This window comes from Acartia tonsa, chromosome 11 (assembly GCF_053477335.1).
Source record: "Acartia tonsa isolate MP-2025a chromosome 11, ASM5347733v1, whole genome shotgun sequence".
NCBI lineage: Eukaryota > Metazoa > Arthropoda > Copepoda > Calanoida > Acartiidae > Acartia > Acartia tonsa.
In genome coordinates, this window is record NC_137270.1 from 34,164,174 (window position 1) to 35,240,192 (window position 1,076,019).

General features: G+C 32.2%; 25 protein-coding genes, 2 long non-coding RNA genes and 1 other non-coding gene across 69 annotated transcripts; 16 read left to right on the forward strand and 12 right to left on the reverse strand.

Annotated features, from left to right (window-relative positions):
- The first annotated feature begins 1,406 nt into the window (after positions 1–1,406).
- On the forward strand, positions 1,407–3,749 carry LOC145331257 (uncharacterized). The gene is made up of 4 exons (XM_080175874.1): positions 1,407–1,509; positions 1,829–2,856; positions 3,127–3,443; positions 3,695–3,749. Exons 1-4 carry the CDS (start codon positions 1,407–1,409, stop codon positions 3,747–3,749), a joined length of 1,503 nt encoding a protein of 500 aa, XP_080032000.1.
- A 411-nt stretch (positions 3,750–4,160) lies between these two features.
- LOC145332874 (uncharacterized) lies at positions 4,161–6,622 on the forward strand. The gene is made up of 2 exons (XM_080177962.1): positions 4,161–4,575; positions 5,541–6,622. The coding sequence occupies exons 1-2, from the start codon at positions 4,179–4,181 to the stop codon at positions 5,624–5,626; spliced, it is 483 nt and encodes a 160-aa protein (XP_080034088.1). The 5' UTR covers positions 4,161–4,178; the 3' UTR covers positions 5,627–6,622.
- Positions 6,623–12,361: 5,739 nt separating this feature from the next.
- LOC145332875 (aminoacylase-1-like) lies at positions 12,362–59,956 on the forward strand. 3 transcript variants are annotated; one of them, XM_080177964.1, is made up of 17 exons: positions 12,362–12,559; positions 13,513–13,606; positions 15,010–15,074; positions 15,422–15,499; positions 15,945–16,043; positions 16,515–16,554; positions 30,262–30,348; positions 30,613–30,651; positions 30,978–31,014; positions 31,115–31,197; positions 52,220–52,316; positions 54,632–54,698; positions 55,107–55,158; positions 55,800–55,860; positions 56,552–56,658; positions 57,123–57,181; positions 59,886–59,956. In XM_080177964.1, exons 1-16 carry the CDS (start codon positions 12,419–12,421, stop codon positions 57,170–57,172), a joined length of 1,197 nt encoding a protein of 398 aa, XP_080034090.1. In that variant the 5' UTR covers positions 12,362–12,418; the 3' UTR covers positions 57,173–57,181; positions 59,886–59,956. The 3 variants fall into 3 exon arrangements, with proteins under 3 accessions (XP_080034090.1, XP_080034089.1, XP_080034091.1); XM_080177963.1 differs by lacking the exon at positions 59,886–59,956 and having other exon boundaries at positions 52,220–52,317; positions 54,633–54,698; positions 57,123–57,229; XM_080177965.1 differs by lacking the exons at positions 55,800–55,860; positions 56,552–56,658; positions 57,123–57,181; positions 59,886–59,956 and adding an exon at positions 55,311–55,396 and having other exon boundaries at positions 52,220–52,317; positions 54,633–54,698.
- Positions 19,812–20,664, reverse strand: LOC145332878 (uncharacterized). Its single transcript, XR_013884365.1, has 2 exons — positions 20,129–20,664; positions 19,812–19,905 (listed from the first exon to the last, which is right to left on the reverse strand). It is a non-coding gene; the product is annotated as an uncharacterized LOC145332878 (long non-coding RNA).
- A 327-nt stretch (positions 59,957–60,283) lies between the features above and the next one.
- LOC145331258 (mitogen-activated protein kinase kinase kinase kinase 5-like) lies at positions 60,284–106,850 on the forward strand. Its single transcript, XM_080175875.1, has 27 exons — positions 60,284–60,336; positions 74,164–74,232; positions 74,876–74,969; positions 75,290–75,385; positions 81,476–81,538; positions 82,055–82,172; positions 82,689–82,889; positions 83,452–83,548; positions 84,308–84,375; positions 84,960–85,045; positions 85,849–85,947; positions 86,738–86,879; positions 89,659–89,751; positions 90,099–90,169; positions 90,671–90,738; positions 91,449–92,012; positions 98,643–98,669; positions 99,284–99,410; positions 99,543–99,623; positions 100,032–100,169; positions 100,706–100,810; positions 102,404–102,478; positions 102,966–103,017; positions 103,883–103,980; positions 105,450–105,557; positions 106,050–106,219; positions 106,706–106,850. The coding sequence occupies exons 3-27, from the start codon at positions 74,904–74,906 to the stop codon at positions 106,848–106,850; spliced, it is 2,958 nt and encodes a 985-aa protein (XP_080032001.1). The 5' UTR covers positions 60,284–60,336; positions 74,164–74,232; positions 74,876–74,903.
- Positions 106,851–106,909: 59 nt separating this feature from the next.
- On the forward strand, positions 106,910–112,463 carry LOC145332876 (mitogen-activated protein kinase kinase kinase kinase 5-like). 6 transcript variants are annotated; one of them, XM_080177966.1, is made up of 6 exons: positions 106,910–107,137; positions 107,716–107,808; positions 108,282–108,408; positions 110,061–110,666; positions 111,544–111,950; positions 112,341–112,463. In XM_080177966.1, exons 1-4 carry the CDS (start codon positions 107,080–107,082, stop codon positions 110,263–110,265), a joined length of 483 nt encoding a protein of 160 aa, XP_080034092.1. In that variant the 5' UTR covers positions 106,910–107,079; the 3' UTR covers positions 110,266–110,666; positions 111,544–111,950; positions 112,341–112,463. The 6 variants fall into 6 exon arrangements, with proteins under 6 accessions (XP_080034092.1, XP_080034093.1, XP_080034097.1 ...); XM_080177967.1 differs by having other exon boundaries at positions 112,377–112,463; XM_080177971.1 differs by having other exon boundaries at positions 111,669–111,950.
- Positions 112,464–127,067: 14,604 nt separating this feature from the next.
- On the forward strand, positions 127,068–166,118 carry LOC145332879 (uncharacterized). The gene is made up of 12 exons (XM_080177972.1): positions 127,068–127,526; positions 130,030–130,204; positions 130,621–130,829; positions 131,338–131,399; positions 151,700–151,796; positions 152,029–152,116; positions 152,577–152,625; positions 153,465–153,546; positions 155,985–156,074; positions 156,308–156,363; positions 164,708–164,801; positions 165,089–166,118. Exons 2-12 carry the CDS (start codon positions 130,150–130,152, stop codon positions 165,638–165,640), a joined length of 1,434 nt encoding a protein of 477 aa, XP_080034098.1. The 5' UTR covers positions 127,068–127,526; positions 130,030–130,149; the 3' UTR covers positions 165,641–166,118.
- On the forward strand, positions 148,572–609,659 carry Ubc7 (ubiquitin conjugating enzyme 7). 2 transcript variants are annotated; one of them, XM_080177976.1, is made up of 7 exons: positions 148,572–148,613; positions 587,486–587,528; positions 587,946–588,008; positions 607,339–607,406; positions 607,636–607,711; positions 608,650–608,714; positions 609,476–609,659. In XM_080177976.1, exons 2-7 carry the CDS (start codon positions 587,496–587,498, stop codon positions 609,543–609,545), a joined length of 375 nt encoding a protein of 124 aa, XP_080034102.1. In that variant the 5' UTR covers positions 148,572–148,613; positions 587,486–587,495; the 3' UTR covers positions 609,546–609,659. The 2 variants fall into 2 exon arrangements, with proteins under 2 accessions (XP_080034102.1, XP_080034101.1); XM_080177975.1 differs by lacking the exons at positions 587,946–588,008; positions 607,339–607,406; positions 607,636–607,711; positions 608,650–608,714; positions 609,476–609,659 and adding exons at positions 584,593–584,693; positions 584,986–585,092; positions 585,947–586,114 and having other exon boundaries at positions 148,578–148,613; positions 586,551–587,488.
- Positions 270,388–284,165, reverse strand: LOC145332767 (uridylate-specific endoribonuclease-like). Its single transcript, XM_080177824.1, has 17 exons — positions 284,075–284,165; positions 283,062–283,101; positions 281,689–281,729; positions 281,272–281,348; positions 280,825–280,868; positions 278,578–278,678; positions 278,207–278,258; positions 277,210–277,282; positions 276,489–276,553; positions 276,057–276,153; positions 275,810–275,864; positions 275,124–275,240; positions 274,484–274,529; positions 273,634–273,709; positions 273,470–273,536; positions 272,691–272,812; positions 270,388–270,500 (listed from the first exon to the last, which is right to left on the reverse strand). The coding sequence occupies exons 1-17, from the start codon at positions 284,106–284,108 to the stop codon at positions 270,450–270,452; spliced, it is 1,158 nt and encodes a 385-aa protein (XP_080033950.1). The 5' UTR covers positions 284,109–284,165; the 3' UTR covers positions 270,388–270,449.
- On the forward strand, positions 343,250–496,443 carry exp (expansion). Of its 13 annotated transcripts, none has more exons than XR_013884355.1 (23): positions 343,277–343,666; positions 350,723–350,767; positions 357,259–357,331; positions 358,581–358,614; positions 373,784–373,839; positions 459,444–459,511; positions 465,781–465,837; positions 466,229–466,330; positions 466,737–466,820; positions 467,209–467,268; positions 471,037–471,091; positions 471,664–471,762; positions 481,275–481,334; positions 481,837–481,940; positions 488,057–488,144; positions 488,794–488,872; positions 489,519–489,583; positions 489,993–490,041; positions 490,513–490,574; positions 491,291–491,380; positions 494,418–494,469; positions 494,802–494,849; positions 495,346–496,443. XR_013884355.1 is itself a non-coding variant. In XM_080177943.1 (22 exons), the coding sequence occupies exons 1-22, from the start codon at positions 343,589–343,591 to the stop codon at positions 495,350–495,352; spliced, it is 1,425 nt and encodes a 474-aa protein (XP_080034069.1). In that variant the 5' UTR covers positions 343,277–343,588; the 3' UTR covers positions 495,353–496,443. The 13 variants fall into 13 exon arrangements, 8 of the variants coding, with proteins under 8 accessions (XP_080034069.1, XP_080034071.1, XP_080034073.1 ...); XR_013884356.1 differs by having other exon boundaries at positions 471,682–471,762; XR_013884359.1 differs by lacking the exon at positions 481,275–481,334 and having other exon boundaries at positions 343,250–343,666; positions 471,682–471,762.
- On the reverse strand, positions 497,677–513,457 carry LOC145331259 (pancreatic triacylglycerol lipase-like). Its single transcript, XM_080175876.1, has 14 exons — positions 513,371–513,457; positions 512,308–512,421; positions 509,104–509,183; positions 506,414–506,514; positions 504,261–504,346; positions 503,688–503,747; positions 503,106–503,195; positions 502,251–502,282; positions 501,509–501,630; positions 501,021–501,107; positions 500,349–500,390; positions 499,849–499,904; positions 497,980–498,088; positions 497,677–497,730 (listed from the first exon to the last, which is right to left on the reverse strand). Exons 1-14 carry the CDS (start codon positions 513,409–513,411, stop codon positions 497,677–497,679), a joined length of 1,074 nt encoding a protein of 357 aa, XP_080032002.1. The 5' UTR covers positions 513,412–513,457.
- Positions 551,006–562,450, forward strand: LOC145332864 (uncharacterized). 2 transcript variants are annotated; one of them, XM_080177954.1, is made up of 6 exons: positions 551,006–551,142; positions 558,836–558,894; positions 559,783–559,961; positions 560,367–560,461; positions 561,249–561,331; positions 561,738–562,450. In XM_080177954.1, exons 2-6 carry the CDS (start codon positions 558,837–558,839, stop codon positions 561,884–561,886), a joined length of 564 nt encoding a protein of 187 aa, XP_080034080.1. In that variant the 5' UTR covers positions 551,006–551,142; position 558,836; the 3' UTR covers positions 561,887–562,450. The 2 variants fall into 2 exon arrangements, with proteins under 2 accessions (XP_080034080.1, XP_080034079.1); XM_080177953.1 differs by lacking the exon at positions 551,006–551,142 and adding an exon at positions 558,032–558,139.
- Positions 562,384–578,983, reverse strand: LOC145332863 (putative acyl-CoA dehydrogenase 6). 2 transcript variants are annotated; one of them, XM_080177951.1, is made up of 18 exons: positions 578,911–578,983; positions 578,390–578,450; positions 577,924–578,028; positions 572,741–572,849; positions 572,453–572,525; positions 571,827–571,918; positions 570,993–571,087; positions 570,608–570,650; positions 570,118–570,181; positions 569,510–569,601; positions 568,381–568,415; positions 567,806–567,853; positions 567,214–567,252; positions 566,931–567,052; positions 566,359–566,412; positions 565,665–565,742; positions 565,072–565,188; positions 562,384–562,832 (listed from the first exon to the last, which is right to left on the reverse strand). In XM_080177951.1, the coding sequence occupies exons 1-17, from the start codon at positions 578,979–578,981 to the stop codon at positions 565,086–565,088; spliced, it is 1,284 nt and encodes a 427-aa protein (XP_080034077.1). In that variant the 5' UTR covers positions 578,982–578,983; the 3' UTR covers positions 562,384–562,832; positions 565,072–565,085. The 2 variants fall into 2 exon arrangements, with proteins under 2 accessions (XP_080034077.1, XP_080034078.1); XM_080177952.1 differs by lacking the exon at positions 565,072–565,188 and having other exon boundaries at positions 562,504–562,832.
- Positions 578,956–582,770, reverse strand: LOC145332865 (uncharacterized). 2 transcript variants are annotated; one of them, XR_013884360.1, is made up of 7 exons: positions 582,645–582,770; positions 581,968–582,029; positions 581,473–581,552; positions 581,004–581,068; positions 580,660–580,705; positions 579,901–580,321; positions 578,956–579,084 (listed from the first exon to the last, which is right to left on the reverse strand). XR_013884360.1 is itself a non-coding variant. In XM_080177955.1 (6 exons), exons 1-6 carry the CDS (start codon positions 582,667–582,669, stop codon positions 580,288–580,290), a joined length of 312 nt encoding a protein of 103 aa, XP_080034081.1. In that variant the 5' UTR covers positions 582,670–582,770; the 3' UTR covers positions 578,956–580,287. The 2 variants fall into 2 exon arrangements, 1 of the variants encoding a protein (XP_080034081.1); XM_080177955.1 differs by having other exon boundaries at positions 578,956–580,321.
- LOC145332880 (23S rRNA (guanosine-2'-O-)-methyltransferase RlmB-like) lies at positions 583,317–584,595 on the forward strand. The gene has a single exon (XM_080177974.1). It carries the CDS (start codon positions 583,583–583,585, stop codon positions 584,582–584,584), a length of 1,002 nt encoding a protein of 333 aa, XP_080034100.1. The 5' UTR covers positions 583,317–583,582; the 3' UTR covers positions 584,585–584,595.
- A 79,449-nt stretch (positions 609,660–689,108) lies between the features above and the next one.
- On the forward strand, positions 689,109–696,582 carry LOC145331055 (uncharacterized). The gene is made up of 2 exons (XM_080175671.1): positions 689,109–689,574; positions 695,938–696,582. Exon 2 carries the CDS (start codon positions 695,939–695,941, stop codon positions 696,293–696,295), a length of 357 nt encoding a protein of 118 aa, XP_080031797.1. The 5' UTR covers positions 689,109–689,574; position 695,938; the 3' UTR covers positions 696,296–696,582.
- A 5,320-nt stretch (positions 696,583–701,902) lies between these two features.
- Positions 701,903–797,421, reverse strand: LOC145331016 (COX assembly mitochondrial protein 2 homolog). Of its 12 annotated transcripts, none has more exons than XR_013883620.1 (8): positions 797,380–797,421; positions 754,179–754,257; positions 723,303–723,396; positions 710,326–710,397; positions 709,897–709,938; positions 702,940–703,008; positions 702,724–702,780; positions 701,903–702,530 (listed from the first exon to the last, which is right to left on the reverse strand). XR_013883620.1 is itself a non-coding variant. In XM_080175609.1 (7 exons), the coding sequence occupies exons 2-6, from the start codon at positions 754,232–754,234 to the stop codon at positions 702,967–702,969; spliced, it is 306 nt and encodes a 101-aa protein (XP_080031735.1). In that variant the 5' UTR covers positions 754,235–754,257; positions 797,380–797,421; the 3' UTR covers positions 701,903–702,268; positions 702,940–702,966. The 12 variants fall into 12 exon arrangements, 2 of the variants coding, with proteins under 2 accessions (XP_080031735.1, XP_080031734.1); XR_013883618.1 differs by lacking the exon at positions 702,724–702,780 and having other exon boundaries at positions 701,903–702,268; positions 702,451–702,523; positions 702,894–703,008; XR_013883617.1 differs by lacking the exon at positions 702,724–702,780 and having other exon boundaries at positions 701,903–702,314; positions 702,429–702,523; positions 702,894–703,008.
- LOC145332386 (uncharacterized) lies at positions 731,171–732,905 on the forward strand. Its single transcript, XM_080177386.1, has 3 exons — positions 731,171–731,704; positions 732,043–732,114; positions 732,876–732,905. Exons 1-3 carry the CDS (start codon positions 731,402–731,404, stop codon positions 732,903–732,905), a joined length of 405 nt encoding a protein of 134 aa, XP_080033512.1. The 5' UTR covers positions 731,171–731,401.
- LOC145332859 (uncharacterized) lies at positions 749,920–750,572 on the forward strand. The gene is made up of 2 exons (XR_013884354.1): positions 749,920–749,974; positions 750,247–750,572. It is a non-coding gene; the product is annotated as an uncharacterized LOC145332859 (long non-coding RNA).
- Cul4 (cullin 4) lies at positions 754,258–797,417 on the reverse strand. Its single transcript, XM_080175610.1, has 27 exons — positions 797,379–797,417; positions 774,861–774,930; positions 774,487–774,669; positions 774,141–774,266; positions 773,626–773,771; positions 773,083–773,169; positions 772,595–772,664; positions 772,032–772,109; positions 771,472–771,591; positions 769,467–769,578; positions 769,287–769,353; positions 768,675–768,780; positions 766,973–767,056; positions 765,396–765,470; positions 762,863–762,936; positions 761,094–761,211; positions 760,657–760,767; positions 760,223–760,290; positions 759,668–759,728; positions 758,905–759,013; positions 757,967–758,067; positions 757,065–757,190; positions 756,685–756,741; positions 756,382–756,502; positions 755,868–756,025; positions 755,594–755,742; positions 754,258–754,384 (listed from the first exon to the last, which is right to left on the reverse strand). The coding sequence occupies exons 2-25, from the start codon at positions 774,903–774,905 to the stop codon at positions 755,937–755,939; spliced, it is 2,334 nt and encodes a 777-aa protein (XP_080031736.1). The 5' UTR covers positions 774,906–774,930; positions 797,379–797,417; the 3' UTR covers positions 754,258–754,384; positions 755,594–755,742; positions 755,868–755,936.
- On the forward strand, positions 770,932–771,018 carry TRNASTOP-UCA (transfer RNA opal suppressor (anticodon UCA)). The gene has a single exon. It is a non-coding gene; the product is annotated as a tRNA-Sec (tRNA).
- On the forward strand, positions 775,966–780,216 carry LOC145331014 (uncharacterized). 4 transcript variants are annotated; one of them, XR_013883610.1, is made up of 5 exons: positions 775,966–776,411; positions 777,171–777,361; positions 778,417–778,857; positions 779,429–779,562; positions 780,051–780,216. XR_013883610.1 is itself a non-coding variant. In XM_080175605.1 (4 exons), the coding sequence occupies exons 1-4, from the start codon at positions 776,400–776,402 to the stop codon at positions 779,472–779,474; spliced, it is 690 nt and encodes a 229-aa protein (XP_080031731.1). In that variant the 5' UTR covers positions 775,966–776,399; the 3' UTR covers positions 779,475–780,209. The 4 variants fall into 4 exon arrangements, 2 of the variants coding, with proteins under 2 accessions (XP_080031731.1, XP_080031732.1); XR_013883609.1 differs by having other exon boundaries at positions 780,035–780,209; XM_080175605.1 differs by having other exon boundaries at positions 779,429–780,209.
- On the reverse strand, positions 782,133–819,691 carry LOC145331013 (BBSome complex member BBS2-like). 2 transcript variants are annotated; one of them, XM_080175603.1, is made up of 28 exons: positions 819,610–819,691; positions 817,944–817,995; positions 816,879–816,941; positions 816,193–816,312; positions 815,337–815,468; positions 814,734–814,817; positions 799,089–799,148; positions 798,217–798,284; positions 797,855–797,924; positions 797,157–797,238; positions 796,992–797,038; positions 796,525–796,618; positions 795,861–795,951; positions 795,355–795,445; positions 794,720–794,791; positions 791,280–791,360; positions 790,735–790,830; positions 790,067–790,164; positions 789,586–789,642; positions 788,161–788,287; positions 787,295–787,412; positions 786,428–786,499; positions 785,850–785,904; positions 785,364–785,432; positions 784,025–784,069; positions 783,617–783,688; positions 783,015–783,105; positions 782,203–782,372 (listed from the first exon to the last, which is right to left on the reverse strand). In XM_080175603.1, the coding sequence occupies exons 1-28, from the start codon at positions 819,672–819,674 to the stop codon at positions 782,286–782,288; spliced, it is 2,259 nt and encodes a 752-aa protein (XP_080031729.1). In that variant the 5' UTR covers positions 819,675–819,691; the 3' UTR covers positions 782,203–782,285. The 2 variants fall into 2 exon arrangements, with proteins under 2 accessions (XP_080031730.1, XP_080031729.1); XM_080175604.1 differs by lacking the exon at positions 789,586–789,642 and having other exon boundaries at positions 782,133–782,372.
- A 773-nt stretch (positions 819,692–820,464) lies between these two features.
- Positions 820,465–855,082, reverse strand: LOC145330998 (uncharacterized). Its single transcript, XM_080175585.1, has 46 exons — positions 855,020–855,082; positions 854,391–854,555; positions 853,933–853,986; positions 853,510–853,609; positions 852,904–852,976; positions 851,516–851,624; positions 851,006–851,143; positions 850,159–850,239; positions 849,693–849,755; positions 849,204–849,321; positions 848,683–848,804; positions 848,048–848,152; positions 846,312–846,367; positions 845,775–845,960; positions 845,428–845,500; positions 844,314–844,621; positions 841,234–841,489; positions 840,890–841,047; positions 840,297–840,580; positions 839,883–839,960; positions 839,214–839,289; positions 838,569–838,638; positions 837,966–838,094; positions 837,668–837,783; positions 837,321–837,402; positions 836,326–836,667; positions 835,759–835,923; positions 834,612–834,732; positions 834,158–834,229; positions 833,573–833,749; positions 832,655–833,164; positions 831,941–832,210; positions 831,005–831,076; positions 830,654–830,747; positions 829,591–829,691; positions 829,097–829,276; positions 828,293–828,397; positions 827,485–827,555; positions 827,257–827,347; positions 826,670–826,738; positions 826,261–826,320; positions 825,860–825,967; positions 824,336–824,412; positions 823,627–823,711; positions 823,082–823,153; positions 820,465–821,329 (listed from the first exon to the last, which is right to left on the reverse strand). The coding sequence occupies exons 1-46, from the start codon at positions 855,037–855,039 to the stop codon at positions 820,673–820,675; spliced, it is 6,519 nt and encodes a 2,172-aa protein (XP_080031711.1). The 5' UTR covers positions 855,040–855,082; the 3' UTR covers positions 820,465–820,672.
- Positions 855,083–855,319: 237 nt separating this feature from the next.
- Positions 855,320–857,460, reverse strand: Sld5 (DNA replication complex GINS protein Sld5). The gene is made up of 7 exons (XM_080175586.1): positions 857,370–857,460; positions 856,801–856,899; positions 856,584–856,657; positions 856,380–856,485; positions 856,100–856,243; positions 855,668–855,738; positions 855,320–855,461 (listed from the first exon to the last, which is right to left on the reverse strand). Exons 1-7 carry the CDS (start codon positions 857,418–857,420, stop codon positions 855,344–855,346), a joined length of 663 nt encoding a protein of 220 aa, XP_080031712.1. The 5' UTR covers positions 857,421–857,460; the 3' UTR covers positions 855,320–855,343.
- A 4,933-nt stretch (positions 857,461–862,393) lies between these two features.
- LOC145331018 (SET and MYND domain-containing protein DDB_G0273589-like) lies at positions 862,394–888,934 on the forward strand. Its single transcript, XM_080175611.1, has 22 exons — positions 862,394–862,467; positions 863,409–863,455; positions 864,663–864,758; positions 865,311–865,344; positions 865,845–865,930; positions 866,554–866,649; positions 867,914–868,036; positions 869,248–869,321; positions 869,506–869,621; positions 870,039–870,085; positions 870,481–870,573; positions 871,002–871,070; positions 879,096–879,180; positions 884,332–884,427; positions 884,841–884,880; positions 885,235–885,295; positions 885,636–885,687; positions 886,306–886,382; positions 886,975–887,035; positions 887,422–887,499; positions 888,199–888,303; positions 888,804–888,934. The coding sequence occupies exons 1-22, from the start codon at positions 862,426–862,428 to the stop codon at positions 888,843–888,845; spliced, it is 1,620 nt and encodes a 539-aa protein (XP_080031737.1). The 5' UTR covers positions 862,394–862,425; the 3' UTR covers positions 888,846–888,934.
- Positions 879,446–881,105, reverse strand: LOC145331019 (actin-5C-like). Its single transcript, XM_080175612.1, has one exon. The coding sequence runs from the start codon at positions 880,876–880,878 to the stop codon at positions 879,748–879,750; it is 1,131 nt and encodes a 376-aa protein (XP_080031738.1). The 5' UTR covers positions 880,879–881,105; the 3' UTR covers positions 879,446–879,747.
- A 470-nt stretch (positions 888,935–889,404) lies between the features above and the next one.
- LOC145331020 (voltage-dependent calcium channel type A subunit alpha-1-like) lies at positions 889,405–1,061,877 on the reverse strand. Of its 4 annotated transcripts, XM_080175613.1 has the most exons (66): positions 1,061,363–1,061,877; positions 1,047,585–1,047,669; positions 1,047,029–1,047,102; positions 1,046,495–1,046,553; positions 1,037,109–1,037,173; positions 1,028,898–1,028,968; positions 1,023,815–1,023,881; positions 1,020,738–1,020,810; positions 1,016,599–1,016,723; positions 1,015,116–1,015,271; positions 1,011,514–1,011,635; positions 1,011,009–1,011,171; positions 1,010,684–1,010,726; positions 1,010,189–1,010,304; positions 1,004,361–1,004,406; positions 998,757–998,866; positions 997,216–997,343; positions 992,975–993,086; positions 980,812–980,911; positions 977,775–977,838; positions 977,240–977,304; positions 976,551–976,668; positions 967,074–967,160; positions 964,291–964,402; positions 953,316–953,424; positions 953,051–953,123; positions 951,168–951,176; positions 945,265–945,374; positions 939,429–939,534; positions 938,712–938,804; positions 930,643–930,755; positions 928,580–928,679; positions 928,007–928,167; positions 927,207–927,353; positions 926,684–926,743; positions 926,144–926,285; positions 925,793–925,849; positions 924,690–924,728; positions 922,651–922,758; positions 917,510–917,620; positions 916,277–916,360; positions 915,760–915,774; positions 913,705–913,821; positions 913,178–913,243; positions 912,273–912,364; positions 909,935–910,029; positions 909,351–909,489; positions 907,809–907,883; positions 906,933–907,040; positions 906,206–906,275; positions 905,812–905,886; positions 905,025–905,079; positions 903,863–903,969; positions 899,312–899,533; positions 898,998–899,068; positions 898,124–898,188; positions 897,628–897,782; positions 896,753–896,984; positions 895,840–895,958; positions 895,408–895,528; positions 894,697–895,067; positions 894,306–894,389; positions 893,974–894,040; positions 892,943–893,055; positions 892,489–892,577; positions 889,405–892,153 (listed from the first exon to the last, which is right to left on the reverse strand). In XM_080175613.1, the coding sequence occupies exons 3-66, from the start codon at positions 1,047,071–1,047,073 to the stop codon at positions 892,057–892,059; spliced, it is 6,489 nt and encodes a 2,162-aa protein (XP_080031739.1). In that variant the 5' UTR covers positions 1,047,074–1,047,102; positions 1,047,585–1,047,669; positions 1,061,363–1,061,877; the 3' UTR covers positions 889,405–892,056. The 4 variants fall into 4 exon arrangements, with proteins under 4 accessions (XP_080031739.1, XP_080031740.1, XP_080031741.1 ...); XM_080175614.1 differs by lacking the exon at positions 951,168–951,176; XM_080175615.1 differs by lacking the exons at positions 915,760–915,774; positions 924,690–924,728.
- Between the last annotated feature and the right edge of the window lie 14,142 nt (positions 1,061,878–1,076,019).

Consider the following 1,076,019-nt stretch of genomic DNA (forward strand, 5'->3'; position numbering starts at 1 on the left):
AATGAAGCACATAAGACAAAGAACTTATTCTGTTCCTATAAATCCTTTAAATTTACCATTCTCGAAACTTCTGGGTTACTTTAGATGGAACAGATTTACTCGTTCCGAGTCTTTCCGCGTTTTATTTCGATCGAGCTTCGGACAATATGACAAAATTGAGTAGGTACACGTTCCAAACGGATTTTCTGGAATTCAAGCTATGAAATAATAATGTGAGGTTTTCATTGAAGTGTTTAAAACGAAAAAGAAAATTGGTATTTGTTGTGCAATATGGTGGAATTTCAAAAAATACATTAAACGTGTCTCTAGGAGCATTTTGGCAAGCGGCCCAGGTCGTTCGGAATAAAACGTGGAAAGACAAGGATAAAAAGTTAATATGAGAAGTCTAAAGTAACACAGTTTGAGAGATCTTAAGCGAATTATGTGAAAAAAATTCGCTCGTAGTATTGAATTAAAAGTAAAAGGGCTGATATAGAAAGCCTGGAGAGTTAGCAGACAGAAAAAATTAAATTAACCTTAGTTGTCAGCTACGGCCGTTAGATGGCGGTAGAGAGACATAGTATAGAGGGAGTACCTCTTGCGGCGTATTCGTGCATTATAAATGATATACAGGCTATATGAAGCGGCAGGGGCCGACAATGATGTATAGGCACGTTTATATACTCTTAACTGAGTGGTAGTAGAGGAGGACTCTACGTATGGCGGTACAGGCCAGATAAGTTTCTCAATTGCGGTAGGCAGATTGTGAGACGGTACGGTACAAGTTTAGATTAAAACCACGAGGGGTGGTTGTTGTCAAGCTGAGCGCGAAAGCAAGTAGTCATACACACACACACGCACACACACACTTACACTCGGACTACAGGGGCCGAGAGAAAGCTCGCTGTTTTACTTCATTCTTTATCTGACCATTGAACGAACAACATCTAAATACAAAAGTGAAAGAATAAAGAATAAAGGATAGTTGAAACATAGATTTATGCTACAAAGTCGCTTGTGATATTAATCGTTTAAGTTTTTTCTAAAAATTTATTTTTCCCTCCCTCCCACTCCCTTAAATTTTTTCATCAGTATGTTTTAATTTTATAGCATTTTCTTTATATATTTTTTCCTTTTCATAATTCGTCGGTTTTTTATGCACGTGGTTTTTGATAGGGCAATAATAGATAGTTTTATGATTCAAATTTCAAATTTTATGTTATAAGACTTAACCTAAAAATTTTTATAGGGGTTATTTTTAATGTCGATTCGATTTAATTCCTTTAAATAATAGTTTTTCATTCATAATGCGTTGTTTATTTTATATGAGTTCATTCTAGATTTTTGACTTATATTATATAAAATTTTTCAGATTTTTTATCATAAGCCTTTGTTTCTATCTCGTACGGCGCATATTCACACATAAGATGGCCGACGGTGAGGATGAGATGCAGCTACCACATTTGGGTGACATAGCCCAAGAATTGCCGGCATTTGAGGATGAAAACGGTTTCGAACCTGTATCTCCAGGTATTATTTTAATTAACAGATTATTGGCTATTAAGTATAGAGTTTTTCTTGTAATCACGTATCTTGATATAGAACTATGGTTATATACGTTACATCAATGCTTGTTTTTAAAAAAAAAAAAAAATTTTTTATTCGACTCGTGCATACACTTGTTTAAGGCACAGTAATATATAAATTTACGTTAGCTGAATTGCAAATCTGTCGACTACATTCATAGTTTTCTCATTTTGGACATGTTTTGTTTATTTTTAACCATTCAAAATAGCATTTGCAATGTATAAATGAAAATCGATAATGGAAATAGTTTTTTAATTTTTAGCAGCGGACGTAGATGATGATCCTGCCGTCGATAGTGACGAAAGTGTCCATGATCAAGAGGATCAGATTGACGCCGCTCATGCGCAGTTCCATGAATCACAACCAGCTCCTATGATGGATGAAATTGCGGAGGCGGATCGAATGAATGATGGAAACGGAAGAGATCCAGCGGAATTGTTGGCCATGCTAGGTGATGATGCACCAATGGGAGCCAGACCGTTTCGTGCTTCCACACCTCTCATTCCAGCACCTCAATCGTACATTCAACAAGAAAGGGCCAGATATGGTCAACATGATCATGTTAATAGAGTAGCACAGCATCACCCTCAGCATCTACCACAGTGTCGGCCTGGCCCAGTTCATTATCCATCTCAGAATCAGGCAATGAATTTTAGTAATGTTAACATAAATGCGGCACCATATATGGCAGGAGGCGCGGCAGCTAGGCCACAACCGCAGCAAAACGGCGAACGCATACGCCATAGGTCGGAGGAACTACCCAGAGTGCCGACAAAATCAGCTCAGTCTGTCATGCCTCCACGCGGTACATGTCATGACCGAGGATCAGCGGCTGACAGGCCCTTGTCTGTCGATAATTCGGGTCAGGTACCAAACAGTGCTCTTATCGACGTGATTCGCATGCTAGTCAGCGACAGAAATCAGAAAAACCAGCAGAGCACCAGTACTTCCCAACCATCGACCAGCAATGGTGTTGGCGGTGTTCAGCAACAGCAAGTTCAACAGCAGCAGAGGGCTGGCATGCAAGCGCCTCAAGCAGCCAATTTTCAACAGGCTACGCCGTTTCCCCAAGGTTGGCAGATGGTCGCGTTACCAAGCAGAAGACTTGTCGCAGGCGTACCTACAAAAACGAAGCCGCCCGGTTTCTGCCTAGTACATTATGCTGTTACGCAACAAACCAGACTGGGAAAAATAACTGAGGTCAATGCGCAGAATTGCCGTGACTCCAGTTATTTGAGGTTGATGCAGAAGACTGGCCTCGATCTATTGTCTGTTCAGAATTATATCGAGGTAACATTATTACAACTATTCGACAAAGAGTATCGTTCACAGTTCTAGTCTTCTCTCCTTTTTTACAGTTTTTTCGAATAATTTTTTGATTTCACAAGTTATATGGCAGTGGGACTTGTGGTTATCTTTAATACTATAGATCTTAATAAGCACTAGAGCGGTTTATCTAAACAATGTAATATTTGAGGTTGTTGTGGTATACCACCATATTTGATTTAAGTACCGTTTAAGTGTTATAAGAATTTGTTACGATTTTAAACTATAATTTAGGATGCAGTTCGCGAGCTTTACAATTTGTATTTGCCCCCTGAGGCCCACGCCACCGTCCATCGCAGTATGGAGTTCTCGCTTATGGCCATCGAGCTGCTCAAGTTCATGAGTCTCTACATGAGCTTGACGTTTACAAACAGCCCCTCGGTGGTTGTCAAGTTTGCCTGCAACGATAATCGTGAAGTTCTGCAGGGTGAGAGGCTCACCAGATTAAATACTTTGCGCAAGGAGCATGAAGAAAGTGAGAAGCGCAGACGGGACAGAGAGCGAGAGGCCAGGCCATCTGCGAAACGTTTTACTGGCACGTGTCACAATTGGTAAGCGTTTAAATTTTTTAACATACCTTTTTTGCTGCCAGTCTGAATGTGTTGTAATGATAATTGGATCTCGATTTTGCGCGAGCAATCAATGGATATGCCAATAGATAATCAAAGAAGTTTTTCTTTTCGAAAAATACATAGTTTAGTTTTTTAAAAAAATATATATATATTCGCAATTTAACTTACTATTTAGCACAGAGTTTTTTAGTTTTTAAACTCAGCCGGTTTAATGATAATTATATTTTCAGCCAGAAACAAGGCCATAGAGCCTCCCAGTGCACAGCTCCTAAGAAGAAGGATTGAAGCGAGGCTTCGAGTTCCCCGGCCATAGCGATACTTCCATCTACCAAAGCCGAGGAACTCCTCATTGACGATGTTATCGCTCCACTCGATAACGATAATTTACCTGACACAAAAACTATTGACTTTAACTCCAACGGTAACATTGAAATCGACGACAATACTTCTGTTAAAATTGTTACCAGTGACTTAGTCGTAAGTTCTTTAAGTGACATATCTGACCAAGAATTTGCGGCTTTTATTGACAAAGAAATTGACCGGTTGCAAGACCTGGGTTTCGGTCCAGTTGCAGGAGGGATCCATGATCCAAAGGCCCAGTTATTTTATAAACAGATTTTAAACGCCAGTGATTCCGTTTTAGAATTATTAAGAGACGGTTATAAACCGGACATAGTTACTCCTCTTCCTGAGGCGACAGACCTTAGGAACAACATGAGCGCGTTGCAAAACATTCAATTCGTTCAGGCAAAGACAGACAAATGGGTTAAGGAGAACATTGTTAGGAAAGTCGATTATAAACCATATTTTGTCAACCCTTTGACGGTGGCGTCAAAGCTGGATAGTGAGGGTAACGTGAAATTACGTCAGTGTTTAGATTTGTCACGTACACTGAACGACTGTTTAAGACAAGTTTCTATGAAAATGGAGGATATTTCCATGGTTCTTCCCAGAGTCACGCCCGGCTGCTGGATGTCCGTGTTGGACATCTCAGCGATGTATTGCCATTTGGCATTACATCCAGAGTTCCGTGGTTTATTCGGCTTCGCGGTTGTCAACGCCTCTGGCACGCGGGAGTTCTATGAGTTTTTAACACTGCCATTCGGCACAGGTTAGTTTTTGTTTTATTTCCTAATTCAATCAATGGCATTATTTCGATGCGCAAGCGTTAAAACGCCTAAGGAAAGCGATGCCTATTGTCTTAATGAGTACAATACGAACTGTATTTGACAACCTTATGCATACCAAAAACCAAAAAACGAGTGTATAGTTTTTGTTTTTTACGTTTTGGTAGTGTTTTTCTTAAGAAATGATCGAGCGTCGAATTTAAATTGTACATATTTTTTAAAAATTTGATCCATAAGAATGCAATATTTTTTGTCAGGACCAGCCACATACATAATGAATTCTCTGATAGTCCCCATACGAAGATTCTGCCACGCTCGAGGCATAGACTTGTCAACATTTGTTGATGACTCGTTCAATTCAGCCTTGTCTAAAATTAAAGGATTGGCCAGCCTTAAGTTCATAAAATTTGTGTTCGAAAGCACAGGCTGGACATTAAACTTATCGAAATGTGTCGGGCCTACTACTTCTTTGTGTTACCTGGGCTTTAATTTAGACTCAATTTCTATGAGAATCAGTGCTCCCCTAATGAAGATAATAATTCTCACAAATGACATTAACGCTGCCATTTCAAAGGCTGACAAGGTTGGCGTAATATACGCCAAAGAATTAGCGCATATCCTTGGCGTATGTTGTCACCTTCTCCATTCTCATGGGAGTATAATGAGAGTGGTGACTAGAGCATGCCAGCAGACACTCGGATTGACTGTTCAGGAGCATGGATGGTCCGGGTCTTTAGCTATAAACGATAGAATGTTACAAGAATTCGAAATGTTGAAGGTTTATCTAATAAGGTGTGTACATTCGAGTTTTTAGTTTTCGAAACATTTTTAAGGTTTTTATGCTTATTTTTCCCCTGGCATTTTACGAATGTTTTGTTTAATTTCGGTTGCATTTTGACGTTTAGTTAAATATGAATATACACTTGAATATTCTTTGTTTTTATTTCAGTTTCAACGGACAACCTGTCAACAAGTGTAATGTTGTCATCAACATTATCCAACCTGCGAAGCAGGCAGTTTTGCTGGAAGCTGTAGATCCTTTAGACATCACACAGATAGAGTCCATCATGGTCTCTGATTCAAGCGAATCCAGAGCTTATGTATTTGAAGCGGAGCAACTTCGTTTCATTAAAGAGTTTCCATTTGAATACGACGAAATGCAGCAGTCTAGCACGCTGCGAGAGTTGTTGGCAGTTGTGAAAATGTTTGAACAGGAGTCCTTTCTCCAGCAAAATAGACACAAAACAGTGGTTTGGTGTACGGACAATCGCGGTTTAGTTAGTATTTTGAACCGTGGCTCTAGAGTGGAAATTCTGCAGCGCCATGTGATAAATATAAAGTTAGTTCAGCTACAATTTAACATTATTCTTCTGCCAGTATGGCAAAGGAGGAGCACGCTGCTGCTAAAAATCGCTGACGAGGGATCCAAAGTAAGTAACACCGACGAGTGGTCGGTAGCCCTCGAGGATTATAATTTAATATGTGAAAAATTTGTAGTTATGCCGGAAATCGATCTCATGGCCAGCGCGGCCAATACAAAATGTTCGGCGTTTTATTCAAAGTTGCCGGATAAAACGGCATTAGGCACTGACTTTTTTATACAAGAATTGGATAATAAGCGTGTCATGTACTTATGTCCTCCGGTTAAAGTTATAGTTCCAGCATTACATAAGATTTTGAGTATACCGTCCGCCACTATCGTTTTTGTTATTCCCTTTTGGCAGTCTGCTTGTTTTTGGTCGCAGTTTATTGAAGCTGGAAAATTTAAGTCTTTCATAAAAAGAATTTTTGTGTTTAAGACCTTTTTTACATCAGAAGCAGCAGATTGTATGTTTAAAGGAAATTGTAATTTTTCTATGATAGCTTTATTAATTAAGACCTGAGTTGTGTATTTTCAGCTAATAGAAATGTTTCATTTATTGGGCCACGATATTTCCTTGAAAAAATTTGAGTAAATATACAGATAAGACTGTATTAGATCATAAGGGGAGGTTAATTTCTATTTTCGCCATGACGGATAGATGTAGTAGGACTCAAAGATATTTTTCATTCGTACCCAATAAAATGATATCATTTCCTTGCAGATATAATTATTTTAATTTATGTATTAATATGACTTGTAAATCTAGAATTCTGTAATAACCATACAAGTCCAAAAAGCGTAGGAACATGAAAAGCATTTTTTATTTTATTTTAGACACATTATTCTAAATTCAGCTAGTTTGTTTGAGCAGATTAGATTATGTATACCTATTAGAGAAATCCTGCTTGTTTTGGACTTTTTGGTTTGTTATAAATATTTTTATATTCATCCCTATCTTGTTAACGTTCGGTCTTTCCATGAAAGTGCAATCTGAAAATTATTCTAGTCTGTGATACGCTTTGAAAATTTAATATATATTTGTGGCTGTTTCAAGAAATGGGTTTACAATTTTAATATTTGGCCTTTTTTAGTAATGGATTCCGAATGGATTCATATTTGTGTATATTGATTTTTTACAAATTAAACTAGTCTTTCGGAGATTTGTTATTTGATTTCTCATATTTGTATACCCATTTCAGACTTTTTATTAGAGGAATCCGCGGCAATCAGTTTAAAATGGGTCGCGCCGGATTTGATCCAGCTTATCGGGCCAGAGGGCAACAGAGACCTATGAGAGGCAAGTATATTTGTTCATATGATACAAAATCGGGTAGCAAGACAGGAATCAAATGTTTTTTCGGCTTTAGGATTGATAGCTTTTAATCTCAGATCTATGATACAACAAACAAGAAATTTTTGTTAACGTACAATGATCGGTTTCGACGCAGGTTTTTCTTTGCATTCAATTGGATGAATAACTTTTTCCATAAGAGGCGTTTAACGTGTAGGAAGTCCGTTTTCTACTTAGATCTATAGTTAATTTTAATCTATATTTTTAGTCGGAGAGGGTCTTCCTGCTCGGATTTCACAAAGGCCAGCTCTGAGAATCATGAGGGCAGCGCGAGGCCTGAACTTATCGCCGACAAAGAGTCGAGATGCCAAACTATACACGTCGTCCCGCGCCCAGTCTACCACGAGTGTACATTCACAGGTAGTGGAGGTGTTCCTCGCCTACCTGCGCAAGAGGAATCTACCGGCAACCACGTTCCAGGAAAGGGTGTTGCAGGACTTCATCCATTATCTTGAGGATATAAGGAAGCCTTACTCTTTTCTCAAACAAGTTTGTGGAAGCTTGAAGGCATGGTCATATATAATAGATCAGCCTGTTTCGGAGTTTTCACAACGTGTGTCGCGGCTGTTGGAAGGAGCAGTGAGAAGAGCAGCAACGGAACGCGCCCCCGTCAGAAAAGCCACGCCCATTCCTAAGGGTGTTCTCACAGCAATCATGCGCAAGATAGTTTACGACTATGACTCCATCTGGGACATTCCTCTGCCTTTTTTCCGAGCAACGGTGGCAATAATTTTGCAGTTCCACACATTTACTCGCCTCGCCGATCTTGATCAAGTGAGGGCTTGTCATATAAGCCAAGATCAAATAGGCGGGGTGGAAGTTCTGCGAGTGATCTACCCAAAGAGGAAGAATGATCAAGAGCATGAAGGATGTACAAACCTGTTGGCTTCAGAGGGCGGAGATTTGTGTCCCGTGGTACTGATTAAGAAGTATTACCGCAGATGTGGATTCCAGTTTATGGGAGAAGGGATCCTGGATGAAAATTTCTTGTTCTGTAGAACTTCTACCATGTGGCTGCCAGGTGGTAGACAAATTGTGGCTGACGGCAGGTATCAACTTTCGCCACAGACTCTTTTGAACGATATTACGCAATTGTGCCGTCAAGTAGGATATTTCGGCCCAGTGGGCAGAAAATCCTGCAAAATGTCTGGGGTTTCCGCAGCGTGCGAAGCCGGCTTGTCGGACGAGGCGTTGAGGGATAAGGGGAAGTGGCGGTCGATTGAAATGTCCCGTATGTACCGACAGATGACGGAGCCATATCAAATGGCTTTGTCGCGGTGCATTACAATGCAGGACGACCCACAAATAACGGATTTTGCGCGGAACTCCGGTCAACCAATTTATCGCGGGGCGCAAAACTCTAGGTCGGCTTCCCATCCCCAAGTCTCGCGGCGCCCGTCCCCAAGCAGGCACGAGGACATTATAACACAGCGGCCCCAAGACATGCCTACGTCGGCAGCACAAAGATTATTCCCATGCCAGCCGGTGATAAACGGCCACACAAATAGAGCTGGGCTTTTTCACAATATTGTGATAAATTCTCCGTTCACAGGAGGACAGCGAACGGCGAGATTCGTCGACGACGGAATCGTCAACACACGTTTCACAAGAAACACCGACGCTTTTCGTTCTTGGTTTTAGCCAAATCAATGATTTTTCCGTTGAGTTTTAATTATTATTTTATGTAAATATTCGACCTTATAGGTTAAGTCCTTTGTGTTTTATCATGACTTTTCAAGGGTAGAATAGTAAGTTTGTTTTTTAAAAAAAAAAAAAAAAATTTTCGACGGCAAATAATGATATAATTCTGTTTTGAATGACATATTTCGACCCATTCGGATCACGACATATATCGACGGATATTTTCGTCGACAAGTTGTCGGTTTTTTCTATTTTAAATTAATGACATTACCATGAAAGAAACAAAGGACCTTAGCCATTGAAAATTCATACTGTGTTAAATCTAGTACCTGTTTTATCAGTTATGTCAGAAATCTGGAAACTTATTATATTCAAATCATGTACATTTTGGATCCTTGTTAATAACCTATATCTTAATGATAATAGGCTTTTTACGAAAATTTCTTGTGATATAACGTACAATCCAGTATAAAAGCATTATTTTCAATCAGTAAGCGTTTTTTAAACAAGTTTTTATACCAGTGCAAAAACAATACAGTCATCACAGCCTTTTTATATATGTCATAGTCATCCCAATACTTGTAATAACTTATTATGTTCAAGAAAATTAATATAAGTGAAACAACAAGAATGAGTTAGTCATTTATTTTATAAAATTTTTTCATAGTAAAATTTATAGATTTTCTCGAAAAATAATTCGATGTTTTTTCATGACCAGTTTTCCGCGGGTTTCGGTATCATTTTCAGCAATACTTGGAAAGTACATTCTGGAAGTGAAGTGTTGTCTTAGACTAGCTACTTCAGCAGCAACCTTGATATGTTTCTCGTTCGTAAACGACTGTGGGGTGATCCGATCACGCATCCAATGACACATCCTAAAAACTCATGTTATAACGGCAGTTTTTTAAATCATTACATTTATATTTCATCAGACTAATTAAGATATTACTTCCTTCCCGGCCGTTATAGTTTCTGTTCAGATAATTTATTTATCTCTTTTTCCCTGTAACTAAACGCGGTCTTTAGAAGATAGTTATATGGTTGAATAGTTAAGCCGTGTTTGCCCGTGTGGCTTGACTGTTTGTTCGCCACACCTAGTTGAGGAAACTAGTTTTACCTGCCAAGTAGGGAGTTAGATATATACGGCTCACTAGTACACAGTTAAAATGTCATTCACCGCCAACGAGGAGTTATACAATGCCTTGCAAAGTCGTTTGGATCTTATAAAGGAGGAAATGATCAGTAGGGCTACAAATACTGACAATATCGAGTTAAAGAGGGCACTGACCAGGTGCTTATACCACCATGGTTGGGTGGAGGGTAACCTGCGTCACTGTCGCCCTGTTGCTGAAAGGCCAGCTGCCGCACAGGCTGCCGAGCTGTCCACCATGCTTCAAGATATCAATCGACATGAGGAGGATTATCGTGCCATCTAGACGTGGCACTACGCGAATTATTAACTAGTATCAAAAAATATTTGATTACATTCCTAGTTTAATAAAGTTGTGAACCAGCCTACCTAAATAAATTGTTTATTTCTGTATTCAGAGTAGTTGAATGTGTGTCCGTAGATCTTAAAATTATAATGTTTGTAGCCGTGTGTCATTTTCTAGAGAGTATTTTTTCATTTCATTTCGGAGATTTGTTCACATAGGCAAATAAAATATATTAGTTTTTGTCAATTGGTTTTACACCAAGCAAGGTGATGATGTTTGGTTATTCAAGATCATAATAATTCGACGTCCGCATATAAGTTGCGTTTTTTCGTATGATTGTTAAAATCCATGAAAAACAAGACATCTTGAAGGTTGGTGGTCTCGTTTGAACACTCTGTTGTGAAGGTTGCGATACGATTCAGCCATTTTTTCCGAAGTTTAAAGTTAGCAAATTTTGCGAATTTCTAGAATCAGAATGGAAAAGACAATATAGAATATAAGAATTCGTCCGGTATGTAAATCAGAATTACCTAAGATTCAAAATTAAGCACGTTTTCGTAAAAAATCGACAAACGAACGTTTCAATTGTACGAATAAGCGTTCAACTGTGAATTTTTATCGAAAATTTTCTATCGAAAATGTGCTTATTTAAGATTGATGAACGAAAATTTGTTAAACGATTCGAATGAAGCACATAAGACAAAGAACTTATTCTGTTCCTATAAATCCTTTAAATTTACCATTCTCGAAACTTCTGGGTTACTTTAGATGGAACAGATTTACTCGTTCCGAGTCTTTCCGCGTTTTATTTCGATCGAGCTTCGGACAATATGACAAAATTGAGTAGGTACACGTTCCAAACGGATTTTCTGGAATTCAAGCTATGAAATAATAATGTGAGGTTTTCATTGAAGTGTTTAAAACGAAAAAGAAAATTTAAAAGTAGTTGACAACTCAATTCTCTTTTAGATTTGGTGTGGCAGCTTTTTATGGTCTAAATATACTATCACAAACTTTTCCTAAAGAAAAAAATTTATTTACTTTTCTAGAATAAAAATAATATGTTATTACTTTGGGTAATTTTCCTATCATATAAAATGGTATATTTGTTTCCTTGTCAGTTAAGATCTCACTACCCAATGAATCGACCGAGTTTAACATTTTAAAGGAGCTATTTATGGGTTTAGGGATAGTTTTAGGCCATCTTTTTTGAAAATCAAGTTAGTTGGGGTTAGTTTTAGGCAAATATCTTCACTGGTAGAAAACAAAGTCCCTAATTATAAAGGTAGCCGTTTTTATAGCAGATCATACATTATAATTTTACCATAAATGTTTTTTTTTTTGGGGGGGGGGGGAATGTAGGGGGGTAAAATGTCTAGAGAAGAAAAGTCTCCATTTATTTAGTGCAGTAGTGGTTTGTCTTAAGTCAGCTGAAAAACAGCTCAAGGGCTGAATGAAAACAAGTCAGACTCACTGAATGAGAAAAATATAATCAAGTGATAAAATTTTCAAAGTTTTTAGTTGCTAAGCTACCATATATAATTCGAAATGTTTGTCCGTCTGTCTGTAAGAAACTGAATGGGGAAACGTGAATTTCTCAGCTGCTGTGTAAGATAGAATTAAAACTGAAATTTTTGGTGAAGATTCCTTAATTGTACCAATATGAACATATATAGCATATAATTTACTTGGCCCGTCGTTCTTCAAATCTCCAAAGCTTCAAGAGACAAAATTTATAAAAAGTTTCATGATTTCTGTTACATCTAGTTCTCACTTTTTTATGACTGCTGAACATCTGGCGCCCGTTTTTCTGAAATCACTTTGTCCGTTTGTCCATCCATGTTTCCTCATGCTTTGGTACTTGTGGATATTGTCAACCTTGTTTTATTTCACTTTAAAATATGATTATAGAAAAATAAAGGCTTTTGTGTTAAAAGTTTTAAGAATTTTTAATATTAACAATTACTTTTATTTAGAAGCACGTACTAGGATAGATCCATTAAAGATAACTCATTTCAGACTCAAACTTCAATAAAATGACCGAAAAGCCCGAAGATCCGTCTGTGAGTTTATTCCGTGAATATATAAAAGTGGAATCAGTGCAACCAAATCCTGATTATGATGGATGTGTCAGGTTTCTGAGTGCACAGGCTGAGATTATGGATTTACCTTATCAGGTCTGCTTTTATTTTCTTATTTGATTTTTCTACCACTCTGTTTTCTAGGTTAGACTACATTAAATATTTTAATGAAAAATGATATGTTGGTGACGTTGGCTATTCTCGAATCAGAAGCGAAATTTAAACTGCTGGAAATAACCAATTTTAAATAATTTTAGGCATAGATTAATTCTTATTAGAGCTTTTAAGTACATTGTGAAATAGGATATTTTATGTAGGGATGGGAATCCGTCGAATTTTTGGGCCGGATTCGGATTCCGGATTCTGAAGGAATCCGTCAAAAAAAGTGACGGATTCTTGCGGATTCCGGATTCTTATTTTTGGCGGATTCCGGATTCGGATTCCGGATTCTAGCAGTATTTTAAAAGGCCGTCCGTCACAGAGGGATAGCTTTTTTCGTTAATTTATCACTATGTTACTTGGTTGAAGCCTTGATTTGTTTAAAGTGTTGACTTCCAGCATAACTAAAACATTTACATCACATTAGTAAATTTAAATGCTACGTATGTCCTAAAAATGTGCTTGGTATTTTCTAACCTATTTAAATTAAATTTAGCCTACCAATTTAGAATCCGGAATCCGCTATAAAAAACGGATTCCGGATTCGGATTCCAAAATTGGCCGAAAATTTGGCGGATTCAGGATTCGGATTCCGGATCCGGATTCCCATCACTAATTTTATGATTATTAATTTATACTTTTCTAAAATCACTTGTTTAATTATCCAAACCTAGTATCTGAGTTATCAAGTTTAGGTGCATTTTATTTACCTAAGAAGGACGATTTTCAATTATAAAGAGTAGAAAAAGCATTTTAACCATATTACTCAAGTAAAAAATGACATTAAGATTCCAGACACGATCAAAATGTTTTGGTAGGTTTATACCTACCTTAGTTTCACTAAGCTTTCATTTCTAACTGCCTTGTAGACTAATAACTCATTGCCTAAGGTGGTAGAATGTGTAGCTGGAAAGCCAATATTTGTGATGACCTGGGTTGGAACTGAACCTGACCTTCCGTCCGTCCTTCTCAACTCTCACACAGGTAAGTGGTACTTAGCAATACCTCTGTTGTTAATGCTGCGCTCTTAGCATCTAGTGGCTATTTATATGAAAGGTTAGGGAAAGACATAAAAAATGCATGGAGTAAGAGAGGGGACAATGGGCAATTAATTCAATTTAAGAGTTTTCAAGGAAAGGCCATGAAATCCAGAAAATTTGGAGGAAATTGTTATGGGGATGATAATGAAATTTAGTAGGTACCTAAACTATAAAGTAAGAAAAAAGTTCTAAGAAAAAAAAAACAATCATTTGAAAATTAGATTGCCAGTATATCAGACTGACGTAACCATTCTGTGATTTATTACTAGAAAAATCTCCCTGAAACTCATTTTAAATGCCACTATACACAAGAATTAAATTTTGGTTGTTAGATAAGGGTTCTTATATTGTTTATTACACAAATATCACAATAAAGTTTTTATCTATGAAATAATATTTTTTGGAGAAAAGGGGGGGGGGGCGAAAGTAACACTTTTTGAAACCAAAACTAAAAGTCAACAAAGGAACTCAACTAAAAAAAGAGTTACAGGTCTGAGATTTTGCATGGCAGTTGCTTTATAGGGGTACAATATGGAACTGTGAGAAACGACGGCGCAACCGCCGAAAACCGCCGTTTCCCGCCGAATTTTTTTTTGCCTTTTCTCGGCGGTTTTCGGCGGTTGCGCCGCCGTTTCTTCACAGTTCCATATTGTACCCCTATAAAGCAACTGCCATGCAAAATCTCAGACCTGTAACTCTTTTTTTAGTTGAGTTCCTTTGACTTTTAGTTTCAAAAAGTGTCACTTTCGCCCCCCCCCCCCTTTGTTTTTTAAACCAGCCATATCAAAACAAATTCAACCGTCTTCTATATTTAAAACTATCACAGCGAGTAGCCAAACTCAGTCAGAAACTGCTAAATTCTTGCACATTCCCTCTAAGCCAGTACCCAAAGTCTGAGACTCCTGTAAATTGAATATTCGATCCATTGTCCCCTCCCTTACTCCCTATAAAAAATGTCCTTGAAACCATCCTGAAAAAAATACTTAAATCTAAAATTAAATATCCTTAAACCATCCCGGGACACATGGATAACTTAACATGAATGAATCCCTTAAAGCCTCTGTTCTTTTAAAAAGAGAGTTTGTAGCTTGAAAAGTTTGGGATGTCACATTTTTGGAAAATACTAGATTTGGCTCTTTATACTTTGTTTATTTATTATTGCCACCAGTGGCGTGCACAGGGAGTCACCAGGGGATGTTAAGTCTTTTGGGGGTGAAAAAATGGAAGGCAGTCCTATCAATTTTATTGTTTTAGAAGAATATTGCCATATATATTGCACGCCTATGATTTCTCTTTTTCTTAATGGAATATTATTATCCCTGTTTATTTGATTTTAAAATTATTTAGATGTTGTACCTGTCTTCCCAGAACACTGGACCCATCCGCCATTCTCCGCATTTAAAGATAAACAGGTGCGTAGTTTACCTTTTTTTTGAGTAGGTACCGCAGCTTCTCTATAAATATATGTGTAAGTAAAGTATTTTGTGAACATATTATACAAAATATTATTGCTACCTATCATTATCAACTTGTTTAATTGCGGTATATCATTCCTACATAGAATACTTGATGGCCCAAAGTTGGTTTGGGGATGTACCTATTGGAATTTTACGCAGGAATACGGGCCCACAGGGCTAGAGCCACCCTCAATAGACTTTTCTTGTTAAAAAATGAAAAAAATAGGGACGGGGTATGTCCAATTTCAGGCATGAAGAAAGAAATGATATACATTGATCTCTTAATAGAATGATTATTTAAGGGAAACATTTATGGACGAGGCACACAGGATATGAAATGTGTTGGAATACAGCATATGGAGGCTATCAGAAGATTGAAAGTAAGATTTCATAGTTTTTAAAGACACTATCAGCTAGAATTTTGTAGAGGTTTCTGTTGGATTTTTGTAAAAAGGCAATTTAATAAAATCCGCAACTGTATCGTAACACGTTGCGCATCTGCTTGATATCGGGAATGCGATAGGGTCCTGCCCAACACCGAGTCAGGTGCGATACATAAATAGGTAGGGGAATGCCTTGGCCCAAATAAAGTCTTTTTTCATGCACAGTTAGGACTTTCAGACACAGGTTGTACAATCAAAGGGTTGGTTGTCTGAATGACAATGTAAATATGATCTAGTGGTGTATCCTGTCCTATAAATGTAAGCTACCAATAATTTCATTGTACTTTCATCATTTTCAAGATGCTGAAAATCTCCACATTATATGTTAATAATCTAATGAATCATATTTGCATAAAGTCTTCATATCTTAAAATAATTTTAGAACGCTGGAAAACGATTGAAACGTACCATCCACTTGAGTTATGTACCTGACGAAGAGATTGGAGGACACGATGGTATGCAGAAATTTGTACACACACAGGCAATTTTAGCATACATTTCTAAGTTCTAACTCAGGTATTTCATGGGATAAGACAATGGCCGACAGATTGATGTACATCCCCAATGATAATGCACAAAATTGGGGTAGAATAATAGGATTTCTTATTTTTCGAATTGGAATTTTTAAAATAAATTCATTATCTACTAATTTCTAAAAGATAAGAAATTAAGAATGTATTTGGCCTGTAACAGTTAGATTTAAGTGGGAAATCTGTCATAGAAAATATACTAAACAAGAATGACAACATCTATAAGAGGCTAAGCATAAAAAATTCATGGCGGCACAAGGGGATAAATTGAGTTACAGAGAAGTTATTTAGGTTGTTCTAAAAAGGGAGAAAAATAGAGAACACATTTTGCTTAGAATAACGGACCGTTTTAATTATATCAGAGAAGATCTAAAAAATTACTTACCCCCACATGTATGCTAAACATTCCTTTGTTGGTGCAGGATTTCAAGAAACTGAACATCGGCTTTGGTCTTGATGAGGGTAAGAAAGGTTTTCTTATGTTTTACGGAGCATCTTAAAGTCATTTAGATACCTAGTGGAAAATTGATTAGGTAAGGAGATAACTAAGAATTAGATATTTTTTGTACAAATTGAATTAGTACCTAAATATGAAGACTGAGCTATTCCTAAATTAGCCAATTTTGGAATCCGAATCCGAAATCCGTTTTTTAATAGGGGATTCGGATTCTTAATTGGTAGGCTAAAATTAACGTCTTCAGTTTTTTTCTTTCAACTCCGCCTTTTTGAAGGCAAAGATTATCATCATTATATATAATATCTTTTAAAATCTGGTTCGATTCTCGGAAGTGAATTATCGAGAACACCAAGAAAAATAATTTTTAGGACATTGATATGTAGCACTTTAATTTTATATTTAAAAAAAAAGCCTTTAAAAATATTGCTAGAATCCGGAATCAGAATCCGGAATCCGCGGGAATCCGCCTTTTTTTGGACGGATTCTTGTAAGAATCCGAATCCGGTCCCAAAATTTGAAGGATCCCTAACCTAAATACCATAAAATGTTTAAATAAAAACATTCTAAATACACATTGACTTAAAGAATAAAGAAATTGTTTTGTAAATAAATGGTCAGTGAAAGTTAATTAAATTACTTATAATACACTAGCAGCTGTGCTCCTAACATCTAGGGCTATGGTTTTTGTACATGATAAACAGCATAAAACCAGCTTAGACTTAAATTTAAAACTAAGATAGCTTAAACCTATGTGAACTTTCTTGCATTGCAGAACTTCATCGGTTTAGTGGCAAGGAAGATGTTAACGGACGAACAAAAAAAACCTCAGTGCCATATATATGTATTACTTAGGATATATATTTTTGTATTAGCGCAGCTACTCTATTCTAAAAAAAACAGTTACTTTCAATAAATGTACTTCCTGTTCATATACATGATAATAATATAGATTAGGTAGGTACCAAAAAAATACCTAAGTTATTTATGAAAATGTTGATTTCAGTAGGTTACGTATGTCTTAAATCTTTAAAAAATCTGAAGTTGACCAATGCTAATACCACAGTTTGTATTCTTATATCCCTATACCTAAATACTCCATACTCTGAGATAGAAATAGACCAAAGAGAGAGAGAGGGGATAATGGCCATGGACAGTTTATTACACTAGTCCTCGAAAGTTTTATGATAATGTTTTCTTATTCGTTGGCTTTACAACTTTGGGAACATTGAATTTTGATCGGTAAGCTAAGTGTTCAAATGTTTCGACCACTAATTTTAATCTACAGAAGGAGTAATTTTGTGAATCATCATTAGGTTGTAAATTGATTTATCGGCCATTGTCTTATCCCTTTAGATCCCTGGACAGCAATAGACACATTTGTTTTACTTAATACCATCAAGTCTTAGGATAGAGACGAATATTATCTAAACAAGGATGACATTGACAACATCCATAAATTGCGAAGCACAAAAAATGTATGAATAAATAAATAAAGTGAGGTATAGAGTATATATTCAGTTGTTAAATAAAACCTTAAGAAAATGACAAAACCTTTATAATTAAATAAGTTTTTAAAGTCTTTGTAAGCATAAACAATAGACGTACGAACATACCTATAATTGAAATTATATCTTCAAACAGTAACCTGTATGTAGGCACTTTTGCACTTTGTACCTATACAATTTAGTTTATACTTATAAATTATTATTCTGATTAGGTATTAAGTTTTTACACTTGACTTTCACAAGTGTTCATATTCGTTTTTATACTTATTCCCGAGCCTCGCTTTTGTGGATGTTGTCATCTATGTTTGTCTATATTTTATGTTTTTTTTAAGAAAATTTATTCCTTTTCAATGTTAAGAACTTTCTTTTTTTTCTCCAATGTTATTCTATCTCAGACAGAAAAAGAAATTGGCTAATTAAATTAACAAAACAAAACCAACTAAAAGTTAAGAAAAATAAACATTTTTATCTTATTTGGTTATTTGATTAGAAATAGTTATTTATCGCATCGTATTATAGACAGCTTACCACGGATATTAAAATGAAAAATTTCAAGGTGAAAACCAGTTTTGTTAGCCTGAAGGGCGGAAGGCCAGGTCTAACAATACTGGTATCAATCTTATGATTTTTATTTTAATATCCATGGAAAATTGTCTGCAATGCAAAACTATACATCATTTTTCAGTATGGCTGAGAAACTGTTGTAATCCAGCGGATATCAATCGGTTTCGAGGCCATACTGGAAAATAACTTATTCTTAATTTTAGATTACTCTTATTGCCGATATCTCTAGTAGCGCAGCTTCTCTATAACTACGAACTCTGTCCTTATTTGCATTTCTACAAGCGATGCCCTGTAATTTTTTAAAAACTCAAGGAAACCGTTTTAAAACACCACATATTTGTTCAGTTTCCAATTATTCATGCCACGAAAGCTTTTAATCTGTTTTAACGTTTAATTTGTTTAGCTTCGCTTTTTTTGAATGTTTTAAATACTCGTTAAAAGATTATTTAAATGTAGGTATTATGATATTCATTAGAAATAACGAACTACTACTGGACATGATTGTTCTTGTATTAAAATGAATTGTCTACTATTTTAAATCTATGTTTTTTGAAGATATTTTTATTTGTCATGTCTGACTTTATTCATGTCCAATTTGGCATAAACGTTTATGTAATGCTGTAAAATGAAGCTTGAAACAATAGCAACATGAGAGATTATTAACATTGACAAAAAAATCTACCAAAAAACTTAAGGCTTTGTATCTTTTTTTGGAAGGGGGGGGGGGGAGAGCATTATTAAGGAATTTGTCTTAGAAAAGTTTTGTTATTTTTTTGGCATACTTTTGACTTAGACTTTACATTTGATATGTAAATATGTACTATTTTTACTGCACACACACACACACACACACTAGATGTACAAAGTCCAGTATATATATTATATATGCATTTAATGTTAAAACAATATACAAGAAAATAGGATAACTTCATTCCTATTTATCTAACATTTATTCATTGATTTCATAGAATTGATTATTTAAATTTTTTAGCACAGTTAATTTCTTTTCAAATCAGATATTGTTAGCCGAAATTTTTCACAACGAATGAGATATAGTAATTATAAAACTTTGGGTACTAGTATAATTTACAGTGTACGGGAAATATTTTATTTCTCACCTTTAGGATTCAATTCACTGTAAAAAATCATTTTTGGGTTTTGGCCAAACTAACCCGTATTTAGTCACTTTACACTCTGAAAAATTTAACACAGTTTCAGACTGTTCACATATAGCTCATGTACAATACTTTTATAAAGCTTTGGTTATACTTTGAACGGTTTAAAAACCTGAAAAAGAAAGAAAGAATTAATTGTCTTTTACTTTACTTTTGTTTGAATCTATTAATAATTTCTTAAAAGCTTTATAAGGACAAAATTATCAGACCAATTCACATAAAAAGTTGTGGACATTAATTTTTTACAGTGTCCAATTATTACAAGATTAGTTACCATAAAACAAAGGCATTGTAAAAATGGAAAAATATAATAAAATAAAATATTAAAATCTTACATTGTGCAAGAGTTGGTAAAGCACGGGCCAATCCCAAGCAGCTTAATCTTTGAGTAATCCATGGCATTCTTCTCGGTTTGGTTTTGCTTGTGTCAGTGAATCCAGCGTGCACAGCATTCCCCATAGGCCTAGAGAATACAGTATAAGCTAAAGCCATGAAACTTTCATTCTTCAAACGTATTTCTATATCATTAGGAGCGTGTCTTTCTTATATAATGAATAGAATAATCGTAGTTATGAGCGTATTAGGAGCGTATCACTTTATCTTTGGTTGCTTTGACTCGTCAATACTATTAATATACATAAATATTTACCTTTAATACATCACAGATTAGCATAAGATGTACATACATTTTTTACAGTGAAATTGGTCTGAAAATAGAATTAGATATAAATATAAAATAAAACCTTGGAAACCTAATCAAATTACATTGATAGGCCCTATCATTAAAAACATGATAAAACTATACATACAAAGAAGGCTTGGTTGGTACAACTCCAACATTATAAAACCATCTAAGGACGTACATAATACAATAGAGATAAAAACTATAGATTCTTTCTCTAGGCTTCTTAATTTCCTTTGCACGTGATCCACTTGCTTGTTTGGGGGAAATCACAGAAGTCCTTAAATAATAACATTCATTACATACAGTCCAATATCACTTATTTGGTATAATAGAATCTTTATTCCTTCCCAGAGAGAGAGGGGACAATGGGCTATTTATTACACTAGTTCCTAAAGTTTATAATAACGTTTTCTTATTAGTTGGCTTAACAACTTTGGGGACTTGAGTCAGTTTTTATTGGCCGGTTCAAAAGTTAAGTGTTCAAACATTTCAACCACTAATTAAATTGTAATAATTTTGTTTATCATCATTCGGGATGTACATTAATTTATCGACCATAGTCTTATCCCTTTAGATCCCTGATTCCTTCCTTTATCAGAGGATAGAACAAAGAACTTGAGATAAATAATGTAAATGTTGAAGATATGTAGATGTATACCATCACTTCTACCACAATTTTCTTTCATCCATAAAACGAAATATCTGAAAAAAGTGAGATGCCTTAGTTATAGTGTACCTTGTTGCACTAGGAATCAATAATAAAAAACCTGATGTTGTTAAAAAAGATAAAAAATAACAATGTAGGTATGGACGTTATGGTAAGGATTATTTACTACGCTTTCTAAATCAAACCAACAAAATTTGAAATCGATAGGACAATTATAACATGCCTAAACTAACGATAAAGGCTGAGCGTTACGCTCTGACTGATGGACGGGTAGACCCTAAATACAGAATATGCTTCGCTTTTGAAAATCATCTGAAAGCAAAATACTACTACAACATTAACTGCTTCATTTGCGAATTTATGGGGAATTGATTATACACCCCTGCAAAGATAGATATTATATATTAGAGCAAAAAGAATTCAGCCAATATTACACACACAAAATTGAGGTAAAACACTTTTACGTCTTATGAAGAATTTTTTGCCCGTGTATCTGAGTTATGTAAAGAGCAATGCAATTACTTTGGAATTTTTATTATTCATTATTTAATCCTTGGCGGATTTAAAAAGTTGCCAATATCAACTGGCTAAAAAATCACATAATGTGGGAATATCATTATGTTATTTTCATTAAAATACTAATATTGAATATTATAAATTCATTAGGGATATTATCCGGCTTTTTAAAAATTCTTTAAGTTTTTTATGTGACGTTTTGAAAAAACACTAACTAGTGAATTTGTCTGATTGTTCTTAGTTACACTTTATTAAAGTCTATCGGCATCGTTTACAGCCTAAAGTGATTTAGCAAAACCGATTTAGCTTTTAATAAATAAATGTTATTAAAATTACAAACTTAAAAACATTGAGTCTAGATAAAATATATCTGGTGGTTGCGCCCCATGCCTCTAGGGAAAAAGGGTTAGTCAAACCCTATGTTGCACCCCAAGATCACTGATATTGTTCTCTTAGAATTAAAATTGGTCCAGTCGTTTGAGAGATCTCTTGTTTTAGAGACATAAAAGCAGATTTTATTAATATGTTTGAATGTTAAAAAGCTTAAATAATGCTAACAATGATCGTAAGATTTAGTTCAGACAAATATTGAAGTAACTTGCGCATATAGTAGTAGAATAGTCCAACTTCTATATTCCCCAGCGAATAGAGTATTCTAATTCATGGAGCTAAAGGGATAAGACAATGACTGAGAAATTTATGTATATCAGCAATGACGATACATAAAATTACTCCATATGTAGATTAAAATTAATGTTTAGAATATTAAAAGTCTCCCTAAGTTATTAAGCCAACGACTAAGAAAACGTTGTTGAAAAACTTATGGGAAATCGAAAATTACACTTTTTCGTCTTCATTGTTGCATGTTTTTTTTAGGATCATGTCTCCAATTTCTTGAATAAAATCAGGGATCTAAAGGGATAAGACAATGACCGATAAATTGATGCACACCCCAAAAAATATTCTTTGTCCTATTACAAATATTGAAGTAAGAAATGAGTAAGAAATCTTCTTAATGTGCTTCCTTAAAAATAAATCAGTTATCTTTTTCTTTAAAGTATCTTTATTTTGGCTGCGGCTTAGCCCCTAGAGGTCATGTATTGGAATGATAAGGGTCATCTTAGAACCTATATGAAGCCTTTCTAAAATGGAGAACTCAATCGGTTCAGTGATTAGCGAGACCTTAATGAACAAACAAAAAGACTTACTAATTTAAATCCTTATACTAAAGTAACAGGATGTTTGTGTGTCTGTGTGTGTGTTTGTGTGTTTGTTTGTACCGAAGGATCTCACTAACCGCTGAACCGATCAGGTTCTCCTTAACAGGGTAGCTTCTCATAGGTCCCGGGAAGGTTTATAACTATTTGGATGGATCACCCCCGATTCCCCCCAAAAATGAAAAATTCTCCCCCCCCCCCAAAAAAAAGTGTTTACATTTTTTTTGACTAAAATTAAAAATTAGGGGGGGCACCCACCCCCCAAAAATTTATTTCTTTACTTTTTCTTTTAAAATCTAAAATAAGAAATTGGGTTATCAAATTCGACTCTCCCCTTCTCAAGTGCCTCTAGAGGCCTCTAGGGGCATAGCCGCTAGTAATAGTATACAGTTTCAGACAAACATACATCGCAATACACCTCTGTTATATAATTGTTGTAAAAATGTTTCATATTGCGGTAGTGGTTTTATCTTACACCACTCTTTTTGCACAATATTGGAATATGTAATATACATCATGTGTATGTATTGTATGTAAGTAAATTCAGTAACATAGGGAATGGTAAATGGGAAAGGTAATCGATATATTATTACTTGGATGTTGCACCAGATTTTCATGTACTCTGCTAAAGTGATGCTCGCAGCTGGCTAAAATAACTTTACCCCTCATCCTTCCTCTTAACCCAATCCCCTCCACTCCTTCTGGATGAACGAACATACCAATAAATGAGGTACATACTAGCAAGCCAGAATTACCGATCATTAAACAATTTTTTAGGGAAGCATAGTATCGGTCCAGGGCAGGATTTAGGTTATTTAGATTTTATCTACAGAATAAAAGTAATATTTTTGACAGTGACAAAATATTTTTCCAAGTGTAATTTTTCTTTATTCTGAATAAGTTGAATATATACGTTGGGGAGTTAGGGGACATTGGGCTGTTTATTACCCTAGTCCCCAAGTTTTATTATAACAAACTTTCTTATTCGTTGGCTCAACAACTTTGGGGACTTCTATTAAATATTTATATGGTTGGTTCATTAAGTTGACTGTCCAATGGTTTCGTTAACCACTAATTGTAATCTTCAGAAAGGGTATATCATATCCTCATTGGTGATTTAAATAAATTTATCGGGTATTGTCTTATCCCTCTATATCCCTGTTATATGTAGTTTACAAAGCTTCTTTGTGTGCTCTCAAGAGATGGAAAATGAGGGAAAAGATTTTATTTATATTCTCAAATATTGGTTAAAACTAGCCCTGGGCAGATTTTATCGTGTCACAATATTAAAATGTCATTTTGTAAAACTTTATTTATGAATAAAGTTGAGGAGTGACAAGTGACATAGAGAAGAAACATATTGTCAAAATTGATATTAATATTAGCAATTGTATTTTCTTGTCAAGTATTATTTAATTGCTTGTATATATCTCTGATGGTGCTTTCACACTAAGTGCCTGTTGGCCATAACCATGTGGGACATAAAGCAATAAACAAAAGAAAAACTAACCCTGTCCCCCTTCCTTAGTTTCCTTATTTTTTAATAAGGGGTTGCAGTGTTCAAATGGGTAATATGCATGAAAGCGCCGCTTGTCTAACTTAATGTATCTAAAGCTAAAGCACTCATAGATGTCTGGGATTATCAGGGAAGCTTCGTAATTCACCGAGGCATGTTTTAGTCTATTATATAATAACATATTGTGTATTTGTCAAAGTTTCTTTGAAAGACAACTCGACTCGGTGCATATATACACTCAAACTTCCTGTTACTTAAGATTTTTGTGCATCTCTCAATAATAAAGAGACTTACGGAGACAAGTTTAGACAATTTATACAATAAAAATGTTTTCATATAATGTCACTAATTTTCTACCAATAATTTCCTTTAACGTCAAATGTCCGTTTTTCTACTTTGTTTTTAAGATTTTTTGCATTAAAGGGTAAGGGAGATGGATTAAATTTTCAACCATTTTTTGTCACATACCTAGATACTTTACTTTTGATGCATATTTCTAATTTTTCTTTGGTTTTCTTATAATTTTAGTTATTTAATGTATGAACACTAAAACATATCTAATATTTCCTCTCTAAGTTGAGAACTTTAAAGGAATAAAAGAAAGGAATTATTCTGTTTGCCCAAGTTTATTGTGTAAAACATTTATTATATTCTGCTGAAAGAAAAAAGGAATATTGGTAAATTGCAGATAATATGTAACTACAAGCGAAGTAAATAAATACCTATTATTTTAAATATCATTACCAGTCAAATAGCATTATATTTCTAATAAGAGTCAAGCAAATCAACTATCCCCTGCAGATATTCCATATTATTATTACAGACTGACTAAGTGAGTTATGATTTGTTGCTTAAAGCTTTTGGTCAACGGAATCATTTGATAAAAATGTGCCCTCTGCCTCCAATAACAGCCAATTAAATAACATTTCCCTTAGAACTGACAAACGGACAGACAATTAGAGTTATAGAGTAGCTTTTTCTAGATTGAATGTTTTTTTGCTTATACAGTACTTTGAAGACTGATGTACTTGTTATGTGTATGTGTATAATGTTGTTAGTTGTCTGCATAATCTAGCAATAAAATCTGTGAGAGAGCTAATATCATTCCCATGTTAAAAGGGGCACTCCATAACTTACATTTTTTGGCATCACGTAAGCATAATATACAACTGTTAATATAAAGAAGCTTCATCAAGTGCGTTGAAAAATTTCCATCTTATTATTATTAGATGTATGTACCAGCTAACTTAAATTTTCTGCTATGCAATTTTGAAAAAATATATAACTAGCGGCTACGCCCCCAAGAGGCATCTAGCGACACTTGAGCTGATAAAGGATAGGGTAGTTGATCCCCTATTTTCTATTATTTTTTTTAAAATATTTTTTTGGGGTGATGGCATTTTTTTAGGGACAATTTCTCTTGAGAGGGCGGTGGTAGCCTTTCCCAAAAAAAGTTATTAATCATTTTCTCACTCTTGTTAAAAGTGAAGCTTAACAGCAAATTTTTATGTGATATAATTATCCGTTTGAACTGATATTTGGTATATAATATATTCCTGGGGCAACAAAGTACAATATTATAAGCAAAGCAACTTTATAATCAAGTACTAAAAATGTATGTATGTCCATAGGGTAAGGGGGGGGAAATTTCGGTATTTTTTCGGGGTTTTTTTGAAAAAAATGGGGTAAATATTAATATTTTCAAATGAAACCAAGACCGGTAGAAAGCTTTTGGAAACGACTATCAGGTCCTAAAAGGACGTTATCCTAGGACTTTTAGAAGTTTGCTGAAATTGACCGCAAAAAAGTTACCGAAAATTCCCCACCAGCGGGGGAATTTTCGGTATTTTTTTTCAACCTAAAAAAAATCGATGAAAAACGGCCAAACGGCCAGTCAAACATAAATAATCATAATTAGTATAGGTTATAGGGATTATCCACAAAAAATTTCATAATGATCGGACTATTCCTTCTATGTTAAAAATGAATTTTTTTGAAAGACGCGAATTTTCGATTTTTTTTTCGAAAATTGTTTTTTTTTAAACTTAAAATTAATATAAGAAAAAAACGTATTTTATTACTTTTTAGGCCTGATCCTTAAAAAGCTCATATTGAACTATAGATTTAGACCAAAAAACATGAAAATTGATTAAAAATTGACCTCAATAATCGAATTTGAAGCAAAAGTGTCATCTTTGCAAAAAATCTTGACTACATTTTAACCTTTAAAAAATCGATGAAAAAAGGCCAAACGACCAAACAAGCGTAAAAAATCATAATTAGTATAGGTTATTGGGATTAACCACAAAAAAAATCATAAAGATCAGACTATTCCTCCCATATCAAAAATATTTTTTTTCAAAGGACCAGAAATTTTGATTTTTTCCTCGCAAAAATTTGCTTCTAAAAATAAAATTAATTTTTTTGTTTTGTTTTTATCTGTTCTATTCATTTTTAGGCCTAATTCTAAAAAAGTCCATATGGAATAATAGATTTGACAAAAGAAAACATGAAAACATGACATTAAAAGTTGAATTTTAATTTCTTTTGAAATTACCGAAATTTCCCCCGGCGCCAACTTTGGTCATTTTTGAAAAAATATTACCCCGATTTTAAAGCTCTCAACAGATTTGGAATTAGCGGGCAATTCTTAGTTCAAAAGGTTTTTACGGATCAGCTCTAGGTCTTACCAATTTTTGTGTACGTCGGTCTTTACACACCTACTAAAAAATTTTGGAAAAAAAAATTTTCCGTCCGACTTTGAGACCCAAAAAGTACCCTTAATATTCATCTCACAAAAAATTCATTTTATACTTTTTTGTAGGCAATTTAATAAGGAACAAATTTGCTTTTATGTTTTTTTCTGTCATTTGAAAGGAACATGGAGAAAAAGGTCATTTAATGAAGGTAGGTCGAAATTACCGAAAATAGCCCCTTACCGAAACTTCCCCCACCTTACCCTAAACATTATCCTGTATCAAGCAGTTTTTCAACAAATTTACTTACAATTTTACTTCGACTCATATACTTTTATATTCTGATTATTCAGTTCGGACACTATACAAGTGTTAATGTTCGTTTGTCCTACCGTTTCAGTGCTTCGTTTTTATGTATGTTGTCATCCTTGTTCTGATTATCACTATTCTATGCAACTAATGTTGTAAAAGAGCTTTTCAGAGTTATTTCTGTGGTAAAAAGATTTAGCTACTGGATTAGGCTTCAGCCCTAACCTCATTTAATTAATATTTCAAATCATGATTAAACCGTTTTTCAATGATTAAGTACAATTCCAGTTTCTAACTGTCATAGTGATCTTGAAAGACAAACGAATAGATAATAATCCAATTTTTATCATAAATAAAAAAATAATTTTATGTCTTATGAGTTTCCCTTTAAGAACCATAGTGTATTTGCAGAAAAGACAATACTGCAAAAAAAGATTATTTAAACATTGAGCAAAGCCTATTTAATCTTTTCAATGTTTATCTAACATTTAATTGAAAGTTAAACTAAAATATTTCCGTTATGGCTTTAAAACCGATTAATTTCCGATGTATTAGAACCGGTTTTTACTGAAAAACTATGTATCGAATCGTATTAACAATTTCCAATTAAAAAAAAAATTATCATGCCATTACTACTAGTTTTGTTATCCAGGGCCTTCGGCCCCTTAGGGCAACTAAAACTGGTTTTAAAATACTTTTTTATTTACTATCCACGAAAAGCTGTCTATAATACGGTGCGATATATAACTATTATTGTAAGGTTTATTTTGCTACTTTATATGAAACACAAAAACGACCCTTACCCTTTTTATCATCTCCTTCTCACCACTTAGAGTGTCCACACATCGAAGCATATTTCAATAGAAAATTTAGTTTTCTATTTTAGTAAAAATTTAAACTTTAATCTATGCACACCCAAACAATAATAAAATCTAACAGTTAAGATTGCAAAAATATTGAGAAAAAATCATTTTTTTGCGATTGTGGTTGAATACCTTTCTTCAATTCTTTTTATTCTTTTTCATTTACAGCATCTCATTCTAAATGGACAGATTTTAGTAGCTGCACAACTTGTTTTTACTTTTTTTTTTTGCAGATTTTTAAAATTTGATTCGAATATTTTTTAAAAGCAAATTCTATTCATAAAGAAAATATAACTTATAGTTGCGTTTGGTCTCTAGAGTCTTAAACTTCTAAACTTTAATTTTTAAAAGCGAAGCTTTTCTATAGTTAGGGTCGGTCCGTACGTCCGTCCGTCCGTCAGTACGTCCATCACAAACGGATAGCTTTTTTAGTTAATTTAGGCATGTTAGAATTGTCCTATCGATTTCAAACTTTGCATGGTGATTCCTTTAGTAGTTAGGTACGATTTACTCTATAATACTCTATAATCATTACAAGAATGTCCGTACGTCCATTTTAAACATGTTGATTTTTTTACTTTTTAACAACAAAGTTTTTTTTTGATCTAATCATCTGGTTGATCTGATTTTTGTATGTTTATTCCTGGGACAACAAAGTATAATGTTTCAAGCGAAGCAACTCTATAATCAAGTCATAAAAATGTAAGTATATCTGTCCATAAACATTGTCCTGTATCAAGCAGTTTTTCAACAAATTTACACTTACAATTTTGCTTCAACTCTTAAACATTTATATTCTGATTATTCAGTTCTGACACTATACAAGTGTTAATGTCCGTTTGTCCTACAGTTTCAGTGCTTCGCCTTTATGGATGTTGTCATCCTTGTTTTCATATAATAAGGAAAAGGAAAGATGTGTGTGTATCTCTATATGTATTGTGTGTGTGTGTGTGTGTGGAGTGTGTGTGTGTGAGTCTTTCTGTGTGTGTGTTTGTGTGTGAGTACATGTATATGAATATAAAACATATGTTACAGTTTCGCAAGCCTTATATCTCTTTGTGTAAAGGGTAGATGGAAGTTTTTTGATAAAAAAAAATATGGATGCTAAAAAAAAGTTTACTTATCTGTATATCATTGACCAAGTGGCGGATTCGGTTATAAAAAACGGCTGTAACTGAACCACTCTCTAGAAGTTTGAGGCGACTGAAGTATAATTGGGTTGTTTATTACATTAGTCCCCAAAGTTTTATAAAAATATTTTTCTTATTAATTGGCTTAACAATTTTGGGGACTTTTAATGAATTTTGATTGATTGGTTCATTAAGTTAGGGTTCAAACTTTTCAATGTAATCTACAGAAGAGTTAATTTAGTGCTTTATTATTTGGGATTAAGATTAATTTATCGGTCTCTGTCTTATCCCTTTAGATTCTTTACTAGGATGACTAAATATATAAAAAGTCAGCTGATTACGGTTAAGATTGCAACGATTTTTGTTTTCACCGTCCAAACGCTTATTTTGGAACATGAAATGCTCCAATTATCCCTAATAAATGTCACACGTTAGCGAGAAAATTAACACAAGTTATATGTATGTCTATATATTGCAAGCAGAGTTGCAAAAATTAAATTAGGATTTTTATAGTAAATTGGGAGGCATCTTTTTAGACATTAAACTGTGATTTTTAAGCGAGGAAAGCAACTTTTCTTCTTCTGTGGATTATTGCAATTTTGTCAGCCCGGAGGTTCGGCCCCTTGTGTCTAATAAAACTGGTTTTAATATCAATAAGTTTTCATTTTTATATTCACAGAAAGCATTGTCTGTAGTACGATGCGATTAATAACAATACTTGCGAGAATCAGGTTTACTACATCAATAATGACGTAACACTTTCCTCATCAGTTTTTACCAGCTACCTAAGGGAGAATAAGAGGGAAATTGAAATATTATATTATCAATTGTCGTATCATTGCTATTCTTATGAGTGTATATATTTTCAGGTATTGCAGTACCTGGCGACACTATACCTGTCTTCTATGGAGAGAGAAATGTTTTCTGGATCAGGATCATGTGTCCTGGCAGTCCAGGTATATGTAGATCATGGAGGGAGGGGACATTGGGCTGTTTGTTATAGTAGTTCCAAAGTTTTATTATGTCATTTTTCATTCGTTAGCTTAACAACTTTGGGAACTCGAAATGAATTTTGATTGGTCGCTTTTTTATGTTGAGTGTCCAATCGTTTCAACTGGGGGCGAACGTGTATGATTTCTTTAAAAACAGTAATTAAAAATAACGTTTAATAGATCTTTAGTAATGAATATATTGTCATCGTTTACCTTTATTTACTTTAGGACATGGATCAAGATTTTTGGAAAACAACGCTGCTATTAAGGAATAATAGACATTCATTTTTGACAATTTATTGCAATGGGAAAATTTAGTTTATTTCAAAAAGTGTACAAATTGGCAAAGACGTCCAAGGGTGGGGGTAAAGGGGTGTTTACTCCTCTCAAATTTTACTCCCCTCTATTTTAAAAAAAATACATTAGTTTACCCCACTCAAACCTTTGAAACCCCTCATTTTATCCCCATTAAAATAAAAATAAACTTGGACGTCCCTGCAACTTGGTCAATAAATTCAAATGGGTAATTTTTTCCTTTAAAGAGAATCAATTCCTAGATTATAATATGAATGTCTAAAAATAACCCTTGCCCCAGGCCCAATATATGATCAACAAACTTTTAGAATACAGGTTGATTTTCATTTACTTATTAACAATTAAAACAAAAATATAAAATACGTTTAAAAATGTATTTTAAACACCATTGTTTAAAAATATTATATTTTTACAGGGCCAAAGAAAAGGCAAGGCTTGAGTCAGATCCTAACCTAACCCTTGGAGATGTTACCACTGTAAATCTTAACATCATGAGTGGTAAGTAGATAGTTTAGTAGAGTTACAAATGAACAAGGATGAAAGCATCCATGCAAGCGAAGCTCTGAAATGGTAGGACAAATGAGCATTAACACTTATAGAGTGTCAGAACTGAATAATCAGAATATAAAAGTCGAAACAAATTTGAAAATTGTAAGAAAGTTACTGTTTAAATGCAGGATAATGTTTAAGGGCGTACATACATTTTTTATAACTTTATTATAGAGATTTTTCTCATTTAACCTTGTATATTGTTGTTCTAGGAATCAGTATTATAATAATCCGTTTAAAAGAATAAGGGGGGGGGGGAAGTTCTGACACATTTGCGTAAACAGTGAGTATAGGCTTTATCTTTGGACTAAAAGGATAGGTTATTAGGAATAAAATCATTCTTATATGATGAATTTCCCCCAGATTTAAGATATTTTGGATAGGCCTCCAGGTTCCGGAGCTCCAGGCCTCCAGGTGGTCTCTGTACAGGTAAAAATTAAAAATAAGATTTTTTTTTGAAGAGTTAGAGATTAACTTATAAAACAAAATATGCTTCTCTTTGATTGTTATTCACATATTTGAAGAAAAGTTTGAAATCGATAGGACAATACTAACATGCCCAAATTAACGGTAAAGCTATTAGAAGAAAAAATACCAGTTTTATTTTACATTTTAATATCCGCGGAAAGTTCTCTATATTACGATACGATAAATATTATGTTCTATCTATATTTTATATATTGTTAAAGTTAATATGCTTTTGCTCTGATGTTTTGTTGATATTTCATTATTCGCCCTAGTAATCCCATTCCGTGTAAGTAAGCAATTAACATTTTTTTTGGCTTACTTAAATGTGCCATTGTGCCATTTTTGTGGTAAATTACTGATAAGCCATATAAATACTAATTGCTTACTTATGTCAGCATTCAACAACAATTTGGTCTGACTTGTGAGTTAAAAGAGGGTGGAGTAAATAAATACTCAGTAATTTATAGTAAAAGTTGCTTATATCAGTTGAAATGAAGAAAAAGGAGGAGGAGTAATAATTAATCCCTTCCTTCCTGTAAGCAGTTTATGAACAAAATGGAAGATTTGGCTGATATAAGCCAAATAAGCATAAATTTTGATTGATTGCTTATAAGTAATTTATCAAAAAATTGTTTGATTTGGTATATAAGCCAAATAAGCAGAAATTTTGATTGATTACTTATAAGTAATTTATGAAAAAATTGTATGATTTGGCTTATAAGCCAAATAAGCAAAAATTTTCATTGATTACTTATAAGTAATTTATCAAAAAATTGTATGATTTGGCATATAAGCCAAATAAGCAAAATTTTTGATTAGTTGCTTATAAGTAATTTATGAAAAAATTGTATGATTTGGGATATAAGCCAAATAAGCTAAAAAAATTATTAATTACTTATAAGTAATTTATCAAAAAAATGTATGATTTAATATATAAGCCAAATAAGCAAAAATTTTCATTGATTACTTATGAGTAATTTATCAAAAAAAAGCTTGATTTGGTAAATAAGCCCATTAAGCAAAAATTTCATTCATTACTTATAAGTAATTTATCAAAAAATAGCATGATTTGGTATATAAGCCAAATAAGCAAACATTTTGATTGATTGCTTATAAGTAATTTATCAAAAAATTGTATTATTTGGTATATAAGCAAAATAAGCCAAACTTTTGATTGATTACTAATATGTAATTTATCAAAAAATTGTATGATTTGGTATATAAGCCAAATAAGCCAAACTTTACATTGATTGCTTATAAATAATTTATGAAAAAATTGTATGATTTAATATAAAAGCCAAATAAGCAAAAATTTTCATTGATTACTTATGAGTAATTTATCAAAAAAAAGCTTGATTTGGTAAATAAGCCCATTAAGCAAAAATTTCATTCATTACTTATAAGTAATTTATCAAAAAATAGCATGATTTGGTATATAAGCCAAATTAGCATTTATTGTGATTAATTGCTTATAAGTAATTTATCAAAAAATAGCATGATTTGGTATATAAGCCAAATAAGCATTTATTGTGATTGATTGCTTATAAGTAATTTATCAAAAACTTGCATAATTTAGTATATAAGCCAAATAAGCCAAAACTTTCATTGATTGCTTATAAGTAATTTATCAAAAAATTGTTTGATTTGGTATATAAGCCAAATAAGCAGAAATTTTGATTGATTACTTATAAGTAATTTATGAAAAAATTGTATGATTTGGCTTATAAGCCAAATAAGCAAAAATTTTCATTGATTACTTATAAGTAATTTATCAAAAAATTGTATGATTTGGTATATAAGCCAAATAAGCAAAAATTTTCATTGATTACTTGTAAGTAATTTATCAAAAAATTGTATGATTTTGCATATAAGCCAAATAAGCAAAATTTTTGATTAGTTGCTTATAAGTAATTTATGAAAAAATTGTATGATTTGGGATATAAGCCAAATAAACAAAAATTTTGATTGATTACTTATAAGTAATTTATCAAAAAATTGTTTGAATTGATATATAAGCCAAATAAGCAAGAATTTAGATTGATTGCTAATAAGTAATTTATCAAAAAATTGTATGAATTAATATATAAGCCAAATAAGCAAAAATTTTCATTGATTACTTATGAGTAATTTATCCAAAAAAAGCTTGATTTGGTAAATAAGCTCATTAAGCAAAAATTTTCATTCATTACTTATAAGTAATTTATCAAAAAATAGCATGATTTGGTATATAAGCCAAATAAGCAAACATTTTGATTGATTGCTTATAAGTAATTTATCAAAAAATTGTATTATTTGGTATATAAGCCAAATAAGCCAAAATTTTGATTAATTACTTATATGTAATTTAACAAAAAAATTTATGATTTGGTATATAAGCCAAATAAGCCAAACTTTAAATTGATTGCTTATAAATAATTTATGAAAAAATTGTATGATTTTGCATATAAGCCAAATAAGCAAAAATTTTCATGGATTACTTATAAGTAATTTATGAAAAAATTGTATGATTTGGTATATAAGCCAAATAAACAAAAATTTTGATTGATTACTTATAAGTAATTTATCCAAAAATTGTTTGAATTGATATATAAGCCAAATAAGCAAGAATTTAGATTGATTGCTAATAAGTAATTTATCAAAAAATAGTATGATTTGGTATACAAGCAGGGGTGTATATTCTGCACAAGACTCATTTTTTTCTCCTGCTTCAAATTACCCCCCCTAGTTTTTTCCACCAAGTTGGGGGGAGGGGGTGAAATGAAAAAAATATTTAGAGAACTCTATATTTTATTCATTTTTTCCAAAGTATATATAAAGTAATTTATCAAAAAATAGCATGATTTGGTATATAAGCCAAATAAGCAAAATATTTCATTGATTTCTTATAAGTAATTTATGAAAAAATAGCATGATATGGTATGTAAGAAAATAATCAAAAATTTTGATGGATTGCATTTCTAAAACATACCATGATTTGTTAAATAAGCCAATAAAATTTAGGTTTCTAGCTGTAATAGAAGCCCAATATTCAAGATATATGTCTATATTAAAAACCAGACAAAAAATCAGTCATAAAATTGGTCATGGAGCAGCAAATGGTCATAACACCACTTTACTAAGATGTTCATTGATATCTCAGTATTCACAAACTAAAACTAATAAAAAACACCATATTTCATTGTCAACATCTCTTTTAAAAATTTGATTTAATTTGCACTTTTAAGCAGAAAATCATAGTTGAAACAAATTAAAATTATACAAGTTCAGCTGTGATTGGTACAATGCAAGTTAAACTGAATTTTTTTTAATGATTTTGACTATAAAATTGGGTATTTTATTGTAAAAATATCATTATTTACTGGCAACCTAAATTTATGATGTAAATAATCTTAAATTTTGTTTCTAGGCTAGGTAGTTTAATTTCAAAATTTCTAGCAGAAGCAATAAAAATCTTTCAAAATTTTCATTATATGTAAAATGCCATTTTAAAATACCTACAGCTTTTTTATATTACAGTTAAAGGGTTCAAATTTGGGGTATTGGATTTACTGGTGGCAGTCTTTTAGCAGTTAGATTGATGTATTTTTACTTCCTTTAAACAATATCCTGTATTTAAACATTTTTACAACAAATTTACTTAAAATTAGGGTTAGAGAGGATACTTTTTTGGCCAGATACCGGATATCTGGCTGATTTCAAATGCTGGATATCTGGCCGAATATCCGGCAAATTACTAAATATCCAGCCAAATTATCCAATATACGGCAGGATAACCTGATATTAAAGTAGCAAAAAAAATTTTTTTCATAGATTGGTGTTTAAAATTAAGTAACTATTAACTCTTAATGGTCAGGTGGGGGGGCATTGAACGCCCCCCCATCCGGTTTTTTTCTATCTCATTTTCTGTGTGTGAAAGATAAAGAGCCCAAACTGCGTGACTTTTTAAGTATACGTATAACACATAACTGAGAGTTAGAATTTTTTGAATATCTCCATCCTGGCGGGCACAGGATGTCAGCAAACCTGGCAGGGTGATCCAGGTAAAGACCAAAAATATTTTTTTGACTTAAACAAAGAATTTTTTGAATAAAATACTAAATTATCCTCTAGTAGTAAATCCTTATATGAAATACAGGTGTTCAAGTTAATTTCAGATTCCAGGTAGAATCCTGCAGGTCCTGATCCTCAAGGTTTCCAGAAATCTTTAAAATGCTCCTGTGACCGCAATTTTTGACTTCAAATTTAAAACTTAAGCTTTTCAAACATGTCTACATAACGTATCAAAATTTCATAAAGATCCGCTGCAGTTTTCCTGCCGACCGCCGACTGCGGCGGCTGCCGCTAAAATTTATGTATTGATATTTCTAATATAAAATTTACATAAAGATAAACATTTTCTGTAAAAAAATTGTTCTTCTATCTTCAAAAATAAGAAAATCACAGCTGTTTGAAATTTTTAAGTGAAAAAGGACCAAAGGTTGTTAAATAAAAGGGTGAAGGAAGCAAAAATTGACTTCGTTTCACTTAAGGTCGGAAATTTATTATCAAACAGGGGAGTTGCACAATTTTTAGCCCTGTAGCTCTAATAGGAACTGAGATAATAGGGGGGGCGTTGAACGCCCTCCCAACCGATTAAGGTGCGGCAAGGGGCCCGACTGTAAGGGGTTAAATGATCTTTCTTCTAAGCAATTAATCTAATGAACTCTTACTACCCTTAATCTGTAATATTAACCCTTAACAGTTGGAGGATGGGCTGGGAGGTTGGATTGAAACCGCCCCCCACCTCTGTTTTTTTTCTATGTCATTTTCTCTGTATGCAAGGTAGAGGGCTATAACTGAGTGACTTTTTAAATATGGGTTGACACTTAACTGAGAGTTGGAATTTTTTGAAGACTTCCTTCCTGGCGAGCACAGGATGCCAGCAAACCTGGCAAGGTCATTTAGGTAAAAAGTAAAAGTATTTTTTTTACTTCAATAAAGCATTTCATTTTATTAATTACTAAAATATCCTATAGTCGTACATCCTAATATGAAATATAGGTGTTCAGGTCAATTTCAGGTTCCAGGTATAATCTTGCAAGTCCTGAACCTCCAGGTCTCCAGAAATCTTTTAAAATTTCTGTGTGCAATCTTTTACTTAGATACTTTAAATTTTAAACTTAAGCTTTTTATATGTCTTCATGATATATTACAATTTTATAAAATCCATTGCCGTTTACCTGCTGACTGACAGTTTGTGGATGGCAGCTGACAAGAACTGGGTTGCAGCCAAAATTTATGTTTTGAGATTTCTATTATGAAATTTACTTAAAGATAAACATTTTCATAAAAATTGTTCTTCTAGCTTTAATAATAAGAAAATTAAAGCGATTTAAAATTTTAAAAAACAAGAAATTTTTGTTGTAAAATATAAAAGATTATATTGCTGGATAACTTTAATTTCTGGTATCCAGCACCTACATTTATATTCTAAAGGGTGTAGAAAAAAAAACAATTGCTTCTCTACTCTATAATTCACTTTGTCTATCCGTCCGTCCATCAGTCAGTCAGTCAGTAATGCTATGAGGGAAACATGATTTTCTTGGCTCCTATTAGAGATAGACAGCTGAAATGTTTGTGAAGATTACCATGACATTTGCGCATAAAATCTATACATTGTTTTGTCTGTCTGTCTATAAATTGGAGTGCTAGATCAATTTCTACATTTTTACGTTTTTGCAATTTTCTCAATTCCTGTTCAAGATGAATAGCTGGAATGTTCAGGGTTTAATAAATTCAAATTCTACATAGTTCCATCAAGATGCCTTTATTGGTTGGGGTGCTAGACCGATTCCTAGATTTTTAGGTTTTCATGATTTTTTTGATCCCTATATAAGATAGACAGATGAAATGTTTAGGGATTGAATAAGTTTAAAATCTACATATTTCCATTAGTTTTATTAAGATACCCTTATTAGTTAGGGTGCTAGATCGATTCCTAGTTTTTAAAGTTTTTGTGATTTTCTTAACTCCAGTTCAAGATAAACGGGTGGAAATTTTAGTGATTAAAATAGTCATTATTCTACATATTTTGACCAAGTTTTATAAAGACTTACTATTGGTTGGGGTGCTAAAATGAATTTTGATTTAACGTTTTTCTTATTAGCTTAATGCTTCAAAAGACCTTAATACATTTTTAAAAGGTTTCGGGATTTTTATTATTGAAGTTTTTTTTTATAACATACTCTATAGATAATTTTTCCTAGATGTCTGTTCATAATTTTTTAGCTTTGCTACTTATGGACGTTGTCATATGGACGTTTTGGTCTAAAACTAATAAAAAATGACTCAATTTATGCTCAAGCAATGACAATGAGAAAACAATATTGAATTTTGAAACTTTTCACCACTCCAGAGTGCTATTGCTAAGACCGAGCCCTTTCAGAAAAATTTGCCCCTCACCAAATGTACATATCTTATTATAAGTTAAGAAACATTTGTCTATTTTGAAAAGTATTAACTGTCTTAAGTAATTTAAATCTTGTAGATAAACCCGATACTGTTTAAAGTTTTTGATGGTGCATGTAAAGACCTTTCTATAGACACCTTAACCAGGTTTCTAACACAATCCTAGCCAATTTGGCTAAAAAAAAAAAAAAAAAAGACATGGCAAAATCAAGAATTGAAATTAGACAGAGCCGTCATGTCTCAATGTTTGACAGGTCTCTCTTTTGTTGATATTTGTTTTTACTAATGTTTCAGAGCTTGGCTTTTATGTATGTTGTCATATTTGTTTTATATAAAATTAGTAACTTCTCTTGGAGAAATAAGTTCAGCTCTTAATAAGATATTACTGCACATTCAAACAAACAGATACCCATCCTGATACTTTAAATTGTAAATTATATTGGTGCAGTACCCAAAATATTGAAACTTGGTCTTTTATATTGAAAAAAAATTTTAAGAGCCATTAATTACATCTTGATTGGTTTTTACAAACTAGCAGTGTCCAAACATTTCCACCACTTTTTTTATTTATACTCAGGAGAAGTGTAAAATTTATCTTCTATTTTCAAAGATCACCTAGTAATATCCAGGATTAATTACAGAAAAGCTTTGCAATATATGACAAAAAGGTCAAAAATTGGTTAAATTAAGTTCACATAGAAATTGGGCAGACAACAATTATACTTTTGGGGGGAAGTAGTTACCATTTGGGAGACCACTCACCCACCCTCCTTTTACTGATTGTTAACTTTTTGACATTTGATTAAATAATGTAAATTAAGTCAGAGAGAGAGGGGATGATGGGTTATTTATCACACTAGTCCCAAAAGTTTTAAAATTTTTCTTTTTTAAAAACTTTAGTGAATTTTATTGGTTGAATTATTAAGTTGAGTGTTTCAACGTTTCAACCACTAATTATACTCTACAGAAGGGGGAATTTTGTGTATCATCATAGGGGATGTACATAAATTTTACGGCCATTGTCTTATCCCTATAGATTCCTGATCAAAAGTCATTTCAAGAATGTTTCAATAGAAGCGCAACTTCTCTATAAATAGGTAGGAGGGTACCTTGAACTGTAAATTTTACTGGTACTCAAAATAATAAAATTGTTTTCTTATTTATTGGCTTAAAACTTTGGGGCCCCAGGCTAACAAAACTGGTAGGTACTAATTTTATGATTCTTATAAAATTCGCAAAAATTGACTATACATGATTTTTCAGTGATGTTGAGAACTGGTTCCAATCCAGGGGATCTTAATCGGTTCTGAAGCCATACTGCAAATTTTTAATAAGATAAAAGTTATGCTTGAAAATTGTTTTAATAGCTATTATTATATGTTGCATATTAAAAAAACGCAAAAATCGAGATCTGAAATTTGCGTAATTTTGCGTCATTTTCAATTTTCGGATTGTTTATAGTGACGACCATGAAATAACCACATAGGCGGTGCGGTACAAAAAGGTCAGTGCGTGTGGCGCGGTCAGTCAGTGAGTTTAGTGTTATTTTGTTTGTGCAAGGAGAAAGAATATGTTTATTTTTTACGTGATTTTAAATACAAGTACAGTTTAAATATTTATGTGAGATAAAAAGTTATAATTAATATATATATATTTAACTGTAAACTGTGCTATTCTGAAAAGATAGATAATCAAATATGAAATAAATATTTTTTATTTATCTTTTTTTAGCAAAGTTTATAAATGCACATATACTTCAAAACAAAGCAAATTCAAAGTGAAGAACAAAATAGAAGCCAGAAATTTCGCCCCTCTCTGTTCCTTGTCTTTCATCATGATGCATAATTGGACCTAATTTTTGTGAAGGTAATTCTTATATTATTAAAAACCTGTTAAATACATGTTTATCTAAAGGAAAAATTGTCTGTAATGCGATTATATACATAATCCAGTATGACTAAAAACCGGATATAATCCAGCGGACATTAATCGGTTTGGAAGCGTCTCTATAAGCTAGTCCTTGAAATATAATTATGTCTTTAAACAGTATCATGCTTAGTTAGTTCTGACACTCTACAATTGTTCAGTACAGAGCTTTGATTTTTATGAATGTTTTCATCATTGTTTTTCTGATATTTATCAGGGATCTAAAGGGACAAGACAATGACCGATAAATTGATGTACATCTCCATTGATAATACCTAAAATTAAAACTAACAACTAGATTACAATTAAAGGTTAAAAAACGTTTGGACACTTAACTTAATCAACCAACTAATTAAAATTCACTAAAGTCCCCAAAGTTGTTAAGCCAACGAATATTATAAAACTTTGGGGACTAGTGAAATTATAATAAACAGCCCAATGACCCCTCCCTCCTTGGATATTTCTACTCTCATTTTCTTTCTGTCCAATTTTATTATTGGCAGAATTAAGTTCATAACATTTTTCGTCAATTGTTCCATCCCTGTTTGTTTATATACCAAGGGAGGGAGGGGACATTGCAATGTGTATAAATAAGGTAGGGGTATAGTATAGATTGGATTAGTTATTTATTGAATCGTATTAAAGACAGCTATCCGCGGAAGTTAAAATGAAAAAATATAAGAATAAAAATAATACTGATAGTAAATACATAGTATTTAATAATTGAGGTCGTTCCGTCCGTTCGTGGAAAATTGTCTCTAAAACGATGCTTTACATAATATTTCAGAATGGCAGAAACTGGTTCTAATCCAGCGGATTGTCTGTAATACAATTCTTTAATATTTTTTTTCAGTATGGCGGAGAACCGGTTCTAATCCAGCGGATATTAAACGGTTTCAAAGCCATACTGAAAAATGGATTATCAATTGATAAAAGCATAGCATTTATAATTGAGGTTGGTCCGTCTGATCGTGGAAAATTGTCTGTAATACGATGCCTTACATAATTTTTCAGTATGGCGGGTAACCGGTTCTAATCCAGCGGATATTAATCGGTTTCAATGCCATACTGAAAAATGGATTATCAATTGATAAAAGCATATCATTGAGGTCGGTCCGTCCGTTCATGGAAAATTGTCTGTAATACGATGCTTTACATAATTTTTCATTATGGTGGAGAACCGGTTCTAATCCAGCAGATAATAAACGGTTTCAAAGCCATACTGAAAAGTGGATGATCAATTGATAAAAGCATATCATTGATCAGTCCATCCGTTTGTGGAAAATTGTCTGTAATACGATGCCTTACATATTTTTTCAGTATGGCGGAGAACCAGTTCTAATCCAGCGGATATTAAACGGTTTCAAAGCCATACTGAAAAATGAATTATCAATTGATAAAAGCATATCATTGATCAGTCCGTCCGTTCGTGGAAAATTGTCTGTAATACGATGCTTTACATAATTTTTTTTGGGGGGGGGGTAATTTAAATTTTATTAAATATATAGTATTAAAAATTTTTTTTATTAGAGATTTTTTATTTTGGGGGGAGTATTTACCCCCCCAAAATTGTTTGGGGGGGTAAATACCCCCTCCTAAATGGTTGGGGGTGCCTACGGCACCCCCAGGGTAGGGGTAAATTTTAAATGGGGGGGGGGGTAATTGCCCCATTACCCCCCCCCCCCCCCTTGGACGTCTATGGGTTGTATAAGGAGAAGGGGGGTAGCATTTTTCTTAAAACTTTTTTAATTTGAGGCACATCTTTAAGCAAATAAAATGAAGTTTTCAACACATTATTCTAAAAATATTTTTACTCTTACAATTATACATTTTAAAATCCACGGAAAGCTGTTTAGTGTATATAAAATGATGCTATAAACAACTATTTTAGTGTGGCTACGAATCTACGAAGTTTTCCCTCTTGATTTGATAGGTTTTGAGTCAAAATGAAAAAAAAATATTATATGGTAGAAAAGCAGAAATTTACTTGCGTGATAACTGTTTACAATATGCGCAATTGCAATTGTAAAACGGGACCACTTTTGTAGATTAAAATAATTGGTGCAAAAGTTTGGACACTGCCTTTTGTAGACACACCAAACCGGAATTAATTTACTATCCGCGGAATGCAGTCTATTAGTAATTTAACGCTATACACACACACACACACATACAAAGAAAACTGGTTTTAATTTTATGATTTTAATTTAATTTCTCGTATTCATTCGAATCCGGTGGATAGGAACCGGTTCTCATCCATACGAAAAAACTATGTCTAGCATTGTATTATATCTAGTTTTCTACGAATATAAAAATGTACAATCATAAGATTAAACTAGTTTTTTTAGCCGGTGCCTTCGGCACCTCGGGGCTAAAAAAACTAGTTTTAACCTTATAATTGTACTTTCTATATCCGCGGAAAGCCGTTTATAATACGATACGAGAAATAACTATTTCGTATGATATTATTGTAAACGATTTGGTTGTAAGGAAGGAAATAGGCGGAGTCAAAATATATGGCTGGGGTTTGGTTAAAAGAAATAAAGGAAATGGGATGGGGATAAAAATCTACTCATTTGTGTACTATTTGAATTTTCAAACATTGGAAAGAAATTATACCTAACATATTTTATCATAAAATTACAAAAAAAACTTTAGCATTTAGAATACCACCTCCCTTTAAAAAAATACTTTTAAAAGCTATTGATCCATCTCAACCAAAGACTACTTTATCAAACTAACATCTTTGTACAGGCCAAATATATATTTTAAAGCATTCTCAATTTTTCATTCTCAATTGTTCTATAAACTTTTTTGACATTTTAAACATATTTACACTCCCGCTAAATATCTATTTTGAAAAAAATAGTAGAAAGGTTAGGTTTATCTTTAAATCTGTCTACTCGTATTCACAAACTTTAAGTTTGAATGTAATGAAGTTAAAATGACAACCATTTAAAACAAGTTTTGGTTTTAAACCTTAGGTTAGGTTTTGGTTTTGCTTATGACCATTTGACTTGTGGATTGTTTATATTTATATTTCCACAGATGAAGACAAATATTTTAAAAACTAAAATGTTTACTTTCAATGTTATAATCTAGTTTGTAAATGTTCGAGCCTTTGCACAACTGCGCATTATATCTAGATATTTTTAAAATGGTTATGCTGCTGCTATGTCAGGTGCGCGACTTAAAGCTATTCTAGGCTGTCCTACTGTATAAAGCAGTAAGGTTTTTTGTCTTTACGATTTTAAAAGCTACCGAACCGATTGAGTTCTTTATTACATGGAAATTTCACATTTTATTTTTCTGAGGATGGTTTTATGCTATTTTGTTCCCTTCCCTACCACTTTGAATTCCGAGATACCAAGCTTCCAAATGTTAGGTGCAGCCGCTAGTTAAGTAATTAATAGAGAAATAGAAATTTGAATTTTTACACTTTACTGCAATATTTTTTTCATTAATCTGTCTCTACTCAATTTAGATTTTGTTGTGAAAATAAACCACACTGAGATTTACGCATTTAAAATAAGGAATAGTTATTTATCGCATTGTATTATAGACAGCTTTCTGCGGATATTAGAATGAAAAATTATTAGATTAAAACCAGTTTTGTTAGACCCAAGGGGTCGAGGTCCCAGCTAACAAAACTGGTAATAATTTAATGATTTTTATTTTATTAACCGTGAAAAATTGTTTGTAATACGAGGCTATAAATAATTTTTCAGTATGACTGAGAACCGGTTCTAATCCAGCGGATATTAATCGGTTTCGAAGCCATACTGGAAAATGAATTATCAATTTTTAAAAGTAAAGCTTCTCTATAATTGGGGTCGTTCTTTCCGTTGGTACGTCAATATTGGTTCTTTTTGTTTAAACTTATTAGAGTTTTCCTATCGATCTAAAACTATGTACTATAACACTAAAATCAAGTCCCAAAAATGTAACTATGTCCTTAAACAGTATCATGCTCATTTCAGAGGGATAAGACAATGGCCGATAAATTTATGAACATCTCTATTGTTAATTAACAAAATTATGACTTCTTTAGATTACAATTAGTGTTTAAAATGTTTGGACTTTCAACTCAATAAACCAACCAATCAAAATTCAATAAACGTTTCAAAGTTGTTAAGACAACGAATAAGAAAATTTAATTTAGGTTGCACTTTCCCCTCCATTTTATTGAGCGGGCCGTTTATCCAGTAGGAGGGGTGGGGATAGGGTAAATTACAGGGATGGGGGAGATCGTTATTTTAGCCCGCTTGAGATTTCACTTTATTATAGAATTGAAAATCTCGTGTAAGATCCAAGTAATATAAATCCATTGTTGGTTTCGATCTTGTAGTGGCCAAACTTCATTCAATTCAATTAATAATTTTTATCCACAACAGACTAATTTTATTTATCATCATTGTCTAATCCCTCAAGATCCCTCAATTATTTTGAATAAGAAAACGTAATTATGAAACTATAGGGACTAATAAACAGCCCATTATCCCATTCCTCTTTGAAAATACTCGCTCATTGGCTAGTTCAATAACTTTGGGTACCTAATTGAATTTTGATTGCTTGGTTCCCAAAAAGTGCCCAAACTTTTGACTGATAATCTATTTCTTATTGTAAATGAATAATTTTCATCAATTTATCGTCCATTATTCCTCAAGATTGCTGGTAAAAACAAAAATTTAGGTTGTAGTAAAAACGAAAAAAATGTATCTATAAAAGCATTGAAAGAACAAAAAAATTGGCGCTTTCACTCGAAGTATCTTGATGAGCACTGGAGCTTTGAATTTTGGGTCAGGTTGGGTTAGGTTGTATACGGAGCGGAGTGGGGAGAGGTGTTTGCCATTATTACTTAGAACGAATATAAAAACCTGTTCGTGAACGGTCAATTATCTTTTCGGATTTTTTTCTTTGCAATAGCAGTTTAAAATTGATGCTTATATATGCGTGGCTGAGGTACGTGCCGAGCCATGCTTAAAATATCTTTTTTTTTGGAAACAAGATGTTTCCAGTATGGCTTCGAAACCGATTAATATCCGTTAATTAATCCCGGTTCCCAGCAATACTGAAAAATTATGTAAAGCATCTTATTACAGACAATTTTCCACGAATATTAAAATACAAAAATATAAAATCAATATCGTTTTTGTTAGCCCGGGACTTTGGATTCTAGGCGCTAACAAAACTGGGTTTAATCTTAAAATTTTTCATTTTGTTATTTGCGGAAAGGTGTTGATGATATGATGCGATAAAAAACTATTCTAAAATTTGTAAATCAAGGTAATAGGACAATGGATTATAAAGTATTCTCCTTTTCAGTAATTATGCGTGAAATTTTGATTAAGGGTTGTCTATTATTTTGCCTCTCAGTGTCCCTTCTTGTAACATGTAGTATGCTTAATTAAATTATCGTGGTTGATTATACATTTAAACTATAACACAGCATAATTTATCTGCTATTGACCTCTCCCTTCATATTATATTTTATTGTTATCCAATACTATCAGGGATCTAAAGGGATATGGCAATTGATAAAAAAAATTAATATAAATCTTAAAATGGTATACAAAATTAACCCCTCTACAGGTAAAATTATTGGTTTAAAAGTTCGCTAAAAGTACCAACCAATCAATGTTCTCTCCCTCCATGAACATTACTATGGATGAAATGGTTTCTACAGATTTGTGACATTAATGGTTTGAGTATTGGGGAATGTCTATGTTTAAAACAGATGCAACTCATTACCATGCAGTTAGGACCTCTAGACAAAATTCGTGCAATTAAAGATTTGGCTATCTATTTGGTGTTACCTTACTCAATTCCCTGGGCGATTGAGCGCGTTACATTGCAATTTAAAACACAGAGTAGGTTTAAGGTGGGGTGGAGAGGACTTTTACCCAAAGCGGCCGAAAGCGACACTGAGCCCCTAGAGTTAATACTGGTATAAGGACAAGTATGTTCATAAGAAGCTAGCATTATTTTACTATACTGAATTTAACATGGACAAGTATAAGTATAAGAAGAGCTGCAATATTATACAATAGTGATATTTAAGTAATATTGAAGTATATTCATAAATAGCGCGGCAAAATTATATTATGCTGTCCCTAGTAATCTCTCCTCGTGGAGTAGGCATGAAAAAAATTAAATTGCCTACTTAATTGTGTTATTTTTGTGGTAAATTACTGATTTTAACAAGTGCATTTATATCCACAAGTTTATCAGCAACATTATGATAATCTAAATTTAACAAGGACATTAGTAATGCAACAACATTATTCCTTCTAACGTTAACAATTACAGTTATATACATATGTAGCACAACAACATTATACTATACTAATTTAAAACAAGGATAAGTATATCCATAAGTAGGGCAGCAGCATTAAACTATTTAACATAGTATCCTCATTCCTCTCCCCCTCTGTTTTTTTTAAAAACTTTCTGAATATAATTGGTTCTTTTTATTACTCCTTTATCATTTCTATGGCATTGGGGTACCCAAAAATATAGGTACCCAAAAGTTTTTCTGTGTGTGTGTTTTTGTTATGCAGCAAATGATACAATAATATTTATAATTCAGTACCAAATTTTGCCCTGGATTGTTGGGCTTATTTTTTAGCTTGTAAGCTCATTTATTTGATTGGATCCACCTGTAAAACTGTAAAAATTGAATTTTGGGACTTTTCTTCTTGGGGCTAGTGGAACAAAAGATCCCCCAAAACACTAAAAATGTAAGTTCTGAGCTTGTTTTTAAAGATATCAATCTGATTTTTTAAAGAAAACTTTTTAACATTACTCAACTAAGTAACCATTACTAACTAAAACTATAAATATGAGTTCTAAGCTTATTTTTAGTAGCAAAGCTATTCTATAATTAGTAGTGAAGCTACTCTATTATTTGAAATGTCTATCTGTCTGTTCGTCCATCTGTCCATCTGTCAGAGACAGAAAGGGTGAAACATGATTTTTTCAACTCCTATAAAAGATAGAGAGCTGAAATTTTTAGGGATAATTATGGTAATAATCTTCATATTTTCACCAAGTTTCATTAAGTTTCGCCAATTGTTTGGGGTGCTAGATCGATTCTTACATTTTTAAGGACTTTCAAGGACTTCCAAGCTTTTTTTTGAAAAGGATGGTAATTTCCATTTCAGGTTGTAAATCTTTTTTGTTCCCAAAACTTTAAACCTTGGAACTAAGATTTGAGGGTATAATTAACCCCAATAATAGAAAAATGCTTTTAACTTAAAAATCTTAATTTTTTCATCACAATGTGTATAATAAAGGATGAATTCCGACATTTATTTGGCCCCCTTTATGACATATCTCTTTAGATCTCTGGTAAATTATGCTTTTGAAAAACAAAACTCATTTTGATGAAATTTTATTTTGTTGATATCTTTTTTGATAATAAAGTTAGGATCATGAGAATATCATTAACCTTACAAGACTCAAAAAAATGCTTTCAACTTAAAACTTAGTTTTTTTATTACACTTTTATGTAAGTTTTCTGCTAGTAACAAAAATAAGTTACTTTTTCAAAATTTAGACTCTTTTTTAAACTGTTTTTAACCTATTTTTAACACATATATAAAAAATATACTATGACAACAGTAGAATTGGACTGCAGAGCCTAAATTTGAATTAAGTCCCCAATAAACTTTTTTTTGTAGGATTTAAAAATTAATTTTTACTGATGCTCTGGTCATTTTTGACCAGAGCAAAAGGTCTTTTTTTATTTGGGTAAAATTTGTAGCTTTTAGAGTGTTTTGCTTCATAAATCTTGTATTCTGGTATATAGTAAAATTAGGCCTTTTGATTTCATCTAAATTAATTCATTAAAAAATTAATTCTTTGTAATATATCAATGAATTAACATTAACATGTTTGTGTTCTATCACTTATTTCAAAAACATAAAAAATGGCTGTAAAGGGTTAAATGACAATAAATGTTTATGCAATACAACAAATTTATTTTTGTCACATATACAAATGTGATATAAAATAAGATTATTCAAACTTATTTTTTAAAAATAATTTTTAAAAGTATGTATCTTTTATGTGTATGGTTTTCATTCTTTTCATTTTAATTAAATAAAAATTATTTAACTACATTGGAAATAAGTCACTTTGTGAAAACACTCTTTTTTTGAATTGTAAAGAATTTAAATAAAACAAGACTTCTTATTGGTTAGACTTCAGAATTATTTGTTTTATTGTAAATGTTAGATTTTTCAATGAAATTAATTGTTTAGGAAAAAAAAATTATTTTCAATGAACAGAGTAATGTTTTTTTATTGTATCAATATAAAGTGAATTATATAAAAATGTTCTGTAAGCCACAATATTAACCGAAGTAAAAAAAAAGCTTTTGCTCCGGTCAAAATGACTACAGCAACTCTAAAAATTAATTTTTAAATCCCCCCAAAAAAGTTTATTGGGGACTTAATTCAAATTTGGGCTCTGCAGTCTGATTCTATAGGTGTCCTAGTATATTTTTGACCCCCCATTCAAAAATAGGTTAAAAACAGTTTAAAATTTTTTTCTTGTGTGGAAATGTTAAGAGATCAAAAACATATGCTACTTTTTTTGATACACTAAGTAATATGGTCTGTAAACCCTAAAAAATACTTTTTGTGTGTCATGCTGTATTACATAGAAGCTTCACAATGATGTCATAGTTCCTAAATGCCATTTTTTGAATAATAGTCTAATCCCAAATGAGAAATACTATATTAGATATTTTTCAGTTTATATTTTCTTTATTTTACTAATATTTATTTATTCTAAATGTTAATAATAATTCATGAATATTTATTGTAAATATTAAAGAAACATATGTTAGAAAGAGTAGTTTTGTGTATTTCATATCAATATTAAAAAATATTTTGTTATTAGTAAATTTTTCTCAGGAGTTTACTTCATTGGAGAACAGAGTTGATCAATCAATCAAAATATCATTAGAGTACATTAGAATCACTTTAAAGACAGATTGTCTCAGTCTGTGGTTAGAGTGGTTTTGCTGGAACTTTATAACACAACTTTAAATCAGAAACAGAAGATTGATTTATGCAGAAAACTAGTGAATATGATTTAAACATCTAATTTGTATAAATTTAAAACAAACTTTCATCAGTCATTTTTTAAACATGAAAAGAATATAAAATTTTTGAATGTATTGTAATACTGTATAATATCATGTAGTTTAATATAATTTAACTTATAAAGTTTTTTTTTTACATTAATTATAGGTTCAATTTTGCCAATTTTCATCATGAAAGTAGGAAATAAATCACAAAAAATGGCTTGTTTAAGTAAGGATTTTGTAGCAAAAATGGAAGATTTAAGTAAGAAATTAATCTCAAAAATGGCTTGTTTAAGTAAGAATTTTGTAACAAAAATGGAATATATAAGTGGGAGATTAATCACAAAAATGGCTTGTTTGAGTAAGAATTTTGTAGCCAAAATGGAAGATATAAGTAGGAATTTAATCACAAAAATGGCTTGTTTAAGTAAGGATTTTGTATCAAAAATGGAAGATATAAGTAGGAAGTTAATCATAAAAATGGCTTATTTAAGTAAGGATTTTGCAACCAAAATGGATGATTTAAGTAAGTAATCAACCCCAAAAATGGCTTATTTAAGTAAGGGTTTTGCAACAAAAATGAATGATTTAAGTAAGCAATCAACCCCAAAAATGGCTTAATTTAGTAAGGATTTTGCAACAAAAATGGATGATTTAAGTAAGTACTCAACCCCAAAAATGGCTTATTTAAGTAAGGATTTTGTAGCAAAAATGGATGATTTAAGTAAGCAATCAACCCCAAAAATGGCTTATTTAAGTAAGGATTTTGCAACAAAAATGGATGATTTAAGTAAGTAATCAACTCCAAAAATGGCTTATTTAAGTAAGGGTTTTGCAACAAAAATGGATGATTTAAGTAAGCAATCAACCCCAAAAATGGCTTAATTAAGTAAGGATTTTGCAACAAAAATGGATGATTTAAGTAAGTACTCAACCCCAAAAATGGCTTATTTAAGTAAGGATTTTGTAGCAAAAATGGATGATTTAAATAAGCAATCAACTCCAAAAAGGGCTTATTTAAGTAAGGATTTTGCAACAAAAATGGATGATTTAAGTAAGTAATCAACCCCAAAAATGGCTTATTTAAGTAAGGATTTTGTAGCAAAAATGGATGATTTCAGTAAGCAATCAACCCCAAAAATAGCTTATTTAAGTAAGGATTTTGCAACAAAAATGGATGATTTAAGTAAGTAATCAACCTCAAAAATGGCTTATTTAAGTAAGGGTTTTGCAACAAAAATGGATGATTTAAGTAAGTAATCAACCCCAAAAATAGCTTATTTAAGTAAGGATTTTGTAGCAAAAATGGATGATTTAAGTAAGCAATCAGCCCCAAAAATGGCTTATTTAAGTAAGGATTTTGCAACAAAAATGGATGATTTAAGTAAGTAATCAACCCCAAAAATGGCTTATTTAAGTAAGGGTTTTGCAGCAAAAATGGAGGATTTAAGTAAGCAATCAACCCCAAAAATGGCTTGTTTAAGTAAGGATTTTATAGCAAAAATGGAAGATATAAGTAGGACATTAATCACAAATATAGCCTAAATGGCTGAGAAGGGATTAAATTTTGAGGAAAAATAATCCGGATTAAAATTTTAATCTGTAAGACATTTACGTCAAAGGCGTCCGATTTGGCTGATTCTTATCAGCCACCCTTATTTTTGGGGATTTTTAGGGGTTTATAGGGCAATAATAGTTCTTCAAGTAAGCAATTAACCTACGAAAATGGCTCGTTAGTCCGACATTTCCGATTTAAGTAAGCCACTTTTGTTGTAAAGTGCGGACTTTCCCGATGTGAGCACATCCTACTTAAATCTGACAAAAATGCTTATATAAGCACAAAAAAAGGTAAATTGCTGAGACAGAGATTACTAGGGTCGTAGTTTCAAACAAAAACATTGAGGGAAATTTATAAAAAGATTAACTTGATATATTTTTAGACTTTTAGTTCAATTTCTTAAGTTTTAGAATTTTATTTACTTATTAAAAGCGAAGATTTTCTCTAATTTAGTTCGGTCCGTACATACGGATAGCTTTTTTCATTAAATGTTAGAATTGTCCTATAGATTACAAACTTTGTATGGTAATTCCTGTAGTAGTTAAGTACGATTTAGAAAGCGTAGTAACTCCAAAATCTTATAATGATTCCTAGAACAACAAAGTAAAATGTTATAAGCGAAGCATCTCTATAATAAAGTCCTAAAAATGTTTGATTTTGGTGCGGCTCCGGTTCCGCGGAGCCGTCTGTGAAAACAGAGGCTCCGGCTCCAACCTAAAATCAAGAAAAATTGCAACATTTTTTCATACCAAGTCTATTTTAGACTTTTGAAGGTTTTAAAAGTTCAATTGTTGATAAAAATGGACTTGAAAAACTTAAAAGGGGCGTTTGCACACGACATAAGAGAGGTATCAAATTAATAAAAAAATCTCTGTTTTTAGCTAACCCGGAGCCGGAGCCGTTTTTTACCGAAAATCACGGCGCCAGCTCCAGCAAATTATGGCGGCTCCGGTTCCACATCGTTGTTTTAAGTTTTAGCCAAGACTATGTATGGTAGGAAATGTTTTTATGCATTTTGAAAATAGATGAGAAGGTTAGATTCAATTTAGATATCTTTTTTCTACTTTACATATACCCTTACACATTTACTTCTTTTAAACTTGTGTTTTTCTTCTCTCGGTAATTTAGTTTTAAAACAACTCTTAATGGTTCATTTCAGTAAAATTTAACAATAAAAGTTTGATAGCTAAAAAGGAATTATTGAAGACGGTCGGACAGGTTTAGTAAAATCTACATACTCATGTTATCAGGGATCCGAAGGGATAAGACAATTGCAGATAAATTAATGTAAATCCCCAAAGATTACCCCTTCTCTAGATTACAAGTAGTGGTTAAACGTTTAGACACTCATTTTTATGAACCAACCAATTCAAGATTTAATAACAGTCCCAATAGTTGTTCAGTCAGCGAATAAGAAAACACTATTAGGTCCCCTGGCTGTGCTTCTAAAATATTTCTAAATAAAACTAAAATTTCAGGTGGCGTACAAACCAACGTTGTTCCAGACAAGTTTGAGCTAACATTTGATATTAGAATCACACCAACAACAAACATTGCAGAGTTCGAGAAAATGATTAGGAATCAATTTCATTCATTACCGAAAAAGTAACAAGGATGACAACATTTATAAAAGCAAAGCTTTGAAATCAGAAAAGGACAAACTAATAACTCTTGTAGAGTGGCAGAACTTAATAATTCTTAAGTCGAAACGAAATTGTACATAAATTGGTTGCAAATTGAGTAAATATAGGAAACAGTAAAAACCAATACTTACATTTTTAGGAAAAAGAATTTTAAAATTGAAAAAAATATTTCTAAGAGGATAACGCCAGTGAACCTTGTTTCGGGCTAAAATAACGATCCTATCCATCCCCTCATTTTACCCTACCACCTGCCCTCCTACTGGAAAAACGGATTGACTAATAAATGACAGGGGAATAGCAACCTAATTTTACGACAATTTTCCACTGACATAATATCCATATATAATTATATTCTACATTCATTTCCTAAGTCGAATTAAGAACGTAATTTATAAATCTTTTTATATTTTATTTTTTACTTTTAACAAGTTTTGTATAATTTTGCGTCTCACTGCAGTGCATAATTCTCTGTCATCGTGTCTATAACCCCCCCCCCCCCGTTTGATTTTTTACATTTGTCAATGCAATCTGCTCCCCATTTTAATTCATCTCTTAACATAAGTTCTAATGTATCAAATAATGTAATATAACATCACGATTCAAGGCTCTATATTTCAAGTATTAAAGTATTGCCGTGATTTTAATAAAAGAAACCAGCTTCAGTCGCCTCTTTTGCTTACCGCTTCCCTTTTTAGTGGTGTTTATTTAAATCAGTGTTCATATAATATAACATAGCAATTTGATACCTAGGTATGTATAAGTTTTTATAGATTTAAGATACCCATAAAAGATTAGAATTATGTTAGGCTTAACTTCTTTGCTTGAATCCTATAATATTATATATAGTAGTAATGTTTTTTTGTCGGCTTAATTTGCTTTTTCTGTGTATACTTTTAAATTATCCTTTTTTGCTTTTATGTCAGACTTTGAAGAAACACTTCATATGATACATAAGCCAGGGAGGGAGGGGGCATTGGGCTGTTTATTACACATGTCCCCAAAGTTTTATTAAAACGTTTGTCATTCATAGGATTAACAAAAGTGGGGACTCTTATTGAATTCTTATTGGATAGTTTATGAAGGCTAGTCTCCAAATGTTTCAACAAATTATTGTAATCTGCTGAATGGATAACTCTCTGTATGATATTTGGGTACTTTGATTTATCGACATTTATCCTTTATATCCCAGTATAGATGTGAAGAGAAATTGTAAATAATTCACAAATTCAAAATTTAATTTAACAAAATTTTGGCAGAGGTAGAAATATAAATATTTTCGGATATACATATTACAACACACAACGTTGTAACACAAAGGAATAGTAAAAAAGTTGGAAGAGTATTTTTTCCTTTCAATGTAATAATAATAGTTATTTCTCGCATCGTATTATAAACGGCTTTCCGCGGATATAGAATGTACAATTAAAAGATTAAAACTAGTTTTTTTAGCCCCAAAGTGCCGAACTGGTTTTAATCTTTTGATTGTATATTTTTTATTCGTAGAAAGCTGGATATAATACGATGCTAGACATAGTTTTTTTCGTATGGATTAGAACCGGTTCCTATCCACCGGATTCGAATGAAAACGAGAAATGTTTTTTAAACCTTTTTCTATGACATTTAGTAACCGTTCCTTTCTTAACTTAGAACTTTTTTTAGCCTCTTAACGTTTTTTTTTCATTAAACGGTGCTTTGTTTATTTCCATGTGTGGAGAGGAGGGGAGGGGATCTTTAATCGATAAGGCACTTTGAAGGAAATCCCCAATAATAATCATATGACTAGGTAATGTATTTAAAAATCAACAAATTATCAGACTATTTATTTTACATTGCATTAAAAATTAGTTTTAACTTAGAGAGAAAGATCATCTACAAATAAATTCACTTATTCCCTATTATTTACTTATTGCTGAATTTAATATTTTAATAAAATTTCTGTACATTTATGCAGGGAATGAAAAAGATATGATAATAGCCGAAAAATTGATGTATGCCCTCAATGATGATACACAAACTTACCATTAGTGCTTACAATTCAGTGGTTGAGACGTTTGGACACTGAGCCTAATCAACCAACCAATCAACATTTAATAAGTCTCCAAAGTTTTTAAACCAACCAATAACAAAATGTTATTATAAAACTTTGGGGACTAGTTTAATGAACAGCCCAGTGGCCCCTTCCTCCCTGACATTTATGGCCTTTTCCTTGTTCTTGGCCCGAATAAAATTGATTGTACCTGTGACTGCCAGGGATTGGATGGCAGAGGCCGGAGAAGGACTGGAGCTCACTTTCATTCAGAAATTTGTTGACCAGGTGTTTATGCAATACAGTCTAATGTTAATAATAATTTTAGCGTAACACCTTGAGTAAAATTTCCATAATTAGTGTCGGCGATCCTTATGTTACGGTTAGCTCTTTAAATTTAGACATGTAGGAACTTTCTTATTGATTTGAAAAGTATAGCAGCTCTAAAATCTTTATCAGAATCCGCACAATTATGTTAAAACGTTAACATTTCTATTCTTCTTATTCAGTTCTGACAGTCTACAAGAGATAAGGATCGTTTGTCCAACTGTTTCAGAGCTTTATTTTTATGGATTTTGTCATCCCTGTTTAAAGAAAATTTAAGTTAGGTACTCGTCTGCTTTACCACTTAACTATTTATTTTATTTTGGTGGTCAGAAAAGACAAAGGCTGTATTGTATAAATTTTGTTTAACAGACCCTGACACCAACAAACCCTGATGATCCTTGGTTCTCTGCTTTGTCTGCAGGTAAGAATATGAACAGTACAGTACAGACAAACACTACCTATTTACACATATTTGAAGTCTTTAATCAAATTAATTCATTTTAAAATTACATATATTATTTTGTCTTATTGAGTTTTTGAATTAACATTTAACAACAAAACTCAAAATTTTAGCTAATGATGAAGCTGTAAAGAGGACTATCCACGAACCAGAGCAAGTGATTCTAAGCATCTTCCAGCATTGACCCATAGTATTTTTTTAGTGAATATACTAAGTTTATGTTTAAAATTTGCTTTATCGACTAAAAAGTTAGGTTTCACCATGGTTTTATATGAAAAAACTTTGAAATGTAAATAAATTTTTAAAGCAATATCATCAAATGCTTTGTTGAGTTCAAAGGACAAAATAAAATAACACTGAAGAAAAGCATCAAATGTTGTAAATTGCAAAAGTCTTCTTCATCTTCTTTACAAGTTACCAACCCTTTTTCTAAATATACATTTTTAATCATAATAATAGGTTTACTATTGTATCAACTTTATGAATTAGTTTTTAATGTCCCCTCCCTCCTCTATAATAGAAAACAAGACTGACATACAGAGCGAGGGAAGCTAAGCAGGTTGCGTTTCTAAAAAATTTTAAAATGATGATTTCTATTTCAGGAATCAATAAGCATAATTTGAAGACAAAGAATGAAATATTTCCAGCTGGGACGGATTCAAGGTAAAGGGTGGAACAAAATAGTTATTTATCGCATCGTATTATAAACAGTTTTCCGCGGATATAAAAAGATAAAAAATCAGTTATTTTAGCCCGTGCCTTCGGTATCTCGGGTCTAATAAAATTGGTTTTAATCTTAAAATTGTACACTTTTATATTCGTAGAAAACTGGATATAATACGATATGAAACATGATTTTTCGGTATGGCTTTGTACCGGTTCTAATCCAGCGGAAATTAATCGATTTTGAAGCCATACTGGAAAATTATCACTCTATCATGATAATTAGGTAGTTGTTGCACCTTTTACTTTTGTTTTTAACTAGCTCTTGAGGAATAAGGGACTTTTTCCTATAGTAACAAAGGTTTTTATAAAAGAAATATTGATTCAAGTCAAATTTCTATTCCTTTTGTCCTTAATTGCAATAAGCTAGGTACACTGTGATTAGTTTCTGTCTGTTTGTCTGATAAAGTCATTTACCAAAAACAAGACTTTTTATCTGCAAAGATGCACCCAAATCAAGATTTTAAAAATAGTCCCTAAAGTTTTTAAGTCAACGAATAAAAAATGGTGTTTAAAAAACTTTTTAGACTAGAATACAATATAATTTACAGACCTAATCTTCCTCCTTACTTTTCTTTGTTCTTTTCATTCATCGGTAATTATTCGCGGATTTATTTAATAATACTTTTAGATATCTAAGAGAAGTGGGTATTCCAGCCATTGGTTTCTCCCCCATGCCAAACACACCAACCCTACTTCACGATCATGATGAGTTTCTTAATGAAAACATTTTCTTAAAGGAAATCATTGATAAATTAAAATCGTTTATTTAAGTGCTCTTTAAAATACTAGCGGCTACGCTTACGTTGGGGTGGGAAGTTGGCCTGCCCTCCATCTATTTTAGTTTAAAGTAAAAACTTAATTTGGGAGGGGGGGGGGAGGTAATTTTCTATGGTCGATATACCTTAGGAAGGTGGAGATACCCTCCCCCAAAATAGTTATAAACCTTCCCTAGACCTATTAGAAGTTTTAGTAAAGAAGAACTATATCAGTTTGCGAGATCCTTCGCTAGAGACAAAAAAATTACTACTTTATGTAAAAGGATTGATACAATGGATATAGAAATACGTGGATATATTGACAGGGGAATATTTTTCGTCAATTTAGGTTGCTAATATTATAAGGATCTCATTTATTGGTCAGCTCGTTCATCCAGTAGGAGGGGAGAGAAGCAAAAGCAAATATTAATGATTTTTGACAACAGGGAATTGATGTGTTTACAGATATTATCCAAAACTTGGGCAATGTTTGAACATTTTTCAGGAATATTAATAAACTTTCGATGATTTTTTCTTTTTCTCTCGCAAAGTGTATAGGTATAAATTAAGGAATATTCAGACTGATTGTAAACCCTGGGAGGGAGTAGTCAGTAGACGATAAATTAATGATATTAAAAATTGTGAACCACGTTACCTTATTTATTGGTTTTGGGTACAGTGCAGTAATAAAATTTCTGTTTGTTCAAAATCAGTGTTGTTTAAACTTATCAACCAATGCTTTTAATCTACAGAAAGGGTAATTTTGTTTCTTCTGATTTGAAATGATCCATTGTCTTATCCCTTATGATTCCTGCTGTAAACCACAATCAGCTTAGTGGCTAGATTTCGTGAATATTTTACTTTACTACTTTATGCTTTTTCTCATAAAAATCGTTACCACTTATGGACTAAATATTCTAAGTTTCTTATGTACTTTGCTGCAATGTATAATATTTTCTTAATTGACTTAATTATGATAAATATCTACTTTATGTATAAAAGCTTTATTTATATTTTCTGTTAGGTTAATGATGTTTCAGGGATCTAAGGGCAGTGGCGTGCAAAGCACTTTGTCTAGGGGAGGGCATTTTGAAGATTTTGTAAAATTTTGCCCCCCCCTAAATCAAAGTGCCCCGGGGGGGCACTTTGCTTTAGGGGGGGGGCATTTTGATTATGGGCCTTCTAGTCCTTATCCCTTCTTCCCCATCCCTTCCCCCATCCCTATTTCCCATTTATATCCCCCATCTCTTCCCCCCCCATCTCTTCTCCCCCATCCCTTCTCCCAACCCTGCAATGACCGAAGGGAAGGGAGCTAGAAAACATCTTCGAAAAAAAAGTACAGAAGATAATTTAACCTTCCCCCCCCCCCCCCCCACCACAATACATTTTTTATGGGTGGAAGGGGATGTTATAAAATCTCAGCAGGAAGGATGAATAACCCCATTAAAAAAAATGGGGGGGGGAGATAAAAACACTCATTTTGGAAATAATTTACCAAAAATTTACCTAATATGTAAAACTGATTTTAAATATTTCTTTATTGTATGACAACAAGGATGACAACATCTTTAAGTAGCAAAGCACAAAAAATCATCCGACCTCCATGAATTTTTGATAGTTAATTATACTCCATAATGAGAATGTTAACATTAAGTTTTAGCCTTCTATCTTTAATTGCAGTTGAAAAAATCACATTTCCCCTTTAGAATTACGTACTGACAGCCATAGTGGATTATAGAGAAGCTAAAAAGTTATATCAACATATCCTACCCTCTTTAAATGGCACTTTAAAACTCTGTTAATTTTTGATTAAGTGGTGTTTCCAATTATATATAAGGGTGGTGTGTGAAGCGCACCTAAAAATATTTACTCCCCCTTTGAACTAAAATCAATTAAAGACAACAAGAGTGGCGTATTTTATCAAGTTAGGAATATAGAGTGTAGTTAGTTTTAAGGGTTTTTAATGAAAATTCAAAATTTAATAAAATAAACATGTTTTTTTGTAAGGGTATGTACACATAAAAAAATAAAAAACTTATCCTGAAAATAATATAACATCATATATAGTTATTCATTTAGACAGACATACAGTGTTGAGAAAAAGGCTTAGATAAATATCAACACTATTTCTTTTTTATATAAAATAACTTTTTGATGAAATATTTGTTTTTACACATGTTTTTTATAGAAATAAAAACAAAATATACAATGTGATAAAAAGCAGAAACCATTTGGAAGGGCGCGAAGCGCAATTTTTTTCTTCAAATATGCAGGGATGGAGGGGTTTTTGGGCTATTTATTACACTAGTCCCCAATATTTCATATAAAATTTTCTTATTCGTTGGCTCAACAACTTTGGGGACTTGTGTACATACCCTTACAAAAAAAACAGGTTTTTTTATGGAATTTTGATTGGTTGGTTAATTAAGTCGAGTTTCCATACATTTCATCCACTAATTGTAATCTATATAAGGGGTAATTTTGTGTATCATTATTGGGGATGAACAAAATTTCTTTGGTAAAAAGTTTATATTATACAAAATAAAATACTTCCTATTACCTGGTTTGTTATGTTCAGTGAAAAAAGATTATAACCTAATTTCTACACTAATTAGAAAATTTGGTAAGGTTAAATGAATAGTAACTGTCTGTTTGGCGCGGAGCGCCAAAATTTTTTGTTGTTGAGTATTTCTTGATCTTTTTTTTTGGAAACTGGGATAGTTTTGCTATTTGTAGGGTATGGGGCAAAAAGGGGCATTTTTGTTGACCAGGGGGGGGCAAAATGGGGCATTTTTCAACATTTAGGGGGGGCAGGGGGGGCGGTGGCTAGGGGGGGGGGGCAGGGGGGGGCGTTTTGGTCGCTAGGGGGGGGCGATTGCCCCAAATGCCCCCTTCGGTTCGCACGCCACTGTCTAAGGGATAAGACAATGAAAGATAAATTTTATGTACATCCAACTGATGACACACAAAATTTTCCTACTTGTAGATTAAAATTAGTGGTTGTAACGTTTGAACACTCAACTTAATAAACCAAGCAATCAAAATTCAGTAAAAGTCCCCAAAGATAAGCCAATGAATAAGAAAACGTTATTGTAAAACTTTGGGGGCTAGTTTCATTAGCAGCCCATTGTCCCCTCTCCCTCTCTGATTATGTTTACAATATTATTATTATTATTATTGCAGAAAGTTTATTAGATATTGATTTATAGGAAAATCTGTGCTATTAATACCCAGATTTATGTAGTTATTATCAACATAGAAAAAAAATATTATAATGTATAACATATCTAATAAGGTATACTTGTGCATCATAGACGTCTTAGGGGGGGGGCGGTAAGCAGAGTTTACCCCCTTATTTTACCCCCCCCCCCCCCTTTTTATTCAGAAAAAAGCTTGGATGTCGTTTTCAATGCAAACTTATAAAAAAAACAAATAATATTCAATAACAAACTGATTGAAAAATAAAATGTGATATTTTACTCGTTTATGAGCTTTAATTTTATGCTTTATAAATTTTATACCTATTAGTGATTTGTTTGACATATTGTTATTTTTACACTTTTATACGTATAAACTTATTGTTGACATATTTAATCTCTAATTTCAGATTAATAAACAAAAAAAATGTGAGTTGTACTGTTGCAGAAAAAGATTTTATGTGAGAATACGTATAAAGAATAATATATTTGCAGTAAAATATTAATTTTCACTTACAATGAAATACACTTATTAAAAGATATTTTAAAACAACTTTCGGATGTAGTTCAGAGCTTGATCTTTAAATCGTTTTTATGCCGCGCTGAATCGGGGCGATTCAGAGGTAAACCGTAGGTGCGCTGGTGGTAAGCCACAGCGCACCTGATTTTTAAAAGATTTTCGGTGCGGTGTTGTTAAATCGCTTGCGCACTCGCTAAAATATCGATCCGCGCCAGTACAACTTTATTACTTAAGCAGTGTCAGTAAGGTATTTTATATAAAATACCGTGTCAGTATAGTATTTTATATAAAACATTAATATATAATTTATTTTAAAAATAACTATAAAAATGTTTTCACGATAGTTTTGCAATAAAATATTAAAGTAATTAAAAAAAAATATTTATTTATTAAATAAATCACCCCGATTTAAACTGCCAATGCCACTCGGTGAGTGGCATTGGCGCGCCGGGCCCGCGCCACTGCCCGATTCAAATCACCCATGCAAATTCGATTTAAAGATTGATATTAATAATTTGATGGTGCGCCCAATGAATCGCCCCGGTTTAAATCACCTATAAACGATTTAAAGATCGAGCTCAGTTCACGGTAACGAGTATCTCCAAAAATCTATGAATAATAAGGGCTGTTAGCTGCCAAACGACTGAACGTACAGATCATACCGGCACACTGTTTTAAGCGGCATAAGAAAGTCTACAAATACACAGTGGGATCTTTTGCCAAAAAACGGGACATTTAGAGTAGACAAAAGTAAACTTCAATAAATAAGCTTGTATTTGAAGAAATGATGTAATTTCTTTTGCTTTAACTCGGAAATAACTTAAATTTTGCCTCTGTTAACTTCTAATGTGCATTTGGTAAGTACGTCTTGCTGTTTTGGAGGAGCGAAGCTACCCTATTTTTAAAAAATCTATAAAACTTCATAACTTTAGTTAGGATAGGAATATTTTAACAAAATCAACGTCTATGTGAATATTTCTTCAATGCAAACAATGTTTGTGAACAAGAATATAGCGTCAGGTGCACCCATTTCGAGTCCCGGCATTTTTAGGTAGGTCCAGTATAAGTAAAATAGGACACTTATAAGGCATGTTTTCAAATATTTTTTTTTACAGATATAAACAACAATAACATAATTTTCAAAACACTTTTGATTTTGTGTTAATACCTTTATTCTAGGTCTAGCTATCTTCATTTAAAGTTTGTATAAGAATATAAGCATAATTACTTAAATTATATTCTCTCTCAAACATATATTTCTCTCTCTCTCTCTGATGCGTATATAATGTTTTTGCAATATTGTGGTAATACGACACCCAGACGGACAGGCAGTTTACAGAGTTGCTTCGCTGTGACTTATGATAACAAACCCCCTGCACTAATCTTATTATATCACCATCTATCTCATGACCGCTGTTGACCCCGCAACCCAGCGGTCAAACTGGCCTGCCTAAATGTGGGGAGGGGACTCAAACATGCAACTATCACGCGTCCCTCACGCGCTTATATAACCGGGAGGCGCTGCCTCCCCTTTTACCACCGCTGCCCCCACAGCCTGTCTACCGCCGGGAGCTAAGCCCTAGCGTCCCACACCCCCTTCAAACCTAACCATTGTTATAATCTGTTGTATATATATAGTAAACATTGCTTGTAAATATTATTCAGTTTAAATATATAATTTCTGTATGATTGAATCCTGCTTGTTTGTTTTGGTAGAATAATTAAAGGCTAGGGCTCGTTGAATCCGAACTCGTTACCCTGTGGGCCGAGAACGCTCGGCTTACCAGAACTTGGTGTCAGCGTGTTTCAATCGAGCCTTACAGAAACTAGCCTATTCTACCTCTGATTGGACCCTTTGGCAAGTAAGGGGACAATCAGCCGCCAACTGAGAAGCCAACTGACCCGTGAGACGGCCTTTTTAGGTCAAATTTCCATCATTTTGAACGCAATATGTGGGCCTCTGGCCTACGGCAAGCAGATTTAGCCTGCTAAAAGCGCCAGTTAAGACGCTTTTTCCGTGCTGTGTAGGAGTAGCGCTAGGTGCGCAGCCACGGAAATCGGATAATTTAGCTCAGACGGCTACAGAACTGAGTCTAAATTGGCAAGTGTAGCTGGGACAAGCCCCAGGACACCCAGGCCAAACCTACGAGACAGACAGCTGGGTGCTGGTCTCCTTAAGAAGGCAATGTGTGGCTGCGAAGCTTCAGCACACAAGTAAGCCCTACCACTGCGACGGATAGCAGATTTTGAGCCACAGGCACGGCAGGACGGGACATTCCCTGCCGCTGCCTCCCAGGATTCGAACCCGAGGCGCTGCAGGACGGGCCATTCCCTGCCGCCATTTTCGGGATTCGAACCAGCGGCGCTGTAGGACGGGTCATTCCCTACCGCCGTCACCCCTCTGAACCTTGCAGGACGGACATTCCCTGCTGCCAGTGCTTCCAGAATCACACCTAGAGCTCCTAGTGATAACAACACATAAGTGTGTATAAATGTCAACCAAGTGATAAAAATAAATATAAAATTGTTGACCCAGTGATAATTAATAAGCTCTAGTGATTCGAAGCTACAGTCTAAGCAACCATGGTAAGCGATACCACCATAGCTGCGGTTCGGCCACCACCGAAGTTTCTGCCAACCCCAGCCGAACGAGAGGCCCCCTTGTCTCAAGGGCAGGACCTCCACTTCCCCTGCCATGTCAGGGTGAGGTTTCCTACTCCTGACCCTGCCCAGCATGTACAGGTTGATGCCATGATCGATTCTGGCAACCGTGTACCAGGGTCTGCTGTAATTTCTGAACACCTCATGCACGCAATGGGCGTGCAACGCATGTTGATTCCGGACAACACCCAAATCCTGACTGCTAACGAGGAAGGCCAGCCCCTCCAGGTAATAGGAAAATTAAAAGAGTTATATATGGCAGTCTCACACACCCTTATACTCCATCTATACCACGTGACTGTGGTCCGGAACCTCTCACACCCTCTGAACCTAGGAGGGTATTTTCTCAAGGAGTTCGGAACTAGGCTCTGTTTCGACATGCAACCACCTTGCTTGTGGGTGCGTGGGGAGTTTATCCCACTCCGTGGCGTCCCCATTGACCGGGAGACAGCCGAGAGAGAGCTAAGTTATGAGGGGCCTCTGCCAGGCCCCCTGCCAGAGCAGCCGCGTGTGGTTGAGAAAGGCACACACTGGGTGGACGCTGAGCTCAACGCACACAAGGGGGCTAACCTGCTAGCCATGGGGTTGCCCCCAGTGCCCAAGGTGCCGAGGGAGAGCCTGCCAACAACGTTTCCTGAGATTGCCAGCCCTCCAGAACCAATCTTCTCCACCGACACCTTTATCAACGGCCAGCCGTGCCCACCTGGCCCCCTCTACCTGGGACCTCCAGCCAGTCCACCAGCCAAGCCCGAGTCCAGACCCGTCAAGTCGCGGTCTGATGTACCCGGAGCCACACTCAACTCCCAGGCCTCAGCCTCTCCCGGCGCCGTGCCCGTCAAGTCGTGGCCGGCTGCCTCCGGAACCATGCATGGCTCCGCTACCTCAGCCTCTCCGAGCGCCGAGCCCGTCAAGTCGCGGCCGGACGCCCACGGAGCCAAGGCTGGACCCAGCACTTTGGCCTCTCCCAGCGCCGAGCCCGTCAAATCGTGGCCGGACGCCCTCGGAGCCACACCTGGCTCCGACACGTCAGCCCCTCCAGAAGCCGAGCCCGTCAAGTCGCGGCCGGTGGGTCCCGGAGCCAAAGCTGACCCCGCACCAGCCACGTATAGGCTAAGCGCTGTCACTCCAACTGATGGCCAGCCACCCCAGCTCCGCACAGCCAAGCGGGTGGTCCTGCCTGGCCGCGGGGTCATGGCGGTTTCTGTTGAGCTAGTAGGCCATCGCACCAAGGATGCCATCCAACTAGCTGCCCCAGAACAGAGGTTTGGGGAGGATCTTGTCATCCCAGAGGGCCTGTATGCCCACAGGCCTGGCTCCGCCACTGTGTTTAGAGTACTGGTGGTAAATGAAGGGGAGATGCCCCTCTTGCTGGATGCTGGCCTCCCAGTGGCTGGGGAGCTGGTCAAGCCTGACATTCTAGAGGTCTCTGATACGCCTCCCCCGCGTCTCCACTCGTTCCAAGAGCCTGCTGAGCCCCCAGAAATGCAGGAGTTGTGGGAGGCCCTGGAGATGGAAGACAATGAGTTCCTACGCAAGGACCCCTTGCTCAAGAAGGAGGTCTGGACTATGTTGTCAGAATACAGAGACGTCTTCTCCAATTCTACCCCCGGCTGCACAGATGTGGTTGAGTTGCAGCTGCGCCTCAAGCCAGGGACCCAGCCGATCCGCCAGAGATTTAGGGATCTGAACCCGCGGCAAGAGGCTGAACTGGAGAAACAACTGGACACCTGGCTACAGGAGGGAGTTATAGAGCCGTCAGACTCCGCCTGGAGCAGCCCCCTGGTGCCCATCAAGAAGAAGGACGGGAGCACCCGCTGGGCCGTCGACTACAGAGCCCTCAACAAGTGCCTGGAACTGGACAGCTACCCCCTGCCTAGGATCCAGCAGTTGGTAGAACGAGCTGGAGGGCACCGTGTCTACAGTGCCTTAGACGCGGTGGCCGCATACTACACCATCCGTGTGTCCGAGGACAGCCGGCCCTGCACCGCCTTCACCACCCCCAGGGGCTTGTATCAATGGAAAAGGATGCCCTTTGGCCTGGCTACGGCACCGTCTGTCTATTCCAGGTTTATTGCAGGGGTCCTAAACCCACTAGGCACAGCCAACCTCCAGTCATACCTTGACGACGTCCTGACCTTCCACCAGGATACCTGGGCCCACCTGGCCAGGCTCCGAGAGGTCTTGGAAGCCCACCGCAGGGGAGGAATCCGCCTCAAGCCAGCCAAGACCAAGCTGTTCCGATCCAAGGTGGATTATCTGGGCCACACCCTCAGCCGTGAGGGGATAGCCATGCAGGAGGACTATATTGACCGTATCCTGGACTGGCCGGCCCCCAGCACCCCCAAGGATTTGCTGGCGCTGCTGGGGTTCTTTGGATACTACCGCCTGTTCATCCCAGGAGTATGCAGACCTCACCTACGAGATGAATCGGCAGAAGACGGCCAAGACCCTAACCTGGACGCCTGAGATGGAAGCCCAGCTGCTGCAACTCAAGGACAAGTTCCGCAAGGCCCCCATCCGAGCGCCGCCCAGGTTTGATTTGCCAGCGGTGTTCCAGCTCACCACAGACTTCAGCAGCTGCGCCATCTCTGCCATACTGAGTCAATGCCAGGATGGCAAGGAGAGGCTGATTGCCGCCGTGGGGCGCAAGACAACCGACCCTGAGACGCGCTACCCGTCCTGGAAGGGAGAGATGGCCGCCATCATGTATGGGATCCGAAAGTTCCACGGCATCTTGTCCTACCGCAGCTTCCAGATCAACACTGATTCCTCAGCCTTGCTACAGATGAAATCACTGAACACCTCCACAGGGATGGTGGCCCGCTGGCAGGAGGAGCTAGCGGCCTTAGACTTTACCGTCTGCCACCGGCCTGGCACCCAGAATACCAACGCCGACGCCCTCAGCCGCCGGGAAGACGCCAACATGCCATCGGCTAGCGCCGAAGAATTAGCAGAGCAGGCTGAGTATATCCACAACCTTTGCCAGCTAGGGGAGTCCGCAGCTAGCCGGCCCCCTGCCGCCCGACTGGATCCAGCTAGAGTATTGGAGGCCCAGACACAGGACCCCCTCCTGCTCCGTGTCCGCCAATGGGTGGCTGATGGCAAAGCCCCAACTAAGGCTGAGCTGCGTGGCAAGGAACGAGACGAGCAGCAGTACGCCAGCCGCTTCCCAGCCTTGGGGCTTGACGAGCATGGCTGCCTCACCACCACTGACCAGACCCTGACAGGGGAGAGGACAAGATACCTGCTGCCTTCGGCCCTCCAGCAGGACGCGTTCTTTCTAGCCCATGGGACCCCCATGGCTGGGCACTTTGGGATGGACGCGACTATCGCCCGCGTTGCCATGCACTTCTGGTGGCCCAACCTGGCCCGTGACATCCGTCTGATGGTTCAGACTTGCCCTGAGTGTGTCCAGAAGGTTACCAAGGAGAGACTGAAGCAAGGGATCCACGTGCCCTCCCATCAGGGGTATCCACAGCAAGTCCTATTTATCGACCTGGTGGGGCCACTGCCAGAGACCCCAGCTGGGAACCGCTATATCCTCACCTGCCAAGATGGGTTCAGCCGGTTTGTCAGCCTCTACGCCATCCCCAACAAGCGCACCCTCACGGTGGCTGAGACCCTGCTGCACCGCCACCTGGCCACGTTCGGATGCCCCCTGAAGATCCATTCCGACAATGGAATGGAGTTTACCGGCCTGGTATTCCAGGAACTGGCCTCCAGGCTTGAGATTGGCCTAACACATCCACCACCCTACAACCCGCAGTCCAACCGAGTGGAGAGGTTTCATAGGACGCTCAACACAGGCATGCGCCTGTTCCTAGACAGAGACGATAACAACTGGGAGCCCCACCTGCCTGCCATCGCCTTCGCCTACAACACCAAGGCCTGCAGATCCACTGGCGTGACCCCGTTCCTGGCCTTCTTTGGGAGAGAGGCCAAACTTCCGGTGGACATGGTACTACGGCTGCCAGAGACCGAATATGCTTCAGTTCCAGCCAACGTCCAAGCTCTCTTGCAGCGCTACTATGCAGTGTATGATGCCATCCAGCAGAAGGAGGAGGGAGCCATCCGGAGGAGCGCGGCAGCGTACGAAGGCACGGCCAAGTATGAGGTTGGAGACTTGGTCTGGTACCTGGCCCCCCGCCTGGTGCCAGGGAAGGCAGCCAAGATTACCAAGAGATGGACTGGCCCCTGGAAAGTAGTGAGGCAAGCTACAGAAGTACATTATGTCATCAAACCTGCCTCTCCAGTAGCCAGGATCTCAGAAGTTACCGCGCATGTAGGCCGACTGCGCAAATACACTGGAGACGTGACTGCCCACCAGATCCCAGCAGACATCCAAGTTGATATGGACGGCGACGAGGATGCCACCGAGCTGCCAGTTGGAGTGGCGGCGCCCGCAGCTAGCGACCCAGGACAGCTCCCAGTGCACCAGCCAGCCGCAGCCGCCCCACAGCCTAGCGGCCAGGATCGTGACCCAGTAGAGGAGAACCTGCAGGAGCCGCCCAACGAACCACCGCCGCCGCCGCCCGCTCCAGAGCCACCCAGAGATGCCATCTGGAATCCTGACGCGGACATGGAGAACCTTCCAGCCAGCAGCGAGCCTGTAGGAGAAGAACCAGCCACTGCGATGGAAGAGGCCGCCCCAGAAGACGAAGCTGAAGCCATGTGCCCCCTGTTGATGACAGCCATCCCCATCCGGGTAGGAGCTAGGAGACCAAGCAACCTGAATCAAGCAGGCGTCCCCATGGAGTTCTATGCGCCCTCTGCCATCGTCATTCCCCCCTTAGGAACCACCAGAGTCAGCCTAGGCCTCCGTGTCCAGTTACCAGCTGAGGCAGAGCTAATCCTGCAGACGAGGCAAAATTTCCAGCGGCGGGGCTTGGCCGTCGCCAACCCACGCCTAGAAGCCAACCAGGAGCTGACAATGCTGATATCCAACCACAGTCAGACCGAGCAACGAGTGTCCCGGGGAGCCTGTGTAGCCCGAGCTGTCCTCCATCGAGCGGTGCCTCAAGAAGAGCCTGTCCTGCGCAGGCATAGGCTGTCGTATCCCCAGGTTCAAGGCCTGGTGGCTCGGGAGCCACGCAACCCTTGAAGGGGAGGTTGTGGTAATACGACACCCAGACGGACAGGCAGTTTACAGAGTTGCTTCGCTGTGACTTATGATAACAAACCCCCTGCACTAATCTTATTATATCACCATCTATCTCATGACCGCTGTTGACCCCGCAACCCAGCGGTCAAACTGGCCTGCCTAAATGTGGGGAGGGGACTCAAACATGCAACTATCACGCGTCCCTCACGCGCTTATATAACCGGGAGGCGCTGCCTCCCCTTTTACCACCGCTGCCCCCACAGCCTGTCTACCGCCGGGAGCTAAGCCCTAGCGTCCCACACCCCCTTCAAACCTAACCATTGTTATAATCTGTTGTATATATATAGTAAACATTGCTTGTAAATATTATTCAGTTTAAATATATAATTTCTGTATGATTGAATCCTGCTTGTTTGTTTTGGTAGAATAATTAAAGGCTAGGGCTCGTTGAATCCGAACTCGTTACCCTGTGGGCCGAGAACGCTCGGCTTACCAGAATATTATAATTAATCTCCAAATTTGAATTTCTGCTGGACCAATACCAGTTGGAACTACAAATTTTTTTAGAACACATGAAATTTAGCAAATTTAATTGCTAAAATAAAAGTATTTTTAAGTCATCTTTATTTAACGATTCTTTTATCCCTTAAATGTCCATTAAAACCGCGAGAACGGCAAAAATCGTTAAAAATCACGCCAACGGCGGCAAATAACGGCGAAACGGTTCGCCAGAGGCAAATGATGCATAAGTCAAGAAAGATCCGCCTTAATAAGTTTGAAAATATTGCAGAGATGACTTAGGGCTCTAAAATGACTCCTTCCCCCTCTAACGGGGGAAAATTTGAAATTAACAAGAACGAAATTGTTCAAACCATGCAATGTAAAATGCTCAATTACTCAAAAACGGACAAGAGGCCCCAGGTTGTGAAAACTGTTTTATACACAATACATGTTGTATATTAATATTATTATTGCAAAACCCGGGGCCTCCTGTCCGTTTTTGGGTAAAATGGAGAAAACTGATTTTTAGGGGTTAAAAATCTTAATATTTTTGGTGAAATTTTCTCACAAAATGTCAATTTACACCACCAAAAAAATATTTTTTTAAATTTTTTCTTTAATTAGACATTGGTACAGGTATCTGAAAAGTAGCTCAATAATTTTTTTTTTTCATAAGATGAACATAAATGTATTTTTTGTTGCCTTGAAAAAATTGTGTAAAAAAATCTGGAAAATCATCAAAACTGAAAAGAATTTTTTCACTACCTTTTTTAAAAATGGCATAAACCCGCCAAAAATTAATATTTTTAAAAAAATTATTTTCTAGCTGTCTACTTACAGCCATTATTAGGTCCTAGGATAGATAAAAGTCGATTTTAGATTTTTTGGATGTCCCGATTTTTTTCAAAAGATCCCACTGTGAAATAATTTGGAATAGCCAAAATTGATTGTTTCACAGGGAAAGCTTCACTGAAGAAAAAACGCGTAAATTAAGTCATTTTTGCGCATTTATATAACTGTGAATTATTGATCAATGACTATTCCAGATTATCAGTAGGCCTTCTTTTGTCGGTTAAAATTTTGTGCGAGTATAATCAACGTTCCACCGTTAGAAGCCTGTAGAGTTCATAGATTTTTGGAGATAATCGTTACCAAGAACATTTTAATGTGAACTGCACTTGACCCCAACTATCTAATCTTTAATGAATATAACTATTATCTTAGATATTTGATGTAATTTAATACTTCAAATATGTCTTTAAATTAAAATTTATATTTTAGTATAAAACGTCATTCTTAAAACTAGGGTCAGGAATAATAACAAGGATTTTTATTCAAAATTGTCTTGCAATGTTTTTTTACTTTTCCGCCAATGAAAATATTATAAAAGTGAAATCACCTACTACCTAAAGTATCACTGATTATCAAGGTTATAATGTAGCACAGTTGTTACCTATCGATAAAGAATTTGACTAGATAAATACAATGTTTTTTTTTATTAAATAAAACTATTTAAACTTTTCTTCTAGAAAATATAATCAGAAATTTAAGATAAAGACAGTTTAATATTCAGCATGTTGGGTAGTTTTTTATTTAAAGGGGAGTTTGCATGAACGAGAGCAAGTGATTAAAAGCACCTTCCAGCAGTGAATCTAAATATTTTTAAAAGCGAAGCTTTTCTATAATTAGGGTCGGTCCGTACGTCCGTCCGTCCGTCCGAAATAGATAGCTTTTATTCGTTAATTTAGGCATGTTAGAATTGTCCTATCGATTTCAAACTTTGCATGATGATTCCTGTAGTAGTTGGGTACGATTTAGAAAGCGTATCAACTCTATAATCAGTACCAGAATGTCCGTACGTCCATTTTAAACATGTTGATTTTTCTACTTTTTTAACAACAAATTTTCAAGTGTTTTAATTATCCGTTTGATCTGATTTTTGGTATATTGATTCCTGGGACAACAAAGAACAATATTATAAGCGAAGCAACTCTATAATCAAGTCCAAAAATGTAAGTATGTCCATAAACATTATCCTGTTTTTATGCAGTTTTTCAACAAATTTACCTACAATTTTGATTCGACATTTATACATTTATGTTCCGATTTTTCAGTTCAGATACTATACAAGTGTTAATGTCCGTTTGTCCTACCGTTTCAGTGCTTCGCTTTTATGGATGTTGTCATCCTTGTTTTTAATATATATTATGTTATGTTTGATATAGTTCTATCAACAAAAGAATGAGGTTTCACCATGATTTTCTATGAATAAAACTTTGAAATGTTAAGTATTTTTTCATGAAATGTCATCAAATGTTTTGTTGAATTTAAAGGTTCAAATAAAATAACGCCAAAACATTATCAAATGCTGCAAATTACGAAAGTACAGTGTACACTAATAAAACTGTTTACAATATTACAAGTTACCATCCCTTTTTCTAAATTAACATTTTTCATTGAAAAAGTTTTCTTTTGTTTTACAGCAGTTTGAACTCAATAAAATTTTTGATAATATATAGTCAAATAATAACTAACATTTCAAGTTTTTTTCATGTGAAACCATGGTAAAACTTATTTTATTTTAAATTGAGATTAACCATATTGAACATAACTCTGGTATATTCACCCCAGAAAAAAATTAGAATCACTGCTGGAATGTGCTTAGAATCACTTGCTCTCGTAAGTGCATACTTCTCTTTTAAAAAGCATAAGTGCACTAAAAAATTAATTTGTTTGTGTTAGGTAGGTTGGCATATACTTTTTTTTTTTAAAGTAAAAACACTGTATACCTATTAGAAATAAATAGTTATTTATTTGTTACCAACGACTAAAAATTTTTTTAAATGAAGTGCACTTTATTTTTTAACTGTCACTGAGTTAATCTAAGGGGGGGGGAAGTTTGTACAGTTATAGGAAATGAAATTCAGTACCAAATTTTGCCCTGGCCGTTTGGGCTTGTTTTTATAGTTATCAACCTAATTCTTTTTGTAAGCGCTCTTATATGATTGGATCTACCTGTAAAACTTTAAAAATTGAATTTTGTGACTTTCCCTTAAAGGGGCTAGTGGAGCAAAAGATCCCCTAACACTAAAATTTTAAGTTCTGAGACTATTTTCAGAGATATTGAGATGATTTTTTTAATGAAAACACTTTTTAACAAAACAGAACTAAGTAGCCAATACAAATTTCATTTTGGGACTTTCCTTCTAGGGGCTAGTGGAGCAAAAGGCCCCCAAACACTAAAATTTTAAGTTCTGAGCCTATTTTCGGAGATATTGAGATGATTTTTTTTTTATGAAAACTTTTTTCACAAAACCGAACTAAGTAGCAATTACAAATTTCATTTTGGGACTTTCCCTTAAAGGGGCTCGTGGAGCAAAAGACCCCCAAACACTAAGATTTTAAGTTCTGGGCCTATTTTCAGAGATATTGAGATGATTTTTTTTTATGAAAACTTTTTTCACAAAACCGAACTAACTAGCCATTACAAATTTCATTTTGGGACTTTCCCTTAAAGGGGCTAGTGGAGCAAAAGACCCCCAAACACTAAAATTTTAAATTCTGAGCCTATTTTCAGAGATTTTGAGACGATTTTTTTAATGAAAACACTTTTTAACAAAACCGAACTAAGTAGCCAATACAAATTTTATTTTGGGACTTTCCTTCTAGGGGCTAGTGGAGCAAAAGGCCCCCCAAACACTAAAATTTTAAGTTCTGAGCTTATTTTTAGAGATATTGAGATGATTTTTTCAAATGAAAATTTTTTTAACAAAACCGAACTAAGTCGCCATTACAAATTTCATTTTGGGACTTTCCTTCTAGGGGCTAGTTGAGCAAAAGACCCCCCAAACACTAAAATTTTCAGTTCTGAGCCTATTTTTGAGATATGAGATGATTTTTTTAATGAAAACATTTTTAACAAAACCGAATGAAGGAACCATTACAGATTTTATTTTGGGACTTTCCTTCTAGGGACTAGTGGAGCAAAAGGCCCCCCAAACACTGAAATTTTAACTTCTGAGCCTATTTTTAGAGATATTGAGACGATTTTTTTTAATAAAAATATTTTTAAAGAAATTAAACTAAGTAGCCATTACAAATTTCATTTTGGGACTTTCCTTCTAGGGACTAGTGGAGCAAAAGACCCCTAAACACTAAAATTTTAAGTTCTGAGCCTATTTTTAGAGATATTGAGATGATTTTTTTAAATGAAAATATTTTTAACAAAACCGAACTAAGTAGCCATTGCAAATTTCATTTTGGGACTTTCCTTCTAGGGACTAGTGGAGCAAAAGACCCCCAAACACTAAAATTTTAAGTTCTGAGCTTATTTTTAAAGATATTATGGCTGATTTTTTTTAATGAAAATTTTTTTCAAATAACTGAAATAAATAATCAGAAGATAAAATTCTTTTGTGAAAAATGTTTAAAAAAAAATCCTCTCAATATCTCTGAAAATAGGCTCAGAACTTAAAATTTTAGTGTTTGGGGGGCCTTTTGCTCCACTAGCCCCTTTAAGGGAAAGTCCAAAAATGAAATTTGTAATGGCTACTTAGTTCGGTTTTGTGAAAAAAGTTTTCAGAAAAAAAAATCATCTCAATATCTCTGAAAATAGGCTCAGAACTTAAAATTTTAGTGTTTGGGGGGCCTTTGCTCCACTAGCCCATAGAAGGAAAGTCCCAAAATGAAATTTGTATTGGCTACTTAGTTCGGTTTTGTTAAAAATGTTTTCATTAAAAAAATCGTCTCAATATCTCTGAAAATAGGCTCAGAACTTAAAATTTTAGTGTTTGGGGGTCTTTTGCTCAACTATCCCCTGGAAGGAAAGTCCCAAAATGAAATTTGTAATGGCTACTTAGTTCGGTTTTGTTAAAAATATTTTCATTTTAAAAAATCATCTCAATATCTCTAAAAATAAGCTCAGAACTTAAAATTTTAGTGTTTGGGGGGCCTTTTGCTCCACTAGCCCCTAGAAGGAAAGTCCTAAAATGAAATTTGTATTGGCTACTTAGTTCGGTTTTGTTAAAAAGTGTTTTCATTAAAAAAATCGTCTCAATATCTCTGAAATAGGCTCAGAACTTAAAATTTTAGTGTTTGGGGGGTCTTTTGCTCCACTAGCCCCTTTAAGGGAAAGTCCCAAAATGAAATTTGTAATGGCTATTTAGTTCGGTTTTGTGAAAAAAAGTTTTCATAAAAAAAATCATCTCAATATCTCTGAAAATAGGCTCAGAACTTAAAATTTTAGTGTTTGGGGGTCTTTTGCTCCCCTAGCCCCTTTATGGGAAAGTCCCAAAATTCAATTTTTAATGTTTTACAGGTAGATCCAATCATATAAGAGCGCTTACAAAAAGAATTAGGTTGATAACTATAAAAACAAGCCCAAACGGCCAGGGCAAAATTTGGTACCGAATTTCATTTCCTATAACTGTACAAACTTCCCCCCCCCCCCCCCCCCTTATTATACAAATAAACAAATCTTTATACGTCAACTCTTATGTAAGTTAGTGATGAAATAAAAGAAGAAAAGTAAATGAAGAATAAGACAATGTAGTTGTTATTTGGATGCTAACACAGGTATTTAACTAGTATGCACACCTTACATACAGTTATTAGGATGTTTGGGAGTCTGTCTTACTGTGCCAAAAGATCTCACTGCCGCTGAACTGAAATGGTTTTTCTCTACACACGCTTTTCATAAGTCCTTGGAAGTTTTAAAACTATTAATGGGGAGGCTACCACCATTCTATCAAAAGAAATCGACCTTAGAAAGGATTCTATTTTAATGTTCCATTTGGGGGGTCGACTTTCTCCCTCAACAAGTAGTGTCGTTGCCGCTAGTTGATTATATAAATACATCTACGAATATTCAAAGATAGCGTAGGCTTGAGGTAGTTCATTTTTAAAAATTAAAATATTGCTTTGATTTCGTTCCCTTTTAAATTATTATAACCTTTAATTACGAAGAGAATCTGTTCGTTAATGGGGAGGTAATAGGTTCGAATCTTTTTCCGACTTTAGTCCTTAAAGCTGCTACTATATCAGATGCCAAAACATACCTAGCCCAATTTTAACTTCAAAGTTTGTGCAGCAAATAGCAGAATTTAAAGAAACATAGATATATTTATTTTTAGTTTTTTTTCATGGAAGTATTTGATATTGGGCAAGCAATGCTAATTTAGTAACATTTTCTCGTAATAAGCAAATTCATTTAATTTAGGTGATGTATTCGCAGCCGTGGGGTTGTAATGATGAATAGCAAAGCAACGGCTGCGGCTTGTGTGTCCGCAGATATCAGCCGCAGAAATCCACAAGTAAGAATTTTGTCCGTTGAAATCACTTTGAGTATCTATATATTGTCATTTATGAACGATTAATGGCAAGGTATTGATTAGATGACCCTTTTACAAAAGAGCCAAATACCTGCCCTAGACCAATACTTAAAGATAAGTCAAACCTTTTACGAGATTTTTCTGGACAGACATTTAGACAGGCAGACTGAAATTTGTTACCTACTCTTCATGTGTCTTCATAACTTAAACAGATATCTAAAGAAATTAAATAGAACATTAAACCTATTTTTACACATGCCTATTTTTCCCACACAATACCCACCTATATTTTTCATTTCCAGGATGATTATGAGTTGATCCAGCGCATTGGAAGCGGGACCTATGGAGATGTTTACAAAGCTAAACGTCTTTCCAGCGGTGAACATGCCGCTACTAAGGTAAAGTTAGTTATTTATCGCATCGTATCATAAACATTAGGTATATACGTATTAAATCCGCGGATATAAAAATGAACAAATATAAGGTGAAAACTAGTTTTGTTAGCCCATAGATGCAAAATCAGATTAAAAACACCAAAGTTATGGGGAAATAAATATCAGCTAAAAGCTACTTGTCCCCTTATTTTCAGGCACAAAAATTCCTTAGAATGATTGGAAATCTAATTTTAACTAGGATGCGAGGGGGATAGTTTTCAGCAGTGGAAAAAAATTAATCTTTGTGCAAAAATATATTCAAACTTATAAACTTAAATTCTACTGTGGTATTCGGCAACCGTGAGCCATGTCTATGGCACCCCTGATCTGGGGTTCGGTGGAGGGTCAATGGCCCTCCCCCGAGTCCTGGGGAAGGGGTCTAGTGACCCCCTCCCTACGCTTAGAATTAATGATTTGAATCTGTCATGTTTATTATGGTTAACTGTATTCTTAATTCTCCCCCACCCTTTCCAGGGATGGGGGAATCATTATTGCCCAAACTGACCATTGTATATGTATTATTTATGCTTTTATGTTATGATTATTTATTCCTATCCATGTAATTATTGTTTGTTGTATATAACTCCAGTATCTCTTAACCCTTCAATAAAGTGACAACTGAAAGTAGATGTTGATCATTATCTAGTGAAAGCTAGAGAAGCGTAGCTTCTCTATAGTAAGGTGTCCACGTCTGTCACACTGCCGTAATCTAATTGAACTCCGGTGTCTGCCATTGATCCTCGGCGGATACCACAACTTTGGTGACAGCTGTGTGAGATTACGGCGAACCACAAGTGTAGAGCAGACGCGCATCTGAGGCTAAGGTACTCCCAGCAGTGAATCTGGCAAAACTGACGCAAGCAACCTGAATTACCCACCCTGGACAGCAAAGTTTAACTCTGCATCCGGCAGTTGTGGAAGCAAAACAGCGAAATCTGACGAATAACCGCGAGCAGCGCTGATATCTAACGGAGAATTGAGCGCCAAAAGGGCTGAAACAGGCCTGCGGACCGGCTGAAACAAGCCAAATACGTGTAGACGGCTGAAAATAGGCCAACTTTACTGCAAGAAATAGCAGGATCCGAACCAGTGGCGCTAGCAGGACGGGACATTCCCTGCCGCCGATAGGCTGAAACATGCCACATAGCTGCAAGCTGCGAGCTAACATACGGGTGTAGTGCACCAGAACAGAGAAAAACTACGTCAACCCCGAGTATCCTGAGAAGCTACAACGCAGCCACCCATCTAGAAGACAGATATTATATCACATTTGCAGGGATTACCACCCTAATGTGATGGCCAAACAATAGATTTATGAGCAAAGCTTGGCAAACAAATTGTTGTGTTGTGATAAATCTAAGAATAGAACAGGCTTGGATTACTGTGTATTGTGATAACAGCTAAAAATAGAACAGAGTTGGTCAACAAATCTGTTATGCAATTGTGATAAGGACAGCAATAAAAGCTAGATGTAATATAATCAAAACAATCTCAAGCCCACAGCACAATAACAATACACCCCTTATTCCAAGGGAAGGGGAGGGGGCCCCTCTCCATTTGAAGACAAATACAATCAGGGTTATATAACAGATAAGCCTAAGATTAAGAAGCAGAGGCCCCATTACACCAGCACACAGTTACCCCCTCCCTCACAGTGGGAACGGACGGAGTTACCCCCGTCCCCTTACGCGCTTCCCCCTTCCTACCCACACTAGACTAAGTCCGTCTGTAGTGTGGAGCTAGCGATCGGATATACAGAGCGCCATTCACGGGTAGCGCAACAAAGTGCGGAAAACATCATAAATCCAACGGACGAAGCGGACCAATGAGGGAGCGAGCTGAGGGGTGAGAGCGCGTTTTTCCCGTGTGCGCGGATTTGACGGCGCGAACGCGCGTTACAAGGACAGAAGATTCCACGCACACACACACACACACTTTCACACCAGAGCAGAGCTACTCCATAGCATCTAACAGGGGTATTTTTAGCAAATAAAGAATTGCAAGTTTCTTTCCTCTTAGCTCTAGTGTGATAAGGGAAAACCCAATCAGTTCCTGACAGCAGTTCAGACCCTCAACATCTATCTACCTCAACACCTAACTATTGATAAGTACAGCTAAGTTATATCTTTGCAACTAAAACTCCCAACCTAGTGATACAAACAGTGTTGGCTGTTAGGCTAGGAAGCCTCAAGTGACAACCCATTCATTGTAGTCCTGTATAACTTTGTGCCCGCCGTTTCACCGTTGACCCAATGGACCAGCATCAAGTCCCAGGAGGTGACCAAGCCCCAGGATGGCTCCAGGATGACCCTCAGCCGGCCCCAGCCGAGTACCGCAAGCTGATGCTGAGCAATCTGCCGGAGTATAGAGGGCCGCCCAAGCAGTCCTGGTCGGCACATATCCGCCGACTGGAGATGTCATGGGCGGCTTACCGCGTGCCACCTCATGATTCCCTCAACCGCCGCAACGCCCTACTACTGTCATTGGTAGGGCAAGCGGCGGAAATGGCGTCCCATCTGTTTGGCGAGGCAGGCCAAGCCTTGACCTACGAACAGGTCAAGACCGAGTGTGAATTGTTATTTCGCCCTGCTTTTGAGTCCCAAACGCTTAAACAAGCGTTTAGGGACTACAAGCAACACTCGACAGAACCTATACAGGCGTACATATCAACAAAGTGCGCCTTGTATAGGGACGCCTTCAATCATGAGGATCTTGAATTGTTGGTGGACGAATTAAACCATGGAATTCGTAACGCCAATGTAAAACGCCTCATGATGAACCATGAAATTGCGAGTGTACCTGAGTACACTCGCAAGGCCATGTTCACCGTGACCATGGTTACTAAGCAGCTGAAGGAAGGTGTGTGCTTAGTGGACTCGACCGACGGGCTGACTGGATCTGCCTGCATCCAGTTGCCCCAATATGACGAGTCGGAGCCAATGGAGATTGGCTCCTTGGCTCCGGGTCTCCACCAGATGGGGAAGGTCGCTCCAGATGACAAGGTCCCAGGCCGCTGCTACCGCTGCCAGGGGAGAGGCCACCGAGCTCGAGACTGTCCAACGCCTGTGGAAGTTAGCCTAGAGGAGAGGCGCACCCAGCCACGCCGTGACCGTTCTGCCAAGTGTGAGCGTTGCCACTATGACGGCCACACGGCGGCCGAGTGTAGAGCTGACTGGGCCCAGGTAGCCAGCCGCAGGCGCACCGCCGACAAAGGTGCCCCTCCAGGGAAGCCCAGCAGAGTGGCCCATATGGAAGGGAGCGCGCCCCCAGCACCACCACCGCAAGCAGCCGCCCCCAGAGCTGCGGACCGAGCCGATGGGATGCCGCAGTTCGGGACTGTCCCAGCTAGGATCAACGTACTGGGCGGCGCGGCTGAGCCCAACCGGGTTGGCCTAGGCTTCAGTCTTAACCATCTGGGGCCAGAGCTGATACAGCCCAACAACATAGCCGAGCCAGAGGTGCTGAGGCCCCAGCCTTTCAGCCTCAACATGATGGAACCTGCCCGACTGAGCCTACCCAGCAAGAGTGGAGGGGAGCTGCCCAGCGTCCCTGAGACGGTGTATGGGGAGGCCCTGGCAGCCGCGGAACGAGAGAGGCAGGAGGTGCTAGCCAGCACCTCTGCATCGATGTATGGGACGCCACTGACGTTCCAGCTGAACCACCCCCTGTTCTTCACCATTGATATGGTGGGCGCCCTCGTCAACAGCCCCGAGGGGGTGGGTTGCGAGGGGGAGGACGTCCACTTTGAGGGCCAGCTCTACCGCAATGAATTAGTACTCCAGGAGCGGCGGCTGCTGGTCAAGGAGGAGACCTATGTGGTGGAGGATGGACGGGTGGAGTCCCAGTCTGACCACCTGACCCTCGATTGTCCCCATTCTGAGCTGTCCTGTATCACTGGGGAAGCAACCTACGTGTGGGACCACCTGGGAAGAGATTGCCCCTTGAGGCTGATCCGCAGCCTCCAGCCCAGCCTGGTGAGGGATGCATATCTGGTTGACCATCAGGCCCAGTTTTTCATCAACATGACCAGCCCCACCTCAATTGTGAACTGCGACTTCGAGGCCCATGCCACCAACCATCCAGCGTTGTTTGTGGCAGCTGACCCAGCCGCGGCTGCGCTGCCCCGAGTGTCGGCCAGGGATGTTGACGTTCCCCTTCAAGCACAGATCCATGCAGGTTATATTGGATTTACCCTGGAAACACGCATGAGAAGCACTGCAGCAGAAGAAGTAGCGGCCAACTGCTGGAAGCTCCAGCAACTAGACCCGGCCCACCCGGTGCGTGTCCAGGGGAGCACGTTCTCGGTACTGAGGGGAGACATCCTGCTGCAGCTGACCTGCCAAAGGCACAAGTATGTTGTCCGCGAACACAAGGAGTGTTGGGACAAAGTGCCAGTGGAGCCCACAGGTTTTGTAGACGCTGTGACGCGGGTATACAGTGAGCACGCCACCAAGATTCCCTGTTCCTCCACCTACCCCCTGACTGTGCACGCGGAGGAAGGCTGGATAGAGTTAACCCCTGCTCCCAAGAAGAGGCCACCCCCGCTGGATACGCCTAAGCAGTTGTTGACAGACCCCTTAGATGACTTCAGTTCAGGTGGTTTGTATTCACAGGCTGAGTTGAACGACTGGCAACAACTGCTGGCGTTCCCAGCATACAAGAGTGCCATGCTGACCGGCCTATCCTATGGCTCCTGCGTTCAGCAAGGCAGCTGTTCGGCCACAGGAGACCATGGGATAGTGTCCTACAACATTGACCGACTGGCGGAGGAAGGAGAGGCAGCCCTGGATGTCTGGGCAGGATTCAGACAAGCCATCCACGAGTGGGGAGATGGCGCCGCCATCCTGTGCTTGCTGCTGCTGATCCTCAAACTGCTGGGGGACCTAACCATCATTTCTCTGGCAGCAGCACAAGGAGGAGTCCGGGCAGCCCTGAATGCGATATCACAAGTGTTCCTGTACCACCCAGCCTTGTATAAGAAGGCGATGGCTAGAGCCAGGCTCAACCATGCCAAGTCCCGGGACTTTTCAGTGGACTGGGATGCCATCCCCATCGGCAGGGAAGCAGCCGAGGAAATGGTGTCTATGAAATCAACTGACAGCGGGCATGACCGCCCAGGTAGGCCAGGACCGCCCTCTGGCAGACCCCGCGGCCCCTCAGGAGGACAGGCCGCTGCTCAGACAATCAACCTGGCAGCCAGTGCCCCAGCCGCTGCCAACCACAACCCGCAGGTCCCACTGCTGACCGTTCCAGCAACAAATGTGCCACCACCAAACCTGATACCTGCCGGTGCTGACCAACGTATCCAACCCAAGTCAGCCTCTGCCTTCTATCCCACGTTGGGAGCCCATCAACCCTAAGAAGATACTCACCACTAGGATTCCATTGAATCATTATCGTTTGTATATATTTTAGCCCTAAGGAGCGGGCCGAAGGCCTCAACCACTGTCGGAAGTCTGGCAGGGAAACCATCTCCCAGCCTTCCGAGGGGAGAGTTGTGGTATTCGGCAACCGTGAGCCATGTCTATGGCACCCCTGATCTGGGGTTCGGTGGAGGGTCAATGGCCCTCCCCCGAGTCCTGGGGAAGGGGTCTAGTGACCCCCTCCCTACGCTTAGAATTAATGATTTGAATCTGTCATGTTTATTATGGTTAACTGTATTCTTAATTCTCCCCCACCCTTTCCAGGGATGGGGGAATCATTATTGCCCAAACTGACCATTGTATATGTATTATTTATGCTTTTATGTTATGATTATTTATTCCTATCCATGTAATTATTGTTTGTTGTATATAACTCCAGTATCTCTTAACCCTTCAATAAAGTGACAACTGAAAGTAGATGTTGATCATTATCTAGTGAAAGCTAGAGAAGCGTAGCTTCTCTATAGTAAGGTGTCCACGTCTGTCACACTGCCGTAATCTAATTGAACTCCGGTGTCTGCCATTGATCCTCGGCGGATACCACACTACAACTTAAAACTATGCAAAATTCGGCATTTTCCAGCGATTGAATTTCCCCTGATCTACCTTCTACCATTATGTTTATTTTCAGGTTATTAAACTGGAGCAGGGGGATGATTTTAGCATCATCCAACAGGAGATTCTTATGATGAAGGTTAGACTTGATTTTTGTCAGGGTTACCAATGACCAATATAATAGGGAATTTAAGGGGATTTTTTTCTTAGAGGGGGTTGGGGGCGGACTTTTTTTCTTTTGGGGGGGGGGGGAGTCATCCATTTCCCCAAGAAAATAACCGGCGAAACAGTATCTATAATCCCTTAATAGTAGAGCCAAATTGGTTCAGCGAATACCGAGATCTTTAGCTTCAGACGGACAGACATCGTTCTACTTTCTATAAATAACGCACCATAGAAGTTTACAAGAGTAATTTGATGATATTGAGACAATTAAAAATAAAATAGATTCAATATGTTTGACTTTAAACTACAGTTTCTTGTCTCAAAGTTTAATGTTAATGTAAGACAATAGCCTGAAAATACCTTAGGCAAATCATTAAGCTTTCTAAATAAAAAAAAGACTTTTTGATCGAATAAGCCATTCTAGATGCATCATATTTTTTATCATGTAATTTCATATTTTGTCCTTCACTTAATAATAATGTTTTTTTAGGATTGTCGACATCCAAACATAGTAGCATATTTTGGATCCTATCTCCGCAGGGATAAACTATGGATTTGTATGGAGTACTGTGGAGGAGGCTCCCTACAGGACATTTATCATATCACAGGTATGATACTGAGGGATCTAAAAGATAAGACAATGGCCTATTTTATGTACATCCCCAAAATAATACATAAAATTACTCCTTTCTGTAGATTAGTAGTTCAAACGTTTGGACACTTAAAAAATCAACCAATAAAAATTCAATGAAAGTCTCCAAAGTTGTTGATCCAGCAAATACGAAACTGTTATTATAAAACTTTGGGGACTAGTTTCATAAACAGCCCATTGTTCATTCTCTCTCTCTGTATAATACTAGTCAATTATTATAGACTTGCTCTATATTATGCTTCAAACATTGCATATTACTTAAAACATTTTGTAAACAATTCAATTTTAAAAGACATTTAAAACATATTTAGTACAAGCGAAACTACTCTTAAAGTGTTTACATTTTATCTGATATATAAGTCTAAGACTAGTTGCCATAGATATCTCAGACTCAAACTATTTTGACAAAAATTGTCAGATTATAAATTTTATAAATATACTTTCCTATGCAAATTATATTTATTTTGTTTAGGTCCCCTGACAGAGAAGCAGATAGCTTACATGAGCAGGGAAACCCTGCAGGGCCTCGCCTACTTGCACAACATGCAGAAAATGCATCGGGACATCAAGGGTGCCAACATTCTACTCACAGAAAGTGCGGATGTAAAACTGGCGGATTTTGGTGTCTCTGCACAAATTACGGCAACTCTGGGCAAGAGAAAATCTTTCATAGGTCCGTTTTTTTTTACAGATGTAACATAAAAATCAAAACCATTATTTTGACGAATGTTAATAAAGTTCATACTAGTCCTAAAAAGCGACAAGAATATTGATAATTACATAGAAGCAATGCTTAAACAGAATGTTTGTACAGACTTCAAAAAAGACCTTTTCTTTTGTGTGTGATCTTTTTAATGTTATATGAGTTTTCATTAAATTATTTTTAAAGATAATAATTCTAGAATAATCATTAGAATATTCATTTTAAGTTATGTGTTATTCTAAAACTTAAATGCTGAAAATTAACTGGACTAGGGGTTCTTTGCTTTCTTCAGTTTGAATCTACACTGAGAACAAAAAAAATAGGCAAATCCGAATTGTCAGAATAGCAGCTTAGTTATTCATTTTGGATGATTTTACTATGAATATAAAATGTAGATGCATCTTTTGGTTACTAGTTTCCACAGTTAATTTTTGATTAATCAGCACCTATGAGCACAAGATCTCAAAAACAGTATTTGAGGGATAGTAATCTGTTGCAAACCCATACTGGAAAACTAATGTTATTGTTGCAGGTACCCCTTACTGGATGGCGCCGGAAGTGGCTGCTGTAGAAAGAAAAGGAGGATACAACCATCTCTGTGATATTTGGGCTGTGGGCATCACAGCTATAGGAACAATATTATCATATAAAATAAAAGTATTCTTTTCTTGGAAAGAATATCTATGTCACTTCGCTTTTAATTCACCTTCTCAATTTTCCATTTTATAAAATACTGAAATTTAACCAATTTTAGGTATTTCCATCTTTTTTTAAAATTACAAAGGGGGGAGGCGGATGTGCCACTTTTTGAAACCAAAACCAAAGGAACTCATCTAAAAAAAGAGTTACAGGTCTGAGATTTTGCATGGCAGTTGCTTTATGGGGGTACAATATGGAACTGTGAAGTAACGGCGGCGCAACCGCCGAAAACCGGCGTTTCCCGCCGAATTTTTTTTGCTTTTTCTCGGCGGTTTTCGGCGGTTGCGCCGCCGTATCTTCACAGTTCCATATTGTACCCCTATTAAGCAACTGCCATGCAAAATCTCAGACCTGTAACTCTTTTTTTAGTTGAGTTCCTTTGACTTTTAGTTTTGGTTTCAAAAAGTGGCACATCCGCCTCCCCCCTTTGACTTAACTTCACTTAAAATTGATATAAAACAAATAATTTAGTATTTAAGCAACTTATTCTTTAGTTTTTACTTCAACAAAAGAAATAAAAAGTTCACCGTCTCGCGCCAAAAAGGGGGATATCATATGAAAGACCATATGTCCTGAAGGATGAGTTGTAGTATACCGCACATCTGATTCCTTTTTTTAATATTCCTTTCTAATTTACATTAGGTAGGTATTTGGGACAATTTTCTTAAATTATGATAATATTGTATTACAGAGCTTGCTGAATTGCAGCCCCCCATGTTTGATTTGCATCCAATGCGCGCACTTTTTCTCATGTCCAAGGAAACACATTGTAACTCAATTTTAGACAAGGATATCAAAAGATAGACTGACAGACAGCTTTCTGTCTTAAATAGCAGAAGAAATACCCATTAGATCCTTACAAACGGACAAAAAATCTTCAGCCAAAAAAGTTCATGTCTTTATATTACCTATAGTTTAGTATTAAAGTAAATCAAATTTTTCCTTTATAAATTTGACCGTCGGCGTCAAGACATTACCAACAGAAAAACAGACCAAATAAGATAAATGATATTGTATGCTCATCGGTATGAGGAATATTATTTTAAAAAATCAGCCGTCTATTCTAAAAGCAGCTGTGAAAATCACCTTTCTCCAAGAACGTAGCTGACAGACGCGACGTTTAGACATAAGGACATTTCGAAATATGAGTAGCTTCGCTGCTAAGTAGAAATAAATTAATAAAATGGCTTTTTAAAAAAATATCTTAAACATTGGAAAAACATTGATAGCTTTGCCTTTGCTATTGAGAGTAAGTTAAAGTTCAATCAAGCAAGCCATTTTGGTGATCTTAATTGGTATCAGACGAATATAAACACAATGTTACAATGTGTTAATTACAACAGAGTGGCTACAAACCACCCACGTTAAAAGACAAAACAAAATGGTCCCAGGATTTTCATGGCTTTGTCAAAGAATGCTTGATTAAGGTATGCGATTTTAATTAATTTTGCCTTTGTGGAAAAATGCATTTAAACTTTTCCACCTATAAAAAATGTCACAATTTTGCATAGCCCTGAGAATAAATTATTAAGTATAGATGTATAATCAAGACAACTACCTTCCCCAAGTGGTGGAGACCCTTTTCGACTGCTAGTGAATTGCTTTATGTTCTTTTGTAGGGACTCAGCTGTGATTATATTTCCGACGCTATTAGCTATTTTTAAAGTCTCAGTATAAATTCGGGACAGGGTCCCTGCCTTGTAGGCTGATTCACATATAGCTTATGCCCCCTCTATTTTTTTCTTCAATGACCGTAGAAACTCAAAAAAATGCTTAGTATGGTTTGTATGTGTCTTACTTCTATAAAGTTTCTTGCTCGAATGCCATTTTCATTTCCAGTAGTTCTAAGGACTTATTATATGCCTATCTTCCAAAATAGTAGGATGTGTGAATGTCTATCTAAAAGAAATTTTGCATATCTTATGAAACAATTAAATTTGTAAACCTGTCTGTCATTAGGCAGAGATATAAAGGGATAAGACAATGGCCGATAAATTGTCGTAATTATACTTCTCCAATAGTGATACACAAAATTACCCCCTCTTAAGATTACAATTAATGGTTGAAGCGTTTAAACCAACCAATCAAAATTTCCAAAGTTGTTAAGGCCAACGAATAGGAAAGCGTATTTAAAACGTTGGTGACTAATGTAACAACATCCCAATGTCCCCTCTCTCTTTTATCCTTTCGGTTATTTTTAACCTTCGTGTGAACTTTTTTATATTTATAGAACCCGAAGAAACGACCTCCAGCGGAGAAAATGTTGTGCCATCCTTTCCTTCTAGCCAGTGATCTCACCAAGCGATTAGCCATGGACCTTCTAACTAAGGTAGGGGATATACAACAAGAAATAGTTAATAGACATATAGGTATCTAGATTGTCTATCTGACCCTATTTTTCATCAAACTTAAAAAGGGATTTTTTGTAGACAAAAAATTTTGTTTACATTTTGTTATATACCTACGAGTTACGGGCGACGAAATTTTTGCGATGAATTAATTTACCCAGGAAAACCTCTATCCTAAGATATGCGACAAATTATAGCTGACTCATAATGCGAACGAAATGAAAAAATTATGCCCTTGGAAACCAAGATATGTAAAATGTTTCAAACAATGAGATGTTTAAAATGTACCTTGTATTCTCCTTTTGGCTGATTGATTACAGTTTGTCTCTAGATTATCTCTAATACCTAGATTAAGTTTCCTTTAAAAGATTATATCCTATGCTAATTAAATGACAATAGCGAGAACATAGAATTGCAAACACGCGGGATTTTATGATTTTTGTTTGAAAGTCTAGGCTTGGTTGTTGAATTAATGGTTGGGTATGTAGATTAAAATAACTGGTTGAAATGTTTGGACACTTTTAGTTTGAGCCAACGAATATATGGTAACTTTACCTTGGGTACCAGTGTAATTAACAGTCCAAAGTCCAGTTCCTTCTATTGTGTATGATAATGACCATCCTGTTTGGGTTGAATTCAAATTAAACCATCATAGACACGTGACATATTATTGAATTTTCTTCATAAAGATTAAGAACAGTTTGACTAAAAAGGTTAACACAACTTTACGGAAAATACGCGAAAAAAATTACCCTCTTTTTATATATTAAGGTACGAAATCCTGACGCTATGTTATCCGGGAGCTACACAGAGCCGGCCGAGGAACAGGACGACGAAGGCGGGCTCCAGAATGTGCCTACCAGAATTGCCAGCAGACAGACTAAGGCCTCCAGATCACAGGAACAAGTTAAAAGTAAGTGCTTTTCCAGTATTACTTCGAAACCGATTAATATCCGCTGGATTAGAACCGGTTCTATAAGCCACACTGAAAAATTATGTTTCGTATCGTATTTTATCCGATTGAATATTAGGGTTGGGCCGGATACCGAATACCGGATATCCGGCTAATTTCAAATACCGGATATCCGGCCAACGCCGAATATCCGGCAAATATCCGGTTATCCGGCCAACATACCGGATAACCGGCCAAATTACTACATATTAAAGTATCAAAAAAGGATATAGTCCCTTTCGTGGCAACGCACCTTAAGGGGCGATTCGTTGTATTTTTAAAATTGCTTTTAATAGGTTAGGTTAGGTTATATTTGGTTAGGTGATTGCCCCGCAGGGTTAGGCAATTGGCCCCGCAAGGTTAGAAATAGGAGGAAGGCTACTGTGAAAATACGAATAATCGCTCCTTAAGGAGCGTTGCCACAAAAGGGACTATACCCGCAAAAAAAATTTCTTCATAAACTGGTGTTTTATATTATACTGCGGTTGCGTCCCTCCCTAGTATTTTTTCAAATTCTCGTTTATAAAGGTATATCTTAAATACAGTATGCTACTCTCTTAGTCTTAGAGATAATTGGATGAAATCTTTTGGGCTGAGTCACTAATTACCCCAACTATTGGTATCTTTTAAAAAAAACGGCGGCGGGACCGCCGCTCCCGCCGCCTTTTCCGCCGCCACCAAAAAAATTTTTTTATTATATTTCTCGCCGAATTAGGCAATTTGGAATCATTTGAGTTCATGTTATTTTTTTCAAAAATTTTTCCCCTTACAACCTTGGTTATTTTTTTCAAATTCTTGTTTATAAAGGTATATCTTAAATACAGTATGCTACTCCCTTAGTTTTAGAGATAATTGGATGAAATCTTTTTGATTGTGTCACTTATTACCCCAAGTTTTAGTATCTTTAAAAAAAAACGCCGCCGTTTTCCGTTTTGAAAAAAATAACATAGTCTCAAATGATTCCAAATTGCCCAATTCGGCAAGAAATGCAATAAAAAAAATTTTTTTGGTGGCGGACGGCGGGAGCGGCGGTCCCGCCGCCGTTTTTTTTTTAAAGATACCAAAACTTGAAGTAATTAGTGACACAATCAAAAAGATTTCATCCAATTATCTCTAAAACTAAGAGAGTAGCATACTGTATTTAAGATATACCTTCATAAACGAGAATTTGAAAAAAATGACTAAGTCCCCCCCGCAGGGTTGCTTGTTAGGGGAAAAATTTTTGAAAAAATAACATGGTCTCAAATGATTCCAAATTGCCTAATTCCGCGAGAAATGCAATAAAAAATTTCTCTTTTGGTGGCGGCGGAAAACGGCGGCGGACGGCGGGAGCGGCGGTCCCGCCGCCGTTTTTTTTAAAGGTACCAAAACTTGGGGTAATTAGTGACACAATCAAAAAGATTTCATCCAATTATCTTTAAAACTAAGAGAGTAGCATACTGTATTTAAGATATACCTTCATAAACGAGAATTTGAAAAAAATGACTAAGTCCCCCCCGCAGGGTTGCTTGTAAGGCGAAAAATTGTTGAAAAAAATAACATGGTCTCAAATGATTCCAAATTGCCTAATTCGGCGAGAAATGCAATAAAAAAATTTTTTACCCCCCCCCCAAAAAAAAAAAAAAATTTTGGGGGGGGGTGGGGGGTCGACGATAATTTTAAAAGTAACTTTGGCCCCATAGAAGCTTAAATCCAAAATTAGCTCCCTCTAGCTCTAAGGGTTCTCGAGTAAACCCCCCCCCCCTGTCCAAATGGTCCTTAAGCACATCCTCCTTTACATAAAGATAAACATATTCAGAAAAAATTGTTCTTCTAGCTTCAATAATAAGAAAATTACAGCCATTTAAGATTAAAAAAAACAGAGATTTTTGTTGTAAAATATAAAAGATTATATTGCCGGATATCCGACCGGATAGTTTCAATATCCGGTATCCGGCCGGATATTGAAAATGGCCGGATATCCGGCCACAAGGGATATCCGGCCAAACCCTATTGAATATAAAATGTACAATCAAATTTTAACGAGATTTTAGATTTTAAAACTAAGACATAAAAAAAGTGATTCAAAGAGTGGGTGAATGTTTGGCGCTTATTTACAGCTCTTATGTTATAAGGTAAAGTCTACTCACAGCAAAAAAAAAGCCTTACAGTAAGGTTTCACTAATTAGGGCGGATTAAAGTAGGACACCTGGCACCAGACAAGGGTTGCGTAAATATGAGTAATAACCGATTAGAACTGCAGGTCCTACATCATTTGATGTTTACAATTTAATTATCCATATTATATCTGAACGTGAAGTCTAAAACCAGCTTGTCGGAGCCGTTTAATTTTGATGTGGCCCCGGCTCCTGCTCCGGCTCCTACCTTAAAATTAATATATCAATTTTTGTTCATTATTGAAATAAAATAAAATAAATAATATAAAATATTTTGCTTTTATTTGATTAAAGCTATATAACAAGTAAGCTAAGTAACAATAGTTTTTCAGTTTATTATATGGGAATAGACCGTTGCCAAATTATAATATTACTTTAAAAAATCATTTTTAGCTAATCTGGAGCCGGAGCCGGAGCTGTTTTTAACGAAAAATACGGCTCCGGCTCCACCAAAAATGTTGCTTTTTCCGGCTCCGAAACATTTCTGTACATTCTTTGGTAACCTAGGTATTAATAAGATAATAATATTGAAGAATAATTAGTAAAGACATCCTGTCATCTAATTGATTTTCATTTTATTTTAGTGGAGAACATGAACTTTGAGTCTCCGTTAGTGACGGAGCTGACAGCTGACTCCCAGAGACAACCATCAGCCCCCAATCCTTGGACTCCATATGGTAAGCATGACAAATTAATGGGTACCCAAACTATTATATTATTTTGTGACCTTCATCTTATAAATATTTTTCAAGAAACCTAAGTAATTGAACAAGATAGACTACCTTATAAAGGAAAAGATTATGAAGTTAAAAAAAAATGTATATTGAACAAAAAAAAATTACGGCTCGGAAGTTGCAGTATATTGTGTGTTTTTAGGAGCATAGAAGAGATTATTAGAAAAAATCAAATTACAACTTTTATGACAAAAGTATTTTATTTACAGTCTAAAATCATAATTAATGCCTTTATTTTAACTACGGTGCTTTTATTTCACAATCTTATTGATCTACCATATTATTTTAAGATGACAAAACCTTATCCCGCCGCGAGTCTACCAGCCTTACCGAACAAGATCTTAGTTCTGCTATTGATCAGGTAATTTCAGGGATATAACTAAAGGTATAAGACAATGACCGATAAATTGATGTACATCCCTAATGATGATACACAAAATCACCCCTTCTTTAGATTAAAATTAGTGGTTGAAACGTATCAACACTCAACTTAATCAACATTCACTGAAGTCATCAAAGTTGTTAAGCAAACGAATAAGAAATTATAAATTATGAATAATTTGGGACTAGTAAACAGACAATTGTCCCCTTTATCTCTGAGGAACATTCTATAAAGAAGAAAATATGTACAATTAAAAGATTATACCTAACCAGTTTTTTAGTCCCGAGATGCCGTAGGCACGGGCTAAAAAAATGGTTTACTTTTAATAATGTGATTTTGCATTTTCATATTTGTAGAAGACTGGATATTATACGATGCTTTAGGTACATAGTTTTCAGTATGACTTTGAACTGGTTCTAATCCAACGGATAAATATCGGTTTGGAAGCGATACATGAAACAAATAACAACTGCTTTTCAGGCCTTGGAAAGTTATGATCTAGCAACAAGTTGGATGGAAAATGATGCAGATAAAGATGTTGTCAGAAAGTAAGTTTTAGCGCATTTTTTGTTTATTATTTTTGTAATTAACAATTTAGTTAAGGGTAAATTGTTCTACCTTCAGGGGTGTATATTCTGCATGGGACCCCCTGCTAAAGAGGGGTGGGGGGGGGGGGGGAAATCAAATAAACAGTACTGAAAACATTTTTCAATTTTTGGGGGAAAACTAGGGGGGGGGATTAAATATTTTGCAGCCGGGGAAAAAAGAATCTTGTGCAGAATATACACCCTTGTGCCTTCTTGTGTTTGGACAAGTGGAAAAATTTACCCATTACTATTAGGTATTCTCATTGAATTTAGATATCAACAGATATATTCTAGTAAGTAGACTTATACTACAATAAAATTTAAGATTTTTAAGGTTGTTTCTTCAGTAAAAGTAAATATTTTCTGAAAGATAATTGATTAAAGACATATTGTTTTAATTTCAAATATTTTTTAGAATCTATATTATTATTTCCCTGCTGATTAATGTTGTTTTTAACCCTGGCACTTCTCTTTAAAGATTCTTCACACTTCCCCTTTATTTTCTAGTATCAATTCCATTAAACACATCAGCCTATTTATTAGGCTTGCATTTCAAAGGAAAACCTAATGTCTTATTTAAAACTTAAATCTATGTCAATGAATAACATTATTAACCTGATAATAAATTTTTTTTGCTAGAATTATTGTTTTAGCATGAAATGTTATTTTAGTAAGAGTAATCATACAGATCTTCCCACTTCTTCTGCTCATAAACATGAACCAGATGAATTATCTAGCCCTAGTGAATTAACCAATCAACTTCAACATCTTGGAGATCTTGCCAGACATTTTGTCAAACCTCTAAGGAATAAATTCTACCTGAAGAAGATAATTCCCTATAGCTGGAACAGCATATTTAAAGATGAAATAGACTCTCCTAAATTAAAAGTAGAAATGATGATAGAACACCACAGACCATCATCCTATCCTAACCACAAAGACAAACGAGACTCTACCATAGATTTTGATAATGTTGAACATTCTATGCTTGACAGCCTTGATGATGAGAAAGATAATTTGTCTCTGTATGATGAAATCTGTTCTGAACTGGGTGCAACACTGGAGCGTAACAGTCAACTGCAGCCAGGTTCTAGGAAAAGTCTTCCGGAGCCACACAAAGTGGCTACCTTATTAAAATTGTCAGAAGAACCCAAGTTGTCAGACAAAAAGAGACGGTCAGATGGTCTACTGCTTGCATCTGTTCAAGCCCAGGGGTCAGAGGATGCCAGTATAAGGTATACAGATGAATGCCTCCCTGCTAAATTAATAATTTTTTCCTGTGTTCATCCCTCTCACACTAACAGCCTGCTTTGGGTCACTCACTCTCCCCCCTCCTCCCCCATTCCTCCTACCCAATAGTGTTTTTATTGTAGCTTGGATAATTTTAGGTGGTGTTCAACTAATCATTTTAAAATGTTTGACTAAATAGATGGCTAGCTGCAATTAAACACACAATTTCTGAGGATTTTTAGTTTTATTGTAGCTAACAATTTTTATCATTCTTAACAATTAAAAAGGGAATTTTTAGGTCACTAAATGACTAAATTCTTCAGGGAGGAAGGAGACATTGGGCTGTTTATCATACTAGTCCCCAAAGTATTATAACAACTTTGGGGACTTTTATTAAATTTGGACTGGTTGTTTCAAATTTAGTGGAGTGTATTAGCGTTTCAAATTGTCATCTGTGAAGGGGTATTTTTGTGTATCATCATTGGAGTTGTACATCAATTTATCGGCCTTTGTCTTATCCCTTTAGATCCCTGAAATTCTTCCTGAAGAACCCACAACTGTTCTGGGAGCACTGTGACTGTTTAGACCTTTAGAAACCACTTTTGTTCTGCTGTTGCTGTGCTTGACTAACTGCTGGCTGCTGCTGTCTCAACCAACACTGCTGTTAATTAGATTAACTCACACACAAACTTACCACCAAGTCAAAACAACCAGTGGGTTACTTACAAATATTGTAGAATCATACATTAGAATTATGTTAGAGAAAGATCACCAAAAGTTATATTTTTTAAGTAAATTTTTTTGTTCTACTAAACAATACACCGGTGTCCTGGATAGGAAACAGGTTTTTTTTTGACATACGTCTCACAAGACCTATGTAGTCATGACTGGGAGACAATGACGGTTCAGTACATGACTTTCGTTAAATCACAGCTGATCATTTTTGTGGCTTTTTTTGAAAATTACTTTTATACCCAAATTTTCATAGTTTTTCCTTCAAAAATCACAATTTTCTCACATTTGCAGCTTAGTTAACTTAAATTTACACAAGAAAAGTATAATAAATACAGCTGAACTAAAAACTGCGTTATCATTAATAACAAAATCTTTAAGAATCTTGAATAATCTAAGATTTGTAGTCTAGAAATGAAATAAGAGTTATTTGAAGTAAATATTTGAATTGATGTCTAAACAACTCTTGTAATTAACTTTTTAAAAAATATTTCATGTCCCTGTTGCATGCCTCATGACATATTATATTTTTTAAAAAAAGTTTCCTTGAAATATTAACAAGTTATCCTGCTCAATATTGGTTCCTGGCTGATTTGATGTCTCAACATCAAAACAATATCTGCTTGGAGTATAACATATATATCCACAACCACAGTTGCCATGTTTAAAGTCCTATATTACCATATATACCAGGCTACAATTGAATATACAACCAGTCCTTGGTTCAAAAGAGCTTAGTAGAAGGTTAATATTTTTAACAAGTGGGATTATCACTTGTAAGTGTTTGACATGAACTTGGAATCCGTGTAAAGACCAGTCTATAGCTGGTCTTGATTGAGTCTCTGCCTTTTGTACACACTGCTTGTCTTTACTACTGATTAAATGTCATAGTGAGAACCATGGAAGGTTTTACATAGGTGAACCTACAGAATGATTATAGATACATATTGGATTCTAAGCTGGATGAATAATTTGCAAGATAGTGTATTCAAGATAGTGTAAGAGCAGCTAACTGACAGGAAAGCACTTGGCTCATAGCTTGAAGAAAATAATAGTAGCTTATTACTAGAGTGAATGTGAATGCTGGTTACATGATCATAACTGGATTTTATTCAAGTGTGATTTCCAATGGCGACTTTAAAATCCAATTTGAAAATAAACACAGGCAAGTTCTTTGTCCTAAGCAGATCAATACTACCCTTCCTAAAAGCTACCAGTAGTAAAGGGACCTAGGAAGGTGTTGAACAGGAAGACCAAAATGTAGGATTAGCAAAGCAAAAATAAAGGGCAGTTTGTCTATCAAGTGGTGTTAAATTTGGAATCATAGACACACCTGACTTTCAATCAGCAGAGTAGGCGGAAACCATGGTGAATTTCTGAGTAATAGAGAATGAGAGGATATGAGCTCTTAGCTGAAGTAACTAAGGCAAGGGAGTCTTAAAGACCATGTAGCTAGATGCATGACAGTCTTGGCTTTCATTCATGGAAAGATCTCTTATGACAGTAGTTGGCATAGTTGCCAGATATTTTTCAGATCAAAGTGTACAAATAATGTGTACATTGGACCACCAATGTGTACATTTTGGGGGGGAAGGGGGAAAAGGGAGGGGGGAATGGGGAGAAGGGGATGGGGTACGAGGGGGATTTGCTCCGCTATCCTAATATAAGAATTACATATTGAGGAACATGTAAGGGAAGTTAAAGTCAGAGTTTTTTACCATTTAAGTAATATACCTAGTACAATAGAACCTGTTAATTTAATATTATCAATTTCCTGAATAAATTAAGCAGAAATATATTTTATAAAAATTTCGAAAATTTTAAGAATTCATGATATAAACATGTACATGTGTACATTTTTTAAAAAAATGTTGAAAATGCGTACATCCTCATCGGTTTTGCCCAATGTGTACCTTTGTTAAAAATCAGGTCAAAAATGCGTACATTACGCGCAAAATGCATACATCTGGCACCGTTGGTAGTTGGTTCATAGGAAACCAAAGGAAGTAAAAAGTAAGAATACTTCAAAGTTTATTCTGAATCTTGAGGTTATCCCTTTATATGGCAAAAGTCAAGCCACAAGTTCAATAGCAAACAAGTGCCATAAAGAAAGAGTCAAAAGTGTGTGAAATTGTTGATTAACAAACAAGGTCAGAATTCTAAACTGACTTCCATCAAGATTTATAGGCTGGGTGAAACATGTCAGCCGGCTAGAATAGAGGTCTGGCTATACCAGGGTGGTGAGAGGTACCCTGTTTAGTGGAAAGTATTATGAGGCATACTTGTTAAAGTTGAAGGACAGGGACGGTAACTTTAACGTCTTTAAACAAGAAGTTTAACATGTGGATTGATAGGAGATAATGTTTTAGTGAAAGAAATTTGAGGGCAATAACTTTATGTTGTGGAGTCAAAGGCCAAGTCAAATAGATTGAATCATGTTAAAGCCAGGTGAAAGCCTATGGAGGCTAGAAGCAGTTCTGACGTGCAAATTTATTGTTGAACATTAATTCAAAATAATTAACTCTTACTCAATTTCTAGACTACAAATCTTATTCCATTGATTCTGAAAGATCTTGTTATAGGTGATAGCACAATCTTCAGTACAGCTGTTACTTATTATACTTTTCTTGCGTAAATTTAGGCTAACTAAGCAGCAAATGTGAGAAAATTGAGATTTTTTTGGGAAAAACTATGAAATTTTGGATAAAAAAGTAATTTTCAAAAAAAATCCACAAAAATGATCAGCTGTGATTTAACGAAAGTCATGTACTGAACCGTCATTGTCTCCCGGTCATGACTACATAGGTCTTGTGAGACGTATGTCAAAAAAAACCTGTTTTCTATCCAGGACACCGGTGAATATAGTACTTTATAATAGTTTTTATTTTTGTTGAAATGCACAGAAACAATTTAAAATTCCTGTTTAGGTCTTTGCTACATAACATTGAAGCAGAGTTAGAATTAAGGTAATGCCTTAAAATTTAGCTTTGCTATAGTATTCTCATCATTTATAAAACTTAGCATGGGCGACATAAACACTCTTGACTCATATTTAAGTAGACTTTTTGACCAGCAGACAAATGACCCAAGATTTTCACATGTTATGTCTAAATAGAAAATTGCCCTTTGTCTAAATTTAATTATTAGCACAGCATTTTGTGCATCTTGAAGCAATAGAAAGAACTGGTATTTTTTTCTTATTAGTTTTGTTGATTATTAAAAATTCGGGAAAGGTTTTAAAAATTCTGAAAATAACCCTGTCCTAACATCTAATTATGTATATTGTAAACTAGGTGTGGTCTATACATTGCAGTTGATTTTTGTTGTGAAGTCCCCTGTTCCATCTAAATCCCATCCCCTATCCTTTCCTATTAGAGAGGTTACGCGGCATGTGCGCGTGTGTAAAAGATAAGCTTTGCTAGGTTAGGTTAGATAAGGTTACACTAATTAAATAAAGCCTAAATTTCACACATGCCCACATGCCGTGTATGGTAAGGAAAGGATTCTGATGGAACATCCCCATTAAATATTTTAGGCATGGGATTTTGATAATGAAATAATAATAGAAAGGGGAGGGGGTGTTCTTACTAAGTATGCTCTAGTCACCCTTAAAGTTATTTGGGAGGGGGGGGGGGGAGTAAAATCTCCCCAAACCTTGAAAACCCATAAAAGAATGCCTGCCATGGTTCAATCCCATTGGTTTATTACAGATTAGGTACCTAGATTATTTTTGGCACATCATATCCAAAATTTTGGTTTTAATCCTCCCCCCCCAAAAAAAAAAAAAAAAAAATTTGTGAAGGAAATTGCCCTGATGTTAATCTTATCCTTTGGGTAAAAATTTATAAGATGGAGATAAAAGAAATATTATATGTCGGGCTTTGGCTTTTACCCCTCCTCCCAACATAAACTAACCCCCCCCCCCCCCCAAAAAAAAAAAGCTTGGAAGTTCTAGTAGCACACTTTGTTAGTCAACTCCCTCATTTCACTTTCCTTTTTAATTTTACACCTAATAGGAATTGAAAATATAATAAAAATATCTAAATGTGATGTTTTCTACTTCCACCCAGATTGCAATTAAAGTACATGAGAAGCTTTTATTGGAAAGGGTATCAAGAGTGTTTGTACAGAACAGCTCAGGGCACCCAATTCAATAAGCCTTCCAGTGTACCAGGACAAAGGTATAGTTATTTATCGCATCGTATTATAGTCAGCTTTCCGCGGTTATAAAAATGTACAATTAAAAGATTAATACCAGTTTTGATAGCCCCGAAATGCCGAAAGCAAGGGCTGAGAAAACTGGTTTTAACTTTATGATTTTATTTTGATATCTGTGGAAAATTGTCTGTAATTCAATGCTATACATAATTTTTCAGTATGGCTGAGAACCAGTTCAAATCCAGCGGATATTAATCGGTTTCGAAGCCATACTGGAAAGTAATAACAATAAACATCAGTAAAATTTCAAATAAGGCTGGTTTTCTTTGATAAGTAACAAATTGCAGAACATTTGAGAGGGGGTAATTTTTTGTGTATTTTCCATAAAGTTGTTACCATTTAGTCAAATGATCTTATTAAATCAAGCTGTTAGTAATTATGACCATAATTATAAAGCAACGTTTGGTCATAATTAAGAACAGCTTGACTTATAATGGCATTAGACTAAAGACTAGTTACGCCCAATTTTAGGGGAAAAAAACAAAAATTACCCCCTTTCTCAAATGAGGCTGGTGCGCTCTAAATATCAAATTGCAGAATATTTTAAATCAAGACCTTTAGTCTAATGCTCTTATTAAGTCAAAGTGTTCTTAATTATAACCCAACGTATACTGAGCTAAAAAAATCTCCTCTTTTTTATGTAGATGCTCTGTTATTTGTTTCTTTTAAGTAACCAGCTTTTGTTTACTTTTGCTTTTTTGCAAAGTCTGGTCTTTGTGATTGGTAAATTTCTTTAGGCTTGTAATTTTTAGTCAGTTTTAATGATAAAGACTGATTTTTAAAAATTGGATAGAAGAAAACACGAAAATGTTTTTTTTTTTGATTAAATGATTTTGATTTATTATTTATTTTTCTTGAAAATAATTTAGGTTTGGTGTTTAACTAAATATTACTATTTTAATAAAGTTTTATGAATGACTATGAATTATTTTGGTGTTAAATTAGAATTTTAAATGATTTTTTTTATATTACTGGAAATTTAAATTATGATTATTAAAATTTTTCAGTAAAACTTTTGATACAAAATTTTATATGTTAATTTCAAGAGATGGGGTTGTAAAAATGGAAGATAACTTTATTTACAACTAGCGGCTGCGTCATTTTTTCCAAGGGGTGATTTCTCTTGGGTGTGTGGTGGTACCTTCCCCGAAAATAGTTATAAATAATTGATACCCATATAGGAATATTAGTGCATGTTTTATCCATTCTTTAATTGCATGACTCCAATAGACCCAATAAATGCTTCAACTCCTAAATATATAAAGACTTGAAGATTAACTTAAAATAAATTATCAAAACTCCAGTAATGCCTCACTCTTATGGTGAAGGGACCATAAATAATTCCCACTAAATATGTTGCATGTCTATCTTAAACTAGACAGAGACCTAAAGGATAGATTTTAGCTTTTCAATAATTTTTAAGACCTTAAAATGTCTTAAGTAGGTGGGTACTTGGTACACAAAAAGTGCTAAAATCTAAAAAGATATAATCTTAGTCAAGAACATTTCAGCATTTATTGTGTATCAAAAATTGTTTTGCTAAAAATTGAAGACTTTGATACTAGCAAAACAAGTTTATTTTTGTACTCTATTGTATTTAATTTAGCCTTTTGATTGAAAGGTACATAGATCTTACCTTTTTTCTATATGTTTATGATATTTTCTAACTCTACTTTTATTTTCAGGGGTCATCCTGGTGCATCATTGACCAGGTAAAAGAACTTTTTTTGGAAGATTTTTAAAATTAAATAAGGGAAAGGGACAGTTGCACGAAGTGGATTTAGTGAACTGGAGATATTTGTCTGTTCAATAGTTTAAACTACATGTGTAGGACATATATTTGAAAGAATTTAAATTTTATCGGGTAGTTTAAAATTATCAAGACTTAAAAATCATGTTTTATTTTGAAATATGCAACGTATATGGCTGTCCTGTTTTCCCAAAAACGGCATGATGACTTTTTTTGTGGTGCCCTAACTGATTGCTGTTGTGATACCAAATTATATTTGTTAGATGGTATTTTTGTAACTAATGCTTGCAATCAAACTTGATAAATACACTTAATGCAACTAACTACCTCTTTATTACGAAAGTCCCAAAAGTTTTATACAAACTTTTCTTATTGTTGGCTTAATAACTTAGGGAATTTTTATCGGTTGGTTACTTAAGTTGAGTGTCTAAACGTTTCAATTACTTATTGTTTTCTACATAAGGGGTAATTTTATTTTTCATTATTGGGCTTTTATTTGCCATTGTTTTATCCCTCTAGATCACTGTTCAAAAACCCCTTTAATTTAATTTCCTAACCAATATTATCCTTATGCAGATATGAGCGAGGTTACAGCGACCAGTCCACCCTACGGATAACAGACAGCATTCCAAAACATTCCGCGGCATCTCCCAGCTCCACTGCGCACCATCAGCTGCACAGAAGACGATCTTCTGGGCCTGAGGTATGTCACGTGACTTAATTTGTCGCCATTTTGATTTTTTGGTGTATTATTTTGATCAATGAAAGAACATCCTAGAAGTGATCCCTATAACTGAAATATAAATGAACTATTAATAACACTTATTAATTTCAGCCTGTGGACCTATCTTCCAATAACCTAGAGCAGCTTAGCCTAGCCTCTCCAACCACCAGACATAGAAGCCTATCTGATAGCAGGAATAATGCTTAATGAATCAAACTACATATTTGTATCCTACATATCTCATTTTATAATACAAAGTAGCTTGATGTCTGTCCGTCCTTCCGTCTCTAAAGATTTCGGTAACCACTGAACCGATTGGTTTATACTTTTCAGGGTATATATTTACATGTCCTTTGGTGGTTTTAAGCTATTTTCTTAGGGGTATGAGACACCCTCGATCTTAAATATCATATTAAGAACTTTGGTGGATCATATTGACATTTTGAGGTTACATCTTTTTTTTAAAGCTGATATTATAATATTTTGTTTCATAAAAGATGAGGGATATAACAATAGCCTAACAAAGCAAAAACATTTTGATACATATCTAACAAACTTGATTAACAAAATGTGTGGAGATTTATCAAGTATATTGTGATTAGAGCACAAGAGGGTCGGGGAGTAGGGGGGTCAGGGTCCCCGCACCCACCCCCAAGGCGGAGAGAAAGGACCGCGTCAAGTAAACGGGCCACCTCCCCACCTAAAGCTACCTCAAATGGGTTGCCTCCAACGCCAAAGGTAGTTTAACTTGACTAATTATTTGAATCTGTATCTGCTTTTTAATTTGTGGTATATTTACTAAAATGTTTTTTAAATAAATATTTACATAATGTCTACTGATTATATGTATATAATCCGGTTCTAATCCAGCGGTTATGGGTTGCCTCCAACACCAAATGTAATTTAACTTGATTTTTTATTTAATTCTTTCTCTAATACTTATTCATTATTTATTAGCTTAACTTTTTTTAATGTAAGACATCTCAGCCAAAAAAAAACAGGATAGAGGAAGAAAAGGGGTTAATTGTGAATTTGATAATCTAGGTTAATAGCATAAATACTCTATATCTAGTCTATTTATTTACTGTGTAGTGCATCTAGTACATAGGGATCTGTATTTGAAGGGCAAATAAAGTCTGAAACTATTCCATGACAGCATTAACTGAAATCTTAAGCCACAAATAAAATTACCTTACAAAACTGCTAAATTAAATGAAACTTCGTTAATAAATTCTTGAGCTTTGTCAAAAATTAAATTCTTTATTTCATTTAAGGTGTTGATGGGAGCCTGTTTCTCTAAAGTGTTCAATGGTTGCCCACTGAAGATCAACTGTACCGCCAGCTGGGTACATCCTGATACACACAACCAACACATATTGGTAAGAACCCCTCATTTTTAATTTTTGTAGGGGAATAACTAATTTTTTTTTATGGGCAATTTCTCTTGTGAGGGTGGTGGTACCCTTCCCCAAAATAGTTGTTAACCTTGCCAGGACATATGAGAAGCTACCCTGTAAAGGAGAACGTTATCGGTTTAGCAGTTAGCGAGATCTTTCGGAACGCACACACAGACATAGATCCTTTTACTTTATTATTAGGACTAGTGACTGCTCCCCTAGCATTTAGATACTTTGTATTTAAAGGGTAGAAAGGTGGTAGAAAAATAACCTTAAACCATCTCAAGGCTTAAAGAAGGTGTATCAACTTTTTTGCTTTTTATTTAAGATAGCTAGCCGGTTCTTTCAGTAAGTAGTAGATGTAAAATTTTTCATAGAATTCAGATATGCAATCGGTTTTTTTGTAGACCTCTTATTTTTTAAGTAATTTAAGTTTTTAAAAAAAATAATTAAGTCGGTTTTAAGGTACTAAAACGCAACAAAATAAAAGAAGAAAATGGCCAGTATGAACAAAAAAAGTAAGATCTTTAATTTGACACCTTACTTTTAAAATTCTGTTGAGTAATTATTGAAAAAATCTATTTTTTTAACCTCGGTTTAATAAAAACTTTAGACCTAAATATTTTCTCAAACAGACATAAAAAACATGGGTTCATATATACCTTTAGAATCAGAAAAATATTACGAATCTATTCTAAGCAAAATTGAAAAAGTTTTATAAAATTATAATAAAAAAAATAAGTTTATTTTAAGAATCATAATTTTCGGCTTTAAAGGGTTAGCTTGAACCAAACCTGAACAAAACCTAAACAAAAGACAATGCAATGTAGCAGATATTTTTTAAACACAAGAAACAATAATGTATTTTTAACTGCATTGTTTTGAAGTTTATAAACAGACTGATGCATATTTGTTCATAATTTTTTCATTCTTTACATGTTCTTTAATATCACTATATTTATTGTAGTATCTATTGTATATATTGTATGAACGTTCTCCTTTTTTTCTGGCAATTCTATAGGTTAACTTTATAGGTTAAGCTTCCCGATTCGTCAATTTTTGCGATTTGTGATTGGCTAGTTTAGTAGTTACAATTCTTAAAATAAACTTTTTATTTTTTCTATTTAGGTTTAATGTTTTGATTAAACCGAGGTTAAAAATTTAGATTTTTTCAACAATTACTCAACAGAATTTTAAAAGTAAGGTGTCAAATTAAAGATCTTACTATTTTTGTTCATACTGGCTATTTTCTTCTTTTATTTTGTTGCGTTTTAGTACCTTAAAACCGACTTAATTATTTTTTTAAAAAACTTAAATTACCTAAAAAATAAGAGGTCTACAAAAAAACCGATTGCATATCTGAATTCTATGAAAAAATTTACATCTACTACTTACTGAAAGAACCGGCTAGCTATCTTAAATAAAAAGCAAAAAAGTTGATACAACTTCTTTGAAAATAAAATAGTCCAGGGATCTAGGTGAACATTTTTTTTGAACTTAGGACAAAAAACTTCATATAATAGGATGAAACATAGCATCTATTTATCTAACTGTTATTCTATCCAATCTATTTAGGTGGGGGCAGAAGAAGGTATCTACACACTGAATTTAAACGAGCTACATGAAAATGCTATGGATCTTTTATACCCTAGGAATCAATATTATTCAAATGGATACAATAATTTAAGTGGAGGTGCAAAATTGTTTTAAGTTTTTGTAATTTGAGAACACTTATGAGCTCGGATACCATTCTCCCTTACCCCTCCCCAACTCGAATTTGAAAAAAAGGGGGTGATTTTTGTTTGTTAAGGTCATGATGAGGTAAGTAATATTGAGTAATGGGTAACCGTATGCATTTCGGGGTTAATAAAATCGATTTTAATCTTATGATTGTACATTTTTATACAATGGGTGGGGGGGGGGGGGGGGAGGTTTTTATTGCCTTGAAAGCTATTACTGTAAAAGAGTTGCTTTGAGTAAACTAAATTAACCGAATCAATCAAAACTTAATAAAAAGTCCCTAAGGTTGTTAAAACAACAAATAAGAAAACGTTATTATAAAACATTGGGGACTAGTGTAATAAACAAAACATCTCTCGCTGGTAAAACGAATAACTTTGAAATATTGATAACCATCAGGCGCACAATCTGGATGTTTGTAATCAAAGACGTCCTTATGACACTTTCAGGTTAGTTTCAAGCTTTTGTCCATGCCACGACCTTGTATGGTCTTAAATAGGGTTGGGCCGGATATCCGGTTTGGCCTGATATCCTTCCATTTTCAATATCGGACCGGATACTGAATATTGAGACTATCCGATAATTTGCCGGGTATCGAGCCATTTTTAATATCCGGTCGGATACCGGATATCTTGCATTATAAATCAGCCGGATATCCGGTATCTGGCCCAACCCTAGTCTTTACACGCATATATCTTGAAATAGCCTTTAAAGAATTGAGAAAAAATAGTGTTTAAATCGAAAGATAAAACTGTAAGGAAGAGAACAATACATACTAAAATGGTTAATGAAAATAAGCCCTAAAGAACATGTTAAAATATACAGAAACAGTTAAAACTTGACTTTCAGGTGTATCACAAACAAAAGTCTATTCTAAAATTTATTTAGTGCTTATTATTTGTTCTTTCATCTTAATTTATTTTGCATTCCAATGTTAATTGTTAATTCTCTTGTTGGTAGCAGTTTGACTTTGTAATAGCATTTAATGTTTCACCAAAAATATTAATAGATATATAAAAGAGAAATCTTTACTTTGTAGAAGTAGAATTAAACACCTATACCTAATTTTATCCTATAATGGATCAAGAGATAAGACAATGAATGATTAAATAAGCGTTAATAAATAGTCCCAATCTTTATATTAGAATATTGGTGGGACAGTTTGGACACGTCTAGACTGTCCAACCGGCATTTATGAAATAAAAGTACCCAAAGTTTGGAGACTACGAATAAGAGAATGTGTTTATAAAACTTTGGGTATCCGTTTAATCATAAGCCCAATGTATCTAATAATTACAATGATGTTATATTTAGGAAAGACCCCAAGCTTATTTCGTCACGACCTGGTGGGCCTTCATGCCAATAGTAAACAAAATCATAGATTCACACTTTCAGTCAATGCAATGACAAAGGTAACAAAATTTTCTTTAAGAATTATACCTAGTCTAGATTGCTAAATTAATGTATAAGATGATTTTTTTCTATTTCGTAAGTCCACCCTCTTTTGTTTTATAACTAAAACACTAAAGAGGGAAGATTTATTCTGGAGGGTGAATTTAAAAGCTACCCTCTCAAAAATAGATTTTAAAACTATAATTTGCCTTCACTATACTGTTGAAAAAGACAATATCGGTAGAATGGTTAGCGAGATCATTTAGTTTGCACAGACATTCTATCTCTATTATATAATCAACGCGACTACACTATTACAGGCCTCTAGGGGCACTTTATGAGGATAGATATTGGGAAGTTGACTCTCCCAACTACTTTCAATTTTAGTTTTGTAAAGAAATAGTAAAGAAAAACCTTTTTTTGGAGGGGGGGGGGAAGTTGATATTTTTATGCATTTACACAGAGACAGACATTTACTTTTACAGCATGACCCTCGAAAAAGTATTTTTAAGCATCTGCAGCCCTTATTTCTCAATGAATTATTAAAAAATGCATATGTCCTTATTCTCCATAGTATTCCACGTAAGTAGATATAAAAATATTTTTTTTACCTCCATTAACACCGGAGATTTTTAGAGCTAAAGTTTTGAAAAAGTGACTGAGAAAAAGAATTTTTTTTGTTTCTCTTATTTTTTGGATGGTTATATTATGTTTTTCTGGCAATTGAATAATGAGACACAAAGAAAAACAAGTTAACTAAATATTTCTTTTTTATTCCACCAAAAAATATAAATTTTTAATGGCAAAAAATACTACTGAATGAATTGATTATTTGCAAATTTTAGGTTATTTATTAACCCTTATTTATAGAAAAGGATTAATTATGACAGTTGCTCCGCCTACTTTTCTGACATCTCAATTATTTAGTAAGGGGTAAATTAAGCTTTTTAGACTAAAAAATCATTATGTTTTATTTTTATTTTCTTTATAACTTTTTTGTTATTAAAGTTAGGATTGTGAAACAAAAACAATTTTCCTGCTATATTCATAGAGATTTATTTGGTTTTTTAATCTTAAACAATTTTGCCTAATAAGTAAGTTTTTCAAAATATCATTGAACTAAAAAGACTCAAAAAATATGTGTAAAAAAATGCATTTTACTCAAAAACTAAATTTTTTATTTCATTTTTGTATAAAGTTTCTGCTAGTAACAAAAATAAAAGGATTTCTAGCTTAATTTTGCTAAAAAAGTCGTTTCATGTTAAAAGTTACTTTTTCCTCAGTCACTTTTTCAAAACTTTAGCACTAAAAATCTCCGGTGTTAATGGAGGTAAAAAAAATATTTTATATCTACTTACGTGGAATACTATAGAGAACAAGGACATATGCATTTTTTAATAATTCATTGAGAAATAAGGGCTGCAGATGCTTAAAAATACTTTTTCGAGGGTCATGCTGTATATAAAATTGGTATACATATCTTTTTCAGATACCAGAAAAATTTGTGCCTAAGAAGTATAGTATGACCAGCAAAGTTCCGGATACAAAGGGATGCACAAAATGTTGTGTAGGAAGGAATCCTTACAACGGTTATAAGGTGAAAATATTCTGTCTTTTTTCATAATTTATCGTATTTAAAGACAGCTTTCCGCAGATATTAAGGTGAAAAATTACAAAACCGGTAGGTACTAATTTTATGATTTTTTTATTATAATATTCGTGGAAAATTGTCTAATCCTATGCTATAAATGGCTGACAAACGGTTTTTAAAAGTCTTAACAGTTAAAAGGATATTGTGTCAGAGCAATTTCAATATGTGACTTAAACTGACTATCTCTTAGCTAATATGTCCCCTAAACCAATTTATATAGAAAGAATATATTTGTTTCAAATATAAATGAGTGTATAAATCAACTGTTTCCTGGGGGTGTCTTTTTATGAAAATTGTATCATTAAACTTGGGTTCTTGATATCTCCAAACAAAATTACCACTAAATAGCTAAGTTCCTTTCTGTTGGTTTCAAAAAGGAGTACATCCATCTTAGTTTATTTTTTGCCTACCCACTTAAGTTTAACATTAATATTTCAGTATCTTTGTGGAGCCGTGCCCGGGGGTGTATTCTTGATGCAATGGTATGATCCACTCAACAAATTCATGCTGTTGAAACATTTCGAGTGCAACATTGCGAGTCAGCCCCGGGTCTTTGAGATGATCATAACGCCGGATCTTGAGTATCCTATTGTTTGCATCAATGTCAGGTAGAAATCAGAGATCTAAAGGGATAAGACAATGCCCGATAAATAGATGTACATCTCTAATGATGATACAAAAATTCCCTAGTCTTCTATAGATTACAGTTATTTGTTTGAAACATTTGGACACTCAACTTAATGAATCAACCAATCAAAATTCATTATTTCTTCCTGGGTATAAATATTACCTATAATTTTTTATTTGTGTATTTTAGACCTAATAAGAGCGTTTGACGATGTTTGATAATTTCCCATACTGAATGTACTTTACACCCAATTTAAGTTATATAAAATGTATCTGGATAACCTAATTTTCTCGTATGCTATTTGAGATAAATGTCTAATTTTTTTGTGAAAACTTCCCTGACCAATGAGCATTTACTTTTTTTTAATCTTAATCAAAGATCATTTACTATCTCATTCTGTTATGGTTTACTGTCAAATTATAATACTTTTTTTTCATTTATGATAAAGTTTCTTTTAATTTTATAGGCGTGGTTATGACGGGCGGAGTTTAAAGCTTGACATGATCAACCTAAACTCTACGAGTAACTGGTTCCATAGCGACGAACTCGAGGAAATGGACGGGGCTCAAACTGTGATACCAAGGAAACTATTATTCAATGTCGCAATATAAGATGTATTATTCACGCAACCTTTTTCATGATATTCCTTTCATAATTAATTGAGTCCATCTGAAACAAATATCAAAATCATAAAACTAAAAAAATATTAACTTCACTTTACCGGTGGAAAAGCTAAAAGAAAAAAAAATTATATTATCAACAACTTTTTTTCTATTTAATGATATTTTTGCCCACTTAACATTGATAAATAATGGATAATGCTTGGTTAGACACGAGCTCATGAACATAGTGTCAGTTACACAACTTGAAAAGGATACAATTCTAGTCTGTTATGATAGTAAGTATTTTTTTATGATTTTTTTGAAGTTTTTTTATAAAAAATATAAGCAATATAAGCCTCAGAAAAAAATAAATACAATTTTGTTACGTACCTAATGTTTAAAATGCTTTTTTCCATTCATTTTTATGTGTCATAAACAATAGGAATATGTATAACCAGGGAATTTACCTATTACATAAAAAAAAATATTTTATGATTTCAGCAGTTTTTGAGGGGCTACCTTAGTACTTATTAATTATAACAGTTGAAATTACAAAATATTTTTCTTGAATCAATTCATCTGTTGGTTACAGCTGAATTGTGTTTTGAAATTAATTTAAAGGAAATTCCTTTATAACTTTAATTTGTTTAGATAAATGGGTGTAGTGTAGAATATACGTAGATATTATAAAAGGGAGAATTGTCTCTTTAGGTTGCTATTTCCCTTGTCATTTATTAGTCAGTTCGTTCATCCAGTAGGAGGAGAGGGGATGTAGTAAAGGAGGAATCGTTATTTTAGCCCGCTACAAGTTTCACTTTATTATAGTACATGATGATCATGTGTAAGATCCAAGTAGTAATAAATCCATTTTTAGATATGGTAAAAGTTGTGAATCTGCAGGGTAAATTAAAATCAAGTAAGAGACAAGCTTCAGAACTACACTTTGATTTCAGTATCAACTGTATAGGTAAATATTTTGAATTATACTGGCTGCACTATTACCCTCTAGGGGATTTGTATAAGAAGTGGGTAGAATAATAGCCATAAACCATCCTGGGACATATGTAAAGATTCAGTTTAGTAGTAATAAATAGACAAGAAAAATCACTATACTAGTATACATAATGGGATGAAATTAAAGCAAGATACCTATTTAATTGGAATAGTTCTTTTGTCTTTCAAAGACATTAGGTCACTAGGTAATTACTTTAAAAGTACAATCATAACAAAGTAAAGAAGTAATTTTCAAATTTTGAAGTAACTATTAAGCCTAAGTTTTAAAGAGCTCTTTATTGCTACAATTTGAATTCTTTATACAAAATGATACCTTAGCTAATTTTAATTCTAATTCTGATTCTGAAGGCAATACATTTGCTACTTTTATATTGGATTTCATCTAGTTCACGCAGCTTTTCTATAATATTAATATCTGTCTTTTAGTATGCTTGACCGACAGTGTGCTAGCCTTCCACAAGCATGGTATGCAGGGCAGAAGTTTCAAAAGCAACGAGGTTACACAAGAGATTCAGGACAGAACAAGAATATTCAAACTAGTTGGCTCGGATAGGTAAGCTTCTGCTGCTTTGCTTGCTTCACCTCCACAAGAGGTGTCCTTACGTTTTAACGTGGGGAAGGTAAAATAACTGTTAGGAAGTAACTTAAAGGTTCCCAGCCTAAATAAGAGTACAGCAACGAGATTTTCCTAGGCAGTTGCTTTGGCGGAGTATAATTGGAAGCTTAATAAAACAACGGTGGAACCACCAGTTCTTTGAACTCGTTTTCAGAACTTTTTGAGGGGCGATTATTTTTAACTTAAGTAAATTTGTAATTCAATAATGCACACCAATAGCCCGTTTTTTGAAAACTGTGTGTTAACTTAATTGGGAGTTTGTTGGCATTAACTTTGTTTGATTGTGTTTTTGAATAAAATTAATTATGTTAATAATAACTCTGACTAAACTAACATTAGAGTGATATGCAACAAGGTAGAAGAAAAATAGTTTTCTGTCCAAAGTTCTTAATATGTTTTTCAAAATTATTTTTCTTCTCCTTTCAGCTTGCACTCATTGATTGAAAATTAACCTTAACTAACACGATTTTGTTTGCTTTTGTGCGTTCACCTGAACAGAGTGGTAGCAGTTACCAGCCGGCCAGCCGCCAAAACTTCCAGTGAAACTGGCACAAACATCTATGTTTTGGCCGGTCATGAGAGCACCTTCTAGTACCCTTAATTCATACTGCCAAAATTTGCCCGTGGATTAAAAATAAATCAAAAGCTACAATCTTGGCTTCTAAAGTCATTTTTGTGAGGCGCATTTTTACTTCACGGCAAACAACGAGTTTGAATGGATCTTTCCCGCGCTTTACTCCTTTCTTCATTACAAAGCGCGGCATTTTTGCTAGTTGCGCGTTTACTCTCTTGCCAAATTTTTGAAAAAAGCGCGGGAAGCAGAAGGTCTGTCTCTCACTCCATAATTTTCTGCAAAGCTTTCAAGAAATAAAGGTTGTGTATTATGGATGGATGTTGTATTATTATTATTTTTTTTTTAATGCTTCTTATTTTCAGTTCAATATTTTGTGACCGTTGTTTCAAGACATAGCTCAAAATTATTTTGCATGTTTTATGTTCATTTGGTTGCTTTGTTAATGAATATTATCGTTGTACATTTTTCATCTTTTACATTAGATTTATTTTACAGAAGCATGGATCATTTCTTTTCGATTTTCATTTAATTTTCATTAATTATTATTTATCGTATAGTATTGTAGATAGCTTTCCGCGGATATTAAAATGTAAGATTATATGTTTAAACCAGTTTTGTTAGTTACGAGGGGTTGATGGCCCGGCTAACAAAACTGGTATTAACTTTAAAATTTTTACTTTAATATCCGTGAAAAGTCTGTAATACAATGCTATACATGACTCTCTAGTATGGCTTGGAACAGGTTCCAATCCAGTGGATAATAATCGGTTTCGAAGCGATACTGGAAATTTTTTCCCTTTTTTCTACATAATGATATTTTTTATATGGTTTAAATAAAATTTAAAATATTTCAATTGCATGTTTTAAAATAATTTTAAAATGATTTTGTCAAAAGATTCCATCTGCTTTTTTATTACAATTTAATAGACAATGCAATGCTCATATGCTTCATGTTCGTTTGGTGTATGCCACAGCTATTTTCATATCTGTTAATGACTAATTTTAAAACTTTCAGGATAATCACAGTCCAGTCTAGCCCGGCTGAACCTCCGGACACCAACCAATTCTCTGCGGCCAACGGTAACGGCTCTGCAGCCGCTGCTTCGGGCGGTGCATCCGCCTCATCCAGCGGCGGTGCTCTGGCCAGCATTGAATCAGATTCGATAGTGGGCGGTGTCAACCTGTACATATTGGCGGGACACGAGGCTATGCAGTTGTAGTTCACGTCCTGCTGGCCGCCGTAGAAATTCAAACACAGCCTTTCATCATCAACCCTTCCCCCATTTTCTATCTCTCTGTCTTCATACAAATATTGTACAAATTATAATGTTATCAGAAATTTCCCCGCCAATTTTTAAATTGAGGCCTCAATTTTTTCTCATTTGAAACAGTCAGCAAATTGAAGAAAAAAATGTTTTTACCTACAAAAAAAATTAATATATTTAAAGTACAGAACAATCCAATATTAAAAAAACTGACTTTGTAGTAGTGATAGTTAAAATTTATTAAATAAAATAGCCAGCTTTTCATTTCAAGTCTGCTGCCATTTGAAAGTGATAAAATTCAATTATTAAAAGGTTTTTTTGAGTAATATTGTTTTTAATATAGAAGAAATGTTAAGGTCAATTGAAAATTAAGCATTTTCTATTTAAATTAAAAAAATTTTTTACCTTCATTTTTTTTGTTTATTTTAGATTAAGTTGTAACTAAGAAATAAGACATTACTTAAACAAAAAATTGAAATACTTAAGATTAAAGATTATATATTTTAATTACCTTAAAGATATAAATCCGGTGTTTTTGTTAATATTTTGACTTCTAGTCACATATTTTTTTGCATTTTATTTGAATTTAAAGTATTTTTTTAAAGAAATATTTTAAAAGTATTCTTATTAATGAAATAAGGTTCATATATATCTTTTTATTTATATTATCCATTTTGTTCATTTTATGCCCCCTGATTTTTGTTAGCCTTAGGTAGTTTTTTTACTTTCTATACAAGTTGTACCCCATTGAAACTACTTGCCATTTAACTACAAATAAAAACATTAGGTACGATTTTGTTCAAAACATTCAAAGATTTTTTAATAATTTCGAAGATTTTTTTTATATTTTTTTAAGTTATTACATAAATAACACATAATTTCTATTACTACATACTTCTGGTGAATGTAAACATCATTTTTTACATAATATTAGTTATTTGATGATTAATTTTGGACATGTTTTATGCCATCTTTACGTAAATACGGTTTTACCTTATTTTAGAGTAGCTTTTTTACCCTTTCTTCTGTTATTATTTGTTTTTATACTGGATTTTTTTTTCATTGTACCATTCCATTTCAGTAATTTTATGATTAGGTTCTTTTTATTTATACGAATGAAAATAATATTTCATAAATTCAATATCATATCAAGATATTTTAATGAATCCATGAAAAGGTTCTAAAATTATAATTTTGTTTAGTCAATTATAAAAATTCTTGTCAATGAAATAGAAAATCAGTTAACCATATTTGTTTGCCATATATATTAAACACAAAATATAAATGAATTTTGAAAACTAAATGGTAGAACCTGCAAATAATTTGAATGCCTCTGTTCTATAATTTCTTTTTCAAAGCTTACATGATTTTATTTTAATTCCATTCAGAACACAAAACCTAATTTTGTATAAATTCAGCTTAAGAATATCAAACTATGTATATCAATATTTACTAAATAATTTCATTAAACCATTTAAGCCATGAAATAAGACAGTGATTTAAATTCTTGAAAAAAATTAACGTGGTAACCAATAAATGAATTAATTTGAGAGAGAAAAAAATATCTCGCAATTTCAACTTATTTTGGGGGCTGTCCTTTTATGACTGTAATATTGTTTAACCAAGAAGAAATATCCAAGGTGTGTCCTAAAAAAATATCACCAGAGCAACGGCGACAGGATCAGAGAATCTTCAAATTAATTAAATATCAAATAAGCGTAGTTATCCTGAGATAAGTAGGTATTAATTTTGAAGATTTTTAGTTTTATTTTTTGGACCATTTTTCCGTTCTCAGCCATACTGAAATATCGTGTATCCTAATGTAGACAATTTTCCATGAATTGTAAAATGAAAAATCATAGAATTATTGGGCCCCTCGGGGTCAACTAAACCAAAGTTAATACTAAAACTTTTCATCTTATTTTCTGCGGAAAGCTGTCAATAATACGATGCGGTAAATAACTATTATTACAATAATTTGTTTAAATATCAGATCCTATTGCCGATTCTCCGATAACATATTTTCTTAGGACCCACTTCTGTAATTTATGTTCTATGAAAAAAAGCTAAGTCTTGCTATAAACTATGATTATAATTATTATAATATTATAAATATTAAAATACTGTGAAATATACATTTACAATGCAGAAAACTTTTCTTTGAAATGATACAGGGATGTATATTCTGCACAAGATTCATTCTTTTTCCCCTGCTGCAATTTTTTATATTTTTTTCCCCTCCTAGTTTTTTCCAACTAGGAAGGGGATAAAAAAGAAATATATTTTCAGAACTCTTTATTTTATTCATATTATGCCCCCTTTCACATATTTTTTTTTTTTTTTTTCACCAAAGAGGGGAGAAAAATAGAAAACAATGCTTTCAGTCCTCTTAATTTTTACATCTTTTCCCCCCAACCACATATTTATTTATTCCCCCCCCCCCCCCTCAGCCGGGTCTAATTTCAAAATATACACCCCTGAAATGATAATAATTGAATCATTTAATGGAACTATATAAAACAAGGATGAAAATATCCACTAAAGCTCTTAATTCAAACGGTGGAACAAACAAACATGTACACAATTGTATTGAAATTTGTTGATAAATTGCATAAATAAAATATTCTGAACGGATATTGTACTATGAATCTTTGCTCATAAAATCCAATCGTATCCAACTGTTGCAGGTATTTAAAGTTTAAATTTATATGGATATTTTAACATGAATAAATTAAAAGAGCTAATCCTAAAGCACTTACCTTGATTATAGAAAACCTTCGCTTTATCATTTTAAGAACATGGCCTATGCAATGTAGATAAAAGCAAAGCATATTCAAACTCGATCTAGTTAAAAGTAAAAAAAAATCCTTTATCGAAAAAAAAGTCTCGAAACCTTTCACAGAATATGTAATATAACCAAAACAAGCTCTCAGGAATATAAATAGACTAGAGTTGGCTCAATATAACAGTTAGGGAGTTGAATCCATTTTTATAAAAGCAGAAATATAATCTATGATTATGGTTTGGACCCTATAAAACTGTAATCTACCTTTCCACTCTCCCCTCTCTTGGTGAAGATATCTTCAACGCCGATACGATTTTTGAAATGTAAGATTCTACTTTCCCTTCTCTTGGTGAAGATATCTTCAACGCCGATACGATTTTTGAAATTTAAGATTCCACTTTCCCCTCTCTTAATGAAGATATCAACGCCGATACGATTTTTGAAATTTAAGATTCCACTTTTGCCTCTCTTGGTGAAGATATCTTCAACAAGAGAGACAAAAGTGGAATCTTATATTTCAAAAATCGTATCGGCGTTGAAGATATCTTCACCAAGAGAGGGGAAAGTAGAAGGGTAGATGACAGTTTTAGAGGGTCCAAACCATAATCATAGATTATATTTCTGCTTCTATAAAAATGGATTCAACTCCCTAACTGTATAACTATATCGCTATTGGCTAGTTTTCTATAAGTACTTATCTATTTATCTATTTTTCAATAAATAAATTTTCCTCCCCCGCCATTACTATCTAAAAGAAAGAAGTAAATATTTATTAATTTAAATGATTTTAAAAAGATTTTTTCAATTATATTTTTTTTCACATTACCATCACCAAAGGGTTAATATGATTATAATTTTAGTTTTAATATTTTAACACAAAGGAAGTGTCGCCACAATCGAATTCTTTTAAAATAGAGTTTTCTTAGATTTACTCTATTATGAACGTATATTTTTTATTTATGAAATAAGGATTAAATACTTCAATGTAATTCAAATATCTACATGAAGTGAAAAACTTAATTCATTCGTTAAACAAATAGAATAAAGGTCTTATCGCTTTGGTCAATGAGAGTTTAATGAGGATTATTGGAGCACTATGAGTTTTAAACACTTTACCATTGGAAGACTCGAGCTCATTTATAGACGTTTATTTCCTATATAGATCTGTCATGGATCTTGATGCAATAAAGCAGGCTGTTTTGTAAATGTTTAAAGTTGGAAGATTTCATTAAATAAAAGTAATCGCAAATATACTTAGTAAATAAGGTGATAAATTGACTATTTTAACGTGATAAACAAAAATACCCACTTGTTAGATTAGAGCTATTAGCGATTCTTCGTATTTTTCACAGTAGCTATTCTCCTATTTCTAGCCCCTGCGGGGGGCTCTAACCCTCCGAAGCCAATTGCCTAACCCGGTGGGGCAATCACCTAACCTATAAAAAGCCATTTTAAAAATACGACGAATCGCTCCTTATGGGGCGATGTTACGAAAGGGACTATTCCCGAAAATTGTCTATGATGCGCTTAGGGTCCTTTCTCCCAATGACCCTAAATTTATAGAAGCTGCGCATCTAATAAGTTCCTGCATGTGCAGTGCATACATTTTATTTGTAAAGCAAAAAAACACACAGGAAATTTGAAACCAAAATTGATTAAAACGTCGAATTAAATTCTTTCTAGACGATTAAACAACTGTTAAGGATGGTTCCCAAAGACCTAATAAAATGTAATATTAAAGTTTTGTATCAGGCTAAAAGGCGCTTTCACAGAAAGTTCCTTGTCAAGTACTGTTACCCCTTCCCCCCGCCTGAAATAAAAAATAGCCTTAAACTATTCCTGGAACTTTAATAAACTTTCCTAAATGGAAAACTAAAGTAGTGCATGATTAGCGAGAACTTTAAAAATATGGGCTGCTATTCAGCTAATTAATTTCATTTGAAATTGTCAAAAATTAAATTTTTTGTTGGAGTAAAACTTTTTTGGTGTAACTAAAAGGGAAGCAGGTAAGAAGAGGAAAAAAGGGAAGAAGGTTTAGGGGAAATTTTCACTTAGAATTGTTTGTCAGAATCACATTCCCTTTTCCCTGGTGTGTACTGAAGGTTTTCGCTAACCGCTGAACCGATATGGTTCTCCTTTATAGGATAGCTTCTCATAGGTCCTGGGAAGGCTTTTAACTTATTTGGCAAATTTTTAATGTCAATATTTAAAAAGTTTTCTGGAGCTAATGATTTCAATAACTACTGAACAGATTGAGTTCTTCATTTTATGGAAGCTTTACATTAGTCCTGGGAAGTCTACTTAATATGACAATTCATAGGCCAAAAGAAAGATCTTAAGATTAGAAAAAGGGTCAGATTGTTAATAGACGTACACAATTTGGTACAAATTGATATATTGGATTTTTGGGAAATGATTGTTGAAATGCTTCGCTCATTGAATATCATCCTTTGTTTTAAAGAAGGTGTATTAACTTTTTTGCTTTTTATTTAAGATAGCTAGCCGGTGCTTTTAGTAAGTAGTAGATGTAAAATTTTTCATAGAATTCAGATATGCAATTGGTTTTTTTATAGACCTCTTATTTTTTAAGTAATTTAAGTTTTTAAAAAAATAATTAAGTTGGTTTTAAGGTACTAAAACGCAACACAATAATAGAAGAAAATGGCCAGTATAAACAAAAAATAGTAAGATCTTTAATTTGACACCTTACTTTTAAAATTCTGTTGAGTAATTATTGAAAAAATCTATTTTTTTAACCTCGGTTTAATAAAAACTTTAAACCTTTATATTTTCTCAACAGACATAAAAACATGGGTTCATATATACCTTTAAAATCAGAAAAATATTACGAATCCATTCTAAGCAAAATTGAAAAAAAGTAAAAACTTAAAAAAATAAAAATGGCCTAAAAATATTATATTTTTACAGGCAACACTTAATTGTAACTATTAAACTAGCCAATCAAAAATCTCTAAAATTGACGAATCAAGAAGCTTCACCTCAAAACTTAACCAATAGAATTGACAAAAAAAAGGATAATGTTCAAACAATATATACAATAGATACTACAATAAAAATAGTGATACTTACAAAACATGTAAAGAATGAAAAATTATGAACAAGTATGCTTCAGTCTGTAAACTTCAAAACAATGCAGTTAAAAATGCATTATTGTTTCTTGTGTTTAAAAAATAACTGTTACAGTGTATGTACATTTGTTTAGGTTTTGTTCAGATTTTGTTCAAGTCAACCCTTTAAAGCCGAAAATTATGATTCTTAAAATAAACTTATTTTTTTTATTATAGTTTTATAAAACTTTTTCAATTTTGCTTAGAATAGATTCGTAATATTTTTCTGATTCTAAGGTATATATGAACCCATATTTTTTATGTCTGTTTGAGAAAATATTTAGGTATAAAGTTTTTATTAAACCGAGGTTAAAAAAATAGATTTTTTCAATAATTACTTAACAGAATTTTAAAAGTAAGGTGTCAAATTAAAGATCTTACTATTTTTGTTCATACTGGCCATTTTCTTCTTTTATTTTCTTGCGTTTTAGTACCTTAAAAAATAAGAGGTCTACAAAAAAAAAACCGATTACATATCTGAATTCTATGAAAAATTTTACATCTACTACTTACTAAAGGCACCGGCTAGCTATCTTAAATAAAAAGCAAAAAAGTTAATACACCTTCTTTAGGAGTAGTTATTTATCGAAAAAATCAACATGTTTAAAATATACGTACGGACATTCTTGTAATGATTATAGAGTTGCTACGCTTTCTAAATTGTACCTAACTACAGGAATCATCATGCAAAGTTTAGAATCGATAGGACAATTCTGACCTGGTTGAAAAAAAGCTATCCGACCGACCCTAATTATAGAAAAGCTTCGCTTTTAAAAACTTTAAAAGATATGAATTGTAGATTTGCTTTGCTTCTACTAACGCAAGTTAAAACTAGGCCAGCGAAACGGAATCAATATTTTTGCGGTGAAATGAAATAGTATAAACTCGATTACATTATTATTAGTATTGCACGGATATAAAGAAAATAGTTTTAAAGAAAAACTTGTTTTAGTTAGATGTAAAGTTTTTTTTAATAGTAATACTCTTTAATCAGTTTGTTTATTTGGGTTGGACATAATGCCTGCGAATACAGCATTTTTGACTTACCTTACTTAAAGGTGTGCAATTTTTTTCTTTTCGCCCCTCCTACCAAGAAACCTTTATTGGCGTGTATAAGGGAGTAGGGGTTGGGGCTATCTGACTTTTCTAGGGAGTGATTAATAATACCTCTTTTGCTTATGTACTACTTGTAGTATAGGTTTACTAATAATTTAATGACATATAATTTACCTCATACGGGCGGGGATGCTGTCCATGACACTCAAACGCCAGGTCCAACAACCCAGAATGACTAAGGAGAGCAAAATTTCTTCTTTTCTATCCAAACACCCGGGTTATTAGGTTAAGTAACACCCATCAGACAACTAAATTTTTGATTGCACGACAGTTGTCTGATAAGCCCTAACTGTGCAAATTCATGACTTGCGCCTGTTTTTTGGGCCAATGCATTCCCCCCACTCTAACGTTTAATGTCACGAACCTGACATAGTAGCAGTATGAACCAGTTTTATCGTCTTTAGTTATGACGTATTGTCAGGCCTAAATTCCATACCTATCATCTTCCTGACAACGAGCGGATGCTCTACGTGCAGCGCCACAGGTTTACCTTAAAACTAATGACATATACCTTACTGCCCTGATAAAAAAATGCTAACTGTAAAATCACGGCTATACTGTATAACCTATAATTTCACACTTTCAAACCATACAGAAGGAGGCAGGGATCTATAGGGATAAGACAATGGCCACTGATGATACACAAAATTGCCACTTCAGTAGATTACCATTAGTAGTTGAAACGTTTGAACACTCAACTTAAAGAACCAACCAATTGAAATTCAATAAAAGTCCTCAAAGTTATCTAATAAGAAAACGTTACTACAAAACTTTGGGGACTAGTGGAATAAACAGCCCAATGTCCCTTCTCTCCCTGACAAGGATAATAACATCCATAAGTAGCAAACCACAAAAGAAATCAAAGATTAACAAACGGACAATGTTAATTATAGAAAAAATGTTGGATCATGGAAAGAAAGCGAAGTAGCGGGTTTCGTCGTATTTTCATAGTTGCTTTTCTTCTATTTCTAGCACCTCCTGGGGGTTCTGACCTTGCAAGGCCAATTTCCTAACCCTCCGGGGCAATCATTAACATTTACCTATTAAAAGCTATTGTGGAAATGATCCAAAAAAGAGAAAAAGAAAGCGAAAGAAGGACATGACAAATGGAGAGAGAAAAATCCCGGAACCTAAGAAAAAATATCTTTATGTATTTGATTGCATGGCCGCAAAAGCGGGTTCTATATTGTATGCTCTTTGAAAAGGGGTATCTTACATAGAAGCCGAGAATGATTTCTCTTAGGAGGGTGGAGGTACCCTTCCAGGGGCGTCCAAGCTTTTTTTTTTTAAATGGGGGGGGGAGGGTAAAATGAAAAAATTTTGGGGGTGCCGCCCCATTACCCCCCCCCCCCCCCCCCCCTTGTACGTCTATGTACCCTTCCACCATTCAATATTTCAAAATTTTTCCAGGACTTATAAGAAGCTTCACTGCAAGGGAGAACCATAACAGTCCAGCGGTTAGCAAGATCCTTTGGTATATACAGACACAAAGATAAGATAGACATCCTGTTACTTTAATATAAGGATTTATTTCCCCTCCTTTAAATTTATTCAAATAATTATTTCCCTTCCCCCCCCCCCCCCCTCTAAAATTTCCTAAAAATGGGGGGGTTGCATCCTCCGTGACCTTAGCATTGCATTGTCATATGTGACATGTCTTGAATTGTGTTCATACAATTAGGTAATCATATTAACTAATTGTATAGGTCTAAACAAAATTGTAAGTAAATAAGTTGCAAAACTTATTAAATACAGGATAAGGACAAACTTACATTTTAGGACTTGATTATATCACATAAAAATTGTTGTTAAAAAGGAAAAAAATATGTTTTAAATAGACGTAGAGACTATTTGGTAACGATTATAGAGTTGCTACGCTTTCTAAATCGTACCTAGCTGTTATAGAAATAATCATGTAATCAAGTTTGATATCGATGGGACCATGCTTACAAGTCTAAATTAATGAGAAGAGCTAACCTATCTTGACTACGGAGGGGCCGACCCTATTTATTGAAATGCTTCGCTTTAAAAAATTTTACATAATAAATTCAAAATTGGCCAAAGAAATCTACACAAAAAGTTTGATTATTCTAATTTTTATTTTGCCAATTTGCATGAACATATTTTTATTTGCTATGTTGAATATATCTTGATGTTATGTTCACATGTGGTTATAATTTCCTTAATTTTGATTTCAGGAATATAGGTATGTATATGTTCACATGTGGTTATAATTTCCTTAATTTTGATTTCAAGGATATAGGTATGTATAATATGTTCACATGTGGTTATAATTCCTTAATTTTGATTTCAGGAATATAGGTATGTATATGTTCACATGTGGTTATAATTTCCTTAATTTTGATTCCAGGGATATAGGTATGTATATGTTCACATGTGGTTATAATTCCTTAATTTTGATTTCAGGAATATAGGTATGTATATGTTCACATGTGGTTATATATCCTTAATTTTGATTTCAGGAATATAGGTATGTATATGTTCACATGTGGTTATAATTTCCTTAATTTTGATTTCAGGGATATAGGTATGTATATGTTCAGTTCACATGTGGTTATAATTTCCTTAATTTTGATTTCAGGGATATAGGTATGTATATGTTCACATGTGGTTATAATTTCAGGGATATAGGTATGTATATGTTCACATGTGGTTATAATTTCCTTAATTTTGATTTCAGGGATATAGGTATGTATATGTTCAGTTCACATGTGGTTATAATTTCCTTTTTTTTGATTTCAGGGATATAGGTATGTATATGTTCAGTTCACATGTGGTTATAATTTCCTTAATTTTGATTTCAGTGATATAGGTATGTATATGTTCACATGTGGTTATAATTTCTTCAATTTTGATTTCAGGGATATAGGTATGTATATGTTCACATGTGGTTATAATTTCCTTAATTTTGATTTCAGGGATATAGGTATGTATATGTTCAGTTCACATGTGGTTATAATTTCCTTAATTTTGATTTCAGGGATATAGGTATGTATATGTTCACATGTGGTTATAATTTCCTTAATTTTGATTTCAGGGATATAGGTATGTATATGTTCACATGTGGTTATAATTTCAGGGATATAGGTATGTATATGCTCACATGTGGTTATAATTTCCTTAATTTTGATTTCAGGGATATAGGTATGTATATGTTCACATGTGGTTATAATTTCAGGGATATAGGTATGTATATGCTCACATGTGGTTATAATTTCCTTAATTTTGATTCCAGGGATATAGGTATGTGTATGTTCACATGTGGTTATAATTTCCTTAATTTTGATTTCAGGGATATAGGTATGTATATGTTCAGTTCACATGTGGTTATAATTTCCTTAATTTTGATTTCAGGGATATAGGTATGTATATGTTCACATGTGGTTATAATTTCCTTAATTTTGATTTCAGGGATATAGGTTTGTATATGTTCACATGTGGTTATAATTCCTTAATTTTGATTTCAGGGATATAGGTATGTATATGTTCACATGTGGTTATAATTCCTTAATTTTGATTTCAGGAATATAGGTATGTATATGTTCACATGTGGTTATATATCCTTAATTTTGATTTCAGGAATATAGGTATGTATATGTTCACATGTGGTTATAATTTCCTTAATTTTGATTTCAGGGATATAGGTATGTATATGTTCAGTTCACATGTGGTTATAATTTCCTTAATTTTGATTTCAGGGATATAGGTATGTATATGTTCACATGTGGTTATAATTTCAGGGATATAGGTATGTATATGTTCACATGTGGTTATAATTTCCTTAATTTTGATTTCAGGGATATAGGTATGTATATGTTCACATGTGGTTATAATTTCCTTAATTTTGATTTCAGGGATATAGGTATGTATATGTTCACATGTGGTTATAATTTCCTTAATTTTAATTTCAGGGATATAGGTATGTATATGTTCACATGTGGTTATAATTTCCTTAATTCTGATTTCAGGGATATAGGTATGTATATGTTCACATGTGGTTATAATTTCCTTAATTTTAATTTCAGGGATATAGGTATGTATATGTTCACATGTGGTTATAATTTCCTTAATTCTGATTTCAGGGATATAGGTATGTATATGTTCACATGTGGTTATAATTTCCTTAATTTTAATTTCAGGGATATAGGTATGTATAAGTTTACTTGTTGTGATTAGAAAGCTATTTTAGACTATATACCCAGGTTATAGAGAAGCTGCTCTACTAAAACATTATCTTGTTTTTGCTTTGTATAAAATTCAGGGCTCGGCAGCTGCGCGTCAGCCGCGTGTAAGAATAAGCGAAATCGTAATACTGTGACAAATAAGCTGGTTGTCTAACCTGTTCCTAAATTTATCTTTTCCAAAATTAAGTTTTGCGTACAAGTAGGTCCAAATTTAAGGCTTATGTGCGGCTGAGGCACGGCTGGCGAGCCCTGATAAAACTAGACAGCTAGACATTCATATGTGGAACCTTATACGCTTAGCAGAGTGTTGATACAAAAATAAACAAGGAATATAAATTGCTATAGCTAATAAGTTTTTTAAATTGACAGGTAGATTAATCTACTACATAATAATCCTAATTTTTATCTGGTATAAAAGGCAGTATTTCTCAACTGGAGAAAAGATTGAATTTTCATCAAATGCCTTATCCATAGATTTCTCTTTTCTAGTTTTTCAAAAGTTTTTTCAAAGTCTCCTTTTTGCTTACTATACATTCTAAATGATGTGTTATTTGCTTTATCTGTAATGATTTTGTTAAGAATTTACATGACTTTTAAGAGTCCAATAATAATATGAAAATCTAAGTTTGATTTCGCAAAAAATATTTTACCACATTTTTAGCATTTTTGGGGTAACTCTTTAAATTTGATTGACAAGTACCTTCTTCCCCCCCCCCCCTTTTTTTATATTTCCTTTCAAGGCCCCAACTTCTTTCTATTTTTCCCTACGTCTTAAACAGTTGCGGATTTGAATGTAACTTTTTAAAAAGTATTATACATTACCCCATCCCCTCCCTAGACCCTCCCGAATGATGATACACAAAATAACTTCTTCTGTGCATTGATATTAGTGGTTGAAACGTTTGGACATTCAAATTAATGAACCAACCAATCAAAATTCATTAAAATCCCTAAATTTGTGTTGTTAACGAATAAGAAAATGAAAATGTTAACCCCTCTGAAATTTTCAAATCCGCAACTGTTAAAAATCTCACCTCTCTGATTCTTTGTTTAAACTACGCTAATTAATCAGGGAGGGAGGGGACACTGGGCTGTTTATTACACTAGTCCCCGAAGTTTTATAATTAAGTTTTCTTTTCGTTGGCTTAAAAACTTCAAGGACTGTAATCGAATTTTGATTGGTTGGTTTATTAAGTTGGGGGTCCAAACGTTTCAACCACTTATTGTAATCTATAGAAAGGGTAATTTTATGTATCATCATTGGGGATGTATGTCGATTTATCGGCCATTGTCCTATTCCTTTATCTCCCTGCTAATTAATGCTAAATACAAAATTATGGAAACTTTTGAAACATTGATATTGATGTCTTGATCATTTATGTTAATGGGATTTTTAAGGGATTTCCCCAGGGATTTACAGGGATAAGACAATGGCCGATAAATTGATGTACATCCCTAATGATGATACAAAAAAATACCCCTTGTGTAGATTACAATTAGTGTTTGAAACGTTTGAACACTCAACTTCGTCACCTCGGGGCTAAAAAAACTAGTTTTAATCTCATAATTGTACGTTCTATATCCGCGGAAAGCCGTTTATAATACGATGCGAGAAATAACTATTCTCGTATTCATTCGAAACCGGTGGATAGGAACCAGTTCTCATCCATACGAAAAAACTATTTCTAGCATCGGCACCTCTGGGCTAAAAAACTGGTTTTAATCTTAAAGTTGTACATTCTATATCCGCGGAAAGCTATTTATAATACGATGCGAGAAATAACTATTAAAGGATTACTTGGATCTTACACCAGATTATTATGTACTCTAATAAAATGAAACATGTAGCTGGCTAAAATAATGATCCCCATATATACCCCCTTCACTCAAACCGGACGAACGAACTGACTAATAGATAATATTCATGTTAGCAACCTTGACGACAATTATTTCCTTGTTATAATATTCACATATGTTCTATGACCACATATCTATCGCATTAAATACAAGTCATGGCTTACATATTATCTGATTGTCTGTCTGTATGTATATTCGTTAAGATCTTGTAAACGACTGCATCAACAATCGTTCAACAACTCTTAGAAAAGGTTAATTTAAAAAAAATTCTCTCTAAACAAAAATAAGGGGGTGGGAACCCCTAAGCCCCTCTGGAAAGGGATATAAAGTAACAAACATGAATATACGTTACAACTTCATAAGTGAAATGTTTTATGTAAAATTTCTTCTTTATAAGTATAAATATATATAATGTATAATGTTAAGCTCAACTAGATATAAATGTTCTCGATTTCAGTTTTGCTGTCATACGCATTCTTGCACATGAACCCCCTACTCCCCTCCCCCCTCTTCAACAGGGATTAGGGATTGATCACTTGGATAAAAAGGAACATTCGTTTCAATGGTATACATTAACTTTTTAGCAATAAATCTAAAAGTGGCTGTTGCTAATTTATAATATATATATATATACATATATCTTTTTACTAGCAACTACATACTTATTAACTAACTAAATTTCATTTTGAGAATTTTTTTATCTTGCATTAAACTATTTCTGTGCCTCTGTTAACTTTTGCTCTTTTGAAAACGTGTTTCTCCCTCCCCCCCCCCCTCTAGTCCACATTTTACCACAAAGCTTTTTGGCAAATGTCAATCATATACTAGAGATAATTTTAGAGTTGCCTACCTTAAATGTTGTGTCATTGAACCTAATATAATTTTTTTAGCTGTGTCTGTATGTAGCAAATGATCTCTCAAACCTCTAATTCGCTTTTTAGGGAAGGCAGGGAATTTTATGTACTTTTAAGGATACATGGCTCCTAACCTTGATGACCAAAATTCCATATTTAAAAGTATCAGGATGTTTGTCTATAGCGAAGGGTTTAGTTAACCGCTGTACATACAGCTTCCTTGGGGTCCAGAGAGGATTTATATCAATTTTTGTGGGAGAGTACCTCCACCATCCCAAGATAAATCAACCTTGCAAAAAATACCCTTCCCATAACAGTATTTTTACTTTTTAAATTCAATAACAGAAAAAATCTACATGATCATTCTATGTTTAAATAGTCTAATGTTGGAGTAAACTCGATATATTTATTTTCAACCTTAACCCTGCTACTTTTTTGTTCTCAGAAATATGATTGGGGAATTTTGTTGCTTTAAAGTTGTCAAAATCTGTCTCTAACAAAGATCTATGTCTTTTAAGGACAGTCAGAAGGACTAGATGTGCATATATCATAGGAAACATCACATCAAAATTTCAGGCGTCTATCTTAAAAAGGAGCCGAGAAAATCACATTTATCTCGTAGTTTTACGAACTGACTGAAGAACAGAAAAGTGAATTATAAAGTAGCTTCGCCACTAAAAAATATATATGAATTATTTTAACTGCAATTGTCCTTTAACTCCTATGGGCTTTATTACAATTATAGCCTGTATGTTAGTTCTGACTTAATTTTGGATTGTATTTATACAAAGGTAAACCTAATAAGATAGACATAACTAATTATTTATTTAATTGATTCCAGCTGATACATCAGGTTCTGAAAATAAAACTCTTTTTAAATGTAGAAAATAGGAAAATGAATAATAATACAATTGCTATAATTTTATTAGCTGTGTCAATAGGGGTTAATTTTAACAAAGCTACAACATATGTCTGTTTTATAAACTATCAAAAAATATGTAATATAATGTAACCCCTTTTTAAACAGGGATGGGGACTTTTAAAAAAATTATCTAACTTCACTAGAAAATATATAATAATATGCCTTTTCATCTCTTAAAATGGCATAAAACCTGCCTAGTGATGAACAAAGGGATTTACCAAAAGTCTGAAACCTTAAGTGGGTAAAAAATCTTGATTTAGAGGGGCATTGAAACTAACCTCCCCCCTTCACACACAACTGTAGAAAACTTACAGCCCCTTCCTCCATCTGATGACTACTAGCTACCAAATCCAGAATCCCGGTATCCATGTCTTGATTACAATATATTCTCAATAGTACTTTCTCCTTCCCTCTTTGCTTTACGCTTTTTAGTATATGAAATGATTTTTTATGATTTGTATAGAACTAATGTTTACTTGATGACCAAAAACGGGGTTTTGGGCTGAGCGTATCGATTTAATGGTTCATCAACAAACATGCGAGAAAACCATTTATTTTTTCAAAAATAACAAATTGCTTTCCCCCATATTGCGCGGAGCCATTTCCTTTTTCTATTTACACACACAAAATCCACCATTTTCATGGTGAAAAATCTGTGAAAACCGTTACTAAATTCTGGCCTCTGATTGGCTATCATTGCAAGAGCGGCGGGAATTAATAGCCAATGAGAGGAGAGATTGAAAGGCTTCAGCCAATAACAACGTTTGCTCGTCACTTGAAGCCGTCCAATAGGAGAATGGAAAGTAAACGAGGTTTGGTTAGAAAGTTTTAATATGAGTGTTTGTTTGTGAAAATAAATGATATTTGTCTAAAACAAACATCCTTATTCTTATTTAATACTACATATTTTTATTATTTTTCTATATATTAGGATTTTATAGATAACAACTTTATTTACAAGTAAGTATTTTTTTATGAAATGAATCGCAATCAAAATGATACAATTTAGTAGAATAAAAAAAATCAAATTAATCTAAATTATCAAATAGGATTAGTTTAAGATGTTTTTGTATGTTATTGCTTTAAAATGTTTTAATATGGCTTGGGAAGAAGTTAATTTTTTTTACAAAAAAGCATTTATTGTTGGTTCCTCGATATAGGGGAAAAAATTTCAGATAGTCAAATTATCAAAACTCCAAAGATAGATTTTTAAAATATAAAATTCTTATTAATCAGGCGTTTTTAATTTTCGCAAACTTTGTGAGAAAAATTCTAAAGAGGTGAGAAATTTAACAGAAAGTGAAGCTAAAGATATCAAATTAAGTTTTGGATGATTCTTGTTTTATTAATACTAGTATAAGATTTTCTTGATATCCCTTGCTGTATAAAATTCCATACTTTGGAATGAAAGCTAAAACCTACTCTTATTTACCGCCATATTTTCCTTCCCTATCGATTTCAAGTAGTCCCTTCCCCATTTTAAGCGGCAAAATTTAAAAAATGGCGGAATGCAACACTCAAAACACACGGCCGCGGAGAAATTTGTGCGCGCGCGGAAGGGAATGCCGCGCTGTGTTTTTAAAGGGAAGAGGGAAAGATTTTTAAAAGTATTGGGGAAGGGATCGTGGGGTAATTGGGGGGCCAAACAGAAAAATTTGCATTAAGGGAAGGCAAGAAATAGATTTGAAGAGGGCAGAAAGATATATAAGGTGCAAAAAATATCTGGGGGTAAAGTAAATAAACAAAAAAGGGAAGACTTAAAGGTAAAGAGTGCAATACCATCCACGCCTATTTTTGACCCCCCCCCCCGCCCCTCCCCTCAACAAACAAGCATACACACGCACACACACACCCCCTGCTTCTCTAGTGCTGGGTCTAGTATTACACTCCAGTAATCTGAGACCTGTGTATTTGTTAATGTTGGGAACCCGTAATTTTAATCCTGCCAAAAGCTGACTCTATTCCCCCCCTCCGGCACCCTCTCCTGACAGCTAGGCAGCCAGCCCTCCACAAACTTTGAAAAAAAAGCTGGCTTTTCTCTCTTTTCTCTCCCAACTGCAAACTTCTGATAATCGATACCTTTTACGTGTATAAGTTTTAGGTATCACTGAACTTTATATATCCATGGATATGTGATAGCTTGTACAAACACAGCCTACAGCATTCAATTACATCAAAGTGAAATAAATATTGTAGGCCTCCTCTGATAAATTTAATATCTGGAAATGAATCCTATCCGCTCCATGTAATCATGGCATAATATTATATTTCATTAACTTTATTTAACAAAAACAGTGACCAATATAAATAGATATTAAAAAGTGGATTCTTAAATATATACCAACCAAGGTTTGTGAAGCATATTTATTTTAAAAAGTGATGTTAAAAAAAATTAAAGTAAAGTAAAGGTTTCTAGACGAAAAAATGATATTAGATATGGTATATCAAGTTTTGTTTACATTTATAATTTGATACTTTTTTTTATATAATTCTAGGCAGTGTAACCTATATTCTATTAATACTTTATTATAAACTAGGGGCTACACCTTAGCTTCTAGGAAAATAGTCTAATGCCAGCCTAAGGTTTTTATAAAACTTCTTTAAAGAGAAATTCCAATTCGGACCAATAATTTACGAGATTTAATATTTAAAAAAATTGTATATTCTTGTTAATTCTTTAGTTTTAAAATACAAATATATGATCTTTTTTTCTTATTTTCTGAAAGATTCTATTTTAAAAAAATTTACAAACATATTTTTTTAGATTATTACCAAAATCTTTAATTTTTCAAAATGACCATTTTCTTTTTTGTCCAAAAAATTTTGAATTTTCAGAAGAAAAAAAACAGTGTTAGACGAATTTAAAGATTTATCAGTAGGTTTTTTCTTTTGTTACAATATTTAAATCTTTTTAAAATCTAGGCAATAACTTTAAACTTTAACTTAACATTACAAAGTGTTTAAAGAAATAAAAGTTTATCAGTTAAAAAATTAAATCATCATCATAAATTTTCGACATGGTAGAGCTAATTTTTAATTTAATTCAGCTGTTAAACTTTGAAGATTTTTTGACCATAATGTGTTTAAACCCTTTTTAATGTAAACCTTGTTAAGATAATGTTTATATTAAGTTTGATAGATTTATATATATTTATAAGCATTTTCCTTTCTTAGGCTTCACATGATTTTTTTATGAAATCTAAAATCTCTCCATTTAATTTAATTTTTTTAATACTTTTAAATACAATTCGACTTAAAGTTGGTTAAATTCAGGTAGGGAGTGGACATTGGGCTGTTTATCACTATAGTCCCCAAAGTTTTATAATAAAGTTTTCTTATTGGCTTAACAACATTGGGGATTTTTATTTGATTGGTTGGTTTATTAGGTTGGGTGTCTAAACATTTCAACCACTAATTGTAATCTACAGAAGGGGTAGCTTTGTGTATCATCATTGGGGATGTATATCAATTTTTAATATTTGATGGAAATTATTATAGGCTAGAAGCCCAAAGCACGATCCTGAAAATGCTACATATGTTCATAAGTATCTTAGTTTATAAAGTGATTGTATATTTATTCAGTAAACTAATCCACTTTCAAAAATTTTCATAAAATTTACATTTTCTCAACACAACTTGGTCATTTTCTTGATTGATTTAATTTGGACCACTCTTGTTTAGATTATACCAAATATTAATAAAGAAAAAAATATTCAAATTTTTTAGTTTCACAGATCTTTAATTTAGCTAATTTTTTTTTGTTTAGTTAAAATGCCATAAGTTAATGTGGGATAATATTTTATTAGTGGGGGGGGGGGGGGGGGTTAATTCACCCCTAAGATATTGTGATAAACATATTAAAGAAGCTTCTTAAAGTTTTAATTTAATACAACAAATACTTTTTTCCCCTGAGAAATAAAATAAACTTCTAACATTGATACCAGATTTAATAAGGTGAGCTAAAAAAGGATCTTAAAGAGTTAAAAAGTAAAACTTTCTCCATATGCCATTAATTCCCTGTTAGCTAAACTGATTACGGTAGCTGATTTGATAAATATAACATTTTTATATGTAGAATATTATAATCTTTATATATGGACAATAGAGTGTCTCAAAATTTAAAAACTTTTTAAATCATATTTTGCGCCACTACTACAGATTATTACCATTATTATGCTAAGTAAAAACTTAGGATATACTAAGTAATTCTGAGTTTTACAACATTTTCTATCGTTCAAGATAAATTCTAAAAATTTATTTTTTTTCAAAGCATTAAAAAAGGGTATTATTTTTCGTTCTCATTGTTATCAATTGCTTGGTGTGGAAGCTTTTTAATCTTTATTTTAAGGGATATAACAAATAATTTAAATTTGAATTGATTTTGAAACCCCCTACTGGACACATATTGAGATTAAACAATCAACAAATAATAATTTGAATAATAAATACATTAAATAAAACTTGACATTTTATTACATTCAATTATCTTTACCATAAATCTATTCTTTATCAATTTATATGGGAATATTGTTCTTTTAAAATAATTAAGAAATTAAATTGTTAAAAGTTTTTAAATTAAATTACTGAATAAGGAAAATGCAGATTTTGTTTTTGTCCCTCTTTTAGTAAAAAACACATGACTCAAAAGAAAAAATATTGGGGCTTAGGTTGACTTGAGTGAATGTTTGCCTTCTTCTAGTATTTTTACGTCAGCCGCCTGTAAATCCCAAAGAAATCAGTCTTTTACGGTTTTAAATTTAAGGCTTAGTCGCTGTTGATGCGCGGCTGCCAAGCCATATTTTTTAAAATACATATTCAATTCATAAAAATTAATATGCTTCACTATTAATAGAAAATGAAATAAAACAATCCAAGAATGAGATTACATACTTTGCAAAGTTAAGTGAAAAAAAATATTATACACTAGTGTACAGTTTAGTGCATAAATAGTGTAGAGTGTGCTTGTGTAAAAATGTCAGCTGATATTGTGCCAGGATTAACCAGTCAGGATCCGGCTTTTTCGTCAGGTAATCAGCATTTTTAACAGGCATGACAACATCCATATGCACAACTAAACATATCAGACTGTGGGACAATTAAACATTGCATATTGACAATTATCTGAACATTCAAGAAGTGTAAATATGTACTCAACAGGATCCTTTATATAGCTCAAACATTGTACTTTATCGTTCTATGAATCCCGTTTCTAAATGGATAGAAGAGTCTCGCGTTTGAAAAAAAAAGTATTTATAACATGGGAAAAAACTAAGAATCACTAAACCTTATTTATATTGTATCGCATCGAATTAAAGACAGATTTCCGCTGATATCTAGAAGAAAAATTATATAATTAAAACCAGTTTTGTTAGCCCCGAGGTGCCGAAGACCATTAAATTATATAAAATTAGGAAAAAATTATTATCAATGCATATTTTTTCAGCCTTTACCGGCGTGGGACAATGTCTGACCAACTTTGGCAGCAGCTATCCCAGCCTGTCCGCCAGCAGCGACCTGGCAGCTTCTTTGGGCGGTGGCGGTATTGGCGTGCCATCCAGCGGAAATCTAACGCCAGTGTCCGCTCCCTCACCTTCACTAACCAGCCATACATCGTTGCCCGCCCCTTCCTTGACCACATTTGGATTTACACAGGTATTGTTGGATTTCCTGGGAAAAGGGATTGATATTCTGACAAACAATTCTAAAGGAAAATTTCCCCACAACCCCCTTCCCCTTTTCCTCCCCTTCATACCCAACCCTCTTCAGTTAAATGAAAAAACAAGATATACCTCCACCTAACTTCCAACGGTTTCATGATTTTTGTAGAATTGATTGTTAGAATAGCTAGGCCTGGATTTCTTAAACTTAAAAGCAAGAAATATAAGGCCGAAACAAGTTCAAATAGCATTAGTAAAGTTTCATCGCATCGTGCTTTACTCAGACCTATTTCTTGAACACAAAAAATCACTTCTAGTCTATGATTAGGGCCCTAATCTAGTAGGGTTCATTCCAACGGGATACTTTCCCTGTGGGGCTATTCTTAATTTTACTTAATCTAATTTAACTTAAAATATGCATAAAAATACGCTTTTTTGTAAATTAAAGGTTTGTTGTCCAGATGCAATGTAAAGGAAACCGCCATATGAATTGTATTGCTCAGGAACAAGTAGCGTGTGTATGTGAAGTGTTAGAACAGTCAGGCAGTGTTGACCGTCTAGCCAGGTAAGATTTTGTTTGTATTCTGGTGGCAACAGGAATACATCTATTAATACAGAAGAATAACCAGACAACTACCTGAATCCCTCAGTTGGGGACCTTTTTCGTCTGCTTGCAAATTGCTTTCTGCTATTTTGTAGCGATTTGGCTGTGTTAATATTCTCGACGCTATTACTTGATTTTCAAGGGTCCTCAGGAAGGGGACATACAGAAATTTAACCCCTTCCCCCTTAATAGTTTTACTCTAATGCCACAGGTTGTCAGCAACGTTTTTTTTTATTAGAATCTATTACTCTTTTTGGTATAATTAATTTTGTCTTATTTAGTCATATTTTTTTTTGGAAATAAGCATAAAATCAACAAATTAGATAAAGGCTGGTGTATTCAAAAATTTGAATTTATTACTTCTCGTATTCATTCGAATCCGGTGGATAGGAACCGGTTCTCATCTATACAAAAAAAAACAATATTTAGCATCGTACTATATCAAGCTTTCTACGAATATAAAAATGTACAATCATAAGATTAAAACCAGTTTTTTAGCCCGTGCCTTCGGCACCTCGGGGCTAAAAAAACCTGGTTTTAATCTTATCATTGTACATACTATATCCGCGGAAAGCGGTTTATAATACGTTGAAAGAAATAACTATTCCATCATTAAGAGTGTTGTGCTAAATAACTTAGGGAAAAGTCGTCCTTGTTATTTTAAAGATAATTAGGTTTTAGTATTAATCTTTTTTTACAAAAAAAATAATGAATTTAACTAATCTACTCGATTACTGAGTGAAACCATATATGAATAAAATTAATCTAAAATTTGTTTAATTACTACGTGAGAATATTCATTTGAAGGCAATTTCTTTTTAAAATGGAAAATTTAAGTTTTCAAACTTTATTAATGACCCCTTGTCTAGTAAAGTACACCCTGAATTATGATATACAAAACTGCCCCTTCCAAAGATTAAGATTATCGGTGCAAAAGTTTATAGTTTTTATTAACCAATCAAGTTATAATGAAAGTATTCTAAGTGTTTAAACCAACGAATGAGAGAACGATTATCAGAATTAACCAGTTTACAATCCAATGTCCCTCCCCTCTCTCCCTGACATATACAATAAAAATTGTCTTGGAAAATGAATCAATCAATCAAAAGTCCACCTAATGAAAGGGTAATTTTGCAAACTTTCAGACCAATTTTAATATCATGGAGACAAAATGTTTTATTTTATCTCTTTTAAACGCTGCACTGGCAAAAGAAAATACCAACATACTTTAAATGGTCCTACCATCAACTTTTGAACACCAATGCGTGTTGTTTTTGACTGGCTGAAAGGATAAAGGGGTCTAAAGCTATAAATTAAAAATGAAAGGATATTTATAATAAGATTAAGTAGGACGATAATGTTTAATTAATTAATTTATGTAAATCTAATATTAATTATGATAATTATATCATTATCATATACAAAATTATTTTCAACTCTTTTTGGCTTCTTAAAACCATGGGAAAATTTATTTAAATATTAAACAATTTTGAAATTTTTATACATAGTCTTAAAATTTACAGGCAATGTTGATATTCAGGGATCTACAGGGATAAGACAATCGAAAATTCAGTCATAGTACACATACAATCACAAAATTAAATTTCTCCTTCTATAAATTAAAATTACTGGTAAAAATGTTTTTACATTGCCAGAATAAAAGCCCCTAAAGATTTTAAGCCAACGAATAAATAAAACAACAAATATAAATTTTAATTTTTATCATTTTGATTGTTAAGAGAATAATTCATTTATATATGTGCAAAATGCTTTATAAATGTTGTCATCCTTGTTTATTATTACATATTAGATTATTAAGAAATCAACTAATTAATTCCAATAAATAATAATAATTCATATGGAAAGAAATGATATGGTGTCTCCTCAATTCAGCATGGTTTTTCATATTCTCACAAAGATACCCAAAATAAAGTGGTTGTCTAATGCAGGAAGGGAGGGGACATTCGGATGAGTATTACATTAGTCCCCAAATTTTATTATAACATTTCATTATTCTCAGGATTGACGACTTTGGAGACTTTTATATAATTTTGATTAGGTAGTTCATTAAGTTGAGTTTAACCACTAATTTTGATCAACAGAAGGGTTGATTTTATGTATCATTATGGGATGTATTATCAATTTATCGGCCCTTGTCCTATCCCATTAGATCCCTAAGAAATAAGCTAATTGTAATCTACAAAAGGGGTAATTTTGAGCATCATAATGGGAGATGTACATAAATTTAAGGCCATTGTCTTATCCCTTTAAATCCCTGAATAATATGCAGCACACTATATATTTGATGATGTGACACATGACGGATGTGAATACACACCTTGTATATAATATTGATGATATTACATATATGGATATAGAATAAGTGGAAATTATGACAGGGAAATTTTTGTTGCCAATTTAGGTTGCTAATATAGTCCTCAGATATTGGTCAGGGGGGGGGGGAGGGGTCATAAACGGCGGAGGTATCGTTATATTAACCATCTGGAAGAAACTTTTTATCAGGGTATGCGAGAATCTGAGACAAATATCCACGTTATTAATTATCCATTATTACATATTATAACTAATTCTTATCCCTCTCGATATGGTTTCAAATATCATAACAATGAAATTATTGATAGGGATTTGGAAAATATCATCTAAAACAAATGAATAACATGAGCGCAATTCATTTACAATAGCCTATAATATAAAGTAGTAAGTTTTTTTTTGTCTTTGGCTAAAGATCTAGGAAAATACTGGTCTGATTTAAATGTACTTTATAGGAAAGCTCTATAAATGTGTTGGGATAGCTTTATGCTATTTTCCATACCTCCTCCACCCTCCTTTGACAAGGGTTGGAGCAACTAGTTATATAAAAAGACATATAAATTCTTTTCTTTGATTTTCTGATATATATTTAGACATTTTGACCTATTTCAAGCATTAATATTAGAAACCTATATCTACTGTATAAAGATTAAAGATATACTAATAAGGACATTATAAACATTAGTCTTATATTCACATAATAACAGAACATAAAATTGTAAGGTCGTGGAAGATTTTCAATTGGTTTTTAAGGCTACTGTAACGCCTTAATTTTCTGATTTTTATTTTGAAGAATACAATTCCTTAATATGATTTATGTGTGGTTATTTGATCTTACATATGTATTATGATTCTTGACTAATTATTATGGATTATAAGATTATAATAATGTTATATATACATTTGATAATGTTATTATATAACAATAAGAATCACCTGTTTGTGTTATTGTATTAGTTAGCGGATTAGCAAATTATTATCTACAACAGGAATGGATGTAGAAAATATGTGGATATTATGACGGGGGAAAATTGCAGTCAAATAAGTTTGCTAACATGGATATCATTTATTGGTTCATTAATCCTTTAGGAGTGCAGGGGATGGGATATAGGTTATTTAGCCAGCTACAAGTTTCTCTATAGTAGAGTACATGATAATTTGGTGTAAGATGCAAGTAATAATAAATTCATTGCAACATGCGTGTTAATTAATATAAAGAAGAAGGCAGGATTTTTTTTCAAAGAAAACGCTGTTTAAGAAACTGATTAATATCCGCTGTTCTTAGAACCACTTTTGAGCCATACTGAAAAATCATGTATTGTATCGTACCATTGTAAACAAATCAAAAAACATTGAATTCATTTTAGTTTTATTGGCCCGGGGCTAAGTCAAAAAAACTGTAATTAATCTTGAATTTTTTATTTTATTATCTGCGAAAACTATCCATAATACGATGCAGCATGTTAAACTATTCTATTAAATACTATTGATTTTAAGAAGTTTTATTAATAGAACATTCATAATTCAGTACGATATTTTTAGCTATGATTTTTTAAAAAGTTATTTTTGTCAATTTTATTATTGTAGTTGCAAATATTAGACGTGTATGTTTAGATTGTTATTAAAAGTGTTTTTAATCGAATATTTATTATTTGACCCAAACCAAAACAAAAAATATTACCTTATCAAATTTTGTGAGAGATTAATTTGTCTTCAATTTACCAAAAATTTATTTTGACTAAAATTAAAATTATAAAAATCACTAATTTTAAAATTTTGTCGGAAATGAGGAGTTTTCATTAACAATCAAGATTTAGATAATTTTTTTTTCAGCATCTCAAGTTTCACTACTTCATTTAGTTTTACGTTCTTTTAATTAATTTTTAGTAGCGGAGCTACTCTTTAAGTGAACGTATCTGCCAATCCTTGATATTTAAATTATCTGTCTATATCTTGCTACTTTGATCAGGTAACTAAAGAAATAGGACAATTGCCAATAAGTTGATGTAAATCACCAATGATGATACACAAATCATCCCTTTTGTAGATGACAAATAGTGGTTAAAACATTTAGACGCTCAACTTAATGAACCAACTAATAATAAGAAAACATTATTATAAAACTTTAAGGATTAGTGTAACAAATAAACCAATGTCCCTCCCTCCCTATATTTTTTTAGTTTCTCTCACTCTCTTTTCTTTTTATATATTATTCTCTAATTTTCTATCTATCTATCACTCTTTATTTCTTTGTACAAATATACATAACTATTTTGTCCAATTAAAAGTGTAGGAAAAAGTAAAAATGATAAGAATATGAATTTTTATTAGTTTCTGGCATTTCAATGTAATCTAAATAGGCATTAACATTATTTCATATTTTGTAGAAAATTGTCTATAATATGATACGATACATGATTTTTTTGTATTGTTCAAACCCGGTTTTGTTTCAGTGGAAAAGAATCAGATTCGGAGTAATTAGGAAAAAAAGTTTATCCTACCTAAGCGGTATTTGTAAGAGAGTTTCGCCATTTAAATATTGTTTTATACAAATTCCTTTATCTCTGATTATTACATATATTGGATCAAATATTGGCCTAATTCCCAAATGCCTAACCTAACCTATCCCCCTTCCTTTATCCCCTTAATTTTTAAAGTGTTTATCAAAATATACAAAAAATATACCAGAAATAGCAATGAAAAATGAAAGTTTCAGAAATTTAATTAAGATTTTTTTAAAACTCAAACTTTCTTGTATTATAAGTAATTAATTATTCGGATCATGGAAGGAAAACGAATTAGCGGGTTTCGTCGTATATTCACAGTAACTTTTCTCCTATGTCTAGCCCCAGCGGGGGTCTCTAACCCTGCGGAAAATCATTAATATTTATCTAACCTAAAATAACCTGTCAAAAGCTACTGTAAAGATACGACGAAACCCGCTACTTCGTTTTCTTTCCATGATCCAATTATTCATTTAATTAAATTTGAACTGTTAGAGTTGGTTTGTTATTTTAAAGCATTGCATCAATGCATTATTCCCTTGGTTTCTGATATGAATATGCTTTTAGAATCTAAGGTTTTTGGTTTGTTTGGACACCCAGCACATAACAAGCTAGTCCTATATGCTTGATATAGAGCAAATATTTTGTGCTATTGAAAATGTAACTTAATATTGTTTCGGGGAGCAATCAACCTATGTATGTATGTTAGTATGTATGCCAGGGAGGCAGGGACATTGAACTCTAAATTTTGTATACTGGTACCCAAAGTTTTCTTATTCGTTGGGGATTATTAAGTTGCTTATATGATTCAAACTACGGGTGTAACAAATAAATGTATTCTTTAGGAGGGTTAACTTTATTTATTATCGATGGAGATGTACTTCAATTTATCGTGCATTGTCTTATCCCTTCAAAACCTGATGATTGCTTGCAATGTATATATAGATTTAATTTTAGTAGCGCAGCTACAATATAACAAATATTTGTCCGTGCTTCAGTCATACATACTAACAATTAAAAATGTATCATTGTATATTTTAACATTTTTATGAACATAAAAATAAGAAAAAGAAACTTAATACAAAATTTTATAAAAAGGATAGTGTTTATATTTATGAAAAGTAGACTTAGTAGTTCTTTTTGGTTAACCCTAAGAGCAGACTCTTAGGCTTTACTTTAGTTTATCTAAAACATTTATTAACAACATTAAAATTATTTACTTCAAACCACAGTAAATAATTGACCACAACTATAAGTATTCTATCTTAGATAGCAGCCTAGAAAATCACTGATTTATGGACATACAGACAAAGTGAGTTATACAGTAGCTTTGCATTTTTTAATTTCATTTAATCTCTCAGTTTAAGATTGACAAAAATCTACGAAAATTTAGAGCAAGAGCGTCCTTTTAAGAATTTGTTTATATTTGTTATGTTGTAGAAGCCACTAACAAAGTCTAGACATAACTCAATACAAAAACTAATCAAATTTTAAACAGTTAAAAATACGTAAAAAGAAATTAAAAAAGGGGAGAAAATGCCTAAATAATAAACATCTGCTTCACTTTTTGGGACATTTTTTCATTAAGTTTTGTTTGAAATATAAATATAAACAAAATGTGAAAAGGTCAATTGACTTTATGGCATAAAAAAATATTCAAATGATATCATAGACATTATTTTTCTAGTATAGCTTCGAAACCGATTCAAATCTGCTGGATTAGAACCGATTCTCAGTAATATAATCATGTATAACATCAAGTCACAGATAATTTTCCACGAATATTAAAATAATACCTAATTAAATATTAGCAGTTTTGCTATCACAGACCGTCTGCCCCTTGGGGCTAAAAAACTGATTTTATCTTATAATTTTTTTTGTTTAAAAACCGTGGAAATCTGTCTTTAATACGATGCGATAAATAACTATTATTGGCTATATGCTATTGAATAAAAGTAGTTATGGCTGACATATCGTAGACATATTTAGACACAATAACAAAACGAAATTTTTTGGAAACTTGGGATTAAAAACGTAACTATTTTTAATCAACGCCTCGACCGAGAGTATTTCAATTAAATTTGACATTTACATTTTACACTGAAATCTTTGATTTTTGACATACTCACTTCAAACTTTATATGAAAGGAAAGGGCAGATTTCTATTAAAAACAAATAATGATCCATTTTTAAAAAGGATTCAAGTGTATTTTAATCTTGTTCAAGTAAGAATAAACTTATGACCTTATGAACTGACAAATAATTCTGTAATGTTTCTTGCATTGTTTATATGGAAAATAAAGTTTTATCCCGATAAAGGATATATTATTACTTGGATCTTACACCAGATTTTCATGTACTCTGATAAAGTGAAACGTGCAGCAGGTTAAAATAACATTACAACTCATCCACTCCTTTTACCCCATCCCATACGCTCCTACTAAATTAAACTTTGCTTTCAATTCTTGCTCCTAGAAAGACAAATCAAACCCTTTACAATCATAAAATTTGATTTTTTATTGATTATTTATCTCTTTCTCAGAAAATAGGACATTCATTAAATTAAAAGCCTCGTAAGTTCGAACGTTAACACGCATCAGAACAAAATTCCAAGCATAGTTAGGTATCAAGATCAGGGATCTAAAGGGATAAGACAATGGCCGATAAATTGATGTACATCCAAAATGATGATACACAATATTACCCCTTGTGTAGATTACAATTAGTGGTTGAAACATTTGTTCAATCAACTTAATTAATCAACCAATCCAAATTCAATAAAAGTCCCCAAAGTTTAAAAAGCCAACCAAAAAGAAATTGTTATTAAAAATATTTGGGGACTAGCGCAATAAACAGCCCAATGTCCCCTCCCTCCCTGTATGAGGATCAAGGGATAGGACAATAGCATAGTTTGGAATCAGTTTAAGTTAATAACAAGGACTTCTAATAAAAAGAAAAAAAAGCAGGTTAAAAGTTTCAATACTGTTGATTGATTTGATAACTTATTAAATAAAAAATAATATCTAAGCACTAATATCTTTAAAACCCGTCAATAAGTCAGAAATATTTGGTCTATAACGCGACACATGGTTTTTCAGCATGGTTCAGAACCGGTTTTAATGCAGCGGTAATTAAGCGGTTTCAAAGTGTAGAAAATGACACATTACAAACTGTCCCAATTTTGTATAACTTTTGCGGAACATGTTCTAGTTACGTCATATTTTTCTTTCCCGAAAAAGGGAAAGAGGAAAGAAAAAAAGGGAAGGGGGGAAGAAAAAAGAGATGGGAGTAAAGGGGGTTTTCCCCATCTCTTTTGAAGAGATTTTCTTCCCCCCTTCTCTTTTTCGGGAAAGAAAAATATGACGTAACTAGAACATGTTCCGCAAAAGTTATACAAAATTGGGACAGTTTGTAATGTGTCGTAGAAAATTCCTTGTTTGTGACTTTAGTTTTAGTGGATTTGAATTAGTTAAACAAAAAAAAGTAAAAAAAGTTTTTGTGTGAAAAAAGTTACTACCACACAGACTGACATGATAAACTTAATTTGAATGTCCACGTATAACGGCAATAATACCATTCCTGAAAAACAGCAAAACTTAAGAATCCAAGCTTTAGAATTTAATTTTCTTTTAAGGATTTTTTGTTACACATTGCTACACTTTTTTATTGGTTAGATGCCTCTTATAAAAATATGTAAAAAAAAAAGATTTTACTAATCCAAAACTTTTTTATTTATAAACTTTAATTTAATGAAAGAACACTAAAAATCATTCACTTAGAATTAATATTTTATACAACATAACGTTATGAAATGTTTTAAAATCATACATTCCTAGATTTCAAAGATTTTAATGGTTTATGATGGTTTTATGCTTTTAACTACAGTGGACAGGCCTGACATATTATCATCCTGCCATTATTTTGATAAAATTATCAACCCTCTATTGTTTCTTATAACATTATTGATTATATTGTTGATGATATATTATAACTACATTTATATATTTTTACAAAGATGTAGAATGTACAACATAAAAGTACCAAGCATTGTTCATCTATATTCTTTGGGGGGATGAACTGAAAATAGTTGCCGAATGTGTACGCAGTTTCCTGAGTGTTTCCTCATCCTAACTCAATATTTACTACTAGCTAAAAAAGCTTCAAACTTCAAAAAAAAATCAAAATTTAAAAAATTCAAATTTATAATGTATAAATCGTTTATACATTCAAATTTTGATTTTTTCAAAGGAAGTTTGAAGATTTGTAGCTAGTAGTAAATATTGAGCTAGGATGAGGAAACACCAAGGAAACTGCGTACACATTCGGCAACTATTTTCAGTTCATCTTTGGGGGTGTAGAAATAGGAGTAAAATATTAGTATTTCTACACTGATGGACATTACCGATGGACACTACAGATAAACATCGGTGTGCCTTCAATGCTGCAAGTTCTTAGAACAGCACATTATTACAACAGCACGAAAAGCTTCATTCTCATCATGCAACACTCCCTAACAACGAAGCTTTTTATAGTGCCTCTAAAAATGACGTCATACTGGCTTACCATTGTTCAATTAAAATTATACTTGCCTGCCATAGGAGGCACTATAAAGAGCTTCCCTAACAAATCTAATTGTTATTTTGTCTTATTGCGATCGAATATGAAACACCTAGATAACCATTGTGTCCTTACGCTTCCGTAAATGATCACATTTACAGTAATGAGGATTATTTGAAGTGAAAATGCGCGGAAACGTATGAACACCGATAAGAATCTATTGTGGCCTTTTATTGTATGGGAGCTATGCACCAACCTATACATACACCACCAGCTCTGCTTTTATTCTACTCTTATCTGATTGGTTAGGTCAAACTTTTTACATATTTTTTTTCTTCTAAATCCATACTTTAAGTATCTAAGGTTTTATGTTTTCCCATTGTGATCTCGTTCAAGTTCTTCTCTTCAGGGAAGCTTTAAATAGGTCCCATAATGGTTATAGACTATTTATTCTTAAATCTAGGTCTTTGGATAGTTGCAGGCTGTTTTTGAGCCCCCTTCCTTCACCTTTAAATACAAAGTGCCTAAATGCTAGGGGCACAGCCTCTAGTTTTAAACAAATTATTGCCAGCTACAAAAGACTGAATTATTAAATAATGTATAAATAGTCTAAATGCAATAAAACTGAGATTGGAATGCCGTTAACGAGATCTTGTCAGTCAAGCATTCACTCATACATCTTTTTTTACTAGAAATAATGATTTTAAAAACTGGTCCAGTCCATGTATTTTATATCTATGGTATGTTGTATGTAAAACCATTACACAGCCTCAAGAATTTAATTCTGAGCACAAATTTGGTTTCACACATACTTAAGAATAGTTCAAGATAAAAAAGTTTATTATCTTGTTGAGCTTTGGAGCGAAGCTGTTCTACATTTAGGCTAAGTATGTACGTCCATTTTATCTGTTCTATGTAAAATCATTACACATGCTAAAATTTTTAATTCTGAGCCCAAATTTGGTTTCACACATACTTAAAAATAGTTCAAGATACAAAAGTTTAAAATCTTGTTGAGCTTTGGAGCGAAGCTGTCCTACATTTAGGCAGAAACTGTACGTCCAAAGTCTATATTGTCTTACCATTCTTTTATTGACATTATGTCTGCAGCCTTTTGTTGATATATTGATAGCACAAAAGTTTAATACGGATTGTCATAATAATCTATTTTAAGTCGATATATAATTACTTGAATTTTGCATCAGTTTTTTTATATACTCTAATATAGTAATACTCGCAACTGGCTAAAATAACCTCAATCCACCCCCTTTACCCTTCCCCTCCGCTCCTACGGGATAAACGAACTGACCAATAAATGAGGTCCATGATAACAACTTATATTGGCGACATATTTTTCCATGAAAATATATCCACGTATATTCTATATCCATTTTTTATTATAAACCTTATGCAGAAATATCCTTGTAAAAATTTAAATGGGTTAAAGATCTAAATATTATTATAATTCCTACTTATATGGAGTTGTGATAAGACTTCTGATTGAATTTTTAAAAAGAAAATTGATTCAGACACGCACTTTAATCATTGATGGAGAAAAATATTCTTAAAAAAGAATTGAAGAACATATCAAATAAATATTTAAACAAAGATTAATAAGTGATACTTTCTTAATTCTAAAAATTTTAAACTTTAATTATGATTTTTTTCGCTTTCTTTCGTGTAATATTTTATTGGATCATGTTACTATTAGGCTAAGCTCTTTCTATAAAAATATAACTAACATTGTCTGCCTATCCCCCTTTTTTTTATCTCCCCTTTACATTTTACCATTAGGTTAAGCATAGTTAAATCATATACAGCATTGTATTACAGAAATTATCTACGAATATTAAAATCATATCTTAAAATTGAAAACTATTTTTTATTTTAATATCCGCGGAGAGCTGTCTCTAATACGATTCATATAATATCTAATAATTACTAAATACAAATAATAAATGAAACTAAGTTTTTTATTTATATTTAAATATGAGAATAAAGTATACAAAAATATAATATTGTTGTCAAACGTTTGGTTTTATATCTGCCTCTATATACATATATGTATTCTAAGTAATTTGATAGCCTACACATCAAGGCATTAAGCTTGGGCGTTCTTGCATTTCAGCAAACAATTGATGTTCTAATATAACAGCAAATATACTTTTAATTGCTTAAAAGTTCTGAATATCCTACGGACCTTTTTACTTAAATTAAAGTTTTGCTCAAGAAAAACTTTTTGGACAAGTTTCAAACCGATAGGACAATTCTTAGGTTAGCTTTTGAAAATATCTAAAAATATAATTTTGACCTAATTTAGAAATCACTTAATGCAATACAAAATTCCCCAATTCTTCTATAAAAGGGGGCAAGAGAAGATGGGGGATTGTTTCAACCCACCAATTGGGGAGATTAATACACAAGATAGGGCTTTTAATGGGGGGATAAAATGTGAAAGATTGGGAGGGGGATTAAAAAGGAAACAGGGGTCCTAACACATTTGGAATATAATCTTCTTATTTCACCTCAAATAACTTTAAGAGCATAGAAGGACTGTTCGGATTCAAAATTTAAAAAAAGAAAATAATAATTTTTGATAAAAGTCTCTGAGATGGAACCAATTTTTTTTAACAAACTGTGTCATAAACAGGACATTAAAAAACTATAACTATTTTTGGCTATGTCAGACGCATGAGAAAAAAAGTTAGGACAGTGTGCATGTCTTGGAATAACTCATTACCATTCACTGATGGATAGGACTTTCAGACTAAAGCCGTGTAATCAAATGGTTTGTTATCTGAAATATTGGGCCTTTCAGCAGTTTTACATTTTCTAGGAGTTGAGAATGATTTATTCAACGGAAAACTTTTCATTGGTCCAGTAATGTCTCAAAAAAGAAACCGTAAAATAATAGTTTTTCTTCAGATGTGTTTGTACTTTTTCTTGGACCTTTTTCCATTTACTTATAATATAATTAATTTTAGAACATACAGTCCTATTAAAATGGCAGTGACATTGACATCTTTATATTCTGACTAGTCACACACATAAAACCAGGAATCTAAAGGGATTAGACAATGGCCGATAAATTGATGTTCATCGCTAATGATGAAACACAATATTACCCCTTCTGTAGATTACAATTTCTGGTTAAAACATTTGGGCATTCGACTAAGTAAACCAACCAATTAAAATTCAATAAAAGTGCCAAAAGTTGAAATGCCAACGACTAAGAAAACGTTATTATAAAACTTTAGGGACTTTTGTCTCCTCTCTCCCTGAGTTCCACGTAAAAAACAAAGAAGACAGATACCATCTAGACCGAAAATATACGCAAGTTTTAAAAAGTACAATACGCAAATAACCTCTAAAATACTAATTCATAAAGTTAAATTGACTTTTTAAAAAAATATTTTTTCTTTTGAACATTTTACCAAATAAACTTTTTTTTTCAAATTTTGAATGGTACAAAATAGGACTTTGTATCAACCCCTCACCAAAACTACAAAATCTTTTAAAACAACATCCGCATTTTCTCAGGTTCTTGATGCTTTAAAAACAATAGCTATCTATAAAATTATTGTATCTTTGAATATCTAAAACGGCAATATTAATTGGAATGTTGAACAGAATTAGGTTTTGTCATTTAACTTCAAAGGATGTCGTCGACTATAAAGCATTAAATAAAAGTTATCATGGCTTATATGTTTTTTAGTACAATATATGAACACCATTATAGGATTACAATATTTAGGCAGACAAATCTAAAACACACATTTTAGGATTAATTTTTTATTTGGTCTTTTTTTTAAGCAGGTTAGTTTTTTTTAACAAAAATATACAGTTTTTTTACTGGACTTTAGCTCCTCTAAATATTTTATTTAATAATGTGATTTTTGAGCATATTTATAATTTTTATGTAGTTATTTAATTTTTTTAAACAGTTTTTTTATGAATTAATTTGATAGATTTTATTCAAAGTAATATTTAATTGAAAATTCAATGAATTGTTGAATTTCTTTGCCTATTGTTTTACTTGTAATAAAAAGAAATAGTTTTTGTTGGCGTATATTTTATCAAGATAAGATCAGGATGCTAAAAAACATTGCGAACGCGAAATTTTTACACAAAAAAAGATACAGAAAATATCACAAAAAAACTGTAAATACGAACATATTTGTTTTAAAAGTTTTATTGAAAATAAAAATGTTTGAAAATTAGTGGACAAGTACAATATTGTTCATATGTTGTAGAGCAAGAATTAGACCACATTTATTTATAGTATATAAAGATTTTAGTAATCTTAACACATAAGATAAAAACAGCCACCTGTCATTTTATATACAACCTTAAACCAATACTTTCTCTACTTTGTATTAGTGAATCTTCACAAAACATTTCAGATGACTTTCTCAATCAGCAGCATAGAAATTCTCAATTTAAAAAGTCCCCAAAGTTTTATTATAGCGTTTTCCTATTTGTTGGCTTTACAACCATAGACGTCCAAGGGGGGGGGGGTAATGGGGCGATTACCCCCCCCCCCCCATTTAAAATTTACCCCTACCCTGGGGGTGCCATAGACACCCCCAACCATTTAGGAGGGGGTATTTACCCCCCCCAAAATAAAAAGCTTGGACGCCCCTGTTTACAACTTTGGGGACTTTTATTTTTTGGTCCTTTCAATTAAGTGTCCAAGCATTTCAACCACTAATTGTAATCTACAGAAGGGCTAACTTTGTGAATCATCATTGGGGATGTACATCAATTTATCAGCATTTGTCTTATCCCTTTAGATCCCTGGCTATTAAAAAAGACATATATGAAAAATTATGTAATGACATAAAAACCATTAGAAACAATGTTGATAAAAAATTATATTCTATTCTCCCTTGATTAAAATTAATTGGTTGTTGATTACAATAAATTGATAATTTTTATAGTAACACTATTGTTCTTTCTTTTTAAAGAAGTTTTAAAGAAAAATATGGAGTTTTATCCTATGGGCAATAAAAATGTTTATTAATTTGGATCTCCCCTCCCCCTCTTAATGATTTTTTAGACTTTTTGAGACTTACTTTTTTCTTACATAACCTAAACTAAGAAAGATAGATGTGAAAAATGTTATTATTGAAATAGCTTTGTATAGCATTTGTGCTTTAATTATTTTTTATATTATAATAATGTTTAGTTTTCGTATTATGGTAGATGTAAATAAAAGCAACCCTTCTTGAAAAGCAAGGAACTCTTTATTTCTTTTTTTTTTATTGATGTGAAGATATTTTCATTACATTCTTATAAAACAGCTATATATCAAAACTTAAATTTTTTTTATTTGGATATGATATATAGTTTTTTTTATGCTAAAAATAGTAACAAATTTGCCCAAATGTCTTGACTTTTATCAAATCATTAATACTATCTACCACTTCATTTTGCTTTTTAATAGTTGTTTATCGCATCGTATTATAAACAGCTTTCCGTGGATGTTGAAATGGAAAATAATAAGATTATAACAAAACTGAAAATTGTCTCAAATACGATGGTATACATGATTTTTCTTCATTGCTGGGAACCGGTTCCAACCCTGCGGATATTACTCGGTTTTAAAGCCTTCCTGGAAATATTTATTTGCTGTTATAAAGTACTTGGTGAATTGGAGGGACACTATTCTTGATTAGTGGCTTCTATATGCCCCAGCAGGGTACATATTCATCACACTATAGGAAGGAAACACAAAAAAGTCAGGGAACATTTTTAACAATGGAAAAACTTTAGAATTTTTAGGAGATTAAAGACTGGACAAAACCAAGACATCATGGGTCTTAAGGGATAAGACAATGACTGATAAATTGATGTTATCTCCAATAATTATACACAATATTACCACTTATGTAGATTGCAATTAGTGGTTGAAACTTTTGAACAAATAACTTATTGAATCAATCAATCAAGATTCATCAAAAGTCCCTAAGGTTGTTAAACCTAAGAATAAGAAAACGTTATTTTAAAACTTTGGGGATTAGTGTAATAAAAAGCCCATTGTCTCCTCCCTCACTGCCAAAACATACTAAAGATCTTTAAACCTTGAACCAACATGACCGAAGCTATAAATGAAAAGTAATGCCTTGGCTCAAAGACAGGCGCAACTCATATAATTCACAGTAATTATTAAATTCTAATTTTTTTTTTTATATTTCACTGTGAATTTGATGGTTTGAATATAAAAGGGAAATAGCTAATTCTATTATAATAAACTTATGAGAAAAAGGGGAAGGACGGAGGGGGGGGAGGCTGCTTATAAATCAAATCTCTGAGTAATTTTCATTTGATGATTTTGATATCTTTATATAATTAATTCTTGATATCGTTAAATAATTAATTATCATTATCTAGATGTAATTAATTTCAGTGAATGTCTTTAAATAATCAAAATGTCAATTTTTATCGGTTTTCCCTAATTTATTTTAATAAAAATAAACCAATTTTTAACATAAATTTGACAAAAATCTTCTAAAAATTTAAGTTAGGGGTAAGATCGAATTTACCATCCTTTGTCCCTTCCCTAGTTCATCAACTTTATGTTAAAAAGTTGAGTTTTGTTTAAAATTGAAGGTCAAAGCTATGCAAATAGTTAAAATAAATAAATTTGAATAATAAGACTACAATAACACCACAATAATAAGACAACAAATACATATTTACATGAAAGTTAAATACAAACACAAAGTGATTGTGGTGTTCAGTCAACCTCACCAAAATATACTTAAAATAATGTACAACCTTTTCTACCGATAACCATAAGCTATGAAGGTTGAGTTGTTTATCCTATTATTGGTCACTCTATTTATAATACAAAGTAGCTTGATGTCTGTCCGTCTGTTTGTCCGTCTGTCCGTCCGTCCGTCCGTCTGAAGCTTAAGATCTTGGTAACCACTGAACCGATCGGATTCTACTCTTCAGGGAATATACCTACTGGTCCTGTGGTGGTTTTAGGCTATTTTCTTGGGGGGTGGGACACCCCCAACCCACCCCCCCCCACCAAAAAAAAATCCCTCCCCCATTTCTTTTTGTTTGTAGGAGATATCCTTGGACCTTTTTTTGTAGAAGATTTCCTTGGTCCTTCTTAACTTTTTTTTTATCATCTCTTGGGGCAAAGCCCCTAGAGGCTAGGGCGAAGCCGCTAGTATTATGTAACGTAGTAAGTTTTTTTGTCTGTAGCTTAAGATTTGATTTTAATTGAGTTCTCCATTCAATGGAAGCTTCACTTGCCTCCTGTTATGGTTTTAGGCTATTTATTTTTAGATCTAAGTCTTGCTATTTTCTACTTTCCTATATTTCTTTAAAAACTAAGCTTCTAGATTCTAGGGGAACAGCCGCTATATCTTATAATTGGGGAGTCAAATTGATTTTAAATTTCTCGTTGTCTATCTGTATTCACTAAAATTCAAGCGTTATTGTGTACACACCCACTAGTGGTGATTATTGTTTGAAAATGATTGTACAACTTTTTCCCATAGCTCACTTAGAACTACTTTATCAGGAATTCAGGAATTGGAAATTAAGATTATCCAAATTTATGGTTTCTGATCCTCAGTTAGAATTAGATGCAATGCAAGTAACAAAATGTCTTTCTGTCTGTGTGTACATAAGAATCTAGCTGAACCAATATAATTATCCTTTACATTATAGCTTCTCATAGGTACTGTGAAGGTTTATAACTATTTTGGGATAGAGTTATTATCTAAAACGACCAAGCTAATATTGCTTGATTCACTTCTACAAGAGACAAAATGAATTGAAAATGATTGCTAAAATCGAAATATATCTTCATGTCTTAGAATAGTGTAATTTTTTTAAAAATAGGTTGAAAAACATACTAACTTTAAAATATAGAGTTATTATTAATAATATTTCGCCTTATTGTTTTTAAAACGACATTCTTAGTTTGACTTTAAGATATTTAATACATATCGCTATAACGTTATCCCAATGTCGTTGGGTCTACAGCCAAGTTTCATATTTTTTAGCTAATATTGACTGCAAATTTCATAGCTATTTGATTTGTGTACAATATCTATTTGTACCTAAATCCGTGGGTATTACTGAAAGGGCAATAATGAAGAAAGAATAGAAAATGTTAGGAAGTAACTGCTCATATATATAGAGGGTGTGCATATAATTTCTCTATTATTAGTGGCTGGAGTTTAAGCTATCTTTATTCGGGATAGGAAAATGGTGCGAAATTCTGCCTTTGATATCCTATTATATAAAGTACTAAGCTTTTTTTTGTCTGTAGCAAAGGATCTCGCAAACAACTAAACAGATTTGGTTCTCCTTTACAGTAAAGCTTCTTAAAGGTCCAGGGAAGTTTTTTTTTTATCTATTTTAGGGGAGGGTATCTCCACCCTTCCAAGAGTTATAGCACAAAGAATAAAATTTTAAAAACTGAAATTGAAAATTGAGGTAGAGAATTCTAGTGGTCGTAGCCGCAAGTTGTTGGAATTTGATTATTAAACCATTGATTGAAAACACAATATTTCTATTTAAATCTGAAATGCATTAAAAATTTGCTTCTTTGAATTTACGTCTATTCAATAGTGCTAACAAGGGGAGTGATATTACTTTTTAAGGGGGGGGGGGATTTCTGAATAGGGGGATTTCCGGAATATATACATACACATATGATTAAGTGACTATAGGCTATGGGACAGTTACATATATCTTAAAAACATTAAAAAAAATTAAATTGGATATTTTGTTTTCTAATCTAAAGAAAAAATAATTTTTAATTTTGGTCAAAAAAGTGATTCTTAATCATTAATTCTTACTTACTGATAACAATTATATTATAAATTAAACAATAAATCAATAAAATTTATAAATGACTAATTGAAAAATTGTAGGTTTATCACTTGGTTATCATGTTCAAATTTTTTTTGCGAATCTTTATCCCAAATCTCTAAAATTAAGGGGGGGGGGGGGAATTATGATACACATACTAACAATCACTGTTTCCTGTTTTTCAAATGGATGCTAAATTTTATAGACACACTAGAAATGAGCTACACCCCCCCCCCTTCCACAATTATACAGAAAAGAGCTTCCTAAAGTTATTCATAACATTATTAACCACCCCTTCCGCTATTGCCCATTTTCTAAATTAATTCCCCCAGACGTTAATTTCCCCATCCACGCCCCCCATTTATGTTTTTTAATCCTTCCCCCCGATATAGATTTTTTGATAATTTTATACATTCCCCCCCCCCCCTTAAAACGCAAAACCGCAATTTTTAGAAGTGCATCTCTACTTTATAACTGGGTATGTAAGTCTGTCCATACGTCTAATCTTTCACATTGATAGCTTGTTATTTCTGCGCAACTTATGGACATAACTATTAGTATTCATGTTTGAGTGCTTCTCCGGCAGAAATGGATGTGAAATATTCGTGGATATTATGACAGGGGAAAAATTGTCGCCAATATAGTTTGCTAATTCCCCTGTCAGTTATTGGTCAATTCGTTCATCTAGTAGGATGGGGTGGGGTAAAGGGAAGAGTCGTTATTTTAGCCCGCTGCATTTTTTTACTTTATTAGAGAACATGAAAATCTGGTGCAATATCCATGTAATGATATATCCATTACCGCAGATGATTTTATGAATTGAATTGAAATGTGTTAATGAATTCCATAAATGTCTCTGGTCTGTCTATCACAGCTATGCCCTATGTCCCTAAAGTATCTATAATAACAGAACACTTAAAGACTTGCTTATATTAAAATTCTACTGTATTTCTTGCGTATGAAACTTTTTTTAGGAATATAAATTATATCTCTATTTATCTCAATGTGTCGTTTTGGTATGTTCATACATATGTCAAAAATTGGGGTATGGGGGGGGATGGATTTTGTAAAGGGGGGTTAATTTACATATAGTGGGTAATTAAGAACACTTTTGGTTTGAAAGCGCTATTTTTATCACGTCTGTTGCAGTCAGTCACTAAACTCTAGTTTTAAATCTTACAGATTACAATATGTGGTTGAAACGTTTGGAACCAACCGATCAAAATTTAATAAAAGTTTCCAAGGTTTTTAAGCCAACAAATGAGTAAATGTTATTATAAGACTTTGGGTACTAGTATAATAAACTGCCCAATGCCCATATTCCCTGACTTGAATATATGTTTAGATTTCAGTATAACAGTTACCTATTCTTTATTAAAATTATTGTTTTATTATTGATTCTGCGCTATTTATGGTCAAAGTTGTCCTTGATAAGTTTGATGTCTTATTTCCCTTAAATTGAATATTTCAGATTATATTAACGTATGTCAAAATTCTTTTCATATAAAATTACCTTTAATAACTTAGTTATCGAATAAGATAGGTAATTAATACTAAATATATTAAGTCAAATTATAGAATAAACTAGCGGCTTCGCCCCTAGACTCTAGGGCTTTTCCCCAAGAGGTAATTAAAAAAAATTAAGTACCTGTGGTGCTGCAACCACCTCATTTTAAATTAACTTCCTTAAGAAATTGAGGGGTTTTTTTTTGGGGGGGGGATGTCCTAACCCCCAAGAAAATATCTTAAAATCACCAAAGGACCAATAGATATATTCCCTGAAGAGTAGAATCCAATCGATTATGTGGTTACCGAGCGGCATATTGTTTTTACATTTTCCTCAAAATTTTCTGCCTGTGTCTGTGTGTCTATTCAAATAAAAAATGGCTTATCTAAGCCGTTTTTCATCAGATTTAAAAATTTTCTCTTATTGAATTTGATATGTTTCATTTTGGGGTTACCTATTTATCTAAATAATCGGTTACAAAAATGCATTAGTTTTCTTTACTAATCTTGTTGTATTTTCAGGTTTCTTTGGTCTTTGCCCCCTTGTGAGAGACTGCATAGAAACGAGAGTGTTTTAAAGGCAAAGGCGCTCGTTTATTTTCATAGAGGAAATTTTAAGGTAGTACTTTAATTTTTTTTCCATAAAAATAATCAAATACCTACCTAATTTTTTTTTGAAAAATAGGTTTGGCTTATATTTTTAACTTGTAGATTTTGGTTTCTAGCAGTAAATATCAAACTTTTAAAATTGAACATAAATTAATTTGTAGGTAAAGGTTGATTTGAAAGCAATTTACATAAATATTAGATTTTTAGAATGTATTTTTATAATATATTTTCTGTTTGTTTAGGATTTATATAAAATCTTGGAAGGATTTCAGTTTTCTCCCCATAACCACCCCAAACTACAAATGCTTTGGATGAAATCTCATTACATAGGTACCTTTTTATTATTCAGAAAAGTATGAAAATAGTCATTCATCGCATCGTATTATAGACAGCTTTCCGCGGATATTAAAGTGAAAGATTATAAGATTAAAACCATTTTTGTTAGCACGGGCCTTAGGTCGGTCGGGGCTGGTATCAATTTTATTAATTTTATTTGAATATCCATGGAAAATTGTTTGTAAAACGATGATTTACATGATTTTTCAGTATGGCTGATAATCAGTTTTAATCCAGCGGATATTATTCGGTTTCGAAGACATACTAAAAATGTTCTTTACAATGCTTTAAAAAATCAAAATTAAGTATCTTAATATAAAGATCTTAATGAATGCTATTTAAATTTGAACTTATAAAATACAATTTTGTAATTTTCATTATTAAGAAAATTTTTCAAATATTTTATTTAAAATCTTTAACTTACTTTTTTTAAAAAATTTTTATTTTTGTTTAGAAGCTGAAAAACTAAGAGGAAGGCCTTTAGGAGCAGTAGGAAAATATAGGTAAAAAATTTGGTTTATTTAAAGTAAAAATATGTTAAAAATCAACACAAACAACTCTTTTTACTTAACACAAAAATCCTCGAAATTGAAACGCACATTGCCGCTGAATTTTGCCGCCCCGCTATTGGACGAAAAAATCCGGGAATGCTATTGGTCGACATGAGGCTCCGTGCTACTTTCTTTATTATAGCTTAGTACACTGAGAGGGGAAATATTATTAGAGGCGGCTAAAAAGGGAAGGGTAAATTGTGGGGGATAGGGGGCAATTATAGAAAATTTATATGTACATATTATGAAGCCACATTTATTATGAAAAGCAATCAGTTTTTGAGTTTATGGGGCGTGTAAAAGTGAAGGGCCATAGTTTTTTTAATGGTTTTTTGAGGGGGACCATTTTAAAATTATCCTGGGTTCGTTCTGAGGCAATTAAAATAGCAATGAAGGCGAATTTTCCCCACCCCCTTTATTAAAATACTTGGTTCATTACGGAAAATTGCAAATATTTTTGCGCAGAGATATTTTATCTGAAAAAAATACATTTTGTCTCATACTTTTTCACTAATAAAAATAAATGTTTTTTTTTTATCAAAATATTATCATTATCAATGAAACGAAAAAGTCATAGATTTTTAAAACTGACAGAAAAGTTGAAGACAAAATATCTCTCTGACAAATGAGCCCCAACTCTATAACACCAGATTTTCTTGCTGTAAATTATGCACCTACCATAAGTATTTTAAATTTCCTCATTCGTTGGCTTGCAAACTTTGGGTACCTTTTTAAAATTTTGATGTGTTTAATTTTCAGAAAGTCGTCAATAATGTTTTGTTTATTGTTAGAATACGACGAAAGTTTCCGCTGCCCCGGACTATTTGGGATGGGGAGGAGACATCCTACTGCTTCAAGGAGAAGTCAAGACAGGTAGAGTTATTTCTCGCATCTCGTATTATATACAGCTTTCCGCGGATATAAAAATGTACAAATATAAGATTTAAATTTTGTTAGCCCCGAGATTCCGAAGGTACGGACTAACAAAACTAGTTTTTATCTTATATATAATTGTACATTTTTATATTCCTAGAAAACTGGATATAATACAATGCTATACCTGATTCTTTAGCATGGCTGAGAACTGGTTCTAATCTATCGGATATTAATCGGTTTCGAAGCCTTTTAAATCACATTGGTGCTTGCCCTCAAAGTGCTTATCGAACACTACACCCACCCTATCTTGTATATTAATTTACCTGCCATTGTCTTATCCCTTTATATTCCTGATTAGAAATGATCTAAAATTAGCTAAGCCTTGTTACTTATACCATACATTACTTCACAAAAAAACTATAATCTTTAAATATGGATGTTTCTGTCATATAACCAATACAATTTAAATCAGACTTTCATAGTTCTCCATTTCGCTAGCTTAAAAACTTTGAGTGGAATAGTTAGTTTAAACTAGCAGTGTCCAAACGTTTTATCAAATAATCTTATTCTCAAGGAGGAGTAATTTTGTTTATTATCATTTGAATTGTACATGAATTTATCGTGTATTTTCTTATCTCTTAATATCTATGGTTTTCAATAGATTAAACTACCTTAATTGATAGTTTTATTGACTAAAAGGAAAGATTTTTTTCTAAAAACTAGGTGGTTTTTAGAAAACGCCTAAATACCTCCTAAAAGTGCCTGTATATTGGAACCCAGTAAATCATTTTCATGCTATTATTAGCACCTTATATATTTTCACCCTGAATTTTCGGGGTTTTAAAGCAAAATTTTACTTTTTTTGAATGTTGGATTTTGAAGATTAAAAAAAAAAAGAAATAAGACATAGTTACAGTTAAAAATATAGTTAATGAAAAGTAAGAGCCTTTTTTTAGAGTGGAGTGCTTCAAAGTTTAGCCTCTAGGGGTATGAGTGTGGGGGGGGGGGTTATCATCCATAGAAATTTATTAAACGTGTGTCGTGCACCCCATAAAGCCCAGCTTTTTCCGTTATTTTTAGCTTCTGATAGGATTATCTTATAGGATTTTTACCCTTTTGGAAAAAAACTTAAAAAATTCCAGAAAAAGTCTTCGAAAAAAAAATTTAATTTATTTAAAAACCCTCCACTATACTGTGCTGGTATAATTGTATATCCTTGCCTAAGATTTCAATTAATCATGCCTCTGAACCAGCCCCGATCACAATCAAAGTGGGCGTCGAACCCAGAGACTTAGGGCTCATTAAATTAGCCAAAAGAAATTGACTATTTATTTTGTTATTGACTGATTTAAGAGGTAGCTTTCAGTGCGTAATAAAAAAAGACATCATACAATACAAATGACCAATGATAGGCCAGTATACATTTATATTCACCAATGGTAAAATGTATTCTACTACCCTATCATTGGTCATTTGTATTGTATGACGTCATTTTTATTATTCACTATAAGCTGCTTCCTGATTTATTAATTAAGTTTGCCACATTACTGTATTAGCATTTGCACCACTTTAATATAAAATATTTTTTTGACGCCCTTTTCTTATCCCTTTACCCACAAGGCTAACCTAACCTTATATTTGCTTGCGTTAAAAATTGGATAAAATTACTAAGTATGTAATATCTATAGGATACCTTCATTTTTTCTAACATTTTATGAAGCTGCCTTTAAACATTATACATAACTATACTCTTGATAAAATAAACAGCTATTTAAAGGGAAAATTCCCAATGATGATACACAGAATTACTCAATTTAATTAACCAACCAATTAAAATATTCTGAAGTGGCCAAAGTTGTTGAGCCAACGAATAATACAACGTTAACTTAAAACATTGGGGACTAGTGTAATAAACAGTCTATTGTCCCCCCCCTCTCTCTCTAAAATAACGGCACTGAATGGGCTAAGCAAACACATTAAGCCATAGTTTAGTTTTAGAAATTCTAAATAAAATCTACATTTAAATTTAGAGTTAGCTTTAATACTGAAAAAATGAATATTTGGTAAAAGGGTTAAAAATAATATTTTGAAGTAAGAACAAAGTGCCAATTTCCATTTTGATTTATTGATTCTCATAAAAAGAGGAACATTTTCGATGAGAAATGAGTGAAAGAAAAAAAGAGAAAACGTGAGAGAAAGAGAAAGATATCTTGCCAGCTTAAAAGAGATAAATAGATAGATAAAAGAAGTTTTTAGAGTGCTTATTAAAATGACGTCATACTGGCCTACTATTGGTCAATTAAAATGTATACTGGCCTGCTATTGGTAATTTTTATTGTACTTTTTATAGGCACTATAAAGAGCTTTAGATAAAATTGTGTATTTTTATGTTAAAGGTTTTAAACCTAGCAATCCTAATAAATTTACTAATTCAGGTGCTACGTGACTGGTATACCCACAACCCCTACCCATCACCCAGGGAAAAAAGGGAGCTAGCAGAGGCCACTGGTCTAACTACTACCCAGGTAAATTTTTTATAGTTTAATGGTTAGATAATAGATTTTGATTCCTTAGTTGTCAATAGATGAAATAGATTACAGGTAGATAAAAAAGGCTTTGATAGATTTTAAAATGTTAGATTTTTTTGCTTAAAGAATATATAAAAATATTTTTTTTACATCAATTAACATAAAAGATTTTTAGAGATAAAGTTTTGAAAAAGTGGCTGAGGAATCTTTAAATGTTTATTGAATTTTAGGTCAGCAATTGGTTCAAGAATCGACGCCAACGTGACAGAGCAGCTGAAGGTGCTGGGTAAGTAATATTTTATTATTTCATCTCTTTATAAGTTTACTCTATGATCAAGTATCAGTTATTCTATTCTATACTCCTTTATGTATCTTTACTCTATGATCAATCATAAGTTTATTCTATGTTGCTCCTCTATAAATCTCCCCTGTATGACTTTACAAAAACTATGTATATTTGTTCTATGAAAAAGTATAAACTATGTTAACCAACTATAAATACATACTCTATGACACACTACAAAAATATTCTATGTTACTCCTCTTTATATCTCTTCTCTATGACTAATTATAAAATTAGTGTATGTTATTCTTCTATATATCTTTCCTCTATGACTGGTAAAAGTCAGAGAGAGAGAGAGAGAGAGAGAGAGGAGACAATGGGCTGTTTATTACACTTGTCCTCAAAGTCTTATATTAACCATTTCTTATTTGTTGGCTCAGCAACTTTGGAAACTTTTGGTCAATTTTGATTGGTTATTTTATTATGTTGAGTGTTTAAACGTTTCAACTACTAATTTGATTTTACTAATGGGTTGATTTTATGTATCATTAATGGGGATGTACATCAAGATGTCGGCCATTGTCTTATCCCTTTAGATCCCTGAATGGAAGTCCCTACGGACAAGTATAAGCATATGCTATGTTATATAAGACAATATCATTGGATTAATCTTTCAACACTCAACATATAAATATATACAAAATGGTGTCCATTCGATTCCGCAAATCATCAAAGCAACATATCACTATAACAACAGAACATACCAAGGGGGGAGGGGGAGGGGACATTGGGCTGTTTAATACACTAATCCCAAAAGTTTTAAAATAACGTTTTCTTATTCATTTGCTCAACATTTTTTTTTGTATTTTGATTGGTTAGTTCCAAACGTTTCAACCCCTAATTGTAATCTAAAGAGCAGATAATTTTGTTTATCATCATTAAGGATTGACATCAATTTATTGGCCTTTAGATCACGGAAGATTATTTTAATTTATTTAATATTTGTTAAAATGTAAAAACGCCTGAATATAATTTGTAATAATCCTCACACTTTGTGGCTGACTGAGGATTATTCAATAATCTTAGCGCTATTTAACCCTCTGGGGACGAGTAATGAAACTTTATATTTATGGAGATAGGGGGAAATTACAAATAGAGACAATCTTAAACATATTATTTTTATGGATAAGGATAAATATTATTAAAACAAACCATTAAACCATTAAAATTATGTCCATATACTGGAAAAAAGAAAAACATGAAGATATAATAAAGAAAATAATCCTAATAATTATTTAGAAAAAATACAAGTATTAAGCACTTGTGGGGTATGTAATAGTTATTTATCGCATCGTTTTATAAACAGCTTTCCGCGGCATTTAAAAAAAAATTAATGAGATTAAAACCAGTTTGTTAGCCCCGATCTAACAGAACTGGTATTAATTTTATGATTTTTATCATAGTACTCGTTTCTGTAACACAATAAGATACATGGTTTTTCATTATTACTAAGAACCGGTTCTAATCTAGCTGATATCAATCGGTTTCGAAGTTATACCTGAGACTCATTTACCGATTTTATTGGTCTTTTTTTTGTTTTGAGTCCTCGCCAATACAGTATTATATAGAAATGAACAGTGAGAGATGTACTTTATAAACAAAGTAATAATTGTAACCAATTATTTGTCTTTTATTGGTGTTTTTTTTTATCTAATTCTTATCCTTTTTTAAGTGTGCTGAAGAAAAAACAAAAAAATGATTTATTTTCTTTACACGTTTTATAAAAATTCTCTTGAGAGGAAATATAAGTTTTTATTTTCACTTTTACAACATAAATTTTACCCCCGAGGGAATAAGGAAAAAGTGTAGAAAGTTTTTTTTTCACTAGCTACTATATAAAACATTTTAAATCGGCTAGTAAAAAGTAATTACTTTAGAGACGAAATATATTATTTTATTTTCAATTCATAAATTAAATAAATTCTTAAACTATTATGAAAGAAACTTTTGACAAAAATTTAAATCTACAGAAGTTATATTATTTGGGTTTATTGTATATTTTCTTGTTCCTTAAAATCTCAAAAAATAGGACGGACTTAAAATTTTTTTGTAGCTTAAAATCAATCTTTAATAAAAATCATTATGTAACATAATAAAGAATAGGAATGTTATTTAATATAAAATGTAACATAAAGTTTTGAAAATTAGATCAAATTTCAATTATGTTCATCTGATTAGAGAGGGGTTGTTTGAGTGTTCACATAAACTTAACAAAATAGCTGATAGCTAATAAGATATTAGAACAGTTTAAGCAACAGATCTATAATATAGATAAATATACCTCCCTACATATTCCAAAGACCTCTTTCGTCTGCTTCTAAATTATTTTCTGCTACTTGGCTCTGTAATATAAGCGATACCATATTGGTTGATTTTCAATGACCCAATAGAAAGGTTGCACATGACGGTTGCGATGGGGAGATACAGTTATTTAACCCTTTCTCCCTCTAGTGTTTTACTCTAATGTTTAAGCAAGCAGTAAATTATCATATATATTTATACTAAAATTGTCTTTTAAGAAAATGCGAAACTTTAGTCAACAAATAACGGAAAAATGTAAGCAATTTACGACGTTTCGAAACTAATAATACGACATAACATTTAAATTGTTGATAGATTTTATAAAATGATATTGCATTGAATTAAGATAAATAGTCACTTCAAAAATTAATATTTATTAATATTACTACTTAGAATTGTTTTTAACTTAAATGAATTAACACAAATTGAATGTATATTATATTTCATCATATTATATACAATTAATATATTATACAACTAATTATAATATTATATATTTCTAATATTTTATTTTAATTAGATTATAAGAAATAAAACAAAATGCTTTTTATAAAATAATGGATGAATATCTATCTATCTAATTATCTATCTATCTATCTGGCTACCCTAAATGATTTTTCAACTGACTTGCCAGCAATTGTTTGTGTATTAGATGACTACGAATCCTATTTTATATCTATTTGATTATCTGTCTATCTCTCTTGCTATTCTTTATTTAAAATTTAGCCAACAATTGTTTATTTACCATCCACATTTTCTATCTATCTATCTTGCTACCGTCTGTTTGATTATTGTATGAGTAATATCCACATTTTCTGTCTATCTATCTAACTATCTGTCTATCTCTATCTAAAATTTAGCCAACAATTGTTTATTTACCATCCACATTTTCTGTCCCAACTATCTATCTATCTTGCTACCGTCTGTTTGATTATTGTATGAGTAATATCTCGGGTTTCAGGCCAAATATTGACATCTTTTCTCTTTCCACAGCTCAAACATGGATAAATATACAGATCTTAAAATTTGTATAAAACTATATATTCGAATAAATTACACCCGTGACTGTGCCCCTATAGTATTCGAAGGGGTAGATAGCCTAAAACCATCCCAAGGCTTAGTATTTTAATAAAGATAATCTAAAACAATCTGGTAACTATGAGAATCTTTCTTAAAGTGGAGAACTTAATGGGTTTAGTGGTTAGTGATATCTTAATGTACAAACATAAAAAGAGTGTAATAGGATGGTAGTATTTTAAAAATAGAAAGATATTACATTTTTATGGCTGGTATTTTACACTCAAAGAAAACCATTTATGCCATTTAAAATATCAGCTATGAAACTAAATAAGTTTCTGTCTCTTAATGAATAATAAATGCTTGCTACAATTGTGTAGGATATTTTTAAGAATCTTTATTCCTATTTCTGATTTTTCTGCTTTATTTTCTCTTTTTACATTCTTTCTAAGCAGGGAATTTTACCTAAAGAAAAAACTATTCTGCCCTCACAAAATAGTATTCTTCAAATTAGTTTTTTCATATTAATAACAATACAAGATAAAGATCCATCTTGCTTTATTAATTATTTTACCATGCCACTATCCCTTTCTTCCCTGTCACCAATATAGTTTCAGATGACAAATTTCCATTAAAATTTTTTTTTGTCCCCATCTTTTTTACAATAAATTTTTTTCTTAAATAAATCAAATTTACAAATGATTATACAAATTTTCATTGTATTAAGAATTAGGAAACAAAATGGAAATATTTTTGAAATATTTTGAGAAATAATGAAAATATGGGATGGTTTGAATATTTTTCTAATCGATATCTAACTTCCCCCCTTAAAACAAATAGAGTAATTCTAGAACCATTCCCTTCCTCTCATTTTATAATTATTATAATACAACTGTTCCCCTAGCTTCTAGGAAAAAAATGCAATAAAACAGCCTTAAACCATCCGATTGGTTGGCTAGTTCAATAAACCTTTTTAATCAATGTATCTACTAGCAGCTGCGCCCCTATGATCTAAAGGCTCTGTGATCGAAGGGGTAAGAATGAGGGAGAGAAACACCATTTTAGGGCTTAAAATCTAAAGATAAATAGCCTAAAACCATTCCGGTTTCTATATAAAGTTTCATTAAAAAATAAAAACTCAATCAGTTCAGTAGTTATTGAAATCTTAAGCTTCAGACAAAAACAACAATCTACTTTATAGATAGATACAGAAAATTAAAAGATAGATAGATAGAAAGTTTGTATACTAAGATAGATACAGCAAATCAAAGATAGATAGATACAGAAAATAAAAGATAGATAGATAGAAAGTTTGTATACTAAGAGGGTAGAAACTTTATGGATTAAAAGGAAGGAAAAAATATATAGATACAGCAAATTAAAGATAGATAGATACAGAAAATGAAGATAGATAGATAGAAAATTTGTATACCAGGAGGGTAGAAACTGTATGGATTAAAAGCAAGGAAAAAATAGATAGATACAGCAAATTAAAGATAGAAAGATACAGAAAATAAAAGATAGATAGATTTAAAGTTTGTATACTAGGAGGGTAGAAAGTGTATGGATTAAAAGCAGGATTTAGATGTATCAAATTTCAATGTTTTGTGGCCTAGCTGAATAACTGACTAGCTAGTTTCAAACATTCATACAAACTAACAAATTTTTAACAAAAACACAACAAAAGCACAAAAAAATATATTTTAAATAATACTTTTATTTATTATATACATATTTTATCTTGGGCAAAAAATCATAAAATTTTTACCAGAAACTGCCAAAAAAAGTTGTTTTCATTTACTCTTATTTTACTTTGATGGAGTAACGGACGAACTTATTTTGTAATGTAGCCGAATATAAGCTAGTGTACCAAAAAATAATCAAGTTTTGCTAATATAATATAATAAATAATTTTGCTGTTTAAGAACTCACCTTATTTATAAGCCACAAATATAAAGGATGAGGCTTAAAAGTTTCTTCAAACGTATACGTTATGAAAGTTCAAAATTATGATTAAAATAATTTAACTTTTTCCACTATTTTATGAATTTTATCAATTTGAGTTGCTTACATGGTCTTTATCTATTAGTCACTTCGTTCATCCAATATAGGGGGGGAGGGGGATATTTTTGGCTTTATTAGAGTAAGATCCAAGTAATAATAAATCTATTCTAAGACTGATAAAAGAGAGAAAAAAAAACATATGAATAAGTTTTATCCTTTTAAAGAATCCTTGTTATCCGTGTGTTTGAAGCCTGTCTTTGTTCTTATGCATATGCTTAGTCTTACTCTTCTTAGTCTTACAAACCTAACAATATCAAAATATATAAAAGCGTAGCCTTCTGGCGTAGCCATTCTACAATTAAAGTATGTCTGATATCTGACCGTCTCTCCGACCGTTTATGACTGATACAAACGTAAAATAATTATAACTTTCTTAGCATTTTTAATAGCAAAGTTTTTCTACAATAAGGGTATGTCCTTTGGCATGTTAGAATTTTCCTATCGATTTAAAACTTATAAATAAACAATTACGTACTTTATAAAAAATCGTAGCAACTCTATCATCATTACTCGAAAGTCTGTAGTTTAATTGAAAACTTTGATATTTTTCTTGCTATTTCTGAGACTCTACAAAAGTTAATGTGCGTTTGTCCTACTGTCTGATTCTAGAGCTTCGTTTTTGTGGATGTTGTCATCCACGGTAAAATGTTTTTTTTTAAACATAATTTGCATAAATGAATCTAACTATACTTTAAAAGCTGACATAGCTGCGCTACTTATCGACACAGATACTTATCTATCTTTTTAAATATTAAATTAATGATTCTAACCCTCTAAAAATAAACATAAGAAATATGAATTGTTGTAAAAAGATTAAAACATTAAAATGATGCATCATATGATTTGCTAAGTTAACAAAAACACACACATACAGAAATAATGATCAAGCATACAAAGATAATTTAAACAGTAGCTAAAACAATAGACAAATTGATTAAAGACCTTACCAAAAAATATATTATAAAAAAAATTCAATTATAAAATGTTATACTTATAAGCAAAGTTAATGCAGAATTTAAGAATTATCTTTAATTTTACTGTATTATTTTATTTGTATTACTGTACTCGTTATTGCTGCGCTTGTTTTCGAGTCTTTTTTTAACTCTAAGTCTTTGATGATCTGAGGTACAGGTCTTTTCAAAGACAGGACTGGAAATTCTTAAAAATAAGAAGTAGATCACATTTATTACAGAAATCCTTTTTCTCGTATTCATTCGAATCCGGTTGACAGGAACCGGTTCTCATCCATACGAAAAAACTATGTCTAACATCGTATTATATCCAGTTTTCTACGAATATAAAAATGTTTAATCTTATACTTGTACATTTTATATCCGCGGAAAGCCGTTTATAATACGATGCGAGAAATAACTATTATAGGCATTTGTTGGAAAAGCATGTTATAACGGATGGATCTGTATGTTAAAATCTTCCTAACAATTTCAAGCTTTGTTCAATCTGAAGATTCCTGTAACAATTAGAAACATTTTAAAAAACGTAGCAATACTAGTTATTATCAGAATATTACTATCCAAGACTTAAATCTGAAAATAAAATGGCCTAAAACCATCCCAGGACCTATGTGTAACTTCAATCAGTTCAGTAGTTGTTGAAATATTAAGCTTCCGAGAAAAAAAACCTTACTACTTTTTTAAAGCATGATTATTCTCATATCTGTGTAAAGTATAGATGCGGAGGCAGCCAGGGATCTAAAGGGATAAGATAATGGCTGATATATAGATGTACATCCCTAATAATGATACAAAAAATTTTATTACAATGCGTGGTTGAAACGTTTGGAAACTAAACGAACCAACCAATCAAAACTCATTAAAAGTCCCCAAGGTTGTTAAGCTAACGTTATTTGGGGACTTTGGGGACTAGTATGATAAACAGCCCAATGTCCTCTCCCTCCCTGAGAGGCAGCCATGCCATGGATCCTAAAGACCATTAATTCTGAGTAAATTAGTATCTGTCAAATATTTTGATTAACTATCCTTGACCACGACCAGAAGGCTATATTCATCAAACATCCAAGATTAAGATAAGTTATATAAAGAATAAGAGTAATACCATTTTTAAAGCATTGAATTTAATTAAAATTAATCTGTAACCTATCTATTAATATAAAGTAGTAAGCTTATTTTGTCTGTAGCGAAGGATCTCGCGAACCACTGAACCGATATGGTTCTCCTTTACAGTGAAACTTCTCATATGTCCAGGGAGAGCTTCTAGAGGCGCAACTACAATGCTTAAAACCTATTTAGGGACAGAATTTAATTTAGGTAGTTAAAATGAAAAATAAATAAATTGAATGCATTGATAGATTTGGAGATTGCGTTGATTGTCATTTAACTAGATTAATTAAAAGATTTATAGATAAAGAAATAATATTATAATCAAAATTGATTTTTAAATGCCCAATAATGAATTCGGCCTTTTGGCTTAAGCATGTTGATGAAGCCTGCTTTTATATGAAGCCAATAATAAAATTATATCACTTTAATTAAAATCATAACATTCATTCTTTCAAACTCATGCAACTATTTTGTTCTTTTTAAACACGTGAAGCTTTTATACAATTAGGGTCGATTCTGTCTGCGATTCCTGTAAAGATTAGACACAATCCATTGTCGAAGAAACTTTAGATTGAAGTTAGATGTACATATGTATTGATTAAGGATTTATATGAGTGCTTTTTAGATTATACATTAATACCTTTAATTTACAAAAATACAACCATTTGAAAAATAACTATATAAACATTAGATTATCTATATTATTTGCAATGTTTCTACTACCAGGGGATGTCCTTAATACTTTACTTTCAGTAAAAAAAAATATCTGCAACTCTAAAGTCATTTTAACACGTTTTCTAAATGACTAATTATTTTCTTTATTTTAGATTGGGACCAGATGGAACATTGCTGGGTGAACGTCGTCACAAGGATGAACTAGACTCAGGAGACGACTCTGATCATGGCAGAGATCAAGATGATGTAAGTTTAGCTTTTATTGTAGAGAAGCCAAGCTTCAAGTCTTCAAAATTACTTCCTCTTATTAAAAGTCATTGGAGAAAAAATTTGTACACTGGTAGTTTGAATAAAATTTCCCCAAGTTTTTATACAAGATAAAAAAAGATGGGTTAGTAAAGAAAATAAGTTTACAGGTTCTAGGTATTTTTCTCTAAATCAAATTCCAGATTTAGATTTGTGGGAATTTGAAGAGTGAAATCGAATGTATTGATTTGTCGAATAACATGTTTTGTAACTCTTTTATATTTTAGGATATCTCTTCACCCGAATCTAACGGCTATGGGCCCAAGAAAGGCGGGCTAATGTCAGGCGGTGGCCTTGGGTCTCAATCCTGCGACCTGGAGAAGCTTAAGTCCGAAGTTGGCGGCCTGCACCCGCACCACATGTCCGCCACCGCTCACAATCCGTTCTTATACAACGCTGCCACGCATAACGGGAATGGCGGTAACGGAATGGTGGACAGCGGCTATGGAAAACTCAGCAGTGATATGTACAGTGACTATTCTAGGCTTTTCAGCGCGGCGGGAACGGCGGGTTCCGCCGCTGGTGACTATAGCAAACTTTTGGCGGGAGCCAATGACTATTCAAAGCTGTTTGGCGGTGCGGCTAGCGCAGCCGCAACCGCTGACTACAGCAAACTGCTGAATTCAGCGGCTGCAGGATATAATCCTTTTATGCAAAACCCATACATGAATCCGTCGGCGGCTGCACAGCTAGGAATGGCGGCTGGAGGCGGGGTTAGCGGCCCCCACGGCGGCCATCAATCTGCTCATATACCCGGTATTGTACCAACTAGTTATTAAAGGCCATAGTCATTAAAAAAATCCACGAAAATTTATTAAAAACTCTACCAAGACATTTGATGAAAAAGGCCAAAATAAAAGTCAGAATTTTGTTTAGTTAAATATAAAAATCGCTAAATAATTTTTTAATATGATATTATAAACATCAGTCCGTAAATTTTAGTCAATTCTAAAAGATATGTATCAATTTAATATTTAAGCAATCCGAAATAAGAGTATTTTTACGTTTTTATGTAATATTAAAATTTTTATGCTCATTTTTCTTTAAATATAAAAAGTAAGTAATTTTTTTGGTCAACTAGTCAAAAAAAAAATAATTTTAATTTATATGATATTTGTTGAGGGGTATTTTAAGCAATTTTTGATGATATTTTTAAGAAAATGTTTACAATTAAACATGAAATTCCATATATCTTGCTCAAACTATGATTTAAAACCAAGTCTTTTATTAAACTTAATTTTTGAAATAATAAAAAAATATTTTATACATTTAACTTTTATTGAAATATTTAATGTATTGACTTAAAATCAAAGTATTTCTTTTTTTATGATAAATTTTGCCATATTTAGTAGATTTAATATTTTTTTATATAAAAAATTGAAATGTGATTGTCTTGCCATTTTAAAGTTGCTCCATATTGACAGTAGTAATTTAAAGTTATTTTTAAAGGGAAAAAGGAGAAAAAAGGGTAGAATGGTAACATGCAGGGCTCGGCAGCCGCGCGTAAGCCTCAGGAAAACCAGCGGAAAGTCTTCACATGACTCTTTTAAAAAATGTTAAATTATACAAACGGATTTAAATTCGAGGCTTAATCGCGGCTGACGCGCGGCTGTTACCATTTAATGTTTTTTTGTCTTACTTTAAAATTGCTACTGTTAATTTTATTCACTATTTGCCATAATTATTTCTGTACTAGTGAGAAAATGTCAAATTTAAAAAGTCAGTTTTTTGCAAAGATATTTTACTACAAGCCAAAGCTTTCATGAAAGAATCATTTTTCCAGTATGGCTTTGAAACCGATTAATATACGCTGGATTAGAACCGGTTCTCAGCTACGGTAAAACATCATGTTCAGCATCGTATTACAGACAATTTTTCACGAATAATAAAATCAAATCATTTTAATATTTGCGGAAAACTGTCTTTAATACGATGCGATAAATAACTATTAAGGTTTAAAAATAATTATATTATAAATGTTATTCTAAGGTCAACATACAAAATAATAAAAATTTCTTTGTAAAAACTGATTTGAAAAAACTGAAATATGTGGTAATATGTATTACTTATGTAGTATTTATGTATTATTATAAATATCAATTATTAGAATAAACTAAATTAGAATAATTTAATGATATTATTCTTTGAAAAACGAAGCTACTCTATATTTGAATATGTTTATCTGTCAAGCAGTGTGCTATTCCTAGAAGTTCCGAACGTCAATCATGATATTTATCCCTAGATATTTTGCAAATTAGAAATTTCTTATTCTTTAATAATTTTGCCAATGGTAACTAACTGATCAAGATATTATTGGCGTAAAATTTGAAGCTTTCTATAGTGCTAATAAAAAAGGAGTTATATACTGGCCTACCATTGGTCAATTAAAATGTATACTGGCCTGCCATTGCTAATTCAGTCTGTGTATTGGCCTTTCATTGGTCATTTGTATTGTTTGACGTCATTTTTTTATAGGCACTAAAAAGAGTTCTATAATTTACTTATTTATAACAAACGACAGACTCGAGGATTATATTTGAAACTCTTTTATACTATTTTAAACACTAGCGGCTACGCCCTTCCAAGGACCTATGAGAAGCTACCCTGTTAAGGAGAACCCGATCGGTTCAGTGGTTAGCGAGATCCTTCGGTACAAACATACACACAAACATCCTGTTACTTTATTATAAGGATATTTGCATGGCTTCGCTTTTATGGATGTTGATTTACTCGAACGTTTCGACCATAAAGCATGAAGAACTCAATTTATGGTACACATTATTTCTTTTCACATAATAAATTTGCCTAGCCTTCGTCCCCCCCCCCACAATAGACATAATAAATCTAGATGGTTCATCTGACCCCAAAAAATATTCTTTAAGTTGTACAAGCGACGATATATTTCGAGGATATAATTTCTAGAAAGCTAACTTTATACTGAGGTATTCAACTATTCATAGCTAACTTATTATATGTTTTGTCATGTGCGAATGGAAAATTTCTACCAAAATCTGCACACAATTGTAACCAATGTCATGTCTGGGATGTAGCTCCACTGTTCTCTTAAAGACTGATTTAGAGAGTAAGTCTCTAGATTATCTCTATTGTTTGCAACTTTAAAGCCCCCCCCCCCCCCTACCAAAAAAGTCTTTATAATCCCCCCACTAAAAGTCAAATGGACAAAAAGAGATGGAATAAATATGATAAAAGAAAAAAAATATATTTTTGTTAGGAAACATTCAAAATTTATCTTTATAAGGATATTGAATATTTCACCCCTGTCCTGTTATCCGGATAGTACAATATGTAGAACTAGCGGCTACGCCCCTAGAGGCCTCTAGGGGCACTTGAGGAGGGGGGAGTCGAATTTGACAACCCAATTTCTTATTTTAGATTAAATTTTTTTTTTTTTAAATATTTGGGGGGTGGAAATTTTTTTTTTTTGGGGGGGGGTATTTTTCATTTTTTTGGGGGGTTGGGGGTGTCCCACCCCCCAAGAAAATAGTTATAAACCTTCCCGGGACTTATGAGAAGCTACCCTGTTAAGGAGAACCCGATTAGTTCAGCGGTTAGCGAGATCCTTTGGTACAGACACACAGACAAACATCAGAAAAGGGGGGAGATATTGGACTGTAAATTATATTGGTACCCAAAGTTTAGTAAATATGTTCAATTAAAAACTTTGAGGACTTTGATGAAATGTTAATTTATTTGGTACAAGTGTAAAATTGTGGTAATGAATATAAATCAAATTGTTTGATTTACTATAAATTGTTTGATTTACTATATATAAGACAAAAAGAAAAATTTATCAGAGTTGATATAAGATACCTAATACTAGAGCAAGTTGAAACTTTAACTATAGTAAAAGATTCATTTGAATCCGGTGCATAGGAACCGGTTCTCATCCATACGAAAAAACTATGTCTAGCATCGTATTATATCCAGCTTTCTACGAATATAAAAATGTACAATCATAAGATCAAAACCAGTTTTTTTAGCCCGTGCCTTTGGCACCTCTGGGCTAAAAAAACTGTTTTTAATCTTATAATTGTACATTCTATATCCGCGGAAAGCTATTTATAATACAATACGAGAAATAACTATTATCTGATTTAAAATATTTTGAGAATATTATTCCCTTTCCCTGAAAAATATCCATAAACCATTATGACGGGGAAATATCTTGGGGAGATTTTTTTGGCGGCAGCTCTGGTTGGCGGCATTTTTGGGCCATGGTTGCCGACAAAATATAACATTTATAGAACTAGGGAACCCAAATTAGAAAGTTATCTATTGCATCGTATTATAGATAGCTTTACAAGGATATTAAATGACAAGCTATAAGATTGGGCTCGGGTTAACAAAACTGGTATTAATTTATGATATTTATTTTAATATCCGAGGAAAATTGTCTGTAAGACGACACTATATATGATTTTTCAGTATGGCCAAGAACCAGTTCTAATCCAGCTGATATTAATCGGTTTAGAGGAACTTTCTGGCAAACTATTCTTGCCATTTTTTTTTTAAATTTCTTAACTTGTACATTCATGCATTACATCTTTCTTGTTTTAACTTTGTCTGATTTTAAATTTGAGTTTTAACATTTGTGAGTTTTTTTTCTATAAGAATATGGGGGCTTATGAAGCTTACAAAAGTCCTTTTTGTGGACAGGGAAAGTCATCCTTAATATACAAATACTTATACTTTTCCATAAATTGCTTCTCGAGCACTGAAACCCCTTATTTAAAAAAAGATAAAATTAAGTTAAACCTTAATGATTTCATTTTTGAACTCTACTATTAAGTTTGTCAAAATCTCACTTAGATACCGAGATAGCAGGAGTGGGGCTATGTTAGCCCAAACCTCCGCAATGAGTTTACTACGAGCCTCCCCCTCTGAATAGGCTTAATGTGCATTAAGTATCATACTGTCATTATTAGAATATAGTTATAAGCAATATTATGTTTGCCAGTACCATTTTTGTTTGAAACATATAGTCTACAAAAAGAACACAGACTATTGTTTTAGGTGAAAACTTCTTATTGTATTAAAAAATCAAATATTGAGAACGCATATCACAAATCTCAGGGATAAGGGATGGGAAACGTAGGAAAATATTATTTCAGGCCTATTTCAAGCCTAGGCCTAATAAACCAGTTTTGGGATGGCGCAGTGGTTCGTCCTAAACGCTAATGAAAAAGCTGTGTGTGTGTGTGTAGATAAAGTATAGAATCAAATTCAGGTAGCTAGTTTAAAGTAAAAAACATAACTTTTTATAAACCTATATATTAATGGCTTTTGTTAAAATGAAGTTTTTTCTCTCCCAATTTTTTTTTATCTTTTACTTTGGTAATTTGAACTGTCAGAAAGCTATCGTTGGGTTTCCCTCAGACAGATTTTAGTTTGTATTTTTTGCATTTTTATTTATGAGTAAAAATTTTATTTGAAAATTTCATTGCTAATTAAAATTCAAAATAAATAAATAAATATGCACTTGGGTAACATTCTATCAAGTTCTTTGGATACTATAATGTAATGATATATCTGTACTGTGTTGTATTGTACAAATATTAGGGTTAAAGTGTTGTATCAATTCCGTATTAAATTTTTAAAATTCAAAATACAACAGCTAATTTATAAACTACCAAATGAAAATTCGTAGCTACCTTCTTTCCAAAAAATTATCCCGTTATTTTTGTTTTTTCTATATGGCCCTATTTTAATGTTTAACTCTAAGCAGATTTAATAATTAAACTAATGTGATCTAACACCATTTATATTTTTTTTTTCGTAGCAGACAAATCATTATTTTTTCTAAAATTGTCTGCTTCTAAAATTTCCGCCAATAGGTGATTGGTTGATACAAAACAGGCCGATTCTTATTGGTTTAGAGCGATAGCTACTTGGGAGCGTCCGCCAGTTTGTAATAGTTGCAATATCCCTTTAGAATCTAGGCCAGGACCTAATTAATGGCCAGGTTTCCTATCCCTTATCCCTGACAAATCTTTTCTAAACCTCAAAACACAAAAGAAAAAATGCCTATGGATTAAATTTTAAATTGTGTTGGCTTCTAGGCAATGTGTTGCCTTTAAAATGCTTCTATTTTTAATATTTAGGAAAAACTATTAAATGGAATATAAAAATCTTCGAACTTATTTATAAGGTAAAAAATAATAAATACTATTTTTGTCTATGATGATAATTTTTATGTTTTTTGGATATGTATATTTTACTATTTGTAAGAGAATTGACGACATATTAATCTGTACATTAATTTAATTTAATGATGAATTTATTAGACAGTTCGTTCATCAAGTAAGCGAGAAGGTGATGCGTTATTTTAGCCCACTAGAGTTTCACTTTATTAGAGTACATGATAATCAGGTGCAAGATCCAAGTAATACCAAGTATATTGCTACTTCAGATTACTATAACTTCTTTATGAAGTGTCAGTCAGTTTTATTTTAAATGAAACACTGAAGTCAAAGACTGAGAACCTCTTAGGAAATATGCTTGCCATCAAAAGTTTTGTCATATCTATATTAAAATAATAATAAACATCTTGACTCAAATCTTTTTGAAGTCTTTAAACATACAACTCTTTATCATAGACGTCCAATGGGGTGGGGGTGTTTACCTCCCATCCTCAAACTTTAAAACATCTCATTTTACCCCCTTCAAAATTTTAGAAATACATTAGATTAACCTCCTCAAACCTTTGAAGCGCCTTTTTTCACCCCCTCCCCGAAAAAAAGATTGGACGTCCTTGCTCTTTATTAGTGGTCCTGAAAGATTTAATAACTTTCATTTTATGCTTAAAAACTTTTAGGACTTATATTAATTCTTGATTGGGCTATACTAAGCTAGTAAAATCGGCGTTGCTACAAAAGACCTACCCCTACAAAAGACCTACTCGTCGGTTCTACAAAAGACCAACACCTACAAAAGACCTACTCTACAAAAGACCAACGCCTACAAAAGACCTACTCTTCAAAAAATCGTAATGCTAGAAGGTCATGGCCGCAGAGCTCGGCCCCCTGGCCTGCCTAGCCGCGGGTGCTCGGCCCCCTTGCCTATAACCTAACCTAACCTAACCTAACTTATATGTAATAATGTATAAATGTTTATCGTACATTAACTTAATTATATTTTAGTATTTCGTTGATTTACAAAAAGTGGTTGGTAGATTTTTTTCAAATTTTAATATTTTTTTTTACAATATTTAGGTAAGGTTAGGTTAGGTTATAGGCAAGGGGGCCGAGCACCCGCAGCTAGGCAGGCCAGGGGGCCGAGCGCTGCGGCCATGTATTGATTATGTATTACTTTATTAATAAATTTGATGTTTATATAACAATATATATTCGTAGGACTTTTGTAGAGTAGGTCTTATGTAGGGGTAGGTATTTTGTAGAGTAGGTCTTATATAGCGGTAGGTCTTTTGTAGAGTAGACCTTTTGTAGGGGTAGGTCTTTTGTAGAGTAGGTCTTTTGTAGCAACGCCAGTATAATCCAATAATTTTAAACTAAAGAAGGGTTTAATTTGTTTGCCATAATTGAGGTGTACATCAATTTATCCTAAATTGTCTTAACCCCTTAGGTCCCTGTCTATTACTAACTTTAAAAATTCAGTTATTTTGATTTACAAGCTTCGCTACTGATGGTGGTTGTCATCCTTGTTATTTAATCAAGAACAGTTTACAACCCTTTAGTATGAAAAAGTTATTGATGGCGGAAGTTGGGCTATTTACTAACTTTACACTACACAATACACATACTTATGGGCTAAGGATGTAAGAGGGGTGGGTGTATTTCAACAAACCATTTTCAGCTATTGGCGAAATATTGTAATTTTTTTGTGGCTAGTCTTTGAGTTTTTGTATCCTTAGATCTACAAAGCCATTTATATTTCTGCAAGGCATAGGAAATCCTAACTTCTAACTCCTAGGGTAACCTACTAAATCTAATGGAATAGTGAGCAATTTTGAAACTGGTACTTTCTCTCAAAGTGCCTTGCGAACACAAATCCAGCACTTTTTATATAATGTAAATTGAAAAAGAAGGTTGGGGGGGGGGGGGGGGATAGTTGAATTTTTTTGTTATTAAACCCAGTGGAGGGCCCTAATAATACAGAGCTAATACCAAATCAAAAGTAATACACTAACACAAGAAACACTAAACTACCCCCCCCCCCCCGCCCCCCCCCCCCCCGATCCTTATTTTCAATTTATTTTGAGGTTTGAGGTTCTGTGTTCCACTTGGCACATTGAGGGAACAACCAATACAATATTATATCCGATTCTTTTTTTGAAAGAAATAAAATTTGGTTGTTTTATGCCCCAACCTTAATTCTTACTGTTACTACATAGAAACTATATTTATTAGTGGTTTCTCAAATGATTTTTTTTATAGAAATTACATTACTTTAGCAATTATTACAGGGTAATTTTTTATTGTAATTCCATATTCTAAGCAACCATAGCAACCATGTATAGTTAGATTATGACAATAATGGTTATTGCTGGGTTTTTGGTATGTTTCTATAAAACGATAAAAAAAAGAATTCGAAACTAAATATAATTATGTTCTTTTCAAGGTTTCATTGACTCGTTTCATCATTCATTTTGGTTCAAATCTTGATTGTGTAGTATATTCTATCAGTGTCCTAACATCTAAACCAATAATTTTAATATATTGAAAGGGTTATTTTGTTTGACATCATTAGGAACATAAATCAATTATCAACTATTGTCTAATCCCTGAAGATCCTTGACTAATTGCTTAAAGGATTATTTATAAATTTAAAAAAGCATTGCCTGACTGACCAACATGCCAAATTTAAATTTTAAATATATCTTATTATTATAAAGTGAACTAATTCTCGACGAATAGAAGGACTCATAATAGCTACAAAGAAGCTTCACTGAAATATATGAACACCATATTCATTTTGAGAGGGGGGGTTGGTGATAATAAATTGGTGAAAATACAACAACGAAAGGGAAATAGGCGTAGCAGAAAGTCAATAAAAGAGGCGTGTTTAAGAGGACACTCTTTAGCTTTTTTTTGTGTCAAGATACTTTTAAAAAGAGCTGTGCCCCAAGCATTAAGAGGGTCTATTTGCGAAGGGGACGCGATGGAAATAATAAATAGCATAAAACCAACCCAAGAGTTTATTCCAATTAATGAAATTGCCTAAAATGACCCCAGAACCTATATGAAGCTTCCATTGAATGAAGAAATAAATTGGTTCAGTAGTTATTGATATCTTAAGCTTGAGACAAAAAAACCTTATTGCTATATATAATAGACAAAAAGATCTAAAATGGTAATTGCATAGTACAATAAGAATAAAAAAACAATATGCTAATTGTCCCTTTAAAGCTTATAATATGTAGTATGTAGATGAATGTGTGCCCAAATAAATATGTAAATATCCCAGCAAAGAATATAACTAATACTGGACACTTATATACTGTTCTTACCTCTCGTAGATCAAAGTATAAAATATTTGCTAGATATAAAATGAGTGTTGAGTTTGGGTTCAATCAACATGAAACTTTTATTTGTATGGGAGGAGGGGGTAAAAATACAATTTTTGTTTAAACTATGTCAATAATTCACCTGATTTATAAATAAAACTAAGGGCTTTTGGAGAGAGAGAGAGAGAGAGAGAGAGAGAGAGAGAGAGAGAAAGAGAGAGAGAGAGAGAGAGAGAGAGAGAGAGAGAGAGAGAGAGAGAGAAAGAGAGAGAGAGAGAGAGAGAGAGAGAGAGAGAGAGAGAGAGAGAGAGAGAGAGAGAGAGAGAGAGAGAGAGAGAGAGAGAGAGAGAGAGAGAGAGAGAGAGAGAGAGAGAGAGAGAGAGAGAGAGTGAGAGAGAGAGAGAGAGAGAGAGAGAGAGAGAGAGTGAGAGGGTTGAGTATAAAATAAAAGTAAAAAGCTTGATTTCTATTATTGAAACCATAATGTACAGAAAATAAGTGCCTGGTATTGACTATCTAAATGATAAATGGTGAAATGAGATAAAATCAACCTTATTCGACGTTCACTCAAAGCCCAAAAATAATGGACTTAAAAGTGTATTAAACTGTGTATAAGACATTTGCGAATATATTGATACCATTAATTTGCCTCTTAGATAGAAAAAAGTATGTTTTTTTAATATTTTTCTCTTGCTACAAATCAAATTTCAAATTTGAGTCACCAAAAATGCTAAACTAATTTTTGCTCTAGAAGAATCAATTTTTGGAGTTAGAAAGTGCTTAATACCTCATTTTAATCGCCTGGCATTGCTTTATAATATACAGGTAATGACTTGGTTTTTTATGGAACAGCTGACTAAAAAATCGAGGTTTTGTGATAAACCCACTTTTGTTGTTGCTCCATAAATGATATTTTTTTTCCCAATTTTTTTGGCTGTAAAGAAGCTTTATATATTCATATAACATCCACCTAAATTTGACTTTTGATATTTTATTTATAACATCACCAGAGGGAATTGAATTTTGGAAAAAAAATATCAATTTATATTTTACACTCCTATGCATTGTTCTTGTTCTTGTTTCTAAAAAAAATTTATATTATAAAAAAGAGAATTATTTAACGCTTCTATAGGTATGTTTATCATTTTTCTAGGCTAAATATAACTATAATTACACTATTTTAAAGTTAGACATCTTAACATATTAACACAATTATTGAATCGGTCTGTATTATTAGGCTGGCAACCCTTCACAGCTGCATTTCATTATCCTATTATATATAGTAATTATTATATGTATAAACACACTTAATTTTTTAACTTTTTATTGATGGAATACATATGTTTCTCTATAAAAATAGATCATCAGTTCCAATTAAGATGTATAAAATAAGAGTTAAAAAAAAATATATATATATGTCAATGCATTTTGAATCCTTTTAAAAGACTAAATAAGAAAGAAGTGTTAGAAAATTGTGCCCCCTGCAGGTTTTTTTACTGCTTATATCCTCTTAGGGTTGGGGGGGAATTAGCATCTTTATATAAAAAGGGGGAGGTGTTTGAAGAGAATCTTTAAAGAGAAAAAAATAGGTCATATTTTATCATTTGCAGTTTTACAAATTAATACATATTATATAAAGCTTTTTTGTCTGTAGCTTAAGATTTCGGTAAAGTATAAGGCTATTTTACTAATTTCCTTACTCCTTTAATTACAGAGCTCCTAGATGCTTGGAGTGCAGCTGCTAGTAAATAAACAAAGTAAAATGATTCCTGAATAATTGATTTACAATTTTAAAAAGCAAAACATTTTTACAATTAGGATGTGTATATCCATGCCATGGTTAGCTCTTTTTGTTAATTCAGGCGTGTTAGAATTAATCTTAAATGTTGGAAGATGATTTTTGTAGCAGTAAGGTACTTAGCAACTTTATAATCATTACTTTATGTAAAGGGATGTCCCGGTGGGGGGGGGGGGTGTTAGGGGGTTAAGGGTTATTAATTAATTTGGGGCAACCCCATAATTTTTAATCTTCCCCTTCCCCCCCCCAAAAAAAAAAAAAATATAAAAAGCTTTGACGTCCTTGCCTCTATTATATAAAGATTACCCCACAAAATGAACATGGGGATGCCCAAATTTAGATATTTTAATTCCCCCCCCCTTCCCCCCAAATCAAAAAGCTTGGACGTCCTTGATTAAGTAAACATACTGAAATCAATTTGTGTACAACAATTATCCTATTTAGTTTTTTAGTAGTGAAGCTACTCTTTAATTCAAAATATTTGTCCGTCCATTGTCTGTCCATTCATCTGTATGTCTGTTCATTGGTATGTCTGTCTGTCTGAGACAGAAAGGGGAAAACAATATTTTCTCGGCTTCTATAAAAGATAGAAGGCTAAAATTTTCATGGATTGAATATTCTCTCTCTCTATCAATACTCCATATTTTCATCAAGTTTCATTAGGATTTGCCAAAAAACTGGGGTGGGCTATATCGATTCCTACATTTCAAGTTTTCATGATTTTCTCTACTCCTATTCAAGTTAGATAGTTGAAATTCAGGGAAAAACGATATTTTCTCGGCTTCTATAAAAGATAGAAGGCTGAAATTTTCATGGATTGAATATTCTCTCTCTCTATCAATACTCCATATTTTCATCAAGTTTCATTAGGATTTGCCAAAAAACTGGGGTGGGCTATATCGATTCCTACATTTCAAGTTTTCATGATTTTCTCTACTCCTATTCAAGTTAGATGGTTGAAATTCAGGGATTGAATACTTTGATATTTTGCATAATTTTATCAAGTTTTATTGAGATTTACTTATTGGGGTTCTACCTCAAACATAGGAGTCCCAAATGTCGAAGTGGACAAATGCAGGAGTCCCAAACATCAGAGTGGACAAACGTAAGAATGGGACAAACGTAAGAATGGGACAAACCTCAGAGTGGACAAACATCAAGGTGGACAAACGTTGGAGTGGAAAACATTGGAGTGGACATTGCTTAAATAAAACCTAGGAGTGTCTACTATTTTAATAATATTACAATTTTGAAATTTTTTATACCCTTGTCTACAAAATAATGACTATGGCTGCAGCGCTCAGCCCCCTAGCCTATATCCTAACCTAACCTAACTAAGAAAAGTAACTGGACGAAGGTAGGGGGGGCTGTGTTTGTATAAAAAAAATTCAAAATTGAAAAAAAAAGTTTGGGACTCCTGTGTTTGTCCACTCCGATGTTTGTCCCAAAAATCCTGCGTTTGTCCACTCCAACGTTTGTCCCACTCCTGCGTTTGTTCCACTCTGACGTTTGGGACTCAAGCATTTGTCCCTCAAATGTTTTTCCACTCCTACATTTGGCATGGAACTGATTATTGGTTGGGGTGCTAGTTTGATTCCTAGATTTGTAAGTTTTAAGGATTTTCTTTACTCCTATTAAAAAAAATTTAATAGGCTGGTTTTATACCCCCCATAATATATTACAGGGGGTGATTACCCCCATCCCTAAAAAAAATTACCCTTTTACAAGCACCTCCCCTTGGATACTCCTGCACTCCCCCTTGTAGTGACTAGGCCAACTTTATGGTCTCTGGTTTCAGGAAGCCCATTCAATTATGAGAAGTTCACATTATAAGAGCACTCTTACAGCATCCTCTCTATTAGCATTACATGTGTAATGCATTATAGACAGACAGATAGATATTGTGAGGGATCCTACACTTTATAACACCTTGTTTTGCATGGTAAAAATTGTTCCAATAGTTCTTGATATTGATATTTTATTTAAAAATTACAATAACTTGAATATAATGATGTTTAAAAAATGCTGAAATTATAGTTATATTTAAACTAGAAAAATGATTAACATACCTATAGAAGCATTAAATAATTCTCTTTTTAATTATAAAAATATTTTTTAGAAACAAGAACAAGAACAATGCATAACAGTGTAAAATATAAATTGATATTTTTTTTTTAAATTCCAAAACTATCCAGGGTCCTATAAGAAGCATCCATAAAACACAGAACTCAATAGGTACTGTAATGGTCGAAATCTTAAGCTGAAGACAAAAAAGATTACTACTTTATATAATAGGATAATGAAATGCAGCTGTTTTAAAGGTTGCCAGCTTAATAATACAGACCGATTCAATAATTGTTCAATAATATGTTATGATGTCTAACTTTAAAATGGTGTAATTATAGTTATATTTAGCCTAGAAAAATGATAAACATACCTATAGAAGCGTTAAATAATTCTCTTTTTTATAATATAAATTTTTTTTAGAAACAAGAACAAGAACAATGCATAGGAGTGTAAAATATAAATTGATATTTTTTTTCCAAAATTCAATTCCCTCTGGTGATGTTATAAATAAAATATCAAAAGTCAAATTTAGGTGGATGTTATATGAATATATAAAGCTTCTTTACAGCCAAAAAAATTGGGAAAAAAAATATCATTTATGGAGCAACAACAAAAGTGGGTTTATCACAAAACCTCGATTTTTTAGTCAGCTGTTCCATAAAAAACCAAGTCATTACCTGTATATTATAAAGCAATGCCAGGCGATTAAAATGAGGTATTAAGCACTTTCTAACTCCAAAAATTGATTCTTCTAGAGCAAAAATTAGTTTAACATTTTTGGTGACTCAAATTTGAAATTTGATTTGTAGCAAGAGAAAAATATTAAAAAAACATACTTTTTTCTATCTAAGAGGCAAATTAATGGTATCAATATATTCGCAAATGTCTTATATACAGTTTAATACACTTTTAAGTCCATTATTTTTGGGCTTTGAGTGAACGTCGAATAAGGTTGATTTTATCTCAAATGTTAACCTCTTTATCACTGCAGTAATTTGTATTCATCAGACATAAGATTATAATTTGTATAAACTAACTCGGAATTATTATCCGCTCACTGAGAACCGGTTCTAAGCCATACTGAAAAATCATGTATTGTATCGTAATATATCCAGTTTTCTACGAATATAAAAAAATTACAATCATGATATTAAACCAATTTTGTTAGCCGTTGCCTTCGGCATCTCGGAGCTAATAAAACTGGTTTTAATCTTATAATTGTAATTTTTAAATCCACGGAAAGCTGATTATAATACGATGAGAAAAATAACTATTCCAGCAAAGCTTCGCCGGATCTAAACCGGTTCTGAAGCTTGCTGAAAACACATGTATCGTATGGTCTTATAGAAAATGTCCTAGGAGTAATCATAGTTTTAATTTTTCAGGGCCTTTGGTCACTATGGTCAACAAAAAAGGATTTATCTTCTAATTTATCATTTGTGTATCAGTGGACGACTGCCTTTATAAAAGCGAAGCTTTTCTATAATTAGGGTCGGTCCGTCCGTCCGTCCGTCCGTAACGGATAGCTTTTTTCGTTAATTTAGGCATGTTAGAATTGTCCTATCGATTTTAAATTTTTCATGGTGATTCCTTTAATAGTTAGGTACGATTTAGAAAGCGTAGCAACTCTATAATCATTACCAAAATGTCCGTACGTCCGTTTTAAACATGTTGATATTTTTACTTTTTTAACAACAAATTTTTATGTGATCAAATCAACCGATTGATCTAATTTTTGGTATATTGATTCCTGGGAGAACAAAGTAAAACGTTATAAGCGAAGCAACTCTATAATCAAGTCCTAAAAATGTAGTTTTGCTTCGACTCTTATATATTTATATTCTGATTATTTAGTTCTGACAATATATAAGTGTTAATGTCCGTTTGTCCTACCGTTTCAGTGCTTCGCTTTTATGAATGTTGTCATCCTTGTTTTAATATGCTTTTTGTCAATATAAGAATAATCTCATAATCCAATTCTTAAAAAAAACTTTTAGAAGTTAAGTATCTTTTATATACATAAATTGCAAATATTTGCAATTTATGGGGTAACAATATTTGTAAACCAGAAGCGTTTGTTAATGGAGTGTATGTCTCACCCCTCGCTAACACCACACACCCCTAAATAAAGGAAAAAGGTTTGTCTTCCCTGTTTTAAAATTTTTCAAAGCCTTACTCCAACTTGTTAAATCCCTATGACTGTCATTTAAACAAGCCTTTTTTTGAAGCAGCTTATAGTGCCTAATAAAAAATGAATATCATACATTACAATTGACCATTGATAGGCCAGAATACATTTTACCATTGGTCGATTACATTTTTCATTAGGCACTATAAGCTGCTTCCTTTTTTACCATTGGTCAATTACATTTTTCATTAGGCACTATAAGCTGCTTCCTATTTTACCATTGGTCAATTATATTTTAATTGGGCACTATAAGCTGCTTCTTTTGTTTCTAGTTCCAAAAGTTTTATAATGTTTTTTTATCTTGATTGTTTTAGCTAAAAGTATTTTCAATGTCTGATTAGCATTTATGGATTTTCAATTTGTCCACACAATTGATAAAATGTCAAAAAATGGAGAAATTTCATGGTTTTGGGGAAATAATACAAAGACAAATCGTGGTTGATGAATAAATTGATTTTATGTGATCAACTTTCTTTTTAAGAAGCTTTTTTAAGGAAATAGATTCTTTACATAGTAGCCTCTGTGAGGTTTTTCAGAGGAAAGGAGGGTGTATTTTTAATTCCCCCTCGGGCCCTCATGTATTTTTTCATGTGTAGAGCTCTCCAAGGGCAAGCTCCCTCTTAAGAAATAGCTTAAAACATGCAGAAGACATAATAAGAGTGGTATTTCAGTACAGTGATTTCTGAGATCTTAACTGGCATATTTATATTTTAGTCAAGATTTACTTGCAACCAAAGGCAGAATTTCCCTGAAATCCTTGCAGCGCATCTATCATACCCAATCGTTCTTGTTTTATATTATATTCTTTTAAGACGGGCACATCCTACCCTTTCTCACAGAGAAGACAATGGGTTAAAAAAAGACAGAAAACATTATAATATAATTTTGAAAGAATTGACATTTGATAGATTTTTTTCCATTTTGAAGATTTGGGTTTTCTATCCATCAATGAAAATTGCCTTTAAAGTATCCTCTTAACATTAAAATAAACTTAGAATGGATGCAAAACATTTTTACTTTTCTTCTGTTAGATAAATGTTCTGTTTTGAATTAGTCCTACAAACGTAAAATAAAAGAAGAGAATAAAATAGTTGTGGTATACTATTATCATGGATAAAGAAACTAGTATTTTAAAAGTAAATATTATGTTTACGTTGTATGATTATTTTTATTGCAAGCATTCATTTAAGTGAAAATTTATTTATCATAAACATTTTTAAGTGATATATGTGTATTTTGTATTTTGTGAAGTGTACCTTTATGTAAAGTGTACTTTTATGTGAAATGTTTTTTATTTGAAAAATATATGTACAATGTATAAGTATTGATATTTAATAAAGACCGGCTGATGACTCAATTGAAAGTCGGCACAGGGTCCATGTGGTTATTTACCACTTTCCCCCTTATCTTAATTTATTATTGGAAGTATAAACTAATGTAGTTTTTTTTTTAATGGTAAGTGTAACGCAGGAGTGGACACTTAACCTAACCTAACCTATTTTAGACCTTCTTTTATGTTTTTTTAATGCCTAACCCCTGCGGGGGGCTTATTTCTACATTCATATCTTAATCTAACCTAATCTGGATAGAAATACTTAATTAAATTAATATTTTAACACTCCTGCGTTTGTCCTGGAACCATTATAAAGTGGTTATTTATGTGAACTTTTTTCCCAAAGTTTCATAATATTTAATAACACTACTTTTTTTTTTAGATCTATGACCTAAATAACATTATCATTGGTTCATTTACACATTCCTTTATCTGCATGTACTACTGCGAATGGTATGTAGTACTAGGGGTGTGAGTATATATATGAAATGTATGCAGGGATATAGGGTTAGGGAAATGAATTTAAAAACATTTTTTCGGATTTCTTAGCCTTTGTAGTCAATTTTTTTAGTAAGCTTTTTTTTAAAGAAATCAACTGAAATATTAGCAGACAAAAAAGTCATATATGTCCAAGGGGATGAGATAAAGGAGTGTTTACCTTCCTTAGAGGGGACAATGGACTGTTTTTTACATTATTCGCTAAAGTTTTATAATAACGTTTTCTTATTCGTTGGCTTTATACATTGAGAACTTTAGTGAATTTTGATTGGTTGGTTCCCTAACTTGAGTGTTTAAATTTTTAAACCAGTGATTTTAATCTACACAAGGGATAATTATGTGTATCATCATTGGGGATGTACATCAAACTATCGGCCATTGTCTTATCCTCTCAGATTCCTGGAATTGAATCCCTGCTGTCCTCATCCCTTATCCCTGTAAGTTTGTAAGTGAATAGTGCAGCTAATCAGTGTGGTATTGTTCTCCTGTCTTTAGATGTGAATGTGTTTCTTTCAGTCTTAATACAAAACAACAACAAAAAAACGATGACAACACCCATAAGAGCGAAGCTCTGAAACGATAGGACAAAAAAAACATTAACACGTGTAGAGTGTCATAACTTAATAAGCAGAATATTAATGCATAAGTCTAAAATTTTAGAAACTCGTCGCTTTTAAAGATGTAAAGAATATAGAAAAAAATCAATATTTTGTGTGCTATAAAAAGTTAATTTTTCTAAATCTTTTGGCTAAAGCGACATGTACAATCCTATAGCTTCCCGTTTAGGTAAATCTGTATGTTTATGAATGCTATTAAAATTTTAGCTGTTTTATGAAAGCTCCATAAATACCATTATGATATCCATATTTCTTTGTAGAATTGAAATATCGCAGCTACTTTATAATCAACTAGGGTGGGGAAATAACCTTTCTGTCTATCTGTCATTCCGTTAATGTTAGGTGGTTACCGATTTTAATTCTTGAAAGATCCCTATATTTAATATATTCCATTCTCTACCGTTTTATTTTCTGCTCTTATAATCCAATTATCCATCACTAAAATATCTAAAACAAAACAAGGATGACAACATCCCGAAGCACTGAAACGGTAGGACAAACGGACATTAACACTTGTATAATGTCAGAACTGAATAATCAGAATATAAATGTATAAGAATCGAAGCAAAATTGTATGTAAAAATGTTGAAAAACTGCTTGATACAGAATAATGTTTTTATGGACATACTTACAACTTTAGGATTTGATTATAGAGTTGCTTCGCTTATAAAATTGTACTTTGTTGTCCCAGGAATCAAAAAACAGATCAATCGGATTATTAGATCACATAAAAATTAGTTGTTAAAAAAGTAAAAAAAACAAGTTGTTTAAAATGGACGTACGGAGATTCTGGTAATGATTATAGAGTTGCTACTTTTTTAAAATCGTACCTACTACAGGAATCAATGATTGGGGAGACACAGAAAATAAATTTTGATTTTCATAGAAGAGAAAATTTCTCATTTCCAAATTTTCAAAGTATACGTACATAGAAAAAAATAAAATGTATAGGGATCTAAAGGGATAAGACAATGACCAATAAATTTATGGACATCCCCAATGATGATACACAAAATTCTGTAGATTACAATTATTGATTGAAATGTTTAAACACTCAATTTAATGAAGCAACCAAACAAAATTCATTAAGTTCCCAAAGTTGCTTAGCCAACGAATAAGAAAATGTCATTATAAAACTTTGGGATACCATTGTAATTGACAGCCCATTGTACCCTCCCCCCATGATAGATTGATCTAATTATGCCTTTGTTGATTGTGATTAAGTTGTGGGAAAGCTGGAAATTTTTACATCAATGCATTTAATTTTGGGAAAAGTTACATAACTTATGTGTCAATAATAAATGTATAAGTATAGATGTGTACACCAGGCAAGTGGAGGAGACCCCTTTCATCTGCTGGCAAATTGGTTTCTATTCCGACGCTATTAGCTAATTTTAAAGACCCAATTCAAATGATAAAATGAAATTAGAAAAAAATATGAAAATAGCTTAAAACCACCAAAGGAACAATAGGTATATACCCTGAAGAGTAGAATCCAATCGGTTCAATGGTTACCGAGATCTTAAGCTTCAGACGGACGGACAGACAGACATTATTCTACTTTGTATTATAGATATTATATTTAGATAAAGATGTAAAGGTTTTTAGTTTTCCCGTTGATATTTCACTAATTATTAAACCGATTGAGTTATCTATTTCAGGTAAGCTTCACATTCCTGGATAGTTTTAGGCCATTTTATTAATTAAAAATTGAGTCTTGAGAGCGTATTAGGCAATTTTATTTCCCATAGACATAGATATGCACATTATCCGAATAAGTACGTTTTAAAGCACTAGCGGCTACGCCCCTAGAGGCCTATAGGGGCATTTGAGAAGGGGAGAGTCGAATTTGATAACCCAATTTATTATTTTAGATTTTAAAAGAAAAAGTAAAAAAAAAAAATTCGGGGGGGGGGCGAATTTTTTTTTTTTTTTTTTGGGGGGGGGGCACCCCTAATTTTTAATTTTAGTTAAAAAATTTGATTTTTTTTTTTTTGGGGGGGGGGGGGGTTGGGGGTGTCCCACCTCCCAAGAAAATAGTTATAAACCTTCCCTGGACCTATGAGAAGCTACTCTGTTAAGGAGAACCCGATCGGTTCAGCGGTTAGCGAGATCCTTCGGTAAAAACAAACACACAGACACACAGATACACAGACACACAAACATCCTGTTACTTTAGTATAAGAATAAATTTTCATTTTATTAAATTGAAATAGATGAATGATTGTACCTAATCTCTGGTTGTGACCTGAGATCTAAAGGGATTAGACAATTGATGTACATTCCCAATGAATATTCATAAAATTACCTTTTTTGTAGATTAAAATTAGTGGTTGAAACACTAAATTAGTGAATCAACAAAGTTATTAAGCTAACGAACAAGAAAATGTAATTATAATAAAACTTTTGGGACTAGTTTAATAAACAGCCCCAATATCCCCTCCCTCCCTCCTGGGTTATGACACCCACTTTAATTCAATTTCACACTCACCACCTGGTTTTCAGAATTAGAGTTCCTATGTTTCATCTTAATATACAAAGTAGTAAGATTTTTTTTGTCGGAAGCATAAGATTACATTACTGCTAAACTGATTGAGTTCGCCTTTATAAGTAAGTTTAACATAGATCTCGGGGTGGTTTTTGGATATTTACTTGTACATTAAAGCCTTGGGATGGTTTTAGACTATTTTTGCAATTTCTTACCCCCTTGAATACAAAGCCCCTAGATGCTAAATGAGAATAAAGTATAATTTAAAATAATTATAAGCGAAGAATATCTAAAATCGTAGTTATATATGATTTCTAGACCGATGTGGTATGATTTTGTAACCAGAGCATCTTTACAATTATTTTGTTGATCTGCGCTTTTATGGACATTATTTTGATATATTATATCTTCAATAAATGTATAAGTATAGATGTATAACCCAGACAACTACCTGGCTCAAATGATAGGGACCTTTTTTATCTGCTTGCAAATTGAATTCTGCTCTTTCATAGCGACGTGACTGTTTTATATTTTCGACGCTATAGGCTAGTATTCAAAGACCCATTTGAAATTGGGCACATGGTATCCACGCTGTGGATAGAGTTACATATAGCTGGTGCGCCCTCTATTCTTTTTCTTTTTTGGCTATTTTAATACTATTTTTGGTTGTTTTGTGAAATGAACCGATAACAACCCTTTAATTAATGAGACAATTTTCTACCATATTTCTATAATAATACAACATTAATAGCCACTTTTAATACTCGGAAAATTACCACATTTTTCATAACTAATTTTTTCAATTTTGGGTACAAGCCGTTGGTTATTATTAATAGTAATTTAAACAAGGACAATATTATTATTAGACTTGAAGGTTTAAAGTAAAAAATGTATGTCGTGTTGATTTTCGACAATATGGCATTAATAAAAATGGCCACTGCTGATATATTGGAGGGGAAGGACATTGGGCTGTTTATTACACTAGTCCCCAAAGTTTTCTTATTCGTTAGCTTATAAACTTTGTTGAATTTCGATTAGTTGGTTTATTAAGTTGATTGTCCAAACGTTTCAACCAATAATTACAGAAGGTGCTATTTTGTAAATCATCATTGGGGATGTACATCGGCCCTTTGGATCCCTGCATATTACTAATATTCTAGGTCTATTAGAAGAACGCTCTGTCTGTCCATACGTCTTTCTGTCTGCAGATTAGGATCTTGGTAACCGCTGAACCAATTTGGTATACTAGTACTAGTACCCCCCCCCCCAAAAAAAAAATTATGGAAAGGGGTTCAAAAATCTAATTAGTGAGTTATACCATATTTGGTAGGTCTCCTTGGCGAATAAAGTTATAAATGTACCATTAGTTGTTTTGAAGAACAATTGTAGAGATGCTGCGAATCTATCAACATTTTAAAACACTCTATAACACAATTTTAAGTTATATTAGGACACTTTTTATTATCCTATTATCGTTCTCATTAATCATTAAATTAACAAAAACTTTCAATCAAATTTTAATGACAGATATAAACAGAGCTAGAGGGGACATAGATAAAAATATTATAAAAGTAAAATAATTATTTTGATGTAACTTTTCATTAAATTAAATTTTATAATATGGAATTGAGAAAACGAGGCCGTTGTTATTTTAATAACATAACAATAATTGTAATTTTACACAAACAAGGATGACAACATCCATAAAGGGAAGCACTGAAACGGTAGGACAAACAGACATTAACACGTATATAGTGTCAGAACTGAATAATCAGAATATAAATGTATAAGAGTCGAAGCAAAATTGTAAGTAAATTTGTTGAAAAACTGCTTGATACAGAATAATGTTTGTGGACATACTTACATCTTTAGGACTTGATTATAGAGTTGCTTTGCTTATAACATTATACTTTGTTGTCCCAGGAATCAACATACCAAAAATCAGATCAATCGGATGATTAGATCAATAAAAATTTGTTGTTAAAAAAGTAAAAATATCAACATTTTTAAAATGGACGTACGGACATTCTTGTAATGATTAAAGAGTTGCTACGCTTTCTAAATCGTACCTAACTACTAAAGGAATCACCATGCAAAGTTTGAAATCGATATGACAATTCTAACATGCCTAAATTAACGGGAAAAAGCTATCCGTCTGTGACGGACGGACGGACCGACCCTAATTATAGAAAAGCTTCGCTTTTAAAAATACAGTATGACTTCAAACAAAATAAAGAAGGTGTATCAACTTTTTTTTTTATAGCTAGCCGGTTCTTTTAGTAAGTAGTAGATGTAAAATTTTTCATAGAATTCAGATATGCAATCGGTTTTTTTGTAGACCTCTTATTTTTTAAGTAATTTAAGTTTTTTAAAAAAATAATTAAGTCGGTTTTAAGGTACTAAAACGCAACAAAATAAAAGAAGAAAATGGCCAGTGAGAACAAAAATAGTAAGATCTTTAATTTGACACCTTACTTTTAAAATTCTGTTGAGTAATTATTGAAAAAATCTATTTTTTAACCTCGGTTTAATAAAAACTTTAGACTTAAATATTTTCTCAAACAGACATAAAAAACATGGGTTCATATATACCTTTAGAATCAGAAAAATATTACGAATCCATTGTAAGCAAAATTGAAAAAAAGTAAAAAAATAAAAAAAATTAAAAAATGGCCAATTGTATTTTTGTTCTGGCAACACTATCGTCTTCCCTTTTTTACCCCCTCTTTACCCCCTCTATACCCCCTTCCCATTTTTATACTCAATTCAAAAGTTAAGACGTTGCCTGTACAATATAATATGATATTTTCATATAATTCCTTTTATTGTAGTTTATATACTATATTGTAAATTTTTTTTTTCAATTTTGCTTACAATGGATTCGTAATATTTTTCTGATTCTAAAGGTATATATGAACCCATATTTTTTTACTTGTGAAATGATAAAATTGAGTTCAAAGTTTTTATTCTCGTGGGTTTAAAAAAATCGATTTTTTCAATAATTACCTGACAGAATTGAAAAAGTAAGGTGTCAAATTAAAGATCTTACTATTTTTGTTCATAATGGCCATTTTCTTTCTTGTTTTTGTTGCATTTTAGTACCTTAAAATCGACTTAATTTTTTTTTTTAAAAACTTAAATTACTTAAAAAATAAGAGGTCTACAAAAAAACCGATTGCATATCTGAATTCTATGAATCTTATTACATCTACTACTTACTAAAAGGACCGGCTAGCTATAAAAAAAAAGTTGATACAACTTCTTTACCAATTATTAGCTATTCGGGCTAAAATTATGGTTATATAAAAAATTATGTTCTTATCATTAAAACTTGATTGGTAGTTTAAGATTTGAAGTGACCAAACTTTTCAACCAATATTCCCAGTAGATCATTGTTTTCTTTATTCCCTATCCATAATAGATATGAATTGGCAGTAGAAATACATTTTTTACTTAATTGATAATTTCATAATTATCAACTGTTAATTAATCTGTACATGTAAAAAATATATGAAAAACTTTTTTTCCAGAATGGCTTTAAAACCGATTAATATCCGCTGGATTAGAACCGGTTCTGATCCATAATAAAAAAAATATGTATAGAATCGTAACACAGGCAATTTTCCACGAATAATAAAATAAAAATCATATAATTTATACCAGTTTTGTTAGTATAGGTCTTCTCCACTCTCAGGGCTAAAAAATATCCTTTTATCTTAATATCCGCGGAAAGATGTCTATAAAACGATGTGATAAATAATTATTCATTGGCACTTATCTTTATAATCTGTTAACCTTTTATAGGGGTTTTAATTGTACAAGAACAAATATGTTGAGACAATGAATATAAAATTTTATAATAAAACTTATGTAGTAAACAGCCCGATGTTTCCTCCCTCCTTAAAAGATAAACCTTTGGAAGATTAATTCAACAAATATAAATTTAGGTTTAGAATTTTGAATGAAAATTTGAGAATATTAGGTTGTTAATGTACAACAAATATAAATTTAGGTTTAGAAGTTTGAATGAAAATTTGAGAATATTAGGTTGTTAATGTACATTTGATTAAAATGCAGGATACTTTTAAGAGTCCCTTTCTTTCATTGTAATGACATTTAGCCACGAATATAGAGTTGCTCCGCTATTTAATTTACGGACATTTGTACGGACAGACTAAGTAAATATATAGAGGATCTTCGATTTTAAAAAGTTTAATTTCCTTGGATTTTAGAATATTTCTTGTAATAAAAATCAATATAAAATCTGATATTTTTAATAAAAATCTGTTAGTCATGGATCAGTCTAGCGGTCTCTTTTACCAACAACTTTTCTTCGTGTATATAGATTTTTCTTTTAATTAAAATATAATTAATTTTTCTTCCCCTTTCTTCAATAGTCCATTTTTTTTAGCAGCGATGCTTTTCAAAAATATATGCTTTTCGCTCGTTGAAATGATTATTCTTTACATAATTAAGCACAAGGTTATATAGCATCTTTATGATTAAGTTTTAAATGTAATAAGTCGGTATTCATTACCAACATTGAGGACATTTATTGAAATTCGATTGGTTGGTTTTTTAGTTTAGTGTCCAAATGTTTCAACCTCTAATTGTAATCTACAGAAGGGGTTAATTTAGTGTATTATCATTTGGGATGTAGAAAAATTTATCGACCATTGTCTTATCCCTTTAAATAGATCCCTAGTATTTTATCACAGATTTAGATTTTAAATCAGAATTCTGTTCATTGTATCTTCAATATTAAAAGCTGACTTATAATTTTAACGTTAATATGTTAGATTATCATATCTTATGAGATTCGCTTTAATGGATAGTATCACCCATGTTTAACTGAAATTCATCCTGATTTTAAATGATCGTTAAAAGAAAGAATTTAGGTGATTAAAACTTAAATATCATCTCTATACAATTTTTACAAAATGAAAAATTCAATATTATCTGATAATTCGACTCACTGCAGTATACAAATAAAAATCATTTGATGCCTTGGCTGAAAAACAGGCGCAATTATTTTTTTTATACTAGCAGCTACGACCCTAGACACTTTTAGGGGCATAAGAGGTAGGGGGAGCGGGATGGCCCTCTTCATGTTTTTTTTAGAAGAGGGTATGGTTTCCAGGGTTAAATTCTCTTGGAAGGGTGGAGATACCCTTACCAAAAAATTACCAACATTTCTTGGACCTATAAAAAGCTGCACTGCAAAGTAGAAGGTCAAGCGGTTAACGAGATTCTTCGGTACAAACACACATGCACAAAGACAGACAAACATTCTGTTACTTTTATATAATGATAATTTGAAAAGAAAAAAAATCTGCCTATACATATATTGATAATCTAAATTAAATGGGCAACTCCCAAAATCATGTTCAACTTGTTAAAAATTATCACAGGAAATTTGTTAAAAATTATCATAGAAAATTCATTGAAATTGGACAGAATATATAGATAGTGAAATTACATGGATAATGGTATAGATAAAAAAGTTATTACAGAAAAAATATAAAGTAATAAAATTAACAAAAAGAAAGGGTAAACAACAAAGTAGCAAAGCTGTTAAATATTTAAGTAAAAAAACAAGCAAATTGGAAAAAAGTTATTTAAACAGCTTGAAGAAAAATCTTATAAATAACATAACATACAGACTGGCAGACTTAGTGATTTCTGTAGTTGATACTCAATTTTCTTGAAAATATTTTAGCAGTCTTTTTAAAAGCGAAGCTTTTCTATAATTAGGGTCGGTCCGTACGTCCGTCCGAGATAGATAGCTTTTTTTCAATAATTTAGTCATGTTAGAATTGTCCTATCGATTTCAACAACAAAGTACAATATTATAAGCGAATCAACTCTATAATCAAGTAGTAAAAATGTAAGTATGTCCATAAACATTATCCTGTATCAAGCAGTTTCTAACAAATTTACTTAAAATTTTGATTCGACTCTTATACTTTTAAATTCTGATTATTGAGTTCTGACACTATACAAGTGTTAATGTCCGTTTGTCCTACCGTTTCAGTGCTTCGCTTTTATGGATGTTGTCATCCTTGTTTTGATAACAAACGAGCAAAATTCATTAAGACTTCGAATTGACTTATAAACATACTTTATTTATAACTAAGTTTTAGTATCAGCGATGTTTAAATATACAAATTTCCTAACCGTTTTTCCGTGATAAATTAGGATGTTAAATTTACGAGGCTATAACTGGTATGTTATGCTTGCAATGGATCAAAGTTGGTTTACAAAAGTTGGAAGCTCTTTATAGTTCCTATAGAAAATGACGTCATACAATACTAATGACCAAAGATAGGCCAATACAACATAAAAAAACTTCTTCTGTCTTAATCCTTCTTTAGCAACAAATTTTAAACCCTGTAGCCCTAATTGCGTTTGCACGTCCTTGCTCCCAACTAACTTCATAATATGAGGCCATCCCCCACACTTATTTTTGATTTTAAAATATTTGGCAATAGACCTTCACCTTTTTCAATTTCACCTTTTGTAGCTCCATTCTTTACCTCCTGCCAGCTGCTTTCCCCTGAATCCTTATGTTCTCCTTGGGCTCCACCAGCATGCTGTCCATCCCGACCAGAAAACTGTCCACCACGCCCTCTACCACGTCCTCCAGGAACACCTCCACGTCCACCAGGAACACCTCCACGTCCACCAGGAACACCTCCACGTCCAGCTGGCACTCCACTACGTCCACCATGTCCAGATGATTGGCTCCAAGGCCCTCCATTGCCTCTAACTGGGCCCTTAGATCTCAGTTGGCGATTATTTGTAGGAAGATCTGCTCTACTTTTTCTGGAGGGTGATGAGTCATTGTGGGAGGCAACAGCTTTGTCAACCTCTGCTGTGGGATCTGTCCTTATATCCTCAACAAAGAATACCTCTGAGAACCCAGCTCCAGTTTCGTTAGACTCCTCACCTTTGCTGTCAGCCAGAGAGAATCTCAGGTTCCCATCAAATGCCCAAGCAGCCTTAACCCTAGGGTCTTGTTTCAGGGCCATCAGATATTTATGGTTCATTGCTGTAAGATCAGGAAATGCAGAATAAAATTTAACACCCATTGTTGTCTCTGCTGCCGTTGGATTTGGCATAAATTTTCTCTTATATTTGAGAAACAGATTTCTCATATACCTTGACATGAATCTTATGATGATAGTTCTTGGAAGATTATCTCGTTTTTTACCAACAAAATGACCATTTGAAAGGAGATCAAAAACTTTAGGAACAGAGTCAATCTTTGTAGGGCCCCATTCTGTGTTCACATCAGTGTCTTCAGGCTTTGGGGTAAGCTTTCTCAGCACAGGCTCAATGATAGCATTGTAGGCAGTAGTTATGCATGCCTCATCAGCTCCCACTTTCTTAACTAGCTCAGAAGAGACAGATAACCCATGAATTCTAATGGTCCAATTGCGATTATACTGCTCATTACTGTTGCAGTATAACTTTAAATCACTGCAACATTTTTTGAGGTTTGACTTATCCAGAGATATTTTTGAATCACTTTTGTTAGCATTGCATAACAGTTCTTTTAGTTTTTCTGGCGTCACTTTATTGTCAATGAGAATTTTAGTTAAATCCCCAATATTACTATCACTTTGTTGTTGTTCAACTTGATTTGTAGCCATTGTTAAAATAGAAAATTGTTGGACACCCTGTCACCAATAATTTCTATTTATAGGTCATACGGGATATGTTTATTACACGTCCGTTCAGTCAGGCGGTCAACTATCAACTATAACTCGTGTATTCCCTGCAGGGGGCTAAACTTACAGAATGATATGACTGCTAACCCTTAATTTACCTAACCTAAAGTAAGTTTTTTTAAAAAGTTTGGATTGTGTTTCATATGAGATAAAAAACCGCATGCTTCTTTTCCATCAAAGCGTTTGAATTTGAAATAACTTTTGTACATATATTTGAAAAAATCTTTGTATGTAAACTTTACAGAAATATGCTAATATAAACACATTTCAACTAAAATACGACCTCATTTTTTAACAACTCAATTCATTCGCATGTATGTGCTTTCACTTCCGCATAGTACTTCATTTTTGCAACTTAGTCACATTCTATTATATTTATTTTTGAAGCTTAAGATCTCAATAATTACCAAATCAATAGGGTTTTTTTTAGGTAAGCTTACTATAGGTAATTTTTGGCTATTTAAATTTAAGCCTAAGGGTTTTAAGTTATTTTTCTAGCACATATCTGCCTCTTCGATAAGAGAGCCCCTAGTTGCTATTCGCTAGTAGTATATAAAAAAGTAATGTTATGTTTGTTTGTTTGTTAAGATCTCAATAACTACTGAACGGAATCAAAGCCTTACATAAGCCTGTTTTTGGTTTTAGGCACTTTTGTTTATAAAAATTAGCCTTGAGATGGATTTAGATTATTTATAGCCAATTGAAGCAATTGTGTTGAATCATATGCTAACTATTTGATAATATGATGCATGTGTGCGTAAATGAAGGCCCACCTAAATTCTTACACTTACCTTTGTGGTACATCAGGGAGGGAGGGGACATTGGGCTGTTTATTACTCTAGTCCCAAAAGTTTTATAAATACGTTTTCTTATTCGTTGGCTTTACAACTTTGGGGAATTTTATTGAATTTTGATTGATTGGTTCATTAATTAGAGTATCCTAAAGTTTTAACTACTAATTAAAATCTACTGAAGGATCAATTTTGTGTATCATCATTGAGATTTACATCAAATATCGGCCATTGTCCTATCCCTTTATATCCCTGGTGGTAGATAGTAAAGTGCTAGGTCAAACATTCACATTAAACTTTTATTTCCCATCACATATATTTTGCCACCCAATTTATTTCTTTTTAAAAGCGAAGCTTTTCTATAATTAGGGTCAGTCCGTCCGTTCGTCCGTCTGTAACAGATAGCTTTTTTCGTTAATTTAAGCATGTTAGAATTGTCCTATCGATTTCAAACTTTGCATGGTGATTCCTGTAGTAGTTAGGTACGATTTAGAAAGCGAAGACACTCTATAATCGTTACTAGAATGTCCGTACCTCCATTTTAAACATGTTGATTTTCAACCGTTTTAACTACAAATTTGTATCAAATAAAATTATCCTATTAATCTGATTTACTAATTCCTAGGAGAACAAAGTACAATATTATAAGCGAAGCATCTCTATAATCAAGTCCAAAAAATTAAAGTATTGTTGTAAAGCGTACTTGTTTAGAAACTAATACATCATAATACAACATATATAAACAATTTTATCAACATTCAAATAAATGAAATTATACAGTGGAGTATTAAGCAGGGCAATATAAAAGGTTTAGTTATATTTGCCAAGCTTGAATACTATGTTAATGTTAACCCTTGGTGGTTTTGTGATAAAAAAAACCTTGGTGGTTAACTATATTATAGAGATTGATTAAGTAATACCTTTGTGGTCAAGGATGAATCTTAGTGGTTGATCAAGGGACCTTTGTGGTCCAGGACATATATATTGGACCTTTGTGATAGACTGGACCTTTGTGGTCAAGGATGAATCTTAGTGGTTGATCAAGGGACCTTTGTGGTCCAGGACAAACCTTTGTGGTTTTGTGCAAAGACCTTAGTGGTCAATTGAAGTGACCTTTATGGTTAAAGACTTATCTTTGTGATTGAAGAACTTAGTATACCTTTGTGGTCAAAGAACAAAACTTGTGTGATTACAAAACTATGTATAAAGGTGCAATATAACCTTAATACTCTTCACATTCTCTATTGTAAAAAGTGCAAAGTTCAATAAAAACCAATATGCATGTTTTGAATGAACTCTGATACACACATACTGCATTTTCTGATATCCTAGCATTGAAAATGAGCACAACACAATAGATTGAATACTAGTATCATAAATTTTATGTATATAAATGATATGTATATGATGTATATAATGTCTATATTGATGTTCTGATCTTCTTATTGTCAATTCAAATTTTGTTAACAAAAGGCAGCCATTTTGAATATGAAGGCAGCCATTTTGAATCATGGAAGCAGCCATTTTAAAAATGAAGGCAATATTTTGTCAGCTGATTTGAATTGACGGGTATAAAAGCTGAGATATTTATTGTAATAAATCAGTTCAGTATTTGCTCTGAAACTGTTAACAGTCAAAATAAATATATAACTCCAAAGAAATCTTCATTCAACAAATATTATCTTTGTAATATAACAAGGAAGTAGCAGTCCATCAAGAAGACCTTCCTGCCTGAAGAACCGTCACCAAGCTGACCTTCCATCCCAGAAGTCCTCCCAGCCTACATCTTCCAAGTACCTACCTAGTGAAAATAAGGTTCCCTAGTTCATGGGATATCTTTAGGAGGTACTTATTGTGGTAAAGAGTGGCTTTACCACAGTATGTCCATAAACATTATCCTGTATCTAGCGTTTTTCAACAAATTTTATTTATAATTTTGCTTCGACTATTATACATTTATATTCTGATTATTCAGTTCTGACACTATACAAGTGTTAATGTCCGTTTGTCCTACTGTTTCAGTGCTTCGCTTTTATGGATGTTGTAATCCTTGTTTTTCTACGGAGCGAGGCTACTCTGCTTGTTGTCTGGTGTGTTGGTTCCCATTTGTGACGTCACCTAGTCCAATTGATAAACTACAAATATGAAGAAAAATAGAAATACTATGGTTAAAATTTGATTCTAGTTGACAAGCCTTAATAAGATATGTAATAGTTATTATAGATCATATTATAGACAGCTTTCCGCGGATATTTATATAAAAAATCAAAAGATTAAAACAAGGTTTGTTACGGTTAACAGAATTGGTATTAATATTATTATTTTATTTTAATATTCGTGGAAAATTTACATGATTTTTCAACATCGTTTCTTATTTGCATAGAAATCATCTTTTATAGAAGAATTCTATTTTTTTTGGACAAATTTTGTGTCAAAAAAGCTAAACTAATTTAACATAGAGATTCTAGCATTAATTATAAAACTGCAGGAATTTAAGATTTAATAGCAATATTGCGATTTAAAAAAAAATTAAATACAATCATTAAAGCTCTTTATAGTGCCTATAAAATGACGTCAAACAATACAAATAACCAATGATAGGCCAATACACCGACTAAAATATACATTTTAATTGACTAATGGTAGGCCAGTGTGACGTCATTTATGATGGGCACTATAGAAAGCTTCCCAATCAATTCTATCCATTACGGCATCGTGGTTAACGAACTAAATGCAGAAATGCTTCGCTTAATTCTAATAGATACATAGAATTGTTACAGAACTAAAAATCAATGCATAAAAATACAATAACTGATGAAAACTCCGCCCTAGAATAACACAGAAAAATTGGCCACGCCCCTTTTATGTATCAGAACAGTTTAAAGTGTTAATGCTTGATCTTTTATATTTTTAAAAGCGAAGCTTTTCAATAAATAGGGTCAATCCGTCCGTAAGGGTTAGCTCTTTTCTTTAATTTAGACATGTTAGAATTGTCCTATCGATTTTAAACTTTGCAGGATGATTCCTCTAATAGTTAGGAACAATCTAGAAAGCGTAGCATTTCTATAATCGTTACCAGAATGTCCGTGCATCTATTTAAAATATGTTGATATTTAACCTTTTAAATAACATTTTTTGTGTAATATAATTAACCTATTCATCTGAAATTTGTGTGTAATATAATTAACCTATTCATCTGAGATTTTTAAAATTCTGATTCCTATTACAACCAGAACAAATCCAACTGTAATAGCTAGAACTAAGCGCGCATCCATTAGTTTCAGTAAAAACAAGGATGACAACATCCATAAAAGCGAAGCTCCGAAACGATAATACAAACGAACATTAACACTTGTATAGTGTCAGAACTGAATAATCAGAATATAATAGAATAGGTAATGATTATAGAGTTGCTACGCTTTCTAAATCATACCCAACTACTACAGGAATCACCATGCAAAGTTTGAAATCGATAGGACAATTCTAACATGCCTAAATTAACGAGAAAAGCTATCCGTTATAGACGTACGGACGGACGGACCGACCCTAATTATAGAAAATCTTTAAAAAAACAATTGTTTTGACCAAGCAAAATGAAGTAAGATGTAAAGGCCACCGCTTAAATGACATCAATTTATTTTGTTGGACAAAATCAAGATGCCTGATGTCATGAAACATTCATATAAATTATTTTAATGTCAAGTAGCCCATGGATATAAAGGGATAAGACAATGGCCTTTAAATTGATGTACATGATGATAAGTAAAATTATCCCTTCAGTAGATTACAATTAGTAGTTAAAACGTTTAGACACTCAACTTAATAAACTAACCAATTAAAAAGAATAAAAGTCCCCTAAGTTGTTGAGCCAACGAATAAGAAAACGTTATATCAAAACTTTGGAGACTAGAGTAATAAACTGCCCAATGTCATGCAAGTAGCTACACAAAGAATTGACCTAATAGTGTTACAATAATAACTAGAATGACATTCATAAAAGCGCAGCTTGCATACAATGCATAAGGACAAAGAAATATTAACAAATTTAAATTGACATCGTTATATCAATATTGAACAAAAGTTGAATATTATTTTTAAAGAAAACATATAGTATTTTTTGTTTATTTTTAGGAGGAGGGGGGATTTTTTCTATGGGTGATTTTTCTTTGGAGGGTGGAAGTATCCTCCCCTCAAAAAGGTGTAAACCTTGTAGAAGCTACACTGTAAAGAAAAACCTTATCGGTTCAGCAGTTATCGAGTTCTTCTGTACTGACAGACAAACAAACAGTAAGACAAACAGACAGACTAACAGATAGACAAACAGACAGACAGATATACTTATAGACATCCAGTTACTTTTATATAAGGATAATCCGCAACATGCCTAGAAAATAAAAAGGTGACAGTTTTAAATACTCTCGTGACCAAGATGATTATTATACATGCCCTAGCGGACAGCCAATACAATTTTTTATAGCGATGGATTTCTTCATTTGAGATGTGTCATTACGTCTGCAACGGATAGCTCTTTAAAGTTTTCTAGTATTTTTAGATATGTTTGAACTCGTTAAGGATTATGATTTTTCTATTTAAAAGCAACGTTAAAATACCCATTAAAAATTGATTTTTTCCAGTAATTTAAGCAAAATTTAGGAGAGTAGCAACTCTATAAGTATAACTAAAAAACACAGGAGTTTTAGGTTCTTTTAATATTTGTAATCATCCTATACACAGGTGATTCCTAAGACGATTTACACCATTTTAAAAATTAAGTATTCAATCAAGTATTTTATCAATCCTGAACGAACACAGTAATAGTGTCCGACTGATTATGACGTAACAAAAAAATTAGCCAATGAGAGGCCACTATAAATTTTACCACTGGTCAATAACGGCCTCTCCTTGGCTAATTTTTTTTGTTACGTCATAATCAGTCAGACACTATTACACTGTTCATCCTGAACTTATATGCATTAGATGAAATACTTTCTGTTAATTGTGAACTTCCGGTGTAAAGGTTAAACTACCACATATGTGTTAAAGGTTAGACACAGATACAGCGAATATTTTTCAAGTGACAGCCAAAATGCCAGCTTCAAAAGTAACTATTAGTGAAGATCAATTAACTAGACTGTCAAATATTCTTCTAAAATTTGGTCTGAAAAAAGATATAAGTAATGGCAACCAAGCTTTTGAAGGAATCATTTGTGCCCTTGAAACCATCTTTGAGCAGCGTGAGAAGGACTTTCACCCAGAGGAACAAGAAGACACAAAGCAACAAATAAGAGGCCTGAAAGATGATAATGATACTCTCTGGCAAAGAAACCTTAAAAGTAATATCATCCTGCACAGTCCAGACATCCCAACTAAAAATCTACAGACAATTATCAAATCGGACGAGACTCTGAAAAAAGAAAATAAAACCATCCAAGAGCATTCCAAGGAACTTATCCTAGAGCATTATGGCATCGAAATTCCAGACAGCGACTTAGCTGCCTGCCACAGACTGAAAGGGCCGGGTTCTATTCTGGTTAAATTCAACAACCGCTGCAATGATAGTGCCTATAGCAGCCTGGTCAAGGCCATAAAACGAGGTGGGCCAAAAGGAGAAGAAAGGAAAAAAGCTAAATCCAAAGAAGAAAAGGCACACATCAAACTCCCCAACTTTTTTATCTGTTTCCATCTGACAAAGCGTAGGGGCATGCTGGTTCAACACCTGAAGAAGCTCAAGAGAAATGGAGATATCAACAACTTCAGCTCAGACCAGAACGGGACCATCTACATGCAGGTGAAGCGGGACGGTGCCTGGGAACCCATCACAAAGCAGTTTGGAGACGACGAAAGCAAATGCACCCTAACTGAAATAGAGGTAGATCAATTAGTAAAAAAAGTTAAAAAGGAAGAAATCAAAAACTAATAAGTTAGTTGCACTTTCAGAGAAAATATTTTTTTAATGCCATTCAAATCTTATTAACACTGCTTCATATGTATAGCTTTAAATCAATTTTTTTTTAAGGTTCATTTCATTTACTTTCTATTTCTATCAATATGGTTAAAATTATCTTTACTTTTAAAAGTATTAAATATCTGTCAACTGAAATAATTCGCCTGTATATATAACTTTACACATTAATCAGGACTATGATTCTCATATTTTCTTTAATTCTCGTAGCATTAAACTTAGCTTATTGGTCTCATATTGAAAATGATTGATAATTTTGTAGATGAAAATCTTTTTAAATGTTCTTACTTCAGCTTGGAAGAATTTAATGATCTGTATAAGGAAAAGACAGAAATTTGCTCCTTATTATCATATAATATAAGAAGTCTTACAAAAAATTGTAAAAGCCTAGAAAGTCTTTTAAAAAATTTAGCAAATGAAAAATTTAGTTTCTCTGTTATTTCACTTCAAGAATTGTGGGCCATAAAAAATAGTCAGGATGTTAATATTCACAAATATCAAACTATAGTATACAAAGGGAGGGAGGGGAAAAAAGGGGGCGGTGTCGGATTCTTAATAAGGGAGGGACTAAATTTTCAGGAGTCAAGAGATTTAAATGTCTTTAAAGAGGGGTTTCTTGAGAGCATGTTTATTAAAGTATTTACACAAAACGGCAGATATAAGATAATAGGAAACATTTATCGCCCACCAAATAGTAACATTGATATCTTTCTACAAGACTTAGAACTTATTCTCAAAAAGCTTGACTGTAAGGAATTTAAAAATGCAGAGGAAATTTTAATTTCTGGAGATTTCAACATTAATGTTTTATCACATCTAAATCATGCCCCTACAAATAGATTTTTATCATTGATGCTTACCCATTCCTTTATGCCTACTATAACTTTACCATCTAGAATAAGTGAAAACACAGCCACTTGTATTGACAATATATTTTCTAACAAACAAAATTTAAATTTTCAAAGTGGGTTAATACTAGAACATATTACAGACCATTTACCTGTCTTTTTAGCACACACATGTGAGGGGAAGGAGGAAAGGGATGGTATAAGTGAAGATAAAGTCAGAAGTATGTCAAAGAAAAATATTAATATTTTTAAAGAAAAATTAGCAAAATCAAATTGGGACAGTGTTATGAATGAAATTAGGCCGGAAGTAGCTTTTGAGTCATTCCAGAATAAAATAGAAAAGGAATTTAATGAAAGTTTTCCCTTCTCAAACAGAAGAAAAAATCGAAAAAAACACCCCCAAAATCCATGGATGACACAAGAACTACTTTCTATCAGAAAACAAAAAGATAAGTTATTTAAAAAACGCATAAAATGCCCTAATGAAACTAATTTTAACGATTGGAGGGACTTAAATCGGCTTTACCAAAATAAATTAAGGAAGGCAAAAAAAGATTATTATCACAATAAATTTCTAGAATTATCAAATGATATTAAGAAAACTTGGACTCTTATAAACTCACTTATAAATGGAAGAAAGCATAAGGAAAGTCTACCTAACATCTTTTATGATGACATAAAATCATATTCAGGGGCAAAGTCAATAGCTGATGGTTTCAACGACTTTTTTTCAAGTATTGGGTCTAAAATTGCAGAAAATATACCAAATTCTGAATCCAATTTTCATAGCTTTCTTGGGGAGAAAAATGATAGTAATTTCAATTTTGGTATTGTAACTAAAAAGAACTTGTTGTATGCTCTAAATAAACTTAAAAGCAAAAAGAGTTGTGGGGAGGATAACATCTCAATCTTTCTTATCAAAGAAGTTATAAATGAAATTATTGATCCGTTAGTATACCTATTTAATTTATCATTAAAAACAGGATTCATACCACAGAATTACAAAATTGCTCGTGTAGTACCTATCTTTAAAGCAGGAGAAAGAAATAAGTTTACTAATTATCGTCCAATTTCTATTCTTTCAGCATTTAGCAAAATTTTAGAAAAAGTTGTTGCATTACAAATGATCAAATTTTTATCAGATTGTAATATCCTATATAAATATCAATATGGGTTTCGTCCTAATCATAACACAACACAGCCTTTATTAAATTTACTTAAGCATATCTATGAAAATCTAAATAAAAAGAACCCTGAATATACAATAAACATTTTCTTAGATCTTTCAAAAGCCTTTGATGTCCTAAATATAAAAATTCTTTTAAACAAACTTGAACACTACGGTTTTAAAAATACCTTGAAATGGTTTGAAAACTATTTAATAGGACGGCAACAGTTTGTTACAATCAATGGTGTAAATTCAGCTAAAAAAATCATTCAAACAGGGGTTCCACAGGGAAGTATTTTAGGCCCCCTCTTATTCATTCTATACATAAATGATTTACCAAATGCAACATCCTTTTTAACAAATTTATTTGCTGATGATACTACTTTTAGCAAATCAAACAACAACTTAAATGACTTAATTGCAGATTCTAATTTAGAACTTGATAAAGCAAAAAATTGGTTTAGAGCAAATAAACTAGCCTTGAATGTATCAAAAACTAAATATATGATTTTTCGCCCACATAAAAAGCCATTTGATCCAGAGTTATGCACATTGAAAATAGGAGGGGAAAAAATTGAAAGAATTGGCAGAGATTGTAATACTAAATTTTTCAAGTTTGTTGGTGTTCTTATAGATGATGAACTTAAGTGGGACAAACATATAAACTATGTAGAAAATAAAATAGCAAGCTCAGTCTATGCCCTATCCCAAACAAAAAAGCTCTTTCCAACCACTACTTTAAAAACAATTTACAACAGCCTCGCTAAGCCCCACATAGAGTATGGCTTAATTGTTTGGGGGGCGGCAAAGGATGAGCATATCACAAAAATTCATAACCTACAGAAGAAAGCTGTAAGAAATGTTTTAAATGCTAAGTACAATGTGCATGCCGAGCCCCTGATGGGAAAACTAGATATTCTTAACATTTTTGACCTAAGGGATGCAAATGTAGTTGAATTTGTCTCTAAATATTTAGAAAACAAACTTCCCAAATGTATGCTTAATTTTCTAACACCATTGCAAAATACTAGATCAAAATGTCTTAGAGTAGAGAAGCCAAATTATAAAATCTATGAAACTTTTCCTTCAGTAAAAATCCCGAAAATTTGGAATAGTTGGGCAGGTGAGCTAAGATCATTAAATTCATCCAAAGCTGTTAAAAAATATGTAAAAAATAAGTGTATATCAAAGTACAAAACATTTCAATGCAGGGAGAGAAAGTGTTATCCCTGTGGAAAAATATAAATATAATTCAAATATCGCAACCAGTAAGCTACTTTAATGCCATACCCTGTAAATAGCTAATATTATTTTATATTATTTGTGAAACTTGTAAATATTTTTAAAAAATTAAATGAAAAATGGGCCGAAGGACAGTCAAGATTGACTTTAAAGGCCCTGTAGTACAGTTACCCTAATTATGTCAATATAAATAAATATATCTATAAAAATGATGTAATTTAAAATGTATTTAATTATTTGTAAAATTAATCTGTAATTTACTGCTAATAAATCATATCATATCATAATACCTATTAAATTTACAATTATAAAATACACACAATATTACTCTTTTCAATCCTCTAAGATCACATAACTACTCTTTAATTCTAACTCCATGACTAATGATAAATCCATTAGATAAGATGGAATGAAAACTTATATTCATCAAAATTACTTTGATTCCAACTCTTCAAACATTATCAATAATGAAAAATCATAAAACTACTCTTTTTAGTCCTCTAAGATCACATAACTACTCTTTAATTACACCTCCATGACTAATGATAACTCCCTAAGATAAGATGGGTTGAAAACAGTTGAAATTATTTTCTAATTATTGTCCGCACGCGCCTAATCCATAATCACAATGGTCTGAAAAATTAAATTTTGTGTAAAAATTAACATCTTTTAGAATTTGATATCAATAATGAACTTTATAACTGCTTAGAATTTGACCATAATTGACTTTAAAGCCAAAATTTGAAAATTTTCAATTTTCATATAGGCCAAATATTTTGATATGAATTAAAGTTACAAACACTAGACAACCAACTCTTGGACTGGAAGTCCTATTGTGAACACTTGCGGGGTTTCCTCTTTCCGTATGTCAGAAGATACTATTTTTAACGTCTCTAGCATGACAAGTTACGGTCAAAAACTAAGATTTCCTTCTTTTCTACAAAACTCATAAATTTTATTTTTTATAATTTTTTAACAACCTTTCATACTATTGTGGAATGGACCATTTTTGGCGATGCATAATTTCAATCGTTTTTAATCTTTAAAACATTTTTGAAACGGTCATTTTTCTTCCAGAATTTACATAGCAAGTGCTACAAGTCAATTTTCAATAGAAAGGTATAATAATATGGAAAGCGTGGCAACTCTATAATCATCCCTAGAAAGTATGTACATCTATTTAGAACATTTTATATGATTTTATTGTTTTTCTAAGGTTTTTCCTGAGATGACAAGGTATTAAAAATGTTGCATTTTTATAATTACGTCCAAAATGTAAGTACGTCCACATTTAGCAATCCATGTTTATTTATGTTGTAAGAGTTGTTTCGCTAAATTTCTATAAATTCTCCAATTATCTATAGTCACTCTTATCGATGAAATCTTTCTATAGTGCCTATAAAAATGACGTCATATTGGTCTGCTATTGGTAAATTAAAATCTATACTGGCCTGCCATTGGTAATTTAGTCTGTGTATTGGTCAATCATTGGTCATTTGTCAAATTTTTTAGGCACTCAAAACAGCTTTTTATGGATGTTGTCATCCTTGCTTTTATAATTTACAAGTCGAGTGTTACAAGTTAATTTTCAATAAATTGGTTGTTATCATATGCAGGGATCAGTGGCGTCCAAGCTTTTTTTTTTTTGGGGGGGGTAAAATTTTTAAAAATTCGTTTTGGGGGGTAATCCCCACTTTACCCCCCCCACCCTTGGACGTCTTTGGCAGGGAGGATGTCAAAGTTATATTGGTAGTGTTAGTAGTGAAGCTACTTTATAAGTTTGTTTATTATCCGTCTGCCTTTCTGCACATAATTATGTCCCTCTCTCCCTCTCTATTGCAACTCTATCTATCTTTCTTTTCCCTCTCCGTCCTTTCTTTTTCTCTTTTTATCTCTGTGTCTCTCTCTCTCTCTTTCTATCTCTCTCTCTCTCTTTCTCTCTCTCTCTTTCTCTCTCTCTCCCCCTCTCTCTCTCTCTCTACCTCTCTCTCTCTCTCTCTCTCTCTCTCTTTCATAATTATGCTAAGCTTATCGTTTTTATAAGCTCCGTTTTAAAATGAGGTAATTATCCTTGTTTCTGATATGATTATCCATAATTCTTGAGGCTGATGTTATCAGTTAATCATCTGGGGAGATAATTATTTTTAACCACTTTTTTTTCAATGGAATTTGTTTAATTTTACACTAATTATTCCTTAGGGGTTAAGTAATTTTTAAATAGGTGTAAATTGGATTTTCATGGTTTAAAAAGTTTCCTTTATCGATCATTGTTTTCATATCTCTAATTATTATACCAAAACTTTATGATAACACTAAAACCTACTCTAAACAAGAATGACAATATTTTTTAGTAGCTAATCTTCTCTTAACTTAGATTTTCTTCTTATCTCAGTCTCCACTTATTACATGACTAGCAGCTGCGCTCCTAGCATCTTGGAGATCTGTATTCGATGGAGTAGATATAAAAATTAGGTAGAGACCAGTACAATTTCTAGTCTTTTATCCCCTCTCTGGCTGAAAAACAACGAAGTTGATATTTGCAGATATAAAATCTGGATGATTTTATAAAAAAAAACATTAATCTCAAAAATACACCGATAAAATACAAAAAAAAATCTATGGACCTAAAAACTATGCATTACGAAGATCTTTATCATTGACTTTTTGCAATATACCTTTTTTTTTACAAAAAAGTAGCTACTTTATAATAAGTGTATGTTCTTACGTTCATCCGTTACTATGTGAGCTTACATGTTAATATACACAGACCCTAGGCACGCAGTTTCTCTTTCAAACTCTTATTCATGCGTAATAAATTTTTCTTTTTTTAAAAGCGAAGCTTTTCTATAATTAGTGTCGGTCCGTACGTCCGTCCGTCCGTCACACACGGATAGCTTTTTTCGTTAATTCAGGCATGTTAGAATTGTCCTATCGATTTCAAACTTTGCATCGTGGTTCCTTTAGTAGTTAGTCATGATTTAGAAAGCATAGCAACTCTATAAGCATTACCAGAATGTCCGCACGTCCATTTTAAACATGTTAATTTTTTTACTTTTTTTTTTTTTTCTTATTTAATAATTTATTCTTTTAAGAACAAACTATACATAATTAAATCACATATTAATTTAAAGGAACTATCATACATTTAAATTTAAAAAAAAACATAAACAATTTAAAGAATAATAAAAAACATTAATCTAACTACACAGTAATAATAGAGTTAAAAATTTGTAATTAGTAAATTGTCAAAATATATGACATTGGACCCGCTAGGCTCGGGTAGGGTGAGGGGGCTACTCACAATGGGCTATAGTGTGTACAAACATATAGCATTCATCAGTATTTTTTTTCATTAAATACTGGATAATAATGTTCATGGTAAGCATATACCAAAACAAATAATAATGATCCCATGTTACTCTGCATGGGCAGACATATGATAATAATAGTGATAATCAACAAGATAATAGATTTGTAGTTAAATATATTTATGTTATTCTTCAAGTAGATATGTTCTTCAAATTGATGTAGTCAAGATTCCACGGAAATAAAGATGGAGGAAAACCGTCTGCTTTGCTTTAAATGAAGTTTACTATTGTCATTTTTTACACTTTATACAAGATCCACATAGACAGGTATCAATGCTTCTCGGTGCTGATTTCTTATGTAGTGTATACCATGACTTTGAATTGAAGGGAAAGTGTCAGAGATCACTGCAAGTCGTCGACAGCAAGACGCCAAAGTTTCAATAAAGAAACCCTCTACCCATAAAAAATGGCAGCTGCCTGGCATGAGTAAAACCAGGAGATAATAACTGAAATATCAGGAGTTATGTAAAAAACAAATTAGTTATCTCCAAGCTAAATTGTTTTCTCCCATATTTACCAATGTGATGATGCGAAGTTAGGTTCAGATTTCAGCCAAGCGTCACCCAGCGGTCAGGCTTGGGAGGAGGGAGAAGGGGTTAACAGGTTCTTGTAGAATGATGTAGGGAGGTTCTTCCATAAGGAGGGTGAGGAGGAGGGTGGGTCTGCAAGTAGAGTTTGTGGGGAAGTATATTCCCCAACAGATAACACAGAAAAACATCTTGGAAACAAGAAAAAGAATTTTTTCTTATATTTTAAGCTGGCTTCACTGAATGGTTTTGGTATGTGGAAATTTCTTCATGCTGGTTTTCTCACTTCTTTACATAAATTGGTTTCAAACACATTTTCTCAACCTGCATTATATATAAGCTGACTGTGTATGAGAAAGACTGAATAATTACAGCCATAATGGGAGCAAGCCCTTTAGCGTCCACACTCTGCAAAGGCTACAACATAACTGTTTTTTTACTTTTTTAACAACAAATTTTTATGTGATCTAATTATCCGATTGATCTGATTTTTGGTAAATTGATTCCTGGGACAACAAAGTATAATGTTATAAGCGAAGCAGCTCTATAATCAAGTAATAAAATGTAAACATTATCCTATATCAAGCAGTTAAAAAAAATTTACTTTCAATTTTGCTTCGTCTCTTATACATTTATATTCTGTCTGTAGATTACAATTATGTAGTGGTCTAAATGTTTGGGCACTGAACTCAATAAACCAACCAACATTCAATAAAAGTCCCTAAAGTTGTTAAGGCAACAAATAAGAAAACCTAGGGACTAGCAATGTCTAAAGTCGTCTCCCTCCCTGGTTTAATGTTCTAATTAATGATTTTTAAAGTAACGCTGCGCTTTTTGAGGTTATTGACTTGTTCTTGTTAAGTCGTAGATAAAAATCAGCAAAAAGTCAAACAATTAAATGTTGATGTGAAACAATTTATCCCTAAAAAATTTATTTTTTTGTGCAAAATCGTTTCATTTATATAAAAGATATTTTTATACATCTTTTAACAAACTTTTTATAAACACTATTTCTATTATAGCGTGCTCTTAATACATTTAATTCTCGCTTGTATAAAATTTACCATCTATAAAAAATGCAATAATAGTATCACATCTTATTATAGACAGTTTTCCGCGGATATCAATATGAAAACTAATAAGATTAAGACCAGTTTTGTTAGTCCCGAGGAGCCAAAGGTATTAATGACATTAATCTAATGATATTCATTTTAATATTCGTCAAAAATTGTCGGCAATAAGACGCTATACATAATTTTTTAGTATGTCTGAGAACTGGTTGCAATCCAGTGGATATTAATCGGTTTGGAAGCCATACTGGAAATGTATTTTAATGTCTTTTTATGATTTTTATCTCTGTTCAAAAGTAAACTTTTTACCTATTTGTTAAGCAATCAATTTTGTAAATAGTTTTGTTTTGATCTTTTTCTTTACAAAGTGTTTCTTAAATACTTTACATTTAATCAGGGATCTAAAGGGATAAGACATTGATTAAAATTGATGTACCTCTCTAATGATGATACACAAAACTACACCTTCCATAGATTACAATGGGTTATTGAAACGTTTGGACACTCAACTTAATAAATCAACCATTAAGATCCAAGAAAAGTTCCCGAAGTTGTTAGGCCAACAAATAAGAAAACGTTATTATAAAACTTTGGGGACTAGTGTAATAAACAGCCCAATTATCCCTTTCTCCCTGACATTTAACGCAGAATGTTCTCATATTAACGCAGAATAATCAATTTACATTTTACATTTTATGAAGCCAGAAGCCCGAGCTAACAATTCTGGTTTAAATTTTGGAAAATTGTGGAAAATTTTCTGTAATTCGATGCTATACATGGTGGTTCAGTATGGCTGAGAACCGGTTCTAACCGCAGGTAACAATCGGTTTATAATACGTACTTGAAAAACATTATGTTACAATGTGTGGACATATATCATTAATCTTATAGAAACTTGTGTGATGTCAATAATGTGTTGGCGGGTCAAATCCCCATACTAAATACTAAATAACAAGGAGGGAAAGGATAATGACGTTTAAACATTAAACAATCTACACACCTTTCGTCTCCTCTTAGATACAATAGTTAGGAGACAGATAAAGACAAATTAACTGAATACAAATTAGATAGACCGATATAAACCATGAATAAAGTACAGAAAAATTGATAAAACCGGCAGACTAATGGTTGAGTTAGATATAGACACACAGTTAGAGAGATAGATAAATAGAAAGAAAGATAAAACGTCTTATACAAATTAATAGCCACATAGACAGACAGACAGGTATCCTCATATTATATAAAGTAGTAAGCGTTTTTTGTCTGTCCCGACAAATCTCGCTAACCACTGAACCGATATTGTTCTCCTTTACAGTGAAGCTTCTTATAGGTAATGAGAAGGTTTTAAACTATTTTTGGGAAGGGTGTCTTCACCCCCCTCCCCCCCAAAAAATATATTTTTTTTTGTAACTCAAATTTAATATGGGATGAGGTCGACTTTTCCCCCTTCTAACTTTAGTGCCCCTAGAGGCTTCTAGGGGCGTAGTCGATAGTATAATTATAGAGAGGCAGAGGGAAAGGTAGATTTATAAACAGATGGATAAATAGATGAATATATAGAAAAATAAAAAAAACAGATATGTAAAAACGAAGGCTTAGAGAGATAGAAAACAGTTAGAGATATAGACATATGTATTGATGCAATAAAAAATGGATAAAAGACAGTTAGATAGATAGACCGATGAATAGATAGATTTATAGAAAGATTCATTCATTGCCTTACATATATTCCCACGTAATAGTTTCAGGTTAAAAACAAAGTACACAAACAATTATTTAAATGAATATAGGTTTGCTGTTCCTATGAAACAGTTAATTTTCTTTGCTTAATTCATCATAGTAGAATATTAGTAGATTATCAAGAAGATACTATTTATACTACCGCAACTTCTATATTGCTTGGGAAGCAGATTATAGTGTCTTTAAAAAAATAACGGCATACAATACAAATGGCCAACGATAGGCACTACATATCTTAATTGAGCAATGGTAGGCCAGTATGACGTCATTTTTTATAGACACCCTAAGCTACTTCATTGCTTCATTACTGGTACATGACCTAAAATCACATACAGAATAATTTAAAAACCTCATAAAATAAGTTTTTGAAGTAAAAATTATTAACTAATAAAAACTGTAATATCTATAATTGGATATAGATACTTAGCAAAATAATTCATATTTTTTTTTAAAATTAAAATGTATGTAAGCAATGGATATATGATACGTGGATATTGTGACAATTGAAAATGTGGTGCAGTATCCAAGTAATTGTATATCAATTATGTAAGCCATTGCTGCGCTTATTATGCACATAATTGTCCTTATTTTCCCCTGAAATGTAAAAACACTGGGATGAATAAATGTCATCATTTATGAAACATGAATCCATCTTCCTGTAGTGTTAGCCAGGGATATTTAGGGATAAGACATTGGATTATAAATTGATTTACATCCACAATGATGATAAATAAAATTGTCACTCCTTTAGATTAGGATTATCTTGATCACTATTAGTTGGAATTAATCTAAGTATAATTAATTAAAGTACCCGAGAATGAGAAAAAATCTTTTAAAAACTTTGGGTACCTATTTTCCAATGTCCCCTTCCTCCTGAGTGTTTGCTAACAAATCTCTTAACAAATGTATTACAAATTCCTCTAAAAGTTCCTTATAATTATAACCAAATAATTACCCAAAGGTCTCAACAATAGATTTCAATGCTTGGATCATGTTACTTTGCTAAACCTACAGGTAACATGTTAAAGGGAGATAAAAAGAAGGAAATAGGCAGACAATGTTAGTTATATTATTATTGAAAATAAGCTTTTTAGTCATTTCTAAAGAACTTCAAAAAACAACTCTCTTCATCTTGAACCAAATTAAACCAGGAAAACTCCTCCCACTCTTTTTAGTTATTTGGATGAATACATGTGGAGGGATTGCTATAATGATAATGCATTTTCTTCAAAACCATTACTAATAAATGTTTAGCTAACGAATTGATCTTAATTGTTTCTATTTATAATCATATTAGTATCTCTTTAGGGAATGGAGGGGGGATATTGCTGCATCTACAAGTAACATGTATGAGTTTGCTAAACCTACAAGTAACATGTGATAAGCGCTGCACCTACAAGTAACATGATCCCAATGCTTTTCTATACTCAAAGAAACCATTCCCCCTCAATTCAAAAATACAAAAATCTAAATATCTTTCCTTATCCCATAAGATACATATGCATCTCTTATTCCCAGGGTTGTAGGGGACATAGGCCCGTAAATTAAGCTGGTACCCAAAGTTTTAAGAACACGATATCTCATTCCTATAATTTGAAGCGTTTGTCCCATTTAAAAAAAATCTTGATTGGCTAGTTCAAACTAGCAGTGTCTTCAATTATGAACTATTCTTACCTATAGAAAGGGAAATTTTGTTAATCATTGTTGGGGATGTACATAAATTAATCACACATTGTCTTATCCTATGAGATCCCTGCTAATTTCCCTAAAAATGAATCTAAGTTCAACATATTATCTTTTGTTTTGTCACCTTTGCCCATTTTCTAAAAATAGTGTTCGTGTCAAACTGCCAATAAAAACAACAGCAAATTAAACTTTTATTCATTTTATTAAAAGCGGATGCGCTCCTATTATCTGGGAGCTATGTATTCTAATGAGTAAGGGAAAGCAAGAAAATAGCCTAAAACTAAACTCAGATATAAGAATTAAATAGCCTAAAACTATTCAGGGAGCCACATAAAAAGAGCTACCATAAATTGGAGAACCAAGAAAAGTTATTTCTCGTATTCATTTGAATCCGGTGGATAGGAACCGGTTCTCATGAATACGAAAAAACTATGTATAGCATCGTATTATATCCAGTTTTCTACGAATATAGAAATGTACAATCATAAGATTAAAACTAGTTTTTTTAGCCGGCGCCTTCGGCACCACGGTGCTAAAAAAACTAGTTTTAATCTTATAATTGTACATTCTATATCCGCGGAAAGCCGTTTATAATACGATACGAGAAATAACTATTATCGCCTTGTATAAGGGTCAGCTTTCCGCAGATATTAAAATGAAAAATTATATAAAAAAAGCTAGTTTTTTTTAGCATAAAGGCCGAAGGCCCGGGCTAACAAAGCTGGTAATTGTATGATTTTAATTAAAATATTCGTGGAAAATTGTCTGTAATACGATAAAATACATCCAGCGACAATTTACGAAGCCATACGTCCTAAGAAAAGCTTGATTTTAATCACTGTATGAATATTGTTGTTAGATATTTTTTATTAACCAAACATTTTTGTCATCTTGTTGATTACTTAGTAACAAACCTAATCTTATTGTATTGTAGCTATGCCACTAAAAATTAAATTTTGCTATGATGACACACCATTTTCTCGTAGTTTTGAATTTTATATGTGTATGTTCTCATTCAAAACTAGATAATCATCCATCTTTCTGTCATTCTTACAGGCATTTTCAGATAGGTAATTATGCAACTGAATTAAATTTGAGGATTTTTATGCTACAAATTTAACAGATTTCTGTAGGATTAAAATTGGTTTTAAGTAATACTGTATATTGTACTAGCGGCTACGCCCCTAGAGGCCTCTAGGGGCACTTGAGGAGAGAGTCGAATTTAAATTTTTTTTTTTTTTGGGGGGGGGTTTCATTTTTTGGGGGGGTTGGGGGTGTCCCACCCCCTAAGAAAATAGTTATAAACCTTCCTGGGACCTATGAGAAGCTACCCTGTTAAGGAAAACCTGATCGGTTCAGCGGTTAGCGAGATCCTTCGGTACAAACATACAAACACACAAACACATAAACATCCTTTTACTTTATTATAAGGACTAGCGGCTGCGCCCCTAGCATCTAGGTGGCTTTGTATTCAAAGAAATAGATAGGGGACATGAAATTAGGTTAAACCAATCTACAGATTAAATTTAAACTGAAAATAACCTATAACCACATCGTGACGTATTTGAGCTTCCCTATAAAGTATAACTCAATTAGTTTAGTGGTTATTGAAATCTTAGGCTTCAGACAAAAAACCTTAGTACTTTATATAAGAGGATAATAAATGTATAGTACCGTATTATAGACAAAAATCATATAATTTGGACTTGTTTCATTGGCCCCTTCTGACCAGCAAAACAGAAAGTAATCTAATGATTTTTATTTGTTTTTCGTGGACAATTGTTTATTAGATGACACAATAAATGTTTTCCAGTAGAACTTCAAACCCCGATCACTAAAAAATAATGTACCATATCGTATTATAGACAACTATTCACGAAATATAGATATAAATCATAAAATCAACACGGTTAATAATTTGTTTTCTCGTATTCATTTGAATCCGGTGGATAGGAACCGGTTCTAATGAATACGAAAAAACTATGTCTAGCATCGTATTATATCCAGTTTTCTACGAATATAGAAATGTACAATCATAAGATTAAAACTAGTTTTTTTAGCCCCGTGGTTGTACATTCTATATCCGCGGAAAGCCGTTTATAATACGATACGAGAAATAACTATTCTCGTATTCATTCGAATCCGGTGGATAGGAACCGGTTCTCATCCATACGAAAAAACTATGTCTAGCATCGTATTATATCCAGCTTTCTACGAATATAAAAATGTACAATCATAAGATTAAAACTGATTTTAATCTTATAATTGTACATTCTATATCCGCGGAAAGCCGTTTATAATACGATGCGAGAAATAACTATTACAGTACTTAATCCGCGGTAAGCTGTCTGTTTAAGATGCGTCACATAACTGTTCTTAGTCCATTCACTTATCCCATTATTCCGTTTTATCTTAGGAGATTAAAGTTTTTAACACCCAAAACAAAATTTTAAATATTGTTTTGTTTCTATAGTTGTCTTTCTTGAAAGATTAAGCTCTACAGCTCAGTGATAGAGAAAGATATGATAAAATATTTGGAACTAAAGCTTTACCCCTATATAATGAAAAAATAGACAAAAACCATTCATCCCAAGATTTTAAATAGCCTAAATTCATTTTAAAAGTTTAAATTCAATCGGTTTAGTAGTTAGAAAGATCTTAATGGACAGCCAAAAAATCTCACTAATTTATATAATAGTATACACAGGACATTGGCAAATAAAACAGAAATAAGGAAACTAAAAATTAAGATTATAATGCTTTTGTATTAACATATGTTCTTAATAGAAATACCACATAATTGAATATAGATAAAGAAAATGTCCTTTAAAATCTGTTATACAAATTTCTGCTCTGTGCATGTTGTACAAACGTTGAAGACCCTATGTAGAAAAGTTCAAATTTTAAAGTTTTTGATTTACACCTAATTGCAGGAAGGCAGGGGTTAAACTGTAAATTATACTGGTCACCAAAGAATCATAAACAAGTTATCTCCTTTATTCAGGGAGGGAGGAGATATTTGATTGTAAATTACGCTAGTTTTCAAAGTTTATGTATACGCTTTCTTATTCGTTGGCTTTAAAACTTTGGGTACTTTTACTAAATATTGATTTATTGGTTCATTGATTTTAGAATCCAAACGTTTAAACCAATAGTTTTAATCTTAAAAAGATTAAATTTTGTTTATCATCATTGGGATTGATCATCAATATATCATCCCTTGTCTTATCCCTTAAGATCACTGCATTTGTTGTACTTCAACTTTTAGTAAGTGTTGATTAACATTTTCACAAATAATTATATCCTACAGCAGGGGTAATTTTGTTTTCCATAAATTTATTGACCATTGTCTTATCCCTTAATCTCCCTGCCCGGATGTTAAGTGTGAACAACATGAAAGGTGTCATTCCCAGAAAACTCAAGATAACAGAGGTGGATTCTTAAAAAAATTTGCCCCACCATTCGGTTAGTGAGGCAAAATTGTTTTTAAGAAAAATCCTCCAAAATCCATAAAAAATCTACAAAAATTAAATTAAATCTCATGTCAATAACCCTTCTATGATTTTATTTAATTTTTGTAGATTTTTTATGTGATTTTGGAGGATTTTTCTCGAGAACAATTTTGCCCCACTAACCGATTAGTGGGGCATTTTTTTTAAAGAATCCACCCCAGAATTCAAGAATTCAGAGACGGGGACACATGGAACCTGAAGGATCAGATATCTCTAGGGATTATACAATGGCCGATACATTGATGTACCTCCCCAATAATGATACACAAAATTACCCCTTCTGTAGATTAAAATCGGTGGTTGAAAATTTAGAACACTCAACTTTTTCAGTTTTCACATTTTGATAAATTAGTATAAAAGCTGTTTAGGAGGAAGCTGGTCAAAGTTTCTCCTCAAAAAGGGGACAAATTAAGAAACTTTTGGCCGAAGTATCCCAATTGACGTCATATTTTCTTTTAATATAACGTCAATCGCGTTGAATAATTTGGCCAAACGTTGTAACATTTCCCCTTTTTTAGGTAAAATTTTTAAAAATGTTGTCATCCTTGTTTATAGTATACTAGCGGCTATGCCTCTAGATGCCTACAGGTGCAATTGAGCAGGGGGAGTTGAATTTGATAACCCCATTTTTTATTTTAGGTGCAAATAGAAAAAGTAAAATAATCGGTTGAGCGGTTAGCGAGATCCCTCGATACGAACATAGAGACAGACAAAGATCCTGTTATTTTATAATAAGTATTTACGTATTTTGATCGTTGAAATTGTCTTACTTACATACCAAGGCTTAAGTTTAAAATTGACCTAAACTGTCTAAAATTAAGTATAAAATTATAGGTCTAATCTTATAAGATATCTTATATCTAATTCTTATAAGCCAAAGCTTCCAGAGAGCGAGGAGACAATGGGCTGTTTATTACACATGTCCCCAAAGTTTTATAATAACGATAGCTTAACAACTTTTAGGACTTTTAATAGATTTTGATTATTGGTTTATTAAGTTGAGTGTCCAAATTTTTAACCACTAATTGTAATCTAGAGAAGGAGCAATTTTGTGTGTACATCAATTTTTCGGCAATTGTCTTATCCCTTTAGATCCCTGCAGTGCACAGCTTCATATTTCTAACAAGGATGAACCTCATATAAACTTCATAACAGGGACAATCATTTTAAAAGTAGCGCAGCATATGCTCCATATTTATATTTTATTTTCCCTTCTTTCGCATATGAAATAAGCTTTATTTTTATTGAATATTATTTAAATGTTTTTTTCCATCTAGAGATATTGAGATATTAGACAACAAATGATAATTTATGTACATCCCCAATGATGATCAACAAATTACCCCTTATATCAATTAAAATGAGGTTAAAAAGTTTGGATAGTGTAAGTTTGAATCAACTATTTAAGTTTTTTTTAAAAGTACATAATGTTTGTTAGAAAACTAAGGAAAAATGGTGATTATAAAACTTAGTTGCGCCCTCCTGAACATAATACATCCTAAATCTCTGATATAAATACTGTATAACTACATGGTTATTAAGATGTTATCATCCCTTCAAGTGTGTAATAGGTGATAATCTTTAAACATTAATAGCCCGTTCTGAGGTTATCTAGCAACCAAAGCATCACATAACAATCTAGAATAAACATTTGCTATTTCTATTTTGTACTACTTATTCGTGTAACAGGGTAGCTTCTCATAGGTCCCGTGAAGGTTTATAACTATTTTCTTGGGGTGTGAATTCATCCTACTTATTTGCTGGAAGTAAACATTACACTGTGATTGTTGTATTTAGATAACCATGAAACTCATTATAGAATCACTCACGAAGAAGGGGCAATTCACAATGGAAAACTTACATATTTGTTACTCATGTCTATTATATTATGTCTGTGGTTTACAAGGAAGCTTTAACGAGGAAATAATTGTTATACTTTTTACAGAAAAAGGAAAATTACAAAATTAGCTAAAAAAGATTTGTTTTAACTCATAGTGTAAGTCATATTTACATCCCTTTATTATGAGAATCAATGATTTAAAGGGTAGGAGTATACTTAGATATTTCATATGCTTTAAAACTTTCATAAATTTTAGTAGCGCAGCTATTCTTTAATTAACTTATGTACTTCAAACGTCCAACTGTGTAAATTTAATAGTCAGTGTAAACAATAATGACTACTTTTACATGACTACTTTTACAATGACAAAAGTTATTAAAAGCGAAGCTTTTCTATAATTAATAGGGTAGGTCCGTCCGTACGCCCGTCCGTCACAAACGGATAATTTTTTCGTTAATTAAGGCATGTTAGAATTATCCTATCGATTTCAAACTTTGCATGGTGATTCCTTTAGTAGCTAGGTACGATTTAGAAAGCGTAGCAACTCTATAATCTTAACAAGAGTGTCCGTACGTCCATTTTAAACATGTTGATTTTTTTTACTTTTTTAACAACTAATTTTTATGTGATTTAATCATCCGATTGATCTGATTTTTGGTATGTTGATTCCTGGGACAACAAAGAATAATGTTATAAGCAAAGCAACTCTATAATCAAGTCCTAAAAATGTAAGTATGTCCATAAACATTATCCTGTATCAAGCAGTTTTTCAACAAATTTACTTACAATTTTGCTCCGATTCTTATACATTTATATTCTGATTATTCAGTTCTGACACTATATAAGTGTTAATGTCCGTTTGTCCCACCGTTTCAGTGCTTCGCTTTTATGGATGTTGTCATCCTTTTAGTTTATGTTTTGCACTTCAAATTTTCATTTCAAATGTTTTGTGAAAATACAGATAAATTACATTTTTCCGCGTTCTCTTTCTAGAAGGAACAGCTAGGATTTTTTTTACATTTCTGGAATGTCAATACATGATACAAGCCTATTTAAAAACAAAACCTGAAGTCATTTCTTCCCGAATCTGACTAACAACTTTGGAAACCAATGGCAGAAATTTACACATTAAAATTGGGGGGAAGAAAAATGTATCATCCGTTGTCCTTTACGTGTATCTATGCCTAAGATCCAATGAATAGATAAGGACACAAGTATTCAATTATCTCACACACTTTAACTTAGAAGTTTCTACAGTTAGGAAAGTCAATGGTATAACAGTAGAATTTAAACTGTTAGTTGGGATATTTCGTGGTGTGATAATAATTTCTTTCATAATTATTGTATGGTATATGCAATCTTTATGATTTATTCATGGTAAAATCATTAGTATGGGAGTTTTGGCGTTTTAACTAAATATGAACATTTTCTAGGATCTTAATATAGCTTTCATTCATTCTGCAATGAAGGAAGCAGAATTTTCTCGACTGTAATCAAAGACAGCTAAAATTTTTTTTGTGTGTGTTTTAAGATTCTATGACAAAGAAGCATCTACTCAATTTCTAACCTTTTCCTTCGTATTGAGTCTAAAAACTTTTTAAAGCTTTTGGGATGTTTTATGACATTTCATTGCTATTCTGTAAAATCTTCTAATTTAAATGAACACTTTGAAAGATGCTTATAGGAGAAAATTATCGGTGTTAGAAAATATGTAAGTATATTGTAACAAGTATAATAAGGTGTTTCTTACAAAATGCATAATATGGAAAATAAAATTTTTCTTATCAATTTTATTTTCTTCAAGCTATGTATGATCATTTACTTTATTATGAATATTAATGTCGTCAATTTAGCTTGCTAATATAGACCTCAATTATTAGTCAGTTAGTTAATCCATTAGGATTAGAGAGGATGGGTAAAAAGGGTGGAATGAAGGGGGTTTCTTTAATTTAGCCAGCTGCGAGCATCACTTTATCAGAGTACATGAAAATCTTGTGCAACATCCAAATTATATCTAATATTTGAATATTTATAATCTATGGGTCAGATTGCTGTAATTATTAATGGCGGAAACATATAAACACTGAGTACTAGTAATAAGATGAACTGAAATTAGTTTCCGAATGTGAACACATTTTCCTAGGTGTTTCCCAATCCTATCTCAATATTTGCTACTAGCTAAAAAACCTTCAAACTTAAAAAAAAAATCAAAATTTGAATGTATTAACGATTTATACATTATACATTCAAAGTTTTAATTTTTCAAATTTTGATTTTTTTTTGGAAGTTTGAAGGTTTTTTAGCTAGTAGCAAATATTGAGATAGGATTGGGAAACACCTAGGAAAATGTGTTCACATTCGGAAACTAATTTCAGTTCACCAGTAATAAGCATGTAAGTTTGGTATAATGGTTTTAAATTAATGATGAAATCTTTGGTATGTAGCTTATGACAAAATAAGTATGTAAAAGAGGTAGAATGTTTGTTAGAAAAGATCTTGCTAACCGCTAGATCTAACCATAAGAAACCATGACAGGTTTTAATCTATTTCGGGACAGGGTAAAAGATAAAATTACGTAACTAACTGTGATTTTTGGCAGGTAGCGAGCGTTGTACTGTAAATTAAACTTAGCCCCAAAGTTAAAATCTCGTTTTGCTATTCGTTTTCTTAACAACTTAACTGTGGGGGTTAGTATTGAATCTTGATTGGGTTGAACAAACTAATAATAATAATATATGGTTGGTCGGTCATGTGATCATTCCATAGTTATAATATAGCTACACTTCTATTCGCTTTCCCTTCAAATTACTTTGAAAACATTGTTTTCTAGCTTTAACTTTGATTAATGACCTCAACATCATTTTTTTGGTCAAAAGCAGCTTTAAAAAGAAAATTGAAAAGTCTTGGCAAATTTCATTAAAATATCTTTTTATTATGCGCGTTTTTAAAAAGGTTGGAATGTTTTTTTTTATATTTTTCTTGCCAAATTACAAAAAATGTAACATTGCATACTTCTGCTGCTGCTTTCCCTCAAATTGTCTAGCGAGCACAGAACCCCTCCTCCTTTTTAAAGAAATAAACTAAAAAGAAAGATGGGGAAAGGAGTTTTTTCCTTACGCCTAAAACCTTGAAGGACCTGCGAAGCTATAATCCTTCTATTATGAAAACTACCCCCAACCGGCCCCCCCCCCATTTCAATTTATTTCAAAATATGGGGGAGGGTGTGACTAGTCACATTGAGAAAATCTGCCTAAATTTTATCTTACGTCCAAAGCAGGTTTCAAGCTGTAAAAGATACAAGGACTAATATGTTAGTAAGTAGCACAATATATTTAACTAAATTACCTTGTGACGGACATAAGCCTCTTGTAACGCTGTTACACTTTTCTCATTTAAAAAGATAAATTAATTTAAAAACTAAAATCTATAATGAAGCTTGCAATCATATGGACAGAGAGATTTATGCATTAACTTACATGAACGATATTTGTTAACCCAACAAAATCATTTTAGAGAAAAATATAATTTGAAATATATGAATTTATTTATTTATTCGATGACTTTAGACTTAGCTAGATAATTTAAAGTCTTTGACTTTTTATATTTTTATCATCAAAAGTTTTATTTATTATGTCAATATAACCTAAGCTGAAAGAAAGGAAGAATAAAGGATAACACAATGGACGAAAAATCAAAGTGCATCCCAAATTATGAAAAAACACCCCTATGGTAGATGAAATTTATTGTTGCAAAAGTTTGGACTCTTCAAGATTATTAAAAGTCCCCAAAGTTTTTTTTGGCCAACCCACGAGAATAAATACAAAAAACCTGATTAAATTAGTTTCTAAATAAATGTTGTCAAGAAAATTATGGATATGCAGAACATGTATAAGGTAGCTTATATCCTAACCTCACTGATTTATGATACCATGTTTGCCTTCAGTCAGAGGTACAATTACAATTGTGGATATACAGACAGAGACACACAGAACATGAATAAGGTAGCTTCGTTACTAAAATATCAGTTGCTCTGGTTATAACGTATAGACAAACATGGCTACCTTATATCCTAACCTCCATGATTTATGATACCATGTTTGCCTCCAGTCATAAATACAATTACAATTTTATATAAATTCCTATACGTACCAGAGTTTTAGCAGTTCATACGAACAAGCAGAACTAAAACAAACAATTTAAACTTTTTTTGTCTTGAAGTAGAGAAGCAAAAACTTTATTTTAAAAAACGTGTTATATTACAGTTTTTGTTCATATAATATGAAGTAACAAGATGTCTGTTTGTCTGGAAGTAACGGAGGATCTCGCTTACCGCTCGAACGATAGGGTTTTCTATAGGTCCAGGAAAAGTTTATAAATTATTTTTGGTAAGGTTCCAAATTCCTCTCAAGAAAAATCCCCCCTGAACTAGCCACTAAAATTATATTTACTTTTTATGTTTAAGGGTTGACTTCCCCACACTATCCCCCCCCCCAAAAAAAAAGTGCATCTAGATGCGTAGCCGCTAGAATTATTTTATGCAATGGAAAAATACTAGGATTCTGACTTTTAATGAAGCCTCTTTTTCATATACATAAAAAAGTATTTTACCTATAAAATCTCATTTATTGAAAAATTCTAATTCTATATTTTGCTCATGAGTATGAACACCTTTATATGGAATCTCATTTATTGAAGAAATTAATTATATTTTTGATACATAAACGCACACGGCCACTGCTACTACCCGAATATTAAGAACACGCAATCCGAGTTCTATACAACAACGGTTTTTTTAAAAATCTTTGGCAGGGAAATAAAGGGTCAAGACAATTAATTGATGTTCACTATGCTATTACGATAAACTTACGATTATTGGTTGAAAATTATACGCACAGGTAGTTTGTGCTGCCCAACCAATAGTTAATAAAGTTCCCAAGATAAAAGATTTCTGGAGGGAGCAGGGAACTGGCAAAATATTCAAAATATTCAAAATGCCCCTTTCACCCAAGGCGGGAGGGGACCATGGGCTGTTTATTACATTAGTAACCATAGTTTTAGAATAACGTGCTTTATTTGTTGTATTAAAACTTTTGGGACTCTTATTGAATTTTGATTGGTTGGGTGTTTAAGTTGAGTGTCCAAACGTATCAACCTTTAATTGTAATCTACAGAAGGAGTAATATATTGTGTCATCATTGGGGATGTACAGCAATTTAACTGCCATTGTCTTATTACAAAGTGCCCTGCCCGCATACATTGTTTTGGATCATACAATCCTTGTTATTATAATGATGTTATATTTATGGTGTAAAGATAATCAAATCATATTACATATTATATTAACAAGGATAATGATTTATATAAGTAGTCCAGCAATTATAAGCAACAATTACTTAGATCCACATGCAGTTACAGATTATTTTCAATTTATGTTTTAAAAATTATGAAATTTATCAACTCAGATGAATTTATATTTCAATAATATTTATTTTTTTGATTCTAGAACTTTAATAATATATTTCTAGATTTATGAATTTAGGATTTTTATATAAGGTCGTAACTTCGACAAAAAACATTTTTTTTTATTTAAAAAAGTAACTTTAACGCCCAGAAGAAAAACAGCTTATATAATTAAACTTAAATATACATCATATTACAAAAATTAGATAGTAAAATGTGAACCTATACAAAAAAAAGGAGATAAATAGCAATGACAAAGAGATGACAAGTAAGACTTGTAGTGTAGCTTTGCAACTAAAATATGTAAATACAAATTGGGAAAGGTTCCAGTTTTCTGAAAATTAAGGATAACAACTTTCAAGAAGCGAAGCTCATCAAATCAAATAAAGGGTTTTTACAGAAAATGGAAATTTTGAAAGTTGCTAATTATTAAAAGATTGAATCAAAATATTGGTTATATCGCCAAAATAACCTTCTGATAAAGAATATAGAGTTGCCCTGCTTGTAAGCTATACCCTATTATTAAAGAAATCTTCATTTTAAGTTTGAATTTAATAGGACAAGTACAACATAATTAATTTAATAATAAGAAGAATTTTCAGTTACTCTGTACGGCACATCTTAAATAAAGAAAAGCTTAATTTTAATAGAAATCCTTAATAGTTAATTATTGCACCGTATTATAGACAGCTTTCCGCGGATATTAAAAAGAAAAATTCTAAGATTAGTACCACCTTCGTTAGCACCGAGTGGCCGAAGTCCAGTGCTAACAAAACTGCTTTAGATATTTTTTATTTTATTAAACGTAGAAAATTGTCAATAATATGATGCAATACATGATTTTTCGGTATGGCTCAGAATCAGTTCTAAGCCATATTCGATTGTTAAATTGTATAATCCTTATCCCTTTATCTGAATTGTGGTTAAATTCTGTGTATTTTATTGTGTTCCTAGTGGCTTATCAGTCCTACAAATCTTACATTTCAGGCCAATTTTCGGACACCTTCACACATGCATAGTGCATACTTTCTGCCCAAATGGACAAAAAAATCTTAAACAAATAAGAATTGTTTGTTTAAATTGCAATCTTTTTATATAAAGTATTAAGCTTTTTTGTCTGTAGTGAAGGATCTCGCTAACCACTAAATCGATATGGTCCTTCTTTACAGTGAATCTTTTTATGTGTCAAGGGATGGTTTTAGACTATTTTATTTTTCTGAAAAATCTGGTTATGGTTTTAGGCTTTTTTATTTTCCTTCCATATCCCTTCTAATATAGAACCCCTAGATGCTAGGGGTGAAGTATGTAGATGTTTCAATAAATGTTTTAAGTATAGATGTATAACCCAGACAACTACCTGGATCCTGTGTTGGGGACCTTTTTCGTCTGGTAGTTATTTGCTTTCTACCTATCTATCTCTAGCTGTGTTAATATTAAAATCGCTATTGGCTGAAATTCAAAGACCCAATTGAAAGTGGGCACAGGTTCCTCGGGGTGGTGTTTTGTTATGGGAATTTTTGTGCTCTTATAGCCGTCTTTTCTTTTTAAAAATATGACAACCTTTCTTCTACCCCCCCCCCCCCCTCACCTAACCCAAAAAAGCTAATACATCAACGTTATTGCTTTTTATAAAAGATCCACAATTTTGTAAAAACACCCATTAAGGGTCCACTAAGATAAGAACACTATTTGTCAAGATCCAAATAAAAATATGGACAAAAGTTGTGACAAATAAGTGGCTAAAAAAGAATGAAAAATATGTCATAGTAAATGAAAATATTATTACGTCGAGAAAAGTTAGGTAAGAAGGCAGAAATTCAACAGAAAAAAATCTTTCAAAGTAGTGTTGTCAGAAATAAACATTAAACATGGGCGAATTTTTCCCCCTGTAATACGATACAGAAAATAAACTTTACCCCTATTTCATTATTTGGCTAGTTCGTCACCTCTAGCATCCAGGGACTCTGTTTTCAGAGGCAGAGAGAAGAGTCAGAAAATAGTATAAAGCCATCCCAATGGGCATCTTTTCATATTTCTATCTTTTAACTTTTTATTTGTGTTATATTCAATGGTGAACAACAATGTTATTTTATTTATTTTCAAAAAGAACGTGTCCTAACTTTTGTGATTTAAAAAAAATAGCTAGTCGGTAAAATGATCCATAGAATTTAGATGTGCAATCGGTCTTTTTTGTAGACCTCTTATTTTGAAGTAATTTAAGTTTTTAAAAAAATAAGTTGGTTTTAAGGTACTGAAGAAGAAAATTGCCATCATGAACAAAAATAGTAAGACCTTTAATTTGACACCTTACTTTTTTAATTCTATTAAGTAATTATTGAAAAATCTATTTTGTTCTTTAAACTTTTTTTAGGGAATACATCAACGGATTTTATTGAAACCTGTCAACCACTAAACGAATATGTGACAAGCAAGTAAATGAAGTAAAGACACTAACTTCTAATTTGATTTTAACTATCCATAGAATGTATGATTTATATAATACTTTACAATTTAAGATTTAAACTTATAAAAATTTTAATAAGTATCATTTAGAATGTCAGAGACTATTATGTCCAAAGAAGCGAAGCAAAAGGAAAGGAAAGCAAAAAGTTTTATTAATCAATCTATTATGTGAAAATCTTAGTATATTAAAAAGAAAGTTTTTTTTCTGAAGCTTAAGACTTCGATAATTGAGTTCTCAGTTTCAGGGAAGCTTTTTATAGTCCAGGGATAGTTTTAAGCTATTTTATTTTTGGATTTAGAATCCGAAGATGGATTTAGTCTATTTTCTAACCTTACCTATCCCTTCAAATAGATGCAAGGGGCACAACCACTAGTTCAAGATAAAAAGAAGCTTTGCTCCCTCTAATCTGATGTATGACATAGCATGGTAGAAATCATTTCTAATTTTTCAATTTCTAGCTCCCCCGTCAAATTCTGAGGTAATATGAAAATAGTTATTAATCAAGTAGCTCAACTTTTTGAGCGATGCTACTAAATGTTTTGAATGGAGGTATGTCCGTATTCTTTTGTGATACGTTAACGTTGGTATAAAGTTGTCTAAGCAAAGCTTCCAAAATTTCCCTTTATTCTCTTGAAGATAAAATGTAAGAAAACTTTAGATTCTAAAAAAGCAAAAACCAGCTCTTAGTTGCTGTGTTTGTTCAGCCGTTTACTGGCGGCTTCTAGTTTGGCCACAGATTACGAATAGCTGCCGGCTGCAGCCTCGATAACAGGGAATTCGTGGCCTTGGCTTATGTTAGGGAATATCCAAATTTGGCAGAAGGCTTTTGTTGTGGCTTGTTATAAACAATGGCTAAAAACCAGCTGTGGCTACTAAGAAAGTTTTTTTATACATAGTTTTTTCTTCGCCTTAAAGATAAGTATTGCTAGACTACTTTGCAGAATGTTATTTTAACCCTGCGTGAAAAAAATCCCTTTATCTGATTTAAGAAACAAAAAATACCATGTTATTGAATGCGAGGTTATTTTAAACAAAAGATTGTAAAAATAACAGGATTAAAGCAAAATTTCATAGATTTAAAAAAAATATTTTTATCAGTTGCCTACACGTATAAATTACCTTTTTTAGAGCTAATCGTTAAGGACGGACAAACCCTAACAATTGAAAATCTTCCATTTGAAATATTGTCCAAAAATTTGTCAATTTTTTTATAGAATATTTCTCCTAATCCAAAAGACAAAACTACTTACAGGCGTTTAAAAAATGTATTAAAATGTGTTCATGTCAGAATGCATTTATCAATTGGACCACAACCGTTTATCTGTGCTTCAATGCTTTCTTGGACGTTAAGTTAGTATTCGTTTTTAAGCAAACCTACTCTTAAATTATAAATGTTCCTCTGTGAAAAATTGACAACGGGGATTGTTATTTTCGCGGCTGCTATTAAAGATATGGTGATCGTTATGCTTTGTAGAATTACTTATTCCAAAGATTGTAGCTTCTTATAGGTCCCGGGAAGGTTTATAACTATTTTCTAGGGGGGTGGGACACCCCCATCCGCATAAAAAATGAAAATACTCCCCCAAATTTTTTTTTTCTTTTTAAAACTAAAAATGAAATAGTGTGGTGGACTACCCCCCCCCCAAAAAAAAAAAAAAAAAAATCCCCCCAGAAGCCGCTAGTTATTCAAAAAGTGTTGTAGTGTTTAAAATTTAAATATATTAGCTTTTTAAAATCAAAAGTTGATTAAATTTTTACAATTAGATCTCATAAACAGCTGGACTGGCCACTACGAAATATTCTACATATAGTTATCTCATCTTATAACAACAACGAAATTAATTCGGAAAAAAATCACGAAACCTATACATGTTTTTCAGCTGTCGTTGGGGGTAAAATTGACGACCTCTCCATTTGCCCCCCAAATATTAAGTTATATTTATTTTGCTTATTGGTTATACCTTATTCCTATAGTTATCTGCTTCCCAACAAAAAATGTATATTTCTAGAATACTCCCATTTTATTTTTTTAGATGTTAAAGTTTTTTTGTTCAATATTGTATCGATTATTAAATAAATATATACAACATTCTTTTCTTTCTCTTACTAGCGGCTACGCCCACTAGAAGCCTCTAGGGGCACTTAAGGTAGGAGGGGGAAAAGTTGACCTCATCCCATTTTAAGTTTCAAAAAAGTAAAAAAAGAGGGAGATGAAGACACCCTCTCCAAAAATAGTTTAAAACCTTCCCAGGACCTATAACAAGCTTTACTTGAAAGGAGAACAATATCTGTTCAGCGGTTTGCGAGATCCTTTGGGACAGACAAAAAACGCTTACTACTTTATATAATAGGACTAGTGGTTTAGCATCTAGGGACTCTGTATTTTGAAGAGTAGGGAAGAGCCGAAAAAAGCCTAAAATCATTTAAAACTATATATAGACAACCATAAAACGACCATGGGCGGCATATGCTAAAATATTGAAATCTTAAGCTACAGACAAAAAACCTTACTACTTTATATAATAACAATGATGACAACATCTTTGAAAGCGGAGCTCTAAAATCAGAAGGAAGACCAAACGAACAATAACTGTTGTAGAGTGTCAGAACTTAATAAGCAGAACATTAATTATATACAAAAAATAACTTACATAAATTTGTTGCAAAATTTCGCAAATACAGGATACAGTTAAAAGACATACATTCTTATTCCAAAACTCCAATAAATAGGATAATTATATCATACAAAAAAATGTTTCAAAAAAAAATCAGTAAAAAAACGTACAGCCTTTCTAAATCTTACCTGTTATTAATATATAATGCAAAGATTGAAATATATATGACAATTCTAACATGTCTAAATTAACAAAAATAACAAACCGTTACGAAAGGACCGACCTTTATTAAAGAAAACTACACTTTTAAAATATGGACTCCTTGCTATTCTTTACAAGTCTGAAATTTTGCGTCGCACCCATGAATATTTATGATAATCTATCCTGCTGTTTTTATCGTTTTCTGACATAAAACAAATTATCCTAAAAATGTCACATCTCCCTCCCCCCCTTCTCTCTCTCTCTCTCTCCCTCCCTTTGTCTCCCTCATTTGATATCTTGTTTAATTTTGACAGAAAACGAAAATTCACACCTTCTGTATATGTTATGTTACAAGAGTAGAGTTTTTACGAAAATTTCTAGTTTTAACAATTTAACACTAAAGTAATCTAACAATTTTTAATAAATTAAGAGATCGGGTATAGTCCATTTCGTGGCAACGCACCTTAAGGGGCGATTCTTCGTATTTTTCACAGTAGCTTTTATCCTCTAACCCTGAGGGGCCAATTGCATAACCCCGTGGGGCAATCACCTAACCCAATATAACCTAACCTAACCTAAAATAACCCATAAAAAGCCATTTTAAAAATACGACCCATCGCCCCTTAAGGGCGTTGCCACGAAAGGGACTATTCCTAAGTGTTCTTTTGTCTTTGTGTGTAGGTAATATTTTGAGTAAGAATTAATAACATTAGGTTCCAAAATATAAACAAAGCTTGACTTTTTTTATTTTATCTATTTAAGGCAAAATATAAGTAGGACATGTAATGAAAAAAATAGTTGAAGATTTTAATTACTTTTGCAAAATTCACTGTATTATATTTTACTGTTTCTTTCATGTAAACTGTTGTTAGTGTATTAAGCAGCCATTATTGTTTTGGTATTACCAAAGATTTTCTTCGTTTATCCTTGGAGTAATTGTTTATTGGATTTATGAATATCATCTCTTATTAATTTGCTAAAAAAATTTGGTTCTTGATTGGTTAGTTCAAACTATAAGAGTCCAAACTTTTTAACCAATAAAGGGTAAGTTTTATATATTGTCAATGGGGCTGTAAATCAATTTATATTCATTGTCTCATCCTTTAGGGTCCCTGATTTTTCTGACTATATATATTTTACATGTATATCACTCTGATTTAAAAATTCCCACATTCGAAAATTCAAAGTTTTTTTTTTGGAAACAGCAAATATTTCGTTGTAAGAATAGCAAAATTGATTTTTTTGAAAGTTGTAGAAATATTTAGCAAGAGATAAATCTATATATAAAACGTAAACTAAACATTCAAATCTTGGAAAAATCATAATTAAAAGTGGCTAATTTGAATACAGAGTTTTTTTTAGTATTCAATGAATGCATACCAATAAATTTTCCCCTAACATACCCACCCTCCTATGACACCCAATCAACCTCATGAATCTCAATAAAATACCATTTCAGACAAAATAATTCACCCCCAAAAAGTGATGACCAATCCTAAGCTTTTTTGAACACTCAAATAAAGTTACTTTTTTTCTTTTTTGTATGCATTCCTTAGTGTAAATAATCTGTTATGTGAAGTTTTTGAACATCAAACCTTTCGTTTCAATTATCAGGAATCTTAAGGGATAAAAAATTGACTATATCAAGGACGTCCAAGGGGGGGGGGTATAAAGTAGTGATTAAACCCCCCCCCCAAACGAATTTGGAGGTGCACCTCCAAATTTTTTTCCATTTTACCCCCCCCCCCCCAGATGAAAATTACCCCTAACTTGAGGGTGACGTGAACACCCCTAACCATTTAGGACGGTGATTTACTCCCCCCCCCCCCAAAAAAAAAGATTTAAGGGGGGTATTTTCCCCAGGGTAAAGATTTTTCCGGGATGGGGGGGGGGGGGGGTAAAACAATTTGCAGCACGCTTCGCGCGTCATTTTACCCCCCAAACACAAATTATCCCCCCTTAAAAAAATTTTACCCCTCCCCCAAAATAAAAAAGCTTGGACGCCCCTGGACTATTATGACAGACAAGTTTTAAGTCAACGAATAAGAGAACGCGTTTAGAAAACTTTGGGTACGAGTATAATTTACGGTCTTATGGTTAATTTGAAATCTATTTATGTTTAGAGTATAAAATATTGGCATACTGTATTGGTCACTTACTAAATATTTGAATGGTCAGATTTGTAAAACAAGGTTAGCTCAGGGATCTAAAGGGATAAGACAATGGCAGATAAATTGATGAAAATCCCCATGATGCTAAACAAAATTGCCCTTCCAGTAAATTATAATTAGTGGTTGACACGTTTGAACACTTAACTTAATGAACCAACCAATTAAAACCAAAGTTGTTGAGCCTGCATACAAGGAAACGTTATTACAAAACGTTGGGGACTAGTTTAATAAACAGCACAATGTCCCATCCCTCCCTGGTTAACTAGAGATACAAACACACATATAACGCGCTTTGCATAGCGGAACAATGTACATTTCTAAAGTCTTTTGTATGATGCGATATGGTCTAAACTCGAACCCGTTACATCACTAATTAAATTATAGTAGAATTGGAAAATTTGAAAAAATTGAATTTTATGATTAATTTATATTTCAATGTACTATCCCTGTAGATACTTAACTGTTTGGGAAAAATTAGTCTTCCATGGTTTTATTGAGAATAAAGTTCCAGATTTTAGTAAGATAAGAGTCAAATAAAGGGAATGGTAAATAATGCTATACAAAGTGTTGTATATCCTATCTAAGTATGTAAAGTAGTAAGGCTCTTTTTGCCTGAAGCTTTAGATCTCATTATTCACTGAATTAATTTGGTTATCTATTTTAGATAAGCTTCACAGTGATGGTTTTAGGGTTTTTTCATTATCAGATTTAGGTCTTGGAAAGGTTTAAAGCTATTTTTCTATTGTCTTTGTAACTTCGAATCAGAGCCCATTGATGCTTGTTGGGGTTATAAAGAAGGAATATCAATTTAACTTCCGTTTGCCTATCACTTTTTTCATGAAAGATCTGAATAATTAACCAACTCTAGATTTGTAAATAAAAGTTGAGATGACAATATTTCACTGTTACCATAGATAGAAACACAACTTGTTTTGTTCTTCTAATCTTATTCATGGAATACAGTTGTTTTACTAATTAAATAGATTATCAATTCAAATAAAGAAGTTGAAATTATAATTTTTCTATATGTAAAAAACTGTCTATAATAATCTTTATATAAAAGTAACAGGTTGGCTCTCTGTCTAACTGTCTCTTTGTGTGTCTGTCCGTGTGTAGCAAAGGATCTCGCAAACCGCTGAACTGATATGGTTCTCCTTTACAGTAAAGCTTCTTATATGTCCTGGGAAGGTTTATATTTGTTTTGTGGGTTGGTAATTGCACCCTTCCAAGAGAAAACGCCCATAAAAACGTCCCAAAAGAATTTTTTCATTTTCTTTTTAAAACGAGAATTAAAAGTGGAGGTTCGACTCCTCTTCTCTTACCTCAAGTGTCCCTAGAGACATTTAGGAACACAGGGATATATTATTTTATGGATGTTACATGAGATTTTCATGTACTTTAATATAGTGTCACTCGCAGCTGGCCAAAATAACTATACTCCCCATCCACCCCGATAACCCTATACCCTACTCTCCTACTGGAGGATCAAACTGACCATATTAAGTTAGCAACCTAAATTGACGACACATTTTTCCCCTGTCAATATATCCAAGTATACTATATCCAACCATCAGTGTTAACTAACAATAATATCTGCAGAGGAGCCTCGCAACTAAAACTACAATGAAAAACAAACATTTATTTTTAAAGATTCCACTTTTCTTTAGAATTTATATTTTGCATGGTGTGAGCATTGAGTAAAGATATAGGATAACAAAAATGTTTATAAAATCTAGCAAAAAGTACTATCGAAACCTGCTAAAACTTTACCTTATCTAGACTAATTGTTTTGCTCAAACACTATTTATTGCAAAATTTGCTTCAAAAATACTCACTAACACAGGAATTGATTGTAACTTCATTGATAAATTTGTTGAATTTATATTGTTTAGTAAAAATAATGTACAATTATTACTATTGTATTATCATACTATGATAATTATATCAAATTTTAATCATGTTTAATTTGTTTCCTGGAAATAGATTATTAAAAACAAAACAATCTAGACCCCAAATGGGTCCCCAAGAGGAAGGGACATTGGGCTGTTTATTACACTAGTCCCCAAAGTCTTATAATAACTTTTCTTATTCTTTGGCTTTACTTTTATTGAATTTTGATTGGTCGGTTCATATAGTTAATTTTCCAAACGTTTAAAGTAATAATTGTAATTTACAGAATGGGTAATTTTGTTTCTCATTATTGGGGATGTACACAAATTTTTCGGCCATTGTCTTATTCCCTTTATATTTGTGCGGGTCACTAGATTATTTTTTTAAACTAAAAAAAGGAGCGAAGGGAGGGTAAGCAAATATTATGGATAGAAATTAAATTTAGGCATTTTATAGGATTGGATTTATTAACTTTTATTTTGCTATTATTTTATCGAAATGGAAAAACACCTTTTAGAATAATGTTTTGGCCCTCACAAGAAGCTAACTGTTGGTTTTGTTTACATTTACAAATTTATTGGAACTTAAAAACATTTAATTCTTGTGATTTTTGAAGCGCTTTAAAGTGTCACATAATAAGAATACGCCTAAAAATGAAAGATGAGATTATAATTGGGAGAAGAAATCCCTAAAAAAAATGGATTCAGACGTATTTTTATGACGTCAAACATGACACTTTGCAGCGCTTTTGAATTTTTTTCTATGATATGTAAAAATCTAACAAATATCTTTTTATTCATTATGATCTAAAGTTTAATAGTTTTCAAAGATTGGCTAAATAGATTTATTTGATCTATAAAATTTGGGATGACAACATCAATAAAAGCGAAGCTCAGCAAATTATATGGTCAGACTGACGAACATTCACAAGTATAGAGGAATAATAGATGGTAAATTTTAGACAAAAGGTGTTGAGAAATTTATTTCAACTTTAATATAAAGCTTAAAGTGGCTAAGCTATTTATATAGCATGTAGATGGTTGCTGAAGCTATTTTTATGTACAATAGACATAAAATAGAGCGTTAAAAAGAATTTTTTTATAATTATATTTTGTTTGCTTTTTATTAAAGCTAGTAACCTAAGTCTTTTCGATGTGGAGTAATTATATTTTCTAAGTCATATTTTTCTCAACTATAAGAGGCAGACAGACAGGCAATGAGAACTTTAGAGTAGACTGGATGTTTTAACTAGAATCTTATCTCAAATAGCAGCCAAGTAAATAACATTACTCCTATAAAAATCTTCGTATCCTATTGTGCTTTAAGTCATAGCGAGTTCTAAAGTAGATACTTTTTGGTCAAGGAATTGTTCACAAAAAATGTTAATCTTTTATCTATAGCAAATTAAAAAATTAAGTTTTTCCTTTTGAAAAAAAGATAGATAGACAAATCAGTCAGATAGATAGACAGACAGATCTAAAAAAAACCTGTGGAAGGATTGACGGAAATTTTACATTATCTAATAGTTTAAAAACTTTACAAAGTTCTTAAGGGTTAACATCTAAATGCTAGTCATTTAAAATTTTGTTTTCTTTATATCTTCTAATTACAGTGTGTGTTTTTTATGAGAACTGTATTGAAAGCAATTTTACCCCACTTATAGTTATCAGAATTTAATGATTGATGGCTCATTTTCTTCGTTTTTTAATGCAATTAATAGAACAACAAAAAAAATATCTCAGTTTTTATTTAAAAGTACAGTAAAAACTAAAATTCAAAACTTAGATGTCAACATCTAAAAATGGTTTTTGCGCATTTTTCTTATGCCTAAATCTTTTACCCTTTGCAAGAAAAAAAATGGATTTTCTGTAGTCGACTTTGGGGGGCCAGTACTCCCTCCCTGGTTGAGATATGACCTTCAAACTAGTACATGTTCCTAATAGTATCTGTATACATTTTTAGCTCTATATCTCAACTCTGAAGTGTTTAGAAGCCATTCTTGCAAAAGGTTGAATATTTGAGCATAAGAAAAATGCGCTAAAACAATATTTAGACGTTGACACCTAAGTTTTGAATTTTAGATTTTACTGTACTTTTAAATAAAAACTGAAATATTTTTTTGTTGTTCTATTAATTGCATTAAAAAACGAAGAAAATTAGCCATAAATCATTAAATTCTGATAACTATAAGTGGGGTAAAATTGCTTTTAAAAAAGTTCTCATAAAAAAAACACACTGTATTATATAGCATAATATAAATATTTAGATGATAGGCACTCTAAACTATGTACCTCTAATTATTTAAGGTTGTTGGTATCTGGAAAATCTACAAGGTATCCAGTTACAATCACTAACTTCACCCAGGAATACAGGTGTAGGACAATGGATGATTAAATACGTATCCTTGTTATTTACTTTGTCTATCATCTGTCCATAGTTAATTTGATTTTATGGAGGAAATTAAAGTAATTTCTGGGATGTTATTAAGGATAGACGGCTATTTTTTTTTGTATAAAGATCATTTTGTATTACTCACTTTGTACGTCTGTCTGCCTGTAATTCAAATGAGTTTTTTTTCCATGATAGGAAAGTAATTTTCTTGGCTTGTACCTCGGGTGAGGTGGTGATCTGCCTGGGCTGCATAGCCAACTTGTTGATCTCCGAGGCCAGACTATGGGTCCGTCACCTCATAAATGAGGCTTCTTCTTGGCTTCTATCAATTTGAATTATTTTTTTTTTAGATTTCTTACTTTCTGTGCTCGACTAGCCACTTTGAGGGAAAATGAAAATCATTCTTTTGGAGTAGTAGTATAGTAAAAATCAGCTTTGTTCTACTATATGATTTCTACTTAATCATCTCTTTAGATCAGTATTCTATGTTGATAACACTTTAAAAACTCTTTTTACCATTATTCCATGGTTTGAACCCATAAATTTGTTGCAGTGCGGTTAGCAAACGTTTTCCCCTTCCAGTTAAATTTTCTCTTTAGCAATTTATATTTTCAGGTAAAATTTTAATATGTGTAGCAGGTTAATCTTGGTGACATTGTCCTTTCTCTCACTGAATTTTAAGATTGACGGCATAAAAAAGAAATAGTTATTCATCGCATCGTATTATAGGCAGCTGTCCGCGGATATTGAAATTGAAAATGATTAAAACCAGTCTTGTTAGCCCCGAGTGGCCAACGGTCCGGGGTAACAAAACTGGTATTAATTTTATGATTTTTCTTTCATTGTTCGTGGGAAATTGTCTGTAATACGATGCTATACATGATTTTTCAGTATAGCCAAGAACCGGTTCTAATACAGCAGATATTAATCGGTTTCGAAGCCATACTGGAAAAACAGTTTTAGTGTAAATTTGGAAGTGAAAGAAAACAGTGCTAATTGCTTAATATTCAAAGCAGGATTGTATTCTATTCTTGTTTAGGTTGGAAATGTCTCATCTCTTCACAGGAGAGATTAAAAATAAAAGATGTGCTTCATGGGACAGTATTTGGGGGGAAATTTACATATATTTTGCTCCTATAAAAGAGCAGTGTTTGGAATATTTTAGCATTTAAAAAAAGAAGCAGCTTTATGTGGTCGTCTTTTTTGAAATTTTTGTTTATGTATCTTTATTTTATAAGATTAGTTATACCTAAGGATACCTTGGCCTTCACAAAATAGCTTAAAAACAATAAAATCATACCAAGCAAAATTACAAGATAGGTCTGTTCTATTCTAATTTTACAAAAAAAAACATATCCTCAAAGTTCTTCATAATGCATTATTTGAGTTTAATTAAGATTAAGTAAAGATTGGTGGCGTTTATCCTCAAAGTAAAACAAATTTGAAAATTTAAAAAAAGTTTCAATTTGTTTGATTATTACTTTAGGTCAGGTTAGGTTAGGTTATATGTGTACGGGGTAGCTCCGCATGGTTTGGGCACCGCAGGTATAGGTCCCACAGAGGTCGGACAAAAGAATAAAAATTGAGTCTAATTTATAATCAAAATAATGTTAATGAGTTTCCTTTTAAGTTAAACCAAGAAAAGTATGTGATAGTCCGTTAGGCTGGTTTACATATTTTTCTTTAAATTAAAGGATTTGTTAACAATATCATTAAGTTCATTTTAATCTCTATTTTTCTAAGTAGGAAGAGATTTGTTTCATTACGTCTCTCTATTTGACATGAAGTTCTCCAAGACGTCCTGTCTTTAACATGATAATCGGCCTTTCCCAATGATAATTTCATCTCCCCTTAAATGCTCTCCATCCAAGGTTAATATTGACCTTAGTCTAAAAATGAACAAGAATCTTGGTTCCTCAAGTCATAATGTACGTCTCCTTACCTATTGTTAGTCTTCCAAACCTTTGATCGTAGATGTTCCTTAAGAAGATCTAACTGTACTTAATAATAAAATTATATCTATAAAAAATCTATTATAGCAGTTCAATAACTGTCGGGCACTGTGAATAAGGAAAAAATGATATTTTGGTCTGATGAATCTTATAAAAAAAAATTAAACATTTGTCTTAAATAACAGCTAGGAAAATCATCAAAGTAGTAAATTTTTTTGTAGCCTACCAAGAGAAATCGCTCCTAGAAGGACGTAGCCGCTAGTTCTAAAATGTAGATTTTTGTCTGAAGCAAAAGATCTTACAAAAAGTCTTCATTAGAGTCTTCAGATAGTTTTAGGCTATAATCCTGACCTCTATTGCCCCTATTCGACGAAACTGACTAAAAACTCACCAGCCTAATGAAATACGTATTTGCTCAATGTGGGAAAAAAGACTCGACAGTTAACACACTGACTTTTGGGGACAAATTTAGAAAAATTGGTCCATATCACATAAAACTGTGGACCCTGGGGTGATTCACAGCGGGGTCTGCAACCCAAATTGTTAGCGGGGAGTGCAAAAGAACACAGAAAAATTGTGTTTTACCACGATTGGAATTAAAAGAATGGTTAATATTTTTACGATATCTTTATAACAAAAAAAAATTAAGCTGAATGATGTCTTTAACTACTTGAATCCTTTCTTCTGTACATAATAACTACATATTTTTTAAACTTTTGCAACAAAAAAAATGCGGCTGTGGTTTAGCCTGACGACGACCAAACTGCATAACTTTTGCATCACTTTTGACGTCATATTCTACATCTCTTTTTTAGGGGTTTTCTTTTCCACTTCTCCTCTCACTTTCCTCATTTTATGACTTCACAGGAATCAAAAGTGACACAAAAGTTATGCAGTTTGGTCTTCGTCGTGGTTGAGATGGCTTTGGCTGATCGTGGCTTAGCCTTATTGTGGCTAAGAGTGGCGTACGTGAAAGCTGCAAAGCTGTTGACATCGAGTTTTCTAAATTGGCTTGGTAGATTTTTTTCTTTTTGGGTCGAAGCCACTAATCTGAAAATCTTCTCTTGTGTGGGAAATATAAATTTTTTGATGTAAATTGTATAATCAATTAAACTGTATGGTACAATATTTGAAAGCTAAAAAAATCTTAAGAAAGGAACAAAGAAATACAGTTTTATCTCAAAGTACTCATTTCTATGTTATTTTTATCTTAGATTCTCTATCACATCATATCCACTTTAAGTATTTCAAATTTTAGGCAATTTTACGACATATGTACATAAAAGGGATAGTTGCATGAAGTGCATTAGGAAAAAAATATTTTAAGGAAAAGGTAAAAATATACTATCAAACATTTTTAATTTTGTATTACAATTAATAACAAGCAATCAGACATCACTAAATTAGTATGCATGCTGTTCTTGTGAAAATAAGCTAGCTGTATTAATTGCATATACCATAAAAATACGATTTTTAAGTCTTAATATTTTTAAAACTACGTGGTACAAAGTTGAATTTCTTTTAACCCTCATCACCAATATGACAGTCTCACCACCTCTCTCCCCTACAAACTTCTGCCTGCCTTCAACCCCATCCCTCACCTTCCCACATATACGCCTGAGGTTTGAATTCCCGCTTAAAATCATTGTGCTTAATTATATCTAGTTGGTGTGTGTGAAAAGGGAATAAGTTTCCCTTTTATTCTGTTGCAGCCTCCCCCATTTTTTATGGGGTAAACTTCACCCGCCTGGCTTTGGAGCGGTACACGTCAAGTGAAATTTAGAAATCCATGGCAAGAACTTTTGTAGCCTTTTTTGTAGGCTACCTTACAATTTTGACCTTTCCTCAATTTTGTAAGTCCCGAAAAATGCCCAGTAAGCTTAAACTGGAAACCTCCCACTCCACAGTCTACTCCTGCCCAAAATGCTTGCTATCAATGAAACCAATCAACTCTTAACAAACTGATCACAAACACCAAACCAATTCAAACATTATCATTTTAATTGTGTAGTTAGTTTTTTTTTATGTTAGTTATAAATATTTCATAACCCTTAACTTACTAACACGTATCTAATTTATCATTTTTTTCTTATTTTACTTATTATATGATGTATGATTATTTCTGTAAAACGAATAAATCATTTCAACAACAACAAGCCATATAGATGTAGTTTAGACCATTGACCAGGAAAAAATATGCGGTTCACTGAATTAAGTTCAAATGCATTTCGTGCAACTACTATATTACATTTATTTTATTAGTAAATATAGTTTTTTGTTGAATTCACGTCTCTTTCCTAAGAATATTGAAATTGATAATAAATAATAAGTATTTGATATGATTTCAATCTTTTATTCTGGAAAAAAAAGAAGAGTAATGTTTTCTCTGTTTGAAACAAAATCAATTTGGACTATTTTATCAGAAGACTCTCCTATTTTGTTCAGCAAGTTACAGAGAGAGAGAGAGGGGACGATGGGCTGTTTATTACACTAGTCCCCAAAGTTTTATAATTACGTTTTCTTATTCTATGGCATAATAACTTTGGGGACTTGATTGGTTCATTAAATTGAGTGTTCAAACATTCCTATCGCTAATTTTAATCTACAGTAGGGGTAATTTTCTTTATCATCATTGGGGATGTACACAAATTTATCGGCCATTATCTTATCCCTTTAGATCCCTGGCAAATTGAGTTTAAAATTTCAACATCAATGGATATAATGAATATTGTGAGAGATTCTCGCATACCCTGATAAAATATTTCTCCAAGCTGGCTAAAAAAACGATAACCCCCCCCCCTTATGACGTTACCCTATCATTTAACCCTAACCATGACGGAACATTCATTTTTTATGATTCAAACCCAAAGAACGAACAACAAGCAAAGATTTGTTATAAGAAAATATACTGTTTATAAATGACTTATTGATGAAATACAAAATCTACTCTCAGTATCAAAATATGTTCACATTCTAACCAATAATGTGTTCGGCCTATTCCTACATTATTTTACATTAGTCCAAAAACGGAATTATTCAATGTTCATTTATACTTTTATGATTTTTATATGTAATACATAAAAGTAGATTGATTTTCATGGGAATCATCAATTTGTATTTGATAGAAATCTATTGAAATCCCATCGGAAGCCATATATTCAAGTTTAATATTTTTAAAAGCGAAGCTTTTATACAATTAGGGTCTGATAGATCTCATCGTTAATAAAGTCATGTTAGATGTTAGAATGTTCTATCGATTTCAAACTTGCCATGTTGCATACCAACTCTAAAATCGTAACCAGACGAATACGTCCACTAAAAACATGCTGATTTTTGACAACAATATTTTTTTAATAATAATAAAATCCTAAAATGTAAGTATGTCCTTAAACCATAGCTTGTATTTATGCAATTCATATACAATTTTGTTTAGACTGATATATTGACATAACAAAAGTTTATTATTATGAAAAAATTGTCTTTGATCAAATTATCTACATAAAAATGTTTGTTGTTATTTTAACAGGAGGCAGGCAGGAACAAATATTTGTACAGTTTTAAGGTTTCTGATTTTGTAATAACATATTGTTTTCTAGAGAGATTATGCACTTTTTGCACAATGAAATACAGGGGCAGTTATTCTATTCTATAAAGTGGTAAGGGTTTTGTATGTCCGTTAAGACTTCGTTAACCACTGAACCGATCAAGTTTACTGTGATTTTACTTTGTTTCTTGGCCATTATCATACAGATCTCAGGGTAAGCCGAAAGTTACTAAAATTAATAGCATGTATCTGGTTTACATATAATCATATTGTAAACCAAATAGCTAATATCATAATTTTAGCCTTCAATCAAATGATTTCATGCTGGCAAATTAAACCAATTTTTAATAAACTACTAAATATTGAATACTAATGATTGCTAATGATTACTTATGAGCGTTACAGATTGATGTACGAAAAGACAGACAAAATTAATCAAAAAGTAGCTTCGCTACTAAAAAATATACATATGATATGAAAATAATGTTTAAAATACATTTTCTTGTTTCCCCTCATAGTCTCATCAGCGATAGTGGTAAATATTCCAACATTTTATTCAAACAGAGATAGAGAGGGGACAATAGGCTGTTTATTAATGTAGTCCTTAAAGTTTTATAATAACATTTTCTTATTCCTTGGCTTAACAACTTTGGGGACTTAAGTGAGTTTTAATTGTTTTATTCATTAAGTTGAGTTTTTAAATGTTTCAACCACTAATTATCAATCTAAAGAAGTGTTAATTTTGTGTATTATCATTGGGGAAGTACATAAATTTATTGGCCATTGTCTTATCCCTTGAGATCCCTGTGAAGTATGAGTTGCAAAGCCTTGTTATTTTTTTTTAATAATCGTCCGTATTTGTGCTTGAAGGAGAATGTAGAAACTTTATACCCTGATGTCAACACAATTATGATAAGTGCACCTTTGGGACAGGGATACATACACTTACAATTAATAAGTTCACAGCAGATATAGAAAAGCTTCGGGGTTTCAGCAGAAATCTAAAGGGATATAACATTGGTCTACAAATTGATGTACATCCCTAATGATGATACACAAAATTTCCTCTTCTGTTTATTACAATTAGTGGTTGAAACGTTTGAACACTCAAACCAACTAATCAAAATTCAATAAGAGTCCCCAAAGTTGTTCAGCCACGAATAAAATAAGTTTTTATAAAACTTCGAGGACTAGTGTAATAAACAGTCCAATGTACCCTCCCTACCTGTATTTGACCTCTTTCAAGGGACCTTTAGAAAATGAGACAGAAACATTAAACTAAGGAAAAAATTCTTGTTAATTAGAGGATTCTTCACAAAAAATGTTTAGGAGGCTTTAATTTATACAAGCTTACAAACTTTAGAAATAGAAATAAATATAAGTGGCTAAAAAAGTAGTCAGGATTCAAGAATGTAAACTACACTGGTACTCAAAGTTTTCTTACCACATTATCTTATTTGTTGACTTAAAAGATTGGGTACTATTATTGAATCTTGATTGGAAAGTTTCAAATAAATAATTTTAATATACAGAAAGAGTAATATTGTTTATCATCATTGGGAGTGTATAACAACAATAAAATTTTCTTAGGTGATTTAAATGTTATCTATTGGATTAGAAAGATTGTTAGAGTATTCCTTACAAACATTTTTACTACGGCAAACCCAAAAGTCCTGAGCAATGTGGAAATGCTTCTTCTTCGAGTTATTAGTAGCGAAGCTACTCTATAATTCACTTTGTCTGTCCGTCAGTAAGTCAGTCCGTAACGCTATGGGGGAAACGTGATTTTCTCGGCTCCTATATTGTATGACACTGCTCTATGGTATTTTTCCCCCGATATTCATTCATAATTTTGAGCTTCGCTACTTATGGATGTTGTCATCCTTGTTTTTCCAGTATAGCTTCAAAACCGTTTAATATCCGCTGGATTAGAACCAGTTATCAGCAAGACTTAAAAATCAAGTATAGCATCGTATTACAGAAATTTTCAACGAGTATCTAAATGAAAAATTATAAGATTAAAAAAAAGTTTAATATCCGCGAAAAATCTGCCTATAATACGATACGATAAATAACTATTCCTTATCTTGATTCCAATTAATACATAAGGTTGGAGACAGGCAGTTATAAGATGAATAGGTAGATACGTAGTTTTCGATGATTTTATTCAAATTTTCGAAGTTTTTTCATCCTCCTTTCTTTTAAAATGTTTCATAGCACATGAATTCCACATATCTTCTGTGTATGTATGTCTGTCGTACGTCTGGGGAAAATCTATCAAAAGGAAAATTAAAAACAAAGGTAGCGAAACCTACAAGTATATTTAAATTTTTAAAACAATTTAGGGAACTAAAGGAATAAGACAATGGCCAACTAATTGATGTATATCCCCAATGTTGATACACAAAATTACCCACCCCCACTCTGTAGATTACAATTAGTGTTTAAAACGTATGAACATTCAATTTAATAAACCAACCAATCAAAATTCATTAAAGTCACTAGAATAATAAATACCCCAATGTACCCTCTCTCCATGGGTTTATGACTAATAACAACATAGGTAATTCTAACTAATCTGCTATACTTCTCATTAATGTTGTCATCCTTGTTAAATGTATTAAATTCTTGTCTGCACATTTTTTCCGCATGTATGGGCATTTTATTTAGCATAGTCTTATTTCAATATATTTTATTCAGCATACTTTTGTTATAATATTTTTATTATAAAGGCCTTTGTTACAAATAATTTGGTGGATTTTGTTACAGGAAAAAAGGATATTATTTTTTTTACATAATATGAAAATGACCAATGGGACTAAAAGGCTACAAGGCAAAGCTCATTTAGTTCAGCGGTTTGCGAGATCTAAACTACATATCAACGTAAATCCTTTACTACTTTATAGATTTACGTACATATGTAGACTATAAAAATCAATTCAGACCTTTATCAAACTTTAATTATGTTTTATATATTCCTCTATGATTAAAAATTGTGCTTTATAACTTTAAATCTAGTTTAAATAATTTCGGATTTTTCTAATTTGTTGACTTTCGCTTTTATGGATGTTGTTATTCTAATTTTGTTTTCGGAAAGGAAAGGAATACTTCTTAAAGGAAGACTTTATTTATAAGGATTTCTAATATGATTTCCTCTTTACTTTATGAAATTACTTGGACGTTGCACCAGATTTTCATGTACTTTAATAAAGTGATGCTTGCAGCTGGCTAAAAAGACAAAACCCCCATCCATTCCCAATACCCCATCCTCTACACTGATAGTCGATGAACGAACTGACCAATAATTAAGGCACATATTAGCAAGCTAAATTGACGACAATTGTTTCCCTGTCAATATATCCACATATATCCTATATCCATTAATATAACATTTGACAAAATATTTAATAATATCCTAGATTTTTAAAATTCCAAACTATCTATCCGAAACATCCAGCATTAATATGTGTTATACATATATTAATGGGTATCATATTACATCAGGTTTTAATTGGTTTTTACTCAACCTACCCTTTACTCATTGATACTATACATAAAGTTAGAAAATAACTTTGAAACCACTTGAAAATAGGTAAATCATAGTCAAATAAATCTTGTACTATATAGCATGTACTCTAATAAAGTGAAACTTGCAACTGGCTGAAATAGCAATCCCCCCAACCAACCCCAAACCCATTCTCCTCCCCTCCATTGAATGAATGAACAAACTGACCAACAAATTAGATACAATGGTATAGGAAAATTTTTAATGAATAGCTAGGATCCAATAATGCACAGAGAAAGTTTGACTTAAGAAATAAGAAAGACATTTTTTTCGCGGATTTATGTGCAATGCGAGACAACTTTGCATTATATTCCCGATTATTTGTAGGCCTTATTTGTAGCGAGCATAATATATAAGTTCAGCGTTTGGATACTAGAAGCGTTTAAAGTTTATAGATTTTTGTAAATAATCGATCCCAGGAACATTTTATCATGAACTTTACCTAATCCGTTTATTATGATTGCAGTTTTAGGTTGATATATTAACAGCACAAAGAATATTATTTTTAACTTGTTAGTAGTGAAACTTTGATGCTAGCTAGCAGAAAATTAATTATATTCTGCATCGATTACAAATTAATCATTTCTCAACACGAGCAGGGTGGAGTGGGGTAAATATTTCTCAACACGAGCAGGGTGGAGTGGGGTAAATATTTCTCAACATGAGCAGGGTGGAGTTGGGTAAACATTTCTCAACATGAGCAGAGTGGAGTGGGGTAAACATTTCTCAACATCTGTAGGGTGGAGTGGGATTAACACTTCTCGATATGAGCAGGGTGGAGTTGGGTAAACATTTCTCAACATGAGCAGGGTGGAGTGGGGTAAATATTTCTCAACATGGGCAGGGTGGAGTGGGGTAAACATTTCTCAACATCTGTAGGGTGGAGTGTGGTTAACACTTCTCGATATGAGCAGGGTGGAGTGGGGTAAACATTTCTCAACATGAGCAGAGTGGAGTGGGGTAAACATTTCTCAACATCTGTAGGGTGGAGTGGGATTAACACTTCTCGATATGAGCAGGGTGGAGTTGGGTAAATATTTCTCAACATCTGTAGGGTGGAGTGGGGTTAACACTTCTTAACATGAGCAGGGTGGAGTGGAGTAAATATTTCTCAACATGAGCAGGGTGGAGTGGGGTAAATATTTCTCAACATGAGCAGGGTGGGTTGGAGTAAATATTTCTCAACATGAGCAGGGTGAAGTAGAGTAAATATTTCTCAACATGAGCAGGGTGGAGTGGGGTAAATATTTCTCAACATGAGCAGGGTGGAGTGGAGTAAATATTTCTGAACATCTGTAGGGTGGAGTGGGATAAACATTTCTCAACATGAGCAGGGTGGAGTGGGGTAAACAGTAGTGAAGCTACTTCAATTATGTTCATGTATATCTGTATGCTTATCTCTACTGTTTTTCTATTTTTATATAGGTTTTAGTTGTGTGTTCTTTTAATCTAGAAACAAACTGCAGCTTCATAAAAGTAAAATTTAATTCATTGTTGGTAATAAATTATGTTCAAACAACTCAATCGTCTTTTCTACTGCCAACTAACATATGAAATTAAATATAAATTACCCCCATTTAACCCTATTTTATAGCATTTAAAAAGTAGAACAAATAAAAAAAAGGAAATAAAATGAAAGGTAAATTTGGGAGGTCTTCAATATAAATATGATTCTTTATTTGTTGTAAATATAAAATGGTTTAAATTGAATCGTAAAACGATGCATTTTAAACTTTAAACTTTACTTTAATAGTTATTTCTTTCATCGTATTATAAACCGCTTTCCGCGGATATAGAATGTACAATTATTAGATTAAAACCAGTTTTTGTAGCCCTGAGGTGCCGAAGGCACGGGCTAAAAAAATATATAAGATAAAATATAATGATAATAGCTTGTATGTATAATGTACATACTTAAAATGTATTTTTTTTTTGCAATATTTGTTCTACATTCTTTTTGGCAATGTTTTTCCAATAAATAGTAAATTACAATTGCTTTAAAAAAATTTTCTATCTACCACCTTTTTTAGTAGAGTCAGTGTTATATAAGCCAGTCGAATATAATTTACAAAATAAAACATGCTTTACATACAGACAGTCAAACAGATAGATAGATATTGTTAGGGATCCTAAGCTTCAGAGATCACGTTTTGAGTGCTTAAACACAGTTTTATCGTTATACAGACAGACAGTGTGAGGGATCCTAAACTTTATAGAGACCATGTTTTGCATTTTTAAAGATAAGGTTTGGCAGCCGCAATTTTAAGGTTAAAAAACAACATATTCTACATTCAAATCCGACGCGACTACCTAGGCATGTAAAAAATGTTTGTCTTCAATTACCCTATCCTTGTACTGGCAGTAGTTTGGGTACACTCCTGTTGAATTCTTCAAGTACCTTATCCTTGTACTGGTAGTAATGAAGGGACACTCCTGTGAGATTGCATCCAGCTTTAAATAAATGCAAATAAGGAAATTCTACACTTTAGGTAAACACACAAATACATACACACACACACAGAATATACAACACACATTTTAAAAAGCACACAATTAATTTCTTTTTCTAATGCAGCTCCAAATCTGATATTATTTTTAAAAAGGAGTTTTGGTACGTACAAAAAATATATGAAAAGTATAATCTATAATACAAAGTAGAACGATGTTTGTTTGTCTGTCTGTCTGTTTGTTTGTAGCGAAGGATCTCGCTAACCGCTGAACCGATCGGGTTCTCCTTTACAGGGTAGCTTCAAATAGGTCCCGGTAAGGTTTATAACTATTTTCTTGGGGGGTGGGACACCCCTAACCCCACAAAAAATGAAAAATAACCCCCCCCACAAAATTTTAAAAAAGTTTTCTTTAAAATCTAAAACACGAAAAATTTGTTTGATAAAACCTCTTGGGGCAAAGCCCCTAGAGGCTAGGGGCTAAGCCGCTAGTTTTATATGAATTGTCAGTAGTTAAATCCCTTTGGTAGTTTTTGGTACATCGAAAAATAAATTAATGCTAAACTTTCCATTTTTATGGCAGCTAGTCTGTGGGTTATTAAATATAAAGATGACTTAGCGGAAGTTTCATATATTTCATCTTTTTGGAGAATCGATATTTGATGCAGAGGCTGATTTTTTTTACAGTGGTTTTAAATAAACATACATACACATATTAAACAGAAGTTCTAGAGTAAACACAGATGAAATTTGGTTAAATACTTCACATGCATCTATCTACATAAATTAGTTATATGAACTACAAGGAAAGTTGGAAAAATAATATTTATATCTCATTTTCTTTATTGGCTTTGTAACAGAAAAATTATAGTTCATAGTTTTCAACAAATTTTATTAGTATTTTACATAATGGTTAACATTATGCAAAATAATATAAAATTTCCATATTTGTGTTAATTATTTACAATTTTTACCATACATGGATTTGAATTGACAGAACTTTTATATAAAACTTTATTTTTAAATTTCTTTAGAAACATTGTAAATATAAGCATCTACAGGGAGGAAGGAATAATAGACTATAAATCATATAGTTTTATTATATTATTTCAAAGCCACTTTTCCTTGTCTTTGGCTTATAAACTTATAGCAATTTTCTTAAATCTTGATTTGGAAATATAAATTGCCACTTTTTCAACCATTAATTTCCATCTTCAGAAAAGTTTATTTGTTTATCAAATTGGACGGCATATAAATCATACATTGTCTTTTCCCTTAAGATCCCTGTAATGTGCTGACTGACTTACTAAACCTTTGCTTGTTCATACTGGTGTGAGGGTTTAGACCAAATAACATTTAGTCTACAATATCAGAAAACCAACATAATCATACATTTTGACAAGAGTAGAAATTCTTAAATTCTTTAGAAATATAATAAAAATATTCAGGGATCTAAAGGGATGAGACAATGGTCGATTATTTGATGTACATCCCCAATGATGAAACACAAAAATTACCTCTCATGTTGCTGTTCTTTTCGTGTAAAATAGATTATCTAAAACCATTTTTGTTTATCATTACAGAATTTTGTTAGAATATCATTTGTAATAACACCCTTTTTTTAACATCCTACTATGCCCTTAACTTAACTATAAGTGTTCATACAAAATGTTAAATGATAAATTTTTAAAGATTTATAATTAAATTACACTTTGAAAAAAATCTACGAAAAAAAGAAAAGGAAATCGACCAAAAAATTACTGATATATAGATAATTAAATTATTTAAAATTCGAGAATTAGATTTTACTAAAGTTAAAGAATGGTTTAATTACTTGAGTTCCTAGCTGGCTGATTAATGATTGTTATGGCACGATCTTCTGATCATAGATAAGGCATGGTTCCATTAATTATTAGCTATAATAATATAACAGTTTAATTTAATCCTTCCTAACCTGTGGTTTAGATGTGATTATGGGAAAAAAACTACTTTATTACTGGCCTAATGTGTGTAAAGGCGCGGGGGAAGCATAACTGAATTTATTTATCATAACCACTGTGCCTAGACTTCACAACCACACTGTCGATTATTTGTGGACGTTTTAAAAAAGTCAAAATCACATATTCAGGACTGAAGTTTTTAAAATAGGCTACAATACCAATAAGAGCACTCAAAGTAAATAAGAATGGGGAGGGGTGTCGAACCTTCATTTTCAAACTTTTGTTTAGAGTTTTTTGGAGGGTGAAGGTACCCTCCCACAAAATAGTTACAAACCTTACCGGAACCTTTACTCTGAAAGGTTCACTCTAAAGGAACTTGTGGGATCTTTTGGTATAGACAGACAGACAGACCAAGATAGCTAAGGAAGCGATGGGTTTGGATACAATTCGAACCTAGTTTTAGAATGAATACAGCTTAAACTGCCATAACAAGAATGTTATATTCCATAGTGGGCCAACTCCAATCTTTCATCTTATAAGCATATGAGAGTTCATCAATATAAAAGAAAGAATTGAGAGGAGGAAAGAGGAATAATGGTTCTCTAACAAGTGTTCATCCATTGTAAAATGTTCTGTAATATTTTTTTTTACAGATTTTTAGATCTATTGTTAGCTCAAACTGTTTTTGAAATAAAGACATGAAGATGTGAAAGGAAAAAAAGTTCCATAAATGAAAATATTGGTTATTCTAAATATATCAGAACAAAGTAGTATTTGATTATGAATATGATTTTTAGTGGCGAAGCTACATTATAATTCACAGCAGCACGTCCGGCAGTAAGCCTAAACAAATTATAATCAACTACTATTTAAGATAGACGCCTGAAAGTTTGTGCGAAGATTTCCCTTTCTCATACTTAATTAGTATACTCAATTGGTTTGACGATTGCTTTAACCCTTACAGCTCTTGGAGCCCCCCCCCCTCTTGTTTTTTCAATCTCATTTTTTTGTATGTAAGATGGAGAGCTGTAACTTCATGACTTTTTATGTTTAGTAATTATACGTCGGCAAGAGTTGATTTTATTAGGATATCTGGTCTGTGTCGGTGGTGTCCGGTCAAAGTCGGTTGGGTAGCAAAAAAAACTAGAAAAAATTCTAAATAAATCTGAATTTCTTCATTATGACTTTTGTGTATAAGGGTGAAACCTAAAATTTTTATGGTGAATACTTAGATATCAATGACCTTCTGAGATAAGTGGTGTTATGCCCGTTTGACCGCTCCCTGACCGACTTTATGACCGATTTTTGTCCGGCTTCTACTACAGACATATATCATGAATATCGTGGCTTCTATTACAGCTAGAGACCTATAATTTTTTAGGTAAATCCTTGAGCAATAATAAACAGATAAAAATATTAATTTGCGCCGCCAACCGCCGTTTTACCGCCGTAACCGCCGAAAATAGCGGTTTCCGTTATTTGCCGTTTTTCGGCGATGATCAGAAAAAGTATTTTTTTTGTTATGAAAAATAAAAGTTCGTCCTAAAATTTGGTCATCCTAGCTGTAAAATTTGCCGCTCTACAGCTGTTTTAAAATTTAGCGGCTGGCCGCTAAAAAGCGGCTAAGGAGTGGTCTGGTCGCTATGACTAGAAAAAGTAATTTTCTCTAAAAATACACATGAACAACCAGACCCGATCTATTAAGGTGGGAATTGAGGCCCGATCTGTAAGGGTTAAATTGCTCATTGATTCATTAAATGTTAATCCACAGAAACACTATTGGCTTTATTTGGGGATGGTTTATGAAAAAAGAGGTAGGTATATATAGGCATGATATTATTATCAGGGGATAGGGAAGTAATATGAAAAGGGATGGAGTTAATAGACAAAAAAAAAGAAGGAGGAAGATTTTAAAGTGATGTCTTGAAAAGAATATTAGCAAAGACTTATTAGAAATAGAGTTTTAACTCTTTAAATAAATATAAAAGTTCTTAAAACTACACCTGTCAATTAATCAGTTTAAGAAGCAGCTCACTGTGGCTAATAAAAAATGACGTCATACAATACAAATTACCCAATGATAGGCCAGTATAGATTGTAATTGACCAATGGTAAAATGTATACTGGCCTATCATTGGTCATTTGTATTGTATGGCGTCATTTTTTATTAGGAACTATAAGCTGCTTCTAAGTTTAAAAGTAGTTATGAATATACTGTTTTATGGAAAGACCTAATCAGCGTTTTGTCAACACAAAGGTGGTAAATTAAAATAATAAATAGGTAAAGCAGGGAAAAATATATTTTATGTATTTTTTTTCTCGAATGACGAGAGAAAATGACCGTCAATAATCACAAGGTTATTATCATCAATTATCATTTATTATCAATGTTTCTTTTTGTTTGGAAGAAAACATGTTAAAGTTAATTTTTGGCACCTTTAAAGATGTACAATAAGATATATAAGTTTGAAAGAATTTTAATGTTAGAGGGAGATTTGAAATATGCATAAATTTTAAGGATTTTTTTTATAAAATTATTTTTTTGTATAATTCTTTATCCAAAAGCGGAAATACAATTTAAGTTAATTAATTTTGACATCTGTGATTGGTGGATTGAAAACTATCTGCGCTTTGATTGGAGAAGCTTAAGTGTCGTACATCATTCAACCAATTAGAGCGCAGGTAGTTTTTAATCCACCTATCACGGATGTCAAAATTAATTAACTTAAATTGTATTTCCGCTTTTAGATAAAGAATTATACAAAAAATGAATTTTATAAAAAATCCTTAAAATTTGATGCAGATTATAAATCTCCCTCTAACATTAAAATTCTTTCAACTTATATATCCTAATGTACAATAATTAACCTGTATTTTGTATGGCTCCTGATTTATACTTTTTATACTAAAAGTTGACTATTTGCCCCACTCCCTCTGAATTAAAGTTAAGTAGAATATCAGTTTAGCAGATGCTATTCTATTTCATTAAATAGTCTATGAGGAACAAGTTACTGAAAAATCGACATGAAAGAGAGATGGAGAGAGAAAAGAAAAGGATGACAACATTCTCAAGTAGCGAAGCCAATTTAATGAAAAAATTATTGTTAATTAAAAATTCAATTATAAAATGTAGAAGCCAAGTAAATAACTCAATTAAACAAGAGTAGATAATTTAAATTTAAAGATTTAGAACTCTTTATTTGAGGATTTCAGTTATCTATCTGTAATATGAATCAAGAAAATATTTCCATTGTAATGCAGACAGACAGATTTATGAATTATAGAGTAGCTTTGCTAGTAAGAAAAAGAAATGAGTTAAAAATGATATTATGAAAAATTGAAGTGATAAGAGGGAAGGTTTTTATGATTAATTCTTTTCAGATACATATACGAACAACTTTAATTTTTAGGCTTTTGCCGGATTTTTTGGTTTTCTCGATAAATATTTTAGTAGCAAAACTATTCTTTAATTCAAAATATATGTTTGTCTGAATGTATAAACTGTATGGCAGAAACTTGAATTTCTCGGATGCTATTAAAGATAGATGGCTTCTGTTTTTATGGATCCCATATGCAAATAAACATCCAGGTCTATCAGTAATGTTAATTAATTCTTTATTACTTTTAAGCTTTGCTACCTGTAGATTTTGCCATCCTTGATTGATTGTCATATAACTTTTGAAAATATTGAGGTAATGTTTGCACTACTAAACATTAACATATTTATAAGCACTAGAAAGTTTTAGGGATTCCTTTGAAGATTAGGTTTTTCCAATCTGCAAACTAAAAAACATTGAGAAAAAAATCTTCCAATGAAAACATCCTGTAATGTTAATGCTAATCTTTCAAAGATTCCATGTAAAAAGGTATATTGTTAGCATAATCACACTAACCCTACGCCTGATTTTACCCCAAAACTAAAAGCACATATATTGTACATACATATGAAGCATCAGCAGCTACCTTCCTACCTACCTGTTTTAAAATAAGATTTATGAAGCAGAATTACAAATGAGTTAAATAGATGAGGCGCCCTGTTGTACGAGATATTGGTTGATGCGAAGCTTTTTAACAATAATGGTTTGTACGTCAATATTACAGTGTTTTATGCAATGACAGTCCATGTAGCAAATATATTAAATAAGTTTTAGATTCACTGCACTGGAAAAACAGACTTTATTGGGTTTTCTTAGGGATCTGAAGGGATAAGACGATGGCTGATAAATTTATTTATATCCTCAATGATAAAACACAAAATTACCCCAAATGTAGTTTAGAATTTTTGGTTGAAACGTTTGGACACTCAACTTAATGAACCAACCAATGAAAATTCATTAAAAGTTCCCAAAGTTGTTGAGTCAACAAATAAGAAAACATTATTAGAAAACTTTTGGGACTAGTGTAATAAACAGCCCAATGTCCCCTTCCTCCCTGAGTTCTAAACGGTCTAATCACAAAGAACAAAACATCCAAAATTAATATAGCACTTTTTTTCTTAAATTTTTTGTTGTTACATTTCAAATTTGAGTGTTTTGACTTTAAAGAGCTTTGTTTTAATGAATGTTGTCATCCTTGTTGTATACAAATTTGGTGTGAATTTTAGGATGGAAATTGGAAAACTGTTTTATTCAATTTATTTAAAATCATTTCTCATTTTCATTTTTTTTTAAATAGAGAAACAAAATTGAATTATTTTTATTATATCGTATTGTTTCTTTTTTATATGGAAGCTATTCAAGGTATAAGTAATAAGTATGTATTTGACGTTTGTAAAGAAACAATCTAAAAAAAATTTAATAGCCAAAAATAATACTTAATTCTTATTTTAGTGCCTCATAACAAATGACGTCATACAATATAGATTTTACCATTGGTCAATTACAATGTGTACTGGCCTATCATTGGTCATTTGTACTGTATGACGTAATTTTTATAGGCACTATAAGCTGTCTTATTTTATAGCTTATTATTTACTAGTGGCTTCGCCCCTAGCCTCTAGGGGCTTTGCCCCAAGAGGTTTGATCAAGCCAATTTTTCGTATTTTATATATAAAAGGAAAATTAAAAAAAAATTTGGGGGGGTATTTTTCATTTTTTTGGGGGGTTAGGGGTGTCCCACCCCCCCAAGAAAATAATTATAAACCTTCCCGGGACCTATGAGAAGCTACCCTGTAAAGGAGAACCCGATCGGTTCAGCGGTTAGCGAGATCCTTCGCCACAAACAAACAGACAGACAAACAAACAGACAGACAGACAGACATCGTTCTACTTTGTATTATAGATGAACAGAATTATTCTTGGTTTAAGTCGTATGTTGATTTTAACTCATCTTTTAAAAGTTAATGTTGATAATTTTAGGCTATTGATTATAAAAAAATAAGGTGTTATATCGAAATACAAAAAAATATAATTGAATTAAAAATGTATCAAAGATTTATCTGAAAGAAAGATATGATAATAATGACCTTAAAAAGATTCCCTGCCACGCTATTAATGTTACCCTCATAAATTTGTCCATTAACACAATGAGTTTTCAATTTTATCCAAACCAGATTTGGAAATATAGATGGACTGGTAGGCAGACAGACACCGCCAGGGATAAAGGAGTATCCCTATTCAAAAATAGGAAAATAGGAAATCAAAATAGGTTTAATCCTGTAAATTTCTTACGCTAGCCTTATAGAAGTAGTTACTATACCTTACCTAATACTAAATAACTACAAGGCTATGCAAATTGTAGCATTTGAAAAAAGAGAAATAAGATGTTATATGCAAATTTTTATATTTATCATATTTTTTTAAAGCAAATAATCCACGCAAGAGTAAATTGGACAGATTGCTATATACAGATTGCGTTGCTAAAAATGTCGTCCTTTAAACTTTTGTAGAAGTAGCTTTTATAGATTTAGTACCTTTTTTCTTTTTTTCCACAGCCTACGTTTTCTCGTTATAATTACAAGCTTCAAAAGGCAGAATATTGTAACTAGGCAGATTATTTTATATTTCCTTGTCCAATCCATTTAACCATGTAGTGAATGAGAGATGATCATTTTGAATTAATCAACTTCTCAAAGAGTTATCAGATTTTAGGATAAGGAAAACTTTTCTAAAATCTGGCATTTTTGAGACGCGTATCGTACGTTTATATTAAAAAAACAGAGAAAATGAACTAAACTAAACTGTACTAAATTTTTTCTTACTTTTTCATTATGTAATTTTGAAATTTTAAGCGCATTTTTATCTTTCAAAATCTATCAAATTAAAAAACTTCGAAAAATTATGTATAATGTTTCATATTTTCTAACGGATAATCTTATGTTCTTTGCTAAAAATAAAACAATTAAAATGTCCTTAAAATTGAAATCATTTTTCAAAGTTTACAAAAAAAGAGAGAAAAAATAACTGAACACTAATATCATAAAACCCGTTTTCTTTAGCCTAATAGATTTGTATTATATGATTAGGTTGTGCAAATTAAATGTCCAAATTTTTCTACATATTATTTCAATCTTCATAAGTGGTGATTTGTTTATCTAAATATCAAAACTAGGAGTGGTTATTGTTGTTTTTATATAATTTACTTCGAGTTAAACATGAAACAAACTATGAATTTATGTATTTTTAAATGTTTAAAGGATACATTTGTCTGCTTATGTATTTTTATTATCATATACTTTTTATTTTAACTAAAAAAATCCTCTAAAATTTATTTTGCTTTTTGACCCAATCTTTCAATATGTATCAGCCTATTTATCTTCACTAGAGTGAAGTGAGCAAAGAATTTTGATTAATTGTGGATTTTTTAGTCCACCAATGACATAAGTGTCACAGTTCATTGTTTTGTTACTTTAATCTTAATTTCTACTGTACTATTAATGAATTAAAGGACGATAGGGGAAGATTTAAGTCCTGAGTTGCATGTTAAGGTGCATTAAGGCACACTCCTGACTACTTTGTGTTAGGGTGTTTTCTTAATACTGCTGGTTACTTAAGGAAAACAGCTAATTGCCAAAAAAATAAACAATAAACCAGCCATTTTGAGGAGCCATTTACAAAGTAATATTAATTGATAATTAAATGCTAAGGTTTTAAATGATAAATAGGTTTTTAGTATGGCTTCGAAACCGATTAATATTCGTTGGATTTGAACCGGTTCTAAGCCATACTGACAAGAATTATGTTTAACATAGTTTTACAGACAATTTTCTATGAATATTGAAATAAAAATTATAAAAACAATACCAGTTTTGTTATCCTAGGCCTTTATCGACTCGGGACTAAAAAACTGTTTTCTATATGTTTGTGTTTATCTATCTATCTTGGCTGTTTATTTCACGAGTCCCCAAAGTTTTAAATATCGTTTTCTTATTCGTTGGCTTAACAACTTTGTGGACGTTTACTAAATTTTAATTGCTTGGTTCATTTAAGTTCAGTGTCCAAACGTTTCAACCACTAATTAAAATCCTCACAAGGGGCAATTACGTGTACAATCATTATGGATGTACGTACATCAATTTATTGGCCATTGCCATATTCCTTTAGATTCCTGGAGTTTAAGTACTTTAGCTGGCGTGAAACCCTAATGGTGAAGACATTACAAGAATTTTAATTGATTGATAGTAAGATAGATTGATAGCTAGATAGATAGATAGATAGTTAGGTGGACTTAATAGATGAAGACATACAATTATGTTCATGATATTTAGCTAACAGACTACATATATGAAAAGAGATGAATAGTTTATGAATTTTAATAGATTTACGTTAAAATTAGATTAATATTAGTAAGATAGATTGATAAACACATATAGGCTTGGATATATGTTCATACAAATATAGACAGATCGACGAACAAACGTTAACAAATATAGAGTGGCAGCTCTACATATATCCTAAGTAAATCACACAAATTTGAGCTTCGCTTATAGGGATTTTTTCATCCTTGTCATATCAAAAGAAGAATAGATGGATAAATTGACATGTACAAATTTCTAATGTAAATTGCAAGAACTTCTTACTGTTTTTATGTAATTTTGGGTGTTTTTCGTTTCACTTGGAGTATGTAAATTTAAATTTTAATCAAATTTTTGAAGCAGCTTATAGTGCCCTAAAATATGACGTCATAAAATACAAATAACCAATAAGAGGCCAGTATATATTTTACCATTGTTAGATTACAATGTTTACTGGCCTTTCATTGGTCATTTGCTTTATATGACGTAATTTTTTTCAAGGTCACAAAAAGCTGCTTCAAATTTTATATTGAAACTCAAAATAATTCCCTATCATAAAAATTAGTTTAATAATTTTATAACATAAGGTTTATTCTAGCCGTGTGCCATTCAAACGAATAGTAGCTACGCTTTTAGAATATTAACTCTCTTGTTAAAGTTAACACATATTTTTAGATCTGATTAAAAACAATTTTATACGTAATTGATAACAGCATACAAAAAGATAGACAGAGAAAATATTTTTAAAAAATAAGTAGCAAAATCAAAAGTAATCTATAATACAAAGTAGAACAATGTTTGTTTGTCTGTCTGTCTGTGTATCTGTTTGTTTGTAGCGAAGGATCTCGCTAACCGCTGAACCGATCGGGTTCTCCTTTACAGGGTAGCTTCTCATATGTCCCGGGAAGGTTTATAACTATTTTCTTGGGGGGTGGGACACCCCAAACCCCCCCAAAAAATAAAAAATATCCACCCCCTCAATATTTTTAAATAAATATTTCTTTAAAATCTAAAACACGAAAAATTAGTTTGCTAAAACCTCTTGGGGCAAAGCCCCTAGAGGCTAGGGGCGAAGTCGCTAGTTGTCTATAACTTACTTTGACCGTTTGTCTACAAGGAAGATCAGCCATGATTCATTAGCAAATGTTATTCACAAGGCTGCTACCAAAGTAAGTTTTTGGATATTTCTAAATTTGCCTTACAAGGGTATGGCTATAAAACGTGAAATGTTAGTTTTTCTGAATATATAGATTTTCCTTCGCAACTGCTCTTTAATATTTTTTAATATCAACTCTGTTTTTCGTAGTGTTTATTCCTTTCAAGAGGTATAAGAACATAGCGAAAGAGAGAGAGAGAAGACAATGGGCTGTTTATTACACTAGTCCGAACACAGTAATATTGTCTGACTGATTATGACGTAACAAAAAAAATTAGCCAATGACATGCCACTATAAATTTTACCATTGGTCAATAACGGCCTCTCATTGGCTAATTTTTTTGTTACGTCATAATCAGTCAAGACACTATTACTGTGTTCCACTAGTCCCCAAAGTTTATAATAACGTTTTCTTATTCGTTTGCTTAACAACTTTGGGGACTTTAAATTAATTTTGATGGTTGGTTTATTAAGTTGAGTGTCCAAATATTTAAACCACTTATTGTATTCTAGAGAAGGGGCAATTATCTGTATTAACATTAAGGATGTATATCAATTTATCGGCCATCGTCTTATCCCTTTAGCTCCCTGGACCTGTACGGTCAAATTATACGTATATACGTGATTCTAACATGATAACTTTGATTTTATCAATTATATGCAGCGAGAAGGAAAATATGTTTATACAACATAGTTAATATTTGCTTATTGACACATGAGCTAAATTCATTTAGGCGAAGCCGTACTTGTTTGCCCGCCCTGGTGTGTTTATGTTTATATATTTATTACATCTGTATGATTTTGAGTCATAGAAAAAAAACGAAGTAGTGGGTTTCGTCGTATTTACAAACTAACTTTTGATAGTTTATTTTAGGTTAGGTTGGGTAAATGTTGATGATTGTCCCGCGGGGTTAAGAAATTGGCCCTGCAGGGTTGGAGCCCACAGAAGGGACCAGGTTAGAATCCTTTTTTCAGCAAGAAAGGTTTCTTTTTTTTACAGTATTTACACGTAACCAAACATAAATTCTCTTGTTTATGAGCACACCAATAAAGAGAACGCTATGACTGGAATTTTGATTTGAATGTTTATTGATTTCAACACGTAAAAATTATCAGGAGTAATATTTAAAGGGATATATAAAGGGATAAGACAATGGCCGATAAGTTGATGTACTTCACCAATGATGATTAACAAAATCACTCCTTTTGTAAGTTACAATTAGTGGTTGAAACGTTTGAAACACTCAAATAAATTAACCAACTAATTAAATTTAATAAAAGTCCCCAAGGTTGTCAGGCCAACAAATAAGAAAACGCTATTATTAGAATTTAATAAATAGTGTAATAAACATCTCATTATCTCCTTCCTCTAATGATATTCAGGGATATAGAGGTTGGTTGATGGAATAGAAATAAATTTTCCCACAAATATTGTCGAGTTGCTATTAATATATTGATTCTGTGAATAAATCTTTAAAAATGACTGTTTAATTAAACGAAGAGTCAAGAAGTTTAGTCCGATATGTTTTTTGTACTTGCATAATAACAACATAAATACTTTAGTCATGATTACAAGAATAGTGTCATTTGGTGATAATGTGTGTCTGGTAATAATGCTTAATGTTGAAGTAAAGTAAAGGTATTGACAAACTGTTTTCTCGTATTCATTCGAATCCAGTGGATAGGAACCGGTTCTCATCCATACGGAAAAGCTATGTCTAGCATCGTATCGTATCCAGCTTTCTACGAATATAAAAATGACAATCATAAGATTAAAACCAGTTTTTTTAGCCCGTGTCTTGGGCACCTCGGGGCTAAAGAAAATGGTTTTAATCTTATAATTGTACATTATACCCGCGGAAAGCTGTTTATAATACGATTATTATATTGATTTGATAACAGCACAAAATTGTGATAAAAACGGACAAACGAACATTCTATTACTTTTATGTGTCAGTTATTTTGCATTTATTGCATCTCTTGACATTAAAATGCTTTGTTTCAAATGAACAAATGCAACAAATGCAAATTTTATATTTGGTATTAATAGAGCAAACTCTAATTTAGAAGTTGATAAATAGTCTATAAACACGAAATAGTATTTAGATTTTATATTAACTATTTGGTTCGTGGCTATTTTAAACATTAACATTGATATAGATGCTGAAAAATTTAAAATGATTTGAAAATGAAATAATAAACGTTTGACATATTATAGTAATATATCATTTAATCTTAAAGCTTCAAATAAAAAAATAAAAAGTAGGGCTCGGCAGCTGCGCGTCAGCCACCTGTAAGCCTCAGGGAAATCAACCTTTCGCAATTTTAAAAAATCAGCTAGAAGTCTAAATCTTACCCAAATATGGCAATCCCCGTTTCAAAAAAATAATTTTAAAGCATCCAAAATGGTATAAATTTGAAGCTGACACGCGGTTTCCGAGCCCTGATAGAAAAAAACCTTTTTATCAAAAAGGCTCTACAGCTCTAGTGTTACAAAAATTTCCTCTTTTTAACTTGACAAATTAGTTCAAAAATTATTTTTATAAAATACCTGAGTGACCATTTTCAAGCAGGAATAGAGAAAAATATGTTTTAGAATTTTAAATAAAGCTTATATTATTTAGGAAATTTAAAAATTTAGCTGCTTTACAATTATATTCAATCAGTCTCTCAGTATCTTTGCTCTTTAAACATCTATGAACAAAATTATTAAACGGATATAGAGGAACTATAAATGAAAAAAGTAAATTATTAATTTCTTAACTAATTAGGATAAGTACCTACCAGTATAATTTAAATACCAATATGCCCTCATTCTTTGTCAAAACCATTGTTTACAATAAAAATTACATTGGCTACTATTTTTTTTCTCGAAATTATCTTAATATAAGTAAATAACAGGTATTTAAAAAAATGTTCTGTTTTCTAGGATCTGAATCTCAATTTTGTGATAGTATGTATTCATATTTCTTGTATTGTTAAAAGAATATTTTAAATAAAATATAAAATAGATCATAGGGTGAGGTCACTTATTTTAGTTTTTAGCAGGGCTCACCAGCCGCACGTCGGCCGCGTGTAAGCCTTAGTGAAATAGTCATATTATAACTTTAAAATTCAGCTAGATATCTAAACCTGTTCCTATTTAAATAATCTATATTTTCGAAATATTTATTTTGCACATAAGCGGGTTTAAATTTGAGACTTATGCTTGGATGAGGAACGGCTGCAGAGACCTGTTTTTTGTTATAACAAGGAAAAAACAGTTCATTAGAATTACATGGTTTATATAAAAGTAACAGAATACCGCCTCTAGGTGCACTTCTTGGAAGAGCTCCCCAACTTTACATTTTAATTTTTAAAAGGAAAAGTTGAAAAAAAAATTCCAGGGGCGATTTCTCTTGGTAGGGAAAGGGTACCCTCTCCCAAAATAGTTATGAACCTTCATTGCACTCATAAGAATCTTCACTGTGAAGAAGAACCATTTCGGTCCAGCAGTTTGCAAGATACTTTTGAACAAGCACACAGACATACAGACATCCTGTCAGTTTTATTTATAAGATATATATATTACAAGTAAGGAATTATTGGTAGATTTATTGATGTACATCCACAATGATGATGCACAAAATTACCCTTTCTGCAGATTAAAGTTAATTGTTGAAATGTTTGAACACTCAACTTAATGAATCAACCAAACAAAACTCACTAAACTCGCCAAATTTGTTGAAACAACAAATAAGAAAACGTTATTATAAAACTTTGGGGACTAGCGTATTATACAGCCCATTGTCCCCCCTCTTTCTCTCTGATTACAAGTGCTATATCATGTAAAATGTAATTGTGTGTTTTTTCATCCTTGTTTCCTATTGTTTTGTTTTGACAATGAATGAAACTAAAACAGTTTCCAAATCATTTCAATTGTGTCTTTTTTAACCCTCCTTATTTTGACTATATTTTCGTTGATAAAAAAATTGGAAATCTAAATTTATTATACACTTGTTTTTTTTCTTGCAGGAATTATCAATAAATCAATAAATATGACAAATTAAAGATTAGAATACTTGTTTTACCATTTTTTGCATGTATATCTGCGTCAACAACGTCCAAGGGGTGGGGGTTGGTAATTTGGTGCCATTATAAAACAGTTTTGAATGTACATTAGAGTATTACCCACCCCCCTACTCTTTAAATATAAAGCTTGGACGTCCATGGTCTGGGTCATACGAAAAGAGGCCCAAAAAAATCTATTTTCTTTTAAAAGTTCCTCAAATAAAAAGATGTTCTGATGAAAGGGAGGGGGGGGGGTAGATATACCACACTTTTCTGGGATCTTGCTGAGTCAAGTATCAACTGTTGGGAATATCAAAGGATGACTCCATGCAAAATTTGAGCCGGATCCGGCCAAAACCGGCCGTGAATTTTCTGAAAAACCGGTTTTTAAGGGGTATCTGTAAATCGATTCAGCTGGAGCAAAACCGGTTGGAGGTACAAAAAATTTTACTTCACATGAAATTTATCCAATGCAATTGCCTACAAAAATGTACTTCATCATCAACTTGATTGGACAACTCTTTCCCCTCCTAAATGTCCATTAAAACCTAGGAAACGGCAAAAATCGCCAAAAATCACGCCTTCGGCGGCGAATAACGGCTAAACAGTCAGCCGGAGGCGAATGAAACATAAATAAAGAAATGTCCGCCTCAAAAAGTTGTTCAACATCAAAGAGATGCTTGAAGTCTCTAAAACGACTCCTTCCCCTCCTTCAAGGGGAAAAACTGAAAAAACGTGATTTTCAAAAGTATGCCCACTTCGTGGGTGTGGGGGGAACTGAACCCGTCACCCCAGGGTCACCAAATATAAAGTCTAGGCGGCCCACAATGCTAAATTTTCACCAAGTGAAAGTCTTGTGTCAATATCTCTTATGAGAAAAAAGTTATTAATTAATTAAAATTTCAAATTGTGATTTTTTGATGGATTTCTTTGATGAAATGACAGGCTGGTCAATTTTTAGGCCATTTTTTGCGGTTTTTGGGCCGTCACGCCCAAACGGTTTGAGATAATCTCACGGGACTTTTTGCCCGACCTAAGTCTGGTTATTTGTGAGGTCTAAGAAAAAAAAAATCTCGGATTGGATGAAGCACACCGTCGCTGTGCGCCGTCAAAAATCGCTGGTTGGCTCATTTTGCCCCCTCAAACCCTCACCTCGTGCCATTTTTCTGTGTAAAGATTATAATTATAATCTTTTGCATAAGTCTGATTTTTTTTCCTAGACCTCACAAATAACCAGACTTAGGTTGGGCAAAAGGTCCCGTGAGATTATATCAAACCGTTTGGACGTGACAGCCCAAAAACCGCAAAAAATGGCCTAAAAATTGACCAGCCTGTCATTTCATCAAAGAAATCCATCAAAAAATCACAATTTGAAATTTTAATTAATTAATAACTTTTTTCTCATAAGAGATATTGACACATGACTTTCACTTGGTGAAAATTTAGCATTGTGGGCCGCCTAGACTTTATATTTGGTGACCCTGGGGTGACGGGTTCAGTTCCCCCCACACCCACGAAGTGGGCATACTTTTGAAAATCACGTTTTTTCAGTTTTTCCCCTTGAAGGAGGGGAAGGAGTCGTTTTAGAGACTTCAAGCATCTCTTTGATGTTGAACAACTTTTTGAGGCGGACATTTCTTTATTTATGTTTCATTCGCCTCCGGCTGACCGTTTAGCCGTTATTCGCCGCCGAAGGCGTGATTTTTGGCGATTTTTGCCGTTTCCGAGGTTTTAATGGACATTTAGGAGGGGAAAGAGTTGTCCAATCAAGTTGATGATGAAGTACATTTTTGTAGGCAATTGCATTGGATAAATTTCATGTGAAGTAAAATTTTTTGTACCTCCAACCGGTTTTGCTCCAGCTGAATCGATTTACAGATACCCCTTAAAAACCGGAAAAAACCGGTTTTTCAGAAAATTCACGGCCGGTTTTGGCCGGATCCGGCTCAAATTTTGCATGGAGTCATCCTTTGATATTCCCAACAGTTGATACTTGACTCAGCAAGATCCCAGAAAAGTGTGGTATATCTAGGGGGGGGGGGGGGGGCAGGTGTCTTAACATCACCACAGGGAAATTGATTTGTTGAAGTTATCGCGTGTAATTGGCACGTATTGAAAATGTTTCGGATATGAGGATAAAATCCGGTAAAAATATAACTGATATATACTTTGCTAGGGCTGTCACATTTGTCCAAACAATATTTTTATTTTATCTAATATCTTAGTATTTTTGGGACACAAGAAAAGACTGAAAAAATTTTTCCCATAATCAACATTTGTATATTCTCGAAAACCTAAATCTGAAAATAAAATAGCTTAAAACCATCCCATGAACTTATTATGAAGCATACATAAAATAGAGAACTTTATCACTTCATCTTAAGCTTGAGACAAAATAAGCCTTACTACTTTATGAATATAAGGATATAAAAATTTCTTTGTATGTAAATAGTAGAGAATTGAAGAAGAATCTCATAAGTAATACCTAATAAGAAACGTTAAAACAGTTCAAAATTTTAATTTAAAATCAGCTTAAATAAATTTTTCTTCCTTTCCTTTTTATTCGATGCTCCAATTGTGATTCTGTCTTTTGTTAAAAAGTGTAACATTACGGCGGATTTTGTATTTTGTTGGATGATTTATATCGACGCTATTAGGAACAACTTGTAATTTCTATACTTTTATCTTACATAGATAGGGTTAACGATTCTAGAAAGTAATTGGGAAAACACAAAAAATTAAAAAATTCATAATAATAGAGTATTGATTTGTAAAAAAAAATATTCGTCCTATTGCATTTAAAAAGTTAATTTAGTCTATAGAACCTGATTTGAAGATAGATTAAGTACTAGTAGGGTCTTAATTCAAGTCAAATGTTCTCTCTGTTTTGCTGTATGGGGCTGAAACTTGGTTCCTAAACACAGCAGTGGTCTCCAAGCTACAGACATATGTCAATAAATGTCTCAGGAGAATCCAAATAAGATCACAAATGCTGAGCTTCTAGAGCGCAGTGATATGTCAGACATTAAACTGACAATAAAACAGAGAAAATGGAGATGGTTGGGGCACACTCTAAGGAAAGGGCATGATGATATAACCAATCAAGCCTTGACTTGGAACCCCCACATAGGAAAGAGGAAACCAGGTAGACCAAAAACAACCTAGAGGAGGGAACTCTTAAGTGAACTGAAAGCTAAGGATATTCCATCTTTTAGCAATGTCTCAAAACGTGCCGAAACAAAGGAAGATTGGAGAACCATTGTGCATGGCCTACGTTCTGCCGAGAACTAAAAGGCAATGATGATGAGGGTCTTAATTTAGGTAATTTAGGTAATTTTAGGGTCTTTAAAATATAATCTAAAACTTTATTTGGGTATTATATTTCTAAAAACAGTCTTGGTATGGTTTTATTACATTTTTTGGCACTTTCTATCCTCCTTCTAATACAGACCCCTTAAAGGATCGAAGCCACCTAAGTAATGAAATTAATCTCACCCTATTAAGAAATCTGTACAAAGTTTGATTATTTAGAATCTTAATTCCTGTTTTTTTAGTTATAGAAATTTTGTAGAGGTGAATTGCATCTCGTGATTTCATTCAATAGTTTTAAAACTTTTTTTAGCTAGCTAATAAAAAGATTATATTTATATTTTATATAAAAAGGATCTGTAAATTATATATATGACAAACTGGTTTACATTTAATATACATCCATCCAATTAAACAGGTGATTTTTTACCACTATAGATTATAAATTAGTATTTACTAACATATTATTTGGTAAGTATGTCAAATAATGACGCTCATCATCAAGTATAGAGTAGCTTTTGCCACTGTCTCAAAATATAAAGTAATAAGTTTTTTTTGTCTGAAGCTAAGGATCTTGGAAATTGCTGAACCAAAAGGGTTGAAGCCTTCAGGAATGCTTCTTGGATACATTGGGGTGGTTTAAGTCTATTTTCTTGACTCCCCATCGCCCTACCCTAGAGACTAGGGGCGAAGCAACTAGTGTAGATCATAAATTACTATTTGCTTACGCAAAAATTAAAACTATGAAGCAAGCAATAGTAAGTACGTTAGGAATAGCTAAAGAGTTGCTACGCTACTGCAAGCTATAAATTAGTGTGTGCTAACATATCATTTTGCGCTATAATGGCTAAAATTTCCATCAAAACTGCGACAACAAATATGATATTGAATCACGTACTACAATACACAAATAAAAGGATCTTCAGTTTGAAAAAAGAAATCTTCAAATGGTTCAGCTTGATTTTGGATTTTTTCAGCTTATTCTTTAAAATTTATAAGGATAAAATACAAAAATAGTTATTTTTAGAGATAAGAAAATGGTCTGATGTACATTGATGTACATTCCCAATGATGATACACAAATTACAAATTAAAAGTACGATGAAATTCCAATAAATTGTAAAGCCAACGAATGAGTACACGTTATTAAAAAATTTTGGGGGAATAGTGAGGCAAACAGCCCAATGTCACCTTTCCTCCCTAGTTATGTTTACATTAATTATTCCCTTTATTCTTTGATAAAAAGAAAAAACTCACAAACAAACAAGAAAGTGCAGGCCTTGGAGGAAGAAAATGAGAGGGTTAATATAAAATAAAATAATAGTTATTTATCGCATTGAATAATAGACTTCATACCGAATATAATATTAAAATCAAAAATATAAGATTTTAACCAGTTTTGTTTTCCTCGAAGGCCCATTCTGACAAAAAAAGGTAATAATTTTGTTATTCTTAATTTTGATATTCCTGGAAAATTGTCTGTAATACGATACATGATTTTTCAGTATAGCTGAGAACCGGTTCTATTCCAGATGATATTAATAGGTTGTAAGCCATACTGGAATATTGTTCTTTTTCTGTAAAAACAAAATAGATTTTTTCTTTAAAAAGTTTAGATTTTTACTCTTTATGAAAACTTCATGATATAAAAACCGAAATGATAGAAAATAAAACAATAAATTGTAATTTCTATTTATTTTCGCAATTGGATATTTTTAGCTATATATATTTATTACAATAAAACTTATAATTTAAAATATTAAATTTTATTGAGATATTATTTTTCCATATTTTATATTATTAAACAAAAATATACAGGGACATTTTTTGTTAAAGTAATCCTCTTATATAAAGTAGTAAGGTTTTTATGTATGTTGCTTAAGATTCCGATAACTACTGAACCGATTGAGTTCTTCAAATATATCCTGCGATGGTTTTATACTATTTAATATTTAAAGCTAGGTCATTGGATGGTTTTCGACTATTTTTCTTCTTCCCCTTCCCCTTGTCCTTTAATTACAGAGCTCCTAATCGCTAGAAGCTAAGCTACTTGTTTATTATTATATATATTATATAAGTCTCTACGATACCTATTTATGTTGCATTGAAGTGTCTGTGCTTAGAAAAATCGATTTTTTAGTGATTTATCTTGGGAGGGTGGTGGTACCCTCCCCAAAATAGTAATAAACCTTCCCGGGACCTATGAGAAGCTACCCTAGTAAGGAGAAACCGATTGGTTCAGCGGTTACCGAGATCCTTCGGTACAAACAAACAGATAGACAAACAAACATCCTGTTACTTTATTATAAGTATTTACTTTTGCGCGCTTAACATATCAGCGGTTTGTATTAAATTTTCTGCATTCACTTTCATATCAATTTAATGAAAGTTGTCATCCTTGTTTGTTATTCCTTATCTATACTCATGAAAAACTATGATATTTATGAAAACTTCTCCTCGTATCCCCTCGGATATGATTTATAAAAATATAAATTACTTTGCTAATGCACATTTTCTAAACTTTAAAGGAAACTCGTTTTTTTATATAGAATTATCAAATGAGAAAATTCTAAATAAAAAGTCCTCCAATATCCTATAAAATAAAGTAGTAAGTTTTTTTGTCAGTTAGAATATTGTTAACTACTGAACCGTTTGGCTCTCGATTTAGAATAGTTTCAAATCGCTGTCGGGTTGGTTTTCCAAATCTTATGATGGTTTTAGACTATTTTTGCTCACTCTCTTGCCTTTAGATACAGATGCCCTAGAGGCTAGGAGCGTTTGATATAAGAATAACAGCAAAAGCAAATTTAATTAAATATAACAATAATGAACAAAAATAATTATTCTTTTGATTTTTAAGAAACAAAACTTTAATTAGAAAAACCTTAATCTGAAATCTAAAATAATTAACACATCGTCTGTTGAATACAAGATACTTTATGTAAAAGAACCAGCTCTTGAGACATAAACATAGAAATGTCAAAAAATGTCTAATCGCACTAGGAATCAGTTATTTAGATTTAGGTTAAAAAATATTACAGTAAATTGTTTAAGATCAAACTATCCAAGCTGACGTTAAGGTATCTGACAGTTTTTATAAAGTGGCAACGCTTCTAAGTTTGTACTTTATTATTACAAGAATCTTCATAAGCTAGAATGTCAAAGTGTCCCTTTGTAAAAGTAAAACACACAGGAAGTTTAAACTTTTTATGGCCATTGAGGTGCTAATATTAAATATTATCATCATAAAAAAAGTTGGAATGTATGTATGTCTATCTGTCTTTACAATCCACAACAAGTTTGATTTTGATATGCTTTATGTGCCAGGTAGTCAATAAATCACTAGTTATGATATTGCTCAATTAATTTTAAGCCATTTATTTCTTTGGATTTTCAAAGAAAAATAGATGTGAATTGATTTTACTGGTCCCCAATTTTAATAACATGTTCACATTTGGGTACTTTTATCAAATCTTATGTGAGTAGTACACAATAATACAATAGTTATAAATTAAAAAGGGGTAATTTTGTTTACCATACTTAGGGGTGCATAACAATTTATCGCCCTTTGTCTTATCCCTTAAAACTCTCTGTAGGTATTAAACTATATTTGAGAAAATTATTAATTATAAACTACTGTGCACTCAAAGTAGAACGATGGCCCTCTGACTGTATGTCTGAAGCTTAAGATCTCGATAACCGCTGAACCGATTGAGCTCTAATTTTAAGACAAAGCCCCTAGAGGCTAGAAGCAAAGCCATCAATATATATTTTAGAATATCAAAATTATATAAAATTATAAGAGGGCATATGTAGTTTTTTTCTGTGCCTGCAAAAAAAGACTACATAGACTTAAAACTAGTTTATTGGCTGGTTTAACCGTTCCCGTGATCAAACTGGACATGAGACATTCAGACATGCATCTTACAGTTACTACAGTTTACATGATAAAGAGATCTATTTGTTATAAATATTGGGTTTAATTTGAGTTTTCATACATTAAATTTACTTTTTATATTTTATTTAACACATTTAGAAAGATTAAATTCTGTTAAAATAGAGCTTTTTAAAATCAAGATACGGTCCCCTTCCATTTCTACTTCTTAAGTGTAAGAGGGTAAGGCTTAACAATTGTAGGACAATTCCCTTCTAGTAATAGTTATTTATTGTATTATAGACATTTTTTTCCCAAAATGAAATATTATAAAATTAAAACCAGTTTTGATAGCCGCGAGGGGCCGCAGGACTAAACTGATTTTTTTAGTGAGTTGATAGAAAGATTTCGTGATTTTCTGTTCTTATTTTAATAAAAGGAAGGTTTTGTGATTTTTAACTTTATCCCAATGCGTTCGCATATATTTTTCCAGTAAGACTTGGAACCGGTTTATATCCGTTCTGAACCTGTTCTGAGCTATACTGAGAAATCCTGTATCATGTCATATCACAATATTTTACAAATTATAAATAAAAATCATACCAGTTTTATTGGCACAGTCCTTCAGACCCTCATGGTTAACAAATTACAAAACTAGAATAAATCCTAATATTTTTCATTTTACTTTCCGCGGAAATCTGTATGTAATATGATGCAATAAACAACAGATCATGTTACTTGTAGGTATAGCGCTATACCTACAAGTAGGGTTGGGCCGGATATCCGGTGTGGCCGGATATCCGGCGTTTGAAATCAGCCGTATATCCGGTATCCGGTATCCGGCCAAAAAAGTATCCGGCCCAACCCTACCTACAAGTAACATGTTTAACTTTGCTTAACCTACAAGTAACATGTTAAAAGGAGATAAAAAAAGGAGATAGGCAGACGATCTTTTATCTTGAACCAAATTAAACCAGAAAAACTCCTCCCACTCTTTTTCTCCGACAACATGTGGAGGGATCGCTATAATGATAATGCATTTTACAATTTGTGCAACCAGATTGCTATTCAATATCATGTGTAATTATTCAATAATAGTTTTGCATATATTTAATACAATTACTAATAAATGTTTAGCTAACGAATTAATCTTAATTGTTTCTATTTGTAATCATATTTTTGTTGGTAGACTTTTTGCAATATCATAAATTGAAAAAATAACATCAGTGTGCTTTCATTTTAGGACTTACAAACAAAACTTATTTGAAGTTTGGTCCGCTGATTTGATTGAAATAAATTCCAGATTAGGAAAGCCAAAAATGAGGGAAATTTCGTAAGTGGACTCTGTCCAATTGTGTGGATTATAATTGTAATTCTCATAGACATAGGCGATATCAGGTTACAGTTTACATCTTACACACAATTCCAGCAGGGAGAGAGGAGTTAGAATATGGGCTAACCGCAGTGTTTTATGTGCCAGTATCAAACAGGGACTTCGCTAAAAAGGGATGTTAAAAGTTTGAATGGAAAAATAATTAAAACATACCAGAAGTTTTGGGAAGTTGGGTCAGCCCCATTGGCCTTATATCTAATATAAACAACGTTTTTAAGGGCAGTAAGGGGGCACTCCCCCTTATTTTAAAAAAAAATTGAGGGACGTGTATGTGGGGAGCTCAGTGCCCTAACACTGCGGGGCTAACTAGTACCTAACCTGCCATCAAAAATAAACAAAGAAATAAACATTCCCTTCCAATATTTTTTTTTTTTTAAAGAAAGAGGGTGGGAGGATTCGTGTTCGACAAAGAACTTTTAGGTAAAGTGCTGTTTTCGTAATAAAGACCAATTAATCATAAGGAAAAAGAATACAATTGATAAAACTGTAATTTATATTTGGAAGATTTCCCCCACTTTATTTCTGAACATTTTTTTATGTTTAGAGAAAAGTTTTAGGGGACAAAGTCACTTTCACACCCTAGATAGATCTTAGTTGCGTGACTACTCTATAATTAAAAGCAGTGAAAAACTTTGTATCATCTTGAGATTCTCTAATCAAAGAGTTAAGGAATAACAACTAAGACCACCCTAAGACTTTAATAAAAAAAATGAAGCTTTCCTAAAATGTAGAACTTAAGTATCAGACAAAAACCTTTACTACTTTATATAATTGTATACAATATTTTTGCTCTGATACTAATTAAAGCCTCAGTGATAACGTAAATTCAGACAATTTTGCCCTGAAATTTGCAAATTAATCAAATGATAAGTAATCAACATATATCCTTGAATTTTTATATCATTTAATTTTCAATATATTTGTTTGGACATTACTTGGGATATTTTCAAACTTGTTTAATTTATGTGTTGTAAAATAAAAGGTGTGTTTTCATTTGTTTTTTCAACCTTGATAGCGCTTGGGAAGCTATAAATTTCATATAATTTATTTTTTGGTTGTTGCCATGAAGTTTTTGAAATATTCATATTTTTGGTACGTTTTTTTCGATAAATATATAGATGTTAAACACTTAAAAACAAAAGTGTCACAACAATTTATTGAAATAGGAGGTGGATTAAAATTTTGTCAGTTTTTTTTATTAAATCACTAGATTTTTCATTAGAAAACTATTATGTTTAAAGAAAAAAAATTTAAAATACAATTGAAATAAAAAGGATAATAATTGTAATTTAACATTACAGGAGGTTTTGTGATTTAATACAGTTAAAATAGTATTGTGACTTTTTAAAGAAATTTAAAAAAGCTGTTTATGATAAGATGCGTAAAATAACTATTATATAATAATGAAAAAGAAATTTTGATATGATATATTTTATAAGATTAAATAAAATTTATGAATAACATAAAAACCAGATCATGGCTTAGAGAAGTCAGGATAGCTGGATCCAACCATCAAAACTCCATTCTGAAAAAGATAATACATAATAATTATTTTCAAATATAAAAACAAGATTTTATATTTTATTAAGCATCTAGTTAACTTTTAGTTTTTATTACAAATAATTTTTTTTTAAAGTGAATTATTGTGATTTAAAGATAACACTTTTCATCTTTAAGAATCAAATAATAAATCGCGCAACCTTTTAATATAAGAAAGATTTCGTGATTTTATGCAATTGAAAGTTTTCTGCATTCTCCATTAAGAGTAGGTTCATCCGTTCTTATGTCCTAAACGGATAGCAACAATGCATATTAAATCGGCTATTGGTATTTCTATACTTTGCACAATGAAAGGAAATTAAGCGTTGCAACTCTATAATCATAATAATTTGCAGAACGTCTTTTCTGCAAATTTTAAATTTAAGTTTACTTTAAATACATTTATTTTGATTTTCTAGCTATAACAAAATATGCTTATTATCTTGATTTACACAAAATAATAATAATATATATTTATAGAAAATATTGTCTTAATAATAATCCAGGAAAGGAATGTAATTATAATTAATCTATCCGGTTTAGTTATCTTTTAGAGAGTGTTAAAAAATCCAAACCATTTACACCTCCCCATCCCCCCAGGGCACTACAGATTGAGCACCAGACCCATAGGAGATCATGTGATCAATCCATTAAAATTCTACCCAAGGGCTAGGTCTCGAGCTGTAGTGCCTGAGGAGGTAACCATATTTAAAATTTTCTTATTGTCATAATTTCAGCATGAATTGAATTAATTTTATAACTCTAAGCCTAAAACTGTAGGGTTAATATTGAAAAATGCAAAATATTGTTTTTAATACTCTTCAGGACATACGAACTTTAAAGTACTTTTTAGATAAAATGTTTTTTTAGCAAACAACATGTAACAAAATAAGGATAAAAACTATGCAAAATTTGAAGAATAAAAAAAAGGTTTTATATAATTTTTAAAGATAATAAAAACTAAGATTACAAGTACACAATTAACAAAAGATAAAGATATAAGTTATATAATATCAATTCACAAAAATCAAACTTTTTTATTTGTTTAAATTCATTTGAAAAAAATATTATTGTTAAGTGTATATATTATATAACCCGAAGTCTTTCAAGTGTTGCCGTAAAACCGCCCTAACGACTATCAACTAAACAAGAATTATTCTTACAAATATTGCTAGTAAGGCCGAGACTTTAAGTTTTTAAGCCAACAAATAAGATAACTTGATTATAAAACTTTAGGTACCACTGTAGTTAACATCCCAATGTCCCCTCCGTTTATGCTAATTCTGTCAAAAATTCCATATAATAAAGTACCAGGATGTCTGTGTGTTTGTCTGTTTGTTTGTCTCTACTGAAGGATCTCGCTAATCGCTGAACCAATCGGGTTCTCCTTAACAGGGTATCTTCTTCAAGGTCCCGGGAAGGTTTATAACTAATTTGGGGGAGGATACCACCACCCTCCCAAAGAGAAAACGCCCCTAGAAAAAATACTCCCGCCCCCCACCCAAAAAAAATTTTTTTTTGATAAAAACAAGAATTCTCCCTCTCATCAATTTTTTTGTTCTTTTTCTTTTAAAATCTAAAATAAGAAATTGGGTTATCGAATTCAACTCCTCCCTTCTCAAGTGCCCCTAGAGGCCTCTAGTGGCGTAGCCGCTAGTCTAATATAACCCATTAAAAATCAGTATGATTTGGTATTCTATTGCCATTTTGGTATTAGATTAGATTAGTTTATGAAAAATAAAAATTTAATTTATAACTCTAGGTTTTTGATAAGAAACACTTTTTTTTACCTATTACCTAATTGGGGCGAGATTCTCCTTGGATTTCAGGTGATCATCCAGAGAACCCAAGGCAGTCATCCGCTTGTAATATGATGAACTATTCTAATGCCCATTGGTAGATATTAGGGTAAGTGACATTCCACTGACGCCCAACCTCTGATTGCACAACATTTGTCTGAGAAGTTCTAACTGTGCATGGTAATGAGATGCGCCTGTTTTTGGGCCAAGGCATTCCACCTGCTCTATATACGTCGTCGTGCATCTGACATTGCAGCAGCAGTCTTTAGTTATGACGCAGTGTCAGGCTGAGATTCGAACCTATCACCTCTCCGACGACGAGCGGATGCGGTAAGTGTTGAGCCACGGGCGCGGGTTATTTTAAAAAATTTATTTACCTCAAATTCTTGCCAGGTTTGAATCCAGACATCAGTTCCTCCCAAGCTGACATGACAATGTTTGTCTGGGAATGTGAGCAGGCAAGCTGTGTACAGGGACAGCTCTAGTTCAGGTGAAGTTCCTGGAATAGTTATTTATAGCATCGTATTATAAACATCTTTCCGCGGATATAAAAATGTACAGTCATGGGATTAATCTTTTTTGTATTATGATTGTACGTTTTATATTCGTAGAAAACCGGATATAATCCAGCGGATATTAATCGGTTTCGATATCTGATTTATTATATATAAAACAATCTATCTATCAATCAATATATCAATCTTTCTATCTATCTAGCTTACTATGAATCTATCTTTAATTAATGGTTCTATATATTAATCAACGTGTTGAGCCACCTTTCTATTGTCAATCATAAATCAATCTAGCAATCTATTGGTCTAACTATTGATCTACCTATTGATGTATCTACATATTGTAAATATATGTATTTGTAAAAATTAGGGTTGGGCCGGATACTTTTTTGGCCGGATACCAGATATCCGGCAGATTTATAATGCCGGATATTCGGTTCCGACCGGATACCTGGCCAACGTTCGATATCCGGCAATTAACCGGATATCCGTCCGGATAACCGGATATCAGGCGTAAAAAATAAGCCGTATATTATGTAACCGGATAGTTTTAATATCCGGTATCCGGCCGGATATTGAAAATAACCGGATAACCGGCCAGACCGGATATCCGGCCCAACCCTAGTAAAAATGTATCCGCTTACCAATCATCATTGAACCGTAAGGCTTCTGAACTCCATCCCAAATATAGGTGAACTCTAATCCATATCCCTTTAGAATATATTAGTTGAATTTGACCGGGTTACAATTTATTATCAATTTAGCTTGCTTTATAATTTATTTTGTCCCATAAATTCAACATAATTACCTCATTTTGTCCGATAGTGGCAGATCTCCAGTGTCCCAGGTAGTTCATCTTGCCTGCTGCCTCCTCTGTGTACCATCTATACAACATAATAGTTAATTATCATAATGGTTGTAGATCTCCAGTGACCCAGGTAGTTCATCTTGCCTGCTGCCTCCTCTGTGTACCATCTATATAACATAATGATTAATTATCATAATGGTTGTAGATCTCCAGTGACCCAGGTAGTTCATCTTGCCTGCTGCCTCCTCTGTGTACCATCTATATAACATAATAGTTAATTATCATAATAGTTGCAGATCTCCAGTGACCCAGGTAGTTCATCTTGCCTGCTGCCTCCTCTGTGTACCATCTATACAACATAATGATTAATTATCATAATGGTTGTAGATCTCCAGTGACCCAGGTAGTTCATCTTGCCTGCTGCCTCCTCTGTGTACCATCTATACAACATAATGATTAATTATCATAATGGTTGTAGATCTCCAGTGTCACAGGTTGTTCATCTTGCCTGCTGCCTCCTCTGTGTACCATCTATTCAACATAATAGTTAATTATCATAATGGTTGTAGATCTCCAGTGACCCAGGTAGTTCATCTTGACTGCAGCCTCTTCTGTATACTATCTATAAATAGATATAACTATAATTAGACATACTCTCTAAATCAGTTAATGGAATAATACTAAAGGTACATATAAGACATCTCATTGGTTGAAACATTTTACAGATCCTGGTACATATTTTTTCATTTCTTTCACATTATTAGATTAAGAATACGGCTGGCTGTAGGTGAAGATTGTAAAATGCTATCAGAAACAAAGCTGCGGTTACCAATGGATAATAATTGTGTACCTGAACCAATTGTGGAAGCCTCCAACATCACCGTTCTTTACTTCACCTAAACAAATCGCTTTATTTAGAGAACTGGTTGCTTTACCCCTAGCCTCTTGGAGAGTGCCAGGAATGTCAGGAAAGGGGCTTTCGGCCCTTAAACTATCCCCAAAGCCATTGTAAAAGCATTCAGATCAGCCTGTATCTCAAGAGGAAAGGTAAACATAAAGATTAATGAAGTGAAGAAATAATGATTCCTTAATTATATACATTACTGAATACCGGTGTCTTTTCGTTTGTTTCAAACGTACAATTTTCTAGTCTATAGAATAAAATAATTTTACATTTTGTTATGTTTTACACCTTAACATACAAGAACGAAATTATCTTAAACAAGTGTCATAATAATTATTATTGAAAAAAGGGCGTCAAAAGAACGGATAAAATGGAGCCTTACTAGCAGCTGCACTAACTTATCGTTGCTTTGTATTTGTAAGCAAAAAATTGCCTAAAAATCTCACCTAAATATTATTATTTCAACCTTTGTAAAGCTTATATAAAATAAATAACTCAATCGGTTCAGCAGGTATTGGAATCTTAAGTTACAGTTACTTTATAGAATAGGATAGAATACCGCTCATGTGTTATGAAAAGAACTTACCAATAAAAACATGCTCAAATCCACTGGAGCTCAATTTTCCATTTGCCCTTTCATACATGTGGAACCACAGGGTTCGAACCTTGTCCTCAAAAGCTGTGTAGTCGCCGTTAAAAACACCTAAACATATTATCCATGTTATATAGGGTCTTAATAACGTCTTTAAAAGTTAAATTGTTCTTATTTAGCGAGATTTTTAGAATGAATTTTTCCTTAAAAGTTTACAAGTTGCCTCGCCTCTATCCTCTGGGGAGAGCGAAGGAGATCAGGAAAATAGCCTAAAACCATCCAAATAATTTATAAAGCTTCCCTGTAAAATATTTTGTTTAACGTGCGTGGAAAATTCTCTGCAAACGATGTTATAATGATTGTTCAAGATGGATGAGAACCGATTCTAATCCAGATGATCTTAATCGGTTCAATACTGGAATAGTTATTTCTCGTATCGTATTATAAACGGCTTTCCGCGGATATAGAATTTACAATTATACGATTAAAACTAGTTTTTTAGCCCCGTGGTGCCGAAGGCACCGGCTAAAAAAACTAGTTTTAATCTTATGATTGTACATTTCTATATTCGTAGAAAACTGGATATAATACGATGCTAGACATAGTTTTTTCGTATTCATGAGAACCGGTTCCTATCCACCGGATTCAAATGAATACGAGAAAATGTATTATGATGTTACCTTTGTCTAATAAAAACTCATAAGTAGCCATCATGACATCGGAATCCATAACAGCCTAAATTAAATTATAATTGTGGAAATTTTTTTGTAAGGCTAATAAACTCCTCTTTTATGTATGTTATTATTCTTGTTTAAGTATTCCTATAAATTCCATTATTTGTGGAGAAAAATCAAATGTCGAAGACGACATTTAATGCAACAGAAAAATCCATTAAAATTTAAATGAAAAATCTACAAAAATTAAAACCTGTAAGAATTCAGTTTCTTCATCTTGTTCTTGCTGTGTGTTGTCTTCAACAACATTGACATCACGGTTATAGTTGTCATACAGAGCTGCGAGCTTCCTGAATTCAACAAATTGTTTATTATGTCTTGATCAGAAGCCTGCAGAAGAGTATCCATTAGTCTAGTAAAATTTAGGTGGGCTGATACACCCCTTTAACTATTTACTACCTTCCATTTTGTCTGAAGTGAGGTGTAAAAAATCGTAAAAACAACCGCTAATTAGACTCAGGCTCAGTAGCCAAAAGAAAGACTTTACAAGCCGCAATAAAATTTACTGTTTATCTGTAAAATAAGTCTCTTATTGGTCTACCTAAGTTAAACCATTCCGTAATATTGAACAGCCAAACGGCATTAAAAGCGGCTACTAAGCCCCTAGAATATTATAATAACTTACTTATAAATAGGAATGTCTTTGATAGAAGGATCCACACTTACAAACAGATCATCTGGGGAGCAATCCTAAAATTTTATTCAGATGTTAATAATAAGAACGTTTTATTTATTATTTTATGAAAAAGGAGAAAGATTTTCTTGTTTGAATGAAAAAATCTTAAAATAGCTGTTCCGATTGAGGTATACTTTCAGAAGAGCCTATACATTTAAGGGTAGTTCTAGGCACTTTTCTTTCTTACTGTAGAGCCACTATAGGCTAAGGGCGCCTTCAATTGTAGTGGAAATAATTGTTTATTCAGGAATTTTAAAGGATATGACAATGGTCGATAAATTGATGCATTTACCCACAAAGGATGGACAAAATTATTCCTTTTACTTTTGGTACTTGTATAATTCACAATCCATTGTCCTCTAACTTGACCTAAGTTTTTGAAAATTAATATCTGAATTGAAAGATTTCTTTTTGATAATTGATTAATTAATTTTCATTAATTTACTTGTTTTTTAAATCTTAAACATTCATTACCAAACCAAGATGTTAAATCATTTTTTTACTAATAGACACACAGACATTATTTGGTTATTAAGCAGCTGCGCTGTTTATAAAATTGCCAATATAATAAACACCAAGAGAAAAAACTTCAGTCAGTTGGTTTAACTCAGAAATAGCTCATTTAAAATGTGCTTTCCAAGATTTATCACATAAAAATATAAAATCGTACATTGGAGTTTCCATTGTTTGTTGTGCAACCATAGTTCAATTCAATCAGGTTTCCAACTTTGTTGGTATCCAATCTAAAAAGAGTTTTATTATAAACCAGGGATCGAAAGGGATAAGACAATGGTCTATTAATCGATGTACATCCCCGATGATTACACACAAAATTACATTCTGTAGATTAAAATTTGTGGTTAAACGTTTGAACACTCAACTTAAAAAACCAAGCAGAACCATTTAAAATTCATTAAAATTCCCCAAAGTTGTTAAGCCAAAAAATAGGAAACTGGAAAACTTTATCATAAAACTTTGGGGACTAGTGTAAAAACATTCCATTGTCCCCTCTCTCTCTTTTTAAAAGCGAAGCTTTTCTATAATTAGGGTCGGTCCGTCCGTCCGTCCGTACGTCCGTCCGTCCGTCCGTACGTCCGTCCGTCCGAGATAGATAGCTTTTATTCGTTAATTTAGACATGTTAGAATTGTCCTATCGATTTCAAACTTTGCATGATGATTCCTGTAGTAGTTGGGTACGATTTAGAAAGCGTAGCAACTCTATAATCATTACAAGAATGTCCGTACGTTTATTTTAAACATGTTGATTTTTCTACTTTTTTAACAACAAATTTTCAAGTGTTTTAATTATCCGTTTGATCTGATTTTTGGTATATTGATTCCTGGGACAACAAAGAACAATATTATAAGCGAAGCAACTCTATAATCAAGTCCAAAAATGTAAGTATGTCCATAAACATTATCCTGGTTTTAAGCAGTTTTTCAACAAATTTACCTACAATTTTGATTCGACATTTATACATTTATGTTCCGATTTTTCAGTTCAGATTCTATACAAGTGTTAATGTCCGTTTGTCCTACCGTTTCAGTGCTTCGCTTTTATGGGTGTTGTCATCCTTGTTTTATAACACTTATATATGGCACATTTAGAAAAGCTACAATACATTGTAAATAATAGGCCACTGTTTTAAATATGTTTTATAACTTACTCATATAAAGTTTCTCCTAATTGGATCATATCTTGTTCTGAGACACCATCACCTAATCAAAATTATTAATAGAGGACATTTTCTTTTTATTTCAGGGTATATAAATGATTGAAATAAGGGTAACTTAAGTGATCATTACATCTTAGTTAGGAATTAAAACCTACAGCCTTATAACTTGTTATAACTTATTAATAAAAAAACTAGACTTGTGAAGATTTACTAGCTTCAAACAACTACCCATTAGGTTACACAGTCCTTTCTTAACTTGAATAAAATATGGTTGCTATGAGCAAAAGCATTTTCCAACAGACTAAGTAAGTTTTTTAATGGACTTATTGAGTTATGGAGAATCTCTGCTATGAAAAACTAACCTCCACCACCATTGCAAAGGTCATCATAGTCAGGACAGCAGTCATTATGACTCTTACAAGCTGTATTACACTGGCATGGCTCTGAGGGATTTAATCCAGTACTGAAAATTGGATAGTAAATTATTATATTATCAGGTTGATTATCAGATCTGTGTTTATCAAAGGATCTTTCTAACCACCGAAACGCTATGGTTTGCCTGAAAGGTAAAGCTTTTCATGGGTCCAGGAAGAAATGTTTAGAAAAAAATTCCCCCTCTCAAAGCACAAATTCAAAAAAAATTTCTTCTGAAAATAAAATTTTGAAGACTCCTTTAGTATTCATTAAAAAATTAGGATCTACTGCAGTTCATGGTAAAATATTGCTGGTAACGAATGCTTCCTGTTTCCTGGCAATGTTAGAAGATTCCTGGATCTAGCATAACAAGAAATATTTCTGGAGCTACCAATGTTTAACTTTCCTGGTTGCCAGCAATTTATGCATATTCCTGGCCACTGCCATGTTTGAAATATTCCTGTTAAAAAGCAATATTTCCCTTTTTAATTCCCATTTCACTTTTATTACACTTACCCCACAATTAGAGGTTGATAAGATTTTGGCATGTTTGTCTGATGTTTTGGGGGGTGGGAGGGTAGTGGTGTTTCTCTGTATTAATTGAGGGGGGAAGGTATTTTTTTTGGGGGGGGAGGTGTTGGGGGTGTCCCACCCCCCAAGAAAATAGTTATAAACCTTGCCGGGACCTATGAGAAGCTACCCTGTTAAGGAGAACCCGATCGGTTCAGCGGTTAGCGAGATCCTTCGGTACAGACACACAGACACACAAACATCCTGTTACTTTAGTATAAGGATTATAGCAGTTGCGCCCCTAGCATCATGAGGCTCCGTTTTAAATTGATAGAAAGGGGGCAGAAAATAGCCTAAAACCATCATGGGACCTTGTGAAGCTTCTCTAAAATGAAGAACTCAATGGAATCAGTGGTTAGTGAGATCTTAATTGAGAATTATATTGTCAACCTTGCTTGCTTGAGTTTACAAAGCATAAAAAGGAGGGAAGATAATTTTAATTTAAAACACCCGCCAAAAGTATCAGAGATTTAAATTTAAAAATGGATAACCAATTAGCTTTTTTGTCAAGAGGTTACGGTATCTTAACTCGAATACCCACCAATTGGAACCCCGTATTTTATAAGACAAATTAAAAATGCCATTCAAATTTTTGCGCGAAAGTGTTAAACTTTCACGTAAAGTTTATAAAGCCTCAAAAGAGGAGGGGATGGCGTTAATTGAATTTAATAACTCGCGCTACTAAATTTTGGCGCGAATTTAATCATATGTGTGTAAAGGTTTATTGATTTAAATTTGAAAGTCTAAAAAAGGGAGGTAATAGAATAATTTGAAATAAAAATCTCCCGCCATAATCTATTTACTTACATGGTTTCATGGTCTGTACGTCAAATTGCTCCACTCTTTTTGTTGATTTAGGCTAGAATTGTTGGTATTATCCTCATAGAATTTTTTTTTAAAAATTTATCCCCCCTCCCTGGCCGCGGCACTTTTTTATAATTAGGTTAGTTTAGGTTATAGAAACTAGTATTAAGATTTGGCATTCTATAGGCGTTAAAGTTCGTTGGTTTTACTGTTTGATTACAGAGCCTCAATTAGAAATAAATTAATTTATTAATATGATGATAACTACGAATTTATCTCCCCCACTTTTCAATATATATTATAAAAATAAAAAGGAGCGCCCAAATTTTGGCGCGAAATTGGATATGAAGATAGAAACAGTTAAATTTATAGGTAAAGATCCAACTCTCCTATATCCTTCCCCCACCTTATTAATAAAATACTTAAAGCAACTTTCCCTTATTAGTCATTGCTGTTTACCCCCTAAGCAAATGTGATAAGGGGTATGGGGTAAAAACTCCTGTAAGCCAGTAATCTTCTCTCATTGCTGTTAACCTGGAAAGTTTGCAGATTGCCAGCTAACAGGAACCTAGGATTTAGCGGAATATGCGAGCTGCTAGATCTAGGAATCTTGTAATATTGCCAGGAACCAGGAAGCAATCGTTACCAGCAATATTTTACCATGAACTGCAGTAGATCCAAAAATTAATTCTATAAGTGTTTTTTTTAGTATGGCTGAGAACCAGTTCCAATCCAGCAGATATAAATTTGTTTTAAAAAAAACTGGAGAAAAAAATATTCTGTTTTATTGTTACAGGATGGAAATAAAAATAAATACTTACTTGCATCTTCCAGCACAGGTACCTTGGGACTCTGAACACACATCCTATAAAGCATAATTACTATTTGTAAGTTTATATATTCTTAAAGAACAACTTTTCTTATAAAGGGGGTAACTTTTATTGCATAATTAAGAAAAGTTTGACTTGATAAGCGTATTTGACTAAACGGTTACACACAACTTTACGGAAAATGTGCAAGAAATGTTAACCCCATATAAGAAAAGCTCTTCTTTAAAAAACATTTAACTTCACTGTTTACTAATAGTTCAAATAAAGTATGTACAAATTTAGCTAACTAGAAAGTTTTTGTATGGCAAAAATCTCACATAAAGATATATTTGCAAACTTTCAGTCTTTTACAGAGGTCCATAAAAAGTGAGTCAAATTCTTGAATTACAAATTGTGAGTCTATCTAATTAAAAGATTTGCTCGTGCCAAAACTCTCACCAAATAATCAGAGCAGCAGTCATTATGATTAAAACAAGCTTCATTGCACTGACAGGGCATGGAGGAATCAAAACGATCTGAAAAATGTATTGATTTAAAATTTATGCTACTTTATAATTCCTTTTGTCTTTCTGTTTGTCCATTTCATTTTAAATAGTGCAGATATTTCACTTTTTTCACTCATCCATAATTTCAATTGTATTGGTTACAAATCTCTTTTCCTCTTTTCTCATCCATTTCCCTGTCCTTGCTTTTCATTTCTTCCCTCCAACTTTACTGCAACATTTAAATAACAAAGACGCTACTTTTCCGTATTTTTTAAACAGAAGGGGTAATTTTGTGTATCACCATTGTGGTTGTACATCAATTTATCGGCCATTGTCTTATCCCTTATGAACCTTGAGTTATAACTCCTACCTCCACATCTTCCAACACAAGATTCAGATCCTTTATATTCCCTAAACAATATATTTTATCAAAAATTATTTAAACAAGGATGACAACATCCATAAGAGTTAAAGCCTATAAAGATTAGATTTACTTTAAAGAGTACATATACATTTTTTTATAGAGCATCAAACTAATTAAATTTCCTAATCTAATATCTTATATTTTAGGAACGGACATACAAAATGAGTTATAGAGTAGGCTCCCATTCATCTTGGAACTTCAGACATTTATTAAATATATCATCTATGAAACAAAAATATTTTTGCTCATTTGTCATAGGAATCTTCATTATGAATGTCAGTTGTCTTTCCAAAGCTTTTCATAGTGCTTTATAGGGGATACATTTTAAAAATTATGGCAAAAGTATTCCGATAACGTCATTTTAGAATAGCCCATTATTCTATTCTGACTTAATTCGGAATTTTTCGACCAAACCTTTTTAAAATTTTCCCCTTTTCTATGAGCACTACAAAGAAGCTTATACGGATGAAATTAATATGGAAAAAAAATCATTAAACCTATATGTGTTTTTCAGCTGTCGTTGTGGGGCAACACATCGTAAAATTGACGACCTCTCTATTTGACCCCCAAATATTATTTTATATTTATTTTGCTTGTTGGTTATATCTTATTCCTGACTATAAAGAGCTTCTATTTTTTCTACAGTATTTTATGTCCCTAGAGCATTACAGACGGACATTATGAGCTGTGAAGAATAGAGAGTAGATCAGAAAAATTTTCAAAATAAATTTAAGCTATCAATCTTTGGAACAGCAGCTGAGAAAGTCACTTACCATCCGGCACTGACAGACAAACGGACATTTTAATATAAGAAAAAAATAATATGACTACACAAAATGTATGCACATTATATTTAGTTTTGTACTATATTACATCAAACAGCTAGTCATAATATAATATTTACAATTTTTTAACACTTGTAGCTTTAATATTTATACTAACAATAGATAAATAAAATTTTTATGCAGTTCTATGACAGTTCAATTTATATTAATCTTATTTAAAATTTATGTTAATTCCTATAAATCATCTTTTTTAATTGTTTTATTTGGTTTTGCTGTTACATAACAAGAGGACTTTCAAACCTTTAACAAAAAGTCGAGTAAATTATAAAGTAGCTATGCATTGAAGCTCTTTATAGTGACAATAATAAATGACGTCATACAATACTAATTAATAAGGATAAGCCAATACACAGGCTAAATTACCAATAGCAGGCCGGTAAACATTTTAATGGACCAATGGTAATCAAAGGCAAGTATGACGTTATTTTTATGGGCACTTTAAAAAGCGTCCTGTGCTATTTAAAAATATGTTACCATGAATATGTCTTGTTTGGTAGACATGCTGATGATGTCACTAAAATAAATATGGATTATATAATTGACTTTATAATATACAAGCGGCTTCGCCCCTAGCGTCTAGGGGCTTTGACCAAAGAGGTATAATTACATCTTTTATTACCTGGAGAGCCCGCACTCCACCACTATTTAAAATAATTTTAAAAAATGGCAGGGGGATTTTTTTTGTTTTGGGGGGGTTTGGGGTGTCCCACCCCCCAAAAAATAGCCTAAAACCACCACAGGAACAGTAGGTATATTCCCTGAAAATAAGAATCCGATCGGTTCAGTGGTTACCGATATCTTAAGGGACAGACGGACGAAAGGACAAACATCATTCTACTTTGTATTATAGATATTACAATAAAGTAAAATGATCTCTGTCTGTGTGTCTGTGTGTACCGAAGGATCTCACTAACCGTTGAACCGATATGGTTCTCCTTTAGGCTTCTACGGGTGTAGCCGCTAATTCTAGATATATTTTAGATTTTCATCTAATATTCGTAGAAAATTGTCTCTAATACGATGCTACACATGATTTTTCAGTATGAATGGCAACCGGTTTTAATCCAGCTTATATTAATCTATTTCGAAGTCATACTGTAAAAGTGATTATTTGTTTAAACTAATGTCAATGTCAAACGATGTTATTAACCTTATACTTTTTTATCTTCCATAAAAAATAAGTATAAAAATTGTTGAAAAATAAAGATAAGCATGTTCCAGTATGGCTTCAAAACCGATTATTATCCATTGGATTAGAACAAGTTGTCAGCCATAACGAAAAATCATGTATCGTATATATCGTAATAAAGACAATTTTCTACGTATAGTAAAATGAAAAATCATAAGATTAATTTAAATTTTGTTAGCCCGGGCCTTTAGCCCCTAGAGGCTAACAAAACTGGAATTAATCCTATAATCTATCGTTTTGGTATCCACGGATAGCTGACTTTAATACGATGCGATAAATAAATATTAAACAGAATTACCTAGAAGTGAAATAACAACGATGCTTGACAACATTTTTATTTTGACTGAATACTTCTTATTACAATATTTAAAAAGCAAACAGATGATGATAAAAAAGTTTCAGGGATTCGGGGATGGGATAATGGACAGTAAATGAATCTTTCCCAGAAAGTCTTTAAAATTTTACAATAACGTATTCTTATTCGTTGGCTTTGGGGACTTTTACTGAATTTTCATTGGTTTGTTTATTAAGTTGAGTGTTCAAACGTTTCAACCACTAATCTTAATATATATAGAAGGGGTAATTTTGTGTTTTAAAATTGTAGATGTACATCAATTTATCGGTCATTGTCAGATCCCTGAGTTGTTTAGGATGGAGGTTTATGAATTAATTGAATACTACCTACCTCCCTGAAAATTATACATGTCATAAAAATATTTGTCAAAAAAATGTACATTATTTACTTAGGAAAATGATATATCTAAAGTGCAAATAATTATAGAGAAAACTAAATATATTTGTTTTTATGTAAGATATGTTTATTTCTAATTTCTTCTGTTGGAAATACAAAGGTTACTTTAATATCTTTTCTCGTATTTATTCGAATCCGGTGGATAGGAACCGGTTCTCATCCATACGAACAAACTATGTGTAGCATCGCACTATATCCAGTTTTCTACGAATATAGAAATGTACAATCAGAAGATTAAAACCAGTTTTTTTAGCCGGTGCCTTCGGCACCTCGGGGCTAAAAAACTAGTTTTAATCTCATAATTGTACATTCTATATCCTCGGAAAGCCGTTTATAATACGATGCGAGAAATAACTATTATTTGGATTACATAAAACAAGCTTTGCAACTTTAAAAAACTATGTGTTTTTTTTGGGGGGAGTGGGACATTTTTTATACGGGTGATTCTTGGAAGGTTGGTGGTACCATCCCCCTAAATAGTTATAAACCTTCGCAGGACCCATAAGAAGCTACATCGAAAAGGAGAACCATATTGGTTTAGCGATTAGCGAAATCCTTCAGTAAAGATTGACAGATCTGCTTTACTTTTACAGCTACTATGTAAATCCTTGCCAGAACAAAGGATCTCACATACCAGGGTATCAATTGCAAATCTACTCTATAATTATCTGTATCAAATATTGACATATGCTTAGAAAAAAGGGTGACAACATCCATAAAAGTGAAGGTTTGAAATGATAGGACTAACGATATTAGAGTATCATAAGTGAATAAATTTAACATAAACATAATTTTCAGTAATTTTGATGCAAACCTGGTTGAATACAGGTTACTGTTTAAGGACATACTAACATTTTAGAACTTGATTATTGATAAGCTTCGCTTATAACATTGCACTATGTTGTCCTAGGAGTAGAAATCAGTTTTCAAAAAATAACATCATGTAATTAGAATAATTATATCGCATGAAAAATTTTTGTAAAAAAAGTAAAAATCTGTAGGTTTTAAATGAACTTATGGACTTTCTGGTAATGAATCTAAACTTTCTAAATTGTACCTAACCGTTATAGGAATTATAATACAAAAAAATCAATAGGACAATTTTAACATGCCTAAATTAAGGAAAACAGCTTACCGTTACGGACGGACAGATGTACGGACGGAACGACCCTGATTTTAAAAAAATCTTCGCTTTTAAAAAAGCACATTCTTTGCAAAACAAACATTGTTATTATATTATATCTATTTTACATTTTATATAACAAAGTACAAGATACATTTTTATTTCTTTTACTGTCTATTTAATAATAAAGATAAATAGGTAGATAATTCTGTTAATTAACCTAAAACGTTAACCCATTTGTTGGCTGATGCAACTATGGGGACTTTTTATCAAATTTGGATTAGCTGGTTCAATAAGTTAAGTGTCCAAACGTTTGAACACTAATTGTAACCTACAAAAGGGGTAATTTTGTTTATCATCATTAGAGATGTACCGTTGTACGAGCATAAATTTATCGGCTATTAACCATTAGATCCCTGTAAATATTACAGATTAAGAAAGCATATAATAGATTCAAATGTTCATTTTCTAAAGTAAAAAAATATATTTTCCAAATGATATTCATAATTTTAGCAAATTTATGTAATTATGAATGTACTAATTGTTTTTTAATATCCTATGTTTACTTGTTTATTGGGTAAACAAACATATTCATCTTGAATAAATAATTTGCAAAGTAATTCTTACAAAACTTACAAAGTAAATAAATAGAATTTAAAGCTTTTTATAGTGCCTATGAAAAATGACGTTATACTGGCCTGACATTGGTTATTTGATTTTAGTCTGTGTATTACCCTATCATTGGTCCCTTGTATTTTATTATATTCACTATAAAGAGCTTCATATGATTCACTTGGAAGCTTTTTAAAATACACGGCTAATTTTTTGTGTGATGATTCCCTGACCAATGAGCATCTATTCTATATAACACTTTGTAACATAGTTCTTCTTTCTATAACTCTATGGAAGAAATTAGATTTTTCTGGGTAATTGATATTCTTAGATCAGGAATAAGGTGTAGCCACCAAGCGAAATAAATTTGAAATAATATTTGGGGGGGGGGGGGGGCAAATATAAAGGTCGTCTCTACTACGATGTGTTGTCACTTAATATCACAAAACTTTTTTTTTCGAATTATTTCAGTTACTGGTTATAGCTGTTCGAAGATGCTTTCTGTAGCCGACCGAATGGATTGATCGAGATAAAAAACTTGGATATTTGTGCTATTTGGAAAGTCAAGAACATTTGTAGCTGTTTCTTTCAACACAACTATTTTAAATCCCCAAAAAAGAATGACAACATCCATAAAAGTGAAGCTATGAAACAGTACAAACGAACATAACACTTATTGGGTCTCAGAAAAAATAATCAGAATATAAATGTATAAGAGAAGAAACAAATTGGAAACTAAATCTGTTAAAAACTGAACTTTGTTGTCCTAGGAATCAGTATATAAAAAAACAGATCAATGGACGATTACATCACATAAAAATCGGTTGTTTGAAAAGTTAACAATAAACATGTTTAAAATAGACGCACTGACATTCTGGTAACGATTATTTAGTTGCTACGCTTTCTAAACTACTACAGGAACCACCATGCAAAGTTTAAAATCGATAAGACAATTCTAACATGCCCAAATTAACAAAAAAGCTATCCGTTCCAGACGTACGGAACGGAATTAATTATAAAGAAGCTTCGCTTTAAAAAAGGGCTTATGTTCCTCATTTCCTCGGAATAGGGTTAAAATCCTCATTGATATATTGTTATTGTATGATATCATTTAAATCATTGCGGAATCGAAAGAACACCTTCTCCAGCACACGTAAAGAGTTTGGAATTTGCGTAAATGAAATTTTTTTCTTCAGCTCTGTAAACAAGAAGAAGTGATAAAAAATGCACACAATATTACAATCATACAAAATTTTTAGAATAGAGAACTTAGCTCTTTTCATTAATTTAACATTGTCCTATAGATTTCAAACTTTTCATAAAGATTCACATAGCAATAAGGTACGATTTAGGAAGCGTAGCAACTGTATGATCGTTACCAAAAAATCGTACGCCCATTTAAAACATGCTTATTTTTGTACTTTTTTGACAATAAATTCATAAAAATGGACACAAAATATTATCTATTAGAAAAGAGCACTTGGCGCTTGTCTTGAAAAAAGGAAAGACCAACAACTAAATAAATTTTAAAAGAGTACACACGAATACTTATACGTGATTTTCACCTGTCGTTGGAGGGCAACACATAGTATAATTGACAACCTTTATATCTGCCCCCCAGATATTATTTTAGATATTTTTCGCTTGTTGGCTATACCTAATTCCTGACACCTTCCTCTAGAAAATAGGGGTATTGGGCTCTACAGTTTAGGGAAGCGTTTGATTGGTTTTGGCCATTTTTTTCATTTTGCTAGTTTCTTTTTATCTCAGCAAGATGGCGTAGAGGCTGACAAACCGGCTGAACCCATCTTGGCAGGTGAGGATGTAGCGGTTCCCAGCTGGGGTCTCTGGCAGCGGCCCCACCAGGTCGATGAACAGGACTTGCTGTGGATACCCCTGGCGGGAGGGTACATGTATCCCTTGCTTCAACCTTTCCTTGGTAACCTTCTGGACACATTCAGGACAAGTCTGAACCATCAGGCGGACGTCATGGGCCAGGTTGGGCCACCAGAAGTGCATGGCAACGCGGGCGATAGTCGCGTCCATCCCAAAGTGTCCGGCCATGGGGGTCCCATGGGCTAGAAAGAACGCGTCCTGCTGGAGGGCCGAAGGCAGCAGGTATCTTGTCCGTTCCCCTGTCAGGGTCTGGTCAGTGGTGGTGAGGCAACCATGCTCGTCAAGTCCCAGGGCTGGGAAGCGGCTGGCGTACTGCTGCTCGTCTCGTTCCTTGCCGCGCAGCTCAGCCTTGGTTGGGGCTCTGCCATCAGCCACCCACTGGCGGACACGGAGCAGGAGAGGGTCTTGTGTCTGGGCTTCTAGTACTCTAGTTGGGTCCAGTCGGGCGGCAGGGGGCCGGCTGGCTGCGGACTCCCCTAGCTGACAAAGGTTGTGGATATACTCAGCCTGCTCTGCTAATTCTTCGGCGCTGGCCGTTGGCATGTTGGCGTCCTCCCGGCGGCTGAGGGCGTCAGCGTTGGTGTTCTGGGTGCCAGGACGGTGGCAGACAGTAAAATCTAGGGCCGCTAGCTCCTCTTGCCAGCGGGCCACCATCCCTGTGGATGTGTTCAGTGACTTCATCTGCAGCAAGGCTGAGGAATCAGTGTTGATCTGGAAGCTGCGGTAGGACAAGATGCCGTGGAATTTCCGGATTCCATACATAATGGCGGCCATCTCTCCCTTCCAGGACGGGTAGCGAGTCTCGGGGTCGGTTGTCTTGCGCCCCACGGCGGCAATCAGCCTCTCCTTGCCGTCCTGGCATTGACTCAGAATGGCAGAGATGGCGCGGCTGCTGAAATCTGTGGTGAGCTGGAATACCGCTGGCAAGTCAAACCTGGGCGGCGCTCGGATTGGGGCTTGACGGAACTTGTCCTTGAGCTGCAGCAGCTGGGCTTCCATCTCAGGTGTCCAGGCTAGGGTCTTGGCCGTCTTCTGCCGATTCATCTCGTAGGTGAGGTCGGCATACTCTGGGATGAACAGGCGGTAGTATCCAAAGAACCCCAGAAGCGCCAGCAAATCTTTGGGGGAGCTGGGGGCCGGCCAGTCCAGGATACGGTCAATATAATCCTCTTGCATGGCTATCCCCTCACGGCTGAGGGTGTGGCCCAGATAATCCACCTTGGCTCGGAACAGCTTAGTCTTGGCTGGCTTGAGGCGGATTCCTCCCCTGCGGTGGGCTTCCAAGACCTCCCGGAGCCTAGCCAGGTGGGCCCAGGTATCCTGGTGGAAGGTCAGGACGTCGTCAAGGTATGACTGGAGGTTGGCTGTGCCTAATGGGTTTAGGACCCCTGCAATAAATCTGGAATAGACAGATGGTGCCGTAGCCAGGCCAAAGGGCATCCTTTTCCATTGATACAAGCCTCTGGGGGTGGTGAAGGCGGTGCAGGGCCGGCTGTCCTCAGACACACGGATGGTGTAGTATGCGGCCACCGCGTCTAGGGCACTGTAGACGCGGTGCCCTCCAGCTCGTTCTACCAGCTGCTGGATCCTGGGCAGAGGGTAGCTATCCAGCTCCAGGCACTTGTTGAGGGCTCTGTAGTCGACGGCCCAGCGGGTGCTCCCGTCCTTCTTCTTGATGGGCACCAAGGGGCTGCTCCAGGCGGAGTCTGACGGCTCTATGACTCCCTCCTGTAGCCAAGTGTCCAATTGTTTCTCCAGCTCAGCCTCCTGCCGCGGGTTCAGATCCCTAAATCTCTGGCGGATCGGCTGGGTCCCTGGCTTGAGGCGCAGCTGCAGCTCGACTACATCTGTGCAGCTGGGGGTAGAGTTGGAGAAGACGTCCCTGTACTCTGATAGCATGGTCCAAACCTCCTTTTTGAGCAAGGGATCCTTGCGCAGGAACTCGTTGTCTTCCATCTCAAGGGCCTCCCACAACTCCTGCATGTCTGGGGGCTCAACAGGCTCTTGGAACGAGTGGAGACTCGGGGGAGGCTTATCAGAAACCTCTAGAATGTCAGGCTTGACCAGCTCCCCTGCCACTGGGAGGCCAGCGTCCAGCAGGAGGGGCGTCTCCCCTTCATTTACCACCAGCACTCGAAACACAGTGGCGGATCCAGGCCTGTGGGCATACAGGCCTTCTGGGATGACAAGATCCTCCCCAAACCTCTGTTCTGGGGCAGCTAGTTGGATGGCATCCTTGGTGCGGTGGCCTACTAACTCAACAGGGACCGCCATGACACCGCGGCCAGGCAAGACCACCCGCTTGGCCGTGCGAAGTTGGGGTGGCTGGCCGTCAGTTGGAGTGACAGCGCTTAGCCTATACGTGGCTGGTGTGGGGTCAGCTTCGGCTCCGGGAGCTACCGGCCGCGACTTGACGGGCTCGGCCTCGGGAGGGGCTGACGTGTCGGAGCCAAGTGTGGCTCCGAGGGCGTCCGGCCACGAATTGACGGGCTCGGCGCTGGGAGAGGCCGAGGCGCTGGGTCCAGCCTGGGCTCCGTGGGCGTCCGGCCGCGACTTGACGGGCTCGGTGCTAGGAGAGGCTAAGGCAGCGGAGCCATGCGTGGCTCCGGAGGCGGCCGGCCACGACTTGACGGGCCCGGCGCCGGGAGAGGCTGATTCCTGGGAGTTGAGTGTGGCTCCGGGTGCATCAGACCGCGACTTGACGGGTCTGGACTCGGACTTGGCTGGTTGACTGGCTGGGGGTCCCAGGTAGAGGGGGCCAGGTGGACATGGCTGGCCGTTGATAAAGGTGTCGGCGGAGAAGATTGGTTCTGGAGGGCTGGCAATTTCAGGGAACGTTGTTGGCAGGTTCTCCCGCGGCACCTTGGGCACTGGGGGCAACCCCATGGCTAGCAGGTTGGCCCCCCTATGGGCGTTGAGCGCAGCATCCACCCAGTGCATGCCTTTCTCGACCACACGCGGTTGCTCTGGCAGTGGGCCTGGCAGAGGCCCCTCATAGCTCAACTCTCTCTCGGCTGTCTCCCGGTCAATGGGGACGCCACGGAGTGGGATAAACTCCCCACGCACCCACAAGCAAGGTGGTTGCATGTCGAAATAGAGCCTAGTTCCGAACTCCTTGAGAAAATACCCTCCTAGGTTCAGAGGGTGTGAGAGGTTCCGGACCACAGTCAAGTGGTAAAGATGGAGTATAAGGGTGTGTGAGACTGCCATATATAATTCTTTCAATTTTCCTATTACCTGGAGGGGCTGGCCTTCCTCGTTAGCAGTCAGGATTTGGGTGTTGTCCGGAATCAACATGCGTTGCACGCCCATTGCGTGCATGAGGTGTTCAGAAATTACAGCAGACCCTGGTACACGGTTGCCAGAATCGATCATGGCATCAACCTGTACATGCTGGGCAGGGTCAGGAGTAGGAAACCTCACCCTGATGTGGCAGGGGAAGTGGAGGTCCTGCCCTTGAGACAAGGGGGCCTCCCGTTCGGCTGGGGTTGGCAGAAACTTCGGTGGTGGCCGAACCGCAGCTATGGTGGTATCGCTTACCATGGTGGCTTAGACTGTAGCTTCGAATCACTAGAGCTTATTAATTATCACTGGGTCAACAATTTTATATTTCTTTTTATCACTTGGTTGACATTTATACACACTTATGTGTTGTTATCACTAGGAGCTCTAGGGGTGATTCTGGAAGCACTGGCAGCAGGGAATGTCCGTCCTGCAAGGTTCAGAGGGGTGACGGCGGTAGGGAATGACCCATCCTACAGCGCCGCTGGTTCGAATCCCGAAATGGCGGCAGGGAATGGCCCGTCCTACAGCGCCTCGGGTTCGAATCCTGTAAGGCAGCGGCAGGGAATGTCCCGTCCTGCCGTGCCTGTGGCTCAAAATCTGCTATCCGTCGCAGTGGTAGGGCTTACTTGTGTGCTGAGGCTTCGCAGCCACACATTGCCTTCTCAAGGAGACCAGCACCCAGCTGTCTGTCTCGTAGGTTTGGCCTGGGTGTCCTGGGGCTTGTCCCAGCTACACTTGCCAATTTAGACTCAGTTCTGTAGCCGTCTGAGCTAAATTATCCGATTTCCGTGGCTGCGCACCTAGCGCTACTCCTACACGGTACGGAAAAAGCGTCTTAACTGGCGCTTTTAGCAGGCTAAATCTGCTTGCCGTAGGCCAGAGGCCCACATATTGCGTTCAAAATGATGGAAATTCGACCTAAAAAGGCCGTCTCACGGGTCAGTTGCTTCTCAGTTGGCGGCTGATTGTCCCCTTACTTGCCAAAGGGTCCAATCAGAGGTAGAATAGGCTAGTTTCTGTAAGGCTCGATTGAAACACGCTGACACCAAGTTCTGGTAAGCCGAGCGTTCTCGGCCCACAGGGTAACGAGTTCGAGTTCAACGAGCCCTAGCCTTGAATTATTCTACCAAAACAAACTAGCAGGATTTAGTCATACAGAAATTATATATTTAACTGAATAATATTTACAAGCAATGTTTACTATATATATACAACAGATTATAACAATGGTTAGGTTTGAAGGGGGTGTGGGACGCTAGGGCTTAGCTCCCGGCGGTAGACAGGCTGTGGGGGCAGCGGTGGTAAAAGGGGAGGCAGAGCCTCCCGGTTATATAAGCGCGTGAGGGGCGCGTGATAGCTGCATGTTTGAGTCCCCTCCCCACATTTAGGCAGGCCAGTTTGACCGCTAGATAGCGGGGTCAACATCGGTCATGAGATAGATGGTGATATAATAAGATTAGTGCAGTGGGTTTGTTATGATAAGTCACAGCGTAGCAACTCTGTAAACTGCCTGTCCGTCTGGTTGTCGTATTACCACATTTACCTTTGCTAAACCTACAAGTAACATGTTAAAGGGAGATAAAAAAAAAAGGAGATAGGCAGACAATGTTAGTTATATTTTTATTGAAAATAAGCTTTTTAGTCAATTCTAAAGAACTTCAAAACCCCAAACAACTTTCTATATCTTGAACCAAATTAAACTAGGAAAACTCCTCCTACAATTTGTGCAACCAGATTGCCACTCAATATCATGTGTAATTATTTAATACTATTTTTGCATATATTCAAAACCATTACTAATAAATGTTTAACTAACGAATTAATCTTAATTGTTTCTATTCATAATCATATTAGTATCTCTAAAGGGAATGGAGGGGGGATATTGCTGCACCTACAAGTAACATGTATGAGTTTGCTAAACTTACAAGTAACATGACCCAAAAACAGTTATGGACAATTGAACATTGGACATAGAATATGTGGATATTATAACACAGACATAACTTATTGGCCAGTTCGTTCATCCCGTAAAAGAAGAATGGATGGTGTAAATAGGTGGATGTAGGGGATCATCATTTTAGACAGCTACAAGGTTAACTTTCTTAGAGAACATGGTAATCTGGTGTAAGGTCCAAGTAATAATAAATGTATCATAACAATGTTACTTCATGGGGCGGAGGGTATATTTGTTAATTGTTTTTTTCAATTTACTTTGACGGTTTTTCTTATGAAAGTGTGTTCGTTCAATTTTTTTATAAGTTGATTTTTTTGTTATGTAATTTATAGTACTTAAATGCAAAAAAAGTCAAAATTCGTTTTACACATTTGCCAAGAAATCACGAAACCTATATATAAATTACTTATTTTAATAAGAAACAGAAATGAAACATTTTCATAATAAAGTGATACTCGCAGCTGGCTAAAACAAAGATATCCCCTCTTCATCCCCTTTAACCCATACCCTCCTTCAGAATAAATAAATGTTATGAACTGAACGTTTTAAAAGCAGAATACTAATATAGAATAAAGAAGACTTGTTATAAGAATTATGGGATTCAACTTTCTTCTAATTTTATCTTTAAAAAAATATTTTTTACCTAGTTGAATTTGCATAAGAATAACATATACCCCCAATTATTAAAGTACGAGATTTAATTGTTGTTTAATCTTCGTGAACGATTATTTCATTTATTTACATATATTTATTGAGTCACTTTGATAATATTACCAAATATTAAACATAATTATACAAAATTATTCACCAAACCTTTCATTGAAATTTCAAGATATAAAAAAACTAAACATTGATTTATTGAAAGTCATTTTAATGTTTTTGAATAGAAAAACAAGGATGACAACATCCATAAAAGCGAAGCTCTGAAACTGTAGGACAAACGGACAGTAACACTTGTATAGTGTCAGAACTTAATAGCTATAATAAAAATGTATAAGAGTCGTAACAAAATTGTAAGTAAATTTGTTGAAAAACTGCTTGATACAAAAAATCAACATGTTTAAAATGAACGTACGGAAATTCTGGTAGTGATTATAGAGTTGCTACGCTTTCTAAATCGGACCAAACTACTACAGGAATCACCATGCAAAGTTTTAAATCGATAGGACAATTCTAACATGCCTAAATTAACGAAAAAAGCTATCCGTAACGGACAGACGTACGGACCGACCCTAATTATAGAAAAGCTTCGCTTTTAAAAACTTACTTTTGAGTCATTTCGAGATCTTATTATGCGTAAATTCATAGATCTAGCTACTTTAGTTTTATAGATAAGCATTCTCTTATTTGTATCAACGACGACCTAACATCAAAATACTTTCAATTTCAAACTGCACTACTGAACTACAATATTCGTGTGTGTATGTATTTGTGTGTATGTGTGTGTGTGTGTGTGTGAGTGTGTGTGTTTGTGAGTGAGAGAGAGAGAGCCTTATATAATAATAATGATACCCTTTCCATAGAACTTTTAATATCAAAATTTTCAAGTACCAAAAAATAAATCTAATATGAAAATTATAATAGAAAATAGTGCTTTTTTTATTTTGAATGAATTTGAAATTTTCAAGTAAAATGAATTAAAATAATGCAAAACTAGACATTTTTGTTTTATTAAATTAAAGTCTTATAAAGGAATTTTAGAATTAAAGTTTGAAATTTTAACATTGAATATTTGTATATTGAACAAAAATTAACATTTCTATATAAAATGATATAAATATTCTCTGATAGCGTATATATATTGTATATGTGCGTATGCGTATTTGTGTGCTTGTAAGCGCGTATTCTGTGTGTGTTTGTGCGCTGTGTGAATGTAAACGCGCGCGCCATTCTGGTTACTCAGTTGAAGCTGCGCTTTTGGCTGTGTTAGCTTGCCCTAGTAAAAGGCGCCAGAACGCTCGTTTGCTTTATATTAATTATTTTAAAAATTAATTATTCATAGTGATTTAATTGTCAAAATTAAAAGTTAAATTAAAGTTAATCAAATGAAAGTTATTAGTGATTTTGATAACAAAAGCTATTTTTTTAAAAATCGCCTAGTCAAGTGGTTTGTATAACTTTTTGTGGTATCTATCTATTGAAAGTTGAGCCTAATATTAATGTGCAGTTATTTGGTTTATTGTGTGTGCTATATTTTCAGTAGCTTCCACTATATTTTATCATATATTCTATACATACATATGTCATAAATTCTATTGTTTAAAATATCAAGAATAAAAAGTTAAACCCCAAAATAAAAATCATAAAAAAAACTTGAAAACTCTATAAGATATATTTTCTAACTCTTATCTGGGGACAATGCCTGGGATCTAAAAGGTTAAGACAATGGCCGATAAATTGATGTATATTCCCAATGAGGATACAATAAATTACTCCTTCTAGTTATTAGAATTAGTGGTTGAAACGTTTGAACATTCAACTAAATGAAACAACTAATCAAAATATACTAAAGTCTCCAAAGTTGTTAAGCCAACGAAGAAGAAAACATAAATATAAAACTTTGGGCACTGGTGTAATTTACCCATTTACCCTCTCTCTCTAGGACAGTGTACATAGCCTGTGGGTATTACAAAAATGTAAAATTTACCTAAAACAAACAAACAGTTACCCAGATCTTTTGCTACAAAAAAATCCATTATGTATTATATTTTTAATTGAAAAAGTTGCATCTACAAATATATGTAATACAATTTAATATTTTTAAAGTGTTATGTAAAACCCTAAAAGTAATTCTGCGGTTGCTATGCATGTAGAGTATTGCAATTATAACTTCACTTTTTCTGTATAGAATAAACAAATTTAATTCAATTGTTCATATTACATTAGAATTTGGATAATTAACTTAAATTTAAACATTTTAAGTTAACATTTTGCTTAGGAAGATTTAAAAAGGCGGCATGGTTTCGCCCCGAAATTTTCCAGCTACAAGAGGCAGAATTAATCTATCATCCATTTGCATATATCCCTTATTTTAAAAAGCACAGGAGACTCTGAAAGTACACAATGAGTTTTGGCCTAGATACTAATGAATGCTTGCAACAAAAGATTGGGTCTAAAGTTATCTAGATCATAGTGACACAGCATAATATCTAGCTGTACTAGTCTACTAAAGAACTGTTATAGTAGTCTGAATTGTGAAAACTGAGTCCACAATGAGTTGAGGTCAGAAAACTGCTATTCAATTGCCTTAAAACATGGAGAATGAAATAAGAGTATAAATTTACATTAATACCCTAATTGAACAAAGTGATTTTGTAAACATATATATTTACTAGAGGCTAGTGGCGCCTCGGTAAATGTAGGGGAAGGGGGAAATAGACTCTCCACTTTTGAATATAGTTTTAAATACAATTTCTGTGGAGCCGGAGGCCACTTTTTTCTAGGAGGGTGGTGGTTACCTCCCCAAAAGTAGATATAAACCTTTCCAAGACCTTTACCAAGCTTTATTAAAGTTACCTTTGCAAAAAAACCTTATTTCTTCGCTTTAAAAAAAATTCCTCTTTTTAGATACATCTAAGACCTCATGTAGATGGTCAGTTTTCCAGCAAACTTTTGTAATAGAGATAGTAAATAAATTTAGAGGATTTTTTTCTGCGCATATTCTGTAAAATTTGTATACATATGATATGTTCATGTTGAATATTTCCAAATTTGTTGTCAAAAATCTATATGCAATTACAGATAAGTGGTCAGGGCTGACATATTATCGACATGCCACTTTCTTAATGTTGACAAAAATGTAATAAATAATAGGTTAAAATTAGAATTTATTTTCAAGTATGGTTACGAAACCGATTAATATCCGGTGGATTAGAACCGATTGAAGGCCTTACAGAAAAATCATGTATAGCAGCGAATTACAGACAATTTCCCACGAAAATGAAAATAAAAATCATAAAATTAAAACTAGTTTTCATCTTATAATTGTACCTTTTTTTCCGCAGAAAGCTGTTTATAATAAGATGCAATAAATAACTATTCCTATTTACTACTTCAATTGTAAAAAGATTATGTTGCTTGTTAAACCTAAAATGGTCACCATTTTTCATTCCCTAAAACTTAAAGCTACCATATCTATGATTTTTATCCATAATAAAACCATTAAAATGGCCTTGCCATAAATGAAATATTAAAATTTTTCTCCATAAGCTAATATTTATGTTTTTGATGTTTTAGCTTAGAATTTTAAATTAATATTTAGTCGTTTAGTGAAATATGTATCACTAGCGTCTACACCCCTGCATCTAGGGTATTTGTATTTGAGGGATTAGAGAAAAATAGCTTAAAACCATCCCATTACTTAAATCAGCAAACAAAATAGCCTAAAACCATCACACAACCTATATGAAAGTTACCTAAAATTGTCAGTGAGATCTTAAGCTTCAGACAAAAAAAACCTTAGATTAGGACATATATAATTTTACTATATTTTATAGAATTTGTTTTCCACATTGGTCGAGTGGTCAGAAATAATATTGAAATATGTTTTCCTATTTGCATACTATCATATTATTATTATTATTATTGTTTTCTTGTCATTTCTTGCAAACATACAATATTGTTCCACAAAAATCTACGAAAAAAAAATTTCAAATCCTTTTTATCTATTATAAAATGGACAATTTTATATTTAAAGAGGGTGTTTTTTTTTTCCTTGATACCCCCCTTGGCTGTATTAAAGTGTGTATCAAGTGGATGTAGAGTGCTGTAGGGGGTTGGGAACCTAGGGGGGTGTATCCACCCCCCTAATTTTGCCACAGGAGTGAATAGATCTCCTACTTCCCCCTCCTACAAGCATCTGACTTCCTAACTTTGTGATAATATTATAGGGCTAAAATTTGATCTTATGTCATCTCCTACCGACATTAAATGTACGGAATATATTTCCTAGATTTTAAACTTTTGCTAATATCAAATGTAAAACCTCTGTACAAACGTAGAAACACCACTAATACATATATTCATTATTGTTTTGTTGTTACAGTCATTGTTTTATTTTACTACAAGCCATATGCACCTTTTCAGGGAGGTAGGGGACACTGGGCTGTTTATTACACTTGTCTTGTTCCCAAAGTTTTATAATAACGTTTCCATATTTGTTTGCTTAACAAATTTGGGGACTTGAATTTTTATTGGTTGGTTAATTAATTTAAGTGTAATCTACAGACGGGGTAATTTTGTGTAAAATCATTTGGGATATACATTAATTTATCAGCCATTGTCATATCCCATTAGATCCCTTGCACTTTTCTATGTTTGTGAATGGCTTAAAGTAAATATTAAAGTGGCAAAAATATGATATGTTGAAATTTAAAAAAATTAGAATGTTTAGTCTATTTTATTGGTTACATAGTTTAAAAAGTAGAGTTAAAACTAAAAATTTTACTAAATAAATGATTTTCTAGTGCAGTAGAAATTCACGTTTAAAGATTTTTTTTTGTAAAATGTAGTTAAAAGTTTTAGATTTGCCATGAATGCTTCTTGTAGCTACCTTCTACCATAGATTTGCAATAGAATTTAAATTTGATCATGTAATGTAAGAAACAATTTTATATGAATAAATTTCAACTAGTGAATAAACATGTATCGTTTTAGCCATGTTTTTTTTGGTTTTGTAGCATGGTAAAAGAAAATGATTTTTAATGTTTGTTTATTTGAAAGACCAAATATCGAAGCCGCTTAGAGTGCCTAATAACAAATGACGTCATACAATACAAATTAAGAATGATAGGCCAGTATACATTGTAATTGACCCATGGTAAAATTTTTGCTGGCCTCTCATTGGTCATTTGTATTGTATTACGTCATTTTTTATTAGGCACTATAAGCTGCTTCCCAAAAATCTACATAAAAATATTTTTAAAAATGTTCTTTTCTTGTGTTATATTGCATAAACATTGTTTGTATGTAATGTATAGTCCAAAAATGCACTTTTTAAAGGCATCAAATCGCTGTGAGCATATATGAATATTTTGTTTTCAAATATTATTTTACTTTATAGCCGCATGCGCTTGTAAAAAGTAATATGAAAGAAACTAATATAGTTTTAGATTCGACGTAAATTTTATGAAAGCAAGGGATTCCATTCTGGAAAAAAATTAAAGCATTCTTTAACTTTTTGTGAAGCAGCTTATGGTGCATAATAAAAAATGACGCAATACAATAAAATTGACCAATGATAGGCCAGTATTTATTTTACCATTTGTCAAACACAATGTATACTGGCCTATCATTGGTAATTTGAATTGTATGACGTCATTTTTTTATTATGTACTATAAGCTGATTAACTTTTGTTGTTGAAAATTTTCATGAATAATAATTATGTGTTGCATCTGCCATTGGTAGTTTAGAAAGTTTTGGGCTTAGGAGGGTTGAATATATGATGAACGACATGGAATCTCTAGCAAATAGTATATATAACAGGGCAGGTTGGGACAGAATCCCCATATATCTTTATCATCTACCAAGGCATAATTTCACATATGAATATGCAGAATATTAATTATTTCTCCGTTGTTCTATCCCTGTTTCATTTTCTTGATTCTAAATAATTAACAATCCTTATCCTGAATTCTGTTATGAATAAAACCAAATATCTAAACTGTTTATGGAACCGCATAGGTTTTATTCCACCTGATTTTAATTCTTTCATTGCGGATTTATTCAGTCGCATTTTAGCGGATTTTTTTTGCAAATATATGACTTTGTGGTAATTTCTATTAATAAGTAATTGTAAATATCATAATCTGTTCATTGATTTCAATATCAACCGTTATATACTTAAGTAGCAAATCGTAAATCTTAAAAAATTTATATAAAAGATCTTATATTGAAAACTGCCAAGTCCTCTATAAATTTTTTAGTATTTAAAAGCAAAGCTGTAATTAGGGTCGTTTCGTCCGTAGGTCTGTAACGACTAGCTTTTTTCGTTTATATGGGCATATTAAAATTGTCCTATCGGCTTCAAACATTGCATGATGATTCCTATAACAATTAGGTACGATTTAGAAAGCGTAACAACTATATAATCGTTACCAGAAAGTCCGTACGTCCTTTTAAAACATGCTGATTTTTTACATTTTTTTTTGCATATAATGAAGTACATTTATTTAAAATCAAAATAGATAAAAATTGTATTGTATGTATATTGTATATATGTACTGTATTTAGATTTTTAATTGAACTAGGGTGTTGGTAGTTTTGGTTGGAATTGATACAACTTTAAACAAAAAGACTAAACGGTATCTCAACCCTTAAATTATGTTCTTCAATTCAAGACAATTAATTGAACTGCAAAAAAAAAAGAATATTAATTCAAGTAATACAGCTTTTTTTAATTAAGTAAGGTTCAGGAGAGCCTCTATAGTATTATGAACTTTAGCTCCAGAACTTTGGGGACTTTTATTGTATTTTGATTGGTTGGTTCATTAAGTTATGTTATAAGCAATTGAAATTTAAAAGATAGAAGAAAAAATGTTAAGATTTTTTTGTTTTTGGTTATGGTAACCAAACAAAACTATTTAAACACAGAGAAGGAGGGGACAAACGGCTGTTTATTACAAAAGTCATCGAAGTTTTTTAATTGTAATCTACAGAAGGTTTAATTTAGTGTATCATCATTGGGGGGGTATATCAATTTATCGGCCATTGTATTATCCCTCTGATACCACCATCATTTTGTTTTCTTACTTGATTGCAATAACACTTTGTTACTGGAATGGGGGGGGGGGGGGGATCTCATTTGTTTTCAGTCATAATCCATCATTATAAATAGTCCAATTAAGAACACTTTTGTTGCACCATTTTTATGTGGGGGGGGGGGGGGTATTTTAATCATATGCTAAATATTTCTTGAAAGATTATAATTTTGTTTAAGTTATAATATCTTTTTTAAAACGAAGTAAATTGAAATTAATCTAAAAATCTAAATGAATCTTTAAGATTTCATCAATCTATTTTCGGAACTTTTATCTGTTACACTTTCAAAATGAAGTAAAATTTGGTCAATTTATAAATTGTCTTTCTCACTTTTAGGTCGTTGACCTTTCTACTGGAAAGCTCTTAATGATATTTATTGTGATTTTATCTAATTGTAAACTATTTCAAGTATTATGTGAAATAACTAATAATGAAAAAAATAGAGATGAACTTACTAAAGAATCAAAACTGTTAAAGAAAAGATTTTATTCAAGAAATAAAAATTTCACTCTTCTAAAAATGGAAATAGACCAAAGTCTCTAGGCATGTAGTTTAAAATGTAAAATCATATTAATCTCTTGGTGCTTTCCCTCAAAGTTCATAGCTAACACAACCCCTACCCCCCCACTCTGCTTATTTTGAAATATATTGGAATCAAGAGGAAGGGCCCTAACCCTGCAGGGCCTAAATGTACCCAAAATAACCTAACCTAAGGTAGAAAGAACACTATTCAACGAAAAACTACCCCTTCATTATTCTCATATGATCGCTAGGCACTTCAAGGGAAACCTCCAATCTTCTCTATAAATGTGCCTAACTTCTTTGAATTAAAAAAGGTCATTATTTTCTTCTAATATTTTCTCTAAGCAAAAACCATCAAATTCTATCATCAAACTGATACAAATATTTACTAAGAAGATGAGCATTTCAGATAGTAGTCCTACAAATAAATAAAACTGAAAATTTCTTATGATATAATGACATTATAGCTTAAGGATAATACATAAACGTGTTAATCTTCAAACAATAGTCATGAAATTAAAACGTTTATAATTAATTGTAATTTTGTAGCACCTCCTTAGATCTCTTAGTCCCCAAAATTCTTCTAAAGATACTTGTGGCCGAGAGTGGAGATAGGTTCATGGAAAAGGGATAATTTGGTCCCAAAGTCTCGTAAAATAATTTTACTTTTATTATCTATTTAATATGTAAAATTTAAAAGTCTTCAAAATAAAAAAAAATCTATCAATATTCTTATTCCCTGTGAAAGGCATTTACAAAAAATGAAATGGTCACTAAGTGAAATTTCTGTAGTCATTTCAAACACATAGTTACAGTAAAATTGGTAGATTTTTTTCTGGAGGATTATCACTGTAAAACTAAGGTATTCAAAATGTTGTTATCTGATGGATGTGAAGGTATTTCATGGGGCTTTCTTTTTTATCTCATTTTCAATTCAATAAGTCTTGGGACGGATAAATGTCAAATGCCAAAATGAGTAGCATCATGTACCAAGGAGGGAAAAGATATTGGGATGTTTATTACACTAGTTCCCAAAGTCTAATAATATCGTTTTCTTTTTCGTTGGCTTAACAACCTTGGGGATTTTTCTTGAATTTTGGTCGGTTGGTTCATTAAGTTGAGTGTCAAAACGTTTCAACCACTAATTGTAATCTACAGAAGTGGTAATTTTTTGTATCATTATTATGTATGTACATCAATTTATCGGCCATTGTTTTATCCCATTAGATCTCTGATTATGTACTTAGATTTAATACATTGTGATTTAGTACTAAATGTACTTTATGTTTATTAAATTATTTCTTCAGAATTTTATTAGCTTCTTAGTAATAAACACTTTTAGTGGTTCCTAAAAGTAATATGTTAAATAGTTTTACAGTAAGATTACTGTTTCTTATAGATTGTTTCTTTGGTGTTATAGTTCTTTGAAAGAAATTACCCTTAAAATTGAACAGAACATAAATTATTGGCCACAATTTTTATTGTCTATTCTTTCTCCTTGTCTAAATTTTATATATCAGCTAATAAAGTTATTATTTGTACAGAATTTTAAAGGTATTCTGTGTTGTAAAATTTTCTAGTATGGCTTCGAAACCAATTAATATCCAATACTGAAAAATTATGTATGGCAACGTATTATATCCAGTTTTCTAAGAATATTAAAACCATTCTTGTTAGTCCGGGCCTTTGACATCTCGGGTCTAGCAAAACTGGTTTTACTCTTTGTGCATTTATAAAGATAAGTTAATATTCAGTCTCTAAAGTTTGGGAGAAAAAAACATCTATGTCTCATATTAAAAACTATTCTTTATTCTTGTAACTTAATTTTAAAACCAAATGTTCTAGTAATGTTGTATTTCTTTTGTTGATTTTTTTTGCACACAGTACGTTTGCGGATTTTTGTTTGCATAAAGATTTCTAATTATTATAGAATAAAAACAAAAATGAGAATTTATGGTTTTAAAATTAATTTTCTTTTATTTGTAAATGCAATGTTAATTAAACTAGGAATTTTTTAAGAAATTTTTTTTTAGCATATTCTTAAATTTTAATTTTTATTTTTGTTATCGAAGCCTCTATATAAATGATACTTGTCCTTATTTCTTTCTGCAATACACTATCCGTATATTCTTTGCAATTTGACAAACTTTAATTAATATTTGCTTGTTGAGCTCTAAAATCCTCCTTGTTTTGAAATACATTGAAAATAAGTGTCTAAAAAATTATCCATGTAACGTCATAAAAATGAGGAATTATCCATCTCTTTTTTGGGGGTTTTCTTTCCCATTTCTCCTCTCATCCCTCATTTTTATTACGTCACATGACTTTTTTGAGACACTTTGTAAAGCTTCAGCCTTGTTGTATATTTTGATTTTTCCATGGTAAACTTTTCTCATATAAATATTTGTGGAATATGCATTGCGTACATAATTTTTAAAAGGTTAATGCGAATTTTTCTTGTAATTTTCTCTTATGCATATACACACACATATACTTTTATATTCATAATTTGATATATCATATATGTAAGTAAAGAAGGGTAGATGGGGGTAAAAATACTTTTTTGAAACCATACTCAATTCAAGGCAGTCAAAATCATGTTGGCTTACTAATTCATAGTAATATCATATTCAATAAACTACTTAATGGAATACTAAACCCTAATGTATTTTAACAACACCTTCTGTTTTGAAATTACAGCCAACTACCCTACAAACCATGCAAAATAAACTTCCTATTTTGAAGGCATCATTTATATTAACACCCAACTTAATTTGAAAAAGAAACGTTGTATTTATGCATTTTAAACTTAAATTATAAGCAAGAAACTTAATTTTAATCATTAGAAATTATTTATGCTTTTTTAGAACATTTGTTAAAAAGTTAATTTAAAAACAAAACTGACCAAGGTTTAAACCAGAGATTTAAAGGGATAAGACAATGGCTGATAAATTGATATAACTCCCCAATTATGATACACAAAATTATTCCTTCTGTAGATTACGATTAGTGATTGAAACGTTTAGACCCAAATTTTTAAGCCAACGAATAAGAAAACGTTATAAAACTTTGGGGACTAGTGTAATAAACAGCCCAATGTCCCCTCTATCACTTGATTAAAAAGAATTATGATAGGAAAAATAGTTTTATTTTGTTACCAAACATAAAAGTTCTTAAGATTTTTTCTTCTATCGTTTAAATGCTTATAACATTGATTTTAACAATTTATAGTTAATCTTAATGATACAAATGTAAGGTCAGATTTAATTATTTTTATAAAAATTATTGTTGCCAGTTACTTATTGTTGTCTATACCTTCCAGGGAGAAAGGAATAAGGATGGTTACTTAATTTCAGGGATCTAAAGGGATAAGACGATGGCCGAAAATTTAAGGAATATAAATATCCCTTCTGTAGATTTAAATTAGTAGTTGAAACGTTTAAATATTGAAGTCCCCAAAGTTGGCAAGTCAACGAATAAGAAAACGTTATTATAAAACTTTGGGGACTAGTATAATAAACAGCCCATTGTTCCCCTCTCTCTGACTTAATTGAGTCTAAAACCCTCCTACCCACTTTTCAATTCTATATGCTATAATAGGAAGAATTTAGAGTTTTCACCTCCAATTGTTCCATCCCTATGTCCCTGTATGCCATTAGTGAGTGGTTAATAGTTTACCAAATGTTGTCAAATTATTGTGCCAGAAAAATCAGGGAGTTGGATTCTGAAAAATAATTGAAAAGAATGTAGTTATTTATCGCATCGTATTATAAACAGCTCTCCGCGGATATTAAATTGAAAACTTTTAAGATTTAAACCAGTTTTGTTTGCCGTTAGAGGCCAAAGGCCTGGCCTGACAAAACTGGTATGAACCCAGTAAAAGTGTCTGACTATGACGTCAGAAAAAATTAACAATTAACCAATGAGAGACCGCTATATATTTTACCATTGGTCAATTACAGTGAATACTGGCTTCTCATTGGTTAATTGTTATTTTTTCTGACGTCATAGTTCGACACTTTTACGAGGTTCAACTGGTATTAAATATATAATTTTTTTATTCTCATATTCAAGGAAAATTGTCTGTAATTAGATGCTATACATATTTTTTCAGTTTGGGTGAGAACCGGTTCTACTCCATCTATACTGGAAACATTATTACTTCGATGTTCCAGGAATGGGTCAATGGATTATTTATTAATCTTCCTCTAAATTTTTATGTGTAAAATCTTGCCACTTTTTAATTAATTGTTTTTAGAGTAACCATATCTATCCTTTTATTGTGTTTTTGTGTTGCTTTTGTAGTTATCAATTTTAATAGACCTTTGTTCAAAGTTTCAATATCTGAGGAAAACTATTTGAAAAGTTTTTTTATTATTATTTTACAGAACATTTTCTTTTTACTTGAAGCCTGATTTTTAATGTGACAAAAAATATATCTGTGCTCTAGAAATATTTTAGTTGGCATTTATTTGGGACAATTAAATGTTCTAGTTTTAACTTTGTTTTTCCTAAAATTTCAAGTATTTTAAATTAAAATTTCAAACAAAACAGCTACTAAATTGAAAATAAAACATCTCTAAAAGTTTAAGGTATTAATTTGTAAGTTGGAAAGGAAATCTCTAGAAAAGAGATGGATAATGGACACATTTTTATGACGTCACAAGTGACACTTTCCGCTGTCCCATACTTTAACCATTTTGGAGTGTTACTTTGTTTTTTGAACCCTTTTTTGTTAATTAAAAGAAATGGTCATATTCAAAAATCATTTTTTTAGTAAAAAATCATAGAAAACTAAACGTTGACTAAGTAAAAAGTTTATTTTGGTTGTTTTCTTAGAAACGTAAAATGTCTTACACTTTAAGCCTAGGCCAAGGTGAAGAAATTTTAGGGCTTGGTGTTAAACATTTAAAGGCATAAAAATAGGTTTAAGGATATTTAACAGACATAGATAATTATTATAAAAAACAAATAATAATTTTTTGCTTTATTATGATTTTATCAAATGACTAATGAGTCAGTTATTATTATAATAGTCGAAAATGCGCTAAAATTGCTTATTTTGTCAATAATGGCAACTTTTATAAAATAATGCCATTGAAATCGGGGATCTAAAGGGATAAGCCAATGACCGATAAATTAATGTATAATCCCAAATGATTATACACAAAATTAACCCTTTTGTATATTACAATTAGTGATTGAAATGTTAAGACAATCAACATGATAATCCAACCATCAAAATCTATGTGGACAATTGTAATAAACGACCCAATGTCCCCTCCCTCCCTACAATGAATTTTCATGTTTAATAGGGATGAAAAATATACTATTTTCTGCCCTGTTCTGTCATTTGTTTTTAAGAATACATGTCCTCTAAATTTTAGAGATAGGGTAATAAAGATAAAATACTTTAGTCTATGGCATTTCTAGTTTTATGTACTTTAGAAATACATTCTTTGGGATTAAAAAATTGTTAGTTTAATACCTATTTGCTTTTTAAACCAAATATTTATTATTTACTAGAAAAGTTACAAGACCAAAAACAAGTTTTGGTATCTGGTATTAATTTTATGGTTTTTATTTTATTATTCGTAGAAAAATCTCTTTCATAAAATGCTATACATGACTTTTCAGTATGACTGAGTACCGGTTCTAATGCAGAAGATATTATTCGGTTTGGAAGCCATACTGGAACCATTAGAGGGAATTGAAAAATGTTTGTTTTTAACTTATACACGAAAACTTTTTATGATTTAAATGGATTAAAATCGATGGAAAATTGCCCCTTTCCTTATTTTTTTATGCCTATGTTACCTAGGGCAAAATTTGTTCCCGTTAGGGTCAAATTAAAATGCAATCCGTTTCCTCATTATTATACAAAAAATATCAACCAGACGTTTTTAGAATGTAAAATATATTGATAAAAACAATAGCAAAATATTTCGTTTTTATTATCGTTTAAGATCTCCTAAATGGCTAGAAGAATGCCAAATTAAACCTATATTTTCTTTTTTACTATTGATTGATTTTTATGCATATTTTATGTAGATTTAAGTAGAAAATTTAACATCAAAATTTAGATTAAATGACATGGTCCTTAACGTTTATTTTGTCTCCCGCTTGACCCAATAGATCTCTACAACGCCCAAGTTTTACACATAAATCTTTCTATAATAAAATACTTTGTAAATTTTTTTCTATTTTTAATTTTTCGTAGTCTTTCTAAAATGTTGTAATCTATTAATCCATGGTAGAGAGCTCTTAAGATTATACAGAACACGTAATACTTAATAGCGCTGCAACGCTACAAAGGACACTCTCCATTTTGTTTTTATATTTGTATTTGAAACTGATTTACATCAGCTGGATTAGAACCGGTTCTCAGCCATACCGACAAATCATATATTGCATCGTATTAAAGCCAATTTCTCCAAATATTTATAAAAATATCATAAATGGTTTTAATTTTATATTTTTTGTTTTAATATCCGTGGAAAGCTGTCTATAATCAATGAGTAAAATAACTACTAATGAAACTAATATATCATCCATAGTTTAAACTTCAAGGTCATTTTAATCTTCATATTGCAAACTCAACATAACTTTAAGACATGAATTTTTTTAATATAACTCGAAATAATTTTTTTTTAAAGTTAAGGAGTCTCTTTTGAAGCAAAAGTTCAACGTAGCGTAAAGATCAACTCGTAAAATCTATTTGAGTTAATTTTCAAGTAAAACATAATTGGTGGAATTAGTTCTAAAATTATACTATACACCGTTTTATTGTCATTACCACATGGCAATTTAGATATTTGTACACTTACCTCTAGTTTTGAACTCGATTAGATGGAAAATAATGTAACTTTTAATAATATAACTTTACTTTCAATAAATTTTAAAAATATAACTTGAGCCAGAAGGCTAGTTAGGAGAAGGGGGGGAAGAGAAAAACTCCCCCCCCCCCCCCACTTGAAATAAGCCTAAACCCCTGAAAAGCAGAATAAAATCTCGTCGCTTTTTGAAATTCATTTTTCTTAGGTAGGTGGCGTTCCACCATTCAGGAAAATAGCCTATGTCCCACAAATTACCAATAGGGACATTCTCCAAAAAAAAAGAGCTGATCGAGCCATCGGTTATCGAGATATTACGCTTTATACAGACTGACAAAAAGACATTGTTCTACTTTATAGAAATATTGAATTATTAAACCAAACGTATATTAACTTTTAATGTCTGTCCTGTATGTTATAATGTCCTCTCTTGCATGACATAATAATGCTTTCAATTTCTTTAAATTGTAACATTATCAGGAAGGGAGGGGACAATGCACTGTTTAGACACTAGTCCCCAAAATTTTATATTAAAGTTTTCTTAGTCGTTGACTTAACAACTTTGGAGACTTTAAATGAATTTTGATTGGTTGGTTTATTAAGTTGGCTGTCCATACGTTTCAACCATTAATTGTAATCTACAGAAGGGGTAATTTTGTGTGTTACATTTTAGGCTGTTTTACATTCATAATTAAGCCATGTATGGTTTTGCGCCATATGTAACTATTTCCTTACTTTTTTTTTAAATATAGAGCCCCTACACTTTGTCCGAATCCTTTAAAATGCTTTGCTATAAAAAATGTCAGATTAAAAAAAGCGCGTATTCCTTGCAGCTATTTAACACATTTTTTGGTGAATTCAATATTCTTTAAAAAAAAGCTTTAAATGAATGAAAATAATTCAATTTAATTCTTTGATATTTTAAAATTAATACGAGGTCCTGATTATTTTTAGTAGCGAATCTGTTCTATAAGTAGTCGGGTATGTCCGTAGTCCTTTAACAAAATCAAAAAATATTAACTAATTTATGACATAGGTAGTCAGATAACTTCTCATGTGTTAATCCCTTTGTTTTTTTTATGGAAACTATTACCCTAATGAAGGAAGGGGACACTATAAGTCCCCAAACTTTTATAATAACACTTTCTTATTTGTTGGCTTAACAACTTTTTAGACTTTTATTGAATTATGATTTGTTGGTTCATTAACATTGGTGTCCAAATGTTGTAACCACTAATTGTAATCTATAGAAGGGGTAATTTTGTGTATCAACATTAGGGATGTACATTATTTTAGCGGCAATTGTATTATCCCTTTAGATCCCTGTATTTCCATGGAAACTGTTATCCTTGTTAAATTTTAATTGAATTTATATTTCTGCCCCCGGAGCAAATCAAAGCTTGTGTGAATTCAAATCACTTTTTGACAACATATATTTTACAAAATTAAATTTTATTCTAAACATATATGTTTCACAGAGATAAGACAATGGCCGATGAATTGATGTTCATCCCAAATGATGATTCACAAAATTACCCCTTTTGTAGTTTAAACGTTCGCACACACAACATAATGAATCAACCAATCAAAATTCACTAAGGATCCCGTAGTTGTTAAGGCAACGAATACGAAAACGTTATTATAAAACTTTGGGGTCTAGTGCAATGAACAGCCCATTGTGATTTATTGATAATGCCTGCCAATATATTTGCTGAAAAACTACTTATACACGTCATATTCCTTGTTTATTTATGTAAAAACTTTTGTAATTTTTATCAAACATCTTTTTCTATTCTTTAGAATGTAAAATATATATATATTTTATAATATCTTACAGTTAGTCTAAAATTGATTGTGTTGACCATTTTTAAATTGATATAAAAAATGACTCTTAATTTAAATGAATACAAATATTGGCAAAGAAGGTGTATCAACTTTTTTTTTATAGCTAGCCGGTTCTTTTAGTAAGTAGTAGATGTAAAATTTTTCATAGAATTCAAATATGCAATTGTTTTTTTTGTAGACCTCTTATTTTTTAAGTAATTTAAGTTTTAAAAAAAAATTAAGTCGATTTTAAGGTACTAAAATGCAACAAAAAAAAGAAAGAAAATGGCCATTATGAACAAAAATAGTAAGATCTTTAATTTGACACCTTACTTTTTCAACCGATTTTTTTAAACCCATGAGAATAAAAACTTTGAACTTATTTTTTTTCATTCCCCAGGCATAAGAAATAGGCATTATATATACTGTTAGAATGAGAAAAGTATTACAAATCGATTCTAAGCAAAATTGAAATAAAAAGTTTACAATATAGTATATAAACTACAATAAAAGGAATTATATGAAAATAGCATATTATATTATACAGGCAACGTCTTAATTCTTGAATTGAGTATAAAAATGGAAGGGGATAAAGAGGGGGTAAAGAGGGGGTAAAAAAGGGAAGACGGAAGTGTTGCCTGAACAAAAAATATAATTGGCCATTTGTTTATTTGTTTATTTTTTTACTTTTTTTCAATTTTGCTTACAATGGATTCGTAATATTCTTCTGATTCTAAAGGTATATATGAACCCATATTTTTTTACCTGTGAAATGATAAAATTAAGTTCAAAGTTTTTATTCTTGTGGGTTTAAAAAAATCAATTTTTTCAATAATTACCTGACAAAATTCAAAAAGTAAGGTGTCAAATTAAAGATCTTACTATTTTTGTACATAATGGACATTTTCTTCCTTTTTTTGTTGCGTTTTAGTACCTTAAAATCGACTTAATCTTTTTTAAAAAAACTTTAATTACTTAAAAAATAAGAGGTCTACAAAAAAAACCGATTGCATATCTGAATTCTATGAAAAATTTTACATCTACTACTTACTAAAAGAACCGGCTAGCTATAAAAAAAAAGTTGATACACCTTCTTTAAAGAATTTAAAAATAGCTGGCTTAGAATTACTTCAACATAAATTGTTAGCTTGTTACTGCTGCGCTTCTTATGGCCTAGATTTTCCTAGTTTTGAAAAATTAAGGGAGAGATGGAGCATTGGCGGTGTATTAATCCAGTCCCCAAAGTTGTATTAAAAAGGTTTTCTTATTTGTTGGCTTAAAAGCTTTGGGTACTTTTACTGAATTTTGATTGGTTGGTTTATCAAGTTGAGTGTCAAAACGTTTCAACCACTAATTTTAATCTACAGAAGGGGTAATTTAGTGTGTCATAATTAGAAATGTACATTAATTTAATCGGACAATGTCTTATCCCTTTAGATCCCTGGAAATATTAGTCTTTTTAAAAATTTTGTAATTTATGTGTTAAAGAAACTCATGGCTCGTAGCTAATCAATTGCTACAGCTGAAAGAAGAGACATTTTAAACATAAAAGAATAATATGCATATAGTCTGAAGGACACAACCATAGTAGAGAGGTGCTACAAATCCAGCCAAAAAAAAATTTCCAACAGTCGAATTAGATAAATTTTTGGCAAATTTCGACAATAAATTTTAATAAATTGTGATTGGTTTGTTCATTAAGTTTAGTGTCCAAACGTTTAAACCACTAATTGTAATCTTCAGAAGAAGTAATTTTTGTATCATTATTGGGGATATACATCAATTTATCAGCCATTGTCTTATCCCTTTAGGTCCCTTAGAATATCTGAGTTAAACAATTAATTTGATAATTTTGAAGCACCTACTTTCTTGTGGGAAAAGGAGCGCCCAAAAAGGTGTTAATAAGGGAAGTTGGGGGGAGGGAAACTGAGGTTAAACTCTATTTCAATTTTTTGTCGCTTTGAAACAACAAACGCCTATGATTTTACATAAAAAAAATGTTTTTAATTTAAAAAAATTTAAACAGATGCTATTTTATGAAGTTTTTTGGGGGGCTTATAAAAAGAAAATCCTCCAATAAATGCTGGTTACAGAAGGGCTATTCCCCCCCCCCTCACCCCAATTATATTCTATTCATGGTTAAATTCTCCGTCGTGAGAAATTATTTTCAAACAAAAAAGGAAAGATGCAAATTTTTATACACATATTCTTCGTTGGATATGGAAAATATTTCTTGAAAATTAATTAAGTAGAAAAATTTAAATTTGTTTATACTTCTTTAAAAAATGAATTAGATTACATTTTCTCGAAATTAAGTTACAAGCATTGGACTTATTATCATTTAGAACCAGTATCTTCGCTTGGGCTGTCAGGAAAATAGCCTTAAACCACCATAAGACAATTATATAGCTTCCTTGAAAAGTACAACCCAATCTGAACATTCATTTTCAAGATCTTTAGCTTCTGACATAAAAAAAACCCTACTACTTTAAATTAAATGATAGTTGTCTCTGCTTCTATTCCTGAACGTCAATGAAATTAAAAAATTAATTTACAGACGTTAAGATTACAAGATTTGTACAAGTATTTTCATAATAATTAATATTTTAAGTAATTAAGTATTTTTAAAATGTTTTCTAGTATCGTAACCGATTAATATCCGCTGGATCAGCCATACAAAAAAATCATGTATAGCATGGTATTAGAGTCAATTTTCCACGAATATTAAAATAAAAAAATCATAAAATTATTACCACTTTAGTTAGCCTGGGACTTTGGCCCATAGCGGCTAAAAAAACTGGCTTTACTCTTATAATTTTCATTTTAAAATCCGCGGAAAGCTGTTTTTAATACGATGCGATCCCTTATGTTTATTTTGACTAATAATTTTCAATTGGGTTCTTTAGTTTAGAAAATGCATTTAAATAAAAAATGCTCTTTTAAAAATTATCTTTTTAGTTTACAATTAGATTATTAATTTTAGATACTTTCAATTTTTCACGTATTCAAGCTTTATAAAGAAACTAAGAAAGGATAAAGTGCTTGTCTGTTAAGTTATAATTAAAAAGAGATTAGCTAGTCTACAAATAAACAATAGAATGGGATAGACAAAACGCCAGGGATCTAAAGGCATAAGACAATAGCCAATAAATTGATGTACATCCAAATGATGATATACAAAAATACCATTTCTGTAGATTACAATTATTGGTTGAACAATCAACTTAATGTACCATACAATCAAAATATATTAAATTTATCAAAGTTTCTAAGTCAACTAATAAGAAAACGTTATAATAAAACTTTGGGGAATAAACGGCCCAGTGTTCGTGTTCCCTGTTTTGTTAATTACCTATACGCAAATTTAATTTTACTCTAAGTTTGCTTTAATGGAATCTTTTTCTACCTTTTATTGTAAAAAATACTTGACCCCTAAGAATACCTACGATTAAAAATGACTGTAAATTTCTAGACAAAAACTGTGTATACAATAATGTACCATACCTATACACTTCATGGTGTGTATTTACTTTCACAAATTATTTTTAAAAAGTTTTTCAATGTGGCTTCAAAACAGATTGATGTCCGCTGGATTAGAACTGGTCCTTAGCCACACTGAAAAATCGTGTACAGCAAATTATTACAGTCGATTTTCCACGAATGTTGAAATCAAAACAAGTTTAATTGGCCTGGGCCTTCGGCCTTTGAGGCTAACGAAACTGGTTTTAATCCTGCATTTTTTATTTTGATATCCGCCTAAAGCTGTCTATAATAAGATGCGATACATAACTGTTTTGTTCGTAAAAAGACACTAAAATCAAACAAATAAGGAATGATCAATTAAATGAAAGGGTAATTTGTGCTATTGTAATAATGTGATTCCTGTACGGCCATGATTGTACACTCTACAACTAAACACAGATGAACTGAAAATAGTTGCCGAATGTGTACGCAGTTTCCTGGGTGTTTCCTCATCCTAGCTCAATATTTACTACTAGCTACAAATCTTCAAACTTCCCTTTAAAAAATCAAAATTTGAATGTATAAACGATTTATTTATTATAAATTTGAATTTTTTAAATTTAGATTTTTTATTGAAGTTTGAAGCTTTTTTAGCTAGTAGTAAATATTGAGCTAGGATGAGGAAACACTCAGGAAACTGCGTTCACATTCGGCAACTATTTTCAGTTGACCCTAAACACATTGTATATAATTGTTAATAATTGCCAGTAATTTATATTCCTAGTATAAACATTACAATAATGAACATAATATTTATGGAAAATATCTAAAAAGTTATTTATCGCATCGTATTATAGACAGCTTTCCGCTGATATTAAAATAGAAAAAAATATGAGAATAAAATAAGATGTGTTAGCCCAAGGGGCCGAAGGCTTGGACTAACAAAACTGGTATTAATTTAGGATTTTTCATTTTTTTCGTGGATAATTGCCATTAATACTATGCTATACATGATTTTCAGTATGGCTGAGAACCAGTTATAATCCATTGGATATTAATCTGTTTCAAAGCCATACTAGACAATTGATTATTTGACATTGCCATAAATCCTATCAACTATAAAATCATACTTCATTTGTTAAATTTTAGTGCATGTTTATTGTTTGGGTTTTTCAGAATTATAAAAATGTATCCATTAGTTAATAGGTCCATAACAAGAAGAACACACCTTTAGGCGTCGCGTAGCTATTTACATATGTTATATTTATACATATATACATGGCAATTTTAACAATAGATTATCTCAAAATATGCTTACGTTCAATTTAGAAGCTTTATAGTTGCTTATAAAAAATGACGTCACACTTGCTTACCATTAGTCAATTAAAATGTACACTGGCCTACCATTGGTAATTTAGTCTGTGTATTGGCGAATCCTTTGTCATTTATATTGTATGACATCATTTTTTATAGGCACTATAAGGAGCTTCTTTAATTTGGCTTATTTTAGAAATATCTCAATACAATGCCAAAATAATCTTCAATAAAAAGTTCTCATGAGTCGCGCAAAAATATATTTGTAAATTGTGAGACTAGCCTATTTTTAGATATATGGGATGGGTTAAGGACATTTTCTAGCCACAGGCTATGAAAACCATTCAGATGAGTCTACAATATCCGTAGTGTTTTTCAAATGCTGCAGAAAACGAATTTGCCTCTTTAATTCAATTGTCTTTTTCTTATTGTTGTAAGTTTTAGATTTATTTATCTAATGTCTAATTGGACTTAAATTTCATATGATACACATAGAAAAACTTCGTTTCCACATACGTTTCCGCCAATCAAAATATAAATGGGTAGCCGCTAGTAGACAGATTTATTGAGCTGATTTTCTAAGCTTTTTTGTTGTTGTTTTAAATAGAAACCCCAAACGAAACTGATTCTAAGCACATAGCCTAGGACAAGACCAATCCCCTTTAAAATTCATTGTGCATTCACGTCCTCATTTTATTACAAACATCTCAGAGAAAGAGGACAATGGGCTGTTCATTACATTAGTCCCCAAAGTTTTGTAATAACTTGTTTTTATTCGTTGGCTTAAAAACTTCTGGGACTTCAATGATTGATGATTTGCTTCAAGTTAAGTGTCTAAACATTTCAACCACTTATTTTATTTTACAGAAGGGTTTATTTTGTGTATTATCAATGGGGATATCTATAAATTTATCGGTCATTGTCTTATCCATTTAGATCCCTGAATAATATGCAATTATCATGATTTATAGTGTTATAAACATGGGGAAATGAATGCACACCCATAAGAAGGCATCCTCTAAACTATGTATCTGAGTGAAAATGTATTGTAATACAGGGAATTAGGGATAGTTCAATACAATAGATATTTATCTCATCAAATTATAAACAGCTTTCCGCGGATTTAAAGATATACAATAATAAGATTAAGTTTTGTTAGCCCTGAGATGCATAAGGCCCGGGCTAACAAAACTGATTTTAATATTATAATTGTCCATTTTTATATTCGTAGAAAACTGGATATAATACGATACAATACATAAATTTTCAGCGTGGCTGAGAACCGGTTCTTACAACATTACCTCCAAAAAAACTGCTCTAACCTCAACCAAAGAACAATTATGCTCAATTATTTAGAACGGACCTTTTTGTTTAGGAAAATTTATTTTCTTTAGTGGCAATGTTTGAAAAAAGTTTGAAAAAAGAAGGGATTATCAATTTATCTGCCAATGATCTATCCCTGCATCAGTGATTTTTTGCCCTACCTACCCCCAAGCCCTAACATCCCCACTAAAAATTTCTCCTTGCACATTTGCCATATGTGCCACCCCCTTAAATGGATACTCATTAAATACGATATTTCCAGGGACTATAGATTATACTGGTACCCAAAGTTTTATTAATAAATTCTGTCCATCGTTGGCTTTAAAACTTTAAAAGCTTTCATAAATTCTTCATTGATTAACTCAAACTAAAAGCAACCAATAATTTGAATCTACAAAGTACATTTTTTAGAATTATGTCATAAGTTGAGTATTTTAGTATTTATCTAATACTTAATGTTAATTTTTTTTATCTTACGTAAGTCATTTTTCATAATCAAAATAAAAGTTGAGGTGTAAGACTCCCCCTTCAATAAAAACATGTAGTGAGATTGCTCGGCCTATGCCAAAAATGCCCATATTAGAATATTAGATGGATGTGCTGTGCAATCGTGCGTGGCAAATTTGGTATTTTCTAATTTTTCTATGAGGCAGATTATAAAAGGACACTAAAAACCGTTTTTGGGGGGTTTGGGTTGAAATTTACCGAAAATCCGACACTTTCAGGTATAAATAATTTTTACATTTTTCAAAACTCGAGGATTTTTTGGCATATAAATTTGAAAATTTTTTTTACATTTTCTAAATTTTCTTGTTATGTATCTATCTAATGAATTGTCGCTTATTTTTAAAACCGATCAATTAATTAATCGAACTAGGTTTAGTATTTCTTTCAGTCTATTGCTTTTCAAAATTATTTATATCTATTTTATTAAAGACTAGCGGCTAAGCCCCTAGAGGCCTCTAGTGGCACTTTAAATGTTTATTTTTATATTTAAAATATTCTATATTGCGTTTGACGTTTATGTTTGCGTTTAACTGTCTTTCTAAAATCGAGAACGTAAAAAAAAAATTTCTAGGGGCGATTTCTCTTGGGAGAGTGATGGTACCCTCCCCCAAAATAGTTATAAACCTTCCCGAGACCTATGATAAGCTACCCTGTTAAGGAGAACCCGATCGGTTCAGCGGTTAGCGAGATCCTTTGGAACAGACACACAGACAAACAAACAGACAAATATCCTGTTACTTTAGTATGAGGATTATAAATTATTCTTTTGCTAGGTATACGTTATGATTGAATTATATTTAAAAGGTTTTTATAATGATTTGATTATTTCAATCATCAAACGTAAGATTAAGATAGATTATTCTAATTATCGAAAGCAATTTGCAATTTAAATTTAAATATATGGGCATACTCTCATTTACTTTTTGCTAAATTCAAATTTGATTTTATCAGATGATTATTATTAGTAGCGAAGCTACTATGTAATTAGATTATGTTAGTACTAGCATGGAAAGAAACATTTTTCCAAAAATGATGCCATAAATCAAATGAGCTACTAAACTAAACTGTCAAAATTAATGGTTAATTGACAATAACTTCAAGAATTACTTTAATGTATTTTACTAGCCTATTTTAATAAAAAAGGTATGATGTTTTAAAGATGTGCTAGTTATATATTTTAATATTCTTGTTAAGTTATAAATTCATTTAATTTTTAATCAATCTTCGATCAACAGGTCATGCAATTCAACAACAAAAAAATCATTTTTAAATCTATGTTTCAAAGGTCCTAATGTTCAGATTAGAAATTGTTTTATAAAGAAACTATTTTTGAAAATTAATATCAAAGTTTAGTTAAAGTCCAACAAAATTAGTTATAGTAGAAATACTTGCAATGTTATTTTGGTCGATTTAAATTACTTTCTAGTATGGCTTCGAAACCGATTAAAATCTGCTGGATTAGAACCTGTTCTCAGCCATACTAAAATACATGTTTGGTATCGTAGTTCAGACAATTTTCCACGAATTTTAAAATAAAAGTTAAAAAATTGATACCAGTTTTGTTAGCCCGGGCCTTTAAATCCCCAAGGCAAGCAAAGCATTTTATTATCCGCGGAAAGCTGTCTGTAATACGTTGAAATAAATAAGTATTATAAAATAATATATCACTGTTTCAATTAAGTTGAATTTGCCTTACCATTTATCTATCTATCAATCAATTTATCTATCCATCTGTTTTTGATGGACATTTTCATTACTTCTTATATCAATCATCCACGAACAGTAGGAAAAATAATTGGCCAAAGTTTTGTAATAGTTACTTTATCGCATCGTACAATTGACAGCTTTCCACAGATATTATTAAAACCATTTTTGTTAGCCCTGAAGGGCTACCTTAGTAGATAATTGTGTGTACTATCTTGCTAATCATGATTTTTCAATATGGCCAAGAACCGGTTCTAATCCAGCGGACATTAATAAGCAATACTGGAAAACTTTTTCATCTAGTGTGGTCGCCCCTAGCCTCATATAATCTATCGTCCATTTCCCCATTACTTTATCCCTAATGAATTAGCCATTGATTGAAAAATGTTAGTTCTTATATATGAGCCTAGCACCGCGGGAGTAATCATAAAACAAATCTATAAATACTTCACAGTAAATATATAAATTGAAATTTAAGTGAGCTTTCAATTAAAACAGGGACATGACATTTGCACGAAAGTTCTATCTTACCTCAAAATTGTAAACACAAATTTAAAAACATAGTAATAGTCATTTACCGCATCATATTAAAGACAGTTTTCCGCGGATATTAAAATATAAATTATAAGATTAAAACCAGTTTTGTTAGCCCTGAATGGACGAAGGTCATGGCTAACAAAACTGTTATTTATTTTATGATTTATATTTCAATATTCGTGAAAATTGTCTGTATTACGATGCATTACATTATTTTTTAGCATAGCCGAGAACCGGATAACAATTTGGAAATCAAAAACAGTGAACATTAATTTAACTGCCATTGTCATTTCTCCGTGTAAGTTATGGGAATGTTGGGTTGATTAAATGAGCCCCGAGCATATTTTGTAAATATCTTCTTCAAGTGTTGATGTATGAATGTTGTAGGATTTTAAATAATTATAAACCATTTTCCAGTATGGCTGCGTAACCGATCAATACTCGATTGATTAGAACCAAATCTCAGCAACACTAAAAATCATGTATTGCATTACAGACAATTTTTCCAAGAAATTAAATTAAAAATTATAGATTTAATAGCAGTTTTGTTTGACCCAAGGGGCCGATAATTTTTCATTTTAATATCCGCGGAAAGCAGAAAGTACAAGAATATGATCTACATATGACTGTGGCATAAGAAGCAATTAGAGTGGTTGGTTGGAAATTGGTTAAACCAGGAATCTAAAGGGATAAGACTTCTGTAGATTATAATAAGTGGCTGAAATGTTTGGACACTTAATTTAATGAAGCAACCAATCTGAATTCCCAAAGTTTTTAAGCCAAGAATAAGAAAATACATTGGGGACTAGTGTAATAACAGCCCTTCCTGCATGAAACCATGAATAATAGAAGAGAAATTTGAAAATTATATAATTTTTTACAAAAATATCCTTAAAAACTTAGAACATAGACATTTTCCAGAATGGAGGGGGGGGGGGAGAGGTTGATTTCCATCCATTGACCCATCCCTCCCATCCCTGGTAATTGACTAATGAAGTCATTCTATCTCTAACTCTCTTCTTACTATCTTATATATGAACTTGGCCTTGTAGAGTATCGATAAGGTGTTCCTGTTTAACAGCTAATTTATAATATATTTGCATGCATCAGAACTATATACCTATTTAGAGCTATAGTATTATGGTTTATTAGATACATTTACAAAATGATTAAATATTCTGATATTTTAGTTAAAAGAAAAGAATAGAATCTCAAATAATGTACAAACTTTGGCATTTTAAGGTTTAATTTTATGTTGGGTTTTTGATATTGCTAACACAATTATTAAAGTTGGCTGTAATGTTAAAATGTGACAGATAAAGCCAGTGATAATATTATATATTCAATGGCAACATGGAATTATGTAAGCTTTCAGAATAAAGAGAAATCTTTCTGAGTAAAAAAGTCTTTTATTTTTTTCTTTCCCACTTCATGAAGTTGACTTATTGATACACAATATTGATTCAAATATAAAAAAAATCTTCGAATTTTTATTTCTGTCAATGCACACACATACACATACACACACACACACACACACACACACATACACAAATTATCTGGTTTCATATTCCAACTGCCAAATGGTTAAGAAGGGGGTTTTGGCGGATTTTAGAGGCGTTTGGTTTTCGAGTATTACACTATGATTGTATATAATCTAGGCTGCTAAACTCCTGTCCTATTTCTATGACTTGCAGACTTTATACCCCAATTTGAAGTACATACCAGTTGATATAAACATTATAAATATATACTATTAGGGTTAAGTGGACAGTTGGCGTGTCATTCAGTGACTTCAATAAGGGAGGGAGGGGACAATGGGCTGTTTATTACCCTAGTCCCCAACGTTTTATATTAACATTTTCTAATTTGTTGGCCCAACAACTTTTATTAATTTTGATTGGTTGGTTTAATAAGTGGAGAGTTCAAACGTTTCAACCACTCATTGTAATCTATAGTATGGGTATTTTTGGTTTAAATCATTAGAGATATATACATCAATTTATCAGCCATTGTCTTATCCCTTTAGTTCCCTGGACTTAAATACTTTGGTTGGTCAAGTAGATATAGACAGGCTTAATTAGGACAATAATAAGGGTGGAATAATAGTAAACAAGGACAGGTTCTTCAAATAACAGCAAAGACAAGATTAAATTTAAAACAAACAGTTATTAAACATCAATTGAAGTATTTGAAACTACTAGCCAATTAAAATTTAAATTAAATACCCTTTTTAAAATGTAGTTAGTAAAGAATAAAAGAAAAATGTTAAACTGGGATTTAAATAACCAACAAATTATTTGTTATAAAAATAGCAAGTTTGTAAACAAACATAATTTCTAAAGTTATCCTTTTATGATAAAATCACATTACATTAAAACTCTAACTGTACTGTTATTCAATAAAAGAAATAACTATAAAAATCTAGGAATCTGAAGGGATAAGACAATGACCAAAAAATTGATTTGTGTCCCGAATGATAATATACAAAATTATCCCTTATATAAACTACAATTAGTGGTTGTAACGTTAGGACAGTCAATTTAATATACATACCAATCAAAATTTATTAAAAGTCCCCAAAGAATAAGAAAATATTATTATAAAACTTCGGGGACTAGTGTAATAAACAGTCCAGTATCCCCTCCCTCCCTGCAAAAAAATCACTCTGTATTTATCCAACAGATGCTAATAAGTATAGGGTTGTATCATTTCTGATTACTGATTGCAAGTAAACAATTTAAAATTGAAAGTTTGTCTGTCTGTCTGTCCTTTCTATTTTTAGGATTGTCTGCCAATCTTGATTATTTTCTCTTTCTGTATCTAGCTTTCTATCATTTCTATCATTTTTGTCTTTTTCATCATATTATCTAGATAACTATCTTTTTTTTCCAATTTTACCACGCTAATTTCTTTTAGCTATTTTCTTCAAATTTATTTTCCTTTCCCCCTTTTAAGTCTCTATACATTCTTTGGCTGTTTATCTTTTTTATTTCCTAACATTTTTCAAATTTATGCTTAACTTTAAACATAAACGAAGTTTAAATTTGCTAATTTTGAAACCTTGGTATAAAATTTATACCCTTTTAAGAATCTTCATTCCAAAGTGGTACTAAAGTTATCTGTAGGACTAATATAACACATGTTTATCCACTTCTAACAGCTTTGCTATTTTACTGCTATGTTACTTAACCTGGTCGTTTTAGGAATTGTGATTCTATGAATATGATAATAGTTACTGGCCTTTACATAAACATATCCTTAGTGTTACAGCATTGTCACACAAATTGTTATATTTATCAGCATGTTTGAAATGTACGTACGAAATTATAGAGTTGCTACGCTTTTTAAATTGTACCTTACTGATAGGGTTGGGCCGGATATTTTTTTGGCCGGATACCGGATACCGGATATCCGGCTAATTTCAAATGCCGGATATCCGGTATCCGGCCGGATATCCGGCCAACACCGGATATCCGGTTATCCGGCCAAATTACCGGATATCCGGCCGGATAACCGGCCAAATTACTACATATTAAAGTATCAAAAAAGGATATAGTCCCTTTTGTGGCAACGCACCTTAAGGGGCGATTCGTTTTATTTTTTAAATTGCTTTTAATAGTTTATTTTAGGTTAGGTTAGGTTAGGTTATATTTGGTAAGGTGATTTCCCCGCAGGGTAAGGCAATTGGCCTCGCAAGGTTAGAGTCCCCCGCGAGGGACTAGAAATAGGAGATACGATACTGTGAAAATACGAATAATTGCTCCTTAAGGGGCGTTGCCACGAAAGGGACTATTCCCGCAAAAAAAATTTCTTCATAAACTGGTGTTTTATATTATACTAGCGTCTGCGTCCCTAGTATCTAGGGATATATATTAGAAGGGACATGAAAATGCAGAAAAATAACTTAAAACCTTACAACGACTTTTTTATAAAAATTAAACAGCCTAAAACCACCCTGGGACTTATAAGAAGCTTCACTCTAAAGGAGAACCATATCAGTTCAGCAGTTAGCAAGATCCTTTACTACAGACAAAATAAGCTTAGTAAATAAATCTAATTAACTATTACTACTCTCAATCTGTAATATCAATCTCTAACGGTTGAAGGATTGGCAGGGAGGTGGCGTTGAATGCCCCCCCCCCCCCTCTGATTTTTTTCTATCCCATTTTCTGTGTATAAAAGGTAGAGGGCTATAACTGAGAGTTGAAATTTTTTTAATACCTCCTTCCTGGCGGGCTCAGGATACCAGCAAATCTGGTAAGGTCATTTAGGTAAAAAGTAAAAATATTTTTTTACTTAAACAAAGCATTTCATGTTATCCAATACGAAAATATCCTATAGTCGTACATCCTCATATGTAATATAGGTGTTCAAGTCGATTTCAGGTTACAGGTATAATCCTGCAAGTCCTGAACCTCCAGGTCTCCAGATATCTTTAAACGGTTCCTGTGACCGCAAATTTTTACTTGAAGATTTCAAATTTTAAACTTAGGCTTTTTTATATATCTTCATGACATATTACAATTTCATAAAATCTGTTGCCGTTTACCTGCCAAGTACTGCTGCCACCGCCAAAATTTATGTTTTGAGATTTCTAATATAAAATTTACATAAACATAAACATATTCAGAAAAAATTGTTCTTCTAGCTTCAATAATAAGAAAATTAAAGCCATTGAAGATTTAAAAAAAAACAGAGATTCTTGTTGTAAAATATAAAAGATTATATTGCCGGATATCCGGCCGGATAGTTTCAATATCCGGTATCCGGCCGGATATTGAAAATGGCCGGATATCCGGCCGGATATCCGGCCACACCGGATATCCGGCCCAACCCTAAAGTATACCTATCATCATACTGAGTTAGGATAATTCTAACATGTATGAATTAACGAAAAGAACATACGAACCGACCATAATTATAGATAAGCATCGCTTTTAAAAACAAGACTTGAAAACCACAATGTAAAATGTAATGATTCTTTCGACTGCCATGCCTAATTCACTTAAAAAATATGCGAAAATTTGCAGTAATGTTCCAACATATAGATATATCCTCTCTTTAATCTGTCTTCCCTTTATCTTGTTAACCCAAACCATCTAAAATTCTTCTTCCCCATTTATTTATGCATAGTTTATGTTTATGTATTTAAACGTTAGATTAACGGTTAGGTAAATTGTAGAAAATCCACGAAATCTTATTTTCAAAAGTGTGGCTTCTACAACAACAAATAATATTACTCCTTTTATTTTACTCGTTTAATGGCAGATTTTAAAACTATAAAACATATATTGTGTCAAATAAGCTACCTGACAATAAGCTATAGTTAGCTTGTTATACCTGTTCTACTTATGAATAGTTATTCCGCGGATATAGAAATGTACAATTATAAGACCAATAACAGTTTTGTTAGCCCCGATGGCACAGGCTAACAAAACTGGCTTTAATATTATGATTGTAAATTTTAATATTCGTAGAAAACTGGATATAATACGAGGCGATACATGATTTTTCCGTATCGCTTAGAACCGGTTCCAATACAGCGGATATTGATCGGTTTCGAATCCATACTGGAAAATACCCATGTTTATTTGCCTATCCCTTTATTTGATAATTTACCAAATATGCAATGCCTATAAACCTAACATCCTATCTATCTTACATATTTATAAGAGAAAGTTAGGGCCAAGTAATTTTATCTAAACCTTACTAACATAAGTTTCAAGAGAAGCTCCTAAAGTTTAGTTTATATGAAATAATTTATTTATTTAGCTGGTTTTGTCAGTAAATCAATAGATATGACATTTTCTTTTGTAGCTCAAATAATTTTAGGCAAATTATCTGTTGAAATATGAAGTGACGCATAGTGACATAATAGGGACATACAGAATAGCCTAAATATAGAGTAGCTACTCTCAAACTAAATTATCTTACAAGTTTCCCTTTTTTAATAGTCCTTCTCTGTCCCATAATGTTAATAGCATGGTTCCGTTTTTAAGCATTGAACAGGATAAGAGTTTTTGCGTTCCTGCCAATCATTTTATTCCTAATACTCTGTTCTGTGGGGGTATTGGTCTGTAGAGGTGTGTATGCATGTTTCTACGGGGCAATGGGGACTTTGTTGAAATGTAGATCAATGCAGAGAGAGAGAGAGAGAGAGAGAGAGAGAGAGAGAGAGAGAGAGAGAGAGAGAGAGAGAGAGAGAGAGAGAGAGAGAGAGAGAGAGAGAGAGAGAGAGAGAGAGAGAGAGAGAGAGAGAGAGAGAGAGAGAGAGAGGGGACAATAGGCTGTTTAAAACACTAGCCACCAAAGTGTTTTTTTTTCGTTTCATGTTGAGTGTTCAAACATTTTAACCACTAATTTCAATTACAGAAAAGATAATTTTGTTTATCATCATTGGGTATGTACATCAATTTATCGGCTATTGTCTTATCGCTTATTATTACTAAGAAAACTTTATTTAAAGAGTTTTAAGAAACACTATACAGGATAATTTCATTTTTTTTGCAAAGTATAATTTTCAAACATTTAAGGATACTTTAGAATTGCCGTTTTTAACCATTTCATATTTGAAGCTTTTATGGTTGTATGTACTTTTGAATCTTATTTATTTAGTTTAGCATCTCGTGGCTAACAAAACTGGTTTTAATCTTATAATTATACATTTTTATGAAGCTGTTTAAAATACGATACGATAAATAGCTATTACTAATATATACTAATACACGATGTTTATCTGTCATAAAATTGCTTTAAATACACAAGACAAGCCTTATGTAGAAAAGCTTCGTTTTAAAATGATTATTTAATTTTTCAAAGGAAGCATGAAACAATTACATTTTTTTTCAGAAAAAAAATTATCTTACATGTTATTTTTCTGAATTTAATATTAAAAATGTAAACAATAAATTATACAAACATGCGAATAAAAATAAAAATACATAATAATTTGATATGTTTTTGTAAAACGGTCGAATATATATAGCTCTTGTAAATATTTTTTTAAAAAATAACTATAGTTAAAGATAACGTTGTTTATATAAATATTTATTTCAGATGCTTTTTACAGTGCCTAGATAAAATGACGTTATACTGGCCTACCACTGGTCAATTAAAATGTATACTGGCCTGCCATTGGAAATTTAGCATTGGTCATTTGTATTGTATGACGTCAGCTTCTTTATTTCAACTAATACGTTGTCAAATTTCCACTAAAAAGGTTTTTATTTTATTTAACCAAATTTTAGTTGCAAATAAGAACCTCTCTCGATAATGAAATCAATTTGCAATGTTTTTACATAAATTTGCAATCAATAAATTGCAGCGCCACCTTTTCATACTTCCTGGTAATAGCAAACAGTGTTTTATCATCCCAGCCAAGATCATTTTTAGCAGTCAATTATAAATGACCCCCTTACCTTCTTACAACTCCTCCAACCCCCCCCCCCCCTCCCATCTTCATATTTAAAAACAAAAGTTTAATACTGCAATTGGCCTATATCTGAATCTAATTGGAAATCATTTTAGAATAGCTATTTAGCGGTTCGTATTATAGACAGCTTTCCTTGGATATTAAAATGAAAAAATAAGATGAAAACCAGTTTTATGATTTTTTTTTAAATATTCGTATAAAATTGTCTGTAATACAATGGTATAAAAGATTTTTTAGTAAGGTTGTCAACCGGTTCTAATCCAGCGGATAGTAATCGGTTTTGAAGCCATACTGGAAAAAAATAATCCAAAAATACTTCGGGGAAAATCAAAGAAAGGGGAAAAAATATAATCCATATTTTACATTGTTCAGATCTACTAGTAACTAAAATCACAAACAAATCTGCCCTTTCCCTAAATTAAAGCCATGTTGGTTTTAAATGAACATCCTACAACAAGCAAAAATGCTATTTGCAATTCTATGAAATTTAAATTTTTAGAATATTTTTGTAGATAAATGATTTTGGGCAAAAAAAGTTGTAATGAAAAGGCATTTTAACAGCATTTAAAATTGCATATGGTCAATGTTCATGTTTTGTCAACTACAATTATGGATATATAGATAGACTTTTTTTAGAAATTAGAAATTCATGATATTTATAATGGTCGTACTTTAATAGTTATAGATATGCAACGCTTATAATAATGTGACTTATCGTCATTTTAATTACCGTGACAAATTCCTAGGTTATATATTAATCTTCTTGCCAGGTTTAAACTTGATAGAACTATTTTAATATGACTAAATTTAGGATCCATCCATACGCAGAACTGACACAATCAGAATTAAAGAAAGTTTTACTTTTAAAGTTGCATAAAAAGAGAGTATTTGGCGATTTTAAATAGACTATTTCAATGTTTTAAGGCTACTACTACATGAAGGAACTATCCTAAATTGAAAAGCATTGAATTTTATGATGAAGTATGAAATCCTTATTTGTATATTGTTTGTATGTATAATATATTTATTATTTTTGCTGAGTACATATTGGAGGGCGTAACAATCTTTATAAAGTATATAAGGCGGTTGTCCATAAAATACTGCTATTTTATCATATAAAAGGGATAATTTTAGGTATTTTGATTTATTTTAAAATATAGATTTAAGAATAGTGATCTATCGCAACGTATTATAAACATCTTTCCCGGGATAATCAAACTGGTATTGATTTTAAGATTTTTATTTTAATATTTGTGGAAAATTGTCTGTAATACGATTTTTCAGTATGGCTTAGAAATAAATCGAATTTTTTTTTTTTTTAAGATTAAATTTTATCAATTATTTTATTTTTGTAGATTTATAAAACAGATTTTCCTAGATTTTTTTGCTATTTTTAAACAACTTTTTTGTGGTTTACTGGTAACTCCTATGACTATAAGGCGTGTCCTGTAAACTAAGATATTATTATTGTTCACAGATTTCACGCAAACTTGCTCATAAACATCAGACTCCCTAACATACAGCTAATTTTATGGTTGTAGTCTTTTATTGGATGATTCAATACATGATAATTAAAAACAGATTTTTTTTCTCTTATAAATAATTAAAGAACAATTCCGTTAAAAAGTAGCATAAAACGTAGGAGCTTAGAGGATCTAATTTGTGCTTTGAATTAGCTATCTATACTTAAAGTAACTGCTTGCTATCTTAATACTTTTGTTGTATTCTAAAATAACCTTTTTTGATAGTAGGTATTGGCTTAAATAAATACAGAGTGACTTTTATTATGAATTTATAACTCTAATTCTAGTTAAATAATTCATTTTAGTTAAAAGTAAAAGACTAATTACTATTTTTTCTAAAATAAAAATTCAAGATAAAAATTGCATACCAAATGTTAAGATATTATAATTAAACAATAAACTTAATTTTATTTTTAAGGAATTCTTTTAATTTCAATGTTTTTCATTTCTCGAAACTAATTAATTTCATGATTATTATATTAACTTAGTTGATGAATTTTGCGATGGGTAAATTAGCGGAAAAAAGTGTTGTCTTATGTTTTAAATTGTTTCTAGTATTGCTTCGAAAAACCGAATAATATCCAATGGATTAGAACCTGTTCTCAGCCATACGGAAAAATTATGTCTAGCATCGTATTATATCCAGTTTTCTACGAATATAAAAACTGGTTTTAAGCTTATAATTTTTCATTTAAAATCCGCGGAAAGCTGTCTAGATACCTTTACTAAAAAAGCTTCTATAACATTTTCCCTAATTGTTTAATTCCTTAATATAAATATCCTGCAAATGCCTGAAATTGATCATATGATATATTTAATTAAAATCTCTGCTATCAATTTGGCAATGGCCAATATAAATGATATTATGCATATTGATATATATTTTAAAATTTTAAAATCTATACTAAATTGAAACTAACTATTTTGATATAATAGTTAAACGTTCTAAAGTAAATTTCTGTTTTAATACCATATCAAAATAATTCAATCTTGAATATTAAAAAAATGCGATGTTGTCTTATATGTCGTTCAAGTCTACATTCTTTACATAAAGAGATAAGAAAAATTTTGAATATAAACTAAAACATAATATTTGTTTTTCGCATCGTGTTATAGACAGCTTTCAGAAATTAAAAATAAATTTTTAAGATTAAAAAAAGTTTTGTTAGCCCCGAGGGGTCAAAGGTTCAGGTTAACTAAATTAGAATTCAATTTATGATTTTATTCTAATATTCATAGAAAAAAATTTGTAATATGATACTATACAATACTTTTCAGTATGGCTGAGAACAGGTTTTAATCCAGGGGAAATTAATCAGAAGCCATACTGGAAATAAAATTCCATGTATAGTTGAAACTTATTAATATGAATATTTATAAAGTATGTTTTTTTTTGTACATATGGTTAGTTAAGTGAACAGATTTTGATAGTATATGAAAATGCACACGTATGAATTTTCAGAAATTAAATTTAAATTATTAGATTTCTTTAAAGCGCAGCAATAGTATTATTTATGTAACAATTTATGTAAAAAATAAGTGACTTTTCGCAGGTTAATGTGAATAAATCTCTAATTATGATAGGTTTATTTGAGAGATTATTTTTAACATGTAAAAATTTTAAAATTCGTAAGTAGAAATTAATTTTTCAGTTTGGTTTGAAACCGATTAATATCTGCTGGATTATAACCGGTTCTCAGCCATACAAAAAATTTATATATAGCATCGTATTACAGACCATTTACCACAAATATTTAAATAAAAATCATAAAATTACCCAGGTCTCACCAAATCTTATAATCTTATAATTTTTCATTTTATTACCTGCGGAAATCTGTTTATAATACGATGCGATAAGTAACTATTACATACTTTACCATGACTGTTTAACGAATAGAAAAAGACCATCATAAATCTTACCAACTATTTATATAAATGTTTATACTATTTATTTTCTGAATTATTTATCCCAGCGCCGCTGGTTAAGTGATATGTGGCTAGACTGAATGTAAATATCATATCCAAAAATAAAACAAAATTGCTCTATTTCTAATTTTAGCAAATCCTCAGCTTTATATGTTGTTTTATATTTTTATGTGTGCTGACAATAATTCTAATCTCTATTTTCAGATATTTTTAAAATGAATAGAATGTCTTGATGATAGATTGGTAGGAGTGAATGGTTCTAGAACAAATAGGAAATGTGCAGTAATTTTTTGATAGAAATATATTTCTTTTAGAATAATAAAGTAATATAAAAAGTAACAGATTTTCTAGTATGTCTTCAAAATCGATTAATATCCGCAGGATTAGAACCGGTTCTCAGCGATGCTGAAAAATCGTATATACCATCGTATTACAGACAATTTTTCTTGAATATAATAAAAACCTCGGTATTTGGCAAATAAAAGGCTATTAAACCTGGCTTACATTTTCATGAATTGCCTTACCTTCCTATATTAAGCACTGTGAGGCTTATTGTAACAAATTAAGGAATGTAATTTTTTGTTTATTTGTAGGACTTTTAATTTTATCATTATCGTTATGAAAATCAATTGGGAAAGCCATACATTTTGACCAGATAGGTATGTTTGTTCTTCCATCTGTCTTTCTGTCTGTCAGTCTGTCTGTTTGTCTGTCTGTCTGTCTGCAACGCTGTAATTTTTTTCTGCTATCTTACTTTAAACTAATCTCTTTCTCTCTCTCTTTTTAAAGTCTTTTCTCTCTCTCTTCCTCTTTCTTTCTCATATGATCTTATGTTGAGCTTTCAATGTTAAACAGCTTCGCTACGATAGGACGTTATCGTCCTTATTGTCATGTGAATGTCCTGCATGCTGGCTACTTTGCTCTACTCTACATATATGCTCTATATATATTTACCGCTATCCTTCTCCCTCTGCTTGGAAAAGCAACACATATATATATGATGTATATGCATGTATATAGACCATGTTTACATCAGTGATCTATATTTGTATCTAACTCACTCCCCCCCTCTCTCTCTCTCTCTCTCTCTCTCTCTCTCTCTCTCTCTCTCTCTCTCTCTCTCTCTTTCTTTCTTTCTCCCACATACTTCCTTGCTTTAAAAAGCCTTGCTCTTTCTTTCTCTCTCTACCTCTCTCTCTCTCTCACTTTTTGATATGTATATCTATCTATTTTTACGTAACCACTTATTCGCCTCAGTTAGTTCTATTTTACCCTAAAGCAAAATATTTAGGTGTCCATACGAAAAAGCAAATAAAGGCATAGGATTTTCTAACTTTTCTGCCATTCATATTAAATTATTCTACTATGTTACTTAAATCAAAATAGCACCCAATGAAAAGGAGTAAGATTACTTAAATGTCCATTTTTTGTAATTCCTTCTACTTTCTACTTTACAATGTAGCACAGAAAAAATTGTCTTTATAGTGCTATTTTTTAATTGGTGAAAATATTAAGGCAAAATAGTTTTCTTACGGAGCCATGAATTTGTGTTATCAATGTATAAAAATTATTTTTTTAGTTTTATGTAAAGACACTAAATCCCTCCCCTCCCACTCCCCCTCTTTCCCTCTTCCCACACACTGACTTGGTTTGATTTAGCGTAGCTGCATTACCCCCCCCCCCCGGGCCCCCCCCCCTGCAACTACGCTACCCCCTTTCTGCGTAACTAGTTAGATTCAAGGTCATAGCTGCCTTATTGCGGTTTCTACGGATTTAATATCACAACTAAATTCAAGCCTAAGCTTATTTGCAATTCTGCTGTAAATTCATTGGATTTTAATCCTCTAAACCAAGCTAATATACATATGTATATTATACATATATAATACATAATCGCTGCTATTCTAATAAGTTTATTATAATATATTCACAAATAATTGTTAAACCTAAAACCAATGGTTTCTGAAAAATTTCTACCATGTGAAAATATTTATATCATGTATTCTAGAAAAAGGGCTTTTCCTGGAACAAAACTTTTCGAGATCTTTAGCTTAAGACAAACAAGGATGACAACATCCATAAAAGCGAAGCACTGAAATGGTAGGACAAACGAACATTAACACTTGTATAGTGTCTGAACTGAACAATCAGAATATAAAAGTATCGAAAGAGTCGAAGCAAAATTTAAGTAAATTTGTTGGAAAACTGCTTGATATAGCATAATGTTTATAGACATACTTACATTTTTAGGACTTGATTATAGAGTTGATTCGCTTATACTATTGTTCTTTGTTACGGACGGACCGACCCTAATTATAGAAAAGCTTCGCTTTTAAAAACCTTACTACTTTGGATTATAGGATTTTATAATGGAGCATCTTATTCCTTTACATTTATATTTTTTGTAGCCAAAATTTGCTACATACATAAATACACACACACATACACACACACAAACTATGATATTTTATATATAAACTAAAATTATTGGCAACTAAAAATACTCGTGGCTATATGTGGCGCATTTGGGATTTTTGATTGGAACATTTTTTTTATGAAAATATTTTATATGAGAAGAAACTACCTACGTTTTTTCTTGCTGTTATTATATCTACAAAGAACTGCAGTCATAATGTGATTATGTACGTCATCTATGATAAATTTGAAGCAGCTATAGTGCCTATTTTAAAAGAGACGTCATAAAATACAAATTGTCAATGAGAGGCCAGTAGACATTATAATTGTCCAATGGCAAAATGTATACTGGCCTATCGTTGGTTTTTGTATTGTATGACTTCATTTTTAAATAGGCACTATAAGCTGCTTCATAAATTTTCTTTAATGCATTTAGAAGGCAAACTACACATTTCATCTTAATAATGATTATCTTTTAAACGTGAAAAAATGTTTCCCTGCTATTCCTGTTAAAACTACAAGATCTATATTGGAGGTTGCCAGAAAATGGTTGAAAAAGGTTAAAATTATGGATTCAGGGGGAGATCAATGGATGAGAAATTAATCTTTCTCCAAACTTTGTTTATTGCGTAGCTTGTCATATTGTTTCATAAATGAAAAAGCACATTTCCACCCCACCAACCCTTCAAAAGTACAAAATGTTATTTGTATGCTTGCACAGAAATCCAACTGTATTAATACTTTATTGTCCTTTCCCTTTATCTCTGTATTTTGAAACACATATGATGGCGGATAAAATCATCCTGCCAAAACCTATGGAACAAGGAATAAACAATTGAAAGTAGCTTGGAACTTTTGATCAGTATAAATAAATATTAGTGGGAACATATGCTAAATAATAAGTAATTTCCATCAATGATGAAATCGCATATTGATTGCTTTTTTATTTGTTCGATGTAAAAGGATTTTCGTCAAAATACTGTCTTTGTTTTTCCTGTTTAAATAATTGCAATATTTTCATCAGAATACTTTGCTCTTTCCCTATCAAAAAGCCATATTTTGCCTTTCACATGTATTTTCATAAATCCTTGATTGAATCGCAAAAAAATACATTAAAATTGTTTGCATTTTAAAATAAGCTTTTTGTTAGCCCCGATGGGCAAAATTGGTATTAATTTTAGGAAATTATTTTAATATTTGTGGGAAATTTATGTTATTCGATATACATAATTTTACAGTATGGTTGAGAACCGGTTTTAATCCAGCGGATTTTCGAAGCCATACTGGAATATATTTTTCCAAATACTTGACCCTTTCGCCATTATTGTTTGTAAAAATATGGATATATTGATGTATTGGGAAAGAATGCAGGGAGGGAGGGGACATTGGGCTGTTTATTACACTAATCCCCCAAAGTTTTATAATAATGCTTTCTTATTCGTTGGCTGAGCAACTTTGGGGACTTTAATTGAATTTTGATTGGTTGGATTATCTAGGAGAGTGTCCAAACGTCTCAGCCACTGAATGTAATAATATAAGGTGTAGTTTTGTGTATCCTAATTTGGGAGATAAATTAATTTATCGGCCATTGTCCTATCCCTTTAGATGCCTGAGATGTATTGATGTATAGAGAAAGAATGGGTAAAGGAAGAAAGGGAAAGAGAAAAATTGCCCGTTCGGTCAAAAACGTTGTTTTCTAACGGTCACGGCTATTAGGGACAATTAATTTAGCTAGGGTCAAGAATACGGGGATAGGTAAATGGATTAAAAATTAATTTTCCTCTCAAAAACTTTAAAGCAAAGTCCCCAAAGTTTTAAAATAACGCTTTCTTATTCGTTGACAAGTTTGGAGAATTTTGGTTTATTTAGTTATGAGACCAAACGTTTCAACCACTAGTTTCTTTTGTTATCTTAATATCTTGTTGTTGCTGCGCTACTCATGGATATAATTGACCTTGTTAAAAAGTTTTAATATATTTTTCCCCTAAAAAGAATCCCAATCAATTTTATTGGATATAAATGTTTTAGGAAACGGATATTATTACTCTCATTAAATTAGATTTTTTATAACTGTTACTTTTCAGGGATGTACAGGGATAAGACAATGAACGATAAATTAATGTACATCCCCAATGATGCTAAACTAAATTACCAACCAATCAAAATTTTATAAAATGTTTGTTTTTGCGATATTAACATTATATAAAAAGCATACAAGAAGCATACAATAATACTGTTTAGCCATAGCAAAAATTGACAAACTTTTTTTAATGTTTTTTCTTTGGGTATCTTTTTATCTTTGTTTTTTATTGGCTTTTTTTACATAGGTAGGACAAATTAATCTGTGGTTTCCCTTAAAGTCGCTAGTCGAGAACAGAGGTCTGACTTTATTTTTAGGTGGTAAAAGAAGGGAATGTATTGTATTTTAACAAAAAAAAATTTGTCCATTCCCGCGCTTTTTTAGCTAACTGTTTACTTGAAGGAAAATCCTTTAAAAAAGACATGTGTTAAGTTTACTAAGTAGGGATCAAAATGTACAATGTGATTACCATAATAAAACAAGCATGAAAACTTCCAAAAATATCAAAATTTTTCTGTCAAAAAGATAAAACAATTAATGATTCATAAAATTCTGCCTTAATATTTAAAAAAAGATATTTTACCAATGACCCCCCTCCATGTTTATGTAATTTATTAAAAATCAATTAAAATGCCTTGATTTTCGTAGGAGGTTTTTATAAAAGATTGCAGAACCCACTTACTTATTATAGAAAAGCTTCGCTAATAAAGAATTACATAATGACTAATTCTGAAAAGAGAGATAACTTTTTAAGACTCATGTTTCCCATGAATTAGGGATACATTAATGGTAGATAAATTAATTTCCCCCAAAATAAACTAGGTTTGCATTTGTTATGTGTATTAAAAAAAATATTTTCATTTGAAAATATTTGTTGAAGTTTGTCCTTTAGACGTGTAATGGCTTTTCGAGTTATATTTCTAAGTTACTAATCCCTGCAACCCTTTACGTTGTTATTATACTGCAAAGCTGTATGTCGCGGGGGTCTGAAGGGATAAGACAATGGCTGATAAATCAATGTACATTCCTCCCTTGTTATGATACTTAAAATTACCCCTTCTTGTAGATTACAATTATTGGTTGATACGTGTGGACGCTCAACCTAATAAATCAGAACGAATAAGAAAACATTATTAAAATCATCGGGAACTAGTGCAATAAACAGTCCAATTTCCCCTCCCTGCCTCCCTGTGTATGTGGACATTATTGTAAAAAGCTACTACGTACACAATGGTCACCGTGTTTACGGGTATTGTCTTTCTGTCAAAAGCCCATAAAAAAATGTTACCTCCCCCAATGATAATCTAAAATGGTCTAAGATAACGAGAATGACAGCATCCAACGGACAGACGTAGTTTGTTGCAATTACAAAATCTTATAAATCTATATCATAGCAACAAAAATAGTTCACAATTTTGCTTAGAAGTAAAAAAATCATATTTTTACCAGAGTAATTTAGGCCTTTAAACAGACAGACAGACTTTGTAAAACATAATAATATAAAAGAAGCTGAAATTAAATTTACAAATAACATTTTATAATCTTTTATAGTTTTTATATAATTTTTGTAATCAGATTTGTTTTTCGAATATGTATGTCGTTTAAGTCTACAAGATTATGTTTGATTGTATATGGTTATGATTTAAGCAAACATTATCGTTAAAGAGTTGGGATGTTTGAAAAGAGTAGTTTTAGTCAAAAAAGACGTTTCAAAGTCCCCTGTGTACTGTATAAAAACAGTATATTAATCATTAAATTTTGGTAGATTTTCAATAGTTATTTCAAGAAATCTAAAAAATGTGGGAACCGCTTGTAGTTAAAGTGTGACTCAGACAAAAATTATTTGTCTAAAACGTGTGTTTAATGTGATATTTTTGGTTGGTTGACTTGTCAAATAACAAAAGTAAATAAAGCAAAGAGCAAATTTGTTAATGAAGAATGTGTAAGATTTATAAAAATGTTTTCTTATTAATACAACTTTGGGGTTTTTTGCTGAATTTTGATTCGTTGGTATATTTAGTTGATTGTTCAAATGTTTAAACCACTAATTTTAATCTGAACAAGGGGTAATTTTGTGTGCAATCATTGGTAATGTACATCAACTTACAAAGTTTCTATTTTGGGGCAAAGCTTTGCTTTCCAAATTTATAAGTTTGACAGTATCACATAAAAACCGAACTTGGTTTTTACTTCACAGATTTTTTAAATGCCATTAAAATTCATGGCGCATATTTGGAGTAACATGAAAATCAAATAAAATATAAACTTATTGTCATTCGTTTCCTTATATTATCCTTAAAAAAATAGGTAGATGTTTTTTTTTTAATTGAAGCTTTTCTATACTTTTTATATGTTTGTATGTCGTTCTGTCGAGCGTTTTATCATATTTTAAACACCTATTGGGGCTTTCCCCAAAAGTGCCTTTCGAGCACTTAACCACACACCCTTCTATTTTTCTTACAAAAAATGAGAAAAGGGTGGGGGAAGTGTATTTATGTCTAATCCTTGCGGGGAATATACCTACGTCACCATAACTTATACCATAGCCTAACATCACCTAAAATAAAAAATACCCAACCTTATTTCCAAATAAAAGGGCCTTTTCATCTTGTCATCCTTGTTTAAAATAACTTCGACTCAAACAGAATATTAAGCACTTTTTAAGAAGAATTAGGATAATATTAACTAGGATATACTATACATGCTTTTTAAAGTCAAATCTAAACTTTAAAAAGTTTATAATGTCTTTAAGAACTTTTGTCTATAATTTTCTTGCTTTTTAACTAAACTTTAAAAGGTTATGTTTTAAGTTTTAACATTAGGTATATATTAAGTGTAACTCGGTCTTTTTTTTTGAAATAAGGACTTAAAGAATTATATTTTAATTTTATAGCATGATTCGGACATATCAAGAAGGAGTTTTTGGATATTTTCTTTTTAATTTTCATTGAACCTCATTACCCCCACGTTATCTTACCTTTGATATATGTCATTGTCATGTCAGCTAAAATCCCCTATAACATACGTTATTGAATTGAAGGTGTCGTTTTTTCAATTTCAAACTTGGTCGGGGGGTTTAAAAATATTTTTTTTTACGTCGACATTATAACAATTTTAGAACAATATTTCATGTAGTTTATCGCAATGTTGATGAAATAACAGCAAAGACGTTTTAGATAGATACGGGGGGGGGGGGGTGCTTACATATAGAGGCAAATTACTAGAAGTTGTTTTTATTTAATTCCTTCAATCTTTGTTGTTGTAAAGATTTGTTTTGACTTCTGTGGAAAAAATTTGTCTTGTCATTGTTCCCACCTCTATTGTCTTCCACAGAGGAATAAGAAAAGAGCACAAATTTAAGTTTTTAAAACAATTCATTCTAATTCTTCGAAACTGTTTAGAGTGATAATAAAATAAGACGCCATACAATACAAATGATCAAAGACTAAATTACCAATGGCAGACGAGTATACATTTTCATTGACCAATGGTAGGCCAGTATGACGTCATTTTAAAAATCCAATCTAACATTCTATCCAATTTTGCCCCCATATTTTTTTTAACACGTTCTCCCTTTTCTTGGCTTAAAATCTTTGATACAAAGTAACAGTGTCCACTCTTTTCCTCCAATAACATAATGGCTATCTTTGTTAATCATAATAGAAAATAATGTGTTTAAATTTGCTACTCTTATCTTAACTACTCGATGGATAAAAGTAACTGTTTCCTTTTTTGCTTGGGGTAAAATGATTTTATTTCATCAAATAAACAACTTATATAGATCTTGACAGATTATATGCTTTGAAATTTTATGTCTTATTGTTTTTAGTAGCAAATCAGCTCTTCAATTTTCGTCGTACGTGTACGAGGGAAATATTTTCTTAGCTTCTATTTAAGAAAGCTTGCAGTGTAGCTCTTTATAGTGCCTATGAAAAATGACGTCATACAATACAAATCCTCAATGATAGTCCAGAACACAGACAAAATAGCCAATGGAAGGTCAGTATACATTTTGATTGACCAATGGTGTGCCAGTATGACGTCATTTTCATTTCTTTGCCTAGGTTCTCATGAATTTTGTCATTCTTGTTCTAATTACTTAAAGTAAATTGAGGTCGATGGACTTTCAAAAATTTAAATTACTATAAAAGCTATAAAGTATTTAGGGCCTTCTCTAGTTTAAAATCATAGTTTTAAACCATCATGTACTGTGTTAATTTAAATTTATAAACTTTAAAAACTAAAAGCATGCAAAATGTTTTAAATCTTTTACTGAGAAATCAATTAAATAGTTTTTGTGTTTATTTTACATAAAATTATGACCTTGTGGCATAATTAATTTGTTGTAATGAAAGGAAACTTCTAAATTTTAAGTTTTTAATGATGCATATATGTCCCCAAGATGTTGAGCTAACGAATAGGAAAACGCTTTTATATAACTTTGGGGACTAGCGTAATAAAAGCCCAATGTCCCACCCCTCCCTATCTATTAAGATATTTTATTTACGTATATAATTAATATAGGATAGGTGCACCTATGAAAAGATAGTTATATATAAATTTTAAATTGAATAAAGAATGTACTTTTGATTTTTTGAAATGATTCATTATAAAGCTCCTTAATGTTTATCATTTTATCTTTTTTAATCATAAAAAATGACCATTTTATCTATCTATTTATATCTATCTGATGCAAAATGTTATTTAAAAGTAGATCTATTAGTTCCAGTGACTTCTAGAACAGGTTTTAAAAAAGGTGGTGTGTTTTAAAGTCCCTCATATAGCAGTATAATAGCTTGATAGCAGGCTTTTTAGGACCTTAAGCTTATGTGATGTTACGTATATAAAAAATCCGGGGAATTATTTAGGATTTGTATCGTATTATAGTTCTACCAAAGTAGTTAACCTTTCTAACATTTAGTACTAGCTTATAATACAACAGCATATGTGAGGTGTCATAAGGTAAAGCAAATATTTATGTTCCATAATAGCAGGAAAAAAAAAACTTTGCTTTCAGATATATAAAATAAAATTATATGATTTGTTTTTATCTTATTATGTCTATATACATTTTTTATACTTCTCCTTTCTTTCAATTTTACTTTTTTTCTTTTTTTAATGATCACAGATTCTTTACAAATTATTCATTTTCAAATTATGAAAGATTAACCTAATTTCTCTATTACAATTTATTGTTCTTTTTTCTTTACAAAGTTTCAGATTATTGTTGTTGCTCTACTTTTGGACATAATTTTCCTTTTAAACTACAATTTTTAACTTTTTCCCCAAAAAAATTGCTAAGTAGCATATTTGGTTGGGTTAAAAAGCGTTCTAAATGTGAATAAGGGCGTCGTTGTGTGTGTGCGTGTTACTTTAGGTTTAGAATCAGGGAGGGATGGCACTTTGGACTGTTTATCACACTAGTCCCCAATGTTTTATAATAACATCTTCTAATTCGTTGGCTTATCAACTTTGGGAACTTTTATTAAATTTAGTGTCCAAGCGTTTCAACCACTAACTGTTTACTACAGAAGGGATAATTTTGTGTAGAATCATTGGATATGTACATAAATTAATAGGCCATTGTCTTATCCCTTTATATCCCTGATTCAAAGTCAACAGAGTGTCTTTAAGAGCACCATAAGGTTAAAATAGCCAGAAAGCTTTTTAGTCAAGTATTCGTGCCAATTTACGAAAAGTTTACTAAATACCTTTAGCAAAACATTAAACTCTAGCATCGTATTAAGAGATTAAAACCAGTTTTGTTAGCCCCGAGTTGACGAAGACGCGGGCTTACACAACTGGTATCAATTTTATGATTTTCATTTAAATTTTCATGGAAAATTTTCTGTAATACGATGATTTTCCAGTATGGCTGAGAACCGGTTCTAATCTTGCTGTTTTGAAGCCATACTGGAAAGTTTGGAAGGTAAATCCTGATTTTTAAAATGGCTATTTTGCTGTTAAATTCTTAGTAGGACTGTATGAGGGCTATTTAGTCACACTAAATGTTGACTGAATAGGGTCTCTGTATATTTTATGGGTGGTTTTTAATAAATGATAATGGCACAATTGGATTTCAGTTATGTATATCCTTTATATTTGCTGTAAAAGAAGACTGTTAATGGTACCTTTGGACACCACCTATTATATGAAAGTACAAGAAACGGTTAGTAAAATGTTCGGCATTAATAAAAAACATGATCGTATTATCATAAATATCATGTCAACAGGGATAACAATATTTATAAGTAGCGAAGTTAATGAATGAAAATTATTAATTAAAATAAGAAGACTAGCTACACAAGAAGTAGTAAATCAGAGAGAGAAAGAGTTGGGTTATTACACTAGTCCTCAAAGTTTTACAATAACGTTTTCTTATTGGTCAGCTTAACAACTCTGGGGACTTTAGTGAACTTTGTTTGCTTGATTCATTAAGATGAGTGTTAAAACGTTTCAACCACTTTTAATGTACAGAAGGGGTAATTTTGTGGATCATAATTGGGTATGTAGACTATTTATCGGCCATTGTCTTATCCATTTAAACCCCTAAGTTTTACTACTAACAACAAAACATAGTTCAACTTTAATCAGATGTTATTTTATTTTTAACTAAGGCATAAAAAGTAAATTTTTTATACCAATTCATAAATTGCAAAAAAGGCAGGGAACTAAAGGGATAAGACAAAGGCCGCTAAATTGATGTACATAATGATGATACACAAAATTACCCCTTCAGCTGATTACAATTATTGGTTGAACCGTTTGGAAATTCAACTTAATGAACCAACCAATAAAAATTAAATTCAGTCCCCAAGTTGTTCAGCTGACGAATAAGAAAATCTTGATTTAAAACTTTGGGGACTAGTGTAAAAAACACTAAAAAGCCCAATGTCCCCTCCCTCCCTGAAAAAATGGGCTATCTAAAGAAATAAGTATATTGAGATATATCATATTTTGGCAAAAATAAAATGGATTATAGTTGGGTTGATGAAATATTTTAAATCTCTTATAATTCTATAAGCGCAACAGATATGTCTAAATTTCTGTAAGTCATTTCGACCGAGTTAAAAAGGATATTTCATATTTTTTTTAAAGGAAAATATTGGTAAATTAAATTTCCAAAAGTTGGAATTTGGTCTTTATTCTATTATATAAAGTAGTAATGTTTTTTGTGAAGCTTAAGATTTCAATAACCACTGAACCCATTGAGTTCTCCATTTTTTGGAAGCTTTGCTTAGGTCCTTGAATGCTTTTAGGCTACTTTATTTTTAGAGTTTAGGTTTAGTATGGTTTTTGGCCTTTTTTTCTGCCATATCCTATTCTTATCCCTTCCTATAAATACCCTTCAGATGCTAGTGGCGCATCCGCTAGAAATTATTAATTAACCAACATTTTTAAACTCTAACTATATAGACGATCATGAAAGCATTAAATCATAATTTAAGCAAAGGAAAACTTTTGCAACAACCTAACTAAAAAAGAAATAGATTAAGATATATTTTGTTAAAATCTAAAACGGAGTAAGAAAGAAAATGAAGTTGTTTTTGAGGTGAATGTTAAAATTGATTGACAGGATGTATTTAAGGTTTTTCTTGCGCAGTTTTTGCCAGATAAAATTTAAGACATAAAGATATAAATTTTACAGATTTAAATTAAGACATTATCATAATTAAAAGCCTGTAAATTTAACTGTTTTTTATGAGCTTTTTTACTTGGGAAGTTGTCATCTTCCTATACCTCTAAATAGCTTAAAACCTGACCACTACAAAAAGGCAAAACATCTATAAGAATACGTCAAAAAGGTCTTGATGCACATACAAATAAAGTATTTTTACATCCACATACTTTTGAAAAACTAGAGCATATAAAAAAAATATGTTGTTCTCGCTACATTTAAGTACTTATGACCTTGGACTGCATGAAACAAGGCGGTTTCCGCAATTTTTACTATTAAAAAATCACAATAAGGTTTAGTCATATTATTTATGCTAAAGCACTGTGATGTTACTGTAAATTTACGTTTTAGGCGCACGCCTCAAAACACTAGCACAACCCATTCGACTAGTTTTCTAGAAGAAATATAACGGTCCAATTCTTCCACCCCATTCTTTCCCCATCCCCTATTTTATAAACCATTCTTTAGTGTACGTACAGAAAAAATCTCCCTTTTTTCGTGGTGCCCTTTATGATTTTTATTTTTGTTCTGACTTCAACTGAACTGGCCCTAGTAGTTCGTTTCATTTGATTGCTCTAGATTTCATCATTATTAGTTTTTATTACTCATATTTGTTATTGTGTAAATTGTTACACTTTTTCACCATATTATGCTACCAGTAAAATTGCACTGCTTGCTCCATGCCTATTTAATTGTAATAGTAATTTATCGTATTATAGACAACTTTCCGCGGATGTTAAAAGTAAAAATGATAAACCAGTTTTGTCAGTCTCGTTGGGCCGAAGGCGCGGTTTAACAAAATTGGTATTAATTTTACGATTTGAATGTTAATATTCGTAGAAATTGACTATAATCTAATGTTATACATGATTTATAAGTATGCCTGGGAACCGGTTATAATCCAGCGGATAATTATCGGTTTCGATGACATACTGAAAAATCTCTTAAATATTAATGTGATTGACTGAATTCCGATCTTATAGTATAGTGTGTCGTGCTTATAAAAATCAAATTAAAATGTATTTATAAATAATTCCAGATAGAATGTTTGACTGCAGTATGTAAAGTGTTATTCAGCTGATACACATCTAGTGAAACCAGCACATCAACTATATAATATTAATAGCCCAGCGAATCAGGACCCATTTTTTGTGTTTTACCACACATAATAAAATTAAAATTGGTTAGTGATTCTTTTTTCAAATTTTACAGTGATTAAATGTGATAAAATTTGACCCCAATAGTGAATTTTTATAAAAAGTGAATTTATAACGAGTGTGTGTGATTTTTTTCTAGCCCAGCGACTTAGAAAACATATCCACTAAAGTAAAAACTAAAGCAGCCTGAAAATGATGGTTTCACGAAGAAAAATTTTGTCCAGATCACGTGATCAGCTGAACGTGGATGGCGGACAATATCAGCAACAGGTATATAATTATACTAGTACCCAAAGTTTTAGTATAACGTTTACTTACTCGTTGGCTCAAGAATTTTGGGGACTTTGTTAAATCTAGATAGGTTGGTTCATTAAGTTAAGTGTCCAAATTTTTCAACCAATAATTGTAATCTACAGAAGGGGTAATTTTGTGTATCATAATGGGGGATGTAGATCAATTTATCGGCCATTGTCTAAAGGCAGAATTCCAGAAATAAATCTTATAACTAATAATTGTAATCTACAGAAGGGGCAATTTTGTGTATCATAATGGGGGATGTAGATCAATTTATCGGCCATTGTCTAAAGGCAGAATTCCAGAAATAAGTCTTATAAGTAAGAAATTTCGGGTATAGTCCCTTTCGTAACATTGCACCTTATGGGGCGATTCTTCATGTTTTTCACAGTAGCTTTTCTCCTATTTCTAGCCCCTGCGGGGGGGCTCTAACCCTGTAGGGCAATCACCTAACCCTGTAGGAACCCAATTTAACCTAACCTAACCTAAAATAACCTACAAAAAGCCATTTTTAAAAAACGACGAATCGCCCCTTATGGGGCGATGTTACGAAAGGGACTATTCCCGAAATTTCTTTTATAACTCTAATTCTTATATTTTTAAAAATTAAACTTACAATTTATTTGTATCTTTAATTAACTGTCCTTTTCGTTTATAAGAATCTTTTTCTTAATCTCAGATGAAGGTAGCAATTATATAAAAATATTATCAACTAATATTAATCTTAATGTCTGTTAAATATCATGTTCAACATAAATTAAATATTTTATAAGGAAATTAAATCATGTAGCCCTTCATTTGTTGAAAGATTTAATTTCAAATTTACTTTAATTCCATCCAAGGACAGACAAATTTCAACGAATTTAATTTAGATTCTTATAAAAATTGTTTAAAACCACAAAAAGGTAAAACATACATTAATTTATGTATTATATTTGTTTAGTAACTTAAAAGGACCTTTGAAAACTATAGATACAATATCAGTAAGCTGATTTTGCGGTTTCCTTCAAATTGCAAATAAACTACATGCTTTTTTAGGTTAGGTAAAGTAAGGGTTTGATAGCCCCGCAGGGGTAGTACATTTTAAACATGTTTTTTTTTCTTCAAAATTTCAAATCGTTGGAAAGGAGTTGGGATATAGTTATGCATATTTCATTATAAATTTCGTTGTGATCACACTTTTGTAAAATAAGATTTAGAAAGCGTTTTATTTTGTTTTTAGATGAGTTATTTAATCAAACAAACAAAAATAAGTTTTACTAATTTATATAATCTAATTTTGCTAAGTATTTCAAACTTTTGGCTGACAATTGCATTCTTTATTATTCTTTGATACAAACAGATATACTAGTTGCCAGATTTCTTAGAAACGATTCGCGGATTTTTTTGCACAGTCCCCAATTCTTCTTGAATTTTTGCATAATACGTATGTGTCAAGGAGTTAGTAGATTTGTGTGTGTGTACTGTGATTTAAATGCTTTCGGATAGTGCCTGAAGTAATTTTTAAAAGCCTAAAAACTAAAAAGTCCAAAATTCATTTAGCTTCCAAGGAAGGGAGAAAACATTGGGCTGTCTATTATACTAGGCCCTAAAGTTTTATAATAACGTTTTAATATTTGTTTGTTCATTAACTTTGGGGACTTTGATTTTGATTGGTTGGTTCTTTAAGTTTAGTGTCCAAACGTTACAACGACTATTGTTGTCTACAGATGGGGTAATTTTTTAAATTATCATTGGGGTTGTGCATCAATTTATTGGCAATTGTCTTATCCCTTTAGATCCCTGATAGCCTCCTTTAAACCAGCTTCAGGAAGCTCAAATATTTTTTGCTCAATTTTTTGTAAGTATTTGATGATTAACAGTGAATAAAAATAATGACAAATCTTAATAGAAAATGATAATTTAATGGCTAAGAATAAGATTTAATTACATACTTCACTTGAGTTTTACTTTCCTATTACCTGTTTAAATAGAAATAGCCACTTAAAACTTTTTAAAAAACACAGCATTGTCCTGAAGATAAGCCCGATTTTTGATAATTAAGGGGCTTACCCCGCCCACAAAACTCTGTGTGAGCGAATGTTATGTTATAGAGGACATCCTTCCTCTAATGAAAAAGCAATTTTATTTTGTATAATTTGCAGGGAGCTAGGAGTAGGTTTTTTTTATTGTATAGAAGTTTTTGTGTCTGTAATTCTGTACTATTTTGTGTCCTCTGTAATGCTGCTCGATTCGGTTCTCTTCCTATCTACTCGTTTTACCTTTTCTCACTTCCTCCCCTTCTATCTCTAACACTGCTACTCCTCTATTCCTCCTAAAAAAACTATCTACTATACATTTGAAAGAATATCTATTCCTTGATTTCTGAAGTTATAACATAGAAGTTAAAACATTTCCTTCTTATATGTTTTTCTCAGTAATAACAACACATTAATTTTTTAATGAAATTATATTTTATATTAAAATTATTGCGGCAAACTTTACAAGTTTAATAACTCGTTCCTATTTAAAAGTCATTTCCTTGTTAGCAAAACTTCTTTAAAAATTACTGTCTGTCTGTTTGTAGATTATATTAACCATAACTTCATTGAAAATCACAGTTCCAAGTTACATTAAAATTGAATTTCAGGGAGGAAGGGGATATTAGCTGTTTAATACACTAGTCCCCAAAGTTTTATACTAACGTTTTCATATTCGATGGCTTAACAACTTTGGGGACTTTATTGAATTCCGATTGGTTGGTTCATCAAGTTTAGTGTCCAAACGTTTGAACCACTAATTGTAATCTACAGAACAGGTACTTTTTCATGTCATTATTGGGGATGAACATTGAATCGACCATTGTATTATCCCTTTAGATCCCTGACGGAATTTTGCTGGTATTTCTGTATTACAATTTATTATTTTTTACTTTAAAAAAGACAAGACAAAAAGTTAAAAGCCCAAGTATTGGTACACTGAACTAAGAAGAGAGTATACTTAATCTGTCAATTTTGCAAAAAACTTACTTCACTTATTTAAAATAAAACACTTTTTGCAATTGGTATTTTGCAAAAATCCACAAAAAATCAAAAACACCGTTTTTAGTCTTAAATTTCCTATAATACTTTTAAGCTTCCAAAGGAGGAAACAAATAAGGTCCTTTATCTTTTAGAAGGGTTCATTATTCCCAACCAAATAGCTGAAAACCTGCTCATAACTAAATCTAAGTTTTAAAAAATAAAACAATCTGTTTAGCAGTTTACGAGATTTATTTGATATTCTCAAAGCTATAAGCATGCAGACATACATCCATCTTCCTTATTATATAGAATTATAACTACCTTACCTAGCACCCAACCTTAAATTTGCATTAAAATGATTGTGAAAACACCCAGCTTAGCTGAAGACAATAGTTTCCATAGGTCACGAGTTTATGAATTACCCAAATGGCTGGGGATATTTCAACAGGGATAATAGGTACATTTTCAGAAAAATATGGAAAAATTTTTTTAAAAAACGCTTACAACAATTTGTACTTTACTAGGGATCTTATAGGGCAAAACATTAACGGTAATACTATTTACAATCCAAATTAGGATGAATAAAATTATTCTCTCTGTTGATATAAATATTGTTAGAAGTTTGAACACTGCTAGTTTGTACAAACCAATCAAGATTAAAGGAAAGTCTTCAACGTTTTTAACTGCAGAATAATGAGATATCTTGTTTTAGAACATTTTTTATGACAAGTGAAGTTTGCATTCCAATATCGCCTCCCTCCCCTAATTTTACGGTTTCTTAGTCATATGATTTAGACTTCTGAAAATCCCCCAAATTAATATAGATTTTAAGTCATTTAAAATAACTTTATTACAAAGAAGGTGTATCAACTATTTTTTTTATAGCTAGCCGGTTCTTTTAGTAAGTAGTAGATGTAAAATTTTTCATAGAATTCAGATATGCAATCGGTTTTTTTGTAGACCTCTTATTTTTTAAGTAATTTAAGTTTAAAACAAAAAAAATTAAGTCGATTTTAAGGTACTAAAATGCAACAAAAAAAAGAAAGAAAATGGTCATTATGAACAAAAATAGTAAGATCTTTAATTTGACACCTTACTTTTTCAATTCTGTCAGGTAATTATTGAAAAAATCGATTTTTTTAAACCCACGAGAATAAAAACTTTGAACTTAATTTTATTATTTCACAAATAAAAAAATATGGGTTCATATATACCATTAGAATCAGAAAAATATTACGAATCCATTGTAAGCAAAATTGAAAAAAAAAGTTTACAATATAGTATATAAACTACAATAAAAGGAATTATATGAAAATATCATATTATGTTGTACAGGCAACGTCTTAATTCTTCAATTGAGTATAAAAACGGGAAGGGGGTAAAGAGGGGGTAAAGAGGGGGTAAAAAAGGTAAGACAATAGTGTTGTCTGAACAAAAAAACATAATTGGCCATTTCTGTAATTTTTTAATTTTTTAATTTTTTTCAATTTTGCTTACAATGGATTCGTAATATTTTTCTGATTCTAATGGTATATATGAACCCATGTTTTTTATGTCTGTTTGAGAAAATATTTAGGTCTAAAGTTTGTATTATACCGAGGTTAAAAAAATAGATTTTTTCAATAATTACTCAACAGAATTTTAAAAGTAAGGTGTCAAATTAAAGATCTTACTATTTTTGTTCTTACTGACCATTTTCTTCTTTTATTTTGTTGCGTTTTAGTACCTTAAAACCGACTTAATTATTTTTTTTAAAAACTTAAATTACTTAAAAAATAAGAGGTCTACAAAAAAAACCGATTGCATATCTGAATTCTATGAAAAATTTTACATCTACTACTTACTAAAAGAACCGGCTAGCTATAAAAAAAAAAGTTGATACAACTTCTTTACAAAGCAGCCATGGGTTTCTAAATTAATACCTTAACCATGGTTTTAAATCGTGGGAGATGGTGTGTGTGTGTGTGTATGTGTGCGTGTGTGCGTGTGTGTGTGTGAATGTGTGAAGAAGGGACAATATTATTGGAAATACCACCCAAAGTGCATAAAGAGATGGGGTTAGCTAGTGTAATTCACGGATATTCTGATAGCAAAATAAGCTAGAAAGGGATATCTCCATGAAATAGGTTTAATATAATTTTTTACTTTAATCATAAATTCTTTTTCAATAATGAGAATTCATTTATGAGTAAAAAAGCATAAATAATTGCAATTCATCTATAGGCATTTATTATTTAAAATTGAACTAATTTGATGTTGGTTGTTTTGTAACTTAGGGATATTGTTTGTCCTTTCATCTTTGTTTTTGGTGGTAAATATGTACACATAAATTTAGCTGTTGTACTTATTTTGGATCATCTTTATAGCCAAAAATTGATGGAAATTATTATTATAGCCATTTATTTCCTTTTACAAATGCAAGACCGTTTTTTTTCTTTGCTTATTCCTTGATCCCTGGGCAATGTATTAGTATTTCTTCCAGGAACCTAACAACGGGTTCTTCTAATATTCAATGGGATTTCAGCAGGATTCTATCAAGGGTTGGAATAAAGATGTTACAAATTAAAACTTTTCCTTAGTGTTTGGACCTAACTAGTCATGGAGAAGAGCAAGACACTTTTGTATAGCCACTACTGCCAGCTCAAGCTCCACGTTCAAGTATATATCCATTATAAATATTCTGCTTATAAAGAAGAGAAAATATTTTTTCTTGTACCTTTTACTTCATAAGTAAAAAAAAGGACCTTTTTAAAACAAATAACTTGTATCTGTTCTCTGATTCTGCAGTCAAAAGGTCCAGGGATCTAAATGGATAAGATAATGGCCGATAACTTAAAGTACATTCCTACACAAAATATCCCCTTCTAAGATAATTCTTTTTTTGTGGAAACGTTTGAAAACTCAACTTAATGAACCAACCAATCAAAATTCAATTAAAGTCCCCAAAGTCGTTGAGCCAACAAATAGGAAAACGTTTGTTTAAAACTTTTGGGACCAGTGTAATAAACAGCCTGTTCCTCCCTCCCTGTAAAAGGTCAAACCTAGTCACAACTAACCTTTTAGGCATATTTCCTGTGATTCACATGTGAAAATATGTAAACTATTACTGTTTTGTTATCACTAGAGAGAGAGAGAGGATTGTGTATAATCTTAGCGGATGTACATCAATTCATCACCCATTGTCTTATCCCTTTTCTAGGTCACACCTAGTCACAACTAACCTTTTAGGCATATTTCCTGTGATTCACATGTGAAAATATGTAAACTATTACTGTTTTGTTATCACTAGAGAGAGAGAGAGGATTGTGTATAATCTTAGCGGATGTACATCAATTCATCACCCATTGTCTTATCCCTTTTCTAGGTCACACCTAGTCACAACTAACCTTTTAGGCATATTTCCTGTGATTCACATGTGAAAATATTTAAACTATTACTGTTATAACCAGATAGTGAGAGAGGGGACAATGGGCTGTTTATTACACTAGTTCCTAGAGTTTTATAATAACGTTTTCCTATTCGTTGGCCAAATATTTTTTGGGACTTTTCAATTTTGATTGGTTGATTCATTAGGTTGAGTGTTTAAACGTTTAAACCACTAATTTTATTCTACATTTTGGGGTAATTTTGTCAGGGGTGTACATCAATTTATCGCCCATTGTCTTATCCCTTTAGATCCCTGGAAAAGTTTAAAAATTCTATATAGAATATTCCATGAAGATTTTTTTTATCAATTATAATAATGAAAATTACCCCTCTTGTAGATTAAAGTTATTGGTTGATATGTTTGGACACTGATAATTTAGAACCCACCAACATCATGATTCAATAAAAGTAACCTAAGATTTTGAGCCAACGAATAAGATAAGCGGTTACTAAACTTAGTTTACCACTTCCACTGTAATTTACACTAAAGACAAAACCAAGGTTTTATATGCATTGCGACTTATCCTATTATCGGCCCCGGTAACATTAATGTGCACATCAACACCTCAAGAATGGCAAAAATCTTCATTATTTAATATTTTAGGAGGAGGAAGAGGACATCTGGTATGAGAAAGAGAAACTATTCAAGGTAAATATTATATTTCCAATATGGCTTCGAAACCGATTAATATCCGCTGGATTAGTACCGGATCTCAGCCATACTGAAAAATCATGTGTAGCAGACAGTTTGCCATGTATTAGTCCGGGCCTTCGGCCCCACGGGGCTATCAAAACTTGTTTTAATCTAATAATATTTCATTTTAATATTCGCGGAAATATGTCTATAATACGATGCGATAAATAACTATTCCCCTTTTCTGAATATTTCTACATAAAAAAAATCATTTTAAAATTTTTACCAAGGAAAGCATTATGGTATTGAATTTAAAAGGGTGAAAAGATCAAATACTTTGGTGTAAATAAAGCATTTTTATGGCCTTTATAGCGATTTGGATTTCTTTTAAAAATAAGGATCAACAATTTTTAATGAAAAATAATAATAATATTTTAGTTACACCCAATGGTTAAAAATACAAAATTGTGCCCAGTTTAGCTAGAAAAATTCAGTATTTACAATAACAATACAAGAACAAGAATTATTCCAAAAATGTAAATTATAGCAATATTTATAATTAGTGGGGTAAATCAATAAAAAGAATACTGAAATGCCTGAAAAAAAACTAACACTTGATAAAGTAGATTCTCATTGAATAGAGGAAGATATTTCGGAGGCTTATCGCGCTTATATCACAAGTATATAGCTGCGAAAATCATAATGAGTCAGCAAAAATTCTAGTCTTATATCTTTAATAGCAGTTGGTAAAATATCTAACGGACTGGCGGACAGACCTTGAGGTTAGAGTAGATTTGATACTGAAAATGAATAATAGGTGGTGCTAGCATCTGTCTCAAGTTTTCTTATCTCAATACTTTATCAATTAACTAATTAAGGGATAACGGTCCACCCGGCTACTCATAAAAATATAGGGGAGGGGAGAGAGAGGGGGGGAGGATAAGCAGTAAAAATACATATATAGAATTTTGGTATTTTTACAATTGGATTAAAAACTCCTGGCTTAAAATTCTTCAGCAAGTAACTTTAATATCTTTAAACAGTTTCATACCTAACAAATCATGGTTTGAAAAAGAAAAATAAGGACCCCATAAATAGTTTATAAATCATAAATATATGTCATTAGCAAATATTTTGCAATTTAAACTATTTTAAACATTGTAAAAACGTCATGTTTTGGGCAGACAGAAAAAAGCAGATTTATACCTCCTGGCATTTTTAAAGCGTAGCTTTTATTCGATCCGTATACAGCTTATGTCCAAACGTCGCGTCCATTACAAAATGGTGTACCTATCTTATATAATACTTAATTACAAGTCAGAGATGCATTATATTTGCTTCACCCCTAGCATTTAAGGGTCTGTATTCGAAGCAGAAAATGGCCTAAAACCAACCATAGACCTATATGAAGCTTCCTTAAAATAAGAGAATCCTATTCAGTTCAGTAGTTATTGAAATCTTTAGCTACAGACAAAACAATCGTACTACTTTATATAACAGTATATAATCTATAAATCTAAAGAATGTAAAATTATGACCGGTTTAACTTAATTTTATTTGGAAAATCTAAATTGCCTAGGTACTATTTATATGATTTTTAAAAAATGATTATTTTCATTGATTGATTGAATTTGTATTTAGTATTTAGTTTAGATCTTTTATGGATGTTATCATTCTTGTAAGATCTAAATGTAACAAGCACGTTTTGGAGTCTAGTTGCCAGAAACTTTGGGAATACAACCTTTTGTCTTAAACACCGAGGGTCAGGTGCATAGATAAACATTAATAATGCAATAATGTATATGCCTTATATAAAAGTAACAGGATGTCTATGTGTCTGTCTGTTTTTAGCGAAAGATCTTGCTAACCGCTTAACTGTTATGCTTCTCCTTTACAGTGAATCTTCTTATAGACCATGAGATGGTTTTAGGCTATTTTTCTGCTCTTCCATATCCCTTCGAATACGAGCCACTAGATGCTAGGGGCGCTATCTCTAGTAATATCCATCTACTAATGTATCAGGATGCCTATGTGTCTGTCTGTGTGTGGCAAAAAATCTCGCTAACCGCTTGACCAATATGGTTCTCCTTTACGTTGATGCTTCTGAAGGTTCTTAAAACTCTAAAATTAAAAGTGTAGGGTCGTCTTTCACCTCCTCCTCCCTCTCTCTTTCATTAAGTATCCTTAAGGGGCGTAGGGAATTCCTTGTCTTTAATTTGTTTTTGCTCTAATACGGGTTTAAGATAATTTTAGAAAATTAGTGGTCTAATTTATTTTTCATAATCTTTTTATGTATCCTTGCCATGTGTTGTTTGATTTATGATTAATTTAAGTTGTGTATTCATAGACATGTAAGAACAAAAATTTGATCAGTTATCAGTAGCAATGCCAGCCTTCAGAAACAAGGGTGATTATGTACATTATAATTGGAATTTTTAACCAGACTTAAAGGATTATTAGATTTAAATGGCTGCTATATGAGATAGACTATTAAGATTTTGGTAAAGTAACTAAACAATATTTACTCTTAATTTCAAATATTGCTTTTTTTCTGACCGCTTATCCATAATTTTTTTCTTGAGTAGCACAGCTGTTATATTAGATACTAGCGGCTGCATCCCTATCATCTAGAGGAGGTTGGAAATACTGAATAGTATAAAACCTTTCCAAAACTAAGAAATAAACTAGCCTAAAATAATCTAGCTGTTCTAACAAATATAAATAAATAGAATGCTTTGCTAATTATATAGATGTTGTCATTCTTATTTTCTTATCGTCATTATGAAATCTTACATTCATTTACAGTAATTCTCAGACAGTTTATATCTTATCTCCTTTTTGTTTAACTATAGTTAAGACATGCGTTAAATAGATATTTTGGCTTGAGTATTTATATAAATGTACCTTAGGAAACCTCAGAATTTGATCTTTACCTTCACATGAACCAGATCTTTAAACATTAAAAAAAATTCACTAAACAAGGCATTTTAAAGCCTGTTTTGTCAGCATCATATTTATTTCTGAGACAACAAAACAGTTGAAATTGAAACAGATTACAGTGCTTCATAAAAATGACGTCATACAATACAGATGACCAATGATAGGCTAGTATATATTTTACCACTAGTTAATTAAAATGTTCACTTGCCTATCATTGGTCATTTGTATTGTATGACGTCACATTTTATGAGGCACTATAAGCTACTTTGCCAAATTTGTATTTTGCATTATCTGCAATATTTCATGACCTTGTTTTCCTATTCGAATATGACCCAACTCTTTGGTCCCTTGATGTACACTCTTATACATTATACACACATACGAGTATTTGGATAATGCATGAATTCGTATTACGACTTTTGGCGTTTTCAAAAAAATATTGTTTAGCTATTCTAAAAATGTACATTCCGGGTATAGTCCGTTTTGTGGCAACGCCCATATTTTCACAGTAGCTTTTCTTCTATTTCTAGCCCCTGCGGGGGGCTCTAACACTGCGGGGCTAATTGCCTTACCCTGCAGGGCAATCACCTAATCCAATATAACCTAACCTAACCTAAAATAACCTATCAAAAGCCATTTTTAAAATACGACGAATCGCCCCTAAAGGAGCTTTGCCACGAAAGGGACTATACCATAGATTCATAATGCTGATGCACACTACTACCCCTTCTGTACATCAAAATTAATGGTTGAAACATTTGAACCTAATGAACTAACTAATCAAAATTCACTATAGTCCCCAAAGTTGTTAAGCCAATTAATAAAAAACGTTATTATAAAACTTTGGGGACTAGTATAGTATAGCAATTTTTTCCCCTCAAAACTACATTTGGACATAATCGTCTTTTTTTTGCAAAAATATTTTTTGCAACATTGTGTGCAATTATTTCTTGACTTTCCATGCAATGATGGGTCGGAGATGCAACGGTTCATATGTGAATATCTATCTATCCATCTTTTAAAGTAGCGAAACTTCTTCATAGATATAATGCTTTGGAGGAAACGGCATTTATTCGTCTACATATAATATCAACTTTATAAAGGGAAGCTCTACAAATTGAATTTGAAATCATAATAGTGATCCCAGTGGTTTTTTTCTTATTCTATAATGATATCTGAAATTGATACAGCATATGACTGCAAGAATTTAAATTTTTACCATTTTTACCAAGTTTGAAAAAAATATGAAGACTTAAATCATTTTCATTAGGCAAATGTAACATTTAAATGTGTCTTAAAAATCACTAACAAACACTTTTTGCCCACTTTTGTTAAAGCCATTTAAGAGATCTAAATTAGATAACAAAATGGACTCCTTTACTTTTGTAAATATACAGAATTGTTAACGTTATACCTCAATTAATTTCCTAAACTCTTTAACACATAACTGATTAAAATATCGCCTCCAGTAATAAACTGCTAAATATTATCCTATTGATTTCAAACAAAAACTGGCATGAAAACATCCATAAAGAGCTAGGCACACAAATGAAATAACATTATTGAAATAGAACTATCTAAACAGACAGACAGACAAATTGGGTTGCAAAGTAGATGCTCATTAGTATTGGGAATTATTTTTAAAAATTACAGATTTCTCTATGTAATAGTCGCAGAGAAAATAACGTTTTCCCTAGCAGTACAGACAGACAGAGGAACAATGTTTGTTACAGAGTAGCTTTGCTACTAAAAAAACAGACAAATTAGATCGTTTAATGTCCACACTAATTGTGCAACTGTAAAGTCTCTGTTTATTATTAAAAACTAATCACACGGGGTATTATTATATTATTATTTTATGAATTGAAATTGAGATACTCCACTTTTTAAAACAATGCTTTTAAGGGGGGGGGGGGGGTTTAATGCAACCATCTCGTAATCCATGTATAAATGGCACTTAAAATTCGAATTTTGATCTGAAATTGTGCATGAGTAATCCTTGATAGGTCTATTTTCCCTAAATTGAAAAAAAAAAGTTGAAAAAGTAACGGCTAACGGCTCAGCCGTTTAGCCGTTTTTTGGCTATTTTTAGGGCAAATCTTCATAAATTACGTAGAAATCAACTTTTTGAAACATATTTTTGCTTTAAATCATGTGAAATGATACAAAAAAAATATTTTTTAGATTTCTAGTACCAGCAATTCCCGGCTAGAACCGTTTGAAAACGTTTTGGATCGGAAAAGAGCATTATGTGGAGAGAGGTTTCGTGATGGATTTCGCTTGAAAATACCCAACAAATGTCTAAACGGATGAGCCGCCAGCCGTTAGCCGCTACTTTTTCAACTTTTTGTTCGATTTAGGGAAAATAGACCTACCAAGGATTACTCATGCAAAATTTCAGATCCAAATTCGAATTCTATGTGCCATTTATACATTGATTACGAGATGGTTGCATTAAACCCCCCCCCCCTTTGTAAGTTTTAGATTTTCAAGCACATTTTCTTATCATGCTTTACCGCAAAAAATATAGATAAACCAAATGATGTGCATGGTTATATGGTCAAATGCCCTCCAAACTTCAAACACTTTGATTGCACGACCTTTGTCTGGAAGTCGCATGGTTATGAATTGCACCTGTTGTATGACTTAATGTGGACATACGGACCTTTTTGATTATTTTATAGAGTGGCTTTGCAACATAGATTATCTGAAATCTCAAAATTATAGATTTTAGTTATGCCAATATTTAAAAACAACTTAATTTGAACTCTACTTAAAAATGTTAACTCTTTTTATTAGGTATAAATACATTTCACAATGCTAATAATATTTTATCCTTTTTGTGTGTACTCTTGTTTATAAAATATTATATTGTTGTTATTGTAACCTAATTGCATTTGAAAAACGGGATCAAAATTGAGATGACATTTAATTGAAATTGTTTGTGAGCGGTATGCAATATCAGGGATCTAAAGGGATAAGACAATGTTCGATAATTGATGTACATCCCCAATGATAAGACACAAAATTACCACTACAATTAGTGGTTGAAACCAATGGACAATCAACAAAATGAACTAACCAATCAAAATTCAAGAAAAGTCCCCAAAGTTGTTAAGATAACAAATAAGGATATATAATTATAAAACTTTGGGGAAGAGTGTAATAAACAGCCCAATGTCCCCTCCCTCCCTGGGTTTGCAATTTACTTTGATAACAAACAAGGATGATTACGACCGAAGGTAGCAAAGCATTTTAGATGAAAAACGTGATGAACACTAGAAAATTAAAAAAAAGAATGTACATCTGACTGAATTACATAATAAATGTCTAGGGGGTTGTCCTGACACCCCCCTCCCCCCTGTCTTAGAGACTAGATAATAAGCAACTAGTATATTATACAAAGTAGAACAATGTCTTATCTCTCTGAAGCTTAAGATCTTGCCAACGGCTAAACTATAGATTACCAATACATAGTTTAGCCTCTACTTACTTAACAGCCAACCAGTAATCAAAACTCATAGAGTATCTTAAACAATAAAGGTCTAATATTTTTCTGTTTTCAGGATCACATCCAAGAAGTGCTAAACAAATGGGAGTCAATTGATGACGAGATCTGGGCCAAAATCATCGTTCTAGGTAAGTTTTAGTGTACATTGCGAGTAGAGAAGCCATGCCTTGGCCTCTAAAAAGGCGCAACTCTTTGGTATACTCAGGACTTATGGTCAAGGATCGTATAATCAAAGGGTTCGTTTTTTGTGAAAAACAGTTCTTAAAAAATGTGCGTATACTTAGTTTTTTTTGCAATTTATTTCAATGTGTATAATGACAATTTTTGTGAAAAGATACAACCTAATCCTTCATCTATAAGAACTATATTCCTTTCTTATTTTCTAAAAATTGACTTGTGTATGAAGCCACACTTAAAACTATTCAGTTTAATGAGATTAATATTATGAAAGGGCATCTACTATAATGATTAAGGATTACAATAGTTGTTAATTTAGTGGAATTTCTTGAATCAATAGCTCAGCATGCCAATGTATAAGAAGTTATCCAATTTTTGTCTATAATCTAAACTTAAGATCCTAATTTATTTTGCAACATACCTTTCCTTGTTTTAACTTTAATGTTTTCTTTATATCAATGCTTATACTTTTCAGTTACTAAATACAAAACTTCACACATAATTGAATAGAAGAATGATTTATTTTCCATTACCTAAAAACATTTCAAACGGAAAAATTATCAAAATTAAGACAAAAAGATACTATATTCCTATCAATATTGTATAAAAGTATATTTCAATTTTTACTGATAAACAACTTTTATGCAAACAATTGACAGAAAAGTTGGTACAATTTAATTTCCTTCAAGTGTTTTTACCTTTTTCTTTTTAATTTGCTAAAAGCCTTTAACTTTCAAATTTCAAGGATTTGAATTTGTAATATTGTAAAAACAATGAAACCTTAGGACGGATAATTCATTTGTTTCACCCTTCGTCATCAATTTTAATTGGTAACAAATTTTCTCTCTTTCAAACCATTCAAAAGAAAATGATTGAAGGCCTAGATAACATTGGGATGTTCACAAAATTTCGCAAAAACAATCCAAAACGTTAAGATTATTTGGTATTTATATATTCTAGCAGCTATGCTCTTAGAGGCCTCTAGGTGCACATAAGGTATGCAAAGGCCCCCACCCCCATTTTCCATTTGAGTTCTAAAAATAAAAGGTTAAAAATAAGCGGAAAAGGGTATTTTTTCTATAAGCGTAAGAAATTATTAAAAGTTAGAGACTTGAACGCTTGTTAAGACAGTATCGTAAAATATTATTTAACAAGAACAACAACGTCCAAGTCAATTATTAATGAAAATTTCTTTTTCAGAGAGAAACAGAAGGGTGGCTAAGGCTTACGCCAGGTAAAATATTACACTTGTTTGAAAATATTTTTTAATATTTTGATCTACCATAACGTATTTTCATATTTTCTAAGTTTTTTTAAATTGTGGTAGTCGCAAAAAGAGAGGTCTGTGCTCGCTAGGCACTTTGAGGTACACCACTAAAAATACTTTTGATTCTTACACAAATATTTGAAGATAAACAATATAAATCACATTAGAATTATCAGGAGACGATCCTTTTTTTGTTCAAAATTTCCATTCTTTACTAATTTTCCTTATCTATTTTTAAAATGATTTATACATCATAAATACATTCTGTTGGCTATGATAATAAATAAAAGTAACTTTCAATTTTTAAATCTAATTAACATTGACCTTCATTTTTTCATTTTCCCGGATGGGGAGAGAAATTAACAAGTTTAATCATTAAAATAATAAATTTATGATTATAGATGTATAACAAGACAACTACTTGGATCCACCTCTTAAGTACCTTTAAATATTAAAAGACTTAGTGTTCTTTTTATTTTCATTACTTTTATGGGGTAAAAAGTGTGAACTAGAATTCTTTAATTTTACCAAAAATTTATTAATTAAAACTGTTGGATATAGTTCCCTGTCCTATTTGTGTATTATACATAATCAGTGTCAGGGTTTGTTTATAATCTAAACATAATGTATTTTTTTGTAATTTCCTACTTACTTGAAATGGACATATTTTTAACCATGAGGGAGGGAGGAGACACTAGTCCCCAAAGTTTTCTTATTAGTGGCTTAACAACTTTTTTTACTGAATTTTGATTGGATGGTTTATTAAGTAATGTTATACTAATGTTTCAACCACTAATTGTAATTTACAGAAAGGGTCATTTTGTGTATTATCTTTGGGAATGTATATCAGTTATCAGGCCATTGTCTTATCCCTTTAGATCCCTGATTTTTAACCCAACTGTAAACTAACCTACCTGTAATCAAAGTATCAATTTTCTTAGCTTTCGATTATCTTCTATGTTAATCTAGTTTAAATGTATTTGAAGTACAGTTGTCATATTGATTAAGAAGATTGAAAGACTATCTTATCCTAAAATGGTTTAGGTTTAACTTAACGTTCAAAGGTAGTTGATGTAAAGCCAAAGTTAACTTTTAAGGAAAATTCTGTCTTAATACCTAATTATTTTGTTATTAAGATGACCTCAATTAAGTAAATTATAATTATTATTATGTCCCAAGATTAGATTAGATTTTATCTTCTACATGTTTTGTTATATTTTTTGATAAAATCTTTACACTAAAAACAAGACTAAGTAATAAAATAGAAACACATGATATAACATTAATGCAAGGGTTGTCAAAAGTTTGTTATAATCTAACCCACTTACCCTGGACAGAACTCTATCGTATCTTATTTTTTTATTTGCTAGGGTGTTTTGCAGCTAGCTGCTAAAACGACTTCTTACTACACACAGATTCAGAAGTGAAAAAAATAAATATACGTTTTGTCAAAACCCTAAGTAATAAACAAATGAAAATAAATTACAACTGTATTTATTACACTATCTATTGCAAAATTATAGCGGAATTGAAAATCTTTAAATTAAATTTACCACTATTTTAGTATAACCGGCAAATATTTTAAATATATTTCAATTTAATTTGAAATGTCAAGTTTTGATTTTAAAGCTGGAATTATTTAAGATTTCCATGTTTAACTGTATTTATTTTGTTGTATATATATTACTAGCGGCTTCGCCCCTAGCCTCTAGGGGCTTTGCCCTAAGAGGTTTGATCAACCTAATTTTTCATATTTTAGATTTAAAAAGAAAAAGTAAAAAAAATTTTTTTTTGGGGGGGTTATTTTTATTTTTTGGGGGTGTTGGGGGTGTCCCTCCCCCCAAGAAAATAGCTTAAAACCATCACAGGACCAGTAGGTATATTCCCTGAAGAGTAGAGCCCAATCGGTTCAGTGGTTACTGAGATCTTAAGCTTCAGACGGACAGACAGACGGACAGACGGACAGACAGACAGACAGACATCGTTCTACTTTGTATTATAGATTATACGGTTATATTGATATTTATATGGAAAAAGTAATTGATAGATTTTTCAAAAAAAAGTTTCAACGATTTTTAATGGAGAACTAAAAATTTAAAACGATAATAAAAGGGTATTGATTGTAGAAATATCGTAAACATTTGAAAATGCGACAAATGGTTGTTTATTAAAATAGTCCCCAAAGTCTTATAATAACGTTTTCTTATTCGTTGGTTTAACAACTTTGGGTACTTTTATTGAATTGTGATTGGTTGGTGCTTATAGTTAAGTGTCCAAACGTTTCAACCACTCATTGTAATTGTGTTTCATCATTAGGGATGTACATCAATTTATCGGCCATTGCCTTATCCCCTTAAATCCCAGAATTAATATATATTTTTGTTTCCATTTATATGAAAATGATACCGTATTTTAGACCAACTAACTTATTCTATAGATCCTAGGTTATAGTTTGCTACTACGCTATCTCTGGGGTCATTATATAATCTAAATGTTGGACCCCCTACCCGCAAAATGACATAATATACTAATATATAATATCAATAATACAAATACCATAATTTAGGAATTCCTCCTAACCTTACAGTTCAAAGTACACATACAATACTCCTAATTTTATTTGTATCAAAAATAGCAAAAAATTGTGTCAAATTTGTGTTAAAAGAAGCCTGCAAGAAATAAAACGCTTTAGCTGATGAAATACTGCTACAAGTAGACCACTACTCTATATTTGAAGCCTATGGAAAGCTTTTAAAAAATTTCATTTACCTAAAATGTTTTTTTTAAAATGCCTACAACTTTTTTGTTTTGAAGCTAAAGGGTATTGTGTCTACTTGTGGCAGTCTTTCATCAGTTAAATCGGTGTATTTCTTTCAGGCTTCCTTTAATAAAAGTTATTAGCTCAATATTGCTGCGCTTTTGGTATAACTATTCATACTTGTTCCCTTATTGTTGATAGCTTAAAAGTATATTTAAAATCTAGATACATTGAAAGAACACTTACCAATAAACCATAACCCCATCTAACTAAACCTATTGCTACTGTTCTTATGTTAAGGTTATTTTAAATTTTAACATGTCAGGGCTCATACCTTTATTTTCATATTTCCATCTTATTTTACAAGACAATGGCAGATAAATTGATATACATCCCCAATTATTATCCACCATAGTTCACCATCGTTAAATTAAAATTGTTGTAAAAAGGTTGTAACGCTTGAACACTCAACTTTATGAACTAACCAATCCATATTCAAAAAAGGTCTCCAAAGTAGTTAAGCCAACGAATAAGAAAAAGTTATTTTAAAACTCTGAGGACTAGTGTAATAAACAGCCCATTGTCCCCTCTGCCTCTGGTAATTTTACATATTTTATACTTTTCTAAAAATGAAAATTTACAGCTTTATATAAACGTGAACTAATGGCTGTTTATATTTCTAAATGTTCAAATATTTGTGTTTCGAAAATTAAGTATTTATTTACTTAGCCATGTAGAGATGAAAATAAATACAAAAAGTAAAAGTTTATTATTATTATTCTAAGTTCAAATTTCGTTAATTTTTTAAAAATAAATTGGAGGATTAATTAAAGAATTAAGTAATAGATGAATTGAACTTTTAAAGTAACTAAACTTATGTCTTAAAAAGTAATTTAATGTTTGTTTATTTCAAAGTTTATTCTAAGCTATCAAATTACACTTAAAGTGTTAAAATTAGCTTAATTGTAAGTTAATACTATTTACAAACACTTTTTAAAATAACAATAGTAAAGTATAAAAGGCGTTTTTAGATATATTATGGATTACACGTTATTTTTTTAAACATTGGAATAAGCATAAGGCTATGAATCATCATAGAAATATACATTTTTGAAAATAGATGAAACTTATAACGTGCCTTTAAAACAGAAAATAAACCAATAAAAAAATTGCTATTAAATGTTTTAGCTGTACTTAACTCTTATTTTTTTTGAAATATTTTTTAACTTTTTAAAGCTAGCAGGGAATTGGATACAAGGAATGAATTTAAAAAGTCATCTCCACCTTAAATTATTAAATGTTAGATTCTGCCTTTGGTAGCTGGTAATTAATAAGGTGGATAAAGTGTTGTAGAATAGCATAAACTTTATGTACAGATCCATAGCAAAAATATTTTCTCTAAAAAATCAATGACATAGTTTAAACACCTGAACTTTTGGCAGCTATTCAAAATAGAAATTTTCAACTAAGTTTTGCCCTTGAGAAGGCAATTTTTCTGGTTTTTAACATCATTAAGTTTATTTTGAATATTTTCATAAAATGCAAATGTTTTTTTATTTCAAAATTGGATTTAACTAGAGTTTCAGATCTAAAACTGGAATTAGTCAATTTTTAAGTATTTACTACTTTCCTACTAAATTTATTTTTACAGACTTGAAAGTGAACTTTTAGAGTAGTTTTGCTACTTTTAAAAGGATTAAACACCGCATGTTACAGATCTTTAAATCTCCAAACCAGTTTCTAAACCTTTCTATCATTTGCAGGCAGAATGATTCTTTAAAAACTGAATGTTGATCTATAAACATGACTTTTCTCTGGCTCTATATGACTTGGAAAAAGTTATTTAGGATAGTCAAAAGGGCCGAAGTCTTATTATTAAATTTAAAAATCTTTTAGTATACTAACACGATAGCTTTACTACTATTGGGTAGTGCCTTTTAGTTCATAATTAATACATAATATTTTTAACTTTTCATTTTTTATAGTAACCAGTTATTGAATTGCTGCGATACTTTAAAGAAGAAAAAAATCTATAAAAATTTAATTTGTTGATGTATTTATTTACCCCTGATAGCCTGGCATGAGAAAACATTGTTGTAAGATTGGGAAGTGACTCTCGGGATTTTTATGAATTGAAGGACAAATTTTTAATTTGATCATATTGATCATTCTAATCAGAAATACATTTATCAGTTTTTAATAATAGCAAGTTAATTCTAAAGAACATGATGATATATGTATAATTTTGAAAGGGTTTCATTAAAAGGAATATTTTCATTTTGTATAAAGGTCTTTTTACATTGAAAGAAGTAGTTCTTTTTTCAATATTTTTAAAACATATGTAATAAATTCTTGTTATTTTATCTTTTATCTAACATTATTAAGTAGAAAAAATTGAAAGTTTATGATTATAAATTATATTAAAAATCATTATTTATTGTCTATCAGACGTCTGATCGATATGATTATGAAAAAAAAACTTCAATAAAGAATTTATTATTCTTATATATAAAAATGATGTGATTTTGATAAAAATAAACCAAGGGAAGAAATTTATAGAATTATTTCTTATAAAACTACAGACTTTTCTTAGACTTAAATATCTATAAAGACTTTTTTAAGTTTTTTGATTTTTGCACCTCTCCTCGACTATTTAAATTTCGAGTAAAAATCTCCCAAAATTTATTGAAAAAATCTATGAAAATTTTTAAAATGATTATTATTACATGAACACTATTATACTATGTGTCAAAATTGATTGGAAAGTCAAGGTTATATCATAATCAACAAACATGGTCGACAATTAGTATTTTCTGGTTTCGTACAAATTGATTTTTTAGTTTTGTTTATGTAATATTTAAATAAATTTAATAAAATTGAATAGAGAAATATTTCCAGTATGGCTTCGAAACCGATTAATATCTGGTGGATAAGAACCGGTTCTTAGCAATACTGAAAAACAACGTAAAGCATTGTTTTGTTGACAGAAAAATTATAAAATTAATACCAGTTTTATAAGCACGGGCCTTCGGCAACTCGGGGCTAATAAAACTGGTTTAAATCTTATAATCTTTTATTTCAATATCAGCAGAAAGCTGTCTATAAAAGGATGCGATAGATAACTATTCCTTTTTTGACAGATTTTTAAAAACTGTGAAATTATTCTTGCGACCTTCCATGAACATTCATATTTGCTCTGACTATCATTAATAAAAGGAGAAATTGCTGAATGCAAAGTATCTCCACAAATTACAGACTATTTTTCTCCCTCAATTAAAAATTCATTTAAAAGCATAGATTTTGTATTGGGGATCAAGGATAATTTTTGGGTATTTTTAGGAATTGTGTTGAAGAATAGGTTTCTTACATGGTAAATTATGGGGGAAAAAAGCCAAAAATTTTTTTTGAACAAAATAATTTTCCCAAAAGAAATCCTGTCTTAACAAAAAAATTCCGTTACTTATAACTAAATTACTAGAGGGAAAAAATGAAGAAAAAAAACATTTATTAACACTTTTTTGACCAGAATGTTATTTAATTGTTCAAGGCATTAAATATGTGACTGCTTTAAATTCTTTTTGTTTTGAATAATTATCACCTTCCCTGTCGTCTATATGTGAGTCTACCTCCCACACTCAAACACAAGAACATTGTTACAGACATAAAATCATAATACTTTAACAGAAAGAAATGAGGCCAGTTCTTGATGTACCTCCTCTGTGATTCTACAGTTTTCAGGACTATAAATTGAAACTTATGATTACACGCTATTTCATCACACGACATTCTAATCATAGACATATAGGAGAGGGGTTAGTCTCATAAACAGCAATAGAAATTACCCTAAATAATAGCAACTTTTTTATTAGATTAAAACTAGATGGTTGGTTTATACAACTTATTCAGCCATTGGAAAATCGTGCAATCGTTATAAAAATATTTTTTGTTTCAACAACCCTTAAAGTAAGCCCAACTTATTTCGCTAACCTTAACAACTATAGTAGCCTGTCATTAAGCAATCTTAACTTAACCTAACTTATCAAGAATTAGGTACAATTTCGTGTGATAGCAATAATGTGTCTTTTAGATAAGCAAGTTGTAAAATAAACTAATAGACATTTAAAGACATTAAAAACTATAAAAAAAAAACACCAACAAGGAACTCAAATAGTTATCTACTTACATAACAATTTGCATTTTTTAAAACTCTGCTATTTTACTGGGACACCTTTCAAAAGAGCAATATAGGGAGGAAAAGGAGATCCATCCTTATAAATTCATTTCACAAAAGTTAATTCAATAATTTTGTGTGTGATAGCAGGAATGTAGGTACTAGTAATAGAAAATCAATAAAAGACAATAAATTTCTTAAATATTTGGGGAAAGAAAGAATTGTAGATTGAATTATCTGCCATAGTCATTGCTTTCCATGCACATACAATGAATTTTTCTTAATAGACATGAATCTTTAGAGATAAGACAATTGGCGATAAATTGATGTACATTTCCAATGTTGATAAACAAAATTACCCTTTAGTAGATTAAAACTATTGATTGAAGAGTTTGAACACTACAAATTATGAATCAATCAATCAAAATTTTGTACAAGTACCCAAAGTTTTGAGGAAACGAATAAAATAAGGTGGTTTTAAAACTTTGGGTACCTGTGAAATTTACAGTCCAATGTTCCCTCTCTCCCTGTATGTAAACAAATAAATATACATTACTAACACATTACCTCTATTCAATAATGGGGAAATTGATATGTCAATGCATGTATTAATATAGAAATTTTTGAAAGGATCAATATTAGGAATTTTAGTTCTGATATTGTCTAGATTCGAAAAGAGAATATTTGTTTATCGCATCGTATTATAGACAGCTTTCCACAGTTAGAAAAATGAAAAATTTAAGGTCACAAAACTTGTATTAATTTTATGTTTTTTATTTTATTATTCGAGAAATATTTTGTAAAGAAATAAAGGTTTATAGATGCCTATGATTTCTTTAAATATTATATGACAGACAGAATGATTTGATAACTTTTAGAGTAGCTTAGCTTTCTTAGAATCGATTTACTATGTTTCTATTTCTAAACCATTTTTAATCTATTCTTTTAATAAAGTAAAAGGATCTCTGTCTGTCTCTTGTGCTATTTTATAAAAGTAGGCCTAAAATTAAACCTACTGTTCTTTTATGATCAACTATCGGCTTCACCCCTAGCCTCTAGGGGCTTTGCCTCAAGAGCTGGTGCTGCCAGTAGTTTCATGTGAAGAACTAACTTCCCCATTAACAAAAAAAATGGGGAGGAATTTTTTTGGGGGGGTTGGAGGTGTCCCACTCCCAATAAAATAGCTTAAAACCACCACAGGACCAATATGTATATATCCTGAAGAGTAGAATCCGATCGGTTCAGTGGTTACTGAGATCTTAAAGTACGGACAGACAGACGGATAGACAGACGGACAGACATCAAGCTACTTTGTATTATAGATAATATTGTTTTTTGTAATTGCTCTGCTTGTGGTGGACAAAATAATATTTGTCTGACTTCAAAATATGTAGATATTATTTAATATTTATATTTGAATGATTATGAATAAATACATGTTCTTTTTACTTATTATCAATCATAATTTTTTTTATCAAAATCAGAACAAGTCTGTTTGTTAGATTGGGCTGTGCAATCACTTACGCATTTTATCACATATTTTATAGTTGCTAGTTGGAAACAACATATAAAGAAATAATAAAAGTACCCAAAGATTTCAAGCCAAAAAAAAGAATGTGCTCATTTTACAGTAAAATTTACGGTCCAACGACCCCAAAGGAAATTTACAGATTGTGGTGTTGTAATAATTTGCGGATCTTGTGACTTGATAATGTGATACATATGCAGAAGTGAATGCACAACTCCTCTGTTTGTCTGGGTTGAAATTAAAATATAAATTAATGTCCTATTATAACTTTACTTTTATGTACAACATGTTCAGATTAATTTAGAACACATATTGAAGGGTAAATAAAACAAGTAAGCTCAATTATAAAAAAAATCATTCATATTTAGTAAAAATGACAAAGCTTTACATTTTTGTTACGTTTATAAAAATTCTCTAGAACAAGATATGCCAATTCGGACAGACTTACATATATACCCTTATTATAAAGAGGAGTTAAAGTAAAAATATAAGATTATATTCTTATTTTGGATCTTAATAGAATCAAGCAAATAGAAGAGAATTTTTAAGACAACTAACATTTACTCTATAGACAAGTTAAACTTTTTTTGTAAAGTTTAAATATTAGTATCGAACTAGGAATTATATAATTCTAATCATCAGACAGTAAACAGAGTAAATAGATATTGTTTTACAATTTGTATATATGTATATTAGTGGTTCTTTCTTAAAGGTTTTATCAACACTAAATTGTTTTATTTTTAAAGAAAAATTTTTAAGCATAGAATTGATGACAAAACAATGGATTTATTATGACTTTGATCTTACATCAGATTTTTATGTTCTCAAATAAAGTGAATTTTCAAGCTGGCTAAATAATGATCTCCCTCATCCCTCCGTCTTTACTCCATTCCTCCCCCTCCTACTGTCTGAACGACCCGACCAATACACGACAGGGGATATAGCAAGCTAAATTGATGATAATTTTTCTCCTGTCATAATATCCACGTATATTCTACTTCCATTGACATAAGTATTTCTTTTCTATTCATCTATTTGATCTTAAGTTTTCAATTTCTTTTCAATCTTGCTTCATAGCATTTTTTTCTTCTCATAAAGGTGTGGAATATACAAATCAATGCAGATTATCTTAAAGAACTCCTATATGTTTGTTTTTATACGGTTTGCCACAGTGGGATCTTTTGAAAAAAATCGGGACATCCAAAAAATCTAAAATCGACTTTTATATATCCTAGGACCTAATTATGGCTGTAAGTAGACAGCTAGAAAAGCAATTTTTGAAAAAATATTAATTTTTGGCGGATTTATGCCATTTTTAAAAAAGGTAGTGAAAAATTTCTTTTCAGTTTTGATGATTTTCCAGATTTTTTTACACAATTTTTTCAAAGCAACAAAAAATACATTTATGTTCATCTTATTAAAAAGAAATTTATTGAGGTACTTTTCAGATACCTGTACCAATGTCTAATTAAAGAAAAAATTTAAAAAAATATTTTTTTGGTGGTGTAAATTGACATTTTGTGAGAAAATTTCACCAAAAATATTAAGATTCTTATCCCCAAAAAATCAGTTTTCTCCATTTTACCGAAAAACGGACAGGAGGCCCCGGGTTTTGCAATAATAATATCAATATACAACATGTATTGTGTATAAAACAGTTTTCACAACCTGGGGCCTCTTGTCCGTTTTTAAGTAATTGAGCATTTTACATTGCATGGTTTGAACAATTTCGTTCTTGTTAATTTCAAATTTTCCCCCGTTAGAGGGGGAAGGAGTCATTTTAGAGCCCAAAGTCATCTCTGCAATATTTTCAAACTTTATAAGGCGGATCTTTCTTTACTTCTGCATTATTTACCTCCGGCGAACCGTTTCGCCGTTATTTGCCGCCGTTGGCGTGATTTTTAACGATTTTTGCCGTTCTCGCGGTTTTAATGGACATTTAAGGGATAAAGGAGTCGTTAAATAAAGATGACTTAAAAATACTTTTATTTTAGCAATTAAATTTGCTAAATTTCATGTGTTCTAAAAAAATTTGTATTTCTAACTGGTTTTGGTCCAGCAGAAATTCAAATATGGGGATTAATTATAATATTGCAAAAACATTATATACGCATCAGAGAGAAATATACATTTGAGAGAGAATATAATTTAAGTAATTATGCTTATATTCTTATACAAACTTTAAATGAAGATAGCTAGACTTAGAATAAAGGTATTAACACAAAATCAAAAGTGTTTTGAAAATTATGTTATTGTTGTTTATATCTGTAAAAAAAAATATTTGAAAACATGCCTTATAAGTGTCCTATTTTACTTATACTGGACCTACCTAAAAATGCCGGGACTCGAAATGGGTGCACCTGACCTTATATTCTTGTTCACAAACATTGTTTGCATTGAAGAAATATTTACATAGACGTTGATTTTGTTAAAATATTCCTATCCTAACTAAAGTTATGAAGTTTTATAGATTATTTAAAAATAGGGTAGCTTCGCTCCTCCAAAACAGCAAGACGTACTTACCAAATGCACATTAGAAGTTAACAGAGACAAAATTTAAGTTATTTCCGAGTTAAAGCAAAAGAAATTACATCATTTCTTCAAATACAAGCTTATTTATTGAAGTTTACTTTTGTCTACTCTAAATGTCCCGTTTTTTGGCAAAAGATCCCACTGTGGGTTTGTATGTTTGTTTAAGTGTTTGTACGCAAAATTACGCAAATTTTTGACAGCGGATTTTGATGCAAAAAAACGTAATTCCTTGTTTGTTGTACCTTCACAAATTGTAACATGAAATATCAAAAAAAGGATGGTACACTTTACAATTTTTCTACATAAGAGCTGTACATTTTAAGTTTTTTTCTATTGTTGTTGTTTTCTTTTTGACAGAGATGCTATGTAACTTAATTTATCTTAAGAGCCCAGTTCACAAAAGACAAAGGTCAACCTCTGGATATTTTAGGTCGGCCTATATAAGCTTAAGGTTGACCGATTTTATAAAGGTATTTGTGGGTTGTACCTTTAGGTTGACCTACAGAAAAAATCGGTCGACCTTAAAAAGGTTTGTTGTGAACTGGGCACAAGTCTTTTTAATACACGCTTAATTTTCAATTCTTAATATGCGCCACTTAATTCTTATTCTTTTACTTTATTAAAGGTTGGGTTTTATTAGGTATAAGGTAGCCCAGCAAGGATTTGTATAAAATTTATTTAATAAATAAGGAGGGGAGGGGGGAGTAGTGATGCTTTGAAGGGAAGCACCAATTTTTCTTCTTATGCAGTTCATTTATGTTTGCCATCACTTTAGAACTAAATGTATCACTTTAGCAAATAATCATAAACATGATTTTTATTTACAGCACATATTACCTCCTTTCAATAAATTTTCACACATTCTAAAATATCGTAACAAAATAATAGTATGTCATTTCGCGAATATAAAACACATAAAGGATATTATAACTGTGTGGAATTGATGTGACACCGCCCATTTATGTGTGCAGTTCATTGCATTACATCAAGCTTCATGCTTTTGGTTGGTGTATAAAACAACCAAACTGCAATTCTTTTAAACTCTTATTTTTTGGTCTGTATGTTTATTTTTATTGTTTGTATTTACTTTAAAAAAATTAACTATGCTCAATAGCCTGAATATCCACGATTTCTCCAATGGTAGTTGAGTATCTACACATGTTTCCTTAGAGTAGATGAATGTCCACACACAGTTCCAAAATGTATTTCAATATCCACTAAGCAAATCTGTTCTTCATTTCATTGCCATTATAGATTTGAATTAGTATGTGTTGGAATTGTATCGACCATTCACTGTTTTAGGTATTAACACCACTATAAATTTGATATTTTGTATTAACATCTCATGTTTTGGCATTTAATTCAATCATCTTGGAACATTTTTGAGGCAGGCATCGCGTTCAGGAAGAGTGTGCCTTCAATTCCTAACATGTGTTATCCTACAGCAAATCATCAGAATTGAATATTATTACAACATTAAACATACTAACCTCACCAAGAGAGAGGGGACAATGTACTGTTTATTACACTAGTCCCCAAAGTCTTATAACAACGCTTTCTTATTTATTTGCTTAACAACTTTGGGAACACTAGTAAATTTTTATTGGTTGGTTAAGTAAGTTGAGTGTCCAAACGTTTTAACCACTAATTTTAATCTACAGATGTGGTAATTTTGTGTATTAATATTGTGGATGTACATTAATTTCTCGGTCATTGTCTTATCCCTTTAGATCCCTGGACCTAACCCCATTACCTTACTCTCATTATTTAAAAAGGTCCTCCTATTTATTTGCTATAAATACTATGATAAACTATGGGCATGTTATAATATACGGAAATGATGACACACCTTCAGGAAGAACTCATTTTTACAGGTTTATAATATTAAACGGTTTTTTCCCTTGTACAAAATTTGCAAAAAAAAAAAGCAGCTCTTGGTATATGTGTTAAAGGGATCTAGAGGTATAAGACAATCGCCGATAGATTGATGTAAATCCCCAATGATGAAAAAATTGCCCTTTTGTAGATTAAAATTAGTTGTATGGATACTTGGACACGCAACTAAAAGACCCAACCAATTAATAAAAGTCCCCAAAGTTGTTAAGCCAGCAAATAAGAAAGAGTTATTGTAAAACTTAGGAGACTAGTATAGTAAACAGCTAATTTTCCTCTCTCTTTGCATTTTTTAAGATAAATGAAAATATTTTGACTGTACTTTTAACAAAGTATTACATAAATTTTTGAAAGGCTTGATTTATTTTTATTTTCACTCAGCCTGAAAATGTGCCATTTAATAAACTTTGACCATAGTTGCCAAAAATATATTTGTAATCTTTAAAATCAAGGCTCGGCAGCCGTGTGTCAGCCGCCTACAATCCTAGGGTAAATCAACCTTATACAGTTCAAAAATCAGCTTGAAGTCTATACCTGACCCAAATATGGCAATCACTCTATTAAAAAATATTTTTAAAGCATCAAAACGGGTTTAAATTTGAGGCCTAGTCGCGGCTGATGTGCGGCTGCCGAGCCCTGTTTAAAATATTATAAAAATGTTTGATTGCAAAAAATGTTATTATATAAAGAAACATATTTCTGAAAGTTAGGCAACCAAAAACAATCAATAGGATAAAATAATTTAAACTTAAATACTTTATAATACATGCTAGTTACTTACCCCATAGGAGAGAATGGGAATCCAGAAATATAGTTAAACCCCACACCAAGACATTTTAAAGCCCCCCTAAAAAGTACATCTAATTCGGGCCAGCAATTTGTGAGATCTTTAGCTTCAGACAAAATAACCTTACTACTTTATATAATAGAAATTCAAACAATAATAAACGAAATAATGTTTTTGTAAATGTTTCGAAAAAGCTATTCAAATTTTAGCAATTATAATTATTTGCAAATGGCAAAAACACGTTTGATTGAATTGTTTGAACTGTTCTAGCATGACACATCTACTCAGATGTTTCCTAGAATTTTTTCCCCCATAAAATCACAGTTTTCTTTTTACAAACAATATCCTGCAAATGTACTGTGGTACTTTTGTATTAAAATGTATTAAAACCCCGCCAAAACTCTGCCAATGCCCGCCATTTTGACAGATAAACAAAGGCATCAATCGTATCCATACAAAAAAAATGAAAAAAAATCGTCTGAAAAAAAATCTGCAAATATCTTTACATACAGGAGAAAGTTTAATCCTATGAATATATAAGATAATGTTGCTGTAAGGGAAAACAATTTTAAGATTTTTTTGCAATATTACAGAAACACATGCAGTTCTGCTACAATAAAGAAGCAAAATAAGTTTTGCAATAAAACTACATAGAAATCAATTTCTTTATCAATGAAAATAAAAATAAAGATTGTCAAAATTCAAAATAATTAATAGATAGTGAAAAAGGATACTTCACTCGCCAAAGCAATAAAAATTTCATTATTTTTTATAGAAAAATTAGCTTTTATTTACCAAACCAAAAATTGGTTACGTTTCCTTTTTACTTTCACATTGCAAGAAGTTGATAAGGGACAAAGATTTGCTTGCAATTTAATAAAAAAAACCAAGAATTAACTCCTTAAAAATAAAATCATTTACAATAGATACAATGATAATTCCTTTTCTTTGCTTTCATTTTCTAATTTTTATAACAAAAAAAAAGTGTTTTAAAGTGTAAAACTACTAGTCATGTAATTAGATAACAAGGCAAACAAATATGAGATAAAAAAATCAAAATATTTTGCAGTCTTATTATAATTTCTTTTTATCTTAGATGCTTTTACTTACTTAACCTGTTTTTAAACTACATAAAACAGAAATTTCTAAACTAATTTTCGTGATTTTTTAATGAACTTTATTCTTTCTTTAGTAAATATCAACTACTTAGCCCTCTACCCTCTCCTCTGCTTTGAATAAAAAAGTAGTCTTTAAGGAGATATTTTTACCAGGGCTCGGCAGTCGCGCGTCAGACACCTGAAAGACACAGTGTTATCAATCTTTTACCATTTTAAAATCAGCTGGAAGTCTAAATTTCAGAGGATCCAATTGAGTTTAAATTTGAGGCTGCCGAACCCTGATTTCTACATAAAACTATATAGCCATAATTTCAAATTGTCATTACTAATAATTGTTCTTTTTTTTCAGAGCCCCAGTTCTTACAGTGAACGGATCAGACGATGGATTTGACGGATTTAGAATTGGTAAGTTTATATTTTTAAGCCGTTGGTGACTTATCACAAAAACTCACAATTAGAATTATAAAGAAAAAATGAGAAAAAAGTAGAAAAAAAGTTTGCGGAAACAGAAAAGAAAACAATATATTTTAAAGTAACTCTACTCTGTATTGGCATTGGACTGTTTATTACGCAAGTTCCAAAGGTCTTTTAATAACGTTTTCTTTACATCTATGAAGACTTTTACTGAATTTTGATTGGTTGGTTTATTAGGTTGAGTGTTTAAACGTTTTAACCACTAATTGTAGTCTACTGAAAGGGTATTTTTGTGTATCATCATTGGGGCTGTACATCAATTAATAGACTATTGTCTTATCTCTTTAGATCCCTGCTACTTTTCCCCTTAGTCATGATGAAACTGTTTATAAAGCAGATATGTTTCTAGTATTGATTAGCTGATTCAGACCTCTAGCAGATATGTTTCTAGTATTGATTAGCTGATTCAGACCTCTCCAGATATGTTTCTAGTATTGATTATCTGATTCAGACCTCTCCGTTCTTTCACATCCTTTGTCTGATACAGATATGTTTCTAGTATTGATTAGCTGATTCAGACCTCTCCCTTGTTTCTAGTATTGATTAGCTGATTCAGACCTCTCCCTTGTTTCTAGTATTGATTAGCTGATTCAGACCTCTCCCTTGTTTCTAGTATTGATTAGCTGATTCAGACCGTTCCCTTGTTTCATATCCTTTGTCTAATACAAATGAAATGAATCAGTTTTAATTTTGCAATCATTTACAACATTTTTTTTTATCATAGACAGTGATATGGCAAATGAAAAAAAATCTTACATACTTTTAGTGGAAGAAGGGACAAAATATCTTTGGACCAGTAGGCAATCGTAGTTTTAAGCTTTTTCAGCCAAATAGTTTCTTTACCGCAAAAAAATCTCCAACCAATAAATACCAATAATTATTCATGCTTAAAGCAACGCTCATCTGCAAAAGGTATTAAAACTAGATATAAACCTTCCTAAGATAATGTAGCCGTAGTGTGAAGGAGAACTATATCGGTTAGCTAGATCATTCAGCACACACACACACACAGACAGACATCCTTTTACTTTCATATTTAATCAAACATAATACCCATAAAAATGGAAATCTATGAATTTCTTCATCCCTGTCCCCCCATCCCTGCTAAACCAGATGGGTGATCTAGATATCAACCAATCTAAATGAACCTGACACTGTGTAGCCACTACAAAGAGTAGAAAAACAAATAATAAATAACTGGAATAAAAAAAAATGTACCAAGTCATGGATGTTTGCTTATAGCTAACATTACATTCTTATAACACTTTGAACAAAAAAATCTGGGACACGTAACAGTTTTCTAGTAAAGAAATAATAGAACGGTTAAGATTTAAATTTAAAAATGAGTTTTTATTGCAAAGACTGATATTTTATTAGAATGTACTTTTATCTGCCATTAATCTTATCCTGAAATGTGTTCTATTATTTATTACAAACTAATCCTCCCTGACCAGTGACCACCCTGCATAAAAATCAGAGAGAGAGGGGACAATAGGCGATTATTACACTAGTCCCCAATAATCATTAATAACGTTTTCTTATTCGTTGGCTCAACAACTTTGGGAACTTTAATGATTTTTAATTGGTTGCTTCAATAAGTTGAGTGTTCAAACTTTTCAACTACTAATTTTGATCTACAGAAGGAAAATTTTATGTATCATCATTGGGGATGTACAATAATTTATCGGCTATTGTCTTATCCCTTTAGATCCGTGCATAAAACAAACAAGACACATGAAATGATCAGCTATAATTTGTGTTTGAATCTTGTACATTTTTTTCATCTCCTTACCTCCCCCCCCCCCTCGATTTATCCCTCTCAGTGGATCTCTCTCTCTCTCTCTCTCTCTCTCTCTCTCTCTCTCTCTCTCTCTCTCTCTCTCTCTCTCTCTCTCTCTCTCTCTCTCTCTCTCTCTCTCTCTCTCTCTCTCTCTCTCTCTCTCTCTCTCTCTCTCTCTCTCTCTCTCTCTCTCTCTCTCTCTCTCTCTCTCTCTCTCTCTCTCTCTCTCTTCTTTTGTTTTAAATTTGACCATTTGACGTATAAAATAAGATATGAAGTGTACTAGAAAAATTCAATTATAACGGGATTATTAAAAAATACAAGTTATATATAACACATCCATTTATTTTCTTTGCCTTTAGCCTGTTTGAGAATATTGGGGGGTTTGAATTTAAGGTTGAAGGTTTCTTGTTTTCGGAGCAATTTCTTGTTTAAGCCATCCACCAAAAAATAGCCCCGAACCTACCAAAAAGTAAAAAGAAGTATCCCTTAAATTTAGACATTTTGGTCTTGACGTTTAGGAGATCTTAAGTAATACACAGAGACATCCTACTACTATTTCTGTATTTATTTTATGACGTTTGTTTTTGAAGAATCAAATCTACAGGGCTTTATTATCTGAAGGTCCAGTTTTTTTCTTCTTGATAGGCACTGTGGTTATTTTTTGGAATTTTAAAGAATGAATTATTTACAGTTTTGGTTCGTTTTTCTCGAAAAAACACAAAAAGTTTTTATTTAACTTTTTAAAATTCACTGGAATGTTTTTTTAAATTTTTCTTAAAATTCAATAAATAGTAGATATTATTTCTAAAAGGAGAAAATTATTGGATATAAATCAATAATAGTTATTTATCGCATCGTATTATAAACAGCTTTCCGCAGATGTAAAAATGAACAATTAAACCAGTTTTGTCAGCCCCGAGATGCCGAAGGCGCGGGCTAACAAATTATAATTGTTCATTTTACTATTAGTAAAAAACTTGATGAAATACGATACGAAACATGCTTTGTCAGTATGGCTAAGAATCGGTTTCTAATCCTGCGGATGTTAATAGGTTTCGAAGCCTTACTGGAAAATGTTTTTACATAGTTAAGAAGAACAGAAAAGAAAAGAGAAAAAAAATATGGAGAAATGATAAATAAGAGGGGAAGGCAAACCAACATGATCTAGATTTTAAACCTTTGTGCAAATTTAATGGATATATTAATACTTGGATCTTACACCAGATTTTTATATTCTATAATAAAGTGATCTCTGTAGCGGGCTAAAATAACGATCTCCCCCATCCCCCTCCTTTACCCTATACCCTCCCCTCCAACTGGATAAAAGCAAGGGGAAATTGCAACCTAAATTGACGAAAATTTTTCTTCTGTCATAATATCCACGTATATTCTACACTTATTGCAAATTTATAGTTGGTTCTTATAGTCCTTTAGTATGTATTTTATAACATCTCAATAATCAACTGTGAAAGAGAGACATTTTACTGTAATATAAATGTATAAATAGATCTAGAAACCAACTGCAGAACGAGCGTTTTTGCACAGGGATCTAAAGGGATAAGACAATAGCAGATAATTTGATGTACATACCCAAATTTTTTTGAAATAGTAGTTGAAACGTTGGAAACTCAACCTTATGAACAAGCCAATCAAAATTTTAAAAGAGTACCCAAATTGTTGACAACAAATAAGAAAACGTTATTTTAAAACTTTGGGGACTAGTGTAATAAACAGTACCACTTCCCTGCATGAATGTTTTTGCAATTGTGTATTTGCGTGTATGCTTTTTGTGTATTTTATTTTGACCAATTACTTTTTATACCTATGTCTTTTTAGGCTGAAAGTTTAAAATTTATTTGTTTTCAAATTAGATAGAGATAATTTAAAGACTCTCTAAATGAACCAATAGAAGAATGGTGGTGGTACATTCCAGATATGCCATTATTTAATTATGTACAGATTTTAGAAGGAAAGGATATATTTTTTTTCATTTCCTTCGCATTGGAATTTATTTCTATTCCCAATTGAAAGATATACATTTTGCAAACATGTAGTTTTAGAAGATTTTTTCAGTATTCAAAAAGAGAAATATGGAGTACATTTATTACCTTATAATATGATGATATCTACTGATGATAAATTCTGTTTTATTATAAATTCTTTTTAAAATTATCATAGATATGATAAGAATGATAAAGAGAGATAGCCGCAGCCCTCGGCCCCCTTGTCTGCCTAACCGCAGCGCTCGGCTCCCTAGCCTAAAACCTAACCTAACCTAAAATAGTTGTTCTGTCGATGATGTGGGGGGGGGGGAGAGGGTCTTATGAAAATTTTCAAAATTGAAAAAAAGAGGATAACGCCCATTTTTCCTTTTTTTGTTTATTACTAAATTTTGGATTATCTATGTATGTAATTAGTCATACAGACAGAACAAAGCACATTATAGAGAAGCTGCGCAACTCGATAATGATTAATTGAATCTTCTATGGGATTTGATTCGAAATATTTTAGTTAGCTGTAAGACAATCATGGTTATATCATTACAGTAATTTATATAAAATGATTTCATCATTTTTGGGGGGATGGCATTCTTGAGAGAAAAAAAAGTGGAATTATGCCTGTCTGTCTGTCTGTACCAAATGATCATAAAGTTGATTAATAAATTTATTCCGATTTATCTTACTAAGTACTTGGCTCTGTGCCTATATGAGAGGGGGCATGGATGTCTGAAAAAAAGCCTAAAACCACTCTTCCCTGATGAGTGAACCCATTCGGACCAGTAATTTCTGAGATCTTAAGCTTAAAACAAAAACAAATATCATACTTTATATCATAGTAATATTCACTGTTTACAAATTTTGTTTGGACAATTGTTATCTAAAAACATTATAATAAATTTTAAACTGATCTCTTTTGATGCTAGTCCAAAGCATCAAAAACTTGCTTTACTATTTCTGACAGCTTCACTTGCATTATTGCTGTATGCGGTTTAAAGCATTTTTATACCTTGAAATAACAACAGTTTGTATTTATATTATTGTACTCTTTCTAAGTTGTTATGCCACCAAAGAAGAACTATTTTAGGACCAGCTCGTCTGTAGATCATATTGCCTAAAAATGCTAAGTACTTAAAGTCAGACATTTTGAATAAGGGATGTTTCTTTAATTTATTTGGTAGATTTTCAACAACAAAAAATTATGAAATAAATGTAAGTTGATGATAGTTTTTTATGATTTTTTTTTACTAAAGGCATGACTACCAATTAAAATTTGTTTTCAAAGGTGCTTATTTCAATTTTTAGTAAAGTTTTATGCATTAAAAATATTTTAATTACCCCCAAAAATTTTCTAAAAGTATTATATCCCCAAAAACGTGGCTTTGGTATCATTCTTTAAAAAATTAGCAACACACTATTTGCAACTTTGGACGATTTTTAGACTTACTAAGTCTTGAAAATCACAGTAAAATCGATGCTGTTATAGCCTTTTATCATATTGTTATGATACTGTAAGTAAATGACCACCAAAACCCCACTCAGTGTGTGCCCTACTTAAGTCCTATTCAACTTTTGCTTGGTTGTTCTTTTTGTAGAGTGAAAGAGATATGTAATTAGCAAATATGGACATTGTATCTCTTAATAATACTAAAGTTTAAAAACTATCATAGTTTGATAGATTTTTATCCATGTTTTCAAGGATTTTTTTTTACATAAACTTAATTGTAAAGCATTAACTATAGAAAGGGAAAGTAAAACTGTTGTTTTTTCTAGGGCAGTTGCGCAAATTAGGCTCAACAACAACCGTGGTTGGTAGTCGTAGTTAAGTGGGGCAACATGAGTTGTGTAAAAGATATTTTCATTTAAGAGTGGTGCTATTAATTAAATAAAATTCAAATTATTAGCTGAATTTTTATGCAGGAAGGGAGGGGACATTTGGCTGTTTATTAAACTAGTCTCCAAAGTTTTATTTTATTTTTCTTTAGCTAATCAACTTTGAGGACTTTTCTTGAAGTTTGATTGGTTGGTTCATTAAGTCGAGTTCAAACGTTTCAACCACTATTTGTAATCTACAGAAGGGGTAATTTTGTTTATCATCTTTGGGGATGTACATCAATTTATCGTCCATTGTATTTTCCCTTTAGTTTATGTTTATGTGTTTTGTACCTTTCCCAAAATATAATAACATTTCTTTATTCTAAAATTGGATATTAATTAAAATTTTGAATCACCCCTTTTAAAGTGTTGATTGGGCGGTTATTTTAATTTTTCTCGTCCAGATGAACTTTACACTCCAGCCTCCCAGCTATAAACAGATTAAACAAGGACAGCTCTGCAAGAAAGTGGCGTAGCTATGATTCTTTTGTTGACACCGTGAAGGCTTTTATACCTAGGGGTATCACCATTTTATCCTTTTTACTAAAATATTCTCAAATTAAAGCATATGTAGAATATTTAATTTCAAATAATATTTTTTAGCATGGCTTCGAAACTGATAAAATTCCGTTGGATTAGAACCGGTTCTCAGCCATACTGAAAAATCATGCATTGCATCGTATTACAGACAATTTTCCACAAATATTAAAATAACATTCTAAAATTAAAACTAGTTTTGTTAGCCCAGGCCTTTTAAATTTTTCATTTGATATCCGATAAAAGTTGTCTAAAATACGAAACGATAGATACTATTCCAAATAGGTTATGTATTGACCGACAGACATACATTTAATAGTAGGTGCGCAACTAAAAATGACTTTTAAAAGTGAAAAGTCATCACTCTCTTATTTTGATGGTGTTTATTTTTCTAGAAAATGTGGAGCGTTGCAAATATAATTTGGTTTCGGATTATTTTTCTAGCCCCTGGTTGGATAGGTTGCTTTTTGAAAATAAATGCAGCTAGTCTGGAATTAACATCAAAGTTCTAAAGGGATAAGACTATGGCCGATAAATTTGTGTACATCCCCAATTATGATACACAAAAGTACCCCTTCTGTAGTTTATAATTAGTGGTTAAAACATTTGGACACTCAACAAAATAGACCACAACCAATCAAAATTCAATAAGTCTCCAAGGTTGTTAAGTCAACAAATCAGAAAACGTTTTTATAAGACTTTGGAGACTAGTGTAATAAACAGCCCAATTTCCCCTCCCTCCCTGAATTGACATATTTCAGTTAATATTTATTTTATCGCGTTTTCTTGTTTTGGCACTAAAGTAATTAAATTCCATACTTTTAGTGGAATATTTTTTTAAAAACCTATCAAAGCAACGATTAAAGTTTTTAAATTGATAACTGCTCTTTTGTAGTACGATGGGAACATTTGACCTTCTTATGATTTTTGAGCCTTATTAATTTTGAGATACAATGAAGATTTTAATTTATCTTAGTGGATTTTCTTTAATAACCTTGCCTTATATTTCTAAGATAGCAATTTTTTTCATAACTTTTTAAAAGGATTTTTACATATGCCTTTTAGTGCTTATTATTTTAATTGTTTTTTTTCTCATTTTTATTAGCTACAGTTATCCTTCTGTGTCAAAAATAAACCAATCCTTCAATTGATATGCATTAAAATAAACTTTTGGTCAAACATTGAAAAAAAAGTGGAAGCTACAATAAAAGAAGCTCTTTTCTTAAAAGGTGTGTCAAATAAAAAAATAGGATTTCTTTTCCATAGATGTAAGCTAGTAATTATTTCAAAAAAGTCTTTAAATAAAGATAGTTATTTTAATTTTTAGATTTCTCCAAAAAAATGTCACTTCTTTTTCTGATATAGATAGTAGGGTTGAAGCCAAGATTAAAATTATAGTTACAAGACATAAGACAATGAACGATAAATTCATATTCTTTTCCAATGATTTGAAACAAAATTACTCCTTCTGTAGATTTTTAAAAAAGTTTGGACACTTCAAGTTTGGAACTAATAATCAACATTCAGTAAAAGTTATTATAATACTTAGGGTATCAGTGTAATTTTCAGTCCAATGTCCCTCTATAAGTTTTTAAGTTCTTAAGAATCGGTATTAGAACTCTTTCCTTTGGTAGACGGATATTAGAGAATGTTCGAAGCAATTCAACAAATAATGCTATAAGTTGACGTTTGAAACTAATTTTTTTATTTTTATGTTTAGGTAAGTGTATTGATAATATTTTTATTATTGACTTACAAACAATGTCTCAAAATAAAGGTAAGTAAATATAGCCAGAGTGTCCTGTTGAATGTTTTAGAAAATAAAATACAATTCCATTTGGGATTGATCCTACTGCGGCGGGCTAACAAAAATTGAGAAAGATTCATATTAGATTACTGCTATAGTTTATTTGCTAATTTTTTGAAATTTATTGTATTCTACATTGTATGTACATTTTACATAATATGTTACATATACAACATTGAGATTGAAAGTAAAAGGAAATACGTATTATGGGGGGGGGGGGGGTTGACCTTTTTATCAGGAAGGAAAGGTCTTACATACAAGGCATTGGGCAGCCACTTTTTAGATGCGAAGCATCATTATAAGTACTCTCTTTTTACTTGTTACTAGCGGCTGGGCTTCTAGCTTTTAGGTGTATTTAACGGTGTAGTTAGGGGAAAGAATTATCATTCCAAAATTCAAATTTTCAATAAGATAGTCTAAAACCATCTCGCGACCTATGTCAAGTTTTCAAAATGGAGAACTTAATCGGTTTAGTAGTTAATAACATCTTAGGCTTTAGACCAAAAACCTTTTGTACTTTGTATAATACTAGCGGCTTCGCCCCTAGCCTCTAGGGGCTTTGCCCCAAGAGGTTTGATCAAACCAATTTTTCGTATTTTAGATTTAAAAGAAAAATTTTAAAAAAATTTTGGGTTTTTTTTTTGGGGGGGGGAGGGGTAGTCGACCCCACTATTTTAATTTTAGTTTTAAAAAGAAAAAGAAAAAAATTTTTTTGGGGGGGGGGTTATTTTTGGGGGGATTGGGGGTGTTCCACCCCTCAAGAAAATAGTTTAAAACCTTCCTGGGACCCATGAGAAGCTACCCTGTAAAGGAGAACCCGATCGGTTCAGTGGTTAGCGAGATCCTTCGCTACAAACAAACAAACAGACAGACACACAGACATCATTATACTTTGTATTATAGATAATTAGGATAATGTAGGTTGATTTTTGAGTTAATTTAGGGCTAAATAGTGACTACTAATTCATACTTTTTCCTTATTAGAAAATGTTTCATCCTATTAATGACGCTGCTATCATCTATGAACGCTGGTATCCTTGTTTTCTCCCCCTTTCCTTGACGCTAAAATTGCGTCAATTTCAAAATTGCAAAGTAAGGGATGAAGTAGGTTTTTTGGTCATACCCAAAGATAGGGAACAAAAATCTGCTAAATATTTTGAAAGATTTTTAATTTTGTTTACTTGTTAAAACTAGAAATAAGATTGTAAGGGACGTGATAGGTAATTAGGACGATAATTAATATTTCTCCTTATTTGATAGCCTTTTATCTTAAATGCTATTATCAATATAATGGAATAACTTGACGGGGGGAAAAGCACCATTCTTAATGTTAAAACAAAAGCTTTTTCCTTAAAGTCACTCCCCCTCCTTGGTCAAATTTGCCCTACAAATATAAGATACATGCAAGGGGGGGGGGGTCACTCAACAATCTCTGTCATAGAAAAAAGGGGTTTGGTGAAAGGGTAGCTTTTTTGCTCGGATTTGAAAATGAATGTACAATTTTTCTAAAATGTTACACCACAAAAAGTAGTGTCCTAGTTTCTTTACAGAGGTTTAATAAAGGGATCTAAAGGGACAAGACAATGGCTGATAAATTGATGTACATCCCCAGTGATGATATACAAAATTGCCCCTTCTATAGATTCAAATTAGAGGTGAAAACGTTTAAACACTCATGTTAATGAATCAACCAATCAAAATTCACTAAAGTTCCCAAAGTTGTTAAGCCAACGAATGAGAAAACGTTATTTTAAAACTTTGGGGACTAGGGTAATAAATAGTTCATTGTCCCCTCTCTCCATGGGTTTAATACAATTTGGGCACACAAAATAATGAAGGTTGAGTTTCAAATTGACCCTCCCATCTCCCCCGTCCCAATTATGCATAATTATTATAGATTAATTCTAATTAGTATAATCCTATAATTTACCTGGGCTTCCTTCCAACTTTGTTTAACTCCGATTGGACTACATGTTTCTTATCAGGAATAGGACAATGGGAGATATATAGAAAGAGGAGGGGTGGTGGGACCTTTTTGCCAAATTTCTCTGAGAAATTGTATGCTTCAGTTGCTGGTAATTTCGATTGTATATTAATATAACTGCAATTGTCCTCTCCCTTTCTGGATTTTTTTCTTCCTACTTTGTAATGCAATATTATTAGGTTTATTATACCTCGAGCTTTACTAATGGTCATATTAATTGCACATTTATGTAAGAGTGTTAATACAGACTTAACAATATAATAAAAAGTTAAAAATTTGGAGTTGATTACTGAAGGTTTCTTGTAGAATATGATAAAAACAGAAATTAAAACTTACAAACTTTTAGCTGACAAAAATGTATTATCAAGCACAATTGAAAATTCCTATTGTTACTCGTAATACCTCTAAGAATCTAAGGTATTAATTTGTTTTACAAGCTATTTTTAACCAAAATATTCTCTTTAATGTATAAACGTATTCACTGCAAGACTAATGAGACAAAATTATAAAGTATATTAGTCATTAGCTGCAGGATTAGAGTATACATGCATAGACAACTCTTTATGTATGTGCATTGTAAACCGACACAAATTATTAGATGTTTTATTAATTTGTGCTTTACCCCAGCGGAAATACCAAAAGCGTAGCATTTTAGATACCTTTCTTTTTTTTTCTTGAAAAATAAAACTACATGATTTTTAAATGACTCAAAGATAGCAAAAATCCGCTCAGAAAAAGGTTTAAACTAGGGTTAGGTTTTTTTTGTGTATTAAGGTAATGATTATTGCCTATAATTTTTTGTTAACTAAAAGGACCAATGAAAATGTCACATGGTCTAAATAAATAGATATGATACATATAATAAATATGTAATCATTATAACTTAATGATAGTTAAATTAGTTGGTCAAAAATGAACCAATTTTAATGGTTGTGTCGCTCCAAGCTGTTTCCCTCAAAGTGCTTCGTCGAGCAAAGAAACCCCTTATTTTGAAATAAGATTTATATTAGGGGGGGGGGGGTTGTCTTTTTATAACAGGTATAGGTATAGGCTCTGCAGGAAGCAGTAACATATTCTAAAATCATCCTAAGTCTTAAATATAAAAATAGCCTTAAACCATTTCGGAACCTTTGTGTGCCTTTCCTAAAATGGAGAACTCTCGATCAGTTCTGTAGTTATTGAAATCTTCAGTTTTGACAAAAAAAAACTTTCTTATTTATATAAAAGATTAATATAAATTTTTCTGCTATGCTTATTCTTATTCTTGGTGCCTATTGCAATGAATTTATTATTGCTTAGATCTTACACCAGATTATCATGTACTCTAATAAAGTGAAACTTGTAGCTGTCTAAAATAACAATCCCTCTTATCCACCCCCTTTTCCACACCCCATCCCCTCATACTGGATAAACGAACAGACCAAATAGTAATGTAAATGTTAACAATCTAATTTGAGGATGATTTTTCCAGGAATAAAGTATAACCAACAAGGAAAATAAATCTAAAATGATATTTGGGGGGCAAATGGAGAGGTCGTCAATTTTACGATGTGTTGCCCTCCAACGACAAATGATAAACATGTATAGGTTTCGTGATTTTTTCCCGAATTAATTCCGTTATTGGTATAAGGTGTGATTTTTCTCCTGTCATAATATCCACGTATATTGTATATCCATTGCAATTGTATTGTTTCAACAACTATAGAAATGAAACGTTAGTTTACAAGAATTATTGACGTTCAGTAACCCTACAATGTAACTAACAAAATTTAAAAAGAATCATTAAAAATGTCCTAAACATAAAATGGAAATAGTTATTATTCGCATCGTATTATAGACAGCATTCTATGGATATTAAAATGAAAAATTATAAGATTAAAACCAGTTTTGTTACACTGAAGGGGCCACATGCCAGGGCTCACAAAACTGGAATTAATATTATCATATAATTGCCTGTAATACAATGATATACATAATTTTTCTATAGGCTGAGAACCGGTTATAATCCTGCGATTATTGATCGGTTTCGAAGCCATACTGCAAGAAAATATTCCTGCTTTATTCATCATTCATAACATGCTTTAAAAAATAATCGATAGAAAATGATGTAGCCTTTTTGACATTGGCTAAGTGACTAGTTTTGGATATAAATGTTCTTTTAACTTGTAGTAAATGCATGTATTTATTTATGCTACTTTAAATAAACACCACTACTGGGCACTACATAGTTGATAATATGCCAATTATCTGTGATTATGTCTTATTGTTCCACACTATTATATTAAAATCCTCTTTAAATTCTAAATTTCAACTTTTCTTTGTTGTTTAATTTTTAAATTAGAAAATGATTGTAGGGTTGGAATCAAATGTTATTCAACCCAAATGAGCTAATTTTCTATAAAAAAAAAATCAGGGAGGGAGGGGACACTTGGCTGTTAATTACACTAGTCTCAAAAGTTTTACAATAACGTTTTCTCATTCGCTGGCTTAACAATTTTTATTGAATGTTGATTGGTTGGTTCATTAAGTTGAGTTTTCAAACGTTTTAAGCACTAAATGGAATAAGTCTAAGAGTTTATTAATAAATATTATATATATTAATTCATCCTGTCTTTAAATGTTATTTTACAAATTAATGTTAATTATTTAATATATTGTAAGATATTGTTGCTGTACTGATAAAAATAAAATTGACCTGGTTTAAAATACATCTATTCTCGCTGTTGCTAGACAAACAAAAAGGCAATTTAAATAATTTTGATTTTTGCAATATTTCAATTTTCATATGTTTTTTCCATAATATCAAGATTGTGTCTTGCTTGTGATAAATTGAATACAGTCGATAAAATCCTATATATCATAAATTGGCCAAAATTGCAACCCCCGATCTCCCTTTCTTTTCGTTTTTTTATATTAGGTTAACTTTTAAGCAAGATTCAAGAATGGTAAACCACAAGTTCTTATTTTGTATTACCTACCCAAATCTCTTTTATTTATATGGTCTAGAAATTAAGATTCTAAAAGAAAGTTATCAGGGGGGGGGGGAGCAGGTGATTTACTGTCAAAAATGGGATTCAAGCCAGGGATCGAAAGGGATAAGACAATGGTCGATAAATTTAAGTACATAGCAAATGATGATGCACAAAATTACCCCTTCTGTAGATTACAATCAGTGGTTGAAATGTTTGAACACTCAACTTAATGGACCAACCAATCAAAATTCAGTAAAATTCTCCAATATTGCCAAGCCCACGTATATTAACGCTATTAAAAAACTTTGGGGACTAGTGTAATAAGTAGCCAAATGTCCCCTCCCTCCCTGGATTCGAGCACACAGTTGAATTCCTGTGAAATATTTAAGTCTACGGAAGAAACAGTTAGAATTTCAGAATTTCTTTTATGCAAATATTAAATATCAAACAATTGATTTTATGCCTTTTAGGCCTTTTCTTCGTTATATTATTGTAATAGTTTTACACAATTTCTTTTCTTTTAAGATAATTCTAGGCAAATTTAAATTACAAATCAAATTTTCATATCTTAATATTTCGCAAGGCAGTCATTAGCGAGAAAAATACATTTTTAAATTCTTTAAAACTTACAAATTAACAGCTCTTTAAATGCCGAATTCTTAAAATTTCCGGCTTGAAAAATCATTTTGTGTTTTGTACTATAGGTTTTTTTCTGGGTTTTGGTTACCTTTTTTTGGTTCCTAAGGGATAAGACACTTGACGATAATTTGATATCCATACATCTCCAATGATGATATCCAAATTTTCCAAACTTATAATTGGTTGAAAAGTTTGGACACAGATATTTTGGAACCAACCTATTCAAATTTAATAAAAGTACCCAAAGTTGTTGAGCCAACTTTATGATTTTGGGTACCAGTGTAATTTATAGTCCACCCTCCCTGGGTTTTGTTCAGTGGGCTACAAATTGTTGAAAAAATTTGTTACAGCTGCTGAAAAATGTTTCGGTTGCGGCTGCGTATTCATGGTTTTTGTATTTAGCCTCATATAATCGCCATTTTTGCATCGATAGCTGCCTCCGTCTTTTAAAAAGTAACGTCTTTCAAAATGTAAAGTTATTAGAGAAAAACGCTAGAGGGAGATATGGTTGAATAACTGTATCTCCCCATCGCAACCACCTTGTGCAACCCTTCGATTCTATTGGTTCATTGAAAATCAACCAATGGTGTCGCTTATATTAACACAGCCAAGTAGCAGAAAATAATTTAGAAGCAGACAGAGGGAGGTAGTTGTCTGTATATACATCTATACTATAGATCTGTTGTAAAGGTCATAATTAGATATTATGTTTCTGATTTTAATTAAAGATAATGTTTAAATTAACTTGATATGTACAGTTTATTTAGTAGATAAATTGAGGTAGTACTTAAAGTTTATTTGAAGAATTAAAATGTCAGCTTTATAAGGCAGTACAAAGCTACGGTGTCTATAAAAGTTGTGTTGCCTAATTTCTTAATTTATTGCAAAGTTCATGCAATAAACTTGTAGCGAAAAATAGACAGGGTTGTCTTATAAATCCGCAAGAAATATCGAAAAAATCCTCGAATTATTAATAAGAGAAGGATGACAACCCAATTGTAGCAAAGCTTATGATGACAAACAGACAAAGTGAGTTTTAGAGCAGATGTACAGTTGTCAAAAAAAAGGGCTAATATGAATAATAGAAAATCGCGAAACTTTTATAAAACTTTGAGTTTTTGTTTTGAGACATGACATGAAGTACGAAGGATCAAGTAAATTATATAAATATAGTGAAGCTTTGCTACCAAAAGCTCCTCGTAATAAAGAAGCTTCGACATAGTTCAATTCAATAGAAGCATATTATAGACCCATTTTTTGGTATTACATAGACACACACACACCTTGTTTTTTTGCTGCATTAAATGAACTCCAAATAAGCATTTACATTTTACGGCGGCCCTGAATTGAGATTAAGATTTTTATGGTCTCGGTAATTAGCAAAATGCTTTTTTGGTCTACATAATTTGGAAGATTTTTAGGTCTAGTCTTTTTTTTATGAATTTCCTTTCTAAAGCTAAAAACTAAAGTTAAAAAGGCTAAAAAGACTAGATTGAATTTGAAGGTTTAAAATTATGATTTGTATTTAATTATAATTATTTCATCAACCTTTAATAATTAAATTGAAATTTCTTTGTTTAAAGAGCTATGATAAAATTAAAATCCAGTTTAATCAATTATTTTTCATCACCTGATTGGCTTTTAATGAAATAATCGTAAAAATTGCAGTTTAATCTTGTATTTAATATAATTTTATACATAGTAGAACATATAAATAGCACAGTAAAAATCTGCCAATGTTAGCCTGTTAATAGCTGTGAAAAATCTGTTTCTAGAAACCAGCCTCAAAACTAAAATTCTTTGGGTTATTGAGTCACCGTTTTAATATTTCCACTTTGAACTAGTTTTAATAACTTTTTGTTGCAAAAGTGTTTTATTGTAATATAAAATTAATAAAATATGAAATTCATTAGATTTTTAAAATACCACAAAGTCAAATTTTATGATACAACTTAATAAAGAAAAAAAATTCACAAATAATTTGCTATAAAACAAGGATGACAACATCCATAAAAGCGAAGCACTGAAACGGTAGGACAAACAGACATTAACACTTGTATAGTATCTGAACTGAATAATCAGAATTTTAAAGTTTATGAGTCGAAGCAAAATTGTAAATAAATTAGTTGAAAAACTGCTTGATGCAGGATAATGTTTATGGACATACTTACATTTTTGGACTTGATTATAGAGATGCTTCGCTTATAATATTGTTCTTTGTTGTCCCAGGAATCAATATACCAAAAATCAGATCAAACGGATAATTAGAACACTTGAAAATTTGTTGTTAAAAAAGTAGAAAAATCAACATGTTTAAAATGGACGTACGGACATTCTGGTAATGATTATAGAGTTGCTACGCTTTCTAAATCGTACCCAACTACTACAGGAATCATCATGCAAAGTTTGAAATCGATAGGACAATTCTAACATGCCTAAATTAACGAATAAAAGCTATCTATCTCGGACGGACGTACGGACGGACCGACCCTAATTATAGAAAAGCTTCGCTTTTAAAAATTCTATGCCTCTTTTCTTCAATCTATTAGATTTTAAATATTTTATTCATATATATTGACTTTCTTCAAAAACAAATAACTTTAGTTTAACATTATTTAAGAAACTAAAACCTAAAATCAAAAGCAGAAGGATGTCTGTCTGTTTGAAGCTTTAGATCTGGAAACCGCTGAACCGATGGTGCTCTTTTCTTCAGAGAATATAGCTATGGTTCTGTGGTGGTTTTAAGCTATTTTCTTGGTGGATGGGACATCCGTCCGCCAACCCCAAAAAATTTGTCCCCCCCCCCCTTATAAAAAAATAATTTGAAATTATTTTATTATATCATAAAGGGGGACATTCCATTACCTCTTGGGGCGAAGCCACTTTTTTTCTTGAATAGCAACAAATGATAACAATTTAATAAAAATTAGAGCAGATTAAACTTTATAAATGACACCCTATTAATTTCATTTAATCTCCACAAAGATAAAACTATTGTGTAATTAATTTAATTTTTATATCTGTACTTGCCTAGCTGCAAAGAGGTGTTGTCCCAAATATTTGGCATTTAAAAAGCTTTAAATAGTTCATAGTGTTCGCAGAATTTCGCATAAATAACTATAATAAGAAAAAAATATTGGAAAATTTATAATTTTTTTAATGCCATGCGACAATCCAAATTTCAATTAGTAGGTATCTTTAAAACAGATTTCCGCGTATAGTAAAATTAAATATTATAGGACATATTCCAGTTTTGTTGACTCTTAGGAGCCGACAGTCAATAAAACAAGGATAAATTTTATGATTTTTATTTTTTTTCGTGGAAAATTTTTCATAATACGATAAGATCCATGTTGTTCAGTATGGCTTAGAACCGGTTCTAATCCTGCGGAAATTAAGTTAAAATTAGCGCTAAAACTGTTTAATTGTGGCATTGCAAGCCCACCACTTGAAATATTTTAGTCTGCAGATTAAATGGCTTACACTTGTTACGCTTGCCTTCAGGGGTGGGGTTCTTCACAGGGATCTAAAGGGATAAGACAATGGCCCATAAATTGATGTACATTCCCAATGATGATACACAATTTATCCCTCCTGTAGATTCCAATAAGTGGTTGAAACGTTTGGACACTCAACTTAAGATATCAAAATCCAATAAAAGTCCCAAAAATTGTTAAGCCAACGAATAAAAAACGTTATTATAAAACTTTAGGGACTAGTGTAATAAACAGCCCATTTATGTTTATTAACTTATAAATATTGAGAGGAAGTAAGGGTTGTTGATTAAGCCATTTTCTTTTCTTAAAAACTTCATTCAATTATTTTGATTTGTGAGAAATAGAACTCATAGAAAAATTATTTTTACTCAAAATTTGCCTAAGTTATCCTATTATAAAAAGAAGCAAGAACATATTATCTGCAGCTTACGATTTTTATAACTACTCAACTAATTAAGTTATCTTTTTCAGGTAAGCTTTACACATGTAACAGATGGTTTCATGCTTTTCATTTTAGATTTAAGCCTCGGCTTGGTTTAAGGCTATAGGTTGTACCTTTGAGTATAATTACAGAGCCTCTAGATACAAGAGGCACAGCGGCTGGTTTAGGATATTTTTATACTGTATTATATGAATCTTTTTGCAAGTTACAACCATTTTTAAAAATTTTTGGTTGCATTATATAATCAATTACAGCAAATACAAGACATATTGACTATTTATAATCTAAAATTATATCAATATTATATAGGTGTGTTATTCGCTTCTTTAAATAACTGTAATTTTTACAAACTAAAAGATGACTGTTTTGCAGTAGGGGTCTAAAAAAAATAAGACACTGTTCGATTAATTGATGTACATTCCCAATGATGATACACATAATAACTCCTTCTTAAGATTACAATTAATGAAGTAAACTTTTGGACACAAAACTTAATGAACCAACTAATTGTGATTTAATAATGGTCCTAAAAGTTGTTAAGCCAACGAATGGGAACGCATTATTATAAAACTTTGGGGAATAGCCCAATAACCCCTCTCTCCCTGGTTTTAAAGCTACTTTTTCCATCTTCGTAGGTGTCTCGCAGAAATTTACTTAGGGATTATGACATTTTCATATATAAGCTATCACCTTAAATTTTCAAAATTAAAACTTCTGGCAAACTGCATTACATCAATAGTGGAGAAAATCTTAAAATAATTGTTTTATTCATATTTTTGTGAGTTTGTACTAGTATTAATGATTTAGTTACTGCATAGTTAGAGCGAGTAGAACAGACGGACGGACTTACATACCTTGGCCATAGTGTTGCTATGATATAAAAAAACCTTGCTATTTTTATATACAGGAAAATTGAATTACATATTATCACCATACCATAAAGTTTGAACAAAAATGAAAACATCCATGAAAAAATAAAGCTAAAAATTATTTTTAAAATTATATACCTCAGTTTTACAGGAATCTTCTTACAAGGTTTGAAATTAATTGTATGATTCTAAAATGTCTAAATTTAGAAATACACCTGATGTACATACAGACTCAAATACATAAATGTAGAAAGCTTCGCTTCAAAAAAAACCGCCACGCCCCCTGTACACAACAATCGTAGCACTAAAAAAATGTTGAAATGTCTAGAGATCAGTTTTGTGAGTTTATTATGAATAAAAAATGATATTCATCTTTAGCTGTTCATATCAAGGACACGCATAAATATAAAAAAATAATAGTATACCAATAAAAGGCTGAACCCAATTGGTCCAGTGGTTAGCAAACTCTTAAACTTAATCCAGACAAAGAGACAGTCAGATATCTTTGTTTTATAACTTTTGAAATTAAATATTAGATGATAACTGGCGCTTTCCTTAAAAGTGAAAAGTGCCTTTATGAGCACTACCCCCCCCCCCCCGCAATAATTTTTAAACAAATTGAATTTAAGGAAGGGGGTCTAGGTCAGGTTAGGTATATTTGGTTCTGTGCAATGCAGGCATAGACCCCGCAGGGCCCTAGCTGGGTTTATTCAAATGGAGAAAAGTATTACCCCCCTTTCTATATTATTTTCAAATTATTCAAACTAAGGGGGGTTTCTGTGCTCAACAGGCATTTCGTGGGAAAGCACCTGATATCTAATTAGTTTTTTCTCGATTTTTTGTCATTGTCATTGATGATTGAAAGTTATGTAATCTAAGACATATGTATTATGTGCGTTATATGTATTTACATAATACATGGTAGACTTTTTTATATCTTCATACAATTTAGACAATAAAGATTTATTGTATTGAAAATAGTTATAAATGATTTATACTTGGACCTGGATAACCATTAGGTCTAATTTAAATGTACCTTCAGTAGATCTTCATTGAGATGCCACTCGGCCACACGTTATACAGACCTTCCATTATTCACATTTTTATCAAGACAATCAAACCCTTGTCAACACGTCCTAATTTACACATTCACCTGTTTATATTCTTAGTAACAATTCTTAGTGTCTTTGGAGAATACAAAGAAATTAATATTGCTATTATTTTTTTTGCTGTAATGAAAATATGCCTATGTGTTATATATGGCTATAATGTATAATACAAGTTCTTTCAGAAAGGTAAAAGTAACTGTTGTTTTTTTTGCATTTTGATTTTTCTTGCCCCAAGAGGTTTTATCTGGTACCAACAACCACCATTTATGCAGGGAGGGAGGTGACAATGGGCTGACCTAGTTCCCATAGTTTTATAGTAACATTTTCTCATTCGTTAGCTTAATAAATTTGGCGTTAGGTTTAGGCTGGGGAGCCGAGCACTGGTTGGTTGGTTCATTAAGTTGTGTCCAATCGTTCCATCCACTAATTGTAATCTACATAAGGGTTAATTTGTGTGTTTTATCGTTGGGTATGTACATCAATTTATCGGCCATTGTCTTATCCCTTTAGATCCCTGGTTTTTAACTGGTTTTAACAACCACCATTTATGGGTATTTTAGATTATTAAGTAGCGCAACTCTCATATCATTCCAAATGTCCGTCTGTTGGTAGGTTGGAAATTTCTTGTGAATATTCTTAGAACCATGAGCAAATGAGACGCATTGTTTGTATTTTATGTTATGGCGTGATTGTTACTTTATCGGCTGCTATTAAAGGTAGATGTCTAAAATGTCACATAATTAGATGTATGCATTATTTCTGTTTTATTAGGCCAAGAGGCTGATGGCTCCATTCAACAAAAAGGGACTCATTATGATTTTCATTTAAAAAAGAGGATTACATAAATTCAATACGATACATAATGACTCAAAAGTGTATTTAATCCATCGGAAAATAATTAGATTTAACAACCACTTTGAAACTATACAGTAAATGTATTAAGTTCTATGGCATAGAAAAGCTATAACATAATTTTACAAGATATCAAACTGTCATATACGATGATATTATACCAATACAAAAATGCCTAGGTTTTTGACAATTTACATAATGTATACCAAATACTTTCGTGTAGCATAGCGGCTCTTAATCATATTTTATTCGTTATTTAAAGCTTTATTTTCTCAGTGCTTATTAAAGATAGATGGCTGAGTGGAAGATAAGTAACTTTCTTGGTTGTTATAAAGGAAAGATGTCTGATATTTTACTTGAAGATTATTTTATAAGTAAAATTCTACTCCAAAATCATCGCCATCCATCCGTTTGGCTGTTTAATTATTTTTAATAAGGAGAAGATTAATTTATCCTACATCAAAGTTTATAAAATGCAAACTAAAAAAAATCCGCGTAAAAACTATATGAAGTTAATTTACACCTATTAGTATTTTGTTTCTTTCTAATTTCTTCCAAATTGTTTCTTAAAATACTTCCATACAAATGTTAATGCCTAAACGCAAGAATGGTTTAAGGCTAACCTCGGATTGAGGGACAGTTAAATAAAATTTTTAAAAAATTACAGTATTAATATCCACTGGATTAGAACCGGTTATCAGTCACACTGAAAAATTATATATAGCATCGTATTACAGACAATTTTCCACGAGGTAAAACAATTCATGAAATCAATACCAGTTATACTGTTTGTGAAATTTTTATACATGTTATGTTTTGGGACTTTTTTCTTTCTTTTGTCCAAGAAAAAGTCTTTTGCAATTTAAAAAAAAACGAGAAGAAAAGTTTAGAAAAATGGGCAGAGGGATAAAGAGGGGGCAAGGGGGCATATTACATCACATGTCAGGGATTTAAAGGGATAACCCAATGGCCAAAAATTGATGTACCACTAAAGATGATACATAAAATTTCTTCTTCTGTAGATTACAACTAGTGGTTGAAACGTTTAAACACTCAACCAACCAGAATTCACTAAAGTCCCCAAAGTTGTTTAACTAGCGAATAAGAAAACGTTATTATAAAACTTTGGGGACTAGTGTAATAAACAGCCCAATGTCCCCTTCCTCCCTGTTCACATATACACTATATAGGGCAGAACCAAGCTGGTTTCTAGAGTTTTAAAAACCTAATGTATCACCTTAGAATAGATAAATTAGACGACCAACTAATATACTGTATAGCACCATTTTTTAACCAACCTACTCTTACGTTCATATGCGCCTTTTTTCATTCGGTCTCGAATATGAATACAAAACGTTCATTTTTTGTTACCAATGTAATTTGTAAACAATTGAGCAAAAAACATTCGTAGATTTTTAATTTATTAGAACTGTGTCTTTTTTAATTATTTACATTTTTAAATGCTTCATATATGAACTTTTAGTTTTTGAATTTTTTTAACAATGTTGAAAAAACATAGCCTACTCGAGCTCCAAAAATACCGTTTACTGGCAGATATGTTGTTTATATGGATAGATAAGTGGAAAGATATTTTTATATGGTTAGATAGATGGATGGATAGATATATAAGTGGATAGATGATTTTTATATGGTAAGAAAGATGGATAGATGGAATAATAAGTGGATAGATGATTTGTATATGGTTAAATAGATGGATGGATAGATAGATAAGTGGGTTGATGATTTTTATATAGATATTTTGATATAGTAGGATAGATGGATTGATGGATAAATAAGTGGATAGATGATATTATGGTTAGATAGATGGATGGATAGGAAGATATAGTAAATAAATAGATTGATAAGTGAATAGATAGATAGTACTAATACTTAATTAAGATAGATTTTAATTGTAAGTAGATTTTCTGGTAGAGAGATTAGATGTTAGATTGACGTTCGATATGTTTTATATGAAGAAAAAACATCCATAACAATTTATTGGGCATTGAGGTTGCATAATCAGGGATCAGGGATATAAAGGGACAAGAAGATGACCGATTAATTATTGTATATCCCCAATAATGATAAAAAAGTACATCTTCTGTATATTACTGGTTAAAACGTTCGTACACTCGAATAAATGAACCAATCAAAATTTTATAAGCACAGCAATTTTTCAAAAAGGGAAATGTCCGTCCGTCCGGTTTTGCCTTTCATTTTCAATGTCAAATTTTATCATCTATTATTTGCTGTAATGAAAATGTCATATAAATTTATTTGAAAAATACTGTTCTGCCAAAAAATTTGCCTGTTCATTTTTTCTGGTTTTTTTTGGAGCTTATTATTTTAAACTACTGAACCGATTAAGTTCTCAATTTAAGGGAATCTTTCCATACGTCCTAGGATGGATGGTTTAAGGCTTTTAGAGTGAAGTCATAGGTTGGATTTAGGCTAATTTCTGCCTCTCTTTGAAGTTTTCCCCTTCTAATACAAAAACCTCTAATGTCAGAGGCACAGCTGATATTTTTTTTATACAATTAATGAAATTATTCTTTAGTAGGTCATATCTTTGCAAAACTTCATAAGACAAACTTACATGACTTGCTACATATTCAAATTAAATAAATAACACGGATTAATTATAACAGTTTTTAAAGTGGTTCCCGGATTTTCTGAAATCATTGAGCCACAGCTGCATTTTTGTCCTGATATGTTCTGTAATAAATAAGTTTAAAGACGTTTAAAAGCCCTACTTTAATTCCATTTCAGTTAGGTGTACAGATTAAAATTTAATTTACTCCCCTGTATATTTTTAAATAACAGATTAAAATTTAATTTAGAGCATTCGCATGTAATTTATACAAGGGCGCGGGGGAGGGGCGTGTCCTTCCACTTTTTAGGCTCTTCTTGCAAATTTATGTGCACGCACTCAATCTTAAGATATGATTTAATAATTTATTAATGTTTTAGATAAGTAAGAAAATTTCTTTCTTAAAGAATTTGTCACTTCAAGAAGTTAAAAAACTAGTATTTTTTAAAATAAAACATCATCATTTGCACAGTTAGTATATTTTTTTGTGTATCATATTACTAATATCATACTATTATTGTTGTTAATTTCACTGCAATTCTAATATAGAAAAGAAGAAAATTTGATGTAACAAGTAGAACCAACTAGTTTATACTACAAGATAATATTTGTATAATCTTGTAAATAGCAAAACAGTCAAAATTGCAGATTGTATATTTTTAATTTAAGTATATATTTACAGTTACAACGAAAGAATGGAAAGCTTGAAAAAAAATTCATCACTAAACAAGGATCACCAAATCCATAAGTAGCGAGCACAAAAAAATATGCATGAACTAACAAGCAAAGTAAGTCATGGAGCAGCAGGGTAGTGGTCATAAAAAAGAGGAATTAAAGAGGAAAAAGTATAAAAAAGAGGATAAAGTAAGAGGTAAGTTACAAACTCCTTTTATAAGGGTATCTTAACAAAAAATTAATCTGTCATTAAAAAAAGGCCTGGATAGTCCAATTTCTGCCAAAGTTTTACAGACTAAAGGACAGACAAATTGATTTATAGAGTAGTAAAAAGAAGCGGGAAAATCCTATTTCACCCATATCGTTACGACTTGACGGACAAACAAGTAAATTATAGAGTTGTAATACTTGGCCTACTTAAATTTTCTTTGCAAAAAAAGATCTTGGAACAAATGTTTTGACAATAACTAGCCACAGTCGTAGCAGGACATTTGCAGATAACAAAGGATTCCAAATAAAAAAGTAAAAAAATGAAAAAACAAGGATAACATTGTCCAAAAACTTTTATTTGATATTTTCCATCAAAAAAGGTCTTAGTTTGTCAATACTGTGCTTCTAGTTTCAATGGTCAGGAGGGAGGGAGGGGACATTGGGCTGTTTATTACACTAGTCCCCAAAGTTTTATAATAACGTTTTATTATTCGTTGGACTAACAGCTTTGAGAACTTTTATTGTATTTTGTTTGTTTGATTTATGAAGTTGTGTGTTCAAACGTTTCAACCACTAATTGTAATATACAAAGTGGATAATTTTGTGTATCATCATTAGGGATGTACATCAAATTATTGGTCATTTTTCCCGGGAAATTATATACTTGTTTTTGTCAAGCTTTATTAATTGGATAGTTGATTATTTCTATTAACCAATTATAAAAAATATTTTAGCTAAAAAAATATGTAAAATAAAGTTGCGTAAATGAATACATACTTTTTTAGATAACAATTTTTAGCCACAGTTGTAAAGTTAATTTTTTGGTGATTAAAAAGCGTGTAAAAGTCACCAACTGTTCTAAATTAACGCGAATTTTTTGGGGTGTTTCTGCGAACTGCGTAAAATGTTTCACTCTTTTTAGTGTCGAATAGAAGACTGTAGATAGTATGAAGAATATATTTTTTTTGTGGTGGTAAGGTTATAGTTAATATGTGTATAGCAACTGCGCCCCTTGCATCTAGGGGCTTTTTTATTCTAAATGGAGGTGATGGAATGAAAATTTGTGTAAAACCATCCCAAGACTTAAATCACAATACTTAAATATCTTAAAACTATCCCAGGACCTATTATATCCTTTCCTTAAATGGAGATCAGTTCAGTAGTTATTGAAATCTAATTTTTTTTGGGGGGGGGGGGGTGTAAATTAAAAATATGTTTGGCAAATTTATATTTTTTTCTTGTAATGGAACACATTTTTTTGCGCTAGCCAGTAGAAACTGAAAGACAATTAAAATGTACCAAAAATGGAATTTTATGTAAAGTAATGTGATATTTATTGCTATTAATAGCTAAAAAATCATCAAAATTATGGGTCTATTTAAATTTAGATCTTAAAAAGTTTTCATATCTTGAAAAGCTTCTCCAGAATTATAATCTTTACTTTTAGCGCTAAAGTACATGGGCGATTTTTTTTGCCAGGTTGGTGGTACCCTCCCCAAAAATGGTTAAAAAAAACTACCCAGGACCTATAAAAAGCTACACTGTAAATGCGAATTATATCGGTTCAGGGGTTAGCGATATCCTTTTGTATACACAGGCACCTGTTAATTTTAAATGATGATGATCGAATAAAAATATAATTTTATCTTTCATTAGCCAATCCCTATTTCCCAATGTATCAATATATATGAATGTTTTTGGCTTGTGATTAGCAACGAAGCCAATATATACTGTGTCTGTTTGGCACTGCCCATACACACAGTGGTACAATTTCTTTGTATTTTGGAGTTTTTACAAAATAGTATTTTTAAAGATTTTTTTTACCTGTTCTATGATCTAGCTATCATAAATTATTTGATTTTTAACATTTTTGCAACGTTTACTTATTTTTTTTGTGTTGTTAATATCTATCTCGCGGTTACACCCCTAGAGGACCCAATAGGTACCTGAGATGGTGGATTCTACAGGGTGTTCCACATCAATGAAGAAATTAAGATATAGATTATTAATTTCTGTCAATGGCAAGTGGGCTTATTAAAAAAAAACACCCTGTATCTCCAATCTCCCCCCCCCTTCCATTTTCAATTTAAATTTTAGTTTAAATTTTTTGTGGGGGGATGTCATGGTTTCCAGTAGGGTGGTACTCTCCCCCAAAGTAGTTATAAACACTTCCAGGACCCATGAGAAGCTACATTGTAAAGAAGAACCATATCAGTTCAGCGGTTAGCGACATCCTTCGTAACACTCAGACATACAGACAGAAACCAAAACATCCTGTTAATTTTAAATAAGGATTATTCTAATATATAAATTAGTTTACTTATTAATTTCAAAACTAATATTATATTGTGTAGTGTTGATGAATTAAACAATGTTGATTATTTATAGCATTGTTTGGTCCCATTCTTTATTGCTCTTGCCATCAACATGCTAACAACAACTCCTGGTAGCCGTATTTATTCTTTGATAACAGTAACAGGAGGTATATGTGTTTATATTTGTCTGTTGCGAAGGATCTCAAGAACCGCAAGACCGTTACGGTTCTCCTTTGCAGTGAAGCTTTTTATAGGTCCATGGTAGGTTTATAACAAATTCAGAGAAGGGTTACTTAACCCTCCAAGAAAAATCTTCCCTGGAAAATACACATTTCACCAAATAAAATAATCAGTTTTAAACTTTTTCTTTTTCAAACTAAAAAACTTTCTTAAGTGACCCTAGAGGCCTCTAGGGGCGAAGGAGCTAATAATCATATTAAATTGATACATTCATTGATTGCTAGAATAAGTTTAGATAAGCAATATACAAATCGCTTAATATTTACCTTATTTACTTCGTTAATTTGGCAGGTGTCCTATTTATTAAAATCTAAACAAAAACCCACTAAGAGTTGACGGCAGCAAGCTATAAAAAATAAAATCAGGATCTGTGGTAAGACCATTTGTATCAGAGTTTTTGGACTATATTACACCAATAGTGGGGGAGACGCCCTATCTTAGTGCCTAGTTCGAGTTCATGCTATGTAACAGGAAAAAAATCTTCCAAATACCAAATTTACAAACAGAAAAATCTACGAAACCTGAAGAAAAAATCCACAAATTAAAAAAAGAAGGGTTTAAAAAGAAGAGTTAAAGCATAGAACATAGAAATAGAGTTATCTATCACATAGTAAAGCTTTATATTATGATAAAAATTTTATAGAATGTAAAAACATATTGCTAGATATAGCATAGTTAAATAACGTTCAAGAATATATAGATTTTTCGAAGCGAATATAGTTAATAAAATGATTCTTATGAAAAGATTTGTTTGGTCTTTCACACTGTTTTTTCTCCAGAGAGAGATGGGACAATAAGCTGTTTATTACACTAGTCCCCAAAATTTTATGATAACGTTTTCAAATTCGTTGGCAAAAAAACTTTTGGGACTTTTATTGAATTTTAATTGGTTAATTTTTAAGCTTAGTGTCCCAACATTTCAACCGCTGATTGAATATACAGCAGAGGCAATTTTGTCTATCAAAATTTGGGATATACATCAATTTATCGGCCATTGTCTTGTCCCTTTTAGATCCCTGAAAAAAAAACACAGCTTTATCATTCAAGTGGTTTTAATCCAGATTTGTGGTGGTGCAGATTTTATTTTTATTGTTATGCTTAGAGATGCTATAAATATTTATTAGCTTACCTCACTTTGTCTATTCATTTTATTTTTTTGTACCAAGACAAAAGGGTTAATTATGTTAGTGTCTCGTTCATTGTGTTTTTTACCCGTGGATCTAAAGGGATAAGACAATGGCCGATAAATTGTTGTACATCGCAAAAGATGATACACAAAATTACCTCTTCTGTAGATTACAATTAGTTGTTGAAACGTTTGGACACTCAACTTAAGGAACCAACCAATCCAAATCTATTAAAGTCCCCAAAGTTTTTAAGCAAACGTTATTATAAAACTCTGGGCACTTTTTAATAGACAGTCCAATGTCTCCTCCCTTCCTGTATATTAAAGTTTTCTTTTAGATGCTTAAAATATTCAATGCCTTAAATCATTGATTTTTTTACACTGGCCAAAATTTTGTATCATCTGTTACTAACAAATAAGTACTAAGTAAGTACCAAGGTAGCCCCCCCCCCCCCTCCTTCAAAAAAAAATAACAGTTGAAATCACTCAATAGTCTTACGTTGTCTGATTATTGGATTTTTTTTGTTGCAGCTCTGTTCTTGTTAAAAGATTCTTATTTTTTTTATTTCTAAGGCGTTTTTTATTTGTTTGTTTTGCATTAGATAATCTTGTAATCTTTATTTATGACAACTTTTTTCATTTTTTCAATTCATTATTGATTATAAATTACACAATAAGGATCCTTCGGTACAGACAGACAAAGATCCTGTTATTTTATATTGAGGACTTATTTCTAGATATTTTCTTATCTTGCGAGGTGATAAAAGATAAGAATATTAATATTCCATGTTTATTATGTTTATTTACAGAATGTATAAACCAATTTACAAAAACTGTAGTTAACCTTTTGTAATAATAAATTTGAAATTGATTACATAATTGAAAATAAACTTTTTTTCATCGTTGTAATTGTTTTTTTCTTCGAAACTTTATCTTTGTATTTGAAGCCCTTTTCTTTTACCATCATATTTTAGACTTCTAATCTAATTTAAAAAGAAAATAAATAGTATTAATTTCTCTTACCTTTTTTTTGGCTTTGCGATGTTTTTCTTTCTTGCGTTAAAGTCTTAATCTTTACAGGTTTTTATTTGGAGTTTTCATCCCCCCCCCCCCCTCCACAAATTTAAATCTTAATTTGCTATCTTTTTTATTGCTTTATATGTTTACATGGTTGGCCACATGACGTAATAGTTATTTATCATATTTTCGTAATATTGTGAATGCTAGAAAGGATATTAAAATTATTTCAACAATTTTGGTCATGTGATCAAAATTTGAATTTTCCTTCTACTATTGCCCCCTCTGGGGGCGAAGTAGGCGGAAATTTAAATTTTTGTCACTTGACCTTAATATTGGTGAAATAATTTTGAATGACCTTTCTTGTATAAGCAATATTAATAAAATATGATACTTGGTTTTGTCTCATTCTCTATCTTTTTCTTAAATTCAAAAAAGTTTTTCAAATAATTTACATCATCTAAGGGTGAACAATAAATATCTCTGTCTATTTTTCTCTACATTTCTTCCCCTTCCCCCCTCCCTCACTTTTCTGTCTATTTCCTTCTCTCTCTCCTCCTCTTTTGTACGTTCATTTATACAATAGAGATAACCTAGAGACAGCACAAGGGAATTTTGTTTACATTATGTATCAGCTATAAATTGTTGAATATCTTAGGTTAAAGCTTTCCTTGGGTGAAGTATTTGAAGAAAATATTTCTTCCATCATATAATGTGAAGCGTATGACACAACATATAATAAGTTAGTTATAAATAATTTAATTTCTTATAATAAAGTTATCTTTCTAAAAATTATATCATTGCAAAATTTAGTTGCAAATAATGTTGCCTATAGGGCTGTATTTCATATACAACAAAAAGTGAACAAAGGTTTCTTTTTAAGAAAAAAATGGGGTCATATTGACCATCTATGTCTAATGTTTATACCCACATCAAATATTAAATTATAACAATGTACAGTAGAGTGGATCAATTTTGGACATTGAATTTGTAATCAACATCTACAGTTTAAACGTCATATAAGAAACCTAAATATAAAAAATTGATTTTGTCCTTGAGGGGAAATGGGGGGAAGGTGTTTCCATGCATTAAAAATTTTAGAAGTTTATTCTGGAGGTGCAACTTTTTTTCTTTCAAAGTATTGCTTTATGCATCTTTTTGAATTTGTCTTGTTGATTAACATAAGAATATCAAATTGGTTTCAAAAAAATATTCATCCAAGCATGAAAAATCTTAAATTAAATGTAAAATCTCTTGGTTTTTAAATTCATTTATGGATTTTTCTTGCTAGGATCAATAGTTTTTAAAAACAGATTTTTTATTCTTATTCTACTCTTCAAGACAAAATTGGGAAGGTGCATAAAGCTATACTTTGAAGGAAAAAAAATTGCCCCCCCCCCAAAAAAAAAAAAAAAAATTCTCCCCACAAGTGTCTTTCTAAAAGTTTACATGCATCAGCAAGCCTCCCCATTATTCAAAATATTTTCTTTTCATTTTTTGGTCTCTTATATGATGTTCAGACAGAAAGTGTATGTAGCACATTTAAAATTAGAAAATCATTAAAAATCAAGCCACTCTAATGTACAGCATTTATTTCTTCAATTCAACAGTACAAAATTATTCCTGTATTTAAATTTAACATATCATATAGGAAAAAATATTATTGTATTTAAAATTAAAAATCATGTTGGAATTTTTTTTACAATTTTTAAATTTTTTAATAATGTACAGCAAATTATTTCCTTTTTATCTCATGTTTTGAAATTTATAAGATAGTTAGAATAAATTACAGAAATAATGAAAGATTTAAAGAAGAGAGCGTCAGGGGGGGGTCGAGGGGGGTTTCCCCCCTCAGGAGAGGGGGGGTTGAGGGGGGTCTCCCCCCTCAGAAAAAGCTTGGGCTTAAATCTTCAACAAATAAAGAAAACAAAATTATTTTAAAATTTCTTTTTTATGTTAAATATTATTATTTTTGTGACACTTGATTTTGAATGACAAAAAATGTTGAAATAAATATTACCCACTGTATGAAATGTTAAATTAGAAATGTTGGAAAATTTATTCTCATTTTATACTCTGAAAAAAGGAATTGACAAAAAATAATAATTTTTATTCCAAACTTTTAAAACAGCATGCCTATTTCTTATTGGTTGACACTCGAATTAAAATAAAATAATGAATATTATTTCAAGACCAGAAATAAATTTGAAATAAATAATTTTCTTTCCCAAATATTTTTTATTCCAAAATGCCAAGAATTAATTTTGAAATAAAATAATTTTCTTTCCAATATTTTTATTCCTTTTTCTTATTGGACGTCATTTTGTGTCCAATGAGAGACTAGTGTTTAAATATTTTAAAGCTTATTACAGCATTTATTTTGAATATGATAATACCAACATTCTCACATTAAATGTGATAAAGAGTTTTTATTGTGCTTTTATGGTGCTTTGCAATAACTATAGAGTAGCTTTTCTACTAAAAAATAAAAAATCTAAAGTAATCAATAAACTGTCTTTTTGTTGTTTGACAGAATTTTGTGAAGTTTTTACTTTAATCTGTTCCCCCTATGGTTTTCAGTCTCTCTTTATATTTCAACTTTTTGAGTGAGATCCCTTTATTTGACTTGTGAAGCACCTTCCCCCTCCCTCAGCATCTGATATTGGAAGCTTTAACCCATTATTGGAGCTTCCATTACCCTAACTTAACAGGGATCCAAAGGGATAAGACAATGACCGATAAAATGATGTACATAAAATGATGATACAAAAACTACCCCTTCTAGTTATTAACATTAATGGTTGAAACGTTTGAACACTCAACTTAATGAAACAACTAATCAAAAATCACTAGATTCCTAAAGTTGTTATGCAAATGAATAAGAAAAAGTTATCATAAAAGTTTAATCCTCATGGAAATAAACTGGACCATCTTTAAATATAGAATTTTAAGCATATTTACAAAAATCATGATTTTTAGATATCTTCTCCTTATTAAGGAGAGGGTACATTTTTACTAGAGTCAGTTTAACAGAAATTGCCTCTTTTTGATATCACAACAAATGATTTAGATTTAGAGAGAAAGATTGATTAACTAGAGCTGAAAGAAATCATATCAAAAGCAGGGATAGGACAACAGACAATATTCTCCTTCCTTTAAATTTTTTAAGTAAAATTCAACCTTTGGTAGATAGGAATTTTTGTGGGAAGAAAGGACTAACGAAAAAGTAAAAATTATACTCATACAATGTGATTTGTGACAATAGAGAAGTTTTAATCAGTTAATATATATTAAGGACAATGAGTAGAGTAGCAATAACAGGTTATTAGTGCGTATGAAGGTGCTTTGACTTTAGTGTCAGAACCTAAATTGGGACATAGTACATTTCATTACCCTAGGTTAGGTAACTTCATTTCACTTTTCAATAAAATCTAAAATGCAACCGTTTTTTGAGAAAATTAGATTTGAAAATTTCAAGTTCAATTTTCATCCACTAGGAGTTACCGCATACTCATGACAAGAAAAGCAAAGATTATTTATTTAAAATTTTGAACAACTTTGCTTTTATGTCCCAATTTAGGTTCTGACACTAAAGTCAAAGCACCTTCATACGCTACTGGGGTTAATGTCATTACAGATTTTAAAGTAGATTATTAAATGTTTAATTAGACCTAAGATTCGGTCGTTTTACATTACTTACGTTGATATTATAGGTAAAAAGTTACTTTGTTTTAAACTAAAACTCAAAAATAAATTAGTTTTAATTGCACGTATCTTAAGCATGTAAAAGACGTATATTTTTACTGTAGAAAGACCGATTTTTCACTAGTATCAGGGAGGCAGGGGTCTTGGAGTGTAAATTATACAGGGCTGGATCTTTAAATTATTTTAGTGGTGAGGTAGATCGGGGTGAGCCAACTTTCACCAATGATAGCACAGCATTTTATGAAATACCGAGCTGTAATTGGCTGAAATTCGGCTCACCCCGATCCGGCTCACCACTAAAATGATTTAAAGATCCAGCTCAGTACTCAAACTTTAATTATTCTGATTATTTGTTAAGTTTAAAGTAGTTTTCAACTTACCAAACAATAATTTGTATAAACAGAAGTGATCGTTTTGTTTATCATCATTGAGGATGTAAAACAATTTATCTTCCATTGTCTTATCCCCTGAGATCCCTGACGTGTATACAAATTTGCTAGGCGTCGTTTAGAGCTTGTTTAAAAATAAAGTTTTTGTTTAATCCATCAAAAACTGATTATATCTTACGCACGGAGCAAACCTTTACAATATATTTTCAAAATGAACAACACTGGGCATAACTTATTAGTTCAGAAATTGTGTTAAGGGGAGCATGAGAAAACTGCATGCAAAGACAACTAAATTGCAAAGGGCTTCGAAAGCATTAATTTCAAAGGGCTTCAATTGCAATTCTTTCAATATAAAATATACTTCAAATAGTAGTTAAATATTTCATTTTTTCTTGTGGACAGTCCTTTTAATGGTGTGTAATGTTTTTGACAAGTTTCCATTATTTTAATATTCTTTGCTGATTTTCTCGTCTTCATTGTTCAAATAAGTAAATCCCAATATTGTTCTCTATTTTAAAAACCACTATTCTTCAAAATTCAAGGTTTTAAAAATATGACTCAAAATATATATTTAACGTGTATTTTAATATTTTTAAAGTTACTAATTATATGTTTTAATTTTGTCCATTTTAAGTTTTTTCTCAAATATATTAGAATATTAATTAAGTTTTGTTTTACATTGGGTTATTATAAATTGATTTTTTTTTCAAATTAGAAAACATACAATTTTTAATAAAGAATTTTAAAAAATGTATTTATTGTTTCCAAGTCTCATCTTTTTCAATCTGTTTAAAACCCCTAACTTCTAAATGAATTAACCGCTTAATTGTGATTTTTTTATGTAATCGTTTTTTTACGATTTTTTTTGTAAGGCTTTGACCCCTCTTATTATACCAAATAAGACATGTAAATTTGTTCTATACATATGTTTGCTCATAAAGTTTAATATAATAAAACTAGCCCAACACGAATAAAAGCTTCCCTGAAAAGAACATCCCATTCTTATCAACAATTTTTTAGATCTTAAACTTTAGACAATCACAAAAAAAACTAAGTATTATATTATATAAAATAGTCAGGTTTTTGTCTTAATCTAAAGTTCTATGAAATTGCTGGTTCGAAATGATTATTCTTTTCAGGAAAGCTCTATAAATGTCTTTTTGGTGTGGTTTTAGGCCATTTACTTAAACTACCCCACCCTTCCCTAGAACATGAGGGCAACGCAGCTATTTTTATATTTTTGGATTATCTATTTAATGATATTTTTCCATTTGTTTTTCATTTAATTCTTTTTGTACACTTCATTTTTCATACTTTGCAGTTTATGACCGTTCGTGGTCTTGTTTTCAGATTAATTTTCACTATCCTATATCCAAATAATCTACAGGGAAAGGACCAAAGCCGATAAAATTATGAACATCCCCAGTCCTTGGATACTTGTATTATATTGTGTTAATCCTATATTATTCATTGTTTATATAAAAAATAGTTTATTAATCAATTCTTAATGCAATGTAATTACCATTTATGAATGTTGAATATTAAATGTATATGTTGTTTTGTCCCAATAAATATATTTGAATATTTGAATTTGAAAATTACAATTAATTGTTAAAATGTTTAGACACTCAACTTCATAAACCAACCCATCTAAATTAAACGAAAGTCCCCAAAGTTATTTAAGAAAACGTTATTATAAAACTTTGGGACTAGTGTAATAAACAGCCCAATGTTCCCTCCCTCCCTGGACGTTAGATAAGAACCCTTTTGGGGGGATTTTTTTTGTGGCAATCTTCTTCCTTTTCATTAATAGTGGATACCGAATCTTAATTATCAGCTAAATCATGTAATATATTGGGGTGTTTTTATGATATAATCAACAATAAAAGTCTGCTTGAAAAACACTACAATTTAACAGAGAGATAGGGGAATTTAGTGCACTGGTCCCCTGAGTTTTATAATAAGGTTTTCTTATTTGTTTGCTTTAAAACTTTGGGGACTTTAAATAAATTTTGATTGGTTGGTTTCTTGATATGAGTATCCAAACGTTTCAACCAAAAATTGTAATCTACTGAGGGTGTAATTTTGTGTATTGACATTGGGGATGTACATCAAGTTATCGACCATTGTCTTATCCCTTTAGATCCCTGATAAATTTGAATTCCTTGCTAAGTTTGTTTAGATCTTTGGATTTTTTGCAAGATAACCATATATGTGTTGTTAAATGTTCGTCCTTCTATAGAAAAATCGGATCTACTGCAGTTCACGGTAAAATATTGCTGGTAACGAATATTGCTAAAAATTTATTAATTTTAAGGGCTGCTAGCTGCCAAACGGCTGAACGTACAGATCATACCCGCACACCATTTTAAGCGGCATAAGAAGGCCTACAAGTAATCTGGAATAGCCAAGATCAAATGATGCACAGGGAAAGCTTCACTGAAGAAAAACCGCGTAAAATAGGTCTTTTTCGCGCATTTCTCTGCACCGCAAGATAATTATGCATTATGGATTTATGGCTATACCAGATTATTTGTAGGCCTTCTTATGCCGCTTAAAATAGTGTGCGGGCATGATCTGTACGTTCAGCCGTTTGGCAGCTAGCAGCCTTTAAAATTCATAAATTTTTAGCAATATTCGTTACCAGCAATATTTTACCATGAACTGCAGTAGATCCGAAAAATCTTGCTACAATATTAACTAAAATTACGAGACAAAAAAATATTTTCAAGTTTATTTTTTGTTTTTAAACTTTATATTGATATAATACTAAATGTAGAAGAAATTCAATTTTGCCTTCAACTATTTTGATTTTAAAAAATGATATTTGTTGAAACAAAAATTTTGTTAGGGCTCAGAAGCCACTCATTTTAGTACGCGGTTTGTTGAAAAAAAGGGCGGTTTGTTTTCGTCTTTGCCATGTCTACGGCTTGGCGTGTAATTAACTAATTCAGATGCGGCTGCATTTATTGATAACGATTCCAACATTCCTTAGTTAAATAAAGTGCATAATACGCTCTGTCTAAACAATGATAATTCCTAATTCAAGAAAAAAATAGATAATTTTTTATTGTTGAAATTTTACCGCGATTTTGTAGCACCATTATTGAACGGTTATTATGAGTATATGATAGAAAAAACTGAAGTGAATGGCTGAAGATTAATAAAAAAGGGCCTTTAGGATCCTTTTTAGGGCATGAGAAACCTGCTTTTAACTTGTAAAAACCTTTCATTGATTTTTTTAAAGCGGTGATGCGCTTTTATAGACTTCTTTGTCTTAGCTAAGTTTATTCTGTAAAGCTTTTTAAAGATTTTTTAAAGATAAACTTTTATGTATCTACGTTTTAATGGAACAAAAAATTTATTTTAAAATAACTTTTTGGTTAAAATATATTTAGAAAACAAACAAGTATTTCAATTTGACATACATACGACACTTAAATTATAGCTTCGCTTCAAAAGCTACGCGTGTTAAATATTTATTAAAACGTATTTTTGGGCGTTGTATGCCATTTTGGTTAATTCTAGTTTGTAAAAACTGCTCTAATAGTCTTTTACAAGAGAATAGTTATTTCTCGTATCGTATTATAAACGGCTTTCCGCGGATATAGAATGTACAATTATAAGATTGAAACTAGTTTTTTTAGCATCCTGTTGCAGAGCGAAATGTGAGTGAATGGATACCAAAAGTTGAATTCATAAACAAAGTAATTATTGCTAGGGATTAATAATTAGTATTCAGATTTACAAAGTAATAATTGCTGGTGATAATAATTATTAGGATTCAATTTACAAAGTAATAATAGTTAATTGCAATTTATATTTACAAAGTAATAATTGTTAAAAGTTAATTATAATTAATTTTTACAAAGTAATAATTGCTAGAGATTAATAAGAATTCATAGCAACAAATGCAATGCAATAATAATTAGACATTGATATAATATAATTAGTATTGAAATAATTGTAATTAAGATAAGATGATTAATTATCTTAATAGATAAATGACATATTATAATATGAAAGATAACTATAAATTAGAATTACCATGAAATGAATATCAGTAATTGATGTTAGGAAAGGGTTATTATATATATATAAGAAAGAGATAATTATAATTAAAATTTAATTATAATTATTATTAGATTTGTAATAGGTTAGGTAATTTAATTGCTAATAATAATTTATAATTATTAGTGTTAGATTAGTTATATATAAGGATTAGGATAATTATAAATAATATGAGTAATTATTGATTGATTTATAATAGGTTAGATAGAATAATTAATAAGAAGAATTGAGATAATAATAGTTAATACAAGTATAAATAATAACCTAATGGTGATTATTATGAATATCTATTAAGTTGTTTTTAAATAGGTTAGATAATATATTTGATAATTATAATATTATAAATAATAATAAATAATTATAATCAAAATGTGTTAATATTAAATGATTTGAAATAGGTTAGAAAGTATAATTGATAATCATAAGTAATATGTGTAACTATTGGTTGATTTGTTTGGTATTGGATAGATAATTTTATTGATAATTATGAGTAATATGTGTAATTATTAATAGTTTTGTTAGATAATAGGTTAGATAATATTATTGATAATTATAAATACTATGTGTAATTATTGATTGATTGAAATAGGTAAGATAATAATATTGATAATTATAATTACTATGTTTAATTATTGAATGATTGTAAGAGGTTAGATAATATAATTGATAATTATTATATTATAATTGATAAGTATTAGTAAGATAATTGTAATTAATATGAGTAAACACTGATTTATAGTAGGTTGTATAATACAATTAATAAGTAATGATAAGATAATGATACTTAGCATGAGTAATTATGAATTTATTTACAGTAGGTTAGTTGATATAATTGTTGTAGTGTTTAAAATAAGATATTTATAAGATAAGTACAATAATAAGAATAATGAATAAAATAGTAAAGATAATTATAATTATCATGTGAAATTATTGAATTAGTTGTTATAGGTAAGATAATTTAATTATAAAATTATGATTAATAATAAGATAACAATATTCAGTTTGAATAATTATTGATTTATTTGTATTGGGTTAGATGTTATAATTCATAATTATAATAGTATATTTAGTAGGAGGTTAAATAATTATAAGTGTGTAGTTTATAAGATTGTTAGAGATTTAATGTAATAAGATTATTTGATTCATTAGTAATAGGTTAGATATTATAATAGATAATCATAATTTTGTTAATACATATAATAATAATTATTTAATGTAATTAATTATTATTACATGATAATTAAGAAGATAATGGTAATAATAAGTGTTTATTTTAGAGATTTAGGTGGTGGTAGATTACTTATTGGTTAGATAATTCAATTAATAACTGTAGTAATAATACCTAGTCATTGAGAGATAGAGATAGAATGTTTCAAAATTGAAGTTACCTCTGATCCTAGATACCCCCCTGCAAGAAACAAGTTTGGATGAAATAATTTTTTTGGAGCCTTCGGCTTAAAAAATTATTTCATCCAAACTTGTTTCTTGCAGGGGGGTAAATACATTTCGTGGGGTGGTATAATAATAACAGTAGTTGTAATCATTTTTTAAAATTTCAACTGGAACAAAACCGGTTGGATGTACAAAAAAATTTGCTTCACATGAAATGTTGCAAATTTAATTTGCAAAAGAAAAGTATTTCAGAGTTATCCTGATTAGAGGACTCTTTCGCCTCCAAAATGGCCGTTAAAATCTCGCAAACAGCAAAATCGCCGAAAATCGCGATTTCGGCGGCGAATAACGGCCAAACAGTCCGCCGGAGGTGAATGATGCATAAGTAAAGAAATGTCAGCCTTGAAAAGTTCTACAAAAGTAAAGATAAAGGCCAACGTCGCTAAAACGACTCCGTCACCCACTTTAGGGACAAAAACTGAGATTTTTCGAAAAAACGTCAAAAATCGCGCCTTCGGCGGCGCGTAACGGCCAAACGGTCCGCCCGAGGCGGTTCATGCATAAGTAATGAAATATCCGCCTCAAAAAGTTGGACAAACTTGCATTTGTATGTCAATCCCGAAAAACGACTACTTGCACCAGTTTTGGTCGAAAAACCGAAAATCGCTACGTTTAACGGTCAATAACGGTCAAAACGGTCATTGGCGGGTCCAAATTTTTTTTTAGTTTCTAACACGTCTCAATGGGCTAATTTTATGGGCCTGATGTTCAGACCCCGCTAAAATGACTCTTTCCTGTCCAAAATGGTCCCAACAGGTTTTTGTGAAAAACACCAAATTGCAAAACTTTGGGTACCCATATCCCCCCCTTCGGAAACAAGAAAAGACAATAAATTTTCAAATAAAGAACGTGGGAATTGTAAAAATAAGTCGTAGATGTTTATTTTCTATTTTGAACTGCTTTAGACTTTTGTTTTATATAAATTTACTATCAGACGCCCCTAGAGGCCTCTAGGGGCACTTTCAGGGAAGTGAAACTCCCTTTTACAATTTTTGTTTTAAATAAAAAAAGATAAGGGGTGGGGTATTTTTTCTAAATGTAATCTCTTGGTGGTACCCTCCCTTTAAATAGTTAAAAACCTTCCCAGGACCTTTGAGAGGCTATATTGTAAAGAAGAACTAAATCGGATCAGAGGTTAACGAAATACTTCGGTAAAGACAGACAGATATGCTGTTACTTTTATAAAAGGATAAATACAATTTAAGTTTTCTGATAATAAAGAAACACCCTAAAATTATGAAACATTGATGCCTATCTTATATTCATTTTAATACAAACATAAATTGATATCATAACTTTAAAAAGAATATTACAAAAAAAAAACATTTCTATACTTTAAGAAGTCTGACAAAACAGCAAAATAGAAAATGTTGATATTTTTATTCCTTAACACAAATTCTTGTAATTATCTAAAACAGTAAACATTCGCATAAAACTTATGTATTAAGTTACCTAAAAACTGCTTGCTAAAAGTTTTTATTTTTATTTTGCTATAAATCTTATTTAGCTGCTTTTAAAGACCAACAATCTCAATAACCATAAAAGAGCTCAATTTCTATGCTCGATTAAAAATCAAGGGCCTATATTTTAAATAGGGACATTTCATAAGTTAAGTTGGTTGCTTTATCTTATTTGATATCTTAAAGACAAGATAATGTTAAATAAAATGTTCACATGATCATAGCTAAGCAATACGTAAGGTTTGTCGTAAATAGTCAATTTAGCAATATTTTTTAAATACTAAAATTGACATGGGTCTTACTTTGAAACTAATTGAAAGTTCTAATACATACATACTTACATATCCTTGTAATAGGATGTGTCTCTGTTTGTTTATTTGTGCCGAAGGATCTTGCAAACCGCTGAACCGATATGGCTCTTCTTTACAATGAAGCTTCTCAAATGTCCTGGGAAGGTTTATAGGTATTTTAGGGAAGGGTACCACCACCACCCTAGGAGAAATCGCAAAAAAATGTTTTAGTAAACAGCTGATTTTAACATAGATTGAAAAGGATTCATTTTACGTGCCCTTAGATGCCTCTATTGGAGTAGCCGGTAGTTATAGCATAAGGTTTTACAAATGGACCTTTCGTAAAAATTATAAAGGCAATATCTAAGGACCAAAATACAGTATAAATTATAAAGCAAAGTTATAGGGAAGCTTCTCTCCTAAAGATCTAGTGAACTTGAACCAGGAAATGCCAACGTTGAAAAAAAATGAGCAACACCGATTTTGCTGGCCGTTAGTATTTTGAGGGTGGTGGCACAAAAAGTAAAAAAATAAACATCATTTAGATTAAACAGAAAGAGCATAAATTATTGCTGTTATCTAAATTTGATAAATAGGAATTAATCAAAAAAAAAACATTTTTATAAAGTTGATAATAAATTTTAATTCAAAATTATATTTTTTCTGTATTTTTGAGACATCCCCCGTATTTGAACCATTATCTCAAATACTTGTAATAAGCTGTCACCCTTCTTGCAATATTCTCCCCAACCTGATCACGATAGGAAGAGGGGGGGGGGGAGGGGTATCCCGTTCCCGTTGCTCCCAAATACTTTTTTAAAGCTCAAATGCAAAAATTTTGCGCGTTTTTTCGTTCCTGCAAAAAAAACTGCAAAAGAAAAAATAAAGTTACATAAAAAATACCCACTCCTTTAAAAAATAGATATTAAAGATTTTCTCAAAAAAATGTCGTAGATTTTTCTTTTTTAAAACTTTTTTTTCGTTGTATATGAACTTCTTTTAAGCAAAATTGGTAGCAGTACTTATAGATAATTAAAGACATGCATTAACAAAATCAAATGACACAAAGAAGTAAAGACTGTATCGATTGAAATCTCCATTTAAAAATTAATCTTAATAGGTCCTGGGTAGGTTTTTAGTCATTGATAATCCAAAATTTAGTATGTCCCTAGAGGCTAGAAGTGCAGCCGATAGAGCAAATAATATAACATAGAAGCTAAAGATGAAGGCTTAAAAAAGTGAATTTAGAGTCATTGAAAACGCTTTTAAAATGTTTAGGGGGGGGGGGACAAAGCACCACCCCAAATGAATTAATTCACTTTTAATACCTGTGCACGCCACTGACTATAGTCCTTTATTTACTCAGAAGATTTCAGTCTTACGGCAGAATTTTACACACTTGATTTTTCGTGGGAATGTTATCTAACAATAGTTTTTCAGAATAATTCTCCCCCCATTTTGGTGAAGCCTAAAGATTATAAGTAGGAAGTACTTACAATTTCAAATATAAATGAGTAAGCTTCACAAGATTGTAAGATAAAAGAATCATAGACTGCTTGTCAACAGGTTTTATTCAAATAATTAGGTTGTATTTGGCTCAGTTTTTTTGAACTAGGGGTGTGTTTTCTCTTTTCTTACTAGAGATCAATTCATATTAGAAAAAAAATCCTTTTACTATAAAACATCGCAGAAAGTTAGGAGACATTGAGCTGTTTATTAATAAGCCTCATAATAACATTTTCTTATTCGTTGGCTTAACAACCTTGGGGACTTTTATTGAATTTTGATTGGTTGGTTTATTTAGTCAAGTGTCCATACGTTTCAACCACTAATTGTAATATAAAGAGGGGGCAATTTTGTGTATCATCATTGGGGATCTACATCAAGTTATCGGCCATTGTCTTCGCCCTTAGATCACTGACAACTTTGAGAGATGTAGATTCCGGCAAATTAAAAAAAAATGGTCTAATTTAACTCTAATGGATGTAGGAACAAGGGTAAAAAGGTTATTCAATTGTTTCATGAAAATATTGGCGAGTCTAAAGTAATTATTTTGTATAAAAGAATCATTTATCTGCAAGGTTAACTACTTACATTTTTAAAAAGTTGGTAATCTGTGAAGAAGTTTCAATAAAGCAACAGTATATAGTTTTTAGCAGTAGCTGAAATAAAACTTTGTGGATTGATAACCAGGCATCTAAAGGGATAAGACAATGGGCGATAAATTGATGTGTACTGTATATTCAAAATTTATTCAAAATTACCTCTTCGGTATATTACAATTAGCGGACGAAACTCAACTTAATGAACCATCAAATCAGATTTCAATGAAAGTCCCCTTAGATTTTAAGCCAAAGATTAAGAAAACGTTACTATAAGACTTTGGAGCATTATTGTAATAAACAGCTCATTGTCCCCTTCCTGGGTTCTATGATAGTTTGACTAGGTCCCTTGACAAATGTAAATCTTTAAAATTAAAATAGTTCTTGATAAGAGTTTATTTATTTATTGATTACAGCTTCCAAAGATCATCAAAATCTTACCATGTTATTGCCGCGCTACTTAGGGAAATAATTAGGTCTTTGTTAATTTTTAGCTTAAAACAAAACGCCTATAGAAACACACTCGTGTTGGAGGGACAAAAAAATCTATTTAAAAATATGCCTTTGGCTTTATTAGACAGTTTTTGCTACGACATTATTAAAAACTAAATAGTTGTTTTTTTTAGTATGAGGCAAATTGATATAATATTATTCCTTGGATGCTAGACCAGATTTACTCTAAAAAGATACCCCCTATCTATCGCCTCCTTCTGGATGAACGAACTACTTAATAAATGATGTCCATAAAAGCAAGCTAAATTGACGACAATTTTTCGCCCAGTCAATATATCCATGTGTATCCTATAATTCTTCTGAATTTTTAAAAGAATATTTATGTAAAGCCAAAAGGTGACAAAAAAGTTGCAAGGAAAAGATTAAATAACCAAAAAATGCGCCTAAAACAAAACAAAAATCCGGGAAGAAAAAAAAGGTTATGCAACAACTGCATGTAAGTCGTGGCATTTTGGGCTCATAATGATTGAAATTATCTGTTAAAGTGTAAACAATTTGGCCACAGCCAATACTTCAGGAATAAGGGAGATGGCTATAATTTAATGGCTTGCGTGATACGTATATAAATATTCTAGGGGAAAAATGGTTGTAGATCAATGTTCTATAAATGTTACTTCATCTCTGTAATTTAATGAATATCTTAATTAGCAGGGTAGAAGACAAAGGCAGATAAATTGAAGTACATCCCCAATGATGTAGTTGTTAAGCCAACGAATAAGAAAACATTAATAAAAATTTTGTCCCTTTCTTTCCTGACTTATTGGGCATTTAAAAAATCATGACAATAGGCTGTTTCTTTGTTTTTAAGTAAATTACTTGTGTGTATAGACATTTAAAGATTTGAATTCTATAAATTCATCTTTTATAATGCACTAGCAGGAATAAGGTATAGCCAACAAGTAAAATAAATCTAAAATGATATTTGGGGGGCAGATAAAAAGGTCGTAAATTCTCCTATGTGTGGCCCTCCAACGATAGCTTAAAATCATGTATAGGTTTTGTGATTTTTTTCTTGAATTAATTTCGTTGTTGGTTTTAGCTTACCTAAAAACAAAATTAAAATAAATATAAAATAAAAAAATCACGATTTAAAAAAATTAGAATTATATTTCTCGTATTCATTCGAATCCGGTGGATAGAAACCGGTTCTCATCCATACGAAAAAACTATGTCTAGCATTGTATTATATCCAGTTTTCTACGAATATAGAAATCAGACATATGTCTACTAGAAATCTATTCAATAGATCTTAGACGATGGAAATTTGAAACTGTCGGGTCAATATTTCTTTAATATTCCCCCTAGTTTCTAACTGTCCAAAGACGTTTATAACAATTAGGGAAAGGGTTGAATTTGGACAGGAAACCTAAATATTAAAATCTTTTCTAAATTTATACGATCCTGAAAGTTAATATTTACTGATATTTTCCAATAAATTTTTTCGTTTCGTCAAAATTTGGAAAAATAGCCAATATGGCTGTCTAGAAAAAACACGAAACCTCTACACCTAATATTTTCTCAGTGTTTTTTTTACTTTTTATACAATTTTTTTAAAAAATTAAATATTGATGAGTTTTTTATTTTTATAGAATGAATTATAAAAAAAATAATATTGGTTGATTGGTTTTTGCGATATCAGAACTCAGAACCATATCAGTTTTACTTTTAAACAATTCAATAAATATGAAAACTTTAAAAATTAAATATTGATGAGTTTTTTTTATTTTTTTAGAATGAATTATAAAAAAATAATATTGGTTGATTGGTTTTTGCGATATCAGAACCATATCAGTTTTACTTGTAAACAATTCAATAAATATGAAAACTTAGATATAAAATTTGTATAATAGATAAGACTTTTAAATAATTTATTCTCCCCTTTCTTTATTCCAAAAATCTCGATTTTTCTTTCATTGTCATATCCTAGTATTTATTATGTGTATTTGTATTGTCGTGTGAGTATGTGAGAGGGTTGTAAAGGATAGATAAATTACCACCCCCCCCCCCCCCCCCTCTCCCTCACATAGCTGTTAAGACTTAAGATTTTTTGTTTCAGGCTTTCAGCGTATCTACTCTATAATAATCCACCTTCCAAAGATCCAACACCCTACATTATCCAACCCTCCACCCTGCTTACTGTCTTCTACATTTCAACTCAACCATATATCAAACTTGCTAATATCATAAAGTGAAAGAAAAGTTAAAAAATAAACCACCAATAACCATTAAATAATGTATTAATCATTCTAACTCAAGTAATATGTACTAATTTATTATTTAACCTAACATACTAACAAAACAATAATCATAACTTTTTTTACTTTAATGAAATAAATAATCTAAATAAATAAATAAACTATGTTGACTTAAATAAAATGAAAATAAATATTTTTATTTTATTTGGATTGGAGTTAGTTTTGTAAATTGTAACGATTTGTCCTTGTTCTCTAAGGTCTCATATTTCCTGTATCATGAGTTGACCCTTAGCTTTATGCGGTCATAAATGTTCCCCCCCCCCCCCAAAAAAAAACGCTTTTATCAATATACCTTGTATATTGGGGAATATTAACAAGGATTAAAACATCCATAAAAACTAGTACTGAAACTTTATGACAAACGGATACAGGAAGCAAATGCCTACATTACCAGAAATGAAAAAAGCTATCCGCTTTCTTACGGAGATTGACCAGCCCTAATTATAAAAAAGCTATTGTTCTGTAAGATTAAAACGATTTCTGAAACTGTATAACAAACGGATAATAACACAAACACTTAAATAGTTCAGAATAGTCGACAAATAGTCGACGGACAAACTGACCCTAATTATAGAAAATTATTGTTCTGTATGAACTTGAAGATCTCATATTTCTCATGTGAGTTCAGTTAAGTTGACCCTTCCAGTTTCCCTTCCTTAATCAGGTGACATAAATTTTTCCTCCCCGCCCCCCCCCCAAAAAATAAATATTGTACAGCGATTAAGGCGCGAAGATATGTTAATTTTATTTACCATAAAAACGAGTACTTTTATTATCAAACTGACATTATTCTTTTATTTTAGTAATTATGGGAAAATTGAAACAAATTTAAAATGCACGGAAAAATGTCTATAAAAATTTTAAAAAACTTAATTATGAAATAGCTTCGCTCCAAAAAAAATAAAATACTGAAGGGAAACAAACTAATCTCAAATCTTAAATATATATGAACATAGCTTTGTAAGTATGTCTGTCCAGGCGATAAATTTAATTCAAAAAATAGATATTTATCAAATTATCACATCGTATTATAAGCGTATGACCGGAAAGTAAAAACGATTTCTTTCAACTGAAGTCCAAAAAAACCGTATATAGTTATTCCGAATTTTACGATTTGTATTTAATAAAAGATAGACAGACAAAAAGAAAGAACTAAAATTATTAAAGTGATTATCTAAATTTGGTTACTATCATCATATCTTTGTAGTTTGTATAATTGATCAAAAAGCCTTCATAAAACTCCTAGGAAAGTTTTTTATCCGTGGAGATTAACAGACATCCTATTATTTTATTCTTTGGTTTTCAATGATAACTATGATATATAGACAGAACAGAAATGTACAATCGTTTGATTATTAAAACCAGTTTTTTTAGCCCCGAGGAGCCGTTTAACTATGAAAGAAATAGCTATCTGTCTTAAAGAACGAACGAATTAAAAAGTAAAAACTTTGTATATTTGTTTTATTCAAAAAGAGTAGGTTTTATTGCAATTAGAGTCTTCCAACTAATTCACTTACAATTTTGCTTCATATCCGTGTCATGTTATTTAGTTGACCCTTTTTAAAAAAATTTAAATTTCCCTTCCTTGCGAAAGAATGTTTTTAAAACTTAAAACATATGAAATGATATTATCACAGATATTATCATCAATCTATAATATAATTGGCCAAAAAGCCTTCATAAAGTGTTATAAAGCATATAGAGAAGTTATCTATATTCCAACTTTCAATATGTAACTTTGAAGCAATTTTGTTTGTTTTCTACATTACCGAATACTTTGTGAAATCAATTCGTCTTAAATGTAACTTTTCTTAAAAATAGGTTTCTAAAACTTGAAATATAATTTTTAACTTTTCTCACCAATGAATGATGAAAGTATAAATTTAAGAACAATTTGAAATATTTACCCTCTAACGGCTAATTTATTTACTATAATTTCATCGTATTAAATCCAAATTTAATCTTGTTTCTCCCCCCCCCCCCAACCCAATTATTACCATACCATTACCAGGTTGGTTACGATATTATATATTTGTTTTTTATCCGTGGACCGTGTGACATGAAAGATTAAGCATCAAATCCTCCCCCCCTCCTCAAAGGGGAAATTAGCATAATTCTTACATGTCTACCTAATAATTATAAAACATACATAAGTAGCGAAGCTCTAAAATTATGAATAATAAATAGACCATTTGGAACAATGTATGGTTGTCTTTTGAAGCATTAAGCTAATAGAAAAACGTTAAAACTTAAACAATTGAATTTACAATTACATAATCCTAAATTTGCCTAAACTTAAAATTGTTTATTAATTATTTCTTATCAGTTCAGCATTTTGATTTTTGATTATTATTTATTATTGTCAACTGTCCTATCCCCTCCTAATATTTATGTTTTTCCCCCTTTTTTTTGGGGGGGGGGAGCTAAACAGATATCCTATTACCTCCTAATATTTATTACATACAACACCAACCCCAATTTTAGGGGGTTACATGGGGGGGGGGGGGGGCGCGCATTACCACTCCGCCCATATTCATAATGAGCGGTGAAAATGGACAAAAAAATTGTAAAATACGTGATAAAAAACACATTTATAACAATCTTTTTCTATATATAACAATATAGTGTATTTCCGTAAAAAGACTCGGACGGAGGGACGTATGGACATACCTTAATTATAGAGTAACAAGGATTCTTATAATTTCATTTTCACTATGTTTATATATATGAGAGGGGGGGGGGGGGGTCACGATTAATTTTTAACTTGGGGAGTGGGTAAGATTATAATTTATTATACTAGTGTAGTCTCTCACCCCTCCCCTATTTGAAGGTTGACCGTTACATTACAACTTACGATACAAATATTGACCCCTCCCCCCCCCCCCCTCCCCAAGAAATAAGTTAACAATTCAAAACATATGGAAAATAGGAATTAGCGAAGCTTTTCTATAATTTGTGTTGGTTATAAACGTCAGTTAGTATTACTATTTTATATAATTTATAGACAGAATACTTACTTTATAATTATACTTATGCATTTATGTTAATGTTCCCCCCCCCCCCCCCCAAGAAACAAAACAAAACAAAACATATGGAAAATTCAAAATACTAGGAATTAGCGAAGCTTTTCTATAATTAGTGTTGGTTATAGACGTCAGTATGTTAGTATTTATATAATTTATACTTATAGACAGAATACTTACTTATAATTTTGATTATACTAATGCATTTATGTTAATGTTTTGCTTTAATGGATATTGTCATCCTTGTTAAAAATATTTCACTCACACATCCCATTGAAGATATCTAGAATATTATAAATCTTAATAATTTCTTGGAAACCAACAACAAAGAAAAATTTGTAGGGGGTAATTAATGATTCCTTGAAATTTCATTTGCTTACAGACCTTTGAAGTGACAACATTTGAACATTTGTTTTATTTTTGCTATCGTTATTATGGCGGAACAAGGACAGAGAGTCACAGTTGGGCGCAGGCGCAAGCCGGTAGCGATGGATGACTTGGTTCCTTACTTCCCCCGTACACTTACCTGTACAGATCCAGAACCAAGTTTATACCCCGACCTGATGCCTGGATGGTACGCCCATTATCAGGTCCTTCACAGATCTTTTAAAGATATATCTAACCTGCTTTACAGGTCGGGGTTTCAGAGTGTTCGGAATATGCAGGCGATCAGACTATTTAGTGAAGGAATTGGTATATACCAATTCCTTCACCAAGCCCTTCCATCTTCTCAGCGTACACGCGAACAAAACCAACTTGTTCTGCAGCAAATGGAAGCAAAATGCAACGGTTACCGTGACGACGTTATCCAGGCGTTAGCTGTCTATGACCGTGCGATAGGATTAGATGGCACAGTAGATCTATCAGATGAAGACGAATATCCCGATATCTCCGGCGATGTAAATCCATCTTCCGATGATGGAGATATTGACGCCATCCTGGAAGTTCTGGAACACGAAGGTGGCGCGAGCGAAGGTGAAGGTGATGACTCTGATGAGTCAGTGATCATTATCGATTGAGTTGAGAATGAGATCGCATTCCTGTGAATATTTAGTTAGATTTCACATAAATAACATAACTTGACATATATATGCTATAATAATAAAACTATGAAAAATAATTTTCTTATTTTTATTTAATTTAATTTGTAATTGCGATGCTGCTCTATAATTTGAATTATAATTGAAGAAGTAAGCTCTGTTTGTCTGTAGCTAAGGATCTCGCTAACCACTGAACCTATATGGTTCTCCTTTACAGTACAGCTTCGTATAGGTCCTTAGATGGTTTTATTTGTGTACTTATTTTAACTTTGAATTGAAGACATAAATTTAAAATTATCAATAGCTATAGTATTAACTTTAACAAACAAAAACATTTAAAGTGCCACTAGAGGCCTCTAGGGGCGTAGCCGCTAGTAAACTTATAAAGAAGTAAGCTCTGTTTGTCTGTAGCTAAGGATCTCGCTAACCACTGAACCTATATGGTTCTCCTTTACAGTACAGCTTCGTATAGGTCCTTAGATGGTTTTATTTGTGTACTTATTTTAACTTTGAATTGAAGACATAAATTTAAAATTATCAATAGCTATAGTATTAACTTTAACAAACAAAAACATTTAAAGTGCCACTAGAGGCCTCTAGGGGCGTAGCCGCTAGTAAACTTATAAAGAAGTAAGCTCTGTTTGTCTGTAGCTAAGGATCTCGCTAACCACTGAACCTATATGGTTCTCCTTTACAGTACAGCTTCGTATAGGTCCTTAGATGGTTTTATTTGTGTACTTATTTTAACTTTGAATTGAAGACATAAATTTAAAATTATCAATAGCTATAGTATTAACTTTAACAAACAAAAACATTTAAAGTGCCACTAGAGGCCTCTAGGGGCGTAGCCGCTAGTAAACTTATAAAGAAGTAAGCTCTGTTTGTCTGTAGCTAAGGATCTCGCTAACCACTGAACCTATATGGTTCTCCTTTACAGTACAGCTTCGTATAGGTCCTTAGATGGTTTTATTTGTGTACTTATTTTAACTTTGAATTGAAGACATAAATTTAAAATTATCAATAGCTATAGTATTAACTTTAACAAACAAAAACATTTAAAGTGCCACTAGAGGCCTCTAGGGGCGTAGCCGCTAGTAAACTTATAAAGAAGTAAGCTCTGTTTGTCTGTAGCTAAGGATCTCGCTAACCACTGAACCTATATGGTTCTCCTTTACAGTACAGCTTCGTATAGGTCCTTAGATGGTTTTAGGCTATTTTTCTGCCCTTTCATATCCCTTCGAATATAGAGCCTCTAAATGCTAGGGGCGCAGCCGTTTGTATCCAAGGAAGAGACTCGAGAGACGTTTGATATAGTTATTTGATATACTTAGGTAGGTAGGTAGGTAGGTTCGAATATAGAGCCTCTAAATGCTAGGGGCGCAGCCGTTTGTATCCAAGGAAGGAAGAGAGACGTTTGATATAGTTATTTGATAAAACTTAGGTAGGTTAGGTAAGCGTTCCACGTATTTAAAATTATCAATAGCTATTTCTTGCATCGTTAACGAATAAAAGCTAACTATCTCGGACGAAAAATCAACATGTTTAAAATGGACGTACGGACATTCTGGTAATGATTATAGAGTTGCTACGCTTTCTAAATCGGACGGACCGACCATAAGAATGAATAAAAAAGTGTATTATTTCGAGTTTCTTATCACATTTATTTTTATCACGAATATGAATATGAAATGAAATGAATGAATTTATGAAATACAAAATGAAAATGAAACAATGAAATTGAAAAACGAAAAAAAAACAGACAGACAGACAGACATATTTACATTTAGAAATATAAAGTAGATTTGCTACTAAAAAATGAAACAATGAAATTGAAAAAAAAATTAAATGAAAATATTAAAACTAAAGAAAAGGGGTAGTTTCACGAAATGCATTTGAACTTAATTTAGTGAACCGCATATTTTATCCTGGTTAAATGGGTAAACTACATTTATATGGCATATATTTGAAATGAATTCAATTTTCTACCACGTAGTTTTTAAAATATCAAGACCTTAAAATTGTCTTTTTTGTGATATATGCAATTTAAAAAGACGATTTTCAAGTCTTGACATTTTAAAAACTATGTGGTAGAAAATTGAAATTTTTTCAAATATATGCCATATAAATGTAGTTTAACCATTTAACCAGGATAAAATATGCGGTTCACTAAATTAAGTTTAAATGCATTTCGTGAAACTACCCCTTTAAAAAATCTGCAAATTTAGTAAATAAAGTATAAATATATCAAAAATAGTATATACAAAATTTGAAAATATCCCCCCCACCAATAAAAATAACCGCGGGCGCTCGGCCCCCTAGCCATATAACCTAACCTAGCCTAACCTAATCCAGTCATTTAGTCGGGGGGGGGGGGGGGGGGGGATAATTGGAATTCTAGTAAATAAAGTAAATATATCAAAAATAGTATATACAAAATACAAAATAGATTTTTACAATTTTTATCCCCCCCCCCCCCCACCAATAAAAATAACCGCGGGCGCTCGGCCCCCTAGCCATATAACCTAACCTAGCCTAACCTAATCCAGTCATTTAGTCGGGGGGGGGGGGGGGGGGGATAACAACACAAAATAACAATAAATTAACAGTAAATATCAACAATAATCAATAGAATTGAAATTGATTATTGTTGATATTTACTGTGGCGTGCGCACCTATTGTCAAATTGAAAATAGGTTGCACACGTTGAGGTTGACGTTCTTGCTGTGGCGGGGGTGGGGGAGGTGGATTGTTGTCGGGAAGGGGCTCTGGAGGGTCGTCCTGCTGTTGAGGGTGGTCCGGCTCTTGAGGATGGTCCGGTTGTGGTGGTTGATGGGGAACATTGACATTATTGTTGTTCCCCATCTGTTGGATAACCTGTTGACCTTAATAAATTAAATCAAAATTAAAATTAAAATCTCTCAGGATCATTATGTTATTCCTTGGCTCAAAAGCTTGAGTACTTTTAATATATTTTGATAGGTTGGCTCCGAACTATCAAAAATTTTAACATATAATTTAATCTACAGTAGGGGTAATTTTGTTTATCGTAATTAGGGAAGTATATCTATTATCACCCATTGGCTTATCCCTTTATATCCTTGGTTTTTCTTAATATAAAAAATACAGTTAACAATGTCTGTTAAAGGTTTATAGTAATAGATTATGATTTGTAAATGATACCAAATGGAAAATGTCTTAGCGATTAAAAAGTTACAATTTAAAACTATGTGCTTTACAGATTTTATGAAAAATTTATGAGTTGTTTTATTGATTTAAATGATGTTTTTACTAATATTATGAACTATTAGTTATAATGGCTTTTATAGGTCTAATAACGATGAATGACTTTTTTTTACAAACAAAACTAAAGTAAAAGTTTTTGTCCAAATAACACGGCCTTTAAACACGAAAAGTTCAGCTTTTGTTGAGAAAGGTTCCCAATTCATAAAAATATCTTTTCAAACTAATTAAAAATAGAAATTACAATTTCTCTGTTAACAACAATTACCTCCCCCCATCCTACCCTCCCAGTCCCTTATTTTTAAAAGCAAAGCTTCTCTAATGTTAGGGCAGTCCGTCCGTCCGTCCTATTATGCTATGCATCTGTTTTTTTTAATAATGATTCCTATTACAACAAGGTATAATGTTATTATAAGCGAAGCATCTGTTTTTGAAAGTTATTAAATATATGTTTGTCCCCAAACAATACCTTTTATTTAATCAGTTTTGCAAACAATTTAATAATAATTTTCTTTAGACTCGTGCATTTATAATCTGCTTATTCAGTTCTCTACAACTACAAGTTTAATGTTGGTTTGTTCTACCGTTCAAGAGCTTCGCTTTAATGGATTTAGTGATCCTTGTTCCATTATAACCAAAGGGGGGTTATAACTTATAAGGGGGGGGGGGTCATAAGTTGGCCCCACCCTTTCTATTTTCTCTCATGCATTCAAATAAACTGTGTGAATTTTTAACACTCAGTAAGGAGGCGGTGTTTACTTAAACCAACTTATGTATTTTTCTCTTATAAAAGCAAAATAACCAAAAATCTGTCTAGGGTCAATGAGAGAATAGGTATATTATAGACAGCTTTCCGCGGATATTAAAAATAAAACCGTTATTTATGTTAATATTTATGGAAATATTGTCTGTAATTCGATGCTATACATGATTTTTCAGTGTGGCTGAGAACCCTTTCCAACTCTGCGGATTCAAATCTACCTAAAAATTGTAAATGTTTTGATTAAACTGTTTTAGAGATACGATTGCACAAAGGATACTTGTACAAAAACAAAAAGGGCTCTTTTCTAAAATTTTAAGAAATTGAAAATGCTGCTTTCTGAAAACTCCATTATTCAGATGGATTTTAATTATTCTGTGACCAACGTGCAATGCCTATCTTTGAATAATATAAACAGGACTTCAGTGATTAGACAATGGACGATAATTGTAACTCCCCCCATTAAATTGGTAGATTTTTAAAAATAATTTGGTAAACTTTTGACATCATTTAATCATTTTCAATCAAATATTATAATTATAATAAAATATTTTATATATCTTACTTAGCAAGCGGAAAGCGGTTTATAATACGATGAAAGAAATAACTATTCTAGCATTCTGACTTCTCTTACATATGGAAAATAAAGTTCAATATTGAGCACTAATGATATAAACAATAATTTAATTTCATGATCACCTAAAGAAAGACATGCAGCAAAAAGAATTAGGCCGGTGGAATTTAGATATCTAGACAATAATTCAGCATTAGATTTCTTGGGATATTGAAGAAAAAGGGTTTGTAAAAAGTAGAAATTGCTAAAACTTAGTTGTTTCTTTTAAAAATGTATAAAACATTGAAGTCGAGAAATAACCATTGACCATAGTTTAAATATTTTCGCCTATAAAAGATTGAACCACAGACATCTTTTTAAACCAAGAAAATACTTTTCAAGTGTTGTTATAAAATCACTTAAATTATTATAAACTGTATAAATGTATGTATGTGAATCTTTTTTTTATTGGTGGATTTTAAAACGTATACTTCTTAAATGAAATTGTTTATGTAACAAAAATCTCAAATTTAGTTGTTTAAAAATTATCTTGCAAAAGTTTTCTTGACTGTTTTCTTATAGGGATCTAAAGGAATAAGGCAATGGCCGATAAATTCATATACACCCCTAATTAATACACAATAATACCCCTACTGTAGATTTCAATTACTGATTGAAACGTTTGAACACTCGACTCAATAAACCAGCCAATCAAAATTCAATTGAAGTCCCCAAAGTTGTTGAGCCGACGAATTAGAAAATGAATTAGAAAACGTGTTTGTCAAACTTTAGGGACTAGTGTAATATACAGCCCAATGTCTGTTCCCTCCCTGCTGTTCTTATAATTGCTGCGCTTTTGACATATTTTTTTCGTGATGTATTTGTATGAACACTCTCTGGTTTATCTGCAAGCAGACATGAAATCTTTGCATCTCAATGGGAAAAATAGAAAAATTGGACATTGTAAAAATAATCCCACAAAACTTTTTTGTGTGTTTTCTAAAGGGCAGACATCAAAATATTATCTTTAAGATTTTATAATATAGGTTAATGTCAGAAATAGAGCAGCAATTACAATATAACAACATTCTAACATTAGATAACTCAGTTAATTTAAAGTAAATTTATCTTTTAGAATATTAAAATCCACAATATGATTTTTGCTTATAACCTTATTTCGACAGATTTACGCTAGTTGAAATATAGGGTAGCGCCATTAGTTAAAACGAAAAAATCTTAAAAGTACCTAATTTAAAAAAGAAATCTAAAAATAGTAAGTAAGACAAATGGATGTTTCTGACCAAAAAAAGCTTAAATATTTTTTACTAATACTTTTTTCTAAACTAGAATGAATGCTTATGGAAGCAGCGCAGCTTTTAAATACTTTGGTTACTTTTTTGAAAGCAGTGTTCAAACTTTTTAACATAACAATTTGAATTTACAGAGGAAGGGGACATTGGACTGTTTATTGCACCAGTCCCAAAGTTAATAAAAAAAATTCTGATTCATTGGCTTAACATCTTTGGGGACTTTAATTGAATTGTGATTGGTTGATTAATTTAATTGAGTGTCCAAACGTTTTAACCACCAATTGTATTATACAAACGGGTTAGTTTTGTTTAACAGAATTTGGGATGTACATTAATGTATCGTCCATTGTCTTATTCCTGAAGATTCCTGCATTTCCCCGAATTATATACCGAAATTTAATGAAGTAGCCTCGCTACTAAAATCTTTAAACCAGAGTCCATATCAGGGTACGGAGATGAAAGGGTATTGTCAAAGATAAGCTAATTTATTGCAAGAATAATCAAGAATATGGACAATTAATCCGCGAATAACAATTTTAAAAATCTTCCAATTTTTTCATAAAAAAATCTTTAAGAATTGTAATACTTAAGCATTGATTTGACCTATTTACATTAAGTAATACTTTGATCTTTTCTAAAAAAAAAATAAGCATGGATTTATATCAGAAATAATATCCCACATGACCTATTTGTTTTCATAAACAATCTCCCTACCCATGATAAGAATATAAAGAAAGCTATCTTACATTATTGATCTTTCATTTTTAAAACGTTGTAAGGGTGATCGTAAATTATGACGAAATTATATTTGGGAAGGAGGGTTGTACTTTTTTATAGATCAATTTCTTTTGTGTAAATGGAAATACCATCAAAAAAATGGTTTTTAACCTACTCTAGAAGTATTACTGAAAAGGAGAACTATATCAGTTCAGCAGTTAGCGAGATCTTTCGCCAAAAACACATAAAGACACACACAAAGATAGAGAGACATATTTTAGTTGTGTATAAGAATTGATTGATTAAAGTCATACCTACTTTATTGAGATTCCTTTTTCATCTGTCATTTTTATTTTATTTGTCCACGCTCTATTTGTCCAGGCATAGGATACTCTAGATACTCGAGATGATATTTAAACATAGTCATTAACTTGTCTCATTGAATTGGTACAATTATAATTTAAAACAAGTACGATTAATTGTAATGATTGCCACGTTGTTTTTTTTCGAGTAAATCATTGTGTAAAAAGCCAAGGAGGGAGGGGACATTGAACTGTTTATTTCACTTGTCCCCAAAGTTTTATAATAATGTTGACTTAACAACTTTGGGGACATTTATTGAATTTGATTGGTTGGTTCATCAAGTTGGGTGTCCAAACATTTAAACCACTGATTTCAATTTCTTTATTCCCTTTCCTTTTATGAGCTTTCAGAAATTCAGACCAACCAACAATAAGACATGTAGGTTACTTTGCTTTCTTTTAAAAATAATTTAATTTAAGCACCAATTATAGTTGCTTTTGTTAAGTACAATAATCCATGGATATAAAGGGATAAGACAATTACTGATAAATTGATATACATCCCCAATGATGATACACAAATTCAACCCTTAAAATAAGTGGTTGAAACGTTTGGACACTAAACTTAATGAACCAACCAATCAAAATTCATTAAAAGTCCCAAAAGTTGTTAAGCAAATCAGAAACCTTTGGGGACTTGCGTAATAAATAATCCAATGTCTCCTCCCTCCCTTACAATCATCAATGTTTGAATTGTCTAAAACAAACGATAATTGTATGTTTATCAATCATTAAAATAGTAACAATTAGAATTATTTGTTTTTGTGTTTATCTCATTTGAAAAAAAAAATTATATTTTAATAAGGACTTTTTGTTGGTCGGTTTAGATCTTGCTAACCACTGAATCAAGTTAGGGCTCCATTTTAGGGAAATTTTACATAGGTCCAGGATGGTTTTATGTTAAAATCTTAGTGTATGGTTGTAAAAAAAAGAGAGTAAACATTTAAAATCAATTTTATTTTAGCCATTATAATTAAATACTATAAAAACTAAATATATTAATATGCTTAAGATTTGTATTTCAGAGGTTATAAAATGATTTTACATTCGTTTTAAAAAATCGTTATTGTCCATAGATTACAAAAATGTATCACTTCACGAGATTTTACAGCTTTCTGCAAATTATACCAGATTATGTTTCTCATTATTCTTTTAATATTTTTAGTTAGGGTTACAAAATAACAAAATATACTAAAGAATTTTTATATCATTTTCAAGTTTTGATTTTATAAATATGGTTTTATGCTAGTTTTTTATTGTTGGAATGTATGAAGGAGAATAAGAATCGTATATCCGCGGATATTAAAATGAAAAATTTTAAGATTAAAACCGGTTTTGTTTCTCCTGAGGAGCCGAAGTCCAAGGTTAACAAAACTGGTAATAAATTTATGCTTTGTATTTTAATATCATTGGAAAATGGTGTGCAATACATAATTTTTCAGTATGGCTGAGAAATGGTTCTATTCCAGCGGATAATAATCGGTTTCGAAATCATACTTGTAAAAAAATCAATATTTGATTGTGCATCATGATATCCTGAATTAAAGAAAGCTATATTAAAAATTAAATCTTTCTAGGATATTTTTAAATATACCAAATATTTTGATTACACTTTTCCTTTCTTTTTTACATTTTTTATAAGTTTTTTTGTTATTTTTGTGACAAAACCTAAATAGTCCTAAATTAGCGAAGCGTTTAACTTTCTATGTTCTTAACTAAAGACCGTGAGTTATTTACGAAAATTACCAACAATAGTGCTACAGGAGCGTAGCTACTTTATAATGTTATTAATTTATGGTGAAATTACTTTTAAAAACAGAAGACTTTATATGGCTATACCTACATTTTAAGACTTAACTATCATTCCTAATCAGTCTAGAACTTACCATTGTGAATAATGCCTGATAGGACAACTATTTAAAATAAAATTTTTGTTAATATAGGAAAAAAGCTTAAAAAGGGACGTATGGAAGTTTTAGAGTTGCTTTGCTTTTCCGTTCATACCATAATTATAGAAATTATCTTGCTTGGTTTGAATTCGATAGGAATAATCAATCATGCTTTAATTTGATTATTAAAGCTGTGTTATTTGTGAAAATTATCATCCTTGTTAGATAAATGAACTGATAAAAGATATTAGAAATGTAATTTAGATTTTTAATGATAATATTTCTTAATTAGTACTTGTAAAAGTAATTTACACTATATTCTTAATTTTTAAAGCTTCAATAATCAAATGATTCTCTTACGGATTGGTCCGTTATTTCTAAAATTATATAAATAGTTACAAATTTTTTAAATAATAATAAGTGTAGTTACTCAATTATATGACTGTTAAGTATTTTACCTCTGAACCGATATGGCTCACCTTTACAATAAGGCTTCTTATAGGTCCAAGAAAGTTTATAGCCATTTTAAATTGATTAAATTTGAGATTTCTGTGATTTATGGCAATTATTGGATATAAACAACTTTATTTTTTTTTTCATTTTCATTTAAACCTTTAAAACAAGATATTAATTTCTCCCAACTTTCCTATTGACCTATTACTGTCTCCAAGCAGGAAGAGGGGGGTTATTAGGCTGTTTATTACGCTAGTCCCCAAAGTTTTATAAAAACGTTTTTTATTCGTTGACTGAATAACTTTAGGGACTTTTATTGAATTTAGATTGGTTGTTTAATCTAGATGAGTGTCTAAACGTATCAACCACTAATTGTAATCTGCAGAAGAAGTAATTTTGTGTATCATCATTGGGTATAAACATCAATTTGTCGGCCATTGTCTTATCCCTTTAAATCCTTGGGTAAATGGTAAAAGCGAGACTTGTGTTGTACGCACACACAGTGTAAAAAGCTATTAGCTCAGATATTTAATTAGCCTTCAAAAGTTGGGCAGATGAAAAAAAGTCGCTTACATTAAAATATTTTTTCTTTCTTAATTTTCAGATTTCAATTTTTGTTTTAAATACTTCAGATGCGGCTGATACATGTTTCTAGGTAGTGTCTAAGAAGATGTGTACAAAAATGCAGGGAGAGAGGGGACAATAGGCTGTTTATTACATTAATCTCCTAAGTTTGAATAACATTTTCTTATTCGTTGGCTAAACAACTTTGGGGACTTGTTGATTTTTTTGGGTTGAATCATTTAGTTGAGTGTCCAAGACTTTCAACCATTTACTGTAATCTACAGAAGGTGAAATTTTGTGTATTATCCTTTGGGATGTACATCAATATCTCGCCCATTGCCTTGTCCCTTTATATCCCTGACATTAATGTTAGCTGCCCAACTGTATCTAAGTGTTCCTGGTAGTTAAAAAGTAATTAATTGAAATTAAACTTGACTCTGGATACCTTTTTCTAGTAATCTAGCACACACACACACACACACACACACAAACACACACACACACACACACATAAACAAACAAACAAGCACACTTTTACTTCATCAAGGCTTTTTACTAGGACATATGGGGTAGGTCAGACATTAAAATAAGTTCTAAACCTTCTTTGGACATCTAAGAAGTTTCACTGAAAAGGAGAACCATATAGGTTAAGCGGTTAGCAAGATCCTTCGATACAGGCCAAAAAGCCCACTACTTTGTATGATAGGTTAAAAGTTGAAATTAAATCATAAGTCGATAATATGACATTAAATAAAAGTTGTGAAAGCTGACAAATTATAGATATATAGATATTCTAATGTCAATACTACAGAATGAATTTTTGGCATTGTTTGCTATCGGTTTTAATATTCTTACTGGTCATGCTCATAATATTATTGTTTAATAATTTTGTACTTAAAAATTAGCTTATTGTGTTTTGCGAAGGATCCTGCCTCTAATGAACATTCTTGTGTATTCTTATTAGACTAAAAAATGCGCAATTAATAAACCTGTATAAATAGCCTTGAGTTGCACTATCAGTGTCAGTTCTACACACATACAACCTTGAGGGAAAACATTTTCATGACTTAGATGTAATGATGGTCTTTAATGATTTTTTTTTAGTAGGGCAGCTACTTTATTTTTTTCTTGTCTGTCAGATGCCGTCCGTTTTTTGATAATTAGATAAGGTTTTGTGATTTTCAAAATTAGTTCCGTTGTTAAAGATTTACTAGTCTAGCATTTTTTACAATAATTTTTAAAATGAAAATGATAATTTAATTTTTATCACGAAGTTTAAGAAATTAATTATAAGAAATGTAAAAATGAAGGTCAATTTCATTTGATATTTTGCAATTTGGAATTATGATTTAGATTAAAAATACAATAGTATAGCTTTCTTAATATAAAATCTAAAGTTATCTTTTAAAGTTGATTTTTTTATTTATCCTTTGAACGTTGTTATTCTTGTTTTTGACTAGCTCAAGCAAGGATATTTGGATATTATTATATTTCAAATTTTACCATTAAACAATAAGACATGTTTTATATCAACATATAATTAAATTTTTATTATTAACATAAATGATTAAACAAAAACAAATTGCTTGGGGCTATAAACCAATTAGGCTTCTGGGATTTCATGTAAAGGACGTTTGGAATAATGAAAATCATTTATATGGTCATAATATTTACAAAGAGGCAAGCTGTTATCAAATAAATTGTTTACACGTTGTAAATTTTCTAGTATCGCTTCAAAACTAAATAATATCCACTGGATTAGAAACGGATCTCAGCCATAATGAAAAATCATGTATGGCATCGTACTACTTTCCACAAATAATAATACAAAAATCATAAAATAAATACCAGTTTTGTTTGTCCTAGTCTTCGGCCCCTTGGCGCCAATAAAATTGTTTTATTCATATGATTTTTCATTTTAATATGCGCGGTTTAAGCTGTCTTTAATACGATGCGATAAATAACTGATACTCTCCAAATTATTTTTTTCTAAATGTATGAAGTAAGGGAAAAATTTGACTTTTATTTGTTTAATAGGCATTTAAATGGTTAGTAGCTATTTGTTTAAAAAATCAATTAATTGTCTAATTACATATACGTTATTAAAAATGTTAAATAATTTTTTTAGTTTTTATAATTGTTATGCGTTAAATTATAGAAATATATGTGTATGTCTCATAAAATCTACGAATTTCATAAAATAATCTAATTAGAACATTTTTTAAATTTTTGATTTATTTACTAATTAATTTCTTTTTTAATAGGTAAGTTGGTCATTTCAATGTTAATTTTGATTAAATGGTAAACGCTTTAATTCTTTAAAAAGTAACAGATTAGTATTTGATAATTAAGTAGAATATGATTTTAAAAGTAAAACTACCTTATAATAAGGGTTTTATAGTATGTATAAGGTATCACCAACAAATTAAATAAATCTAAAATAATATTTTGGGGGCAAATGGAGAGGTCGTCAATTATACGATGTGTTGCCCCCCAACGACAGCTGAAAACAACGTATAGGTTTAGTGATTTTTTACCGAATTAATTTCGTTATTGGTATAAGCTGGTTTTATAGACTTTGAAAATTATAAACTTTCAAATCTTTAAGATACATGTGTTTTAATTGCAGATTTTTAATATTTCTTAAATTAGTTTTTTTACTGTTCTACTTCTACTTCTCCATTGAGGACATTGGGGACTTGACAAGAGCTCTCCATTCCATTTTGTACAAGGAATTTTTCTCTATGTTCTCCCAGGTCACATTTGCCTCCTCCAGGTCTTTGTCCACGGTTCTGCACCAGGTTCTGCTCTCCTTTGGCTTCCCGCGCAGAGAGAGAGGGGACAATGGCTGTTTAATACAATAGTCCCCAAAGATTTCGTCTAGAGATCCTGCTACCATAAATCCTTTAGAACATGTCCTAGCCAGGTTAAACATTTGTGCTTGATTTACTGGTTGTCTGTTTGTTCTTTTCCCTAGGTCCTTATTTGAAATATTTGCTGTACCGTCCTAATAATTGTTTATCTGCATATTTGTCCCTAATAATTGTCACAATACCCAATCAATAAGGGGGGGGGGGGGGGGTTAATGCAACCATTTCGTAATCAATGTATAAATGGCACTTAGAATTCGAATTTCAATCTGAAACTTTGCATGAGGAACCCTTGGTAGGTCTATTTTCCCTAAATCGAATAAAAAGTTAGAAAAAGTAACGGCTGGCAGCTCAGCCGTTAAGCCGGTTTTTGGCTATTTTCAGGGCATATCCATCATTAATTACGGAGGAATCAACTTTTTGAATGATAGTTTTAAATTATTCGGTCTAAAAATGATACTCTTGGTATTTTATAGCTTTTACCAGCCTTTTTAGTCGATTCTAGCTGTTAAACAGCTGGTACTAGAAATTTTTTATAAATTTATTGGTATTTTTATCGATAATTTTGCCCTCAAAAAAGCCCCAAAACAGCTAAACGTCTGAGCCGGCAGCCGATAGCCGTTACTTTTCCAACTTTATAATCGATTTAGGGAAAATAGACCTACCAAGGGTTCCTCATGCAAAATTTCAGATCGAAATTCGAATTCTAAGTGCCATTTATACATTGATTACGAGATGGTTGCATTAAACCCCCTGCCCCCCCCCCCCCTTTAATGGTGTAATGTAAATGAATTGAACTTTATTAATAGTTTTGTTGTGAAACTAATTATATTTAAGGATTTCACGAGATATAATCCAATGAAAATACTAAGGTTAAGATTTCGCTGATGACTGAGCTTATTGGGTTTTTCTATTTCAAGGAAGTTTTTTATATGTCCTAGATAGTCTTTAACCTATTTTTCTATAAAGATTTCTATAGAAATTTGGGTTGTAGCTGCTAATTTTGATAAAACACTAGTATGTTTAACCATTTTTATCTATTATTCTGAAGCTTAGTGGATTTTTAAAATTTTCATAATAGTTTTTTCTTGTAATAAATATTTATGAATTTACTTGAAGAAAACCCGCGAAGGTCACAATGAGCAAGGAAGGTCTTTCTGACATTTTAATTGTTTAAAATTATTTTTGTATTTTTCTGTGATATAAAGCTTTTTAATGGAAGTTTGACTAAAGAAAAGTAATAAGTGAGTCCGTAAAAGTGTGTGGCATAAAAATAAGGAAATTATGATACAAAAAATCACAAACATGACATGATTAAAAATTTAAAACTGCAGGAACCATGTCTCTATCCAAGGCTCGCATAGAGGAAATTTTTTGATGATATTTTATGGGAGAATTACTGAGAAAATAATAAATATATATCGGAGTTTTATGATTAGTTCGTGAACTTCACATGCTTGTATAGTGTATACCAGGGATAAGGGATAATTTATATTATAATTTGTACTAAGCAACTAAGAGATAGAGGGGACAATGGGTTGTTTATTACACTCATCCCCAAAGTTTTATAATAACGTTTTCTTATTTGTTGGCTTAAAACTTTGGGGACTTCATTATTATGGCGAGTGTTCAAACGCTTTAGTCACTGATTTTAATCTACAGAAAGAGTTATTTTTTTGTATCATCATAGGGGACGTACATCAATTTATCGGCCATTGTCTTACTCTTATCCCTTTAGATCCCTGCAGAAACCACTTGAACGATTGCTGGCAATACTCAGAAAAGCTTAGAAATGGTCCTGGGCATGTTTTAGGCTAGTTTTCTGTTAAAAGTTTATCTCTCCTCCTTCCCCTAAAATATAAATGTAGTTCAAAACCACAATAATTTAAGATTTTAGAATGAAAGGGTTTACTATAACATTTTTGGGTAACTTTCCTCCAAATTTCGTTCTATGTTCTTTGCCTGTCCTGTTTTATCATTTTAGAACTCTTGTCCCTAAAAGCTAAGGATATGGGTAATGCAAACGGCTAATAAAGAGTTATAACAAAACAATCTAAAAATACTTTTATTAATAGCGAAGCTTTCCTAAGTTGCTTGAAAACTGGACGGTTATCGAGAAGTCATTAGCAAACCATTAGTCTAAACTATACAAAAACCATGTACTGTATTACAGACAATTTTCTACGAAAATAAAATAAAAATCATACAATTGTCCCCTGTTTTACGAGCCCTGGCCTTCTGCCTCTTTTGAGCTTTCCTTTTAGATTTTACTACCCGCGGAAAACTGTCTATAATACGATGCGATAAACAGCTATCATAGTTTTTATCCGAACACTCCAAAGATAGAAATGCAATAAAATTTCCACCGGAAGAAATTTTACATCTTTACATGAGAATTATTATTTATCTTTAAATTCATCACAAAGGGACAGGTACACATTTTAGCAGTTTTTATCTATTTGAATCATTTGTCAGTATTTATGGTTTAATTTCATGTAACATGAAATTTAATATATTAACAAAAATAAACCCTTGGAGGAAGGAAAGTTCAGTGAATTACATTAGCAACGCCCAGAGGAACATTAACATATTATTGGTATTTTTTGGCGATTTCTCTAGGGAGGTTGGTGGTAACATCCCGTAAAATAGTTATCAAACTTTCCAGATACACACAGAAATCTTATAAATTTCACATAAGTATTAGACAAAAAGAAAGGTTGTAGATTGAAATCATCGAATATCTGTCTATGTTCATCATTAAAGGAAATCTTCACCTTTTAAATATATCATCTCTTTATATTTTATTTGATAAATATCTTTTTGTGGTTATTTATATGCGAAGATATTAATCTTCTTAATTTACAAATCGTCCTTATAGTAAATATATTTCATATTAATAATTGTAAAAATACGCGGGTGCTTAGAAAGAAAATAGGATGTTTGAATACCTAGATAGAGGGGACAATTGGCTGTTTATTACACTAGTCCCTAAAGTTTTAAAATAACATTTTCTTTTTCGTTGGCTTTGCAACTTTGGAGACTTAGTGAATTTTTATTGGTTGGCTTATTAAGTTGAGTGTTCAAATGTTTAAACCACCAATTTTAATCTACAGAAGGGATAATCATTATATATAATCAGAAGTGTATCATCATTGGGGATGTACATCTATTTATCTGTCGTTGTCTTATCCCTTTAGATCCCTGGTTTAAATGAGTGCATGAAAAAAAGCTTATGAATAAACTAAAAAAAAATATGCTTAAGAAGAAAGAAAAAGTAAAAAGTACTAATCTAAGAGAGATAGAGATAATATAATAATGGTTAAATCAAAGGATCTTAAGGGATAAGACAATAGACAACAAATGATGTACATCCTTAATAATGATAAATTAAGGTAGGTTTTTTATATCAGCTGACAAGTTTGGACACTACTTGTTTGAACCAACCAATCAAGATTTAGTTAAAATACCCAAAGTTTTTAACCCAATTAAGGAGAAATGTTTTTTTTTTAAAGATATCTTTACTACTTGCTACTTGTTGACCAACTATTTCTTAATTTTTACTTATAATTATAATTATTTTATAATCGGTGAGATTTATTTTGAAAACTAATTTTCAATTTGATTTTAATCTGAATTTGATGACAGTGAGATATTTCTTTTGTCAATGCTCCATTCAAATCTCAAAGAAAAGAAAACTTTTAAAAATTCTTTGTCAAATAAATAATTTTATTTAGTTTTAACCCTATTATTGTAGATGTTCTGCATTCTAAAAAGTAATAATTTGGGGGGGGGGGGGAATCCTCTAAAGGGGAAACTCGATTTAAATAGGTTCTGTGCCATACTGAAGAAAAGGCATGTATCGCATGATACCATGAACAATTATCCACAACATATTCTAAATAAAACAAAAGGATTGGCCACATTCTTTTAATTTTTTTTTCGCGGACAATAAAGCTATGTTAAGTATTTATTCCAGAATTAAGCAATACACTACACATAAGTAATAATTAAATGCATAGTTTAAAACCTCCTCATTTGCTAAATGCAACCTTTATTTTGATTTAAGTATTCCCAAAAACATTGTTTAGATTTACATTTGTGGATAAAGGGTTTATATTACTTCTGCATTGATGGTCATTCAAAGTGTATTATTATGCTTTTATTTAAGTTAGCGGGAAAAAATTGCTATTAAATGAAGTAAATTTAAAATATTCAAACTAAGTTGATAGCAATTCAGAAGTCCATTCAGATTTCAGGAACTACAATCTGATGGATTGAAATATGGCATGTTTTAGGCTATATGGTGGAGATATAGGTTAATCCCAGGGATCTAAAGGGATAAGGCAATGTCCGATAAATTTATGTATATACCCAATTATGATACACAAAATTACTACTTCTGTAGATTAAAATTAATTGTTGAAACGTTTGGACACTCAACTTAACAAACAAACCAATCACTATTCACTAAAGTCCCCAAAGGTATGATGCCAACAAATAAGAAAACGTTATCATAAAACTTTAGGGACTAGTGTGATAATTTTCCCCTCTCTCTCTCTCTCTCTCTCTCTCTCTCTCTCTCTCTCTCTCTCTCTCTCTCTCTCTCTCTCTCTCTCTCTCTCTCTCTCTCTCTTTCTCTCTCTCTTTCTCTCTCTCTTTCTCACTCTTTCTCTCTCTCTCTCTTTCTCTCTCTCTTTCTCTCTCTTTCTCTCTCTCTCTCTCTCTCTCTCTCTCTCTCTCTCTCTCGGCTATATGAGAAAGGTTTTGCAAATTTAGCTTAATTTTCTAGTGGGAATGTATGCAACCCAGTCCTGGGAACTATTATGCAATATTCACTTCTATCTTCTTCAAACATTTGCAATGCTAAACGATTCCGGCTACTTTTCTAATGTGTTTTTGCAAAACAACTGAATACTTATACCATATTAGTCTGTTATATAAAATGGTAAATTTTTTTTGTCAGATGTTTAAGATTTCAATGAATACTTAACCGTTTGAGTTTTCCATTAAAGGAAAGATTCATATGAGATGGTTTCATGCTATTTTTATAGATAGCCTCTAGTCTATTTTAAAGAAGCAGAAATTTTTGTTTGTTTTAAAATTGTGATAACTGCTGAACCGATCGAGTTCTCCATTGAAGGGAAGATTCATAAAGGGTCGAGAATGGTTTTAGCCTTTTTAATTTTTTATTTGATAGGTGGGATGATTTTAGGCTATTTTTAAAATATTCCATTTTATTTAATCTTGAATGGATGGTTCAAACTAATAGTGTCATAATTATCATCATTGGGTATATAAATCAATTTACCGTCCATTGTCTTATCCCTTAAGATCCTTTTTGAAACAATTTTATTATAAAAAAGTGTACTTTGGAGAAACACTTTTTTATATTTTCTTTGCGTATAAAAAAAAATAAACAAATGGAAGTCACTTGGTCAAAATAAAATTTCTAAATATTTTTGACATTGATGTTTTTGTTTGTACTTTACTTTTTAATTTCATGGCAAAGCTACTCTATAAGTGGTAATTATCAAAGGGGTTGTCTGTCACTCAGTTGAGTCATACTTGTGTGTCATACACTTTTTGCGTGATTACAAAATTCGCATGATAACCAGAGCTGGATCTTTAAATCATTTCAATGGTGAGCCATATCGGGGTGCGCCGAATTTCAGCCAATCACAGCGCGGCATTTCGTAAAATGCTGTGCTCTCATTGGTGAAAAGTTGCCTCAACCCGATTTGGCGCACCATTGAAATGATTTAAAGATCCAGCTCAGGTAGGGCATTGGCCTGTTTACTACACTAGTTCCCAAAGTTTTTGTAACATTCTCTTATTCGTTGGTTTAACACCTTTGGGGACTTCATTGAATTTTCATTGGTTGATTTTTTTAGTCGAATGTCTAAACGTTTCAACCACTAATTTTTATCTACAGAAGGGTTTGTGTATAAACAAATTTGTTAATCATTATCTTATCCCTTTAGATTTCTGCATTATAACACACTTTAAAAAATAGGTGTTTCTTTAAATATACATCCAATGCAATGCAGGAAAGAAACGGTAGTTACAAAAATAAGCTAATCCTAAGTTTTGCAAGTGCTATAATTGTCCTTGTTTAAAAAAACATGCATGTTTTAAAAGCTATGTATAAAAATATTTAAGAATATACTAAACATGTATTTGCATGAGAAACTTCTTATTTTTTCAACATATTGAAAAGTAATACAACCTATACACATAAAACATATTACAAAATAATTTCAATATTTTTATGGGAAATTCATTTTTAAGTATTTAATTTTGGTTATTGATTCTTTATGCATTTTAAATATTTTCTACGTGGTCTAGACTCTATAGTATCTACAATATATGACTATACAGTACCTACATAGTCTATGAAGTCTAGACTCTACAGTATCTACGAAGTATAGACTATTATCTACGAAGTCTAGAAACAACAGTATCTACGAAGTCTAGAATATAAGTATAATAGGAATTCTAGAATATACATCATCAATGAAGGTTATAATGGGTATTAGGTAGCCCGAAGGGTTAGTGTAACGCAGAATTAAGGCCCAAACAGGATTAGACATAGAAAAAACATCACTAACCCTCTTATTTTCAATCAGTGCTCAACCTCGTAAATTTCGTAAATTCTACGATACTTTAAAATGATAATTTAATAAAATTGACCTTCATACGTATATGTGTAGGTATAATAGGGTGGTAAGAGGGGGGGGGGGGAGTTCTTTAATTTTGTCGGCTTCATACTTTCTCAAAGGAAAGAGCCCATACACTCACATATAATATACATGTATAACATTTACAATTCATCCCAGGTCCACGGATATGAACATAAATTCTACAATTTTAATTGATTTTATCTCCTAATGATGAAATGAATAAATGAACATGCCGTAGTTATAGAGTAGCTGCGCTTATGATAGAGGTTAATATTAACAAACCTGCTTAAAAGAAAATGAGGAGAAAAGCAAGAAATATACACAAACAATACATGATTTAAATCTAACTAAATTCAACGAGGGAGGGGAATTGGGCTGTTTGTTACGCTGGTCCCCCAAGTTTTCTTATTCGTCGAACAATTGTTTTGGATTTACATCAATTTATCAGCCATTGTCTTATCCCTTTAGATCCCTGAACTAAATTGGTACAAAATGTGTCCAGTTTTCTTCCTCAATCATTCTCGCACAACACTCCTCGCAAAAATCTTATTTTGCATAATTTTCAAAATTGTATGCACAAATTTTGCATATAAAGGATGAAAAGTGTTTTTTTAGGGGTTATTCTTTGCATAGCTTGAGATGGATGGAGGGTGTAGGAGATAGATTCATCTTAGTCATAGTCTTAACATGGCTTCTAAGAGATAAGACAATGATGACGAACAAAATTACCCCATCTGTAGATTAAACTTTTTTGGGGAAAATTTTTGAGATTGCTAGTTTGAACATTACTTGTCATTTTTTTCTTTTTTATTTAAAATTTTGTAAGCTTGTAAGTGTTAAGGTACTTACGAAATAGTTGATCTTGTTAAGTCTGCAAAAAAATAACATTGCTAAAAAAAGAATCTCTCATTGTATTATCAGAATTATGCATCTAAAAAAGGTATTCAAAACAATCCTTGTCTGCTAGAAAAAGGTTTCATGTTGGAATACACGGTAAAAAACATTTATTAAAACAAAATCATAACTGATAGAATTGTTCTATCATTGAAATGCTTCTAGGTATGGTATTATGATATTAGCACCCTAGAATTATGATTTCCTTGTTTTTAAGCTATTTTTAATTGACTAGTGGCTCTGTTAAAGTTTTTTTTATCTTGGAAATGTTTTGGAATTGAGAGTATTTTTTTTTATTTTAAAACTAAAAAAAGTATAAGTTATTTTGTTAGAAACCTTGTTTGAAAAAAATGTTCTTTTTTAGAGTGTCTGAAATGTCCTTGTCTCTGTGAATAGCCATAGAACATTTCTAAGAAATTTTAACATCAATATAACAGTAAAACACTTGATTATAATACTTCAATTATAGTGTGATGAACTGAATTTTGTGGACCTTAGAATTCATATTTCAAATGAAGCAAGACTTTGTCCCTCTAGGAGCTGACACGATCTTTTATTCAATACCTTCTTAAACAAGGTCTCATCCCTTATACCAGGGAGGGACGGACATTAGGCTGTTTATTACACAAGTCCCCAAAGTTTTATATTCATGTTTCTTATTCGTTGGCTTAACAACTTTGGAGAATTTTAAGTGGTCGGTTTATTAATTTGAATGTCCAAATGTTTCAAACACTAATTGTAATCTACAGGAGGGGATATTTTGTGAATCATCATCGGAGATGTACACCAATTTATAGCTCATTGTCTTATTCCTTTAGATCCTTGCCATATGCACCGTTGCAGTTTATTTAGAACAGTCTTAATTTTCATTGGTTCAATGTTTTATCCTTAAATCTCCATTGATGCAGTAGATGGTCTCAATTCTAATTAGTTTATTTGGTTTCCAGAGGCTGCGCTTCTAACCTCTAGAGGTTCTTTCCAATGAAGGTGGTAACCCCAACAAGTTGGGGGAAAAACCCTCACTTTAATAACTTTTGCTTACAAAAAAACAGAACATTATTAGATGGGAAAAAATTTTAAGGAGTTAAAAAAAACTCCAGAGCTGGATCTTTAAATCATTTCAATGGTGCGCTGAATCTGGGTGCGCCGAATTTCAGCCAATCACAGCGCGGCATTTTACGCTAGCTGGATCTTTAAATCATTTCAACGGTGCGCTGAATCTGGGTGCGGCATTTTACACGCGCTGTGATTGTCTGAAATTCGGCGCACCCAGATTCAGCGCACCATTGAAATGATTTAAAGATCCAGCTCAGGAAAATAGCTTCAAACCACCAAGAAAGAGTGGGTCTTAACCCTAAAGCGCACTGCACTAGCGGTTACCCAGATCCTAAGCCTCGGACGGACAGACAGATATCGTTTTACTATGCATTGTAGATTGTATTATACTTTTTAATTATTTGTTAATATTTTTAATTATTATATATAGAAAATTATCATTGTTATTGGGAGATTTTGTTTGAAAGTTTTTCGAGAATTTTTTGGTTTCATGTATTAAAATAGAGTTAGATTTTAATTTACAACTCTTTCCCCCTATACTTTAAGATGTATCTTTATAGGATTTGTTACATTTTTATCGTTTGGCCCGTGAAATCGATCCAAGGGGAGCCTTGACTTCTCATAAAAATAGCAGTTTTGACTATCTATATTCAATAAATAATATAGATATGGTGGTTTTCTTTCTTATTTTTATTGCTGATTCCGTTCATTGGCATTTGATTTGAAGATTTTCAACATTTATTGATGTTTCTAGAAAGATTTTTAAGTCATAAAAAAGTTGAAGAAAATGATCAAAAATGGCGGGGGAAAAATCAGCTGATTATTTACCCCAGTTGACCCTGTATTAAGCTTTGATCACACAGGTCATTGGCGAGAAATAAACAGGCAGAGCTGATCACATTGGGGTCTCTTTTGTTTTCAGGGTTTTTCATATTTACATCTATTATATAAAATAGTATAAGTATAAATTTTCTTTTGGCTGAAGCTAAAGCTCTCTGAAATTGCTAGCCCGATTAGGGATACTTTTTCAACGTCTCGGGAAGTGGTTTTAGGCAATTTTCTGAACTCCTTCGACATACCCTATATGCCAGGGGCGAAGCAACTATTTTATTTAGAAAGTAAAATATAAATTTTACATTTATTTGTCTACAATATTAAGTTTTCAATAATTCAAGATTTTTCATAACTTTTACTAATTATCCATTTCATTTTAGGTAAGTTAGCATTAACTGAAAATGACAAAAGATTGTATTCAACAATTATCTAAATTGATAAGTAAATTTTGGTGGATTTTTTTAATTACACTTTTTTAAAGGCTCTCAATTACACAGCTTTAAAAAAGTCTTTAGTGTGAAATAAAAAGGTTTCAGTGAATTTCTTCCTTAACAAACCCCGTGCATTGCACGACATATATAGCAGAGGCCAGAGGTGCTTCAAAGAAACTGTAATTTTTTTGTGCTAAGATAGTCTTTATTTTCTGTATGTCAGTCTGTCATATAATGCCTAATATTGTTTTCCATTTTTCTCCAACTGTCTTCGCCCTTTCAATTAACTTGCATTCTTTAATTCTATCTTTTTTTACTTTTTTTATGTCAGTTTAAGGAATAGTTATTTATTTCATCGTATTATATAAACAGCTTACCGCGGATAAAAAATGTACAATTATAGGATTAAAACCAGTTTTTAGGCTACGAGATGCCGAAGACACAGTTTGAAATATTATGGTTGTACATTTTTATATCTGCGGATAACTGGATATAATACAATGCTATTCATAATTTTTGAGTATGGTTTAGAAACGGTTCTATCAAAGCCAACCTGAAAAAAACTTATATTTGAGGCACCCCCAACCGACAAAGTTTACCCTATGGAAGCAGATTAAATGGTTAAATAGACTCCTTTTTGCCGGATTTTTGGTTGATTTTAAATAGACAACAGTATTGGCATTCAAATTTTCAGAGACTTGACTGTATAGCTTATATTATGTAGACTTTAGAACCCGTATTTTCATTGAACTTTGTTTTGGTTTACAACTTTTCTTGGTTTTACACGGGCAAAATCAATTTTTTATGTGTGATTAAAACTCGAGATTTAGGGATAGAACTATGGAAGATAATTATTCCAATTTTAACCCTATTTCTCCATAAAGCTATGCATTTCTGAGCAACAATTGTGCTTTAAAATAAAAGTAGTTGCTATATAAATATATTTTGTAATTTTAAAAAAATCAACTTGTTTTAAACAGACTTTTGTTAGAGAAATTGCAAATAGACATTGAAATCATTAGGACGTTTCAATTTAAAATTTGAGCTATTCGTTATAAACTGAGTGACGAAAATGCGCTTAAGGATGAACAAACCCTAAAAAAAGATTTTAAAAATGTTAAGATATTTATAGAGTCCATCTTCCACAAACAACATAATATTTGTAAATTACAACTTGCCAAAATGTTTAAAATTATGTTATTGCAAAAAAAATGTGCAAAAAAAAGGATGAAATCAGCAAGAAAAATTGCTCAAGTCAACTTCCTTTGGATGTTATAGGAACATTTTATGGTAAAGGGATATAAAAGTTGACTAAAAAGAAATGTCTTTATTAATTTTATAATGGGGTGATTACCCCCCCCCCCCAAAATAAAAAAAATGCCTTTATGAAATAAAGATTACCCTCCCCCCCCCAAAAAAAAATGAGCTTGGGGGTGCAAAATTTTTATTTTCAAAATTTTACCCCCCTCCCCCCCCCCCCAAATAAAAAGCTTGGACGCCCCTGATAAACAGATACACATAAACTAGACAATACATACCACCTATTATACTCAACTAGAGTTAGCTACATATGAATTCATCTACCTAACCTATACATTTTCTCTGAAGGCACTTGACCATAATAGCATTATTAAACCATTTCATTTCCTTGCATATTCGGATGAAAACAGAATGAAATGATTCAAATATTCCATTTGAATTATTGAATATTTTCCTTGGGTTAAAGGTAAAAGACAATGTTCAATAAAATGATATATACGTCCAATTATAATAAACAAAATCACTCCTATTGTATGTAGTTTATAATTATTGGTACATTAATTGATGTACATACCCAATAAACACAAAATTATCCTTACTTATAGATTTAAAAGTTTGGACATTCAAGTTAATGAACAAACCAATCCAAATTCAAAGTTCCCAAAAGTTGTTCAGTCGATGATTAAAAAAAATTATTATAAAACTTTGGGGACTAGTGTAATAAACAGTCCAATGTCCCCTCCCTCCCTGCATTAACGATAGACAGACAAAGCAGTTTCTTTATTCAATTCAAATAAAAATTTACCTCCATAAAAAGTTGTCCAATTTGAAAAGACAAAACACTTAATTTCTTAGAGAAAACAATTAAAAATTTGGGAAACAAAAGAAACCTCTTTTGAATCCTTCGGGCAAGAATATTACTGAGAATAGTTTAGGTCATTTTTTTTAGATTGTAAATAAAAGTTCCAAAATTTGTACTATACTTTTCTATTAATAATAAAATCTAAATTAATGGACCATAAACTACGTATTAAAACATCTTTTAAACAGAAATTCTTTTTTTAAATTGCGCATTTTTGTACCATACCAATCTTGCAAATTACTGAGGTGGATTTAATTTGATTGTTGAGTATATAAAACCAGCCTTTTCATACTTGAAAACTAGATCATTTTTAGCAGACTTGGTCAGTGTTTTGCCTTAACAGTGGAACTGGGAAGGCTTTACGACCGTTCTTAATACTTTATTTGACACTAGCGGCTGCACCCATTGCATCTAGGGGCTTAATATTAGCCTAAAGCCATACCCAGAATAATTTGAAAATAAAAAGCCCAAAACCATCTCTATACCTATAAGAAGCTATACTGTAAGGAAGAACTATATCGGTTCAGCGATTAGCAAGATCCTTAGCAACAGATAAAAAAAGTTTACTGCTTTTTATAACAGAACTAGAGGTTTCGCCCCGAGCCTCTAGGGTCTTTGCCCCTAGAGGTAATAAAAAAAATTATTTCTGGTGCTGCCATTTTTTGTGAAGTAGTTTCCCAAGAAAACAACTTTTTTTTGGGGGGGGGGTTCATTTTTTTTTTTTTGGGGGGGGGGGTTGGGGGTGTGCCACCTCCCAAGAAAATAGCTTTAAACCACCACACGACCAATAGGTATAATCCGAACGGTTTAGTGGTTACCGAGATCTTAAGGGACAGACGGACAGACATCAAGCTACTTTGTATTATATATATATTAATTTGAAAATTTCTCGTTTTTTTAAGTACACCAATGTTCGCAAAATAGCAGCATGCAATGTTTTGTCTAGCATGGGTTGAAATAGCCTCTAAGCCAGCTAGCCCACCAATTTAGCCAGCGTATATTTTCTGTATTATTTTAGAAGCTCAGCTAAAGTAAAACAATAGGTTGGGCGTAGGTATGTCCGTCATCATTCCCTAAACTAAAGAATAAAGATACCAATTGACAAATGATGTATTTTATGAAAGGTTTTGTGATTATTAATATTCTAAAAATTTTCTTATTACATATCCCCTTAATGGATAATTAAGTTATTTGTTGCTTATAAACAATAATGTTATGGAGAGATAAAAGGGCTGTAGATTATCTTAACCAACGTTGTACTATTCAATATATCTAAGTATTTGCTTCTAGATTTTTATACCTATAATTTAAAAGATAATTATAGCTGCGCAATTTATAGATATATTAGACCTTGTTTGGTCTATGTATATAATATCAGGAAGGGAGGGGACATTATTATATTAGTCCCCAAAGTTTAATAATTATGTTTTCTTATTCAATGGCTTAATAACATTGGAGACTTTTATTGAATTTTAAATGGTTTGTATATCAAGTTTAGAATCAAAACGTTTTAACCACTAATTGTAATCTACAGAATGGGTGGTTTGTGTATTATCATTGGGGATGTACATCAATTAATCGGCCATTGTCCTATTACTATAGATCCCTGATAAGTATAATACCAATTATGTTTCATATGAATTTGTGTGATCTTTAAAATTAAGGTCAAGGACGTTATTAGAGTTTTTATTGTGATTAACTACCTTAATGAATAGGGGTTTTAAATCTAAGCGAACTTTTAAAAATAATATAACTTTATTATAGAGAGGCAGTTACATTTTAAAAACTATATCTGTGGTTTCCCTTAAAGTGCTTGGTCAAACACAAAAACCGGCCCCTCCCCTTATTTTGAAATACATTGAAATTTATTGGGTGTTTTTAAATAAGTAATGTCCAATCTTTTCAACCAATAATTTTAATATATATAAGAGGTTAATTGCTATGACCATCATTGGGGAAGTACTTTAATTTATCGTCCAATGTCTTATTTCTTAAGATCTCTGACTATAAATGCACTAAACAAACATAACATGATTAAAAGTATCGAATGTATATCTTTATTTTATGATAATGGTAAAAAGTGGCTTACTTGCCCACGTCTTATCAAAGCCTTTTCAAACCCTCCATACATGTTTTTGCTTTTATTTACTGTAAAGAAAGTGTTCATACAAACATGCCCATATGTCATAGGAATACAGATGAACAATTAGAAAGCTTAATTGAAAGATTTTAAAAATGAAACCATTAATTCTTTTTTCAACAACCACTAAACTTGGAAGGTCATCTGGTAAGATTAGAATTTTTTCCTTCTTAAATAAAAGGACAAGGGTTATTATTAAATCAATCTACAAACCTTGTTTACTCCTAATATTTACCAGCTATCAAAAGTTTGTTTTGCACATAAATTTTGGAAAAGATTATTTCTAATTGCTTTCCCTGTGCCTGGATACAGGGAAGTCCAAGCTTTTTAATTTGGGGGTAAAAGGAGGGGTTTCAAATGTTTGAGAAGTGTATTTGACCAATTTTTTACGTTTAGATTTGTTATTTCTCTTTTATTTTCAATTTTACTATTTAGTCCTAATGTATGAGCACCATATTCATACTAGATTGCAAAAAATTCAATACAGAATTGTTTAAATAGATAGAATGTATGTTTTGGGTTTACAATGGGAAAAAATGTTTTCTTTTGGAACTGTGATTTTTTGCAGTAGTTTTAGACATATATTAAAAGTAGGTATAAAGCCCAAATTTGGGGATTTAGAAGGAAAAAAGTTTTAAAGTTTGAAATGGGATGGTTATTTGATATGTCTTTATTTTGGGTTTAAAACTACCATAAAAATTTGACTGTGAATTTTGGAACGGATGTTGCAACAATGATAAGTGAGTTTTTAGGTAGGGGTCGGTTCTAGAGTATTTTTTTTCGATTGAATCACACACCATTTCCTTGCTAGCCAATGCTTATATTCTTTTGTGATTTTTAAGAACAGTAGCCACTATAGAAATGACTTTGTATGTTAGTTTTAGTCCTGTATACCTATGTGGGCTGTCTAAATATATATCATTACATAACAATACATGGTCTAAAATCTGAAACAGCTAAAAATTATTCAATTTAGAATAATTTTCTATACTAGCTGAGTAGGGCAGGAGGTTTAAAATCTTCCTGACGAAATTAATTATGCTGTTTACATATCATTTTTATTTTCTTTGGGAGTTTTTATAAAGTCAATTAGCCTAAGCGGTCAGTTTGCAATACCTCAAACAAAACATCTTTTCACCCCCTTAATGACATATTTTTGGGGGAAATGTCAAATCTGACCCATTTATTAATTTAACTGTTTTGAAAGAATACCTTGAATACATGTTCTGAACACGACAAACACTTTTTACTCTTGTCAATTCATGACAACAGACATTCTTTTCAATACATAGAGTGGTCTTTCATTATCTATACTATTTGTACTAAGGAAGGGAGGCGGCATTGTTTATAGCACTAGTCCCCAAAGTTATATAGTAATGTTTTCTTATTTGTTGGCTTAACAACTTTCGGAACTTTTTGATTAGTTATTTCATTAAGTTGAGTGTCTGTACATTTTAACCACTAATTGTAATCTACAGAAGGGGTAATTTTGTGTACTGTCACTTTTTACTTTAATTTATCATTATTTGTACTCTTGACAATTAATACAAATGCAGATAAAAATAACTAAGTAATCTCAGTTAAAAAAAAATCTGACCCTCTGATAAAGATAATATAGCTGCTATGCCTCTTTATACCTTATCATTGCATGAATCTTCATTCAAGTTTTAAATCTTTAGAACAACACTTTGCATGTATAGATTTACTAATAGATCATATCTACACATATATAGAACGAACCCGAATTACAGAAAAGCTTCACTTCTGTGCATACATGATATCCTTTTTTGGATCTCGCTTACGGTGCAGTGTGTGTTATTAATATTAGTGGCTATTCAAAGATCTTTTAAGGTGACTTACATAAGTTATGTACTAGCGTTGTACAATCAATATGCTATCATTTCTACTAAAAAAGATAATTTTGAACCACTAAAATAGCAAATCATTTTTACAAACACAATTGGCTTCTTTGGTGCTTTCCCTAAATGGGCAAAGCATGCACAGAAATTTTTTAATGAATTAAAAATAAAGGAAAGGTAATTTTTCGGTATTGTACTCATGCTAATTTTATCACTCTGACATTTTCATTTCTATAAAAGATTTGACATAGCAAAAAATATGGCACCAAAAAAGATTTACTTTTAGATAAATAGATTTTTTTCACTAACATTTCCGATTCAATGTATTATATGCAATAAGGGTTGCTATTAAGGATTAAGATAATACTTATGAAATATCATACCTTGCATGGTCAATATAAATCACATGCGTGTTTTCATTTACGGCCATTGCGTTTACAAAATATATATTAATATCTTTTATTAACGTATCTTTGTTCTATTAAATTATACAGGGGGAAATATTGCAACTCTGTTGTTTCAAATAAGAATTATTAAAATTAAAATATCTTCATAATAATTTATTGTCTTTTGTAGGTATTTCATTAGTTTTTTATATCTTTGTCCGTATTCTGTATTTCTTAAATTCATATTCTTAATGCACAATTTAAAAGAGAAACTCTTATTTTTTCTTTGATTTCCAAAAGTAAAGGCTTTTTATCTTATTTAAATGTTTTTTATGGTTTTCTTTAATATTATGGTTATGCTGTTTACTATCAACAAATGTAATTTCACTACAGACATACCAACCTCTAATATAGATTGTATAATAGATGTGCTGTTAAATAATGACCTTTTATTTTATTTATTATGTTTTTAACAAATATTAAACTAGTACCCAATATTTTTAAACACATTCTCTCATTCGTTGGCTTATAAACTTTGGGGACTTTAATTCAATCTTGATTAGACTGTACAAACTTTCAGTGTCAAATATTTAATAATTTAATTTACAAAAGGGTTAATTTTGTTTATGGTAATCGGAGGTGTACATTATATTATGTTCCATTGTCTTATCCATTGAGATTCCTAGATTTAAAACTAAAGTACTGAAAGTTCCATTGACTACTGGACACAAATTTGGGACAATACAGAATTGTATTCAATTCACACCATAAGTATTCACTTATAAAAATTCCCAATCCCCTCCTTCTTAAGCCTTTTTCCGTCATATTTGCAGACTGGGATATGCAGTCAGAAATAATGTATGTTGATAACATAGATGTTATTAAATTATGTAGAATTAGTATTTATTGTAAATGGAGATATGACCAGAGAGATAGGGGACAATGGGATGTTTATTACACTAGTCCCCAAAGTTTTATAATAACGTTTCCTTGTTCGTTGGCTTAACAACTTTGGGGACTTTAGTGAATTTTGATTGGCAAGTTCAATAAGTTGAGTGTTCAAACATTTCAACCACTGATTTTTAATATACAGAAGAAGAAATTTTGTGTATTATCATTGGGGATATACATCAATTTATCGGCCATCGTCTTATCCCTCTAGATCCTTGGGACATGACATTGACTTATACAATTTAAAACATTTAGTATTTTTGTCAAAGAAATGAAAATTGTAAAAATGAAGTTCAAATAATATTAAGTGTTATTTTTTTTTGTCTAAAGCAAAAGATCTTGGAAATGGCTGGTTTGATTTAATTCCTCCAGAGCTAAAGGGCAAACACATGTTAAAGTTATTTCTTAATTAGTAAATAAAATGCAAATGTTCCTAATTCATTTTAAAAAGAATTAACGGCTTGTGTTTACATGTTTCAGCAATGTGGTGAAAATATCTCAAAAGAATATTTAGTTGAACATTATATATTTTCGTATAAATAGGAAAAGTTGAAAAATGCGCGAAACCTGATTTTTGGAGAATTTTTAAAGCAAATACTTTCTAGTACTATAAAACTTTTTTTGCTGTATTGAAATCCCTGTTTTAAAGAAAGGAAGCTAATTAAACTTGATGATAAATGGAACTTGCCCAATGTTTTTACACAAAACAACCAAAAAAAAAAATATTTAATTTGTCATGTTTCTAAATCAAGATGAAATATCTTACATAAGAATAAGTTCTTAAATTTGTACAACCAATAAATATTATTTACTAAGCCAAATATAAAGAATTTGCAGTTTTTGGCCAAACTCCAATGTTCTTGAATCATACCCCCAATGTTTTAAAACATATTAGATGAACAAATGTTTAAAAACAAGAATATCAATTGATTTATTGATTTATCAAAAATTTATCTATAAAAATACTAAATTTCAGGGAAAGATTTTTCCTCCTCCATTGTTCTATACCTGAATCCCTGTGTAGGAACCAAGGAAATAATTTGGTTGCAATGGGTCTGGTGGTGGGGAGGAAGGGAGAAGGGTGGTGTAGTTGTAAAAAATATATTTGATCAGGGATCTACAGGGATTAGACAATTGACGCTATATTGATGTAAATCCCCAATGATGATACTCAAAAATTCTTCCATCTGTTTATTACAATTAGTGGTTGAAACGTCTGGACACTTTGTCACTTAACTTAATAAACCAACCAATCAAAATCCATTAAAAGTCCCCAAAGTTGAAAAGCCAACGAATAAGAAAACGTTATTATAAAACTTTGGGGACTAGTGTAATATACAGCCAAATGTCCTTTGAATCCCTGATATTTTATACTAGAATCAAAAGCGGGGTGGGGGAGGGGGGGGGCTGCTAGATAGAAACAAACGGAGAAGCAGAAAAGATGAGTTTTGAAAATGGTAAAAAAGTTATGATGGGTTCTGGGAAGCCATATTACAGTGAGGTCAACATAAATATTGTCTGTTTAACGGGGAGAAAAATTGAGAGAGAAAAACCTTATGAAACAAACAAATTTTAGAAAATCTTATATGACAATTAATTATTACCTTATAAATAATTAAGTTGTCATAGAACCTCGGCTCTATTTAGCATAGTTTATAATTCTAAAGTTGTCAAGAAATTGAATATTCTTTTAGGCTCATTTTCTGTCCACAGTAACTACATTTCTGATGTTCCCTTGACCGAACTATTCCTTGTTTTATGCTAGTATTTCATACATGCAGTAATTACTTTTCGGAGATTTTTTTGCATATTTTATCATTAGACATCTTAAAACGCTATTGGTTTATTAAAACAAAATGATTTAATTAACTTTTATAATCCGCAAATATTTTAGTAGATGGTCAGTAAATTATATATTATCAGTAACAGACTTTATTATTTTATAGAGTAGATGCAGATTATAAGATTGATAGATAGAAGAAAAATTAAAATTGCCAAATACCTTGGCAATTTTGAAACCGTGATATGTTTTTATTTTGTTTCAGAATTATGATAGAGATTCTGAACTAAATTATGATTATACTAATGGAGTTATTATTGCTTGGATCTTACACCAGATTATCATGCACTATAATAAAGTGAAACTTGCAGCTGGCTAAAATAACTATACCCTATCCCCATCTCCCCCATTCTCCCCATCCCCTTCTCTCCTACTGCATGAGCGAATTGATTAATAAATGAGTTCCATGCTAGCAACCTAAATTGACTATATTTTTCCCTGTCATAATATCCATGTATATTCTATATCCCTTAATGTGACGATTATTATAATCATTTAATAATGTGACGTTATATAGGTAGAGTATTATTACAATACTTTAAAAAGATTCAATTTACTAGAATGGCCAATTTCTCATAAGATTCTATTAATATTAATATTTAAAACAAGCTGTAATTTCTGGTCAATTTTAGCAACTTTTTAAAATTTATGTCCCTTAACAAATACTCACACACACAAAGAAGGTGTATATGTGTGAGTGAGTGTGTGTATGTGTAGGTGTGTGTGTGTGTTAAAAGGCAATCTTTCAATTTTTATCCAATTATCCAAATTACAAAATGGGAGAATCTAATGATTGAAATGATTGAGTTTGGCCATTCCAAGATGGATTCCACTTGGGGAGTTTAGACATTCTCACAAAACGATTTATGGAATATAGCAAAAAATAACCAAGTTTCTAAAAAAATTTTGAAAATAGAAATCTAATCAGACTTTAAAATGTTTTGAGTAAAATACTTCTTTGTTGTTAAAAATATGGCATCAAAAAATTAAAAATACAAATGGTAATGTGTTCATTTTAAATGGAAGAAAAGTTAAGGCATAAGATTGTTCTCTAGTAATTTCTTAAATAAATGCTTAGATGTACATAATTTTAATGGCAAAAAAATCTGCAGTTTTGTATATATACTGCAATTCCAAAACACTCATCATTTTATCAATACAGGGAACGGAGATAGGTACTAGTCTCTGGGTCAAGTTAATAATTTTAACAGATTAATAGTTTAATAACTTTTTCTGCCTCTTATTGCCTTTGTTAAACAATCACTAAATACACATCCATATACATAAACTAGCGGGTAAGCCCCTATGGGGAATTTGAGGGAAGGGTGAAGTGGGTCGTAAGAACCTCCACTTTCAAATTTTTAGTTTTTAAAGAAAATTGTTTTTAAAGAAAATTGTTTTTAACCTTGCATCGTAATGGAGAACCGTATTGATCTATATGTTAATTAGCTGAAGATAGACAGACAACCAGTTAATATTCAGAAAATATGTATACTACCCGAGTATCTAGTAGTAACAATACATGATAAGAAAAAATAGTAAAACAATTTAATTTCCTAGTAGTTTTTGGGTTACCTATTAATTTTGATGCTTTTATTGGCTTGCTTTCTTAATTTCTTTCAATTACACTGTTTAATGGCTGTTTTACAAACTATTTAAACATGTTGAGTTGTAAAAGTATTAATATTTTTTTTTGATTAAATCAATTAATGTTCTTTTCAAAGATTCTATTTAAAATCTTAAAATTTCACAAACTAGAACAAAGGACAAGTAAAACTGCAGCTGTTCTATAATTTTTTTTATTTTCAATCATATATTAAAGGAGGTTCCACATGATAACCAAATTTATTTGTTGTATAAAAATATTTTACTTATATGTCTTTTGATAGATCTTTTTATATTTGTGAATTGTTTTTTATTGCTTGATTTTAAGAAAAAGGTGTCCTTTAAACTTTATTGATGTATAAATTGACGTGGGAACACCTTGAATTTTTCATGAATTAAATTTAGGATATTTAATTAAATGTTAGATAAAAAAATTGCATTTGTATTTGGTTAAATGGTGTTTGCAAGAGTTGAGTTGAAGTGCACTTGTCCAATTTTTCAACTTGCTATCAGCTGGTGTCAAATGTTGGAGCTGGCACATTTGAAAATTGGCGGATTTTTAAAACTCTCATTAAAACATTTTTTGCAGGAAATATTAATATTAATATCAGGCCAGCACATGTACTTTGGGTTGATAATAATATAAATGAATATGTATTTAATGAATCTATTACTGAATCATCAAATATCATTTCAATTAATACTTTTCATTGGTAGTTTTAATTTTCAGGGTATCTGTTTCATATCTTAATGCATTAAAAATTGAAACTAATGCTGTTATATCAGATGTAATAAGTTGAGAATGAAAGCAGGGGAAATGCCTTGGTCCCAACAGTCACCCCTTCTTTCTGTGCACTTTCAGTTAATTAATTCAAATTTAGTGCTATCAAATAGTTGGTTATCTGTAATATCCTGTAAAGTCTGGCTCTAATTTGATACCATAATATATAACTATTTATGTTTAAGCTTAGTTTTTGAAATTCTATTATTGGCTATTTTTTCTCATAGCATAAAATGGGTTGGATAAGTAAGTTGACAAAGCAATACATTTTAGGAATTGCTAGGATTCTTAAATTCAACATTTTGTACAACTATAAAAAATATGGACACTGGTAAATATTTTCCTCATTAATGACATTTAAAAAGGAATTTTAAAATTGAATTTATCTTATTAAATCTTAATGGATTGCCCCATAAATGTCTTCTTAAATTTTGCATGGTAACTTAAAAACATGTTAACTGTTACAAACTATTAACAATATATTATTATAAGAAATATTATGTTCACCTTTTGCATAAGTATTTTAATTAAATTGAATTATAATCTTTCTATTTTTATATTAAATCATGTAAAAGTACAAGCTGAATTTGTAAAAACTTTGGCTAGCATTGACAAAGGATAAAAATAATACATAATAATAATAACAATCGTATTTGTACTTAGCTTCAATGGCAATCATTGAAATATTCAATTCAATTTTTGATAGATATTAAAACTCGGAGAGTGAATTATCAAACCAAAAAATCCAGGAAGTAAACTGTGAATGAGAGAGAGAGGAGAAGGGGATAGATTGATAGAGAGGAAGGAAACGGATTGCGGCATCCCTTGCGCACACACTCATACATCAGAGTTTGAGGAATAAACAGAATACAAATAAAGCAAAATATCATAAAACCATTCTAAGGCTTAAATTAAAAAACAAAATAGCCTAACATCACACAGGGACCTATGTAAAGCTTCTCTTACTTATAAATCTCAATCTGTTATTGAAATCTTAAGCTACAGACAAAAATACCTTACTACTATATATAAAAGAATTAATAAGAAATCATAAAAAAAATTAAGATTTGGTTTCTAGGCAAGATATTATGTTTAGTTTATCACTAAAATAACCTTCTTTTATGAGTTAATTACATAAGAGCCTTTTTTTGGCCAATTAGCCCATCCGCTATTCCTGCTTACACACTCACACACAAACAAACATTACACACGGTCTGTCATTTTAAATTTTAATTACAAATGTTATTATGCAAAAGTGACAGATTGGCTTCTCAAAGTTTTGAAGATGCTTGTAATCATTTGTCGCTCTCCGGAGAACATTTAATTTGACAGCCGCCTTGGTTTGATTTTTATAATCGCGACTGCAGTTTGAAACAATTTTTAAAGAAACTCTTTATTGTTCCTAAAAAGTTATTATCATACAATACAAATGACCAATGTTAGGCCAATTCACAGACTAAATTGCCAATGGTAGGCCAGTATAGATTTTAATTGACCAATGGTAGGCCAGTATGACGTCAATTTTTTTTATAGGCACTACAAGAATCTTCCATTTTAGACCTGTTTTTAAGACGCCATTCTTAATAAATAATGATGGTCGAAAATTACTTGAATTAACATCTGTTTTTGGCCAATGCATTCCCCCGAACCCCTTAGTTTACTTTCCCAGAAATTCCATTTTTTGCCATAGTTGATTAAAAAAAAGGTTTTTCGACTAAAAATAAGAACTGATAATCAAGAAAAAAGAAGATTAGGTCATTTTGAAATAGCATTAAAAATTATTAGGATACATGAAGAATACCTTTTGTAAATTTTCAAAGCAAAAAAAATGTTCGAAAAATTAGACAAAGAGTACGAAGTGCGGTTGTGGCAAATATTTACATATAGAAGTTGTCAGTTTGTGTCATATTATTCAAAGGATCATCAAATTATGTTAAAAGAGATTATATAACTGCTAGAGTAGAGCATGCTTGTTTTGGATAATTTAACATGATTTGTTTATCTTTTATGCGTAAACTGAGTGGTTTGTTAGTGGCTATTGAAAACTCAATATTATAGGTGGTTAAAAATCCCTCGTGAGAGTTTTGCCATTCAGTGATTTATTTTCAATTCATGTCAAAAGTTTACAATAGTTCTTAATTTTGTTAATTTAATACTTTAGTTGTTGAATTATTACAGATTAGCAGCTATGACCTAGCATCTGGGTGCTCTCTATTCTGTAGCCTAAAACCACCACAGGACCTATAGCCTATCTTAAAAAATATAACATAATCTGTTTTTTTTCTGAAATCTAAAAGTTTTGCCAAAAAAAACCTTACACCACTTTATTTGATAGGGCATCGAAGTCACTCTTTTTGAGGAAACTTAATTTGATCCAACTAATTTTTTTATCTTTATTTCAGGTTTGGCTGGATTTGACAACCCCATGAGAGATAGTAAAACAGAAGAGGTTAAAAGGCACATTGGGCAGGTGAGAAAAATTTATTTGTTTTTGTAGCAAAGCTTCTTTACATGAGATCATGTCTGTCGTTTCTTTTGTTGGTAGAGCTGCTCTCTATTACGTTTAAAATACTGTCATCTTAAATCAACTTTGATCACCTTAGTAGCAAAAAGCACATAATCTCAATAGATGCTTTTGTTGTCAAAAAGCTTGGATGTCATAGTTCTTGTGTATATTGTTATTCTATCTTCATAGTAACTTTTCTTTTTGAAAACAATTTTTATTTCACTGCATAAGAAGATCAAGCTTTGTTTAAATCAAAACTAGAAAATTAATTGAAAGGTTTAGTGAGTGTTAATTTGCAAGGATTTAATTTTTTTGAGGGGATATAATGTCTTTTTTTCTGGTAAAGCAAAATCATAAAATAAATATTCTTAAAACTAAATACTATTTTTCAAGCCATTTTTTGCATCCCTAGCAACTAGGGTCTCTGTTCTTAAAGGGTTAAGAAGGGGGCAGAAAAATAGCCTAAAACCATACAAAGGCCTAAATAGAAAATAAGTCAGCCATAAATCATCCTGGGACCTATGTGAAGCTTCCTTAAAACGGAAAACTTAATCATTGCAGTAGTTATCGAAAGCTTATGCGAAAAAAAATCTTACTGCTTTATATAATAGGATATACGGAAATTTGAAAAGCTTGTACTATATCAGAAATTACATAATTAGAGTATCAACTCTAACAAATTACACCAATCAAATAAAAATTTGTACTCTTAATTAAATACCTAATAGCCCGGAATTTAATTCGTTGACATTTAATAATCAAATCAGATATCTAGCTGGATAGATAGATATCTTGTTGGCTAGATAGGAGGATAGATAGATATCTAAATGGTTCAGTGACATTTGATAATTTTAATGCCAAACTCTTTTGATTATACACTTACTACGATATTTCTGATTAATAGCACTCAATAAAAGCGTTCTTACAAAATTGTAAAATTGATAAACAATATTTCCAAGTATGGCTTCGAAATCGATTATTATCCGCTGGATTAGAACCAGTTCTCAGCCATACTAAAAAAAAAACATAAAATTACTACAAGTTTTGTCAGTCAGAACCTTCGGCCCCTAGGCTCTAACAAAACTGGTTTTAATCTGACAAATTTCCAATTTGATATCCGCGGAAAGCTGTCTTTAATTTGATGCGATAAATAACAATTATTGCATATTAATTTTTACATTTTTTATTTATTGACCTATTAAAAAGAGAGAATGAAATCTATTAATAGCGCAGCAATAACAAGTTTATTGCATTTTTATTAAATTAAAAATGTGAAGCATTAAAATAAGTTTTAATGCTTGAAACAGGTTTTAACTCTTAACAAAAATGTTGTTATAGCCATTCAGTTTTAGTCCTATATTTTATGCTAAAACTTTTTTGTTTGCTACACCATAAGTCGTCCTTACTGAATGAATCATGGTAATATAAAAAAAGGTGTGATACAAAATAGTGATATTTTTTATGCAATTCCATAAAATACAGGGATCTAAAGGGATGAGACAATGGCCGATAGATTACATCCCCTATGATGATACACAAAATTTGTTTTAAATTACAATTAGTGGTTGAAACATTTGGATACTAAACCTAATGAACCAACTAATCAAAATTCAATAATAAAAGTCCCCTGGTTAAGCAAACGAATAAGAAAACGTTGTTATAATACTTTGGGAACCAGTGTAAAAAACAGCCAAATGTTCCCTCCCTCTCTGAATTAGATCACTTTAAATAGGGAATGTTATTGGAGAGAAAGGTCAAATATGACTACAAAATCAATATAATATATATTTAATAACAAATAGTATAACCATTAAGGTTCAATTTACTTAATTTGTAATTTTAATTTTTTTCAATGATTTTTTGATAATTCACTGGTAGATTTTTATGATATTTTGTTTTTGTATCTCCATCAATTATGATTCCCAAAGCCAAAATGACAAAATGTCAATATTAGGATCCACCAATCATTTCCTTTTATATCATGAGGACAGAATATAGTTTTCTAATAAATAATTATTGAAAGGTATAAGACAAAGCTTTCCGCGGATATTAAAATATAAAAAAATATAAAATTAAAACCTGTTTTGTCAACCATTCGATCGGCCGATCGGTTTAAGACATCTGGTATTAATTTTATGATTTTAATTTAATATTCGTGGAAACTTGTCTGTAATATGATGCTTTACACTATTAATTTTTAGTGTGGCTGAGAACCGGTTTTAATCCAGTTGTTATTAATCGGTTTCAAAGCCATACTGGAAGTAATATTGAAAATATCTTTAGGCAGCTGGCGGCTGATTTTTTTGTTATACAGCCACGGTTTAAACTGCAGTCTGTCCTGCGCTGAGTTTCAGCTTCTATTTTTTATGGTTTTGACGGCTGATAAGCTCATTAGACAGCTAATTTTATAGAACTATTTAATATATATTCCTTCTTTTAATTATTTTTCAGTAAACCTATCCCTGTATAAACATGATAATCAGTAAAAGATAAAGAGTATTCGCCCTATACTTTATACTTTTATACAGAGACTGTACAGAAGCAGAGAGAGAAGGGACAATGGGCTAATTATTACACTCGTCCCCAAAGTTTTAATAACATGTTCTTATTCGTTGGCTTGGACAACTTTGGGGGCTTTAGGGAATTTTGATTGGTTGGTTCATAAAATTAAGTGTTATAACTTTTTAACCACTAATTGTAATCTACAGAAGGGCTAATTTTGTGTATTAGTAATGGGGATGTACAATAATTTATCGACCATTGTCTTATCCCTTTAGACCCCTGGTACGGAAGTATTGAAAAGGAAATAAAATCATGAAAGCACAGCCTATCCTTTAATATAAAGTAGTAAGGTTTTTTTGTCTGAAGCCAAAGATATCTGAGGCTGATTATATAAATTGATTGTACCTTTCAAGGAAGTTTTATAAATGTCTTTGGTTGCTTTTAGGCTATTTTTTACCCCCTTTAGCCATTCTCTAGAGGCTAGGGGCGAAGCAACTAGTCCTATTATATAAAGAAGTAAGGTTTTTTTCTGAAGCTTAAGATCTCATAAACTAATGAACCGATTGAGTTCTCCATGTTAGGGAAGCTTCACATAGGTCCTAGGATGGTTTTAGGCTGTTTCATTTTTAGATTTAGGCCTTGGGATGGTTTTATGCTATTTCTCGCTTTCGCTACACTTTTTATGCTCCTTGATGCTAGGGGCTCAACCGCTAGTGAAAATATGATATACATTAGAACATTTAGATCTATTATATTTTAAGATTTCAACTTTTTCTTCTTTTAAAATATATTTTCTTTTGGAGACTTCTACGAATATAAAAAGAGGCATCGTATTAAGTTTTAATGTAAAATATTTTTCAGTATGGCTTCGAAACCTATTAATATCCGGTGGATTATAACTGGTTCTCGGCAATACTGAAAAATTATGTATATCATCCTATCACAGACAATTTTCCACGAATATTGAAATAAAAATCATAAACTTATACTATTTTTAATCTTATAATATTTAATTTTCATATATCCGCAACGTATTATAAACGGCTTTCCGCGGATATAGAATGTACATTTTTATATTCGTAGAAAGCTGGATATAATAAGATGCTAGACATAGTTTTTTTTTCATATGGATGAGAACCGGTTCCTATCCACCGGATTCGAATGAATTCGAGAAATAACTATTGTTATATATTACTTAATTATTGAAAAAAGTTCTGAAAACAAAAATACATAGATATTTAATTAAGAATTTGAAGAATATGTTTAAAAAGACTCCCACACCTTTTAGCACTCCAAAATAGCCTTTTTAAAATCCTCGGCATTTTTTTTTATTATTGATAAACAATTCCTCTAGGATGAAAGACATGTATTCAGAAAAAAAAAGTCAATAAATTAAAACCCATACAAGTTTTTCGGCATTTAAAGTTAACTTTGATTTATGAAGCAATATTGATATTAGAACTAACTAAAAGTCTAATCCTAATCTATTTATTTATGAAAAATTTTAATTAAACAAGGATGACAACATCCATAAAAGCAAAGCTCTGAAATGGAAGAACAAACGGACATTAACATTTGTAGAGTGTAAGAACTGAATAAACTAAATATTAATGCATATGTCTATATAAAAAATTATAAGTAAATTTAATGCAAAACTGATTAAATACATGTTACTGTAACGATTATAGAGTTGCTGCGCTTTCTAAGCCGTAACTTACTTTTATAGGAATAAGCATGCAAAGTTTGAAATCGATTTGACAATTCTAACCTGTTTTAATTAACGAAAAGAGCTAACTGTAACGGACGGACGGACGTACAGACCGACCCAAATTATAGAAAAGCTTCGCTTTTTTAAGGATAAACATATATTGATTCAACTATCGAACTTAGGTCTAGCTATCTAGCAGTAGGTTCACTAGATTTTAAACCTTTTTGGGGTATAATTTCATAATTACAAGCTATACTCAAACAAAGCTTGATTAAAATCGCACAATGTCAGTCCGTGTTTTTCCTGTATTTTTGTAAAGATTGCCTCGATATCAATCATTTTCTAATCAGTCTTTTTCAATTATTTCCTGGTCAGTGTAGCGCAGCGTCTCTATAACTTGATTTTCAGCATGGCTTCGAAACCGATTAATATCCGTTGGATTAGAACCGTTTCATACTGAAAATCATGTGAAGCATCGTATTACAGACAATTTTTTCCAAGAAAGTTAAAATAAAAATGATAAGATAATTACCAGTTTTGTTAGACCGGGCCTTTGGCCACACGGGGCTAACAAAACATGTTTTAATATATTTTTTCATTTTAATATCCGCGGAAAGCTCTCTATGATACATTGCGATAAATAACTATTATATGTTTCAAAAATTATTAGAATTTCTGATTAGTCTTTTCTTACATTTCAACAAACCGTTCAAGTACCCCAAAGTACAAAGTATTTTTTGAGGGATAGAGAAATTATTTTGTCCCACCTTTACAGCTGAATTTAGCCAGCTTTACGTATGCTTCGCATATATGGATGTTGTCATCCCAGTTTTGTTGCTACTTTTTTATTTCCTTGCTCTTGGTCATCTACACGAACTTCAAATTAGATTTAGATTAGGTCAATATCAGAGAGTTCCCACATAAAGGTTGGTTTGTCAGTCAGGTGTAAGGTATAACCAACAAGCGAAATAAATCAAAATTAATATTTGGGGGGTGATGAGAGGTCGTCAAGTGTTGCCCCCCCCCCCCCCCCCACCCAAAATCACGTATAGGTTTCGTGATTTTATTGCTTAAAACCTACCAAGGACTTCAGTGATCTTCCTAAGTAATAATATAAACATCAAACTCATATCAAATAGATTGTAATAGATAATCTGATAATTTTTTATTGTAACATTGTGTAAATTCTACATAAATGTTTGTTCAAATCGTGTTATGTTTTTAGTTATTTTTAATAGATTTATTTAATGTATTGAATTTAATTTTAAACATATCAATTATAAGGACTATTTTGTCTGTTAGTAGCGCAGCAACTAAAAAGCTATAAAAAAAATCATTTTAGATTGAAGTTAGTTTATGATGAAGCATTTTGAACAAATAAGATCAGAGAACCAACTATTTGATTGCTCGATCTTTGTCTCGAAGTCCTAACCATGCATAGTAATGAGTTGCGCCTGTTTTGGGCAAAGGCCTTCCCCTTACTCTAATTATTAATGTCGCGCACTTGACATAGGAGTAGTAGGAACCATATTAACGTACATACTTATTTTAATTATATAGTAGAAACGTTACCAAAAACTATTTTATATATTTGTCTAAACTTATTTTTTATTATTTTCGATTAATAAGAAGTTTAACTTTTCATAAAGAGCAGATTAACGTCAAAATGGTCGTTTTACTGTCAAAAATGGCATCAAACAGTATTTATATAACCACTCAAATTTGACATAAACAACTCTCAATATGTTAGCGTGAGTCACTTAGTTCATCACAAGGAAAATTAAGCAAGATTTAATAAAGACAAGGATGACAGCATCCATAAAAGCAAAGCCTTTAAATCAGAAGGAAAAACAGTAAATCTTGTAGAGTGTCAAAACTTAATAATCAGATTAGTAATTTGTAAGTCTAAACAAAAATGTAGATAGATTTTTTTTTAAATTCCTTCGACCTTTGAGGAAAAAATTTATATTAACAAGTTAAAACTTGTTATAATTATTCGCAGCTAATTTATTGTTTTGTTTAGGGATGTAAAATTAAGATGGATGACAGCGGAAACATACTTATCAAACGAATTGCCAAGGTAAACATTTTCCCGGTATGGCTTCTAAACCGATTAATATCCGCTGGATTAGAACCGGTTCTAAGTCATACTGATAAAACATGGTTTTGAAAAGCTAATGATCCATCTCAACCCAACACTACTTTATAAAAATAATATCTTTGAACAGGCCAGATATATATTTCAAAAAAAAGTTTTCATTCTCAATCGTCCTATGAAGGAAAATACACAAACGAGTAAAAAAAAACCAACATACAAAAAGTCTATTAGTGAATAAATCATGTATCGTAACGTATTATAATCTTTGAATATAAAAAATCAGTTTTAATCTTAAAAATGTACATTTTTATATCTGCAGAAAGCTTTTTATACGATGTGATAAATAACTATTTTTAAATTAATATTTTTTCAGTCTAACGTGTTTGTAAAAGCCTTGACCGAGGAGAATGCCGTGTCCGCTGATATTCTTAAACTGCCCACACCCACAGGACTAGAGCTGGATAAACCTCTTAAGGTAAGCTGGAACAGGTTTTTTGCAGTATGGCTTCGAAACCGTTTGAAATCCGCTGGATTAGAACCGGTTCTCAGTCATACTTGAAACATTTATAGCCTCGTATTACAGACAATTTTTTATGAATATTAAATTAAAAATCATAAAATTAAAATTAGTTTGTTAGCCCGGACCTTTTAAGTTAAGTTTAACTGCGAAATAAATGTATTTTATGGTTACTATTTGAGTAAGTCTTCAATACTATTTATTGCCATTCTAATAAATCTGTCAATATAGATATATAACCAGACAACTACCGGGATCCCTCTATTGGGGATCTTTTTTGGGCACTGGATCAGTTATTTAACCTCTTCCCCCTTCTTTGTTTTACTCTTATGTCATTTTACATTTTAATATATTTTTGTTTTAGCTGTTCGACATGAAGAAATTTCAACAGAACGTGGCCAGAGAATTGAAAAGAGCTTATCCAGACAGAAGAAAGCTTGAAGCACAGGTATGGTTCAGTATTACCTCTACAAAAATAGCTTAAAACCTTCCCTGGGCCTATAAAAAGCTTCATAGTAAAGGAGAACCATATTGATCTGTGTTAACTCCACAAAATAGCCATAAACCTTCCCTGGGCCTTTGAGTAGCTGTAAAGGAGAACCATATCGATCTAGCTGTTTGAGATTTTAAGCTACAGACAGTTGGCTAGATAGATTTTAATCTACAAAAGTAGTAATTTTAATCGATTTGTCGTTTATAGTCTTATCCCTTAAGATCCCTTGGTATATCTTACTTATTATATGGATGAAAGGAAAACATTCACTTTGAATTATTTTTTTTAAACAAACAAACTTTGTTTTATAGATATGCATTATTTAATTTTGTTTATTTTTCAGTGTATATCAGCCGTGGCTTTTGTGCGCAACGAACCAGACGTTCTGGAACAGCCTTGCTGGGTAAGTTACAATTATAGAGTAGCTGCACTTCAACTTTTAATGGTGGTTTCCCTTGAAGTGCTTATTAAATCCCCGCAGGGTTGGAGAACCTCAGATTTAGGTCCTGGAAGGTTATGATCCAACGCAAGATTGAGACAACCCTCCCCCCATTTATACAAAAACATGGGGTTGGAGGTTTAGGTGCTCGCAAGGCACTTTGGGGGAAAGATTTTTTTTATTCTTAGCTAACACCCCCAACCCTTAAAAAAGATAGATAGATACCAAGCAATGATAAGAATTAGGTAGATAGATATACATAGCTAGAAGATAGATAGATATACATAGTTAGAAAATAGATAGATAAATAGTTGGAAACAATTAAACATATTTTCATGGTCAAGATATCTCACACTTTTTCTAACATGGTGTTTTTGAAATCCAACTAAAAAAGTAACTAGTTCTGCTTTAAAATAGAAAAAAAATATTTTAAGTCTTTTTAAGCTGAATGTTATGCGTTTTTTATGTTGAAGTATTCTAAGAGCCTTTCAATTTTAGTCGATAGTTTTTAGTTTATATATAATAAAATTAAATAAAAGTTGTTAATGCATTCATTTTCGAGATATTTCGTTTCATAAAGTCATTATATTAAATGTCGATTATTTGGAATTTAATTGAAGTGTTCATAGCTGATTTAATATCGACATGTCAATGTTCTAATCACATTCGGGCTACAGCCTTTTTTATGTTTCTTTTGCTTATCCAATGTAAAACAGAACAATACAGATTTTAATTTATCTCTGTATTTTGCCAATTTAGCAGATGTCAAAACTATTTCATACAATCAAAGAATAGGTTGAAATATTAGTTAGTAGAAACAAACTTCTATCATATTTAGTAAATTTTAGTCAGTTGCTATTATACATGGACTTTATTTAAAACAGTTTTATCTGTTTAATCCATAGCAGTTACTTGGGACTATGCCTGCTATCGATTTCAAACTTTGCATGGTGATTCCAATAACAATTAGGTATAATATAACATAACAATAAATCCTAAAGATGTAAGTATGTCCTTAATCAATATCCTGCATTTAAGAAGTTTTGCAGCAAAATTACTTACTTTTCAGTCACAATTTTGTATAGACTTATAATTTTATATTCTGTTTATTCAGTTCTGACACTCTACAAGTGATAATGATAGATTGTCCTACCGTTTTTGTGCTTCGCTTATAAAAGTTGTCATCCGTGTTTATTTACAATTTACATTTAAACAAAAGCTTAAAATCTTTATCCAACCATTTCTACTATTCATTTAAAAGAATCTTAATTCTGATCTTTGAAACATTTAATTCCTAAAATTGTTTACGTATGTTTACTTTTCGTGGTTGGAAAGGAATCATAAAAATTTATTGTTTTCTCACTTTTAAATATTAAATCAATTTTCATAGCTATTGGAAACATATGCAAATATTGTTTTAAAAATTCAACATACACAAACAAAAATGTGTTCATTGACGTTAAAAGTTCGAATCCTTACAAACTGAAAAGAACAATCGTATAAAAAAATATTTGTTGTATAATCTAAAAAATTTTCCTTGTTAATTATGTATACTTTTCAACCATAATTTGTATTACAGATTATTTTGTTTACAATCATTGGGGGAATGGAATGTACATAAAGGGAATAAAAGGTTGCGGGTAAAATCCGTAAAAGTGTGTGTTTTAAGGCTAAAAAATAGCAGAACTATAATATTCACTAAATATGTGTATTTCTTATTTCTTATAGACAACAATTTTTTTTAAAGTTAAATTTTTATCGTTCTACTACTGTTTTTAACTTGAAACACACAACCTTTACGGATTTTACCCGCAAACTACTTTTCCCTTTATCTTATCAATTAAGTTGCAGTTTTATTATTTTTTATGTAAAACGCTGAAATTAAACTTATTAACTTTTTTTGACCATGTTTTATTTATTATCTGTGAAAATTTAAGTTTTAAAAATGTTTAATTCTGACACATATGTAAATTGTTTTATATTTAGACATTTTTAAACAATTAAACATTTATTTCAAGGCTTTTTTAATAACAAGGATTAAGATATATAATCAATGCGAAGCATTAAACCAGAATATACATGGTTATTATGACTAGGGGAAAATTGCCTTAAATTTAGGTTGCTAATAGGAACTCATTTATTGGTCAGTTATTTCATCCGTTAGAAGGGGAAGAGATAAGGTAAAAGGGTTGGATGAACGATATCGTCATTTTAGCCCGCTGCGAGTTTCACTTTATTACAAGAAAATCTGGTGTAACATCCAAGTAAAATTATATATACCTACATTCTATTAGTTGTTTATCTTTTTTTCCTGCAAATTGCGCAATTTTTTATCCTCTTTACTCTTCTACTGAAATAACATTAAGTTGGATAAACTTAAGATTGTAAACCCGTAGAGTAGCTTCGCTACAACTACTTCTACAACAAATAATGATTGTTGAAGCTAAATAATTTTGTGCAATTTATGGATAATTAAAGTTGTATAATGATAACTTTTACAAGGAAGTGGCGGAACTATTAAGAAATTTAGGCAGAATCCTTTTACATGTTAGTGGTCCCTGTATAAAAAAAAACCTTTCAAGCTTTTTTTGGCCATAATACACAGCCTTTACAACCTCCCTTTTTCTTTTTTTTAGATGCATTACTTTTTTATGCTAGTATTAATGTATAGCATGCAATGGATATGCAACTATGAATGTTTTTAGTCTTATTTGTTATCTGATATAAGCCAGTGGGCCTTGGGGTTTGTTATCAGAGATAGAGAAGGACAATTAACTGTTTATTACAATTATTAAAAGTTATACAATTACGTTTTCTTATTCGTTAACTTAACATCTAAGGGGAATTTAGTGAATTTGATGGTTGGATTGTTAAGTTGAGTGTCCAAACGTTTCAACCACAAGTTGTATTCTTCAGTAGGAGTAAATGTGTGAATCATTATAGGGGGTTTACATTAATATGTCTGCCATTGTCTTATCTCTTTAAGTCCCTGGTTTTTGGTCTTGTTTTTAATCAATATAAGCCACTGGGAGGGGGTTTGTTATGTGTGGTCTAAAGGATGTTATGAGGGAATTGCCGCAATTTATGAAAACACAAGTTTTCATCATAAAGATGAAATAACATGGTAAACAACTCACATCCCTTTATTAAATGGTTCTAGTAGTTGTCTAATCTCAGTTAATTTCTTTATTTAAGATTTTCTATAAATATAAAGTCCTGTAAAGATACTTTAATCATATATTTTGGCTTTTGACCACAGAAACAAACCTTTTAAAAATTGCTTTTACCATATTACTGGTTTAGACGCTGTCTGTTCAAGACCCAGCAAATTTGTGATTTTTTTAGCTGGTATTGAAGATAGAAGTCTAAATTTTTGTGTGTATATTCTTCAAACCATTGCGCATATTTGAGCATTTCATAAGATTTGTAGTTAGATCCAGAGTTTTAAAGGGATAAGACAATGGCCAATAAATTGATGTACACCCCCACTTATGATATACAAAATTATTCCTTCTGTAGATTACAAATAGTCGTTGAAACGTTTGGACACTTAACTTAATAAAACAACCAATCATAATTCAATATATGTTCCCCAATGAATAAGAAAAAAGTTAGTATAAAACTTTAGGGACTAGTGTAATAAACAGCCCATTGTCCCCTACCTCCATGAGTTATACCATCCCTTGGTCCCCTTTTGTGTGTGTCTTTTTTTGACATCTTGTTTATTTTTAGGTTATGTTGATCAACGTAGTTGCTATGGATATGCTCAAATCTAAAATTCCTCCAGGTACAATTAGTTTTACACAAAGGGATCTAGTGCCGCTCTCGGTTGAATATTCTTTGTAACGATTATCTGAAAAAACCTACAAACTATATATGCTGCTAAGGGATAAACGGTGGAAAATATTGCTTATACTCGCACAAAATTTTAACCGAAAAAAGAAGCCCTACAAATAATCTGGAATAGGCATTACTCAAAAATGCAGTTATCTAGCAGTACACATAAATGCGCGAAAAAAAACGTATTTACGCGTTTTTTCTTCAGTGAAGCTTTCCCTGAGAATCTTAGGATCTTGGCTATTCCAGATTATTTACTGGCCTTCTTATACCGCTTAAAACGGCGGCGGGTCGTTTGGCAGCCAGCAGCCTTTAAACTTCATAGATGTTTTAAGATAGCATTTTACATTAATTAAATTATATAAAATATTTATTTGCAATCGATGCCATATTCATTTGATTTTTTGTTATTTATAAAAAAAATTATTCTAAAATCCAAAATTTTAACATCTGTATCTCATATAGTTGGTTGAAGTTTTACTCTCCAATTCTTAATTATTAATATTATATTTCACTTTTCAGTGAAAACTTATGTTTCAGTGAAAAATGATCGGATGGGCATGGACATCAGGACTCGACCCCGCATCCCCGTCCCAGATGAGGATCCTTACAGCATTGCAGGTAAGCATTTTTTCCATTTCCAGTATGACGTATAAACCGATTAATATCAGGTGGATTAGAACCGGTTCTCAGCCATACAAAAAATTGTGTATATCATCGTATTACAAACAATTTTCCACGAATAATAATATTATAATCATAAAATTAACACCATAGCCCGTGCCTGTCTCGGCATCTCGTAGCTAACAAAACTGGTTTTAATATTATTTAAATATTTATATTCGTAGAAAACTGGATTTAATACGATACGATACATGATTTTTCAGTAAGGTTTAGTACCGTTTCAAATCTAGCGGATATTAATCGGCTTCGAAGCCATATTAGTAACAAGGGTGATTTATATAAAAAATAACACTTTTTTTGTTCAAACTTAATCACCAATCAAGTTAACAACTTATTAACAAAAAAGCAAAAGTAAAGGTCAAATATAAATTTTTCTTTTCATACATTTTCCTTCCATGAATTTATATTTAGAATAATCTAGAAATAATCTATATATTTAGCTAGTATATAATGGATATATTGATCCGTTACCTTTTAAACAATTGTGCGTTCATTTACGCACAAGTATCAATCGGTTCTAGGACAAACGCAGGAGTGACAAACGTCGGAGTTGACAAACGCAGGAGTTTCTAAAATTATTAGTTAATTAAGTATTTCTATACAGGATAGGTTATGTTAAGATATGGATATACAAATAATTCCCACTATAAGATGCTTTAAGATAGGTTAGGTTAGGATAAGTGTCCACTCCGACGTTTGTCCACTCCTGCGTTTGTCTTAGGACTGTATCAATCATGTTTTCAAATAATAAGAAACGCATACCAATGCTTCTGTGTCTATATGCGAATATGATACAAAGTGCAAGTGATGTTATGTAGAATTAGGGAGGTAGTGACAGCTGGTAGCCAAAGTTCAAATGATCTCTCATTGAAATTTTAAAAACTTTGGGGACTTTTAGCAAAATTTGTATAAACTAACTTTGCTGCTAATAATCTTTATCGGCGTAGGTTTGTTTAACCTAATTGGGGGTGTAAATCAATGTATTAGCCATTGTCTCAACCTTCAAGATCCTTGTGCAGAAGTGAAAGGACAACTTTTAAAATATAGATGATTATTATTGTTCTAATTTTCATTCAGAGTTAATTATCCTTGCTATATTAAAGCTAGCTTTTTTTTAGTTACTCAGCTACTATGGGAGTCAATAATAAGGGAACTAAAGGGATAAGACAATGGCCGATAAATTTATGTACATCCCCATAATGATAATACATAAAAATACCCCTTCTGTATAATACAATTAGTGGTTGAAACGTTAGGACACTTAACTTAATGAACCTATTAATCAAATTAAACAAAAGTCCCCAAAGTTGTTAAACCAATGCAATGTAAACGTTATCATTTAACTTTACGGACTAATGTAATAAACATCCCAATGTCCTCTCCCTCCATGATATTTTTCTATTTCAAAATAGATGACCCTACCTGCAATGTATAAAATGGTTCTTGTGGAACTATTGAAAGGTTTTAAATACTGGCGTGGCGCTGATTAAAAACTAATTTCAATTCCTTATTCAGTTCAGTTTATAGGGGTATTTTTACATTACTGTAAATAATAATATAGCACTAGTGTCATAAGAAATATATGAAACATGAACCATGTTTTAATTCCTAAACTTATTATAATGGATATTTGGTTAGGAGGCTCCTCCTAAAAATTCATAGTAAATTTAAGAATTAAACATTAATCAAAATGTTGACTGTTGAAAAAATATGTATATTGCTTTTCAGTAAAAAACTCATTTGGCATTTGGGTATGACACTACTAGATTGAACCAGCCAATCAAAAATAATAGAATTACCCAAAATTAATATGATTATAAGACTATTGGTATGATAAACAGGCCAATGTCCTCATTTCCCTGGGTATATATTTTTTATAACATTGCACATTGGGGCAAATCAAGCAAAAAGGGGATTTAATTATTTAGTACCCTTTAAATTCATCCCACAAAAATTTCATTTTATACTTTTTTGTAGGCAACTTAACAACGAACAAATTTGCTTTTATGTTTTTTTTCTGTCATTTGAAAGGAACATGGAGATAAAGGTCATTTAATGAAGGTAGATAGAAAATTACCGGAATAACACCCCACGAAAATAGCCCCCCTTTACCCTATCCATATATCTATTAATCTCTCTATCCATCCGTCTATCTATTCATCTATCTATCCATCTATCTATCCATCTATATATCCATCTATCTATCCATCTATATATCCATCTATCTATCCATCTGTCTATCCATCTATCTATCCATCTATCTATCCATCTATCTATCTATCCTTCTATCTATCCATCTTTCTATCCATCTGTCTATCTATCTATCTATCCATCTATCGATCCATCTATCTATCCATCAACTATTTATCTATCTATCCATCAACTATCCATCTATCCATCCATCTATCTATCCATCTATCTATCCATCTATCTATCCATCTGTCTATCCATCTATCTATCCATCTGTCTATCCATTTACTCATCATCTATCTATCCTTCTATCTATCCATCTATCTATCCATCTGTCTATCCATCTATCTATCCATCTGTCTATCTATCTATCTATCCATCTATCAATCCATCTATCTATCCATCAACTATTTATCTATCTATCCATCAACTATCCATCTATCCATCCATCTATCTATCCATCTATCTATTCATCTATCTATCCATCTATCTATCCATCTATCTATCCATCTATCTATCTATCCATCTTTATATCCATCTGTCTATCTATCTATCTATCTATCCATCTATCGATCCATCTATCTATCCATCAACTATTTATCTATCTATCCATCAACTATCCATCTATCCATCCATCTATCTATCCATCTATCTATCCATCTATCTATCCATCTATCTATCCATCTATCTATCCATCTGTCTATCCATTTACTCATCCATCTATCTATCGATATATCTATTCATCTACCTATCCATCTAACTATCCATCAAAGTGTTCAAAGTGTCAAATTTGGGGTCATAGAATTAATTTCACGAAAATAGCCCCCCTTTACCCTATCCATCTATCTATTAATCTCTCTATCCATCCATCTATCTAATCATCTATCTATTTATCTGCTATCCATCTATATATCCATCTATCTATCCATCTATATATCCATCTATCTATCCATCTGTCTATCCATCTATCTATCCATCTATCTATCCATCTATCTATTTATCCTTCTATCTATCCATCTTTCTATCCATCTGTCTATCTATCTATCTATCCATCTATCGATCCATCTATCTATCCATCAACTATTTATCTATCTATCCATAAACTATCCATCTATCCATCCATCTATCTATCCATCTATCTATCCATCTATCTATCCATCTGTCTATCCATCTATCTATCCATCTGTCTATCCATTTACTCATCATCTATCTATCCTTCTATCTATCCATCTATCTATCCATCTGTCTATCCATCTATCTATCCATCTATCTATCCATCTATCTATCCATCTATCTATCCATCTATCTATCCATCTATCTATCTATCTATCCATCTTTCTATCCATATGTCTATTTATCTATCTATCCATCTATCGATCCATCTATCTATCCATCAACTATTTATCTACCTATCCATCAACTATCCATCTATCCATCCATCTATCTATCCATCTATCTATTCATCTATCTATCCATCTATCTATCCATCTATCTATCTATCCATCTTTCTATCCATCTGTCTATCTATCTATCTATCTATCCATCTATCGATCCATCTATCTATCCATCAACTATTTATCTATCTATCCATCAACTATCCATCTATCCATCCATCTATCTATCCATCTATCTATCCATCTATCTATCCATCTATCTATCCATCTATCTATCCATCTGTCTATCCATTTACTCATCCATCTATCTATCGATATATCTATTCATCTACCTATCCATCTAACTATTCATCAAAGTGTTCAAAGTGTCAAATTTGGGGTCATAGAATTAATTTCACGAAAATAGCCCCCCTTTACCCTATCCATCTATCTATTAATCTCTCTATCCATCCGTCTATCTATTCATCTATCTATCCATCTATCTATCCATCTATATATCCATCTATCTATCCATCTATATATCCATCTATCTATCCATCTGTCTATCCATCTATCTATCCATCTATCTATCCATCTATCTATCCATCTATCTATCCTTCTATCTATCCATCTTTCTATCCATTTGTCTATCTATCTATCTATCCATCTATCGATCCATCTATCTATCCATCAACTATTTATCTATCTATCCATCAACTATCCATCTATCCATCCATCTATCTATCCATCTATCTATCCATCTATCTATCCATCTGTCTATCCATTTACTCATCCATCTATCTATCGATATATCTATTCATCTACCTACCCATCTAACTATCCATCAAAGTGTTCAAAGTGTCAAATTTAGGGTCATAGAATTAATTTCCGAAAATAGCCCCCCTTTACCCTATCCATCTATCTATTAATCTCTCTATCCATCCGTCTATCTATTCATCTATCTATCCATCTATCTATCCATCTGTCTATCCATCTATCTATCCATCTGTCTATCCATTTACTCATCATCTATCTATCCTTCTATCTATCCATCTATCTATCCATCTGTCTATCCATCTATCTATCCATCTATCTATCCATCTATCTATTCATCTATCTATCTATCTATCCATCTTTCTATCCATCTGTCTATCTATCTATCTATCCATCTATCGATCCATCTATCTATCCATCAACTATTTATCTATCTATCCATCAACTATCCATCTATCCATCCATCTATCTATCCATCTATATATTCATCTATCTATCCATCTATCTATCTATCCATCTTTCTATCCATCTGTCTATCTATCTATCTATCTATCCATCTATCGATCCATCTATCGATCCATCTATCGATCCATCTATCTATCCATCAACTATTTATCGATCTATCCATCAACTATCCATCTATCCATCCATCTATCTATCCATCTATCTATCCATCTATCTATCCATCTATATATCCATCTGTCTATCCATCTATCTATCCATCTGTCTATCCATTTACTCATCCATCTATCTATCCATCTATCTATCCATCTATCTATCCATCTATATATCCATCTATCTATCCATCTATCTATCCATCTATCTATCCATCTATCTATCCATCTATCTATCCATTTATCTATCCATCTATCTATCCATCTATCTATCAATCTATCTATCTATCCATCTTTCTATCCATCTGTCTATCTATCTATCTATCCATCTATCGATCCATCTATCTATCCATCAACTATTTATCTATCTATCCATCAACTATCCATCTATCCATCCATCTTTCTATCCATCTATCTATCCATCTATCTATCCATCTGTCTATCCATCTATCTATCCATCTGTCTATCCATTTACTCATCCATCTATCTATCGATATATCTATTCATCTACCTATCCATCTAACTATCCATCAAAGTGTTCAAAGTGTCAAATTTGGGGTCATAGAATTAATTTCAGTAGAAGGGGAGAGGATGGTGTAAAGGGGGTGGATGGGGATTCTTATTTTAACAAGCTACAAGTTTCACTTAATAATAAATCCATTATAAATGTGGGCATTATTGACATAGATTTTTATTAGCTAATATCTATATTTATAATGATATTATGATTCTTGTTTACTGTTTATATGTATATTAGCGGCTTCGCCCCTAGCCTCTATGGGCTTTGCTCCAAGAGGTAATTAAACAAGGATGACAACATCCATAGAAGCGAATCTCTGAAATGGAAGGACAAACGAACATTAACACTTGTGAAGTGTAAGAACTGAATATTAATGCATGTCTATAAAAGATTGTAATTAAAACTGATTAAATACATGTTACTGTTTAAGGACATACTGACGTTTTTAGGGCTTGATTATAGAGATGCTTCGCTTATAACACTATACCTTAATGTACTAAGAATAAGTACTGAGTATTCAGTAAATCAGATGAATGGGATATTTTTAACATTCAAAACCATTATTTGTTGTCATAAAAGTAAAAAATCAGCTTGTTATAAAGGACCAGTAGATATATTCCCTGAAGAGTAGAATCTAATCGGTTTTGTGGTTACCGAGATCTATTGGTACGGACGGACAGACAAACATACATCAAGCTACTTTGTATTATAGATTAACATCCAGGGATCTAAGGAACAAAACAATAACCGATTAATGTATATACTTGTACATCCCCAATATAGATACATTAAATATTAAATTATTTTACAAAATTGATTGTCTGTAGATGACAATTAGTGGTTGAAAAGTTTTGATACTCATCTTAATGAACCAACCAATAAAAAATCAATCAAATTTCCTAAAGTTGTTATGCCAACGAATACAAAAACGTTATTATAAAACTTTGAAGTTTGAGGACTAGTGTAATGTCCCCTCCCTTTCTAAATAAAACTGAAGACGCTAAACATGAAGACCATGTAACTACATAATTTAAAAACAAAGCATTACCAATAGACAGATAGATAGACTACTTGCTAATTCATATTTAAAATGATTATAAGAACACTACGTTATTTGAATGTTAGCTTTACCTTTCCGCAGTGAGGGAGGGGACATTGGGCTGTTTATAACACTAGTCCCCAAAGTTTTACAGTTGTGTGTTCAAACATTTTAACTACTAACTTTGATCTACACAAGGGGTAATTTTGTGTATTATCATTGGGGATGTACATCAATTTATTGACCTTTGTCTTCTTCCTTTAGATCCCTGATATTTGTAATAATCCATAGAAACGCTTATTTAGTTACATTAAAACATCAAACATAAAGAGGTTTAGATTTAGGTTTAGCACCCCCCCCTTCCCTCCCCTCCCCATCATTTAGTAAATAGAACTTGAAAATATTCATTATCAACTTATATTCAAAGTCTGATCAAATAAATATTTCTCATAACTATGTTTTTGCGTCTTTTATTTATATGTATTACATCTTACATTTGACTTTAAAAGCGCATTTAAAAGCTTTTTCTTACAATCTTTTCTTGCACCCACCTTTAGAAAACGGGCTAAAAACCCCTACGGGGGCGCGGGGGGGTAAATGAAACTAGTACAGGCGATTATAATATGTCTTTGGGCAATCAAATATCGTTTTTTTAGTCGGTGGCAACCAGTGAAAACATGTTTCCTGATACTGTCTACTTAAATGTTGATTTTAAAACAAACAAAAATAAACTAAAATCTTGACTTTAACTAGAATTATTTAGGACTAATTTCTTTAATTTGTGTTTTTTTCTTTTATACTGTCAAAATATATGTAATGCATGACTCATCAAAAGTTATTTTGTCTAATTACGTTAATTCTAAGAGATTTTATAATACTTTTAAAATTGTTGGTGAAACACAAAAATTATGCCTTTTTCTGTAAGAAAATTTTTGCATTTCTTGACTTCCATGCATTAGAATGCTTACTTGAAAAGCGTATTTTTACGATTCCTTTGAAATCTGATGTACATTGGGTATGATAATACTCATAGAATGTTTAAAACTTGATTTGGGGGTGGTGAATTGATGCCCCTTGTTGCCCCTATGTGCATTGCTACTATTTTTACTTAAAAAATATTCAGATTATGTAAGATTTGCTTGTTTTAAATTGTTGTTTTTTGCTAAATAACAAGAACACCTTTATTATTGGCTAGTAATTGGCTCTATACAATGTTAATTGGCCCTATAGGGTTTGTGTGATTTTATAAAACTTTTCAATTAATTCAAAACTATGTTATCACAGTCGAATTTCAGTCTCTTCAAGGCAAAATTTTATTGTTATATGAATAAATCTGGAAACCGAACCTAGATATATTTAATTGTCAAAATCATTGATTAATACAAATTTGATAAATCAATTTACTTAATTATATCATTTTGATTGTGATTTATATTAAATTATTAACAATTATCTGTTAGATTGATCTGTTTTAATTTTTAATTAGCGGGGAAATGCTGTTATTTTTATCGAATGGATATAAAAAAAAATTATGAAATTAAAGAATAACACAAAATTCCCAATGGACAGAAAGACGGACAACCATTTCCTCTTAAGTACAGCCTACTGACATTTGTAATTATAAAGTAGATTTGCTAATAAAAATCCTAAGATAGAAAGAAAATGGCCATCTAATCATGGAGGGACGGTGTATTTGACTGTAAATCATACTGGTACCCAAACTTTTATAGGCACATTCTCTCATCCATTAGCTTGAAAACTTTGGGTACCTTTATTAAATCTTAATTACATTATAACCAAAGTATTATTGTGGATGAATATTGATTTATCATCCATTTTCTTCTCCCTTAAGATCAGTGACGTCTAGTGCACTTATTTCGTATATAAATTAATGTCTAATAAATATTTTATTAGTTCTTATCTATGAAGAATATCTGTCCTTGTATTCCATACAAATTTACATTTGATTAAAACAAGTATAACAACATTACAAATAAGCAAAAAACACTATTTTTATCTAAAAAAAATTATGTTTCTTACATCTTACTTTAATCATTTATTTTTTCTTTAAAATAATGCTTCCTAGGACAACAGGGTACATTATTATAAGCTCTGTAGCTCTATAATCACGTACTAGAAATGTAAGTACTTACTTTCCTGTAATTATTCAATTTTGCAAGAGATTTACCTATAATTTTGCTTAGGCTAACAAATTAATATTCTGCTAATGAAGTTCTGACGCTCTACAAGTGTTGATGTTAATATGTCTGATTTTTACCTTTGCTTTTTGGCCGTGCTCAATCTCATTCTTGTTTTTTTTTCGCGCACCCTTTTCAACGAAGGTCATTAGTATGCTGCAAGTATTTATGTTCCTGTTTTAATTTTAGATAAATGGATGATTGGCAAAATTTTAAAGTGTCTCAACAATATTTTAAATTCATTGCAATCCTGACTGTACATACTTCTTTACATTATATTATTGTCTTTAGTTTTACAGCCTTAACATTTCTAACATACCCAAGATCTGTACATTAGGATTTTATGAACAAGGCTGTGTACGGGCATTACACAAAAAGATTAAATTGCGGTGCTTTTCCTTAGAGTGCCTAGCATGCAAAGACCCCCCTTTTATGAGATAATTTGAAAAAAAGGGTGAGATCTTTTATACTCCCAATTTATTTTGAACTTATTTTCAGAATAAGTGGGGTTGGGTTTCTGTGCTTGCTAGGTACTTCTTGGGAAACCGCCGTTGGATCAAATATAACAAACTAAAAACACCTACCTAAGGGGAACCTTAACGCAACCTTACCAAAATGAATTGCACCTATTTTATTTTCCAAACACCAGAAAACATTTGGAAGATTTTTTAACCTGCACCATATAGTCCAAATATTGTAAACAAAAACTTTACCCTAACAGCTGTATTTGTATTATTTTAGAGGTAAATGGTGTAGTAGTAGTAGTTCATGGTTCAACCCCTCAGGTTGCGAGTACGAAAGGCAATTATTAATTTTGGCTTTTTTGCTTAAAACCTTTTGTTTTTGCTTTTAAATATGTAGATTTTTTGTGCATAGATGGGTTTGATTTGTATAAGATAAAAGAACAGAGAAAAAGGAAGGATAGAAAATATTTTAAGTTAAGGATCATAAAACATATATTTTATTTTATATACAAATGTTATTTTTATATAGTAAGGCATACATTTTTTGGTAACTTTTATAACCTGGAATAGCCAAGTCCTTGTACTTTACAGGAAGCACACGGCATGAGAAAACGCGGGTAAAATTAGATATTTTAGTATTTTTCCTTGCTCAACAATAACATGCTTTCTCTATATAAATAAGTCTTGGCTATTACTTATGGCGAGCCGTTTGGCCGTAGGAATCCTCAAAAGTTTCCTAATAAAGTTTTTCTTCGAAAATCTAACATGATCTACATTATATGCAATTCATTTATATTTTAATAGTAATGATACAAAATTAATGAATATTTTATTTGCAGGATCCAGATCCAGCGGCTCTAGCTCCAAGGGTGACAGGTCCCGAGACAGGCCCCCCAAGCTGCCCCCCAGGGATGCTAACATCTATGGTCATCCTATGCCCAAGGTAATCGTCTTATTTATTATAGTAACACAGGGATATGTGAATTGTAGATGAATTATAACTACTTTCCAATTATGACAAAACAACATTGTCCTTTGATTTATTAATTTAAGGAGAGAGGGAACACTGGGATGTTTATTAGACTAGTCCCCAAAATCTTTAAATAACGGTTTCTTAATAATTGGCTTAATAACCTTGGGGACTTTATTGAATTTTGATTGGTTGGTTCATTTAGTTGAGTATCAAAGCATTTCAATCACTAATTGTGATCTACAAAAGGGATAATTTTGTGTATTATCATTGGGGTTGTACATTAATTTATCGGCTATTTTCTTATCTCTTTAGATGTAAAAGTGCTAGATAAATACACATGCATGTCTGTAAAGCAAAAATAAAACATGAATGTTTTAATAGCCTTAAAAAAACTTACTATTATACAATAAAATGGTGGCCCTATCAATTAAATTCCATAAATTTTGACCATTTTCTGTGTTTTATTGATTCAAAAGGTTTTTTGTCTATTCATTTCCGTGAGATAAAGGGACATAAACTCTTAAAAACAAATTTGTTATAATTTTTAAACTACGTTTACTTCATAAAAACAATAATACAAGGTAGAATAATATCTGCTCGTCTGTCTGTCCATATGAAGCTCAAAACCGATGAGGTTGTTCTTTTCACTCGTTATCCTGAGAAATCCCCCCCACCCTACACAAAAAAAATCATTAAATATCAACAGTCAAACTGGCTCGACTGTCTGAAATGAAAATTCTCCCTCCTATAGTTTTATAAAGTCTAAGTAAATTCAAGATTCAAAGGACTTACAGATGAGATGAAATCAAACTATTGAGTAGCTATGCTCTGTAAAAAAGTGGCCACAAATTTCTTTCCAAGGACTTACCCATAAGAAACCCTCAATCATAGCCTAGCCCATTCTTTCCCGGTGGATACAAATAACTTTTCATGTTTTGTACATCCACATTTTATGTTCACAAAAAACTCAGGTGTCTAAATGGATAAGACAATGGCCGATAAATGTATGTACATCCCCAATAAAGACACAAAAAAATACCCCTTCTGTAGATTGCAATTAGTTGTTGAAACGTTTGGACACTTAACTTAATAAATCAACCAATTAAAATTTATAAAGTCCCCGAAGTTTTTGAAGCGGACGAATAAGAAAACGTCATTACAAAACTTTGGGTACTACTGTTTTAAAGTAAATTTCAGTAAAGTGTGATTGTATACATCTTTTTCTTCCTATTTTAAGAATCCTTATTTATATATAATACATTTACAATATATTATACATTCCTTATAATACATTTTAATATACATTCTTCTACACACCTGTTTTTACTATTGAAGTGTTGCTTTGCAGTTGCTCAAATAAATAGTAGCGACGATACTATATACATTATTACAGGCTTCGGCTTTAGTCTATGAGGACTTCACCCTAGAAAGAAATGTGGGTCCATCCCCCCCCCCCCCCACAATTATTTTGAATCAATTTGAAGTTGCTGAGATCTTAAGCTTCAGACAGACATACAGAATTACTGAAATCAGAATTAGACTAACTTACAGAAATATCATATCTAAAATTTCGTATTTAAGCATTCTTTATTTATTGATACATCAGTAAATAAAATAAATATTAATTAAGAAATAAGGGAAATTAATCATTATAGAACACACTAAAATTATTTTGTTTTACTGAAATAACACTTAAAATAAGTTCCTAATAATATTTATGTAGGCACTCCTAAAATTTCTAAGGACAACATCTTTAGGGTTATTAATATTTTTTTAGATTTTATATAACTAGTGCCTGCTTCCTACCATCCAGGGGATTTGAATTTCGATGGACAAGATAGGGGGGGGGGGGAGTAGGGGAGGCCAAGAAAAATAACCTGAAATTTCTTAAGACTTTTAAATCTAAAAATGAAATAAACTAAAACTATTCTGGGACTATGGTTTGAAGTCACTTAAAACTTGTTTACCAAGAAAAAACTTAATTTTAAAAGCCAAGAAATAACAATATTTTTTAGTAACTTTTTAGAAAGATTTTTTTTGGATTAAAATTGAAAGATTTAACAACAAAAAATAGCATTGTTTTTCTTGATTTATTACTCATGGCCTAAAAAAGTCGTACAATTTGACAAATTGTTATTGACCAACCATATTAAAATTTAAGTTATTTGCTCCCCAGAGTAACCTATAGAAATTATTCATGGGTATTGGTTATTGTAAGCTTGTCGGGGCAGCATTATTTCCTCTTCGCCCTCAAAAGCATTTTTTACTCTTTACCTTATCTTACCTCGTTAGGGCGGGATTCTCTCGATTTTTAAGTAATCATATCAATAGCATCATCCGCTTGTAAAGGGATACACCCAAGAATATTAAGTTAAGAAACATCCAGCAGACAACCTTTTGCTTTTAACCATCAAAGCTTTCATAAATGTATTAATATACAAAAACATTATGGTGTGTATATATATATTTATCTTTGTAACGATTATGTTATATTTTGAGAAAAATTTATAAAAGCCACAGCTAATTTTTTAAGGGGGAAGGATAGGTTGACTTATTTTAAAAATGGTTTCATGAAGGATAATTCATAATTTTAGCAACTTTGATTAACAAATTATTAAATCCTTTTTATACAAATCTAGTTTTAGTATTTTTTTTCAAGTATGGCTTCGAAACCGATTAAAATCCTCTGGATTAGAACCGGTTATCAGCCTTACTGAAAAATCATGTAAAGCGCTGTATTACAAACAATTATCCACGAATATTGAAATAAAAATCATGAAATTAATACAAGTTTTGTTAACCCGGGCATTCGGCTCCTCGTGGCTAACAAAAATGGTTTAAATCTTAGTTTTCATTTTAATACCCGCGGAAAGCTGTCTATAAAATGATGTGATAAATAACTTTGTCCTCTAGTGTACATATCAATATTGAGAAAAGCCAATGTATCCCTTTACACTTTTTTGGCAAATTCCAAGAAACTAACAATAAGCGTCTCTATTATAAATATTGGTTTTTCATTAGTAGTTTTAACACGTTCGTCCATAGAAACCAGACACCTTTATGACAAATCGTCTGAAAAGGATTTTTTAAAGTTATTTGCTTTTCATTTAACTAGCCAAAGCCTTTGAAAACCAAGTCTTAAAGGAGTTTTGTCCGCCCGGAGAGGCCCAATGCCAGAGCTAAAAACACTTTTATGGTTCATATTTTGAAAATTAATGGAAAATTTCTGTAATACGATGCTATACATAATTTTTTAGTATGGCTGTGAACCGGTTATATTCCAGTGGATATTAATCAGTTTCGAAGCCATATTCATGAAATTTTTAAAATCTTTTTGAATAAATCTAAAGCTGGTCCTGCTCTAACGAACAGCCTATGACCTAGGATAAGTGGCTTATGGTCAGTATCTATTCCTTAGTATATACATTACATAGGGGTTTATACAAAACCAACAAAAATGTAGTAATTAATAAGTAGCAAAAAAACAACAATTTGTATTTCATTAATATTTTTTAACATAATGGTTGTCTATAAGATTCAATTTTGTCACTAACCTCGTCATACCAGAGATGTCAAGATTGTACTATGCCGCTACTAAGTCAGTTAGTATTTGTTGGAATGCCTTGACGAAAAAAGTTATAAATCTTAAAAGTGTTCTTCCAGTCAAAGGTCGAGTAATCAAAATTTTAAATATGCTCTTTTTCTTCAAAAAACTGAACAAATGAAATACAATCTTTTGTATTTTTAGATTGTTTTGGTATATCTTTATGCATCAATGTATTGACAGCCAAAAAGTAGCCGGGCACACCTAAAAAGGCCTTCACACTAACTACTTTGCTTACTTCTCAGTTTCTCATAAACAATAATGGTTATTATAGCCAAAAAAATACTCACCAACTCAAATATGCATAATCATATATTATGGGAAGCGGGGTGTAACAAAAATTGAATAGATTTTTTTGTACAATTTACAAGTTTTGGGAACTATTATATCATACTTAACATATAGGCATAATTGTCCTTTTATAGTTGCGAATCTACTCGATACCTCTAAATTTCCGTCCGTCTGCAAAAAAACGGTTTTGGAAGGAACATGAATTTCTCAGCTATTATTCAAGATAGATGGCTGATTTTTTTGGAAGATTCACTGTTCAAATAAGCATCTAGTACATAACTTACTTGGTCCTGCGGTCTATCGGTCATACTACAGTAGACATATACGTATTTTATATATTAAGGTTTCGTTATTTTACGAGCTTTATGTTTTCACCCTTGTTTTACTGGAAAACTTATTTCAACCGTAACTGTAAAAAACCTTTAGAATATTTTTGCAAGTATATTCTAAATTTAAAAATGTAGGCTAGGATATAAAACTAAAACTCATACATACCTAACTAACTAATAAAAATAAAAGATAAATATTTAAAAATGCACCCTGCCTATTTTGCTTTGAAATAGACATTTTTCTGTACTTTTAATTGGTTGAAATCATTTAATATATTTATAGTGTCTTTCATATTTATTTCAAACTTTCTTTTTATCAATGGAGGAAGGGGACATTTGACTAGAATTAGATTTTAACCTAAAATAAGCATTGCATCGAAACTTTTGCACTAATATTTTTTTTCTACTAAAGGGAAATGTTACTTTAGGGTTGTACATAAATTTATTTTTCATTGTCTTATTCCTAAAAATTCCTGCTTTTTATTTTTAATACAGTTCCTTTCCTTGACAATTAACTACCTGAATTTTTATTGTTCTCCCTTTGGAATCTATATAATGAGCCAATGTACTTTAAAGTATCTCATTTGATAATTTATTTCCATGAAATATTACGTCTTCCTCAAATCTGTTCAAGTCATTTTTTTTTAGTTTTAAGTAGTAATTCAATAGTGCTTCTTGGAAAGCAATAAATAGTTATTTCTCGTATCGTATTATAAACGGCTTTCCGCGGATATAGAATGTACAATTATAAGATTAAAACTAGTTTTTTAGCCCCGTGGTGCCGAAGGCACCGGCTAAAAAACTAGTTTTAATCTTATGATTGTACATTTCTATATTCGTAGAAAACTGGATATAATACGATGCTAGACATAGTTTTTTCGTATTCATGAGAACCGGTTCCTATCCACCGGATTCAAATGAATACGAGAAAATGTATTTCTGCATTAATTTCATGATATAAGATCAGGTTTCTGTATTCAAAAGGTTCATATTCTAAGGGTCCTCCTCCTCTACAGTATAGTATTACAGTAATCATGAACCAAGCCTTGCAAATATTTGATTATAAATAACTGAAATACAAACAATTGCAATAAGATTATTTTTATTGCAGGGTCCAATTATAATTGGTATTTTGGCTATTTTATTTCACACAAAAATAGCCAATAAATTGAAATGCAATTGCAGCCGTAAAAATTCTTTAGATCATATTCCAGTATGGCTTCGAAACCGATTGATATATGCTGGATTAGAACTGGCTCTCAGCCATTCTGAAAAAATCTAAATAGTATTGTATTACAGACAATTTTCCACGAATATGAAAATAAAAATGATTAAATTAAAACCAATTTTGTTAGCCCAGGTTTTCGGCCCCTCGGGTTTTAAATCTTAAAATTTTTCCTCAAATGAAGAACTCAATGAAGCTTTCCTAAAAAGGTCTAATCATTCAGTTCAGTATTTTTAGAAAGCAAAAAGGTTAATTTCTTTGCACAATAGGTTACACTAGTGGCTGTGCCCCTAGCATCTAGTGGCTCTGTACTCAAAGATTGAAAAATAGCCTAAAACCACCCCTAAACCTCTGAAAGCATTCCTAACAATGAGAAATCGATTGGTTTAGTAGTTCTTAAGCTTCAGACAAAAAATCTTTACTACTTTATATTAAAGGATAAATTATTTCAGCCTGACTACGAGTGACGTCCACCAGACAGACAGATAAACAGACAAACATCCTGTTACTTTATTATAATAATTAATTATTTCAGCCTGACTATGAGGGACCACCAGTGATGGAGGAGGCCAAGTTTAGACAGACAGATAAACAGACAAACATCCTGTTACTTTATTATAATGATTAATTATTTCAGCCTGACTATGAGGGACCACCAGTGATGGAGGAGGCCAAGTTTAGACAACAGTTTGAACAGAGAAACAAGAAAGCTGACAAGAAACATGGTCAGTTCATATTTTTTTGCATAAAAAAATAATACCAAGGATAGAAAACGAAGTAGCGGGCTTCGTCATATTTTCACAGTAGCTTTTCTCCAATTTATAGCCCCTACTGGGGGCTCTAATCCCGTGGGGCAACAGTAACATTTACCTAACCCAACTTAACCTATTAACAGCTACTGTAAAAATACGACGAAACACGCTACTTCATTTTCTTTCCATGATCCAAAAATTATTTATATTATATTTGATTCTTTAATTGGATAAAGGGCGAATAAAAATACAAATGAAATATTAAAAAAATGGTGATGTTTTTGCGGTCTGTCAGCAGAGTACAATTTCAATTTTACCTTGCAATACTTATTTTGGTCTAAGGAGAAACGCAGGAGTGAAAAACGTCTAAGTAGACAAATTTCGGAGTATACAAACGTCGGAGTGGACACTTAACCTAACCTAACCTCTATTAAATCATTTTTAGGTTTTTTAGTTGCCTAACCCTTGCAGGGGCTTATTTAATATTTGTATGTTCATTAATTAACCTAACCTAAGACCTAGAACCCTTATATTCATAGAACGCTTTTGGAAGTTTTATAAGTGTTCTTTACACTTTGATAAATAATTATAAGAAAGAAAAATAATTATTATACTGTTTTAGATGATCCTTACTACTGCGGCTTGAGGGCAAGAATCCCTAACTTTGCCAAGTCTAAGCAACAAAGAGAAAAAGAATCAAAGTAAGTATTTGGACCCTGCGGGAGCCTTTACCCTAGCAGTTGCAACTTAACCTATCTTACAGTACATCTATTATGTGAAATGGATGAAATGCCACGTGGATACAATCATACATACGCTTGACCTTTGAATTTACTAAATTCCTTTCCATAAAAGCAATGTTGGTGGAGATTGCTCCATTTTAGAAAAATGATTGTATGCATGAATCAAAATACTATATTTTATTACATTAGTTATTCATAGAAAAGTAAATAATAATCACTATGGCACCACTAAACCTTCTGCCTATATATCACAAGAGTTTTAAAGTATTTATAATTTAAAGCTACTTGGTAATATAATCCAATTTTTTACTTATATGCTTTATAAATGAATATGCTATACATAATAGAATAGAAAATATTACTGTGTGAACTGATTTAAATTCCAATAAATTTAAAGATTACTTACTTTAGTATTAGTCATATTTGATTACACATTTAGAACACATTCCTTATTATTCCCTCCTTTAGAAAGCACCATCTATTGTTAAAAATGTAAACTAATAAACCCAATGATTAAGGTATGCTGCTATTAGCAGGGAAATTCCCTCTTTTAGAAAGCACCATCTATTGTTGAAAATTTAAACTAATACATGTAAATATTAAGGTATGCTGCTATTGGCAGGGAAATTCCCGGACATCCTAACATCTGGCACAGGGGTTATGAACAAGGTAAGTTAATTAGAACGGTTTTATGTCTTGTTACCTTTAATAAAAAAGAGTGGCATTGGTGATCTATTTTAATTTTTATTTTCTGTCCAATTTAGGGTCATGACCAAAGCGGGATCGATCCTTCTCCCCATTTTAATTTTAATTTAAAAAATTAAAAGTGAGCAAAAAAAGACGTTTTGTGGTGACATTTTTTTCCAGAGGTGAATTATTTTCGGATGGTGTAGTTACCCTATATCCAAATAGCTCTAGATCTTCTGCAGAACTTATTAAAAGCTACAAATTAAAAGAAAACCATATTGGTTCAGCGATTACCAAGATCCTTTGGTACAGACAGATCCCTAGACAGATAGATATGTTTTAATTTTATATAAACACGTATTAACCGGATTTAATTCTTTTTGTTTTGTAGGCCCCCCACAGAACAAGATTGCTATGGACCCCATCTATGCTGGATTCAGGTAACAAGTATTAAAGCTGCTTATGGAAAACATTCCAGAGATATTAATATGCAAAAATAACTGAAGCGACATACATTATAGATATAAAAACTGTACATGTATACAAACATAATGACTTTGCAGTAATAACATATGTTTTTAGTATTAATTTAAAGTTCATTTTTCAATAATTAACTAAAAATAGTAAATACCACATAATTGATAATAGCTCATATTGCATTGAATTATAGACAGCTTTCCGCGGATATTCAAATTAAAAAAATGTTATGTTAAAACTAGTTTTGTTAGCCAAGAGGGGCCGAAGAACCGGACTAACAAAACTGGTATTAATATCATGATTTTTATTTAGTATTCGTGGAAAATTGTCAGTAATACAATGCCAATATGAGAGTACCGATTCTAATCCTGCGGATATTAATCGGTTTCGAAGCCATACTTGGAAAAAAGTATTATGTATTATTTTTATTTCAGTCGAACCCGTCCTTTTGACAGAAACCCCACAAACAGAGTTCCTTCACAGCAATCTGCAGGAGGTATGGAACTATCACAACTATTCATTTCATAATCACCCAAACTTTTATTTTAAAAATCACAAAACCTCGATTGTATCATTTTTTACTTCCAACTAGATTTTAGTAATAGTTTATAGGACCTTTTACATCATAATCACTTTGACATAGACAATTATTTTTTTTACTTTTGCATGTAACATCAATAGAATAGTTCTTTTTTAAAAACAAAATAAACAAAAATATTTGCACTTTTTTTATCAGAGCACTTCGAATTTTAAAAGAAATTATAAAGCATGTATGCAAAATTTACTTTTCAAGCACAAATACATAAAAATCGGAGACAAGAATCTGAATTATGAAGACCAATTAACAGAGAAACACCTATTTAGCTTACATGTAACAGCATTTTTGTCTTTGCTATTGATCCAAAGTTATTCAGAATTCTCAATCTTCTTTCTATAAAAAAAAATTATCTTTGAATTATATTTCAATAGTGATTCAAAACATCTGTCTTTCACCATAAGGAGCTTTCTTGTTCCTTGTAAATGTCCTAAATTCATTTTCCCGCCAAAACCACCACATTTCCCGCTATTAATATCTAGTTTCCCGCCAAAAATATATAATTTCCCGCTATTATTATCTAATTTCCCGCCATTATTTTCTAATTTCCCGTCAAAAATATCTAATTTCCCTCGTTTCCCGCCATAATATACATGTTTAAACTGGTTTGTGTACAGCTGCGTACGGTGAGTGGGAGAACTACTGGAGTAAACAGTAAAACAAACAGTCTTGTGCCAGAGCTTAAAGCAAACAAAACAATACTAATGGTAAGTACTGTACATATACCTAATGTAATGTACAGTATGATGCATATTTGTCAAAATCTTGAAATAATCAGGGAAAGGATTTCTTGCAAACTTTGCCAAAATTATTTTATTAACTAATTATAGTGACAGGACAGTTGACGACAAATAAATCTGTCCCTTAATTTTCATGTGAAAAATTTTAGTGGTTAAAAAGGGATGTAGATCAATTTAACAGTTAATGTCCTCTCTCTACCTATCAAAAAAATTGATAATACTTAAATATTTATGCTTCAATTTCCAGTTTAATCTAAGTATCATTAGAACAAAATAACATTTTTAGGCGTTTTGTAAGAAATACCTTTCCTTCTTATTTTTATTTTTATCTTGATTTAAAATTGGATCAATTTTACATTAAGAATAGATCTCTAAAGGTTTTGACATGGTAAATTGTAAAAACTTAATATGTGATGAATCAGAATTTCATTCTTTCTCATATTCTTGATAATTCATATTAATTTGTGTAGAAATACACAAGCTGAAGTTGAGGTCATAAATGCTAATTTTTATGTATTTTCCTTATACATTTTGTTACATAAACAAGTGTTTTCTAAATAAATTAGCAAGAAAGATATTAACCTAACCCTCGTTTTCACATTGTAAAAAATACAACAAAAGCATTTTATTAAAGATTCATAAAGCAATAATACGTAAATTGATCTACACGCCTTTTTTCTTCTAAATAGCTGTAATCTAACAATCCTAAATTTTCTCATTGGAGTAAGAGAAAGATTGACTTATCGTTCATTGTCCTTTCCAAGAATCCCATTTTAAATCTGGTTCATCACAAAATTTGAAGGGAAAAAAGTAGTTAGTCGGGCTGTACATATTTCTAGTTATTTACTAAAAAAAAACAAATAACATTTTATTCCTAAAACGCTTTTGGTTGGTGTATTTAGTAGTCGAGCTATTCTACAAATTTGCAAGTCAATTAGTAGGTTCGTTATTTTGTTTTTGTGTCAATTTCTTATCCTTTTCTATCATGCGTATTTAGAAATACTTAATTTGATAATAGTATATAGATTTATGAGAGGTTAACTCATAAACAAATTTAAATTTAAAGGATTTTTACAAATATTTTGGAAGATTTTGTACATAATAATTTTTTCAAGTATATACATATTTTTATCGCTTAAATTTGTTACTTTTGGACTAAACATCCTCGTTTATTTTTTGCATGCTAATCTATAGTAGAAAATTTTTCTTATATAAAAATGCTTCAAATATTCTATTTTTCAATAAAAGGTTAAAAATATTTTTCCTCTTGAAATGATTAGATACAACTTAAAATGTTTAATTTTAATGCAAACAAGTGTTATCAATTAACTTATTTTAAATTCAGCTTTTCATATGCTTAATTTCTCTATGCAATACGAACGAGGTCAAGTTATGAATATGTTCAGTGAAATAGAATTTTTTTAAAAGATAGAAAAACTGATTTTTACAAATAAAAAAATCGTAGAAAATAAACGAGTATATAAATAATACATTTCAAGGAAAACTTTTAAAAACAATAAGTTCACATCTTAATAGCCTCGTACTATTAAATATATTCTTATTTTATCAGTCCTTCCACATAAACCTATTTTTGCCTAAATAAAATTTTAAATTTTTTGGAATATGTGTGTGTGTGTGTTATTCTAATCACTCGACAAATGCGCTATCCTTTCAAATTCAAGAGATAAAATTAAACGGGATCTATAGGGATAAGACAATGGTTGATAAATTGATGTACTGGATTAAAATTTGTGATTTATATGTTTAAACACTCAACTCCAAAGTTGTTAGCCAACGACAAAGAAAACCTTAATGAAATCATTGGGGACTAATTTAATAAACAGCTCTTTGTTCCCTCTCTCTTTCTCTCTCTCTATCTGAACACTTAAGGCTTGAACTGCGCATTAGACATTTGTATATATAATTATTCGTCTCGTTTACCTTCTATCATTGACTGTCATAAAGCTAAACATTTGTTAATATACACATACTTTTTTCAGTATGCCTTCGAAACCGATTGATATCCACTGTATTTGACCCGGATCTCAGCCATACTGAAAACTTATGTATAGCATCGTAATTCTGCCAATTTTTCACGAATATTAAAATAAAAATTATAAAAATAAACTAGTTTTGTTATCTTGGGACTTAGGTCCTTCTTGACTGACAAAACTTGTTTTAATGTTATAATTTTCATTTTAATATCCACGGAAAGCTGTCTATAATACAATGCGATAAATAACTATTCTTCATACTTTAATTAGTACCTAGGTGTGTAATTAAAGTACTTTTCCTGCCTAATTACTTCAGATATAAATCAAGTATTTTTTAAAATTTTTATAAATCTATTTAAGTACAAATTATATTAATATTTTATTTTTTAATTTCTTGAGCATGTTTCTATCCCAAACTTTTCTTGCATGTTATTGTAGATATATAGACATAATTTATATTGATTTTTTTATGATTTTAATAGAATAAAATTAAAAAGTTTATTTTATATCAAAACATAACCACCGAAAAAGTTCGTTGGGGTTAGGTCTTATCGCATGTGTAATGCTTAACCCTGATAGGTATGTCATTTAATTTTTGTTTGTTTGACCTTAACATAGTATTTGACTTTTTTTTTTCTTTAGGGTCCAATACAAAATATAAAGGGTTCCCCTATCTTCTCTTTTTCGTGTATAGTAAATTAAAAATAAGGAGGAGGGGAGGTAGTTTTTAATCCAAGCCCAACCCATGCGGTGCCCTAAGCCTGCAGGGGCCATCCAGTACCAAATATAAACTAACCTAACTTGAACAAACTTAAAATAATAAACAATCGAACAACTAACCACCCCATCAAAATAGGGGGGGGGGGGGGGGGGGGGGTTGCTAGACAAAGCATTTTAGGGAAACTGCAAGCAACAATGGATCAATCTGGAATAAGGGGGTAATTAGAATTTCCACCTTGGTCCAAACTTTCTACTTTGGATATTTTGTTATTGATTTTGTTTATTTTTAGATTATGAAACCGATTATTCACACATATATGGTCGCCTTCCCTTGCCTTACGGGTAAGCTTTTCTTAATAGTTTCATAATCCTCACAATTAAGTAACAGGATATCTGTCTGTGTGTGTGTGTGTCTTTCTGTGCCGAAGGATCTCGGAAACTGCCGAACCTATAAGCTTCATATACGTCTTTGCAAGGTTTAGAACTGTTTTGTGGGAGGGTACCACCACCCTCCAAAGAGAAATCGCCCCTATAAAAAATGTTAGGTCTCTCGGGTCTAACAAACCTGGTTTTAATCTTATAATCTTTCATTTTAATATCCGCAGAAAGCTGTTTATAATGTGATTCAATAATTAACTATTTTAATTTTGAAACTTTATTTGTTTTTTTTTCAGGAGATTCCGCCAATATCCCTCTCCTTCCCACCCTTCTGGCCGACAAATGTACGTTAGTGAGTGGGAATAACTCTAGTTATAGTGTAGCAACGCTACGCTACCACATTTATGAACTATTTACAAATTTCTAACAGCGACTTTATTACTAGTCCTTATACATATATTATTATGATGAAACATATATTTATTAGTCGTAAAAAAAGTATCAAACACTTTTTGTTTCTAATGTAAATAAAATTGAGTTAATATTTTTGAAATGGATCAAAAAATGCTATTTGTATTTTTCATACATAATGCTATCTTAAAATGGTGATTATTTAGTTTTGCTTATAAAAATTATTATTAAATTAAATTAAGATGGCTCTAAGAAAACTTTTAGATTTAAAATTGTTTTTCTTATAGATATTTTATTTGTATTGCTGCTCAACTGTAAAATTCTTTGTGATATCGTGTATTTATAGAAATGGTAGAAATAAGTTAATTACGGACATTCCCTAATTATACTTAGAATAATATTAGACCTTTGATTCAAACTTTGTTTTAGATATTGAGAATTTGAAGTCCCACACAAGAAAGATATTATCCATGAAGGCGCAGCAAAGTTGAAAAGTTTTTAAAATTTTAAATGTACATATTTTAGTCCTAACTCTTGCCTTAATTTGGGATTTCAAATTTTTCAAGTAAATGTCTTTAAATATTTAGCATTTTAAGTTAATATAAAATATGTAGTAATGGTAATAAAAACCCAGTAACAGTTATTTGTAAATTAATAATGTTTATTAAACTGGGATTTAAAAATGATACTATTACCTCCTTAAAGACATGGCCACTTAGTAATCTATATATTGTCCTCCCCCGAAAAATGTCCTAATTTCGCGTATTTTCCTGTATAATATTTTTCAAAATTTTCCTTTACAGTATTTTAAATTAAAATTAGGGGTTATTTTTTATTGTAAAAGCGAAATTAAAGTCATTTACGGTTATACTTTATCATAATACTTAGTAATAGAAAAATAGTAATATTTATTATTGTTTGTAATTCCTTATAAATCATATTTTAAAGTTAGTTTATAATTATTGTAATAATAAATTGGCATTTCGAGTAATATTGCCATCATTTTTTACATTTTTTAAAATAGTGTAAAAAAAGTAACTTATCTAAGTCAAATTAAAAAAGTATGTTACATTATTACTGCCATTTAAGCGCTTACCCAAGCAATGAAATTTATATTACCAATTAAAAATCAAATTTTCTTAATAATTACTTACATTTAAAATTCAGAGTTTGACGTATTCTTTAGTAAATCAAGTGTGAAAAAGAATTATAATTATGTATCAATTTTAAATATATTTTTACTACAGTAAAAATTCAATATTTTTGTATAGTTAAAAATTGTTGACTATTATACTACCCCGAACAGTATAAGTAAAAATGTAATAATGACTTTATAATATTATAAAGATTTATTTGTATATTTTGTAAATTATTTTTTTTTAAAGGCACCAGATTATTAATACCTAGCACTTTGTCCAAATTTAGTTTGAATGTTTTGAATTTATTGTTGAATGATGTTTATATGTTTGTTTTGAATATTGAATGTATAAATACTTTTTAAAAACAAATATACATTATATATTATAATCAAATGCTTTTTTGACTGATTTAATTTAATTATTTATTGCAGGGATCTAAAGGGATAAGAATATGGCCGATAAGTTGTTGTACATCCCCAATGATGATACACAAAATTACCCCTTCTGTAGATTACAATTAGTAGTTTTGACACTGTAAATGAACCAACCAATCAAAATTCAATAAGAGTCCCCAAGGTTGTTAAGCCAACGAATAAGAAATCGTTATCATAAGACTTTTGGGACTAGTGTAATAAACAGCCCAATGTCCAATCCCTCCCTGTAATTATTGTCTATTTTTTTATTACCAAGGATGATTATATACAAATGTAGCAAAGCCCTTTATGTCTTAATTGATTAATTGATTAGCCATAGTTTAGTATTATTTGGGCCTAGGTCGTCATGAAGTAGATTTATACACTTTTGTATAGCCAATATGGCCAGCTTAAGCTTCACGTTTAAGCACATTATGAAAGCTCTTTATATTACCTCACCCTCTCGCCGAGTACAGCAGGTGTCCCAAATTAAGTCACTGCACCGTAATGAATGACGCGCTCCTTAGAGGAGCTTGGGATGATGGTAGTTTTAATATCATGTACGTGACTATCGAGTAACCAAACTTATTCAATAATCTCCCCCCTTTTTACACAACCAGGGGGAAGAGGCGAGATTGTTAATTTTGATTAGTTATTTGAATAAAGTTGAACAGTTTTATAAAATTACAATTAGAATTTTACTTTTAATGAAATTTCGCCCATTACACAAAATAAAACCAGACAGTCATTACGAATTATAGAGTAGTCTCACTACTAAAAATGAGTATACATAACAAAGATTTGCAATAAATTCTGAAACGTTGAAAATTTGACAAACACTAAAAGAATATTTGGGTATAGTCCCTTTCGTGGCATCGCACCTTAAGGGGCGATTCTTCGTATTTTTCACAGTAAGTTGTCTCCTATTTCTAGCCCTTGCGGGGGGCTCTAACCCCGTGGGGCAATCACCTAACCTAACCTAAAATAACCTGTAAAAAGCCATTTAAAAAAAAGACAAATCGTTCTTAAGATGCGATGTCACGAAAGGGACTATTCCCAATTATTTTATCTGATTATGAAAAATGAATTGGGATATCTAATTGTTTGAAAATTAAGAAACAAAAAAACAAGGATAAAAACCTTCAGTATATCAAAATATTTAATTGCCTGAAGCCCTTAAAGGTGCCATTTTTAAAACAATATCATTTTTATGATTTCCATCCACGCTGAAACCATTGTTTCTCGAGTTGTTCTAATTGTAACTGTATAAAAATCACTTATACAATTATTAAAATTTGTCTTGAAATTCTAGATCTATAGATTTACAGTTGGTAGATTTTTCTGGTGGTAGATAATATGGGTAACCTCCTAGCAGTACATATATCTCTTTTTAAACATAGAAATTAAATTGATTATTGATCCCTACCTACTGCATAAACGAACTGACCATTAAATGATAGGGGAAATAGCAACCTAAATTGACGACAATTTTCCCCTGTAATAATTTTCACGCATATTCTACATCCATTAAAAAGAGATATTCCTGAAGTAGAAAGATAAAAGGTTCCCCTTAGACTTGTATCCACATCGTCTCCCATTCTGTAGGCTTTTTCATTCAACCTTTAACATAGAAAAATAAGATGACAACATCCATAAGTAATAAAGTCCATTAAGTGCATATGAAAAATGATGTCATACTGGCCGGATCTTGAACAAAGTAGCTTTAGACAAAGTAACTTCGGACAAAGTAGCTTTAGGACAAAGTAGCTTCAGGACATTCACTTGAGAAAAGTAGCTTCCCAAGAAAAATAGTCTCCAATATGGCCGCAGCGCTCAGCCCCCTGGCCTGCCTAGCCGCGGGCGCTCGGCCCCCTAGCCTATAACCTAACCTAACCTAACCTATGTTAGCCTCAGAACATTTATTTAAGAAAAATATCATCAACTGATAATAAATAGGTGGTTTAGAATTTCGTGGATTTTGCAAAAAGTGGTTGATAGATTTTTACAATTTTTAATATTGTTTTTACAAGTTTTAATAATGTTTTGACAATTTTTTGGTTAGGTTAGGTTATAGGCTAGGGGGCCGAGCACCCGCGGCTAGGCAGGCCAGGGGACCGAGCGCTGTGGTCATGACCTTTATTAACAGTGGAGGCTACTTTTCTTAGGAGGCTACTTTGTCTTGAAGCTACTTTGTCCGAAGCTACTTTGTCTGAAGCTACTTTGTCCGAAGCTACTTTGTCCAAGATCCTACTGGCCTACCATTGGTCAATTAAAATGTATATTGGCCTGCCATTGGTGACTTAGTCTGTGTATTGGCATAGCATTGGTCAATTGTATTGTATGACGTCATTTTTTATAGTCACTATAAAGAGCTTTATGGAATGAGCAAACGGACAAGTTGAGTTTTAGAGCAACAAATGTTCAGTTTTCATAACATAGAGAAAAAAAAATAATTTTAAAAACTCAAAACGATCAAGAAACCTTTTAAATAAGGTTTATATCTTTTAAAGCATGGAGCTAAAGTCAGACGAACACAACAATATATAAACTAGATCCGATTGAACTATTGGTATAAAGTAAACAAATCAAGAGAAGTGGGTCAAGGAGCTGTTTTTACACTTTTGATTGGAGATGTACATCAATATATCGGCCATTGTCTTATCTCTTTAAATCCATGAAACAAATCTGTGTCAAATCTGTGTCATGTCAGAGGGTGTAAACCTTGATCAGTTAGGGAGTTGAATCCATTTTTATAGAAGCAGAAATATAATCTATGATTATGGTTTGGACCCTCTAAAACTGTAATCTACCCTTCCACTTTCCCCTCTCTTGGTGAAGATATCTTCAACGCCGATACGATTTTTAAAATGTAAGATTCTACTTTCCCCTCTCTTGGTGAAGATATCTTCAACGCCGATACGATTTTTGAAATGTAAGATTCCACTTTCCCCTCTCTTGGTGAAGATATCTTCAACGCCGATATGATTTTTGAAATTTAAGATTCCACTTTTGCCTCTCTTGGTGAAGATATCTTTAACAAGAGAGACAAAAGTGGAATCTTATATTTCAAAAATCGTATCGGCGTTGAAGATATCTTCACCAAGAGAGGGGAAAGTGGAAGGGTAGATTACAGTTTTAGAGGGTCCAAACCATAATCACAGATTATATTTCTGCTTCTATAAAAATGGATTCAACTCCCTAACTGTTGATGGGGTGAAAAAAGGGGAAATTTTAATTATCATTTTTGATTTTAAGGAGGGTGTTATGACCTCTCCCCCCCCCCCCCAACATCCACCCTCTTCACTCATATGTATAGTTATGACCTCTCCCCCCCCCCCCCCCAACATCCACCCTCTTCACTCATATGTATAAAACTATACCTACAACATCTGCCCGCCATATAGTCAGAGTAGGAAGAACATTTTACAGCCAAAAACTAATCAAAATCATCTTTTTAAACAGGACACAATTTTTGTAAGCAGCGAAGCATATAGACAAACATATTAACAAGCTTAAAAGTTTTAAATCTAAAACACGCACTTGTTGAATTTTAAGACTTCTTCTTTAGTTTGAAATAGCGGCTACGCACAAAGAGGCCCCTAGGGACATTAAAGGGTGGGGGGGGGGGGGGTCGATTTAATTCTTAGTTTAAAAAATTAGGGGCGATATCTCTTTGGGGTGTGGTGTTGCCCTCTCTCGGAATAGTTATTAACCTTCTCAAGGCCTATGAAAAGCTACTTTGTAAAGGAGGCCCATATCTGTTTATTAGTTAGCGAGATCCTTCGGTACAGACAAACTTACAGCCACAGATTCTGCTGCATTTTTATAAGGATTATCGTCCGGTGACTTCATTTTATGTTAAAAAGCAAAAAGATGATTCCTTAGAGGGTGACAAGATCGATTCTCCAAATAATCTCCAAGCCTGAAATAGCATATTTATAGGTAATCATTTTCAACATATATGCTGTTATTGTACTACATTAAAAAAAGTTATATCAATTTTATGCGTCAGCCATGACCTTTTTAAGTACATAATGTACAAACACAATGGGGGAGGTTAAAAAGGGTTAATGAAATCACAAATTAAACATAACTCAATAAAAAGAATAAAGAATATATTATAATCGCAATTTTGTTTTGATTTATCTTCATTGGTTTATAAAAAAAAAAGGATGACAACATCCAAAATTAGTAAAACACATAATTGACTAGACGTTTAGTGATCATAAAAGTGATGAATTTATTAGTGTGAAAAGAAATAAAGAAAGATGATAAATAAAATGAAAATTTCGAAACCTTTATCCGTAATAATGCATATATGTCTTTTGTAGCATGACCGACAGAAAGACAGTCTGAGTGTATCATATACTGGATGGTCAATAGTACCGAGAATCTTCAACCTATAAGTTCATTTGTTTATTGTTATTAATAACCAGAAATTTAATATTCCCAAACCATTTCTTTAAAAAAAGGACCGACTGATGGACATTTCGAATTACAGAGCAGCTTAGCTAATAAAAAATTATATGAATTGATGTAAAAAACCACTTACCATAAAGTGACTACAGTATAGGGCAGCAGTTTCAACACAGTCAGGTTGGGAGGCTCGACCACCATTTGGGAAAAAATCAACATGGCCCTGAAAATTAAAAATAGTTATATAAAAGTAAGAGGATGTGTATCTGTGTGTAACGAAGGATATCGCTAACCACTGCACCTATATGGTTCTTCTTTACAATTTAACTTTTCATGAGTCCTGGGAAGGTTTACAACTTCCAGCAAGGGTACAACTTCCGCCCCAAGAGAAGTCACCACTAGAAAAATGCTATCCCCCCCCCAAACAAAAAAAAATTTAGCTTTCCTTTTTCTTTTAAAAGCTCAAATTGAAAATAGGGAGGAGATGGACTTCATTTGCTCCCCCATGGCCATCACTACAAGTGCTTCTAGTGACGTAGCTGCTAGCTTGTACAAAAAAAAACTGTTCACCGTTTGGATCAAGGTATTGTATCGATCTGTCTATCTGTCCATCGATCTATCTACCTGTATATCATCATTGCCCACCCATCTACCCGCTGTGTGAATAACATCAACAAACTGTCCATCACTTGGATCAAGTCTATCTGCAGGTCCATCGTGGAACAGCGGACCAGAGGGGTCCAAACCTGAAAAGAAATAAGTTAGTTTTTGATAATATTCTTTCAGGCATCTTAATGGATAAGACAATGGACGATAAATTGATGTGTATCCCCAATGATTACTTACAAAATATCCTCTACTGTAGATTACAATAAGTGGTTGAAACGTATTGACATTCCACTTACAAAATTCAATAAAAGTTCCAAAAGTTGTTATGCAAACCAATAAGAAAACGTTATTATTAAAATTTGGGGACTAATATTCCCTTCCTCCCTAGTATTTTGATTTCTTTGATACTAACCTAAACAGTAAACACGATTAGGAATTAATTAAATTTTTAGTGACGTCTTTGTATTAAGGTGTAAATTAAATAATCAAATCAAGTTATTAATTATGGCATCGAAACCGATTAATTTCCGCCGGATTAAAACCGTTTCTAAGCCATTCTGACACATCATGAATCGTATCGTATTATATCCAGTTTTCTATAAATATTAGAATAAAAATCATAATATTAAAACCAGTTTTGCAGGTGATTTCTGCATCTTAGAGCCAACAAAACAGGTTTTTATCTTTTAATTGTTCATTGTTATATCCGCGAAACGCTGTCTATAATACGTGAAGTAAATAGCGCGCTATTATTTACCTGTTACTCTGCCACATTTTCCATCTGTAAATCTAAAATATTTTAAGTCAGTAATCAAATACTCTTGCTGTATATATTCAAATCTGTTTCTAGAAAGTCATTATTAAAATTTATTGAAACCAGCCTTCAAATCTAAAGGGTGAATTTATTTTAGTCAATTGTTCTAAAGAATAAGATATTTTCTATATATCTACTCATCCATCTATATTACATCTTCCCGCCTTGGAAAAATTTTGTTAAAATTTTGGCCCCCAGCTAAAAGTGGTAATTTATGCACACAAAAAATGACCCATGCAAAATATTTTTTCCGTAATGCAAAAATTGCGACAACACAAATTAAAAAATTTTTTTTACAAAATTTCAATTCTAGTTTGTCGGTATAAACCTGAAATTTACCCAAAAAATGGGGGCAGTCTCAATTATAACATATGAAGGTGTAGCAAGTAATCTTTCATAGTCAAAATTGCATACATATATAACATGGTTGGGCTGGATATCCGATTTTTTGCCGAGTTCCGGATATCCGGCATTAGAAATCAGCTGGATATCCGGCCTAACCATATAATACATCTAAGCAATTTTGACTATTCAGCTGACAGATAGTCAGCATTAAAACTGACACCAATAAGTGAAATATTATTCTAACATCTATAAACTTAATCATCTTTCTTTCTATCTACCTGTCTATCTTTCTAAATATCTATCTAGCTAAATTTACCTTCCAAAAATAGCCAGCGGCATGAGCCCCCAGACTAGCACAAATAACATAAACATTATCCTAACAGTTCCATTAACTTAATTATCTTTCTATATATCTACCTGTCTAGCTTTCTATATATCTATCTAACTATTTACCTTCCAAAATAGCCAGCAGCATGAGCCCCCAGACTAGCACCAATAACATGAACATTATCCCAATTAATGCCATACATATCTACCACAGACCTATATTTAAAAATTGTTAGAAGTTTACAAGGTTCCCTAAATCTTCTAGTCGGTCGGTCTGTTGTTGGTGATTCAATTAAGAAATTTCCCATCTTCATATTCATCTTTGTGTAACACATACAACTAAAAGGTGCTTCCCCACAATGTGCCTGTCAAGAACTGACCCCCCCCCCCCTCTTATTTTTAAAATAAAGTGAAAATGAGAGGGAGAAAACTACCCCCTTTTTACTTATTTCCAATTTATTTTTAAAAGGGCAGGGTTTTTTATCACTTTTAGGGAAAACACGTAAGAAAACAAATATATGTTTGTTTATTGTATTTTCCATACATTAAAGTAGCTGGATGTAGTAATGTGCGTCTGGTAAGATCTTAAAAACAAAAATGTAGAGACAACAACTCCTTTCCCCCTCCTTCCTATTAGGTTCAGCCACTAGAGGCTAAACACTGAGCCTATAGCAACTTAAATCTTTAGAAGAAAAAAATTATACTTACTTGAACCATCTTGCAGTTTGATTTCCAGCGTGTTTTGCATTTTTCGATGCTCGATTATACCTAAAAAATGCCCTTAGTCAGTCTGCTTTTGCTTATAGTTGTTAGATACATGTTTGATTGGAAGGTGAAGGATTGTTTTATATCCTTACTAGCGGCTATGGTCCTAGAGGCCACTTATTTTTATTTTAAGAAAAAAAAGGTTAGGTGCTATTTCTCTTTGGAAGTTGGAGGTACTCTAAATCTTATTTGTTAAAGCTACAATGTAAAGGAGAACCAAATGGGTTAAGCGGATACCAAGATCCTCCAGTACACACAGACAGACACGCATCAAGTTATTTTATTATTAAAATAACAGAATATTTCTCTATTTATTTTACTGTCTGTCTGTATTTAGCGAAAGAGCTTGCCAAGCTCTGATCATAGTTCTCCTTTACATTGCAGTGAAGCTTCTCATAAGTCCTCAGATAGTTAAAAACTATTTTTGGTAAAGGTACCTTCAACCTTAAAAGAAAAATAGTCCCCATCCCAAAAAAGGCAATAACTATACTGCTTTTGAAACAAATACTTGCTTACCAGGGTGACTCAGCCGAAGACTGCCAGTCAACTGAGATTATATTATATTTTCCAGGAGTTTTGTACAGGTAGGAATCTCGTAACAACTAAAATTGAGATTATATTATATTTGCCAGGAGTTTTGTACAGGTATGAATCTCGTAACAACTAAAATTGAGACTATATTATATACTAGCCGATGCGCCCCTAGCGTCTAGGGGCTTTGTATTAGCAGGGTTAAAGAAAGGGGAGAAAAATAGCCCAAAACCATCTCAAGAATTTAACCAAAAAAAGCCTAAAACCAAACACAGACGTTAATAAAGCTTCTTCAAATTGAAGAACCCAATCGGTTGAGCGGTTAGCAAGATCCTTCGCTACAGAAAAAATAGCTTACTACTTTATATATTAGGATTTTCCAGGAGTTTTGTACAGGTAGGAATCTCGTAACAACTAAAATTGAGATTATATTATATTTTCCAGGAGTTTTGTACAGGTAGGAATCTCGTAACAACTAAAATTGAGATTATATTATATTTTCCAGGAGTTTTGTACAGGTAGGAATCTCGTAACAACTAAAATTGAGATTATATTATATTTTCCAGGAGTTTTGTACAGGTAGGAATCTCGTAACAACTAAAATTGAGATTATATTATATTTTCCAGGAGTTTTGTACAGGTAGGAATCTCGAAACAACTATAATTGAGATTATATTATATTTTCCAGGAGTTTTGTACAGGTAGGAATCTCGTAACAACTAAAATTGAGATTATATTATATTTTCCAGGAGTTTTGTACAGGTAGGAATCTCGTAACAACTATAATTGAGATTATATTATATTTTCCAGGAGTTTTGTACAGGTAGGAATCTCGTAACAACTAAAATTGAGATTATATTATATTTTCCAGGAGTTTTGTACAGGTAGGAATCTCGTAACAACTAAAATTGAGATTATATTATATTTTCCAGGAGTTTTGTACAGGTAGGAATCTCGAAACAACTATAATTGAGATTATATTATATTTTCCAGGAGTTTTGTACAGGTAGGAATCTCGTAACAACTAAAATTGAGATTATATTATATTTTCCAGGAGTTTTGTACAGGTAGGAATCTCGTAACAACTATAATTGAGATTATATTATATTTTCCAGGAGTTTTGTACAGGTAGGAATCTCGTAACAACTAAAATTGAGATTATATTATATTTTCCAGGAGTTTTGTACAGGTAGGAATCTCGTAACAACTAAAATTGAGATTATATTATATTTTCCAGGAGTTTTGTACAGGTAGGAATCTCGTAACAACTAAAATTGAGATTATATTATATTTTCCAGGAGTTTTGTACAGGTAGGAATCTCGTAACAACTAAAATTGAGATTATATTATATTTTCCAGGAGTTTTGTACAGGTAGGAATCTCGTAACAACTAAAATTGAGATTATATTAAATTTGCCAGAAGTTTTGTACAGGTAGGAATCTCGTAACAACTAAAATTGAGATTATATTAAATTTGCCAGAAGTTTTGTACAGGTAGGAATCTTGTAACAACTAAAATTACAATAATAGTCATAATATGCTGTTAATATTTCAGCTACATAATAGTCAACATATTTCATTACAAATTTATATATTGAACAGCAATGAAGCGGCTTATAATGCCTAATAAAAAATTACGTCATACAATACAAATGAACATTGATAGGCCAGTATGCATTTAACCATTGGTCAATTACAATTTTTACTGGCCTATCATTGGTCATTTGTATTGTATGACGTCATTTTTATTAGGCGCTAACCATGTAAGGTGACAACATAGAGCAGATATTTAGTAGACATAAAAAAGAGAAGCATAACCGAAAGACCACCGGACCAAGTAAATTGTAAATTAGATATGAGGCATCGTCATAAAAAAAAGAGAATTAATAAAAGTTGAAGAATACTTATACTGTTTTGGACTGACATACTGACGGACCTACAATGTGAATGATAAAGTTGATTTGCTACTGTTACTTAGAATTTGATTTGTGTATTGTCTTAAATGTCTTAAAGGGGTGGAAGTTAACTGACAAATATTTCATACAATTTTTATACATTTAAAGTCACCCTATTTGATAGACAAACAGACGTACGGAAACAGCCTAAAAATAGAATAGCTGCGCTCCAATAACACTTACAGAAACCCAAGCAGTGGTTGGTTCATCTGAGAACCCGTGGAACATAACTTTTATTGGAACTTCGGGGTTAAAACTTGAGTTCTTGAAACCCTCTAGATCGTCTAGATAAAAAAATAATATGAATGATAAATTGAACAAGGATGACAACATCCATAAGTAGCGAAGCACAAAAAAATCGTAGATGGGAATACGTACAAGTAGATTTAAAAGGTTTTTACTAAAATCAAGAATAGATTTATTGGATAAAATAAACATGAAACCTTGTTATATTTTGTATGATGACGATGGTCAAAGTAAATTATGTTAAAGATGTTCATAACAATAAGAAAAATCATTTTGATACTGATATCCCAAAAAAGTTTGAAAATTGGATCAAAATAAACAAAGATATGGGGAAATATGTAAAACATATAAAATAGCCAAAAACCTGATAAAAGGCAGTCTGGCCGCCATGGTTGTTTCTTAAAACGACAAAAAAATTAATTTTTAAATCCTTAACTTAAAAAATTTAGAAAATCAGACCATATACACTGAAGATATGGAGAAAAGTGTTAAATATATAAAAATATGGTTATTTTCTTTAAAAGACGGGAAATTTAATTTTGATATCTATAACTGAAAAAAATTTGAAAATCGGACTATAAACACTGAAGATATGGAGAAAAATGTTAAGAATATAAAAAAACAGCCTAAAACCTGCTTAAAGGCAGTCTGGGCGTCATGGTTGTTTTCTTTAAAAGACGGGAATTAAATTTTGATATCTATAACTGAAAAAATTTTGAAAATCGGACCATAAACACTGAAGATATGGAGGAAAATGTGAAAATATAAAAATAGCCTAAAACCTGCTAAAATGGCAGTCTGGCCTTCATGGTTGTTTCTTTAAACGACAGGAAATTTAATTTTGATGTCTGTAACTGAAAAAATTTTGAAAATCGGACCATAAACACTGAAGATATGGAGAAAAATGTGAAAAATATAAAAATAGCCTAAAACCTGCTAAAAATCGGTCTGACCGCCAATGATGTTTTATAGTCAATTGTGCTCCTTAATGATGGGAATGTTGTCAAAAAATTTCAGAATTCTATCTTTTATAGGAGCTGAGTAAATCCCATTTCCCCCATAGCGTTACGGACTGACGGACTGACTGACGGACTGACTGACGGACGGACAAAGTGAATTATAGAGTAGCTTCGCTACTAAAAAGATTAAATAAGTACAAGGATGAAATGGTAGGACATTGCACGATTCTTTTTCTCTTCCTGTCTCTCAATCTCTCTCTCTATGACAATAACTTTTTTACATCAATTTTTCATGTGATGTAATTATTCTAATTATCATATTTTTTAGTAGCGAAGCTACTCTATAATTCACTTTGTCCGTCCGTCCGTCCGTCAGTCAGTCCGTCAGTCAGTTCGTCAGTCCGTTACGCTATGGGGGAAATGGGATTTACTCAGCTCCTATAAAAGATAGAATTCTGAAATTTTTTGACAACATTTCCATCATTAAGGAGCACAATTAACTATAAAACATCACTGGCGGTCGGACGGTTTTTTAGCAGGTTTTAGGCTATTTTTAGATTTTCCACATTTTCCCCCATATCTTTGGTGTTTATGGTCCGATTTTCAAAATTCTTTCAGTTAAAGATATCAAAATTAAATTTTCCGTCGTTTGGAGAAAACAACAATAACGGTCAGACTGCCTTTTTGCAGGTTTTTAGCTATTTTTACATTTTCCACCATATCTTTGGTGTTTATGAACCGATTTTCAAAATTTTTTCAGTTATAGAAATCAAAATCAAATTTCCCGTCGTTTGAAGAAAACAACTATGAAGGTCAGACTGCCTTTTTTGCAGGTTTTTGGCTATTTTATATTTTTTTTACATTTTCCCCCATATCTTTGGTGTTTTTAGTCCAATTTTCAAATTTTTTTCAGTTAAAGATGTTAAAATTAAATTTTCCGTCGTTTGAAGAAAACAACAATAATGGTCAGACTGCCTTTTTGCAGTGTTTTGGCTATTTTCAAATTTTTTACATTTTTCCCCATATCTTTGGTGTTTATGATCCGATTTTCAAAATTTTTTCTGTTTTAGATATCAAAATTAAATTTCCCGTTGTTTAAAGAAAACAACCATGACGGTCATTCCCATCCACGAAATTTTGTGCTTCGCTACTTATGGATGTTGTCATCCTTGTTTAATACTGATTTCTATTACAACAAAGTAAAAGCAAAACATCTCTATAAACAAGTCCTAAAAATACTGACTACAAAATTATCATATTTACTCTTTATAATTTATTTTAGTACTCATTCTTCAAGGGAATCTTCACTAAAAATTTCAATGTTCTATTTTTCATGTTCTCTCATGACATGAAATAAGGACGAACATTTCAATGTTTGGGATTTTAAGTGAGAAAACATTTACTTATATATTTACATCCCCAATGATGATAAACCAAATAAAAACCATCTGTTTTTATACTGCTAGTTAAAACAAGCCCACCAAGATTGCATAAAAAAGTAATAAAAGTTTTTAAGCCATAGAATGAATGGACAAGTTTATATAGCTTTGGATACAAGTATGATTAACTCTCCAATAACTCCTCCCTCCTTTTATAAATCGCTCTTATTAATCAAAGGACTCATTGAATTTTAGAAACCTATCTCATTTAGCAGATTGATAAAATTACCTAAATAGAATATTTGAGGTTCTGCATAGCTTTCTGTCCATAAAAATATTCTGTATACATGATAATTATCTACTACAAACCTAAAGAAAATTAGTTAAATTTTCACTTACAACTACGTGTCGAAAATATGTCAGTTAAGACAAATAACCGTTATTAAATTTGACAGATAGACGATAATTATAGAAACACTTAGCTTTAAAAATCAAGTAAACTATTTATTTACTAAGTATATTTGCGATTACTTTTATTTAATGAAATCTTCCAATTTTTAACATTTACAAAACAGCCTGCTTTATTGCATCAAGATCCATGACAGATCTATATAGGAAATAAATGTCTATATATGAGCTCAAGTCTTCCAAGGGATAAATGTTTAAAACTCATAGTGCTCCAATAATCCATAATAAACTCTCATTGCCCAGAACGATAAGACCCAATATTTTACTTTATTAAGAATAAATTCATTTTTTTTTTTTCATGTTGCTATTTACATAATGTTGAAGTATTTAATTACTATTCTTAAAACAGAAAATTTAAATTCATAATATAGTAAATTTAAGAAAACTTAGTTTTAAAACAAATTGATTCTGGCGCCACTTTTAATGTGTTCAGATTTACAAACAAAAATTAAAAACATTTTAACCCTTTCGTGACGGTTATATAAAAAATATATATTGGAAAATAAATTCCCTAATTTAAATTTCATTTTTGAAAGAATGAAAAAGCATTATTATAAATACGTATCTGAAGATCAAATAAAGAAATCAAAAGAAAAATGGAAGAAAAAGCAAGTGTGAGAGAGAGGTTTTAAAAAAAAGAAAACGCTAAGGCAGAATGTTATTACGTTCATAGTATCAAAGGCTTTTATTATAAAATAAATAACTGAAATCAGCCAGACAGAAAATCTAACGTAAGTAGTTGAACTTGAAGTAATCTTTATGTGCAAGTTAATATATTTATATTTATTTTCTAATATTTCCCCTGTGAATATACACGAGTGAACCCCCCGGGCCCGCCCCCTCCCCCCCCCCAAAGAAAAACAGGCATAGAATTGTCAGGGAAATTTTAACAAAATCCATATTTCTAATTCTGAATAAAAGAATGCATACCTAGCGAATGCGTACCTAGCATCCAGGGGCTCTGTAATTAAAGGGGCAGAAACAGGCTAGAAAAAATAGCTTAAAACCATCTAAAAATGAAATAACCTAATGCCCCCATGGGACCTATTTGAAGCTTACCTAAAACTGAGAACCAAATTGCTTTAGTAGTTATTGAGATTTTAACCTTCAGACAAAAAAACTTTATATATTATTAGCGTTTGCCCCTTTATTATCTACGGACTAGAAAAAAAAGCTTAAACCCATCCCAAGACTTAAATCTAAAAATTAAATAGCCTAAAACCCTCACGGGACCGATGTTAAGTTTATATAAAATAGAGAACCCAATCAGTTAAGTAGATTAGATATTAAGAATGAGACATTGAAATCAAATTGACAATGTATTTACAAATAAAAATATTTTTATTAGTTATTTATTGTTGTATGTTGTAAATCATACAAAACTTGAATAGAAGATAAGATAAGATAATAAAGTCTTCCCTGGAAATACTAAAAGCTATACTGACAGACCGACGGCATATAAAGTGGAAAAATACATTTTTAATTTATAATTAAAGCCGTCTATCTTTAATAGCAGATGAAGAATTATGTTTTACCCTCAGACGGACATTTCTAATTATAGAGGTGCTTCGTGTAAAAAATATATTTAATAATAATTAAGCAAGTGATGTTTAGGGTGCTTTCCCATATCGAGTACATATCAAGCATTGAAAATACACTTCCATATTTTATAAACTACCGGCTTCGCCCCAAGAGGTTTAATCAAACCAAATTTTCGTATTTTTTTTTGGGGGGGGGGGTAGTTGACCCCACTATTTTGATTTTAGTTTTTACATTTTTTTGGGGAGTTGGGGGTGTCCCACCCCCCAAGAAAATAGATATAAACCTTCCCGGGACCTATGAGAAGATACCCTGTAAAGGAGAACCCGATCGGTTCAGCGGTTAGCAAGATCCTTTGCTACAAACAGACAGACATCGTTCTACTTTGTATTATAGACTTTGTATTATAGATAAACTAGCAGCGGCTATGCCCCTAGAGGCATCCTGGGACCCTTGGGTTAGGGAGGAGTCAAACCACCTCTTTCAAGTACAGTTTTTTAAAGAAAAAGTAAAAAAAAAATTTTGAGAGGGGTTTATTATTTTCTAGGGGTGATTTCTCCTAGGGCGGTTGTGGTACTCTCCCCCAAAATAGTTATTAACCTTACCAGTTCCTATGAGAAGCTACAATGTAAAGGAGAACCATATCGTTTCAGTGGTCAGTGAGATCCCTTAGTACACACAGACACATGTAGAATGTATATCCTGTTACTTTTTTAAAATTTTAAAGCTTAACAAGGATAACATTATTTATAAGTCTTTAGTAAAGCTAAAAAACATGGAAAGGTTTTCAATAGATTTATACAAAATCTTTGATAGTAGATGCATATCAAAGCTTTCCAACAAACGGACGGACAAAGTAAGTTATATACTGGATGTTCATCAGTATGGGGATGTTTTTTTTTAATTCCAGTCATTTATCTTTAATAACTGAAGAGAAATTCACAATTACTCTTTTACGGTTTCTTACTGACAGAGAGACATTTCAATTAGAGTACAAAGAAACATATGATAACATCCATAAACTTTGTGAAGTTAATAAAAATCTAATAAGATAGACAATGTGGTTAAAACATTAGATTTCAATAGAAATATATACAGTATACTTTAAACATACATCTCTAAAACCATAAAATCTAATTACTAAAACTTTAGCATAATGGACGGACTGACTGACAAAGATAATTGAATATATGATGCTTTTTAGTCAGCGAAATCCTCACAGACAAATTTGCTTTCTATTTTTATTTTAAAGTAAATCATAATTCTGATTGTGTACCAGACAGACAAATAAAGTTCATGTAAGATTTTCTGCTAAAATATTTTTTAGTAGAGAAGCTACTCTATAATTTGAAATGTCCCTCTGTTTTTTTCTAATAACTCGGACCCTAAGGCGGCCTAAGGCCGCTTTGTCACTTGTATCTAATAGACGGAAGTGGATAAACGAACAATTAAATTATAGAGTAGCTTCTAAATCTAAAGAACTTACCTAAATTCAAGCATAACATTGAATAGCGTCACAATAAATCTGATGATATGAGGTCCCAGAAATAAAGATAAAAATATCACAAACAAAAATATCAACAAATATTTTAGCCTTTTCCTAAAATCAAAACAATCATACATTAAAGACTGTAGTATAATTTACATATGTATGAAATAGATCATGTTTCAATTGGAATATATAAAGTATTTTTAAGGATAAAACTTTATTTTTGAAAGCAAAGCTTTTCTAAAATTATTGGTTAATTCATAAAGTAGGAAGGGCTGGGATAGGTAAAGGGTTTTGATGGGGGTTTTCATTTTTAAAGCCAGCTGTGTGTATCAATTTATTAGAATACAAGAAAATCTTGTGCAACTTCCAAGAACTAATATATAGATTAATGTAAATTATTACTTTTTATGCAAAACCAAACTATTTTCTGTTGTGAAAGACGACATTTAAATTAGTATTGGTATAAGTTAGAAATTATAATTTTAAAAAGCAATGGATTTATTATTATTTGGATTTTTCAACAGAGTATCATGTAGTATAATAAAATGAAACTTGTAGCTGGCTAAAATAACTTTCCCCAAATCCTATCCCTTTACCTCACACTTCCCCTACATACTATATGGACAAACTGGCCAATAAGTGTTGTCCATGTTAGCAATCCTAATTGACGACAATTTTTCCCCTGTCAAAACCGTATAGAAATAAATTAAGTTTGATTATTTTCATTGATAATGGTCCACAAATACATAAATAAAAATTTGAGGTATAGTCTCTTTCGTGGCAACGCACATTAAGGGGGCGATTCTTCGTATTCTTCACAGTAGCTTTTCTCCTATTTCTAGCCCATGCGGAGGACTCTAACCCTGCGGGGCCAATTGCCTAACCCTGTGATGCAATCACCTAACCCAATATAACCTAATCTAACCTAAAATAACCTATAAAAAGCCATTTATAAGATACGACGAATCGCCCCTTAAGGGGCGTTACCACAAAAGGGACTATTCCCAAAATTTGTACTTTTATCAAATGATTTAAATAAAAATGAAAAGAAACTCACCTATTTTGATAAGAATTATTATAATCTAAAAGACATAACATTGTTTATATATATATATTACTAATTATCACAACTAAACTACAAACTATAAAGTTACCAAATACTATCTTTCAGTTAAAAAACCTCCTTTCCAACAAGGAAAGGGACAATTTTCTTACTGAACAAAAATATTAAACTATTTTTTTTCTCATTTGATATCCATTTTCTTTTTTATAGTTACTTTATTCTATTCACTAGCGGCTACGCCCCTAGAGGCCTCTAGAGGCACTTGAGGACGGGGGAGTCGAATTTGATAACCCAATTTCGTATTTTAGATTTTAATAGAAAAAAAAATTTGGGTGGGTGAAAATTTTTTTTAGGGGGGGGTTGCTCCCTCCCTCATTTTTTATTTTAGTTAAATTTTTTATTTTATTTTTTTTTGGGGTGGGGAATAATTTTTTTTTCTAGGGGCGATTTCTCTATGGAGGGTGATGGTACCCTCCCCCAAATAGTTATAAACTTTCCCGGGACCTATGAGAACCTACCCTGCCTACACTGAAAAAAATACTTTTCCCAAAAATTTAAGCAGTGTCCAAACTTTTCAACTACTAAGTTTTGGTTACCGCGAAACACTTTTAATTATATATTATTTGTCCTTATTTCTGATCATTTCTCCGGCCTATAAAACGGAACCTCTCCTTTTTTAGTAGCGGAGCTACTCTACAACCTTAACATGGATTGCTTCAAAAAAGCTAGTAAGTTTTTTATGTGTGTGCCTCAAAAGATCGAATAAACGACTATAAGGATCGTTCCATAATATTAGAACAGTTTATTTATGTACTTTCGTATGGTCAAGGGAAGGTTTTAGGCTATATTGCGACATACGACAAAATAATGATATGACCGATCAGACACTAGTGAACGTAAATGTAAATGGTCACTAAATAGACTTATGATGTTTGTATGACATCATACAATGCAAATGATCAATGACAGGCCAGCATACATTTTACCATTGGTCAATTCAAAATTTCAAACGTATATTGTCCTATCATTGGTCATTTGCATTGTATGACGTCATTTTTTATAAAAATCTATAAGCTGCTACCTGTTTGCTTTACAGTTGTTTTGTAAATAATTCTAAAGTTGAATTTTCTAGTGAAAAAAAAATATTTATTTGCTGCGCTACCTATTAACATAATAATTCTTGTCCACTCACCGACCTTATGACACATAGAGTTCCTTATCTTTTATAATGTTTGCAAATTAGAACTATTAATTTAGACTGTTTTTTTGGCATGCTTTATCAGTAGATAGAGCATTTAATGCGTGTATTTGAATTATACAACAGCAGAGCTTTGCTTGTCAGGGTAGTGTTTTATGGTATAAGCAGAAATTGCTATAAAATAAGGATGACAACATCCATAAAAGTGAAGTTCTGAAACAATAGGACAAACGAACATTAACACTTATAAAGTGTCAGAACTAAATACTCGAATAAAATTGTAAGTAAATTTGTGGAAATACATGACAATGTTTAAGGACATACTTTCATTTTTAGGAGTTGATTGTAGATATGCTTTGTTTATAACATTGTACTTTGTTGTCCTAGGAATCAGAATTCTAAAAGTCAGATCAATCGGATAACTATAACACATAAATAATTGTTGTTAAACAAGATAAAATCAACATGTACGGACATTCTTGTAACGCTTTCTAAAGCATAACTAACTACTATATACAGTAATCACCATGCAAAGTTTGAAATCGATGGGACAATTTTGACTTGCCTGAATTAAAGAAAAAAATCTAAGTTTTAATCTTTTATTAATCAATATATTCTTGGCGGTCAATACAAAGAAATCGTCCAACTTAAAAAGAACTTTCTAGCAGACGAAAATATTTAGTCACTAATGAATTGCCCAATAACACAAGCGACAAAATTTTTACTATGAAACTTCATTTTAGCCATTGCTTTATCCTTTTATATAAAGTATTAAGCGTTTTTTGTCTGTCCCGAAGGATCTCGCTAATCGCTGAACCGATATTGTTCTCCTTTACAGTAAAGCTTTTTATAGGTCCTGGGAAAGTTTTAAACCTATTTTGGAGAGGGTGTCGTGTCTTCACCCCCTTCTCCCCCTAAAAAATTATTGTTTTTACTCTATTAAAACTCAAATTTTAAATGGGATGAAAGAGGTCGACTTTTCCCCCTCCTACCAGTGTCCCTATATGCTTCTAGGGGCGTAGCCGCTAGTCTAATACAATTAAATTGTTCATAGATGACTTATTATAAGAATGAAATGAAAAACTTGCTATCCTAGTACGTGTATCAAAATATGGACATTTTCTACACAGGTATAATGTATATCCAACAAGTGAAATTAATCTTTAACAATATTTGTAGGGGGGGGGGCAGATGGAGAGGTCGTCAATTTTACTATATGCTGCCCCCCAACGACAGTTGAAATTTGCATATAGGTTTCGTGATTTTTAGCTGCTTTTTACCCAATAATACTGTAAGATTATTCGTACTCTATGATCCTATTGGTCCAATTAAGTGAATGGGGATCTACACTTTCTATATTTATTTTTTAATCAAATTTTCGAATTTGAAATTTAGGTGATGATAATTAAAAAAAAAGATTCAATTATTTGAAATATAATTATGCAGAAATTCTTAAATCTCAAATGTAATATTATAATTGAGATACCTTATTATTAATTCGATGTTGCACCAAATTTTCATGTACTCTGATAATGTTATACTTGCAACTGGCTAAAATAACGATACTCCTCATCCATCCATCATCCACCTGCAATCCTACTTGATAAATGAACTGACCAATAAATGAGATCCATATTAGCAAACTAAATTGACGACAAATTTTCCCCTGTGACCATATCCACGTATATCCTATATCCATTAGTATGATAAGAGTCGGTATGTACTTCCTTACTCTTATCGTAAATCAGTGCATATTAGAGTTGATTTTAAAGCTTCCCTAAAATGAAGAACTCAACCAGTTTTATAAGTTATCACAAACTTAGACTGCAAGACAAATAAACTTACTACTTTATATTATAGAATATTTACATAATTTGTTAGTTATGTATTTGGCATAATACCATTTTGGTGGGGTTTTGAGCATTACTTGGATGATAAAAATCTTTCCAGTATAGTATGGCGTCGAACCCGATTATAGGGTTGAATCCTGTGTGGGCTGATTTCCGTGGATTGAATCTCATATGGGTTGAATTCTGTGGGTTGAATTCCAAGTGGGCTGAATTCCGTGAATTGAGTCCCATGTGGGCTGAATTCCGTGGGTTGACTCTCGTATGGGCTGAATACTGTGGGTTGAATCCCGCTGGACTGAATTCCGTGGGTTCATTCCTGTGTGGGCTGAATTCCAATGGAACCCCGATTAATATATGGTGGATTAGAACCGGTTCTCAGCCATACTGAAAAATTATGTCTAGCATCGTATTATAACCAGTTTTCTACGATTATAAAAATATACAATCATAAGATAAAAGCTAGTTTTTTTAGCCCCTTCCTTCGAGCAAAAAAATCTGGTTTCACTCTTAAAATTGTACATTAGATCTTTTCATGAAAATACCCTTTTTCGAATTTCAATCTTCTGCTAACCTAAAAAGTTACTTTAGGGGCCTAGAAATATATGTACAAAATTTCAGCTCTCTATCTCTACTGGCGACCTAGCGCCAGGCATGTAAAATATCAACAGATAACGGTAGCACGGCGGTTTTAACAATATCTCAGTAATGTGCAGGTTTTCAGCTCTTCTGCATATTTCAATTTTAACACATAAGGCCAAAGATATTTTATACAAAAAATCTTTTGTCAAAGTCTACTCTAGACCTAGCGCCAGTCAGTTCATTAAAATCATGCATTTTATACCTGTGAAAAATGAAATCGCCAGCGCTAGGTGTAGAGTAGACTTTGACAAAAGATTTTTGGGATATCATATCTTAGGCCTTATGTGTTTAAGTTGAAATATGCAGAACACCTAAATTCACCTTCCAAGCCATTCTCTAAGCATTTTAATTTTTTTTTTGAAATAACGGGATTTCAAAACTGCCTTTTGAAAAGGCCTAAAAAATATCTTTTTTTGTCCCTTTTTTCACTGTATATAGTTACAACTTATTAAGATATTATTCTCAGTTAAAAAAAATTGGCGCTTCCAGCACCAAAACCGGCAAAAACAGGCAGTTAAACTTCTGAACCCCTACTTAACCCCCTGACAGACCCCCCCTCTATCTCGGCTCCTGTTACAGATAGAGACATAAAACTTTTTTCTGGTTGTTCATGTGTATTTTTAGAGAAATACTTTTTCTAGTCATAGTGTTCAGACCGCTCCTTATCCGCTTTTTAGCGTCAAGCCGCTAAGTATTAAAACAGCTGTAGAGCGGCCAATTTTAAACAGGGAGTAAGGGAGGGGACAATGGATCGAATATTCAATTTTTAGGAGTCTCAGACTTTGGGGACTGGCTTAAAGGGAATGTGCAAGAATTTAGCAGTTTCTGACTGAGTTTGGGGACTTGCGCATAGAATGTCGCTACTCGTTATGTATGTTTTGAATATTGCAGACGGGGAGAAGGGATAAGGGAAGTGGGGGGAAGAGAAATAAAGACTCGTTGTGTTAGTTTGGAATGTAGCAGACGGGAAGAAGGGAGAAGGGAAGTGGGGGGAAGGGAAATAAACACTCGTTGTGTTAGTTTGGAATGTAGCAGACGGGGAGAAGGAAGAATGGTGGGGGGAAGGGAAATAAACACTCGTTGTGTTAGTTTGGAATGTAGCAGACGGGGGGGAGAAGGGAGAAGGGAGGTGGGGGCAAGGGAAATAAACAGAATAAAAAGGGGCAGTCATATTCTTGCTAGCGGCTGGCCGGGTCCAATAATCTTTTAATATAAAAATCGCACCAAAAAACCTCAATATATTTTATCAAAAACAAGTTGTGATTTCACTTTACATGACGCTATGGAAATCTATTATTCAATTAATAAATTTATAGTATAGATGTATAAACAGGTTACTAAATGATATCCGATGGCAAAGACCCTAAAGCTCAGCAGACGAGAATAATTTCCTTAAACTTTGCTTTCTAAATTCAGCTGTTTAATGCTTTCTTCTGCTTTTTGAAAAAGAAAGGGACAATTTTTGTGAAAAATTGTCATTTCTGTCTAAACTTATGTGAAGTATTTAAAACTGTCATTATCAATTTTTCACAAATAGGCTCCTGACTATGATATTATATTAATATTCATCTTTTCCGATTTACAATACTGAATTGTTAAACCTAGTTATTTGTGATTAACAAGACATTTTTATTAATGTTGTGAATGCTTTCTTGCAAATCATAATTATCAAGTTTTTAGTGACATCTAGCAACAAATATAGAACTAATATATTGCAGATGTTCCCAAATTTATTTTTTGCCTGCATTTACGTTGTTTTCAATTATTTTTCCATAAAGGGTTGAACTCTCCCTGAGGTGGTGGCAAATTAACTATGTCCTTATTTTAAGTAATTGGGTTATTGTCAGTTTTATGAGATCAATAGATAATTTTCAAAATATTTTTCAACAAATGAACAGTATTTAAACAATGCAAAAACGAAATTAACTAGGTAAAATGCAGAAATCATTATAGCTGATACATAGACGTCCAAGTAAAGGGGTAAAGGGGTGTTTATCCCTTTAGGCTTTCAATCCTCTTATCTACACCTCTCAAGTTGTTTTTAAATATGTTAGATTATTCCCTTTGAACGTACAGAACCCCTAATTTTACCCCAATACAAAGTAAAAAGCTTGGGCATCCTTGCATTAACATTAGTTTACAATTTGCTCTTGGTTCTTTTGCCAGCACCCGGCTGTATTTACATTTTTGAAAGATTCAGCTGATTTCAAGGACCCAATCCAAAGTCGGTAGAAGGTCTTTGAAAAGGGGTGGTTGTTACATATACTATTGATCGCTCTATATATATTACTTTAATATTCAATTAACAATCCTTTTATAATTTCCTACAAATTTATTGGATTAAACTGGATTTCATGCCCTTTCTTTGATAACTCTTATATTTAATTAATTTCCCATTGTCCCCTCCCTTACTCCCTGAATTTTAAAGCTAAGAAAACCAAATTTTATGACAAACTATTAATTTTTATAATAAAAAAATACCTTTTTTGACCATCGCCGAAAAACGACATATAACGGAAACTGCCAATTTTGGCAGTAAAACGGCCAATTTTAAAGCTAAGAAAACCAAATTTTATGACAAACTATTATTTTTTAACGGCCAATTTTAAAGCTAAGAAACCCAAATTTTATGACAAACTATTATTTTTTATAATAAAAAAATTCCTTTTTTGACCATCGCCAAAAAACGACAAATAACGGAAACCGGCAATTTTGGCGGTAAACGGCGGTTGGCGGCGCTAAATAATATTTTTATCTGTTTATAGTTACAACTTATAGAATATTATTCTCAGTTTCAAAAAATTGGCGCTTCCAGCACCCAAACCGGCAAAAACAGGCAGTTAAACTTCTGTATCCCTACTTAACCGCCAATTTTGGCGGTAAAATGGCGGTTGGCGGTGCCAATTAATATTTTTATCTGTTTATGATCACAATAAAAGACTACATACAAAAATTGGCTGATTAAGGTCTGGAAAGGGTCAAGACAGTTAATTGTTTAAACTAATGTAATAGATTTTTATTTTAGTCAGATGCCAGACGCAGACAATTAAAAAAAATAACATTTAGAAATATTATCAAATTGTCTACAAAGGGTTAACAACAAAATCAAAATATACAAATCTAATTATTAAAAACATCAAGATGATCTTCTCTATAAATTTTATTTGTAAAGCATTGATATTTTTATCAAATTATATGACAATGATGACAACATTAATAAGTGATTAAATACAGACAAAAAATAGGATGACAACATCCATAAAGACAAAGCTCTAAGATCAGAAGTAAGGACAACTCTCTTGTAATTACTTTTGTAATATTTAATCAACCTTAGTAAAAAATAAGATGAAAATTAGGTGTTCAGGTATGATCCAGCAGGATATAGTCCTCCTAGTCTTCAAATAACTTTGAATGGCTCCAGTGTATTTATTTTTTTACTCATAGACTTAAAATTGTAAAATTAAGCTTATCTTACATGCCTACATGACATATTAAATTTTTTTTTAAATCAGCTGTTGTTTCCAGCTGACCGCAGCCAGTGGCGGCAGTCCATGTAAGCTTCAAATCAATTAAATTTTTTGATAAATATATATTAATTCTTGAGTAATAATAAACTTCCATGAATAGTAAGGCCATGACCGTTTGGCCACTCCTTGACCGATTTTTAACTGATTTTTTATTTCCTACCTGTAGTTTTGCCGTTTTTAAGCTGCAAGTAGCGGAATTCTAAAACAGCTCTAGACCAGCCAATTTTTATTGTCGTTTTTTGGCGATGGTCAGAAAAAGCATTTTTTTTGTTATGAAAAATAAATGCTCGTCATAAAATTTGGTTTTCCTAGCTTTAAAATTGGCCGCTCTACAGCTTTTTTAATATTTAGCGGCTGGCTGCTAAAAAGCGGATAAGGAGCAGTCTGACAGCAATGACTAGAAAAAGTAATTTTCTCTAAAAATACACATGAACCAACAGAAAAAAGTTTTACGTCTCTATCTGTAACAGGAGCCGAGATAGAGGGGGGTCTGTTATGGGGTTATGTAGGGATACAGAAGTTTAACTGCCTGTTTTTGCCGGTTTGGTGCTGGAAGCGTCAATTTTTTTTTAACTGAGAATAATATCTTAATAAGTTGTAACTATAAACAGATAAAAATATTATTCAGTGCCGCCAACCGCCGTTTTACCGCCAAAATTGGCGGTTTCCGTTATATGTCGTTTTTCGGCGATGGTCAAAAAAGGTATTTTTTTATTATAAAAAATAATAGTTTGTCATAAAATTTGGTTTTCTTAGCTTTAAAATTGGCCGCTCTACAGCTGTTTTAATATTTAGCGACTGGCCGCTAAAAAGCGGATAAGGAGCGGTCTGACCGCTATGACTAGAAAAGTAATTTTCTCTAAAAATACACACAAACAACCAGAAAAAAGTTTTACGTCTCTATCTGTAACAGGAGCCGAGATAGAGGGGGGTCTGTCAGGGGGTTAAGTAGGGGTTCAGAAGTTTAACTGCCTGTTTTTGCCGGTTTTGGTGCTGGAAGCGCCAATTTTTTTTAAACTGAGAATAATATCTTTATAAGTTGTAACTATATACAGTGAAAAAAGGGACAAAAAAAGATATTTTTTAGGCCTTTTCAAAAGGCAGTTTTGAAATCCCGTTATTTCAAAAAAAAAATTTAAATGCTTAGAGAATGGCTTGGAAGGTGAATTTAGGTGTTCTGCATATTTCAACTTAAACACATAAGGCCTAAGATATGATATCCCAAAAATCTTTTGTCAAAGTCTACTCTACACCTAGCGCTGGTGATTTCATTTTTCACAGGTATAAAATGCATTATTTTAGAAAACTGACTGGCGCTAGGTCTAGAGTAGACTTTGACAAAAGATTTTTTGGATATAATATCTTTGGCCTTATGTGTTTAAATTGAAATATGCAGAAGAGCTGAAAACCTGCACATTACTGAGATATTGTTAAAACCGCCGTGCTACCGTTATCTGTTGATATTTTACATGCCTGGCGCTAGGTCGCCAGTAGAGATAGAGAGCTGAAATTTTGTACATATATTTCTAGGCCCCTAAAGTAACTTTTTAGGTTAGCAGAAGATTGAAATTCGAAAAACGGTATTTTCATGAAAAGATCTATTGTACATTTAATATCGGAAAGTTTGTAATACGATGCGAGAAATAACTATTCTTGTGTTGGTGTTGACACTAGTGGCGTTCAGAGAGCTTTGCCAGGGGGTTGCGCGTAGATACCTGAAAAGTTGACATATCCCTCACGACTTTTGACACCCCCTTTGAACCAAAATCGAAAGACAACAAGAGTGGTGTAATTTTATGATTAGGGCATTTTGAAGTAAATTTATGAAAAATATGTCTTTTTGTTAATGAAATATACATAAGAAATTTTTCTAAACGTCATATGATATACTTTCATACAGTGATTTATTCAGACTGACATACATAATTGAGGAAAAATTTGGATATATGTCAAAACTTTTATACATCAAGTAGTTTTTATAGACCCCTCTTAATTCTGCTTGGGGGAGGGCGGGTAGATAAACACCCCTCCTGAACACCTCTGGTTGACACCCCCCTCCTGTCCGCCCCTACAACAAGCTAAAAAATTTGTGTCAACTGTTAAAGGAGGAAAACTGATGAGGAAAATCGTAGTTAAAAAAACAAATTACAAAAAGAGACAAAATTGTATGTATTCTTTTCTAAAGTTTTTCCTTCTTGTCCCAAAACCGCCGTCTAAAAAAATATCTCAAATTATTCTTTGTGAAAAATTAATTCCATAATCAAAATTATTCACAATAAATTAAAATGTGGTGCGTTAACCTTCGCACCCCCCCCCCCCTTTACTACTATTTTTGTAGGGAGGGTAAAGGTACCATGATAAGATTCACTGTAAGAGAGAATTACAATTAGTGGTTGAAAAGTTTAAACACTAAACTTAATGACCCAACCAATCAAAATTACTAAATTCCCCAAAGTTGTTAAGCGAAAAAATAAGAAAACGTTATTACAAAACTAGGGTTGGGCCGGATATCCGGTGTGGCCGGATATCCGGCCGGATATCCGGCCATTTTCAATATCCGGCCGGATACCGGATATTGAAACTATCCGGCCGGATATCCGGCAATAACTTTTTTTTATATTATACACCAAAAATCTCTGCTTTTTAAAATTTTAAATGGCTATAATTTTCTTATTATTGAAGCTAGAAGAACATTTTTTGAATATGTTTATCTTTATGTAAATTTTATATATGAAATCTCAAAAGTTTATTAATAATTTTTTTTTGCTACTTTAATATCTGGTAATTTAGCCGGTTATCCGGCCGGATATCCGGTAATTTGGCCGGATAACCGGATATTTGCCGGATATCCGGCGTTGGCCGGATATCCGGCCGGATACCGGATATCCGGCATTAGAAATCAGCCGGATATCCGGTATCCGGTATCCGGCCAAAAAAGTATCCGGCCCAACCCTATACAAAACTTTGGGGACTAGTGTAACAGCCCATTTTCCCCTCTCTGTCTTACTTTTCAATGTGTCTAATGTGTGTAATAAGAGGAAAACCGAAGTGATTTTGTAATGACACTAATGGCCACCTTAACTTAAGACGTTACCAGAGACAAGTCCTTTATCTAATCACAGTATGAAATCAGCACAAAAGAGATAGTAAACGTTATGTTATTGGGAGCATTATATTGACACTAGGAATGCTAGCATTTATAGAAATAGCGTTTCCATTTTGTTGAATTGGATGAATTTGATAAAAATCATAATTTGTCTCACCACATTTATATAATTGATAGATATAAAAGCCTAGATGATCAATATGTACTTAGTTAACGAACAATTCGACAACATTATTGGTATGAAGATGTACATATTTCAAGGATATATTATGGAATTGAATGTCATATAACTGATTATGAACCAAAAATCTGCTAAATATTTAGACGTATTATTGTTTCTGATTAACTATTAGTATGTAAGGTAATAAAAGTTTAATTTAAACGTTATTTAATTGGTGTAATAAAGCTTCATTTCCTTGAAGAATAAGACTGGCTTAGAAACCTAATTAGAGGAAAGCTTACGTTTTCAAAGAAGCTATTTATAGTGCCTATAAATAAATGACGTCATACAAATGACCAATGGTAGGCCGATACACAGACTAAAATACCAATGGCAGGCTAGTATACATTTTAATTGACCAATGGTAGGCCAGTATGACGTCATTTTTTATGGACACTATAAAAAGCTTCGTTTTTAAATCCCTATATTAAAGCAACAGATGTTATTTAAATGTGTGTGATAAAAGATCTCACAACATGGCAATAAATGTCTGTATGTAAAATGTTGTAATTGTCTTTGTTTGTTATGATAGACTCTGAATGGACATAATTATATACAGAGAGTGTGGATATATCAAGACAATGTGCAATCAATTTCTCATAACAAATTACTAGATCGCGGAAATTTATTACAACAGCACAAACTGCCCATTTCTACTTGATTTACATTCTCAATCATCAAGTACACCATCTTATTTATTTACTGCTAGCGGCTACGCCCCTTGAAGCCTCTAGGGGCCTATAAGGTGGAGGGGGAGAATTCCACACCCCAATTTTTTATTTATGTTTTTTTTAAGTAAAAAAAAGGTTTTGGGAGAGTTAGGGAACTGTTTTTATAGAAAGTGTAGATAGTTATAAACTTCCCAGGACCTATGAAAATCTACCCTATAAAGGAGAACCTTTTCGGTTCAGACACACATATAGAGATCCTTTATTATTGGGATTGTGTATTTTTTAGCGATTATAAAACAGGTTTGTTATGATATGCGGAAATGAATGCAATCCATCAAAGACAAGGAGGGGGCATCATGTTGAAGTTTTAAACTTATGGAATCCATTTAAACTAGAATCATAATACAAATAAGTAGCGCAGCTATGACTACTTTTTTTACACGAATTCTAGGTTCTATGATGTGGATTTTCCATGATTGGTCTTACTTTAATGCTGCTTCTTTAAATATTCCTGTTGTTTTTAAAACCAATTTTAAGAAAGAATTTTACACTTTATAGAAAACTAGCGGCTTCGCCCCTAGCCTCTAGGGGCTTTGCCCCTAGAGGTGATAAAAAAAATTAAGGTGAAATTTGTAAAAGGACGAAGGAAATCTCCTGAAAAAAAAAGGACCAAGGAAATCTTCTGCAATAAAAAAAAATGGAGGGGGATTTTTTTTGTTTTTGGGGGGGGTTGGGGGTGTCCCCCCCCCCCCCCACACAAGAAAATAGCTTAAAACCATCACAGGACCAGTAGGTATAATCCCTGAAAAGTAGAGCCCAATCGGTTCAGTGGTTACTGAGATCTTAAGCTTCAGACGGACAGACATACGGACTACGGACAAACGGACAGACATCGTTCTACTTTGTATTATAGATATGATGCGTGACGGATGTACGAACATGTCACAGTTTTGAAGTGGTTGTGCTACAAACAAGGAAAACTGTACAAATATTAGTCCTCCCTCAGCTGAGATGCGTAGTACGTCATCCCCTGGCCTGGAGGGCAAATACAAGGGCGTGCATACTATATTTTGTAAGTGGGTTGACCAACAAAATAGCCTAAAACCACCACAGGACCAGTAGGTATATTCCTTGATGAGTAGAATTCGATCAGTTCAGTGGTTACCGAGATCTTAAGCTTTAGACGGACGGTAGGACGGACGGACAGACATCATTCTACTTTGTATTATAGATAAACAACTAGATTCAATGGTTATTTTTTGTTTTGTTGCCTGTTTGTCTGTCAAAAAGGAGATCTTTGTATGAAAAATTAAAAGTAATTGACTTTCCGTCTTCATCTTAACTCTTCCCAGGGCATTTATTAGCTACCAAAGGGAGAATAACACACATATTTATTATTGTGTAAGTATTAGAGAAAAGATGAGAATAGCATTTAGATTTATTTTCATATTTTTATGATTAAGAATATACCTTAAAATTCCCCCCTAGGTACGCCATAGGGAGGGTAATGAACCTCACCCCCTCGTAATAACTTCATCTCCATCACTTGATGTGCGACTAAATGATTCTAATACTGGGAAAACTATCTCGAAATTGTAATTTGTGTTCAATTTTCTTCATGTTCATTATTTAGTTTTATCAGAGATATAGGGAAATAAAAGAAGACCAAAAAATTTGATGATTTACTGAGCGTTTTTTATATAAATATTTTCCCCCATCTTTGGAGTTTTTAAGAAGTGATGCAATTATAAATGTATTCTGTCTAAATATCAGATTATATTTAAATATATTTAGCATGTTATTTAAACATATATTTGAATTTACATGATTGTATGTTAGGTTAGGTTATGTTAGATAAGGGCTATAAGATGATAGAAATATTTTTTTTTCTTAAAAAAAACTTTATGTAGAAGAGTGGTTGGGGGGTTGAAACAAAAACACAAAATAATTATTAAATTTCATGATATAGAAATTATCTATTATATTTAAGTTTTTATAGACATTTCTATAAGTCATGAAATATACGTACGTACAGACAGAGGGTCCAACTCTAATTACAAAAAAGCTTTGTTTTTGATAATAGAACCATGTATTGACCACTCAACCAAATGAAATCTAAGCATCTGAAATAATTTTCCTTGTTTTTTTTAGAGAGATTATTTGAAGTAATTTTTCCTCATATCTATCTATCTCTAAATCCCTGAAAATTCTAGTGGAATAAATAATATGTTTATCTACCCATCTGGCATTAATTATGTTTAGCTAGTATGTATATTGTTATACAACTTGTAAAAGTTGTTGTTGTTGAAAATTAGAATATCCAGCATCTGAAATAATTTTCCTTGTTTTTTTTAGAGAGATTATTTGAAGTAATTTTTCCTCATATCTATCTATCTCTAAATCCCTGAAAATTCTAGTGGAATAAATAATATGTTTATCTACCCATCTGGCATTAATTATGTTTAGCTAGTATGTATATTGTTATACAACTTGTAAAAGTTGTTGTTGTTGAAAATTAGAATATCCAGCATCTGAAATAATTTTCCTTGTTTTTTTTAGAGAGATTATTTGAAGTAATTTTTCCTCATATCTATCTATCTCTAAATCCCTGAAAATTCTAGTGGAATAAATAATATGTTTATCTACCCATCTGGCATTAATTATGTTTAGCTAGTATGTATATTGTTATACAACTTGTAAAAGTTGTTGTTGTTGAAAATTAGAATATCCAGCATTCACACCAAATCCTGGACAAATTTGGGGCAATGTCCCTCAAAGTGCCTTGCCCACCCCCCACCACCCCTTTACTTTTTTTTAAATCTTAAAAAGCGGGAGGGTTAGTTTTTTAGTTGTTCATTTGTTACTTTGGTCAGGTTAGGTAAGGTTATAATGGGAACTTGGTAGCCCTGCAGGGTTAGTAACTGTAGCTTTAGCCCTACATGTTGGGAGTAGGGAAAGATTAACCAACCCCCTCATTTTGATTTGAAAAAAAAGAATGTTTTTACTGTATACTATTAGAAACATCATTACATAGGACGACCAAGCTTTTTATTTTGTCCGAGGAAAAAAATCTTAACAGAGGAAGTAATTAAATCTTTTGTTTTTGGGGTGTTTACTTACTTTGCCTGCACAAAGGCTCTATTTTCTTATAAAAGCAAGAAGTTTGTAAACATTTTACTCAATGCACTAAATCGTTACAATTTTCATGAGAAATACGCATTTTATAAGGCATACAAAACACTCTAATTTTTGTTCTATTTAACGTAATTTTGTAATTTTTTTTGCTGGTTATTTCATTTTACATATACTTTTATCATTTTATCAAAAAAAAATTATCTTTTTTCATCATTTTTTGGAGAAATTAATGCTTAAACTAAGGGTATCTTTAAATGCAAAATTGACGCACTTAGAATTAATAATGCGTATTGAGTACAAAGGGGGGATAATTTCAAGACATGCATGTTCCAAAGATATTTTTTTTTCCATAAAATTTTAATGTTTAGTCCACCGGAGATTACCCTGAAAATCATATATCAATTTAAGAAGATAATTTTTGTAGAATAGTTACTGAAATTACAACTTTATGTACTCTAAAAGTATAGTTACGATCAAAGGTGTGCAAAAGGTTGGTATAGGGGTTGTTTACACCACCCTTGTAAAATTAAGGGGGATGGATACACCTCCCTAGGTGTCCACCCATGTCCACCCTCTTGACAAGAGCCTACACCCTCAGATACACCCCTCTATAAATTCCAAGGGGGTGTAAAGGAAATAAATTTACACCCCTTTAAATAAAGTGGGGTTGGGGGTGTTTAAGGAGGGTGTATTTAAGCAAGTCACTGATTCAGATAATTCTATGCTATCTATTTTTAGGTAAATTAATTACCAGACTTTACTAAAAAAATCTTGCAATATTCTGTACAACTGTACTGTACAACTTTTAATTAGTAAATTGAGACATGAGGAAACTCTCATACATATGTAGGGGGGGGGGAGTTAATGCAACCATTCCATAATCAATTAATCCAAATTTTATTATGAAAATTGGCATGTGTAATCCTTAGTAGGTCTGTTTTTCAAAACTTAACAAAAAGTTAAGCTTAAGGGGGGGGGGGGGGGGGGGGTTAAGGCAACCATCATGTAATCAATGCACAAATGGCACCTAGAATTCGAATTTCATTACAAAACTTGGCATGAGTAATCCTTGGTAGATCTTTTTTCCCAAAATGGAACAAAAATTTGGAAAAGTAATAGCTAAGAGCTGTTTGCTCAGCTGTTTAGCCATTTTTGGGCTATTTTCTGGGCAAATCCAGCAATAATTACGTAGGAATCATCCATTAGGGATAGGTTTTAAGGGGTGTTGAGCTAAAAAATACTACCAAAAATATTGGCAGCTGGGTAATGGCTTATAAGGATATAAAAAATTGAATATTTCCATGGAATTAAACTTTTCTTAATTAACATTATAACTTTATGTCATGGACAAGGACATATTACTAAAAACACTTTTTTAATTTCTAGATTTCGCTGTCATAACAGCTGAAAACTGTTAAAAATGGCTGAGAACAGCTGTCAACAGCCAAAATTATATATTGTAGATTAAATCATCCCACCATGAAAAAATTTTGAAAAATTTTTTGCCCCCAGTAAAAATGTGGTTGATTTAAGCAAAAAAATGACCCATGCTAAATATTTTTTTCTGTGATGCAATAATTGTGACCTCACGAAGACTTCAAAGTTTTTGAAATCTGCAAAAAGAATGTTTTTTTTAGTTCTTTTGTGTGATCTCAATTTTAAAGATTTTTACAAAATTTCAATTCTAGTATGTCAATATAAACCTGAAATTTACCAAAAAAATGGAGCAGTCTCAATAATAACATATGAAGGTGTAGCAAGAAATCTGCAAAGTCAAATTCCATTTTTGCAGTTTTTCTTACCTAACTTAAAAAAAAATTTTAATTTTGTTTTTCTTTTAGATGCAGTAACTACTGGACCAGGTAGTTTAAAAATTTTAGCTCAATATATATCAATTTTGCCCACCTTCCAGCACCAAACCACCTTTATTAAATTTATTTTATTAATTTTTAAAATACCACAAAAAATTCATTTGGCAGCTTGCTAATGGCCGCAGCTCAGCTGGGAGCGGCCAAGAGTAGAATGAGTAGATAGGGCTTGTGACATGTCTCTAGGTAGGTTTTTAACAGTCTGTGTAACAGCCCCAGCTGCCAATTGGATGGACCCCCACTATTTATAGTAGTATTTTTGAGCTCAGTACTAATAAAGACCTACCCCTAGACATGTCACAAGCCCTATATACTCTTCATACTCTTAGCCGCTCCCAGCCATTTTCAGCCAGTTGTAGCAGCTGGTACAAGAAATTTTAAAAATGGATATTTAAAGCAAAAATATGTTTCAAAAAGTTGATTCCTATGCAATTAATGATAGTTTTGCCCTGAATATAGCCCAAAAACAGCTAAATGACTGAGCTGCAGCTGTTAGCCGTCACTTTTGCAACTTTTTGTTCCATTTTGGGAAAATAGATGTACCAAGGATTACTCATGCCAAGTTTTGTAACAAAATTCGAATTCTAAGTGCAATTTGTGCATTGATTACGAGATGGTTGCATTAGGCCCCCACCCCCCGCCCCTCAAACTTGAGTTAATTCCTTTAATGATCTTGATAGATATATGTTTATCACTTTTAATATATTTTACAATAGTTTTTAAAGTTAATGTTGGGATGGAGATATATCCCAATCCTCGTTTTATAAAAAAAATTTTAAAATGTAATAAATTTCTTATGTAAAGTAGGTTTGGTAAAATCTTAATAAAATCACCCTTGATTTTAGTTAAAGGGGGCTGTTAAAAGTCATAAGTGGGGTGTCAAAAAATTTAGTTGTTAATAAATTAATGGAATATAACCTGATATTATAAATTTGAAACATATTTTTGATGTACAAAGAGAATATATTACACTTTTCTTCATAGAAGAAATTGAATCATTTTTTATTTGTTTTTTTGTATCTTTTGGTACAAGATACCACCATATTATTAGTTAAATCTAATTTTTTATAAATTAAGTGAATAAGTCTGTTAGACCAAGGGTAGAAACTCAGTAGATAGACAGACAGACAGGCAAGAAGAATTATCAAAGTTTTACTAAAATAGACAATTAATTAGATAAAATCCAATAGAGAACCTGTGAATGATCAGACAGACAGAGGGACAGACAGACAGACAGAGGGACAGGTAAATAGTAACAGAGAGTCTTTGAGGCATTAACAAATTACAATTAGGCTATGCTAGATGATTCATTGAAATCCAAAAGAGAGACAGACAAAAGGACAGACAGACAGAGGGACAGACAGACAAATGGGTATTGCCTAAAACAGTTTGGCTGCTATATAAATCATTAATACCCACCATAGAAAAGAAATTTACATTAGTTTCTTATTTCGATACTCAACGCCCCCCCCCCCTCCCCCACTCAAAGGGTTTATTATTTCTTAATATCAATAAGTGACTTTTCAGCTTAATAAAATTGAATGTACTTTTTATTTCATCAATTTATCTTAAATAGAACGAAAGTTATAATCATTTTATTGTCTACAAGAAATATGCTTTGAGTAAAAATCAACATAATTGTCAGTAAAAACGTCATATTTATGCATATTTACACAGTAAATAAATTTTAAAATTGTATTTTACTGTAATGAATAACTTAAGGGGGTTGTATGAAATATCAAAAACCTAAAAAAAAACTAATTTGGTTAAATTAGTCCAAGTAATGATTGATTTAGTACAGTACGTATGAATAAGTTGTCAATTTCCTACCATAGTCCTTGTGCCTGCACTTTTTGCAGACAAAAACTCAACTTATAACAATAAACAACTTAAGGAATAGCTTAGCTACAAATCATCTTGACTAATGAATGCGCCTAAGTGACTTTTCCTCCCTCCCCCGTCTCGTCTCATTTCAAATAAAATAATCTATTCCGTTTGTGTTTATGTAAGTCGACAGAAAATATGTTCCATGAATTCAGCGAAAATTCGACATTACTTTCAACAGTAAAAATGATAATTTTTGTAAAGAGATGAGTTTGAATAATCCCTTGAGCTAATGAGTGGACCACTTAAAAACATGTTTCTAGCCCCCTACTGGTGGCCCCCTATGATGCATGACCTATCCTAGCTGGATTTTCTAACCCTATCTGAACCAAATCTAAAAAAAGGCATCAAAGTTTCAGTTTGGTGGAAATTTCTAGTTTTTGGACAATTAACCTTCGCTATAATTAATTTAATGCAATAAAGCATGATAACTCGTTGACGACAATTTTGGTCACTTTTTCCTCAATTTAAATTTATTCCTTGAGTCAAATCATTAGAAATAATTCTATAGTCTTAAATTATGTACAACAAGAATAATCATGTCCATAAAAAAAATATTAAGCTAATATTTATAGAAGTTAGAGCTTTTAGCCAATGAATTGATAATAAAGAATCTAAATAATTGTAAAGGTCTAGTTCAGATTAACTTCAAACTGGTCAAAGTTAAGAACTTCATCGGTGTAGTAATTACGGAAATCCTAAGCTTCAGACAAAAATGTCCTTACTACTTTATATAATACTAGCGGCTACTCTTCTAGAGGCCTCTAGGTGCACTTGAGGAAGGGAAAGTCGAATTTAATAACCCAATTTCTTATTTTAGATTTTAAGAGAAAAAGTGAAAAAAAATTGGGGGGGGGGGCGAAAACAAATTTTGGGGGGGGTTGGGGGTGTCCCACCCCCCAAGAAAATAGTTATAAACCTTCCCGGGACCTATGAGAAGCTACCCTGTTAAGGAGAACCCAATCGGTTCAGCGGTTAGCGAGATCCTTCGGTAAAAACAAACACACAAAAACACAGACATCCTGTTACTTTAGTATACGGATGATTGACTGTGCATGTTTATAAAATCCTTACTACTGACAAAACTAAAAGTACAGCGTATAGATTACAAATCATAGAGTCTAGAAAGTAAGAATAGTTATTTCTCGCATCGTATTATAAACGGCTTTCCGCGGATATAGAATGTACAATTATGAGATTAAAACTAGTTTTTTTAGCCCCGAGGTGACGAAGTCACCGGCTAAAAAAACTAGTTTTAATCTTATGATTGTACATTTCTATATTCGTAGAAAGCTAGATATAATACGTTGCTAGACATAGTTTTTTCGTATGGATGAGAACCGGTTCCTATCCACCGGATTCGAATGAATACGAGAAAATAAATTAAACAATGATGACAATGTAAAAGCAGAAAATACACAGCGAGACAGATGTTCTCTCGGCCTATTTAATTGTTTAATAAGGAAGACCTACATTTTCTATATATTGAAAAAAGGCTGTTAAAGTATATATATACTAGCGGCTACGCCCCTAGAGGCCTCTAGTGGCACTTTGCAATGTTACGTAGGAGTCTCTATTCGAGAAAAAAAAATTTTTGATTTATTGTTATTTCTCTTAGGAGGGTGGTGTTACCCTCCCCCAAAATAGTTATAAACCTTACCGGTTCAGCGGTTAGCGAGATCCTTCGTTACAAACACACAGACAAACATCCTGTTACTTTAGTATAAGGATTAGGATAAAACTTAAATTAATATTCGGACTATAACAATTATAACATGACGAAATTTGCATCCTGAGTTATCCGTTAGAACAGACAAATAAGCCAAGCTAAGATTAAATACAGAATACTTCTCTGAAATATTAAATACTAGCGGCTACGCCCCTAGAGGCCCCTTTGGGCACTTGAGGAGGGAGGAGTTGAATTGGATAACCTCATTTCTTAATTTAGATTTAAACAGGAAAAGAAAAAAAAATTGGGGGGGAGGGAATTTTTTTTTTTGGGGGGGGGGGGTGGGTGCCACCCCATTTTTAATTTTAGTTTAAAAATTAAATTAAAAAATAAATTGGGATGGGGAATTTTTTTTCTAGGGGCGACTTCTCTTGTGAGGGCGTTGGTACCCTCCCCCAAAATATTTATAAACCTTCCCGGGACCTATGAGAAGCTACCCTGTTAAAGAGAACCCGATCGGTTCAGCGGTTAGCGAGATCCTTCGGTACACACAGACAAACAGACAGACAGACAATTGGCAGAAAAACATACTGTTACTTTATTATAAGGATAATAGACAAAGTTTAAACAATTCTGCAATGCCTATAATTAATTCTAGAACTCTACGGCTAGGACAGACAACAGTCGGACAAAGTGTAAAGGAAGAAAGTTTTGCTTTCAAATATAATCTATAATACAAAGTAGAACGATAACTGTCTGTCTGTCTGTCCGTTCCCCCAAAAATGAAAATTCCCCCCCCAAAAAAAAAAAAAAAAAAATTCTGGTGCTGCCCATAAATTATGAGAAAGCCCAATCTGTCCCGATTTTGTATCACTTTTGAATAGTGCGATTCCTGTGACGCCATATAAAAAGGGAAGGGGGGAAGAAAATCTCTTCCCTTTTCTCCCATCTATTTTGAAGAGATTTTCTTCCCCCCTTTCCTTTTTCTTTCCCGAAACGTATATGACGTAACTGGAATCGCACTTTTCAAAGTGATACAAAATCGGGACAGATTGGGCTTTCTCTAAATTATGGGCACAGCACCAGAATTTTTTTTTATTTTTATTTTTTATTTTTATTTTTTATTATTTTTTTATTTTTTTTTATTTATTTTTTTATTTATTTTATATTTTTTTATAATTTTTTTTTTAAATTACCTCATGGGCCAAAGCAGTGGCTAGGGGCGAAGCCGCTAGTAAGACATTATAAACCACAAGGAAAAACATATAAATATTAAACACATAAATTATTGATGGATGTTTTTTCTTTTCTTTTCCATAATTATAATTATAATTGCTTAATGTATATATTATATTACTCTATAAAGAATCTCTTCATAACAGCTAATAATAAATAAGTTTAAAAATAATTGAATTAAATGCCTTCTGTAGGAATCATCCTTACGTGAAAGTAACATGATTTCTGTCTGTCTGTAACCGCTGAACTGATATGGTTCTCCTTTGCAGTGTAGATTCTCAAATGTTCTGGGAAGGTTTATAACTACCACAATAACTATAAGAGGGTCTACCACCCTTCCAATATGTTTTGGTCTAGAAAAAATGAATCCCCCGAAAAAAATTTATAATAAAATTTTATATAGTTAGGGGAATCTACATTAGAAAAATCAGACTTCTATATTAAAATTAAATCATAAATTAATTACCAGTTTTGTTAATAGGCCTTAAGTCACTAGGGGCTAACAAAACTGGATTTATTGTTTTAATTTTTCCTTTTAATATCCACGGAAAGTTGTTCATAATACCATGCGAGAAATAACTATTATTTGCTGATCTGTGGGACCTTTTTTTCACTCTGGTGACGAACTTTGAATTTATAGATAATTATTGGTTTTAACATGTCTTATGGATAAATAATCTGAAAGATATACTGAAATTTAAAGCTTTTTGGTTTAAAACTGTTTAGAAAACGTTGGCTTTCTTTAAGATTTTTTATTTTGAGGCTACTCTGTAATTCAAAATTTCCCCCCAACTATTAGAAACGATGTGGCTTATACGTAGGGAACTAAAGCAATATTTACCCCAAATTAAAATAAACAAAATATCTCCTTCTGTAGATTAAGATAAGTTGAGGAAGAGTCTTATTTTATTTTAATTCCGAGATCTTTAGCTTCAGACAAAACCTTTACTACTCTATACTTTTTCCATTTTTATTATAGTACTTTTCACCTTTTCCAAATACAAATTCATATTTTAATGTCTCCTAATTACTTTTTCCTAAAGTACATATAGAAATAAAAGATATTTATAATTATATTTTTATCAAATTTTCCTTATCTATAATACAAAGTAGTACAATGTCAGTCTGTCTGTCCGTCTGTCTGAAGCTTAAGATCTCAGTAACCACTGAACCGAATGGGCTCTAATCTTCAGGTAATATACCTACTGTTCCTGTGATGGTTTTAAGCTATTTTCTTGGGGGGGGGGACACTCCAACCCCCCAAAAAAATGAAAAATACGCCCCCCCCCCTCCAAAGAAAAAATAAATTTCCCCCACCAATTTTTTTTATTTTTCTTTTTAAATTTAAATAACACAAAAATAGGTTGATCAAACCTCTTGGGGCAAAGCCCCTAGAGGCTAGGGGCGAAGCCGTTAGTCCTATAATATAAAGTAGTAAGCGTTTTTTGTCTGAATCTTAAGTAACTACTGAACTAATAGAGTTCTCATTTGAGGAAAGTTTTACTTAGGTCTCAGAGAATGGTTTTAAGTTATTTTAATTTTGGATTATGGATTTAGTGAATATATAAGCTATTTTTCTGCCCCCTTCTTACCCCCTTGAGTGCAGAGCCCCTAGACTCTAGAGGCGCGCAGCCGCTAGTACATTATAAAGCTACTCACCAGCAATAAGCAAAGAAACATGTTTTATTAAAAGAACAGTAATGTATTATACACTGTGATTATAATGAATTATATCTGTTCAAAAATTACAAGACCCTGCATAAGTCAGGAATACGTCAGCAGTGACACTTTTATGTTTAAATTCAGATATGTAGTACTAGTGACTGCGTTCCCAGCAGTTAAGAGCTCTGTATTCAAAGGGAGGAGGGGCAGAAAAATAACATAAAACCACCCTGGGACCTATGTGAAACTTTCCCAAAAAGGAAAACTCAATCAGTTCAGCAGCTATTGAAATCTTAAGCTTCAGACAAAAAAGTCTTAACAGTTTATTTAATATCTAGCGGCTACGCCCCTAGAGCTCTAGGGGCACTTAAGGTAGGACGGGGAAATTGGACCTCATCCCATTTTATATTTGAATTTAAAAAGAGTTAAAAAAATATTTTTTTGGGGGGGGGGTGAAGACACCCTCCCCAAAAATAGTTTAAAACCTTACCAGGACCTATAAGAAGCTTCACTGTAAAGGAGAACAATATCAGTTCAGCGGTTAGCGAGATCTTTCGGGACAAACAAAAAAAGCTTACTACTTTATATAATAGGATGATGATCACTTTAATTTGATGCAATATTATCGACATAAACTTTTAAAAGTTATTTAACATACGGACAGCCAAACGGACAGACGGACAAACCATTTTTATAGAGTGATTAACAATTAATTATTACCAGATGAAAAGTAATTCAAAAAGTTCCCAAGTATTCAATCTTTGTTTGTCATTTAATGATCAAATACACATTACCCAAGCAAAATAAGGAAAACTCGTAAAATATAATTTTTAAAAATAAAATAGTAACCTTTTTTTCTCTGTATCAAAGGATCCTGCCAACCGCTGAACCTATATGGTTCTCCTTTACAGTAAAGCCGGGGGTATCTCTAACCTCTAAAGAGAAATCCCTCTTGAAAAAAATAATAACCCCTAATTTAAAAAAAAAAACATATTTGAGGAGTGGGGAAGTGGGGGTTGTCTTTCTCCTCCGCACCTTAAGAGCCTCCAAAGGTCTCTAGGGGCGTAACCACGAGTATAATATAAAGTAGTAAGGTTTTTGTCTGTAACTACTGAGCCAATTGAGTTCTCCATCCTATGGAAGCCTCAGATAAGTCCCGGCAAGGTTTTGGCTATTATATCTTTAGATTTAAGTCTTGTGATGATTTTTCTGCTTACAAATACAAATATAAATAGTTCTTTTGGGCATGTGTTTTGTATGTTTTCGTAGTAAAACCTATTAAACGTCAATTTAAAAATCTCAAATTTAATTTATTATTTTCATTCTGTAATAATACATATTTCAAGCAATTAATTTTCATAAGGAAAATTAACAGAAAATACTTTTCATTGGTCTTCGATTAAGATTTTCCCTTAGAACGAACTTTTTCTCACATGGCTTGTTCATGTGACACTTATTTGATTTTCCAGTATGGCTTCGAAACCGATTAAGATTATAACCGTTTTTTTACTGAAAAATATGCAGTTTTTTAAGAATATGAAAATGTTCGGCATCTCGGGGCTAACAAAACTAGTTTTAATCTTTTAATTGTACATTTACATATATATCCGCGGAAAGCTGTTTATAATACGATGCGATAAATAACTAATATATGTGTTTGGACAGATGGATGGTAAAAGGAAAAATTAGCCCTAAACAGGAAAAACATCAAATAAAAGTTTGTTTATATTTAAAACATTTGCTTTTCAAATGGCCTATTTTTCATTATTTCATTTAACAACTATTAGATGCACGGTAAGAGTGTGTTAAGTAACCCCCCCCCCCCTATTCCCCCTACATATTTCATTTTAAAATAAAATAAAACTTTCTATGCATCCACTAGCCTAAAACCTGCCTAAATTAATGCTAATGACAGACAGGCGCACACATACAACTTACTACTTCATGGAACAATTAGAGTCCCAACCCCCGCCGCCCAGCAACCAGGTGTCCTTCATTCGAAGGGGAGGGCTAGGGCAGAAAAATAGCCTAAACTCAACCTAAGATTTAAATAAAATAGCCTATAACTATTATTGGACCAATCTCAAGCGTTCCTGAAATGTAGAACTTAAAACAATTGTGCTATTCTTGTTTTATGTGTAGATTGAAACAATGTACTGTAGATCCATAATTACATTTTAATTATGGAAATAAGAATATAATTATTTTATATTTTCCTTCCTTATAATAGAGTAACGGGATGTCTTCTGTTTGTCTGTGTGTCTGTTTGTCTGTACCGAAGGACCTCGCTAACCGCTGAACCGATCGGGTTCTTCTTTACAGGGTAGCTTCTCATAGGTCTCAAGAAGGTTTATAACTTTATGAGGGTGGGGGGAGGGGGGGGGGGGTACTACCACCCTCCCGAGAGAAATCACAAAAAAAATCAAGATAGAGGGCTAAAATTGGCAGGACTAAATAATTTTACATTCTACAAATTTTCACCAAGTTTTATTAAGATTTGTATATTAATTCGGGTGCTAGATCGGTTCCTAGATTTTAGATTTTCGTAATTTTCAGAATTCAGGATTGGTAGCTGTAATTATCAAGGATTGAATATACTTTTCGTGATTTTAAACGTTGCGTGATTAAAAGTTTTCGCGATTTCCATATTTTATCATATGTTTATTGTCTGACACTGCTTAGTAGTAAATTTTTTCCCGATATCCATTATCCATTCATAATTTTTGAGCTTCGCTACTTATGAATGTTGTCATCCTTGTTATAAAATTAAATTCCTAATTAAAATATTTTAAAATTTTTTCTTTAACTTTTTCCATTCATTTATCACATTATCAAATTATCAGAGCCGCATATTATTACAAACTTGAATACTTCTAATTGAATAAGATAAAGCTATTTTTTCATATTTTCTTATTGTTGGTGACACAATAAGTTTACTTTTTGTGCTTTTATCATCTAAGAAGTGTTTTTGGTCTCGTTAAATCAGCATTTCCCTGATAAAAAGCTGGATTTACAAGGATGACAACATCCATAAAAGCAAAGTCTGAAATGGAAGGACAACGAACATTAACACTTGTAGATTGTCACAACTGAATTAGCAGGATATTAATGCATTAGTACAAACAATATTGTAAGTATATTTGTTTGAAACCTCCATAAATAGGAATCAGTTTTCAAAAAATCATAAGAATCGGATAATTTTAACATACAAAAATTTGTTGTCAAAAAAGTTAAAAATCTACATATTTAAAATGGACGTACGGACATTTTGGTATTGATTATAGAGTTGCTACGCTTTCTAAATTGTACTTAACTACTACAGAAATCATCATGCAAAGTTTGGAATCGATAGGACAATTCTAACATGTTTAAATTAACGAAAAGAGCTAACTGTCTGTGACGTAAGGACGGACGGACCGACCCTAATTATTGAAAAGCTTTGCTTTTAAAAAGAATTAATAGACACACCATTTGATTAAAGATTTTCTTTTTTAGTAAATTTATGAAAAAAGTTTTTTTAAGTAATTATAAATTTGTTAACAAGTATTCTCTTACAAAAAGTTTTTAAAACAAATGTTTACAAGGAAAACGTGAACAGAAAATTATCAACAGAAGTTGTGGATGTTTAGTTTTGATATGAGCCAAATAAAATCATTAAACTTTCATAGAACAAGGAAGTCACACCAACAAGAGTGAAAAATGAGATGAGAAATAGTTATTTATCGCATGGTATTATAGACAGCTTTCCACGGATATCAAAATGAAATAATATAATATTATAACCAGTTTTGTTAGCCCCGAAAAGCTGGTTTTGATATTATGATTTTAATTTTATTGTACGTGGAAAACATCCGTAAAACAATGCTATACATAAGTTTTCAGAATGGCGAATACCAATCGGTTTCGAAGCCATACAAGAAAAAAATACGTTTATTTTGCACTTTTCTCCTCTTTTAAAGATTGATTCTGATAAAATAACATTTTTAAGGGATTTATGCATTAAATATTATGAAAAACAGTTTAAGTAAAATTACAAGACGTCCAAAACTTTCAAAGGTTTGAGGGTGGTAATTTAATGTAGCTTTTGAAAAATTTGGAGGGCGGTAAAATGAGGAATTTCAAAGTTTCAGGGGGGAGGTAACCACTTTATCCCCTACCCCTTTGGACGGCTATGAGTAAAACAAGCAAACAACTCTTTATATTTCATTTTATTTTACTTTATTGCTATTTAATATCGACAGGCAAATTCAAAAAAAAATTCTTAGAAAAATCTTAGCTCCTACGCTAGCCTGGGATGGTATATTGCCCAATATCAGAAAGACAGACAGAATCACCATAGTTGTATCTTCTAAAAATAGACGGAGCAATTTAACGGATTTAATTGCCCTAAAATTGATAAATAGCATATGTTCTATCTTCATATATATTTTCAAATTTATTTTATGGAAGGGAGTTGTAATAAATAGTAGGACACGGTTAGAAATACGGAAAAAAGACATTTTCTTAGAATCGCTCATAGTGCATTTATAAAAATTACGTCATAAAATAAAAATGATCAATGATATGCGAAAAAGACTAAATTACCAATAGTAGGCTAGTATAGATTTTAATTGACTAATGGAAGGGCATTATGGCTTCATTTTTTTATTGCAGCCAAATAACAATTTAATTTTTCTCAATCCTGTCATAGTTAAATTTATTCATATTAAAATTAAACCTAATTATCAATTGCTCTTATTAATACTAGCGGCTAAAAAGTTAGATTTTTTGTGATTTCTCTTGGGTGGGTGGTGGTACCCTCACCCAAAATAGAAATAAACCTTCCCGGGACATATGAGAAGCTACCCTGTTAAGGAGAACCCGATCGGTTCAGCGGTTAGTGAGATCCTTCGGTACAAACAAACAGACAAACACATATCCTGTTACTTTATTATAAGGATAGGGGGTAAATTGAACCTTCCCTGTTTTTCCCTACCCTAAGCCTTCAAAACCCCCTGATTAATAAATGTAAACTATTAATTGTGGGGGGGGGGGGGATGAATATGGTAATTTGTGGGTTAAAATAACTTTTATGTCCTTTTTTAAGATTGTTTTTTCCTTATTCGTGGGAAAAAAGACAGGAGTAGTGCGATGTAGGGGAGGGGGTGAAAACTAGAGGGGATATTTTAATTTTAGTTTTCCTTAAATCTAGCAGCGAAGTTTTATTAAAAGTAACCTATGTCTGTCTATACGTTGGTCTGTTTCTTGCTATAATATGTATGAAAGGAGTGGGTGTGGTCTACCAACCATCTTTAATTTAAAAAGAAAAGAAAAAAATCTGAGGGGGGGGGGCCGATTTTTTATGTTAATTTACTTACATCCTATTTTTAAAAAGTAGTAAGGTTTTTGTTTGTTGGTTTAAATCTTACTTAACACGGAACTGGTTTTCTGGCTGGTTATAGGCTGTTTTTTACTGGAAATTAACCCCCGTCTCGAGAAAAATATCGCAACTATTTGTCGTAATCGTCCTTGTTTATAATAAAAAAGTTTCTTTTTATCGTCAACCAGGAAAATGCTTAAACAATAAAAGAACATGTTTTATTAGGGGTGGAGGGAGAGATACAAAAAAAATTTAGATTTTCTTTTTTAATCGTTTTACACGATCAATGCTTCTACTACACAGGGCTGTCATGTTTGAGCAATGATACCCCCCCCCCCTCCCCTAGGGGATATTAGTTTTATTCTTGTGTCTTATTATTTACTAACTTACTAATCTATACTGCTTGTATATCATTCAAACTATGCCCAACTTTTATACTTGAAATATCTATGCGTGCATTCGGTGTTACTAACAGCTACGCTTCTAGAGACCTCTAGGTGCACTGGGGGGAAAGGGATAAGAGTCGAACCTCCTCTTTACATTTTAGTATTTTATTTTCCAGAGGCGATTTCTCATAAGACAGTGGAAGTATCATCCCCCCAAATTCTTACAAACCCATCACTATTACAGAGAACCATATCAATCTAGCTTTTAGCGAGATCCTACGGTACAGATACACAAAGAGAAAGACAGACAGTTGATTTTGTATTTTTAGTGAAAACTTGGATGAAAACCTCCATAAAAGCAAAGTGTCATAAATATATAAGCAGAATATAAATATAAATAATCCAAAACAAAATTGCATAAATACAGTTTACTGTTAAAGGACATACTTAAATTTCATACCTTGATTAAAAAAAAAGATAAAAAGGATGAATATATCATACAATAAAATGTTGAAAACCACCATGTTTGAATTGGATGTTTGTACTTTTCGATTATAGAGTTGCAATGCTTTCTAAATCGTACCTAATTATTACATGAATCTTCACACAAAGATGGAAATCTAGTGGACAATTCTAACTAGGGTAGATTAACGATAAAAGCTCTCACTTACGCATAGACGGATGGACCGACCCTAATTATAGGAAAGCTTCGCTTTTAAAAACAAAAATTAAGGAGAAAATAATTAGAATATGTACATATTGAAATCATTGGAAAAAGGGCTGAACACATTAAGAGGAAAATTTAACAATAAACACAACTTTAAGATATTTAGAAAATGAGGAAGGACAAAGGGGGAAAAAGAATAATTTTTCAAGCATTTTTCCTTAAGTTTTGTTGAAGGGGATAAGTTGTTCATAAACAAGGATTACAACATCCATAGAAGCGAAGCTCTGAAACTGTAGGACAAACGAACATTTAGACATTTGTCAGAACTGAATAAGCAGAATATTGATGCATAAGTCTTAACAAAATTGTAAGTAAATTTGTTGCAAAATTGCTTAAATAGAAGAAACTGCAATAGGATATATCATATATTTATATTTTTAGGACTTGATTATATAGCTGCTTCGCTTACAACATCGTACATTGTTGTAATAGGAATAAGAATTACAAAAATCAGATAAATAGGATAATCGTAACTAAAAAAAATGAAATTGAAAAGACAATTCTAAAATGTATAAACTAACGAAAAGAGCTAACCGTTAGGGATGTACGGACGGACGGCCGAATCGATAATAGATAAGCTTTGCTTTTTAAAAAATTGCGCAGATTTAATTCATTTAATTTAAACAAGGATTAACATTTACAAAACTTAACTTAACCTTTTTTTGAAGTGTTTATAAATTTTTTGCAGAATATTTTTTAAAACGTTTTGCTAGGCTTTATAAATTAGGCCTTACTGCTACAGTAATCTTTAAATAAAGTTTGAAACTGATAGGACGATAGCTATCAATTATATAATTTCAAAAACTTGCAAAAATAAGAGTTTTATCAAATGTTTTTTTCTGTTCCAAATCCTTTGTTTAAACTAAAGAATTGTTTTTCCTTGTTCTTTTCCATATATCATATTATTTCATATATGTACTAGCGGCTTCGGGCCTATATGGGCACTTCGGGGAAATAGAGAATATTTGTTTTTTTTCTAGGGGCGAATTCTCTCTGAAGGGTAGATATACCCTCCCCCACAATAGACAACCAAAGACAAACAAAGAGAGAGGGGCGCTATTCATTACACTAGTCCCAACACATTTATAATAACGTTTTCTTATTCGTTTCTAACAACTTTGGGCTTCAGTAAATTTTGATTGATACTGATATTGTATGTCTAGATTATAGAAACTTTAACATCAAATCAAAGGTCAATTTCAATTACATGGAATATTTGAGACTTAGGGGTTTTGTTCAGCACAATATTGCTATATATAGGTGTAAACTCTCAAAACCCCAAACTAAAATTAGTTCCCTATTTTTAAAACCAAAAGTAAAGTGAAAACATTTTCGTTACTTCTTATCTAATGATGATCAGAAGATTGAAAAGTGTAAGTCTTATTTAAATAGGTATAACTGGGCGAAAATCAGGGAATTTGATTTAGAGAGAGAGCGTAAATGGCAAAAAGTATGGACTTTGTCCTATATTCCAATAAAAATACGAGATTTCTCGTTTAAATCTATAAACAATTATAACTATTTTAATGCTAATATTGCTAATTTTAGGCCAGAATCTCCAGAATGTACACTTTGTAGACTGGACAGGAATCTACCCGCACCCAGAGAAACTGTAAAACACTTCTATCTGGACTGTCCTGTCACCACTAATATTGCTACCAACTACTTCACAGACCTTCTACAAAATATTGAACATAATTTTGAGTCAAGCTGGCTGTTAGTAGAAGCTCCAAAAACGCTCACCAGTAACCTGATCACTGTTTTAAATATTGAAATTATATTGCTTGTATTTTTCATCTTTCAGTCAAGACTGAAAAAAAAGCTTCCATTAAATTCAAATCTACTTGATTTTATTTCCTTTCAAAGGAAATTTTTGCTTAAAAACAAAAATTATAAACTAGGATATGAAAAATCAACAACATTTCAATTTGACCCTGGATAAATTTCATTCCTAATCTATTTGTTAGTCAGCTCTATTTTGCTTTACAGGGTAAACCTAGGTAAGGGACCAGTCGATAATGATCCACCATTAATCCTCTGGTGACTCTTAAACCTAACAGGGTCAGAGCTTTCTACTTTCAGAATACCTGTCTCTCCTCTCATCTTTATTCAGCCTGCCTACCACATCTTATATGTGATACACTATATTTTTTGGAGGCTTTATTGATGACTTATATGATTGGGCTAAGGGTATATCACAGAATGTGTGACTTAAATTATAGGGACAATACCAAGGTAAGGGACCAGTCAAAAATTATCCTTTATTTATCCTCTGGCGACCCTTGTACCTAACAGTGTTAGAGCATTCTGCTCTTAATAAAACTGTCCCTACCCCTTCCTTCTTTACTCAGTCTGCCAATCACATCTTAAATGTGTTCCTCTATTACTTTTTAAAGACTTATATATGACTGAAGAAAGGGAATGTCACAGTATGTGAAAATCTTGTTTTAACCAATGTAATTTTGAAATAGTATTCTTTTATATATGTGTACATAAACAAATTTTATCCGACTTGAATATTTTGAATGAGTTTTAAATTAATATTGTTACACTTTAAATGTAATTTTTGTAAGTAAATGATAAAGACAAATAAAGAATCAAATAATATTAACCACTAATTTTTATCACTAGAAGGTAATTTTTGTTTCATCAATTTATCGGCAATTGTCTTATCCCTTTAGATCCTTGCCAAAAGGGCACTTGAAATGGGATATAGAGAATAGTTTTTGTTGGGTGCTATTTATCTCTGGAGGATGTACGTTCCCCCCCCCCCCCCAAAAAAAAAAAAAAATAGGTATGAAACTCTCCTTGGACTTAAAGATACTTCACTTTAACCATATTTCGTTACTCACAAATAGACAACCAGTTACTTTTATATAAAGATAATGTACAACATATATAATAAGCAAGGCAAATCTCTTTTATAAATTCATTTCCAACAAAGTTATAAAGTTAAAAACAAATGAATCCACATTAAAGTACTTCTTTATCCAGATTGTATTAAATAAAGGAATTATTTAAAGATTCAAAATTTTGAGTGGTTGTCATGAAATTAACTTAACAATTTTAGTATCCCAGTGGTATTATTAGTTTTGATTTTGACATGAAAAACTTAATTTAGTTGTTGAAAATTTTCTTATGATTCTTCTCACTTATCATGGAATATGTCCTCATATGTCTTTAACTCAACAATTGGTTTCTTTGTTAGCTTTTTAAATTAAAACTACATATAAAGAGACTGCACTGCACATGAAGGGGGTTTGCACAAAAAAATTCCCTAAAAATGCCTAGTTCAGAACACCCTCTATTTTTTTTAATAAATTGAAAAATTTGGGAGTGGGGGGGGGTGGTAATTATATATATATATATGTATATGTGTTTAGTGTTTTACTTTAGCTAAATTTTTATTGGATACTAAGTTGATCCTCAGGGTTATAACATTTTATGTATGGGCCCAACAAGGTAAGGCTAAAAAAATTTGTAATTAATATTAGATAGCTAAGGTGAAAAAAAAGACTTTTTTTTCTTTTTATTTGGCTTATATCTTTAAAAAATAATCTTTCTTTTTAGATTACCTCACAGGAAAATATATTGCTCTAATTAACAACTTCTATGTTTAATAGGGCGGGTTCATATCGGAATTAGACAAAGAGGGAATATGCAACATATAAAATTAACCTTAAAAACATTTCTGACCGAAAAAGAATTTTAAACAAGGATGACAACATCCATAAAAGCGAAGCACTGAAACGGTAGGACAAACGGACATTAACACTTGTATAGTATCTGAACTGAAAAATCGGAACATAAATGTATAAATGTCGAATCAAAATTGTAGGTAAATTTGTTGAAAAACTGCTTAAAAACAGGTTAATGTTTATGGACATACTTACATTTTTGGACTTGATTATAGAGTTGCTTCGCTTATAATATTGTTCTTTGTTGTCCCAGGAATCAATATACCAAAAATCAGATCAAACGGATAATTAAAACACTTGAAAATTTGTTGTTAAAAAAGTAGAAAAATCAACATGTTTAAAATGGACGTACGGACATTCTGGTAATGATTATAGAGTTGCTACGCTTTCTAAATCGTACCCATCTACTACAGGAATCATCATGCAAAGTTTGAAATCGATAGGACAATTCTAACATGCCTAAATTAACGAATAAAAGCTATCTATCTCGGACGGACGGACGGACGTACGGACGGACCGACCCTAATTATAGAAAAGCTTCGCTTTTAAAAATGGAGTTTTAGAGCGCGACCACTAAAAAATATATTTAATTACTTAATAAAATGCAAAGACGACATTCAAAAAAAATTCATGGTGCTTGAGGAGCTGAAACAGGATCTTTTGTCCGTTTCCAAATATCTCGTTCCTAGCCTTAGAAATCACTAAAAAACACAATGTTTAAAGGTTTATTGAGAATGTCTAATTTGTAGAGGTTTTTTATATTTTCTCAGGCTAGGAACGAGATTTTATGAAACGGTCAAAAGTTCCTGATTCTACTCCTTAAACCCCTTTCTGGGAGCACCATGAAGCCATAGTTATGATTTTAAAAAAATTGACTCCCATTTACAAATAGTACTACATTTGATTGTCTGGTCGTCAGCGGTTTTAAGACTAAGGATAAATTTTAAATCATCTAGAGGTGTATTATACTCATACAAATCATTTGCAGATCTCCGCTTTGGCCTTAGAAAAAAAATGTCCAAAATCGACCCACCCTAATGTTTAAGTCAAACATGTAATAGTAATACAAACTATTACTAAGACAAGGAAAATTAAAATTAATTAAAATTATTATTCAAATCGTATAATTATAGTTAAATCGTTATTTAATTGACGCCACTGTAAGAAGTTTTATTTTAAATAGTACATTAATAGTATATAGCGACATTATGGCTTTTAATGAATTTTAAATTGCTAGCATAAACTATATTCTATGTACATTGTACAATTCAATTTGATAGCTAATTTATACATTATCGGCTGCGCCTCTAGCATTAAAGGGTCAAGAAGGGGATAAAACCATCCCAAGGCTTGAATCTTAATTTAAAACAGCCCTATATATAACCTTGAATCTATGTGAAGCTTCCTAAAAAGAGAACTCAATCAGTTCAGTAGTTATTAAAATCTTATTATCTTTTGTAACAGTAGGATAATTTTTTATGTAATCATGGAAGACGTTGACGAAGCACAATCTGTCCACTTTTAAGCAAGACGATTCCTATATGACGTCATATAAAGGGAAAAGAAAAAGGGAAGGGGGGGAAGAAAATCTCTTCAAAAGAGATGGGAGAAAAGGGAATCGTCTTGCTCAAAAGTGGGACAGATTGGGCTTCGTCAAGACGTTTTCTGCTGAATATTTAATCCTTACAATAAAGTAACAGGATATTTGTTTGTTTGTCTCTTTATCTCTTTGATTGTTTGTACCGAAAGATTAAAAAATGCATTTTGGGATTCAACTCTCCCTTCCTCAAGTGCCCCTAGAGGCCTCTAGGTGCGTAGCTGCTATTTCTAATAAAAGTATTTGACAACTTTATCTATAATACAAAGTAGAACGATGTAGAGCGAAGCCGCTATTCTATTTATAAAATAGATCGTTATCTCAGGGATCTAAAGGGATAAGAAAATGGCCGATAAATTGATTATATACAAAATTATCCCTTCTGTAAAGTACAATTAGTGGTTGAAACGTTCGGACACTCAAATTTATGAACCAACAAAACCAAAATTAGTATTGGTCCACAAAGTTGTTAAGCCAACAAATAAGAAAACGTTATTATAAAACTGTGTGTACTAGTTTAATAAACAGCCTAATGTCCCCTCCCTCCCTGCTTATTTCTACATGACCTATGTTATATTAAGGAAAGTTGACATTGATAATCTACATCCTTATAATAAAGTAACAGGATGTGTGTTTGTCTGTGTGTGTGTGCCGAAGGTTCTCGCTAACCGCTGAACCGATTGGGTTCTTCTAAACAGGGTTGCTTCTCATAGCTCTCTGGAAGGTTTATAATTATTTTGGGGGAGGATACCACCCTCCCCCAAATGAGGGGGGAAGGCACCCCACCCAAAAAAAATTTTCCACATTCCCAATTTTTTTACTTTTTCTTTAAAAATCTAAGCCGCTTCTTTAAAATTTTCTAATCTAGCCGCTAGTATATATATAAAATGTTACCTTTAATGACTCATCAGGTAAGTAATTACATTTTAACATACTTAAAGATATATGTATACCAATTTGTTCTGTTTTACCTAGCGGCTGTGCCCCTAGCATCCAGAGGGCTCTGTATTTAAAGAGGCAGATAGGGGACATAAAAATAGCCTAAAAACATCCCAAGAATTAAATCTAAAATCAAAAAAGGCCTAAACCATCCAATGAATGAAGCTTCCCCATGAAGGGAAACTCAATCAGTTTAGAAGTCAGACAAAAAAAAACTTATTACTTCATAATACACTAGCGGCTACGCCCCCCTAGAAGCCTCTAGGGGCACTTAAGTCGACCTTATTCCATTCTAAATTTGAATTTTAAAAGAGTAAAAAAACAATTTTTTTTGGGGGGGAGGGGGTGAAGACACCCTCCCCAAAAATAGTTTAAAACCTTCCCAGGACCTATAAGAAGCTTCACTGTAAAGGAGAACAATATCGGTTCAGCGGTTAGCGAGGTCCTTCGAGACAGACAAAAAACGCTTACTACTTTATATGATAGGATACTAGCCCCTAGCCTCTATGGGCTTTGATCCAATAGGTTTGATCAACCTATTTTTTTGTAACTTAGATTTTAAAAGAAAATTTTTTTTTTCAAATGTTTGGGGCGGAGATATTTTTTTAGTCGACCCCCCATTTTTAATTTTAGTTTTAATTTGAAATTTTTTTTATGGGGGATATTTTTCATTTGGGGGGGGGTTGTTCCACACCCCAAGGAGATAGCTTAAAACCATCACAGGACCAGTAGGTATAATCCCTGTAGAGTAGAGCCCAATAGGTTCAGTGGTTACTGAGATTTTAAGCTTCAGACGGACAGACAGACATCGTTCTACATTGAATTATAGATAATAGAATACAGCTTATAAGTCAGTGTACTCTCCAATCCATATCCAACTTTTCAATAACCTAAATCTAAATCCTAGCTTAAATTTAAGAACTCGAAATGTCAAATTAAAATTCCAAATACTCCCTAATTCTTAATTTCTATGGAGAAAATTTAAACAGTTGAGGATAAATAGTTCAAAACTAATTCATACATACGGAAAAGGAATGTTTAAATTTCTACAGGGTGTTTCAAAAAAAAAATTTTTTAATTCTAAAACTTATCAGAAAAACGAACAACAAAATGTAAGAAAATTAAACAAAAGTTAATTTTTTTGGGGGGAAAATATATTTTTTTTTGTATTCTTTTACCAATTAGTTTATAACAAGTGTTAATGTCATTAATAGACAAAAAAATGGATGTGTTTTGAAATTTACTTCAGATTTAGAAAAATAGCTAAATTTGGTAACGGACAATTTTTGTTAGAAAGTTTTTGTATCTTTAAAGTCACAATGAGTTTTTTGGCTACTCTCTTGAATGACGTTAGCCGTTTCATGAATTCTTTGGGCGAGGGGGGGGGGGGGGCATTGGTTCATCACATTACGTTATATTTTTAAACAAAAAGGCACAAATATTTTTTTGACATACACCAGGCATGGAGGAGGTGGTACCTTCCCCCAAAATATAAAGTTAAAAAACTTTTCAGGACATATGAGAAGCTACCATGTGAAGGAAAACCATATCGGTTAAGCGGTTAGCGAGATTCTTCGGTACAGACAAACAGACCGACTTATCGACATATCTTGATTATCAAATATAATTTAGGTGATATAAAAAGGGAATAATCATGAAGGATGAAGATTGGTTTGTCTTTGCCAGTCTATCACAAATTAGGAAGAGACAGGTGAAATAAATAATAGAAGCGACGTTGATTTCTTTAATAGTTAGGTACAATTTAGAAAACATAACAACTATATAATCGTTGCTAGAATGTCCGGACGTCCATTTAAAAAGTGTTGGTTTTAACAATTTTGACAAAAAAATATGTAATATAATTATCCAATTTGTCTGATTTTTTAATTAATGATTCCTATTACAACAAAAGACAATGTTAAAAGCAAAGCATCTCTATTATCAAGTCCTAAAAATGTAAGTTTGTCCTTATACAGTATTCCATATGTAAGTAGTTTTGAAACAAATTTACTTACAATTTTGTTTCGCCTTATACAAATTTATATTCTGCTTATTCAGTTCTAATACTCTACAAGTATTTATGTTCGTTTGTTCTACCTTTTCATAGCTTCGCATTTATGGATGTTGTCATACTTTTTTTTATATCTTCTCTATCTATGGACGGATTTTGCTATTTTTAATTGACAATAAATTTACTGTTTTGTTTAAACATCTAGATAGATAATTAACCTGCCTTGTTCAATTCAAAATTTAAACACATTCAAAGATTTGATGGTCTTGAAGACAGACATCTGAACTTTATACACCAACAGTATTCAAATCAAAATTGCAACTTGAAAAAATAAGAAATCAAAGTTAAAAACTTCTTATTGTCAAACCTTATACAGTTATACAAGTAAGTTTATTAATTTGTAGCTAAGCTATACTATCACATAAGCTTTGTCTGTCTGTTATTAGATTTTACAAAGGTGTTTTACTATCTATAATACAAAGTAGAACGATGTCTGTCCGTCTGTCCGTCTGTCCGTCTGACCGTCTGTCCGTCTGTCTGTCCGTCCGTCCCTTAAGATCTCGGTAACCACTGAACCGATCGGATTCTACTCTTCAGGGTATATACCTATTGGTCCTGTGGTGGTTTTAAGCTATTTTCTAGGGGGGTGGGACACCCCCAACCCCCCCAAAAACAAAAAAATCCCTCCCCCATTTTTTTTTTTTTTTTTTTTTTTTTTTTTTTGCAGAAGATTTCCTTGGTCCTTTGTTCAAAAATATTTTTTATTCCAGCATTTATTTTGAATGAAAGAATAGCAACATTCTCTCACTAAAGACAATAAATATTAATTTTTTACGAATTTCGCCTTAATTTTTTTTATCACCTCTTGGGGCAAAGCCCCTAGAGGCTAGGGGCGAAGCCGCTAGTTATATATATTTCATTAAATTAATTTCTTTAAGTTTTTCCTGTTTGTCAAACATTTTTTTTAAATTTCATTTTAATTTGAAAATTTAATATGAAGGTTATTTACATTTTACATGTTAACTACTATGTATCAAAGAGAGAAAGGGGACAATGGGCGGTTTATTACACTGGTCCCCAAAGTTTTATAATAATGTTAGCTTAACAACTTTGGGGACTTCAGTAAATTTTGAATGGCTGGTTTATTAAGTTGAGTGTTCAAATGTTTCAGCCACTAACTTTAATCTACAAAAGGGGTAATTTTGTGTATCAACATGGAGTGATATGCATCAATTTATCGGCCATTGTCTTTTCCCATTAGATCCCTGATTTTGTAAACTAGTGGCTGCGCGCCTAGCATCTAGATGCTCAGTACTCAAAGATTGAAAAAATAGCCTACAACTATCCAATACAATTAAATAGGCCAAAACCACTCTCGGGCCTATATAAAGCTTCCCTAAATTGGAGAATTCAATCAGTTCATATCTGGATCTTTAAATGTGTAGCCGTTGCCGTTGTCGCTACCGTAGCCATAGCCGTGGCCGTAGTCGTAGCCGTAGCCGTCGCCACTGCCAGTGCTCACAATGAATCATGGATTTTTAAAAGATTTTACAGCAGTGCAATATGGATCTCTAAAATTTTATATGGCCCATCCAAAAAAAAAGTGTTTTTTTTAAATTTTATTTTGATTTGGCCACGGTTTAAAGATCTCTATTAGGTTAGTGGCTGTACCTGTGGCAACGGCAACGGCTACACATTTAAAGATCAAGCTCAGTAGTCTTCGAAATTTTAAGCTTCAGACAAAAAAAACCTTACTACTTTATATAAATATATATACAAAACTTTTGATATGCTACCAATTAATGTTGTCATCCTAGTTCTTTATATTACCATCTTTATGTTGTTTTACCCATTCATTTAGATTCAATATTTGTACTATTAGGATTAACACAATGTCAACTTTACTTATTTGTGTTTTCTTAGGGTTCAATGATATAAATAAATCAATCAAGCCCTTTTAATTGATTTTCCCTTTATACATACATAGAACTTCTCAAGTATTTTTAAACAACCATTTTTTACATTTTCAAATAGAATTAAATTGCGGAATCTATGTCCTTTAAATTTTTCATTGTTTGGATGACTTTGATTGAATATGACTAGATATTCTTTTTAGTATGGCTTCAACTCTGATTTATTTCTGGATTGAAACCTTTTACTAGCCGTTAATGCAAAAAACATGTATTGTGTCAAAATTTGGAATATGCTTCTTGAAATAGATTAAATGAAATTCATAGAAATTTGCCGCTTCTAAAAATTGTTACTTGAAAAAAAGAAAGTAAATTTTGAAAATATTTTTGTGTTGATCAGTTAGTTAGTTTCCACATGGTTACATTAGTCTCCCAATAATTAACAAGGACGGCATATTTATAATGTATCGAAGTACAGAAATATCAAAATATTAAGATATAAAAAAAAGATATAAAAGCAGCTCAAATACTGCTTTAAACCATTCTGACCGGATCTGGTTTTTAACACTTTAAATTATCAAAAAGCTTCATAATCATAAAAGTGTTGACAAAAAAATCAGATTTATTTAAAGTTTATTTTTATGACACTATTCATCCATTATTTTTGAGAAGGGATACTTTTGGATGTTGTCATCCTTGTTTCTTAGAAATCGAAGCAAATATCTAAATTGTGTCCTATAAATAGATATGTGTAATTTTCTAATTCCTGAGTTCAAATCTTGTGGTTTCTCTATTTTAAAATTTCTATAGCTACTCTATTATTTAATTCATGAGAGATATAAATAAGGAAAGGAAAATTATGTTCAACAATTACAGCAGGGATCTAAATGGATAAGACAATGGTCAATAAATTAATGTAAATCCCCAATGATGGTGCACAAAATTAACCTTTCTTTAGATTACAATTAGTGATTGAAATATTTGGACACTCAAAATTTAATAAAAGTTATTGAGCCAACGAATAAGAAAATGTTAGTATAAACTTTGGGGTCAAGTGTAATAAATGATCCAATTTCCCTTCCCTGGCCTCCCTGCAACAACAGAGTACAGAAAAAAACAAGGATGACAACGTCTATAAAAGCAAATCTCTAAAACGGTAGGACAAATGAACATTAATACTTGTAGAATGTCAGAACTGCTATTCACATTTTTAGGATTTGATTATAGATTGGCTATGCTTATAACATTGTGCTTTGTTGTCCTAGGAATCAGTATTCCAAAAATTACATCATATAAAAATTAGCTATTAAAAAAGTTTAAATATCAACATGTTTTAAATTGAAGAACGAACATTCTGGTAACGATTATATAGAGTTGCTATGCTTTTTAAATCGTACCAAACTACTACAGGAATCACCATGTAAAGTTTGAAATCGATAGGAAAATTCTAACATACCTAACTTAACGAAAAGAGCAAACCGCTACAGACTGAGTGACCGACCCTATTTATAGAAAAGCTTCGCTTTTAGAAATATCAGAGAAATTTTGAGCTTGATTACTTTTTTTATGATAAATCATTACTTCATTCTCTCCCAATGCAATGGTTTAAAGATAACAATTTTTATGTGATTAATGATTGTTTGTTCAAAATTTACTTTCTTTTACTGTAATTATGTTGGAACCTTTTTGTGTACAATTACAAAATTCGTACGTCTAAACGTTCTAACATAATGAATTGGACCTATTGTTTAAAAAAATATTTCATATATGAGTTATATAGCATTCAAACATGGGCGAGAATGTTTATAGCAGGGCAAACAGATGGAAAGACATACAGACGGAAGGGTTGACAGTCAGATAGAAGGACAGTCAGACGAACAGTAGGAAGGACAGACAGATAGAAGGACAGACAGACAGAAAGAAGGAAACACAGACAGACAGAAGGTAGGACAGACAGACAGAAAGTAGAACATGCAGACAGTAGGTAGGACAGTCAGACAGAAAGTATGATAGACAGAAGGTAGAACAGACAGACAGAAGGTAGGACAGACAGACAGAAGGTAGGACAGACAGATAGATATAAGGTAGGACAGAAAGACAGAAGGTAGGACAGACAGAAGGTAGAACAGACAGACAGAAGCTAGGACAGACAGAATGAAGGTAGGACAGACAGATAGATAGAAGGTAGGACAGAAAGACAGAAGGTAGGACAGACAGACAGACAGAAGGTAGGACAGACAGAGAGATAGAAGTTAGGACAGAAAGACAGAAGGTAGGACAGACAGACAGAAGGTAGGACAGACAGACAGAAGGTAGGACAGACAGACAGAAAGTATGATAGACAGAAGGTAGAACAGAAAGACATGAAGGTAGGACAGATAGATAGATAGAAGGTAGGACAGAAAGACAAAAGGTAGGACAGACAGACAGAAGGTAGGACAGACAGATAGATAGAAGGTAGGACAGAAAGACAGAAGGTAGGACAGACAGACAGAAGGTAGAACAAACAGACAGAATGTAGGACAGACAAACAGAAAGTAGAACAGACATACATGAGGTATGACAGACTGTCAGAAGGTAGGACAGACAAATAGAGGGTAGAACAGACAGACAGAAGGTAGGACAGACAGATAGAAGGTAGAACAGACAGACAGAAGGTAGGACAAACAGACAGAAGGAAGGACAGACAGATAGAAGGTAGAACATACAGACAGAAGGAAGGACAGACAAACAGAAGGGTAGAACAGACAGACAGAAGGTAGGACAGACAAATAGAAGGTAGAACAGACAGACAGAAGGTAGGACAAACAGACAGAAGGAAGGACAGACAGATAGAAGGTAGAACATACAGACAGAAGGAAGGACAGACAAACAGAAGGGTAGAACAGACAGACATGAGGTATGACAGACTGAGAGAAGGTAGGATAGACAGACAGAAGGTAGTACAGACAGACATAAGTAAGGACAGACAGAAAGATAGAAGGACAGAAAAACAGAGGGTAGGATAGACAGACAGAAGGAAAGACAGTCAGATAAAAAGGACAAACAGAGTTTATTTTGGTACATTGCTACAAAAATATTTAATCTGTCAAATTATAACTTTGTTTTAAAAAAGTGTGTCATACTGGCCCACCATTGGTCAATTAAAATGTATACTGCCTATCATTGGTCATTAGTATTGTATGAAGTAATTTTTTTATTGGTGCATATGTTTTTTACATTTTTACACATGGTGTTACACATTGCAATAAAATATCTAAAACAGATATTGCGTTCGCCAAAACATTAAAGAAAGCTTGAATTTATGATATTTGCGTGCAAAATATTGAATTGGTGTTTTCTCAATAGTTTTAAAATATATTCTTAAAAGGAAAAACAAGAAGTATTACATTCCACAAGCGAGAGAGAGGGGACAATGGGCTGTTTATTACACTAGTCCCCAAAGTTTTATAATTAACAACTTTTTGGACTTCAGTGAATTTTGATTGGTTGGTTTATTAAGTTGAATGTCCAAATGTTTCAACCACTAATTTTACGCTACAGAAGGGTTAATTTTGATTATCATCATTGGGGATGGACATCAATTTATCAGCCATGAAATTCCACACGTAGTTCACTTAAATATGCTATCATTGGTACAGCTTATATGTTTCTTGTAGTAGATTTAAGACCTACATATATTTTTAAAGATTTAGCCACTTTATTTTAATATACGTGGAAAATTGTCTAAAATACGATGCTATACATGATTATTCAGTAGGTCTAAGAACCGCTTCCAATCCAGTGGATAAAGTATGTTTTGAAGCCATACTGAAAATTTTTTCCCTGCAGCAATTTTGCATTCAGTGATATTTTTCTCTCCCAATATGGTATACTTTTATTGTATGGCATATATATTGCAAACTTATTGCCCTGCGAATGATTTTTTTGTCAAGATTTCAAGTCTTAAAAGAATGCTAAAGGTTTAAAAATACTAAGAAAATCTAAAAAACAAACTTTTTTGCTTAAAGATAATAATAAAAAAATATTTAGTCCTAAAATGAAAATTACTTATAGCATAAAAAGGTTTTCGTTTTTACTTAAAATGTTACTGAGACTACACAAAATGAATTGTTTGCACTTTTGACAAGTAAAACTTTATATACTACAAGCAGCTGCGCTCCAAGAATCTAGGAGCTATGTATTTAAAGGAGTAAGGAAATTAGTAATAATAGCCTAAAACCGAACTTAGATTTAAAAATTAAATAGTCTAAAACTATCCAGGAACCTATAAGAAGCTTCCATAAAACAGAGAACTCAATAGGTACAGTAGTTATCAAAATCTTAAGCTACAGACAAAAAAGCTTACTACTTTATATAATAGGATGAATGGTTTGAGTTATTTATCGCATTTTTTTTGCATTTTTGTAAGGAGTAAACAACAAAAATTAAACGCGAGAGGTATAAAAATCATTGAACCGCGTTACTAACCTACCCCTTGCGCTAAGAATGGATATAGAATTCGTTGATATTGTGTTTCTCCCAGCTGGCTAATACTCCCATTTCCCTAACCTTTTGACTTTACCCATTCCCTCCCAAGATCATGGAGGAGAGTATATGTGAGGACTATATTAGCAACATAAATTGACGACAAAATAAAACCTGTCACAATATCCACGTATTCTATATCCATTGCGCGCTAAGTGTGTGAAATAAACACTTACTGCAGTTAAACAGATATTATGTGAATTAGAGAGTTTGGGATTTGGTCGTTTTCCCCTATAGATGAAAGGGCATAGACATATTTAGTAGCTCAGCAACTTTAAAATTAGGGTATGTACGTAAGTTACATAATTATTAATGTAAAACTCTTTTTCTACGGATAATCTGCTTAAAATTAAATAGCCTCTCCAACAATTTTTTTAAAATTACAAACTAAAAGAGAAAATAATTACAACCGTTTAAAATTTAATCATAGGGCTATCAATTGTAATCAGAGAGAGGGAACAATGGGCTGTTTATTACACTTGTCCCAAAAAATTAATAATAACGTTTTCTTATTCGTTGGCTTAACAACTTTGGAGACTTTAGTGAATATTGATTTGCTGATTTAATACGTTGAGTGTTAAAACGTTTCAACGACTAATTTTTACTGTACAGAACGGGTAATTTTCTTAATTACATTGGGGTATCAATTTATCAGCCATTGTCTTACACCTTTAGATCTCTGAATTGTAACAGTATTTGGAATAACACATAGTGTGTGTAGTGTACTATTATTTCAATTGAAAACTGTACAGTGCACTTAACCACCCTCTACTCACAGGAGCGCACAATATGAAAATAATAAAGTCGATGTTTCAAGAAATTAAGATTGTCAAAGCAGTTGAGTTTTGACTGTCGCAGAGACAAGACCTAAGCCACAAACATCACTAGAGTTATTCATTTCGGATAAATTGGTCTTTGCATTTTCAATTAAATAAATTCAAAATGTAAGTTATATTATAAAATTAATATGGGTTTTTAATAAAAAGTTTTAAGATTTTTATAAATTTTCTAGTGTTTTCTTTTTTATTTTGATTTAAAACTACATGCTGCCTTTCTACAAACTGATTATATAAAAACGATCTAATGGTTATTTTTGAGAGTAAAAATAAGACATAAATGTGATAAACAAAATTATCCTGAAAGCAACATCATTACTGTATAGTAGGGATATTTTCACCTGGTGATAATTTCAAAGCCTTTTATATTTATAATTGAAGCAAAGACTTATTCTGTTTTTGAAGCATTTTTGAAAGTTATATAAAAAATATACGCTTACACCTGTAGAATCATACGGCAGTTAAAAATAATCGACAAAATTTTTTGGGGGAATTTAAAGTTTTTTATTCTTTAGATATACATTGAGTATTTTTACAAAATTCCTTGTTGTCTTTTCTTTTTGGGTAAAATTCTTCCTTGCAGAGCATTTAAAGTATAATTCTTATTTTTAACCCTGCAGTATGATTCTACAGGTGAAAGATTATTTTTTATACCCCTTTCCATAGACGTCCAAGGGGGGGGGGTAATGGGGTGATTACCCCCCCCCCCCAAATAAAAAGCTTGGACGCTCCTGCCCCTTTCAAAAATGCATGAAATACAGTTTACTGTTTCAGGAGCGCAGCTTCTCACTTTTAATGATTTAGGATGTTGGAATGCAAGGTATGTCGGGAGCCAATGGCCATGGAGAGATTTAATTATGGAGGTAAGAAAATTTTACATTTCAAATAATTTTTTACACTAGTCCCCATAGTTTTATAATAACGTTTTCTGATTCGTTGGCTTAACAACTTTGGAGACTTTAGTAAATTTTGATTGGTTGCTTCATTGTGTTTCAACGTTTCAACCAATAATTTTGATGCACAGTTGGGGTCATTTTGTGTATCATCATTGGGGATGTACATCAATTAATCGGTTATTGTTCTACACATTCAAAGCTGCGTTTTTATGGATATTGTCATGCTTTTTCTTTTATTTACTTTTTATGTATCGTGGTCGAATAAAGACATATCATTTAGGCCATCTGTTAAAATCTTTAAAACTTTTTGCACTTTATGCAAATCACAGACAATTTAATGATTAATTAATGACAAGGATGACAACATCCATAATAGGAAAGCTGAACAAATCAAAGACGGAAAAATATACCAAAAGATATAAAGTTACGACATAAAATGAATATTAGAAGTCTGGACAAAATTTTTAAGTACAGAGGTCCTTATGTCTATGGACTTAATAAATACATTTATTAAACCGGGAAAAGGGCAAATTATTAGTGGCGCATGTTGTAGATAGATATAAAAAAACACCTGTTTTGCCACTTGTTTCCATTTTGACGGTTCTTCTTATTCATTTAACATTGCCTTAAATTAAAGAATAGCCCAGCTTATACCAACAACTAAATAAATCTGAGAAATAAATTACGATACTTATACGGGTTTCAGCAGTCGTTTCAATTAAATTGTATGACATCATTTTTTTATTAGGCACTATAAGCTACTTCAAAATCAATCAGTAAACAATAGTATAAAACTTGACTTTTGAATTTAAAAAACAACCAATTACGCATAGATTTATAATGCATTTTTTTCAGGTATGAGCTGCTTATCCTGCCGATCATTTTTCCGGCGGATAGTTTGCCGCGGCCTGGACCGAATCTGCCGAAACCAGAACAGATGCGAGCTTAACATGAAGAACCGGACAGATTGTATACCCTGCCGGTATAACAGATGCATTGAGGTCGGACTTAAACCAGAGCTTGTACACAAAGAGGTATGTACTTGTACACAGTCCTTTGTCCTTTCCCTTCCTGTTTAAAAACGAACAATATAAAATAGTGTCTTCCATACGTAGCGTAAAATTATTTCAATAAACTCAATATCAAACATAATGTTTATTTGGTGATTTTTTAAAACCACTTCAGATTTACTAGCGGCTGCTCTCCTAGCACCCAGGTGCTCTGTGTTCTTAGGAGTAAGGAAAGTAGGGGAAAGGCCTAAAACCGAACTTAGATATAAGAATTAAACAACCTAAAACCACAAAATTAAGAATGTAATCGGTTCAGTAATTATCAAAATCTTAAGCTACAGACAAAAAAAACCTTACTACTTGATTTAATATAATAGTTGTATAGTAGGATATACCTTAACATTTCTTTTTCATGACACGTGTATTTAGGAGGCACAGGCCCGAAGTGGGGGAGGCGCAGGATCTGGAACTAATGACAACCAAGACACAGGATTTGTCAGCTTTCCAGGTTCCAGTAACAACAGGTAAACAAAAGTTTTCCAGTATGACTTCGAAACCGATTAATATCCGCATGTTTAGAATCAGTTCTAAGCCATTCTGAAAAACCATGTATATCATCGTATTACAGACAATTTTCCACGAATATTTTAAAAAATAACAAAATTAATACCTACCAGTTTTGTTAGCCCGCGCCTTCAGCTCCTCTGAACTAACAAAACTAATTTCAATTTTGAAAATTTTCATTTTAATATCCTTGGAAAGCTGTCTATAATGCGATGTGATAAATTAATATTACTTCTCTCTCATCATCTGTTTTAGATAATTAAAATCTTACAACCAAATGCACCAATGATTTCGGTTTAAGGTGTATTCAAACTTAAAATATTTTAGTAGAGATTAAATAGCTTTATTGTCCATTCATAGCTCTATGGGAGAAATGTGATTTTCTCAGCATATATTTCAGATAGAGTAAGCTAACATTTTAGGTTAGGATTCCCTGTACCAATCACTAAACAATGAACTTCTAAAAAATTGCTTAATTTTAAAATGAGAAAATATATTTTTCTCGTATTCATTCGAATCCGGTGGATAGGAACCGGTTCTCATCCATACGAAAAAACTATGTCTAGCATCGTATTATATCCAGTTTTCTACGAATATAGAAATGTATAATCATAAGATTAAAACCAGTTTTTTCGCCCGTGCCTTCGGCACCACGGGGCTAAAAAAAACTAGTTTTAATCTTATAATTGTACATTCTATATCCGCGGAAAGCTGTTTATAATACGATACGAGAAATAACTATTCTAGGGACGACGAGTTTTCCAGATTTGGCACCGGGTTCGAGTCTTTCAATGCGACCAATATCAAACAAGAAGACACATCATCACAAGGTTAATTAAATACTTAAATAAATTTCCAGTATGGGTTCGAAACCGATTAAAATCCGCTGGATTAGAACCGGTTCTTAGTCATACTGAAAAATCTTGTATCGTATCATAGTATGTCCAGTTTTCTACGAATATATAAAAAAGTATCAGAATGTTTGTCCGCTTCCTTTTCAAAAGTAGAGCAACTTCTAGTCTTAAATTTAACTGTCAAATAAACGGATGAACCCTTCGCATCTAGGGGCTCTGTATTAGAAATAAAAGAAGAGAAAAATAGTCTAAACCATCCCGGGACCTATGCGAAGCTTCCCTAAATTTTTAGATGTCAATAATATTTGCATATGTTAAAAAAACGGCCGATTTAAATTAGCTAAATCATTGACCCTATACTAATGCAATAAATCTATTATAGGCGGATGGGTTGACAACAATTTTTCCCAGCGGTACGGCCGTCAGTCCGTTATTCAGCAAAACCCTACATTCGGGAACGGCGACAGTTCGCCGGAGCAGAGCCAAGACATGTCTTACACACACAAGAAATTTGGCTTTAACTTCAAGTAGCTGCCGATGACCGAGACGACACGGGCATGCGACTAGAATAAAATTATCAATAAATTTATAATCCTTGTATAAAGTATAATATTCATATTTCATACCTTTACTGTAGCCAAAATTGTTGGCATAAAAATGCGGGAAAAATAATATGAAAACAGCACAGACAAATTAATAATTTTTCCAATATGGCCTCTAAATCGATTAATATCAACTGGATTAGAACTAATTCTCCGCCATACTGAAAAATCATGTATTGCATCGTGATATATCCAGTTTTCTACAAATATAGAAATGTACTATCATAATAATAAAACCAGTTTTGTTAGCACGTGCCTTCGGCATCTCGGGGCTCACAAATCTTAAAATTGTACATTTTTATATCCGCGGAATGCTGTCTATAATACGATGTAACAAATACATACATGTGCCTTACCTCTCTGTTATTTTCTAATATTTTTTTAAAACCTATCTCTCTAATGTATCCAAAAACATTAAGTCATGTATTTACCATTTTTTCATTATTTTTATTATGTGTTGATTAAATATATTTATAATAAAATATAATATCTATATATGGTTTACTTTATTATTACAAAAATATAGTTTTCTAAAATTAATACATGATACAAATTGGCTCGGGTTATAAACTATAAATAAATATATAACATAAACATAATCTGTCTAGATTATCTTTCGTATTTTTTTTTACATAAATTCAATTAACATTGACTAAAAAGAAACATTCGGTTATATATATGTTATCACAAAGTAATCAAAGTGACACGGTGAAATAATTTTAACAAAAATAAACAACTTTCGAAACCAAATTATACATAATTTAAAGATTAAGATTTATTTTTTCTGTTGTTTGGGAATGATACCCATTGTTTTGGAAATGATATTGAGCATTATTTCATCTGCCCCACCGCCTATTGCCACCAGTCTTAAGTCCCTAAAATAAAAAATACATTAGTAGTTAAAGTATCAGAAATGTCTAAAAATTGTGAATTGCTATACTTATAGTAAAGTAACAGGATGTTTTTCTGTTTATACCGAAGGATCTCGCTAACTGCTAAACCGATATTGTTCTCCTTTACAGGATATCTTTATAGGTCTTAGAGAGTACCATCACCCTCTCAAGAGATATCTCCCCTAGAAAAAAAATACCTTACACCCCCCCCCCCCTCCAAAAATACATAATTTTTATAAACTAAAATTCTACACAAGAAACTAGTAAAAAACTTATTAATCAATGAATCATTCTGTATTCCTAATGTAACACTTGTACCGCCAGTTAAAATATTATATACTATCATATACTATTGGCAAGGTTACTGGCCTTATTCCTTCTTATTTCAAATACACAGGCAGTGCTAAAAAAACAGGGAGGGAGGGGGGACATTAGGCTATTTATTACGCAAGTCCCCAAACTTTCAAAATAACGATTTCCTATTCGTTATACCTAATGGCAATTAAATTGTTTTTATTTTACAAGACCTAAACTTCTAAAAAATTGTATTATTATAATTAGATATGTATAAACAGTTATTATAAGCGAAGCTTTTCTATAATTAGGGTCGGTCCGTCCGTTGTACAGAGAGTTAGCTCTTTTCGTTAATTTAAACAGGTTAGAATTGTCCTATCGATTTCAAACTTTGCATGATGATTCCTATAGTAGTTAGGTAAATTAAAAAAGCGTAGCAACTCTACAAACAATACCAGAATGTCCGTACGTCCATTTTAAACATGTCAATTTTTTACTTTTTTGACAACAAATTTTTGTATGTTAAAATTATCCTATTCTTCTGATTTTTTGAAAACTGATTCCTATTACAACAAGATACAATGTTATAAGCGAAGCATCTCTATAAAAAAGTCTTAAAAATGTAAGTATGTCCTTAAACAGTATCATCTATTTATGCAGTTTTGCAACAAATTTTGGGTATAGTCCTTTCCACGACATCCCTCCATAAGGGGCGATTAGTCGTTTTTTTTTAAATGGCTTTTTATAGGTTATTTTAGGTTAGGTTAGGTTATATTGTGTTAGGTGATTGCCCCACAGGGTTAGGTAATTGGCCCCGCAGGGTTAGAGCCCCCCGCAGGGGCTAGAAATATGAGAAAAGCTACTGTGAAAAATACGAAGAATCGCGCCTTATGGAGGGATGTCGTGGAAAGGACTATACCCAATTTTCTTAAAATATTGTTTGTACTGATGCATTAATATTCTGCTGATTCAGTTCTGACAATCTACAAGTGTTAATGTTCGTTTGTTCTTCCATTTCAGAGCTTCGCTTTTATGGATGTTGTCATCCATGTTTCTTTAAAAATCTTTTGGGTAATATTTAAGATATAGTAAATGATAGCTAACTCCAATATTAAAAGGCTTTTTTCAAAATAACCTTCTAAAAAACAGTTTTTTATTATCAATAATAATGTATAAACTATTAAACAGTTTGACTTTTAAATACTAATTTTATTCTACAGTATCTATGCAGCATAAATTAATTCTAAATACTTCATCAATAAAAGTAGACTTTGATTTTGAAGGATAATTTAATTAAAAAGAAAATATTTTTTTTTAATATAACAATGTTAAATATTAAAACTTATGTATATTAATGTATATTTTTTTTACATTCCCTCCCTCCCTGCTGATTTTTGTCTTTTGCTAAAAAAATCCCTATCAGTTTACTTTTAACACCCAGCTGAACTACAAGGTTGATCATGTTATTAAAAAAACTTTTCCTTTACAAGCAACATTTTCTTCCTTTATAGTTTTACAAATTTCTGTTTTTCTACTTATCTTTTAATATGTAAATGAAATTAATATTATGTCATTTAGACTGAAGAGGGTGCCATGTTCACCGAAATATTTCAATCGGTGGACTAGAACCGGTTCTCAGCCTTACCAAAAAAATCATGTATAGCATTGAATTACAAACAATTTTACACGAATAATAAAATAAAGATCATAAAATAATAACAGTTAATGTTAGCCTGAGCCTTAGGCCCCTAGGGGCTAACAATAATAGATTTAATCTTATATTTTTTCATTTTAATATCCACGGCAAATTTTCAAAAGTAGGATATTTCATAAGAAAAAATTTCAGTGATTTGTGATGATAAAACCATCTAATTTATAATAAAATGAAAAGTTCTATAACAACAGAAGAAAATAATCAAAATCACACCCGTACAAAACTGATCACTTTTTCTTGGATGATTTGGGTACAAGTCCCATGGTCTTAGAAATAATATTGAGCATAACTTCATCTGCTCCGCCGCCGATACTTTGCAGACGAAGGTCTCTGAAACACAAGGACAAGGGTAAATTAAAGAAGAGAGATGAAAATTAAATAACTAGGATGACAAAATCCATAAAAGCGGAGTCTTTAAACAGTAGGACAAACGAACATTAACACTTGTAGAGTGTCACAACTGAATAAGCAGAATATTAATGCATAAGTCTAAACAAAATTGTAAGTAAATTTTTAAAATTCGTATCAGAACTGCATATAATTCCAACAACACAAACAGTCCTACCCCTTTCATTTTCATCACCCCCTAGGTATAACTTATTTGCTTTTGTGCTTTTTGTGCAAATGAAACACAAATGCGGATTTGATAAAATGTAGCCGATCCAAACAAAAGGGATCATTTTTTTCGCTTATTTTCTGTAAAGGTTTTGCCGCGGTTTCTCTCTTGTAAAACATCCACCTTCACGGAAAAAAAACGCGAAACAAAATGACCCCTCTTTATTATGCGAAGGCCATAATAATCTTACCTATAAAGTCTGCTGACTAGAACCTCGTTGGTGAATCCCATTCCTCCCCAATATTGTAAACAGGCATCAGGAATCATTCTAAATAATTGCAATTACAGTTAAGAGCATTGTTTAATGAGCGTTGCCCCCCCCCCCCCCCGCCTTATTTTTATATAAACTGAAAACAAGGAGCGGGCGGTAAGTTTTTTCTATGCTTAACCCCTACAGAAGTTACAACCTTGCGGGACTACCCAGTACCATATGTAGTATAAACAAACAAACGAATTACTACCCCTCTCACCCCTATTTTCAATTCATTTCCAAATAAGAGTTGGAGTCTTTGCTTTAGTAAAAACTTTAGGGGCAATAGGCAGTAAGTCTATAAACATGTTAGATAATCAAAAAGACAAACATATAATATTACCGGCCACGGTAATATAAAAAGGTACTTTGATAGAAATACGTTGGTTAAGAAATAGATATAGGAAAATTACAGGGGTGTTAAAGGGGTTGTAAAATCGATGTTCAGTGGTTTGCGTCTGCTATTAAAAATATATAGGAGTCAACCAAGATTAACTCTCAAGAAGAGCAATTTGGAGACCATTGTTTTGGATGTCCTTGGGACCAAACAATTGAAGAAAAAGCCAAAAAAAAAACTAAATAATTACCTGTGTGCTTTTAATTCAAACAGGCATAATAAAAAACTGAATCTTACCTACACAATTTTCCAGATTTGAACTTGATCATGGAGGCTAGTTGGGTTACATCACTGAAAAAAAGTTCGGATTTGTATATAGAAGTGTTAAAATCAATAAAAATTGAAAAATTAACAATTCTAAGCATATTTGTAGGTATTTTAACAAAGGAAATGTATAACTCTAAACCTAATTGCACAAATAACAATTTGAAAGTATTCTTATTTATAGGACTTTAACAAAAAAACATTTTCTGCAGCTTGGTAGACTGCAATGCATTAATTTAAACCACGTGTGCTTAATTTACACATTTAAATCTATAGATTTGTCAGTTTATCTTAAAGCAGGTACAGCACTACAAGGGAGTCAGCGAGTAACATACTGATTACACCCCCACCCCCCCCCCCCCGTACCCTAAAAGCTTTGAATTTTGTTAGATTTAAATTCATCTCCCCCCCCCCCCTCCCCACACCACAAAAACCTTGGGCGTACTTATCTTTTAGCCCTATATCCCAGGTTTAGAAGTTTTTTTTAACCATAATCACCTCACTTACACTCACATTTACTAAAAATAAAAAGAAATAATTCTGACCTGCCCTGTACATAAAGATCAGTGGCTCTGTAGAGAGCTGATCTAAGCATTTCTATTTCTGTCTGGAGTTCAGCCAACTTGTGTTGAATAACTTGGTTGGCCAACAAAGGTTTTCCAAATGCCTGAATTTAGATATAGACAAAATAAAAAAAAATTGGCATTCTCGCTTCTAAGTGCCTTCTTGTGCACAACTACCCCCGCTCAACCCCTACCCCCCCCCCCCCCCACCCCCTCCCATTCCCAGTGCTTGACAGGCACTTTGTGGAAAGTACAAAAAAATTACCATTCTCTGTGAAGTATATTCAGCTGTACTGGAAACACACTAAAAAAACAGAATTATAAATTTCAGATTTAAACCTAATATTTCTTTTAGGTAAACTTTAAAGTGTGACTTCAAAACCGTTTAAAATCCGTTATATTAAAACTGGTTCTCAGCTAAAAAAAAATCATGTATATCATCGTATTACAGACAATTTTCCAAGAACGTTAAAATAAAATACATAAATTTAATATCCGTGGAAAGCTGTCTATAATATTTGCGATAAATAAGTATACCTATTAATTTTTATTTAAGCAGAGGCGCCTGTGTTCATTTAACTATTCTTAATATATCCTTATATAAAAGTTACTAGATGCCTATCTGCGTGTCTGACTATCTGTAGCTTAAGATCTCGTGAATCAAAGCATCTTATAGGTCCAGGGAAGGTTTATAACTTTTTTGGAGCAGGTTAACTCCAAAATTCCAAGATAAATCGCACATAAAAAATACCAAGAATTTTTTTTCTTTTTAAATGCCAAAATCGAAAGTAAAGGTTCACTTGCCTCCCCCCCCCCCCATTCCCACCTTTTTGAACTTCTCCTATAAAAATACTAACCATGTCTAGAGGAGATAGACAAAGAGCCGCACAAGCTAATCTTTCCTCCTAAATAAATCTTAATTTAAAAATTATTTAGATTATTCCTCTTCAGAAATTCTTCACTAAAACGAAATAAATAAAAACTATAGGTATGATAACTGTCTATCTGTATACAACTATAAGATAAAAGCGAAGCTCTGAAACGGTAGGACAAACAAACATAAACACTTAAAGATTGTCAGAAATGAATAAGCTTAATATAAATGATAAGTAGGTATATAAGTCTAAACAAAATTTGTTGAAAACTGACTTACAGACTTACAGACTTTCTGGTAACAATTATAAAGGGGCTATGCTTCCTAAATCCTTACCTAAGTGTTATAGGAATCATCATGCAAAGTTTGAGGAAATAAATAGGACAATTCTAACATGTCTAAATTAACGAAAAGATCTATCCGTTACGGGCGTGTGGACCGACTCTAGTTATAGAAAAGGTTCGCTTTTAATTTTTAAAAATAAATTAAACAATAAGCATACGTTATTGTCATCTTTTAGCGATCCAATATTTTCTTAATTAAATAAAAATGTGTAACCTGAAACTGCAACATCTGATATGTGAAACCAAGACCTAAAGAAATGAAATTGTCTAAATACATATATAAAAACTGTTTAAACAAGGGAGAGGTAGGTATGGCTAAAATTCTGTAAAGGTGTGAGTTTTAAGGCTTAAAAACAGTAGTAATAAATATATAAATATGTGTATTTCTTATTGAAAAGAATTATAGACAAAAAAAATGTTTTTAAAGTTAACATAAATTTTAACGTTCTACTACTGTTTTTAAGCCTTAAAACTCATACCTTTACGGATACGGAATTTTAGCACAACCTACCTCCCCCTTTTTACATTTTGACTTTATAGGCCACAGACTATTCAATCATGCAATTTATATTTGACACATTCTCTAACGTAATGAAAGAAATACCAGCTGCATCAGAAATTAGTTACCTGGCTCTCCAATAATATTACTGACAGGTACTCTGACGTCATCAAAGAAAATAACAGCTGTATCAACTCCAGCTGATAAGTTACCTAGCTCTCTAACAATATTACTGGCAGGTACTCTGACGACACCAACGAAAATAACAGCTGTATCAGCTGATTAGTTACCTGGCTCTCCAATAATATTACTGGCAGGTACTATGACGTCATCAAAGAAAATAACAGCTGCATCAGAAATTAGTTACCTGGCTCTCCAATAATATTACTGACAGGTACTCTGACGTCATCAAAGAAAATAACAGCTGTATCAACTGATTAGTTACCTGGCTCTCCAATAATATTACTGGCAGGTACTCTGACGTCATCAAAGTAAAAAATAACAGCTGTATCAGCTGATTAGTTACCTGGCTCTCCAATAATATTACTGGCAGGTACTCCGACGTCATTAAAGAAAATAACAGCTGTATCAGCTGATTAGTTACCTGGCTCTCCAATAATATTACTGGCAGGTACTCTGACGTCATCAAAGTAAAAAATAACAGCTGTATCAGCTGATTAGTTACCTGGCTCTCCAATAATATTACTGGCAGGTACTCTGACGTCATCAAAGTAAAAAATAACAGCTGTATCAGCTGATTAGTTACCTGGCTCTCCAATAATATTACTGGCAGGTACTCTGACGTCATCAAAGAAAATAACAGCTGTATCAGCTGATTAGTTACCTGGCTCTCCAATAATATTACTGGCAGGTACTCTGACGTCATCAAAGTAGATAACAGCTGTATCGGATGATCGCATTCCCATCTTGTCAATCCTAAATATTAAATTTCCATAATGGATTTATTATTACCTGGATCTTACACCCGATTTTCATGTTCTACATATAATAAAGTGAACGCTTTAGCGGGCTAAAATAACGATATCCCCCATTCCCCTCCTTTATCCCCTCCCCTCACCTGCTACTGAATAAACGGCCCGACCAAAAAAACGGAGGGGATACTGCAACTTAAATTGAATTTTTCTCCTGTCATAATATCCACGTATATTCTACATCCACTTTAACATATCAATTATATCAACAAAATTATGGATTTATTTTGCCTTTATTCATTGTCTTTTCATAACATTTTCGAACTATAATATTAAATTTTAAACAGAGGAAAACTTTTCCTCAAATAGAAACCAAGTAAATCCTACATTTTCTTACAGAATTCCAAGTCTTTCGGACATAAGAGATAATTGTTCTAGAAACCCATAGGTAACAGGAATATAGACAAAAAAATATGCTACATAAAGGAGAAGGTGACGTCAAACCAAATTTGTAACTTGCCTTTTATTTAAATGTATTCCAGGTGTATCCATAGGTACGCAGATCAGTGATTTGTTCACATGGGCTAAATAAACATAATTTTATTTCCAGTATGGATTCGAAACCAATTCATATCCGCTGTATTAGAACCAATTCAAAGCCATAAAGAAAAATCATGTATCGTATCGCATCATCACCAGTTTTCTACGAATATAAAAATGTACAATTATAATATTAAAACCAGTATTGTTAGCTTGTGCGTTCGGCATCTCGGGGTTAACAAAACTGGTTTTAATATTATGGACAATGGGGACAATGGACTGTTTATTACACTAGTCCCCAAAGTATAATAAAGTTTTCTGATCGTTGGCTTAACAACTTTGGGGACTTTTAATTGGTTGGTTTATTGGATTGAGTGTACTAACGTTTCAACCACTAATATTATTCTGCAGAAGGGGGTAATTTTGAGTAAGATAAAAGACTAGATTTGCTATTCAAAATGTTTATGTACCTGGGCCGTCTGAGGTATTGGCTAACAGACAAATCCAATCAGCCTACAAAAAAAAATATATTTAGGTATTCTTTATACTTCTAAGCAACTTAAAATTTTCCAGTATGGCTTTTAAAACGATTGATATCCGCTCGATTATAACCGGTTCTTGGTTATACTGAAAAATAATGTATAATATCGTACTTCAAGACAATTTCCCACAAAAATTAAAATTAAAAAATCATCAAATTAACAACAGTTTTGTTAGCCCGGGCATTCGATCCCTCGAGTCTGACAAATCTGGTGTTAATCTTATAATTTTTTGTTTTAATATCCACTAAAAACTGTTTGTAATACGATGCGATAAATAACTATTCCTTCATTAATTGAATAATATTTTCCTTGCCTGAAAAGCATTGGTAATCCACATTTTTTGTCCATTTATAATAAGATAATCCCCGCGTCTAGCAGCAGAGGTGCTGGCTGCGGCCACATCACTTCCTAAAATAGTTGCTTATCGAATCGTATTATAAACAGCTTTCCGCGGGTACAAGATATAAGATGCCGAAGGCATGGGCTTAAAATACTGGTTTTAATCTTATGGTTGCACATTTTTATATTCGTAGAAAACTGGATATAATACTATGCTTTACATAATTTTTCAGTATGGCTGAGAACCGTTCCTAATCCACCGGATATTTGTAGGTTTCAAAGCGATGTTGGAAAATATATTTGTTATAAGGAAATTAAAGTAAAAGAATAAAGGTGACATGAGCTTTATGTTACTCTGCCCACAGGGCCGGGGACAGAGTACCGATTTTGTTAACCAGCTAATAGCGTCGGAAGTATAAACACAGCCGAGTCCCTAAAAAAGAACATAAAGCAAATTGCTAGCAGATGAACAGGGCAGGTAGTTGTCTTGATTATACAGCTATACTTTTACATTTATTATAAGGAACTTTTCCCCTTTCTTTGTTTATTACTGAAGGACATTTTAGGTTAGGTTATATTGGATTCTGGGTACCCCACTAGGGCTGAACCGATTTTATACATCAATATGTTTGAAATATAATTCTAATCAATCAAAACTACGGACTGCAAGCACTAGACACTAAAGTTTTATAAACATCTTCTCTCTGTCGTTATAGATATCTATTATCAGTCCACTAATAATTTTAATCTACAGAGAAATTTTGTTTAAAATATTTGTGATTGGGTGTAAATCACTATTATCTATTACCTCCTCCAGGTTCTGAGACACCCAGGCAGGCAACCATATCACCAGCAATTGATGGGGCGAGAAACTCTCTTTTCACCTTGTCGGAACCATATCTAAAATCAATAGGTATTAACTAAAATAGGCGTAATGTGTGTAATAATTCTAAACTCTCAAAACAAAGCCCCTCTATTAAAAATACAAAATTATAAGTGAGGTTTATGGTTTGGTTCTATGAGTGCTCCGCTACTAATCCATATAACTATAAGTGAGGTTTATGGTTTTGTACAATTAGTGCTCCTAATCCCTATGGGGATTTTTTGTTTTTTTGTGGAGGTTGGGGGTCTCCCATCCCCAAAGAAAATAGCCTTCCTTAAACCACCACAGGACCAGTAGGTATATTCCCTGAAGAGTAGAATTCAATCGGTTCAGTGGTTACCGAGATCTTAAAGGACGGACAGACAGACATCAAGCTACTTTGTATTATATATAAAAAAGGAGGGGGGATTTTCGTTTGATTGAATATTACTTGAGGTTAGGTTAGGTTATATTGGGCACAGGGTAGCCACGGAAGGTTAGGGCTTACCACTAGGGGAGGGAAAGTTCAGTGTTCAACAGGTACTGCGAGGGAAAGCACCAAAAATGTTTACCTGGCAAGGGCAGGCGTAGCCATGTCTGTTTGTACAGCGATTGACATGGGAATTCCACCACAATTTACTTTACCTAAAGTATCAAATGTTAGCTGGTCAAAGAATAAAATGTGACAAGAGAGGGGGGGGGGGGAATTCCTAAGTTCCAGGGGCTGCGTCGGTTCCACCACAGTTCCAAGCATCATAAAAGCTTCAATTATGAAGTGGTGTTGAGCCGATATTCTAACCTATTACCTTCCCGGCGGCGACAAGCGGATGCGGGTTTCATCGTATGGTAATAAAACCTACCCAATTCTTCATTGAGAGCAACACTGAACTTGAAATCCAGCCCCATGCCTCCATATTCAACTGGTTTGTTGACTCCGAGGAGGCCAGCATCTCCCAACTTCTTCATAATCTAAATATAATCAAGTGAAAATATAAAGCAAATGTTTCAATAAAAAAGTTTGCCTCCAATGATTCAAAATTGTCTAATTTGGCGAGAAAAGGTAAAATTCGACGAGCTGAGATTCCATAGCTGTTTCTTCACAGTTATTCGTACACTCTACTACATCGAATCGATCTAGCACCCCAACCAATAAGCAAATCTCAATAAAACTTGATGTAAGTATGTACAATGTGAACTTATTTAATCCCTAAAAATTTCAGTCATCCATCTTAAAAAAGAGCAGAGAAAATCATGTTTTTCCAAAAACGTTTCATACGGACAAACGGAAATTTAAAATCATAGAGTAGCTTTGCTACTAATAAGTAAAAGTTTTATATTTTAAATTTCATAAAAACTAATTCTTATATAAGTTTCTTCTTTTGGTAAAGTATGAATTTTACAATGTTTGTTTAACACCTTAGCAAATGCTTCCAATTATTCAACAAAAATAATTATCTTTAGTAAACACCACTGTGAATACATTTTATGTTCAATAGACAAAGTTCCTTAAACAAACAAACCAATGCTTTAAATTTATTTTATGCCAGGGTAAAATATAATCTACAAGAAATTACGCCCCCTAGAAGCCTCTAGGGGAACTTAAGGTGGGAGGAGAAAAGTCGCCCCCGCAATCCCCCCCCCCATTTTCAATTTAGGTTTACAATGGCAAAAGGAAAATATTTTTTGAGGGTGGGGTTAATCTTTTATTGGGAGGGTGAATAATATATACCCTCCCCACAAATAGCTTACTACCTTCCCTAGACCTATAAGAAGCTTCATTGTAAAGGAGAAACCTGTCGGTTCAGCGGCTAGTGATATCTTTCGCTACAGACAAAAATACTTACTACTTTATATAAAAGGATTAAAATAAAGGGTGGAGAATTTCTGACACTTACAGTTACTCATAAAATGAAATTTTTAAATAATTTTTTATATCAAAACTGTTTTTAATGTTTTAAAGTTATTTTTAGGGTAATCGTCCAAACATTTCAACCATAAATTGTAATCTACAGACGGGGTAATTTAGTGTATGAACATTGGGGATGTACATTAAAGGGGGGGGGGGGGTTAATGCAACCATCTTGTAATCAATGATTAAATGTGGCACTTAGAATCCGAATTTCGTTACGAAACTTGGCATGAGTAATCCTTGGTATGTCTATTTTCCCTAATTTTAACAAAAATTTGAAAAAGTAACGGCTAACAGCTCAGCCGTTTAGCCCTTTTTTTGCTATTTTTAGGGCAAATCTGTCATAAATTATGTAGGAATCAACTTTTTGAAACATATTTTTGCTTTAAATCATGTGAAATGATACCAAAAACTATTTTTTAAAATTTCTAGGACCAGCAACCACCAAAACGTTTTGGAGCGGCAAAGAGTATTATGTGGAGATAGGTTTCATGACGGATTTGCCCTGAAAAAAGCCAAAAAATAGCTAAAATGCTGAGCCGAGAGCCATTACTTTTACATTTTTTTGTTCAATTTAGGGAAAATAGACCTATCAAGGATTACTCATGCCAAGTTTCGCAACGAAATTCGGATTCTAAGTGACTCTTAATCATTGATTACGAGAAGGGCGCATTACTCCCCCCCCCCCTCCCTCTTCATCTGCGATTGTCTTATTCCTTTAGATCCCTGCTTAGGCATGAAGCAGACATAAATTCTATGGACTGTCAAAAGGAAGGATATAATTTCGTTAACAACTTTTAATATCATGAAAAAAGTAAGAATTCTGAATTAACAATGTTTAAATAATAATGTGTCAAATCTAAAACAATTACCTAAAAGAAACAAAGAAATATTCACCTCTGCTTAACCATAGAAATATTGAATTTGTAATGTAAAACAAACTATTACAGTTAATAGTTTAGAGTTTGCAAAGCAACATGAAAATGAACCTGAATATGAAAACTGATTCTAAGACAATAAGCTTTAGAATTTTGAAGCTATTTTCTATAATAGGATTTATCCCCCAGCCCAAAACTGTGTGCAGAAAAGCTGTACATATTTTATTTTCTGCTCTCTACTTGGCATTTTCAATTGGCCTAATATGTGGGTACTATTATATCACTTCTTTCGAAACTTGTACACAACTACTTCTGAACATGTATGGAGATACTGCTATTATCAGTGTAGGAGTTGCTTGTTTATTTCTAAATTATAGACTTCAAAATAAATTTCCACATATAATGAAAGATAAAAACGTCCCTTTACCAAGTTATAAAATTATCTTATTGTTCAACTCTGTCTCTGCTATTAGTGTTGTGATTGGATTTGCTGCTTCTCAAGTTAAATCTTTCACAATTATGGCTTTAATGCCTTTAGGTATGTCTCTTAATTTTGGAATTTCATTGTTTATGGTTGTTTCATACTTGCTGTTTATTGGATGTATTGTATCAAACATGGAAAGGCAAGTTCTCATGACATGTGAATTGAAGCAAAGTCAGGTAGATGATCACTTGGAACACCTTAAACTTGAATTGTTCAATTATAGAAAGCTGAAAGATTCCACAAGCTTTGGATTCTTCTTAATTATTACAACTCAGGAACATAAATGAAAATCATATTTAAATTTTTTATTACCTAGACAACTCGCATATCAAACATTAACTAAATAATACTTTAATCATTCAAAAGTCTAGAATCATGAGAGGGCAAGGGAATTCTGTCACTTTCACCAAGAGGGGCGTCATTACTGCTTAGTTCTTGAAAACTGTAGTAGAACATTAAAATTTGGCATAGCAGTTGCCCCAATTGGGTACAATATAGATCTGTAAAGAAACAATAGTGAACAGTCGATTTCTTTCTTCTTATTTATTAACTTGATATCATTGATGATAAATTATCAGACAGTTTCATCAGTTCTTTCAATATATTATCTCATTAGCATATACAACAAAGGCATAGAGCAATTTTTGGGGTATTGTATTGATGATTATATTTTTCAAATTAGAGCAGAACTGAACAATCTTTTGTTTTAAAATTGTAATTCAAATAATCACAACACACACTTCTTGTGTTAATAAACAACTGCTTAGTATATGTCTATTTCTTACCAAGAAAAAGGGCCAGTTGTACCCCCATCAACACATTCCTTTTTTTTAATTCTTGGGAGTGAAAAAGAGGGGGGGGGGCTTTACTAGGGGTAATATAATCCCTCCATAAAGCCTCAAAACCTGTCTTGTAATAATGATCAAAATTATTCAAAATTGTAGATTCTAGTTGTTTACATGATCTTAGCAGACATACATATGGACAGAAAACCATCCTTTTATTTTGATATATAGAAAATTTTATTATTCAACCAACTGAATTGCTCTACACTTTAGAAACTTTAATGTACTTTCTGCAATATTTAAATTGGTGTGCCATGACTTCTTCTATAATAGTGTACATTGCTATGGTTGCTGATAAAGCAGATCAAATAAGAGGAAACGTGATAGATCATCTCTGGTAAGGTTATGAATGTTTCATATATTGTATTTTTTTAATATTTTGAGACCATGATTGTTATTAATGAAAAAAAGGGATATGAGAATGACATGTACAGCTGTGCTGATTAAGAGATAGGGAAAAAAATTGAGATCTTAAAGGATAAGACAATAAGAGTTGATATATACCCTTAATCATGATCAACTAAGTTACCCATTTTGTAAATTAGAAAAATTGCTACAGTGCTATTTTGGAACCGACCAATTAAAATTCAGTTTTAGACTAAAAGAATGAGACGTGTTTGTAAAACTTTGGGTACCAGAGTAATTTAAAGACCATTGTCCCCTCCTCCCTGGGTAAAATCAAACACAAAAACTAAATGGGGAAAGAAAACCCAATAAGATGTTATTGCTACAGATCCACCTTATTAGAGCACCTTCAAGTTTTAAACATGTTATATTTTTCATTGGTTTAACAACTTTGAGTGCTTAGTACTTCATTGAATTTTGAAACTCCAAACTAGTAGAGTCTAATCTTTTTTAGCCAATAATTTTTATCAACATAAGGGGTAATCTTGTTTATAATCATTGGAGATGGATATAAAGATGACGTAAAGATAAGCTTTGCTACAAAAAAACGCTGTGCTTTAAAACTTGAATATAATATTTAGGACTCTATATGAGGATAAGCAGAATACAAGCGTTACTGACAGAACAATTCTCTCACTCATCAACAAGTTTAAGGAAGAAGGTCCCCTCACTGCTGAAGGATTTTTTGATGTGGATAAAAGCATTCTAGTTGCTTTAATTGGAACATTTCTTACTTATATCATCATACTTGTCCAAATGAATGTTTGAAAAACGAACAATAGGTATAAAAGAATGCTTTTATACCTATATAATGCATATAATTTAAAATATAATTTAAAAACCTTTTATTTATTCAGAGGCAAATGTAAACTTATTAACAAAAATATAAATTGTGTTGATTGTTTAACTTGTTCAGTAAGTGTTGCAATTTTTTTTATTGAAAATCAATGTAATGTATTATATTAAATTCAACAACTATTCACAGCTTTTAATCAATAATAACTACTGTTCCATAGTTGTAAATTACTGTTTCTTAACACTGCTGTTGTAGATTTTCAGATTATCAGCTAAAGATGGGGTAATTTTGTGTATAACTATTGGGGATGTCAGGGTTTCGGATCCGCATTGATTTTATGCGGATCCGGATCCTCAAAATTTGGTCAGTGCGGATCCGGATCTTTGACAATAAAAATAAAATCACCAAATTTTTCAAAAAAATTTTATTCTTTAATTCGAAGTCAAAAATACTTTTAATTTTCAAGTCTGAACCTAAACCTTAAAGATTGGCTCTCATCAAGAGAATGTCTGAGATTTTATATAAATTTAGGTAGATTTTTCCATTTTTTCCGCATTTTTTGGAGTCTAAGGATCCGGATCCGGATCCGCATTTTTTTGCGGATCCGGATCCTGATCCTTGGACTCAAAAATATGCGGATCCTTGCGGATCCGGATCCGAAACCCTGGGGGATGCACATCAATTTATCGGTCATTGTCTTATCCCTTTAGATTGCTGAAATCTTACCTTTTTGGCAGGATATTGTCCCCCAGCCTCCCATTCATCTACATAAGGGTTAATATCTTCATCTATAATCTTTCTAACTGTTTTCTGCATGGACTTCTGTTCTTCCTGTGTAATAAAATAATACTAATCTATAATTTTTACGTTTATTGAAATTTAAAACAAAAACAACATTCATAAAAGCCAAGCTCTAAAACGGTGGAAAAACAAACATTAAAACTTGTAGAGTGTCAGAGCTGAATTTAAATGGACGTAGGACTTTCAGGTAACGATAAAAGAGTTGATACGCTTCCTAAATCATACCGAATTGTTATAGGAATCATATAGCAACGTTTTAAATCGATAGGACAATCCTAACCTGTTTAATTGAAAGAGCCAACTGTTTCGGATGGACGGACGGACCGACCCCAATTATAGAAAAGCTTCATTTTTAAAACTGTTCTAAACTTGGGAAATATTAGAAAAATACCTCATAATAAGCCTCAGCAAGTGCATTTTGATGTTGGTATCTTTGAAGTTGAATTCCGCCTCTAAAATAATAACAATTTAAAGCATTGTTTGGCGGCCAAGTCTTCGTTGTTCTCAGCGAAATAAGATTTTTTTTTTCCATCTACAAATAGGAATCATGTTTCTTTATAACTTCTCTTATATTTGTAATTGACACTAATAGAGTATTGACATACTTGAATTAAACAATTTTGTCTCAAATAATTCTACATGCTCTGATTAGGCGAGAAATTAAAACGAAAACAACAAAAAAATCAGTGTAGTTGGAAATTGAGATTTTAGGTGATAGCGGCTCTTTCCGCCATTGTGTCTTTTTTCATAATTTGATAAAAGTAATTGCAATGCCAAAAACAATTTTTTAGTAGGGTTCAATAAAGGTTTGTTTAATAAGAAACACATTCACAACCCCCATTAATAATTGTTACGACCAGATGCACCAAACACATGAGAATTCTAAGGTAGCTTTGCAATACTCTTAATTACCTAAATGCCAATAGTTTAGAAGTACATCTTTGCAACATTTTAACCTCTGAAATATTGGTAAACATTAACATTTGGAGTTTTAAGACATCGGTGGCTGCTTTATGCAAGATAATTTATAATTCTAATGATATTTTTGGAAGAAAGTTTGAAGTAAAGATTGTTTTTAAATGCAAACTTAAAGTTTTATTTCAAATTGTTGATTTTTTTCAACACAGTTCTGACTTTTGGTTTTCTTTAAAATGCCAAAGAGTAGATTTTTAGCGCAAAAGTTTCTTTTAAGTAACTTTACCGAAGCAACCAACATATTTATATCCATACAAGTAAAAAATCATTTTTTAAAAGGTAACTTTTACAAAACATTCAACTTAATAATCAATATTACATTGTTTAAGCATAAAATCAAATCACATGCACTAAACACTGGGGGGAGGGGGGGGGAGGTCGGAATGGGTGACAAGCAAAAATAATTTTTGTAGTCTAAATAATTTTTAAAAAAATAATCTAACTAAGCATTTTTTGTTCTTTGGTAAAATAATGTAATAGTAATGGGAATCGATCCTTAATCCACTTTAAAATTTACTAAACAATGAAATTAGATAAATGAAATGAAAAGATTTCAAACTTGAACACATTTTAGCGTTGCGTTATCTCTTATCAGCTGATTTGAATTTTGTATACTTTAGCATCTCTTTAAGTTTACGCAAGAATTTTAATTACGTCACAATGTCAGAATGTGTACTGTTTTCTATTAAGAGTTTAACTAGCAATTTTAGTCTTATTGTAATGCATGCTGTATTTAAAATGTGGTGGCAGGTTCGAATCTACGGCTATGTGCATGAAAATGATATCTTTGTGCATTTTTGATTATTATTTGATTGTTAGTAAGATCATGAAAAAACTAGGGAGATTTCAAAAAATTTCCCCAAATTTTAAAAAATATAATGAAAAAATGCAGCTTAAAAAAAATCAACATTTGAGTATAAACATTACCTAATACTTAAGGATAAAGAAATCGATTAAAATAATACAATAAATAATGGCTAAGATATAATTCTCCACAAATAGGTAGGTACCTAAGTAGGCATTTTTAAGCATTGAATGAGTTTTATCAGTTTTAAAAGCGCAGCTTCTCTTAAAAAGGGTATGTCCAACCGCCCATCAAAGTAGGTAAAAAAAATGTATACTATTATGATGATTTACAATTATCTATTTAATATTCATATTGTTTTACTGACGTGAAGTGCCTAATTTTGGACATTTTGTAATTGCTTTTCCAACATTTTAACATTGTGATTTTTTTGCCCATTTGGTAGAAGAAATTATATATTACAAAAAGGTAATAAAAGGAAATGAATACATTTTTTGAACACTCATTATTCAGTCTTTGTTTCCAGCATACTTCTGATCTTTGTCCTAAATCAACAAACATAAGAAAATAGAGATTTTGGTGTGCACGTACTTCAATATTTTCAAATCTATCTTTTTAATTCAAGTCTAAAAGTACAATATTAAACATTTATATTTTAGTATGCTTTTAAAAGTAAAATCCTAAATACAACCCGCCTCCCCTCCCCCTTCAGTGCCAACAAAGAAAAGATCAACCATTTGGTTAAAAATCAGTTTGTGTCCATTGGAAGTTTGGTTTCTGGATGGCTACACACACATACAAACACACACATCAATTATCTAGTTATTCAGATTAAATAAAAATTATCGCTACTAAACAATTCGTTATTTTCTTATGTTTATTCCTGCATGGTAAGAGCTGGAGGCCCTGCACTGCCAGTAGTACCAGCCTGTTAATAATACAAGTCAACCAAGATCAGAAAAAAATTTGTCAACAAGAAGCAATGCAGCAAAAAGTAAAAATTGTTTAAGAATAAAAAAGTAGGTAGGTAAATAAAATAGAAACCAAACAAGCATGAATTATAGGAACCGAGTAGGCATCTCTGCTATGGAGGGAAGTATCAACATAAACAAGTTGTAGAGTAACTGCGACAACAAAGTTGGGAACATAAATAGAAATGGACAGAGATATATAACCATATAAGTTGTAAGTACTCTACAAGTAATTTAAATGATTGGCTGAATTTCCTGGGCCATGAGATCATTGATATTGTGTTCTAAATCATCTATCCGTGCACCCATGTCATCAATCCTTATAACAAATTAATTTTATCTTTGGTATATTATTTATAATTGGTATTTTTTCTAATTGTGTAATTTTAATTTATAGTTATCAATTTTTTAAACATCTAGGTAACAAGCAAAACACATTAAATGAATTATAAAGTCTAAAAAAGTAATAATGAATTAACTTTGAGAATTAATATGTAAATATGAATGCTTTAAAATCGGCTAGGTTAAAGGCTTTTTTTATGCAAATATAAAAAAGTTAAGATTTTTCTCAATGTGGCCGACACAATGAAAAATATAAATATACACAAGGAGGAAGAGTAAAAAAGCATTTTGAGTGGCGAAGAGTGACTATCAAAATTTTATAGAGATTGTAATATATTGAAGAATTAATCTTTTAATCACTATGCTAATATAATACAATACCTTGCAATAATTTGATCAGACATGTTTTGAAATCTCTCTTGCATTTGTTGAAGCATAGTTTGAATATATCCAGTCAATTCCTTAACATTTGATCATTTAAATGAAAAAATCAATAACTTTCCACGAAAAATACACATCATTTCAAAAAAAAATTATGTAGATATACACTAAAATAAAGACACTTTTCAACAGTATTAAAAAAGTCATATGAAGTTTATTTGACATAAGAACGAAAATTCAAAATAGGGGGGGGGGGGCTATCCCTGCTGGTTACTGAACCAAGAGAGGCTCTTAAAATTATTATTTAGCCTGACCTAACATAAAATAAGCACCTAATGACGTTTTTTTAATAAAATTATTTGTAGGGGTCACTAGGTATGCGAATTGAGGGAAACCTTCAAATCATGTTTGATTTTTTATGTTTATAAAGTTTACCTACCAGACAACGAATCCTGATAAGAAATTGACCAACACACCACCAAAAACAATTATTACCTGAACGTTTTTAGGTTCAGCACCGCCATCCACATAAGCAGCATCGTCTCCGAGCCTATTGTCTATAAAGATACAAAGTGAGTTAAAATTAAGAATAAAAGTTTGATTGTGACCAGGGAAGTACCTAATATTTGCAACAATGTAAACCAATGCATGAGGGATTTACAAGTAAAACTTGATATATTTCAGTTAATATAAATGTGTTTCGTTCGGAATATAATGATATTAGATTTAAACCTGATCATGTTTGAAAATCATTTTTGTACATATTAGAAATAGAACTCTATCTAGCACGAAGATTCTTACAATAAGATATTCAATTTAAACAATGCATAAATGTATAAATTCAAAAAAAAGAATAAAGCATTTTTATTAAGATCTCGATTTGATTATTTTAGTTTGTGCTATTCGAGGGTAGTATTCTTAATGGTACAGTAAAGATTTAGAGCTATTCATTCGGGGGGCGGGAAGCAAGGTGTCCTATATAGTGCATGGGACTTCATTTTCGAAATGAAAACATTAAAATAACAATTGAATGATAAAAATTACAAATTAAAGATAATGTTTGTTCACAAAAATATTGACTGTGGATCAACCACCAATTCTCTGCAAGTCTTTAGAAGTTAGGGGCGGTGCCAATACATACGTGTACAATACATCGAAAATCACAAACTTACCCTGAGGTGCTTTTAAATCTGCCATTTTAATAATTTACAATATTTTACCCTGAAATCATCATAAATTCAAGAATTTTATTGCATTTTTTAAAAGAATTATGTTGTTTAGGTACTACATAATCAAATAGGTTTATATTCAATGAAAAGAATGAAATTATGATAAAAAATTCCGATGTTACAAAAGTTTTATTTATATTAATCAATCAATAACAAAAATACTGTTCGGATGCCGCTGATTAGTATCAATCTTCCCTTTCCAAATATCAAAACCATTTTATTAAGATAAAAAAAAGTGATCTTGACTTTGTTGCGTTACAAAATACATTTTATAACATTAAGATTATTTTTAGCTTACTTAAATAAATTTAGATCAATAAACTTTGCGTCTTTTATAAAAAAAATAAAAGTTGCGTCTCTTTTGGTCTAAAATTGTTAGAACAAACTTCCTCCCCTCAAACATTATATTTCATATGAGTTCTACAGTATGCTAAAAGTTTTAAAATCACTTTATTTTATTTTTGCTATGAAATCTTATTTAAAATTAATATTTTTTTTAGTAATAATAATTCTCATACAGGATTAGTTTACAAAAAGTCACCGAGAAAAAACGACAGGAGAAATTTTTGTTGTACACCATGTAAATTAAAACAGCTGATCCGAGCTTACTTCAGAAAAGTGCCCAAACTCAATAATGGAAGAAGAAAAGAAATAATAAATCAATTTTAAACATTAATTTGGGTTTGTGCAAATAATAAAAGAATATATTAAGTAAATCTAAGAAAAATGTTCTTTTGGATACAAAAAACATCATTTTATTAAATGTTAACCTAAAATTTTAACAAGTTTTCTATTTATGTTTTAAATGTATACTTTTTTCGAGAAGAGAAAATTCTATTTTTTTCTACAAATACTGATAAAAGACTTAACTGACCACAAAAATGTTGTTGAAAATGATTCAAAGTGCTACAAAAATATTTACAAGAAATAAAAGCAATCAATATTATAAGAAGAAAAAAGAATTGATAGTCGAGATAAAAGGAGAGTTGTTATATGGTATTCATCCCGTCAGACTGGCGCTACAGGCCCAGAAACGAACAATACATAAGATATTTTACAACAAGTACAGCGAGAAACCATCGCAGCTAGCAGAATATGCTCAATCTAAGAAGATAGAAACACAAATGATCTCTAGATATGATTTGGATGAATTAACAAGGCAAAGTTATAAATACAAGGATCACCATGTCCATCAAGGTATTGTGGCCGATGTGTCGAGAAAATACCAAACTCCTGTCGATTATTTCATGCCACAATTTCCAGATTTAAAGTTTGACTATGATCAAGATCTAGCAGAAGAAAATTTTATTCTTCTTCTGTTTGATATTAAAGATCCTATGAACCTAGGAGCTATCTTACGGTCAGCTTACTACTTTGGAATCAACAAGTTAATAGTTGCCGGAGATAGAATTGATCTTAATGGCATCGTGAGTAAGACAAGTTCCGGGGCTCTAGAAATGATGTCAGTTTATGCTGTGAGGCATACAGTTACGTTTCTAGAAAAGTTACAATCCCATGGGTGGCGGGTTTTAGCCCTTACTGTACCAAATACAAATTGTAAACAGGTTGTACCACTAAATCAAATTGAACGGAGGAAAAAGACTATTTTAATTGTTGGAAGCGAAGGAGTTGGTATACCCCCAGAAGTATTGCAAGTATCAGACGGGGGTGTATTCATACCAGGAGTTCAAAATATTGGGAATCAATCAAAAGTGGGACAAGAAAATCAAGATGTAAGTGAAAAGTCAATTACTATAACACAGGATAACACTGAAACTACAGAAACCCCAGAGGAAGAGTTTGATTTAGAAAGCGCTGCTGTTGATAGTTTAAACGTTTCTGTTGCAACTGCCCTATCTATTCATCATTTTTTAAGCAAATAATTTTTTTCAGATTCGTGAAACTAAAAAAAATATTTTAAAATGGCTCTTCGCCGTTTAATGGCGGAGTACAAGCAGATCTCAAACAACCCACCAGATGGAATCGCCGCAGGTTTTGATTATTATTATTTTCAAGAAAACTTGGCTTGGGTTTTGACTAGTTCGGATGTTAGTGGGATCGGGTTATTTGGTCCATTTATCCTCTTATTAAAAATTTTGTGGATTTAAATATTTAAGATTTAAAGTCATATACAACAAATAAAGATAGATATCTAGGTACATTTCTTTTCAATAACTTTTTTGAATATTCTTACGGAGATGGGGGGGGGGGGGGAATATGTATTGAGTAAGATAAAAAGACAATATTTGCGTTTTCATAGTTAGGTAATATTCCTTTTATTTAGGTCCTGTAACAGAAGACAACTTTTTTGAGTGGGAAGCTGTTATAACTGGTCCAGAGGGAACGCCCTTCCAAGATGGAGTTTTTGTTGCTAATCTCTCCTTTCCACAGGTAAAGTTATGTTAGTATAGTGTAAAGAAACATAAAATAATAATACTTCAAATAAAAAATAGATGAGTGAAATCGCTTATTGAAGGGGAAAGATTCTGTTATAAGTTTTCAATTATATTCTCTAAGGAAAATTGCTCAAAGTGCATTACACTTAATGGAGAACCTGCCTTCCCTAAAAGTCGCAAGATGCTATTAGGCAAATCATCATCTATAATACAAAGTAGAACGATGTCTGTCTGTCTGTCTGTCTGTCTGTCTGTCCGTCTGTCTGTCCGTCTGAAGCTTAAGATCTCAGTAACCACTGAACCGATTGGGCTCTACTCTTCAGGGAATATACCTACTGGTCCTGTGATGGTTTTAAGCTATTTTCTTGGGGGGTGGGAAACCCCTAACCCCCCCAAAAAATGAAAAAAAAACCCTACCCCCCCCCCAAATTTTTTTTTTACTTTTTCTTTTTAAATCTAAAATACAAAAAATTAGGTTGATCAAACCCCTTGGGACAAAGCCCCTAGAGGCTAGGGGCGAAGCCGCTAGTTAATTAATAAAGTGCTAATGTGACATTTTACCATGTCAAAAGTCTGTTAAAAAGCCAAGATCAATTTGTTTCTCGAGTATACTTATGGTGACAGGAATCAAGATAGTTATTAAATCTATGTATATACCCAACTTTTTAGATGCCTAGATTAATGACCAAAGCTATCCCATTTGAAGAAAAGTTTAGGATTTGTGAATTATCTAAGCATTTGATTTATGAATATTCAACAATTTACTTTGATTTAATACCTCAGATAAAGCCCTAGTATTTATCAAATAAGAAATGTATTTTTGTTATTTTAAATAAATCCTATTTTCAGGACTATCCATTGAACCCTCCATCCATGAAATTCAAATCTGATCTGTTCCACCCCAACATCTACCCAGACGGAAGGGTGTGCATCTCCATCCTGCACCCGCCAGGAAATGATCCCATGGGCTATGAGTCCAGCAACGAGAGGTGGTCCCCGGTTCAAAGCATTGAAAAAGTAAGATTTTCTTCAGAATAGCGTGGATACAAAATGGGACAATTGATGTTGAAATTTCCAATTATTCTTGTGTTTAATTCTTGCATTGCTTTAACTCTGGGATCTAAAGGGATAAGACAATGGCCGATAAATTGATGTACATTCCCAACGGTAATACACAAAATTACAACTTCTGTAGATTACAATTAGTTGTTGAAACGTTTAAAACTTTAAACACTCAACTTTATGAACCAAGCAATCCAATCCAATCAAAATCCATTAAAAGTCCTCAAAGTTGTTAAGTCAACCAATAAGGAAACGTTACTAAATAACTTTGGGGACTAGTGTACGTAATAAATAGCCAATAGTCCCCTCTTTCTCTCTGGCTTCTTCTCTACAGTCTGTATAAGAAATGTTTATTATTTTCTGAATTAAAAATACTTTTTTTATTTTTTAGATTTTACTATCTGTGATGTCCATGATCGCGGAACCCAACACTGAGTCCCCGGCTAACGTGGACGCCGCCAAGATGTACCGCGAAAACAGACCAGACTTTAACAAAAGGGCAAAGCTGTCCGTTAGAAAATCACTGGATATGTGATTGGATTTAATACATGTTTTATTGTGATTCTAAAATGAAATGTTACAAGTTTATTAATTTCTTAAGTACACTAGAGTCTTAAAACCTTTAAAATATTTCTGGTGATATTCTTGTGTACCTAATGTTTCTTTTTTGAAAGACCTCAATACACAATAAAAATAAGAATCTTTATCTCTAGTCTATCTAGATAAAAGTGATCTCTCCTAAAAAATAAAATTGAGGAAATTAACAGTTATCTTAAACAGTGATAATTTTACAAAAACAAATCTTTTTTTAATAAAAACCTGCTCGGTCAATATAACTGAGTTAAAAGATGATAAAATATGTGAATTTTAAAATATTTTTTATTTCTTTCGTCTCGTTTTTGTCGAGATAAATACACTAAGTTATTTAAACTCTAAAGCCCTTGTTTAATATTTTTTCTATTCTTTTTATTAGGTAGCTATTTGTTTATATAATTTTTACTTTTTTTTCTAAATATTTCTACAATCAAATGATTTTTTGTTATGTTCAGAATTAAATTAATTTTTCCTATTTGTACCTATTTTGTTAACTTTAAACATTATGATTTCTTTGTAATATTAAAATCAAATGAATGCTTTAATCTTCCTTCTTTACTTCCGAAGATTTTTTCAGTCTTATCAAAACTATGTATTTTCTGTATAATGTTATTATTATTATTAAGTTAAAGTACCTACCCAAGTTTTCTGACGCTTTTGTGATCACACTTTCTACCTATGCATAAATGAAAATTTTTATAAAATGATGATAATTATGATGCTATTTTTTTCAGAGTGAAAGATGGCTGCTAACGCTGTCAAAATCACCAGAACGGTAAGTGTAGTTTACAATTACATAAAGATTGGAAATTTTAGAACATAAAAGTTGTTTCATGGATTTTTTTCTCCTTAAAATTACATTTTTTCATGAATTAATATTTGTTGGTAAACATAAACAAAGTGCCTAGAGTAACTTGTTCCCCGCATTTCAGACAACCAACCTTTTGATTGCACGAACCTAGTCTGGAAGTTCTAACTGTATGTTATTGAGTTATTCCTATTTTGGGCCAAGGCATACCCCTTACTCCAACTATTAGGAGGCATTTTTGATGTCTTTAGTTATGACGCGGTGTAAAGCAGTATTTTTTCAATCATGTAACAACTTTCCTTTTTCAAAACATTTACTTTGAAATAGTCATTAGAAACAAAAACATCATTTCATATACGGCCTACCTAATCTTTTTTTTTGTAGGTAAAGCCGTTGATTTCTAAAACTCCTGGTGATGCCAGAGTCAGAGTTCTATCCTTGTACAAGGTAGGTTGATCATTAACAATTCATCAGGTGTGTGTATTCTTCATGGGATCCCATGGAAAAAAAATATGTGGAAGGGGGAAAAATGAAAAAATAAAGAGTAGGTACTGGAAACATTTTTCCATTGTTTTCCCCTACTTGGCGAAAAAAAGGTTGAAAAATATGTGGAAGGGGGAAAAATGAATAAAATAAAAAGTACCTATTTAAAACATTTTTCTGTTTTTACCCCTCTTTGAGGGGGGATGGTGAAAGGAAAAAAAATTTTGCTGCCGGGGAAAAAAATGACTCTTTGCATAATATACCCTACGGCCTTTCATACCAATGAATTTTCCTTAAAGGGACTGTGAACGTAAATTTTTCTCATCTTAATATCAAATCTTAACATTATCTCATTCATAATATCTCACAGATAGAGCAAAACGCGCTTTTGTTTGCTTAAAAAACGGCTTTTTCCGACGATTTTTATAAGGCAAAGGGAAAGGAAGAAATTTTCCGTATTATATAAAATGTGCATTAAATTGCTTTTTTCTCCCATTATAGCTAAAATTAAACTTTTTCACATAGTTCTTGACTTTTCCTAACGGTTAAGCTGACTTTTAACTTAATCCTTGCTTTAAACCAATGTATAGTTACTTAGAAATTGATAAAATAAGCAATATTTTTTATTGAAAACCAATTACAATAACAAAGCTAGAAACAGGTTATTTTATTAGTATCCAATTAACTTTAGATGGCCCATCTCTCGCCCACCTTTAATTACAAATTTGTAAATAATAAAGACGCAATATTTCTTTATAAACAGTCTGATAAAAGGGTAAACTAATTCTCGAAAGTGGGTTATTTATTGTCCAACACAATAAAAAAGGATATTATTGTTTTAAATAACCTATGAGATTCAACCCTTTGTAGACAGTGAGGTATTTTTTTTGTCAATAATACGAATTTAAAATAGGTCTTTATTACCTAATTACTACGTTATAAAAAATCTAATTGGCAATTTTATATCATAAAATAAATCCTTAACAGTAAGTAAATTGTTTCAACTATATTTGACAAGCTAAATATCCCTACAAACTTTATAAGAAACAAAAACGTTCAGATTTTCCCTGTTTTTTCCTTTTTCCCTCCCAAAATACCAAAAAATCAAGGCATTATTCCTGGATACTTTTGTTAATAGGACGTTTTTGGTTGATCAGTGTAGTGAAATGTGCTTAGAAAATGTTAAGATTTGATAATCAGATGAGAAATATTTACGTTCACACTCCCTTTAAACAATGAGCATCTAACTCTATCCGTCAGTCTGTCTGTCTGTTTGATGAGAAAAAAAAATTCTATGAGAAAAGTGTTTTCTTCTATTTAAGATTGAAAAAATTGCGGTCTATTGCTCATTTAATCTATTATCTTATAGTCGGTTAGTCAAATTTCAATGCCCTAAACTACATTTTCTCAGCTGTTATTAAAGATAAACTTCACAAAGGGGGGGGTGCGTAATGACATCTATTCTTAATCCGTGAGCAAAATGGTCTAAATATTGAGCTAGACCCTTCAAACTTGGTATATAAGCCTAGTCCTATAGGTATTACATCTAAATGGCAAAAAAATCCAAAAAAGGAGGATGTGCTTAAGGACCATTTGGGCAGGGGGGGGGGGGTTTACTCGAGAACCCTTAGAGCTAGAGGGAGCTAATTTTGGATTTAAGCTTCTATGGGGCCAAAGTTACTTTTAAAATTATCGTCGACCCCCCACCCCCCCCCAAATTTTTTTTTTTTTGGGGGGGGGGTAAAAATTTTTTTTATTGCATTTCTCGCCGAATTAGGCAATTTGGAATCATTTGAGACCATGTTATTTTTTTCAAAAATTTTTCGCCTCACAAGCAACCCTGCGGGGGGACTTAGTCATTTTTTTCAAATTCTCGTTTATGAAGGTATATCTTAAATACAGTATGCTACTCTCTTAGTTTTAAAGATAATTGGATGAAATCTTTTTGATTGTGTCACTAATTACCCCAAGTTTTGGTATCTTTAAAAAAAAACGGCGGCGGGACCGCCGCTCCCGCCGTCCGCCGCCGTTTTCCGCCGCCACCAAAAAAGAAATTTTTTATTGCATTTCTCGCCGAATTAGGCAATTTGGAATCATTTGAGACCATGTTATTTTTTCAAAAATTTTTCCCCTAACAAGCAACCCTGCGGGGGGGACTTAGTTATTTTTTTCAAATTCTCGTTTATGAAGGTATATCTTAAATACTGTATGCTACTCTCTTAGTTTTAAAGATAATTGGATGAAATCTTTTTGATTGTGTCACTAATTACCCCAAGTTTTGATTCAGTTATGTTAAAAAAGTATTATTTAAAAAAATCAGGTTGATATCTTTAAAAATAAGCTCAGAACTCATATTTTTAGCGTTTGGTGGGTTTTTGTGCTCCACAAGCCCTAAGAAGGAAAGTCCCAAAATGAATCTATAATGGTTCGTTGATTCAGTTATGTTAAAAAAGTATTATTTAAAAAAAATCAGGTTGATATCTTTAAAAATAAGCTCAGAATTCATATTTTTAGCGTTTGGGGGGTTTTTGTGCTCCACAAGCCCTAAGAAGGAAAGTGCCGAAATTCAATTTTCAAAGTTTTATGTGTACATCCAGTCGTATAAGAGAGCCTACAAAAAGAATTAGGTTGATAACTATAAAAATAAGCCCACACGGCCTTCCCAAACTTTTATACTGAATTTCATTTCCTATAACTGTACAAACTTCCCCCCCCCTTACCCCAAGGGGGGGGGGAAGTTTGTACAGTTATAGGAAATGAAATTCAGTACTAAAGTTTGGGAGGGCCGTGTGGGTTTGTTTTTAGAGTTATCAACCTAATTCTTTTTGTGAGCTCTCTTATATGACTGGATCTACACATAAAACTTTGAAAATTGAATTTTGGGACTTTCCCTCTAGGGGCTAGTGGAGCAAAAGACCCCCCCAAACACTAAAAAGTTAAGTTCTGAGCTTATTTTTAGAGATATTGAGATTATTTTTTTTTCAGAATTTGGAATCATTTGAGACCATGTTATTTTTTTCAAAAATTTTTCGCCTTACAAGCAACCCTGCGGGGGGACTTAGTCATTTTTTTCAAATTCTCGTTTATGAAGGTATATCTTAAATACAGTATGCTACTCTCTTAGTTTTAAAGATAATTGGATGAAATCTTTTTGATTGTGTCACTAAGGGGGGGGGGGGGAAGTTTGTACAGTTATAGGAAATGAAATTCAGTATAAAAGTTTGGGAGGGCCGTGTGGGCTTGTTTTTATAGTTATCAACCTAATTCTTTTTGTAGGCTCTCTTATATGATTGGATGTACACATAAAACTTTGAAAATTGAATTTCGGCACTTTCCTTCTTGGGGCTTGTGGAGCACAAAAACCCCCCAAACGCTAAAAATATGAGTTCTGAGCTTATTTTTAAAGATATCAACCTGATTTTTTTTAAATAATAGTTTTTTAACATAACTGAATCAACGAATCATTACAGATTTCATTTTGGGACTTTCCTTCTAGGGGCTTGTGGAGCAAAAGACCCCCAAAAACTAAAAATATGCGTTCTGAGCTTATTTTTAAAGATATCAACCTGATTTTTTTTAAATAATACTTTTTAACATAACTGAATCAACGAACCTTTACAGATTTCATTTTGGGACATTCCTTCTAGGGCCTTGTGGAGCAAAAGACCCCAAAAACACTAAAAATATGAGTTCTGAGTTAATAATACTTCTTTAACATAACCAAACTAATAAACCATTACAGATTTCATTTTCGGACTTTCCTTCTAGGGTCTACTGGAGCAAAAGACCCCCAAAACACCTAAAACATTGGGACTTTCCTTCTAGGGGCTTGTGGAGAAAAAGAACCACAAAACACTAAAAATATTAGTTCTGACCTTATTTTTAAAGATATCAACCTGATTTTTTTAAGAACACTTTTTTAACATAACCGAACTTAGTAACTTTTACAGATTTCATTCGATTATGTTAAAAAAGTATTATTTAAAAAAAATCAGGTTGATATCTTTAAAAATAAGCTCAGAACTCATACTTTTAGTGTTTTTGGGGGTCTTTTGCTCCACAAATCACAAGAATAAAAGTCCCAAAATGAAATCTGTAATAGTTCGTTGGTTCGGTTATGTTAAAAAAGTATTATTTTTAAAAAATCAGGTTGATATATTTAAAAATAAGCTCAGAACTCATATTTTTAGCGTTTTTGGGGGTCTTTTGCTCCACTAGACCCTAAAAGGAAAGTACAAAATAAAATCTGTAATGGTTCCTTAATTCAGGTATATTAAGAAAGTTTTTTTTAAAAATCAGGTTGACATCTTTAAAATAAGCTCAGAACTCATATTTTTAGTGGTTTAAGGGTCGTTTGCTCCACAAGCCCCTAGAAGGAAAGTCCCAAAATGAAATTTGTAATGGTTTGTTGATTCGGTTATGTTAAAAAAGTATTATTAAAACAAGGATGACAACATCCATAAGTATCGAAGCACAAAAAATAAAATCATGGATGGTAATATGTACAAGTAGATTTTAAGTGTATTAATTAATTGATTTTTTGGAGGAAATAAACACGAAACCCTGTTTTATTTTGTAAATGATGACGGTCAAAGTAAATTACATAAAAGATGTTCATAACAATGGGAAAAATTATTTAGAAACTGATATCCCAAAAAAGTTTTAAAATTGAACCAAAAACACCAAAGATATGGGGGAAAATGTAAAGAATATAAAAATAGCCTAAAACCTGCAAAAATGAAGTCTGACCGTCATGGTTGTTTTCTTTAAACAACAGGAAATTTTATTTTGATAAGTATAACTGAAAAAATTTTGGAAATCGTACCATAAACACCAAAGATATGGAGAAAAATGTAAAAATTACAAAAATAGCCTAAAACCTGCTGAAAGGCAGTCTGACGTTCATAGTTGTTTTCTTTAAAGGACAGGAAATTTAATTTTGATATCTTTAACTAAAATTTTTTTGAAAATCTGACCATAAACAGCAAAGATATGGAGAAAAATGTGAAAAATACAAAAATAGCCTAAAACCTGCTTAAAGGCAGTCTGACCGTCATAGTTGTTTTCTTGAAACGACTGGAAATTCAATTTATATATCTATAACTGAAAAAATTTTGAAAATCGCACTATAAACACTGAAGATATGGAGAAAAATGTGAAAAATACAAAAATAGCCTAAAACCTGCTAAAAAGCGGTCCTAGCGCCATCGATGTTTAATACTTAATTGTGCTCCTTGATGATGGGAATGTTGTCAAAAAATTTCAGCATTCTATCTTTTATAGGAGCTGAGTAAATCCCATTTCCCCCATAGCGTTACGGACTGACGGACGGACTGACGGACTGACGGACTGACGGACGGACTGACGGACGGACAAAGTGAATTATAGAGTAGCTTCGCTACTAAAAAATCAGGTTGATATCTTTAAAAATAAGCTTATAACTTTTATTTTTAGTGTATTGGGGGTATTTTGCTCCACAAGCTCCTAAAAGGAAAGTCCCAAATGAAATCTGTAATGGTTCGTTGATTCGGTTATGTTAAAAAAGTATTATTTAAAAAAATCAGGTTGATATCTTTTAAAATAAGCTTAGAACTCATATTTTTAGTTTTTTGGGGGGATCTTTTGCTCCACAAGCCCCTAGAAGGAAAGTCCCAATATGAAATCTGTAATGGTTTGTTGATTCGATTATGTTAAAAAAGTATTATTTTTAAAAAATCAGGTTGATATCTTTAAAAATAAGCTCAGAACTCATATTTTTAGTAAACTAATTACCCCAAGTTTTGGTATCTTTAAAAAAAACGGCGGCGGGACCGCCGCTGCCGCCGTCCGCCGCCGTTTTCCGCCGCCACCAAAAAATAATTTTTTTATTGCATTTCTCGCCGAATTAGGCAATTTGGAATCATTTGAGACCATGTTATTTTTTCAAAAATTTTTCCCCTAACAAGCAACCCTGCGGGGGGGAAAATTTTTGAAAAAAATAACATGGACTCAAATGATTCCAAATTGCCTAATTCGGCGAGAAATATAATAAAAAAAAATTTTTGGTGGCGGCGGAAAAGGCGGCGGGAGCAGCGGTCCCGCCGCCGTTTTTTTTAAAGATACCAATAGTTGGGGTAATTAGTGACCCAGCCCAAAAGATTTCATCCAATTATCTCTAAAACTAAGAGAGTAGCATACTGTATTTAAGATATACCTTCATAAACGCCGCGGTTTTTTTTAAAGATACCAATAGTTGGGGTAAGGGGGGGGGGAAGTTTGTACAGTTATAGGAAATGAAATTCAGTACTAAAGTTTGGGAGGGCCGTGTGGGTTTGTTTTTAGAGTTATCAATCTAATTCTTTTTGTGAGCTCTCTTATATGACTGGATCTACACATAAAACTTTAAAAATTTAATTTTGGGACTTTCCCTCTAGGGGCTAGTGGAGCAAAAGACCCCCCCAAACACTAAAAATTTAAGTTCTGAGCTTATTTTTAGGGATATTGAGATGATTTTTTCTCAGAAACCTTTTTTAACAAAACCAAACTAAGTAATCATTGGAGATTTCATTTTGGGACTTTCCTTCTAGGGGCTTGTGGAGCAACAGACCCCCAAAAACACTAAAAATATCGATCTGAGCTTTTTTTTCAAGATATCAACCTGATTTTTTTTAAATAAAACTTTTTTAACATAACTAGATCAACGAACCAATACAGATTTCATTTTGGGACTTTCCTTCTAGGGGCTAGTGGAGCAAAATACCCCCCCAAACACTAAAAATTTAAGTTCTGAGCTTATTTTTAGAGATATTGAGATGATTTTTTTTCAGAAACCTTTTTTAACATAACCAAACTGAGTAATCATTGCAGATTTCATTTTGGAACTTTCCTTCTAGGGGCTTGTGGAGCAACAGACCCCCAAAAACACTAAAAATATCGTTCTGAGCTTATTTTTAAAGATATCAACCTGATTTTTTTAAAATAATACTTTTTAACATAATTGAATTTATGAACCATTACAGATTTCATTTTGGGACTTTCCTTCTAGGGGCTTGTGGAGCAACAGACCCCCAAAAACACTAAAAATATGCATTCTGAGCTTATTTTTAAAGATATCAACCTGATTTTTTATTGGGACTTCATTTTGGGACTTTCCTTCTAGGAGCTAGTGGAGCAAAATACTCCAAAAACACTAAAAATATGAGTTCTGAGCTTATTTTTAAAAATGTCAATCTGATTTTTTAAAGAAAACTTTTTTAACATAACCGAATTAAGGAACCATTACAAAGGGGGGGCCGGGGGGCGAAAGTGACACTTTTTGAAACCAAAACTAAGAGTCAACAAAGGAACTCAACTAAAAAAAGGGTTACAGGTCTGAGATTTTGCATGGCAGTTGCTTTATAGGGGTACAATATGGAACTGTGAAGAAACGGCGGCGCAACCGCTGAAAACCGCCGTTTCCCGCCGTAATTTTTGTTGCCTTTTCTCGGCGGTTTTTGGCGGTTGCGCCGCCGTTTCTTCACAGTTCCATATTGTACCCCTATAAAACAACTGCCATGCAAAATGTCAGACCTGTAACTCTTTTTTTTAGTTGAGTTCCTTTAACTTTTAATTTTGGTTTCAAAAAGTGTCACTTTCGCCCCCCCCCCCCTTTCATTTTGGGAGTTTCCTTCTAGGGGCTAGTGGAGCAAAAGACCCCCAAAACACTAAAAATATGAGTTCTGAGCTTATTTTTAAAGATATCAACTTCCTTTTTTTTAGAACACTTTTTTAACGTAACCAAACTTGGTAACTTTTACAGATTTCATTTTGGGACTTTCCTTCTATAAGCTAGTGGAGCAAAAGACCCTAAAAACAATAAAAATCTGTAAAAGTTACCAAGTTCGGTCATGTTAAAAAAGTGTTCTTAAAAAAAATCAGGTTGATATTTTAAAAATAAGGTCAGAACTCATATTTTTAGTGTTTTGGGGGTCTTTTGCTCAACTAGACCCTAGAAAGAAAGTCCGAAAATGAAATCTGTAATGCTTTCTTAGTTCGGTTATGTTAAAAAAGTATTATTTAAAAAAATCAGGTTGATATCTTTAAAAATAAGCTCAGAACTCATATTTTTAGTGTTTTTGGGGGTCTGTTGCTCCACAAGCCCCTAGAAGGAAAGTCCCAAAATGAAATCTGCAATGATTACTTAGTTTGGTTGTGTTAAAAAAGTTTTCTGAAAAAAACATCTCAATATCTCTAAAAATAAGCTCAGAACCTAAATGTTTAGTGTTTGTGGGTCTTTTGCTCCACTAGCCCCAAGAAGGGAAGTCCAAAAATGAAATCTGCAATGATTACTTAGTTTGGTTATGTAATAAAAGGTTTCTAAAAAAAATCATCTCAATATCTCTAAAAATAAGCTCAGAACTTAAATTTTTAGTGTTTGGGGGGGTCTTTTGCTCCACTAGCCCCTAGAAGGAAAGTTCCAAAATGAAATCTGTAATGGTTTGTTGATTCAGTTATGTTAAAAAAGTATTATTTAAAAAGAATCAGGTTGATATCTTTAAAAATAAACTCAGAACGCATATTTTTAGTGTTTTTGGGGGTCTGTTGCTCCACAAGCCCCTAGAAGGAAAGTACCAAAATGAAATCTCCAATGATTACTTAGTTTGGTTTTGTTAAAAAAAGTTTCTGACAAAAAAAATCATCTCAATATCTCTAAAAATAAGCTCAGAACTTAAATTTTTAGTGTTTGGGGGGGTCTTTTGCTCCACTAGCCCCTAGAAGGAAAGTTCCAAAATGAAATCTGTAATGGTTCGTTGATCTAGTTATGTTAAAAAAGTTTTATTTTAAAAAAATCAGGTTGATATCTTTAAAAATAAGCTCAGAACGCATATTGTTAGTGTTTTTGGGGGTCTGTTGCTCCACAAGCCCCTAGAAGGAAAGTCCCAAAATGAAATCTCCAATGATTACTTAGTTTGGTTTTGTTAAAAAAGGTTTCTGAAAAAAAAATAATCTCAATATCTCTAAAAATAAGCTCAGAACTTAAATTTTTAGTGTTTGGGGGGGTCTTTTGCTCCACTAGCCCCTAGAGGGAAAGTCCCAAAATTCAATTTTTAAAGTTTTATGTGTAGATCCAGTCATATAAGAGAGCTCACAAAAAGAATTAGGTTGATAACTCTAAAAACAAACCCACACGGCCCTCCCAAACTTTAGTACTGAATTTCATTTCCTATAACTGTACAAACTTCCCCCCCCCCTTGGGGTAAGTATAATTCAGTATAAAAGTTTGGGAAGGCCGTGTGGGCTTATTTTTATAGTTATCAACCTAATTCTTTTTGTAGGCTCTCTTATACGACTGGATGTACACATAAAACTATGAAAATTGAATTTCGGCACTTTCCTTCTTAGGGCTTGTGGAGCACAAAAACCCCCCAAACGCTAAAAATATGAGTTCTGAGCTTATTTTTAAAGATATCAACCTGATTTTTTTTAAATAATACTTTTTTAACATAACTGAATCAACGAACCATTACAGATTCATTTTGGGACTTTCCTTCTTAGGGCTTGTGGAGCACAAAAACCCCCAAACGCTAAAAATATGAGTTCTGAGCTTATTTTTAAAGATATCAACCTGATTTTTTTAAATAATACTTTTTTAACATAACTGAATCAACGAACCATTACAGATTTCATTTTTGGACTTTCCTTCTTGGGGCTTGTGGAGCACAAAACCCCCCAAACACTAAAAATATGAGTTCTGAGCTTATTTTTAAAGATATCAACCTGATTTTTTAAAAATAATACTTTTTTAACATAATCGAATCAACAAACCATTACAGATTTCATATTGGGACTTTCCTTCTAGGGGCTTGTTGAGCAAAAGATCCCCCCAAAAAACTAAAAATATGAGTTCTAAGCTTATTTTAAAAGATATCAACCTGATTTTTTTAAATAATACTTTTTAACATAACCGAATCAACGAACCATTACAGATTTCATTTGGGACTTTCCTTTTAGGAGCTTGTGGAGCAAAAGACCCCCAATACACTAAAAATAAGAGTTATAAGCTTATTTTTAAAGATATCAACCTGATTTTTTTTAATAATACTTTTTTAACATAACCGAATCAACAAACCATTACAAATTTCATTTTGGGACTATCCTTCTAGGGGCTTGTGGAGCAAACGACCCTTAAACCACTAAAAATATGAGTTCTGAGCTTATTTTAAAGATGTCAACCTGATTTTTAAAAAAAACTTTCTTAACATACCTGAATTAAGGAACCATTACAGATTTCATTTTGTACTTTCCTTTTAGGGTCTAGTGGAGCAAAAGACCCCCAATAACGCTAAAAATATGAGTTCTGAGCTTATTTTTAAAGATATCAACCTGATTTTTTTTAAATAATACTTTTTTAACATAATCGAATGAAATCTGTAAAAGTTACTAAGTTCGGTTATGTTAAAAAAGTGTTCTTAAAAAAATCAGGTTGATATCTTTAAAAATAAGGTCAGAACTAATATTTTTAGTGTTTTGTGGTTCTTTTGCTCCACAAGCCCCTAGAAAAAAAATCAGGTTGATATCTTTAAAAATAAGCTTATAACTTTTATTTTTAGTGTATTGGGGGTATTTTGCTCCACAAGCTCCTAAAAGGAAAGTCCCAAATGAAATCTGTAATGGTTCGTTGATTCGGTTATGTTAAAAAAGTATTATTTAAAAAAATCAGGTTGATATCTTTTAAAATAAGCTTAGAACTCATATTTTTAGTTTTTTGGGGGGATCTTTTGCTCCACAAGCCCCTAGAAGGAAAGTCCCAATATGAAATCTGTAATGGTTTGTTGATTCGATTATGTTAAAAAAGTATTATTTTTAAAAAATCAGGTTGATATCTTTAAAAATAAGCTCAGAACTCATATTTTTAGTAAACTAATTACCCCAAGTTTTGGTATCTTTAAAAAAAACGGCGGCGGGACCGCCGCTGCCGCCGTCCGCCGCCGTTTTCCGCCGCCACCAAAAAATAATTTTTTTATTGCATTTCTCGCCGAATTAGGCAATTTGGAATCATTTGAGACCATGTTATTTTTTCAAAAATTTTTCCCCTAACAAGCAATATAAAATAAAATATGTAATTGTTCCCTAGTTTGGTTATGTTCAAAAAGTTTCCTTAAAAAAATCATGTTGATATCTTTAAAAATAAGATCAGAACTCATATTTTTAGTGTTTTTGGGGTCTTTTGCCCCACAAGCCCCTAGAAGAAAAGTCCCAAAATGAAATCTGCAATGGTTCGTTGATTCAGTTATGTTAAAAAATGTATTATTTTAAAAAAATCAGGTTGGTATCTTTAAAAATAAACTCAGAACGCATATTTTTAGTGTTTTTGGGGTCTTTTGCTCCACAAGGCCCTAGAAGGAAAGTCCCAAAATGAAATCTGTAAAGGTTCGTTGATTCAGTTATGTTAAAAAGTATTATTTAAAAAAAATCATCTCAATATCCCTAAAAATAAGCTCAGAACTTAAATTTTTAGTGTTTGGGGGGGTCTTTTGCTCCACTAGCCCCTAGAGGGAAAGTCCCAAAATTAAATTTTTAAAGTTTTATGTGTAGATCCAGTCATATAAGAGAGCTCACAAAAAGAATTAGATTGATAACTCTAAAAACAAACCCACACGGCCCTCCCAAACTTTAGTACTGAATTTCATTTCCTATAACTGTACAAACTTCCCCCCCCCCCTTACCCCAACTATTGGTATCTTTAAAAAAAACCGCGGCGTTTATGAAGGTATATCTTAAATACAGTATGCTACTCTCTTAGTTTTAGAGATAATTGGATGAAATCTTTTGGGCTGGGTCACTAATTACCCCAACTATTGGTATCTTTAAAAAAAACGGCGGCGGGACCGCTGCTCCCGCCGCCTTTTCCGCCGCCACCAAAAATTTTTTTTTATTATATTTCTCGCCGAATTAGGCAATTTGGAATCATTTGAGTCCATGTTATTTTTTTCAAAAATTTTCCCCCCCGCAGGGTTGCTTGTTAGGGGAAAAATTTTTGAAAAAATAACATGGTCTCAAATGATTCCAAATTGCCTAATTCGGCGAGAAATGCAATAAAAAAATTATTTTTTGGTGGCGGCGGAAAACGGCGGCGGACGGCGGCAGCGGCGGTCCCGCCGCCGTTTTTTTTAAAGATACCAAAACTTGGGGTAATTAGTTTACTAAAAATATGAGTTCTGAGCTTATTTTTAAAGATATCAACCTGATTTTTTAAAAATAATACTTTTTTAACATAATCGAATCAACAAACCATTACAGATTTCATATTGGGACTTTCCTTCTAGGGGCTTGTGGAGCAAAAGATCCCCCCAAAAAACTAAAAATATGAGTTCTAAGCTTATTTTAAAAGATATCAACCTGATTTTTTTAAATAATACTTTTTTAACATAACCGAATCAACGAACCATTACAGATTTCATTTGGGACTTTCCTTTTAGGAGCTTGTGGAGCAAAATACCCCCAATACACTAAAAATAAAAGTTATAAGCTTATTTTTAAAGATATCAACCTGATTTTTTAGTAGCGAAGCTACTCTATAATTCACTTTGTCCGTCCGTCAGTCCGTCCGTCAGTCCGTCAGTCCGTCAGTCCGTCCGTCAGTCCGTAACGCTATGGGGGAAATGGGATTTACTCAGCTCCTATAAAAGATAGAATGCTGAAATTTTTTGACAACATTCCCATCATCAAGGAGCACAATTAAGTATTAAACATCGATGGCGCTAGGACCGCTTTTTAGCAGGTTTTAGGCTATTTTTGTATTTTTCACATTTTTCTCCATATCTTCAGTGTTTATGGTGCGATTTTCAAAATTTTTTCAGTTATAGATATATAAATTGAATTTCCAGTCGTTTCAAGAAAACAACTATGACGGTCAGACTGCCTTTAAGCAGGTTTTAGGCTATTTTTGTATTTTTCACATTTTTCTCCATATCTTTGCTGTTTATGGTCAGATTTTCAAAAAAATTTTAGTTAAAGATATCAAAATTAAATTTCCTGTCCTTTAAAGAAAACAACTATGAACGTCAGACTGCCTTTCAGCAGGTTTTAGGCTATTTTTGTAATTTTTACATTTTTCTCCATATCTTTGGTGTTTATGGTACGATTTCCAAAATTTTTTCAGTTATACTTATCAAAATAAAATTTCCTGTTGTTTAAAGAAAACAACCATGACGGTCAGACTTCATTTTTGCAGGTTTTAGGCTATTTTTATATTCTTTACATTTTCCCCCATATCTTTGGTGTTTTTGGTTCAATTTTAAAACTTTTTTGGGATATCAGTTTCTAAATAATTTTTCCCATTGTTATGAACATCTTTTATGTAATTTACTTTGACCGTCATCATTTACAAAATAAAACAGGGTTTCGTGTTTATTTCCTCCAAAAAATCAATTAATTAATACACTTAAAATCTACTTGTACATATTACCATCCATGATTTTATTTTTTGTGCTTCGATACTTATGGATGTTGTCATCCTTGTTTTAATAATACTTTTTTAACATAACCGAATCAACAAACCATTACAAATTTCATTTTGGGACTTTCCTTCTAGGGGCTTGTGGAGCAAACGACCCTTAAACCACTAAAAATATGAGTTCTGAGCTTATTTTAAAGATGTCAACCTGATTTTTAAAAAAAACTTTCTTAATATACCTGAATTAAGGAACCATTACAGATTTTATTTTGTACTTTCCTTTTAGGGTCTAGTGGAGCAAAAGACCCCCAAAAACGCTAAAAATATGAGTTCTGAGCTTATTTTTAAATATATCAACCTGATTTTTTAAAAATAATACTTTTTTAACATAACCGAACCAACGAACTATTACAGATTTCATTTTGGGACTTTTATTCTTGTGATTTGTGGAGCAAAAGACCCCCAAAAACACTAAAAGTATGAGTTCTGAGCTTATTTTTAAAGATATCAACCTGATTTTTTTTAAATAATACTTTTTTAACATAATCGAATGAAATCTGTAAAAGTTACTAAGTTCGGTTATGTTAAAAAAGTGTTCTTAAAAAAATCAGGTTGATATCTTTAAAAATAAGGTCAGAACTAATATTTTTAGTGTTTTGTGGTTCTTTTTCTCCACAAGCCCCTAGAAGGAAAGTCCCAATGTTTTAGGTGTTTTGGGGGTCTTTTGCTCCAGTAGACCCTAGAAGGAAAGTCCGAAAATGAAATCTGTAATGGTTTATTAGTTTGGTTATGTTAAAGAAGTATTATTAACTCAGAACTCATATTTTTAGTGTTTTTGGGGTCTTTTGCTCCACAAGGCCCTAGAAGGAATGTCCCAAAATGAAATCTGTAAAGGTTCGTTGATTCAGTTATGTTAAAAAGTATTATTTAAAAAAAATCAGGTTGATATCTTTAAAAATAAGCTCAGAACGCATATTTTTAGTTTTTGGGGGTCTTTTGCTCCACAAGCCCCTAGAAGGAAAGTCCCAAAATGAAATCTGTAATGATTCGTTGATTCAGTTATGTTAAAAAACTATTATTTAAAAAAAATCAGGTTGATATCTTTAAAAATAAGCTCAGAACTCATATTTTTAGCGTTTGGGGGGTTTTTGTGCTCCACAAGCCCCAAGAAGGAAAGTGCCGAAATTCAATTTTCAAAGTTTTATGTGTACATCCAATCATATAAGAGAGCCTACAAAAAGAATTAGGTTGATAACTATAAAAACAAGCCCACACGGCCCTCCCAAACTTTTATACTGAATTTCATTTCCTATAACTGTACAAACTTCCCCCCCCCCCCTTAGTGACACAATCAAAAAGATTTCATCCAATTATCTTTAAAACTAAGAGAGTAGCATACTGTATTTAAGATATACCTTCATAAACGAGAATTTGAAAAAAATGACTAAGTCCCCCCGCAGGGTTGCTTGTAAGGCGAAAAATTTTTGAAAAAAATAACATGGTCTCAAATGATTCCAAATTCTGAAAAAAAAATAATCTCAATATCTCTAAAAATAAGCTCAGAACTTAACTTTTTAGTGTTTGGGGGGGTCTTTTGCTCCACTAGCCCCTAGAGGGAAAGTCCCAAAATTCAATTTTCAAAGTTTTATGTGTAGATCCAGTCATATAAGAGAGCTCACAAAAAGAATTAGGTTGATAACTCTAAAAACAAACCCACACGGCCCTCCCAAACTTTAGTACTGAATTTCATTTCCTATAACTGTACAAACTTCCCCCCCCCCTTGGGGTAAGGGGGGGGGAAGTTTGTACAGTTATAGGAAATGAAATTCAGTATAAAAGTTTGGGAAGGCCGTGTGGGCTTATTTTTATAGTTATCAACCTAATTCTTTTTGTAGGCTCTCTTATACGACTGGATGTACACATAAAACTTTGAAAATTGAATTTCGGCACTTTCCTTCTTAGGGCTTGTGGAGCACAAAAACCCCCCAAACGCTAAAAATATGAATTCTGAGCTTATTTTTAAAGATATCAACCTGATTTTTTTTAAATAATACTTTTTTAACATAACTGAATCAACGAACCATTATAGATTCATTTTGGGACTTTCCTTCTTAGGGCTTGTGGAGCACAAAAACCCACCAAACGCTAAAAATATGAGTTCTGAGCTTATTTTTAAAGATATCAACCTGATTTTTTTAAATAATACTTTTTTAACATAACTGAATCAAAACTTGGGGTAATTAGTGACACAATCAAAAAGATTTCATCCAATTATCTTTAAAACTAAGAGAGTAGCATACAGTATTTAAGATATACCTTCATAAACGAGAATTTGAAAAAAATAACTAAGTCCCCCCCGCAGGGTTGCTTGTTAGGGGAAAAATTTTTGAAAAAATAACATGGTCTCAAATGATTCCAAATTGCCTAATTCGGCGAGAAATGCAATAAAAAATTTCTTTTTTGGTGGCGGCGGAAAACGGCGGCGGACGGCGGGAGCGGCGGTCCCGCCGCCGTTTTTTTTTAAAGATACCAAAACTTGGGGTAATTAGTGACACAATCAAAAAAATTTCATCCAATTATCTTTAAAACTAAGAGAGTAGCATACTGTATTTAAGATATACCTTCATAAACGAGAATTTGAAAAAAATGACTAAGTCCCCCCGCAGGGTTGCTTGTAAGGCGAAAAATTTTTGAAAAAAATAACATGGTCTCAAATGATTCCAAATTGCCTAATTCGGCGAGAAATGCAATAAAAAAAATTTTTACCCCCCCCCCAAAAAAAAAATTTTTGGGGGGGGTGGGGGGTCGACGATAATTTTAAAAGTAACTTTGGCCCTATAGAAGCTTAAATCCAAAATTAGCTCCCTCTAGCTCTAAGGGTTCTCGAGTAAACCCCCCCCCCCCTGCCCAAATGGTCCTTAAGCACATCCTCCTTTTAATTTTAGGTTAGGTTAGGTAAGAAAAACCCTGCGGAAATGGGGTTTTTAGGCTTTTTTTGGTCTATATTGATGTGGAAACTTACCTTAAATTGTGTTTTCTTAGGGTTTTAACTTAAATACACTGTATCTATTCATAAGGACATTATTTAAGATGATTCAGCAAGTTGAGGAACGACCCCAGGGGGCTAGGTGGGTTGCCCGCAAGGGTTAAGTGCATTTTTTCCAATATACATGTTGTGACACATCAAATTATAGGTTTTTTAGGTCAAGGAACTCAAATTCAGAGCTAAAATAAGCATTGACTAATCTGAAGCTAGCCCCAGCGGGCTAGGTTGGTGGCCCGCAGGGGTTAAGTGCATTTTTTCCAATATATATCTTGTTATATATCAAAATATAGGTTTTTTAGGTCAAGGAACTCAAATTCTGAGCGAAAATTAGTATTAGACTAACCTGAAGCTAACCCCCCCGGGCTAGGTTGGTTTTCTGAAGGGCTTATGAGCATTTACCTAACCTAACCTAGAAACTTACTTATATTTTTACAGGTTTTTTCTTGAATAAACTGTGTCTATTAATGAAGACTTTATTTAAGATGATCCAGCAAGTCGGAGACCGACCCCTGCGGGCTAGGTGGGTGGCCCGCAGGGTTTAAGTGCATTTTTTCCAATATATATGTTGTGATACATCAAATTATAAGTTTTTTAGGTCAGTAACTCAAATTCAGAGCTAGAATTAGCATAAGACTAATCTGAAACTAGCCCCAGCGGGCTAGGTCGGTGGCCCGCAGGGGTTAAATGCATTATTTTTAATATATTGTTATATATCAAAATATAGGTTTTTAAGGTCAAGAAACTCAAATTCAGAGCTAAAATAGGCATAAGACTTACCTGGAGCTAACCCCCGCGGGCTAGGTAGATTTTTCGCAGGGATTATGTACATTTTACCTTACCTAACCTAGAAACTTACTTATATCTTTACAGGTTTTTTTTAATAAACTGTGTATTAATGAGGACTTTATTTAAAACTAGCGGCTACGCCCCTAGAAGCCTCTAGGGGCACTTGAGAAGGGGGGAGTCGAATTTGATAACCCAATTTTTTATATTAGATTTTAAAGAAAAAGTAAAAAAAAAAATTTGGGGGGGGTGAACATTTTTTTGGGGGGGGGGTGCCCTTCCCCCTCCTTTTTTATTTTAGTTAAAAAAAATAGAAAAATAAAAAAAATTTGGGGGGGGAGGATTTATTTTTGGGGGGGGGGAGTTGGGGGTGTCCCACCCCCCAAGAAATAGTTATAAACCTTCCCAGGACCTATGAGAAGCTACCCTGTTAAGGAGAACCCGATCGGTTCAGTGGTTAGCGAGTTCCTTCGGTACAAACACACAGACACACAGACATCCTGTTACTTTAGTATAAGGATGATATAATATAATCCGCATGGGTTAGCCTTAGTCAGTCTAATGCTTAAAATAGCTCTGAATTTGAGTTTCTTGACCTAAAAAACCTATAATTGTATAATTGTATGACAACACATACTTTAGAAAAAATGCACTACACCTCTGGGCCACCCACCTAGCCCGTTGGGGCGGTCCCCAACTTGCTGGATTATCTAAAATAATGTCCTCATTAATAGACACAGTTTATTCAAGGAAAAAAAACAAAAAGAATAAGTAAGTTTCTAGGTTAGGTTAGGTAAAATGTACATAATCCCTGCGGAAAATCTACCTAGCCCGCAGGGGTTAGCTCCAGGTAAGTCTTATGCCAATTTTAGCTCTGAATTTGAGTTTCTTGACCTTAAAAACCCATATTTTGATATATAACAAGATATATATTATAAATAATGCATTTAACCCCTGCGGGCCACCGACCTAGCCCGCTGGGGCTAGCTTCAGATTAGTCTTATGCTAATTCTAGCTCTGAATTTGAGTTACTGACCTAAAAAACTTATAATTTGATGTATCACAACATATATATTGGAAAAAATGCACTTAACCCCTGCGGGCCACCCACCTAGCCTGCTGGGGTTGGTTCTGACTTGCTGGATCATCTTAAATAAAGTCTTTATTAATAGACACAGTTTATTCGAGAAAAAACCTGTAAAAAATATAAGTAAAATTCTAGGTTAGGTTAGTTAATGCTCTTAAGCCCTGCAGAAAACCAACCTAGCCCGGGGGGGTTAGCTTCAGGTTAGTCTAATGCTAATTTTCGCTCAGAATTTGAGTTCCTTGACCTAAAAAACCTATATTTTGATATATAACAAGATATATATTGGAAAAAATGCACTTAACCCCTGCGGGCCACCAACCTAGCCCGCTGGGGCTAGCTTCAGATTAGTCTAATGCTTATTTTAGCTCTGAATTTGAGTTCCTTGACCTAAAAAACCTATAATTTGATGTGTCACAACATGTATATTGGGAAAAATGCACTTAACCCCTGCGGGCCACCCACCTAGCCCCCTGGGGTCGGTCCCCAACTTGCTGAATTATCTTAAATAATGTCCTTATGAATAGACACAGTGTATTTAAGTTAAAACCCTAAGAAAACACAATTTAAGGTAAGTTTCCACATCAATATAGACCAAAAAAAGCCTAAAAACCCCATTTCCGCAGGGTTTTTCTTACCTAACCTAACCTAAAAATAAAAAAAATTGGATTTTTTTGCCATTTAGATGTAATACCTATAGGACTAGGCTTATATACCAAGTTTGAAGGGTCTAGCTCAATATTTAGACCATTTTGCTCACGGTTTAAGAATAGATGTCATTACGCACCCCCCCCCCCCTTATGTGTAAAGATTTCATTTCTAAAACCACTGAGAATCACTTTTTACAATGTCCGTCCGTTATACACCCTGTATCCTTTCATTTGCTTTTCTGTTCTCATTTTTTTTTAGAAAACATGCATCTACTTCAAGATGGTACCTACCTGATAAAATAAAATATTTTGTTAAGGCTTGGTACAGACATATTCCCTACATGTGCAAGGACTTCGATATCAATACCGACATTAATGAATGCAGGTATTAAATTAGGTTTATATTTAAGCATTTTATGATCAACTCATTCTATATTCTTAAATTTTCATCTTAATTCTAGGGTGTAAGTAATTTTGTATTGAACTAACAAATATAAAACTAAAAATTTTAATTGGGTTGACCCTCCCCCTTAAGTGCTCCTAGAGGCCTCGAGGGGGGTTTAGCCGCCAGTATAAATGTATAGAACTTAGGAAACCACTTTGTTCTTTTTCAGAGACCATTTGAGAAAGAATTTCAAGAAGAATGCTCATCTCAAGGATATCAGAGTTATTGACATGCTCGTTGTTAAGGTAATAGCAAGGATGATAACATATCAAGTTAGCGAAGTAACAAAGTATTTTTTGTGTTTTTATACTGATATTGACCGACCAAGCAAATTATATGGCAGATGCTCAATGTTATAGGGAATCTTCATAAAAAATCAGTTGTGAAATGTTTCTACCAGCTGGCTAATATAGAGAAACCCAGGGAGTAAGGGAGGGGCAATTAATTCAATTTAAGAGTATTTGCTGAAAGACCTTGAAATCCAGATTAATCCAGAAAATATGTAGAAAATTTTAAAGGGAGAGTTAATACAATACAGAAAACAATAAAATAAGAAGAAAGTTCCAAGAAAAAAGCATTCATTTGAAAATTATATTACAAGCACATCAGACTTTCGTAACCATTATGTAATTTAAACTAGAAAAATCTCCCTGGAACCAATTTAATCCATAGCGCCATAACCCAAAATTTAATTGGATTCTTAAATTGTTTATTAAACTAATATCACAATAAAGTTTTTATCTATGAAATTATATTTTCTGGAGAGTAAAAAAATTGTTAAAACCAGCCACATCATAACAAATTAAGTTTATTGATACTTGTCTGCAATATTCAAAACTAACAAACGAGTTAGCGGCATTTTGTGCGCTAGTACCCAAAGTCAATCAGAAACTGCTTAATTCTTGCACATTCCCTTTAAGCCAGTACCCAGAGTCTGAGACTCCTAAAAATTGAATATTCGATTCATTGTCCCCTCCCTTACTCCCAGGCGAAACTCCATTCCATCCACTGACTATGGTGGAACATATTGACTAATTTTAAAGGACTATAGGACTAGCAACCTAAATTGACAATAAAAATTTCCCTGTCACAATATCCACGTTTTCTATTATATCAATTTTCATTGCATTTCTGTAACCAATGTTATTATTTACCTATTTATATTTATGTTATTGATATTAAGGGCCAGCAGGACCTGAAAGAAGTGGTTGAGCATTGGAAACAACCTACACATATTATGGAGAAATGGTAAGTTCTACCCAGCGTTGCGGAGCCGTTTGATTTTGCTCCGGCCCAGGATTTGGATCCGGCTCCTATCTAAACTCAAGAAAAACTCAACATATTTTGACTTTTCAAGGTTTTAAATGTTCAATTTTTGATAAAAATGGACTTGAAAAACTTAAGAGGCATTTGCACACGACACAACAGAGTTACCAAAATATGATTAATAAAAAATCATTTTTTCAAGCTAACCCGAAGCCGGAGCCGTTTTTTAACGAAAATTACGGCTCCGGCTCCACAACGCTGGTTCTACCAGTACTGCTTTGAAATTTCGAGCCCTACTAAGAAATTATGTATCGTATCGTATTATAGACAATCTTCTACAAATAATGAATTAAAAATATCAATATTGATACCAGTTTTGTTAGCCCTTGCCTTCGAAATTAATCGTATAATTTTTTATTTTACTACCTGCGGAATGCTGTCCATAATGGGATGCGATAGATAACTATTCCTCAAATGTCAAATACGCAATCCACAAAAAAAACAAGAATGGACAATCAACTCAAATATTCGGCAGATTGTCATCCCTAGTATAGTATTTCTTTATGAAGATTTTTTACGAATAATAAAATAAAAATCAGAATATTAATACAAGTTTTGTAAGCCCAGGTTTTCGCTCCCTCGGAGCCACAAAAACTGCAATTAGTCTTATTATTTTTCATATTTTTTATCCGCAGAAAGCTGTCTATAATACGATGCGATAAATAACTTCTTACTATTTTCAGGTTCGTGAAGGAGACGGAAAAGGAGAAGCCAAAAGATTTTATTTCCAAGTTTTTGGCTGGTATGGATTAAACTGAATACAAATATAGAGCTATTTCAAGTCTTTTTAGTTATACACTAGAATTTATTGTTAATTACATATGTAGAATGGAAAAATAAACTAAATAAAATAAAAAGATATTTAAACCCTACTGTAACTACAATATCCTATTATATAAAGTAGTAAGCGTTTTTTTTTGTCTGTCCTGAAGGATCTCGCTAACCGCTGAACCGATATTGTTCTCCTTTACAGTGAAGCTTCTAATAGGTACTGGGAAGGTTTTAAACTATTTTTGGGAAGGGTGTCTTCACCCCCTCTTCCCAAAAAAAATATTTTTTTACTCTTGAAACTCAAATATAAAATGGGATGAGATCAACTTTTCCCACTCCTACATTAAGTGCCCCTAGAGGCTTCTAGGGGGTGCAGCCGCTGGTTTAGTACAAAGTAGAACGAAGTAGGTCTGTCTATAGCTTGAGATCTCGCTAACCTCTGATCCGATTGTTGTGTGATTTCAGCGAATATCCTTTTTTTTCAAAAATTCTGAAGCCTTTTTAAAAACAAATATTTTCATATTTCCTAAGTTTGCTTCGATTTTAAATGTTTGATTTAATTTATAGTGTAGCTGGGTTTGGCCCTTAAGATTTCCCCAACAACTAAAGCGATTGATTGCAAATTAAAGGGTTTAGACTAATTTAATTTAGGTCTTATGGTTGGTTTCCTAAAACATAGAATACAAAGCTCTTTGATTCTTGGTGCGCATATTAAGTTTAAACACATATAAGCTAGATAAGTTAAAGGGACAGACAGACGGACGGACAGACATCAAGCTACTTTGTATTATAGATATGGAGAAAAAAAATATACTATATAAATACTGTATTTTTAAAAGCGAAGCTTTTCTATAATTAGGGTCGGTCCGTCTGTCCGTAACGGATATTTTTTTCTTTAATTTAGGGATGTTAAAATTGTCCTGTCGATGTCAAACTTTGCATGGTGATTCCTGTAGTAGTTAGGTACGATTTAGAAAGCGTAGCAACTCTATAATCATTACCAGAATGTCGGTACGTCCATTTTAAACATGTCGATTTTATTTACTTTTTTAACAACAAATTTTTATGTGATCAAATCATCCGATTGATCTGTTTTTTGGTATATCAATTCCTGGGACTACAAAGTATAATGTTATAAGCGAAGCAACTCTATAATCAAGTCCTAAAAATCTAAGTTAAAGTATGTTCATAAACATTATACATTTATATTTTGATTATTCAGTTCTGACACTATACAAATGTTTATGTCCGTTTGTCCTACCGTTTCAGTGCTTCGCTTTTATTGATGTTGTCATCCTTGTTTTGGTTTTGGAGTGGTCGCCCTGCTTATGGTTGGTTTCCTAACATAGAATACTGAGCTCTTTGATTCTTGGGGCGCATGTTAAGTTTAAATATATATAAACTAGATAAATTAAGTGCTCTGTAAATGGGCCAAGAAGTATGAAACAGTGGAGGAGCAATCCGACCATATTATTGATTGGACAGTTTTGGACAGCTTTGAATAGTTGAATTTCTTTGGATATGGATAAATATAGCTTTCAGAAAAATATATCTTTAAAAAATCGGTCGTTTGTATTATAGAATTGAATCGTATATAACAAAAAAAATGAAGGTTTTTGTTTGCTAAAATTTACTTTTGAAGTTTGACGGATTTTTGGGCTATATCTATTCAACTAAAAATGATAAGTCCAATTTTAGTTTAGTAGTTATTGAAATCTTTAGCTCCAGACAATAAAATCTTAGTACCTTATATAACAGGATAATTTCGATATAAGATGAAATTCAAATGATTAAAATTCAGAATATAACAGATGCAAATTTTGACCAAATTTAATTTTGATCTGAATACAATACCTGCCTAGAAATGATGCAAAATAAAAATGAAAAGTTTTGCATATTCAAAAATTTACATCATACCTATTATGTCTAGACGAGAAAATAACATTTTTGCATGTATATATCAGTTGTTTTGATTTAATACAAATATAGTTGTTCATATGTATGTCAACATCAATATATAAGCGAAGATTAAAAACAGAACATACGAATATCATTATATAAAAGTAACAGGATCTGTGTCCGTCTGTCTGTCTGTACTGAGGGAATTCTAACCGCTTGACCGATATGGTTCTCCTTAACTGTTAATCTTCTCATAGGTCTCTTAGAAAAATAACCCGAACAAAAAATCCCCCCCCTTCAAAATTTTTTTTACTTTTTTTGAAAATATGATTAAAAGGGGTTTCACTCCTCCCCCTCCTCAAGAGCCCCTAGAGGCGTAGCCACTAGTGAACAGAAATAGAAAAGTAGTGCCTTTATCATTTTAGAAAGGGGGAGGTAGTTTTTGCTAAAATTCCGTAAGATGTAATTTTTTGTATATGGTTCTATTCAATAAGGAATACACATACAGGGTGCGCCACATAAATCCGGACTTTTTCTTATTTTTAAACAAATGAACATAAAATCGTCAATTTTAAAGATTTTATTGAATTTTAAAAAACGGGAAGTAAACTAGGTATATGACTGTTAGATTATTTAATAAAATCGCCACAAGCCTCAATCACCGCCTCTACCCGCCCCCTAAACCGCCCCCTGATCCTGGTCACCATGTCCCTGTCCAAGCTGGCGAAGTTCTCCTTGATAGTTGCAATGAGGGAGGTCTTTGTGGCATGGGCGCGTCTATTGGTTCGTGCTTTAGTGGCGCTCTAGGCCCAAAAGTCAATTAGTTGAAGATCGGGGCTGCTGGGAGGCCATATCTCCTTAGGGACGTGAGTAACTGCAGGATCCAAATTCACCCATCTTTCAAGTTACCCTTCAACACGGCGGCTCTCATTTGGGCCACAATTAAGCTAGAACAACGTTTAATATCTTTTTGGAAATGGCATAAAGATTAAGCTAGGGTTATCATCGCAACACATAGTCTAAAACGAGTTTTAAGGTTACAAATGGGCCTTTGTAGTCAAGAACGGAGAAATTTTCACGAATTTTCACAATTTTTGACGTTTTTGACATCTCAAAATCTGCCACGTTTCACTTTGATGGAGTACTACGGCCAAGTCATTTCAGATAGAGAGCTCTAGTCTTTTCGACTGTCTTACTTATGTATCTAACAGTAACCCCAGCAAGTTGCATAACTCTACCTCACCTACAGATGGACTAAGGTCAGATTTAGTGGGCCCTAGTCGAGAATCCAGGGTAAACTATCAGCGCAATTCGATTCTGCCATGTTAAACATAAGCGCTGCCAGCTCGGAAAACACGGCCTCCATCGTCCAAAAATTTTTATGGGCAAAAAGGTAATTACCTAAGCTTTTTATAGTGTGGTCAAACGTCATGATTGGTCAAGTAGTTTTGGTGCTATGGCCATTAGAAAAAAGTCCGGATTTATGTGGCGCACCCTGTATTTAGTAATTATTATCGTTCGGTTCTACTACTGTTTGTAAGCCTTAAAACTCACAGTTTTACGGAATTATAGCACAACCTACCTACCCCTTTATTTACTTTAATTTAAAAAGGTGAAGTAAACATTACTAGTTTGAACTTGGGGAAGGGAACTATGGAGCCATAGCAAGCTGAATTTAAATGTAAGCCTATAATTAGTACATATGGCCAAAGTAACCTAGGAAATATTGCCAACATCCCCCACACTAAAACATTTTCCTTATAGTCTTTATTTCATGATCCTTAATTAAGACTAGTTAGAAGCAAAAGTACATTACATTGATTAAAGACTGTGTCCGAAATAAAAGTTCACAAACATTATTGCTTTACCTCCCTTCCTTTATTAAAAACTACATTTTATTTTGTTATCAATGTACATCAATTTATTATAGTATATAAGCGTACAGAAATGTAGAAATCAACCCATTCTTAGATAATATTCAAGATTTGCTTTTTGATAAAAATCATTCAAATTTGACCAACAGAACTTTTTCAAAACTGCAAAAGTTTGAGGTTTTATCAATTAACTGATCTCGTTGAAGTAGGATTCTCGTACGCTTTTTAAAGTTATCATCTAGAGAAGCAAGAGCATCATCTGTTTGTTTTACCTCAACGTATTAACCAACCCTTTGGTTGCACGACCTTTGTCTGGAAGTCGTAACTGTGCATGATAATTAGATGCGCCTTTTTAAGGGTCTGAATGGATTAAACTTTTCAGAGGAGCTTCATTAATGTTTCCGGGTGGATTTAGGCTATTTTCTTGACCTCCTTCGCACTCGAGTCAAAGTAAATAGATATACAGATAAAACTTCTAAATTTTTCACAACTTATTAGTTTTTAGCATCGTCCTTGTTTTTCTTAATGTACTAATATGAAATAATTGAGTATATTTGTATTTAAACTTAATTCCAAATAATTTGGTGAACCGTATGGCAACCCAGTGTTCCAAAGTACGTGCATGCAGATGTCTAGTTCTAGTCTATAATATACTTAAATATAGCCCCAGGGTTAATGGATATACATATTATATATGTACTTTTGGCTTTGCCCCCTAGATGCCTCTAGGGGCACTTAAAGGAAGGGAAGTAAACCCCTTTCCTATTTCAGTTTCTAAAGGAAAAAATTATGTACTGGTGATTTTTATTTCTCTTGGGTTGATGATGGCACTTTTCCCGAAAGTAGCTATAAACCTTTTCAGGACCTATGAGAAGCTACATTGTAAAGAAGAACCATATCGGTTCTACAGTTATCGAGATTCTTTGGTACAGACACCATTTCAGCAATGACCATTTTTATTAACTACCATAAAATAGCTTTAAACTTTTGAAGTTGTACATTTTCAAAAATCATGATTGTCTTACTCACCAGGTTATACCAATATGCAATGGCTATATGGGGATATTGTGACGGGAGATTTTGTAGTCAATTTAGATTGCTTTTACAGTCCTCAGATATTGGTCACTACATTCCTCCAGGGGATGGGATAGGGTAAAGGCATGGGCGGAGCGCTTTATTAGCCAGGTGAGAGGAAGATCTTATCAGGGTATGCGAGAATCTCTCACAATATCCACGTATTCTATATATCCATTGTTGTACCAAATCCCTGGGAAAGAGAAGAATTTTGGTCAGTTGAATTTGAATTGCCGAATGTGTACACAGTTTCCTCGGTGTTTCCTCATCCTATATCAATATTTACTACTAGCTAAAAAACTTCAAACTTCCAAACAAAATCAAAATTTGAATGTTAAAACGGTTTTGGTATACATTCAAAATTAAAATTTTTCAAATTAAGATTTTTTGTGGAAGTTTGGAGCTTTTTTAGCTAGTAGTAAATATTGAGATAGGATGAAGAAACACTGAAGAAACTGTGTACACATTCGGCAATTCAAATTCAGCTGACAAGAATTTTGTTTTGTCTGTTTCTAGCAATATTTTTTACATGCATATAATATACCGATAAAATGGGATGGGTTACAAAATTTAATAAGAAACATTGAAAAATATTTTTTTGGGGGGTGGGGGCAATCGAACACCCCCATTTTTAATTTTAGTTTTATAAAGAAAAAAAATTGTTTTGAGGGGTTAATTTTTTTCTAGGGCCGATTTCTCTCTGGAGGGTGGTGGTAAACCCCTCTAAAATAGCTATAAACTTTCCCAGGACCTATGAGATGCTACCCTGTAAATGATAACCATATTGGTTCAGCGGTTATCGAGATTCTTCACTACAGACAATAAAAAGCTTACTACCTTATGTAAGATGATTGTCACGCTCCCGACAAAACAGACGTTAATATATTTGATATTTAACATGTATTTTCACCTATGCTTATTGTTTAAGTTTTTTGTCTGAATTTTTAGGTGTTTTTGTAACACCCACTGTTTGTTACCCTTTCAAAAAAACCTCTTTTTTTACAATATCAATAAAATTAAAATGCAAAGCTTGTTTTTGAATATTTAGTGAATAGTTTAAAATTCTGATTGGGTATTCGTTTGAGTATTTTAAATGCGCACTGCAGGCCAAACAAATCCTCCATACATAACAGCACAATAAATGTTTCAGCGAATATTAAATAATCTAGATTTTTAAAACGAAGCTTTTCTATAATTAGGATTGGTCCGTCCTGAACGGTTAGCTCTTTTCGTTAATTTAGACATTGTCATATCAATGTCAAACTTTGCATGATGATTAAATACAGCAATTAGGTAAGAGTTATGAAGTGTAGCAACTCTATAATCGTTACCTGAAATTCTGGATGTCCATTTTTATCCTAATTTTAACAACAATTTTTATGTGATATGATTATCCTTTTTAGATGATTTTTGGAATACTGATTCCAATTACAACAAGGTACAATGTTATAAGCGAAGTATCTCTATAATGATATCCTGAAAATATAAGAAAGTCCTTACACAGTAGCCTGTATTAAAGCACTTATGCAACAAATTTACTTCCAAATTTTGTTTCGACTTTTACATATATTCTGCTTTTTCAGTTCTGACACGATACAAGTGATAAATGATTAAATCTGGTGGTCAATGTGTCTATCTTTGACACAATTTATTTTATTTCAATATATCAGCTTGTTATTGATGAAACTGTCTGAAACCACCTCACTATTAAATTTTGTAAAAGGTCTTGTTTAAATAGAGATTTCCTAGTAGGTTTGACTTAATATGAAGATTCGATCGCATTATAAAGGGTGTGCAAAAAAAATGCGTACCTTTTTAAAATTCAAATTGCACGGCTTGTGTTAATGGTAGAATAATGTTATGCATATCGATAGAACCGCTTTGAACTCTATTTTTTGGAAATATAAGAACGATTCCTCTGCTACGTATAGTTAGGAAGCTACGTGTTAAAATGTCCCAACTGATGTAAAACTTGACTTGCGAGTAAATTTTAAAATATAAGTAAAAATTAGAGAAGATATTTTGCAAAAAGAGATGCATACATTCTTAAATTTCAAATCGCGCAGCTTGTGTTAATAGTAGAAAAAAGTTACGCATACCATTAGAACCGCTATGAACTGTATTTTTTGGAAATATAAGAACGGTTCCTGTGCTACGCATAGTTTAGGAGCCAGATGGTAAAATGTCCCAAAATTTACTCTTAAGTCAAGTTTTAAGTCAGTTGGGACATTTCAACACGTAGCTCCTAAACTATGCATAGCACAGGAATCGTTTTTATATTTCCTAAAAATAGACTTCATAGCGGTTCTAACGATATGCATAACATTTTTCTACTATTAACACAAGCCGCGCAATTATAATTTTAAAAAGGTACGCATTTTTTTTGCTCACCCTTTATATTAGTGCTCATGAAACTTAAAAATAGTAGTCAACAAAACCAATTTGAACGAAAGTTTTTTTTAATAATCTGCTTTTTTGAGAGAGCACTAAAAGAAAATATACAATTTTGGGTCAAAATATATAAAGATAAAGTACAAATCGTCAGAACTCAAAAGGAACGGTTTCTAACGTCCTAATTGCATTAAATCACAGAAAATATAATCCAATTATGTTGTTTTAAGATTTTAGTTTTGAAAACTTTGGTTACCTATATAATTTACAGTCCACTCTTCCTAAGTAATTACTATGCAGTATGCACGAAATTGGAACACAGTAATAGTGTCTGACTGATTATGACGTAACAAAAAAAATTAGCCAATGAGAGGCCACTATAAATTTTACCATTGGTCAATAACGGCCTCTCATTGGCTATTTTTTTTTGTTACGTGATAATCAGTCAGACACTATTACTGTGTTCACGAAATTGCCGTTGACCTTTTGTATTCTTTACAAATTTTTATCAGCCAATAGCGTCGGAAATATTAACACAGCCAGGTCGCTACAAAAAAGCAATTTGCTAGCAGACAAAAAGATCTCCATCACTGGATCAAGGTAATTGTCTGGATTTATACATTTATTGTTGCATTATTTAAATGATATTCATATTATTTACATTATTATCAAAATTGTTTAGATATATATTACAATCTTTTAAGGAAAATGTTTAAAAAATCGTAAGATTAAAACCAGTTTTTTAGCCAGTGCCTTCGGGACCTCGGGGCTAAAAAAACTGGTTTTAATCATATAATTGTACATTTTATATCCGCGGAAAGCTGTTTATAATACGATGCGAGAAATAACTATTCTCTTTTTCCACCTTTATCTCGTTAGGTATGCTATGTGTGTAGCTTATAATTTCAAGCAGCTTCGCTGCTAGTAGACGTAGTAGTTCTTGTTTTCTCGTCAAAGTACAAATGAAAAGCCTTTTCCAGCGCGGCGTCTAAAACATAATATGCCAAGAATAAAGTTAAAATAAGAAATATAAAATGGCAGTTTGAAATTTTAACAAGGATAATTATGTTCAAAAGTACCACAGTATTAACAACAAACTAAATATATTGGGGTATAGTCCCTTTCGTGGCAACGCCCCTTAAGGGGCGATTCTTCGTATTTCAAAATGGCTTTTGATAGGTTATTTTAGGTTATGTTAGGTTATATTGGGTTAGAAACAGGAGTAAAGCTACTGTGAAAATTTGAAGAATCGCTCTTAAGGGGCGTTGCCACGAAAAGGACTATACCCAAAGATTGTAATGCTGTTGTAAAATTCTTAATTTAGAATTAGTAGAATAAACTTGCTGATTAAATGCAGGGGTCTAAAGCAATAAGACAATGGCCGATGAATTGATTTTCATCCCAAATGATGATTCACAAAACTACCCCTTCTGTAGATTAAAATTAGTGGTTTAAACTTTTAAACACAACTTTATCAATCAAAATTCACCAAAGTCCTCAAAGCTGTTAAACCAACTAATAAGAAAACGTTATCATAAAACTTTAGGGACTAGTGTAATAAACAGCCTAATGAAGGAACCAAAGTACAAATGGAAAGCCTTTCCCAGCTTCTACAACATAATATGCTGATAGAAACAAAGTTGAAATCAAATATAAAATGGCAGTTTGAAGTTATAACAAGAAAATTAATCTTCAAAAGTAGCGCCGTATTACCAAACTTAATATATCTTAGTAGCTGAAAAGAATGACTTTTAAGAATAAAATTTTTGTTTAATTACATAATTACGGCGGAATTCTCCTTCGATTTCAAGTGATCATCTATTGAATCCAAGGGCATCATCCGCTTGTAATGGGATGCAATACTCAAACGACCGATTTTGGATATTAGTTTAAGTAACACCCAAGAGACAACCAACCTTTTGATTGCACGACCTTTGTCTGTTAAGTCCTAATGAGCTGTGCCTGTTTTAGGCCATGGCATTCCCCTACTTTAACTATTTATGTCGCGAACCTGACGTAGCAGAAGTAGGAACCATTTTTAACGTCTCTATTTATGACACGGTGAGGGGCCGACATTCGAATCTATCACATCCTCTACGACGAGTGGTTGCGCTACGTGTTGAGCCACGGTCGCTGGTCTACAATACCCCTCCTTCTAGTTATAGAGTAGCTACAATTCTGAAAAGCAAAAGTTAAATTTTAAGCATAGGGTGTCTAATGATACCATTTGTGATTTATTTGACCAACCATATTCACCCACCTTAAACAAATATTTTTTTTAGCGTAGCTTTTCTATAATTAGTGTCGGTCCGTCTTTCCGTAACGGTTAGCTCTTTACGTTAATTTAGACATGTTAGAATTGTCCTATCGATTAAAAACTTTGTATGATATTTGGGTACAATCTAGAAAGCGTTGTAATCGTTACCAGAATATTCGTACATTCATTTAAAACTTTTTGATGACAATTTTTTTTGTGATATAATTATCCTATTCATTGAAGGAAATTTGAATTTTTTAAATACTGATTCCTATTACAAGGTACAATATTATATACGAAGCATCTATATAATAAACACTATCCTCTATTTAAGCAAGTTTAAAAAAATATAATTACAATTTTGTTTAGACTTTTACATTTGTATTCTGCTTATTCAGTTCTGACACCCTACAAGTGTTAATGTTTGTCTGTCTTACCGATTCAGAGCTTTGCTTTATGGATGTTGTCATCCTTGTTTAAGGTATAAAAACTGTATTAATGAATTATAAGCTTTTTGTCAGAAGAAAAGAATCTTTGTTTTGCTTCTTTAGTAACGATTTGTTAAAGTCCTGTAGTTTTCCAGAGGGTGAGTCTTGTGTCTTTAAAAACATCTTACCCTACATTTCTCCTTTTCTTTAGTTTTTATCAGGGCTTGGCAGTCGCGACTAATCCTCAAATTTAAACTCGTTTGGAAGCTTTGATAAGTTTTTGAAAAGTGGGGTGTCATAGTTGAGTCAGGTTTAGATTATCTGCTGATTTTAAAAATTGTTATAGGTTGATTTCCTTGATGCTTACAGGCGGCTGTCAAGCCCTGGTTTGTATCCTCTTAACATCGAATAGAGATTTCATTAACCACTTAAATTTCTTATACTTTTATACAGAGGCGGGGGTGGGTGGGTGTGTAACATTTTATTTCAAATTAAAAGGAAATTGCTTAAATGTCTGTTGTGCTTTGTGCTGATATGCTTTGGGTTAAAATCTTACTTTTAGGGTGCAGTGTAGTGCGAGTCTTTCCAGGGAGGGAGGGGACAGTGGGCTGTTTATTACACTAGTCCCCAAGGTTTTTTAATAATGTTTTTTTATTTGTTGGTTTAACAACTTTTTTTGTGAATTTTGATTGGTTGGTTCATTAAGTCGAATATCAAACGTTTCAACCACTAATTTTAATCTACAGAAGGGATAATTTTGTGTATCATCATTGGGGATAAATATCAATTCATCGAACATTTTCTTATCCCTTTAGATCCCTGGATTCTTTAAACTGAAGATGTACTTTTAATCAGGGACAAAAGGGCATCCTTTTATAGATAAATTTAATGGGGTCGTTTCTCCGCCAAGACAAAAGTAAAAACATTTTTGTTAATTGTTAGTAAAAGATGATCTTTGGAAAAATTTTGGATAAAATTACTTCTTCCATCAAAGATTTACCCAAGAAATTCAATTGTTATTTATTGAGGATTTTTATACAGATGAAATAAAAAACAAGGATGACAATATCCATGAACGCCAAGCTATGAAATCAAACGGTTAAAACGAAAATGAACACTTGTAGAGTATCAAAACATAATAAACTTATAAACAATATTGTATATAAACATTATCAAATCGCGAAAATACGAGAAAATGTTTGAGGTCATACTCACATTTTAGAACGTGATTATAGAAATGCTTCGCTTGAAATATTTACCTTGTTGTCCTAGAAATCATTGTTTCAAAAATAAGATAAGTTGGATAATTATATCATACAAATAATTATTTCAAAAAAGTTTACAATTTTTTAATGGACGTTTTGACTTACTAGTAACGATTATTGATTTGCTATGCTTTCAAAATCATACCTAATTGCTACAGGAATCATCATCCAGTTAGTACGTACAAAATTTGTACACTGTGACTTTATAAAATTCTATCCAATACTTAGTTGAATTGTTCTTATACTGCGTTACTGTTGGCTAATTCAAGGATTGTTCATCTAGAATTTTTTGATCATAGAAAGAAAACGAAGTAGCTGGTTTCGCAGTAGCCTTTGATAGGTTATTTTATGATAGGTAAATGTTAATGATTGCCCCCCAACTTTAGAAAATTGGCCCCGCAGGGGCTAGAAATAGGAGAAAAGCTACTGTGAAAACACGACGAAACTCGCTACTTCGTTTTCTTTCCATGATTCAAATTTTTGTATTCATTTCATTAATCTTTCTGCTTATTTTTCTTAAATTTTACACATATACATCCCTTTTCCTTGATATAAAAGTGTACAGCTTACAACTAAGATATCCCCCGAGCAGTTTGTAAGATGAATAAATTGTCAGAAAAAAATATTTAAAGGGATGCTCTTCATGTTCAGTATGTTTGATAGGTTTTAAATTAAACGATTCAAGTATATTACCTAAGCAAAGCTTTCCTGCTTCTAGATACTATTGATTGTAAATTAGGATATGCTTTAATCATCCTATCAATGCACTTGTTGTATAAAGAATCCTGTTATGATGAGGTATAATTTCAGGAAATCGTTGCTACTCTTTTAGCAATGTTAAAATCAATGGCGTGCACAGGGTTTTGTTAGGGGGTTGAGCGAAGCGCAGCCGATAATCTTTACATCCTCCATACGATGATAGTTTATCAGACAAGTGTAGGGTATCTGCTAGGGTTGGGCCGGATATCCGGTTTGGCCGGTTATCCAGCCGAATATCCGGCCGGATATTAAAACTATCCGGTTACATGATATCCGGCTGATTTTTGACGCCGGATATCCGGTTATCCGGCCGTATATCCGGTAAATTGCCAGATATCCGGCCCAACCCTAGTATCTACCTCCTTAATTTAGCCAGGGGGTTAGATACAACCCCCGTGTGGTAGAAATAATTAATTTATTTGTTTTTATTCGCAACATCTTTATCAAAAGTTCTAAAATACCATAATTCCAATTTGTTTATGTTGTAATGTATGTCTAGTTCTTAGAAAAAAACTATTTTGTCATTATTTCCCGTGAGGAAAGAGATATTAAACTGCAAATTAAACTGGTACATATCTGGTTTCCTGGAATCATTCTCACCTACCTTCGTTGGCTTAAAGGTAAATATTTGGTATTATCTTTACATAGTGATTGGTTGGTATATACTAGCATTGTTATAGAACTGATTTCTAATAATTCTCTATAAAAAAAAACACTTTTATTGTTCGACTTTTATCTGAGCATATGAAAATTCTTGTTTTTAACCAAAATTACGAAATATATTCTATCAATAAGGAAAACTTTCAATTATTATTTATGCGCATAAATATTATTTATATTTATTTTATAAATTTAATGCACAATCTGATTTAGTATGCAAACAAGAACGTACAAATCCATTGTAAAAAAAATAATTACACTTGGGATAGATGTTACAGCTTTTGGCCTACCTATTCTATTGACGTCATAGTAGAGGGAAAGAGAAAGGGAACGGTGGGAAAAATCCTAGAAAAGAGATGGGGTATAGGTTATTTCCTGACATCAATAGAATAATTGGCCAAAAGCAGTGACAACTATCCCCATTTTTCTAGGGCACTATAGAAGACAGCTGCTCATTTCTCGTTTTCAATCAAAGCTGGCGGCAGTTGAACACTTACTATTGATGGGCAGTTCAGCTGCTGCTGTATTAGTCAGAGAGAGGACAAGAGGCATTTTATTACACTAGTCCCAAATTTTTTTTGAGAAAGCTTTCTTATTCATATGCTTTACAACTTTGGGTTTGTTTATTTGGTTTATTAAGTAGAGTATTCAAACGTTCAAATCACTTACAGAATGGGTAATTTTGTGTTTCATCATTGGGGATGTACACCAGTTCATTGGCCATTGCCTGTGCATTAGTTATTGCAATTAAAAATCTGAAAAAAATAAGTACGGATTGCCTGCTTTTTAGCTGCTTATTTTTCGGCAAAGAAATAATAACTGCCAGAAATAGTCCCTTTCGTAACATCGCCCCATAAGTGGCGATTCGTCGTATTTTTAAATTGGCTTTTATAGGTTATTTTAGGTTAGGTTATTTTGGATTAGGTGATTGCCCCACAGGATTAGGTAATTGGCCACGCAGGGTTAGAGCCCCTCGCAGGGGCTGGAAATAGGAGAAAAGCTACTGTGAAAAACACGAAGAACCATAAGATGCGATGTTACGAAAGGGACTATACCCCAACTGCCTGTGGCTCATGATTCATTATTTAAACATGATTTTTAACAAGGCCGAAACTGGTTAATATCCGCTAGGTTAGAACGGTCACACTTAAAAATCATGTATAGCATCGTATTACAGACAATTTTTCACGAATCTTAAAATTAAAAAAAAGTTTTGTTGTACTGGATTCAAAGCATTATGGAATCCATTTTGCATGTAAAAAAAGGGTCAACTACTTCAACATTTTGCCGATAAGAAAAAAGAAACAATGTTATATTTACATAAAATTTTATTATTTTAAGAGGTTTTTGAATTTTTAAATTTTAGTGTAGCTTTTATTAAAGTGTGCTGAACACTGTTGCTAAGATAAAACCGGGCTCGGCAGCCGCGACTAAGCCCCAAATTTAAACCTTTTGGGATGGTTTAAATTTTTTTAAAAAAGAATTGCCAAGGATTTTGGCTGATTTTTTTAATTGTAAAGGCGGTGCGGCTGTTATTTTTAGTTGCTTTTTAGAAAAATTGTATAATACGTGAACTTACTGAACGCCTCTAGAGGCCTTTATGGTCACTTGAGGGATAGGGGATGGGGGAAGAGAAATCACCCTTTATATTTGTTTTTAAAAGAAAAAACATGGGGTGATAAATAGTTATAATCATTACATGTACCTATGAGAAGCTTTACTGTTAAGGAGAACCATATCGGTTTAGCTTTTAGCGAGATCCTATGATTCACACACACAAACACAACCAGATATCCTAATACTTGTATCGAAAAATAGCTATGAACCTTCCATGGACCTATGAGAATCTTTACTATTAAGAAGAGCCATATCAGTTCGGCTGTTAGCGAGATCCTATGTTACACACACATAAACACAACCAGATATCCTGTTACTTGTAAAAATAGATATAAACCATCCTTGGACCTATGAGAATCTTTACTATTAAGGAGAACCATATCAGTTCGGCTGTTAGCGAGATCCTTTGCAACACACACACACACACAACTAGACATCCTTTACTTTTTATTTGTATTTCTTCCATTATTTGCAAGCAGTTAATATTTCTTTGATTTATTTACAATTGCACCAACTTTCTAAAATTTGCAAAATGAAGCTTATAAAAAAATTTGAAACGGTTTGGTTAAAAGCGTGCCTTACACATTTTCATTAAAGAATCAAGTCATGTTTTAAGATATCTTAAACAATTTTCATTTGGTAACAAATATATTTTTAGTTAAAATTTATGTGGTAAACAAACTTGAATTAGTAATTTTAAACGAAGTACATAACTATATTAAGATTTTTTAAATGAAAACTTATGCCTGGGAAAATGTGACAAATTATATACAAATAAAGCAGCTTATACTGGCCTACCATTGGTCAATTATGTATACTGCCAATCATTGGTCATTTATATTGTATCATCCACGTGTAATGGGATGCGATACTCTAACACTCAAAGATATTAGATTGAGTAACACCCATCAGACAACCAACCCTTTGATTGCACTACCTTTGTCTGAGAAGTCCTAACTGTGCATGGTAGTGAGTTGCGCCTGTTTATGGGCCAAGGCATTTCATATACTCTTACCAATTGTGTCGCGCACCTGACATAGCAGCAGTAGGAACCATTTTTAACGTCTTTAGTTATGACGCGGTGTCAGCCCAAGATTCGAACCTATCACCTCCCCGGCGACAAGCGGATGCGCTATGGTTTGAGCCACAATTGGGGGGTATTTGGCACTATAAGCTGCTTCAGTTAATTGAATTATGTGACGAAAAAAGTAGATCTTCAATAAATTCTTTTTAATTTACCATCTAGGATAATAAATCTATTATTTGATACAGGTCAAATATAGATTTAGAAAATCATGAACCAACTTCAGATGTTTTGTAATGGCATGTGTAATAGAGGACCCTACCAAAAAATTCACAAATATTAATAATATGTTTTTCTGATGGTTAAGATATCTAAAACAACAAAATAAGCATTAACCAAAAACAGAATTTTGTAATGGCATGTGTAATAGAGGACCCTACTAAAAATCCACAAATATTAATGATATGTTTTTCTGATGGTTAAGATCTCTAGGACATCAGTTTTAGCATTAACCAAAAACAGAATTTGAAAATAGACATACCAAACAATCCACTAATAAAATTAATATAAACTTCTGGTGAAGCTCTTTATAGTGCCTATAAACGAATGACTTCATACAATACAAATGACCAATGATAGGCAAATATACAAATTAAATCACCAATGGCATATCAGTATACATTTTAATTGACCAATGTAAGGCCAATATGACTTATTTTTATAGAACTATAAAAAGCTTCACTTCAGCATGAGTCCAGGGTATTGGTTGTTAGCTTATTCCGTAGAGCTTTTCCAGTATTGCTTTGAAACCGATGATATTCAGTGGATAAGAACCGGTTATCAGCCTAACTGAAAAATCATTTTTAGTATCGTATTACAGACAGTTTTCCACGAATATTAAAACAAAAATCATTAAATCAATTCCAGTATGGTTAGCTTGGACCCAAGGGGCTCTTGGGGCTAAAAACTGTTTTTAATCTTTTTTATTTTTAATATCCGCGGAAACCTGTCTATGATACGATGCGATAAATAACTATTAGTACTGTTTAATTGTAAGGGATTCCAATGGAATAATTTATATTCGGCTAGGTCACTGAGCAACAAATCAAATTCACAAACAAACACAATGAATTGCAAGACAGACAGACAGACGGACAGACAGATAATCAGATACTTAAAAACAAGGACAATAGTATTCATTATAAGTTATGTTGATTGATGTTTGTCTGAAAGCTTAAGATTTCGCTAGTTGCTTGGTCAATTGTGTTCTGCTTTAAGGGAATTCACATGCTGGTCTTGGAGGTTGGAATCCCCCCCCCCCTCCACAACCTCTGAAAAATACTCCCCCTCTCCAAAATAAGAGTGACTTTTCCTATTATTTTTGTCTGTAGCTTAAGATTTCGATAACAACTGAACTGATTGTGTTCTCCAATTTATCGAAGCTTCTTATAGGTCCTTGGGTGGTTTTTAAGCTATTCAATTTTAATATCTAAGTTTGGTTTTAGGCTAATTTCCTACTTTCCTTCTAATACAGAGCTCCTATATGCTAAGAGCGTAGCCCCTAGTTTATATATAATCCAGCAAAAACAAGTGCATTACATCTGATTGACTTTTAGAGTTGCTACGCTCCCTATAATTGAACAATATTGTAACAAACTATTACTTACATGACAACAATAGTAACACCATCTTTTCATTTAATACGTTCATTTTATGATGTAGGTTGTTTAGGAATGGCATAGTATAAATATGGAAGTTTTTGTTGTGTTTACTTTTTGAGTTCTGCCAAAGGATAAGATACAGCTCCAGTTTTCAACGAAAATAAAAATGTACAATCATAAAATTAATACCAGTTTTGTTAGCCCGGGCCTTTGACCCCTTAGGGCTAACAAAACTTGTTTTAATCGTATAATTTTTTTTTTATCCGCAGAAAGTTGTCTATCATACGATGCAATAAATAACTATTCTAGAGCTACTCTCCATTTGGGGCCAAGCCCAACAAACCTTAAATCAAAATTAGAATCAATTTCAGGGTTCGGAAGCCGCGCGTAAGCCGCGTGTAAGCCTCAGTAAAATCTTCATTTTATCACTATAAAATTCAGCTGGATGTATAAAACTGCTCTTTAGCAGACAATCCTTCTTTCTGAAATTTCTTTTTCTGCTCACAATCAGGTTTAAAACTGAGGCTTATGCGCGGCTTTCGAACCCTGATCAATTTAGCAGAAAGCAGTGTATAGTGCCTATACAAAATTGACGTCATTTTTATATGCACTATAAGCTGCTTCTTTTTGCAGAAAGTACTAATAAAAATTCAAGTTGTCCGAACATCTCAGCATAACTAGACGTATGTCTTGTGATTGCTCACAAACGTTTATGGTCACGTTACTGTATGATAATCATGATATTATGAGTGAGCACCCAGGGATCTGAAGGGATAGGACAATGATAAATAGATTTAACTCCCAATGATGCGTACAAAATGACCCCTTAAAATTAGTGGTTGAAACGTTTAAACACTCAACTTGACAAACCAACCAAAGTTGTTTAGCCAACGATTAAGAAAACATTATTGTAAAACTTTGGGGACTAGTGTAATAAACAGCCCATTGTCCCCTCTCATTCTGATGACAAGGATGACAATATCCATACGCAGCAAAACGTATGCAGATTTTGCAACAAATCTAATTCAAATATCAAGAACAATATTCGCTGTCAAACAATTCGATTAATTTATGAAGGTACTGCATAGTTATAGAATATTAAAATCTTTAAAAATCAGATTAAAAACCTTTAACATCAACTGAAAAATTTTCCTCACAAAATCAAATTTTTCTATTGATTAATACTAATTAAGTAGCAATACAGATATCATTTTAAGGATATATTAGAAAATATTTAGCTATCTATCCTAAATATCATCCGAATTTATCACATTTCCTGATCATTGTTACATTGTTAGTTGTAGAATAGCTTTGCTTCCAAGAAAAAGAGTTGAGATCCTAAAAAAACTAACGTTTTGTTAATGTTTTCAAATTAAATATATTTTGTGTTTAAAAAAAGTTTTCCAATGAAATGAAGTAAAAAGTCTTTTTATAAAACAAAAAAAGTCACATTTTTATCTATCACGTTATGTATATGATATTTGTAAAGGGATTTTTTCTAAAAGGGGACTATCCACGTACATTAGCAAGTGATTCTAAGCACCTTGCAGCTGTGATTCTAAATTTTTTTTTGGTGAATAGACTCGGGTTATGTTTAATATCGTTATATCGATTTAAAAAGTTTAGCTTCACCATGGTTTTATATGAATAAAACTTTAAAATGTTAGACATTTTATGACTAAATATCATCAAATGTTTTGTTGCACAAAAGTTAACTTTTTTGATGAAAAATGTTAACTTAGAAAAAGGGATGATTACTTGTAATATTGTAAACAGTTTTATTAGTGTACTTTCGTAATTTATAGCATTTGATTATGTTTTGGCATATTATTTTATTTGAACTCTTGACTCAACAAAACATTTGATGATATTTTGTCAAAAAAATGCTTATTATTTCAAAGTTTTGTTATAGAAAACCATGGTGAAACTTAATTTTTTTAGTCGATATAACGATCCTTAACATAACCCTAGTATATTCACCAAACAAAAAACATTTAGAATTACTGCTGGAAGGTGTTTGCTTTTAGTTTGGCCTTCTTGTACTTTAGATCTTTGAATATCAATAACAAATCTAATTAGAATTCATTTCAAATATAATTAATTCCGGTGAATAAACTTGCAGTCGAGAACAGCAAGGCAAAATTTTGATTTATGATAATAGTTATTTATCGCAACGTATTATAGACAGCTTTCCGCGGATTTTCACTGTAAAATTATAAGATTAAAACCAGTGATTTGCTCCGAGGGGCTAAGGGCCCTTGATAACAAAACTGGTATTGATTTTATTATCTTTATTTTCATATTCGTGGAAAAGTGTCTGTAATACGATGTTTTATATGATTTTTTAGTATGGCTGAGAACTGGATCTAATCCACCGAAATTTAACCCTTTTTCAAATGAAAGTATAATTTTCTTCATGATTGGTATGTCCACTAGGGTTGGGCCGGATATCCAGTCTGGCCGGATATCCGGCCATTTTGAATATTCGGCTGGATACCTGATATTGAAACTATCGAACGTTGGTCAGATATCGGGTATTCCGGGTATCCGGCCAAAAAAGTATCCGGTCCAACCCTAATATCAACCCATATATATATTTTTCCCCACTCTCAAAAAATATAAAGAAGTTGTATCAACTTTTTTGCTTTTTATTTAAGATGGCTAGCCGGTCCTTTCAGTAAGTAGTAGATGTAAAATTTTTCATAGAATTCAGATATGCAATCGGTTTTTTTGTAGACCTCTTATTTTTTAAGTAATTTAAGTTTTTTAAAAAAATAATTAAGTCGGTTTTAAGGTACTAAAACGCAACAAAATAAAAGAAGAAAATGGCCAGTATGAACAAAAATAGTAAGATCTTTAATTTGACACCTTACTTTTAAAATTCTGTTGAGTAATTATTGAAAAAATCTATTTTTTTAACCTCGGTTTAATAAAAACTTTAGACCTAAATATTTTCTCAAACAGACATAAAAAACATGGGTTCATATATACCTTTAGAATCAGAAAAATATTACGAATCTATTCTAAGCAAAATTGAAAAAGTTTTATAAAACTATAATAAAAAAAATAAGTTTATTTTAAGAATCATAATTTTCGGCTTTAAAGGGTTAGCTTGAACCAAACCTGAACTAAACCTAAACAAAAGACAATGCAATGTAGCAGATATTTTTTAAACACAAGAAACAATAATGTATTTTTAACTGCATTGTTTTGAAGTTTATAAACAGACTGATGCATATTTGTTCATAATTTTTCATTCTTTACATGTTCTTTAATATCACTATATTTATTGTAGTATCTATTGTATATATTGTATGAACGTTCTCCTTTTTTTCTGGCAATTCTATAGGTTAATTTTATAGATTAAGCTTCCCGATTCGTCAATTTTTGCGATTTGTGATTGGCTAGTTTAGTAGTTACAATTCTTAAAATAACTTTTTTATTTTTTCTATTTTTTATTACAATTTTTTTAAACTTTTTCAATTTTGCTTACAATGGATTCATATTATTTTTCTCATTCTAATGGTATATATGAACCCATATTTTTTATGTCTGTATGAGAAAATATTTAGGTTTAATGTTTTGATTAAACTGAGGTTAAAAATAGATTTTTTCAACAATTACTCAACAGAATTTTAAAAGTAAGGTGTCAAATTAAAGATCTTACTATTTTTGTTTATACTGGCTATTCTCTTCTTTTATTTTGTTGCGTTTTAGTACCTTAAAACCGACTTAATTATTTTTTTAAAAAACTTAAATTACTTAAAAAATAAGAGGTCTACAAAAAAACCGATTGCATATCTGAATTCTATGAAAAATTTTACATCTACTACTTACTGAAAGGACCGGCTAGCTATCTTAAATAAAAAGCAAAAAAGTTGATACAACTTCTTTATGTGTAAAATTAAGTCAAATTTATATATTGAACAAGGATGCATCTTTCTTTTATAGGAAAGGAAAAACGAAAAAATTAGTTTTCATACCCTTGTCTAAAATATTTTGTAAATCAGCGCAAAAAGACCAATGATAAGGGGTAAATAGGGGCCGAGACGTCTTTTACGGATGGACGGACATTTCGAATTACATAGTAGCTTCACTTCTAACAAGGATGGTAACATCAATAAGTAATGGAGGGCAAAAATACTAAAAGACACCAACAAAGAAACAGATAAAATATATGGCCATTCACCAAGAATATTTTCAGAAGCACTGAAGCACATGACCCTATATCTACAAACTAGCGGCTACGTCCCCTAGAGGCCTCTAGGGGCACTTGAGTAGGGAGGAGTTGAATACCATAACCCAATTAAGATTTTAAAAGAAATTTTTTTGGGGGGAGGGGTTGGGATTTTCTGGGTATGATTTCTCTTAGGATTGTGGTGGTACCCACCCCCAAAATAGTTATAAACCTTCCCTGGACCTATGAAAAGCTACCCTGTAAAGGAAAACCATACCAATTAAGTGGTTAGCCTTTGGTACAGACAAACATCCTGTTACTTTATTATAAGGATAAAAACTCCTGCAAAAACTAAAAATAAAATTCAAATATTAATAATATAACAACAGACAAAAAACTGTTAAGATTATATCCCCCAACCCCATAATTACTTGGATGCAGCACCAGATTTTCAGCAACTCTAATAAAGTGATACTATTTTGGTATCATCTTTTCTATTGTTTCTTTTTACCTATTAACGTATGACAGCCAACATAGTAACATAAAATTTAAATTTATTAAATACAATTTGAAATAAAAATGCAATAAGGGTGGGGGCGTAGCTTTCTATGTCTCTACTGACCTACAATTTCAAGTTCTCGATGAACTTTCAATATTCCAAGAGAAAATTTTTGAATCTTTATTTATTAAAGTAAATGTTTCTGAAAAAAATAGTTTTATAATAGGTAATATTTATCGTTCACCCTCTACAAATAATGGATCAACTCCTTCAGAGCAATTTAATTCATTTTTAGACATTTTAAGTAACATTTTAGATCAATTATCAACACTTAATCAAAAAGTCTACCTGGTTGGTGACTTTAATTGTGATTTGATTCGATTTAAGGACCATCCTAAAACCTTAGAGTTCATAGATAAATTATTTGCATGTGGATTTATCCAACTTATAAATCATCCAACTAGAATATCACAAAATAGAGCAACACTTATAGATCATTGTTGGACAAACTATATAAGTAATGAATACAAATCAGGAATATTAACAATGTACTTAAGCGATCATTTTCCTATTTTTCATATTTTATCTTCTAAGAAAAAACGCCCAATTCCAAAAACTTTTAAATATAGAGATTACTCTGAAGCTAATATAAATTCCTTTAAATCTTTACTCTCTCAATTAAGCTTTGCTGATGTTATTCAAGAAAATGATGCAAATTTAAGTTATGATTTGTTTCATAACAAATTCTTTGATCTTTTTAACATTGTTTTTGAAGAGAAAGAAAAAAGGTTTAATCGTAATGTACACAAAATTGAACCTTGGATGTCTCTTGGTCTTTTAACTTCAAGATTAAGAAAAGATGAATTGTCTAAAATTTATTCTAAAAGCCGAACCATTGAAGATCATAATATTTACAAAACTTATAAAAATTTATATAACAAACTCTTGAAAAAAATGAAAAAATTATATTATCAGCAAGAAATTCAAAAACACCAAGGTGATTTTAAAAATGTTTGGCAGACTATTAGAGAAGCTGCAGGTATTAAAACTAAAACTTCTAGTTTACCTTCCAATCTAAATATCAATGGTAACATTGTAAAAGATAATAAACTCATAGCAGAAGAGTTTAATAGGCATTTTTCTTCAATAGCTGATAAAATCAAAGAAACTATAACTCCTACAGATAAGCCTCCAGATGATTACATTGAGTCACTAAATTTAAACTTTCAAATACCCCAAATTACCCCTAATCAAGTCATTGAAGCATTTAAAGATTTAAAAGATAAAAAAAGTTGTGATTATATGAATCTTTCATCCCATTTCATGAAAAACATCATAGAATTAATCTCTTCTCCCCTTTGTCATATTTTTAATAGATCTCTAGCCACAGGAATAGTACCCCAAAAATTAAAAATTTCTAAGGTACACCCTGTTTTTAAAAGTGGCTCTCTAGATGAAACAAATAATTATAGGCCTATCTCTTTAATTTCTCTCTTTGGTAAATTACTAGAAAAAATTGTATGTAATCATCTCAGTAGTTTTTTATTGTCTAATAACATAATAGACAAAAACCAATTTGGATTTCAAAAAAACCACTCAACAACCCATCCCATGATTCATTTACTTAATAAAATCACTGAAGCTATTAATAATAAGGAGTTTACCATTGGAATATTTTGTGATTTAACCAAAGCATTTGACATGGTTCCAATAAGATTGTTATTAAATAAATTAAGCAAAATAGGTATTAATGGAAACATTTTAACATGGTTCAAAAACTACTTGACTGACCGTCAACAATTTGTTCAAATAGGCCAAGACAAATCTTCCTTACTCATAGTTGATAGTGGTGTACCACAAGGAAGTATTTTAGGCCCTATATTATTCTTGATCTTCTTTAATGATCTTCCAAGATCAACTTTACTATCTATGTTATTATTCTGTGATGACACAACTATTCTAGCTTCAGGAAAAAATCTTAATGATCTTGTCAATTTTGTAAATATTGAACTTCGAAAAATTTCTCAATGGTTTCGGGCTAATGGAATGTCTTTACATCCAGTTAAAACTAAATTTACTATTTTTCACACCAAAGGACAAAATATACCCTGGGATGATATTAACCTAGTTATAGATGAAAATGATCCTAATTGTTCAAATTACAATGATGCTCTAGTAAAAAAACTTGATTATGTTAATAATTCCAGTGAAATTCCTGCCATTAAATTTCTTGGTATTTACTTTGATCCTAATTTAAATTTTAAATATCACATTGAACAATTGAGTCTAAAGCTCTCAAAAGCATTATTTATTCTTAGGAGATCAAAAAATATACTTGATAAAACATCAATGATTTCTTTATATCACTCACTTTTTCATAGCCATCTTGTATATGGAATTCTCATTTATTCTACTGCTGCCTCTGCCAACTTAAAACCAATTATAACTAAGCAAAAGATGGCCATTAGATGTATCATGAACTCTAAGTATAATGCTCACACTTCTCCATTGTTTAAAAGACTAAATATTTTACCATTTGATTTGCTTGTCAAATATTTTCAATTACAATTTATGCATAATTATAAAATGAATAATTTACCAAGATCTTTTTTGAACACTTGGGAAACTAATGAAGAATTTAATGATAATTATCAATTAAGAAACAATCTTGATTTTAGAATTCCTAGATTTAGAATTGGGCTTTTAAAAAGATTGCCATACTGTAATTTTCCTATAATTTGGAATGATTTTGATTGCCAAATTATCAAAAATTTAGCCAGTAAAATTCAATTTAAAAATAAACTTAAAGCACATCTAATTAACTCTATTAATATTGAATGTTCAAGACTACTCTGCCCTGTATGCCATCTAAACCTTTAAAAATTTAATGTTTTTATTTATTTTTTTCTTCATTTTTAATTTTTTTTCTTTCAACTGAAAGGTTTTCAGTACTAAACTTTTTTCTTTTTTAAAATACACAATTCAAGTGTATAAAGGGGGGAACTACAAAGCTGCACGCGGGAAAACGGGACCTGATATAAATGTACATATGTACATTTTTCTTGCTTCAGAAACCATAGAAGTTGCCTTTTTTTCAACAGCTAGAGACAACACCGCTCACGCGACATCTTAGCTGCCAATGTAACTGCAGAAGCAACACAAATATGAAATTATATAATTATAAATATACTTATGCTTATTTTATCGTATATTATTTTATTGTCTTTTTTTATATTGGAAAATAAATCTACTACTACTACTACTACTAATCTTTGTAAAATCGCATGATAATGCACCTAGAATATAAGTTACTTTTTTAGTAGGATACAAAATGTGAAACCTGAATATATTGTACTTTTTACAATGCAAAGCGTGTTCTGAAAAGCCTAGGACCCTTCGCACTATCTGTCAGTCTGTTATGCGTTACACGTTACCCCCTAAAATTTACCCCTGCAAGAATCACACCCCTCTGGTAAAAGGTGACTGAAGTTCGGGATCACGGATCTTTTCAACACATCGTAAAATTGACGATCTCTCCATTTGCCCCCCAAATATAATTTTATATTTATTTCGCTTGTTGGTTATACCTTATACCTGGTACAAACCTCTTAGTGCTTAACCTTTTCAACCAATAGCTTTCAATTACAAATGGGTAATTTTGTTTGTCATAATATTTGTTCCAAGTTATCTTATTCATTGTCCTTTGTTTTATCTATTAGATTAATTAAGGAAAGCAAAGTTGTTTGGAATTAATTAAACTATGTCCCTTTTTACGCTTTTTAAACTTACAAAGTTTCGTGTTTATATTTTGGATATACTTGCAACTACACATCTAGAGGCCTCTAGGGGCACTTGAGGAGAGGGGAGTTGTATCCTAAAATCTATTATTTTTAACCAAATTTTTTTAGTTTAAAATTTTTTTTTTTTTGGGGGGGGGTTAATTTTTTTCTTGGGACGATTTCTCTTATGAGGGTATAATAGTTATAAACCTTCCCGGGACCTATGAGAAGCTACACTGTTAAGGAGAACCCGATCGTTCAGCGGTTAGCAAGATTCTTCTGTACAGACAAACAGACAGAATCACAGACAAACAAACAAACAGACATCCTGTTAATTTATTACAAGGATATTAAAAAACAATTTATTTTTATTTTTTTATCTGAAAATTTTGTGGTATTTATGGTTAAATTGTAATGTTTTGTTTTAAATTTTTTTAAGACAGTTCAAGTTTTCCGAAAGAGAAATAAAATCCACAAAAATAACGGTTTCCTGGTCTTATTTTCAGTTCCTTTTCTTATGACAACTAAACATCTGCTCTATATCTCACTTTGTCTGTTTGACAGTCCATTATTCGTGTACTGCCTCTTGTAGATGTTGTCATCCTTGTTACATTTTAAATAAAGCATCTTCTTATTCTTTCTCTCTGTAGTAATATAGGTTCCACGTGGATGCTACAGAAATAAAGGGTATTGGCAATTAAAAGAAAACTATAAATAGTTATTAATCAAATTGTATTAAAGACAGCTTTCCGCGGATATAAAAAAGGAAAATTATTAGATTAAAACCAGTTTTGTCCGATTTTGTTAAATTTATCTGGAATATCTCGTTCAAAAATCGTTAATTTAGACATGTTAGAATTTATTTAAGCAGGTCCGAACAAATTTACTTACAATTATATTTAGACTTAAACTCTGATTATTCAGTTAAAATACAAGTGTTAATTTACGTTTGTCCTGCCGTTACAAAGCTTCGTTTTTATGCATATTGTTATCCTTGTTTTAATATTTTTTTGGGTTTAATTGTTTACTGTCTCATAGCCACAGTTATAAAAAAGCAGATCTGAGAACCATTTAAAAAAAGTTTCTTTAACCTATTAAAAACCCTTAAACATATTCCCTAAATTCTTGAAAGAAGCCTCATGGGTGCCCCAACTTCCCTATTAGCCCCTGAAATAAGAATGCAAATTTCTATTGAATGCAATTTTGGCGCGGAATTTCGCAATTGCATAACCTTGCAGAATCGCCCACAATTGTGGAGGAGGAAAAAACCTCGTGAAATTTTGCATATGTCCAGGGAATAGGATAAATAATATGAAGAAAAATTACAGTTTAGTTTTCATTTATGAAGGCCAGTTTTGATAAATTTTTGATTTCTTCATCCTATAAACTTTATTATTATTTATCTATACAAAATTGTACATAAATTTGTTGCAAAATTGCTTACATACGGGATAAGTTGAAAATTAGCATGTTTTAAATAGACGTACGGATTTTCTTGTTACGATTATAGAGTTGCCACGCTTCCCAAACCGTACCTAACTGTTATAGGAATCATCAAGCAAAGTTTGAAATCCATTATACAATTGTAACATTTCTAAATTAACATAAAGAGCTAACCGTTATGGAAGGATGGACGGGCCAACTCTTATTATAGAAAAGCTTCGCTTTAAAAACAAGGATGACAACATCCATAAAAGCGAAGCACTGAAACGATAGGACAAACGGACAATAACACTTGTATAGTGTCAGAACTGAATAATCAGAATATAAATGTATGAAGGTCAAAGCAAAATTGTAAGTAAATTTGTTGAAAAACTGCTTGATAAAGGATAATGTTTATGGACATACTTACATTTTTAGGAATTGATTATAGAGTTGCTTCGCCTATAACACTATACTTTGTTGTCCCAGGAATCAGTAAACCAAAAATCAGATCAATCGGATGATTAGATCATATAAAAATTTGTTGTTAAAAAATTTAAAAAAAAACAACATGTTTAAAATGGACGTAGGGACATTTTGGTAATAATTATAGAGTTGCTACGCTTTCTAAATCGTACCTAACTACTAAAGGAATCACCATGCAAAGTTTGAAATCAATAGGACAATTCTAACATGCCTAAATCAACGAAAAAAGCTATCCGTTACGGACGTACGGACGGACCGACCCTAATTATAGAAAAGCTTCGCTTTTAAAAAGTCAAACTAATTTAGATTGATTCTTGGTTTTGACATTATATCAATTTAACAATGATAAATTGCAAATTTGCTTTTTATAGATACTAGCGGCCACGCCCCTACCTTCTAGGCGCTTTGAATTCAAAGAGGCGGATCTGGGCTAGAAAAATAGCTTAAAACCATCCCAAGACTTAAATCTGAAAATAGATTGGCCTCAAACTATAACAGATGCTATATGAAGCTTACATAAAAAGAAAGCTCAATCGGTTCAGTAGATTGAGATCCTAAGCTTCAGACAAAAATTCTTACTACTTTTTATGATAGGATAATGCTGTTTTAATACATGAATATTGAATGGTTCGCTTGATCGGGTTACAGCTATTTACCTCTTGCCCTATTATTTAATTTTAGGTAAAGTTTAACCCTAACCCCGCATTGTATGATAAATGTATATAGTGATGTGAAAGTGAATTTTCCAACTCACGTCACTAACTGTGTATGACGCTAAAACGCAAAAGATTTGAATATCTTTTTGCGTCAAACGTTTGAAAAACTTTCCCGAGAAACTCTTTATAGTGCCTATAAAAAATGACATCATAGATACAAATTACTAATGATAGCCCAATACACAGACTGAATTTTTAAGGGCAGGCCAGTAAACATTTTAATTGACTATGATAAGCCAGGATTACGTCATCGGCACTATAAAAAGCTTCCTTTCTATCTTTTCCTAGAGATCTTATTTGTTAGAAAAGAGGTATCGTTTATTTTCTTAAATATATTTTCTAAAGAAGTAAGATAAAGCATAACTTTTGATTTTTTTAAGGTAACGAAGTTTATTTACAAGTCATGCATTTTGGTCAGTCTGTTGTTATGCAACCTTTGTCCTAATTATAAACTTAAATTAATTTTTATTGATTAATAATCAAGAAAATTAATATCATTTAGTCTTCTTTTCATTAGATTTTAATAATAAAACGTTTAGATACAATTGGGATATCTATTGATCTAACTTATCAAGTTATATGAAAATAATGCTTGGTGATTATTTAAAAGATTATATTATCGATAATTATAAAAAATCTACTAAATCTTAAGGGATAAGAAATTGGACGATATATTGATTTACACCCCCCAATTACCAATGGATGTAGAATATGATAGGAAATTGTACCATTATTATTGCTACATTATTTATTGGTCAGTTCGCTCATCAAATAGAAGGTTAGGGGATGTGGTAAATATGATGGCTGGGGAGGTCGTTATTTTAGCCTGCTACAAGTTTCACTTTATTAGAGTACATGAAATTCTAGTGTAAGATCCAAGAAATAATAAATCAATAAAGAGAACTAATTCTCTTTCCATAAATGACGTTTTATTGTTATGACGAACAGAGCAAAATTATAGAAAGCCTTTGCTTTTAATATCTCTTTATAAAATCTAGAACGCAAAATCTAAAGAAAACAACTTTTTAGATATTTTTAAACTTTCTATTTCATTTTAAACTTAAACAGGTGGAGAGAGAGAAAAAAATTCGTGATCTAAACAACCAATCCGAAATTTCTGACCACATGTACTCTAAAAAATTATAAAAAATAAATCTTTTTGTGCTTATCAATATCTAATTCTAAAAAATCGTATATATTTGATACCATATACCATACAAAATATTATTTAAACAAAAGCCAAAAATCATCATAAAAATTATATACGTATTGTTTATAGAGCTGCTACGCTTCCTAAAGAGTACCTTGAATCAACATGCCAAGTTTGAAATTGATGGGACAATTCTAACATGCACAAATTATTAATAAGAGCTATTCATTACGAACGGACGTACAGACCGATACTTATTGTAGAGAAGTCTTTCTTATTTTAGACAATCCAAACAACTATTCTTACGTTATTTTTATTATTTATTATTTTTGCAGTGCATTACCAGAAAAAGGGTGAAAGCTTGCGGTGGCCTATAAAAGCAGGTCCCCAAATCTAAAATGTTGGGGCCCCATTTAACGTTATTCTCGCATAGAAACATGGAAAAAGTTGCGTACTACACCCGCTCTGGGATAATGGATAGATAAATAGTTAAAAACAACAATTCCCTGATTTTTTTAAAGCGATGAATTTCTTCAAGTTTTGATTTATACGTTAGTCTCCACGTTTTATTGAATTTTAATTTTAAAAAGGCTACATCCATTGCACTGTGAATATGAGAGTGCAATAACTGTATTTTTGTCATATTATGCAAATGTAAATTTGACAATAAGACTGTGTTTATGACAGTCAAATTACTGCGTTTATGACAGTAGGTTGACTGTAATTTTTGGGGCCGTAAAAGGGCAATGTACCCTATTATTTAGTTACATTATCAAGTCAACTATATGAACACTAAAAAAGTATTTTACTATTTTTTAACGAACTCAAGAAATTAAGAAACACAATTATCAAATATCAGAATAGCTACGATACCAATAATAAAAATTCGCCAAATTGTTGCTTATTTATTTACTTCTTGATGCCTGACACGCCCCTACTGCCCTGCTTGCTAGAACTTTCTAAAAAGGCCCCATACAAACATCTAAACAACGAATAAACCGCGTAGCGCAGCATGTAATATGTATTATTTTATTTTGAAATGGACGTACATATATATGTCTCGTATATAGGTTAAGAGGACACTATTTTTTTCTACTTTCTGTAAAAAAAATTGTGTAGCCTATGTAAGCATAAATATGTCGAAATATGTTTTCAATATATGAAGCTGTTTGTAGTGACTGAAAAAAAATTACGAAAAAAAAGACAAATAAATAACAGACTAAAATACTACTGGCAAGCCAATATACATTTTAATTGACCAATGGTAAGCACATATGATGTCATTCTTTATCTATAATACAAAGTAGAACGATGTCTGTCTGTCTGTCCGTCTGTCTGTCTGTCCGTCTGTCTGTCTGTCTGTCTGTCTGTCTGTCTGTCCGTCTGTCTGTCTGTCCATCCGTCCGTCTGTCTGTCTGTCTGTCTGTCCGTCCGTCCCTTAAGATCTTGGTACCCACAGAACCGATCGGATTCTACTCTTCAAGGAATATACCTACTGGTCCTGTGGTGATTTTAGGCTATTTTTTTTGGAAGTGAAAACCCGAACCTCCAAAAAACAAAAAATCCCCCCCCCCATTTTTTTTTTTTTTTTTTGTAGGGGATTTCCTTGGTCCTTTTTTTTGTAGAAGATTTCCTTGGTCCTTTTACGGATTTTGCCAAAAAAATTTTTTTATCACCTCTTGGGGCAAAACTCCTAGAGGCTAGGGGCGAAGCCACCAGTAGGAACTATAAAGAGCTTCTCGTAATATCATCATGTGATACTATTAAGTAACGACAATTTTTATTCAATGATATTAAGCTAAATCCATTGGAATACCCTTGGCTAGCCTAAGAGTTGGGTTTTTTTAGTCTTACATACCAATTAATAATCCGTTGGAAACCTTAACTCTCTGGCTAGCCTAAGAAATTTTATAGGATTTAGCATATTTTCATTATTATAAAAATTGTTCAAATATAATATTAAAACAATGTATGTTGCTATTATTTCAGAAACAACTACTTTTTGTTAGATCTATATATATAGTTTACATTAACTATTGAAATTATTTAGTGTAGGTATAATATATTTTTTTCAAGGGAACACAATTAGTGATTCATCTAACCCATTTACCATTGGCAGAAATTAATCATTGATATCTTTTTTTCTACATTTGGATATTTTGAATATAAAAGTGGTTTTTTTTATTGTAAAAATGTAATCAATTACTGACATTCTAACTTTGTGCACAAAATAAGCTTATAATTTTGCTTATGGCTGGTGTAATTTGATATTGACATTTCTGATATGAGGGCTGGAAAAATTCATAAGTTGATTCAACTCCCTAAAATGTTATTTTAAAATGTCTATAACTTTTGGCTATTAAAAGAAGGAGGCTTCCAATTTGAGGCAGAAATTCTGCAATTAGGAGTGGTGTATTTCCTGAAGTCTTCCATTAAGGGGCAGCAGTATACAGAGTGGTGAACACAGGGATTTGCCAGCAGTTTTGAGCCTTTGAGTTGGTTAAGCAAAAGTGGAAGACAGCCCTTTTTAAACTCTTATTTTAATGGAGTGTTGATGTTCCCCTTTATTAAAAAGTATTAATAAATAGTACGTTTCTGCTGTATTCAGTTAACAGATCTATAGTATAGATGCATATACAGACAACTACCTCCCTTCATTTTACAAAGACCTTTCTCATCTGCTTCTAAATAATTTTCTGCTACTTAGCTGTGTTTATATAAGCGATACCATTGGTTGATTTTCAATGACCCAATAGGAAGGTTGCACAAGACGATTGCGATGGGGAGATACAGTTATTTAACCCTTTCCTCCTATAGTGTTTTACTCTAATATTCAGTTCCAGAACAATAGCAAGAGTGACAAACGTCAGAGTGGACAAATGCAGGAATGTCTAAAATATCAATTTTATTGCGTATTTTTATGCAGATTAGGTTAGGTTAAGATATGAATATACAAAAAGCCCCCCACAATGGTTAGGTATTTAAAAACCTATAAGATGGATTAAATTAGGTTAAGTTAAGTTAATTGTCTAAACCGACGTTTGTCACTCCTGCGCTCCAAGGACCCTATATTCTTATCTTTACGAGTGTCCTTTCTTGATTTTTACGCATAGATTACGGATGCTGCTTTATATGGGCCTCTCACAAATAAGAGAAAGTCAAAGGATGAAAAAAAAACTTCACTTTCATGTATTATATAACATATGAAAATACTTTCATTTTATTTTTAACCTACTCATTTTTTGGTATGGCATAATATGAGATGAAAGCTGGATTTACTAGTTATATATTACAGAAGGGATAAAAACGATTTAGAGCAGTAAAAATTATTTTTAAAAAGTATAGAACTTATGTGCTTTAATTTAGAAAACGCAACAAAGTTGATTTTTAAGAAAGGATTGTTTTTTTTTCACTCATTGTAATTAATTATATTCTAAAATTATATTATATTTTTTTTAAAGATGATACCCTCCCATAAAATATATATTGCAAAATCCTTCCGGGGACATAAATAAAAGATTAAGCAGTTAAGTTTCAGTAGTTAATGAAATCTTATTATATTATGTAAAGACAATCAGCAAGTTGTCTTTTTTATAATAGGTAAAGGGCTTTAAATTCTAGTAATTTAAAGTCATTTGGGTCGTTAAAGACATGGCCAACCCATTGATTGCAGAAATTTTGTATCAGTATAGTAGTAAATATTTAAAGTGCATATCATGAAGCTGTGCCAGTGTGTAATATGTTTGTACTTGTTAGCTGTGTGTGTATTTGTTTTAAGTCATGGACTTTTATGAAATGTTAAATAACAACCCAACTATAAATCAACTGACTAATCAAATTTAATAATATCTGATATTTTTGTTTTGACGTGGTTTTATGCTATTGTTTGAAAAGTGAAAGGTTCCCACCCCACAACAAGAGGCGAATCTTTCCATTTTAAGTAAAAAAAGACGAGGGGAAAATTTTTCCCTGATCATTTGCCTAGCATGCCAAGACCACGTGGTAAATGTAAAATGGCGCCAACCAATGCCAAACCATAAAAGGCATGAAACTGTACAGTGTAGTACATACTACGTCATAGCCTAGAAAAATCAGCAAATTTCACCATTTTAATTTTCCTCTTAGAAAACATATCTTGAATGGATCAAACGAAATTAGGTATGTCATTTAATAAATTTTTACTTGAGTAACATAAAAATATGAGCATACCTTTCTTCACATTTAGGTGTATTTATTAAGAACGTCTATCTATCCTTATACTAAAGTAACAGGATGTTTGTCTGTCTGTGTGTCTGTCTGTGTGTCTGTCTGTGTGTCTGTCTGTCTGTGTGTACCGAAGGATCTCGCTAACCGCTGATCCGATTGGGTTCTCCTTAACAGGGTAGATTCTCATATGTCCCGGGAAGGTTTATAACTATTTTGGGGGAGGGTACCACCACCCTCCCTAGAGAAATTAAATTTTTTAAAATGTTACCAATTTTAGAAAGAGAGTTCAACGAAAAATAAACATCAAACGTAAATTTTTTTTAACTTTTTCTTTTAAAATCTAAAATAAGAAATTGAATTATCAAATTCGACTCTCTCCTCCTCAAGTGCCCCTAGAGGCCTCTAGGGGCGTAGCCGCTAGTTCTATTATAAAGTAGTAAGGTTATTTATCTGATGCCTAAAATCTCAGAAAATATTTGTCTCTTTCGTGAAGCTTTAAAGATGACTTGTGGTGGTTTAAGGATATTTTCTTAACTTCCACATACCGCCCCTAGAGACTAGGGGCGGAGAAATAGAATCTAGTACATAATAAGACAGAATATACTTATAGATAATAACAAAATACTTGATTCTTTCTATATTATTTATCTACAAAACTATCCATAAAATAATAATCTATGTACTAGATAGGTATACCTAATAATTATTTATTGGTCAGATAGGTGTATGGTTCATATTTAATATTATTCCAACATAAAAAGAATAAATTAGTTTTATTTATGCAATAAAATTTATTGCAACAATTCTTGGTGTTATTAAATTTAATTAATAATCTATTAAAAGGTTTTGGTTGTTTTGTATGAAGTATGATTATCCGATTCTCATAACAACATGATTCTAAAAAGGAAAATAGGTCAGTGCCGTTCATATTCACATATTCAGGACAAAGATTCTAAAATTAAGATAATAAGAGAGAATTGTCACAATATCTTTCATGAGAAAATCCTTATGATAAAGTAACAGGATTTCTATGATATACCAAAGGATCTTGCTAACAGCTGCACCGATAAGGTTCTCCTTTACAGGGTAGCTTTTCATAGGTATTGGGAAGGTTTATAACTATTTTGGGGGAGGGCACCTTTACCCTACCAAGAGAAATCACCCCTAGAAAAAAAAGATAAAAATGAATTTGTTTTTTGTTTTTCTTTTTGAAACTACAATTGAAAGTGAATGGGTTGACTTCCCCCCACCCTCAAGGGTCCCTAAAGGCGTATCAGCTAGTATTGAAATAAAGTACTCATATTATAAGGTTTTTGTCTAAATAAAGGACAATCATAGTAAAAGTAGCATAGTTTCAGTTCAAACAGGTTAAAGTCACCCAAGCTTTTTATATGCAAATTAAATAGTGTGCTATACCTACTGACAAGGGTTCTTAAATGCTGTAGTAATAATTTGATTGCTCTATATAGGACTAATAGCTACGCCCCTAGAGGCCTCTAGGGTTACATGAGGTAAGGAAGGGCAAAGGGCAATTCGACCATCTTCATTCGATTTTAGTTGTAAAAGGAAAGTAAATAAAAACTTTTAGGGGTGAAGGGGAGGTATTCATTCAAGAGATGACTATCTAAAATAGTCATAAACCTTCCCTGGACCTTTATGAAGCTTCACTGCAAAGGAGAAACATATCGGTAAAGCGCTTACTTTTATATAAGGATGAAAAATTTATGCGGCTGAGATTTTACAATAAAATGAAATCCTTTAAAATAAACAATCTTATGAAACGTTTGGTGCCGGACTTTGTGCAATTTTCGGTTGTAACAGGATAAATGCAATTTTTAAAGAGGGTTCTTCAGGGATATAAAGGGATAGGACAATGGCCCATAAATTGATATACATCCCGAATGGTGATACACAAAACTACCCCTTCTTTAGACTACAATTAGTGGTTGTAACGTAAAGTTGTTAAGAATATAAAAAAAGTTATTATAAATCTTTGGAGACTATTGTTATAAACAGCCCAATGATCCTTCCCTCCCTGGGGTCCTTGGTATGTAAATAATGTGTCATATCAAGGTGACAAGGTGTACTTGACAGGGAGGGAGTTGACATTGGGCTGGTTTTTACACTTGTCCCCAAAGTTTTATAACATTTTCTTATTCGTTACTTCAACAACTACGTGGACTTTTATTGAATTCTGACTTGTTAGTTCATTAAGTTGAGTGTCCAAAAGTTACAACCACTAATTGTAATCTAAAGAAGGTGTAATTTTGTGGATCAGAATTGGTGATGTACATCAATTCATCGGCAATTGTCTCATCCCTTTTGATCCTTGAAAAACACTCTTTAAAAATTGCATTAATCCTTTTAAAACCGAAAATTGAAAATGGGGTAATTTTGTGAATTGACATTTGGGATAAACTTCAATTCATAGGTCATTGTCTTACCCCTTAAAATCCCTATGTACTTGACCAAGCTTGATGCGGATTTTAGATTTTCTGGCCGCTCAAAATATATACAAAATTCTACTGCAACTAATAAAAATTTATGAAGATATAGGGGATGGTTTGACGAAAGAACAAGGATGACAACATTTATAACTAGCGAAGTATATGATAATAAAAATATCTGGCTGTATTACAATAAAAAAAAAATCATAGACAACCAAGTTAATCATATACTGGATGGTCATTGACAAATAGAAAAACCAATCGTATATAAAAAAAAACCAAGGATGACAACATCCATAAAAGCGAAGCTCTGAAACGGTAGGACAAACAAACATTAACACTTGTATAGTGTCAGAACTGAATAATCAGAATATAAATGTATAAGGGTCGAAGCAACGTCCGTACGTCCGTAACGGATAGCTTTTTTCGTTAATTTAGGCATGTTAGAATTGTCCTATCGATTTCAAATTTTATATGGTGATTCCTTTAATAGTTAGGTACAATTTAGAAAGCGTAGCAACTCCATAATCATTACCAGAATGTCCGTACGTCCATTTTAAACATGTTGATTTTTTTACTTTTATTTTTTTAAATTTTTATGTGATCTAATCATCTGATTAATCTGATTTTTAGAATATTGATTCCTGGGACAACAAAGTATAATGTAATAAGCGAAGCAACTCTATAATCAAGTCCTGAAAATGTAAGTATGTCCATAAACATTATCCTAAATCAAGCAGTTTTTCAACAAATTTACTTATAATTTTGCTTTGCCTCTTATACATTTATATTATGATTATTCAGTTCTGACACTTTACAATTGTTAATGTCCGTTTGTCCTACCGTTTCAGTGCTTCGCTTTTATGGATGTTGTCATCCTTTGTCTTTAAGTTTTTGGTTTGAGCAGAAATTATTTTCTCAACTCTTTGTACTTTCAGCAGGGAAATAAAAGACAAGGAATATTCAAACAATTGGTCAATTGGTCAATTTAAAGGTACATTGGTCATTTGTATTTTATGTTTTCTTTTTTTGTTTCAAATTTTATAACATAATTTACTTGCTACCAAAACATTTAAACATGAAACTTTTGCTGAAAGATTATTTTTTTCAACCATTGTGCCATCCCTGTTATTTAGGTTTATATAATTAGTTACAACAACTCGTTAGCGTTTACCAGGGAGGGAGAGGACAATGAGATGTTTATTACACTAGTTTATAACAACTTTGGAGACCTTTTTGGATTTCGATTGTTTGGTTTATTAAGCTGGGTGTCCAAGCGTATCAACATTTAATTGTAATCTACAGGATGGGTAATATTGTGCATCATCATTGAGAATTTACATAAATTTATTGGTCTTATCCCTTTAGATCCCTAGCGTTTACAATGAACCCCCTTGAAGCTTAAATGTACTTTTAGAATAAGATTGGTTTTGTTAGTTTATTGAAATAGATGGTTGGCTTTGGGTTAATCAGGGTTAGACAGTCGCAAATATTTAGGGCGGCTGGCTGCATTCCAATTAAAGCTTAATGGGCGGAAGAGGTATGTTGATTGCTGCACCAATAACCTGAATTGACGGCGGCAAAAATATTTATATGTATTATAGACAGCTTTCAGCGAATATTAAAATGAGAAATTATAAGTTTTGTTAATCTTAGGGACTGCAGGTCCAGGTTAACACAGCTGGTATTAATTATATGATTATGATTTTAATATTAGTGGAAAATTGTCTGTAATACGATGCTATAGATGACTTTTCAGTATGGCTGAGAACCGATTCAAATCCAGCGGATACTAATTTAGAAGCCATACTGTATTTTTACTGCAATATTCTACATTTTTGTTCTGTTTTGTCGGTTAAAGAGTATTGAAAAGCGGCAGGTATTTTAGATTTGGGCTGTTTATGATAAGTATATGTAGGTGGACTGTATAAGTGCTTAAAATAAGCTGCTGCTGTTAAGGCAGCAGCCATAAATCTAGTTTCATTAAATCCGCGAACAGTAACAGTAGTAATAAGCCCTTCTCACTCCACAGGGGGAGCATAGGCCGCTGACAAATTGTGAGTGTTTCTATAACAATGAGTCTTTTTATGGATATGGACTAGGGTTGTCAGCCATAAGCCCTATGATTGCGATGTAAAGCGTCCATTTGCCCAACAGACAACCAACCCTTTCACGACCTTTGTCTGAGAAGTCCTAACTGTGCATGGTAGTGAGTTGTGCCTGTTTTGGGCCAAGGCATTCCCCCTACTCTACCTATTTATGTCGCGCACCTGATATAGCAGCAGTAGGAACCATTTTTAACGTCTTTAGTTATGACGCGGTATAGGACCGAGATTCGAACCTATCGCCTTCCCGACGACGAGCGGATGCGCTACGTGTTGAGCCACGATCGCGGGTTTTCCCTAAATCCGCGAACAATATATTCTAATTTCCAAAAAATAAAGGTTAGAGGATGTGTGTTTTTCTGTCTTTCTTTGAGTCTCTCTGTCTGACAGATCCCGCTAACCACTGAACCCATATTGATATCCTCTACAATTAATCACAGGCACTGATAAGGATAAGTTTGTTGGTGAAGGGTTCCTCTTTTTATAACCCCCTCAAGACAATTTTTCTGTAGAAAAAAACCAATACTCTTGTATTATGTCAATTCTTATCCAGTAAATAAAAGATCCATAAATATGTAATTAGTAATACCTTTAGAATGATATATGCATGTTGTTTAGATATCTTAATGGATAGGATAATAGAAGATAAATTGTTGTACATGCTTAATAATGATAAACAAAATTAACCCATCTGTAGATTAAAATTGTTTGTTAAAAAGTTTGGACACGTTTAGTTTGAAACCAACCAATATCAATTTAATAAAAGTTCCCAAAGTTTTGAGCCGACGAATACGTTATTACAAAACTTTGGATAACCCCCTGCCTGGTGTTGTTTGTTGATTCCATATCGCAAAATATGCATACTTTAATATTGTCCAAGAACTATGAAACGTGCGTCACGCTTATGGGTATTAAATAACGTTTCCCTGCCTAGCACCACACCCCCTGGTGGGGCTAATAACAGGCCACGCCCCCCTGAAGGGACCTTAGCAACAAAAATAAGGAGGGTTTTGCAATCACTCATACACTAGACCATTTACTAGACTGATTAGAAACTATTTTTAGTCTATTGCAGGATTGCTTTAATAGCTTGATATTAAGAGGAGTTAAAGGGATAAGACAATGGCAGATAAATGGATGTACGTTCCCAATGATGATACTCAAAATTACCCCTTCAATAGATTACAATTAGTTGTGGAGACTTTAGGGCACTTAATTTAATGAATCAACTAATCAAAATTCCCCAAAGTTGTTCATCCTACAAATAAGAAAAAATTATAAAACTTTGGGTACTTGTTGATAACTATTCTTCTATCCAAAAGAAACAGTGGGGATGGAACTAGCTTTTCTCTGGTGCTATAAAAGATAGAGATATCTGATTTTTCTTGTGATGATTCTATGAGCTTTTATGCTTTAAATTCATTGTTCTATAAAATAAGTCAAACAAGATAAAGAATTGTAATTTCTTAATTTTTAAAGAATTTATTTATGTTTTGCGAAAATTTTTGGATAAAAAATATAGAAAGGGAGACAATCCCTCTAGTTTAAGTATCCTTGAGGGTAGGAGCGAATCTGCTAGCCTGTAAAAAAAAGCTTTTTTGACTCTGAAAAGGTTTAGCTTTAGGAAAAAGGTTTCATTAGTTGTTTATGTTTACTTTGAAATTCTATTTTCTAGTATGGCTACGAATATTCACTGTATAAGAACCGGTTCTCAGCCATAGTGAAAAATCATTTATAGCATCGTCTTCTTTTTTTTACAGAAGTAAAGCTACTCTAGAATAACTCTATAATGAAAGCATAAACATGCTTTCACTTTGTCCCTTTACCCTCATATACTTGGCATTCTCACCAGATTTGGATAATAGATACTCTAGATTAAAGTAACAAACAGATGCAATAATATTTAGCCATTTTGTATATTTATATTTCAGAGCTTCGCTTTCATGGATGCTAGCATCCTTGTTCATTTGTAACTCACAGATCTATAATATAGATGTATATATAGACAACTACCTCCCTTCATTTTCAAAGACCTCTTTCGTCTGCTTCTAAATAATTTTCTGCTACTTAGCTGTGTTTATGTAAGCGATACCATTGGTTGATTTTCAATGACCCAGTAGGAAGGTTGCACAAGACGATTGCGATGGGGAGATACAGTTATTTAACCCTTTCTCCCTCTAGTGTTTTACTCTAGTTATTTATCTACAACTAGCGGCTACGCCCCTAGAGGCCCCTAGGGGCACTTAAAGGGGGAAAGAGTCAAATTTAATAATACAATTTCTTATTTTAGATTTTAAAAGAGAAAGTAAAAAAAATTTGGGAGGGGTTTGGGGTGTCCCACCCCCCAAGAAAATAGTTATAAACCTTCTCTGGACCTATGAGAAGCTACCCTGTTAAGGAGAACCCGATCGGTTCAGCAGTTAGCGAGATCCTTCGGTACAAACATACAAACACACAGACAAACACACAAACATCCTGTTACTTTATTATAAGGATTTAGGCATTTTAATCTGCTAACAAAGTGCATTGTTTAGTCCCCTCCCTGTTATGTCGAAGATGAAAATAAAGGATGGTGGTAGGGAGAGTAGTTTTTGTTTGTTTCTTTATTTTCTTAGATCAGGTCTGGTTAGGTTATATCAGGTACTTGGTAGCCCCGCAGGGTTAGGCATAGGTAATACTATCCCCCGTATTTTAGATTTGCTTTAACATTAATGGAGGGGTGGGAGCGGTGTGTTAGTGCTCTCCAGGCACTTTGTGGGAAAGACCCATTAATAGAATTTTAGACATCACTCACAACCAAAGTAGATTTTTTAACAACCAGGTAAATTTGGCTTCGGAAGAGATAAAAATCCGCTTCAACATAAATCTTTGAACGTACCCCACCCATACCATTATTAGGTTAGAAAAAAACCTCATAGAGGGTTTTTGTATGGTTTCCTGGGGATTTATAGGCTTCGAATCAGCTAATTATCCGCTAAATTAGAAATAGTTTTCTCAGGCATACTAAAAATCATGTATAACATTGTCTTACAAACAATTCTCCACGAATAATAAAATAAAAACCATAAAATAATTCCAGTTTTCTTAGCCAGGGCTGACAAAACTGGTTTTAATCTTATAATCTTTCATTTTAATATCCACCTAAAGCTGTGTCCAAAATACAATGCGATTAGTAACTATTATCTCATTATTTTCTGCCACGGGAAGCAACAAGCACAATTTAGGTAAAGCTTGTCCTGACCTCATTAAAAAAATCTGAAAAACAAAACTTTTTCATGGATTGTTTTTACTAACCTAGCAATGTTACGGGTTATGTCTTTGCATCTATGACATATACCTTTATATAATATTTATAATATTTTCTTGGCTTTCAAACAGCATTCATTACTATTAAAAGTATAATTTTAATACAGTGTACACACGTGTATATAAATTTTCTAAAAGTGTTTGAGAGCTAGGGGTCTTATCTATCTTCATTGAATTTTAGATGGTTTCCTTCTATATAACTCAAAATGTCCGTCGTTATTTCCCCCAAGTTTTATTCTGGCTTTCGAGTAATTTTACATTTCTAAATGCTCTAAAAGTGCAGTCACTATATTTTTTAGGTGTGTTTGTCCGACTGTCTTATTTATTGAGTTTCAATTTCAATCATTTTATCACCCTTGTTTATATTATAACTTGGTTGACAGAACATTAATTTCTAAGTCTAAATGAAATTGTACATAAATTTGTTGCAAAATTGCGTAAATATAGGATACAGTCGTTGCTGTGAGTATTGGTGCAAAAAATATGACGTAACAAAAAAATTATCCAATGAGAGTCCACTATAAATTTTACCATTGGTCAATAACGGCCTCTCATTGGCTATTTTTTTTGTTACGTCATATTTTTTGCACCAATACTCACAGCATCGATACAGTCAAATAATAACAAACTTTCATTTTTAGGATTTGATTATAGAAATATACATTGTTGTCCTAGGAATCACCATTCCAAACCTCAGATGAATAGGATAATAATATCACACACAAAAAATTATAAATGTAAACAAATTAGCATATTTTAAATGGACGTACGGACTTTCTGGTAACGATTATAGAGTTTTACATGCTTAAATTAACAAAAAGAGATAACCTTTACGGACGGACCGACCATAATTATAGAAAAGTTTCGCTTTTAAAATTGCAATAGCATCACATACAATTATAAATTTATGTAATAATTCTTTTCCTAGGAAAAATTATGACCTCAGAGTTCCAAGAAATATATGTAGAAATTGATATGCTGTAATTTAAAACGGACACTAAAAAGGTTCTTTTTTTGGTTAAAAAAGCTTATGCAAAGATTGAAAAAATTTATAGTTATTGTTGCATGCACAATCATAAAAAAGATTCACATTAGCTATTATCACATCTATAATACAAAGTAGAATGATGTCTGTCCGTCCGTCGTTCCATTAAGATCTCGGTAACCACTGAACCGATCGGATTCTTCTCTTCAGGGAATATACCTACTGGTCCTGTGGTGGTTTTAGGCTGTTTTCTTGGAGCGTGGGACACTCCCAACCCCCCCACCCCCCAAATAAAAATCCCCCCCATTTTTTTGCAGTTAATTTAAAATGTGGTGGTGTCAGCACTAGAGGTACTTAACTTTTCTTATTACCTCTTTAGGAAAAAGCCCCTAGAGGCTAGGGGCGAAACCTTTGGTTAGCAAAAAAAATTTTTCATATTGCAGACAAGAAAATCCCACTCCTTGTATTGCATCATTATTTGACAGACATACAAAGTTTATTATAGTGTAGATGCTCATTGGTCACTGGAATCTTCGCAAAAAATGCAGACTCCTACCTTATCATTTGACTAACGATTATTTTCTTCTCCATATCCCCCAAAGAAGTGCTGAAGGGATTTAACCCGGTCCCAACCTCTCATTTTTGTTTTGAAAAAAAAGAAGAAAAAATTTTGGGGTTTAAAGGGTTATTTATTTAAAGGGGTGGGGGAGTGGGGATGCCGGGGTAGTGTAAGTTTGAAATAGATATGAAATAATAAACAAGGATGACAACATCCATAAGTAGCGAAGCTCAAAAGTTATGAATGGATATCGGGCAAAAATTTACTATAGAGCAGTGTAATACAATAAACATTAAACATAATTAAATAGGTAAAACAGGAAACCTTTAAAATCACGCAACCTTTTAATATCACGAAAACTTAAAAATATAGGAATCGATATAGCACCGCAATTAATAGACAAATATTAATGAAACTTCATTGAAATAAGTAGAATCTAAAATGGATTAATCCCTGAAAATTTCAATCCTCTATCTTGAAAAGGAATTGAGAAAATCATGAAAACTTGAAAATCTAGGAATCGATCTAGCACCCCAAAAAACATACAGATGGATAAAACAATGTATAGATTAGATGGGCATATGTAATATTCACTAAAATTTCAGCTGTCTATCTTGGATAAGAGCAGAGAAAATCACGTTTCCCCCATAGCGTTACGGACAGACTGACTGACGGACTGGCAGACAAACTGAATTATAGAGCTGCTTCGCTACTAAAAATATATAGCATATATAACTTCAAGTTAATTCCAAAAATAGTCAATACGAGTGTCTTTTTAAGTTAAACAATGTTCAATGATCACAACATTTATTTTTGCAAGGTTTAGACTTGAAAATAAACGGTCAAGGTTTGTTCAAAGAAAATTGTTTATATAAATACAAAATAAATTAATATATTACTTAAAACAAGGATGACAACATCCATAAGTAGCGAAGCACGAAATTTCGTGGATAGGACTGACGGTCATTGTTGTTTTCTTCAAACGACGGGATTTTTTAATTTTGATATCTTTAACTGAAAAATTTTTGAAAATCGATTAATAAACACCAAAGATATGGGGGGAAATGTAAAAAATATAAAATAGCCAAAAACCTGCAAAAAGGCAGTCTGACCGTCATTGTTGTTTTCTTCAAACGACGGGAAATTTAATTTTGATATCTTTAACTGAAAAAATTTTGAAAATCGATTAATAAACACCAAAGATATGGGGGGAAATGTAAAAAATATAAAAATAGCCAAAAACCTGCAAAAAGGCAGTCTGACCGTCATTGTTGATTTCTTTAAATGACCGGAAATTTAATTTTGATATCTTTAACTGAAAACATTTTGAAAATCGGTCCATAAACACCAAAGATATGGGGGAAAATGTAAAAAATATAAAAATAGCCAAAAACCTGCAAAAAGGCAGTCTGACCGTCATTGTTATTTTCTTCAAACGATTGGTAATTTAATTTTGATATCTTTAACTGAAAAAAGTTTGAAAATCGGACCATAAACACTAAAGATATGAGGAAAAATGTGGAAAACATAAAAATAGCCTAAAACCTGATAAAAAGCAATCCGACCGCCATTGATGTTTTATACCTAATTGTACTCCTTAATGATGGGAATGTTGTCAAAAAATTTCAGCTTTCTATCTTTTATAGGAGCTGAGTAAATCCCATTTCCCCCATAGCGTTCAGACGGACTGACGGACAAAGTGAATTATAGAGTAGCTTCGCTACTAAAAATAGAATTCCGGCACGTGAAAATAAATCAATCAAACGAGAAACAAGGATTACAACATCGATAAAAGCGTAGCCTAACAACTAAGATTAAAAGTTATGAAATTTCTCATATTGTATAATAAACGATTTTGTCCTAGGAAGATAGAGGACATATAAGCACTATAATATATATACTAGTACTCAAAGTTTAGATAAACACGTTTGCTTATTCGTTGGCTTAAACACGTTTTGTTCTCTTTTTTATTAAATGACAATACTTTTCAACCAATAATTTTAATCTAGAGAAGAAAAAATTTTATTTTTTAGCATAGAACATTAATCTATCTTCCACTGCTTTATCTCTTGAGATTCCTGGTTTGTCCATTTATCCATCCCAATTTAGGCGGTTTCTAATGCAGTTTCCAGTATGGCTTGGAAACCGATTAATATCCACTGCACTGGATTAGAACCGTTTCTCAGCCATACTTTTTAAAAAATGTATAACATTGTATTACAGACAATTTTTTACGAATATTGAAATACAAGTCATAAAATAAATACCAGTTTTGTTAGCCCGGGCCTTCGGCCCCTCAAACTGATTTAAATCTCATATTTTTTTCATTTTAATATCCGCGGAAAGCTGTCTATAATATGTTGCGATAAATAACAATCATTATGCTCAAAATAATTTGATCCAATATTGAAGTATTACATTTATTAAATACTTATTTATGGCATCGTATTATAGACAACTTTCTACGGATAGTAAAATAAAAAGTTATAAGAATAAAATCCGTTTTGTTGGCCCTGAGGGATCGAATCCTGGCTAAAAAATCGGGCATTATTCTTATTTATTTTTATTTGAATATACATGGTTTTTCAGAGTGGCTAATAAACGGTTCTATTCCAGCGGATATTAATCGGATTCAAACCCATACTGAAAAAATGATTTTTTGTGATTTAATCCAAAGAACAAGCAAAAATCTGGAATCTTCCAAACACGTCAAGGATTAAGGGATGGGGCAATGAATATTAAATTATTATCCCCGCACTCTACTCCTCCACATTTATTTGGTAAGATTCTGTCTTCTGTACATGGTAAATTGAAGAATTAGGATCTTAAGAAGAAAACGAAGTAGCAGGTTTCGTCGTATTTTTACAGTAGCTTTTGATTATTTTAAGCTAGGTGAGGTTAGGTAAATGTTTGCCCCACATCGGCTAAAAAATAGGAGAATAGCCACATGTGAAAATACGACGAAAATCGCAACTTAGTTTTTTTTCAATGATCCAAAAATTCTAAATTTAAAAACCGTCCTATGGTCCCCTTATTCCCTGATTAGATTATATCATCTTCCCAGTACCATATATGGAATTTAAAGAAGTGAGGAACAATTTCATAATCCAACAAGGACAATTATAGCCATAAGTATAGCAATAAGTATGGCAATGAAGATGTTTATAGTGCCCATAAAATATGACGTCATACAATACAATACACAGACTAAATTTTTAAAGTTTTTATAGGCACGATAAAAGGCTTCAAGGCAATGTCTGTAACACAAGGAAAAGGCTTTTTGTCTTTTGCAAAAGTGAATCGATTTTTCTAGGAAAGCCCTCTATTGGATTTTGATGGTTTTAGGCTATTTGTGTACTACAGGAATAAATCAACCCTGACCTGGGTTGTTAAGGGGAAAGACAATGGATGATAAATGTATATACATTCTGAATGATGATAATCAAAATTACCCCTTCTGATGATTAAAATTATTGGTTGTCAGAATAAAATCATTCGCCCTCTCCCCTTAATAAAAAATTCACTTTTCGTAATTTTTGAGAACTGGTTAAAGGGCTATTTAGTTAGGTAAGGCTGGAGTTTATCACGACTCGAATGACAGTCGTAAAAATCTGTAAAGAGTAGCCGCGCAGATTAAAAAATATAGGTGAAACCTTTCTATGTCCATATTTAGGTTTGTCCTAAATATAATATCATAGTATAACACGAAAACTAATAGAAATGCTAGGCTTGAACTGCATAGTTATTTTACTATTGCCAATCCACTTTTGGAACCACTTTTCTTATGTATGTCATGTGTTATATAACTTTTAAAGATAAATTTGCCCTTTTCTTTCCCCTTTTCCTACATGAAACATCAGCCTCTCACCAATTTAGAGTTTTTTCAATCATGATGATGATTATTTTTACATGTTTACCAGCGGCTACGTCCCTAGAGCCCTCTAAGGCTACTTGAAAAAAAAAATTAGGGGGAGGGATTAAAGTTGACCCTCAACTTTGATTTCAGTTTGAAAATAAAATAGTTAGCAAGACACACAAACATCCTGTTACTTTTATTTAAATATAGAAAAAGACAATTATATCTAATTAAAAAAAGCATAAAAATATTTATCATTAATCATTTAAACTTTTAATTTTCTTTTTGTGTATGTTATCAGTTGTTACTATATCAAAATTTGATTTTTGAAAGATCTAAAAATCTTGCTTTTTATCTAATTTGTGATGTATGAAACAATTCTTGTTTTTATTAAATTTAGCTTTTTTGACGTCATATTTTGTCACTGTTTTATGAGAACAACAAACAAAATTTAGGTCAAATAATGATGCAATGAAAAGGAATTTCTTAAAATTGAGACAGCACAACGTTGTACCTTGTATTTCGTAATGAAAATTAAAGTACAGCTAAAGATTTTACTCTAGCAGGGGTCAACGTACGATTGGGACCCATATTTAGAAAAGAAAGTAAAAGCATCGTATTTTACCTTTTTTACTCTGAATATTTAATACCGTTTCTTTTTATAAAGAAGTTGTATCAACTTTTTTGCTTTTTATTTAAGATAGCTAGCCGGTCCTTTCAGTAAGTAGTAGATGTAAAATTTTTCATAGAATTCAGATATGCAATCGGTTTTTTTGTAGACCTCTTATTTTTTAAGTAATTTAAGTTTTTAAAAAAAATAATTAAGTCGGTTTTAAGGTACTAAAACGCAACAAAATAAAAGAAGAAAATAGCCAGTATAAACAAAAATAGTAAGATCTTTAATTTGACACCTTACTTTTAAAATTCTGTTGAGTAATTGTTGAAAAAATCTATTTTTTTAACCTCGGTTTAATCAAAACATTAAACCTAAATATTTTCTCATACAGACATAAAAAATATGGGTTCATATATACCATTAGAATGAGAAAAATAATATGAATCCAATGTAAGCAAAATTGAAAAAGTTTAAAAAAATTGTAATAAAAAATAGAAAAAATAAAAAAGTTATTTTAAGAATTGTAACTACTAAACTAGCCAATCACAAATCGCAAAAATTGACGAATCGGGAAGCTTAATCTATAAAATTAACCTATAGAATTGCCAGAAAAAAAGGAGAACGTTCATACAATATATACAATAGATACTACAATAAATATAGTGATATTAAAGAACATGTAAAGAATGAAAAATTATGAACAAATATGCATCAGTCTGTTTATAAACTTCAAAACAATGCAGTTAAAAATACATTATTGTTTCTTGTGTTTAAAAAATATCTGCTACATTGCATTGTCTTTTGTTTAGGTTTCGTTCAGATAGCCTGATATCTAGTTGCCGAAAGTGTACGCAGTTTCCTGGGTGTTTCCTCATCCTAGCTCAATATTTACTACTAGCCAAAAAAGCTTCAAACTTCAAAAAAAAAATCAAAATTTAAAAAATTCAAATGTATAATGTATAAATCGTTTATACATTCAAATTTTGATTTTTTAAAGGGAAGTTTGAAGATTTGTAGCTAGTAGTAAATATTGAGCTAGGATGAGGAAACACCCAGGAAACTGCGTACACTTTCGGCAACTAGATATCAGGCTATCTTCGTTCAGGTTTGGTTCAAGCTAACCCTTTAAAGCCGAAAATTATGATTCTTAAAATAAACTTATTTTTTTTATTATAGTTTTATAAAAACTTTTTCAATTTTGCTTAGAATAGATTCGTAATATTTTTCTGATTCTAAAGGTATATATGAACCCATGTTTTTTATGTCTGTTTGAGAAAATATTTAGGTCTAAAGTTTTTATTAAACTGAGGTTAAAAAAATAGATTTTTTCAATAATTACTCAACAGAATTTTAAAAGTAAGGTGTCAAATTAAAGATCTTAATATTTTTGTTCATACTGGCCATTTTCTTCTTTTATTTTGTTCCGTTTTAGTACCTTAAAACCGACTTAATTATTTTTTTAAAAAACTTAAATTACTTTAAAAATAAGAGGTCAACAAAAAAACCGATTGCATATCTGAATTCTATGAAAAATTTTACATCTACTACTTACTGAAAGGACCGGCTAGCTATCTTAAATAAAAAGCAAAAAAGTTGATACAACTTCTTTCTAGTAAAAACAAGGATGGCAACATCCATAAAAGCGAAGCACTGAAACAGTAGGACAAAAAGACATTAACACTTGTATAGTGTCTGAACTGAATAATCAGAATTTAAAAGTATAAGAGTCGACGCAAAATTGTAAGTAAATTTGTTGAAAAACTGCTTGATACAGGATAATGTTTATGGACATACTTACATTTTTAGGACTTGATTATAGAGTTGCTCCGCTTATAATATTGTTCTTTGTTGTCCCAGGAATCAATATACCAAAAATCAGATCAAACGGATAATTAGATCACATAAAAATTTGTTGTTAAAATCAACATGTTTAAAATGGACGTACGGACATTCTGGTAATGATTATAGAGTTGCTACGCTTTCTAAATCGAACCTAACTACTACAGAAATCATCATGCAAACAAAACAAACAAAAAAAAACGGTATTTAATATTCAGAGACAGCGTGTAAAGTCACACTTGGACGTTGAGCTTAATTAGCTGGCCGTTGCGGCTATACAAAAGTCTCTCAACATACTCCAGGAGTCTTAGGTCCGAACCCAAGAAACTATGGCTAATCAAACATTAGAGTAAAACACTAGTGGGAGAAAGGGTTAAATAACTGTATCTCCCCATCGCAACCACCTTGTGCAACCTTTCTATAGGGTCATTAAAAATCAACCAATGGTGTCGCCTTTATTAACACAGCCAAGTAGCAGAAAATAATTTAGAAGCAGACGAAAGAGGTCTTTGAAAAAGGAAGGGAGGTAATTTTCTGTATATACATCTATACCATAGATCTATTAATCAAACAAATTAATTTCTAGTTGGATTAGATAAATGCAGGAACAAGGGACCAGGATTCTACAAACAATTCTAAGTGAAAATTTCCCCATAACTTACTTCCTCCCCCCCCCCTCCCCCACCCCCCGGTCCCTTCTTACCCATTTCCCATTATTAAGTAAAAAAAACAAGTTTTTTCCAACATTACGTCACTCAAATTTCCAAATATTTAGCAATTTCGAATGGAATAAATTTTCTGAATCATAGCCCCTGGATAAGTGAATAAATGCCTAACTATTTTTAAGTTACGATAGTAATATTCTAGTAATTTAATTTATGTAAAACTAGCGGCTACACCCCTGGAGGCCTATAGTGGCATTTAATTTTTTTTATTTTTAAATAATACATAACATGTCTATATTGCGGTCAAGTCTCTACGTAACACATGTATTTGTAGCTATATACGTCCAAGGGGGGGGGGGGGTAAAGGACTGATTACCCCCCCCCAAAATTTTGGATATTCAATTTTTACCCCCCGAAAATATAAAAAAATGCCTCTATAAAATAAAGATTACCCCCCTAAAAAAAATTTTATTTTCAAATTTTAATCCCCCCCCCCCTCAAATAAAAAAGCTTGGACGCCCCTGTATGTAGCGATCAAGTCTCTAAGTAAAAAAATTTAGATTTTTTGTGATTTCTCTTGGGAGGATGGTGATACCCTACCCTGAAATAGTTATAAACCTTCCTGGGACCTATAAGAAGCAACACAAATAATGATAACCCGATCAGTTCAGTACAGACAAACAGACATCCTGTTACTTTTTATAAGGATTGATTTATAGCACTATAGGTATTTAAGTATTTAAATGATTAACCTTTAGTGTAAAATTTCAATGTGTTAAGTATACATATAAGATTGCGGAATGGGGGGGGGGGTGGCTTAGGGGAGAGGGTGTCAAAACTTAACTTAAAATTTAAACTTAGGATGGCTCACTTCTCCCTCTTAAGTAATCTATAATACAAAGTAGAACGATGTCTGTCTGTCCGTTTGTCTGTCTGTCCGTCTGTCCCGATCTCGGTAACCACTGAACCAATCGGATTCTACTCTTCAGGGAAATTACCTAGTGGTCCTGTGGTGATTTTAGGCTATATTCTTGGGGGGTAGGACACCCCCAACCCCCCGAAAAACAAAAAATCCCCCCCATTTCTTTTTTTTGCTGAAGATTTCCTTGGTCCTTTTACGATTTTCGCTTAAAGTTTTTTTTTGATCACCCCATGGGTCAAAGCAAAACCCTGTGCTGTGCGTGTACTGTTAACTAGAAGACGAAGAAAGTCCCTCAAAAAATCAGCATGTTACGTCATAAAACGAGGGATTATCCATGTCTTTTTTAGGGGTTTTCTTTCCCACTCCTCCTCTCATCATCCATCATTTTTATGACGCCATTGAGGGACTTTCTTCGTCTTTGTTAACTACAATGTTAAGTTGAGCATTTTTGAAAATTATTTAAATTTTGGAGTCATGTAAAGAACCGGGTTTCGTCGCATTTTTACAGTAGCTTTTAAAGTGTTATTTTAGGTTAGGTAAGTGTTAATAATTGTCCCGCGGGGTTAGAAAATAGGCCCCGCAGGGTTAGAGCCCCCCACAGGGGCTAGAAATAGGAGAAAAGTTACTATTAAAATACGACGAAACCCGAAACTTCGTTTCCTTTCCATGATCCTAATTTTGTAATTACTAATTAACATTTAAGTTTTGTTCAGACATTTTGAAAAATATTTGAATTTGTTACGAGTGACGTTTAACATCAAACCAACCCTTTCATTGCACATCCTTTATCTAGAAATCTTAATCATGGAAAGTGATAAGTTGCGCCAGCTTGTAAGTTAATGTGGTAATATGAGAAATATCTTGAGGTGGTTTTAAGCTATTTTACTGACCTCTTCCGTCCTCCCACAGAGGCTTGGGGCGCGGCAACAAGTATAAAATATATTTTATTTGATTTAGCTTAGTTTTTTAAACTCTTCTTAAAATGTGTACTTTGACCAATAGTTGAACTTTGTCATGTGGTCATAAAATGGGTTGTGGGGAAAAAGGTGGGTCCGGCTTTCTGGCATATCTCAAATTTGGCGAACTTAAAACTTTGCAACGCCTAGATAGAAATTATTTTTTTTCTATTTAGAATATTTACATTCTATATTTAAATGCACTAAAAATTATTAAAGGATTATTATTTTGTATATCAAAAACATTAATTTGATTTTAAAGATTAGCGGTTGTATCGGAGACAACTTCGCAGGAAACTAAATAACATTCGTGTTACATCTAGGATGACTTTAGAGTTTAAGTTTTAGTAGCGAATTTACTCTATGTTTAACCCTAAACGGTCAGTACCCTTTCTGGACCTTAATAGGTTTGGGGGGGGGGGGGGGCGTTGAAGTTCCCCCCTATTAAACAAACATCCTGTTATTTTCTTATGAGGATTGCTAAATATTCTTTTTAAAAGCGAAGTTTTTCTATAATTAGGGTCGGTCCGTCCGTCCATAACGGATAGCTTTTTTCGTTAATTTAGGCATGTTAGAATTGTCCTATCGATTTAAAATTTTTAAAAACTCTATAACCATTACCAAAATGTCCATACGTCCATTTTAAACATGTTGATTTTTTTACTTTTTTAACAACAAATTTTTTGTGATCTAATCATCCGATTGATCTGATTTTTGGTGTATTAATTCCTGGGACAACAAACTATAATATTATAAGCGAAGCAACTCTATAATCAAGTCCTAATAATGTAAGTATGTCCATAAACATTATCCTGTATTAAGCAGTTTTTCAACAAATTAAATGTTGACAAAGAATTTTAGCCTTCTATCTTAAATGGCAGCTTAGAAAATCACATTTTCCCAAAAGTATTATTGACTGACAGACTGATGGACGGCGTTGCTACAAAAGACCAACTCTACAAAAGACCAACGCCTACAAAAGACCAACTCTACAAAAGACCAACGCCTACAAAAGACCAACTCTACAAAAGACCAACGCCTACAAAAGACCAACGCCTACAAAAGACCAACGCCTACAAAAGACCAACACCTACATAAGACCAACAACTACAAAAGGGTCAATTTTTTAAAAGCAAGGTTGTATCGGGTTCGAAACTATTCCGTTACGTAGCAAACACAGACTTTGGACAAACTGTCGGACGGAATTTTAAAATTCAGCCTGTGGACAAAGTTATTCAAGAAAGAAATTTCGGTTTTGAATTTTGTCCTTGTGTTTTAATCGCCATATTGGATATCATTAAAATTGGAAGATTTTTTCTTTAAAATTTAGAAGATTTTCAAGCCATTATTTGATTACATTGATACAAAAAAAATAATTACAATTTTTTTCTTGTAATTGTGTCGCTTAAAATCTATTTAAAGCATAGATTATATTCATTATATTTATTAATTTGATAAATACAAATATGATGCTACACCAGTTGCAGCTATAGACCTTCCAGCTCTACGATTTTTTGTAGTCGTTGGTCTTTTGTAGGCGTTGGTCTTTTGTAGGGTTGGTCTTTTGTAGGCGTTGGTCTTTTGTAGAACCAACTAGTTGGTCTTTTGTAGGCGTTGGTCTTTTGTAGAGTTGGTCTTTTGTAGCAACGCCTGATGGACAGACTGACAGACAGATGGACAGACATCTCAATATCTCTAAAATTAAGCTCAGAGCCTAAATTTTTAATGTTTGTGGGGTCTTTTGCTCAACTAGGTCCTAAAAGGAAATTCCCAATATGAATTCTGTATTGATTACTTAGTATGGTTATGTTAAAAAACTTTTCTGGAAAAAATCATCTTTATATTTCTAAAAATAAGCTAAGAACTTAATTTTTGGGGGTCTTATGCTCCACTAGCCCCTAGAAGGAAAGTCTCAAAATGAAATCTGTAATGTTTACTTCGTTTGTTTATGTTAAAAAAGTTTTCTGGAAAAAAATCATCTCAATATCTTTAAAAATAAGCTCAGATTTAAAATGTTAGTGTTTGGGGGGTCTTTTGCTCCAATAGCCTCTAGAGGGAAAGTTCCAAAATGAAATCTATAATGATTACTTAGTACGGTTATGTTAAAAGGTTTACTACAAAAAAAAATCATCTCAATATCTTTAAAAATAAGCTCAGAACCTAAATTTCAGTGTTTTGGGGTTTTTTGCTCCACTAGCCCCTAGAAGGAATGTTCTAAAATGAAATCTGTAATGATTACTTAGTTTGGTTATGTTAAAAAAGTTTTCTGAAAAAAAAATCATCTCAATATCTTTAAAAATAAGCTTAGAACTAAAATTTCTACTGTTTGGGAGTCTTTTGCTCCACTAGCCCCTAGAGGGAAAGTCTCAAAATGAAATCTGTAATGTTTACTTCGTTTGTTTATGTTAAAAAAGTTTTCTGGAAAAAAAATCATCTCAATATCTCTAAAAATAAGCTCAGAACCTAAATTTTTAGTGTTTGGGGGGTTCTTTTGCCACACTAGCCCCTAGAGGGAAAGTCACAAAATTAAATTTTTAAAGTTTTATGGGTAGATCCAGTCATGTAAGAGAGCTTACAAAAAGAATTAGGTTGATAACTAGAAAAACAAGCAAGGGCAAAATTTGCTATTGAATTTCATTTCCTATAAGTGTAGTAACTTCCCCCCTCCCCCCTTATTTCATTTTTTTTGCCAGCCGCTAAATATTAAAACAGCTGTAGAGCGGCCAATTCTAAAGCTATGATAACCAAATTTTAGGACGAACTCTTAGTTTACATAACAAAAAAATATTTTTCTGACCATCGCCGAAAAACGGCAAATAATGGAAACCGCCATTTTCGGCGTTTACGGCGGTTGCCGACGCCAATTAAGTTTTTTATATGTTTATAATTACAGTAATAAACTACATACAAAATTGGCTGGTCTAGAGCTGTTTTGCTTCACTAGCCCCTAGAGGGAAAGTCCCAGGATGAAATCTGTAAGTGTACAAACTCCCACCTTAAATTTTTTTATGGAATATGGATATGATTATACATGAATTATAATAAAATTAACAAAATTTACCTATTATTGCCCTATGGCGCATATCTTATTACAGACTTCCTCATTTGGCAACATCCATATAAGAAAACCTCTGAAATGTAGGACAAACGAACATAAACACTTGTAGCGTATCAGAACTTAATAAGAAGAATACTAAACACAGGTCTAAAAAAAATTTGAAGTAAAGTAAATTTGTTGCAATCTTCTTTAATGCAGGAGAATTTTTAAGGACATTTTCAACTTATTTATAGAGATGATTTGCTTATAACAATGTACCTTGTTGTAATAGGAATCAGAATTCCAAAAATTAGCTGAATAAATAAAAAATCATCATGTTTTAGATGTACTTTCTAGTAACAATTATAAAGTTGCTACAATTCAAAAACCATACCTAATTATTATAGGAATCATTATACAAAGTTTGAAATTAATAGGACAATTCTAACCTGTTTAATTTAACCAGAAGAGCTAACTCTGCCAGAATAATAAACTTACATACAGACAGACAGACTTTAATTATATAAAAGCTTTGCTTTTAAAAAGCTGATATGAATTTACTCACTAACAGAATAATACTGATTAATTTTCCAATATTTTTCTCAACCAGAGTACACTTGAACAGAATATATTTGTTTTATTTTTGAATCTTTAACCATTTGAGGGTGAGGAGAAAGTTGAATGGCAGGAAAATGTTGGCTAATAAACTAATTTTTAAAAGCAAATCTACACTGCAACTCACTTTGTTTTTTCTCCCTGTTAATCTATCACTCTGTTTAAAATCCTATAAGGAAAATACCTAAAAAATATAAAAAATTAAAAATAAATGTAGTAAAAAAGTTACATTAACCCTTTACAGTCGGGCCCCTTGCCGCACCTTAATCGGTCGGGGGGGGGGGAGGGGGGCGTTCACCTCCCCCCTTATTATCTCAGTTTCTGTCAGAGCTAGAGGGCTAAATTTTTTTGTGCAAGTCCCCTGTTTGATAATGAATTTCCGACCTTTTATAAGTCTAAGTCAATTTTCGCTTCCTTCACCCTTTTATTTAACAACCTTTGTTTTTAGGTCTTTTTTTACTTAAAAATTTCAAACGGCTGTAATTTTCTTATTTTTGAAGCTAGAAGAAAAATTTTTTTTCCAGAAAATGTTTATCTTTATGTAAATTTTTCATTAGAAATATCAAAATATAAATTTCTGCGGCCGCAGCTGTACTTGGCAGCTGCAAGCCGCCGCAGTCGGCGGTCGGCGGGAAAACGGCGGCGGATCTTCATGAAATTTTAATATGTAATGTAGACATGTAAGAAAATCTTAAGTTTAAAATTTGAAGTCTCTAAGTCAAAAATTGCGGCTACAGGAGCCTTTTAAAGATTTCTGGAGACCTGGAGGATCAGGACCTGCAGGATCATACCTGGAACCTGAAAGTGACTTGAACACCTGTATTTTATATAAGGATGTACTACTAGAGGATTTTTTAGTATTTTGGCATGATAAAATGCTTTAGTCAAAAAAATATTTTTGCTCTTTACCTGGATGACCCTGCCAGGTTTGCTGGCATCCTGTGCCCTCCAGGATGGAGATATTCAAAAAATTCCAATTCTCAGTTATGTGTAATACCCATACTTAAAAAGTCAAGCAGTTTGGGCTCTTTATCTTTCACACACAGAAAATGAGATAGAAAAAACAGGATGGAAAAAATGAAAAATGAGATAGAAAAAACAAGATAGAAAAAAAACGCCCCCACCCCCCGACCGTTAAGGGTTGACAGACATCTAAATTATAGATAAAATTCGCCAACAATTTCAAGATCCATATTTCAACTCCATTTATCCCTGCAAACATAATTTACATTGATGCGAATACATTCAAACACATGCGACGCTCGTGAATTAATTGATACTTTATCTAAAGTCGCTTGTAATAAAAGATTTATATATATCTATGTATATAAAATACAGATTTTTATTTTTGTGTAAATTTTAATTATTGGTGGTGTTTAAACCACTTTTTTGAACAACGCCCCCATAAAACGTTTCCATGTATAAATTGAAGAAAAGTACATTGAGCTATTAAGTACATCGATAAAGTATTTTTTTCTTCATAGTATTTAAATTAATTTTTGAAAAACTTAGAAAAAAAGCTTTTGAGATTTTAATAATCATTAATTAATTCTTTTTAAAAAAATTTATTTAAATATCTGAAAATTTGCCGTTAGTTCTTGGTTGGTATAAAACAAAATAATTTAGAGTAGCGGGGCTACTCTATTACTATTAAAATTACAGAAATTTTAAATGAGTAGTAAGTAAATATCATAATATTAGCACCAGTTTTGTTAGCTCAGGCATTTGGAACCTTGTTTTCACTTATTATCCACGGAAAGATGTCTTTAATACGATGTGGTAAATTACTCAGCTAAATTTATTTAGGGTCTACAATATTTTGATATACATGATACAAAATATATTTTTTTTATTTAATGAAAAAAATATATTTCTTTTATTTCATGAAAAAAAAACATTTTCTACTTTTCATCCCTTTTGTCCTTGTTAACACAGTATAAACTTTGTACAGCAGAGAAAGAGTGGGCAATGACAATAGTCCCAAAAGTTTTAAATAACGTTTTCTTATTTATTAGCTTAACAATTTTGGGGATTGAGTCAATTTGAATTGGTTGCATCAATAGGTTGAGTGTTCACACTTTTTAACCACAAATTTTAATCTACATAAGGGGTTATTCTAAGTATCATCATCGGGGATGTATATTAATTTATCAGCCATTGTCTTATCCCTTTACATCCATTACACTCACTACTGTATACAACTTCTAATTTAATTTGCTTTTGTGTATTGATAAAACAATATGCTTATGTGATAATATGCGGAAATGACCGCACACCGTTGAATTGGTCTTTTCCCCCCCAACTAATTTGTTTTACTACGCCTCCCACTGTATAAAAGTAGTCAGTAATTAAGAACGATAAATCATGAGATATTTGATCATGCAGGTAATGCGTGGACCCACCATATTCCCCACAACCATAAAATGATTTACATTGCGTTTTTTATAAATTTCAAACATGAAAATATGAAATATGAATTTAAACTTATTTCTTATTTGACAACTTGTGTATTTACATAGAATAAAAATCTTGGAGATATTATATTAGATATAACTAAGAAAATTATTTTAATGTTAAAGACTAACTATACAGACTAAATTACCAATGGCAGGCCAGTATACATTTTAACGACCCCCTCCCCTAGGTGTTCATCCTACTACACCCATTTACACTATTTGAAAACGGTCTACAACCCCTAAAACAGTCAGGGGGAGGGGTTCAAACATAAAAAGGCACTTACCCCTTGCAAAACCCTGTGCACACCACTTATCTAAAGCTTTTTGTGATATAGCAATCCATCTGTCAAACAAATTTCTTAAGCATCTAAACGGGTTTTAAGTTAAGGCTCATGCAGAGCTGTCGCGTTACTGCCGAGCCCTAATTCTCTTAATTTTGATAGTTAATGTCGATTATATGGCATTAATAAAAAATGTTTTTTTGCTGATTTAAAATCGACATATCTTAATGAATCTAACCATTAAATAAATATTTATGTCGGCACATAGATGTGCAAAAATATATCTTTTTATAAGCGATTTATCTATAATCTTATTATTATATACAAGGTCTATTGTTTATATAAGGTAAATGAAAATCAATATATTATGAAGGCTAAATTCTATTTGAAATGATACAATCTAATGGTAGCTAAGAATAATTTTAGGACTTGTACAGCGTTCATTATGGATAAAAGGTTTGAGTGGGAGCGTTTTTACCAAAAGTAAATTTACGCAGCGGGGTGGGATTAGGATGGATACTTAAGTTTATTTTCTAAAGAGAATAAAGAGGGAATCCAAGTAGGGTTATGCTCTTCTAAAAAAATATTTGAAGCTGTAATTTCATACAGATAAAAAAATTATTGGAGGTTTTCCTCAAAGTGCCTAGCCTAGCACAGAAAAGGCTCCGAATTTTAAAAAGGGGGAAGTTAGTATTTCACTTTATGGTAGATTATATTGGGAACAGGGTAGCCCCACTTGGTTAGGCATTCTCATTGTTTTTAGCTTATAGAGAGTGGTAGTGGTGGTGGTGGGGGGGGGGGGGGGTGTTCTGTACTCTCTAAGTTCTTTAAAGAATTCATCAAATTATCTTGGGATTGTATGATTCCTTGCTAAAATAAAAGTTTCTGGTGCCTATCATTCCTCGGTTTTTAAGCTTTTTATGGATGTAATACTGGCCTACCATTGGTCAATTAAAATGTTCTACATGTTTCAAAACCACACCAATGTATAATTATTGAAAATGAGTTTTGGGTCATCTTGTAAAACATGTAAGAGCAATGTTTCCTTTTTTGCTTTTCAAAATGCTTCCAAAATGGAAAAGGTACAATTATTCAGAAAAAAAAATTGATAATAATCACCTGGTGCCTTAACACAAAGTACCTTGCTGAACACTTTAAAAACTGTGTTATTGGATTAAAAATAAGTTTGAGTGGGTAGTTTTTAGTTTGTTTATTTATTACTTTGAGCTATGCAAAGTTGGGTTAAGATATATTGGGAACTGGGTAGCCCCGCAGGTATAGGCCCTGAAGGGGTTAGGTATAAAAGAAAAACCTACGTCCCCCTTAATATCACTTTTTACAAAAAATAAAGGGAAGGGTATAATTGCTTTAGAGGCATTTTGTGTTATGAAATAGAATTAAACAGTAATTAAGAATGTATTAATGTCAATAAATGGATCTAGAATAATTGAATTGTAAGAAAGGGGAAGGGGGATTAGTTGACCCTCCACTTTTAGTTTTTAAAAAAAAATTTTTCGGGGGGTTGGAGTTTTTCAAGGAGGGATTTCTTTTGGGAGGTTTGAGGTACCCTCCCCCTCAGGAAGAGTCATGAATAAGAAGCTTCACTTGAAAAAAGAACTGTATCGGCCTAGAGATAAGCAAGATCCTTCGCCAACGACATCCTATTACTTTAATTTAATTTTTATACTTTTTTTCATAGCTACCCCTATCCAATAATGTTTCACGTGGAAGATTTTAAGATTTCAACTTTGCAACGTGATTACATATAACAGCAAATACACACGATTGTTTGGAAAGAAAGAAAACATGTTTTTAAAAGCGAAGCTTTTCTATAATTAGGGTCGGTCCGTCCGTCCGAGATAGTTAGCTTTTATTCGTTAATTTAGGCATGTTAGAATTGTCCTATAGATTTCAAACTTTGCATGGTGATTCCTGTAGTAGTTAGGTACGATTTAGAAAGCGTAGCAACTTTATAATCGTTACCAGAATGTCCGTACGTCCATTTTAAACATGTTGATTTTTTTCCCTTTTTTAATAACAATTTTTTATGTGATAAAATCATCCGATTGGTCTGATTTTTTGATTACTGATTCTTATTACAATAAGGTACAATATTATGAGCGAAGCATCTCTATAATGAAGTATTAAAAAAGTCAGTATGTCCTTCAACAGAATTCTGTATTTAAGAAGTTTTGCAACAAATTTACGTATAATTTTGTCAAACCTTATATTTTCATATTTTGTATATTCAGTTCTGACACTCAACAAAAGTTAATGTTCGTCTGTCATATCTTTTCAGAGCTTTGCTTCTTATGAATGTTGTCATCCTTGTTTAAACATAACTTTGAAATATACTTTTGGGAAAAAATTAAAATCATTTTTTTTTCGAGAGAGAGTTGAGCTACCATCCCCTTAAATTGAAATAAACTTTACAGGACTTATAAGAAGAGAAGCGTGAATGATGAGGATACCACAAAGGTCCAGTGGACAGCAAGATCATTCATTACAAAGTGAAAGATGAATTAAAGACCCACACTTTTTTTTACATGATTCAATATTATCTCAAATTTGCACAATCTGCAGCTGTCTGTCAGGCAGTAATCCGCAGCTGTCTGTCAGGCAGTAATCCGCAACTGTCTTTCAGGCAGTAATCCGTTGTCTGTCATGCAGTAATCCGCAGCTGTCTGTCAGGCAGTAATCCGCAGCTGTCTGTCAGGCAGTAATCTGCAGCTGTCTGTCAGGCAGTAATCCGCAGCTGTCAGTTAGGCAATAATCCACAGCTGTAAGTGAGGCAACAGTCAGCAGCTATTGTAGCCTAGCCACAATAAGGTTTATGATCTGCTGCCGCACCAGCAAGAATGGCAGCGGAAAGCGTGAAATTACCTAGTTTAACATGCAGCCGCATCTAAAGCCACTAATAAGTTTTCTAAAAAATAAGGCGGATATTTAAATTTAAATTCAGTAAATCTTTAAGAAACCTATCGCCCAGGATAAAATTGGCGGCCTGTACATATATATATATACATATATATATATATATAATTGGAGAACTCAATCGGTTAAGTAGTCATCGAAATCTTAGGATTTAGACAAAAAAAAACTTATCACTTTATATTATAGGATTTGTAATATAAAGAAATGGTTTCTCCTATATTGCATTGCAAGTGGTTTAGCCCCTTGTGACAAGGGGATTTTTCTCAGAAAAAATCAACATTCATTGTCAAAAAATTTTTTTATAATTTTTTCAGAACCTTTTCTGTATCTTGCTTCAGTAGTAACAGATAATTAAGACAAGTTAGAATAGTCCTATAGGTTTTAAACCTTTCATAATGGTTCATAACAGTTAAGTATAATATAGAAAGTGTGGTAACTCTAAAAACCACATTTTTTGTAGCTTTAATGATACTATATTAGTAAGTTGATTTTTGAAATCATTACCAAGACAATTTTGCATGATTTTGGTCAGATCAGCAATTTATTCTCTAAATACACTGGGTCCATATTAATTAAATTGATTATCCTGTATTCATGAGCAATTGTATGTCAGATATTGTGAGACTTTTGTTCAAACTTGCTCTCACATCGTTCTACATTGTATTATAGATAGAGAAATATTTAAGTATCGTTTTGGGGGTTGGCATGTCCTCCCCTTAAAAAGATCAATAAAATCAGCAAAATATTCAATTAAAAGTCCAATAACCCAATTATATTGGTTAGCAACTGATCTAAATTTTTATACTTTTTAAGATTCCTTGCAAATAATTCAATCCTTTTTTAAAGATTATCGAAACATTTTATAGCACAATTTATAATTCCTTTATAGATTTTTTGATTTTCCTATAAGCAGTGTTGCGGAGCAGGAGCCAGGAGCCGTAGAGCCGGAGCCGTTAAAAAACGGCTCCTGCTCCGGACTAGATAAATAAAGAGATTTTTTATAAATTATAATTTGGTAACTCTGTTTTGTCATGAGCAAATGCCCCTATTAAGTTTTTCAAGTACATTTTTATCAAAAATTTAACTTCTAAAACCTTTAAAAGTCAAAAATAGACGTGGGGAAAAAAATATGTCAAGTTTTTTCTTTATTTTAGGTCGGAACCGGAGCTGGAGCCGGAGCCTCACCAAAATCAAACGGCTCCGCAACGCTGCCTATAAGTACAATTCCTCTCTTGGCTTTGTTGACCAAACACCTTCCCTCCCCCCAACTACAAATATTTATAATTAAAACAAGGATTACAACATCCATAAAAAGCAAAGCTTAAAAAATCAGACGGACCTGCATACACACATTAACAACGAACATTAACAATTCGAACGATAAATCTATCCCAAAAATAATTAAATAGGTGAAGACTTAATTGATAATAAAGATGCTTAGCTGTTGAATTGTGACTAATCATTTTAGGATTCATTATTTAAAAACTCAAGGAAATTAACAAGATTTAAAAGATTGTCACCAAAAATATGGACATACAAACTTTCTGGTTTTTATTACAGAGTTACAACGCTATATAAATTATACCAACCTGTTACAGAAATCATCATGCATAGACGTCCCAGGGGGGGGGGTAAAGTGGCCGTAGGCACCCCCAAAATTTTTTTTCATTTTACCCCCCCCCCCTCCCATTTAAAATTTACCCCTACCCTGGGGGTGCCGTAGGCACCCCCAACCATTTAGGAGGTGGTATTTACCCCCCCCCAAACAATTTTGGGGGGGTAAATACCCCCCCCAAAATAAAAAATCTTTAACAAAACAAATTTTTGCGCGCTTCGCGCGCATTTTTAATACTAAATATTTAATAAAATTTAAATTACCCCCCCCAAAAAAATTTTACCCCGGGGGAAATTTTTTTGGGGGGGGATGGTAAAACAATTGAACCAACCCTAAATAAAGAAAGGCTTTGCCTTTTAAAAACTATATTTTTAAAATGTTTTGAATTGTGTGAATACATGTCCTTATTTCATATTGTACTACACACTTGTAAATTTATTTATACCTTTGTAAATTACTAAAATATTAAATTCTAGAGATAAATAATTTGATAACTGCTTTATTAAAATATACTTTTAGTCTTTTTACACATCACATAAAAAAAGGAATTTTTGCTTTCTTTGCAGCCGTTTTATTAGAAAGCCTCAACTGCCGTCTATACAATACATCCAATTGCGGCCTATTGCAGATAGAAACAACAGCCGTCCTTCGATAAAAAATATTGATTATAAGGATAAATTACTAGATCTGCCTTTAAAGTTATAATGCAATGTCTTACCATCTATCAGTCAGTCTATCTTTATTTGCCCGTTCGTCTGTATATCTGGATGAAGTATAATATCTTACCAAAAAAATAAGCAACATGTCTGCAAAGCCAAAGCACTTCATATTTTATTTACCGTTTGTTTATATTGACATATTTAAAAACAAGGATGACAACATCCATGAAAGCGAAGCTCTGAAACGGTAGGACAAACGGACATTAACACTTGTATAATGTCAGAACTGAATAATCAGAATGCGAATGTATAAGAGTCAAAGCAAAATTGTAAATAAATTTGTTGAAAACTGCTTGATACAGGATAATGCTTATGGATATACTTACATATTAGGACTTGATTATAGAGTTGCTTCGCTTATAATATTGTACTTTGTTGTCCCAAGAATCAGTATACCAAAAATCAGACCAATCGGATGATTAGGTCACATACAAATTTGTTGTTAAAAATGTAAAAATATCAACATGTTTAAAATGAACGTACGGACATTCTGGTAATGATTATAGAGTTGCTACGCTTTCTAAATCGTACCTAACTACTACAGGAATCACCATGCAAAATTTGAAATCGATAGGACAATTCTAACATGCCTAAATTAACGAAAAAAGCTATTTAAAAAAGTAAAAAAAATCAACATGTTTAAAATGGACGTACGGACATTTTAGTAATGATTATTGAGTTGCTACGCTTTCTAAATCGTACCTAACTACTAAAGGAATCACCATGCAAAATTTGAAATCGATAGGACAATTCTAACATGTCTAAATCAACGAAAAAAGCTATCCGTGACAGACGTACGGACGGACGGACCGACCCTAATTATAGAAAAGCTTCGCTTTTAAAAATAATCTTATTAAATTATGTTTCAATATTATAAATCACATCATACAATCTTATTGTGCCTTATGTTTTTCATTGTATTGTACTCAAAATAAAATACATAATAATAATAACTAACCCCTGAACCAATTAGGCTCTGAGGCATAGAGGTCCAAGGGGGGGGGGTAAAGGGGTGATTACCTCCCCCACCAAATAAAAAAAATGCCTCTATAAAATAAAGATTACACACCCCCCCCCCCCCCAAAAAAATGAGCTTGCTAAGTGAGGATTCCTTCCCCCCCCCCACTTCCCCCTCAAAAAACTGTTGACTTTGAGCATTTATTTATTCCAATGATTAAGTCTGTGTGTTATGAAGCATAAATTATGAACACAGCTTTTATAAGTTTAATTCCGTGTTTCTCAGAAAAAATTGTAACAGACCGTTCATCCCAAACTATTATGTCTTTATTTACAAAGAAAAAAAATTAAGACATTTTGTGAATTATTGATGCCAAAAGGCTTGGTAAAATCAAAACTTTTCTATCATAAAGGAAATCGGTCCATTGGTACATTGAAATGTTGAAATTGTCCTATTTATTTCAAATCGTATATCAAGATTTTATATATAATGATGTATTAAGTTGAAAAATCAGCATCTTTATAATTATTATCAGAATGTCCATACGAGCATGTTAAACAAAAGATAATTATCTTCAATTTTCCAAAGGGTGATGCATTGACGATTTGGTATATTGTATATTTCTCTATGATAATTAATTTTGTTTTACAATTGCTTCTATGGATTATTTCATTCTTTGTTTTTTTATGAACTTATATATAATGTGAAATGTCGAAAATAAACGTTTTATTTTGCAATGATTGTATTATTTTTTATATTAGTAATTTTCTCTTGTTTTGTTTCATAAATATATTTTATTATTACTGTAAACATAGACGATCATGTCTAATCAGAAAAAGAGGGGAAAAAGGGCTGCTATTACACTAGTCCCCAGAGTTTTATAATAACGTTTTCTTATTTGTTGGCTCAGCAACTTTGGGGACTTTTAATGAATTTTAATTGGTTGGTTTATTAAATTGAGTGTCCAAACGTTTCAAAAACTAATTGTGTATTACCATTGGGTGTGTAAATCAATTTATCGGCCATTGTGTTATCCCTTTAGATATCTTAGTTTAAACTTATTTAAGGATAAGTTAGAAATAAACCACTTAAAGCCCTTATGATTTTACTTTAACAGCGCTCCTATGGTGATATTTAAAAAACAAATTCTTACTTTAGATTTTGATAGAGCTGAAGCTAAACGGTCGATCATTTTTAGCCCCATATATATATTTCTGATGATTGCAGAAGCATGAAACTCTGAGTAAAAGAAAATAAAAATTTAAGATAAAATGTTGTTTTACTTTTAAGTATATATATATATATATATATATATATATATATATATACTTAAAAGTAAAACAACATTTTATCTTAAATTTTTATTTTCTTTTACTCAGAGTTTCATGCTTCTGCAATCATCAGAAATATATATATGGGGCTAAAAATGATCGACCGTTTAGCTTCAGCTCTATCAAAATCTAAAGTAAGAATTTGTTTTTTAAATATCACCATAGGAGCGCTGTTAAAGTAAAATCATAAGGGCTTTAAGTGGTTTATTTCTAACTTATCCTTAAATAAGTTTAAACTAAGATATCTAAAGGGATAACACAATGGCCGATAAATTGATTTACACACCCAATGGTAATACACAATTAGTTTTTGAAACGTTTGGACACTCAATTTAATAAACCAACCAATTAAAATTCATTAAAAGTCCCCAAAGTTGCTGAGCCAACAAATAAGAAAACGTTATTATAAAACTCTGGGGACTAGTGTAATAGCAGCCCTTTTTCCCCTCTTTTTCTGATTAGACATGATCGTCTATGTTTACAGTAATAATAAAATATATTTATGAAACAAAACAAGAGAAAATTACTAATATAAAAAATAATACAATCATTGCAAAATAAAACGTTTATTTTCGACATTTCACATTATATATAAGTTCATAAAAAAACAAAGAATGAAATAATCCATAGAAGCAATTGTAAAACAAAATTAATTATCATAGAGAAATATACAATATACCAAATCGTCAATGCATCACCCTTTGGAAAATTGAAGATAATTATCTTTTGTTTAACATGCTCGTATGGACATTCTGATAATAATTATAAAGATGCTGATTTTTCAACTTAATACATCATTATATATAAAATCTTGATATACGATTTGAAATAAATAGGACAATTTCAACATTTCAATGTACCAATGGACCGATTTCCTTTATGATAGAAAAGTTTTGATTTTACCAAGCCTTTTGGCATCAATAATTCACAAAATGTCTTAATTTTTTTTCTTTGTAAATAAAGACATAATAGTTTGGGATGAACGGTCTGTTACAATTTTTTCTGAGAAACACGGAATTAAACTTATAAAAGCTGTGTTCATAATTTATGCTTCATAACACACAGACTTAATCATTGGAATAAATAAATGCTCAAAGTCAACAGTTTTTTGAGGGGGAAGTGGGGGGGGGGAAGGAATCCTCACTTAGCAAGCTCATTTTTTTGGGGGGGGGGGGGGGGTGTGTAATCTTTATTTTATAGAGGCATTTTTTTTATTTGGTGGGGGAGGTAATCACCCCTTTACCCCCCCCCCTTGGACCTCTATGCCTCAGAGCCTAATTGGTTCAGGGGTTAGTTATTATTATTATGTATTTTATTTTGAGTACAATACAATGAAAAACATAAGGCACAATAAGATTGTATGATGTGATTTATAATATTGAAACATAATTTAATAAGATTATTTTTAAAAGCGAAGCTTTTCTATAATTAGGGTCGGTCCGTCCGTCCGTACGTCTGTCACGGATAGCTTTTTTCGTTGATTTAGACATGTTAGAATTGTCCTATCGATTTCAAATTTTGCATGGTGATTCCTTTAGTAGTTAGGTACGATTTAGAAAGCGTAGCAACTCAATAATCATTACTAAAATGTCCGTACGTCCATTTTAAACATGTTGATTTTTTTTACTTTTTTAAATAGCTTTTTTCGTTAATTTAGGCATGTTAGAATTGTCCTATCGATTTCAAATTTTGCATGGTGATTCCTGTAGTAGTTAGGTACGATTTAGAAAGCGTAGCAACTCTATAATCATTACCAGAATGTCCGTACGTTCATTTTAAACATGTTGATATTTTTACATTTTTAACAACAAATTTGTATGTGACCTAATCATCCGATTGGTCTGATTTTTGGTATACTGATTCTTGGGACAACAAAGTACAATATTATAAGCGAAGCAACTCTATAATCAAGTCCTAATATGTAAGTATATCCATAAGCATTATCCTGTATCAAGCAGTTTTCAACAAATTTATTTACAATTTTGCTTTGACTCTTATACATTCGCATTCTGATTATTCAGTTCTGACATTATACAAGTGTTAATGTCCGTTTGTCCTACCGTTTCAGAGCTTCGCTTTCATGGATGTTGTCATCCTTGTTTTTAAATATGTCAATATAAACAAACGGTAAATAAAATATGAAGTGCTTTGGCTTTGCAGACATGTTGCTTATTTTTTTGGTAAGATATTATACTTCATCCAGATATACAGACGAACGGGCAAATAAAGATAGACTGACTGATAGATGGTAAGACATTGCATTATAACTTTAAAGGCAGATCTAGTAATTTATCCTTATAATCAATATTTTTTATCGAAGGACGGCTGTTGTTTCTATCTGCAATAGGCCGCAATTGGATGTATTGTATAGACGGCAGTTGAGGCTTTCTAATAAAACGGCTGCAAAGAAAGCAAAAATTCCTTTTTTTATGTGATGTGTAAAAAGACTAAAAGTATATTTTAATAAAGCAGTTATCAAATTATTTATCTCTAGAATTTAATATTTTAGTAATTTACAAAGGTATAAATAAATTTACAAGTGTGTAGTACAATATGAAATAAGGACATGTATTCACACAATTCAAAACATTTTAAAAATATAGTTTTTAAAAGGCAAAGCCTTTCTTTATTTAGGGTTGGTTCAATTGTTTTACCATCCCCCCCCAAAAAAATTTCCCCCGGGGTAAAATTTTTTTGGGGGGGGTAATTTAAATTTTATTAAATATTTAGTATTAAAAATGCGCGCGAAGCGCGCAAAAATTTGTTTTGTTAAAGATTTTTTATTTTGGGGGGGGTATTTACCCCCCCAAAATTGTTTGGGGGGGGGTAAATACCACCTCCTAAATGGTTGGGGGTGCCTACGGCACCCCCAGGGTAGGGGTAAATTTTAAATGGGAGGGGGGGGGGGTAAAATGAAAAAAAATTTTGGGGGTGCCTACGGCCACTTTACCCCCCCCCCTGGGACGTCTATGCATGATGATTTCTGTAACAGGTTGGTATAATTTATATAGCGTTGTAACTCTGTAATAAAAACCAGAAAGTTTGTATGTCCATATTTTTGGTGACAATCTTTTAAATCTTGTTAATTTCCTTGAGTTTTTAAATAATGAATCCTAAAATGATTAGTCACAATTCAACAGCTAAGCATCTTTATTATCAATTAAGTCTTCACCTATTTAATTATTTTTGGGATAGATTTATCGTTCGAATTGTTAATGTTCGTTGTTAATGTGTGTATGCAGGTCCGTCTGATTTTTTAAGCTTTGCTTTTTATGGATGTTGTAATCCTTGTTTTAATTATAAATATTTGTAGTTGGGGGGAGGGAAGGTGTTTGGTCAACAAAGCCAAGAGAGGAATTGTACTTATAGGCAGCGTTGCGGAGCCGTTTGATTTTGGTGAGGCTCCGGCTCCAGCTCCGGTTCCGACCTAAAATAAAGAAAAAACTTGACATATTTTTTTCCCCACGTCTATTTTTGACTTTTAAAGGTTTTAGAAGTTAAATTTTTGATAAAAATGTACTTGAAAAACTTAATAGGGGCATTTGCTCATGACAAAACAGAGTTACCAAATTATAATTTATAAAAAATCTCTTTATTTATCTAGTCCGGAGCAGGAGCCGTTTTTTAACGGCTCCGGCTCTACGGCTCCTGGCTCCTGCTCCGCAACACTGCTTATAGGAAAATCAAAAAATCTATAAAGGAATTATAAATTGTGCTATAAAATGTTTCGATAATCTTTAAAAAAGGATTGAATTATTTGCAAGGAATCTTAAAAAGTATAAAAATTTAGATCAGTTGCTAACCAATATAATTGGGTTATTGGACTTTTAATTGAATATTTTGCTGATTTTATTGATCTTTTTAAGGGGAGGACATGCCAACCCCCAAAACGATACTTAAATATTTCTCTATCTATAATACAATGTAGAACGATGTGAGAGCAAGTTTGAACAAAAGTCTCACAATATCTGACATACAATTGCTCATGAATACAGGATAATCAATTTAATTAATATGGACCCAGTGTATTTAGAGAATAAATTGCTGATCTGACCAAAATCATGCAAAATTGTCTTGGTAATGATTTCAAAAATCAACTTACTAATATAGTATCATTAAAGCTACAAAAAATGTGGTTTTTAGAGTTACCACACTTTCTATATTATACTTAACTGTTATGAACCATTATGAAAGGTTTAAAACCTATAGGACTATTCTAACTTGTCTTAATTATCTGTTACTACTGAAGCAAGATACAGAAAAGGTTCTGAAAAAATTATAAAAAAATTTTTTGACAATGAATGTTGATTTTTTCTGAGAAAAATCCCCTTGTCACAAGGGGCTAAACCACTTGCAATGCAATATAGGAGAAACCATTTCTTTATATTACAAATCCTATAATATAAAGTGATAAGTTTTTTTTTGTCTAAATCCTAAGATTTCGATGACTACTTAACCGATTGAGTTCTCCAATTTAAGAGAGATTCACAAGGATCCTAAAGTGGATTTAGGCTATTTATTAAATATTTAAGTTTCGGGATAGTTTTAGGCCGGATATTTTTTAAATATTTAAATACAGAGCCCCTAGATGCTAGGGGCACAGCCGCTAGTTTAATATAACTGAATTGATAAATTTCTGCATTGCACAATCACATGCACTAAAGTGTGCAATTTTAAAACAGGGATAACGGATTATTATTTGGCCACGATCATACATGTCAAAAATAATCATTTATAGTTTATAGTTGTTTATTATTTACTTATACTAATAGATTTTTTAAATACTCCATAACTTTGGTTTTCAATGAGTATTTCATTATGTTAATAAAAGATTTGTATTACTATAGATTCTTATAACTTTTTTTCATACCTCCTTTTGATTGATTTATTTTGTATTTGCTGGTACGCCTCTAGCATTTAGGGAAGGGGTAGAAGTGAAATAGCCTAAAATCAACCCCTGACATCTAAAGATGTCTGAAACTTGTATATAATTGTATTATACCCTTGGGGTAAATAAAGTTAAGGTAGGGAGTCGACCTCCTTTTTTGAGAGGTTGATTGTTACCCTCCCCTAAAATAATAATAACCCTTCCTAGGACCTATTAGAACCTAGATTGTAAAGAATAAGAATATCGGTTCAGCGGTTGGCAAGATCCTGCATTACACACAGAGTCAAACGACACACACACACACACACACACATCCTGTTACTTTGCAGATTATGATTTTGAAGCTATAATAGATGCACATCCTAATATCATCATAATTGCATTATAGTTCTTGTCAGAACATAGGCCACGTACAATGGTTCTTCAATCTTCCTTGGAGTTGGCACGTTTTGAGGCATCGATGAAAGATTAGTTATTTCTCGCATCGTCTTATAAACGGCTTTCCGCGGATATAGAAAGTACAATTATGAGATTAAAACTAGTTTTTTTTAGCCCCGATGTGCCGAAGGCACCGGCTAAAAAAAACTGGTTTTAATCTTATGATTATACATTTCTATATTTGTAGAAAGCTGGATATAATACTAGACACCATAATATAATACTATAATGCTAGACAAAGTTTTTTCGTATGGATGAGAACCGGTTCCTATCCACCGGATTCGAATTTTTCTATCAACATCATAATATAAAACCCTAGAATTATACCATTACCAATTTCCTGGAATTTATCCTTACCAAATTTTTCTGTGGTCAACAAACTTTCGATTTGATTTGGGGTCGTCGTAATAGAAAACATTTAACTGTAAAATATAATTGCGTTTTAACCATTTGCACATGTGACAGCCAGGGTCCTACAGGGAAAAGACAATGGCTGATAAATCTATGTACATCCCTAATGATTTTACACAAAATTATCACATCTGTTAATTACAATTAGTGATTAAAACTTAACTTCATGAACCAACCAAACAAAATTCACTGAAGTCCCCGAAGTTGTTAGGCCAACAAATAAGAATACGTTATTATAAAACTTTGGGGACTAGTGTAATAAACAGCCCAATGTCCCCTCCCTCTCTGACACACATGAGACACATGAAGGTAATTGAAATGTGATCACGTACATGTGCACCCCCAATAGATTTATTACATTAGAATAATAACCATATCGTAAATATTCAATATATATTCATACAAATGAATACTCGCTTAAAAATTGTGGCCATAGGCGCCATTCAAAGCTTCTTGTTTCTTCTTTGCTTTTATCAGATTGCAGTAATGGTTTTTAATCACTAGCGGCTTCCCCCCTACCAGGGGCATTTGAGGAGGGGGGAGTTGAATTCCAAAACCCATTTTTTAATATTTAAATTTAAAAAAATTTAAATTGGGAAGGGGGGGAGAGGGAGGTTTTTATTTTATTTTTTAAAAAATTTAGGGGGGGGGGGTAATTTTTTTTTCGAGGGGCGATTTCTCTTGGGAGGTTTTTTACTTAATTAAGCTTAATCTAACTAGAAATGTTGTTTCAGCCTTTTATATAAGCCGAGAAAATCCCGTTTTCCCCAAAACGTTTACATACATACAGACGGACATTTCAAATCATAGAGTAGCTTCGCTATAAATAAATATGTTGCGATTAAAACAAAATGATTTAATTATAAACTTGATAACATGAATGTTGTAAATTGCAATAGTTAGGAGTATATTGCAAATATAATTGCAATGGCTTATGTAAAATTTTATCATTAAAGTTTAGAATGTTGATAATTTTTTAACAAAAACATGAATAAACAAGGATGACAACATCCATAAGTAGGAAAGGTAAAAGATTATGAATTGATATCGTTAAAAAAATTTTACTATAGAGCAGTGTCAAAGAATAAAAATTAAATTTGATAAAATAGGGAAATCATGAAACCTTTAAAATCACGAAAACTTAAAAATCTAGGAATATATGAAATGAAGTATATGATCATATTCAATCCCTGATGATTTCAGTCGTCAATCCTGAATAGGAATAAAGAAAACCACGATAACCTAAATATCTAGGAAACGATCTAGCACCCCAATTAAAAGACAAATCTTAATGAAACTTAGTGAAAATATGTAGAATGTAAAATTGATTAATCCCTGAAAAGGGGTTGAGAAAATCACGAAAACTTCAAAATCTAGAACCCTAATAATAGACAGATGGACAAAACAATGTATAGATTAGATAGACATAGGAATCTTCAATAAAAATTTCAGCCAAAACGTTTCTTACGGACAGACAAACACTTCAATACTAAAAAACATAGAGCTATAAAATAGTAAAACTTTAATACAGAAATAAGCTGGTTTATCTTAGGTACATATATTCAGAAAATAAAAGTTGATTTAATGATTTAAAGTAGTCTTATAATCCTTATATAAAAGTAACAGGATGTTTGTCTGTGTGTCTATAGATTAAGATCTCGCTAACCGCTCAATCGATATTGTTCTCATTTACAGTTGAGCTTCTAATAGGTCAAAGGAAGGTTTATAACTATTTTTGGAGAGGCTACCTCAAACATCACAAATGAAAATACCCTCCCACTCCCCATAAAAATCGGTAAAGTTGGTAGTCGACCTAACCCCTGGAACCTTATTTAGGCATGTTAGAATCTTCTGCTCGATTTCAAACTTTGCATGGTGATTCCTGTAGTAGTAAGGTACAATTAGAAAGCGTAGCAACTCTTTAATCAAGTCTTAAAAATTAAAGTAAGTCCTTTATTTATGTTTTTCAACAAATTTACTTACAATTTTGTTTCGTTTTTTTATACATTTATATTCGGATTATTCAGTTGTGATAAACAAGTGTTAATGTTCGTTTAACAGCTTCGTTTTTGTGGATGTTGTCATCCTTGTTTTTAGTTGACTTGAATAAACACCAATATAAAATATACAATAAGGGATAGGCTAGGATATGCTTTCTAATCAGGCACCACGAGTAGCATGCATGTCATACAAAAATATCCAGGGGGTGCAAGGGAGCCAAGAGATTGGTTCAAGTTCTAATGCTGAAACCTGACCATAGAAAAATACTTTTAGCGTGTGAAGTCTAAAAACACCTCGGAAATTGGACTAAAAAATTGTGTTAACTAGGTGATAGCGTGCCTGCTTGCTGTCGCGGAGATGTCGGGTTCGAGTCTTGTCTACATTTCGTCATGCTAAACACATTAAAAATGGTACCTACTGCTGCTTATCTGGCACGTGACTGTAGTGAGAGTAGGGGAAATGCCTTGGCTTATAAACAGGCGCAAATCATTATAAACAAAGGTCCTGAAACCAAAGGGTTTGGTTATCTGTTGGGTGTTACTTAACCGAATATCCTTGGGTGTTAGAGTATCGCATCCCATTACAGGCGGATGGTGCTCTGGATGATCACTAAAAATCCTAGGAGAATTTTGCACTAACACAAGAAAATAATTGTTAATACCCGAATACAAATCTTTAAGGGTCAGTTCGGGTTTCCTAGACATTATAGTTCTGTTGATTTTTTCTGAAAATTTCTTATTTTAGACAAAGGAACCTAAAAAAATGTATCTAAAAACCTGACCTGTCTTTGGGTTTCTCATTTTTTGTCAGCTAAAAGTGATTTGACAAAGATCTAAAAGGATAATGATAAAGAAACAAAATTACCCCTTCTGTAGATTAAACTTAGTGGTTGAAACGTTTGAACACTCAAATTAATGAATCAACTAATCAAAATTCACTAAAGTCCTCAAAGTTCTTAAGCCAACAAATAAAAAAACATTATTATAAAAATTTGGGGACTATTGTAATAAACAGTACATTGTCCCCTCTCTCTCTGTTTGAGGGAGCTCATTGTTATTTTTCCTAACTATTGTTAGGTTTTTGTACTCACACATGACCCAATCTTTTGGTACTCTTTAGTTCAGGGGGAGGGGGTGTGCCTCGTTGTGGGGTGGTTCCATACCCCTTAAAATACATTAGAAAAATATTAAAGAAACAGGTAGATGTGGGGAGATATCAATTTGTGATTCATTGATATGACACAGTCCTAGAAACCAATTTGTATTGCTATGCCAGGCTGCTTTTCTTCTGAGGGTGGAATGGAAAAATCTAGATTTTACGCGAATTTTTTAGGGGGTGGATGTAAGGGCATAATAATTTGTCGTGGACGAGCATAAATCTTCAAAAAAAAAAAAATTTTTAATTGTAAATCTTCTATATGACTAGGTTATGTCCTTATGTTCTACTAGTTATGAGGTAAACTCTCGTAAGATGATTTCAATTTCATTAATTTGTTTTTGACGGATGTAAAATAAAAATATGAATTAGATTACTAACAAAATTCTATATAATATTTATAATACAAAGTATGTCTGTCTGTCCGTCCGTCCGTCTGAAGCTTAAGATCTCGGTAACCACTGAACCGATCGGATTCTACTCTTCAGGGTATATACCTATTGGTCCTGTGGTGGTTTTAAGGTATTTTCTTGGGGGGTGGGACACCCCCAACCCCCAAAAAACAAAAAATCCTTCAACCCCCTTTTTTTTACTAGGCATCAAGGCGTCAGCCAGTAGCAGAGCCTATTTTTTAAATTCAAAGTCATCAAGGCGTCAGCCTGTAGCAGAGCCTATTTTTTAGAAATAAATTTTATATAGGGGGGTTGACTTCCCCTTACCTTATAGGGCGAAGCCCCTAGAGGCTAGGGGCGAAGCAGCTAGTAAGTAATATAAGTATAAGTAATTTATTAACAACATTTGTCAGAAGTTACTACTTTCTTTCAATTGATAATCAAATATGTTATTTCATTTTTAATCGCTGGTTATAGATATCTCTGTAATCCTTATAATAAAGTAACATGATGTTTGTGTGTATTAAAAGATCTCGCTGAATACCCCCCCAATTTTTTTCTTTTTCTTTTTAAAACTAAAATTAAAATAGTGGGGTCGACTAACAACCCCCCCCCCACCTCATAAAAAAAATCCCCCCCCAGGAAATTTTTTTTTATATTTATTTTTTTAAATCTAAATTACGAAAAATTGGTTTGATTAAATTTCTTGGGGCAAAGCCCCTAGAGGCAAGGGGCGAAGCCGCTAGTCTATAATACAAAGTAGAACGATGTCCGTCTGTCTGTTTGTTTGTTTGTAGCGAAGAATCTCGCTAACCGCTGAACCGATCGGGTTCTACTTTACAGGGTAGCTTCTCATAGGTCCCTGGAATGTTTATAACTATTTTCTTGGGGGGTGGGACACCCCCAACCTCTCTAAAAAATGAAAAATACACCCCCCCCAAAAAAAAAAAATTTTTTTTTTAAACTAAAATTAAAATAGTGGGGTGGACTACACCCCACCCCCCCCCAAAAAAAAAAATTTACCCCCCTCCCTTAAGATATTTTTTTTTACATTCTTATTTTAAATCTAAAATACAAAAATTTGGTTTGATCAAACCTCTTGGGGTCTAAGCCCCTAGAGGCTAGGGGCGAAGCCGCTAGACCTTATAATAAAGTAACATGATGTTTGTGTGTATCAAAGGATCTCCCTAACCGCTGAACTGATAAGTTTCTCCTTTACAGGGTAGCTTCTCATAAGTAACGGGAAGGTTTATAACTATTATGGAGGATTGTATTTTTTTTACACTAAAACTAGGGGGTGGGTCAAGCACAATTACCAACCACCTAAAGTGCCCCCAGAGGCCTCTATGGGGCGTATCCGCTAGTTAAATATAAAGTAATAAATATAACAGACTAACTTTCCTTGAAACTCCCAAAAAACCTTCAAACAACAAGGTTTTACAATTCTATTTTTTTAAATAATATTCTTGTGAATCCTTATTTCTTTACGGTGGTTTTAGAAATCATGGCTGTTTTTCATTGGTTTTCCCTATTTTTTAATTTTCGTTCATAATCGTTTTTCAGTATGTTAATTTTCGTATATTTATGTTAATTTGCAAAAAAAAATATTAAAAGGTAAATTAGAAAGGTTAAATTAAATCCTAGCAAAAGAAATTCAAAGAAAGAGTGGACAATGGCCAGTTTATTACACTAGTCCACAAAGTTTTATAAGAACGTTTTCTTAGCTTGACAACTTTGGGGACTTATACTGAATTTTTATTTTGAAGTTGATCGTTTAAACTTTTGAACCACTAATTTTAATCTACAGAAAAGGTAATTTTGTGTTTCATTATTAGGGATCGATATATATCAATTTATCGGCCATTGCATTATCCCTTTCAATCCCTGCAAGAAATTAATTGTCCAAAAGTAGAAAATTTTGCCTCCAACTTATTGACCAGCCACAAAATAACTATGGGCGCATAGACGTCCAAGCTATTTTTTTTGGGGGGGGTAAAAAATTTTAAGGGGGGGGTAATTCGTATTTGGGGGGTAAAATGGCGCGCGAAGCTCGCCAAAATTTTTTTTTTACCCCCCCCCCAAAAAAAAAAATTTTTACCCCGGGGGTAATATTTGATTGGGGGGGGGTGGGTAATTACCACCCCTGAAGTCTGTTGGGGGGGTAAATTTTGTTTATCCCCCCCAAAATTTTCCCCCGGGGTAAAATTTTTGGGGGGGGTAATTTAAGTTTTCTTAAATATTTAGTATTAAAAATGCGCGCGAAGCGCGCATAAATTTTTATGTTAGAGATTTTTTATTTTGGGGGGGGTATTCACCCCCCCCAAATTGTTTGGGGGGGGGGGTAAATACCCCCTCCTAAATGGTACGGGGGGCCTACGGCACCCCCAGGGTAGGGGTAAATTTTAAATGGGGGGAGGAGTAAAATGAAAAATATTTTAGGGGTGCCTACGGCACCCCCAAATTCGTTTGGGGGGGGGGTAATCGCCCCATTACCCCCCCCCCCTTGGACGTCTATGTATGGGCGTATTTTAATTGAAGCACAACAAATATGCATTTAACACTCAAAAGCAATTTCTGATTTTAGCTCTAGCCACAATGTTGGTTGGAGTTTAAACTCTTCAAGTACCTTATACCTCTCAACAACAACAAAAAACTTTTTTTTGGGCTATTAAATCAAAGTCTACGTGATTTTTTTCTCGTTTACAATCAGAGGTAAAAAAGAAATTTTATCAAGATATAATCAAGTTGCTTTAATGTAGCAAATCTACTGAAAAATAATTTTTTTTTCTCTTCATTTTCCAAAAGTATAGTGCAAACTAGCTTTAAATTTGTTCATTACATACACATGAATTATACTTAATTTTTATTTAGTTTACTTTACTTTACCTCTGCGTAACATCATTCTTGTGTAAAACTTTAAAAGGTACATTATAATACCTTGTATCTATCCCTTTCTGGAGTAAAGGCATAAGTCAATGATTTAAACAGTATTTAATCAGTATTAATCAGGGATCTCAAGGGATAAGACAATGCAATGGAAAGGATGATGATACACTAAAATTTCCATTTTGTAGGTTACAATTAGTGGATAAAACATTTGGACATTCAACTTAATGAAACAAAGTCCCCAAAGTTGATAAGGCAACAAATAAGAAAAAGTTATATAAAACTTTGGGGACTAGTGTGATAAACACCGTCCCCTCCCTATCTGATTATTAATAGTATAATAATTTTGAAAGGCAATATTTAAAAACTTCTTTAGTATACATGAATATAAAAAATGTTGTAAACTAACCCTAGGGCAGGGGCTTAAATCAGAAAGCCCCTTGGGCTATCTTATATAGGAATTTTATCATTCATTATACAACCCCCCCCCCTCCATGTGAACTGTAACAATGAAAAACATTACCACCCCTTTAGGGCTTGAGACATTTTTTTGGTGGATAATTAAGTTATATTTTGGTGGCAAAATTTCAATGCATACTTTGATTTTGATAGTAGAGTGGTGTAGAGGGGTTGTGGATATCCACCACCCCCCTTAATTTTGCCAGGATAGTGAATAAACCCTCTTCATAATTATGGGGGGGGGTAGGGGGGGTGTTGGCAATATTTATTTACGTATTACCTTTCCCTTAATCCCAGACCCCTCTTCTCTTTATTTACCTGAAAGCCACCACTTGGAAATTTAAACAGCAGTTGCCTGGTGGGTGCCAGGGTGACCACCCCCACCCTTATAAATTCATTCAATGTTACATTTTGATGATCAATTACGAAAACGCCTTTATAGTACATATTTTAAATAGATAAATATGATGGCTAAATAAAATAATTTAAAAGCTTGTTGAAAACAAAGCTTTTCTATAATTAGCATAGTTTTTTTCGTTAATTTGCGCATGTTAAAATTGTCTTATCGATTTCAAACTTTGCGTGGCTATTCCTGTAGTAGTTAGGACATCACATTATCATGTGATAAAATTATCCGCTTGATCTGATTTTTGGAATACTGAATTCTATGACAACAAATTAAAATGTTATAAGTGAAGCATCTCTATTAACAAGTCCTAAAAATATCAGTATTGTATTAATCATTATACTGTATTTAAGCAGTTTGTTTTGACTTTAATCAATTTATGTTCTGATTATTTAAATCTGACACTGATGTTGTCATTCTTGTTTCATTTAATATTGAAATAACGAGATTTTTGAATTCTTAGATCTGTGTAAAATTTTAGTAAACTAACCTTTGCAAGACTACCTGATTAAAAGTCAAGGCATTTCTCATTCCAAGTAGAAAAAAATGTCTAAAGTAACATCTTCAGTATAAAGATCCGCGCGATAAAAAAGCTCGAACCCGACATCTCTCCAAAAACCAGTTGACGGATTCTTTCACGCCGAAGCTGCATTTCAAAACGTTCATAAAACTATATTTGGTATTGGTCATTCTGAATTTCTTACGCAGCTTTTACAAAAGAGCGTTCAAGGGGTAGGGGGGGGGGTAAACTAAATGGGGTACAAAATACCGGCTGAGACGCACACAAGCAAAAAGGGAAGGGAATTCTTTTTAAAAAGGTGAATCGGAAATAAAGTATGGGGCGGGGGGGGGGAGGCAGAGGGTCGTATAAGAGGGTGGGGTATAGGGTGCCACCAGGGGGTGGGGTGGGGTAGAGGGTGTCCCGTAGAGAATATAATCATAAATATTTAGAATATTTGACTCAGTCGGATTTTGGAAGCCGCTCATTACCCAATACAAAATAATTAAATCACTAGAAAATCATTTTGATTTTTATATTTAAATCAAAGTGTCAGGCAGCGGCTCAATTCCAGAATCATATAAATTTTAAAATTTAGTTAAAATTAAAAACATTAAATTAGTTATCATTAGACATTAATTAACTGTATTTGTTAAATTAAATAATTTTGACTGAAGAAACTAAATTTTTGATCAAATTTAATCAAAAATCACAAAAAAAAACAAATTGACATAGAAAAAAACAAATGTCATTTTTCCAACTTAGAAAATTATTCTAAAGTAACAAAGAATAATAATTCTAGAAAGCCAACGTCACAGAAAGTCTGACAGAGAACAATATATTAGAACAAAGTTGTTGACACAGAAGAGAAACTAATTGAAGATTTATTTACTGTTTTTTTTTACCACCACACCAAAAACTATAATTCAGGTATTTATCATTTTAATACTTTTCCAAAAAACTGAAGATAACATTCATAAGTAGAAATGTTAAAATCTGCAAATTAAAGAGAAGCTGCAGTCAAAATAATATCTTTTTTTTTCTTAACAATATTTTACAAGTGTAGCAATTCTATCAGAAAGAAGAGGACAATGGGCTGTATATTACACTAATCCTCAAAGTTTTTTTTAATAACGTTTTCTTATTCGTAGGCTTAACAACTTTTGGGACCTTATTGATTTGTGATTGGTTAGTGCATTAGGTTTAGTGTTAAAACGATTCAATTACTAATTTTAATCTACAGAAGGGGTAATTTGTGTAACATCATTGTGGATGTGCATCAATTTATTGGCCATTGTCTTATCCCTTTTGATCCCAGAGCTTGATATTCTGCTTGTTGTCATTCTTGTTAAAGTTAAAATTTTCAAAAGATAAAAAAGTATCTAAATCTCAGCTTCTACCAATAACGAAATTAATTCGGGAAAACATCACGAAACCTATACGTGTTTATCAGCTGTCGTTGGGGGGCAACACATCGTAAAATTGACGACATCTCCATTTGCCCCCCAAATATTATATTAGATTTATTTTGCTTGTTGGTTATACCTATTCCTGTCTAAATCTAAAACTGAATAATATAAAGCAGTTTTAATTAGGGTTTATATAATTTTATAATTGCCGCTAAAGATATCTAAAACAGCTGTTTTAGAGTGAGCTCCCCTTCTTAGGAAAGCCTTTTAAAATGCACCCTAATTAAATTTAAACAGCATACATTTTAGTTTATATTTCATGAATATAATTATAAATATTTACATTAAAAATCTAAAACATCTGTATAGTTATACAGAGAGAGATGGGACAACGGGCTGTTTATTACACTAGTCTCCAAAGTTTTTTAATAACGTTATATTATTCGTTGTCTTAACAACTTTGGGAACCTCAGTGAATTTTGATTGGTTGATCCATTAAATTTTTAAAGGCGTAATTTTTTTGTATCATCATTAGGGATGTACGTCAATTTATCGGCCATTGTCTTATCCCTTTAGATCCCTAATAGTTATACTGTTCTATAAATAAAAAAAATCTATTAACAAAATAAAACGTGTGAAAAAATTGTGTTGAATAAAAAATTGTACTATTTATATCATTTGTTTAAAATAGTTTTTGTTTTCACATTTAGGCGTATTTTAACAGATACAAATGATTTTTAGACATTAAAATACTAATTTTCCTTAATTGAAAGATTTTTAAAGCCAATTTTATTATACCACCTATTTTTTTCTTGGTTTATGACTAATCTGGGATCTAAAGGGATAAGACAATGGCCTATGATTTGATGTGCATCCCCAATGACAATACACAAAATTACCCCTTCTTTAGATTACAATTACTGGTTTAAACGTTTGAACACTCAACTTAATGAACCCAAAGTTGTTAAGCCAGCGAATAGGAAAATTATTTTAAACTTTGGGGACTAGTGTAATAAATACCCCATGGTCCCCTATATCTCTGATGACTAATACTATACAAAACAAGGATGACAACATCCATAAGTAGCGAAGCTCAAAAATCATGGAAGATCATCCAAAATCAACTATAGAGTATTTAAACACAAAATAAAAATTTATTTAAAATCACGAAACCTTTCATGATTTATAATGTGGAAATCTAGGAATCGATCTAGCACCACAACCAATAAGTAAATCTTAATGAAACTTTGTGGAATTATATAAAATGTAAACTTATTCAATACCTGAAAATTTCAGCTTTCTATCTGGACTAGGAGTTGAAAAAAAGCTTGAACACTTAAAAAACTAGGAATCGATCTAGCATCCCAACCAATAAGCAAATCTCACCAAAACTTTATAGAATTGTGCAGAATTTAAATTTATTTGATCCTTGAAAATTTAGACTTCTATCTTTAATAGGAATCGAGAAAATCATCACACTTAAAAATCTAGGAATCGATCTAGCATCGCAATTAATTGACATATCTCAATGAAACTTGGTGAAAATATGAAGAATGATAACTTATTTAATCACTAAAAATTTCAGCTGTCTATCTTTTATAGGAGCCGACTAAATCACGTTTCCCCCAAAACGTTTCAGACATACATACAGACGGATATTTCAAATTATAGAGAAGCTTCGCTACTAAAAATGTACTTAAAATATAATTTCCAACCAACTTGCAATTTTAAAGGGTTATGTGTCAAAACAATGAAACAAATTGATTTTAATGAAATAATTGTAATGAACTTTTAGATCATGTCTAAATTCAATTGAAACTTTAAAAATCCAATCCTTACAATTATATATTACTAATGTTTAAAACCGTTATTTAAACTACTCTCATATAGAAAATAAGTTTTTGTGACCTTACTTTATAGATTTAAGTTTAAGAGCTAATTATGATAAGATTTGCTATTTCGGAACAAAATTTTATTAGGGGAGTTATGAGAAAACTAACGGATTTTCTAAAAATTTAATTCTTCTTAAACGATATCATAAAAAAAAGAGTTAGAACAAGGAAAAAGAATAAATTATCTTTAAAAATATTATTCTAGATGTATTTATCTTAGAAAAAAAGATTAAAATTCCTTAATTAAGATATGTCCCTTAAAACTACGGGCGTGATAGAGGAGGGTGTCAACACCCCCATCTCATCCCTTAAAATTATAATTAAGAAGGCTTACCATCCACTTTTTAATATGTCCGTGACAAATTTGAAAAATTATATGGAAATTACTATTAGGTATATTTATCCCGCTCCATACAAAAAAAGGCCAATTTCATATCTCAACGTCTGGGTTAAACATAACATTTTATTATTATGAGTTTTAACAACCCTTCCCTTGAATGAAAGACTTTTTTAATAGTTACATATTTCGTACTGACCTTATATAGGGTTGAGCTACTAGTTCAATCATTTTTAATGACCCCTCTCAAACTTTATGCTGAATTATACTATAGTTTGATAATGTTTTCTTATTCGTTGGCTCAACAACTTTGGGGACTTTAGTGAATTTTGCTTGGTTGGTTCATGAAGTTGAGTGTTCAATCGTTTCAACTATTAATTTTAATCTACAGAGAAGGTAATTATGTGCATTATCATTGAAGCTGTACATTGATTTATCGGCAAATTCTTTTGGCATTAATTGCAATTAATGTTGGTCTATTAATCAGGCAAATTAGCCCTTACATTGTCATGTCAATAACATGTCAGCCATTTTTTATAAATGCAATATAGTCGACACAAACCAATTATTGTGCATCATTATCCTCTGGATAATAGTTTTCTTGTTTTTTATTCTCCTTGAAACTCTGATGGGTGGGTCAGAATGTTCTTTATTCCCCTTTCCTCACGTTTTTAAACACCATCTTTAAAATTACCATTTTGTGGACTTAAATTTTTGTTTAATATGGTTCTATTTTATTTGCCACTTTAAAAACGTTTTTCTATTATAATTTTTTAAAAATGTGAATGTAACAACTCTAAAGTCTCTAAGTCATATATTATTTTCAAATTTTTTTAATGAATCTAAAATACCTTTTGAAGAAGAAATAATTGAAAGACATTTTGGGAATAGTCCCTTTCGTAACACCGCCCCATAAGGGGCGATTCGTCGTATTTTTAAAATGGCTTTTATAGGTTATTTTAGGTTAGGTTAGGTTATATTGGGTTAGGTGATTGCCCCACAGGGTTAGAGCCCCCCCGCAGGGGCTAGAAATAGGAGAAAAGCTACTGTGAAAAATACGAAGAATCGCCCCATAAGGAGCGACGTTACGAAAGGGACTATACCCGACATTTTTACTATTTCTTAAACTAGCGCTTCCGAATTCAAAAGTTCAGAAAGGGGCTAGAAAAACCATCCTAAGACTCAACTTGAAAACTATCACGGAACCTATGTGAAGCTTACCTAGAATTGAGAACCAAATCATTTCAGTAGATATAGAAATCTTAAGCTTTAGACAAAAAAACCTCTCTACTTTATATTATAGTGTACCCTTTCTTTGTAAGATAAGATTACAAAATGTAACATCAGAAAAATACCAATTTTATCCAAAAAAAATGTCTGAGTGCGTATTTTTTATGCTCCAAGCTAAATGGTAGCGTATTTCACGTGTTTGTCTTGGGGTAAAATACGTGTTTTACGTATATTAGGGTGTAATTGTACCTTATTTAAATTCTAAAATTAGGTCGTCTAATTTTTTTGACACTTTACCAAGGCAAAAAAGTTAACAGTCAAAGTATTGTTAAACCAGGGAGGAGGGGACGTTGGGCTGTTTATTACACTAGTCTCCAAACTTTTGCAAAACTGTACAGACAATATAAAAAATTATTTTCCTATTAAAATATACTTTATTATACATACCACCATATGTGACCTAATTTCTATTTTAGTTTTGCATAATACATCATTAAGGATCAGGTCTAAAATACGCGACTAGAAAAAAACGGTCATTTCTGCACGTTTTCTGGGCGTTTTTTATCTTGGCTATTTCAATTCTTTTCGTTCCTACTACGCCGATTTTTTAAGGTGGCTGTTTGGGCTGTTATTAGCTTTAATAGTTATTTTTAAAAGTAAGAGGGGTTACTTCATGTTCCAAACTTGATCCAAATATGAAGTACACAATTTTACGCAAATGTGTCGGTTTGCAAGTCAATGACAGAGCATTAAAAAAAAACAAAGTTAGTACGTAGATGATGTCTGTCCGTTTGTCTCGTAAGATCATGTTTACCACTGAACCGATTAGGTAATGCTTATCTAAGAAAATAATAAAATATAAGAATATATCAAAGAATAGAATAATTGTTATGGGTTTCAGCTATTTTTTATGGAGGACGGGATCGTGAACTACCCCTATCCCCCTTGAATAAGGCACTGACTTTCCACCACTTAATTTTAAGGTTTACCCCGGCCCCTAGAGGCTTGGGTCGATATTACAAGTTTGTAGATATAGTAAGAATTAAACTAGGATTATAACATCGATCTATATAGAAAATAATTAGTAAACCTTATCTTATTTGTAAATTGGGTTAAATTTTTTATTACACTGAAAAATTATGTTTTAAATTTTTGTTCATGTTTCAAATGTACTTTCGTTCATTAATTTGTACTGTAAAATCTTCTAAAAGTTTTAATTTGAATTTTATGTGTGTAAAAAGAACTGTTTTGGGTTGTAAAATGCAGAACTAGGGACAAACATACAGAAAGATAGAAAACAGACCAGAGCAGTGATTAAATTTTGGGGGAAGATTCAAGATTGGCATAAAACCAGGGAGGAAGAGGACATTGGGCTGTTTATTACACTAGTTCCCAAAGTTTTATATTAATGTTTTCTTATTCGTTGGCTTGATAACTTCGGAAACCTTTATTGGAGTATAGTCCCTTTCGTTGTAACGCACCTTAATGACTTTTGATAGGTTATTTTAGGTTATATTGGGTTAGGTGATTGCCCCGCAGGGTAAGGCAATTGACCCTGCAGGGGCTAAAAGGGGAAAAAAGCTACTGTGAAAATACGAAGAAACGCCCCTTAAGGGGCGTTGCCACGAAAGGGACTAAACCCCTTTATTGAATTTTGCTTGGTTGGTTCATTAAGTTGTGTGTCCCAAAGTTTGAACAACTAATTGTAATCTACAGAATGGGTGATTTTGTGTATCATCATTGGAGATGTACATCAATTTATCGGCCATTGTCTTATCCCTTTAGATCCTTGCATAAAAATTTGTCATATTTATGAAAATTCAACTTTATTATTATAAAATTAAAAATGCATCTTTTTAGTTTTAACAAAACAGTTCCTAACATTTTTAAACAAAACTTTAATACCCCTAAGCAGCATTTGTACTGTGCGTTTCATTTTTTAATCCTTTAAGTTTGTAGGAAAAAAGGATTTCAGCTTGTGCTTAAGCTTCCGGGCACATTATACGGTATGGGGATTGTTTTTCTATATTTCAGCAGTTTTAAATATTTTACTGAACAAATATAGCATAAAAATTTATTTATTAAGTCAAAGTTTGACAAAAAAAAACATTTATCCCATTATTTAAAGTATTATTATATGTATAAACACTTATTATTGATTGAATACATATGTTTCTCTATAAAAATAGATCATCAGTTCCAATTAAGATGTATGAAATAAGAGTTAAAAAATATATGTCCTTGCATTTTAAAGCTAACCGCTGAACTGATTTAGTTCTCCTTTGCAGTAAAGCTTTTTATAGGTCCATGGGGGATTTTGAAAAATGACCACCCTCATATAAAAGTTATTTTCTTTACTTTTTTCTTTTTAAAATTCAAATTTAATACCTACATATGATTTTAATAAATTTAATTTTTTTTTCAGAATGTATTTTGTAAGCGGAGGTGTGTACGACATTGCCAAGGAGGGGATAATCAGCATGGTGTTTGGCGGGGGCGCAGCCAATTCCCCCTCAACACCCCCACAAAACCAACAGCCAGGGGGCGCCGGCTATCAAAACTCCTCCTCCACATTTTATGATGCCAGCGGGTCACATAACAGCGCAGCAAAATTGTCCACAGATCAGAAAATAAGCTCAAACCAATTTTCCAGCAACCAAGAACATAGCAGTTTCGGCGGCAGCGGCTCCGCCCAGTTTCACGCACAACAACAGCACAGAAATAATTTTGATTTTAATCAGAGTAATGACGCGCTACTCATTAGAAATACAACTAGAGGTTGAAAATTTTTTTTTTCTCTCTTTTTTTTGTTGTATTTTAATATATAAATTATATGTATATCCCAAAAATGCATGTTTGTTAGAATATGTCTAAAAATGCTTTATTGTTTTAAATAAGTGTGACATTCTTTCTAAATAGGTATTTCTTGTTATATAAATGTTCCAAAATGCGCAATTTTAATTTAAAAATTTGCTAAATATTTTCAAAGATTTTTTTTAAAAATCTGCTCAAGCACTTGAAGCTCTATTTTACCTATTTAATGTATATATATATATAATATTTGTACAGGGTGCGCCACATAAAACCGGACTTTTTTAAAACGGCCATAGCGTCAAAACTACTTGACCAATCAGGACGTTTGACCCCACTATAAAAACCTTAGGTAATGACTTTTTAGCACAAAAAATCTTTGGACTAAGATGGGCTCGTACTCCGAGCTGGCCGCTCTTATGTTCAACAAGGTAGATTCGAAATGCGCTGGTGGTATAATCTAGATTCTCGACTATGGCCCACTAAATCGGACCTTAGCCCATCTGTAGATGAGGTAGAGTTATGTGACTTGCTGGGGATACTGTTAGATACATAAGTAAGACAATAAAAAACACTAGAGCTCTCTATCTCAAATGGCTTGGCTGTAGTACTCCGGCAAAGTGAAACGTGGCAGATTTAAAGATGTCAAAAACGTCAAAAATCGTGAAAATTTCTTGATTCTCGACGTTAGATACCCATATGGAACTTAAAAACTCATTTTAGACTATGGATTGCGCTGACAACCCTGGCTGAATCTTCATGCCATTTCTAAAAAGGTATTGAACGTCGTTCTAGCTCAACTGTGGCCCAAATGAAAGCCGCCGTCTTGAAGGGCAGCTTGAAAGTTGGGTGAATTTGGATCCTGCGGTTACTCATTTTTCTAAGGAAATGGGGCCTCCCAGCAGCCTGATCTTAATTTAATGGACATTTGGGCCTGGAGCTAATTTGAAGCATGCACCAATAGACGTGCCCATACTACAAAGACCTCCCTTATTGCCACTATCAAGGAGAACTTCGCCAGCTTGGACAGGTACATTTAGACCTGGGCGTGCCGGCGGTTGAGGAGGCGGGTAGAGGCGGTGATTGATCCTGAAGGCGATTTTATTGAATGATCTAATAGTCATATACCTAGTTAGCTTCCCAGTTTTTAAAATTTAATAAAATCTTTAAAATTGACGATTTTATGTTCATTTGTTCACAAATTAGAAAAAGTCCGGTTTTATATGGCGCACCCTGTATAAGCCTAAAAATGTCTTTCGCAAATCGTTAATCTATCAGTTTTCCTTATATAACTTCTTATATTTTTTTTTATAAAATTATAAAATGTAATTTTGATTTTTTATCTAGACACAAAATTCTTTTCATTATTTTACAGAGGTTGTTTCTTGAAAAATACAGTCGGAGAGTGCATCAATTGCCAGGAGGGAGGGAGGGGACATTGGGCTGTTTATTACGCTAGACCCCAAAATTCAAAAATAACGTTTTCTTATTTGTTGGCTTAACAACTTTGGGGACTAAAGTGAATTTTGTTTGGTTGGCTCATTAGGTTGAGTGTCCAAACGTTTCAACCACTAATTTTAATCTGCAAAATGGGTAATTTTGATTAACATCATTGGGGGTGTAAATCAATTGATCGGCCACTGTCTTATCCCTTTAGATCCCTGCTATTTACGCCTCTCCAATTATTTTTCCAAGACCCCCCCGCCTAAGATGTTATGAATTAAATTCTGTCTTTGTGATGTTGAAAATGTGATAAACCTAACATTAACTCAAATTGTAAATGTTTTTTTTTTACTTTAACATTGATTGTGTTACTGTTACCCCTATATAATATGCTCACTGTGGGCTAGAATTGAATCAAGACAAAAGTAAGTGCCGAGCCCTGGGACCTATGTATGGTGAAAATAGACATAAAACCATGATTCCAGGTAAAACCAAAATATTTCAGCGGGGGCTTTTTGAGAAAATTAGATTTAAAAATTTCAAGTTCAATTTTCACCCCCTAGGAGCTGCCGCAAAATAATGACAAGGAAAGCAAATATTATCTATTTTAAATAATGAACAACTTTGCTTTTATGAAGTCCTTCTTAAAACCTCTAAAACCTCTATATATATGATTTATTTTAGGCTTGATTTTCGTGACCTTTGCAAAGCAAGTGATAAAAATGGCCATTTATTAACTCCCTTCAGGAGTAGTTTTATGAAGAACTTTATAAAAGCAGAGTTGTTCAAAATTTAAAATAAATAATATTTGCTTTTCTTGTCATGATTATGCGGCAACTCCTAGGTTGTGAAAATTGAACTTGAAATTTTCAAATCTAATTTTCTCAAAAAGCCCCCGCTGAAATATTTTGGTTTTTCCTGGAATCATCATGGTTTTATGTCTATTTTCACCATACACAGGTCCCAGGGCTCGGCACTTACTTTTGTCTTGATTCAATTCTAGCCCACACAGTGTGCAATTTTAAATACCTAATGAATTATTTACATCGACACTATAGTATACTATACCTAAATTAGATTAGAATAAAACTAAAATATTATCAAAAGTTTTCTTTTATGCTCAATTAATATATCCCTCTATATGACAGCATCCATGGAAGCGAAGCAACTTTGGGGACTTTAATTGAATTTTGATTGGTTGGTTCAATGAATTAAGAGTCAAAACGTTTCAACCACTAATTGTAATCTACAGAAAGGGCAATTTGCGTATTTTCATTGGGGATATACATCAATCTATTGGCCATTGTCTTATCCCATGGTCTCTGAAAACCAACACTGCTAAGTAGATAATAGCACCACTTTCAACACAAAGAAACAGATTACCATTCAGAAGGATAACATAATTTCTACTTCTGTCGTAAAATTGCAAGAACACATGATGCTAAATAATGATATAACAAGGATGACAACAACCATAAAAGCGAAGCTCTGAAACAGTAATTAAAACGAACATGAACACTTGTTGAGTGTCAAAACAGAATAAGCCGAATATAAGTGTAGAAGTCTAATTGTAAAAAAAAATTGTTAACTTGTTAAATATAGGATACTGTTTAATGACATAATTACATTTTAAGGTCTTTATTGCCTATAGAGATGCTTCTCTTATGACATTGCAATTTGTCCCCAACGTTCTTAAGCAAACTAATTATAAAATGTCATTTAAAACTTTGGGGACTAGTGTAATAAACAGCCCATTGTCCCCTCTCTTTCTCTCTCTGAGAACCCACCCTAAAATAGTTTAAACTTTCTCTGGTATAAGACAATAAATTTAGAATGTTGCTTTTCCACAAGAGGCCAGTGGAGCACTCACAACCCCTCAGTTTTCTTTATTTTGATACTAATTGAAATTAATTATTTTATATAACCTAACCTAACCTTACTTAAAGTAATAAACATTACTAGAAACCCATCCTCTCATTTTAAAAAAAGTGGGAGAAGGGGGGTAGGTGGGGGTATTCTGTATCTTTGTGTGATAGCGCCATTACAATAAATCATAAATTGGAATTATACTTAATATTTGATATGAGTAATATGATTGCTAATAACAGCAGGGGTCCAGGGATAGGTCTGACAATTTTCCACTAATGTATGGAATTCTGATACTAGTACTAGATTTTCTTTGGAGAGGGGGGGTGGGGTGTAACTAAATTATCCCGCCATTGTCACCTCCATCCCTGATTAAGAACCACTTGTTCTCAAAATTATATAACAGATATATTCTACAAAAAATTTACATCTGTCATTCATTCAAATAGTTAAATATAAAATTTAATTTTTCCAAATCTAAAAGGATTAGAATTTCTTTCTTTGTGTAAAGAAAAAGGCTTTTTACGAGACTTTTGTGTCTTTAGATGAAAGAATATGTAGTGTTATATTTTATTTGATTGATTGAAATAAATCTTAAGCTATCAAATTAGAATTTTTAGTTGTTTATTTGTAGATAAATGGTATGTATGATATTTGCTTCTGAAATGTTTACAGACGATTCCTCTGATTGATTAGCATATTTCTTGACATTGTAAATATTCTTTACTTTACTACTTACTAGCGGCTTCGCCCCTAGAGGCATCTAGGGGCGAAGGAGTTTAATTTAATAACCCAATTTCTTATTTTAGCCCATCGGTTCAGCGGTTAGCGAGATACTTCAGTACAGACAAACAGACATTTTGTTACTTTATTATAAGGAAGTGAACCTTGTTTTCTAATAAATAATTTTCATGATGTTTGTATAGATGTGCTCAACTAACTGTTGAAAAAAAATACAATTATTCCAATAACTTTTGTCCACTAATTAGTTGGCAATATAAAGATATTTTATGCATTTCTCCTTCGACACTTTTCCATTTATAACAATAAACACTATCACCTGAAAACTTGGTTACTATAATAACTGGAGGTAGGGGGACAAAGTAACACAAATATCAGCCATGTGACGTCATAAAAATGAGGTATTATCCATCACTTTTTTAGGGGTTTTCTTTCCCACTTCTCCTCTCATCTCCCTAATTTTTATAACGTCACATAGCTGATTTGTTAGTTACTTATATTCACGAAAACTAAGGGTAGTCAAATCTCTCCTTTTCTGTCCAAACACCCAAAGTATTAGATTAACTAACACCCATCAGACAACCAACTTTTTGATTGCACGACCTTTGTCTGGTAGTCCTTAGTTTGTATAGTAATGAGATGTGTCTATTTTCGGCCATATAATATGACATAGCAGCAGTAGAAACCATTTTAGCTATCTTTAGTTATGCTGCAGTGAGAATCAAACCTATCACCTTTCCGACAATGAGCGGTTTGGCTACATGTCGAGTCACGGTCATGGTTGCATATGATCTTGGTCTGTAGAAGAATAACCAGATAATAGATGAGGGGTAATTTAAATGTGTACCCAAACTTTTTCTTTGAGTTGGTTATTGAAACTTTTTACAACGTTTATTTGCTTGTTTCCTTCTTTAAATAATGTATAGTTATAATCTCATTATTTAATACTAGCGTCTACGCCCCTAGAGGCTTCTAGTGGCACCTAATTTTTTTCTATGTTGCTTTCAAGTCTCCAAGTAAAAAATAAGATTTTTTTGTGATTTCTCTTGGGCGGGTGGTGGTACCCTTCCCCAAAATAGTTATAAACCTTCCTGGGACCTATGAGAAGATACCCTGTTAAGGAGAACCCGATCGGTTCAGCGGTTAGCGAGATCCTCCGGTACAACACACAGACAGACAAACATCATGTTACTTTATTATAAGGATTTATGTAATCCTATGCATTACACAATGGTCAGGGCAACTCTATTGACTAATTATCTTTTCAACTACTAACAAATAAGAATTAATAATGTTAAATTGAAGGGTAAAAAAGTATTGGAAAAAGTTTATCTTTATGTAAATTTTAAATTAGAAATATCAAAATATAAATTTCAGCGGCCGCAGCTTTACTAGTTTAAACTTTCTCTGGACCTACGAAGAGCTAAGATGTAAACAATATCGGTTCTGCAGTTAGACAGATCCTTCGATACAGACTGAGACACAGACAGAAATCCTGTTACTTTAAAACAAAATATAATCAATATTGATAAATTTTTTATATTTATTATTCATTCTGTATGAATTTTAATGTAATATTTACAACTATTAATATAATTTTTTACTGGTTTTTAATTATACAAAGAAATATAAAATCCAGATACATAATATCATTCAATGAAAGTGATAACAATGAATTTAAAGCGGTGGCGTGCAGAGGGTTTTGTCACGAAAATTTTGACACCCATTGTCAAGGGGGGGGGGGGGGTAAACACCTAGAGGGGCGTATCAACCCCCTTAATTGCTAGGGGTTGGGGTGGATACACCCCCTTCTGCACGCCTCTTACAAAGTATTAAAATATTTCAATTTTAATATTCTTCAATGGACTTAAAAATTTCTTTTTCGTGAAGTGTGTCTAATAAGAATAATCAAAAAAATTATTTGTTTGAGAGGCAGTTTCCCTTGCAGAGCACAGAAACCTCACCTCACAAAAGTTAAACAAAAAGGAAAAAACTACCCCTCTCATATTCCCAATATATTTCAACAAAAAAAAGTTGGAGGTTTTATGTGCTTGCTTGGCAATATAAGGAAAAGCACCATTTAAAATTACAAAAGTAGATATAACCAACAATATGTGAACTACATGTGTGTAAATTTTAAGATTAAAAACCTTTTTCTCGTATTCATTCGAATCCGGTGGATAGGAACCGGTTCTCATCCATACGAAAAAACTATGTCTAGCATCGTATTATATCCAGCTTTCTACGAATATAAAAATGTACAATAATAAGATTAAGGTTTTAATCTTATAATTGTACATTCTATATCCGCGGAAAGCTGTTTATAATACGATGTGAGAAATAACTATTTCAGTATGGCTTCGAAACCGATTAATATCCTCTTGATTAGAACCGGTTCTCATCCATACTGAAAAATCATGTATAGCACCGTAATAAATACAATTTCCCGCAAATATTAAAATATAAATCACATATTTAATACCAATTTTTTAGCCTGGGCCTAACAAAACTGGTTTTAACCTTATAATTTTTCATTTTAATATCCGCGGAAAGTTGTCTATTATACGATGCAATAAATAACTATTCTTCCATATTAATTTGAGGCAGATTCTTTGTTCATCTTTTCTTCTCTTTCCTTAAAAAATAAGTCATTTTAAAACAAACAACGATTACAACACCTTATAGAAGTGGTAGGACAAACGAACATTAACACATATAGAGTGTCAGAACTAATAAGCAGAATATAAATGTATGAATAATTACGAAATTGTAGGTAAATTTGCTGCATAACTACTAATATAATTATACAGGATACTGTTTAAGGACTTGAAAGAGCTAACCAAGGACGGACCGGCCTAATTATAGAAAAGCTTCGATTTTAAAGAGTAGTGCTGTGGGATCTGTAAGGTTAAAATAATGGACGATATATTAATTAGGGTTGAGCCGGATATAGTATATCCGGCTGATTTATAATTACAAATATCCGGCCGGATATCTGTCAAACGTTCGATATCCGGCAAATTAACGGATAACCGGCCAGGTAACCGGTTATCCGAGATTAAAAATCAGCCGGATAACCGGTATCCAGATAGTTTCAACATCCGGTAACCGGCTGTATATTGGAAATGGCCGGATATCCGGCCCAACCCAAACTTTAATATATATTCTTATAATTAATTAACTAACAAAACTATCTCTTCTAGAGATTAAAAATATTGGTTGATGAGTTTCTACACTGTAAGATTTATCAAAATATCCCTAGGTTTTTATCCAACGGATGTTAGGACGTGTTTAAGCTATTTGCAAATCAATTAAGATCAAGACAACATAAATTAGCTTCCATTTCAATTTAGTTTGAAATCTCATGTTTAAAATACTTTTTAAACTCAGAAACATTGTGAAATTAAAAAAAAAGTAATATTTCAACAATAATGTTATTTGAAATTTAAAAGAGGAATTTACAAAAACAAATGTGCATTCAGAAGTCTACAGATCGAGTTCTAAAGTATTTACTAGATAAGTGAATACTTCAGCTTGGTCAATTATGTCCATGCTAAAGATCTCCAAAGATTTGACTGCTTTGTATGCTTTTTTAAGTTTGATTCTTTAATGCCTTTGCATAGTTTTGGGCTATTGATCATGAAATGCTTTAGAAATATGAGCTTAAAAGGTGAAGCAACAAGTTTTAAAAACTTGCAGCTACACCCCTGTAACCTCTAGGGGCACTAAAGAAGTGAGAGGAATTGACCTTCCCCCTCCCATTTTCAATTTGAGTTTTTTAAAATTTAATATTTTTTATCTAACTACTTTTATACCACAATTGGAGAGGATGTCTCAGCAATGAACAGTTTTTTCCACCGCCGTTAACCTAGCTATTAAGTTGCTTAGGTAATTATAGTTATTCATAAAAATATCCATTTACTAAAGAAAATTAAATTTAGATTTTTGTACACTTTCCATCATAAATTACACGAATGTCCCTAAGATGGCCCCTTTAGGATTTGCCGTAGTTTACCATGCATGGGTAATAATATACAGGGAGGGAGGGGGCATTGAGCTGTTTATTACACTAGTCCCCAAAGATTTTTAGTACCGGTTTCTTATTCGTTAGCATAATATTTTTAGGGAACTTTTATTGAATCTTGATTTTTTGATTCATATAAAGAGGGGATAATTTTGTGTAAAATCATTGGGGGATGTACAGTACATCAATTTATCAGTCATTGTCTTATCCCCTTAGAACAATACTTATTGAATAAGTTACTATGAGAAACGCAGGGATCTAAAGGGATAAGACAATGGCCGATAAATTGATGTACATCACTAATGAGGACACACAAAATTACCCTTTCAAAGATTAAAAAAGTAGTTGAAAAGTTTGAACTCTTAATTTAATTAACCAACCAATAATAAATCAATATAAGTCCCCAAAGTTGGAGGGGGTTCAATGGGTCAATTTTTGTAACCCAATACAAAGAAAGAGCTTGCATGATTTGCATGGCAGATGTTTATTAGAGTGCATGGAAATCTGGTGCAACATCCAAGTAACAATATATAGACTTCAAAAACCTAACCTAGAATTATTGAATAGCTGAACTTTATCAAAAACAATTCTTGTCTAACTAATAATTTAATAAAATCATGAATTATGTACTTTTTTTTCATTTTACGATGTCTTTTTGTTACTATGTACAAAAATAAAAAAAATTCTGAAGAAAGGGCAACAAAAAAAGTACGGAAATGCCAATGTTCTAAGTGTACAATGATATCACTTAGATTATTCACTCATCTTTTTACTTTATATAAAAGCGTATTGCGTTCTTAAGTAATGTTTTTTTGTACTATAAGAAATAAAAGACAAATGTTAAACATAAATGTCTCCCAATATTAATCAAATCACTGTCTTTCATTCTATTCTACTATTTTTTAGGAATTTAAAAGCGTGAATAGTATTGGATTAAATAAAAGGATGTACATCCATTTAATTTTCTTTGCATTGATCCAAGTCCAAATAATTTGGTTATTAATTCAACAGAGATCAAACAAAGGTCCAATAATTTTTGAAGAAAACATAATTTTGTACTAAAAGAATCAATGTGTAATATAAATTTATAATCGGTTGACCTTCCCCTGTCAATCTAAAACTAAGTAAACTCTATAAAAAAATTAAAAGTGAAATATATAAAATTGGTAATCCCAATTCACTTTTAAAATCCGTAAACTCATCACACTCAGGAAGGGAGGGGACATTGGGCTGTTTAATACACTAGTCCCCAAAGTTTTATAATAATGTATTCCTATTCGTTGGCTTAACAACTTTGGGAACTTTATTGTATTTTGATTAGTTGATTCATCAAGCTGATTGTTCAAACTTTTCAACCACTAGTTTTAATCTACAGAAGGGGTAATTTTGTGTATCATTATTAGGGACGTACTTTAATTTATTAATCATTGTCTTATCCCTTTAGATCCCTGCATCACACTACTGCACTGATTATTGTAATTTTATGGTTATTGATTCAAATTGCACAGTTTTTATTTTAATGTTAGAGTAAAAAACTAGAGGGGGAAAGAGGTCAAATAACTGTATGTCCCAACCTAGAGGACCCTAACCCGACTTTCAATTGGGTCTTTGAAAATCAACCATTAGCGTCGGGAATATCAATACAGCCAGGTAGCTACAAAGCAATTTGGTAGCAGACAAAAAGGTCCCCTACAGGGGGATCCAGGTAGTTGTCTGATTATACATCTGTATTTATAGATTTAATATTTAAATAGCACTACTACTTTATAAAATTTCGTAAGTATTTATGGACATTTATCCTTATCTTATGAATGAATAAATTTGTTAAAACAATTTACTTTAAACTTTGACATAATTGCTTTAGATAATCTTTTAATTTCACATGTTATTCTTTAATTACTAATGTTTTATATCATTACTAGCGGCTACGCCCCTAGAGGCCTTTAGGGGCACGGGGGGAAAAGAAGTCGACCTCACCCACTTTTTAAAAAGTAATAATGTTAATGTCGTGTGGGTGAGTTGCACCTGGACTGAACAGTGAACTTGTCAACTCAAGGCCAGACTCTTGGTCCTTCACCTCATACCCGTGGTACAGTACATTACAGACAACCAACCCTTTGATTGCACGATCTTTGTCTGGAGATCCTAATTGTGCATGGTAATGAGTTGCGCCTGTTTGGGGCCAAGGCATTCCCCCTACTCTAACTCTTTGATGTCCTGTGCCGAACAGAGCAGGTAGGTACCATTTTTAACGTCTTTGGTAAGAAAAAAATATATTAATTTTTTTTAGGGGGGGGGGGGGGCAGGGGTTATTGTTTTCTAGTGGCGATTTCTCTTGGAAGGATTATTGTACACTCACCCAAAATATAAGAATTATTAAAAGCGAATCTTTTCATATTTACGGTGTTACGTGCGTATATAACTACCAGATATATTTGGTCAATAATTTAGGCATTAAAGATATGTCCTATCGATTTCAAACATTGCACGAAAATTTCTGTAACCTTTTATGTTTAATTTGAAAAACTTAGAAACCTTTAAATTGCAACCATAAAGTATGTACGCCCTGTTGAACCTCTTAATATTGGAAATGGTGATTTCTAGGACTATCAGGAACAATGTCAAAAGCGTAGCTAGCATAGTAATGTTAACTTACTTATAAATATTTACTAACATCAAAGTTCTGTTCTGGTATAAATCGCCACATATTAATTCCTTTATGCTTGTTCAAATTTGACTGATTTGTTGAGATTCGCTTTTAAGAATACTGTCTTCCTAGTTTCAAATCATGAATTATACTTAATTAAATTTTTCCTTAAAATGTGAATAATTAAAATAATCCAGGTGATGCCAATCCGAATCCAATCCGGGTTAATAAGCCAATTTTGGACAAAAACTCAAATCCGTGAAAATTCTAATACGCATACATGTCATGTTTTGACAATCCAAACAGAACCCGAACCCGTTCTTGTACAAGGCAAACGGACAAGACGATGTACAAAATAAATGTCATACGAATATTCAACAAAATTTCAGCTTTATATCTTTGAGGGTAGCCGAAGAAATTACATTTTTCCCTTATCGTTCTGTCTGACAAAAAGACAAATTAAAAGTGATAGTTGCATGAAATGCAAGAATACCATCAAACATATATAATTTTGTATTACAATAAATAAACAATTAGACATCTCTAAATTAGTCGTCATGCTGTTTTTGTGAAAATAAGCCATCCATATAAATTACATACCTACATTACAAGAATACGAAGCTAAGTCTTGATATTTTTAAAAGTACAAGGTAGAAAATTGAAATTCTTTCAAAAATATGCCCTATAAATGTAGTTTAAACAATTGAACAAGAAAAAATATGCAGTTCACAAAATTCAAGTTTAAATTTAGTTTTGAATAGCTTCCAATTACAATTAGGAGAATTTACAAAAGCGGATTAAACAAAAATATGCCTCTATATTTGCAATATCCATTAGAGAAAACTAGAAAGGTGGTGAATCATTTTTGATGCTTTTAGATTTGGAAACCCCCGAAGTAAGTGTTTATACCATCAAGCTATTGTTTAATATTTTCAAAATTCTGATTAGAATTTTTAAAGTTTGGTAGGGTAGCGTGGGGTAATTGCGGTAGGGGGGGGGAGGGGTCAATTTCGGTCATCCCTACCAAATTTTTTGAAACCGTTTTTTAACGATGTTCTAACGTTTGCGAGAGATCTTCAGAAAAGCAAAGTTGTAGTTTATTGCCTATACTTTCATTTCTTACCTCAGCAAATTTTTGTCAGATCACTCCTTCTATGATTTTTTTGCCCTCAAAAATGAACCAAAAAATTTGAAGGAAAAAAATTTCAGGCCAGGTTATAGGTATAAAAAGGATGAAACGGAAGGACAAACGAACCTTAACACTTATAGAGTATCAGAACTGAATAAGAAAATATAAATGTATATTTCTAAACATAATTGTAAGTAAATTTGTTGCATTTTCCTTAAAAGGTTTGATGTCCCCATCAGAGTGTTAAAGATAAATCAAACCTTATATGTAAGGTAGTTGCTCTTAAGTATATAAATCTTTTTTTCAAAATCAGCCGTTTATTTCTGATAACAAAGCAAAATCATATTTTTCTAGGTATAGAATATGAATAGCTACAAGAGAATGACCGGACAGTCTGTTATAATGTATATAGAATATCTGAATATATTAACATGGGAAAATTTGATGTCAATTTAGGTTGCTAATGTGGATGAGGGGTATCGTTATCTAATTCAGCACTGATTATCACTTAATTAGAATACATGAAAATATGGTGCAACATCCAAACACCCTATAAAATCACGTTTTTAGAAAGCGGTACTATATACTTCATTAAGGGGCACCATAAGGGGCATTCACGGTTCATAAAAGTACATACTTTTTAAAGCCTTTTTTTGTAGAACAGAATTTAAGACAAAGAAAAGTCATTGAAAAGTCCCATACATATAACATAGTTTCAAGAAAAATCTAAAAAAAGGTTCTAACGTAAATTGCAATAAGGCTTTTGCGAAGAACTTACACGAAATTGGACAATTTTTTTGCCATGTTCAACTGAATTGGACAGTTTGACACCATTAAAGACAATATGTTTCCCCTCCAAAATTTTCCCTTTTTGAAATCTAGTGGTTCCGTCACTAGCCTCTAGGGCGTTCACCGCATGCGTGGAGAAATCTAGGAAAGCTGTACCACATAGTTTAAAACGACAGCAGAAATAGTCTTTATGTTCCTTAAAGAGTAAAGCCCAATCGGTTCACCGGTTACCGAGATCTTAAGCTTCAAACAGATTAACAAATGGACATGGACGGACACCATTCTACTTTGTATTTTAGATTAAAGTCGAATGCAAGTTCAAAATATCAAATGTTTTATAATGATGTAACTTGAATTCAAAATATTAAAGCCATATGAGTATTATAAATTTTAGGTAATTTAACTTATTTAAATAATTTGTTTTCTCATACGCTAACGTCAATGAAAAGTTGTAGGGCTGGTTAATGAATGAGAACCTTAGTGTAATAAATTATCATTATAATTTAGCTTTTGAGGCTGCATCCCTACCATATATATATAAAAGACTATATTTAGAATGGAGGGGGGTCAGGGAGCAAGGGAGGGGACAATGGATCTAAAATTCATATTTCTTACAGTCTTGGACTTTGGGTACCAGGACACATACAACTTTAATTATTTTGGCAAATTTCAAAGACTTTGGGTACCAGCGCAAAGAGTGCCGCTAAAACAGCTGGTTCTAGAAACTTCTATAAAGTTTATGAATTTATGCAAAATATTTTTCATAAAATTATTCCTACGTTATTAATGATGATTTTGCCCCGAAAACAGCTACAAAACGGTTAAACGACTGAGCTGCCAGCCGTTAGATGTTGCAATATGAACAATTAAAAAAAATTAGGCAACAAAACTTTATAGAACACAGTAAGCGTGTTAAAAACTAAAGAATAAATACCTTTAATACATCCCTCCAATTTTTGCCATCAAGGTCAGCCATCTGTAAAAAAATTACGTTTAAAATTATGAATAATTATGTAAAGCTGTAAAGAATAAATCAACACAGTATAATGATAAGTTGTAAAGTTGTAAGATTTTAGACAAATTTTAAAAACAAAATAAATATTACCACTAGTCTAAAATACGCCGAGCTGTATTTAGCATTGATACAGACTGACGAAGATTGTTTATTGATTGATTATGAATTAGTAAATTTTAAGAAGGTATTGTCGACGAATCTACGGGGCTGCCCAGGACCCAATATAAAATAACCCAACCGAAAGTACAAACAAACAAACGAAAAACTAACTGATGACTGACAAAATGACGGTTTCAGACATACGGACATTTTGAGATATAGAGTAGCTTCGCTGATAATAATGATTACCTTTTTCTGCATTCTTGCAGTTCTATCCTTGGAACTATTCAAATTTTCAGCGGTGCGTGCCAGTCTTTCTTTCTAAAACAAGGATAACATTATTTATAAGGGCAAATCTCAGACAAACCAGGGATCTAAAGGGATAAGACAATGGTCGATAAATTGATGTACATCCCCAAAGATGATACACAAAATTAATCCTTTTGTAGATTACAATTATGGGTTGAAACGTTTGGACACTTAACTAAATGAACAAACCAATCAAAATTCAATAGAGTCCACAAGGTTGTCCATTAGTATAATAAACAGCCTAATGTCCCCTCCCTGCCAACACTTACATTATGATAAATATGTTTTTTTTCACATAGTACATATTTTATTTCAAATGTACATTTTATAAAAGAAATTAGATAAAAAACAAAGAAAGGGCCCAATGTTCACGAGACTTGGAATTTTTGTTTAAACATAACAAAAATTCTTTAGAAAACGAGCAAAAAGCTCCATTAAAAGCGTCAACGACAATGCTCACATTTTTCAAGCATAATTAAACAAGCTGAAAAAAAGTTTTAAATATGCTCCCAGTAAAGAAAATAATCAATTTTGACAAAGCACTAGAATAATTATTTCTCACATCGTATTGTCAACAGATTTCCGCGGATATAAATTTTTATATTTGTACAAAACTGGATACAATACGATGCTAGATATAATTTTTCAGTATGGCTAGGAACCGATTTTAATCCACAGGATGTTTATCGGTTATGAAGCGATACGGGAAAGATTATAGTTTTTATCGGAGGATTTTTTTTCAAAATTTTTTTCAGTTCGACGATTTTTTTCTCACAGTATTTTTGAAATTATTGAATGAAACATTTAAAAAAAATGATTTTTATTAAGTACAAAAGCTTATTCCTGAATTGTAATCTTAAGGGGCGCAAAAAATGTTATTATTAAAACTATAATTGATTATTAACTAGACTTTAAATTATAAAATATTATTATTTCTTAATTTTCCTTGTAATAATAATGATATCACTTTACTTAATTATGTTGCTAACTGTAACAAATAAAAACTAACTCCTGTTGTAGGAATGTTAGAAATAGTAACTTTTGCCTGCCAATCACGTCCAAGCTTTAGATTTTTTTTTTTTTTTGGGGGGGGGAAGGTGAAAGGCGCGAATTTTCCCCCACGGCGCCATACATTATTATTTGGTTGAGGTTTCAGAGATTTTTGGCGATTTATTCCTATATCTCCCCAAAGTCTTTTAGATGTCTCTGAATTATTGTTTGAGGGGGAGGGTGTAGAATCTATTTAACTTACAAAAATTTTATGGGAGCAAATATGTAAACATCCCCCCAATAATTCTTTACTTTATTCCTTAAAAAATTATGAAGAAAAATTTCTATATCTAATTATAGAAAAAATAAATAAACAAATTCATTATTTTAAAAAATAAATACTGATGAAGTAAATTACATAAAATGCTGCTTTTTGCTTAGAAATTGTTGCGAAAAAAAATATGCTATATATAATTTAGGGCCAAAGGTTAATAATGAATTTTTAATGTTTTAATTTTTTAAAATTTCGATCACAATGTTAGTGTGGCAGCTGTCCCGTAATAGTCATTGTAATAAATGACGCTTTTCCAGGGATCTAAAGGGATAAGACAATAGCCGATAGATTTATGTACGTCCCCAATGATGATACACAAAATTACTCCTTCTATAGATTACAATTATTGGTTGAAAGGTTTGGACACGCAACTAAATGATTCAATCAATCAAAATTCATTAAAAGTCCACAGAGTTGTTAGGACAACGAAGGAGAAAACGTTATAATAAAACTTTGGTGACTAGTTTAATAGACAACTCATTGTCCTCTCCCTCCCTGTGTTACGTAAAGCTTACTTTTCTTAGAACACAATCATTGTTTAGGCGTTATCCTCTAAGAAATTTTTTTTTCAATTTTTTTCAAATTATTGGTTGAAATGTTTGATCACTCAACTAATCAGAATTCACTAAAGTCCCAAAGTTGTTAAGCCAACGAATAAGAAGACGTTAATCTAAAACTTTAAGGAATAGTCTAATTAACAAAAACAGCCCATTGTCCCCTCTCTCTGAAAAAACTGACACAATATTTTTGAAAAGTTTTGCTTTTACAAATCATGAAATTACTAAATGTTAATTTGGGTTCAATAAATCTATTACTGTAGGAGTTTCTTGGAATTTCTATAATAAAATTCTTTAAAAAATATTGTTTTGACCTAGTATTTAGCTTTTGATTTAATTAGAATTAATTACAAAAGAAACGTTCTAGATTTTTCTGTTTGAGTACTCAAAACAATAGTTAAAATGCAACAGAGAAATGATTTAATTAAAATCAAACAGTTACAAAAACTAATGTTAAATACAAAAGTGTTCCTGTTTTGGGCCTATGCCTTCCCCCAATTTTTACTATCAAAGAAGGGTATTTGACATAGCAGCAGAAGGCACAATCTAAAACGCGAATTTTGATTAAGAATTGTACCCATAACCTCACCGACAACAAAATATATATATTAATACTTAGCTCTTACATCAGATTTTCATGTTCTCTAATAAGGTGAAACTTGCAGCGGGCCAATTTGTACTCCCTTTACCCATTCCACTCCCCTCCTACTGGATGAAAAAACTGACTAATAAATGTTATCCATGTTAGCTAGCTTAATTCACGACAAATTTTCCACTGACATAATATCTACACATCCATTCCGGTAACAAACAGATACACAGGATACATCATTTCTTTAAATATTTTGTCTCAATTCAAGTTTCTTTGATCAATTTCTTCTTTCGACATTTTTTATTGGCGTATAAAAAAAAACTTGAAACACACTTAGGTACGTTTCTAAATAAAGAATATAGCAATACGCATATGAAAAAATTTAGGGTGTAAAAAGAGAGTGGTGATGGGGAGGACACATCTCACCAACTTAGGTCAAAATTTAAATGACCAAAATGTGTTAAATGTAGGGTTGGCAATCCGAATCCAGAATCCGCCCAATTTTGGAATCCAGAATCCGAATCCGGAATCCGTTTTTTAATAGCGGATTCGGATTCTTAATTGTTAGGCTAAAATATTAGCGTCTTGAATTTTTTCTTTCAACCCCCCCCCCCTCTTTGAAGACAAAGAGCACCCCCCCCCCCCCCCTCCATCTCTACCCACCTACACCACCAAGAAATAGGAGAAACGCTACTGTGAACGTATGAAAAAACGCAACTTTAGATTCTTCCCAGTACCCGGTAAAATTTAATCCCTTAATTTATTTTTTTAAAGCCTTTAAAATATTGCTAGAATCCGGAATCCAGAATTCGTCACCAAAAAAAAGAATCCGGAATCCGTGGAGAATCAGTTTTATTTTTGGACGGATTCTTGTAAGAATCCGAATCCGGTCAAAAAAATAGACGGATTTTGCCAACCCTAGTTAAATGTGTTATTGGTTGAGACATACTTTGACAATTCGTCCTTACGAGTAATTGTCACAAAAAAGCAATTTTTTTAGTCATTTTACTTATTTCAAAATCTTTACTAAAACAATGAGCAAAATTGTTACAATGATGATTGGATCAACAAAAGCGGAAAGTAAAAAAATATATTAACCCTTACAGATCGGGGGGGGGGGGGGGGGCTCAAAGAGCCGCCCCTCTAGTTTTTTCAATCTCATTTTTTTTGTAGGTAAGATGGAGAGCTGTAACTTCATGACTTTTTAAGTTTTAGTATTTATACGTCGGCAAGAGTTGATTTTATTAGGATATCTGGTCTGTGTCGGTCGTGGTGTCCGGTCAAAGTCGGTTGGGTAGCACCAAAATTGGAAAAAATTCTAAATAAATCTAAAGTAAAAAAATATATTAACCCTTACAGATCGGGGGGGGGGGGGGGCTCAAAGAGCCCCCCCTCTAGTTTTTTCAATCTCATTTTTTTTGTAGGTAAGATGGAGAGCTGTAACTTCATGACTTTTTAAGTTTTAGTATTTATACGTCGGCAAGAGTTGATTTTATTAGGATATCTGGTCTGTGTCGGTCGTGGTGTCCGGTCAAAGTCGGTTGGGTAGCACCAAAATTGGAAAAAATTCTAAATAAATCTTAATTTCTACATTATGACTTTTGTGTATAATGAAGAAACCTAAAATTTTTTTGGTGAATACTTAGATATCAATGACCTTCTGAGAAAAGTGGTGTTATGACCGTTTGACCGCTCCCTGACCGACTTTATGACCGATTTTTGTCTGGCTTTTACTACAGACATATATCATGAATATCGTGGCTTCTATTACAGCTAGAGACCTATAATTTTTTTTGGTACATCCTTGAGCAACAATAAACAGATAAAAACATTAATTTGCGCCGCCAACCGCCGTTTTACCGCCGTAACCGCCGAAAATAGCGGTTTCCGTTATTTGCCGTTTTTCGGCGATGATCAGAAAAGTAATTTTTTTGTTATGAAAAATAAAAGCTCGTCCTAAAATTTGGTCATCCTAGCTGCAAAAATGGCCGCTCTACAGCTGTTTAAAATTTAGCGGCTGGCCGCTAAAAAGCGGCTAAAGAGCGGTCTGACTGCTATGAGTAGAAAAAGTAATTTTCTCTAAAAATACACATGAACCACCAGAAAAAAATGTTACGTCTTTATCTGTACCAGGAGCCGAGATAGAGGGGGGGAGGGCTCTTTGAGCCCCCCCCCCCCCCGATCTATTAAGGTGGGAATTGGGGCCCGATCTGTAAGGGTTAAATGCAGACTGGCCAGCCAATTTTGAAAATAAAAAACGTACATAACGCACACAAATAAAATACGTTGCGTACATAAAAAAAGTAAAAAAACGTACAAAAAAACGTACATTCCTAATAAAAATAAGTTAAATAATTTCCTAGTTACCTATTATCAATACATTTAAGTCTACTAGCAGCTACCTGTAAAGGAGAACCATAGCGAACTGACAGACACAAGATATCCTCTTACTCTATTTAAAAGAACTAGCGTCTACGCTCCTAAAGGCCTCTAGGGGCACTTAAAATTCATTTTTTGGGGGAGGAGGTAGTTTTTTTTCTAAAGTCAATTTCTCTTGGGAGGGTGGATGGTGACACTCTTCCCCAAAATAGTTATAAAACTTCCAAAAACCTATGAGAAGCTATCCTGTTAAGGAGAACCATATCGGTTCCGTGGTTAGCGAGATTCTTTGGTACAAACAAAGAGACATCCTGTTATTATGTACAAAGTATATCCTATTATAAGGACCAGCGACTACGCCCTTAGAGGCCTCTAGAGAAACTTGATTAGGGGGGGGGGGGGAGTTGAATTAAAAACCCATTTTTTTTATTTGAAAATAAAAAGTAAAAAACAAGGATGACAACATCCTTAAGTAGCAAAGCTCAAAAGTTATGAATGGAAATCTGGGAACTATATAAACTATAGAGTAGTGTCGTAAAAAATAAGCATTTAACTGATTTTAATAAATCACAAAACCTTTTAAAAATATATAATAACGTGAAAATCTAGAAATAAATTCAGCCCCCCAACCAATAAGCAAATCTCAAAGAAATTTAGGGGAAGTATTAAGAATGAAAACTAATACAATCCCTGAAAATTACAACCGTCTATCAGGAATATGAGTAGAGAAAATCACAAAAACCTATACATCTAGGAATCGATCTAGCACTGCAACAAATAGACAAACCTTAAAGAAACTTTTTGAAAATATGTAGAATGTGAATTTATTTATTCCCTGAAAATTTCAGCCGTCTATCTTGAATAGAAGTCGAGAAAACCATGAAAAAAAGAAAATCTAGGAATAGATCTTCTAGCACCTTAACCAAAAGGCAAATCTTAATGAAAATATGTAGAATGTGAACTTATTCAATCAAAAAACAGGAGCCGAGAAAATCACGTTTCTCCGATAGCATAACGAACTGACAAAGTGATTATAGAGTAGCTTCGCTAATAAATTTTTTAGTGAGGGAGGGGGGAGTAGTAAAAAGAAAGAGAAAATAGGGGAAGGGTGGTGATTTTTTTCTAAGAGTAATTTCTCTTGGGAGGGTGGTTGTACCCTCTCCCAGGACCTATGAGAAGCTACCCTGTAAAGGAGAACCATATCGGTTTAGCGGTTAGCGAGAACCTTCGGTACAAATAAACTGACAGAGAGACATACATCCTGTTATTACGTACTAAGTATATCCTTATACTAAAGTAACAGGATGTTTGTCTGTGTGTCTGTCTGTCTGTGTGTACCAAAGGATCTCGCTAACCGCTGAACCGATCGGGTTCTCCTTAACAGGGTAGCTTCTCATAAGTCCCGGGAAGGTTTATAACTATTTTGGGGGAGGGTACCACCACCCTCCCAAGAGAAATGAAAAAAAAATCGAAATTTTTCCAAATTTAGGGGAGACTTCAACGTCAAATAAGGTGGTATCGTACATAAAAAATTAACTTTAACAAACAAAAACATTTAAAGTGCCACTAGAGGCCTCTAGGGGCGTAGCCGCTAGTTCTAATAAAGTAGTAAGTTTTTTGTCTGATGCTTAAGATTTTCATAACTACTTCATATAGTTACCGAGATGGTTTTAGGCTATTTTTCTACCATTTTGAATACAGGTTCTTGAAGGGATATGGAAGGACAGAGAAAATAGCCTACAACCTCACAATGATCATGTCGGTTCAGCAGTTAGTGAGATTCTTCGTTACAGAAAAAAGGATTTATAGGATAAATATATAATAGGATATAGGGTTATTTTGTCTATTGCTAAAGATCTCAGAAAATACTAGTCTTTGATACAAAGTAAATCAGTGCCTGTCTGTCTAAAGCTTAAGATCTTGGTAACCACTGAACAGATTGGGTTCTAATCATCAGGGAATATATCTACTGGTCCTGTGGTAGTTTTAGGCTATTTTCTTGGAGTGTGGGAAACCCACCCTCCAAAAAAAATCAACCACCCCTCAATTTATTTTTATAAACTAATGCAAATCAGCGGGGTGGGGGAACCCCCACCGCACCCTGGGGCGAAGCCTAAATGATAAAAATAATCACAATCTTTTTTTATATTTTTTTTGGACAAATTTCCAACAAACGATTCTATAAAAGAGGGGACGAAGCCTCTAGAGGCTAGGGGCAAAGCCTCTAATCCTAGTAGAAAGTAAAAAGCTTTAAGTGTCCCTCCCCCAAAGAAAAAAAAGAAAAAAAACATCACAGGACTATTAGGTATATTCCATGAAGAGTAGAGCCCAATAGGTTCAGTGGTTACTGAGATATTATGCTTCTGATATACAGTAGGGTTGGGCCGGATACTTTTTTGGCCGGATACCGGATACCGGATATCCGGCTGATTTCAAATGCCGGATATCCGGTAACCGGCCGGATATCCGGCCAACGCCGGATATCCGGCAAATATCCGGTTATCCGGCCAAATTACCGGATATCCGGCCGGATAACCGGCCAAATTACCAGATATTAAAGTAGTAAAAAAAAATTTCTTCAAAAATCTTATACAAATTTACATAAAGTTAAACTTATTCAGAAAAAATGTTCTTCTAGCTTCAATAATAAGAAAATTATAGCCATTTAAGATTTTAAAAAGCAGAGATTTTTGGTGTAAAGTATAAAAAATTATAGAGCAGGATATCCGGCCGGATAGTTTCAATATCCGGTATCCGGCCGGATATTGAAAAAGGCCGGATATCCGGCCGGATATCCGGCCACACCGGATATCCGGCCCAACCCTAATATACAGACGGACAAGCAGGCGGACAGACATCATTCTACTTTGTATTATAGATAATATACTATTTTTGTAATACTTTTTGTACAAATACAAATAAATATACAAATACTTTTATACTTATATTTGATTCTCATTCTTTAAAAACTGAAGATACCAAAAAATAAGACTTCTTAATCCTAAACTGAGCACCATATGATATCTGGAAAAATTACCCAAGTATATAAAGAATTTGAAAAAAATTATCGTAAAATCTATTAAAGGGGTAGTTGCATGAAATGCATTTAAACTTGAATTTAGTCAACTGCATATCTCTTTCTGTTCAATAGTTTAAACTAAATCTATAGGACATATATTTCAAATCCATAAATTAAAACTGTAAGTTTTAATAACATATATGCATAATTTACCTACATATTTTTGTTCTATGAATATTTAAGATAATATTGAATTTATTTAATATAATACACCTATAGTTTTTGTTAAAATTTTCGTACAAAACATACACATTACTTTTCTGCTAATATTTGATTCTTATTATTTAAAAAAAAAAACGTAAAACGTACAAAAATACAAATTTCAAAATACGTTACGTACACATATCAAAATAACGTCCAGAACGTACACAGATTCGATGCGTAACGTACAAAACGTACACTCTGGCCAGTCTGTAAATGTTTGAAAGGATGTAGAATACGTGGATACTGTGGGATATTCTCGCATACCCTAACAAAATGTTTCTCCCAGCTGGCTATTACAACAATATTCCCCGTCTTCCACCTTAATTAATTCACACCATCGTCTCCCCTGACAACGAAGGAACATATTGACTAATATTGGAGGACTATACTAGCAACCTATAATTCCCCTGTCACAATATCCATCTATTCTTCATCCATTCTAGGGTTATCCTTGACAGTGAAGCTTCTTATAGGTCCCAGGATGGTTTTAGGGTTATAAAAATCTGGGCATGGTTTTATTAGGTTTTTTTAACCTTCCATACCCTTTCGATTGTAGAGCCTCTTGATGCTAGGTGCGCACCCGCTAGAAGAACTAAAAGGTAAAATCATGTTGACCATAACAACCTAGAACTTTCAGAGTAGCTTTTCTCTCCTAAAAACTAAGTATGACATGTGATGTCGTTGCCCTGTTATCACATGTAACTTCACGAATATTAAATTATGTACAGGCCAACTTGTAGAGTTAGTAATGTGTCGAAACTATGGATTCCTATAGCATATACGTGGATATTATGACAAGAGAAGAATGTCCTTCTATTTAAGGTTGCTAACATGGTCATCATTTATTGGTCAGTTCGTTCATCTAGTATGAGGGATTTTTACCAGGGATTTAAGGATATTTCAAAGAAGAAAAAATGCTCCTAAACATACAGCAATCATAAATAAATCATTAACTGTGAAATAAGTAAAATATCTTACTTTAAATGTATGGTAATAAGTAATATATGCAATGCATGAAATTTATAATTTGAAAGATTAAGATGATATTTATTTTCTTATGTTCAGACAAAATGTTTCCTCTGTATTATTTCTTTGCACAAGATATAAAATCTTCTTTGATTTTCCAAAACATAATTCTGCTTTGGGTAGCTGATAAATATTTGGTTGTATATTAATTTCTCCTTAACCCATAACTTATTGTGAAAATCAAAACAAAAATTAACTGTAAAGCTAAAATAAAAAATTCGCATTGCATTTTAAAAATCTGACGCATGCCTATTTGAATTTTTATGTTTAGAATTGTTTAACGGAGTTCGGGCATGCATTCTAACTTTCTTTATTTCCTCAATTAAAAATGCGTTGAACTTAAAGCTCGGCAGCCGTGGCTTTGAACAGCCGCGCTTTTTAAATACCACTGCCTGGCTTGGAATAGGAGGAAAGCTACTGTGAATGACGGAACCCGCTACTTCGTTTTCTTTCCACGATCCAAATATTTTTTTTATACTCTGCTGCTGAGAAAGGCACTACAAATAATCAGCAGCCGAGCCCTAGTTGAACTTTTATGTTAATGGGGCAATATTACAATATTTATATGTAAATATACTTTAATATTGTTTCCAAGTAGATCAAAATTAGATTAAACTGTATATTTGATCATATCAATATTTTTTAGTGGAGCAAATCTTGTGTAAAACCTAATGAGTAATGAGCTTTTTTGTCTATAGCGAAGGATCTCGCTAACCGCTGAACCGATATAGCTCTCCTTAACAATGAAGCTTCTTATAGGTCCTAAGATGGTTTTAGGGTTTTTTTTCTGCCCTTTCATATCCATTGAAATAAAAAAGCCTCTAGGGGCGCATTCGCTAGTTCTTTTAATAAAGTAAAAGAATAATGAGAATAATGCAACTCTCTCCGCATGGCGGGGACCTTGTTCCGATTTGCTCAGGTCGGAAATATAAACACTAGGATATACAGGGTGCGGCACATAAATCCGGACAAATTCTAATTTTTAAACAAATGAACATAAAATCGTCAATTTTAAAGATTTTGTTGAATTTTAAAAACTGGGAAGCAAAATAGGTATATGACTAGTAGATTATTCAACAAAATCGCCGCCAGCCTCAATCACCGCCTCTACCGGCCTCCTCAACCGCCGGCAGGTCCAGGTCAAAATGTACCTGTCCAAGCTGGCGTAGTTCTCATTGATAGTGGCAATGAGGGAGGTCTTTGTGGTATGGGCACGTCTATTGGTGCATGCTTCAAAGTAGCCCCAGGCCCAAAAGTCCATTGAATTAAAATCGGGATGCTGGGAGGCCACATTTCCTTAGGAACATGAGTAACCGCCAAATTGACAAAATCCATGTTTTTGCTCTCATTTGGGCTAGGATTTAGCTACAGTGGACTTTAAGTACTCAAAATGCGTGTCTCAATGAGCTTGAGACACACAAAAAAATTTTGGGTCAAATTTCCAACTCCTTCCCCGTCGGGCACTACTGTTTGTGATTTCTTAAGGCTCAAAATCTTGAAAAATCGACCTCATTTCGGCTAGTATTGAGCTAAAATGGATTTAAAAACGGCAAAATGTGTGTCTCAATTAGCCTAAGACACTCACAAAATTTGGGGTCAAGATTCCAACTCCTTCCCTGTTGGACCCTACGTTTTGTAATTTTGCGCATTAAACCACCGGCGCATTTGGAATCTGCCTTGTTGAACATATGCGCGGCCAGCTCGGTGTACACGTCCATCTTCGTCTAAAGATTTTTTTGTGCTAAAAGGTCATTACCTAAGCTTTCTATAGTGGGGTCAACCGTCCTGATTGGTCAAGTAGTTTTGACGCTATGGCCGTTTAAGAAATGTCCGGATTTATGTGCCGCACCCTGTATAAGTTTAATGTTAATTTTAATGTTAGAGGGAGATTTGAAATAATATAAAATTCGTTTTTTGTATAATTCTTTATCTAAAAGCGGAAATACAATTTAAGTTCATAAACAAATAGGATAGGTGGATTGGAAACCACCTGCGCTCTAATTGGATGAATGATGTGCGACACTTAAGCTTCTCCAATCAGAGCGCAGATAATTTTCAATCCACCAATTACAGATGTCAAAATTAATTTACTTAAATTGTATTTCCGCTTTTAGATAAATAAATATACAAAAAACGAATTTTATAAAAAAAATCCTTAAAATTTGATGCAGATTTCAAATCTCCCTCTAACATTAAAATTCTTTCCAACTTATATATCTTAATAAACACAGACGAGTCCCTACAAAAGAACAGAAAGCAAGCATATGTATGTATGTATGTAGCCTTGATTCTCTGAAGTTAGGACTCAGATGCACTAGGAGATTGGAAATCATATGAAAAGGGTCTAGAACACTTGGGCCAGGAAGTATAGGTGTCTGGATTATACATCTATACTTATACATTGATAATATTCTTTTAAAAGCTACTTTTCCGAAAACTTAATCAGTGTTATGGAACTTAAATTAGAATGCAAATCACGAAACTTCCTAAAATATAGGAAATGTAAATGGTAATAATTTGCACATCATATAAGCGAAGCTTTTCTATTATTAGGGTAGGTCCGTCGGTAAGTCAGTCCGTCCGTAACGGAGAGCTCTTTTCGTTAATCTAAACAGGTTAGAATTGTCCTATCGATTTCAAACTTTACATGATGATTCCTTTAACAATTATGTACGATTTAGAAAGCGCAGCAACTCTATAATAGTTACCATAAAGTCCGTACTTCCATTTAAAATATGCTAATTTTACTTTTTTTACAAAATTTTTTTGTAAATTTTTTGTACAATGTTATATGCAAAGCATCTCAATAATCAAGTCCTAAAAATGCAAGTTTGTCCTAAAACAGTATCATGTATTTAAGCATTTTGTTTGGACACTACACTTATCTGACACTCTACAATTATTAATGGGCGTTTGTCCTTTCTTCTACTTCAGAGCTTCGCTTTTATGGATGTTGTCATTCTTGTTTAAACTTTATGTAAAACATACAAAACTAAATATTTATTTCAAAGATAAAAACGTTAACACCTAATGTTTAAACTTATCAAAAATTAGAATCTCACTGGCCGCTTAACTGATATGGTTCTCCTTTACGGTGTAGCTTTTTCGGGGAGGGTACTACCACCCTTCCAAGAGAATTCACCACTAGAAAAGAAATATCCTCCCCCTCACCCTCCATTTTTTTTTGACTTTATAAAAGTAAAAAAAGTAAATTTAATAACTTTAATATACAGAAGTATTTACCTATTGTGTTTAGGTTTATTCTTTAGGGATGATTATAAATCTTTCTTCCATTGCATGTCTTATCTCTCAAACATGATAAATATCTTTGTGGACGGTTGATAACAACGTAAGGTAAGACCTTAATGGTAGGTCCCAAGGCACTAACATTTTACCTATTACAGACAACCAACCCTTTAATTGCACGACTTATGTGCTGAAGTCCTAACTGTGCATGATAATAAGTTGCGACTGTTTTGGACCAAGGCATCCGTACTTAAGATATAATGTGGAATGGAATTAATTTGACAGCTGGCAGTTGTTAACGAACAATCCGCAAACGAACTCAGGGAGTGAGGGAAGACATTTTGCTGTATAAAATACTAGTCCCCAAAGTCTTATAATAACGTTTTCTAATTCGTTAGCTTAACAACCTTGCGGTCTTTAATAATTTTTGATTGTTCGGTTCATTAAATTAAGTGTCCAAACGTTTTAACCAATAATTTAACCTTTAGATGACTGAAAAGAACTACTGACCTTTGTGCATGCTCTCATCTCCCAATCCAGCTTGTTACACGCCCCAAAGAATTGTCTGAATAGGGACATCTCATCATGGCATCGTTGCAACTCCCTACAAAACAAAGAACAATTAGTTATTATAAAACCCAGGGAGGAAGGTGACATAGGACTGTAAATTACACTGGTACCCAAAGTTTTATAACCACATTATCTTATTCATCGGCTTAGAAACTATGAATACATTTAAATTGGTTCATTTTAATTTAGCAGTGTCCAAACTTTTCAACTAATAATTTTAATACACATTAGGGGTAATATTTTTTTCATCATTCATTGTCTTTTCCTTTCAGATCTCTGAAAATGACAGTTGGAGAGGTGTAACCCCCAAAGCTTCTTCAATTCTTCAAGTGAAATTCCCTCCATATGTTTGAAGAACGTAAAAAAATAGTAGGTTGTAAATTACTAGCAAAAAGCAAATAAAATAATATGAAGTCACCAGCTCAGCTTTCTTAACAATATTTAACATGTTTTACATTACAAATACAATAATTTTAAATAAGCTTTATGGGGCGAAAAATTAAAAAGTATCTAACTTTATTTTTCTGTTTTATGTATTTCTGTAACAATACATCAGACTAGCGGATACACCACTATGAGCCTCTTGGGGCCTCTAAGATGGGGTTGGGGGGGGGGGGGGGGGGCGGGGAAGTTCAAAACCCCCATTCTCAATATAAGTTTTAAAAAAATAAAATGTTTTTCTTGGGGATGGCGGAGATACTAACCCCAAAATAGTTAAAAACCTTCCGTAGACCCATAAAAAGCTTCACTGTAAAGGAGAACCATATCAATTCAGCAGTTAGCGAGTTCCTTCGCTACAGACTAAAAAAGCTTATTACTTTATATAATAGGCTAGTACAAGTTCTAAATATCATTAAATTTGACAGTTTCATACCATTGTGTATAGTATTCATATTAATTTACTAAGTCAACAATTAGACTAATGAGCCTAGGATTAATAGATGGTTCCTCCCTACCATAATTATTAAAAAACCAATATGGAAATATAGAGAGGAAGGTTAACCTAGAATTTTACATATCTACAAGCGACTGCGCCACTTGCTTTTGGGGACTTCGAAGGGATATAAAAGGACATAAAAATAGCCTAAAACCATCTCGGGACCTACAAGGAGCATAACAGTGAAAGAGAAGTGTAAAGGTTCAGAGTTTAGCGAGATCCTTCGCTACAAAGCTTACTACTTAATATCTAGGTATATAAAAATACAAAGTAGAACGATGTCTGTCAGTCCGTCTTAAGCTCTTGGAAAGGATACATTGGATTGTAAATTTTACACTTAGTTCAAGGACCTGGCAAATATTGGATCTTATTAATGCAAATACCATAAAGAAGATCAATAATGATATTTACTTAAATGTCCTTAATGAGCCTTCCCCCATAATTTATAGTAAATTTGACCTCATAGCAAGAATTAACCAAAGGAATAGGTAGATTTAAAAAAATTAAGCAAAGTACAAAGTACATTCAACTTGATTGTAATGGAACATGTGAATAAATTAGATTGTGATAATTAATAGATAATTGCCGTCAGTATGTATATTTAAGTTTAGTTTCAGGCATTGCTATAAAAGTTTATGACTATGTTAATTTTTCAAGGGAACAAGAAAATCTCAAAAATATTTTTACAAGAAGTATAACTAATTTCCAATATGTACATTTAAAAAATTCTGGAAATTTGAAAATTAATATATGACTTTCTATACAAAAAGTATTAGAAAGATCGGTGCATTTACTCATACACATTTCTTGACAACACCACTCCCCCCCCTCCCCCTTATTTGGAGAAAAGCTTATTTCTTGCACCTATAAGATCTCTTTTTAAAGAGAGGGAGAAGAGGTGACACTTTTTGAAACCAAAACTAAAAGTCAAAGGAACTCTACTAAGTAAAGAGTTACAGCTCTGAGATTTAAATGGGTACAATATGGAACTGTGAAGAAACGGCGTTGGAACCGCCACTCCCGCCTAAAACCGCCGAAATTGTTTTTTTGCCTTTTCTGGCTAAATTGAACAATTTGGAATCATCTGAGAGTACAAACTTATTCTTTTCATAAAATTTCCCATTAGTGATATATTTTCTTTTGACCCTTGTGATTTTTCTCCATATTCAAACATTTTCAACATATTCAAAAAAATGTCAGATGCAAATATTATGAAGTTTTTTTTTGTTGAAAAAAAGTTTGTTTCAATGATTGGAAATTCTTTGGCGAGAAAGGACAAAATAAAATTTCGGCGGTTTTCGGCAATTCCGTTTCTTCACAGTTCCATATTGTACCTCTTTAAACAACTACCATGCCAAATCTCCGAGCTGTAACTCTTTATTCAGTTGAGTACCTTTGACTTTTAGTCTTGGTTTTAAAAAGTGTTACTTTCACCTCCCCCCTTTATAAACCTAACCTAACATTGCCTAAAGTAATTATAAAGACCGGAAGAAAAGTTGACAACACATTTTTTACTTTTTTGATGCTAATAAATGAATTGCAATTATAAGAAAAAAACTATTACAGCATCTAAACTGACAAAACTATAACATTTTGTTATTTATTTTAGTTGAACTTCTTATTTATTCATAGGAAGCTATACACTTATGACTGGTTAGCTGTATAGAATGTTTCTAAGTGTACTATAACATTATTTTAAAGGATATTTGAATAGATCCTTATACCCCTTATTAGCTTAGTTACTTTTCCTTTGCTTACTGCTAAACGAAGGTTATTACAAACTTTTGTTCATGAATATATTTACTGAGCTAACAAGAGACTAAAATTGATTATTAGGTACTTTTATTTGATCTAGTATAATCTAATAATTGTACTTTGTATCAACAACACAATCGACAAGAAATTGAATCTATAGATCAAAATTATTGTTTGAAACATTTCTACATTGCTTGATAATGAAAAAGTACACACATTTTTTTGGCCAATAATTAAGAAAAAGTTTTAAGAAGCACAGTTTTCATACAGCGTATCTAGTAAATAAAAAAGAAATAGCATTTAATATACCTACATATCAAGTACTATTATCTAAACTTTATAGGGATTTATTCAATCTAAAAGATAAAACTTTTAAATATGAAACATACTACATATATTCCCAAAAAAGCAGATTACAAAAATGGATTTATAATGTAACTTGTAGCTGGCTAAAGTAATGACCCGCACCCATCCATCCCCTTTTTTCCCCATATCTTCCCCTCCTAATAAATGAACGAACTCTGGCCAATAAATGATGTCCATGTTAGCAACCTAAATTGACGACAATTTTTCCCCTGTCATAATATCCAATTATATTCTACTAGCGGCTTCGCCCCTAGCCTCTAGGGGCTTTGCCCCAAGAGGTTTGATCAAACCAATTTTTCGTAATTTAGATTTAAAAGAAAAATTTTTAAAAAAATTTCTTGGGGGGGGGGGGGCGGAAGTTGACCTCACTATTTTAATTTTAGTTTAAAAGGAAAAAAAATTTTGGTGGGAGGATTTTTCATTTTTTTGGGGGGGGGGTTGGGGGTGTCCCAACCCCCAAGAAAATAGTTATAAACCTTCCCGGGACTTATGAGAAGCTTCCCTGTAAAGGAGAACCCAATCTGTTCAGCGGTTAGCGAGATCCTTCGCTACAAACAGACAGACAGACATCGTTCTACTTTGTATTATAGATATCTATAATACAAAGTAGAACGATGTCTGTCCGTCTGTCTGTCCGTCTGTCCGTCTGTCCGTCTGAAGCTTAAGATCTCGGTAACCGCTGAACCGAATGGGCTCTACTCTTCAGGGAATATACCTACTGGTCCTGTGGTGGTTTTAAGCTATTTTCTTGGGGGGTGGGACACCCCCAACCCCCCCAAAAATGAAAATTTACCCCCCCCAAAAAAATACTCCTGGTGCTGCTGGTGCAGCTGGTGCTGCTGGTGCAGGTGGTGCAGCTGGTGCTGCTGGTGCTGGTGCAGAAAATTATTTTTTTCTAGGGGCAAAGCCCCTAGAGGCTAGGGGCGAAGCCGCTAGTCCATTAATATAGAGCTAAAGACGGAAGACCAACATTGTTTTACTTTATAATACAGTTAAATATATATAAAAAATGTTAACTTTGCTGTCCTACTACTGAATATATGTAATCTTGATGGTTAATATTTAATTAAAATGCTGTCTATTTTTGTTTTCGTAGAAAATAACATTAATTTGAATATGTAATGAACTGAAGGCATAATTTTCATTTCAGGAAATGGCATGTTTTCATCAAATACTAATTACAGAAAAAATACTAAATTGGGTTAGAATAAAACAAGGATGACAATATCTATATAAGCAAAGCACTGGAACGGTAGAACAAACGAATATTAAAACTTGTAGAGTGTCATAACTGAATAAACATTAGTTTAATGCACAAGTCTAAACAAAATTGTAAATAATTTTTTTGCAAAACTGGTAAATAAAGGATATTGTGTTTAAGAAAATACTTACATTTTTAGGATAGAAAGAGATGGTTCGCTTATAACATTGTACCTTGTTAAAAGGAATATGTATTACAAAAAAAATAACATACAAATACTAATGGTAAAAACAACAAATCAGCATGTGTTAGGTAGATGTGCGAACTCTCTGGTAACGATTATAGTGTTGCTACGCTTCCTACTTCGTACCTATCAGTTACAGGAATCATTATGCAAAGTTTCAAATCGATCGGATAATTCTAACCTTTATAAATTAACGAAACGAGCTAACTGTCCCTGACAGACCGACCCTAATTATAAAAGCTTTGCTTTTAAAAATGAGTTAATGATTCTATTATGATATTAATATGGAAACAAGCAATAAGAATTACATTACTGGTAATCATACTGAAAAAATTGTAAGGACCTTAATGATTGACTAATAGTACGCCTAATTCATACGTGAAATAAAATATGGCTTGATATTTTCTGTTCAAAATTTACATTAAAAATCAAGGCCACTCAACATTTCGGGAGGTTGGATGATTAGTTCATAATGTACATCATGCAGCGTTGCATAGCCGTTTGATTTTGGTGCTTCTCCGGCTCTACAAAGCTGTCATCATGTAAACTATAACATGAGGAATAGGAAATAAGTTACCAGAGAGTTGGGGGAAGAGAATTGAGTGTTATATCTTTAGGTTACCCGCGACCGTGGCTCAACTTCTATGACAAAGGTCGTACAATAAAAGGGTTGGTAATTGGCGAATGGACGCTTTATATGCAATTAAGACACGAAGTATATTTCATGGTGCATGGAGAGGTCTAGAACCCGAAGCGACACCAATCCCCTCGAGATCATCACTACATGTGTAGTCCTGCAATGTTGCATAGCAGATTATAAAAGTAGTAAGGGAGGAGTAGGTTGCGCTGAAAATCGATAATGGTTGTTAGTTTTAAGTTAAAAACAGAAGTAGAACAATAAAAATTTAATTTAACTTTTTAAAATATTTTTGTCTATAGTTCTTTTCAACAAGAAATACACATATTTGGTGAATATTACCGTTCTACTACTATTTTTAAGCCTTAAAACTCACACCTTCATGGATTTTTAGCGCAATCTACTCCTCACATAGCATTAAAGACAGCTTTCGGTAGATATTAAAATGAAAAATTAAATATATTTTCTTAATAATTCATATAAATATTAAATAAAATTAGTTTTAGGCTGACTCTATGCAAATTGGAGTATAAAGAGTATTAGAATTTCTGGATCTACTGCAGTTCACGGTAAAATATTGCTGGTAACGAATATTGCCAAAAATCTATGAATTTTAAAGGCTGCTAGCTGCTAAACGGCTGAACGCACAGATCATACCCGCACACCATTTTAAGCGGTATAAGAAGGCCTACAAATAATCTGGAATAGCCAAGATCCAATGATGCACAGAGAAAGCTTCAATGAAGAAAAAACGCGTAAAATAGGCCTTTTTCGCGCATTTCTATAAACTGCGAGATAATTATGCATTATTGATTTATGGCTATTCCAGATTATTTGTAGGCCTTCTTATGCTACTTAAAACAGTGTGCGTGCATGATCTGTACGTTCAGCCATTTGGCAGCTAACAGCCTTTAAAATTCATAGATTTTTAGCAATATTCATTACCAGCAATATTTTACCGTGAACTGCAGTAGATCCGAATTTCTAGATATGGCTGGCAAGGTTATAGCATATTATGTACAAATAATACTCAAATACAAAAATTATGGTAGCAGTTTTTTGTTTGCTCAAATTTTCTTTTTAAACAGAAAAATATTTATAAGGTGCATACACTAAGACACAAGTAATTGGTTATTATTTAAATTATTGGTTATCATTTGAAGGCTAAAAGTGTATTCATCAACAATTTAATTACTTAGAATAATGTATTTGGGTAGATGTAAAAGAAAAGAATTGACCATCTTTCTGATTTCTTAGTGGAAGGGATAGTCCAACATAATGAAATAGTATAGTACAATTAAATTCACATTGATTAAAAATCTAGTAAAATCACATTTTCAGCTTAATCGATAGCCCCACAAGAATTAGCACAAGAAAAAATGAATGTATGTAATAATGTGAACCTTTCGTCCTTCCTGACTTTTTATTCATTTATTTGTTTTACCTTGGTTCATACATTAAACTCCCTGACTTCTTTTAGAACAGTTCATACATTAAACTCCCTGACTTCTTTTAGAACATTGACTAAGATGATTTTAAAAACTTTTGTATAAACAAGGATGACAACATCCATAAAAGCGAAGCTCTGAAACGGTATGACAGACGAACATTAACTCTTTTAGAGTGTCAGAACTAAATATACAAATATGAATATATAAGTTGACAAAAATTTTACGTAAATTTGTTGCAAAACTTATCAAATACAGAATTCTGTTTAAGGACATACTGACATTTTTAGGACTTGATTATCGAGATGCTTCGCTCAAAATATTGTACCTTATTGTAATAGGAATCAATAATCCAAAAATCAGAACAATCGGATGATATTATCACATAAAAACTTGTTGTTAAAAAAGTTAAAAAATCAACATGTTTAAAATGGACGTACGGACATTCTGGTAATGATTATAGAGTTGCTACGTTTTATAAATCGTACCTAACTACTACAGGAATCACCATGCAAAGTTTTAAATCGGTAGGACAATTCTAACATGCCTAAATCAACGAAAAAAGCTATCCATCTCAGACGTACGGACCAACCCTAATTATAGAAAAGCTTCGCTTTTAAAAAGAGCTTATTTTCTAAAAAAAAACACTCTAGTTAAAAATAAAACAAGATTAGTTTTCATAAAAACTTAAACCTTTAAGAAATTAGGAATTACTGTTCTTTCATTAATAGATATGCAAACCCTATTGAACATGAACTGAAAATATGAAATTTTTTTCTAGAATGGCTACAAACCATTTGATATCCCCTGGATTAGAACCTGTTCTAAACCATACTGAAAAACCATGTATTGTATCCATTGAGAGCTTTCTTTAATACAATGCAATAAATATCTATTACAGCATGGCTCGATATCAAACTAATTTCAGCTAGATAAAAACTGGTTCTAATACATACTGAAAAATCAGGTAGGTTTTAGAGATACAAATAATATGAAAGCAGTGTAAATTTTTTTAATTAAATTTCTTGAATACTTTTCAATGTTGATTTGATTGTTCTAGAGTAAACATATCATTTATCAATTTCTACAAAAATACAGGGGTGGACAATTCATTTTTCATTAAGTATAAAAAATTATTTCTATTTAATTACATATAATGAATATTAATGATATGTAAAATTGATAAATTCTTGAAAATTGTAATTATCAGAAAGTGATTTATTTGAACATTTATTATCATTTCCTTAAAAATATGGGTGTTACATAAATATAATATTAATAAAAATGTCCATAATAAAGTGAAAATTAATACCTTTCCACATCAGACGACAGTTTGTTTGCTATCTTTCCGTATGTAATAGCTTACCTACCCAAATAATTGGGGATCATTTATTATTATTCATATTGGCCTCGTGCATACCAATTAACTTTAGTCGGGCACAACACTCACAATGAACTGGATCAAATTAATTGTGAGGCTGGGTATTTTACCCGTGACAGACACAATGTCTGGCGAGGTAACATCTCACATATTGAGCATCAAGTACATGATGATGGCCATGCTGAAGCTGGCTCTGTGCTCATTTAACTTTTATGGCGTTTGGATTTACTATGATTTTAAGTCCATTGGCATCATTGAGATCATAAAGATTATGTTTTATTGGCTGGCTGTTGATTCATCCATGATGTTTCAAGTTGTGCTTGCCAGGGCAGCAAAAAAGATTGGTCCAATTGCACTGGATATCAAGTACAAGGTATTATTTTTTTATTTAGAAAAAAAATTAAAACTTCTTGCCAATTAAGCAAATTTGAATCATAGAAACTTACATATTTTTTCTTTCTTCAAAATGTGTACCTTATATCTAAACTTGTCACTTTTTTTTGTTCTTTATAATATAAAATATGTTACATTTATTTAAACTGTGAAGGGATTTACAAATTACTAGTTTAAAAGATATTGTTTATTCCAAATTGATAAAGGGGATAAATTTTTTTTGCATATTAATTGTAAAGTTGTGTGTAACCGTTTAGTCAAATGCGCTTATTAAGTCAAACTGTTCTCAATTATGACCAAATGTATAACATATTATAGATAACATGGAGAGAAGTTTTGCTAAACGGCAGCAACCACACTGTTTTCATACTTAGCTACTGGGTTTTTGCTGCAGGAAACATATTTCAAAAAACCTTTATTTCAAAGCTAAAATTAGATAACTTTATAAAAAAAAGATTTAAATGATATACCTAAAGATAAGCAAGGAATACTACTGTAACAATTTATAGAGTAGTTTCTTTCTTTTAAAACCAAAGCTGTTCTATAATTAGGGTCATTCTGTCCGTACATAACAATTAACTCTTTTTGTTAATTTAGACATATTAGAAATTTCCTATTATTTTCAAACTTTGCATGCTTATTCCTATAACAGTTACTTTAATTAAAAAAGAATAGCAACTCTATAATCATTACCAGAAAGTTGGTAAGTCCATTTAAAACATTCTTATTATTTTACTTTATTTGGCAATTTTTTTGTCATATGATTATCCTTTACATTTGATTTTTGGAATTCTGATTTCTAGTACAATCTTATAAGCAAAGATTCTCTATAATAAGGTCCTAAAATGCAAGTATCCTATAATTAGGCAGCTTTCCAACAAAGAGAGGGGTAGGTTTCTGGTAGAATCCGTAAAGGTTATGTAAGTTAAAAACAGTAGTCGAACGATAAAAATTTATGCTAACTTTAAAAAAAAAAATTTTGTCTAGGTATAGTTCTTTTCAATAAAAAATACACATATTCAGTAAATATTATCGTTTTACTACTATTTTAAGCCTTAAAACACACACCTTTACGGATTCTACCAGAAACCTACCCCTCTCTTTACTTCAGAATCAGTTCAAACTTATATATCTATATTGTGCTTATTCAGAACACAGCTCAAACACACTTCAAGTGTTAATGTTCGTTCGTCCTACAATTTCAGTGCTTCGCTTTTATGGATGTTGTTGTCATCCTTGTTTATATTTTCTATTACTTCTATCAACATTAATGAGTAAACATTGAAATATGTTACATTAGGATATGTAATGCACATCATCAACCATCCAGATCTTATCTTCAAGATCTTGATCATCATTTCTGTTGCAATAATCATCATCCTTGATTTCATTGACATCAATGGAATCTACCTGACTATGTATCTCTGGCTTAGTGATATAGTAGATAAAGGTAATTACAGATTAAAGTTGTTTGTAGAAATTGCCCAAGATATTAAAATCATAGGATAGGGAGGGAGGGGACATTGGGCAGTTTATTACACTAGTCTCCAAAGTTTTATAATAACGTTTTGTTATAATAACCTTGGGGACTTCTATTAAATTATGATTGGTTGGATCATTAAGTTGAGTTTCCAAAAATATCAACTCTTAATTGTAATCCACAGAAGGGATAATTTATTCTATCATCAATGGGGATTACCCCGTCCCGGATTTGAAAAATGTTGTTAAAATTTTTGCCCCCAGCCAAAATATGGTTGATTTATGCATAGAAATGACCCATGCAAAATATTTTTTCTGTAATGCAAAAAATGCGACGGTACAAGCACTGCAAAGTTTTTAAAATCTGCAAAAAATCCTGTTTTTATGGTTTTTTTTGGGCTTTTGTACCATCCCAATTTTAAAGATTTTTACAAAATTTCAATTCAAGTGTGTTGATATATACCTGAAATTTACCAAAAAAAATGGGGGCAGTCTCAATTATAACATATGAAGGTGTAGCAAGTAATATTCCAAATACAAAATTGTCAAATTGCATACATATATAATAGGGTTGGACCGGATACTTTTTTGGACGGATACTGGATATCTGGCTGATTTATAATGCCGGATATCCGGCAAATATATGTTATTTGGCCGGATATTCGGTTATTTGGCTGGGTATCCGGTTATTTGGCCGGATATCCGGTAATCCGGCCAGTTATCCGGTTATTCGGCCGATGTTCTTTTATTCGGCCAGATATCCGGTAATTTGCCATTTAACGATTATCTGTCATTAGAAATCAACCGGATATCCGGTATCCAGCCAATATATATGTATGCAATTGTTTCTTCTTTACAGTAAAGTTTCTGATAGATCCAGGGAATGTTTCAGTTATTACCACTTAGATAAAGATTAGAGGATCGACCCTTCTCTAAGGTGCCCAAGAGTCCTTTAGAAGCGTTACTGCTAAAAAGTACTATGGAGAAGCTCTTCTTGTGAAACTTATATAATTTTTAACATTATCTTTTTATGTGTCATTATTCATTGTTTATCTCTGTTAATTTTGTACTGACCTAATGGAAAGAACTGTCTTAGCTTATAAAAGATGTTCGGTGCTTTCCCTCAAAGTGTCTTTTGATCCCTGATAACCGCTCCCTCCTTATATTAACTTGCAAGGGTCCCTGGTACCCAATATAAACTATCCAAACCAGACCTTATATAATTAAGAAACAGGTCGGGAGATGGGGGTGAGGGGGGGTATGTGCTCGACTTGGCACTTGGGAAACTGGCAATAATTTCCATTAAACTTACGTCTTCAATGTATCAAAAACGAAAGCTATAAAGCAGAAGTACCGATTGCAGAGTTGCTACACTTTCTAAACCCTTATAGTTACAGGAATCATCAACCAAAGTTTTTGTCTCAACCATGACACTTTGGTTGAGCTTGACTTCCGAATTAGCGGGAAGTTCACGAGATCAGTTGGCGAACATACAAACCCCCAATACCAGGAACCATCAAGTTTCAACAGCAGGTTTGAATATAGATTTATTGATGAAATTATTTCAAAGACCTGAAATTACAATATCAATTAGTTCATAATTCCAGTTATTTATAACCACGTAATCTTATTTGCTTTTTAAAAATCATTTTTCTCTACGGTAAAAAATCTTTGGAAACTTTGGCTTTAAAGGAAAATTATTTGGTTTAATCAAACATTGTTAAATGCAACAATAAGGCACATAAAAATTACTAAAACATATATTAATCATAATTAAGTTTTATGCTTAGCTGGCTAAAGCCTTTTTTTAAAACTACATATAATCGTCCTATACACCATACTTCTTAATAAAAATAACAAATTCTACCTGAAGCTCTTATGGTTTCAAATCCCTGATATACTAGGGTCGTTCACACACAATGAGACCAATGATAGGCCCAATTTTGTTCTCCGAAATCTTCACACTCTCATATCTCATTCAAAAGTAAAGAACGTGCGCATCCAAAATAAACAACCACTCTATGCCGCGCCACATTATGAAAGGAAAGCCCTAAAAGACGACATTTGCGCTTTGTTTTTGGTTAATGATAAGGAATTTAATTTCGAACTTGATAAACACAAAGCTTCCTCGAAAAGAGGTTAAGACACACCCCCCGTTTGAAAGTCAAATTAACTTCCTTAACGAGATTCAAGGTTTTTTTGCGCTGAGCACTAGCAACATTTCTCACTAAACTCAACTCACCATAATCACATGAGAATGGCCACATCCCGAAAACGTGACAATTTTGCTCCTAACTAAATGAAACCCCGTGAAATGCATACACAATATTATACTCCTCACTAGGACTCATAATACCTCACATTTTAGGATAGAAGGATGGGGATTGGTTTGTACCATACAACATTCCGTGCACATGACAATCACAAGATCACATACACAAATCCTAAAATAGATAATCCTATTAATCATGATGTTGTAATATAACAACTATACTAAATAATAATCATTTCATAATCAATAGGTAATAAATCATTATTAATAAATCAATAAGTACCTACGAAATCAGGTTGAAATGTAAATGTAAACAAATAATGGTAAAAATAAAACGAAATAAATCTTAGACAAGAAAATTAAGATTTATAGGTACTTAAAACTAAATTTGTTAAGCATCAAAAAGAGTAGTAAGAAAAAATTTTTCAAAATCCTTGGGCAGAAAGTTTTTCAAACCTAATGAATAAGAACTGTAATATCTTAATCAACAATAAAACTTTTTAATACTTAAAGAATAGCAAAATAATAATATCTTCGTTAGAATTTTCATTGAAATTATGAAAAAAATACCAATTTTTCTTTGTAAAAAAAAACTTTAAATATGAATTTTCAATCATTCCTTGATCTGAATAAAAATGTTTTACTTGATTGAAATTCATATATAATTTTAAAAAAAATCTGCTAAAAAAAATACTTGATTTTTTCTTAGAATAAATATCGAATCACGCAACCTCGACACATTTATTCCTTTTTGTTAAACTTTTCAGGTAAGTTTTATAATGAATTGTACTTTTGAAAAGAAATTAAACTCAATAAAATTAAATTTGAGCATATGAAATAGAATAAAATTTTATCGCATTTCATTTGATTCTTATTTTAGGCATAAAAATAGGCATATGAAAATGTAGCTTTTTACTAAAAAAAAATGTTCTTAGTTTTCATAAAATAAGAATCAATTATTAACCATAATTTTTTTATAACCGCTTTTATTTTAATATCTGCGATAAAAATGAAGGAAAGGTTAATTTAAAATATGCATAGTTTATCTTAAATTAATTCTGTGATATTCATATAAATAATAATCAATATCTTAATAATATCATACATCGTGTTCATTATTATAAATGCTTATCTCATAGAAAATAGAGTTTACATTTTTAAACATGAACGAAAATATATGTACCTAGGAAATAATTGCTATAAAATACTTTCTCAAGGTTTAAAATTGCCCTGTCCGAAATCGCTAGGTACATATATTACTACGAATCTCTGCTCTCGGAATGAAGAAAATCTTTACGCGTGGATTATTAGGAATCCTTGCCTCCGGAGTGAAAGAAAAACTTTATTTGCTTACAAATTAAAACAAATATCTTGATTTTTTGCGATAATCTTTTTAAAATAATAATAAGAAATATTTTGAACATTATCATAATAATTTTACATGTTGTGTTCTTTACTTTAATGCATTATCTCATACGAGAATCTGAGAAATAACATTTTTTTAAGCAAACGTGAACCATGAAAAAAAATACCTCGAAAAATAATTCTTTAAATCTATTTTTCTCAATCTAAAAAAAATCTGCAAAATCATTTGGTAGTTAATACACACAGACTTTTGCTTTTCAAAATCATACTTAAAGAAACAAATTCTTTTAAAATCTGCTTTAAAAGTCTAAACAATTTTGTAGAATTTTTGTGCTTGTTGTTGTTGTATTGGCTGCTCATAGTCCATATTCGTGTCCAGGTTGTCATCAGTAGGTGGGGGAGGGGAGGCTTATGGAGGGGGCTCTGGAGGGGGGCGTTGAAGAGGAGGGAGGCTGGTGAAACTGGGGTGTGATGATAGGAAGGCAGCTACGAGGGTGGGATTTTGCCAGAGGTCAATGGGATTTAGGTTGGTGGGGTTATTAGGGCAGGAAAAGAGGTGTTGGACTGTTTCAGGGGTAGGATTGTTGGGGCAGGATGGGCAGTTGGGTGAAAGAGAAGCGTTGATGGAATGCAGGTAACTTTGGAGCTTAGGACAATAATTGGATCTTAATTGGGAGAGGATGGTTCTGTAGTGCCTAGGAAGTTGGATCTCAGAGGGGTTGATGTTGGGAGGGGCATGATTAAGGACAGGATTAGGGGGGTAGGAGTTGATGGCTTGGGTAACTGCAGAGGTGTGGAGTCGGGAGATGGTGGATTTGTAATTTGCAGGGAGGAGAGTGTTGTCAGGGGTGAGAAAAGGTTGGAGATTCGGGAGGAACATGGATTGGAGGGTGGATTTCTTGGATCTAGGACCAGGAGGGGTTGTGACATTGGGGAAGGATGGGTGGGAAGGACGGAGGGAGGAGGCCAGGTACTGGGAGCATAAAAGGGAGAGGTGGTTCCGTACTGGTAGGATTTTAGTTTCTTGGTGGAGGTGGCTAATGGGGGATTTTTTGGTGGAACCAGTACAGATGCGGAGGGCTTGGTTTTGGAGGACTTGGAGTTTGTCAATGTTGTTTTTGGAGGTGTTAGGAAACCAGACAGGACAGGCATAGGTGGTGATGGGGCGGAGGAGGGTGTTGTAAGTGGTGAGGAGGGTCTCCTTCTGGTGGCCCCATTTGGTGCCAGCCAGACATTTAAGGATTCTGAGGCGGGAGGAAATTTTAGAGGAAATGGTGGAGACATGGGAACTGAAATTGAAAAAGGTGTCAAAGGTAACTCCAAGGATCTTAGGGGTTTTCTCAAGGGGGAGGATGGAGCCGTTAATTTGGACTTGAGGATGGAGGTTGGATTGGTGCTTACGGTCAGGAGTGAAAAGGGTGACAGTGGATTTGTTGGGGGCGATGGAGAGGCCATTGGTGGAGGCCCAGTCAGCGATTGAGGAGAGGTGGGAGTTGATGGATTCAACTGACTGGGGGATGTCAGGAGAGGAGTGGAAGGAGTTGAGGTCGTCGGCATAGGAGGAGGTGGTGGCAGGGGGGATGTGGGGGGCATCTGCTATGTAGAAGTTGAAAAGGACGGGGGAAATAACAGAGCCTTGGGGGACACCAGTGTGGACAATTCTGGGGGAGGAGTTGGTATTTTGGTAGGAGCAGAAGGCCATTCTGCCACGCAGGTAGCAGGACAGCCATCTGATGATGTTTGGATGGAGGTTTGAAGAGGAGATTTTTTGGAGAAGGAGATGGATTGGGATGCAGTCGAAGGCTTTGGAAAGGTCAATGGAGGCTACGGTTGTGCGGCTGGGGGGGAGGTTTTGGTTGAAACCGTTAGCAATGGAGGTGGAAAGATTAAGGAGTGAGGATGTGGTGGAGTGGAGGGGTTTGAAGCCATGTTGAGAGGGATGGGTGGAGAGGGATTGTTTAAGGTATGGGAGAAGGAGGCGTTCAAGGACTTTAGCTGCAGGACAGAGGAGGGAGATTGGGCGGTAGGAGGTGGAAAGGTCAGGGGGTTTACCAGGTTTGAGGAGGGCAATAATTTTGGAGAGCTTCCAAATGGCAGGGATATTAGCAGCGGAAATGGAGAGGTTGAAGAGTTTGGTAAGGTAGGAGATGCCATTTGGACCAAGGTGTTTGAGGTGGAGGATGTTGAGGTGATCAGGGCCAAGTGCAGATGAATTTGAGGAATTTTTAATAGCTTCAAGGACAAGGGCAGGTGTGAAAGGTTGGAAATCTCTGTTGAGGCGGTGGCGGTGTCTAATTTTGCGGATAATTTTTCTGGAGAAAGGGTTGGAGGTGTGGCGGGAGACAGAGGTGAATTGTTTGGTGAAGGATTCAGCAATGTGGGCGTGGGAGGTGTGAACTTTGTTGTTGAAGGAAATGGGTTGGTTGGAAGGAGGGGAATTGTTTTTGCCAGAAAGGGATTTGAGGAGGGACCAGAATTTGGAAGGGTTGGTTCTATGGTCGGATTTGGAAAGGGTTTCTTGCCATTTTTTGTTGGAGTGTTGGTTTACTATTGAGGAAATTTGTTCATTGAGGATTTGGATTTGAGGATCATGGGGGTTAATTTCTCTTAAGGAGTCTCTTTGCTGGATAAGGGGCTTAGCAGACTGGGGGAGGGAGGGATTGGAGTTTTTGATGAAGCCGGCAGGGACTGTGTGTTTGGAGGCAGTTTGGAGGATTTGGCGGAAGGTGGCTTCACCTTGGGAGCAGGAGGAGGGTTCAGGAAGATCTTCAAAGAGGGTTTCAGTTTCAAGGGTGAAGGTGTCCCAATCTGCTTTACGGAAGTTGTGGAAAGTTTTGACAGGGCGGGGGTTTCTGTTGATTTCAGGAAGGGAGAGGAGGATGGGGAGATGATCAGAACGGAGGGTGGTGAGGGTGTGCCAGGAAAAGTCAAGGGCAAGGTGGGCAGAGCAAAGGGAAAGGTCGGGGGAGGTGGGTTGGCCGTTGGGGGGGAGGCGGGTGGGGGAGTCCTCGTTGAGGAGGCAGAGGCTGCTCTCATTGAGAGCTTCCAGCAGAGCCTCCCCACGATTCATGGCAGATTGGTCAAGGGTGATGGAGTTCCAGGCAGGGTTGTGGGCATTGAAATCACTGACTAGGATAAGGTCATTTGGGTTGTCAAAGAGGAGGTTAAAGTCAGGGGTGTATTGGGGGGGACAGGAAGAATGTGGAGGAAGGTAAAGGTTGATGATTTGTGTAGGAGAGCCATTGCGGGAAATTTGGATACCATCGATCTCAAGGGGGCCATTGGAAAGGTGATTGAGGTCAAGGTGGGTGAAGGGGATGTCATCGGCAATAAGGAAGGCTATTCCTCCACCAGGTCGGTCTTGACGATCCTTCCTGAGAAAGTTATAGCCAGGGAGGGGTTTGGGATTGGATTTGTTGGAGAGTTTGGTTTCTTGGAGGCAGGTGATGGGGATGTTATGGGTAGAAATAAGGTTGTGGAGTTCATCTTGGGTGGTAAGGAGGCCATTACAATTGAATTGAAGGACAAAAGGTTTACCAGGAGGTTTTCGGGGGGCAGGGGTGGGTGGAGGAGGGGGCGGGGGTGAAGGAGGAGCTGCAGGGGAAGGAGGGGTGGACGGGGAGCTAGGTGATGGGAGGGGTGTAGGGGGAGATAAGTTAGGAGAGGGAGGGGGTGAGGTTGGGGGGGAGCAGGAAGGGCAGAACCAGAAAGGGGAGTAGTGGGTGGCAGATGGGAGGAGGGAGCATTTAGGGTGGATCCATTGGAGGCAGGAGTTACATTGGAAGGAGCCAGTGGATTTTGTAACACCTAAGGAACAGACTGTACATGGGAATTTAGGACCGCGGGGTTTGGATGGGGGTGTTGGTGGTTGGGGGGAGATAGGTGAAAAGGGAGTTGTTGAGGCAGAGATGCAGGGTGGGCAGGACCAGTTGGAATTGTAATCGGATTTGGATGGAAGGAGGGAACATTTAGGATGCTTAAATATGAACAATAAAATTAGTTGAATAATGAATACTTATTCTTTGCAGAACCTTTTTAGGTTCCCTTCACAAGCTTAATATATAACTTGTAATATTTTTTCTTTAAAGATCATTTTCACATAAATAGTTTATGTTGTAGATTAGATATGTGTGGTTTGAAATTTTTCAATGACTTTCTGGCGGCAACACCCGCCATATTTCCACCCGCTATTTGCAGGCTTCTTACCCTGTGTCGGGCGGCAAGGTTGGCAGCAGCCAAGTTGATTCTTGATTCATGATAGCACCAGGGCAAGTAATAAAAGTGTGACTGTCATAAAATTTAGAATCATCTACCGGTTTTTGTCCGGCCGGAACCGAAACTCCCGTCGGCTCTTGTCCGGCCAGAACCGAATTTCTTATTGGCTCTTGCCCAGCTGGAACCGAAACTCCCGTCGGCTCTTGTCCAGCTGGAACCAAAACTCTGATCGGCTCTTGTCCAGCCGGAACCGAAACTCCCGTCGGCTCTTGTCCGGCTGGAACCGAATCATTCAGCGGCTCAATACCCGCCGTAACAATATTCTCAACGGCTACAGTATCGTTACCAATATCATCAGGAATAACTGCAGCACAACTAACATCATTATCAATAGCAGCTACGGCAGACCCAGCCGGCTCATTATCAACAGCTACGGCAGTACCAACCGGCTCATTATCAACAGCTACGGCAGTACCAACCGGCTCATTATCAACAGCTACGGCAGTACCAACCGGTTCATTATCCACCGCTACGGCAGCTTTATATGCAGATTTCTGCTGACCAGCTCCATAGTCAGCACTTGTACAGATAAAACCACTACCAAAAATGGTTCGCCACAACATAGACTGGCCCACTTTCTGGTAGGTTGATGGAAACACGTCAGGATGTGTATTTCCAATGATGATATCTAAGCCTCCAATAATATATGTAAATCTTTCTGGCGGCATCTTAAATATTTTGGCGGCGGTTTCCGGATGGACCGAGCGCATCTCGTTGCCACCTCCGAGGTTAGGCATAACAGCTGCCTCAAATTCTCTCAAGTTACCATCCCTGTCCTTCAGATAGAACACCACATTGCGGCAGGATGATTCACTACCGTCAGCAACAGAAATGTTTGTATATCTGCCGGTAGATTTCAGCTTCAACTTGTGGGACATCTTCTCAGATATAAGTGGTAGACTTGAACCCGAATCAAACATGACGGCGGCATGGCAGGCGCCGCCGCCAGGTGCTACAACTGGAACTATTTGCAGCAGGAAGGTACAGGTGCTAGGCGCAGAACTTGATTTGTAGACTGTATTCACACTAGCACTAGCCTCATGCAACATACGACTATGATAACCGTCGCAATTATTGGTGCCACAGACACCAAGCTTATCCGATTTATTACAATTGTCAGCAGTATGACCGTCACACAAGCAGAGTTCACACAACTTATTCTGCTGGACAACTTTTTTTCGGTCAACAACATCCATCTTCTTAAATGTGGGACAACGGAAAATAGGATGTTTATCCTCGCAATTTTCAACAGGACATGCACTGTTCCACTTGGAAGCCTTGTCCTTTCCAGCCTTTCCATTCTCATTGTCACTGCGGCCAGACACTTGCGCGGCGGCAGCTCTATCACGATTTCTCTTGCCGGCGCCATTGTCATAGGACATATCACCGGCCAACATGGCACCCCTGGTCCTCTCCAGCAGTTCTACAATCTTCTGGATGTTTGGTTGGTTCATGCTACCTAGCTCCATCATAATTTTGTCTCTCAAATTTTCAGGGCACTTGTCTTTAAAAATATGAATAAGAGTTAGGTGATTGTAATCCTTAGCTGCAGAACCAACGATGGCTTCTACCTCCTGCATCATGCTCTTGAAGGTAGCAATTGCGCTAACCACGTCCACAGGTTTATCCACAGGTTTCATCTTGTTCAACTTAGTTAAAATCCTCATGAACCGGCGAGTGTTTGATAAAAACATCTGATCAAGAAACGCCCATTGTTCATTATGATCTCTAATCGCTGACACTTGCTTGCGTAGTTCCGGGTTGGTTATCACCTTCTCCATACACAACATCAGACTTAACCTCTGGTCAGCAAATCCATAACCAGAGCATAGATCCTTAAAGACCTGTTTAAAGTTTGGGTAATCCGTGTCAGTACCGTCGAACGACGGCAACAAACTGTTGTCCCAGCGCCCATACTGCGGGTTGGAACTCCGAATATCCACGGCAGACATACTTCTGGAGAGAATGGCAGGTGTCCCACTCTCATCCAAATTAGATGAACGACGTTCCATCTCTCTAAGCCTTCGGTACATATCACGTACTTCTTGGCGCAACTCCATGGAAATTTTAAGCACTCCCATGTCCATCTTCACCTTCTCAATGACGTCGAGGTTCCTGGCGACAGTGCTTGACCTCGCGTCGTCTGAATCATTGTCAAGCCAGTACAGAATTTTTGTACACTGCTCCAACGACGCATAAACTTTATCTGCAACAGTTTTCTGCTCACTAGCTTCATCCAAATCACGCTTGAACTCGCGCAGCTCACTAGTATCCACGGCAGGTTTTAGACTTTTTATTAGGTCAGATTGGTCCTTGACCTCACTAAAAATGTCACGAATTGATTTTAAATTCACATTTTCACATGAACTAAAACTTTGGCAGGCTTTTAGATTTTCATAAAACACTTTTATCTGTTCGTCAAACACCTCTAGCCTTTCATTGCCAATAGCGATAGCTCGCTCAATTTTCTGCTTTTTAGTGAGCACCATATTGATTCACTAGGTAATTATTTCACAGAAAAATTGTCAATGTTTTTTTTTTCATCAATACACTATATGCTATTGATTTATTGAAGAATGCTAACGCCTATTCTTCAGATTCTTTGAAGAATGCTAATGCCTATTCTTCAGAACCATTTGAAATTGCTTGTGCAGCGCCTTCAACCATCATGTTACTTGAAATTCGCTTGTGCAGCTCCTTCAAACTCCATTCATTTGAAATTCGCTTGTGCAGCTCCATCAAACTTTGAGACTTTGAAATTTGCTAACGCCTAAACTTCAAGTCCTTTGAAATTGTCTCAACCATGACACTTTGGTTGAGCTTGACTTCCGAATTAGCGGGAAGTTCACGAGATCAGTTGGCGAACATACAAACCCCCAATACCAGGAACCATCAAGTTTCAACAGCAGGTTTGAATATAGATTTATTGATGAAATTATTTCAAAGACCTGAAATTACAATATCAATTAGTTCATAATTCCAGTTATTTATAACCACGTAATCTTATTTGCTTTTTAAAAATCATTTTTCTCTACGGTAAAAAATCTTTGGAAACTTTGGCTTTAAAGGAAAATTATTTGGTTTAATCAAACATTGTTAAATGCAACAATAAGGCACATAAAAATTACTAAAACATATATTAATCATAATTAAGTTTTATGCTTAGCTGGCTAAAGCCTTTTTTTAAAACTACATATAATCGTCCTATACACCATACTTCTTAATAAAAATAACAAATTCTACCTGAAGCTCTTATGGTTTCAAATCCCTGATATACTAGGGTCGTTCACACACAATGAGACCAATGATAGGCCCAATTTTGTTCTCCGAAATCTTCACACTCTCATATCTCATTCAAAAGTAAAGAACGTGCGCATCCAAAATAAACAACCACTCTATGCCGCGCCACATTATGAAAGGAAAGCCCTAAAAGACGACATTTGCGCTTTGTTTTTGGTTAATGATAAGGAATTTAATTTCGAACTTGATAAACACAAAGCTTCCTCGAAAAGAGGTTAAGACAGTTTTCAATCAAAAAATTTCAACTTGCTTAGATTAAATAAAAGAGCTAACCTTTACGGAGTTCATTCAGACTCATATTATAGAAAAGATTTGCATTTAATAAGTATCAGAAATAGATGGGACAAAATAGGCGGTTTAATACACTAGTCCCAAAAGTTTGAAAATAACCTTTTCTTATTCATTGACTTAATAACTTTGGGGACTTTCAATAAATTTTGATGGATTGGTTTATTAATTTGAGTGTTCAATCGTTTCTACCACTAATTTTCATCTACAGAAGGGTTAATTTTGTGCATTATTAATGGGGATGTACATCCATTCATTAGTAATAGTCTCATCCCTTAGATCCCTCAGTAACATGTTATTTCTTGATTTGTAATAAAAATGAAAGTGTTCAAGTATTATAAGACTTTGGGTACAGGGATCTAGAGGGATAAGACAATGGCTGATAAATTTATTTGTATATCCCATGATGATACACAATCTGACCCTTTTTTGTTGATTACATAGTGGTTGAAACATTTGATCACTAAACCTAATGAACCAACCAATTAAAATTCAATAAAAGTCTCCAAAGTTGTTGAGCCAAGAAATAAAAAAAATGTTATTATAAATCTTCCGGGACTAGTGTATTAAACAGCCCAATGTCCCCTCCCTCCCTAGTTATACACTCTTGTATAGTTCAGGGAGGGAGGGGACATTGAGCTGTTTATTAAATTAGTCCCTAAAGTGTTATAACGGTGTTTTCTTACATTTGGGTTAAAACATTGGGGAAATTCAGTAAATTTTATTTGGTTGATTTATTAAGTTGAGTGTTTAAAAGTTTCAACTTCTAGTTTTAAACTACAGAAGGAATAATTTTTTGCATCATTATTGGGGATGTACATCAATTTTTTAGACATTGTCTTATCCCTTTAGATTCTTGAATAACTTTGAATAACTTTGGGTACAGGGATCTAGATAGAGAAGACAATGGCTGATAAATACCCCATGATAATACACAAACTTACCCTTTCTGTTGATTACAATAGGTGTTTAGACCGTCTTATTAAACGAATTAAAATTTCAAACAATCTAAAAAGTTGTTGAGCAAACAAATGAAAAAGTTTTTTAAACTTCGGGGACTAGTGTAATTAACAGCCCATTGTGCTCTGCCTCCCTAGTTATTATTAGACTTTTGGTACACTCTGGTATAATTCAGAGAGGGAGGGGAAATTGGACTGTTTATTTCACTTGTCCCCAAAGTTTTATAATTGTGTTTCTAATTCATCAGGTTAACAACTTTTGCGAATTTTATTAAATTTTGATTGGTTGGTTTATTAAGTTAAGTTTATAAACGTTTCAACCACTAAGTTTAATCTACAGAAGGGATAGTTTTGTGTATCAAACAAATTTCATACTTATATAATAGAGGTAGGCCGGATACTTTTTTGGCAGGATACTTTTTTGGCCGAATACCGGATATCCGGCCGAATAACCAGATATCCGGCCAAATTACCGGATATTTGCTAGATATCTGGACAGATGCCGGATATCTGGCATTATAAATCAGCCAGATATCCAGTATCCGTCCAAAAAAGTATCCAGCCCAACCCTATTATATATGTATGCAATTTGACAATTTTGTATTTGGAAATTACTTGCTACACCTTCATATGTTATAATTGAGACTGCCCCCATTTTTTTGGTAAATTTCAGGTATATATCAACACACTTGAATTGAAATTTTGTAAAAATCTTTAAAATTGGGATGGTACAAAAGCCCCAAAAAAGCCATAAAAACAGGGTTTTTTGCAGATTTTAAAAACTTTGCAGTGCTTGTACCGTCGCGATTTTTGCACTACAGAAAAAATATTTTGCATGGGTCATTTCTATGCATAAATCAACCATATTTTGGCTGGGGGCAAAAATTTTAACAAAATTTTTCAAATCCGGGACGGGGTAATGGGGATGTAATCGGCCGATATCTTAAACCTTTATATCCCTGGGATAAATCCTTCTTGGCCATGCAGAAAACTATAATACCAAGCAATATATAATAACCTGAAACTAAATTTGTGAGCCTTTAATTCAAGTCCCTTTTGTAATACCATGGCAAAAGTATCATAAGCAATTTGTATTTAGTAGGAAGTGACGCACATTTTATCCTTTGAGTAAAAAAATGATGTCCTTTCACTTTTTTTTTGAATTAATTGAATATTATCAATTACAAAAAAAAAAACTTGACGCACTAAAGAAATTACATGCATAGAAATGCAAAAACCAATCAGATAATCAATAAAAAAGAAATTATGTTCAAAAGCTATGCAATTATAGACATTATGTCTATAAATATTTTATTACAAACAGCTTATGAAAGGGTTGACTTGCATAACTTTTAATTTGACACTTTAAAACATGTAAATATATATGTACTTTTTGTTTAAAATTAATGCATTCAAAAAATGAATAAGGGGGGGGGGAAGTTTTGACACATTTGCGTAAACATGGCACCTAGGCTTTATCTTTGGACTGAGAGGATAGATTATTAATGATAAAATCATTTTTTGGATAGGCCTCCAGGTTTCGGAGCTCCAGGCCTCCAGGTAGTCTCTGTACAGGTAAAAATGAAAAAAAAAATTTTTTTAAGTTACAAATCAACATATAAAAACAAAATATGCATCTTTTTTCTTCTAATATGTGAATAATATTAAAAAAGATGCATATTTTTCATTTTTACCTGTACAGAGACCACCTGGAGGCCTGGAGCTCCGGAACCTGGAGGCCTATTCAAAAAATCTTAAAACTTCGTGAAATTCATCATATAAGAATGATTTTATCATTAATAATCTATCCTCTCAGTCCAAAGATAAAGCCTAGGTGCCATGTTTACGCAAATGTGTCAAAACTCCCCCCCCCCCCCCTTAATGAGAAAAATATTAACATAAAATTAATCAGATATCTTTGATTATTATTTATCATTTAATTGCATAAAAGTAAGCAAAATTTATTCGGTAAACCATGTAAGGACAAGGATGACAACACCCATAAAAGCTTAAGCTCTGAAATGGTAAGACAACCCAACATTCATACTTGTAGAGTGTCAAAACTGATACCTAATCAGAATATAAATTCATAAAATCTAAACAAAATTGTAAAAAAATATGTTGCAAAACTGTGTAAATACAGGATACTGTATGAGGACATACTTACATTTTTAGGACATGCTTATAACATTGTGCTATGTTGTCCTAGGAATCAGTATTCCAAATATCAGATGAATAGGCTAATAATACGGACAGACAGACCCTAATTAAAGAAAAGCGTCGATGTTCAAAAATGACACGTGTAAAATACTTTCAACAGATAATTACATTCATGCGTAAGCAATACATCAATAATTATGTATATGTCATACTTTACAAACATGTGACTAGGATATTCAATATGCAGGGATCTAAGAGATATGACAATGGCCGATAAATCAATTTACATCCACAATGATGATTCACAAAATCACTCCTAAAGATTGCTGGTTAAAACGTTTTGACACTCAAATAAATTAACCTAACAATCAAAATTCAATAAAGGTCCCCAATAAGAAAACGTTATTATAAAACTTTGGGGACTAATGTAAAAAATATTTGATTGTCCCCTTCCTTCCAGGAGTTGGATTTTTTGAATGAATAAGTTCTACTAATTGAATTGGATTATCAAGGGACAAGGGACCAAGATTCTGACAAACCTTTAAAAGTAAAAATTTCCCCACAACCCCCCCCCCCCCTCCCTACTTACCAACCTCCTGTTAGTTAGGTACAGCACATAAGTTTTACACCAACATTAAGCCACAAAAATATCCAAATTTTCAGCAATTTCAAATGGAATTAATTTTCTGAATTACGGCCCCTGTCGTTATCTATAATTCCACAATATACATAGAACATGGTTAAAAATATGAATGAATATGAGGTAACAATATGCTTTTTATGCTATAAAAGCTAGCTGGTTAAAGAAAAAATGTATTACATGGAACCAAAAAAACAAAGCAAGAACCCCCCCCCCCCCCCCCTATTCAAAAGTTGTGTATTACAATTTAGTCAAATGCGCTTATAAAGCCAAACTGTTCTTAATTATGACCAAATGTAAAAATATGAAATGGTTATAATTAAGTACAGTTTGATTTAAAAAGCGCATGTAATAAAACTGTAACACACAACTTTACGGAAAGAAATTGCACCCGTAAGACAATTATATTCTATTGCATAGGAAATATACTAATAAGAGAAAACAAGATAGACCTCAAATCTACAGACCTACTACTGGAGGATTACAATCAGTTCAGAGAAGGTTTGAAACAGACTGCCTTGCTTCTATTTACCTGCCCGCTCATAGCCTTTATTATGAGCATATTCATTGCCATCAAAGGTATGTATTATAGAGATAGTAAGAATTAATTCCCATGTTGTATAAAACATTTGATGGAATTTTAATTTACTTCCTGTAGTTTTCAAAATTTTCCCAACAACTATTTATTGTAAGCCTTAATTAAGCCTTCTAAACACTTGTTTTTATAATATCGTTCTGACTGGGGAAGGATGGGGGGTAAAGGGTTGTTAATCCTCCCCCTCCAAACAAATTTTGTGGTGCCGAAGGCACCCTCATAATGTTAAAAAGTACATTATATTTATCCCCCCCCCCACAAAAATAAAAAGCTTGGACATCCTTAAAAAACAAAAATATCTAAGGTTTTTATTAAATATTGCATTGCAAAAGTTTGTTATTTTTTTAATTTCCAGCCACAACGCTGTACGAGTATGCTGCCCTTGTGATTGCTTTAACCCTGATCAACACTATTGTGTGTGCATCTATCCTTTGTGAACAAGCTTATGATAACATGGAGGAGGTAAACACTCATCTTTAAAAGGGGACCATGCACGAATGATAGCAAATGGTTTTAAGTACCTTCCTGAGTATTTTTTTGGTGAATATACCTTCTAGGTTTGTGTTTAATATGTTTACATAGACTAAAAAATAAAGTTTCACTGTGGTTTTATATGAAAAAAAAAACTTTAAAAACTTTGCTCTCTTTCGTGCATAGTCCCCTTTTGAAAAAATCAAGATTATGTACAATTAGGATTTTTTAGAACTTTTTTATTGAAAATTTTTGAAGATTTATATTTTCCATAAATGAACATAAAAGTCGGCTCATTAGTTGGTGAGAAAAGATCTTGATCTTAAAAGGTAATCAGACAAAAAATCTTCCTACTTCATGTTAAGATATGATTTATAAATATTGTAGATAGCGGATTTGCTGGCAGACAAAGCTACTGAGATGGAAACACAAAGAGATTTAGTCAGGTAGGATATTTGCAAGGTAGTAAATTTGCAAGTTGCGACCCTAGCATCTATGGACTCTTTTTCCTTTAAGAGGTAAGAGGGGGGCAGAGAAATAGCCTGAAATCATCCTACGACCTATGATAAGCTTCCCTACAAGGAAGTACTCAATTAGATCTGTAGTTAACGAAATCTTACGCTTCAGACTGTATAACCTTAATTCTTAATATCCTATTAATGAATTAGCTTACATATCAATATTTTTAGTTGATAATTGAATTTAGGAACTTTTCTAGATACCAACGCCAAGCAGAGAAGATGAGAGGATATGGAAAGTTTACTGGCCTTAGATTCTTTGATATCGACATGTCAACACTGACCGCCATGGCTGAGTTATCACTAACCTACATTATTGTCCTAGCTCAAGCTCCTTCTTAAAAGGGACTATGTAAGAAAAGGAGCAAGTGATTTCAAAGGGACTGTGCACAAAAAAAATCTCATCTGATAATCAAATTTGAACATCAACTCATACATAATATATCAAAGATAAGGCAAAAGGGATATCATTTTCTAAAAAAAAATCCCTTTCCGCCAATTTTTAAAAGCCAAGATTGGAGAAATTTTTTAAGCAATGATGTAAGGCATTTTTTTGGATGATAGTTTCTGTTGTATAGGGCTAAATTATTGAAAAAGTTTAGTTTTACCATGGTCTTGACAAAAAAAATTAAAATGTTTAATGAGTTCAGATTGTAAACAATGAAATGCTTTGACACAAACATATATAACTTCTCAATTAAAAATGTATATTTAGCAAAAGGGATGGTAAATTGCAATATTTACCTAAACATTTTGAAAAATGTACTTTAGGCATTTAATGACATTTAAAATATAGTGACACTTATTTTTTTCAGTTGATATAACTAGGTATATTTAACAGAAACCTAGTAAACTCACCAAAAAATTCAAATTTACCGCCGTAAGGTGTTTCAAATCACTTGCTCTCGTTCGTGCATAGTCTCCTTTTAGGATCATTTGTTATCCTATATACTAAAGTTCTTGAGTCTGGCTGAATGTCCGCTAAGATCTCAAAAATGACAAGACTTTTCTTCTTTTTATCCAAAACAAAATACAGTGTGTTTTTTTATGAGAACTTTTTTGAAAGCAATTTTACCCCACCTATAGTTATCAGAATTTAATGATTAATGGCTTATTTTCTTCGTTTTTTATAACCATTTATAGAACATCAAAAAAATATTTCAGTTTTTATTAAAAAAGTGCAGTAAAATCAAAAATTCAAAACCTAGGTGCCAACATCTAAAAATGGCTTCAGCGCATTTTTCTCATACTCAAATCATCTACCCTTTGCAAGAATGGCTGCAAAACGCTTCAAAGTTGAGATACAGAGTTAAAAATTGATATAGATACTATTGGGGACATGTACTAGAACATACCAAAGTTAAAAGGCCGTATCTCAACCAGGGAGGGAGTACTGAAAATCCAATTTTTTTCTTGCAAAGGGTAGGAGATTTGAGCTTAAAAAAAATGCGCTAAAAACATTTTTAGATGTTGACACCTAAGTTTTGAACTTTTTATTTTACTGTACTTTTTTAGTAAAAACTGAAATATTTTTTTTGATGTTCTATAAATGGTTATAAAAAACGAAAAAATAAGCCATTAATCATTAAATTCTGATAACTATAAGTGGGGTAAAATTGCTTTCAAAAAAGTTCTCATAAAAAAAACACACTGTAGATGTTGGGAGGGGTATTTCTTAACATGAAGCCACTAAAAGCCAGGGGCAGTCACTAAAGATTGAAACAACTTTATAATCGGTTGAATCAATAGTTCTAAAATTTTAAGGGAAGTTGAATACTGTTTTAGGGCAGGTTTACAAGTATTAAAAAGGGGTAGCGTAGAACTCACTCGCCCCTTTCTTGAAATTAGGCCTTTCTCCCTAGAAATATAAAAAGCTCCTAGAGGTTAAGGGAGAATCCCCTAGTATGAAATAAAAAACATAAAATGTTTAATTCAATATGAAAAAGATTATGAGTGTCTGTGTCACTGTCAAGTAACTCAAATTAATAGGTAATATTTCAGCTAAAGTAACAACGTATTACCTCTTAATTTTGTGGATTTTTATAATAGTTATTTATCGCTTCGTATTATAAACAGCTTTCTGCGGATAAAAAAATATAATTATAAGATTAAACTAATTTTGTTAGCCCCGAGAGACACGGGCCAACAAAACTGAATTAATATTATTGTATATTTTTATTTTCATAGAAATCTAGTTAAATGCGATACGATACATGATTTTTCAGTGTGGCTGAGAACCGGTTCTAATCCAGCGAATATTAATCGGTTTCGAAGCCGTACTGGAATAAAGATAAAATGATTTGTCGATTATTCTTTATGTTGTATTATACTAAAAATTTATTTCCCTTGATATTTTCAAATTAAACCAAAAAAAGTATAATTATTAAAAATAAAATGTTTTCATTAAGTTTAAGATATTATTTATAATGTGTATTGTTTAACTAAGTCTTGAATAATCAATAAATATTTAAATTAAGTATTAAGTAAATTGATGTGAAGATAGTAGTTATTAGTTTACAACTTTGGGGACTTCTACTGAATTTTCATTGGTTAATTGGTTAGGTTGAGTGTCTAAACATTCAACCAATAATTTTAATCTACAGAAGGCGTAATTTTGTGTATTATTATTTGGGATGTGCATCAATCTATCGGCCATTGCCTTATTCCTTTAAATCTCTGGATAATTGGGCTATAAATTATACTTTTGTCCAAAGTTTTTAAAAATGCTCCATTAGTCTTTGGCCTTAATGTTTTATGAAATCTTTATTGGTTGGTAAACACTAGTAGTGCACAGATCTTTTGACAAAAAGCGGGACATCCAAAAAAAATTCAAATCGACTTTTATTTATCTATCCTAGGACCTAATAATGGCTGTAAGTAGACAGCTAGAATAGAAATTTTTAAAAATATTAATTTTTGGTGGATTTACGCCATTTTTAAAAAGAGTAGTGAAAAACTTCTTGTCAGTTTTCATGATTTTCCAGATTTATACCCACTTTTTTCAAAGCAATAAAAAATACATATATGTTAACCTTATAAAAATACAGTGTGTTTTTTTTTTATGAGAACATTTTTGAAAGCAATTTTACCCCACTTATAGTTATCAGAATTTAATGATTAATGGCTTATTTTCTTCGTTTTTTAAGGGAAATTATGAAACAACCAAAAAAAATTACAGTTTTTGTTGAAAAAGTACAGTAAAGTTGAAAATTAAAAACTTAGGTGTCAACATCTAAAAATGGTTTTAGCGCATTTTTCTTATGTTCAAATATTCTACCTTTTGCAAGAATGGCTGCAAAACGCTTCAAAGTTGAGATATAGAGCTATAAATTTATACAGATACTAACAACATCTAAAAATGGTTTTAGCGCATTTTTCTTATGCTCAAAATTGGATTTTCAGTAGTCGACTTTGGGGGGCCAGTACTTTCTCCCTGATTGAGATATGGCCTTCAAACTTTGACCTATTCTACTACATGTCCCCAATAGTATCTGTATAAATTTATAGCTCTATATCTCAACTTTGAAGCGTTTTGCAGCCATTCTTGCAAAAGGTAGAATATTTGAACATAAGAAAAATGCGCTAAAACCATTTTTAGATGTTGACACCTAAGTTTTTAATTTTCAACTTTACTGTACTTTTTCAACAAAAACTGTAATTTTTTTTGGTTGTTTCATAATTTCCCTTAAAAAACGAAGAAAATAAGCCATTAATCATTAAATTCTGATAACTATAAGTGGGGTAAAATTGCTTTCAAAAAAGTTCTCATAAAAAAAACACACTGTATTTTTTTGGTCGAGGTACTTTTCAGATACCTGTTCAAATGTCTAATTAAAGAAAAAATTGAAGATAAAAAAATATTTTTTGGGGGTGTAAATTGACATTTGGTGAGAAAATTTCACCAAAAATATAAAGATTTTTACCCCCAAAAATTTAGTTTTCTCTATTTTAACCAAAAACGGCCAGGAGAGCGCGGTTTTTGTAATAATAATATTAATATGCAACATGTATTGTGTATAAAACAGTTTTCACTATGAGCGCCCTCCAGGCCGTTTTTGAGTAATTAAGCATTTTATATTTAGGGACTAGTGTAGTAAACTTGTCCCCTCTCTCTCAGGTTTCAAACACTTACTTGATAATCTTGTTGCATTCATCAGTGTGAAGATGTTCGTCCAAGGGCACATGCATTATTAGAATAGCGTCTCTGAAAACTATACAGAACAAAGTAGAATATTGATATCATTCATACCTTCTCAAGTATCCCTCTATTCACTTGTTACAACAATTTCCAACTAAGTTTTTCAAATAATGTGATCAACTCATAAAATATAAATTAGGCTGATTAAAAAATACGGGAAATTTGGAATAATTGCCAAAATCTTAAAAAGTAGGTAATAGTTAATAGCATCGTATTATAGACAACGTTCCGCGGATAATGTACAATTATGAGATTAAAACCAGTTTTGTTAGACCCGAGTTGCCAAAGGCCCAGGCAAACAAAACAGGTATAAATTTTATGTTTTTATCTTAATATTCATGGAAAATTGTCTGTAATTCGATGCTATACATGATTTTTCCGTATGGCTTAGAACCGGTTGTAATCCAGCGAATATTGATTTGTTTCGAAGCCTTACTGAAATAAAAATTCTAGTCCTATAAAATCAAATGTGTGCTTAGTAAAATTATGATCAATAATTGTGAAGAATTTAAATGTATCACTGAATCTTTTCCGTTGAATTATCCCAAATAAAAAAATGTTTTTTTTTCTGGTTAAAAGTTAAAACGTTCACTGGTTATTAACATTTTAAATTTTTTTGTTAAAAGAAAAGTAGGTAACACATTTATAAGAAGAAAAAAACATCAACTACTCAATAAAGTTCTATTAATGGTTTGTTTAATGATTATTTAAATTCTATTGATGTATTGTTTAATGCATAGGTATTGAGAATGATTATTGATTTTCTATAAATATTGGAAAGAATTTACAATTAGACTTTTGTAAAATAAGTATAAGACTCTTTTCAAATAAATCACAGTAAATTTAAACCATTGCAGCAAAGTTTTAAAGGAGAATGGGACATTTATCTTTGACAAATTAAACTATGTTATCAAAAGTCACATAAGGATCTAAAGGTTTAAGACAATGGACGAATAATTTATGTACATCCCCAATGATAATATAAAAATTATCCAATCTGTAGATTACATTTAGTGGTTGAAAAGTTTAAAACTTAACAAAGCAACCAATTAAAATTCAGTTAAAGTCCTCAAAGTTGTAAAGCTAACGAATAAGAAAACGTTACCATAAAACTTTGGGGACTAGTGTAATAAACAGCCCAATGTCCCCTCCCTCTCAGCAGTAATGGCCCAATTAGGTGAGAAATTATGAATTTTTATTTATATTTTCCAATTGAATTTGTTTCTTTTTAGTTGAAGTGCCATTTGATTACTTAAATTGCATGGACAAGAACTAGGATAAATGTCCCCCCCCCCTCAAAAAAATAAAACCAGTTGAAAAATTAATACTCTACTAATACTAAAGGCAGCCTTTCAAAATATTTTATTTGTCATTACAGTTGTCAAAACTTGATAAACAAAAAATCACAAAAGTAAAATAAAAAAAATACAATTTAGAGACTTTCAAAATTCACAAATAATGCTACGGGCCCCATTTACTTTTTTGGGTAGAGCTGGATCTTTTAAATCATTTCAATGGTGCGCCAAATCGCAGTGCGCCGAATTTCAGCCAATCACAGTGCGGCATTTCGTAAAATGCTGTGCTCTCATTGGTGGAAAGTTGGCTCACCCCGATTTGGCGCACCATTGAAAAGATTAAAAGATCCAGCTTAGGCCAATATACACAACGTAGTACAGGGTGTTTAGAAACATTTTAAGCAACATAAACATATTGATTTGAGTTGGATTTATCTCTCTGAATGTAGTCACGATCTATCAGCGACTCAATACGCTTCTTTATATCTGAATTAATAAACATAACTTTAGAATTTTTTTATATCAAAATATAATTAATATGTATCTGACTTCTATAAACGTTAAGATGATTTCTACTGCTGCTATGTCAGGCGCGCAGCATAAATAATTATGAGTATGGGGAATGCCTTGGCCAAAAGTCAGGCGTAAATCATGCACAGTTATTACTTTTAAGACAAAGGTCGTTCAATCAAAGGGTTGGTTGTCTATTTGGCGAATGGATTGGACGCTTTACACCGCAATAATGACGCGGAGTAAATTGTAATTCCCAAAGCGACACCAATCCCCAAAGTCATCTAAGTCAAATCTTCTTAACATGAACTACAACAAGAACGAAACCTGACCTGGAGGGTTGCAGGGAAACTTGAGCTGATTATACAGTTCAGTCAGAAGGAGGGTATGGCTCAGATTTTTTCTCATCTTCATGATGCGCACAATAGCCGCATCAATCTGGTACTGACGGTCCTAATAAAAGTTTTTAGTTAACAAAACTGGCATTATTTCATGATTTTTATTTTAATATTTGTGTAAAATTTTCTGTAATACGATGTTATGATTTTTAAATATTGCTTAGAACAGCTTCTAATCAAACGGATATCAATCGGTTTCGAAGCCATACTGGAAAATATCTTATGTTTCTAGTTTACCTGGAAAACTCTCTCCTCGGTTGCTTTTTGTTCGTCCTTGGTCTCTTTTGTTTGAATCTAAAAACATAGGTAATCAAAAAAATTGTATTTAATATTATTTTGAATAGGTAGTATGTTAATAATAATTAGTAAAAATAGCATCTAGGGGCGCTGTAATTAAAGGGGCAGAAAGAAGCAAGAAAAAAAAGCTTAAAACCATCCCACGACTTATATCTGAAATAGCCTATAACCTTCACGAGACCTATATCTAGCTTACCTAAAATAGAGAACCAAAACAGAGCAGTAGTTATAGAGATCTTAAGCTTCATACAGAAAAAGGTATTACTATATACAATAGGATAAACGATTCGAAGTAAACATATCCTAACTCCCATCATTACCTGGTTGATCTTAATCTTGTAGAGGGCGTTGGTGAAGTCCTTGTTGAAGATGAATAGATCCCCGTCGTTGACATCCTTGCCTCGAGGATTTTTCACAATCACACGTGCCTTGCCACAGGCCAGGGACTAAATAAAATCCTTATAAAAAAGTAACAGGATCTCTGTTTGTTTGTATGTCTGTCTGTGTGTACCGATTGGGTCTCATTAACCGCTGAACCGATATGGTTCTCTTTTACAATGTAGCTTCTCATAGGTCTTGGAAAGGTTTTTAGCTATTTTGGGGGAGGGTACTAATACCGTCCCAAAAGAAATCACAATACAAAAGAAGCATATATAGAAAACATTTTACATGCCCAGAGAGGCCTCTAGGGGCGTAGCCGCTAGAATATGCAAAAAACCAGCTTTTATTGACGAATCTTTTCTCTCCAAGTGACTTGTTTATTTCTTTAGGTCAGGTTAAGGTTATATAGGTACAATAGATACCTATAGGGAAAAAATATTCCCTAATTTTAAAATTATTTAAAAAAGGGGGGGGGGGGTTAGAGGAAAAATTAAGTGTACTGAAAATATCATTATCCTCAATAATTTTGAAAAGCGGAACAAAAACACCAAAGAAATGGGGAAATATTTGAAGAAAAAAAAAACAGCAAAAAGCTAGTTGTCCTCTCATCTACAGATACAAAAATCCCTTAGAATGATGCGAAATTTAATTTGAATTAGGGGGACAAAATGGAATTTTTTGCAGCAGGGAAAAAAAATCTTGTGCAGAATATCCATCCCTGGGGCTATAATCCAACGGGGCCTTTTTTCCTAACCCTGCAGGGCAATCATTAACATGTAACTTAACTAACCTAAAACAAAATTAATAAACACGACAAAATCCAACTTGTCTATTATAATACCTGTAAAGTTCTTCTGATCTCCTCATCCTCAATGTTTGTCCTCTCTTTCAGATCCTCAAGTGAAATCTCATTCATCTCGTTGAATTGTAACAAACACAGGGCTGAAAATTAATTTGTTGCAGTTTTATTTTTTTTAGATGTCATATTATCTAACCTATTTAGTTAAGACATAAAGCTTAGGAATCAATAAAATATAATCCTTATAATAAAGTAACAGGATGTCTGTTTGTCTCTTTGTGTGTAGCGAAGGATCTCGCTAACCGCTGAACCGATCGGGCTCTCTTTAACAGGGTAGCTTCTCATAGATCCTGGGAAGGTTTATAACTATTTTGGAGGTACCATCACCCTCCCAAGAGAAATCGCCCCTAGAAAAAAAATTACCCCCTAAATTTATTTTTTCGAACTAAAATTAAAAATTGGTGGGGGGTGTACCCCCCCGCAAAAAAATTCCCTCCCCCCCCCCCCACAAAATAATTTTTTTTTTTACTTTTTCTTTTAAAATCTGAAATAAGAAATAGGGTTATCAAATTCTACCCTCCCCTCCTCAAGTGTCCCTAGAGGCCTCTAGGGGCGTAGCCGCTAGTATAATATTACACTAATACAAATAATCATTTTACAGATGTTGGCTATCTAGCGTACAAGTTACACATTTTTTTATGACCATCTTCAGCTTTTTTCTGTTTTCTATATATTTCTACCTACCAACATAGACTTATATGATTATTTCATCACTATTAGGGGTAAGACAATAGGTGATAATTAAAATTGATGTGCACCCCAAATTTTGATCAACAAACCAACCATCCTGTAAATTATTGGTGGAAAAATTTGGACTCTGCTATACAAGGTTGTAAAATCAAATAAAGATTTAATAATAGTTCCCAATTTTTTTGATTTGTATTTTATGTGAATGTCCTCTCCCTCCCTACATCACTTACCTTGGTATAATGAGACTTGAAGTTCTTTGGATCCTGACTTGAAATTGGCCTTGAGGTTGCAGTGGCCGAGACTTGGTTGCCATTGTAACCTTCTTCCACCATACTTGCTCTATAAATAAAAAAAATAGGATGACATCGAAACCGGTCTACATCTGACGAATTAGAACCAGTTTTGAGATTTGAAATCATGTATTGTATCATTGACAGCTTTCAACGAAAAATAAAAAAACTGAAATGAATACCTAGCATTTTTTCAAAAACGAGCCTTCGGCCTCTTGTGGCTAACAAAACTGGTTTAAATCTTTTAATTTTTAAGAAACCTGTCCATAATACGATGCGATAAATAGCAATTAAATTTTTTCAAGTCTGTGTGCTTATCGCAAAAATGAATGTATGCGGTATGCCTTGGCACAAAACAGGCGCAGCTCATTGCCATGCATTTGCATACCATAGTTTAGCCCTATTTTATCATTTCATGAAATGTTGGGATACTTTTTCCAGTATGGCTTCGAAACCGATTGATATTCGGTGGATTAGAACCGGTTCCCAGCCATACTGAAAAATCATATATTGCATCGAATTACAGACAATTTTCCAGGAATATTTAATTAAAACACATAAAACTGAAACCAATTTTATAAAAAAAACTGGTTTAAATCTTATGGTTTTTCATGTTAATATCCGCGGAAACCTGTCTATAATACAATGCGATAAATTACTATTCTTGAACAATAATTTAAACAAGGACAAAGTAAAACAATACCTGATAAAATTTGTTGAATATTTCTTGATATCTGGCCATAAACGGGGGCATTATCACCTGTTACCAGTGAAACATTTTTTCAAAGCTATTTAAATTAAATCTATAAAATGGCATTATGGTTCATGTATTTTAACAATTTATAAATTATTAATATTAAGTAACAAGAATAAAATGTAGGTAACAAAGCCGAGTCAAAATATTTCTCATTATTGCTAGGGCATGTTGTACACACCCAATTTGGGGCAGGTTATGTTAGGTTACATTGGGTAATAAGTAGCCCCACAAAGTTAAGGCCTCTCGAAAGGCGTCAATTAACCTCCCCCCCCCCCCCCCCCATTATTTTCAATTTAGTGCTCACCAGCCACTTTAAGGAAAAACATCAAAACTGGGTCTGAACCATAATAAAAGCAAATGAATCGAATGATATTACATACAAATATCATGGAAAAGCATTGATTGATCCTTGAATTTTAATATTTCTCTTCGTGGAAAACTGACTATAATACCATGCAATAAATAAACATTAATAAAAGAATGTTTCACTGTTCCTGAATAAGAGGGTATGTAGGCCAGAATGCTATACTCAACACATTTACTACCATATCCAACTGTGTGCTTCCCAACTAAATACAAATATATTTCATTATCACCTAAAGGATACACCCCTAGTATCTAGGGACTAGAAATATAGCTTAAAACCATCCTAGTAGGCCAGAATGCTATACTCAACACATTTACTACCATATCCAACTGTGTACAAATATATTTCATCATTAAAAGCGAGTACTGATTCCTATTACAACAAGGTACAATGTTATAAGCAGAGCATCTCTATAATCAATGTAAGTATAAGGCTATGCTACAATAAGATGCAAAGAACAACATAAATATGCCTTGAATAATAAAATGCTTTTTCTCAAGTTACTATATTCCACAGCCAGGTCAGGGTGTCTTTCAAAATAATAATTTTTAAAATATAAATGACTTACATCATGAATATTCTTGAGTGCCTGTTTGAATGCTGTGTTGATATCTCTGGATAGCTCCATGTCCTTGAACATACCCTCCAACTTGCTGGTAAACCCTGCTCCACATTCAGCCTAACAAGTAAAAATTTATGAAATATCTTGAAAATTGGTTATGAAATTAGATCAGAAAATACAGAGATCTAAAGGGATAAGACAATGGCCGATAAATTGATGTAAATCCCCAATAATGATACACAAAATTACCCCTTTTGTAGATTAAAATTAGTATTTGAAATATTTTAACACTTAACTTAATGAGCCAGCCATTCATTCAATCGAAATTCACGTAAGTCCCCAAAGTTGTTAATCCAACAAATAAGAAACCGTTATTATAAAGTTTGGGGACTAGTGTAAAAAAATTTCTTTGTCCCCTCTGTCTTTCTCTTTAGTTTTATTACCTTAAGTTTGCTAAGCATGGATTTTTCAGCGTCAACTGAAGCAGATTTTCCAACCAATAATCTCTTGGACAAGTGATTCTTGTAAAATGCCTCGAAAACATCTTTTCCATGTATAAACCTAAAACAAAATAAATCGTATTGAAGCTCTTAAACACAGTGCCACAAGTTGCGTGCACAGCAATTCACCAAGGTGTGTAAAAACATAAGGGAGTGAAAAAAGGGGAAGGCAGGCCTTGCCAATTTAAACTTTAAGGAAGGTGTTAACAACCCCTACACATGCCCCCTGCCACACTCAAAGGATCCCACAAAAAAAGGATGACGGGTAATAAAAATCTGAAATAGAAATGACGCAAATGACGCAAATTCTGACGCAAATTCTGACGTTTATCTAAAAATGCAACATATAATAATAGCTATTAAAACAATTTTCAAGCATAACTTTTATCTTATTAGGATAACAATTAAATAAGAAAAATATTTTTACCATATGAAATTCGTGATCAAACACCTAATTGAAAAAAAATGCAAGACATAGCTTTTATTTTAAGAAAGACTAGGGGCAACGGACACCCCCAAGAAGCCTCTAGGTGTTCTTAAGGTGGGAGGGGGATACGTCAACCGCCCTTCTACTTTTTAATTTGAGTTTTAATAAGAAATATTCAGAAAAAAAATTTGGGGGTGTGATTTCAAATTGGGAGGGTGGAGATACGCTCTCCCAAAATAGTTAAAAACCTTCCCTGTACCTTAAAAAAAGCTTAATTGCAAAGGAAACCCAAACAGATGTCATTTTTTAACAATTTTATAAAAAAAAAACATTGGCGCACTTGTATAAACACCTTATCGCTGACAAGTTTTAGAATAGACAATCCAGATCCATCCAGTTCAAAGGGAATGGAGAAAGAGAGGGGGTGAATCTATCCGAAAATAGTTATGATCGAGATCTTCCTTCATCAAAAAAAGTGTGTGTGGGGGGAGGGGGGGGTGGGGGTGCGTAATGATATGTAACTTAAACAATAAACAGTGAGCAAAACAGTCTAAATATTGAGCTAGATTCTTGATTTTGGTACATAAGCCTAGCCCTATAGGTACCTACTACATCTAAATGGTAAAATTTTTTTTTTAAATTTATTTTTAAGTTAGGTTAGGTAAGAAAAACCCTGCGGAAATGGGCGAAAATTGGGTTTTAGGACTATTTTTGTCTATTTTGATGTAGAAACTTACCTTTAATTGTTTTTCTTAGGTTTTTTCCCTTGAAAACACTATGTCTGCACACAAGGACATTACTTAAGATGATTCAGCAAGTCTGGGACCGACCCTAACGGGCTAGATGGGTGGCTCGCAGGAGTAAAATGCATTTTTCTAAAGTTTGTGTGTCATATATCAAATATAGGTTTATTAAGTTTTGGTCTTAAATAATGTCCTTATGAATAGACATACATTATTCAAGGAAAAAACTTAGGAAAAAACAATTAAAAGTAAGTTTTTACATCAAATTACACCAAAACAGGCCTAAAAAAAACATTTCCGCAGGGTTTTCTTACCTAACCTTAAAATAAAAAAAAACAATTGAATTTCTTTTTCATTTATATGTAGTACCTATAAGACCAGGCTTATGTACCAAGTTTCAAGAATCTAGCTCAATATTTAGACAATTTTGCTCACTGTTTAAGTTTAAGTCAAACTTTTTTATTACCCCGACTAGACGATTTTTTCTCTTGCAATATTATAAAATTCGGAATCATTTGAGACAATGTTATTTTTTTTTTTACCTGAATAGAACCATGATTTTGTCCAGCAGTCTTTCCATTTCTTCCTCTGAAGATTCTTTGTTTCCAGCTCTCAACTATAAACAATAAATCAGAGATAGATCAAAAATAATGATCACCGATAATTTGCATTAAGATGTGCTGTAATATCCCTCAAACTTCAGGGATCTAAAGAGATAAGACAATGGTCGATAAATTAATGTACATTGCCAATGATTATAAACAAAATTACCCATTCTGTAGATTACAATTAGTTTGGAAACTCAACTTAATGAACAACCAATCAAAATTCAATAACAATCACTAAAGTTGTTAAAGCGACAATTAAGAAACGTTATTATAAATTTTTTGGGACTTGTGTAATAAACAGCTCAATGTCCACTCCGTCCCTACTCAAATTTAATTAAATTTAATTTAATTAAATTGTAATATGTATATTTCCAAATTTCACACTTTTATTCATTAATATTTATCTTATTCACTTTGTCCGTCAGTAACGAGATGGGGTGGAAAGTGATTTTCTCAGCTGCTATTGAAGATTCACTGTCAAATACAAAATTTAAAGGTTCGTATGTCTAATTTTTAAGGTTTCTCGATTTCTGCGATTCATTGTATATTCTTTTCTTGTTTTAATACAAACTAGCGTCTTCGCCCCTAGCCTCTAGGGGCTTTTTTTCCCCAAGAGGTTATTAAAAAAAAATTGGAGCTGCCCCAGTATCAATTTCAAAGTTTTCGGGGAAAAAAATTGCAGCTGCCCCAGTATAAATTTCAAAATTTTCGGGAAAAAATAATTGTATCGGCCCCAGTATAAAATTCAAAAAAAAAAAAAAAAATGTTTTTTTATGGTTTTGGGGGGGTTAGGAGTGTCCCACCCCCCAAGAAAATAGCTTAAAACCACGACAGGACCAATAGGTATATACCCTGAAGAGTAGAATCAGATCGGTTCAACGGTTACCGAGATCTTAAGGGAAAGACGGACGGAAGGACAGACAGACGGACGGACAGACATCAAGCTACTTTGTATTATAGCTAAACACATGCCTAAATTACTTTTTCCGTTTGTTCAATTTTGTGCTTCGCTACTTATGGATGTTGTCATCATTGTTGTTAAAAAGGCGCGCATTAAAAAATGTTCGAAAATATGAATGAAATTAAACATTATGTACATTGCATTAATTGTAAACAAAGTATGTCATTTTTACACGAGAAGTCGTCGTTTAAAAAAGTACAATCTACAATACTAAGTAGCTTGATATCATAATCTGTCCGTCCGTCCGTCTGAAGCTTAAGATCACGGTAACCATTGAAACGATTGGATTATACTCTTCAAGGGAATATATCTACTGGTCTTGTGGTGGTTTAAAGTTATTTACTTGGGAGGTGGTACATCCCCAAGCCCCCCCCCCCCCAAAAAAAAAAAAAATAATCCCCTCAATTTTTTAAATCTACATAAAAAATTTCACAAATGAAGTATGTAAACATTGGTCTAGGGATAAAAATTCTCAATTTAACTAAGATGCGATAGCCCAACCCTCTTGGGGCGAATCCGCTAGTATACCAGGTTGTCCGTCTGTACCGAAGAATCTCGCTAACCGATGAACTGATATGGTTCTCCTTTACAATGTAGCTTCTCATAGAAAGTTTTATAACTTTTTATAAGAGAAATCGTCTCCTCCCTAACTCTTTTTTTTTGCTTTTTCTTTTTAAAACAAAATTGTAAAATGGCTAAGAGTCGACTTCACCCCCTCCCCCCAAGTGTCCTTAATAGCCTCTAGAGGTGTAGCCGCTACTTAATCTGACATAGTAATGCATGAGGAAACTTTAAATTATCATAAAAATATGAATTTGTACCTATCAACAAATCTTTATATAGCATTCATTATAAACAAAGTAACTTCCCATAAACAATTATTTAAATTTGTGTAATATTTTTAAGTACAAACATTATCAGATAAGATAATGAATCAACATTCATGACCATGGACAATGGACGGACATTGATAGGAATCCTGCAAATTTTGAGAAGAGGGAGGGGGGGGGGGGGGAATGGATTGTAAATTAGAGTGGATACAAAGAATAGAAATTTTAGGTATTTGTAGGAACAAGCAATGTTATCAGTCACAACTTTTCATTTACAGAATGAAAAAGGGAGGAGTAGGTTGCGCTAAAAATCCGTAAAGGTGTGAGTTTTAATGCTTAAAAATATTAGTAGAACGATAATATTCAATAAATATGTGTATTTCTTATTGAACTATAGACAACAAAAAAATTCAAAAAGTTAACATAAATATTTTTCGTTCTACTACTGTTTTTAACTTAAAACTCACAACCTTTACGGATTTTTAGCGCAACCTACTCCTCCCTTTATTTTTTCTTTATTTGGGATGTTAGTGATTTTTCGTCAACTGTTTTATCCCTTTAGATTCCTGAATTGTTTTGATTAATTTCAAAATAACTTAATAAAATGTAAACATTTAGATTCTTTTGCTCTCTCTTTTGCAGACTAAAAAATACCATTATTATTTTTTTTACATACCTTTGAGTCGACAAATTTAGCAATCATTTCCGCGGGCTTGTTCTGTCTCTGGTTAATAAATGCTTCAAATGAATCCTGAAAAAATATGAACTTAAAAAGATGTATATCTCGTAAAAATCGTCTGCCTTATATGTATATTGTTGTAGGCGATTTTTAGATGACCAAAAATATAACTATCACCTTAGGGAGTATTTATTGTCATGCGAAAAAGCATTTTTTTACTAACGCCTGTCAAAACAGAAATATCATTGTAATAACGATCACAATTGACAGATGAATATTAATCAGACAGAAAAAAACAATAGAATTACAGTACTGTCGCTTTGCATGGAAATTGTTTTAATACCTATCTATAATACAATGTAGCTTGATGTTTGTCTGTCCGTCCGTCCGTCTGAAGCTTAAGATCTCGGTAACCAATGAACCGATCGGATTCTTCTCTTCAGGGAATATACCTACTGGTCCTGTGGTGGTTTTAGGCTATTTTCTTGGGGGTTGGGACACCCCCATCCCCCCAAAAAATCAAAAAATCCCCCCTCATTTTTTTTTTTTGCAGAAGATTTCCTTGGTCCTTTTTTTTCGCAGAAGATTTCCTTGGTCCTTTTTTTGAAGATTTCCTTGGTCCTTTTACGAATTTCGCCAAAAAAAATTTTTTATCTCCTCTTGGAGCGAAGCCGCTAGTATATTACAAAGTGGAACTCAAATAGAAACGGTGGGGTGTAGGGAAGGGTAAACGTAGCTGCAACCTAAAAACTTTGCCAACAACCTCAAAAACAGCGAAATATGACGGATTTATGCGGCTAACTCTCTTTTGCCTTAACGCTCCACATTTAAGCTTTCATTTCTTATTTTATTCATATTCAATACAATGATCTTTACTTGTATTTTCAGTGTTATATACAGTGTTTCGGAGCCGGAGCTGGGAGCCGTGGAGCCGCCATATTTTGCCGGAGCCGTAATTGTCGTTAAAAACGGCTACGGCTCCGGACTAAATAAATTGATTTTTTTACAAATTATAATTTGGTAACTCTGTTTTGTCATGTGCAAATGCCCTTTTTGAGTTTTTCAAGTCCATTTTTATCAAAAATTGAACTTTTAAAACCTTCAAAAGTCAAAAATTAAAATATTTTTTTTTATGGGGAAAAACTTGACATAGGTATAGCGCTGGTTATATATCAGTGTATTTTTCAGTATTATGTAATTACAATCACGAAAGATATAAAAATAAAAATTAGGGCAACAATAAAACAAGGATGACATCATCCATAAGTAGTTAAGCTAAAAACCATGGAATTTAATTGACTTGAATAATCATAACAATGAATAGAAAGATAGTTAATATAATACTTTAGAAAGTAAGGTTTATGTCTTTTTAAGCATGGCCGATAGACAGACGGACGAAACAATATATAACATAGATACGCATTTGTAAAAGGAATTTAAGATTTCAGTTGTCTATCTTCAAAAGCAGCCGTGTGAAAATAATATTTTTCCCATAGCGTTAGGACGGACTGACAGACAAACAAAGCGAAGTATAGAGTAGCTTCGCTACTAAAAAGCATATCGTATATCTTTACCTTGAGAGCTGTAACAAACTTGTCATTATTTTTGAAGCACTCCACAAGAATGATGTCCAGCTTCTCTTTAAATTCAAGTAACTCCTAAAAATATATATATTTGTTCAGCTTCGGATCATTAAGAAGGAACGGAAGTGAACTAGGTATTATTACCTATTACCTAATTCGGGGCAGGATTCTCCTTAGATTTCAATTGATCATTTAGCGAAGCCAAGTGCATCATCTGCTTGTAATGGGATGCAATACTCTGAACGTCCTCTGGTGGATATTAGGTTAAGTAACTTCCAACATACAACCAACCCTTTGATTGCACAACCTTTGTCTGAGAAGTTCTAACTGTGCTTGGTACTGAGTTGCACCTGTTTATGGGCAAAGGCATTCACCCTACTCTAACTATTTATGTCACGCACCTGACAAAGTAGCAGTAAATAACATTTTTAACGTCTTTAGCTATGAGGCGTTGTCGGCCCGAGATTCGAAACATTCACCTCTCCGACGACGAGCGGATGCGCATTGTGTTGAGCCAAGGTCGCGGGTTAGACAAAGGGAACTACTGATAGATCCAGTAAAACCTTGTGTTGTGTACATAAAGAAACATCTTTGAAAGCTAACAATTCAAGTAAAGCTTCCTTTAAACATGTTTTAAGAAGACCAATTTTCTATTTTTCTATTCTTGTTTTATTGAAAATTGTTAAAAAATCGTTACAGCCGTTTACGATATCTAAAACGGACATACATTAAACTTACAAAGACATCCAGTTACTTTAGTAAATAGGATTTTAAATTAAAGAACCTAGCATCTAGAGGCTTAGTATTCGAAGGGACAGAGAAGGGTTACTAGATTACTCGTACGGGCGGGATTGCAGTACCGGACCTTATCGACTTGATGTACTGTCCAGGTCCTGGTCCAGCAATCCAGGAGAACTAAGGATGACTAACGCACCCTTCTCTGTCCAAACACCCAAGGATATTAGGCTAAGTAACATCCAACCGACAACCAAACCTTTGATTGCACGACCTTTATATGAGAAGTCCCACTCTGCATGGTACTGAGTTGCGCCTGTTTATGGGCCAAGGCATTCACCCTACTCTAACTATTTATGTCACGCACCTGACAAAGTAGCAGTAAATACCACTTTTAACGTCTTTAGTTATGACGCGGTGTCAGGCCGAGATTCGAACCTTACCGACGACGAGCATATGCGCTACGTGTTAAACCACGGTAGCGGTTTAGAGAAAGAAAGCTACTCACATATCCCATAAAACCTTGTGTTATGTACATAAAGAAACAACCTTGAAAGCTGACAATTCAAATAAAGCTTCCTTTAAGTTTAAGAAGACCAGCTGAAATTTCCTATTCTTGTTTTATTGAAAATCGGTTCAGCCGTTTACGGAATCTAAAACGGACATACATTAAACTTACAAAGACATCCAGTTACTTTAGTAAAAAAGGATTTTAAATTAAAGCCTTTTTATGTCCCAAAATTATTTGAACCATCTGCTATGCACCTAGCATCCAGGGGCTTAGTAATCGAAGGGAAAGAGAAGGGTTAGAAAAATAGCTTACAACCACCCCAAGACTTGAATCAGGAAATAAAACATAATATAGAACCCAATTGGTTTAGTAGTTATCAATATCTCAAGCTTCAGACAAAAAATCTTATATAATAGGATGACATCAAAGAAAAAAAACTATAGGTACCTGAACCATAGTTTTGTCCTTTTCTGGGTTGATAACAATCACTTTGCCGCGTTTCTTTACATATTCCGCCATCTTGTTACATAGATCTGACTGTCCGGTTTTTACCCTATAAAAGAAAAGAAAACTTAAGCTAAGCGCTGCATTTCTCTAAACAAAGGCATTTCTGACAAGGAAAATTGTTCAATCCTTATATAAGAGATTGGTTGATACTTGGTGATTGACTAACAGGTGCGCCCAAAGCATTCAAAAGAGACCAGGGAAATAGCTTAAACTTTAACAAAACTTATATCTGAAAATTGAATAGCCTAAAACCATCCCTTGACCTTTGTGAAGCTTACCCAAAATAGAGAACCCAATCAGTTCAGTAGTTATAAAGGTCCTAAGCTTCAAACAAACAAAAATTTCTATTTCATAAGTTTATTCAAAAGAATGGTCTGTACGCATTTTATTTTGTAAGGAGGGGCTTATTAAGACATTATATAAGAGATAGGTAGACGTTATTGATTGCTAAGATTTATGGATGTTGTCATCCTTGTTACAACAGTAGAAAATCTGGGAAAATCCCCTTGCCGTTCTAAAAAAGGTTTAAAAAGATGGATGCAGTGCCTATACCTGCCGAGAAGATTGTACATGAGTTTTAAATCCTGTATCCGATTTTCTTCCATCAATATATCCAGTCCTAAAAAAATTAAGTAATGATAAAATTTCATACAAAAAATGCATATTTGAAAGGTACCTATTTATAACATTACAGTAATTAAATGATTTTTGGTGTTTAAAACGACACCCTACCCTTACTAAGAATTGTGGGAAGGTGTTCTGCGATCAGCTGTTTCTCCACAATGTGGAAAAGCTGCCATTTTGTGCTGGTGTCCAAGTAGTAGTGTAGCCTCTCTCGTTCTTCCTGAATAATAAAATAATATTTAATCATAAATCTAGGACGTTGCTTTGTGAGTATGTATGTGACCAAAATGGCTGTCCTGTAAGGTAAAGTTACTTATAAATTTGGGGGAGAAGGGGGGGGGGGGTAAGAATCTCAATCCTTTCAAGAGAAATAACCCCAAAAAAATTATTTCCTTCCATATTTTTAAATTATATAAAGTAGTAAGGATTTTTTTATGTAGTTTAAGATTTCGATAACTACTGAACCGATTGAGTTCTTCATTTAAGCTTAACATAGTTCCCGGGATGGTTTTACTTTTAGGCTTTTTTTTCTGATTTAAGTCTTGGGATAGTTTTAAGCTATTTTCTAGCCCTGTGGCATCTGCCGATCAAATACAGAGCCCCTAGTGGCTAGTTTTAAATACAAAGTAGTAAGGTTTTTGTCTGTTTCTTAAGATTTCAATAACTACTATACATATTGACATCGTTTCCGGGATTGATATAGGCTATTTAATTTTTAGATTTAAGTCTTACAAGGGATTAAGGCTATTTTTTGCTTCACCTTCTGCTTATGCAGAGTTTCTAGATGCTAGGGGCGCAGCCTCTAGTTTTTTGACAACTAAAATTTACAACAGTAATATCATACTATTTTGTCTGTCCGTTAAGATCTCAAACTGAAAAACTTATTATATTTTAGTGGAGCTTATGTAGGTACAGGACACGTTATTTTTTTTCTTATTGTAAAATTGAAGATATCCTTGAGGCTAAGAGCGCAGCTGCTAGTTATTTAAATGAAGTAGTATTGACACGAGTACTAAAATATTTATATTACGCAAAAAATGCACTGCAAGATAATGCTACGCAAAAGTTATAGAGGGCCTTTGAAATAATAAATTACATTATATAAGATAAGTTTTAAAATATTAATTTATTTGTTTAATGAATTTAATAAATAAAATTAAATAAATTTTATTTTTTGTTAAAATATTATTGAATATTACGAAAGAATTTTAAAACTAATGCGTAATGTTTATTTACTTAAAAAGTGTACACTTTGTAAAAATATAATACTAATATTTAATGATGACTTTGATTTATTTATACAACTTGATTTCATTAGTTTACTAAATCGCCGCTAGATGACTCAAGTGTTGAATTTCATAAAATTGTAGTTTTCTTCTTATTACTTCTTTTGTGCATCGATTTATTAAATAATTTTGAAAATTAAACATGGAAATTTATTGATTACACGGCATAATTTAGAAAAGCTAGCAATTCAACTTCAATTTAATTGAAATATTGCGTTTTTTAGTTGTGGTCAATGAGAGAAAATAGACAATATTTGAATTAGTAAAAGATATAGCTAAATTCAATTGTCCAGGTGACCTTCAGTGGTCTGGGGTGCAGGCTTCAAACCTGTAGGCGTCGAGAGGCGCAGTGGTTCGATTCCACCTCCTGGGCGATGATAAATAATCAGAAAACAAACGATTTTGTTAAGAAACTATCAATAAGTTACTACCTAGAGATGGACTTTAAAAGTAAATACCTAGGTATATCCATTAAGCAAAATTAATCTAAAATAATATTTGAGGGGCAGGTAAACGGGCCATCAATTACATTAAGTGTTTCCGGTTCCCCCCCTCCCCCTCAAAAAAAAAATCAATTAAAGGTTTCGTGATTTTTCCCCCAATTAATTTCGTTGTTGGTTTAAGCTGGCCATAAACCGTCCTTCGACATATATATTCCGTAATTAGATAGTTCATACAATACAATACTCCTTCGATACTACTTTATTGCAACATAGTGGCTGCGCCCCTAGAGGCTATGTATTTTAAGATTTAATTTAGCCTAAAACTAAGAAAAGCATTCCTGAAATCAATCGATTTAGTAGTTATCGATGAATTGTGTTCTTTACCTTTAATCTTGTATCAACATGTTGAAGGTAAGCAGGGGTATCCAGTTGGTTGACAAGCTGTTGGCCCTCAGAAGCGTAAAGCTTCTCTGTGGCAACCAAAAACTTTTTCTCAAATGCTTCCTAAAAAAAATTATTAGTGCATCTTTACAGTTAAGTCAAAAGTAAAAACTTACCTACATTTAACAAAATTAGATGTTTTTAGAGTGCCTATAAAAATGACGTCCTACTGGCCTACCATTGGTCAATTTAAAACTGCCATTGCTAAATTAGTCTGCGTAGTGGCCTATCATTGGTCTGTATTTTGTATGTATATTAGGAATTTATAAAAAAAAAGTTCTAGCTATGCCTATATAGGATGTTTCTTAGTTTTCAAAAACACTTAGTTTACACTGTGTCCCCCCCCCCCTTAATTCCTATTCCCCTTTCTTTCTCTTCTCTCCTTTTTAGAATCTGCAAACTAACATATTTCTGTTATTTATTCATTAAGCTTGATACTAATAAACTTAATCGTCCTAGTTTTTCTTTATTATTCATCTATTAAAATGTGATCGTAAACTTACTGCATAAATTTGAAGATCTGACATCATTCTTAGCAAAGATTTGAGCAAAGATCTGTCAATCATATCACCATGTCTCTCCTGCAAATATAGATTAATAAAATTTTCAACTTTCTAAACAATAACTATAAAATGAGCAAAAAAGTACAGATAAAAATTGCCTCAATCTATATCAAACAAAAGACAAACATAAAATATACCATAAACATATAAACATTCTATTACTTAAAAGATCTACCTACTGGAAATTAGTTTTTGATTAATGAACAAAAAAAATCGGGGAAAGCCGGCAAAAATTTGCCAAACTTTCAAAGACAATCGCAGAAAACTTTTTAAGGTCCAGTGTTTTCAGAGGTTCCTTGGGCCATACAAATGAGAAATCATTAAACATTTTTTTGTACCTAACTAATAGAAAAGGTAAAAACTAGATACCAAAATTCAAAAAAGCCAATAAATAGTAACATTTTATAGTCAAAATGATGGTTTTTAAACTATAAAACCTCACTTTTCATTTAACGCAGTGTTAAAAAGAATGAGAAGAGTATGGAAAATGAATGTTTGTTTACCTGTTCAATTATCATGAGAATTCCATCGACTGTTCTTACTTGTACAACTGCGTGGGTCAACACGTACTTTCTGTATTTATACATTATATTCATAAATAAATAGTAAAGGTAAGTAATGGAGAAAATCCGGGAAATATAAGGGTTTCGAAAAAATGCTAGGTATCATACTTACTCTTTTATCATCTTTTATAACATACAGATAATATTATAAACAAAAGCTTCAAACAAAAAAAATCTTCATACATACCTAAACTATTTTCCAGCATGGCTTTGAAACCGATTATTATCCGATGGATAAGAAAAAATTCACAGCCACACTGAAAAATAATATATCGTATCGCATAATATTTGTAAGCCCGTGCTTTCGACATCTCGGGGCTATCAAAACTTGTTTTAACCCGCGGAATACAGTTTATAATACGATGCAACTATTATTGTTCTTCTAATAAAAAACTGGTGAGTAAAGTTACAAGTTAAATATAAGTTTCCTGAATGTATCTAAGCCCAGGTCCCAGATGGAAAGGACGCCGGGATGCTGCAGCACGTAGGTACGATCCAGGTACAAAAATATCGACCTAAAATAAAACATGTTAAATAAGTTCAGAGAAAGAGGACACAATGGACTATCCATTATACTAGTCCCCAAAGTTTTCTAATACCTTTACTTATTTTTGCCTTAACATCTTTGGTGACTTTAGTGAATTTTAATTAGTTGTCTCATTAAATTGAGTGTACAAACGTTTCAACCACTAATTTTAATCTACCGAATGGGTAATTTGTGTATCGTCATTGGGGGATGTACATCAATATATCTGCCATTGCATTATCCCTTTGAATAGCTGAAATAAATTTCATAAAGATTGAGTTATTAAAGTTTAAAAGTCGATAGTATTTCATTAAATTCGGATAGTGCGAATTTGAACCAACCAATTTTAGCAAACGTTGAAAGAAAGTATTATTTAAACTTTGGGTACCAGTATAATTTACAACCCAATTCCCCTTCCCTCCCCAAATATCGCCAAAATATTTACCTAGACATGATGATCTGTTGACAATGGTTGGACCATGCCTCGTTCATTTTCTTCATAAATATAAGTTTATCCATGGATTCTCCCAGAAATTGCCCAACTGTCTCCTCCACGTGTTTCTCTATCAATCCCTTCAACTGTGCATACACCTAAATAATATATAAAATAAAGGCTTTGGATTAAAGAATATTTAACCCGCGACTGTTAAGTACCAAGGTAAGCATCCACTGGTCGTCGGCGGGAGTTGAAGGAATTAAATTTCTTTCGGTCCAAACCACGTCATAACTGTCTGTTTAAAGTTGTATCTACACCAGCTGTGTCAGAAGCGCGACATTAACATTAAGAGTAGAGGGAATGTCATATTTCATTATCATTCCCACAGTTAGGACTTCTATACATAGGTCATGCAATCAAAGGGTTCATTGTCTGTATAGGTTGGAAAGCTTGTTCCTTAGGACCAACTAAAAGGTAGTTCCTTACTTATACATTAAGGTTTTGAGGATAGGTAAACAGCTAACCTTTTCTGCCTGTCCCATACTGGAAAGATTTTCCACCATCTGGTACAGCTCCTCCAAGCTTGTACTGATGGGCCGTGATGTTTGTATGGCCAACACGGCGTTCTGTAACTTCTCCCAACTTCGTTTCTGTAAAATATATTGAGTTTTCTTAGTATGTCTGAATGGATTTATCATAACTTGGATCTTACACCAGATTATTATATAAATGGATATTATCTAAAACTACCTATTTTCTTAGATAGACAAGGCGGGTTTTTTTGAGACCACCGGCCATAAACACAACCTCTTTATATTTACCAAATGTGAAATATTATAAAAGTATGTTTAATTGAACCATAAATTCTACCTCAAAATCATCAACCGGTTTGACCTTCATTTTGAAATTTTTGATGACCAACTTTTTGGCGGGTGCGCGGCGGGTCCCGTTAAAATCTATGCCCGGGCTGAACTGGGAGAAGTTTTCCTGAACCCCCTCCATACTCTCGACTATGTTGCCAATCTTCTTAGAAACGAAGTTATCGTCCTCAACCTGAAAATTAAGTTTATGATAAATTATAGCGGCATGGGTTGAGATGGATCAAACAAAAGCTTTTAAAACTAACAGCATATAAAATCATATTGAATGAAAAATTATTTAGTATTTACCTGCGACTGTAGCGTAACACGTAGCGCATCAGTTACTAGTCATATGAAATTTGATGTATTCCCAAGTACACTCACCTTCAATCCTCGTTTCTTCAAAATAGAATCTTCCATTTCGCCCATTGAGAACTTTTGTTCATAACACTTTTCTGAAACAAAAAACATAACATAATCATTATCATAAATGGCAACAAGCAAAAATAAATACAGTCTCTTTTACATTAGATAAGTATAAAAATAATAGTTAGAATACAACGGTTAGAAGCCGTCTAACTTAAGATTCTAGGTTTATACAATTAAAAAAAAAAAGATTTTGGATCAACTGCAGTTCGAGAGTTTGAGTTAATAAAATATGATCTAAAATTTAAAAAAGAGAATCTTACAAATTGGCATATCTATGATCGATAGCGGGTTATATAGCACATTTAAAGCAACACAAATACAGAGCAGCAGTATGGAAAGTAGTTTCAAAATCCAAGTTAAGGAGTACTGATGACGATAAGTTATAGCTATATTGCACCTGACTGTTAAAAAAGGGAATCGTATATCGTTACATAAATCAATTCTAACATGCCTAGAGAAACCAAAAAGAGCAATATGTTACGTACGGACTAAATCAGATTATAAAATAGCTTAGCTACTAATACAGATTAAGTTTTACCGCAAAAGTTTTTTACGTACTTTCTTTTACTCTAAATTTATTACATAATCTAAAAGCATAACATAAAGGAATTTTTTACTTAATACAAAAAATAATAATTAACTATAACATTGAGTAGGTTTCTTAGTTAATATCACAAAATTTAACATCAAAATAACCTATATAAATATTTCATATAATAAAAGAATGCATATTAGGACCAAAAAACAAACGAAAACAAATTAAAAAGCTGCCATCCGTTTATAAAACTACGCGGCATGTGCGCTCCCTCCGGTGTGGAAACACTATTTGGACCAAATTTTCCTTACACAAACGACCGAATCACAATAAGCCAACATTGAAAATTACAGAAATTAATTAATTAATGTCATAGAAGTTAATCTATCAAAAAAAAGCCATTTTATTTCAAATAAGACTTTTTAAAAATAATTATTTTCGAAACAAAAACGACATTTTTATAATAAATGACGACGCGGCAAGATGCGCAAGTAAATAAACAGATGGCGTTCTCAAGGGGTGGCTCACAAGAAAAATGGTGTCCTCTGGATAATTTTGCATTGTTTTTAGCTATATTTTCGTCATAAATTAAAGAAAAAGCAATAATAATCTTTCTTAGAATGGTTTTGAGCCTTAAATTACGCCCACAATGTAAAAAAATTAGATATAAAATCATTATATACAGAAAACAATTAAGTGCAATTAAGGACAAGCTCAAAAAGCAATATATTTTTTTTAAAAAGAACGATGCAACTATTTTTACTTAATTACAAAGAGATTAATATTTGATAATCAAAAAGGAATTAGGAATGCTCAGAAAATACTTAGAATAAGCTATTAATGTTTTATTGCCGCAAGGCAATTAAAGTGAAACTTATTTTTTAAAAATAAAAAAAACTATTTTTTTTCAGAAGGCAAAAGAAATGGATCATTAGACTTGGCCGAAAACATAAATTTTCATGGATCCCAAGGTTTGTAAATGTATTTTTTTTTAAATTGAAAATAATATTTAATGTAGTACCTAAATTATAAAACATTATTAAAACGTAACGTAGGTATATACTCTCTTTTTACAGGCGGTAATAGGTTCGAAACTCGTAAAAATCTGCATTTGAACTAAATACGTCTAATTTGTGTTATATAATACAAAATTATCATTAGCTGAATACGTCAAGTCATAAGAATTTTTAGGTGGGCGGGGGATTTCAGAAATGCCTAGAAAAATAGCCTTAAACAATCCACAATATATATTTAAGCTTCCTTGAAAAGTACAACCATTTCAGACCTGCATTTACCGAGATCTTTAGCTTCTGACAAAAAAAAAACTTTCTATTGTTCGCAAATTTGTATTATATTATAGCCAAATTAAGTCCCAGCTTTGATTTCCAGATAGAGGGTGTGCAATCTACTGAATAATTTTAGTGTGTGTGTTTTTGTTATAGAACTACTTAGGGATCTTGGACAAAGTAACTTCGGACAAAGTAGCTTCGGACAAAGTAGCTTCAGGACAAAGTAGCTTCAGGACATTTACTTAAGAAAAGTCAGTGAGCCTTGACTCGTATTGATGGAAATTTCTTCGATACGAGTCAAGGCTCTTTCTTAAGTAAATGTCCTGAAGCTACATTGTCCGAAGCTACTTTGTCCAAGATCCCTGCTTAGACCTTAGATAATTCACCTTAATATTAATAAATACACTAGGTACAAAAATATCTATTCCCTATTTTGTTTAGATGTCTGCTGTAGCTGCAACGAATCCTGTGGTGAAACCGCCAAAGCCTTTCCCCTGTGATATGTGCACCAAATCATTTAGTCAAAAGTCTGGCCTAGAGCGACACAAACGGTTTCATAACGGGATTAAGCCTTACTCTTGTGAGGATTGTGATAAAACATTTTATACTAAACAGCATCTTGGTTATCACAGGTAAGATTCAGGGATCTAAAGGGATAGGACAATGGCCGATAAATTGATGTATGTACATCCAATTCCCCAATGATGATACACAAAATTACCCCTTCTGTGGATTACAAACAGTGGTTAAATTAAAATGTTTGGACACTAAAGGGAACAACCAATCAAAATTCAATAAAAGTCCCGAAGGTTATTAAGCCAACGAATAGGAAAACGTTATTATAAGACTTTGGAGACTAGTGTAATAAACAGCCCTTCCTTCCTGTGTAAGATTATCAAAATATGAGATCTAAGCTAGGCATAAAAAAAACCCGAAGATTTTGGTGACATATTTTTAAAAGCGAAGCTTTTCTATAATTAGGGTTGGTCCGTCCGAGATAGATAGCTTTTATTTGTTAATTTAGGCATGTTAGAATTGTCCTATCGATTTTAAACTTTGCATGCTGATTCCTGTAGTAGTTAGAAAGCATAGCAACTCTATAATCATTACCAGAATGTCTGTACGTCCATTTTAAACATGTTGATTTTTCTACTTTTTTAACAACAAATTTTTATGTGATATAAGTATCCGTTAAATCTGATTTTTGGTATATTGATTCCTGGGACAACAAAGAACATTAGTATAAGCGAATCAACTCTATAATCAAGTCCTAAAAATGTAAGTATGTCCATAAACATTATCCTGTATCAGCAGTTTTTCAACACACTTTTATGGATGTTGTCATCCTTGTTAATAGGTATAGATTTAAGTTATAGTTTTCATTAAATAAATACAAATATTAAAAATTAATAGATAGCTTTTATATCTTAATTAACAGCTCAAATGATGCTTGTTATTAAACATTAACATTTTCTAGTCTTTATATAATGTATATAGGATTAAGAAACAACCCTACCATTTACCCTATACCCTTACCTAATCCTTACCCTTAATTTGTTTTTCTTATTTTAAAGCACAAAAAAATGTGAGATTCTCCTACCTAATTCCCTCTTTAGGTAAAACCAGCTAAGAGTAAAGTCATGCGAAAAAAATGTTCATCAAATAATTATTTGTTTTTTTTTATTAGGGCAATACATGACGGAACCTTGTACTCGTGCGACACTTGTGATAAAAAATTCAACAATCCTTCTCACCTAAAAACCCACAAGAAGATCCACACCGGAGAAAAGCCTTATTCTTGTGATATCTGCCAAAAATCATTTTCCCAAAAGAACGGCCTGAACGCGCACATGAAAATCCACGCCGGTCAAACAACTTTCACATGCAATGAATGTGCCTTGGATTTTGACGAGAAGGTGCAGCTAATGAATCATAGAATGATAATGCATCCCAGTGCCCCTAACCTATCCAATCCCTCATCCCCGTATTCGACCTGGGAGGCCACGACTGTTGAGAAAGCGTACAACTGTGATCACTGCTACATCTCATTCTCTAACAGGACCTCGTTTGTCCAGCACTCACGGATGCACTCGGACAGAAAACAAATAGGCACTAATTATATTGATATGTAATTTCTAACGTTTGCACAACTACTCCATTAATTATGTATGATCATGTCCGTCTGCTTGCACAAGCAATATATTTTCTTTCACAATATTTCTAAGACATTTTCCTTAGTGTTAACCAAATCTATCTTCTCCTCTTCATAAAAATATTGGCATATTCTGTCTGACACCTCATATAACTGAAATAACTGGGTAGTTTTTATTACTCTTTTAGCTAAGAACATAGATTTTATATTCTTGGATTACTCTGCTAATTATGGAAATTATTGACATTGTTATATCTAAATATTTTTTTTATAAAAGTAACTTTGCTTCCTAGTAAAGCCAAATTCGTAGTTTGAACATTTAGGCCTTAACCATAATAATTTTTACAAAGTAGCTGTTTTGAACAAAATAACTAGTTATTTTGTGATTTTTACTTCTCTATTATTTAAATATTTCATCACTTGTTAAAATATATTCACAACGTTATAATACCTTTCTATCAAATTATAATCACAAACAACATTTAATACTCATTGTTAAATATACATTTTTGCAATGGAAATATTATACAATTTTTCATTTCAAAAGTTTGACTAATATGATACTGAAATTCCTAATTCTGTTATGTAAATGAGACATTATCTATACCCAGTGAATACCTACCTAGTGACTATATTGTTTAGCTTTAACAATTACTATACCAGTGTTAATCATATCTTATTGTAAATACTTATTTAAAGCGAGGATTTTCTATAACTAGGGTCGATCCATCCGTCCAGAACTGTTTGCTATTTTCATTAATTTAGACATGTTAGAATTGTCCTATCGATTTCAAACTTTGCATGTTGATTCCTATAACAGTTAAGTACGATTTAGGAAGCGTAGCAACTCTATAATCGTTAAAAGAAGATCCGTATGTCCATTTAAAGTATGTTTCTTTTTTACCTTTACAACTAAATTTTTTTAAGTGATGTAAATATCCTATTCATCTGATTTTTGGAATACTGATAATTATTACAATAAGGTACAATGTTATAGGCTAAGCATCTCTATAATTAATGTCCTCTATCAGTACAATGTATTCAAGTAGTTAAGCAACATTTCTTTTTACACTTTTACACTACACATTTATATTCTGATTTTTCAGTTCTGACACTCTACAAGTGTTAATGTTCGTTTGTCAAACGGTTTCAGAGCTTCGCTTTTATAGATGTTGTCATCCTTGTTTTCTAAACATTAATGTTTAATGTTATCCATTTATACTTAATTTGTAGAAATTTAAATAATTCATAACTCAACCCTTTTCTACCTTTTCTAGTATGTTATTCAGTTAATGTGATAGTGATGTAGTTATTATTATTAGAAAGTTAACCAGAGCTTGATCTTTAAATCATTTTAGGGGTGATTTGGATCGGGGCGCGCCAAACCTTCAGCCAATCACAGCGCTGCATTTTCAAAATGCAGCGCTGTGATTGGCTGAAATTTTGGCGCGCCCCGATCTGAATCGCCACTAAAATGATTTAAAGATTAAGCTCAGTGAAGTTTTTCAATACTTTTATTGTATACCCATTCATTTTTTACTTATATCATACTTGCCATTTTGAAAATAACTCTACCCCTGTATACCTACCAAAGAAAATATTTCTACTAATCTATAACTAAAAACTTTTTTTAATTTATTTGTGATTGACTAACAATTTCTTGCCAACGGATGAAATTTATTTGACAAATGTGCTTCCCTGTCTATGCATAATTTGAATCTTGTTAAAATGTGATGATGACCCTTGCAGTTAAACTGTGGTTTTCATCACATAAAATTGATTGTTGCTTTTATTATTTTATTACCAACCCAACATAGGAGGGTTGAAATGTAGAGATCTTGTAATTAAGGTGTAAAGACCACTGAAAAATATCACTGAAAGCAAAAACATTATATTCCTATTCATGAAATGATGTAATAAGTCTTAAAGATTAATACCAAGTCAATTTTAGGGTTAAATTCCTAAAGATTTTTGTCTTCGAGTTTAATGATTTCTTCCTTTTTTTGTTGTTTCTAGGATCTGTTCTCGATTCTTTGATTTCAAGATCTATCCATAAATCCCTCCCCACGTTACCTTTAAAAATATTTGGTACACCGACAAACGTCCCACCGCGACAAACGTCCTACTACGACAAACGTCCTACGCGACAAACGTCCTAAGCGACAAACGTCCTACTGCGACATCTCTTAAGTAAAACGTCCTAAAAATTTAAAGGTCGAATTTTGTAATGCAAGGATGTATCGGGTTCGAAACCATACCATTTGATAGCCAACACAGACTTTGGGAAAACTGTCGGACAGATTTTTAAAATTTAGCCTATGGTTAAAGTTATTCAAAAAATAAATTTCAGTCAAAGATTATTTTCCTGTGTTAATTATCGCCATTTTGAATTTTATATTGATAAGTATTCTTACAATTAGAGGATTTTGTCCTTAAATTTGGAAGATTTTTTTTATTTCATAATTTTTGAAAATTTTTAGGACGTTTTACTAAAGAGATGTCGCAGTAGGACGTTTGTCGCGGTAGGACGTTTGTCGTTTAGGAGGTTTGTCGTTTAGGACGTTTGTCGCATTAGGACGTTTGTCGTATTAGGACGTTTGTCGGTGTACCAAATATTTCAGTCAAATCTATATAAAAAAGACTGAGAAATTTATTGAGATTTTAATTCTGAAATCGAAATATTAAGATTCTGAGATTATTGTAAACGTTTTTTACTTGGTAAACAATCCTCTAAGCCTACAGAAACCAATTCACTTTTTTCATTTATTGATAAATAAAGCCTTTTAGTAGTGTACTGTGTACATTTAATATAATATTATCCATTTTTATGATCAGTTATTTCATTATAAACCTGGTTACCAAATTTGTAGTTTTTAAAATTTTCTTATTTATTGTACAATTAGAATTACAATTTTAGAACTCGCGTTGTTGGTATTATATAATTGTAAAATATAATACTTTTCAGAACTTGTCATTTTTGTTTTTATTCAAATTAAAACCGTGGCATTAGCCTAGTTTGGGCACCTCTGTCGGCTTGCTGTCGGGTTCGAATCTGGACTACACTGCATCATTATAGAGACCAAACGTTAAACTTTAATCTACAGAAGGGGTGATTATGTGTAACATCATTAGGGATGTACATGAATTTATACCTGGATATTATGACAGGAGAAAAATTGCTAACATGGACAACATTTATTATTGGTCAGTTCGTTTAGCTAATGGGAGAGGGGATTATGGGGACCGTTACGAGTTTTACTTTATTAGAGTACATGATAATCTGGTGTAAGGACTAAGTAAATCCATTATTGCTAGAAATTATTAAGTTAGCATAATAGGAACTATAGGTACATAGGTATATTGAATCTTGAAAATTCACAATAAAAATGTACAAAACTTATAATTTATGGTTTTCCAGTTTGTATAACTTTGATTAATTGACTAGGATTCTTTTGTTTGATTGCTTCTCTGCACTCTGTTACCACTATCATCTAAAAACAATTTTATTTTATAGATATAGATAAAATAATGGATCTTGTGCAGTTCACGGTGAAATGCTCCTGGTAACGATTATTTCCAAAACTCGATAACTTTAAAGGCTGAACGTACATGTCATGTTTGCACACCATGCAAAGCGGCATAAATAAGCCTATAAAAAATCTGGAATAGCCAAGATCCCATGATGCACAGCACAGGGAAAGATTAATTTAAGAAAAAACGTGTAAAATGTATTTTTTGCCCAATTATGTACAATCATTTCATGATACCTGTGCATTATTGAGAAATGACTATTCCAGATTATAAGTAGGCATTCTTTTGTCGGTTAAAATTTTGTGCAATCATAATCCATATGTCCCACTCTTTGTCTGCTAGCAGCCTTCAAAGTTAGTAGCTTTTTGGAGAAATTCGTTAATGGGAACATTTTTCAGTGAACTGCACTAGATCCAAAATATTAAAATAATAACTATTTATTTTTTTCTGAAATCCTGAATCATGATCATTTTTATTTTTTTTCTAGTTGTAGAAATAAAATCCAAATAGATTTGTAAAAAATGGTGAGTTTTCAGTGATCACAAAATATTTTCGTATCAGGTGCTATATTCCTTTGATTGCCTTATTTTCCCACATTTTACCTTTGATTTTCCTATTCTCAACCTTGCAGACTGTTGAATTATTTGGTTTACATCCTTTAATGTTTCCATCAATTCTTCGTGGTTCTTGCATCTAAATTTGGATATCTTAATATTTAATACGAAATGCAGCCAATCAATATCCAATGAGACACCAGTAAAATTATATTGTAAGGCATATTCCTGATATTCCTGTATTATAAATGGAAACGGTAATTCATACATTCTCGTATTAAATACGATAAATACCCTTGTCATAACATTTTTTATGGAAAATGAAAGTAAGGTTGCTAATCTTTATTTGAAGTATGGCTTCCAAACCGATAAATATCCGCTGAATCATAACCGGTTCTGAGCCATTCTAAAATTCAAATATCTTATCGTATTATAGACAGTTTTTTTAAGAATAATAAAATAGATGTCGTAATATTACTACCAGTTTACTAGAAGCGTATGATGCCCTTAGGTTATCTAATGATCACTTAAAATCGAAGGAGATTCCCGCCCAAATGAGGAAATAGGTAGCAATAATAAAATCTGCACAACCTTAAAGATGACTTTCTCGTAATTTGTAATTTGTACGTAAGTTTTGTATATTAAATTACCTGATTTTATATTCTGAAATTAAATCTTTGTTTACAGCATGGAGCTGTCCATACCACTTCTTTAAACTTTGCCTTAAAAAAGAAGCATGTTGTATACTGGCCTATCAATGTTCATAGTGATTTGTATTGTATGTCATTTTTCTATGGGTACTTTAGATAATTAATTTACATCCTCAATGCTGGTAAAACAAAATTATACCTTCTATAGAAAAAAAAAAATATTGGTTAGAACGTTTTGGCACTGCTAGGTTGAACCTACCACCAAGATTTAATAAAAGCCCCAAACTTGTTAAGGCAGCGAATGAGAGATCGTATTTATAAAACTTTGGGTACCAGAATAATCTACAGCCCAATGTCATCTCTCTCCCTATAGATATGAAATGCGTGTGTGAAAAAAAAGTAACTTACATGTCTCTTAAAATCCTAGAGTCCTCTCCTCTTACAACCATGGTTCTAGAAAAATAATAATCTATATTTTTCTTATAATAAAGTAACAGGATGTCTATCTGCCTCTGTGTGTTTGTTAGGGTTGGCAATCCGAATCTGGAACCCGTCCAATTTATAGCCAATTGGAATCCGAATCCGGAATCCGTTTTTTAATAACGGATTCGGATTCTTAATTGATAGGCTAAAATTCTTTCAACTCCCCCTTTTTGAAGGCAAAGATTATCATCATCATACATAATATCTTTTAAAATCTGGTTCGATTCTCGGAATTGAATTATAGGGAACACCAAGAACATTAAATTTTAGGACATATGTAGCAATTAAATTTTTTAAATTTTTAAAAAAGCCATTGAAGATATTGCTAGAATCCGGAATCCGAATCAGGAATCCGCAAGAATCCGCTATTTTTTGGAAGAATCCGGATCCGGTCCAAAAATTTGACGGATTGCCATCCCTTGTGTTTGTACTATAGGATCTCACTTGCCGATAGACTGAAATGGTCCTCCTTTACAGTAAAGCTTCTCATAGGTTCAGTTAAGGTTTATAAACTATTTTTGGGAAGGGTAAATCAACCCTCCCAAAAGAAATCCCACCTGGAAAAAATACCCCTATTTATTTTAAAACTAAAATATTAACTGGAGGTTTTGCCCCCCCTCCACCCCCTTTCTACAAGTACCTCTAGAATAAGATTTAAGATTTGATCAAATTAAAAAGTTTTAGAAGCCAACGAATGATAGAACTTGCTAGAATGGACATAAAATAGATGTGGATATTATGACAGAGAAAAATTTTCGTCAATTTAGGTTGCTAACATCACTTGTTGGTCAGTTTGTTAATCCAATAGAGGGGAAAATAATAGGGGGATTGTTATTGTTAGCCAGCTACAAGTTTCACTTTATTACATTACATGATTATCTGTTGTAGGATCTTAGTCATAATAAATCCATTCTTGTTGGGTACCATACCAGTATAATTTCAATCAAGTGTCCCATCCATTCCTGCTTTTTACCTGACGAGACTGATTTATCAGTTATTGCAGCACTAAGCTTTTATACCCAAAAATTTTAGCCAATCAATGAGATAATGTGTTTATAAAACTTGTTGGGTACCAGTATAATTTCAATCCATAGTCCCCTCCATTCCTGCTTTTTACCTGACGAGACTGATTTATCAGTCATTGCAGCACTAAGCTTTTATACCCAAAAATTTTAGCCAACCAGCAATGTGATAATGTGTTTATAAAACTTGGTGGGTACCAGTATAATTTCAATCCATAGTCCCCTCCATTCCTGCTTTTTACCTGACGAGTCCAGAGTTATCAGCCATTGCAGCGCTAAGCTTTTGTCTAACAGAGTTCAACTCTTCAGCTCTGCAATCAAAATTAAAAATAATTTTAACTTGGCGCATTTACAAAAATTTAAAAGTCATTTTTTCACTTTTGCAATGATGATGAAAAAAGTGTAGGTAGAAACTTTAGGCAAAAAGTACTAAATGATAATTATTTAAATCATATTATTCTTTTTTTTCTAGTTTTGCTGCGAAACAAAATAATATCCGCAGGATCATAACCGGTTTTTAGCTATACTAAAAAATCATGTATAGCAGCGTATTACAGACAACTTTCCACGAATTTTGAAATAAAAATCATGATATTACTACTTTTTTGTTAAGCCCTTTACCCCCCCCCCCCTCCCGGGGATAACAAAACATATTTAATCTTATATTTTTTAATTTTAATATCCACGGAAAGCTGTCTAAAATACGATGCGCGATAAATAACTATTACCTGTTCAAGAGAGATTCCACCTTTTCTATAACATCAGGAAAGTTTGCTGTACTACCTGAATAATCATACATTGATTTTTTTTTCAGGGATCTACAGGGATAAGACAATGGCCGATAAATTGATGTACTTGTACATCACCAATGATGATATACAAAATTACCCCTTCTGTAGATTAAAATCAGTGTTTTAAAACGTTTTAACACTCAACTTACTTCACAAATCATAATTTACTAAAGTCCTCAAAAGTTGTTAAGCCGACGAATAAGAAAATGTTATTATAAAACTTTAGGGACAAGTGTAATAAACAGCTCATTGTCCCCTCTCTCTAATTTTTTCTCTCAGTTTTTTATTAATTTTTGGAAATTAGGACAGAAGCATATTCGTTATGTACCTTTTATAAGAAACTATTATATAGATATTCAATTCATTTAAATTTTTTCAGGTAAAAAGTAAGTTTAGAATAAACTCCTCCATTGTTCGCCTAAGAGATGTGTTTAAAGAGTCTTAGAGGCCATTTTGATATTTGCCGTCTATAGATTTGCTTGAATACAATTTAATTAAGAATTTATAAATCATACTTAAATCTTCAAGTCCCAGGAAATTAGCCAGAGAATGAATAATATCGCCTGCAAGTTCCATAGAGTTGCTTCCTGATTATAAATCAATCTGATTAAACTTAAAATATAAGTTTCATGAAGAGATTGGCTACATCAATAAGGATGGAAGGACAAAATGAGTTAAAGATCAGATTCTCATTAACCAATGTCCATTTGAATAGCAGCCAAAGAAAATAGCAGTGGAGTATATTCTGAAGATTCATTTTAATCCCCCTGCTGTATAAAATATTCCATTTTTGTGTCTGTTGTTGCTGATGAAAAATATTCTCCCATATCTTTGCTTTCTTTGGTTCGATTTGCATAATAGTATCATCTGATGTACACTTGATTTTTTATTTATAACCCCCCCCCCCTTTACATATTTTTCATCCACCCCCTACAAGCTAGGGATCCCATGGAAAATAGATTTCCTCTATATAGTATCAGTACTCGATGGGCACTTTTAGGGAAACTAGCGGCTACGACCCTAGAGGCCTCTAGTGGCACTTTAAATGTTTTTTTTATATCTAAAATATGTCTATATTGCGTTTGACGTTTATGTTTGCGTTGAACTCTCTTTCTAAAATCGAGAACGTAAAAAAAATTTGTAGGGGCGATTTCTCTTGGGAGGGCGGTGATATTCTCCCCCAAAATAGTTAAAAACCTTCCCGGGACCTATGAGAATCTACCCTGTTAAGGAGAACCCGATCGGTTCAGCGGTTAGCGAGATTCTTCGGTACAGACACACGAATACACAAACAAACAGACACACATCCTGTTACTTTAGTATAAGGATAATAGTTACTTCTGTGATGTATTCTAGTTTCGAGATATTTTTTGATATCTGACCTATTTTGATGGTTCCATTTTGTTCCATCTTGATGTGAAGAGATCCCTTGTCTCGCAAAGAGACAAATTTCAAATCCAGGTTTTGAGCATCTTCTATGTCTGATGTCAATAGAAAATTCTAAAAAAATATACGTATTTTTTTATACATTTTTCTAAATCTTTTTTGACGAATTATATCAATACTAGCGGCTTCGCCCCTTAGCCTCTAGGGTCTTTGCACAAAGAAGTGATAAAAAAAGTTAAGGTGAAATTAAAAATAAAAAAAATAAGAAGGACCAAGGAAATCTTCTACAAATAAAGGACCAAGGATATCTCCTTAAAAAAAAAAATATGGGGGGATTTTTTTGTTTTTTTGGGGGGTTGGGGGTGTACCACACCCCAAGAAAATAGCCTAAAACCACCACAGGACCAGTAGGTATATTCCCTGAAGAGTAGAATCCGATTGGTTCAGTGGTTACCGAGATCTTAAGCTTCAGACGGACAGACATCAAGCTACTTTGTATTATAGATACTTCTAGAGACATAAATTGTTAAACATAAAATAAACGTTAGCTATCATTCCTTCATTTAATAATTATCTGCAATAATACCTGCTTGAATTCAAATTTGTTGTTAGTTCTTTTAAAAATTTAATACATAGTTGGTTTTTTAGATGTGGTTTGACACGTTTTTCTAAAAGCTATTGGTTTTAGGGATGTGGGAGGGTTGAACTACCACCTTCAAAAATAGATCTTAAAATCCTGCCCAGTACCCATTAAAAGTTACCATTAGAAGAGTAGGACCAGGAAAATAGTTATATATCATAGTTACAAACAGACAAAAATACATCCTACTTGTTTTAAATTTCATTTGGGAATATAATATACCTGGTTAACCCACATTGTTATACGCTGCACCCTCTCTTTAACCACAATTGTGACCTCGCCCCTTGGTTGTGCCGGCATCTCAGGGCCAGTTTCATCCCCAGAATCGTCGCTTCCTCGTGGACTAGAACTGAAATATCAATTTGGTGTTTGATGACCTTTCCATGCACCTTGAAACATAATCCGCGTCTTAATTGCTGTGTAAAGTGTACATTCGCCCAACAGACAACCAACCCTTTGATTGCACGACCTTTGTCTTAGAAGTCTTAAATGTGCATTGTAATAAGTTGCGCCCTTTTGTGTTTACAGTATTGGCAGGAGTATCGATTTTTTTTTATTTATGAATAAACTTAAATTTGTTTCCCTTAAAGTAACTCATATTGTATTAGAAGCTACTCTATTAATTCGAAATGTCCGAACTACCTGTTTGAAACGTTATTGGGAAAACGTGATTTTCTCGGCTAGTATGCAAGTCAACACTCCAACCATTATGGAGCATATTTAAATTTAAAAGTCCAAGACGGCCAGGCTGATTTTAAGAATAAGCAAAAAGTTCACTATAAAAATGAAATGAAACCACTAGGTAAAGTAAAGTTAAGTTTATATAAAATTCACATATGAAAATTTAAATGGGCGATCATTTCTAACAAAAAACAGCAAAATGTTGTTTTAAACCTTTTTAAATTAAGCTTTGAACTTAAGCTTGTATATTTAATTAAAAGTTTGTACACTTTCACTTAAATAGTGGATACTGAAACCATCTTGTGTACTAAATTATTAAAAATAATTGCATTCTAAGTTTCTTGTAGCAAAAATATAAGAATTTTATATAAAAAAATATCCTAGCATATGTACTCAATGGGGTTATTATCTTGCGTATTTTCCGTAAAGTTGTGTGCAACCGTTTAGTCAAATGTTCTCATTTAGTCAAACTGTTCTTAATTATGACCAAATGTATATATATGAAATGGTCATAATTAAGGACAGTTTGACTTAATAAGCGCAGTTGTCTAAACGGTTGCATAGAACTTTACGAAAATACGCAAAAAAGTGACAAAAAAGATATAGAAAATATGAGAACCCTGTCTTGTAAGATGGCTCCGCTCCATGCATCACTGAGAAGCATCTTATAGTGCCAAATATAAAATGACGTCATACAATATAAATGACCAATGATAGGCCAGTATACATTTTAATTGTAAAAGTATACTGGCCTATCATTGGTTGTTTGTATTGTATGACGTCATTTTCATTTAGCACTATAAGCTGAGGTGATTTATTCAAAAACTTTTGCCTCACTAAAATCAGTGAGGCTCGCTAAAAATTTAGAGGGGATAATTTTGCCTCATTAAAATTTTAGTGAGGCAAACTGATTTTAGTGAGACAAAAGTTTTTTTAAGAATTCACCTCTGCTTCATCACTGATTACCTGAAAGTGTACAAACTTCCTCCCCATTTGTGTTCAGGATTTTTATCCTTTTCTTTTCTAAACAAGGATGACTCCATTCAATTGTGGCAAAATTTTTGAATTTATAGGAATTGAATTTTATCATAGTATCTTTCATTTCTTTCTTGAAACTTTTTATGTTACTTTTTCTATCTATCTCCCCTACTAAATTTTCAACAAAATTTCCCTCCAATTTAATGCTATTTTTTGTGTCTCTTTAAAGTTTTTTTTTAGATTCAAAGTCACGACAAGCAAACCAACGACAGACCAATAATCACAAACCAGTCTTATTAACCCAAAGATTTGTATAGAAACTTATTTAATTATGATATCTGAGCAAATTGTAGGTATTGTCTAATTACAAATATAAAAAAAAAAAAACACTCAATAAAAACTAAATTGCTGTATAAATACAGCGTTCATATTTCATTTTTTCCCATCCCTATTGCCCTATCCAATTTACCTTTTTTCAGTGAATAGCGAATACATGGAAAATCTTGGTAGCTGGCGGGTCAACTCAAATACATGGAAACTGGTCGAGCTCTCATATCCAACCAAAACCTTAAAGTAAAATTTTAATATCCATTTCTGAAGCAATGGATATATAATAAACATGAATATTGTGACAATGGAATTTTTGTCGTTAATCAAGGATGCTTTATAGTCTTCACGTTTTGGATAATACGTTTCTCCATGGTCAAGGGGAAGAATGGAGTATACGCAAGGGAGGGGGGGGGGGGTTATCGTTTTATTAGCAAGCTGGGAGAAAATTTTGCAATTTTGTTCTGTGTAGTTAAATAAACTGATAAATTGAATTACATCACCAATGATGATACACAAAATTCCACATCCTGTAGATTACAATTAGTGGTTGAAACGTTTGGCCGCTCAACTATGTGAACCAACCAATCAAAATTAATTTAAAGTCCCCAAAGTTTTGAGCCAACGAATAAGAAAACGTATAATATATAGTAACAGACATTTTCAACAAATATTAAAATAATAATCATAAAATTAATACTAGTTTAAAGGCCCGGGTTAACAAACCTGGTTTTATTTTTATAAGTATTATTTTAATATCCTTGGAAAACTGTCTATAATACGATATGATAAATGTCTTTTATAACTGACCTTTATATGAAGATCAACAGGTAGGTCTCTGGGCGGGGAAATTGGAACACTAATGGAACTATCCAGTTCCTTGGGATGAACTACAAAACTTTCACCCTAAAATAGTTTAAAATAAGAATGATAATCATGAAAATTAAGTAGCGAGGCATAATTGTTTTTTTTGGATGCACAAATCAGTTATAAAAGCACATATTCCGGATGCTGATTCAAAAAGGGAATCTACAAGCTTTACAGCCGTCTATCTTATTCAGCATTCGAGATATTCACGTTTGCCCCCATTTTGTTTCTTACAAACGAACGGACACTCTTAATTATAGTGTAGCTTCTCTACTTAAATCTGTATTTATATGGAAAAGTTGCAAAAAATCTTAATCAAAATTTGTCATAGTTAGATTGATCACAATCATCAAAAAAAATCTATGAACATTAGGTATAATCTCAGGTATAAGAATGATGAATATAAAATCTTAAGAGGTCAATATTTAAAAGCAACACAAGACAGAATAATGAATTAGCAAGCTTTACCCCTCACTAAGTTTATTTACCTCAAATATGCCTTCAGCGAAGATAAGAACAGCCTTTATGATGGTACTGTTAGAGGTAGATAAGGTTACTTCTACATGAGGCTAAAATAGATAATGGATAGTGTTTTAATATGGATATCTGAAATAAGGAATATTAGCTAAATTTATTTGTTAAAAAATGTATTTGAAATGCTTCTAAAGGTACTATACCCTCCACCAAAATAGTTATGAACCTTCTCTGGAACTTCAAGAAGCTTCATTGTAAAAGAGAACCATATTGGTTTAGGAGTTAGCGAGATTCTTCAGAACCCCAAGACACACAAACAACCTATTACATTTATATAGGATCTATATAAAAGTCGCCAAAGTTTTTAAGCCAACAAATAAGAGATCATGTTTTTGAAAATATGAGGTCCAACATGACTAACAATCCAATGTATACTCCCTCCCTGAGTTATTGGAGGGGCATGGTTAGTCCATGGAGTATTTGCTTAGGTCTCTGTGTTAACTATATAAAGCACCTATTAGGACGAGACTAATTGTGAGGTGTAATAAGCAACAAATATTAATACAAAACTGACAATATTCATTTATTTTATTACATATTATTGTCATTTCATATCAATTTTCAACCAAGAAAAAAGTCTTGATTTTTGACTTATCTAAAAGCTTATTACAAAACAAGAATTTAATTTAAGTTAACTACCTTGTTCTACTATGTCTTTATCATTCTAAGAACTAGTGCAATAAGGCCTCTAGGTGCAATTAAGGTAAAAGGGTAAAAAAGTAATTTTTACTCGGGGTTAAGGGTAAAGGTACCTTTCCCCAAAGTAGATATAAATCTACCCTGGACCTATATGAAGTTTCACTGTAAAGGGATAATATTTCATATTGGTCCTGCGGTTAGCGAGATCCTTCGGTACAGACCCACAGACAGACGAACATCCTGTTACTTTTATATAAGGATTAAATTTAAATAAATATACATATATATTCTACATCTACAACTATTAACAAAACAGATTTAATTTTTAAGATTCATGCATTTAATTCACATTTAAGGTTAGAACTAAGACAGCGCACAATAATTTAAAATTTTTAAAAGCAAAGCTTTTCTATAATTAGGGTCGATTCGTCCGTAACGATTGCTAATTTTTTTGTTAATTTGATCACAAAAATATAAGTATGACCTTTAAAGGTATTCTGTATTTAAGCAGTTTTGCAACAAATTGTTCAGACTTAACATTTATATGATGCTTATTCAGTTCTGACACTCTACTAGTGTTAATGTTCGTTTGTTCTACCGTTTCAGAGCTTCGCTTTTATGGATGGTGTCATCCTTGTTAATTTTAGATTTAACTACTAAAGTATTAACTTAAATATGCATGAAAAAGTGACCAATAACCTAAAAATGTTGATTATTTGACTGAATTTAGAACTTAACTATGTTATTTTTTATACAAGACTGAAGTGCAAATTTTTTAAGCTTGTCACTTTTGTACAAGGACGATATTGTGTGCGGTTTAGAAAGCTTTTCTGCTAAATATACCTATCAGGGATCTAAAGGGATAAGACAATGGCAGATAAATAGATATACATCCAGACTGATGATACACAAAATTATCCTTTCTGTAAATTACAATAAGTGGTTGAAAAGTTTGGACTCTAAACCTAATGAACCAACTAATTATAAATCAATAAAAGTCCCTAAAGTTGTTAAGCCAACAAATAAGAAAACATTATTATAAAACTTTAGACTAGTACAATAAATCAGCCCAATGGCCCCTCCCTCCCTGTTAATTATACTATTAATTGGCAGTACAGCGCTAAAGGACAACTATTCTGTCAAAATTTTTTTTTCAGATTCAAGTAAATAATAGAAAGAAAAAAATCATAACTCATAAATCATAATTTTTTTTAACTTAAATAGGTGTATTTTAATAACTTTTCTCTTGGACCATGGAAAGAAAAAAAATTAGCGGGTTTCGTCGTATTTTTACACTAGCTTTTGATAGGTTATTTTAGGTGAGGTAAATGTTAATGATTGCCCCGCAGGGGGTAGAAATAGGAGAAAAGTTACTATGAAAAAAATGCCGAAACCCGCTACTTAGCTTTTTTCCATGATCCATTCTCTTTTTACTTGAATCTGAATCTTTGTATGTACTGTTCTACTATCAGAATAATTGTCTGAGTTACTAAAACATTGATATGGCCGTTGAAGAAAAACTTTATTGACTCCAATCTGCCAGTAAAAAATTATCATTATTATTTGCAACCTTTTTTCATGTGTAGGTATCAAACGAAGTTTTTAACTGAGTGAAATATTGGGGGCAAATAAGTTTTTCTTCATGTGCTGTTTCCCTGTTAGCTTTTGTATTATTTACATGGTGCATTTTATCACCTTTACAACATCAACTACTCGCATCAATTTTTCATCTCCGAATCCGTAGAATATCTAGGCAATGGCATTTTTGCTTAGATACATTTTTAGCTCACACAAAATCGTAGCTAGTATTTTGGGGTCATCCCCTCAAAGTGTCTTGTTGAGCACCGACCCCAACCCCACCCTCCAATATTTTCAAACAACATTAAAAATACTAGGGGGGGGGGGGGTAGTTTTTTGTTTGTTTAATACTTTAGGTCAGGTTAGGTTAGGTTTAACTGAGTACTCGGTAGCCACCCAGAGTTAGGGCACCACAGGTATAGGCCCCGCAGGGTTAGACATAGGAAGAAGAAAAAACTCACTTATTTTCAATATATTTCAAAAATAAAAGGCGGGGGGGGGGGGGGGAGGAGCCAGTGATCGACAGGCACTTTTTTTGGAAAACATAAATCTTTTGTTTTCTTGTTGTATTCTTTTTCTGTACACTTATGAATAAGGTAATGAAACAATCAAGGATTGAAGGACGATTATTTTATTTCTGTTTAACTTTCCATGAAGTTAAGTTTCTATTGCTGTATTACTTTAGAATATATGATTGTTCTTTTCAAGCCTTACATATTTATGCCATACACTGAACACTGAATGTTAATTAACACATTAACTACTATTTTAAATATTTTCTTTTAAGAAGATGTTTCATTTCAATAAGAAATATTAACTCCAAAGATAGCGAAGCTTAATAAAAAGATTCTTAATAATTCAAGGCTGTTCATTCAAGATTAAGATTTAATATTGTAAAAAAGAAGTAAGTGGATAATGAAAAGAAAACGAAGTAGTGGGCTTCCTCCTATTTTCACAGAAACTTTTGATAGGTTATTTAAAGTTAGTTAAGGTAAATGTTAATGATTGCCCCGCAAAGGCTAGAAAAATAATTTCTTTCTCCGGAATTTCTAAATCCTTTTCTTCCGTATAGATAAAGTGAAAGTTGTGTGTAAAATTACAAATAAGAATATTAGAAAAGCTCAACTCCTTAAATGAAACATCTTCTTTAACAACAAACTACACGAGAAATTTCTACCTGTTTCCCTTCAGAGCCCATGTTAATGGCAAGCGCTGTTTGAAGCTGGGTCTGTGCGGGGATTTTACCAACCTTAATTATTATGACCAATGTATTATTGCTGAAGCTCTTTAAAGTGCCTATAACAAATGACGTCATACAATACAAATGACCAATGATAAGCCTATACACAGACGAAACTACCAATGGTGGGCCAGTCATTTTTAAGGCACTACAAAAATTTCATTATAGCTTAATATACTTCTACAAGAGACAAAATGAATGAAAAATCACTTATTCCTACTAATAAGAAAAGTAATCAAAGGCATAATTTTCTTTTCTTGGTCCCTATCCCTATATTCTTAATTTTGTCTACAATTTATGATATCAATATTGAAATATAAGAGAATAGTCCCTTTCATGGCAACGCCACTTAAGGGGCGATTCGTTGTATTTTTAAAATGGCTTTTGATAGGTTATTTTAGGTTAGGTTATATTGGATTAGGTGATTTCCCCACAGGGTTAGGCAATTGGCCCCGAAGGGGCTAGAAATAGGAGAAAAGCTACTGTGAAAAATATAAAGAATCGCCTCTTAAGGGGCGTTGCCACGAAAAGGCTTATACCCAATCAAGTCAATAAAAATCTTTAATGTGTACCTCATCTTCATTAACTAATCTTCTAGTGGTCGCATTTGCTGCTTTCTCATTGGTTGAATAATTTTTCAGTTCCAATAATAAATTCTGCTTTCTACAAATATCATATTATTTAGAAGCCATTTTGTAAGTGTGCTTAGTCAGGAATCTAAAGGGAAAAGACAATCGCTGATAAACTAATGTACATCTCCAATGATCATTTACCAAATTATCCTTACTGTAGATAACAATCAGTGGTTAAAACGATTGGAAACTCAACTAAATTAACCAACTAATAAAAATTCAATAAGAGTCCCAAAAGTTGTTAAGCCAACGAATAAGAAAACTTTGTGGACTATTGTGTAATAAACAACCCAATGTTCCCTTCTCTCCCTCTTGCTTAGGAGTATCTAGGAATGTCTGCTTTTTTATTCTCAAAGTGGTGCTTCTATTCTTTAACAAGGTAATGTCCGTCAGAGCATATCTGTTTGAAATACATTTATTAGCAGAAACCATAAAAAAAAGACTACCTTGTATACAATTCTCGAAGAGTTTCTTGTTCTATGTTAACGTTCATTAAATTCTTTCTTGAATCTGTGGCTGCGGGTAGGTAACCACGAACTGAACAAAATTTCATATAAGCATACTTATTTATTGCATCGTATTATAAACAGCTTTCCGTGGATAACAAAACTGCTTTTAATACTATGGTTGTACATTTTTATATTCCAAGAAAACATGATATAATACGATACAATACATAATTTTTCAGTATGCCTTAGAACCGGTTCTAATTCAGCGGATATTAATCGGTTTCAAAGCCATACTAGAATAATAATTTCTTAGCAACTATATCAATTTGAATTGTATAATTTTGTGATAAATGTACAAATGTTTCAACAAATTATATAAATCTACATAAGGGTTTATTTTCATGGTTATCAATTGGGGTTCTACACTAATTTAACGTCCCTTAAGATCCCTCAATTGAAAAGAGTTACAAACATTTGTGTACTTTATACTTAAACAAAGCGTTTGATAAGGTTGATAAATCAATACTTATTTATGACAATTTGGTCTTCTATTTGTGTCTTGATTAGTTTTTTTAAAAATTAAGTATACATTTTTACGATAATGTGACCAACTCAATGTCCACGTTTAAACACCTCATCATTAAATTTGATAGCTCAATACCTTCTCCATCTGTTGAGCAGACAATTAGTTCCATTTTTCCATCCATCCTGTAGTCACCTTCAACTAAACCTGCCACTCCTGATCCAATGTTTTCCTGAATGAAAAATAATCTATTACGTCCCAGAACAGAAAAGCTTTTGTAAAAAATTCTTTCCCTTCTTTTAATTAGCCAATTCATCGATTGCATTGAGGCTTGTCTGGACGTCAATTGATTTAATAAATTTCTGAAGCTAAAGACCTCTGAAATTGCTGGTCAAAATAAGTTGTTCTTTTCAGAGATTCATAATAAATGTCTTTGGGTGGTTTTAGCCTATTTCTTTCACCCTTTACTATAGGCTCGGGGCGATGCAACTATTACAAATACAAAGTGCCTTAATTTCTTTAATAAACTTTGACTGATGCTCTTTTGAATTATCTTCTGGTAGTAAAGTAATTTAATTTTGTTCAACAATTTTATTGTGGTTTACCTTGAATATAACTTCTCCACTTCTGTCATTTCTTGCGTCCAACTTTCCTATAAAAAATCAATTTTCTATCAAAGGTTTGTCAACCTTGTCAAAAACTTTAATTCTACAATTTCATCTTTATATCCTCAGAAAGCTATTTATAATACGATGCGATAATAACTTTACCTGAACTCCAACCAGTAATCATCTCTTTGACTCCATCCCCGTCCAGGTCATAAGCGTGGATACAGGTGGCTTGGTTCTTGGACTAAAATAACAGGTTATTTTAAAGTTAGAATGTTTTTCAACCTATTTTTAATAAAAATAGACTAGGATTCTAAGACATAAAGATATTTTTCAATTTTTTCAATCATTTTTAATTTTTTCAATAATTTTCTATTCATTTCGTCTCTTGTAGAAGTGAATCAAGCAATATTAGCTTGGTCGTTTTAATAACAAGGACAATGAGATCGCTAGTAAGCTTAATTTATAGATGCTTTAAACTCTGTTTCATCACACTTCATATTATAAATAACATTAATTCTTGTATCTAATTTAATCAAATGAATGTTCTACATAGATTGGAAAGTTGTGTTTGTATGTCTTAAAAAATCTCTTAAGCTGCTGCTCTAATCATCAAGATTTAAGGCCATTCAAGTTCCCCCTTTAAATGTTTCTTTTATTTTTTAACCCTTACAGATAGGGGGGGGGGGGGGGCTCACAGAGCCCCCCCTCTAGTTTTTTCAATCTCATTTTTTTTTGTAGGTAAGATGGAGAGCTGTTGTAAGGGTTAAACAAAGATGAATGTGTAGGGGAATTAACCCTAAAATCTCCGAGGCGAAGCGACATGAAGCCCCCCCCAAAAAAATAAAAAAAATCACTACCTTTATCCTCCACCATCTCGTAGTTTTCTCGTAAACTCCAACAGTTCCATTTGCCAATGCATAACCAAACCTAAGCAGATGGTGACATTATAATATGTAATAGAATTTCCAGTATGGCTTCGAAACCGATTAATATCCCCTAGGTTAAAACCGATTATAAACCATACTGAAAAATCAAATAATTAAATGATTACTAATAATTTTCCACGAATATTAAAATAAAAATCATAAATTTAATACCACTTTTGTTAGTCCGTACCTTCGGCATCTCGGGGCTAACAAAACTTGTTTTATTCTTAGAATTGTTCATTTTTTTATCCGCTGAAAGCTGTTTCTAATACGATGCGATAAATAATTATTACCTTCCATCTTGTACAGGGGTTAAAGCTGTGACTGCCTCGGTCTCTGTTATCTCTGTTATAATTTCATCCTTAACAAATTATTTATAGATTATTTAACAAGGATGACTACATACATAAGTAGCGAAGACGAAAAAATCATGGAAAAAGGCAATCCGACTGCCATTGATGCTTTATAGTTAACTAGCGGCTTCGCCCCTAGCCTCTAGGGGCTTTGCCACAAGAGGTATAATTACATCTTCTATTACTTACCCAGCAGAACGGATCGCAAATTTTCGCACCTACCCAGCAGGAAAAAATTTTCGCGATTAAATAATGAATTCGCAAAATTCGTATAAAAAATAAAAAAAAGGGAGGGGGGGATTTTTTTTTGGGGGGGGTGGTTGGGGATGTCCCACCCCCCAAAAAATAGCCTAAAACCACCACAAGACCAGTAATTATATTCCCTGAAGAGTAGAATCCGATCGGTTCAGTGGTTACCGAGATCTTAAGCTTCAGACGGACGGACAGGCAGACATCAAGCTACTTTGTATTATAGATTATGTTTCTGAATGATAAGAATATTGACAAGAACTTTCAGCCATCTTTCTTGAATAGGATCCGAGAAAATTACAATTCCCCCTAAACTAGTCTTACAGACAGACAGACGGACAATTCTAATTATAAAATAGCTTCGCTACTAAAAATACGCTGAAATCTAAGTTTAACTATAATTGTATTATAAACAAGTATAAAAGCTTTTTATTCCAATAATTTTCGTTAATTTAAAAATACAAGAAAAAACACAATTTTAAGTGTACAATATTTCTCTGAATAATACTGGTGATTAAAAAATCAAACCCTGCTATTCAGTATCACAATTAAGAATGGTTTACCTCCGAAAAAACTCTAATTTCAAAATCCTCTGATCCTACTATAAGTTCATTTTTTCCATCCTAAATTAGAAAATTTAGTTTTATCTACAGTACAGTACACCATAAAGGCCTTGGTCAGTTCGTCCTACAGAGGCACGTACAATTTCATGTCAATTACTTAAATATGCACATATTTTGGGTATACTCCTTTTCACGACATCCCTCCATATGGAGCGATGATTTTCTATAGCTCCTTCAAGGAGCTATAGCATAGCCTCTCATCATATGGAGCGATGTGAAAGCCCCTTTTAAGGAGCGTTCATATCGCCCCTTATGATAAGAGGCTATGCTATAGCTCCTTCATGGCCTCTTAATAGCTCCTTTAAAGGGGCGTTCATATCGCCTCTTATGATAAGAGGCTATGCTATAGCCCCATGATGGCTCCTTTATAGCCTCTCCATCGCCCCTCCGTAGTCCCTTACCTTAATTTATATAACAACCCACTTGATGGCCCCTACATCGCTCCTCCATCGCCCCTTCTCCAAATTTATATTACATTGTACTTTGATGGCCCCTACATCGCTCCTACATCGCCCCTTCATCGCTCCTACATCGCTCCTTCATCGCTCCTTCTCCAAATTTATATTAAATTGTACTGTGATGGCCCCTACATCGCTCCTACATCGCTCCTTCTCCAAATTTATATTAAATTGTACTGTGATGGCCCCTACATCGCTCCTACATCGCTCCTTCATCGCTCCTACATCGCCCCTTCATCGCTCCTTCTCCAAATTTATATTACATTGTACTTTGATGGCCCCTACATCGCCCCTCCATTGCCCCTCCATCGCTCCTACATCGCCCCTCCATTGCTCCTTCATCGCTCCTTCTCCAAATTTATATTACATTGTACTTTGATGGCTCCTACATCGCCCCTCCATCGCTCCTACATCGCCCCTCCATCGCTCCTACATCGCTCCTTCTCCAAATTTATATTAAATTGTACTGTGATGGCCCCTACATCGCTCCTACATCACTCCTACATCGCTCCTACATCGCTCCTTCATCGCTCCTACATCGCCCCTTCATCGCTCCTTCTCCAAATTTATATTACATTGTACTTTGATGGCCCCTACATCGCCCCTCCATCGCTCCTACATCGCTCCTTCATCGCTCCTTCTCCAAATTTATATTAAATTGTACTGTGATGGCCCCTACATCGCTCCTACATCGCTCCTTCATTGCTCCTACATCGCCCCTTCATCGCTCCTTCTCCAAATTTATATTACATTGCAACTTGATGGCCCCTACATCGCTCCTACATAGCTCCTCCATCGCTCCTCCATCGCTCCTTCATCGCTCCTACATCGCCCCTTCATCGCTCCTTCTCCAAATTTATATTACATTGCAACTTGATGGCCCCTACATCGCTCCTCCATCGCCCCTTAATAGCCCCTTACCTTAATTTATATAACAAAGCTCCTATATGGCCTCTCTATCGCCCCTTAATAGCCACTTAATTTAATTATATAACATTGCCCCTACATAGCCTCTCCATCGCCCCTTAATAACCCCTTACCTAAATTTATATAACAAAGCTCCTATATAGCCTCTCCATCGCCCCTTAATAGCCCCTTACCTTAATTATGTAACATAGCCCCTACATAGCCTCTCAATCGCCCCTTAATAGCCTCTTACCTTAATTTATATAACATAGCCCCTATATAGCCTCTCCATCGCCCCTTAATAGCCCCTTACCCTAATCTATATAACATAGCCCCTACAAAGCCTCTCCATCGCCCCTTAATAGCCCCTTACCTTAATCTATATAACAAAGCTCCTACATAGCCTCTCCATCGCCCCATAATAGCCTCTTACCTTAATTATATAACATAGCCCCTACATAGCCTCTCCATCGCCCCTTAATATCCCCTTACCTTAATTATATAACATAGCTCCTACATAGCCTCCCCATCGCCCCTTAATAGCCCCTTACCCGATTTTATATAACATAGCCCCTAAATAGCCTCTCCATCGCCCCTTAATAGCCCCTTACCTTAATTTATATAACATAGCCCCTACATAGCCTCTCCATCGCCCCTTAATAGTCCTTTACCTTAATTTATATAAATAGCCCCTATATAGCCTCTCCATCGCCCCTTAATAGCCAATTTATATAACATAGCCGCTACATAGCCTCTCCATCGCCCCTTAATAGCTCCTTACCTTAATTTATATAACATAGCCTCTCCATCGCCCCTTAATAGCCCTCCATCGCCACTTAAAAGCCCCTTACCTTAATTTATATAACATAGCCTCTACATAGCCTCTCCATCGCCCCTTAATAGCCCCTTATATCCTCCTTCAAAACAGTTATACACCTTCCCAGGATCTATTGGAAGCTACCCTATAAAGGAGAACCATATTGGTTCTGCAGTTAGCGATCTTCTTTGATACATACAGACAATGATCCTGTTACTTTTTATAAGGATTAAAAATAAAATGGCCTAAAGCCATCTCATTACCCATAGGAAGCTTCACTGTAAAGGGGAACCATGTCGGTTTAGTGGTTAGCAAGGTACAGACAGACATACATACAGACAAAGATCCTGTTACTTTATTATAAGGATTAAAATAAAATAGTTATTAACCTCCCCAGGACCTATGAGAAGCTACCCTATTAAGGAGAACGATCTCAGGACCTATAGGAATCTTCACTGTAAAGGAGAACCATATTGGTTCAGCTGTTAGCAAGATCCTTCGGTACAGACAGACATTCATACATACAGACAAAGATTCTGTTAATTTATTTTAAGAAATACAGATAAAATTGTTATAAACCTTTCCAGGCCTAAAACCATCTCAGGACCTAATTTCTGCCGTTGACAACTCGAGTTAAGTTACTATATTATTTTTACAATGTTTAACTTATCTGTTATTATTGGCTGACGAAAAGTTTGGGCAAAAAAAAAATTTATTCTTCAATGAAATATCTCTCCAGTATAATTTTGCCAAGTGCTAATTTATTAAGAATAAAGTTTGCCACAAATTTACCAAAAAATCTCATTGTCATTTCGCCAGGGAGGATTAGGATAGTTCCCAAAGTGTTATAAGTTGGCTTATCCAAGAGTGCTGTCTAGTCTCCAAAGTTTTATAATACCGTTTTCTTATTCGTTAGATTAACAACCTTGGGGACTTTTTATTGTTTTGTGATTGTTTAGTTCATTAAGTTGAGTGTCTAAATGTTTCAACCACTAATTCTAAACTAAAGAAGGGGTAATTTTGTGAATCATCAATGGGAATAATTAATATATAAACATACATATATATACAGTGTTTTTTTTATGAGAGCATTTTTGAAAGCAATTTTACCCTACTTATAGTTATCAGAATTTAATGATTAATGGCTTATTCTCTTCGTTTTTTATAACCATTAACAGAAAAGCAAAAAAATATTTCAGTTTTTATTTAAAAAGTACAGTAAATTCAAAATTTCAAAACATGGGTGTCAACATCTAAAATAGTTATTTCTCGCATCGTATTATAAACGGCTTTCCGCGGATATAGAAAGTACAATTATGAGATTAAAACTAGTTTTTTTAGCCCCGAGGTGCAGAAGGCACCGGCTAAAAAAACTGGGTTTAATCTTATGATTGTACATATCTATATTCGTAGAAAGCTGGATATAATACGATGCTAGACATAGTTTTTTCGTATGGATGAGAACCGGTTCCTATCCACCGGATTCAAATGAATACGAGAAATGGTTTTAGCGCATTTTTCTTATGCTCAAATCTTCTACCCTTTCCAAGAATGGAGGGAGTACATTGGGGGGCCAGTATTCCCTCCCTGGTTGAGATATGGCCTTCAAATTTCAAAATGTTCTAGTACATGTCACAAGTAGTATCTATATAAATTTTTAGCTCAATATCTCAACTTTGAAGCGTTTTGCAGCCATTCTTGCAAAGGTAGATTATAAGAAAAATGCACTAAAACCATTTTTAGATGTTGACACCTAAGTTTTAAATTTTTTAATTTACTGTACTTTTTGAATAAAAACTGAAATATTTTTTGCTTTTCTATTAAAGGTTATAAAAAAAAGGGAGAATAAGCCATTAATCATTAAATTCTAATAACTATAAGTAAGGTAAAATTGCTTTCAAAAAAGTTCTCATAAAAAAACACACTGTATATATGTATATATATCATTTTATCGACAATCGTCTTATCCCTGTAGATCTCTGATTATCAGAGCATTTTTGAAATATTTGCTGCTTATTTTTTGGCTGCCTTTGGCAAAATAATTTTTTTTCATAAAAAATGTATACAAAATTATCGTATTAATTTGGTAAATATATCATTGCACTTGAATTATTTTTAAGTCACTAACGGCTAATCCCATAGATGACCCTAGGAGTACTTTAATGAATAGATGTGGTGGAGAGGGGGGGGGAGGGGGAAGGTTAAGAATTTAAGGGAAGTGATACCTTCCGGGGGCTGAAAGTGTTGGTCCCCTCCCCAAAATGAAAACTTTTCCTGCGAGTAAAATAAGCTTCAATGTAAAGGAGAAGCATATCGGTTCAGTTGATACTGATAAACATCCTGTTACTTTAATGTAAATATTAGTTTAAGGATAGTCTGTATAATCTCAGGGAGAAAGGAAACATTAGGCAATTTTTACAATAGTCTCCAAAGTTTTATAATGAAGTTTTCTTATTCGTTGGCTCAAAACTTTGGGGACTTTTGTCATATTTTGGTTGTAGTGTTGCAATTTTGTGTATCGTTATTAGGGATGGATAAAAATTTATCGGCCATTGTCTTATTCCTTTAGATCCTTGGTATAATCAACTGAATAACAGTTCCAACAACAAAAATTAAGATATTGCTTCGCTTTTTATGGACAAATATCCTGTTATTTTATTATAAGGAAAAAAAATAAACTATCTTAAAATCATCTCAGTACTCAGCGGTTAGCAAGATCCTACGGTATAGACAGACAGACATACATCATATCGGTTTAGCAGCAAACGAGATCCTTTGCTACAGACAAAAAAAAACTTTGTATATCGACTAGCGGCTACGCCCCCAGCATCTATTGGCTCTGTATTCAAAGGGGAATGAATAAAAGCCTAAAGCCTTCCCAGGACTTAAAATAGAATAGCCTAAAACCATCCCTCGACTTAAAATAAAATAGCCTAAAGCCATTACAAGACAAATATTAAGCTTACCTGAAATAGAAAGCCCAATCTGTTTAGTAGTTATTGAGATCTTAAGTTTCAGAACAGAAAGCCTTACTAACGTGGACAAACACAGGATATTTCGGACAAATGTCGGAGTGGACATTATATAAGTAAAACGCAGAAGTGTCTATAATATCTTAAAAATTAGGTTTCAACAACATTTGTTTAGTTATTTCTACACAGGTTAGGTTAGGTTAAGATATAAATATACAAATAAGCCCCCTGCAGGGGTTAGGCATATAAAAAAACATATTTGACAGTTGTAAACAATGTGAGAAAAAAATATGTTTTAGTTTAATGAAATGTTCTATCTGTTTCAAACCTTTGCCTTTCGATAGAACTTACCTACTTTGGAAAACTGTTAGACTGATTTTAAAATTTCAGTCTGTGAGAAAAGATATTCAAGATTTTTTTTTGTTTTGAAAGATTTTTATCTTATAAATAAAATAAAAGACACTCCTGCGTTTTACATAAGCAATGTCCACTCCGACGATTGTCCCATTCCTAGGTTTGTCCACTCCAACGTTTGTTTATGTTTTACTACTTTATATAATAGGATAATATGTATTCTTCTTTTATATTTCTCTTTTCTTATTCACTTGCAGCTGCGCTCTTTTTAATGTAAGGAGGCAGAAAAATAGCCTAAACCAATTAGGGGCTTAAATCTGAAAATGAAAAAGCAAAAAACCATCCCATGACCTATGTGAAGCTTCCCTTAAATGGAGAATTTAGTCAGTTTATGAAATTTTTAAGCTTCAGACCAAAAAAAATACTTTTTTTGTTAAAAGAGAGACTTTTCTACAATTAGGGCTAGTCCTTTCGTCATTGCTCTTCTCATTAAGTTAAGCATGTGGTTTTCTCTGCTATTGTTAAAGATAGACTGTTGAGATTTTTAGTGAATATTCCCATGACATATGTATATCCAGTCTATAAATTATTTTGTCTGTCTCTCAATTATGCTTCAAAAGACTTAGGTTTCGTGATAATCTTTGAGTAATAGCATATTCTCTTAAAGTCTGCTCTATAACTTACTTTGTCTGTTTGTCCATTATATGATCCTTATTCAATATTCTATTTAACTAAAAAATTTCATTCTCTTAGTTTATTTTTTTTCTTTATTTCATTATGTTATTATATTATTTATATTTATTTTATTAATTCATTATATTTTCATTATAATTTTCCTTTTTAAATGCGAAACTTTTCTATAGTAAGGATTGGTTTGTCCGTACGTCCAAACGGTTAGACGACATTTTCTTTAATTTAGACATGTTATAAATATCCTATCGATTTCAAACTTTGCAGAATGATTTCTATAACAGTTGGGTACAATACTATATTCATTACTAGAAAGTATGTACGTCCATTTTTTTGTATAATATCATTGTCCCATTCATCTGGGTTTTGGAGTAATGTTTCTTAGGACAACAAGGTTTAGTATTATAATCAAATACTAAAAATAAAATTATGCCCTTTTACTATATTCTATACTAGCAGATTCGCCCCTAGCCTCAGGGGCTTTGCCCCAAGAGGTGATAAAATTTTTTTTTGGCGAAATTCGTAATAGGACCAAGAAAATCTTCAGCAAAAAAAAAATGGGGGGGGATTTTTTTGTTTTTGGGGGGGTTGGGGGTATCCCACCCCCCAAGAAAATAGCCTAAAACCACCACAGGACCAGTAGGTATATTCCCTGAATAGTAGAATATAATCGGTCCAGTGGTTACCGAGATCTTAAGGGACTGACAGACGGACAGACAGACGGACAGACAGACGGACAGACAGACAGACGGATGGACAGACATCATTCTACTTTGTATTATAGATTTACGCTAATTTTAACAAAATTTATGTTTGACCTCCTGATTTTAGAGCTTTGCTTTTGTGAATGTTGTTATCCTTGTTATCTTGCTTTTTTTTCCTTTTTCATAACCTATTATATAAAGTAGTAATCTTTTTTTTGTCTGTAGAAAAGCTAACCGCTGAACCTATATGGTTCTCCTTTACAGTGAAGCTTCTTTTAAGTTCATAGAGGGTTTATAATTATTTCGAGGGAGGGTATCTCCACCCTCCCAGAAAATTCACCCCAAGAAAAATATTACCCCATCCCCTCAAAAAATCTTTTTAACTTTTTAAAAGCAAAGCTTTTCTATATTAAGGATCAGTCCGTACGTCCGTAACGGTTAGCTATTTTCGTTAATTTAGGCATGTGATTCCTGTAGTAGAAAGGTACGATTTAGAAAGTCTATAATCATTATCAGAATATCCATACGTCCATTTTAAGCATACTAATTATTAACTTACAACAAATTTTTATGTATCAAAATTATCCGATTAATCTGATTTCTGGGATACTGATTCCTAGGACAACAAAATAGAATGTTATAAGCGAATCATATCTATAATCAAGTCCAAAAAATGTGAGTACGTCCTTAAGCATTTTCCTGCATGTAAGCAATTTCTCAATAAATTTACTTACAATTTTGTTTCGAATTTTAAATTTATGTTCTGACTATTCAGTTCTGACACTCTACATTATTAATGTTCATTAAAGGACGCCTGCAAGAAATAACACGCTTTAACTGCTAAAAGACTGCCACAAGAAGACCCAATACCCCAAATTATAAGCCTTCAGCTTCAATAACAAAAAAGTTCTAGGCATTTCAAAATAGCATTTTATGTACAATGGAATTTTTGAAAGATTTCCAATGCTCATAAAAGAAAAAACAATATTAAATTACGTTGCCTAGACATAAAATTATAACCTTATCTTTGTCAGAAACTTAGATTGCCTGTAACTGATTACATTTTTACAATAAAAACACCACATTTCATCGTCAAAATCTATGAAAAAAAATCGATTTAAATTGCATTTTTAAACGAAAATCATAGCGGAAACAAAGGGGTAAACTAATACAAGCTTAGCTGTGATTGGTTGTTAAGCTGATTCAGCCTTCTGATTGGCTACAGTACATTCGGTACAACGCAAGTAAAACTTATTTTTTTTTAATGATTTTGACTATAAAAATGGGTATTTTTATTGTAAAAATATAATTAGTTACTGGAAACCTAAATTTATGACAAAAATAAGCTTATAATTTTGTTTCTAGGCCACGTAGTTTAATTTTAAAGTTTTCAACATGAGCATTGCAATTCTTTCAAAATTTCCATTGTACATAAAATGTCATTTTAAAATGCCTAGAACTTTTTTGTTATAGAAGCTGAAGGCTTCAAATTTGGGGTATTTGGTCTACTTGTGGCAGTCTTTCAGCAGTTAAAGCGTGGTATTTCTTGCAGGCTTCCTTTAAACTTTTTTCTACCGTTTCAGAGCTTTGCTTTTATAAATGTTGTCATCCTTGTCATCCTTTTAAAACTTAAATTTAAAACTGTAGAGGGTCACATTCCTTCCTTACCTTAATGCCCTACCTTCTATAATGAAGGGGCAATACAATTACAGAGGCTGTACAGGAGCCATAAAGGGCCTATGTTATATAAATTAAGGTAAGGGGCGATGAAGAGGCTATGAAGGGGCTATGTTATATAAATTAAGGTAAGAGGCTATTAAAGGGCGATGGAGAGGCTATGTAGGGGCTATGTTATATAATTAAGGTAAGGGGCTATTCAGGGGCGATGGAGATGCTTTGTAGGGCCTATGTTATATAAATTAAGGTAAGAGGCTATTAAGGGGCGATGGAGAGGCTATGTAGGGGCTATGTTATATAAATTAGGGTAAGGGGCTATTTAGGGGCGATGGAGAGGCTATGTAGGGGCTATGTTATATATATTAAGGTAAGGATTATATAAATTAAGGTAAGAGGCTATTAAGGGGCGATGGAGAGGCTATGTAGGGGCTATGCTATATAAATTAAGGTAAGGGGCTATTAAGGGGCGATGGAGAGGCTATGTAGGGCTATGTTATATAAATTAAGGTAAGGGGCTATTAAGGGGCGATGGAGAGGCTATGTAGAGGCTATGTTATATAAATTAAGGTAAGGGGCTATTAAGGGGCGATGGAGAGGCTATGTAGGGGCTATGTTATATAAATTAAGGTAAGGAGCTATTAAGGGGCGATGGAGAGGCTATGTAGGGGCTATGTTATATAAATTAGGGTAAGGGGCTATTCAGGGGCGATGGAGAGGCTATGTAGGGGCTATGTTATATATATTAAGGTAAGGATTATATAAATTAAGGTAAGAGGCTATTAAGGGGCGATGGAGAGGCTATGTAGGGGCTATGCTATATAAATTAAGGTAAGGGGCTATTAAGGGGCGATGGAGAGGCTATGTAGGGCTATGTTATATAAATTAAGGTAAGGGGCTATTAAGGGGCGATGGAGAGGCTATGTAGAGGCTATGTTATATAAATTAAGGTAAGGGGCTATTAAGGGGCGATGGAGAGGCTATGTAGGGGCTATGTTATATAAATTAAGGTAAGGAGCTATTAAGGGGCGATGGAGAGGCTATGTAGGGGCTATGTTATATAAATTAGGGTAAGGGGCTATTTAGGGGCGATGGAGAGGCTATGTAGGGGCTATGTTATATATATTAAGGTAAGGATTATATAAATTAAGGTAAGAGGCTATTAAGGGGCGATGGAGAGGCTATGTAGGGGCTATGCTATATAAAGCCCTACATAAGGCTATGTAGGGGCTATGTTATATATATTAAGGTAAGGATTATATAAATTAAGGTAAGGGGCTATTAAGGGGCGATGGAGAGGCTATGTAGGGCTATGTTATATAAATTAAGGTAAGGGGCTATTAAGGGGCGATGGAGAGGCTATGTAGAGGCTATGTTATATAAATTAAGGTAAGGGGCTATTAAGGGGCGATGGAGAGGCTATGTAGAGGCTATGTTATATAAATTAAGGTAAGGGGCTATTAAGGGGCGATGGAGAGGCTATGTAGGGGCTATGTTATATAAATTAAGGTAAGGAGCTATTAAGGGGCGATGGAGAGGCTATGTAGGGGCTATGTTATATAAATTAGGGTAAGGGGCTATTTAGGGGCGATGGAGAGGCTATGTAGGGGCTATGTTATATATATTAAGGTAAGGATTATGTAGGCTATGGAGAGGCTATGTAGAGGCTATGTTATATAAATTAAGGTAAGGGGCTATTAAGGGGCGATGGAGAGGCTATGTAGAGGCTATGTTATATAAATTAAGGTAAGGGGCTATTAAGGGGCGATGGAGAGGCTATGTAGGGCTATGTTATATAAATTAAGGTAAGGGGCTATTAAGGGGCGATGGAGAGGCTATGTAGAGGCTATGTTATATAAATTAAGGTAAGGGGCTATTAAGGGGCGATGGAGAGGCTATGTAGGGGCTATGTTATATAAATTAAGGTAAGGAGCTATTAAGGGGCGATGGAGAGGCTATGTAGGGGCTATGTTATATAAATTAGGGTAAGGGGCTATTTAGGGGCGATGGAGAGGCTATGTAGGGGCTATGTTATATATATCAAGGTAAGGATTATATAAATTAAGGTAAGAGGCTATTAAGGGGCTATATAAATTAAGGTAAGGGGCTATTAAGGGGCGATGGAGAGGCTATGTAGGGCTATTAAGGGGCGATTTAGAGGCTATGTAGGGCTATGTTATATAAATTAAGGTAAGGGGCTATTAAGGGGCGATGGAGAGGCTATGTAGGGGCTATGTTATATAAATTAAGGTAAGGAGCTATTAAGGGGCGATGGAGAGGCTATGTAGGGGCTATGTTATATAAATTAGGGTAAGGGGCTATTTAGGGGCGATGGAGAGGCTATGTAGGGGCTATGTTATATATATTAAGGTAAGGATTATATAAATTAAGGTAAGAGGCTATTAAGGGGCGATGGAGAGGCTATGTAGGGGCTATGCTATATAAATTAAGGTAAGGGGCTATTAAGGGGCGATGGAGAGGCTATGTAGGGCTATGTTATATAAATTAAGGTAAGGGGCTATTAAGGGGCGATGGAGAGGCTATGTAGAGGCTATGTTATATAAATTAAGGTAAGGGGCTATTAAGGGGCGATGGAGAGGCTATGTAGGGGCTATGTTATATAAATTAAGGTAAGGAGCTATTAAGGGGCGATGGAGAGGCTATGTAGGGGCTATGTTATATAAATTAAGGTAAGGGGCGATGGAGAGGCTATGTAGGGGCTATGTTATATAAATTAAGGTAATGGGCTTTTAAGGGGCGATGGAGAGGCTATGTAGGAGCTATGTTATATAAATTAAGGTAAGGGACTATTAAGGGGCAATGGAGAGGCTATGTAGGAGCTTTGTTATATAAATAAAGGTAAGGGGCTATTAGGGGCGATGGAGAGGCTATGTAGGGGCTTTGTTATATAAATTAAGATAAGGGGCTATTAAGGGGCGATGGAGAGGCTATGTAGGGGCTATGTTATAAAAATTAAGGTAAGGAGCTATTAAGGGGCGATGGAGAGGCTATGTAGGGGCTTTTTTATATAAATTAAGGTAAGGGGCTATTAAGGGGCGATGGGGCGATGGAGGAGCGATGGAGGAGAGATGTAGGGGCCATCAAAGTACAATGTAATATAAATTTGTGGAAGGAGCGATGAAGGGGCGATGTAGGAGCGATGGAGGAGCGATGGAGGAGCGATGGAGGAGCGATGTAGCAGCGATGTAGGGGCCATCAAGTTGCAATGTTATATAAATTTGGAGAAGGAGCGATGAAGGGGCGATGGAGGAGCGATGTAGGAGCGATGTAGGGGCCATCAAGTTGCAATGTAATATAAATTTGGAGAAGGAGCGATGAAGGGGCGATGTAGGAGCGATGAAGGAGCGATGTAGGAGCGATGTAGGGGCCATCACAGTACAATGTAATATAAATTTGAAGAAGGAGCGATGAAGGGGCGATGTAGGAGCGATGGAGGGGCGATGTAGGGGCCATCAAAGTACAATGTAATATAAATTTGAAGAAGGAGCGATGAAGGGGTGATGTAGGAGCGATGGAGGGGCAATGTAGGGGCCATCAAAGTACAATGTAATATAAATTTGGAGAAGGAGCGATGGAGGAGCGATGAAGGGGCGATGTAGGAGCGATGTAGGGGCCATCAAGGGACTAAGATATATATAATAGTGAAGGGGCCATGAAGAGGCGATATTTAATTAAATAGCCCCTTGGGATAAGAGGACATATCATCTCCTCTTTAGAAGGGGCGATAAAGGAGCGATAAAGGATCATTTAATCGCCTCTTAGGGCAAGGGGCTATTAAATCGCTCCTTTCAAGGAGTCATAACATCGCCTCTTGTTATATGGGGCTATTAAATCGCCCCTTTCAAGGAGCCATTACATCGCCCCATGTCATAAGAGGCGATCAATTAAAATCATCGCTCCATATGGAGGGATGTCGTGAAAAGGAGTATACCCCATATTTTTAATACAGGCCACATATTATCTTACTAATTGTTATACTAGTGGGTACGCCCCTAGAGGCCTCATTTTTTTTTTTGGGGGGGGGGGGGTAATTTTTTTAATAAGTGAATTCTCTTGTGAGGGTGGTAGAAACTCCCCAAAAAATAGTTATAGACCTTCCATGGATCTTTAAGAAGCCTTATTGTATAGGAGAACCATATCGATCCAGCAGTTACGTTACATGCATGGGTTTTGTAAATTATTTACAATTGGTAGTTATATTAAATGCGTTGCTAATATCAAACTGAATAAAATCAGATAAGTCTAAAAATAATAGATTTCAAAAGGTCAAATTAAATACCACAGGCTTTAAAAGTAAACAATATCAAACCGAAGACATTTTTGTCTATAATAAAAAGTAATATGGTGACTGTTCGTCCTTCTGAAGTTTAAGATTAAATTGAATACCTATTACCTAATAATAAGAGAGGTAACATTATCCCCTGTAACTATACCAGAATAATATTACCTTAGAATAATCTGTAATAATAAGAGAGGTAACATTATCCCCTGTAACTATATCAGAATAATATTACCTTAGAATAATCTGTAATAATAAGAGAGGTAACAATATCTCCTGTAACTATATCAGAATAATATTACCTTAGAATAATCTGTAATAATAAGAGAGGTAACATTATCTCCTGTAACTATATCAGTATAATATTACCTTAGAATAATCTGTAATAATAAGAGAGGTAACAATATCTCCTGTAACTATATCAGAATAATATTACCTTAGAATAATCTGTGATAATAAGAGAGGTAACATTATCTCCTGTAACTATATCAGAATAATATTACCTTAGAATAATCTGTAATAATAAGAGAGGTAACATTATCCCCTGTAACTATATCAGAATAATATTACCTTAGAATAATCTGTAATAATAAGAGAGGTAACATTATCTCCTGTAACTATATCAGAATAATATTACCTTAGAATAATCTGTGATAATAAGAGAGGTAACATTATCTCCTGTAACTATATCAGAATAATATTACCTTAGAATAATCTGTGATAATAAGAGAGGTAACATTATCCCCTGTAACTATATCAGAATAGTATTACCTTAGAATAATCTGTAATAATAAGAGAGGTAACATTATCTCCTGTAACTATATTAGAATAATATTATCTTAGAATAATCTGTAATAATAAGAGAGGTAACATTATCCCCAGTAACTATCAGAATAATATTACCTTAGAATAATCTGTAATAATAAGAGAGGTAACAATATCTCCTGTAACTATATCAGAATAATATTACCTTAGAATAATCTGTGATAATAAGAGAGGTAACATTATCTCCTGTAACTATATCAGAATAATATTACCTTAGAATAATCTGTAATAATAAGAGAGGTAACATTATCCCCTGTAACTATATCAGAATAATATTACCTTAGAATAATCTGTAATAATAAGAGAGGTAACATTATCCCCTGTAACTATATCAGAATAATATTACCTTAGAATAATCTGTAATAATAAGAGAGGTAACATTATCTCCTGAAACTATATCAGAATAATATTACCTTAGAATAATCTGTGATAATAAGAGAGGTAACATTATCTCCTGTAACTATATCAGAATAATATTACCTTAGAATAATCTGTAATAATAAGAGAGGTAACAATATCTCCTGTAACTATATCAGAATAATATTACCTTAGAATAATCTGTGATAATAAGAGAGGTAACATTATCTCCTGTAACTATATCAGAATAATATTACCTTAGAATAATCTGTAATAATAAGAGAGGTAACATTATCCCCTGTAACTATATCAGAATAATATTACCTTAGAATAATCTGTAATAATAAGAGAGGTAACATTATCTCCTGAAACTATATCAGAATAATATTACCTTAGAATAATCTGTGATAATAAGAGAGGTAACATTATCTCCTGTAACTATATCAGAATAATATTACCTTAGAATAATCTGTAATAATAAGAGAGGTAACATTATCCCCAGTAACTATCAGAATAATATTACCTTAGAATAATCTGTAATAATAAGAGAGGTAACAATATCTCCTGTAACTATATCAGAATAATATTACCTTAGAATAATCTGTGATAATAAGAGAGGTAACATTATCTCCTGTAACTATATCAGAATAATATTACCTTAGAATAATCTGTAATAATAAGAGAGGTAACATTATCCCCTGTAACTATATCAGAATAATATTACCTTAGAATAATCTGTAATAATAAGAGAGGTAACATTATCTCCTGAAACTATATCAGAATAATATTACCTTAGAATAATCTGTGATAATAAGAGAGGTAACATTATCTCTTGTAACTATATCAGAATAATATTACCTTAGAATAATCTGTAATAATAAGAGAGGTAACATTATCTCCTGTAACTATATCAGAATAATATTACCTTAGAATAATCTGTAATAATAAGAGAGGTAACATTATCTCCAGTAACTGTCCAGAATGGATCTCTTCCTTCATAATAATAATCTGTGATAATAAGAGAGGTAACATTATCTCCTGTAACTATATCAGAATAATATTACCTTAGAATAATCTGTAATAATAAGAGAGGTAACATTATCTCCTGTAACTATATTAGAATAATATTATCTTAGAATAATCTGTAATAATAAGAGAGGTAACATTATCCCCAGTAACTATCAGAATAATATTACCTTAGAATAATCTGTAATAATAAAAGAGGTAACATTACCTCCTGTAACTATATCAGAATAATATTACCTTAGAATAATCTGTAATAATAAGAGAGGTAACATTATCTCCTGTAACCGTCCAGAATAATATTACCTTAGAATAATCTGTAATAATAAGAGAGGTAACATTATCTCCTGTAACTATATCAGAATATTATTACCTTAGAATAATCTGTGATAATAAGAGAGGTAACATTATCCCCTGTAACTATATCAGAATAATATTACAGTAGAATAATCTGTAATAATAAGAGAGGTAACATTATCCCCAGTAACTATCAGAATAATATTACCTTAGAATAATCTGTAATAATAAGAGAGGTAACATTATCTCCAGTAACTGTCCAGAATGGATCTCTTCCTTCATAATCAAATCCCTAGAACAATTACAACCTAACAAATGCTTGTTTAAGTGATGATGCAAAAAGCCAATAAGCATTAGGTAATTTTTATTGGTTTACATATTTAATATTTTCTCTTACCAAGGAGGGAGTCTTTTGTTAAATTTTAAAAGGTTAGTTCATTAAGTTGAGTGTCTAAACGTTTGAACTACTAATTGTAATTTACAGAATGAGTAGTTTTACATAAATTAATCGGCTATTATCTCTTTAGATCTCTGTCTTTTACCTTTATTATATTTGATAATTTCTATATATTAGGCTTTCAATTAGGAACTAAGAAATTTAAGGAAATCATCTAAAACTTTAGGAGATTTTTCTATTGAAAAAACTATTACTTTTTTGCAATTTAATTATGAATAACTAAATTTGTTTAAATATTATAGAAAGATTATTCAATTGACAATATACAAAATACAGACTGATGGGAACATATGACCTAATAGAGTAGCTTTAATGCTAAAAAAGATCTTACAGATAACAAAATTAAGTTTTTACCTGTAAGGAACAGTTGCCACCAACTACAGCTAGCGGGACAGTCTTATTACCAATGGTGCCCACAGCAATTGTGTTTGCACCGTCAGGTACATCTTTGTAGAATACGTCACTATTGTTCTCTACATCATACGCCTACATAAGATAAAACATATACCTAAAGTAGTAAGCGTTTTTTTTGTCTGAAACATAAGATCTACTAACTTTGGTTTTTAAATAACCTCGTCTTGAGATAAATTGGCAACATGACAACTAGCTGAGGGGTTCAAGTCAAGAACAAAACGCTTAATACTTGAAATGGTTAAAATTGCATCTACTGCTGCTATGTCAGGCATGTGACATCAGAAGTAAGCCTGGTGGAAATGGCATGGCCAATAGAGGCCCAACTCATTACCGAGCACTTTTAGGACTCAGATACAAGGGTTGTGAAATCAAATATGATTTTTAATAGTGTATCTGCTCTATAATTAGAGTATGAACGACAAACTGTTCACCACCTATTAAAAAAATGACTTGGGGTTGCATAGCAATGATCGATTGTTTAGACAAGTATTTTATTTGATGTGAAAATGTGGGAATACTATATAGCCAAGAAGCAGTTTTTAGTGCCTGATAAAAAATGACGTCATGCAAATGACCATTGCCAGTATACAGTTTACCATTTTTCAATTGCAATGCATACTGGCCTATCATTGGTAATTTGTTTTGTATGGAGTCATTTTTCATTAGACACTAAAAACTGCTTCTTGTCTATTTTGTGTGGCCATATTTCAACAACAAAAAATTGACCGACTATTTACATATTACTTATAGAAAATCTTCTATAAAAAAAATCAGCGAATCTATTCAACAACTATACCAGGATGTTGGTTGGTGTTCCAATGAGTAAGGTGTCTGCATTCACAGCTGGATTTAGTCGTCCTGTAGCTATGGACAGAATTTTCTGGTTGATATTTAGCATAAAAATTTCATTATTCGCCTAAAATAAGATCAAATCTAATTAAATAGAACGAATTATCTATTTTATTAATAGCTCAGCAATAACAAGATAACATAATGATTTGGTATTTCAAGTATTTTAATATGAATGGAAATTTTTTCTAGTGTTTTGCAATGATTGTGTTATTTGTAATTTTATAATTTTTACTTTAGTTTTATTTTAAAATAAGGCAATGTTTCAACTTCTAACAAAAAAATTGCAACAAGTTAGTAGGTACAAAAGTCGTGCAAAGTCGTGTCTGACGTGATTTTCTGATTGATTATTTATCCCGAATTAAATAAAAGATTGTTTCAGAGATCTTATTGAATAGATGACATCATACTGTTTCCAGTATGGCTTAAAACCAATTAACATCCACTGGATTAGAACTGGTTCTAAAACATACTGTATTATACCCAGTTTACTACGAATATAAGAATGTGCAATCGTATTATTGAAAATCGGCATCTCGTCGGGTCTAACAAATCTGGTTTTAATCTTATCATTGTACATTTTTATATAAGGGGGAAAGCTGTCTGTAATAAGATGCTATAAATAACTATTACCTGATTTGTAGTCATCCTGCCAGATTCCTGACTAACTTTCGAGTGTGGATTATGAATAAGAACCTTAATAATAAAAAAAAATCATTCAACTTATGATTTTTAGTTTGTTTTGTCCTCATTTAAAAGTTACTAGATGTGTATGTGTGTGTCTGTAGCTAAGGATCTCGCTGATAACTGAACCAATATGGTATTACTTAGAATTTAAGCATCTCAAAGGTCCAGAAATAGTTATTTCTTTCATCGTATTATAAACCGCTTTCCGCGGATATAGAATGTATAATTATAAGATTAAAACCAGTTTTTTTAGCCCCGTATATTCGAAAAAAGCGGTTTATAATACGATGCTAGACATAGTTTTTTCGTATGGATGAGAACCGGTTCATATCCACCGGATTCGAATGAATACGAGAAAGGTTTTTAACTATTTTAGGGGAGGGCAATTGTTTTATCAACCTATATATCTATTTGTTAGTTATAGATATATTCAGGGATATAACAATAAACGATAATTGTTGAAATGCAAGTTGCAACCACAATAACGCAGGAGTGTATATTCTGCAAATTTGACCCTGCTTAGGGGGGGGGGGGGATAAAAAATATGTGGATTGGGGGGGGGGGGGGGTAATTAAGAGAATTGAAATCAATTTTTTCCATTTTTCTCTCCTCTTTGGTGAAAAAAACTAAAGGAATATGTGGGAGTGGAGATAATTTGAATAAAATAAAGAGTTCTGAAAATATTTTTCCATTTTATCCCCTTCCATTCTAGAAAAAACTAGGAGGGAAAAAAATTGCAGCAGGGGAAAAAAATGAATCTTGTGCAGAATATACACCAATGCAATAGCGATAAACAAAATTATCATTTCTATAAATTTAAATTATTGGTGGAAAAGTTTTGATATTGAAGTTCAGTACAACCCAATCATGATTTCACTAGAGTTCCCAAGGTATTTAAGCCATCAAATAAGAGATCGAGTTTATAAAACTTTGGGTACCAGTATACAATTAAATGCCCCCTCCCTCCCTCCCTGAGAGATAATTGACATGAAGAAAAACTTGGAGACCTACCTTTTCACCTGTCACGGCTGCTGTAAGACAAGGATGTTTCCCATCATATTCACCTAGTCAATATTTAGTAATACAAAACAAGGATGGCAACATTTAAAAGCAGTAGCAGTTCTTTTTGAATTAAAGATGCTATGCTACTAGGCTAGGGGAAATATTGAAATTTATAAGCCTATCCTATTTTTTCTTGTGTAATAATTCTTTTAAAAAGCAAAGCTTTTCTATAATTAGGGTCGGTCCGTCCGTCCGTCCGTCACGGATAGCTTTTTTCGTTAATTTAGACATGTTAGAATTGTTCTATCGATTTCAAATTTTGCATGGTGACTCCTTTAGTAGTTAGGTACGATTTAGAAAGCGTAGCAACTCTATAATCATTACCAAAATGTCCGTACGTCCATTTGAAACATGTTGATTTTTTTACTTTTTTCAAAAGCTTTTTTCGTTAATTTAGGCATGTTAGAATTGTCCTATCGATTTCAAATTTTGCATGGTGATTCCTGTAATTGTTAGGTACGAGTTAGAAAGCGTAGCAACTCTATAATCATTACCAGAATGTCCGTACGTCCATTTTAAACATGTTGATATTTTTTACATTTTTAACAACAAATTTGTATGTGACCTAATTATCCGATTGGTCTGATTTTTGGTATACTGATTCCTAGGACAACAAAGAACAATATTATAAGCGAAGCAACTCTATAATCAAGTCCTAAAAATGTAAGTATGTCCATAATCATTATCCTGTATCAAGCAGTTTTTCAACAAATTTACTTACAATTTTGCTTTGACTCTTATACATTCGCATTCTGATTATTCAGTTCTGACATTATACAAGTGTTAATGTCCGTTTGTCCTACCGTTTCAGAGCTTCGCTTTTATGGATGTTGTCATCCTTGTTTTAGATAGCGGTCCAATACATTACATTTGTACCCGTTTATGCCTTATGGATGAGACGAAAAATTAGATGCCCTTTCTTACCAAAATGTGTACACTTTCTAATCAATTAATTGGTCGGTTTGTTCCTACACTGTGTTCCTGTTGGTCCAATAAAAAAATTAATCATCTAGACTATCTATATCTGCTATGTTATCTTTATCAAGTTAAAACACACATAAAGATTAAGATCCTTATTTCTAAGAGCACAAGTCAAAATTAAGTTTTCTTTAAAACTGTCTTCTGAACGAACGTTTTAATTAATCTGTCCACTGTAAATATATTTAGAAGCTACTGAGTATAGAAATCAGAAGCATTTTGGAGATGATTAGGCGGTTTCCTAATCACTTTTAGATCACAATTAAACATATTGAAAATGCGTGTTTTTTTATGCTTAATTTAGGGTAGGTTAAGTAAAGGTTAGAAGATCCCCACATGGATAGAAACCTTACTTTTAAACCGTTTTTTTTTTATGCTTAATTAGATTAGGGTTAAGCCCTTAAGGGTTTGAAAATAAGCATGGATGGGTTTTTGGAACTCAAAAATAGTTTTGAATGATAATAACTTATCCCTAAAGAATTATCAAGTTTAAAATTAGACGAACATTCCATTACTTCATAATTCATAATGAGGTCATTTAGTAAAATGTTTTCTCGTATTCATTTGAATCCGGTTGACAGGAACCGGTTCTCATCAATACGAAAAAAGAAATAACTATTTTTTTGTATTATTTTTTCCTATAGCAACTCTATCAACAAGTAATTTTTCATTAAAATTTAGTGTGAATATTGGTAATAACATTTTTATTTATTTTATCTGAAAAAATATCGATTTTTTAGACTTATCCGGCGTCGCTTTCCCTTAAAGTATATATAATATGTATTTGAACAAATGGGTTTGGGGAAGTTTTAGTTTACTACTTTAGGTTAGGTTATATTGGGTACTGGGTAGTCCCGCGGGGATTACGTAATTTGTTGGCTAAATCGATGTATAATTCATCACTTTGATTTTGCGCCAGATTTTCATGTACTCCTATAATATAAATCGCAGTTGGCTAAAATAACGATACACCAAATACCCTCAAATCTTACTGCATGAACGAACTGGCTGAGAAAGCAACTATTCAGTCTCAATTGTATTTTTTTGCTCTTTTTCAATCTGAAATTATTTCATGTGCTTGTAATGGAATTTATCTTATTCCTTTATTTTAAACTTTGTATATTAGAAAGATTTATTCCTCTATTTGATTTTATCGTAGGCAGGATAGCTATTCTAACAATCAATTCTACAAAAAAAATCATGAAACCTCTGAAAGTAAGGTGAGGGGGTATATCTTGTTATTTTGATGTAACTGAAGATGAGTGTGTATGAAGGGGACGAAAAGGGGAGAAATATTCCCTTTAAAATTGTTTGTCAGAATCAACTTCCCTTTTTCCCTGATCGTAGGGTATTATATTGAGCTTTACAACTCAAAATATATATTTAACTTCCAATATGGTTATTGACATAATTTTCCTTGTTCTTATAAAATTCTTTTGAATAAATCTCTTATTCTTACCTAACACAGTTTATGATAAAGTAAAAAAAAAACATTTCAATCGATTTTTTTGCTATACGTTTATTATGTATCTACTTTAAAAAATATTAACACCAAACACAAATTTTATAATATGGTTAAGAACAACTTTAGATTATATATTATAATACGTTTCATATAGTACAAAAAATATATTATAATTTCACAATGATTTAATAACATAATATTTTATTATACATTACAATAGAACAAAAAAATATTTTTATTTCTTTCTATTTTTCATAGATTTAGACACTTTAACTTGGTTAACTTTCTCATTTACATTAATATTTTTAGACTGTGGTTCTTTTTCCTTTGCTTGTTTCGTAGCTTTGGAATTTCTGCCTGCTTTCTCTTTAATTTGTCTACCTTTGCCTTTAGGTTTTACTACCACGGGAGTGGTAATAGTTCTGGAGGGTGCAAAGTGCGAGTCTCGGCTTTCCTCTTGCGAGGATCTCTCGTTGGTTGTATTTTGCGACGTCGGGCTTTCTCTTGTCATAGAGCGGTTAGTAGAATTTGATGTTTTACGCGGTTTTTTGGTCGCCTCGCGGCTTTCTTGTGATGATGTCGATTTTCGCGACCGTTTGTTGGCCTTTGGCGCGGTTTTTCTACTGATTCTACTATCTACGCTTGATTTTCTACTATCTTGACTAATGTCTCTCGAATCTTTTCTACTTTGTGCGCTACTGGCGCTAGTTTTCCTACTTTTTGAGCTATTATCGCTCCCCTTTCTACTTTTGCTGCTACCCGTAGTAGATTTGCGCCCGCGTTTTTTGGCCGCCACGGATTTTTGGGATGGACGTTGCAGTTCGGGCGACTGAAAGTTGAGTTGTACTTCGTCGTCGACTTGTACGGTGCTTGCGTGTAGGTCGCGGGATACCTAAAATAAGATTATTAGTAATGGGTTCATCAAAATACAAGCAGCCTCGCGCACGCAGGGATATCAAAGGGGTTGGGGGTTGTGATGGAGGTAATATCCCACTATTTATGTTGTTAAAAATTTAACAAATTTGATCCTCCCTTACCCCGTATCAAAATAACACCCTAACCATCTCCAAAATAACTATTACACCCCTCAATGACGTCTAAGCTTTTGAATCATCTATTTTGGTGGTGGTGGGGGGGGGGGGGGGTTGTGGGTAAAAATCTCAATAGTACGAGGAATTTAAAGTTTATTTTTTTTTAGGGGGGGTGGGGCCTTAATATTGTGGGTGTAATTACTCCTCGTAAGCTGATTGTAAAAACCAAGGGCTTTAAACTACAGGGCAAAATTTTTAAAAGTGAGGGAGGGGATACCTTATTTATTTCTAAATATTCAAGGGGTAGGAACCAAACATTTTCTTTTTTTTTTTGGGGGGGGGGGGGAGGTAACGACCCCACCCATCCCTTAGACTTCCTTGATAACCCTGAAGCCACAGCAATAATGTGTAACAAAACAAGAATGATATGTCTAAAAGTTACGAAGCTTGATGAGAGGATAAGCCAATAATAATGCATTCCATATTAAAAGTTTACAACTTAATGTATAGGTAGACAAGCTTATTTTATATATTAAAAATGCAATCGATTTTTCGTAATTGAAACTAATAAAATACAATCAAGTAACACCAACAGTATGTTAACAAAAAAGAAGATATTACAGACATGTGGACAATATATAAGGATGATGTGTAGAGTAGCTTCGCTACTAAAAAATACTAAAAATAGGTTTAATGCAGCTCATACCAATAACGAAATTAATTTGGAAAGAAATCACGAAACCTATACGTGTTTTTCAGCTGTCGTTGGGGGGCAACACATCGTAAAATTGACGACCTCTCCATTTGCCCCCCAAATATAATTTAATGTTTATTTCCCTTGTTGGCTATACCTTATTCCTGGGTTTAATGCAGTACAATCACAAGTTTTTAAAAACGAAGCTTTTTCTATAATAAGGCCTGTACGTCCGTCCGTACGTCACGGTCAGCTCTTTTCAGTAGAGAGGCATGTTATAACTGTCCAATCGATTTTAAACTTTGAATTTAGATGATTATTCCTTTAACAGTTATGTAGGATTGTGAAAGCGAAACAACTCTATAATCGTTAACAGAAAATCTGTATAAAAACATGCTGATTTTTAACTTTTTGTATAATGTAATTAACCTATTCATCCGAATTTTTTTTTATTGATTCCTAGGACAACAAGGTATATTATTTCTAGCGAAGCATCTCTATATTAAAGCCATAATCCTTTAAGTATGTTTTAAAAACAATTTCTATATACAATTTTGTTAATAGGTATATCTAAATTAATATTCTGCCTAAGTTTTCATTACAATTCATTACAATTTATTAAGTGTTTATTCGTGTTCGTTAATATCAGCGTTATATTTCAGAGCTTCGCTTTTATGGATGTTGTTATCCTTTTTTTAAAACTAAAAGTGTTTACCAAAAAAATATCTTTAATTAACTAGGGCTCGACAGCCGCGCGAAAGCCGCATTCAGCTGATGTCTAAGCCTGTTCAAAAGCATACAATAAATCTTTTCGTTATTTTTTTTTTGCACACATGCGGGTTTTAATTTGAGGCTTATTTGCGGCTGTGGCGCGGCTGCCGAGCCCTGAATATAACATTACAATAATTAAATTTGTTACCTTTTGACGCTTGATCATGTTGGCAGATGAAGATTTCTTTAGTGAAGATAAACGCCTTTTCTTTCCAATTATCTTAAAATAAATCATTTTTAATAAAAAATATCGCAAAATATGCATATTTTTGTCTTGGGTGTAATAACCAATGTGGAGGAATGAGGGTGGGGGCAGGGGTTTAGCAATTAATTGTAAATTACACTGGTACCCAAAGTTTCATAACCACGTTATATCTTATTTAATGGTTAGAAATTTGTTGCTTCTTTTTTTAACTTTAAAAAGTGTCCAATTAATTCAACAAATAATTTTAATCTAGAGAAGGGGTGTTCATCATCTTTGGGATTGTATATGAATTTTTTATCCATTGTCGTATCCCTTCAGAAAATTCCCTTGTAATGTCGCAATTTCAGTGTAATATCGAATATTATAAATAAAATATAATATTATATTTTTTGCCTGATTAAAGAGTCTAGTTTGTGAAAAATAATTTTTTTCTCTATATAATAAACCTAAAAATTTTTTATGGTGTTTTTTTTCAATGAAAGACTTACCTTGGGTTCATAAATGTTCCTTGGGGGAATGTATTCACCACCATACAGCATCGGTACTAATCCGTGGTATTCTATATTCTTGGTTCTACAAAAAAAATTAAATAATTAAATTTAAAAATTGATTATAACAGTTTTTGTGTAAAGCGTCATTCTAAATAAGATAACATTTGGTTTAGTATTTTCTGTTCATTTTCAGAAGGGGTAATCTTATTAATCATCATGGGAATGTGTATCAATTTATCGTCTTTTGTCCTATCCTCTAAGATCTCTGCAGTCTGCCTGTCTTTCTATCCTTCTATTTGTCTTGTAAAGTAATTAAAGGGAAGTGGGAAAAATAAAAATAAAAAGAGCCAGACCTTATAAAAGTTGCCAAGGCGATAACATCCCAACTAGAAGACAACCAACCCTTTGATTGTACGACCTTTGTCTTGATGTTCCATCGGTGCATGGTAATGAGTTAAGCGCTTGTTTCGAGAAATGGCATTCTCTCAACTCTTACTATTATATAGGGCATCTGACATAGTAACAGTATTAACAACTTTTAATGCCGTTAATTCTGACGTAGCTTTGTGTTAAGCTACAGCCGTGTATTAACATGTACACTTACTTTTGGCGCTATGGCCGTTTATAAATTGTCCAGTTTTATTTGACCCCCCCCCCCCGGGGCCCCCCCCCCCTGTATATTTCAAAGTATCTGTGAAGTACTTACTCAAATATTCTTCTATTCCACTCCATGTTTTTAGGATCCTCTTCCACAGTTGGAAACATTCCGGTCTCACCAGCAGCCTAAATATGCATCAGGTTTAAAGCAGGAGTGTATATTATGCACAATATTTTTTATGACAGTAGTAAAGGTGTAATTTTGACAGTGGATAAAAAAAATATTGCCAAAAATACAGCTAAAAACGAAATTGACAAAAACACACCAACTTTTTGTCAAAAAACACAGTGGTTGTATTTTTGCTAGTGGTAAAAGTGGCAGCACCCCTATTTTTTCCTTACAGCAAACTATTTTATATTACGCCCCTCCCCTAGTTTTTTTCCCCAAGGAGGGGGAAAAATGTTATAATGTTTTCATTACTCTTATTTTTTTTCATCCCCCCCCCCGCAGAATATACACCCCTCGTATAAAGGTAAAATCCCATCAAGAGCAGTGATTCAGAAAATAAATTCTATTTGAAATTGCTGAAAATTTAGAAATTATAGCGGAGTAATGTTGGCAAAATATTTGTTTTGTTCTGTAACTGAAGGAAAGTGGGTTGTGTGGAAAATTCTCACTTAGAAATGTTTGTCAGAATCCTGGTCCTTTGTCCCTCAGTCCAAAATGGTTTATTTATAATGTTGTGGAAATTAAGCTTTAGATCCTTCAAAATAGTGCTTAACATTAACAACACAGGTACAAAAAGATTCATAAATTCGTTCTCTCACTCGTTTGCAAAAAAATATTGATACTTCAATAAAATATTAATTTTAATCTACAGAAAAGTGAATTTTGTTTACTTGTTATCCAAGGTGGTTTTGGAGAAAAATGTATTTATAAAAGAAACGTTAACAAAATTTAAAAGTAAAAGAATAAAAGTAATATTAGTTTATTGGGGAAATTACCTATACCTATCAAAGGTAAAGTCACTGTGTGTTGTGACAAAAATCGGGTGTGTTATTGTCAATTTGATTTTAAAACAAAGGGAGGGGGCGGAATTGAAACCAAAACAAAAAGTCAGAGGAACTCAACTAAATAAAGAGTTACAGCTCTGATATTAGGCATGGTAGTTGCTTTTAAGAGGTGCAATATGGAACTGTGAAGAAACGGCGGCGGAACCGCTGCACCCGCCGAAATTTTTTTTTGCCTTTTCTCGCCAAATTAGACACTTTTCAATTATCTCAGATAAACTTTTTTTTCCCTAAAAATTTCCCTTATATTTTCACTTGACACTTTTTTTAATATTGTGGTAAAATTAAATCGAATGTGTGTTTTACAGGGAGGGAGGAGACATTGGGCTGTCAATTACATTAGTTCCCAAAGGTTTGTAATAACGTTTTCTTATTTGTTAACTTTGGGAACTTGTATTGAATTCTGATTAGGTAGTTATTTCATTAAGTTCAGATTCCACACATTACAACCACTAATTGTTATCTACAGAATGGGTCATTTTGTGTATTATAATTGGGGATATACAATATATATCTATTTATCGGCCATTGCCTTATCCCTTACTATCCCTGGTAGACGCACCTGTCTCATATCGGAGAGTCTGATCTTGTTGTCCCCCCTTGATCTGGCTATCTCTGTGCAGCGTTTCAGTATCATCTTGGTGAACTTATCACTGCCCGACAATAGGTCCTATACAAAGAAAATTAAAAATCACATAAAAAAACAGTTTCATGCTTATTTTCTGTAAAGTTATGTGTTCAACACTTTAAAATAGGAACAGAACGCTAGAATTTGGCATGACAGTTGCTTAATGGAGTACTACGTGGATTTCGGAAAAGACAGCGGCCAAACCGCCGATATTTTTGAACTTTTTCTAGCTAAATAAAATAAAAACTCCTTTTTTTCACTGAAAGCTTGAAATTCTTAAAAATTAACTGCTAAAATTTATTACAAATCATTTTTTAGTAGAACAAAAAACTCACCTTTTCTGCCTCTTTCATTAGCTTGAATCTTGACTGCTTTTGGAACATAAACTTTACATCCTAAATAAAAACATAGTAGTTACAATAATGCTTTTGTTATTATATCTGACTTTTTGTAATAGTAACATGATGTTTATCTGTCTGTTTCTTAACCCTCCCATGTGAAATAATTCCTAACAAATCATCCCTCCGAATTTATTCTTCTTTTCTTTTTACGACTTAAATTAAAGTTGGTGGGTGTAACTCACCCACCACCTTCACCTAGTCTAAAAAAGATTAAACTAAGTGAAAAAATTAAGTAATCTTAAAATCGAACAAAAAATGCTTTACTCAAAAACATATAACGCACGATCAAGAGCAATGTTATATAGCTTGGCTTACACTTAAAAATAAATAAAATGAATCTAACCTTCAATGGAAAGATAGTTTCTGCCTTCGCTTTAGGTTTCTTTTCTTTCAAAGGCCTTGCCACTTTTTCCTAAATTAAAATGTTAGGTATATTATTTGTCAACACAATTTGAAAATCTTGGTTTGTAAGAAACGCACATTACAATTGAAGAAAAACTGAAATGCCCAGGACAGACAGCACAGATACAAGAAACCATAACTGTATAGTTACTGTAGAGTTAAGAAAGCGCACTAGCTAAAGAATTCATAGATACTGTAGACTGGTCTTTATTGTGTAATAAATGTTTGTTTTTTTACTAAAACTTAAATGTTAACTAAAATGAAGGATAAAATCAAGTTTGTGCAATTTTAAGCATTTATTAAACAGATATTTATAGAGTAAATTGTTTCAAAAATAGATGTTTTAGAACAGAGTCCTATCATATTTTTATGTTTGTACGTTAAGATCTAGGAAGCCATTGAACCGATTGTGCTTTACATTTCATATGGTCATATAGTGGTTTTGACAATTTTTTTCTTCTGATCCTCTTCTCTCTTTCTGAGCCCCTGGATGCTGGGGGTGTTACCGCTAGTTTAATATAAAATCACCTTTGGAGTAGCATTTTTCTTGGCTGGTGTATCCAGAAATGAAAGATTATCCAGTGTATTTTCACTTCCACCTTTCTCTCCACCAAAATATCTAAAATAATAGCAGAATAAAAAATGAATAAAAACTGAGCAACTAAAAAGTAATAATATTAACTATGTCCTTTTCTATGTATTAATTTTCAGTCATGAAAAAAGTTTTTTTTTATAAATCTTCTAATAATATCTTACCTTTCCAGTGTGGCTTGTCTCAACTCTTTCCTTTCCTTGGTTGATGGCAAAACTCTTACATCTCCAGAAGTCTAATTTAATGTGTTTTAATAAATATGTAATTCGTCATGGATCTAATGGATAAGACAATGGCCGATAAATTGATGTACATACCCAATGTTAATACACAAAATTACGCCTTCTATTAAATTGAAATTAGTGGTTAAAACGTTTGCACACCCACCAATGAGCCAGCAAATCAAAATTCAATATAAGTCTCCAAAGTTGTCAACCCAAAGAATAAGAAAACGTTATTAACAAAAAACTTTGGGGACTAGTGTATTAAACAGCCCAATGCCCACTTCCATCATGGTTTTTCGTCCTATAAGTAGTAGGTATATTCTGTGGTTGAGAACAAGTGAGTTCTGAAAATGAAAGTAGCAGTGGAGGCTTTTACAAAATTGGATTCAGTTTGTCAAAACGGAGTCGGAGCTTTTGTTCATAATTGGCGAATTTTTTAGAAACGGAAATTTAGGTGTCTCGTATTATATATTACCTTAAGTGTTTTGTGTGAGAGGAAGGAAATAGTTTGCTGTTAATTAGACCCAAAGTTTTATAAACACCCACACCCAAAATAGTTATAACCCTTCCCAGGACATAATAAAAGCAGAACCATATCGGTTCAGTGGTTAGCGAGATCCGTCGGAACAGACAGACACACACACAGACAGAGATCCTGTTGTATTTTAAATTCTAGCTTTCTATATATAAATCTCCAAATTCCGCCATTCTCAATTTTATTAAATTTATAATAAATGTTTATCATTACCTGTGAAAGATTTGCTTTTAATCTGAGTGAAGTTTGATCCCTGCCTACACTGGCTTCCAATTCACTTCTGTTCAACAAATTCACGCGGCTTGTATTTCCAACTTTCTACAAGTAAAAATAAAATATATATGTAAACAAACACATTTTGGGGACTATCAATTCAGAAATCCCAAAGGTTCTATCCGTAGAAATGAGGAGAATGTAATGAATTTTTTTATTGAATTAGTGGAAGAAGTGAACACTAAACGCCTTTTTTCCCCAAAAAGACATAACATACACATAGGTAGCAGGGGCAATTGGACCCAAGTTAAATAAGTACCCAAAGTTTTAATAAACCATTCTCTCATTATTTGACTTTAAAAATTTTGGGTTCTTTAATTAAGCCATGATTGGATGGTTAAAACAAGTAGTGTCCATACCAATACCTTCCAACCAATAATTTTAATTTACAAAAGGGTAATTTATTACATACAATTTGGATGGACATTGATTTATTCTACACTAGCGGCCACGAACTTAGGGGCCCTCGAGGGGATTGGGGGGGGGGGGGGGGGGGGGGGGAGAAAGGATAAGGGATAAGGTAATAAGGTCATTTTTTCTAGGGGCGATTTCACTTAGGAGGGTGATGGTACCCTCCCCCAAAATAGTCATAAGCCTTCCCAGGACACCTATAAGAAGCTCCTCTTGTCAAGGAGAAACATATCGGTTTAGTTGTTAACGAGATCCTTTCGTTACACAGTACACACACACAGAAACACAAATGAGTCAACAGCCCTGGATTTTCAAAAGACTAGTATTAAATACCTGACTATCTACTTGTTCAACCTCTTCAGTAACTTCTTCTTGGTCTAACATTTCATTACCATCATCATTATCTACATCACCAATTTCCTCGCCATTGTTTTCTTCGTTATCAATATTTTTATCCTTGTTGATAAAAGATCTAATATTTTCAATTGTCTCTTGAACATCCTCGACTTCGTTCTTGAATAGATACTTTATAAATGTGGGATCTCGGGGCCAACAAAACTGGTTTTAATCTTATAATTTTATATTTTTATGCCCGCAGAAAGCTGTTTATAATACGTTGCGATAAATAACTATTCTCTAATAGTAGTACCAACAGGCAGACGGACAATGTTAGTTACAGACTTAATGAGCTCGTCGTTTTAATCTAGACACAATATCAGCAAGTTACAAAAGGCAAAGTTTCATCAATAAAAAAAATGAGGGAATGTTTAATTAATATTCCATTGAAGATATTAGAAATCTAAAGAATATATTTTAAATATCCATCCCTGATCAACATCTCTTTCTTCTACAGTATCAACTTGTGCATAATCATCTACGTTCTCGTCATCTGCAGTAGCAACATTGTCGTCAATGATCTCGTCGATTTCTAGAAAATATTCTTGGTTAAAGTTTGTTTAACAGACATGCAAACACGCTTGCTGAAAAGGTATAAAAATAAAGGGCTCGTCAGCCTCGTGTAAGCCTCAGTGAAATCATAATATTGTGAATTTAAAATTGAGCTGGATGTCTAAACCTGAGGTGAATTCTTAAAAAAAACTTTTGCCCCGCTAAAATTTTAGTGAGTCAAAATTATCCCCTCTAAAGGGAGGGGGCGGAAGTGACACTTTTTGAAACCAAAACTAAAACTCAAAGGAACTAAACCAAATAAAGAGTCACAGCTCTGAGATTTGGCATGGTGATGAACTAAAAAGGTGCAATATGGAACTGTGAAGAAACGGCGGCGGAACCGCCGCTCCCACCGAAAACTGCCATTTACCGCCGATTTTTTTCCCTTTCTTGCCAAACTAGACAATTTTCAATCATCTGAGATAAACTTTTTTTTCACAAAAATTTCCCCTAGGTATATTTTTACTTGACATTTTTTTAATGTTGACATGTTTGAAATATTAAAGTTTTAGTAGAAATATAAAGGGAAAGTTTTTTATCTCAGATGAATGAAAATTGTCTTATTTGGCGTGAAAAGGCAAAAAAAATTCGGCAGTAAACGCCGTTTCTTCACAGTTCCCTATTGTACCTCTTTAGAACATCTGCCATACCAAATCTCAGAGCTGTAACTCTGTTTTTAGTTGAGTACCTTTGAGTTTTAGTTTTGGTTTCAATAAGTGTCACTTCCGCCCCCTCCCTTTTTTGTTTGCCTCACTGATTTTAGTGGGGCAAACGTTTTTTAAGAATTCACCTCTGATCCTAAACAACTATTATTACTTAAACTTTAGTTAAAAGTTGCAATTGACGGGGATGGCATGAACTTTATGCTGAAATTCTTTCCATAGATGTTGCATTAAAAAGACAATACTTAAATGTAATCAAATTATTGAAATTATTTCATACCTTGCTCGTTGTCATTTTCATGTTCACTATTATCTTTCTCGTCGTCAGCAGAAATAATAGAGGACTTGTCTTGGTAATCATTCTGTATGTCATCCTTAAATAAAATATAACATAAGTTGGCATTAAAAAAAAACGCGCGATGCATCTTTAACATGTTCGCATCTTATATGAATAACTTATATGAATATTATACAATTTTAAGATTAATTTAATATTCGTAGAAAACTGGATATAATACGATGCTATACATACTTTACATAGGGCGGAGAACCGGTTCTAATTCACTGATATTGATCGGTTTCGGTTCGATACAGGAAAATATTTTGTGTTAAATCTTTAAAAAAAAGAAACCTGTTGGTCAATTTGATCTCCAAATAATTGTAATCCATTGGTTGATAGCTGAACTCTTTCTGCCCCATTGTCCTAACAAAATAATTAAGATCATTTTTAGTCTTCGATTTTTAAAATTTCAGTGTAAAATGGCAAACAAAGGGGTGGGGGGGGGGGGGGGGCCGAAAGTGACACTTTTTGTAACCAAAACTAAAAGTCAACAAAAGAACTCAACTAAAAAAAGAGTTACAGGTCTGAGATTTTGCATGGCAGTTGCTTTATAGGGGTACAATATGGAACTGTGAAGAAACGGCGGCGCAACCGCCGAAAACCGCCGTTTCCCGCCGAAATTTTTTTTGCCTTTTCTCGGCGGTTTTCGGCGGTTGCGCCGCCGTTTTTTTACAGTTCCATATTGTACCCCTTTAAAGCAACTGCCATGCAAAATGTCAGACCTGTAACTCTTTTTTTAGTTGAGTTCCTTTGACTTTTAGTTTTGGTTTCAAAAAGTGTCACTTTCGCCCCCCCCCCTTTTTAATGCAGACGCACAAAAAATATTCCTTTACTTATCTTTATAGAAAAGTACTATGGAACGGCTAGAAATATTTTCCAGTATTGATCGAGATCAGATTTATTTTTGTTGAATCAAAAATGTTAAGAACCTTAATAACACTGCATATATCGTTCAGAATTATAAGAGTTATTTATCACATCGTTTTATAGTCAGCTTTCCACAGATATTAAAATAAAAATTATAAAATATTAAAACTCATATTTTTTAGCTTCGAGTGGCCGAAGGCCTGGGCTAACAAAACTTATCTGAATTTTATGATTCTTATTTTAATATTCCTGGAAAATTGTCTATAATACGATGCTATACATAATTTCAGCATGGCTGAGTACCGGTTCTAATCCAGCGGATGTTAACCGGTTTTGCAGCCATACTGGAGAAACATTTACCTTGGTTGTTGATTTATTCTTGATTGCTGCCCTGGAACCATTATTTACATCTTCAGCATCAACATGTTCATCATCAATTTCCTCATTATCATTGACAGATTTATCCCTCACAATATCCTGGGGAATTTTTCCAGTGGTTATTATCTCTCGCAGAAGCTCTTTGCTCATTTTAATGATTTCAAGTTCTCTTTGAGCAATTTCGGGTTTGTCTGTGCTTTCCAGGGTTTTTATGCATTCCTCTTCGCGTATTTCTAACATTTGGAATTTATCCTAAAAATAAAGTAGGGTCAGGCCGGATACATATTTGGCTGGATATCGGATATCCGGTAACTATAGTTATAGCGATTGAGACGAGAATAAAATTGTACATTAGAAAAGAAATAGGAAGGCGTTGAAAATTTAGAAATTAATTTGTTATTAGCAATTGTTTTTCATATGAAATTTGGACACTAAACTTAATGAATTATCCAATCAAAATCCAATAAAAGTAACCAAAGTTGTTAAGCAAACGAAAAAAAAAATTATAAAACTTTGGAGACTAGTATAGGTGTAATAAACAGCCCTATGCCCCCTCCCTCCAAGGTTTCAAATACTGATTTAAGTAATAAATACTTCATACCAGGACGGATATGGCAATAAAAGAAAATAATTTCCCTCAGCTCTCCCAACTTTATATAACAAAGTATTAAAATTGGTTCTAAAAACTATTCTTACCCTGAACTCTTGGACATCCGTTTGATTTAACTTGGCTATTTCTGCCAATTCTTCCGTAGGTGCGACACTTTTTCTTGTCATATCATTAGCGTTTATACTCTTCCTTGTCAGGTCATTGTTGATAGTTCTATGAGCTTCTACTAGAGAATCTTTGTTGTGAGTGTTGGTTATTGTGGCATGCCTCCATGAGAAATTCTCATTGCTTTCAGGAATAACATCCAACGTATTCTGAATCGATTGATTTTCCGGCCCCGCCGCTGCTTTGGAGACAGTCGATCCTTTGCTGGATATCCAGGAAGTGTCTGTAAGATCAGGTAGAAATGTTTGTGTGTGGTTAGCCCGTGCCTGCATACTCATATGGGCCACGCTGTCGCTCTGTCTGGCAATACTAACACTGTGGTTCCCAGAGACGCTTTCACTTTGTCTAGCAGCGACGCTGGCATCTGCCTGATTTGCTGTTGTCTCTCCGCCATTTTCTTGGATACCTGTAGTTTCTATCAGTGTGCTCAACCTTTTTTATGTATTCATTACAAACAAATAAAATAAAATTCTATATATTATTTAATTAAAAGAAACAAAATAGATATATTCTGTAAAATCTTAGTGAGTACCAGTATGTATCATATGAATTCAGGGAGGGAGGAGACATTGGGCTATTTATTAAAATTGTCCCTAAAGTCTTGAATAACGTTTTCTTATTCGTGGACTTAACATCCTTAAAGACTTTAATTGAATTTTAATTGGTTGGATCATCCAGTTGAGTGTCCCAACGTTGTAACCACAACTGTAATCTACAAACTTATACATCTATATTAAGTGAACGTTAGTGACTTAGACAGACAAAGTTTTATACCTATATCATTTATAACTTTAAGTTTAAAGTCAAAATATAAGTCTTTATTGCAATGAATTTATTTTCCTTTGGCTTTTTCTGGACTGATATTTGCTAGTCTCAGCATTGATAAGGTTGGCGGTCAGATCAACATCTGGAGATTGGCGGTCATTCTGCCCTAAACTGAACCTCGAGGTCTCCTGGAGCCGGAAGTTTTCCGAGGTCAGGCTTCTGATTGTGTGATCCTTTAATCCGGGTGTTACCTTAATTCAATGAATATGTGCAATTATCTTATTTATATATTAAGGGGGGGGGGGGGGGGGGGATTTAATGTAACCATCTCGTAATCAATGCGAAACCTGCACTTAGAATCCGAATTTAGTTATGAAACTTGGCATGGGTAATCCTTGGTAAGTCTATTTTCCATAAATCGAATAAAAATAAATGTATAAATATAGATGTATTGTATAACCCAGACAACTACAAGGTCCAAGTGCTGGGGATCTTTTTCGTCTGCTTGCATATTGCTCTCTGCTCTTTTGGAGCAAAATGGCTTTGTTTATATTGCCAACGCTATTGGCTGATATTCAAAGACTCTATTAAAGTCGGCACTACCTCGTGGGTAGTTACATATTGCTATTTTCTTTTACTTTAATATTATGAGTAATTACCTGACATGAAGTTGTGGACATCAAAACATTTTTGTTTCTTACCAGGATACTTTCAATCAAGTCATTTGTATCCTAAAAGAATAAGATTTTATTTTTTAGAAGCGAAGCGTCTGTCTTGCAATAAAAGCACAAAATTGATATTTCAGTATAAAGGTTTCGTGATTTTCTATTATTTATCATATTCTTATCTCTCTTTTATTAACATCTGCTTTATAACTCAGTTTTTCCATTTTTAAAAACTAAATTGTTGTTAAAAATAATAAATTGGGGCCATTTTTGAATATTCAACTAATATTGGAAAAATCTGCGGTAATAGGTATAAAACTTTTGTGGATATTCTACCATAGGGAAAAAGTGTGGATATTCAACTACTCATGGTGAATTCGTGGATATATTCAAGTACTATTGAGACAAAATAACTTTAAAAGGGATAACAAATAAAGTATAATCTAACCTGAAGTAGACTCATGGCTGGAGAGGTTTGTGTGCCCCCCTCTGCAATCATACTTGTGGTCAACTTGGATTGATACAGACTATGTACGGCTGGTACTCCAAGGCTTGACAGTCTTTTAGCTCTAGAAAGATAAAGGAAATAATAATAATCGTAAAAAGAACAAAGGTGACAACATCCTGAATCCCTGATAAGCGAAGCTCTAAAACAATAGGGCATACGAACATCAACACTTGTGTCTTGAAGTGTCACAACTAAAACAAGGAGAATATAAATGTATAAGTCGAAACAAAATTGTAAGTAATTTGTTGCAAAGGTGCTTAAATACAGGATATTGTTTATTAAGGAATACTTACATTTTTAGTACTTGATAATAGAGATGCTTTGCTTATAACATAATAGTAATAAGAATAAGGAATAAGTATTCCAAAATAAGATAAATAGGATAACTATCTATAATACAAAGTAGAACGATGTCTATCTGTCTGTCTGTCTGTTTGTAGCGAAGGATCTCGCTAACCGCTGAACCGATCGGGTTCTCCTTTACATGGTAGCTTCTCATACGTCCCGTGAATGTTTATAACTATTTTCTTGGGGGGTGGGACACCCCTAACCCCCCCAAATGAAAAATCCCCCCCCCCCAAAAAAAATTTTTCTTTTTCTTTTTAAAACTAAAATTAAAATAGTGGGGTCGACCCCCCCCCCCAAAAAAAAATCCCCCCCAAATTTTTTTAAATTTTCTTTAAAATCTAAAACACGAAAAATTAGTTTGATGAAACCTCTTTGGGCAAAGCCTCTAGAGGCTAAGGGCGAAGCCGCTAGTATCACATAAAATGCAACATGCTTTAAATAAACGTACGGACTTTCAGGTAACAATTATCGAGTTCTTACGCTTTCTAAATCGTACCTAACTGTTATATTAATCAACATGAAATCGATAGGACAATTCTAACATATTTACTTTAACGAAAAGAAAACCGTTTCGTAAGTATGAAAAATTTAAAATATGTAAATATAAGAAATTTTCTTTCCCTTTAGTAAAACTATCGAAATTGTAAAAATTTTAATACATCTTTTCAAAAGATTTTTCAAAACGGACCAAAGTTTTTAAATATAACCTTCAATTCATAAAAAAAAATAAAAAATATACCTTCTAATATATTCTGGTGTACCAAAAGCCGGTTGTTCGCCAGAACTAGCATTGGCGGCTAGGTGGTGGAATGACTTTCTCCTGAGGTCGACAGCTGCTGGCTTATTGAGTACTTGCTTGCCTCCAGCTCCCAGTGTAACTGACATTCCTCTAGGTCCGGCATGCCTAACAATTAAATGATAAATTTTTTCCAGCATAGCTTAGAAACCGTTTAATTTTCGCAGGATTAGAACTGGTTCTCAGCCACACTGAAAAATCATGTATGGCATCGTATTTCAGACATTTTCTACAATTATTAAAATAAAATCCATAAAATTAATACCACTTTTGTTAATCCGGGCCTTTGGACCCTTAGGGCTAAAAAAACATATCCTTGTACCCGAAAGTGTATCCGAAGTGAAAACACCCCTAGATAAAAAATGAACAACCGCACAAAAATTCAAAAACCCTTTTTTTTAAGAAACTAAAATTGAAGGTATGGAAGGGTCAACTCACCCTCCCATCCTCCCCCCCACCCCCGCCCTAGAGCAATACAGCAACAAATTTATACCTAAACAAGAAATTTACCTTGAAGCTCTTTCCGAAGAATTCAGTGAGTTGACAATATCCCTAGCTTCAGATGTGTTCACGGATTGAGATTTCTGAACAGAATTGTGTAAGGATTGGGATTTCTGAACTGATGTGTTAACACTCTCGTTTTGAACCAATGACCTTGCGGATAAATTGGATTTTTGTAAACTTTTGTCTTGAACACGGCTGTTAGTCAACGTTTTTGAAGCCTCGGGCGATTTTTTGCTCGCACTGCTTGGTTGCGATGCATTCTGATTGTTCTTAGTTACACTGCGGTGAATAGATCTAGCTGCCTCTGGGGTGCTTGTGTTGACTCGGCTTGAGACCTGTTCGGTTACTCCTATACAAGAATATTAAATGTTTGCTTAATTTTTAAGGTATGATAAAATAAGGACTGGTTTAACTTTTGTATGACTTAGATATAGCTCAATTATTGTCCTTAAAAATATCTAATTTTAGTAAAATTATATAAAACCATTGTATAAAAAGGATTTTATTATATTTTTTTCTTCATTTCAACTATGATTGATTGTTACTAATGAGGAATGCTACTTTTAATCAAAACTGTCCTTGATCCAAATGTTATACGATACAATAAAGTTTTAAAAATTTAGTCCTCTAGATGTTTAATCAGACACAATAATACGTCCAACTCAGAATAGATATTTCTCGCATCGTATTATAAACGGCTTTCCGCGGATATAGAATGTACAATTATGAGATTAAAACTAGTTTTTTTTTAGCCCCGAGGTGCCCCAAAGCACCGGCTAAAAAAACTGGTTTTAATTAATAATTATATGATTGTACATTTCTATATTCGTAGAAAGCTGGATATAATACGATGCTAGACAAAGTTTTTTCGTATGGATGAGAACCGGTTCCTATCCACCGGATTCGAATGAATACGAGAAAAGAATTTCTAGCAGACGAAGTTTTTAAATATATAATTAAAAGTGAACTATTTATAGTTAAATTTAGTAAACATTTAAGTCCCTGGTGTAATAAGGCGAAGCTGCTCTCTAGGCTGTGATGGTTCTATGGGCGATTCAACAGTTGTTAGATTCATCATTGCTCCTTAACAAAAAAAAAGATATAGTGACATATAATATTGTTAATAATAACCAAAACGAGGGTGAAAACATTTGTAACAAAGAGGCTCAACAATTTGACAAACTGTAGATCAACAGCACTTACTACGCTTCTCTGATTATACCCAAAAGATATGACAACTTTACAGTTCATATTTATCTTCAAATCTATCTGTTATGAACGGACAAATACCATGAATAGTGGCAAAAAGACATTTAACCTAACTATTTGAAAAATATATAAATATTACCGATTCTAGTTGACTCTACATTGGGGCTGAATACGCCCGTAGTCTCCATGTGTCCAGGTTCTGTAGAGTAACCAGCCTGATAAATACTCTTGCGAGAACTACGCCTTATATTGGTCCTGAAATTGTATAAATCTTTGAAAATATGAAGAAAAAAAATCTTCGAAAAAATATGAATAAACGGATCATATAGCCTTTTTCCTATTTACATTAGGTATGTTAAGTAAATGTATTGAAGCTAGTTGAACCTCACCCTCACTTGTGTTAAATATTAAGTAAAATTAGGGATAAAAATGCAAACCTTGTTTGGTCATTATTTTGATCAGCTAATTGTTCAGTCAATGTTTTATCTTGTTGTTCATAATCTGGTTGCTGCTCCTCTGCAATAGTTGTTTCTTGTTGGCCAGAAGTACCTTTACTAGATGATCGCCTAAAACAGGATAGATTTATCAAATATATGCTCTTTTGTGAAATATGTCTGGCGATGTAAAAAAAATTTAAGATGGGTAGATAGCAACAATCTGAGATATAATAATTAAGAAAACAAAAAACATTTCAGTAAACAAAATTTAAAATTTGTAATTAAGAAAATATTAGCACATTAAACATTGTGTCTTCTTAAAATATATAATTTCTTTGTACTTAAACGTTTTTAATAGGATTTTTAAACTAAAACATATATTACGGCTTGAAAGGGAGTGATATTTGCCGCCCCTCCCCCCCCCCCCCACCCCCAACCAACCAACCACTTTTAAATTTTAATTTCTAAAAGAAAGAAAAAATTGTGGTGGGTACTTTTTTTATAGGCAATAATCTTGGGTAGGTTAATTACCCTACTCCAAAATAGTTAAAAACCTTACTAGTTACCTACATCCTGTTACTTTTATATGAGAATCTAACTAACCTTTGTAAACCACTAGGAAGTTCAGAAGATTCTGCTATGTTAGATAGCTCGGGTTTCTTCAACAAAATTCCTAAATATAAGGTCTTTAAAAATATATCTAACTAGATAGTAGCCTCTGAGGATAATATAATAGGACAGGGGTGTATATTCTGCTGCAAAATTTTTTATTTTTTTTCCCCCTCCTAGTTTTTTCCAGCAAGGAAATAAAATGGAAAAATATTTTCAAAACTCTTTATTTTATTCATATTATCCCCCCTCCCACACATTCTTTTAGTTTTTTTCACCAAAAAGGTGAGAAAAATGGAAAAAAATGCTTTCAGTTCTCTTAATTTCTACACTTTTTTCCCCCAACCAAATATTTTTTATCCCCCCCCCCCCCCCTCAGCAGAGTCAAATTTGAAAATATACACCCCTGTAATAGGATATTCAAAAAACTACAGGTAATTAAAAATCATTCCAGATATCTTAGTTCAACGTCGTTAGGAACCGGGTTGAATCACATTCTGAGCTATCATGGAAAGGATTATTAAAATAATTTAAGGTTCACTACTCCAAGTACCTCAACTTGTTTAATGCACTTCATATCTTTTGAGTGCATGAATGTAATAGATTGATTTTTATGCTGGTAAGTTATTTATGTTCTACCTGTTCCCAGAGATTTTCTGGCTGCGTTCCTTTGCCTCTTCTCATCCAAAATACTTCTTTCATGTTCTTGTTCAGTCTAGGAGAGAATAGTTATTCATCGCATCGTATTACAAACAGCTTCCCGCGGATATAAAAATGTACAATTATGAGATTAAAACCAGTTTTGTTAGCTACGAAATACCGAAGGCACGGGCCAACAAAGCTGGTTTTAATGTTAAGGTAGTACATTTTTACATTCGTAGAAAACTGGATATGATAAGATACAATACATGATTTTATAGCATGGCTTAGAACCGGTTCTAATCCAGCCGATATTAATCGGTTTTGAAGCCATACTGGAATTTGGAAAACTACTTTTTTTTAATTTAGTGTACTTAAATACCTAAATTGTATTATCAAAAATCGAAGAGGTAAGGGACATTTTATGTTTATTACACTAGTCCCCAAAGTTTTATAACAAACTTTTTTTATTCGTTGACTTACCAACTTTTGGGACTTTTATTGAATTTTGATTGGTTGGTTCATTAAGTTCAGTGTCTAAAAATTTCAACCACTAATTGTAATCTACAGAAGGGATAATTTTGTGTTTCATCATTGGTGATGTACATCAATTTATCGGCAAGTGTCTTATTTCTTCAGATCCCCGACAAAAAAAAAAAATATTACTACCTGTTGTTTATATTGTTGAGCCAATACTCTGCTACTAGGGCTGGGAGTATTTACAAGCGGGGCAAATTCTTCCTCAGTCTAATCATTTAATATTTCAGTTATCCTACATATTTTGGTGGTGTAACAAAAGCATATTTAAAATGTTTAATGCGGAGCTTTCACATAAAGGGGGGGGGGGGGGGGGGTTAACTATCAAAGCTCAACAGGCTTTGTTAATGCTAAAAAGTAATAAAGACAATTTTTGCGCACTAGGAACAACATTTTAGTGTCAAACCACCAGACGGACCTTAATTTCAGAGTTGTAGCACTAAAATAAAGGCTTTAAACGTTAAAATAAACTGTATAAAAAAGAATAGTGATAAAAAAATAACATTTGATTATTTTCTGTAAATATGTACGATAACTTTAAATTTCCTGGCGTCGTTGTTTAATCATAACAGGAATCTTGGAACCAGATTGTTGTGGTTGTTCTATTTCATCCATTCCAATATCTTCCTCATTAGTTTCAACTCTAGTTCCTGATTTATTGACAGTTGTGTTTGTTTGCGGAGTTCTCGTTTTAGATAAGCTTTTGTTTATACTTTTGCTTTTAGGAGTTACCGTCTTTGAGGCGTCATTAGATATTGTTTTATTTTTGGGAGTCATTGTTTTAGGTGCATCATTTGTTAAAGTTTCATCATTGTCTTCAATATCAGTTACTGAAAAAAAACAATTTTGTAAATTATATTAGATGTAGAATATACCTGGCTATTGTCGTCACTCGTCAATTTAGATTACATGGACATTATTTTTTGGTAAGCTCATTCATCCAGTACGAAGGGAGGGGATGTGGATCGTTATTTTAGCCAGCTACAAGTTTAACATTATTACGGTTCACGATAATCTGGTGTAAGATCCAAGCAATGATAAATCCGGGGAGCCATCAGCTAACTGAAGCTTTTCCAAATCAGAGAACTCAATGTCTTAAATAACTTATATTTTTAATGAATAAATAATGTAATAAATACCTTTAAGAAACGAGGGAACAGAATCATTGTTCAGCACAGGCAGCGGAGCTACGTCATCAAAATTGCTAAGGTCAAAGTCATTCGCGTCCGCCATGGCTGCTGCGGCCGGCTGGCGGTCACCCCGCCGTTTTCTACCTGAATTTCCGGCTATCAAGGCATCCTGACAAGTTAAATACTTATTTGTCTATTAAGTTTATAGATTTATCTTAGTTTTATCATATTTTATTGATTCTGAACAAAATTAATCTAGAGCTAATTAAAATTAATGATTAACAGAGCATTGTGGACTGGATGGGGGTTTGTATGGAAAAATTTATTTTATAAAAATAGTTTTAAGTATATATTCCTGGGTGCTGGGAATTGAAGAAGCAGTTCCTGATCCTTGGCTACCAACATTAACAGCTGATTTGTCTGCCGCGACAGCTGATTTATGAGCAGCCACAGCTGATTTGTCAGCAGAAACAGCTGATTTGTCAGCAGCGACAGCTGATTTGTCAGCAGAAACAGCTGATTTGTCAGCAATAACAGCTGATCTGTTGGCGTTTGATAGTCTGCTTCTGGAGCTGAGATTGGCAGGACTTTGGCCTGCTTGATTGATGCCTAAACATGATCCAAATACAATTCGCAGTGTGGCCACAACCAAAAAAATACTGATACTGAAGAAAATAAAGGAAATACTGAAAATACTGAAACCTAAAATAAAAAAAATACTGAAAATACTGAAGAAAAAAAAGGAAATACTGAAAATACTGAATCCTAAAATAAGAAAAAATACTGAAATACTGAACAAAAAAATACAAATTCTGAATAAGTATTTTTTTTATATGATTCCTCATTTCAAAATTTCATATATCATACCTTTATAATTTGGGGGATATTTTAAAGACCTTTTAATTTTGCCTCTTAGATTTTCTTGCACCAATTAAGCATAGGCTTTATCTTTGGACTTAGAGGATAGGTTATTAGAGCTAAATCATCCTTATATAATGAATTTTCCCAAGTTTTAAGATTTTTTGGATAGGCCTCCAGGTTCCGGAGCTCCAGGCCTCCAGGTGGTTTCTGGACAGGTAAAAAAATAAAAATTTCTTATTTGAAGAGTTAGAGGTGAGTTTATAAAACAAAATAAGCTTCTTTTAATATATTATTTACATATTTAAAGAAAAAATTACAATCGGCCTCTAAGTTCAGGTGATGCAGGCCTCCAGGTGGACTCTGGACAGGTAAAAATACTAAATTTCTTGTTTGAAGATCTAGAGTTGAGTTTATAAAACAATATAAGCGTTTTTTTAGATGTTATTTGCATATTAAAAGAAAAAATTACCATCAGCCTTCAGGTTCAGGTGCTGCAGGCCTCCAGGTGGCCTCTGGACAGGTAACAAAAATAAAAATTTCTTATTTTAACAGTCAGAGGTACGTTTATAAAACAACATAAGCTTCTTTTAATATATTATTTAAATATTTAAAGAAAAAATTACAATCGGCCTCCAGGTTAAGGTGCTGCAGGCCTCCAGGTGGCCTCTGAACAGGTAAAAATTAAAATTTCTTATTTGAAGAGTCAGAGGTAAGTTTATAAAACAAAATAAGCTTCTTTCACTATATTATTTACATATTTAAAGAAAAAATTACAATCGGCCTCCAGGTGGCCTCTGGACAGGTAAAAATTTTAATTTTTTATCTGTCCCGAGACCACCTGGAGGCCTTCAGTACCTGAACCTGGATGATGATGGTAATTTTTTCTTCAATTATGCAAATAACATCTCAAAATACGCTTATATTGTTTTATAAACTTACCTCTAGCTCTTCAAATAAGAAATTTATATTTTTTACCTGTACAGAGGCCACCTGGAGACCTGCAGCACCTGAACCTGGAAGCCGATGGTAATTACTTCTTCAAATGTGTAAATAACATCTAAAAATACGCTTATATTGTTTTATAAACTTACCTCTAGCTCTTCAAATAAGAAATTTATACTTTTTACCTGTCTAAAGGCCACCTGGAGGCCTGCAGCACCTGAACCTGGAGGCCGATTGTAATTTTTTCTTTAAATATGTAAATAATATATTAAAAGAAGCTTATTTTGTTTTATAAACTCACCTCTAACTCTTCAAATAAGAAATTTTTATTTTTTACCTGTCCAGAGGCCACCTGGAGGCCTGCAGCACCTGAACCTGGAGGCCGATTGTAATTTTTTCTTTAAATATGTAAATAATATATTAAAAGAAGCTTATTTTGTTTTATAAACTCACCTCTAACTCTTCAAATAAGAAATTTTAATTTTTTACCTGTCCAGAGGCCACCTGGAGGCCTGCAGCACCTGAACCTGGAGGCCGATTGTAATTTTTTCTTTAAATATGTAAATAATATATTAAAAGAAGCTTATTTTGTTTTATAAACTCACCTCTAACTCTTCAAATAAGAAATTTTTATTTTTTTTACCTGTCCAGAAACCACCTGGAGGCCTGGAGCTCCGGAACCTGGAGGCCTATCCAAAAAATCTTAAAACTTGGGAAAATTCATTATATAAGGATGATTTTATATCTAATAACCTATCCTCTAAGTCCAAAGATAAAGCCTATGCTTCCTGTTTACGCAAATGTGTCAAAACTTCCCCCCCCCCCCCTTATCATTATGCTAATTATGGTTGTTGTCTAATTAAATTAGTATTCTATTATTACCATAAAAAAGCAAAATTAATGTACAAAGTTATAGGGTAATTCAAAGGAAAGTAAAGTGAGGCGCGAAGCGCCGAAAAAAATCTGACATCAACTACTTAAATAAACATCTTATTCATGCAAATTTTTTTGGAATTTAAGAAATAATGAAAATACTGAATCATGAAAATTTCCAAAAACTGAAAAATACTGAAGAAAATTTTCAAATACTGAATATTCAGTATTTACTGAAAATACTGAAGCCCCAATTTCCAAATACTGAAGAATTTCAGTATACTGAAGAATATGGCCACGCTGCAATTGTGTTCATAAGTAGCGCATGGCATTTTAAAGTAAAAAGGAAGTTCCACTTAATGCATCTTAATTTAGTGATCGCAGTATTTTTCATTTTTCTATGATAATCTTTACATTTACACAGCATATAATCGAACAGATTTTATTTTCTTACATGTAGTTTTAAACTCAAGACTTAAAAATTAAACTCTTGTGAAAAATTGTCTTTAAAAATTTATCTTTTTGTCATCCAAACAGCAAAAAAATCTTAATGGCGTCTATTTGTTTAATAATGTACTAAAATTAATCGTATAAATGCTTTTCTTATGATTTATACCTTTTAATATACACTAGGTAAGCATCGTTAAAACCCTTAAGATGCAAAAAAAAAAACAGTAAAACACCTATTAAAATCTTTGCCCATAATCAACGACTGTACACTACAGTGTACATAACTTAATTAAATACTATTATCCACCTGAACGTTCCAATTGAGGACTACTTGACGCAGAAGCTTTGCTGTTATTTGCTCCGCTTCCTGGGATTGAAACAATCTTGTTTCTAAAGCTCTTAGGTTTTTCAATCTTTTCTAAATCCGCCAAAACTTCCACCATTGTGGCCAGCTGTTTATCAACAACCTTAATCTGTTCAGTGCTACTGATGTTATGTATTGAATAAGTGTTGTTCTTAGAACCTGCACCACCCTGGCTTGTATTGTTAACTGGATACGTGCTGTTCATATTCTTGCGTCCACTTGTATTGCTTTCATACGAAGCATTTGATTCTCTATAATATTTTTATTATTATTTTCTTGAATGGAAGCTACTCTTCAAGTCCAAATAAAGAAAAGGATAATTCAATTATAACTTGATTTATTTATACACCTTCAGAAAGAGAGTACTAGTTGGGAGAAATTTTGTAAATTAAGTAACAAGATGTCTGTCTGTCTATACCGAAAGACCTCGCTAACCGCTGAACCAATATAGTTCTTTACAGGGTAGCTTCTCATAGGTCATTTGAAAGTTTATAACTATTTTGGGGGAGGGTACCACTACACCCCCAAGAGAAATCGCACCTAACAAAATCCCCCCTTTCCCCAAAACAATTCTTTTTAAAACTACAATAGAAAAAGGGGGGGGTTGACTTCTATTCCTTACGACGCCCTCAAGCACCCCTAGAGGCCTGCAGCGACGTTGCCGCTAGAAGTAGAGCGTAGAAAGATTATGAAAAAAACTAGAATAATGGGACACGTCATATTTTTATACTAGGTAATGGCAGGGAGGGAGGGGACAATGGGATGTTTATTACACTAGTCTCCAAAGTTTTATATTTATAGTAATGTTTTCTTATTCGTTTGCTTAACAACCTTGGCGACTTTTATTAATTTTAATTGGTTGGTTCGTTTAATTGAGTGTCTAAACGTTTCAACCACTAATTATAATCTACAGAAGGGGTAATTTTGTGTAAACTCATTGAGGATGTATATAAAATTATCGGCCCTTGTCTTGTCCCTTAATTCCCTGAGGTAATGAAAACATTTATGATAATGATTATATATAAAAAAAATCAACCAAATTTAATAAAAAATATTCCTGACAAAAGTGGCATTGTTGACATCAGCTGTTTTGTTTCTTGGTGCAGACTTGTCTTTAGAAACATCCAAATCTAAAATATGATTAAAATAAAAAAGTCATATCTGATTATATAATTTACAATTGTTACCCCAAAAAATATTGACTTATGCTATTTTGCGAGAGAGTAATTCAAATGTCCCAATAGACAAAAAATCGTAACCTATGAAAAACAATGAACAAATCTTTTTTTTATTTTGAAAATACCTAAATTCCCTCTTTAATTGAAGCCACAAGAACAAAAAGTCTCCAAAGAGCTTCACTTCTATAGGAAATAAACGAAAATAAAGTCATCGTTAAGTCCTTACCTTCAAATTCATTGGCAACAGCCGCTGTCTTCCTGCCACTGCTGCCTTTGCGAGCTGCTCTCCTGTTGTCAGGAGTTTCAGTGAGATTTAGATCATCATCATCAATGTTCTCCAGGGTTTTATCATCATTTTGGTCCTCCTGTAAGTCTTGGCCTTGCTCTACATTTTGTTCTTCTATCTTATTTTCTATAAATAAAACAAGGATGACAACATCCATAAAACAGCGAGGCTCTTAAATAGTAGGACAAACGCACATTAACACTTGTAAATTGTCAAAAATGAATAATCATGTGCATAATAGTCGAAACAAAATTGTTAGTAAATTTGTTGAATAACTGCTTAAATACAGGATAATGTTTAAGAACATGCTTACATTTTTAGGGCTTAATTATATAAATACTTTGCTTATAATATTGTACTGGACGGACCGATCCTAATTATACAAAAAAAATCGCTAAAGAAAATGTAATTGAGCTTTGACACATTAGATTCATTCTTATATGTTGTAGTTATTAAATTAGGAAAAAAAATATTTACCTTCGTCATCTAATGGTGTTTTGGAGGAATTCTTTGCCTCCTCAAAGGTAAGGTCACTAAAATGATTAGTTGAAATTAGAAATATTAAACAGTAATCAACATTTAAAGTGATCAAGGACAAGGAATAGGTAGTGATTGTGAAAAATAATTCTAAGTGTTGATTTTCGCCATGAGTTGTATCGATGGAAAAATTTCCCCACAACCAACTTTCCATCCCTCAGCCCCCCCCCCCCCCTTCCCTCTAGTTACAGGACAAAATGAGTTTTGTGGCGTAAAATTTTTTTCCAAATTTTCAGCAATTTCAAATAGAATTTATTACTGAATTACAGATAGTCACATATTTTTATAAGATTGATCAGAAGGTAACCATTTTTTTATTTTATATGCAAAAAATGATATATTTATGTTCTACAGTATGACCCTCGAAAAAGTATTTTTAGGCATCTGCAGCCCTTATTTCTCAATGAATTATTAAAAAATGCATATGTCCTTGTTCTCCATAGTTTTCCACGTAAGTAGATATAAAAATATTTTTTTTACCTCCATTAACACCGGAGATTTTTAGTGCTAAAGTTTTGAAAAAGTGACTGAGGAAAAAGTAACTTTTAACATGAAACGACTTTTTTAGCAAAATTAAGCTAGAAATCCTTTTATTTTTGTTACTAGCAGAAACTTTATACAAAAATGAAATAAAAAATTTAGTTTTTGAGTAAAAAGGATTTTTTTACACATATTTTTTGAGTCTTTTTAGTTTAATGATATTTTGAAAAACTTACTTATTAGGCAAAATTGTTTAAGATTAAAAAACCAAATAAATCTCTATGAATATAACAGGAAAATTGTTTTTGTTTCACAATCCTAACTTTAATAACAAAAAAGTTATAAAGAAAATAAAAATAAAACATAATGATTTTTTAGTCTAAAAAGCTTAATTTACCCCCTTTTAAATAATTGAGATGTCAGAAAAGTAGGCGGAGCAACTGTCATAATTAATCCTTTTCTATAAATAAGGGTTAATAAATAACCTAAAATTTGCAAATAATCAATTCATTCAGTAGTATTTTTTGCCATTAAAAATTTATATTTTTTGGTGGAATAAAAAAGAAATAATTAGTTAACTTGTTTTTCTTTGTGTCTCATTATTCAGTTGCCAGAAAAACATAATATGACCATCCAAAAAATAAGAGAAACAAAAAAAAATTCTTTTTCTCAGTCACTTTTTCAAAACTTTAGCTCTAAAAATCTCCGGTGTTAATGGAGGTAAAAAAAATATTTTTATATCTACTTACGTGGAATACTATGGAGAACAAGGACATATGCATTTTTTAATAATTCATTGAGAAATAAGGGCTGCAGATGCTTAAAAATACTTTTTCGAGGGTCATACTGTATAAAGAAAGCATGCAGGAAATACACAGCTCTAATGGCTGAAAGAAAAGCCTTGCAGGAAAATTTGTAAACTAACAACTTTACCATTAACATATTAAATTCCTTATTTTCTCGCCAGAGTTTTACGTTTAATCAGAAGTTTAACCAAATATTTTTTTGAGAGATTTTGACTATGAAAACCGAAAAGTACTGTTTCTATTGTTAAATTTTTATAAGTTACTGGCATTGAAACTTTGTGATCAAAATAGGTTATTGGAGGCTACAAAATTTAGGGTATTGGGTCTAATTGTGACAGTCTTTTAGCAGTAAGAGGGTTATATTTCCTGCAGGCTTTATTTAAAAAGCACCTGAAATCATGTGAGGATACTTGGGGCCTCGCGCGTTTTCTTTGTCTGTTGAGATGGAGAGGTTTAGTTGTATCCAATCCAGTTGTCATTTCTAGGGTTTTATCCCTAAAACAAATTCTTATATTGCTTATAGCACTAATACAAAGAGATTGTACCTGATTTATAGCTAATTACCGTTGCATCAATAGAAATTGTTAAGGAGCAGTGTTAAAAAATATATCCAGGTGTTTCTGTGTGCAGCTTGTTATACAAAATAAAGTTAACTTTTATTTTTACGTTTTACAATATTAAGGGAAGTTTAATATTGGTCCAGATCGTATATTTAGCAAGGGGGTGCATCCCATGGTTTACCAATAATATTTTGTTTTAGTTTTCAAACAAATGAAAAATGTTAGTGGCGATACCCCTGGCCCTAACAAACTCTTGGGACGACGCCCCTAGGGGTAAGGGATGAAGCCTATAGAAATTAAAACTTTATTTCTTGAATTGCTATCATAGTTAGGTCACTTAGGTACATCTTTAGCAATAAGATACTTTCTCTCATCTTTAAATCTGTTCCTATTCTAACACATCACATTAAAAATAAAATTATAATCATTCATTCCTATAATGAAAAAAGGTAAAAGAAACCTTACCTTATTTTAGCAGGAACAGCTGGAGTAGCAAAGTCGATATCATCAAAATCATTGGCAACCAATTGTTCTCTCACGCCCTTCCTTTTACCCAACCTTCTTGGAGCTGGGGACGGTGTTATATCCTAAAGAATAAATCCTGTTTTAATTCAGCGAATCATGTTTGCAAAAAAGACACAATAACGTATAAATAAGAGGGGGTATTTATTTAATGATGAGAGTATAGCAAAGAGTGTATGTCAGGGATCTCAAGGGATAAGACAATTGGCGATAAATTAATGTACATCCAAAATTATTATCACAAATTTACCCCTTCTGTAGGTTACAATCTGTGGCAGAAATGTTTGGACACTCAACTTACTGGACCAACCAACCAAGATTCAATTAAAGTCCCCAAAGTTTTAAGTCAACGATTAAAAAATGTTACTATAAAACTTTGGGGACTAGTATAATAAATATCCCAATAGCCTCTCCAACCCTGGGAGAATGTACTGTTGAAATAATTTATATAAGCTGTCAATTACCTGAAGAAGCGTGTTGCCAATAGCTGTAGAGGAGGCAACAAATGTATTAGAATCTCTGGCTCCAGGCATGGCTGTAAAGTTTGCTACGCTCATTTCCATCTTGTTACGACGACGTTGCCTGAGGAAAACATAAAGTTAAACAAGATTTTTTTGCATTGAAGTCAAGTGTGCTTTCGTGAATAGTCCTGGTTAACAGATCAATGAAAAAAAGCAGAGAAACAGTAAATTTGATTAAGACAAGACAAACAAACAACCTTCTATTTCATAGAATTGCTAGAAATCAATTTCTTTTTAATTAAAATAAATTTTATAATCGAAAATAAAACATAGGCTTAAGTATCTTAATATAATTTACTTTAAAACATTTATATGACATTTCTAGGTTAGACATACCTTGAAAGCAAAGATATTTCATACAAAATATGGCCGTTAGACCTTCTGAAACTTCCATATTATTACCCTAATCTAGTGTATATAAAAAAGGCTTACCTATGGTGTTTGAAATCATCAGATAAATCCAAAGACAAATCATTCATCGTTTGATCGCCAGTTCTAATAAAAGCATTCAATAATGAATAAATTTTGAAGCAAAAATCTATCAAAATTTGATATGTAAGTAGTAAATCTACCAAATATTTTCAATTATTTTTATTTTGTTTATGTCCTAAATAGAAATTGCAAAGACGGTTCAATCAATATACAACCAAAAAATTGCGAACTACACACAAAAAGAGGAGGGCAGAATAGTATAAAATCAATTGTCTAATCCCTCTGACCATTAAAAAAATATGTTAATCCATTTCTAAACATGCCTACAAAAAAAATTAAATGTTTATATACCCTGAAATAAGGTATGGCCAATAAGCGAAATAAATCAACGACAGTTGAAAATCACGTACAGGTTTCGTGATTTTTTTCCGAATTAAATTCGTTGTTGGTATAAGCTGTGAATTACCTGTTGGTTGGCCTGCTAACATCCCTGTCGGGGTCCATTTCTGTCTGATCAGCCGCGCCTTTGCTTCGGGACCTCCTTGTTCTGGATAAAAAATTCCTGTTTTGGTAATTTACTAAAGCGTAGTTTCAAGAAGCACATGCAAATAAATTCGCGATCCCTAAATTTTCCTTTCTTATAACTATAACTAATGACCAAGAGATATTTTTTCCTTTTATACCTACTCTTCTTTTGGGTAAGATTGTGTGAATGGCAGTCCCCCCTTGATCCTTCTTTTGGGTACCTTTTTTGTCTGCTAGCAAATTGTTTTCTGCTCTTTTTTAGCGACTTGTTAATATTCCCGACGCTATCGGTTGTTTTTCAAAGACACAATTGAAAGTTTGCCCAGGGTCCTCGGGAAGGGGACTTTCAGTTATTCAACCACCTCCCCTCTATTGTTTTACTCAAAGGGGTAGTTTCACGAAATGTATTTGAACTTTATTTAGTGAACCGCATACTTTTTCCTGGTTAATTGGTTAAACTGCATTTATATGGCATATAATTGAAAGAATTTCAATTTTCTACCACGTAGTTTTTAAAATATCAAGACTTGAAAATCGTCTTTTTAAATTGAATATATCACAAAAATACGATTTTTAAGTCTTGATATTTTCAAAACTACCTAAGTGGTAGAAAATTGAAATTCTTTCAAATATATGCCATATAAATATAGTTTAACCCATTAACTAGCAAAAAATATGCGGTTCACTAAATTAAGTTCAAATGCATTTCGTGAAAATACCCCTTTGCTTGTTTAGTTACAAATTTCCCCTTCAAGATGAATCCTGATGAGTTTAAAAGGTTGACATACCTGCGACTTCTAGCTTGATCCGAGAGCTCTAAAGCATCCTCCTCAAGATTACCATCACCAGTTCTATTTGTTGGCTTAGTAATATCTCTGTCGGGGTCTAGTGTTTCACTTGCAATGTTAATTTTACTTCTTCGTCCCCTTTTAAAGAAATACTTTTAATAAATTGAATATAACACTGATTTTTGTGTTTTTATGAATACGAGATACAATAGAATAGCAAACAATTTAGCACGATCCTTACATCCTAACCTTGATCTATATGAATTTTTTCCTATCCTATTATATAAAGTAGCAAGTTTTTTGTCTGTAGCTTAAGATTTTTACAACTAATGGACCGATAGGCTTCTTCATTATAGGTAAGCTTCATATGTCCACGTATGGTTTTAGCATAGTTAATTTATAGATGGAAGACTTTGAATGGTTTTATAATATCTTTTGGCCATCCCCCTTTACCTTCCATAAAGGCATTTAGAGGCATAACAACTTGTTGATAATAAAGAATTTTGCTACCTTCTGCTATGATTAGGTGAATCTTGAATTGAGGAAGCTGAACTTAATGAAATATCAGACAAAGCCTTGGACGCGTTGATTATAGATTTCCCCTGGGTGAAGGAGCCACCTAAGAATAATATATTGATGTAAAAAAAATTTAGATTGTTTTGTTTTCAATAGGTTATAAAACATTCACATGAGTGTATTTTTTCATATGATAAGCAGCTTTCCACGGAAAATAAATAAAAAATTATAAGATTAATTTTTAGTATAGCTTAGAACCGCCTCTAATCAAGCGGATATTAATCGGTTTTGATGCAATAATGGAAATTTTCTTATTTTGAATTTCTTTACCTCCCCCCCCCCCCTCAAGAGGTGGGGAATTATGGAAAATATAACATCTCTGAACATATTTGCAGTGTGGCCACAACCAAAAAAATACTGATACTGAAGAAAAAAAGGGAAATACTGAATCCTAAAACAAGAAAAAATACTGAAAATACTGAAGAAGAAAAAGGAAATACTGAAAATACTGAATCCTAAAATAAGAAAAAATACTGAAATACTGAACAAAAAAATACAAATACTGAATAAGTATTTTTTTTACATGATTCCTCATTTCAAAATTTCATATCATCATAGCTTTATTATTAGGGGGATATTTTAAAGATCTTTTAATTTTGCCTCTTAAATTTTCTTGCACCAATTAAGCAGAAAATGACTGATAAATATTTTAAATGATTACAAAACTTAAATACTTTTTAGTTGAGTTAAGAGCCTAGACGTCCAACCTTTTTTTTGGGGGGTGGGGGGTAAATTTTTTTAAGGGGGGGTAATTCGCTGTTTGGGGGGGGGGTAATCGCCACTTTACCCCCCCCCCCCCTTGGACGTCTATGGTTAAGAGCATGCTAAAAAACTTTACCTTCAATAACCATGCAAAGTACTCACCTTAGATTATTCATTCTATTAATAGACAAAAAAAATATCTGAAAAAAATACTGTATAAAAGCATCTCAAATATCTAAAAAATTTAGGTATATTTGAGATGAAATTGAAAAAAAATGTATATTACCATAAAAAAAAAGCAAAATTAATGTACAAAGTTATAGGGTAATTTAAAGGAAAGTAAAGTGAGGCGCGAAGCGCCGAAAAAAATCTGACATCAACTACTTGAAAAAACATCTTATTTATGCAAATTTTTTTGGAATTTAAGAAATAATGAAAATACTGAATCATGAAAATTTCCAAAAACTGAAAAATACTGAATAAAATTTTCAAATACTGAATATTCAGTATTTACTGAATATACTGAAGCCCCAATTTCCAAATACTGAAGAATACTGAAGATTTTCAGTATACTGAAGAATGTGGCCACGCTGTATTTGTGAAGTGATAAATAAACATACCAAGGCTTTGATTTGGGCGCTGTGAAAGTTTCTGGTAAAATATGGCAGGTGTCATTGCGTCGTCGTCTGCAGCCTAAATTAAATTGTTGTATATGGAAGATATCAGTCTATGTTCAGGAATATTTATTTATCGCATCGTATTATAGACAGCTTTCCGCGGATATTAAAATAAAAAATTAATGAATTTTCAGTATGGCTAAGAACCGGATCTAATCCAGTGGATACTAATCGGTTTCGAAGCTATGCTGGAAAAATTATTGTTTGCTCGGAAAGAATTATGTTTATTTTGAATTAGTATCTTTGCTCAGATCCAGTTTAAAACCTCTAGTTCGATTTGATTACCCCAGTAAAAATAAGTTATAATCCCAATGTTCCATAACTGTATTTCTAGACACAATGGCGAACTCTAACCCTTGCTTAACTTAACCTAAGGGAGAAGCTTACCTGCACAAAATCGTGCCTAAGGATTTCCTATTCTAACCTAAGGGAGAAGATTACCTGCACAAAATCGTGCCTACGGATTTCCTATTCTAACCTAAGGGAGAAGATTACCTGCACAAAATCGTGCCTAAGGATTTCCTATTCTAATCTAAGGGAGAAGCTTACCTGCACAAAATCGTTGACAGCAGTTCTTGGTGTAATTTCTTCACTCATTTGTTTGTATTTGAGAAGAAACTTTCCTTTCTTCATGGCTGTAGTGTCCAAACTAAAACAAAAAGTGTTATACAGCATGACCCTTTTAAAAAGTATTTTTTAGCGTTTCTAGACCTTAAAACTTGGTGTATCTTTAAAGAAAGCATATATCCTTGTTCTTTATACATTTCCACACCAGAATATATATATATACATATATATATAATATGTATATATAATTCCAAACCTAATTAGCAAACTCTTATCTAATGTAATCTTAAAATATTATTTTTATCTTATGAAACTCTTTACATTAAACTATGCTAACTTTAAGTATGTATGATTAGATCAATTTAAAAAATTTCTTCTTAATAAAACTACTTAGGTAGTACTTACCTTTGATTCATTGGAATTGTATTAGAAATATCATTCATAATGCTTTCTTGGCCCCTAAAAAAAAAATACCAGAATATTATTTCATAAATATAATACATGAATACATCTTGCTAAGTTGCTTTCTTCCTTTGCATCTTTGTAAAGGGTGTACCAAATTTACTTGCGTTAACCTATTTTTTTTAGCAAACTAGTATGGCAACATTCTATAATATATTATTTTAAAAAAAACAAAAAACTTTTATTAGTAAAATCAATGATATGAGTTTTTGTATTATACTATTACAGGGTTGTATATTTTTCACAAGATTTTAGTCATTTTTTTTCTTCTCCCTCCAACATATTTTTTAGCAGGGGATCCAATGCAGAATATAAATCCCTATATTATTGAGAGCAAAAAATATTTTGAGGATTTCAACATTCTGTGTTATGGCATTTTCACGAATTGATTACAATATTACCTTGAAGTCATAGATCTGGAGAGGCGATCATTTGAGAAAGATTTTGTCTTGTTCGTAGATTTTTCCAGGGTAGATCTATCTACGGCCGATCTATTACTAGATCTGTCCAAGGCAGAACGATTTCCTGATCGTTCCAAAGCGTCTCGATACAACGATCGATTTGACCTAAAATAAACAAGTCAATATTGTTTACAAGTAGCACAGCAACAATAAAATAACAATTTAAAAACATAAATGCAATGATGACATTATAATTTTATAAATGTAATGAAAACTGTTTATTAGATGTATTTAGCGAGAGAGGAGACAATGGGCTGTTTATTCACTGGTCCCCAAAGTTTTATTACAACGTTTTCTTATTCGTTGCTTCACAACTTTTAGAACTAAGGTAAATTTTGATTGGTTCGTTCATTATAAGTTGAGTGTTTAAACGTTTCAACAACTAATTTTCATCTACAGAAGGGGTAATTTTGTGTATCATCTATTGGTATGTATCAATTTTTCGGCCATTGTCTTATCACTTTATATCCCTGAGATGTACTGCACTGATGTAATTTAACAATGATAACTATATTGGCCATTGCAGGGGAGTATTTTTTTTCCAAATGTTGATTTTTCTTAAGATCTACCTGCTCGTATTTCCACTCATTTTATTTCTATATCATTTGTTTTCAGTAAGATATTTTATTCTGAAAAATATTAATATTAGAGATTGCTTACGATATAAAATAACATTAAAATGGGTAGGTTATACATTTTAGGTATACAAATCACAGTTTATTGATGAATAATCATGTATTTTGAAGTGAAAAGCGTTGAATGTTGAACAAGTCGAAGTCTCTCATTTTTTAACCTTTTTGGGTCTATATGTTTTTTTTTGATAATATTTTATATACTTGTTATTTTTTTTCATTGAATTCAATTCTTTGAAAGACTTGTCCTGGATCCTGATTTTAATCTAGTTTAACTTTTTCATTCTCCACTAGATGTGCAACATTAGAGTATTGAATGATGTGTGTATCTCCTGCTAAGAGGTCTATTGTATCATCACCTCTCAACCCGCTATTGTCTCTGAAATAAATATATTCATAATGTCTCTTTGTTTAACTTGAGAAAAAAATCTGAGATATATTGTAAGATTATTGAATGATAAAATGTTTTTTTATTCGTTCACAGCGGTTGTGAAACTTGATTACATTACTTTCAACAACAACAAAAAAACTCAGATGATGCAAGTAATAATACAATTTCGATAGGTACTGTAAAAAGAATCTTACATAATTTCAAGACCCTCGACATCTTCCAAAACCTTGATAAAAACAGCTGCCTGTAGATTTGGTTCAGGTACCTAAAAAATAATCTATTGATATTTTAAGAACAAAAATATTCATAGGTATAGAAGTAGTGAACCACAGTTTGGCCATGAAAAAGGCGATTATAAATAATAGATATCATAAAACTATTATACATAAAATATTTGTACACCTAAGTAAATCATATAACGGATTGTCTTTGGTATGATTTACCTACCTACACCAAAAAAAATCGGCAGTCTATATTGATTAGAAGCCAAAAAAATCTTATTTCTTCACTAGTGTTACAAAGTGAATTGTAGAGTATCTTCGCTTCTATAAATCAATATTAGGTAAAGGTGTTGTAATCTATAACGGCAATTTTTAATAAAACAAGATGAAAGTACAAACTCTTACCTTGTGTTTATTAAAGTCCATGTCACCGGGAAGATGAGACAAACACAGGCTGTTAAATAAATCCTCTGTAATCTTCTTGTATTGGTCAAGAAATTCCTCCTCTTGTCGCGATAGTTTGCTAGGGTTATCAGGGTTGTTTCTAACCTAAATTCGATAAAATACTTGCTAAGAGGAATGGTATCTAAAGAATTGTAAAAAAAGATTGAAATGAAAAATCTCCCTTAATACTTAATAGCGTTGATCAAAAATATTCCTGATGTGCGTGCAATGTAAGTTTTACCTTGGCATAATAAAAGAAGTTGTTTTGTATTTTGTCTAATCTTGTCCTAAGGTATGAATTGATGACATACTTTATTCTTGAAACTTCTAGTCTGTGGACAAATATCCTAAAATTAATGTTTATTTAAATTTGTGCCTAAAGCTATAGTATGATTGACCATATAAAATCAATAATGATAAACATAATTGATTGAGAATAAAATACCTTAAATCTCCCTTTGGAAGTTCTAGAAGGTTTTGCTCCATTTGTTTAACTTGCTCTAACATACACTCTACAATCTAAACAAAATATTCTTTATAAATTCAACAATCTATCATACAATAGTTGGTATGAGAAGGGGGTTATTAACATTTATAAAGTATGGGTGCTGAATTTTGACAGAATAAATGTTAGAAATCGTCCTATAAAATATTTATATTACCTCAGTTCTTGGTTCAAGCAAATCAGGGGCATTGCGTTCATTAATCCATGAATGTTCTAATTGTTTGAGAACTTCTTCGGCAGTCATCTCCACCATGTCCTTGTTGATAAAAAACCCAATAACATTTGCATTACAAAACTGTGCCTTTCTTTTCCTGTTCAGATAATTGTCTAACAAGGATGACAAAATCTATAAAAGCGAAGCTCTGAAACAGTAGTACAAACGAACATCAACACCTGTAAGTTGGAAGAACTCAATAAGCAGAATATAAATATATATATGTCAAAATAAATTTGTGTATAATATTAATATAGGATATTGCTTAAGGACATACTTACATTTTTAGAACTTGATTACAGTGATGGTTCTCTTATAACATTGTACCTTGTTGTAATAGGAATCAGTTTAAAAAAAACCAGGTACAACATAGGATGAATTTACATAACATATAAAATAGTTGTCAAATAAAGTAAATAATCAGTATCTTTTAACTGGACGTACGGACAAACTGGTAACGATTACAGAGCTGATACGCTTTCAAAATATAAAAATAAGAAATAGATTCCTACCTCATCCTCGTGTGTCTCCTCAAAAATATCGGCAGACTCGTCAACGTTCATTTTTACTAAGTTTTGATTTGGTCTGAAAAGTATGATACTAGCTATACTGACGAAATTAAAATTCATCACTATATTATATATTAGACACCTAAATCACAAAATCTATGATCGCGAAATTCAACCAATTGTGAACGTTTATACTATTGAAAATGGCTTTTAAAGAATATTATAATTAAATATCTTTCTTAAAAAAAACATGCTGAATTAGGTTAAGTGTATACTTTAGACTTCATTAAAGAGATGCCTTGCTGATGATTCGTATAACTGTTCTATCGACAGTTGCTGAGCTTTCTGCCTTGTACCAAATTGTTACAGGAAACATCAAGCATTCAAAGTATACACATAGAACAGTACTAAAAAACATAGCTAAATTAATAAAAATAAGAGCTTCTTTTTTCATTTATTTTGTCCCACCCTAAATTTTGTAAAAGCTTTGCTTTTAATCATTATATTCGAGGTGCATTATTTGCCAAGTGTACCACTTTTCTGCACTACCTCTCCGATTTTGTTTATACTCCATATTTTGGTCCGTTGGGTGATTCAAGGATGCTGGATGGCCAAAATAAAGTTTCAGAGTCCCTGGATGTCTAGATATCTATGAAGGTAGGTAACAAAAATTTAAAAAACAACCATTTTTTCACAATTTTAAAAACTAATTTTTTCATCAATCTTACATCCAACCTAAACATTTTATACACCAAAATGATCGTTTATTCATGTAAAAAGCGCACATAATGCTATTTTGGCCAAAACTCCAATTTAACAGGGTGTCCAACAAAAAGTGTATTTTGGATATCTAGCATAATACCCAAAATACCTGTCCGAAAAAAATCTTTTTTTTTGGCTTAAATCCTGTGTTTTATCTGTGGGCATATGTGGTATATAATGGTTTGGAGGACCCGGGACTATAAGGTTGTCAAATTTCACTTTGGGACACCCTGTAAATGTGATTTTAGTGTCTGTAGAGCTAAAACTTGGTCTAAATTGGCTATTTTTTTCAAATTACCCTAATATGTGTCTTAGTATGTTTGGCCATATTGTGTTCTGACCAGATCAATATTTTCCTATTTTTTGGACACCCTGTATTTTCAAAAAAAGAGAAAAAAATTTTTTGCTTTTTTAAATTTTTTTTTCTATTTTTAAGTTACTTAAAACTGTCAAATAGATACAGATTTTGACTAATAACAATAATATTTGCCTAATTTACAAATTTTTACACTTTTGGGACACCCTGTGCATGTTTTTGAAAAATGATGGTTTTTGCCCATTTTTGGGGGAAAGGAGTCGTTTTAGGGCCATAGACTATTTCTTCATTTGTGTAGAACTTTTAAAGACACATCATTTGTTATTTATGCAAAAACCGCAAAAACCAAACCGTTTTGCCGTTATTCACCGCCAAAGGTGGAATTTTTACGATTTTTGCCGTTCCCGAGGATTTAATGCGCATTTTTGGTAAGAAGACGTCGATTTATCAAGATCACTCTGAAATACTTTTATTTAGGAAATTTAATTTTCTAACATTCATATTAAGTCAAATTTTTTGTGCAGCTAACCGTTTTTCGTCAAGATGGATTTCAATTGTTAAAACAATAAAATGAAGTGAATATAATATGAATAAATTGTATTAACATAAGTAATAAAAGAAACATACATTATGTGCATTTGAAAATCCTTTTGACAAAAATCGGTTGGATATACAAAAAATTTTACTTCACATGAAATTTAGTAAATTAAAATGCCTAAATAAAAGTATTTCACAGTTATCTTGATAAATCAACGTCTTCTTACCACAAATGCCCATTAGAACCTCGGGAACGGCAAAAAACGTAAAAAATTCCACCTTTGGCAGTGAATAACGGCAAAACGGTTCGGTTTTTGCGGTTTTTGATGTGTCTTCAAAAGTTCTACAAAAATGAAGAAATAGTCTATGGCCCTAAAGCGACTCCTTTTCCCCAAAAATGGGCAAAAACCATCATTTTTCAAAAACATGCACAGGATGTCCCAAAAGTGTAAAAATTTGTAAATTAGGCAAATATTATTGTTATTAGTCAAATTCTGTATTTATATGACAGTTTTAAGTAACTTAAAAATAGAAAATTTTTTTTTAAAAAAGCAAAAAAATTTTTTATCTTTTTTTGAAAATACAGGGTGTCCAAAAAATAGGAAAATATTGATCTGGTCAGAAAACACTATAGCCAAACATACTTAGACACATATTAGGGTAATTTGAAAAAAATAGCCAATTTGGACCAAGTTTTAGCTCTACAGACACTAAAATCACATTTACAGGGTGTCCCAAAGTGAAATTTGACAACCTTATACACTGCAGTTTTGTCAAGTATAATGCACGCACTGTGGGATGAGCATTCTGCAAAATACACAAAATCTCCGATTTCAACTCCGACCCGTCACGGAAGAGCGCATTTTTTACGAAAAATAGGGCTTTTTAAATCTTATTTTTAAGTGATTTATGTAAAAATTTTAGAACTTTTTTTTCCGAATATCTACTTTTAATTTTTTGAATTTAATATAAATGCTTTTAAAAAAAATAATTTTTGAGCACAGATAAACAAAATTACCCCTGAAAAATTACCAATAACGGCGCTAAAATATCTGTTTATTACTTGCCTTGCAAATACAATAGAGATATAAAAAAAGATGTTTGGGATACAGAAATTCTTCATGAACATTTAAAAAAAAAAAAATTCAAATCGGTCAACTCTAAGTCCACCGAATTTTACCGAAACTAATGTTCACTTTTTTAGCCTAAATTTCGTAAAAAAAGGTTTTTTTTCGACTTTCTGTTATTAAATTAAAAAAATTTAAAAAATATTCTGAAACTACTGATAATGGATATTTAAATAATCCAATTATTATTTATCTATCTTAAAGCTTGTAGGAGTTTTGATCATTTTTATTTCACTGCCCCTAAATTTTAGCCTACATTGGCCACAAAGCTGCGCGCAGTGATATAAAATCGAAAATTTAACGATTTTTGCGATTAAGAGCTTAAAAACCACTTTTTTGTCAAAGTTGAAGAATTTTATACATAATATTTGATTTTGCTAAACAATTAACAAGTATTCGTGTATAAGTTACTTGATTTAGAAATTTTCCGTAAATTTCTGCGAAAAGTTATCATTTTTAGCATAAATTTTGTTAAAAGGTGTTTTTTTTTCGACTTTTTGCTTAGTAAATAAAAAAATAAAAAAGGTTTTTCTAAAACTACTGTTAATGGGGAATTAAATAATTCAAATATTATTGATCTATCTTAAAGTTTGGAGGAGTTATGATGATTTTTATTTCTCTACCCCTAATTTTCAACCTACAGTGACGACAAAGCTGCAGTGTATAATCCCGGGTCCTCCGAACCATTATATACCACATATGCCCACAGATAAAACACAGGATTTAAGCCAAAAAAAAAGATTTTTTTCGGACAGGTATTTTGGGTATTACGCTAGATATCCAAAATACCCTTTTTGTTGGACACCCTGTTAAATTGGAGTTTTGGCCAAAATAGCATTATGTGCGCTTTTTACATGAATAAACGATCATTTTGGTGTATAAAATGTTTAGGTTGGATGTAAGATTGATGAAAAAATTAGTTTTTAAAATTGTGAAAAAATGGTTGTTTTTTAAATTTTTGTTACCTACCTTCATAGATAGCTAGATATCTAGATATCCAGGGACTCTGAAACTTTATTTTGGCCATCCAGCATCCTTGAATCACCCAACGGACCAAAATATGGAGTATAAACAAAATCGGAGAGGTAGTGCAGAAAAGTGGTACATTTGGCAAATAATGCACCTCGAGCTAAATATTTCTTTTAAACACATCTTATTTTATTCTTTATTTAACATAAGTTAATCATTTTGCTAGAATTTAATTTTTAATTTTGAAAGTTTTGAATTTTAATTTGTTTGTTTTGTTTGTGGCGCTTAAATGTTGAAACTCGACGCGGCATTCTGCGCTTTTTCAAGAATTAGGACAAAATCTTCTTAAATAAATATTCCCCTCAATATTAAATTTATCTTGTTAAACATAATTTGCCCCAATACAGCAATACGATGTTTTTAATAGCAATAATTATATTTTTTATACTATCATTTCAATAATATCTTTCATTTATTAATCATTTGATACAAAGAATGAAAACGATAAAGGAAAATTTTCACAGAGAATAAATGATTAAAAGTTAAAAACCCTTATTGAAAAGGTACTTTTAAATTAATCATGATGCTTATTTCGCATTAGAAATGATCAATAAAATGTTGTATTTTTGTTTTTATTTATATAACTATATTTTTATGCAAAATAGCTAATAATTAAAGTTCAGTTCAATGGTAACTTTTAAAAAATCGCATGTATGTATAAATAAACTACTCTTAGAATATCAATAGGTATACAATTACAAAGTTTGATTTATCTTCGGGAATGATGGATAAATGAGATAAAATGTAAAGGCAGACAATTCAAAATTCCATGCCTATCAAAAATAGCACAGACGAATTTCTTTAGAAGCGTGCTGCGCCCAAACGCACCTGCACAATATGTGTTATTTATGCAGAAAAAGGAAATAAGAATGGAAATTAGAAAGCCACATTCACATAATAGTCTAGATGCAAGTTTCTTAGTTGGTGCTGTTACAATAAAATCTTACATTATTTACGGGCAAAATTTATTGTGTTTTGGCATTAAAAGGTAGTTGCAAAAATTTCTGTTATATTCTGTAGAAATACAAATACAATAGTGAATATTTGTATTCGCGCAAATACACGTCGAGTTAATTTTTGGGTCAGTATATATAAAAAGTTAATCAAATGCACCGTGAATGTCAAAATATAATAATGTAATGAAATGTTAGATTAAAATTCATTATTTTGCCTAATCTTTTCCCTTTATACATTGCATTGTATTCTTGATTTTTAAGTTATACAAATGAAATAACAATTATAAACCCGGCTTTTTCAGAGCTTGTTTTGAAAATTGAAATTATATAGAATGAGTGTTCAAGACATTTTTAACGAGATTAGTTTAACTAAGGTAATACAGAAATATTTTAGTAAGTATTATACAATATAAATAAGAGGTTGCATGTCTGTCTTAATACTTATAAGATCTCACTAACCTGTGGGGCAAACACTTTACCCAATATAACCTAACATAACCTGAAATAACCTATCAAAAGCCATTTTAAAAATACAACAAATCGCCTCTAAAGGGACGTTGTCACGAAAGGGACAATTTCCGAAATATCTAACAGAATTATTTCCAGCATGGCTTCGAAACTGATTAATATTCGCTGGATTAGAACTGGTTCCTAGCAATACTGAAAAATAATGTATAGCATCGTATTACAGCCTATTTTCCACGAATATTAAAATAAAAATAATACAATTTTTATTAGTCGATCCCCCAAGCAGGGGCGTCCAAGCTTTTTATTTTGGGGGGGGGTAAAAATTTTTTAAGGGGGGGGTAATTCGTTTTTTTTTTTTGGGGGGGGGGGTAAAATGGCGCGCGAAGCGCGCCGCAAATTTTTTTTACCCCCCCCCCAAAATTTTTACCCCGGGGGTAAAATTTGCTTGGGGGGGGGGGGTAATTATCCCCCCTGAAATCTGTTAGCAGAAGTAAATTTAGTTTACCCCCCCCCCCAAAATTTACCCCCGGGGTAAAATTTTTTTGGGGGGTAATTTAAATTTTATTAAATATATAGTATTATTAGAGATTTTTTATTTTTGGGGGGGTATTTACCCCCCCAAAATTGTTTGGGGGGGGGTAAATACCCCCTCCTAAATCCTACGGCACCCCCAAAATCGTTTGGGGGGGGGGGTAATCGCCCCATTACCCCCCCCCCCCTTGGACGCCTATGCCCCCAAGGGCCGATGGTCTGGGCCAACAAATCTGTTTTTAAAATATTATAACTTTTTTTTTTATATCCACAGACATCTGTCTATAATACGATGCGATAGATAACTTTTTATTAGGATGAATCTATTTGGGAGAGCGCAGAGGATTCCAATGCTTGGAACAGGTAATTCCAGTATGGCTTCAAAACAGATTAATATCCGCTGGATAAGAACAGGTTCTCTGCCATACTGAAAAAACATATAATGTATCGTATTATATATAAGTTTTCTACAAATATTTAAATATGTACAATCATGATATTAAAAATATAGTTGTACATTTTTATATCAGCAGAGAGCCATAATAATACGATGTGGTAAATAACTATTTTCATTCATTAAAATCATTGTAAAATCAATTTTTACACTCCTCTATTCAGTTAAATGAGGCAGAATTTTACTAATTAGAATTGGATGTAGATTAATTTATCGTCCATTGTCATAACCCTGTACTCCAGAGTTATAAACTCATCAGAAATATAAAATAACTAGAGTTGGCTCGATATAATTATCTCCCTATTGGCTAGTTTTCTATATGCATATCTATTTCTCAATAAATCTATTTTCCTCACCCGGCATTACTATCTAAAAGAAAGTTTATATTTAATAATTTAAATGATTTTAAAAAGATTTTTTAAATTATATTTTTTTCTTTACATTACCATCACTAAAGGGTTAATGATGCTGATTACAATTTTAGTTTAATATTTGACCACACAAAATGTCGCCACAATCGAATTCTTTTAAAACAGAGTTTTCTTAAATTTTTTATATTATAAATTTAAATTTTCTCTTTTATGATTAGAAATTAAATACATCAATATAAGGTAAATAGCTACATGAAATAAAAAAAAGGAATTTATTTTTAATAAAGTAAAATAATGAGTCTTATCGTTCTGGGCAATGAGAGTTTATTATGGATTATTGGAGCACTATGAGTTTTAGTCATATATTCCTTGGAAAACTTGAGCTCGTTTATAGACATTTATTTCCTATATAGATCTGACATGGATCTTGAAGCAAGTAAGCAGGCCGTTTTGTACATGTTAAAAATTGGAAGATTTCATTAAATAAAAGTTATCGCAAATATACTTAGTAAATAATATATTGGAAAAATCATAGCTAAAAATATTGTCAACAACCAAACTGAAAAGTCAAAGTACTTAATTTTTCGCTCTACTATTACGTCAATAGAACACGGAAGCCAAATGCGGTGACATCTATCCCCATTTTGCTAGGGCACTAAAGACAGCTACTTCTTATTGACATTAAAACTTTCAGATTTACTTTGATACAAATCAAACATTGATCATTATAATCTTATTATTTTAGGAAAAGAATAAAATTTCTTAGCGAATATAAAGAATGTATGTTTGAGAAAATATTAAACAAAGAAACTAGCACTGCCAGGAAGAATGTTAAACTAAGGTAAAAATTATAAATATAACCCGCAACCATGGCTCAACACGTAGCGCATACGCTCGTCGTCGGGTAGGTGATAGGTTCGTCTCGGCCCAACACTGCATGATAACTAAAGCCGTTTAAAGTGATCCCTACTGCTGCTATGCCAGGTGTGCGAAATAAATAGATAGAGTAGTGGGAATGCCTTGGCCCATAAACAGGCGCAACCATGCACAGTTAGGCCTTCTCAGACAAAGGTCTTGCAATCAAAGGGTTGGTTGTCTGTTGGAAGTTTCGTAACTTAGGGTTTAGAGTATCGCATCCCCTAGATTCTCTAGATGGGTCTTAAAAATCGAAGGAGAATCCCGCCCTTACGAGGTAAGTTAAGGTTTAAAATAAACATGATTCATTAATGGTAAAGAAGAAAATTTAAAATTGTAGTTTCATAATTTTCCCCAGAATTAATTTTGTTATAGGTATAAGCTGTTTTTCAATGATTTTATTTATACTTCGCTTTTAATGGATGGTGACATCCTTGTTCAATTATGATTCAAATCAAGTGTTTAATTTTTATTTCAGTGGGGCACTGTTAATGAAAGCTCAAAAAACTCAGGTAATGTAACAGTTTATTTATTTATCGCATCGTATTAAAAACAGCTTTCCACGGATATTAAAATGAAAAATTATAAAATGAAAACCCGTTTTGTTAGCCCCGAGTATTAATTTTTTGATTTTTATTTTGATATTTGTGAAAAATTGTTGCTAATACAGTGCTATGCATGATTTTTCAGTATGGCTGAGAACTGGTTCCAATCCAATTTTTTTCTCTCTCAATAAGTCTGTAAGTTTTCTTTCTCCCGATTGTCAATTTGTTGGACATATTTTGCTAAGGTGCGTACACAGTTTCTTATATCGTTGGCTTAATTTTGGGGATTTTAGTAAATCTTAATGGTTTGGTTAATTTGGTTGAGTATTCCAACATTCCAACCACTAATTCTAATCTACATAAGGGACAATTTTGTGTATCATCATTGAGGATGTAAATCAAATTATCTTTCATTGTCTTATCCCTTTAGATCCCTGCTAAACCTAATCTTTTCAATTATTACCAAGGAAACTTCCGCCAAGTTGAAGCTGTTGTCCCAGGCCTTAATGTTTTGTCCACCAGGAGAGGTTATGGATCAAGTTCTTAGAGTCAGGTATTACAGCAAATATTATACACTAGCAGATACGCCCCTAGAACCCTCTAGGGGTCCTTAATGTGTGGAGTGTAAGTTGCAATTCCTCTCAAGTTCCTCTCAATTGCAATATAATAATTTTTTGGGTGGGAGAAGAAACTTTTTTAAAGGGCAATTTCTCTTGGACGGGTGGTGGTGGCCCATCCTTCAAAACAGTTAAAAACAAACCTTTCCAGAACCTATGAGAAGCTATATGTAAATGAGAACCGTATCAGTCGTGCAGTTAGCGAGATCCATCGTTACAGACAGACACACACACACACTCATTCTATTACTTTTATTTAAGGATGATAATTTGGCAAATATTAGATTATCGTTTGTTTTCCAATTCCTGTATTCCAGATTAACAGTTGCGCTCCTAGCATCTAGGAATTCTATATTCAAAGGGGAGGGAAGGCAGAAAAATAGCCTAAAACCATCTCAAGATTTAAATCTAGAAAATAATTATGAAGTTGCCATAAAATGAAGAACTCTATCAGTTCAGTAGTTTTCGAAATCAGTTTTGGACAAAAAATATACTACTTTATATAAGAGGATGTAAATAAATATGTCTATGACATAAATTTAAATTTTATTATTTTTAGAGCTCGTATATTCTATAACATTGATAAGATATCGTATTGTCACGAAGATATCAAAAGTATCAAAAAGAGAAATGAAGATGATGAAAAATTATTACAGTAAGTTTTTTTCTCAGGGCTCGGCAGCCGTAGTCGCCTAATAGCCTCGGGGGAAATAAACCTTATACATTACAATGTTAAAAATGAGCTGGAAGTAGGAAAATATGAAAATTCCTCTTTTCACAAAAAATTTTAAAGCATGTTTAAGGTTTAATTTTGAAGCTTAGTCGCGGCTGCTGAGCCCTGTTTTTTTTTTGTTTAAGCGTGCACATATTTTTTACTAAACATTTTTATTGTTTTTTAGCATGTATTGTGCAGCTGCTCTATGATTAAATAGAGTAAATCTGTTCGATTGTCTTGCACATATTGCAATATCTATGAATTAGCGGCTTCGCCACTAGCCTCTAGGGGATTTTTTTCTGAAGGTTCAGGGGAGAATTTTAAAAATTTTGTTTACATTTTGTTTATAGATATTTTCCGTATTTTTTAACATTTTATAACTCTTTATAACATTTTATAACCCTTTATAACATTTTATAACTCTTTATAACTTTTTACATTTATTTATATTGATTTATATTATCTAAAACCTTTGATTTTTTTCTTTTTTTTATTGTTTTTAAAATTTCTTTGCCATTAGCCTTTTTTTTAACAAAGTTTAAAAGAAGAAAAGAAATTGAAAAAAAAGAAAAATAATTGAAAATATAAAAAGATATAAAAAAGTATAAAGAATATAAAAATGTATAAAATTATATAAAAACATAAAAAAACATTAAAATTAGAAAAAAATAGAAAATAGCTTAAAACCACTACAGGACCAATAGGTATATACCCTGAAGAGTAGAATCCAATCGGTTCAGTGGTTACCAAGATCTTAAGCTTCAGACAGACGGAAGGACGGACGGACGGACGGACGGACAGAGAGACATCATTCTTCTTTGTATTATAGATATTATTTTATGATCATGGGACTGTTTTAGTCAATAAGACAATTTCATTGCTATAAAGTAAGATTTTGCATAATAATTACATGCTGAAAATTAATATATATAAGAAACATTAAAAGTGTTTATGTACTTCTTCCAAAATGATGATATTATGGCGTTTTTTATGAAAATTTTCTTTTATGGATGACTTTTATTGCGACTGCGTTTTCTGGTACATACTATTGAAATCATTTGTTGTTAGGGGTTTGCATTTGTAGAAAAAAGAATGATGTCATTAAAAAGTCAAATAGGAAATATTTTCCTATAAAAATCCGCAAAAAGCTGTTTTTAGCTTGTTTTATCATAACCCTGTTACCAATCCATTTTAATATTTGCAGATATCAAGCGAATGGTAGTTCAGATACTAATAAAGACCAAGAATCGTTATTGACAGAGCCAAATAAAAAATATAAAAATTTTACCTCAAAAATTGAGGTGAATTCTGCTAGAAATAAAGGAAGGTAAATAATCAAAATTTTTCAAATCAAGGATGACAACATCCATAAGTAGCTCATGAAGATACAAACATTTAATTAAAATAGTAAGAACAATGAGGGGACACAAAAAATTTATTTATTGATTAGATTTTTACAAAAGTTGGGTGCTTGCTTATATCTTTAACAACAGCTGAGAAAATCACAAATCCTCTAGCTCTATCATAAAGTAAGTTAAAGAGTAGTTGCATTTTAATGATGGATATCTATCTTTAATATCAGCAGTTAAAATTACGTTTCCCATCAGTAATGTGCTACCTAATGAACAGCCGGACATTTGAAATCATAGAAATTATTAATATACTTTCGAATCTAAAACTGTGAGGTGCAAATTTTTAAAATAAGATATGTGTCGCGGAAGGCGGACACGCATGGCCGTTTCCAAAATCTTAAGCTCGAATAGAGCAGACATCCTCTTACATCCCCAGTGTACAATTAGACAGAGTTATTAATGAGTATTTATTGAATACCATGAAACTTGTTTTTCTGAAACATATAAATAAAATTAATACATAATTTTAATATCAATTCAAGAAAAAATATGCTTCAAAAAGAAATTAATTTTTAAATATTCATTACGACAGGTTTTGTGATTTTAAAAATTAAGATAGAAAGAAAATATCAAAATCTGCTTAAATGCATGTAAAAACAGAATAGAAATTAATATTTTTTGAATAGAATCATTATAAATGCATGTTAAAATATTTGTACATAAAAATAATTCGTTTAAGTTGGTCTTTTCATTGAAAATTAAAGAAAATAATTGTAATTTCTTTTAGACCAAAAAAATCTTTCAAAATTTAAATTCACAGTTGCCGCGAAAAAGAATCTTACCTAGTCTTTGCACACATCAAGCCAGGAAGCATTTAAGGGAATCCATAGCACAGCTAACACACATTTCAAAGCAAAACATGAGTTTTCATAACCAAAGATGGCGCTGGCCTAAAGTATAAACAAAAATTGGCTTGTTATTGTTTTAAAGCGCGTCTCAGGGGACGTATGCTGCGTCAACTAATAACAGCAAAAGTCGTCTTCATTTGACTTTGAGTTAGGAGAAATGGTTTTAATAGGATCGAATCCAACAAGGAAACATACACACATAGTTACCAAGACAATATGCATTATACATATATCCTTCTGAAGCTAGGCTACTATCGGAAATTCTTGTATTTGTTAAGATTTGTGATTGCCACTGAAGATATTAAGCCAGGAGAACTTATAGCTGAGGAAAATTCTATCATCGGAGTAGCAGGTTTGTAACGCATAGTCCCAGGAACCAGCAAGCATTCGTTACCATTTATATATCAGTTTTTTATCTCTCTTCTTCTCCCTTTTTGATCACTAAACAACCTCTCCACAACTCAAGTTATCCGTTCGTCCTTCCATCATTTTATTTATGCTTTGCTACTCCATTTATAATCTACTCCTCACCCTAGATGCCAAATTTTCTCGGGACCATTGTGACAACTGTTTGATTTCATTGGATGATTATTGTCTGCCATGTTCTCAGTGTTCTAGTGTGGCTTTCTGTTCCAAATTATGTCGTGATCAGGTAATCGATATATTATTACTTGCATTAAACTTCTCAACCTTTCTTACATAGTATAACACTTTTCTATTATTAACACAAGCCGCGCAGTTTGAATTTTAAAAATGAATGCATTTTTTTCACCCTTAAAATAAGTCATTGTCTATTAATCTTCAAAAAAAATGTGGAAAAAATGGTTTTTAATTTGTAGAAAAACATTAAATATTTGTTCTGATACAAAATGCTTTACGTCAATGAAAAAAATTAAATACTGATTTTGTTTTTAACTTCTGTCAGTGATAAGTGGGTTAAATAAAGCAATACTATTGTTCCATGAAATAAAAATACACTGTATATATATGCAGATGTTGGCTGCACATATAAACTTGTAAACAGAGAGACATTCTGTTACTTTTAAAATGATGTATATTTATATTTTAGGCAAAGCACCATAGCGTGGAATGTTTACTTCTTGATCAAATTTACAGGTATTATTTACACTTTTTGATAATCTAATTTTGTAGTAATTGTCAAAAAATGCTTCAAAATTCTTATAATTTGTCATGTAAGAAAAATTTTAATGACATATTTTCATTATTGGTTTTATTTTTGTAAAATTTCTGGAATTTAAACTTAACTTAGGCTTGTAACAAACCTGGTTTAGATCTTATAATTTTACTATCCACGGAAAGATGTCTATAATACGATTTGATAAATGAATAATCTTCTAATTACTTATCTGTGATATTCTCAGAGCAGATACAGGTGCGTGGCATTAGACTGGTTTAGTATAATGTTTCAACCAATGAGATGTCTTTACTATTCTCCTATTGGCTGATTTAGACAGTATGTTTCTAGGTTATCTCTATTCCTTGATATTTAGAGCAGATACAGGTGCGTGGCATCTAGCACTGAGACTAGTAGCATCCAAACCTGCACAGTTCTGGAATACAGCTGAGTATAAACAAGAAAATCAAGGAATGTTATTGCTTCATATTTCAAAAGTAAGAGTATAGATATTATTATTAATGATATTTTTGACGATCAATTAGGGCTTTATAGTTAACTAGCAGCTACGCCCTAAGAACTTCTATGGAAAGAGTATTTATTCACTTTTCATTTTAGTTTTAAAAAGAAAAAGTAAAAAAAAGAAACAGGGTGAGTGGGTTCTCCAGGAACGATTTATCTTGGAAGGATGGAGGTACCCTTCCCTAAATTATTAACTAACATTCTTATATTCTAGAGTTTAGTGATATGTTAAACTACAGAAACACAAATATCCTCTTACTTTTAAATAAGGATTTTAGGACATTTTCTGCTAACCTTTTAATATAACATCTTGCTTTTAAAATAAAGAATTTAAAGAATATGTCTGTTGAATAGAAGCAATGATATGACTACTACAGATTCCTATGCATCAAGTGAAATGTCATCAGCTTTTCATCTGGTTACTCATGATGATACAGCAGATAGGTATATCTATCTATCTACATATCTATCTGGTTACTCATGATGATACAGCAGATAAGTATATCTATCTATCTACATATCTATCTGGTTACTCATGATGATACAGCAGATAGGTATATCTATCTATCTACAATAGCTATCTAGTTACTCATGATGATACAGTAGATAGGTATATCTATCTATCTACATATCTATCTGGTTACTCATGATGATACAGCAGATAAGTATATCTATCTATCTACATATCTATCTGGTTACTCATGATGATACAGCAGATAGGTATATCTATCTATCTACAATAGCTATCTAGTTACTCATGATGATACAGTAGATAGGTATATCTATCCATCTACATATCTATCTGGTTACTCATGATGATACAGCAGATAGGTATATCTATATATCTACATATCTATCTGGTTACTCATGATGATACAGCAGATAGGTATATCTACATAGCTATCTAGTTACTCATTTTGATACAGCAGATAGGTATATCTATCTATCTACAATAGCTATCTAGTTACTCATGATGATACAGCAGATAGGTATATCTATCTATTTACATATCTATCTGGTTACTCATGGTGATACAGCAGATAGGTATATCTATCTATGTACATAGCTATCTAGTTACTCATTTTGATACAGCAGATAGGTATATCTATCTACAATAGCTATCTAGTTACTCATGATGATACAGTAGATAGGTATATCTATATATCTACATAGCTATCTGGTTACTCATGATGATACAGCAGATATGTATATCTATCTATATACATATCTATCTAGTTACTCATGATGATACAGTAGATAGGTATATCTATCTATCTACATATCTAACTGGTTACTCATGATGATACAGCAGATAGGTATATCTATATATCTACATATCTATCTGGTTACTCATGATGATACACCAGATAGGTATATCTATATATCTACATATCTATCTGGTTACTAATGATAATACAGCAGATAGGTATATCTACAGCATGACCCTCGAAAAAGTATTTTTAAGCATCTGCAGCCCTTATTTCTCAATGAATTATTAAAAAATGCATATGTCCTTGTTCTCTATAGTATTCCACGTAAGTAGATATAAAAATATTTTTTTTTACCTCCATTAACACCGGAGATTTTTAGTGCTAAAGTTTTGAAAAAGTGACTGAGGAAAAAGTAACTTTTAACATGAAACGACTTTTTTAGCAAAATTAAGCTAGAAATCCTTTTATTTTTGTTACTAGCAGAAACTTTATACAAAAATGAAATAAAAAATTTAGTTTTTGAGTAAAAAGCATTTTTTTACACATATTTTTTGAGTCTTTTTAGTTTAATGATATTTTGAAAAACTTACTTATTAGGCAAAATTGTTTAAGATTAAAAAACCAAATAAATCTCTATGAATATAGCAGGAAAATTGTTTTTGTTTCACAATCCTAACTTTAATAACAAAAAAGTTATAAAGAAAATAAAAATAAACATAATGATTTTTTAGTCTAAAAAGCTTAATTTACCCCCTATTAAATAATTGAGATGTCAGAAAAGTAGGCGGAGCAACTGTCATAATTAATCCTTTTCTATAAATAAGGGTTAATAAATAACCTAAAATTTGCAAATAATCAATTCATTCAGTAGTATTTTTTGCCATTAAAAATTTATATTTTTTGGTGGAATAAAAAAGAAATATTTAGTTAACTTGTTTTTCTTTGTGTCTCATTATTCAGTTGCCAGAAAAACATATTATAACCATCCAAAAAATAAGAGAAACAAAAAAAAATACTTTTTCTCAGTCACTTTTTCAAAACTTTAGCTCTAAAAATCTCCGGTGTTAATGGTGGTAAAAAAAATATTTTTATATCTACTTACGTGGAATACTATGGAGAACAAGGACATATGCATTTTTTAATAATTCATTGAGAAATAAGGGCTGCAGATGCTTAAAAATACTTTTTCGAGGGTCATGCTGTATATATCTACATATATATCTAGTTACTCATGATGATACAGCAGATAGGTATATCTATATATCTACATATCTATCTGGTTACTCATGATGATACAGCAGATAGGTATATCTATATATCTACATAGCTATCTAGTTACTCATTTTGATACAGCAGATAGGTATATCTATCTATCTACAATAGCTATCTAGTTACTCATGATGATACAGCAGAAAGGTATATCTATATATCTACATATCTATCTGGTTACTCATGATGATACACCAGATAGGTATATCTATATATCTACATATCTATCTGGTTACTAATGATAATAGAGCAGATAGGTATATCTATATATCTACATATATATCTAGTTACTCATGATGATACAGCAGATAGGTATATCTATATATCTACATATCTATCTGGTTACTCATGATGATACAGCAGATAGGTATATCTATCTATCTACATATTTATCTGGTTACTAATGATAATACAGCAGATAGGTATATCTATATATCTACATATCTATCTGGTTACTAATGATGATACAGCAGATAGGTAAATCTATAAATCTACATATCTATCTGGTTACTCATGATGATACAGAAGATAGGTATATCTATCTATCTACATATCTATCTGGTTACTCATGATGATACACCAGATAGGTATATCTATCTATTTACATATTTATCTAGTTACTCATGATGATACAGCAGATAGGTATATCTATCTAACTACATATCTATCAGGTTACTCATGATGATACACCAGATAGGTATATCTATCTATTTACATATTTATCTAGTTACTCATGATGATACAGCAGATAGGTATATCTATCTATTTACATATTTATCTAGTTACTCATGATGATACAGCAGATAGGTATATCTATCTATTTACATATTTATCTAGTTACTCATGATGATACACCAGATAGGTATATCTATCTATTTACATATTTATCTAGTTACTCATGATGATACAGCAGATAGGTATATCTTTCTATTTACATATTTATCTAGTTACTCATGATGATACACCAGATAGGTATATCTATCTATTTACATATTTATCTAGTTACTCATGATGATACAGCAGATAGGTATATCTATCTATTTACATATTTATCTGGTTACTCATGATGACACAGCAGATAGGTATATCTATATATCTACATATCTATCTGGTTACTAATGATGATACAGCAGATAGGTATATCTATAAATCTACATATCTTTCTGGTTACTCATGATGATACAGCAGATAGGTATATCTATCTATCTACATATATATCTGGTTACTCATGATGATACACCAGATAGGTATATCTATCTATTTACATATATATCTAGTTACTCATGATGATACAGCAGATAGGTATATCTATCTATTTACATATTTATCTAGTTACTCATGATGATACACCAGATAGGTATATCTATCTATTTACATATTTATCTAGTTACTCATGATGATACAGCAGATAGGTATATCTATATATCTACATATTTATCTGGTTACTCATGATGATACACCAGATAGGTATATCTATATATCTACATATCTATCTGGTTACTAATGATAATACAGCAGATAGGTATATCTATATATCTACATATATATCTAGTTACTCATGATGATACAGCAGATAGGTATATCTATATATCTACATATCTATCTGGTTACTCATGATGATACAGCAGATAGGTATATCTATATATCTACATAGCTATCTAGTTACTCATTTTGATACAGCAGAGAGGTATATCTATCTATCTACAATAGCTATCTAGTTACTCATGATGATACAGCAGATAGGTATATCTATCTATTTACATATCTATCTGGTTACTCATGATGATACAGCAGATAGGTATATCTATATATCTACATAGCTATCTGGTTACTCATGATGATACAGCAGATATGTATATCTATCTATATACATATCTATCTAGTTACTCATGATGATACAGTAGATAGGTATATCTATCTATCTACATATCTAACTGGTTACTCATGATGATACAGCAGATAGGTATATCTATATATCTATATATCTAACTGGTTACTCATGATGATACAGCAGATAGGTATATCTATATATCTACATATCTATCTGGTTACTCATGATGATACACCAGATAGGTATATCTATATATCTACATATCTATCTGGTTACTAATGATAATACAGCAGATAGGTATATCTATATATCTACATATATATCTAGTTACTCATGATGATACAGCAGATAGGTATATCTATATATCTACATAGCTATCTAGTTACTCATTTTGATACAGCAGATAGGTATATCTATCTATCTACAATAGCTATCTAGTTACTCATGATGATACAGCAGATAGGTATATCTATCTATTTACATATCTATCTGGTTACTCATGGTGATACAGCAGATAGGTATATCTATCTATCTACAATAGCTATCTAGTTACTCATGATGATACAGTAGATAGGTATATCTATCCATCTACATAGCTATCTGGTTACTCATGATGATACAGCAGATATGTATATCTATCTATATACATATCTATCTAGTTACTCATGATGATACAGTAGATAGGTATATCTATCTATCTACATATCTAACTGGTTACTCATGATGATACAGCAGATAGGTATATCTATCTATTTACATATCTATCTAGTTACTCATTTTGATACAGCAGATAGGTATATCTATCTATCTACAATAGCTATCTAGTTACTCATGATGATACAGTAGATAGGTATATCTATCCATCTACATAGCTATCTGGTTACTCATGATGATACAGCAGATATGTATATCTATCTATATACATATCTATCTAGTTACTCATGATGATACAGTAGATAGGTATATCTATCTATCTACATATCTAACTGGTTACTCATGATGATACAGCAGATAGGTATATCTATATATCTACATATCTATCTGGTTACTCATGATGATACACCAGATAGGTATATCTATATATCTACATATCTATCTGGTTACTAATGATAATACAGCAGATAGGTATATCTATATATCTACATATATATCTAGTTACTCATGATGATACAGCAGATAGGTATATCTATATATCTACATATCTATCTGGTTACTCATGATGATACAGCAGATAGGTATATCTATCTATCTACATATTTATCTGGTTACTAATGATAATACAGCAGATAGGTATATCTATATATCTACATATCTATCTGGTTACTAATGATGATACAGCAGATAGGTATATCTATAAATCTACATATCTATCTGGTTACTCATGATGATACAGAAGATAGGTATATCTATCTATCTACATATCTATCTGGTTACTCATGATGATACACCAGATAGGTATATCTATCTATTTACATATTTATCTAGTTACTCATGATGATACAGCAGATAGGTATATCTATCTAACTACATATCTATCTGGTTACTCATGATGATACACCAGATAGGTATATCTATCTATTTACATATTTATCTAGTTACTCATGATGATACAGCAGATAGGTATATCTATCTATTTACATATTTATCTAGTTACTCATGATGATACAGCAGATAGGTATATCTATCTAATTACATATTTATCTAGTTACTCATGATGATACACCAGATAGGTATATCTATCTATTTACATATTTATCTAGTTACTCATGATGATACAGCAGATAGGTATATCTATAAATCTACATATCTTTCTGGTTACTCATGATGATACAGCAGATAGGTATATCTATCTATCTACATATCTATCTGGTTACTCATGATGATACACCAGATAGGTATATCTATCTATTTTCATATTTATCTAGTTACTCATGATGATACAGCAGATAGGTATATCTATCTATTTACATATTTATCTAGTTACTCATGATGATACACCAAATAGGTATATCTATCTATTTACATATTTATCTAGTTACTCATGATGATACAGCAGATAGGTATATCTATCTATTTACATATTTATCTAGTTACTCATGATGATACAGCAGATAGGTATATCTATCTATTTACATATTTATCTAGTTACTCATGATGATACAGCAGATAGGTATATCTATCTATTTACATATTTATCTAGTTACTCATGATGATACAGCAGATAGGTATATCTATCTATTTACATATTTATCTAGTTACTCATGATGATACACCAGATAGGTATATCTATCTATTTACATATTTATCTAGTTACTCATGATGATACACCAGATAGGTATATCTATATATCTACATATTTATCTGGTTACTCATGATGACACAGCAGATAGGTATATCTATATATCTACATATCTATCTGGTTACTAATGATGATACAGCAGATAGGTATATCTATAAATCTACATATCTTTCTGGTTACTCATGATGATACAGCAGATAGGTATATCTATCTATCTACATATCTATCTGGTTACTCATGATGATACACCAGATAGGTATATCTATCTATTTACATATTTATCTAGTTACTCATGATGATACAGCAGATAGGTATATCTATCTATTTACATATTTATCTAGTTACCCATGATGATACACCAGATAGGTATATCTATCTATTTACATATTTATCTAGTTACTCATGATGATACAGCAGATAGGTATATCTAATCTATCTATCTATTGATCTGCCTCTCTATCTACTAATTTATTATGATATATTAGATAAAAATAAATATTATAATAATTATATTTTATAAGCCTAATGCTGACAAGTCCATTAAAAAGCCGTATAACTTTGCGATTCTCTTACATCGAGATTTTTTTGAAAACCTAAAATTTTATGTCAATTTATATCTCTTTTAATGATAATCATGCAGAAATTTAGAGAAAAGTCTGCATGTGCATTTTTTTTAAGCTTGGCTTTTCTGCAATTAACGTCGGTCCATACGTCCGGGAAAGTTAGCTCTTTTAGTTAATTTAAGCAGGTTAGAATTTCTCTATCGATTTCAAACTTTGCATGATGATTTCTTTAACAATTAGGTACAATTTAGGAAGCGTAGCAACTCTATAATTATTACCAGAATATCCGTACGTCCATTTATAACATGCTGATTTTTTACTGCTGATTGATCACAACTTTTTTTGTTATAATTATCCTATTAATCTGATTTTTGAAATACTGATTCCTATTAACACAAGGTTCAATGTTATAAGCGAAGCGTCTATATAAACAAGTCCAAAAAATGTAAGTATGTCCTCACATTGTTGTCATCCTTGTTATTCATTTAATATATGAGACATCTAGTTCCTGAAATATTTAATTAAATAATAGTCTAATTTCTTTGTGAAGACTTTATTATCTTTTGACATAATAATGTAGCTACTCTACAACTTGAGTTTACTGTCCGACAGTATATCAGATGGTCCGTCAAATAGTTGGATTGACTTTAATATCTTCCATATCAGAGAGAGAGAGAGAGGCTGAATATTACAATAATCGATAAAGTTTTCTTATTGGTTGGCTTAACAACATTGGGGACTTTCTATGAATTTTGATTGGTTGGTTTATTAAGTTGAGAGTCCCTAAATGGAAAAACTACAGAATGGGTAAATTTGTGTATTAACATAAGGGATGTACATCAATTTATCGGCGACTGTCTTATCCCTTTAGATCTCTGCTTCCTTGTTTCTTAACAAATTAGACAAATGTAAAAAAGTTATGGGCAGAAATTTTATGATGATTACTTGGACGTAACACCAGATTTTCATGTTCTCTAATAGAGTCTAAAATAACGATACCAACTCCCTTTCCTCTTACTGGATGAACGATTTGACAGATAAACGAGTTCCGCGTAAGCAACCTGAATTGACGAAAATTTTCCCCCTGTCATAATATCAACGTATAATCTATATCCAATACCTACTGATATTATATTTGTTTGTTGGTTCGTTACAACTGCGCCAAATAATATGGCCATTTTAATTGTTAATAGAAAAAATTATATTTTAACTATATAATACATATATATACCCCATCAATTAAAATCCATCGATCCATCTATAAAATATTCTTCTAATTTTCTTACTTATTTGTAGGGAGGCTCCCATACTGATGAAAGAATGCATGACTGCTTTATACTTTCTAAGAATATTACAAGCTGACGGCTATTTCAACAATAAGGTAAAGTAAAATTTACATTGATATAGCAACTAAAAATAATTCATCTCTTACTTTTAAAAATTTCAAAAATTCAATGTAATTGTTTTCCCTAAGAATAATCAAATTTAAATAGCATGCTTTGATTGCTTTTAAAAACGTCAAATGCACACTGTTAAAGTAATTAATGTTGTTGAATAGCATAAAGTTAGAGGTAAAATAATTTTTCTTTAGTTGCTACATCTTGTCTTCCATTGCATGTTTGAAATACTAAAAGAAAAAATACAAATTTATGGTTTAATCATTTATTGAAAGTTAACAATTTATTCTTGAAATATGATAATTATTTTAAAACAAAAACAACACTACAGATTTAATCTAAACATAATGCATATTTATGAATTGACAAAAGGAGGAATGTTTGCTTTAGTTTTCAGAATGAATTTAACTTTGAATATTTTTGGTTATATATCTTGGCAAAATATAAAATATATTCAACATAATTTTTAAAGAAAATGTTGAAAAATTTGTCTATAAAAAAGCAGTAGTATAATTGACAATAGTAGAGCAGTGTCGGCTGGAGGTAAACATTTAGAAGCACTTGCGGTGGACAATGGAGGGTCCGCACTCGTCGTACTCCTGCTTGGAGATCCACATCTGCTGGAAGGTGGACAGGGAGGACAGGATGGAGCCACCGATCCATACGGAGTACTTTCTCTCGGGGGGAGCGATGATCTTGATCTTGATGGTGGAGGGAGCCAGGGCGGTGATCTCCTTCTGCATACGGTCAGCAATACCGGGGTACATGGTGGTGCCACCGGACATGACGGTGTTGGCGTACAGGTCCTTACGGATGTCAACGTCGCACTTCATGATGGAGTTGAAGGTGGTCTCGTGGATGCCGCAGGCCTCCATTCCGAGGAAGGAAGGCTGGAAGAGGGCCTCGGGGCAACGGAATCTCTCGTTACCGATGGTGATGACCTGACCGTCGGGAAGCTCATAGGACTTCTCGAGGGAGGTGGAGGCAGCAGCGGTGGACATCTCCTGCTCGAAGTCAAGGGCAACATAGCACAGCTTCTCCTTGATGTCACGGACAATCTCGCGCTCAGCGGTGGTGGTGAAAGAGTAGCCACGCTCAGTGAGGATCTTCATCAGGTAGTTGGTGAGCTCACGGCCAGCCAGGTCAAGACGGAGGATGGCGTGGGGAAGGGCATAACCTTCATAGATGGGGACGGTGTGGGAGACACCATCACCGGAGTCCATGACGATACCGGTGGTACGACCGGAAGCGTACAGGGAGAGGACAGCCTGGATGGCAACATACATGGCGGGCATGTTGAAGGTCTCAAACATGATCTGGGTCATCTTCTCTCTGTTGGCCTTGGGGTTGAGGGGAGCCTCAGTCAGCAGGACGGGCTGCTCCTCGGGGGCAACACGGAGCTCGTTGTAGAAGGTGTGGTGCCAGATCTTCTCCATATCATCCCAGTTGGTGATGATACCGTGCTCAACGGGGTACTTCAGGGTGAGGATACCTCTCTTGGACTGAGCCTCATCACCGACATAGGCATCCTTCTGACCCATACCGACCATGACACCCTGGTGGCGGGGACGGCCAACAATGGAGGGGAAGACAGCTCTGGGAGCGTCATCACCGGCGAAACCGGCCTTGCACATACCGGAGCCGTTGTCAACGACAAGGGCGGCCATATCTTCGTCACACATGGTGGTTGTTTGTTCTTGTTTTTTACCTTAGGGTATAGAACAGAAAGACACAACTACGCGCTGTGCTGAGATGTCAGAATCTGCCTAAACAACACCCATGACAAAGCTTTTATAGATGCACCTTCCTTCACAATAACCTTCGAAATTTCCCCGATTTTCCTCATATCCCCCTTGGCGCATTTTGCAGCCTCCTTTCCCTTGTTTTGTCCCCTTGTTGTGTCAGGGCAAGATTGTAGGCTGGCCAGAAGGGTCAACTTAGTCTCCGTTACATTTACGGTCTCGATGTATAACACAAAACAGTCACATTCTTTTTTATATAAAATAGCCAAAAAGTAAATTTTAAATTATTTGCATATAAAAAATTATAAACACTAACTTTCAATTATTTCATTTAAATTAACATAAACTAATGATTAACATTGGCAATTAAAATTTTAAAAGATTATATTTTTTTTCTTAATGATAATTTTATTATCATACTTATTATTGTATTCGTCCGTTTTTTAATGTCTATGTAAAGATTAGATCTATAAAACGGCTACACCGATTATATTGATCTAAAAGGAATGTTTTTCTCTTAAATATGAAAACGTTTAAAATGTATTAGAATAGAAGTTTAGTTACATGCACATCTTAGGTATTTATACAATATCTATAAAATATTAAAAGCAAAATGATTGTCTGTCCTTTAAGATACATGAAACGGCCTTAGTTAATGATTAATAATTTACATGTGAGCTTTCTTATTAACACGAATTATAGCACATTTTCTTTTGTTCAAAATGACTTATCTACCCATCATTTTTTCTATTTTGGGAGAGCTACTTACATCAATACAGTTAAGACTTTGATTTAATTTTTAAAAAAGGCCTTGTAAATCGCTGTGCACTCCAATATTTATTTTTGTTGTTAACAGTTTGCTATTAAACAAGAAATTAGATAGTAGATATTATTATAATTTCCATATTTATGCAAAACTATCTATAAGATTTATTTTAAAATTGATAATAGTTTTGTTATCTAGATTTTGGAAGATATAATTTACTGTATCATTATATAAAAGTATTAGGATGTTTGTCTGTCTGCCTGTACCGAAGGATCTCGCTAACCGCTGAACCGATATGGTCCTCCTTTACAATTTTACTTCTCACAGGTCCTGGGAAGGTATATTTCTATTTTTTGGGAGGTTACCCCTCCGAAGAGAAATCGCCTCTTGAAAAAATACCCCACAAAATAACTTTTTTTCTTTTTCTTTTAAACTAAAATTGAAAATTATGGGGGTCAAATTCTCCCCTCTCCCAACGTCAAGTTTCCCTAGAGGCCTCAAAGGGCGTAGCCACTAGTTTAATATCATTTAATTTGGTTAATATAAGGAAACATATGAACTATCTTGGGTGGACAGTGGGCAGTGGGCACACAAGGGAACAATGAGGGAATCTCAAGGAAGAAAGACGTTAGCAATGGAGAAATAAATCTGCATCTCTTTCTTCCCCCAATCTTTAATATCTACCAAAGGCAAAATTATACCTATAAATATTGTGGGAAGGATTTATTATAACCCATTGTCCTATCCCCCTCTCCCTGCTGTATCTCAGATTGGAAAAACCTTGCTATAGAAATGTCCATATAAGGGCATATTCTCACATATAATACACTATACAGAGAGAGAATGGAATGTCATTGTTACAGAGGGAAACTATGTACCTAGTCATTAGCCCATGTTAAAAATGAGGTCATATAGTTTACCTTTAAAAATAAACCCTCGACCCCTTTCCTTTTCTTTAATTTCCTAAAGGAGGCGTTGGCGGTTTCCCTCAAAGTGCAAAGTCGAGCACAGAAAACCCCGCATACTAAATTTGAAATAAGAAAAGCTAGTTTTTGTGGGTTTGTTTTGGATGTTTTCATCTTTTTTTTATTGACCCTTTTTCAATGGAATTTTTTTAAGCTGTTTACAGTGCCTATAAAAAATGACGTCATACAATACAAATGACCAATGATAGGCCAATACACAGTCTAGATTACCAATGGCATGCCAGTATACATTTTAATTGACCAATGGCAGGCCAGCATGACATCATTTTTTATAGGCACTATAAAAAGCTTCGAATAATTTGCCTAAAATTATATTATTAAATTCATATTTTACAGTGCGTATCAAAATCTTTTGATTTGTCTTTAAAAATGGAAGAAAAGTGGTCAGTGCTGACATATTATCCATTTATATATACAATTTGTTGTTGTATTAACATTTTAAAGAGATTTAGCTTAGATTACATCTTTAAGAGCAATATTTGTTCATGGTAGTCAAATTGTGGATACTTTTACTTTTAAGTTAAACCAGGGATCTAAAGGGATAAGACAATAGTGCATAAATTGATGTATATCCCCATTGATGATACACAAAATTACCCTTTCTGTAGATCTAAATTAGTGGTTAAACCGTTTGAACACTCAACTTAATGAACCAACCAATTAAAATTCACTAAAAGTCTCCAAATTTACTAAGTCGACGAATAAGAAGACGTTTCCACTGCCCAGTGTTGTCCCCTCCCTCCCACCCTGAAATTAAACAGCAGACAGTTTGGAAAAATGTTGCTAGAAATGTCCTTATATGGGCATTTTTTCCTACATTATATTGTAATGAAATTAGAAGGAATGTATGAATTGGAGCGAACATTTACTAGCCTCTGTTGCAATTTAATTTTAGAAAACCTAAGCTGACCTCAAAAAGACTATATGTATGTGGTACCTCAATCTCATCGTTAGACTATAATCATTTGAATAGTTGAAATAGAGCCCTTACTGTATTTGATTTAAAGTTTTTTAATCTTTTTAAATTTTTTTAAACGTATCTGAGCAAGCTGCACTTTTAAAAGAAGCACCTTATGGTGCCTATAAAAAATGACGTTATACAATACAAATGACCAATGATAGTCTAGTATACATTTTATTATTGGTCAATTGAAATGTATATTGGCCTATCATTGGTCATTTGTATTATATGACGTCATTTTTTATAGACACTATAAGTTGCTACATCTAAAAAGATTATTTCAAAAGGAAACATGCGATATACATACTGAGAAGACTTAAAGAACATAAAAATAAATAAAAGACACATTTTGTATTAAAATAATAAATGCTATAAGGATGAAAAAGCGCTATTATCCCAAAATTATTGATACTTTTACTCTTCCAAACAAAAATTAGTCCTTGTACTAATCAAACGAAGCTTTTATAGAAATAAAAGTTAGGGTTGGGTCGGATACTTTTGTGGTCGGATACCGGATATCCGGCTAATTTCTAATGCCGTATGTCTGGTATCCGACCAGATATTGAAGTAGGACTACCTTTTAGCCTCTGACTGCCACCTGTGGCGGCTGGCAGCTTCCAAGTACGGCCAAATCGGATATCCGGCCCAACCGTAATAATAATGAAAGCATATATTTTTAGGGAAAGAAGAGCCAGACAGAATTATCCAAAGAAGAATTGAATATCTGCATGCTCCTCCTACATTTTATGAGAGTGGTCTTCTATAATTGCCATGAGGTAATAGTTATTTATCGTATCGTATTATAGGAAGTTTTCCGCGGATATTAAAAGAAAGATTATAAGATTAAAACCAGTTTTGTTAGTCCCGATGGGCCGAAGGTCGGGGCTAAGAAAACTGGTATTAATTTTATGATTTTTATTTTATTGTTCATGGGAAGTTGCCTACAATAGGATACAATACATGATTTTTCAGGTTGGCTAAGAACAGGTTCTAATACAGCGGATATTAATCTGTTTCGAAGCCATACTGGAAAAGTGATTAATTACATATTTTGATAATTTGAGTAAATATTTTTAATTACCTAACATACATACAAACTTTGAACGAATTATAGAATAATTATGCTTGTAGATATGTTTTAAGATCAAAATAAAGAAAAGGGTAAACTCTAGATTTTTTTAATTTTTAGGTCACTGAGTACATTGATCAAGACGTTATTAGGAGAATTGGTAATTTTTATTAATGTTTTACTGTTTAATTTTCTACTTGAGGCTACACCTCTAGAGGCCTCTAGGGGCACTTGCAAGAGGATTAAATTCGACAACTTCATTCAAGCTTGGGGGGGGGGGGGTGGGAGGGTAATTTTTTTATAGGGGCGATTATTCTTGGAAAGTTGGTGTTATAAAGCTTCCAGTACCTATAAGAAGCTACATTGGAAAGGAGAACCAAATCGGTACAGCGGTTAATGAGATCCTTCGGTACTCACTTTAGTGCAACCAACCTAATTTTTAGTTATAAAGGGAATTTTATTTGTGATGGGGTATTTTTTCATGGGTGATTTATCATTATTTTTGTTGATTTAGGTGTTTGCTTAAATCCATCACTAGCGCTCATAAATCACAGCTGTGACTCTAATTATGCCAGGTTTGTTCAATTTTGATTGCTGTGCTTCTTTTCAATTTTTATTCTTGTTAAAGTATTTTCTTTTGTTAAAAATTAAAAAAAATATTTATTCTATTTTGTATTATTATTCATACTTAATTTTCTGATATTTAAACTTAAATGGAACTGCATTATCTAATGTTAAAAACAGCTTTCTGCGTATATAAAATTGTACAAATATAAGATTAAAAATAGTTTTGATAGCCCCAAGATGCCGAAGGCTAGGGCTAACAAATCTGGTTTTAATATTATGATTGTATATTTTTAATATTCGTAGAAAACTGTTAATACGGTACGATAAATAAATATTATTTATCTTTAGAGTAGTGAAAGGTAGAAGGTCTTTGGCGTTTGCTACAAGATTGATTAAAAAGGTAAAATTTTTATGTTTTTTTTTTAAATTCAGCAATTCAGACCGATAGATCAGCCATTTTATATAATCATTACTAAAAAGTTTAATGTTTATTTTCTGTCGACAGTCTGATTTAAATTTAATGACCCTTGCTTTTATGGATGTTTAATGTTTATGGATGTTGTACCCTGAGATGGATTCTTAAAAAAAATTTGCCCCACTAATCGCTTAGTGGGGCAAAATTGTTTTCTTGAAAAATCCACCAAAATCACATTAAAAATCTACAAAAATTAAACAAAATCATCCAAAGTTTTATAACTTTGATATCTTGTTTGTTGGATCTAAGATTTTAGGTACTTTTACTGAATTGTGATTGGTTATTCAAACTGTTCAACCAACAATTTTGATCTACAAAAGGGTTGATTTTGTTCACGAACATTGGGTTGGTTATTAATTTATCGTTCATTGTCTTGTCCCTTAAGATTCTTAAATTTCAATAGGTAAGGACTAAGGATTATCAAATAAAAATAATTTTTTTCTTTATTTGTTTTAAGTGTTTTATTTTAGGGAGAGCAAATCTATGACTCATATTCTCCTACTTTCTTCCTTGCACCCAGAGCTGAACCTTGTTTTATTTTAGGGAGAACAAATCTATGACTCATATTCTCCTACTTTCTTCCTTGCACCCAGAGCTGAACGCCTTGAAGTTACGGAAAGGTATAACATACAAAAATTTCTGTTTGTTCGTTAATATCTCCCTAATCACTACACCGCATGAGTTCTCAATTTTATTGAAGGCTCACATAGTTCGTTTGATGGTTTTAAGCTATTTTTCAACCCCTTCGAATAAAGATGTCATACTTAAACTAGGGGCGCAGCATATAGCATTATGAAATAAGTTTATATGTCTGAGGCGAATACTAGTACTTTGTTGGGTTCTTTAATCTCCTAAATTTTTTTCATCCCCAGAGTGGATAGAAATTTATTGTTATGGAATATACCCTACAATTTTTATGTGAGCTCAGGTTGTCTGTTCACTTTTCATAAATAACTAGAATTATGTCTTTCTTTCTGTGTTTGTTTTTGTACCGATCGGTCTCGCCTAACACTGGATATACATACTTAACTCTCTACAGTGAAGCTTTTATAGGTCCCGGGAAGTTTCTTTTCACATATTGAGCTCAAGCTCTCAAGAGAAATCATCCCTAGAAAAGAATAAAGCAACAAAAGAATTAAGTATCCCCAAAATGGACAACGCGCATTTCTTTGAATTCTATTTAGAAAAATCATTAAATTTATTAATTTTCAGTTATAATTTCAACTGTGGATGTGAAGCTTGTGTAGAAAATTGGCCAACTCAAGAAAAAATGGTAAAAATAATTGTGAATAATAAGGCTTTCCTCCTATTTCTAGCCCCTGCGGTGGGCTCTAACCCTGTGGGGCCAATTGCCTAACAATGTTGGGCAATCACCTAACCCAATATAACCTAACCTAAAATAATCTATCAAAAGCCATTCTAAAAATACGAAGAATCGCCCATTAATGGGCGTTGCCAAGAAAGGGACTATTCCTATGGTTTTTTATTAGCTATTTATATTACAGAGATTATTATCGTATAATAAAGAAGTTTCCAGTAATAAAAATCGTAAAATAAATCCCTATTTTTTAGGTCGGGCGTTGTCCCCTCCGAGCCAACAAAACATTTTACTATCGGTGGAAAGTTGCATATAATACGATTTGATGATTAACTTTTTAGAGTGATGTTTGTAAGCAGATGTGTACTTCCAAACTGAATGATATCGAGTTCGCGGATTTAAAAGATAATCTACAAGAGGTAAACTATAATAAAAGTAGAATAAAGTCTGTCCATTTGTTGGTTTCATCTCTTGGAGGGTGGTAGTCTTCCTGTCTACAAAGTTACCATCCAAAATGAGTTGGAGCGTCGCCCCTAGAGACTAGAAGCGAATCTACTTGTTTTATTATGATTAAAAACAAGTGCGAATCGGCCCAGTCTTACCAAAAAGTCACTAAATTTAACAACTAATGTTACACAAGAATTAAGCCTTTTTTTCTTTGGTGGGGAGTGCATAATTTTGTTATCCAATTCCAAAATGTATTATCCCTGAATACACCAAGTGGGGGGGGGGGGGTGGGGTTGGGGGGTGCATAAACCCAGATTATGATATATAAAATGTCTTACATTGCCCTGGCTTGTAAAAACTATGGGATTTAATCTATTTTTTCTTATTGTGTATTTAAGTAAAAAAAAGATTGGGAGTAGGTCAAATAACTTGATGTCCCCACCCCAAAAAACCCTGTGTCGACTTTTAATTGGGTCTTTGAAAATCAACCAAAAGCGTCGGGAATATTAACAAGCCAAGTTGCAAAAAAGCAGAAAGCAATTTGCTAGCAGACAAAGAAGGTCCCTAATTAATAGAGATCCAGGTAGCGGTCTAGTTTTACATGTATATAGATTTATTAATTGAGTAACTAATAACTATAATTTCTTTGTTTTTCACAAACTTATTTTCAGGTATTATCAACTGAAGAGAATATCAGTGTTGAAACAATAGTTGAACTGTTATTGAAATGCTATGATAATATTCAACATCCAGACAAGCTTGTTCTATTACTAGAGGTAATTTATTTCCGCAAGTAGCAAAGCAAGGAATACTATGAATTTGTTTGAAATGTTAAGAGAGCGAGAGAGAGATAGAAACTTAGAAAGAGAGAGAGGGGAAAGGGAGAGAGATAGATAGATAAATAGACAGAAAGATGGATGGATGGATGGATGGATGGATGGATGGATGGATGGATGGATGGATGGATGGATGGATAGATGATAGAGAAGTTTTAAAAATTGCTTATTACGCAATCTATCTATTTCTCATATATTATTTCTTTTCTGTGATAAAACTGATTCCTTACCAGGAAGGATTTAATAGAATATTAAGCCTTAAGGTACAAAATAACCTAACATCCCACAAGCTCGAAATCAACCTTTATAATGTAAAAAAAACAAGGGCAGCTTTGTCCAAAGGCATTACAGGAAACACAAAATATATCAGCGAAAATTATTACTAACAAATATTCTATCAATTTTATTTATAGAACTAATAATATTTTTTTTTGTTTTAGACCAAGTTACACTCAACTTTATGGAAGGTACATTCAACCTAAGTTAATAATAATATGACATATTAATAGTTTTGTGCTGTAGATTTCTTTACTTTTATAATTTTTAGTTTATAATAAAGTTTTTGTTTGTATTTTTTTTATTTATTTATTATAAGCACTTAGAATTTAACAAAGTGTTTGATACAAAATGTTGTAAAATTTGCAGTTTAAGAATCTTACCTCGTAAGGGTGGGATTCTCCTTTGATTTTTAAGTGATAATTTAGAGAATCCAGAACATCATCAGCTTGTAATAGGATGCGATACTCTAGCACCCAAGGATATTAGTTTAAGTAACTTCCAACAGACAACTAACCCTTTGATTGCACGACATTTGTCTGAGAAGTCCTACATCTGCATGGTAATGAGTTTGCCTGTTTATGGGCCAAGGCATTCTCCCTACTCTTACTATTTATATCTCGCTCCTGACATAGCAGCAGAAGGAAACCTTTTTAACGTCTTTAGTTATGACACGGTGTCGGGCCGAAATTCAAATCTATCACCTCTCCGATGACGAGCTTATGCGCAACATGTTGAGCCACGGTCGCGGGTTAAGAAACAACATATTTGTAGAATTTATTTATATTTTTTTCCTGGATTTTCTCTAATCAATCATACATCTTAAACATTCAAGGCTAGAAACACAGATTTTCTTAAAAATTAACAAACAAAAATCTATTTATATATACACAATACAATATCTAAAACTGTATACATTTTCTAAAACATTTTGGTTCATATAAAATTATGATATAATCTTAATCAATAAATTATTTTGTTTTCTAAATAAAATCTATGAAAGAGATCACATAATGGAACACAACACCCTAATTATTAAAAGGTAATAACAGGGGACATAGACAAGAGACAATTTTGGGGTAACATCAATATAATTTTATTAAATATAGTCTACATAAATTAACATAATAAATCTACTTTTATAATTATTTTTCTATAAATAAATATAATTTAGTACAATTAAAAATAACATTTATAAGTTTTGCCTGAAATATAATTATGAAATAGAGCACAATATTTAAGCTAAAAACATAAAATTATTCTGTTTCTAATAAATATTGCTTCACTAATTTATTTCTATCTATTGATCTCCTATATGATTAAATATATCTATTTGTTCTATATTGTGATTTATATAAAATTAAGCTTAAACTCTTTTTTAACAATCATACTGAAGCTATGTAATTGAAGATTATTCTTCATGATTTTAAATCTTAACATATAAGGTACAATTATAATCTATAATGGTCTAAATTAGCTGAACTAAGTAATATTTACTAAATCATTAATAAGAACAAATCATTTTTAAAACTATACACAAAGAACATTCATACAAAACATTGTATCAAATCTGTTTGAATTTTCATTTGTCCCTGTGGCCATTTTGATAAGATAGATATTCTTTTTATTTTATTTACTTTCTTTTAAGTAAGAGGGAAGGAAACCATGAGGAGAACCTGTAAAACAAAGTGTTTAGTACATTTGTGAATACTCTAGATAGTTAAAATATCATATTTAGCTTCCAATACACTGATATAAGTATGCTTAATAAGGAAAAAATCTAAAATCTAAATTTTATCTATTCAACTATTAGATCAAAATGTTGGCAAAGTATATTATTTTAAGAAAAAAAGTAATTACATTCTAAAAACCTGTTGAAAGGAAGCAACATATGAATTATCAACTTTCTACTATGTTTCTGATTACTAAACACTTAGTTTTTCGGAATATCTTCATAGTTCCTTTCCCTTACCAAGTAATCACAGCAGTAGATAAAAACTTTAATAATTTTTCATTATCAATAATATGTAGGTCAAAAAATGAAAGTACTTCTAACAACAGTTTTATTAAGTAAATTTTAATGAAACAATGACAAAATTTGATTGTAATAGTTTTAATTTGCCAAAAAAAAGGCAATTTGTGTGTGCGACTGCAATGAGGCTTTCAGATTTTCATTTAAAGAATAATTTTCATATTATAAGTTTTTGGTCAATTGGATAAATTGATGATTATGCATTCTTCTTTTATAATTACAATTTAAACTTTTGTTATAATTAATATGTTATCAGGCACACTTGATAATACATATGCTATGAAGTAAGCAAAAATTACCATCTTTGTTTCTATAAAAGAAAAGTTGATTATATGTAATTTTGAAAAAGGTGACTATTTATGAACAAAAGGTTATGAATTTTCCTTCTTAGTGTAATGAGAACTAGATTAAACTTTGTCATTTTGATATGCTTGCTGATGTTAAACTATTGATTCTAAAAGATCAATATTCATGAAAGTTAGAAAAAATAACATTTATCTGGACATTAAATGCTGTGTTTTAAAGTCCAAAAACACACAAAATAAACTTTGATAATTAATGAACTTAAAAAGTAAACATTTTAAAGAAGTTTATAGTAGATTTTACTTTTAGATAATAAAAATTTAATCTTATATTTTTTTTTAAAAAAAAACCCAAAAAATGGATAAATTGCAGTAGGTAGGAAATATTCAACTTTTGTTTATAAAAAGCACCTATGTTGAATTCAAGATTACTTCATGTTTATGCTTAGCAGTTTAATAGCTTTTATTTAATCTACCTCTTTATTGACAGTGATTAATAATTACTTTTCTAATCACAAATATTTGGACATTTACTTAAATACACAGAATAACATAATTTTTTTTTGCATAGGTTTAATTAGAACTCAAAATTTAGAGCAAATTCCAATAATCTGCTTTTGCATCTTTTGATTTAACAGAGACTTGATGCATGGTAACTGATAAATTTCATGAAGTTAAAATAATAATTGCATCAAATTTTTAAAATAAAGAAGAAATCCAAATAATCTTTTTGATTATTCTCTCCATTTAGATAAATTTCATAGTTTATACTGTATAATAATTTACTAAAACCTGCATCTTTGCATATACCTAATACTTATTCCATCTTTTACAATTTATTTGTAATTGATAGTCGTTGTATATTTTCCATAGCTGAGATTTATGAAATTTGGCATAATCAAAATAACCAAAAAATTTGGCATAGTTTATGCAATTACATAAAGTTAATTTTGATTTTTCTAATTAAGCTCTTTTACTTTAAACTAGAGCACATTTGTGTTCCCCTTAAGAATTCTATACTCTGCATATTTTGCCGCGCATTTTTCTTACTTAAATGTCGTCTTTATAAAATTAGTTTGAATGTCAAGGCCAGCCCGAGTCTTTGGACTCTGTATCATCTGAGTCTAGTGAGTAGCCACGCCTGAAGGATCTGTTCTGTCTGGCTATCCGATTTTTAGACCTGGAATTACAATTAAATTTAGTTCTAAGCTAATATGTCTTTTCATGTCAAAAATTTACGGTAATAGGTACAAGAAACTTTTAATAACTAGGGTAGCGTGACCATAAGTAGCGCAACAATAACAAGGTAACAATGTAAAAAAGTACACCATTGCAATCAGCTGGTTACTGAATTTAAATTTTAAAATGAAAGGATACAAATGGTAATAATCATTTTAATTAAAGATTAATCTGTCAGACAAACTTTTTTTACGCGGTTAATTAATCAACATTATCAAGTTCGAATCACCCCCTCCACTAATCCATGCATCAAGTTGTATTTACTTGAATGAATACCTTAACGTCCCACCTCCTGGTGTGGGAAGTTTTCTTGATCCTCTCCCAATGGTGACAACTCTCTCTAAAAACAAATCTTCTTCTACCTCCTAAAATATAAAGAATATATTTTCATAAACTTTTTGAAAACAAGGATGACTATGTCTGTGTAGATAAGGAGTTGTAAAAGGTAGGCTGAGCATAAATCCATACAAAGAATGAGAGGAAGAGATTCATAGAGTAAGAAATAAAAAGAGGAAGAGACAGATGAAAGAGACCGTAGACAGAACCAAGCAAATAATACAGCTGTACCTTATGTTTAAACAGTAGGAAGAAGCAGCTTTACATTGTATTTATATGGTAGAGAACCAAATAGAAAGCACCATTACAGACAGAAGGACAGACTTGGTCACTCAGATCGCTAATAAGAATGTCATTAGACAAAAAGAATTACAGAAAAAGTGCTGACTCTTACCTCTAAAGATCTGGAGAATGGTCCCGCGCTCATGGCATGGTGAGATTTTCTTGGGCTTTTGGCCGGAAGAGGAACTGGAACCTTTGGTAGTCTGGCGCCTCGACCACCCCAACCTAAACAATCTCTAGTCAAAAAAATTTGAAAATAAAGTAAAAGAAAAAATAATCAGTAATATGAAAAGTAATTAAAACAAGGATGACAACATCCATAAAAGCGAAGCACTGAAACGGTAGGACAAACGGACATTAACACTTGTATAGTATCTAAACTGAATAATCAGAATTTAAAAGTATAAGAGTCGAAGCACAATTGTAGGTAAATATGTTGAAAAACTGCTTGAAGCAGGATAATGTTTATGGACATACTTACATTTTTGGACTTGATTATAGAGTTGCTTTGCTTATAATATTGTTCTTTGTTGTCCCAGGAATCAGTATACCAAAAATCAGATCAAACGGATAATTAGAACACTTGAAAATTTGTTGTTAAAAAAGTAGAAAAATCAACATGTTTAAAATGGACGTACGGACATTCTGGTAATGATTATAGAGGTGCTACGCTTTCTAAATCGTACCCAACTACTACAGGAATCATCATGCAAAGTTTGAAATCGATAGGACAATTCTAACATGCCTAAATTAACGAATAAAAGCTATCTATCTCGGACGGACGTACGGACGGACGGACGGACGGACGGACGGACGGACCGACCCTAATTATAGAAAAGCTTCGCTTTTAAAAATAAAATAATCAGTTGCGAAGATTATGTGTTTGTGTATGTCTGTTTATATTTAGTCTTCTAGCTTTCATTATTTAGACCAAAAGACATGAGAAATGAGAAAAATTTTAGAATAAAAACACACATATCAATCCATTTCCCACTTTTCTTTTTTCTTTATTCCTTACTTTCTCTTTCTTTCTTTTTCCCAATCTCATGACATTATGTTTATACTACCATTTGAAAGAACTCATTTACTAATGAACAAAATTTTCCTTGTTTAATTTGAAGTTGAATATATTTTGAATATTACCTTCTCCAGGTTTCTTATTAAGCTGTTGGGCAAGCTGTTGACTTAAAGCAGCCGCTTGAGGTCCTCCCTTAATATATCATAATATATAGATTGTACAGCATATATTGGCCTGCCATTGTTAATTTAGTCTGTGTATTAGCCTATCATTGGTCTTGTTATGGTTGGTGCTGCGATCATTGCATAAACATGGTATTGTATGGCGTCATTTTTTATAGGTGCTATAAAGAGTTTCATGGATGGCAGAATAAGTAAAGAAACCCCATGGCCAATAAAAAAGTGTCATTTAACAATTTATTACTTCTCTCTCCCTCCAAAGTGATTTACTACAATACCTGTAGGATATTGGTTGGATATTGAGGAGGTAATCCAGTGGATGGATAGGTTGTCAGAGTATCACAGGCTAGTAGAGGCTGCACCTGTAATAGTATATAATTATAATCCAGTAGATGGATAGGTTGTCAGAGTATCATAGGCTAATAGAGGCTGCAACTGTAATAGTATATAATTATAATCCAGTGGATGGATAGGTTGTCAGAGTATCACAGGCTAGTAGAGACTGCAACAGTAGATAATCAAAATAGCACAACAAATTATTTGCATAAATTCTATTAATGAATAATTAAATTACATAGCAAATTGGATTACCTGATAAAAAACTTTGTTAAGTTATGCATAATGTTTCTACATGAAATTTATTAAATCAAAATCAAGTATATATCTGACCTGTACAGGTGGAACAGGTGTAGGAATGGGAAGACTGGTGGTAGCACTGGGAAGACTGCCTCCAGCCTGGCCCAACAGTCCAGGTATACTACCCACACTGCTGCCAAGCAGTCCAACCTGGTGCTGCTGTTGAGCCAACAGGTTGCTGGCACAGTCTCCAGGTATCATGCCTCCAGGAAATCCCTGAGGGTTCATTGGCATCTGAGGTGTGGGAAGTCCAACAGGACCAAGGACTGTCTGGAGGGCTGTTCCACTGCCAGTCAGTGTGGCTCCTCCTCCCCCCATCATTTGGCCAGGTCCGCCCATCAACTGACTTGAGTTGAGTGGGTGGAGCTGGGATTGACCCATGCCTGGCATCATAGGTTGACCGCCTAAATAGACAACAAAATTGTAGAAAAAATCTGGGATCAAAATGGATAAAATAGACGCCGATAAATTGTTGTACATCCCCAATGATGATACACAAATTACACCTTCTGTAGATGAAAATAGTAGTTGACACATTTGAACGCTCAACTTAATGAACTAACCAATCAAAATTCACGAAAATTCACGAAGTAGTTACGTCAACAAATAAAAAAACATAAAACTTTAGGGACTAGTGTAATAAACAGTCCAATGTCCCATCCCTCCCTGAAAGAAAATAATGGTAAAATCAGCATAAAATGAAATTTTGTATAACATAGCAAAATACTAAGAAAAACTTTTTACCTTGAAGTAGCTGATGGTTGCCAAGCAACAGCTGTTGATTAAGATGTTGCTGGTTCTGATTGCTTGCTGCAGCTAAACTGTGGATGTTCTGCTGACTTAGAGTGGCGTGCAACGTGCTTGCCTAAATTGTAAATATATAAAGTAAAACAGTTATCAGAAAGTTATTTGCAAACAGCTTTCCGCGGAAAAAATGTATAAAAATGTACAATTAAAACCAGTTTTGTTAGTCTCGAGATGCCGAAGGCACGTGCTAATAAAACTGTTATTAATCTTATGTTTTTATTTTGATATTCCTGAAAAATTATTTGAAATACGGTGCTATACATGATTTTTAAGAAGGCTGAGAACCGGTTCTAATCCAGATATTTGTCGATTAAAAAAACTATTACTTTTGTACAAAAAATCTAAAGCAATCAATTGTGTAAAGCAAACCTGTGGATGGTGTTGTTGGTCCTTCTTTCCAAAAAGTTTGGAGAAAAATCCTCCATTAGTTGTTGCCTCTGGCACCTGGGGTAACCGTCGGGCAGCGTTCATTACATTATTTGCTACGCCTAATAAATAAAAAGAGTATAAAATATATTTATAAAAGTAAAGCTTTCTATAATTAAAGTCGGTCCAGTTAGCTCTTTTCGTATATTTAAACATGTCAATATTAGCCAATCGGTTATCGATTTTAAACTTTGCCTGATGCTTCTTATAACAATTAGGTATGTAAGGAAGCGTAGAGCAACTTTTTTCTAGTTCACTAGTTCTCTTTTACAAAGCTAATTCTGGAGAGGGACTAAGTGTCTCAAAAATCGACCTTGTGACGTCATAAAAATGAGGGATTATCCATCTCTTTTTTAGGGGTTTTCTTTCTCCCCTCTCCTCTCATCTCCCTTATTTTTATGACGTCACATGGCTGATTTTTGAGACAGTTTGTCCCTCTCCCTAATTCTCATAGGTACTGAAAAGGTTTATAGCTATTTTGGGGAATGGTACCACCACTTTCCCAAGATAAATCAACCCCAAAAAGAAATACCAAAATACTGCAAGACTTACTGGACTTCCCTTCGTACAAGGGTACTTCGACCTTTTCTTTTTAAAACTACAAATTGAGTTTTGCCAGGAAAAAAAACTACAGAGCAATGCGAATTACAGGAAGGCTTTGTCGCCTGATAATAAGCAGCTTATAATGCCTAATAAAAATTTACGTCATACAATACAAATAACTAATGATAGGCCAGTATACATTTCACCATCGGTCAATTAAAATGTATACTGGCCTATCGTTAGTCATTTGTATTGTATGACGTTATGATGTCTTAGACACTATAAGCTGCTTCGCTTGATAATATAAACTTACTTGGCATGGACCCATTGAGAGTTGTTATACTTCCAAACGGTGTCTGAGCCGACAGTCCCAGCATGCTTTGCAGTACACCCATAGCATTCAACGAATTGGCCGGCGTTTTTGGCAGTTTCCGACTTCGTTCATTACCGCCTCCGCCTCCCGGTTCGCTCCATCCCCTTCCATTGCGTATATAATTTCTGACCATGTTATCCCGTTCTTCCCGCTCTTTCCGCCGTGCCTCCGCCTGTATAGTTTCATCCATTATATTCGTTGAGTCATAAATACGGACTTTTATAAAGCTTATATAAATGACGTCATACTGGCCTACCATTGGTCAATTAAAATGTATACTTGCCTGCCATTGGTCATATAGTCTGTGTATTGGCCTACCATTGGTAAATTGGCAAAGGTAATTAAATCAAAGAGTTTGTTATCTTCAAGAAATTTGGTCGAAAAATCATGCACTTTATGATCCTGATTTGGTTAAAAGATACGCCAAATTAAGACCTAATGGTTGGGTCAATATCTAAAGAACATTATATTTTGTTTATTAAGATATACAAACATTATTATTTACTTATTTTTCTTTTAGAAACAATATTGTTCATGAGTTTTACATCAAATTTGATTATTTCAACCCTATAAAATAAAATAGTAAGGTTTATTTTTGTCTGAAGCTTAAGAGTACGATAACAACAGAGCTAATTGAGTTCTCCCTTTTAGAAAAGCTTCACATAGGTCCTGGGATGGTTTAAGGCTTTTTATTCTAGGTTTAAGTCTTTGGATGGTCTAACGCTTCTTTTTTGACTTTTCTTAACTCTTTAAAGACAGAGTCCCTAAATGCTAGGAGCATAGTCTCCAGTATTATATATAATGGATAATCCTGCCTTATCCGCAGATTCATAGAAGCCGCTATCCCTAGCCGCACCGGTGGCAGTGGCCCTCTTCTGAGCTCCATGTCCAGGGCCATGACCTCGCCTCATACCTCCCCCGCCCCCTCGCTCATAGTCATAGTTGATGTACTCGTTATAACCTCCACCTCCTATAAGAATATTAAATTAATAACATAATTTCTAAAATATGTATATTATCACATTTAAGACTGAAACAATTTAGATTATATATTGTTACTGTTAGCCTGATCGACATAAGCATCTACAAAATAGAGTGTGCCGAATTTGGCCTCTTTTCTGATCTTGCCATTAACAAAATTAAACTTTATAAAATCCTATTTTGAAATGTTAATTTTTTGATTTGAAATAAAAAAAATAATTAATTTATTAAATATTTAAATTTGACATCTAACTTTAACATGATATTTAGAGACGTAATTCATGTACTTTTAACTTTTGAAAATTTACCATTTTAAAAAGAGATACTTACTATTAGGAGGAGATCTGCTGTGCCTTGGGTATGGATACACAGGACTAGGTGACCTACTATCCCACCTATAACAAAGAATTTCAAATAAACGTGAAAATTAGGAATCGATCTAGCACCCCCATTAAAAAGTAGAATGTGATCATATTTAAACACTAAAAATTTCTGCTGTTTATCTTGAATAGAAGCTGAGTAAATCACGTTTCCCCCATAGCGTTACGGACTAACTGACTGACGGACGGGCCGACAGACAAAATGAACTAGAGAGTAGCTTGGATATGGATACACAGGACTTGGTAACCTACTATTTCACCTATAACAAAAAATTTCAAATATATATATAACCCCGATGGATGATTAATTAAACACAAAAACCCGCCAAAGACATAAAGGGATTTCTACCATTTGTTTTTATTAGTTATATAAGATTTATTACAGTGATAATAGCGATGAAATTTGACATTTATAGCTGACTAATTTGGCGAATGATATGAGAAAATAAGGGCTTTCTATAGACTTAATAACAGAATATTCTATTAGAATATATCAAATTTTTCTATATCTATTAAATTTCCTAAATTACTTTACAAAATTTGATATTTCAAAATCATTTTGTGTAAACCACTCGTTAAATGACAGTTTCACTCATGTCGCATACAGACCAAAATACAAATTTTTTAAAGACTTTTTTTTGCTCCTTGTTTTAAGATATGTAAAAGTTAGTAGAGACTTCTAGGCATTATATCCAGTATTCTATATCACTGCAAGGTTTGAGCGACCTGCGGGAGAGATGTATTTTAAAAAGATCGGGGAGGGGTGAGTTGTCAAAAAATAGGTTTAAGTGAAAGTACTCATCAATTAAAAAAAAATGTTTTACCTTCCGTAATAATCTTTAGGATCTGGACTGTCTCCTTGATAACTTTCTCCATAAGATGATAGAGGAGATTCCTATAATAATTTTACAACATAATACACATCAATAATAAGCCTTTAATTTTTTTTTATTAATTAATACATCTATTTTTTCAGTTATCCGCTGATATGAAAGTAAAAACAAGAAATCATTTGTTTAGTAAGCCCAAGAAAATTTCTATAAAATGTCATTGGTTTTGCTCACAGTTCCTATCTTTTTCAGGTTTAGAAATATGCAGGTTCTTAGCTATAAGAGAAAATTTAAAGATTGTTTTGTACCTGATCAATCCTGTTAACGCCTCTCATTCCCGCCATACCAGCAGCCCGCTGTTTACTTGTCCTTACATGGTGACCGCCAGGGCCGCCGTGACCGCCAGCCGCCATTGCATCTCTGCCAGGCGCTGATACAGATAGGTTGTTGCCGGTTGTAGCTGTCAAAGGAGCCGCCGGGGTCAGCTTCAGCTCCATTTTGGGTCCTCCGTTCATGTTCATTCCAAGGTTCTAAGATAGAATAAATGATTATTTCTTGCTTGTTGATTAATATTTATTGATTGATTGATAGTTGTAAAAAGCAAGCGTAGAGATTATAGGTGTTTGACTAAAATGGAACCCAGAAATATTAAAAAAATAATCAGTAAGACAATCTCATTGGCAAGTCAACCCTCCCTCTTTCCAAAGATTTTTATCAGGATGACCTATTAGTATCGAGTGTTTTTTTAATATAAATAGTAAACACGACATGACATTACAAGCATAGCACATTTAAACAATGCACAAAAACTTTGACGACTTATTAAACTCAAATGGCAAAGATAAAATTAATGTCTATTTAACTGTGACAAATGCAGCTACCAAACCCAGAATTTAATCAAGAAGATCGTTTTTGTTGTTGTATAATTATTATCTTTGTATGTGATGGTCAATGTATGTGTCAGTCAGATAAAAAATCTTGTTCTAAAAAAACTACAAGAAAAATTAAACTTTTCAAAATATGAAATTCTGAATTTTTTACTTTTTTAAAAAAGATTCCACCTCTGTTTTATTACAATCATAAAAAATCGGCAAATTTCCTCAAAGTGCGTGGTCGATAAGATAGTTTTTCATATCTTTAGTTATGAATTTAAGTTAGGTAAGGTTGGGTTACATTAGGTGGTTAGGCATAAGAAAAAACTCCCCTACCACTTATTTTCAATTCATTTAAAAAGTAAGAGGGCGTGGTGCTAGATAAGCACCAAAAATTCTGTTATTGTAAATTTTAACTTATACAAAAAATATATAAAAATAACACAATTTTCGATACAAACATATAAAAACCACTTACATAATTAATTAAAGAATTATTTTTGTAATAAGGGTTTCATCAAAGAAGATATCTTCTTTGGGTTTCATACAAATATTTGTGAAAACGCAAACATATCATCAGTGGTTCAGTGGTTTGTCTAATATCTAGTCGTGGGCCGGTATTGTATAATACAATTTATGCATTTCTTCAAATACAAACATGCAAACAGACAAGTGCAGCATACTTACATTTTATAAATAGCGAAGATACTCTATAATCCACTATGTCTATCTGTCAGTCCGTAACGATATGGGGTAAATTTCCAAACTATTATGCTTATTTTGTAAGACATAGTTCTCGGTTATAAAACGTTTTTAAATCTTGATAAAAATAACAAAAATGTATTGTATTTTTAAACTAACATTTATACACAAAACATGCTTGTTTATATGTATTTTGCTTCTATAATATTTAGCTCTTTAATAAAGCATTATAAACCTAAAATATTTAATATTATCTACATATTTTGTTCTATACAAATATTTCTAAGGCTACAACATCTAAAAGCTAAAGTAGCTAAAAAAATTTTTCGATCCAAAAATACCACCCTACAAAGCACAAAAATCTGAACATCATATGATATACATATATACATACAAACAGTTATTTATTCAAACAAACAATCAGTTGTGGGAGGGGTGGAGCAAAGGCGTCCAAGCCTTATTATTTGAGGGGAGTTAAATTTTTTTGTGGGGGGGTAATTTTTTTTTTTTGGGGGGGGGGAGGGGGGGGGGTAAAATGGCGCGCGCCGCAAATTTTTTTACCCTCCTCCCCAAAAATTTTACCCCGGGGGTAAAATTTAAAATTTACTTGGGGGGGGGGGGGTAATTAACCCCTTGAAATCTGTTTGCAGGGTTAAAATTTTTGGGTAGATAAATGTCAAAACCTACTGATACATTTTTATACACCCCTCTTGATTTTAAGAGTTTGTGTGCCTTTTTTACCTGGCACCCCTAGAGGGTTATTCAACTCCCTTTTTTTGCCAGTGGGTGGATACACCACCCTAATGACACCCTTGTTATAACATTGATTACTTACCCAACTTAAGTTATATTTTCAAAAAAACTGTAATATTTAAAGGGATATATACACATCATGCAAACAGATAAAACATGCTTAACACAAAAAAAATCTTTTGCATTAAATTTCAGCTAATCTTAAATACATCAAAACATCAATTTGATAACATTTTTGAGTGAATATTATGTTAACATTGGACAGTAAATCATACTGCTGCGCGATTTCTAAAAAAACATGTTTTTTCATTCGTAGGCTTAAAAATTATTAGGGTATCTTAATAACTCTTGATTGAATTTTACAAAAAAAACACTGTCAAAGCTTTTTACCCAATTATTTTAACTCACAGAAAGGGTAGTTTTAATCATCATAATTTGGGTGTTTATTAATTTACTGTCAATTGTCATATCCTTTATGATTCCAAATTGAATGTAATGCAAAAGATTTTTAGAAGGGGAAAAAGAGAAATTATAAATCTCCCTCCTCTTACCTTTGTCTCTCTGATGATTAAATTGTAAATACATTGTTAGAATTTATGGAAAATAGTTTAAAGGCATCTAGTTACCTCGACGTCTGTCTATTTTTCGATGTAGTTCTATGAAACTTTGTTAAAATAACCCACTTTCTTTCACTATAAATATTATTCAATTCTCATATTTAGGCTCTTTTCATGTCTAAGTTAATAAATCTCTCATCCCTATGTATGACCTGTACTTTTTATATTAAAATATCTTTCTCTCTTACTCTTTTATCTTTAACTTTCTCTACTTATGTTCATATGTAAAAGAATATAAATTATATGTGCGCCTTTTAATTTCTTCAAATCTCCCCCACACCTTTCTATCTTTCCTCTACTTGTTGTTATTTGTTATTTGTTGGCTCGAAAGACTGTAAAGTGCCAAGTGTGACGTCATAAAAATACGCCTAAATCCATCTCTTTTTGTGATGTTTCCCACTTCTCCTCTCATCCCTCTTTTTTAAGACATTTTTTTATGAAACAACACATGAAACTTTCCAGCACTTCGTTGGCACGTACCTGGACATGGCAGCTGCGCTGGCCTGTGTGGAGCTTCCCGTCAGACCCATGATCTGCTGCAGCAGCGAGCCTTTCTATACACCAACAAAAGGTTCCAGATTTTCCCGCGTATTTTATGTATAAAAATCCCCGCCAAAATTTGATTTCCCGCGCTTTGAAATACTAGATTGTATGTACATTTAGAAGCTTTATGGGAATTTAAAAGAGGGAATTTAAATAACAAAAAAATATTAAATTGCAATAGAAACATAAATTACTAGCACTTATAAGTTTAATTTTTATAATTTCTATTGCAGTATTACTTAAATAACCTTTAAAAGCTTTCAGTCATACAGGAAGTATTAAATATTGCTGGAAATAAATAAAATGAAGTATGTCTTTATATTATAATACTAAATAAATTTAACTATGATATGAATTAAAAATGGTAAGCATAAAATAAACATTCTTATAACCAACATAAGGGTATATAATGAATGTTATATTTTTGCCTCCAAAATACATACAAAATTTATTTGAAAGTTTATTTTAATCCTTGTGTAACTCTAGATCTACATTAGCACTGTTCATAATTTTCAAGACTTTTGATTTACTGGTTTTTTTTGGCAAGTTGGCAAGTCTTTTCAGTAGAACTTCTTAACTAATATCCCATACAAAGTTTCAGTCTAACTCTTTGCCCCCCCCCCCCGTCTAAAATAAAAACAAAAAAATGTTCTAAAGTTTAGGTGGATGACCAAAAAAGTCAGGTTGGGGTATTAATGTAACTTAAAAATTCATTTGCAAGTACAAAGGACCTGTAAAAAAACCACATTTTAAAAAATTCATAATTTTGAACACGGCTAATTTCTATAAACAGATATATAGAAGATGTTTGGATATTTAAATATTTCAAAGAAATTTTATATGTTTATTTTTAATCTTGTACTATGTAGTAAATATATACCATATATAACCCTACTTTAGATACTATTTGAGGTTAAATTTTTTTAAAATCTAAATTTATATATATTTTATAATGATTAATACTGCTTATGAAAGTAAATTAATGTTCATATTTTTGATTAATAAATTGCTAGTTACAGTCTAACTATTATATCCTATTCTTTTTATTTTTTTGGTATTTATGATATGGTTTATTTAATTAAAAAGTAATAATTGGATTATTAAACCAAATCATAAATACAAACTCAATTTACTTTTTCAAATAATATAAATTAAATAATATATGTTTAAAATAAAGTAGTAATTATAATCTTAATTTGAAGTAAGGAGAATTAATTATGTACATAAGAAATTACTTTAAATTTACTTCTAAAATTTATAACTCTAGATAAGTTTAACATTATTGAAAATAATCATAATTTATTTTGTTATCTGCATAATAGTATAGAATTAATATTATGATATGTATCTAAATTCTATTTATATAACTTACCGGTCTCTCAGATGAGGGCAGCCGACCAAATTTTGTTGTTTTCCAGTTCTCCAATATCAAGAGACCGCCGTAGATTTTACCCACTGTTAGCTTCCCTTTTCCTATTTCTGAAAATAAATTAAAATCAAGCTATGCTCATAAAATCAGAAAGGAATTGGACATTGGGCTGTTTATTACAATAGTTTCAAAAGTCTTTTAATAACGTTTTCAAATTTGTTGACTAAAACTACCGACTTTTATTGAATTTTGATTGGTTGGTTCATTTAGTTGAGTGTCCAAATGTGTCAACCACTAATTTTAATCTACAGAATGAGTAATTTTGTGAATCTTTATTGTGGATGTACATTAATTTATCGGCCATTGTCTTGATCCTTTAGATTCCTGTCATAAAATACACTTAAAGGGTGTTAAAATAAAAACCAATCGCTTCACTTTTTTCAATATAAACCTTACAGTTTTGGTCCAAAACTAATAAAAAATAATACAATTCATGCCCAAGCAATGACAACGAGAAAACAATATTGAATTTTGAATCTACTTACCCTTCCAGAGCCCTAGAGCTTAAGACCTAGCCCTTGCTGAGAAATTTGCCCTACACCGAAAGTGCATATTTTATTACAAATTTGTCTTTTTAAAAACCAATCGCTCACAATTTGAACCACCATAAGTACTTAAAATCTTGTAGATAGACCCCATAATTTTTGTAGTTTTTGATGGGGCATGTAAAGACCTTTCTTTAGACACTAACAAGGTTTCTAACACAATCTTAGCCAATTTGGCATCAAAAAGAAAGACCTGGAAATCATCAAGAACTAGGAATAGACAGAGCCGTCATGCCTCAAAGTTAGATGGGAATGTCTTTTTTATGTCAAATTGGCATAGATTGAGTTAGAAACCTTGTTAAGGTGTCTAAAGAAAGGTCTTTACATGCCGCATCAAAAACTCTAAACATTATGGGGTCTATCTCCAAGATTTGAAGTACTTATGGTGGTTCAAATTGTGAGCGATCGGTTATTTTTTTAACACCCTTTATTCGTAGAAAATGTTGCAATTAAGAAAAATTAAGCACCATATATAATTTTAAAAGCAATGAGTAGTTTTTGCTACTAAGATAATACTCAATAAATTTATTTAGACATTTCCGAGATCTTAAAGTGCATACCATCAGGTGGTGGAACTAATAGGTCTACTTTGTCTTTTCCTTCATACGGCCAAACCTAAAATATTCATAAATAATTAGAAGTTATGTCACTCTGTTTAAGTGTGTTATATGTAGGTTGGTTATTTGTCTTTGTTTTAAGATTGGTAGGTCTAGGCCATACCCTTGCGGGGAGCGTGTAAAATTAATTATATTCTAATGCCTTACAGAGAGAGAGAGAGAGGGAGAGAGAGAGAGAGAGAGAGAGAGAGAGAGAGAGAGAGAGAGAGTGAGAGAGAGAGAGAGAGAGAGAGAGAGAGAGAGAGAGAGAGAGAGAGAGAGAGAGAGAGAGAGAGAGAGAGAGAGAGAGAGTGAGAGAGAGAGAGAGAGAGAGAGAGAGAGAGAGAGAGAGAGAGAGAGAGAGAGAGAGAGAGAGAGAGAGGGAGAGAGATAGTTACAGATAGACAAAGAGAGAGTAAGATAGATAGGTAAGGAGAGGTAGATAGTTAGAGAGAAATAGAGGTGACAAAGAACTAGAAATGATCTTCCTTATGTCTTTGGTAACTATTCCCTCCAATAACTTTAAAATCTACCAAAGGTGAAGTTATTTAACTATCATAATTGGATAAAATCTGTGAAGCTCTCTATAGTGTCTATAAAAATGACGTCATACAATACAAGTTACCAAAGATATGCCATTACACAGACTAAATTAATGGCAGACTAGTATACTTTTAAATTGACCAATGGTAGGCCAGTATAACGTCATTTTTTATAGGCTCTATTTTAAAGGTTCAAAATCTTTCGTTACCTTACAAATAGTTGCTCTAAGTTCTGCGTCAGCTTGATCCATTTCTCCCGCGCTTCGCATCTTTATACTCAAATTCTAAATTGGTAAACTTTTAAACACATATAGTTGTTGAATAACTGATAAAATCAAAATGTTTTGATTTAATATTATTTAGGCACAGTTCAAAGAGTTTTTTTAAAATTTATCTTATAAAAAATCTTAATTTGATACAGTTTGACTTTCACAAAGCACTTGACACTCAATCATCGTAAAACCTTTATATTTTTAGCAAAAGCTGCGTTTTGAGTATTTTTTCATATGAATTATACACAGTACATATTTCTATCTAAACAATATATAGTCATACGACTTTTAAATACAATTTTTTCATAATTGAAAATTAGAGAAATCTTACCTCTCTTATCAGAGCAAAAAGTGTGGTTGTAAAATGTACGGTTCCATCTTCGTCTATGGGTTGATTCATTCTAAAAGTAAAAATTTAGGTGTAGTCCCTTTCGTGGTAACGCCCATTAAGGGGCGATTCGTCGTATTTTCAAAATGGCTTTTGATAGGTTGTATTGGTTTAGGTGATTGCCCCGCATGGTTAGGCAATTGGCCACGCAGGATTAGAGCCCTCCGCAGAAAAAGGAGAAAAGCTACTGTTAAAACACGAAGAAACGCGTTGCCACGAAAGGGACTATAGCAAAAAAATTCAATATTAATGTATAATATTTTTTGTCCTATTATGCATGGGTTGAAGCTTTGTTGAATATTTTTTTCTAATTTATTTAAAACTTGTTTTATTTAATAATAAAAAATAAAAATAATGATAACATACAAAGTTAATAACAGAAAAGTTTTGGGATCATGTAAAGAAGACGAAGTTTTTCCAGGGCAGATATTACCTTCCTAAGATTTGACCTGAGATGGGCTAGGGATGAACTGGGATCGATGTTAATGTGTCCATAGAAGCGTCATGGCATGCTTTACAAATAATTCTACACAACCTAGGGTTTACCTCTGACATTTCAAGTACCTTGTTTACGGCTAAATTTTTAGATATTTTACCCGTACAAATTGCAAAGTACTCTTTTTTTTATTAATTAAAATGTTATCATTTAAATATAATTTGCTTTTCTTACCTAATTAATTTTTTGAATGCAAGTCTATCCGGACACTTGCTTCCAAATCCAAGCGGTGGATCCATATTCTTCAACATGTCATACATCTCAGAATAATATATTCGACCCCTGCAAAAAATGAAGTTTTTTTAAATGTCTATAAAAATGACGTCATATTAGAATAGTCCATAATTCTAATATGACGTAATTCGTGATTTTTCAGTAAAAAGTTTTTAGATTAATACCCTTTAATTTATATTACAAATTTGAATAAATTTTTTATCATATCTTGAAGAATTCATATTCTGACTGAATTAACATAAACACAAGATGTTTGTTTCATACTTTTGAGCATTATCTAATTTATATTCTAATTTAAACTTGTTGCTATTGTTGTAATTTTAACTTGAACTCCTGGGGGGCAAAAACTAATCTAATTTATTCATATTTCAATTTTATGTAATGAATACAATTGTTTTTGAAATATTGAATTCTTTGTTTAGAATATTTGCGAAAATTTTAAAAGATTTGTTAGTGGTCAATCGATTAAGATATTCTTACCCTTATAGTCTTATGTTTAATATTGCGCCTTAAATAACTGCTGTGGGAAGAAAAAGAGATAAATTTAACCACCAATGTTACCTATCTTCCTGACAAATAGTACATAGTAAAAGAAAGCAAGAAAACAACATCCATAAGTAATAACATCAAGAATAAATTTATTGGAAAAAAATCAGGAAATCTTTTAACTGCGTTTTTTTTATATTTCAATAGAAACCATTTTGACGTCTTTTGTTATGGCGCGGTGTGAGTCGAGATTCGAACCTATCACCTTCCCAACAATGAAAGGATGTGCTACGTTTTACGCCACAGTCGCGGGTTAATCCGTAGACTTACTCTGCACTTGGATCATATTCAGCCCAGATTCTGATAAATTCGTCCAGGTGATGAGCCCCGAGGATACTTGAATCTCTGAAATAAATAATAAATGAGTCCAGGTGACAAGCCCCAAGGATACTGGAATCTCTGAAATAAATAATAAATGAGTACAGGTGATGAGCCCCAAGGATACTAGAATCTCTGAAATAAATAATAAATGAGTCCAGGTGACAAGCCCCGATAATACTGGAATCTCTGAAATAAATAATAAATGAGTACAGGTGACGAGCCCAAAGGATACTAGAATCTCTGAAATAAATATTCAATGAGTACAGGTGACGAGCCTCAAGAATACTGGAATCTCTGAAATAAATATTCAATCAATCTTTCATGAACCGAAAACCATAGCCATTGAAATATACCAAACTAGCGGCTGCGGCCTTAGCACCTTAGGGCTCTGTAGAGAAGGGTAGTGAAGAACAGAATAATAGCCTAAACCACCCCTTGACGTATATAAGAACTCAATCAGTTCAGAAGTTATTAAAATAAATGCTACAGAATAATAAAATAAAATTTCATAATTATTTTTGTATTTCTGATCCAATTTATTCAAGAAAATGTTTAGTTATCGTAGATAAAAACAAAAATAAATACAGAAAATAAATGATTCTCTAAATTAATATCAGAAATAATGAATTCTAGAAATAATAAAAATCTCATCAAGTTTTCGTTTCCAACAGACAATTCTATCAATATTCTATCAAAAACTTTTTTGATTATTTTTCTATTTCCACTTTTGAAAAAAAACTTTCTCTATAAGATTATATTTTGATAACAAGACAATTAAAAAGTTTGAATTTCTAATCTTGCGCATTTTAGAATGAAATCTTAATGGCCAATCTTAGAATTTTCGGATTAAAAACTTTGGAAATTGCATAAAAGTCTTTCTTGATCAAGTGACAGAAAATTTTATGATTAATATGTAAATACTCTGAACTATATATTAAAACAAAGTTACATACGTTATTTATATACTCATATCACTTTCATAATTTAGAAAGCTAGATATATGTACATTATTAAAAAGACCTAGTAGACGTGTTCTACAATTGGATCTTTTAGCTCATATATATTACTATAAAGTTATAAATCTTTGTCGGAAGGTTTGGCACACCGCTATCAATTGCCTTGGTTCACCAAAAGTCATATTTAAGAATTTTAAAAAATCCATTAATATTGGATGAATGATTTAAGCTACAAATTAAAAGAAATTAGTACATTTGAAAAAATCAATCCAGAGAGAGAGAGAGAGAGAATGGGCTGATTATTGCAATAGTCCCCAAAGTTTTATACTAACGTTTTGTTATTCGTAGGCTTAACAACTTTAAGGATTAGTTGGACCATTAAGTATTCAAACGTTTCAACAACTAATTTCAATCTACTGAAGGGTTAATTTTTTGTATCATCTTTGGGGATATCAATCAATTTATCGGCCATTGTCGTATGCCTTTAGATCCCTGGAAGCAATCCCTGTTTACTCAATAATTTGTATTTTAATACCTGGTAAGATAATCAAAATTATCCATGATGACAGCCACGAACAAGTTCAACATGAGAAAGCTGCAGAGAAAGACAAAACTGACAAAGAAGATGAAGGTCACGTTGGAGCCGCAGGTCTTACCAGGATCCAGCAGTTCACCTGCAATATTTTACAAAAATGTTATTTAAAGATTAAAAGGGTCATTAAATCATGTTTTAAAAGCCTTAGATGGGCCTTAGGCTATTTAACTTTCACCATAAAAGAAACAGTATGTATAATATTTTTCAAAAGAACAACGTTTTCCTTCAAGGTCTGAAACTCCCTATATTATTTTCAAATAAATTGAAAACAAGGGGAGGGTGTAGTCTTTCCATTTGAATAACACCTGCGGGTAGTCCTTTTATACATATAAAAGTGCTTAGATACACAATACCAAATATATAACTTAACCTGCTCTTAAGTAATGATCAAACAAACTAAAGCCTCCCCCCTACCTAAATTTCAATTTCTTCAAAAATAAGGAGTGGAAGTTCTGTGATAGCAAGGCACTTAAATCGCAAATATAACATATTTTTGCTTGCAGTTACAAAACAAGGCAATATACCTGTAGTTTGATTCCTTCTGATGGCTCCAGAGGCACAAGGTCTGCCAGCTTCACAAGCCAACATAATCATGGGCCAAGCCTCTCCAGTAGCGCATCTACAAATTTAACCAAAAATATTAATTTTTATATAAAATAAAACCTTAATAATTATGTTTGACTATATAATGGTGATGAAATATAATACTGGATAACTAATGCAACTAGAATTTGAATTTTTTTTATGAATATTAACTTCAAGTTCTTTATATATTTGAATTCCCATATAAATGTGAAAAAATACAAAAATATTTTATAATAATCTAGTGATACTCAGATTTTTGGATCATGAAAAGAAAACGTAGTAGCGGGCTTCGTCGTATTTTCACAGCGGTAGTTTTGGATAGGTTAATTTAGGTTAGGTTAGATTATGTAAATGTTAATGATCCCAGGGTTAGGAAATATATCCCGCAGGGTTAGAGCCAACCCACATGGCCTAAAAATAGGGGAATAGCTATTGTGAAAATACGACGAAACCCACTACTTCGTTTTCTTTCCATGATCCAGAATTATTTAGAATAATTATGAAGCTATAATTTAATGTTTGTTGTCACCAAGGGGCCAAAAACACGGGCCAATAAAAAAGGATTAATCCTTTATCTATTTTCTTTTAAAGAAAAATTGTCTGTAATATGATACGATAATTTTTTCTGTATGGCTAAAGAACGGTTTTAATCCAGCAGAAATAAACCGAAAGCGGATCCATCCAGCAAATTTGCTACATATATAACATTTAATGATACTTTATGGTGATGGTGAACTATGATTTACTATAAAAATCACACACTAATAATGACCTGAAATGATGTGTTTATATTATTCATTCCAATATTTTCACTTTATGTTTCAATGATAACACACTATAAACTAAATTTAGCCCAAAACTCTAATATTCTATATTTTATAGTGATTTATATTAGCACGCTTCTAATAGTGTTGGTTTACTTTTGTGTAAAATAATGAAATTTGAACAGCAATTAAAGTTTAAAGTCAAATTTTAAGAAAAAAGTTTTATCTTTATTTAATACTGTTCACATGAGAACTAAACGAAAGGCTACCACTCACTGAGATGTATTGCTATGAGACTGATATTTAAGATTTCAGTCCGTGTTTATGTGCTATAGTATACAAGATCAGAAATAAATATTCTAAAAAGAAGAATTCCAACAAAGCAGTCAAAATTTAAAGTTGGTTTTGAATCAAAGTGATATTTCTCGTATTATTAGATTTTCTACAAGCAGACAAATTTTTCCCGAAACTTTGGATTATGGATAGAAAACAAAGTAGTTTGTTTCGTCGTATTTTCTCAGTAGCCTATGATAGGTTATTTTGGGTTAGGTTAGGTAAATGTTAATTATTGTCTTACGGGGTTAGGAAATAGGCCCCGCAGGCATAGGCGTCCAAGGGGGGGGGGTAATGGGGCAATTACCACCCCCAAACGATTTTGGGGGTGCCGTAGGCACCCCCAAAATTTTTTTCATTTTACCCCCCCCATTCAAAATTTACCCCCCCCAAACAATTTTGGGGGGGTAAATACCCCCCCCAAAATAAAAAATCTTAAAAAAAAAAATTTTTGCGCGCTTCGCGCGCATTTTTAATACTATATATTTAATCAAATTTAAATTACCCCCCCCAAAAATTTTACCCCGGGGGTAAATTTTGGGGGGGGTAAACTAAATTTACCCCTGCCAACAGATTTCAGGGGGGTAATTACCCCCCCCCAAGCAAATTTTACCCCCGGGGTAAAAATTTTGGGGGGGGGTAAAAAAAATTTGCGGCGCGCTTCGCGCGCCATTTTATCCCCCCCCAAAATAAAAAGCTTGGACGCCCCTGCCCGCAGGGTTGGAGCCCACCACAGAAGCTAAAAATAGGAGAAAAGGTGCTGTGAAAATACGACGAAATCCGCTACTTCATTTTCTTTCCATGATCCCAAATTTTTATTGAGACTTTTTAAAACTGTATAAACATTTCATCGTGAAAAAGCTTGCCATGATTGAAAAAAAAACATATTTGAAAAGCAAGAAATTTAAGGCAAGATAGTTTTTCTTCAAATTTAATACCCCTTCTATGAATTTTCTTTCTTAGTTTGAATTTTAGGCTTTGTTTATCATCTTCTTTTTAGATTGTTTGTTGCTGTTCCTGATATTATATTTCACCTGAACAATACCATTAGACCTTGTAGGAAAGTTTGAAAATGTACATGGCGATTATACTCCGTATCAGGATCAAAATCAATGTTCCCAAACACCTGACGTAATTTAAACAAGGATGATAATAATAGAAATGAATATAAATACTTTACCTAAATAGGACCATGAGGCCCTGCAGAAATGTTTGAAAATGTGCGTGTCTGTTATATTCAGAGTCAGGGTCAAAATCTATATTCCCAAATACCTAACATTAAGGACAAAGTTATAATTAATGGTTTTGGATAATCAGTCTTGAATGATTATTTCTTGGTAATTACAGTTTAAATTATTTAAATTTCATTCAAAAAATACTTTAAACCAAAGAATAAGACAAGTATATGCCGATAATTTGTAACAAGCTCACAAAATGACTTGTAGAGTATCTTCACTAAAAAAACTAAAAATACTGTGTTTGAATTTTTTTAAAGTCCGTCAGTGATTTATTAGAAACATTATATAATGTTCATATAAACTACTCTCATCTTTCATTTTAGTTTGGTGTAAGCTATAGCCAACAAGCGGAATAAATCTAAAATAATATTTGGGGAGCAGTTAGAAAGGTCGTCATTACTACGATGCGTTGCCCTCAAAAATCACGAAACCTTTTAAAATTCAGTTGTTGGTTACAACTTCAATTTTGGTATTTACTCTCATTATTTACTAATTATAGAAATATATTAGCTTAACATTATTACGCTACCTATGGAAATAATAGTTCTTACTATATAACTAACAAAGGAGCTGTCAATTTTGACTTGTAAAGCTTTTTATAGTGCCTATAAAAAATGACTTCTTGCTGGCCTACCATTGGTCAATTAAATGTATACTGGCCTGCCATAGGTAATTTAGTCTGTGTATTTGCCTATTATTGGTCATTTGTGTTGTCTGGCGTCAATTATTTTATAGGCACTATAAGAAGTTTCTTGGCTTGTATATTTTACAGAAAATTATTAATATTCAAATTTTTACACAGCTGTAGTTAAAAGATTTATTAAAAATGTTTGAAAATGTAACTTACTTGCATGCCAATAATTGTATAAATAAAGAAGAGCATAGTAATCAACAGGATGACGTAGGGCAAAGCCTAAAATACAAAATTGTTAGTAGCTACACTTTACAACCAACTCAAATGGTAACCCGCTGAGTTACAGTAGTGAGAGTTTGAGTTCAAGTCCCCATGTGGCAACTCGAATTTCTCAGTCTCAATTCAAAAAGAATCTAATCATTGGAGTATTATTTGTTGAAAATATTCTGGAATTTAAACTAATCTGAGATATCTCCATGGATCTAAAATGATAAGAAAATAACAGATGAAATGAAGTACATCCCCAATGATGATACACAAAATCACCCCTTCTGCAGATTACAATTAGTATGGGAAACGTTTGGACACTCAAAATAAAGAACCAACCAATCAAAATTCAATTAAAGTCCCCAAAGTTGATAAGAAAACTAATAAGAAAAGGTTATTATAAGACTTTAGGGACTAGAGTAATAAACCCAATTCCCAATCTGTATTATTGTATCTAGGTATGTTAAGCTTACCTTGAAAGACTGAATGAAAGTCCAAAGAAGAATTCTGATTGTATATCCTTGTCTGAGCAGCTTGACCAGCCTAGCCGCACGAAACAACCGCAGAAAACCCACGTTGATGAAGTTTTTCTAGTAAAAAATATCTATTTTACTAAATAAATTTTTTTTAAGGGTATATATATTGACATATTTGAATCATATTAAGTTTCTGTAAAAATAAAAAGAGAAATTCAAATAAATCATAAATCACTCAAAATAGGTCAAATTTGAATTTCTGAAAAAAAAGATTGAACTTAAAGAAATTACTTACCCAGTTAAGACAAAAATAAGAGTATTATAATTTCAATTTTGTCAGAATTTTATAAATGTACTCAAATCTCTGATGTTTTTAAGATTTTTTAAAAAAATTCTCTTCCAGTAAGGGTTCTCAGCCACAATGAAAAATCATATACATATAGTATCGTATTACGGTAAATTTTCCACGTATTTCAAATAAAAATCATAAAATTAATACCAGCCTTTGGCCTTTGGCCCTACGGGGCTAACAAATATCCGCATATTTTAATTAAATATCCGCTGAAAGCTGTCTATAATACGATGCGATAAATTGCTATTAGATGATTTTATTTTCAAACGTATCTCAATGCTCAGAAGTATTTCATACCTGACGTACTTTCAAATCTACAAAATAATATAATTATCATTAAATCTTGACTTCAGACTTTTATGTAGTTCAAGTAAATATGTAAAAAAAAAGATATTTGTGTGAAGTATTACATCTTTAAAATGTTAAAGATATTTTAAAAATTGAGAATGCATAATGATGTAAAAAAGATACTTTAACACAATAATTTTTATAGTGTTTATACCTGTAAACTTACTTAAATAAACTAAAAACTAAAATAAAGTTCTTGAATTTTGTAATAAGGGACAAAAATAGAAAACAAAATCAACTCTTTAAAGAAATAATAAATATTTTTGTACCTACTTCTGTCACTATAAATAGGTACAATTAAATATAATTTTTTTATTGTCATAATCAAAGATTTAAACAAGGTCTTTTTTCATTACTTTTATTCGATGCAAACTCTTTTTTATTACCAACCAGGATGTTAAAAAAAACATATTATCTTTTTACAAGAAGCAATTCATTTAAAAGGTATTTTGTCATAAAATTAATATCTTAAAATATTAGATAGATTTATCTAATATAACAGGCATTGATAAAATTTAAAACCAACTTACATAATTAAACTGCAAATTAAAAATATTATTTAAGCTTAATGTGCAGTTATCTACGTAGTTTTTAAGGTCATTGAAAGTTTTAAACAGCTGGACTTTCAAAAAAAATAGATATAAACAAAATTGATTAAAAAACTCCCTATTAGCCAAATCTTTAATTAGAACATTAAAAACTTAATTTTTCAAACTCCCAGCTGTTTTCAAAGGATAATTAAACTGACTAAATACGGGTGAAGTAGGTATAGAGGCATAGGCTACCATTATAAATTGGTAAGATATTTAAATATAAATAACCCTCTCCTCTTTTTTTTTTACCAAAGCCTCTAAATATAAAGTGAAGTATAATGAAATATGATCATTAACATTACTGAAACTCTGAAAAAAATGATTAATTAATTAGTTATCCTAGGCGGTAGTGCTAGGTGGTGAGTGAGTCAACTGGGAGTGGATTTGACACCTGTAGAAAAACTATTTTGTACCATTTTCATCAAGATTATCTAGCCTATATGCTATAGTAAGTAACTGAAAGGGGGTCATTAATTTTCGCGTATTTTCCATAAAGTTTAATGTAAGCGTTTAGTCAAATGCGCTTATTAAGTCAAACTGTTCTTAATGAGCGCATTTAACTAAAAGTTTACACACAACTTTACGAAAAATGCGTGAAAAAATGTCCCCCCTTTGTGGCTAATATAAATGATGCACAAATAGTTTTTCTTGCAGAGTCATAATCCTATCCCTTTATTCAACATAGTGTAAATTTTGTGAAGTATTGATTTTAGCTAAAAGTATAGAGAAATTTTTATTTCTGATTATAAAAACACTTACCCCTATCAAAGCACCCTTAATATTTACAAAATAGATAAATATTTATTAAACCTTGCATTTCATAATTATTTTTTTAAAATTAAAAGAGGTATTTACAAAGATGATAATTTAGCAAAAATATGCAGATTTAGTGATTTTTAATACAAATTTTCAAAAAATATTTAATGAAAAAATGTATTTAAAATTCAAATTATCTTTTTTGGTGGACATTGGTTCAAAATTGTTCCAAATTCATGTTATCTTTTATAAAAGTAACAGGATCTGTGTCTGTCCGTGTATACCGATGGATATCGCTAACCGCTAAACCGATATGTTTCTGCTCTCAATGTATCTTCTCATAGGCTTAAATTATTAGGGATAAGGGTACCACCACCCTCCTCAGAAAAATCGCCACTAGAAAAAATTACATCCCCCTGAAAATTTTTTACTTTTCCTTTTAAAAATAAAATTGAAATTTTGGGGGTTGAAATTTCAAATAGAGAGGTATTTTTTCAGAACAATTTGTTTTGCAACTTACCGCGAATTCAACCATTAGAGCATCCACAATAGAACCCACAACAGTGATAAAATCAAAAGTATTCCAGTTGTCTTTGAAATAGCTCTAAAAAATAATAAATAGTTATTGCTTAAAAATAAAAGTATTAAAAACCTAAACCTGAATTATTTTGAGGTGTTTAATTAAAACAACAAATAAGATTTAATAAAATGTTTAACATGAAACAATTCCAATTTTCCCACTGTAAATTTTAAATATACATTTTAGGTTTGTTTCTATTTGCACATTATATTTTTAAAGATGAAAGAATTTAAAAAAAAACCTAGATGTTTGAAATGTAGTTATTATATTCATAATGATTAAAACATTCAATGAACTTACATGCTAAAAAAGCAGAAATATTAATAAAGAAGCTATTTATAGTGCCTATAAAAATATTACGTCATACAATACAAATAACCAATGATAGGCCAATACAAAGACTAAGTTACCAATGGCAGGACAGTATATATTGTAATGGACCAATGTTAGGCCAGTATGACGTTATTTTTATAGGCACTATCAAAAGCATTATAAATAAATTCACCCTCTCATTCCAAAGTTTTTTTTACTGTTAAACCCAATAAATGTTAAGCATAAAAAAATATATAGCATTCTGAATTTTTCACTCAAATTCTTCTTTAAAAAACAATTACCAAAATTTAAATAATTTTATTAATTAATTATTAATGAAGTATGCAGTAAAACAAGATAAACATGAAGTATCAAAGAAGAATATCATTAAAAAGTATGTATATGCATTAATAAGAATTAAACAAGCAAAACACATTAAGCATACTCACCTTGAAGACAATGCAGTAAGATTTTGAGCCATTAGATTTTAAAGTATTGAAAAAGCAAGGCAAATATCTAGCATTTTTGGGCAATGAGATAAAAGGTTTCAAAAAGAAAAAAGTGATTTTTTTCCTTAAACAAACAAAGGGATGCTTTAGAATAAGATAAAGTATATCAAATTCAATAAGGTTACCATTAAATGGGATTCAAAATCAGGATTAAGGGATATAGTTAATGAATTTTTTGTTTTTTTAGATATAGTATACTTACAAGGTTTTTCATTATTATAGGAAGCATAGCAGCCGGGCAGTATGAAAAATTAGTGGAAGGATTATTTTGCGAAAATGTTTATTTTCAAATTGACACTAAAAGCTGGTTCAATTACCTGGCAAAGAAAACAAATGTTGTTAAAATGCTTACCCCTGGTCCAAAGGCAATCAGCTTGAGGACACACTCAATAGAGAAGAAGAACGTGAAGGTAAGGTTCATGTAGGACAGAATGTCTGTATACACAAGCGGTGAACCGTGAAACTACAATAACAAGGACAAAACTATATGTAGCAAACTTAAAAGAGAGAAGAAAGTGGTCTCTTCAATAAAACCTTCTTTAGAGGCCAAATAACTGCTTTATAGAAAGGGAACTTACAATTTCTCTAGCATTTTATTTTAGATTTTTTGTTTGTAAGGGGGGGGGGGGAGGGGTTGAAGGCAACTATTTAGATAAAAGTGAGACCAAAACATAATAAATTTGATGATCTATTAAAATCATGATATGCATATTTTAATTTGCCTATTAATTATATGTGATTAATTTTAAAAGATTATCAAATTCAATAGAATTACTATGTTATAGTTAACAAAGAAATTCTATTTAAATACCTTAGTTAATAATAATAATAACAACACAAGCTTAAACTTGATAATAATAATCAATAACCAAGCAATAATAAATAATAATAATATGATAATAACTTGTATGTCCAAAACTTGAAGTATAGAATACATATGCAGATAAAGTAAATAATATAATTATATTATGTAACATTAGAACTGTAATGTAATGTAAGTATATAAAAGTGGCCAAACTTAAAAATAAATCAATTAAAAGTTTTTTTTTTTTTTTATAAAATAATTTTTTAAAAATATCATGAAAATAAAGGTTAAAAACTAAAAATTTGAGGTTTTGACTTTGCATAAATTTTTAAGTTGAACCTGTTAATATAATGGCATTGAATATGTGCATGAATAGCAGCAGTAGTAAAATATGTATATATTCCAGGTAAATGTTGTATTTTCATGTATAAACACACAAAATGCAAAAGATTGGTTGCATTTTTCAGGGAAGAAAGGTTGCAAAGGGGAAGGTTGGATACTTTATACTATCTATTTTCATGCAACTATCTTAAAGTAAAAAGTCTTTTTTGAAGATTAGACTATTCAATGAAAAGCTGAATTTCTTTTTTTTCATTTTGGACTAAAATAGTCATTGATTTTAGTAAAAATAAATTCTTTTATTTGTGGAAATCTATTTCTGTTCTTTAAAAATGTAAGATATATTTATGGCTTCACAAAAGAGACCATTACTACATATTATAAACAGAGTTGAAGATACATGATATCTTTATATTAATGATGCTTATCTAAACATCAAGCTGTGAAGTCATATTCTTACACATTAACTTTTCCAACTTTATATTGTTGTATCAACTTATAACAATAAGGAACTATTCATGTATTAGTTTCTTAAAGTACTATCACAGTATTAAGTCTTTTGATTCTTCAAACTTTTAGAAAATCTTTTTTTGAAACATTATTAAATTCATTTTGTAAGAATTTTTATTACTTTTGATTTTCTCATTCCTAAATCTATAAAGTAGAGTTCATAAAGTTTAATATAAATTTTGTTTTGTAAAAAAAGCTTTGAGTTAAAAGCTTTTGCTTACACACAAAATATGTTTACTCTTTTTCTTTGAAAAAAAAACTTTATGAGCACTTATAATTGAAATAATTGAAAAGGATACACAAAGACAAAAAGAAATGAATCATGCACAAGACACATGCATATGTTCAATCACATTCTGTAGAATTGCATTAAAAGCATGCCATAGAATTATGTGAGAGAGTAAAAAAAGAAGAAATGCTTGGGGAACATCTTACCCTGGTTCCATAAGCATGCACTTTTAGAATACACTCAAGAGTGAAAAGACCAGTAAAGAGTGTGTTCATGTAATGAAGACTTAGTAAATATGCTTCTGGTGCTCCATAGAACTAAAATACAAAGGTTTTTACTCAGTGCAGCCTAGGTTGGACACAATCAAGTCATAATCAGAATGTTTATTGATTAATTATTTTAATTTAAACTATATCATACATTAATTCATGATGACTTATAAACAAATTACATACCTGAATTAAGTGTAAGAATGCCTACTATGAACTAATAAATGCTTTTTGTTGAAATAATCAAAATTAGGATTTCTGATTAATTATTGATTGTTAAAAGTGTGAAAAAAAAATTATTAGATCTATAGGAAAATGCATATTTAGTGTTTAACTAAGTTGATGTTAATGTTGATGGCTAGGGATACCAATAATATTTATTGGATATTGGTATCTTATCCTGACTGGACAGTATAATATAGTATTACTATATTAAATCAGATATTCTCATATTCACACATTTTCCTTCAATATATTAATAAGGCTTCATAATTAGCTAAAACTTTTGCATAACAGGGATAGTTCAATTAAAGGGCTATAATGTAAAATTTGTAACTTTATGAGTTTTTTTCTTTTTTTTGATTATGGTTAATTATTTGTGTAATGCAGAAAATAATGATATAGGTTTAGGTATAATAATTAGCAGTATTTTAATAATTTTTGAGGGTATGTAATGTATTGTTCTTATTAATCATACTTCTAAAATTAATGCTTTCTATGATTTATGTCTAATAAAAGGTTTTATATTTACTGTTTTACAACTGATGAGTACGATACTCACTTAATCTTTGAACTATCAAAAATCCTAATTAATCTTAATATACTTTAATTTTCCCATAGATCTAATAATTTTTTATATCTAAGCTTTAGGGCAAAATTTAATTTACATTTACTTCAGCCATTTTAACTTTTAAAAATATATAGCAATTTTTATGAAAAATATGCTGTTTAAAAAGTTAAATGACTCTAATAACATAGACCTTGGTTGAGATACATATAGTTTACATCTAAGGGTTACACAAATTATTTACTACAGGATTATTTATGATACATATCTAATAAAATCCTCATAGAGGGTTTTTAATTGCTGAAATAATCATTTTATAATTATATCATCTTTTACTTAATTTTATATTTACTATTCTTTCTTCTAAGTATTGTCTATAGTGTTTCTTTGAAAGCATTACAAAATCTACAAAAATTATAAAAAAAAATAAAAAAGATATTCTTAAATATCTAAATTATCCAATGTTTTGTAATGCTTTGTCTGAGCCACACCTAATGAATCTAATGTTGCCAAACAACATGTTGATAATGATATAGCATCTTATTACACACACATTCCCCTAAGGTCAAGAATCATCATTCTTTGAAAAAATTCTAGAACATAATTACAGAAAAAAAATTTTGTGCTTCTAAATTTTAAACAAAATCTCCAGCAAATTATTTGTTAAGAGCTATACTCTAGCTTAATGTTCTATCAATTACTTTTAAGATTGATTATTCCTAATTCCTAGATATCACAAAATTACATCTCCACCATTGTTCTAGCTGGGTGTTTTTATTCCTTCTTTTATCTTCTCTAATTGACAAGCCTAATTCTAAGAGTACACATTGACTATTTTATCTCACACACTAGTACAAGGCTCTTTTATTTTTACATTCTTGTTTTTATTGTTGTGTTGATTCACATAAACTTGTGTCTTTCTTCTAGATTACACAGTTAGGAGGTTGAAAAAAGTCTTTTTTCCTTAAAATACTGTTTAATATTTCTATTTCTATCCTATTATTCTTTAAAAGGGGAATTACAATTCAACATAAAAATAGTAATGGTCCAATTCTTGAAATAGTATTCATTACTGTATTATATTTTAAGGAACAAATATTTTCTTCAATCTATTAACATTATTATATATTTCTCATATCCTGAAATTTTCTACAACTAATATTTTTTTATTATCTTTTATAAATCTAATTATAATAATTTGATAATGAATGTAGGTTTACTATACTCTATAGTTTAAAATTCCTCAAGGAAGGAGAGCCTTAATGATAATGTTTCAAAGTTTGAGGTTGAAATTTTCTAATGATCAGGTTGCATTAAACCCTAAACTTTGTTTTTATATCCTTTATGATGGAAAATGATCAAACTTAGAATGTCCTTGAAAGCTCTTAGAATATCAACATAAAATTTTAAAATATTTCTTATATAGGAATTTTTATAATTTATTTTTTTATATTTTCTTCCTTGTTTCATACAATTAATTTAAACTGTCAATAATGTCAAATTTGTGAATTTTATTTGACAATTAAAAAAAGATCCATGAAAAATCATTCTAAAGCTAAGTGTAACAAAAATTTTAAAGTCAGAAATATTTTTTTTAGAGTATAGCCAATATTTTGATATTTGGAATTTAGGTCATGTATTGGCAGAATTTTTATATAATCTTTATATAAAACAATAAAGGATTTTAACAAAACAAATTACTAAGAAGTTTAAAAATACTCTTTTCAAAAAGGTGCAGAAATGAATTTGAATTTTAAATGTTTTACATTTATAAAGGGAAACACCTAAATACAATAAGTGCTTTTAATATGAAAAAACAATAAACAAAATAGAATTCTTTGAAACAATGAAATAAACTTCATTTTTAAGATATTTGTACTTTTAAAATATGTTTCAAATAATTCTGGTTATTAAAGGGAATATTTACATTTCTATGTAGAACAGGTGCCAAATAATTTTCAATAATTATTAATGTGTCTTTTCCCTTTTAGTAGTCAATTTTTTTTTATAAATTTGTTACATAGGTTGGTTTACAGAAAACATGTAAAGCATTTTATGGAAGCTCCCTGTATATGGTTATAAATTATTAATAACATTTATGATGGTGTGTTAATATATATCAACATATATTGGTATATCTACAACCCTCTATCAGACTGAGCTGTCTAATAAAGAAATGATTACCATCATTCAATATACTGGGAACAATATTATCTAGTCTATGCATTATTATACAGGTTTGTTTACATAATATAAAAATATCTTTTTTCTTACAATATGTAGTTACTTCATACTCTTCATACACACATATGCTATTAAGTATGTAATAGATACTTCACAAAGAATATGATATTAAAGTATGGACTAATACAGCTTTTAACAAAACATAAAATAAATTCAATCTTATATTAACTATCTTATAATAACCCTAAAAATCAAATTAGTTCAACAAAAAAAATATTAATACTAAGAGATAATATATAATTTTCAATTTAGAGTACATTTTTGGAAAATTTTTTATTCTTTAGATTTTATTTGATACTATAATTCTTACCTTTAACATGAGTAGGATTGTATTGAGAACAATAAGAGTCATGATAAAATATTCAAATGGTGTTGATTCTACCAACCTCCACAGCTTATACTTGTAACTGTCTCGTTCCTGCAAAATATAACAATTATAACCAAAATAATATTGCAGAATAGAATATAATTTAAAATCCAGGCTTTTGTCCATATAAGCCATTTTTTGTTATCAAATTAGCTTGCACTTATGAATGTCTTTTTTCATTATGCAAGAAATTAAATAATAATTCTAATATTACATTAGATACCAAATCAAAGTTACTTCTAAACTTTTTATTAAAAAAATGATTATCATTTTACTTAATTACACAAACCTTAAATCCTAAATTATTTCTTATCCAAATTTTTCAATGCTATTTTTTCACACTTTTAATTTCAAGTTATGTATGAAAAACAATGGAATTGTTTGATTAAATTGGATATAAAATCACTTAGATTTAAGCCCTATTTATAATAATTTTATCAACAAAATATATTAGGAATTAGGATAGTTTATTTACAAAAATTTATAAAGTATTATATAGGAAAAATTATCATTATTTCAAAATGTGCAAAAAATTATAAGGCCAAGGGATTCTTTTTTAAAAGGGATCTTTGTCTTTTTTTTGAGGATCACTATAAAAATAAAGCTTAAAAATTAAGGATAGGTCAAGTATTTATGAATTTTTTAACATATGGTTTGAAAAATAATAAGCAATATTGTTGTCCCTTTTTATAAATCAAAAATGAAAAGCATAATGTAAAATTATCTAAATATTACTTAAATAAAACTACTTTTCATAACAGAAAAAGGATTTTAATTATGCCAGGTGCCAAATTGTAATAACTTGTAATGTGCTGAAATGATGTATAACAATGTCATAAGTTTATCATCAATTAAATTAGGATTAGTATATATTCTAAAGACTCATTATGGAATGAGGTTGAGAAAAATGTCATTAAATATAATTTTGTACTGTATGCAAATTTTGTTTTAAAGATAATGTTTAGGCAGCCAAATTAAAATAACTTATAAACGCTATCATATATCTCTTAAACCCTAATTAACTATAATTAACTAATTAATTATAAACAAATTTTTCACCAGAAGATCAACACTTTGCTATGGTTTCCCTCAAATCGCATAAGAATTTAAAATAAAAACTTTGTAAAAAACATATATGTATTATGTTGGATTAAGCTTCGCAGGGTTATAGGCCCCATAAGGGCTAGAAACATATTTTTTTTTTAAATGTTGATATAAGGGAAGGAGGTCCATATATAGACATGAATGTATAATAACACCTAGTATGCCATTAAGTTTTCTGCCAGTCAAAAGTACATGTTTCTTAAAATGGCAGAAATAAAGGATCAAGTAAATTTTCTTTATTTCTAATTTATATTTCTTCCTTTAGCTTTGTGAACGATAAGTAAACTAATTATCTAGTTTTGAACACCTTTAAAAACACACAAAATTAACAATTTAAGTTACTCCTGAATATTAAAAAACGCTGATTAATTATCCTATGTTCAAATTATGTAATTTACAAAACTTCTAAACTACACAAATAACTAAAAATGTGCATTATTAAATGTACAATGAGTTTTTGCTTAGTCGTGTATGTGCAAAGGCTAAATCATATGCATATCTATGGCTTATGATTTCAATTTATCATCATGGTACTTAATATTTAATTTTTTAAGGCAGTCAAAAGCAAATTTTTTTTTGTAATAACAACAGGATCTATTCAATCAAATAAAGTTTTTAAATAAAAAGCACCAAATAACATATTTACATATTGTTTTACAGAAAAACTGCTCTAGTATTATGCTTTTGCTTATAAAAATAGCTTTTAATTCATGAAATGGTCAAAATTAGGAGCAGTTTGACCAAATAAGCGCATTTTACTAAATACTAACACATAACTTTAAGGAAAATGCGTGAAAAAATGACCCTTTTTTAAGAAAAATTTATGAGCAGTTTTAAGTAAAATTTTCTACAAAAAAACCTGAATGATAAATACATACCTTTTTCTCGTGTCGCAACGTGGCGAGACTAATCAATCGCTAAACATAGCACAAAATACAACATTCACGTACACGTACATTTAATTCATTCAGTGATAATACAAAACAGCCAAAAAATGGGGGAAAATCCCCACAACACAGTGTTAGATAGTCTTAAATTAGTATCTTGAATTCAACTTTTGACTGAATTGGTTAAACACTTTTCAATACAACATTGAGCTTAAATACTAAATACAAAACGATAGAAGAATTCAATTTTAATTTATTTTGTATATGCAATGAACCCAAATTTATTTATGATTATATTTCAAAGGATTTTAAGTGCCTTTGTGGGTATTTCAATTATTTTCATAAAAAAATTAATAGGAATAATAAAGAATGTAAGAAAGACGACTCTCTAACCAAAAATATAATTAATTAAACCCAATGATTTTAAATATACATAATTTAATGTTAGACTTAAAGACAAACTAGAATAAAGGGCCCATTGAAAAATATATGCCATGCAAAAATATTTCATATTATGGACATTTTTTGTTAATTTTATTGCAATTTTACAGAGACTTCTAAATAAGTTCTTTGCAACATTATTAAATTTTTTACTATACAAAGATCCTATTTTTTTACTTAATCAGAAGTCTCTGTGTTTCTAAAAGAGTGTGTAATATTTTGGCTTTCATACTGTAGTCAAAAACATATTAAACATATTGAATAGTCTAAAAATTTGTTTTGAAGTACTTAAATGCCAAAATACGTTACACTCTGAAAACTTGAATGTGATTTGTCTGATTTGTAGCACATACAAAGCATTTTATCTAGTTTTACATAAAGAAGTAAATTTTGATATTTTCTTTTTATTTCCTCTCTAATGATAGATTTGATAGATTAGGCTTAAATTGCTGGACTAAAAAATTACAGTCTATACAAAGTCAAAATATCAAATATTAATTTAAAGGCTTTATGATAATTTTTCTAAAATGAAAATCATATAAATCCAACAATCTAAATCATCTATCATTAAAAAAAATTTCCTCAAATATATATTTCGACAACGTATATTGCAAGCATGTATGTAAGTGTTGAAAGCTAGGATTCGAACTCACCTCTGGCATGTAGCGCTCGAGTGGACGGGCGTTGATGGCAAAATCGATGCAGGATTTCTAAATATACAGTTTCAGCATGTTTTAATGTAATACAAAATATAAGTAAGTCTATTTTATTTTTTAAATTTAAACCCCTTTTTTGTACTAAATCAAAATTGCTCTCCTTAACAACGATGATTCTTATGGGTCTCGAGAAGGTTCTTTTTGGCGAAAGGACCTGTAACCTCCACCCCAATCCTCCACCCAAAAGGGAAAAAAACTAAAATTTTAGGTAGAGAGTCTTCCTCACCCCTCCTCCGTATCAAAAGTGTATTTCAGGCTAGTAACCTATAATGAAAAACATAATTTTACCTGATTTTTATCAATCTCCGCCTCCTGAAGTTCTGCCTCTCCCTGTTCTTGAAAAGTGATGATAATCAAGGCAACGAAAATATTGACAAAGAAGAAGGGGAACACAATGAAGTAAACAATGTAGAAAATAGACATCTCAATCCTAAATAGAATAATAGTTGTATTATAATTAGATCCCAATAATGCGTCAAAAATTTAGAAGAGAATTATAGAGTCTTATTGGCTGATTTAGAGAGTGTCTCTCTAGATTATTTTTAATGCAGTTTAGTGTATCTATTGGCATAAAACACAAACAAACACACACACACGCGGACAGACACATTTTGTGGACAATCAATTCAGAATTCCCCAAAGCCATAGAAATGACGAGAAAGCATTGATTTTTTTTTAAAAATTGGTAGAAGAAGTGAACACTAGATGCTTTTTTGAAAAAATCATAAAAGATTATTTGTAATTTTTTTATTATTATTATAATTTTTAATTATAACATTAGTTTGGGTTGATATTTTGCTATGCCTGAAATTTTTTTATAAGTTCTACCTGTAAAGATTGACTGGTCCTTGTTCCTCGTAAGTCACAGCCATGGATTGTTGGAGTACACTACAATTAAACAAGAATGATACATGTACATGAATTGTTGGAGTACACTAAAATTAAACAAGAATAATACATGTACATGGATTGTTGGCGTACACTAATATTAAAGAAGGATTAAAGTAATCTTAATAGTTGCAACAGAAGCTCTTTATAGTGCCTATAAAAATGACGTCATAACAAATGACCAATGATAGGCCAATACACAGACTAATAAGACAATATCCATAAAAAGTAGAGTTCTCAAACAAGTTCAGTAAGACAAACGAACATAAGGACTTGTACATTGTCAGAACTTATAACCAGAATAGTAATTTTTCTAAACGTATCCAATTGTTGCAGGAATCATCATGTAAAAAAATATAAGACAACTCTTGTCACACCGTTAAGAGCTATCCGTTACGGACGATAGGACCAATCCTCATCATAGGAAAGTTTCGTTTTTTCCCCAAAAAATAATAAAACTTACACAGGCCATCCCTCAGTAGTCTGAACGGCAAAGAGAGTAAGGCAGGCGATACCCACGTTATCATAGTGAAACTTTTGTCGTCTCCAGAGACGTGGGAAAACGGCGGGGGGCTCCAGGGCATCGGAACCGAATACAAAATATTCGCCCCTAGAAAATAAAAAAAAATTAGCAAATGAAGGGGGGTAAAAAGATAATAACTAATTTATAATTTTTTTCGTTTTCAAATTTTTACCACCGCCTATTAATAAAAAAAATGTTAAAATACCAAAAAAAATCTTTTAAAATACTTGCACAAAATTAAAATGGTCATGTTAAAGAATCAATAAATCACCTAGTTCTTTTCTAACTTAATTTCGATTTTTAAAGTCACTGGCAAGTCATATATTTGCAACCTACTTAAACGTTAAGGCCAAAAGCTTATTGAAATTTTATATTTATTTCCGAATTTTAAAAAGGTGTACTTGTAGAGAAGCAAAACTACTCTACAGGTTACTTGTAGCGGACAGACTCATTTGAAAAGAGGCAGCGCTCCCCATAATAATAATGTTCTTGTATAATATCTATTTTAGGTAAATCATAAATGTATTGTATTATTTATTGTGTTGTTGATTACTTCCCCCATAATATATAAAGGGAAGAAATCTATTATAATCCAATTTAACCCATCCTAATTCTGTAGATATTAAATTTACTTTAGTTTTTAAACTTGTATATATAACCCCTGTTTTATTAGGGATAGAAGCGAAGCTTCTCTACAATTACACTGAGTAACATTCGTCCGTCCGTCCTGTTCTACTTACTGGCAAGTTTCCGCGTCCTCCATGCTGAGATCATTACAGTAGAAGAACTTTCCATTAAACAGTTGGACGGCAATGACGGCAAAGATGAAGTGAAATAGGAGGTAGACAATGAGAATATTACACACGTTCTTCAACGAGTTGATAACACAGTCGAACACGGCCTAAATCACAAAAGAAAATTATAAGTGCTAATGTTGCAAATAAAGTAATAACTTAACCAAACCCAAACATTGTGAAGGGAAAAACAAAATATTTTTGAAACCCACCAAAATATATTTCAAACTACATAGGTAGTCATTAGTTTTTACTAATCAGGTGAATTTTTATATTTCAACTCCAAAATATGGGTCCCCCTTCCATTTTTTAGATGTGGGATATTTACAAATTCTCTCACACATGTAAACATTTTTTTACTGATTTACTTAACCCCCCCGGCCCCCCTCCCCAAAATCTTGTTTTAATTTCACAATTAGATTTTATAACAGTATTTGAACTTACTACGATTGGGTTATCCCTGTATTAAAGCACTTAAAAACACAGCAAAGCTAAAATGTACAAAAATATTTTGATTACCTTAAGTTTAGGCACTCTCTTGATAGTTTTCAAAGGTCTAAGGACCCTAAGTACTCGAAGGGACTTGATAACACCCAGGTTTTCAGCTCCTGAACTTCCACTAAATAGATAGATTGATACAGTATTATGTACATTAGTAGATTTTATTTTTCATTTCGAAGATTTTTTTTTCTAAAATTTTTATATAAAGTTGTAAGTAATAAAACTTTATCTGATTACTGGTGTTTGCGACCCTAGAATTTAAAAACACTGTATTCAAGGATCGAAAAAAATAGCCTAAACCACCCCAAGACTTAAAACCAAAAATCCAAATATTCTAAAACCATCTCAGGACATATTTGAGGCTTCCCGAAAATGGAGAACTCAATCTGTGTGCAGTAGTTAATTGAATGTTAAGCTTCAGGCAGAAAAAAACCCTACTACTTTTTTATAGAATGAACTTTATGATCTAAAAATGCGCTACCGAACAACCAACAAGCAAGACTTGTATAGAAGCAACCATACACTAAAAATAAACTTGTATTAGTAGAGGAAATGAATCCTGAAGGACAGATAAAGAGTTTCTATATATTATAATATATCTACAGGATATTGACAATAGACTGTGCTATATTTATCAACCTTTTACAAATTGACTAAAATGAGAGGGGTAGGTTTCTGGTAGAATCCGTAAAGGTGTGTGTTTTAAGGCTTAAAAATAGTAGTAGAACGATAATATTCACTAAATATGTGTATTTCTTATTGGAAAAGAACTATAGACAAATTTTTTTTTAAAGTTAACATAAATTTTTATCGTTCTACTACTGTTTTTTTCTTATAACACATGACCTTTACGGATTTTACCAGAAACCTACCCATCTCTTTGAGAGAAAAAATTCGTTTTAAAAAAGTTTAGCCTTATTTATAAGGGACACTAAGACTTAATCTTATTATGTAAGTAGTAAGGTATTTTTGTCTGTAGCTTAAGATTTCGATAATTACTGAACTCATTGATTTAAACATTTTATGGAAGCTTCTTGTAGTTCCCTTTATATCTAAGTTTAGTTTTAAGCTATTTCCCTATTTTCCTTACTCCGAATACACAGCTCCTAGATGATAGGATCGCAACCGCTAATTTAAAACATAGAAATAAAAATGGAAGAATATTGCTCATGCTAGTCTATAGCAACATGGTTTAATCTATTGATATTCTGGTCTCAATATTGTTAATATTTATTTATATTATGCTATAACATGTCCGTCCGTCTGGGTAGGATATATTAGAGAAATAGATAGATAGACAAACTTACATCATGTCCATAGAAAATTAATTGGTAGAGAATTCCTTGATCAGAATGATAGCAAGAAAAAGGCATATAGACATAAAGACAGATAATTAGACCTACAGTAAATTAAGTAATTGCATACATCAATGCAATAGATGGACAGATAAACAGATAGAAGGATAGATATACAAACTGATAAATAGAAAGATAGACATACAAACTGATGGATAGATAGATAGACATACAAACTGATGGATAGATAGATAGACATACAAACTGATGGATAGATAGATCGACATACATACTGATGAATAGATAGATGAACTTATATCACATCTATAGGAAATGAATTTATAGCACATAAAACGACTATAAGATCCATACAATTCCACTTTTGAATAGATAGACATACAAACATATAGATAGGTAGATAGACATACAAAGAGATATATAAATAAATAGACAAACAAACTGATAGATGTATAGATAAACTTACATCATGTTCATAGTAAATGAAGTTATGGCACAGGATACAACTATAAGATACATACAATTTCATAGATTGATAGACATACAAACTGATGGATAGATGGATAGACATACAAAATAATGGATAGATAGATATACTTACATCATGTCCATAGTAAATGAAGTGATAGCACAGGATACGACGATGAGATCCATACAATTCCACACATGGATAAATAGACATACAAACATATAGATAGGTAGATAGACATACAGACTGATGTATAAACAGATAGACATACAAACTGAAGGATAGATAGCTAAACTTACATCATGTCCATAGTAAATGAAGTGATAGCACAGGATACGACGATGAGATCCATACAATTCCACATTTCTCTGAGGTAAGAACCAGGGTGAAGAACTAGGCCGTAGTCAATAATCTAATAATTAAAAAAACAGTTATTTTTTTCTCTCTTTATGGCATTAAAAGTCATAATTAACAAACATATTCCATAGTTTTCCTTTTTTTCAGGTATCAGAGTATGCTGAATTAATCTACCCTTCAATTTTTACATATTAAATTTGGCAATTGGTCTGTCACATACATTGTAAAAGGGTTGCATGATAATCTAACTGCCATTGTCCTATCTATCCCTGAATGTGTTTTCATACACACACAAAAAAATTTGCAATAAATGTGAAGCTTTTAATGGTGCCTATAATAAATGACGTCATACTGGCCTACCATTGGTCAAATAAAATGTATACTTGCATGCCATTGGTATTTAGTCAGTGTTTTGGGTTATGATTGGTAATTTGTATTGCAAGACGTTTTTTTTTATATGCACTAAAAAAAGATTCAGCAAATGTATTAGGAAAATTTACAATTTTTTATTATCAAGATTTAAAAAAAAAATCATCTTCGCTACCTTTGTTAAAATCCTTGTTTTAATAACATTTTTAAAAATATCAAAATACTACTATATAGTCTAAAAATATTTTTTTTTATTATTAAGTCCGTTTTTTTTTACATTTTATAACCTCTGAAAATTATATCGATAGTTTAACCTTAATAAGTCTTTAATTGTAAGGTTTTTTCATTTTCATTTACATAATTAATTTTACAATTTCACAAAACAAAAAAAAGTCATCAAAGTAATTTAGAGAGTCTTTTTTTTTAAGATTTATAATTACTTTGATATATATAAGCGCTTTAACTACATAAAGTTTTTATAGAATTTCTGATAAATTTAATGTGTGTCTTTTAAAATTTATCAGGAAATCTGATTTTTTCTTCATACTTTTAACTGAGTGTCATTTTTGAAGTCTTTTATCAACTAACTACAATGATTTGAAAGCTTTATTAAATTTTCATGAGATTTGTCATAAAGTCTTAAAATCTTAAAATTCATTATTTGATTATAATGCTCTAAAACTAATCATTAAAAAAGAGAAAAAACTGCTATTAGACTTATCAATGATGGAAATTACTTAGTTTTAGAGATTTTTGGACCACTTTCAATTAGAGAGAAAAAGTTAAAGAAGAATTATCATCTTATACTCATTAGAATAAAACAATAGATTGGGAAGGATTAAATAACTGTATGTCCCCACCCTGAGGACATTGTGCCGACTTTCAATTCGGTCTTAGAAAATAAACTTTTAGCGTCGGGAATATTAACACAGGCAAGTCGCTACAAAAGAGCAGAAAGCAATTTGCTAACAGACGAAAAGGTCCCCAACAAAGGGATTCGGGTTATATATCTAAATATGTTTATAGATTAATCTATGATGTCTGTTTGTTTGTTTGTAACGAAGGATCTCGCTAACCACTAAACCGATCGGGTTCTCCTTAAAAGGGTAGATTCTCAGAGGTCTCGGGAAGGTTTATAACTATTTTGGGGGAGGGTAACACCACCCTCCCACGAGAACTCGCCCCTAGAAAAAAAATTACATCCCCCAAAATTTTTTTCCAATCTATTTTTTTCAACTAAAATAAAAACAAAATATTTCCCCCCCAAAAAAGTTTTTTACTTTTTCTTTTAAAATTTAAATTAAGAAATTGAGTTATCCAATTCAATTCCCACCTCTGCAAGTGTCTCTAGAGGCCTCTAGGGGCGTAGCCGCTAGTATGATAAAAAATGATAAATAATATACCTTTCTCCTTTATCTTTATCTCTTATTGATAATCCCAGGAAGTTTGAGACAAGAATAAAAATGAGACAAATACTTTTCCTAATCACCACAGGATTAGGCGGGGATAAAATAGGACAAGGATTCCTCAAACAATTTGTCAGCCAGGCAGGAATTTTTTTTTATAAAGTAAATAATATTTATTAAAGTACATAGTCTTATTTCTAAATTACTGACTTTATTCTGAACCCGGTATTAGTGTCGGACTGATTATGACGTAACAAAAAAAATTAGCCAATGAGAGGCTACTATGAATTTTACCATTGGTCAATAATGTCCTCTCATTGGCTAATTTTTTTTGTTACGTCATAATCAGTCCGACACTAATACCGGGTTCCTTTATTCTTGATAGGAAGGTAAAAGGAAGATGATTAAAGTCCCTCAACAGATTATCACGTCATACGATATAATAGCCAATGAGAGACCAGTAAACACTGTAATTGACCAATATGGTAAAATTTATGCTGGCCTCTCATTGGTTATTTTATCGTATGACGTCATAATCTGTTAAGCGACTTTAATTATCTTCAGGCAAAGTAACATTAAGAGAACTTAATCGCAATATATAATTTGGTAGAAAAAAAATAGCCAAAAACATTATCCCGTGAGCACCCCTATAATGTTTAGAAATATGTATGTACTATGTATTACCCCGTCCCGGATTTGAAAAATTTTGTTAAAAGTTTTGCCCCCAGCCAAAATATGGTTGATTTATGCATAAAAATGACCCATGCAAAATATTTTTTCTGTAGTGCAAAAATTGCGACGGTACAAGCACTGCAAAGTTTTTAAAATCTGCAAAAAACCCTGTTTTTATGGCTTTTTTGGGGCTTTTGTACCATCCCAATTTTGAAGATTTTTACAAAATTTCAATTCGGGTGTGTTGATATATACCTGAAATTTACCAAAAAAAATGGGGGCAGTCTCAATTATAACATATGAAGGTGTAGCAAGTAATCTTCCAAATACAAAATTGTCAAATTGCATACATATATAATAGGGTTGGGCCGGATACTTTTTTGGACGGATACTGGATATCTGGCTGATTTATAATGCCGGATATCTGTCAAATATATGTTATTTTGCCGGATATCCAGTTATTTGACCGGATATCCGGTTATTTTGCCGGATATCCGGTTATTCGGCCAGATATCCGGTTATTCGGCCGATGTTCTTTTATTCGGTCAGATATCTGGTAATTTGCCATATAACGATTATCTGTCATTAGAAATCAACAGGATATCCGGTATCCAGCCAAAAAAGTATCGGCCCAACCCTATTATATATGTATGCAATTGTTTCTCTTTACAGTAAAGTTTCTGATAGATCCAGGGAATGTTTCAGTTATTACCACTTAAATAAAATTAGAGGATCGACCCTACTCTCAGGTGCCCAAGAGTTCTTTAGGAGCGTTACCGCTAGAAAGTAATATGGAGAAGCTCTTCTTGTGAAAATTAGATAATTTTTAACATTATCTTTTTATGTGTCATTATTCATTGTTTATCTCTGTTAATTTTGTATTGACTTAATGGAAAAAGATGTCTTAGCTCATAAAATATGTTCGGTGCTTTCCCTCAAAGTGTCTTTTGATCACTGACAACCCCTCCCTCCTTATATTAACTTGCAAGGGTCCCTGGTACCCAATATAAACTATCCTTACCTGACCTTATATAATTAAGAAACAAACTAGAAAGTATGTGCTCGACTTGGCACTTGGGAAACTGGCAATAATTTGCATTAAACTTACGTCTTCAATATATCAAAAACTAAAGCTATAAAGCAGAAGTACCGATTGCAGAGTTGCTTCACTTTCTAAACCCTTATTGTTACAGGAATCATCAACCAAAGTTTTCAATCAAAAAGTTTCAACTTGCTTAGATTAAATAAAAGAGCTAACCTTTACGGAGTTCGTTCAGACTCATATTATAGAAAAGATTTGCATTTAATAAGTATCAGAAATAGATTGGACAAAATAGACCGTTTAATACACTAGTCCCAAAAGTTTGAAAATAACCTTTTCTTATTCGTTGACTCAATAACTTTGGGGACTTTCAATAAATTTTGATGGATTGGTTTATTAATTTGTGTGTTTAATCGTTTCTACCACTAATTTTAATCTACAGAAGGGTTAATTTTGTGTATTATTAATGGGGATGTACATCAATTCATTAGCCATAGTCTTATCCCTTAGATCCTTCAGTAACATGTTATTTCTTGTTATGTAATAAAAATGAAAGTGTTCTAGTTATTAGAAGACTTTGGGTACAGGGATCTAGAGGGATTAGGCAATGGCTGATAAATTTATTTGTATATTCCATGATGATACACAAACTAACCCTTTTTTGTTGATTACATAGTGGTTGAAACGTTTGATCACTAAACCTAATGAACCAACCAATTAAAATTCAATTAAAGTCTCCTAAGTTGTTGAGCCAAGAAATAAAAAAAATGTTATTATAAACCTTCCGGGACTAGTGTATTAAACAGCCCATGTCCCCTCCCTCCCTAGTTATTCTTAGACTTGTGATACACTCTTGTATAGTTCAGGGAGGGAGAGGACATTGAGCTGTTTATTAGTATTAAATAATTGATAAATTGACGTGTATACCCCATGATTATACACAAACTTACCCTTTCTGTTGATTACAATAGGTGGTTGGAACGTCTTATTAAACCAATTAAAATTTCAAACAATCTAAAAAGTTGTTGAGCAAACAAATGAAAAAGTTTTTAAAACTTTGGGGACTAGTGTAATTAACAGCCCATTGTGCTCTGCCTCTCAATTTATTATTAGACTTTTGGTACACTCTGGTATAATTCAGAGAGGGAGGGGAAATTGGACTGTTTATTTCACTTGTCCCTAAAGTTTTATAATTGTTTTTCTAATTCATTAGGTTAACAACTTTTGAGAATTTTATTGAATTTTGATTGGTTGGTTTATTAAGTCAAGTGTATAAACGTTTCAACCGCTAAGTTTAATCTACAAAAGGGATAGTTTTGTGTATCAAACAAATCTCATACTTATAATAGAGGTAGGCCGGATACTTTTTTGGACGGATACCAGATATCCAGATGATTCATAATGCAACATATTTGGTATCCGGCAAATTACCGGATATCCGGCCGAATAACCAGATATCCGGCCAAATTACCGGATATTTGCTAGATATCTGGCCAGATGTCAAATATTCGGCATTAAAAATTAGCCAGATATCCAATATCCGTCCAAAAAAGTATCCGGCCCAACCCTATTATATATGTATGCAATTTGACAATTTTGTATTTGGAAGATTACTTGTTACACCTTCATATGTTATAATTGAGACTGCCCCCATTTTTTTTGGTAAATTTCAGGTATATATCAACACACTTGAATTGAAATTTTGTAAAAATCTTTAAAATTGGGATGGTACAAAAGCCCCAAAAAAGCCATAAAAACAGGGTTTTTTGCAGATTTTAAAAACTTTGCAGTGCTTGTACCGTCGCAATTTTTGCACTACAGAAAAAATATTTTGCATGGGTCATTTTTATGCATAAATCAACCATATTTTGGCTGGGGGCAAAAATTTTAACAAAATTTTTCAAATCCGGGACGGGGTACTATGTATACTAAGAGATATAAGTTTTCCGGAACTTTAATGTAGGGAGTAGATTTGAAATCTGCATCAAATTTTAAGGATTTTTTATAAAATTCATTTTTTGTATAATTCTTTATCTAAAAGCGGAAATACAAATTAAGTTAATTAATTTTGGCATCCGTGATTGGTGGATTTAAAAAATCTGCGCTCTGATTGGATGTCGTACATCATTCAACTAATTAGAGCGCAGGTAGTTTAAAATCCAACTATCCTATTGGTCAAAATTAATTAACTTAAAATGTATTTCCGCTTTTAGATAAAGAATTATACAAAAAACGAATTTTATAAAAAATCCTTAAAATTTGATGCAGATTTCAAATCTACTCCCTACATTAAAATTCCGGAAAACTTATATCTCTTAATGTATACCCCCAGAATATATATCATAAATAAACCTTTACAATTATTGTGCAGATAAATATTTCAATAGAAAAAAACGTCCAAGGGGAGGGGGTAATGAAGGGTCTAATAACCAAAGGCATCCCAAAAGTTTTGAAAATCATCAAAAAAATTTTCCAGAAATCTACAAATTAAAATGAATAAAAGATTATATTCTTACTCTGATTATTATAATAACAAGGATGACAACATCCATAAAAGCGAAGCTCTGAAACAATATGACAGACGAACATTAACTCTTGTGAAGTGTCAGAACTGAATACACAAATATTAATACATATGTTTTGACAAAATTATAAGTAAATTTGTTGAAAAACATCTTAAATACCGAATTCTGTTTCAGGACATACAGACAATTTTAGGACTTGATTATAGAGATGCTTCGCTTAAAATAAAAAAAAATGTTGCTAATAAAGTGAAAAAATTAACATGTTTAAAATGGACGTACGGACATTATGGTAACGATTATAGAGTTGCTACACTTTTTAAATAGCACCAACAGGAATCTGCATGCAAAGTTTAAAGTCGATATGACAATTCTAACATGCCTAAATTAACGTTACGGACGGACGGACGTACGGACGGACCACCCCTAATAATAGAAAAACTTCGCTTTTAATATCAATATACAAAAGCAGAAAAAAATCACAAAACTGAATGATTATTTTATAATCATCTTTTTTTTTAGTTCATATTTAGCTACTTAGGCAAATTTAGTGTCCTGTTTTGCGAATCATTTAAATTATATAATTTTACCTACAAATCGTCTTTGAATTTTTTCTTAATATTTTGTTCTCATAGAAACTTTGAAACATATAACTAGGTATATTTATTTATCGCATTGTATTATAAATAGCTTTTTACAAATATAAAAATGTATAATTATAAGATTAAAACCAGTCTTGCTAGCCCTGAGATGTCGAAGGAACGAACTAACAAAACGTTTTTTTAGTATTATGATTGTACATTGTATATTTGTAGAAAACTGGATATAATACGATACGATACATGATTTTTCAGTGTGGCTGAGAACCGGTTTTTATCCACCAGATATAAATCGGTTTTGAGGCCATACTGTTTGTTTTCTTTGTGTTGTTAGTTGAGCTACTTTACATAAGGTGGATTGTTTATATGTCCAACGTCCAGTAAAAAAAGGATTGTCGTATTGTCTAAAAGTCGTCCTTGTTTAATGTTTCAAAGTTTCTATGTTTTCACAAAGCAGAGGATTTAAAACCCCTAAACTTGTAAAAAAAGAAGGATTTCTCTACCTCCTAATTCAACTTTTCCAACGGGTTGGCCTGTAATTTCAATTTTCAGATTATTACTTACCAGAAATTATTAAAATAAAATAAAATTAACATCACCTCAATTCTATCAAAGTTTCATCACATATAAAGTGGGAATGGTTATTTATCGCATCGTATTATAGACAGCTTTTTCGCGGATATTAAAATGAAAGTTCATAAGACTTAAACCAGGTTTGTTAGCCCTGAGGGGCCAAAAGGTTCGTCTAACAAAACTGGTGTTAATTTTATGATTTTTATTTCAATATTCGTGGGAAATTGTCTGTAATACGATACACTACATGAGTTTCAGTATGGCTGATATCCGGTTCTAATCCAGCGGATTCTAATCAGTTTCGAAGCCATACTGGAAATATAATTATAAAATTTGTGCTCTTCTACTATGTTTATCTAACTGTGCTGTGCTGTATATTAAAAAACAAATATAGAGGGTAGTAACATCTAGTTTTTTTTTCGTGTCATGCTAATTTCTATCAAAATCACATAAAAAATAACCCAGTTCTAAAAACAGGTATAAATTTTCTGGAAAAACATCTGAGCCGAATATTTTACAGGGCTCGGCATTCGCGCGTCAGCCGCGTGTAAGCCTCAGTGAAATCGTCATTTTATTAAAAATCATCTAAATGTCTAAACAGACAATCCATCATTTCGATTTTTTTTGTGACACTAACGGGTTCAAGTATTAGGCTCATGCGCGGCTTCCGAGCCCTGAATTATTTATTGTTTTCATCAAGCAGTAATTTAAATGGTTATTTTGTTTTTCATAATGTTTTCCAGAACCTTTTACCCACCCTTCAATTCCCAATTTTTTACTATTCTATGTCTTTACAAAAAATTAATTGTTATGTTATTAAATTTTTACCTTGAGTAAAACTTCGATTGCAAAAATACATGTAAATCCGTAATCAAGCTGACCCAGAAATTTGTTCCATTCGCTGTCCACATTTACAGGATCCTAAAAAAGGACCTTGTCAAAAATTGTGTCTTTATAATGTCAACATAAATGTGTAGATTATAGATGCGTAAATATTATGTCAGCAATTGCCACTTTTTATAAAGTCATGTTAATGACATAACCCCTCAAATTAAGAATCGATAGAATGCCAGCATTTTTACAGGGGATAATAAATCTCTTTTAGATACTCTATGTTAATTTTTTGGTGTTCATCTAATTATCATCCAACCTATCTGCCTGTCTATCTATCTATAAAGTCTATTATATACAATATCTACCTATATGCCTATCTATCTCTATTTCATTGTTCCTAAATATAACTCTTGTAATTGATATTTTTTAATGGCATTACAGATTGTTTTTAGTGCATTAAGGAATGGAATGCTTATCAATCTATATAACTTCTCACCTATATTAGAATCTATCCATCTATCTACCGATCTTTCTTTATACATATCTATCAATGTATCTACATATTTGATAAAGCAGCTTATAGTGCCTATAAATAATGATGTCATACAATACAAATGATCATAAGCTATTTGTATTGTATGACGTCATTTTTCTATAGGCACAATAAATTCCTTCCTATTTTATCCATCTATCACTGTATATCTGCTATACCTCAGATGCCAAAGATACTGAAGAGGCCACAATAACCAACATGATGAAAACGTCAAACAGTGGAAATGTGACAATTGAATGGATGGCTGCACGAAATGAATTCTCACTGAAAATATAATATTCAATAATCTAATAAGGTTAATTCAATGTGTATTGTTTTTGATACATAAAGTATTGCTTTAAACGAAGCTTTTTATAGAACCTTTACAATAGATGACGTCAAACAATACAAATGACCAATGATAGGCCAATACACAGACTAATTGACCAATGGTAGGCTAGTAAGACGTCAGTTTTATAGACACTACAAAGAGCTTCGTTTAAACGGCATAAAAACTCATTTTTCAAATTTGGCTTTTTTTTTGAAGGCGTAACTACGTCTAATAATTCCAAAACCGTTGTCTCAAACCAAAAAGGTGCATAACTTTTTACAATAAAGGTACTAAGAAAAAGAGGTAATGTCTGATTGAGCCAATAGGAGAATCGCATCGGTACATACATTTAATCTCATTGGTTGAAATTGTGTACACATTTTGTTACGAACGTATTTTTTTTCATTTCATACATAGATAAAAGTCAACTGTAAACAGTATATTTTCTTAGTAAAAAGCTTTGCGGAATCAAAAATAATTGCCTAAACATTTTATCTTCAATTTAAAAGCTTCAAACAGAGTTGGATTCTTATAAAAAAAGGTGGGCTGGCTACTCGCTGGTGAGGCAAAATTATTTTTGTGAAAAATCCTCCAAAATCGAATAAAAAAATTTACAAAAATTAAATGAAATCTTGAAAGGGTTATTAACATACGATTTTGTTTAATTTGTGTAGATTTTTAATGTGCTTTTGAATGATTTTTCACAAAAATAATTTTGCCTCACTAGGTATCGAGTAGCGAGTCTATCATTTTTTAAGAATCCACATCAGCTTGAGTCGATAGTTAACAATACTTTTGTCTGCTAGAAATGTTCCTTCATAGATTTGACGAAAAAGGGTTCAGAATATGCTTCTATTCTTATATTTCTATTCTTTTTACAACAGGCCGACTAACGGACCGTTTATAAGATTTGGCGGACTAAGAACATATTTGTTTAAAGATGTAACAAAAACAAATAGCAGAGGTGCAAAGACATTTAATACCCTGGCCTAAATAAATATTTATTATGTAAGGCTACACCAATCTTTAGGCTTTATTACACTTCGGTTTTCCTTAAGGTATTTTTTATACATATTCATTCAAAGAGCTGCTACTTTTAAATATTACTGGTTGCTAGGATAGTGGAAAAATAATGCCAAGTCTTGCGGTCGTAGCGGTCATGCGTCATATTGGAGGTTGACGCAAATTTCAGATCTCAGTTTTCGACGTTTGATTTACTATTTTTCTTCATAAGATAAAAGCGATGCTTGCAAGATTATTAAATTCGATTTAATACAAAGATAATTTTTATTCAAATCGCGAAATCTGGGATCTGAAATTTGCGTCACTCTTCCAACCTGAAAGTGGGGAAGGGAAAAAGGGATGGGGTAGAACCGGTTATCATAATGTTTTATTTTCTTGACTTAAAACTCTATCGTTCTTGCTGTAGACAAAGTAATTTTTGTTTCTTTTTAAATTAGTTTTCAATTCAAATAAAAATAGAATGTAAGAAAAATGAGGGTAAAATTATTTGAAAAATATTCTAAAAACTTATGCATAAGAACTAAAGAAAATGAGAAGAAATGCAATCGCAATTTTTCTTCCATAATTTTTCCATTCCAATTATTCATTACTAATGCATTATAATTTATGTAAGCTTACTTGAGTTCAGTTACATACAGATAAAATTTGCATTTTTAAAAGCGCAGCTATACTAACTATACCCTTTTCTTTTCATATACATATACATATACCATTCTATTTTATTTATTTATCGCATCGTTTTATAGACAGCTTTCTGCGGAAATTAAAATAAAAAATTCTAAGATTAAAACCAGTTTTGTTAGCTTAACAAAATTGGCATCAATTTTAAGATTTTTGTTTTAAAATTCGTGGAAAAATGTCAGTAATAAATAATTTTTCAGTATGGCTAAAAATCGGTTCTAATCCAGCGGATATTATCCGGTCTCGAAGCCATACTGGAAACGTAATACTAATAATTTATGATATTGAGTAATTTGGTATCTTTGACTATTTGTGTTTTTTAAAAATGGGAATTGGTCTAATCTTAATTTCTGTTTTATCTTGTATATAATTTACTTTTTTTTCTCTACAATTACGTACATACGTATATTGGTATTGTAAAGAAGCTACTTTACAAGCCTTTTTGTCTGTATGTGAATAAAGCCATTGTCGCGCCCAAATAACGTAATGACTCTAAACAAGGCTTAAAAGAGAAAATGAGGATTAAACATCTAATGTCTCAAAAATACTTCATTAGGGAATGTTCAGGATTTGAATCAAACAGGCTGTTGAGCGCTAAAACCCCCCTCCCATTTTTAGAAATAAAAAGAAATGAGGGGAGGGGTAGTTTTTTCTTATGTCTAAAACAAAAATTTTAGTACCTTAACCCATCTGGTCTACCCAGTACCCAATATAACCTAACCTAGCCCGAACTTAAGTACTAAACACAAAAACTACACTTTTTTTTCTCAACTTACTAGAAAAAAAGTGGGGGGGGGGGGGTATCAATGCACCCAATATGAGTGCCCGAAATTTCTTGATGTTTCTCTATAATTTGATGTACTTAACCTTGTTTGCTATTTTGGAGTAATTAAGCAACTATTTAATGGCCATTAAGCAAAACATATACAGACATTAAATAGACATATACGTATGTACTATTTTGGTGGTTCAATTTGCTTTTAAAAGTATAGATGCTCTTTTTTAGAAGCGAAGCAACTCCATCATTTACAGAACGAATCATAGTAATATGTCCAACCGATCTAACAATTTTGACGAAGCCCAATCTGTACCACTTTTGATTCCTGTGACGCCATAAAAATGAGAGAGATGAGAGGAGAAGTGGGAAAGAAAACCCTTATAAAAGAGGTGGAGAGTCCCTCATTTTTATGACGTCATAGGAATCAAAAGTGGTGCAAAAGTGGTACAGATTGGGCTTCGTCACAATTGTTATTTCTAAATTATTTACGGACATAAATTTTACTGTTTAAATCACTAAGCAATAAATTATAATTTCATGCAAAAAAAAATAATTTATATGCCTGCAGTTGTTTCATCAGATAATGAATGTCTTTTTATTCTAAAACTGCAGGAAAAGTGTTGCAACGTTATACAAGCGTAAAATGTAGAACTTTTTATTTTTCACCACAGACTAATAAATATAGAATAACAAGAACATAAGAGTATAACACTCTAGAGGGAAGGGATTAAATAACTGTATGTCCCTTTCCTAAGGACTATGTGCAAACTTTTAATTGGGTCTTTGAAAATCAACGAATAGCGAATATTAACACAAAAGAGCAGAAAGTAATTTGCTAGCAGACGAAAAAGATCCTTAAATGGGGACTTCGGGTAGTTGTTTGGTTTTACATTGTCATTTATATACTATAGTTTTATTACAATAACTTGATCAACATCTTAATTATTCCTTTTTCACAAAAAAAAAATGTTAAATAAATATGAGTTACCAATTTTAACGTCATTAGTTATGATTTGGTCTTAACGCATTTCTTACACGGGGATCTAAAGTGATAATACAATAGCCGACAAATTGTTGTACAATTACATCCTCAATGTTGATAAATAAAATTACCCCTGTAGATTACAATTAGTGTTTAAAACGAATGGACACTAAATCTAATAAACCAACCAATCAAAATTCATTAAAAGTTCTTAAAGTTGTTAAGCCAACGAATAATTATAAAACTTTGGGGACTTGTGTAATAAACAGCCCATTGTCCCTTCAGTCTCTGTGTTTCTTACACCATTCATTGTTTTTCTGTGTCTATCCTTATAACAAAACATTGATAACTTCTTCCTTACTTTCTATATATTACATGTTCTATGTAATAGTATATGTGTAAATGTTTCCTTACTTTCTATATATTACATGTTCTATGTAATAGTATATGTGTAAATGTTTCCTTACTTTCTATATATTACATGTTCTATGTAATAGTATATGTGTAAATGTTTCCTTACTTTCTATATATTACATGTTCTATGTAATAGTATATGTGTAAATGTTTTCTTACTTTCTATATATTACATTTTCTATGTAATAGTATATGTGTAAATGTTTAGTGTAAAATACTGTTTTATAAAACTATAAACACAACTAACAGATACAAAACTTTATAATTGGCCAGCTGCAGTTACAACAACTCAGGGCTTAGGGACAAGTAATAGTTGTGTATCGCATCGTATTATAAACTGCTTTCCGCGGATATAAAAAAAACTAAAACCAGTTTTGTTATCCACGAGGGTCCGAAGGCACAGGCTATTAAAATTTGTTTTACATTTATGATTTTTAGTTTAATATTTGTTGAAAATTGTCTGTAATAAGATGCTAAACATGATTTTTTTTTCAGTGTGGCTTAGAACCGGTTCTTATCCAGCGGAAATTTCAACCTGTTATGTCATAATGTGGAGCTTGAGCTGGCCCCAGTGGTTACACAAAAGTACCCCAGAATACTCAAAATTTTAAAAACACTCCTTTATTATTCCTCTTAATTGTATTAGCATTATAAAATAGTTGTATGCATGCAGGATTTTTAAAATCTTTTTGAAATGATAATCTCTTATTTATTATAAATTGAGATAGGTCTGCATAAAAAGATATTATGAAACTAATAAAAAGTTTATTGTAGGTATATATCTCAGAAATAACTAATAAAAATTATTGAGTAAATGTCATGGAACAAACTCTTGCTTTTATTAACCTTGCTTCAATTATTTTTATCTTCATTCAATGTTTATTCCTTTTGAAAAGTAATTTTATTTTATTAAAAAATGGGTAAAAAGCTGGTTGAATCTAGTCTGACTACTCTTATAATATTTCATCAAACAATTCCTTAATTAGTTTTATACATTCATATTCACTATTAAAATTAATTTTCTCTAACGTTATATTTCATGTAATAAAAGTAGGATAAGTTTTCAACAGGGATCGGAAGCCTCACGTAAGCCGCGCATAAGCCTCAGTTTTAAACCTGCTTGTGAGCAGAAAAAAAAATTTCAGAAAGAAGGATTGTCTGCTAAAGAGCCGTTTTATACATCCAGCTGAATTTTATTGTGATAAAATCACGATTTCATTGAGGCTTACACGCGGCTTACGTGAGGCTTCCGATCCCTGGTTTTCAATTAAATTACTGAAGAGAATTAAACTTGATTTCTAGATTAATATACCTAACCAACACAGAAATCATTAAACACAAATCAAATTAGTATAATCCTTATACTAAAGTAACAGGATGTCTGTGTGTTTGTGTGTCTGTGTGTTTGTATGTTTGTATGTTTGTACCGAAGGATCTCGCTAACCGCTGAACCGATCGGGTTCTCCTTAACAGGGTAGCTTCTCATAGGTCCCGGGAAGGTTTATAACTATTTTCTTGGGGGGTGGGACACCCCCAACCCCCAAAAAATGAAAAATCCCCCCCCCAAAAAAAAATAAATTAGAAAAAAAATTTTTTTTAACTAAAATTAAAAATGAAGGGGGGGGGGCACCACCCTCACCCCCCCCAAAAAAAATATTTTTTTTCGCCCCCCCCCAAAAAAAAAATAAAATTTTTTTTTTTTTAAATCTAAAATAAGAAATTGAATTATTAATTTCGACTCTCTCCTCCTCAAGTGCCCCTAGAGGCCTCTAGGGGCGTAGCCGCTAATAAATGTATATTATATACCTGGAGAAAATGAAAAGACTGGAGTATGGAAGGATGGGTGGTGGTAGTCCTGCCAGCTGGGCTTCTTCCAGCGCAGCAGCTGCAGCCCTTTCAGCAGCCTCAGCAGCAGCCTGACAGCAAACAACAGATTATTTTTTGACAACAATTTAGAAGTTTTTATAATGCCTATTAAAAAACGACGTCATACAATACAAATTATCAATGATAGACCAATACAAAGACCAAATTACCAATGACAGGCCAGTTTAATTGACCAATAGTAGGCAAATATACATTTTAATTGACCAATTATAGGCCAGTATACATTTCAATTTACCAATGGTAACGTCATTTCTTATAGGCACAATAAAAAGCGTTATCAATTTTACCAAAAATGATTTGTCTTAAAATTCAAAAAAATCTTCATTTTAAAATTCTTATATCTAAATAAAAAAGCTTTACATTACTTTGCTTTCATTTTTTTGTTGAAAAAAAGACAGTAGGAAATTTTCTAGTATGGCTACGATTCCAGTTAATATACGCTGGAAAAGAACCGGTTCTGGGCCATACTGATAACTCATGTATTGCATCGTAATACAGACAATTCTTAAAAATCATAGAATTTATATCAGTTTTGTAGGCCCATGCCTTTTGGCACTCGGTGCCAACAAAACTGGAATTAATCTAATGATTTTTTACTTTACTGTCCGCGAAAAACTATCTATAATACGATGCTAAAAAATACTATTATGATATTACTTTAATAAAAAAAAAACAATATAAATTAGTTATGGATATCCTATATGATAAACCAAGTTCACTGTATAACATTTATTTATTTTTTACAAGATTGTCTAAATAACTGATTGTCTTTTTTATCAGTTTAATCTATTTATTTCACATTTTTGCAAAATAATTGGTAAAGGTTTGCATGTTACTTCAACAGGGTAAATCCATGCAAAATCATAAAAAATATCAATTTTTGTGGCATAAATAAGTCTCAAAATATATGCCAATAAAAATATACTCAATCCTTATCATGTCTCGTCGAAAATGTATTAAAATAATAAAGCTTTAAAATAATGGAAAAATTATATTTCATGGATCTAACTAAAACTTAAGATACCATATTTGTTACAAAAAATGTGTTTTGGCTAAAAACTGCTTGTCTTTATAAACGAATATTTTTTTCGTACCAAATGATGCACAATTTTACATACCAACAATCTAGCTAAAGGGACGAATATTTATTATTTAGATAATTTCAAAGTATATCTATTTGTTAAATATTATAAAAACATTTGTTTTTTTTGATAAATAAAAAACAACAAAAGTATAACTATTTAACCTGTTATATTAGTATGAAATATAGGTTATTTTTTACCTACTACTGTTAGGTTAGATGCGTGACAGTTATAAAATTCATTAAATTGCTCAGTTATGAGTTAAGACCTCTGTATCAAACCCGTGTAATCAAAGGTAATGAGGTATCCTAACCTCAAAAACATATCATTAACAATCTATTTAAATATTTTGCAGAATTTCTATCACTTTTCAAGAGACTGTGATAAAGGATATTAAAGTATTGATACAAGGCCACATAGTACATAGCATGACATCCTGTAAATAAAGCAATATTGATACATTTTTCCTCTCACTTTTAAAAACAGGTATAAGGGATAGAAATTCTCCTAAAACCTCTTTTTTAACACTATTATCCTAAAATAATTTACTTTAGAAAGATTTATAAGTAGGAAAGAATTTTAATGTTAGAGGTAGATTTGAAATCTGAATAAAATTTTAAGGATTTTTTTTTAAATTAGTTTTTTGTATAATTCTGTATCTAAAAGCTATAATACAATTTAAGTTAATTAACATTGACATCTGTGATTGGTGGTGAATTAAGTGTCGTACATCATTCAACCAATAAAAGCGCAGGTAGTTTTCAATCCACCTATCACGGATGTTAAAATTAATTAACATAAATTGTATTTGCGCTTTTAAATAAAGAATTATACAAAAAACGAATTTAATAAAAAAATCCTTGAAATTTGATGCAGGTTTCAAATCTACCTATAACATTAAAATTCTTTATAAAAACGTTTTTAAAACTTATAAATCTTATTACTTAAGGAAAAAAAAGAGTGTCTTAAATTTTTTTAATACAAATGTTATTTATTTTCGCATGTATAAAAAATTAAATCAGAAATTTTAATAAGACAATAAAAGATTATTTGATGTACCCTTTCAAATATGATAAACTAAATTAATTTTAGGGTACAGATTACATTTTATTGTCCCCTCCCTCCCTGAATTTCAACAGTTTAGAAAGACATATTCCCGCTTTATCTTAGCAAGCTTAAGGCTATGTTAGACTGGCGCCTCAAGCATTCTAGAAGTCTTGATAACATTTTTAAAACTCCATAAACAAGACAAAGTCTGATATGATGGAATTTTGCATTATTCATATTTTGTGAAAGAACATTTTAAACAGTTAGGGGTTAAAAACATATTCTTCATGTGTATGAGGCAAAATATGTGTAAAATATTTTTAAAAAATAGATCATTATTCAGTTTAAATAATGAAATGCTTTTTCATTTTAACACATTATCATTTGCATCATTTCTGAATTGGACTCAAAATATAATTGATGCTAGCCAACTAAATAGCTTAAAACCATCATAGCACCACATTTATTTTGTTTTTCTTCTTAAAACTAAAATTGAAATGAAGGGAGGTCAACTCCTCCCACCAAAAATTTTTTTTAACCTTTAAAAATCTAATATAAAAATTGGGGTGTCGAATTCAACCCCCACCTCTAGGACTCTAGGGGCGTAACCGCTAGTAAATATAAAAAGTAGCAGGCATATTTTTGAAGATCAGTACCTTATCCCAATATCCCTGCGTGTGGAAAAATTATGGAGATGATAAGGCCAAGGCATCTTTAACATTATGATAAAATTAAAATGCCTTTTTTTCTGGGCAGAACTCACACCACTCCCAGCCAGGAATCTAAAGGTATAAGAAAATGGCCGATGAATTAATTTTTATAACCAATAATGATACACAAAATTATCCCTTCTGAAGAATACAGTTAGAGGTTGAAACTTTTAGACACACAACTTAATTAACAGACCAATCAAAATTCAATAAAAGTCCCCAACGTTGTTAAGCCAACAAATAACAAAATGTAATTATAAAACTTTAGGGACTAGTGTAATAAAGAGCCTAATGTCTCCTCCCTGCCTGCACTGGGCACCACTGAAAGAAATTGTTGCAGATTAAGAATGCACTTCTCAGGGTTAAATCTGCCATGCTGGAGTTTAGTTTAGATGGGTGGCTGAGTTTTACCCAGGTAATCACACAAACATTTTACTAATACGACATTTTAGAACCCAGTAAAAGTGTCTGACTATGACGTCAGAAAAAATTAACAATTAACCAATGAGAGACCGCTATATATTTTACCATTGGTCAATTACAGTGAATACTGGCTTCTCATTGGTTAATTGTTATTTTTTTCTGACGTCATAGTTCGACACTTTTACGAGGTTCGACATTTTATTTTACTGAACATTACTTTACTGTTATTTTGAATGCTTATAATTATAATATAGATATTGAAAGACTTAGTTGGATGATTTTTAATGCGGCTTTATTCAGTTTGTTTTAGCTATAATCAGTACAAAAATTTATCTCCACTTATATTTCTTATTCAAAACTTATCATGGTATAAATGTAATAGGATGTCCGTCTGTCTGTAACAAAAGATCTCGCTAACCGGTAGGTGTCTCCTCTACAGTGATGCTTCTAAAAGGCCCTGGAAAAGTTTATAACTCTCCTTCCCCCCTAATTTTTTTTCTTTTAAATTATAAAATCAAAAGAAATGTCCCTAAAGGCCTCAGCGGCGAAACCACTAGTGTCAATTATATTAGTAAAATGTTTGTATGATAACCAACTATGCATAGTCTTGTTAAAAACAGAGAAATTCACAACTCAAGATTACTGCATCTCTCTGCTTTAAGAAGTGGTAAGCACGGGGTGTGGTCTTCAGTAACCATCTATTAAATTGTCAGTATGATCACTGGATATCATTCTCTTTTCTTAATTATTTCCCAAAATTTACACATAGAATAAAATATAAATCATAAAAAGAGAGCAAAAAATAAATAGAAATAGAGAAATTCTAAAGGTTAAAAAAGTTTTTTTTCTGGCAGGTATTGCTATGTTTTGGCCATATCCACTATTCACCATTGGCAAGGCTAAGGAACATGTAAAACTATTTTGTAGGGCAGAATAACTTCATATTTTTACATGTCTTTATTTTACAAGTTAGATAGAAAAAAACAAGTGGCATATATTTGAAATAAATCCTAAAGTAATGGATTTATTACTTCATACAAAATGTGTAACATTATTTTCAAACCCTTCTATAATATGTTTTTTGAAAACTTGTCCCTGTCCCTCTGCTGTCATGGGAGCTACATTTAGGCAAATTGAATTTTGTCAAAGCTAGGCATTAGGAGGAGGCTTAGAAAGATTATACACACATTTTACGTCAATTATTCAAATTGAATTTTAAACTAAGTATTTAAATAAAAAGTATTGCACTTTGTACTAAATTTTAAAGAAACTATAACCCTTTACCTTTTAATTAAGATCACAAATTTATTAATTTTATGAAAGTAAGATGATCTAGCGATCCATAAGATAATTAACAAAGGCTTTTGGTTTAAGATTTGAAAAATAATTTGTTAGGTAATATTTATAAATTATTAATACTATGACAAGTTCTGCTATCAACCCAAAATATTTTTCTGGATAATCAGACTTACCATTATAAATGATTACTTCTCTTTTAAACACTATGAGAGAAATGCCAAATGTGTACATAAAAAAAGAGCCAAAATCTTTTTTCCAATGAATATGTTAACATTACTAATGCAGTTTATTTATCAACTGTAGAACTAGTCTTTAGTATTGAGTAACTGCACTACTTGTAAACACCTGTAAGTAAGAGTAAACAGTACACCTTACATAATCCCTTGTAGTATGCCCAACTGTTTGACCCAAATTTGTTTGGATGCATAAGTTGTATAAAACTTATAATCTAATTCATCACACTTTTCATTAACCCGTTATACAGGGAATTCTCACAGTTTAGCCCGTCTTATTGGCCAAAATATATTCTTAGCAGGATCAGAGATTTAGATTCTGAAAAACAATCAACAGAATTAACAGATTATTGTATATGTAAATTTTAACAAGAAACTATGGCTTTAAAAAAATCATGCTGTAAAAAGTATTGAAATAATAGTATTCAAAAAACTGTTTTTTTTTTCATTGCTTTTTAGAATCTAAATCATCATTTATTATCTATAATCAAGGTCAGCTTGTTTTGTTAGCTGATTAAAAGATTTAAATCTAATTATTTCATTTAATATTTACAAAATCATATGGAACTAAAAAAGTTCACTGTTTAAAAACACAAATATTTAAACTACCAGCAAAAAAATTATATCTCATAAAATCAATGACTAAAAAGTTCAAGACCTTTAAAAAATTGGACCCAAAAGAAAAAACTTTGAAAAGCTTCTATGTAAAAATATTAATTTAGGTCTTTAGTATAATAAGCCAAAGTTAAATGAAAAGCAAAAATTTCTTGTCAAAAATGACAGGACAGCATTTTTTATGTAAGCAAATATTAGGGTATTTAAAGACTTGCATATAAAATAATAAGATTAATAAAAAGAGAGTGATTTACATGCAATGTCTTGAAATTCCCTGAAGCCTTATAGATTACGTTTTGCTCATAATATAAACAGGATTGTTTTTTTTTAAAGAGGAAACAAATATAAATTTTTCAGGAAAAACAAATCCTATTTATAGCATAAGTTTATTATAATAACATATTTTATATTACCGGGCCTCCCTAAAGCATTAATGGAATAGATTTTTAAAAATGAAAACCAAATATCAATAACACTTTTTTATCAGTGTTCAATTTAAAAATGTTCAATAGGTATAATAAATTTTTATTCAATTCTTAACTATTAGTATTAGTTAAGTATCTATTCCTCCCAAATAAATACATATTTCGCACAATTTGCATTAATATGAAAAGGTTTAAAATTGAAGCCCTACCTCTAACACTCTCAGAGACAGATAATAGGATTATAAAAGTTATTGAGATTAAAGAAATTAGTTGTAGAAAGTATAGAATATAAAATGAGGGAGATTGAGAAAAACAATGCTCAAGATTTAAAAAAAAATGATATTGGCCAATAACTTTTAAAATTCATTTCTAGAATTCCTATTCTTGTACTTCCCAATATTTTTATCCACCTATCTTCTTTGATGAGTATAAAGGTATATTCCTCTTTTCTATGTTGAGGATTTTGCCTGCTGGGTCTGCCAACATAAATATTTGTGCCAAGGCCAAGTTTAAGAAGGAACAAGAGTGAGGAGATTCAAATATCAAGGGAAAATATTTTATAAATGGTTTGTAGAATAGAATAGAGCAGACAATGGTCATGTAAGATTATTAGCTCTGTGTAAAAATTCATAGAAATTCAATAGCAAAATTATAAATTCAGGGTAAATATAAAGAAAAGAATGATTTTAAAATGTCAGAATAAAAAGAGCTTTAAGTAGAATCTCTTTCTTAGTAAACAATTTATTTTAAAATCATGTGAATTCAAGGAATGAAAAATTTAAGCATTTATTTTTGTTTAAGGTTTAAAAATGAATAAGAATAAGATTGTTTAAAACTATATAGTATTAAACAAAATTTAGATTTCTAAATATCATTTTTTCTGTGGTAGGTCTGTGGTTAATGTGTGTATATTGTATAAATGTGCTTTTAACATAAATTTTTCCATTTAATTTCATTTCCATATTTTTAGTGAGAATAGGCATAAGAATTTACTTTACTTTTTAAATAAAAAAAATCTATCAAAAGAAAATGAATTTGCAATATTTTTTGAAGAAAAACTAAACTCATAACTTTTGAAACAACTCAAAGAATAAAAATTTTTAAAAAACATTCATTGTATTACATTTTATTTGGTATGAAGTGTTGTGCATCAAGTCTTAAAGTGGTTGTGTTTTAATTTCATTATATTGTGTGGTATAAATTAGAGTAGTAATCCTACCAAGTTTGTTTCTTCTCAATTGTATTTATATTTTTCTTTTTGTTTTATATTTCCAGAAAATATTGTATAAGAATGAACAACAAATTATAAATGTCTTCCCATAAATGTCACTTTTTCTTTCATTTCTCTATTTTATGATGAGTTAAATCAAAGACAATTGTTCAATTAATTAGAAATCGGCAAGAAAGTTTTTTTTTATATATTTTTGGAAATAAGAATAAGATAAGCATTTTTATTAACTTTGTTGTAATGGAATGGGAGGTTAAAGATTAAAGTGGCTACTCTACATAATCTCTAATGTGTGAGTGCAAGTGTAACTGAATTATTTATGCCTCAACCTTGCTCTCTCTCTCCACTACTCTCATAACAAACAAAGTTAAAACAATTATGTAACCAGGGGGGGGGGGGGATTTTATAAACAACTTCTGGACCTTTCATTTTCATCTTATTTGGAAAATTCTCAATTAATTATTTTAAAATAAACTTGTTTGCTTATTATCAAGTGCAATGATAGAAATCATAAAATTTTGATAAAAAGGGAAAAATTGAACTTCTAATTGTGATGTTTTAGAATAAAAAAATAAGTGCTTATTTTGGTAAAATGGAGATGAATTAAGAAAACTTTTAGCAAAAAGGTTAAAAACCGGTTTACCTTCTGTTCTGCTTCCTGCCTAGCTTTGTCGCTGACAGGAACAGGTCCATACTTTGCTCTCTCATCTACCATCTCCTGCGCGCCAAAGTTTCAGGGTTGTCAAATTTAAAAATTATCCCCACATTAAAAATAACAAATCTAAGTATTTAAAACTATTGCATTAATAATACATTTTTTTCAGTTTATATAATTGATAAAGTAGAGAACATTCAAGTCGAAATACAAAAAATTGGGAATATAGTGATAAGGTTTGGCAACCCAGCTTTCCTTTTCCGCGCGCTCTTTCTCTTTTTCTTCCAGAGCAGTCATCTCTTGAGCTTGACCAAGTGAATCAACAGCAATAGCCAAGAAAACGTTTAGCAAGGTGTAATTACCTGAAGAAAAAAATAATTTGAACAAATGTGGCTGAATTTTTCTTTTCTTTCATTTGCATAAGAAATTAATCATATTTGTTATCATTTTTGCAGTAGCATTTAATTACAAGAATATAAAATGTTTAAAAGATAAAGTTAAAAATTAGCAGCATGAAGTTAATGAGTTAAATTTCCTACTCTCACAATTTTTCTGTCATCAAACTCATTTCTAGAAATGTAACTCTCTTTCTCGCTACCTCTCTTTTATCTTCCTTTATATATCTCACTTTTTCTCTTATGCTAACTCACTCAAACTCAGACAAGGATAATTATCTACAAATAGATGCAGCAAAGTGACTTGATAATTAGAAAAAAAAACACTCCCAGATTTCTATTGGAACTTTTATTTGATTATGTATAGCTTTTATGATTTAAAGTCACCTAGCTTCATCTTAACACATATATTAAAGTTATTTATTTGGAGTATTGAGTTAGGACACCTGTCATTTCAGAACAGTATTAGTTTATAATGAGTAAGCTATTATAAGTCTCATATCCTAAGATGAAGTCAGATCTTAAAACGTGTATTGGAACAACCCTTATCCTACCTAGGATTATATTTCTTAACATCATATTAAAACAATTTAGTTACCACAACCTTCACATCAACAAGTGACAACTGGCTGTCCGAATTGATAAACCAGCAAAAAAATATTTCTTTTTCAGATAATTTTTTTCCAGTATAGCCGATTAATATCCGCTGGATCAGCAATACTCAAAAATATTGTAGAGTATCGTTTTGCAGACAATTTTCCACGAATATTAAAATATATTATATTATAATATTAATACTGGTTTTTTTAGACCCGGGAGGCCGAAAACAGGTTTCAATCTTATATTTTTTAAATTTTAATATCCGCGGAAAGCTGTCTATAATGCGACTCTGTATATACTTTAATTGTAGACTTTGGATTAGAACAACAGACAAGTTAAGTTATGAAAAAGCTGTGCTACGAACAAAATTTCTTATACACATACACACACACCCTAACTCTGAAACACACACTCACACACACGAAATGTAAATTTAAATATGCAAATAATATGAATACATTTGGTGTGTGTGTTATTTTCAAGGTGAACAATATTATATACATATAATGCATTCCCTACATATTATTTTACCTTTTATTTTCAGGGACTACAGGGTTTTACCTATTTAAATGTTCCCTTTATTTTCAAGACTTTATTTCCTCTACCCCAGACAATAGACATAATACAACTAGATGGACCCCAAAATTCACCAACTTAAAAAGAAAACTCTATCAAACAAATAACTTTATTTATGTTTGTTATACACGATTCTTTCTAATAATAGGATATAATTTCCCGCAATGAATTCAACTAGTCATACCTGACTTATAGTATTTGTTTTGTAGTATGCCTCAAAGGCCCTTTTCACTAAAATCTGTACATTTTTAAACAAATAGCATGACCAGGTTGTTCCTCCGCTGGTTTCCCATTGACAGAATAATACATGTCTTATCTATAAGTGACCATATTTGTGTATTCAGTCGAATTTTATCATATAATATAAGTGATATTTCTATTTTTAATAACATTTACTTTTAACACTTTATGCAAATAGAATTAGAATTTTGTTAAAATGAAACTTAGCATGAGTAATCCTTGGTAGGTCTATTTTCCCTACATCGAACAAAAAGTTGGAAAAGTAACTGCTAAGCCGTTTTTTTTTTGTATATGATTTAATTATTTCCATACTTCCAAATACTAACATTTTGAAGGCCATTACTTTAATTTCAAAGGTAAAGTTAAGGATATATATTAATATAGATAGTTATATTGTTACACTGCATGATAGACTCGAAATAAAGTATTACCAAACTTTACCAATAAACTGTAAACAAATATGATAAATATACAACCAAAATAACAAGTTAATGTTGATATTCAATTCCTTCTCGTTCCTTCTTAAGCATAAAATATATTTAAAAATTTTTAACATAAACTTTAATATCCTTATCAGGATGTTGATTTTATATGTCGTCTTTATGACAGGTGAAGATGTTATGAATATATTTCTTAAATTATGTATATAAAAAAATATTGTACGGTAATATCAAATTAAATTAAAAATAATTAATTTTTTTTGTTTTCTTCTGTACCAGAATCATCCCTGCAATGAAAGAAGAAAAAAATTTGTTTTGTTTTACATAGCAGACTAAATGTATTATGATAACATACAACGTCTCTTTGTGAGTTCATATTTATAATATTGATTTTTATGAATGAATTAATGAAAAAATATTTGTTTGAAATTTGACTAAATGTCATATTGTATAATTTACTTAACCCTTAACAGTCGGGCCCCTTGCCGCATCTTTATCGGTCGGGGGTGAGGGGGTGGTGTTCAACGCCCCCTCCCCTATTATCTGAGCCACTATTAGAGCTAGAGGTCTTAAAATTTCTGTGTATGTCCCCTGTTTGATAATAAATTTCCGACTATAAGTGAGTCAAAGTAAATTTTCGCTTTCTTCATCCTTTTATTTAACAACCTTTGTTTTTGGGTCCTTTTTTACCTAAATATTACTAACGGCTGCCTTTATTTTATTTTTTATTAAAATTTTTATTAATTATTAATATTTTATATTAGAAATCTAAAAATATATCAGCGGCCACAGCTGTATTTGGCAACTGCCGCAGTCGGCGGTCAGCTGGAAAACGGCGGTGGATCTTTGTGAAATTTAAATATGTTATGTGAACATATAAGAAAAGCTTAAGTTTAAAATTTGAAGTATCTAATTCAAAAATTGCGGTCACAGGAGGCTTTAAAAAATTTAAATTCTCAGTTATTTGTCATTTAGTTTTAGCCCTCTATCTTTCTCACACAGAAAATGAGAAAGAAAAACTTGGGGGGGGGGGGGGGAGGGGAATCGTTCAACGCCCATAAAAAGCATTATTTAATGTACTTCTAGTATGAAAATAATTATTAAAAACTAACTAATATTTTTAAGACAATAAATGAGTTTGAGTATTTGTTTATCTGATGTTTAATTTTTTTTAATTTGAATCCCAAAATAAAGCTTGGGCGTCTTTGATTTTCATCCTTATATAACAGTAACATGATGTCTATTTATCTATTTGTCTCAAAGGATCTCGCTAACTGCTAGACAGATATGGTTTTTCTTTACATTAAAGCTTTATATAGTCCTGGCCATGTTTATAACTCTTTTGGGAAAGGGTATTTCCACAATATAAAAATTGCGGATCATGGAAAGAAAACAAAGTCATTCCTAAATTAGGACAGAAGTCACCTTCCTAGGAAGGACATAAGTAGCATTCCTTCAGTGAGAATTTGTTAGATGAAGGGCATAACATGCCTCCCTTAACAAAGATATTGCAAGATTGAGGACATAAGTAGCCTCCCTTCACCTCACAAAACCTAGCTTTTTGATCCTTCACATAGCAAAATCTTGCATAAAATTGGTTTTTGGTCTATCACATAGCAAAATATTGGAAAACATAGCAAATTCTTACAAAACATAGCAAATTCTTACAAAACATAGCAAATTCTTAGAAAACTTAGCTTTTCTGTCCTTCACATAGCTAATTCTTGCAAAACATAGCAAATTCTTACAAAACATAGCAAATTCTTGCAAAACATAGCAAATTCTTACAAAACATAGCAAATTCTTGCAAAACATAGCAAATTCTTGGAAAACTTAGCTTTTCTGTCCTTCACATAGCTAATTCTTGCAAAACATAGCAAATTCTTACAAAACATAGCAAATTCTTGCAAAACATAGCAAAATCTTACAAAACATAGAAAATTCTTGCAAAACATAGCAAATTCTTACATAACATAGCAAATTCTTAGAAAACTTAGCTTTTCTGTACTTCACATAGCAAATTCTTGCAAAACATAGCAAATTCTTACAAAACATAGCAAATTCTTGCAAAACATAGCATATTCTTACAAAACATAGCAAATTTTTGCAAAACATAGCAAATTCTTACAAAACATAGCAAATTCTTGCAAAACATAGCAAATTCTTACAAAACATAGCAAATTCTTGCAAAACATAGCAAATTCTTGGAAAACTTAGCTTTTCTGTCCTTTACATAGCTAATTCTTGCAAAACATAGCAAATTCTTTCAAAACATAGCAAATTCTTGCAAAACATAGCAAATTCTTGGAAAACTTAGCTTTTCTGTCCTTCACATAGCAAATTCTTGCAAAACATAGCAAATTCTTACAAAACATAGCAAATTCTTACAAAACATAGCAAATTCTTACAAAACTTAGCTTTTCTGTCCTTCACATAGCAAATTCTTGCAAAACATAGCAAATTCTTACAAAACACAGCAAATTCTTGCAAAACATTCTCAAACATTCTCATTTTTTTATTGAGTTTGGGACCCTTATTGCAAGAATTTGCTATGTTTTGCAAGAATTTGCCATGTTTTGTAAGAATTTGCTATGTTTTGCAAGAATTTGCTATGTTTTGTAAGAATTAGCTATGTAAAGGACAGAAAAGCTAAGTTTTCCAAGAATTTGCTATGTTTTGCAAGAATTTGCTATGTTTTGCAAGAATTTGCTATGTTTTGTAAGAATTTGCTATGTTTTGCAAGAATTTGCTATGTTTTGTAAGAATTTGCTATGTTTTGCAAGAATTAGCTATGTGAAGGACAGAAAAGCTAAGTTTTCTAAGAATTTGCTATGTTTTGTAAGAATTTGCTATGTTTTGTAAGAATTTGCTATGTTTTGCCAGAATTTGCTATGTTTTGTAAGAATATGCTATGTTTTGCAAGAATTTGCTATGTGAAGGACAGAAAAGCTAAGTTTTTCAAGAATTTGCTATGTTTTGCAAGAATTTGCTATGTTTTGCAAGAATTAGCTATGTTTTGCAAGAATTTGCTATGTTTTGCAAGAATTAGCTATGTGAAGGACAGAAAAGCTAAGTTTTCCAAGAATTTGCTATGTTTTGTAAGAATTTGCTATGTTTTGCAAGAATTTGCTATGTTTTGTAAGAATTTGCTATGTTTTGCAAGAATTTTCTATGTTTTGTAAGAATTTGCTATGTTTTGCAAGAATTAGCTATGTGAAGGACAGAAAAGCTAAGTTTTCCAAGAATTTGCTATGTTTTGCAAGAATTTGCTATGTTTTGTTAGAATTTGCTATGTTTTGCAAGAATTTGTTATGTTTTGCAAGAATTTGATATGTTTTGCAAGAATTTGCTATGTGTTGCTAGAATTTGCTATGTTTTGCAAGAATTTGCTATGTGAAGGACAGAAAAGCTATGTTTTGTGAGGTTTTGCAATGTAAAGGACAGAAAAGCTAAGTTTTGCAAGATGAAGGACATAAGCAGCCTTCCTAATGTAAGAATTTGTCAGACAAAGGACATAAGTCACCTCCCTTAAGTTAGATTTTGTTAGATGAAGGACATAAGTAGCCTTCCTTAGATCAATTTCCAGTGACTTCTGTCCTAATTAGGAATGACTTTGTTTTCTTTCCATGATCCAAAATTGCTCCTAACAAAAAATAACCCTCTAAAATTTTTGAAAAACTATGATCTTAAGTGTAGTTGCGACTCTCCACCCCCCCCCCCCTCCCTCCCCTTCCTATCCCCAAGTGTCCCTAGAGGATTTAAGGGTATGTAGCCGCTAGTCCTTATATGGAAATAACAGGATGTATGTATATCTGTCTCTAGCAAAGGAACTCGTTATCCGCTGAACAGAGATGTGGTCCTTGTTTTTTTTTGTAAAACTTAAATTAAAAAATAGAGGGGATTAAATTCTAGTGCCCATAATGATTGCTGGGGGCGTAGCGTTTTTAGCATGGCAAGCATCGTTTTAGAATTAAAAAGAAAATAAATGTTTCAGTTAATAACAACCCAACAAATGATGTCTATAGCAATTTGATCAGCTGATTGGTTTTAATACTAGATGTTTTTTTTCAGTAGCGCAGCTACTCTAAATCTAGGAAATAAATCTAATTTTGCTTAGAATTTACTTTTAGGTGTTTTAAACGTTGTAAATTGAAGATTTTATTTTGATAATTAACATTTTACAACAATACCCTCTATAAACCTTGAGGAAGTTTGATAAAATTACGTTTCTTTTGAAAGCTTTTTTGAAAATACTTCATTATTTTTAAATTTCTGACAAAATAGAATTTCTGTTTAAGTAAATAACATGGCCACAAAAAGGTTTAAGCAGTTATTGAAATATTTTATTACCATTCTTGCTAATTAAATAGTCGTTAACTATGTTTAATTTGCATTTTTTTAAAAGACAAGAAAAATATCCTACTTAAATGCTACTTTTATGAAGTTATCTTAAACCTTTTCCAAAAGTTTGTTTTATAAAAATATTTTATTTTCCATTGATTTTATTGATTATATAGGTTAAAAATATTAAAAGTATTTTTTAAAGGCTATAGATTGATTTTGATTAATTCCGATTTTTAATTTTTTTAATTTTTTTCAAATCTGAAAGAATATGCCTGTCTTTTTAAATAATAGATTATATAAAAAAACTAAATTAAACATATTCAGGCTATCAAAAAGTTAAAAATATTTTTTTTTTACTATTAAATCGCTAATTTTTAAAATCATTAGATTTTAAGCTTATTTTGCATGGAAACACACTTTTTCAGTCATTTCTTCTCAACAATGGATCTTAAATGATTATTACTGAAAACTTTTATGAAAATGTTATTAACAAAAACTCCAAATAAAGGAAATAATTGCCGTTTGCGAAAATGTGTGCAAAAAGTTGCCAATAACTCGTTAGAAGGGACTTAATGGATTTAAATTTTTACTGCTTACGACTTAGTGGACTATAAACTATTAGAAAAGTATCACTTCAAGGTGGAATTTTAAGGGTCAACTTTTTTTCTTTTAAAATTCGCAGTGGTTATACGTCTTTTTATTTTACAAAGATAGAAATTAGATTATTTAATTACCAGGTACTTTGATCTAATTTTATTAAGTAGACATAAATCATTTAGATTAAAACTGGAGAGAAAAGTTCCACGTTATACATGTGTACAAATTTCTACAATTTAGATGTACTTTATTTACTATTTTGAATAAAAAATCAAAACATGAATTTTTGCTTATACAAAAGTATTTTCAATAAAGTAAAATTCCAGCTGTATTTTCTTCTCCCATTCATGTTATTAAACGACAGACAAAGTTTTCCAGCAAAGAAAGGATGTTGCAATAGAACAAGGATGACAACATGACATCTGAAATGGTAGGACAAGCGAACATTAACACTTGTAGAGTGTCAGAACTGAATAATCAGGATATAAATGTATAAAAGCCGAAACAAATTGTAAGAAAACTTGTTTAAAAACTGAATGAATACAGGATAATGTTTGGGCCATACTGACATTTCTAGGACTTGATTATAGAGATGCTTCGCTTATAAAATTGTACTTTGTTGTCCTAGGAATCAGTATTCCGAAAATCAGATCAAGCGGATAAAAATATCACATAAAAATGTGTTGTTAAAAAGCTAAAAATAAACATGTTTTAAATTGACATACAGATATGACAATATGACGAAAAGAGGTAACCATGACGGACGGACATGTAGACGGATCACCTATGTACCCTAATTATAGAAAAGCTTCGAATTTGAAGAATATAAGAAAATGCATTTCTATGTTGTATGTGTGTTATTATGTAAGATTTAGTCACACAAACAAACAAGGGTGTTGAAATAAAACAGAAGCACAGCTTTTTCCATGAACTGAACACGTCCGTTCAAGACGTGTCTCTGGTGGAAGCTGGACCTTAAAATTCAATCTTAAGGCTTTGGTTGAACTAGTATAGGCCGTACTCATATCCACAGCAGGTCTCCCAGGTTAAGAACCCCTGACCAATAGAATAATGTAGGTAAAGAAAGTAGATTGGAAGAACTGACCAATTGAGAGTAATTACAAGAGAAGAAGATTGGAAACTTCTACATTGTAGAACATCTACTAATCATTTTTTAACCCTTTTTTATTTTATAAAATTCTTATATTTTTCTGGTTTTGTTTAAGTAGTCTTTCTATTCACTATTCTTATTTGACTCTTCCTGCGTGTGAAATTCAAATTAGGAAATTAGAACACAAAACATGCTGTACTGAACGTACAACCAACACAGTAGAGTTGTTTTGCTACTGAAAAGAAATGAAATATTGAGGTTGGGGATTAGTGCAGAAAAGTTTGCACTAATTTGGTTTCCTGTTTTTTGCAGGTTTTTGCATGACAAATTTTTGTTCCTCTTAACTTTGGTTGTAGTTTCACTAAATAAAATGAATGGTATGTCTATCTATCTATCAATCTATCTATCAATCTATCTATCAATCTATCTATCAATCTATCTATTAATCTATCTATCAATCTATCTATCTATCAATCTATCTATTAATCTATCTATCAATCTATCTATCAATCTATCTATCAATCTATCTATCAATCTATCTATCAATCTATCTATCAATCTATCTATCAATCTATCTATCAATCTATCTATCAATCTATCTATCAATCTATCTATCAATCTATCTATCAATCTATGTATCAATCTATCTATCAATCTATCTATCAATCTATCTATCAATCTATCTATCAATCTATCTATCAATCTATCTATCAATCTATCTATCAATCTATCTATCAATCTATCTATCAATCTATCTATCAATCTATCTATTAATCTATCTATCAATCTATCTATCAATCTATCTATCAATCTATCTATCAATCTATCTATCAATCTATCTATCAATCTATCTATCAATCTATCTATCAATCTATCTATCAATCTATCTATCAATCTATCTATCAATCTATCTATCAATCTATCTATCAATCTATCTATCAATCTATCTATCAATCTATCTATCAATCTATCTATCAATCTATCTATCAATCTATCTATCAATCTATCTATCAATCTATCTATCAATCTATCTATCAATCTATCTATCAATCTATCTATCAATCTATCTATCAATCTATCTATCAATCTATCTATCAATCTATCTATCAATCTATCTATCAATCTATCTATCAATCTATCTATCAATCTATCTATCAATCTATCTATCAATCTATCTATCAATCTATCTATCAATCTATCTATCAATCTATCTATCAATCTATCTATCAATCTATCTATCAATCTATCTATCAATCTATCTATCAATCTATCTATCAATCTATCTATCAATCTATCTATCAATCTATCTATCAATCTATCTATCAATCTATCTATCAATCTATCTATCAATCTATCTATCAATCTATCTATCAATCTATCTATCAATCTATCTATCAATCTATCTATCAATCTATCTATCAATCTATCTATCAATCTATCTATCAATCTATCTATCAATCTATCTATCAATCTATCTATCAATCTATCTATCAATCTATCTATCAATCTATCTATCAATCTATCTATCAATCTATCTATCAATCTATCTATCAATCTATCTATCAATCTATCTATCAATCTATCTATCAATCTATCTATCAATCTATCTATCAATCTATCTATCAATCTATCTATCAATCTATCTATCAATCTATCTATCAATCTATCTATCAATCTATCTATCAATCTATCTATCAATCTATCTATCAATCTATCTATCAATCTATCTATCAATCTATCTATCAATCTATCTATCAATCAATCTATCTATCAATCTATCTATCAATCTATCTATCAATCTATCTATCAATCTATCTATCAATCTATCTATCAATCTATCTATCAATCTATCTATCAATCTATCTATCAATCTATCTATCAATCTATCTATCAATCTATCTATCAATCTATCTATCAATCTATCTATCAATCTATCTATCAATCTATCTATCAATCTATCTATAAATCTATCTATCAATCTATCTATTAATCTATCTATCAATCTATCTATCAACCTATCTATCAATCTATCTATCAATCTATCTATCAAACTATCTATCAATCTATCTATCAATCTATCTATCAATCTATCTATCAATTTATCTATCAATCTATCTATCAATCTATCTATCAATCTATCTATCAATCTATCTATCAATCTATCTATCAATCTATCTATAAATCTATCTATCAATCTATCTATCAATCTATCTATCAATCTATCTATTAATCTATCTATCATTCTATCTATCAATCTATCAATTAATCTATCTATCAATCTATCTGTCAATCTATCCATCAATCTATCTATCTATCTATCTATCTATCTATCTATCTATCAATCTATCTATCAATCTATCTATCAATCTATTTATCAATGTATCTATCAATCTATCTGTCAATTTATCCATCAATCTATCTCTCAATCTATCTATCAATCTATCTATCAATCTATCTATCAATCTATCTATAAATCTATCTATCAATCTATCTATAAATCTATCTATAAATCTATCTATAAATTTATCTATCAATCTATCTATCTATCTATCTATTTAATAAGAGGCTATGAACGGAGGAAAGGAATTAAAGTTAGTTATATAGAATAGATGTTATTTGGTCATGGGAATCTTTACATGAAATTCCTCTTATTTTTGAGGGAAAAAATGAAAATAAGAGTAGGGGATTAGTTTTTCTTTTGTTTGTTTATTATTTTAGGTCAGGTTGGGCTAGGTTATTTTGGGTAATGGGTAGCCCCGCAGGGTTCATTCAATTCTTATATAAACCCTGCAGGGTTAGGGCCTTCCGCATAGAATAAAACCTTTATTCTATGCGGAAGGAAAAAAATAAAAGGGAGGGGTTTATTGCTTTACAAAGTACTTTGAAAGAAATTGCCTTTTTATAATTAAAGCTTTATTATCTTACCAAACATAGTTAGAAAGATGAAGTAGCTGCAGTAGATAAGACCAGTCTGGGCCCCACCCTGGGATTGAATTCCAAGATACATCACCTCGTTCCAGTCCTCACCAGTTAGAATCTATAAAAAATTGGTTAGATTAGAAATAGATATGAGTAGATTAGACCAGTCAGGGCCCCACCCTGGGATTTGATTCCAAGATAGATAAGAAAAGGATAGGATTAAACCAGTCTGAACTAGTATCTGACCTACATTATCAGAATTAGAATCTATTATAACTATCCATCGCATCATATTATAGACAACTTTCCATGGAAATTAATCTGAAAAATTTTAAGATTAATACCAGTCTTGGGAAATTGTCTGTAATACGATGCTATACATGATTTTTCAGTATATCCAGCGAATATTAATTTGTCGAAGCCATACTGTTAAAAAAAGTTGTTTATTGTTGTTGTGTAAAGTTACCCCGTTTTCCTTTCTTATTCATGACAATAGAGTAAATGATCCAGAAAAAAAGAAAAACATATTCATACATTAATACATAGCTGTCCACTCACTTTCGCAAATGGTTCAAAACAGCATTAAACAGCGATTTTATGTTTGTGTTTTTTGATAATTTGAAACACCAGTGGCTACGCCCTTAGACTTTACAGACCTAATTATTGGTTGAAGGGTGAATGATCATTAGCCTAAAACCATCTCTCTTGAAAATAAACAAAATAATCTGAGAGATACTGAGCTGTAAAAAAACGATCTAAAATGTAATAGCCTAAAAACATCCATGGAACATTAGTGATAATGAGAAAGAAAAAATACGCAGAAGTGACGGAACATCTTAAAGACAAGAGCTGGATCTTTAAATGTGTAGCCGTAGTCGTAGCAGTGGGTTTAGACACTTTTTTCCTTAAAAGGAAGATATGTAAATAGATGAATATTTCTGAGTTATAGAACAGAATGAAGGAAAATTTATTTAAAAATCCACAAGCAAATAGTGTTAATCAATTTCTTTAGAGATTTAGTTGATACCCTTCTTATTTATTTTTGGGAGACAAAGACTTTATGCAATAAGGGGCCGGGCTATGCACTTTTAGTACTATTTCGATTCATGGTAATGTCGATTCGTATGCTTGGCCGTCATGGATAAGGGATATACGTGGATATATTGACAAAGGAAAATTTATAGCCAATTTAGCTTGCAAATATGAACCTCTTTTATTCATCAGTACGTTCATCTAGTTGGAGAGGAGGGGATGGAATAAAGAATGTGGATGAGGAGGTATTTTATACAGCTGCGAGCATTTTTTATCACTCAGAGTACATAAAAACAGGGTTCGGAAGCCGCGACTCAGCCGCGCATAAGCCTCATTTTTAAACCTACTTGTAAGCAGAAAAAGAAATTTTTGAAAGAAGGATTGTCTACTAAAGAGACAGTATTATACATCCAGCTAAATTTTATAGTGATAAAATGACGATTTCACTGAGTCTTACACGCGGCTTACGCGCGGCTTCCGATCCCTGCATAAAAATCTGGTGCAACATCCAAGTAATGATGTATTGATTCTGACCATCCTTCTTATATCCTTTTTTTTCCAGCTAAAATATGTAAGAAGGAAAATGACATAGCCGTTCTAATTTTAGATTTAGTAATCTGTGTAAAATTAACCCGTCTTTCATTTTCAGGAGATAGGAATCGGCTTATGTTAGAAAATTTAATATATCCAACAATGTTAAAAAGCTACAAAGAATGATTTTCATAAACTGGTTCTAAATCGTGAGACATACATACCTCCTGATTTAATGATATGGCTAATCCAAATATGTGAATAAAAAACAATTAACTTCATTCCTAACATTTGATAGTTCAAGTCTTCAGCCGGAAGCTTTTTATAGTGCCTATAAAAAATGATGTAATACTGGCCTACCATTGGCCAATAAAAATTTATTCTGGCCTGCCATTAATAATTTGGACTGTGTATTGGCCTATTATTGGTCAGTTGTATTGTATGACGTCATTTTTATTGGCACCATAAAAAGCTTCCTTTTTTTCATCTATGTTTCCGCAGTTACCTACCTATAAAACCTTACTAGAAACTTGAATGTAATAAATATTACTAGCGGCTTCGCCCCAAGCCTCTAGGGACTTTGCCCCAAGAGGTTTAATCAATCCAATTTTTCGTATTTTAGATTTAAAAGAAAAATTTTTAAAAATATTTTTTTTGAGGGGAAGACAAACAGACAGACAGACAGACATCGTTCTACTTTGTATTATAGATATCGATTTTTCCCTGCATTATAGTTTAATTTTGGTGTGAATTTATCAACATGACAACGATTAACCCAATTTCTCCTCCGTTACAAAATATATTGTATGTATTCATGTATATAGAGCAAATATGAATTATCTTTTATAGAATAGTCCCAGGGATTTAAAGGGGTAAGACAATGGCCGATAAATTGATGTACATCCCCTGTGATGATACACAAAATTATCCCTTCTGTAATACAATTATTAGTTTCAATTATACTTAATGAATTATCGTAATATATTCACAGGAGCTAAGTGAATCTTTTCTATTGAGAACTCAATTGCTTTTGTGGTTATCGAGATATTAACGGACAAACAATAAACTACTCAAAATTCAACTATACAATATCTAATCTTATTTGTTGTATCAAAATAGCATTTGTTTGCTTAATTCTATTTCAACACAAAGACGATATTATACTTTTCACAATTGTACGCGGCAATACGAATACCATGATTTACCATCAGCTGATCTTTGTTTACCTGAAAAACAGTCAACATGGCCACGGCAATCGAATCAAAGTTTGTGGCGGGAGTTCCAGACTCGAAATTGAAGGTACCACCGAACAACTGAAAAACATAACATAGAACTTAGTTAAGAATGATGTATATATTTTACGTTTTATACTTCAGTATCTGTAGGTTAGTACCACCCCAATACTTATTATTTTTATTAATTAGAAATAGAAATTAGGGCCATATCTTAAAGGGGGGTTGTTGTATCATCTTACTCAGTCGTCACCCTTCTCCCCCTTTTATTGCTAAAACCTTCTCTGGACGAAAGGTTTAGTCCTTTAGAATATCTTATTTACTTTAATATATAGGATTTTGTAGGTATTTAATTTAGAGCAGTTGGACTTCAATAAGACGTTTGTCAATTAAATTACAGCTTTACAAGAAAAATGTTGTAAAAATCAGATGTTCTAAGATCTGACTAATTGATGTAACCCATAAATCATAAAAAAATTATGTGTACAAATCCAAATGCATAAAAAGTAAAAATAGGTTACGAATAATTTGTATAAAAGGCCAAGATTCATAAAAAGCTTCACCTAAAATTAGTTAAACTAGTTTAAAATATCTTTGTTATCTATTAAAATAATCATTTTGTGGGCCAATTAATGAAATAAACAATCTCTAGAGTAAGGTAAACTTAATAAGACAGTTAGAAACTCGGAGAATAGTAATAAGCTTATACATACACATTTTTTTCTTGTTTAGTAGCAAAGCTACTCTGATATGCATGGCTGTATGTCTAAAATCTTTTTAAAACTTATCAAGGATAAAATTCTGAAATGTCTTGTGAAGATACACAAAACATTAAGTATCTATATTATTATTTACTCTTTTCTTTTAACTGTCTACTACAATTTTTAATTGAAATGTTTACTTTTTGCCACATTTTGTCGTATCATTAGTCCATTAAGTAGTAAAAAAGATATTTTAGATTTGCTTCTTATACATTATGTCATCCTAGTTTCTTATATTGGAGTTCGATAACCTTTATCAGAAGTGCATCCTTTAGTTTCCAATTTTGGCCATATTAAATTCAATCTTTTCTAACAGATAGAGGAAGGATATTTACATATGTGCAGCATATGTACTTTCTATCAAGAAAGATTCGGTTCAAAGGCTGCGATAGTTTTTCAACAAATTTAACATTTTAACATCCTATCCTGTAAGTAGTAAGATTTTTTGTTTGTTGCAAAGGATCTTGCTTACCGCTGAGAATATATTAGCCTTTTTTACAATGAAGCTACTTACTTGTCCAGGATAGATTTTTAACTATTTTTTGGGAGGGTAAAATCTCTTAAAAGAGAAATCACCTGAAGAAAACAGTCTTTTACATGACTGTACCAATTGCTACTTGTTTCTTTCATGTATCTCATGTAAGAGAAAAAAGCTATAAAGTCAAGAGCACAGAGAAAGAAGAATTAACTTGATGCAAGTCAATAAATTGCATTTAACCCAATCTTTGATGTTTTATAGCGCAATTAAATTTTAAGCAAATGATTTTTAAAAAATTGCAATTTCTAAAATCTATCAATAAAAAAAGAAACTACTTGAATTTTTACCGTTGCTCTTTAAATATTAGCTGTGCTACTGATAATTAACTAAAAAATAACTTATTACCCAATTATATTCGTTTAAAAGACAAATGTAATTGTTTCCGACAAAAAATTTAAATACACTTTCCTATTTTCAATTTAAGTTATGTGAATAAAAGAGGGGAAAAGACAGAGACAAAAAGACCATTACGTTAGAAGTAAATTTAAATGATTTCAATTGGAAAGTTCAATCCGGTCTCTCTCCCTCTCTCTTTCTCAAAAATACTCGCTCTCCGTCTCTCTCTTCCTCTTAAATACTCTTTCCTTTATTTTTTGATGTTTTTTAAAAACTGCTGAAAAAACTATTTGGTATTTTGGAACAAAAATAAACATTACCAATTATTTATCAAAGATATAAAGGCACTACAATGACACTACACTGACAAACATGAAAGTGTTATGGAAAATGTATGTAAATCTGATATTTACAACCATAACCAATACAAACAGCCTATTAAAAAAATTTTTTTGGTTGTTTAGAAAGTAGTTTAATTTATATGAACTAACTCAGCAAAGCATAAAACAATTTGAAAGTCTGATTTCAAACTTTGTAAGTTATTAAATAGAATTCTGGTTGAAATCCATTTCTCATTGTCTGTTTTTCTATTTCTCTATGTTTAAAATGCCAATTTAAACAAAACAAAAAGATATCTTAAAAAATCTTATTTGGGTATATCTATTTTTCCTTTATAACCTATTCATTTATGAAACCTTTTTGAATTTGTTAATTTTTGACCACAAAAAGGTTTGAATTATATTTTTCTAGCTCTAAATAAAAGTGTAATTTGTTATATGAGACAATTATGCCATGTGTATAAAATCTAATTGGTCCGGATAATTTCTAACATTGGAATTAAAATGACAGAGACAGAATGTACATATTTGCAGGGATATAAAGGGTTAAACAATTAACAATAAATTTGATTTTCATCCCCAATAATGATGCACTAAATTAGTGGTTAAAATGTTTAAACACTCAACTAAATGAACCAACCAATCAAAATTCAATGAAAGTCCCCAAAACTGTTAAGCAAACAATAAAAAAACATTATATGGCTATGGTGACTAGTGTAATAAACAGCCCATTGTTCCCTCCCTTCCTGATAAACTTGTGTTTTACTTGATTGAAATATCTAAATAACTAGCTCAGTACAATCTGGAATTAGGTTAATACCTAAAACCAAAATTGGACATCAAATAATTGATGTTATGATTTGATTACATTGTTGTAATATACAAATGTCTATCTAAAATTTGGATTCAAAGATAGAAATATAGTTCAGCATGTATAAATGCTAAGATAAGTCATTCTTGATTATATATGATTAACATCAAACCAAACTTCAGACAGTTAAGTTGTTTTATTTAAGGCTTAAACTTAAAGGGCTTTGATAGGATTATAATTTGTGAAAGATAAACAAAGCTAGCAGCAAACAAGCCAGAATAGATACAGATATTTATTCGTTATGTTAATTAATGTTTTTTAACCTAGAAATATCAAGTTAGTCAAATTTTGTTATTTTATTTTTAAATGCATTCTATATTGTTTTATGTAGTCCTACATCAATTGACTTAAATATATTTAAATTCCAAATGTTGATGTTGAATATTTACCATTTAAACTGAGTCACAAAGCCAGTAAAATATCTGAATTATACAATGTAGAATGTAAATATGTACTTTACAATATTATTCAGAGCTATAAACTTACAGCCATTTCCATTTGAATGCCTGTAAGCATAAACAAACAGACTTTAACACACACAAAGAGACTGAGCTCTACACGGGTTTACAATTTATGTATTGCATTTTACATTTTATTGTCACATTTACTTTTAATATTCTGGGTTTTACTGTTTTATAATCTAAACAAGTAGGTTTAGTAGTTTAATTCTTTTGTAGCAACTCAGCCCTATAAGTCTTTATATTTAAGTTTGTCAATTGAAAACATGTCAAGGGAAATGTTTGTTTTTATGACAAATAAGTATCTATACATACTGAAAGTAAGTTATTCCAGAGGAAAGTAAAACGTTCAAAGTATGAGTTTTAAATGGTTAGCTGAAAATGATAGATAAACAAAACAAATAGATTTAACTTCAGCTAAGAATATTATTTATTTTAACTGGACTCAAACCAGTTTTATTACAAAGGTACATGTACATATATTTATAGAATACTTAATCACTTCTCCCAGTATGGTCAATTGGCATAATATAGATCTATCTTTATTCTCTTTAGTCAATTACCATTACCATCATCATACTTTAACCTTCCCTTTCATACACCTTACATGGATCATTAAGCTATACATATTTATTTACCCCTTTTGGGCTTCCTTTCAAAACAGAACAAAATATGCTATTTGGACATATTTGATTTCAAAGTAATGAATTATTTCTTGATACATTTAATTTTAATTTTACCCCATTTTATTATGATTAACCATCAAATCATTTAATTTATTATTTTTAATATTGAAAAATTGTATAGGCATATGGCAGTAATTTACAACCCTTTAAGGTCTCTCATGTCATTAGCTACCAAGAGTATGAATTTACACATACAAAGGGGGATGGGGGCGAAAGTGACACTTTTTGAAACCAAAACTAAAAGTCAACAAAGGAACTCAACTAAAAAAAGAGTTACAGGTCTGAGATTTTGCATGGCAGTTGCTTTATAGGGGTAAAATATGGAACTGTGAAGAAACGGCGTTGCAACCGCCGAAAACCGCCGTTTCCCGCCGAATTTTTTTTTGCCTTTTCTCGGCGGTTTTCGGCGGTTGCGACACCGTTTCTTCACATTTCCATATTGTACCCCTATAAAGCAACTGCCATGCAAAATGTCAGACCTGTAACTCTTTTTTTAGTTGAGTTCCTTTGACTTTTTGTTTTGGTTTCAAAAATTGTCACTTTCGGCCCCCCCCCCCCCCCCTTGAAGGAAAGTAAAATTTTGGTCTACCCTTCTTATTGTAATTTTAAAAATTATTTTTGTTAGCTATTTTTTAGGGTCATTTTTTCTCTGTTTTGTGGGAAATCAACTCTTGAATAATCTGTGTTCATTTATCTTCTGCATTCAGCCATACACTTAATAATAACACACACACACACATATACACTTACAAACACACACACACACACACTTAATATGTAATAATCTCAATACTAAAGTCAAGTTAATAATATTGTCTTTATATTAAAATAAAAAAAAACTATTAAGCTTGAGCAAGAAAATAAACTGAATTAATAATTTTAAAAATCAAGTGTGATACACAGAACTTTATAAGTAAAGACTGCGTAGAGTCTGTATAAGTAACAAGCATACAGTCAGGAGTGTAGAACAAACCCTTAAAAATAAAAAAGCAGCCTGTACTTCTAAATTAAAGTAAATTTAATTAAAGTACAATTTTCCATGAAACACTTAATTTCCAAACCAACATTCAAAACATTTCATTACTAGAACATCTAAATCAAATGAATGAAAAATGTGAAGCAATCTTTTTAGTACAATATGCTTTATGGTGAGTCAATTTGAATACAATTTATGTATTACATTTGTATATATGTCAGAAAAAGATTGATTGTTTCATTGTAAAAGAAACACACATATGTATATTTATATTGTATGTAAAGGGTTAATATTCTGGCAATTCTAAAAGAATTATGTCAATGAATTATTCTATACCTATATGAGCGATTACATTTTCTGTTTTTTACCTTATGAATTATTTTCGCCAGTTTTTTTTTTTAAATGGCTTGCTTTATTGCATCAAGATCCATGACAGATCTATATAGGAAATAAACGTCTATAAATGAGCTCGAATCTTCCAATAGAATGGTATTTAATACTCATAGTGCTCCAATAATCCATTTTAAACTCTCATTGACCAGAATGATAAGACCCATTATTTTACTCTATGAAGAATAAATTCATTTTTTTATTTTATGTTGCTATTTGAATTATATTAAAGAATTAAATTTCTATTCATAAAATAGAAAATTTAAATTTATGAAACAGTAAATCAAAGAAAACTTAGTTTAAAAATAATTTGATACTAGCGACGCGACCTTAATGTGTTCAGAAATTAAACAAAAATTTGACATTTAAATAAAGATTTTAAACCTTTCAGGATGATAATTTGAAACAAAAAATACTAAAATATTTTAAATATAGAGAGGCAAAATTATAAATAAATACTGTTCTAAACAGAAGGAAAGAGAAGTGAGAAAGAGGGACTAAAGTTGTAGTAATCTTTATGAATAGTAACTTTTTTTGTAGTTGGGTTGAAACTCAGGGATAAGCCAATATGGAAGAAAAAGATTAATATTCAATCTAGCCAATAGCGGGATGATTTTAGAACGCCGCCTCTAGTATCTTAATACTGATGTGATAGGGTTAAGTTCAAGGGATTTCAATGATTGGAAAATAGAAGAAAAAATGATAAACCCTGCTAAAATGATTAACAAAATTACTCTCAGATATTGGTTGAAAACATTTGACACTGTAACTTTGTATAACCCAATCAAATTTAAATATTATTCCCCTAAGATTTTGAACAACAGAATCCCCATAAAAAATGACTAAATAGTCCATGTTTATTAGTAGCGAAGCTACTCTATAATTCGCTTTGTCCGTCAGTCCGTCAGTCAGTCAGTCAGTCCATAACGCTATGGGGGAAATGGAATTTACTCAGCTCGTATAAATGATAAAAGGCTGAAACTTTTTGACAACATTCCCATCATTGAGAAGCACAACTATAAAACATCATAGGCTGTCAGACCACTTTTTAGCAGGTTTTAGGCTATTTTATATGTTTTACATATTTCCCCAAATCTTTATTGTTTTTGGTCCTATTTTCAAACTTTTAAACCAGTATCAAAATAATTTTTCTCATTGTTATGAGCATCTTTTATGTAATTTACTTTGACTGTCGTCATCATACAAATAAACCAAGGTTTTGTGTTTATTTTCTCCAATAAATCTGTTCTTGAATTTTAAAAAATTCACTTTAAATCTACTTTTATACGATTTTTGTGCTTCGCTACTTATGGATGTTGTCATCCTTGTTTTTCTTAAATTACATATTTTTCTTTTAATGCTGAAATATTTAAACTGGAAAATATGAGAGTAATTAGTTTTGAAAATCTGAAAAATATTTCCTCCTTTCTTGTTGTAAAATGTTGAGATTAAAAGATTAATTATCTTGTTGGACTGAATTTTATCCAAGGGAGGAAGGGGATATTGGGCTGTTTATTACACTAGTCCCCAAAGTTTTACAATAACCTAATCTTATTCGTTGGTTTAACAATTTTGGAGACTTTTTTATTGAATTTTGATTGGTTGGTTCATGATGTTGAGTGTTCAAACGTTTCAACCACTAATTATAATTTAAAGAAGGGGTATTTTGTGCATCATTATTGTGTTTGTACATCAATATATCGGCTTTTGTCTTTTCCCTTTAGATCCCCGATTTGATCCTGTAAGTGGCTTAGACATAAATAGTGAAAATAAAGATTTGAAATTAAATTCTTATAAATGTGCAAGTGAAACTGGAAAATATGTATCTACTGTTCTTGTGTCAGATAAAGAAAGATAAGTATGAGTATAATGTCTGGATGTATAAACAGGCCTTACTCATTATCATACACATTAAGAACCTACAAATTCCTTATTATGTGGATTAATGAGGTATTACTATTAGGTTCAATAAATAAAGGGGCGTTGTAGCTCAGTGGTAACGCACTGAGTTACAGTGATGAGATTTCGAGTTCAAGTCCCCATGTGGCAACTTAAATTTCTCAGTTGAATACATTCACGCAACTTCCCCTAGTTGTGTAAGAAGGGAGATTATTGAGTGGTTTAGATCTGTACAACCCTTATCCCAAGCTCCTCTGCGGAGAGCGTCATTTATTACGATGACTTAATTTGAGACACCTGTCATACTCGGCGAGGGTGAGGTAATAAAGAGTAGCTCCCTTGAGACAGCGGGTCAAAGCATAATATGCTTGATAGCCCTGGTGGCTATACAAAAGTGTCTCATCCTTTTCAATGACTACTTAGGTCCAAACACTAAGAAACAATGGCTACACACACACACACACACACAGGTTCAATAAATAATTAAAACATTTGGAATTTTGGGAGTCTTTAATAAATCTTTGACTTGGCTGTTCTTCAACTTGTTTATAGAGTATTTTTCCTCTTTGATGGTTGAGCTTGGATTTAAATGCATTTGTTATGTAGTTGAACTTTTAAACTTCGTTTCTAGGTACATCCATTAACAATATCTAAACATCTAAACCAGAATTGATTTACGATAATAAAATATCTTTTATTACATTATGATTTATTTAATATTGATTGGTATGTTTGAATTTCATTCTTGTTATATAAGTTTATAAATAGTTTTATTTTATTCTTTTATGACACTTATAAAAGAATGAAGAAAACTTATTGCTGTAGATCTATTTTGGGACAATGACATACATTCATAAATGTTCTTGTGTTTTTATTAATGAACCAACCTCCATTTGTATTCCACACAATATATTAGTGGATATTCTCTAATAAAGTGAAACACACAGCGGGCTCAAAATAACGATTCCCCCCTTCCACTCCCTTTTCCCCATTACCCACCTTCCCTATTAAATGAACAAACTGACCAATAAATGAGTTCCATGTTAGCAAACTGAATTGACGACAATTTTTCCCCTGTCATAATATACTTCAACACTGAACTTATACAAAAATTTTAAATGACTTCAAATCTGTTCTTTCCTGTTGTCATGTATTTATTTGTTTGTTAAACCTTTCGTGGCAACGCACCTTAAGGGGCGATTCTTCGTATTTTTCACAACAGTTTTCCCCTATTTCTAGCCCCTGCGGGGGGCTCTAACCCAGTGGGGCAATCACCTAACCCAATATAACAGAAGCTAACCTAAAATAACCTATAAAAAGCCATTTTAAAAATACGACGAATCGCCCTTTAAGTATGAAGCACCAAAAAGAATTTTGTAACATGACATAGATATTATATATTTTAAATCCCCATCCTTGGTATCTATTTGAGTGTAGAATGCAAGAGGAACACTGATAGTGCACTTTAAATTTCCCCACGGTAACATTAAAAAACGCTCTATACTGCTTTATTTATTTTTTAATTCAAAAACTTTTACAATTTTATTTAAACCAACTTTAAAGATTATTTTGAAGGTTAAGGGTAACATATGTGAGTTTTATGATTAGACTTTGGTGTAAAGTTATTTTTAATTAAAATTTAAGTTACAAGTTTTGAAATTAGTAAGTCAAATGTCTTTCTTTTACAAAATAATAGAATATTAAAATTATTAAACATAACAGCATAGGCAAATATAAAAGTTAACTCATTTATTTATTTTAAAATCTCTTTGAACTTTTTAAAAAAATTGGTTTGTTATGAATGTTCTATTATTTGATGCTTAGTTGATTTTACATTTTACCTAATCTTGGATTAAGGTCTTCTTGAAAACATTTTAAGCAAGAGATCAATTGGAAAAAAATTAAATCAGATATACTAATTCGAAACTAACTTGGAACACATTTTTATAATTATAATTATCAGACTTTGATTGGAATTTAGAATATAGAAGAACCCTACTCCAATTTTAAATGTTATCAGAAAAAGTAAAAAAAAATTGGGGAGTGGTGGTGGTGAAATTTTTTCATGGGCTGATTTCTCTCCTCTAAAATAGTTATAAACCTTTCCAGGGACTAAGAGAAGCTACATTGTGAAGGAGGACCGTATCGGTTCAGCAGTTAATAATATCCTTCAGTACAGACAGTCAAACACATCCTGTTATTTTTTCATAGGGCTTACCTGCATGCCCAGTAGAGCAAAGATAAGAATGAACAAGAATAGGAGCAACAGAAGAGATATGATTGACTTCATACTCGCCAGTAGGGACACCACCAGGTTTCTCAGACGGGACCAGTACCTACAGTAAATATAAGAATAGAAGTAAGAGTAGAGATATGATGAACTTCATACTCGCCAGTAGTGATACCACCAGGTTTCTCAGGCGGGACCAGTACCTGCAGATTAGGTATACATAATATATAGTTATATTTACATATTGTAAAACTTTGAGAGAAAACGTGTAGCATATAATTTGTAAATAATTATTGAAATTAGGTAGAACTTTGTTATATTCTCGGAGACTATTAAGATAGATGCCTAATATTTCTTGTGTAGAATCCTGTGACAAACGAAATTAATTAATAATTACAAGAACATCTGATAAGATGTTCTTGTAATTATTTTCTGTTTGTTTACTTTTATTGGTTTAGACATAAATAAAACACTGACGTTAGGCACATACCAACAGACAAAATAAATTACATACTAGATGCTCATTTATTTAGAGAATCTTTAAATAAAAATTCAGCTGTTTATCTTGTATAGCAGCAGAGAAAATCACATTTCCCCCATAGCGTTACGAAATAAAGGACTGACTGAAGGACAAACCGAATTACAAATCAATGTGAACAATAAAAAAATAATCTTACACTGTGACTTTAAAAATCCTAAGCAACCTCAAAGCTCTCAGCACTGACAAACCAAAAGATCCAGCCTAAAATTAAATAAAAAACTTTGTAACAAAAATTCAAAATAGTAAAAAGATTAATTTTTACAATAAAAATATGTTAAACTAACATCTATGTATATCATTTTTAATGAATATTGAATAAAAAAGTAATGTGATAAATTCAATGCCTGATTTTCTTCATATTCCAAATGATTTATTGGTATTTTTTATGGTTCCCAAGTGATTACTTTTTTGACAAAGACCAAAGAGTGTCAAAAATCAGCATGTGACGTCATATAAATGAGGGATTATCCATCTCTTTTTTAGGGGGGTTCTTTCCCACTTCTCTCATTCCCCTCATTTTATGTCCGTCACATGCTGATTTTTGACACATTTTGGTCTTTGTCGCTTTTTTTGCTTAACATAATTTGAATTATCCTTTTAAAATGTTAATGATAATGCTTAACTGTCTTGCCTTTCTAGATGTCGATATCATTGTCAAAACATTACTCTACCTTTGGTTTGAAATGAGTCCAAAGAACTTCGAAGACACTACCGCTGATAACCAAACAATCAAATCTAAACATGTGAAAATTATTAATCATATATTGTTTTGTTTGCTCTATTAATAGAAAACTTTATCCTATTATATAAAGTAGTAAGCTTTTTTTGTCTGTAGTGAAGGATATCGCTAACCACTGAACCGATCGGGTTCTTCTTAACAGGGTAGCTTCTCATAGGTCACTACTTGGGGGTGGGTACCACCACCCTATTAAGAGAAATCACAAACATATAAAGTGCCAGTAGAGGCCTCTAGGGGCGTAGCCGCTAGTTACAGTTAAATAGAGGATTGTGGCAGATTAATTATCCTACAAAAATATACTTTGCTAACTCGCAACATTTTCAGTAATTGTCCCTGGTTTGCTTGCTGTCGAAGAGGTGTTGGGTTCGAGTTTGTACCATACTGAAGACGTTAAAAAGGGTACACTCTGCTGATTTATTCGGCATGTAGGCTAAAAAACATGGCTTAACAACTCATGTTGCATCAGACACAGTTTAAATTATCAGAAAGGTCACATTAAAGGTCGTGTAATTGGGTCAGTTGTCTATGGGTGTTACTTACCCTTATTCCCATCGGTTACAAAGACACCAAACAAAAAATGAGAAAACGGAAAAAAGTGTCAGTTATATTCTAGATGTTCATATTTTTGTAGTGTATAAATAGTTGTTTAAACTATTTTCTCGTATTCATTCGAATCCGGTGGATAGGAACCGGTTCTCATCCATACGAAAAAACTATGTCTAGCATCGTATTATATCCAGCTTTCTACGAATATAGAAATGTACAATTATGAGATTAAAACCAGTTTTTTTAGCCGGTGCCTTCGGCACCTCGGGGCTAAAAAACTGGTTTTAATCTCATAATTGTACTTTCTATATCCGAGTAAAGCCGTTTATAATACGATGCGAGAAATAACTATTCTATGCTTAGCACCAGGACTCTAAATGGATAAGACTTTTGTCAATAACTGATGTACATCCTCAATGATGTTACACAAAATTACCCTTCTGTAGTTTTCAATTAGTGTTTGAAACGTTTTGACACTCAATTTAATAAAAGTTGTTAAGTCAACGAATAAGAAAACATTGGGGATTTGTTTAATAAACAGCCCAATGTCCTCTCCCTCCCTGGCTTAGCACACTGGGAGATGTGCTGAATTTTAATTTCCAAATGTGTACGCAGTTTCCGCGGTGTTTTCCTCATCCTATCTCAATATTTACTACTAGCTAAAAAAGCTTCAAACTTCAAAAAAAAATTAAAATTTTGAATATATAATGTATAAATCGTTTATACATTCAAATTTAGATTTTTTTGAAGTTTGAAGTTTTTTAGCTAGTAGTAAATATTAAGATGGATGAGGAAACACCTAGGAAACTATGTACACATTCGGAAATTAAATTTCAGTTCATCAACTGGGAGCCCCCATGAGTACAATTAACCAAATTGGATAACGGCTGCCAATCATTGCCGCGCATTTTATCATTAACGCATTTATGTTTTATATACGAGAATTATTACAATGACAACAAAGAAAGGGCGGTTTTATCAGATAGATAGTGGAAAAAATGGGCTGGTTATTACACTAGTCCACAAAGTTTTCAAACAATGTTTTCTTATTCGTTGGCATAACATCTTTGGGGACTTAAATTTTAATTGGTTGTTTAATTAAGTTGAGTGTTCAAACGTTTCAAACACTAATTCTAAGGGGTAATTTTGTGTATCTTCAATGTGGATATACATCAATTTATCGGCTATTGTCTTATCCCTTTTTATCACTTGGTTTTATTAAGTAAAGCAAAATGAAATACTAATTTTTGCGGTAAGAATTTTATGAATTTGATAATGTGATTCGTGTGCGGTAAGGATTGCACTTTTTGGATAACTTAGCAGCAATCGGGAATCTTAAGGGATAAGACAATGGACCATAAATTAAAAGGCATACCCAAATATGATACACAAAATTACCCCTTTTTTAGATCAAATTTCTTGGGCGAAAAGTTTGGACACACTAGTCTGTCATCAATCAATCAATCAAAATTCAATAAAAGTACCCAAAGTTTTGAGCCAACAAATATGAAACCGTGATTATAAAACTGCTAAAATCTTTATTTTTAATATCCTAAAACCAAGTCCTGTTAATCATATTGTCTTTTTCATCAGACTAGTAGATATATATAGTCTCACACCTTTCTACAAATGGATCAAGATAAAGTTATGTATGACAAACCAGGACCAAAGAAGTATGATAAATTACAAAGAGAGGAGTAGGCTAAAAACTCGTAAAAGTGTGAGTTTTATTGCTTTAAAATAGAGTAGTAGAACGGTAATATTCACTAAACATGTGTATTTCTTATTGAAAACAAATATAGACAAAAACATTTTAACATAAATTTTTATCGTTCTACTACTGTTTTTAACTTAAAAATCACAACCTTTACGGATTTTGAGCGCAACCTACTCCTTCCTTTTTATTAAAACTGAATACCTGTCTCAATTCTAAAACTATTTTGATAACAATAAAAATAATTAACCCAGTGAAAGGATAGATTTAATAAAGAGAGATATTTCAATTAAATCTCAACAAAAGATATTAAAAATACCAATTACATAAATGAAATAATTAAAATTGCTCTCAGTCAATATAATAAAAGAAAGTCAATAGAAGAGAAATATGTTTGATATTTAATTAACTTAAGTTATATTAGAAACGGATATCTTCTGAGAATTACAAGCCCTAGATACCTGGAGGATTTGTACCTACAGTATCATACCTGGAACCAAAATTCTTTTGGTTATCAACCTTGATTATTACATTTAAAGTTCCAGCAAGATTTAATGGTTTCCTGCAGTCCTGCAATTGATGTAAAATGTAAAAATCCAATAAAAGTTTCAAAATTTGTTTTAGCTAACGAATAAGAAAACATATTTTATAAAAATGTTGGGGACTAGTATAATAAACAGCCAAATGTCCCCTCCCTCTCTGTACTAACCTGTTAAAAGAAGCCTCAAAGTAGATGGAAGGTCCCAGGGCCCACATTCTGACCACAGTCTCGAATATAAAGAAACACAGGAAAATGTACTCGGCCAGATCTGAAAATATTAAGCGTTATTTATAACATTGTATTATAGGCATCTATCCGCGGATATTAAAATGAAAAATTATATGACAAATTCGAGTTTTGTTTTGCTCGAAGGGCCGAATGACCGGGCAGGCAATAAAAACTAATATTAATTTTATGATTTGTATCTTCTTATTAGTAGAATATTGTCTGTAGTACGATATGATGCGATATTTATATCTCAGAAACGGTTCTAATACAGCGAATGTTAATCAGTTTGGAAGCCATACTTGAAACCATATTTTATTATATCATTTATACATATCAAATGTTTTGTTGAAGTTAAACTTACATAAATACAGCATTTAACAGGGATTTGGGTTTGTGTGTAAAAAAGAGCGATGTACTTCATTAAAAATAAGGCTATTGTTACTTTGCTAATTATATAGTGACTAAATAATTAAGTGACTTACGGACAAATTTGAATCATAAAAAAGCTGCTATTCTAAAGAATATATAATTTATTTTTTTTCACATTGAGAAATTATTTATTTAATTTTAATTTACTTTGAGTTATAATAAATTTTCAATTTTCATACTGAAATTGATGCAAAAAGCAAAACTTTTGAGATGAAATAAAATTGCTTGGAATTCTTTTCCAAGAGTAATTGAATTGAAATGTCTTAAAACTCAACAAATAATTGAACTGCAAAAGTTTTCCATGGTTTTTCTGCAATATAAAGTTCAAGGTTGCCAAATTTAGGGTTGAAGTTTGAATTTCACGGCTGCCATTAAAGTTTATTGTTCTGCATTGCTTTCCAAGGCTAAGTAAGGGGAGTTACACCCTCCCCCCCCCCCCCAGATGCAGGTTTATGGTCACCCTATAGCTAATAACAAAACAGCTGGGAGAACGGCCTGAATTTTCACATCAAGACACATTAATTCACATAAGCAAGTTGTGAAGTCTAAAGCTACGCACGTTTTATCTAGCCGTGCGCTTAAACAATTTTTGTTCTTGTTTCTAGATATATTTATCCAATCATCTTAAATTTCAATAAGTTTCTACCATTAATAACCAATATTGAAATGTAAATAAAATCCAAGTTGATAACTTGATAGTTTAGTTTTAGATAATAAATCAAACTTTGCCAGTGTTGACTTCAGCTACTTCAGGGATCTAAAGGGATAAGAAAATAAATTGATGATAAATGATGATAAATTGATGATACAAAAAGTAACCCCTTCTGTAGATTACAATTAGTGATTGAAACAAGGGGGGGGGAAGTTTTGACACATTTGCGTAAACAGGGAGTATAGGCTTTATCTTTGGACTGAGAGTATAGGTTATTAGGGATAAAATCATTCTTATATGATGAATTTTCCCAAGTTTCAAGATTTTTTGGATAGGCCTCCAGGTTCCGGAGCTCCAGGCCTCCAGGTCCTCTCTGTAAAGGTAAAAATGAAAAAAAAAATTTTTTTTTGAAGAGTTAGAAGTCAACTTATGAAACAAAATATGCGTTTTTTTCTTCAAATATGTGAATAACATTCAAAAATATGCATATTTTGTTTCATAGGTTGACTTCTAACTCTTCAAAAAAAAATTATTTTTTTAATTTTTACCTGTACAGAGAGGACCTGGAGGCCTGGAGCTCCGGAACCTGGAGGCCTATCCAAAAAATCTTAAAACTTGGGAAAATTCATCATATAAGAATGATTTATCCCTAATAACCTATCCTCTCAGTCCAAAAATAAAGCCTATACTCCCTGTTTACGCAAATGTGTCAAAACTTCCCCCCCCCCCCTTGGACACTCAACTTAATCAACTAACCAAAAGACAATAAAAGTCCCATAAGTTGTTAAGCCAACAAAAAAGAAAACACCATTATAAAACTTTGGGGACTAATTGCCCAATGTACACTCTCTCCCTGGTGGAGAAACAAAATTTCAACAATTTTCTAGAGAGTGACTTCAGAATATTAATTGTCAAACGAAATAAAGGAGACAAAACGAGACTTTTAAGTAATAAGATGTTTTTTTTGTAAATCCAGTAAGATCTTAAAAACAGTAGGACCGATTGTTCACGCAATGTTGAAGTTGTTTAGCGCAATATTGATAAGTAATAGGATGGTTGTCAGTACATCCAGTAAGATCTCAAAAACGGTCGTTTAGTGCAAGATTTAGGCTATTTGGCAGCGGGAGATCCGGAAGGGGGATTTACATTTAAACGTAGTAAATTTCGTGATCGTCCCAAGAAATAAATCCTTTTTCAACAAAAAATGAATGTAGTGTGGAGGGGGGGGGGGGGGGGGTGTCACAAGGGCCCCCTTCTTAGATGTGGCTTGTGTGACAGAAAGAAGAAAATTTAGGTTTTATAGCGGAGAGATTACTGACTGGAAAATAAACTTGCAAAACTTTTTGACTTCATATGTATGTTGGCTCCTCAACTTAATTTTGATCGATCAACCCTTGAGTGCAGTTCTGTTTTTGTATAATTACTGTTGATCTATTAGAGTAAAGCAATAAAGGGAGAAGGGGTTAAATAACTGTATGTCCCCTCACCGAGGACCCTGTGGCGACTTTCAGTTGGATCTTTGAAAATAAACCACAGCCAAGTCGCTACAAAAGGGCAAAAACAATTTGATAGCAGACGAAAAGGTCCCTAACAGAGGGATCAAGCTAGTTGTCTGGTTATACATCTACATTTATACATTTATAGTTGATATGTTGAAAGTTCCTATAATCTCATTTGATACTATTTAGGATTGTTGTAGTAGTTAATGACAATGATTTGTCAATTATGAGAGTTAAAGCTCGTTCAGTTCACCAAAATCCATGGTGGAGGTTTCCCTTAAAGTGCCTGGCCGAGCACAGAAACCCCCCTTCCCTTATTTTTAAAGAAATTGAGAATAAGTAAGGGTAGTTTTTTGGGTGTTTTGAGTTTAGGTCAGATTAGGCTAGGTTATATTGGGTATAGGGCAGCTCTGCAGGGGTTGGCATAATAAAAAAATCTAACCCTACCCTTTTTGTATATTAGACTATAAAAGTTTTAAAGATTTTTAATCAATATAATAGATTTGAAATCTGCATAAAATTTTAAGGATTTTTTATAAAATTAGTTTTTTATATAATTCTTTATTTAAAGGCGCAAATACAAATTAAGTTAAATAATTTTGAGATCTGTGATTGGTGGATTGAAAACTATCTGCGCTCTGATTGGAGAAGCTTAAGTGACGTACATCTTTCAACCAATTTGAGCGTAGGTAGTTTCCAATCCAGCTATCCTATTGGTCAAAATTTATTAACTTAAATCGTATTTGCGCCTTTAAATAAAGAATTATATAAAAAACGAATTTTATAAAAAATCCTTAAAATTTTATGCAGATTTCAAATCTATTATATTGATTAAAAATCTTTAAAACTTTTATAGTCTATTGTATATGTATAATTTATCTAAAATATGGATTGGGAGGTTTCTGTGCTTGCTGGAAAGTGGAACTTTGAGGGAAAGCATGTGGGTGAATTTGAATGTCTTTTACTTCAGGGATCTAAAGGGATAAGACAATGGCAGATAAATTGAATAACAAAAATTCCCCAATGATGATAAACAAAGTTACCCCTTCTGTAGATTACGACGAAGTCCAAAATACATAACTTTTGTGTCACTTTTGATTCCTGTGACGTCATATAATGAGGAAGATGAGAGGAGAAGTGGGAAAGAAAGCCCCTAAAAGAGATGAAGAATATGACGTAAAAAGTAGTGCAAAAGTTATGTATTTTTGTCTTATGTCTTATGTCGTAGATTACAATTAGTGGTTGAAACGTTTGGACAAGCTACTTAATAAACCAACCAACTAAAATTAAATTAAATTTCCCAACGCTGTTGAGCCAACGAATATTAAAACTTAACTATAAAACTTTGGGGACTTGTGTAACAAACAGCCCAATGTCCCCTCCCTCCCAGGTTTTAGTTAGTTGGTTGGATAATTCAAAGGTTTGAATCTGTGTCTGAAATTGTCATATTAGACACTCAGCTATTTGTGTCCTCTACATAACATATAAATAAAAGAATAAGTTTCAATCTTTTTTGAAAAAGAAGAACACCTTTAAACAAGTTTAGCTTTTATAAAAATTGTGCAATTTGAAATGAAAATGCTGTCCCTTTGTGTATTGACTAAAAGCCCCAAGGAAAGATCGAAATAAAATCCTGAAAATATAAACAAATGCAAAGAGAATTGACATACAAACTACAACTTAAATTAAAAATATTTAAATTACTTTAAAAATAAGATGTCTACAAAAAAAATTATTGCATATCTAAATCTTATGGATCATTTTACATCTACTACTTACTAAAAGCACCGACTAACTATCTTTTTAATCACTAATCTTTAAAGAAATTCTGTAATCATGAATGTTATGTAAAATTCCAGGTGTTATATTAGGGCTCCTGCCATGCCACTGTTTATTGGTTTTGGAACCAGAATTATACCATCAAAGCTATACGTTTCTGCAATATAACAAAGAAGATAGCTTAATCATTTAACAAATTTTGGCAAAAATATAAAATAAATATTTTTCCAGTATACTTTTTCGAAACTGATTAATATCCATTGGATTAGAACCGGTTCTTAGCAATACTGAAAAATTATGTATAACATCGTATTATATCCAGTTTTCTGTTAAAATTGTTAAATTATTATATTAAAACCATTTTCTTAGCCGTGCCTTCGGCATCCCGGGTTAAAAATCCTGGTTTTAATCCTTACGTTCTACATTTTTATATCCGCGAAAAGCTGTTTATAATACGAGGCGATAAATTGTGGTATCCGCCTAGGGTAAATGGCAGACACCAGAGTTCGAATAAAGACTACGGCAGTGTGAACAGACGTGGACACCTTACTATAGAGAAGCTACGCTTCTCTAGCATTCACTAGACAAGAATCAACATCGATTTCAGTTGTCACTTTATTGAAGGTGTAAAGGATACTAAAGCTATATACAACAAACAATAACTACATGGATAGGAATAAATGATCATAACATAAAAGCATTATAATACATATACAATAGTCAGTTTGGGCAATCATGATTCCCCATCCCTGGAAAGGGTGGAGGGAATTAAGAATACAGTTAACCATAATATAAATGCATATGGATTAGGAATAAAGATAGTTAAAGCTAAATCATACAGTAAAACATAGATAATTGCAAGGGTTAGGTAGATGGCTATCCCTGTCTGGGGCAGGCAGGATAGCCCATGGAGCAGCACAATAGGTAGATAAGCATAGAGGGGTTGAGTGGTAGGTCTGGGTACTAAAGAGGGAAGGTTTGATGATTACTTGTGACAACAACAGTCTGTGTGGGGGTGATTCTATCAGGTGAGGGCAGGTTTAGATCCTTTATCCTCAGGGTTGAGGTGGTGCTGATAACTTGGTGGTTGAAGGGGAAGGTTCCGGTGCTTAAGATGGGAGAGGGAGGGGTAACACCCCTCCCTCCATTTGCAGGACAACTGAGATATGAAATTAGTACCGTTATCTGACATATTTTCAGGTGGCTTTATAATTGTAGAATAACAGGGTTTAGCTAGGTGCGTAGCATCACTATAATGTCTTGGTTTCTGCATGGTCCAGAGCTGCCGCATACCACAACTCTCCCCTCGGAAGGCTGGAGGGGTTGTCTGCACCGCCAGACTTCCGACAGTGGTTGCGGCCTTCAGTTGGTTGTCCTTGTGGAATGGATCCGCCAGGATACCAGTTGCTGGACGGTGGTGGACTCCAGCCCTCCCCAGGTCTAACGGAATCGGCTATATCTGCTGGAGTAGCTGGTCCTGTTGGATATTCTGGCCGTTGGATGTGTACCTCTGAGGCCACCCTGGCAACCTCCAGGGGTGGCACAGCACATGAGGGGGCTTGGACCAACAGCCGCCTGGTATACACCTCTTCAGGTTTCTCCACTGGGCTGGTGGTCTCCATCGTGTTGGTCACCTTGCTGCTGGCAGGCTGGCTACTGGATGCAGGCGCAGTTTCTTCGCCCTCGGGGCTGGTCAGGTTCATTCGGCTTCCAGGGTCTCTGTCAACGCGGGCAGGTGGTGGTTGCCATACTGTAGGAGCGTTGCCTCCTTCAGGCTCATTCTGGACATTGGCAGGGTGGTGCATGGCAGTCCGACCTGCGGGGTAGGGAAAGGTAACAGTCCATCCTTTATGCCGGAGGCTGTCTTGGATCTGCAAGGGTGGCTCCGCTCTAGTTGGCTGGGAGACAGGCCCATCCACGGACACTGCTGCTGGTGGACTGGAGGCACAAGGCTCCGGATTTCCTCCCCTAGCCTGAAGGGGTCCAGGCACATTGTCTCCATCTTGGGAAGACATAATTGTTGGGGATCCTCTACTTCTATGGTTAGGCTCGGCACTTGGCGCATCTAGTTGTGTTACTCCCCAGGCAGCGGTCAAAGCTTCTTCAGTTTGGCTGGTAATGGCTGATACCCTGGCTCCTGGGGCAGATGCAGGGGGCGCAGGCAAGTTTGGCCCAGCCCAAACTTCCTGGTACACCAGTGCAATACAATTACCCTGGCTTGGTTGAGGGAGGTAGACAGCTGGATGCAGTTGAGGGTGAGGGACAGCTGGACTCTCCCTGCTGGCTGGGGGCTCTGGCTGGCTGGGGGTGACGGGTGTCACCCCTTCCTCTGGGGCTGCGGGCTCATTCCGGGGTCCAGGTATCTCGGTGGCGGCGACGGTTGTCGCCCCAGGCACCAGTGTGGGGGCGCTGGATAGCACCCCCCAGTCTTCACAGGGGTCCAGGTCTCTCGGTGGCGGCGACGGTTGTCGCCCCAGGCACCAGCGTGGGGCGCTGGATAGCACCCCCCAGTCTTCACAGGTGGCGGCGACGGTTGTCGCCCCAGACATCAGCTTGGTGGTGCAGGGAAGCACCTCTCGTTCCTTCCAGGTGGCGACGCCGGTTGGCGTCCCATACATCGACTCAGACTCGCTGGCTAGCGCCTCTTGCCTTTCCCACTCGGCGGCCGCCAGGGCCTCCTCGTACACCGTCCCGGTGGCGCTGGGTAGCGCCCCTCGGCTCTTGCTGGGGGTGACAGGGGTTACGGACACCGGTCCCCTGTGGTTGCGGCTGAGGTCCAGGCCAACCCGGTTGGGTTCAGCCGCTCCTCCCAGCACGTTGATCCTGGCCACCATGGTCCCAATCTGAGACACAGACTCCTGGGTAGCCGCGGCCCCAGCGGCGGCAGCTAGTTGGGGTGACGGCTGGGCATCTCCCTCCAGGTGGACCTGGGTGGCAGACTGGTTGCATGCAGGTTGTTGGGCGGCCTGGTGTTTCTTCATTGCCCGGTCCCAACCGGTTCTACACTTGGCGGCTGTGTGGCCGTTGAAGCGGCAGCGCCCCTTCGTCCAGCTGGGTCCCATCAGGCCGGCTTCCCCAGGGTGTATCAACCTGCCAGGTCTCTCCTCCTCCAGTTGGGGCACCAGCTGACAAACAGGGTCTCCCCTACTAGGGGTCAGGCGGTGCTGGGCTGCTTGTGGTGGCTCCTTGGTTACATTCAGCCTCCTCCCCATACACACAGGTTCCTTCCATCCAACAGCGGCTCTCCTCCCCTGGGTGGCGAGGCCCGCCTCGGCCTTAGCTTCTGCAGGTGCTTCTCCACATGAGGGATCCTGCCTCTGGGTATGCCAAGTGGTTGGTAGCAAAGGCCGTTGATGGTGCCAGTCGGAAAGGGGGCTATGATCTCTGGGGGGTACCTGTGGCCAGTGTGTGGACAGGTACCCACAGGTGGACCAGCAAGGCCCAGAAGATGCCATACTGATGGTAGCCTGAACTGTATTCCAGACTGTCAGCAGACTGGTGGTAGCCACCTGAGTTGGGCCAGAGTTGCCAGCTGGTATTGCGTCCCTGCCAGGCTCCGTCAGCTGCTGGTGGGGAGCCCCTGCGGTGGTTCTGGTTTTGGCAAGGGGTGGCCTTCTTATTGACTTCCCTGGTTGGAGCTCTGCATCCTGGTGGGCCTCCATCTTCAGCAGCATGGGGGAACTTGGCTGGGACATGTGCAGTGGTTCAACAGAGTAGCGGCATCTGGTCTTGGAGTGTGGGGGAACAGCCTCACTGCTGCTGGTCAACCCTGCTCCCTCCGTGCTGGGTAAAGTCTTCCACTGCAGCAGGTCACCAGTCCCCATCCTTAGGCCGGTCCCCAGTCATTCCATGCCTGGGGGCTCCCAGGGAGGCTTGGGTGGCGGCTCCCCCACCCCCAGGTACGCGTCGGGCATCTGGGTGAAGAGCCTATTCCCCTGGGACAGCTCCCCATCCTCCAGCTTGGTGAGGCCAGCGCCAGGGAGGACCTTTCCACCCCAGAAACAGGTGGTACTGGCCCTAGGGCTGGGCCCCGTTGGAGTCTCAGTTCTGGTGGTAGTGTCCATCTTGGGGCTGGCCACTAAGTCTCTGAAGCTTGTCACCTTCTCATTAGGCTCAGTTGCATCGTTCAACACCCCCAGGAGGGCACCTACAGGTTCAGCCATCCCCAGTCCAGTATTGCTATTTCTCGTGCGTTGAGCACCAACTGAACAGGAGCTGTGCAGCGGACATTCAGTCACCCTTCCAGACAAGGGCATCTCAGGGACCAGGGGTCTGTGACCTGGCATGTGTTTGATGTTCACTGTACTCAACACAGTAGGCCAAAGTAATAACAGAAGTAGTATCTTGTAGATATAGAAGCAGAGTAGAGTAGCCGCGCCGCAAGGAGGTTCGAGCCGGCTCACCCCTAGTATAAATACTATAGCTGTGTAATTAGGGTGGTAGTCCACGTAGCCGTAGGCTCGGTCCTCCTGGCTCAAGAGTTTCTGTGGCTGGCGCGCCCCCATGATAAGTAGCAGGGGGTTGGTCTGTGGGTGCCAGCGTCTTGTTTAACTGTTGAGCCTGAGTTGTTCTCCTTTCCAGTATAGCTCTTGATTTCTGTGGTAACCAGCGGATCTTAGCTTAAAGGTAACAGGGAATATGTTAGGCATCCACAGATGTCTCTAGGAGCGTATCCGCTAGTAGATATATGGATAGGTAGGCTATCTATATATATACATGGCTACACGCCCATATATATATATATACGGGTATAGGAATATCCCCAGAGCTAGCTAGCTTTTCCTCCTTGCTCCAAAAAAAATCACGCTTCCTCTGTATATAGTTCACAACTATGAGGGTCGATGGTCCAGGTACACACCACCACTGCCCAGTGTGGGGCAGCAAGTCAGGCTATGTCCACAGGGTGGGCGTACTTTCGTTCAGTTACCATATCAGTTTCCAGTGTTGTTTGGTGAGGTTAGTATTCACTTGCTTGTACCCATGATACAAAAAAAACAACATTATTTATCACTTGGGTATTTATATATACATATATTTGTTTCACTAACCACTCAGCTTTGAAGTAGGGTTGGCAGGGCTAGGAGATGTTGAGGGTCTGAGCGGGTTTAAGGAACTGGTTTAGTTTTCCTTATCACACTGTAGACAGGGAGGGAGGAGCTTGCAAGTTTTTCTCCTAAAAAAATATCTCTGATGTATGCTATAGCGTGGCCCCTCTCCTGTGTGGGTGTGTGTGTGTGTGTGTGTGTGCGTGAAATCTCCTGTCCTTGCAACGCGCGTCCGCACCGTCAAATCCGCGCACACGGGGAAAACGCGCTCTCACCCCTCAACTCGCTCTCTCATTGGTCCGCTTCGTCCGTTGGATTTATGATATTTTCCGCACTCTGTTGCGCTACCCGTGAATGGCGCTCTGTGTTTCCGATCGCTAGCCCCACACTACAGACGGACTCAGTCTAGTGTGGGTAGGAAGGGGGAAGCGCGTGAGGGGACGGGGGTAACTCCGTCCGTTTCCCCTGTGAGGGAGGGAGGTAACTGTGTGCTGGTGTAATAGTGCCTTTTCTTCTTAATCCTAGGCTTATCTATTATATCACCCTGATTGTATTTGCCTTCAATGGAGAGGGGCTCCTCCCTTTCCCTTGGAATAAGGGGTGTATTGTTGTTGTGCTATAGGCTTGAGGTGATTTGATTGTATATCAGGGTCTTTATTATATTACATCTAGCTTCTATTTTTGTCCTTATCACAATTGCATAACAGATTTGTTTACTACCCTGTTCTATTTTTAGCTGTTATCACAATACACAATAAATCCAAGCCTGTTCTATTTTTAGATTTATCACAACACAACAATTTGTTTGCCAAGCTTTGCTCATAAATCCCTGCAATGTGACATAATATCTGTTTTTCTAGATGGGTGGCTGCGTTGTAGCCTCTCAGGATACTTGGAGTTGACGTAGTTTTTCTCTGTTCTGGTGCACTACACTCGTATGTTGGCTCGCAGCTTGCAGCTATGTGGCGTGTTTCAGCCTATCGGCGGCAGGGAATGTCCCGTCCTGCTAGCGCCGCTTGCAGCTATGTGGCGTGTTTCAGCCTATCGGCGGCAGGGAATGTCCCGTCCTGCTAGCGCCGCTTATCCAAATCCAGCTGATGGCGGCAGGGAATGTCCCGTCCTGCTAGCGCCACTGGTTCGGATCCTGCTATCTCTTGCAGTAAAATTGGCCTATTTTCAGCCGTTTACACTTATTTGGCTTGTTTCAGCCGGTCCGCAGGCCTGTTTCAGCCCTTTTGGCGCTCAATTCTCCGTTAGATATCAGCGCTGCTCGCGGTTATTCGTCAAATTTCGCTGTCTCGCTTCCACAACTGCCGGATGCAGAGTTAAACTTTGCTGTCCAGGGTGGGTAATTCAGGTTGCTTGCGTCAGTTTTGCCAGATTCACTGCTGGGAGTACCTTAGCCTCAGATGCGCGTCTGCTCTACACTTGTGGTTCGCCGTAATCTCACACAGCTGTCACCAAAAGTTGTGGTATCCGCCTAGGGTAAATGGCAGACACCAGAGTTCGAATAAAGACTACGGCAGTGTGAACAGACGTGGACACCTTACTATAGAGAAGCTACGCTTCTCTAGCATTCACTAGACAAGAATCAACATCGATTTCAGTTGTCACTTTATTGAAGGTGTAAAGGATACTAAAGCTATATACAACAAACAATAACTACATGGATAGGAATAAATGATCATAACATAAAAGCATTATAATACATATACAATAGTCAGTTTGGGCAATCATGATTCCCCATCCCTGGAAAGGGTGGGGGGAATTAAGAATACAGTTAACCATAATATAAATGCATATGGATTAGGAATAAAGATAGTTAAAGCTAAATCATACAGTAAAACATAGATAATTGCAAGGGTTAGGTAGATGGCTATCCCTGTCTGGGGCAGGCAGGATAGCCCATGGAGCAGCACAATAGGTAGATAAGCATAGAGGGGTTGAGTGGTAGGTCTGGGTACTAAAGAGGGAAGGTTTGATGATTACTTGTGACAACAACAGTCTGTGTGGGGGTGATTCTATCAGGTGAGGGCAGGTTTAGATCCTTTATCCTCAGGGTTGAGGTGGTGCTGATAACTTGGTGGTTGAAGGGGAAGGTTCCGGTGCTTAAGATGGGAGAGGGAGGGGTAACACCCCTCCCTCCATTTGCAGGACAACTGAGAGATGAAATTAGTACCGTTATCTGACATATTTTCAGGTGGCTTTATAATTGTAGAATAACAGGGTTTAGCTAGGTGCGTAGCATCACTATAATGTCTTGGTTTCTGCATGGTCCAGAGCTGCCGCATACCACAAAATAACTATTATCGTATGTTACGCTAACATCAAGGCTAATATGTTAAAAAAATACACTAATTTAGAATCAAATATTCCCAAAAATATTGTTATATTTATATAAATTCAACAGTTTTAAAAAAAAACAGCAGAATACCGGCTAAGCTATTATAATTCTGGACTTAAATATTTTGGACAGAAATTAAAATAGAATTAAATTAAAAAGAGTATTCATTGTAATTGAAACTTGAATCTTTCCAAAAGCATTAGCAAAGGTTTCCTGAAAAGTTGTTAATTCTGCAAAAAAGAAAACATATTTATAAAACTTGGGAGACTAGTGTAATAAACCTCCCAATGACCCCTCCCTTCCTATAAACAGAAAATAGTAGAGATGCCGCGCTACTTAAAAGGTAAATACTTACGCAAAAATTCTGATAGCCAATCCGGTTGTCCGTAATGTTCCACAGCTACGCACATTGTGTTGAGAAAAACAAGGATGATGACAGACCAGTAGAACCATTGCTGCTTGATTGCCTGAAATCAAAATGTATTACTTTAATAAATTTTACACATGATTATCAAGTTTTATAATAAAGTAAAAATTGTAGCTACACCTTGCCTAATCTCCTCCTAATAAGTGAACGAACTGACCAATCACACATATCATATATTGTACTCTCTCTCTGACACCCTGTATTTTCATGTGCTATAGATTGGAAATTTGCTTTAAAAGTCCATGCATAAGAAACACATTTAATAAGATAGAGTAAGTAGTAAATTTTCTTCACAATTACTACTTTATTTAAGTCAAAAAACAAATAAGGTTTGTGGAAATTACATTTAAAATTTGTTTACAAAATCTTATAATTATTATCTATATGTATTTCTAAAATAATATTTTGTTAGTCTATTTCTGTAGGTCAGGTTAGGTAGCCCCGCAGGGTTTGTGCCCACCCTCCCCCCTCCCGCTGAAGTTGACATAGGATAAAAACTACCCCAACAAATTATTTTGATTAATTTTAAAAATAGGTTTATGGGGGGTTCAGAGCTTTGCTGGAAAGCACAGAAAATGTTTACTAAAGGAAAATTTGTTCAGATTGGTGTCTGAATTTATGTTTGAAATTATAGGTTAAGATTGACTTTAATTGTGGCCTTGGCTAATGATTATTAAGCAGGCGATAAGGTGCACTCTTTATTAACCTTCAATTAACAAGGTTAATGTTAATTAAGTTGGTGCACATTTTTCCCTCTTTTTTTGTGCCCTAAACTTTTAGATACAATCATGATTTGCAATTGTTTTTACTGCGTTTTAGTACCAAAGCTCCCATATATATTTTATTTGGTTATTCGTCGATGCTTTTACAATTGTCATACATAAAAAATTTGGTTTCAAATTAGAGTAGTTTAGTTTTAAATTCCATAAAATTGCATTTAGGACTTCTAAGAATTATGTTTTTTTTATGAAAACCAATTTAAAAGCAATGTTCGTCTGTCAGTACAAGCATGTTAACGTGGAAGTTGTTAGTTGTTAGTTGATGGTTGCCTGATTTAATGTTCAAACAATCACAAAACTCAGGTTTAGTCATGGTAGTTAGTAGAGTCCTGGTTGCCTGTTTGATTTTCAGTAAATTATTTAAGGTATTTAGTAGGAACATGGTTGCCTGATTTAATGTTTAAAACTTAGGTTTAGTTATTGTATTTAGTAGAAACAAGGATGCCTGGTTTAATGGATGTTGTTTTACTTGTTAGAGTAAATAATCATCAACACTTTTTTAAATAGAATATGGTAACCATGGCGTAAAGTGCATGGATGTTTTTGGTTGCTGTTTAACAACTTTAACCAAAGATTATTGGACCTCCTCACCCCCTCTCTCTAGTGCCTTTTTTGAATCATGTTGGATATACTAAAAAAGGTCTTTTTTTGTCAACTTTAAAGACTAAAAATTAAATAATAAATTATGCTGGTCCCCAAAGTTTAAAGTTTTCTTATTTGGGAAAAAAACATTCGCAATTTTATTAATTCTTAATTAACTAGTACAAACCTTCAGTGTCTGAATTTTTTCACCATTAATCTGCATAATAATGGATCTGCAGTATGGCTTCGAAACCGATTAATATCCGCTAGATAAGAATCGGTTCTCAGCCATACCGAAAAATCATATTTAGCATCATATTACAGGCAATTTTCTATGAATATTAAAATAAAAATCACATAACTGTTTTTATCTCATTTTAATATCCGCGGAAAGCTGTCTATAATACGATGCGATAAATAACTATTACTTCCTTTTCACATATCCGACATGATCCTCCATTTCTGCTCCCATAATTTACCAACTAATGATCATTTATGCATCACTATCATTAAATTTATCTTCGCAGTATTTAGGAAAATTAACAATGGCAGGCCAATGGATATAGAATACGTGGATATAGTGACAGGGGATTTTTATCGTCAATTTAGGTTGCTAATAGAGTCTTCATATATTGGTCAATAGATGTACAAGTATAGATGTAAAACCCAGACAACTACCAGGCCATAGTGTTTGTGACCTTTGTCTGCTAGCAAATTGCCTTCTGTTCATTTGTAACGACTAGACTCCGACGCTAGTGGCTGATTTTCAAAGACCCGATTGAGGGTCGGCACAGGGTCCCCACCCAGTGGGTTTAGTTAGATATTGGCTTCTTAACTGCTTAGATGCCTATTTATCTTATATTTTACTACATTGATGTACATTCCCAATGATGGTATACAAAATCAATTCTGCTGTAGATTAAAAATTTCGCTTTTGAAACCAACTGATCAAGATTTAATAAAAGTACTCAAAGTTAAGCCTACAAATGAGAAAGAATGTTAATAAAACTTTGGGTACCAGATAAATTTACATTTTAATGTCCTCTTCCTATGACCTATTCAAACATTCTTATCCTTGTTTAAATCTCAATTTGTAGTTAATAAGAATCAAGGACAAGCTCAATAGTCAAGGCTATTCAAAACACTCACACACACACTTCACACATACAAACACACACTTATACACTTAGGTTTCACACTGTGCCAAAAAATCCAAAAGTCGTATTGAAAAATACGCTCTATAAACACTTTCTCTCATTCCAAAACACGCAGTGTTCAAACTTTTCCTAACATAATTATAATCTGCAGATAGGTTAATTTTGTTTATCATCATTGGGAGTGTACAATTACATCAATTATTCGTCTATCCCGTAAGGTCATATGTAAATACAGAAATGTAACCTAGTGTGCAATTATAAAAGGTATGAAATTACCCCCCCCCCCCCCCATCATATATTCTTACCAAGAGAAGAGTTGACTATAAGCTGTTTATTACACTAGTCCCCAAAGTTTTATAATAACATTTTCTTTTTTTGCTTAACAAATTTGGAAATTTTTTTTTTAATTTGATTGGTTGATTCATTAAGTTGAGTGTCCAAACGTTTCAACAACTAATCTACAGAAAGGGTAATTTTGTTTTTCATCGTTGGGGATGAACATCAATTTATTGACCATTGTCTTTTCCCTTTAGATCCCGACAATTATGAAAGGTATTTATGAAATTACCCCCATCCTATATCACGCCAGGCTACCAAATCAAGACAAAAGTAAGTGCCAAACTCTGGAATCTATGTATGGTGAAATTAGGCATAAACCCATGATGATTCCAGGTAAAACCAAAATATTTATGAAATTACCCCCATCCTATATCACGCCAGGCTACAATTGAATCAAAACAAAAGTAAGTGCCAAACTCTGGAATCTATGTATGGTGAAATTAGGCATAAAACCATGATGATTCCAGGTAAAACCAAAATATTTCAGCGGGTTCTTTTTGAGAAAATTAGATTTGAAAATTTCAGAAAAGCCAAGATTATTTATTTAAAATTTTGAACAACTTTGCTTTTATGAAGTCTTTCATAAAAACCTCTCTATATATGATTTATTTAAGGCTAAATTTCCGTGACCCTAGCAAAGCAACTGATAAAAATGGCCATTAATTAACTCCCTTCAGAAGTGGCTTTAGAACTTTATAAAAGCAAAGTTATTCAAAATTTTAAATAGATAATTTTAGCTTTTCTTGTCATGATTATGCGGCAACTCTTATGGGGTGAAAATTGAACTTGAAATTTTCAAATCTAATTTTCTCCAAAAGATCCCGCTGAAATATTTTGGTTTTTCCTGGAATCATTATGGTTTTATGTCTAATTTCACCATACATAGGTCCCATAGCTCGGCACTTACTTTTATCTTGATTCAATTGTAGCCTGGCGTGATATATATTCTTACCTCACCAAAATATTCAAATAACCAGAATTTAACGAAATCCCTTTCCATAAAACTTTGATAAAACCAAAACTTTTCTTAAAACATGGCTTTTCATTTTTTATGATTTTGTATACCATGTACTGTAACTTTTTTTCAAACGTTGATATTTCAATATTGAGTTCTTGTGAATTGTGATTGGGTTACTTTTAATTATCAAAAATAATAAATTAAATAGTAAAAAGTTATAAATCAATAATATATTCCAAATATACAAGGACGTCAAAGCTTTTTTTTTGGGTGGGGGGGTGTAAACATTTACACCCCCCCCCCACTTGGACGTCCCTGATATAAAACTTTTCAATTAACTAAACATGAAATTACCTTTCTGACAACAAGACGGATTTTCTTCTCATACACCCAGAAATCTGAGTTCTTCTTGAATTTTCTTTTGAATGCGGCCTGGGTGGCTGCGCGCTTCTTATCCTTGTCCTTGTCGTCTTTTAACAGCTCTAAATAGATAGATTAATAGATGGATGGATAAATTGAATAGATAGATTAATAGATGGATGGATAAATTGAATAAATAGATTAATAGATGGATGGATAAATTGAATAAATAGATTAATAGATGGATGGATAAATTGATGGATAGATAGATTAATCGATGGATGGATAAATTGATGGATGTAAGATAGATATAAGATGGATATAAGATGAATATAAGATGGATGGTTAGATAGATTGATAGATGGATGGATATATTGATGGATGAAAGATAGATATAAGATGGATATAAGATGAATATAAATTGGATATAATATAGGATGGATATAATATGGATAGATAGATGGATATAAGATGAATATAATATGGATAGATAGATAGATGGATATAATATGGATAGATAGATGGATAGACAGATGGATAGATAGAAGGATTGATAGATAAATAGATAAATGGATAGATAGATGGATATAAGATGGATATAAGATGGATATAATATGGATAGATAGATGGATAGATAAATAGATGGATAGATAGAATGATTGATAGATAGAATGATTGATAGATAGAATGATTGATAGATAGAATGATTGATAGATAAATAGATAAATGGATAGATAGATGAATAGGTAAGGGGGTGTATTGTATAGATGGATAGATTGATAGGTGTATAGATAGAAAGATAGGAAAGAATAGTTAAATTGATTAATAGATGTGTGAAGAAATAGTTCTTTTGTGGTATGGTAGATAAAATAAATAGAACATTAAAGCATCAATAAAAGAAATAATAGCATAAATAACTGCTTTATCTGTTTAGTAATATGTTTTCTGAATAGAGAATAAAAACATATCATTACATTACATTAATAAACAATACAATAATATCACAGAAAAGCTAAAAATAAGAATATTAGTATGTATTTATTTATTGTTTAAAAGATTACTATTTTTAGCACAAAGTTATTCAACTTTCATTAATATTTTTTTGCAGAAATATTATTATTAGTTATTATGGGATTCGTTGTAATGTTTTTAAAATACCATGTCTGCTTATTGGTATTAAGTTTCTAAACTGGACCACACCGCGGCATACTAGAGACGTTAAAAATTAGTGATAGTAGCAGGAATACATTGGCCCATAACAAGCGCAATTCATTACGAGGACTTCCAGACAAAGGTTGTGCAATCTGTTGGATGTAACCCAACCTCTTATCCTATACTTTAGTATATCATCCCATAACAAGCGTGGTGCTCTTGGGTTCTCTAGATGATCACTTGAAATCGTAAGAGAATCCCGCACATATAAGGCAATTAACGAGGTAAGTTTACTTTTCTCCATTAAAATAACACTATTGATTGATTTTGTGTTAATTATAAATAAAATGTAACGCGGCAAAACCGGAAATTTGCGCACTTACCGTCTTCCTCCTCCTCATCTTCATCGCTGTCCCTGCTGCGCGCGCGTCTCCCCAGTGTGCGTAGCTTCTTCTTCTTGGCCAGGGCGCGCTTACGAGCTTCCAGAATATACCTGAATAATTCAAAAGATGAACATATACAGGAATAGGGTATAAACAGCAAGCGAAAGTCTAAGGGGGGTGTAGAAAAAAGGTTGATGATTCTACTTTGTGTTGCCCCCACAACGACAGCTGAAAATCACATATAGGTTTCGTGATTTTTTCAAATTAATTTCGTTGTTGGTATAAGCTGTAATATATGCTCAATATTTTGGGAAATCTTCTCAAAAAATATAAAAAGCTTCTTAATCCTATAAATTTAAATAAATCCCTAAAGATAATAAACTAAATTATACAAATTATGCAGATTAATCTATTGGTTGAAAAGTTTAAAACAAACCAATAAAAATACAATTTAGTACCAAAAGTTTTTGAGCCAACGAATAAGATATTATGTTTATAATACTAATTAAATCGCTATTCAAATCAAAATTTCTACAGTAAATTAATTTGCGATTTTAGTTTGCAATAAGTTGGGTTGAAATTCAATAAAATTTTCACCTAAGTTTAAAATGTTAGATTCTGGTTTATATGTCAAATAAATAATTATAAAAGTGGTCAGAAGTCCCGCTCTTTATTTCATAATCTATGATTCAAGCATTAAATTATTCAAGCCTTGAATTTATATCTAATATATGCACCATAAACAGGGTTAAACAGAACTTTAAATGGGCTTTTCAGAGGTAAATTTATTTTTTGTGTAATTTTAATAAACCTTGCACTTTACTTCACGTCAAATACCCTTATCCAAAACCAATTTTATTTTTATAGAGTTTAAGCACAATTTAAGTAAAACCTAAAAATTTAATTTTAGATAAACTTTAATATCCCTTTATGAGAACTAAATACCAAGAACTGGCCCAATTATTCATTCTAAATTTAAATACAGATATTCACTACAACTCAGAGAGGTAGGGGACATTGGGAAATTTTATTACACTAGCCCCCAAAGTTTTATTATAGTGTTTTCTTATTCGTTTACTTAACAACTTTGGGGACTTTTATTTAATTTTATTAATTGACCACACGTTTAAACCACTAATTGTAATCTACAGAAGCGGTAATTTTGTGTATTAACATTCAACAATGGGGATTTATATCAATTTATCGGCCATTGTCTTATACCCGGCCTTAGATACCTGTAAGTACAGATATTCACCACTACAGCTAGTAAGTACACATTTATGCAAGTGTACAGTCAATGCTGTTCTGTATATAAGCCCTTGATGGTGACACAAATGAGACAAATTTAATTAACAGCTATTTCGAAAACTACATCCTTTAGATAAGAAATATTATCATTTTTTGGAGCTTTGCCCTGCAAATTAGAAATAAGGAGAGGGCTAGTTATTAACTTTTTACTATGCTTAACCTCTGTGGGGGATCTAACCCTGAGAGACCTATACCTGCGTTGCCTAACCCTAAGGGATCTACCAATATAACCTAAACTAACTTGGGCTAAGGAAATAAACAAACAAACGAACAAAACACCTAACCCTCCTATTTCCATTTTAGGGTCAGGGCATAATCTAAAATTAAGTTTTGTTAAGTTTTTTGATCTGCAAATTTGAAAATATATTTGGAATAGTAGTTTTCTGGTCCTCTAAGTAACAGGATCTAAAAGGTCATACACCTGACATTGCAGTATTTCATTATTTCATTTTTAAAAACTTACAATGCTTTGAATAAAAATTACCTTTCCCAATATTGTTTATATTATATTACTACTTTTATATGGTTAAATATTCAAGCATTTATGTACTTATGATGGTATGGCCCATTAAATACACAATCCAAGGATGATTAAGCCAAATAAATAGGCATATCTTATTCAATTATATTATCTATAATTTACAATCCAATTTTATGGATAAATTTAAAGTTCTTGACGAATTCTTTCTTGTTTATTTTAAAAATATAAAAGAAATATTTTTTTAGATCTTACAAACATAAATGATCTTTGAAGTCATGTTTTTTTTTTTAAAGTGAATAGTTTAACTTTCAACAAAGCTTTTACTCCAGATTATTGAATGTAAATTTTGGTGTGAAATTATCCGTCCCAATTCCCAATATCATATTGTTCAACTTTCAAATCAACACGGATTTGGGTATTCTGACTTTGCATAGCCAAATTCCTAGAGAAAGAAGGAGAGGTCAAGGAAAACGTCCCCCCCCCCCCTCCATCCCAAATATATTTTTTGATATTATGTAAATGTATCAGAAGTAGAGTTTTTTAAATTCTCGATCTTTCTCTATTTTTCTAAATCACAAATGTTATTCTCTGTGACACACACATAAATATTAGTTATTGGTCATTTAAAATGTATACTTGATTGCCATTGGCAATTCAGTCTGTATATTGGCATATCATTGGTCATTTGTATTGTATGACGTCATTTTTTCATTAGGCACTATAAAGAGCTTTAAAAATTATGATTATCGTTTTTCTCCCTTCTTTTCCTTTCAAGCACTTTCTCTTTTCGTTTCCTAACATTAGTAGTGCTAGTATTGTACACTTGAAAGGATAATCAAATATGGTTAAAAAGTATTATTTATTTCCCCATCTCTGTATCCCTGAAATATATGAATATTCATCTATTGATTATTCGGGTCACAATTACGCCGCCAACTTTATTTCAAATGTGCCAAGGTCTTCAGAATTTTGAAAAGAAAGAAAACAAATACCAAGAAAATTTTTTATTCCTTTTAATTGAATTATTGGATTGTTGAATTGTGGGGAATTTTCCGAAGGATGTCATAAAATCAAATAACTACATAGAAATTCAATCATAAACGTTAAAAGCAAGTCTTTTTCAGATTGCAAACAAACATAAGAAACCCAAAAAAATATTCATATATCTTCAATAGCCTGCTAGGAATCAAATTTCCTTAAAAGAGCTGTTGAAAAGACACACTTATTGACATTTAGTTTAGTCTAGGGTTGGTTTCAGGATATTATTCAATAATCGAATACAGAGCCCCTGGATACCATGGGCACAGCTGCTAGTAAAATTATTTTGCTAAAATGCGAGGAAACTTCTCATATAAAAAGAATAACACCTATAATGGAACCACTAATAAATTTAAAAATAATCACTGTATTAATGATAGTTTGACTTTAGCAAAGCATTTAAAAATAAATAAGAATTACTTTTTATATATTGAATACACTAGTTAAGAATGTTTTCATTCCAGTAATGTTTGCTTTAGGCTTTTCATTTTCAGTCTTAAATCTTTGGATGGTTTTAAGCTATTTTTCATCCCCAATCTCCCCTTTTGAATACAGAGCGCCGAGGAGTTAACCATACTCTATCGCAAATTGACTTTTTTGACCAATTCTAAGCTATCAAGAGAACTGTTTAGCAATCGACAAGCTGTTTAAAAGATTTTACTGGACACACACACACAGATTACCTAGGGATAAGACAATAGGCGATATGTACATACCCTTTATGTTACACAAAATTACCACTGCTGTAAAGTAAAATATGTTGTTTAAACGTTTGGACATTCAAATTAATGAACCTAACAATCAAAATTCAACAAAAGTCCCCAAGGTGGTTAGGCCAACAAATAAGACAACGTTATTATACAACTTTGTGGACTAGTGTAATAAAGAGCCCAATGCCCCCTTCCTTTCTACAACTTACAACTGTTTACATGTGAAAGTACAACAGATCTTGACGAGTTTATCAAGGACAAAGTTGTCAATTGTTATCCAGCTCAATATATTGGCATATTGGGTAATTGTCTGGAACACGCACTCACACACACACAAGGGGAAAGATAAAATTATTCTAATAAACAAATACAGTTTTAAATAAAGGAACAACTATTTGCTTTCCTAAATGTAAAAAAATCACCATAGATATTTGTTTAGAAAGATACTAGCGGCTACGCCCCCAGAGGCCTCTCGGGGAACGTATAATGTTTTATTTTCAATCTATGTTAAGATCAGGTGTTTACCAAAAATATCCGATTGTGGTATTTTCTATTATTATTTGTGGAATTCTGCTGGGATGGTGATGATACCCTCCCCCTAAATAGCTATAAACCTTCCCAGGTCCTATGAGAAGCTACCATGTAAAGGAGAACCATGTCCGTTCAGAGGTTAGTGAGATCCTTCGTTACAAACAAAAACATACATCTTGTTACTTTTATTTTCGTATAAAAAATCAATCTTAATCTAAAAATTGTTCACTATTGTATAGAATAAATATATCTTATCCTAGAATAAATATATGCATAATCAAACACAAAGATATAGGCTTTATACCCTAGAATAATAAGTATTAATACAAATATCATTACATTTATTCCTCATATTGTTAAAAAATAAGCATCATTTGGTGAAAAATCTATTCCAGTATGGCTTCAACACCAATTTATATCATTTATCGTATCGTATTATTATATGATTTTCTACAAATGTAAAATTGTACAATCATAATATTTAAACCAGTTTTGTTTTGGGGCTAACAAAACTGGTTTCAATCTTATAAATGTACATTTTATGTCCGCGATACGATTAATAACTAGGTACTCAACTCTAGTTTTTGTTGGTGTGGATCATGCGAATCAAACAGCATTTTTTAACAAATCAATTCAATTCAAAAATAAAAGGGACGATATACCGAATGTTTTACACAAATTTTGTCTTATCCCTTAGATCCCTGGCTAACAATAAATGTATATTAATCCCTGAATAAGTGATGATATAAATCAGTCTGTAATTTACAGATATAATATACAAACAAGGAGGACAAAATCCACAAGTAGCGACCAACAAAAAATTATGTTTGAAATAAGGACAATGATATTAGAATATATTAAAATTGTTTAAAATTAAGAATAGAAAATTTGATAAAAAATCACGAAATCTTTCTTATTTATTTTAATATTTTTTAAAATTTATATTTTGTAGCATGACTGATAGACCGACGTACAAAGTAAATTGCATACTTGATGCTCATTTTGTAAAAACAGTAGTTACGGACTGACTGACGGACAGATAACGTTATTTGTACAGTAGCTTCGCTACTAAAAAATCAATCACTGTCTGCTAGAATGCCTTGATTTGAAGACAAGAATAACTAATGAAATTAAGTTCAGATAATTTATAAAGGTACTGATTTTTGTTTTGAATCAACACATTATACGACTTTTTGGATCATGGAAAAACAGTAGCTTTTATCCTATTTCTAGCCACTGCGGTGAGCTCTGACCATGCAGGGCAATGATTAACATTTACCTAACCTAACCTAAAATAACCTATCAAAAGCTACTGTAAAAATATGACATTTTCTTTCCATGACCCGACATTATTTCCTTTTGAAAGGAGGTTTTTATAATGATATTTCCTCGAATAAAATATGTAGGATGTCTAAATGTTTTCAATCAAATCTCAATCTGTTGGACGACTTAAAATGCCCAAGTGGGTATTTATTTGACCCCCCCCCCCCCCCCCCACCCCCCCGAAAAGAATAGTAAGATTGAAAAAACCCATACCTTCTTTCTTCTTCCGTAGTTCTATCTTCATTCAAGATGGCTTCCTCTGGAAAAATAAAATAGTATTATTATCAAAAAAAAAAATACAAAATTTTAAATTTAAAGCAAATATCATGCAAATTAAGTGTTTTGACTTTATTGTTCTGAAATAACCCTGAAAATTTTATATACAAAAGGGGGTATAGTCCCTTTCGTGACAACGCCTCTTAAGGGAATTTTCGTCGTATATTCACAGTAGCTTTTGATAGGTTAGGTAGGTGATTGCCCCGCGGTGTTAGGGGCTAGAAATAGGAGAAAATCTACTGTGAAAATACGACGAAACGCCCCTTAAGAGGCATTGCCACAAATCGGACTATACCCAAAAAAGATTTTATAAAGATAATTTTCATATTGACGGACAGACATTGAGATGTGTAAAGTAGCTTTACCACTTTTAAAAAAATAATTAAAGCTTATTGTCTCATCATTTTATTCACCTACCTTCTCTGTTATAAAGTGTCTTGGTTAGATTTTTAAAAAAATTTACAATATGCATTAGTGGTTAGTGTGCTAGCGACTTTTCCCCTAGAGGTTTCTAGGAGCACTTGAGGAGGGAAAGCCGCAGTAATATTTTTCAAGTTGCAATTTCTCTTGGGAGGGTTGTGATACGCTCCTCTAAAATAGTTAAAAACCTTCCCAGGACATATGAGAAGGAGAAGACCTTTAAAGGAGAATCATATCGGTTAAGCAGTTAGCAAGATCTTTCAGTACAGACAGACAAACATCTTGTTACTTTATTATAAGAATTTATTAGGGTATAATTAAAAGCAATTTAAAAAATTCACTGAAAATGTTCCAAAAACCTGTTGTGTTAATGCTGGAAACTCCAAGCTTTACACCAGTGCAAGTTTAATTCTTTTCTATTAAGTTTCATCATTTTTGTGCAAGGTGTAAAGTCAAATTGATGGATGCTTTTCAAACAACCACAATGGCTCTTGTAAGTGCAATTAAATAATTTCATTAATTTAAGTTGAACACTTTGGAAGATATGTTAAAATAGAGAACCTTAATTCTTAACCGACACCATGGAAACTGTCCCAATTTTGTATAACTTTTGCGGAACATGTTCCAGTTACGTCATATTTTTCGTTCCCGAAAAAGGGAAGGGGGAAAGAAAAAAAGGGAAGGGGGGAAGAAAAAAAAGGGAAGGGGGGAAGAAAAAAGAGATGGGAGAAAAAGTGGTTTTCCCCATCTCTTTTGAAGAGATTTTCTTCCCCCCTCCTCTTTTTCGGGAAAGAAAAATATGACGTAACTGGAACATGTTCCGCAAAAGTTATACAAAATTGGGACAGTTTCCATGGAGTCTTCTTAACCAATTAGAGCAATATATAGAAAAGTAGTTTTATTTTGTCTTTATTGCCAATAATAAATGCAAAAATTTTAACTAGCCAAAAAGTTAACGGCAAAATAATTTTTTAAAAGGTGAATCAAGCATGTTTTTCAAATTTTGTCAATATTTTATAAGGAAATGCAAGCTTGACTCAATTTTGTGCCATTGTGAATTTTGTAGTATAGTGCTTGTTAAATGCATTTACACAAGCATTGAATTGTGCACATTATACATTATACACATACACATTAACATGTGCACAGTGTAGAGTCACTTTTAAAGCCAGCTTAATCGTTGTATGTTTATGCGGCTATGCATAATATATTTTTATATATAAGTAATAGGATGTTTGTGTGTGTGTGTGTGTGTGTTGCATGTTTGTGCACAAACCGCTGGACCAAGAAAATCTCATTTATGAAAGAATTGTGCTGTTAATTTTAATTTAACTTTTAAAAGTCTTCCTTTTACTTCCTTTATCTAACTGTGATTGTATGTATGTCTATCTTTTATAAACCTTGTGACAGTATTTGTATTTAGTTTTGCATTTTTACTAAAACTGATCTCAGTTTGCGGTGTTATGGCCGATATTTCATGACGTCATTCGGGATACTTTGACCAAAAATTTTCAAATGTATCACCTTTTTTATAGGCATTATAAAGAGCTTCCATATAATCTTTTAATAACTCTAAAAAGACACACTATTAAGTTTAGATTCATAGATTTAAATTATCTTTGACCAGAGGTGGTTGGTTTTAGACCCGTATTGAATGTGAGGGACATTACCCAAATATTTTGCAAACAAACTAACTTTGGTTAAATCTTTTCCAAACTTTAATGTTAACTTAAATACACATTATCCAACTTTAGACAAGCAACAAATTGCCTTGCACATTTTTAGGCATACATTCAAACCATCAACCACCTTTCCCAGAGCTAATTGGCATTATTTGATGGAAGAATTGCACTTACCGTTTAAACCAACACCTAAGAAAAAGCTTGTAGCTGAAAAATTTAGTTTTAAAAAAATTAGTAGAAATTTTATGCAGCTTTTTCAGAGCTCAAAAAATCATGAAATGATATTTAAAAAAGGTTTTGTAACATACATTCAGAAATTAAATTTTACTGAAAAAGAATGCAATGCAATTTTATTAAGCTTCTTGATGTCTTCTATTGGTTCAAATCCTTAGATAATATAAAATATGTCATGTTGTTCTTTGAAAGGATTTACTTTGCAGTCAAGTTTAACATCAATGTTGGATTTTTTATTAATAATTACTAACAATAACATGCATTTACTTCAAAAATTTACACTTTGGAAAGTGTTTTTTGATGAAAAACCTAGATTACTTTATTCTGTTATCTTTAAAAATTGCAAATGCAAAAAAAGTTGAAATAACATGCACAAGAAATTTAGATTTGAAAGTCTTACATTAAGTCTTATAATATACCAAAAAAAAGTAATTTATACCCTAAAAATGTTTTTATTTTTCAGGGGTAATCTTAAAATTGCAGGAAATTATACACTCAAAGCATTCTGATTTACATGATCTTATTTTTCTGAAATAAGAAAAATAAGATCATGTAAAATAGACTTATAGTCACAAATCAAATGCAATGGGATTTTTTTAAAATAAAGTTACTCAAAAGTCAATTCAATTTAAACTCAAAAATCAATAAACTGAAATCATTGTAGCCAAAAATTTGCTATTAATATTAATTAATAAATTGTTAGGCAATATTTTTACTTGATTTGTGACTTAGAGCAAAAGCAACGACAATGAAAAGCTGTTTTGTGTCTTTTAATGTGCTTGGATGCAATATTAATATATATTAGTGTGTGTGTTATTACCTTGTATAATGCATGGGGAACATGCTACATTACAGATACAGAGAGGGAGCTAAGGATAAAGAAATCTAAATAATACAACAGAGGTAGATAACCATGGATATTACCAGAGCTGGATCTTTAAATCATTTTAGTGGTGAGCCAGATCGGGATGAGCCGAATTTCAGCCAATCACAATGATTTAAAGATCCAGCTCAGATATCTGAAGGGATAAGACAATGGACAATAAATTGATGTAGATCCCCTATGATATTACAAAAAAATTTATTCTTATGTAGATTACAATTATTTGTTGAAAAGTTTGGACACTCGACCTAATCAACCAACCAATCATAATTCATTAAAAGTCCCTAAAATTTTTAAGCCAACAAATAAGAAAACGTTATTTAAAAACTTTGGGGACTAGTAATAAACAGTCCATTGTCCTCTTCCTTCCTGGATATTACTGTTTGCTAACTTAACCATTATGTTTAATGTCATGTCCATTGAATAATAGTAGAACTGAACTTTATAAAAAGAATTAACAAAAAAAATTTTAAAAATTAATCTGTATTCACAGTGTGCTAGAAAATGAAAAAAATTTTGAGGTAAAGTTTACGTTAAAAGTAAAGTAGTGTCCCATAGATATTTTCAAGCAGATTAAAAATCTACAATCATTAAAATCCTATGTGGTCCTTCTTGGGAGAAATATAATTTTCATCAGCTTTTTTGCTCTAATCATTGCTTTACTCACAAATTTTGTTTTTATTCAGACATTCATACAATCTTTCTGTCAATGCTTTTATTTGGCTTAATCTTCAACCTAAACTTGTTTTACTTTCTAACATTCTGTGATAACATCCTATTATACAATCGACACAACTTCAAGCATAGTGGAAATTTTAGTCCACAGAAACATGGTAAAGTGCACCCATAAAAAAAGTAATTTTCTAGCAACTTTTACACCGGAAAAAATATCTTCATTTTGATTGGTGGAACAGTTGGAGGAAAACTTTTTTTTTTCTTATGGTGCCTATACCTTATACCGTATACAACATTTATATTTAGGTTATCATATACTTATATATATATATATGTAGGTAGACAGAAAAATTAATAACAATCACATTTAACAATTCTTCTACTATTATTTGTTAAGAAATAGCACTTTATAAGAATTTTACTAAATATTTGGTATAAGCCTTTTCTTAAAAATGTGAAGTTTTAGTTTTTATGTCTGTCGGTCGGTAATAAACTATGTTTACAAAGATAAATTTATTATGAATGAAATAGGTTTGTGATTTAGCAGGGGTAAACAAAAGGAATGATAAGGCTTTTTAAAAAGATGGAGGAAAGAATAAACATCTAAAACAGTTAAGAAAGGGATGAAATTTTCAGTAATCGAGATAACTGTAGGTTTATTTAACAAAATTTACATGAAACTGATTTATTTCACCAAAAACTTTGCTACCATTAGACATAACTACCTCAATCTAATGGAAACTTGAGTTATTTTACAACAATTTTACTATTGGTTACTTATGTTAAGTGCCACTTCAAATATTAATATAATTGTATTATATAACACAACAGTAAAATATAATTATATATATATTGGTTCATAAAATACAGTAAATCTATGTATCACTAGAACGAGTAATATAAACAATCTATAAACCATCTAAAGCTAAAATATCCTCTTCTAAACCTCTTCTAAATTCAACTAATTTAAAAATTGTCTATGCTTTTTAAAACCAATAAAAAAAAGATGTTTTATATTTTAATCGATTTTATTTTGATCGTTTCAATAATATCTAAATCTATGCTGTCCAAGTAACTTAAAATAATAAATTATATTCTGTATCTTAAATTATACATGTAACATTGTATATTGTAATATTAACAAAAACTGTGTGTTCATCTATATGACAAATTTAATATCAACCATAAACAAAATCATAATTTATTGACAAATAATTATATTATTAAAAGTGTGTGAGGATAAATGAATTGAATGGGAATGAAAAAAAAACTTTAATCAACATATTAGAGTTAGGCAACTGATAATAATCATCTTTTCTTTAATAATCTAACATTAATACCCTTACTCCAAGGTTTGACTCAGAAATTTTATAGTATTTGGACCATTATTTATCAAATTTTTAGTGTTATTGATTTCCATTTCACTCTTTCAGTAACCTGACTTAACCTAACTATAATAAATAATACATTTTAACCTAACCTACAATATAGACATCTTGTTAAAAATGTTTAATCTTGTGTGATTTTCCTCAATATTCATAAAATACCTTTAAAAGATTTTTTTAGGCCTCTTATGATGAAAAGTACATAGTATTGTCAGATTGCCATTCAAGAAATTGGATTTTATTCAGCTGCCTAACTTCTTTAAACATGAGAAAACATAACACATAAGTTAGTATGGGGGAATAGTGAATTATTTGTATTAAAGAGGTAACATTCTAAATTCTATAGCTAAACATTATTTTCACTTCTAAAATCTATATAAGATCTATAAAGGGTAAGAGGAATGGGTTCAAATATATTATAAACTATGTTTTTAAACATTAGATAATGTGTATGTAATTTAATCAGGAGCAAAGATCTTCACTAACCTGCTTTAGATATCCACTGAAAGTATCCTTCAAAGGCGCGCGAAAAATTTTCGCGCATTCTGAGTTTTCTAAATGTTTCTCTTCGTTCCACACGCGTTCTTTCATTACTAAACTCTCTAAGATATATAGAGGATTATTATTTGTACTATTTTATGAAAATTATAGGTACAATAAATGTATAAAAAATAGATGTGTTAAATTTTAAGAAGTTTTTTTTGTATTTTTATAATAAAGGGATGTCTGTTTGTACCGAAGGATATCGCTAATCGCTGAACCGATATGGTTCTCTATTAGCTTCTGAGGTCCTGGAAAGGTTTATAGCTATTTTTTGGGAGGGTACCACCATCCTCGAGGCCTCTAGGGGCGTAGCAGCTAGTAAATTATTAAATCATAAGAGCTTCAGGAATCATAATACCAAGTTTGAAATAAGGTGACAAAAATAAAGAAAAATCGGAGCTTTATAGAATAATCAATACATGTATAAAAAAAGCTTACCCGCTCAGCACACCAAGGACAAGATTCAACATGAAAAATGAACCTGAAAAAATATATTTAGAAGCATTCTCAATCCTTTTCTATGGGCATTTATCAAGTTATCACAAGGCTTAACTTGATTTTTAGATTTAACAAAGCATTTGATACTATTTCGCATTCTACCATGATTGTGATCTATTCACTAAAGTATATGCTAATTGTAATACAATGCAATACATGATTTTTCTGTATGGCTGAGAACCGGTTCAAATCCATTGGATACTAATCGGTCTCAAAGCCATGCTGTTTAAATTAGATGTAGATTATAAACAAAACAAGAACCTACCTATAACAATAAGAGGTACAAAGTAAATGGCACTGAACTGGTTTCCCAGGGCGTCGTTGAACCAGTAGAGGATGGGTGTCCACCCCTCCATAGTGATGCACTGGAACACCGTCAACATGGCGTAGATTATGTTGTCAAACGACGTGATCCCGTAGTTAGGTCCCTAAGAAAAAAATTTTAATTTGTATTACTCAAAATCTTCAAAATGATGATATTAGATTCGGACTAAAATTAATGTTGTTGCCATTAGAAAACTGGAATCTATTTGAAAATGAAAAATTTTTTAACTGATAAATATTTAGTATCAGGTGTTTATGAAAATAAATTAAAACAGAGTTACTAATAAAACTTCTTTTTCAGTATTTACCAGTAAAACTAGTTTCCAACATGACCAATAACTAGCTTACTGATGAAGAAAGCTAAAATAGTAAATTGTTTAAATAAGAAGTAACTGTCTCAACTTTATGAATACTAGTAGAATATTTAAAACATAAGCATTACTCACCTGCCATTTTTCAAGGCAAATAGCGACAGTAGAGTTACAATGATATGAACCAGGGGGGGCAGTTTCGAGAGGCTCTGCATTACATGGCACTACATTCTTGGATCCATCAGGAACTATCTCATCTAAATTACAAACAAACTTTAAATATATCCTGAAATAATATTTCATACAAAGAACTCCCTAAATTCCATAGAAGGATATGACTTCCAAGTTTTAGAGGGTTTAGTTTCCGCCCCCCCCCCCCCCCCCCCGAATAAAAAAGAAGCCTCAACATATAGGGGGAGAAAGTCACTAAAAAATCATAAGAATGAGGGAGATGAGAGGAGAAGTGGGAAAGAAAGTCCCTAAAAAATATATGGATAATCCCTCATTTTTATGACGTCACGTGGATGATTTCTGAGTGACTTTCTCCCCCTACCTTGGACATACTTCTTTCAATGTAGATATTACAATGCTAATGAAAAGAATATCTCAATGTGATATCTGGGACAAATAGTGAAAAGAAATGTGTTGTTAGTTCTTGTTGTTCCTGTTGATACAGACACACAAATAAATATTGCTTAGTAAGCTTTTTTCTTATATAAAGTCATGGTTTTATTATTTCTAGTTCAAACACAACCACTATGTTAAATTTTGGGTGGCTTTGACATTTTAGAAACTTCTAAGATATTAAATTGGGTAAAATCAAATCATCCCAAAAACAAAATGCTTTTAGATCCAAGAAAAGTTGGAAACCATGTTCAGAGTACACTCTCAACCCAGGTATAAAGGAACTTAGTGAAAACTAAATTGTTTAATCTTCGTGGAAAACAATCAAATAAACTTATATGTTTCTTGTGTCATAAAATTAGTGACATAATGAATAAAGTTTTATATCATTTTGATCATTATTAGTCAATGCTACCTTTATCTTTATATCTATTCTTTTGGTTCGAGAATGAATTTCTAAACATTTTCATTTTAAAAATAAATTTTAGTAAATTTTAAAACTATCTGAGTAGTTCTTTATCTTTTATCCCTGATTATATAAAAGAAATATATCTTTGTAAATGAACATCCTGAGTTGGTAAAAATATATAAATAGGACAAGAACCAAATAAATCAGCTCATGTCTGTGTGCTCCACATTCAAGTGTCTGCTTGTGTGTGTCGTCTGTGTTTGTGTGGTTGTGTGCTTGTGTGTGTGAGTGAGTGAGTGTGCACTTTTCCCCTAGAGTTGGTTTTATTCTTGGAATACTAGGTTAAAACAACCAAATTTAGACAGCTAGGAAGATAAGCAAAAAGGATTTAGGTAAGTTTTTATGGGAGGGAAATTAGTAGAGAATAGGTTAGATTTAGGAGACCAGTGTTTAAATAAAACATCTAGGAAATTTTCAAATCATGGATGTAATAGTAAATTTTTTTTTAGTTTTTGTAAGACTTTATAAATAAAAGTAATATAGGTTTATTTTTACAAAGTTTATTTCGTGTTGTTTAAACATGCTAAAACTGATAAAGGAATATTTTGCTAGATTTATAACTGTGAGGAACCAGAAAGTAGAAAGTAATTATTGGGATATTGAGAGAGAAAAGGAGAAAGTGTGACACTAATATCACCAGAGACAAAGCTTCTCTACGCCTTTCCTCAAAATGGGTTTCCATAGAATTTAGCTTTTGCTTTTCATTAGATAGAAACAAAGCTATTTGGATTGCATTTCTTAAAATATGTTAATTATGGGGGAAGGGGTGCAAAATTATATAAACATTCACAAATAATGACATATATACATACAACTAACTTCTTTTGGATGTAGATATTTGTAACATCTATAAAACCACAATCAACAAGCAACAAATTATATGTTAGTTTTTACTTGTTTTGTAAAAGGCTTCCTTCTTATGAAAAAGTTTATCTTTGATTATTTGAACAACTTTTGATCTGATTTCCCTTTTTTACAAATATGTCCTATAGTTTTTCCATTCATATTATTTATAAAGAAAAATTAGATTTTTAGATGTTGTTTACAACCAATTATCAATATTAATATGTTTTTTGCAAACAAAAATTGAATATTTTTTAACTGTGTACTTTAGGACTATTTCATGTTCTTTTTGACCAAATCTAATATAAGAGAAATGTTATATTTATAGTGTAAAGATAAACAAATAAAACTGAGGAATGGAAATAAATTGTTGTGTGATTGAGAAAATAAATCTCATAAAGTTAACTTTGTCAACAAAAGAGAAGAAAATTAGCTTTTCTAACTTTGTAACAAACAAGAAGGCTTATTTCTATTCTGCAAAGTGTAAACAAAATAAATTAATTTTCCATTCTTTCTAAACAATAAAAATAATATCAGTTTTTATTTTCTGATAAAATATTTTGATAAAAAGTACTTTAGATTCATAAAAAATACTAATTATCTTGCTGTAGATTTTAAATTCATGGTGAAGATTAAAAAGATATAGAACTTATGAAAATAGTTTAATAGTCAAATCAAGCTTTATCAGTTTTATGAATAATCAAGAGGAGATTTTGTTTTAACTAGATTTAAACTTTGAGAAATACAAAATGGTAAATTTCAAAGTTGCTTATTTTATAAGAAAGTAAACATATAAGTAATTAATATGGAGAATATGTCAAATAAAAAATGAAATTTATCCACTGAATGTAACTTATCTAATATGTCATTTTGATCTATAAAGGTATAAATAAAATATATGATTTCAACCACTCTTAACATAACGCATTAATTAAGTTCCCATATATTATGAATAAAAACTATAAATGCAATAATTAAGTATTTGAAAAGTAGAACCAAAAGTATAGCTTTTAAAAAGTAAATTCTATTGTTGACTACCTTTACCCTGACTATAATTGAATCTGTTCCTAATCTGTGGGTGGAGGTATGCACTGCATTTTTATGCATTTAGTTTAGTATTCCACAGCAAGGTTTCTGCACAATCCAGCACATTTTTTTACCCCATAAATGCAATTTTTCTATCTTTATTCTCCTTAAGATTTGGCCAGTTTTCTTCAGTTTAAGGGATACAATTTACCATCATTTATACACCTTTTATTTTAACTCAAACCATACTAAAGCACTTGAGAATTTCAATCATGCACTTTTTATTTTAGATTTATAAATATTATAGGGATGTTAAAGCCTTATCTAACACTGAAGGATGTTATAATCTTTAGATATTGTATTAACATTAAACAAAATAAGATGTGGGTCAAAATGACTGGTTGGTTGTTTGCTTACAGAATTCTTCCATCTGCAAATTTGCTTTGTCTTCTGGTTCTATACATTTTTAATGCGTTAGATATGATTTTTAATGTTTTGTTTGATTGAGTTTGCGAAAACTTATAACAGGTATCTAAAAATAGAGATTCGCTATTCTTCTTTTTTTCAAGAAGGAAAAAAGTAGATCAAATAAACCTTTAACTCAAAGAAGAAAGATATCTGTTCTTCTGAAGCTTATGGTTTTGATGTCTGTGTATGAACATACAAAGTACAACATTAAAAATTTACCTGTTTAGTTATAATTTAATTTCTAATAGCCATAATAAACCAACCTGATATTTCAGAATAGAATACTAAAAGCCATGAAAACACCCACCTAAATCTTCTACACTGTAGCATGTATGATGAAGAGCTCCAGAATAGAACTCAAGACCAATGATGGCAAATATAAGAATGGCAAATGAAACAAGGAGGCCAATCTGCATCAGAGGGGCTAAGGCTTTGAATATAGACTTCAATACAACTTGTAAACCTTAAACAAAAAAGTATTAGAAATTATTCTTAATGTAAAATAATAATATGATGTTAGAAATTTTGATCGGTAAAACAAGGTTTAAAGACTGCACAGTGTTATACACTTTACATGAAAGTAATTTTGGAATTTAATCAATCATCAAAATTTGAAACTATTGCAGAAACTAGTTCATGGAAATGCAAAAATATTATTTAGCTTTTGAAGTCTTTGTATGAGACTTTCTAGACTCAGAAATGGAAACTTTACTGTACATTATGTTCCATTAATTCAATTTTAGTTGGATGAATAAAATAAAAATGTAGAAAAAAATTTATTCTTATTTTGTAAATTACACACAATTTTATTCATCTTTAGAAATTATCAAGGATTAGATATGTATTACTACTACTTTAAATAATAATTAGACTTGATAAGATTATAAAAATGTTAATCTTAAACTACCTACTTCATTCTTAGTTGCAAAAATAGTATGTTTAAAAAATGTGTTCAATTATTGGATGTTTTAGATAATTATCATTATCATCATAAAATAACTACAGTTACAAACTTCTAAGGTATAAAATTATTCCTGAATTAACATGTATAATTATCTAAAACAGCCGCAATGCCATGCCATCAGTCCAAAGCTTTCATATTTTCAAGATAAAAAAATAAGCAAAATTACTTCTGAGATGATAGAAAAAGACACCCAGAATTTACTGTTGCAGAAATATGAAATTAGAAAGAGAGACAAAAGTTTATGCAGATAATCAAATTAATAAATTACTTACTTTAAATTTATACCTTTTTAGCGTTATTGTCATTTAAATGATTATAGCTGATAAAGAATCATATTGATTTTGTCTGTTAGTATTGACTAAAAAGACAAGATAATTCCAAGTCAATTTTGGATTTCTTCTAAATCAAATTTTATGAAAAAAAAACTATGTAGCATAAACAATTTTTTTTCTTTGGACATTATATCACTGACACACCATACACAATACAGACAGAATCAATATGCAAAAAAAATCTGGAATTAGCATTTACTGAATTAAAACATTTTGGAATCAGCTTTCATCATTTAATTTGACAATAAACTCTCTTAAGAATATTCCCTGAACTGTTTTTATAAATTTCAAATTTTACAATATTTGCTGGTTTTAGAATGATTAGATTCTACTAACAGACATTATATCTAAAGATTTAATGTTTCTCAATAATTATTATGTAAAAAGGAAGTTTATAGAATAATGATAACAAGTTCTTTGAATTTATAAAATTTGATATATGGAACAAAAATTAACCAGCAAATTATTGTTTTATAAAAAAAAATTGTACTTACTAGGAACCCCTGATACAAGCTTCAGAGGCCTTAGGACTCTGATGGCCCGCAGGGTTCTCAGATCAACCCTCTCTTCCTCTTTAGTTTTGATGTTCTCGTCTTCAGGAGTGAGAATGGCAATGTACCTATTGATATTGGGCTAGATACTACTGTTTTACATTTTTCCAAGTTCAGAAGATATGCTAAAAATTTACAATTTAGCTATTATTATAAATTGTTACAGAGCTAACCCTTTTGTTGTTGTCTTTTTTTCAATGATTTTCATATACAGGGTGTTTTTTTTTTAATAGGACATAAAATATTACTTAATATAACCCACTTGCCATTGACAAAAGTTGATAATCTATATCTTAATACTCATTGGGTTGGGACATTTTGTATAAGAAAAAAATATTTAGCAATTTTCAACAAATTCTGCCTTAAAAACCGGTTTTTCCAAGTACCTATTTTTGGAAGATTTTTGGATCATGACCAATTTAAAGAGTGTGAAAAAATGTGTACATTTTTAAAAATCAAATTGCGCTGCTTGTGTTAATAGTAGAAAAATGTTACACATACCGTTAGAATTATCATAAACTCTAGTTTTTAGAAATATAAGTATCATATTCATGCTATTTGTAGTATCGAAGCTATGTTGGAAAATGCGAGAAAGGTTGAAAATTTTAAGTTAGTTGGGACATTTTACCACGTAGCTCCTAAACTATATGAAGCACAGGAATTGTTATTAAACACCCAAAAACTAGAGTTTATAACAATTCTAACAAAATGCATAATATTTTTCTACGATTAACACAAGCTGTGCAATTTGAATTTTAAAAATGACGCATTTTTGCACACCCTTTAAATTGGTCATTATCCAAAAATCTTCCAAAAAAAGGTACTTTAAAAACAGGTTTTTAAGGCAGAATTTGTTGAAAATCGCTAAATATTTTTTTCTTATACAAAATTTCCCAACCCAATGAAGGAATTAAGATATATATTTTCGACTTTTGTCAATGGCAAGAGGTTTAAATTAAGTAATATTTTAGTCCTATTAAAAAAACACCCTGTAAAAAAGGAAAATATTTGAATTGATAGAAAAACTGTATTTTGGATGTATTACTTCCTCATTAACATGTAAAATTTTTACCATATCTTCTTATTTAACTACAGGGCGCGCTTAATTACTATAGGCTGTGTGTGTTTTGCAGGGAAATAATTATTTAGTTTTTAATTTCTATTTACTTTAGTATTTCTTTACTAAATGCCTTTACAGGGAGGAAATTTATTTTGTATGTTTAAAACTATCATTAAAAAATCAGTGTTTAAAATATCCTACTAAATATCTAGATATCTTCTGTTGTAAATATATATTTGAGTTATTTATCTACAGCTAAACCTCATTTATTTTATATAAGGAAAGTATATGGAAAGATCAATCTTAGAATAGTGTAAATACAAATGTATTATATTTGTGTGTAGATTTATTTCATCAAGTCTTTGGGGAGCCCTTTACTGTTTATTCTTATATCAAATCATTCCAATTTGTTATGATGGAACCATCAAAACTGATTGTTTAATGTTTGCTATTGGTGATTAAAATTTAAAAAGAAGAAAATAAAATTCCATAAGCCTAGAGTTCAGTTTAAAGATTATAATTGTCATAGTTTTTTTATCTACTAAAATATTTACAGGCTAAAAATTTGCCATGTAAAATATTAAGCTTGGCCATAAGCCATTCCTACCTGTACATTTTTCTGAGGGGTTTGATACCCCTCTTTTAATTACTTAGCAAAAGGTTTTAGTCCAGTAATAGATTTGCCAGTAATTTGTATAATAATGATAATAATAAGACTAGCAATGCAATATTTTATAAGCAGATATGCAGATGCAGAAGATAATAAAGAAAGATGCCACAAAACTTGAGATATAAATTAGAGATTTTGTTCAATTTTTAGTCCTATATAGTAAACTAAAATTCAATGTTGCTATCTAAATAAAACTTCAATATAATATTTGTAATATTTTCTTTAATTTGGTTAAAATAAAGTTTTATTTAAATACCAACATTATTTGTCCTGAATATAATTAATATGTATAAAAAGTTCTTGTAATATTCAAAAGTAATTTGGGTCCTAGTAGTGTATCTTTTAATGAAATTACTTTTTGACTAGGAATAAATATTTAAAAAGTATAAATAAATCTTTTAAATGGAAAAAAGCCTTTAATTTTTGTTTGCATATGTGTTTCAGAGCAAAAAAATTAACATAAAAAACTTACCTAACACAGATTACTTTTTAATATTACTAGAACAAGATGAAATATAAGATATATGTAAATATTTGGATGCTATAAGCCGAATGCTTGTGAAAAAATATGTTTCAACCTTTAATGATTAAAGATATGCAAAAAAATAATTTATTCTTAAGAGCTTTAATATTAAGATTTACCAACTTTTTATTCTGATTTGAATTGTCTAAGTTAATTTTGGTAAAACATTTGGTAAACCTTAAAATCTGACTTAATTCACCTACAAGTGTTAAGTTTACTTTTTATTGAATACAAATTGTATGCTTTAGGAGTATACTTAGAGTAAAAAAAGTGAATTAAGTCATTTTCTTAATAATATTAAGAAGAGTTCTTTTACAAAAAAAATTAACTTTTAATAAACTATTTTAAAAAACATTATTTTAAAAGAACTCGTCTTATATTTGTAAATAGCATATAATTTAAATACTGTTTAAAATAGCTTAGATTATAGTAAAAATAGCGTCAAAATAGTGTAATTTAATATATACTGTTATATCTAAATGAAAAATATTTATGTAAAAAGTTATTTTATATACTAGACCGAAAAAAATGATATATATTAATCTGGATAATCATGACAACTAAATACTGTGGATGGACTTGTGGCTTATAGTAAATGTCAAGAAGGAAAGAGATGCTTAGAAATAATATTTGTGTAGCACACTTACTAGGGACCTTTGACACCATCTTCAAAGGTCTAAGGCACCGAAATGAGCGGAGCATTCTGAGATCTATTGGGATAGCCATGTCCCCTTGATCTCCCAACATAACTGTGGCTACCCTGCAGTATAGGAGTGTAAATAAAACTTATAGTGGTCACTCTGTATTCACAATAGTGTATAATACTTTTTGTACAATATAAATGTTTAACTATCTTATAAACTGTATTAGAACTTATTTAGTTAGAAATTAATGACGGATTTAAATGTAGTTTTGGTTTTAAATCATAATCATGACAAATTTCTTTAGGGGTCAAATCATATTTAAGTACCAACGTTGCATTTGAAATTTTTCTTAACATATTGTACATTGTAACATACAAAATTTTAATTGAAAACAAAAAGTAAAATGAAATTAACATGCATTAGTTTAATTAAATAAAAACCATTAAATCTGAAAAGAAAAGAACAGATAATTCTGTTCAGAGAATGTATATTGTATATGGTATTATTGGAAAGTTTACTATTATACACAGATTTCCGATATCCTAACGTATAAAATACTGATTATTTTCCTCTTATTGCCATATAGTGTTGGTAGTTAGGGACAATTCATGTAACTTGAGATTTCAATCAATGAATGATAAGACCCTGTTCTAAGATTCCTAGTAAGGGAAAATACCAATCCCAATTTAATTAATTGGTTATTGAAGTCTTAATAATCATGAAAATCTTCTTTAAATGTAAAACTTTGGTTCTTTGAATTGAATTGAACTTTTTAGTGTAACTTAAGCAATATATAAACTAGGGTAGGGCCGGATACTTTTTTGGCCGTATACCGGATTCCGGATATCCGGTTGATTTCTAATGCCGGATATCCGGTTCCGGCCGGATATCTGGCCAACGTTCGATATCCGGCAATTTACCGGATATCCGGCCGGATAACCGGAAATCCGGCGTCAAAAATCAGCCGGATATCATGAAACCGGATAGTTTTAATATCCGGTATCCGGTCGGATATTGAAAATTGCCGGATATCCGGCCCAACCCTAATATAAACTTCAAAAAAATTTAATTAATGCTGAAATAAGGTAGGGGGACTGGGGGTATTTTTGAAATATATCAATAATAAATATTGTTTTGAGAATTATTATATTTTTAACATTGACAATGTTATTTGAAAAACCTTACCCTGTGACTACAACGACAAAATCCATAATGTTCCACATATTTCTCAGATAGCTGCCTCGATGCAAGAACAAGCCTGAAATAAAGAATATTGCTTGGGTGATAAATTTAACTTCTTCATTTGACATTTTATATTTATACCTTTACAATATTCAAGATCATTCTGTTTCAGCATACTGTTCAATATGCATAAGCTTGAGTGTGTTTTCACAGCTTATACCGACAACGAAATTAAATCCAAAAAATCAATAAATGTATTTAAGCTGTCATTGAGTGGCAACACTTAGTAAATTGATGACCTTTTTATCACCGCCCAAATGTTATTTCTTATTTATTTCGCTTGTTGGCTAGTTTCAATTTTGTTTTAAATATTTAAGAAAAATTATTAACTGAAACATTTAAATAAAGGAGCTCTCTATAAGATGGAAGGAAAAGATAGAATAAAAATATTTTAAATCCTTCCCAAGACTAATATTTGAAAATAAAATAGTTCAAAAAATTATCGAGTGGCCTTTGTGTTACTTTTCAAAATAGAGGACTCAATTGGTTCAGTGGATAGCAAGATCCTAACTGTCAATCAAATAACTTAATACTGTAATAGAATTAAATATTGGAATTGAATGGGTCAAAAAAAATATTCAGAGAAGCTTCTTATTAAAGGCAAAATACTCTTAGTTACAATGTAGACAGTAAAACGTAAAGCTGCAAGTAATTGATAATATAATAACTCTTTTATTAAAATTAAAATATTATCTTAGCTGAGATTTAAAAATCTGCTTGCCTGTTTAAAATTGTGTTTATACATGTTCTGCATGCTGCAAAACATAAACTATGGACAAAAATGCACATTCAACATAATATTTCATTTTTACATCATGAACATAAATTTTCTATGATTCTGAAGGTCCCAAATAAAAAGTAATAACCTAATAATTTTAACTAGTTAAGAGGTTGAATCAGTTTTAGTAATGTAGTAGAAATATAATCTACAATCACTAAAGCTTTTCAGTTGATGCTATTTTTTAATCTAGATTAGGCTTTTATGAAAATCTAATAGACCAACAAATACCAAAATAAAGATAGGCCAAAATAGAATGGGGTATTACAAAAATCATATTTGTCAAGAGAAATAATATCATTATGTATAGGATATAAATTTGTTAATGATTTTTTGGTTACTAAAAATTCTAATAAAAAAATATTTTTCTTATCTAAAAATTGTAGCAATATTTACAAAGTGTATAAATATTGGTAAACATATAAAACTAAGAATATCCCACCAAGATTTGCATTGAAGCCAATTCTGGTAAAGCTTCTCTGCATAAAACTCCCATCTATAAATATTATATTGCCAGATTGGTAGCTTGCCTGCTACGGCTAGATTACATTTTTTCGCATATAAAAATGAGTTATGGAAAATGCAGTTTTTTATATTGATTTACAGATTCTAATATCTTGAAGTTAATTGAATTTATTATTAGGTTCAGAATATATTGCTTTAAATGTGCAATAAAAAAAATCTAAAACATCACTACAATATTTAAATCTTATGGATAAAAACTAAATAATTAGATAATGCCAATAACTAAAGACTTAATACACCCATTAGAGTTTTGATTTTTTATGAAACATTTTGTCGATTTATAAATAATCGTATAGTCAAATGCGCTTATTAAGTCAAACTGTTCTTAACTATTACAATTATATATTATATATATACATTTAAAGATCAGTTTGACATAATAAGAGCATTTGACTAAGTAGTTACACACAACTTTACTGAAAATACTCGAAAATGTCTTCCTTTATCTCAAATTACAATTTTTACAATATTGTACATTGTTCACTGTTCAGAGTTACCTACGTCTGTGTTATTTGAGTAGAATGCCAATGAATTTAATGAAAATGTTTAGAATTCTCTGTTTTGTTTATTCCATTAGAATTTAGAATTAAAATAAGAGAGCCTTAGCGAGCAGCCAGTCTTCATTCATAACATCTTTATAAAAGCAAAGCTTTTCTAGTATTTGTGCATGTACGCCTGTAATTGTATAATAGATTTTGACACAAGAGTAATAGTATTGTTAACAATTAAAGTTTTGATTGAGTAAATGCTGAGAAATAAAGTGATTTAATTTACACAATTCAATATTTTCTGTAATCATAATTTATATTTAATTTAAGATTATATTTACCTTTCCCTTTTAGGAATACTTTTATTCTTGTATTTTACATAATTTATTCTATTCAAAGTTAGTTTTGTGTGCAAATATATAAATAAAGTTTCTTTGCGGCTTTTAGTGAAGAAAACACTGCGCTTTTGTCTAAAGGATTAGATTATAAATTAATCTACTTCATAATCAAATATGAGGTAAGTTGTGGAATTAAACTTTAATTGTCACAGGTCTAGGACTAATAAGTATCTAGCATTACTTTATATTCCGCAGTCAATCAACCCTTTGTTTGCAAGAACTTTGTAAAAAATTCATAATTGATCAGTTACCATTCTTCGCATTTCGTCAGTTACGTCAATCACGTTGGAACTTTTTATGTCTTCTGTTTTTTCCAAGAAATTGTCCAGCATAACTCTAAATCTAATTTTAACATTTACCATAGAAATCATCTTGGATCTACAGACGGAGGGTGGGGTTGGCTTGGAGGTTAAAAAGTATTTACAACCCTCCATAACCTCCCCCTCACCCCCCCCCCCAAAAAAAAAAAAGAACCTTGGACGTATTTGGTAATAACCTTAAATCTAAATAAGCGGGTTGTTTTTAGCACCTACCCAGGACAATTCTCTTAACTCTAAATCCGCGGGTTATTTTAACAGTTACATAAAGATATGCTCTTAAGTCTCAAATCTAAATCTGTTTCTTTAACACTTATATGTGGTATAGTCACTACCTTAACTCTAAATCAGCGGGTTATTTTAACAGTTACCTATACATACTTTAAAGTCTTAACTCTAAATTTGCGGTCAGTACCTATGGTAAGACAAATATCTTAACTATGAATCTGCGGCGTATTACCCATGGTACGACAATTATCTTAACTTTAAATCTGCGGGTATTTTTATCACTTACCTAGGGCAATGATCTTAAGCGAGGCTTCCACTGTGAAAATACCAAGAAAATAGGCCTCTGTTGATTCCTAAAATAAATTATTCTGTTAAATGGTCAGTTCTCTAGACAGGTTTAAAACGAGTAAATGATAAGTTATGCATGATTAGAAAAGGACTTTCAGTTACTATTCACAGCCCATTTGTAAGTTTCCAAAGGCATTATCGCAGAGGGCAAAATAGATTTAATGTATAATTAACAACAACAATATGGATATTTACTGTAATACAGTTTTTGTTTTCTATAGTACAGGTTAGTAGTGCTTCGTTACTCTTATTCTTGTAGATTAGCTCCGCCACTCCAAAAAAAATCCAGGAAAAACATTTGAAAACACAAAGTATAGAAAGTATGGTTGTACTTTCAGACTTATTAGTTTTTTTTTATTTGTATGTTTATCGGCTTTGTATTGAATAGTATAGCTTTACTTGCTAGCTTTAGCATAGACGGTGTTCCTTTAATGAAGCAAATAAATTGGTCACTGTTATCTTTTTAAAAAATTTCTCGAATGTTTGTGGCGCTTTTACACAAATTTCCTTTTTAAGCACTGATATCCCCCCCCCCCATACTCCCTTATATTGAAATGAATTGAAAGTAATGGGGAGGGGGTAGATTTTCGTTTGTTTGTTTATTGCTTTAGATCAGTTAGGTTAGGTTACTCTGGGTAGCCCCGCAAGGCTAGAGCACCGCAGACATAGGCCTCGCTTAATTAGGGTAAAAGAAAAAAAATAACCCCACCTCTTATTTTAATTTTAATAAAAAAGATAAAGGAGTTGAAACAGTGCTCAACAGGTTCTTTGCGTGAAAGCAACCAAAATTATGCAAAATATCCTTACAACTGTAGACTAGTGGACCTTATCAAGCACCCCTGAAAATTGTGAGAATAGCGCCTCAGTCGTGTCTTTGATTTCTTCCTTAGAGAAAAAAAAATTCAATATTCAAATATATTTTGTAGTTTTTTCCGTCCGCCTGGATTTCTCTTGGGAATTACAATTAGTCTGTTATACCCTGCACCAAGAAACTTAAGCTATTAAAACATATAAGGATATATTATTTATATTTTGTTTTAATCATTATAAACAGTTCAATAGGTTGGCCAAAACCTAAACAATTTCTTAGGTGTAAGTGTTTCCTAGGTCCTTCATATTCCTCGATATCTATGTTATGATAGGAAACCTTTACAAATTAGCGTTGGAAATTTATAAGATCTGGTCCAACAGATTGAATCTGTAAGGAGCAAAAGAGGAAGAAAAAAAGAACAGTTACCTGTTATTTCGGAAAAAAATAGATAAAATATAGGAAAATATAGTATAATAAAAAAAAGTACAGACATACGGACGTATAAACCCCAGTTATAGATTAATTGTGCTAATACTAATAATATATCGACTAACAATCAGAACTACGTTTCAAACGTAATTAAAACTGATGTTACTCATCAGCTGAATTTCTAAAAATGACGAAAATCAAGTGTATGAAATTGTCTGCAAGTGAACAGGAAAAATGCACCTTTTTTCAACTACATCTTTTAACAACATTCTACTAGTTTCAAAATGTGGACGAAAACCTCAATCTTAAGTGAAAAACAAAAAATATTGCACAGGGAAAATGAAAGGAAAGTTGAAGAAAAATGTTTTGCTGAAGATGTCAAAAACAAAGGTTGTATTGTAATGTATCAATAGAATGGTAAAAGGATGCTATAGTCAGAACTTTAAAATTCAATAAATATGTTGTGTGCCTTTTGTGTGAAATAAGGATTTTAGATTTTCACAAATAAATTAAATGCCAATAAATATCTAGGTTAAAGTTGTTTAAATACCATAGCCCTTCTTAGAACTTACTCAAATCTAATATCAAATATATGTTTGAGTGAGAGAGGCAGGGACTTCCAAAAAGATTACTCACCCCTCCCCCCCCCCCTCCCTAGAAAAATACAAGGTTCCAACACCAAATCAAGTATTTTTTTTACTTTTTTTTCGAAAAGTGGGTTATTAATTAGGCAGAGGTGGATTCCTATAAAACTTTTTTGGCTCACTGGCTTACTAAAATCAGTGAGGCTCGCAGTGAGGCAAAATTATCCCCACCTAAGTTTTAGCGAGCCTCAATGATTTTATTGAGGCATTTTGAGCCAAATTTTTTTTTTAAGAATCCACCTCAGGTTAAATACCCTCCCAAGTACATATTTTACTTCATGTGCCTCGCCCCTTCCAAAAATGAATTCCACTTAAAAAGTCAAACAAAGCAGACTAACACTTATTTTAGAATAGCTTTGTGACTGAATTCATGAATAAAATTTCTATTAAACCCTTATAATAGTTTAACGGTATATAAAGATTAAAATGTGTGTAAATGTCGCAATAAAATGTAAAATTTTGTCCCTAGAGACAATTTCTTGGAAAATATATATTTATAATTCTATCCACAACCAGATATACAAAAATTTGTACAAAACCCACGAAAAAAAAACAGTTTTAAAATAGCGAAAATATAACTTTCTTTTGTTTGTTTGCTTGTAATAAGTGGAAAACGATTTTAAGATGGATCACTTTTTTTCAGCATTTTCTTTTTGATATCCGCAGAAAGCTGTCTATATTACGATGCCATAAATAACTATAAACTAAACTTATATCAAATATAAAATCTTAACAGTCTGATTTTAAACTAAGAACAAATAAATGACATCATGATGCTTAGTATAAAAATACAAAGCTAACTCCTGCATCATTCATCCTTTTTGTAACTTTTTTTTTAAAATTGCTATTTTATGCGAAATTTAAAGTTTTTTTAAAAACACCGGCAGAGAATATAGATAAAATTCTTTGTTGAAATAAAATCTGAGAAAAGCATAATATATTATTGTACCAACTCTGTAGTGCGATAAATGGTTAGAAACACTAAAATTGAAAACTCTATTTTTAAGGGGTTATATGATCATTTAAAAACCTATTAATTATTTTATTCAGATATTATTAAAATAGATTCTGAGAATGTCATAGTAGATACTTGAACACAGAATTACGGAATTTAAATTTATAAAACGTGGTACAACCAAACGTAGCTGTCTTTAATGACCTATCTAAATAGGATTAGATGTCACCACTTTTGGCGTGACTATTCTATAGACGTCATAAAATACCCTATACCCCATCGCTTATCTATCTTCACTCCTTCCTTTTTTCTTTCCCTCTACTATGACGTCAATAGAACACGTGAGCCAAGTGCGGTGACATATATCCCTATTTTGCTAGGGCACAATAGACAGCTACCAAACAAACACGCTCAGAAGTAAGATAAAATGAAGATTGAAAAGAATACCTAGGAAAAGAAAGAAGAAATATGATTCCTAAACGATAATGGTAAAGTCACGTGGCAATAAAGATATAGACAATTGTGATTGTTAAATTCAAGCATAATTATTTCAAATAAAATAAAAAACATGGTTTCAAAAGCTAGAGTAGTAAGTCACTTGTATGTTGTACAACAGTGTCTGCATTGCATTGGCAGGTTTTAGCCTTTTTTTAAAGCAAATATAACTCAGAAAGTTTTTTTAAGTATCTATATTTTTGTAATTCGTACTATTTTGTTTATCTTAACAAGATTTAAGAAAATATTTTGAAAGATTTAAAGTTGGTTGGTTGGTGTAGCCCTGATTCTCTGAAGTTAGGACTCAGATGCACACGGAGACTGGAAGTGAGAATCCTTTGGCCAATCTTAGATTGGTAAGCTTCGCGCACAGCTGATTGTATTCTATGTTACATTACAAGCTGACCCGCAATTCTCGTGGAAGCTACTCAATTATTACATCACCCTGGCCTAGAGTTTTGGCAGGTGTTCCATATTAAGCCACCCTAATTAATGGCACTCTCATACGAGGAGCATGGATGAGGGAAAGCATGGTTAGAGCTGCTTGATTTGTAGAATCCTAACTTCCTACAAATCTCCCCCCTTACAACCCTAGGGCATCTTAGGGAAGGTTGCGTGATCATAATCTGACAAATTGCGACAGCATTTGTCAACCGTGTGCAAAGTCTATGTGGGGACTTGAACTCGGTTTCTCCCAACCACAGCGTAGTGCGCTAACCACTACACTATGGGACACCCTATAAAGATTTAAAGTTGTTTTTCTCCTCGAAATGGCGCATTTATTATTCATTACCCAGGGTTAAAGTTTAACCCATCCAGGGAAAAGGGACCAGGATACTGGAAAACAATTCTCAGTGAATGATTTTATCCAACAAAGATATTTTATTTATCTTCTTCATACCCGCGTCCCTTTGGTTAAATTCTAAAACAACGTTTATCCTTAGTTTATTCCCTCGAAAGTTTAAAAATTCCTACAATATATACTAAATAGTTATTCATCGCGTCGTATACAGCTTTCCGCGAATATCAAAAGGCCAGAGCTAACAAAATTGGTATTAATTTTGTGGTTCTTATTTAATATTCTTGGAAAACGATAATACGATGCTAAAATAGATTTTTTCAATATGGCTGAGAACAGGTTCTAATCCAGCGGATATTAATCGGTTTCGATGCCATCTTAAAATAGCTAATTATAATCGCTTCGTATTATAGACAGTCTTCTGCGGATATAAAAATGTATAATTATATGACAAAAACCTACTGGAAATTAAATTATCAAATCACAGCTCCTGACTCCACCAAAATAATGTCAAAACTTTCTTAGGAGAAAAGCTTTGATGGATTAGAAATACTGTTTTTACATTTTTTTATCGGATCTCTTAGAATAAATATGTAGATCAATTTGTAATGGCGAAATACAAGTCTCGGCCGTCACTACACCAATAAAATGAGCATCAAAAACGAAAGGCCGCGGTTAAATACGGAATCAGAATCTTGAAAATCAGAAAGGCTTTCAGTATTTTGAAAGTGCTACTGTTACTTAATTTTATGCGTCCCATTATAATAATGGGTTCTGAATTATCTATAAATATGCAGCTGCAACGCCAGAAGCAGTTGACATACTAAATATTAATCATAGCGAATGACTTGTTGATTAGCTGCGCTGTTTCAAAGAAATATAACTTACCAATTTTCTTGCAAGCTCAGTCTTATCTCTATTTGGCTGTGGATCTTCTATGGCTAGTACGACACAATTGGCTGAAATAAAGATTATATGTTACATATGGATATAATTTCATATACATCCGCTTTTTAACTGTAATATCTCAATATTTTATATATTTCAGCTTTTGCTATAAACCGATATTATACACCATAATCAACTATAATTTGGATGGCTTAGTTAGTTTGGCTTATATTGGCTATAAACGGCTAAACTTGTGTAAATTAAAAATGGGGTCATTTTACTTTCGCGGATTTATTTTAAGTAAAGTTTTACTTAATAAGACTTAAAACACATGTAATCATGTATAGCATCGTATTACAGTCTATTTGCACAAATATTAAAATCAAAATTAAAACCAGTTTTGCTAGCCCGGTCCTTCGTCCCTACGGGGCTACAAAACTGATTTTAATGTGATGATCTCCCCTTCTAAAAATTGCTATTTGTACTTGTAAGCTAACTGATAGTACATTGAGAAAGTAATTATGTAATTACACAGATCAGGTGGTAGGGAAAAATAAATTAAAAGTACTCTACACTATGCTATAAAAGAATAATACCTGTAGAAAAATAACATACTAATAATATAAACATTGCTATACTTCATAATAATACTATTTACTTCGCTTCTAAACTTTTCAAGGTCCTATGTAAAGCTCAACTAAATAGGAGAACTGAATCAGTTCAATAGATATTGAAATTGTAAGCTACAGACAAAAGAATCACTATTTTATATACCAGGACATACCGGGCTTTTGTCTAACAAGAAAGTTAACATTAGAAGCGAAGCTACTCTATCATTTGAAATGTCCATCTGATTACCATGCGTCTTCTTTAAGTCCACTTAAAACGTTTTGAGTATATAATCAAATATCATCGTATGTATACTTGTTTTATGTGTGTTTTTTGTGCAAGTTAATATGTGTAATAGTGTGTGTGTGTGTGTGAGTTTGTGTGTGTGTATTTGTGCGCCTGATGGTAATTAATTATGTATTGATGGTAAAACTAAAGCTAATAACTTCCACAGACAGGTAAAAATATTAACAGAAACAATTTTCGAGTATGGCTTCGAAACAGATTAATATTTGCTGGATTACAACCGATTCTCAGACTACTGAAAAAATTTAAAAAATGTACAGCATCGTATAAAAGACAGTTTTCCACGATTTTTTTTTTAAATCGGCACCTTATAGCTAACAAAACTGGTTTTAATATATAACTTTCATTTTAATATCCTCGGAAAGTTGTCTATAATACGATGTCATAAATAATTATAATGAAAGACAAAATTATTCCTTGTGTAGATTACAATTAGTAGTTGAAACGTTTGGCAACTTAATGAACCAACCAATCAAAATTCAATAAAAGTCTCCAAAGTTTTAGGACAACGAATACGAAAACATTATAATAAAACTTTGGGGACTAGTGTAATAAACAGCATAATGTCCCCTCCCTCCCTGCATTATAGTAAAGGTAAAGATTCAGCAACAGAAAGGGTCACTATCCCCAAACGGCTCTACTTAACCCTTCTTAACCTAACCTAACTATGTAAAAAAAAAGGGATAATTATAAGAGCTTGTACCCAAATCACAAAGTAATCATTAATCCGGCTAAGTTAGGCTAGCCAAGGTTAAACAAGACTACTGCAAGCTTTATGTTTACTAAAGGGGCTTAAATGCTTTCCTTTTCTACTAGGTATTTATTTTTTATTAATTTCATCCCTTTCTTAATAACTATACAATGTATGCTGTTTATATTAGGCAAGTTTTATGAATTTTGGATAAGATGAAAATATATAAAAAAAATATGAAAAAGGATATTTGTGATATTAAAGTGTTATTGCAAGTTAAAATCAAAACAAAATCTCAAATTTTGTAACATTCATAATTTAAAAAAAACTTAGATTACAAATATTATCTCAAAAGACTTTGTATGAACAATAACAGAATAGTAATTTTTCATTTTGTACTTAAGATTTGGTGTTGATTTATCCATCTATAATACAAAGTTTTTTTGTTTGTCTTTTAATAACTTGCTAAACGCTGAACAGGTGGAGTTCTACATTAAAGGAAGCTTCACATAAGTTCTGTGCTGGTTTAGTGGTATTTACTTTTATTTTTCAGTCTGGGAACAGTTTTAAGCCATTTTTCGATCCCCTCCTTCCAGTTTTTTGTACGAGATGCTATAGGCGCAGACACCAGTCTACAATGTAAGAGGTATTTTGTTTGAAATTAAAGATCCTAATAATAGCTGATCTGATTTGGTTATTTTAGGTAAGATGCTTATATCTCTAGGGATAGTTTAACTCTAAATTGTTGTCCCTTTTTTTAGAATTAGTTCTTTTGAAGCTATGGGCGAAGATCTTTTTTAATAAAAGTAAATTACCAATTTTGTATTTATCTGTGATTCAAGTACATAAATACATATAAAAGAACATTAATAAATAAATAATGAGTAATACTTGTTGCATAACATCTAATGCTTTTTCTCATAAAAAAAAATTCTTCTTTTCCAGGAAAACATGATAGAAAAACATATTCTAGGCACAATGTTTATTATGGATTTTTTTAGATTGTAAGGCGTCCATATACACTCTTTTAATATATTGCTAGTCGACTAAAAAATCACACATTCCAGATTTGAAATTTATTGGAAAATTATAAAAATAATTAGTCAAAAAGCTAAACTAGAACTTTGGTAACGATTGCAATGTTTTTTTTTAGATTATACCTATCTCATGAATCTAAATCAAGGTTTAAAATCGCAAGAACTGTTTTAACAGTAACGAGGTAATAAGTTTATGTAAAATGTCATATTTTACAATACAAATTATTAAATATAAAATACAAATTTTAAAATGTACATTAATAATAATATATTCTAGAATTGCATGGTTAGAGCACTTTAGGGTCTTCATAGTTTTATTACCTAGAGTAATCAGACAAAGAATACAATTTTTTTCAGTATTAAAAAAACAATTAAACATGAAAGAATTGTTTTTAAATTTTCTGTTGTAGCGGGATAAAGTGTCTTAAAAATCAGCCATTTGACGTCATAAAAAAATGATGGATTATTCATCTCTTTTTTATGGGTTTTCTTTCCCACTTCTCCTCTCATCTCCCTCATTTTTATGACGTCACATGGCTGATTTCCGAGACACTTTTTCCCGCTACTTTCTAATCACCATTTTATTAATTTAATTAAATCTTTTCGACCCATCAAAAAGCTTTACTTGAATATGGTTTTAATTTAAGTTTGAGATTCATATGTATACATAAGAATAACTAATCTTCATTTTGACAAAAAAGATTTTATGATAAGTCTACAAATGATATGTCTATATTATGGCCGTGATCTCATATTAATATTGATTTTATGCCAAATTTTGCTTTATTATCATAAAAGCTGCAAATTTACTAAAGTTGAAATTTATTTATATTTATAACAGTGCTTGGATAAGCTTAATAGATGTGATTCGAACCAAAGGCTTCGTGGTTGGAAAAATACAGTATAGAATGTTGTTTTTCGCTAATGAACTCTCAATTAATATTGGTACTAATAATTGAGATAAACTTTGCCAGTGTGCTCCTTATCGAGAGAAATGTTTGTCTTTTTCGCATAATATCTAATGTTGTGGTCTGAAATGATTCGAACCCAAGACCTCATGGACAGAAAAATACCATAAAGGATGTCTTGGGCCAATGATTTCTCAATGAATAATAATAACAAGGATAACACCTTATAAGTAGCGAAGCTAAAACTAGAGATACATTTCCTAGAATAAAAAGAAAACAAGAACAGACTGACGAACAAATCAAGACAAATATTTAAAACATTCTTCAATGGATTTGATTTATCTTGATCACGTTGTATTAGATAGACAGACGGACAAAGTGACTTAAAAAATATATATTTAATAGTACTGGAATTCAAACATATATCTTTAATTGCGGCCTAACTTTTCTTGCTTACAAATATTAATGTATTATGGAGTAGGATGCTGTGAGTATTGGTGCAAAAAATGGGGACATGATTCCAGTGACGTCATATTTTTCTTTCCCTAAAAAGGGAAGGGGGGAAGAAAAAAAACGATGGGAGATAAGGGGGTTTTCCCCCATCTCTTTTGAAGAGATTTTCTTCCCCCCTTCCCTTTTTCAGGAAAGAAAAATATGACGTCACTGGAATCATGTCCCCATTTTTTTGCACCAATACTCACAGCATCTGGAGTAGCTTTGCTACAAACAATGATTGAGTATGAAGTGAACCATATAGAGAAAATATTTTACATACAATATTATTCTAGACCTACAGGAGTCACGGTATGGGCAGGAATAATACTTATAAAAGAAAGTAACAGAATGTCGGTCTGTACTGAAAGATCTCGCTAACCGCTGGATCTTATTCTAGGCCTATTGGAGTCACGGTATGGGCAGGAATAATACTTATAAAAGAAAGTAACAGAATGTCAGTCTGTTCTGAAAGATCTCGCTAACCGCTGGATCTTATTCTAGGCCTATTGGAGTCACGGTATGGGCAGGAATAATACTTATAAAAGAAAGTAACAGAATGTCAGTCTGTTCTGAAAGATCTCGCTAACCGCTGGATCTTATTCTAGGCCTATTGGAGTCACGGTATGGGCAGGAATAATACTTATAAAGAAAGTAACAGAATGTCAGCCTGTACTAAAAGATCTCGCTAACCGTTGGATCTATATGAATCTCCTTTACAGGGAAGATTATTATAGGTTTAAAAAAGAAAAATCGCGAACTTCAACCCTGCATCTTTTTAATAAGTGCCCCTTAAAAGCCTCTAGGGCCTTATACACTATAAAAACCGCTGATTTTAGTATCCCGTTTACTCTAAATTTGGTGGATTGTTTAAAAATCTACCTATCTATCCATCAAAAATGTTATTTGTACTGATTTATCAAAATTTGCCTATCATCGCTGCACAATTTAGCTCTCTTTCTCTGTCTTTCTATAATTTCAATTTTGAAGACATTTTTTAAAGAATTACGCAAACTTCGAACACAGTAATAGTGTCTGACTGATTATGACGTAACAAAAAAAATTAGCCAATGAGAGGCCACTATAAATTTTACCATTGGTCAATAACGGCCTCTCATTGGCTAATTTTTTTTTTACGTCATAATCAGTCAGACACTATTACTGTGTTCGCAAACTTCGCTTTAATCTTTCTTGCAAAATATTTTCGATTTTTTTGATAAAATGATTTTAATAATCTTATTCCTTCTCTTCTTAATGATGATCAAAAAAACAATATGTAGGACGTAAACATTAAGTTTTTTTTTCTTAATAGAAATTGGAAAAATTGTGATTCTTTGTCGTATAATATTTTATTAACTGATCTTTAGGTAAGAATATTAATAAAATAAAATACTTTAGTCAAAACGTCATGTCGATTATATGTGACCACTAATACCAAATAGATGACATTAAAATAATGGTCCCTTTTATTAAATACTATAAAATTCGCCTGAAAACATTATAATTATATTTCGAAACAATTTACAAAAAAATATAGTGGATGTAAAAGTGAAAAAGAATTGGGTCAAAAAGCAGAAAACACTAAAATAATATTCTTTTTCTCTATGGACAAAAACACCCAATGATTTCGCTAATATAATTTAGGCTAATCAGTCATTTTTTCACAATATTGTCTATATTGCATTAACTCTTGATGGTGGGGAGGAGAGGTTATCCCCCCCCCCCCATACACACACACAATATTAATCTTTATCTGTCAGACTTAATCATACACAAAATTATTCCCCCTCTAGGAAACAAAAAAAAAAGAATGATAACAAGAATGACAACATATGTAAGTATCGACGCTCATAAACGTAAATACTTTACAAAAATAAACCGTAAATAATAATGAAACAAGCAAAGTGAATAAATTGAAGTCAGAAAAAGCATTACAGATACACCGAAATTGCAGCAATCTATCTCTGATAGCAGTTAAGAAAAAACTCTATTATCGCTGAAAATTCCAATGTCCCCATGATGACCAGACCGACAGACTAACGGATTAAGTGAGAAATACTTTATACTTATTGGTCATTGTTGATGGAACTCTCGTAAAAAATAGCGGCTTATAAAATCCCATTTCCTCCATGTCGTTACAGACGGACGGACAGACAAAGTGAATTAAAGAGCAGCTGCGCAACTAATGAAAAAATATATTATTATCTTAATTCATCTTTTTGATCATGGTTAATCCTTATAACTTTTTTATCAAATGTGTTTTTTACGTCACGAGGGCACTAGCGAAAAAAATTACAATATTAAAGCGTTGATATGTTTCTTGTTCTAGGAATCGATATATTATTACTTGGATGTTACTCCAGATCTCCATGTAAAAAAGTGATACTCGCAACTGGCTAAAATAACAATAGCGCTCATCCATCCCCTTCTACTGAACGAACGAATTGACCTATAGATAAGTTCCACATTAACAACCTAAATTGACGACTAATTTTCCCATGTCAATATATCTGCGTATTCTATATCCATTGTTCTGGTTAAAAAAGAAACAGAATTAATAGCAGTTTGATTACTTCAAAGCATTTGATGTATAAATACAAAACCTGTAGTAAAAAAAAAAACTTTTCTAATTTTAAAAAAATCTATCTGTAGTTTTTGTGGAAGGGGGAAAAATAGAGAGAAGATTAATTTCATAGTTACTATCTATGTACCCTTTTCTTAATATATAATGTTATCCTTATTATAAAGTAACCGGATCTCTCCAACCACTAAACCGATATGGTTCTTCTTTACATAATAGCTTCTCATAGGTTCCGAAGAAAGGTTTACAGCGAGGGTACCACGACCCTTCCAAGAGGAATCGCCTCTAGAAAAAAATGGCCCCCTCCCATTTATTTTTTTACTTTTTGAGAACTACAATTAAAATTGAGGGGTTGACTTCCCCCATGCAAGGGCCCCTTTAGACATCTAAAGGCGTAGCCGCAAGTATTTTATATTTCGACAATTTTAAATATATCTAAAAATACTATAAAAAAGATTTTATTTATATGTTCTTATGAATCTTTAGAACAATGTGTGTGTGTGTTGTTTTATGTGTGTGTGTGTGTATGTAAGTGTATGTGTGTGTGAGTGTGTATATGTGTGGGCTTTATTAAAAAGTGCTAAGTCAGCATGAATTTATACATATATGTTTATTATATTTATTATTAGCGCAGCTATATTATATAAAAAGTGTATGTTCGTACTTTTTATCAAGTTAAAAACTATTGAAATCAAAATAAACTATCCAACAAATAATTGACAAACAATGTTTTATTTACAATAAGTGTCAAAGACTTTTATTATGTAATAAATATGGATATTCTTATTGTTCAACTAAATTATTTAAGCTTGTTTTGCTGAGCTAATTACGAACAAATTTGTCTTAGTTAAATAATATATATAAATACATGATATTCATATGAATTCTACTTCTGTCCTAAATACATTTATAATTTTCTTTATTTTAAGCCAAGTTAATGTCTATCAAAAAATATCGTTGTAAGTATTCATATTTTTATTATTCATTGTTTAATAATGAATATAATAATAGTCATTTACTGTATTAGCTTTCCGCGGATATTGAAATGAAGGACCAAAGAGGCCGAAGGACTAGGCTAACAAAACTAGTTTTAATTTTATGATTTATATTTCATTATTCATGAGAAGCTGTATGTAATACTATACAATACATGATTTTTTAATACGGCTCGGAACCGGCACTAATCCACCGGATATTAATCGGTTTCGAAGCGATACTGGAAAATTATTTATATCGTATTCTACTCTACTTTCAACCTGATGCATCAAATCACTGTCTTACAAGGAAATTAAACCATCTTTGTTATAAAGTATCATTATTACATGGCGAAAAATCGTCCTAGAAATCGCCATTTTAAAAACCATGGGAATACGACAACTACATCACCCTTTAAAAATCGACATGTTTGAAATAGCAACGATTCTGAATTGGACCTAACTTTTATATCATAATTTAAGGTTGAAATCGATATATAGAGCAATTAAAACATGCCAATTTTGATGATAAGAGCTATCCGTTAATTTATTGACGTACGAACGAACTGACCCTAATTGTAACAAAGCTTCGCTTTTACAAAAAAAAAGTTACCTAAAATAGTAAGTAGGACGGTGTACTCGAAGGGTGGCCATTCTATCAAAAATCTGGTGGCTCTCCTGAAAAACAAAATATCTTTATATAACAGTAACAGAATGTCTGTATGTCAGTCTGTAGCTCAAGATCTTGATAACCGCTGGGCCGATAAATTTTTGGAGCGATGATATCTCCAACCTCATTAGAGAAATCACCCAAGTAAACTCCCCCCCCCCCCCCCATAATTCTTCTAAAAAACTAAAATGTTAAGTAAAGGGTTGCCCCCCCTCTCCCTCCACCCTTTTCTTTCAAGCGCCCCTAGAGACCTCTAGGGGGTGGAAGTTGCTATTTACTTTAATAAAACTATGCCATTAAAAAAGGAGGAAGGGGATATTGAACTACAAGAAGAAATAATTTGAGGGGGTTTAATAGATTGATTAAATACAAAAATGTTAAAGCTATTATTTTAACAAATTAATTTTTGTTTCTTATGAACGTAATTATCTGCTAGTTTTTGTTTGCTAGTTTCAATGAAAAAAAATACTTTTATACCCATTTAACCATCCATATATCCCTTATGATATCACTTATTTAACCAACCAAAGAATATAAATTTATACCCATTGTACCATCCATACATCCCTTATGATATCACTTATTTAACCAACCAAAGAATATAAATTGGCATTTTATATGTTATATTCTGTTGAAAAGAGAATCTTTCTAACCAAGAAAAGAAGAGATATGGCGTCTGTCAAAAAAATAATTTATTTTCTCATATTCATTCGGCACCTCGGGGCTAAAAAAACTGGTTTTAATCTTATAATGGTACATTCTATATCCGCAGAAATTTGACTATAATACGAAGCGAGAAATAACTATTCATTCGAAACCGATTCTAATCCGGTGGATTAGAACCGGTTCTCATCAATTCGAAAAAAACTATGTCTAGCATCGTATTATATCCAGTTTTCTACGAATATAAAAATCTACAATCATAAGATTAAAACCAGTTTTTTTAGCCCGTGCCTTCGGCACCTCGGGGCTTAAAAACTGGTTTTAATCTTATAATTGTACAGTCTATATCCGCGGAAAGCTGTTTATTATACGATGCGAGAAATAACTATTACATTCTGTTAAAAAGAGAATCTTTCCAACCAAAAAAGAAGAGATATGGCGTCTGACAAAAAAAAACATTACACAACAACTACACAAGTAAATAATGTTTATTTTTGTCCGTCAGTCTGTCCATAAGCTAAGTGAAAGGAGAAACGTGATTTTCTTGGCATCTATTAAAGATAAGTGTTTTAAGTTAAGATTCTTCTGGCCAATAAGTTTCTACACTAGAATATGGACGTGAATATGTTTTATTTTAACGAGGCCCATAAAATCCTATTAAATTAATTAAACACATGGAGGAAATTTAGTTTTCTTTTGCTACAATATCTTTTTATATTCGTGGCTTTTCAAGTGGGAAATGATCTTTACATTTAAAGCTTAGATGGATGAGGTGCCAATGTAAAACAGAAAAAAAAACTATTTAATTTTATAGCAAATTAACAAAAGTAGCATAGCTACTGGGTAAGTCTTAAAAATTTTCATGTTATTTTTCATAGATAATGCATAAGTCTTAAAATATTTTGGAACGAAAGATTGCGTTAGCTTCTTATACTTCGTGTAAAAAGGACATAAATTTTCTATTTAAAAACGAAAAAATAAAAACATTGTATAAACGAAAAGATGTAGGGGAGAGATACAGACAAAAGTAAGAGAGAAAGAGGGAGAAAGAAGTGATAAAAAGAAAGAAAAGAGAGAGAGAGAGCTCTATCAAACGATTGAAATACAATTGAATCTATTGAATATAATATAAATGTATTTTCTGTGTGAAAAATGTATTCTTGAATTAAATCTGTATTGAATAAAATAGATTCAATATATTAAAAGTAATGCTGTAGTAATTTTTCTTCTTTTTTCTTCGCCTGTTTAAAATTGAAATATAACACAGAAAATATATTTAACTCAATAAATATTATTACGTCCATTGAAAATGAATATGATACAAAAATAAATTGAAAATCTAATATATTTTCGTTCTTTAGTCGTAAATTATTAGCTTTACAGTTCTTACTATATAAAGTAGTAGCATCTACGCCCCTAGAGGCCTCTAGTAGCATTTTAAATGTTTTTGATAAAGAAAATAATTCTATGTTGCGTTCAAGTCTCTATGTAAAAAAATCGATTTTTTGTGATTTCTCTTGGGAGGAGGGTGGTACCTTCACCCAAAATAGTTAAAAACCTTTCCCGGACCTATGAGAAGCTACCCTGTTAAGGAGAACCCTATCGGTTCAGTGGTTAGCGAGATCCTTCGGTACAAACATACAAACACACAGACAAACAAACAGACAGACATTCTTTTACTTTATTATAAGGATTCAGGTTTGTTGTCAGTAGATTAAAATTTAAATTCTACTGAACTGCTTTAAGTAGGCCAGGAGGTTGTTTGAAGGCTATTTATTTTTTATATTTAAGCCTTTGGATGATTTCTTATTAGGTTTGAGTCCCTATATGCTAGGTGCGAAGCCGCTAGTTATGATATGAAGTAGGAAGTTTTTTTGCCTAAAGCAAAACATCCCTAATTCGATTAGATTGTGCTTTTCAGAAAATCTGTACATGGGTGACAATTTTTATTAGACATGAAAATTCTAAAAATTCCTAAAGAAGGTGTATCAACTATTTTTTTTATAGCTAGCCGGTTCTTTTAGTAAGTAGTAGATGTAAAATTTTTCATAGAATTCAGATATGCAATCGGTTTTTTTGTAGACCTCTTATTTTTTAAGTAATTTAAGTTTAAAAAAAAAAAAATTAAGTCGATTTTAAGGTACTAAAATGCAACAAAAAAAAGAAAGAAAATGGTCATTATGAACAAAAATAGTAAGATCTTTAATTTGACACCTTACTTTTTCAATTCTGTCAGGTAATTATTGAAAAAATCGATTTTTTTAAACCCACGAGAATAAAAACTTTGAACTTAATTTTATTATTTCACAAATAAAAAAATATGGGTTCATATATACCATTAGAATCAGAAAAATATTACGAATCCATTGTAAGCAAAATTGAAAAAAAAAGTTTACAATATAGTATATAAACTACAATAAAAGGAATTATATGAAAATATCATATTATGTTGTACAGGCAACGTCTTAATTCTTCAATTGAGTATAAAAATGGGAAGGGGGTAAAGAGGGGGTAAAGAGGGGGTAAAAAAGGGAAGACAATAGTGTTGTCTGAACAAAAAAAATAATTGGCCATTTCTGTAATTTTTTAATTTTTTAATTTTTTTCAATTTTGCTTACAATGGATTCGTAATATTTTTCTGATTCTAATGGTATATATGAACCCATGTTTTTTATGTCTGTTTGAGAAAATATTTAGGTCTAAAGTTTTTATTATACCGAGGTTAAAAAAATAGATTTTTTCAATAATTACTCAACAGAATTTTAAAAGTAAGGTGTCAAATTAAAGATCTTACTATTTTTGTTCTTACTGACCATTTTTTTCTTTTATTTTGTTGCGTTTTAGTACCTTAAAACCGACTTAATTATTTTTTTTAAAAACTTAAATTACTTAAAAAATAAGAGGTCTACAAAAAAACCGATTGCATATTTGAATTCTATGAAAAATTTTACATCTACTACTTACTAAAAGAACCGGCTAGCTATAAAAAAAAAAGTTGATACAACTTCTTTACGATAAAAGCTATCCGTTAAGACAGAAGGTCGGATATACGGACCCTTACTATAGAAAGGCCTTTAAAAATCTAAATTTTCAAGAAAATACAATTTATTCTTCGACAATATTCATAGAATCCCATTTTGGTGTGAATATTATTACATAAAGTTAAAATATAATAATATATATATTTAGGTAAATGTATTGAAAAGTTACCAACACTGACCAACTTGGTGTGCTTTCACTTCCCCATATTGTCATAATCGCAAACAGGTTTATATTAGCTTTATATCACATTAACTCACATAATTTCTTTACAAGCCCAAGTACTCCCAAATTTTCCCTATTTTACTTATTTGGTATTTTTTTAGTGTTTCAAAATAGCCTAATATCACAATAACTAATAAAGTCGGGCAATTTATTATATGTTTGATCATGTATTTTGCAATAACTCTGTCAAAAAGCCCTTTTCAACCTAATTTCCTCACACATTTTCTTTACAAGCCCCAGTATACCCAAATTTTCCCTATTTTACTTATTTGGTATTTTTTTAGTGTTTTAAGTTAGCCTAATATCACAATAACTAATAAAGTCCGGCAATTTATTATATTTTTGATTATGTATTTGGCAATAACTCTGTCAAAAAGCCCTTTTCAACCTAAGATCCCTACATAGTTTCTTTACAAGCCCAAGTACACCCAAATTTTCCCTATTTTACTTATTTGTTTTTTTCGTATTTTAAATTAGCCTAATATCGCAATAACTTATTAAGTCAGTGAACTTATTATATGTTTGATTATGTATTTGGCAATAACTAAAAAATGCTTACATAACAGACCATTTTCACCCATCACATAGTTCCATTACAAGCCCAAATAAACAAATAAATTTGCCTATTTCTAGTATTTTAATCAAGTTTCCGCAATGTGTTTTAAATTTTAAATCACAAATTTTTTAACGTCTGTCAATTTACAATATGTTCAATTATGTATTTGGCTATAACTCTGTCCAAAAATGCTAACAAAATTAACTTTTTTCGACCTAAGATCCTAGCTTAGTTTCTTTACAAGCCCAAGTGAACACCATTTTTTCTTAAAATACAAAGATATTTCAAATTGATTACTTGGGCTTGTAAAGATAAGAAACTATGTGAGTATATTAGGTCAATAAAAGTATGTTTTGCAAGCATTTTTAACAAAATATGGCCACATAATAATTAAACATATAATACATTGACGGACTTTAAAAGGAGATATGTAAAATAAGAATATATCATAAAGAATAGACAAATTGTATAGTTCTATAAGTAGTTCTGAGGATTTGATACTGTGCATGAACGGAAATGATTATACACTCAGCAAGTTGGCCCACTTTACCGTACACCATAAACAATAAATATACAAAGTCTAGATTAACAATCGCTTTGTTGTACCAATTGGAACATAGTAAAGTAACAATTGAAACATATTATTAGTTAGATAATGTACACATTTTGAAGGGGCAGTTATTGCACTCATGTTATGCGTCAGTTTTAATCAATTGGATTTCTTTTAATAAAGTCTTGGAATATCATGTTGTCTGATTACTGTAATTGACTATCATGGATAATAAATCTATTCCATACACATTCATAGTAAATATATCTGTTATGGGTTTGACACACAGAGATTTTAGTAATATGAACAGCTTACACATATGAACAAATATTTTGAAATATTATTAAAGGTCATATCTATTTACTTGATATAAAATTTGGGTATAGTCCTTTACGTGGCAACGCACCTAGGGGCGATTCTTCGTATTTTTCACAGTAGCTTTTCTCCTATTTCTAGGCACTGCGGGAGGCTCTAACCCTGCGGGGCCAATTTCCAAACCCTGTGGGGCAATCACCTAACCTAAAATAACCTATAAAAAGCCATTTTCAAAATACGACGAATCGCCCCTTAAGAGGCGTTGCCACGAAGGGATTATTTCCTAAAATTTAATGTAAAATATTTTTTCTCCTATATTTCATATTCCATAACTACATCTGTGACCACATCTATACGTTCGTATGTCGCTCAGTCCGATTAAGTTAAATATAATAAACAACCATAAACTGACCAAGATTTCTAAACAATTCATGAGCAATTTTCAAGTTTAAGATATCGTGTGATTTATATACAATCTCTTCCAAAATATAAAAATTTAGTCCTTATTGATCCAATCAATTTTAAGATATTGATATTGATTAGCTAAACAAGGTTAATACCTTAGAACAAAACTGCATTGTAGCTTGTTATAGCTGCGCTACTTATGATCCTAATTGTCTATCTTTATAATAAAGTAACAGGATGTTTGTCTGTCTCTTCCGAAGGAACTGCTGAATCTACATAATCCTCCTATACAGGGTAGCTTCTCATAGGTCTTTGGAAGGTTTATAACCATTTTAGGGTAGGGTACCACCACCCTTTCAAAAGGCCTCGCAATAACGAAGCAATATTGTACTGTGAACGTATCAGTAAATTGTTAATGTACGGATGGAGTAATGAACCTGTAAATTGCATAACAAATGGTTTTGTGGGACAGGAAATATGAAAATGTTCACAGGGATCTAAAGGGATAAGACAACGGCAGATAAATTTATGTACATTTCCAATTATGATACACAAAATTACCCCTTCTGTAGATTAAAATAATTGGTTGAAACGTTTGAACACTCAGCTTAGCCAAGTCCCAAAAGTTGTTAAGCCAACGAATAAGAAAACGTTATTATAAAACTTTCGGGGCTAGTGTAATAAAAAGCCCATTGTCCCCTCTCTCTATCTCTCGGAAAATTATTTGCACGCACCTCGTGATATAAATTTGTTGTGTATGAAATAGTTATTATTATTCACCCATATTTATACCCAGGGAGGGAGGGGACCTTGAGCTGTTTATTGCACTAGTCCTCAAAGTTTTATAATAACATTTTCTTATTCGTTGGCTTATCAACTTTGGGGACTTATATAAAATTTTAATTGGTTGATTTATTTAATTGAGTGTTCAAACGTTTCAACCTCTAATTGTAATCTACAGAAGGGATAGTTATGTGTATCGTCATTGGGGATTTACACCAATTTTTAGGCCATTGTCTTATCCCTTCAGATCCTTGTGTGTATTGTGTTATATTATTATTCACCCATATTTATACCAAGCAAAAGGATCTCAAAATAATTGCAGCAAAATAACATGCAGTTGATCATTTTTTTCCACAGTTTGGATAAATTAAAGTATTAAGCCTCAAAGGTGACTAATATTATTTCAATCCGCAAGTGGTCAAATTACATGTCTCCTCCTATATATAGTATAATTTTTCTTTTTAATACTGCCATCCCCCCCCCCCAAACTTCCTACCGCATGTGGGCCACATAATAGAGAAATAAGACATAGAAATTAAAATCATTGGTTGAAATATTTAGACTCTGACATTTTAAACCAACCAATCAATTTAATAAGAGTACCCAAAGTTTTAGCACACGGTTGAGAGAACGTGTATATAAAATTTTGGGTACCAGAACAATTTCCAATCCAATGTTTCTTTCTTGGCTGGAATTTATAGATAATGCCTCAATGGAACCATATGTAGTAGACACATGCCATTTTTATCATATATACAAAAACAACCAAAAAAATGTGTCCTCACTTATATTTAAAAATCCTATGTAAGGGTAAGTTGGGAAAAAATGGGACAATTTTTCTCATTGTATATATAGAGCAAAAAAGCCCTCTCTCCTGAACCCAGTAAAAGTGTCGGACTGATTATGACGTAAAAAAAAATAATTAGCCAATGAGAGTTCACTATAAATTTTACCATTGGTCAATAATGGCCTCTCATTGGCTATTTTTTTACGTCATAATCAGTCCGGCACTATTACTGGGTTCCTCTCTCCTTATCTTACAAATTATAAATTGGGGGGGGGGGGAACACAGTAATAGTGTCTGAATAATTATGACGTAACAAAAAAAATTAGCCAATGAGAGGCCACTATAAATTTACCATTGGTAAATAGCGGCCTCTCATTGGCTAATTTTTTTTTGTTACGTCATAATCAGTCAGACACTATTACTGTGTTCTGGATTAGATTCTCCCAAAGGTTTTATACTTAGGAAAGAACTACCCCACTCCCCATCAATTTTTAAAAATAAGTTGTTGTTTCAGTGCTGTAAAGGCACTTGGAGGGAAAGCACCAAGATTTAATAAAAAAAATTTGGATGATAATAGAAAAGAATAAGAGAGTGCAAAATATTATCAGGATTAGAGAATAAAAAAAAATAAAAATGAAGGGAAAGAAAAAGATAAAATACAATAAAATACATATCATAAGACGTAGGCATTACAGATAGATACAAGTTTACTGACAATTTAATAAAAGCTTCGCTGTAAAAAATCCACCAATATTGACATTATTGTAAAAACATTACAATCTTGTCATTTTCTGGGTCACACATTTTTCATCACAATATAACATACACACACACACATACACACACCCACACACACACATTCACAAATCTTATCTAGTCATTTATATTCTTTACAATTCTTATATAATATTCATCCATATAGTATGTTTCAAGATTATTAGGAAAATAAGTTCATAAAAAAAACAATAAAATATTATTGTATGATTTTTAAATACTTGTTTGCAAAGTGTTTTAAAGGGGGTAATTTTTTGTGTATTTCAATTAAAAGTCAAAATGTTCTCAATTATGACCAAGCGCTGAGTATAAATTTGATCATAATTAGGAACAATTTGACTTTATAAGAACATTTGACTAAACCGTTCCTCACGATAGTAGACCAAATAATGCCGATTCTCGCGGTCGTACGCATTCTTGCGTCATATAGGAAATTTCAGATCCCAGATTTCGCGACTTGAGAAAAATGTATCTTTATATTATAGCAAATTAAAGAATCTCGCAAGCATTGCTTTTATCTTATAGAGAAAAATAGTAAATAAAATAGCAAAAACTGAGATCTGAAATTTGTGTCGCCCTTCCAACATGATGCATGACGGCGTACGACCGTGAGAAATGGCATTATTTATTCCCCTATCTTCCTCACAACTTTACTGAAAATACGCGAAAAAAAACCAAATGAGAAATAAAAAAGTGCAGCGAATAGAAAAACCTTAAAGTACAGACAGACATAGATTCATTATATAATTGAGATATTACAAGTTATGTTGGGTTAAAAGAAAAAGCTCTAATGACCGTGGCCTAGTTTTCCCCGTCTACACATAATTTTCTCCCAAACTAAATGATGTAATCATGAAAACATAATTACTACCAGGCAGGAGTATTGCATCGCAAAAGAAAATATTTTCCAGAACGGCTTCTTCGAAACTGATTATTATCAGCTGGATTAAAACCAGTTCTCATCCATGCTAAAAATCATGTATCGTATCGTACCATATCCAGTTTACTACGAATATAAAACTGGTTGTAATCTTATAATTTTTCCTTTAAAATTCACGGAAATCTGTTTATAATATGAAACGATAAATAACTAGACATGATTTTTATTGAGAAATAAAAAGGCAATGATACTGTATACTAGCAAATTTAAGATTTTAAAATTATTTATCCAAATTTTGTGAAAGCATAGCGCGAAGCGCCATAGAAAATGTGTAATAAAATACTGAACTTACCTAATGCAGTTTGTATCAGAAAGAATAAAAAGGGAAGATGGCCCCGCTCCAGGTTCAACCTAGGTAGATAGATAGATTGATAGATAGTATGATTAATAGATTGATGTATGGATAGATTCTGGATATATAGATTGATAGATAGATAAATAGACAGATGCATAGATAGACGAATGGATAGATAGATATCTAGATAGATTAAAGTATAGATAACTAGAAAATAGATGGATAGATTAATAAGAAAATAGATAGATAGATAGGTAAATAGATGGATAGATAGATGGATAGAGAGAGAGAAAGAGAGAGATAAATTATTGGTATATAGATAGATAAAAAAATGGATAGAAAGATTAATACATAGATAAATTGAAAGGTAGAAAGTTACACAAAAAGTAGATAAAAATAATGAAAACTAGGTGCATCTGATTTGAAATTAAAACTCAGATTTTTAAACTTTGTTACTTTTTCATCAGTTTCTATTTATAAATAATATTACATGCATAGTAACTCTATAATACACCCAAAATAAATGTTTACCTGGAGGTTTTTCTTTTTGGCCGTTGGCTGAACATCCCCATCCATGTTTTATAGAGGTTTTGATAGTTTATATCCTAAAAATATTTATAGTAGATGTTTAAAAAATATTTTGGGAGATTTTTTAAAATTTATTTACGCAGTTTCAATATTTTTTTATGAGTATTTTAATTAGTTTTTGTTCAACACAAAAAGATATTTTTTATATACTAATTCAAATTTAACCTTTTATTATTTTTTTCATATTAAAAATAGACAGAAATACAGACAAACTTATTAAAGAACATACAAATCAAAGAATGATTTTAAATCGATACTTCGCTTATAACATTGTTGTAATATGAATCAGTATTCAAAAATTGACGTACGGACTTTCTGGTAACGATTATAGAGTTGCTACGCTTTCTTAATCGTACCTAAATTTTATAGGAATCAACATGCTAAGTTTGAAATCAATAGGACAATTCTAACATGTCTAAATTAACGAAAAGAGCCAACCGATACATGCTGAAAGGACCTACCCTAATTATAGAAAAGATTCGCTTTTAAAAATATTTACCTATATAAAAACATGGATAACATCACAGTTTGTAATTGTAAAATTTGTCTACCGTGGATTCCTCTCACAAAATTTGCAACATTGCCTGAAAAAAAATATAAAAAATAATCTCCTTTGCAATAGGACAGTTTTGGGAATAGTCCCTTTCGTGGAAACGCCCCTTAAGAGGCGATTCGTCGTATTTTTAAAATGGCTTTAGATAGGTTATTTTAGGTTATATTGGTTTAGGTGATTGCCCCACAGGCTTAGGCAATTGGCCCCGCAGGGTTAGAGCCCCCCACAGGGGCTAGAAATAAAAGAAAGCTACTGTGAAAAAAACGAAGAATCGCCCCTTAAGGAGCGTTGCCACGAAAGGGACTATACCTAACATTTTTACTGATAACAAATCTGAAGCTTTTTTGAAGCTTTTTATAGTGCCTAAAAAAAATTTCATACAATGATCAATGATAGACCAATACACAGAATAAATTACCAATGGCAGGACAATATACATTTTAATTTACCAATAGTAGTCCATTATGACGTCCTTTTTTATTGGCACTTTAAAAATCTTTATTTTTTGCCTAATACCAGTCTTACTTAATTTGTTCTTTCAATTCAGTTTTTCTGATATTGTGTAATAATATTAATATTCTATTTTCAATTATTTTTTTTTTGATGTTATTATTATTGTTTTCTTTTTATATGCTTATCTTAACAAAACAGAACAGTGGGATAAATCATTTATGATTTCTGTATAATAAGTAGCTGAACATTAACAATGTGTGTTGGGCTTTTGGGGATAGCCCTTTATAATAAATCTAGATATGGTTTAGCCTTTTTTGGGCCGAGTTCTAGATGTTGTACAATCAAATCTGCTTGTTGAGTAAAGTAGTAAGGTTTTTTGGGCTTAAGCAAAAGAACCTGTAAGTGTGGGAGCCGATCAATTAATGCTTTTCAGAGTAGCTTCATATAGGTTATTAAATGGTTTGGGGATGTATTATTTATTTATTAGTTATTGATAAAACCACATAATAAATGGGTTAAGTTTTGTAAACCATAATGTGTTTTACTTTAACATTCAACGTCTATTAGATTTTTTGTGTCTACTTACAGACCAACATCTAGACTTGTGATAAAACTTCGCTACTATAAATCAGATCCTATATAAACTAAACCAACACACACACACACACACACATATATAATCATACTCCACCTAATAGGATTATAGTAAATTATACATATCACATAAATACATACATATTTGGTACACGGACATATATTCTTAATCGTATGTTTGTTTAAAGCATAAATTTGTCTTGTAAAAAATATATTGATTTAAACCCTTTTCCCCCCACATATGGGGAAAAATATGCATAATGTTACGCTTCTTTTAAAGTTAGGTTAGGTTAGGCAATGTTAGGAAAGCCCCAAGTGGATTGGAAATAAGAGAAAGAAAAATAGAGGAGAGAAAATAGGCTATAAAAATACCCCCCCCCCCCCCGAAATAATAAGTTATAATATACCTATAAAACTTAAACCAAGATAAAAATTTGTACTTTATATAACAGATATATATAAACTCTTCCCCATTTACTTATCTTCTGCACCTTACATAATATATATAGTGTATCTATTATAATTTGGTTAACCTGTTCTTAGTCTGCTAATATCATGGGTGCAGGGATAAGACAGTTAAAGTTAAGGATATATTCCCCCAATTATGATAAACACAACATTTCCCTTATTATATCAATATTATTTCGTGTTGACTTCCAAACCTTCCTCTAACAAGCTTCCAATGCAATGGCAGAAACTAGATTTAAAGTTTATTGTATAGATAAGTTTACAGTCCAATGTCCCCTTCCTCCCTGGCTAGTATAGGTAAATTAATCTTATATTCACCATACAACAAAATAAATAAATGTCAGAGGAAGGTTTATTAGAAATAAAGAAAAACTGTTTTGCCTCCATTTCTGTTACAGCGTATTTCATGGCTTAAACTCTAGATTTTCTTTATATGATGTTTATTAGAGAATAAGACAATGGACAATCAATTATGATACATAAAATTTTAAATTACCCTTTCTGTTGATTTAAATTAATGGTTGAAAAGTGTAGACACTGCTTGTTTGTTCCAGCCCATCAAGTTTTCAATAATTTGCAGTTAAATATAATAATACTATTTAAAAATCTTTAAGTTCCGGAGTACATTGCCCTATAATCTATTTTTAGAGAACCTTGCGTAAAATATTTATAATCAATCAATCCATCAATATTTCAAGGAAAAATTCAAATTTCTACAGGTTGTTAAAAAATCAAGAATAGACCTCGTTGGCAGAAATGTGGTTTTTGAAATAGCTTAATATCAAACGGATAACTATAAATTTAATACGCTCTTGTAAAATTCAAGCAATATGCTGCCATTTTTTTTTATTTTGTCGACTGTTTGTCACTTAATAAAAGTGTTCCTAAATGGCAAATAGCCCATATGTTGTTAATAGGTCTAGCTTTGACTCAAATTAGATGTTGATCTGTTCCTATTTATGTGAAAACATTTAAAAGAAGAAACTATCAAAACCTAAAATCTAGATTTTTTTTTTCATTTTTCATGCAAGCAAAGAAGTGTTTTTAAAATGCAACTATTATTAAGCATTTAAAGTTTTACATATTTTACTTTTTATTTTGCAGCTACCCTGTAATTGGATTTGTATGTGCATCTATCTAGGTAGGTAAAAGGATAAGAGATCCTGATTTACAAAGTGCATTGCTCTTTATGCTTTCTAAAACAATACCCTATCAAATATTAAATTAGTACACAAATACGCTTATAGTATATCTGTAATTTAAAATTATTTAAAGCATATTTTCTTCATTCTACTAAATATTTATTAAACTGTATTAAAGTTTATTATTCTCTTTTCTTAAACGTTTATTGTTGCTGTGCTATTTATATCTAATTTTCCAGTATAATATCTTTTTTCCTTTTTTAAAATAATTTTTTCCTAGGTATAAACTATTTTATATGAAAAATTACACAATTTTGTTGAATATAGAAAAATGTCTGAGATTTGAACCTCACCAAAGTTTCCAATGCATTTAATTATAGATTTCAACAAGGATGAAATTTGCGCATTTTATTTTCAAATATGGGACTTTTTCTAGCCCATATAATAACATGGTTTAAAACATAATTATCACTTTTTTAAAACCAACATTTCTGGAATAGTCCCTTTCGTGGCAACGCCTCTTTAGGGGCTATTCGTCGTATTTTTAAAATGACGTTTGATAGGTTATCTTAGGTTAGGTTAGTTTATATTGGGTTAGGTGATTGCCCCACAGGGTTAGGCAATTGGCCCCGCAGGGGCTAGAAATAGGAGAAAAGCTACTGTGAAAAAAAACAAAGAATAGCCCCTTAAGGAGCGTTGCCACGAAAGGGACTGTACCCAACATTTCCATTCAATATCCTAATATATAAAGTAGTAAGGTTTTTTGTCTGAAGCTAGTGATCTAAAAAAATACTGAACCAATAGGGTTCTCTATTTTAGGTAAGCTTCAAATAGATCCTTATGGTTTTAAGCAATTTTTATTTTTAAATTTAAGGCTTGGGATGTTTGGGCTATTTTTCTAGCCCCTCTATGACCTTCATAGTCCCTATATGCTAGAGGCGTAGCCGCTAGTTTTATAAAAATAAAAAGAAAGATTTTTTTGTCTAAAGCTTAAGATTTCAAAAACTTTTGGCTTAATGAATTCTCCTTTGTAGTGAAGCTTCACGTAGTTCCTAAGCAGAATTGTGTGTTGGGATGGTTTGAAGCCATTTTATTCCCAATTCCTACCCCTGTGAATACAAAGCCCCTAGATGCTATGGGTACAGCCGCTAGTATTTTACAATGAAGGCATCCATGGTGTGGGAGGGTAATTTTCAAATAAGCATATTTTGGTTTAAAAGAACAGAAAAATATATTTATACATCTATTTAAGTAATGTTTTATTTATAGAATGTATCTATTGTTCATTTCACTTTAAATACTTTTTTCAGTCATCTTTAATATTGTATCAACTCTAAAAAATAGAAATTTCTGGTCATACGATCATGTTGTTTTGTTCTATTGGCTGCGTCCCTAGCATCTAGGGCTGTTTTCGAAGGAGTAGGTAAGAGTATAAAATAGCCTGAAACCATCCCAAGGCTTCAATATAGAATAAAATAATTATCCTAAAAACAAGGATCTTAATCTGTTCAATAGTTAATTAAATCTTAAGCTTCAGACAAAAACCTTACTACTTTAAATAATAGAATAAAAGGACAAAAATTGTTCTTTCTTACAAGTATTAGAGTAGCTTCGTTTCTGAATGACCAACATCTTTGTATGATATGATATCTTTATTTTACATCAAAGGCTTTGCTAATGTCAAAGCTGACAATATTAAATATTATTCGTAAACAATCTCCCCCCTCCAAATGTAGGCTAAACTTTAAGATAGATTGCCTTTGGCGTATGGCCCGGAATTTTTCGTGATTTTAATAATTCTTAGATTATTCCAAGTAAAGAATTTGTATTACACTCAAAACTAACCTTCTTCCCCTCTTTATATTTTTGAAAACTTTATGTGCATTGCATCCCTAAATACGATGAAGGAAATAACATCTTCTGTGGATTACAATTATTGGTTGAAAAGTACGAACAGCGCTTGCTTAAACCAACCAATCAAGCGTCAATACAAGTACCTAAAGTTTTAAGCCAGCGAATGAGAGAGCATGATTATAAAACTTTTGGTATCACAACAATTGTATCTTTAAATTATAAAATTCTAAGAATATATTTTTTTTTGCTATAAAAAGTTTGTTTGTCCTAAACTTGGTAAACTTTGTTCTTACTATCCATCTATTTATGTACAGGTTGTCCATTAAAAAAAACACTCGAAGTTGTTCAAAAAGACGTCCAGGGGGGGGGGTTGAAAAGGTGAATTGCCCTCTTTACATAGTTTCATAGTTTTTAATCCCCCCACCCCCCTAAAAATTGCTTAGACGTCCTTGTAAACAGCAATGAAGTAAAGACTACATAGATGTTACTATTGCTGTCTTTTTATATGGAGGCAAATACCTATTTCAATAAATAGCGCCAATTATCACCATGAGGGTAAAAATTAAAACTTCAAATCAAAGGACGTGCAAACAAAGATTAATTGTCTAATTATTCTTAATGTTAACTTAAGAAAATTACACAATTCAAATTGAGTTCATTTGACAATATGTCCGTTTTTAGTAGCGCAGCTACTCTATAATTAGGATAAGTCAGTTCTTTTGTTACCTTTGTTATCTATAATACAATTTACATAAAACTCTAGTGGCTGCGCCGTACTATATAGAAGCTTTGTTTTCAATGAGGAGAAAGGTGCCAATAAACCAAATAAAGCACTAAGACTTAAATTTTTATGAAGCTTTATTAAATGATAAACTGTTAAATGGTTAGAAAGATCTTAATGGTTAATCAAAGAATATTACAATACTTTTTATTATCTTTATTTTATAAAACACTATGTACATGTACAATACATCTACATATATGTATCTATGTATCTATCTACTCTCTGTGTCTAAAACTTATTTGGTAAACTTTGTTCAATTGTTAAACACGCTCCAGGAAATGGTGGGGGAGGGTGTACATACTATATACATACAAAACAAATATAGGAAAGCACATCTGCAATTAGTTTGTTGATTTGTGAGAACATAAATACATGATCTTAAAATCTATAAAAACAGATCTATAGTATAGATGTATATACAGACAACTACCTCCCTTCATTTTTCAAAGACCTCTTCCGTCTGCTTCTAAATTATTTTCTGCTACTTGGCTGTGTTAATATAAGCGATACCATTGGTTGATTTTCATTGACCCAATAGAAAGATTGCACAAGACGGTTGCGATGGGGAGATACAGTTATTTAACCCTTTCTTCCTCTAGTGTTTTACTCTAATATCTATAACACAAAGTAATTCGATGTCGGCCCGACTGTCTGTACGTCTTAAGCCTAAGATCGTGCAAGTCTTTTTCAGTTAATATATTAAAGTAAAACACTGGAGGGAGTTAAAGAGTTAAATAACTGTATCTCCCCATCGCAACCGTCTTGTGAAACCTTTCTATTGGGTCATTGAAAATTAACCAATGGTTTCGCTTATGTAGCCACGTAGCAGAAAATAATTTAGGAGCAGACGAAAGAGGTCTTTGAAAAATGAAGGGAGGTAGTTGTCTGTATATACATATACTATATACTATCTATGTATATACTTGTATACTATAGATTTGTTGTTAATATCTAAATACGTTAAACTATGTATAAAAGGTAGCAAGGTTTTTATGTTTGTCTGAACCGATTAAGTTCTCTATTCTGAGAAGCTTCTCTTAGGTCTCAGAGTGGTTTAAGTCTAATTTTTAAAACATTTCAGTCTTAAACTAAATCGTTTTCTTACCCAATGTTTAATTTACGATCGGATTCTACTCTTCGGGGAATATACCTACTGGTCCTTTGTTGGTTTTAGGTTATTTTCTTGGGGGATGGGACACCCCCAAACCCCCCAAAAATAAAAAAAATTTCCTCCTCCCCAATTTTTTTTATAATTATTTGAAATTAGTGGTGGCATCTCCAGAGGTACTTATTTTTTTTTATTACCTCTTAGAGGATAGTAGCGAAGCCGCTAGTTTGTATTATAAAGTAATGTAAATTTTGTTATTAGGTCAAGTAATAATGAAATAGGGGAAAGTGACCGTTTTTCTGCGATTTTAATTAATATCTAATAATTTAAGTTTGTGTTTGCATCAAATCTTCATGTAAAAGGTAAGGAGAGAAAAAATAATGAAAGCACAAATTTCGGGAAGGGAAGGGGACATCGGGCTGTTTATTAAACTAGTCCCCAAAGTTTTAAAATAATGTTTTCTTATTCGTTGGCTTAACAACTTTCATTGTCTAAACGTTTTAACCAGTAATTGTAACCTACAGAAGTGGTAATTTTGTGTATCATCATAGGGAATGTACATCAATTTATCGGCCATTATCTTATCATTTTAGATCCAAGACAAATTCTAATAACTCAATTTTATAGGGAAAAAAATGACTTAAATTCAATAAAATTGATGGATATCTGATCCCATTCGTGGTATAACATTACATTATTATAATTAATGAATAGACCCTTGGTGTATTATTCAAGATTCCTATGCTAAGGCTCAAAATAATGGTTGAAGTTATCAAAATATCACACTACTTTATGAAAATGGATGTAGAATATACGTGGATATTATAGCAGAGGGAAAATTTAGCTTGCTATTTCCCTTGTCATTTATTGATCGGCCCGTTCATACAAAAGCAGGGTAGGTAATAGGGTAAAGGGGTTGGAGGGAGGACTAAGACCAGGGCTTTGGGCTAGAAGCAAAGCTACTCTGTTTAGTGATCAAGACTGTTTGTTTGTCTGTATGTCTGTCAGAAATGAACCTGTCTGTTTGATCCTCTATCTCTCTCTTTCTTTCATTTTCGTATTTTTTCTCTCCCCGTTTCTCCTCTCATCTATCCCCTTATGTTATAGACATGTAAATGCTTCTCTATTTATGAAAAACTTTTTTTATTTGTCAAGGTGTGCTATTCCTTTTATTTTTTGTTATTGGTTTTAATTCACGTCATAATGTAATAGTATTTATAAAAACTGAGTGAATTCAATCTAAAACTTTCTTCATGAAACAATACCCAAATTTAAACTTTAGAAATTAAGGAAGGGGAGATGACGATGGCTGCAACATTTACAATATAACTTAGCTTAATAAAGCATAGAGCATGGAGGATTGAATTCAAAAATTGTTGAGGGATTTATTTAACAGTTTACACAAGGACATTCAAGTTTTTTCTTTTCTTGTCATTATTTTTTTTTGGGGGGGGGGGTTAAATGAGGGGTTTCAAAGTTTGAGTGGGGTAAACACCCTTTTACCCCAACCCTTGCACGTCTATGGTAATACAGATATACAGACCCTAGTTTAATTTAAATTCAAATAGTCTAATGAAATTAAAGACTCGTGTGAAAATATTTTTAACAAAATCCTTAATTTTAAAGGGGGGGGGGCTGGATGGATGACTTTAAACTTCACACCCCCTCTATTAGGATAATAAGAATCTTTGTTACTACTCTAGATAAGACACTTTTCTCTTATTTATAGTGTTATAAATCATCCAATTTAGAAGGGTTTCATGGATAAAGTCGTACTTGTCCTTATATATACATTGATATACACGGAAAATTATTGCATAAAAGAAGTTATCGTCTATTGTAATAATATAATCTACAGAATATATATTCCATGGATTGCCAAGTATTCTCTTTATTAGTGCAACAAGACTTTATTTATACTATACTATGGAGGGAGGAGACATTGGACTGTAAATTAAACTGGTAACAAAACAATCAATCGATGGCTTTAAAACTTTGGGTATTTTGATTGGTTGGTATAGGTTAGCAGTGTCCAGCATTTCAACAATTACTGTTAATCAACGACAAGACGGGTTACTTTGTTATCCATAATTGGGGTTATACATCATTTTAACGTCTATTGTACCATCCCTAGTATAGAAACATGGAAATATATATATTCTAAACTAAAGTAACTGAATGCATGTCCAGTAATATCTCGTAAACGCATATATGGGTAAATTTTCAGGATATCTTAGTATAGGTCCTGTGTTATAGGGCAGAGGGTTATTTACTAATCCCCTCCTCTTCTATTGGATGAACGGCCCGACCAATAAATGACAAGGAAAATAACAATCTAAATTGACTAAAACTTTCTCCTATCATATATTTTACATCCTTTCGTGAATGCTTCTAAAATTTTTGCCAAAAAATAGTCAAATTTAATTAAATATATTCTACAAAAAATATCAGCTACAAAAATGAAGGAAAGTTAAGGAATAATTCATTGGAGAAACTAACATACACATATTGTTAAGAGATGGCAGTGATGTTTATCATGATAGAGTGTCTAATAATATAATAAGTGTTCATATATTATAGCACATTTTTAAGCTAAGTTACTAAAAACGTAAAAAATAAAACAAAATGATATTTTAAATATTTTTTTTGGTTCTGCGTAATAAATAGGCTTGTGTGTAAAAAGTGTATGTGTGATTGTAAAAATATATTTTTACAAGCGAAGCTTTTCTATAATTAGGTTCGATCCGTCCTGGACAGTTAGCTCGTTTCGTTAATTTAAACAGATTAGAATTGTCCTATTAATTTCCTATAGTAACTAAGAACGATTTAAGAAGCAACTCAATAAACGTTACCAAAAAGTTAGTTTAAAACATTTTTACTTCTTTGACAACAAATTCCTGTATGTTATAATAATCGAATTCATCTGATTTTTGGAATACAGATTTGCTATTAAAATCCTGTATGAAAAAGTAGTTGAGTGTTTTGGTTATTTGTTGGAGAGAGAGAGAGTTAACCATCACAAATAAATTTAAAATCCAAACAAAGGTCAAATTTATAGGGAGATACCTTTTCCAGTTAAAACTCTTAGGTTGTGATTTTATATTGGTCTGCTTTTAGATTTAAGTATAATTATACCCCCCCCCCCATCCCCCGGCCCCCACTTTCTCTCAGGATAAAACAATAAATAGCAACAAATATTTCTACAATAACATTATATTTATAATACTACCTGTTATAATATTTCGTGTTATAATGTTGTTAGTTATACATATATCATATGTACACATATATATCAGGGTCCTAAAGGGATACGACAATTGCCGATAAATTGATGTCCTTCCCCAATGATGATAAACAACATTTCCCCTTCTGTAGATTACAATTAGTAGTTGAAATGTTTGGACACCCAGCGTAATTAATCAATCAGTCAATATCAGTAGATGTCCCCAAGTTGTTAGGTCAACGAATCAGAAAACATTATTTTAAAACTTTGGGGACTAGTGTAATAAACAGCCCAATGTCCCCTCCCTCTAATATATTTATGTATACATGTATATGATTCACGGGAAATACGTAACAGCCAACAAATCCAAATTTGGCAATACATCCTCACTTATTGCCATGTTTTGCCAACTTTATACTTTCTGTGTCGGAGCAATAGGCAGATACAATTATACACATAGAAGCGTGCAGAAGGGGGATGGATACACCGCCCTAAAACAGTCAAGGAGTGTGTCAAGTAAAAAAGTAACACAAACCTTAAATTTAAGAGGAGTTTGAAAAAAAATATGCTCTTCACGAGTTGATCTATCAGTCAAATAATGTTTTTTTTGATTTTTAACAATGTTTTATATGTAGGGGGTGTACACAACCCCCTGACGATTAATTTACACCCCTCTTTTATATAAATTACACCCCTTAAACACCCAAGACTTGGGGGTGTCAAATCTCTGTGCATACCATTAAATAGATAGATTGTTTGTGGGATAGATAGATAAATGACATACTATACAACAATTACTATAGTAATACAAAAATATTACCTATTACTAAAGTAATAAAGATAGAATACTTATTACCTCAAACGTTTCAACCATTAATTGTAATCTACAGAAGGGGTAATTTTGTAAATCATCATAAGGATGTACATCAATATATCGGCCATTGTTTTATCCCTTTAAATCTCTGCGAATATACTTAAAGTTAAGTTTCGCTAACAAAATTCACAAAGTTAAAATAATAGCGTGATTGCATATTTAAATCCAAAATAATAAAAGAACATAATGCTAATGTTAAGAATAAGAGATACAAATACAAATATAAAAATATTGCATATTTACTCAAAAAACGTAATAACAAACAAGGATGTTAACATACAAAATAAAATATATTAATGAACTGTACAATCTATTATCATTTAGAAGATGCGATAAAATAATTCTTGAAATCTTAAGTATATACTTATCTAAAATTTATTTAAATTCTAAGCTTAACTCTACTAGTTTTACTTATTCTTTGAAATTCGTATAAAATCTAAATCAAAACTATAAAATACAATTTCAATAAAACTAACCTACAGATTCAGAAGGAAATAAATATAGACTATATGTGAATATTATGACAGGAGAAAATCTTTTGTCAATTTAGATTGTTAACATGGACAACACTTAATGGGCAATTCGTTCATCCAGTAGAAGGGGAGGGGATAGGGTAAAGATGATTTATGGGTGGGATCGTTTTATAGCCAGCTAAAAGTTTTATTTTATTAGAGTACACTATAATCTGGTGTAAGATCTAAGTAATCATAAATCCAATCAGAAAAAGTCTTAAATTACAGAGTAGCTCTATATTTCCAAATATATAATACTAGACATTAATAAGTTTCTTCCCACTCATTATTATTAATATTATTATTTATTACATATGATAATACCAAATATCATGAATTACTAGCGGCTACGCCCCCTAGAGGCCTTAAATAGCACTTGAGGAGGGGTAGTTGAATTTAATAACCCAATTTTTTTGGATTTAAAAATAAAATTTAAAAAAAATTTGCTAGTGTTACCCTCCACCAAAATAGCTATAAACCTACCCAGGACCTATGAGAAGCTACACTGTAAAGGTAAACAGACATCCTGTTACTTTATTATAAAGATTTCTAATCAAAAATAGTGCTTTAGTCCCAAGAGGTGTGAAAATATGACCCTCTTTCAACCCATCCCCCTTAAAAAAATTGAGGCTAGGGAGCGAGGCTACTATTTAGGTAATAAAATATATGAAAATTATTGTTGTTTAATGCATATTGCATAATCTATCTTTATCTTGTTAATTACAATCATAGTTAGTACTCCTACATTATTGTTATATATGCAAATAGGAAAGTGTCTTGAATAGTAATTAGAATGCTCGCAAATATGGAATAATTTAGATAGTTATGTAAAACAAAAATATCTTTAATATAATTTAAAATCGTAAATTAATAGAAATAACATATTTTTATACACTTTGACTTTAGGATATCGTTTAAAACCCAAAGACAGAACCATAACCAAGACAACAACCTGGTTCCATCGGTGAGAACCACACCTCTATTCTTTTACTTTAAAAACCATATTATGAATTAAAAGAATTGTTTGGTTTTTTTTGAACAAAAAATAATACTTTCAGTGAAACTAAACAAAAACGTCTATAACAAAACCAGTAAATTTAATGCATTAATAGACCCAATCAATATTTAGATTTTTAAAAATTGTCCTTAATTTGAATTATCAAAGCTATATGCAGCCCATTGGTTATAAAACAGATCTATAGTATCGATGTATATAAAGACAACTACCTCCCTTCCTTTTTCAAAGACCTCTTTCGTCTGCTTCTAGATTATTTTCTGCTACGTAGCTGTGTTAAAATAAGCGACATCATTGGTAGATTTTCAATGACCCAATAGTAAGGTAGCACAAGGCGGTTGCGATGGGGAGATACAGTTATTTAACCCATTCTCTCTCTAGTATTCCATTCTAATGGTTATAATAGTACTTAGTTATAGTTAGTGTAGTGATTTGTTACTTTCATAGCTTCGTTATTAGGTTATTCTTTCTCATTCTTATACCCTTTAAATTAAAATTCTATAAACCATATCATGAAACTAGACTTTTTGAAGATTGTCCTTTATTTGAATTATCTAAGCCAAAATAGTTATATAGTATTCATTTAGTGTAGTGATTTGTTACTTTCATAGCTTCGTTTTTAGGTTATTCTTTCTCATTCTTATACCCTTTAAAAAACGAAATTAAAATTCTATAAACCATATCATGAAACTTTAAAAAAAAACATGGGTTGCACCAATAAAATACCATCTAACTTTTATCTTAAGCAAACAGTTTGTTTTACCAACAGTTTAGTTAACATTACAAACTTGGTGTGGCTTCATTTCCGCATAGGTATCACATTATTAAATCATCACAACCGCAAATAGCACAAACTATACAATTCCCTTTTTTTCATCTCATAATTTTAAACACCTCCTGTTATAATATTTGCAATTTATGCTATAGCTAAACGGAAAAAGGATCTAAAGGGATACTACAATGGCCGTAAAGTAATGTACATCCAAAATGGGGCTACACAATATTACCCCCTGATGTAGATACAATTAGTGGTTGAAACGTTTCGACACTCAAGTTAATGAACTAAATTATCACAATTTAATAAAGGTCCTCAAAGTTGTTAAGCAAACGAATTATATTAGTTTATTGTAAAACTTTGGGGACTAGCATAATAAACAGTTCAAAGTTTCCTCCCTCTCTCTGGAGATTGAAACACTATGCAGAAGTGATAAGACAAACTTTAGTTAACCTTACAACCTTACCCTTGCAATTATTTACTTTTCCTTACTAAATAAATATAAATAAACAAGGATGGCAACATCCATTCTTACCCAGCTCAAAAATTCAAACGAACATTTGTAGGTATAAATTTTATTTAAAAATCTAGATAAATCTGTTGCAAAATTACCAAAACTTAGAATCTTTATAATGGAGGTGCTTTGAATCATATCTTAAACCAATTTGTTTTAGGAATCGTCAAAATAAGTGTTTTAAATAACAAAAAAATATTGCTTGGAATAGATATACAGACTTTCTGATAATAGCTACACAGTAGCTACGCTTTTGAATTGTACCTAATTTATGAGGAAATCCTTATTGAGGGTTTGCAATCGATCAATAAGACAAAATTTTCGTTCGATACATACGAAAGAAGATTATTTTTATTATAGAAAAGAATTGCTGATAATAAATAATGTATAAATGTATATAGGGCTCACCTGTTTGTAAATAAAAGGTAGATCTCTCTCTCTCTCCTCTCCTAACCTCTCTCTCTCTCTCTCTCTACCTCCCTTTTAGCAAAGGAGATAAAGGGAAGGATAACTCCCTTCCCCCCTCTAAATAGCAGAGTAATTTTAAAGTATAAGTCACATGGTCCAGCTAACAAAATAATATCCCGCTGTAATAAATTTAATCACTACAAATCGTTACTGCTCAGAATGCCTTAAAAACAATGCTTTCTTCAAAAGCATATTATATTTAAGCGTAAGACTCGTAAATCGCGATATATTTAAAAAGCGCGGTGAAGTTAACGCTTGTAGCTGTTGTTAAATCATTTTCGCGGATTTTCTGGTCACTTTTAATAAATCCAACCACACTGCACATTTATTTCAAATCATTATTGTCATTTTCTAGAGTCTAAATAGCCAGGAGAACCAAATAAAAATATTATTAATATTAACAGTGAGTATATCTTGTTTAAGTCCGATGGTTTCGAGGCTCCAGCTCTCACTAGAGTGGTAAGAAGTTCTGATAGATAGATAGAAGGATAGACTAGTGTATATACTCTCAAACTACAAGAGATGTTCATCTCGTAGCCATCTCCCCCCCCCCCTTCTCTATTATAAAAATCTCCCTTTTTCCAATATAAAGGCCTATTTTGTATCCCTCCAAAAACCACTTTCCCTATGGATTCTCCTTGCCTGTTCGTACCGTTTAATATGTTATTTGCCGATCTCTCCCAGCATAATATTATACTCTCGTAATATCTCTCTCATTCTTTCTTTTTCTCCTTTTTCTTTCTCTCTCTCTCTCTCTCTCTCTCTCTCTCTCGTCTTTTTCTTGTACTTTTCCTTTCTCTCTCTCGCTATCTATCACTCTCTCTCTCTCTCTCTCTCTCTCTCTCTCTCTCTCTCTCTCTCTCTCTCTCTCTCTCTCTCTCTCTCTACTCTATGTTTTCTTTCTTAATATCAAGGGGTGTTTTTTTCATTAAAAAAAATACAAATAAGTATAAGAGTCTTTAAAATTATATTCACTGAAACATAAATATCTTTTTCAAACTTGAATCAATCAACGTTTTTAATTCAACAGAATGTTTAACAATAGAACTGATCACCGACGTTAATATGAATACTCGTAGAGTTGACTCGCTGTTTTGTATGAAAACCATTCTTAGTATATACGTGGCTTCTCTCAGATATTCCATCGGAGTAACTCATAGATGGATAGATACATTCCGTCGGAGTAATATAGGGATAGATAGATGCCTACCGTCGGCGTTACATATAAATAGATAGATACATTCCGTCGGAGTTACATATAGATAGATAGATACATTACGTCGGAGTAACCCATATATAGAGACGTGGGGAATCAAAAATCAAGATTTAGTCTGTCTAAATAATTATAATCTAATCTCAAAAGATAGGGAAGTAAAGAGGGGAGGGGGTTTGGCTATTTATTTATCTAACTTAAAAAACTATGAAATTATCAAAGAATTCTCGTGCTTTAATGACAATTTTGAATCTTTAATAATTAAAGTTTACATTTCAAGAAACAAGTTTAAGATAATCGCAAATATTTATAGAATACCTAATAGCAATATACAATTTTTTTCTGATTGGCTTAATACAACTCTAACTTCTCTCAAAATTATGAATGCCGAAGAAATAATTCTTTGCTCTGACTTAAATATTAATCTGCTTAAATATAATGAACATTCTCCAACCAACGACTTTTTAAATATGTTAATCTCTCATTCTTTTTTACCAGTTATTACATTACCTAGCAGAATTACACCAACAAGTGCCACTTTGATTGATAACATTTTTACAAATAAAAGGATGGATAATTACAATGCCGGACTTATTTACTCAAGTCTATCTGACCATCTCCCAATATTTTACTTAAATGTTAGTAATCCTAAGCAAAACAAAGATTCTTTTTTACAAAAAAGAAATATGTCTAATGAAAATACTGAAATATTTAAGCAATCCTTATCCTCTTTTGATTGGTCTGACATAACTACAGATTGTAATCCAGAGAGTGCTTTTAAAAACTTTTCTAATGTTATCAATGAAAACTTTGAAAAATGTTTCCTTTTTAAAACTATAAAACCCAACAAAAGAGTTATCCCCCAAAATCCCTGGATGTCACCAGCTTTATTAAACCTAAGAAAGAAAAAAGAAATGTTATTAAGACAAAAATTTAAGGATAAAACCGTTGATAGCAATAGAAAATTTGTCATTGCAAATAATATTTATAAATCTGCAGTTAGGAAAGCCAAAAAAGAGTATTATTTTTCTAAATTCAATGAATTTTCGTCTAACATGAAAAAAACTTGGTCTACAATTAATCAACTTATTAACAAGAATAAAAAAACGCATTCTATCCCAAATCTTTTTACTGATGATAACAGATCTTATGAAAACTTTCAAGATATTTGTGAGGGTTTTAACAATTTTTTTATTAATGTTGGTCCCAGCCTAGCAGATGAAATTCCATTTTGCGAAAATGATTTTAATGACTACCTTGGGGTTCCAGTCAATGAAAATTTTGTCTTTCAAAAAATCACCCCTCAAATAATTTTTTCTACTCTCAATAAGCTAAAACCTAAACTAAGTTGTGGACCTGACAATATTTCTACTAAACTTTTAAAAGAAATTATGCCAAGTATTATAGATCCTGTTGTTCACCTATTTAATCTTTCATTTAAACATGGCTTTGTTCCAAACAATTATAAATGCGCTAAAATTTTGCCAATCTTTAAATCAGGAAGGAATAATTCATTTGATAACTATAGACCTATTAGTATATTAAATGCCTTTTCTAAACTACTGGAAAAAATAGTTGCCTGTCAAATGTTTAAATACTTAAATAAGTTCAATATTCTTTATAAACATCAGTATGGATTTAGACCCAAGCACAACACAACACAGCCCTTAATTCAATTATTGAATAAAATATACCAAGGTCTTGATTCTCAAACACCAGAATACACACTGGGGTGCTTCATTGACTTAAAAAAGGCATTTGATACTTGCAATGTCCAAATTCTTTTAACCAAGCTAATCCATTATGGTTTTAAAGGTTTATCAAATAAATGGTTTCATTCTTATTTAAATAATCGTTCTCAATATGTAGAAATTAATGGTGTCAAATCATCTATTCAAAACATAACCCATGGAGTCCCACAGGGTAGTGTTCTGGGTCCTATACTGTTTTTATTATATATAAATGACTTGACAAATGCAATTGATATATTTTCTTCACTTTTTGCTGATGACACAATTTTTGCACACAGTGATAGCAATTTAAAAAGATTAGAGGAAAGGGTTAATATTGAACTAGAAAAAGCTAAACTTTGGTTTCAAGCAAATAAACTTTCACTTAATGTTGCCAAAACTAAGTTTATGGTTTTTAGAACCAAAAAAATGCAGTGTGTCCAAGATTCTCTAGTCATAAAAATTGGTGGTGAAAAGATTGAAAGAATTGGAAATGATTGTAGTATTAAATCTTTTAAATTTGTAGGTGTTCATCTAGATGAGTTTATAACGTGGGAACACCATATAAACTCAGTTATTAACAAAGTATCTAGTGCTAATTTTGTATTAATTCAATTGAAAAAGTTTGCACCAACTAAAATTCGTAAATCTATATATAATTCCCTTGTAAAATCGCACTTGGAATTTTCTATTATAACATGGGGTAATGCTAAATGTGAGGGAATGAGTAGATTATTATTAAAACAAAAGCAATCTGTGAGATATGTCGCTAATGCAAAGTACAATGCTCATGTAGATCCATTACTTGAAAAACTTGATTTACTTAAACTTGAAGATATTATGACTGTTAACATAGGTAGCTTTGTAAAAAGTCTCCTTGCAGGACAAATGCCAGACTCATTCAATAATATTTTTGAACCAATGTTATCCAATAGAGTAATGAAATTAAAAGTACCTTTACCTAAACATAAAGCTCTAGAAACTTTTCCTAATGTTTGCTTTGTTAAAATATGGAACAACCTAGACACTGCTATAAGGTGTGCTGAAACTAAAAATTCCACTAAAAATCTCATCAAAAAGAAAGCTTTAGATAAATATAAGAGTTTTAATTGTAATAAGCAAAAATGTTTTGTCTGTAAAAATAATTAAAATTTGCCTTAATTTACTATCAAAATTTGAACTTCTCTAACCCCATTGTATCATAGTGTAAATAGCATCATTAATACCTTACTATTTATTTATACTATTTAAACCTATTTATATGTTATATGTATATATCCAATTTAATTATCTGATTAAAATTTCTATGTAGCTAGAAACATTAAAAAATCATTTGAATATGTTTGTCTTAAATCGGTACTTCCAGCTTTTGCAACGGCCAACCCAGGTTATGAAAGTACCAAACTATGCATAAAATTTTGTAAATATGTGTAAGAAATATTATTATCATTTTGTATGCTTATGTTGAAATACATCTATCTATCTATCTATATATAGATAGATACATTCCGTCGGAGTAACTCATACATAGATAGATACATTCCGTCTGAGTAATATAGAGATAGATAGATGCCTACCGTCGGAGTTACATATAAATAGATACATACATTCCGTCAGAGTAATATAGAGATAGATAGATACATTACGTCGGAGTTACATATAAATAGATAGATACATTCCGTCGGAGTAACATATATATATAGATAGATACGTTCCGTCGGAGTAGATAGATAGATAATTAGATAGATATACTCTTTGGTTTCCGTCCATGTGCAAATAATGAGAGGTTCTGAGATAGAGAAAGTGGATGAGAGAGATATTAAGAGAGAGAGAGAGAGAGAGTAAGAGAGAAAGAGAATGAGAGAGATAGAAAGAGAGAGAGAGAGAGAGAGAGAGAGAGAGAGAGAGAGAGAGAACGAGAAAGAGAATGAGAGAGTTAATAAGAGAGAGAGAGACATAGTAAGAGAGACATAGAAAGAGAGAGAAAGAAGAAGAGAAAAGGAAAGAGAAAAAATGGTGATTGTTTTTCAAAATGTATTTCTTTAAATTTATGTTTAAAAAGAGTGGCAGGAAAAGGGGGGGGGGAGAGACAGAAAAAGTAAAAAAAGAAAATTGGGGGTACGAAAAAAGCCAAACATCCACATACGTCTAGAGGTATTTCTATCTAAGATTATATCCTATTATATAAAGTAGTAAGCGTTTTTTGTCTGTCCTGAAGGATCTTGCTAACCGCTAAAACGACATTGTTCTCCTTTACAGTGAAGCTTCTTTTAGGTCCTGGTAAGGTTTTAAACTATTTTTGGAGAGGGTGTCTTCACCCCCTCCCCCTAAAAATTTTTTTTTATCTCTTTTGAAACTAAAATTTAAAATTGGATGAGTCGACTTTTCTCTTTCCTACCAGTGCCCCTAGAGGCTTTTAGGGGCGTAGCCGCTAGTAAAAGATAAAAGGAGCAAAGTAGCGCAGCAATAACAAGATAACAACAAAAGTCTACATTAATTAGAATGGAACAGTTATACAGCAAAAGCAGATAGATTTGTAATTAGGACATTTTAGCAGGTAATTTACGCAAATCACTGAATCTGACTAAGGGAAAAGTAGGTTACGGGTAAAATCCGTAAAAGTGTGTGTTTTTCAGGCTTAAAAATAGTAGTAGAACGATAATATTCACTAAATATGTGTATTTCTTATTGAAAAGAACTATAGACAACAAATGTTTTTAAAAGTTAACATAAATTTTTATCGTTCTACTAATGTTTTAACTTAAAACTCAAAACCTTTACGGATTTTACCCGCAACCTTCTTTTCCCTTTGTTGGATATTTCATAGTATATTAATTTAATTTGACATCTAACAGATAACGAACCCTTTGTCTGGAAGTCCTAACTGTGCATGGTCGGGAAGGAATCGGGTTCGATTCTGGAACACGTCATAGAGACGTTAAAAATGGTACCGGCTGCTGCTATATAATAGTAAGAGTAGGGGGAATGTCTTGGCCCAAAATCAGGCACAACTCATTACCATACACAGCTAGAACTTTTAGACAAAGGTCGTGCAATCAAAAAAATTGGTTGTCTATCGGGCGAATGGACGCTTACACCGTAATTACAAAACCCGGAATATGTTTCAAGGTGCGTGGAGAAGTCAAGAACCCGAAGTGACAAAAGCCGGAGGTTAAAAAGGTAAAGCGTAGTTGCGCTTCTGCTAAAAGTGCAAGAGGAGGATAAGAGTGGAAAAGTTTTAATGATTATAACTGATGATAAAAAGTTATCAACGTATTATAATGGTTAATACCTTTATTATCCTTCTTAATGCCCGCTTATGTAAGACCCACTTTTTAGAAGCGAAGCTACTCACAATGTCCGTCCGTCCGTCTGTCCGTCTGTCCGTAATTAATGAATTGGGTGAAACGTAATTTTCTCGGCTCCTATTCAAGAAAGACAGCTGAAATTTTTAGTGAAGATTCCCACTATATATGCCCATCTAATATATACATTTAATTTTGTCCGTCTGTTTGTTATTTGGGGTGCTAAATCGATTTCTAGATTTTTACGTTTTCGTGATTAACTTAACCCCTTTTCAAGATAAAGGGCTGAAATTTTCAGGGATTAATTAATTTTATATTCTACATATTTTCACCAAGTTTTATTAATATTTATTTATTAATTGGGGTGCTAGATCGATTCCTAGATTTTTTAGGTTTTCATGTTTTTCTCAATTCCTATTCAGGATTGACGGTTGATATTATCAAGGATTGAGTATGCTCATGTTCTACATATTTCCATTAAGTTTCATTAAGATTTGTCTATTAATTGAGGTGCTAGATCGATTCCTAGATTTTTAAGTTTTAATGATTATAAGGTTGCGTGATTTTTAAGGTGTGATAATTTCCCTATTTTACCAATATTAATATTTATTATATGACACTACTTTATAGTATTTTTTTCCTGATATACAATCATAATTTTTGAGCTTCGCTACTTATGGATGTTGTCATCCTTGTTAATTTTTTGTTGCATAGCATTGCACTACACGCATTGTATGTTCGTCTGTCAGTTTTCCTATGCCTAACTACTGCGAGGGGGGAGGGTAGAAGTACCACCATTTTAAAAACTAAAATTTAAAATGGGTGGAGGAGGTTTATTACCTCACTCCCTTAAGTGCCCCTAGAGGTTCTTAGGGGCGTGGCTTAATTTTATAACTACCTCAAAGCCAAGTCCAAATTAATATTTTCAAGCTATATAGACAATAAATTATATTTTTTTAACTCAAATAAAAACTGTTTAAAACTCTTTTGACCTATTACCAAATGCCTAAATATAATGCTAAACTTCATGACTTTTAATAATAAGCTTTTTTTGTCTGTAGCGAAGGATCTCGTTTACTGCTGAACCGATGTGGTTCTTCTTTACAGTGAAGCCTCTTGTAGGCTCTGAGATGGTTTGGGGCTATCTATTTTTAAAAAAATAAGTCTGGGTTTGGATTTAGACTATTTTTCTGCCCTTCGAATATAGAGTTCCTAGAAGCTAGGGGCGCATATTTCATTTTAGTTCCTTATATATTTCTAGTGGCTACGCCCCCTAGAGGCCTCTAGGGGCACTTGAGGGAGGGGAGTCCATCCTACATTAGTTTTAACTAAAAAGAAATAGTAAAAAAAATGGGGGGTCTGTATTTTTTTAGGGGTACCCTCCCCTAAAATAGTTACAAACCTTCCCAGGACCTATATAAACCTACACTGTAAAGGAGAACCATATCGGTTTCTCTGTTAGTGAGATTCTTCGGTACAGACAGACAGACATTAGAATTATACTTTGTCCGAACTACTTTGACCCTAAAAAGCATGAACGTGGCGAATTTTAAGAGAAAGAATCGAAAAACGAGTGGTTTGGTAAGGGGGAAGGGGGATACGCAAAATTTACGTACTTTGGCACACGTACACACACACACACACACACACACACACACACACACACACACAAACCTCGGAGGTCATAACTTACTCTGAAGAGATCTATCTTACTCTAAGATCATTCACGTAGATTTCTTTCAACAAAATATGTTTATTGTATAATTATATGCAATTAATTCTATTTTGCAAAAATAATAAAATAGCATCTTAAAATGCTCTTAAAATACCCCCAACTTTTTAAAACTTAATTATTAATGGAAAATATTTAGATTTTGCAAGATGTCAACAGTTGCAAAATATCGGTCAAATAAAAAGCTCAATTCATCTAAAATTACCTTTTTTTCTCTTTTCTTGCTCGCTCTTTTTTTTTACTCTCTCTCTCTCTCTCTCTCTCTCTCTCTGTCTATCTATCTATCTATCAATCTTTATCTCTCTTTCTCTCTCTCTCTCTCTCTTTTTCTCAGCATCTCTTTCTTTCTTTCTTTCTCCCCTTCAACACTTATATGTAAAGGAGAAGTTTGATTTAATTTGCCATTTTTTGTTTTCAGACATTCAAAATTCTACTTCTTTCACTATGCCAGATGTTTTTGTTTTATGGCACTTTTAAATAATTAAATATTTAACACGCAGAGAGGTTCTATTTTTGTATTTGGATACATAGTACTTTTTTTATCATTGAAAATATTTTTTATTAAGTAAAAGTTAGTATACTAAGAGTCTAAAATATAGATAAGGATTTTTATTAGTTTTTAAATTACACTAGCGGCTTCGCCCCTAGCCTCTAGGGGCTTTGCCCCAAGAAAAAAAATAATTTTCTGCACCAGCACCAGCAGCACCAGCAGCACCAGCAGCACCAGCAGCACCAGCTGCACCAGCAGCACCAGCAGCACCAGCAGCACCAGGAGTATTTTTTTGGGGGGGGTAAATTTTCATTTTTGGGGGGGTTGGGGGTGTCCCACCCCCCAAGAAAATAGCTTAAAACCACCACAGGACCGATAGGTATATACCCTGAAGAGTAGAATCCAATCGGTTCAGTGGTTACCGAGATCTTAAGCTTCAGACAGACAGACGGACAGACGGACAGACATCAAGCTACTTTGTATTATAGATATAGATGCGCCCTTATGATCTAGAGGCTCTGTAATAGAAAAATTTTTAAAATAGCCTAAAAGCATCCTTTGACCTAAATCTATAAATTTAAATAGCCTGCAACAATTCCGGGACCTATGTGAAGCTACCCTAAACTGGAGAACTTAATCGGTTTAGTAGTTATCGAAATCTTAAGCTACAGACAAAAAAAACTTCTTCATATAATAATTATATAAAAATGAAAACAAATAACTATGAAATATAACAGGCATTCGAGTATGGCTTCGAAACCGATTAATGGATCAGCTGGATTAGAACCGGTTCTGAGCCATACTTAAAAATAATTTAAAGCATCGTTTTAAAGACATTTCTAATGATATAACTTTTCATTTTATTATCCTTGGAAAGTTGTTTATAATACGACGCTATAAATAACTATAATTTGTCTACCGAAGTACAGAGCCTTATTTAAACATCTTCCCTATCCCAGCTAAAAAAATTAGATTAAGACACATTAAGCTAAAGGTAAAACCTCGAGTAAATGTAATTAACAAAAAAGCTATCTATCTCGGACGGACGTACGGACGGACGGACCGACCCTAATTATAGAAACGCTTTGCTTTTAAAAAGGACTTACTTTTAATATTTGAAAAATGTCCCAGCTTTTTAAAAATAGACATTGAGTTTAGCATGTTTTTTTGGCGGTTTGATAAAAACATCCACTTTTTCACTCCAACTTTTCTATCTCCTATATATACAAAAGTGTCAAAATGTATTTTTCATGGTGTGTCATTAGAGTGTTTCAAAAGATTTCAAAACATTTTTTTTCAATACTGTGAATTTTATTTGTCGCTGACCCCCTCAAATATCATTACTTGCCGTATATTTTGTGTATGATTTTAAACAGCTTCGTTACTATCGTATATATTGGTCCATGTTTTAGAGGATTATTTTTTTCCACAATATTTTCAGCAAATTCTCCATCAAAACCCGCGAATGTGGCGTAACACGTAGCACTTCTGCTCGTTGTCGAGAAGGTGAAATGTTCGAATCTCTGCCCAACACAGCGTCATAACCAAAGACAATAAAAGTGGTTCCTACTGCTGCTTTGTCAGGTGTGCGACAATAATTGTTAGATTAGGTGGGGAAGGCGTGCCTTGGCCTGAAACAGACACAACTCATTACTATGCACATTTATGACATCCAAACAAGGTTTGTGCAATCAAAGTGTTGGTTGTCTAAGGGGCATGTGGCCATATACATAATGCACAGAGCTGGATCTTTAAATCATTTTAGTGGTGAACCGGATTGGGGTACGCTAGAGGTGGGCCGAAGGTGGGCCGAAGGTGAGCCACAGCCACTGATAAAAAACATTGATCTTTAAAAAGATTTTTGGCGCGGTCCGATCCGCGCCAGTACAACTTTATAACTTTAGCCGTGTCAGTACAATATTTTATGTAAAACTTTTATAGATTTATATAGTTTAAATTGTTTTATAATAAAACAATAAATAATTTATTTTAAAAATAATTATAGAAACATTTTCACAATAGTTTTGCAATAAAATATTAAACTAATTGAAAAAAATATTTACTTATTAAATACGGTTCACCATGATTTAAAGATGAAGCTCAGAATTAAAGAAAGATTTTGTTCAGGAATGCACTAGCATACAATCTTGTAGTGTATCCCCTTCTCATAGACTTCAGAATAAAACTTTTAAAGGAGAAATTATAAAATCAAAAAACTTCGTTGCTTGTATTCTGGGATTGAATCATAAATAACAATTAATAGACAAAAATCTTCGTCTGCTTGGAAGTTGTATATTGTTGAAATTGGACAGAGTATATTGTCTAATTGACCATCTAGGATAACTAATCTATTAAAATACATTAATTTATTTAGATCTTAATTAATATTGTATTTGGATCTACAGATTGTGTAAAACTACAATTTTAAGGAATTTTTATACCTTCTATTGAATTTATCATTCATGTTTGCCTTATATGTTATATTATACCTACAATTATTCATATTTCCTAGACACAGGGTGGCTCTAGTAGTGGCTGTATCATTCATTTTGATCATATATGTTATATTATACAACAATTATTCATATTTTCTAGACACAGTGTGGCTCTAGTATTGACTGTATGATTCATGTTGGCCATATATGTTATATTATACCTACAATTATTCATATTTTCTAGACACAGGGTGGCTCTAGTAGTGGCTGTATCATTCATGTTGGAAATATATGTTATATTATACCTACAATTATTCATATTTTCTAGACACAGGGTGGCTCTAGTATTGACTGTATCATTCATGTTGGAAATATATGTTATATTATACAACAATTATTCATATTTTCTAGACACAGGGTGGCTCTAGTAGTGGCTGTATCATTCATGTTGGCCATATATGTTAAATTATACCTACAATTATTCATATTTCCTAGACACAGGGTGGCTCTAGTAGTGGCTGTATCATTCATGTTGGTCATATATGTTATATTATACCTACAATTATTCATATTTCCTAGACACAGGGTGACTCTAGTAGTGGCTGTATCATTCATGTTGGCCTTATATGTTATATTATACCTACAATTATTCATATTTCCTAGACACAGGGTGGCTCTAGTAGTGGCTGTATCATTCATGTTGGCCTTATATGTTATATTATACCTACAATTATTCATATTTCCTAGACACAGGGTGGCTCTAGTAGTGGCTATATTTTTCATGTTGGTCATATATGTTATATTATACCTACAATTATTCATATTTCCTAGACACAGGGTGGCTCTAGTAGTGGCTATATTATTCATGTTGGCCATATATGTTATATTATACCTACAATTATTCATATTTCCTAGACACAGGGAGACAAAAGAAAATAAAAATTGGCATATATGTTATATCATACCTAAAATGATTTTTAATTTAAGTTTTGGGATGGTTTTACACTATCTTTATTAGCCACTAAATAGTTGAGAAGAAACCAATAAAATGAGCTAAATTGAGTTCATAAAACATATTAGATAATACAAAGATCTTAAAACATTTCTTGCTATCAACTTGTAACTAAGATCGTGTTTTGTTACCATATTACAAAAAGAATAAGAATTCTATCAAAAACAAGCATGATTTTATACAAATAAGCAAAGCTAACCAGTTAATTACATTAAGATGTTACTTGCTATATTTTAAGATAAGTGCCCTTTGCAATGGGAATAGGTGGTTACTAAGGTAATATGTACCCCATAAAAAATTTTTAAATGTATAAATATAATGAGCCTCTGATTTTTTTCTGAATGGGCAGTGGCGTGCGAACCGAAGGGGGCATTTGGGGCAATCGCCCCCCCTAGCGACCAAAACGCCCCCCCCTGCCCCCCCCTAGCCACCGCCCCCCCTGCCCCCCCCTAAATGTTGAAAAATGCCCCATTTTGCCCCCCCCTGGTCAACAAAAATGCCCCTTTTTGCCCCCTACCCTACAAAAAGCAAAACTATCCCAGTTTCCAAAAAAAAGATCAAGAAATACTCAAAAAAAAATTTTGGCGCTTCGCGCCAAACAGACAGTTACTATTCATTTAACCTTACCAAATTTTTTTATTAGTGTAGAAATTAGGTTATAATCTTTTTACACTGAAAATAACAAACCAGGTAATAGGAAGTATTTTATTTTGTATAATATAAACTTTTTACCAAAGAAATTTTGTACATCTCCAATGATGATACTCAAAATTACCCCTTAAATAGATTATAATTAGTGGATGAAATGTGTGGAAACTCGACTTAATTAACCAACCAATCAAAATTCCATTAAAGTCCCCAAAGTTGTTGAGCCAATGAATAAGAAAATTTTATATGAAATATTGGGGACTAGTGTAATAAATAGCCCAAAAACCCCTCCCTCCCTGCATATTTGAAGAAAAAAATTTGCGCTTCGCGCACTTCCAAATGGTTTCTGCTTTTTATCACATTGTATATTATGTTTTTATTTCTATAAAAACATTTGTGAACAACAAATATTTAATCAAAAAGTTATTTTATATAAAAAAAAACAGTGTTGATATTTATCTAAGCCTTTTTCTCAACACTGTATGTCTGTCTAAATGAATAACTATATTTATATGATGTCATATTATTACAAAAAGACATGTTTTTTTATGGCAATTTTCATTAAAAACCTTTAAAACTAACTACACTCTATATTCCTAACTTGATAAAATACGCCACTCTTGTTGTCTTTAATTGATTTTAGTTCAAAGGGGGAGTAAATATATTTAGGTGCGCTTTACGCACCGCCCTTATAAATCCTTGGAAACACCACTTAATGAAAAATTTACAGAGTTTTAAAAATCCATTTAAAGAGGGTAGGATATGTTGATATAACTTTTTAGCTTCTCTTTAATTCACTATGGCTGTCAGTACGTAATGATAAGGTGAAATGTGATTTTTTCAACTGCAATTAAAGATAGAAGGCTAAAACTTAATGTTAACATTCCCATCATTATGGAATATAATTAACTATTAAAAATTCATGGATGTCAGACTGCTTTTCAGGACGTTTTTGCCTATTTTTGTATCTTTTAAATTTCGGGTCCCTTTTGTGACATTGCCTCTTAAGGTTCATTTCGTCGTATTTTCACAGTAGCTTTTCCCCTATTTATAGCTCCTGCGGGGCCAATTGCCTGACCCGGCGGGGAAATCACCTGACCTAACTTAACCTAGAATAACCTATTAAAAGCTACTATGAAAATACGACGAAATGCCCCTTAAGAGGCGTTGCCACTAAAGAGACTATACCCCAAAGTTTTCCATATTTCTAAGAGATTTTTATATCTGTACAAGTATTTTTTTTATTTTTTACATAGTTCTTTATATCTTTGGTTTTTATGGTACGATAAATTTTTTTGTGGATTATAATATTAAGAAAAATAAAATTTCTCGCTGTTTCGAGAATCCAGTATGTAATTTACTTTGACTGTCATATCACACAACATACAGGAAAAAGGATTTGTGACTTTTTCTACCTAAAATATATATTTTTTTCAACAGATGCTCTTTGAATCTACTTGTCTATATTCTTATTAATGATTTTTTGTGCTTTGCTGCTTAAAGATGTTGTCATCCTTGTGGTCATACAATAAAGAAATATTTAAAATCAGTTTTACATATTAGGTTAATTTTTGGTAAATTATTTCCAAAATGAGTGTTTCTTCCCCCCCCCCAAATTTTTTTAATGGGATTATTCATCCTTCCTGCTGAGATTTTATAACATCTCCTTCCACCTATAAAAAATGTTTTGTGGTGGGGGGGGGGGGGGGGGAAGGTTAAATTATCTTCTGTACTTTTTTTTTCGAAGATGCTTTCTAGCTCCCTTCCCTTCGGTCATTGCAGGGTGGGGAGAAGGGATGGGGGAGAAGAGATGGGGGATGTAAATGGGAAATAGGGATAGGGGAAGGGATGGGGAAAAAGGGATAAGAACTAGAAGGCCCATAATCAAATAATCCCACCCCTTAAAACGCCCTTATTTAAAATTAGTATATATAATCAAAATGCCCCCCCCTAAAGCAAAGTGCCCCCCCGGGGCACTTTGATTTAGGGGGGGGCAAAATTTTACAAAATCTTCAAAATGCCCCCCCCTAGA

Excerpts from the sequence above, each read along its gene's own strand:
- LOC145331257 (XM_080175874.1), top strand. The coding sequence starts at position 1,407 with ATGGCCGACGGTGAGGATGAGATGCAGCTACCACATTTGGGTGACATA. Across the intron at positions 1,510-1,828 it reads TTTCGAACCTGTATCTCCAG|CAGCGGACGTAGATGATGAT; the intron begins GTATTATTTTAA and ends TTTAATTTTTAG. Across the intron at positions 3,444-3,694 it reads ACTGGCACGTGTCACAATTG|CCAGAAACAAGGCCATAGAG; the intron begins GTAAGCGTTTAA and ends TTATATTTTCAG.
- LOC145332874 (XM_080177962.1), top strand. The coding sequence starts at position 4,179 with ATGAGCGCGTTGCAAAACATTCAATTCGTTCAGGCAAAGACAGACAAA. Across the intron at positions 4,576-5,540 it reads AACACTGCCATTCGGCACAG|TTTCAACGGACAACCTGTCA; the intron begins GTTAGTTTTTGT and ends TTTTTATTTCAG.
- LOC145332875 (XM_080177964.1), top strand. The coding sequence starts at position 12,419 with ATGACCGAAAAGCCCGAAGATCCGTCTGTGAGTTTATTCCGTGAATAT. Across the intron at positions 12,560-13,512 it reads TTATGGATTTACCTTATCAG|GTGGTAGAATGTGTAGCTGG; the intron begins GTCTGCTTTTAT and ends TCATTGCCTAAG. Across the intron at positions 55,159-55,799 it reads GTTCTCTGCTTTGTCTGCAG|GAATCAATAAGCATAATTTG; the intron begins GTAAGAATATGA and ends TTTCTATTTCAG.
- LOC145331258 (XM_080175875.1), top strand. The coding sequence starts at position 74,904 with ATGATGAATAGCAAAGCAACGGCTGCGGCTTGTGTGTCCGCAGATATC. Across the intron at positions 81,539-82,054 it reads AGGAGATTCTTATGATGAAG|GATTGTCGACATCCAAACAT; the intron begins GTTAGACTTGAT and ends ATGTTTTTTTAG. Across the intron at positions 90,739-91,448 it reads GATAAAGATGTTGTCAGAAA|TAAGAGTAATCATACAGATC; the intron begins GTAAGTTTTAGC and ends ATGTTATTTTAG.
- LOC145332876 (XM_080177966.1), top strand. The coding sequence starts at position 107,080 with ATGAACATAGTGTCAGTTACACAACTTGAAAAGGATACAATTCTAGTC. Across the intron at positions 107,138-107,715 it reads AATTCTAGTCTGTTATGATA|ATATGGTAAAAGTTGTGAAT; the intron begins GTAAGTATTTTT and ends ATCCATTTTTAG. Across the intron at positions 108,409-110,060 it reads AAACTAGTTGGCTCGGATAG|GATAATCACAGTCCAGTCTA; the intron begins GTAAGCTTCTGC and ends TAAAACTTTCAG.
- LOC145332879 (XM_080177972.1), top strand. The coding sequence starts at position 130,150 with ATGTCAGCTGATATTGTGCCAGGATTAACCAGTCAGGATCCGGCTTTT. Across the intron at positions 152,117-152,576 it reads GATGAAATCTCATTACATAG|AAGCTGAAAAACTAAGAGGA; the intron begins GTACCTTTTTAT and ends ATTTTTGTTTAG. Across the intron at positions 164,802-165,088 it reads ATGGCAGAGATCAAGATGAT|GATATCTCTTCACCCGAATC; the intron begins GTAAGTTTAGCT and ends TTTATATTTTAG.
- LOC145332767 (XM_080177824.1), bottom strand. The coding sequence starts at position 284,108 with ATGTTGTCAAGCATCGTTGTTATTTCACTTCTAG. Across the intron at positions 278,679-280,824 it reads ACCTGTGCTGGAAGATGCAA|TACTGGATTAAATCCCTCAG; the intron begins GTAAGTATTTAT and ends TCCAATTTTCAG. Across the intron at positions 278,259-278,577 it reads CCTTTGCAATGGTGGTGGAG|GTGATGGTGTCTCAGAACAA; the intron begins GTTAGTTTTTCA and ends AATTTTGATTAG.
- exp (XM_080177942.1), top strand. The coding sequence starts at position 343,589 with ATGATGGTTTCACGAAGAAAAATTTTGTCCAGATCACGTGATCAGCTG. Across the intron at positions 350,768-357,258 it reads AGAAAGAGAAACTATTCAAG|GATCACATCCAAGAAGTGCT; the intron begins GTAAATATTATA and ends TTCTGTTTTCAG. Across the intron at positions 373,840-459,443 it reads ATTTGACGGATTTAGAATTG|GTTTGGCTGGATTTGACAAC; the intron begins GTAAGTTTATAT and ends TCTTTATTTCAG.
- LOC145331259 (XM_080175876.1), bottom strand. The coding sequence starts at position 513,411 with ATGTTATGTCTTTTAGATTATAATAATTCTTATCAAAATAG. Across the intron at positions 504,347-506,413 it reads CAACCACTGCTTGGGTTTCT|TTGTTACGAGATTCCTACCT; the intron begins GTAAGTGTTATT and ends TCTCAATTTTAG. Across the intron at positions 501,631-502,250 it reads AAAATGTGGCAGAGTAACAG|GTTTGGACCCCTCTGGTCCG; the intron begins GTAAATAATAGC and ends ATTTCTTTTCAG.
- LOC145332864 (XM_080177953.1), top strand. Across the intron at positions 558,895-559,782 it reads GGAGAGATTTAATTATGGAG|GTATGAGCTGCTTATCCTGC; the intron begins GTAAGAAAATTT and ends CATTTTTTTCAG. Across the intron at positions 561,332-561,737 it reads AGAAGACACATCATCACAAG|GCGGATGGGTTGACAACAAT; the intron begins GTTAATTAAATA and ends AATCTATTATAG.
- LOC145332863 (XM_080177951.1), bottom strand. The coding sequence starts at position 578,981 with ATGTTAATGTTTACCAATATTTCAGAGGTTAAAATGTTGCAAAGATGT. Across the intron at positions 567,854-568,380 it reads ATCAGATGTTGCAGTTTCAG|GAGGAAAGATTAGCTTGTGC; the intron begins GTTACACATTTT and ends AGATTTATTTAG. Across the intron at positions 567,253-567,805 it reads GTCTATCTCCTCTAGACATG|TGTGTTTCCAGTACAGCTGA; the intron begins GTTAGTATTTTT and ends CTGTTTTTTTAG.
- LOC145332865 (XM_080177955.1), bottom strand. The coding sequence starts at position 582,669 with ATGGCAGATTTAAAAGCACCTCAGG. Across the intron at positions 582,030-582,644 it reads AGATTTAAAAGCACCTCAGG|ACAATAGGCTCGGAGACGAT; the intron begins GTAAGTTTGTGA and ends GTATCTTTATAG. Across the intron at positions 580,706-581,003 it reads CAATGATCTCATGGCCCAGG|CTGGTACTACTGGCAGTGCA; the intron begins AAATTCAGCCAA and ends ATTATTAACAGG.
- LOC145332880 (XM_080177974.1), top strand. The coding sequence starts at position 583,583 with ATGTTGTTGAAAATGATTCAAAGTGCTACAAAAATATTTACAAGAAAT.
- Ubc7 (XM_080177975.1), top strand. The coding sequence starts at position 584,624 with ATGGCTCTTCGCCGTTTAATGGCGGAGTACAAGCAGATCTCAAACAAC. Across the intron at positions 584,694-584,985 it reads ACCAGATGGAATCGCCGCAG|GTCCTGTAACAGAAGACAAC; the intron begins GTTTTGATTATT and ends CCTTTTATTTAG. Across the intron at positions 586,115-586,550 it reads CGGTTCAAAGCATTGAAAAA|ATTTTACTATCTGTGATGTC; the intron begins GTAAGATTTTCT and ends TTTATTTTTTAG.
- LOC145331055 (XM_080175671.1), top strand. The coding sequence starts at position 695,939 with ATGTATTTTGTAAGCGGAGGTGTGTACGACATTGCCAAGGAGGGGATA.
- LOC145332386 (XM_080177386.1), top strand. The coding sequence starts at position 731,402 with ATGAACTGGATCAAATTAATTGTGAGGCTGGGTATTTTACCCGTGACA. Across the intron at positions 731,705-732,042 it reads CACTGGATATCAAGTACAAG|ATAACATGGAGAGAAGTTTT; the intron begins GTATTATTTTTT and ends AACATATTATAG. Across the intron at positions 732,115-732,875 it reads TTAGCTACTGGGTTTTTGCT|AACACAGCTCAAACACACTT; the intron begins GCAGGAAACATA and ends GTGCTTATTCAG.
- LOC145331016 (XM_080175609.1), bottom strand. The coding sequence starts at position 754,234 with ATGCATGTGCCCTTGGACGAACATCTTCACACTGATGAATGCAACAAG. Across the intron at positions 710,398-723,302 it reads AGATGAGAGCATGCACAAAG|AAAGAAAGACTGGCACGCAC; the intron begins GTCAGTAGTTCT and ends TCCTTGTTTTAG. Across the intron at positions 703,009-709,896 it reads ATTGGAGGGATGTATTAAAG|GAAAGAGAAGAAAAGATGAA; the intron begins GTATTTATTCTT and ends TTATTTTTTAAG.
- Cul4 (XM_080175610.1), bottom strand. The coding sequence starts at position 774,905 with ATGGGCGAAATGGAAGATTCTATTTTGAAGAAACGAGGATTGAAG. Across the intron at positions 774,267-774,486 it reads AACCGGTTGATGATTTTGAG|AAACGAAGTTGGGAGAAGTT; the intron begins GTAGAATTTATG and ends TATATTTTACAG. Across the intron at positions 756,026-756,381 it reads GTTTCCCTGCAACCCTCCAG|ATATAAAGAAGCGTATTGAG; the intron begins GTCAGGTTTCGT and ends TTATTAATTCAG.
- LOC145331014 (XM_080175605.1), top strand. Across the intron at positions 777,362-778,416 it reads CAGCATCTTGGTTATCACAG|GGCAATACATGACGGAACCT; the intron begins GTAAGATTCAGG and ends TTTTTTTATTAG. Across the intron at positions 778,858-779,428 it reads GGCACTAATTATATTGATAT|TTTGACTAATATGATACTGA; the intron begins GTAATTTCTAAC and ends TCATTTCAAAAG.
- LOC145331013 (XM_080175603.1), bottom strand. The coding sequence starts at position 819,674 with ATGTTATTACCAATATTCACACTAAATTTTAATGAAAAATTACTTGTT. Across the intron at positions 797,239-797,854 it reads CGAGATGGTGGAGGATAAAG|TCCAAGAACCAAGCCACCTG; the intron begins GTAGTGATTTTT and ends CTGTTATTTTAG. Across the intron at positions 796,619-796,991 it reads GTGGAGAAGTTATATTCAAG|GAAAACATTGGATCAGGAGT; the intron begins GTAAACCACAAT and ends TTTTTCATTCAG.
- LOC145330998 (XM_080175585.1), bottom strand. The coding sequence starts at position 855,039 with ATGAGTGGAAATACGAGCAG. Across the intron at positions 837,403-837,667 it reads TGTAGAGTCAACTAGAATCG|GAGCAATGATGAATCTAACA; the intron begins GTAATATTTATA and ends TTTTTTGTTAAG. Across the intron at positions 832,211-832,654 it reads CGGATGTCCAAGAGTTCAGG|GATAAATTCCAAATGTTAGA; the intron begins GTAAGAATAGTT and ends CTTTATTTTTAG.
- Sld5 (XM_080175586.1), bottom strand. The coding sequence starts at position 857,420 with ATGAACGTTGACGAGTCTGCCGATATTTTTGAGGAGACACACGAGGAT. Across the intron at positions 856,658-856,800 it reads TGCTTGAACCAAGAACTGAG|ATTGTAGAGTGTATGTTAGA; the intron begins GTAATATAAATA and ends TATTTTGTTTAG. Across the intron at positions 856,486-856,583 it reads CTTCCAAAGGGAGATTTAAG|GATATTTGTCCACAGACTAG; the intron begins GTATTTTATTCT and ends CATTAATTTTAG.
- LOC145331018 (XM_080175611.1), top strand. The coding sequence starts at position 862,426 with ATGAGTGTTCAAGACATTTTTAACGAGATTAGTTTAACTAAG. Across the intron at positions 864,759-865,310 it reads AGGAAGAATGTTAAACTAAG|TGGGGCACTGTTAATGAAAG; the intron begins GTAAAAATTATA and ends TTTTTATTTCAG. Across the intron at positions 888,304-888,803 it reads AGCTTGTTCTATTACTAGAG|ACCAAGTTACACTCAACTTT; the intron begins GTAATTTATTTC and ends TTTTTGTTTTAG.
- LOC145331019 (XM_080175612.1), bottom strand. The coding sequence starts at position 880,878 with ATGTGTGACGAAGATATGGCCGCCCTTGTCGTTGACAACGGCTCCGGT.
- LOC145331020 (XM_080175613.1), bottom strand. The coding sequence starts at position 1,047,073 with ATGGATGGGGATGTTCAGCCAACGGCCAAAAAGAAAAACCTCCAG. Across the intron at positions 980,912-992,974 it reads TTGGCTATCAGAATTTTTGC|ATCTGGCCGAGTACATTTTC; the intron begins GTAAGTATTTAC and ends TAATATTTTCAG. Across the intron at positions 903,970-905,024 it reads ATTAGTTCCACCACCTGATG|AAATAGGAAAAGGGAAGCTA; the intron begins GTATGCACTTTA and ends ATTTATTTTCAG.